Source organism: Bos taurus, chromosome 5 (assembly GCF_002263795.3).
Source record: "Bos taurus isolate L1 Dominette 01449 registration number 42190680 breed Hereford chromosome 5, ARS-UCD2.0, whole genome shotgun sequence".
Taxonomy (NCBI): domain Eukaryota; kingdom Metazoa; phylum Chordata; class Mammalia; order Artiodactyla; family Bovidae; genus Bos; species Bos taurus.
Window position 1 is genome coordinate 50,134,256 of NC_037332.1, and position 975,175 is coordinate 51,109,430.

General features: G+C 40.3%; 3 protein-coding genes, 3 long non-coding RNA genes, 2 other non-coding genes and 2 pseudogenes across 16 annotated transcripts; 5 read left to right on the top strand and 5 right to left on the bottom strand.

Annotated features, from left to right (window-relative positions):
• The first annotated feature begins 229,223 nt into the window (after nt 1–229,223).
• AVPR1A (arginine vasopressin receptor 1A) lies at nt 229,224–232,704 on the top strand. The gene is made up of 2 exons (NM_001104990.1): nt 229,224–230,606; nt 232,202–232,704. The coding sequence occupies exons 1-2, from the start codon at nt 229,628–229,630 to the stop codon at nt 232,486–232,488; spliced, it is 1,266 nt and encodes a 421-aa protein (NP_001098460.1). The 5' UTR covers nt 229,224–229,627; the 3' UTR covers nt 232,489–232,704.
• Nucleotides 232,705–319,495: 86,791 nt separating this feature from the next.
• Nucleotides 319,496–327,458, top strand: LOC132345291 (uncharacterized). Its single transcript, XR_009494524.1, has 2 exons — nt 319,496–320,060; nt 325,255–327,458. It is a non-coding gene; the product is annotated as an uncharacterized lncRNA (long non-coding RNA).
• A 22,861-nt stretch (nt 327,459–350,319) lies between these two features.
• On the bottom strand, nt 350,320–351,239 carry LOC100140195 (gamma-secretase subunit APH-1B-like; annotated as a pseudogene).
• A 144,266-nt stretch (nt 351,240–495,505) lies between these two features.
• Nucleotides 495,506–495,577, top strand: TRNAW-CCA (transfer RNA tryptophan (anticodon CCA)). Its single transcript has one exon. It is a non-coding gene; the product is annotated as a tRNA-Trp (tRNA).
• A 4,604-nt stretch (nt 495,578–500,181) lies between these two features.
• PPM1H (protein phosphatase, Mg2+/Mn2+ dependent 1H) lies at nt 500,182–807,840 on the top strand. 4 transcript variants are annotated; one of them, XR_009494420.1, is made up of 12 exons: nt 500,182–500,850; nt 603,085–603,250; nt 640,155–640,499; nt 650,826–650,938; nt 707,346–707,430; nt 723,670–723,780; nt 726,924–727,042; nt 753,336–753,399; nt 758,754–758,861; nt 783,620–783,771; nt 803,221–803,836; nt 803,968–807,840. XR_009494420.1 is itself a non-coding variant. In XM_059886719.1 (11 exons), the coding sequence occupies exons 1-11, from the start codon at nt 500,606–500,608 to the stop codon at nt 803,366–803,368; spliced, it is 1,656 nt and encodes a 551-aa protein (XP_059742702.1). In that variant the 5' UTR covers nt 500,182–500,605; the 3' UTR covers nt 803,369–807,840. The 4 variants fall into 4 exon arrangements, 3 of the variants coding, with proteins under 3 accessions (XP_059742702.1, XP_059742703.1, NP_001179978.1); XM_059886719.1 differs by having other exon boundaries at nt 803,221–807,840; XM_059886720.1 differs by lacking the exons at nt 783,620–783,771; nt 803,221–803,836; nt 803,968–807,840 and adding an exon at nt 760,767–760,935.
• LOC104972443 (uncharacterized) lies at nt 730,847–734,050 on the bottom strand. The gene is made up of 3 exons (XR_806734.4): nt 733,956–734,050; nt 733,410–733,528; nt 730,847–732,367 (listed from the first exon to the last, which is right to left on the bottom strand). It is a non-coding gene; the product is annotated as an uncharacterized lncRNA (long non-coding RNA).
• Nucleotides 807,526–849,729, bottom strand: LOC132345292 (cyclin-dependent kinase 2-like; annotated as a pseudogene). Its single transcript, XR_009494525.1, has one exon. The product of XR_009494525.1 is annotated as a cyclin-dependent kinase 2-like (transcript).
• MIRLET7I (microRNA let-7i) lies at nt 848,799–848,882 on the bottom strand. The gene has a single exon (NR_030944.1). It is a non-coding gene; the product is annotated as a microRNA let-7i (primary transcript).
• A 10,548-nt stretch (nt 849,730–860,277) lies between the features above and the next one.
• Nucleotides 860,278–971,417, bottom strand: MON2 (MON2 homolog, regulator of endosome-to-Golgi trafficking). 5 transcript variants are annotated; one of them, XM_002687551.7, is made up of 35 exons: nt 970,904–971,417; nt 954,977–955,040; nt 946,139–946,266; nt 944,844–944,975; nt 943,835–943,964; nt 941,888–941,985; nt 940,358–940,483; nt 933,496–933,690; nt 922,744–922,868; nt 922,230–922,366; nt 921,303–921,456; nt 916,234–916,469; nt 914,363–914,444; nt 913,634–913,818; nt 912,744–912,856; nt 912,286–912,390; nt 911,857–911,937; nt 911,705–911,778; nt 911,525–911,615; nt 907,174–907,275; nt 905,970–906,080; nt 903,691–903,866; nt 902,943–903,105; nt 902,103–902,396; nt 899,435–899,633; nt 894,271–894,899; nt 889,735–889,878; nt 889,106–889,123; nt 888,685–888,813; nt 884,318–884,508; nt 879,793–879,853; nt 878,348–878,471; nt 874,725–874,932; nt 872,259–872,341; nt 860,278–860,964 (listed from the first exon to the last, which is right to left on the bottom strand). In XM_002687551.7, the coding sequence occupies exons 1-35, from the start codon at nt 971,012–971,014 to the stop codon at nt 860,801–860,803; spliced, it is 5,163 nt and encodes a 1,720-aa protein (XP_002687597.1). In that variant the 5' UTR covers nt 971,015–971,417; the 3' UTR covers nt 860,278–860,800. The 5 variants fall into 5 exon arrangements, with proteins under 5 accessions (XP_002687597.1, XP_024848258.1, XP_059742933.1 ...); XM_024992490.2 differs by lacking the exon at nt 970,904–971,417 and adding an exon at nt 958,026–958,044; XM_059886950.1 differs by lacking the exon at nt 970,904–971,417 and adding an exon at nt 949,505–949,585.
• LOC132345293 (uncharacterized) lies at nt 874,931–882,031 on the top strand. Its single transcript, XR_009494526.1, has 3 exons — nt 874,931–875,365; nt 875,454–875,665; nt 876,763–882,031. It is a non-coding gene; the product is annotated as an uncharacterized lncRNA (long non-coding RNA).
• Nucleotides 971,418–975,175: the final 3,758 nt, after the last annotated feature.

The window sequence follows — 975,175 nt, forward strand, 5'->3', positions numbered from 1 at the left end:
ACAAAGAATGAAGAACCACCACGTAACTGGAACACAGGTGTGGTTAGGGATTGATATGTTAATACTTTTCTGAGCAGTCTTATGTTAGTTAGGAATACCAATCTTCCAAGTGTTCAAAACCCAACACAACTGACCTAAACCAAAATGAAAATTAGTGAGTTGAATGGTCCTGGGGGAGACCCCCTGAAACAGGTTCAGCTTGATTTAGGACTCAGATACTATCACCATTCTAAGTTTTCAGTTCTGCTTTTTCTGTGTGTGCCGTATCTGCAGGTGGGCTCCCTTGACTGAAATAAAATTGCTACAGAAGTCCTAAGCCTCATATTATCATAGCCCCAAGCAAAAGAGAGTCCAGCTTATGCAGTAGAAGTCCCAAGATTCCCTTTGATCTGATAAGATTGAGTTTTCTGCTTTCTTTCATTTTTCCCAACTCTAATAAGAGTGTCAGAGAAATGAGGTATATTTAAGAGTGGAGTAAATCTCAGCAAAACAGGTGATTAAAAATAGGGGATGTGTTTTGTTTCAAAAGAAAATCAGGCCTGATTTTGAGGTGGGATGGATGGAAGATAACTTTCTAGGTCTTCAAGACAAATTGATAATGCATTGGACAATAGAATCATTGAAGATTTAAATTTTATTAAAAAATTTTTTTTCAATGGAAGAGACATAGTTGGAAGCTTTATGAACAGCAACCTTGTAACAGTGTGATGGTGTGTTTAATGGAAGAAATTTAGAGGGCTGAAACCAGGAAGCTATTTAAATATGGGTGAGTGGTAATAAGAATGTGACCTAGTATAGTGTGGGAAAATAAAAGAGGAAGTGTGAAATAGATACCTAGAAGCTGAGTCCACAAAGACTTATAGGTAACCAGAAGCAGTGTACCTGCAAATGTGCATGAAATGATTAATGATCATCTGTTGGGAGTTAGATGATGAAGATGAGATAGTTCAAGACAGACCTTGGAGAACTAACTAAAGTTGCAACTCAAAAAAGAGCCAAGAAAGAGGAGTCAGAGTGAGATGAAGGGAATTAAAAGCCAATCATGTCAAAACCAGGTGCACGAGATTTAGAATCAAACTATCTTGGACTCAAATACTGGCTTCAGTTCAGTTCAGTTCAGTTCAGTTGTTCAGTCATGTCTGACTCTCTGCCACTCCATGAATCGCAGCACGCCAGGCCTCCCTGTCCATCACCAGCTCCCGGAGTTCACTCAGACTCACGTCCATCGAGTCAGTGATGCCATCCAGCTATCTCATCCTCTGTCATCCCCTTCTCCTCCTGCCCCCAATCCCTGCCAGCATCAGGATCTTTTCCAAAGAGTCAACTCTTCGCATCAGGTGGCCAAAGTACTGGAGTTTCAGCTTTAGCATCATTCCTTCCAAAGAAATCCCAGGGATGATCTCCTTCAGAATGGACTGGTTGGATCTCCTTGCAGTCCAAGGGACTCTCAAGAGTCTTCTCCAACACCACAGTTCAAAAGCATCAGTTCTTTGGCGCTCAGCTTTCTTCACAGTCCAACTCTCACATTCATACATGACCCCTGGAAAAACCATAGCCTTGACTAGACGGACCTTTGCTGGCAACGTAATGTCTCTGCTTTCAAATATGCTATCTAGTTTGGTCATAACTTTCCTTCCAAGGAGTAAGTGTCTTTTAATTTCATGGTTGCAATCACCATCTGCAGTGATTTTGGAGCCCCCCAAAATAAAGTCTGACACTGTTTCCCCTGTTTCCCCATCTATTTCCCATGAAGTGATGGGACCGGATGCCATGATCTTCGTTTTCTGAATGTTGAGCTTTAAGCCAACTTTTTCCCTCTCATCTTTCACTTTCATCAAGAGGCTTTTTAGTTCCTCTTCCCTTTCTGCCATAAGAGTGGTGTCATCTGCATATCTGAGGTGATTGATATTTCTCCCGGCAATCTTGATTCCAGCTTGTGCTTCTTCCACCCCAGCATTTCTCATGATGTACTCTGCATATAAGTTAAATAAGCAGGGTGACAATATACAGCCTTGACGTACTCCTTTTCCTATTTGGAACCAGTCTGTTGTTCCATGTCCAGTTCTAACTGTTGCTTCCTGACCTGCATATAGGTTTCTCAAGAGGCAGGTCAGCTTAAATACTCATTTATGACCTTAGGAAAATTCATCTCTTTTTGGTTCAATTTTCTTAACCACAAGTCAGGGGCCATTTCGGGCTAGTGCCTCAGGAGGTATCTTGAGAAGTAACTGCTCAAACATTAGCTATGAAGAGAAATAGAGGCATATCTTGGAGATATTGTAAGTTTAGTTCCAGACCATCACAATAAAGTGAATAGGGTAATAAAGAGGATTGCTTGAACTTTTTGCTTTTTCAGTGCATATAAAAAGTTATGTTTTCACTATACTTAGACTATTAAGTGTGTAATACATTATGTCTAAAAATCAATGTACATACCTTAATTTAAAAATACTTTATTGCTAAGAGTTCCAAAGAGTAGCAAGAAGAGATAAGAAAGCCTTCTTCGGCGATCAATACAAAGAAATAGAGGAAAACAACAGAATGGGAAAGACTAGAAATCTCTTCAAGAAAACTAGAGATACCAAGGGAACATTTCATGCAAAGATGGGCTCGATAAAGGACAGAAATGGTATGGACCTAACAGAAGCAGAAGATATTAAGAAGAGGTGGCAAGAATACACAGAAGAACTGTACAAAAAAGATCTTCACAACCCACATAATCACGGTGGTGTGATCACTGACCTAGAGCCAGACATCCTGGAATGTGAAGTCAAGTGGGCCTTAGAAAGCATTACTACGAACAAAGCTAGTGGAGGTGATGGAATTCCAGTTGAGCTCTTTCAAATCCTGAAAGATGATGCTGTGAAAGTGCTGCACTCAATATGCCAGCAAATTTGGAAAACTCAGCAGTGGCCACAGGACTGGAAAAGGTCAGTTTTCATTCCAATCTCAAAGAAAGGCAATGCCAAAGAATGCTCAAACTACTGCACGATTGCACTCATCTCACACGCTAGTAAAGGAATGCTCAAAATTCTCCAAGCCAGGCTTCAGCAATAAGTGAACCGTGAACTTTCTGATGTTAAAGCTGGTTTTAGAAAAGGCAGAGGAACCAGAGATCAAATTGCCAACATCCGCTGGATCATGGAAAAAGCAAGAGAGTTCCAGAAAAACATCTATTTCTGCTTTATTGACTATGCCAAAGCCTTTGACTGTATGGATCACAAGAAACTGTGGAAAATTCTGAAAGAGATGGGAATACCAGTCCACCTGATCTGCCTCTTGAGAAATTTGTATGCAGGTCAGGAAGCAACAGTTAGAACTGGACATCGAACAACAGACTGGTTCCAAATAGGAAAAGGAGTACGTCAAGGCTGTATATTGTCACCCTGTTTATTTAACTTATATGCAGAGTACATCATGAGATATGCTGGGGTGGAAGAAGCACAAGCTGGAATCAAGATTGCCGGGAGAAATATCAATCACCTCAGATATGCAGATGACACCACCCTTATGGCAGAAAGGGAATAGGAACTAAAAAGCCTCTTGATGAAAGTGAAAGTGGAGAGTGAAAAAGTTGGCTTAAAGCTCAACATTCAGAAAACGAAGATCATGGCATCCGGTCCCATTACTTCATGGGAAATAGATGGGGAAACAGGGGAAACAGTGTCAGACTTTATTTTGGGGGGCTCCAAAATGGTGATGGACAGGGAGGCCTGGCGTGCTGTGGTTCATGGGGTTGCAAAGAGTCAGACATGACTGAGCGACTGAACTGAACTGAGTAACATCAAAGATCACACAGTACTATATCAAATACAATAATAATAATGAAAGTTTAAAATATTATGGAAATTACAAAACTGTGGCACAGAAACATGAAATGAGCAAATGCTACTGTAAGAATTGTACCAATCGACTAGCTCGATACACAGTTGCCACAAACCTTCAATTTGTAAAAAATGCAGTATCTATGAAACTTAATAAAGTGAAGCACAATAAAATGGTGTATGCCTTTAAACAGAGATTTTCAGAAGGGGATGATCCACACTATTAGCTGGAGCAAAAGTTTAAAAAAGCCATTTAATGATTTATAGACCTTATGATTTTCAATAGGACATTTTCTAGTAGGGTTAAAGTCATACTGCAGATGATTTAGGGTATTCTTAAGAACAGAAACTTCTTGTTGATGATTATGAATTGTGAATTTGTGTTATTTATAACAATAGATAGAAATTAAGTATGGTGAGCTGACATTAATTCATAATACAGCTTAAGTGCGTGTACTCAGTTGCTCAGTAGTGTCCAATTCTTTGTGACCTTACGGACTGTAACCCACCAGGCTCTTTTGTCCATGGAGTTTTCCAGTTAAGAATACTGGAGTGGGTTGCCATATCCTACTCCAGGGGATTTTCCTGACATCTCTCGTATTTCCTACACTTGCAGGGGGCTTCTTTACCACTGCGCCACCTGGGAAGCTCAACAGCTGAAGTATCACAAGTTAATTGGAATTTCAATGATAAATTCTGAAGCAATGAATAACATAATTGCAATGTAATAGCTACTGATGTGTGATATAAAACTATAATTTTGATTAATATAATTTAATAATAAAACAGAATGAAATAACAATTGACAGCGTTTGCAGCATGAAACTTGGAAAAATTTCAGATTCTAAGGCCCCTAACCTGGAATTGTTGACTTAGAATATCTGGAGTAGGCCTTGAAATCTTTTTTTTAAGTTTTTATTTTGTATTGGGGATAGCCAGTTAACAATGCTGTGATAGTTCAAGGTGAATGGTGAAGGGACTGAACCATGCATATACATGTATCCATTCTCCCACAGATGCCCCTCCCATCCAGGCTGCCATGTAACACTGAGCAGAGTTCCATGCGCTATACAGTTGGTTATCCATTTAAAATATAGCAGTGTGTACGTGTCCATCCTAAACTCCCTAACTATCCCTTCCACCTGGGAACCACAAGTTCATTCTCTGAGTCTGTGAGTCTCTTTCTGTTTTGTAAGTAAATTCATTAGTATCATTTCTTTTTAGAGTCCACATATAAGGGATGTCATAATCTGGCTTTCCTGATAGCTCAGTTGGTAAAGAATCTGCCTGCAATGCAGGAGACCCCGGTTCAATTCCTGGGTTGGGACAATCCTCTGGAGAAGGGATAGGCTACCCACTCCAATATTCTTGTGCTTCCCTTGTGGCTCAGCTGGTAAAGAATCCACCTGCAATGCGGGAGACCTGGGTTCGATCCCTGGGTTGGAAAGATCCCCTGGAGAAGGCAAAGGCTACCAATTCTAGCATTCTGGCCTAGAGAATTCCATGGAGTGTATAGTCCATGGGATCACAAAGAGTTAGACAAGACTGAGCGACTTTCACAATGAAATCTGCCTTTTAAAGGCACTCTCCAGATTATATGTACAATAGATTTCAAGACCTGTGAAGTGAAGTGAAGTGAAAGTCGCTCAGTCATGTCTGACTCTTTGTTACCCCATGAACTGTACAGTCCATGGAATTCTCCAGGCCAGAATACTGGAGTGGGTAGCCTTTCCCTTCTCCAGGGGATCTTCCCAACTCAGGGATTGGACCCAGGTCTCCCGCATTGCAGACGGTTTCTTTACCAGCTGAGCCACAAGGAAAGCTGAAGAATACTGGAGTGGGTAGCCTATCCCTTCTCCAGCAGATCTCTCCTGCATTGCAGGCAGATTCTTTACCAACTGAGCTATGAGGGAAGCCCTGTCAAGACTTACTACTACTCTAATAGAGTAGGACAGTAGTTCAGTTACAGTAACTAAAAAATAAATCCAGTGAGTAAATGATTTCAAAGAACTGCTATCTAGAGGCCATTCCCTCATTCAGAAGCTGTTGTTAAATGCAGAGGATCACCAGCCCCAGAAACTCCAAGAAGAGCAAAATATTGACTTTAGGTCATAGTTTGGAACAGTATAGGATTCTTATTTTTTGAACTTCTATGAAATATTCTACTCCTATCATGATTATTACTGGCTACCATATTTTGAGCTATTACAAGACTATTAAACACTTCATTACATATTCTATCACTGAATCATCTATACAGTCCTAAAGAACTATCAATTTTTGGTAGCAGAAACAAAGCCTTAGAGAGTTAAAACTTAATAATTTTCCTACCTTGCTCAAGATCTCACAGCTAGTAAGTGGACAAATGCAAACAGATCTTACTCTAGAGCTCCAGCTATGAATCCCTGTGCCATACTATCTTACATTCTGTCAGAAACAACAGAGCTGAGGTCCAGAAGAGCAACAAGTAAACAAGTCACTAAACACAGAATTTCCACATGGGAAGGGACTTTGCAACACACTTGACAAAATGAACCTTCTGGGGACTTTGGGTTCCTTTCAGTGGAACGCTCTAGGCTTCCTGGATCTTCCCTAGGGAAGGTCAGTTTTCAACCATTATTTCTTTCTTTTTTTTTTTTTTTTTAATTTTATTTTGTTTTTAAACTTTACAAAATTGTATTAGTTTTGCCAAATATCAAAATGAATCCGCCACTGGTATACATGTGTTCCCCATCCTGAACCCTCCACCCTCCTCCCTCCCCATACCATCCCTCTGGGTCATCCCAGTGCACCAGCCCCAAGCATCCAGTATCATGCATCGAACCTGGACTGGCAACTCATTTCATACACGATATTATACATGTTTCAATGCCATTCTCCCAAATCTTCCCACCCTCACCCTCTCCCACAGAGTCCATAAGACTGTTCTATACATCAGTGTCTCTTTTGCTGTCTCGTACGCAGGGTTATTGTTACCATCTTTCTAAACTCCATATATATGCGTTAGTATACTGTATTGGTGTTTTTCTTCCAGCTTACTTCACTCTGTATAATAGGCTCCAGTTTCATCCACCTCATTAGAACTGATTCAAATGTATTCTTTTTAATGGCTGAGTAATACTCCATTGTGTATATGTACCATAGCTTTCTTATCCATTCATCTGCTGATGGACATCTAGGTTGCTTCCATGTCCTGGCTATTATAAACAGTGAGTTTTCAGTCATGATTTCTTCCCTAGGACCTCTACAATGTCAATGTAAGTAAGCTTGATATTCTTTTGTAAGTCCCGTTAAGCTATCTTCACTTTTTAAAATTCTTTTTTCTTTTCATTGCTCTGATTGACTTCTACAACCCCATCTTCAAGTTTACTGATATGGCTATGATTACCTCTTCTTGAGTGCTACATAATCCTTTTATGGCTAATAAATCATCCAGTTTGGGTTTATTGACCCACATCCAGTGGGTCAATTTTCTTGGAATATGATGTAATGACTAAGAGTTGTATCTCAACTCTGACCATAGAGAGGTTCCTTCAGTACTGAACTTTGAGTTCCCAATAACAATTAGAAAAATAAGAATATCTACCTCTATAAGGTACTGTATGATGAAATGAAATAATTCATGGAAGGCACTTAGCACACCTCCTGGCATATAAACAGTGCCTGAAATATTACTATTATCATTCTTAGTGGAAGAGTACCAAGACTTCTCACCCTGGCCTTCTTGCTTCTGATCCTTCTTTACGCTTTTCCTTTTCTGTGGAACATCCTAATTCTTACAGTTAGCTCACTTAATATTCCAGACATCCAAAGATCTACTCAAGTTACAGTGTGAATTTTTTTCACTGCTTTTTTCTGTGTATGATCTCTGCTTATATTTTCAATGTCAAGTGTGGTAGTTAAATCTGAAGCCTCTGGAGCTAGACTCTTATTGTTGTTTAATCTCCCAGTCATGGACTCTTTGTGACCCCATGGACTGCAGCATGCCAGGCCTCTCTGTCTCTCACCATCTCCAAAAGTTTGCCCAAGTTCATGTCCATTGCATCAGTGATGCCATCCAGCCTTCTCATCCTTTAACACCCTCTTCTCCTTCTTCCCTCAATCTTTCCCAGCATTGGAGACTTTACCAGTGAGTCAGCTGTTTGCATCAGATGACCAAAATACTGGAGTTTCAGCTTTAGCATCAATCCTTCCAATGAATATTCAGGGTTGATTTCCCCTAAGATTGACTGGTTTGATCTCCTCGCTATCCAAGGGGTTCTTAGGAGTCTTCTCCAGCACCACAGTTCGAAGGCATCAATTCTTCAGTCCTCTGCCTTCTTTATGGTCCAGCTCTCACAGCCATACATGACCACTCTGAGGACCATAGCCTTGATTATATAAACCTTTGTCAGCAGAATATCATCTCCGCTTTTCAACACACTGTCTGGAGCTAGACTACCTGGGTTTGAATCTCGGCTTTCTACTTACTGGCTGGATGACGTTGGGTAATTTAATTAACCTTCCTGTGTCTTCTCTGTATAATGGGGACAAAAATAGGAACTAATATTATCTATCTAATAGGGATTTTGTGGAGATAAAACAAATGGATTAGAACAATATCTCATAAATATTAATAACTATTAAATATATACTAACTATAACCATTACCTCACATTTTTGTGTGAATCTGTTCTTTAATTGGTTCATATACTAAGTCCACATCATCAATTATGTTATAGCTTCTTGAGATCAAGAACCATTGCTCATGTAACATTTATAGTACCCATCACAGCAATGAGTACACAATAGATGTTCAATCTCTATTGACTGAGTGAGGTCAAGGAAAATTACATACGCATTACTTAGGATGAGAGAAGAGAAACACCCACATACTGAGCCACATAATTGCATCCCATAAATTTATCAATTTATGTTCCTAGCACCTTTGTGTGAGGGAAGCTTTTCTTCTACATAAATAGTGTTTCCTTGAATATGAAATAATATTGCATGTAAAGTGCTCATTATAATGCTCAGTATGTGGATGGCTCAATGTATATAACACTTTTAAAGTATTAGGAGAAAGGAAGGAAGAGGCCAAAATTTTCACCTCATTTTACAGATAAAGCAACTAGGCTCACAGAAGTTAAATCAATGGCCTGGGGTCAAACAGCTAATAAGTAATGGAACCAAGGATAGAAAGCATGTCTTTGGGCTTTTCTAACTCTTCTGTGCCTAAAACTGCTAAAACATTACTTTGAAAAAAAGGCTTTGAGTTTATGGTGATGAGGTGGAGCTCTTAAGACATTTGTTCCAGATAAACTGGTTTAATATTCTATTGTTGTAAGAGGATCTACAGATAAGGAGCTGGTTATTGGATGAGTGATAGGGTCAGAGAAAAAAAGCAATGAATTAGGAGCCAGAATATAGTTCTTCCTTTAAATTTGCCTTTATATGACTACTCGTGACTGAACCTTTCTGTGCCTCAATGTTCATCAGTAAAAGAGAATGGTAAACTAGAAGAGATAGGACCTCTAAGTTCCTTTTAACATTTGGCATTCAAAATTATAAACTTAGCATAGAGAATCTTAAGATGTGGCACTCAATAGTTTAAGAAAAATATTTCCTTGTTTCAGGCAGTCAAGGTAGAGCTTCCTATTTTCGGGAAGAAGCTGAAAAAATGCTTTGAATTACATGTTTCTTTTCAGTTGAATTGCTGTTTCTGCCATGCTATCCTTAGCTACATGGATACAGGAACACTGAAATCATTCCTCATTAACTGAGAGGAGAACTTCCATGGATAGTAAGTCTATTTCATTTGCTTCTAAAAAAGCAGAGTAAACACCATCTTCCAAACCCATTTCTGGGGTTTTTCTCAGGTAACCATGTTTGGACTTCAGTAATATTATATAAGATAAAAAAAAAAAATACACATGTTATTCCAGGAAAAGTGAGGTGGGGGGGTCTGTGTAATGCCATATGTCTGAAGAATTGAAATGACTGTTTATTAGATTTCCTTGGTGGTCCAGTGGTTAAGAATCCTCTTTCCAATATGGGGGACACAGGTTCAACCCTTGGTTTGGGAAGATTCCACATGCTGTGGAGTTAGTAAGCCAGTGCGCTGCAACTATTAGAGCCCCCATTCTCTAGAGCCTGTGCTCCTCAGCAACTGAAGCCACCACAATGAGAAGTCCGTGCTCTGCAATGAAGAGTAGTCCCGACGGCTGCAACTAGGGGAAGACTGCACACAGCAATGGAGACCAATGCAACCGGAAATAAACACATAAGTATTTAAAAAAGAAAATACTATTTATCAAAGGAATATTTTAATATATTACATAGATATCTGATACTAGCTACATTTTTTAGATGTTCTGGGTCAGGGAATAATGCTGAGTAGAATGAAATATCCCCAATGGTAACTAATGATCTTGTATCAAAGGCAAAGAGTTGCAATAAAGAAAAACATCTTGTTTTTAACTCAAAATTAGATTGAATATGTGATTTGCATTTCTATGGAGTTCTTAAAATACAATTTACTAATTGTATTTGTGGGAGTTGATGGTAATAATGAGTCGTTAAGCTCATTATTGTGTTCAGAGCTCTGAACACAACGGAGAATGAAACTGTCCTGAACAAAATGCGAGATGTGGAAAATCCCTTATTGGGAAAAATGTCTATGTGTTCCTTGTGTGCGCTTCTGTGAAGAGTGGCAAATAAACCCTGATTAAACTATTTGGCAATGAAAATTATAAGGACAGAAGTAAGAAAATACAGGAATAGAATACAACCATTTTATGGCAACTTAATTAGTCTGATCTAAAGAAACAAGCCAGTGGTTTGGTGACTCCAGAGAGCAGAGTTATTAAATGTTATTCAAAGTTGTTCCAATAGGTCTTTTAAACCAATAACTCCTAGGAAACTTGGATCAAATAAATGGGAATAAATAATGATAAAAAAGGAAAATCAGGTTAAACAGAAATACCAAAAGAAGTGAAGAAAGCTGCAGCTAGGCTCAGTTGGACACAATTTACTCCATGGACTTCAAGGTTAGAGAAAGTTCAACTTGTAAAGCTCTGACATGAGAGCAACCAGTGACCACCGAACATGCAAAGAAGAGTGTTTATTTTGCACTTACCTATGGGGACAATCGGAGAAGGTGATGGCACCCCACTCCAGTACTCTTGCCTAGAAAATCTCAAGGATGGAGGAGCCTGGTAGGCTGCAGTCCATGGGGTCGCGAAGAGTTGGACATGGCTGAGCGACTTCACTTTCACTTTTCACTTTCATGCATTGGAGAAGGAAATGGCAACCCACTCCAGTGTTCTTGCCTGGAGAATCCCAGGGACGGGGGAGCCTGGTGGGCTGCCATCTATGGGGTCGCACAGAGTCAGACATGACTGAAGCGACTTAGCAGCAGCAGCAGCAGCAGCATGGGGACAATTCTGGGGCTTACAGTTTAGCTGGACCCACTTCACAGATACATTCTTTCACTTTAAACAGATTAACAGAGGGGTAAGGGCAAAAAGGCCAAAACTTTCCATTTTGAATCCACCCATCTTCTCCCCACCCATATGTACAAATGTGCTCTTTTCTTGATGCTCTTACAGTCCAGGCTTTTACTAAGAAAATGTTTTCAACAAACAAACTGACTCCACGGCTTCCTGGTCCCTGGGGAATGTGGTGAGGGGAGAAGAAGAGAAAAGAATCATTTTCCTAAATGGAAAAGTACAAAGGCAATGTCATTCTGATGATTTACCATAGGATTAAGTAAACTACTTCAAGAAGAGATGTGTTTGCTCAAAGAGTAACATGCTATTACTACTTTTGGAAGTAAGTTTTGGATTTTATTTATTTATTTGTGGCAACACCATGTGGCCTTAGGAAGCATCCCTACAAACAAAGCTCATAGAGGTGATGGAATTCCAGTTGAGCGATTTCAAATCCTAAAAGATGATGCTGCGAAAGTGCTCCACTCAATATGCCAGCAAACTTGGGAAACTCAGCAGTGGCCACAGCACTGGAAAAGGTCAGTTTTCACTCCAATCCCAAAGAAAGGCAATGCCAAAGAATGCTCAAACTACACAACTGCACTCATCTCAATGCTAGTAAAGGACTGCTCAAAATTCTCCAAGCCAGGCTTCAGCAATATATGAACCATGAACTTCCAGATGTTCAAGCTGGTTTTAGAAAAGGCAGAGGAACCAGAGATCAAATTGCCAACATTTGTTGGATTATTGAAAAAGCAGAGATTTCCAGAAAAACATCTATTTCTGCTTTATTGACTATGCCAAAGCCTTTGATTGTGTGGACCACAACAGACTCTAGAAAATTCTTAAAGCAATGGGAATACCAGACCACCTGACCTGCCTCCTGAGAAATCTGTATGCAGGTCAGGAAACAGTTAGAACTGGACATGGAACAACACACTGATTGCAAATAGGGAAAAGAGTTCGTCAAGGCTGTGTATTGTCACCCTAACTTCTATGCAGAGTGCATCATGAGAAATGCTGGGCTGGAAGAAGCACAAGCTGGAATCAAGATTGCTGGGAGAAATATCAACCACCTCAGATATGCAGTTGACACCACCCTTATGGCAGAAAGGGAAGAGGAACTAAAAAGCCTCTTGATGAAAGTGAAAGAGGAGAGTGAAAAAGTTGGCTTAAAACTCAACATTAAGAAAACTAAAATCATGGCATCTGGTCCCATTACTTCATGGGAAATAGATGAGGAAACAGTGGAAACAGTGTCAGACTTTATTTTGGGGGGCTCCAAAATCACTGCAGATGGTGACTGCAGCCATGAAATTAAAAGACATTTGCTCCTTGGTAGAAAAGTTATAACCAACCTAGACAGCATATTGAAAAGCAGAGACATTACTTTGCCAACCCAGGTCTGTCTAGTCAAAGCTATGGCTTTTCCAGTAGTCATGTATATATGTGAGAGGTGGACCATAAAGAAAGCTGAGTGCCAGAGAACTGATGCTTTTGAACTGTGGCGTTGGAGAAGACTCTTGAGAGTCTCTTGGATAGTCCTAAGGAGATCCAACCAGTCCATCCTAAAGGAGATCAGTCCTGGGTGTTCATTGGTAGGACTGATGTTGAAGCTGAAACTCCAAAACTTTGGCCACCTGATGGGATGAACTGACTCTTGAAAAGACCCTGATGCTAGGAAAGGTTGAAGGCAGGAGGAGAAGGGGGCGACAGAGGATGAGATGGTTGGATGGCATCACTGAGTCAATGGACATGAGTTTGAGTAAACTCCGGGAGTTGGCAATGGACAGGGAGGCCTGGCGTGCTGCAGTCCATGGTGTCACAAAGAGTCGGGCACGACTAAGCGACTGAAGTGAACTGAACGGAACACCACATGGCTGTGGCATCTTCATTCCCTGAACAGTTATTGAACTCACACTCCCTACAGTGGAAACACGGAGTGTGAACCTGGACTGCCAGGGAAGTCCCTAGGTTTATCAATATATCAAAATTTTGTCTTATTTTTTGCTTGCTATATGTCCTAAAATGCACTAGACTTCTGGGAGCAGAAGAAAAGATATATGATTCCTGCACTCAGGAACTGTGTAGTTGAGCACCCTAAGCTGCTGGGAGTCAAAGCAGGGATGCTACTTAATGAGGCATAGACTAAAACATCTCCCCTGATTACAGTTTTCAATCTGGGATGAGCTGAAAGGAAAGCTTCCAGGGAAAAGCAATAATTTGCGTTAGATGTTAAGTGTCACTTCAAGACTTTGCTAAGAAATATACGTAATAGTAAAATCAATATTATTTTCTCATGTTTACTATTTCACGATTCCGGGTTTTTGCTCGTGAAATTCTTTCCCATCTGTAGTATTGCTTCTGCCAATGTAGTCAATCACTTCTTTCAAAATCTGGCTCAGAATACACCTCTGTAGGAAATCTACCACACTAATTCTTTTGTACTCTATCATTTTCAGTGATTTTGTCTAACTGTGCTAGTTTTCATTTTAATTGTTCTTGTGTCATTTGCTTGGGTATACTGATTTTGCCAAAATTAAACCACTAAAGAGCAAAAAATAATGTAACATCCTGTTTATTTGATATTATTTTCCTTTTACTATTTGACAACTCATTATAAGTTTTTGTACCAAGAATATTGCTTATTTCATGTGAATTTATTTTTCTGAACTTTTAGAATGAAGTGGCATTCAGAAAATGTCTTCTAACTCCTTATAGTTTTCTACCTCCATTCTTCCTGCCCTTCCTCTCCACTTCATCATTTTCTTTATTATTATTATTTTTAATGAGAGGCAATGCTGCTGCTGCTGCTGCTGCTAAGTCGCTTCAGTCATGTCCAACTCTGTGCGACCCCATAGACGGCAGCCCACCAGGCTCCCCCGTCCCTGGGATTCTCCAGGCAAGAACACTGGAGTGGGTTGCTATTTCCTTCTCCAATGCATGCATGCATGCTAAGTCACTTCAGTCCTGTCCAACTCTGTGTGACCCTATGGACAGTAGCCCATCAGGCTCCTCTGTCTATGGGATTCTCCAGTCAAGAATACTGGAGTGGGTTGCCATTTCCTTCTCCAAATGAGAGGCATTAGGCACAGGTAAAGAGCATGAACTTTAACATCAGACTTACTAAATGTTATAAAATTCCATTTATATACAGTTTTAGAAAAGACAAAATTGTGGTGACAGAAACAAATCAAAGACTATGCTCATGGCCAAGCCCACTCTAACTCCAGCTGCCCCTCAAGGCACCTTAGCCCAGTATTCTCTACATGTTGCCTCTGGCTTGTACCCACTCCAGCTCTAGCCACCCTACTAAAGCTGCTATATGTAAGCGGTCTACACAATGGACAGTCTCGCATAACGGTACTCTTTTAAGACCAGGGAAGATAGCTATTTTACCTAGTTCATAGAAACAAAAACAAAAGTCAAAAAAAAAAAAGAGCAGACAGAAAAATATTTTCCAAGCAAAAGAACAAAATAAAATCCCAGAAAAAAAGCCCTATAGAAATGTAGGTAAGTGATTTACAAAATAAAGAGTTGAAAGCAATGGTCATATAAAAGCTCACCCAACTTGGGAGAAGAATTGAGGAACTCAGTGAGAACTTTGAGACACAGAAAATTTAAGAAAGAATCAATCAGAACTGAAGAATGCAATAAATGAAATAAAAAATACACCAAAGGAAATCAATAGCAGATTAGATGATGCAAAAGAATGGGAAAAAGATGTGGAAGATAGATAATTTGAAATCATCCAATCAGAACATCAAAAAGAAGAAAGAAGTTTTACAAATGAATAACAGTATGGAGGGTCCTTAAAAAACCTAAAAAGAGAGCTACCATATGACCCTGTAATCCAACTCCTGGTCATATGCCCAGAGAAACACATGGTCCAAAAGTATACATACACCCCAATGGTCATTGCATCACTGTTTACAATAGCCAAGACATGGAAGCAATCTAAATGTCCATTGACAGAAGAATGGATAAAGAAGATGTGGTACATATATAGAATGGAATATTACTCAGCCATTAAAAAGAATGAGATAATGCTACTTGCAGCAACATGAATGGACCTAGAGATTGTCATGCTGAGGGAAGTAAGTCAGAAGGAGAAGTATCATATGACATCCCTTATATGCAGAATCTAAAAATAATGATACAAATGAACTTATTTACAAAACAGAAACAGACTTAGAGAATGAATTTATGGTTGCCGGGGTGTGGGGTAGGAGGTGGGAAATGCGGGGAAGAGGTAGTTAGGGATCGACACGTACACTCTGCTATATTCAAAATGGATTACCAACAATGATCTACTGTATAACACAGGAAACTCTGCTCAATGTTATGTGGCAGCCTGGATGGGAGAGGAGTTTAGGGGAGAATGGAAACATGTATATGTATGGTTGAGTCTCTTTGCTGTCTACCTGAAACAATCACAACATTGTTAATCAGCTATACTACAATATACTATAAAATAATAAGTTTTTTAAACATGAGGAAAGTTTAAGGGGCCTGCAAGACAACATCAAGCATACTAACAGTACATTGTAAGGGTCCCAGAAGGAGAAGAGAGAAAAGGATCAGGAAACTTATTTGAAGAATAAGTGGCTGAAAACTTTCTCAACCTCGTTAAAGAAACAGACACTGTGTCATAAGAAGCACAGAGTCCCAGTCAAATGAATCCAAAGACATTCATACTTAGACATATTATACAAAAGGCAAAGATAAAGAGAGAAATCTAAATAAGAGAAAAACAGCTAATCACTTTCAGAAACCTCATAAGATTTTCAATTACTTTTTCAAAAGAAAATTATTTTGCAGAAGGGAGTAGCAAGATCTATTTAAAGTGCTAAACAAGGAGGAGGGAACCTCACAATTTAGAGTACTTTATATATGGAAGGTTGTTTTTAAAAATTGAAGAAGAGATAAGGAGTTTCCCAGACAAGCAAAATCTAAGGAATTTAACACCACTAAACAAGACTCAGTTTCCCCCACAGTCAGTCTCTCCCATCAGGGAGCTTCCATAAGCCTCTTATCCTTGTCCCTCAGAGTGCTGACAGAATGAAAGCCATGATTACAGAAAACTGATCAAACTGATCACATGACCACAACCTTGTCTAACTCAATGAAACTATGGGCAAGCCATATAGGGCCACTCAAGATGGATGGGTTACAGTGGAGAGTTCTGACAAAACATGGTCCACTGGAGAGGGGAATGGCAAACCACTTCAGTATTCTTGCCTTGAGAACCCCATGAACAGTATGAAAAGGCAAAAAGATAGGACACTGAAAGATAAACTCCCCAGGTTGGTAGACGTCCAATATGCTACTGGACAAGAGTGGAGAAATGACTCCAGAAAGAATGAAGAGACAGTGCCAAAGCAGAAACAACACCCAGTTGTGGATGTGACTGGTGATGGAAGTAAAGGCCAATGCTGTAAAGAACAATATTGCATAGGAACCTGGAATGGCAGGTGAATGAATCAAGGTAAGTTGGAAGTGGTCAAAAGAGGTGGCAAGAGTGAACATCAACATTTTAGGAATCAGTGAACTAAAATGGACTGGAATAGGCAAATTTAACTCAGATCACCATTATATCTACTATTGTGGGTAAGAATCCCTTAGAAGAAATGGAATAACCCTCATAGTTAACAAAAGAGTCTGAAATGCAGTACTTGGGTGCAATCTCAAAAATGACAGAATGATTTCTGTTTGTTTCCAAGACAAACCATTCAATAGCACAGTAATCCAGGTATATGCCCTGACCAGTAACACTGAAGAAGCTGAAGTTGAACGGTTCTATGAAGATCTACAAGACCTTCTAAAACTAACACCCAAAAAGATGTCCTTTTTATCATAGGGGACTGGAATGCAAAAATAGGAAGTCAAGAGCTACCTGGAGTAACATGCAAATTTGGCCTTGGAGTACAAAATGAAGCAGGGCAAAGGCTAACAGAGTTTTGTCAAGAGAACTCACTGGGAATAGCAAACACCCTCTTCCAACAACACAAGAGATGACTCTACACATGGACATACCAGATGGTCAATACCGAAATCAGACTGATTATATTCTTTGCAGCCAAAGATGGAAAAGCTCTATACAGTCAGCAAAAACAAGACTGGGAGCTGACTGTGGCTCAGATCATGAACTCTTTATTGCCAAATTCAGACTTAAATTGAAGAAAGTAGGGAAAACCACTAGACCATTCAGGTATGACCTAAATCAAATCCCTTGTGATTATACGGTGGAAGTGACAAATAGATTCAAGGGATTAGATCAGAAAGAGTGCCTGACGAACTATAGATGGAGGTTCGTGACAGTGTACAGTAGGCAATGATCAAGACCACCCCCCCAAAAAGAAAGGCAAAATAGTTGTCTGAGGAGGCCCTACTGAGAAATAGCTGAGAAAAAAAGAGAAGCTAAAGGCAAAGGAGAAAAGGAAAGATATAAGTATCTGAATGTAGTCTTTCTTAATGATCAATGCAAAGGAATAGAGGAAAACAATAGAATGGGAAAGACTAGAGATCTCTTTAAGAAATTGAGAGATACCAAGGGAATATTTCATGCAAAGATAGGCACAATAAAGGACAGAAATTGGATGGACCGAACAGAAGCAGAAAATATTAAGAAGAGGTGGCAAGAATACACAGAACTATACAAGAAAGATCTTCATGACCTAGATAACCAGGATGGTGTGATCACTGGACTAGAGCCAGACAACCCAGAATATGAAGTCAAGTGGGCCTTAGGAGGCATCACTACAAACAAAGCTAGTGGAGGTGACAGAATTCCAGTTGAGCGATTTCAAATCCTAAAAGATGATGCTGTGGAAGTGCTGCACTCAGTATGCCAGCAAAGTTGGAAAATTCAGCAGTGACCACAGCACTGGAAAAGGTCAGTTTTCATTCCAATCCCAAAGAAAGGCAAGCCAAAGAATGTTAAAACTACTGCACAATTGCACTCATCTCACATGCTAGTAAAGTAATGCTCAAAATTCCCCAACCCACGTTTTAGCACTAAGTGAACCATGAACTTCCAATGTTCAAGCTGGATTTAGAAGAGGCAGAGGAACCAGAGATCACATTGCCAACATCTGTTGAATCATCAAGAAAGTAAGAGAGTTCCAGAAAAACATCTACTTCTGCTTTATTGACTACGCCAAAGCCTTTGACTTTTTGTGGATCACAACAAACTGTGGAAAGTTCTTAATGAGATGGGAATACCAGACCACCTGACCTGCCTCCTGAGAAATCTATATGCAGGTCAATAAGCAACAATTAAAACTGGACATGGAACAACAGATTGGCTCCAAATTGGGAAAGGAGTACGTCAAGGCTGTATACTGTCACCCTGCTTATTTAACTTATATGCAGAGTACATCATGCGAAATGCCAGGCGGATGAAGCACAAGCTGGTATCAATATTGCTGGGAGAAACATCAATATTCTCTGATAACTAGATGAGACCAGTGTTACGGCAGAAAGTGAAGAGGAACTGAAGAGCCTCTTGATGAAAGTTAAAGAGGAGAGTGAAAAAGCTGGCTTAAAACTCAATATTCAAAAAACAAAGATCATGGCATCTTGTCCTATCACTTCAGGGTAAACAGATAGGAAAACAGTGGAAATAGTGACAGACTTTATTTTTTGGGGCTCCAACATCACTGCAGATGGTGACTGCAGCCATGAAATTAAAAGACGCTTGCTCCTTGGAAGAAAAGCTATGACCAACCTGGACAGCATATTAAAAAGCAGCGACATTACTTTGCTGACAGAAGTCCATCTATGCAAAGCTATGGTTTTTCCAGTAGTCATGTATGGATGTGAGATTTGGACTATAAAGAAAGCTGAGTGCCAAAGAATTGATGCTTTTGAACTGTCATCCTGGAGAAGACTCTTGAGAGTCCTTTGGACTACAAGGAGATCCAAGTAGTCTATCCTAAAGGAAATTAGTCTTGAATATTCATTGGAGGGGCTGATACTGAAGCTGAAACTCCGATACTTTGGCTACCTGATGCGAAGAACTGACTCATTTGAAAAGACCCTGATGCTGGGAAAGATTGAAGGCAGGAGGAGAAGGGGATGACAGAGGATGAGATGGTTGGATGACATCACTGATTCAATGAACATGAGTTTGAGCAAGAGCCAAGAGTTGGTGATGGACAGGGAAGCCTGGTGTGCTGCAGTCCTTGGAGCTGCAAAGAGTTGGACATGACTGAATGGCTGAACTGAACTGAAAACTGACCTTACAGGAAACATTAACATTCTCTTTAAGAAGAAAAAAAAAAGCCACAGTTAGAAATAAGAAAACATACAAAAGGAAGATTCTCACTGGTACAGGCAAATGTATAGTAAAGGCATTAGTTTAGCCACTTAAAAAGTTAGAATGAAGACTAAAAGATAAGTTAGTGTAACAGAGACATTCCAGTAAGTCATTACAAAATACACAAAATAAAAGTACGTAAAACATGACATCAAAAACAAAATGTGATAATGAGAGGAGCAAAAAATGCATTTTTAAAAATGCTTTTGAACTCAAGGGACTATTAGCTTAAAAAAGATGACTAATATACAGGCTGAAACATACAAACTTCATAGTAACCACAACCCTACAACGGAAACTCAAAAAATAAAGAGAAAGTAATCCAAACATAATGTCAAAGAAATCCATCAAACCACAATGAAATAAATCAAAAGAAAACAGGAACAGAGAAGAACTACAAAAACAGCCAGAAAACAATTAAAAAATGACAGTAAGTATGAAGTGAGTTCAAGTCACTCAGTCATGTCTGACTCTTTGCAACCCCGTGGACTGTAGCCCACCAGGCTCCTCTGTCAGCGGAATTCTCTAGGGAGGTATACTGGAGAGAGCAGCCATTCCTTTCTCTAGGGATTCACTTTCACAAATCCTTTGAGTGATATAGAGGATACAAAGATGTCTGAAACTAGATGCCAACCTAGCTGGGAAGCAACCACTGAATTCAGTAGTAATGCCATTATATAAAATACCTTTTGCAATTATCTTTTGCATTTTCAGAATCTTGTTTTAACTATTCCCAATAGTGGAAAAATATTTCTCCCTTGGCAAATGGTTAGATTTCCGTAAACATCTCAGTCATTCATAACCAAATCTTGTAAGTCGAATAATACAGTGGGGTACTACAACTTTTAAAAATAAGTAAAATGTGATTTTAAGATTCTGTATTATTTCCTAAAATGATTCATAAAGTAGTTCGACAGCAATTTCAAAAGATGAGTTCCAAAATTATTTTTGAGTTAAGGCAGCATTTCCTGAATAATTAAACAGTTACATAAAATGACAGATTTGAAAGTGTATACTCCTTCTGACTTCATAAATCAAAGCAATTGTGTTTTAAAATCATTTGTTTATTCAACAGCTATGCCTTATTCATTTGTGAGCATATTAATAATAACAACTTATAATTATGGATCACTTACACTGTGCTAAATACTGTATGTGTATTAGTTATCAAAAAAATCCTATACACATGGAGGCAACTTGGGCACAAATAGGCTTAGTAACTTGTCCAACACCACAGTGTTACTTTGCAGTAGTTTCAGAATTTGAACAAAGGCATACTTTGTACATATACTATTTCATCAAGCCAAACTAGAGACAAAGTTGGAAATACATATAATTATGTGCCAATTTCTGAGTTTTCATAAACCTTTTAACTAAAGATGTATACTTATTTTTCTGAAAGTTCTTTTATTGATTTTTACGCTCTACATCATATATATTGGTTCCATTTAGTGTCAATAGCTCATTTTCATATTCACTGTTTCCCCTGAGTACAAAAAGGATGTGAAAATCTCATAAGAGATGTAAATCTGGTTTGTCTTTAAATGAGTTTGAAATCTATTTATAGATTCAAAATAATATACAACATGAGATATACAAAAGTCTTTGAATTCTATTGAACTATATGTTTTTAAAAAAACCTGCATTCATAAAATTTTAAAAATTAAAAAAAAAAAAAGACAACTGCATACTCCTAAGAAGGAGACAGTCAGCTTCAAAAATCAAGGACTAAGTTTGGGGCAGGGCACTCACTCAGGGCCAATGGAGTCTGATCAGACTTGATCCTCAGGGCTTCTACTCTAGCAACTGTGTAGGAGACCCTGCTCTGACAGGGCAGTGACAGCCATGGAGCAAAGAGGAGGCTCTGCCCCATATCCAGCATAAGCTTTGCATAACACAACACTACTCACACTTCTTACCAAGGGGATAAGGGCTGGCACAGTCTGAGGAGAAACGTGGCTGGCATCCACACCAAAACAGAACTCGAACCAAAAATACTGGACTTGCACATTCTACACAGGGAAGCTCTCACATAAAAACACCCCTTCAGGATCATAATAGATAACTGTTTCTCTTAAATTTATAGAGACAGAGAAAGCTAAGTACAGTGAAAAAGCAGAGGAATTATTCCCAATTAAAAGAACAAGAGTAATTCACTGAAAGAATAAATAATGAAATATATTTCACCATTCTACTGGATGCTGAGTTTAAAAAGGAGATACTTGGGTACAAGATAAATATACAGAAGTCAATTACAGTTTTGACACAACAATGAATTATCAGAAAGACAAAGAAAAACCAATCCTGTTTACAATCACATAAAAAATTTCTGTGAGTAAATAAAAAAAATTCCTAGGAATAAATTTAACCAATGAAGTTAAAGACTTATTTGCTGAAAACTATAAAATATTCACAAAGGAAACTGAAATTGATGCAAAGAAATGAAAAGATCTCCTATGCTCTTGGATTGGAAGAATATTAATGGCTATACTACCCAAAACAATCTACAGATTTAGCATGCTGCTGCTAAATCGCTACAGTTGTGTCCGACTCTGTGTGACCCCATAGACAGCAGCCCACCAGGCTCCCCTGTCCCTGGTATTCTCCAGGCAATAATACTGGAGTGGGTTGCCATTTCCTTCTCCAACAGATTTAGCATAATACCTATCAAAATACCAACAATAGTATCCTCTGTACTAGAATGAATAACTCTAAAATTTATACAGAACTACAAAATACCCAGAATTACCAAAGCAATCCTGAGAAAAAAAGAAGGCTGGAGGCATAATCCTCTCAGAGTTCAGACTATACTACAAAGCTACAGTATTTGAACAGTGTGGTACTGGCATAAAAACAGACATATAGATCAATGGAACAGAATGTAAAGTCCAGAAATAAACCCATGCACCTATGATAAATTAATCGATGACAAAGGAGTTAAGAATATACAATGGAGAAAAGACTTTCTTGTTGGGAAACAATACTTAGCTAGACAGCTAAATCAACAAAATTAGATCACTCCCTAACACCATATACAAAAATAAGCTCAAAATAGTTTAAAGACATAAATATAAAACATGAAATCATAAAGCTAGATGAGAACATAGGCAAAACATTCTCAGACATAAATCATAGCAATATCTTCTTAGAACAGTCTCCAAAAGAAATAAAAACAAAAATAAACAAATGGGACCTAATCAAACTTAAAAGTATTTGTATAACAAAGGAAACTATCAACAAAATGAAAACACAACCTATGGAATATGAGAAAATATTTTAAAATGATGCAACCAACAAAGAGTTAATATACAAACAGTTCATGAAGTCAGTATGAAAAAAAAAAAATGGTTAAAAACTGGCCAAAGATCTAAATAGATAATTCTCCAAAGAAGACATGCAGATGGCCAACAGGTACATGAAAACATCAAAATCATGGTGAGATATCATCTCATACTGATTAGAATGGCTATCACCAAAAAGTTTACAAATAATAAATAGAGGAGAGGATATGGAGAAAAGGGAACCCTCCCACACTATTAGTGGGAATGTAATTTGTAGAGCCACTATGGAAAATAGTACAGAAGGACCTTAAAAAACTTAAAAAAAAGCTACCATACGATCTAGCATTTCTACTCCTGGATATACAGAAAAGATGAAAACTTTAAAGAGAAACATGTTCATAACAGAACTATTTTTGATAGTTAAGCCTTGAACACAACCCATGTGCCCATCAATAGATGATTGTCTTATGAAGATGTGATAAATATATCTATATATATAAAGTATATAGATATATTTATATACACAAATAAGTTAAGTTCAGTCACTCAGTTGTGTCCGACTCTTTGCAATCCCATGTATTGCAGCACGCCAGGCCTCCCTGTCCATCACCAACTCCCGGAGTTCACTCAAACTCACATCCATCGAGTCAGTGAAGCCATCCAGCCATCTCATCCTCTGTCGTCCCCTTCTCCTCCTGCCTCCAATCCCTCCCAGAATCAGAGTCTTTTCCAAGGAGTCAACTCTTTGCATGAGGTAGCCAAAGGATTGGAGTTTCAGCTTTAGCATCATTCCTTCCAAAGAACACCCAGGGATGATCTCCTTTAGAATGGACTGGTTGGATCTCCTTGCAGTCCAAGGGACTCTCAAGATTCTTCTCCAGCACCACAGTTCAAAAGCATCAATTCTTCAGTGCTCAGCTTTCTTCACAGTCCAACTCTCACATCCATACATGACCACTGGAAAAACCATAGCCTTGACTATATGGACCTTTGCTGGCAAAGTAATGTCTCTGCTTTTCAATATGCCATCTAGGTTGATCATAACTTTCCTTCCAAGGAGTAAGCATCTTTTAATTTCATGGCTGCAGTCACCATCTGAAGTGATTTTGGAGCCCCAAAAAATAAAGTCTGACACTGTTTCCATTCTTTCCCCATCTATTTGCCATGAAGTGATGGGACCAGATGCCATGATCTTCGTTTTCTGAATGTTGAGCTTTAAGCCAACTTTTTCACTCTCCACTTTCACTTTCATCAAGAGGCTTTTTAGTTCCTCTTCACTTTCTACCATAAGGGTGGTGTCAACTGCATATCTGAGGTGGTTGATATTTCTCCTGGCAATCTTGATTCCAGCTTGTGCTTCTTCCAGCCCAGCATTTCTCATGATGTACTCTGCATATAAGTTAAATAAGCAGGGTGACAATATACAGCCTTGACGTACTCCTTTTTCTATTTGGAACCAGTCTTTTGTTCCATGTCCAGTTCTAACTGTTGCCTCCTGACCTGCATATAGGTTTCTCAAGAGGCAGGTCAGGTGGTCTGGTATTCCCATCTCTTTCAGAATTTTCCACAGTTGATTGTGATCCACACAGTCAAAGGCTTTGGCATAGTCAATAAAGCAGAAATAGATGCTTTTCTGGAACTCTCTTGCTTTTTCGACAATCCAGTGGATGTTGGCAATTTGCTCTCTGGTTCCTCTGCCTTTTCTAAAACCAGCTTGAACATCTGGAAGTTTACGGTTCACATATTGCTGAAGCCTGGCTTGGAGAATTTTGAGCATTACTTTACTAGCGTGTGAGATGAGCGCAATTGTGCAGTAGTTTGAGCATTCTTTGGCATTGCCTTTCTTTGGGATTGGAATGAAAACTGACCTTTTCGAGTCCCGTGGCCACTACTGAGTTTTCCAAATTTGCTGGCATATTGAGTGCAGTACTTTCACAGCATCATATATATAAATAAAGATAGATGTGTGCTGTCATTCAGTCATGTCCAACTCTTTGTGATCCCATGGACTATAGCCTGCCAGGCTCCTTCATCCATGGAATTTTCCAGGTAAGAATACTGGACTGGGGTTCTAAACGTAAGACCAGAAACTATAAAACTCCTAGAGGAGAACATAGGCAAAACACTCTCCGACATACATCACAGCAGGATCCTCTATGACCCACCTCCCAGAATATTGGAAATAAAAGCAAAAATAAACAAATGGGACCTAATTAAACTTAAAAGCTTCTGCACAACAAAGGAAACTATAAGCAAGGTGAAAAGACAGCCTTCAGAATGGGAGAAAATATAGCAAATGAAGCAACTGACAAACAACTAATCTCAAAAATATACAAGCAACTCCTCCAGCTCAACTCCAGAAAAATAAATGACCAAATCAAAAAATGGGCCAAAGAACTAAATAGACATTTCTCCAAAGAAGACATACAGATGGCTAACAAACATATGAAAAGATGCTCAACATCACTCATCAGCGAAATGCAAATCAAAACCACTATGAGGTACCATTTCACACCAGTCAGAATGGCTGCTATCCAAAAGTCTACAAATAATAAATTCTGGAGAGGGTGTGGAGAAAAGGGAACCCTCTTACACTGTTGGTGGGAATGCAAACTAGTACAGCCACTATGGAGAACAGTGTGGAGATTCCTTAAAAAACTGGAAATAGAACTGCCTTATGATCCAGCAATCCCACTGCTGGCATACACACTGAGGAAACCAGAATTGAAAGAGACACATGTACCCCAATGTTCATCGCAGCACTGTTTGTAATAGCCAGGACAGGGAAGCAAGCTAGATGTCCATCAGCAGATGAATGGATAAGAAAGCAGTGGTACATATACACAATGGAGTATTACTCAGCCATTAAAAAGAATACATTTGAATCAGTTCTAATGAGGTGGATGAAACTGGAGCCCATTATACAGAGTGAAGTAAGCCAGAAAGAAAAACACCAATACAGTATACTAACGCATATATATGGAATTTAGAAAAATGGTAACAATAACAAGACAGCAAAAGAGACACAGATGTATAGAACAGTATGTATAGTATGTATAGACACAGTATGTATAGAACAGTCTTATGGACCCTGTGGGAGAGGGAGAGGGTGGGATGATTTGGGAGAATGGCATTGAATGTATAATATCCTGTATGAAACGAGTTGCCAATCTAGGCTCGATGCACGATACTGGATGCTTGGGGCTGGTGCACTGGGACTACCCAGAGGGATGGTATGGGGAGGGAAGTGGGAGGAGGGTTCAGGTTGGGGAACACATGCATACCTGTGGCAGATTCATTTTGATATATGGAAAAACCAATACAATATTGTAAAGTTAAATAAAATAAAGTTTTAAAAAAAGAAGGAAGAAAAAAAAAAAAAGAATACTCGACTGGGTTGCCATTTCCTACTCCAGGGGATCTTCCAGACCCAGGGATCAGACCCATATATTGTGTAAGTCTCCTGCATTGCAGGTGGATTCTTTACCAGTGAGCTACTGGGAAACCCCATATAGATAAATGTACATGTGTGTTAAGTTGCTTCAGTCATATCTCACCCTATGGACTTGCAGCCTGTCAGGCTCTTCTGTCCATGGGATTCTCCAGGCAAGAATACCAGAGTAGGTTGCTGTGCTGTCCTCCAGGGGATCTCCCCAACCCAGCAATCGAACCCACATCTCTTATGTCTAACCTGCATTGGCAGGTGGATCCTTTACCATAGTGCCACCTGAAAGCCCCATATAAATAAATATATATAAATAAACATATATAAATGTATATCTATAAATACATATAGAAATATACACACAACAGACTATTACTAAGCCATAAGAAAGAATGAAGTTCTAGTCTGCAACATTGTGGATGAACCTAGAGAATACTGTACTGAGTAAAGTCAGACAGAAAAAGACAGATAGTATATGATTTCATTTACATGTGGAATCTAAAAATAATAAAAATTAATCTATATAGAAAACAGAAACTGACTCACAAACATAGAAAATAAGTTTATGGTTACCAAAGGGGAGAAGGGGAGGGTAAATTAAAGGAATATGAGATTAATATATACAAACTATTGCTATCTACAGAAAATAGATAAGCAACAATGATATATAGCACAGAGAGCTATTGTCAATATCTTGTAATAACCTATATGGGAAATAATCTGAAAGAAACATAACTGAATCACTTTGCTGTATACCTGAAACTCACAATATTATAAATTAACTACAATTCAATTTGAAAAGTGCAAAAAAAAATCAAGGTTTAAGAACCAATCTTCTTACATTATCTCATAGGCTGCTTTGTGTAGAAGTTTCTAGGTATGGGAAAATTCTAACTGAAGTCATTGTTTCAAGTTTTAGAAATGGAATATATGTCTTTGTTTCTGATTTTGAAGAGCACTATAAAAATATGTCCCTGGAAATAGCCTAATAATAATGTTTATTTATTCAGCTATTCATTCATTCATTCACTCACATTTTAAATTCAACAAATAGCTATTAGGGGCATTATACATATATAATAATACTAGGGAAGGCAGAGGATACAAAAATATATAAAACAAGATGTCATTCCCTCACAGAGTTTACAGTCTAGTTAGGAAAATAAAACGCACACACAATTAACTAGATGGCAATATAGTATACAACCCAAGGAAATTTTTTCAACTCCATTCAACCAACCTCACTGAGCACTTGCATACCTATGTTTTTCTAGGTTCTGAGGATACAAATATAGAATCTTATAATACAGAATAGAACACTTAACATACAGAAAATGTTTTGGATTAAAGTTTGTCTTTGTAAGGGATGACTGTGTAGCACTTAGAGCTTGAGAAATAACTAAGTTTCTTATCATCAGAGGTGTGATTCATAGGCTGGTGGTGACATTTGAGGGATATAGATAAAAGGACATTTGGGGGATATAGATAAAAGGACTTAAAACACAAGCTGATTGGTCACAGTATTTGACCATTACATTCTTTCCAGTCTTGAGACTTTAAAACTGTATGCTTCTTTTAGAGGTAGACAGATGTTTCAGAAATTCTCAAGTCATCACATATCTGCAGCTGTCTGTTCAAGGTTTACATGGCGTCTTCTTCCTATGGAGGAGTTGAAATGTTCCTTTAGAAGTATTAATTGGTGTTCTTAAATAGTAAGTCTCATCTGCCCAGAACAGTTGTTATTTTTTTTTTCTTTTTTTAAAAACCTCATTCAAAGAGCACATTTCTTCACTTAAAAAGCTATGAAGTAATCATCAAGATTGATCCAAATTTAGTATGCAGTATTTAGTCCTTTTAATAAGGGGGCTAGTGCACTGGGACAACCCAGAGGGATGGTATTGGGAGGGAGGAGGGAGGAGGGTTCAGGATGGGGAACACATGTATACCTGTGGCGGATTCATTTTGATATTTGGCAAAACTAATACAATTATGTAAAGTTTAAAAATAAAATAAAAATTAAAAAAAAAATAATGGCTTCCTGTGTGTGTGTGTGTGTTAGTTGCTCAGTTGTGTCCAATGCTTTATGACACCATGGACTGCAGTCCATCAGTCTCCTCTGTCCATTGGATTTTCCAGGCAAGAATACTGGAATGGGTTGCCATTTGCTTCTTCAATGGCTTCCCATAGTTTGTCCAAAATAAAAAAATTTTTTTCAAAGGATTTGACTCACTTCAAATAGCATGCAGAGTGCTGTATTTGGGGCTAACTAATTGGATTTCTCAAAAGTGAAAGGAAAATGGAGATCTATTTCAGCAATAGCATGCTTCTGCTGCTGCTGCTGCTGCTAAGCCACTTCAGTCGTGTCCGACTCTGCGACCCCATAGACGGAAGCCCACCAGGCTCTCCCGTCCCTGGGATTCTCCAGGCAAGAACACTGGAGTGGGTTGCCATTTCCTTCTCCAATGCATGAAAGTGAAAAGTGAAAGTGAAGTCGCTCAGTCGTGTCCGATTCTTAGCGACCCATGGACTGCAGCCTACCAGGCTCCTCCGTCCATGGGATTTTCCAGGCAAGAGTAGTGGAGTGGGGTGCCATTGCCTTCTCCCACTGTCCCATGACTAGGCCACAATTCTCATTTTTAAAATATGTTTTGAAATATTATCCTCTAAGTTGGTCTGCTTTCTTATTTTGGTTTAGAGGCTCAAGAATAATGGAAATGAAGTATTTCCACATCCATAATAGCAATGCAAATTTTCATTTTGCTTTTTTCTTATGAAATGAGCTGTAAACAATTGGATTAAAAAATCTTTGCAATATGGAAATTTAATTGTCTAATTTTATTCACCTAAAGTGTCTCTTGCAAAATTTTATCTCTGAAGGCAGAAGAATTTTCCAGTAGTTCTAAAACTGTCACTCCAGTTTCTAATCATGAGGTTTGTTCTGTCATGAACCCACACTGAGCGTCTACTATCGTAGATGGTGTAAATCTGGTGGCAAACAAAGGGATTTTGATGAACTGGAGTTATAGAAATCAAAGTGATGTTTGAATCAATCAATATGTAATCACAGTCTGTGAGGACAGGACACTAGGGACATCTAAATGGCAGACTAGAGGTGCTGCAGCTCTTTATGGGCAGAAGGTCAGTGTGAGAAAACTATTACAGAACATGTTTGCATTTAGAATGTGGGTTTGCAAGTTTGTTGCTGTTTTAAACAAATTTTCAAAAAAGGCAGCACATAGCCATGACTAAGACAATAGATTTATAACCAGATTGGTTGGATTCATTTCAAACTCTGCTGCTTACAAGCTTTTTATTTTGTCTTTAGACAAGTTCCTTAACCATTCTGTGCCTCAGAGTCCTCCTCTTTAAATTGGAGATAATTTTAGGATCTCAGTAATCGTGAGGATTAAATGAGTACATATGTTAAGATCTTAGACCAGTGCTGGAGATAGTAAGCACTCTTTGAATTCTCAAGTCCATGAAACAGGTGTGATAATTTTATGTGTCGGTTTGAATGGGCCAAGGGATGCCCAGATAGCTGTTGGTAGAACATTCTTTCTGGGTGTGTCTGTGAGGGTGTTTCTGGAAGAGATTCACATTTGAATTGGTAGCCTGCTCTCACCAATGCTGGTAGACATCATACAATCATTGAGGTTCTAAACAGAACAACCAGGCAGAGGAAGGGAGAATCTGCCCTTTCCTACTCCCATCTTCTCCTCCTCTCATAAATCAGCACCGTTGTCTCTTGGGCCTTCAGACTTGGACGGAGACTAACATCATTGGCCCCCTGGACTTCATGTTTGGACTGGAGCAGCACCACTGGTTTCTTTGGCCTGCAGCTTGCAGATAAAAGACCATGGGGCTTCTCAGCTTCCATAATCTCATGAGTCAATTAAATCTCTTTCTATATATCTGGGGCTTCTGTGGTGGCTCAGGCGGTAAAGAATCTACCTGCAATGCAGGAGACCTGGGTTTGTATAGCTAGGTATATCCTATTGGTTCTGTTTCTCTAGAGAACTCTGATTAGTATTAATATCAAAACTCCTACTTTATAGATGAAGAAGCTAAGGCATGAAACAATTAAGTAACTTGCCCAAGAGCACCATGTAGTAAGTGGTAAAGCTGGGATTTGAACCCACGCACAGTGACTTGAGATTGCAGGTGATAATCCCAGTATATACAAAAAATTTTAGTTAAATTTTAGTGGCCCTGTGAAGATTGGGTCTTGGTTCATTAAAATATTGAATGCTATATAAGAAAAATGTTTTAAAAGTATGAGTATTGCTAATAAAAACAGTCAAGTCTATTAAGCCTCAGGGGCAAAAGAACAAGTTTCCTACAACCATGTAACTGAACCCTACTTTAATATATAAAAGGAAAGTGTTGTAAAGGCTGTATTTGAATGAAATTTGAACCAGTGGGTAAGGATGGGAGGTTTATTGTACAGCTCACTCACTGAGGAATATTAATCTAATAAAATTGAATAAATTCTTTCCATTGTTTTTCTTGGCCTACAAAGGAAGTCAATAAAAGCTCCAGTATGACAGTCACATTAGAGCAGATTCAGTCGGTATAATTAAAGCTATGGTTTCTCTAGTAGTCATATACAGATGTGAGAGTTGGACTATAAAGAAGGCTGAGCACTGAAGAATTGATGCTTTTGAATTTTGGTGCTGGAGAAGACTCTTGGACAGCAAGAAGGCCAAGTCAGTCAATACCAAAGGACATCAACCTTGAACATTCATTAGGACTGATGCTGAAGCTCTGATACTTTGGCCACCTGATGCAAAGAGCCAACTGATTGAAAAAGACCCTGAGGCTGGGAAAGACTGAGGGAAGGAGGAGAAGTGGGCCACAGAGGATGAGATGATTGGATGGCATCACCGACTCGATGGACATGAGTTTGAGCATACTCCAGTAGATAGTGAAGGACAGGAAAGCCTGGCGTGCTGCAATCCATGGGGTCACAAAGATTCGGACATAACTTAGTGAATGAACAACAACAGGAGCCTTGAGGAAGTTGTCTGGGTTTTTACAAATGCCTATGTGGCTCCTCTGGTCTGGCTGGAGCCATGTTTATACTGAATTATCTACAAGCTACTGTTTGAAGTGTTTGCTTCCTGAAACCACCGGCTTTCTGAAGCACTGAGCATCACATGGGACAGTGGACAATTGCCATGATGACACTGCCGTAAAACCCAGTGATTTAAGAGTACAGATGGTGGAGTCAGACTAAGGGATTGTGTGATCCACCTCTGCCACTTGCTTGCTACGTGACATTCAACAAGTTATTTTATGGCTCTGCACTTCATTTTCTTCATGTACAAAAAGGAGACAGTAACAAAAACCCATCTCAGAGTGTTATTGTGAGGATTAAGTGAGTTAATATGAGTAAATCTTAGATGGATGACCAACACATAGAAAGAATAATGGAAAGGTCAGCTCTTCTTAACGTTATTTGTGATGGCCCGCAGAGTTGCCTTGTCAACTTGGCTGATGTGTCCGCTAGAGATGGACATGCATACATCTATGCTTTAGTCACAGCGTATGTAGTAGAGTGAAACCTCAGGTAAGCAGCTGGAAGCTAATCAGAGCTTTTAATTAACATAGGTTTAAAAACACTTTAATTTTGTAAGAAAATAGCAAATTTAAAAAGCACCATCATGTTTGAAAAACTGTGCAAATAGAAAATAACAGTGTATAAACAAAATACCACAAAATTCCCAAACTTCCAGGAGATCTCTAGAGATCTGCTCAAATTCAGTTCTATTTCTCATAAGTTTTAAAAATATCACATAATGCACTCATCAATAATAAATTCTGAAAATACTCTTCATGTGTCTTAGGTTAGTCCCTTAACATTTTGGAGGCTCAGTTTTCTTACTCATAAAACCAAAGTGTTCTTAGCCCTGCTTGATTCACTGGACAGTTGGGAGGGAGATGAGATGCTATATCTAAAAGAAGCTTGTGCTGCATGCTAAGTCACTTCAGTCATGTTCGACTCTTTGGAGCCCTTTGGAATGTAGCCCATCAGGCTTCTCTGTCCATGGGACTCTCCAGGCAAGAATACTGGACTGAGTTGCCATTCCCTCTTTCAGGGGATCTCCCTGACCCAGGGATCGAACCTGTGTCTCTTATGTCTTCTGCATTTGCAGGCGTGTTCTTTACCTCTAGTGCCACCTGGGAAGCCCCAAAGAAGCCCACTATATATAAAATATCAAGCTGTTATATATTAGGGAAAATATAGTGTTGAGAATGATTCTTAGGTGTCACAACGTCCTCAGGTTTAGAAAAGCAAATATATCTAGTCTCCTAATATCACAAGGTCAGAAACTAGACTAAAATTTTATAAAGAGTCGCATCAAATGTTGAAATGAAAAGATGTGTTGATTATATGAGATATGTAAATTTCTGCAATATTTCAGCAAGAGAGGAGGATATTGCCACTCCCAAATCAGTAAGGCCATCACTCCAGTAAAGAGAGGATGCAGAAGCCTACTGAGGATATTGTTTTATCCTGGGAATTCCAGGCTTGTGTGCAGCTAGGTCAAAGAGATGAGTTCTGGGCAGGAAGGCTTATAGGGACTCCCATACCATATCAGTGAGGTAACCCCCTTCTCTGGATGTGTATCATAAATTCCTCTTCTCAGGTGCTGGAGCTTGGAAAGGCAGGAGAAATCAGGCTGTAGTTGCTGCTTCTAATATCTTTGCATTCACCGTATAAGAGAACACATTGACCCAGCAATTCTTCCTGTAAGAATTGGTCCTATAGAAATACTTGCACTAGTATGTATTGATATCTAAATTTACCATGCAACACTACTTGTGATTCTGATAGCTAAACATTGGAAACTAAATTTTGGTACATTCAATCTATGGAGTATTTACTCCATGTATTCAAAGCATTATAAAATGAAGTAGATTTCCATGTAAGGACATGGAATGTGTTCCTAATATGCCAGGCAAAAGTAGAAAGCTACATTACAGTATGTGCAATATGATTCCACTTTTGGATTACATTTTTTTAAATTATTTTTTAATTGAAGGATAATTGCTTTACAGAATCTTGGTATTTTCTAACAAACATCAACATGAATCAGCCACAAATAATTGTTTTAAAGAGAGTTACACAAGAGCACAGATACGCAATTTCATGACAACCTATGAAATGGGAAAATACTTGCAAGCCAAATATCTGGTAAGGGGTTAATATCCAAAATATATAAAGAACTCATGCAACTCAATAGCAAAAAATCACATTACCAATTAAAAATGGAAAAAGGACATAAATAGACATTTGTCCAAAGAAGACTTATGAATGGCCATATTACATGAAAAGGTGCTCAACGTCACTTATTGGAGGGGAAATGCAAATCAAAACCACAATGAGATATTACTTCATGGCTATCGTCAAAAAGATGAGATGACAATGTTGGCAAGGATCTGCCATGTGATTCTATAAGGAACAACCCATATGATCAATTACACTTTGGGGAATACATCCAAAGAAAACAATACCACTTTATAGAAGAGATATCTACACCCTCATGTTTACTGCAGCATTATTCATAATAGCCAAAACATGAAAATAACCTTTGCCCATCGTGAAGGAATAAAAAAATGTCCTTTATTTTACAGAAGGAAAATTCTGCCATTTGTGACAACATGGAGGAACCTGGAGGGCATCATGCTAATAAAATAAGTCAGACAGAGAAAGACAAATACTATATGATGTCATGTATATATGGAATCTAAAAGCACCAACTCATAGAAACAGAGTAGGATGCTGGTTGTCAGGAGCTGAGAGAGGGGGTAAACAGGGAGATGTTGGTCAAAGGGTACAGACTTTCATTTGTAAGATGAGTAAGTTCTGGGGGTCTAGCATAGAGCATGGAGACTGTAGTTAACAATACTGCACTATATATTGGGTTGGCCAAGAAGTTTGCTTGGCTTTCTCCATTATATGTTACAGAAAAACCCAAATGAACTTTTTGGTCACCCAATACTTGAAAGTTACCTTTTGAGTGGAGCTTTATTATTCTCTCCATAACAACAAAGACAAAATGGTAGCTACCTGAGGTGAAGCATATGTTAACTAACCTTATTTTGGTAAGCATTTCACAAAATACTTATGTATCAAATCATCATATTGTACATCTTAAATGTATACAATGTTATATGTCAATTATATCTTAATTGACTGGAAAAAAAGCTGGAAAAAATCCCTAAGAGTCATATCTAAACCCATCTGTTAATCTTATTAGTTAACATCCGAAATACGTATGATGAATTTTCATTACCTTCACTTCTCACCGCCTGCAGTGTTATCACTGTTTTATTCGCTCCCACTTTATTTCATTGGTGAGGGAGGGATTTCCAGCCTTTGATTATGGGGATGGCCAAACACACCCAACTGGACAGAGGAAACTGACAGCAGTTTGTTAATCACATATATTGATACATACAGCCCAGGGCCATACATACACTATGCAAGGGCCAAAGAGTACTTGGGAAGAGCATGAACAAGCAGAAGCTGAGAGAGACAAGCTTTGCAGTAGTGAGATAATGAGGTATCCTCTGGTTGCTGCAAGAGGATGTGGTTGTCCTGTTTGAACAATCCTGAGTGCTGCTGAAGAACCAAAACTTCTACTCAGGGATCAGCAGGAACTACACCCAGTCTGCTTGATAAGGAGGGTTGTTTGGCTAGGGGGCTTTATCCATGGGACAGAGGGAGGGGGACCTTGTGGTTAGGCAATTTGCTGCCCTTATGATTTTAGCAGATGTCAAAGCAGCACATAACATTAGTATTAATTCTTACACTGCAGTCACCCTTGTCCAAGACCCTCTTACTGGAATTACTGTAACATTCTACTTCCTTACAATTGTTTTCTGACAATCTTTCTACAACCTATTCTCCAAACAATGGTTAGAAAGATCTTTTACAAAAGATAATCGGATTTTAAATCTCCTTATTTAATATCCCTCTATGACTTCTTCTGACATTTAGAATAAAAGAAACTTTTTAATGAAGAACCACAAGTTTCAGATAATCTAGTTCCCAGTTTCCTTTTTAGTCTCAAATACTAAACTCTTAGGCTCCCTGCCATTACCCACACTTGAGCACAACTTCGGTCCTTTGAAAATGCCAAGCTCATTGTAATCTTAGGGCATTTGCACCTGTGGGTATTTCTACTTGGAAAGTTTTGCCCAAGCTCTATATTTGAATTTCTCCTCTTCATCATGCAGGTCTTTGTTAAATGTCACTTTCGGAGAGAAAGTCACTCAGCAAACAGTGATCCAAGCCTGTTGCATTCACTCTCTGGCCTAGCACCTTTCGTTATTTTTTCCTATTGCCACTGAAATTATCTTTTGTATTTATGAATTGATTTATCTGTAAGTTTTCTAAGGATGAGGGTTTTGTTTTGCTCATCATCATCCCCAAAGGCTACAGAAGTGCCTGGCACATAGTAGGTGCTTAATATTTATTGAACAAAAGAATACAACACACGAGCCTTTAAATTTCTTCTTAAACACTTCAGTCGGATAGCCTCCTACAGCCTAGCATATTAGGAACTGAAGGCTACTGGGGAGTTTCAGCTTAAGAGAATAACCTATTGTTTTCCAAACATCCCTACACCCTGCTTTCTGAAGGCTAAAATAGGATTTACTTAGAGGAATCTCACTGTTGGTTCTTTGAATATGAAAACAGTCCAGTCCTGGCATCACACCTGTTTTTATGTTGCTGGAACCCTGATTACCTGCTGGCTTGGTAATACTCCTCTTGGATTGTGGTGTGAAAAGCACCAACTGGAAAGCAAAGCTGCTTCTCAATATCTCCTCCCCCTTTTTGTATCCAAATAAAACCAACCACATTATTCTCCAGAATATTCTCCACATATTCTCCAGAAATATAACTTTGCTGGCTTTCTTAATTATCTGTAGTATCCTACCCTCACAGAGCTTGAATCAGCCTAAATTTATGAAGAGACCAGGCAGGATTCTGAATTTTGCTTCACCAAAGTTATGACCAAAGACTTGAGAGAGAGAGAGAAAAAAATACAAGATAATTTGTCAGAGAACTGAATTTGCCTGCAGAAGAAAAAATGTATTTCTCCTAATAAGTTGAGAGCTCTTCAATAAACATTAGGCCCACCTTTGACAAACTAACTTTTCAAAATTGTTTTTCACATGAAAACATGTTCTACGTGGTATACCCCCTCCCAACATGATGGTTTAGCAAATAAGGAAAGAATTATTTTCAACTTTGAAATTCTCCTTTGTTAGGCAACGAAGAATGAGAGGTGAAAATAATGGTGAAATCCAATTTTATTTCCTAAGATTATATGCCTTTATTTTCACATTCTTACATTTTCTTGCCTGAAGCAATTGTATTTTATGACCATTTAATTTCAAAATTAAGAAGGAAAAAGCCCACAGACATTCCTGCCAGTACTAGGAGACAATGTCTATATTTGTTTTATGATAATAACCACTCAGCATTTACTTAACACTTCCCTTTTAATCATCTCCAATTATTATAGAAATTGAGCCAGTGCCAAGTCAAGCATAAATATAAATTTATGGGTGAAAAATTAAAGCAGAGATTATAAAAACTGCCAGTTACAAATATAGGCAAAAACTGGTCTAAGGGAACAAAATAATTGGATCACTTTTATGTCTACAGTATTGTTGCTGAAGAAAGACCATTTTGGTTCAATATTTGACATATTCAACCTGTAGCTAAATCAGTTGCATAATGATTAAAACAGATGAATAGCCGACTCAGTTAACTCTGAACAAATGAAACAAACAACAACTTGATGTCTGCCTATATTGGTTTTCCATTGCTGCCACAAGAAATAGCCACAAACTTAGCTGTTTAATACAATGCACACATTTAATACCTCTCACTTCTGCAAGTCAGAAGTCCTGTGGGTCTGACTGATTCCTTGGCTCCAGGTTGCACAAGGTGAAATCAAGATGGTGGTTAGCCTGGGCCCTTATCTGGAGTCTTGGGGGGAGAAGTCACTTCCCGGCTCACTCAGGTTGGGGATAGAATCTCATTCCTCGAGGCTGAAGGGTGAAGTCCCGTTTCTTTCCTGGTTGTCAGCTGGGAGCCTCTTTTATGTTGAGGCTGCCAGTGCTCTTTACCATGCTGCTCACGTCAGCAGGCTTTCAGTCTCTCTGATTTCCCTTCTGCTTCACGCTTCACTTAACACCAGCTGGGACTAAAAAGTTCTACTTTTAGAGGCTTATGTGATTATACTGGACCCACCTGGATCATGAATATACTCTCTCATTAGGCCCGTAAACTTGCTTACAGCTGCAAAGTCTGTTTTGCCATATTCAAGGGTTTCAGATTATAGGGTGTGGACATCGTTGTGGGACCATTTTGCATACCACACTGGCTTATAAATCTCTACCTGATATGGACTATAAATGTGAATTATAAAGCTCTTGTTTTGGTATGTTGCAGTCATACTACCTTCTTCCTGATTCTTTTCTTACAGTGTCTTTTTTAAAAAAATTATCTTTTATTTGACTGCCCCAGGTCTTGGTTGTGGCATGTGGGATCTTCGATCTTCAGTACAGCATGCAAGCTTTTAGTAGCAGCCTGTGGGATCCAGCTCCCTGATCAAGGATTGAACTTGGGCCCCCTGAACTGGGAACATGAAGTCTTAGCCACTGCCCCACTAAGAAAGTCCCCCTTTCTGATTCTTGAATAGGCTATGTCTGTTCTCTCCTCTTGGAGAAGAAAATGGCAACCCACTCCAGTGTTCTTGCCTGGAGAATCCCAGGAACGGGGGAGCCTGGTGGGCTGCTGTCTATGGGGTTGCACAGAGTCGGACACGACTGAAGCGACTTAGCAGCAGCAGCAGCAGCAGTTCTCTCCTCAGGACCTTTGCACATGCTATGCCTTTGCTAGGAATGTGGTGCTCCAGATCCTCTTAAAGCTGATTTCTTTCTCTTCATTCAGGTCCAAGTGTAAATGCCACCTCCTCCAGGATACAATCCCTGACATTCTTTTTAAAGTTTCCTCTCTGTGCTCCAGTTACTCTTTCCCATATATTTTATATGTAAATTAGCTTTATTATTTGTTTTTCTGTTTACTTTTTGCCTCCACCCCTATACTTTAAGCTTTCTGAGGCTCATAGCTGCCTAGCTTATTACTGCATCTACCTGGTGACTCAGATGGTAAAGAATCTGCCTGCAATGCAGGAGACCCAGGTTTGATCCCTGGGTCAGGAAGATTCCCTGGAGAAGAGAATGGCAACCCACTCCAGTATTCTTGCCTGGAGAATTCCATGGATAGAGGAGCCTGGTGGGCTACAGTCTACTGGGTTGCAAAGAGTTGGACATGCCTGAGCAACTAACACTTACTCACTTATGTCAAGATCAACGCCTAGAACATGGAAAAACTCATTATTTGTCACCTGTCCTGTGTTTTCCAATCCCAAAGAAAGACAATGCCAAAGAATGCTCAAACTACAGCACAATTGCACTCATCTCACACGCTAGTAAAGTAATGCTCAAAATTCTCTAAGCCAAGCTTCAGCAATACATTAACCATGAACTTCCAGATGTTCAACCTGGTTTTAGAGAAGGCAGAGGAACCAGAGATCAAATTGCCAACATCTGCTGGATCATTGAAACATCAAGACAGTTCCAGAAAAACATCTATTTCTGCTTTATTGACTATGCCAAAGCCTTTGACTGTATGGATCGCAATAAACTGTGGAAAATTGTGAAAGAGATGGGAATACCAGACCACCTGACCTGCCTCTTGAGAAACCTATATGCAGGTCAGGAAGCAACAGTTAGAACTGGACATGGAACAACAGACTGGTTCCAAATAGGAAAAGGAGTTCGTCAAGGCTGTATATTGTCACCTTGCTTATTTAACACATATGCAGAGTACATCATGAGAAATGCTGGGCTGGAGGAAGCACAAGCTGGAATCAAGATTGCTGGGAGAAATATCAATAACCTCAGATATGCAGATGAGACCACCCTTATGGCAGAAAGTGAAGAATTAAAGAGCCTCTTGATGAAGGTGAAAGAGGAGAGTGAAAAAGTTGGCTTAAAGCTCAGCATTCAGAAAACGAAGATCATGGCATCTGGTCCCATCACTTCATGGCAAATAGATGGGGAAACAGTGGAAACAGTGGCTGACTTTATTTTGGGGGGCTCCAAAATCACTGCAGATGGTGACTACAGCCATGAAATTAAAAGACGCTTATCCTTGGAAGGAAGGTTATGACCAACCTAGACAGCATATTGAAAAGCAGAGACATTACTTTGTCAACAAAGGTCCATCAGTCAAGGCTATGGTTTTTCCAGTGGTCATGTATGGATGTGAGAGTTGGACTATAAAGAAAGCTGAGCATGGAAGAATTGATGCTTTTGAAGTGTGGTGTTGGAGAAGAATCTTGAGAGTCCCTTGGACTGCAAGGAGATCCAACCAGGCCATCCTAAAGGAAATCAGTCCTGAATATTCATTGGAAGGACTGATTTGAAGCTGAAACTCCAATACTTTGGCCACCTGATATGAAGAGTTGACTCATTTGAAAAGACCATGAGGCTGAGAAAGATTGAGGGCAGGAGGAGAAGTGGACGACAGAGGGTGAGATGGTTGGACCGCATCACCGACTCAATGGACATGGGTTTGGGTGGACTCCGGGAGCTGGTGATGGACAGGGAGGCCTGGTGTGCTGTAGTTCATGGGGTCACAAAGAGTCAGACATGACTGAGTGACTGAACTGAGCTGAGCTGAACTGAATCCTGTGTTTCATTTCTTCCTTTAAATAAATGAAATAATTTTGTACCACTTTATCTTTTAAAGCCAATACATTATTTTACTTAACAGTATTAATAAATATATTTCACCTGCTGTGAAAATAGGTACATGTCTAAACCTAAAACAAAGCCAGCTTGCAACGAAGTCCAGCAGCTGACTTGTGCTGAAAGGCTTAAAGTTGGGCTTTTCCACCCTGACTGCAGGTTAAAATCACCTGGGAAACATTAAAAAGAAATGGACTCTCAGGTCTCATACCAGATCAATTAAGGCAGAATTTCTTTGAAACGGGGCTCTGGTCTATTTAAAAATCTTCTCAGGGTCCTCCCATGATGACCCTGTTGCAGGAGCAACCCTGCAACAGGAGCTGTTGCAGGAGCTCCAGAGCCTGAAACCAGAGCTGAAGCTGGGGGAGTGGGTGCAGGACCCCACCCAGAGTGCCCTGGAGGAAGCGGCCCACAAGCAGTCCAGAAATTTCACCGACGGCCGACTTACTGATGCCAGACTTAGTCTCCTACAACAGTGTATTTGTTGCCAGGTCTGCCATCATAAAGTACCACAGTCTGGGTGGCTTAAACAATAGAAACTGTTGTCTCACAGTCTGGAGGCTAGACGTCCAAGGTCCAAGGTGTTGTCAGAGCTGGTTCCTTCTGAGGGCTGTAAGAGAAAGGCCTGTTCCAGGCCTCCCTTGTAGCTTCTCATAGTTTCCTGGCAGCCTCTGGCATTTCTTGGCTTGCAGATCTCTGCCTTTATCTTCATATGTCTTTCTCCCTGTGTGCCTGTCTGTCTCCAAGTTTCCTTTTTAAAAGGACATTAGACACCCTACTTCAGTGTGACATCTTTAATTACATCAGCTACAACCTTATTTCCAAATGAAGTTACATTCTGTGGTGCTGGGGTTTAGGTCTTCAGCATATGAATTTAGGGGTGGGGGAATTGTTGGGCTGCATCCCATGGGCCTGCAAGTTCTGTACATGTTTAGCGTCAAAAGGCTGAAGAACCCAGAGTTAGCGAATGGTTTAATAGACAAGAGATCTGGGCTTCCTTGGTGGCTCAGATGGTAAAGAATCCGCTTGCAATACGGGAGATCTAGGTTTGATTCCTGGGTGGGGAAGGTCCCCTGGAGGAGGGCATGGCAACCCAGTCCAATATTCTTGCCTGGAGAATCTCCTTGGTCAGAGGAATCTGGTGGGCTATAGTCCATGGGGTTGCAAAGAGACGGACACAACTGAGGGACTAAGCACAGCACAGCACATCTGAAGCAAATGGGTCCTAGAACATGAGACGCTCACTCTATTATGGACATTAGATGGCAGACAAGACAAGGCAGCAGCAGTCTTTGTGCTGGACCAGGGTCGGGGGTGAGAGAGTAGACAGGGAGATGATAGGTTGTAGGGAGAATTGACTTATTGACAATAGATTGGTTCATTGGTTACCATGGAGACCATCACAGCCTTCTTAGATCAACCAGTAAGTACCTTCAAGAGGCAGAGGTTTTCCTGTCATTACATGGTCAAAGGTGAGCTATTCTGATCTAAAGGTTAGAAAAATTACTAACTGGGGGCAGACTGTATTAGTTATTCAGTCGTGTCTGATTCTTTGCGACCCCACAGACTGTAGCCCGCCAGGCTTCTCTGTCCATGGAATTCTCCAGGCAAGAATACTGGAGTGGATTGCCATTCCCTTCTCCAGAGGAACTTCCCAACCCAGGGATTGAATCCTGGTCTCCTGCCTCGCAGGAAGATTCTTTACCATTTGAGCCACAGGGAAGTCAAAGGGAAGGGCAAATATGCAGGTGTTTACTTATTAGGCTCAATGAAGAAGGGAGAAGGTTAGTCATGTAAGTATGGTGTAGGTGAAGTAGGGACCAGTCCAGCAGGGGATGTAGAGAGAGCAAGCCAACAGTCATCCTGGGTGGCCTGATCATACAAGAACACTTAATTCCACCTATAATTCACAAATACAAAATTAGACAAAACATATGCCATGACTGTTTCCAGTTCTAGTCCAGTTCTAGTCCTGGACTAAGGTCCTTGAGCGTGGAAGCACACCAAGTGTGGCCTAGCTGTCAGGTGGGGGCACTCTCCAGAGACAGGAGCATGGGAGTGGAGCCCAGGCTGAGCACTGCGGTCGCCTTGGGCTAAGGAGGCAGAAATGGGCTGCAGAGGCTCCTGGAGTTTATGGGACAAAGTACAGTAGAGGGAAAGTGTGCGATAGGCTGGGAAGTCGGGGCTGAAGTCCACCTTGAAGTTTCCTGCAGGTACTGGTCCAAGGGTGGGGCCACATACATTTAGGGCAAAACCCCACGAGGCACTGGAGGTAGCATTGCAGAGCTCAGAGCCATAAGCTGAATTTCACCAATGGTGCACTTGTAAATTATATTTTAATTCATAAAAATTAGGTTTTTGCATAAAATAGTAAAGATATGGAAGTAATATCTTAATCTGTGAGGAATGTTACATTATATTTAAGTGTCTAAATTAAGGATTAGTATGTGTCTTTTTTTAATGAAAGGAGATAAATCACCCCAGGATCCCATATTAAGAAGAAGCTAAGGGTATTTCAAGTGATTTACCAGTGGAATTAGATAAGAATATTTGGGTCTTTAATTTCATCAACACTTGGGTTCCACTGAATTTTGTGGATTCCTGTGTTTGCATTTTCTGTTTCCAGAAATTATTATGGCCTAGCTCTGTGTTAACTCAGTCATGAGAGAGACATAAGAGATAAACCAGTGCTGGGGCATGTGGGTGCTGGCTTGGTCCATGTGTTGATAAGAGATGGAACACTTCTGATATTCTACTGAGACTCCAGGAAGTTCACATTTGAAGAGTAAGGGCCATTCCCCAGGACCAAAGACAAAAATAAAATATGTACACGTATACTAACAAGAAAATAAATAAAATACAAGCCTGGTCAAAAGCTCTGACTTAACATGATAATTCATGACACTGATTAAAGGACAACAATCAGTCCAGATTCTCTACAATGTATCACCACAACATCCAGTGTATTACAAAAAATTACTGGACATGCAAATAAGTAGGAAAATGTGACTCATAATCAAGAGAGAAAAGAGTCAATAAGCCTTGACTCCTATATTACACAATACAAAAATCAATTCAAAATGAAATGCAAAAATTAAAATTATAAAACATCTAGAAGAAAAGGTAGGGGAATAATTTCATGACCTTGAAGGTAGATAAAGATTTCTAAGAGAGAACACAGAGGCACTAACCATTAAAGGGAAAAAGTGTTCAACTAGATTTCACTGAAGTTAAAAACTCCCATATATCAAAAGATCATTTAGAAAATGAAGCTGCAAGCCATGGGTTGGAAGTGTACATTTTCATTTCATATATCTGACATAGTCCGTTAGGACTGGGATGTATAAAGAACTTCTATAAATCAATGAGAATAAGAAAAATACATTAAATATTTTTTTAAAGCAATGCAAAGATGTCTTTCTTACAGGAATTTATACGATGGCCAGTAGGCACATAAGGGCAAATTAAAAATACTAGGACAATTTCACACATATTAGAAATGGAAAACATCTTAAAAGAGACCTGCAAAAAGTGGTTGGTGAGGATACAGAGCAAATGTAAGCCTCATGTACTATAGATAATAGTGTACAATGGTACAACCAATTTGAAAAACTAGCAGTTTCTTATGCAAACATCTATCTCCATTCCTAGGTATAAGACAAATGGAAACTTAAAGTGAAAAGTGCAAGTTGCTCAGTCATGTCCAACTCTTGCGACCCCATGGACTATACAGTCCATGGAATCATTAATAGGAAAAAAAAATTGAATATTTATACAATCACATACTAGGAAACTGAAATGAACTATGTTCCACTCAATGACAGAGATGAAATTCAAAAGCATTGTATTGAGTGAAAGAAGTCAGACACAAAAGATTGCATTCTACATGATATCATTATGGAAAGTTTAAGAATGTTCAACATTATATGGTGATAGAAGTCACAATTGCTTCTGGGGAGGGAGAATGAATCATAGGGAAGGGAAGGAGGCACCAGAAATTTCTAGAGTGATGAACATATTCTCATTTAGATTTGGAGTGTTGGTTTTACAAGTGCAACCTGTCAAAGGTCATCAAATTGTACATTTTAGATGTAAATTTCACAATAGAAAATTGACTTTAATAAAAATTTTCATGATTGAAAAAATTAAATAGAGAAAGAGAGGCCACTATGGCAAAAAATTGTATTCATCTTTCACTTTGACCAGTTCTACTGGTAGAAAGTTTAATCTGCCAGATGTGACCGGGTTCCAGGTGGAACACTGCAGGGTTCTTGGCAGTTATTATAGACTGGGAACCACGACAACCCTGTGGAACTCTGTGGCGGACTCCAGTGCACAGAGGGAGTGTGAACCATTATGGAACTTGGCTTTCAGCTGATTCTGGGGAAATCACGAGAAGTTGTAGCAGAGCTGCTGCCAGATGACATGAGACCAGGCCTTGTCCACAGTAGCCTCCAGTGGGAGTCAGTGGTGTGTGTTTCTGTCATTGGCTTTTTGGTGGGTCTCTTGTATTTGTTCAGACTTATGCATTAGGTTAGAAACTGATTCTACGGGAAAGGAAATTTTGAGCTGCACAAACACTGGCTGCACTGATTCAAGTGAAGCATCAAGTTTTTGGCATGTTTAGTTCTGTTAAAAAAAAATATTTAAGTGCTAAGTCATATTTAGAAGATTTCAGCCTAGAAAAAGAGTCTTCAAAAATCCAGAGGCTGGCTGACGCATATGGAAAGTTGAAGAGAACCAACTCCATCTCAAAGGAGAAAATGACTTCTCTAGTAACAGAAGTAAAGAAAGAAAAGTCCAGACCCTCAAGACAGAAAAAGATGATGGCTGAAATTATAAGAATGATCCAGTTACCAGAAAATGACTTCGGAGAAGAAGCCTTCAGATTACAAGAAGGTTTTTTGAACACCACAATGGCTGGAAGCTTACATCCTTACTGTCTCTCACTAAGGGTCTAAAAGCAGAACCCTTCACGTCCCCCTACTCAGACGCCCTGTGCGAACAGGTTCAGTTCTGTACCTCCCCCTCCAAAATGAGGTCCATCATTATCTGTGCTTCTGGGAAGCATTTAAGAACCTTCCTCCACAGCTGGAGTTTATTTTTGTCCACCTTCATATACTGAAATCAGATATGAGTTCTTTTAAGGTTGATTCAAATTTCAAATGAATCAACTCTTGGAATGCCAGAAACATACAAAGAATCTGGGGACTCTAAAACTCTCTCTTTTCAGAAGGAGTCTTTTTCATTATTTTAAGAACAGATGATACCTGTGAGAGTCAAACTTGTGCTCAAAATAAAGCTTGATGGAATTTAGTTCTCAGAATACTGTTTTGTAATAATTATTTTCACATAAATTTTATAAGTGAATTATTTCTACATGTCATAATCATGGGATGTAGCTAAAGTGTTGTAGAGGGAAATTTATAGCATTTAGTGTTTAGGTATTTAGTGAATAGGTATTTATTTATAAAAGAATAAAGCCTAAAAAGAAAAAAATGAAAAAAAATCTGTTTATAGTTCTTTACATCAGTTTTTAGCAATCTCAGTTCCTAGACTACTCCCCAGGCAATTTAAATCAGAATCGTAAAGGGTGAGACCAGGTACCAGTATTTTATAAAGCTATCTGGGGGATCCTCATGTGTAGTGAAAATTTAGGACCACTGATTTAAATAGTATGTAGAGCATTGTATATAATTTCACTGTAAATCCATATAAAACCTATCTTTAGCTACTTTTTCTTAATTATATAACAGAATACTCTTAACTACAAAAGAATAGTCCCAAATAAATAGAAGACAAAAAAACTGTCAACAAAAGAATACTTTCAATATCAATATAAATTGATAATAGATGGTGTGATATAGTAGAAAGATTATATTTTTAATCAGATTTATTTATGGATTTATAATTAATTAGTCAAGATTGAAATTTTTTTCTCATTTGATATGGTATGATTTCTTATTTTGTCTTCAGTTTCCTTATTTCTAAGATGATTGACTGAATTAAAATGTTTCCAATGATTCCCAAGATCCTTTATGGCTATAAAATTCTTTGAGTTTAGAATAAGTTGAAAATTTTGGAGATGAAGAGATTAAGATTGAATTTTGACTTATTAAGCACTGGACTTTGTAATCAACCATACTTCAAGGTATGCTGACTCATCTCCTACAGATATATCTTTATATATTTTTCATCTGTTTTTCTAATTCTTTATCACCCTCTTTTCTGGCTGGAATTTCATTTCTTCCTGATGTTATACTCATAGACCTGAAAACTTTGCTCTGAATAAAGTACTTGCTATCTGAGTACAAGCAATTGCCTTTTTACAATATTTGTCAATTACTATAGGGGCTTCCCTGGTGGCTTTATGGTGTCAGCCAAACTGAAGATTTCACAACTTCAGTTCTTAAGATCATAAAAATAAATTATTTTCTTATTTCATTAGTTAAACAAAATACAAATTTATACATAACATATACAGAGAATAAGCTATGCTAATAATATGTAATACATAATCAGTAAGCTATTTCTACAATAATGTTGTTAAACTACTCCACAATTTGGAGGCAAAACCAATATAATTATTTCATGTCCTCCTGTGTATGGTGGGCTAGGGCTTACCTGGGGCTTCCCAAGTGGCGCTAGTGGTAAAGAACCTGCCTGCCAATGCAGGAGACCAGGAGACAGGAGTTTGATCACTGGGTCAGAAAGATCCCCTGGAAGAGGGCATGGCAACACACTCCAGTATTCTTGCCAGGAGAATCCCATGGACAGAGGAGCCTAATGGGCTACAGTCCATAGGGTTGCAGAATTGGACATAAATGAAGCAACTTAGCATGCATGCACGCATAGACTTACCTGAATTCAGCTCATTGAGGCTGGGATTGGCTTGGTTTAATCTATGTCTTGGGTCTAAGTCTGCTCCGTAAGTTTCTCATCCCTTATGGTACAGCAGGTGTCTGAGGCTAAAAGCAGAAATGGAAGAGAGAAGAATGAAAGCACACAATGCCTCTTAGGTCAGAACTTAGACCTTATTACCTCTGCCCACATTCCATTGGCGAAAGTCCATAGCTGAGCTCCAGGTCAGCGGGAACTGGAAGATACTTTGCCACACTGGAAGAGGACTAAATATTTATTGTACAGTGCTGCTAAGTCGCTTCAGTCATGTCCGACTCTGTGCGACCCTATAGACGGCAACCCACCAGGCTCCCCCGTCCCTGGGATTCTCCAGGCAAGAACACTGGAGTGGGTTGCCATTTCCTTCTCCAATGCATGAAAGTAAAAAGTGAAAGTGAAGTCGCTCAGTCGTGTCTGACTCTTCGCGACCCCATGGACTGCAGCCTATCAGGCTCCTCTGTCCATGGGATTTTCCAGGCCAGAGTACTGGAGTGGGGTGCCATTGCCTTCTCTGTTATTGTACAGTAAGTCCATACTATTATTTCTATCTTCAGTTCAATTGCTCAGTAGTGTCCAACTCTTTGAGATCCCATGGACTGCAGCACTCTAGGCCTTCCTGTCCATCACCAACTTCCGGAGTTTACTGAAACTCAAGTTCATTGAGTGAGTCGGTGATGCCATCCAACCATCTCATTCTCTGTTGTCCCCTTCTCCTCCCGCCTTCAATCTTTCCCAGCATCAGGGTCTTTTCCAGTGAGTCAGTTCTTCGCATCAGGTGGCCAAAGTATTAGAGTTTCAGCTTCAGCATCAGTCCTTCCAATGAATATTCAGGTCTGTCTAGCTACATGTAAAATGAAGGATAACTCTACTATACATGATTTCTTTCTGCAATTTTTGTCTTCTTAGATGGCTCATCCATAGAAAATCTTCTCTATGTATCTACATATCTGCTTCAACAAATATCAACATCCTCTTAGCTTTAAGATGAGCAAAGCATTAGCGATTTGATTGGCCAGGAGGTGAAAACAAAGCTAATAAAAATGTTCTCTAATAAGCTAATAAATTAGTTCTCTAAGCTAATAAATGTTATTAAAAATTTTACACATTTTAAGAAAACTATGATTTTTGCCTCTAAAAATCATAATCCTGGTGGAAAGAGCTGATGATTCCTAGCAAAGCACTTAATATCAAAGCAAATGTGACCATTAAAAATGAATAATTTGGAGCTTCTTTCAGATGGCCTCTGAATCAGAACTTCTCCCCAGAAGGCAAAAAATGATTCTCTCATTAGAATGATTTTTATACACAGAATGTGTGTGCTCAGTCATGTCCAACTCTTTGCAACCCATGGACTGTAGCCTGCTAGGCTCCTCTGTTCATGAGATTTTCCAGACAAGAATACTGGAGTGGGCTGCTATTTTCTATTCTAGGGGATCCCAACCCAGGGATTGAACCTGTGTCTCTTGCGTTTCTTGCATTGGCACGTGAATTCTTTACCATTAGCACCACCTGGGAAGCCCTTTATTTATAGAGACATAAGCAAGAGAAGACATTCAGGGATTGGTTGGATACTGGTTTCCTACAGTCAGTAATTTTTATACTTGTGAAATACAACACAAATTTTACAAAAAAAAGGACTGTCTTGAAGTCTGGTAAACAAATTCTCTCAGTTGGTTGAAAGCAAAATAAGACTGACACTTAACTACATAACTGTCAGGCACAGAAATTGTTTAAAAACAAGAACATCCTGACTTTATGCTATTAAACTCCCTTGACTCTGCCTTAAAGTTCTTGCCTGTAAGTTCAGGTTTGCCTGAGCTAGAGTTCTGTTTTACCATAATGGGGTCTTGCTCAGCAGAATCAAATCTACCACATGGTAGGCTTCAGAAATCGTCTTGCTGCCGCAAACCCATTTCTTATGTGTCCAGAACGATCTCCATGTTCTCGAGGTTTGCAGAGCCCAGAATCCTCTGTTCTTTTTCCACTTCTCTGGAGCAACCAAGTTAGCCCAGCCCGCCCAGCTGGATTTCTTTGTTGCTGACTTCCGCCAGTAACCCACCCCTCTTCTTGATAGCCTCTTGCGCTTAATCGCTTGTCACTTCTTCATTTGGAGCTTGGGGCTTTATCTCCATGGGACTTTGCATGAAAGAACTAGTCTCCTGTCCAGCTTTCAGCTGCTAGGCTGTACCAGCCAAAGTGAATACCTATCTGCCTCTCCACTTACCCTACCAAATATCTGATATGTGCCACCCCATGGGCTACAGGTGTTAGCCTCTGTACCAAGGTTAACCCTCCTACAGCTATCACACTGATTCTGGCTTTTTCCTTCTCCCCCATCAATCTATATGCGCAGTGAGGGCTGAAACTCCTGCAAGCAATGTATCCAAGGTGTTGGCTCCTCAGTTAAGTTTGTGTTAAAACGATGACTGGACAAATGAAGTCACCTAGGCACTGTTCAGCTTCCAAGGCAGGAACCAGATAGCAACTGTATTTCTCTCTAAGTTATTTTAGCTTTCTTTTGTGAAAATAGGAATTGTCTTAGGATTTTCATATGAAAGGTAGTTATTTATATAAACAACTCAATAGTAGAATCTTACACTTTTGTCTTTGAATCAACAACTATTTTTAATATAAGATTAAAGTACATGATTAGTCTTATACTGATCTTTGAAATGCTCACTTCTCACAAATGTGCCATTGCTTATTGATTATAATGATTGGTATTTTTGTCTTTTTATTAATTGAAATAATAAGATATCTTGGATATAAGCATGGACTGAGGAATGTTAATAAAGTCTTAGCCAACCATGTAAATTGGTGCTCTGCAAAGTTCAAATTTCTCTTTCTAGATGAATATAACAACGGTCTGAAGCTCTTGTGCCAGGTGAACATATAACAAAGGGATGTCTTTGAAAATGTAAAAAAAAAAAAAAGAGAGAGAGAGAGAGATAAAGCGTTTACAAATGTACATAGCTGTAGGTGTCACCTATCACCACACATCTGTCAGGAGTTAAAACTGGCCAGACTGAAGCCATGCATAAAGTTCCCTCCTGCAGCCTTTGCAACCAGAGTTTTCTACTTATCTCAGGATTCTAGTAGAATTCAGATCTTGCTTTTTGGTGCCTTCCAGAATCCACCTGCCAATGCAGGAGAAACAGGTTTGATCCCTGGGTCGGAAAGATCCCCTAGAGAAAGAAAAGGCAAGCCACTCCAGTCTTCTTGCTTGGGAAATCCCATGGGCTATAGTCCATAGGGTTACAAAGAGTCATATATGACTTAGCGACCAAACAACAATAACAAATGAACCTGTAATTTTGGGGTCTGGCACAACCAGGTGGCTAAAATCTCTGATAACTGCTCACTCCAATGCATTATTGTCCCTATACCCCTATATCAAGAATAGCAACTGCAGCTATAGAGAGGTTCCTGCCTCTAGGATAAGGGCCTGGAAAGGCAAATGAGGGAGGACTGTGCTATAATCTCATTTCTGTCTGCTTTATGCCTTTAAACAGACTTCTGTTTTCAAAAGGATTAACTCTCACAAATGCTTCTTTAATTGGCCTCAAAGAGGTTAAGAAGGACTTTGGGAGTCCCTGGGAGCTCTGAGTACTAAATCTTTACCAAGAAATCCAATCTAGCTTTGAGCCTCTCTTGAGCAAATTTCCCTAGGATCCCAAGGTAATTTAGTCATGACCTAGACTTATTTATTATTCTACACCCTTCTTCCAAATAGGAATAAGTTTTATGGATTTGTTCTCTCTTGGGGGCAGAATATACTAAAATGTATACCTCTTTTTAATTTTGTAACATGGAAAACCCACCGATTGCTCAAATCCCATAAAACTATAAGAACATTAAATTTTTATAATAATTATTATAACGTTTCCAGATCCTGTGTTATAGCCTCATAAATATTATCTTCAGTCTCAAAACAAAACAAAACAAAAAAACCTCCAAACAAAAACATACAAATAACAACAAAATAAATACTTGAGAGGTAGGTATCATTCCTACCTAGATGAAGAAACAGAGAACTGAGAAAGTTTAAGTAGCCTAATGTCACAAATCTAAGGACAGAGTTTGAATATAGCTTCACCTATACTCAAAGAACTTGGTCTCCTCGAAACTGTAGAAATGCATGAAACAAGTAGCTATTAATCATCTCAGTGGAGTTTCCTTGGTAATACTAATAAGGTAACATTAAAACTCATTTCATTATTCATTTCAGAGTAACAATTACAGATCAATTATGACTCCAAGGGTGTTTAATAAATTGGATTTTCTTTGAAAAGTTGGCACTGTCTAAGTTTCATGACATATATTTTAGAAGGGAGTTTTATCTAAATTGAATGAAAACAAATTAACTCTTTTATCTAAAAATTGATTACAGTGGCCCCACCTATAAACTCCTGAAGCAATTCTCACAGAACAAATACTATTATTCCTTCTTTGGCCTACCAGATGATACAATTTTGAAAACCACAATATCTAATATATTTTTACTATAGGCCAAGAAGATACACTTTGGGGCTTTTTTGTGAGACTATATTAATAAAAAATGTTGTATCTAGTCTGGCTTCTCTAGGGAGCAGAGTGAAATATTAAATAAAAAGTATATTTGCAAGAGAAATTATACATCATCAACAACAAATGTTTGGGATTCCAAGTTTAATTTGATAAAGTGCCAGTTATCAAGTGTCTCCACATAAACTATAATTTTCTTAATATTGTTAAAAAACAAAACAAACAAATAAACAAAAAACAAACAACCAAAAAGTATATACATCAATACACATGAAGTAACTAGCAACAAAAAGAAAGAAAAATGTAAATAAAAATGCTGATGTGTGACTGCTATGTTTTTAGGATTAATGTTTGGAGAACCGATCCCAACAAATGGTGAAACAACAGTTCACATAATTGTTAAATAAAAGAGTGAAAGAAGGGGAAGTTATTTTGTAAGTAGTTCTTGGTACAGCAAATGTCAGAATCCCAATTGTCTGATCTAAGGGATGTTAACTACAAGGATTAAAAAATAAAATAGAGGCAAAAGTAGTATCTGAATGAGAACTTTGTTAATATTCCAAAGAAAAGACATTTTTAAAAGGTCACTTGGTTTTTGGTTAATGTTATGTTAATGAATGACATTAGGAAAGAAGCCAGCAAGTCAATTGTTAACATATCATTTCCCATGAGATACTATGGGAAGCTTCATCAAGATTTCTCTCCAGTTATCGCATAACATAATTACATAAAGTAGGGCTCCCTTCCCTGCTGTGTCTTTTATTGGAATCAAAGACAGATACCCAGAGCTCCCTCAATCTTAATGCTGGCTATTTGCACAAAATCCCATTTTATCACTCCTGCAGAACTAGCATTTCCTGAAATTTCACCTCAGAGCTACAACAGCAAAGTCTCTTTGGTTGTACTGTGGTATCATCCATGAGTACGTGATTCGAAGTACAGAGTATTTAACTCTGTTGGGAAAACTGGGTAGCAGAGAAACCTGAGTGTAAATAATCTTACTGGAAAAAGACAGATATTCATAGTAAGGGATTTTAAAGGCAGTCAAGTGCTGCAGACAAAACCATATGCTGTTAAAGATATTTTTCAAAAAAAAAAAAAGCTAAAACTGGATTCTCAAGTAAATGCAAAATAAAGACATGTAAAAATAATTTATATCATTAATTAAATAAGGGATCAAGAAAATACATTCATTCAAAGGCAAATCCAAAGAACAAACACAATTTATGATCAGGAATATTGAAATCAACTTGCAAATGGACCCCCAACTTTCCATACATGGGAGGGTTGTCTCTCTTCTGGACAGAGGCCATTTGCATGTCCATAGATAAGAATCATTTCATTGTCATCAGTTCTGGACAAGTTAATTTTAATTTACATTCATAAAATATCCATATTAAAGACAAGGATAGACATGCTTACGGATTTAGATAATTGCCCAAAGCTCCAGCATTCCACTGAAAGGACATCTGGTCATCCTGAGAGGAAGGTGTGCAGTGGTGTGCTGGTAAATATCAACAATCAGTTCTCCAAAAAACCCACATAAATCCAAACTTCGATTCGTAGCAGCTGTCAATTTCTATAGTGTAAGTGCTCCTCCCATGGCTGGCTCCAAGCTGCCAGAGTGTCATCAATGAAGATGAGTGGGAAATGGGGGTGCAACAGTGCTATCATGTGATACTTTCTCTGAGCAGGTACAATGGATTTAAATAAGTTCAAGAAAATGATGCGAGCAAATGCAGTAAAAGAATTAGAAAGTGTTAGAGTGTGACTATTTATTACCTCCGCTTGTTATTTAGTTTGCTTACTGATGTGCTTTGACTGTGTGGATCACAACAAACTGGAAAATTGTTAAAGAGGTGGAAATACCAGACCACCTGACCTGCCTCCTGAGAAATCTGTATGCAGGTCAAGAAGCAACAGGTGGAGCTGGACATGGAACAACAGACTGGTTCCAAATCAGGAAAGGAGAACGTCAAGGCTGTATATTGTCACCCTGCTTATTTAACTTATGTGCAGAGTACATCATGCAAAATGCTGAGGTGGATGAAGCACAAGATGGAATCAAGTTTGCCAGGAGAAATATCAATAACCTCAGATATGCAGATAATACCACCCTTATGGCAGAATTCAAAGAACAAAAGAGCTTTTTGATGAAAGCGAAAGAGAAGAGTGAAAAAGCTGGCTTAAAACTCAACATTCAGAAAACTAAGATCATGGTATCTGGTTCCATCACTTCATGGCAAATAGATGGGGAAACAGTGGAAACGGTGGCAGACCTTATTTTGGAGGGCTACAAAATCACTGCAGATGGTGACTACAGCCATGAAATTAAAAGACGCTTATTCCTTGGAAGCAAAGTTATGACCAACCTAGACAGTATATTAAAAAGCAGAGACATTACTTTGCCAACAAAGGGGCATCTAGTCAAAGCTATGGTTTTTCCAGTAGCCATGTATGGATGTGAGAGTTGGACTATAAATAAAGCTGAGCACAGAAGAATTGATGTTTTTGAACTGTGGTGTTGGAGAAGACTCTTGAGAGTCCCCTGGACTGCAAGGAGACCAACCAGTCTATCCTAAAGGAGATCAGTCCTGAATATTCATTGAAAGGACTAATGTTGAAGCTGAAACTCCAATACTTCGGCCACCTGATACGAAGAACTGACTTACTGGAAAAGACTCTGATGCTGGGAAAGATTGAAGACAGGAGGAGAAGGGGACGACAGAGTATAGGATGGTTGGATACATCACTGACTCAATGGACATGAGTTTGAGTAAACTCTGGGAGTTGGTGATGGACAGAGAGGCCTGGAGTGCTGCAGTCCATGGGGTCACAAAGAGTCGGACAAGACTGAAGGACTGAACTGAACTGAAGTGTGCATTTCATTGTTTGGATGTACCAGTTTATTTATCCATTACCTCTTGAAGGATATTTGGATCATTTTTTCACTTAGATGATGAACAGTGCTTCTATAAATGTTCATGTAAACATCTGTATGTGAATATGAGTGTTTATTTCTCTTAGCTCACACATAGGAACTGGATTGCTGGGATGGGGTAAGTATATATATAATATATATTACTACTAAGCAGTTTTTGACTATTACAAAGAAAGCCTCTATGAACATCCATGTACAAGTTTTTTATATGGACACAACCCTTCTTTTCTGTTGGGGAAATCTAAGAAAAGAGGTTTATAACATGCTCATTGTAAGTAGTTTGACCCAGACCTCAGGCACCATTCTTTATAAATAACTAAATTGCTGCACAAATGCTCTAGCACCTTCTCAAAGAATAATGAGTCCTTCAGAAGTAAGGCCAATATCTGCCCCTTGAAACATACACCCCTCCTACTCAACCCTGTACAACCAAAAATTATGGCTTGCACCCTGATGAAGTAAGAATACAATCATGCTATCAGGCTACCACCTTGTAGCTTAACTGTTGCAGCTGCCAGGGATGCTAATCTGGTGTGCTAGTCTCCAAAGACATAATTACAAGTGTATTGTTTAATATGTTGTTAGAAATAGTGGCTCCATCTCCAGACCAGAGCAGAAAAGTCCACTTAGTTCATCCATTGGTTATGGATTTTTGAGATACCCTGGTGCCCGAGAAAAGAAGTCCTTAATTGGATCTGTGAAATCACTGAACATGTATGAAAAATTAGAGTACACATGCATATGAGACTTTTTCTAGGAAGTGTGTCCACAGTTTTCAGTGGTGGTGGTTTAGTTGCTAAGTCATGTCCAACTCTTTGAGACCCCATGGACTGTAGCCCACTAGGCTCCTCTGTCCATGGGATTCCCCAGGCAAGAATACTGGAGTGAGTTGCCATTTCCTTCTCCAGAGGATCTTCCTGACCCAGGGATTGAACCCGCATCTCCTACATTGCAGGCAGATTCTTTATCACTGAGTTACCTGGGAGGCCGGTCCACAGCTTTTAGGATATTCTCAAAAGGGTCCATAACACAAAACCCAATAACTGCTAATTTAGAACATTGTTTATAAGAGAAATGACTTTTCAGATGCAGAAAAACAGCTTACAAACAAACTTTTGGAAGCCAGCCTTTTGGGAAGCTGAGGACTACAAATATGTTTGTAATAATGAATCATACTAAAATATGATTTTATGAAATTTTAGTAAATGCTTACTTTGATTTTGCTTTCTATCCAAATTGATCTTAAAGTGTTCTTATGTTTCTCATCCACTTTCTTGTTCCTTGAAATTACTCAAAATATGTAGAGATTGCCATATCAGATATTTCCATGAAAAGGTTCATCTAGTCTTTTGTATTTCTTCTTTTGCATTTAAAATATATCTAAGTCCTTAAAAAAACCTTTGCTCTGGAGAATCAGTGGGTCAGAGGCAGGAGAGAAGGAGAGTACCAGGCTGGGTTGAATGTGAAAATTAGAAGTTTGGGGTTAAGGACACCCTGTTGGAGAGTGACACTGCTGATCTTAAGGGATGTGTAAATAATTCTGAAAAAACAGCCCTGACCCAAGCCTTTTTAAGGTTCAAAACCTAAGGGCTAATTTTGTGTGTCCTTGCTGAATGTTCACATGGTCTGCAGTGTTTGCTTCCAGCTGGAACTGGACGTGGAAATACTTATACTGAAATAACATTAGGAAGGGAGCCCCTGTGAGGTTTCTGACCTAACAGGAACCAAGAAAAACTGAAAATACCAGGAGACTGTCTCATTTATTATTTTCATCTTTTCTTCTTCATGATCTTAAGAAAGTTTCTGAACTGACAAGGATCTGTATGTGAGACATATTAGCCTCAGATCTCTCCAGAAGTCCCAGCTTTAAAGAAGCTTCCAATAAAGTGAGCTTAATCTGCCTGTGAATTATTCAAGAAATCATCCTTTCCAACAATACTGGCATTTCTGGAGGCTGCCATTTTTACGTTAAATATTTTTTCTTGATTTCTGACAAACAATTTGCGTGAACTTTTTTTTTTTTTAAGAAGGAGCATTCACCTAGTTCCAGTCAGATTGTTTCTAGTTTCTTTCAAAAAGTCAGTTTATATATTTATTTTTGCATAGAGAACTATGATTACTAAGAAGCAGAGGAGAGACAGGTTTGATCCCTGAGTAGGGAAAATACCCTAGAGGAGGAAATGGCAACCCACTCTAGTACTCTTGCCTGGAGAATCGATTCCATGGGCAAAAGAGCCTTGTAGGCTATAGTCCATAGAGTTGCAAAGAGTTGGACACAACTGAGCGTGCACACACGCACACACACACACACGCCACATATAAGTCAAAAGTTAAATATTGATTTTTACATGATCCAGATTAGACATCTATATTCTACTTATCTGTGTATTATCCACTGTGGCCAATAATCTGGTAGAAGTATATCCGTATTGGCAAGATGGGTGACTGTCTGCATGTGTAAGAACAACAAGTTTTAACAGGAGCGACAGGAGCAAAGAAGACACATTGAGCATCAAAACCCTGAGTTCTTTTCTTCTGCATTTACCAGGCAGGAGTGGTGGGTCTTCAACAACTTGTCCGCAGACCTAAGTCATGTTTGAAATGATGAGTGCCCACTTCACAGCTCTGAGGTCTACTGAAAATTGGAATCAGTTTTGCTTTCAGCTAAAGGGGGCAGGTTTATCTTGTGCATTTCGATTGTGTGTCATGTGCTGTTTATATATACAAAACCAACTGACAGTATTTTCACGTTTTGGAGCAAAACTACTCTGAAAGTACAATACTTCTAGAGGAAGAAATAGGAAGAGAAGTGTGTTCCCAGGATTCTCAACAAAAAGAGACGTCTCAAATCTTAGCTAACTGAATGCTTAGCTAAAGTGAATACCTTCACTTTTTCTAGCAGGTGTTGTTTGTACTGATTTGCTCAGTCATGTCTGACTCTTGGTGAATTTTTAGACTTTAGCCTGCCAGGATCCTCTGTTCATGGAATTTTTCAGGCAAGAATATTACTAGAGCAGGTTGCCATTTTCTCCTTCAGGGGAACTTCTTGACCCAGGGATCGAACCTGCGTCTTTTACACTGCAGGCGGACTCTTTACCACTGAGCCATTCAGTTCAGTTCAGTCGCTCAGTTGTGTCCGACTCTTTGTGACCCCATGACTTGCAACACGCCAATGAATTGCAGCACGCCAGGCTTCCCTGTTCATCAATTCCCAGAGTTCACCCAAACTCATGTACATCAAGTCAGTGATGCCATCCAACCATCTCATCCTCTGTCGTCCCCTTCTGAGCCATTAGGGAAGCCAAAAAAAAAAAAAAAGAGAGAGAGAGAAAAAAAAAAACTTTGCGTGATCTTAGGTAAACAAACAAAATATTCTTTCTTGAATGTTTCCAGAGGTGAACTATTATAACATGAATTCCTCATGAACAAACACTATATCTTGTTTATCTCTGTATTATTGCATTTTTGTTTTCTGTTTTTAATTCCTCAGAGCTTGGCATGGTGACTGGAGCATAAGAGAGACTCCATAAATGTGTCTTTAATTTGCTCAGTTTGGTCAAGAGGAGTACAGAATTCTAAAGTATAGGTTCAAATTTCAAGCATGGACATCTTTGGGCAAAATCATTAAATGGAAAAAATGTATCTCCAGAATCTATCTACTTCCCCTTTCACTGTGTACATATCAGGAGCCTGTATAATTTTATTTTTCATTGGTTGGGATTACGGATTTCCACTATGACACTGTCACTCAGACTCTTTCTCATGATTACATGGGTTCTTGATAAAATAACAGTAAGTCATGGTGATTCAGTTGGGGAGATCCCCATATAACTTATACACTTTGGGCTCCTCAGAATATTCACAGCAACAGGAGAGATATTTTAGAGTGTGGTGCCCTTGCAAAACCTCTTGGATTACAAATCACATCAAGCAGGAAACAATTCTAATTTCAGACTTGGTTTTAAGGATTGGAGAGGAAGCAGTATAATATCCCCTTGAGACAGTCTTTCCCCTCACTTTGCAGATGGGAAAATTGAAGAATAGAGTTCAATTTGACATTCTGAGTTAGATTTGTTCTTGGGAATAAAAACAAGGAACTAGACTAGACTTTCTATCATGTTAAGCATTTGTTTTCCCAAAAATGTATACATTAACTTGTTTGACAACTTTGACTCTTTCTTTAGAAAATGGTAATTATAGTTCCCCCAACTGTAATTACTACATGTAATAAACATACATCCTCTTCATGGTATCCTGACACATCCAGTTTTCTGGCAGTTTGTATTGTTCTCATAAATTAAAAAAACTTTTAAAGCTTACTTTGAAATGATTTAAATAGAATGACAATTTTTTTCTTTTTAAGGGAAATAATATTTGCTGTGTGCTAAATTTAGATGAAGAGTTTTTCCACCATGTGTCTCTCATTTAGTTACATGTTGAAAACTGAATAATAAACTTTTTATTTGACAGTGGCATTAACATAATATCTTCATGAGAAGTCTTGATTTTAAAAAACCATTTCAAGGATATATTTTTGCAACTAGCTGTAATTTTTGTTAAATTCTTTTCTCATGATTTTAATGTTCTAGCTCTTCCTTAAAAGCAATTAGTGAAGAAGAAGAAGAACTATTTAAGTTATTTTTAGGTTTTTAATTTTGTAAGGCAAGCAGACTTCTTCAAAAGCAAACTCTCATATTAATTAGGTTTCATCAAATTTATGTAATAAAATGTATTTAACAATGCAATTTAAGGCACAGCAATAAATATCTAATCATATTTTGAGTGTGTGAATAAAATATAGAATAGTTTTAACCTAGTCCATCCCACATAGTTATGGCAACTGTTTTATGGAGGTATGTTGAATATTTTGGCAAGAAAAATATGATATTGAGATTTGCATTAATAATGAACTATCCAGGTCAGCTTCAGAACCCTTTATTCATGATCTATCTGCATGGCCTGATCACACTCACTAAGTCAGTAGTTTTGCCACTAAATAACTGGAAATAAAGAACAGAAAACATAGCTTTCTCCAGATGTCTCATCATCTGTCAATTATAGGTGAGGTCTCTGACAGTTTATTTAACACATAATATCCTAGTAATTATGCCACATTTTAGAATAGACAATTTCTATGACAAATTTGCAGATGCTTAGAAGGCAAATCCATACTTGAGTCCATACTTTTGCAGTGCATGGAAGCTTTGGGAAGTTAGGCCATTTTTCTGCCATGAATGTTAGCCTTTACTTAGAAAACCACTTGTATTCTTTGTCTCATTGGATTTTGTATTAATGATCCCCAAATGTGCCAGACTGTATATAACTTCAAAAGTAGTAATTAAAAGAACAATTTTTGCCAGTGAATGTGTTCTTAGCTAACTGAAGATATGATGATGTTTAGGGTGCAGGAGGGCCTAGAGGAGCTTTTCCACGTTCAAGGTTAGGAGGGGCGGTGGTGAGCAGATACCCCTTGTCCAAGGTAAGGAACAGCAGCTGCGCTTTGTTAGAGCAGCCCTGAAGAGATACACCACGTCCAGGGTAAGAGAAACCCAAATAAGACAGTAGGGGTTGCAAGAGGGCATCAGAGGGCAAACACACTGAAACTGTAATCAAAGAAAACTAGTCAATCTAATCACAGTAGGACCACAGCCTTGTCTAACTCAGTGAAACTAAGCCATGCCCGTGGGGCCACCCAAGATGGGCGGGTCTTAGTGGAGAGGTCTGACAGAATGTGGTCCACTGGAGAAGGGAATGGCAAACCACTTCAGTATTCTTGCCTTGAGAACCCCATGAACAGTATGAAAAGGCAAAATGATAGGATACTGAAAGAGGAACTCCCCAGGTCAGTAGGTGCCCAATATGCTACTGGAGATCAGTGGAGAAATAACTCCAGAAAGAATGAAGGGATGGAGCCAAAGCAAAAACAATACCCAGTTGTGGATGTGACTGGTGATAGAAGCAAGGTCCGATGCTGTAAAGAGCAATATTGCATAGGAACCTGGAATGTCAGGTCCATGAATCACGGCAAATTGGAAGTGGTCAAACAGGAGATGGCAAGTGTGAAGGTTGACATCCTAGGAATCAGCGAACTGAAATGGACTGGAATGGGTGAATTTAACTCAGATGACCATTATATCTACTACTGCGGGCAGGAATTCCTTAGAAGAAATGGAGTAGCCATCATGGTCAACAAAAGAGTCCAAAATGCAGTACTTGGATGCAATCTCAAAAACGACAGAATGATCTCTGTTCATTTCCAAGGCAAACCATTCAATATCACAATAATCCAAGTCTATGCCCCAACCAATAACACTGAAGAAGCTGAAGTTGAATGTTTCTATGAAGACCTACAAGACCTTTTAGAACTAACACCCAAAAAAGATGTCCTTTTCATTATAGGGGACTGGAATGCAAAAGTAGGAAATCAAGAAACACCTGGGGTAACTTGCAAATTTGGCCTTAAATACGGAATGAAGCAGGGCAAAGACTAATAGAGTTTTGCCAAGAAAATGCACTGGTCATAGCAAACATCCTCTTCCAACAACACAAGAGAAGACTCTATACATGGACATCACCAGATGGTCAACACCGAAATCAGATTGATTATATTCTTTGCAGCCAAAGATGGAGAAGCTCTATACAGTCAGCAAAAACAAGACCAGGAGCTGACTGTGGCTCAGATCATGAACTCCTTATTGCCAAATTCAGACTTAAATTGAAGAAAGTAGGGAAAACCACTAGACCATTCAGGTATGACCTAAATCAAATCCCTTATGATTATACAGTGGAAGTGAGAAATAGATTTAAGGGACTAGATCTGATAGATAGAGTGCCTGATGAACTATGGAATGAGGTTCGTGACATTGTACAGGAGACAGGCAAAAAACCATCTCCATGGAAAAGAAATGCAAAAAAGCAAAATGGCTGTCTGGGGAGGCCTTACAAATAGCTGTGAAAAGAAGAGAAGCAAAAAGCAAAGGAGAAAAGGAAAGATATAAGCATCTGAATGCAGAGTTCCAAAGAATAGCAAGAAGGGATAAGAAAGCCTGCTTCAGCGATCAATGCAAAGAAATAGAGGAAAACAACAGAATGGGAAAGACTAGGGATCTCTTCAAGAAAATCAGAGATACCAAGGGAACATTTCATACAAAGATGAGCACGATAAAGGACAGAAATTGTATGGACCTAATAGAAGCAGAAGATATTAAGAAGAGGTGGCAAGAATACACAGAAGAACTGTACAAAAAAGATCTTCACAACCCAGATAATCACGATGGTGTGATCACTGACCTAGAGCCAGACATCCTGGAATGTGAAGTCAAGTGTGCCTTAGGAAGCATCACTACGAACAAAGCTAGTGGAGGTGATGGAATTCCAGTTGAGCTCTTTCAAATCCTGAAAGATGATGCTGTGAAAGTGCTGCACTCAATATGCCAGCAAATTTGGAAAACTCAGCAGTGGCCACAGGACTGGAAAAGGTCAGTTTTCATTCTAATCTCAAAGAAAGGCAATGCCAAGAATACTCAAAGTACCGTACAATTGCGCTCATCTCACATGTTAGTAAAGTAATGTTCAAAATTCTCCAAGCCAGGCTTCAGCAATACATGAACCATAAACTTCCAGATGTTCAAGTTGGTTTTAGAAAAGGCAGAGGAACCAGAGATCAAATTGCCAACATCTGCTGGATCATGGAAAAAGCAAGAGAGTTCCAGAAAAACATCTATTTCTGCTTTATTGACTATGCCAAAGCCTTTGACTGTGTGGATCACAATAAAATGTGGAAAATTCTTCACAGACCACCTGACCTGCCTCTTGAGAAACCTATATGCAGGTCAGGAAGCAACAGTTAGAACTGGACATGGAACAACAGACTGGTTCCAAATAGGAAAAGGAGTACGTCAAGGCTGTATATTGTCACCCTGCTTATTTAACTACTATGCAGAGTACATCATGAGATATGCTGGGATGGAAGAAGCACAAGCTGGAATCAAGATTGCCGGGAGAAATATCAATCACCTCAGATATGCAGATGACACCACCCTTATGGCAGAAAGTGAAGAGGAACTAAAAAGCCTCTTGATGAAAGTGAAAGTGGAGAGTGAAAAAGTTGGCTTAAAGCTCAACGTTCAGAAAAGTAAGATCATGGCATCTGGTCCCATCACTTCATGGAAAATAGGTGAGGAAACAGTGGAAACAGTGTCAGACTTTATTTTTTTGGGCTCCAAAATCACTTCAGATGGTGACTGCAGCCATGAAATGAAAAGACGCTTACTCCTTGGAAGAAAAGTTATGACCAACCTAGACAGCATATTCAAAAGCAGAGACATTACTTTGCCAACAAAGGTTTGTCTAGTCAAGGCTATGGTTTTTCCTGTGGTCATGTATGGATGTGAGAGTTGGACTGTGAAGAAGGCTGAGTGCCGAAGAATTGATGTTTTTGAATTGTGGTGTTGGAGAAGACTCTTGAGAGTCCCTTGGACTCCAAGGAGATCCAACCAGTCCATTCTGAAGGAGATCAGCCCTGGGATTTCTTTGGAAGGAATGATGCTGAAGCTGAAGCTCCAATACTTTGGCCACCTGATGCGAAGAGTTGACTCATTGGAAAAGACCCTGATCCTGTGAGGGATTAGGGGCAGGAGAAGAAGGGGGCAACAGAGGATGAGATGGCTGGATGGCATCACTGACTCAATGGACGTGAGTTTGAGTAAACTCTGGGAGTTGGTGATGGACAGGGAGGCCTGACGTGCTGTGATTCATGGGGTCGCAAAGAGTCAGACATGACTGAGCAACTGAACTGAACTGGACTGAGCTGATAGCACCTATTTGCACAGACTTAAAGCAAGCTTGTCATTCTCAATATTCATTCATAGTTTCTAGGCTAGGACACTTGGGAAACCCAAAAAGTTAGGAAGAATATGTATCTGGAAAAATCTCTGTCATAATAAATCTTCCATTTTACATATGCCATAATTCTTATTTTACTCTTTATAATATTTTTAAAAATTAAGTATGAAGTAACATCCATTTTCAGCAAACCAACTTAAGGTACTAAGTCTATCAGCTCTAAATTTGGAAAATTATGAAACCTATGTTGGATATTAAAACATGTGTTTTAAACATTTTTGAATTCATCTTAACAAATTTAAGAGGACAGAAATTATATCAAGTGTTTTTCCAAAAACAAAGGTGTGAAATTAGAAACCAATTACAGGAAGAAAAATGGAAAAAGAGCATGAACATATGGAGTCTAAACAACATGCTACTGAAAAACCCGGGGTCAATTGAGAAATCAATGAAGAAACTAGAAAATATCTCAAGACGAATCAAAATGGAAACAACACTTTCCAAAATCTATGGGATGCAGCCAACGCCATTCTAAGAAGAAAGTTTATAACAATATAGGCCCACTTCAAAAACAAAGAAAAATCTCAAAAACAACCTTGCATGCTATCTATAAGAATTAGAAAAAGAAGGACAAAGCCCAAAGTCACCAGAAGGAAGAAGGTAATAAAGAAGAAATAGAGATCAAAATAAATAAATAAACAAATAAGAAACAAAAACCACAATAGAAAATGTCAATGAAACCAACAGCTAATTCTTTTTGAAAAGATAAACCGAACTGATAAACATTTCATCAAGAGGAATCAAATAGACAAAATAAGAAATGACAGAGGAAAAATAACTGATACCACAGAAATACAAAAATTATAAGGTAATTATGCAGTTATATGCCAACAAACTGAACAACTTAGAAGGAATAAACAAATATCTAAAAACCTACAAACTTCCAAGACTGAACTGGAAAGAAATAGATAATCTGAACAGACTGGTCATGAGTAGTGAAACCGAATTTGCAACAACAAAAGCAAAAAAAAAAAACAAAAACCTCCCAGCCAAACAAAAGTCCAAGACCAGACAGCTTCACAGGGGAATTCCACCAAGAAGAGTTCATATCTATCTTTCTCAAATTAGTCCAAAAAGCTGAAGATGAAATTCAAATTCATTCTACAAGTCCACCATTACGCTGATAACTAAAATCAGACATACACTCAAAAAAAAAAAAAAAAAAAGCGGAAAAAAAAAGACAATTACAGACCAATAACTGATAAATACAGATGAAAAAAAATCATCAACAAAGTATTACTAACTGTATTTAACAATAAATAAAAGGTCCATACACCATACTCAAGTGGGATTTATTCCAGGGACGGTTTAATGGTTGCAAATGTAAATCAACATGATACACCACGTTTACAAAAGGAAGGATAAAAATCACATGAACATCTTAACAGACACAGAGAAACCCTCTGAAAAAATTCAACATCCATTCATATAAAAATCTCAATAAAATTGACATAGAGGAAACATATCTCAACATAATAAAAGCCATGTATGACAAACCCACACCATACTTAATGGTGAAAAGCTGAATGTCTTTCCTCTAAAATCAGAAACAAGACAAGAATGCCCATGCTCGCCACGTCTATGTAACACAGTATTGGGAGTTTTAGCCACAACTGACAAGAAAAAGAAATAAAGCCATCCCCAAACTGTCACTGTTTGCAGATGACAGGATATTATAAATAGAAAACCCTAAAGTCTCCACACCAAAACTATTAGGACTAATAAATTCAGTAAAGCTGCAAGATACAAGATCACTATGCAGAAATTAGTTACTTTCTCTACACTAATAATGAACTCTCAGGAAGAGAAAGCAAGAAAACAATCTCAATTAAAATCACATCAAAAAAATAAATACTTAGAAATAAACTTAACCAAGGAGGTGAAAGATCTATACTCTGAAAATTATAAAACACTGATAAAAGAAATTGAAGATGATACAAAGAAATGGAAAAATATTCCATGCTCTTGGATTGGAATAATTAATATTGCTAAAAGGGCCATACTATACAAAGCAATCTACAGATTTAATGCAATCTCTATCAAAATACTTATGACCTTTTTCACAGAACTGGAACAAATAATCCAGGAATTCATACGGAACTACAAAAGACCCCAAGTTACCCAAGGAATATTGAGGAAAAAATACAAATGGAGATACAATGCTCCATCACTTCAGACTGTATTATAAAGCGGCAGCACAGTAATCAAAATAGCATGTCACTGGTACAAAAACAGACACATAGATCAGTGGATCAGAGTAGAGAGCCCAGAAGTCAACCCACAGGTATGGTCGATTAGTCCATGACTAAGGAGGCAGGAATATATAAGGGAGGAAAGACAGTCTTTCAATAAGTGGTGCTGGGGAAAATGGACAGCTACATGTAAAATAATGATTTTTAAAACATTTCTTTACATCATATACAAAAATAAACTCAAAATGGATTAAAGTTCTAAATACAAGACCTGAAACCGTAAAACTGTTACAGAGAACATTGGGAGACCACTTCGACATAAATCTTAGAAGTTTTTTTTTTGATCTGTCTCCTAAGGCAAAGGAAATAAAAGCAAAAATAAACAAATGGCACCTAGTCAAATTTAAATGCTTTTGCACAACAAAGGAAACCATCAACAAATGAAAAGACAGCCTACCAAATGGGAGAAAATATTTGCAAATAATATGACCAATAAGGGGTTAACATCCAACATATATAAACAGCTTATACAACTCAGTTGGAAAAAATCTGATTAAAAAATAGGTAGAAACTCTGAATAGACATGTTTTTCAAGAAAGATATACTGATGGCCAATAGTAAGTAGCATGAAAAAAAGCTCAACATAGCTAATCATCAGAGAAATGTAAAACCAATCCATAATGAGCTATCACCTCACACCTGTCAGAATGGCCATCATCAAAAAGTCTACAAATAACAAAAGTTGGAGAGGGTATGGAGAAAAGGGAAATTTTTATACTGTTTGTGGGAATATATTGGTATCACCACTATGGAAACCAGTATGGAGGTTTCTCAAAAAATTAAATCTAGAACTACCTTATGATCCAGCAATCCCACTCCTGGTTATATATCCAGAAAAAACAAAAACACTAATTCAAAAAGATACACCCGAATGTTCATAGCAAGATATGGAAACAATTCAAGTGCCCATCAACAGATGAATGAATAAAGAAGATGTACATACACATGTACATATATATATATATATACATACATGTATACTACTCAGCCACAAATAAGAATGAAATTTTGCCATTTTTGTCTTACGTAGATGGGCCTAGAGAATATTATGGTAAATGAAATAAGAGAGTGAAAGACAAATATGGTTTGATATCACTTATATGTGGAATCTGAAAACAAAGTAGTGAATATTAAAAAAAAGAAAGAGACTCACAGATATAGAGAACAAACCAGTGGTTTTCAGTGGTAAGAGGCTAGGAGAGGGGCATCGTAGGGGTGCAGGGTGAAGAGACAGGGCTACTATGTATAACCCTACTATATATTATAACCTAGTATTAAACTAGGGCTTCCCAGGTGGTACTAGTGGTAAAGAACCTGCCTGCCAATGCAGGATACACAAGAGACGCGGGTTTGATCCTTGTGTATCGGGTCGGGAAGATCCCCTGGAGAAGGAAATGGCAACCCACTCTAGTATTCTTGCCTGGAGAATCCCAAGGACATAGAAGCCCAAGGGGCTACAATCCACAGGGTCTCACAGAGTCAGACACAACTGAATCAACTTAGCACGCACGCACTATGTATAAAATAAATAAGCAACAAGGATACACTGAACTACACATTTAAATATAATTGTTATTTTATAATAACTTTTTAAAATACTTTTTATTCTTTAAAAAACTTTTATTGAGGTATAGTGATCTGTAATATTGTGTAAATTTCAGGTGTACAGCATAGTCATTCAGTTATAATAAATGAACATATGTGAATTTTTTTCAAGATTCTTTTCCCTTATAGGTTATTACATAATACTGAGTATAGTTCTCTGTGCTATACAGTAGGTCTTTTTTGGTTATCTATTTTATACATAGTGTGTGTATGTTAATCCTAATCTCTTAATTTCCGCTTCCCACTCCACTTTCCCTTTTGATAACCATAAGTTTGTTTCCTGTGTTTGTGAGTCTCTGTTTCGGAAATAAGTCCATTCGTGTCTTTTTTTCTTTTAGATTCCACATATAAGCAATATCATATGATAATTTGTCTTTCTTCGTCTGGTTTACTTCATTTAATATGATAATCCTTAGGTCCATCCTTATTGTAGTTAATGGCATTATTTCATTCTTTTTTATGGTTGAGTAATACTCAGTTCAGTTCAGTTCAGTTACTCAGTCATGTCCGACTTTTTGCAGCCCCATGAATTGCAGCAAGCCAGGCCTCCCTGTCTATCACAAACTCCCGCAGTTCACTCAGACTCACGTCCATTGAGTCAGTGATGCCATCCAGCCATCTCATCCTCTGTTGTCCCCTTCTCCTCCTGCCCCCAATCCCTCCCAGCATCAGAGTCTTTTCTAATGAGTCAACTCTTCGCATGAGGTGGCCAAAGTATTGGAGTTTCAGCTTCAGCATCATTCCCTCCAAAGAAATCCCAGGGCTGATCTCCTTCAGAATGGACTGGTTGGATCTCCTTGCAGTCCAAGGGACTCTCAAGAGTCTTCTCCAACACCACAGTTCAAAAGCATCAATTCTTTGGTGCTCAGCCTTCTTCACAGTCCAACTCTCACATCCATACATGACCACAGGAAAAACCATAGCCTTGACTAGACAAACCTTTGTTGGCAAAGTAATGTCTCTGCTTTTGAATATGCTATCTATTATTAAGTTATTGGTCATAACTTTCTTTCCAAGGAGTAAGCGTCTTTTACTTTCATGGCTGCAATCACCATCTGCAGTGATTTTGGAGCCCCAAAAAATAAAGTCTGACACCGTTTCCACTGTTTCTCCATCAATTTCCCATGAAGTGATGGGACTGGATGCCATGATCTTCGTTTTCTGAATGCTGAGCTTTAAGCCAACTTTTTCACTCTCCACTTTCACTTTCATCAAGAGGCTTTAGTTCCTCTTCACTTTCTGCCATAAGGATGGTGTCATCTGCACATCTGAGGTGGTTGATATTTCTCCTGGCAATCCTGATTCCAGCTTGTGTTTCTTCCAGTCCAGCGTTTCTCATGATGTACTCTGCATATAAGTTAAATAAGCAGGGTGACAATATACAGCCTTGACGTACTCCTTTTCCTATTTGGAATCAGTCTGTTGTTCCATGTCTGGTTCTAACTGTTGCTTCCTGACCTGCATACAGATTTCTCAAGAGGCAGGTCAGGTGGTCTGGTAGTCCCATCTCTTTCAGAAGTTTCCACAGTTTATTGTGATCTACACAGTCAAAGGCTTTGGCATAGTCAATAAAGCAGAAATAGATGTTTTTCTGGAACTCTCTTGCCTTTTCGATGATCCAGCGGATGTTGGCAATTTGCTCTCTGGTTCCTCTGCCTTTTCTAAAACCAGCTTGAACATCAGGAAGTTCATGGTTCACGTATTACATCATACATATTTACCACATCTTTATCCATTCATCTATTGATAGGCATTTAGTTTTCTTCCACATTTTGATCTCTTTCAGTATCTTGATAGAAATGAATAGCTGCATTATCTTTATTTTGTGGGACTAAACAAAACTTGCCTTTCTCTAAGGTATGCAGAGTTAGAGTAGGGAGTGGGCAAGTGAACCTATTTGTATTTAGGAGGCTGGGGGATTTGTGTGAGAGAAGTATTTAGGAGCTCAAAACTTTCTCCCTAAGATTCAAAGTTTGTAGACACTTATCAGAATAAAGTATGTTGGTTCTTATGAAGGGCCAGGGTCATAGAAGGTTGACAGATCTTGATGTTCATGGGAGTGGAGCTTTAGTTTTAAAGATTCAGTTCAGCCCAAGTCATTTTGTCCCAGTGATTGTGCCTGGTGAACCACACTTGAGCATGGGAATGTAAATTAAAAATAACTTTATCACTTGGAGGGCAGAAGTTCTTATTGTATGCTACTGTTTACCTGAGTAAAGGCCATAAAAGGATAAATAATAAAACTTCAACCTAAAAAAAGTTACTATGGGGAAGGAAGGTGGCATAGGATAGGGAAGATAAAGATAGAAACTAGATTAAATAAAAATACTTTCAAGTTTGACTTTAGGATCAGGTAGATCTTTTAAATAATTACAAAAAATTAATTTAGAAAAGCAATCCCTAAAAGTTAAAGCAAATGAAAAAGTGAAATTTACTTTTTATTAAGTTAGTGACATAACCTTTTGGAGAGTAACTACTCCAAATGGCTTAATACATAGTAATTTCAATGTACATGGTCTATAGACTATAACTTAAAGACAAAAAGAACTAAAAAGAAAAAAAAATTAAGCTATTCTGTATTGGTAATGCTATTCTGGGACCATTTTCTGTGTATTAGGGAATAAACCAAATGAGTAATTCTGCTGCTGTCAATGAGAACTGGGAATGTCAATATTGGAGAAAGAAACAGAGATGGAATTTCAATATATTTTAAGTTAAAAAAAAACCTTATAGTTTTGAATTTGAATTAAAAATATCTTAAAACTGAAAAAAAAAAATTCTACTTCTGTCCATTGAAGAGACCAAGAAATAATAAACTGCCAAGTGGCAATGAGAATCCCTAGTGCCTAGCTTGTGGCTTTTAAATACCAGTTTCCAACACAGATAGTCAGAGTTCCTTGAAGAAATGGCTGATTATTGATCTGGGGGAGGAAATTTACAAGATGAACTTGAAATATTGTCAAAGCAGGAATCCAGAAAGCTATTTGAAAAATAGCAGAATTATCTTAAGAAATCAGGAACCAAAGATATGATAATGTGGTCATTAATACAGATAATAATAACTTCAACAGACTGAAATACAGTAGATGTGTTTAAATGCATAAGTTCACAGTCAAAATTTGAAAATAAAACTGGTCACACTGAAGGGTGTTAAAGCATCAATGTATTTATCTTGAAAATTACTAAAGGGAAAGAATTAAATATTATCCTCCTTTTTTTACAATGTACCTCAGAATACAAACATCCAAATATTTTGAGGAAGGGATATTTTTCTTTATAGATATATTCCAGTAAATGACCGAGGAAAAAATTAAAGAATATCACCATTTTGGAAAGCATAATTAATATATTAATTAATACAGGCAATGATCATTCATGATTGTCAGTACTTCAAAAAAAAGAAAATCAGATATTAAATGTTCCTGATGCACTAAAGGAGATGCAACCAGTCCATCCTAAAGGAAATCAGTCCTGAATATTCACTGGAAGGACTGATGCTGAAGCTGAAACTCCAATACTTTGGCCACCTGATGGGAAGAACTGACTCATTGGCAAAGACCCTGAAGCTGGGAAGATTGAAGGCAAGAGGAGAAAGAGACTACAGAGGATGAGATGGTTGGATGACATCACTGACTCAATGGACATGAGCTTCAGTAAACTCCAGGAGTTGGTGATGGACTGTGAGGCCTAGCCTGCTGCAGTCCATGGGGTCACAAAGAGTCGGACATGACTGAGCGACTGAACTGAACTGATGGAAGTAGGCAATACCACCCATAAAGTCACTGTACCTTGCCCCTCCCAAAATCCATCCTGAATCTAATCAAGCCTCTATCAACTTCCCAACAATACAAGAGGAACAAAGAAGCTGTTAAGTGTTAAGTGATGTTGCTGCTGCTGCTGCTAAGTCGCTTCAGTCGTGTCCGACTCTGTGCGACCCCATAGACGGCAGCCCACCAGGCTCCACCATCCCTGGGATTTTCCAGGCAAGAACACTGGAGTGGGTTGCCATTTCCTTCTCCAATGCATAAAAGTGAAAAGAGAAACTGAAGTCATTCAGTCATGTCCGACTCTTAGCGACCCTATGGACTGCAGCCTACCAGGCTCCTCCATCCATGGGATTTTCCAGGCAAGAGTACTGGAGTGGGGTGCCATTGCCTTCTCTGAAATTGGGATGCAATTAGCCAAATCAAGGCAATAAAAAACACAAAAGGACAAACCATTCAAATTCTTAAACACACACACACACACACACACATATTGCAAAGGATAAAGAAGAAAGATAAAGGAGGGATATTTAGAGTAAAATAGACTTAAGGGACCTGTTGCAATCTATGAACTTTGATTGGATTCTGATTTGAAAAGTAAATCATAATAAATAAAGAATTTTTTGAGACATCCAGGGAAATGTGAACACTAAATGTATATTTGATTATATGATGAACTTATTAATATTTTAAGTGTGCTAATATTGAGATTAGATTTTCTTTGTAACAGTCCTGATCTTTTTGTTTGAAAGACATTATTACAAATGGAGTCATATGATATGTAGGATTTCCTTCAAGATGTTGAAAATGGGGATGGTACTGTGTGGATCACAATAAACTATGGAAAATTCTGAAAGAGATGGGAATACCAGACCACTTGACTTGCCTCTTGAGAAACCTGTATGTAGTTCAGGAAGCAATGGTTAGAACTGGACATGGAACAACAGACTGGTTCCAAATAGGAAAAGGAGTATGTCAAGGCTGTGTATTGTCACCCTGCTTATTTAACTTATATGCAGAGTACATCATGAGAAACGCTGAGCTGGAAGAAGCACTGGAATCAAGATTGCTGGGAGAAATACCAATAACCTCAGATATGCAGATGACACCACCCTTATGGCAGAAAGTGAAGAGGAACTAAAGAGCCTCTTGATGAAATTGAAAGTGGAGAGTGAAAAAGTTGGCTTAAAGCTCAACATTCAGAAAACGAAGATCCTGGCATCTGGTCCCATCACTTCATGGGAAATAGATGGGGAAACAGTGGAAACAGTGTCAGACTTTATTTTTTTGGGCTCCAAAATCACTGCAGATGGTGACTGCAGCCATGAAATTAAAAGATGCTTACTCCTTGGAAGGAAAGTTATGATCAACCTAGACAGCATATTAAAAAGCAGAGACATTACTTTGCCAACAAAGGTCCATCTAGTCAAGGCTATGGTTTTTCCTGTGGTCATGTATGGATGTGAGAGTTGGACTGTGAAGAAGGCTGAGCACCAAAGAATTGATGTTTTTGAAGTGTGGTGTTGGAGAAGACTCTTGAGAGTCCCTTGGACTGCAAGGAGATCCAACCAGTCCATTCTAAAGGAGATCAATCCTGGGTGTTCACTGGAAGGACGAATGCTAAAGCTGAAACTCCAATACTTTGGCCACCTCATGCGAAGAGTTGACTCATTGGAAAAGACTCTGATGCTGGGAGGGATTGGGGGCAGGAGGAGAAGGGGAAGACAGAGGATGAGATGGCTGGATGGCATCACTGACTCAATGGACATGAGTTTGGGTGAATTCCGGGAGTTGGTGATGGACAGGGAGGCCTGGCGTGCTGCAATTCATGGGGTCGCAGAGTCGGACACAACTGAGTGACTGAACTGAACTGAAGTAGGGAAAAATATAGGTGAAAAAAATTGTTGAGTTGAAAACTTGAAATTGGATGATGGATAATCTATACTTCAGTATACGTCTGAAATGTTCCATGGTAAAGATATAATACAAAGAACAGTAAGGCTAATAACTGCACTGGCAGGCAGCATGGGTGCCCTTAAGCCTGGGTTAGGACCTGAATAATCAAGAGCATGCTTCAGGGCTGAGTGGACAGCATGGTCTGCTCATCTCTGCAGGATCCTTCTTCAACAGTATTACCATATGTTGTAAATGAGCAGACCAGTTTCCAGCTCCTATCCATTTGGTATTTTGGAAGCCGGACTGGTACATTTTGGGCTGAGTTAAGCTCCTGGTATTCTTGGATAAATTGAGGGGTATAAAAAACTTCCAGCAAGACATCCTGGATTTTTGCCCAGCAAGAAACAGTGAAGGCTCCAAAATAGACAAATGTAAAATTGGATTTGCCAAAAAGTTCGTTTGCGTTCTTCTGTTACAGCTTATGGAAAAATTCAAGCAAATGTATTGGCCAACCCAATAAAAGCAATGAGTCTGTATTTTGGACATAGGAACTTAGCAGAAGATATACCATGTATTTTAGACTCATATCATAATCCTGTATTGATTTTTCCCTATTTATTAGAAATCATAATTTCTAAAACTTCTGGAATTCTTGGTTCCAGTGCTGATCAAGACATAAAATAACTGTAATGTAGTTACTATTTGAACAAAAATTGAGTTGCCTTCATTTGCTAACCAGAGAGCTTTCCAATGCCCTTAAGCTCACATCTGAAGTTATTAACACAATCTAATAAGCCGTTATCCTCCCTTTACCACTACAACTTCATTTTCCTTCTTTTGTTTTCTTAACCTTCTTAATGCCCCAGATGTCTTACACTTAGTATTCCCTCTTTCTAAATTTCCTTCTTTATCATTTCCATCACTGCTTTCAATTCCTACTCATTGTTAGGACTCAGATTAAATGTCTCTCAGGAGTGTCTTTATTGATAGCTCTGTGTCTCTGTGTAGGATAGGTTCCCCCTGATGAATATTAGAATAGCATCCTGTCCTTCCCATTTATGGGCTTCCCTGATAGCTTAGTTGGTAAAGAATCTTCCTGCAATGCAGGAAACCCTGGTTTGATTCCTGGGTTGGGAAGATCCCCTGGGGAAGGGATAGGCTACTCACTCCAGTATTCTTGGGCTTCCCTTGTGGCTCAGCTGGTAAAGAATCCGCTTGCAATGTGGGAGACCTGAGTTCGATCCCTGGGTTGGGAAGATTCCCGGAAAAGTGAAAGGCTACCCACTCCAGTATTCTGGCCTGAAAAACTCCCCATGCGGTCACATAGAGTCAGACACAACTGAGCAACTTTCACTTTTACTTTTTTTCACTTCCCATTTATGGGGCTCCTCTGGTAGCTCAGATGGTAAAGAATCCACCTGCAATGTGGGAAACCTGGATCCCTGGGTTGGGAAGATACTGTGGAAAAGGAAATGGCTACCCACTCCAGTATTCTTGCTTGGAGACTTCCATGGGCAGAGGAGCCTGGCAGGCTACAATCCATGGGGTTGCAAAGAGTTGGACACAACTGAGTGACTAACACTTCCCATTTATAGAACCTCCACCTATAATTACATATTTGCATTCTTTCTGCTCCTTGTTCATCTCTAGAACTGGAATGAATGCTTCATGGGACTGGAACTATGTCTGTCTTGTTCCCTGTTTTATCTCCAGCACCAAGAGTGGGTTACATTGCTGCTTAATAAATATTTGCTTAATGAATGAATGAAATCATGATATTTTCCTTATTAAAAATTCTGAAAGCCATTTCTTCATATTCGGCAGATGACACTTGGGCTATTCATCAAGATTTGTTTTATTTAAATTCATAGCTCCACGTCACTGACAAAAACCACATTTCTAATAATCTACTGTTTTGCTTCATCTAGTGACAATGTTTTCATCAAAATGTCTATTGTGTGAGTACTATTTTCAGTATTAAGTAAAATAAGAAGGGAAACAGAAGTTCTGTCTTTTTGCAGACTGGCATGACAAATAATGAGACTGTTAGATATTTAAACACAGATGTGTTGGCTCCAAATTTAATCTCACTGTCTTCAGCCTTCTAGACCAGCAGTTATACTGGCATTTTATCATAGTCCAAGGTCCTCAGTTCCTCACTTCTAGGTTTGTAGAACAACTTAGTTGTTTTTCTTTTCTAAAAAAATGTCCTTAAGAACAGTCTTATGGACCCTGTGGGAGAGGGAGAGGGTGGGAAGATTTGGGAGAATGGCATTGAAACATGTAAAATATCATGTATGAAACGAGTTGCCAGTCCAGGTTCGATGCACGATACTGGATGCTTGGGGCTAGTGTACTGGGACGACCCAGAGGGATGGTATGGGGAGGGAGGAGAGAGGAGGGTTCAGGATGGGGAACACATGTATACCTGTGGTGGATTCATTTTGATATTTGGCAAAACTAATACAATTATGTAAAGTTTAAAAATAAAATAAAATTAAAAAAATTTAAAAAAAGTCCTTAAAATTACACAAGAACATGTTTATTATTGAATACTCAAGAGACATGAAGAAACAAGAAAAAAAGATCACCAACACGTTCATCACCCAGACACACTCTAAGTTGATATTTTGTTGTATCATCTATACAGTTTCTGTATTCACAAATGGATCCTACTGTATGTTCTGTTGTAATATGATTGTTTTCACTCCAGATATTTACAAATATGTGTGTCATGTGGTGTCTGTTAAGCAAGGAAAACCTACCTTTTATTTCTAGGAGCAGAGGTTTTGTTGTGTGTTCCTCAGATTAACACCATGCTCCCTGTGGACACACAGTGGATGTCTGTTGGCTGAGTCATGCTCAGCTGCTGATTTGTTTTCCTACAACGACATGAAATGCTGAAAACATACCGGACATGCGATCTACAGTACTTTGCTCTTTGTGGACACATAAACCTTACTGCTTTTATCCTTGGACGTACTGACTCCTCAGTGACTTTCCATGGAACTGATTTCAAGCTTTACCAGCTGAAATCATTAGTTCTCAGTATGAGTCAATGAGAGTTACTCAGCTGTGTCTGACTCTTTATGACCCCATGGACTGTATGTAGCCCATGAGGGTCCTCTATCCATGGAATCTTCAGGCAAGAATACTGGAGTGGGTAGCCATTTCCTTCTCCAGGGGATCCTCCCAACCTAGGGATCAAACCTGGGACTACTGCATTGTAGGCAGATTCTTTACCATCTGAGCCACCAGGGAAGCCCTCTTAGTATAACAGTGTCCAAAAATAAAAGGTTTTGCACTCTAAATTTTTTCTTAGAATGCTTCAACACTCAAGCTTCCTAATAAGTTTGATGTATTCTAATGTTAATAGTCCTAAACTTACTTAATATACTGCATTTTGCCAGACCATGTATCTTCTGGATGCAGTTATTCCACTAAACTTGTCAGGAATATTACATCACCTGCCACTTTGCTTGCAGTTAGTATTATTTTTACATCAATAACACTAAGAGATACCATTGCTTATCACATTAATATATATGAAGGATTATCTTCTTCAAGCCAAGTCAAAACAAAATGAAACAATAACAATTTTTCCTTTTCTTAGTGTGCTTGATTATCCCTGATTATTGAAGAACTACTACTAAATCATTTATGTATTTTCTCATTTTTTGGCTCAATATTCTAACATCCTTTCCATGTGATAGGCTTATCTTTTTACTCTTTTTTCAAAATAAACCACATAACTCAGAATTAATACAAAATCTTATAAAGACACAATGACTTACATTATATACTCACTATGTAATTATCAGAGTGTAGAAAATACTAGAATTAATAGAAAAGTTAGTTCATTAGTTCTGGAATTCTTTGTTTACTTGTAATCCTTGGACTCTGACCACCAAATTTAAAAAAAAAAGTACCTTTATCCACATCTTTTTAATCTATGTCTTCTGAATATTTTTTGCTGTATTTCACTAAACCAAAATTTCTAAAGCAAATAAATGCTCGGTGGAAACTATGGACATTGTCCAGGCACCAAGTAATGGAAACTTCCTTGCAATCATGTATTGGCACACCATGCATTTTAATTACTTCCACAGTTCACAGAAACAGTGCAGATGTAAACATGTACTCAAATCCTGAAAGCTTTAGAAGAATGCCTCTTTTGTCATCTGAAGGTACTCTTGGTTGCCAGAGAAAGGAGAAAGAAGGCCCAGCACTACTAGAACTGAAAGGCCCTTTTCATGATACTCTCTGCTTCATTCTTCTGCTTGAAGTGCCAGATTGCTGCCAACGTGTGTCAGCTGCCAATCACGTAGACAGAAAGAATTGCTTGACTGATATAACGGGGAACCTGATTAGCCTGCTGTGCCTTCCCTTCCCTCAAAGCCTTAGCCACACTGCAGATGGGAACTGAGCTGCACTGAAAAGCATGTTGATAGAAGGATAGGATGACAACTGACATCTAATAAAGAAGTATGCAAGTTTTATGGAAACTATTTGGAATCAATAAGAATTGTCAAGTGTATAGTTTCCATAGCAACCTCTCCTGCTGTGTTGAATCCCATGAGACAGAAATTATAAAAACAAATGTAGCCAAGTACGTGTGCAGAGCCATTCCAAAGATCTCCAAGTACCTCGCTAGAGAACATAGAGTATGTCTTCTGGGCTTTTCAGTTCCACATTTATTGCTCCTCCTATCCTTGGGAGTCTCTTAATTATTAATCAATCTTGGCTGTTTGCGGCATTCATGGTGCCACTTATACTATAAGTAAAAACCAATAGTACAGTGTTATTACTTGTTATGTATTGGACTAAACCCTTCATCTTCTTCATAAACTCTCACAATAAGCCTGTGAGAATAGATGATTTTATTATCGCCACTTTACAGATAACGAAACTGAGGCAGAGAGATGTTAAATAACTTATCCAGGATTAGTCAGCTAAGAAAGAGAAGGGACAGGGAAAAACCTTGATGTCAATTCAAGCTGGCTCAAAATTTCATGCTTTACACTGAGAAGTTCAGCAGTTGAGAAGTTGCTTGCTTCCTCTTAGATATCTTGACTAACTAGGAGTGCTGTTCATCAGAGACGTTGTCTCCATTGAGATGATACTGTCCAACCACACAGCAGGCTTGTACCTACTCATATTTGATTATAATGAGGTACCTTCTATAACAATTTGAGCTGTAAGTATTATAGGTATTTTTTTTACTCTTTTTTTGGTTATAACTATTGATTGGAAAAGATGCTAAAGGGGAAGACACTGGGAGAGAAGCATTGATCGTTTTACCCATCTGCTGCCTATGCCTGTCCTGTGCCAGCAGCCAAGGGAGCTCTGAAAGATATCTGAGAAGAAAATGACTCAATACTGGATGCAAAACATGGTGTGATACGTAACAAAAGCAAGGCTCCAACATCCTTGGTTGGAGCACTCTCCAAGAGATGTTAGAGAGACCGTGTTGGGGGTGGGGGAGGGATGGACTAGAGGTTTGAGGTTACAAAACTATTACAAACTATTACATACAAAATGGATAAAAACAAGGCCCAATTGTATAGCACAGGGAACTAGATTTAATATCCTGAGATAAACCATAATAGAAAAGAATCTAAAAAGAATGTATGTGTGTGTGTATATATATATGTATATATATATATATGCGGCTACTGCTAAGTTGCTTCAGTCATGTCCGACTCTGTGCGACTCCATAGATGGCAGCCCAGCAGGCTCCCCCGTCCCTGGGATTCTCCAGGCAAGAACAGTGGAGCGGGTTGCCATTTCCTTCTCCAATGCAGGAAAGTGAAAAGTGAAAGTGAAGATGCTCAATTGTGTCTGACTCTTAGTGACCCCATGGACCGCAGCCTACCAGGCTCCTCCATCCACCAGATTCCCCAGGCAAGAGTACTGGAGTGGGGTGCCATTGCCTTCTCTGAGATATATATATATATGTATGTGTATATATATATATATATATATATATATATATATATATATATATATATATATAAGTTAAGTGTTAAGTGAAATTTGCTCTGTCAACTCTGACTTTTTGTGACCATATGGACTATAGCCTGCCAGGCTCCTTTGTCCATGGAATTCTTCAGGCCAGAATGCTGAAGTGGGTAGCCATTCCCTTCTCCAGGGATCTTCCCAACCCAGGGATTGAACCCAGGTCTCCCACATTGTAGGCAGATTCTATACCATCTGAGCCACCACAGAAGCCCATACATACACACACACACACACACACACGTATAACTAAGTCTTTTTACTGTATGGCAGAAACAAAGACATTGTAAATCAACTATACTTCAATTCAGTCCTTCATAGATTACAGCCTTGTTGTGGCAAAGGGGCTTGCATAACTCAATGAGCCATGTTATGCAGGGCCACCCAAGATGGATGGGTCATGGTGAGGAATTCTGACAAAAGGTGTCCACTGGAGTAAGAAATAGAAAACAACCCCAGTATTCTTGCCTGGAGAACCCCATTAACAGTATTAAAAGGCAAAAAGATATGACACCAAAAGATGAGCCCCACAGGTCAGAAGGTGTCCAATATGGTACTGGGGCAGAGCAGAAGGCAATTATGAATAGCTCCAGAAAGAATGAAGTGGCTGGACCAAAGTGAAAATGACACTCAGTTGTGGATGTGACCAGTGGTGAAAGTAAGGTCTGATGTTATAAAGAACAATATTGTGCAGGAACCTGGAATGTCAGGTCCATGCATCAAGGTAAATTGAACATGGTCAAGCAGGAGATGGCAAGACTGAACGTTGACATCTTAGGAATCAATGAACTAAAATGGACAGAAATGGACAAATTTAATTCAGATGACCATTATATCTACTACTGTGGGCAAAAATCCCTTAGAAGAAATGGAGTAGCCCTCATAGTCAACAAAAGAGTCTGAAATGCAGTACTTGGGAGCAGTCTCAAAAATGACAGAATGATATAGGTTCATTTTCAAGGCAAATCATTCAGCATCACAGTAATCCAAGTCTATGTACCTACCACTGGTGCCAAAGACGTTGAAGTTGACTGGTTCTATGTACAGCACTTTCTAGAACTAACTCAAAAAGATTGGAATGCAAATGTATGAAGTCAAGAGATACCTAGATAATAGGCAAATTTGACTTTAGAGTACAAAATGAAGTAGGTGAAAGGCTAATAGAGTTTTGTCAAGAGAACATGCTGGTTATAGCAAACACTCTTTTCTAACAACCCAAGACATGACTCTACACGTGGAGATCACTAGATGGTCAATACTGAAATCAGATTGATTATGTTCTCTGAAGCCAAAGATGGAGAAGCTCTATGCAGTCAGCAAAAACAAGACCTGGAGCTGATTATATATAGTTCCTTACTGCAAAATTCAGGCTGAAAATGAAGAAAATAGGGAAAACCACTTGGCCATTCAGTCAGTCAGTTCAGTTCAGTCGCTCAGTCATGTCCGACTTTTTGTGACCCCATTAATTGCAGCATGCCAGACCTCCCTGTCCATCACCATCTCCTGGAGTTCACTCAAGCTCATGTCCATCGAGTCAGTGATGCCATCCAGCCATCTCATCCTCTGTCGTCCCCTTTTCCTCCTGCCCTCAATCCCTCCCAGCAGCAGGGTCTTTTCCAATGAGTCAACTCTTCGCATCAGGTGGCCAAAGTACTGGAGTTTCAGCTTTAGCATCATTCCTTCCAAAGAACACCCAGGACTGATCTCCTTGGCTATTCAGGTAAGATCTAAATAAAATTCCTTATGCTTATAAAGTAAAGGTGACTAATAGATTCAAGGAATTGGATCTGGTAGACAGAATACCTGAAGAACTATGGATGAAGTTTCATAACATTGTACAGGAGGTGGTGACCAAAACCATCCCAAAGAAAAAGAAATGCAAGAAGGCAAAGTGGTTGTTTGAGGAAGATTTATAAATAGCTAAGGAAAGAAGAGTGAAAGGCAAGGGAGAAAGGAAAGTTATACTCAACTGAATGCAGGTTTCCAAAGAATAGCAAGGAGAGATAAGAAGGCCTTCTTCAATGAAAACTACAAAGAAATAGAGGAAAACAACAGAATGGGAAAGAGTAGAAATCTCTTAAATAAAATTAGAGATATCAAGGGAACATTTCATGCAAGGATGGGCACAATAAATGATAGAAATGGTAAGGAACAAACAAGCAGAAAAGATTAAGAAGTGGTGGCAAGAATACATGGAGAAGAACTATACAAGAAGGGTCTTAATGACCTGGATAACCAGATCATTACATCATTATGACCTGGATAAACTGGATATCCAAGTTATCCTGGATAACCAGGTCATTAAGGTCATAATGATGTAATCAGTCACCTAGAGCTGGATATCCTGGATTGTGAAGTCAAGTGGCCCTCAGGATGCATCACTGTGAACAAAGCTAGTGGAAATGACTGAATTCCATCTGAGCTACTTAAAATCCTAAAAGATAACGCATTCAATATGTCAGCAAATTTGGAAAACTCAGCAGTGGCCACAGGACTGGAAAAGGTCACTTTTCATTCTAATCCCAAGAAAAGTCAATACTAGAGAATGTTCAAACTACTGTATCAGATCAGATCAGATCAGATCAGTTGCTCAATCATGTCCGACTCTTTGCGACACCATGAATCGCAGCACGCCAGGCCTCCCTGTCCATCACCAACTCCTGGAGTTCACTCAGACTCACCGCCATTGAGTCAGTGATGCCATCCAGCCATTGCATCCTCTGTCGTCCCCTTCTCCTCTTGCCCCCAATCCCTCCCAGCATCAGAGTCTTTTCCAATGAGTCAACTCTTCGCATGAGGTGGCCAAAGTACTGGAGATTCAGCTTTAGCATCATTCCTTCCAAAGAAATCCCAGGGCTGATCTCCTTCAGAATGGACTGGTTGGATCTCCTTGGAGTCCAAGGGACTCTCAAGAGTCTCCCCAAACACCACAGTTCAAAAGCATCAATTCTTTGATGCTCAGCCTTCTTCACAGTCCAACTCTCACATCCATACAGGAACACAGGAAAAACCATAGCCTTGACTAGATGGACCTTTGTTGGCAAAGTAATGTCTCTGCTTTTGAATATGCTATCTAGGTTGGTCATAACTTTCCTTCCAAGGAGTAAGCGTCTTTTCATTTCATGGCTGCAGTCACCATCTGCAGTGATTTTGGAGCCCAGAAAAATAAAGTCTGACACTGTTTCCACCGTTTCCCCATCTATTTCCCATGAAGTGGTGGGACCGGATGCCATGACCTTCGTTTTCTGAATGTTGAGCTTTAAGCCAACTTTTTCACTCTCCTCTTTCACTTTCATCAAGAGGCTTTTGAGTTCCTCTTTACTTTCTGCCATAAGGGTGGTGTCATCTGCATATCTGAGGTTATTGATATTTCTCCTGGCAATCTTGATTCCAGCTTGTGCTTCTTCCAGTCCAGCGTTTCTCATGATGTACTCTGCATAGAAGTTAAATAAACAGGGTGATAATATACAGCCTTGACGAACTCCTTTTCCTATTTGGAACCAGTCTCTTGTTCCATGTCCAGTTCTAACTGTTGCTTCCTGACCTGCATACAAATTTCTCAAGAGGCAGATCTGGTATTCCCATCTCTTTCAGAATTTTCCACAGTTTATTGTGATCCACACAGTCAAAGGCTTTGGCATAGTCAATAAAGCAGAAATAGATGTTTTTCTGGAACTCTCTTGCTTTTTCCATGATCCAGCGGATGTTGGCAATTTGATCTCTAGTTCCTCTGCCTTTTCTAAAACCAGCTTGAACATCAGGAATTTCACAGTTCATGTATTGCTGAAGCCTGGCTTGGAGAATTTTGAGCATTCCGTTACTAGCGTGTGAGATGAGTGCAATTGTGCGGTAGTTTGAGCATTCTTTGGCATTGCCTTTCTTTGGGATTGGAATGAAAACTGACCTTTTCCAGTCCTGTGGCCACTGCTGAGTTTTCCAAATTTGCTGGCATATTGAGTGCAGCACTTTCACAGCATCATCTTTCAGGATTTGGAATAGCTCTACTGGAATTTCATCACCTCCACTATCTTTGTTCGTAGTGATGCTTTCTAAGGCCTACTTGATTTCACATTCCAGGATGTCTGGCTCTAGGTCAGTGATCACACCATCATGATTATCTGGGTCGTGAAGATCTTTTTTGTACAGTTCTTCTGTGTATTCTTGCCATCTCTTCTTAATATCTTCTGCTTCTGTTAGGTCCATACCATTTCTGTCCTTTATCGAGCTCGTCTTTGCATGAAATTTTCCTTTGGTATCTCTGATTTTCTTGACGAGATCCCTAGTCTTTCCCATTCTGTTGTTTTCCTCTATTTCTTTGCATTGGTCGCTGAAGAAGGCTTTCTTATCTCTTCTTGCTATTCTTTGGAACTCTGCATTTAGATGTTTATATCTTTCCTTTTCCCCTTTGCTTTTTGCTTCTCTTCTTTTCACGGCTATTTGTAAGGCCTCCCCAGACAGCCATTTTGCTTTTTTGCATTTCTTTTCTATGGGAATGGTCTTGATCCCTGTCTCCTGTACAATGTCACGAACCTCATTCCATAGTTCATCAGGCACTCTATCTATCAGATCTAGGCCCTTAAATCTATTTCTCACTTCCACTGTATAATCATAAGGGATTTGATTTAGGTCATACCTGAATGGTCTAGTGGTTTTCCCTACTTTCTTCAATTTAAGTCTGAATTTGGCAATAAGGAGTTCATGGTCTGAGCCACAGTCAGCTCCTGGTCTTGTTTTTGCTGACTGTATAGAGCTTCTCCATCTTTGGCTGCAAAGAATATAATCAATCTGATTTCGGTGTTGACCATCTGGTGATGTCCATGTATAGAGTCTTCTCTTGTGTTGTTGGAAGAGGGTGTTTGCTATGACCAGTGCATTTTCTTGGCAAAACTCTCTTAGTCTTTTCCCTGCTTCATTCTGTATTCCAAGGCCAAATTTGCCTGTTACTCCAGGTGTTTCTTGACTTCCTACTTTTGCATTCCAGTCCCCTATAATGAAAAGGACATCTTTTTTGGGTGTTAGTTCTAAAAGGTCTTGCAGGTCTTCATAGAACCGTTCAACTTCAGCTTCTTCAGTGTTATTGGTTGGGGCATAGACTTGGATTACTGTGATATTGAATGGTTTGCCTTGGAAAGGAACAGAGATCATTCTGTCGTTTTTGAGAGTGCATCCAAGTACTGCATTTCAGACTCTTTTGTTGACCATGATGGCCACTCCATTTCTTCTGAGGGATTCCTGCCTGCAGTAGTAGATATAATGGTCATCTGAGTTAAATTCACCCATTCTAGTCCATTTGAGTTAGCTGATTCCTAGAATATTGACATTCACTCTTGCCATCTCTTGTTTGACCACTTCCAATTTGCCTTGATTCACGGACCTGACATTCCAGGTTCCTATGCAATATTGCTCTTTACAGCATTGGACCTTGCTTCTACCAGTCACATCCACAGCTGGGTATTGTTTTTGCTTTGGCTCCATCCCTTCATTCTTTCTGGAGTTATTTCTCCACTGATCTCCAGTAGCATATTGGGCACCTACTGACCTGGGGAGTTTCTCTTTCAGTATCCTATCATTTTGCCTTTTCATACTGTTCATGGGGTTCTCAAGGCAAGAATACTGAAGTGGTTTGCCATTCCCTTCTCCAGTGAACCACATTCTGTCAAATCTCTCCACCATGACCTGCCCGTCTTGGGTTGCCCCATGAGCATGGCTTAGTTTCATTGAGTTAGACAAGGCTGTGGTCCTAGTGTGATTAGATTGACTAGTTTTCTGTGAGTATGGTTTCAGTGTGTTTGCCCTCTGATGCCCTCTTGCAACACCTACCGTCTTACTTGGGTTTCTCTTACCTTGGGCGTGGGGTATCTCTTCACGGCTGCTCCAGCAAAGTGCAGCCATTGCTCCTTACCTTGGATGAGGAGTATCTCCTCACCGCCACCCTTCCTGACCTTTAACGTGTGATAGCTCCTCTAGGCCCTTCTGCGCCCACACAGCCACAGCTCCTTGGATGCGGGGTTTGTCCTCCAGGCCACCACCCCTGGCCTCGGTCGTGTGGTGCTCCTCCCCGCCGCCGCCTTTGGCCTCGGGCTTAGGAGCGTGGGGTAGCTCCTCCCGCCCATCGCCCCTGGCCTTGGGCTTAGGGGCGTGGGGTATCTCCTCCCTGCCACGGCCCCTGACCTTGGACTTGGGGTAACTCTGTATAATTACACTCATTTAACATACTAGCAAGGTTATGTTCAAAATCCTTCAAGCTAGGCTTCAATAGTTCATGAACTGAGAACTTCAAATGTTCAAGTTGGGTTTCGAAGAGGCAGAGGAACCAGAGATCAAATTGCCAACATTTTCTGGATCATGGAGAAAGCAAAGGGACTCCAGAAAAGTATCTACTTTTGCTTCTTTGACTGCGCTAAAGTCTATCAATCTGTGGATCACCAAAAACTGTGGAAAATTCTTAAAGAGATGGGAATACCAAACCACCTTACCTGTCTCCTGAGCAACCTGTATGCAGGTCAAGAAGTAACAGAACTGGACATGGAACAAATTGGGAAAGGAGCAGCAACAGAGGATGAGATGGGTGAATAGCATCGCTGATAATGGACATGAATTTGCACAAACTCCGGGTGATAGTGAAGGACAGGGAAGCCTAGCATGCTTCAGTCCTCGGGATTGCAAAGAGTCTGACAGGACTTAGTGACTGCACAACAGCAAAATAACTGAGTCTATTTAGTATACAGCAGAAATGAGCATAACATTGTAGATTAACTATACTTCCATGACTGATTCATATTGATGTTTGGCAGAAACCAACACAATATTGTAGAGGAACTATCCTTTAATTAAAATTATAAAAAATAAAAAGTGCAAATAAAAGAGATGTTAGAGAGAGAAAAAAACCAAAAGGGACTCAGTTGCTTCTAATCTCTTGGGTTGGGATACACAGGTTTGATTATCAGGTAATCGATATAAATTTGAGCTCATCTACACTAACTGGCCAGAAAAACCTAGACATTCCTGTTAACTCTTGCAAGTCTTCCCTTTTAAAAGAGGACAGAACAGACTCTTCCCCAAGCAGAGTAACTTAATATGGAATGCTAGTTTCAAGGATATTTATATAAAGTGGATTGTAAAGCAAAGACAAATTTATAATGCAGTATCTTTCTCATCAATCTACAGCTACTGTCAGCTACTTTTTGTAACCCCAGGTCCAAGTATTTTTAGCAGTTATAAAATCAGATATCTCAATGGGGTCAGGATTGTGACTGAAGCCAGAACAATGGTGGGCAGAACAATTTAACTTGAACATAGGCCAGAGAACACACCAGCTTTTAAAAGGAAGGTGAGAAGTTATCAAGAGTCTTGAAGGCAAGCCTACATCACAGTACAGCATGCCGTCTCCACCTGGAAGATGCAAGAAGGGTCATGGTATAAAAGCTAGAGTCAGTGTCCCAAGTTCCAAGTAGCGCACTGACATAGGAAGAAATTCAAGTTAAGCATAAAGCCTAAGTTAGACATGAACTTGAGGAAAAGAGAAGAGAGTTCAACTAGGGAAAAAATATACCAGATTTACAATATTATTATCTTCAGCAAAGAGATATTATTATACTTAACCTATAATCAAGACTGTTGATGCTTTAAAAGGAAATGTTTGCCTTCTGAATGGATTTTCAGCAGCTTTTCCCTTATGGGCAGGTATAGGCAAGATTTACAGTTTGTGTGTGTTCACTCTCAAAGATTTTTGGAAAAAGGGCAGTTGCTCATATTTTTAAATTGATAATTGAGTTTTGTTTCCTATGGTTAAATAATTGCAATGGATATAATTCCCCATGAATTGCAAAGATGGACATTTTAAAATAAAATTGTTATATCACAAATTTATCTAGTGAAATCTAATCAACCAACAAAGTGGTTGTTGACCATAACCCACTCTAAGAATACATGAATAAATTCTGTAAGAGTCAGAAATTTTATATTGTTCATTTTTCTCACTGAGCATAAATTTCAATGTTATTTCCTCCAAAGAATTTCACTTAATATGTGTTTATATCTGAAAATCTTTTTATTAATTGCTGTTTCATACTTCTCTACAAATATGTATATATGATATAAATTGTGATTAAATGTTTTAAATTTTTATTACTTTATAAAATTTATTCTGAGTTGGATCATAATTATTTTTAGCACAAAATTGATCATGAAATAAATTACACACTTCAATAATTACTAACTACAATAAAAATTTACCAGAAAACCCCCTTAACTACATTATTATAAAAAAGTGGGAGAGGGAGAGGGGGATGATTTGGGAGAATGGCATTAAAACATGTATAATATCATATAAGAAATGAATCGCCACTCCAGGTTTGATGCAGGATACAGGAAGCTTGGGGCTGGTGCACTGGGATGACCCAGAGGGATGGTATGGGGAGGGAGGTGGGAGGGGGGTTCAGGATGGGGAACACGTGTACATCTGTGGCAGATGCATATTGATGTATGGCAAAACCAATATAATATTGTAAAGTAAAAAAATAAATAAATAAAAACATCTCTTGAAACATGAAAAAAAGTAAATGCTTTCTTAATAGTTTCATTTTTTTTGGATGTTATTTATTGCTCAAATAAGATAGGATTCAGCATTAAGTTTTCTGTAGTATTTCACTTTTGTAACCATTGAGAAAGTTTTTTCAAGAAAAGAACTGAATTGAAATGAGGAATTTTGTATGTGATTAGCACTTGAATTTTTAAAAATATTTTTGACTTATATGACAAAAATCACATTTTAATCTACTAGCAAAAATTAGTTTTAAACAATCTCTCTGCTCACCACTTGGCTAGGTCCTTCTTAAATTTTATTGAGAAAAAGATACTGTGTCCTCACAAAAATATTTGTCACCTAATTTTTACAGTCATTCCTTTTCTCAAAAAAAAAAAAAAAATGTTGCTATTTGCAGGTGATCTTTTTTTTTTTTTTTTGGACGCTGTAGAGTAATATAGCTCATTACCATTAGGGGTGGATGAGAAGTGTGTCTTTTATAAATGAGGATGAGGGCAATCATGGAAAAAGAATTGAGAAAGGAAAATCTAGTCACTCCTCCAACAAAAGGAGGATTCTCAAGCAGGTCATCTCTAGAAAAACGTACCTATGAAAGTTGAAATTACTTATGAAAGTATAAAAGTTGAATATCTGGAACTGGTTTACCATAAACTATCCATGACCACAAATCTTTTGGAAAGCCTTCTCCTACCCCCAGGGATTTCAGTAGCCTAGCTTGCAGGCACTTGTTTGGACTATATCCATGGGCAAGGTTCTCTGTGGGAGCCCCAACTTTTCAGTACTCTGATCTTGTTGTTTGTTGCTAAGTTGTGCCCAACTCTTTGCAATCCCATGCACTATAGCTTGCCAGGCTCCTCTGTCCATGGGATTTCCCAGGCAAGAATACTGGAGTGAGTTGCCATTTCCTTCTCCAGGGAGGATCTTTCTGACCCAGGGATCAAATCTGTGTCTTCCGCTTGGCAGGCAGATACTTTACTACTGAGCCACTGAGAAAAACCCTTGTCTCCAGGTACATTCTCTCATAACATGACTTCCATCTTCTGTTAGAATACAATCTTTCTCATTAATACAAAACTTTGAAAATTCTCTCAAGTTTTTAGCTGAATTTCTTCTAGAAATAATAAATTCCCATAGTCTATTATAGAGTGTTTTTTCAGCCTTTATCCAGATAGCAAATCAGTGATTAATTTCACAGGGATCAAAAACAACCAAAGAATAAAAACTGACCCACAGAAGCAAAATTTCATCAAGAGCACAAAAATCCCCAAGAGTGGTTCTGTTTAACCCAGAAAGTTTCCTCATTTTTTTTCATTTTTAGAAAACTTACTCTAGTACTCTCCTAGATTGCTTACGCTCCCTTAGTTGGCAACACCTAGCCAGGTGCAACTTCTTTACTATCTACTGATATTAGTATAATTGTTGAGGTCAGAAACTCTTAGGTAGAACTTTTGGAGACAAAAATTAAATGTATATAACTGGCTAAAAGGAAAGTTACTCACTGAAAATGAAAAACAGGAAAGTGGAGATGTAAAGTGCTTATGTTCCAGTATTTATGGATTCCATTTTGTATCACACATTTACTCTCTACTGGATGAGGTGGTCTACTGAGATTCTCCAAAGTGCTTCGCATGAGACCTAAGAAAGGGCTGGTTGTGTTTCTTATTGCTATGTTGGACATATGTGTCTCTGCATTATGTCACATTCCTAAGTATCGACTATGATATGCAGCAAGATAGATTGTAGAAGCATCAAATCCTAGCACTCCAGTATGCCTTAGTGGATAGCTAGTCTAATCCCTGCACATCCTTCTTTTATTATACAGATGAAAAACTGAGAAGGTTAAGAAACTGCCTCTAGATTACTAAGAAAGCTAGATGGAGATTCAAGATTTGACTGCCTGCACCTTATTTGGCCTTTCAATCAGGAAGTTTGGGCCAGGAAAAGAGACCCATTCTAGGATTTCAATTATGATGAGACTTAATATTCAGTTCAGTCACTCAGTCGTGTCAGACTCTTTGTGACCCCATGAATCGCAGCACACCAGGCCTCCCTGTCCATCACCAACTCCCGGAGTTCACTCAAACTCATGTCCATCGAGTCAGTCATGCCATCCAGCCATCTCATCCTTTGTCATCCCCTTCTCCTCCTGCCCCCAATCCCTCCCAGCATCAGGGTCTTTTCTAATCAGTCAGCTCTTCGCATGAGGTGGGCAAAGTATTGGAGTTTCAGCTTTAGTATCAATCCTTCCAATGAACACCCAGGACTGATCTCCTTTAGGATGGACTGGTTGGATCTCCTTGCAGTCCAAGGGACTCTCAAGAGTCTTCTCCAACACCACAGTTCAAAAGCATCAATTCTTCAGTGCTCAGCTTTCTTCACAGTCCAACTCTCACATCCATACATGACCACTGGAAAAACCATAGCCTTGACTAGATGGACCTTTGTTGGCAAAGTAATGTCTCTGCTTTTGAATATGCTGTCTAGGTTGGTCATAACTTTCCTTCCAAGGAGTAAGCGTCTTTTAATTTCATGGCTGCCGTCACCATCTGCAATGATTTTGTAGCCCCCAAAAATAAAGTCTGACACTGTTTCCACTTACTATTAGGTGCTTACAAAATCATCACAAGTTCTGAAAGAACAAGTGTCAGGGGCAACTTCCACCAGCTTCCAGAGAATCAGAAAGTTGCAGAAATTACAGAAAACTACCAACAGTGATTGGACACAGCAGTAAAACAGGTGAGTTCTAAGAGAATGGCGAAGCCACTTCAAAATCATATAACTGCCTGCCAAAGCAGTGTTCATGTCTGCCTGCCAGTGCCAGAAAGAAATAATTATTGTTTCTAACTTCCTTTTGCCTTCTAAGTTAGGATGAGTGCCTCTCATCAGCAGCACTGAATGAGGAAGACTGTTGTCAAGCAATTGTGAGAAAAGTGGTTTTTGGGTTTCTAATACTTGCATTAATAAGACAGAACAAATAAGGACTGCCAACAGAAAATCTAGCACAATCAAGTCACTGTGAAACTGCAGTCTACCATGAGTCATTGTCATGTTTTGGAATGACTGTATAATCCACTGAACAGTTTCTCTCTCAAATCCATAACTCTGGGTTGTTGTCTGTGGATAATGCCAGGATGGCGGAAGAAGGGGAATTGTGAGGGTTAGGGAAACTGTGAAATTGCCCAAGGTTCTCATCTTTAAGGATCGAAAATATTTTCCTAGAAATCTGAAGAGAGAGAGATAATTGTATTCACTAGAACTCTTCTCACAAAGAGTACATGAGCTAGGACAAAATCTTTGTAGAGAAGAGGAGCCTTAGGAAATCAGACCCTAAAGGGACTGTTGAATTTCTGTTTAGGTGGGCACAGTCAAACCCACCAGTCAAAGACCAATAGGAATACACCAGTATTCATAAATATATGTCTCAGATTTATTAACTTGATGCAGCAGAGGAGACCTTAGCCAGAGAAATTTTAGGCATCTGAGTAAGGAACATTTGAGTGGGGCTTCTTAGAAGGTTTGGGCCTGTGGTGGATGGCTGTGAAAGATTGGGAAATCAAGGGTCAGTTCTGATGTGGATGCTGTCAAGAAATATGGACAATCTAGTGATTGGTTATATCAAAACTTTTGATCCACAGGAAACAAGATTAGAGTGGGGCTCAGGTCATCATTGATAAGGGAGCAAAAACTGCTCAAAGGGGATGTTAGTAATTTTTATGGTTGCTTCTCAGCCTTGCCTATGTTCCGTTAGGAACCTTTTTTTTTTTCTTGTTAGTGACATCAATTATGTTGGCCTTGTTTCCATCCGGTTGGAAACATTAAATTTTGTCAGCCACATTGCAGTCTGATTGCTGGCAAGACAGATTCTCATTTCTTCCATCATTAACTGCCCACCTTTTGCTTTGCTGAGTAGGCATCCCGATTTGGAACCAGAACTGAGCTGCTCAGGAAAGCAGATGCTAATTGCTCTCCCACTAGCAGCACCACTTCTCTGTCTTCCCATGTAAATGGCACTCATTCCGACATCTACAGTAACGCTGAACAAATAGTTAAGGGAGTTTAGCTGAAGCTCACTAAAATATTTGACCTGCCTGGGATACCCCATACATCAACCCATGTATAGTAAAGGGATATAGTTGTACTAGAAATAATATAAATTTGCTTTCAGCTTCATTAGAAACTGATGAAATAGATCCTCTCAAAATACTATGATAGGGAAACCAGTAAGTAGGATACACATATTGATGAGAGCAAATGTAACTATGAGTATATCCCAGGATAGAAACGTGTAGTATGGATTCTTCCAGAAACATAAATAATGTATATGGTCACCTTTTAAGTAAAACTTTTGCTGTTCTTTATGACCATATCCCTCCTTCTGTGAGATAAATGCCCTGGTTAACAGGATCTGACTTATGGTATTGGGATGGGGGCAAGGTAGATAAGAGGAGGGGAAGGGTTTATAGATAGAATGGCAAAAAAGCTCATTCTGTCCTTTCCTGGGATCACTGGCACAGAGCTGGAAGTAAGCCCACCCTCATATGCCCACTCCATCTTTATTGGAGGCAAAAATCAGAAGAGCTGGGAGTTGATAGGATGGGAGTAGCACTGTGTACAGATTAGGCACACTGCTGGGGAGTTTGCTTTACCCTGAGTGGAGGAAGAAACTGTGCTGCATGAGGGTTGTGTTTTTATTTGCTGAGATTCAGCTTTGTGAAAACAAGGGCACCCACAACAGGGTGCTTTGTGTTAACTTCTGACTCAAAAAATTAAGCTGTATTTGACAAAGTTCTGTTCTTTCCTGAACACAAGAGAATAATTATATCTTAACAGGACTGACCCTCATTTTCAAGGAGATGTTCTTGTTCACTAAGTAGTCATCAAATATAACAATTGTAGGGAATGTGTTGTTCTTGTATGACATTTCAGCAACACTAGACATGCTGCTGTGATTATGTTCATGATGTATCTTGTGCAGGTGCCCTCCAGAAATCAGACAAGACTCACACCACAGAATGTTGGCTGTAAAAACAGAGGCACTACTTTACCATTTCTGCACTAAAAGTCAGGCTTTACTGAGGTGGAAAGAGAAGGAGCTTTTGAGCAAATGAGTGTCTGATAAATCCTCTATTTTGCCATCTTCTTGTTCTCTGATCTGTTCTACAGAGAAGGCATATAACTTCTCTGAGTCTTAATTTCCTCATCTATGAAATGGCAACAATAATGCTTACTTCATGGGTTTTAAATGTATAGACACAAATCACCTGGCTATATTTCTCTGGGATTAAATTCTTGTTCGTGCCCACATTTGTGTTTTGTAACAAAAATCATGTTGCCAAGGAAGCTTGATCTTTGGTTTTAAAACAGTCTCTTTCAAATGACGTTGCTGTCAATTGAGAATTTAAACTGGTTCATTTGCAACATCAAATTTCCCCTTAAGGAGCCTTCTTCTCCTCCCTCCTACCCTCCTCCTTCCCAGGGTACCGGAGGCAAGAAACAGTTCACATAGCACCATGGTGGTGGAGACAGTGTATCCTCAGTATTTACTGGCCTCCCCTGAGGTGTCTTCTCACTCTCAGTCTTTCACCTCTGTGTCCATTCATCTCTGTCCATGTGCCATGATGACATCTGGTCACACATGCTCTGGTGACATGCACTGGCCACAGTTATGCTTCCCACTGTGATACAGTTACTACTGCTGACTGGCCCTACTGTGGCTCTCTCTGTCCTCCGAGATGCAGCTTCATCCTCCAGCAAAACCTTGTCTAAGGGCAGCCCTCTGCTACAGGAAGGCCTCCCTTAACTCAGCTGCTAACCAGTGGGTGCTCTGTTCTTAGCTAACTTCTTCTTAGCTAACTTCTTAGCTAACTTCTTCTTAGCTAACTCCTTTTCAGGGACTATGGGAACTGTCTGAGGCTTAGGCCACTAAGATTCCCCATATCCTCTTCTGAAGCTGAACACCAACCCAATGGCTTGATAAGGTCCTCAAATTGAGGCCCTTGTGTTTGATGGCATGTTATAGAGCAAAGAGCATGTGGACTGAACCAGTTACCTACACTCCCAGATTTACCACTTGTTAGATATGATCCTGGAGAATTAAGGAGAGAAATATTGATCTCTCTACACCTCTGCTTCTTGAGTAAACCAGATAAAAGCATTGTCTACTTTTCAGGGTTCTCAGGGTTAAATGAGGCATTGAAAACAAAGCATCTGGTACACAGTACATGATTAATAAATGTTAATTTTCCCTTTCTCTCTTTCCCTAATCAGGCATTGCAAATTGAAGAATATTTCTACTAAAAGTTTGTGTTCTGCCAGATTGGGATTACTGCTGGACTCCCTTGAGTATCTGTTTTTCTTTGTTGATCTTATTTCAGGCTTTAAGGAAACAAATTCAAAATATGTTAATGAAATTGAAGACATATGCCATTCTCACCCAGAGTAATGAAATCAAAACTCCCGATGAAGCTGAAAACATCTTTGAACATGGATACATAAAAATATCCTATTAAGTGGAATGAAAATTATTGAATTAGTAACTTGTTGGAAGAATGTGAGATAATACTAAAAAAAAAGCTTGGGAAGATGAAAATACAATTCTGATTGCAAGCTGAATCAGTAATTTATATAAACATTTGGGACAAGTTGCTACACCTTAAACCTACATATTTTAATTTTCTTATCAGTAAACCAAACTAAAAACAGCTTATAAAATATCAGATTTTAAGTAATTAAAATAATGTCTCGGGGGGAGGAGCCAAGATGGCGGAGGAGTAGGATGGGGAGAACACTTTCTGCCCCACAAATTCATCAAGAGAGCATTTAAAAGTCGAGTAAATTCCACAAAACAACTTCTGAATGCCGGCAGAGGACATCAGGCACCCAGAAAAGCAACCCAAGTGTTCGAAAGAAGGTAGGAAAAAATATAAAAGACAAAAAAAGAGACAAAAGAGGGAGGGACGGAGTTCTGTCCCAGGAAGGGAGTCTTAAAAAGAGAGAAGTTTCCAACATCAGGAAACCTTCTCACTGCCAAATCTGTGCCGAGCTTTGGAAGCACAGAGGGCAACATAACAGGGAGAAAAAATAAATAAACAATTAAAACTCGTAGATTGCGAGCCCTACGGTAACTCCCCCAGCGGAGAAGCAGAGCAGACACCTGCACACGCCATTAGCAAGCGGGGGCTAGGCAGGGAGGCGCGGCGGGGGCTGCATCGCTTAGAGTAAGGACCTGGCCTGAATACCCTGAGCGCTATCTGAGCGAAATAATCTGGGCTAGCAAACCAGACTGTGGGATATCTATCACACGAAAAGCCAGCCCTAACCCAAGACACCCCCAGGCCTGCGCACGGAACAAAGGACTGGACAGAGATAGCCGGCTGCAGACCTTCCCCCTCCGGTGACACGCAGCCAGAGCCGGAAGGGGGCAATCGCAGCCCCAGAGAGACATTATCTATAAAACTGTAAGCAGGCTTCTTTGCTAACTAAAACTTCTTGGGGGTCTGGACGGTCAACATCTGCCTGAGAAGGTGTGCCGGTTGTACACCTAGATAACCGAGCGGCGGGGAGGCGATAAGTCGCAGCAATCGTGCTCGCTAAACACCTCATCACCTGAGCTGCTCGGACCTGGGAAGGGCACAAAACGTAGGCCCAACCAAATCTGCGCCTCTGAGGACTACCCGAGTGCCTGAACCTGAATGGCTTGGACCTGAGAAGTGCAGGCAGCCCAGGGCGGGCCACAGATGGTTCCTGGCGGAGCAACCTAGAGCCTGAGCAGTGTGGGTGGGAAGCTACACGAGCGGAGAGCGGGGGCAGACCCAGTGTGGCTGAGGCACTGCGAGCACACGCCAGTGTTACTTGTTTGCAGCATCCCTCTCTCCCTCCCCACAGCGTGACTGAACAAATGAGCCTTAAAAAAAAAAAAAAAGTGTCCTCCACCGTCCCCTTTGTGTCAGGGCAGAAACCAGACACTGAAGAGACCAGCAAACAGAAGAAGCTATAACAGAGGGAACCGCCTTGGAAGCTACAGGCAATAGATTAAAACCCTGTGGTTACTACTGACTACATAGGAAGGGGCCTATAGATCTTGAGAAATAAAAGTCGGACCAAGGAACTAGCCAAAAATGAGCTGAACCCACAATACTCACAACAAAACCAGAGAAAGTCCTAGATATATTTTTACTATTTTTACGATCATTCTTTTTTTTTTTAATTTTTGAAAAAAATTTTAAGTCCTCTATTATTCCTTTAATTTTCACTTTTATAACCTATTACTTTGCAAAAAAAAAAAAAAAAGACCCTATTTTTTTTCTTCAGCAAACTTCATATATACATTTTTTATAATTTTTTGACCTTGTTTGTTTTTTTTTCTTCTTCTTTGCTTTAACATTGTATTTTTGAAATTCCAAACTCTACTCTAAATTTTTTAATTTTAGCTTTTTGGTATTTGTTATCAATTTTGTACCTATAGTTTTTTTTTTTATAATTTTTGTGACTTTTTTTTCTCTGTTTCTTTCTCTTCTTCTTTTATATAACATTGTATATCTGAAATTCCAAACTCTACTCTAGATTTTTAATTTATGCTTTTTGGTATTTGATATCAATTTTGTACCTGTATTTTCTTTATAATTTTTGCGACATTGTTTTTTTTTTCTCTCTCTCTTTCTTTTTCTTCTTCTTTTTTTTAACATTGTATTTTTGAAATTCCAAATTCTACTCTAAATTTTTAACTTTTGCTTTTTGGTATTAGTTATCAATTTTGTACCTATATTTTCTTTATAATTTTCGCGACCTTGTTTGTTTGTTCATTTTTTCTCTCTTTCTTTTCCTTCTTCTTTTCTTTAACATCATATTTTTAAAATTCCAAACTCTACTCTAGATTTTTAATTTTTGCTTTTATGTATTTGTTACCAATTTTGTACCTTTAAGAACCTAATCTTCAGGACCCATTTTTCACTAGGGAACGAGATTACTGGCTTGATTGCTCTCTCTCCCTTTGGACTCTCCTTTTTTTCCACCAGGTCGCCTGTGTCTCCTCCCTAACCCCTCTCTACTCTACCCAACTCTGTGAATTTCTGTGTGTTCCAGATGGTGGAGAACACTTAGGGAACTGATTACTGGCTGGATCTGTCTCCCTCCTTTTCATCCCCGCCCCTTTTATCCTTCTGGCCACCTCTGTCTCCTTCCTCCGTCTTCTCTTCTCTGTATAACTCCGTGAACATCTCTGAACGGTCCAGTTGTGGAGTGCACATAAGGAAGTGATTATTGGCTAGCCCACTCTCTCCACTACTGATTCCACCTCATCTCATTCGGGTCACCTCTAACTCCCTCCTCCCTCTTCTTTTCTCCATGTAACGCTGTGAACCTCTCTGGGTGACCCTCACGGTAGAGAAACTTTTCATCTTTAACATAGATGTTTTATCAATGGTGCTGTATAGAAGGAGAAGTTTTGAAACTACTGTAAAAATAAGACCAATAACTGGAAGCAGGAGGCTTAAATCCAAACCCTGACTCCAGGGAACTCCTGACTCCAAGGAACATTAATTGACAGGAGCTCATCAAACGCCTCCATACCGACACTGAAACCAAGCACCACACAAGGGCCAACAAGTTCCAGGGCAAGACTTACCAAGCAAATTCTCCAGCAACAAAGGAACACAGCCCTGAGCTTCAAGATACAGGCTGCCCAAAGTCACCCCAAAACCATAGACATCTCATAACTCATTACTGGACACTACATTGCACTCCAGAGAGAAGAAATACAGCTCCACCCACCAGAACACCAACACAAGCTTCCCTAACCAGGAAACCTTGACAAGCCACCTGTACAAACCCACACACAGTGAGGAAATGCCACAATAAAGAGAACTTCACAAACTGCCAGAATACAGAAAGGACACCCCAAAATCAGCAATTTAAACAAGATGAAGAGACAGAGGAATACCCAGCAGATAAAGGAACAGGATAAATGCCCACCAAACCAAACAAAAGAGGAAGAGATAGGGAATCTACCTGATAAAGAATTCCGAATAGTGATAGTGAAATTGATCCAAAATCTTGAAATCAAAATGGAATCACAGATAAATAGCCTGGAGACAAGGATTGGGAAGATGCAAGAAAGGTTTAACAAGGACCTAGAAGAAATAAAAAAGAGTCAATATATAATGAATAGTGCAATAAATTAAATTAAAAAACACTCTGGAGGCAACAAATAGTAGAATAACAGAGGCAGAAGATAGGATTAGTGAATTAGAAGATAGAATGGCAGAAATAAATGAATCAGAGAGGATAAAAGAAAAACGAATTAAAAGAAATGAGGACAATCTCAGAGACCTCCAGGACAATATTAAACGCTACAACATTCGAATCATAGGGGTCCCAGAAGAAGAAAACAGAAAGAAAGACCATGAGAAAATACTTGAGGAGATAATAGTTGAAAACTTCCCTAAAATGGGGAAGGAAATAATCACCAAAGTCCAAGAAACCCAGAGAGTCCCAAACAGGATAAACCCAAGGTGAAACACCCCAAGACACATATTAATCAAATTAACAAAGATCAAACACAAAGAACAAATATTAAAAGCAGCAAGGGGAAAACAACAAATAACACACAAGGGAATTCCCATAAGGATAACAGCTGATCTTTCAATAGAAACTCTTCAAGCCAGGAGGGAATGGCAAGACATACTTAAAATGATGAAAGAAAATAACCTACAGCCCAGATTATTGTACCCAGCAAGGATCTCATTCAAGTATGAAGGAGAAATCAAAAGCTTTTCAGACAAGCAAAAGCTGAGAGAATTCTGCACCACCAAACCAGCTCTCCAACAAATACTAAAGGATATTCTCTAGACAGGAAACACAAAAACGGTGTATAAATTCGAACCCAAACCATAAAGTAAATGGTAACGGGATCATACTTATCAGTAATTACCTTAAACATAAATGGGTTGAATGTCCCAACCAAAAGACAAAGACTGGCTGAATGGATACAAAAACAAGACGCCTACATATGTTGTCTACAAGAGACCCACCTCAAAACAGGGGACACATACAGACTGAAAGTGAAGGGCTGGAAAAAGATTTTCCATGCAAATAGGGACCAAAAGAAAGCAGGAGTAGCAATACTCATATCAGATAAAATAGACTTCAAAACAAAGGCTGTGAAAAGAGACAAAGATGGTCACTACATAATGATCAAAGGATCAATCCAAGAAGATATAACAATTATAAATATATATGCACCCAACACGGGAGCACCACAGTATGTAAGACAAATGCTAACAAGTATGAAAGGAGAAATTAACAATAACGCAATAATAGTGGGAGACTTTAATACCCCACTCACACCTATGGATAGATCAACTAAACAGAAAATTAACAAGGAAACAAACTTTAAACGATACAATAGACCAGTTAGACCTAATTGATATCTATAGGACATTTCATCCCAAAACAATGAGTTTCACCTTTTTCTCAAGTGTACATGGAACCTTTTCCAGGATAGATCACATCCTGGGCCATAAATCTAGCCTTGGTAAATTCAAAAAAATTGAAATCATTCCAAGCATCTTTTCTGACCAAAATGCAGTAAGATTAGATCTCAATTACAGGAGAAAAACTATTAAAAATTCCAACATATGGAGGCTGAACAACACGCTGCTGAATAACCAACAAATCACAGAAGAAATCAAAAAAGAAATCAAAATTTGCATAGAAACGAATGAAAATGAAAACACAACAACCCAAAACCTGTGAGACACTGTAAAAGCAGTCCTAAGGGGAAAGTTCATAGCAATACAGGCATACCTCAAGAAACAAGAAAAAAGTCAAATAAATAACCTAACTCTACACCTAAAGCAACTAGAAAAGGAAGAAATGAAGAACCCCAGAGTTAGTAGAAGGAAAGAAATCTTAAAAATTAGGGCAGAAATAAATGCAAAAGAAACAAAAGAGACCATAGCAAAATCAACAAAGCCAAAAGCTGGTTCTTTGAAAGGATAAATAAAATTGACAAACCATTACCCAGACTCATCAAGAAACAAAGGGAGAAAAATCAAATCAATAAAATTAGAAATGAAAAGGGAGAGATCACAACAGATATCACAGAAATACAAAGGACCATAAGAGACTACTATCAACAATTATATGCCAATAAATTGGACAACGTGGAAGACATGGACAAATTCTTAGAAAAGTACAACTTTCCAAAACTCAACCAGGAAGAAATAGAAAATCTTAACAGACCCATCACAAGCATGGAGATTGAAACTGTAATCAGAAATCTTCCAGCAAACAAAAGCCCAGGTCCAGATGGCTTCACAGCTGAATTCTACCAAAAATTTAGAGAAGAGCTAACACCTATCCTACTCAAACTCTTCCAGAAAATTGCAGAGGAAGGTAAACTTCCAAACTCATTCTATGAGGCCACCATCACCCTAATACCAAAACCTGACAAAGATGCCACAAAGAAAGAAAACTACAGGCCAATATCACTGATGAATATAGATGCAAAACTCCTTAACAAAATTCTAGCAATCAGAATCCAACAACACATTAAAAAGATCATACACCATGACCAAGTGGGCTTTATCCCAGGGATGCAAGGATTCTTCAATATCTGCAAATCAATCAATGTAATACACCACATTAACAAATTGAAAAATAAAAACCATATGATTATCTCAATAGATGCAGAGAAAGCCTTTGACAAAATTCAACATCCATTTATGATAAGAACTCTCCAGAAAGCAGGAATAGAAGGAACACACCTCAACATAATAAAAGCTATATATGACAAACCCACAGCAAACATTATCCTCAATGGTGAAAAATTGAAAGCATTCCCTCTAAAGTCAGGAACAAGACAAGGGTGCCCACTTTCACCATTACTATTCAACATAGTTTTGGAAGTTTTGGCCACAGCAATCAGAGCAGAAAAAGAAATAAAAGGAATCCAAATAGGAAAAGAAGAAGTAAAACTCTCACTATTTGCAGATGACATGATCCTCTACATAGAAAACCCTAAAGACTCCACCAGAAAATTACTAGAACTAATCAATGATTATAGTAAAGTTGCAGTATATAAAATCAACACACAGAAATCCCTTGCATTCCTATACACTAATAATGAGAAAACTGAAAGAGAAATTAAGGAAACAATTCCATTCACCATTGCAAAGGAAAGAATAAAATACTTAGGAATATATCTACCTAGAGAAACTAAAGACCTATACACAGAAAACTATAAAACACTGGTGAAAGAAATCAAAGAGGACACTAATAGATGGAGAAATATACCATGTTCATGGATTGGAAGAATCAATATAGTGAAAATGAGTATACTACCCAAAGCAATTTATAGATTCAGTGCAATCCCTATCAAGCTACCAACGGTATTCTTCACAGAGCTAGAACAAATAATTTCACAATTTGTATGGAAATACAAAAAACCTCGAATAGCCAAAGCGATCTTGAGAAAGAAGAATGGAACTGGAGGAATCAACCTGCCTGACTTCAGGCTCTACTACAAAGCCACAGTCATCAAGACAGTATGGTACTGGCACAAAGACAGAAATATAGATCAATGGAACAAAATAGAAAGCCCAGAGATAAATCCACACACATATGGACACCTTATCTTTGACAAAGGAGGCAAGAATATACAATGGATTAAAGACAATCTCTTTAACAAGTGGTGCTGGGAAATCTGGTCAACCGCTTGTAAAAGAATGAAACTAGAACACTTTCTAACACCATACACAAAAATAAACTCAAAATGGATTAAAGATCTCAACGTAAGACCAGAAACTATAAAACTCCTAGAGGAGAACTTAGGCAAAACACTCTCTGACATATATCACAGCAGGATCCTCTATGACCCACCTCCCAGAATATTGGAAATAAAAGCAAAAATAAACAAATGGGACCTAATTAAACTTAAAAGCTTCTGCGCATCAAAGGAAACTATTAGCAAGGTGAAAAGGCAGCCTTCAGAATGGGAGAAAATAATAGTAAATGAAGCAACTGACAAACAACTAATCTCAAAAATATACAAGCAACTCCTACAGCTCAATTCCAGAAAAATAAATGATCCAATCAAAAAATGGGCCAAAGAACTAAATAGACATTTCTCCAAAGAAGATATACAGATGGCTAACAAACACATGAAAAGATGCTCAACATCACTCATTATCAGAGAAAGGCAAATCAAAACCACTATGAGGTACCATTTCACACCAGTCAGAATGGCTGCAATTCAAAAGTCTACAAGCAATAAATGCTGGAGAGGGTGTGGAGAAAAGGGAACCCTCTTACACTGTTGGTGGGAATGCAAACTAGTACAGCCACTATGGAGAACAGTGTGGAGATTCCTTAAAAAACTGGAAATAGAACTGCCTTATGATCCAGCAATCCCACTTCTGGGCATACACACTGAGGAAGCCAGAAGGGAAAGAGACACGTGTACCCCAATTTTCATCGCAGCACTGTTTATAATAGCCAGGACATGGAAGCAACCTAGATGTCCATCAGCAGATGAATGGATAAGAAAGCAGTGGTACATATACACAATGGAGTATTACTCAGCCATTAAAAAGAATACATTTGAATCAGTTCTAATGAGGTGGATGAAACTGGAGCCCATTATACAGAGTGAAGTAAGCCAGAAAGAAAAACACCAATACAGTATACTAACGCATATATATGGAATTTAGAAAGATGCTAACAATAACCCTCTGTACGAGACAGCAAAAGAGACACTGATGCATAGAACAGTCTTATGGACTCTATGGGAGAGGGAGAGAGTGGGAAGATTTGGGAGAATGGCATTGAAACATGTATAATATCATGTATGAAACGAGTCGCCAGTCCAGGTTTGATGCTCGATACTGGATGCTTGGGGCTAGTGCACTGGGACGACCCAGAGGGATGGTATGGGGAGGGAGGAGTGAGGAGGGTTCAGGATGGGGAACACATGTATACCTGTGGCAGATTCATTTTGATATTTGGCAAAACTAATACAATATTGTAAAGTTTAAAAATAAAATTAAATTAAAAAAATAAAATAAAATAATGTCTAATGTATGTATATATATGGTAATGGTAATGATTTAGCTGTTAAGTCGTGTCCGATTCTTGCAACCCCATGGGTATATATATATATATATATATACACACACACACACACATATACATAAAGTAGGAAGGAAAGAAGGAAAAAAAAAAGTGTTAGTCATTCAGTCATGTCTGACTGTTAGCCCTGTTGGACTGTAACTCACCAGGCACCTCTGTCCATGGAATTCTCCAGGCAAGAATACTGGAGTGGGTAGCTGTTCCCTTCTCCAGAGGATCTTCCCAAACCAGGGATAGAACTTGGGTCTCTCACATTGTAGGCAGATTCTTACTGTCTGAGCCATCAGGGAAGACCCTTCTATATGTGTGTGTGTGTGTTTGTAGTATATAGTATATTCATATCATGTAGATGGTAGAATTGTTTTGACATTTTTATTGTGAAATTAAAGGGTTTATTCACCAAGGCTTCCCTGGTGGCTCAGTGGTAAAGAAACCATCTGCAATGTAGGACATATAGGTTTGATCCATGGGCTGGGAAGATCCCCTGGAGAGAAGAATGACTACACACTCCAGTCTTCTTGCCTGGAGAATTCCATGGATAGAGGAGCCTGGCGGGCTACAGTCCATTGGGTCACAAAGAATCGACACAACTAAGTGGTTTTCATCTTTACTAGCCCAAATATCCCCTTCCCGTGCTTCACATGTTTCTGTTTCTGATGGTTTCACATATGCTACTTCTTCCTACAAGAGAACTTTTCCTCCTGGCCCATCCATGTCCTTTACCCTTCAAAGACCAGCTCTGAAGCATGTCCTCCATGAAGTCTCCCATCACTGTCAAAGTGACCTCTGTATTCCCTTTTCTCAGCTACTCTCGCAATTTTAAACACCACTCTTTTGGGCCCTGGACACATAGCTATCTTTGTACTAATGCTTGTGCTTGATTAGCAACACCCTCCCTCACTACCTCCTTCATGAACACAGACACTCTCTGTCCTTTTCTATCCCTCTAGTTTATAAGTTCTTTGAGGGGAAGAAAGACGTCATCTTTGTCTTTTCTAAAGCTCTCAGTGCAGACCATTCTTTTTACCTAGTGCCTGTTTAGGGCAGAGTGGCCCAAGTAATGGAGAAGGCAATGGCACCCCACTCCAGTACTCTTGCATGGAGAATCCCATGGACGGAGGAGCCAAGTAAACACCTCTCCAGACCAGAGGGGTCACAGTGTATGTGGTAGCCAAAGCCCTCAAGGGGGCAGTAAAGGACTATTTGTTTAATACCCACCAGCAGAAGTAATGCCTGGAAAATCCCATGGACGGAGGAACCTGGTAGGCTGCAGTCCATGGGGTTGCTAAGGGTCAGACACGACTGAGGGACTTCACTTTCACTTTTCACTTTCATGCATTGGAGAAGGAAATGGCAACCCACTCCAGTGTTCTTGCCTGGAGAATCCCAGGGACAGGGGAGCCTGGTGGGCTGCCGTCTAAGGGGTCGCACATGACTGAAGTGACTCAGCAGCAGAAGTAATTGGGCTTCCCAGGTGGCGCAGATGGTAAAGAATCTGCCTGCACTGTGGGAAACCCGGGTTCTATACCTGGGTTGGGAAGATGCCCTGGAGAAGAGAATGGCAACCAACTCCAGTATTCTTGCCTGGATAATTCCTTGGACAGAGGAGCATGGTGGGCTACAGTCCATGGGATTGCAAAGAATTGGCCACGACTCAAAGACTTATACACACACAGCAAAAATAATTAATATTTAAGCTTTCAAGTTTTCCCAGATGGTCCCTGGTAGAGTGGAGGATTGTGGGGTGGAGAAAGTAAGTTAAATCCAGAAGGTGGAAGAAGACAAACAGGAATTATTTGGAATTTAATCCAAATAGGATCAGGAAACTGGAACAGAAATCAACCACATGATGACCATCAAATGGGTGAGAAAAAAGGATGTCTATACAAAGAAAGACATGAAGGTCCTAAAACACATATGTAAGTGCCAAAATTTAGGTTAGTCAAGAGACTAGGTCTAGGCCAAGTTGATATTTTGATAACAGAGAGGTAACTCAAAGTATGGGAAACTAAGAGAAATATGAGTGCGGGTGGCGGGTAGAGGAAAGGAACTATGGTCTGAGTCTAATTACCCAAAAACTTTGCTAGATTTTTAAAAATTACATTATAACTTATTTATGAGTATAAGGCTGAATCCTAAGTAAAATGTTAGCAAACAGAATTCAGCATCACCTTAAAAAACTAATGACAATATATGGTGACCAAATGGGGGTTGTTCCAGAAATACATACGTATAGAAATACATTTATCATACAAATTGATATTACATATAAGAAGTATTACATGATCTTCTCCAGAGATTTTTAAATTACTTTTAACAATATCCAAAACCCATTCTAATAACAACACAATAAAATGAACAATTTCTTAACACGATTACATCTTAATATAGAAATAATTATCCAATGCAGTTTAAAGAAGTGGATAAATGAAACTTGGAGAAGTAATATTATTACCTTTCTAGATATTTTGATCGTAAATCTGACAATTCTGGAAGATTCAACTGAAAAACTACTATAAGTAATAAGAGGTTTAAGCAAGAAATGGTGGGATAAAATTAATATGCAGTCATTAATGTACATTAGAAATACAAGTAACAAAGAAATGAAAGAGGTAATAAAAGAAAATCTCATCTAAAATGGAAACAAGATGATAAGATAGTTGGAAACAAATTTTCTAAGAACCGTATAAAGCCTTTATAAGAAAAACATGAAAATATTCCTAAAGAACACAAAACACGTATGCACACAATAAGATTTTTAGTACACCATGCTTTTGAAGAAAAAGACTCAAAATCATAAAGATTTGAATACTAAGGTAAATTAATTCAGCTCTCATTAAAATATTAGTGGTTTTTTTTTCCTTTGAGTTGCTTTTCTCCTGACTGACAAGTAGAATAATGGTGTTTCGAATTTTTTATTTCTCCCTTTACTGAGTCAGAACTTGGACTAATGTGAGCATGAGACCAAGAATATTAACATATTCCATATGAAGGATTTAAAAAGAAATTAGGGAAGGAGAAAGAGAGAGAGGGAGAGAAGAAATGATTAAGGAAAAAAACAAATGGATTCTTGAGTTCATACAGAAATTGAAACAAGAAAAATCAGCCAAGAAATCTCTTGGAAGAACAGTGAAGATATCACTGGCATGCATTATAAAACCTCCAGTTACCACAGTGTAGGATGTAAATAGAATGGTACATAGGAGAGAACAGAATATCCATGAACAGACCCGAATACATATTAAGAATTTAGTATTAATAAAGATGGCATGTCAAATCAGGGAGGTAAGGAATTTTTAAATAAATGAGACATGGGTTTAATTCTGGTATAACTGGAAGTCTCTGGGAAGAGTTATCATTCAAGAGGAAAACACTTAAAATGTGTTTCATAGGCCATCTCATCAGAAAAATTAGTTACATGTTGAAATGCAAATTCTGAGGCTCCATTTGAATCATCCATGGAATTAAATACTTGAAGGTTGCTCCTAAGAACTTGCATATTACCAGGTTTCCCAGCTGAGTCTGATGAACATAAGTTTGGGAACTACTGCTTGAAAGGGTCAGACTTGGCAGAAGATAGCACAGCAATGACAGAGTCTCTTCACCTTGTGGGTGGCTGTATCTATCCTGCCACCTCAACTCCCCCTCCTTTTACCCAAGTAGGTCTACAATGTTCACCATCCTGCCCTTACCTTGTGGTTACAGTACATGGGGTCGCAAAGAGTCGGACATGACTAAGCATATCACAGCATAGCATAAGCATAGTCTAGTAGAGCTTGATTTCATCTTATCTAGCATTTGAGCCCTGTCTCATTGAGCATCTGTGTAGCCTTGATGGCAAGATACCCTCTTCCCTGGAGCCTACCTGTTTCTAATAATGTCCTTTTGAAGGCTAGAAGCAGATTCCCTATTTCTTCCTAATTTGAAAACTCACCTATCTTTTAAGAATGTCAGCAATGTTTCTGCTCTCTAAGGAAAGCTTCTGAATCCCAGACTGTGTAGAAAACAGAGTTAACTAATAAATACTATGGCTAATAAATTTGCCTTGGATTACGCACCTCTACAAGATTCTCTTTGATGGTTTGCCACCTAAGGAAGTGGTTTCAAAGACTGTCATCATTATTCACAATTCTATCACCCCTTGGAGAGCAATAATTAATTAATTCCCATTCCAGAAAATGTGTTGTTATTCAGTGTACTTGTCAATTTTCATCATTGGGCTGATAAGCTGAGTTTATCATGCTATGTTGATATTTCTTTCAACATAGTGTTTAATCATAGCAAATATCTTAAGCAAAGTAAATAATTTCAGTTAAGAAGAAGTGATTTATAAGAACATTTGTATTACTTTTGGTGGAATGAAATTGACCAGTCATTGACTTCAGATTATCAATCATTCCATTAAAGACTATTTTATAGGTGTAACCTTCCAAAATCTCATATGAGTTTATTGAGCAAGTACTTTGAGTGAGGCAGTATGATAAATGATTTGCATATTTTGGGAAGAAGTCGTTAAAGCAGCTTATGTTTGATGCACGCACTTTTTCTATGGCATCTGGGGTAGGCTTGAGAGATTACTCTAGGGAAAAGAAGGCAGTTGACTGATTTTGTCCCCTACTCAATGGACTTCAGATCAAGAGACTGATGATGTTTGCCAGGAGGAAGAGTCCTTAATGATAATATGTTCTTAGTAGGATGTTCTTAGCTAAAAGATCACTTGAAGTAAATAAATCCAGAATCTATGGATTTATGAGACAAGACTCCTTGGACAATATCGCATAGGCCAAATTATACTCTGGCATATAGAATAAAGGTATTTTCCAACTAAAATGCTCATTGCATCAAATTGTCAACTTACCAAAACCAACTTGGAGACCTCATCTGTTTTTCTGGGCCAGAGAGTTCAGGTTCAGTACAGGAAGAAAGAATTCAGAACCACATGGTTTGCCCCAGACTGCTCTTTGCTTTCTGCCTCTTTATTGCTTGCATTCTTAGAATGGTTAGCAAAATGATATTAGATGATATTTCTGATTCATGTGAGTTGATTGGAAAACTTGATTCCATATGATAACACATGTACCTTTTTAATTCTCACAGCTCACAGATTTTAAATCTCACAGCTGGATATTATTTATTTCATTTTGCAAATGAAGAGTGAAACTCAGAGAAGTTAAGAAACCTACTGGAAGTTACACAGCTAGTTAAGAAACCTACCCAAAGTAGGTTTCTTATGGCCATACTTATGGCCATTTATTTCTAAGGCTCTCATTTTTTCTAACGTAACTTTTTCTAGTTTAAATACACTATTAATTTGGGCGTTAAATGGTATTGCCTCTGGAAAGAAGCCAGAAGTTTCAAAAGTAGACATAAAGGGCCCTTAAGTCATTTTCATTGCCAAGTTATTTCTTTCTTCAGTGGTAAAATTGCAGTGGTGGTGGTTGGAAATCAGGTTTTACAGACTGTAGGTGAAAGTATACAATGAAACAAAACACAGGAAATCCTCAAGTGACTATCTCAGAGGGTATGTTTATTAGTGTGGGATAGAATCAAAGAATTCATGGCCTTTGTGCAGAGAGATCACTTTCTTAACACTAAACCTATGTTGGCTTACCAACCTTAATGGCTGTGAATTTGAAAGTACCTGAAACAGAGATACAGTCTTAGATAGGAGACCCATTCCAGGACAAAATGGGCAGCAGGGATTTTCAAGGTAGTTTAAGTAATTCACCCAATCCTGCACTATTATATGAAAAAAAAAGTTATGTAAATATAGACAAGAGCAAAAATCTGATATGAGAACTCTGAACAGTTATACTTAGAAAGACAAGAGAGACTCTACAATTGAACTAAAATCAATAGTTTAGTGCAAGGACATGGAAGATTAACTGCAAATTATACATAATGAGGAACTAGCAATAAAAAGGAAATACTTTTTATTATAAAGGAAAAATCAGGTTCTAGTGCTGAAAAAAACAAGAACGGACAATTCTCAGAAACAGAAATGAAAATGGATAATAAAATACAGAAAATCCATAAAACAAAAATTTTATCAAATTATCAATAATTTTTAAAAAATAAATAGTTTAATTTTGCTTTTTAGGAGGTAAAACTCATAGTGGAGATTTAGCTCCTAGTGGGATTTTATTTTTTTTTTTTTTTATTTTTTTTTTTTATTCTTCCAATTTTATTTTATTTTTAAACTTTACATAATTGTATTAGTTTTGCCAAATATCAAAATGAATCCACCACAGGTATACATGTGTTCCCCATCCCGAACCCTCCTCCCTCCTCCCTCCCCATACCATCCCTCTGGGCCGTCCCAGTGCACCAGCCCCAAGCATCCAGCATCGTGCATCGAACCTGGACTGGCAACTCGTTTCCTACATGATATTTTACATGTTTCATTGCCATTCTCCCAAATCTTCCCACCCTCTCCCTCTCCCACCGAGTCCATAAGACTGTTCTATACATCAGTGTCTCTTTTGCTGTCTCGTACACCGGGTTATTGTTACCATCTTTCTAAATTCCATATATATGCGTTAGTATACTGTATTTATGTTTTTCCTTCTGGCTTACTTCACTCTGTATAATAGGCTCCAGTTTCATCCACCTCATTAGAACTGATTCAAATGTATTCTTTTTAATGGCTGAGTAATACTCCATTGTGTATATGTACCACAGCTTTCTTATCCATTCATCTGCTGATGGACATCTAGGTTGCTTCCATGTCTTGGCTATTATAAACAGTGCTGCGATGAACATTGGGGTACACGTGTCTCTTTCCCTTCTGGTTTCCTCAGTGTGTATGCCCAGCAGTGGGGTTGCTGGATCATAAGGCAGTTCTATTTCCAGTTTTTTAAGGAATCTCCACACTGTTCTCCATAGTGGCTGTACTAGTTTGCATTCCTATAAGCATCATCTTTCTGGAAAGCAACTGAGGAACATGTATAAAAAGCCTTAAACAAGCTTATATTTTTTGAGTAAATCTGGCATGAGTTTATCTGAAAGAAAATAAATACCAGGACATATACTGTGATTTATTTATAACAGTAAAAACTGAAAATAGCTGAAAGGAGCAATAAAAATTATTAAACCTAATCATATATCAAAACATATTATACAGGAAAAAAACACATGTTCTCTTTAATAAGGTGTGAAGATGTTCCCAGTGTTTTGTTTTTACAATCAAAATAATACTCTATAAAAATATTTTGATGGCCCAAATAAGCAGACTGGGAATATAATTTTGTCTCCACCCCCCGCCCCCCCACCTCTTTTAGAGTTCCTTTGGGCAATAGATCTTCCAAGATTGCCTTCCCAGAGAATATTCTAATTGCCAAAGGAGACCAGGGGGATAATGCTGCTGGAATTCAGATTTAGAAAAAATAACAGACAATATTAAAAAGATTCTTCATTAAAGGAGCCTTTCCAATAAGGCACAATCTGGAATTGCTTCTTTATGTAAGTTAAGAATAGATTATTCAAACTTTCACTTGTAAAAGTTACTTTATTAATAACTGCAACAGCAAAATAATGAAATCCCATGACAGTAATTGGAGTTCTAATACCCATTACTTAAAAAATGCATGATGAAAATGCTTCTGTGAATTCAGTTATACTTTAAATGACTGCCATTTTGTCAACTGCAGTAACATTTATTCAATACATACATTTAAAAATAGAGGCTTGCATATGCTGAGACACTCTGCTTATTCCACCTATAATCAACGCCTGTACTAGTAAACGAATTCACAGTTTCCTTACAATAATTCCATGACCTCCCAGAGGGAACAGGAAACATGTACATACATTGGTGACAAGATAAACTGAAAAATTCTCTTTGCCTTCTTCTATTAGAAGCACACTAGATTGGAGAAGGCAATGTCACCCTACTCCAGTGTTCTTGCCTGGAGAATCCCATGGATGGAGGAGCCTGGTAGGCTGCAGTCCATGGGGTCGCTAAGAGTTGGACACGACTGAATGACTTCACCTTCACTTTTCACTATCATGCATTGGAGAAGGAAATGGCAACCCACTCCAGTGTTCTTGCCTGGAGAATCCCAGGGACGGGGGAGCCTGCTGGGCTGCCGTCTCTGGGGTCACACAGAGTCGGACACGACTGAAGTGATGTAGCATAGCATAGCATAGCATAGAGTCAAGATAGTTTGATTAGAATTGGTGTATCAGAAATGGCATAATTTCTGATATCATAGAAGAACGAGATATCAGGAGAACGAACTTTGGCAGCTTATGTGGTAACTAATCTATAATTATAGTTGCTCTGTGGCTGTTTTTCCATCTAGTGAATCAATGACATTGCTTGCTTCTCAGGACAGGGAAAGGAGAAGCTCAGATACAGCCTTGGACTAACAGCTAATCTGAAGCAATTAATAGTCATATATATTTTTTAACTTACAGAAAGCACACTCATCTTAAACAAAGAAGCTTTAATTTATAAGAACAAGTTTAGGGACTTCCCTGGTGGCCCAGGGGCTTCCCAGGTGGTTCAGCGGTAAAAACAAACAAACAAACAAACTCACCCACCAATGCAGGAGACTGGGTTCAATCCCTGGGTTGGCAAGATCCCCCGGAGAAGAAAATAGCAACCCTCTCCAGTACTCTTGCCTGGGAAATCCCATGGACAGAGGAGCCTGGGGGGCTACAGTCCATGGGGTTGCAAGAGTCAGATATGAGAGCGACTGAGCGTGCAGCACATGCACTGGTGGTCCAGGGGCTGACTCCAAACTCCCAAAGCAGGGGGCCTGGGTTCAATCTCTAGTTGGGGAACTAGATCCTACATGCCACAACTAAGAGTTCACGAGCTGCAGCTAAGACCCGGCATAGCCAAATAAATAAATACAAATAATTTTTTTTTTTAAGAACTAGTTTAAAGGCAAAGAGTTTGTTTTGAAATACAGAGGGACCTGGCTTAGAAAATCAGGCCAAAGCTTGGAGGGCTAAAGCGCAGAGTTCATAAAAAAATTAAACATAACATAGGAAGTGATGAAGGCCACATATGAAGAGTTTATAGTACAGAAAGGTACTGTAAAGAAAACACTCCCATTTTTCTGGGCCATAGGGAGGATTCTAAAAAGAAGGAGAAAAGGAGCATATTTGTCTGTGTGGACTGCCATAACAAAATACCACAAATTGGACAACTTAAACTAATAGATATTTATTTTCTCCCAGTTCTGGAGACTTAACGTGTAAAAGCAAGAGGCCAACAAGGTTGGTTTCTGGTGAGGACATTCTTCCTGTCTTGCAGAGAACTACCTTCTCAATGTGTCCTCATATGGCCTCATTTCTGTACATATATGCACATACAGAGATCGCTGGTATCTCTTCATCTCCTTATAAGGGCACTGGTCTTCTCCGATGAGCACCCCACCCTTATGATCTCTCCAGTACTCTTGCCTGGAAAATCCCATGGATGGAAGAGCCTGGTGGGCTGCAGTCCATGGGGTCTCAAAGAGTCAGACACGACTAAGTGACTTCACTTTCACTTTTCACTTTCATGCACTGGAGAAGGAAATGGCAACGCACTCCAGTGTTCTTGCCTGGAGAATCCCAGGGACGGGGGAGCCTGTTGGGCTGCCGTCTGTGGGGTCACACAGAGTCAGACACGACTGAAGCGACTTAGCAGCAGCAGTGTGTAAAGACCCTATACTAAAATACACTCATATTAGGGTAGGACTTCAGACTGTAACAGGTGGAGAAGAGAGAAAAGAATTAGGTTTATGTAGAGTACCTCCATCTACCTCCTCCGAGAGAAAACCTGAAGTGAGGTGTTGATACTATCAGATTATGATATAAGGTGATCAATCAATCATGTCTATGTGATGGAGTTTTCATGAAAGTTCTGGACACAGAGACTCAGGTGAACTTCCCTGGTTGGCAGTGCTCTGTGCATACCGTCACACTTCACTGCCGGGAAAGTAACACACCTTAACTGCATGGGGAGAGAACATGGAAACTCCAAATTGCTACTCACTCATTCTTTCCTTGACTGGTTTTAATTTGTATCCTTTCCTTGTAATAAACCATAACTGCTTACAATGCGGTATGAGAGCTCTCCTAATGAATTATCAGTTTTGAGGGTGGCGTTGGGGACTGTCTGAACTTGGCAGTTTGTGTTAGAAAGAGGGTGATCCGTGGGGGTTATGCTGTTCTTAATGCTTCATTTGTCTAACTGATGTAGAGGACACAAGAAGAAAGGTACAGTTTAGCAGCAAAGGGAGAGCTTACTGGATGGTACACTCCTTCAGCATCTTAAGTCCTACAGAGTTTTCTCTTGTGCTTATGAGAGTGTGTTAACGAGAATCAATATGTGTCCCTTTGCCATTGTAAAACTTCTGAATCTGTTCCTTCAATAAAACACACACACACACACACACACACAAAACTTTGTCTGTTTACATAGCTAATGCTTGATCAGACCAGGCCAACTGGATGTGTTGGTGGAGGGAGAACCAGGCCAGATTGTTTCTGTTAATTTTCAAGTTCTCTTGGCAAAGAGAGTGAAAATGACATTGGCTCCTTGAGGTAGGACATAATACAGAGAGTCGCTAACGGCAAGAGGTGGAAATAATGATTCAGAAATGGGAGAGGAGAGTCCTTGACCCATTTTGAACTTAACTTTTATGGCAAGGTCCAAATAAATTTTTAAACGTTCTAGTTTGCAATTGAGTACAAATTCCAAAATAATTTAAAAACTAACAGGACATTTCCCAACTCTCCCTAGAGAAGAGTTTAAATATATTCTTTTGCTCTCCTTAGAACGGTAATATTTATATATTTTACTCTGTCTACATGAATGGCACAATTTTTATGTCCCTCACATTCTAGCAAGTAAAGTGTATTTCTCTTAGTCTTGCTAAGAGTAAATAATATTATCATCAGGCTAAATTATGAATTGTGATGTTGTAGTTCTGGATGAAGAAGTCTATTTACTCATTTTCCCATGTCTTAATACAAAACAGTGGGAGAGAGAAAATAATAAACAGATATATTTTGCACATAAAAATAAACACGAGTAAAAATGTATAAACATGATAGTGGTGAACAGAAGATTAAAATTTAAACAGACTTACGAGATAACCTTTGGTATCAGGGAACTGTAGTCAGTCAAAAGACATGTACACAAGCTGTGGAACATGACTATTGGCTTTCTACATTCACTGACCTTCATTGTTTTATTAACCTGTGTTAGAGCATTCAAAGAGTGATTAAGAACTGAGAGCATTCAATGATCAATATCTGTAAAACACAAATGTTAGTTATTTTATTACAATGGCAACAAAATACATAATAGCCAATATCAGAAACTGTGCTATATACTTTTCCAGGCTTATCTCATTAAATATTTATCAATCAAATCATTCAAATTAGTCTAATGATAGAGCCTACTCTTTTAGTAAATACTATGTATACATTCTTTGAAACATGAACAATATCTGATAATGGTATCATGATTTAATATATAAGAGCTCTTTTGACATAAAGAACAGACTTCTGGACACAGTGGGAGAAGGAGAGGGTGGGATGATTTAAGAGAATAGCACTGAAACATATATATTACCATACGTAAGACAGATAGCCAGTGGGAGTTTGATGTATGATGCAGGACAGCTAAAGCCAGTGCCAACAATCTGGAGGGATGAGGTGGGAAAGGGGATGGGAGGGGTATTCAGGAGGAAGGGGACACATATATTCATGTTGATGTCTGGCAAAAACTATCACAATATTATAAAGTTATAATCCTCCAATTAAAATAAAAAAAATTTTTAAGAGCTCTTCTGTTTTTATCATCTTACTCAATTTTTGCAGCTAGTTGTAAAAAAAAAAATTCTCTCTACTGTCATTTTAATCTCTGGGCTCAGAGATTTTGATTTCTGAGTACCTAGTCTAAAGTTGTAGCTGACAGAGTATAACTTGAATCCCAATCTTCAAACTCTTTCAAGTGCCAGCTTCCCTGCACCACTGCTATTTTTCTGCGGGGCTATGAGTCAGGACAATATTAATGGGTTTAAAATTAGCATAGGTACCAGACTTTCCTGGTGGCCCAGTGGTTAAGCCTTTGCCTTCTAGTGCAGGGGGTGTGGGTTCAATACCCAGTCAAGAAGCTAAGATTCTACATGCCTTGTGGCCCCAAAAAACATAAAACAGAAGCAATATTGTAACAAATTCCATAAAGACTTTAAAAAATGGTCCATATAAAAACAAATCTTAAAAACAATAAAATTAATAAGTAAAGCTCAGCATGTTTTAGGTCTATAAATCAATGTGTTAATAAGCCCCAAATAACTAAGATTCCACTAGTTATTGCTCCCTATACTTTTTTCTTTTTAAATTAATTTTTATTGGGGTATAGTTCCTTTACAATGTTTTGTTAGTTTCTGCTGTACAGCAAAGTGAATCAGCGATACCTATACATATAACCCCTCCCTTTTGGATTTCCTTCCCGTTCAGGTCATCACAGTGCATTAAGTAGAGTTGTCTGTGCTATATACAGTATGTTCTCATTGATTATCTATTTTATACATAGTATCAATAGAGTGTCAATCCCAGTCTCCTACTTCCTCGCACCACCTCCCCTTCCATCTTTGTATGCATATATTTGTTCTCTTCCCCTGTGTCTCTATTTCTGCTTTGCAAATAAGATCATCTATATACCATTTTTCTATACTCCACATGTATGCCTTCAGTTGGGTCTCCAGTGAAAAAAGTCAATAGGAACATGGAGAAAACCACATTGATCAGGAATTGGTAAGCTTTTTCTGAGTGGCTAGCTTGCTAGACCAGTTTCCACTGCACCTAATCTGTTTTGCTGTTGTATGGAGAAAATGCAGATAATATGTAAATGAATGAGCCTGGAAATAGTCTAATAAAACTTTGGTTACAAAATCAGGCAGCTGGCTGGATTTAACTAGTAGTGTACAGTTTGCTAACCCCTTAGAGCTAAGAGGCTGAAAATAATCTTCAATGCCTACAATTGTGGTACTTAATAATCCATGACATATTCCTGAGAACTGTAAATTTTTCTAATGTTGTCTTCTAAACATTGCAGTCATATAAGTCTTAAGTGGCCCAACCCTTGTGAAATATATCTACCAATTTTGGGGAAAAGAATACCTTATGAATAGAAAGCTAAATTGCTGCTGCTGCTGCTAAGTTGCTTCAGTCGTGTCCGACTCTGTGCTACCCCATGGACTGCAGCCTACTGGGCTTCTCCATCCATGGGATTCTCCAGGCAAGAACACCGGAGTGGGTTGCCATTTCCTTCTCCAATGCATAAAAGTGGAAAGTGAAAGTGAAGTCGCTCAGTTGTGTCTGACTCTTAGCGACCCCATGGACTGCAGCCTACCAGGCTCCTCCATCCATGGGATTTTCCAGGCAACAGTACTGGAGTAGGGTGCCATTGCCTTCTCCCGAAAGCTAAATTACCTAGCTTAAAAATCAGATTTCTGCTAGAGTTTGCCTTTAAAAATCAACTAGAACATATCACCTTCATTCTACTTCTCTCTCTCTTTTTTTTTTCTTTACCCTGTGACCTAAAGTTTCCTATTGCTTATTATAAGCTTTGGTTTAGCATATTCTAAAACTGACTTAGTAACCAAGCACATTCTGTCCATTTCAATTCTAATTGGGCTGCTCATCAAGACGCTGATGAACCACTCAAATTATTTTTCAATAACTGCCTCAGTCTCTCTCTGTTTTAAAATTCTCTGTTCATATTCTGTTACTGGCCATTTACAGGGAGGATGCCCAGTCTGTAGCCAGGGATAAGGACCTTTACATCTCTCAAGATACCATGTGCTGAATTGTATTAGATGATATTATATTTTTCTCTAATATGTGCATATCCTATTTCCTCTATTGGGCTATAAGCCACTTTAGGGCAGGATTCATTTCTAGCTTTATATGACAGAGTCTAGGGTAGTCTTACTTAATAAATACATTTTGAATGAATGGTTGGGTTTAATTTAGAGAGACAGTTAAGTGAAACAAGTCAGACAGGGAAAGACAAATACTGTATGATATCACTTATACGTGGGATCTAAAAGATAATATAAGCTAGTGAATATAACAAAACAGACACAGACTCACAGATGTAGAGAACAAACCAGTAGTTGCCAGTGGGAAGAGGAAGTATGGGAGGGGCAAGAGACAGGTAGAGAATAAAAGAATAGGGTTATTATGGGCTACCCACTCCAGTATTCTGGCCTTGAGAATTCCATGGACTGTATAGTCCATGGGTCACAAGGAGTTGGACACAACTGAGTGATTTTCACTTTCACTTCACTCATTATGGGATTATATGAAAGCATGTGTGTGAAACTTTTGAAAATTGTATGACACTATAGAATTTAAAGAATCATTCATTCAATAAAAAAGGAAAGCAAAAAACATGACACTGAAGAAAATTTTACTATTTAAATATCAAAAGAAAAAACAACAACAACAACAAGAGATTGCAGAGAATGCTTTTAAAGAACAGACAAGAATTTTAGTATATTCTATGTCCACAGTGCAGGAAAATGAATTGGGTCGATCAGTGTAGGCATAATCTCTATTAATGGAGATGTAAGGAACACAAACTTGACAGCATTCTCAAAAAATTCTTCAATGGAATTGGAGAGGCTAAGCCTACAAAAATGCTGAAAATATAAATAAACGTAGTATGCTTCCAGTAGTTTCTTTCAAAATAATGTCTCTAGGGTAAACTAACATGAATCACTGAGCTACATTTTCAATGGTTGCTAAATAATAAATGTTTCTTAAGTCTTCCAACAAATATTTATTGAGAATTACTATGCACCAACAACTGTTTTAGGCACTGGATTTATGGCAGTGAACAAAAGACAAAAAGACTTGCCTTCATGGATCTTACATTCTTGTAGGAAAGACAGACATTAAAATAGATTTAAAAGACAGACATTAAAAAAGGACAGTAGATTGTGAAGGGTATCAAAATATGCTACCCCAAACTATGTCAAGTAGGCATATGGATTATTTTGAGCCAAAGGCTATTGAGAAGTAGCAGATGTATGAAAAGCTCTAAATACAGGGCACAAGTTTTCCTTTTGTAAAGGAAACTTACGTTTATAATGAAATTTCTATTTGTAAAAACGCCTCCCTCTCCTCTACCTGAAAGACAAAGACTCTTAACTTTTATAAATGGAGAAAGCACTGATTTAAGTCTGCATAACAAACATTAGTAAAAAAAAAATCCTTGTTTATCATACCTTTCCTGGTAATCTTCCCATAATTTGTCGTCACCACTCAAAAGCCCCAAATCTCTTCTCCATTGTTTTAGTGTAAGATGGTGTATAAGCCCAAGTTCTAACCATGCACTTGGTTTTGGGTCACTCATTGCTGGGTGCTCTCACTTGTACCTGCACAGTGCATGTATTAATACACTTCAGTTTGCTTTTCTCTTGTGAATTTGTCTTCAGGCAGTCTAATTTACAAAGCCCTTGCTGGAAAAGCTAATTTTTTTTGTATGTGCTACAGAGAAACATAAATACAAAAAAGGTAAAAGGTGGTTTTAGGGGAGTAGTAGAATTTACAATAAGCTAGCCAGAGAAAGCCTCACTAAAAAAGTGTCATTTCACTTAAAGACTTGAAAGAAGTGAAGAAGTGAGCCATATGGTTATCTGCAGAATAGTGTTCTAAGTGAAGGAAAGAGCAAGTGCAAAAAACCTGAGGCAGCAGCTTGACAAGCATTTCCAAGGAATGAAAAGATATCCATGGTGGCTGAAGCCTAGTAAGCAGGGAAGTAAAATCATAGAAGTTGGAATCAGAGAGGCAATGGGTTTTCTAGGCCTTTGTAAAGGTTATGACCTTTTCTTTCTGAAAGATAAGGAAAGCCACAGGAGAGTTTTAGGAAGAGGAGTAACATGACCTAATAACATGCAAGGTCCTCAGAAGAGAGGTATGATGTAGAAGGGGACATTGGAGGTATAAGGAGAAAGATGGAGATATGAAATCATCATCTAACAGAGTGGAAGAGTGAATGAAGCGGGATTCCTCAATAGGATCAATCTGTCTACTGTTTTAAGGCAAATCCACCAAGAAGATAATGCAATGACCTACATGCGAAATATGGTGGTTTGCACCAGATTGGTGACGCTGGAAGCTAAGAGGAGTAGTTGGATTCTGTATTTATTTTGAAGGTAGAACCAGTGGAACTCGCTTAAGATAAGATATCGATTGTAAAATAAAACCAAAGATAATACCAAGGCTTTTTTGTTTTTACCTAAACAACTGGAAGAATGAAGTCATTTACTGAAATAGGAGAGATGTGAAATTGCTGGTTGTAGAGAGGAGTATATCAGGAGATCCTTCCATACATGTTAAAATTGAGATATCAACTAGGCATACAGATAGAGATGTTGGATGTATAAATTGATAGAGATGAAAAATGAGATGGATATTTACATTTGGAATCATCAGCATATAGATATTTAAATTTTGCTGGCTTGGATGTAATCAACAAGGGGAAGAGAGAGTTGGCTACAAAATTTAAGATTATGGAGAAGAAAAATATGACAAACCTCAAGCAGAAATGCAAAGGGAAGTCCAGTGTGGCTATAGATAAAGCTGTGAGAGTTTCAAGGACAGGAAAAAGCTGATCAGAGCAGCCAGGAAGCAGAGTTATCTTATATGAAATATTTTCATTCTTTCCCTCCTCTTCCTAAAAGACCCTTGCTGATTCTGGGTTGGTGGATCTTAACAACTTTTCTCAGTACAAGAGTACAAGACAATAATCATAAGTCTCACTCCAATCACAGTGTTGGAAAATTATTTGGTTTACTTTATTTAGATTATGCTTATCGATTCGACTGGGTTTCCCAGGTGGCTCAGTGGTAAAGAATCTGCCTGCCAATGCAGGAGACGCAGGAGACAAGGGTTCTATCCCTGGGTTGGGAAGATCCTCTGGAGTAGGAAATGGCAACCCATTCCAGTATTCTTGCTTGGAAAATTCCATGGACAGAGGAACTTGGTGGGCTATAGTCCATGGCATCGCAGAGTTAGACACAACTGAGCACATTATCAATTTGACTAAGAGAAATGGTCACAAAAGAAACAGTACCAATATGGCTTTGGCTTCTAAAACCCAGTCCTGAATTGTATGAAAGCTATCACCCAGCCTACATCAAAATATTTTCCCACCTCAATTCATGATTTCAGGGTTCCAACCACCCTAGACTAGTTTGTAAATTTGTTGATTTCTATTTGTTGGTTATTTTCACAAAATTATATGCTCTATTAAATCATATTTTGTATATTTTGATATTCTGTGAATATTCTAGAAAACTATACTTTTAACATCCTCCCATGATGTGCTGAGAACTTTTGTAGACAGTACATGAGGGCAGAGTGAGGTGCCCCTGAGAACATCGAGATAAAGGAGACGAGTTTGTTTTCTGAGAAACAAATGACTTAAATCAACACAAGATTTGAGGAGACAGACTGTCTCGCAGTCATGGAACAGCTCCACGACCAGGGACAGCTAACATGGCTCAATCTGGCATTTTTATATCTAAATAAAAAAGCATCAACAGAACTTGGGGACATGCAGAGAAAACGAAGCAGTCCCTGAATTTAGGAAACCTGAGAATTGTAGAGCCGTATTTTGCTGTGAGAATAGCATATTTCAGAGGGTCAAATCCTCCTTAGGACTATCCACCTCCTTTTACCTTATTCCTTGTTAAAATAGCCACATTCTGATTACCATTCCAAGGGAAGGAGGTGCTTCGAATAGTGTAATTGATCCTTTTGGTCCCTGATAAAGGATTATAAGCCTTTCGGAATGAAGCAGGGCAAAGACTAATAGAGTTTTGCCAAGAAAATGCACTGGTCATAGCAAACACCCTCTTCCAACAACACAAGAGAAGACTCTATACATGGACATCACCAGATGGTCAACACCAAAATCAGACTGATTATATTCTCTGCAGCCAAAGATGGAGAAGCTCTATACAGTCAGCAAAAACAAGACCAGGAGCTGACTGTGGCTCAGACCATGAACTCCTTATTGCCAAATTCAGACTGAAATTGAAGAAAGTAGGGAAAACCACTAGACCATTCAGGTATGACCTAAATCAAATCCCTTATGATTATACAGTGGAAGTGAGAAATAGATTTAAGGGCCTAGATCTGATAGATAGAGTGCCTGATGAACTATGGAATGAGGTTCGTGACATTGTACAGGAGACAGGGATCAAGACTATTCCCATAGAAAAGAAATGCAAAAAAGCAAAATGGCTGTCTGGGGAGGCCTTACAAATAGCTGTGAAAAGAAGAGAACCAAAAAGCAAAGGAGAAAAGGAAAGATATAAACATCTGAATGCAGAGTTCCAAAGAATAGCAAGAAGAGATAAGAAAGCCTTCTTCAGCGATCAATGCAAAGAAGTAGAGGAAAACAACAGAATGGGAAAGACTAGGGATCTCGTCAAGAAAATCAGAGATACCAAAGGAACATTTCATGCAAAGATGAGCTTGATAAAGGACAGATATGGTATGGACCTAACAGAAGCAGAAGATATTAAGAAGAGATGACAAGAATACACAGAAGAACTGTACAAAAAAAATCTTAATGACCCAGATAATCACGATGGTGTGATCACTGACCTAGAGCCAGACATCCTGGAATGTGAAGTCAAATGGGCCTTAGAAAGCATCACTACCAACAAAGCTAGTGGAGGTGATGGAATTCCAGTGAAGCTATTTCAAATCCTGAAAGATGATGCTGTGAAAGTGCTGCACTCAATATGCCAAGAAATTTGGAAAACTCAGCAGTGGCCACAGGACTGGAAAAGGTCAGTTTTCATTCCAATCCCACAGAAAGGCAATGCCAAAGAATGCTCAAACTACCACACAATTGCACTCACCTCACACGCTAGTAAAGTAATGCTCAAAATTCTCCAAGCCAGGCTTCAGCAATACGTGAACCGTGAACTTCCTGATGTTCAAGCTGGTTTTAGAAAAGGCAGAGGAACCAGAGATCCAATTGCCAACATCTGCTGGATCATGGAAAAAGCAAGAGAGTTCCAGAAAAACATCTATTTCTGCTTTATTGACTATTCCAAAGCCTTTGACTGTGTGGATCACAGGAAACTGTGGACAATTCTGAAAGAGATGGCAATATCAGACCACCTGATCTGCCTCTTGAGAAATTTGTATGCAGGCCAGGAAGCAACAGTTAGAACTGGATATGGAACAATAGACTGGTTCCAAATAGGAAAAGGAATTCGTCAAGGCTATATATTATCACCCTGTTTATTTAACTTCTATGCAGAGTACACCATGAGAAACGCTGGACTGGAAGAAACACAAACTGGAATCAAGATTGCTGGGAGAAACATCAGTAACCTCAGATATGCAGATGACACCACCTTTATGGCAGAAAGTGAAGAGGAACTCAAAAGCCTCTTGATGAAAGTGAAAGTGGAGAGTGAAAAAGTTGGCTTAAAGCTCAACATTCAGAAAACGAAGATGATGGCATCCGGTCCCATCACTTCATGAGAAATAGATGGGGAAACAGTGGAAATAGTGTCAGACTTTATTTTTCTGGGCTCCAAAATCACTACAGATGGTGACTGCAGCCATGAAATTAAAAGACGCTTACTCCTTGGACGGAAAGTTATGACCAACCTAGATAGCATATTCAAATCAGAGACATTACTTTGCCAACAAAGGTTTGTCTAGTCAAGGCTATAGTTTTTCCTGTGGTCATGTATGGATGTGAGAGTTGGACTGTGAAGAAGGTTGAGCACCGAAGAATTGATGCTTTTGAACTGTGGTGTTGGAGAAGACTCTTGAGAGTCCCTTGGACTGCAAGGAGATCCAACCAGTCCGTTCTGAAGGAGATCAGCCCTGGGATTTCTTTGGAAGGAATGATGCTAAAGCTGAAAGTCCAGTACTTTGGCCACCTCATGTGAAGAGTTGACTCATTGGAAAAGACTCTGATGCTGGGAGGGATTGGGGGCAGGAGGAGAAGGGGACGACAGAGGATGAGATGGCTGGAAGGCATCACCGACTCAATGGAAGTGAGTCTGAGTGAACTCCGGGAGTTGGTGATGGGCAGGGAGGCCTGGCGTGCTGTGATTCATGGGGTCGCAAAGAGTCGGACACGACTGAGCGACTGATCTGATCTGATCTGATGAAAGACATACTTGCACTGTGGTTTCCATGGCAGTCTGGAGTGAGGTGCCTTAGTCCATTAACCAGAGACTTATAACCAGCTTGGTGCTGAGAAGTCAAGTTTTAGAGCATGTAGTGCTGAGGACCACAGCAGACTCTGACACCGGCATCAAGTCAGCCCACCCAGTGAAGTCTTACAGGCAGTCACAAATCATCTCCAGGTGACTCACCTTCAGTTCTCCCCTGCGGCCTTTCTTCCACATGTAACATCTTTATAACCACTAGGTTAGTTATTAAACTTTAGAGCATTCTGTGAGAGAAGCAGACCACAATTATTAGTAAACACTTAATACAGGTGTGTGGATCAGTGAATTAATAATTAATTTCCCTTGGGAAACAGAGATTAAGATATTAGGTCACATGGACAACCAATCACAAAGGCACAATTTAATGATTTCATATTCATGGCCTTTTTAATGGGTTCTTCCCACCTTCTCAGCAGAATGCATATCAAAGGCACTTTCCTGTAAAGCCTGTGAGAATAATCTCATGTTCATTTAATGCATTCAAAGAAATCCCCCAAAACACATTTGAACTTAGTTATTGATTCTGGATCATCCCTCCTTTCACTCCAATGCTACTTAATGAAGATTAATAGAACACTTAAGAAAGCGCAAAGCAATTTCTTCCAAGAAATGGAGTTAGGTTATCCAATAAGTATTCTTAGCAATTTTTTCATTTTAATGTTTTTTAGCTGAGTCTTAAGAAAGGAAAATAAGTAACTTCTTTGTTTTGTTTATTTCCAAAATTCACTGACTGATTCTAAAATACAGATAGGGCAAAAAAACAAGATGTAAACCAACCACTAAGTCCATAATCACTATCTATATCATCGATCTTTAAATTTTGTAAAAGCATAAAAATGTAAAATGATCCTTTCTCTAATTGTTTTAAATTGCAAAGTGATATATTTAGGGAAAATGTCAGAATACATTTACTATCATGCCTTGTAATTTAAATGTTTTTCATATTTATTTTAGCAACATTCTCTGGTATTTGGACAGTGATGGAATAATTGCATTTCTAAAGTGAAAATAAATTAATACAGAAGTGAATAGGACAATACAGCATTTAAGATGACAGTTGACTCAAATAGAAGGATATTTCAAGGTGAATGGTGCCTTTTTAGGCATATAGTTGAACTAAGCTTTCCTTGGTTTGGCATAGAAATCTAAACACTCATTCATGATATGGTCTAAAATTTTTCAGGTTGTTTGAGAACTTGTCTATGACTCAAATATGCTGTAATCTAAAATAGACATTCTCTAAACCATATGCTTGTGCAAGGAATTATCAGAGTATTATCGCATTCTAATTTTATTATTTGTTTTTAAATGACAATTTTCTTTGTTACTTTCCAGATAGAAAAAATATATATATATATATTTTAAATTATCTTTCTTCTCTTTCCCAACCTCCTCCTAGATTTTAGATGAGTCCAGATGACATTTTAGTAAATCAAATCATGGTGTTTGGGTTTCAAATATAATCATATTTACTAATCACAAGATTAAAAAATGTGTTTTAATTAGAATGATATTTCTAGTTGTTGGGAAATTTTTAAATTATTTAACAAAGCTTTAACACTGAAAAGGACCTCTGGATCTATTTCAATCCCCTTATGTAAGAGAGAAAGCAACAAAATATAATAGAAGTTTAGCAACTTATTCTATGTCACACTACAGTTAGTAACAGTTTTACAAGTGAATTTAGGTTGTTTGACTTAAAGTATTATAATAATGTCATCACAGTATATTTATAAAAATATAATGTTTTTAATTTCCAAATATAAGATATTATGAGATATTTGATTTTCCTTATAAATTCTTAACTGAATGTTACTTCTAGGAATTTCCTTACTTTTTCACCATCAGAAGCCATTTAGTAAGCTCTATCTGATGAGTGTCTATCATGCCTTGTAGTACAAGGCCTTGGGGAGAAACAGCTTCCATGATCAATACCCACAATACCTCTCCTGGGTGAGAACTGTTCTGTAGCAGTGCACTTAACTTACTCAGTCTCAACACAGAATCAAATATATGAGCATGAGAGTATTTAACTGATTACTGTCTATGTTTCATCTCTAGAAGTGTTCCAAACCATGGCTGGAGCTTAGCCATGGAGCTAAACTGCGTGTATTCTTATGATTCTATGATTCCAACTCAGGAATCTTAGGCTAGTTACACAGTGTTTTGGTATCTCAGTTTCCTCATCTTTAAAATGGAGTTAATAAGAGTAGTGACCTCATAGTTCTCCATAAATGAATAAAATTATATATGTATAAATATAAGTAAATATGTATAAGTTATATGTTGCTGCTGCTGCTGCTGCTAAGTCACTTCAGTCGTGTCTGACTCTGTGCGACCCCATAGATGGCAGCCCACCAGGCTCCTCCATCCCTGGGAATCTCCAGGCAAGAATACTGGAGTGGGTTGCCATTTTCTTCTCCAATGCATGAAAGTGAAAAGTGAAAGTGAAGTCGCTCAGTCCTGTCCGACTCTTAGTGACCACATGGACTGCAGCCTACCAGGTTCCTCTGTCCATGGGATTTTGCAGGCAAGAGTACTGGAGTGGGTTGCCATTTCCTTCTCCAAGTTATATGTTGAGTATAGTATAATTGCTCAACAAATGTTAGCTTGAATTATCATCACTAATATCATTAATCTGACTTTTACTTTAAAATTTCACAGGTAAATTACTTATTCTCTGTAGAAAATCTGTTCCACCCTCAATCATAGAAAAATCATAGACTCTTAGGCAAATAGCTTTACAGAATTAGAGTCAAAAAAATGCTAAGGAAAAAATGCAGAAGTATCCTAGTACAGCTGTATAAAGTTATTAATATCAAATCTTTTTTTTAAACCATGAAACAGACTATATAAAATGAAACCTGTATTTTATTTTCTTACTCAAAGTAATTGTTCTAGAAGCAATTTGCTACCACTAGCCTATAACTTGGGTCCCAGGCAAGTAGTTCACTACAAAGCTAGGCTTTGGAATATGCATTAATAAGAGAATCTTTATTTAAAATATATGTATTGGCTTAACCCAGAGTGATGAGCTTTTTAAAAAAACATATCACACCCAATATCCCAAGTTATCTATTCAAAAGTGACTCAGCAATATATACTTGGATGAAGTACTAAGCAATTTCCCCTGTAAGCTAACACACACTGTCAACATACAGATTAAATATAACTTTAAAATGTTGAATTGTCACTAAACAGTTGGGTATTTGATAATAATGTTAGCTTTCCTATTGAAATGAAGGTAATAACGGATCTTAACCTTAGGAAAAGAGGTAGAGATTGATGAATTAGACATTTTTGCATAAGATAATGAATAATTACAAAATCCACAGTGATTTGTAGGATCTTATGATTCTACAAAGTGAGAGCACCCTTGTATTGTATTAGAGATACATTAATAGACCAAGTTGTCAAAAGCTAATAGAAATGAGAGAAGAAATACATTAGTGTGTCTAAATGAGAGTAGGTTTTAAATTGCAATAGACTGACAGTATCATTAATCTATGACTTCATGTCTTAGAGATCCAACTGACTTGAGAAATTGCTGGAATTGATACTCACAATAGAAGCAAAAATAAGTAAAATACTTTTTCATCTTTTATAATTTTAATTTTTCTGACTTCAAAAGTTACTTTTTCTTCTCTTTAAAGTTTAACCATTAGGGAATATTTATCTTAAAATTCTGTTATATAAGTCTCCTGAATAAATTTTCAATTACCACAAAAGGAAAAGGATGGTGATTAAGTATGCATTCAAATTATTAACAGTTAACCAAAGTAAATTTATGAGTTCCACTTAATAGTCTGAGGAAAAATACATGAGCATCCTCCTTCTCTGATTCAGGTCAAAGATCCTACTGAAAACTGTCAAAAGGAAATGAACTTTATCCACATACTGGCCTTACTTGAGAATAATCTCTAAACTTTCACAAGCCTCATTAAATTTGCATCATCAGATGCCCTCTATTCTAAGTATTGTCAGCTCTAAGTGAAAAGCTCTGAATGTAAGAAGAAACTAATTGAATCTTTGGATTCTATTCTAGTTATGAGTAGTAGGTAATAAAATAATTTCCATTTAGCAATTTTTTTAAAGTCAGATTTGTTGAGGTAAAATTCACACGAAATAAAATTCACTTTTATAGTGTACAATTCTATCAGTTTTGTCAGATGCATATAGCTGCATAACCATCACCACCATTAAGATATAAAACAGTCCTTCCACTTCCAAGATTTCCTCATTTCTCTTTTTAGTCAACCTCTTGCCCTTTCCTCTATTACATGATAAGCACTGATTTGTTTTTCTACCCTTATGATTTTTCATTTCCCAAAATGTTACATAATAGAATCATAGAATATGTAACCTTCTGAATCTGACATCCTTCACTTAGGATAATACAATTGGGATTCATCTTGTAGTTGCATGTATTCATAGTTCATTCTATTTTCTTGCCAAATAGTATTTTATTGTATGGATGTACTACAGTCTATTATTTGTTTGGGTTTGAATCCATTCCCATTTGATTATATCTTTATCTAAAATTTTTGAATTAAAATAATGGAGAGTTTAATTAGGTCCCATTTGTTTATTTTTGCTTTTATGTCCAATATTCTGGGAGGTGGGTCATAGAGGATCCTGCTGTGATGTATGTCGGAGAGTGTTTTGCCTATGTTCTCCTCTAGGAGTTTTATAGTTTCTGGTCTTACATTTAGATCTTTAATCCATTTTGAGTTTATTTTTGTGTATGGTGTTAGAAAGTGCTCTAGTTTCATTCTTTTACAAGTGGTTGACCAGTTTTCCCAGCACCACTTGTTAAAGAGATTGTCTTTAATCTATTGTATATTCTTGCCTCTGTCAAAGATAAGGTGTCTATATGTGCGTGGATTTATCTCTGGAGGCGGATGAAACTGGAGCCTATTATACAGAGTGAAGTAAGCCAGAAAGAAAAACACCAATACAGTATACTAATGCATATATATGGAATTTAGAAAGATGGTAACAATAACCCTGTATACGAGACAGCAAAAGAGACACTGATGTATAGAACAGTCTTTTGGACTCTGTGGGAGAGGGAGAGGGTGGGATGATTTGGGAGAATGGCATTGAAATATGTATAATATCATATATGAAACGAGTTGCCAGTCCAGGTTCGATGAACAATACTGGATGCTTGGGGCTGGTGCACTGGGACGACCCAGAAGGATGGTATGGGGAGGGAGGAGGGAGGTGGTTTCAGGATGGGGAACACATGTATACCTGTGGCAGATTCATTTTGATATATGGCAAAACCAATACAATATTGTAAAGTTAAATAAAATAAAATTTAAAAAAATCTTATAAAAAAATAAATAATTAAAAAAAATGAAATAATGGAGAGATACAGAAATATGACTTATGAAGAAAAAACCCTTGCTTAGTCAGCTCTATCATTTTCTCTTGTATCTTTCTTCATCCTAAGGATAAGAAGTGTCTCTGCCTCCTCCACTCGTGGAGGGTGCACACAAGATCTCATGTGCACTGAGAGCCAGCACAAAGCAGTATCTTCATACGAACAAAGGCTAGATTAACCAGGGGTCTTACAGGGCTCCTGGGGAGGAGGGAGTTAGCTGCAGCTCACTGCGGGTACAAGGACACTGATAGTGGGAGTCCCAGAGAATTCTAATCAATGTGAGCTCTCCTAGAGGTCTTTGTTTTGGCAAGAAGACTCTCCCACACTGAACAGCCTGAAGGCTCCAGTGCTGAAATGCTTCAGGCTAAACAACCAGAAAGATAGGAGCTCCACCCATCAGCAGACAGGCTGCCTAAAGTCACACTAAGCTCACAGACATCCCACAACGCACCCACTGACATGGCCCTGCCGACTAAGGGACAAGACCCAACTCCACCCACCAGAGGGCAAGCACCAGTTCCTCCCACCAGGAAGCCTGCTCAAGCACCTGGACCAAATTCACCCAACAGGGGACAGACACCAGAAGCAAGAGGAATTATGCTCCTTCAAAATGAGACAACATAGAAATATGAAACCACCAGTCAGACTTCTCTGGTGGCCCAGTGACTAAGTTTCTGTGCTCCCAATGCAAGCAACCTGGGTTTGACGCCTGCTCAGGGAACTAGATCCTACATGCCAAAACTAAGAGTTTGTGTGGTGCAACTAAAGATTCTGCATGCAGCAACAAAGAATTGAAGATCCTGTGCACTGCAACTAAGACCTGAAACAGCCAAATAAATATTAAAATAAAAAGAAAGAAATATGCTTCAGATGGAGGAAAAGATAAGAAGCTACAGGAACAACTAAATGGAGATAGCCAATCTACCTGAAAAAGAATTCAAAGCAATGATAATAACTGCTACTGCTAAGTCGCTTCAGTCGTGTCCGACTCTGTGCGACCCCATAGACGGCAGCCCACCAGGCTCCCCTGTCCCTGGGCTTCTCCAGGCAAGAACACTGAAGTGGGTTGCCATTTCCTTCTCCAATGCATGAGAGTGAAAAGTGAAAGTGAAGTCACTCAGTCACGTCCGACTCTTCGACACCCCATGGACTGCAGCCTACCAGGCTCCTCCGTCCATGGGCTTTTCTAGGCAAGAGTACTGGAGTGGGGTGCCAAGATGATCCAAAATCTGAAAAAGAAAAGAATGGAAGTACAGACCAAGAAGATGCAAAATACGTTTAACAAAGAGAAGATTTAAAGCACAAACAAAGATGCACAACGCAAAAGCTGAAGTGAAAAGTACACTGGTGGTTTAGTTGCTAAGTCGTGTCCAACTCTTGTGACCCCATGGACAGAGGAGCCTGACAGGCTACAGAACATGGGATTCTCCAGGCAAGAATACTGGAGTGGGTTGCCATTTCCTTCTCCAGGGGGAAAGTACACTAGAAGGAATCAATAGCAGAATAAGTGAGACAGAAGAACCGATCTGGAAGATGGTGGTGGAAATCACTGCCACAGAACAGAATAAACAAAAAAGAATGAAAAGAAATGAGAGTAGTCTCAGAGACTTCCTGGACAGCATTAAATGCATCAATATTCACGTTATAGGAATCCCAGAAGAAGAGAAAGAGAAAGGGCCTGAGGAAATATTTGAAGAGATGATAGTCAAAAACTTTTCACTCACGGGAACAAACAGTCAGCTAAGTCCAGAAAGCTCAGAAAGCCCCATACAGGATAAACCCAAAGAGGAATCCACTGAAACATATATTAATCAAAGTAACAAAAAATTTAAAACAAGGAAAAAGCAACAAAAAACATACAAGGGAATCCCCATAAGATTATCAGCTGCTTTTTCAGCAGAAACTCTGTAGGCCAGAAGGGAGTGTGTGATATACTTAGAAACTGAAGGTTTGTGGTAACCCTGTGTCAAGCATGTCCACCAGAAAGATTTGTCCAACACCATTTGCTCACTTCAGGTCTCTGTGTCACATTTTGGTAATTCTCACAAAATTTCAAACTTTTTCATTGTTATATATTTATTATGATAGTCTTGATCTGTGGTCAGTGATCTCTGATGTTACTGTTGTGATTGTTTTGGGGCACCATGAACTATGCCCACGTAAGACAAGAAACCTACTTAATAAATGTGTATTTTCTGACCACTGTACTAACTGGCCATTCCCCTCCCTCTGTCTCCTCAAGGACTTCCTATTCTTGAGACATAAGAATATTTAAATTAAATCAGTTAATAACCCTCCAATGGCCTCTAAGCGTTCAAGTGAGAGGAAGAGTCTTTTGTCTCTCACTTTAAATCAAAAGCTAGAAATAATTAAGCTTAATAAGGAAGGCATGTTAAAGGCTGAGATGGACAGAAACCTTGCACTGAACAGTTGACCAAGTTCCAAATACAGAAAAAAAAGTTCAAGGAAATTGAAAGTACTACTCCAGTGAACATCTGAATGATGAAGAAAATGAAACAGCCTTATTGCCATTACAATAGGAAGCTACCAGATGATTTCATTATGAATAATCCAATCTGCAATAACAACAAATTTATATTTATAAAGCTAATAGGAGGATGCACTCAATACTCTAAATTATTAGCATGAGTTTCATATAACACTCAGCCTTTTAAGTCCAGAGACTTAGTCTTATCAGTGCCCAGGGTTTATCTGACTTGGAAGAGCTGCCATCCTGATCTAATACACATAAAACTGATAGGTAAGCAAGAATGTTACACATGTGCTCTGGATGCATAATTACTTTGGTTCAAATCACATCTCCAAGACTTGTTAATATTACATTTGAAAAGGTTTTCTAATCTCTTTGAGTTTCCATTTCCCTGTCTTTAATATATAGATAATAATGACTAGTTTATAGAATTTTTACGAGGATGATTTGAAATGACAAAATAACAAGAAGCAAGGAAGCATCATACTAAAGAACAGGGACTCTATAGCCAGACTTTTTGAGTTCAAAACCTGTTTCTACTACTTACTAGCTGTGTGATTTTAGGTAAATCATTGAAATTTCCTATGGCTCAGTTGTTCAACTAGAAATGGTGAATAATAATAGTTCCTCTAAGTTGTTTTGATGGTTAAACTAATCAAGAGGCATAAAGTGCTTAGAATAGTGTGCCTGGCACATACTAAATTCTGAATAATCATGACTATGATAATATAAAGTGCTAAATCCAGTGTCTAACACATAGGAGGTATTTTTATGAATAGAATTCTATCCATTGACTATGTAACTCAAGAACCTAAACTTACAATGAGCTAACACAATGATAGAAAAAATCATGCAGGATGGAATAGGAGAGGATGCAGATATTTCGGAAAATAAGTTTTCTAGTAATTCTTCCAAAAACTTTCAACACCTCGTTTCCCTAAAAACCACTGATAGATAAGGTCATTATCATCCACTGGTTCACTGAACAGTATATAGTTAATGGATTTTGAGATCAGTTAGATTGGGGTTGGTATCAGCACACTCTTAGTAGCTCAAAAAATGAGAAATTATTACATGAGAAAATGAGAAATAAAGCTGTCAAGAATACTTAGACAGTCTAGCTGGTTCTTATTTTCTCATGATAAACTATTGTAGATTTGTTGTTATTTAGTCACTAAGTCTTATTGGACCCTTTGCAACCCCATGAACAGTAGCCTGCCAGGTTCCTCTGTCGATGGGATTTCCCAGGCAAGAATACTGGAGTGGGTTGACATTTCCTTCTCTAGGGGATCTTCCCAACCCAGAGATGGAACCCATGTCTCCTGCAGTGGCGAATTCTTTGCCACTGAACCACCAGGAAATCAGATTTAAATCTAGAAGTTTGCATGGTACACCTGCATTCAGAACATGGAGAACTGTTTGGAAGAATCCAGGTTTTCGTGTCCCTCACTAGAATGTAAGCTCTATGAAGACACTTCAATGTCTGTTATTTGCGTTTACAGAACCTAAACAATGCACATAATAGGTGCTCAATAAATTATTTTGATTGAATGAATAAAAGAATATGGACAGATTTTATTCGAGTCAAGAAAATTTTGTCCCTGGAAATTGCTTAGGTAAAGCACTGCCAGTGTGTGTCTTTTTGACTACAATTTTTCTTGTTTCCGTTGCTGTCCTAACTCTCTTTTGACTGAGACATTTGTTTTTTAAATATTTTAGTATACTCAAACTGATTACTGTGTTACTTGGCCTAGAATTTATGCAATATTTTTTAAAAGTTTTTCCAGATATATGTCATGATCAGTACTCAGTTAACTGTATAATTTTGTCTTCAGAGTATAAACTTAGTTGTTAGTTTATCAGAGGTAGAACATGTAGGAAAATTACTCTTATGCTCATTTATAAAATATTCTACCCTCAACGGTCTAAACTGATTTTTTTTCTGCTTATATAACATTTGCATATCTTGGTGATGCCTTGAAAATTATTCCTAAATTTCTAAGTGCATGCTTTTTCAGATTTTTTCTGAAACTGCCACATACAAAATGGGCTACTTTTTATCTTGTTACTTTCAAATATCTAACAAAAGAACAAACTTCTATTTTAAATAAAGTAAAATTTGTAAAAAAAAAAAACTGTGTTATCAAAAAACTGATATAAAGAAACATCCTGGGAGGGAGATTCAAGAGGAGGGGGACGTGTGTACCCCTCTGGCTGATTCATGTTGACTTATGGCAGAAACCAACATAATGCTATAAAACAATTACCCTCCGATTAAAAAATAAATTAAAAAAGAAACATCCCAACTTAGATTTTCCAAGATAAAATAAGTAAAAGTAAATAGGTAGCTAGATCATTTGTTATTAATCTTTAATTTCAAGGTACTGTGGTACAAATTTGTAGTAAATTAACATCAGTAAAATGTGGCAAATGGTACCTGTTGTAATTCCATCAGAGATGGCTAATATGAGGTTAATAATATGTGTTTCAGCAAGGCAATCAAAGAGCAATGTTGTTATTAAAGAGGAAGCCCTCAAGCTTATATAACTGATTCATATCTATAAGTTTATATTTAATACTTTATGGAGGCAATGAATCAAAGGAAAAAACAATGGTATTTAAATTTGAAACTGCATACCAATGGCTTCTAAGCATTGAGGTTGAAAAGCTTCCAAACAAGGAAATTTTAGATAGCTAATTTAACAAAAGTAAATCACTTTGCTCTAAACCATAAACAGATACCATACTGTAAATCAACTATACTTCAATAAAAATTTTAAAAAACCTTCCTTGTCTCTGCTCCCCAGGCCTCTCTACACACAGACATGTTAAACTGCCACTGAATGCTCCATAAAACAATGGAAAGAGGGTCGTTGGTGAATGTTAAACATCTGAAATGTTAAATATTTGCCAACTACTCAACCCACTTACTCTACCCAGACTGGAATTTAAGGGGTTTCTCCCAGGAGCCTGTCGGGGAGCCAGGCAATGGGTGAAGTTCTGTGGCAATAGAAAAGTGACTCCAATTCAGAGACTGCCTTCAAGTAGCTTACACTCTGGAAAAGGACAATGGCAGGGACTTCCCTGGTGGGCCAGTAGTTCAGACTTCACCTTTCAATGCAGAGTATAGGTTTAATCCCTGGTTGAGGAGTTTAGATCCCACATGCTTGCCCCCAAAGAAACCAAAATGTAAAACAGGAGCAATATTGTAACAAATTCAATAAAGACTTTAAAAATGGTCCACACCAAAAAAAAAAACCTTAAAAAAATAAAGGTAAATGACATACTTGCTCATTAAAAAAACAACAAACTTGTAACACTGAGACATGAGTACAAGGTTCCTGGTCACAAACTACGAATTCTGTGTACAGAGATTTCTTGGAGTGAGGTATGGCAGGATCAGAAAAGAGTTCACAGAGATGGCAGGGAATGAAAGTTGATATGGATTTATGAAAATACCAGGAAGGGATAACAATCTTCTATGGTTAGCTGCTGCTGCTGCTGCTGCTAAGTCACTTCAGTCGTGTCTGATTCTGTGCGACCCCATAGACGGCAGCCTACCAGGCTCCCCCATCCCTGGGATTCTCCAGGCAAGAACACTGGAGTGGGTTGCCATTTCCTTCTCCACTAACACCCCACTATTTTCTCTCCAACCCTTTTTTCCTCTCTGCTTCCCATGCTGGTCTGTATACAATAATTAGCAGCATCAATTGATCTTTTTGTCTCCTTTCCCATTTCTTTGCAGTTGCATTGGTTTTTTAAGCTCCCAACATAACAGTATTGTTTTCTTGTATGCATATTTTGTTCCACATAATTTTTGTGAGACTCATTCGTATAGGTACATGTATCAATATTTCATTTTAAAAATTGTTGAATAGTCTTCTCTTATAGGATACATCACAATTTGTGTATGTATTGATGAACATTTGGGCTGCTTCCAATTTTGAGCTATTATATGAAGCTATCTGGGAAACAAACAGATCATTCTGCTGTTTCTGAGATTGTACCCAAGTATGGCATTTCAGACTCCTTTGTTGACTATGAGGGCTACTCCACACTCCACAAGGCTAATCCCTTGTGGACAAGGGATTCTTGTCCATGGTAGTAGATAGTCATCTGAATTAAATTTGCCCAATCCCATCCAAATAGAAGTGGGGAAAGTGAGAGATTTTATTTTCTTGGGCTCCAAAATCACTGCAGACAGTAACTGTAGCCATGAAATTAAAAAGTGCTTGCTCCATGGAAAGAAAACTATGACAAACCTAGATAGCATATTAAAAAGCAGAGACATCACTTTGCTAACAAAGATCTGTATAGTCAAAACCATGGTTTTTCCAGTAGTCATGTATGGATGTGAGAGGTGGACCATAAAGAAGACTGAGCACTGAAGAACTGATGCTTTTAAACTGTAGTGCTGGAGAAGACTCTTGAGAATCCCATGGACTGCAAGGAGATCAAATCACTCAATCCTAAAGGAAATCAACCCTGAATACTCAAGAATCTTCCTGTAATGCAAGAGACATGGCTTGGATCCCTGGGTCATGAAGAGCCCCTGGAGAAGAAAATGGCAACCCACTCCAATATTCTTGCCTGGGAAATCCCATGGACAAAGGAACCTCGCAGGCTGCAGTCCATGGGGTTTTAAAGGAGTTGGACACGACTTAGCAACTAAACAACAACAATTGTATAGAGTACAGTAGTACAGTATCTTTATTTCAAGCCCAGGATATACAGAAGCAAGCCTAAAAGCATCGGTATATAGCCAACCGTGTTAGGCATGTACCTAGGTTAACTTTGTTGGACTTTTGAACAGATCGGATTTACAAATGTGCTCTCAGAACGAAACTCATTTGTACACAGGGAACTTACTGTATGGAATTTTAGAGCCACTTAAGAAAATTGACTTCCAAAAAGGGGAAGTGACCTGGGAATTGCTACACAGCTAGATATCAACCGAGCTCCTATCTCCTGGCTCTGTATTCTTTACACGTACAACATCGGCCTATATTTTGAACTCGTGTGAAGACTATTTTTGCCTCTATTACATTTCTTTTCATGGGAAGTTTATCTTTAACAGAGTCATTTCGTCGTATTTTTAATAACCATAGTTTAAAAGTACTCAATCTGAAAATACACACGGGCCTTAACTCATTTGAATCACGCTTTGTGGTTGTGGTGCACTTGCACTCTCTTATTTTCACTTTTCTGCATGTTCCACACTTTCTGAAATGAGTTTATACTGCTCTTATTTTCTTTATCCATTCCTCTGTTGATGGGCACTAGGTTATTCCTATGTCTTGATAACTATGGATAATTGTGCAATGAAAATGAGAGTGCAAGTATCTCTTTGGGATTCTAATTCCAATTGTTTTGGATATATACATAGAAGTGGGATTGTTGGAATTTCTAGTTTTAGGGTTTTGAGGAAACTCCACACTGTTTTCCATAATAGTGGCACCATTTTACAATTCCACCAACAATATATAAGAGTTCAGTCTCTCCACATTCTCACCAATACTTTTTATCTTTGCATTTAAAAGTTCTGCCATAGGGGAATCGATAGATTAAAAGAAACTTAAGAGACACACTGACCAACCATAAATATATATCTTATTTGGATCCTGAGTCAAATTATAAAAAGTTAATTGAAATTTTAAACATTGTCTGGATTTTTCATGATATAGAGATATTATTGCTAGTTTTGGTACAATACACTTTATGTTTTGTTAATGAGCATCATAAGAGATACATATACTTAAATACTGACAAATATCTAGTAACTGCTTGGAAATAATATGGAAAGAAAGTGAGTGGAGAGACAGATGAAATAAGACTGTCCATGAGTTGATAAGTAATGAAGCTGGGTGATAGGTATACAGGGATTTATTGCACTCTTCTATTTTGTATGTTTGAACTTTTTCATTTAAAAAGTTACATAAAATCCTGCCACAAATTTTTATGCCAATTGAATTCTCTTCAATTTTATTTTTTATTTTTTTCTCCCAATAATGATCATTACTTTTTAAAAAGCTCAACTTGTTTTCTCAGACTCATTCCCTTAGTAATCTGAATTGTGGCTTAACATCCTAGTGACTTAAATGTTTTCTCAACTTACAACACAGATATTTAGCTTTGGAAAATTCTTAACCAAACTTTTTCTTAATGCACTGCAAAATACAAGAAACATGTCCTGATTTTTCTGACTTCAGAGACTTAGCACAAGGTTCTTGCTGTAGAGTTCATTATTCAGATCTTTGCACTAACACTTGTATCTAAAATTTTAACTTATTTTGGCAGGTGTACAGAGCTGAAAGAAGTGTGCACCCCTAGAAAACATGGAGAAACATCACTTTATCCTGAAATTTCTCTCCCACGACGTCCTTCTTTGCCTTACCTCTAATCTGCTTGCTGCTCTTGGTCATTTTGAGCACTATTTAAAGGAAAACGGCATAGTTTTGCAGTGAATCAAGACAAAATTGCTTGTAGCCTACTGAGAGTTAGATGCCATAAAAGGTAAGAACCTGCTGGTAGCCACTGCTTCAAATTTCCAAATTAATTTCTACTTCTCTACCAGCAGGATCTATTTTTTTCAGATCAAGTCAAATACTTGTATCTTTTAAATAATGTATAGGTGACTGACATCTTACAGAATATCTACTCAAGTGATGTCTAAATCTCTTCAAACATATGTTGGAAGAGGATAAGAGATAATTAGACTGTGAGGAGAGAGGAGGAGAGAACATTACTGTAACATGACGTATGTTATTTTATTTTAAGCTAATATGTTTGTTTTCAAGGTCATTTTCCACTGTCACACAAAATGTATTTGTGGACTTTGTTGCTTATTGACAAGTGTTTCTGAATTTGTAAATGTCCCTTAACTCCAAAGATGTCCATTCAGTCATTTTTGACCAAGATTCATTTGGAGATACAAGTTAATTCAGATAGCAAAAAACTTTTCAATTACCTCTCAGTATAACTTTGTAAATATTCATCTTCTCTCCAGATATCAAATTGTACACTTTCTTTTCCTTAAAAAACTTAAACCAAAACAATGAAGTAAAACTAATCAAGAATTTCAGGTATATAAGTACTGTTTTTTAAAAAATAAAAATATGACTAAGAATTTTGAGCCAATCAGTAAATACTAAAATAGTCTGGAGAGAGACAGGTACAGAAATACATTTCTGCCTCTCTGAAACCAAAGGCTCAAATTTGCATAATCATTCACTTTACCTATTTCTGGTCTTAACTAGTTCTGTAAAATACCCATTTTGTTTGACGGGGGCTCCAAAATATGTTTGGGCAACAAGAATGATAAATGTTTACCCTAAAAGACTCTCACTCCCTGGAAGGAAAGTTATGACCAACCTAGATAGCATATTGAAAGGCAGAGACATTACTTTGCCAACAAAGGTCCGTCTAGTCAAGGCTATGGTTTTTCCAGTGGTCATGTATGGATATGAGAGTTGGACTGTGAAGAAAGCTGAGCACCGAAGAATTGATGCTTTTGAACTGTGGTGTTGGAGAAGACTCTTGAGAGTCCCTTGGACTGCAAGTAGATCCAACCAGTCCATCCTAAAGGAGATCAGTCCTGGGTGTTCATTGGAAGGACTGATGTTGAAGCTGAAACTCCAATACTTTGGCCGCCTCATGTGAAGAGTTGACTCATTGGAAAAGACCCTGATACTGGGAGGGATTGGGGGCAGGAGGAGAAGGGGACGACAAGGATGAGATGGCTGGATGGCAACACCAACTCGATGCACGTGGGTTTGGGTAAACTCTGGGAGTTGGTGATGGACAGGGAGGCCTGGCGTGCTGCGATTCATGGGGTCACAAAGAGCCAGACATGACTGAGTGACTGAACCGAACTGAACACCACACCAGCCTTATCTGGTGTGAGCTTTAGTAACCTTCAGTGACGTAATACATTCAAAAGTATGTTTCTTGTTGAGAGTGCTTTAATTACTTAATCAGCATTTGCACTTTGCATAGATTTAAGTACTAATTGAACATCATTTAAGCTTTACATTAAGTGTTCAACATGATTTCAAAATAGGACACCAATATTTTTTCCGATCTTAATTTGTATCATGTTTCAGTTTGTGTGAACATCTTTGAAATTATCCTGTTTTCTGTGTACTCTATGCCCATACTGAAGTTTGTACTTACAAACTGTTTATTGTGCCCTGAATGGCTCTGATTTTGAAATTCCAATTTGGAAAACTTTACTTGCTCTGATTCCATAAGGCTGATCTAGTGGTCAAAAAGATTTTGCTCCTTCTCATGTGGAGCTTGTGAAACAGAAGGCATAAAATGTATTCTTTTCTCAAGAGGCCCTTCATATTCCTATTGGCTTTGGAGTACTCAGGGAAAAAAAGAAAAAGAGGAACAAACCTGTATCCTAGCTTGTCACTCGTCTGTGATGTTCTCCTTTACACCCTATGTTGACACATCAGGAATTTTAGGCAGTCAATAATACAAGTCATTCAGCTTGAAGTCATTCTACCATTCAGCTTGAAGTCATCCTACCATCAGAATTTCTAGTTGATCTGGCAGTTTAATGTCTGCTGTGATGGTGGCCAAGGCTCATCCAGGCTTCTGGACACAAACATGGTCATAAGCACAAAGTAATCTGTGTCCTTATCCTGATAGTAAGGAAAGGTGGGGAGCCATTGAGAGGCTCCTGGGAAGAAAAGAGCTCACTGACCTCCATGATCACAGCAAGCAACTCTTTGCCAACGTATGTCAGTAATTCTTTAAGTATCAAGTATTTAGCAATTCATGCCCCTATGACATTTAGTGTTTTGTAGCCAAGAAGATTTGTTTGAGCCCATTATAACATATTGCAGACAATACAATGTTATTTCTTCTCATTATGTATCAGCTCAGGACAATGCATAAAGAAAAATAAGTTTAGCTATTCTGAAATTTTCTATGTAATGTGCTAGAAGAATAGATAAAGATATATCTGTGAGCATAGATAATGTGGTATGTGTGCTTAGTTGCTCAGTCATGTCTGATTCTTTACAACCCCATGGACTGTAGCCCATCAGGCTCCTCTGTCCATGCCCACCTCCAGGGGATCTTCTTAACCCAGGGATTGAACTGGAGTCTCCTGTATTGCAGGCAGATTCTTTACCAGCTGGGCTACCAGGGTATTATCTACCCAAACATAGATAATAAACCTTGTTAATATTAAGGGGCATTTTAGTGGACTTCCCTGGTGGCCCAGGGGTTAAGACTCTGCCCTTCCAATGCAGGGGACATGGGTTTGAATCCTAGTTGGGGAACTAAGATCCCACATGCTGTAGCAGGGTGGCCACAAAATAATAATACTAACAATAATAACCTATAAAAGGACATTCTCAAACCATTAAAAAAAAGAATAAAGTGGCTTTCTAGATGCTAACATGTAAGTTGCATCTAAGAAATATTGTCACTGTTGTTTAGTCTCTAAGTCATGTCCGACTCTTCACAACCCCATGGACTGTAGCCTGCCAGGCTCCTTTGTCCATGGGATTTACCCGGCAAGAATACTGGAGTGGGTTGCCATTTCCTTCTCCAGGCAATCTTCCCGATCCAGGAATCAAACATGTGTCTCCTGCTTGGCAGGCAGACTTTACCACTGAGCCCTAATTATTTTTTTTACAAATTCTTATTTCAACTCTAATTTTTTCAACCAGTTTTATTTCCATGAATATTTTAGAGTTAACATCCTTATGCAATCTCTTTGTATGCCCATAGAGTATTGGTTTCTGGAAGCTAAATGACTCAGTTTAAGAGCAGAGATCCCGACAGATGGGCCAAATTGCTCTCCAAAGAGATCCTATGAACAGTGTATGAATAAGTTTGATTTTCTATACTCTTGGTATCAATTGGTATTATCAAATGTTTTTTGTTTTTGCTAACTGACAGTGGAAACAGTGAATGCCCGGGTCCAGCCCCAGCAGGATCCAGGGGTACCCTCAGGATGATGGCCTAGGTGAAAGGATAGCAAAGAGAGAACAGGGCTTGATCTTCCTTGATTAACACAGAAAGCCAATAAAGCTCTTAGCACGGAACTTGCTCTGTTCATGGAGGCTGCAGGCGCCCTCTCAGTGGGGTGAGGACGCAGGACGCCCCCTCCCAGGTGAAGACGCAGGGCACCTTCCCGATTGGGTCTTAGAAGCCCAGGCAAAAAAGTGAACTCAGAGAGCCCCTGTGCCCCAAGGAGTCATCCTGAAAGAAGAACAGAGAGAGAAAATGAGGGAAAAGGAAAGAAAAGAACGACACGGGGAGACCAAGCTTCGGTGAGCGAGGCCCATAACTTTATTTTCAAAAGGAACTTTTATACCTTGACACCTTGACTTGTACATAGAGGGAAATGAAAGATGCAAAGTCATACAGAGTCAGCCCAAATATTACATTTGTTTTGCCTTTATCGAAACCAGGATTTTTTCTGCATACCTTTCCCATAAACAATGTTGTGTACATTATCTTCTGGCCTTGGAGGCCTGTGGACATTTTATGACCCTTTTTTGATAAAGGATGATCAGCCAGAAAACTTGTTTTCTCTTGAAGTGTTTTTTCTTTATATTTTTCCCAGCCTCAGAATGTACTAAACAGAGTTACATTCTCACGGAGCACAGGTGCAGTGAGTTACAACAAAGAAAGAACCAATTAGCTCAAAGGTCTGATGTGGTTAATTCCAAGGCTGCTGCTTGTTTTTCTTACATTCCAGCTATGTTAACCAATGCACTCCCAGGTGCACAATGGATAAGGGATATGGGCACTTGGCAGCAAGCATTGGCCCAGTAATGAAGCCCTTTACCAGTATTATCTATTGTAATAATTTTTCATCCCTTAAAGGACTCTATGCTCATCAGGACTTTCAGAATGTTTTGGCTTCCTGTACCTTTTAGCTTGGGGAGTTGTGAACAATCATGTGTGTTAATTGCAAGAGTATGGATAAACCTGTCAGGCAAGCTAGAATGCTAACAGAGGGGTTAAAATAGAAATATTCCTTTCATGCCCAGGAGACTTATTAACTAAAGCCCTAAGTTGACTTTTTCCAGAGAAAGGTGGTCGGGGATAGCCCCCTGTTAATGATAGAAGAGTTGGTGAAAGGCACAAAATAGTAAGACAGACAGATTCTGGTTTTGGGGTAGATGCTCGAGCAAATCCAGGGAATCTCTCGAGCCATGATCCGCCTTGCTCGTCATGGCTCTTCCACATGACCTTGTCATGGGTGGGATCTCCCGTGGTGGCTCCCAGCAAGTAAAAGACTTTATTTGGGGGGGGGGCGCTTCAAAATCACTGCAGATGGTGACTGCAGCAATGAAATTAAAAGACGCTTATTCCTTGGAAGGAAAGTTATGACCAACCTAGATAGCATATTAAAAGGCAGAGATATTACTTTGTCAACAAAGGTCCATCTAGTCAAGGCTATGGTTTTTCCAGTAGTCATGTATGGATATGAGAGTTGGACTATAAAGAAAGCTGAGCACCAAAGAATTGATGCTTTTGAACTGTGGTGCTGGAGAAGAATCTTGAGAGTCCCTTGGACTGTAAGGAGATCCAACCAGTCCATCCTAAAGGATATCAGTCCTGAGTGTTCACTGGAAAGACTGATGTTGAATCTGAAACTCTAATACTTTGGCCACCTAATGAGAAGAACTGACTCATTTGAAAAGCCCCTGATGCTGGAAAAGATTGAAGGCAGGAGGAGAAGGGGATGACAGAGGATGAGATGGATGGATGGCATCACTGACTCAATGGACATGAATTTGAGTAAACTCCGGGAGTTGGTGATGGACAGGGAGGCCTGGTGTGCTGCGGTTCATGGGGTCCCAAAGAGTCGGACATGACTGAGCAACTGAACTGAACTGAAGGGTAACAATTGCACTATTTACCAGTCTTTCTTAACTATGAATTAGTTTGAAAAAAACATTTCATGTATTTACATACCTTTCGAATTTTCTTGGGGTGACATATCTTTTGAATTTTCTTGGAGTGAACTCACTTATCTTTTGTCCATTTATCTACCTGGTTATGTTCATTTAATTGATTTATAAAGCTCTTTACTTTTCATATGTAAAGGAAATTTGCTGCAGTTAAGGGAATTAATATTAAATGCTTTCTCCTTTTGCTGTTAAACTTAGCTTATGGCTTTTTTCCACTTAATGGTGGAGCAGAAAATTTTAATTATCATGTAGTCAAATTTGTCCATCTGTTCAATGCAGTTTCTAAGTTCTTTTTTGCTCAGAAAGGCCTCCTCCAATCCAGCATTATGAAAATATTTGCCTTTTCAGATAATATTACAACTTCATATTCCTAATTGAATATATGAATCATCTGGAAAATGTTGGGTATAAGGAGTGAGGATCAGTTTTATTTTTTTCCAAATGGCTATACTTTTGCTCTCACAAACTTTAGATTTTGTCTGTTTTGCCTTAATATAAGATTCCACTCTTTTCATATACTGAATTCCAAGATGAATTTGTCTTCATTTTCAAACTTTCTATTCTATTCCATTGTTCAAATCAGTTTTCACAGACAAAGTATCTTCTTTTTTTTTTTTTTTTTTAATAAAATTATCATAGCACGTTGGTGTAGGCCGTGTTGATGAGCTCAGACTCCACCTCGCTGTGCACCACAGCCTGCAACCCATTCAGCACCTCAGAGACTTCGTCGACGGTGAAGGTCTCCTCCACAAGCCTGCTCTCCTTGAGGTCTTGGAAGCAGGAATCCACAGTTTTGAGCCGCAAGCCTCTTTTTGAGCGAGCAAAACGCATATAATTAATAACTTAATTTTGATGGTGCTCATTTAGACCCAACTCTGCCATTGCCGGGGGCGGGGGGGGGGCGGCGGGGAGTCAACGGTCTGGAAAAGCGGGAGAGGCCAGGCTCAGCCTCACCAAGCCCGGGGTCGTCGAGAAACACTGCACCGCGCCAGACGCAAGGTAGGGCAGGTTGTTTAGAAGCCAAAGTATCTTCTAATAACACTTGAAAGTCCTTTATTTCTCTGGCTGTTCCACTCGTCTACTGCTATTCAAAAAATCATTTCAAAACTTCATGGCTTAAAACAATAGTTGGCTGTTCAGTACAATTCTGAGGGTTGCCAGTCTGGAAGGTCCTTCTTCTGGTCTTGCCTGGGACCACTCACATGGCTGCAGTTGTCTGACAGTTCAGCGGGGGTAGACGGTCCAGATGGATTCACTCATATACCTGGAAGTTGGTGCTGGCTGTCCCCTGGGATACCATGGTTCGCCTCTCATGGATTTTCATCCCCTGTGAGGTTATCCTGGGTTTCCTCACATCCTGGTATCTGAGTTCCAAGAAGGCAAGCCCCCAAACACAAGCACTTATCAAGTCTCTGACTCCCCCTCTCCCACAAAACACACACTTACTAATCATACGGCCAAGCTCAAAGACTGTGATTAAAAGAATTTAGACTGCTCCATTAATGACAGAAGTGGCTAAGAATTTGCGATGCTTTTAACCCACTATACTGGTTATTAATTTAATTTCTAACTTTGTATGTTTCTACTTTCTTTTCCTTATTCTTGATTGGAGTTAGCTGTGGTCTATACATTTTATTGATTCAGGGGGTTTCTTTCCAGAAAACTGTCTTGGCTACATTTGTTGTCTAAAATTTTTTCCCTGTGTGTGTATATAGTATGTATTTGTTTCACATATTATATATGATTATTATGTTTTCTTATTATAAAATTATATATTATACACAATATATATTCTGGTAAGAGTACTGCTTTAGCTTGACTATATTTTCATTCTCATTATTTTCTAAATATTTTGCAATTGAAATTCTGATTTTACATTTTGAATAGTGCTAGGTAAAAAGAGAACCAATTTTTGTATATTTATTACAAATTTTTTTAAAAGACTGAACTTTGTAATACATTTAAATTTGAGCAATTATTGAGCTACTAATTTTGACCTAATTTACATTTGTGTAAACTTGAATCATAATGAATAAAAAAGGATTATTTCATATTTTCAGGTTATAGCCTTTGATGTACGTGTTTGTGTATGTGCAAGTGATAAAGGAAATATTATAAATACGTATGTATATGTAGACAATATTTGCCTATATCATGTTTTCAGAACATAGACTTTGATATTTTATAGAAACAAGTGCAGATAAGTCACAAGAAAATTTGTATACACATAATGTTGGTCATAAGTTAGTCCGCAAACATTACCTCAATAATTTCTAACTTTAAATGCAATACAAAGTATAACTTCTGGTTTCAATTAACAAGTAGTAATAAAAGTAAAATGCAAAACAAAACAAAACAAAACTCTCTCTTAAATAATCCTATTCAAAATGCAAGACAAAACTGAAATGGAAAAATACTTAGAAATAATGAGAATGAAAATAAATAGAATGGGATAAGGCTAAAGCAGTTCCTAGAACAGCGATACACATATGCCCATGTCCGTATATACGCCATTTCCTTAATTTTGTTTTTTGAATTCATTATCTCTTTACTTATATTTTGTCTTCTGCATTTGTGTAATATTCATTCTATTACTTACTGCTGTTTGGCCCTAGTAATTTAAACTCAGCAGTGGCCACAGGACTAAGGTCAGTTTTCATTCCAATCCCAAAGAAAGGCAATGCCAAAGAATGCTCAAACTACTGCACAATTGCACTCATCTCACATGCTAGTAAAGTAATGCTTAAAATTCTCCAAGCCAGGCTTCAGCAATATGTGAACCATGAACTTCCTGATGTTCAAGCTGGTTTTAGAAAAGGCAGAGGAACCAGAGATCAAATTGCCAACATCCGCTGGACCATAGAAAAAGCAAGAGAGTTCCAGAAAACATCTATTTCTGCTTTATTGACTATGCCAAAGCCTTTGACTGTGTGGATCACAATAAACTGTGGGAAATTCTTCAAGAGATGGGGATACCAGACCACCTGATCTGCCTCTTGAGAAATTTGTATGCAGGTCAGGAAGCAACAGTTAGAACTGGACATGGAACAATAGACTGGTTCCAAATAGGAAAAGGAGTACGTCAAGGCTGTATATTGTCATCCTGCTTATTTAACTTATGTGCAGAGTACATTATGAGAAATGTTGGACTGGAAGAAACACAAGCTGGAATCAAGATTGCCAGGAGAAATATCAATCACCTCAGATATGCAGATGACACCACCCTTATGGCAGAAAGTGAAGATGAACTAAAAAGCCTCTTGATGAAAGTGAAAGTGGAGAGTGAAAAAGTTGACTTAAAGCTCAACATTCAGAAAACGAAGATCAAGGCATCCAGTCCCATCACTTCATGGGAAATAGATGGGGAAACAGTGGAAACAGTGTCAGACTTTATTTTTGGGGGCTCCAAAATCACTGCACATGGTGATGGCAGCCATGAAATTAAAAGACGCTTACTCCTTGGAAGGAAAGTTATGACCAACCTGGATAGCATATTCAAAAGCAGAGACATTACTTTGCCAACAAAGGTTCGTCTAGTCAAGGCTATGGTTTTTCCTGTGGTCATGTATGGATGTGAGAGTTGGACTGTAAAGAAGGCTGAGCGCCGAAGAATTGATGCTTTTGAACTGTGGTGTTGGAGAAGACTCTTGAGAGTCCCTTGGACTGCAAGGAGATCCAACCAGTCCATTCTGAAGGAGATCAGCCCTGGGATTTCTTTGGAGGGAATGATGCTGAAGCTGAAACTCCAGTACTTTGGCCACCTTATGCGAAGAGTTGACCCATTGGAAAAGACTCTGATGCTGGGAGGGATTAGGGGCAGGAGGAAAAGGGGACGACAGAGGATGAGATGGCTGGATGGCATCACTGACTCGATGGACGTGAGTCTGAGTGAACTCCGGGAGTTGGTGATGGACAGGAAGGCCTGGCGTGCTGCGATTCATGGGGTTGCAAAGAGTCAGACACGACTGAGCGACTGAACTGAACTGAATTTTAATAACGTCATTTCATCTTCATCAAGATTTCATCTTCATTGTAGATTGTAACTTTATCATTATAAAATTCCCTTCATCATCTTTACTGCTTCTTGCCTTGAACTCAAATTTTTCTGATATTGATATTATATCCTTTGGTGGAGGGGAGTGAGGGACCCCTCCAACAACTCATGCCATTGTTTGGCTTCTCTTTCTGTGATCTGAACATTTATTATTTTTCCTTCTGTTTCTTTAATCTTAATGGCCATTTGCATTTTCACATGCTGAAGATTTCCACATCAATCATTTTATTTTTGTTATATATTTGCCTTATTGTTTCTAATTTGTGTTGGTTATATAATAATGTTGATTTGACCCTTAATTTCTTTCGGTAAGTCTGCACTTTTCTTTTTGTCTCAGTCTGTTAATCCCTATTGGAGGGGAGGAAAAAGTTTTCCTCAATCCTCTTATGGTTCTTGGCTGGGTTTGAAAATCAAACTCAAAACAGATTGAAAAGAAAAAAGCATGCAAATTTATTTAACATAAACTTCATGTGACAGAGGAGACTTCATAAGAAAATGAAGACCCAAAGGCAGTTGGACCTGACTCTTTTTATGCTAGGTTCGATCAATAGTGCACAGTCATGGAGGAATACAATAGGTCAAGGAGTAAGAAGTAATTATAGTCAACAAGGTCTGCTTGTTTCGATTCTTCAGGTGTCCCTCTGTCTTCAGAAACAAGGATGTTCATCTCACCTGAGGGTTTTAATGCCTGTTTCAAGGGAGAAGGGCAGAGGAAGGTCAAAGAGACCTTCTTGCTTCTGTCATTTTCTTAAATTTCTTCTTAAAATATACAGTACTCCAAGATGCCATATTTGGGCATTGTGTCCTGAACTCCAACAGTGTCTACTATTTTCATGCTCATTTTATTGACTTTGGATCTCATTCATTTATTCCAAAGCATAAAGCACTTCCAGGAAACGTCTTGCTTTGTTTCTTGGGGTCCATTTTTCTTCTAACTGTATTTTTCATGCATCCTTTCCTTGATATGTTTTTTCTTTTCTTTTGTATATTCACATTTTTGATGATGTAACTCAGCAGTGGTTGTGATAGAAAACCTTGATGAACCTGAAACACCACAAAAGACTTGAAACTCTTCATTTTCTTCTTCTCTTACTCTAAATACATATTAGGAGATACTCTTAAGTCCCCCATACTACCCTGTGTTTACGGCAATGTATTTTATTGTAAGTGCTTATTTGTCTATATTCCCCACTAAGTCACTGCTGTTCATGGAACAGTCAATCTGCATCACAGCCACCCTAGGGGCTTATTGCAAATAAAGATGCTTGGGTCCGTCTCCACATCTACTGAATCTAAATGAGTGAGAGTGGATCTTAGGAATCTGCATTGTAAACTCAAGTTTGGGAGGCACTTTTGCATAAACTCTGAGCTCCTTGGAGATATCTTGCTCATAGTATTTCTAAGTTTACTATACCACCAAATAATAGAACACGGGCTCAAGGTATCAGTATTGGATAATGAAGTAAATGAATAAAGTTGGATACCTCATGTACTCTGCAGTAATATGTGTTAACAAAAGAAGACAACAACAAAAAATTTCAGTTTCCTTTTTTCACCTTTGCTTAGTCTACTGAAACAGTGTAATGTTTTATGAAGTCTTCCCATGAGTTTTTCCTCTAGTTTTTCTATCAGAATCCTAAAAAAAAATTATTTCAATGAAACATAAGAAAATGTCTCATACTATGAAAATTCTGTATCAAAAGCACTTAACTTGGAATGTCTCTTAGTGACTGAAAATTATTTAGTTCCAGAAGTGCATCACCAGCAATCTGTTGTTAAGTTCTAAGAGATTGAGATTTAGCAAAGACCTTTTCCCTTAGCTGGAACAGAAGGAGTTTACTGCAATAACATAATGTGAAATACACTGGCATGTCTGGAATCTTTCAGACATATGTTTGACTCATTTCTGTTTCTTGTTATCTGAAAGTCGTACATTTTCAAGAGCTGTTGTGATGATACTACAATATGATAACACATGTAAATAATTAAGCATGGAGCTTGTATCAATAAGTTATAATGATTATTTCTGAAGTTATAAATAATATGAGAATAAAGTATAAGTAAACGATTATGTCTGAGAGTCACTGTAGTTTAATATTTGCAGCTATAGGCAAAGATAATTTCAGTATAAAATATTGACTGTGTGTGTGTGTGTGTTAGTCACTCGGTCATGTCAAACTCTTTGGGACCCCCATGGACTGTAACTTGCCAGGCTCCTCTGTCCATGGAATTCTCTAGGCAAGAATACTGGAATGGGTTGCCATTCCCTTCTCCAGGGTATCTTCTGGGCCCAGGGACCAAACCTGGGTCTCCCACATTGCAGGCAGATTCTTTACCATTTGAACCACCAAAGATCCTTATATATAAAAATATTTAAAGTTTGTAAGCATGATCACTATAGTCATGAAACAAATGAAAAAGTGGGTAAGAGTATAATACTCTTTGCAACCCCATAGACAGTAGCCTGCACCAGGCTCCTCCGTCCATGGTATTTTCTAGGCAAGAGTATTGGAGTGGGTTGCCATTTCCTTCTCCAAAAGTATAAAAGAGTAGTATAAATCCAAATTTACCAGTCAAAGTGTTTTAAATTAAAAGGATTCTGGGAAATAGCATGAGGTTCATTTCAAGTGCCTGGACAGTGATCATGAAAGAAAGGAGGATATTGCTTAATTTGGCTGAAGATCCTATTCTGCTCAACAAGAACAATCAGAACATCAATCAAAACAATTACTGGGATGTGTTGAAAGTTCAGAGTCACAGGGCTATAGAAGTCTTAGTAGCTTTAGCACACATAGGACAATGAAGATCTCATAAAAGAACCAAGACAAACTTTAGATACAAGCTCCACATCACTATGAAGACAAAATTCTGCCATCCATCTTTATTTCAGTTTGACTGGGAATTTGGTTCCTGGCTAATGGTGCCATTTACAATAATATAAGAATCAAATATAAAACTTGGTAATAACTTTGATGGATTGTGTGATGGAATTAGAACATCTAATAAAAAACTTTGTGGTCAAATCTGTCTAAGCTTTTCCTTGAAATTTAGTCTTGTAAATGTCACATTTTCAAATGACTATTTCAAACTTTCAAAATGTCTATTAGCTATGCTTTGACCAGAGGACTTCTCTGGTGACTCAGTGGTAAAGAATCCACATGCCAATGTGGGAGATGAGAGTTTGATCCCTCAATTGCGAAGATCCCCTGGAAAAGGAAATGGCAACCAACTCCAGCATTCTTGCCTGGGAAATCCCAGGGACGAAGGAGCCTGGTGGGCTACCATCCATGGGGTCGCAAAAGAGTTGGATACAATTTAGTGACTAAACAACAAAAATGCTTTGACCAATTCTACTGTACCATGAAATTTTAATGCCAAAGCAATTATTTATTGATAGTTAACTGTTTGATTAATCATTTTCTTTTAATCTCTTAGGGAAAGTAAATATTTTAAGCTTTCAGTTGAATTCATATAGAGGCTAGATATACTTTTCTTCTTCTGCATGTAAATTTCCATTTCCTCAGAGGATACCAGATGTAATATATTGGTCATCCTTTCACATGTCTGCTATGTTCTATCAACTTTTCTCTTTTCATTAAGCTTCATTTTAGAAAGTACATGAATGCTGTGTGGAACAGCCCCCACAGAGGACTTCTTTCCTTTCCTCTTCCTCGCTCTACCCCATCCCATCATTTACCTGCAAAAGTGACATGCAAATTTAGCACTGCAACAAATAAATATGTCCTTTCAATAAAACATCATATTGCTTTCTCAAACACACAAGTTTCTCCAGGCCTGAAAATCATCAACTTGATTGAAATTTACATTGTGCTTTAATATTTGAGTGAAAGAGTACCCATAGAGATGCAAAGTTTCTTAGAACTACTGAATTCACACCTCCTCTAGGTCCAAGTTTACTCTAAAATCTTTTCACTTAGAAGCACAATTTTAAATTCAATGTCTGTTATCATAACAATTTCTAACACATTTCAGTTCAGTTCAGTTCAGTTCGATTCAGTTGCTCAGTCGTGTCCAACTCCTTGCGACACCATGAATCGCAGCACACCAGGCCTCCCTGTCCATCACCAACTCCCAGAATTCACCCAAACCCGTGTACATCAGTCAGTGATGTCATCCAGCCACCTCATCCTCTGTCGTCCCCTTCTTCTCCTGCCCCCAATCCCTCCCAGCATCAGGGTCTTTACCAGTGAGTCAACTCTTCGTATCAGGTGGCCAAAGAGTCAACTCTTCATATCAGGTGGAGTTTCAGCCTCAGCATCAGTCCTTCCAATGAACACCCAGGACTGATCTCCTTTAGGATGGACTGGTTGGATCTCCTTGCAGTTCAAAGGACTCTAAAGAGTCTTCTTCAACACCACAGTTTAAAAGCATCAATTCTTTGGCACTCAGCTTTCATCACAGTCCAACTCTCACATCCATACATGACCACAGGAAAAACCATAGCCTTGACTAGATGGACCTTTGTTGGCAAAGTAATATCTCTGCTTTTGAATATGCTATCTAGGTTGGTCATAACTTTCCTTCCAAGGAGTAAGTGTCTTTTAATTTCATGGCTGCAATAACCATCTGCAGTGATTTTGGAGCCCCCCAAAATAAAGTCTGACACTGTTTCCACTGTTTCCCCATCTATTTCCCATGAAGTGATGGGACCGGATGCCATGATCTTACTTTTCTGAATGTTGAGCTTTAAGCCAACTTTTTCACTCTCCTCTTTCACTTTCATCAAGAGGCTTTTTAGTTCCTCTTCACTTTCTGCCATAAGGGTGGTGTCATCTGCATATCTGAGGTTATTGATATTTCTCCCGGCAATCTTGATTCCAGCTTGTGCTTCATCCAGCCCAGCATTTCTCATGATGTACTCTGCATATAAGTTAAATAAGCAGGGTGACAATATACAGCCTTGACGTACTCCTTTTCCTATTTGGAAGCAGTCTGTTGTTCCATGTCCAGTTCTAACTGTTGCTTCCTGGCCTGCATACAGGTTTTTCAAGAGGCAGGTCAGGTGGTCTGGTATTCCCATCTCGAATTTTCACAGTTTATTGTGATCCACACAGTCAAAGGCTTTGGCATAGTCAATAAAGCAGAAATAGATGTTTTTCTGGAACTCTCTTGCTTTTTCCATGATCCAGAGGATGTTGGCAATTTGATCTCTGGTTCCTCTGCCTTTTCTAAAACCAGCTTGAACATCAGGAAGTTCACGGTTCACATATTGCTGAAGCCTGGCTTGGAGAATTTTGAGCATTACTTTACTAGCGTGTGAGATGAGTGCAATTGTACAGTAGTTTGAGCATTCTTTGGCATTGCCTTTCTTTGAGATTGGAATGAAAACTGACCTTTTCCAGTCCTGTGGCCACTGCCAAGTTTTCCAAATTTGTTGGCATATTGAGTGCAGCACTTTCACAGCATCATCTTTCAGGATTTGGAATAGCTCAACTGGAATTCCATCACCTCCACTAGCTTTGTTCATAGTGATGCTTTCTAAGGCCCACTTGACTTCACATTCCAGGATGTCAGGCTCTAGGTGAGTGATCACACCATCGTGATTATCTAGGTTGTGAAGATATTTTTTGTATAGTTCTTCTGTGTATTTTTGCCATCTCTTCTTAATATCTTCTGCTTCTGTTAGGTCCATACCATTTCTGTCCTTTATCGAGCTCATCTTTGCATGAAATGTTCCTTTGGTATCTCTGAGTTTCTTGAAGAGATCCCTAGTCTTTCCCATTCTGTTGTTTTCCTCTACTTCTTTGCATTGATCGCTGAGGAAGGCTTTCTTATCTCTTCTTCCTATTCTTTGGAACTCTGCATTCAGATGCTTTTATCTTTCCTTTTCTCCTTTGCTTTTCACTTCTCTTCTTTTCACAGCTATTAGTAAGTCCTCCCCAGACAGCCATTTTGCTTTTCTGCATTTCTTTTCCATGGAAAGGGTCTTGATTCCTGTCTCCTGTACAATGTCACAAACCTCATTCCATAGTTCATCAGGCACTCTATCTATCAGATCTAGTCCCTTAAATCTATTTCTCACTTCCACTGTATAATCATAAGGGATTTGGTTTAGATCATACCTGAATGGTCTAGTGGTTTTCCCTACTTTCTTCAATTTAAGTCTGAATTTGGCAATAAGGAGTTCATGGTCTGAGCCACAGTCAGCTCCTGGTCTTGTTTTTGCTGACTGTATAGAGCTTCTCCATCTTTGGCTGCAAAGAATATAATCAATCTGATTTTGGTGTTGACCATCTGGTGATGTCCATGTATAGAGTCTTCTCTTGTGTTGTTGGAAGAGGGTGTTTGTTATGACCAGTGCATTTTCTTGGCAAAACTCTATCAGTCTTTGCCCTGCTTCATTTCATATTCCAAGGCCAAATTTGCCTGTTACTCCAGGTGTTTCTTGACTTCCTACTTTTGCATTCCAGTCCCCTATAATGAAAAGGACATCTTTTTTGGGTGTTAGTTCTAAAAGGTCTTGTAGGTCTTCATAGAACTGTTTAACTTCAGCTTCTTCAGCATTACGGGTTGGGGCATAGACTAGGATTACTGTGATATTGAATGGTTTGCCTTGGAAACGAACAGAGATCATTCTGTCGTTTTTGAGATTGCATTCAAGTACTGCATTTCAGACTCTTTTGTTGACCATGATGGCCACTCCATTATTTTCTGAGGGATTCCTGCCTGCAGTAGTAGATATAATGGTCATCTGAGTTAAATTCACCCATTTCAGTCCATTTCAGTTCTCTGATTCCTAGAATGTCGACATTCACTCTTGCCATCTCTTGTTTGACCACTTTCAATTTGCCTTGATTCATGGACCTGACATTCCAGGTTCCTATGCAATATTGCTCTTTACAGCATCGGACCTTGCTTCTATCACCAGTCACATCCATAGCTGGGTATTGTTTTTGCTTTGGCTCCATCCCTTCATTCTTTCTGGAGTTATTTCTCCACTGATCTCCAGTAGCATATTGGGCACCTACTGACCTGGGGAGTTTCTTTTTCAGTATCCTATCATTTTGCCTTTTCATACTGTTCATGGGGTTCTCAAGGCAAGAATACTGAAGTGGTTTGCCATTCCCTTCTCCAGTGGACCACATTCTGTCAAATCTCTCCACCATGACCCGCCCGTCTTGGGTTGCCCCACAGGCATGGCTTAGTTTCATTGAGTTAGACAAGGCTGTAGTCCTAGTGTGATTAGATTGACTAGTTTTCTGTGAGTATGGTTTCAGTGTGTTTGGCCTCTGATGCCCTCTTGCAACACTTACCGTCTTACTTGGGTTACTACTTACTTGGTTACTTACTTACTACCCCTCGTCCAAGGTAAGGAGCAATGGCTGCGCTTTGCTGGAGCAGCTGTGAAGAGATACCCCACGCCCAAGGTAAGAGAAACCCAAGTTAGACGGTAAGTGTTGCAAGAGGGCATCAGAGGGCAAGCACACTGAAACCATGGGATAAAGCAGTGACCAAATCTCGTCTCTGCCATCATGAAAATTTAAGAACAGTGGAGGAGAAACACAGTAAAGAAATAATTATGCAAATAAATGTGAAACTACAAGCTGTGACACTAGTCTCATTATTTAGGGACATTCAAGTCCACTTAATTCCCTTTCAACATGATTACTCTCAAAATATTTGAAATCTCAAAGTTCTTATTACTTCCTAAGAGGAAATAGTTATTTCCAACATTCCTCTTATATGGTTTGGAGTTTCTCTGTAATTGAGTCACTCCAATAGACTCATCCTTTTTGATATACAATGACTCAAATGGAATTTACTAATTAGGATGTGATCCAACTGAAATAGACTTTGAGCCTGTATTAGTTTTCTATGAAAGCTATAACAAATTGCCACAAATTTAATGGCTGAAAATAACACAAGCCTATTCTCTTACACCCAAACCTCTGGGTGGGTGTTAAATGTTCCTCTAAACATTTCTGTGCAAGGATGTTTTGGGGGTGTTTATATAATTGCTTTTCTACTGTATATAAAATTTTATGTCCCTTTTGTACTTGCCATATAAACATTTTTTTCTGTGTTATGTCTTCTTAAAAAGTCCAAAACAAGAGTCTTATAAGAGTGAAATCAAGGTGTTGTCAGGCTTGGTTCCTTTGGAGGCTCTAAGGAACAACCTTCTCTCTTGTCTGTTCTATTTTCTGGAAATAGAATTTCTACCTACATCCCTTGGCTACTGACCGCTTCCTGTATCTCATTGCCTTTTCTCCCTCTGCTTCTGTTGCCACATCACATTTTCTCTTTTCTGTAGTCAAATCTCTTTCTGTGTCCTTCTTATAAGGATCTTTCTTATTAATTATATTTAAGGCCCATCTCAGTAATCTAGGATCATCTTCCCATCTCAAGATCCTTACTATAATTGCATCTGTAAAGTCCCTCTTCCATGTAAAGTAACATTCATGGGTTCCAGGGATTAAGATTTGAATATCTCTGGGAACCATCATGCAGTGATCATACAGTTACACTTCAAGCTAGAATTAAATTTACTGGCAGATAAAATTTCAGAATTCTTTACACATGTTGTTAACAGGCATTTCTCTTACCCTGTACTTATGGACTTGGATTTTTGTACTCAAATGAAAGACTAAATTCTCAACGCTGTGCTGTTCTTTGCAAAGTCGCTTCACTCTTTGCGACTCTATGGAACTTAGCCTTGCAGGCTCCTCTGTCCATGGACTTCTCTAGGCAAGAATACTGGAGTGGGTTGCTGTGGCCTCCTCCAGGGGATCTTCCCAACCCAGGGATCGAACACGTGTCTCTTACCTCTCCTTCACTGGCAGGTGGGTTCTTTACCACTAGAGCCACCTGGGAAGCCCCATTTCTCAGTATATTTGCTTAGTTGCCCAGTTGTGTCTGACTCTATGTGACCCCATGGACTATAGCATGCCAGACCCCTCTGTCCATGGAATTCTCCAGGCAGGAATACTGGAGTGGGTAGCCATTCCCTTCTCCAGGCAATCTTCCCAACCCAGGGATCAAACCCAGTTCTCCCACATTGCAGGTGGATTTTTTACCATCTGAGCCATCAGGGAAGCCCAAGAATACTGGAGTAGGAGCCTATCCATTCTCCAGGGGATTTTCCTGACCCAGGAATCAAACTGGGGTCTCCTGCATTGCAGGCAAATTCTTCACCAACTGAGCTACCAGGGAAGCTCAATTCTCAATACCCTTATTAAATTCTACTTGTTGGATTTAATCCATCTAGGTGGTCATGAAATTTTTGAATCCATATTCTTACATGTGATATATTTAAGTTATCCATTTAATTTCTAAATGCCAAAGGATTTCAACACAACACAGTTTTGTCTGTTTTGAAAAGTCTGATATGATGAAGTTTAGATGTATGTGTGTGGGGATTATCATAGTTCAACAGTCCTAAGACCAAGACTGAGGAAATTAACCAAGCTAGCAGAAATGGTGATAAAGACTGGGCAAAGAATCCATTCACAGTCTCCCCGGGGGACTGTCCTGCTCCAATCTAGTGTGGGTCCTGTGGAATGGAGATTTCTCCTCAGAGATAGCTAAGGCCAGTGATTTCAGGACTTCATCTGTTTACAGCAGAACCCAATATGAGGTTGAAGGCATTGGTAAATAGAGTCCAGCCTTCTCAGGGCAAAGAGCTAGGAAAATCTAAATGAAGACGCAACCTCGTTGAGGTTCAGACTAGAGCTCTAATTCCAGTAAAGAAGAGTGCTCACCAGAAAACCAAGCCAGAAGTCATCATGTTTACTCAGCCAACCTGGAAGGAGACTGAAGATTAGACAGCAGGCACCTGTCTTTCCCTGTCACATACCAGGCAGAGGTCCAGAAGACCACCTCAAGAACTTACTAACTGATGTATTGGTCAGGTTTGAATCAGAAACCAGAGGACTGAGACTGTGGGCTGGAAGGCCTCTATCCTGAAGAGTACCTGGGTACTCATGAATTAAAAACTTAAAAAATTCCAGCCCTATAAGAAATGTAGTAAAGGTTTTAGTTTATTGTTTTACCCTTCAAAATTAATCTACCCTTGATACAAACCCTGTTATCAGAGTTGGAAAGGTGCACTCTGCCCCTCAAGGGGAAAATTTTGGAAAATATATTTTAAATGAATAGTGATGACTAATGCATAGTCGTAATTATGTATTAGTGATTAGGACTCTCTTCTAAGTGCTTTGAGGTACATTAACCTGTTCAACCAGCACAATAAGCCATGAAGATGAAGAAACTGAAATGTAAATGAATTAAGTAACTTGTCCAAGATTACACAGCTAGTGAGGATTTGAATGCAGGGGTCTCCTCCTGAGGCCATGCTGGTGACCAACAGAACATGCTGCCTCTTCTGTGCCACCCCCGGTTAGTAGCCCTCACTTTGCATTCTGTCTTGCACATAAAAAGAGCCAAATAAATACAATGAGTCCCTTACATACAAACGAGTTCTGTTCCAAGATTGTGTTCCTAAATCCAATTGTTCTTAAGTCCAATAAAGTTAATCTAGGTACAATTGGCTATATAGCACTGTACTGGAATAGGTTTATAATACTTTTCACACAAATAATACATGACAAACACAAAAAATAAAGAAAACATTTTTAATTTTACAGTATGGTACCTTGAAAGGTATGGTAGTACAGTACAATAGCTGGCATACAGAGGCTGGCATTGAGTGAAGGCAGGAAGAGTTACTGACTGGAGGAGGGAGACGAGGTCAGAGATGGCAGAGTTGAAGGATCATTAGCAATAGAGGTGAAGGGCAAGCTGCAATTTCATTCATGCCTGACACTGATGACTCAGAGTCTATTTCCTTATTGGATTCAAGTCTATTTACCCTCAAAAAATGACCCAGTGGTGTCTGAGTAGTAGTTCTTTTTCTTCTTGTCACAGATGACAGAGTAGCGCAAGACTGCATTCTGAACATCCGTGGCAACCTTCGTTTATCATTCTACATTCAAATTTCGTGCCTCAAAAACTAACAATGCCTCCTCAAATAAAGCCCCATTGCCATTTCCTGCATTGTGAATCTCTTCAGTTCTTCAGTTACTTCTTCCTCTTGTCTCTCTTCATCCTTTTTCTCTGGGCCTCCAAATCCATCAGGTCTTCATTAGTAAGCTCCTGATGTTGCACAGCACGGAGAAGGCAATGGCAAGCCACTCCAGTACTCTTGCCTAGAAAATCCCATGGACGGAGGAGCCTGGTAGGCTGCAGTCCATGGGGTCGCTAAGAGTCGGTTGCAACTGAGAGACTTCACTTTCACTTTTCACTTTCACACAATGGAGAAGGAAATGGCAACCCACTCCAGTGTTCTTGCCTGGAGAATCCCAGGGACGGAGGAGCCTGGTGGGCTGCTGTCTATGGGGTTGCACAGAGTTGGACACGACTGAAGCGGCTTAGCAGTAGCAGCAGCAGCAGCATTTTGCACAGCAAGGAGGTCAATGAGATCATCCTCTTGCAGATCTAGTTCCAGTTTTTTCCTAAGGGTCACTAAGAGACTGACTCCTAGTGAGTCTTGGACTCTTCATCCACCTTCTCAAATCCATGAAAATCATGAACAAACTGTGGGTAAAGATTCTTCCAAATCCCATTCAATGTGACAACTATAACGTCACACTAAGCAAAGTCAATGTTTTTTATGGACTGGTATATGTTACAGCCCTTCCAAAACTGTTGCAAGTTTGTTCCTGATTTGTCACTCACCTTTATTGCCTGACAAAAAGTGTAATGTGAATAATATTTCTTGAAAATTGCTATAACTCCCTGGTTCATAAGCTGGATGATCGACATAATATTTGGTGGCAGATACCATACTTTGGCATTGGGATGAAAGTCATCCATGAATGGAGGGTGGTCCAGACTATTGTTGAGCAGCAGCAGAATGTTGAATGGGATGTCCCTCTTTAAGCAATATTTCTCTACCTCTGGAGTAAAGTGGTGGAAAAACCAGTACTGAAAGATGGCCTGTGTAACCAGGCTTTGGGTCTAATATTCCACACAACAGAAAGAGAGCCCCTGGTTGTATTTTTAAGGGCTCTTGGTTTTTCTGGATGATAAACTAAGAGAGGATTGGCTCTTTATCACCAGAAGAATTGCCACCAGAGTTTACTTATCCTTTGCCGCTTTAGCCTGGCATCAGCTTTTCCTCCTTATTGATGTAACTTCGGTCTGGCATCCTCTTCCAGTTCAGTCCTGTCTCATCCACATTAAAAAACTGCTATGGTAAATACGTGCCTTCATCAATAATTTCTTGAAGCATTTCAGGAAATTCCCGGGCAGCTACCATTTCTGTACTTGCTGCCTCACCACTTACTTTTCCATTGTAAAGGTTGGCTCTAGCCTTGAACCAATGAAACCAACCACAACTGACATTAAAAGGTGCACCCTCTGATTCTTCACTGTGTCTCTTCTTCAAGTCTTTGTAAAGGCTTTTAGCTTTCTCTTGAAACATTAAGTAAATCGGGACTAGATGCTGATCCTGCATCCATACACTGAGAAGTCTCTCCATCTTCTCCATCACTTTTCCATGCTGTTTCAATATTATTGTCAACATTATTGACATAGCAGACTTCACATGTTCCATGATATTGTCCTTGCTCTTTAGAACAGTGCCAATGATTGAATAATTCATGTTATAAGAATGAGTGATGTCTACTATCTTTTTGCCTCGCTGCTACTGCTGCTGCTAAGTTGCATCAGTCATGTCTGACTCTGTTCGACACCATAGACAGCAGCCCACCAGGCTCCCATCCCTGGGATTCTTCAGGCAAGAACACTGGAGTAGGTTGCCATTTCCTTCTCCAATGCATGAAAGTGAAAATTGAAAGTGAAGTCGCTCAGTCGTGTCTGACTCTAGCGACCCCATGGACTGCAGCCTACCAGGCTCCTCCGTCCATGGGATTTTCCAGGCAAGAGTACTGGAGTGGGGTGCCATTGCCTTCTCCGTTTGCCTTGCTATACTCTCTCAATTATTTTCACTTTTCTTTCCATTGCCTGGCACTTCTTAGAAGTACCAGCTACTTCACCACTGCTTTTACACTTGCTTCTGGACATCCTGGACTTGAAGTAAAAATACTCGTCTACTACTGTACTGTATACAGTACTGTAAGTAAAGTACACAAAAGTACAATGACTTGCAGAGGATGCATGCAGTGGCAATGCATGCCAGACGCATGAACTAATGTGACCCGACATGTGAAAGCACATTTGCATCTTTGAAAGTTCACAATTTGAAGACCCATATGTAGGGGGCTTACTGTATTTGCTGGATTCACAGGTAAATAAGGATGGATGTATTTGAGAATGGAAAGATGAAGAAAACCCCATCTGGGAGAATACAGCTTTGTTTCATTACAGGAAAAAAAAAAAAAAAAAAAACAGACCTGAGAATCCTCCTATTATAGAGTCTCTCACAAAGCAGAAAGATGTCACTTTGCTATTAACCAACTTGCCTTTTATTACTAAATGCTTTCTGTGAAGCCTTCACAATTCAAATAGGACCCAAACTGGCTAAGTACCATAAATGATATATGTAGCTTTTTAAAAAATAGAAATAAAAGGGCAGTTTAGAATAAATGGAACAAGAATGTCCTAAGCCAAACATAGGAAACTGCCTTCACTCTTCCATTACTCTGTTTTGTGTTAAAGTAGTTCTTTGCATGCTCAGTCACTCACTCATGTCCAACTATTTGTGACCTCATGGACTGTAGCCCACCAGTCTCCTCTGTCCATGGGATTTTTCGGGCAAGAATACTGGAGTGGGTTGCCATTTCCTTCTCCAGGGGATCTTCCTGACCCAGGTATTGAACCTGTGTCTCCTGCATTCACAGGTGGATTCTTTACCACTGAGCCACCCGGGAAGCCCAATTTCTAGTAAAAGACATAGTATTTGTTTAAATCTGACTTGAATGAAGGTCAATGGCAGGAAAGGGAGCTTTGTTATCAATATCATCTCTCCTAGTATAATTTTCATTATATTGTAAAATTTAGTCTAAGATTATAAGTGATTTTTTCTGGCATTCTATAATGCTCAGTATGAACAACTTTACTAGTATTTAGCTTGTCTTATTTTACTATTTGGCTAGCTTTGTTCATTGAGTATGAAACTATTCTTAATAAATGAAGAGTTTTCCCAGGTATCTTTTATACTGAGGTGCTCTAAGAACATATCTCTGTTTAAAGTAGCAATTCTAATCCCAACAAATATTTATGCAACTGAACTGGAGGGAAAATTTTCTTTTTACTTCTTTTGAATCAAAATTATTTTAAAATACTGTGAGAAGAAAATTTGCAGAAAAAAGTCATCCATTTCCTTAAGCATTTAAACATTTAAGTTTTCATCCAAGTGTTGCTGACATAGTCACTTTATGCATGCCAGATTCTTTGAACTTATTTAAATGTGGGGGATTGGCAGACATTCAAATAACTAAAGGTTGTATGGTGTCCTTGATGAAAATTACTTTCTACAGAGAGTCTGTGTGGATTGACTGTAAAGAAATCATTTGTATGTTTTGTGCTTTAGCTCCCAGCCCACTCATTTAGGCCTTGACTGGTCATCTAGATATATTTTCACAACAACTCAAGTGATAGAATCTTTTCCAGTATCATTTGAAATGCCTTGCAGCTGTCCTTGTTGGCTTTTCTATTTACTCAGTCAGAGAGCAAAGGGCAAATTATTTTCTCAGTTGAGCTCAAACAAAAACAGTAAAAATTTCTTTACTTTTGGTTTCAGGTCTCACCTAGGTATATATGGACTTCTTTTTATTTTCTGTTCAAGGACTTATGACTTGATGCTTTAATATTTTTAAAAATTAATTTTATGGAGTATAGTTGCTTTACAATCTTGTGTTCATTTCTACTGTACAGCAAAATGAATCAGCAATACATAGACATAAACCCAAGAAAAGCAATTCCAAAGAATGTTCAAACCACCATACAATTGCTCTCATTTCACATCCTAGCAAGGTAATTTTCAAAATCCTTCAAGCTAGGTTTCAACAGTACATGAACTTAGAACTTTCAGATGTACAAGCTGGACTTAGAAAAGGCAGAGGATCCTGCTGTGTTGTATATTGGAGAGTGTTTTGCCTATGTTCTCCTCTAGAAGTTTTATAGTTCTGATCTTATGTTTAGATCTTTAATCCATTTTGAGTTTATTTTTGTGTATGGTGTTAGAAAGTGCTCTAGTTTCATTCTTTTACAAGTGGTTGACCAGTTTTCCCAGTACCACTTGTTAAAGAGATTGTCTTTAATCCATTGTATATTCTTGCCTCCTTTGTCAAAGATAAGGTGTCCATATGTGCGTGGATTTATCTCTGGGCTTTCTATTTTGTTCCATTGATCTATATTTCTGTCTTTGTGCCAGTACCATACTGTCTTGATGACTGTGGCTTTGTAGTAGAGCCTGAAGTCAGGTAGGTTGATTCCTCCAGTTCCATTCTTCTTTCTCAAGATCGCTTTGGCTATTTGAGGTTTTTTGTATTTCCATACAAATTGTGAAATTATTTGTTCTAGCTCTGTGAAGAATACTGTTGGTAGCTTGATAGGGATTGCATTGAATCTATAAATTGCTTTGGGTAGTATACTCATTTTCACTATATCGATTCTTCCAATCCATGAACATGGTATATTTCTCCATCTATTAGTGTCCTCTTTGATTTCTTTCACCAGTGTTTTATAGTTTTCTATATATAGGTCTTTAGTTTCTTTAGGTAGATATATTCCTAAGTATTTTATTCTTTCCATTGCAATGGTGAATGGAATTGTTTCCTTAATTTCTCTTTCTGTTTTCTCATTATTAGTGTATAGGAATGCAAGGGATTTCTGTGTGTTGATTTTATATCCTGCAACTTTACTATATTCATTGATCAGTTAGTAATTTTCTTGTGGAGTCTTTAGGGTTTTCTATGTAGAGGATCATGTCATCTGCAAACAGTGAGAGTTTTACTTCTTCTTTTTCAATTTGGATTCCTTTTATTTCTTTTTCTGCTCTGATTGCTGTGGCCAAAACTTCCAAAATTATGTTGAATGGTAATGGTGAAAGTGGACACCCTTGTCTTGTTCCTGACTTTAGAGGAAATGCTTTCAATTTTTCACCATTGAGGATAATGTTTGTTGTGCGTTTGTCATATATGGCTTTTATTATGTTGAGGTATATTCCTTCTATTCCTGCTTTCTGGAAAGTTTTTATCATAAATGGATGTTGAATTTTGTCAAAGGCTTTCTCTGCATCTATTGAGATAATCATATGGTTTTTATTTTTCAATTTGTTAATGTGGTGTATTACATTGATTGATTTGTGGGTATTGAAGAATCCTTGCATCCCTGGGATAAAGCCCACTTGGTCATGGTGTATGATCTTTTTAATATGTTGTTGGATTCTGATTGCTAGAATTTTGTTAAGGATTTTTGCATCACTTATTGTTCATCAGTGATATTGGCCTGTAGTTTTCTTTCTTTGTGGCATCTTTGTCAGGTTTTGGTATTAGGGTGATGGTGGCCTCATAGAAAGAGTTTGGAAGTTTACCTTCCTCTGCAATTTTCTGGAAGAGTTTGAGTAGGATAGGTGTTAGCTCTTCTCGAAATTTTTGGTAGAATTCAGCTGTGAAGCCATCTGGACCTGGGCTTTTGTTTGCTGGAAGATTTCTGATTACAGTTTCAATTTCCATGCTTGTGATGGGTCTGTTAAGATTTTCTACTTCTTCCTGGTCCAGTTTTGAAAAGTTGTACTTTTCTAAGAATTTGTCCATTTCTTCCACGTTGTCCATTTTATTGGCATACAATTGCTGATAGTGGTCTCTTATCAAACTACTGCACAATTGCATTCATCTCACATGATAGTAAAGTAATGCTCAAAATTCTCCAAGCCAGGCTTCAGCAATATGTGAACCGTGAACTTTCTGATGTTCAAGCTGGTTTTAGAAAAGGCAGAGGAACCAGAGATCAAATTGCCAACATTCGCTGGATCATAGAAAAAGCAAGAGAGTTCCAGAAAAACATCTATTTCTGCTTTATTGACTATGCCAAAGCCTTTGACTGTGTGGATCACAATAAACGGTGGAAAATTCTGAAAGAGATGGGAATACCAGACCACCTGATCTGCCTCTTGAGAAATTTGTATGCAGGTCAGGAAGCAACAGTTAGAACTGGACATGGAACAACAGACTGGTTCCAAATAGGAAAAGGATTATATCAAGGCTGTATATTGTCAGCCTGTTTATTTAACTTATATGCAGAGTATACCATGAGAAACGCTGGACTGGAAGAAACACAAGCTGGAATCAAGATTGCCAGGAGAAATATCAGTAACCTCAGATATGCAGATGACACCACCCTATGGCAGAAAGTGAAGAGGAACTCAAAAGCCTCTTGATGAAAGTGAAAGAGGAGAGTGAAAAAGTTGGCTTAAAGCTTAACATTCAGAAAACGAAGATCACGGCATCCGGTCCCACCACTTCATGGGAAATAGATGGGGAAACAGTGGAAACAGTGTCAGACTTTATTTTTCTGGGCTCCAAAATCACTACAGATGGTGACTGCGGCCATGAAATTAAAAGATGCTTAGTCCTTGGAAGGAAAGTTATGACCAACCTAGATAGCATATTCAAAAGCGGAGACATTACTTTGCCAACAAAAGTTCGTCTAGTCAAGGCTATGGTTTTTCCTGTGGTCATGTATGGATATGAGAGTTGGACTGTGAAGAAGGATGAGTGCTGAAGAATTGATGCTTTTGAACTGTGGTGTTGGAGAAGACTCTTGAGAGTCCCTTGGACTGCAAGGAGATCCAACCAGTCCATTCTGAAGGACATCAGCCCTGGGATTTCTTTGGAAGAAATGATGCTAAAGCTGAAACTCCAGTACTTTGGCCACCTCATGTGAAGAGTTAACTCATTGGAAAAAACTCTGATGCTGGGATGGATTGGGGGCAGGAGGAGAAGGGGATGACAGAGGATGAGATGGCTGGATGGCATCACTGACTCAATGGACGTGAGTCTGAGTGAACTCCGGGAGTTGGTGATAGACAGGGAGGCCTGGCGTGCTGCGATTCATGGGGTCGCAAAGAGTTGGACACGACTGAGTGACTGATCTGATCTGATGATCCTTTGTATTTCTGTGTTGTCTGTTGCGATCTCTCCATACATCACATCAGGATCCTCTATGACCCACCTCCCAGAGTAATGGGAATAAAAGCAAAAATAAACAAATGGGACCTAATTAAACTTAAAAGCTTCTGCACAACAAAGGAAACTATAAGCAAGGTGAAAAGACAGACTTCAGAATGGGAGAAAATAATAGCAAATGAAGCAACTGACAAACAACTAATCTCAAAAATATACAAGCAACTCCTACAGCTCAATTTCAGAAAAATAAATGACCCAATCAAAAAATGGGCCAAAGAACTAAATAGACATTTCTCCAAAGATGACATACAGATGGCTAACAAACACATGAAAAGATGCTCAACATCACTCATTATCATAGAAATGCAAATCAAAACCACTATGAGGTACCATTTCACACCAGTCAGAATGGCTGCGATCCAAAAGTCTACAAGCAATAAATGCTGGAAAGGGTGTGGAGAAAAGGGCACCCTCTTACAGTGTTGGTGGGAATGCAAACTAGTACAGCCACTATGGAGAACAGTGTGGAGATTCCTTTAAAAACTGGAAATAGAACTGCCATACGACCCAGCAATCCCACTTCTGTGTATCCCAGCATACATACTGAGGAAACCAGAATTGAAAGAGACACGTGTACCCCAATGTTCATCGCAGCACTGTTTATAATAGCCAGGACATGCAAGCAACCTAGATGTCCATCAGCAGATGAATGGATAAGAAAGCTGTGGTACATATACACAATGGAGTATTACTCAGCCATTAAAGAGAATACATTTGAATCAGTTCTAATGAGGTGGATGAAACTGGAGCCTATTATACAGAGTGAAGTAAGCCAGAAGGAAAAACACCAATACAATATACTAACGCATATATATGGAATTTAGAAAGATGGTAACAATAACCCTGTATACAAGACAGCAAAAGAGACACTGTTGTATAGAACAGTCTTTTGGACTCTGTGGGAGAGGGGGAGTGTGGGATGGTTTGGGAGAATGGCATTGAAATATGTATAATATCATATATGAAACGAGTCACCAGTCCAGGTTCAATGCATGATACTGGATACTTGGGGCTGGTGCACTGGGATGACCCAGAGGGATGGTATGGGGAGGGAGGAGGGTTCAGGATGGGGAACACATGTATACCTGTGGTGGATTCATTTTGATATATGGCAAAACCAATACAATATTGTAAAATTAAAAAATAAAATAAAATTAAAAAAAAAAAAGGCAGAGGAACCAGAGATCAAATTGCCAACATCCACTGGATCATAGAAAAGCAAGGGAATTCCAGTAAAGCCTCTACTTCTGCTTCATTGACTATGCTAAAGCCTTTGACTATGTGGATCATAATAAACTGTGGAAAATTCTTAAAGAGATGAGAATACCAAACCACCTCATATCTCCTGAGAAACCTGTATACAGGTCAAGAAGCAACAGTTAGAACTGGACATGGAACAACTGACTGGTTCAAAATCGGGAAAGGAGTGTGTCAAGGCTGTATATTATGACCCTGCTTATTTAACTTCTATGCAGAGGACATCATGTGAAATGCCACGCTGGATGAATTACAAGCAGGAATCAAGGTTGCTGGGAGAAAAAATCAACAACCTCAGATATACAAATGATATCATCATAATGGTAGAAAGCGAAGAGGAACTAAAGAGCCTCTTAATGAAGGTGAAAGAGGAGAGTTAAATAGTGGTTTGAAACTCAACATTCAAAAAACTAAGATCATGGCATCTGGTCCTGTCACTTCATGGCAAATAGATGGGGAAACGATGGAAACAGTGAAAGGCTTTATTTTCTTGGGCTCCAAAATTACTGTGGATGGTGACTTCAGCCATAAAATTAAAAGATGCCTGCTCATTCAAAGAAAAGGTATGATGAACCTAGACAGTGTATTAAAGATAAAGACTTCACTTTGCTGATAAAGGTCAGTATAGTCAAAGCTATGGTTTTTCCAGTAGTCATGTACAGATGTGAGAGTTGGACCATAAAGACAGCTGAGCACCAAAAAATTGATGCTTTTGAACTGTGGTGCTGGAGAAGACTCTTGAGAATCCCTTGGACAGAAAGGATATCAAAGCAGTTAATCCAAAGGAAATCAACTCTGAATATTCATTGGAAGGACTGATGCTGAAGCTCCAATAGTTTGGCCACCTAATGAGAAGAGCAGACTCATTGGAAAAGACCTTGATGCTGGGAAACACTGAAGGCAAGAGGAGAAGGGGATGACAGAAGATGAGGTAGTTGAAGGCATCACTGACTCAATGGACATAAATTTGAGCAAACTCCAGGAGATGGTGGGACAGGGAAGCCTGACATGCTGCAGTCTGTGGGCTTGCAAAGAGTTGGACAAGACTTAGCAACTAAACAATAACTTATATATATCCCCTTTCTTTTGGACTTCTTCCCATTCAAGTCACCACAGTGTATTAAGTAGAGTTCCCTGTGCTATATGCATATTTGCATTAGTTATCTATTTTATACATGGTATAAATAGGGTATGTGTATCAATCCCAACTCAGATACATGCATCCCAATGTTCATAGCACCACTATTTACAATAGGGCCTGGAAACAACCTAAATGTCCATCAATAGAGGAATGGATTAGGAAGATGTAGTTCAACTTCCATCCTTGTTTCAATGTAGTGCTTCAAACTTTAAGTCCAGGTGGTTTTAGATAATGTCTTCCTTTCCTTCATTCATTAAGTTGTTCATTCAGTAAAATTTCATGGAGTGTCTACCATGTATTCAGTTCAGTGATACACAAGTACATAATAGTTGACCATTGCCCTTGAAGACATGGCAATCTAAGGAGAAGGAGGGATGTGTAAATAAGCATTAGGACGTTATGTGCAAAATGCAAACTGATACTCTAGAGGTAAGTACAAGTATTGTGGCATCTCAGATGGGAGAATGGTGGGGACTCAGGAAGCATTAGGAGGGAGGACTAGAAACTATTTCATCTAATAGTGACTTTTAACATGTTTATTTTGAGAGATTTTTTGATGTTTTTGATTCATTTCTACCATCACACTGTGTATGAGGTGATAAAATATACTAGAATATACTGTATTCAAGAAAGAGAACAGACATGAAATTCAGTTCTGTCACCTCTACCCTATATCTTTGAAAAATGACTTAACCCTTCTATGCCTGGTGTATTAGAGGTTGTTTGTTTGTTTGTTTTTAATTGCAACCAGTAAATTCAAAACTAATATCTCTGAGTAGATTTAGGAAATAGTTGCACAGATGATACAGAGGGTTCCCTATACCATGCATCCAATTTCCCCTATTGTTGACATCTTATAATTTATTACAATTAATGAAACAACATTCATAAATCATTATTAACTAAAGCTCATGCTTTGTTAATATTTCCTTAGTGTTTACCTGCTATACTTTTTCTGTGCTAAGATACCATCCAGGGTACCACATTATATTCAACCATGGATTATTAGGTTTCTCCTAGCTGTGATAGTTTCTCAGTGTTTCCTTGTTTCTGATGACTGACAGTTTTGAGTACTAATCAGTATTTCACAGAACCTCCTTCAATTGGAAGTTGATGTTTTTCTCCTGATTACCCTGGGGTTATGGGTTTTCAGGAGGAAGACCAAAGAGGTAAAATAACAGTTTTCTTGCATCCTTGCTACTAGTGTGACTCAGCACTGTTGATGTTTATCTTTAATAATTGGCTGAAGTAGTGTTTGTCAAATTTCTTCACTGTAAAATAACTCTTGCCCATCTATTTCCACACTCTGTGCTCTTTGGAAGGAAGTCACTGTGCCCACAGTCCACCTTTACACCTCTCAGACTTCAGACAATACTACAAAGCTATAGTAATCAAAACAGTGTGGTAATGGCACAAAAACAGATATGTGGACAAGTGGAATAGAATAGAGAGCACCAAAATACACCCACACACCTATCGTCAATTAATCTTCGACAAAAGAGACAAGAATATACAACGGGAAAAAGACAATCTCTTCAGCAATTGGTGCAGGGGAAAGTCGGACAGCTGCTTGTAAATCAATGAAGTTAAAACACACCCTCTCACCATACACAAAAATAAACTCAAAATAGCTTAAATACTTGTAAGACATGATACCATTAAACTCCATGAAGAAAAAATAGGCAAAACATTCTCTGATATAAATCATACCTATGTTTTCTTAGGTCAGTCTCCCAAGGTAATAGTAAAAACAAAAATAAACAAATGGGACCTAAACGTACAGATCTGCACAGCAAAGGAAACCATCAACAAAACAAAAAGACAACCTATGGAATGGGAGAAAATACTTGCAAATGATGCAACAGACAGGGGCTTAACTTCCAAAATATACTAAACAGCTCATACAAAACAACAAAAACATAACAACAACAACAACAACTCAATTGAAAAGTGGGCAGAAAACCTAAATAGAAGGTCTTCAGAAGCTCCAAAGAAGACACGGGGCTTTCCAGGTGGCACAATGGTAAAGAACCTGCCTAACAATGCAGGAGACTCAAGAGACGTGGGTTTGATTCCTGGTTTAGGAAGATCCCCTGGAGTAGGAAATAGCAACCCACTCCAATATTCTTGCCTGGAAAATTCCATGGACAGAGGAGCCTGGAGGGCCTCAGTCCATGGGATTGCAAAGAGTCAGACACAACTGAGCAGCTGAGCACACACACACACACACACCAAAGAAGATATACAGATGGCCAAATAGACACATTAAAAGATGTTCAACATCACTAAATATTAGAAAAATGCTAGTCAAAACTACAGTGAGATACCATCTCACACTGGTCAGAATGGCCATCCTTATAAAGTCTATAAATAACAAATGCTGGAGAGGGTGTGGAGAAAAGGGAACCCTTTTACACTGTTAGTGGGAATGTAAATTGACACAGCCACTGTGGAAAACAGTATGGAGGTTCCTCAAAAAACTAAAATAGAATTACCATATGCTCCATCAATCCCACTTCTGGGCATATACCCAGAAAAACTGTAATTCAAAAAGATACATGCAGCCCTGTGTTAATAGCAGTACTATTCACAATAGCCAAGACATGCTGCTGCTGCTAAGTCGCTTCAGTCGTGTCCGACTCTGTGCGACCCCATAGACGGCAGCCCACCAGGCTCCCCCGTCCCTGGGATTCTCTAGGCAAGAACACTGGAGTGGGTTGCCATTTCCTTCTCCAATGCATGAAAGTGAAAAGTGAAAGTGAAGTCGCTCAGTCATATTCGACTCTTAGCGACCCCATGGACTGCAGCCTTGGAGAAGGCGATGGCACCCCACTCCAGTACTCTTGCCTGGAAAATCCCATGGACGGAGGAGCCTGCTAGGCTATATATATATATATATATATTAAAAAAATACTCAGCCATAAGAAAGTATGAAATAATGCCATTTGCAGCAACATGGATGGAACTAAAGATTGTCATACTGAGTGAAGTAAGTCAGAAAGATAAAGACAAATACTGTATGATATCACATATATGTGGGAGCTAAAATATGACATGAATCTATCTGTGAAACAGAAGCAGACTCACAGACATGGAGAACAGACTTGAAGGGAGATAGTGGGGGTAAGAGGGATGGGCTGGGAGTTTGGGGTTAGCAGATGAAACCTATTACATATAGAATGAATAAACAAGGTTCTACTGTGTAGCACAGGGAACTATATTCAGTATCCTGACATAAACCACAATGGAAGAGAATGCAAAAAAGAATATATATATATATATATATATATATATATTCATTCTGCTGTACAGTGAAGCTAACACAACATTGTAAGTCAACTATACTTCAATTAAAAATATTTTGTCTTTATACCTTATATAATTGCTTATCGATTTCTAAGAGGTATTTGTTGAAATCCTAGCTATAATTAGTGATTTATCTCTTTCTCCTAATACTTGGCTGTTGTTATTCCATAACGTCTTATGGAAAAAAACTCAAATGAAATTTTTGGCCAATAACCTTATGACTTATGTGTTTTACGGTATGTTAATGATTTTATGTATCCTTATCCTTATAATCATTATTTAATGACTCTTTTCAGTAACTTTTTAATCCCTGAATTTACTCTAACACAAAAATTATTGTTCATATTTTTGTGATATGGCATTTTTAATCTATTTATTTCAATGTTCTGTAAACTTCTGGGGGTGTTTTGAGGGTTTGTTTTTTTTTTTTAATATAATTGCTTTACAATGTTGTGTTAGTTTTTACTATACAACACTGTGAATCAGTCATATGTATACATATAAAGCTTCCCTGGTGGCTCAGAGGTTAAAGCGTCTGCCTCCAATGAGGGAGACCCGGGTTCGATCCCTGGGTCAGGAAGATCCCCTGGAGAAGGACATGGCAACCCACTCCAGTATTCTTGCCTGGAGAATCCCATGGACAGAGGAGCCTGGTGTGCTACAGTCCACCGGGTCGCAAAGAGTCGGATACAACTGAGCGACTTCACTTTCACTTTTCATGCATATAACTCCTCCCTCACGAGCCTCCTTCCCACCGGCCCATCACACCCCACTAGGTCATCACAGAGCACCAACCTGAACTGCCTGAGCTACATAGTAGCTTCCCACTAGCTAGCTATTCTATACATGGTAGTGGTTTAAGCACACATTATAACTGCTTGTCCTATACATTTTTCTGATCTGAAACACTCTGTTTCAAACCATTATTTGTATTTGGCATTATGACCATTATACCAGAAGTTACTTCTACCATATTATTTTTAATTTTCTATATATCTATAATGTTTTCTCCTTTTCCACCTTCCTTTGAAGGGGTCAAATGTTCTTTTACTTGTTTGAAGATTAATTTCTTAAATTTCATACCTCTATCTTTCCTTCAAAGAAGACTCTCCCCACCCCAATTCCCTCTGTCTTATTGATAGTTCTGCAAGGTCATTAATATATTCTGTGGTTCCTGTTAATCTTTACTAAATTATTTATCCATCTTCCCTTTCCCATTTATTGCCCAGATTCTTCCTCGATTAATTTTCCTCTCAGCTGTTAAACTTCCTGTAAAAATACTTTCATATTTGCACAGAAGATCTTCTGAGGCTTATGTAACTGAGAATAAATATTTTTATAGCAATTCAAAGTTAAATTATTATTATTGAATATAAAATTCTAAGTTCAAAGTTTTTCTTTATCAGCACCTAGGAAATATTACTTCATTATCTTCCTCTTCTCCGTGTCTCTCTTCCAAAGTTTTATATCAATCTTAACCTGTTTTCTTTATAAATGTTTTGCTGTTTCTCTCTAGAAACTTTAAGAATGTTCTCTTTGATGTTTTCAAATTTCATGGTAATCTGTTCTTATGAGGTATTTCTTTTTTCTATCCTGTTTGACCCTGGAAATGTTTGGCTCTTCATTTTTTCACATATTTGCTGTATAATAATATATAGATCTTCATACTTTCTCTTTCATCACCATGTTTGTTAACTTTTCTTTGAGGAAATATCCTCTTTTTTCCTTGTGATGCCTTTTGAAAGAAGTCTTTGACCAGCTCATTAACATACTTGAATTATATTCTTTTTAATATTTAGCCCATCTTTTCAATTTTTATCTCTATTACAATATACTTCATGCCAATTATTTCCTGTAAAACTTCACATTTCTATTTCTCATTTATCTTGGAGGAAATTTATCATGTTTATTTTAAATTTTTGTTCAGTTTGTTTCATTAATCCTGCTCATCTAGCACAAATCACTAATTTACTCTCCTTTATAAAGTGGTTGTGTTCCTCATATGTCTGGTTATTATTTATGAGAACCCATTTTCCTTGGGGGTATCAGCCACACAAGCTGGCAGAAGGCTGGGGAGCAAAGCATAGGTCCTACTTATTCACCTCTGGGGACTTCAAGTGGCCAAGGAGGACAGATGATTTTCCCCTCAAAGAACCTTCCTATTCTTTAACCTTTTCAATGATATTTTCCAAACCTTTAACACCCTTACATAGTATGGCAGGAAGCAGAGGAAGGGTGAGATCAGGAGATTCAGGGGTCGGATACCTTGCGCTCCCTAGTCAGGCCGCCGGAACTCCCTTGATGTTCATCCTACAATCCAAAGTGGCTGTGGCTTTTCTACTTCAAGTTGCAGTGCTCCAAGGGATGATCTGCCCAGGGCCATGTTCAGTTGTTGAAATAGGACCACTCAAAGGCTTCCTCAGCACATCCCAGGACCATGGTGACCTCTCCACTACAGGTCACCTTTCTGACACAGGTACTGGTCACAACTACCTTCTGTCTCCCTACTTTATCATTCAGTTCTTCAGATTTACATCCTTCCCTCTCACTTTGAAATCATCCTCTCACAGTGGGTAGAAAGACAGAGACTTCAGTCTAGTCTGCCATCATAATATTGCCCTGCTGCTGCTGCTAAGTCGCTTCAGTCGTGTCCGACTCTGTGCGACCCCATAGACGGCAGCCCACCAGGCTCCCCCGTCCCTGGGATTCTCCAGGCAAGAACACTGGAGTGGGTTGCCATTTCCTTCTCCAATGCATAAAAGTGAAAAGTGAAAGTGAAGTTGCTCAGTCGTGTCCGACTCTTAGTGACCCCATGGACTGCAGCCTACCAGGCTCCTCCATCCATGGGATTTTCCAGGCAAGAGTGCTGGAGTGGGTTGCCATTGCCTTCTCCGAATATTGCCCTACTCATCCCCAACACTTTCCACCCTCATTCTTCACCATCCCTCTCTCCTCTGCCCGCAGAGGTGGCACAGCCACACAGAGGCATGCTTCAGGACAGTGTTCTCCATCCACAAAACACTGTGGCAGAGGGAGGAGGGAGAGCAAGGAAGATGCACACAGAGGAAGGAAGAGAGAAGGGTTTATCTCCCCCTACAGTTCAGTGATTCCTGTCTTGCAAATTTCTACTTGGAGTAGATTTATAACTATGGTTCTTAACCCCAGCTACACTTTATAATCAGCTGCAGTTTCAAAGCTTCCCAGGTGATTCTAATGTGCAGTTGAGGTTGAGAGTCACTTGCCTTGTGGCAATCGAGATGATCCTATTTTAACCCTTGAAATTCTGGACAGAGAGGAGTTTTAGAAATTCTGCATTGTCTTCAGCTGTTACAGACAGCACACCACTGTTGGCAATGTTACAGAGTTGGGAATTTGAGAGAAACCAGAAAAGGCTGAGACATCCAGGGAAAAAGTATACAAATACAAACTTCAAGAGATAGCTGTTTACCAAAGTCACTTTGGTAATAACACCACATGGTAGGAAAGTTTATTGGAAGGTGGAATATCCCACTGATGTCAGAGGACATCCTTAATAAGCAGTTGAATAACAGTTAAAAACCTGCCATCGGGATGTGGAAGAATACTGCAGAACTGAATTAGCAGGTAATGAATTTACTCTCTATGGCAAGCAAAAATACACAGTTATACCATAATCAAAAAGAAAAATACTAATCTTTTTGGTTCCTTAATGTTCATATTTATAAAATTATTAGTTTTATAAAATTTTTAAAAGTATTATTACATAGGGATGTCTGGCTTTTGTTTTTCATCTACAAGTAATCCATGTGGCCATTTGGTCTACCGTCTGAGGACATGTCCTTTACCTACTGTCAGAATGGACAGCCTAACACTGCTTCCAAGAATGTGACATGAGAAAGAAACCCTGAAGTTTCTCAAAATACTTGGCTCGGTAGCTAGGAAAAAAATCAGCCTGATTAAAAGTAGCTGGTTGCCTTCTATATCTAGAAATTCATTTTGATCTCTTTTATCAGAGTCAGCAAATATATATTTTAGGCTTATAGAATATGAGGCTCTATTTTAGGAATTACATGCTGGGCATTAAGCAGCTTAAAGTCCAACTGTTTCTTCCAATATCAATATACGTGTGCTGGTAGACTTTTTGATTTTACTGGATTAACACAAGCTTTTAGGTAAATATTCGGTTAAATCAAAGTTCAAATTCGCTATCAAAAATATTTCTACCCTCTCAAAGAATCCTCTCCCCCTCTCCTTCCCACGATAATGTCTGGATTCATAAGGTTAGGCTTCAGGAAAAAGGACTCTTTTCTGCCAGTTCCCACTGGCCTCTGGTTGAAGTGTAATTAATCTCTCCCAACCTCTCTATGGAGGCCTTGATGGCTCTCCAGCTAATGTTCTAGAGCTTGTAGAATTTGGGGTGTGTCCTCTCTGTACAGTGAAGGAATTTCAGTCTCCTTGCTGATATACTTTGTCACCATTGTGACTATCGCTAGCACCTAGAAGCTCTGAGACTCAGAATTATCCTCTACCTGACCCTTGGCTTCAGCTGCCCATGCTTCCAGCCCCTGCCAGCAGATCACCTCAGGACTCAGCCCCTGGAGCATGCTACAACTGCTGGGTCCCTCCCATGTCATGCTGGAGCATTCATGGTCGTATTTCTGATTGTTGTTCAGTCACTAATTCTTGTCCTACTCTTTGTGACCACATGTACTGTATCTCACCAGGCTCCTCTGTCCATGGGATTTCCTAGGTAGAAATACTGGAGGGGGTTGCCATTCCCTTCTCCAAAGGATCATCTTGACCCAAGGATCGAACTGTGCCTCCTACATTGGCAGGTGGATTCTTTACTGCTGGGCCACCAGGGAAGCCCTATTTCTGATAGCAGGGAAGCCCTATTTCTGACAGCATGCCAATTTATTAAAAATTAAATCAGTTTGTAGAAAGATCAGTCTGTATATTTCCTTAGATTTTTGTCAACTGTTTTTTATTTGCATACCATGGCAGCACTTTAATAAAAGTTTATTTTGTCTCTGCCCAAGCTCCTTGTTTCTCCAGGTAAAGACTGAAATGGAGAGGGAAGTCAGAGGGTGGAATGTTGGGGAAATTGAGAGACACGAGAACACCACATTCCAAAATTATGAATATCTTTTTTTATATCAATACAAAAATATAAGAACTAAACTTCATGAATACATTGATTCTTATACATTTATAAGACTATATTACAGGAGATCTCAGAGCATTTAAAATGCCATCAGAGTTTCTGAATATCTCTAACTTATTTGATCATGGGTACTTCATGTTGCAGAATTTTTTGAACTATTGTTCTCTGAAATACACTTTAGGAAAACTATTTTAGAGAATGAAAATGAAGGAATGCTCTTTCCTTTACATTGAGATCTTCTAATAAAAATTATAAAGCAAGTTTGTTGTCTGTATGCTTAAGAATTTATTTTGTCTACATCCAAAATACCCCATGGATTTAATATTGATTAAAATCAACAAAAAACTCTTCATGATAAACATATATATAGAATCCACCTGCCAAGACAGGAGACGTAAGAGATGCAGGTTTGATCCCTAGGTCAGGAAGATCCCCTGGAGGAGTGCGTGACACTCCAGTATTCTTGCCTAGAGAATTCTATGGACAGAGGAGCCTGTATGTATGTGTGTGTGTGTGTGTGTGTGTATATATATATATATATATATATATATATATATATATATATGTATACTCTAGATTCCCAGCCCATCATTCTAACCTAACATTCTGGCACCCATGAACATGTCAATGGATGGAATTTTACAAAGGAAATTCAAAATCTACTTTGCCTTTTCTCTTATCACTAAATACCTTTCTTAGAGCACTTTTCATTTTCAATATTATTTTCTATTGAATTGAAATACACAACTGATTTGGCATTTATCACACTGATTTGGACAGGAAAGAAACTCCTGATTTTTAAAAGAGGGAACTGAGATGCAGCCTGATCAAGGTAATTGGCCAAAGTCATTCAGTCCCCAAGTCAGACCTAGGACAAGAGCTTAGAACTCAGCTTCTCATGTGAGCCACGCTCCTTCCCCAAATTTTCCTCCCAGCACACATGGAGATAGATGCTGCTATATAGCATTATTGTGACTGCCATGTGCAACAAACAGAAACAAACCTTTAAATAAACTTGCCAGGATATTGGAACAGTTTTTAAATTTAACTAGTGAGATATATAATTTTTATCTCTTTATTAGGAATTTAATTCTAATGGAAAATTGCCTATATTGGTCAACAGAATCAAATTAGTTATTGTATGTTTCTTTGTAGAAACTCTGGGGGGAAAAAAACAAACTGATGTCTGGAATGATTATCTGGCAACGAGAAAGTACAGAACTGTTATAGATAAGTACTGACTATAAAAATTAAGCTTTAAAAGGAGTAAATAATATTGTGGTAATCATTTCATGATGTATGTATGTCAAATCATTATACTGTACATTTTAAGTTTATACAGTGCTTTATGTCAATTTTATCTCCATAAAACTGAATGAAAGAAAGATCTCAAAAAAAGGAGTAAATTAATTCTTCCATAATGGCTTCTACACTGAAATAAAAATTTACATATTCATTTCAAAGCTATGCTCTGTAATTTAATCTCCTCCTTTCAGAAAGAAATTCTACCAGAATTAACTCTCCCTTTTCATTTTACATTATCTCTCCATGATTTTTGTTTCATTATGTTTTATTTTGCATCTTAGTTAGAAAAAAAAGAAGGGACCATTATTACAATCTCCTTTCTGAAAAATCCATAGATATTTTTTATTTTCTTATCACTGTCAACTCACAGCTATGTGTCACCTAATAAAGCAATAAAAAGCATCTTAGTGCAGCAGGAAAAATACCTCCTTTTCACATGGAAAAACAATTTTCCTTGTCTTCACGTAGCAACTTTATGCTCACAAACATGGCTTGATAGAGTTACTTGCTGGAGTAATTCTCCTAAATTAACTATAGAAATAAAAAGTTACCAAGAGCTTTTATCACTGTAACAAGTGATACGGAAGGAGAGTAAGTTGGGTTGGCCATGTGTATCTAGAATCTAGGGCAGGTGCCATCATGTCAGGTCTATGGAAGAGAAGGATCTGGTATGGTGGGAAGGGGTAAGAGAGCAACGGCACACCTGGTGGGCACAATGCCATATTGGTTTTCCGTTTTTGCCCTGACTTGGTCTCTTATGATTTGTGAGGCTCAGAGAAGACACATAGCTGGCTAGTCCTGAGCTCCCTCATTTGTAAACAAAGTGCCTCATCCAGACGCTTCTCTTACCCTGTCTCTAGGTTCTACTGCCCTCTATCCTGTAAACCTGGGGCTAGGTTCTGGCTTGGGTGGCTGGAAGAATCCTCATCACAGGCAGCAGAGATGTAGATTTCATCATGCCGGTGCTCCCAAACTCATCCTCAAGACCATGACTCTACATCTCTTTTTCCCCATTTACTCCAGCCACCACCTTTCCTTGCCAGTCTCTTAACTATGATTTCTGCACTTATTCTCTTTCTCTCCCAACCATTTGCACATAAAAGCTAGAGTAATCTTTTGATAAGCACGTTATTATGTCTCTCCCTTGTTAAAATTCCTTCAACTTCCCCACTTTCTTGTAGATAAAACTAAGTATCTTTCAATGTGACTATTAGACTGCATGATTTGCCTATGCTACCTCTCCAGCCTCATCCTGATATTGTGCTACAGTCATACTGGTTTTCTTTTTGCTCTAACAAATAATCCTTCCACTTTCCTTTCTCAAGAATTTCCACTGCCTGTTCTCTCTTCCCTTCTTGACATCTATCTCCCTGGCTGGAATATAAGCTTCCTGATGGCAGGAACTACTATATCCTCCAGCTCCTTACACAGCATTCAAAATGCTGTGTAAGTATCAGTAAACTCTTCTGGATAAACCATTATTGAAGTTACCTTGGCTGCTATCTGGTTTTACTCTTTTGACCAAATTTGAACATATGCATCCTAGATGTGAACAGAAGGACATTACCATTGATGACCAATGGTGAGAGTCTCACTTTCCAATTTTAAATAAAAGATTCAGTGAAAGAACATTCAACATTCAGTACAGGTGCTAGATACTTCTTTACAAAGACAGCTATGAGCTATTACTAAGACAAAATCTTCATAATATAGGAATTTCTTTCATTCAACTTAGTTAGCTAGCATGATACCTCAAGCCATGTGATACAGACAAAAAAATTTTTACTGTAGATGATTTTGAAACAAAAAGGTGGAACCAGTATCCCTTTCCCCTCCTCATTTATGTAAAGAAAGGCCTGGATAGAATTCAGCCCTCCATTGTAAATCTGAGATCAACAGGTATGTTAATATGTTGTGCTTGCCAGCTTGGTATCATCTCACACTTTTCTGAAAATAGCAACATAATTTTTTAGTAGGCATCCATTTCATGCGGTTCACATAAGGCTGTTTCATCCACTTATAGATGTAACCAGGCCAAGGCAATCACACAATCCAATTCCTGTTAGCCTAAGGACGGGTATATGGTCCATCCTGAACAGAATTCTCCCTAGGAAACTTCTATTAGGTCTACTGAGAAATATTCTCTCTTTTCACTGGGGTTATATAAATGAATCTTAGAAAAATCTTGACCTAAAAACCTAAAAAAATCAAGAGAGAGGAATGTCTGATGACAGTGTATACTCCTTGGATCCAGCCTTACATGCAGCTTTGTTCCTCTGCAGTACTTATTTTTTGCTAAAGCAAGTTAGTGCTGAGTTTCAGCTCTTGGTAAACAAATACTTAATAATTAGAACTCCCTCCCAAACTTCATAACTGAATTAATATTTGTCTAATGAGATTTAAACTTGGTTTACACCCTGTTTACACTTGCCTAAAATGCAGAAACTTCTTGATGATTTCTTTTATAATAAGACTCCAAGAAAAAATGTAATGTCATAATATAAAATATAATAGGTGAAAGGGAACTTGGAGGTCATACTAATTGTTGGTAATTGCTTTGAGAATAAAGAGAGAAAGACTTTTGCTCTCTGGCTATGAGCTAAACTGGTTATATCCTTCCCATCTTGTTTCCCTTCCTTATCACAAAAGAGAACCCCATTTTCCAGCCTCCCTTACAGTCTACCTTCTAACGTCCTATAGGCATGTTAGAACTCCCTTAAAATGACATTAGATTATTTCTAGAATGTGCTCAGAAGTCATGTATGCCACTTCCAGGTCAGTCCCCTAAAATTTCTCTCAAAACCTTTATTTTATAATATTTTTTTAAATTTTATTTTATTTTTAAACTTTACATAATTGTATTAGTTTTGCCAAATATCATGTATGAAACGAGATGCCAGTCCAGGTTCAATGTATAATATTTTTATATTATAAATTTTTATAATATAAATTTTATAATATTTATATTAAATTATATAATATTTTTATAGTATAATTTTTATATTATAAATAATATAAATATAAATTTTATAATATATATTAAATTATATAATATTTTTATATTATAATTTTTATATTATAAATAATATAAATATAAATTTATATTATAAATTTTATAATAATAAGCTATTATCCTGCCTTCCCAACCTCTGACCTACTTGAGACTTAGTGTAGAAATAGACTATATCAAGGAACCCCTTGATAAAAGAACCCTCCGTATCACTGCTTGGAGTAAAGCCACCCAATTTGCATTGGACTTTTCATGAGCAAGAAATAAGTTCTTGTATGAAGCCACTGAAATATTGGGGGTTTTGTGTTAACACAGGATATAGCCCATACTTTGGTTAGTTACAGTTTTCTGTGTTGTGGAAAATTTGAATAAGGGGAAAAACAGAAAGGAAATGTAAAAGAATAAGGTTCCATAAAGGTTAAGATGATGTACATAATGATAATAGGGTATAGAGAAAAGAGAGAGAAGAAAGTTTTCATGTGCAAAATTTGAGGGTTTGTTGAATGAAAGTTTCTAGTGTATCTGAGTATGTGATAATTTGGGAGAATGGGGATGTTCTTATAAAGGTTGATTAGACCCTTTCATTATTCTTTAAGTTACAGAGGAAAAATGAGAATTTCTATTTAATTTTGACTGATAGACTGAGCTTCGAAAAGAATTCCACACAAAGAATGAGCCATTTATGGTGCCAGTTTACATAGATTGAGGTATTTGCCTTTGTCTCTTCAATGTATTATTCTTGTGATTAAGAAAAAATATATTTTAAATGACATTATTTTTATTTTCTTACTCTTCAGCCCCTCTTTCCCTTTGAAAGAAGCACTTGTTATGAGTATCCAACCCAAATACCTAGGAGACTATCTGTACAGACAAGTGCCAACCATCCACCTTGCATCCTCTCAAGTAATTTCAAGAAAGAATATTAAAAAAAGAATCATGCACCCTGGCTTCACTGTATGTCATTTACAAACCAAAACATCCATTCGTAGCATCGAGAGTATAAGAATGTCAGTAAGGGGAGATCTTATTTTTGAGCTCAGAAAGAAGAAAAAGGAGATACTTGATAATAGACAGGCTTCCCTGGTGGCTCAGCTGGTAAAGAATCCACCTGCAGTGCGGGAGACCTGGGTTCAACCTGGGTTGGGAAGATCCCCTGGAGAAGGGAACAGCTACCCACTCCAGTATTCTGGGCTGGAGAATTTCATGGACTGTATAGTCCATGGGGTCGCAAAGAGTCAGACACAACTGAGTGACTTTCACTTTTACTTTCACTGATAATAGACATTAATGTTGCTTCACAATGTATGTGGCTCTCTTCCCTTCCCTTGTGGCTCAGCTGGTAAGGAATCTGCCTGCAAGGTGGGAGACCCAGGATTGATCTCTGGGTGGGGAAGTTCCCTTGGAGAAGGCCATGGCAACCCACTCCAGTATTCTTGCCAGGATAATCCCCATCGACAGAGGAGCCTGCCTGGAGTGACTAACACACACTTCCTTTCTCTGGGCACACAGAAATCTCTCAGTTCCCGGCCCTCTTAGGTTAGGCATGGCCAACCATGTGGCTACAATTGATAAAGCATCAGTGAAGGTGATGTGTATCACTTCTGAGCAAAATTATTTAAGACCTTGAGTGTAATTCTGCATCTTTCCTTCTCTCTGCTGCAGCCACAGTGACATTGCAGAGAACAGAGCCCCATCACCTGGATCCCTGAACAAGGAGCACATGGAGTAGAGCCCCAGCTCTCCACGATGGACAGTAGCATGAATAAGCAATAAATGTTGATTGTTTTAAGACTCTAGGATTTGGAGGTTGTTTGTTCCTTTGACATAATCTAACTCATCTTGACTGATGCATGCACCGAATGTGGTGTTGGAAAGAGCGGTGACCCCAATTTAATGGAGGAAATTGGAAGGATGTTCTTTTACTAAAAACATTTTCCTGTGCCTGATATAATGCTCCGTCTTTCTAAAATTATTATGTGTCTGGTATTAGCATCCCTATTTTACAAAGAGGTTAAGGTCTTATTGAGGAACCATTTAGCCAGAAAAAGGATTCATATAAGATCTCTCTGAATAAAAGGTACAATTAGCTAACTGATTGGTGATGCCAAGAGAGAGGTTATGAAAAAGCCCAAAACTTTTAGATATCTCATAGTTCTAAAACAGGAAGGCTACCCAGATGGAGCTAAAACTCCATTTCTTAAAAAAGAAAATTTTCTACTAACATCTGTCGATGCCGAGGAAGCATCTAGAGTTGAAGTCAACCAATCAGTCAAGAAGCAACACAGTAAATGAAATGATTCTTCCACGTGGGAAAATTCCAAGAGGAAAAGCTTTAAAAAGAAAGCTTCAATAGGTAATTCAAAATAAAATCTTCCTCTGCTTTTATAACAACCATTTCAAATTCTTTCCCAAGTTGGGTCAGCACTCTAACAAAACCCATAAGATTGAAGACAAGGGAACAGGAATAAGCAGCACTTGAAGGGGACACGACTCATGCTAACCCTTTGTTAAAATCTTGTAGCAGCCGGTCAGTTCACTTACCAAAAAATCATTAGAGATTAGCTGAGCATTCACCAACTGTTTGGAGAAGGCAATGGCAACCTACTCTGGTACTCTCACCTGGAGAATCCCATGGATGGAGGAGCCTGGTGGGCTGCAGTCCATGGAGTTGCTAAGAGTCGGACACGACTGAACGACTTCACTTTACTTTTCACTTTCATGCATTGGAGAAGGAAATGGCAACCCACTCCAGTATTCTTGCCTGGAGAGTCTCAGGGACGGGGAAGCCTGGTGGCTGCCGTCTATGGGGTCGCACAGAGTCGGACACGACTGAAGTGACTTAGCAGCAGCACCAACGGTTACTATGAAGAAAGGACTGACATTAAAAGACAATGCTGACTAGAGATTTAAAATAGTAAGAGGAGAGAGAAAGCAATATTTAATAATGATAGCATAATAAGAAATGAGACTTTCCAAGTTTCATTAATACCAGACAGAATATAGAGAGACATGATCTAGGATATTTTACGTTATACAAATTAGTTCTCTATTTGCAAGGACCTAGACTGAAACAACTTAGCAGCAGCAGCAGCAGACAGAAGGAATCAAGCCAAAATATTCACAAGGGACTGTTACAACCAATAAGCGTACAGTTGAATCTTAAAAAATAGCCCTGGAAGCACTAGGAGAGAGGGATATGAAAGAAGTAAGATCTGTTCTGGCCATGGTAAAATTCAGAAGATTTAGGATCTTCTATTTTGAGTGCATATTATAGTGGGGTGAAATTGATGCAGTTATACACTTGTTTCATATTATAACAGCATGGTTTTTAAATTTAAATCTGAATGATGTTAAGGAAGACACATACTTATCTAAATACAATTTCCCTCACTTCCTACTGTTCTGTACCTTGAATAAAGGTTACATGTCTGGCCTCTGAAGGCATTCCCCTGCTTTACCGCCCCCCACGCCCCCCCAAAAAAAACCAAAAAAAAAAAAAAAAAAACATTTTGTTAAGACAGAGTCTTTCATCAGAATGTCCACTTCAGAATGGTAGCTATGGGGTGTAGGGAGGTGTGGGGGTGGTTGGGGTGAAGTAGAAGAAAGAGGAGAAAAGGGAAACAAAATGATTAGCAAAAGATGAGTAAGTATACCTTTACTCTGGTTTATTCTGTGCTTCAGATTTACTTTATGGGCTTTTATTTATGGGCTTCCCTGATAGCTCAGTTGGTAAAGAATCAGACTACAACATAGGAGACCCTGGTTCAATTCCTGGGTTGCAAAGATCCACTGGAGAAGGAATAGGCTACCCACTCCAGTATTCTTGGGCTTTCCTTGTGGCTCAACTGGTAAAGAATCTCTCTGCAATGTGGAAGACCTGGGTTCAATCCCTGGGCTGGGAAGATCCCCTGGAGAAGGGAAAGGCTTCCCACTCCAGTATTCTGGCCTGGAGAACTCCATGGACTGTAGTCCATGGGGTCACAAAGAGTCAGACATGACTGAGCAACTTTCAGTTCATTTCACTTCAGATTTATTAAAACACCCCAAAATAAAGAACTCTCTTAATATTGGATGTTTACTTAAATGCTTCAATGAACTTCAAGTGTCAGGGGAAAAGTGGAATAAATAAGAGTTGTTGTGTTTTTTTTTTTAATGTTGGGTTGCTTTTAATTAAATCTTCTAAAAAACTTTTAATTTCTAGTTAAGTAAATCTTCTAAAACCCTTTAATGTTTTGCTTAGTATTATATGCAGAAGATGAAGGGCTGAAAATACTCTTGTGAAATTGCACAACACATTTTAAATTTGAAACCACAGGGAGGAGGAAATACAAACTCATAAGTATATCTGGAAATACAAAGTAGATGGGAGTTGTATCTCATTTCCAGCTTGTAATTCTGGAGGAAAAAGTATTTATAGAGTAGACACTAGACGTTAGACATTATACACTAGAGACTAGACATACCCGGGTGGAAGCAATAGTATATATGTGAAATGAAGTATGTTTAAGCAAAGAGAACCTGAGATGACTTGCCATACTTGACTCCCTACAAGGTCGATAGAGGAGATTTTTTAAAGTTCTGTGTACCCAAGAGAGAAAGAAGTAACCAAGGACTTATAGAAGGAGGTGAGGTAGCCAGTTTTCATGGTAAAGGGTGGGAAACTCCAAAGTAGAGACTTAAGCTTGAACTGTCAAGCTGAGAAAAAAATGGTCAATCTGAGTAAGTCTAGGAGGATAAGCAGGGTCAGCAAGAGAGGAGAGGGACAAAAGCAGGAGAAAACACTGAGTGCTCCTCCCTTACCTCAACCCTAGAGCCAAGACCATGCCTTGTCTGTGACAGAAGAACAGAGGACCAGCTTGAAAATCTCAGAATCTCAGTATGGGATGCAGCAAAGATTGAGTCATATCCCCAAGACCACACAGGCTGCTGAAATATAAATCCTTAAAAGATAATATCATGAGTCTCATGCAAATCCAAAATTAACATGTGCCAAAGTTTTGTTTGACTTATTAATTACAAAGGAAAGTGATAAGAGTTTAAGATCTGTTGAGGACAGAATTTGAAGAAGAATAAGTAAGTAATCAGGTATGCCGAACTGAATTTGCTAGTAGATACAACCTTGATTATTATTATAATTATGCCAAGGAATGCTCAAACTACCACAAAATTGCACTCATCTTACACGCTAGCAAGTAATGCTCAAAATTTTCCAAGCCAGGCTTCAACAATATGTGAACCGTGAAATTCCAGATGTTCAAGCTGGTTTTAGAAAAGACAGAGGAACCAGAGATCAAATTGCCAACATCCGCTGGATCATCGAAAAAGCAAGATAGTTCCAGAAAAACATCTACTTCTGCTTTATTGACTATGCCAAAGCCTTTGACTGTGTGGATTACAATAAACTGTGGAAAATTCTGAAAGAGATGGGAATACCAGACCACCTGACCTGCCTCTTGAGAAATCTGTATGCAGGTCAGGAAGCAACAGTTAGAACTGGACATGGAACAACAGACTGCTTCCAAATAGGAAAAGGAATACGTCAAGGCTGTATATTGTCACCCTGCTTATTTAACTTATATGCAGAGTACATCATGAGAAACACTGGGCTAGAAGAAGCACAAGCTGGAATCAAGATTGCTGGGAGAAATATCAATCACCTCAGATATGCAGATGACACCACCCTTATGGCAGAAAGTGAAGAGGAACTAAAGAGCCTCTTGATGAAAGTGAAAGAGGAGAATGAAAAAGTTGGCTTAAAGCTCAACATTCAGAAAACAAAGATCATGGCATCTGGTCCTATCACTTCATGGCAAATAGATGGAGACAGTGGAAACAGTGGCAGACTTTATATTTTTTGGCTCGAAAATCACTGCAGATGGTGACTGCAGCCATGAAATTAAGACACTTACTCCTTGGAAGGAAAGTTATGATCAACCTAGACAGCATATTAAAAAGCAGAGACGTTACTTTGCCAAAAAAGGTCCATCTAGTCAAAGCTATGGTTTTTCCAGTAGTCATGTATGGATGTGAGAGTTGGACTATAAAGAGAGCTGAGCACCGAAGAACTAATGCTTTTGAACTATGGTGTTGGAAAAGACTCTTGAGAGTCCCTTGGATTGCAAGGAGATCCAACCAGTCCATCCTAAAGGAAATCAGTCCTGAATGTTCATTGGAAGACTGATGTTGAGGCTGAAACTCCAATACTTTGGCCACCTGATGCACAGAGCTAATTCATTTAAAAAGACCCTGATGTTGGGAAAGTTTGAAGGCAAGAGGAGAAGGGGACGACAGAGGATGAGATGGTTGGATGGCATTACCGACTCAATGGACATGAGTCTGAGCAAGCTCTGGGAGTTGGTGATGGACAGGGAGGCCTGGTGTGCTCAGTCCATGGGTCGAAAAGAGTTGGATATGACTGAGTGACTGGACTGAACTGATTATTATTACCCTATAGGACCATAAAATGAAATGATCGGCATTTTCTATTGGGCAGAAATCAACTGTATTTCTATCAGCCCAAGCTCATTTGTATTGCTATGTGGAAGAATTACTTGCATTACTATCAGTTACCTTCTTAGACTTGTAAAATAGGCTAGTTAACAGGAAGTTAATTTTTTTCTATTGCTTAGTTTTATTATTGTAGTATAAAAAGACCTTTTCCAGGAAAAAAAAATTAAATGCACATATTATAAAACTTGATTTAAAAAAAACAAGGGAGCATTGAGACAGAGAAAACTTAGTGTAACATAGAGAGCAAATGACAAGCTACACCACACATTATTCTGAGATTCACATATAATGGTGTATTTTTAATCCTTTAAAATACAAAGTAAAAATTGGCAAGAAGTCACATATGTTGTTGTTCAGTCGCTAAGTCATATCTGACTCTTTGTGACCCCATAAACTGCAGCACCCCAGGATTCCCTGTCCTTATCTACCTCCTGGTTTGCTCAAACTCAAATCCATTGAGTCAGTGGTGCCATCCAACCATCTCATCCTCTGTCCTCCCTTTCTACTCCTACCTTCAATCTTTCCCAGCATCAGGGTCTTTTTTATGAGTCGGCTCTTCTCATCAGATGGCCAAAGTGTTGGAGCTTTAGTTTCAGCACCAGTCCTTCCAACAAATAGTCAGGGTTGATTTCCTTTAGGACTGACTGGTTTAATCTCTTTGCTGTCCAAGGGACTCTCAAGAGTCTTCTTCCACACCACAATTCGAAAGTATCAATTCTCCAGCGCTCAGCCTTCTTTAGGGTCCAACTCTCACATCTGTACATGACTACTGGAAAACCCACAGCTTTTGCTATTCGGATCTTTGTCAGCAAAGGCATGTCTCTGCTTTTAACATGCTGTCTAGGTTTGTCACAGCTTTCCTTCCAAGGAGCAAACATCTTTTAATTTAATGACTGCAGTCACTGACTCCAGTGATTTTGGAGCCCAAGAAAATAAAATCTGTCACTGTTCCTACTTTTCCCCACCTATTTGCCATTAGAATTATCATCTGCCTATCTGAAGTTATTGATACGTCTCCTAGCAATCTTAATTCCAGCTTGTGAGTCATCCAACCCAGCATTTCTCATGATGAAGTCTTCATAGAAATTAAATAAGCAGGTTGACAATATACAGCCTTGATATACTCCAGTTTTGAACCAGTCCGTTGTTCTATGCTCAGTTCTAACTGTTGCTTTTTGTCCTCATACAGGCTTCTCAGGAGACAGGTAAGATGGTCTGGTATTCTCATCTCTTTAAGAATTTTCCACAGTTTGTTGTGATCCACACACTCAAAGGCCTTAGCATAGTCAATGAAGCAGATTTTTAAAATGACATTACAGGTAACTTTATTAATTTTATGCTACTGCCAATAAGTATAGCTAGCTCACAAAATTACAATTAATAGAAATATAGTTTTTATATTTGCATAGAGAAAACATAGTTCAGTTCAGTTGCTCAGTCATGTTCGACTCTTTGCGACCCCATGAATCGCAGCACACCAGGCCTCCCTATCCATCACCAACTCCCAGAGTTTACTCAGACTCACATCCATCAAGTCAGGGATGCCATCCAGCCATCTCATCCTCTGTCATCCCCTTCTCCTCCTGCCCCCAATCCCTCCCAGCATCAGAGTCTTTTCCAATGAGTCAACTCTTTGCATGAGGTGGCCAAAGTACTGGACTTTCAGCTTTAGCATCATTCCTTCCAAAGAAATCCCAGGGCTGATCTCCTTCAGAATGGACTGGTTGGATTTCCTTGCAGTCCAAGGGACTCTCAAGAGTCTTCTCCAACACCACAGTTCAAAAGCATCAATTCTTCAGTGCTCAGCTTTCTTCACAGTCCAACTCTCAGATCCATACATGACCACTGGAAAAACCATAGCCTTGACTAGACGGACTTTTGTTGGCAAAGTAATGTCTCTGCTTTTTAAGATGCTATCTAGGTTGGTCATAACTTTCCTTCCAAGGAGTAAATGTCTTTTAATTTCATGGCTGCAGTCACCATCTGCAGTGATTTTGGAGCCCCCAAAAATAAAGTCTGACACTGTTTCCGCTGTTTCCCCTTTTATTTCCCATGAAGTGATGGGACCGGATGCCATGATCTTCATTTTCTGAATGTTGAGCTTTAAGCCAGCTTTTTCACTCTCCACTTTCACTTTCATCAAGAGGCTTTTGAGCTCCTCTTCACTTTCTGCCATAAGGGTGGTGTCATCTGCATATCTGAGGTGATTGATATTTTCCCGGCAATCTTGATTCCGGCTTGTGCTTCTTCCAGCCCAGTGTTTCTCATGATGTACTCTGCATATAAGTTAAATAAGCAGGGTGACAAAATACAGCCTTGATGTACTCCTTTTCCTATTTGGAAGCAGTCTGTTGTTCCATGTCCAGTTCTAACTGTTGCTTCCTGACCTGCATACAGATTTCTCAAGAGGCAGGTCAGGTGGTCTGGTATTCCCATCTCTTTCAGAATTTTCCACAGTTTATTGTGATCCACACAGTCAAAGGCTTTGGAATAGTCAATAAAGCAGAAGTAAATGTTTTTCTGGAACTCTCTTGCTATTTCCATGATCCAGCGGATGTTGGCAATTTGATCTCTGGTTCCTCTGCCTTTTCTAAAACCAGCTTGAACATCTGGAAGTTCACGGTTCACGTATTGCTAAAGCCTGGCTTGGAGAATTTTGAGCATTACTTTACTAGCATGTGAGATGAGTGCAATTGTGCAGTAGTTTGAGCATTCTTTGGCATTGCCTTTCTTTGGGATTAGAATGAAGACTGACCTTTTCCAGTCCCGTGGCCACTGCTGAGTTTTCCAAATTTGCTGGCATATTGAGTGCAGCACTTTCACAGCATCATCTTCAGGATTTGAAATAGCTCCACTGGAATTCCATCACCTCCACTAGCTTTGTTCATAGTGATGCTTTCTAAGGCCCACTTGACTTCACATTCCACGATGTCTGGCTCTAGGTCAGTGATCACACCATCATGATTATCTTGGTCGTGAAGACATTTATTGTACAGTTCTTCTGTATATTCTTGCCACCTCTTCTTAATATCTTCTGCTTCTGTTAGGTCCACACCATTTCTGTCCTTTATTGAGCCCATCTTTGCATGAAATGTTTCCTTGGTATCTAATTTCATATTGGTCCAACTGTTAAATTTAGTATATTAGGTCATATTGGAAATAAAGATATACTTTGCCCTCTTGTTCATAACAATTAAATGCCAAAATGCTTGTTATATCTGTTACTTTGGACTACTCAGTTGTAGTGTTAATCAGATTTTTTTTCCAGTGATGAAGATGCTTCTGTTACCCAGTGTTTTTTCCTCTAAGCTGCATCATTGAGTATATACACTATCTTTCAACTGTTGGAACCTTAATTTGTTTGATTAAAACAAAGTAATAAAACAAAAAAAATTTAAGCATTTGCTTTATTTTCTAATATGATTATTGTGTATCAAATTATATCCTCAGTACTAAAACTAATTGCCAAAACCAGGGTATCTTCCACTGAGACTGTATTTTGGAGTGTTGTGATGACAATATGAGATTTATAATAAGGTTTAAATTTCATAAGATCTTGTGTGGCCCATTTCTAGAGTTGACTGACTTACTTAGCCAATTTTTTTTCCACTGCAAATCTCAGTCAAATCAGAAGGAACTTGAAAGTGAAGTCTGAATTTACCCACACAGAGCAGAAAAAAAAAGTTTTTAATTTGTCAGTGATTATTAAGAGATGAAAAGAAAATGTCTTTTTTAAAGCCAGGAAACAGACTTTCAAGGAGTCTTCAGATAGTCAAGTTACATCTGAAATTCAAAAGCTTCTTGCTCCCTAAGTGCTGTCCAATCACAGACAAAATGGATTCTGTGACAATCATGACAAGAATATGGCAACAGGAAAAATATTTTCTACCTAAACCAGACCCTCCACTGTCAGGTAGATAGCAAATATGGTGAGAGTTCCTACTTCAGAAATGAGTTAGTAGAGTGACTAAGAGCACAGTCTCAGGAGAAAAAAGACCCACCAGTGAAATGTGAGCAAGGCTAGTGTTGATTCTGTGTTTGGGGGTAGTTCATTTAACCTTGAAACCCACAGCTTCATTTGTAAAATGACAGTTAATCCATCTCATTGCCTTTGTGAGGATTAAATAGATAATGCATGCAAAACCCTTGTTATAGCTCCTGCTGCTGCTGCTAAGTCACATCAGTCATGTCTGACTCGGGCTTCTCCGTCCCTGGGACTCTCCAGGCAAGAATACTGGAGTGGGTTGCCATTTCCTTCTCCAATTATAGCTCCTGCTACTCATGGTCAAAAATAACACATATATTTTTACTGTGTCATTTATAACAGCTCAAAGAACAGAAATAAAAGTAAAGTATTTACTGCATGGTGTAAATAAAAGCATGGTATTTTTCACTCAAGCATCATAATTTAACACTCCTAGATTCTATTTGTAAGTTATTTGGAAAAGAATTGTCCCAAAGACATGTCTGTCCCTATAGGAGTGGCCCATCAGAGAATAATACTCTCCTTCTTCAACAGTTCCAGGTAAAGCTGGTCACTCCAACTGCCAACCCCAGCTTTCAAGCTTTCCAAATACAATATCATCATCACAGACATAAGTTTCATTATCAAAAAATAAAGATTAAAAGATAATCCAAAGTATATCAGAAACCTAAGCACTAACCATATACATAATTAGGATGGCTCTAAGTACAAGGTATATAAATATATATCATTTGCCAGGGAATTTACATAGAACCAAAGCGAAAAAGTACTAATGGATGAGCCGGATAGTTGTACCACTATTCTCCAGTGTTGCTCAAAATAAAAATATTCAGTCATTGACCTTGGGATAAAGCACTGGATTTGAAAGCTCAGCCCAAGTGAGACAGGTCAAGTTTATGCTGTTTAAATTATGGCATCATCTAGGCTTGGCGCGGCAAACAGGAAGTATTTTGTGTGCCATCTCCATGCAATTTAGAGCAACTTCCTGAACACCTATTTGGCATCTGGGATGTAGCTATATTTGGAAAGAGGAGATAATGAAAATTTGCTGGATCAAGTGATCTGCAGTAGTAACTGAAAGGTAGGAAACACCTCATCCGGGAGGTGACTCAGGTGAAGTGCTATTTCATAGAACTGAGTGAGAAAGGAAAGCAGTTTGTGCAACGGTGAACCAGGTCTCACCAAGGTGTATGAACACTGGTTCCACCGAGTCTCTCACAGACTGTATAACAAGAAAAATTAGAAGAATTATCTTCATGGCTTAAGCTCAGAAGGTTGGCTAACTCATTTTTCAGAAATCCAAAAATTACCCCAAATAATATTCTGTAGTTCCTCAATTAGAAGACAAACATAGGCTTGACGAAATTAAACTTCAGTTTCTCCTGATGTTTAAGAAAACTTTCTCAGAAGGACCAAAACTTACAAAAGAATAGAACAGCCACCTTTTCTAGCAGTCCTAAGTGAATGTACAATCTTAGTCCTAAGCCTAAATTAAGCTGATGTACAGCAGTATGTTAGTTTCAGGTGTACAACATGGTGATTTGACATTAAATATATAACAAAACAAGCACCATAATAAGTCTAATAACCAATAGTCATCGTGTAAAATTATTAAAGTATTATTGACTATATTCCTTATGCTGTATATCAGAATACCTATTATTAATAAAATACTGTACTTGTTTCCCTTTAGTTTAATTTCTAATTGAATCTCACATAGGAGCAATGCCTACCAAAGCAGGAAGATATGCAAAATTTTTCTAAAACTGTCAATTATACTGAAAACAAAACAGAACTCCAATGCTCAGGGATGTTATTGGGATTCATGACAGGTCTTCAAGCCAAATAAAAATATTCTATCTTTGGAAAATACACAAATAATAAAAGATTTTTTTTGTATTAAACATTTCTCTTTTGAACTTCTCAAAACAATCCTCAGAGCGGGAAAAAAGTCACAAACCCATGGATAAATTTGTTAATAAACAATGTTATCTCCTCAGTGTACATCATTTCGATAATAATTGATAGAAATTTTAAAATCTGTATTATATTACAGCACACAATTTTGCTTGCTAGAGGACCAGTTATTTTAAGTGTTTCTTAACTAAAAAGAATCAATTAAATAAGTAAAAACTTTTATTTAATGTCAATAGGCTGAATGATTTGCTATCCAAACTTCTTCTGTTATCTATTCTCTAGTAATGCAATACTTCCATTTAGAGTGGTGGCAAGTTGGGAGAGAGGGTGTTCATTTTTCTGCTCAAGGTTTGTGTGAGAGAGATTGTAGCTGGAACCTGATTCCATTCAACAGGATGTTTGCCTCTTTCTCAGGAATAGAATGTGGAACCCTCCCAGAGATGAAGCTCACCTGGAACACCTGCTGGGAGATTCAGATTTTGATGTGACCCATTGTTTCCTAAGAGAAACGATGCCCCTGCTTCCCTGCCATTTCCTGCAGATGAGAAGCAGGAAAGGTTTGGTGGACAGATAAAGCTGGATTAGAGATATAGTCCAGTTATTTAACTGGTTGTTTGATCTTGGGCAAGTCCTTTAACAACTGAGCCTCAGTTTTCTCTTCTGTATAAAATGGGGCTAATGATAATTACCTAAATATTCATGCATGAGGAAAGCATGAAAAATGAGAAATGTTTTTAAAGCACAGCAGACCACAGCATATTAGGTCTAGGAAGTCAAAATGTACATTTCCCTTGTGTAAATATTTAACAAAGGGGCTTGTTTCTGCTGAGAAAATCAACATAGCAAACTTTGCTCAACGGGATCCTATGCCTCATCTCAAATTTATTCTCACTTTCATTTTACTTAACCTTGGATCTTTCTCCCAACACAGTTGATGCTCTTATAGTAAAGTGAATCAGAATTTAAATAGAACATGAATTACCTCTAATTCTGTATTTCAATCTCTTTAAATCCAAGAATTTTATCACATAGCCTGGTGATTTTGCACCTTAAGGGGAACTTAACCAATGGCTGGAGGTAACTTTGGTTGCCACAACAGAGCAAATTCCTCTGACATCTAGTGCAGTGCAGTGCAGTAAATGGGCCCTCAATCATGTCTGACTTTTTGTGACCCCGATGGTCTATAGCCCACCAGGCTTCTCTGTCCATGGAATTTTCCAGGCAAGAATGCTGGATTGGGTTGTCATTTCCTACTCCAGTCTGACATCTAGGCATCATGCCAAACATTCCACAATACAAAAGACTGCTCCCCAAACAAAGAATTGTTAGGCCCAAAATATTAATAGCACCAAATCTGAGAAAACATGCATTTTCATTTATTCATTCAACAAATAATTGTTAAACAACTATGGTATGCCAGGCATTGTGCTGGATGCCAAGATAAACTAATAAGGGAGAAACAGCTCCATAGTTTAGAGTTTTAGAAAAGATGGTCAGTTGAATAAGCAATTAAACATAGGATATGGCAATATGCTTTGATAGGTGACAATAAAATGTCTCCACACTTCTAGAAAAACTATCATCTTACATCCATGGTAACAGATAACCACAGAAGTGGTTATTTTAAACCTTTCTAATTAATAAATGACAATCATATAATCATGGAAACAAGTAAAACCAGAACAAATTTTTAAACCTAACTGATTAGTCACAACTTACTTCAGTGAACATGCCCCTAAAAGCCAACCAGTCAGTGACAGCTCATGTTTTGAACGTCAGCAACCAGGAGAACAAACACCAGGGAACTCACTTCTGCAGTTGACATCAACACACTGCTTCCTCTGTAGCCAACCAAAACATAAAACATGCTTCTAAATCTTAGGTCAACTTAGTCCTGCTTCTGTCACCAACTCAAAATATGCTTCTGAATCCAGTTCAAACCAACACCTAAAGCTGGAAAAATATTGCAATGCATGCCAAATCTTCAAGAAAAAATCATACTATTGAAAATGTACAAATAACCGCAAGTCTTTTTCATATTAATTATTTCTCTTCTGAGCCTCCAGAAACACTTCACACTGGGGGAAGAAACCATGAAATCAAGAATAGGATGGCTAACAATGTTTTCTTCTAGGTTCAATCTCTTTTTCACTTTTGATAAACATGAAATATTCCCCACTACCCCAGCCTTTTCCTGGCAACCCCACTCTGATATAAAATACTGCCCTGTGCAAGGCACCACACCTCAGGCTGGTTGAAAACTCAAGTTCTTGAAAGATTAGTCATCAACACATTGTATAAAAAATGAATGGGGAAAAGGGAATTTGGGTTGGTGGAGTCTGAGTCGAGAGAGAGTTAAATGCTGTCTTCATAGATGGCACAAATGAAAAAACAGGGAAAGCCTCAGCTCTGACAGAAAAACATAGATACAGAATCAATATCACTTGGCAATATATCTCATTAAAGAATAAGGGGTTGGGGGAAGTAAAGGAATGGCCATCACGTGCATATGGGCCATTGGTTGTTACCACTCACTACGAGGCCAAATACAGAAGGGAGAGAATATTTGGGACAGACAGATGAGATTAGTCCCAGATGATGTGGAATTTGAGGTTCTGTAGAACAAAATGGAGATGTAAAGTAAAAAGGTAAATATTTAAGTATGATCTCAAGAAAATATCCTGGGTTAAAAATACAGATTTGGGAGTTCCCACATATAGATAGTCATTGAAGCCCTGAGAGTAAGTAACGTGGCCAGGAGACCATAAAGATAGTCCTCTACATTCATGGTTAAAAAGCTGTGATGAACACCATGACAGAGCAGACCAGAATGTAAAAGGTGCTGGATTTTAAATGATGACAGAAAACATGATTGGGCAGGACCAGAGCACTTTTCTTTTAATTATACCTGACTAGGGACTCTGCCAATCCCCAACCAAAGGATTGTAGTATAAAAACAGATACTAAGTACTATTTTTAGGCAGCATGTATATCTAATTTAAACCAAATCCATACATACTTAGTTTGTGTATAAACTGTGGCCTACCTCATTTCAATTGGGCATTTCTTGTTGAGCAATAATTCTCTTGAGCATATTTACAAAATTTCATTCTATATTTCTTCTCAGAAAAAAAACCCAAAACAGAAACTAAAAGCTACTGAACCACTAAATAATTTCATAGGCTATCCAAGGATATTCTTTCAGCCTATTTAGAGTCTTATTTAAGGTACAGCCATTTGAGTGATGTTTCTGTGCCTTCTGTAAAAACTTTAGACATAACCTGTTCTGTAATCCATATTTCTTATGCAATGCCAATTGTGACTAATTCATACTTGTGCTTTTATCCAGGAAAGAATGTATCTCTGCACCTTAAGAAATGTTAAGTCTATGGATAGTCACAAGACATGATGAAAATTATAATAGCTACATTTTATTAACCATTTACTAAAGGATAACAGGCATATCATGAAGAGAGACACAGGTAAAGAATCTAGGGTTAAAGAGTTAAACACTTTGTTAAAGTCATAGAGCTTGGAAATGGTGATGCCATCTATAAATAACTACTTATGTTTCTGGAGTTTAAGAGTTAATGCATGTAGAACTAAAATGTAGAATAAATCCTACAATAGAACTGTTTAGTAAAAGTCAGCTATGGATATGATGCTTAAGCTGAAGCTCCAATACTTTGGCAACCTGATATGAAGAGCCAACTCACTGTAAAAGACCCTGATGCTGGGAAAGATTGAAGGCAATAGAAGAGGGCAGCAAAGGATGAGATGGTTGGATAGCACCACCAACTCAACAGACACGAACTTGGGAAAGCTCCAGGAAATAGTGAGGAACAGTGAGGCTTGGCAGGCTGCAGTCCATGGGGTTGTGAAGAGCTGGACGTGACTTAGTGACTGAACAACAACAACAACGTGAGTATATATTATTATTGTTGTTATTAGACTTCTTGTCTTTTTCCAATTAATCCCAATATGATGGCTGAAAGCTCCTAATTAAAATAATGACAATAAGTAGAAACTAACTAAACTAGCAAACACTGTAATGCAATTATACTCCAATAAAAGTAAAAAATAAAACAACAATGATAGTAACAATGATAGCAATAATAATAATGGTAGCCATTTCTATTAAGGGTTGAATATACTCTAGTCGGAGAAGGCAATGGCACCCCACTCCAGTACTCTTGCCTGGAAAATCCCATGGACGGAGGAGCCTGGTGGGCTGCAGTCCATGGGGTCGCTGAGGGTTGGACACGACTGAGCGACTTCACTTTCACTTTTCACTTTCATGCATTGGAGAAGGAAATGGCAACCCACTCCAGTGTTCTTGCCTGGAGAATCCCAGGGATGGGGGAGCCTGGCGGGCTGCCGTCTCTGGGGTCGCACAGAGTCGGACACGACTGAAGTGACTTAGCAGCATACTCTAGTCATTCTAGTAGGTACTTTGCATAAGATATCTGACTCTTCCCAGGAACCATGTATACTTGCTGTCATCATTTCTCGCCTTCATTCACTCCTCAGGAGAATTCACAGTGGTTCCCCCCTCAATACTTCATCAAGTTAGCTTTCACATAGGTCAACAGTGATCTGCCCAACACTAAGCCAAAAGGGTAGTTATAGTCCTATTCATGAGCTTTCTGTAGCATAAAACACTGGACAACTCCTTCCTTGAAATATGCCTTGTTCTTGAATTTTGTGACATCACATTCTTCCACATAAGGTCACTCTTTAATCTCCTTTACTGGATCAGTATATTGTTATGCATTTGTTTTGTGCTCACAAAAAATGAAAAGAGATCATTCCCTATCTGCATCACAAACTATCCTTTTTACACAGTCTGCTCTTTTAAAAGATCAGGAAAAATTACTAACACTGAAGCTAGAAAACATATTTCAAATGAAAATGTTACTATCCTTGGGTAAACATAGTAGAGGTTCAAAATACATGAAGCAAAAACTAATAGAACTGCAAGGATAAATAGATACACAGTTATAGCAGGAGATTACAGTACCTCTTTCTTAATAAGAACAAATAGACCAAAAATCAGTGAGGATGTAGAAGATTTAAACAAAATTATCAGTCACCTTAACCTGATTAGCATTTATATAACAGCACACCCAACAACAGATGTACATTCTTTCTAACTACACACAGAATATTTACCAATATTAATCCTATTCTGGTCTATAAAAATGATTCAAGTCATTTAAAAGATTTTAAATCATACAAAGTATACTCCAGAATCAAAATAGAATTAAATTAGAAACTAACAACGGACTTCTGGAAAATCCTCAAGTATTTGGAAATTAAAGCAACATAGTTGTAAACAACACATGGGTTATTTTGAAGGACTCAAAGAGAGAATTATAAAGTAAATTTTGAACTATAGAAAATGAAAGTACAACACAGTAATATTTGTGGGATACCATTAAAGAAATACATGGGGGTAAACTAAGAGCATAAATGCCTACATGAGAAAAGAAGAAAGGTCTCAAACTGATAACCTACTTTCCCAATTTGTGAAGAGCAAAGTAAAAATTTACTTAGTTCAGTTCAGTTTCGTTCAGTCGCTCAGTCGTGTCCAACTGTTTGCAACCCCATGGACTGCAGCATGCCAGGACTCCTTGTCCATCACTAACTCCCAGAGTTTACTCAAACTCATGTCCATTGAGTCAGTGATGCCATCCAACTATCTCATCCTCTGTCGTCCCCTTCTCCTCCCACCTTCAATCTTTCCCAGCATCATGGTCTTTTCAAATGAGTCAGTTCTTTGCATCAGGTGGCCAAAGTAAGCAAATGAAAGAAGCAATAAATATCAGAGGAAAATTAGAGAAAGAAGAAATAAAAAAGAAGAAAAACAATAGAAAAATCAATGAAAACAAAGTTTTATTGTGGTAGGAGGAATTCTAAAATGGCCCTCCAAGACACACTCCCCAAGTCTATCCCATCTGCATAATCCTCTCTCCTCGAGTGCAGGAAGTTGTGCTGTGCTTAGTTGCTCAGTCGTGTTTGACTCTTTGTGACCCCATGGATGGTAGCCTGCCAGGCTCCTCTGTCCATGGGCTTCTCCAGACAAGAATACTGGAGTGGGTTGCCTTGCTCTCCTCCGAGGGATCTTCCCAGCCCAGGGGTCAAACCCAGGTCTCCTGCATTGCAGGTGGAGTCTTTACTGTTTGATCCACCAGGGAAGCCCATGAATACTGGAATGGGTAACCTATCCCTTCTCCAGGGTATCTTCCCAATCCAGGAATCGAACAGGGATCTCTGGCATTGAAGATGGATTCTTTACCAGCTGAGCTACCAGGAAGTCTGAGTGCAAGAAAGACACGTGATTATGATAGAATCTCTCTCCTATAATTATGCTACACTATATAGCAAGAGATTTTGCAGGTTTAAATAAAGGTCCTTAATCAGTTGACTATGAATTAGTCAAAAAGAAAGATAAAAATCAGGTAATCCTTAAGGGATAAGAAGCCATAGCAGGTGTTCTCATATTGGTTCAATAAGTAAGATATCATGTTGGGAAAGGAAGAGGCCATAGGGCAAGGTTGTGAGAAAGCCCTGTAGGAGCTCAAAGCAGTCTCTAAGTAACTGTTAGCAAGGAGATGGGTACCTCAGCCTCAGAGTCACAAGGAAATGAATTCTGCCAACAAGGAGTGAGCTTGGAAGAGGATCTCAAGCCTCAGAAGATATCTAAGTCCCTGATTTCAGCCTCCTGAAACCTTGAGCAGATGAATCAGTTGTACCATGTTGATTCCTGACCCAAAGAAACTACAGGATACTAAATTTCTCTTGCATTAGACCACTAAATTTATGCTTATGTATAATGCAGCAACTAATACTATGATTCTTTGAGATCAATAAATTGATAAACCTCTAACCAGAGTGATCAGGGAAAGAAAGAAAAATGCAAATTAAGAATATCCAGAACAAAAGAAAGGTGCAATCACTAAAATTTCCACAAATATTAACATGATAGTAAGGGAATAGCTTATAAAACTAAGATCATGGGATCTGGTCCTATCACCTCATGGCAAATAGATGCAGCAAGAGTGGAAACAGTGACAGATTTTATTTTCTTGAGCTCCAAAATCATTGTGGATGGTGACTGCAGTCATGAAATTAAAAGACACTTGCTCCTTAGAAGACAAGCTATGACAAACCTAGGCAGTGTACAGCATACTAAAAAGCAGAAGGATCACTTTGCTGACAAAGGTCCACATAGTCAAAGCTATAGTTTTTCCAGTAGTCTTGTAAAGATGTGAGAGTTGGTCCATAAAGAAGTCTGAACACCAAAGAATTGATACTTTCAAATTGTGGTGCTGGAGAAGACTCTTGAGAGTCCTTGGATAGCAAGGAGATCAAGCCAGTCAATCCTAAAGGAAATCAACCCTGAATATTCATTGGAAGGACTGATGCTAAAGCTGAAGCTCCAACATTTTGGTCACCTGATACAAAGAGCCAACTCACTGGAAAAGACCCTGATGCTGGGAAAGACTGACGGCAGAATGAGAAGGGTGTGGCAGAGGATGAGATGGTTAGATAGCATCACAGACTCAGTGGACATGTTGAACAAGCTCCAGGAGATAGCAGAGGACAGAGGAGCCTGGCATGCTACAGTCCATGGGGTTGAAAAAAGTTGGACACAATTTAGTGACTGAACAACACAACAACAAGGGAATACTATGAACAATCTATGTCAATAAATCAACAACTTAAGACTAGATGGAAAAATTCCTTTAAAGATACAAACTATCAAAGCTTACCCAAGAAGAAATAGATAACAAATAGACAAAATCCTTAATAAAGATATTAAATCTGCAGTTAAAATATTTCCTCAAATAAAAGTCCACAACAGACTTAGAGACTATTACGCTAAATGAAATGTCAAGGACAAATATTGGGAGAACAAGATGGCAGAGGAGAAGGTGGACGTGGAGTACATCTCTCTCCATGGATACATCAGGAACACACCTTCAGACACAGAAGTGAAAGCAGAACATCAGCTAAGAGAGGACAGGAGTATCTGCCCATCAGAAAAGAATATATAAATCCATGCAAAACTTGGTAGGATGAAGAAACTAAGGGGAAAACAGGACTGACAGTAGAAATGGACCTGTCCTCGGCAGTTGGGGGAACTAAAGCAGGGGTCTGATCCCGACACTGGGGCAACTGTCTGAGTCAGAGGAGAAACATTTAAGGCTGAGAGTGAAACAGCTGACCTGTGGCAGCCTAAATGGAATGAGAATCAGACTGCTTTGCTGCAGCCATACATACCCCAGACAGGCACACAGATCCCCTGGAAGGCACAGCCCTGGGAACTGGAATTTAGGGATTGTGGAGCAACCCCCAGGGAAGGGCTGCTGTTGACTATGGAGAGACGTATGGAGGGGATGTGAGGGAGGAGATGGTGGTGGGAAATGCCTATGGAGGAAAGCCGGGCAGCCACGGAAGCAAGATGATACTGCTGAGTCATGTGTAGGGGGTGAAGCCATCACCATAGCCTCTCTCCCACAACACGCAAACGGTGCCAGCTGAACAATAGAGAGGCTGGGCCATCAAAGCCCTGACACACTGAACTACAGAGTATGATCCCACCCAGAGTGCCCCTTTAAGTGACTGACACGCCAATCTACAGAGTAGGACCCCAGCCAGGGGGGAACCTCTATGTGCCTGACATGCTGAACAACAGAGAAGGACCCCAGGCAAGGAAGCCCTTTTCAGTGCCTGAATGCACAGAGCTATGGAGAAAGACTGGACAAAGAGGCCTTCTGATCACCAGCTACAAGAGGCTTGAAAAAAGACTCTGATAAGGTTATAACTCCTGCAGCAGAGGCAGTCCCTGTCCCTGCACACTTGGTGCCACCAGGGTACCCACAAGCCAAGCAGCTGTGCCACCTTCATGCTCAACTCTCACTGAGTCAGAGCTGCCACAGGCAAAAAAAGTCTTGCATCTATGCACACAGGGTCGCTTCAGTAATGTCCGAATCCTTGTGACCCTGTAGACTGTGGCCTGCCAGGCTTCTCTGTCAGGGAGGTGGGGTTCTCCAGGCAAGAATATTGGAGTGTATTGGCCAATACTGGTTTCCATACCCTTCTAGAACACTATATTTCCTGCTGCCCTAGCCGCCAACTCCCCTGAGTACCTCGTGCTGCCAGAACCCCTGTGACCTAAGACTCTGCACCACCTTCATACCTGGCCCTCACAGAGGCAAACCCAAATCCTTCAGGGCAGCTTCAGAAGCAAACCCCAGTGAACGACCCACATGAAGAGGTGGAAATAAAACCACAATTGAAATCCAGGGGCAGTGTGGCTAAAGAAGAAGACCCAAATCCCTCCCATCAGCTGTACAAGCTGCAGATTAAATCCACACAATCAACTAGGCAGACTCTGTGTCTATAAAGAGTCATTGAGAGCTTCCACAAAACAAAATGCACCAGTTCCGATAGCTGTGGACACTGGAGGCAAGAACACAGAGCACTAGGACCAGATTTGAATCTGAGCTGCCCCCACAGTAGGTCTAGAGATCAGCACAGTGTTAGAGGCATCCTAGGGAGGTGAGGTGGACTGTGACTCCCAGCGAGGGAAAGCCCTCTGACAGCAGTGACTCAAGAAAAACATTTATTATTCTTACGTTTTGACTTGTTCTGTAATTCTTTCGGAATTTTTTCTCTCTCTCTCTCTCTCTTTTTTTTTTTTTTCCTTTTCCCCTCCTCTGTTGTGGTTGTTGATTTTATCGGCACTATGAAAGCTAACTGAACTTTTTCTTTTTCTGTTTTTTTCTCAGTCACTTTTTTTGTTGTTATAAACCTCTGCCTCTACGTTGGGCTTTTGCAGTTCTGTGGAGTTTTCCTTTTTTTCCTTTTTCCTTTCTTCCATTTTTTCCCCTCTTTTTTATAATTTTAATTTTTAGTTTTTTAAAACCTATTATATTTTTCTACATTTATTCCTTCATTTGCCTTTCCTACTGTTCTTTTCCCCTTGCAGTTAATCTTTAATGTGTATAAATCTTCATCTACCTCTATTTAACTTTGCATATCTATTCTTTCTTTTCTTTCTTTCCTTTCCTCCCAACATATTTGTTAGTTTTATTTTCATTGCTTTATTCCCCAGTTGGCACCTTGCTTTAGTTTTGTTTTCCAGTTTGTGCTTAAGTTAGATATGTTCAGGTAGATATAATTTTTGGTTTCCTTTGTTTTCCAGGTCAATCTATTGTACTTTATTTTTGTTGGACTGTTTTGGCTTAGATCATGGGTGTATATGTATATGTTTATATTCCATTATTTTAATTATTATTTGCCTGATTTTGTAACTGCCATTTGTCTGGGGTTCATCTTTGGTTTCTTGTTTTTGGATACTTGTTTCAATCTCACTTAATGTCATAACAAACCACTTGTGGAATCTTTGTTCCTGACCAGAGATAAAGCCCTGAACATTTTGAGTGGGAGCAATGACTCCAAGACCCTAGACTACCAGAGAACTAACCCTAGGGGGTATCAAAAAGTGAGAACTCACATAAAGGAAACCACTGGAATACAAGACCTGGCATCACCCAACCACCAGTAGCACCCTGCTCAGGACGCCTCATCTAAACAACAAACAAAACAAAAATACAAACCCAGTCATCAGCAGACAGGATTACCACCTCACTCAGCCTTGCCCATCAGAGGAAAAACAAACAAGCAAACAAGCAAAAACCCAGCACAAATCTCACCCTATATGAAGCTTATACAAACTACTGGACCCAACTTAGGAGGGCAGAAACCAAAAGGAAGAAAGAATTCAACCTTAAAGCCTGGGAAAAGGAGACCTCAAACACAGTAAGTTTAAATATATATATATGAAAAGGCAGAGAAATACTACATACAAATGAAGGAACAAACTAGAACACAGATGTCCAAATAAATGAGGAGGAAATAGGTAAGCTACCTGAAAAAGAATTCAGAATAATGATAGTAAAGATGATCAAAAACCTTGAAAACAAAATGGAGAAAATGCAAGAATCAATTAACAAAGATGTAGAAGAATTAAAGGAGAAGGCAATGGCACCCCACTCCAGTACTCTTGCCTGGAAAATCCCATGGACGGAGGAGCCTGGTGGGCTGCAGTCCATGGGGTTCCAAAGAGTCGGACACAACTGAGTGACTTCACTTTCACTTTTCACTTTCATGCATTGGAGAAGGGAATGGCAACCCACTCCAGTGTTCTTGCCTGGGGAATCCCAGGGATGGGGGAGCCTGGTGGGCTGCCATCTATGGGGTCACACAGAGTCAGACACGACTGAAGTGACTCAGCAGAAGAATTAAAGAATACATATGCAAAGACAAACAGCACAATTACTGAAGTTAAAAATACTCTAGAAGGAATCAATAGCAGAATAGCTGAAGCAGAAGAACGAATCAGTGAGCTGGAAGATAAAATGGTGGAAATAAGTTTTGAGGAGCAGAATAAAGTAAAAAGAATGAAAAGAACTGAGGATAGTCTCAGAAACCTCTGAGACAATATCTAATGCAACAATATTTGAATTATAGGGGTCCCAGAAGAAGAGAAAAAGAAAGGGTATGAGAAATTTTTTGAACAGATTATAGTTGAAAATTTCCCCAATATGGAAAAGGAAATAGTCAACCAAGTCTAAGAGGTATAAGAAGTCCCACACAGGATAAATCCAAGGAGAAACATGCCAAGACACATACTCATCAAACTAACAAAGACTAATCACAAAGAAAGAATATTAAAAGCAGCAAGGAAGAAGCAACAAGTAACATATAAGGGAAACCCCATATGCTTACCTGCTGATCTTTTAGCAGAAACTATGCAGGCCAGAAGGGAATAGCAGGATATATTTAAGTAATGAAAGGGAAAAATCTACAACTAAGATCACAGTACCCAGTAAGGATCTCATTCAAAATTGATGGAGAAATAAAAAGCTTTTCAGACAAGCAAAAGTTAAGAGAATTTAGTACCACCAAACCAGCTTGTATTACAACAAATGTTAAAGGGAATTATATAGTCAAGAAATACAAGAGAAGAAAAAAGATCTACAAAATCAACCCCAAACAAATAAGAAAACGGCAATAAGAACATATATATCAATAATTACTTTAAATGTAAATGGATTAAATGCTCCAACCAAAAGACACAGACTGGCTGAATGTACACAAAAACAAGACCCATATATACTGTCTACAAGAAACCCACTTCATACCTGCTGCTGCTACTGCTAAATCACTTCAGTCGTGTCCAACACTGTGCGACCCCATAGATGGCAGCCCACCAGGCTTCCCCGTCCCTGGGATTCTCCAGGCAAGAACACTGGAGTGTGTTGCCATTTCCCTCTCCAATGTGTGAAAGTGAAAAGTGAAAGTGAAGTCTCTCAGTCGTGTCCGACTCCTAGCGACCCCATGGACTGCAGCCTTCCAGGCTCCTCCTTCCATGAGATTTTCCAGGCAAAAGTATTGGAGTGGGTTGCCATTGCCTTCTCCGACTTCATACCTAAAGACACATATAGACTGAAAGTGAGAGGATAGAAAAATATATTCCATGCAAATAGTAAGCAAAAGAAAGCTGGAGTAGCAATCCTCATATCAGATAAAATAGATCTTAAAATAAAGAAGATTACAAGAGATAAGGAAGGATACTACATAATAATGAAGGGATCAATCCAAGAGGAATACACAACAATTGTAAATATTTATGCACCCAACTTTATTTTGGGGGCCTCCAAAATCACTGCAGATGGTGATTGCAGCCATGAAACTAAAAGACGCTTGCTCCTTGGAAGAAAAGTTATGATCAACCTAGACAGCATGTTAAAAAGCAGAGACATTACTTTACCAATAAAGCTCTGTCTAGTCAAAGCTATGGTTTTTCCAGTAGTCATGTATGGATGTGAGTGTTGGACTATAAAGAAAGCTGAGCACTGAAGAATTGATGCTTTTGAACTGTGGTGTTGGAGAAGACTCTTGAGAGTCCCTTAGACAGCAAGGAGATCCAACCAGTCCATCCTAAAGGAGATCAATCCTGAGTATTCATTGGAAGGACTGATGCTGAAGCTGAAACTTCAGACTTTGGGGAATATTGAAGGTGAGAGGAGAAGGGGACAGTAGAGGACGAGATGGTTGGATGGCATCACTGACTCAATAGACATGAGTTTGAGTAAACTCTGGGAGTTGGTGATGGACAGAGAGGCCTGGCATACTGCAGTCCATGGGGTCACAAAGAGTCAGATAGGTTTGAGCAACTGAACTGAACTGATGAACCCAACATAGGAGCACCTCAATACATAAGACAAACACTAACAGACATAAAGCAGGAATTGACAGTAACACAATAATAGTAGGAGATTTTAACACCCCACTCACAACAGTGGACAGATCATCAAAATAGAAAATTAATAAAGAAACACAAGTCTTAAATGATACATTAGGTGAGATGGATCTCATTGATGTCTTCAGGACATTCCATCCAAATGTAGAAAAATATGCCTTCTTCTCAAGTGCACATGGAACATTCTCCAGATAGACCATATCTTGGATCACATATCCAACCTCAGTAAATTTAAGAAAATTGAATTCATATCAAGCATCTTCTCCAACCACACGCTATGAGACTAGATATAAATTACAAGAAAAAAACTGTAAGAACACAAACACACAGAGATTAAGCAACGTATTACTAAATAACAAACGGGTTACTGAAGAAATCAAAAGGGAAATAAAAAAATGTCTAGAAAAAAATGACAATGAAAACACGACAACTCAAAACCTATGGGATGCAGCAAAAGCAGTCCTAAGAGTGAAGTTTATAGCAATACAATCCTACCTCAAGAAACAAGAAAACCATTGAATAGACAACCTAACTTTACACCTAAAACAACTGGAGAAAGAAGTACAATAAGCTCCAAAAATTAGAAGGAAGAAATCATAAATATCATAGTAGAAATAATTGAAAAAGAAATGAAAGAAACAATAGGAAAGATGAATAAAACTAAAAGCTTGTTCTTTGAGAAGATAAACAAAATTGACAAGCCTTTAGCCAGACTCATCAAGAAAAAAAGAGAGAAGAATCAAATCAACAAAATTAGAAATGAAAAAGGAGAGGTTACAACAGACAATGCAGAAATACAAAGGATTATAAAAGACTACTATGAACAACTACATGGCAATAAAATGGATAACCTGGAAGAAATGGACAGATTCCTAGAAAAGTGCAATCTTCCAAGACTGAACCAGGAAGAAATAGAAATTATGAACAACAAAATTACAAGCACTGTAAATTGAAGCTGTGATCAAAAATCTCCCAAAAAACAAAAACCCAGGATCAGATGGCTTCACAGAAGAATTCTATCAAACATTTAGAGAAGAGCTAATGCCTATCTTTCTAAACCTCTTTCAAAAAATTGCAGAGGAACACTTCCAAACTCTTTCTACAAAGCCACCATTACTCTGATACCAAAAACAGATAAAGACAACACAACAAAAGAAAACTACAGGCCAATATCACTGATGAACATAGAAGCAAAAATCCTCAAAAAAATTTTAGCAAACAGAATTCAGTAGCACATCAAAAAGCTCATATACCACGATCAAGATGGGATTATTCCAGGAATGCAAGATTCTTCAATATATGCACATCAATCAATGTGATATGCCATATTAACAAATTGAAGGATAAAAACCATATGATAATCTCAATAGATGCAGAAGAGCCTTTGACAAAATTCAGCACCCATTTATGATTAACTCTTCAAAAAATGGGCATAGAAGAACCTACCTCAACATAGTAAAGGCCATATATGATAAACCAACAGTAAACATTATTCTCAATGGTGAAAAACTGAAAGCATTCCCCCTAAGATCAGGAACAAGAAAAGGGTGTCCATTTTCACCACTATTATTCAACATAGTTTTCAAGCTGGTTTTAGAAAAAGCAGAGGAACCAGAGACCGAGTTGCCAACATCTGCTGGATCATCGAAAAGCAAGAGAGTTCCAGAAAAACATCTATTTCTGCTTTATTGACTATGCCAAAGCCTTTGACTGTGTGCTGCTGCTGCTGCTGCTAAGTCGCTTCAGTCGTGTCCGACTCTGTGTGACCCCATAGATGGTAGCCCACCAGGCTCCCCCGTCCCTGGGATTCTCCAGGCAAGAACACTGGAGTGGGTTGCCATTTCCTTCTCCAATGCATGAAAGTGAAAAATGAAAGTGAAGTCGCTCAATGGTGTCTGACTCCTAGCGACCCCATGGACTGAAGCCTACCAGGTTCCTCTATCCATGGGATTTTCCAGGCAAGAGTACTGGAGTGGGTTGCCATTGCCTTCTCTGCTTTGACTGTGTGGATCACAATAAACTGTGGAAAATTCTTCAAGAGATGGGAATACCAGACCACCTGACCTGCCTCCTGAGAAATCTGTATGCAGTATATATGGAATTTAGAAAGATGATAACAATAACCCTGTGTACGAGACAGCAAAGAGACACTGATGTATGGAACAGTCTTATGGACTCTGTGGGAGAGGGAGAGGGTGGGAAGATGTGGGAGAATGGCATTGAAACATGTAAAATATCATGTATGAAACAAGATGCCAGTCCAGGTTCAATGCACGACACTGGATTCTTGGGGCTAGTGCACTGGAATGACCCAGAGGGATGGTATGGGGAGGGAGGAGGGTTCAGGATGGGGAGCACATGTATACTTGTGATGGATTCATTTTGATATTTGGCAAAACTAATACAATTATGTAAAGTTTAAAAATAAAATAAAATTAAAAAAAAAAAAAGAAAAGAAATCTGTATGCAGGTCAGGAAGCAACAGTTAGAACTGGACATGGAACAACAGACTGGTTCCAAATAGGAAAAGGAATACGTCAAGGCTGTATATTGTCACCTTGCTTATTTAACTTATATGCAGAGTACATCATGAGAAACGCTGGACTGGAAGAAGCACAAGCTGGAATCAAGATTTCCAGGAGAAATATCAATAACCTCAGATATGCAGATGACACCACCCTTATGGCAGAAAGTGAAGAGGAACTCAAAAGCCTCTTGACAAAAGAGGAGAGTGAAAAAGTTGGCTTAAAGCTCAACATTCAGAAAAGTAAGATCATGGCATCTGGTCCCATCACTTCATGGGAAATAGATGGGGAAACAGTGGAAACAGTGTCAGACTTTATTTTTGGGGGCTCCAAAATCACTGCAGATGGTGACTGCAGCCATGAAATTAAAAGACGCTTACTCCTTGGAAGGAAAGTTATGACCAACCTAGATAGCATATTCAAAAGCAGAGACATTACTTTGCCAACAAAGGTTCGTCTAGTCAAGGCTATGGTTTTTCCTGTGGTCATGTATGGATGTGAGAGTTGGACTGTGAAGAAGGCTGAGCACCAAAGAATTGATGCTTTTGAACTGTGGTGTTGGAGAAGACTCTTGAGAGTCCCTTGGACTGCAAGGAGATCCAACCAGTCTATTCTGAAGGGGATCAGCCCTGGGATTTCTTTGGAAGGACTGATGCTGAGGCTGAAACCCAGTACTTTGGCCACCTCATGCAAAGAGTTGACTCATTGGAAAAGACTCTGATGCTGGGAGGGATTGGGGGCAGGAAGAGAAGGGGACGACAGAGGATGAGATGGCTGGATGGCATCACTGACTTGATGGACATGAGTCTGAGTGAACTCTGGGAGTTGGTGATGGACAGGGAGGCCCGGCGTGCTGTGATTCATGGGGTCACAAAGAGTCAGACACGACTGAGCGACTGAACTGAACTAAACTGAAAGTCCTAACTATAGCAATTAGAGAATAAAAAAAAAAAAAGTAAAAAGAATCCAGATTGCAAAAGAAGAAGTAAAGCTCTCACTGTTTTCAGGTGACATGATACTATACATAGAAAAACCTAAAGATAGTATCAAAAATTACTAGAGCTAATCAGTGAATTTAGCAAAGTTGCAGGATACAAAATCAATACACAGAAATCACTTGCATTTCTATATACTAACAATGAAAACTCAGAAAGAGAAATATCGGAATCAATCCCATTCACCACTGCAACAAAAAGAATTAAATATCTAGGAATAAACTTACCTAAGGAGACAAAACGGAGAAGGCAATGGCACCCCACTCCAGTACTCTTGCTTGGAAAATCCCATGGACGGAGGAGCCTGGTAGGCTGAAATCCATGGGGTCGCTAAGAGTCGGACACGACTGAGAGACTTCACTTTCACTTTTCACTTTCATGCATTGAAGAAGGAAATGGCAGCCCACTCCAGTGTTCTTGCCTGGAGAATCCCAGGGACGGGGGAGCCTGGTGGGCTGCCGTCTATGGAGTCGCACAGAGTCGGACACGACTGAAGTGACTTAGCATTAGCATAGCAAGGAGACAAAAATCTGTACACAGAAAATTATAAGACACTGATGAAAAAATCAAAGATAACAAACACATGGAGAAATATTCCATGTTCCTGGTTAGGAAGAATCAATATTGTGAAAATGACTATACTACCAAATGCAATTTATAGATTCAATGTGATTCCTATCAAATTACCAATGGTATTTTTCACAGAACTAGATAAAAAATTTTCACAATTCATATGGAAACAAAAAAGACTCCAAAACACAAAAGCCAAAGCAGTTTTGAGAAAGAAGAATGGAGCCAGAGGAGTCAATCTTCCTGACTTCAGATTATACTACAAAGCTACAGTCATCAAGACAGTATTTAACTGGCACAAAAACAGAAATGTAGACCAATGGAACAAGATAGAAAGCCCAGAAATAAACTGATGCACCTATGTACCTTATTTTTGACAAAGGAGGCAAGAATATACCATGGGGCAAAGATAGCCTCTTCAATAAATGGTGCTGGGAAAACTGGACAGCTACATGTAAAAGAATGAGATTAGAACACTTCCTAACATCATACATAAAGATAAACTCAAAATGGATTAAAGACCTAAATGTAAGCCCAGAAACTATAAAACTCTTAGAGGAAAACATAGGCAGAACACTCAATGACAAACCAAAGCAAGATCCTCTATGATCCACCTCCGAGAGTAATGGAAATAAAAACAAAAGTAATCAAGTGGGACCTGATTAAATTTAAAAGCTTTTGCACAGCAAAGGAAACTATAAGCAAGGTGAAAAGACAACCCTCAGAATGGGAGAAAATAATAGTAAATGAAGCAGACAAAGGATTAATTTCCAAAATATACAAGCAGCTGATACAACTCAATATCAGAAAAACAAACAACCCAATCAAAAATTGGGGAAAAGACCTAAACAGACATTTCTCCAAAGAAGACATATAGATGGCTAACAAACACATGAAAAGATGCTCAACATCGCTCATTATTAGAGAAAAGCAAATCAAAACCACAATGAGATATCACCTCACACCAGTCAGAAAGGCTATCATCAAAAAGTCTACAAACAATAAATGCTGGGAGGGTATGGAGAAAAGGGAATGTCTTGCACTGTTGGTAGGAATGTAAATTGATACAGCCACTATGGAAGATGGTATGGAGATTCCTTAAAGGACTAGGAATAAAACCACCATATGACCCAGTAATTCCACTCACTCCTAGGCATATACCCTGAAGAAACCAAAATTGAAAAAGACACATGCATCCCATTTTTCACTGCAGCACTAATTACAATAGCTACAATATGGAAGCAATCTAGATGTCCATCGACAGATGAATGGATAAAGAAGTTGTGGTACATATACACAATGGAATATTACTCAACCATAGAAAGGAATGCATTTGAGTCAGTTCTGATGAGGTGGCTGAACCTAGAACCTATTATACAAAGTGGAGTCAGAAAGAGAAAGATAAATATCGTATTCTAATGCACATATATGAAATCTAGAAAAATGGTACTGAAGAATTTATTTACAGGGCAGCAATGGAGAAACAGATACAGAGAATAGACTTATGGACATGGGGAGAGGGGAGGAGAGGGTGAGATGTATGGAAAGAGTAACATGGAAACTTACATTAATTACCATATGTTAAATAGATAGCCAATGGGAATTTGCTGTATGGCTCAGGAAACTCAACCAGGGCTCTGTATCAACCTAGAGGGGTAGGATGGGGAGGGAGATGGGAGAGAGGTTCAAAAGGGAGGGGATGTATGTATACCTATGGCTGATTCATGTTGAGATTTGACAGAAAACAAAAAGTTCTGTAAAGCAATTATCCTTCAATAAAAAAATTTGAAAAAAATACAAATATTGTATAATTTTACTTACACATGGGATCTAAAAAAGCACACACACACACCAAAGAACAATATACCAAACGGAAGTAGACTCAGAGATAAAGAGAATAATAGTTGTCAGAGGGGAGTTAAGTTGGAGGATGGACAAAATAGGGCAAGGGAATTAAGAGGTATAAACTCCCAGTAATGAAATACATAAGTCATAGTGATGTATATCATGGGAAATAAAGTCAATAACTCTGTAATAACTTTGTATAGTAACAGACAATAACTAGACTCATAGTGGTGATTATTTGGGAATGTATAAAAATATTGAATCACTGTGTTATACATCTGAAACTAATGTAATATTGTTAGTACTAATATACTTCAACAAAAAAGTTCACCATAGACATAGAGGCACAATTTCTAAAAATATCAGCAAATCTAATACAACAATACATAAAAACTCCAGGCCCAGATGGCTTCTCTTATTCTACCAAATATTTAGGGGAGAAATAATGTCAGCTTGATACTATTTCAGAAAATTGACAAGAAAGGAGCATTTCCTAATTCAATCTATGAACACAGTAATACTTTAATACCAAATCCAGAATATTGTTAGCCCAAATATACTTCAATAAAAAAAGAAAGCTTGCTGTAGACCAATGTCTCTTAAGAACATAGATGCACAATTTCTTTAAATATAGCAAATCGAATCCAATAATATTTTAAAAAGAAAATATATCACAACCTCAAGATTTTATCCATGGGATAGCAATGCCATTTAAAATTTAAAAGATAATCAACATAACTCCCCATATTAACAGAAAAGAAAAAAAATGTTTATTTTACTAGATGCAAAAAAACCATTTGACAAAATCGAATACTTATTTGTGATTTGGAAAAAAAAAAAATCCAGCTCAGTATGTGTACATGTATGTGCATATAAACTTGCACACAAGATATCTTGTGGATTTTGGTATCCAAATATTTCTTAATTTGTAAAAGAATGTAGAACTTTTCCTGCTTTTTTCTATTTTAAAACTTTTTTCTACTCTAAACAGCATTGGATGGTGGTAGGTGGTGGTTTAGTTGCTGAGTCATGTCTGACTCTTGAGACCCAATGGGTAGCCCTCCAGACCTCTCTGTCCATGGGATTTTCCAAATAAGAATACTAGAGGGGGATTGTCGTTTCCCCCTCCAGGGGATCTTCCTGACCCAGGGATGGAATCTGAGTCTCCTGCACTGCAGGCAGTCTCCTGCATTACAGGCGGTTTCTTAACCGCTGAGCCTCCAGGGAAGCCCAAACACCATTGGATAAATGTCTTTAAATATTTATATACAATCCCTTTGTGAAATCTCTGAGCCTCCTGCTATAAGCGGAGTGGCTCTTTAATAACTGTATTTATTCTATTGTAATTGGTGTTCTTTTATTTGCTCTCTCTTCTGGAATCAATTTTGGTAAATTATATATCTCTTAATAGCATCAAATTTATTCTGGTTTTCAAATATTTACACAAGGCTGAAGAACTTTAAATATTTATATGCAAGACAGTAAAAGAGACACAGATGTATAGAACAGTCTTTTGGACTCTGTGGGAGAGGGGGGGGGGATGATTTGGGAGAATGGCATTGAAACATGTATAATATCATATAAGAAATGAATCGCCAGTCCAGGTTCGATGCAGGATACAGGATGCTTGGGGCTGGTGCACTGGGATGACCCAGAGGGATGGTATGGGGAGGGAGGTTGGAGGGAGGGTTCAGGATGGGGAACACATGTACACCCGTGGTGGATTCATGTTGATGTATGGCAAAACCAATACAATATTGTAAAGTAATTAGCGTCTAATTAAAATAAATAAATTTAAATTAGAAAATAAATAAAGTTAAATATAAAAAAAGAAATCAAAAGAAGTAGTTTTCTATGATTTTTTTGTTTCCTAAAGAATAGCATTACATTTTCTTATGCTTATTTGCATTCTCCCTTCTTTATCTCACTAAGTTAGTCAAAGTGTGACTTTTTTTAATCTCCCCCTCAAAAGCTACTCTTTGATTTAATTATTTTACCATTATTTTCTGTTTTCTAATTTATTGCTTTCCATTTTTTATCAAGTTCTTATTTCTACTCTCTTTACATTTACATTTTCTTATAACTTCTGGTAGTTAAGGTTTACTTCAATGATTTTTATTTTCCTTGTTTATTAAAGTAAATATTTAATGCCATGACTTATTCTTTGAATATTTCTTTACATATGTACATTATATATATAATATATGAAATATACATAAAATATCTTATATATGAAACTTTAAAATGTATGATTTATAGAAATATATATACAGAAATATACAAAGCTAAATAAATATTCCAAAGAAAATATGTAGCATTAAATATTTATTTTAATATTTATATTCAAATATGAATATCTTAGCAATAATATATATTATAATAATAATATTTCCTGGGTATTCAGTAATTTTATTTGTAGCTCCTTTGAGTGATAATCCAGCATATTCACAGCTTCCAGAGATTAAGGAGGGGTATTTGGTGGACTATTTTAGAAATTCTGCAAATGGTGAACATCTAAATTTATCCTGTATTTCTGTCCCCTGATAATTACGATTAAACCCCAGTCCATCAAACCCATTTAAGACCCTCCCCTTATGTTTATTTTTGTTTTTCAAAATATTATTTTCCCTTTTTTATTAAACACATAAACCTGTCTGACATTATTTTACAAACAATAACTATTTATTTACTGACTTGTTTAATAAGTTTACTGTGTTCTCTTGAGAGAAAACTTCTCTTCCTTCTGAAATATATCCTGTAACACAGCAGTCCCCAACCCTTTTTGGCACCAGGGACTGGTTTAGTGGAAGAAAATTTTTCCATGAACTGAGGGTGGTGGGGGTGGTTTCGAGATGATTCAAGCACATCACATTTATTGTATTTTTCTATTATTACTATATCAGCCCCACCTCAGACCATCAGGCATTACATCTCAGAGGTTGGGGACCCCTCCTGTAACAGTTTTCTGGGGAGGGAATGTGGGTAGAAACTCTCTAAAAGTTTATATATTTGAGAATGTCTTTAATGTACTCCTAAGATCATTGTTTCATGTCAGTTTCAGATTGACAAATACTTTCTCTCAGCATGGTGAATGCATTTACTTGACTGTTTTCTCAATTTTCTCTCAGTCTGGTAAATGAAAGTTTTCAACTGTGTTATCTTACCAGCTTGACTATCTTGTTAATCTGTATTTATGATAGTTCATTCCAATATATTCTTTTCCTATTAATAACAAGGAAAATTCAATGAGCTACTAAATTTGTTGTATCTGCATTTTTCATAGGAGGATGATATATAGGACTCATTTCACCCATCTGGCCCCAATTATATTACTAGCTATAAAACAGAAAGCAAGTCGAAGAAAAGTTCACTCACAGGCAGGACAATCTTCCTGCTGTCATTATTATTCTCAAACTTCATCATTTATTTTCTTTCAGGAAAACAACAAAAAGCATTTTTTTGTTGTTTTTGCCAAAATGTCCAGAAATGCTAGCACATTTCATTGAAAACCAGAAACAATGTCTTTAGGCAATATTCTTTTCATTCCATGTATATATATTTTCTGTTTCTCAGGGGAAAGTAGAGGAAACATTTGACAATATTCTCCTTAAAGGAGAAATTTACTTTTCACCAAATATTAATAATATCTTACTTTAAAAAGATAGAACATTAAAAGTAAAATAAGTTGCTCTGAAGACAGTTATCAGGAAAGACAAGAATTAATTTAATGCTGCCTTTCTACAGTACTTTGCTTTGACAAAACAACTTTTTGAATGGTTTAAATTGACAAATGCACATACAGAGTCTTATTGGGGGAGGCAGTGTGACAATTTCTTAAAGACAGAAAGCATAGTAAGACAGAAACTCTAAGCTCCAAAATACTTAATGGAATTATTCTAAATGGTATATCTCCCCAAGATTAGTTTCTTATGAGACATGAAGTTCTGAGTTTTAACACCGTCACCAAAAGGCATCAGCTATCTATTTGCTTAAATAATACTATGTTAGGACCCACAAAAAAAGCTGAGAATTTGGAAAAGCACTGAAATTGTAGGAAACAAGGATGCTGTTGAAAATGGGTAGTTATTTTCAGCATCAAAACATATAAGGAAATAATCAGTATTAAACTAGGAAAAAATATTTGTCATAACATGGTGGTAATCTTCTCATGTGAATGTATATTAAAAGAAAATACTCTTCCAATGGAGGCATTTAATACAGTGTTAAAAGTGTTTCAAGAAACTTCCTATTTTAGAAAAGATTTAGCTAATAGCACCCAATATGCTTACTTGTAAATTCCCATTAAAATACACACATAGATACAAAAAAAAAAAAAAAAAAAAAACACATGACAATTCTGGAAATCAAGGGAAAGAGATTAAGTATTTGCAAGAATCTTGGAAACATTTCCACAATCTCTAAGACAGATAAAGTTAATTTGAAAGAGCAAGGCTGTGGTCATCTCATCAAACCAAACAGCACAACCCATTGGTAAATATGCACAGAAAGGTTCAGCCATGGCCCCTCTGTTAATTTCTACCTAACTAGAAATTTGTTAATTTATTAGCTAATGATTAATTTCAAAGCTTTTGCTTCACACAGAAAACATATAAACACCCCATTAGCATTTTCAGAGACTGTTAAGAATCCTGACCACCCGTCAGTTCAGGGAAGTTTGGTATGATACCAGGTGAGGTCCTAAAGTCAGTAAAAAAGCAAAAAACTGGTACAGTCCAAATGAGCCTTGAAAATTCTCCAAGTAAGGCTTCATGGACATGAACATGTTACCTCTCTCTGAGTCAAACACAATTAGTGTCTTCCATAGCATTAGAAGCTAGAAAACATGGCTGGCTTTTGACAGAGGATATGGCAACCCACTCCAGTGTTCTTGCCTGGAGAATCCCAGGGACGGGGGAGCCTGGTGGGCTGCCGTCTATGGGGTCACACAGAGTCGGACACGACTGAAGCAACTTAGCAGCAGCAGCATTGTTGTTTGAATTAACGATATACTGGATCACACACAGCATTTCAAGATGAGAGATAATGGGAACTGAACCAAACTGAGAAAAGAATAGACTCATTTTATCCTCCTTTCAGGGCATATGCTTAATAGGTGGAATTACAACCAGAGTGCACTGCACTACCTTCCCAGGTTCTCTTTTCTCTCTCGCTGTGATATACCTATAGTTGAATTAATATAAGTTGAGTGGGCAACAGATAGAACTCCACTGATTGTCCCTTCCTGAGTCAATTCAAACACTTCTACCCAGAACCCTGTGCGGCCGGAGGTAGAGGGGAAGACACTCTGGGATATGCAGTCATGGAATGTGATATATTTTAATGGTAACTATTGTGGTAAAGAATCCGCCTGCAATGCGGGAGACCTGAGTTTCCATCCCTGGGTTGGGAAGATCCTCTGGAGAATGGAAAGGCTACCCACTCCAGTATTCTCGCCTGGAGAATTCCATGGACTGCATAGTCCATGGGGTCACAAAGGGTCGGACACGATTGAGCAACTTGCACTCGCACTTTCACTTTCAAAGCAGGATGAGTTCTCATGGCAGTGGATATTGTGGGATATTTCAGTGTTTTTCAAAGCACAACCCACAGACCCCCTACATGCTTGTTATAAATAGAGATTTCTGTGTTTTACTCTAAATCCACTGAACCTGGAGCAAGTGATTCAATGATTCTCCAGAACTCACAGAACTCAAAATAGCTCTTATACTCACATTTAGTGCATTACAGCAAATGATACAGATAAAAATTAGCAAAGAAGAAAGACACAGAGGGCAGGGTTCAGGAGAGAACAAGCCTGAGATTCCATTTATCCTCACCCCCAGTGGAGTCTTAAAGATAGTACCCTATCCTCCCAGTAACAACGTGTGACAATAAAGTACTGCCAACTAGGGAGGCTCACCTGAGCCGCAGTATAGGAGAGGCAGACATGCAGACGTGAACTGCCCACATGATGGACCTTAGTTTCTCAGTCTCCAGTCTCCAGCACCTCCAGAGGCAAAACTGATGCACTGTGGCCCAAGGTTCCCACCATAAGCAACACGGTAAGCATAAACTATCTGACTCGGAGAAGGGGAGGGAAAGAGGGAGGAGGAAAAGGAAAAAGAGGGCTAATTGTCCAAATGGACTTCAAGACTTGAAGTAAAAATGTAACAATAAGACAGTGTGGGTTTGGAATAGGAATAGACAATCTCAAAAATTTACATATACAGGAAAATGTGATTTATAACAGAGTTTGGTCATTGCAGATAAACAGGGAAAGGAGAAGGTTTTTTCCCTTACAAATCCTTCTAAATCAGTCATCTATATGAACTAAACAATGGCAATAGATCCTTCCCTCCAACCATCAACAAGAATCATTTCCAAGTGGGTTAAAGACTTAAATGTGTAAACAGAATTTAAAATCTTTTATAAGAAGAAAATATTAAAATATCTATAAAGTTTTGATATTCGAAAGAATTTCTCAGGCAAAACATGAAAGATATTGCTTAGGCTAATCATAAATGAAAAAACTAGGAAACTCAGGTACAGTAAAATTAAAAACTGCTATTTATGAAAAGATAGCACCAGTGGAAGGGAAAGACTAACCTCAAACCAAACAAAAAGATATACTGTGGATTAGTATCCAAATATATGAAGAATTGTATAAATCATTAAGAAAAAAGACAAAGAACAAGTAGAAAACTGGGAAACCTATAGAAAGAAGCATTACACACAAATGAAAGAAAAATAATGGCAAATAAACATATGAAAATGTGTTCAACATTCTTAGTAACCAATAATATGCTAATTAAGACCACAGGGACAGACCACTTACTCTAGATTGATGAAAATTGAATCTGATAACAACATGGGTTGGCAAGAATATGAAATAATGGGAACTAAACTACTGCTGATGAAAGATCTGCCTTGGAAGACAATTTGGATATTCACATATGCTATGACTCGGCAGTTCTACTCATAGATATGTTCCTTAAATATCACTTGTACATGTGCGCCAAGAGAAATAAACAAGAATGTCCATAGCAGCATTATTTATAAGAACAAAAAATTTAAAGTACTCCAACTGTTCATTGACAGGAAAATGAATCATAGTATATTTATAGAATGAACAGTATACTATAGTTGGAATAAATGAACTGTAGTCTATGTAACAACATGGATGAATTTTAGTATTTTTAACTTGGAGTGACAAAAAGCAAGTGATATAGGTTTATATATAATATATCATCACTATATAGCTAAAAATTGAGCAAAATTAGACAATATACTGTTAGGGAACACTCTCTCTAAGCCCATACATATATGTATATACATACACACACAAACACACATAACTATAATACAACCATTTGTTTTTACCAAATGAAAGAACAAAAAAAATAATGTATATTGTCACCCTGCTTATTTAACTTATATGCAGAGTACATCCTGATAAATGCCAGATTGGATGAAGCACAAGCTGGAATCAAGATTGCTGGGAGAAATATCAATAACCTCAGATATGCAGATGATACCACCCTTATGGCAGAAAGCAAAGAAGGACTAAAGAGCCTCTTGTTGAAAGTGAAAGAGGAGAGTGAGAAAGTTGGCTTAAAGTTCAACATTTAGAAAACTAAGATCATGGTATCTGGTCCCATCACTTCATGGCAAATAGATGGGGAAACAATGGAAACAGATTTTATTCTGGGGGGCTCCAAAATCACTGCAGATGAAATTAAAAGATGCTTGCTCCTTGGAAGAAAAGTTATGACCAACCTAGACAGCATGTTAAAAAGCAGAGACATTACTTTGCCAACAAAGGTCTGTCTAGTCAAAGCTGTGGTTTTTCCAGCAGTCATGTATGGATGTGAGAGTTGAACTATAAAGAAAGCTGACACTGAAGAATTGATGTTTTTGAACTCTGGTGTTGGAGAAGTCTTGAGAGTCTCTTGGACTGCAAGAAGATCCAACCAGTCCATCCTAAAGATCAGTCCTGAATATTCATTGGAAGGACTGATGCTGAAGCTGAAACTCCAATACTTTGCCCACCTGATGCAAAGAACTGACTCATTTGAAAAGACCCTGATGCTGGGAAAGATTGAAGGCAGGAGGAGAAGGGGACAACAAAGGATAAGATGGTTGGATGGCATCACTGACTCAATGGACATGAGTTTGAGTAAGCTCCAGGAGTTGGTGATGGACAGGGAAGCCTCACGTGCTGCAGTCCATGGGGTCGCAAAGAGACACGACTGAGTGACTGAACTGAACCGAACTGATGGTTGGTGAGAAGGCAAGAGGGTAAGAGAAGGAACATATAGGTAAAAGCTAAGTGTTGTTTTAGTTCTTGAGCAAGGTGATACGTTCAAGGGTAACGATTCTGCTTTTATGATTCATAGCCTTAATTGCATATATATTATCAAGTTTCTATGATATAATATTTCATTTGCAACTGCAAGAAAAAGAAGGCTTGGAAGAGAATTGGAAACAGCATATATAGATGGGCTTTTCTGCTATAGAGGGGAGCAGAGAAATGGAGCAAAAACTATGGTGTTTATGAGGTCAAGGGAAAGTTTTAAGATGGGAGATATTAGAGCATACTTATAAGCTGATGGGAACAAATCAGTTGAGAGGGGAAAACTGATGATTCCAGAAGCAAAACCCTTAAGCAGTTGAGAGAGGAAGAGATCCAGTGAACTGGTGAGAAGGTTGGGAAATTGACACTATAAAAGAAGTAGAGGCAGAAGATGTGGATATGGCTGCAGGCAAATCGACAGAGGGAGTGGTGCCAAGTTCTCTTCTGATTTATGTCCATTTCTTGTGAAATAAGGAGGAAGCTCAGGGGCTTCCCTGATGGTCCAGTGGCTAAAACAACTAAGACCCAGCAGAGCCAAATATATAATTTTTTTTTAAATGAAGGTGTTAAAGTTTTATCTTGCCAAGTGGGATACTATATAACTTGGTAACTATATTAGGATTGCTGGACATTACAAACCCCTTGAGGTTTGTGACTAGCAGTATAAAATGAGACCAGTCATTGTGTTTTTCTCAATTTCAGCTGCTCTACCACAAGAACAAAACTGCATTTAATCGAAAGTAGTTATTTTCCATGGGAAGTACACCTTTTAAAAATAGAGGGGGCAAGGAGAAATGAGAATTCAAAGGAATTAGTGAAACCAATGGACTATGCAATATAAAATAGGTAAGAAGGTAAGAGAGGACCTAGAGCATGATGGTGGACAGTAATAGTTGGCAGGTTAATGGATTGGAGGGTGCCTGAGAATTGTTTCTTGGATAAACGATATTGGAATAATTAGCCATTGGAAATGGTTAGTAGAATCCCTGATTCACTCCTTACACAAAATAAGTTCCAAGTGACATAAAAATCTACAAGTTAGCAATATACATCAATAAAAATGTGTATATACATAGCAACTATAATTTCAATTTGTAAAAAGACTTTCTCATCATGTCATCAAAGGAAATGTTTGATAAATATGACTAGAGAGAAACTAAAAACTTCTTTATTGCAAGAATATATAAATAAGTGTACATAATTCCTACCATGTGTGCATGATAAGTTGCTTCAATCGTGACTGTAGCCCGCCAGGCTCCTCTGTCCATGGGGCTTATCCTGGCAAGAATACTGGAGCGGTTAGTCATTTCCTCCTCCAGGGGAATCTTCCCGACCCAGGGGTTGAACCCATGTCTCCTGCTTCGGCAGGCAGGTTCTTTACCATTAGTGCCACCTGGGAAGGCCCATAAGTCTTATCAATCAATATAAAAAAGCGGTATAGCCAAATAGAAAATAAGTCAAAAGATATATGTAAGCAATATACAAAAGAAGAAATATCAAAAGTTAGAAATATTTTTAAATATATTCAATTTCACCAGAAAACAAAAAAACAATTTAAAAGCAAATTGAATAAGGCCAATGAAAGATAAATTGGAGAAAATATCATATATATATAAATTAGAATGCTTTCAAATCAAAAAGAAAAAATAGAAAACTAAGAATGCTACCAGAAATGTACCCAAAAATGTAACTAATTTGCAAAATAAGAAATATAATTAGATAAGACATTTATAAAATATTTAGCCTCATTATTTATCAATCATACACATTCAATTAATTAGTTATTCATTAATCAAATTTAGAAAGAAATTTTTAATGAAGAGATTCCACCACCATAAAGCTGTGGAAAATGGGCACTTCCAAGCATTGCTGATTAATTATTACATATTGCATCATTAGGCTGGCATACTGTGATGTGATAATAAGGTCAAAATTTTATATAACCTTTGGCCTCATCATTCTTCTTCCAGAAATTTAACCTTAGGCAATGAACATTGATGTGAGTTAAGAGCTATCTGTAATCAGCATTGTGTGTGATGGGCAGGTAGGTAGGGTGAAGGCTGGGGTGAAGACAGAATGTAAGAGATCTAGGGGGTCAAAATTCTCCCCCCTCAAAAAGAGGGAAACATGTAAAATAAATAAGCTAAGTGCATCAGTGTGATGGAGAAGTCTGAAGCCATAAAATTAATGACATAGAAGAATATTCAATGACATGGAGAAAAGTTTACAATATGTTGTGAATTTGAAAAATCATATTAATATGGACTAATTTTAGTCTTTAAAAGATACACACAGGAAGAAAACTAGAAAGGCATAAGCAAATGATAATTGTGATTATGAATACTGGGAGTAATATAAAACATTTTTAGTTTTTATATTTTTCTCTGTTATCACATTTTTATAAAATATTGTTCTAGGCAGAAAAACACAGCTATTATCATTACAAATGAATTCATATAGCTTTTTTCCTCTTCCCTTATTCATCATCACAGTAAAAGTAATATTAAAAATATGTTTCAGATTTTTTTCATATGCCCAGACTTCTACAGTTGGGTACACCAAGTTACCATTTCATTATGATAAAACAAATCCTTATAGGATTTAATTGTGTGAAGCAGCTTTTTAAAATGCTATGTGGTAGTGATAGGTCATCATTGAAAGAATAGCTAAATTCTTGAAAAGCTGGACTGGCTTTTCAAATACAAAGTTAAGCAGAGATTCTGCAAAGTGTAAAAATCATCCCTGAAGATTAGTTACATATTAATTCTTTCTTTTTAATAGTGTATTCCATGTGGGAATGAGTAAAGAGCATCAGACATCCATTTGATTGCAGGTACTTAGGAAATATAATAGTAATGTCTTTATATTTATTTCATGACTTACCAGGTATTCACTTAAATGTAACCACTGACTTACACATAATCAGAAAATATTTTCAGATAAAAACCTGTTTGGGATCACAGAGGCAAAGCTCCACATATTTCAGCCTCTCCTATTTTATAACTATATCTTAAATATATCTAAAGAAATTAAACCTTAGAAATTCTCACATGTACATAGAGATTATAGCTCAAATAGATTAAACCTTTTCTCAGGCAACATGTCTGCTATATCCAGGGATAAGTTATTTGTAAATATGTTATTATTACCATGAAAACCCTAACAGAAAAAATAATTTTCCTCCATGGCAATAGGAAAAAGAAAAGAGGCTTTCAGAAACCTTAAAGCATCTGGCAAGTGTGTGTGAGGTGGCAGACAAAAGAGGTGGGAGGAGTGGATGAAGAATAGAAATGGAATGTATTTCTTCAAAACTACCTGTCAAACCTCAAAAAAGAAAAGGAGAAGCAAGCAGAATTTTTTTCTATTTTACAAAGTTAGCGTTCATAGTAGATAAACAAAATAATGCTAGTATCATGATTCCTGATGTCAGCACCCTTCAAACAACATAAATCTTTTCTCTTGTGAGAAAAGGAGTTAATGAATACACAGATGCAGGCTCAATGATGCCAACTTGCTAAAAGAATGTGTCTTGATGACTATCAAATTTTAAACATAATATCAAAGTTGCTGAACCATGAACATGCAGAGAATCCAAATAAGTATTAGCTCATCAGGAGTAAAATTCTTAAACTCAGTGTTTTAAATGAGCTTTTATTTTTAAAGTTTTAAGTTAAATTCACCATATAATTTTTAAATGCAAACATTTTCTGAACATATGATATAAATACTAATGAATTTAGAAATCTTTTCTTTTGGAGTGAAGTGATTTTTCTACTAAATCTGCTGCCTTGACTGACTTATAAAGAAATTTTAAAATTCTAAACAAGTTGTAAGATTTCAATTTTTTTGTCAATAAATACTAGGATTCTTAAGATTCTTTTGAGCATAGCAGACTTTCTCTAATGCCATAGCTCTGTACACTAACCTGTAAGCTAATTTTAATCATATATAAATAGATCCAAATAGTGTTCTCATTTTTCATTTGACTCCATAGAGTAACTATAATGAAGACCTGATATTTGTTCACATTTAACATGCATCATTTTGTAGAATCCCTTGTGTATGTTTGCATGACAGATAGAAAGAGAGTAATTCACTGGGTGATTTTAAAATCAAACATGCACTTACCTGGCAGTAAGGCAGAAAGATGACTAGAACATTTAAGACATAGAGAGATTCAGGTGCTCAAAAATAACTCCTGAAGAACTCTTCCCTAATTTATTCAATTATCAAGCACTTTCTGAGTTTTATGTTCCTTCAGCACTCAAACACCAGTTTCTATTACATTTGCTAATTCTGCAAATATGTGTTAAGTTCTTGTGATGTATACAGGAAATAGTACAGTGTAGAGGTTAGAACCCAGGCCTGGACTTCAAATGGACTGATGTGACTCAGCCCAGCCCCTTGGAGTCTTGTGACTTTGGTTAAGTTGCTTAACCTCCCTAACCTTTGTGTAATTAATCTGTAAAGTGGGGTAATAATAAGTGTATCCCTATATTCAGTTTATTTTAAATATTATTTGAAATATTAAATGAAATAATAACTATAAAACTTTTAGCTCATGAGTTAAGAGCTTAGTCAGGACTGGTAAATGTCACTGCTGTCTTATTATTAGCAGTACCCTACTGCTACCTTAGTTTTGTTGTTGTTGTTTAGTCGCTAAGCTGTGTCCTACTCTTTTGCGACTCCACGGTTCCCAGGCAAGAATACTGGAGTGGATGGCCCTTTCCTTCTTCAGGTGATCTTCCTGACCCAGGTATCGAACCTATGTCTCCTGCATTGACAGGTGGATTCTTTACCACTGAACCACGTGAGAAGCCCTGTACTTAATTTACTAAAGAGAAAACCAAAGATATAGAGAAACTGGAGCAGATCCCACCTGATCTCTTGGCTTAAAGGAGAGCCTACCAAAAAGATAAAATGTTAAATAACCAAATAAGTACCCCATATGAGTCTGTAAGATGTGAGAACATGAGGCTGCCTAGTGGTAGCACAGTATAACAGTTAAGACTATAAATTCTGCCGGAGTCATCTGCTTCTGTTCAAATCCCTGTTCCACTACTGGCCAACTGTGTCACCAAAGGCTAGTTGTTTAAAATCTCTGTGCATCTGTTTCTTCAAATGTAAGGTAAAATAATAAGAGTACACCCTTTATAGGGTCACTAGGAGAATTAAATGGGATAAAGCACTTGTAAGAGTGCCTGGCCTAAAGTGTTTACTAAATGTTAGTGACCATTACATACATTTTTGTATCCAGCCCAAGACCTAGCAGAGTGATGTGCAACAAATATTTGTTGATTTGCTAGAAGTAACTGTACGAATATCAGACTACAGCCCTTTAACTTTTAATAGAGTGTCATTAATCTGTAATTGAAGGGAAAGCATCACAGTTCATTTCTGTGGGTGACAGAAATAAAAATGGATGCTCCTGTGGCTATCCAATTTCTTCCCCTTTCTCAGTAAGAAAAGGGAAGTAAACTGCAAGTTTAAGGAGAAGAAGAAGAGCGTACTGATTGCAGCTATAAAGCAGCGCATAAGGTGACATGATAAATGAAATGTAGCCCATTGATGTTGGGTATCTCTGCCCCTGGACTTCTTGATTTGACTAAGTCTGGTGGTAGTCCCCAAGAGTTCTGGAAATCCAAGTTTATTTACTCAGTATTCTTCAAACTCTATCCATTGTCCCGTGGCATGTTCATCACTATTTCATGGGGAAAGTGAAAGGATGAGTCTTTTCTGTGGTCAAAAACTTAGTGAAATATTGACAAACACAGTCAAATAGGTTTCTCAGAGGTTTTTTTATGTGTGAATCTCTAGGAGAGGATGAGATGCAAATATTGCACTTCCCCCAATGTACTCAACTGTGGAATTCTTTTCTTCTAGAAAACATATCATTATATTCTATTGCAAAGAAGGGGGTTGGGGAAATTCTGCTTTAATTGGAAGGAAAAATCTTATTGGCTATATAACAAACAATATGGAGGATATTTATATATTTGGGAAGAAAAGGAGAATTAATATTTTGAATACCCATGAAATGCCAGAAACTTAAACAGTTGTATAGTCTTTGTAGACAGTGCACAATGTTTTAGCACCAAGATTTTATAGATGAAGAATTTGAAGCTCAAAGATTAAAACAAAATCATACAGCTAGTAAGGGAAAGAGATGCCTGTTTCCATTACTTGAAATATATCTTAAACATCTGGAATTGCACTCTGGGAGAAAGGAAGACTGGCAGAGAAAGGTTACTCCAGGACAACTGCAAATTGAGAGAAATGAAGACTGGTAGAGAGAAGGTTACTCCAGGACAACTTCCATTTTTTTTCTTTTCATCATTTTACCCCCACAATATGTTAACTGAAATCCACTGAGAGTAAGATGGTGAAAGTAATAAGTCCTAATACAAGTACAGAGGAAATACAAATTGCTTGAAGACAAAGCATAAGAGATAGCACAGGAAATGCTGACTATGTTCTTTTCATATTTTAGGACTGCAATTTCTTTACCTTCCACTGAATAATTTTCATAGCAGGTACTTGAGTATTTCAGTGGTCCTGGTTTCCTTTGAATAAAGAACCAGTAAAACCAAGACAGACATATTTTAAAAACTGTGTGGGTTAAAAGAGGGACTGGGTTCTGGAATTTGCCTCAAACACACACACACACACACACACACACACACATTCCTATGTAACATATAAATGTGTGTATATATATTCAGTCCATGACAGTTAGTACTATTTCCCACTGAGGATGAGTATCTTCCAACTGTGTGGCCAGTGTAACCTAACAAATTATTTTCATAATTTGTATTTGTATATAGTTTGATTATTTAATCAGAGGGCTTGACACTGATGATTTCCTGAGAATCTACCACACCCTCTCTCTGGAATAAGAACACTAAAAGGAACTTTGGTGACCCTGTATTGCAGATTCCATCCTTCGGGAAACCTGTAAACTCAAAGGTGTAGGGCCAAGAGCAACAAAATTGCCAGGTTCTGGCTAACAGACCACTTTTGCAATACCCTGGGACGCTAGGGTCAGACAAGATTATTTCTCATATGTGGCACTAATAATATAATTTGTGACTTAAAAGAAGGTCATCTCCCAGAGTCAGTGACTATTGCCTAATTGCTTAAAGTATATTTCCAGACAGGTGATCTGGAAACCTTTTACTTATTGCTATTTCTGAACTTTTCAAATCTTTTGACTCCTTAATGCAGCACAACTTGTAGGTTTGAGAGAATTTCCTTATACAGAACATTGTCTTATTTGATCCTCAAAATAACCTCATAAGTAGATGGTGAAAGTGAAAGTCACTCAGTCGTGTCTGACTCTTTGTGACCCCATGGACGGTAGTCCATGGAATGCTCCAGGCCAGAATACCCGAGTGGGTATCCTTTCCCTTCTTCAGGGAATCTTCCCAACCCAGGGATCAAACCCAGGTCTCCTGCATTGCAGGCGGATTCTTTACCAGCTGAGCCATAAGGGAAGGCCCATAAGGTAAGGCAGGTACTTTCATTACCATTTTAGAGATATATACATTGAGGCTTAGGCAGCCATAATGAAGGACTCCCAAGGTCGAATTCAGCCCTCTTAAGCCTGACAGCCTTGAGATTGGGCATGCATGAACTGGGACGCAAAGTTGAATTATCGTTGAGAACTGCAACTCAGAAAATTTTCTGGTTTATTTGCTTACATTTCATAGATATTCTTCTCAGACAATCAAATTTCTACCATGGCCACAATACGTTCTGACCAAAAAGTCATGTTCGTGTATCTACAGAGTGGAATTCTTTTTTTCTTCTTCTTCTACTTTTGTGAAAGGCAAAGTATTAGTTGCTCAGTCGTGTCCGATTCTCATGGACTATACAGCCCACCAGGCTCTTCTGTCCATGGAACTCCCCAGGCAAGAATATTGTAGTCGGTTGCCATTTCCTACTCCAGGGGATCTTCCCGACCTAGGGATTGAACCCGGGTCTCCCGCATTACAGGCAAATTCTTTACCATCTGAGCCACCAGGGAAGCCTCTTCTTGTGTGAAATAGCCTGTAAACAGCTCCCCCTTGCTGTTCTTTCGAGTGTACCTTCACCAAAGTTGAAAGAGCGCGCAATTAGTATTTCTGTGCATCCCGGGCCCGGCTGCTGGGTTCCCGCTGTTCAGAGTAACCAGTCGATAGGTAGACGGTCTTTTCACTCTTGCTCAGAGCATTTCTTTCCTGCCCAGAGGTTGCCTCTTTCTCATCTACCGGCGCAAGAAGCCTGGCGGCTTTTCGTTCCAGCCTGGACAGCGCTGCCTGGGCTGCCGCTCTCCGGCCGCTCTCTTCGTTCACCCGAAGAGATGTCCCCATTGTTCGGCAGTAAAGCAGATCAAGTCCCCACGGACTCCTGTGGCCCAATTCCCGCCCATCCAGCTGTGGGAATCAGGCTTTTCCCGGAGAAAACCCCAGGAATTTAGTTTAGAGAAAACTCCTAAGTCCCACCCACCCCCAAACCCGCTCCCAGCCCCAGGGGAAACTGGAAAACCAGGAGAAATTCCTTTCTCCCGCTGTGATACGTGCACGCAGGCAGCCACGGGGACTGCCTTGGGACCAGCGACTGCGTCCTTCCAGTCAGCGAACGCAGGCAGGAGACAAGACAACAGGCATCAAAAAAGTTATTGTTACACTGCTGAGGAGGGTGGAGAGGAGCGGGGCGATAAGAGAAATTCCCGTAGTCGAGTTGTCCTGAGAATGAAGTTAGCCAGACTGGCTCTCCAGGGATGGGCGGACTCTCGGCTCAGGGAGAAATCCCGGTTGGCGCAGGTGGCCGTCACGCGCCAAATTCAGGTTCAAGAGCACCCGAGCGGGCAGTGGACTCTGGATTTCTAGGTACCGCGTCTATTGAAGTCACAGTCAGGGTTAAGGTGATTCTTGACGGAGGCTTGAGAAAATGATGGGAAGCCTTGAAAAGCACGTCCAGTTCTCCGAGCTTTTTTTTTTTTTTTTTTTTAATAGAAGAGCGGGGAAGCATCACCATCACCGATACGCCGAGGAATCCGCGCTTTCCAGCCCCACCCCTGCAGCAGTGATGAAAAAAGGACAAATCACCGACGTAGGAAGTTGGGAGAAAGGAAAATCCTGGGGGAGAGGAGAGGGAGGTAGCGAGAGTAGGCACCGAGCAGCCTCCAACCACTGGGGCGAGAGGGAGCGCGATCTGGAGAAACAAACTCCGTATTAATAATTTGAGTTTGGAGTCCAGGCCTTTCGGAGATTGGGAGCGCACCTTCCAGGCTTCGCTGGAGTTGAGAAAGGGCGGAGCAGAGAAAGAGAACGGGAGACTCGACCGAGAGCCGCTGAGTTGGCTGGTGGGACTCTGAGCCCGGAGACGCCTGCAAGAGAGGGAGCAGAGCCCGGCAGGCGGCGAGCGCTGGCAGGAGGGAGCGCACCGCGCGAGGAGGCGGGAAGGGAACGGGCCTCCACCGAGGCCGAGGGGGCGCTGCATGGACAGCATGCGATTCTCCGGGAGCCCCAGCGCGGAGCCCGCGAGCAACTCCAGCCGGTGGTGGCCTCTGACTGCCGGAGGTGCCAACACCAGCGGGGACTCGGAGGCGCTCGGGGAAGACGGCGGCCCACAGGCGGACACGCGCAACGAGGAGCTGGCCAAGCTAGAGATTGCCGTGCTGGCCGTGATTTTCGTGGTGGCCGTGCTAGGTAACAGCAGTGTGCTGCTGGCGCTGCACCGCACGCCTCGCAAGACGTCCCGCATGCACCTCTTCATCCGCCACCTCAGCCTGGCCGACCTGGCCGTCGCCTTCTTCCAGGTGCTGCCCCAGCTGGGCTGGGACATCACCTACCGTTTCCGCGGACCCGACGGGCTGTGCCGCGTGGTGAAGCACATGCAGGTGTTCGCCATGTTCGCCTCGGCCTACATGCTGGTGGTCATGACCGCCGATCGCTACATCGCCGTGTGCCACCCGCTGAAGACGCTGCAGCAGCCCGCGCGCCGCTCGCGCCTCATGATCGCCGCCGCCTGGGTGCTGAGTTTCGTGCTGAGCACCCCGCAGTACTTCGTCTTCTCCGTGGTCGAGGTGAGCAACGTCACCAAGACCTACGACTGCTGGGCCAACTTCATCCAGCCCTGGGGTCTCCCGGCCTACGTGACCTGGATGACCGGCAGCGTGTTCTTGGCGCCCATGGTCATCCTGGGCACCTGCTACGGTTTCATCTGCCACCACATCTGGGGCAACGTCCGTGGAAAGACAGCAGGGCGCCAGGGCACGGGCGCCCCCGCCGAGGGCGCGGGCGAAGGCGCCTTGCACCGAGGAGTCCTGCACGCACGGTGTGTTAGCAGCGTGAAGACCATTTCCCGCGCCAAGATCCGCACCGTGAAAATGACCTTCGTGATCGTGACGGCCTACATCGTTTGCTGGGCACCCTTCTTCATCATCCAAATGTGGTCTGCCTGGGATAAGAATTTCTCCTGGGTCGGTAGGTGTCGGGAGGAAGGTGAAGAAATGGGGGCTCTGTGTTGGGAATAGGGGGAGTTGGCAAGGGAGAGAGAAGTGGGGAGAGAGAGTCTTTTCATACATCCTCTAGGGCCATAGTTCTTAACTTAGTGAATGAGAATCACACCTTGAGTAGAATGGTTAAAAGATACTGTAACCAGCTCCTAAAACCACAAATCCAGAACCTATGCCCTCCCGTCAGCCACGCAGTTACAAAACAGAAAAATTTACTCTCTGTCAAAGCACTAACAACAGCGTTAATACCCTGCTTTCAAGTCTGCTGGATTCAGGGAAATATTTATACTGTCATGACTGCTTTTTGCTAGCTTGTGAAAAGTAACACACTGTAAAATTTTTGTAGAAATGCCCTAAAATAAGGGTAAAACAGACATATTTTTCTGAAGAAAGATTTTAAGTTTTTTTAAGTTTTATTTATTCCTCATCCAGCCAACAAATATTATTGTGCATATTTTATGCTTGGTCCTGGGGGTATGAAGATTAAACGCCTTGCAGGAAGATTCTTAAGTCATTTCAATTTGGCATTTAGCTAGTGTTCTGTTTCTTAACATAATGTTTTATTTTTTTTTCACTGTGCATACGTATGTTGATGATTTCCAATCTTTTTGAATAGAATTTTGGTCACAGATCATGATCACCTTTAAGATTTGCATCTTAGCACAAAGTTTGATGAAATAATCTGTAATTTATTCTGGCATAACAAGAGTGAGAAGACCCAAATTTATATTTAATAAGGAAATGTCAGTGCTTGCCAATTATTCTTATCTTTAGAAAAGGTATATTCTCAGTGCCTAGTTCTACTGTGAATGGTTATATTTATGTGGTTTGACAATGCAATTACACACACACACACACACACACACACACAAAATGGTTCAAAGACTGTTGGAATTTCTTAATTCATCCGTTCTCCATAATATAATTTAGTTGTTCAAACCACAATCAAAGAGGGTTTTCTTCTAAAATTAAAAGAAGTTTCTAATTAGCCAAAGAAAACAACTAAACACTGCATCCTTCAGGGACCTAGTTAAACTATCCCCTTTGTAAAGAGTTCTTACTACAAGAATGTGTTTAATATCAAAAAAAAATTTAAATGACTAAACATGGTCCATAGTGCCATACTTTTGCCTAAGTTATCAGGATGCATACAGTTTGGTGTATGTGGCTATGGACTCTTGAGATTTCACTTAAATGACAGCCATTCTGTAAGTGCTGTCTCTATTAGCATATGCTAGTGCTAATACAAATGATTCAAAGTTTTATTAGTAAGTGATTCAGTATTCTTAGCCTCTTGAAAGTCTCCCTTATTCTACTTAAATATTTTAATAGTGGTTTAAAATATCTGAATTAATTTCAAGGCATCTTGCTCATGAAAATATTTTACAACCAAACAATTTCCATTCACCAACTATTTCCCTGATTGATAAACAAAATACTTCATTTTCTATATTGACCCAAAACATTGTCCCACTTTTGTGAACCAATAAAAGAATGAGTTTATCCAGTGCTTTTACTTGCGTTTGATTAGTTAAATGCTCTCCCCTTATGTTTTCCATACAGAGTCAGAAAACCCAGCCACCGCCATCCCTGCATTATTGGCTTCCTTGAATAGTTGCTGCAACCCCTGGATATACATGTTTTTTAGTGGCCATCTCTTGCAAGACTGTGCCCAAAGCTTCCCATGCTGCCAAAACGTGAAACGAACATTCACCAGAGAAAATTCTGACAGTATGAACCGAAGACCGACTTCCTTCACTAACACCAGAAGCCCCACCAACAGTATGGGAACATGGAAGGGCTCGCCTAAATCTTCCAAGTCCATCAAATTCATTCCTGTTTCAACCTGAGCCCCCTGTGTTCACGCAGTCTGACTCTTGTAATGGACTTTTCAGCCCATTGACTGGATCCAGCTAGAATTATTAGACAAATGGACTTATATAAGATATGATTAATCAATCTGTTGAGTACAAGACTGTGTTTCTCCTTGCATTTTTCACATTGCTACAAGCAAAAGCAATGAATTGTTTTATACAGAATGTTAATAAAAACATGCAACACTAAAATCTGCAGAACTAATTCCTAGAAATAACAGAAGCCATATTTCTAAAAGAATAATCATAACCACACTTTATATTCTTCTGTAGGTTTCCTTTCTTTTTATTTCTGACATAACTAAGGCTTGATTGGTTTAGAAGTCATATAATGTAGGGGCATTATTTCTGAACAAAGTAATTTCGTCATCAGCCTTAGGGTTTGAAAGGAATTGGAAAGGACTTTACAGAAATTATGTTTCTGTCCAGTAAAATCAATTTGTGTATCAGAAAATGCAGCCTCTAACTGTGGCATGGAGATGGGATGGTGCCTTGGAGAGATGTGAGAGCTTGAGCCTTATTGATCATGGGGTGCCTGTTGCAGAGTGAAAAGGGGAAAGTTCTGTTAGAAGCTATAAATCACCTCAATTTCAGAAACGTGACTTTAAAACTGGCAACTTCCTCCTTTGGTTCCTCACATTTTATTGGATGTGAAAGGCATGATTACCAGGATATTGAAGGTTAGAGAAAATGTTGTCAGCTGGCCAATGATATCTTTTTGCTCTCACTGCAAAGTTGCTTTAAAGTCAGATTTGTATGACAGATACCTGATTTTCTTAGAAGGGCAGAAAAGACAGATTGCCCAAGGGACTATGGAGCCTAATCTCTAGAACATAGTAAACATGTTTAGACCAGTGTTCTAAGGTATCCTGTGCTATCCTGGATATTAACACCATCATTACATCCTGTTTGGGAAATCCAGATTCATAGCTGTGAGTCTTCTAAAAAGTGACTCAGGATACTGAATGTCCTCTGGTGATTATTTAAAAATAACTTGGACCTTCCTTCTGATCTCCCACCCATCTAACAGTTTCATAGTAGAGGAGAGACAGGGTTGGGCAGGATGAGGGCAAGGAAATTGAAAGAAAACTGCTCTGCATCTAGTCTACCTTCCTTCATTATTAAGTGTGTGACTTGAGGCAAACAACTTCAAATGACATAAAGCCTCCATTCACAGGGTTGTTGTAAGGACTAAATGAAATCAAGTGTTTGAAAGGATCTTCCTAAACTGTCAAATGCTATATGAATGCTACCTCTTGCTTTTATCATAGTATTCTGAGGAGGGGGCGGGTCTTCAAAACTTCACAGCTTTTTCCTGTTTACTTTTCACTAACCAGAATGTATTGGTTTCATATCTGGCATACAAAGTCCTAAAATTTAAATATAGCTCTGCTGATTCATTGGAGAGCGTCAGCAGCGGCCACTACATTTTAACTTCTGTCTAACCAAAGCTTTCCAATTTAAAGAGAGCATTTCTTTCCTCTGGATGCAGGTCTTTCATTTCTAGACAAAGATACATTACAATACTACTTGGCTGTTGTCACTGCATTCTTCATTAATGGAACTCAGTGGGGTTTTTTGAGCTATTTTGTATGGCTCCTTTTCCTTCTTAGAGACCCTGCAATGATTTGAGGATACATCATAAATACTTCGCACCCCTTAGAGGAAGTAATAGTTATTTTGATAGCATTTTTTTTTAACTTTGCAGATAAGAAACTGAGCATTGAATGGTACTGTCAGAGCTTGGAACCATTAACCTCACTCCTCTTCATTCTCTTAGCTTTGCAAATTCCCTGGTGTTTTACTTCCTGGATTTATATGCATAAAAAAAAATAGTTTGCAAATGTTTTATAGAGATTAGCACCTAGGTTTTAGAATTCTGCTTTTTAAAAAATAACAAATATCTCCCCTAAAAAGCAATGACCACTATGAGTTATCAAATAAATTCTTCATTCTTCATTATTTGAGTCACAGAAGCATCTCAGTGCCCCTGCCCTCTGTAACGTTGTTAGCCCTTTTGACAACTTTTCTTTTGCAGCTCAAAACTAAAGCCTTTTGGGTTGGCACAAAGAACCCATTTTTTTTCCTAAACCCAATTCCAAAATAATAACCTCATAGTTCTTGTATAGATTATTTCAAAATGTTGACATATATCTCCAAGTGAAAAAATTCTGTTTGAATTTCATTTCTAGGAACATCTCTCAACTAAGGTACAAATTAACCCCCCAGCTGTGTTCTCTCCTTTCAAATGCATCAAGAGATGAGATGGTAGAACAAGGGCTGAGGAGGCACCAGAAGATCTGGGTGCTAGCTCTCCACTAGGCAAGTTCATGGTCTTATTCTCTGTGGTTTAGGCTGAGAAGTTTAACTTATCAGGCTGCCAAGCATTCCTAAAGATATACAGCCAGAAATGGTATTTATATCTCCCCAAACAATATCCCAAATTGGAAGAGTCCTGATTGTCTATTTCAGAAGAAAGAAAATGATAGGTAGTAAGGAAGAAGCATATGTTGGGAAGGGAAGATTTCCCTTTCTTGACTAAAGAAGACCTGAGATATAACAAATGAAGGGCTGCAGTCAAGGATAAATGTGTTCCATCAGCTTATTTTATTGGGCAGTTATCTGGGGGAATATCCTTCAAGTATACAATATTAACGTATCTATGTGGGTATAAAAAGTGAAAGTGTTAGTTGTTCAGTCACATCCAACTCTTTGTCACCCCATAGACTGCAGCCTGTCAAGCCCCTCTATCCATGGAATTCTCCAGACACGAATATTGGACTGGAGTGGGTAGCCATTCCCTTCTCTAGGGGATCTTCCCTAGCCAGGGATCCAACCCAGGTCTCCTGCAGGCAGATTCTTTACCATCTGAGCTACCAGGAAGCCCCATGTGTGTATGGAAAATGCAACTGATAAACATCTACCGGTAAGGAGGAACTAGCGGTACTTCTTTCGGACATTTGATAAACACTGACAATGAGAAAGTCATCTTTAAGTACATATTAAGTGCTTAATGGGTTAATTTTTGGACATGTGTCTTTAAAGTGTAAAAATAACTGTGAAGAAAATTAGTGAAATTCTTTAATTAAATACTTGTCCTACACACAGAACTTTCATCATCTGCAAATAAGTCTCACACCATAATTGAGGGAAGGGTGGTTTTTGTTTTCTTTTGTTTTTATAAGAAGAAGGTATTTTTATTTTATTTTTTGACAACATTGCATGGCATGCAGGATCTTAGTTCTTTGACCAAGAATGGAACCCATGACCCTTGCAGTGGAAGCACAGAGTCTTAACCACTGTACCACCAGAGAATTCCTGGGAGTGGTTTTAAAGAGAAAAAAAAAAGTACTCTTACTAACACGCAGTACCATTCCAAACTTATTATAGTTCCTAGAATGCACAACCATTGACGATTGAGAAACACAATTTTCATTCTGTTACTCACAATAAAGTAACCAATTAGGTTAAATTTTATGTTTTTCAGACTCTAAAAGCTGTATTTTTATAGTATAATTGGATACTCAGAGCTTTAAATAATAGCTTCAGAGTTTGACTCTACCATAATTAGAAGCCACCTGGAGAGAAACTTCGAGAAGACAATGGCACCCCACTCCAGTACTGTTGCCCAGAAAATCCCATTGATGGAGGAGCCTGGTAGGCTGCAGTCCATGGGGTCGCCAAGAGTCAGACACAACTAAGCGACTTCACTTTCACTTTCCACTTTCATGCATTGGAGAAGGAAATGGCAACCCACTCCAGTGTTCTTGCCTGGAGAATCCCATGGACGGAGAAGCCTGGTGGGCTTCTGTCTATGGGGTCGCACAGAGTCGGACACGACTGAAGTGACTTAGCAGTAGCAGTAGCAGAGAGAAACTGAGCCTCATCCTTAATTCCAAATATCAGAGATTTGATTCCTTTAAAGCCATGTATGGAGAAGGCAATGGCACCCCACTCCAGTACTCTTGCCTGGAAAATCCCATGGATGGAGGAGCCTGGAAGGCTGCAGTCCATGGGGTCGCTGAGGGTTGGACATGACTGAGCGATTCACTTTCACTCTTCACTTTCATGCATTGGAGAAGGAAATGGCAACCCACTCCAGTGTTCTTGCCTGGAGAATCCCAGGGATGGCGGAGCCTGGTGGGCTGCCGTCTATGGGGTCACACAGAGTCGGACACAACTGAAGTGACGTCATCGTAGTAGTAGTAGCAGTAGCAATAGCAGTAGTAGTAGCAGTAGTAGTAGTAGCAGTAGTAGTAAAGCCATGTAAATTGGGCCCTTATGGATTTTCATACTGGAGGCTACTTTAAGCTCAGGGTAGGGGCCACCTGGTGTTAATCTTGGCAATGCAGAAGCAATGGCTGTATGCCTGCCCTCTCTCTCCCAGTGGTTCTCTCAGTCCCACTCATTAGCAACACTTGACATCATGAGTAGCACATGGAGAGTAAATACTAGAGAATGTTTCTAGATTACAATTTGACCTCTAACAATTTGAGCAAAAAATTAAGAACTCTTCATAAAAAGAGTTATTTCCTCAAAGTCCCCAAGAGGGCCTTAAATGAGTTGAATCACATAAATCATGAGATCCTATTGTACAAATAGGCATTTTCAGAATATTGTCCTAACTCAATTTTTAGGTACATTAAATTATTATGAATGAAAATGTATATGTGGTCTACAGTATGTAAGTATCAAAAATATATATTATAGGTGAAAATTAATGCCATTTTTTCTTTTTTGTTATAAATAATATATGTGTCTCATCATTTGACATTAATTTATATTTTAAATAAAAACAAAGTATTATAGGGTATATTAAATTTTCTTGTATTCCAAGGTCAACTTAGCAAATTCAGAAAGGGAAATCTGAGACTAAATCAGATAGTAATATCAGAATAATTAATAATTCAGTTCAGTTCAGTTCAGTTCAGTCGCTCAGTCGTGTCTGACTCTTTGCGACCCCATGAATTGCAGCACACCAGGCCTCCCTGTCCATAACCAACTCCCAGAGTTCACCCAGACTCACATCCATTGAGCCAGTGATGCCATCCAGCCATCTCATCCTCTGTTGTCCCCTTCTCCTCCTGCCCCCAATCCCTCCCAGCATCAAAGTCTTTTCCAATGAGTCAACTCTTCGCATGAGGTGGCCAAAGTACTGGAGTTTCAGCTTTAGCATCATTCCTTCCAAAGAAATCCCAGGGCTGATCTCCTTCAGAATAGACTGGTTGGATCTCCTTGAAGTCCAAGGGACTCTCAAGTCTTCTCCAACACCACAGTTCAAAAGCATCAATTCTTCGGCACTCAGCTTTCTTCACAATCTAATTCTCACATCCATACATGACCACTGGAAAAACCATAGTCTTGACCAGACTGACCTTTGTTGGCAAGGCAATGTCTCTGCTTTTCAATATGCTATCTAGGTTGGTTATAACTTTCCTTCCAAGGAGTAAGCGTCTTTTAATTTCATGGCTGCAGTCACCATCTGCAGTGATTTTGGACCCCCAAAAAGTAAAGTCTGACACTATTTCCACTGTTTCCCCATCTATTTGCCATGAAGTGATGGGACCAGATGCCATGATCTTTGTTTTCTGAATGTTGAGTATTAAGCCAACTTTTTCACTCTCCTCTTTCACCTTCATCAAGAGGCTTTTGAGTTCCTCTTCACTTTCTGCCATAAGGGGGGTGTCACCTGCATATCTGAGGTGATTGATATTTCTCCCGGAAATCTTGACTCCAGCTTGTGCTTCCTCCAACCCAGCGTTTCTCATGATGTACTCTGCATATAAGTTAAATAAGCAGAGTGACAATATACAGCCTTAACGTACTCCTTTTCCTGTTTGGAAACAGTCTGTTGTTCCATGTCCAGTTCTAACTGTTGCTTCCTGACCTGCATACGGATTTCTCAAGAGGCAGGTCAGGTGGTCTGGTATGCTCATCTCTTTCAGGATTTTTTACAGTTTATTGTGATCCACACAGTCAAAGGTTTTGGCATAGTCAATAAAGCAGAAATAGATGTTTTTCTGGAACTCTCTTGCTTTTTCCATGATCCAGTGGATGTTGGCAATTTGGTCTCTGGTTCCTCTGCCTTTTCTAAAACCAGCTTGAACATCTGGAAGTTCACGGTTCACGTATTGCTGAAGCCTGGCTTGGAGAATTTTGAGTACTACTTTACTAGTGTGTGAGATGAGTGCAATTGTGTGGTACTTTGAGCATTCTCTGGCATTGCCTTTCTTTGGGATTGGAATGAAAACTGACCTTTTCCAGTCCTGTGGCCACTGCTGAGTTTTCCAAATTTGCTGGCATATTGAGTGCAGCACTTTCACAGCATCATCTTCCAGGATTTGAAAGAGCTCCACTGGAATTCCATCACCTCCACTAGCTTTGTTCGTAGTGATGCTTTCTAAGGCCCACGTGACTTCATATTCCAGGATGTCTGGCTGTAGGTAAGTGATCACACTATCATGATTATCTTGGTCGTGAAGATCTTTTTTGTACAGTTCTTCTGTGTATTCTTGCCACCTCTTCTTAGTATCTTCTGCTTCTGTTAGGTCCATACCATTTCTGTCCTTTATCGAGCTCATATTTGCATGAAATGTTCCTTTGGTATCTCTAATTTTTTTGAAGAGATCTCTAGTCTTTCCCATTCTGTTGTTTTCCTCTATTTCTTTGCATTGATCGCTGAGGAAGGCTTTCTTATCTCTTCTTGCTAAAATAATTAGCATTTCCACACTTGAAAGTAGTTGTCTTTATATAATAGAGTTTCTGACTTAATATATTCTATGATGCTTTACTTCATTATTGTAGCGAATTTACTAAGAATTCATGTTGTATATTTAGTATTCCATTTTGGAACAGTTTTTTTTTTAAATGTTCTGTATCTCCCAGCTTATTAAGCTGTATATAAGAATTTCAATGTGTTTTCTTCGGAGAATTGTATGATTAGAGTTTTGAACAATATTGAGATGTTTTGTGATTATATCTAATATTTGGCCCTTTACAGGGGAAAAACAAAGTAAAACACCTTATGGGTTTACATTGAAATAACTGGTATATATTTTACCCAGGTTTATTGTGTAGTGACTTGATTCTACAAATAAAAATAAATACCAGCTTTGACAAATGGATAAAGAAAATGTGGTGTATCTATACAATGATATTCCATCATTAAAAGAATGAAATTCTGACATTTGCGGCAACATGAATGGACCTAGGGAAATATTAAGCTTAGTGAAACAAGTCAGAGAAAGATAAATACTATATGATATCACTTATATTTGGAATCTAAGAAATAACACAAATGAACATATGTACCAAAACAGATATAGATTCACAGATATCAAAAACAAACTTGAAGTTATCAAAAGGTAGAGAGAAGGGAGGAAGGACAAATTAGGGGTACAGGATTAACATATAAGAACTAGTATGTGTAAAATAGACAAGCAACAGGACATATTGTACAGCACTGGGAATCTTAGCCATTATCTTACAATAACTCTTGATGGAATATGATCTTTATTTTTTATTTCATTTAACTTTACAATATTGTATTGGTTTTGCCATATATCAAAATGAATCTGCCACAGGTATACATGTGTTCCTCATCCTGAACTCTCCTCCCTCCTCCCTCCCCATACCATCCCTCTGGGTCGTCCCAGTGCACAAGCCCCAAGCATCCAGTATCGTGCATCGAACCTGGACTGGCGACTCCTTTCATATATGATATTATACCATTCTCCCAAATCATCCCACCCTCTCCCTCTCCCACAGAGTCCAAAAGACTGTTCTATACATCTGTGTCTCTTTTGCTGTCTCGTATACAGGGTTATTGTTACCATCTTTCTAAATTCTATATATATGTGTTAGTATACTGTATTGGTGTTTTTCTTTCTGGCTTACTTCACTCTGTATAATAGGCTCCAGTTTCATCCACCTCATTAGAACTGATTCAAATGTATTCTTTTTAATGGCTGAGTAATACTCCATTGTGTATATATACCACAGCTTTCTTATCCATTCATCTGCTGATGGACATCTAGGTTGCTTCCATGTCCTGGCTATTATAAACAGTGCTGTGATGAACATTGGGGTACACATGTCTCTTTCAATTCTGGTTTCCTCAGTGTGTATGCCCAGCACTGGGATTGCTGGATCATAAGGTAGTTCTATTTCCAGTTTTTAAAGGAATCTCCACACTGTTCTCCATAGTGGCTGTACTAGTTTGCATTCCCACCAACAGTGTTAAGAGGGTTCCCTTTTCTCCACACCCTCTCCAGCACTTATTGCTTGTAGACTTTTGGATCGCAGCCATTCTGACTGGCATGAAATGGTATCTCATAATGGTTTTGATTTGCATTTCTCTGATAATGAGTGATGCTGAGCATCTTTTCATGTGTTTGTTAGCCATCTGTATGTCTTCTTTGGAGAAATGTCTATTTAGTTCTTTGGCCCATTTTTTGATTGGGTCATTTATTTTTCTGGAATTGAGCTGTAGGAGTTGCTTGTATATTTTTGAGATTAGTTGTTTGTCAGTTGCTTCATTTGCTATTATTTTCTCCCATTCTGAAGGCTGTCTTTTCACCTTGCTAATAGTTTCCTTTGTTGTGCAGAAGCTTTTAAGTTTAATTAGGTCCCATTTGTTTATTTTTGCTTTTATTTCCAATATTCTGGGAGGTGGGTCATAGAGGATCCTGCTGTGATGTATTCAGAGAGTGTTTTGTCTATGTTCTCCTCTAGGAGTTTTATAGTTCCTGGTCTTACGTTTAGATCTTTAATCCATTTTGAGTTTATTTTTGTGTATGGTGTTAGAAAGTGGTCTAGTTTCATTCTTTTACAAGTGGTTGACCAGTTTTCCCAGCACCACTTGTTAAAGAGATTGTCTTTAATCCATTGTATATTCTTGCCTCCTTTGTCAAAGATAAGGTGTCCATAGGTGCCTGGATTTATCTCTGGGCTTTCTATTTTGTTCCATTGATCTATATTTCTGTCTTTGTGCCAGTACCATACTGTCTTGATGACTGTGGCTTTGTAGTAGAGCCTGAAGTCAGGTAGGTTGATTCCTCCAGTTCCATTCTTCTTTCTCAAGATCGCTTTGGCTATTTGAGGTTTTTTGTATTTCCATACAAATTGTGAAATTATTTGTTCTAGCTCTGTGAAGAATACCGTTGGTAGCTTGATAGGGATTGCATTGAATCTATAAATTGCTTTGGGTAGTATACTCATTTTCACTATATTGATTCTTCCAATCCATGAACATGGTATATTTCTCCATCTATTAGTGTCCCCTTTGATTTCTTTCACCAGTGTTTTATAGTTTTCTATATATAGGTCTTTAGTTTCTTTAGGTAGATATATTCCTAAGTATTTTATTCTTTTCGTTGCAATGGTGAATGGAATTGTTTCCTTAATTTCTCTTTCTATTTTCTCATTATTAGTGTATAGGAATGCAAGGGATTTCTGTGTGTTGATTTTATATCCTGCAACTTTACTATATTCATTGATTAGTTCTAGTAATTTTCTGGTGGAGTCTTTAGAGTTTACTATGTAGAGAATCATGTCATCTGCAAACAGTGAGAGTTTTACTTCTTTTCCAATTTGGATTCCTTTTATTTCTTTTTCTGCTCTGATTGCTGTGGCCAAAACTTCCAAAACTATGTTGAATAGTAATGGTGAAAGTGGGCACCCTTGTCTTGTTCCTGACTTTAGAGGATATGCTTTCAATTTTTCACCATTGAGGATAATGTTTGCTGTGGGTTTGTCATATATAGCTTTTATTATGTTGAGGTATGTTCCTTCTATTCCTGCTTTCTGGAGAGTTCTTATCATAAATGGATGTTGAATTTTGTCAAAGGCTTTCTCTGCATCTATTGAGATAATCATATGGTTTTTATTTTTCAATTTGTTAATGTGGTGTATTACATTGATTGATTTGTGGATATTGAAGAATCCTTGCATCCCTAGGATAAAGCCCACTTAGTCATGGTGTATGATTTTTTAATGTGTTGTTGGATTTTGATTGCTAGAATTTTGTTAAGGAGTTTTGCATCTATGTTCATCAGTGATATTGGCCTGTAGTTTTCTTTCTTTGTGGCATCTTTGTCAGGTTTTGGTATTAGGGTGATGGTGGCCTCATAGAATGAGTTTGGAAGTTTACCTTCCTCTGCAATTTTCTGGAAGAGGTTGAGTAGGATAGGTGTTAGCTCTTCTCGAATTTTTTGGTAGAATTCAGCTGTGAAGCTGTCTGGACCTGGGCTTTTGTTTGCTGGAAGATTTCTGATTACAGTTTCAATCTCTGTGCTTGTGATGGGTCTGTTGATTTTCTATTTCTTCCTGGTCCAGTTTTGGAAAGTTGTACTTTTCTAAGAATTTGTCCATGTCTTCCACGTTGTCCATTTTATTGCCATATAATTGCTGATAGTAGTCTCTTATGATCTTTGTATTTGTGTGTTGTCTGTTGTGATCTCTCCATTTTTGTTTCTAATTTTATTGATTTGATTTTTCTCCCTTTGTTTCTTGATGAGTCTGGGTAATGGTTTGTCAATTTTATTTATCCTTTCAAAGAACCAGCTTTTGGCTTTGTTGATTTTTGCTATGGTCTCTTTTGTTTCTTTTGCATTTATTTCTGCTCTAATTTTTAAGATTTCTTTCCTTCTACTAACCCTGGGGTTCTTCATTTCTTCCTTTTCTAGTTGCTTTAGGTGTAGAGTTAGATTATTTATTTGACTTTTTTTCTTGTTTCTTGAGGTATGCCTGTATTGCTATGAACTTTCCCCTTAGGATTGCTTTTACAGTGTCCCACAGGTTTTGGGTTGTTGTGTTTTCATTTTCATTCATTTCTATGCAAATTTTGATTTTTTTAAAATTTCTTCTGTGATTTGTTGGTTATTCAGCAGCGTGTTGTTCAGCCTCCATATGTTGGCATTTTTAAGTTTTTCTCCTGTAATTGAGTTCTAATCTTACTGCACTGTTGTCAGAAAAGATGCTTAGAATGATTTCAATTTTTCTGAATTTACCAAGGCTAGATTTATGGCCCAGGATGTGATCTATCCTGGAAAAGGTTCTGTGTGCACTTGAGAAAAAGGTGAAATTCATTGTTTTGGGATGAAATGTCCTATAGATATCAATTAGGTCTAACTGGTCTATTGTATCATTTAAAGTTTATGTTTCCTTGTTAATTTTCTGTTTAGTTGATTTATCCATAGGTGTGAGTGGGGTATTAAAGTCTCCCACTATTATTGTGTTATTGTTAATTTCTCCTTTCATACTTGTTAGTATTTGTCTTACATATTGCGGTGCTCCTATGTTGGGTGCATATATATTTATAATTGTTATATCTTATTCTTGGATTGATCCTTTGATCATTATGTAGTGACCTTCTTTGTCTCTTTTCACAGCCTTTGTTTTAAAGTCTATTTTATCTGATATGAGTATTGCTACTCCTGCTTTCTTTTGGTTCCTATTTGCATGGAAAATCTTTTTCTAGCCCTTCACTTTCAGTCTGTATGTGTCCCCTGTTTTGAGGTGGGTCTCTTGTAGACAACATATGTAATATGATCTTTAAAAATATTGAATTATTATACTGTAAATCTGAAACTAGCATAATATTGTAAATCAACTATATTTCAATTTTTAAAATGTCTGATTAAAAAAAGGGGGAAAATTAAATTTGTCTGAAATAATTCTCTTAAAATCTCATTTAATAATGAAATCTATTTCAAGCTAATTATGTTGATTTTGAAAAAAGACATAGACCTGTTCTACTGCTGGTAGCTACTGAGAGATTTATATGTGAGCATGAATATGTTCAAGTATATACTCTTTGATTATAGCAAGAATAGGTGAATCTTTGTAACTGCCTTTTCAATAAATTATAATTACAAAGCAAATTATTTTTGTTATAGTATATACTGAGACAACAAAATTACTAGGTTAGTTGAAGTCATGTGTGCCATCCTCTAAAAATGTCATCTATTTACATGTTTCTAGAACGTGGTGAGACTGACTTCTGGGTCCATTTAACAGTCTTTAAAATTGTATTTCTTTAAAAAATTGTGATTTTTTACTCTGTGGGCTGGTAGACTGAAGATCATATTAACTTATGCTGTAACATTGTTTTTCTTTTACAAAGTAAGCCCTAATAGCATAAACTAAAAGGCTTATTTTGGGTTTGGCTTAAATTCTAGAAGCAATGAATGCCCAGAATGGAAGAAAGGGAATTTGAAGTCTCTATTTTAAAATACTATTATATTTTAAAATATAGTATTTTAAATTATTTTAAAATACTATTATATTTTAAAATACATTATTTTAAATTATTTTAAAATACTATTATATTTTCAAATAGAGACTTCAAATTCCCTTTCTTCCATTCTGGGCATTCATTTGCTTCTAGAATTTAAGCCAAACCCAAAATAAGCCTTTTAGTTTGTGCTATTAAGGCCTACTTTGTAAAAGAAAAACAATGATACAGCATAAGTTAATATGATCTTCAGTCTACCAGCCCACAGAGTGAAAAATCACAATTTTTTAAAGAAATACAATTTTAAAGACTGTTAATTTTCTGGCATTTGATCTATAATTATAAAGTGGGATGATAAAAAGAACTTTGCCACTATTGTACATTGCCTTTCTAGAAAATAAAGGTGAATGTGTGTTTAAAAAATAAATAAATAAATAAATTAAATAAAACACTATTATTTTAAAACTCATTGTTATTTTAAAACACTTATAACTGTTTAAGAATAAATAGGATTTCTACTAAAGTATATTTTCACAAGATCCTACAAAACAGGTAGAACTGAAACAATAGTTTCATTGTATACCAAAAGAAATTCATAAAGAAATGCACTAGTGTAGAGTTTGTTCATTCATTCACTCTTTCTGTATGTATCCCTTCTAACTCTCTAGAGTTAAATGTTTCTTCCCTTCTACCTTCTAAATGCTCTCTAAATATCTTCACTGTGACATGTATCAAAATGATTTGCAATGTTGGTTTATTCCATCTGTCTTTTTAATGACAATCACATCATGTTTATCTTTTAAATAAAAGGTATATCTTCTTTGCCTTTGCATCTTCATAGAGTAGAAACTCTCTATAGTAGCTATGTAACTAATGTAATTAATATAGATATTCTAAATATAAAATATATGTATGGTAATCATATGTGACATGTGTTAAACATTGTGTTTATCAAAAGTTTGAAGCTTTAATTATAAAAGCACTGTATGTTAAAAATAAATAAATAAATAAAAAGTACTATATCAGGGAATCAAACAGAGAAGGCAATGGCAACCAACTCCAGTACTCTTGCCTGGAAAATCCCATGGACAGAGGAGCCTGGTAGGCTGCAGTCCATGGGGTCGCTAAGAGTCGGACACAACTGAGCGACTTCACTTTCACGCTTTGGAGAAGGAAATGGCAACCCACTCCAGTGTTCTTGCCTGGAGAATCCCAGGGACGGGGGAGCCTGGTGGCCTGCCGTCTATGGGGTCGCACAGAGTAGGACACAGCTGAAGTGACTTACCAGCAGCAGCAGCAGCAGGGAATCAAAACCCCCAGTTTTTCAACCATCAATGGCTGAATGACCTTGTGGAAATCACTTTAATAAATCAGGAAAGCCTAATTAATACCATCTTGATTGGGAATAAAATGAATTTACACATTCAAATCCAAACTTAATCTTATGAGAAAGGCTTTGTAACCACCACAGTAGTGGACATTTGTCCCTAGGCACAAGCCTGTGGGAATTCAGTGGAACTTTAGTAGAATGTGTATTTATCCTTCTCAAATCCCAGCTTCCATGGTTCACCAAGTTATCCATGTTGTGACCACACCAACCATCTAATTAAGTGTGTTACCTAAGTATCTGCAGCCTAGATGGATGCCTTTAACCTTGAGCTTTTGTGCTCTCTCTTTCCTTTAATATCCAAATGCAATTGTTTTAGCCTTATCTCATGGCTCTGTAAAGTCTGTGCCTTTTCCTAGATCTAAGAGGAGTCCTGAGTATTATGAATACCTTGTCCTTTTGAACTCTCAATCCACAGTTCACTGGCATACTCTTAGGACTATTTTTTCTTCACTCACCCCCTTGACACCTTCCAACAACTATCTGAGCACTTCGTGCCCCAGTGGGATTGGGGCTCCCCTGAAGAATGGAGTGTCATGTAGGGGTTTAGATTATGCCTCAGCTGGCACAACTGTTTTAAAGGTTCACGGCCATCCCTTCTCAGTGGGATTAGTTGCTAATCATTCTTGCCTTTAAGACCTTGCTGGTTGTCATCTTCCTCAAGTTTCCTCTTTCTACCAAGACCCCAAATTCTTTTCTTGTTTTTACAAATGCCATAAATTAACCTTCCTTTCACTTTATTTTGTAGAATTATTTAGCTTTTATTTGTCTAAAGCACTGTCATTTAGACCCTGTTTTTCAAAACAGTGCATTGTCTTTGAGACAGTTCCGCAAGGAAAAGAGCTGTTTTCATCTCCAAAGGAATGTCTTTTCCCAAGACCAAAGAGTTCAAACTGCATGGAGCTTTTAAAATAACATCTTTTTGAAATGCAAATAAAAACTACGATGAGGTATCTCCTCACACTGGTCAGAATGCCCAACATCAAAATTCTATAAACAATAAATTCTGGTGCGGGTTTGAAGAAAAGGGAACCCTCCTGCACTGTTGGTTGGAATGTAAATTGATACAACCATTATGGAGAATAGTATGGAGGTTCCTTAAAACATTGAATACAAAACTACTATATGATCCAACAATCCCATTCCTGGATGTATATCTAGAGGAAACCATAATTCAAAAAGATACATGTACCCCAATGTTCATGCAGCATTATTTACAATAGTCAAGACAACCTAGATGTCCATTGACAGATGAATGGTTAAACAAGATGTGGTACATATACACAATAGAATATGACTCAGACATGGAAAGAACAAAGTAATGTCCTTTGCAACAATGTGAATGGACCTAGAGATTGTCATACTGAGTGAAGTTAGTCAGACAGAGAAGGACAAATATCATATGCTATCACTTTTATGTGGAAACTTAAAAAAGGTACAAATGAACTTATTTATAAAATAGAAACAGAGTCATAGATGTAGCAAACAAATCTATGGTTACCAAGGGGGATGGGGGGAGGAATAAATTTGGAGATTGGTATTGACCTATACACACTATATATATAAAATAGATAACAAATAAGGACTTCTTATATAGCACAGGGAACTCTACTCAGTACTCAGTAATGATCTATATGGGAAAATGATCTATAAAAAAGAGTGGATATATGTATAACTAATTCACTTTGCTATACACCAAAACTCAACATTCAAAAAACTAACAGCATGGCATCTGGTCCCATCATTTCATGGCAAATAGATGGGGAAACAGTGGAAACAGTGACAGACTTTATTTTCTTGGGCTCCAAAATCACTGCAGATGGTGACTGCAGCTATGAAATTAAAAGACACTTGCTCCTTGGAAGAAAAGTTATGACCAACCTAGACAGCATATTAAAAAGCAGACAGCATATTAAAAAGCATTACTTTGCCAACAAAAGTCTAGCTAGCCAAAGCTATGGTTTTTCCAGTAGTCATGCATGGATGTGAGAGTTGGACCATAAAGAAGCCTGAGCACCAAAGACTTGATGCTTTTGAACTGTGTGCTTGAAGACTCTTGAGAGTCCCTTGAACTTCAAGGAGATCAAACCAGTCAATCCTAATAGAAATCAATCCTGAATATTCATTGGAAGGACCGATGCTGAAGCTGAAACTCCAATACTTTGACCACCTGATGCAAAGAGCCAACTCATTGGAAAAGACCCTGATGTTGGGAAAGACTGACGGCAGGAGAAGGGGATGACAGAGGATGAGATGGTTGGATGACATCACCACTCAATGGACATGAGTTTGAACAAGTTCCAGGAGATGGTGATGGACAGGAAAGCCTGGCATGCTGCAGTCCATGGGGTCACAAAGAGTCAGAGATGACTGAGCAACTAACTGAACAACAACAACAATGTATATACCATTTTGTGTGTTATCAATATATTTTTATAGCCATTGTGTCCTTAATGTCCTGGCCCAGATCTTTGCCCCAGCTTACCTGAGTATTACCATGTCATATAAAATAGATTAATAAAAACAGATTCAGCAACAACCCTAAGATATTTTAATACAAATGAAAACATAAGCAAAAAAAATCCTGCCACAATTAGTCTTTTGTCTGGCCCAGACATTTGTCAGAATCTTCTGCTAGAAGCATCTATATCCCTCTCTCCTCTTTCTCTTTCTCCCTCCTCCTCATGCCACTCTAAAGCATTCTCCATTTCCCAACCTCTATTTTTCAGCCATGGCTCAACTTATAGGCAATAGCACCAAAATGTGTCCAAAGGAAGAGGGCTCTTCCACAATCTGAATGTAACTGATATGTCAAGTTCCTCAGGTCCTGAGTTTGTCAGTGAGAAATCCAGGACCAAGACATGCAAAAATGCTTACTCTTGAGGAGCTCTTAAGGTGAAAAAACAGTCTATAAACAGTGAGAGCCTTTAGAAAAACCTAAAGAATCTGAAGACTGGAGAAAACAGAGTTCAGATAAGATTCTTAACTAATTACAATTTTACCCCAAAAGACAACACAGAATAATGAAGATTTGGGGGGTATTTCAACTGCTAATTATCCTTCAACTACTTCATTTTATAGCCATCCCACTTACTACTGTATCCAAGTAACTTACCAAACCCCTGACCTAAAATAATGCAGGTAAATAGTGAAGCTGCTTGGAATGGAAATAATGACAAATATAGAAGAGAAAAAATTGGAAGTTTTTATAAATATGTATAAATGTCTTTTTCCTTCATTTCTATTTTAAGTTACAATTTATCTAGAGAAGATTTCTGAAGGTTCCCCAATAAGATAATTACAGTTTAGATAACTATACAAATCAGCCTCCGGGGATTTTTTTAAATGGCCTACTTACCTAAGCAAAACTGTACTTTCCTTTAGCAAATATATACACTACTCAATAAAGAAAGGGATCTTTAATCTTTACTATGCTGCTGCTGCTGCTAAGTCACTTCAGTCGTGTCCGACTCTGTGTGACCCCATAGACAGCAGCCCACCAGGCTCCCCCATCCCTGGGATTCTCCAGGCAAGAACAATGGAGTGGGTTGCCATTTCCTTCTCCAATGCAGGAAAGTGAAAAGTGAAAGTGAAGTCACTCAGTCGTGTCCGACTCTTAGTGACCCCAAGGACTGCAGCCTACCAGGCTCCTCCGTCCATGGGATTTTCCAGGCAAGAGTACTGGAGTGGGGTGCCATTGCCTTCTCTGAATCTTTACTATATAGAAGTATTAATATATAGTCAATGGGTGAATACATGTCTTGAGTAGGTGAATAAGATATTTTTTGGTCTCTAACATGAGCTAATGAGAGCAAACCAATCAATCCTAGAGGAAATCAACCTTGTTTTATTTATCGGAAGGACTGATGCTGAAGCTGAAGCTCCAAAATTTGGCCACCTGATGCAAAGAGCTGACTCACGGGAAAATACCCTGATGCTAGGAAAGGCTGAGGGCAGGAGGAAAAGCGGGGGCAAAAGAAGATGAGATGGTTGGATGGCATCACTGATTCAATGGACATGAGTTTGATCAAACTCCAGGAGATAGTGAAGAACAGGGAAGCCTGGCCTGCTGCAGTCCACAGGGTTTCAAAGAGTCAGACACAACTGAGCGACTGAGCAACAGCAACTGGAGCTAAGAGCTTACCAGGTAGCGCTAGTGATAAAGAATCTGCCTGTCAATACAGGAGACACAGCTTCGATCCTTGGGTCGGGAAGATCCCCTATAGGAGGAAAATGCCGAAAAGTTGCTCATCCCCAACCTTTTGGCACCAGGGACCGGTTTCATGGAAAACATTTTTTCCATAGATCAGGGGTGGGGATGGTTTCAGGATGATTCAAGTGCATTATATTTATTGTCCACTTTATTCCTATTATTATTACATTGTGATATATAATGAAATAATTATACAATTCATCAGCGTCACTCACTGATATGCTTTTGATATGAGTCTGCAAGCAATTGATTTATTATGGTCTCTGTGTAGTCAAACCTCTCTGCTAATGATAATCTGTATTTCAGCTGCTCCCAGCCCTAGCCCTAGCCCTAGCCCTCAGCTCCTCCTCAGATCATCAGGCATTGGATTCTCATGAGGAGCGGGAGGCTTAGATACTGCGCATGCACAATGCACAGTAGGGTTCGCATTCCTCTGAAAATCTAATGCTGCTCCTGATCTTGTAGGAGACAGGTCATAGGCTGTAACAAAGACGGGGAGTGGTTGTAAATACAGATGGAGCTTCCCAGGCCACCTGCTGTTCACCTCCTGCTGTGCGGCTGGGTTCCTAACTGGGTACCAGCCTGTGGCCCAGGAGCTGGGGACCCCTGGCCTAGGGAAAGAGAGTATCTGGGGAAAAAGAGAATACTTGTGAAACCAGAGACTGATACATTCTAGCTGTCATGTCTTCCTGGGTCCCTGTGCTATACACATCCAATCATAAATATATTAACCAGGCAGAGCCAGTTAAAAGGCAGAAATTGACCATGGGGGCCACCTTAAGCTTAACAATTCCTTTAAAAACATAAAGAGCAGTTTTAGTTTTGAATGGATGGTTAAAAGGCAGTGGGATTAGCACAGGCAGCGGGGCTTTACAACAGCTGGAACTATTATTAATAAAAAGCCCCACTTCGTTTGCAGCAGCCTAAATCTAATGGTCCTAATTTACAGTCTCCAAGTAATAAACAGTATTCTTTGGAAAATGTTGGAATAGAAAATCTTGAGCTAATTTAACATACTTCAGGCTGAAAACAGAGAGGGGCAAAAAAGAAAACACCGAAGTTCTACACTTCAGCTGTGGAATGTTTTCAAACTAGCACATTGCTCTTGCTCTGAATTATTAGTACGTATTGAATGTCTAAAAGTTGCTGAGGAAGTAAAGCACAATGCTTTATTCATGGAATTGGTGCTTAATATAGTGTCAACATTCTTCTAAATGCTTATAAAATATTTTATTTAATCCTCAGGAAAATTGTATAAAGTGGAAACTGTTATTACCCCTGTCTTAGAGACGAACATAGTGAGGCACTGAGAGGAGAAGGAACTTGCCTAAGTTTACACCTGTAGGAAGATCACAGCAGGATGTGAAGCCAGCAAGGAGGCTGCAGAGACTCCACTTGCGGCAGGATGCCATTCTGCCTCTCTACAAAGATGTTCAATTTGATACTAAACATTGCAATCAGAGATGATCTGCTCATCATCAGGACCAATAAGAATTTCTGTTATTACCAACTACTGTTTTCTGTCTTCCTGTAAGTTTTCAAAAAGCAATAAAACCGGAACTAGAAATAGAATACAAACATAGAGGATGTGGAATTATCCTAATTTGCCAATGATCTGATTATATAGCATAAAAACCCCAAACAATCCATTGCAAAGCCATTAAAATTAATAAGATTACTAGAAAAAACAGAGAGCATTTGCTTTTACCATTGGTTATTAGAAAGACAATAGATTAGAAAAATAATCCCTTCACAATATTTACTATCTGGAAATAAATAATATAAAATGTTGCAATCTATATAAATAAAACTATGGTGCTTTAATGAGATATATAAAATAAGATTTAACTAAGTGAACATATTTTTTAATAGGAAGACAGTATAGGATGATAATTTTTCTTAATGTATAACTTTAACACAACTTCAACAACAAAAAAACCACTGATAATATTTTTGAGTCTTACCAACTATTTGAGAGTCGAGCTGAGCACACCAAAATGTTGACAGTGGTTACACGTAGGGAAGGGAGGAAAGTGGAAAAGTGAGACCAGGGAAGAACGTGGAATTTCAGTTCTTCCTATTTCTAGTCCAAGAATGGTTCCATTTCTTTTTTATAATTTAAGAGTTAACAAAGATTAAATAAAAGTTCCTCTAAAGGGTTTTTTTGGCAAGCATAGATAAGATCTTTAAAGAGAAGGAATGTCAGCCCTCCCATATACTGACACATATTTCAAGGCCATTGGCACAGACATAAACAAAAAAACTGATGAAATAGACTGTCCATAAATAGACTCTATTTCCGATTTCATATGAGTTTTATATGATAAGGAAGTTCTGACAAATCAATAAAGAAGAGAATCATCATTCTAGTAAATGGTGCTGATACAATTCCTTAATAATTCAGAAAAAAAAAAACCGTTCAGTTTCTCATTTCACTTCATACTCCCATATTAAATTTGGAAAGACTGAAGAGTAAAATAGTGGAAGATAATACATTTGAGCCCTCATCAAAATTCTTGAGTAAGGAGACCCTTTTAACTCTAAAATTAAAATGGGAAAACCCACAAAATAAAGACAAACAGATTTGACCACAAGCAGCTTTAAATTTCCTCTTAGCATCATTTTAAAAATAGCAAAAGTAAAGCATAAGACATATTTAAACATATTATGATCTCCAATTAACTTTCATGCTTGGAATTTACCTAAAATACCCCTGAAATATACTATCTCTGAAAACAGAGGTAAAACCAAACATTATTTATAAGAAACACCAAGGCAACATCATATATATGTCTCATTAATCTGCTTAGAACAAACATCAGGTCAAAAAATATACAGGTTTACAGAAATTTAAAATGTTTCATTGGGCTATGTTTAAGGTGCAATGGAGATGAAGAACAGGTAGCCCACGTAAAGGTAAAAACACCTTTCCATGCTACATCTTTAGTCAGCTAGATCTGACAAGGGGCTTCCCAGGTGGCTCAATAGGAAAGAATCCGCCTGCCAATGCAGAAGACACAGGAGATGCAGGTTCAATCCCTGGGTTGGGAAGTTCTCCTGGAGGAGGAAATAGAAATCCACTCCAGTATTCTTGCCCGGAGAATCTCATGGACAGAGGAGTCTGAGGGCTATAGCCCATAGTGTTGCAGAGTCCAACGTGACTAAGCTACTGAGCACAATGACAACACCTGAAGATTCTGTTGACCCTTAGACATGATTGGAAAGCCAATACTTTCTCTCCTGTGAGTTGGTCTGGAAATATGGTTAAAAGGTACAGATCATGTGAGTACCTGGAAAATGACTATTTTTCAAATCCAGAAGAGAAATTTTTCTTTAAGGTGCCTCTTAGTCTACTTGGGCTGCTATAACAAACTACCATGGACTGCTTGGCTTATAAACAAGAGAAACTTCTTTCTCATAATTATGGATCAAGGCACCTTCAGATTCACGTCTGGGTGTCTAGTGAGAGCCTGCTTTCTGGTTCACAAATTGCTGTCCTCTTCCTCACATGGTGGAAAGGGCAAGGAATTTCTCTGGGGTCTTTTTTAAAAGAAAACTAATCTCACTCATGAGGGTCCCATTCTCATGAACTGATGACCTCCTAAAGGTCCCATGTCCAAATACCATCATACTGGGGATTAAGTCTCAATATATGAATTCTCGTGGGAGACAACATTCAGTCTATGACAGTTCAGTTCAGTTCAATCACTCAGTCATGTCTGACTCTGCGACCCCAAGAACTGCAGCATGCCAGGCTTCCCTGTCCATCACCAACTCCTGGAGTTCACCCAAACTCATGTCCACAGAGTCGGTGATGCTATCCAGCCATCTCACCCTCTGTCAAACCCTTCTCCTCCTGCCCCCAATCCTTCCCAGCATCAGGGTCTTTTCCAATGAGTCAACACTTCGCATGAGGTATACAAAGTATTGGAGTTTCAGCTTCAGCATCAGTCCTTCCAATGAATACCCAGGACTGATCTCCTTTAGGATGGACTGGTTGGATCTCCTTGAAGTCCAAGGGACTCTCAAGAGTCCTATAAAAGATGAAGGACTCATTTTTGTGACTGTAAATTCTATGACTTAAAAGACAAACATTCTGTAAAATCATATCTAAAATTATACTTATTTATCTATTGTCATCCTCTCAAATCCGTTGGGTTGTGAGGCTGAACTTTAATCTGAATGACAGCTTTTCATTTTGAGTCTATCCATGGAATTAAAGGCACATGAGTCACAACTCATCTAAAACTAAGACCTAATTTACTTGATTAAAAACAGTTGTACTGGTAAAAGACCCTTCTTCTTCCTACTTGTTTTCAACATGACTTCATACTGATAATTTTTTAAAATGATTTTAGCATTTTCTAAATCAGGTCCATATGAAAGCAATGTATGAAATAAGAAATCAAAAGTTTCAGTAGAAAATTTAAACTTTGTGAATATTGAATATAAAATTGCAGATATTTTTATACAATGTTTCAAATCAAATTTTCCTTTGAATAACAGGGCGTTTTCCCCTGAAATGTCATATCTAAAAACAATTTTGTAAAGCTCATTTGACTTATCGTGACTTCCCACCCCCAAAGAAATGCTAAGGATCCCTGAACCTCAGCTTCCAGATGTGACTCCCTGACTCTTGACCAGTTCTGGAACACCTCCTCTCCTTTAATCTTCCCACAGCCTAGGTGGACAGATGATCCCTGAAGGCCCTAATATCTGGGTTACTTTCTTAGCCTCCCTTTTTGCTCTCTCATCCTTCCAACTTGTGCAGAACAAATTTCCTGCACTAAATCTCCTCTCCTTGAAAGATCTAGTGTCGTACAGTTTTCTTGAAACAGTCATGTGGTCTTATACAAGTCACCTATCTTATATAAAAGGTCTGTTCTAGACTTTAATCTCTCTCCCTTGGCCAATCTTACAATTGATATCATCACAATAGTTCCTGAATAGGAACCTCCTTAAGGAGGCACCTGTGTGGCCTCTGCCAGGGATGAAAGCCCTATATAGAGAAGTCGTGTTTGAGAAGAATTTCTTTTAGAAGGATGTTACTGAATCCCCTCAAGACAAAACAAAGTAGAAAGAGGGAAAGTGAGGCAAAGAGAGGGAGAGAGACAGAGAGAACAGACAATTTCAATAGTGTAGGCAATTCTTCTCACCATTCTACTTCATCAGTCAATATCTACATTGATTATGAGATGGAAGATGCAGCTCCCTGTCTCTCTGCATTTCCATGAGCCACTCATAACATGACTGTATCAACCTGCTAAATATAAGCCTAGTGCCTAGAGATGTAAAAAAGTGTTTCATATAACATGACCTCTCAATGAAAAGAATGCTTTATCTTGTACTCAACTAATGAGAAATTAACCTGATCCACCTTGACATAATTAATCCTCAATCCTAATCCTTCCAAAGGAATTGCTGAGGTTAGTGTTACCCAAACTAAATTTTTGTCCTATGTTGTGACTTTAGAACATAAGCTTCCAATAAGACATAGCTTCTCTATATGGGCCAGTGGGAATTTTAAATTCCATGCAACTAAATGACCTTTGTAGGACCTAATTAAGTACCTTCTTGAAGTTTCTAAATCAAAAGATAAGCTAACATTTTCTCAGAGAGGAGATTCTATCATCTGTTGGTCATACACATCAGCCTAGAATATGGTCCAACATTTTCCTGAACCAAGGGTACAAGGTATTCTCCAACTACATTCCCTTTAAAGCTTCATTTTTGGACCCAGGGGAGACTTCCCACTTATGGACTCCTTTTGTCTGTAGTAATCAGGGTCCCATGGTCATCATCTATTTTTGATCTGTCTCTTCTTCTATTGTTCTCTGCATACCCTGGCCACTCCTCAATCATATCTGCCTTGGTTATGATGAAGAAAAATGTAGGGAATGTGTGGTGCATTAGGACCATGGCAACAAGAACAGACCAGGAGAAATGCTAATTAGAGGGCTCTGAGCAACATGACAACAATAGTATTAGGCACAAATTAAGAGAAAAAGCAGAAGGACAGATGCTGACGCTCCAGTATTTTGGTAACCTGATGTGAACAGCTGACTCGCTGGAACAGTCCCTGATGCTGGGAAAGATTGAGGGCAGAAGGAGAAAAGGCCTTCAGAAGATGAGATGGCTGGATGGCATCACTGATGCAATGGACCTGAACTTGGGCAAACTCTGGGAGCTGGTGAGGGACAGGGAGGCCTGGCGTGCTGCAGTCCATGGGGTCACAAAGAGTCAGACAGGATGGGGCAACTGAACAACAACAAGAGACAAAGCAAGAGGTAGAAGAGAGGACGCTGAGATGGGAACAGAGGGGCGGAGTCACATCTCAAGATCTATGTAAAGTATATGTAAATCAGTGTTTTCCCAGGCATTCAAAGCTTTCAATTCAGTGAACCATTATTAACGCAAATGAGTAAAATATTGGTCGTGGCCTTAAAAATAGTATAATACACTGGCATACAATCAGGCATTTTCAGATCCATGTAACATGATAAATTATAAGAGAGATGAGTATAGAGAAAATCTAGGAAGCCCAGACAGTGGGCATGAAATAAATCATGTGGCAGATAATTTTCTAGACCAACTATTTGATTCAGTTCAGTTCAGTCGCTCAGTCATGTCCAACTCTTTGCAACCCCATGAACTGCAGCACGCCAGGCCTCCCTGTCCGTCACCAACTCCCGGAGTTTACTCAAACTCATGTCCATCAAGTTGGTGATGCTATCCAGCCATCTCATCCTCTGTCGTCCCCTTCTCCTCCTGCCCCCAATCCCTCCCAGCATCAGAGTCTTTTCCGATAAGTCAACTCTTCGCATGAGGTGGCCAAAGTATTGGAGTTTCAGCTTTAGCATCAGTCCTTCCAATAAACACCCAGGACTAATCTTTAGAATGAACTTGTTGGATCTCCTTGCAGTCCAAGGGACTCTCAAGAGTCTTCTCCAACACCACAGTTCAAAAGCATCAATTCTTCCATGCTCAGCTTTCTTCATAGTCCAACTCTCACATCCATACATGGCCACTTGAAAAACCATAGTCTTGACTAGATGGACCTTTGTTGGCAAAGTAAATGTCTCTGCTTTTGAATATGCTATCTAGGTTGGTCGTAACTTTCCTTCCAAGGAGTAAGCGTCTTTTAATTTCATGGCTGCAGTCACCATCTGCAGTGATTTTGGAGCCCAGAAAAATAAAGTCTGACACTGTTTCCCCATCTATTTCCCATGAACTGATGGGACCAGATGCCATGATCTTAGTTTTCTGAATGTTGAGCTTTAAGCCAACTTTTTCACTCTTCTCTTTCACTTTCATCAAGAGCCTTTTAGTGCTAGGCATATAGATTACACCTATCTAATTCTGTTCATTTCATTGACACCAAGCTAACTCCAATCTCCATTTCCATCACAAAAAAAAAAAAAAAAGTGGAGTTTACATATAAGAGTGATGGGGTAGAATCTATGATGTGACAGAATTCTTTACCTCTGGCTGAATTCCCCTTATAATCTTTCCATCTAGGCCAGAATGAAAATAAAGACTGGTGAGACAATTATAAATTGATCAGAGGAAAACATCTGGTCAAACATTCCATTCTCTCTACTGAACCCTGACCCAACGTGTCTACTGAGGATGATTTCTCATATTCAAAGGCATTTTGTAGAGATTATCACCAGCTGTTACAGCAGGTACTGGAACAGGAGATAAACTCTGGAGAACAGCAAAGAAGAGAAGATGCTGTGCCAGAGAAAACCCAAGGAAAGAAATATATAATTAATCAAATTCCATGCTGACTGTATTTGACTTGTTCTGTTTCACTACACCCCCCTAAAAACAAAACAAACAAAAAAAACTATTCCAGATGAGAGCCTCGTAAAGAGAGTGTGAGAATGAGCTCTCTCAAGGCATCCACAATTTATCATCCCTAGAATATCCCAAGGTCTGTGCCAGGGAAACAGATCTCTTTCCTGGGTTGGATCTAAGCTCTCAGACTTTGGATTTCTGTTGCCCTAGCCGAAGAGAACTAAAATTCTCCTTTTTTCTCTTCCCTGACACCAGATAGTGAGTTCCTCCGTTTATATAAGGTCTCTTCTCTTCCTCCTTTTACCATCCTCCTGTTCTCTTGCTCAAAAACTGATCTTCAAAAGTACAATTTAATGTACATTTATGGCTGATTCGTGGTGTTGAAGGGCAGAAACCAACACAACATTGTAAAGCAATTATCTACCCATTAAAAATCATTTTTTAAAAGTACACTTTGAGTCACATAGTTACAAGTCCCTTTTGTAAATATGGCTCTTGAATTAAGCTGAAAGTATCTCCCTGGTACTCAGTGCCCTTGGATTCAAACAATCAAAATTAACATAGAAGAGTTAGATACTTACTATGACCTTAAAGATAGTCCAGAGAAATCCTAGAAGAACAGTTTTTTTATCTTTACTTTTTAGGGAAGAATATCCTGGGCTTCCCAGGTGATTCAATGGTAAAGAATATGCCTGCCAATGCAGGAGTCACAGAGACTTAGGTTCTATCCCTGGGTTGGGAAGATTCCCTGGAGGAGGAAATGGCATCCCACTCCAGTATTCTTGCCTGGACAAATCCCACGGACAGAGGAGCCTGGTGGGCTACAGTCCACAGCATTGCAAACAGTCAGACATGACTGAGCAACTGAGAATGCATGCACACACACATATGCAATCCTGTCCTGGATACAAAAGTTAGGGTCCTGAGCAATTTAAAAAGTCTACTGTAGATAAGAAAACTACTCAAAAAAATAGCTTATTTGAAATGCGCTATGGGTATCTTGTCACCCTGTTTGTTTAACTTATATGCAGAGTACATCATGAGAAACGCTGGACTGGAAGAAACACCAGCTGGAATCAAGATTGCCGGGAGAAATATCAGTCACCTCAAATATGCAGATGACACCACCCTTATGGCAGAAAGGGAAGAGGAACTAAAAAGCCTCTTGATGAAAGTGAAAGTGGAGAGTGAAAAAGTTGGCTTAAAGCTCAACATTCAGAAAACGAAGATCATGGCATCCAGTCCCATCACTTCATGGGAAATAGACGGGTAAACAGTGGAAACAGTGTTAGACTTTATTTTTCTGGGCTCCAAAATCACTACAGATGGTGACTGCAGCCATGAAATTAAAAGACGATTACTCCTTGGAAGGAAAGTTATGACCAATCTAGATAGCATATTCAAAAGCAGAGATATTACTTTGCCAACAAAGGTTCATCTAGTCAAGGCTATGGTTTATCCTGTGGTCATGTATAGATGTGAGAGTTGGACTGTGAAGAAGGTTGAGCACTGAAGAATTGATGCCTTTTTTTTTTTTAACTTTACATAATTGTATTAATTTTGCCAAATATCAAAATGAATCCGCCACCAGTATACATGCGTGAACTGTGGTGTTGGAGAAGACTCTTGAGAGTCCCTTGGCCTGCAACGAGATCCAACCAGTCCATTCTGAAGGAGATCAGCCCTGGGATTTCTTTGGAAGGAATGATGCTGAAGCTGAAACTCCAGTACTTTGGCCACCTCATGCGAAGAGTTGACTCACTGGAAAAGACTCTGATGCTGGGAGGGATTGGGGCAAGAGGAGAAGGGGACGACAGAGGATGAGATGGCTGGATGGCATCACTGACTCGATGGACGTGAGTCTGAGTGAACTCCAGGAGTTGGTGATGGGCAGGGAGGCCTGGCGTGCTGCGATTCATGGGGTCACAAAGAGTCAGACATGACTGAGCGACCGATCTGATCTGATCTGATCTGATGGGTATCTTTATGTTTAACTTGTCTGTACAGTCAAAGCTATGGTTTTTTCCCAGTAGTCATGTACAGATGTAACAGATGGACCATAAAGAAGGCTGAGTGCTGAAGAACTGATACTTTTAAACTGTGGTGCTGGAGAAGACTCTTGAGCGTCTCTTGGACTGCAAGGAGATCAAAGCAGTCAATCCTAAAGGAAATCAACCCTCAATATTCATTGGAAGGACTGATGCTGAAGTTCAAGTTCCAATATTTTGGCCACTTGATGGGAAGAGCCGACTCATCTGAAAAGACCCTGATGCTGGGAAAGATTGAGGGCAGGAGCAAAAGGGAGTGACAGAGGATAAGATGGTTGGATGGCATCACCAACTCAATAGAATCTGAGCAAACTCAGGGTGCTGGTGAAGGTCAGGGAAGCCTGGTGTGTTGCAGTCTATGGGGTCACAAAGAGGCAGACACAGCTTACCAACTGAACAACAAAAACAACTGCCCTTGTAGAATCCTGGTAAATTATGAACACAAATAAATGTTCAGTATCACAAACTACCATCCAAACCTAGAAAAGTTTTCCCTACATACAGTCTCACAAGCTCAAGTTATCTTTTATGTAATGAGTTTAACCAGTGATACTCTTGCTTCCCCAGGTTTGCTAAGAGGAACATCACTCTCTAGAATCCCCAGGGTCACATGCTGGGTTGTGTCGTTAACATTATCCATTTTTTTCACATTCCATCTGCAACCAGTCATCTAGTTCTGCAGGTCTGTCAGTCTCATGATTAACAGTTTTCCTTTGTCTCTACATCTCTGAAAACACCTAGACAAAGCCTTCTGTCACCACCTTCTTGTAAAAGTAATCCTGAACTCAGACTGAGGAGGCTTCAATTCTTGCCTCTTATCTCTATATGATACTGGATGAATCACTATCCCCTCCAAGTTCCCTTATTCTTAAAATAAAACTAATAATACCTGTTCAAATGTTTAGTATACTTAGAATTAAAGGCTTAAATTTCCACAAAGTCATATATAAAGCATCTTTCACAAAATAACATCATGTACATATACAACATCATTATTCATGTGTTATTGTTGCTGTGTCAGACTCCTCTTTTGCCTGTTTCCACTATCCCTTCCTCATCTAGGCTGCCCACTGCTCAAGTCTATTATTCCAAAAATACTCTTGTACTCATACTGCTTTTCAGCAAGAATTTAAAAGGACTCGCTTTGATCCCTTATTTAAGTCCAAATTATCTCTATGGCATTGAAAACCTTTCAATTCAGTTCAGTTCAGTTCAGTTGCTCAGTCATGTCCAGCTCTTTGTGACCCCATGGACTGGAGCATGTCAGACTTCCCTGTCCATCACCAACTCCAGGAGCTTACTCAGACTCATGTCTATCGAGTCAGTGATGCCATCCAACCATCTCATCCTCTGTTGTCCCCTTCTCCTCCTGCCTTCAATCTTTCCCAGCTTCAGGGTCTTTTCCAATGAATTAGTTCTTTGCATCAGGTGGCCAAAGTATTGGAGTTTCAGCTTGCACATCAGTCTTTCCAATGAATATTCAGAACTGATTTCCTTTAGGATTGACTAGTTTGATCTCCTTGCAGTTCAAGGGACTCTCAAGAGTCTTCTCCACATTTCAAAAGCATCAATTCTTCAGCGCTCAGCTTTCTTTATAGTCCAACTCTCACATCCATACATGACTACTGGAAAAACCATAGACTTGACTAGATAAAACTTTTTGGCAAAGTAATGTCTCTGCTTTTTAATATGCTGTCCAGGTTGGTCATAACTTTTCTTTCAAGGAGCAAGTACCTTTTAATTTCATGGCTACAGTCACCATCTGCAGTGATTTTGGAGCTCCCCAAAAATAAAGTCTGTCAGTGTTTCCCCAGCTATTTGCCATGAAGTGATGGGACAGGATGCCATGATTTTAGTTTTCTGAGTATTGAGTTTTAAGCCACCTTTTCCACTCTCCTCTTTCACTTTCAACAAGAGGCTCTTTAGTTCTTATTCATTTTCTGCCATAAGTGTCGTGTCATCTGCATATCTGAGGTTATTGATATTTCTCCCGGCAATCTTGATTCCAGCTTGTGCTTCATGCAGCCCACCATTTTGCATGATGTACTCTGCATATAAGTTAAATAAGCACATGACAATATACAACCTTGAGGTACTCCTTTCCTGATTTGGAATCAGTCTGTGGTTCCAAATTCAGTGACCTAGAATTAACATAGATAAATAAAACACTAACTGAGGCTTTACAAATAGTGGAATGCATGGACATGAAAGCAGGCACTGTGATATTCATATATTATAGTAAATTATAAGAGAGAAGGCCATATTAAGTTTATTTTTGTGTATGGCATGAGGGAGTGTTCTAACTTCATTGATTTACATGTGGCTCTCCAACTTTCCCAACACCACTTGCTGAAGAGATGGTCTTCCCTCCATTGTACATGCTTGCCTCTTTTGTCAAAGATTAATTGATAAATTCCAGATGGCTTAAAGACCTAATGATAAGACATAACACCATAATATTTTTAGAACATAGGCAAAACATCCTCTGACATAAATAGCAGCATTTTTTCCCTTAAGTTAGTCTCCTAAGGCAGTAGAAATAAAAGCAAAAATAAACAAATGGGACCGAATCAAAGGTATAAGTCTTTGCACAGCAAAGGAAACCATCAACAAAACAAAAAGATAACTATGCAATGGGATAAAATATTTGCAAATTATGCAACCAATTAGTTTCCAAAACATATGAACAGCTCATACAACTAATAACAAAAAACACACAAAAAACCCAATCAAAAAATGGACAGAAAACTTAAACAGATATTACTCCAAAGAAGATATACAGATGGCCAATGGGCACATGAAAAGATGCTCAATATCACTAAGAACGGGAGAAATGCAAATCGAAACCACAATGACATATCATCTCACACTAGCGACTATTGGTGCAACCGCTACAGAGAACAGTGTGGTGGTTCCTTAAAATACTAAAAATAGAGTTACTATATGATCCAGCAATCACATTCCTGGGCATATATCCAGAGAAAACAATAATTTGAAAAGATCCACGCACCCCAAAGTTCATAGAGCACTATTTATAGTAGCCAATACATGGAAGCAACCTAAGTGAATGCATAAATAAGTTGTATATATTGGGTTGGCCAAAAAGCTCCTTTGTTTTTAAAGTCAAAATAAAAGGAACATTTTTCATTTTCACCAAGAACTATATCAAGCAATGTATTCACCATTTTATTCTACTTACTACCTTCTGTCATTTTTCAGGCAACTTCATAATTTCATCTTCTCAAAATTTCTTATCTTTTAAGCAAAGAACTGTGCCAGGTACCTTTAAAAGTCTTCCAGGGAATTGAAATTGTTTCCATTAAGAGACTTTTATAAAGATGGAAATAAATAGAAACCTGAAGGTACAGTGTCTGGTGAATACCAGAGATAAATCAGAGCTTCCCAGACAAGCTGTAACAGGTTTTGCCTGGTCATCAAGGAAACATGTGGTCTTGCATTATCCTGATGGAAGATTATACATTTTCTGTTGAGTAATTCTGGATATTTTTCATCAAGTGCTCTTTTCGGTTGGTCTAACTGGGAGCAGTACTTGTTCAAATGAATCATTTTGTTTTTTGGAAGAAGCTCATAATAGAGGACTCCCTTCCAATCCCTCGTAGCTCAGCTGGTAAAAAATCCACCTGCAATGCAGGGAATCCTGGCTCAATTCCTGGGTTGGGAAGATCTGCTGGAGGAGGGATACGCTACCCACTCCAGTATTCTTGGCCTTCCCTGGTGGCTCAGCTGGTAAAGAATCCACCTGCAATGTGGGAGACCTGGGTTCAATCCCTGGGTTGTAAAGATCCCCTGGAGAAGGGAACCCACTCCAACATTCTGGCCTGGAGAATTCCATGAACTGTATAGTCCATGGGGTCACAAAAGTCAGACATAACTGAGTAACTTTCACTTTCCTTCCAGTCTCACCTATACATAATATGACCTTCTTTGGATGAAGATCAGGCTTTGATGTGGTTGGTGGTGGTTCATTTCACTTGCCCCACAATCTCTTCCACTCCACATTATTCTACAGTAATCACTTTTCATCACCCATCACAATGTTGTTGTTGTTTTTTTTTAAACCAACTTTTCATTATATTTAGAGATTCACATGTGAAAATATGGTCAAAAGGTTTCTTTTGGTTAACTTCTGTGGAACCCAAACATCAAAATGATCAACATAACCAAGCTGATGCAAAAGATTTTCAATTGCTTGATTTGGATATTTTGAGTATATCTGCTGTCTCCCGCATGGTATAACATTAATTGTTCTCAATTAATGTCATGATTTGATCACTATCAATTTCAACTGGTCAACTCTTGAGAGTTCCTTGGACTGAAAGGAGATCCAACTAGTCCATCTGAAAGGAAATCAGTCCTGAATGTTCATTGGAAGGACTGATGTTGAAGCTGAAACTCCAATACTTTGGCCACATGATGCAAAGATTTGACTCATTGGAAAAGACCCTGATGCTGGGAAAGACTGAAGGCAGGAGGAGAAGGGGACGACAGAGAATGAGATGGTTGGATGGCATCACCGACTCAATGGACATCAGTTCAGTTCAGTTCAGTCTCTCAGTCATGTCTAACTCTTTGCGACCCCATGAATTGCAGCATGCCAGGCAGTAAACTCCAGGAGTTGGTGATGGACAGGGAGGCCTGGCATGCTACAGTCCAGGGGGTCGCAAAGAGTCGGACACAACTGAGTGACTGAACTGAACTGAACTGACCCAACCGTGGAGCATCATCCAGAGAGAAATCTCCAGCATGAAACTTCACAAACCACTTTGGATACCTTTAATCAGTCACAGCACCTTCTCCATACAAATCCTTTTTTGTATTTCAGTTGCATTTTTACCTTTCTTGAAATAAAGCATTATACACCAAAAATGTTGCTTTTTAAAAAAAAAATGGCTACACAAAAATTCACCAATTTTGATAAGTTCTTTTTTAATGCAGGCTGACATGACAGCTATCACAATACAATCTAATGAAATCGTTTTGAATGAAGTTAAAGACAACTAAGCATTACTCATTGGAAAAGACTCTGATGCGGGGAGGGATTGGGGGCAGGAAGAGAAGGGGACGACAGAGGATGAGATGGCTGGATGGCATCACTGACTCGATAGACGTGAGTCTGAGTGAACTCCGGGAGTTGGTGATGGACAGGGATGCCTGGCATGCTGCGATTCATGGGGTCGCAAAGAGTTGGACACGACTGAGCGACTGAACTGAACTGAACTGAAGCATTACTAGAGCCATCTTATGGGAAAAAAAAGAATGAACTTCTTGGCCAATCCAACATATACAATGAAATATTACTTAGCCATAAAAAAGAAAGAAATATACATATATATGTATAACCAAATCACTTTGCTGTACACCTGAAACTGACACAATGTTGTAAATCAACTATAATTCAATTTAACAAAGAAAGAAGACTATAGAGGATACCTGGGAGACCCAAAGAGTGGGCATGAAACAAATATTGGGGAACAAAAAAAGCATTCTGGAGGCCATAAGTACTAAACTGGATTTTGAAGGATAAGTTAGTATTAACAAAATTATGAAAGGTGAGAAGGACATTCAAATAGTTTTTATTAAAATTTAGTTCAGTTGCCATTATGAAAAAATATTCACTGATTTTATCCTAAATTCCTAGAATTCTCTATGTAATGTTCTTTCCCACTTAAATTTCATAGGAAATTGAAGCCCAGGAATCACCCCACTCTAGCTTTCCTCTGTAGCCCAGCCTTCCTTTGTTCTGACTGCCATCAGTGCTTAGGGATAGGGTAGGTTACTGTACTCTCAGGCTTGCCTATATACGCTCATAAACTTGCTTTCCAGTTGCTTCAAATTATTAAACTCAAAGCCTCTTTTCTGCCATTGTTTTAGCTTGTCATTGATTTATTAAATGCTCCTTTGATCACCTGGAAAACAGCAAATATGAAGTTATAGAGGTTCTTACACAAATGAGAAGAAGAAAGAGGAGAAGATTTTATACAACTTTGAAAATTATAAACACCAGTCTGAATAGTGTTTTCCATAACAACCAGTTAACATGTAATATTTCAGAATTAAAAGTTATGTTTCTTAGGGCATAGCATTAAATTTTAGAAGTCCATGTATTCCAAATTAATTTTTTAATGAATAGCTTTGTAAGGACACTTTTGTAGTTGGTTAATAAAGCAGAGGACTTTATTCTTAGAATAATGTTGTTCAGAACAACCCTCATTTGCTTCAGTGGTCTCTTCTTCTAATCTTACCTGTCTGGGGTTTCCTTTACTAGATAATTCAGTTCAGTTCAGTTCATCGCTCAGTCGTGTCTGACTCTTTGTGACCCCATGAATCGCAGCACGCCAGGCCTCCCTGTCCCTCACCAACTCCCGGCGTTTACCCAAACTTATGTCCATCAAGTGGGTGATGCCATCCAGCCATCTCATCCGCTATTGGCCCCTTCTCCTCCTGCCCCCAATCCCTCCCAGCATCAGGGTCTTTTCCCATGAGTTAACTCTGCATGAGGTGGCCAAAGTATTGGCGTTTCAGCTTCAGCATCAGTCCTTCCAATGAACACCCAGGACTGATCTCCTTTAGGATGGACTGGTTGGATCTCCTTGCAGTCCAAGGGACTCTCAAGAGTCTTCTCCAGCACCACAGTTCAAAAGCATCAATTCTTTGATGCTCAGCTTTCTTCACAGTCCAACTCTCACATCCATACATGACCACTGGAAAAACCATAGCCTTGACTAGACAGACCTTTGTTGGCAAAGTAATGTCTCTGCTTTTGAATATGCTATCTAGGTTGGTCATAACTTTCCTTCCAAGGAGTAAGCATCTTTTAATTTCATAGCTGCAATAGACAGTCTTATAGTTTTGAACCAAGAAATTCTCGATCTAAAGAAAGTTATGCTTAATAAAGATATAGAAAATAACATAAGTCAATTTAATTATAAAGCAAGGACTATGTTGGGGTTCATTTTTAATCCCTGTATCCAGGGCAGTACTATGTACACAATAGCTATGAACTGACTGAAGAAACTGATTTAAGACAAATATCCTACTCAATGAGTCCAATTTCCATTCCTTAGGTAAGTTTATGTCAGGGCTGAACTCAGGAGAACAGCTCACAACCGTCATCTTCACAGCAAACAGGATAAAACTGTAGGTAGGATTTGAGCAGAGTCCCTTGATCTCAGGGAAGTTGGTCTCTTCCCCTAGTCAGGGGATAAAGCCAGGTAGCCTGTCTTGACCACTGAGATATAAGAGATGTATTTGCAGCTTTTTAGAAATGATAAGGGAGATGACAGAGCAGAAACTCTCTGCCCTGTGCTGTCTCCTGCTTCCCACCTTCAAATTCAGTTGTTTGGTAGCATCACGCTTGGAGCTGCCCTCAGTTCAGTTGCTCAGTCATGTCTGACTCTTTGCAACCCCATGGACTGCAGCACACCAGGCTTCCCTATTCATCAACAACTCCCAGAGCTTGCTCAAACTCATGCCCATTAAGTCGGTGATGCCATCCAACCATTTCATCCTCTGTCATCCCCATCTCCTCCTGCCTTCAATCTTTCCCGGCATCAGGGTCTTTTCAAATGAGTCAGCTCTTCACATCAGGTGGCCAAAGTATTGGAGTTTCAGCTTCAGCATCAGTCTTTCCAATGAATATTCAGGACTGATTTCCTTTAGGATTGACAGGTTTGATCTCCTTGCAGTCCAAGGGACTCTCAAGAGTCTTCTCCAACACCACCAGAAGGAGCTGCCCTAGCCACCTTTGAACCAGTGGTCCCCTGAGAACCTAGCACCTGGACATGGCTGAGCTCTCAAACCATCCTTGGAGCTGCCCACTGGGCATTACAGGAAGTGAGAAATATAGACCCCCCTCTCTTAGTTAAGCAACTACACAACAGGGGTCTTTCATTTACTGTGCACCTGTCATGTGTACCTGTGTCTAAAGCTGTTCTGACTGGTAAACACTATATCATTTGAGGTCAAATCTGGTTTTTCTGAGAAAATATTTTAGCATTGTTTTTAGAATTATCCTCAAATGTGAATGTGAATATAGTATCAAATATGGGATCTGGCCTAGATGAAATTGTGAAATAAATGGAGTTATGTTTTAGATCATCCTTTGCCCACTGGGCCACTACTCCATGCCCATACTGCCCCTCAGAAATCTTACTTATGGTTACCCCAACTACAATACAGTACTGGGGCCTCCATCCCAAAGAGCATATGGAGTACTAGTCAACAAATTGCCCCATAAACTTCCTGGTATTTGCCAGACTGGCACACCATAATAATGACAGCAATATTACTAACCTGTATGAAAATCTACCACATATCAAGCATCTTACATGCACTATCTCATTTGATTCTCTTGCCAACCATTTAAAGCAAGTAGAATTATTAGTCCATTTTTCTGACAAAGAAGTAAATAAAAAATAAACAATAAAAAAGCTTTCCCCAAGTCTCATGGTTAGTCAGTGGTATAGCAGGGAAGGAAATGCAGGTCAGCTTTATACTAAGTTCATACTCTTATCCAGACTTCCCTGGTGGCTCAGACAGTGAAGAATCTGCCTGCAATGCAGGAGACCTGGGTTCAATCCCTGGGTTGGGAAAATCCCCTGGAGTAGGAAAGGGCAACCCACTCCAGTATTCTTGCCTGGAGAATTCCATGGACAGAGGAGACTGGCAGGCTATAGTCCATGGAGTTGCAAACAGTCAGACACAACTGAGCAACTTCACTTCATTTCATACATATTACTCTGTTGACTGAATCAGTGCAAAAAGATTTAGAGGTTTGCCATCCAGGAATTAAACACTTGCTTATGTGACTGTATTCTATGTAGCATTTGCCTTTTACACTAAGTTTTTGGGTTTTTTTTCCAAGTCTTAGAAATAAATTTACAAAGTCTAGTTCAGGAAAAAAACATCTTAAAACCCACACTCCATTTTATTCTTTGAGGGATGAAAGGGTGTTCAGATAAATTTCTTTTGAACACAAAACAATTTTTTAAATGATGGGGAGATTACATCATAAAAAAGTAAGATGAAGGGTATGATTACCCATGGAAATATGTGCCACACTATCGTGTATGGCTGATGGAGGTGGGTCTCACATTTGCAGTTTCTGGCCAAGAGAGGATGGGATCGATTATGAAATTCACAGTGTTTATAAGCTAAAATCAAACCAGCCATACCAGAGAGGAACAGCTTGTCTTGATTCCAAACTTGTTCTTGTCCAAGAATCAAAATAATAATCTTCCACTGTCTTCCAAAATAGAAATAGTGCATCTAAAAACTGGGGAAGAAAGATAATGCTTTTGAATATTCTAATATTTACTTCCTGGGTACTCTGTTTTAAGAAAATCACACCCAACCTCAAATATCTACTAGAAATTTAACTCTGTAAATAATTTCACTAGTTTTAAAATAATTCTTATATGGAATTTTTGGAGTTTTTGTTTTTGTTTTTTGCTTATAGGGTAAAATTTGAGTTACTGATGCATTCATATTTGGGAGGTATTACTTTAGGCTAAGTCTAGATATTCTATGGGGCTTCCCTGGTGGCTCAGATGGTTAAGAATCTGCCTGCAATGCAGAAGACCAGGGTTCAATCCCTGGGTCAGGAAGACGTCCTGGAGAAGGGAATGGCTACCCACTCCAGTATTCTTGGCTGGGAAATCCCATGGACAGAGGAGCCTGGTGGGCTACAGTCCATGGGGTCACAAAGAGTCAGACAAGACTGAGTGACTAACACATTCATTTTCATTATGGGGTACTGGCTTACAGAGGGAAAAAAAATCACTGGACTACATGTTAGAAGATATTTCTCTAGTTATAATAATAACTGTGATATTTCAGAGCTCAGTTTTGGATTCAAACACAGCTAAATTTGAATCACAGATCTGTCATTTACAAATAGCATAATATTTGGATGAGTTATCTCATCGTTCTGCATTCCCTTCTTCATTTGTGAAATAGGAATGATATTAACTGCCTCTGAGTGTTGTTTTGAGAACTAATTAAGAATTTAGTTAACAGCTGATATCAGTGTCATTACCATGTAAGAAGTTGTATGATGTTCAGCAAGTTACATTTCTGGGCTTTGGTTTCCTGATCTATAAAATGGAGAGATTGGATTAAATGACATCTAATTCTTTGCTCAAATTTTATATCCTATGAACCCAATGATATATTATTACTTGTTTCCTTTTCTGTGTCTTCATAGCACACCAACAGACATATTATTGTACTTGACAACATGTATTGTAATATGTTTGGTTTTCCCCATGTCTTTTTCAGTGCCAAGTTTGACATTTAAAGAGTGGTCAAGAAATGTTTATTTGAAAAAAAAAAAGTTTATTTGTGAATGAATGAACAAATGAATGACTAGATAGATGAATGGATAACTTAATATCACATAATCCATGATAATAAAGTACATATAATTAAAAGAGACAAGGGCTTTCCTGGTGGCCCAGTGGTTGAGAATCCTCCTACCAATGCAGGGGATGCTGGTTTGATTCCTGCTCTGGGAAGATCCCATATGCCATGGAGCGACTAAGCCCATGTGCCACCACTAAGGAAGCCCACATGCCCTAGAGCCCCACGCTCCACAGCAAGAGAAGCCCCTGCAATGAGAAGCCTGGACACTACAACGAAGACCCAACATGGCCAACAATAAATAATAAATAAATAAATCCTTTTTTAAAAAGAGATTAAGAGATAGCCATTCATTTTACTATTACTCAGCTATAAAAGGAAGACAATTGGGTCATTTGTAGAGACCTGGATGAACCTAGAGACTGACACACAGAGTGAAGTGAGACAGGTAGAGAAAAACTAGTATTTTATACTAATGCATAGACGTGGAATTTTAGAAAATGATTGGTACAGATGACCTTATTTGCAAAGCAGAAATAGAGACACAGACATAGAGAATAAATGTATGGATACCAAGGGGGAAATTGGGGTTGGGATGAATTGGGAAATTGGAATTGACATACATACACTATTGATACTACGTATAAAATAGATAACTGATGAGAACCTACTATATAGCACAGGGAACTCTGCTCAACTCTCTGTGCAGATCTAAATGGGAAAGTAATCCAAAAAGGGGATATATGTATATGTATAGCTGATTCATTCTGCTGTACAGTAGAAACTAACACAGCATTGTAAAGCAACTATACTCTAATAAAAGTTCTTTTAAAATAAAGTTAATAACTGGAAAAAATAAATCAACTATACTCCAGAGTTCAGAGAAGGCAATGGCACCTCACTCCAGTACTCTTGCCTGGAAAATCCCATGGATGGAGGAGCCTGGTAGGCTGCAGTCCATGGGGTTGCTAAGAGTCAGACATGACTGAGCGACTTCACTTTCACTTTTCACTTTCATGCATTGGAGAAGGAAATGGCAATCCACTCCAGTGTTCTTGCCTGGAGAATCCCAGGGACGGGGGAACCAGGTGGGTTGCCGTCTCTGGGGTCGCACAGAGTTGGACACGACTGAAGCGACTTAGCAGCAGGAGCAGCAGCATACTCCGGAGTATACTTTTAAGAAATCTTACCAAAGTAGAAAACAATAATAATCTTTATTATTATCTAAATTCAGGTAAAGAAAAAAAATTAGTTGTGGTGGGAGTTTTGTAATAATGCAAGAAAGAAGATGTGACTAAGGCTATGAACACAAATCAATGCTTTTTAAAGAAATCTACACATCACTGTCTTCACCTGTGAGATTCTCAGTTCATCACAGCCCAAAGTTACTGAGGAAAACTGTGGAATTTTCTCTACCAGGACAATTTCAAAACTGTACTTGGCCTTCAAGTAAATTCAAGAATAGGTATATGTATATGTGTAATTAATTCACTTTGCTGTACACCTGAAACTAACACAGCATTGTAAATCAACTATACTCCAACTTAAAGAAAAAGTAAACTCAAGAAGTAGGTTTGGGTTTTGTTTTCTTGGTTTTACATGTTTCTTTTTTTCCTATTCCCTTCCAACCCTATGATTTTGAAATCATTTTTAAAAAGTAAACCAGAGTGGTGGAATAGTGGAGGAGGCTCAAGAGGGAGGAGATATATATGCATAATTATGACTGATTCATGTTGCTGTATGGCAGAGACCACCACAACATTATAAAGCAGTTATCCTCCAATTAAAAAAAGTAAACCTATGACTACAACGTATATAGTTATAAAGTGATGGTTTAAAAAATAAAAAAGCGAGTAAGACATTTTTTTGCTGCCTGTGGGACTAATATGCAACCACTTGATTAAATTTGTTTTCACCTGGGCATTGTTAAAACGGTTTGACACCTCTGGATTTAACAAAATTTCAACTTTCCTCCAGGTCCTAATTCTCAAAAGAGACTAATACCATTATTTTAATGAGGCCTCAGATGGTGATGATGCCTTATCACTTGAGATAAATTTAAAGTATTTAGCCACAATTCTGGAAAATTTGTAGTAACTGTGGTACTCTTCAAGGAGAGTACCGGCAAGGATCTGCAAGGAGATCCAACCAGTCCATCCTAAAGGAAATTAGTCCTGAATATTCATTGCAAGGACTGATGTTGAAGCTGAAATTCTAATACTTTGGCCACCTGATGCGAAGAGATGACTCATTTGAAAAGACCCTGATGCTGGGAATGATTGAGGGCAGGGGGAGAAGGGGATGACGGAGGATGAGATGGTTGGATGACATCACCAATTCGATAGACATCAGTTTGAGTAAACTCCGGGAGTTGGTGATGGACAGGGAGGCGTAGTGTGCTGCAGTCCATGGGTTCGCAAAGAGTCAGACATGACTGAGTGACTGAACTGAATTGACTGATGGAACTCTTAATTTGAATACCTAATTTAAATATTTTTTCTGTCTTTCTACCTTGGCTAAGCCAATAGACTGTATTTTGGAATACAGCCTACTCTATTGGAATAGAGAGTTATCAGAGTTATCCGGTTCCAGCAAGAAACTAGAGGAAATTTCAAACATACAGAAGTCAGTTTCCTTTTTAAGATACTGACTACTGTGTGCTGCTCTACTTTTAGAACATTACTGGAGAATTTGAGTTTAAAAGGTATTCGTAATGAGCTATAATCATGGCAATGAACTACAGATGTTTTCTTAAACTCTGCAGTTGATACAATTGTAGAAAAGTTGATACTGTTGGCAACTTTTTAAAAGCAAACCTCGAAGGATACAATTCTTTTCATAAAGCCAAGAAAATGTACCTGTGTGTGTGTGTGTAAGGGAGAGAGAAAGACAGACAGACAAGACTACAGACTGACTCTCAAAAAACAGGAAGAAATGGAAGATGTGACAGAAATAACTAGTTTAGAGCTGTTTTTAAGAAAGTCTTTAAAATCTACCAGTAAATCCTACTACCCACTAGAAACCTCTCTCCTAGGGCTTCTCCAGTAATGAGCACCTTTTTCTGTTTAGCTGAGAACTTGTTGACCTATTCAGTTATTCTTCTAATGCCCTATTGGGGTAGCTGAGGAGTTATTTCCAAGTCTATGCTGTGATGCATGAAAAGGGATTAAAAGAGTGCATTCATCACACCTTTAATTCTTTAGTTTGCTTCCAAATTATTCCCAGAAATATTTTAAAATAAGAAAATACTCCCTTAAAAATCAAAGGAATGAAGTCTTAATAATAAACAAGAATGTACAGTCCCTATTTTTTATAGTTCTTATTTCTATACACACCACACACACACAAACACACACACACACACAACCAAAAACTGGAAAAATAGACAAAACTGTTTCCCAAATTTTTTCCACGAAAAACCAATTCCTTATGATGCTCAACAGTGGTATATTTATGTATGCGTATGTGTGTGTTTAAATCATTTCAAGGTTGTAAAATGCTCACACTATACAAAAAAGTTAAACAGATTTCTTTACTATAGACTATCTCAATATGTAATATGGTGATTGAGTTAATAAAATATGCAGTTGTAATAGGATAAATCAACAAGTCAAGAATTTTCTAGAACAGATCTATTCTATCAATATGAAAGGGAGAGCATGCTCTCATTTATTCTGGGATTTCTCCTTCCTCCCTGGAGCTGGATATAGTTTTGGAATCTCAGGCAGTGTTAATGCATGTATTGGGATAGAGGCAAGGATGAGGATGGTAAATGACATAAATCTAGCCCCACTTGTCACAGGCCATCAATTTCCACCAGCTGATTCCCAATTATAAATCAGTCTCTTCTTTTACTCCTTGGAGAATGCTTCCAAGGCCAAGCTGAGATCCAGGAACATTTCATAAGATTGCTGAAGGTCCCTTTGGCTTAGATTTGCCAAGAATGATTTCTCAGGTCTTACTACTCCCTTTCTTCTTCTGCTGGATTTAGATAAATCTCTTTCTTAACTGGGCTGGAGGGGAAGAGGTGGGGATAAGAAGAGTTAACACCTACTCTCAGTGGCATCCTGAAATCAAACAAGCTCATGAGCGCCAACTGTTAAATATTCAGGAATTGTGCAAGCACTTAGATTTGATCTCCGTACTTGACATCAGCTGTAGTGTAAGTATTTATATCATGGGAATCAATAAATGCCACAAGTTAAGGCTTCCTCTCCTCTTCCTCCATAGAAGGCCAGCTGTTAAACATCTGTCTGCACTCCACTGCCTTCTCTCCTTTCTCAAGCACCCTTTCAGCTTCTGGTTAAGATTTAAAAGGTTTGTAGACTATTTCTATCCTATGTCATGCCCCACCTCCAAGCCAAATGAAGTACAGCTGGCTATTGTTTAAGTTGGTGAAAGAAATAGGCAACAGGAGAAAGATACGTAGAATAATAAACATAAGTTAATACTTCCATCTACATAGTAATTTCCAAATTTATGTGATCAAGGAACCTAATTTTCTAAGAGAACACCGATATACTTTAGTAACTTGGGGTGGGAGGAAGCCTAAATTCTGTTAAAAAAAAATGTTTAAAACTGTGCATGCTCACAGATAGCTCAAAATTATAAAGATAATTTAACAAATCTTTCCAACTGTTTTAAAAACATTCTGCAAATCCATACTCAACTCTTTAAACTCAATTTTTGGTTGGAATGAAAATAACAGAAACCAACAAAGACAACATTACTCTTGTTTCTTTTTCTAACTCCTCAACTCAACGATGTATTAACATTCATTCAACAAACAAACACTAAGGGTTACTATATTCTAGGCATTGTTCCAAACAATGAGAATACAACAGTAAACAAAACTGATAAAATTCCGAAAGAGATGTTCTTTCTATGAGACTAAAAACAGTTTTAAATTACTATTCTCTTCTCTTACCTGTTATCTCCTTAAATAGTATATACGAGCTTTCTAGTCAGCCTTACCCTAACCCTAACCCTAACCCTTACACAGTGCTCATTTCATCAGTGAAAAACTATATATCCAACACTAATAAACCTGTGAGTGTCAAAAGGTACAAATGAATCTTAAATGCACAATGACATGTGAAAGAAGCCAGTTGGGAAAGAGAATGCTGCATGGTTCCAATTATGGCATTCTAATATGATAGCAACGGTGAAAAGATCTGTGCTTGACAAAAATTTAGGTGTAGGGAGAAGAACTGAACAGGTGAAGCACAGGGGATGTTTTAGGGTAGCGAAACTATTCTGCATGGATTGCAGTAATGGATGGGTGGCCCTATATGTTTGTCAAAAAATCCATAGAATTTTATAGCACAAAAATCAAGCCTTAGTATGTAATTAAAAAAAAAATCATTTAGAAGGTTGGAGGATCCCAGGATGAAATGCGGAATTTGATACAGAAATCTAATCCCATTACAAATGTATAAAACAACTTTACTAAAGGGTATGGGAGAAAAAGATGCTGATATAAGTAGTTTTGTAGATGAATGCAGTCCATAATACTAAAGGCAAAAGGAACTACACAGAAGAATATGTATTCATTGTTAAAGTTGTTTTCCATGGGAGTATTTATCTTAGTATTTCACACTTCATATTTAGTGCAGCTGCTTCAGAAACAATGAAATTATTTACAAATATATAACATGCAATACTGTTGAAAACATTTAAAATGCAGAGCTCCTATAATTTTATTATCTTTTATTAACAAAGATTGCTTTTAAAATACTTTGTTACTCTAATACCATATATTTAAAATTTTTATAGAGCAATATAAAAATATTATGTTGTAAAAATTCTCTATTGAAGTTATTTAGTAAGTCTGGGGACTGGCTGGTGCTCTTTGACCTTATTCTAAAGGACTATTGCACAAATTTTCAACAGTCTCTTTTATTACCATATTTTTTTTCCAGGCCAATCTCTATGCACTGTCACCTTTTGAAGAATTTGATATCTTCAGATTGTTACAAACACGAGAGACACAAATGTCAAAATCTTGACATTGCCCTTGATTTCAAGGCCCCAACACCTTCTAAACCAACCCTGGTAATTTATGTCCACTCCTGGCACCCCAATCCACCTCATAAATCCTCCGTGACTCTGTCTGGGTGTAAGAAAGTCTGAAAAAGGAGAATGGTGAAGAGAGAGAAAAAAGCTGGAGAGTCCTGTGAAGTATTAAGGACTATCGGTGATGGACAGGGAGGCCTGGCATGCTGCGATTCATGGGGTCGCAAAGATTCAGACACGACTGAGTGACTGAACTGAACTGAACTGAGAGGTTAACTTCCCTGGTGGCTCAGCAGTAAAAGAATCTGCCTGGAACATAGGAGACCTGGGTTCGATCTCTGGGTCGGGAAGATCCCCTGGAGGAGGGCATGACAATCCACTCCAGTACTCCTGCCTAGAGAATCCTGTGGACAGAGGAGCCTGGCAGATTGCAGTCCATGGGGTCACAAAGAGTTGGACACGACTGAAGCAACTAGAGGTCAGCACAATAAAATGAACTTAACACTAGTTCTTATGATTATTTTTTTGCCTCCTACCATTAGCAGCTGGGTCCAGGCAGAGTTGCGGGGGAAGGTTAAATTTTTAACCAGGGTTTGGATTTTGCCAAAGTTTCTAACCTTGCAATACTGGGTCAAGGGAACTGAGTGCACACAACTGTTTAGCGTGAGTGTGATAACTGTAATCACTGTTTACAAGTTATGACATCATTGTCCTTGTATTTGTCATTGCCCCAAAGCAACATCCATTTCAGATGATTTGTGTCTATGCCCCCAAACTGAAGTCATCCTGCCACTTGCAAATTAAATGTCTCTTTTTGTGGGAAGTGAGGAGGCTAGTGGTGTTTGTGCTAGCAGTGAACACTGAATTTGTTCGTAACTTTATGTATGTAACCTACACAAATAAACTTTCACCAATAAATCTCACATTTTCACATAAAAAATAAGGGTGCTACTGTGAAGGACTTTTAGGTAAGGGTTGGGCCCTTTAGTCAAGGTGTCATAACTGTTCTCTAGCAAACTTCTTGGTAGAGAGCGGCAAGCAGTCAGCACTCAAAGTCAGTGGAAATATCAATCTCATCCTTTATTTCACAAAACACAGATTTGTTTTAACTGCAAAGAAAATAAACAACTCAAATAAACAGGCTTAGACAATGCCACCTTTTGTGTTTGAAGACATTGCTACTCTAGATAATTTAGATAGAGGTCACCCCAATGGTTAAATCATCGTCAATTTTCTCTTTAAAGTTCCAATTGCTCCTCATTAGGAACTTCCACTAATAAGCTCTCTTAGCCAGACATCTATTGACTCTAGCTCCTCAAAAGTGGCCCTCACTAGCCCACTGGCAAAATAAACACCAAATGCAAAACACTTTTAATCTATGAAATGGGGAGGGCCATTTCTCAAACATTTTATTACTCAAAAGTAATTTCAGTTTTCAGAGTTAAATCTACTAATGCATGAAAGAGCAGGAAAAGATTTTAAAAACTGAAAGAACATATGATCTGATTTTTATCAATTGAAAGATGAATTGAGAGAAGGAGGCAAATGGGGACAGGATAAAAGAATCCTATGTCAGAAAATTTTGACAGAGAGGTGACACATTTGCCAAAATCATGAATTTATCCTAGGGGGAAAAGAGAAATAATTTTGGAATAAAGTATTCAGGTGGTACCTAAAAGTGGTTATTAGATCAATCATTTAAAATTGAACTTACTAGTCAAGTCAGTCAAACACATAGTCCAAGACTTTTACTTTTTTTTCCATTTGACCATGAGTAGTTTGTTTTGATATGTGACATGAAGGGAAAATTCCTAGGTGAGGGGAAAAGAAGAAAAATTATAGCCGGCATCTAAATATAGTCCGCCAGATGAATGGCTCTTTTGTTTGGGAGATTCATGGACCTTTTTAATTATGCAAAGGATGCCCCAAAATCTATACAGGGAGCAGTGAGGCAAGAAAAAAAAAGGACAAATGTCTCTGCATGTTAAAGTGTAATGACAACTGTAATTTACTTTAAAATACTTCAGCACAGATAGAGCGACATTACGTGTCAGTAAGGCTAAAGTACAACCCGGCACTTTCAGATGTTCTAAATGGGATTTCACTCTGAATGATGGAAGGAAGCAGGGGACGCCCCACCCTCCAGAGAGAACTACTGTGAGCACTCTGGTGACCCTCTTCTCTGATCAGCAACTGACACGTTGTTAATGAAATTTGTAATTATCAGCATAAATGAAGCTAGAAACAGACTCTCACCAGTGAAAATAGTGCTACTCAAGATTTGTAAACTGGCCAAACTGCTTTAGCACAGGGATTGGCACACTATGACCCACAGGCCAAATTCGGGCTCCCTTAGTTTCAGCATGACCGGTTCACTAAGAGTAATCTTTATAGCTTTTAATGAATGGGAAAAAAATTTTAAAGACTATTTTGTGACATGTGAAAATTAGATAAAGTTGAGTTTTGGCATCCATAAACAAAATCTTATTATAACACAGCTACAATCATTTGTTTCTTTATTTTCTGGGGCAGGAATCAGCAAACATTTTCTGTAGAGGGTAAGAGAATATAAATACTTTGGGCTTTGTGGGGAAAAGCATCTCTGTCACAGCCACTCAACTCTGCCAGGTAGGATAATGCCAGGTATAGAAAATATACAAATGAATTTTGAACTGTGGTGTTGGAGAAGACTCTTGAGAGTCCCTTGGACTGCAAGGAGATCCAACCAGTCCATTCTGAAGGAGATCAGCCCTGGGATTTCTTTGGAAGGAATGATGCTAAAGCTGAAACTCCAGTACTTTGGCCACCTCATGCGAAGAGTTGACTCATTGGAAAAGACTCTGATGCTGGGAGGGATTGGGGGCAGGAGGAGAAGGGGACGACAGAGGATGAGATGGCTGGATGGCATCACTGACTCGATGGACGTGAGTCTCAGTGAACTCCGGGAGTTGGTGGTGGACAGGGAGGCCTGGCGTGCTGCGATTCATGGGGTCACAGAGTTGGACATGACTGAGCGACTGATCTGATCTGATATAACTTACTGGGGCTTACCAGGTGGCTCACTGGTAAAGCATCTGCCTGCCAGTGCAGGAGCCACAGGAGATGTGGGTTCGATCCCTGGGTCAGCAAGATCCCCTGGAGTAGGAAGTGGCAACCCAATCCAGTATTCTTGCCTGGAGAATCCCATGGACAGAGGAGCCTGGCGGGCTACAGTCCATGAGGTTACAAAGAATCGGACACGACTGAGTATGCATGTATGAATAAAACTTATTCTGTAAAGGTGGGCAGGATTTGTCCTGTGGGCCACAGGTGGCCAATTCATGATCTTCAACTCCTTTTGCAGTACTATGTGACAGAGTTCAGTAGTTGCAACAGAAACCAAATGGCCTACAAAGCCTAAAACATTTTCTATTTGGACCTTTACAGAATAAAGTTTGTCAACCCCTAACTCTAGAATATAATAAGCTCCATGAAATCTGAGATCTTGGCCTTCCTGTCTACAACTATATTCCCAGAATTTAGAACAGTGCCTGGCACTTGGTAGGCATTTGAGATATTACTGTTAAGTGAATGAATAAATAAATGAATGAACAAATACAAATATAAATATGCTGTGTCTGAAAACTTGCTCACCCACCATGCAATTTATTCCATTTTGGAGCATACTGGTGTTTTGTATTGTTGAAATCTCTCTCCCTGTAACTTCTACCCAAGGTTCCAATTATGTACTCCTTTTCTATTCATAAAATCCTAATCTGGGAGGATGATGTACCAAGACCAGGACCTAGATTATTTCTGACTTCACCTCCCATCATGAGAAGAACAGCTAATTACTATTCAAGAACAAGACACCACTGAGAGAATCCTAGAACACAGGGGTGAGGCTGAAGCACCCACTGCACCACAGAGACCAATACAGACCTCATTAGAAGGTAAGAGAAGTGGCTACATGTTGACCACATTGCCCCTCCCCCTGGTCAGCACAGCACCATGAAAAGAGCTCGCCCCTGAACCTTTGGTTCCTCCAGTGGGAAAAGAGAACCTAGAGGGAACAACCAGTCCTCCTCAGAATGGTGGGTCACTTTGTGGGGGCCCTTTCTCTGATCTCACATCATGGGGATGGCAGGGGAATCTGTGGGGCTCAACCACTGGTAATCTGACCATGACAGAGAAGCAGGGAGGGGCTTTCAACAACCAGCACACAGATCTTGGCAGACCAAGTTTATACCTATGGTGCCCAACCAGTGATGCCAACTAACAGCTTTGCTCATCTGCAGAACAATCAGATCTACACTGACCATGGAATTTGGCAGGGTGTAGAAACCTGGTTTAGATCTTCAAAGGAGGAGTTTTGCTGGCCCCAGAGCCCAGTATTCCCATGCCCAGGTAAGGAGCTGAATCACATCCCCACCCACTGTGGAGAGTGTCTCCTGGCCCTATCTGACTGAGATGGCTGGGAACAACTTCTGGAAGCTGTGAAACCCAGCAGCACTCAAGCCAAGAGATGTACAGGCAGAGCTGATAGATTGCAGAACATAACCACTGGCCCTACTTGGCCAGGAAACTTGGAGTGTGGGTTGGCTTGAGTTAAGACAACAAGCAAAGAACCTTACCAGTTTTAGAGCTGCTTCTTCCACTGCACCTACAGAGGGAATCTAATTTGCAGCCCAGCTTATCATTGAATATAGCTGAAAGCCTGTCCAACCAGGAAGCCTAACCAGAGTGCTCACAAAGCTGCAGAGTCCATCCAACAGTTCCATGTTCAATAGTGCTTGAACAGAAAGCACAGCCAGAAGCTCCCTACATCTGCAAAGCAACACTGGTGGCCTCACCTGGCCAGGGAATTCAGTGCACTCTATGGGATTTCCTCTTAAAGAAGTTTAGTAAACTATACGAAACTATGAGAAAACTGTGTGTGTGTGTGTGTGTGTGTGTATGTGTTGGGGGGGGGGTAGGGAGCGGTGCATGCTAAGTCACGTCAGTCACGTCCAACTCTTTGTGATCCTATGGACTGTAGCCTGCTAGGCTCCTCTTTCCATGGGATTCTCCACCCAAGAATACTGAAGTGGGTTGCCATGCCCTCCTCCAGGGGAATCTTTCTGACCCAGGGGTTGAACCCGCATCTCCTGTGGCTCCTACCTTGCAGAGGGATTCCTTACCATTGAGTCATCGGGGAAGCCCAATAAAACATAGGCAGACAGCTAAAAGAAATTAGGAAAACAATGCATGGACAAAACAGGACATTTGACAAGGAAATAACAGTCATAAAAAAACCCACATAATCAAAATCCTGGAGTTGAAAAATAAAATAGAATAACTGAACTAAGGAATTAAACAAAGAGTCTCAAAAGTAGACTCAATAATGCAGTAGAAAGAATCAGTAACCTGGAAGACAGGACATTGGAAGTTACCCTATCAGAGGAGCAAAAAGAAAAAATAATGAAAAAAAAAAATGAAGATGAAGTAAGTCAGAGAAAGATAAATATTATATGATATCACTTAGAGCCAGACATCCTGGAATGTGAAGTCAAGTGGGCCTTAGAAAGCATCACTACGAACAAAGCTAGTAGAGGTGATGGAATTCCAGTGGAGCTATTCCAAATCCTGAAAGATGATGCTGTGAAAGTGCTACACTCAATATGCCAGCAAATTTGAAAACTCAGCAGTGGCCACAGGACTGGAAAAGGTCAGTTTTCATTCCAATCCCAAAGAAAGGCAATGCCAAAGAATGCTCAAACTACCGCACAATTGCAATCATCTCACACGCTAGTAAAGTAATGCTCAAAATTCTCCAAGCCAGGCTTCAGCAATATGTGAACTGTGAACTTCCTGATGTGCAAGCTGGTTTTAGAAAAGGCAGATGAACAAGAGATCAAATTGCCAACATCTGCTGGATCATGGAAAAAGTAAGAGAGTTCCAGAAAAACATCTATTTCTGCTTTATTGACTATGCCAAAGCCCTTGACTGTGTGGATCACAATAAACTGTGGAAAATTCTGAAAGAGATGGGAATACCAGACCACCTGCCTCTTGAGAAATTTGTATACAGGTCAGAAAGCAACAGTTAGAACTGGACATGGAACAACAGACTGGTTCCAAATAGGAAAAGGATTATGTCAAGGCTGTATATTGTCACCCTGTTTATTTAACTTATATTCAGAGTACATCATGAGAAACGCTGGACTGGAAGAAACACAAGCTGGAATCAAGATTGCCGGGAGAAATATCAATAACCTCAGATATGCAGATGACACCACCCTTATGGCAGAAAGGGAAGAGGAACTAAAAAGCCTCTTGATGAAAGTGAAAGTGGAGAGTGAAAAAGTTGGCTTAAAGCTCAACATTCAGAAAATGAAGATCATGGCATCCGGTCCCACCACTTCATGGGAAATAGATGGGGAAACAGTGGAAACAGTGTCAGACTTTATTTTTTTAGGCTCCAAAATCACTGCAGATGGTGATTGCAGCCATGAAATTAAAAGACGCTTACTCCTTGGAAGGAAAGTTATGACCAACCTAGATAGCATCTTAAAAAGCAGAGATATTACTTTGCCAACAAAGGTTCATCTAGTCAAGGCTATGGTTTTTCCTGTGGTCATGTATGGATTTGAGAGTTGGACTGTGAAGAAGGCTGAGCGCCGAAGAATTGATGCTTTTGAACTGTGGTGTTGGAGAAGACTCTTGAGAGTCCCTTGGACTACAAGGAGATCCAACCAGTCATTCTGAAGGAGATCAGCCCTGGGATTTCTTTGGAAGGAATGATGCTAAAGCTGAAACTCCAATACTTTGGCCACCTCATGCGAAGAGTTGGCTCATTGGAAAAGACTCTGATGCTAGGAGGGATTGGGGGCAGGAGGAGAAGGGGATGACAGAGGATGAGATGGCTGGATGGCATCACTGACTCGATGGACATGAGTCTGAGTGAACTCCGGGAGTTGGTGATAGGCAGGGAGGCCTGGCGTGCTGCGATTCATGGGGTCGCAAAGAGTCGGACATGACTGAGCGACTGATCTGATCTGATCTGATACATATGGATGTGAGAGGTGGATTATAAAGAAAGCTGAGCACTGAAGAATTGATGCTTATGAACTGTGGTATTGGGAGAAGACTCTTGAGAGTCCCTTGGACTGCAAGGAGATTCAACCAGTCCATCCTAAAAGAAATCAGTCCTGGGTGTTCATTGGAAGGACTGATGTTGAAGCTGAAACTCCAATACTTTGGCCACCTGATGTGAAGAGTTGACTCATTTGAAAAGACCCTGATGCTGGGAAAGATTGAGGGCAGGAGAAGAAGGGGACAACAGGGGATGAGATGGTTGGATGGTATCACCGACTCAATGGACATGGGTTTGGGTAGACTCTGGCAGTTGGTGTTAGACAGGGAGGCTTGGCATGCTGTGGTTCATGGAGTTGCAAAGAGTCAGACACGACTGAGTGACTGAACTGAACTGAACTGATACATGGAATCTAAAAAATGGTGTATGTGTGTGCTGTCACTTCATTCATGTCTGACTCTTTGAAAACCTATGGACTGTAGCTCACCAGGCTCCTCTGTCCATGGAATTTTTCAGGCAAGAATACTGGAGTGGGTGGGCATGACCTCCTCTAAGGGATCGTCCTCACCCAGGGATCGAACCCACATCTCTGTTACTCCTGCATTGCAGGTGGAATCTTACCACTGAGCCACTGAGGAATCACCTCCCTGCCAAAAAAAAGGCAGTACAAATGAACTTATTTACAAAACATAAATAGAATCACAGACAGAAACAAACTTGTGGTTACCAAGGGAGAAGGATAGGAAGGATAAATTGGGAGATTGAGATTGACACATATATATTACTATATATAAAATAGTTAACTAATAAGAACCTTCCATATAGTACAGGGAACTCTATTCAATACTCCGTAATGACCTATATGGGATTATTCTGAATTGTTCTGTTCATAGATCTCCATTTACTTAGAGTCAGTTATTGGAACATTATTAGTTGCCTTTTGTGGTATCTTATTTACCTAATTTTTTGTGAGTCTTGATTCCTTATGCTGGTATCTGTGCATTTGATTCCTATCTAAAAGAATCATGGGACATAGTGAAAAGAAATAATATACACATTATGGGAGTTCCAAAAGTAGGAGAGGAAGAGGGAACAGAAGTACATTTAAAGCAACAATGACTAAAAACTTCCCAAACCTAGGAAGAGACATAGACATCTAGATCTATGAGGACTAAAAGACCTCAAATAGTTTGAAGCCGATAGGGCTACACTGAGACACATTACAGTTAAATTGTCAAAAATTAAAAACAAAGAATTTTAAGAGCAACAGGAGGCAAAAGAAAGGAGAAGAAGACAACATATACAAGGAAACCCCATAATTCTAACTGGTGAATTTCTCAACAGAGAATTTTTAGTCCAGGAGAAAATGGGATGACATATTCTAAATACTGAAAGACAATAAACGTCAACAAAGAATTCTATACCCAGCAAAGCTGTCCTTTAGAAACAAAGCTATCAGGAGACAGGAAATACTAAAGAGCATACATAAATGAAATGGAGAACAGAAAAGCAATAGAAAAGATTAACCAAACTAAAAGTTAGTTCTTTGAAAAGATAAATAAAATGGACAAATTCTTAGCTAGACTAACCAAGGAAAAAATAAGAAGGACCCAAATCAACAAAATAATGAGACATTGTAACTAATATCACAGAAATTCAAAAGATCATAACAGGCTACTATAAGCAACTGTGTGCCAACAAACTGAATAACCTAAAAGAAATGGAAAAATTCTTAGAAACATACAACCTATTAAGTTTTAATCAGGAAGAAATAGAAAATGTGAACAGACTAGTTGCTTGTAAGGGGATTAAAACAGTAATCAAAAATCTCCCAACAAAGAAAAGCCCAGGACCAAATGGCTTCATTGGTGAATTTTATCAAAAATTTAAATAAAAATTAAAATCTACCCTTCTCAAACCCTTCCAAAAATATCAAAGAGGACTGAACACTCCCAAATTTATTTTACAAGGCCAACGTTACCTGATACCAAAACCAGGAAAGAACACTGATCGAAAACTACAGACCAATATCCCTGATGCTCAAATATTCTCAGTAAAATACTATTATTTTAACCATATTCAGCAGTACATTAAAAGGGTCATATAACATGAGCAAGTGGGATTTATTCCTAAGAGGTAAGGATGGTTCAGCATTAACAAATTAATCAATGTGATATGTCACATTAATAGAAAGAATGAAAAGGGTTAAATGATAATCTCAATAGACATAGAAAAAACATTTTACACAATTCGACATCTATTCATGATTTTTTAAAAAAACCTCTTAACAAACAATCATAGAAGGAATATATCTCAATATAATAAAGCCCATATATGGCAAACCCACAGCTAACACTGTATTTAATAGTGAAGGGTTGAAAGCTTTTCCTTTAGGGTCGGGAATAAGGCAAGGGTGGTCACTCTCACCTCTCCTACTCAAACATAGTACTAGAAGTTGTAGTCAGAGAAATCAGGTAAGCAAAAAGTTAAAAGCTGCTGAATTGAAAATGAAGATATAAAATTGTCTCTATTTGCAGATAACATAATTTTATATATAGAAAATCCTAAAAACTCAATCAAAATACTGTTAGATCTAATCAATTCATTGAGTAAAGTTGTAGGATACAAATTGACATACAAAAGTTAGTAGTGTTTCTATATATTAACAACAAATTTTCTGGAGATAAATTTAAAAATTAATCCCATATAATAGCATCAAAAACAATAAAATATTTAGGAAAAATTTAACTAAGGATGTGAAAGATCTTTACCCTGAAAATTACAAAATATTCATGAAAGAAACTGAAGACAAAAATAAATGGAAAGGTAGCCCTCATTTATGGATTGAAAGAATTAATATTGTTCAAATGGCAATACTACAAAAGCCATTTATAGATTCAAAGCAATCCCCATCCAGTTTTCAATGGCATTTTTTATAGGATTAGAAAAAACACTCCTTCAACTTTATATGAAACCAGAAATGATCCCAAATAGCCAAAGAATTTCTGAGAAATAAGAACACTGCAAGAGACATCACATTTCTGATTTCAGTCTATACTATAAAGCTGTAGTCATCAAAATACTATGGCACTGGCATAAAAACAGAAAGATAGACTAATGGAACAGAATCAAAAGCCCAGAAATAAACCCAAGCATATACAGCCAGCTAATATTTGACAGAGTCAAGAATAGTCAGTGGGGAAATGATAGTCTTTTCAATAATGACTGCTGGGATAATTGTATATTTACATATAAAAGAACAAAATTGGACCCATATCTTACATCATTCATAAAGATTAACTTGAAATGGATCAATGACTTAAATATAAGACCTGAAACCATGAAAATCCTAGTAGAAAATATAGGAATAAAGCTCCTTTACATGGGTCTTAGTAATGCTTTTCTGGACATGACATCTAAAGCCCAAAAAACAAAATAAAAAATAATTATGGAACTACATCAAACTAAGAGGATAACAACAAAGTGAAAAGACAACATATTCAATGAGAAAAAATATTTGCAAACCATATATCTGATAAGGGGCTAATATCCAAAATATAAAAAGAATTCAAACAATTCAATAGCAAAAATAAATAAGCAACCCCACTTAAAAATGGGAAAAAGACCTGAATAGATATTTCTTCAATAAAAGATATATGAAAAATCAACAGAGAGATGAAAAGATTCTCAATATCACTAGTCCTTAGGGAAATGCAAATTAAAACCACAGCAAACTATTACCTCATCTGTTCCGTTCAGTTCTGTTCAGTCGCTCAGTCATGTCTGACTCTTTGCAACCCCATGAATCACAGTATGTCAGGCCTCCCTGTCCATCACCAACTCCCGGGAGTTCACTCAAACTCACGTCCATCGAGTCAGTGATGCCATCCAGCCATCTCATCCTCTGTCATCCCCTTCTCCTCCTGCCCCCAATCCCTCCCAGCATCAGGGTCTTTTCCAATGAGTCAACTCTTCACATGAGGTGGACAAAGTATTGGAGTTTAAACCTCAGCATCAGTCCTTCCAATGAACACCCAGGACTGGTCTCCTTTAGAATGGACTGGTTGGATCTCCTTGCAGTCCAAGGGACTCAAGTCTTCTCCAGCATCACAGTTCAAAAGCATCAATTCTTTGGCGCTCAGCTTTCTTCACAGTCGAACTCTCACATCCACACATGACCACTGGAAAAACCATAGCCTTGACTAGACGGACCTTTGTTGGCAAAGTAATGTCTCTGCTTTTTAATTTGCTATCTAGTTTGGTCATAACTATCCTTCCAAGGAGTAAGTGTCTTTTAATTTCATGGCTGGAATCACCATCTATAGTGATTTTGGAGCCTAAAAAAATAAAGTCTGACACTGTTTCCACTGTTTCCCCATCTATTTCCCATGAAGTGAGGGGACCAGATGCCATGATCTTTGTTTTCTGAAAGTTGAGCTTTAAGCCAAATTTTTCACTCTCCACTTTCACTTTCATCAAGAGGCTTTTTAGTTCCTCTTCCCTTTCTGCCATAAGGGTGGTGTCATCTGCATATCTGAGGTGATTGATATTTCTCCTGGCAATCTTGATTCCAGCTTGTGCTTCTTCCAACCCAGTGTTTCTCATGATGTACTCTGCATAGAAGTTAAATAAGCAGGGTGACAATATACAGCCCTGATGTACTCCTTTTCCTATTTGGAACCAGTCTGTTGTTCCATGTCCAGTTCTAACTGTTGCTTCCTGACCTGCATACTGGTTTCTCAAGAGGCAGGTCAGGTGGTCTGGTATTCCAATCTCTTTCAGAATTTTCCACCGTTTATTGTGATCCACACAGTCAAAGGCTATGGCATAGTCAATAAAGCAGAAATAGATGTTTTTCTGGAACTCTTTTGCTTTTTCCATGATCCGGCAGATGTTGGCAATTTGATCTCTGGTTCCTCTGCCTTTTCTAAAACCAGCTTGAAAATCTGGAAGTTCATGATTCATGTATTGCTGAAGCCTGGCTTGGAGAATTTTGAGCATTACTTTACTAGCATGTGAGATGAGTGCAATTGTGCAGTAGTTTGAGCATTCTTTCTTTGGGATTGGAATGAAACCTGACCTTTTCCAGTCCTGTGGCCACTGCTGAGTTTTCCAAATTTGCTGGCATATTGAGTGCAGCACTTTCACAGCATCATCTTTCAGGATTTGAAATGGCTCAACTGGAATTCCATCACCTCATTAATATTACCTCATCTGTTAGCCATCATCAAAAAGACAAGAGATAACAAATGCAGCTGTGGATGCAGAGAATAAACAAACTCTTGGGTACTGTTAGTGGAGATATAAGTCAGTACAGCCACTACAGAAAATAGTATGGAGAACTCACACAAATTAAAAACTACAACTACCATATGATTCAGCAATTCCACTTCTGGGAATATATCCAAAGGAAATTAAAATAATAACTTGAAATGATACCTATACCACCATGTTTATAGGAGCATTATTTATAATAGCCAAGACATAGAAACACTCTAATATCCACTGATGGATAAACAGATAAAGAAGTTGTGGTATATGTAATACAATGAAATATCATTTAGCCATTAAAAAAGAAACAAGGAAATCTTACCATTTCTGACAATACGGATGGACCATAAAGGCACTGTGCTAAGTGAAAAAACACAGACTGAGAAAGCTGCTGTGTGATCTCACTTACATACAGAATGATAATTTTTCAAAACCCCACAAACTCATAGAAAAAAAGAGATCAGACTTGCAGTTTCCAGAGACAGAGGGCTGGGGAAGGAGAAATTGGAGAAAAGTGGTCAAAAGATACAAACATCCAGTTATAAGTACTAGAGATATAATGTGCAACATGATGACTATGGCTAACATTGCTGTATGATATGTAAGACTATTGTTGAAAGAGTAAATCCTATGAGTTCTCTTCACAAGGACAATTTCTTTTTTTTCTTTTCTCATTCTCTTCTTTTTATTCTATCTATATGAGAAGATGTTTCCAGGGCAGGAATAGAAATGTAGATATAGAAAATGGACATGTGGACAGAGGGAGGGAAGGGAAGGTGGGACGAATTGAGAGATTAGGATTGACATATATACACTACATATATGTATATACATATACATATATATACATGTGTAACACATTTATTACACATATATGTATATATGTATACCACCATATATACACCTCCTGCTGCATAGCACAAAGAGGTCAGCTTGGTGCTCTGTGATGACCTAGAGGGGTGGGATGGCAGTGGGGGTAGGAGGGAGGTCCAAGAGGAAGGAGATATGTATACGTATAGCTGATTCACTCCAATTTACAGCAGAGACTAACAAAACATTATAATGCAATTATACTCCAATAAAATAAAAACAAATAATTTTAAAAAGAAGATGGATGTTAGCTGAACCTACTGAGGTAATCACTTCATAATACATATAAACCAAACCATCATGCTGTATGCCTTATATTTATAAAGTGATAAATGTCAATTGTTTCTCAATATAGCTGGAAAAATCCTAATCTGTCTTCCACCTGCAACTTCTTCAAATATTTGAAGGTGATTATGTTCCCTGAACTGTCTCTTTAGACTGAATAAAGTGTATATTTAACGCTCCACCCTACATATGACTTTTGAATTTCTTAAAAGACTAGAGGCTCCCAGGGAAGACTAATAATCCTAACATTCCTTGTTTATTTTCAAAAAGCTAAAAAAAAAAAAGCTAACCATGCAGTTAGGAACAAAAGGTTAGTGGAGCCATAATTTGCTAATGTGTTCCTTTGTTATTGGAACCCATGGCAATACAGAATGTTATTCTTCTTTAAATGTCCAATAAGTTAAATGATTTGTCAAGTGCTGGAAAGTATTCTTTTTACATGAAGAGTTGACCACAGACACAGCAAGAGTTCTACTCATCTTAGTTTTCTTCTTTTTTATCCTGTCTAAAAAGTTATCTACAGATCTCTCCAAACTTCCAAGGGATCTTTCCGACCCAGGGATCGAACCCAGGTTTCCCGCATTGCAGGCGGATTCTTCACCAGCTGAGCCACCAGCTGATCTCTCCAAACTTTGGAGAGATATAAAGCTATTCTTAAATAACTAATTTTATTGAGCAAATTTGTTTCTTTGGCAAGTCATGCTCACTTACTAAGTGACAACTAGCAATTTTGGATTACCTATAATTTTCTCATTGGCATTTGTAAGACTGCTACTTCCAGAAAAGCATTACACAACCAGTGATTTTATTGCAGTTCCAAATCTTTAGAAATGCTTAGCCTATTTTGAGCTGCATTCCAGACCCTACAGTTACATTCAGTCATGCACTCTCCCATTTATGTCACTCTCCTAATCTCCTTTCCCTTGAGGTTCTCGCATGGCTGAAGGACAATTTTAAGCTACTGTGCTCTGTCCTGTGACAGTGAACTGAGACAGATAATAGCATTTCTAACATAATAAGACATCTCTAATATAATTTTGCTGCTAATCAATGTATCTTTTACAGTAGATGGGCCATTGTGAAATACAATTAACCAAGACAACGAAAAAACAAATATCACTTTCTCACCTGGAGAGATAGATGGGTTTGCAGAAGATTGATGAAATCTAATGAAATGTAATGGACTCCAACTATATATATTCTCTGGGCCTCTGGTGAACATAGATTCTCATGGTAGCCTTGAATTTGGTCCTATTTATAGGATAGGATGCTCCAGTGTTTTGTAGGTTCTCTTCTTGTACCAGAGACAAGCAAGAAGGTAGAGAGTGTTTCTCCAAATTATTCTAATTTCAGAAACTCACTAACCAGAAGTCAACTGTAACAGACCATTGGGCTAGAAATTATGTGTCCACTTCCTTTATTTAGAAACACTTATTAAAGATGCTATAAAATCAAGTTGCCACTTAGGGGTTCAGAAATATCAAGACAACTGGTGAGAGCAGTGGGTGAAATGGTATAAAAGGAATGCAGACATTAGATCAAGAATCATCTGAAAATGAACCCTCCTTCTGTCACTTGCTAGCTCTGCCATATCAGGGGACTTTCTAACTTCCTCTGGGTTTCAGGTTCTTTCTCTATGATAGGGAACTACCTGCCTTCAACTTGTGAAGATGAAGCCGTATAAACATGTAACACATCTAATTATTACAAAACCAGCACCCAACAAATGTCAGTTGCCTTTATCGTCAACAAATGTGGATCTATCCCCTTCTCTTGGTTCTACAGAAAACAAAATAAATTGTAGAAAGGGGTATCCCAGGAGTTAGGATTTTCGACTGTTAACATCCTGGGGCTCAAATGTTCCAAGGGCTTCATTTGATAAACTATTCCAAGTTTTAAGTTTTAATTCTGGCTATTAGTTCCTTCTTGATGTTGAATAATGTTTTCTCTTGTCTTGTGAGGTAGACCTGATAAACAGGTACCCACTATGTTGCTAATCTGTTTTTAATACTTTAAGGCTGTCACTTAAGTGATTATTTTTTAAGTGAAAGTTGCTCAGTTGTGTCTAACTATTTGTGACCCCATGGATATACAGCCCGTGGAATTCTCCAGGCCAGAATACTGGATCCCTTTTCCAAGGGATCTTCCTGACCCAAGGATCGAACCCAGGTTTCCCTCATTGCAGGTGGATTCTTCACCAGCTGAGCCACCAGGGAAGGCCAAGAATACTGGAATGGGTAGCCTATCCCTTTTCCAGAGGATCTTCCTGACCCAGGAATCAAACAGGGGTCTCCTGCATTGCAGGTGGATTCTTTACCAACTGAGTTACAAGGAAAGCCCACTATATTTACATTAAGTGATTCGACGCTTACTCCTTGGAAGGAAAGTTATGACCAACCTAGATAGCATATTCAAAAGCAGAGACATTACTTTGCCAACAAAGGTCCGTCTAGTCAAGGCTATGGTTTTTCCTGTGGTCATGTACGAATGTGAGAGTTGGACTGTGAAGAAGGCTGAGCACCAAAGAATTGATGCTTTTGGACTGTGGTGGAGAAGACTCTTGAGAGTCCCTTGGACTGCAAGGAGATCCAACCAGTCCATTCTGAAGGAGATCAGCCCTGGGATTTCTTTGGAAGGAATGATGCTGAAGCTGAAACTCCAGTACTTTGGCCACCTCATGCGAAGAGTTGACTCATTGGAAAAGACTCTGCTGCTCGGAGGGGTTGGGGGCAGGAGGAGAAGGGGACGACAGAGGATGAGATGGCTGGATGGCATCACCGACTCGATGGACGTGAGTCTGAGTGAACTCCGGGAGTTGGTGATGGGCAGGGAGATCTGGCATGCTGCGATTCATGGGGTTGCAAAGAGTTGGACACGACTGAGCAACTGAACTGACTGAACTGAATGGGACATTTGGTAATTCTGGAGACATTTTTAGTTATCATACCTGGGAGTTGTGGGAGAGTGCTACTGGCATTTAGTGGGCAGAACCAGGGATACTGCTAAAGGTCTTCCATGTGCAGGAGAGCACCCCTCTTTTCTGTTCATACCTTGCTTCCCCTCCCCCACAACAAAGAACTATCCAGCCTAAAACAACAGTGTGCTGAGGCTGAGAAACCCTGCTCACAGGCTAAATAATCTCTAGTCTCTTTACATTTCTTCGTAAATATACATAAAGATGGCTTGTAAAAAATACTAATGTCATTATCTGCCATCTCTCCCACCATCAGCGCTTAACTTTTATATAGCTGAATGATGATGACTGTATATTTGTATAGTGTTTTAGAATTTACAAGGTGTTTTTATGTGATACCTCACTTAACTCTTACAAAAACTTTGTGAAAAATCTGTTTTTAATAATTCTCATTTTATAAATTATGCCTAAGACCAAACTTTAAGGTCAGAGCTAAGACTCAAAATTAAGATTTTAGGCCCTAAATCTTTCCACTGCCTCCTGTTCCACTTGGCTTTATTCCGAACAACACTATTATCAACAAAAATGACCCACTAAGACAATGGATCTCAACTGAGGATGCACATGAAAATTACCCAGAGAGATTTTTTAAAATAGAGATTTATGGCCTCTAATGTCTTCTATATCTGAATCTCTAAGAATAGGGTAAAGACATATATATTTTCCAAAAGCACCCCAACATGTCCCCACTTCTGGTGTGTCTCATCTGGTTCAGAATCAAGTGGTAATAATAATCTTTCTGGGAGCATTTACATGTTAAAATTCCTTAATTCAAAGAAATGAACCTCTGATGGTTCTTCAGGCACCAGGGAACCCTGAGTGTGGTGGAAATAGTTTCGTGTTGTTGAAGTCTCTCAATTACTCAAAAGTGGCTGCTATTTTCATCTCATTTTAAGACTTTTTTGATTCTGGGTCAGAGAAGTTTTTTAATGGGGCTCTATTTGTTTTCTCCTATATGTTTTCTATGGCCCTCAGATACTTACATACAATAGATTTCATAAAAAGAAAAATAATACATTAAAAAGCAAGATACTGGCAAAAAAAGTCCATTAAAGGCCCAGGTCCATTCTGAAGGAGATCAGCCCTGGGATTTCTTTGGAAGGAATGATGCTAAAGCTGAAACTCCAGTACTTTGGCCACCTCATGCGAAGAGTTGACTCATTGGAAAAGACTCTGATGCTGGGAGGGATTGGGGGCAGGAGGAGAAGGGGAAGACAAAGGATGAGATGGCTGGATGGTATCAATGACTCGATGGACGTGAGTCTCAGTGAACTCTGGGAGTTGGTGATGGACAGGGAAGCCTGGCGTGCTGTGATTCATGGGGTCGCAAAGAGTCGGACATGACTGAGCGACTGATCTGATCTGATCTGAAAGGCCCAGGTTGTGTGGGGGATGGCAGGACCACTACCATACAGCGCCTGTGTCTCTACTTCAGGTCCTTCCAGTGCTACCTGTCATTTTTCATACTTGTTTACATGACAGATTTTACATGTGGATATGGCTCTGTGCCTGGTCTTTTTTTTACCATAATACGGAATTGAGGCTTGTAGTGCTCGTTACAGATTATTTATTTATTGTGTATTGCTATACAGTATTCTCTGTCTGAGCCAGCAGCATGGGTATCACATGGGCACCTGTTAGAAATGCAGACTCTCATTGTAGCAAGAGCCCTAGGTGATGCACATTCAAGCTGGAGGAGCACCATGCCAGTGACTTTTCCCACCAGCACCCTTGAGGGGTTTCCCCAACCCCATCATACTGATAATAAAGACTCAACACTGCAGTAGTAAGACAGTGGCACTCAGACCAGCAACAGTGGCCCTCCCAAAGTGTGGCTCTTGGACCAGTAATGTCAGCATCACGTGGCAAGTTGTCAGAACTAGACATTCCAGGCCTATCTCAGGTATACTGAGTCAGAAACTCTGAGAGTAGGGCTCAGAAATCTGTGCTTTTTAAAACTGAGATATAGTTGACATATAATATTATGTTTCAGATGTACTAAATGATGATTTGACATTTGGATACGCTCTGAAATGATCACCACAATAAGTCTAATAGCCCACATGAAGTCATTACAATATTATTGACCATATTCTTTAAGCTGTATGTTACACCCCTGAATAATCTGTATTTTGGAAAAAAAAAAAAAGTCCTTCAAGCAATTCTTGTTGGACACAGTATGGTAAAGTTGGTGTGACCACAAGAGGAGATGCTAACAAGGCTTGGAAGCAGTCTATTATGCTCACAGATCCCAGAAAGAGTGTCACTACATGCCAGGCAGGGTCACAGGACACAGCACCAAGTGGTAAGGAAAGAAAAGACAGAAGTGAGCAGGTGTAAACAGAGAGTTTATCGGGGTTTCCAAGGAAATGCAAAACAAGGCAGAGTAAACAGCTTCAGTTCAGTTCAGTTCAGTTCAGACGCTCAGTCGTGTCCGACTCTTTGCGACCCCATGAACCGCAGCACGCCAGGCCTCCCTGCCCATCACCAACTCCCGGAGTTCACTCAGACTCATGTCCATCGAGTCAGTGATGACATCCAGCCATCTCATCCTCTGTCGTCCCCTTCTCCTGCCCTCAATCTTCCCCAGCATCAGAGTCTCTTCAGATGAGTCAGCTCTTTGCATCAGGTGGCCAAAGTATTGGAGTTTCAGCTTCAGCATCAGTCCTTCCAATGAACACCCAGGACTGATCTCCTTTAGGATGGACTGGTTGGATCTCCTTGCAGTCCAAGGGACTCTCAAGAGTCTTCTCCAACACCACAGTTCAAAAGCATCAATTCTTTGGTACTCAGCTTTCTTCACAGTCCAACTCTTACATCCATACATGACCACTGGAAAAACCATAGCCTTGACTAGACAAACCTTTGTTGGCAAAGTAATGTCTCTGCTTTTTAATATGTTGTCTAGGTTGGTCATAACTTTCCTTCCAAGGAGTAAGCATCTTTTAATTTCATGGCTGCCGTCACCATCTGCCATCATTTTGGAGCCCCAAAAAATAAAGTCTGACACTGTTTCCCCATCTATTTCCCATGAAGTGATAGGACCGGATGCCATGATCTTTGTTTTCTGAATGTTGAGCTTTAAGCCAACTTTTTCACTCTCCACTTTCACTTTCATCAAGAGGCTTTTTAGTTCCTCTTTCCTTTCTGCCATAAGGGTGGTGTCATCTGCATATCTGAGATGATTGATATTTCTCCTGGCAATCTTGATTCCAGTTTGTGCTTCATCCAGTCCAGCGTTTCTCATGATGTACTCTGCATATAAGTTAAATAAGCAGGGTGACAATATACAGCCTTGACATACTCCTTTACCTATTTGGAACCAGTCTGTTTTTCCATTTAGGACTGGCTAATTTGAATAATTCTGGTGGGCTTTGGGCCATAAGGGTGGTCTCCAATCAACTGGTACCTGGCTCTGGGATGATTCAGGACAGAGGAAATACTGCCTTGGTGTGTGAGATTTAGATGAGGAGCTGGTTGGGGTAGTATAAACTTGGGATTTATTGGTTTTCATATTAAAAGCCTACTCTAGACAAGTTATTATCATCTTTAGGCATTAGTTGGCCCTGGGAGGGTAGTCTCTTCTCAACCAGAAAGGTTTTTTAAGATGTTAAGACATCTTGCACGGAAAACTGAAAATACATATGTTAGCAAGACCTTCTAATGCACGCTAAAGGTTACAAACCATTCCTCAGAGGCAGAAGCTATAAACCCTAGCTTCATCCTGAAATAATCTGGGGAGTTTTTAGTAAATATCAATACCTGCACCCAATCCCGGATGAATTAAATCAGAATTTGAACAGACACAATGCAAGGTTATTATATCAAGCCATCAAGGCTCATAACTCAAGCTCTGAAGAAAACAAACTGTGGTTGATGAAGTATTACAGATCTAATCTAGTATGTCTTCACCCTAACTGATTTGGGTGGGGATGAAGGGAGATACCCTAGCTTCAATCACTCCACTCCTAATTTGTCTCAGGCGGCTGTGAAGGATGATTTGGTTTGGTTTTTTAAGTGATTCTCACATGATTCTAGTGTGTAACCAGGATAGAGAAACCTTGGATAACTCTGTTGTTTTGTCTAACCTTCATTTTAAATATGAGAATTATGAAGTTTAGAAAAAAAGTGGTTTATTTAAATTTACAAGTTCTCAAGGGTGTCAGGATTAGAACTCCCAGATTCCAACCCAGTGTTCATATGTATAGCTTCATTGTCCTGAGTGTGCACGTAGTTTGGTGTCTGCCTTAACTGAATGTCATTTCCCCAGTTTTTTTAAGGTCTCTAAGAAATTTGGCTTTTCTCTTCCAAGGATCCAGGCACTCTGATCAAGAAATCTTCAGGGCAAAAGATATGACCTATGCATTTTTAAAGGATAAATATGAACTTGGCAGAATATGCTTTCCAAAATATTCTCCATCCCACATGTTCTTCTACAAGATAAAAGGTCCCCATCAAAAGAGGACATCTAATTACTCTCCTCTGGAATCTTGGCTGGACTTGGTGATTTGTTTGACCATGAGAACATGGTAAAAGTACAATCCTTGAATTTTCAAGGCTGGTTCATAAAAAGCATTAGAGCTTCTGCCTGGACCTCATGAAATGTTCAGTCTTGAGACACTTCCCTCTTGAATTCCAGCCACCATGAAGAGAGAAGCCCAAGATATACGGAGAGGCTATGTGTAGCCACTCTGGTCCACAGTGATCAACTGAGCTCCCAGCAAACAACCAGCCTCAGTGTTCTCAACTACATGATGGAGTCTTCGGATAACTGCAGGCCCCAGCTGACATCTGGCTGCAACTGCGAGAAAGACCCCAAATAAGAACTGCACAGCTCAGCCAAGTCCATCTACAAAATTAAGAGAGATTATAACCTCTGAGTTTTGAAGTGGTTTGTTGAGCAGTAACAAATACCTACAACAATAAAATACAAGAAAATAACTCCAAGTGGGAAAAGCGTGGTATCAATGAGTTAACAGTTTATAAGGAGAAATATCAATAACCTCAGATATGCAGATGACACCACCCTTATGGCAGAAAGTGAAGAAGAACTAAAAAGCCTCTTGATGAAAGTGGAAGAGGAGAGTGAAAAAGTTGGCTTAAAGCTCAACATTCAGAAAACGAAGATCATGGCATCTGGTCCCATCACTTCATGGGAAATAAATGGGGAGACAGTGGAAACAGTGTCAGACTTTATTTTGGGGGGCTCCAAAATGACTGCAGATGGTGACTGCAGCCATGAAATTTAAAAAACGCTTACTCCTTGGAAGGAAAGTTATGACCAACCTAGATAGCATATTGAAAAACAGAGACCTTACTTTGCCAACAAAAGTCCATCTAGTCAAGGCTATGGTTTTTCCAGTGGTCATGTATGGATGTGAGAGTTGGACTGTGAAGAAAGCTGAGTGCTGAAGAATTGATGCTTTTGAACTGTGGTGTTGGAGAAGACTCTTGCAAGTCCCTTGGACTGTGAGGAGATCCAACTAGTCCATTCTAAAGGAGATCAGCCCTGGGTGTTCTTTGGAAGGAATTATGCTGAAGCTGAAACTCCAGTACTTTGGCCACCTCATGTGAAGAGTTGACTCATTGGAAAAGACTCTGATGCTGGGAGGGATTGTGGGCAGGAGGAGAAGGGGACGACAGAGGATGAGATGGCTGGATGGCATCACCGACTCGATGGATGTGAGTTTGAGTGAACTCCGGGAGATGGTGATGGACAGGGAGGCTTGGTGTGCTGTGATTCATGGGGTCGCAAAGAGTTGGACACGACTGAGCGAGTGAACTGAACTGAACTGAAGGGTTAACTGAGAGACTAGAGGGTAGGGAAAGGGAAGGGATGATCAGGAGCACACAAAAAAAGAAAATTTAAAAATGTAATAAATGTCACAACAGTAGTATATTGCCTCTTTAAAGAGTCAATAAGACATAATCATTACACATTTCTAGCAAAGTTTGGAATTTAGTCTGTAAATTGTTCCTGTTGATGGTAGACTGCCTGAAATTACTATAAAACCAGAAGTTTGTGGACTGAAGAAATGTTAAGAATGAGGTTGAAACATTATTTTCTAAGTAAAATTATAAATAGACAAATTAGTATTTTTATTCCTACCAAGCTCTCCTTTCTTTAGAATCTTGGGTATGAATCTTTATTGTGACCACAAATAACTGCATCAAAAAATTAGTGAGGACCATACAGCCCCTTTGGTGGTGATTTCCAGAGGATGATTTCTAGTGGGGCAGGCAAACAAGAACATTTCCACATGTCAGCTCTGCTGGAAAAACCAAGCACTAGATCAGAAACTCAAACTGTGACCTCTACTTTTCATATTTAGTATTTTTCCAACAAAAATAATGGTTCTGAAATTGAATTTAGATGACAATAGCTTTTGAATCAGAACACACAAAAAAAGAACACTGCACAGCTTATTCTTGTCCCAATTTTTATAACAACACACTGATTCTGCAGTGGTTTTCATCATCAAAATATATTTTTACTGACTTTAGAGCTGACTTGGACATGTGGAGAATAGGTAAATGTTGTTTCAGGGCACCATTTCAGGTCTTGATTTAATTGCCATTGCTAGTTGATAGCTATTGAGTTCAGGTGGTTAAAATTTAGCCACAATGAAACTGAGTTCAGGAGTTGTTTCTCTGTGTGCACCTGTTACCTTTGAGCTCTTCAATAACTTGTTGCTGTTCAGTCGCTAAGTCATGTCTGACTCTTCTGCAACCCCATGGACTGTAGCCCACCAGGATCCTCTGTCCATGGGATTTCTCAGGCAAGAATACTAGACTGGTTTGCCATTTCCTTCTCCAGGGAATCGAACCTGGGATTGAACCCATGTCTCCTGCATTGGCAGACAAATTCTTTACCACTGAGACACCTGGGAAGCCCTCTCTTTAATAACTACACTTGAGTAATCTTGTAGGCTTCTCCCACTTATCAAGAGAGGAAAAGCAGTAAAAACCATGAATCAGGAGAAAGTTATTTCTGCTCTTAAGAAATAACTCAAAACTTTGGTTCAGGTGTCACAATTACTTAGCACACACACTGCCACTCTCCCTCCCATATTTATGTTAGGAATCACTGATCAATTATGGCTTTCCTTTTCTCCTGAGCTAGGGCACAGCCTCAGAACATTTCCCAACACAAAGGCCCAGACTACTACCACTCAGACAAGGGGAAACATTTTGTTTTCCATCTTGACAGTGCATCAATAAATCATCTCTCTATATAAATTGATATATCTTTATCACTGGCTTTCTAAATTTGGTGACCAGAAATAACATGAATACCTCTATAGACTACACATTGTGAGGCTACATATCTTAGAGAAAGTATCTTTTATTTTCCACACTAATTTTTCCTTAAAAGTTGCAAATACAATGGCATCATATACCATGTGATCTGGATACTATGGTTGTTCAGTTCAGTTGCTCAGTTGTATCCAACTCTTTGGGATGGCATGGACTGCAGCATGCCAGGCTTCCTTGACCATCACCAACTCCCAGAGCTTGCCCAAACTCATGTCCATCGAGTTGATGCCATACAACCATCTTATCCTCTGTCATCCCCTTCTCCTCCTACTTTCAATCCTTCCCAGCATCAGGGTCTTTTCCAATGAGTCAGCTCTTCGCATCAGGTGGCCAAAGCATAGGAGTTTCAGCTTCAGAATCAGTCCTTCCAATGAATATTCAGGACTGATCTCCTTTAGGATGGACTGGTTGGATTTTCTTGCAGTCCAAGGGACTCTCAAGAGTCTTCTCCAACACCACAGTTCAAAAGCATCAATTCTTTGGCACTCAGCTTTCTTCACAGTCCAACTCTCATATCCATACATGACTACTGGAAAAATCATAGACTTGACTAGACAGACCTTTGTTGACAAAGTAATGTCTCTGCTTTTTAATATGCTGTCTAGGTTGGTCATAGCTTTTCTTCCAAGGAGCAAGCACCTTTTAATTTTGTGGCTGCAGTCACCATCTGCAGTGATTTCGGAGATCCCCAAAATAAAGTCTCTCACTGTTTCCATTGTTTTCCCATCTATTTGCCACGAAGTGATGGGACTGGATGCCATGATCATAGTTTTCTGAATGTTGAGTTTTAAGCCAGCTATTTCACTTTCCTCTTTCACTTTCGTCAAGAGGCTCTTTAGTTCTTCTTCCTTTTCTGCCATAAGGGTGGTGTCATTTGCATATCTGAGGTTACTGATATTTCTCCCAGCAATCTTGATTCTAGCTTGTGTTTCATCCAGCCCAGCATTTCGCATGATGTACTCTGCAAGTAAGTTAAGTAAACAAGGTGACAATATACAGCCTTGATGTACTTCTTTCCTGATTTGGAACCAGTCTGTTGTTCCATGTCCAGTTTTAACTGTTGCTTCTTGACATGCATACAGATTTCTCAGGAGGAAGGTCAGGTGGTCTGGTATTCCCATCTCTTGAAGGTAGTTAAAATTAAAAAGTCACTTCTCATAATAAGCATCACAAAGTTGCACAATTCTTAAAGCTTTTTTCAAGTCATGAAAAAAAGGATTACTAGAAAATTTCTTAATCCATTAAAAAATGGATTATATATAAGGTATTTTGCTAATCACTGTGATGAATACAAAGCATTACAGTGAATCTTTCCCTACAGAAATTTGTAGCAAATTGAAGGAATTATGCCTTGAAAAGTTAAACAATAGTCTAAGGCAACACAGTGATAAATAAATAATTGGTAAAAGCCAAGAGGCTCCAACTATTTTTCACAAAGGAATGAATTTTCATGTTTCCAAAATCTCAAAAGGAGTGAAGAATGATGAAAAGAACCCTGATACTGGTAACCTACAAGGCCACCATGCTTTCAGATCTAGAATCTGTTGTTTACTATCTATGTAGACCCAGGTAAGTGTAAGGTCACTGAATATTTCTAGACATTAGTTCCCTCATTTGTGAAACAGGGACAATAATCCTAAGAGCCCCTTTGTAGGACTGCTGTAAAGATTAAATGAGATAATGTATTGAAAGAGGTTAGCATGCTATGGATCATTAAGTAGGTACTCAATAATCATTACACTATCATCATATCATCATTGTGCTGTAGAACCTGAGATGGGAAGGAATGGAGGATGGTATCCTTACAATTTTGACTACTTTGGAGATTTCTCCAACAATGGGCCACTCTGTTGTTTTGTAATCATATATGGACACTCAATTCCATAAATATACACCAAAACTAAGTGAAGTCGCTCAGTCATGCCTGACTCTTAGTGACCCCATGGAGTGTAGCCTACCAAGCTCCTCCGTCCATGGGATTTTCCAGGCAAGAGTACTAGAGTGGGTTGCTGTTGCATTCTCCTTTGTATAGTTAACACACCATTATTTTCTCTACAGGAGTACCATGCACTGTGAGATGAACTGATGTCTTTTAAAGAATGAGAAGACAATGTCCATATCTTTAAAGTTGGATACAACTTGAAACACTTTTCTCTTCACATGCACTGTGAAGAAAAACCAAACTTCACTTTGTTATATTTTTGTTAGTTCATCAATATTCTTCTTGGAGAAGGCAATGGCACCCCACTCCAGTACTCTTGCCTGGAAAATCCCATGGACAGAGGAGCCTGGTGGGCTGCAGTCCATGGGGTTGCAAAGAGTCGGACATGACTGAACTTCACTTTCACTTTTCACTTTCCTGCATTGGAGAAGGCAATGGCAACCCACTCCAGTGTTCTTGCCTGGAGAATCCCAGGGACGGGGGAGCCAGATGGGCTGCTGTCTTTGGGGTCACACAGAGTCGGAGACGACTGAAGTGACTTAGCAGCAGCAGCAGCAGCAGCAATATTCTTCAAGTGGAATCTACTTACCAGATTTTCTCCACAAAAACCCATGCAGAGCTTCACCAACCTGATACTAGTTATAGCCTCATAAGGCCCAGCATTAGTAAATAGGTAATTTTAAAGTGAATTAGGGCAAAAGAGGCCAAAATACTTTTTCTTAGTGAACTGAAGGTGAGAATATCATTTATCATCTTTGTGCCATGTAATGTGCTAGTGATTTGCAAGTATTACATTATTTCATTCTTACAACAATCCTATCTGTAAGGATTACAACAACCCCATTTTACAGAGGCAAACCATGAGGCTGAGAGTATGTAAGTCACTGTCCAAGGTCACAAGATATTAAATGAAGGAGCCAGTTCGTGAACAGCCACCGCACCGCACTGCTTCCCAAAGGGCAGACGCAGCGCCTAGTGGCCAAGCTCAGAGAAACAAATCAGAATTCTTCAGAAGAAAGGCCTCAAGCAGAGAGCTGTCAATTGTTTATCCTGATGGATACACACAATAATTGATGATCTCAGTCTGTTCAGGGTAATTTAAAATGGTCATTTGTACTCTTTGTTTGAGAAAACAAATGTTGTAAATAATTAATGCCTGCAGACATGAGAAGAAACTTTAGAAATACACCAAAAGCTATTTTTAATGTAGCCCTTGGTAAACAGACCTAGTTTACCAGATACTGCATTTGATCCTTAAATTTCTTTTTTTGTAAACTAATTTATTTATTTTAATTGGAGGCTAAGTACTTTAAAATATTGTAGTGGTTTTTGCCATGGGTGTACATGTGTCCCCATGCTGAAACCCACTCCCACCTCCCTCTGCATCCCATCCCCCAGGGTCATCCCAGTGCACCAGCCCTGAGTGCCCTGTCTCAGCATCAAACCTGGACTGGCGATTTATTTCACATATGGTAATATACATGTTTCAAAGCTATTCTCTCGCATCATTCCACCCTCGCCTTCTCCCACAGAGTCCAAAAGTCTGTTCTTTACATCTGTGTCTCTTTTGCTATCTCGCATATAGGGTCATCGTTACCATCTTTCTAAATTCCATATATATGCGTTAGTATACTGTATTGGTGTTTTTCTTTCTCACTTACTTCACTCTGTATAATAAAATTTAAGATCTATTGCCCACTCACCCCTGGGTATATCCCCAACGAAATGTCTACTCTAAAAGATGAAGCACTCTTGATATAGGAAAATTCTAGATATATTTCCTATAGAAATTACCACTATCCTAATACTTTTTATGTCTAGGTTTGCTTCAGGCAATTTCTAAAGTTCTTTCTTTTAAAGAGAAAAAGCCAATGCTTTCTCTGAAACTTAGTTTCTATGGACACAATCCCATGGTTAAGAAAAAAAAAAAAAAAGGTCTGTAGGGCTGGCATTCATTTAGTCTAAATGTGGTTTGGTGACTTAGAAGAAATACTGTGTGAAGGGTATTTTCAGCCCTGCCCTTAGAAAAGTAAGACCTTAATCTATTGTCCTTGGATGTGGATGACACAACTAGAAACGTGCTCACATCAGAGATGGAAATGGACCAGGTCTATGTTGCTAGATGTAAGTATTTATGCTCTGTGGTTGGCAGCACTGAGAACGATCAATTGTCAAGCTTCAGAGTTGGAATGTCTGGCTGTGATTCTTGGCTATTATCACTCACCAGGTGTATGTCTTTGAGCAAAGGGCTTAATTCCTTTGAACTTCATTTTCATGTGTATATTTATGTGTGTGTGTGTGTGTGTGTGTGTGTGTGTGTGTACCTAATCAGTGGAGAAGGCAATGGCAACCCACTCCAGTACTCTTGCCTGGAAAATCCCATGGGCGGAGGAGCCTGGTAGGCTGCAGTCCATGGGGCTGCGAAGAGTCAGACATGACTGAGCAACTTCACTTTCACTTTTCTCTTTTATGCATTGGAGAAGGAAATGGCAACCCACTCCAGTGTTCTTGCCTGGAGAATCCCAGGGATGGTGGAGCCTGGTGGGCTGCCGTCTATGGGGTCTCACAGAGTCGGACACGACTGAAGCGACTTAGTGGCAGCAGCAGCAGCAGTACCTAATCAGTTCATTCAGTCACTCAGTCATGTCTGACTCTTTGTGACCCCATGGACTGCAGCATGCCAGGCTTCCCTGTCCCTCACCAACTCCTGGAGCTTACTCAAACTCGTGTCTGTTGAGTCGGTGATGCCATCCAGTTATCTCATTCTCTGCCATTCCCTTCTCCTCCTGCCTTCAATCTTTCCCAACATCAGGGTCTTTTCCGAGGAGTCAGTTCTTCACATCAGGTAGCTAAAGTACTGGAGCTTCAGCTTCAGCATTAGTCCTTCCAATAAATATTCAGGACTTATTTCCTTTAGGATTGACAGGTTTGATCCCCTTGCAGTCCAAGGGACTCTCAAGAGTCTTCTCCAACAGCACAGTTTATAAGCATCAATTTTTCGACCCTCAGCTTTCTTTATGGTCCAAACCTAATAGGTGTATTTAAGTAGAGTGCATCATATAGCTGGCATGTGGTAAGCATGGAATAAATGTAAACTCATTTTGTTACCATTAGTTTATATGGGATTTTCCCTTCAAAGAGTCCTGAAGTTTTGTTTTCTGAAGAGTTTGGTAACATCCAGTACCTATCTTGCATTCTTTGTGAACAGGGTGCCAAAAGGAATTTTTCCTTTTCTCCCAAATTGCAGCCAAGTCCCAAGATAGTACCCCCTAATCTAGGTTCAAAGAGATGCTGGTTGGCTGCCAGATCTTGGAGACAACAAACCATCTTCCTTCAAAAATCAGTGAGAGGTGTTCTGCCATTCCTCCCCACCCCATCCACGCAAGGAGAGACTGCAAGATGAGAGGTATAGTGCTTGTAAATCTAAGCAGGAAGGAAAAAGAAAGGAGAAATGCTGGAGTTGACACATGGAATAGAGGAGCAACCTGTACTTCCATCAGTTGATGAAACAAGCTTACTCATGTTTTCCCAGGGTTCAGTGGGCACCCCAGAGAAAATAGGTGGGCTTGATCTGGCTTGACTCCTCCCAAGGTCCTCCCAAGCAGTAGTGGATGTGTCTCCTTTAGTAGAAGCTGAGGTAAGTCTATAGCGGGCAGGAGAGACAGAGCCAGGTATCCTGCAGGACTAAGTACCTAATTTGTAGCTTGGTGCAAAATGAAAATGTAGGGCTAGGGGTATCAATCTCCCCTTCTTGCATACTTCCTTGGCTCCAACCCACAGTGGATGAGCAGCCTGCAGGACTGCCACTTCTGTGCAGGGACGCACTGGATGCTGAATGCCTGGAAGGAGAGGTAAGGGCAAGGGAAAAGGCCAGGAGGCCCTAAAGGAGTCCCCTTCCAAAGGCACTAAGGCACTCTCTTTCCTCATCAACTCTGACTTTCCCCATGCCTGCATCCAGGAGATGGTGGAACTCGAGTCTTCCCCCACCCCACCACCATGGCAATTTCTTCACTGTTCTGGGCAGAAGGTGGGAGCTGTAGGCAGGCAGGTACCAGGAGAGGGAGGCAGAGCAGAGCCCTGTTAGTACGGAACAGAGAGTATGTGATAGAGACCTTGCCGAGAGGAGAGGAGGAGCTCCCAAGACAGGACCACATAGAGCCGAGGCCACTCACCCATTGCTCCATTTTCCTGTCGGAGAAAACACACTTCACCTACAAAACGTAAATCAAAGGTAGAATTATTAAGAATTCCAAGATGGCAACTGCAGAGCATTAAACTCCCAGAAATGGGTGGGTGTTTCTGAGCACAAAGTCCTGTGTCATTGGTCTCAACTCCCACAGTTTCCACATTCACAAAGCCCTGCTCCCATACCAGGGAACTGGGCAGCAAGAAGCCCGCTGGAAACTTCAATGCACCCATAGATGCCCACCATGAGAGAGTCAGCATGTGGACACATGCTTCCTAGATGTGATCAACAGCGAGTCAGTGGTAGCCAGGAAAACAGTACTTGCCAGCCAGAAGGAAGTCTGCCACCCTGCTCAGATAAGTGAGAGGGGGCTGCCCTTTTTGCCCCTCCTTACCCCTGCCCCTAACACTGAAAGGCTGAGGAGGGACAAGAGCATAATGAGACCAGCCCTTTCCACAGCTAGAAGCAGAGACAGAGTTGATCTGTGCTGGTGGGAGAGGAGGAGGGCTCTGAGTTACATTGACAGTGACATTTAAACTGCAAAGTGTTAAAATCACTTTTTAAAAAAATCACCAAAGGATTTCCCTGGTGGTCCAGTGGTTAAGATTTTGCTTTTCAAGGCAGGGGGTGTGGGTTTGATCCCAGGTCAGGGTGCTAAGATCCCGCATGCCTGTTGGCCAAAAAACCAAAATGTAAACCAGAAGAAATATTGTAACAAATTCAATAAAGACTTTAAAAGTGGTTCACATCAAAAAAAAATTTTTTTTAATCTTTGAAAATCAATAAATATATGCAGCCAACTTGTAATTAAAGGAACTGTTTCCCAGTGGAAAAAGATTCAACATAACCCACTTAGAAGGCACTTACTGGGGAACAAGGAATTTCATCTTGATCCCCTAAGTAATGAGATTTCTCAATAAATTGGCAGCATATGCTTGCCAAAGTGGCCAAGCTGGCCTCACTTGGGTGGCACATCCTTACACAGACTATGCATTTGCAGACTCCAGGGCCTTCTAGAACCATGAGAGTGACACAGACATGGATGAGTTCCCCTGGCTGCTGCCAATACCTATCTGGCCCACAACAAAAATAATAAATGTGCTTAGTCACTCAGTTGTGTCTGACTCTTTGCAACACCATGGACTGTAGCCTTCCAGGCTCCTCTGTCTATGGAATTTTCCAGACAAGAATACTGGAGTGGGTTGCCATTTCCTCCTCCAGGGGATCTTCCCAACCCAGGGATCAAACCTGTGTTTCCTGCATTGCAGGTGGATTTTTTTTTTTTTTTTTTTTTTACTATCTGAACCACCAGGAGGCCCACAGCAGAAGTAGCAGTCAGACAGCATATGAGGAAAAAGAACCTGGAACCTTAAACACACAGACAACAGACATTCAACCTAAGTTAAAGTTACTCATTCCTGAGGGTGTGTGAGCTCAAAATTGAGCTCTGAGTAAATTATAAGACAACATTTACTAAGCATCTAATGAGGAGACAAAAAAATTATTCTATCCTTCAAGTTTACTACAGTCTACTTAGAGGCCCAATCGGGAAAGGAGTACATCAAGGCTGTATATTGTCACCCTGCTTATTTAACTTATATGCAGAGTACATCATGAAAAATGCCGGGCTGGATGAAGCACAAGCTGGAATCAAGATTGTGGGGAGAAATATCAATAGCCTCAGATACGCAGATGACACCTCCCTTATGGCAGAAAGTGAAGAGGAACTGAAAAGCCTCATGATGAAAGTGAAAGGGGAGAGTGAAAAAGTTGGCTTAAAACTCAACATTCAGAAAACTAAGATCATGGCATCCGGTCCTATCACTTCATGGCAAATAGACGGGAAAATAAGGGAAACAGTTAGAGACTTTATTTTGGGGGGCTCCAAAACCACTGCAGATGGTGACTGAAGCCATGAAATTAAAAGCTGCTTGCTCCTTGGAAGAAAAGCTATGACCAACCTAGACAGCACATTAAAAAGCAGAGACATTACTTTGCCAACAAAGACCCATCTATTCAAAGCTATGGTTTTTTCCAGTGGTCATGTATGGATGTGAGAGTTGGACTGTAAAGAAAGCTAAGCGCCAAAGAATTGATGCTTTTGAACTGTGGTGTTGGAGAAGACTCTTGAGAGTCCCTTGGACTGCAAGGAGATCCAACCAGTCCATCCTAAAGGAGATCAGTCCTGAGTGTTCATTGGAAGGACTGGTGCTGAAGCTGAAACTCCAATACTTTGGCCACCTGATTTGAAGAACTGACTCATTTGAAAAGACACTGATGCTGGGAAAGATTGAAGGCGGGAGAAGGGGAAACAGAGGATGAGCTGTGATTGGATGGCATCACCGACGCAATGGACATGAGTTTGAGTAGGCTCCGGAGTTGGTGATGGACAGGGAAGCCCGGCGTGCTGCAGTCCATGGGGTCACAAGGAGTTGGACATGACTGAGAGACTGAACTGGCTGACTTAGAGGCCCAATATGTAAGTGCATAAGGTGGCACTCAGCGTTTGTTACCAGCTAAAAGTGCATAAAATTCAGGAATGAAAGACATTCACTCAGATTGGGGTAGTCAGTGGAGGAGCCACAAAGAATGGAGAACTTCAACTGTACGAGGAAGGGATACATGGGCTTTGTTCGGACTAAAGGGAAAAGCAGGTGGGCCAGGCAGTTGGGACAGCATGGGCAGTTGGGACAGCATACACACAGGTATCAAGTGTGTGTCCAGTCAGTGAGAAAAGCCTCAGTGTCACAGAAGGTAAAGGCAAGGGAGCTTTCAGGTATATGACTAAACAGATGGGAGGGATTTAAGAAGACTGAGAAAAAAACACTCAACTCATTGTCTAGATGCTATATATGATCTATTTCATTTCATTCTTACAAAAGTTCTAAGACTCAAACTCAATCACACAAAAACCATACTGTCAACATAAGCTACCTAGTGTGATCCAGGTAAATAAAAGCACTTTTTTAAAAATTTATTTTTAATTGGAGGATAATTGCTTTACAATATTGCATTGGTTTCTGCCATACAACAAGCTGAATCAGCATAAGTATACATATATCCCCTCCCTCTAGAATGTCCCCCCATCCCTACCCCATCCCACCCCTCTAGGTTATCACAGAGTACCATATTGAGCTCCCTGTGTTTTATATAGCAACTTCCCGTTAGTTATCTATTTTAACACAGGCAGGTATTCCAAGAGCTTAGAGGTTATTTCTAAGAAGTCAGGCAAGGGGTAAACTTTCTTTGGACCGTGTTGCGTTTGGACAGGGTAGACCTGCTGAGTCAATTCTTTACTGCACACATAGACATTGTTTATAGTTGAATAAACTGATACTCTCAAAGCTTAGGTTAGCTTTTCAGTATCTACTAGATATAAACCCTCTGTCCAAGGTTTGGATCTACTTTGGTTTGAATCCAAAATCTGCTTTTCCCACCATCAACGCACTGCGTCTCTCTAAGTACTGAAAGTCAATCAAGTGATTAGATATAATTTGGAAAAAAATTAGAGGGTCAATATGTTCTAACAGAAGGATATGGCACATGGATATCTGTGTTCTAAAAAGATTTCAGAATTACTTTTCAATAGTAAGGGGAAAAATTATTTGTAAAAGGGAAGAGAAGAGATAGGTATCAGCTAAGAGATTTTTGCAATAATCCAAGCAGAATTTAATAAGCTCATAGCTGTAAGAATATAAAGAAAGTATATGAAATATTTCCAAGAAAATAAATTACATAACTTTGTAAAGATTAGATAATGGAAAGAAAGGGAAAGGGAAAACACGAGATAATACTGGGAGTTCTTATGATACTCATTACTCTCTATGCTTGTCTTAAATTTGCTAGTTCCTTTCATCCTTTCATTCTCACAGTGCTGTATTATTGGAATTATTATTCCATTTTTAGAGATATGGAAACAGAGCCTCCAGGAATTTAACCACCTTGCAAAAGTCTTAAAGTTAGAACACAAGCCTAATTATGTCTGAATCAGAAAGACCATGCACTTTCCTAATCATTGTACCATCTTCCTTGGGAGGTTAGGAAAATGCTGATAGCTCTGTCAAAGTGGAGGGAAGTTGAGTTTAACAGAGTAGCAGCTCTGTGGAGATAATGTGGCAGTATCTAATGGATCTTCCACTTTTATTAAGTCTTCCACAGTCTGCCCTTATTATCAAAGCATATCTTTGTGAAGAACTCTGCTTTATTATTTAACATTTCTTCAGATCAGCTTATTGGAGAAGGAAATGGCAACCCACTCCAGTGTTCTTGCCTGGAGAATCCCAGGGACGGGGGAGCCTGGTGGGCTGCCATCTATGGGGTCGCACAGAGTCGGACACGACTGAAGCGACTTAGCAGCAGCAGCAGCAGATCAGCTTAAGAATCAAAGACTAATGTGTAGGCAAAAATGAATGTATTTTAAAACTGAATAAAAATAATTATATTCCTTTAAAAAGCACCTGGCCTACATTTTGGGCCTCAGAAGTTTGACGGCTTATAATAATCACATGTGTGTAAGGCAGTAGGATTCAAGAAAGACTAGTTCTAGGCCAAAAAAAAAATCCAGACATAAAAGAAACTACAATCTATTCAAAGAACCTAAAGTTATAAAATGTTCTCCTATGCAAAAGCAAGGAGTTAGACTTCTTCCTCAGACCCAACAGTAAAACTAACGTTTAACATCCACCAACAACCAGGAAACCAGTATTATTTCCATCTGAAAGAACAGGTTCTAATTAATAGCATTCTTGAAGCCCAGCACAGAAAATCCCACTCAGGCAGTTGCACATCTATTATATTCTAAAACTATATTCTCTCCTCATCTTCTCTGTCAGGGTCACAGCCCAGCCTAAAGGTGGAGGTCTGTAAACAGTAGAGACACCCTCACCACTTTGCTAGGTAAGTAACTATTTTGTTTCAAGGTACATCATACAGTATTTTAATGAACTCAAGTTACCCTGGAATAAAAAATTCAACTTTGACTGAATCTGTGCATCCAGGAGAAGATAATATTGTAGACAGGAAAGGCCACCATCAAGGTCCCCTTTCTTCCTCTGCCAGCCTAGGCATTACCTCGCCTGAGGCACATGGCATGGTGAACTGGGGGGTGCAAGTTGAAGAAACTCTCTGACTTTTAAGTCTGTAAATATGGGACTTACCCATATCCAGGAAACATCAGGAGGGTCATTATTACAGGAACTATTGGGCCTCTGGAAAACTGCAGGATTTCTTGGATTCTGTTTTTAGAGTATGACTCAGAGACAGATCAGAACCAAGAAATATGGACTGGTGACCAAAGACTCACTAACCTTTCTTTAGGATATATTTCTACCAAAAAGCCCTTATGATTTTGATGATTTATCTTACTGTTTACCTTTCAGTTTCTTAAATATTACCTTGTTCTACCTAATTCATTAATGAAAGCAGGTCAGAATTCCTCTCTCTTCTGTGACATACCAGTCAAGATAAAATTTATTTCAACACGGCCTACCCACTTGCCCCTCCTACCTTATTCCTGGTCTTACCACCCGTTGAACCATAAATCCAAGCCATTGAAAACTTAGCTGTCCTATTTGAGTCTTTGCACAAGCTGTTCTCACTGACTGGAGTGATCTGGCAAGGTTCCAGTTTATTTGAGAAGCTAAACCTTACTCATTCTTCAAAATTGAGCTCAAAGCCATAACTCCAAGTGGCCCCCCCCTGGGCTCCACTGACTCCCAAGTAAGAGGTCATTCCCCTTCTGTTCTCCATAAGCAATTTGTGCTCACCCCTCCCACAGCACTGATGCTGAGTCATCAGTCCATTCTTTCATCCAGTACTACCACTAGACCATGAGTTCTCTGAGGCCAAGGACAGTGTCCATACATCAGGATCCCCAAGATATCATATGCATAGTATTTAGCACCCAATAATCATAGTGTTATAGGATGAATACATGATTAAATATAATTCAATACACACTTCAAAGGAACGGTCTGCTATTGGCAAGTTAGTACAACCTAAGTAGACACATCATAATGAGATGTGATTTAAATAATACATTTGCTTCTGTGAGAGACTTTTCTGCGCTCGACTTGCTTGCTCTCATCATCCTTTTTTCAATCTGCCAAAGAATGTTCTTTCTGAGCAAAACTCATTATGTGCATGGCCTTCATGATCTGGCCTGGATTACCTCTCTGGTTTGGTTCCTCCCACTACCCTCCTCCTAAACCCCACTGTGGTCACAATTAATCCACTTGCAACAGAGGCACATTGCGATCACTCCTTCACAGTGCCCATGTACAGGAAGCACCCTGTCAACATTCATTTAATAAGTGGAAAAGGCCAAGCATCCTGTGATGTAGTAAAGCTTGTAGATTGCAGCCAAGTGGGAAGATCTAAGCCACGTTTAGGCCCGATGACCTCCTATATGCCAGGCACTGAGTTAGTCCCTATACTCATGGTCTATACACATGTCCCTATACTCATTCCTTGGAAGAAAAGTTATGACCAACCTAGATAGCATATTGAAAAGCAGAGACATTACTTTGCCAACAAAGGTCCATCTAGTCAAGGCTATGGTTTTTCCAGTGGTCATGTATGGATGTGAGAGTTGGACTGTGAAGAAAGCTGAGTGCCGAAGAATTGATGCTTTTGAACTGTGGTGTTGGAGAAGACTCTTGAGAGTCCCTTGGACTGCAAGGAGATCCAACCAGTCCATTCTGAAGGAGATCAGCCCTGGGATTTCTTTGGAAGGAATGATGCTAAGCTCAAACTCCAGTACTTTGGCCACCTCATGCGAAGAGTTGACTCATTGGAAAAGACTCTGATGCTGGGAGGGATTGGGGGCAGGAGGAGAAGGGGACAACAGAGGATGAGATGGCTGGATGGCATCACTGACTCGATGGACATGAGTCTGGGTGAACTCCGGGAGTTGGTAATGGACAGGGAGGCTTGGCGTGCTGCGATTCATAGGGTCGCAAAGAGTCGGACACAACTGAGTGACTGAACTGAACTGAACTGATACTCACTCTCCGAATTTACTGTATAATGGGGTAAAGAAGACCCATCAGTAGATAGTTTATTTTTTAAAGTGAGTGCAATAAAATTAATTGAATACAATAAAATAAAATTTTGCACAGTTCAGAAAAGAATTCTTAGAGAAAATGACTCTTGAGAAAGTCTTGAAGGATGAATGTCTATCTGTTTATGAAAGGGCACTTTAGGCAAAGGGCATGCAGTTATGAGAGAGTATGGTAGTAGTGTTCAGTAGCTCATTTGTGTCCAACTCTTTGAGACCCTTTGAACTGGAGCCCACCAGGATTCTCTAGGCAAGAATATTGGAGTGGGTTGCTATTTCCTCCTGCAGGGGATCTTCCCAATCCAGGCATCAAAACCATGTCTCCAGCACTGCAAATAGATTCTTTACCTGCTAAGCCATTGGGGAAGCCAGTACGGCACCGGCTAAAAGCTATAAGTAATATAAGCAAGGGATGGTGATGACATGAACTAAAGCAATTGTAATAAAGATGAAGGATAGGGGATCAATTTAGGAAACATAGACCTAGGATTAGTATCTTTGATGATGACAGAACTGGGGAGAAGGGGAGAGAAGAAGGTAATGACATACAGAGATGGAACAGGTTTGGAGTGGGATAGAGAAGAAAATGAGCTCCAGTTGCAACATGTAGAGGTTAGATATCTGGGGGGACATCAAGTCACTATAAGCAGTAGACAGTTTGATATGTAAACAGATGTGTGCAGTGGGCAGTTTGAAATATAACCCAGGCTCTTATAATCAGACAAGGAAATCTAAGACCATAAAAGAAAATGAGATTGTTTGAGGCGAGCATGTACAGAGGCAGAAGCAAAGAACCAAAAACAGAGCTCAGGGTCGTAGGGAAGAGGCAAAGGAGGAGTTTCCAGGAAGATGGTCAAAGGAAGAAGGAAGAAGTTGCATGACCAGGGGTGAGTAATTGCTAAAAATCAAGGACACAGAGTTTGAAAGAAAGAAATTAGGAGTGAAAATTGCAGTAGAGTAGTCCAAACAGATAAGGGCAGGAAAATAATTATTGGGTTTGGCTGGATGAAGGTCATCTGCCAATGCTTACATAGGCAGGGAGGATTCCATGGGACGATGGGCCTGAGGCCAAATTGCAGAGAATTGAAATATGAAAAGCAGGTGAGGATGGGAAGACAATGAGTGTGGGATGACCCTTAAAGAAGCTGAATGAGAGGGGAAGAAAAATAAAGAGGGTAAGTAATATTAGAGGTGAGCTGGGAAAAGTGGTGGTTCCTTGGTCAAAGGAAAATTATATTAAGATAGAAGAGTTATGAGCCTATTGGGAACTGGGGAGAAGAAGCCACTAGAGCAAACAAAAAGGAAAACAAAAGAAAACTCACTAAAAATGAGCTCTGTGGTGCCTTGGATTGTCTTTTTCTTTTCTTCTTCCTCAGTTTCAGCATAGTGCCTGACACACAAGTGCACAAGGTCTGCTAACTGAATACGCGAATGAGTAAATGGTGATTCTGCATCCCAGAGGACACCAGCAGAAAGTCAGCAAGGGCCTCAAGTGAAAGACTAACCTTGGACATGAAAAAAGACGTATCTTCTGAAACAGAAGATATGAAGGAAAAATAGATATCTACACTAGAGCTATCTTATGCTGAAAAACTTATAGACTGGTAAATGCTAGTATTTTTAATCTGCTAATTAATTGTTATAAGTTATTGTTTTATTTTTCAGTTCAGTCAGTCGTGTCCGACTCTTTGTGACCCCATGAACCACAGCACGCCAGGCCTCCCTGTCCATCACCAACTCCGGAGCCTACTCAAACTCATGTCCATTGAGTTGGTGATGCCACCCAAACACCTCATCCTCTGTCATCCCATTCTCCTGTTTTCAATCTTTCCCAGTATCAGGGTCTTTTCAAGTGAATCAGCTCTTCACAGCAGGTGGTCAAAGTATTGGAGTTTCAGCTTCAACATCAGTCCTTCCAATAAACACCCAGGACTGATTTCCTTTAGGATGGACTGGTTGGATCTCCTTGCAGTCCAAGGGACTCTCAAGAGTCTTCTCCAACACCACAGTTCAAAAGCATCAATTCTTCAGTGCTCAGCTTTCTTCATAGTCTAACTCTCATATCCATACATGACTACTGGAAAAACCATAGTCTTGACTAGATGGACCTTTGTTGGCAAAGTAAATGTCTCTGCTTTTCAATATGCTATCTAGGTTTGTCATAACTTTTCTTCCAAGGAGTAAGCGTCTTTTAATTTCATGGCTGCAGTCACCATCTGCTGTGATTTTGGAGCCCAAAAAGATAAAGCCTGACACTGTTTCCACTGTTTCCCCATCTATTTCCCATGAAGTGATGGGACCAGATGCCATGATCTTCTGAATGTTGAGCTTTAAACCAACTTTTTCACTCTCCTCTTTCACTTTCATCAAGAGGCTCTTTAGTTCTTCATTGTTTTCTTTACTGTTTCAAAACTTCTTGAATGGACACTTTCAGGAAGGCAAAATTCTTTCTAGCCTTCTTATCTATATTTCTTTATTTTATTGAAGTATGATTGATTTACAATGTTAATTTCTGCTATACAGCAAAGTGATTCAGTTATACAGATATGTATTCTTTTTCATATTCTTTTCCATTATGGTTTATTACAGGGTATTGAATATAATTCCCTGTGTTATACAGTAGGTTGATCTATATTTCTACCACATGTGTGCATGCATGCTAATTTGCTTCAGTCAGACCTATATGCAACCCTGTGGACTGTAGTCTGCCAGGCTCCTCTGTCCATGGGCTTCTCCAGGCAAGAATACTGGAGTGGGTTGCCATGCCCTCCACCAGGGGATCTTCCCCATCCAGGGATCAAACCTGGATCCCTTACATCTCCTGCACTGGCAGGCAGTTTCTTTACCACTTAGTGCTAGCTGGGAAGTCGGTATTTCTATCATATTACTCCTTAAAAGAAAATAAGACCCTTATGAATATAAACCTTGACCTTTTTATACTTTATTTTTTAAAGTAAGCGGTTTTAGGTTTACAACAAAATTGAAAGATTTTCCATATACTCCCTGCCCCCACTAATGTATAGTGTCCCCCATTATCAACATCACTCACCAGAATACTACAGCTGCACAGAGTCAGACACGACTGAAACGACTTAGCAGTAGCAGCAGCAGCAGCAGCAACTTACATTAATACACCATAATCGCCTAAAATTCATAGTTTATTTTAGGGTTCATCCTTGGTGGTGTAAATTCTGAGTTTGGGCACGTGTATAAGGACATATATCCACCATTATAATATCATACAAACTACTGTCGCTGCCCTAAAATTCCTCTATGCTCTGCCCATTTATCCCTCCACATCTCTGCCCCTGGAAACTACTGATCTTTTCTGTTGTCTCCATAGTTTTGTCTTTTCCAGACATACTGTCTTTCCAGTTTTTGTCTTTTCATATTAACTGGAATCACATGGTATGTATCCTTTTCAGATTGGCTTCTTTCACTTAGTAATATGCATTTAAGTTTCTTCTATTAACATTGAGTATGATAAGTCCTGGCTTGACATACTGTTTTTTATTCCTCGCAACACTAAATGCAGTGGCTAGTATACTGAACATATGCAATAAGTTTTTGTTTACTATATTAACCTAAAATTATTAAGATCACAGGCAATGTATTTGTATTTGTTTTAAAACTCTGGGTAAAATGGACTGTATTATGTATGGTTAGGGTTTAAAGAACTTCAAATGTTAGAACTATTTTTAGGTTTGACAGTCAGGAAGACATCCATCAAAACATCAGAGATGTGACTGTGTGACTGTATAGCACATGTTTGACCCACATTTGCCTTCTAAATGGTCACTGAATGAACTGAAAATGCTTCTTGAAAACATCTACATCCTGATTCTCTCTCAAGTGCTCCACTATTAGCATTCAGGGCTTGGTACCAACAAGGAAAATGTCCTCAACCTCCTCAAATCCCTTACAATTCCCAAGTCATTCCATACCTCCATACCCTACCTTCTCTATCTGAAACTCTCTTCTGCCTGTATTCACCTGGCTAACATTTATTCATCCTTCAAGGTCCAGTTCAAATGCCAATTCATTTACAAAGCCTTTCCCAACCCCATGTCTCACCCTATAGTTATTATTCCCTAATGACACTAATGGAATTTTCCAGGCAAGAATACTGGAGTGGGTTGCCATTTCCTTCTCGAGGAAATCTTCCCAACCCTGGGATCGAACCTGGGTCTCCCTCACTGCAGGCAGATGCTTTACCTTCTGAGCCACCAGGGAAGCCCTAATGACACTAATCTTCTATATTGTATTAATGATTTCAACCAAGCATGCCTTTTCATATTTATATCCCCAACACCTATCACACACAGTGGCTTGATTCCCAGATGCAAAGATGGTTTAAAAAAAAAAAGTGGTTGAGTTCAGGTTATATTTTGAAGAGGGGGCCAGTGGAATTTGGTAATATCAACTGGATGTAGTGTGTAAAAGAAAGAAAGGAGCCAAGATTGGCACTAAGGTTTTCGCCCTGAAGTTTCCATCACTTGAGATGGGGAAGATGATGGAAGGGACAAGGAAGACATTTGATTGTAACTTGAGACACCTGTGAAGCACCCAACTGAAGAGGCTGGAGGCAACTGGCTGTATAAATTGGAATTTCAGGGATAAGGTCTGTGCTCTATAAATTTGGGAGTCATTGGTATATAGATGCTATTTAAAGCCATGAGGCTAGATGAAATCTCTAAGGGATATGTATAAATAAACAAGAGAAAAGGTCCAAGGACTGGGATCTTGGGAACTCCAACAGGGGCACTCCAATATTCACCAGAAAGGACATATGAGGTAGGAGGTAAAAGTGGGGAGACCAGGAATGCAGTGTTTGGCATCCTGAATGTCAGTGGGGAAAGCTTTTCCAGGAGAAGGGTGTGGTCACACCCAAGGAGGTTCATCAGATTTAAGAAAATGGAAGTCACCGATCATTTTGATTAAAAGGTTTTGGCAGGATAGTGACCACAAAAGGCCACTGGAGTAAGGACAAACAAAAACGGGGAAAGTAGAGCTACAGACACAGCTCCTGTGGACAACATATTAAAGGAGCTTTGCTGTTAAGGGGAGCAGAGAAATGATACAGCAGCTAAAGAGAAATCACCAAAGGATTTATTCAGTTTTGATATTTGTTCTTAAGGTGGGAGCTATGGAACAGAATGTTTCATATTAATAAAAAATTAATTAATAATAAAAATTATCTAGCAGAGAAGGTGAAATTGATGATGCAACAGAAAGAAGCTGACAGGGGTTCTGACTAATTACTACATAATTCTATAGTAAGTAATATCTTTGAGAACTTGAGGATTGATGAGATTTAGGAAGCCATGGAGGGACTGGGCTGAAACACAGTATCCGTCCATCCATCCATCGTATCCTCACCTGTTCATTACTCATCTTTATTGGCCATCAGACAGACTGCTCTAACACAAAGCATTTGTGTTCAAGTCACCTTTATTTCTCAATAGCGGCCCCAAAGCACAAGAGCAGGGATGGTGCCAATTCAAATCTGCCAAAAAGAAGCTGCAAAGTGCTTCCTTAAATTAAAAAGGTGAAAGTTCTCAACTTAATATGGAAAAATAAAATTGAGTGCTGACGTTCCTAAGATCTTCAATAAGAATAAATCTGTGAAACTGTGAAGGAAAGAATTTTTGCTGTTGCACCTCAAACTGCATGATAAGTGCTTTATGGAAAAGGCATTCAATCTGTACAATAAGGTATTTTGAGAGAGAGAGGTGGAGAGATCATATTTGCATATTATAGTACACTGTTATAATTGTTTTATCATTAGTTATTTAGTTGATTTCTTACTGTGTCAAATTTATAGATTAAATTTTATCATAGCTGTGTATCCATCGAAAACAACATAGTAAATATAGGGTTCAGGACTATCCACGGTTACAGGTATGCACCCAGGGTCTTTGAACATATACGCCAGAGATAAGGGGGGAAACGGTATATGAATAACTGAAATAAGCATTTCATGACATAATATTTACTCATATTATGTGCTGTGAACTCCACTCAGTTCTATTCTGTTCTCACCTATTTAACTTTGTAAATACCCAATTTGAAGAACAAGGGTCCAAAAAAGCGGAAGAAGCCATAAACTAAAAAGATGAAGTAGGACTGCTAGGCAACGGGGAGGGACCACTTGAGATTAATGGGGATGAATTTCAGTGAGTCCAATAGTCATGGGTGTAGGGTTTTATCCATCGTGTTTGGCTGCAAGGAGGCAGGCGTGGAGTAGACAGAGAACTAGATTTAACTAGGACTGGGGTTTTCCAGGCATCTGTGCCAAAGAATGAGGCAAGGGCATCTGGGATTTCTGTGGCGTAACTATGATGTCACAGCATGGAATCCAGGCGAGGTAAGGCTGTAGTATGAGGTTAAGAAGGAGAGTGAGAGAAGACAAAAAGGTGGTCAGTCAACGGACTGAAGGTCCAGCGGGGCTGGAAAAGTGAGGACCGTGCATCAAAGAGAGTGAGCTAGCAACACAGCACGTGGTGATGGGGAGGTAGGTGCTTGAAACTGAGAGTAAGGTAGGAACTAATTTTTTGATAAACACAAGGGCAAAGGTATGACTGTGGGAGTGAATGCCTGAGATAAGGGAAAGGACAAGATCCCTGGAGAAAAGAAGGTTAAGCAACCAAGAGCTGAGGGCTGGGGTGTTGAAAAGATCATTCATTTGGATACTGAAATAACCAACAAGCGTCACAGGACTTTTAAGCAGAAAAGGGCAATGAGCCAGGAGCTAAAAATATTAAAGAAGTGAGGAGGAGGAACAGGAAGTAGAGGACTCCAGCAGGCAGGGGCTGTAGAATAATCTGATGGCAAGGACTTCAAAGCAGGGTTTTCAGGAGGTGGACGGGAGAACGATCAGGAACAGCACTGAGGGGCCCGCTGGCTCCTCCTGTCCTTGTCCAGGCCCAGTGGCAAGAAGCGTGCAGAAGGGAAAGCAGCTTAAGAGGAGGTGGGAAAGCAAGGTCTTCACACAAGAGCCAGACTTCCACTGAACGAGAAGTAAAAGGAAGGACGCACACATATTACAAATGGCAGATCTGGAGATCATGTGGAAGTGCATCCGAAGAGCAAAGAGGGGAGAGGAAGAGGCCCAGTTAGCAGAGGTACGGGAGCCCTATGAGGATAAACATCTAGTAACTGACTCAAGAAAGAAAACTAAAAAGAATGAAATTCTCCCATTTTCAGCAAAGTAGATGGGCCTAGAGAATGTTATGCTTAGTGAAATAAGTCAGATAAAGACAAATACTGAATGATAGGCTTCCCAGATGACTCAGTGGTAAAGAACCCACCTTTCAATGCAGGAGGCACAGAAGACGTGGGTTCGATCTCTGTGTCAGGAAGACCACCTGGAGGAGGAAATGGCAACCCACTCCAGTATTCTTGCCTGAAAAATCCCACGGACAGAGGAGCCTGGCAGGCTACAGTCCATGGGGTCGCAGAGAGTCAGACATGACTGAGCCCCTAGCACCCAAGATCACTTACATGCAGAATCTAAAAACTAATACAAGTCGATGTATATAACAAAACAGAAGCAGCCTCACAGATATAGAAAATTAAGGGTTACCAGTGGGGAGAGGGAAAAGGGGGACAAGATTGGGGTAGGGCGTTAAGAGATACAAACTACCACATATAAAATAAATAAGCAGCAAGAATACATTGTACAGCACAGGGAATAATGGCAATTATCATGTAACAATTTTTAATTTAAAAAATACTGAGTCACTATGCCATAGGCCTGAAACTAATACTGTAACTCAAACTATACTTCAATAAAAAATGAAAACTAAACGAATCTAATGATGTAATTGAAGTACACAGCATTCATATGAATGCCAGGACTTTTAACTAAATGACAGCGAAAACTGCTTTGACTCTCCTTTCCTTTCAACAGTGTCAGCGTAGTCACCATTCATATTACATTCTTTATCACTGTTTGACCTCTCATTCTCTTTCAAAGTGATTTTTCTCATTCTTTAACACCCTTAGTTTTTTAACCCATAATTAAATCTTTAAATAAAGTTAGCAACAGAGTTGAACTTCCTAAAGAGGACACACTTTTCACTTATTAACTCAAAAACCAAAATATTTAAGTTTTCTATGAGAAAGTTGTGGCTTGCCAGGTGGTCCAGGGATAAAGAATCTGCCTGCCAATGCAAGAGACACAAGCGGAACCAGTGTGATCCCTGGGTCGCCAGGATCCCCTGGAACAGGAAGTGGCAACCCATTCCAGTATTCTTGCCTGCAAAGTTTCATGGACAGAGGAGCTGGTGGGGTCGCAAAGAGTTGGTGCAACTAGGCATGCGCGCGCGCAAACGCACACACTACACACACACACACACACACACACACACACACACACACGAAAGTTGTTAATCAAACACAATTAAATACCAAACTAAAAAGGTTTAAGTTTGGTACCAATCAGTATACTTCAGAGAAAATCTAAACTCATTACAGAGTTCCCACAGAACCACCTAAAATTCACCCAAGGACATGGAAATTAAAAAAAATATGTTCAATTCTTGCTTTGTTGTACTGTCATCAAAATGCGGTATGAGCCCCACCCACTGGACACTTTATGTTACTGCAATATAACCCTTTAAAAACATTGGCAAATAGAGATTTTCATTCATTCACTTACTATTCATGGGTAATTATTTATTGACTATCTTCTATAGACGCTTGGGACACAATAGTAAACCCAAAAGACAAAAATTTATGTCTTTATGGAGCTTGTATTTTAGTATAGAAGTATAAAATTTCTTATTTTGTTAACCACAAAATATACAGGAATAATCTGTGTACTGGGTTTCCTAGATAAGGAATCCAGGTTTACTGGATAAGGCTAAACAGTAAGACTTTGGACACTTGGTGAATAAAAGTTTTTTTTAAAGGTCTTTTAATTAACACTTACCAAATTTTTATTTTATTTTCTGGAGAAACATGAATTCACCTTTAAAGCAGTGTGTTTCTCTATGGCAATAAAAGTACACATCCTGTGTATTCACTATCCCCTTGCATTTTTCTAGTTTTATGAATCTAGTATATGTTCATCATTTTAAATATTTTAGTTATTTTAACTTCACAAAAATGATATCATGCTGTGTGTGACTGGGGATGCCTTCGTTTTCCATTTCATATTGTTGTTTTTGTTCAGTCACTCAGTTATGTCCAACTCTTTGCGACCCCATGGACTGCAGGACGCCAGACTTCTCTGTCCTTCACGAACTCCCAGAGCTTGGTCAAACTCAACTCCATCAAGTCAGTGGTGCCATCCAACAATCTTTTCCTCTGTCGTCCCCTTCTCCTTCTGCTCTCGATCTTTCCCAGCTTCAGGGTCTTTTCCAATGAGTCGGCTCTTTGCATCAGTTGGCCAAAGTATTGGAGTTTCAGCTTGAGTATTAGTTCTTCCAATGAATATTCAGGGTTGAATTCCTTTAGAATTGACTGGTTTGATGATCCTGCAATCCAAGGGACTCTCAAGAGTCTTCTCCAACACCACAGTTCAAAAGCATCAATTCTTCGGTGCTCAGCTTTCTTTATGGTCCAACTCTCACATCCATACATGACTACTGGAAAAACCCGAGCTTTGACTAGACAGATCTTTGTGGGCAAAGTAATGTCTCTGCTTTTTAATACTCTGTCTAGGTTTGTCATAACTTTTTTCCAAGGAGCAAGTATCTTAATTTTATGGCTGCCATCACTATCTGCAGTGATTTTAGAGCCCAAGAAAATAAAATCTGTCACTGTTTCCATTGTTTTCCCTTCTATTTACCATGAAGTGATGGGACTGGATGCCATGATCTTAGCTTTCTGAATGTTTCATATTACATTGCTAAAATTCTTGATGGTGCAAATGTACCACAGTTCTTTTACCTAGTCTTCCATTTATAGGCATGTGAATTCTTTCCAGGTTTTCCTATTGCAAATAGTACTTCTCTGATTATGCTGCCCAGGTCCCCAAGTGCATAAGTATTAGAGGCTTTTTGTTTTTTTAGCTGTATTCCCAGTATGGAATTGCTGAGTCATGGGCTATGCAAATGTTCAATTCAACAACTTTGAGAAAATGACAAGTTGTTATTTAGACAGACAGGAACAAATTACACTCCCTCTAGGAATTTATAATAGATTATTTGAAACTAAATCCTCTCAACACTTGATATGTTTAGACTTTTAAATTTGGGGCAGTAAATGGATACAAAAAGATGCCTCATTACGGTCTTGACCAGAGCCGTAAATGATGTCAAATAATGTCATCCCAGCTTTATTGGCCACGGGTACGTCCTGTTGTGTGAAACGTTTGCCTACATCCCGCCACCGCCCCCCGCCACCCCCAACTCAGGGTGTGTCATTTATGCTTTTCTTTCTATTTGTAGGAGCTCCTGATGTACGCTTTTATCTCTTTATTTTAAAATAATTTAAACTTACAGAAAGTTGAGAGAAGAATGCAAAGCATTTCTATGTATACTGTTTACCCATTCCACAGCTATTCATGTTTTGTTACATTTGTCTTACTTTTCTCTTTCTCTTCTCTCTCTCTTCCTGAATGTATGTGCACATGTGTGTGATTTTTTTTTCTCTGAATCATTTCAGACATGACAACTCATCATTCATCAATACTTTTGTGTGTATTTCCTAAAAACAAAGATAGTCTCCTACATAGCTAAATACAATGATCAAAATCAAGAGAATCACATTGATATGTTACTAGATACTCCATTCAAATTATGCTAATTGTCCAGTTTCTTGCCTGGTCCTGGATGTAATCCCAGGTCACATGTTGCTGTCATGGTCATCTCTCTTTAGTCTCCAGCCTAGAAAAGTTCCTTGCTCTTTTGCCTTTCATGACCTTGACACTTTTGAAAAAAGAAACAGGCCATTTACTTGGTAGACAGTCTCTTGTTTGGGGCCTTCCTCATAACTGCCTTTAGGTTACGCGTACTGGGCCCGAGTAGCACAGCAGCGATTCTGTGCCCTTCTCATTGTGTCCTTTATGGAGGCGCACGTTGTTGATTTGCCTCATAACTGGTGAACTTAACTTTCATTAGCAGGATAATTTCGTGTCTGGACAATTTCTCTACGATAAAGTTATGTGATAAGTGTTTTCAGCCTATTAATTGGAACCTAATTAAAAAGCATTTGGGAATACTTTTATACTACGTGAATATCCATCCCAGATCTCTCCCCATCCTCTAATAATTTCACTGTCTTAATCACAGTTTCACATTACTGATACCCCACACTTCAGAAATATCTTAGCTACTTTTTACCCTTTTGTCTTCTGTCTAAATTGTGAAAACAACCTAGCATGTTCCATGGTTTTGAGCGCACTTTATTTGAATATATAATTCAAGTTGGGAAGAATTGGCATATTTATGCCATTGTCTTAGACGGGATATGTCTCTCCATTTGTTCAGTTCCTCTTTTATAGATCTTAATAAAGTTCTACAGTTTTCTTTATGGAGGTCTTGCAGAAATTCCTCAAGGCAACTGAACAACTGGTATCAAGAGATGTAGAGCTGAGCTTTGGGATAGAAAGAAAGATATGAAGGATCACCTTTACCTTGCACTGCAAATGAACCCAGGCTGGACTTGGCTCGGTTAAGCTCAGTTTGAAGTGGATATTGAAGTTGCAGCTAAACATGATGGACATTCAAGATTAAATGGTGAAATGTGTTTGATTTTAGGTACTTCAAATGGAATTGGATCACTCATCACTTCCTCCCCTTCTTCTGATCTGTGACCAGTGTTTAGCTGTCCCTCTTGAGAAGTCAGTAGAAGCTAAAGTGAATAGAGAAAATGTTAAGATCTGGGAGAAACTTAAGACAGAAGAAGAACATGAAGCCAGAATTCTATCATCCTCAATGAAAGATTGTTCTTCTGTGGGAGAGGACAGCAGCTTTGAGCAATGAGGAACCACAAGAAGGTCTGTAGGAGGAGATATTTAGGAAACTAGACAACATCCAGGAGGAAACATGTTTGAATAGATATTCAGAAAGTGAGGGACCACTGTTCCAAAATATTCCATTGTCACCAATCCACCCCACTGTAAGTTACAGTCAAAGGGGTGTCAGGTCACCACCCAGATGAAGAGATCACTAGACGGAATCCCCCGGTTTCTACTACTGACACCAAAGCCAGGTTGACAAAGGAAGATATATGCGAGATGGCAAGGAAAAGAACCTTGCTAGCAACTTAAAGATTCAACAGTAACCATCCCATTCCCAACAAGCTGAAAGAGCACAGCACCCAAGAGAGAACAGTTCTATGAGGGCCAGCACCATGTGGTCCCTCATGATTTGTCTTGATTCAGGCATAGAATTCAGAATACCAGGGAAGTCAGTGACACCACAGCATTCCTTTGAGAGTTGGTCATAGGAGTTTGCAGTCATTATTCCTGGCATTTAATAAAAGCAGTTTAGTAATATTTAACAAGCAGCTGAGAAAAAGAGAACAAGGATGTTATCTTGTGAAAATCAACATGCTTCACCAGTAACATGACACACAAGTCAGAATGGCCATCATTGAAAAGTCTACAAATAACAAAGGCTGGAGAGGATGTAGAGAAAATGGAAAATGAAAGTCATTCAGTCATGTCCGACTCTTTTTGGACCTCATGGACTGTATGTAGCCCTCCAGGCTCCTCTGTCCATGAAATTCTCCAGGCCAGAATACTGGAGTGGGTTGCCATGCCTTCCTCCAGTGATCCTCCCAACCCAAGGATCAAACCCAGGTCTCCTGCATTACTGGAAGATTCTTTACCATCTGAGCCACCAGGGGAGTGTGGAGAAAAGGGAACCCTACTACAGTGTTAGTGGGAATGTAAGCTGATACAGCCACTGTGAAAAACAGTATGGAGGTTCCTCAAAAAGCTAAAAACAGAATTACCATATGATTCAATAATCCTACCCCTAGGAATATGTATCGCCAAAACTATAATACAAAAAAATACACGCACCCCTATGATCATAGCAGTGCTTTTGACAAGAGCCAAGACATGGAAACCACCTAAATGTCCATTGACTGATGAATGGATATAGAAGATGTTGTACATGGATACAACAAAATACTACTTTGCTGTTAAAAAAAAAAAAAGAATGAAATAATGCCATTTGAAGAAAGATGGATGGAACTAGAGATTATTATACTAAGTGAAGAAAGTCAGAAAGTGAAAGACAAATAGCATATGATATCACTTTTTGTGAAATCTAAAATATGACGCAAATGAACCTATATGTATGAAACAGAAATAGAATCATGGCCATAGAGAACAGACTTGTGGTTGCTAGGGTGGAGGGATGTGCGGGAAGGGTGGACTGGGAGTTTGGGGTTAGTAGATGCAAACTATTATACACAGAATGGAAAATGACAGGATCCTATACTGCAGAACACAGAGAATATATTCAATATCCTGATTAACCATAACAGAAAGGATATAAAAAGAACGCATATGTGTGTGTTTATAACAGAGTCACTTTTCTCTACAGCAGAAATTAACATTGTAAATCAACTATACTTTAATATTAAAAAAAAAAGTCCTCGCCAGGATGAATGCCCTTTACGGAGATTTACCACACCTTTGGCACAGAAATGGGCCAAGAGAGCCCCTACAGGCAGGCCATGGTTTTCTCCAGAAAACAGTTCTGTGCTGCTCCTTCCCACAAACAATTCAAAGCTCAAAAAATGATTCTTTTAGCCTGACATTTTGAAAATATTTGTTAGTTTTCCACTATAGCTCTTAAAACTTAGTAATACATGCTCAAAATTTCAAATTTTAAGCAATGTAATGTCCTGACGAGTTTTCAACATAATTTAGCTGAAAAATGTAGTCCAAGTAACTAAATATATTGACCAATTATGTAAGTCAATTAAAGACTGCTGCCTAAAATGATGATTTTTGCTTTAGAGTGGTGTTTAAGTCATTTTCTTTGACAGAAATCAGATGCAGAACTAGTTTTCCATGAAGACAAATTCATGACAGCTCTCCTACACATACCCTACCACAGTTAAAATCCCATTTTGCCAGTAACTCATTCTGTGACCTGTGAAAGACTGCAACTTAATAATGTGTTTAGATTTAGAAGCTGTCAGATATGTGTTTATTCAAGCTGGTCAAAAACAGCTGCAGTGGAAGATATCAATTATTACAACTATCCTAGCCATCAGAAGTTAAATCAACTTATTATATAGTCAGTGGGGAAAAATGTAATTCAAGGCAGAAAAGGAAAAAATGAGAAAGAAATTCCAGTGAATTCAATTTGAGTAGAGGTCTGAAATGATTGACAATAGTTACCAACAGATGAAATATTTTTACCACTAGCCTAGTCCTATTTGATGACATGTTATAATTAAGTTATTTTTACATAATATGATGTACACAAATGCAGAAAAATTTAAGATTTGTATTTATAAACACATAAGAACACATGTGGTATACACTTAACAGTTCTGATCTCCTTGGACCATGGGTGAGAAAGCTCAGAATATTTAACAGTAATCTGACTTGAGATCTTTGTCTTTAGCTTGATAAATCCAGCCAATGATCTTTGAAAACCGTCCCAAAAAAGATTTTAAACATTTCAGGGCATAGAAATACACTATACTGAACTTGGATAACTTTGGATAAACAAAGGTTGCATCCTTTACTTCTTAGTAGGAGACATATAATTCTGACTTCTTTTATTTCAATTTCAAAGGCTTCCATTGGCTTCTCTCTGAAACAGACCCAAAAGATGTCCTGTGTACCTCTGCCTTCACTTTTACTCACCAAACTCTTTCTTCCTCTTGTGCAGATTGTTAGTGAGTAAAGGCTGGGACAACGTGAGATCAAAACCCAGCCTCTCTGCTTCCTAGCCCAGTGACCTGGAACACGTGATTAAACCAGACTGCACCTCATTTTCCTCTCTGTATATCCAACTTTCAGAGGCTTGTGGATTTAAAATAACATGCGTACTGTGCCTGGCTCATAATAACACCCAGAAAATTGTAGCTATTCTCTTCATCACACGGGTGCTGTCCTCTATTAACAGAGGTTGCCTCTCCCTGATACAGGGTTTTTCTTTGCTAACTAAACAATTTGGCCATTCTTTTTACACATTACTTTCACAACCCATTTACACCTACTTTCAACTAAATGAGCCATGTGGATCTTATTTTAAAATTAGTTATTCTGTTTCATTTTCTTCTGACGTGACCTGAAATTTAATGCTACATCATTATGTGAAGTGAGCACATGAAGAATAAGCTACCCCAGAATGTAGTAATAAATTGATACAGAGTTGCCACATGACCCAGCAATTCCATTCCTGGGCATATATCTGGACAAAACTATAAATGAAAAAGATACACTCCCCCCCCATGCTCATAGCTGCACTGTTTATACAATAGACAAGACATGAAACAACCTAAATGTCCAATTGTCAGATGAATGGATAAAGAAGATGTGGTACTTCTATACAATGAAATACTTCTCAGCCATTAAAAAAGAATGAAACGATGCCATGTGCAGGAACACGGATGAACCTAGAGATTATCATACTAGGTGTGAAGTACGTCAGAAGGAGAAAGGCAAATGCCATACGATATCTCTTATATGTGAAATCTAAAATACTACACAAGTGAGCCTATCTACAAAGCAGAAACAGACTCATAGACATATATAATAGACTTGTGGTTGCCACGGACCAGAGGAAGGGATGAATTGGGAGTTTGGGATTAGCAGATGCAAACTATAATAAATAGGATGGATAAAAAACAAGGTCCTATTGTATAATTCAGAGAACTATATTCAATATCCTGTGATAAACCATAATGTAAAAGAATATGAAAAAGTATATATATATGTATGTTTAACTGAATCACTTTGATGTACAACAGAAATTAACATAACATTGTAAACCAGCTAGACTTCAATAAAATGTTTTCAAACAGAACAAGCCACCATGGAGGTCCCTGTAGGAGTGAAGCCCTCACAGATGACCAGCAGGGAGTGGGAGAAGGGCTCTAAGAAGTGGAATGCTGGCGTCCCTAAGAGGCTCTGAGAGTAGGAAAGCCTAGTCTAATGACCAGAAGGAGGATTTGGTGGTCAGACAGTCTCGGGCTCCCTTCCTCCTCTGCTCCCCCCATACCACTGGACCCCGATACGTCATATTCCTGCTCCAAACCTCAGTTATCTCACCTGTAGGCCTGATATAATACTTACTTCATGGGTTCATTGTGAGACTGGATATGGAGATGTATGTAAACATTTAGCTGGGACAGAAAAACACTCAGTAAAGGATGACAGCAGCAGTAGGAGGAGTGGTCTTCGTTTCTGAGATGCTGAAGGACACAGTATATTCTTAGCTTGTTTTGCTTAGTTCTTTCATTGAAATGTAGGTGATGGTAAAAACGGTGATGTGCTCTTTGTGGGAGGCAGTTGCCATGTATTATCTGTACTGCGTATTTGATATTGACAGAGTACTCAGTGCTACTGGACAGACAAGAAACAAGTAGGATGCCTAAAACTCATAAGATGTGCTAAATAAAGATAGTAAGCAAGTGGCTTGTGAGACGTGAGCAGAATTCACAAGATGGGAATCTGGTTACGTACAGATAGTTGGCAATCAGCAAGACATGTTAAAGACAGAAGGACTGAAATACATGCTTTAAAAAGATGGACCATTAAGAACATTTACTTATATAGGGAAAATGCTGGAAAGCCCAAATCAGGAGGTACAAATCAAGCCGCCTTCAAACAGACGCATTTCACCTCTCAGTTGGCCTGCCACTGGGGCCCCATTTTGGCTTTGCATGTACTCTGCCAAAGAAATACAGCTCAAGGCTGCCCAGCAAGCTAATTGGTGAGCTCCAGCTGTGGCAGGCATCCTTGCCTCTGTGGCAACAGAGCTGTGTTGACTCCACAAACCCAGAGAAAAACTGATGCAATAGACAGTGGGTGAGAGGAAGTAGGGAGAAGGAGAGGGAGAGAGGGAATAGAGAAGGAAAGAGAGAGGACCTGGGAATAGTTGAAGAACACAGGATTCAGTAGTGTGGTCATTTCACTCCCCCCTAAGTATGTCAACTTACCTCGAACCTCTTTTCTCTGTCTACTCAATGGATGTTTCCTGCTGATCCAATAAATCACGTGATTGGAGCGTGCTGACTTACTCTGTGAGGTTTCTGCTCTAGGACCCTCTGGGATCTTGCCTGGACTGTACTCAGACGCTACCGTTGCATCAAGATAATTTCCCACATGACATATTTTTCTTTGGCACCAGAATTTCTTTTGAGAGAAGAACCACTTGATAGTCTTATACAAATCCACCAAATTAGTGTTATTTTGCACCAAGAGCAATATAGCTTTCCCCTCACATTCTTCTAGGGAAAGCAAGTTGGATACCTTGTTAATGTCTGAAGAAATGGTAATTTCATATGACACTGTAGCCTTTCCTTCCAGACCATTGTTTCTAACTATATTCCCTGTTGTTATCTGATCCCCTTTTATTTTATCATCATGGAGTTTTAGACTGTTTGCTTGGAGTTTTAGATTGTTTGCTTTTTTAATAACTAATTGTCAGCTGTTACCAGTTGTCACCATTACCCTGACTAGGCTAGAGATACAGCCATGCCAGGAAGAGCAATAGACACCCAAGCTTGTGGGAGAGTGACCACAGCCTGCCGGAAATCATTGACACCCAGCCGCATGCTTTTTTCTTTCTTTTATTTTCTTTTCTCCCTCCTTCTCCTCCTTCCTCCCTCCCTCCTTTTCTCTCCTGCTTCCTTCCTTCCTCCTTACCTTTCTCTCTTCTCTCTCTCATGTCTCTTTCTTTCTTCTTTTTTCAGCTTCTTTCATTTTTAACCCACAGTGCTCTTTTTCCCATCTCAAGAACCACACATGAGTCCACTTGGGGACTCCCCTGGAAATTATTTCTCTGCTCTGAAAATTAAGGTTTTGTTCATTATATCAAGCCAGCCTCCTGGACTTCTCAGAAAACGAGATCTTGCCTGGGAGATTCCTCAGTTCTTTGGGCACATAAGCCCCTGGAAGACCCACCTCACTAATTGGTCAGTGATGTTTACACTAATTTGAATCCCACTGATACACAAGTCTTAACCTCAAGCATCCGCCTCTTGCTACATGTACATAAAACCATGTCTTAACACCCAGGGGAAGGCCTGTAACAGGGTCAGTCTGTCTGGGAAAGTGATCAGGGGAAGCTGGAGTCATTTTCCCTCTGTGTCCTCTGTGGCTTTCTTCCAGTTCTCTCAGGCAATGCCCATCATCTTGTGTTCCCTTCAATAGAGCCTGAGAAAAATGTCAGATTCTTCAGAGTGCAATATCTACAAAATTTAAAAAGTAACGATAAAAAGAAAGAAACTTTCCTCTTGCTAATATTGTCTGCCAGAAAAGGTTGAGGAAACCCATTTACTCCACAATTAAGCTTAAATATAAAGAATCAAGGGCTTCCCCAGTGACTCCAGTGGTAAAGAACCCGCCTACAAAGCAGAAGCCACAGAAGACGTGGGTTCAATCCCTGGGTTGGGAGGATCCCCTGAAGGAGGGCATGGCAACCCACTCCAGTCTTCTTGCCTGGAGAATCCCATGGACAGAGGAGCCTGGTGGGCTACAGTCCATGGGGTCACAAAGAGTTGGACACAACTGAAGCAACTTAGCACGACATGGCATAAAGAACCAAGGTTTATATTTCCTGTATAAATGCTAAGACATAGAACCAAGCTTTATACTTCCTTTCAACTCCCTGCATCAGCAAGCAAACCAACAACCAACCAACCAAGCAACAAGCAAACCAACTGGCAAACAACAGAGGGCACTGGATGGCTCATGATACTGGAAAGTCTAGCTTCACCAGGGCTCTGGCTCCATTCTCCCCAGTTCCCTTGGCATCACTCCCTTCCTTATACTGGCTCAGTCTTCAGACTAGTTACTCTCATAGTAACTAGATGGCTGCCCACCACGACCAGAACAGCTTCCTTATTCACATCACGAAAAGTGAGTCCGGAACTCAGGACAGAAATGCTGAGCTTCGAACAGACTGCACCACCCTCTGGCCAGGATAAAATCATGCACTGATTGGTTTACACCTGGGGTCTCTCAGCCAGTCCCTGGGGCATGTAAGCTCATCTCACAAGCTGCTAGTAGACAGCTGGTGTGTGTGTGTGTGGAGGGGTGTGTGGACATGTGCTCAGTCTTGTCCGCGACCCTTTACGACACCATGGACTGTAGCCTGCCAGGTTCCTCTGTCCATGGGATTTTCCAGTTAAGAATACTGAGTGGGTAGCCATTTCTTAGTCTAAGGGAAGCTCCTGACCCAAGGGTTGAACCCGTGTCTCTTGCATCCCCTGCACTGGTAGGGGGACTCTTTGCCACCGCACCACTTGGGAAGCTGGAGGTGGGTTCAACTGCACCAAAACTGCAGGGCTGCTCCACAGCAGAGAGAACAGTGGTCTCCTGGATCAAAACTGGGTGCTATTAGAAGGACGGAAGAAAGGGAACTGATGATGCCTGGGCAACCAGCCATGTGCACTGTGCCCACAACATGGAATCCGCCAGAGTATAGATGCTCCATACAACCCCGAGAAATGTATTGTTTTATGAGACTTTATCAACTACTTTCCTCTAAGTCCACTATTGGCTCACTGAAAAGTTAATGGAACTCAAAGTCATTTTATTTCCTATTGCCTCACATCAACACGAAGCATTTTCCATAAGATGGAGTCATTTCAGAAAAACTAACACAGTTCTGCCTCCAGCTTCATAAAATTCAAACTGCTAAGAATAATTATTTAAGTTCCAATTTGACTACTGGCTGTTGAATTCAGACACACCAGTCACTTAAGAACCAGATGTTTCAGCAGTCTGTCTTTAATACCTTTCTCGCTTAATCTTATTTCCACACTGTTTTCCCATCAAAGTTAATTTCTTGCTGTCTTATCATGTGATTCAGCCTTCCAAAATTCAAATCTATCTCTGATTGAGCATTTTCACATTTCAAGCATACTTTTCTGACAGAGTCCAGAAGAATCAAATCTCAGGGGATAGGGCCATGTATTGTTTTACTATCATTCAGCAAATCTTTTCCCAGAAATTCTCTGGGGTTTCTGATATGTCTTTTGCTAGCTCCCAATCAGAGGGCCTCAGTATTTTAACTCGTAATATTTCTGCTGAGCATAATGCATGGTTGGGTCAAAATACCTGCAGCTTGAATTCTGGTTCCTAGACTAATTTCCCCATGTTTACACAGAGGAAAACTTTTTCCAGAGGGCATTCAACTAACCTTCATGATGTGGTTTGTGCTTCAGCAATAAAAGCAGTGTGATTGAGTAAGTGGTTCCAATCAGACACTTGGTTAGACCCAACTTTCTCTAAGGAAGCCAAAGATTTATGGTTACCCTTGCAACCAAGACCTGTCTGAGCTCTGTCTCCTGACTGGAACTGACTGATGATTTCAGTTTCTTGTAGGAGCTGGAGCAGGGGATGTAGAATAAGATGTGAGTATGTTAAAACACATCCAGGATCTGTTCAATCAGGGAATGTAAGGTAACAGACACAGAGGCTATTGCCTTTACAGAGGAGGCAGGTGTACATTACTAACACTTCCCAAGAGCAGTGGATATGCCATGCCACACACGGCACATGGGTTAATGCCAGGGTCAGTCAGGGGGCAGAAGGAGTGAAGTGAAAGCATGGCCCACTATTGTATTCTACAAGAAGGAAGGAAGGAATGGGCAAGGTAGTGTAAGCCAGTTGAGCAAGCTCAGCTTTGGATGTTTTAATAATTTCAGTGGGCTCTTGGTTATAGGGTGGTCTCCAGTGGCTGGCCAGTAGCTGGCCTTGAGATGATTTAGGGGAAACAGGCTCAGTATGTGAGTCAGATAAAGAAGGTGGTTGGTGATAAGGCCTTTGAATTGGTTGGTTTGCATATGAAAGTCTCATGGGCAAGGGACATTCCTGGTGGTCCAGTGGTTGAGAATCTGCCTTGCAATGCAGGGATGCAGGTTTGATCCCCTGGTTGGGGAACTAAGATCCCACATGCCCCTGAGCAACTCAGCCTGCAAGCTGCAACTACTGAGCCCATGCACTCCGGAGCTCAGGTGCTGCAAGGAAAGATCCTGTGTGTAGTAACTAAGACCGAAAGCAGACAAATAAATGAATATTGGGGGGAAAAAAAGTCTCACAGGCAAGTTGTTCAGCTGTAGGAATTAGCTAGCCTTGGGAGGGGCAGTCTCTCCAGGCTGAGCATCATAAAATATAGAAAACAGAAACCGTGATTAATAGAATGAGGTAAAGGGAGAAGACATTAACACTTGCACAGGTTGTGCAAAGAACCAGGGCAAACATCACGTGTATGAATGACAGCACAAATGTGTCTTGGATCATCGCTGGACTCTCAGACCTCCTTCCTATTTGCCTGACCCTTCAACACGCATGCTGCTTCTGCTAAGTCGTTTCAGTCGTGTCCGACTCTGTGCGACCCCATAGACGGCAGCCCACCAGGCTCCCTCGTCCCTGGGATTCTCCAGGCAAGAACACTGGAGTGGGTTGCCATTTCCTTATCCAATGCATGAAAGTGAAAAGTGAAAGGGAAGTCACTCAGTCCTATCCGACTTGTAGCGACCCCATGGACTGCAGCCTACCAGGCTCCTCCATCCATGGGATTTTCCAGGCAAGAGTACTGGAGCGGGGTGCCATTGCCTTCTCCAAACACCTATGCTACACCCCCTCATTCTGCACCAGGCCTGTCACAGAGAATGTCTACTCACACCCAATGCAAAAAGCTCCTCCTGCGTGTAGAGGTTTTTTCCAAAGTGGTGTGACTTGAAAAGCAGCTGGTCTTACACGAAGGTAACTTTGCTGTCTTCCTCCATTTCTCTACCAGTTATCCTGGACCAAGATAAAAGGGAGCAAAAACTGCATTTGCCTGAGCAGCCAGTGAGGAAACTCATTCTACCACCCAGATGTAGTACAGATGAGAATGGTGATATTCAGTCTCTCCCTCCTCGCTGCATCCAGTCACCAAGTCCTGCTGATTTTATCTTATAAAAACATTTTTAAATGATTCCTACTCCCAACCTCCCCTGCTGCCCCAGATTTAGGTCTTTATTATCTTTCACCCCAATTAGAACATTAACCTCCTAAATGGTCCTCCCACCTCTGGTCTTGTCCTCCACAAATTCACTCTCCACACAAATGAAGAAATCATTTAAAATGTCAATCCAGCTATGGTATCCTACTGTTAAACCCTTTCAATGGCCCCCTCATCTACGGAAGTAGTCCTCCTCAGACTCTTCAATTTACAGAACAATGTTTTTAATATTAGAAACTTACACAAGATGTCAAATTTACATTTTGCTAAAGAAAGACAATTTAAACTAATCTTCTATGAAAATACTTACATAAAGGAAAAGGTAATTTAAAACTACACACACACACAAACGGAATGTAATCTCAGAAAAATTATCAGTCACTTCTATTGAATAAATTCATGTTTGTAAAAAAACTCTCTACACATCCCATAGAAGTGAAATTGCTGCCTGCTGTTGGCTGCAATCTATAGTCGCGCGTGGCATCCGAAGCCTCCTGTGAACTGATCCCCGGCCACCATCCTTGGCTTCTCCTTCCAAGCTTAACCTCGAGCAACTCCTCACTGTGCAGAGCTCACAGCCCACTGAGCACCACTGAGCTCTCGCCCATCTTGCCCTTGTTCAGCCTGTCTCTGCCGGCTCCCGCACGGATGGACTACTGCCTCCCACAGCCGCACCACTCCTTTGCACAGCTAACTTTGTGTACCCTGCAGCACTCAGAAAAGGAGTTCCATCCACGAGAACCCCTTTCTCACTCCTTACACACTTGTGTCCCCATGCCTAGAGATGAGTTTAAATAATTTAATAATGTGCTGTGCAAATTAGTATCCTTATCCTTAACATATTACATACACTGCACTTTGCATAATTACCTGCCTTTTCACATCTGTCTCCCACTAGATGGCAGTTCTACAGGCCCGTAGTCAAGGATGACGGATTTTCACTTTTATGTCAACAGCATCTAGCAGAGCAACTCTTTTTTTTTTTTTCTAATTTAATTTTTACAATGTTGTGTTGGTTTCTGTCATAGAACAACAGGGAATCAGCCATAATTATACCTAACTCTGCTTCCTCCCTAGCCTCCCTCCCCTCCCACCATCCTGTCCTTCCAGGCAACCTATCTGAAAAAGAATTTAGAGTAATGATAGTAAAGAAGTTCAAAAATACTGGAAATCGAATACAGAAAATGTAAGGAATATTTTACACATTTAACAAAGGCCTAGAAGAAATAAAAAATAAACCAACAGTGACAAACAACATAATCATTTATTTTATATTTTTAAAATTTATTTATTTTAATTGGAGGCTAATTACTTTACAATATTGTATTGGTTTTGCCATATGCTGACATGAATCTGCCATGGGTGTACACATGTTCCCCATCCTGAACACCCCCCCCCCACTTTCCTCCCCATCCCATCCCTTTGGGTCATCCCAGTGCACTGGCCCCGAGCATCCTGTATCATGTGCCTGGACTGGCGATTCGTTTCACATATGATAACATAATCATTTAAATTAAAAAATACTCTAGAAGGAATTCATAGCAGCATAGTGACTCAACATAACATGGGTATTCAAAAATGTTTACTGGCTGAAAAGATAAAGGAATAGATAGCTATATTTCAAAGAAATATGTGGTGATAAGAGATTAATTATGAAGCCATTTAAAATTCTTCAGAAGAAAGCTAATGTGTATATTAAGTTGTATTGGGTATACTTAATTTGCCCTTCTTTAGGTAGGTGGCATCACCTTTAGGTGGGACAGGCACCTTCATCCCCCTTCCCCCATCTCATTTTATTAGTTCAAGAGGGCGGTCAATTCTCTGCCTATTCCCAAATCCACAGATATCTCATTATCTGGAAAAATTTGAGGATGGGAAAATTGTGCTTAATGTTCTAAAATTTTCACAGTCAAAACAAAAAAGATGCTAAACATGATTTTTGTTGTTGTGATAATGCACCCCTCAGTGTAATGCTTATTCCCTGAAGAAAGTGTCTTTTAAAACAATTAACTGGCCACAGGATAACCATAATATTGTACCCTTGATGGTAGTTACTGTGAAAACATTTTAAACGTTAAAACATCCCATGTTAAAACACTGCCAAAAATAGTCTTGATTCTGGCTCAGAACTCTAATGTGAAACTGGGATTTCCAACCCTGCAAATGGTGTCAGAGCAAGCCAACGGCACCTAATGAGTATTTAGTTTTTCCAGCTTTCACAAATAGGAGGGCACACATGAGGAGATAACTGAAATAGAACCACCATTTCACTGCGATGCCCAACAGTGAAATGGTTCTATTTTTAATTTTTGAGGAACCTCCCTCCTGTTTTCCACAATGGTTGCATCAATTTACATTCCCACTGCTAGTGCACAAGGCTCCCTTTTCTCTACATCCCATCCAACACTTGCTAGTTCTTGTCTTTTTAATAGTAGCCACTCTCACACGCATGTTATGATATCTCATTGTGGTTTTGATTGGCATTTCCATAATTATTAGTGATGTTAAGCATATTTTCATGTGCCTGTTGGCCACTTATATACCTTCCTTGGAAAAATGTCTATTTGGATCCTCTGCTTAATTTTTAATCAGTTGTTTGTTCTTACATTGTTCGGTTGTATGACTTGTTTATTTTGGACATTAACCCTTTCTTGGATAAGATAGGTTGTCTTTCAAATTGTTGATGGTTCCCTTTGGTGTGCAGAAACTTTTTATTTCCTTGTAGTCCCTTGTTTATTTTTGCTGCTGTTTCCCTTGCCTGAGGAGACATATCCAAAAAGATGCTGCTAAAACTGATGACAAAGAGTACACTGCCTATGTTTTCTTCTAGGAGTTTTATGGTCTCAGGATTTATATTTAAGTCTTTAGTTCATCTTGAGTTAATTTTTGTGTATGATGTAAGACACTGGCATAATTTCATTCTTTTGCTTGTGACTTTTATGTTTTTGTTGTTTCAAATTATCTTTTTATGTGTGAGTGTATTGCCAAGTGGAAGTATCTATTGTACATACAGACAGTACTTATCCATCTAAACACTAAAATTTGACTTCTTTGGTGGCACTGAATAAGAATCCACCTGCCAACACAGTGGACACTGATTTGATCCCTGGTCTGAAAGGATTCCACATACCACAGGGCAACTAAGCCCATGCACCACAACTACTGAGCCCCAGATCTAGACACTGCATACCGCAGCTGCTGAAGCCCATGCACCAGGAGCCTGTGCTCCACGAGGAGACACATGCACACTACAATAAAGAGTAGCCCCTGCTCACTGCAACTAGAGAAAGCCCACACAGCAACCAAGACCCGGCACAATTCCATTCACTTCAGTTGCTCAGTCGTGTCCGACTCTTTGAGACCCCATGGATCGCAGCACGCCAGGCATCCCTGTCCATCACCAACTCCCAGAGTTTACCCAAACTCATGTCCATTGAGTCGGTGGTGCCATCCAACCATTTCATCCTCTGTCGTTCCCTTCTCCTCCTGCCCTCAATCTTTCCCAGCATCAGGGTCTTTTCAAATGAGTCAGCTCTTTGCATCAGGTGGCCAAAGTATTGGAGTTTCAGCTTCAACATCAGTCCCTCCAATGAACACTCAGGACTGATCTCCTTTAGGATGGACTGGTTGGATCTCCTTGCAGTCCAAGGGACTCTCAAGAGTCTTCTCCAAACCACAGTTCAAAAGCATCAATTCTTCGGTACTCAGTTTTCTTTATAGACCAACTCTCACATCCATACATGACTACTGAAAAGAAGCCAAAATGGCGGAGGAGTAGGACGGGGAGAACACTTTCTCCCCCACAAATTCATCAAAAGAGCATTTAAACGTCGAGTAAATTCCACAAAACAACTTCTGAATGCCGGCAGAGGACATCAGGCACCCAGAAAAGCAATCCAACTCTTCGAAAGGAGGTAGGAAAAAATATAAAAGACAAAAAAAGAGACAAAAGAGGGAGGGACGGAGTTCCGTCCCGGGAAGGGAGTCTTAAAAAGAGAGAAGTTTCCAAACACCAGGAAACCTTCTCACTGCCGAATCTGTGCCGAGCTTTGGAAGCACAGAGGGCAACATAACAGGAAGAAAAAATAAATAAACAATTAAAACTCGAAGATTGCGAGTCCTACGGTAACTCCCTCAGCGGAGAAGCAGCGCAGATGCCTGCACGCGCCATTAGCAAGCTGGGGCTGGGCAGGGAGGCACAGCGCGGGCTGCATCGCTTAGAGTAAGAATCTGGCCTGAATACCCTGAGCACTATCTGAGCGAAATAATTTGGGCTAGCAAACCAGACTGTGGGATATCTACCACGCGAAAAGCCAGCCCTAACCTAAGACCGCCAGGCCCACGCACGGAACAAAGGACTGAACAGAGATAGCTGGCTGCAGACCTTCCCCCTCCAGTGACAGGCAGCCAGAACCGGAAGGGGGCAATCGCAGCCCCAGAGAGACATTATCTATAAAACTGTAAGCAGGCCTCTTTGCTAACTAAAACTTCTTGGGGGTCTGGACGGTTAACATCTGCCTGAGAAGGTGCGCCGGTTTTACACCCAGATAACCGAGTGGCGGGGAGGCGATAAGTCGCAGCATTGGCGCTCACCAAACACCTCATCACTTGAGCTGCTCAGACCTGGGAAGAGCACAAAACTCAGGCCCAACTGAGTCTGCACCTCTGAGGACTACCCGAGTGCCTGAACCTGAGCGGCTTGGACCTGGGAGGTACATGCAACCCAGGGCCGGCCTTGGATTGTTCCCGGTGGAACAACCTAGAGCCCGAGCAGTGTGGGCAGGGAGGCTACACGCGCCGTGAGCGGGGGCAGACCCAGTGTGGCTGAGACACTGCGAGCGCACGCCAGTGTTATTTGTTTGCAGCATCCTTCCCTCCCTCCCCACAGCGCGACTGAACAAAGAGAAGAAATACAGCTCCACCCATCAGAACACCGACACAAGCTTCCCTAACCAGGAAACCTTGACAAGCCACCTGTACAAACCCACACACAGTGAGGAAAAGCCACAATAAAGAGAACTCCACAAACTGCCAGAATACAGAAAGGACACCCCAAACTCAGCAATTTAAACAAGATGAAGAGACAGAGGAATAGCCAGCAGATAAAGGAACAGGATAAATGCCCACCAAACCAAACAAAAGAGGAAGAGATAGGGAATCTACCTGATAAAGAATTCCGAATAATGATAGTGAAATTGATCCAAAATCTTGAAATTAAAATGGAATCACAGATAAATAGCTTGGAGACAAGGATTGAGAAGATGTAAGAAAGGTTTAACAAGGACCTAGAAGAAATAAAAAAGAGTCAATATATAATGAATAATGCAATAAATGAAATTAAAAACACTCTGGAGGCAACAAATAGTAGAATAACAGAGGCAGAAGATAGGATTAGTGAATTAGAAGATAGAATGGTAGAAATAAATGAATCAGAGAAAATAAAAGAAAAACGAATTAAAAGAAATGAGGACAATCTCAGAGACCTCCAGGACAATATTAAACACTACAACATTTGAATCATAGGGGTTCCAGAAGAAGAAGACAAAAAGAAAGACCATGAGAAAATACTTGAGGAGATAATAGTTGAAAACTTCCCTAAACTGGGGAAGGAAATAATCACCCAAGTCCAAGAAACCCAGAGAATCCCAAACAGGATAAACCCAAGGCGAAACACCCCAAGACACATAATAATCAAATTAACAAAGATCAAACACAAAGAACAAATATTAAAAGCAGCAAGGGAAAAACAACAAATAACACACAAGGGAATTCCCATAAGGATAAGAGCTGATCTTTCAATAGAAACTCTTCAAGCCAGGAGGGACTGGCAAGACATACTTAAAATGATGAAAGAAAATAACCTACAGCCCAGATTATTGTACCCAGCAAGGATTTCATTCAAGTATGAAGGAGAAATCAAAAGCTTCTCAGACAAGCAAAAGCTGAGAGAATTCTGCACCACCAAACCAGCTCTCCAACAAATACTAAAGGATATTCTCTAGACAGGAAACGCAAAAATGGTGTATAAATTCGAACCCCAAACAATAAAGTAAATGGCAACGGGATCATACTTATCAGTAATTACCTTAAACGTAAATGGGTTGAATGCCCCAACCAAAAGACAAAGACTGGCTGAATGGATACAAAAACAAGACCCCTACATATGTTGTCTACAGGAGACCCACCTCAAAACAGGGGATACATACAGACTGAAAGTGAAGGGCTGGAAAAAGATTTTCCATGCAAATAGGGACCAAAAGAAAGCAGGAGTAGCAATACTCATATCAGATAAAATAGACTTTAAAACAAAGGCTGTGAAAAGAGACAAAGAAGGTCACTACATAATGATCAAAGGATCAATCCAAGAAGAAGATATAACAATTACAAATATATATGCACCCAACATGGGAGCACCGCAGTATGTAAGACAAATGCTAACAAGTATGAAAGGAGAAATTAACAATAACACAATAATAGTGGGAGACTTTAATACCCCACTCACACCTATGGATAGATCAACTAAACAGAAAACTAACAAGGAAACACAAACTTTAAACGATACAATAGACCAGTTAGACCTAATTGATATCTATAGGACATTTCATCCCAAAACAATGAATTTCACCTTTTTCTCAAGCGCACATGGAACCTTCTCCAGGATAGATCACATCCTGGGCCATAAAGCTAGCCTTGGTAAATTCAAAAAAATAGAAATCATTCCAAGAATCTTTTCTGACCACAATGCAGTAAGATTAGATCTCAATTACAGGAGAAAAACTATTAAAAATTCCAACATATGGAGGCTGAACAACACGCTGCTGAATAACCAACAAATCACAGAAGAAATCAAAAAAGAAATCAAAATTTGCATAGAAACGAACGAAAATGAAAACACAACAACCCAAAACCTGTGGGACACGGTAAAAGCAGTCCTAAGGGGAAAGTTCATAGCAATACAGGCACACCTCAAGAAACAAGAAAAAAGTCAAATAAACAACCTAACTCTACACCTAAAGCAACTAGAAAAGGAAGAAATGAAGAACCCCAGGGTTAGTAGAAGGAAAGAAATCTTAAAAATTAGAGCAGAAATAAATGCAAAAGAAACAAAAGAGACCATAGCAAAAATCAACAAAGCCAAAAGCTGGTTCTTTGAAAGGATAAATAAAATTGACAAACCATTAGCCAGACTCATCAAGAAACAAAGGGAGAAAAATCAAATCAATAAAATTAGAAACGAAAATGGAGAGATCACAACAGACAACACAGAAATACAAAGGATCATAAGAGACTATTATCAACAATTATACGCCAATAAAATGGACAACGAGGAAGAAATGGACAAATTCTTAGAAAAGTACAACTTTCCAAAACTTGACCAGGAAGAAATAGAAAACCTTAACAGACCCATCACAAGCACGGAAATTGAAACTGTAATCAAAAATCTTCCAGCAAACAAAAGCCCAGGTCCAGACGGCTTCACAGCTGAATTCTACCAAAAATTTAAAGAAGAGCTAACACCTATCCTACTCAAACTCTTCCAGAAAATTGCAGAGGAAGGTAAACTTCCAAACTCATTCTATGAGGCCACCAGCACCCTAATACCAAAACCTGACAAAGATCCCACAAAAAAAGAAAACTACAGGCCAATATCACTGATGAATATAGATGCAAAAATCCTAAACAAAATTCTAGCAATCAGAATCCAACAACACATTAAAAAGATCATACACCATGACCAAGTGGGCTTTATCCCAGGGATGCAAGGATTCTTCAATATCCACAAATCAATCAATGTAATACACCACATTAACAAATTGAAAAACAAAAACCATATGATTATCTCAATAGATGCAGAGAAAGCCTTTGACAAAATTCAACACCCATTTATGCTAAAAACTCTCCAGAAAGCAGGAATAGAAGGAACATACCTCAACATAATAAAAGCTATATATGACAAACCCACAGCAAACATTATCCTCAATGGTGAAAAATTGAAACCATTTCCTCTAAAGTCAGGAACAAGACAAGGGTGCCCACTTTCACCATTACTATTCAACATAGTTTTGAAAGTTTTGGCCACAGCAATCAGAGCAGAAAAAGAAATAAAAGGAATCCAAATTGGAAAAGAAGAAGTAAAACTCTCACTATTTGCAGATGACATGATCCTCTACATAGAAAACCCTAAAGACTCCACCAGAAAATTACTAGAACTAATCAATGATTATAGTAAAGTTGCAGTATATAAAATCAACACACAGAAATCCCTTGCATTCCTATACACTAATAATGAGAAAACAGAAAGAGAAATTAAGGAAACAATTCCATTCACCATTGCAACGAAAAGAATAAAATACTTAGGAATATATCTACCTAAAGAAACTAAAGACCTATATATAGAAAACTATAAAACACTGGTGAAAGAAATCAAAGAGGACACTAATAGATGGAGAAATATACCATGTTCATGGATTGGAAGAATCAATATAGTGAAAATGAGTATACTACCCAAAGCAATTTATAGATTCAATGCAATCCCTATCAAGCTACCAACAGTATTCTTCACAGAGCTAGAACAAATAATTTCACAATTTGTTTGGAAATACAAAAAACCTCGAATAGCCAAAGCGATCTTGAGAAAGAAAAATGGAACTGGAGGAATCAACCTACCTGACTTCAGGCTCTACTACAAAGCCACAGTTATCAAGACAGTATGGTACTGGCACAAAGACAGAAATATAGATCAATGGAACAAAATAGAAAGCCCAGAGATAAATCCACGCACCTATGGACACCTTATCTTTGACAAAGGAGGCAAGAATATACAATGGATTAAAGACAATCTCTTTAACAAGTGGTGCTGGGAAAACTGGTCAACCACTTGTAAAAGAATGAAACTAGAACACTTTCTAACACCATATACAAAAATAAACTCAAAATGGATTAAAGATCTCAACGTAAGACCAGAAACTATAAAACTCCTAGAGGAGAACATAGGCAAAACACTCTCTGACATACATCACAGCAGGATCCTCTATGATCCACCTCCCAGAATATTGGAAATAAAAGTAAAAATAAACAAATGGGACCTAATTAAACTTAAAAGCTTCTGCACATCAAAGGAAACTATTAGCAAGGTGAAAAGACAGCCTTCAGAATGGGAGAAAATAATAGCAAATGAAGCAACCGACAAACAACTAATCTCAAAAATATACAAGCAACTCCTACAGCTCAACTCCAGAAAAATAAATGACCCAATCAAAAAATGGGCCAAAGATCTAAATAGACATTTCTCCAAAGAAGACATACAGATGGCTAACAAACACATGAAAAGATGCTCAACATCACTCATTATCAGAGAAATGCAAATCAAAACCACTATGAGGTACCATTTCACACCAGTCAGAATGGCTGCGATCCAAAAGTCTACAAATAATAAATGCTGGAGAGGGTGTGGAGAAAAGGGAACCCTCTTACACTGTTGGTGGGAATGCAAACTAGTACAGCCACTATGGAGAACAGTGTGGAGATTCCTTAAAAAACTGGAAATAGAACTGCCTTATTATCCAGCAATCCCACTGCTGGGCATACACACTGAGGAAACCAGAAGGGAAAGAGACACGTGTACCCCAATGTTCATCACAGCACTGTTTATAATAGCCAGGACATGGAAGCAACCTAGATGTCCATCAGCAGATGAATGGATAAGAAAGCAGTGGTACATATACACAATGGAGTATTACTCAGCCATTAAAAAGAATACATTTGAATCAGTTCTAATGAGGTGGATGAAACTGGAGCCTATTATACAGAGTGAAGTAAGCCAGAAGGAAAAACACCAATACAGTATACTAACGCATATATATGGAATTTAGAAAGATGGTAACGATAACCCTGTATACGAGACAGCAAAAGAGACACTGATGTATAGAACACTCTTATGGACTCTGTGGGAGAGGGAGAGGGTGGGAAGATTTGGGAGAATGGCATTGAAACATGTGAAACGTCATGTATGAAAGGAGATGCCAGTCTAGGTTCAATGTACGATGCTGGATGCTTGGGGCTGGTGCACTGGGATGACCCAGAGGGATGGTGTGGGGAGGGAGAAGGGAGGAGGGTTCAGGATGGGGAACACATGTATACTAATTAAATAATTTTCTATTAAAGAAAAAAAAATTTAAAAAAAAATAACTAGATGGACTCTTGTTGGCCAAGTAATGTCTCTGCTTTTTAATATGCTATCTAGGTAGGTCATAACTTTCCTTCCAAGGAGTAAGTGTCTTTTAATTTCATGGCTGCAGTCACCATCTGCAGTGATTTTGGAGCCCTAAAAAATAAAGTCAGCCACTGTTTCCCCATCTATTTCCCATGAAGTGATAGGACCGGATGCCATGATCTTCATTTTCTGAATGTTGAGCTTTAAGCCAACTTTTTCACTCTCCTCTTTCACCTTCATCAAGAGGCTCTTTAGTTCTTCTTCACTTTCTGCCATAAGGGTGGTGTCTTCTGCATATCTGAGGTTATTGATATTTCTCCCAGCAATCTTGATTCCAGCTTGTGCTTCCTCCAGCCCAGCGTTTCTCATGATGTACTCTGCATAGAAGTTAAATAAGCAGGGTGACAATGTACAGCCTTGATGTACTCCTTTTCCTATTTGGAACCAGTCTGTTGTTCCATGTCCAGTTCTAACTGTTGCTTCCTGATCTTCATACAGATTTCTCAAGAGGCAGGTCAGGTGGTGCGGTATTCCCATCTCAGAATTTCCCAGTTTACTGTGATCCACACAGTCAAAGACTTTGTCATAGTCAATAAAGCAGAAATAGATGTTTTTCAGGAACTCTCTTGCTTTTTTGATGATCCAGCAGATGTTGGAACTCTTTTAACTTTCTGCCTTTTCATACTGTTCATGGGGTTCTCAAGGCAAGAATACTGAAGTTGTTTGCCATTCCCTTCTCCACTGGACCACATTTTGTCAGAACTCTCCATCATGACCCATATATCTTGGGTGGCCCTACATAGCATGGCTTAGTTTCACTGAGTTAGACAAGGTTGTGGTCCATGTGATTAGATTGGTTAGTTTTCCATGATTGTGGTTCCAGTCTGCCTGCCCTCTGATGCCCTCTCTCAGTGCCTACTGTCTTACTGGAGTTTCTCTTACCTTGGAAGTGGGGTATCTCCTCTCTGCCACTCCAGCACCACGCAGCCACCGCTAGCCACTCAAGACCCAGCACAGTCAAGAATAAATAATTTTTTTAAATAAAATAAACACTAAAATGTAATGCAATAAAGTAATGCTTTTTATTAGATGAGAAACATAAACATTGCAATCATAAACAAAGCGCTCTAACCAAAGAATGTTAAAAGTATTTTCTTTTGACATCTACTTTATTTACCTGCAGTTAGGAATGGTAGGGCCCAGGAAAAGCTTAGCCAACAGAAAGCCAGCACTCACAAGAAGCTCTACTCAGGAAGCAGGCTGCAGATGCCCAAGACAAGCTGCCACCTTGGCTTCCCTGGAGCCCACAGGCCCACTCTGACTGCCGGTCCCATCATGGGGCTAGTTTGAGGTGAGAGGTAAGAGGGAAGAGTAGCAGGTAGGCGGAAACTTCTGTCACGACTGTCCATCCACACCAACTGTACGGATAAGAACACCCAGCATTTTTGATGTGCACCTGCCACTCTCAGCAAACATTGAAATGTGCTTAAGCAAAAAAATTATTAATGCTGGGAACAAAAGCCATTTTCTCTACAGTCAGTGGATACTATTTATCCCTTTCAGCCATGTTTTCACCAAGATGCTCTAAAAGAGGCTGCTCCTAGTGTACTGCCAGTCAGGCAAGCCAGGATCAAGGGTAACAAAGCTTCTTCAGTTACAACTACTCATCCAAATGAATACAAAATGAATACAAATTTATTAGAGAGCCAAAATCAATCTCTGTTATTCACATGGCAACATGGTGAAGTGTGGCAACAACATTTGCATTCCAAGGTCAACTTTTAACTCTAGCCACACTTCCCTCTGAATTGAGAAAGAGAGCCTTGTGTGGAAGAGAACAAGATTAACACCCCCACCTCCTCTCCAAATACAATCAGGGTTCATAAAGCTCATAATAGATAACAAATGCAAAAAAGGGGGAAAAAAGCATATCTCAATATATACACAACAACAGAGGAAGACCACTCCCTCTCTGGGCTTCCTTGGCATCAGGCAAAGCATGACTATTCGCAACAATAATTCCTAAGCTGGCTAGGACAATGCTCTCAAATTCACAGGTAATCAGGGAGTACTGAATAATTTCCTGAACTAGGATAACAGTCACCATCAAAAAAAATTTTCTTTCTCCTTACTTGAGATGTTTTCACACATGAGATTTCACAATATCCCAGATTCTTTACTTAATATTAAACTATTAATACACAGAGGACATCCTCAGAGCTCAAATATGAGCACTATTAATATTCTCAGCTATTTCTACACTTACAGATCAGCAAATATTTTATCAGACTACCCAACTTACTGTTGTAAGTGAACAGTAATAGCCAGTTCTGTATATTTCTTATCCTGTTCATCAAAGAACATCACACTAGATGTATGACTAGTCCAATAGGAAGGAAGTTCAATTAGTTCAATGGGTATTTTGTTCCCCTCCAACGTGCACAGTAAATTTCACTATTCGGTCTCTAAGTCCTTGACTCTTCTATGACTCACCTAGTCTAAGGAAAATCTTGCATAAGGGTGGACAGTTGCAAACCCCAGTGGAAACACTGATATTTTTTATTATTTATTTTTATTTTTGGCTGCGCTAGGTCTTCAGCGCTGCATGTGGGCTTTCTCTGGTTGTGGTGCTCGGGCTTCGCATTGCAGGGCTTCACTTGTTGTGGAGCACAGGCTCTAGGGCACTCAGGTTTCAGTAGCTGTGGATAGAGGGCTCTAGAGCACAGGCTCAGTAGTTGTGGCACTTGAACTTAGCTGCCCCATGGCATGTGGGATCTTCCTGGACAAGGGATCGAACCCCTGTCTCCTGCATTAGCAGGCAGTTCCTTTACCACTGAGCGACCACAGAAGCCTGGAGGCATTGGTATTAGTGCTGAAGTAAACTTTAGAGGAATAACTATACTTGCTTATGGGACTGTTCACAGCCTTGCTAAAAAGCCTACTCTTCCTGAATACCTAGATTGAAAAATTCTAATAATTTAAATGTGAGATTTCATTGATAAACCTTTAGTTCCTATGTAAGCTTCTGGTCCCTGGAAATATGTATGACTAGCCCAAAATACTGGCTGTGTTTCCATTTTAAACCTGTCCATTATTCTTCCTCACCACAGTACTGTCAAATTCTTCCACCCTGCATGTCACTGGTAAGCTCTCTTAACTGCTTCTATGTCCTTTGGATGTTCTACTGTGCACAGAGGATTCACAGAGGTTCTCACTTTAATGTGTAGGGAATTTCCATTTCACACCATCAGTTCCCTAGAAACCATCAAGTGGGAACAACTTCTAGTTAGTAAAGGCACAATTACTCTTTATATAAAGGAAACCAAAGGAGTTGTTTGGAAGTTGAACAAACATCTTAGACATTCCTATGAAGGGAATGCTATATCTGCTACCAAAACCCAGAGACGTATACTAGATCTAAGATTAGATGGAATATGTAAAAGCATGAACTTGGCAGTTTAAGACATATTACCGATTTTCCACTATACCATTAGGGGAGAGTGCTAGTTAGTATTATAGCAGCAATACTAACACCACCCTATTGGCTTGTTTTCTTCCTGCTTTCAGTAAACTTGCACCAGCTCCAGTGAAGTCTGCCCCAGGATACATCACTCAGAAACCTGTAGAACTGCTTAGAGGTAGAACTATGCGCTCCACTGCAACTAGTCAAACAACTAGCACTCAGGCGGTAAACACTGCCCTGGGGTAAAGCCCATGAAAAGACTTAAGCCCAGGAAAGACTCGCAGAAGTTGCACAAAAATTCTTGTTTTTATAATATCTTCCCAGGAAGTCAGAAAATAATTGGATTTTAGTTAAAGAGATGGAATCTACCCTCAAAATGGAAAAACAACAGAAAAATACTCTTATTAATTAATCAATAGCTTACTTTGGCTAAATGATCATAGTAAGTCAGTACAATTTATCACTGTAGTTAGAAGCATACCCTACCGTATCCTCATAAAACAGGATATTAGTGAAATATGTGAAGACATGACAGCCCTTTAGCCTTTTGTCACTTCAGAACTTAAAAAAGACAAAGGCTGACCAGGATTTGACATTCAGATACATACTTGCTTAGTACAAGCTGAGTTAAGAGATAGCTAAACATTGATTCTTACTAAGTTATGATGTTCTTAGGAAGTTCCTATTTGGACATCGATGGTTATCAACCTGGTTGCACCTCAGAGTCATCTAGGAAGCTTTACAAAGTTATCAAATGCCAGATCAATTAAATCTGGAGGGTGGAGCCCCAAAATCAGTATATTCTTTGTTTCCCCAGATGATTCTGCACATCCCCAGATGTGCAGCCAGGCTCTACACCACTGATACATCCCTTTCAGAAAGCCATTGGCATGAAAGCCATTTGTATCTAGATAGTTTTGTTTTTTCCAAATTCCACAAGGAAAGGGGACTTTTAGAAAAAGGCAGTTTACTGTTTGGTAAATGCTGGTTCTCACAGGTTATCTGAGTGCTGATTGAAGAGGAGCAAGTCCTTGTCTTGGCAGAGGAGGCAGAGTGTCAGGCTTTAGCAGCTGCCTCCAAAAACAAAGAATGCCCAGATGCCCATAAGAATCATGATTATGTATACTGACCTCAGATTTAATCATCATGGGGATTCATGAAGGTCCAGGCTGACACCAGCAGAGGAAAGAGCTAAAGAAAGTCGTACCACGTTTTCTCCTCAAAGCCATCAAAAGACACAGTGCCCCAGAACACATGCAGCAAGGTGATAACCAGTATCCTAAAGGCTGAATTTAGGAAGAACTGGGGAGGGCTCCATGAATGCCCACTGTGCCTGGCCCCAAGGAGTCAGGGTATTTACAAAGGAAATATTCCACTCATGATTCCAAGGCCCAAGCCAGAAACATAAGCCAGCAATCCACCGAGGGTGCTGTTTCATCTGGGTTTATACTCTTCAAACCTTCACCGGCTCTTTTAAGTTCATAATATGCAAACCAGAACATTTCTTGGATGAGGACTGAGACTAACACTCCTAAGATCAGCAGATATTTCTGTATTGGTCCATCTTAGTTGTCAGTAATGGTTGCTGCCTTGAACCAAACAAGGGAGGAAAGCCACAGAGACATAAGCAGAAGAAAGCTCTGATGGTGAGGAAGATGATGCTCAAAGACTCAGTGACGATGGTGCAATGCAGAGGGCAAGCCCAGGACCAATGGCAATGAAAGTGCAGTCAAAAAGGACGGACACCCTCAAACCAAACCGGAAGCCACATAGGGGCCTGATGGGATAGGGGGCACTGAGCCCTGACAGAACTGAGCGTGGGGGTGAAGGGATCACCAGGAAGAGCAGAAAAGTGGAGGCAGGTTCTGTTTCTAGATTATTTTCTTCAAGCTGGCTACTTCTATCTTCCATATCATTTGCTCTATTTCCAATGCATTCGTCATCTCATTTACAGTAAGCCCCCTACATACAAATGAGTTCTGTTTTTAAGTCAAATCTGTTGCTAAGTCCAACAGAGTTAGCCTAGATACCCAATTAACACAATTGGCTATATACCACTGGTTTTACACTTGCTTGTGGACATCCTGGGCTTGAAATACTGTACTATTGTACTTTACATAGTACTGTACAGTGAAGTACACAAAAGCACAACCACTTGTAGAAGATGCACACGTGTGACAATGTAACCCAAACACATGCACTAACTCATGTACTTGAACATACGAACATGTTTGTGTTTTTGATGGGGAACACATGTATACCTGTGACGGATTCATTTTGATATTTGGCAAAACTAATACAATTATGTAAAGTTTAAAAATAAAATAAAATTTAAAAAAAATAATAAAAAGGGAAAAAGGAAAAAAAGATTGCAACTTGAAGGTTCATATGTAGGGGACTTACTGTATTGAGTTCTTCAGCTCCAGAACTTTCAGGGTTTTTTTTTGTTTGTTTGTTTGTTTAGCATTTCTACCTCTTTGGTGACATATTCATTCTGTTCATTCATTTTACTCCTGAACTCAATGAACTACCTTTCTGAGTTTTCTTGTTTTCTTGTAGCCCATTGAGTTTCTTCACAACAGCTGTTTTGAATTCTCTATCTGTTAGATCACAATACTTCATGACTAAGTTTGGTTTCAGGAGAATTGTTGTTTTCTTTTTGCAACACTGTGTAACTGTGATTTTTCATGGTGCTTGGTGAGTTGTTTCTCTGACAGCACATTTAAAGTAGGGAACACATTTCTTATTTAGGTGAATCACTGTTTAATTTAATTCTGAAAATTAACAGGTTGATAATTATAGGACTTTCTCTTTTTTTAAGTTGGTGGTTCTATAGCACAAGCTCTGGTTTCTCTTCCCTGAGTTGCCTCTGGCTGTATTTGAGAATCAACACGTTCCATTCTCCATCACCTCCGCCAGAAGTTGCGAGGACTTGTGCTTCCAGGATTGCTAGTGCCTTGCTGCTGCCGCTGCTGCCAGTGCTGCTGCTGACCCTGATGCTGCCTCTGAAGGCACCAGGTTGGCAGGCACCTCCACCATGCCCAAGGTCACCTGGGTTGTGGGCACTGCCACTGCAGAAGGGGGAGGTTGGTGGGGAGGGAACAAGGGTCAGGGGGGTCTGCTGTGTATCTAGGGTGGTTGGGGTCACAAGCCTGCCGCCCTGGGTAGGGATGCTAGAGTCTCGGGCGCCATAGCAGCTGGAAGAACCAGGGTCACAGACCCTGCCACCACTGCTGCCCAGTTCCCTGTGGCCATGGGTGCTGTTGTGGCCAGGAGGCTAAAGATCTGTGCCTACTCTTCTGCTGCTACTAGTTTTCTGGGGCTATGGGCTCAGTTTCCGTGACTGGGGGCCAGGATCACTGACACTGCCTCCTATTCCCCCAGTTCTGCCTCTTCCATGTGCTCCAGTCGCCTAACTTCAGATGTACACAAGTATGGATCTCTCTGGCATCCTGCTGTGTTGGGACACCTTGGCTGAGCTATGAATGTCTTCACTGAGCTATGCATGTCTTATTAGTTGTAGATTGAATCGGGGGTACAGGGAGTCTCTCCTGTGTCTATATCCACCATGTTTTGACCACTAATCTGACTTAAGAATTTTTCTCACCACTTAGTCCTTATTATGATTATATTAATTATCAATCTGTGAGGGAAAAAATGGGCCTAAAGAAGTTAAATGACTTTTCAAGACCATGTGACTTGTAAGCAATGAAATTGGGATTAAAACCACATCTAATTCACTCCAAAGCTTCTATTTTTTTTTAATATATAAAAAAGGAGGATTCATTGGATAATCTCTGACATTCCTAGAGATCCAAATTTCAGTGAGTCTATAGATGGCTAACACCAAAATCAGATTGATTATGTGCTTTGCAGCCAAAGATGGAGAAGCTCTATACAGTCAGCAAAAATAAGACCAGGAGCGGACTGTGGCTCAGATCATGAACTCCTTATTGCCAAATTCAGACCTAAATTGAAGAAAGTGGGGAAAACCACTAGACCATTCAGGTACGACCTAAATCAAATCCCTTATGATTATACAGTGGAAGTGAGAAATAGATTTAAGGGCCTAGATCTGATAGATAAAGTGCCTGATGAACTATGGAATGAGGTTCATGACATTGTACAGGAGACAGGAATCAAAACCATCCCCAAGGAAAAGAAATGCAAAAAAGCAAAATGGTTGTCTAAGGAGGCCTTACAGATAGCTGAGAAAAGAAGAGAAGCGAAAAGCAAAGGAGAAAAGGAAAGATATACCCATTTGAATGCAGAATTTCCAAGAATACCAAGGAGAGATAAGAAAGCCTTCTTCAGTGATCAATGCAAAGAAATAGAGGAAAACAATAGAATGAGAAAGACTAGAGATCTCTTCAAGAAAATCAGAGATAACAAGGGAACATTTCATGCAAAAATGAGCTCAATAAAGGACAGAAATGGTATGGACCTAACAGAAGCAGAAGATACTAAGAAGAAGTGACAAGAATACACAGAAGAACTGTACAAAAAGATCTTCATGACCCAGATTATCACGATGGTGTGATCACTCACCTAGAGCCAGACATCCTGAAATGTGAAGTCAAATGGGCCTTAGGGAGCATCACTACAAACAAAGCTAGTGGAGGTGATGGAATTCCAGTTGAGCTATTTCAAATCCTGAAAGATGATGCTGTGAAAGTGCTGCACTCAATATGCCAGCAAATTTGGAAAACTCAGCAGTGGCCACAGGACTGGAAAAGGTCAGTTTTCATTCCAGTCCCAAAGAAAGGCAATGCCAAAGAATGCTCAAACTACCACACGATTGCACTCATCTCACACGCTAGTAAAGTAATGCTCAAAATTCTCCAAGCCAGGCTTTATCAATATGTGAACCGTGAACTTCCTGATGTTCAAGCTGTTTTTAGAAAAGGCAGAGGAACCAGAGATCAAACTGCCAACATTTGCTGGATCATCGAAAAAGCAGGAGAGTTCCAGAAAAACATCTATTTCTGCTTTATTGACTATGCCAAAGCCTTTGACTGTCCTGGAGTGGGTTGCCATTTCCCTCTCCAATGCATGCATGCATGCTAAGTCGCTTTAATTGTGTGCAACTCCATAGATAGCAGCTCACTGGGCTCCCCTGTCCATAGGATTCTCTAGGCAAAAACAGTAGAGTGGGTTGCCATTTCCTTCTCCATGGATCACAATAAACTGTGGAAAATTCTGAAAGAGACAGGAATACCAGAACACCTGACCTACCTCTTGAGAAACCTGTATGCAGGTCAGGAAGCAACAGTTAGAACTGGACATGGAACAACAGACTGGTTCCAAATAGGAAAAGGATTACATCAAGGCCGTACATTGTCACCCTGCTTATTTGACTTATATGCAGAGTACATCATGAGAAATGCTGGGCTGGATGAAGCACAAGCTGGAATCAAGATTTCCAGGAGAAATATCAATAACCTCAGATATGCAGATGACACCACCCTTATGGCAGAAAGTGAAGAGGAACGAAAGAGCCTCTTGATGAAAGTGAAAGAGGAGAATGAAAAAGTTGGCTTAAAGCTCAACATTCAGAAAATGAAGATCATGGCATCTGGTCCCATCACTTCATGGGAAATAGATGGGGAAATAGTGGAAACAGTGGCTGACTTTATTTTGGGAGGCTCCAAAATCACTACAGATGGTGATTGCAGCCATGAAATTAAAAGACACTTACTCCTTGGAAGGAAAGTTATGACCAACCTAGACAGCATATTCAAAAACAGAGACATTACTTTGCCAACAAAGGTCCATCTAGTCAAGGCTATGGTTTTTCCAGTGGTCATGTATGAATGTGAGAGTTGGACTATAAAGAAAGCTGAGCACCAAAGAATTGATGCTTTTGAATTATGGTGTTGGAGAAGACTCTTGAGAGTCCCTTGGACTGTAAGGAGATCCAACCAGTCCATCCTAAAGGAGATCAGTCCTGGGTGCTCATTGGAGGGACTGATGTTGAAGCTGAAACTCCAATACTTTGGCCACCTGATGCGAAGAGCTGACTTATTTTAAAAGACCCTGATGCTGGGAAAGATAGAGGGCAGGAGAAGGGGATGACAGAGTATGAGATGGTTAGACAGCATCACTGACTCAATGGACGTGAGTTTGGGTAAACTCTGGGAGTTGGTGACGGACAGGGAAGCCTGGTGTGCTGCAGTTCATGGGGTCGCAAAGAGTCGGACATGACTGAGCGACTGAACTGGACTGAACTGATTACTGGAATAAAGGATTATCTCAGCAGGCCTAGGTTGTCCAAATCTTGCACATTCCAATGAAAAGTTTGGTCCCTGTCTGGTTCCTGAGAGATAATCTCTAACACTTTGCACCAATCTGCCTAATAAGAGTATCTCCATTTTTCTAGGAATTTGGGCCACTCCAGATAATTTATGCTGACAGTTTGTATTTATTTAATGGTGGTGTCGTGTGCCATGTATTAATAGTAACCAGTTGACCCTTAAAGGGGCTGAAGATTGAGTAAATAAGGTCAGCCACATTGGCAATCAACCATGCCAATGTGACTAACCCCCAATAAAAATCATAGAGACCAAGATTTAGTTGAGTCTCCATGATAGAAAAATATTTCATGCATGTTGTGACATGCCACTGTTGGGGAAATTAAATACTGTGTTACTCTACTGGGAGAAGACACTTAGAAACTCATGTGTGGTCTACCCTGAACTCTGCCTTCTGATCCTTTTACTTCTGCTGCTTTTCATCCATATCCCTTTGCCGTAATAAACCATAAGAGTGACTATAACAGCTTTTCTGAGCTCTGTGAGTCCTTCTAGCTAATTTATTTAACATAAAAGTGGTCTTGGGGATTACCAACCATACTATGACTATTCTCAGGTGCTTGTTGTCAACTCAGCACTCCTGCTTCTCTGCAATCCAGAAGAGAACGCAAGAGTGACATTTCTCAAAATTACTTTCCCCATATGATGATGAGGACGTGCCAATGAGAGACATTTTCATTAAACTTGGAAAGTAGAAGAGAAAGAGAAGCCATTATTTGGCAGAAGTACTTGCAATCAGCTCCATAGACCAAGAATCAACAAATCTTTTCTGTAAAGGGCTAGATAGTAAATAGTTTAGTCTTTGGAGGCCAGTCTCTGTCACAACTACTATACCTTGTCACTGTAAAGCAAAAGCAGCCACAAATAATACACAAACAAGTGAGTATAGCTGTGTTTCAATAAACCTTTATTTATGGACACTGAAATTGGATTCCATGTAATTACATCTCACAAAATATTGATTTTTTTAAATCATTTAAAAGAATAAATCTATTCTTCACCCACACACTGCACAAAAACAGGCGGGTCAGTTTTTCCCATGGCCATAGTTTGCCAACCTCTTGTACAGACAAATCAGCAGATATAGGATTCTCAGTGGTGTCTCAGTGAGCTCTTATTTTTTTAAATTTTATTTTATTTTTAAACTTTACAATATTGTATTGGTTTTTCCAAACATCGAAATGAATCCGCCACAGGTATACATGTGTTCCCCATCCTGAACCCTCCTCCCTCCTCCCTCCCTATACCAACCCTCTGGGTCGTCCCAGTGCACCAGCCCCAAGCATCCAGTATCGTGCATCGAACCTGGACTGGCGACTCATTCCATATATGATATTACACGTATTTCAATGCCATTCTCCCAAATCATCCCACCCTCTCCCTCTCCCACAGAGTCCAAAAGACTGTTCTATACATCTGTGTCTCTTTTGCTGTCTCATATACAGGGTTATTGTTACCATCTTTCTAAATTCCATATATATGCGTTAGTATACTGTATTGGTGTTTTTCTTTCTGGCTTACTTCACTCTGTATAATAGGCTCCAGTTTCATCCACCTCATTAGAACTGATTCAAATGTATTCTTTTTAATGGCTGAGTAATACTCCATTGTGTATATGTACCACTGCTTTCTTATCCATTCATCTGCTGATGGACATCTAGGTTGCTTCCATGTCCTGGCTATTATAAACAGTGCTGCGATGAACATTGGGGTACACGTGTCTCTTTCAATTCTGGTTCTTCGGTGTGTATGCCCAGCAGTGGGATTGCTGGATCATAAGGCAGTTCTATTTCCAGTTTTTTAAGGAATCTCCACACTGTTCTCCATAGTGGCTGTACTAGTTTGCATTCCCACCAACAGTGTAAGAGGGTTCCCTTTTCTCCACACCCTCTCCACATTTATTATTTGTAGACTTTTGGATCGCAGCCATTCTGACTGGCGTGAAATGGTACGTCATAGTGGTTTTGATTTGCATTTCTCTGATAATGAGTGATGTTGAGCATCTTTTCATGTGTTTGTTAGCCATCTGTATGTCTTATTTGGATAAATGTCTATTTAGTTCTTTGGTTCTTAAGATTCACCCACTTCAGCATTTCAGAATGGCACTCCTGGAAATGGCTTCTCTGATTCTTATCCCCTGGGCTTTCAAGATGGTTTGTAGGTCCTTACTTTCCTCTTTTGAAACCCTTCATGTTTGAAATATAGAGAGTGATTCCTGCTTTAATCATAAAACACTTGCTGTTAGAATATTTAGTATTGGCAGCAGCTTCAGTAAAATAGAACCTCAAAGAAGAGAATCTGGTATATGTTCTGTGATCTAAATGAAGTTAAAATAAGTAATAACCTCATTGCTAGTAAAAATTAAGACTTTTGGTGCACAGCATGCCATGGCAAAATCATTCCTTAAATTTCCACTTCTAGTTGCCTAGAATTAAGCATCTAGAGAGAATTAAGCACTGGAAGACTAAATGACTATTACAACAGAAAGTTTCATAGAAAGTCTGACAACAAGGACCAGGGAGCTGACTGAATATACAACACTGCAGCTTATAGAAGGAAAGATTTGAAATTCTCAAGAATTCAGAGAAACAAAGACCCTTTAGGAGTGTCCTGAAACAACCTTTTATTTCTTGTAGCTATATGGTTGAGATACCTGAAAATCAAAACCAAAATGTGATTCTATAGTTGGCTGGATAACTGTGAAAGTTGAACTGATAGTGAACTTGGTCAAGTCTCTTAAGTTAGGGTGTTGACTGGGAAAGAATGGGGTCATAGGAATTGGAATGGGGCACTTAGAGACATTCTAAAGGAGAGAAGAGGCTGTTACTCTACTGGCAGTTATAGGCAGGTGCTGAGCAGATAACGCATGAGAAGCACACAGCGTTATTGTTCGTGCTCTCAATGACCACCCACTACAGTGTTGCTGGATGGGCAAACAAAATAAATAATCTATTGGCAGTGGGCTTCTTGACCTGCCCTTCCCTATCCTATCTGACAGGTGGGATATGTTCAATTCCCTATATTCAGATACAAAGGGCAATTTCTGTTTGCTTAAAAAGAACACTGACTAATGACTAAGATCAGTTATCCAAAATATTAGAAAATTTGTTAATATGACACTTCACTTCTTAGCAATGCTAAACAAAAGGATTATTCAAACCTGAAAAAGTAAGTCACATTCCTAAAACAGGTAGGAATGGATGGGTATTGATGAGTGTTCACACCCATGTAACTGTACAAAACATTAAGATCCATATGTTTCCTAGACAGATACTGAGGAAAGAAATTTTCTCTGCCTCAAGAACTTTTGAGTCTTTTGAACTTTGTGGCTCAAGACCCTGTCTCAATGCCCAGAATACCTGAGCACTCAATAAATGTGAATTTAGGATTTTGATTTGCCTGAGCAGAATGAATCCCTCCCTCCCCAACTGTTATTGACAACTTAATAGTCAACAACTAATATTACAGCAATAAATCAGCAATATAGCATTATTAAAAGTCCCAAAGTCAGCCTTTCTCAAAAAGACCTTTAGATGGGGTCATGAATTATTTATTTCTTTGGTTTAAAGCAACCCAACTTTCACTGCATATTTGCAAATTTGCACGTTTCTAAACAAGGAAATTTTAGAACTTGGTCATATCAATGAAATTATGATTTGTTTTCCAAAATATATGTGAATGTATTTTGGAACAAGAAGAGCACCCTATTTCTACTGCCAAGATTATTTCCTTGCTTTGAACATAATACATCATGATTTCAACTGAAATAGATTTTCAAGGAAAGCATATTTTCCCATAGAATTTAGCTTTCTATACTGAAATCTTTGGATGGAGAAGGAAATGGCTACCCACTTCAGTTCTCTTGCCTGGAAAATCCCATGAACAGAGGAGCCTGGTAGGCTACAGTCCTTGGGGTTGCAAAGAGTTGGACATGACTGAATGACTTCACTTTCACTTTCACTGAAATCTTTGGAAAGGATTCCATTGACTATTTTAAAATTACATTTGTAAAACTGCTATATAAAGTATATTTTGGGTTATAAAGTTATTTTACACACAATTTTATTTTATAACAAAATCTCTCCTTGTAACATGCCTCTTCATCTAGTGGACAGTATTTAGGGAAATTCTGAGGCTAGTAAAGTTCAAGAAAGAATATAAAAGAATACTCTATCAAACAGCATTTCTAGATATTTAAATATAAACATTTTATGGAAATCACTTAGCACTACTGGCGAGTAGAGGACTTCTGTAAAGTTCAACAAAATAATGGAAAAAGCAGTATCATGTGACATGTCTAAAAAAGTAAATAAATACAAGCAAATTGTACCTGTTTTTTTCTGAAGGTAGCATTGACCTTTTACCTCAACACTCTGAACTAATTTCCACTGAGAGCAGGAACTTTGAGAGTAGGGACTTCAGTTCACTGCTTCCCTTAGCACTTAGCATATCAAGGTGAGCAAAGCCTTCAACTAGTATTCTTTTTATATTTTTTTAATTTATTTTTTCTGTTGAAGGATAATTGCTTTACAGAATTTTGTTATCTGTCAAACCTCAACATGAATCAGCCATACGTATACATACATCCCCTCCCTTTTGAACCTCCTTTCCATCTGCCGCCCCACCCCACCCCTCTAGATTGGTACAGAGCCCCTGTTTGAGTTTCCTGAGCCATACTGCAAATTCCTGTTGGCTATCTATTTTACATTTGGTAATGTAAGTTTCCATGTTACTCTTTCCATACATCTCACCCTCTCCTCCTCTCTCCCCACGTCCATAAGTCTATTCTCTATGTCTGTTTCTCCATTGCTGCCAGGTAAATAAATTCTTCAGTACCATTTTTCTAGATTCTGTATATATGTGTTAGAATATGATATTTATCTTTCTCTTTCTGACTTACTTCATTCTGTATAATAGGTTCTAGTTTCATCCACCTCATCAGAACTGACTCAAATGCATTCCTTTTTATGGCTGAGTAATATTCCATTATGTATATGTACCACAAATTCTTTATCCATTCATCTGTCAGTGGACATCTAGGTTGCTTCCATGTTCTAGCTATTGTAAATAATGCTGCAATAAACAATGGGATACATGTGTCTTTTACAATTTTGGTTTCCTCAGAGTATATGCTTAGGAGTGGGATTACTGGGTCATATGGTGTTTTTATTCCTAGTCCTTTAAGGAATCTCCATACTGTCTTCCATAAACTGTATCAATTTACATTCCCACCAACAGTTCAAGAGCATTTCTTTTTCTCCACACCCTCTCCAGCATTTACTGTTTGTAGACTTTTTGATGATGGCCATTCTGACTGGTGTGAGGTGATATCTCATTGTAGTTTTGATTTGCATTTCTCTAATAATGAGCGAAATAGCTCAACTAGAATTCCATCACCTCTACTAGCTTTGTTCGTAGTGATGCTTTTTAAGGCCCACTTGACTTCACATTTCAGGATGTCTGGCTCTAGGTGAGTGATCACACCATCGTGATTATCTGGGTCATGAAGATCTTTTTTGTATGGTTCTTCTGTGTATTCTTGCCATCTCTTCTTAATATCTTCTGCTTCTGTTAGGTCCATACCATTTCTGTCCTTTATTGAGCCCATCTTTGCATGAAATATTCCCTTGGTATCTCTAATTTTCTTGAAGAGATCCCTAGTCTTTACCATTCTGTTGTTTTCCTCTATTTCTTTGCACTGATCTCTGAAGAAGGCTTTCTTATCTCTCCTTGGTATTCTTTGGAACTCTGCATTCAGATGCTTATATCTTTCCTTTCTCCTTTGCTTTTCGCTTCTCTTCTTTTCACAGCTATTTTGCTTTTTTGCATTTCTTTTCCTTGGGGATGGTCTTGATCCCTGTCTCCTATACAATGTCATGAACCTCATTCCATAGTTCATCAGGCACTCTATCTATCAGATCTAGGCCCTTAAATCTATTTCTCACTTCCACTGTATAATCATAAGGGATTTGATTTAGGTCATACCTGAATGGTCTAGTGGTTTTCCCTACTTTCTTCAATTTAGGTCTGAATTTGGCAATAAGGAGTTCATGATCTGAGCCACAGTCAACTCCTGGTCTTGTTTTTGCTGACTATATAGAGCTTGTCCATCTTTGGCTGCAAAGAATATAATCAATCTGATTTTGGTATTGAGCAATCGGTGATGTCCATGTATAGAGCCTTCTCTTGTGTTGTTGGAAGAGGGTGTTTGGAATTCCATTTGAGCTATTTCAAATCCTGAAAGATGATGCTGTGAAAGTGCTGCACTCATTATGCCAGCAAATTTGAAAACTCAGCAGTGGCCACAGAACTGGAAAAGGTCAGTTTTCATTCCAATCCTAAAGAAAGGCAATGCCAAAGAATGCTCAAACTACCGCACAATTGCAATCATCTCACACGCTAGTAAAGTAATGCTCAAAATTCTCCAAGCCAGGCTTCAGCACTGTGTGAACCGTGAACTTCCTGATGTTCAAGCTGGTTTTAGAAAAGGCAGAGGAACCAGAGATCAAATTGCCAACATCCACTGGATCATGGAAAAAGCAAGAGAGTTCCAGAAAAATATTTATTTCTGCTTTATTGACTATGCCATAGCCTTTGACTGTGTGGATCACAATAAACTGTGGGAAATTCTGAAAGAGATGGGAATACCAGACCATCTGACCTGCCTCTTTAGAAATCTGTATGCAGGTCAGAAAGCAACAATTAGAACTGGACATGGAACAACAGACTGGTTCCAAATAGGAAAAGGAGTACGTCAAGGCTGTATATTATCACCCTGCTTATTTAACTTCTATGCAGAGTACATCATGAGAAATGCTGGACTGGAAGAAGCACAAGCTAGAGTCAAGATTGCCGGGAGAAATATCAATAACCTCAGATATGCAGATGACACCACCCTTATGGCAGAAAGTGAAGAGGAACTCAAAAGCCTCTTGATGAAAGTGAAAGTGAAGAGTGAAAAAGTTGGCTTAAAGCTCAACATTCAGAAAATGAAGATCATGGCATCCGGTCCCATCACTTCACGGGAAATAGATGGGGAAACAGTGGAAACAGTGTCAGACTTTATTTTTGAGGGCTCCAAAATCACTGCAGATGGTGACTGCAGCCATGAAATTAAAAGATTCTTACTTCTTGGAAGGAAAGTTATGACCAACCTAGATAGCATATTCAAAAGCAGAGACATTACTTTGCCAACAAAGGTTCGTCTAGTCAAGGCTATGGTTTTTCCTGTGGTCATGTATGAGTGTGAGAGTTGGACTGTGAAGAAGGCTGAGCGCCAAAGAATTGATGCTTTTGAACTGTGGTGTTGGAGAAGACTCTTGAGAGTCCCTTGGACTACAAAGAGATCCAACCAGTCCATTCTGAAGGAGATCAGCCCTGGGATTTCTTTGGAAGGAATGATGCTAAAGCTGAAACTCCAGTACTTTGGCCACCTCATGCAAAGAGTTGACTCATTGGAAAAGACTCTGATGCTGGGAGGGACTGGGGGCAGGAGGAGAAGGGGACGACAGAGGATGAGATGGCTGGATGGCATCACCGACTCAATGGACATGAGTCTGAGTGAACTCCGGGAGTTGGTGATGGACAGGGAGGCCTGGCGTGCTGCGATTCATGGGGTTGCAAAGAGTCGGACACGACTGAGCGGCTGAACTGAACTGAATAATGAACAATGTTGAGCATCTTTTCATGTTAGCCGTCTGTACATCTTCTTTGGAGAAATGTCTGTTTAGGTCTTTTTCCCACTTTTTGATTGGGTTGTTTGTTTTTCTGATATTGAGTTGTATGAGCTGCTTGTATTTTGGAAATTAATCCTTTGTCAGTTTTTTCATTTGCTATTATTTTCTCCCATTCTGAGGGTTGTCTTTTCACCTTACTTATAGTTTCCTTTGCTGTACAAAAGCTTTTAAGTTTAATAGGTCCCACTTGTTTCCTTATGTTTTATTTCCATTACTCTTGGAGGTGGGTCATAGAGGATCTTTTTTTTGATTTATATCACTGAGTGTCCTGCCTATGCTTTCCTCTAAAAATTTTATAGTTTCTGGGCTTACATTTAGGTCTTTAATTCATTTTGAGTTTACCTTTGTGTATGGTGTTAGGAAGTGCTCCAGTTTCATTCTTCTACATGTAGCTCTCCAGTTTTCCCAGCACATTTATTGAAGAAGCTGTCTTTGCCAAATGGTATATTCTTGCCTCCTTTGTCAAAAATAAGTTACCTGTAGGTGCATGGGCTTATTTCTGGGCTTTTTATCTTATTCCATTGGTCTGTATTTCTGTTTTTGTGCCAGTACCATGCTGTCTTGATGACCGTAGCTTTACTGTATAATCTGAAGTTGGGAAGGTTGATTCCTCCAGCTCCATTCTTCTTCCTCAAGACTGCTTTGGCTATTCAGGGTCTTTTGTGTTTCCATATGAATTGTGAAATTTTTTGTTTTAGTTCTGTGAAAAATGTCATTGCTAATTTGATAGGGATTGCATTGAATCTGTAGATTGCATTTGGTAGTATAGTTATTTTCACAATATTGACTCTTCCTACCCAGAAACATGGAATCTCTCTCCATCTGTTTATGTTGTCTTTGATTGCTTTCATTAGTGTCATAATTTTCTGTGTACAGTTTTTTTGTCTCTTTAGGTAAGTTTATTCCTAGATATTTAATTCTTTTTGTTGCAATGGTGAATGGGATTGATTTCTTAATTTCTCTTTCTGATTTTTCATTGTTAGTATATAGAAATGCAAGTGATTTCTGTGTATTGATTTTGTATCCTGCAACTTTGCTAAATTCACTGATTAGCTCTAGTAATTTTCTGATACTATCTTTATGATTTTCTATGTACAGGATCATGTCATCTGCAAACAGTGACAGCTTTACTTCTTTTCTGATCTGGATTCCTTTTATTTCTTTTTTGTCTCTGATTGCTGTAGCTAGGACTTCCAGAACTATGTTGAATAATAGTGGTGAAAGTGAACACCCTGTCTTGTTCCTGATCTTAAGGGGAATGCTTTCAGTTTTTCACCATTGAGAATAACATTTGCTGTAGGCTTATCATATATGGCCTTTACTATGTTTAGGTAGGTTCCTTCTATGCCCATTTTTTTTGAAGAGTTTTAATCATGAATGGGTGCTGAATTTTGTCAAAGGCTCTTTCTGCATCTATTGAGATGATCATATGGTTTTTATCTTTCAATTTATTAATATGGTATATCACATTGATTTTCATATATTGAAGAATCCTTGCATTACTGGAATAAACCCAACTTGATCATGATGTATGAGCTTTTTGATGTGTTGCTGAATTCTGTTTACTAAAATTTTGTTGAGGATTTTTGCATATATGTTCATCAGTGATATTGGCCTGTAGTTTTCTTTTTGTGTATTGTCTTTGTCTGGTTTTGGTATCAGAGTGATGGTGGCCTCATAGAATGAGTTTAGAAGTGTTCCTTCCTCTGAAATTTTTTGAAAGAGGTTTAGAAGGATAGGTATTAGCTCTTCTCTAAATGCTTGATAGAATTCTTCTGTGAAGCTATTGGGTCCTGGGCTTTTGTTTTTTGGGAGATTTTTGATCACAGCTTCAATTTCAGTGCTTGTAATTGGATTGTTCATATTTTCTATTTGTTCCTGGTTCAGTCTTTGAAGATTGCACTTTTCTAAGAATCTGTCCATTTCTTCCAGGTTATCCATTTTATTGCCATATAGTTGTTCATAATAGTCTCTTATAATCCTTTGTGTTTCTGAATTGTCTTTTATAACCTCTCCTTTCTCACTTCTAATTTTGTTGATTTGATTCTTCTTTTTTTTCTTGCTGAATCTGGCTAAAAGCTTGTCAATTTTGTTTATCTTTTCAAAGAACCAGCTTTTAGATTTAATAATCTTTACTATTGTTTCTTTCATTTCTTTTTCACTTATTTCTGCTCAGATCTTTATGATTCTTTCCTTCTACTAGTTTTTGGGGGGGTTTTTTGTTCTTCTTTTCCCAGTTGTCTTAGGTGTAAAGTTACATTGTCTATTTGATGTTTTTCTTATTTCTTGAGGCAGGATTCTATTGTTATAAACTTCCCTCTTAGAACCGCTTTCATTGCATCCCATAGATTTAGAGTTCTTGCGTTTTCATTGTCATTTATATCTAGAAATTTTTTGATTTCCCTTTTGATTTCTTCAGTAACCTGTTGGTTATTTAGAAATGTGTTGCTTAATATCCATGTGTTTGTGTTTCTTACAATTTTTTTTCTTGAAATTGATATCCAATTTCATAGTGTTGTGGTCAGAGAAGATGCTTGATACAATTTCAATTTTCTTAAATTTACTGAGGTTTGATTTGTGACCCAGGATGTGGTCTATCCTGGAGAATGTTCCATGTGCACTTAAGAAGAAGGTGTATTCTTCTGCATTCGGATGGAATGTCCTGAAGATATCAAAGAGATCCATCTCATCTAATGTATCACTTAAGACTTTTGTTTCCTTATTAATTTTCTGTTTTGATGATCTGTCCAATGCTGTGAGTGGGGTGTTAAAGTCTCCTACTATTATTGTGTTACTATCAATTTCTCCTTTTATGTCTGTCTGTTAATGTTTGTCTTATGTATTGAGGTGCTCCTGTGTTGGGTGCATAAATATTTACAGTTGTTATGTCTTCCTCTTGGATTGATCCCTTGATCATTATGTAGTGTCCCTCCTTATCTCTTGTAATCGTCTTTATTTTAAAGTCTATTTTGTCTGATATGAGGATTGCTACTTCAGCTTTCCCATTTGTATGGAATATATTTTTCCATCCTCTCACTTTCAGTCTCTATGTGTCTTTAGATCTGAAGCAGATTTCTTGTAGACAGCATATATATGGGTCTTGTTTTTGTATCCATTCAGCCAGGTTATGTCTTTTGGTTGGAGCATTTAATCCATTTATACTTAAAGTAATTATTGATATATATGTTCTTATTGTCATTTTCTTAATTGTTTGGGACTGATTTTGTAGATCTTTTTTCTTCTCTTGTATTTCTTGACTATATAAGTCCCTTTAACATTTGTTGTAAAGCGGGTTTGGATTCTCTTAACTTTTTGCTTGTCTGAAAAGCTTTTTATTTCTCCATCAATTTTGAATGAGATCCTTGATCCAGGTACTGTAATCTTGGTTGTAGACTTTTCCCTTTCAATACTTTAAATATATCCTGCCATTCCCTTCTGGCCTGCAGAGTTTCTGCTGAAAGATCAGCTGTTAAACATATGCAGTTTCCCTTGTATGTTACTTGTTGCTTTTCCCTTGCTGCTTTTAATATCCTTTCTTTGTGTTTAGGCTTTGTTAGTTTAATTAGTATGTGTCTTGGCATGTTTCTCCTTGGGTTTATTCAGTATGGGACTCTTCTTGCCTCCTGGACTTATTAACTATTTCCTTTTCCATCTTGGGGAAATTTTCAACAATAATCTCTTCAAAAATTTTCTCATATCCTTTCTTTTTCTCTTCTTCTTCTGGGACCCCTATAATTTGAATGTTGGTGCATTAGATATTGTCCCAGAGGTTTCTGAGACTATCCTCAGTTCTTTTCATTCTTTTTACTTTATTCTGCTCCTCAGAACTAATTTCCACCATTTTATCTTCCAGCTCACTGATTCATTCTTCAGCTTCAGCTATTCTGCTATTGATTCCTTCTAGAGTATTTTTAACTTCAATAATTGTGTTGTTTGTCTCTGTGTGTTTATTCTTTAATTCTTCCAGATCTTTATTAATTGATTCTTGCATTTTCTCCATTTTGTTTTCAAGATTTTTGATCATCTTTGCTATCATTATTCTGAATTCTTTTCCAGGTAGCTTACCTATTTCCTCCTCATTTATTTGGACTTCTGTGTTTCTAGTTTGTTCCTTCATTTGTGTAGTATTTCTCTGCCTTTTCATTTTTTTTTTTTTTAACTTACTGTGTTTGAGGTCTCCTTTTCCCAGGCTTCAAGGGTTGAATTCTTTCTTCCTTTTGGTTTCTGCCCTCCTAAGGTGGCTCAGACAGTAAAGCGTCTGTCTACAATGCAGGAGACCTGGGTTTGAGCCCTAAACCCAGGTTGGGAAGATCCCCTGGAGAAGGAAATGGCAATCCACTCCAGTACTATTGCCTGAAAAATCCCATGGACAAAGGAGCCTGGTAGGCTACAGTCCATGGGGTCACAAAGAGTCGGACACGACTGAGAAACTTCACTTTCACTAAAGTGGGTCCAGTGGTTTGTGTAAGCTTCATATAGGATGAGATTTGTGCTGGGTTTTTTTAATTTGTTTTTCCTCTGATGGGCAAGGCTGAGTGAGGTGGTAATCCTGTCTCCTGATGATTGGATTTGTATTTTTGTTTTGTTTGTTGTTTAGATGAGGCATCCTGCACAGGGTGCTACTGGTGTTGGGTGATGCCAGGTCTCGTATTCAAGTGGTTTGCTTTGTGTGAGTCCTCACTATTTGATATTCCCTAGGGTTAGTTCTCTGGTAGTCTAGGGTCTTGGAGTCAGTGCTCCCACTCCAAAGGTTCAGGGCTTGATCTCTGGTCAGTAAAAAGGATTCCACAAGTGGTTTGTTATGGCATTAGGTAAGATTAAAACAAATATTCAAAAATGAGAAGTCAAAGATGAACCCCGGACAAATGGCAGTTACACCCTTGTTGGGGAGCTACTCTGTAGATCAGTGTGTCAGTCACTTAAAGGAGCACCCTGGGTGGGGTCCTGCTCTGTAGTTCAGTGCCTCAAGTGTTTGATGGGCCAGCCTCTCTATTGTTCAGCTGCTCATGCTGGCCTGTGAGGAGAGAGAAGCTATGGTGATGGCTCCACCCACTATGCATGACTCAGCAGTATCTCCTTGCTTCAATGGCTGCCCGGCCTTCTCCACAGGCATTTCCCACCACAGTCTCCTCCCTCACCTCCTCTTGATCCATCTCTCCACAGTCAACAGCAGCCCTCGCCCTGGTATGCCTCCCCAGACTCCGCATCCCTGTCTGGGGTGTGTATGGCTGTGGCAAGGACTGTCTGATTTTCATTCCATTTAGGCTGCCACAGATCAGCTGTTTCACTCAGCCTTAAACATTTCTCCTCTGACTCAGACAATTGCCCAGATATGGGGATCAAACCTCTGCTTCAATTCCCCCACCCTGGTGCAGTCATACTAACACTCCTTCTTTTCCCTCTAGTTCCTTCATCCTACTGAGTTTTGTGTAGTTCCATATATTCTTTTCCTTTGGTTAGGTACTCCTGTCTGCTTCTCAGCTGGTGTTCTGCATGCACTTCTGTGTCTGAAGGTGTATTCCTGATGTATTCATGGACAAAGATGTACTCCATGTCCACCTACTCCTCCGCCATCTTCAACTAATATTCTTTTAATGAATGTAGCATAAATGAATAATAGACAAATTTTTATTACATTTTATGCCATCTTTAATTTTCCCCCACCTCACCCCCAGTCATTAAATACCACATTTTTAAAAAGTTTAAGGACTTCATGTCTGCTTCAATTAGCACTAATAACCTCTCAAACCATATATCTTATGTTTGCTCAACATTATCATTTGAATATCTTTCTTGCAGACACTTCAAATTGAACCTAGGGTCTTTCCCTGCTCTCCCTCACCTGCCTCCCCATTCCTACCACCAAGGTGCTCCCATCTCAGCAAACATAACTACAATCCACCAGCTATCACCACGGATCTTCCTTTATCTCTCTCTTTGTCTTAACCCCTAGACCCAGTCACTAGCAAGTTCCATAAATTTTATTTCCAAAATCCTTTTCCAATCCATCTACTCATTTCTATTTCCATCATCACTAATCCAAACCACCCAAGTCTGTGTAAATCTGTTCAAAAGGCTTTTAACTCTTCTCCCTGCATTCACCCTTTTACTCTCTAACTCATTCTTTACAACTCAGCTAGAGATCTTTTTTAAATTCACGCTTCTTCAAGACTGGTTCCTGTCTGAAAGCTTTGAGTAAGGATGAGGAGAAAAGGTAACTCTTGCTCACAAACAATAGGAATGTAAATTGGTGCAGCCACTATGGAAAACAGTATAGAGGCTCCTCAAAATATTGAAAAAATAGAGCTACTATATGATTCAATAATCCCACACCTAGGCATATATCCAAAAGAAATGACAACAGGATATTGAAGAAACAATTGCACGTCCATGTTCACTGCAGCATTATTCACAATAGCCAACACATGGAAACAACCTAGGTGCCCATGAATGGATGAATGGATAGAGATGATGTGGTGTGTGTATGTGTATATATAATTCCGTTGCATAATGGAATTCAACCGTAAGAAAGAAGGAAATCCTACCACTTGGAACAACATAGTTGGGCCTTGAGGGCATTATGCTAAGTGAAATAATCCAAACATAGAAAGACAAATATTGTATGGTATCATGTATATGTGAAAAATTTTTTAAAGTCAAACTCTTAAACAGCAGAAAAATAGTGCCAGAGGCTACGGGATGGGAGAAATAGGGAGAAGCTGATTAAAGGGTACAAACTTTCAACTGTAAGATGAAGTCTGAGGATCTAATATAAAATATGCTGACTATAGTTGATACCATTGTCCTATAATATAAACTTGCCAAAAGAGTAGAACAAAATTTTCTTCCCCTAACATAATAGGAATTAAATAAATACGTGAAGTGGCTGGTGAATTAATTAACTCAATGGGGATAATTCTTTCACCATGTATACATATACCAAATCACCACAATGTACAGTTTAAATATCTCACATTCTATTTGTTGATCATATCTCAATAAAGTTGAAAAAAGTATAGATTTGCTGGTGGAAAAAAAGACAACTTTCAAAGGCTTGTTTCCTTATGATTGACCTCTGTCTACATCTTCAGCCTCATTTTGTGTCACCATCCCCTTATTCATAACCATGTGTTGCTAAGAAAGTTAACAGAGAGAAAGATCCAGGATTCAGTCTGGGAATAGATAGATTTAAGGCTATGGCCTGGCCAGACAGGAAGAACTGAAAAGAGGCAGGCAGTAAATAGATTAGTTTAACTCAATCAAGTGGTGAAGTAACCTGGGATGGGATTTTCAGACTCTAATCAGACAGAATTAGATACTGTTCAAAGTGAATCTGGGACACATACCTTGTGAGAACACATTATCTGGAGGGCATAGATTTAAAAAAAAAATCATATTGGTTAGCAGAAAGGAGAGAATAAAACCTAAGACTAAGTCAAAATTCTCCAGCTAATCAGCAGCCTCAGTGTGCCCCAATTTGCTTGAGAAGATAGCCTCCATATTCTTGGAACTGTAAAAGCTTTTTACTGATAGATGCCAGGCCACCACATGCAAAAGTGTGCTGGGTGTGCACTGTGCAACTCTATGAAAATGAAGTCGCTCAATTGTGTCTGACTCTTTGCGACCCCATGGACTGTAGCCTACATCGCTCCTCCAGAGTCTACCTCTTAGAGAGTATTTGGTATGAATGTTGCCCCCACAGTCGTTCAGGGAATCATGCATGCAGCCATACATAGCAGTCTTCAAGATTAAGTATATTTCACCTCCAGGTAGAATATTAATACTTCTGAGTTAAGTTCAGGATTAAAAATTTGTAATCAATAGTTTGGGCTTCCCTGATGTCTCAAAGGGTAAAGAATCTGCCTGCAATGTGGGAGACCCGGGTAAGATCCCCAGGTCAGGAAGACATCTGGAGAAGGCCATGACAACCCACTTCAGTATTCTTGCCTGGAGAATCCCATGGATAGAGGAGCCTGGTGGGCTACAGTCATGGGATAGCAGAGAGTCAGACACAACTTTGGTCTTAGTGTAGTTACTATTTAAACCATTCATATTGAAGAGAATAAATATATCAAAGACTAGATTTGTGAATTAGTAGGAAATAGCAGATTCAAACTGGGAAAATCTGAGAAAATATTTAATAAAGAGACTATTAAAAACGGGTAAATAGTAGTATGAAGCTAGTGACGGTGGCAACCTTTCAAGTCCTGACAAACATGAAGAGTGGGTCAGAACCAGAACCCAGAGGCAGATAGGGTGGATGTTGTACTCTTAAACTCAATCATTCCATCAGTCAGTCCCTCCTGACTTCTCTTCTCTCGGCCCTGCCAAGGATTTTATTCCATGTTATGTCTCTTTCTGCTTAAAATACCTAGATTGGTTACTACTTCCTGCACTAAATCTGGACTGACCCAGATACCCAAAGCAGTAGCAGAGATTAGACCTTCAAGGAGAAAAATGTGAGACTGATTATTTAATCTGATTGGATAATACAGGGATTATCTAGAGACTATGAAAAATGAGATATTTGTATTCATGCATTAGCAAGATGATTGCTTAAATTACCACCTGTGATTTCATAAGATGGAGTAACTATTATACCAAACTATTATACTTTACCAGAGTGCTTGGCAATTAAAACAGAAGTAGGTAATACAATAACTGTCTTGAAGAATCTGGAAAGAGATTTTTAATTTTTATTTTAAAACATGATCCTAAAACGAGTAGTCTCCTTTGCCTAGTCTAAACAAATCTCCTGCATAAGATCATGGCATCTGGTCCCATAACTTCATGGCAAATAGAAGGAGCAAAGTGGAAACAGTGACAGACTTCCTTTTCTTGGGCTCCAAAATCACTGTAGATGGTGACTGTAGCCATCAGATTAAAAGATGCTTGCTCCTTGGAAGAACAGCTATGACAAATCTAGACAGCATATTAAAAAGCAAAGATATCACTTTGCAGGCTAAAGTTCATCTAGTGAAAGCTATAGTTTTTCCTCTAGTCATGTAGAGTTAGACCAGAAAGAAGGCTGAGCAACAAAGAATTGATGCCGTGGTGCTGGAGAAGACTCTTGAGAGTCCCTTGGACAGCAGGATCTAACCAGTCAATCTTAAAGGAAATCAACACTCAATATTCATTGGAAGGACTGATGCTGAAGCTGAAGCTCCAGTACTTTGGCCACCTGAGGGAAAGAGCTGACTCACTGGAAAAGACCCTGATGCTAGGAAAGATTGAGAGCAAGAGGAGAAGGGGGAACAGAGGATGGGATGGTTGGATGGTATCACTGATTCAATGGACATGAGTTTGAGCAAACTCAGGGAGATGGTGAAGGACAGGGAAGCCTGGAGTGTTGTAGTTGACAGGCCACAAAAAGTCAAACACGACTTAGTGACTGGACAAGAACAACAACAAAAACAGCCTGAGATCTTCAAAGAATAAGTTATGAGAAAAACAAAGCAATGGAAGATGAATGTATGGATTAGAAGAAAATTTAAAGACAAGCAAAACAAAAATAAGACAAGGTTGAATGAAGACACTCAGGATGCACACTTAAGTGCTAAAACTCTAAAGAAACACAAGAAGTGATTACTATGAAAATCGGACTAATGATGCTTTCGTGAGGAGGCAGGGGTTGTGATCAGAATGAGGCACATGGAAGAGCTGAATGGAGGCTGGGAAAGTTATGTTTTAACCGGAAGTGGTGATTTACAAAGATGCTTACTTTATAAGAATTAATTAAGCTATACACGTGTTCTGTGTTATTTTTGGCATTTGTATTTTATTTTTACAATTTTTAAAAGTGGCGGATTCATGTTGATATATGGCAAAACCAATACAATATTGTAAAGTTTAAAAATAAAATTAAATTAAAAAAAAGTTAATAGCAAGATAGACATATGATTGTCATGGAAGGAGTCATTTATTCACTCTTTCTGAATGAAGCACAAATTCTCTGCCTTTGTAGATCTTACTGTGAGATGCTATTAATATGAAGGGTAAGTGCTGTGAAGAAAAATGAAGCGGACAAGGAGGTTGGAGAGTGGTGGAGGCTAATATTTTAGATAAAGTTTTGAGGGAACTCCTACCTGAGTGACATTTGAGCAGAGAGATTTGATGGAGAAGGGAGGGAGCCATCAGAGAGATGGAAGAATATTCTAGGCAATGCAAACAGCAAGGTATAGAGTGGGAGTGCAATGGGAGTGATGCAGGAACAGCAGGAAGGTCAGTGAGATCAGACAAGAGTAAATGAGGGGAGAGGAGCAGATGTGAGGTCCAGAGATTCCCTGAGGACAGGTCTTATGCCTTAAGGCTAACTTTTGAGTACTGGATGCAGATTTCAAAGCACTACTAATCCACTTTTTAGAGATATGATACAGTTTATTTTTTAAATGTATACTTATTTATATGAAACAATGATTTTTAAAAATATCATCATCTCAACTTTATTATCTATTTCCCTTCTAGTAAACTGACAAAACAGTGACATTAACGAAACACAAGCTTCTTGAGCACAAAAAAATGATTACTAGACTCTAGGCTACCAACAGTGTCTGCTAAGATGTGCAAACAACCTCCCAGCTATTTTTTAGCCATGCAGAAGAGCACAATGCTACTTTCTAAGGACTTCCTAAATCAAGTGTCTTTAAACCTGGTTTTTGCTTTTTTTAAGCTATCTCTGCCAGAAAAACATTTTGGCTGGGGCTATTTCATTTCCCTCATCTATGTATTCAGTGGAAGCACATGTAAATTATAATAGATAAAATTTGGGATAAAGGCTAGAAGGCATATCTTAATGAAATATGGTATAAAATAGAGGGAAATAAATTACTAAAGCAGATTTTGTAATAATTTTTTCTGTCAAGTTTTAAGAATAAAATTGACCTAAGCCAACTGACCTATTTTACAATCATCAGCTTCTCTTTGATGACTCTTGATGCCTCCAAGGGCTACCCAGGTGGTGCTAGTGGTAAAGAACCCGCCTGCCAATGCAGGAGACATAAGAGACACAGGTTCAATCCCTGGGTAGGGAGGATTCCCTAGGGAAGGAAATGGCAACCCCACACCAGTATTCTTGCCTGAAGAATCTCATGGACAGAGGAGCCTGGCGGCCTGCAGCCCATAGAGTCGCAAAGAGTTGGACAGGACTGAAGCTACTTAGCATGCAAGCATAATGCTTCCAAAGATAATAGGTAAGTGAGAGCTATACATCTCCTCCCTCATAACCTTGCTACCAGGAAGACCAGGATGAAAGCAAAATTTGCACTGAATTGTGCTCCACATACATTTTTTTTTTTTGTGCAAGATTCTTATATCCTGTTCACACAAGGCTAAGATACCTGTATAATATTTCTAGCCAACCACATCTTATATACCACCAATTCTCCAAAGAAACAGTATTTCAAATATTTCTTACACTAATTAACCAGGAGAAGGGGCCAACAGAAGATGAGATGGTTGGATGGCATCACCAACTCAATGGACATGAGTTTGAGTAAACTCCGGAAGTTGGCGATGGACAGGGAAGCCTGGTGTGCTTCAGTTCATGGGGTCACAACGAGTCGGACATGACTGAGGGACTGAACTGAACTGAACTGATTTGCCATGAAGTATATGCACCATGATAAAAGTAGCAGTTTTTATGTCTGGCCATCAGAGGTCAGTAAATCCCTGCTTATTCACTATTTTCCATTTGTCACTTTTTTTTTTTTTAGAACAAGAAGTGTATAAATTAATTTACATGCAGCCTGGGAGAGTTCTCTCAATCTTTAAAGCAGTGAAAGAAATAACAATTCTCCAAGGAACTCTAAAAAAGTCCTGACCCATGGGCAGAAGACTCTTTCCCCACTTCAATGCCATCTTATATATAGTTTAAAATGAAAGGTTCTGCATAAATTCTAACAGAGTAATCCCGGATTTAAAGCAAGGATTCAACTATCACCATTTTCATTTGCAGAGGGGAAAAAAGAAAAAGAAAAATTCAAACTAAAACTTTTAAAAAGAATGTAGATCTCTAAGCTAAAATATAATTCCTATTATTTGTATACTTACATCAAGTTCTCAACTTTTAATTATTTTAACTTCACAGTGATCTTTGAGGTACCTAGGGAGGTATTATTATCTTGGGCTTCCCTGGTTTACTCAGTGGTAAAGAACCCACCTGTCAATACAGGAGACGCAGGTTTGATCCCTGGGTCAGGAAGATCCCCTGGAGAAGGAAATGGCTACCCACTCCAGTAATCTCGCCTGGGATGACAGAGAAGCCAGTGGGCTACAGTCCATGGGGTTGCAAGAGTCGGACATGACTTAGCAACTAAACCACTAACACCACTATTATCTATTTCCCAGACTAAGAAAGCAAAACAGAGCAGTATGTAATCAGCCTGAGGTCCAAAGTCTGGTTCATAACCAAGAGTCCCCAATATGTTTACCTTCTTTAAACTTCATCACAGGCTACCTTATATCTTATGACAGTACACATGTGCTTATTTATGTCTTTCTCTACAATAACAATGACACAGTAAGTTCCTTTGGGGCAGGAATCCAGTCCCTTCTCAATCACTCCCACAATGACTTGAAAGTTAATCAAGAAATTGAATTTGCTAACTAAATAAATAAATTGAATTTGCCTGGTCTCTGTGACTTCCCATAAACTCTGTAGGACACATACACACACACACACACACACACTGGTAGGTACCCTCACCGACCTGGAGACACCCTGGTTACATGATAAGGTTGAGCAATATCAGGAAAACCCATCTATTCAATTCTAGACATTTTTTTACTCACTGGAGCAGATCTTCAAACAAATTGATTTTGTACCCCAGCAATAAAAATATATAGGCATGCATCCCTAATACACAGGTATGTATTTATAAATTACAGATAGGCCTATCTATTAATATTTATATTTCAAAACATATTTAAATAGAAAAATAAAGTATTAAAAATTAAGGTGAACTTGGATGGCATCACCAACTCAATGGGCATGAGTTTGAGTATACTCCTGGAGTTAGTGATGGACAGGGAGGCCTGAAATGCTGCAGTCCATGGGGTTGCAAAGAGTCAGACATGACTGAGCAACTGAACTGAACTGAAAAATACGTTTAGGTAATTATATATTTATTTCCTTTTTAAGGGCACAAAAATATTTTTCAATCTAAATACTATATTATAATATTTTATAATACCAATATGATTAAACTCACTTCCATGTTTATAAGTTATTATAATTACAAATATTTAGGAACATTTCAAAACATACACAAGAATAGAATTTTTAAATGACTGAAAGATGTAATAAAATATTTAATAATTCTTCATCATTCTAGTGCCACAACACACCTTTTTGTTCTCACATCATTTTTCTCTAGGATTATTGCAAGTCAAAGGTTTGAATTTATTTGAATACTTGTTTTAAACAGTCACAGAAGCTAAAAAAATAATCCCATAAAAACATGCTGAAATATTTGCATCCATTCATATATCAAATAGTGTGTTTAATAATTTGCATTTTGATATGTAAAATACTATCATTGTTTTTAATTTCATAGTGTGAAATAATGATCATACTAAAAAAATGTCAGTACTGCCATTTTCTTGTAAATGATTAGTGCTTGCTCTATTAGTATTACATTACAGTTTCTTACACTCTTTGTAAGAATCTCTTTAAGCCACCAGGCAACTGGGAAGATTATTTTACTTATGTAGAAAAAACAATACCAAATGCGCCTGCACTGTCATGTGTCACAGTGCACTGAATGAAGGAAGGGATGAGACAGCCACTTGTGTGTGAGCCTCTTCCTATGGGTGGACTCCTGTTTGCTCTAAAAATATCCCATCTATCTCCACAATTTGTGACCCTATGACATGTGGTCTGAACCCAGTGAATGTCAGTCTACATACTGAATATTCCGAAAGCTTAAATTCCTTCTTATAATTGTAGAGAAAAGTAAAGAAATAAAACTTAAAGCTCAACATTCAGAAAACTAAGATCATGGCATCCGGTCCCATCACTTCATGGCAAATAGATGGGGAAACAGTGGAAACAGTGGCTGACTTTATTTTGGGGGGCTCCAAAATCACTGCAGATGGTGATTGCAGCCATGAAATTAAAAGACGCTTACTCCTTGGAAGGAAAGTTATAACCAACCTAGACAGCATATTAAAAAGCAGAGACATTACTTTGCCAACAAAGGTCCGTCTCCAGTGGTTATGTATAGATGTGAGAGTTGGACTATAAAGAGGGCTGAGTGCAGAAGAAATGATGCCTTTGAACTATGGTGTTGGAGAAGACTCTTGAGAGTCCCTTGGACTGCAAGGAGATCCAACCAGTCCATCCTAAGGGAAATTGGTCCTGGGTGTTCATTGGAAGGACTGATGTTGAAGCTGAAACTCCAGTGTTTTGGCCACCTGATGCAAAGAGCTGACTCATCTGAAAAGACCCTGATGTTGGGAAAGATTGAAAGCAGGAGGAGAAGGGGACAACAGAGGATGAGGTGTTTGGATGGCATCACCGACTCAATGGACATGAGTTTGGGTAGACTCTGGGAGTTGATGATGGACAGGGAGGCCTGGCGTGCTGCAGTTCATGGGGTCGCAAAGAGTCGGATGCAACTGAGCAACTGAACTGAACTGAACTGAAAGAAATAAAAATTCAAATATTTCCTTTTCATATGCCAATGGATCATTTTGCCCACACCTAGGACTGATGTGCCTCTCTATCCCCCTACTTTGGTGACTACTGTGGGAAGAGGGGTCCAGTGAAACACAGGACCTCCAGAGAACAGCTTCACAGGTCCACAACAGGGTCAGGCCCAGCCAGAGGCAGAAAAAGTCACTGGACTTGTTTTGTATTGCTGTATAACAATAGTACCACAAACTGAGAAGTGTAAAGCAACGTGTATTGATTATTTCACACCTCCTGGCATTAGAGTCTGGGCATGGCTTAGCTTAGGGTCCCCTACTTAGGGTTCTCCAAGGCTGCAACTGACTCATTGTCTAGGGTTGGGTTCTCATTTGGAGGCTTGGCTGTAGAAGGATCTACCTACACCCCCACTTACATGTTTGCTGACAGCATTCAGGTCCTTGTGATTGCAGGAGTGAGAGCTTCCAGGTTTGGTTGGCTGTTGGCCAGAGTCTGCTCCCAGTTCCCAGAGCCTGCTCACAGTTCCCTGCCACATGGGTTCCTCAACATGGCTACTCCCTTCCTCACAGCCAGCCAGGAAGACAGAGAACCAGCAAGAGCAGAACTCCACATTTCAGCGACGTAATGACATGATCATTAACTCATAGCGCGTCCCTCCATCACCTGTGCTCTAACATTTAGAAGCAAATCGCAGGTGCCACCCAAACTCAGGAGGAGGGGAAAGACACAAGAGAGTGAAAACGAGGAAGTGGGGATCATGGGACCATCTTCAGGGACTGTCTTGCCATCTCACTATCTGCTGTCAAAGGGGGGAAGATGCAAAAACAAATACTGGAAATAACTCGGTTTTTTAATGAGCTGGAGCTTAAAATCTACATCTCTGTAAGAGAACTACTAGGTGAAGCAACTTTCAATTATATACACTTTAGACAGCTAGTGTTTCACAATTTTTTTAGAGCAGGGTCTTCCGTTGGCTTCTAATCACGGCTTCCTACTTTCTCTAGGCTATGTTTCCTAGACCCCCTTGCCAAGAGGATTCTCAATTATGTTTCATAAGTGGGAGGTACTCAGTCAAGGCTTGGAAGGCAGAAGGGAGACAGACCCATCCTTATGCCCACACAGTTTGGGCAGATACTCTGTGGCCATGAGGATTCACAGCAGCTCCCACACAATTCTTCAGTGCTGCCAGCCAAGAGGACCACCCAAGTGCTTTCCTGCAATTCCTGCAACTTCCTCACTCTCTGAAAGTTAGTGGCACACATGAGCGTTAATGTCAGTTTCCCTTCCCTTCCCTTCTCCTGCCGTCTATGTATCATGCAATGCTAAGTCGCTTCAGTTGTGTCTGACTCTGTGCAACCTCATGGAATGTAGCCCATCTGGCTCCTCTGCCCATGGGGTTCTCCAAGCAAGCATACTGGAGTGGGTTGCCATGCCCTCCTCCAGGGGATCTTCCTGATTCAAGGATCTTCCTGACCCAGGTGTCAAAGCTGCGTCTCCCAGCGCTTTATGCAACATCTAATTACCTGAATTCAAGCCCCTCCCACTTGAAGCTTCACAGTAACTTCTGTTTTCCTGATTGAAACCTGATTCTACAAAAGATTAAAGTCCCTTTTAAGGATCACCATGTTGAATCCTCCTTAACTTCCTCTCTGACCCAGACATAAATATTGTCATCAGATTAGTATTTATCCTTCTAGATCACACATAAACATGCACACAGAAAATATCTAGTACTGTTTTATATGTTTTTCTAACACACAATGTGTTGTGAGTGTTCTGGTCATCTACTGGTGTGTAACAAGCCACACAAAAATCTACTGGTGTAAAAAGGTACTAACATTTACTATGTCCACAATTCTGAGAATCAGAAATTAGGGCAGGGCATAGGAGAGATGGCTTATCTTGCTTCACATGTGGGGACTCAGCCTGGGGTGGCTCAAAAGACTATGGGTGGATGGGCGGCTTGACTGGGCCCTGGGCCATACGTGTAGGTCCTTGGTTTTTCTTTACATGGCATCTGCTGGGACTATGATGTCCAAGATGGCAGCTTCACTCATGTCCATTGCCTCAGCTGAGGTGGCTGGAAGGGCCAAATTAGGCAGGGCTGACTGGCATCTTCCCCCTTTCACACACACCATCCTCAGGACAAGTGCACTTCTTACATAGCAAAGGCCTTCTCCCCAGAGAGAAAGCTACAGTTACTGGACCAAAGAGACCCAGGAGGAAGCTACAAGGTTTTCACAACCTAACCCCAGAAATCCCAGAATCACTTCTGCCATATTCTACTGATTAAGGAAGTTACTAAGACTATCCCAGATTCAAAGTGAGGTCAGGAAGAGACTCAACCTCTTGCTGGAGGAATGACACATACATACAGAGGAGGGAATTGATGGCATCACCATAAATACATATTACCACAGTGACTAGCACTCTGTAACAAGGTTTTCACGCAGCAATAAGTCTTGAAGAGTTACCCAAGTTGGTCCATATTTCCGTTCTTCTAATTGCCGCATAATACTAAGACTATACCAAAATTTATTTAGATACTTGCTCCTTTAGGAACATTTAGGTGCTTTCCATTTTTTTAATTTAAAAAAATCATCCCTGAATATACTTTTGTTTATATTCCAGTATTTCTAACATTAATACTGAGAAGTGAAATTATATCTTTAGCATCATAAGGTATAAACATATTTAATAGATACAATCAACACAGCCTGTAAACTGGTTCACACACTTTATATTCCCCCATGAATGCTCGGCAGTAACACTTTCCCTTGCAGTCACTTGATACTATCAATTTGTTAAATGTGTGCCAATTTGATTTTTATTGTTCTGATACTATGAATGCTTACTCATCATTGGGTTTGTTCTGTGAGTTGCCTATTCATATTTTTGGCCTGTTTTTCCAATATTTCTTATGTTTCTATTTATCTATAGGAAATTATTTGTCTATTATGGGTCCTAATCCTTTCTCTGTTACCTATTTACAGAAGATTTTGATGGAAGTCAGGATCCTGGCTACCTGGCTCAAATGAAGAGGAAGGCTCAGAGCTCTGAAGCTCAAAATCACTGCACCTACTTCATTGTTTAGCTGAAAGTTGTATTCCAGAACACCAGAGTCCCTGGGCAAAGCCCTATCTTTCCAGTTACAAATTATACTCTTGACGGTGTATTGTAAAGCCTGGTTCTCAGTCAGTAGTCTCAGAATCACCTAGTTGCTTGTGAAAAATACAGATTCCTGGGTAACACCCCAGGTCAGCATCACCAGAATTTTGTGGAGTGGGTCATAAGAATCTACATTTTTAACTAGCTTTTTGTTCCCAGTCACCACTAAAATTTGAAAATCACTTTTAAGTACAAGTCAGAAAGTTATTCTAAGAATGGGGGAGAAAAAGGGGTGGATACTATAACACCTCCTGATTTACTGTGGGAAGGAAAAATACAGCCACATTACCCTGGAATCTCAGCGCTAGAAGTATCTCAAAGTACACCTGACCTGTACAGTGGATCTTAAAGCTGCTTGGTGTCGGCATCACCTGCATAGATTCATCCGGAACAATCAAGTCTAGAGGTCCGGTCAGACATTAACATTTGTAAAAAGCTATGTTCTGTCAGGCATACTGAGTCAAGAAGCACTAGCCTATTTCAAATCCTCTACTTCACAGAAAAGGAAACTCAGGCCAAGTATGTTTACATCATTCGTCTGGAGTGTTTCAGACACTAGTGACCAAGAACTTAGCTATCCTGACCAGATGTCCAGTGTTCTCACTTTTTAACAGTTACTCCAGCAAGGTTGATTTTAGTTGAAAAGAGTTAATGTTGGAAGTACTTTGAGTAAAGTGTTTTCACAATATTGGTAAATGTTCTGTTCTAAAAATCAATTCTGTACTTAGGTCTGTATTTATGTAAAAACTAAAAGGAAAAGCTGCCAGACCTCTGACTGTAGCAGAATTACTGCAGGAAGCCCAGCTCTAATTACACATAAAACCCTTCCCGTTATCTACTGCTTCCTCAAGTGGACTTAAAAACCAAGCATTACACATCTGTACATGAGTTAGGACTTGAATACGGGCATTTTTTTGAGACAGGAAGTCATATAACATGTGATCAAGTATTATTTTTATTCACCCTAACTCAGTTTTTTTCATTTTTCACTTTCTCTTTTCCTTATGTTCTTGTTTATTTTATAATATATCTTTAAAAAACAAAAAACAAAAACCCTGCACTGTTGAGATGGATAAGCCTAGATTTGGGAGGGAGGAGTCTAAGTTCTAATCCTTACTGTGCTCTAGTTGTAGCATAGGGACAATTCATTCAATGTCCCCATCTTTGTTTTCTGTTCTGCAAGATGGATGAGATAATCCATGCTCTGTTTAGTTCATAGGATCATACGAGATAAGATAAAGTGGTTTACAAACATGAGCATTGGAGACATGATCCATTCCTATCAAGATGTTCTTATATTAAGGCAGACATAAATGTATGACCTGTCCATCAAAAAAACACATCCAAAGGAGTTTCCAAATTATATCCCTCAGGTGTACTATGTCTCACCCATAAGTTGCCCCAAAGGCATAATTGTATAGAGGCTACACAAAACTGGAAAAGTGAAATCCTCAAAGGATATGCAAATAGAGTCAAAATGTCCTTTATGTTGCCTGCAAATTCTATGTCTAAATAATTAGCACTCCTTCCTTAAATTCTATGCCTTTGTTCCAGATTTTAACAACCTAAATTTTATTTTCTCTCTTTCTTAAAGTTCTCTTTCAGTTTGTTTGTCAATTCTGTCCTTCTTCATACACACACACAAACATTGTCCAAAAGGAAATATAGTACAAAAAAAAAATTATACCTAAGACAATTACTTTAAACTTTTTAAATGGATAACAAAATAACATTTCTCAAATAGAGTAATATCCTATAATGGCAAGAACCCTTGTGGGTATTATTTTCTTTTGGGGGGAAGTAGGAAGGAAGAGTACATATCTTTACTGAGTAGGAAAATAATCCAAGCTTACAGTAAACGGGAAGTAACCATGTAAAAAAGACAATATCACTTATCGAGAGAGAATCATGCTCAGCATTTTCCTCCAGTCTTTTCTTTATAAAAATAGAGAAATATCCTGGTGTGTGTTTCAAGATGAGATTAAATCATGCATAAAACTTTGGGTACTCATTCTTTTTATAATATTTTACCATGAATACTGTTTCTACCCTCATTGTTGGTTTCTATCCTTATTTTTCATAATCACAATTTTAATAGTTTTACTTTACTCCATGATATTAAATAGTAGAACCATAATATAATTTTTATTCTCTTGTTAGATGCATTAACATCATAATAACTACTATTTATTGAATACTTAGATGGTGTCTATAATTGTTGCAATAACTTTCTATACATTTTTTTCCTCATAATAGATTTGTTTCAGCAGTTTTCAGTTTATATCAAACCTGAGAGGAAGGCACAAAGATTTCCCAAATACAAATGCCGCCCATGCACATGCCAGAGACTCCCATTATCAGTAATCCCCTCCGGAGGGTACACTTGTTACAGCTGATGAACATGCAGTGTCACATCACAAACATCGATAGTCCATAGTTTGTGAAGGCGTTAGCTGCTCAGCCATGTCTGACTCATTGCGACCCCATGGACTGTAGCCTGCCAGGCTCCTCTCTCCATGGAATTTTCCAAGGAAGAATACTGGAGTGGGTAGACATTTCCTTCTTCAGGGGATCTTCTCAACCCAGGGATCAAACCTGGGTCTCCTGTATTACCATCTGAGCCACCAGGGAAGCCCAAAATATTTTTAATATGTGTGTGCGCGTGCTAAGTTGCTTTAGTCGTATCCAACTTTTTGGGACCTTATGGACTGTAGGCTGCAAGGCCCCTCTGTCCATGGAATTTCCCAGGCAAAAATGCTGAAGTGCATTGCCATGCTCTTCTCCAGGCAACCTTCCTGACCCAGGGATTGAATCCAGGTCTCCTGCATTACAGGAAGATTCTTTACCACTGAGCCACCAGGGAAGCCCATCCATAGTTTATATTAGGGTTCAAATCATCATACTGTACACTTTAAATATATTACAATTCATCAATTATATCTCAGTGAAGGTGAGAAAATATATATATTTAACAAAAAGTATCTGGAGTTGTCATTTAATTAAACTACTTACTTCTTTGGTAGCTATGGAAAAGTAAAACTTAAATGGCATGCCTTTATAAAGTAGCTCAAAACTGGCCTGTGTTATTATGCTTTTTGTGTCAAAGCATAGTGCAGTATGGAGAATCCATTTATGCATTTGCAAGATTCCTCTTTCTCTCTAAAATAACAAAATGCCATGGATATTCAGGAGGACTATCTTCCCATCATTAAAAAAGGAGAGGAGGGGAATAAGAGTTTCCTGTTGTACGTAAACTTTCTCTTAGAAGAGCCTCTGCTAACTCTGCTATCAGCAGCTACTTAAACATCAATAGAAATAAGTCACCCTAGGCTGAAAAATAATGGAAAAAAGGGTTGAAGAAGATGGAAAATACAATTCACTTTCATCTTAGGATAGTAGAATATTGCTTCTTAAATAAAAGAATATATGTTACAAAAGGGATGTAGCTATTGAGTATTTGATCTCTTAACCCTTTGACATTTCATACTGGAAAAACAAAATTGAAGCCACAAGTGTGAATGAAGTTCAGCTAGCTCAGAGTAGTAATGATGCAAAGCAAATGAAAACTGTGGAGTAATTATTGGGCAGAAAGCAAAAGAATAAAGAAAGATATGACAATATGTTAAAGGAACAGTTCCTAAAAGAAGATTTAATGGGCTCCATGTTATGGTGGGATTGGTTAAAACCCCCTACATTGTCATGACATCAAGCTGCAATCAATTCCAAAAGCTGACTTTCCTTCTTTTTGGATGGGGGTATTCATGTTCAGTCTGTGTTTAATCAACATAAGCAAAGAATATACGGGTATTTTCATGAATAAGAAAAATTTATAGAGAAGTATCCTTGCAAAACCATAACAGAAGAACATGTTAGCCTATTTCCAAAGAGCACCTGGGGGCTTGAAAGGAAGCAGACATGGCTTATGGACTAAATAGCTGCCCATCTACAATGAGAGGCATCCAAGAAATTACTTTTCTTTTGTTTGCTAGGTCCCATCACTTCATGGGAAATAGATTGGGAAAGAGTGAAAACAGTGTCAGACTTTATTTTGGGGGGCTCCAAAATCACTGCAGATGGTAACTACAGCCATGAAATTAAAAGACGCTTACTCCTTGGAAGGAAAGTTATGACCAACCTAGATAGCAAATTGAAAAGCAGAGACATTACTTTGCCAGCAAAGGTCGGTCTAGTCAAGGCTATGGTTTTTCCTGTGGTCATGTATGGACGTGAGAGTTGGACTGTGAAGAAAACTGAGTGCCAAAGAATTGATGCTTTTGAACTGTGGTGTTGGAGACGACTCTTGAGAGTCCCTTGGACTGCAAGGAGATCCAACCAGTCTATTCTGAAGGAGATCAGCCCTGGGATTTCTTCAGAAGGAATGATACTAAAGCTGAAACTCCAGCACTTTGGCCAACTCATGTGAAGAGTTGACTCATTGGAAAAGACCCTGATGCTGGGAGAGATTGGGGGCAGGAGGAGAAGGGGACGACAGAGGATGAGATGGCTAGATGGCATCACTGACTCGATGGACGTGAGTCTGAGTGAACTCTGGGAGTTGATGATGGACAGGGAGGCTTGGCGTGCTGCGATTCATGGGGTCACAAAGAGTCGGATATGACTGAGTGACTGAACTGAACTGAATGCTCTTTCTATGATAAGGATCCCCATTTGCGAACTTTGGGATAGCTCATAAAAGGTAAGTAAGAATGAAAAAGCATGCTAGTTTGAGACATCTGTCTTTGAACCATCTTAAGACTGGCTGACAGACTTGTATCTACAGGACAGGTTATACAATTAACAGGGCACCTAAAGGAGCATCCAAGGGTCAGAACTACAGAGAAACAAAAAGGAATTCCTTTCCTTCTGAAAGGAATCAAAGAAGGCTTTTCAGGAACTCTTTACCTGAATTGCTTGCTTACTGCTTGAAGAGCGATATGGGCTTCCCTAGTGGCTCAGATAGTAAGGAATCTACCTACAATGCAGGAGACTTGGGTTTGATCCCTGGATTGGGAAGATCCCCTGGAGAAGGGAATGGCAACCCACTCCAGTATTCTTGCCTGGAGAACTCCATGGACAGAGCAGCCTGAAGGGTTATAGTCCTTGGGTTGCAAAGAGTTGGACATGACTGAGTGACCAACACTTGAAGAGCAGTATGGTCCAGTGGAAAGAGCATTGTCACTGGAGTCATGCATACCTGCGTTCATGATCTGGTTCTGCCACCTAGTTATTGCTTAACTTCTCTGAACTTTCATTTCCTCTTCTGTAAAATGGGGGTGATATTCCTATTCTATAAGATGGTCATATTGACTGAGGCGGTAACTGTAAAAAAATTAATAAATAGAAACCTCAATTAAATAGAGTAGGGAGATCAGAAGAGGACACTCTCATGTTCTACAATAATACAGCACCCAAATGGAAGAAGAAAGACTCTATTTCTTTCTCACCAAAGATGCAGCTAATAAAAAGCCATGGACTCTGTGTTTACTGTGGCCTGCCCAACTTCCTTTTCCCCTTTAGAAAAGTCTTCTTCTTCCCTTGCTGGAGGAAGAGAGTGAATCTTGCACAGGACTTACTGTGGTTGCAGACCCCAAATGGCAATTCTCTGCTGATCTCAAATAAACACCTTTGCTGCAGAAACATCTCACAGTCTATTTATTTTAGGTCATCACAACCATGGATAAAGTACTTAATATACAGTCCACGCCCAATAAATGTCACTAATATTAGAGACAAGAAATCAGACTCCTGAAATGTGAGCTGACGCCTCCTTTGGTGATCACTTAGTGGCCCACCTAGAGAAAGCTGAGATGCAAGGAGATTTAGAGCCTTGGCCCAACCACTCTTGATCTTCAGTGGCTCCTCAAAACCCCAGAAGTTCCATAAAGTCTGCTCAGGAACTGCCCAGAGGATAGGGAGGGGGGACAAAGAAGAAACACTATGGACCACCATTCCACTTCAACATAGCCACTCTACTTTTCTCCCTTCTGTGTGTTGAATGCTCAAGTAAATGTTCATTTAAAGACAGAGTAACATGGAAGAGATGTTAAAGAAACCATTGCACTGGGCTTCCAGTCCATTTGAGAAACGTACATGAGCACTTGCTGTAAGCGGGAAGTACATAGCCCATTTCAGAGCCATGGAGGCCTGGGAGATCTTGTGTCTCTGTGTGGCTGTTGAAGGATATGTTCCAGCAAAGGTTTGAGGGTCCGTTTTTGAGGGTCCTTTCCAACATGGCGCAAACACACACACACACACACACACACACACACACACACACATCCCTCTATGGCTTCCTCAGCACCATGATCACTCAGGAATACATCTGCCTTCACTGACGTTAATCAGAGACACCAGAACCAAGAACTTATCTGTCAGGATCAGGGAGAACACTAATGCTCTGTGGAAGCTGTATGATAAATAGAAGAAGTAAAAGGCAGAGACTAAAAATTCTCTCTTCCCTGACCCCAGACACTAGATCCTCTCTGTGAAACAGGACTGGGAGGGAGACTTCAGGAAAACCTTGATTCTTAAATTGTACCAGCTAGTGTGACCCAAGGCAAGTTTTAAACATGTAGTCCATGGGGTCACAAAGAGTCAGACGTGACTGAGCAACTAAACTGAACTGAATGGTCTGAAAGTTAAATAATAACTTCATCTTTACTGTATTAGTCAGGGTTCTCCAGAGAAACAGAACCAACAGGATGCATGGTGAGAGAGATTTATTTTTTAAAATTGGCTCATAAGAATGTGGAGTCTGGCAAGTCCAAAATCGCAGGGCATACCAACAAGCTGGAAGTTCCGGAGAGAGATAATGTTGCATGAGTCCAGAGGCAGTCTGGAGGCAGAATTCCTGGCTCCTCAGAGGACCTCACTCTCTCCTCTTAAGACCTTCAAGTAATTGAATGAGCCCCACCCACATTAAGGAAAATAACCTGCTTTACTTAATATCTACTGATTTCATGTTAATTGCATATTAAAAAAAAAAAAACCACAACAGCATCTGGACTGGTGTTTGACCAAACCACAGGACACCCAGGCAAGTTGACAGGTAAAATTTTAACCATCACATTTACCATGTGAAGACAGGAGAGGTTCAGGGTTTGGTAGACTTTCGTACTTTTTTAGTATTATTTACTCGTGCATGCTGGGTTTTTTGTTTGTTTAGGGTTCTTATCCACACATGTTAAAGCAGCATTTGAATTACTCTACCATTTAGCTGTTGCCACATAAACAGAACACCCTGAAACTTAGTGGTTAAAAGCCCCAAGTATTAGTTCAGTTCACGATTCTGTGATTCAACACTTGCTGGGCTCAGCTGGGCAGTTCCAGTCTTGGGTGGATTTACTCATGTGTCTGAGGTCAGGTGCTGGGTCAGTCAAGTGCTCCAGGGGCTGAGATGGCCCATTTCTGCTCCACACAGTCTCCCATCCTCCATCAGGTTAACTCAGACTTGTTCTCCCAGAGGAGGCAGGGGTCTCTAAAGGCAGCAAAAGCATGTCAAGGCCCCTTGAGGCCTCAGCTTACAAGGGCTGGAGAAATAGGGTTGCCTCTTGGCTGGAGATGCTGTAAAGTGGCAGAGGGCACAGCTGTAAGAATAACTGCAGCTGTTTTTGCAAAAAAAAAAAAAAAAAAAAAATCTTCCAGAGCTCCTCTCAAGAACAGTATCAACTAGCCTTCAATGCCTGACACATAATGCAAGGTCAATGACTATGCTCTCCCTTCACAATCCTTTTAGCCATCATTTTGAAAGCAATTCAAATTTTCACAAATACAGGCAGGCTATTGTTGAGCAGAAAGACACAGACTGCCAGATATTTCTCCAGCAAAGGTGGCTTTATTCGAGATCAGCAGAGAATTGCAATTTGAGATTTGCAACCATGGTGAGCCATATCACATTACCCCCCAGTAAGGAAAGGAGAAAGCTCTTGGAGAGTGGAAAAAGAAATTGGACGGGCTAGAGTAAACACAGAGCTCATGGCTTTTCACTGACTGCGTCCTTGCCAGGAAAGAAGAGAAGTCTTTCTCCTAACTTTCGAGCTCTGCTGTCATCACAGGGCATGATGCTCCCAGCTATTCCCCCATCTGGTCTCCCCACTCTATTTAACTGAGTTGTCTGTTTATTAACTTTTTACTCTATCCTTTCTGAGTTAGACATTATCCTGTGCTGTTCTCTCCCTTGGGAAACCTAGAAAGGTGGGAGTAGAAATGAAATAGAGAGAACCCCTGTCTATACCCTGCACCCCAAAGCACTGTAATGGAAATATTCTATAAAGGTCAATATTTCCCCTTTAAAGAACATAGGTGCTTCAATTTAGTCATTCCTAGGCAGTTGAGCACTGTGAACAACTATTGCTAGTCCTGTAATATTTCTCAACCTTCCTTCTTTATTGTCTCCACCCCCAAGCTTTTCTATCATCACTCTCAGGAAATCCTACTATCACAGATATTCTATATCTCTTGCTTTACATATAAAAATAGTAGGGTATGTAGTGGCTCCAAGTTTCACCGCCCTTGTTGGGAATATATGCTCAGGGTTGTCATACCAGTTCCTTCTCCGGGCCCTGAGTACCCATCCTCTCAATGCCATGCCTCCCAGTCAAGCCAGGGTTTGCCTATATTCAGCTTTAATCATAAGTCAGGGGCTGCTGACACAGGGAATCTGTCTTCACATGACAAATAGCAAAAAGAGGAAGACAGGAGAAAAAGTCAAGTGGAATTTCATAATAAGGCCTTAACTGACAGGGACAAACCAAAGAGGGGAAAAATCACATTATGACTGAAGACTGAATCACTATCCAGAACTATCAAACCCCGAAACAAAATCCATGACCACCCTTGTGGAAACTCAAGATATGGATTGCAAAGGAAATGGCTTTCAAACCAATACAATTCCATGTTTTCCTGCTCTTTCTTCCTATGTGTGTGTGTGTGTGTGTGTGTGTGTGTGTGTGTGTTACTGCGTGTGTGCTCGTGTGTGCTAGTGTTTGCATTATAGAGCAATTAAGCATAATATAGGTATTATTAGTAGTTGGTATTTCCTCCTGATTTAGAATCCTTCCAATATCTTTAACTTTGTTAAGCTCACTCAATAATATGTTCCTGTAAATTTGATTTCCAGAGCAATATTTTTGTTGATCTCCAACCTTATTAATTTTTTATTACTTTGCTAAAAATCTCTTTTAAAAGATTCCTTAGGAAACAACACACTGAACACAGCCTCCAAGAAGGCGCTAAATTAGTACTTGACATATAATCAAGAAAATCACAGGTTATCAGTGTGCCCAAACTCTGGTTTTCTTAATGAAGTGATTAAAGCACCTCCCCAGAATGAATTTCAGGGAAATTATTTGTAGACTGGTTCTTTTTTATAGGCATGATTATCTCTTTTGAGTTGGACATTATTTTCTCTTACTGTGGCACTTTGAATTATTTACCTCATTTTCCCCAAAACAGATATAGTTAGGAATTAAATTTAAAGAACAACGACAAAAGTAAATCCAGCCAATGCCAGCTGTATCCGTAAGTCAGTAAACAGCATGATTCTCTGTACCTTAAAAGACTGAGAGAATCCCAAACCAGGAGTCTGAGGTTTCGTGACTAAACAGGATTAGGTTAACTGCGCTGCACAAAGTTCTCAGTTTGACCCCTACGCTCTCTGTTAGAGTGAGTGAGGTGCTTGGTACATTCATTGTGAAGTTGACTTCACTGGGCTTTAAGCAGTGGCTGATAAGGGATCAAAAATGATTCCAATTAAAATTGTTAAAGAAAACAAATAAAAAGAATAGTGAAAAGGATAAGGACACCAGCACCCACATCACTGATGGGAGTAGAATTTGCTCTATGTCTAGAGGATGGGTGGCAGTATGCATCAAAAGCCTAATGTGTGCATGCCCTATGACCCAGCAAATGGACTTCTAGAAATGCATTCTAAAGAACTAACAATGAATGTACCTAAAGATGCACTATAAGAAGAATCAGTGTAGTGTCATTTATGATTTATCATAAGCCCCTGACTATCTACCAGAGGGAAATCGGTAAATAAAGAGGGGTGGATCCAAATATTTCCTTACAAAAACAGGTAACAAAAATACATTAGAATATCAATTTTAAGTGAAATAACCTAGTCACAAAAAGATATGTACTATATGGTTCAACTTATATGAGATGCCCGCTGCTGCTGCTGTTGCTAAGTTGCTTCAGTTGTGTCCGACTCTGTGCGACCCCATAGACGGCAGCCCACTAGGCTCCTCTGTCCCTAGGATTCTCCAGGCAAGAGTACTGGAGTGGGGTGCCATCGCCTTCTCCGATATGAGGTGCCTAGAGTAGTCAAATTCACAGACACAGAGAGTAGCATGGTGGTTGTCAGGGGCTGGGAGGGGGAAAACAAGGAGTTATTGCTTATTGGGTACAGAATTTCAGTTAGAAAGGTGAAAAGGAGACTCATTTCACAACAATATGAATGTACTTAAGTGCACACTGAAAGATGGTCAAGATGGTAAATTTTATACTATGCATGTTTTACCACAACTAAAATTTTATATCTTAGAGATGGTATTGTAAGTAGTTTAATTTTTCCTCATTTCATCTGTCTGTGTTTTCTAAATATTGTCTATAAATGTATTTTGCTTATAATAAGGGGGATTCTAATTATATGAAAAAAGGAAACACATTTTGTCTTTGGTTAACATTATTTTTGGTGACTAATAACTTTGTATGACAATAAAGAAGGGTTTGGTCACTGGTCCTGCTCAACATACTTTCTTTACCTGGCATACTCTCCCTGCCACACACCCCTCTATCTGCTTACAAAGGACGAACACTCTTCAAGACTCAAATTGAGTCTATCTTCCTACTTTCCTATATGACCTCAGTGACAATTCATTCCCATTCTCATAACATCTGTAATAACGATAATAATACTTAATGTTATTGGGTGTTTAACATGTAACTAGCACTAAGATTAAGATATTATTTCACCTCCTAATAATAACATTTAAGTAGGTGTCATCATCCTCATTACACAGATGAAGAAACTGAGAAGAGACGCCAAATATCTTCGTGAATTGTAAAAGAAATGACAGTCTATGTCTACCTGTTTCAGAACCCACATTCCTATACTGCCTCTCACATCTTGCAAGGCTGTGAGGAATGCTGTGCTGGCTTCCCTCATTTTCTGAAACAGAATTTTCAGTCAATATCTAACAGGATGATATTTTTGAAATATTGATTTTTTCTTTCCTTTCTCCCATCTCATCCACAGAGATGCTAGGCTCTAAGCTCCTTGCCACTGGTGAGAGATAAGGTAGCTCCAAAAGAAGACATGGCTGAAGAGACTCTTCCTGATTGTGACTTCTGAGGACTCCAGGAATGACAAGATGTTTGCAGTAGGCTCCGTGGCTTCCCGGGTGGCTCAGAGAGAAAATCCAGCCTGCAATGCAGGCAACCCAGGTTGGATCCCTGGGTTGGGAAGATCCCCTGGAGACAGGATTAGTTACCCACTCTAGTATTCTTGCCTGGAGAATTCCACGAACAGAGGAGACTGGCAGGCTGCAGCTCTGCAAAAAGTCCGACAAGACTGAATGACTAACACTTTCACTTTCACTTTTCGTGGAAAGGAGCAAGTCGTCTGTCCATCAGCACCCATCAGTTCAGTTCAGTTCAGTTCAGTTCAGTCGCTCAGTCGTGTCCGACTCTTTGCGACCCCATGAATCGCAGCACGCCAGGCCTCCCTGTCCATCACCAACTCACGTCCATCGAGTCAGTGATGCCATCCAGCCATCTCATCCTCTGTCGTCCCCTTCTCCTCCTGCCCCCAATCCCTCCCAGCATCAGAGTCTTTTCCAATGAGTCAACTCTTCACGTGAGGTGGCCAAAGTACTGGAGTTTCAGCTTCAGCATCATTCCCTCCAAAGAAATCCCAGGGCTGATCTCCTTCAGAATGGACTGGTTGGATCTCCTTGCAGTCCAAGGGACTCTCAAGAGTCTTCTCCAACACCACAGCAGCCCCATATTCCCACTCACCCATTCTTTTAAAAATGAAGGAAGGCAGAAGGAGTGTTAGGAGAGAAGGCAGAGCAGAGACCAAGATGGGTATCTGAGAGGAGCCCAACATCCCACTTCTCAGGTTGGAGCTGTGGTGGTGCCTATCTGAATAGACATGGATCACAGAGAATTTCAGAAAAATTATTGTGTCTCAGAGGGTTATGAATACCTCAGTTATAGTACCAAAGGAGAGAGAAGCTTTGGTTCTGAAGGGTCCATGAAAAGAGGGGCTTTTAGATGGTGACCAACATGCAACCAGGCCCCTCTCTTAGGCTGGGCAACCTAGGCAATGGTTCATGGCCTCACATTAGGAGGAAGTCATAGTCTCATCAATTCATCAAAACTCAGTGCCATTGTATATTGCCTGGGGTCTGCTTCAGAATCATTTAGTGTAGTAGGAATATGGGTGAAACAAACACTGATGATTGTTGCAACTGGGTGATGCATACCTGGGGTTCATTGTTCTCTTCTGTTCAGTTGCTCAGTTGTGTCTGACGATTTGCGGCCCCATAGACTGCAGCATGCCAGGCTTCCTCGTCCTTCACCATCTCCTGGAGCTTGCTCAAACTCATGTCCATCAAATTGGTGATGCCATCCAACCATCTCATCCTCTGTCATCCCCTTTTCCTCCTGCCCTCAATCTTTCCCAGCATCAATCAGGGTCTTTTCCAATGAGTTGGCTCTTCACATCAGGTGGCCAAAGTACTTCAGCTTCAGCATCAGTCCTTCCAATGAATATTCAGGACTGATTTCCTTTAAGATTGACTGGTTTGATCTCTTTGCAGTCCAAGGGACTCTGAAGAGTCTTCTCCAACATCACAGTTTGAAAGCACTGATTCTTCAGCGCTCAGCTTTCTTTATGGTCCAACTCACATCCATACATGACTACTGGAAAAACCATAGCTTTGACTAGACAGACCTTTGTTGGCAAAATGATGTCTCTGCTTTTAAATATGTTGTCTAGGTTGGTCATAGATTTTCTTCTAAAGAGCAAGCATCTTTTAATTTTATGGCTGCAGTCACCATCTGCAGTGATTCTGGAGCCCAAGAAAATAAAGTCTGTCACTGTTTCCATGTTTTCCCTAATCTATTTGCCAGGAAAGTGATGGGACTGGATGCCATGATTTTGAATTTTCTGAATGTTGAGTTTTAAGCCAGTTTTTTCACTCTCCTCTTCCACTTTCATCAAGAAGCTCTTTAGTTCCATTAGGGTGGTGTCATCTCCATATCTGAAGTTACTGGTATTTCTTCCAGCAATCTTGATTCCAGCTTGAGCTTCATCTAGTCGAACATTTCACATGATGTACTCTGCACGTAAGTTAAATAAGCAAGGTGACAATATACAGCCTTGACATACTCCTTTCCAATTTTGAACCTATCTGTTGTTCCATGTCCAGTTCTAGCTGTTGCTTCATTGTTCTCTAGTTTTTGATACGCTTAAAATTTTTAAAGATTTTAACTTTGAAATTTGTCTTTAATCACATCTCAAAGTCTTGGAGATATCAGCAATGAAGCTTCTTTCCAACTACAATTATCTTTTTAAAAATATATTTATTTTTATTTATTGGGGTGCACCAGGTCTCAGTTGTGGCACTGGGGAATGTCATTGTGGCCTGCAGAATCTTTAGTTGCAGCATGTGGGATCTATTTCCCTGACCAGGAGTCCAACCCCGGGCCCCCTGCACTGGGAGCACACAGTCTTACTCATTGGACCGCCAGGGAAGTCTCTGCAGCTATTAATACAGATATCTTGAGCTTGTCTGACCCCACACTGGTTGAGTTGCCACAGGCCCTACTCACATCAATGGAAGGCATGGCCAGTACAGATCAGTGTAAGGACTGATGGAACAATGGATGTTTCACTGATATCTACATGATACTGAGAACTCAATTCTTCTTTCTCTCCTTCCAAGACCTTGGGCTTTACTACATAAGCCCCCTGAAACTTGATAGGTACACTCCTAGGAGGAAGGTGTGTGTGTGTGCATGTGTGTGTGTTCAGTCATTCAGTTGTGTCTGACTCTTTGCAACTCCCTGGACTGTTATCTCACCAAGCTCCTCTGTCCATGTAATTTTCCAGGCAAGAATAGTGAAGCAGGTTGCCATTTCCTACTCCAGAGGATCTTCCTGACCCAGGGATTGAACTCATGTCTCCTGCAGCTCCTACATTGGCAGGCAGATTCTTTAACACTGCACCACCTGGGGAGCCCAGGAGGAAGGTAGGAATACAAATTGACTGAGATTGCATTTCTACATATAGAAGCAGACTTAAAGGAAAATAAAGTTATATTTCTTATACTTGAGCCTATGCTTTGAAATTCGTACTTGCTAAAACATTTTCAAGGTGCTTACTATATACTTCCATTGCCTAGTACGTTAGCCAGTATCTGGCTCCATTGGTTCCAATCAAATATACATAAAAGTATATACAAGCTATACTTCATATATAAAGATGAAGTGGTTGATGTATTATTTAAAGGGGGTTAGTGTTAGTAGGGAATCCTGGTTCCTGGGAAAATTCTTTTGCATTTAAGCTCCACTGAACAAAAGCCATTTTGTAATAATGCTTGTCACGTTTGTCATCAGACTGTTCTCTAAATTAGCTTAAATTTTTAAGCCCTACTTGCAAAGCTGTCTGGTAATAACACAACAGTTTGAGTTTAAGTACCAATTAGATTTTGAAATGAAAGATTGAGATTGGCTTTCAGCCCTATTCTTTAAAAGATGGATGCATTATTTTTGTCTGGGCATCCCAGATTCTATAGGCCTGACTGCTCTTGATGTTAAATCAGGATCACACTAGCTATCCCATAAGAGTCTTTTCAGTGGCCTGAGGGTGCATATTCAGGGCCTGCAGTTGCTAAGATCTACTGGAAGAAGAGCTGCTTTTCCTAACAGAATGAGGACTAAGGTTTTTCCAGTCTCCTTGGATGCTCTTCAGAAACCAAGACAACATCAGGTTGCTGCTACTGGTATCTGAGTGTAAGAAACTATAACCCTTTACTCCCACTGCTTAATTTCCCTTTTCCTCCCTGTTAAGTCTAGGGAGGACAGGGGTCAGCACTAAGACTTGCTTTTGTTTTGCCCCTAATGTGTTAATCTGGTCACTCAGTCTGAGGTCCAGTTTTTTCATAAGAGGGAACTGCTTCTAATCTCACTCTTGGACTCTGACCAAACACAAATAGTCTTTGAATGTGTCTCCAGTAGTGGTCATGGGCTACACTTACCCACATGTATATTTTTTGACTTTACTCCATGTGAATCATAGATTTTATTTACAAGATGGTCAACTTAGGTTGGCACTTTCATCTTTCACAAATGAAAAAACAGAGCTGACTGGTAAAACAGTTTGTGGCTTTCTAGCTCTGTGATGCTTCATAAGTTTTTAATCAGTCTGGGCTTTGGTTTCCCCATAAGTAAAGTGGACAAACACTATCCACATTATTATAAGTGTATTTAGAGTACTTAACACTATATGCTAGTAAGTGCTCAATAAATGCTATCTCTAATAAACAAATGTGTCCAGAAAACAAAAAGTACCAAACCAAGTTAAAAAAAAAACCCACATCTAGGCATATGGTCAAAAACCAAAACTCTCAGGTGGAGAAATACCATGTGCTTTGTGGTATTTTTAACTCACACAGAATGAGGCAGCCCTGGAGAAACCAGAATAGGGAGCTGCAGATGGCCTGAAAGTTGGAGACTGAGACAAATTAAGCACTTTACACAGTTAAAAAGATGTACTCCTTTTATGAAAATCTAAAGAACACCTGGGATTTCTTTGGAAGGAATGATGCTAAAGCTGAAACTCCAGTACTTTGGCCACCTCATGCGAAGAGTTGACTCATTGGAAAAGACTCTGATGCTGGGAGGGATTGGGGGCAGGGGGAGAAGGGAACGACAGAGGATGAGATGGCTGGATGGTATCACTGACTCAATGGACATGAGTCTCAGTGAACTCTGGGAGTTGGTGATGGACAGGGAGGCCTGGCGTGCTGCGATTCATGGGGTCGCAAAGAGTCGGACACGACTGAGCGACTGAACTGAACTGAACTGAAAGAACACCAAAAACATTGAATTGGACTCATCTGCAATGTCTGTCTGTGTGTGTATGTGTATGTGTATGTTAAGCTGAATTGTGTACTATTTTAATTGCTTTATATATACAGTCACCACTCCATATTCATAGGTTCTGTACCCAAGGATTCAACCAACTGCAGATGGGAAATATTTGGGAATAAAAAATTCTAGAAAGTTCCAAAAATCAAAACTTGAATTTTCCCCACCAGTAACTATAGTATTACATTGTATTACAACTATTTACATTGCATTTACATTGAGTTAGGCCTTGTAAGTAATCTAGACATGATTTGAAGTACATGGGAGGATATGTACAGGGTATATGCAAATACGAATGTCATTTTATGTAAGAGACTTGAGCATCCATGGATTTTGATATCCAAGGGGGTTCTGGAACCAACCCCCCAGAGATACCAAGAAAAAACGATAGAATACATCCAACCTTCATTTTAAAACCCCTGCCAGGGAACTCCCTGGGGTTCCAGTGGTTAGGAATTGGCGCTTTCAGTGCTGAGGGCCTGGGTTCAATCCCTGGCCAAGGAACTAAGATGCCACAAGCCGTCAGGCATGGCCAAAAATAAATTAAAAAAACAAAAGTTAAAATAAAAAATAACAATAATAATTTAAAATAATAATAAATAAATAATTTAAAAAAATAATAAATAAAACCACTTTTAACATAACATCCTAGAAGAGTGAGAGCTGGGATACAAACCCATGAAGTTAAACACTTAAACACACCCTAAGCCCTGTGTTACGTGGTTCCTTGCCCCAGTTTTTGCCTTATGGTTCTTAATGGCTTAGAAGCCATAATGGCTCCCAAACCTGGCCTTATGCATCCAGAAAAATGAATAACAAGGTGAGGTCTTGGCCTACACCTCAGTAATGCAAATTTAGAAGACACAAATCACCCAGCCACCCCCATGCAACTCTACCAGTGCCCTTAGTTGCTTTTGCTCTGGAGGTCAACGACATCATCTTCTAGATATATTGCATGACACGGGAGGAACCCGAGCACGAAACAGCAGTCACAGAAGTTATTCTCAGCTGAAAGTGGTGCACGGGCCTCTCTTGCCGGGAGCAAATTTTTATCAGCAAGCAAAAAGCTACACTCTTTTTCTCCAAAGAATAAAAAGATACTGAATTCCTACCCTGTGTCTTTTATATGGAAATGATAGAGGTTTTCTGCTTTCTTTCAAAGTTTCTGAATGCAGCATCTGGAGTCTCTTCTCCTTCAGTAACTGAATAGCATATGTCAGACCTATCTTTTTACTCAGATCATGTTTGCCAGCTTCCATTTATGCTCACGATATACCAGTCCTCCAATTTCAGTTGGGGGAAAAAAAGTGGATAGAGAAGTGTTCTTTAAACCTCAACATTTTTCTTTCATCTTAAGCACATGTGCTGAAGCTATAGTGTTGGTAACAATTCTCACTGTGGAAAAAAATAATCTAATTTGAAGAGTAAATAATATACTAGTTGACTCTGTTGTCAGTAAATTCCTATAGTAAATTTTTGATTGATACAGCAGATTCTGGTGTCAATCCTTAGTCCCACACTATGTACCACGTATGTCATCAAATGAGATTCTACTGTAAGTTCCAGTTTTCCCATCTGTAAAATGGGCTCCTGATGAATAGTGGTCTTAATGCACAAGGTTCAACTGAAGACTAAACAAGGCCCTCCATATACCTGACCTAACACAATGTCTGCCACATATAGGTGCTTGATACATATTAGCTACTATGATTAATCATTTCAGAAAACTTACCTCCACAAATTTCTGGTTGTATTTCTTTTTCACTTAAGTCTACTCCAGGTGCTTTGAGATGCTAGTGTATGCTTCCCCCATTAAGACTTCTCTTTTGTTGAGAACGTGTCCTGACTCCAAAATCATAGCCTTACTCGTCACTGAGGTGTGGTTTGTTTATGGGTTTTGTATAATAATCAGCAAAATAGGACCTTTGGTGACTATAATAAAACGGTGAAATAAATTTTCTCATTAGTGGGAAAAAAACCATTTCCATTTCTCTCCATGTAGCTTAAAACTTGCCTGAGATATCAATTTGTTTTTACTTCTCAATAGTGACTAGATCTACTACTGTGGCCAAGAATCCCTTAGAAGAAATGGAGTGGCCATAATAGTCAACAAAAGAGTCTGAAATGCAGTACTTGGATTCAATCTCAAAAATGACAAAATGATATCTGTTCATTTCCAAGGCAAACCATTCAATATCACAGTAATCCAAGTCTATACCCCAACCAGAAATGCTGAAGAAGCTTAAGTTGAATGGTTCTATGAAGACCTACAAAAACTTCTAAAATTAACACCCAAAAAAGATGTCCTTTTCATATAGGGGACTGGAATGCAAAAGTAGGGAGTAAAGAAATACCTGGAGTAACAGGCAAATTTGGCATTGGAGTACACAATGAAGCAGAGCAAAGGCTAATAGTGTTTTGCCATTTTACAGAGCCCATTTTACAGAGAACGCACTGGTCATAGCAAACACCCTCTTCCACCAACACAAGAGAAGACTCTACACATGGACAAAACCAGATGGTCAATACCGAAATCAGATTAAATATATTCTTTGCAGCCAAAGATGGAGAACTCTATACACTCAGCAAAAACAAGACCAGGAGCAGGCTGTGGCTCAGATCATGAACTCCTTATTACCAAATTCAGACTTAAATTGAAGAAAGTAGGGAAAACCACTAGACCATTCAGGTATGACCTAAATCAAATCCCTTATGATTATATAGTAGAAGTGACAAATAGATTCAAGGGATTACATCTGATAAACAAAGTGCCAGAAGAACTACAGATGGAGGTTTGTGACATTGTACAGGAGGCAGGGATCAAGACCATCCCCAAGAAAAAGAAATGCAAAACAGTTGTCTGAGGAGGCTTTACAAATAGCTGTGAATAGAAGAGAAGCAAAAGGCAAAGGAGAAAAAGATAAACCCATTTGAATGCAGAGTTCCAAAGAATAGCAAGGAGAGATAAGAAAGCCTTCCTCAGTGATCAGTGCAAAGAAATAAAGGAAAACAATAGAATGGGAAAGACTAGAGACCTTTCAAGAAAATTAAAGATACCAAGGGAACATTTCATGCAAAGATGGGCTCAATAAAGGACAGAAATGGTATGGACCTAACAGAAGCAGCAGATATTAAGAAGAAGTGGCAAGAATACACAGAAGAACTATACAAAAAAGATCTTCATGACTCAGATAATCACAATGGTGTGATCACCAACCTAGAACCAGACATTCTGGAATGCGAAGTCAAGTGGGCCTTAGGAAGCATCACTATGAACAAAGCTAGTGAAGGTGATGAAATTCCATTTGAGCTATTTCAAATCCTGAGAAATGATGCTGTGAAAGTGCTGCACTTAATATGCCAGGAAATTTAGAAAACTCAGCAGTGGCCACAGGACTGGAAAAGGTCAGTTTTCATTCCAATCCCAAAGAAAGGCAATGCCAAAGAATGCTCAAACTACCACACAATTGCACTCATCTCACACGCTAGTAAAGTAATGCTCAAAATTCTCCAAGTCAAGCTTCAACAGTACATGAACTGTGAACTTCCAGATGTTCAAGCTGGATTTAGAAAATGCAGAGGAACCAAAGATCAAATCGCCAGGATCCACTGGATCATCAAAAAAGCAAGAAAGTTCCAGAAAATATCTACTTCTGCTTTATTGACGATGCCAAATCCTTTGATTGTGTGGACCACAACAAACTCTGGGAAATTCTGAAAGAGATGGAAATACCAGACCACCTGACCTGCCTCTTGAGAAATCTGTATGCAGGTCAGGAAGCAACAGTTAGAACTGGACATGGAACAACAGACTGGTTCCAAATAGGAAAAGGAGTACATCAAGGCCGTACATTGTCACCCTGCTTATTTAACTTATATGCAGAGTACATCATGAGAAATGCTGGGCTGGATGAAGCACAAGCTGGAATCAAGATTTCCAGGAGAAATATCAATCACCTCAGATATGCAGATGAAACCACCATTATGGCAGAATGTGAAGAAGAACTAAAGAGCCTCTTGATGAAAGTGAAAGAGGTGAAAAAGTTGGCTTAATACTCAACATTCAGAAAACTAAGATCATGGCATCTGGTCCCATTACTTCCTAGCAAATAGACAAACAGTGGAAATAGTGACAGACTTTATTTTCTTGGGGTCCAAAATCACTGGTGATTGCAGCCATGAAATTAAAAGATGCTTGCTCCTTGGAAAAAAAGTTATGACCAACCCAGACAGCATATTCAAAAGCAGAGACATTACTTGGCCAACAAAGGTCCATCTAGTCAAAGCTATGGTTTTTCCAGTAGTCATGTATGGATGTGAGCGCTGGACTATAAAGACAGCTGAGCTCCAAAGAATTGATGCTTTCAAACTGTCATTCTGGAGAAGACTCTTGAGAATCCCTTGGACCTCAAGGAGATCCAACCAGTCAATCCTAAAGGAAATCAGTTCTGAATATTCATTGGAAGGACTAATGCCAAAGCTGAAACTCCAATACTTTGGCCACCTGATGCAAAGAACTGACTCATTTGAAAAGACCCTGATGCTGGCAAAGATTGATGGTGAGAGGAGAAGGGGACGACAGAGGATGAGATGATTGGATGGCATCACAACTCAATGGATATGAGTTGGAGTAAACTCCGGGAGTTGGCAATGGATAGAGAGGCCTGGCATGCTGTGGTCCATGGAGTCACAAAGGGCCAGACATGACTGAGGGATTGAACTGACTGACTGATTATATGTTGAGATGGTTGGAAAGAGCACAGATTTGAGTCACACAGATCTGGATTTTAATTCTGTACCCATAATTTACCTCACCTATAAATAAATCTAGAATTTAAGATGTGGCTGTTATCTTTCTTCCAGTGAGGGTGATAAGGCCAAAATGAATATCTCAGTTTTAGAGGGTTATGAGTTTTTTAACTTCCAAAATGAAATTGAGATCTATCTAGAAGTAGAGATAGGGTAGAATATGATTCCAAAAACATCAGAAAGCAAAAGGGTAGCATACCCCAAAGTATAAAGAGAAACTATATTGACTAGTTCAGATTTTAGACACAAATATTTCAAATAAGAATGAATAATTTCGTGGTAAGAAAATATGAGTGAATGAATAAATAAGCTCTTTGGTCACAGTGATGCTTCCTAAGGCCCACTTGACTTTGCACTCCAGGATGTCTGGCTCTAGATGAGTGATCACACCACTGTGGTTATCTGGGTTATTAAGGTCTTTTTTGTATAGTTCTTTTGTGTATTCTTGCCACCTCTTCTTTATATCTTCTGTGGTATTGGAGAAGACTTGTGAGAATCCCTTGGACAGCAAGGAGATCAAACCAGTCAATTCTAAAGGAAATCAGTCCTGAATATTCATTGGAAGGACTGATGCTGAAGCTGAAACTCCAATACTTTGGCCACCTGATGAGAAGAGCTGACTCATTGGAAAAAAACCTGATGCTGGGAAAGATTGAGGGCAGGAGGAGAAGGGGATGACAGTGGATGAAACAGTTGGATGGCATCACCGACTCGATGGACATGAGTTTGAGCAAGCTCCAGGGGCTGGTAATGGACAGGGATGCCTGGCATGCTGCAGTCCATGCGGTAACACAGAGTTGGACATGACTGAGTGACTAAACTGAACTGAACTGAATTCCTTACATCGGTTAAGGGATATTTCCCAAACTTCCTTTCCAAGTGCCCTGAAAAACGTAGCCAGCCTCAGTGTACACGGGAACACTGACTTCAGTGATGGTGAAGAAGCCAAACAAAACAAACAGACAAGCAAACAAGTAAGTTAAATGACTGCTTGAGTTATCAGGAGGCTTCACCGTTATGAATGAGATTAGTGCCCTTGTAAAAGAGGTGCCAGAGAACTCCATGACCCCTTCTACCAGGTGAGGAGACGGGAAGTCAGCAGTCAGCAACTCAGAGCCTGACCCTTCTGGAACTCTGATCTTGAACTGCTCAGCTTCCAGAAGAGAGAGAAAGAAATTTATGTGGATTATAAACCACCCAGTCTCTGGTATTTTGTTATAGTATCCTAAGCTAGCTAAGATATATCATAAGTAGTCTTTTGTATCTGGTGCCTTTGTTTTAGAATGCTGTTTTTTGAGATTATGCATGCGGTCACATGTATCAATAGTTTATTTCATTTATGACTGAACAGTATTTCATTAAATACATACACCTACAATTTTTTGATCCATTTACCAGTTGATGGACATTCAGTTGTTATCAGTTCAGGGCTATTATGAATAGTATTGCTAGGAATATCCACACACCAGTATATTTGTAGACATAGGTTTTCATTTCCTTAAGGTAGACGCCTGGGAGTAGACTCATTGGATTATATGATAGTGTATGTTTAACATTTTAAGAAACTGCTAACTTTTCCAAGTGGTTATACCATTTTGTATTATTGGACTGACTTTTCCAGGTGATGTCAGTGGTAAAAGAGCCTGTGTGTCAATGCAGGAGACATAAGAGATGCAGATTTGATCCCTGGGTCAGTAAGATCCCCTGGAGGAGGGCACGGCAACTCACTCCAGTATCCTTGCCTAGAGAATCCCCATGGACAGAGGAGCCTGGTGGGCTACAGTTCATAGGGTTGCAAAGAGTCAAACAGGACAGAAGCGACTTAGCATGCGTGCATGCATAATTCAGCATATTTTAACTATATAGATCCACCCCTTATTTTCTTTGTTTACTAACAAAATTATAAATTTGAAGTTTTGTTCTTCATTCTGAAATTTTTCTGACAATCTGCTTCTCAGTTACACAAACACACACACACAAATACACTGGAGCCAAGCAAAATCCTTGAAGCATCTTTGCCCTCAATCTGGGGTCTTAAAGTCCAGCTAAGCAGTGGGAAAACCAACAATATATTGGATTTAGCCAATGACTATTTTTACTTATGTGATTAGCTTTCTTTTCATAGTCAGCCCTAGAGCCCTAGGACAAAGAAAAAAAAAAAAATCTCTTTCTGGGCAAACGTAATAGCCAAAAAATCTACATGAAAAGGGAAGATGTCCTGAAGCAGCTTGGTTTTAGGTGATCCTTAAAATGAGATCAGAGAAGGTGCCATCTTTTCAAGGAGAGAGAAAACAAAATAACAAAAGAATTTTCCTTCAGCAGAAAATATGTTACTAAATACATATATCACTATTTTAGAAAATGCCTGCATAATTGATTGTCAGTCCCCTGAAAAACCTTCTTGTAATCTCTTCAAGGGAGACATGAAAAAGAATGCTGAACCAATCAGCATTTCCCTCAAAGCAATAACCAGAAAATAGATTTCTTACACTTCAAGAAATGTTTGTGTCTTTATACAATAATCATAAACATGATGATTTCAATCATAGTACCTTATGAGAAGAAGCCTCTTCCCTGGGGGGAAAAAAGGTAAAGAGGGGGACGTAAGTCAACCTCTATAAATTTAATAACAGCTAATAAAGTTCTCTTCTTTCACATCAATCGTCAAGGTTGATTTGTTATACCATAAAATAAACTAGGTGGGAATAGCAATCAGAAGAAAAAATAGTTTTAGAAAGAATTAGCTAAACTGACATGCTGTCTCATTTTCCTATTTCACTCATAGTCTGTTCTCTACTCCTAGTTTTGTTCAAAAGAATCACTTCTTTGTGCTACTATTAAAAAAAAAATCACAGTCTTCCTTACACAAACAGTCACAAGTGCTAGTAAAAATTGTTTTGCTACTAATGGGATTTATTAATACCCAAAATTTTCAATTCTCATCCAGGAATAAAAAGATGCCTGTCTTTTCTTCCTTGTTGTCTTTTAAAGAGCCATTCAAATTATTATAGAAATAATATTAACATTGTAATCACATTAGATTTATCCATAATAAGAAAACTACCTTGAAAAATGTCCTTGGCATGAATTTTAGGGATAGTGACTAAATGTCCATCTCACTTGCTTTAGGCATTTGCTCTTTGTCAGCAGGATAAACGTAACTCCCATCAGTTGAACATGTGCCTTGGGATGTCTATGAACAGAATGGGTTTGCCCTGACTCAGCTCTACTCACCAAGCTCTTAGGACCAATATTTACAGAATTCAATTATAATTTGCTTGAAATTTTATAGACATTACCAACAAATAAGCCAGACTTTTTATTTAAAATTTTACGTATTACACCTGGAAATTCTTCTGAATTCAGATCACGTTCAAATCAGGACCCAGAATGTATTTGGAGGCACATGACCCTCCCTGAACTACGTTTTCTCAGAACATGCCCATGTTTGTAGGTGCTGTGGCCTTATTCCTACCTGTAGCCCCACCAGATGCCAATCCTAGCCCCACCTCCAGATTATTGGACCACTTGGCTAAAGGAAGTTAATCCACTGGCTGAACAATAACCATATGATTTCTTCTCCGGAGAATTCGAACCAAAAGATAAAGTAACTATGGGCAAACGGTACTGGGATTCAGGAATAAAACTTGTGCAGATGCAAAGCCAGAGTTGGGAGAATGGCAGGTGGTGTTGCTCACACACTGAGATTACAGGAGATCTGAGAAAGCACAGAAGGTGATCCACAGGAAGTAAAATAAACAGACAAACAGAGAAACCAGAGATGAGAGACCAAACAGAGAAAGAAAACAGAGTCAAAGAGAGAGTCAGAATTTGTCTCATTCTGCTACCATCATCCTGCTTTCCACTTTGCAGAAGGGTTGCCTTTACTTTACATCCACATTAGTAGGCCACGCGTGATTTGGGGTTGTTCATCAAGTTCTTATGAAATGGGCATATTAATCAAAACTATTTGAATTTTTTTCCTCCAACCTCCCCCTGACATTTTATTTGGGATAGGAGGGTTTTTTCCCCTACACCTTGTTCGAAACTTCTTTTCTGCTCATACAATGTAACACGCTATGATCAATCTAAACAGCGAAGCATAGGCTTCACTTTTGTTATTTATAAGGTTCAGTTTCATGCTAGGGACAAAGCCTTGAATTTCCCTTAAGGTGCAGCTACTTCCTACGGGGGACACCTCTCTGTGGGCCTCCCATGTTACTGCATATCTGCTAGAGGCCCTGACTTGCCTTTGTTCTGCTCCATTTTTCCAGGCTCTTTGTACAGTGAACAGCCTTAGACAGAGATAGGGTCTTCCTTGGAAGGAAAGAGTAGACTGCTTGCCGTTCAACATTAATAAAGATAATGTTTCCTTCTGGAGAAAAGAACAGGCATGTTTACTACTCGTTAAAAAATATTTTTCAGACATAGAAAACAAATTTATGGCTACCAAAGGAGAAGCAAGGGAAGGGATAAATTGGGAATATGGGATTAACAGATGCATACCACCATATATAAAATAAACTATAAGGATTTATTGCATAGCACAGAGAACTACATTCAATACTTGCAATAAACCATAATGGAATAGAATCTTTAAAAGAATATAGGCCTTGGTGGCACTAGTGGTAAAGAGCCTGCCTGCAGGAGACGTAAGCAACGTGGGTTTGATCCCTGGGTCAGAAAGATCCCCTGGAGGAGGAAATGGCAACCCACTTCAGTATTCTTGCCTGGAGAATCCCTTGGACAGAGAAACCTGGCAAGCTATAGTCCATAGGGTCCCCAAGAGCTGGACATGACTGAAGTGAGTTAGCATATATATATATATATATATATATATATATATATATATATACACATATAGCATATATATATATATATGCTAACTCACTTCCGTTAGCATATATATATGCTCAGATCAGATCAGTCGCTCAGTCGTGTCTGACTCTTTGCGACCCCATGAATCGCAGCACTCCAGGCCTCCCGGTCCATTACCAACTCCTGGAGTTCACCGAGACTCACATCCATTGAGTCTGGGATGCCATCCAGCCATCTCATCCTCTGTCGTCCCCTTCTCCTCCTGCCCCCAATCCCTCCCAGCATCAGAGTCTTTTCCAATGAGTCAACTCGTCGCATCAGGTGGCCAAAGTACTGGAGTTTCAGCTTTAGCATCATTCCTTCCAAAGAAATCCCAGGGCTGATCTCCTTCAGAATGGACTGGTTGGATCTCTTTGCAGTCCAAGGGACTCTCAGGAGTCTTCTCCAACACCACAGTTCAAAAGCATCAATTCTTCGGCGTTCAGCCTTCTTCACAGTCCAACTCTCACATCCATACATGATCACAGGAAAAACCATAGCCTTGACTAGACGAACTTCTGTTGGCAAAGTAATGTCTCTGCTTTTGAATATGCTATCTAGGTTGGTCATAACTTTCCTTCCAAGGAGTAAGCATCTTTTAATTTCATGGCTGCAGTCACCATCTGCAGTGATTTTGGAGACCAGAATACATATACATGTGTGTGTATAACCAAATCACTGCTGTACACCTGAAACTAACACAATATTGTAAATCAACTACACTTCAAAACAAAACAGAAAACCATTCAGGTTCCCTAAGTTTAGAGTTCCTCTCCTATAGCAGAATCCCCTGTGTATGCAGGTGCAATCTGGCCCTCTTTGCATCACCCTGTGGGAATTGAGGCTCAGGGAACCAACTTAAAAATATTATTGTTGTGAGTAAGAAACTGTTCTTTGTCTCTGGCCCAGGAGTCTTTTGTCTTCTACCAGCAACCTTGAAATTACAGAAGGCTAACTTGCAAGCTGGAGAAGGCGATGGTACCCCACTCCAGTACTCTTGCCTGGAAAATCCCATGGATGGAGGAGCCTGGAAGGCTGCAGTCCATGGGGTCGCGAAGAGTCGGACACGACTGAGAGACTTCACTTTGACTTTTCACTTTCCTGCATTGGAGAAGGAAATGGCAACCCACTCCAGTGTTCTTGCCTGGAGAATCCCAGGGATGGGGGAGCCTGGTGGGCTGCTGTCTGTGGGGTCACACAGAGTCAGACATGACTAAAGTGACTTAGCAGCAGCAGCAACTTGCAAGCAAGGTAAACTCTCAGACCCTTCACAGATCTTGACATTTCCTTCCCTCCAGGTAGGAACTTCTACCCAGGGAAAGGTATAATAGTAGCCTTTTCATCAGTTCTCACCATTTCTTCTGTCCACTGGCTACTGTCAAAAGCAGGTTTTGCCCTCTCTGGAAGCCCAATATATGTCTGCATTGCTTGTATGGGTTCTTTAAGGAATCCATTGCTAGGCATCTCTTCTGGAAGTTCCTCTAACTCAGATGAATATATCTTTCAACAAAATGACATCATTATTTCTTTTACAGCCCCAAAGTATCCTTCAGTCCACCTTTAGCCTCTGCCTGCTGCAATCCCATCCCCCATTCTGATTGCGCTACTTAAAGAACCTAGTCCAATGTCCCATTACCTTTCTGATGTATACGGTTCACCTATGATCCTCAGGAGGCACCTGTGCATCTTTGCCTGGGAAAATTTGAGGAGTGCAGGCTAACCCCAAAGCAACCTCCTCTCAATCTGCTCTGGCACATCAGGTCAGACACCAATGCTGAGTCCTCTATCTGCTCTCAATCCTATTACAACCACCTTTCCAAGGTTTGAAGGGAGAAACAGATACCACAAGCCTTTACCCTCGGAAGGACAGAAGGGAGAAAGCATGCAACACAACTCTAAGAAATACTTCTTACAAATTCTTGCTTCTTAATGTTCAACATCTTAAACCTTTATATCCTCTAGCATTTGAAATTTCCATTTTAATGTTTTGTCATTCTTACAGTAACTAGTCTTTTCACTTCTTCAAGTTTTATGTGGGTTTCTGATAACCAAAGGATCCTTAAAGAAAAAATCAACTATGATAACTTTAGATCTTTATTTCTATCCCTCCAAACAGGAGGATTTATTTTGAGAAGATACCCCAGGTACTTTAACATGGACTTTTGTGTGGTTTTTACTTCATTTTATGAAATGGTGTGTTGATGAAAATTTGTATCTACTGTATATAACAAAATGTATAAATTTTATGCAACGAATTAGAGAACCAAGATGAAAAGCATAAATTCCTATAAAGACACAGAATACCAAAATTGACCAAGCTTTAAGAAAATAAGCAGATTAAATTAATAATCGAAAACCCACCAGAAATAAAAGCCCAGGACCAGCTAGCTTCACGACGAATTCTACCAAACTTTTAAAGACCAATTAACACCAGTACTTAATAAATCCTCCCAAAAAAACAGAAGAGGAAACACTTCCTAACTCATTTTATGAGGCCAGAATTACCCTGATACAGAAATCAAAGACTTCACAAGAGATGAAAACCACAGACCAATATCCCCTATGAATATTGATGTAAAAATCCTTAACAAATCCAGAAAATCGAATCCAGCAACATAGCAAAAAAATTATAGACTGTGGCTATTCTAACCATATCTTTTTATTGGGATGCCTGGAAATCTGAGGTCTTGCTGACTCTGAAGAGACTTCTTCCCAGAGCTGGCCAAATCCTTGAGACTAAACAACTCATCTGCTTCTGCTGTTTTCACATGCAGACCAAGAAATTCAGAACCCGTATCTCAACCATCTCATTCATCAGGCTTTCACAGGGTTCTCCCAGTCTGTGCCACTATTCCTCTACCCCAGCCATCTACAGCCAGGTACCAGACAACTAGAACCCAGTGAAATTACTCAAACTGGCCAGCCCTAAACTTGCTTACTCTGCTTTTCCCTTTTCTTTCCATGGAAACCACAATAAAGATACTTGCCCACATTTTCCTCTACATCCCCCCATCTCCTGATTGACGATGGTGCTTCCTCCATGTACTCCTTCTACCCTACATGGCATAACATGTCCCTCTTCTTGGAAACTGAGTAATAAACTATCTTTTCAATGGCAACTGTCTCCTGATTTTTTGGCCTTACCACTTTTGAATAATAATAAAACCTACATCTTAAAACAATAAGATAAATTTATCCCAGGAATACAAGATTGGTTCAACATACAAAAAATCATTTTAAACATTATTATTAATACAACAAAAATCACATGATAATATCAGTAGTCTAGAAAAAGCATTTGATAAAACCCAACACCCTTCCATTATAAAATCACTCAACAAACTAAGAATAGAGAGAATTCTCTCAATCTGATAAGGGCATCAACAAAAACTCACAGCTAATACTGTACTTAATGGTGAAAGAAGGAAAGTTTATTTCCTAAGATCAGGAACAAGACAAAGATAGCTAGTCTTGCCACTTCTATTCAGCATTGCTCTGGAGGTTATAAGTAGGGCAATTGGGCAAGATTAATAATAAGAAAATCCAAATTGGAAAGGAAGAAGTAAAATTATCTCTATTTGCAAGTGATATTCCATATACAGAAAATCCTAAGAAATCCACAAAAAACTACTGGAGCTAATCAATGAGTTTATCAAAGTTGCAGGCTACAATACCAGCATATAAAAATCAATTGTGTTTTTATATGCTAGCAATAAACAACCCAAAATAAAATTAATAAAATGATTTCCTTTACAATAGCATCTAAAAAAGAAAAATATAGTCAGGAATAAATTTAACAAAATAAGTGCAATATTTAAACATGTTGAAAGAAATTAAGACCTAAGAAAGCAGAAAGACATTCATGTTCACAGACAAAGAATTTTGTTCAGATAACAATACTACCCAAGTTGTTCTACAAACTCAGTGCAATTCCTCTCAAAACCTCATCTGTTCTTCTTCACAGGTAGGATTCATATGGAAATTCAGAACCTAGAATAGCTAAAACAATCTTGTTTGGCAAATTCAAGTTGGAGGACTTGCATATCATGATTTCAAAGCTAAAATAAACAAAATCATTTGGCTCTGGAAAAAGTATAGGCATATAGATCAGTAGAATAAAATTGAGAGTCAGAAGGAAACCCACATATTTGAAGGCAACTTATTTGTGATAAGGATGCCAAGGAATTTCAATGGAGAGAAGAACAGTCTTTTCAACAAATGGTGCATGAACAACTTAATATAAAAGATGATATACAAATGGCCAATAAGTACTGAAAACATCATCAATATCATTAGTAATAATGGGAAATACAAATCAAAACCACAGTAAGATGCCATTTCATACAGACTAGAATGGCTATAATAAAAGGACAACAGTAAGTGTTGCTGAGGATGTGGAAAAATTGATGGGAATTTAAAGTGGTGTGTAGACACCTTTGGAAAACAGTTTGGCAGTTCCTCAAATACTTAACATACTTAATACTTAAACATACAGTTAAAATACAACCCAGCATTTCCACTCCTGGGTATACAGTCCAGATAATTTAATGGCTTAGTAATAAAGTTACATTAGATTTAAAATATGAATTAGAGAGATTTTAATCTTTTTCTAAGGCTAAAGTTTAAATGACATAAAAATCGTCTGTTCTTTAAGGTTAGATAAAAATCAATGGTAAATACATCTGGTCCTGATGATTTTTTTTCCCTGGGGGCAGTCAGATTCCTTACCACTTCCCAAGTGATGCAGTGGTAAAGAATTCACCTGCCAATGTAGGAGACACAAGATATGCAGGCTTGATCTCTGGCTTGGGAAGATACCCTGGAGTAGGAAATAGCAACCCACTCCAGTATTCTTGCCTGGAAGAATTCCATGGTTAGAGGAGCCTGGTGGGTTACAATCCATGGAGTCTCAAAGAGTTGGACACAACTGAGCTGAGCACACACACACACAACTACAAGAAAAGCACTTGATCAAATTCAACACCCATTCATGATAAAAACTCACAGTAAAAGGATATCTATGAAAAACTTACAGGTAACATTATATATACTTGTTTGTGAAATATTGAAGGTATTGAAGTATTGAAGGTATCTAAAGATTGAGATGGAGAAGGCAATGGCACCCCACTCCAGTACTCTTGCCTGGAAAATCCCATGGACGGAGGAGCCTGGTAGGCTGCGGTCCATGGGGTCGCTAAGAGTTGGACACGACAGCGACTTCACTTTCACTTTTCACTTTCATGCATTGGAGAAGGAAATGGCAACCCACTCCAGTGTTCTTGCCTGGAGAATCCCAGTTTCGGGGGAGCCTGGTGGGCTGCCGTCTCTGGGGTCGCACAGAGTTGGACGCGACTGAAGCGACTTAGCAGCAGCAAAGACTGAGAATAAAGTTAAGTTGTCCCTCTCACTACCTTCTACTTAACGTTTCATTGGAAGTCTTAGCCAGTGTAATAAGGCAATAAAATAAAATGCACGAAGTTGAAAAGAAAGAATAAAATCATCTCAGTCTTAGATGGTATTATCATTTACAAAGGAAACCCTATGTAATCTACAATAAAAATATTAAAACTAGTGAGGGCCTTTGCTACCGCTAAGTCACTTGAGTCGTGTCCGACTCTGTGCGACCCCATAGACAGCAGCCTGTCAGGCTCCCCACCCCCTGGGATTCTCCAGGCATGACCTACATTATACGGTCAACTGGTTTCCAACAAAGGCAATTCAATGGGGAAATAAAGGTATTTTCAATAAGTGGTATTGAAACAAATCAAAACTTATATGGAAAAAATGAATCTCAACACACTCATTTAATACATAAAAATAATTAGAGATAGAAAATAGACCCCATCTGTTACAAGCTAAAACTTAAAAACTTCTATTAGAAAACATAACATAAGATTATTGCAAACCTAACAAAGGCATATTTCTTACAAAGGACACAAAAAGTGTGAACCATAAAAAAATAATTTAAAAAAATAGACTTCTCCAAATTTAAAAACTCCTGCTCCTCTAAAGACACTTAAAGAAAATGAAGTCAGTCCACAGACTAGAAGTAAATATTTGTAATGTATCTACAAAGGTCTTATATTCAGAATGAATGTTCTTACAACTCAATAATAACAAGAGTAGCAATCCAATTTTTTTTAATGGGCGAAAGATTTGACAGACACCTCAGAAATGAACACATTCAAACGTCAATCAAAAGGTGGTTAACATACTTAGTCATCAAAGAAATAAATATTAGAGATAAAATACTAAAGAAAGATACTAGCCAATTACAATGATCAAAATTAAAAAGACTAATAACCCCAAGTGTTGACAAACATATGAAGCAATTGTAACTCTAATCCATTAATAATGAAACATTGAATAATGTAACCATTTTGGAAAGTAGTTTGGCAATTCCTTAGAAAGTTAAACATATACTTACTATGTGAAAGAACAATTCCACTTCTAGGTATTTATCCAAGAAAAATAGAAGTATATGTTCATACAAAGACATATATATACATATAAATATTCATTGCAGCTTTATTCAAAATAGCCAGAAACTAGAAACAACCCATTATTCATCAACAGGTAAATCACGGTAAATTTATAAAATAGAATACTATTCACAACTAACATATATAAATCTCACAAACATTATGCTAAGTGAAAGAAGCAAGACACAAAAGACCATATACTTTATGTCCTTTCATTTGAAACTGTTAGAATGACAAATCTACAGTGATTAAAAGCAGTTCAGCAGTTGCCTGAAGTGGGATGAGGGGTGAGGATTGAATCGAAAAGGACACAAGTGGTAATAGGAATGTTTTATATTTGGGGTAATGGGTACTCTTTATATTTTCATTGTGGTAGTAGTTTTATGGGTGTATATACTTGTCAGTCTTTACTGAACTGTAGACTTGAAAATGTGTGTATTTTACTGTACATAAATTATACTGCAACGAAGTTGGTATGTGAAATACTATACTCCCATCCAAGTGGCTACAGTTAAAGACTGATAACAGCAAATGTTAGTAAGGATACAACATGCCACAGCTGTTAATGGGGAGAAGACAGTGCTGATGGGAGTGTAAAATGACACAAACACTCTGGGAAATTGTTTGTCAGTTTCTTGTAAAGTTAAATATATACCTATCTTATGACCCAGGAATTCCCCTCCTAAATATTTTCTCAAGAGAAATTAAACACATGTGACCACACAGAAACTTGCACATGAATGTCCACAGCAACTTTAAGCAAGAGAGCAACAAATTGAAACAACCCATTCAACATGTAGCTGCTGCTGCTGCTAAGTCGCTTCAGTCGTGTCCGACTCTGTGCAACCCGAGACGGCAGCCCACCAGGCTCCCCCGTCCCTGGGATTCTCCAGGCAAGAACACTGGAGTGGGTTGCCATTTCCTTCTCCAATGCATGAAAGTGAAAAGTCAAAGTGAAGTCTCTCAGCAACCCCATGGACTGCAGCCTTCCAGGCTCCTCCATCCATGGGATTTTCCAGGCAAGAGTACTAGAGTGGGGTGCCATTGCCAATAGAAAAATGTATATTCATGGGATGAGACACTACTCAGTAATAGAAGGGACCAAACTGATAATTATAGCAACATAGATGACTCCCTACATGGAGCAAATGAAACCTTACACCAAAAAAACTACATATATCATTCCACTTATATAAAATTCAAGAATAAGCATCACTAACTCTATGATGCTAAAAATCAGAATAATTCTTACCTGTGTGGTAAAAATTTCATTGGCAGAGGCGCAAGGGAACCTTCTGAGGTGCTGGTCATGTTCTGTATCTTGATAGGAGTTTAAGATCTGTCCATTTCACAATAAGTAAATAATATCTCATTAAAAAAAAGAACTCAGTCATGAAACTTTCTGATACTTTTCAATCTCTTTCACAATCCAGTCTCAAGGAAGCACATAAAATAAAACCTTAAAAAAAAAGAAAAGATACATGATCTTGATTGGGAAGACTTAAATGCATAGGAATATCACAAGTTGGACAAATAATATTGAGTTGAATACCTTTTTGATTAAAATCTCAACAGTTTTGTTATGGTTATTTCATTTTGTTTTTGTAAGTGAATAAAACTGATTTAACTGTGTATGGAAGGATAACCAGGAAAAGTGAAGGAAAAAACAAAAAGAGAGCCAGTGAATGAGATTTTCTTTTAAAAATATCAGAATACTCTACAAAGTCATTATAATATAAACAACATGGCATCAGCATAGAAACTGACAAGCAGGTCAGTGGCACCAGTGAGAATACATTTCCCATCCTCCTTGGAGCCAGAAGTGGCCATGTATCTGAGCTCTGGCTTATAAAATGACCATGGAAATGTTGTTTACCACCTCCAAACTTACACACCTGATTTTCTACTTACTTTCCCTCTTCTGGCTAACTGGAATAGTGATGACTACCCAGGTAGGCTTAGAAGCCTCATGCTGAAGATGGAGAGTCCATAAAGTGGAGCTTCCACCCAGAAATACCCATGTTGGACAGGTTAGCAAAAAGGAAATAATTTGTACAATGCTAAACCGCTGAGACTGGGGAAATTTACATATTAAAGTAGTTAGTAGTAAAGATACAAATTCGACTCAGAATAAAGAGTAGATTGGAATTTCCTGCTGGTCCAGCGGTTAGGATTCCATTATAAGGAGCATGGGTTCAATTACTGGCCTGGGAACTAAGAAATCCCACATGCTGAGCGGCCAAAAATATAAAACCCACCCCTCTCAAAAAAAGAAAACCACAACCAAAAAAAGGTAGAATATAAATTAATTAAGTAGATTAAAAATTAATATTTAACAGTCTAGCATTGAAGAGAAATAAAATTATAACTTTATACATAGTAATGAATTGCAGGTGGATTAAAGAGTTGGGGTTTTTCCTAAATAAAAAAAATATTTTAAGAACTCTTTCTGAATACATATACAAACAAATGTTTTTTAACCAAGACTAGAAACTCTGAAGCTATTTTAAACACAGTCATTTTTAAAATCAGCGGAAACCTATTTAAACTGTAATGTCATAAATATAGGGCTTCCGTGGTAGCTCAGTTGGTAAAGAATCTGCCTGCAGTGCAGGAGACCCAGGTTTGATCCCTGGAATGGGAAGATCCACTGGAGAAGGAAATGGCAAACCACCCCAGTATTCTTACCTGGAGAATTCCAAATACTGGAGACTGGGTCATAAAAGGCACTGCAGCTTCCTCCTGTCCCTAGGATTTCTCAGCCTGCAGGAGGTTAACTGTCTCAGGGTCAGCAGCCCTACAGAGAGGCAGATAAGGCGAGGAACTGAACCCTCTACCCACAGCCGGTCCACTTAACGTAGTCCCTAACACCACCTCACTACTCTCACCCTTAGCTGAGATATCAATTTCCTCAGTTTCAGTTACCCAGGCTCATCTGTGGTCCAAAAATATTAAGTGGAAAATTCTAGACATAATTCATTTGCGAGGTGACCTGTTTAGCTCAATTGTGTCCATCTCTTTGTGACCCCATTGACTCTAGCCCACCAGGCTCCTCTGTCCAAGGAATTCTCCAGCGAAGAATACTGGAGTGGGTAACCATTCCCTTCTCCAGGCGATCTTTCCAACCCAGCAATTGAACCCAGGTCTCTTGCGCTGCAGGCAGATTCTTTACCATCTGAGCAACCAGAGATGCCCCACAAGCCAACCTGAGTAATGTGATCAAATCTCACAATGTCTTGCTTGGTCCCACCCTGGATGTGAATCATCTCATTGTCCAGCATATCTCACTCATTAGCAGCCGTCTCCACAATCAGATTGACTGCCATGGGATCCCAGTGCTGGTGTTCAGTAATTCTTATTTTACTTAATAATGGCCCCAAAACACAAGAATAGTGATTCTGGCAAGTCAGATCTGCCAAAGAGAAGCTGTAAAGTGCTTCCTTTAAGTGAAAAGGTGAACACTTCTGACTTAAGGGGAAAAAAAATCATGTGTTGTTCTTCTGTCTGTGAAATTGCGAAGAAAGAATAAGAAATTCATGTAGGTCTTCCTGTCACATCTCAAATTGCAAAAATTGAAGCCACAGTGCCTAAGTCTTAGTTAAGATGAAGAAGGCATTAAATTTGTACAATGAAATATTTGAGAGACCACATTCACATAACTTCTATTACAGTGCATTGCTATAATTGTTCTATTTTATTATTAGCTATTGTTATTAATCTCTTGCTGTACCTGATAAACTAAACTTTATTATAGGTAGGTATGTATAGGAAAAAACATAGTATACATAAGGTTCAGTACTGTGGTTCTAGGCCTCCACTGGAGTCCTGGAGTGTATCCCTATGGATAAGGGGGACCACTGTGGATATATATGAGCAGGTGAAAGACACTCCTCTAAGAGCTCCATATGTATTAGTTCATTTAATTCTCATACTTCTGTGATATAGGTTTTACAATCTTGATTTTACAGATAAGGAAATTTATGAAACTTCCCCAAGGTCACACAGCTTATAAATGGTGGTGCTGGGATGCAAACACATTCCTGGTCTTAATTACACAAATTACTAGATTATTAATATGATCTGGAGGTGGGGATAAAAGACCAGAGGACTGGAGGTGGAGAAAGGAAGAAGCTAAGTGAATGTAGGGGGAAAAATGACTGAATGAAGAAAACAATATTACAATGTCACCACATTTATACATCTGTAAAATTAGTATATGTATATAAAGCCATTTTTTAAATTTTAAAATTGGAGGATAAACGCTTTACACTATTGTGTTGGTTTCTGCTGTACAACAGTACATATCAGTCATAATTATATACATATCCCCTCCCTATGGAGCCTCCCTCCCCTCTATCCCTCTAGGTTGTCACAGAGTGCTCAGCCATTTTTAATAAAAAGCATATTAAATATTGTAAGAGAACATATTAGAATTTTTAATTGGTTTATTCCACACAAAAACTGTCTTAATTATAACTGAATCATTATAGTTCCTATTCTTATCAATGTTTCAGTCATTCAACAAATATTTAATGAGCATCTACTATATGCCAGGCAATGTGCCAGATTCTGGGGAAAACACTGTGAAAGACACAGCCTCAGTTTCCTCAAGGTATTGACAGCAGTGGAAGATGGAGATCAGGAAACCTGCCACGTAATGAAATCACGTGACTCTCCTTACACCTGTAATCCCAACAGGACAGATATAATTTGTTTCAAATCACACTGAAAAAAATAAAGACTACATTGATATCTGCAAATCAACTACGTCAACCAATCAATACTGCTAACTCTCCTCAATTCCCCCTGCTAAACTTTTCCAAGTTGCTGGCTCAAATACTATAGGTGTACCTAGCATTAACCCCATAGGCTCCAGTGACCATAAAATCTAAACCAAGAAGAATGAAAACAAGAAGCAAATATTATTTGTAAGTCTTTTTGAGGTTTTTGAGGCTCAGAACATGATCAGAACTTCAGCCATAGCAGAAAAAGGAGTCGCATATATCCTTTGATCCAGGATTTAAGTGGTTTGGATTTATACACAGAAGCTAAACCCATAAATGCACAAATCCACACTGATTCCATTTGAATGGAGACCTTCTGCAGTGTCATGCGTCCGGGTTCACACAGGGATTGGTCAGAGACTCTCTTCAGAACCACTCTTCAAATTACTTTATACATTGAAGCCGATTATACTAACAAAGTATTTGCTGAATGAGTGTCTCAGAATACCAAATGCTGATTTTGCAAAAATCCTCTCAATTAAAATCCCTTTGTGGAAGCCAAAAATCTGCCAAGTGAGGAGGTATTTGATTATTAGAGACTCACTGGAACAAACTGTGCTCGTATTCATTTCTATTTCATGAACTACCTTAAAAATAGGCATGAAATAATGTCCTAGGGTTTTTTCTATGAGAGTACATTAAGGGAAAATAGGGTCATTAAGCACCTCACTGCAGAACAGGCAAGAGAGAAACAAGAGACGGAGGCCCACTGGGCAGAGCATTTTCTCTCTTCACTTTTATCATTTTGGGGAATCTTGCAAAAGAGCCAACAAAAGAAGGCTTGGAACCTTCCTCTGAGCAGCCCCGAGTACACTGACAGGCAAAGAGTACTCAGTCTTTGGAAAGTGCATGGTTCTCCAGCTCCTTTTTCTACCACTCGCCCTCCTTATGATCTAGCCACACTGGTTTCCCTTTGCCTTTCCTAGCCCTGTCTCAGGGCCTTTGCACTTGCAGGCTTCACCAAAAATCTGTCCCTGATTTTCCCACAGGTTTCCACGCCCATAAAGAATCCTTCCGGGCTACTTTCTCCAAAGAAACCCCACCCTTCAGACTCACATTCTTATCTTTTTCCTTGTTCTGCTTCCCACAGCAGGCACCACTCTGTGGTTCTCTCCTTCATGTACTTTTCACATGTTTGTTGCCTGTTTCCCTCCTGTAGAAGAAAAGCTCCATGAGAGCAGAAACCTGTCTGGTTGAGTCACTGCTCTATTTCTAGTGCTAAGCGCTGTACCAGGCACATAACAGACAGGCGATATTTGCTGAATCAATGAATGAGGACACAGAAATCTTGCAAATACCTGTTTTAGCTCAAGTTAAACACCTCTTGGATTTTCCGTGAAAATCCACTGAAATACCTTATGTAGACTCAGAAGTCACTTTTAGAAGATTATCAGGTGATTATACCATGCTAGGTACTGCCATTTGAGTATCACAAAGCCAAAAGCTGCTTTTTGCCGCAGAGTCTGCTCTTTTATTTCCTGCCCCATCTGAGCCAAAGCTTATAAACCAGAAGAAAAGGTGAGAGAGGACCTCTCACTACATCATCAATGCCAGTTTTGTTTCCCTGATGTCTCTAGTTCGTTCATGCTGTGGGCAAGTTACTTAGACAGCTCATTCCTCCAATTTCCCCTTCTCAACTGTGAGACTAATAGAGCTATTATGAGGATTAATAAGATCATGTTTCTGTAATGCCGACAGGTGCCATATGCATTTTTTCAAAACATAATTAGCATTCTGTTTCTTTCTCTTCTCCTTGTTTTTCTTTTTGTCTCTAACACAGAGCCCAGGGTTCCATCTTCTTCCCACCACAAATTACAGAAAGTCATTACCAGTGTGTAATTGCCGTTTAAGTGGGCCTTTGAGGTGAGCGTCTGTTTTGTAAACCACAGCCCTCCTTGCCTCCTGGCACTGAATCCATGGCCGGGATGATATGCTGGTAAACACGATGATGATAATGGCTTTGACAGCCTATTTCTCTAGGTGTCATTACTGCAGGAATCACCAGGCACCCAGGCCGCAACTTGGTCATAGAGGTTGACTGGGTTCTAACCATTAACACTGCAATTATACGAATGCTCCTGATGACTCTATCCTTCTTTATCTCATTATTTCTATCATTTGGGGAATCATCCAGGTCTTTCTTCTTTTTTTTTACTTCCATATTTAATGTATTTATTTAATACTTATGCTTATACTTCTATTTTTTTTCTTTCTTTTTTTACTTTACTATATTGTATTGGTTTTGCCATACATCAACATGCATCCGCCACAGGTGTACACATGTTCCCCATCCTGAACCCCCCTCCCACCTCCCTCCCCATACCACCCTTCTGGGTCATCCCAGTGCACCAGCCCCAAGCTTCCTGTATCCTGCATCAAACCTGGACTGGCAATTCATTTCTTATATGATATTATACATGTTTTAATGCCATTCTCCCAAATCATCCCACCCTCTCCCTCTCCCACAGAGTCCAAAAGACTGTTCTATACATCTGTGTCTCTTTTGCTGTCTCGCATACAGGGTTGTCGTTACCATCTTTCTAAATTCCATATATATGTGTTAGTAAACTGTATTGGTGTTTTTCCTTCTGGCTTACTTCACTCTGTATAATAGGCTCCAGTTTCATCCACCTCATTAGAACTGATTCAAATGTATTCTTTTTAATGGCTGAGTAATACTCCATTGTGTATATGTACCACTGCTTTCTTATCCATTCATCTGCTGATGGACATCTAGGTTGCTTCCATGTCCTGGCTATTATAAACAGTGCTGCGATGAACATTGGGGTACACGTGTCTCTTTCAATTCTGGTTTCCTCGGTGTGTATGCCCAGAAGTGGGATTGCTGGGTCATATAGCAGTTCTATTTCCAGTTTTTTAAGGAATCTCCACACTGTTCTCCATAGTGGCTGTACTAGTTTGCATTCCCACCAACAGTGTAAGAGGGTTCCCTTTTCTTCACACCCTCTCCAGCATTTATTGCTTGTAGACTTTTGGATCACAGCCATTCTGACTGGTGTGAAATGGTACCTCATTGTGGTTTTGATTTGCATTTCTCTGATAATGAGTGATGTTGAGCATCTTTTCATGTGTTTGTTAGCCATCTGTATGTCTTCTTTGGAGAAATGTCTATTTAGTCCTTTGGCCCATTTTTTTGATTGGGTCGTTTATTTTTCTGGAATTGAGCTGCAGGAGTTGCTTGTATATTTTTGAGGTTAGTTGTTTATCAGTTGCTTCATTTTATTATTTTCTCCCATTCTGAAGGCTGTATTTTCACCTTGCTTATAGTTTCTTTTGTTGTGCAGAAGCTTTTAATTTTAATTAGATCCCATTTGTTTATTTTTGCTTTTATTTCCAATATTCTGGGAGGTGGGTCATAGAGGATCCTGCTGTGATGTATGTTGGAGAGTGTTTTGCCTATGTTCTCCTCTAAGAGTTTTATAGTTTCTAGTTCTTATGTTTAGATCTTTAATCCATTTTGAGTTTATTTTTGTGTATGGTGTTAGAAAGTGTTCCAGTTCTTTCATAAAAACATTTTTAAGTATATCTGATAGTGCACATCTCCACAGATTTTCACTCTGTGTTCTCTGGCACTTCCACATCATTTTGCTTATTTATAAAAACAAGGAGGATGATGCGCTAAAAGGTTTACACTTTATGAAAAGTTCTGATAACCACCGTGTCACTGCTCACAGTATTGACATGCACACAAGGCATCCACTTCCCACAAGTGGGACCATCCATGAAAATGAAAATTTGTGTTCTCAGTCAGCTGTGGGACACCTGATGTGCTAGGTGTCGGAGCCTGGGCTTTTCTGGACAGGGTACAGAGTAGCAGCAACCAACTTGTCACCATCTCCCAGAAGGAAAACGGTCAAGTCATCTATCCGGGGATGTATCTGAGAGCCTCATCTCCAGGATGCTGCACACCTACTCTGGTCTTCAGCACATATTCTTCGGGAGCTTAGCTTTCAAATATGCCAAGTACCTTCCTAATTTAGGGCATTCAAATTATGCATATTCTCTCAGCCTTGGATCTCTATTGTCTCAAATCATCGACAACTTAATTCCTAATCAACATTTTGGTATATATGAAATGTCACTTTCTCAGCAGAAACCTCCCTGGTTACCCAGAATAGATCAAAACATCAGTTAGGAAGTACTGGCTGCAAACCACAGAAAACCCAGCTAACAGTGTCTTTAACAATGAGAATGCAGTTTTTTTCTCACCTGACAAGCACTCTGTAGGCATATAGTTCTGAATAGGCCCAGAGGTTCAAAGTTACATTTTAGTTCTAGATGAGCTTTCTGCCATTATCTTTACTCTCCCCTCATGGTTACAATATAGTGTCCACAGCTCTGAGCATCAGGTTCTCACACAACAGTATCTAAAGTAGGAAAAAAAGGGAGGATGTTCTCCTCACATGTTTCTCTCTATATCAGGGAGCAAAATCTTTCCCTAAAGTGTCTCTGTCTAGGAGGCTTTCACTCAGATATCACTGGACAGGATTTACTCACATTCTCAAATTCTATGTGCCAGGAACGTGGAGGATCAGAAAGTTTTAGTTTCTAAAGGAAGGAAATTCTACTGGAAAAGGAGAAAGGTTGTTGGACAGGCAATTAACAATGTCCATTCAGCACTTTCTCCCATTTACCTGTTCTTGTAACACCCTGCACCTTTCCTCTGTTTCTCTTATAAAAATTGTTATTATGTAATTATCCCCTCTGAACTGTATACTGCATGAAAGCAGAGTCCATGTCTTACTTGTCCATCAGTATATTCCTGTTTCCTAACACAGTGTTTGGCCCCCAGTCCAACTATGTAATTTGTGGGACCCATGCAACATGGCAAGTGGGGCTCCTTATTCAAAAAGCAGGATAGAAGTACTATTAAAAGCATTAAAACATAAAGTATTTTCCTTCCAAGTTCTGTCTCTTGACTAGTTATGGTATTTTCATTTGCTGCTTAATATTGTTCTAAGAAAACTTTAAATTATAATTTGTACAGGATGATTTTGTGCCATTCATCTTTATATTGTGTGTTTCCAGCTTTAAAAGCAAGTGCATTTAACACATGTAGGAATATCAGAACTAGTCTGTACTTTGTAGCTTACACCTGCACATGTATATTCTTACATACAAGAAGAGCAAATTTGCTGCAAACAACTAACTCAGTTATTTTAATTCACTTCTTTATATGTGCAGATTCTGCCACACTGTCTACTGGCAGCTTACTTAGGATGTAAAACAGCTGAAAGGAAAAGGAACTATCTTTCCCTTTCTATATCATCACTTTCAATGAAGCTAACTAAGAAAAGATAAGTTTCCTTGATCATTCATGTTACTTAGACCACCAATGCTTCTTTCTGTGTTTGAAGCAGCTTCTGGTTTAAATGGAAATCATGGCCTCTTGGGGCTCTCTATATACCTGCCTACTTCATCGTAGATGGAACATGCTTATCTTATACTAGCTGTGAGTGTCACTGAACTCCTGTTCATCATGGTGGTGGTGGTTTAGTCGCTAAGTCATGTCCAACCCTTGTGACTCCATGAACTGTAGCCTGCCAGGCTCCTCTTTCCACGGGATTCTCCAGGCAATGAGGCCACTGGAATTGTGTACTTGTGAGTATCACATATGCTGTATAGGAATAAGCAGCAAAGAATAAGGTAGATAAACTGCTGTATGTATCTCCTCTGCTCACATTCTACTGTCCTGCTGAACTTCACTTAAAATATCACATTTTTAAACACAAAGTGAAGAATTTAAAGATGGTGACAGTAAAGCATTAAAACAACCTGAGTAAGGGACCCTCCATGATTGCACAGGTCATATACTCACGAAGCTGCAGCTGTCTGGTTCGTCTAGGTGCTCAACAAATGAATGTTTAATGAATGAATGAATAGATGAATGCATCACTTTTACCTGCTTTTTGATAGCTTCCACATGTTTCTGACATTTCTTCTGAATGAGATTCTCAGGCTCTTAAAGCCTTCGCCTTCCTTTAATTATACTAAGTTTAGATGGAAGGTATGCTGTGCTGTGCTCTGCTCACTCAGTGGTATCCAACTCTTTGTGACCCCATGGACTGTAGCCTGCCAGGCTCCTCTGTTCATGGGGATTCTCCAGACAAGAATACTAGAGTGGGTTGCCATTCCTCCCTCCAGGGAAGCTTCCCAACCCAGGGATCAAAGTCAGGTCTCCTGCATGGCAGGTGGATTCTTTTCTGTGTGAGCCACCAGGGAAACCCAAGAAAACTGGAGTGGGTAGCCTATCCTTTCTCCAGAGGATCTTCCCAAGCAAGGAACTGAACCAGGGTCTCCTGTATTACAGGCAGATTCTTTACCAACTGAGCTACCAGGGAAGCCCAATGGAAGGCATCAGGCTGTTAATAATTTAAGCTTGTACAGACAACCTGGAAGAAGGGGAAAATGCTGAAAAACTGAATCAAAGGAGTTTAAAGAAGTCAACAGTCCAAAATACAAAGCCCTATAAAATAAACAGCAAGGACTTACTATATTGCAGAGGGAACTATATTCAGTATCTTATAACAACCTATAATGGAAAAGAATATGAAAAAGAATATATAGGGACTTTCCTGGTGGTCAATGCCTAGGACTCCACACTCCCAATGCAGGGGGGCCAGGTTTGACCCCTAGTCATGGAACTAGACTCCATATGGCACAACTATGAGTTCACATGCAAAGCTGAGTTCCATGTCACAACTAAAGCTCACATGGGCCACAGCTGAGACCCATTTCAAGCAGAGATGTTTTATCTCTCCAACAAGAGTATAACATTGTCAAAGGCAAGAGGTGCTCTTCTCTGGCTTTTCAGGCAGAGTCAGCTAAATTTTCACACTGGTTTCTTCATCCGGTCTCAGGCAAATTATTAAACCTTCTTGAGGCTTTCTTCTTAGATCTAACCTGAGGACTGGAACCCCTACTTCACGGGGTGATGTGATGCAGATGTTGACCCCCTAGCACAGTGCATGCCACATGATTCTCAAATAATAGTGGCTACTATTATTACTATTATTTTAGTTTTCATGTTCTTCAAGACATTTGTTGGCTTGACCACTTCAAAAGTTTATATTATGAAAACTCTTAGAGAAAATGTAACCCAGAATGTGTACTTTAATATCAAAAAGAAATATACTTTTTAAAAAAGAAACATACTTTTAAAAAAAGAAATATACTTTAATATCAAAAAGACAATTCTTCTGTTCCAAAACTTCCAGTCATACAAAATCCTTGCAAAATTAAATTCTTGCTTTGGCATTCAACCCAACTACAATATTGCCCTAACTTATCCTCATATACTTACTTCCTAACAGTTCCTATGCTGCAGTCAGTCCTGGCTATCCATTGCTCCCTTAAATATTACTCATGGCTTCCTGTCTTTGGTCAGGACACCCTGATACTTGAATTTCATCCATTCACTACTCCCCAAATTCTCCATGAAATAGCTATTGGCTGTCTATGTGTCTGTGATCTCTACTTCTGCACTTACCTTCCCCTAGGAGACTTAATGAACTTTCCTGGTGGCTCAGATGGTAAAGAATCTGCCTACAATGCAGGAAACACGGGTTCAATCACTGGTCTGGGAAGATCTCCTGGAGAAGGGAATGGCAACCTACTCCAGTATCGTTGCCTGGAGAATTCCATGGACAGAGGAGCCTGGTAGGCTGCAGTCCATGGACTCACAAAGAGTCGGACACAACTGAACACATAGTATCTTTGTTCAAAATTTTACTGTTGCCTGCTTCCTTATAACAAAGCTGTTGACATTTGCTGGGGAGTTCATAACAGAACGCACTTGGAGGTAGAGGTGCCAAACTGGGACTGTGTACCAGCCGATGCTCATTCAACACAGAGGGATGGGTATGCCCTGCCATTTGCCGGGAAGGGCTTTCTTCTGCGTCTATTTATTTTCGCTGCGCTGGGTCTTCGTTGCTGTGCTCAGGCTTCCTCTAGGTGCAGCACGCAGGGGCTGCTCTCGGTTGTGGCCCACAGGCTTCTCGTTGCAGTGGCCTCCCTCATTGCGGAGCACAGGCTCTAGGAGCACAGGCTTCGGTAGTTGCAGCTTGCAGACCCTAGAGCACTTGGACTTCAGTAGTTGTGGCACAGGAACTTAGTTTCCCCATGGCATGTGGAATTTTCCCAGACCAGGGATCGAACCCGTGTCCCCTGCATTGGCAGGCAGATTCTTATCCAACTGTAACCACCAGAGAAGTTTGAAAAGGGTTTTCTTGTATGAGGTTGGTGTGTCCCAGCCATTGTTTTAGGACATCTGAGACTGCTTTCTATTACTTCCTGGGATTACATAGCCTTGCAAAATAACCTCAAAATAAGATTTAAATTAACTTTATTTTTGTAGGTATGCCCTGTGTTTTATAGTACCTCCCCTGTTCTGTCTCTTTTGAGATGGAGAGGAATGAAAGAAGACTGTCATGATGTGAACTCAATTATTTTTCCTTCTAGGAAGACCTGCCATGTGCCAGACACTGTATGTACATGAGAGATACAGTAACCCCATAAAACAGAGTTTATAAATGAAGGAACTGAAACTATGAAAAATCAGGATGACTGGTGCAGGTCATACAGGTATAAGGAGCAGTTCTGGAATGTTAATCTAGTTTCTATAACAAAAATGTTTACTCTTTCCAGTTCATATAGCCATTCTCTAACCACTTAAATTCAAATCTTTGTATATTCCATAGACTATAAGTGGAAACCTGGAGTCAAAGATTCTGAAAATATTAACTAATTGCTCGGGTAAATCACAAGATCTCTCTGGGTCTCATGTGCTTAACTTATGGGCAGATCACAGTAGTTAAGACTTATGGACTACTTACCATACAGTGGGCGTTGTTAAATATACTGTATATATTAGCTTAATAATTCCTCTTGACACCCTGTACTATGTTATAAATATAAATCTTTTATATGGAAGAGAAATAAGAGACTGAGAGAAATTAGTAGTTTGGGCAAGTTCACAGAGCTGAAATGTGTTCAGTTCAGTTGAGTCGCTCAGTCGTGTCCGACTCTTTGCGACCCCATGAATCGCAGCACGCCAGGCCTCCCTGTCCATCACCAACTCCCGGAGTTCACTCAAACTCACATCCATCGAGTCTGGGATGCCATCCAGCCATCTCATCCTCTGTCGTCCGCTTCTCCTCCTGCCCCCAATCCCTCCCAGCATCAGAGTCTTTTCCAATGAGTCAACTCTTCACAAGACGTGGCCAAAGTACTGGAGTTTCAGCTTTAGCATCATTCCTTCCAAAGAACACCCAGGGCTGATCTCCTTTAGAATGGACTGGTTGGATCTCCTTGCAGTCCAAGGGACTCTCAAGAGTCTTCTCCAACACCACAGTTCAAAAACATCAATTCTTCAGCACTCAGCTTTCTTTACAGTCCAACTCTCACATCCATACATGACCACTGGAAAAACCATAGCCTTGACTAGACGGACCTTTGTTGGCAAAGTAATGTCTCTGCTTTTGAACATGCTGTCTAGGTTGGTCATAACTTTCCTTCCAAGGAGTAAGCATCTTTTTAATTTCATGGCTGCAATCACCATCTGCAGTGATTTTGGAGCCCCCAAAAATAAAGTCTGACACTGTTTCCATTGTTTCCCCATCTATTTGCCATGAAGTGATGGGACCAGATGCCACGATCTTCGTTTTCTGAATATTGAGCTTTAAGCCAACTTTATTACTCTCCTCTTTCACTTTCATCAAGAGGCTTTTTAGTTCCTCTTCACTTTCTGCCATAAGGGTGGTGTCATCTGCATATCTGAGGTTATTGATATTTCTCCTGGCAATCTTGATTCCAGCTTGTGCTTCTTCCAGCCCAGCATTTCTCATGATGTACTCTGCATATAAGTTAAATAAGCAGGGTGACAATAAACAGCCTTGACGTACTCCTTTTCCTATTTGGAACCAGTCTGTTGTTCCATGTCCAGTTCTAACTGTTGCCTCCTGACCTGCATATAGGTTTCTCAAGAGGCAGGTCTGGTGGTCTGGTATTCCCATCTCTTTCATAATTTTCCACAGTTTATTCTTTGGCATAGTCAATAAAGCAGAAATAGATGTTTTTCTAGAACTCTCTTGCTTTTTTGATGATCCAAAGGATGTTGGCAATTTGATCTCTGGTTCCTCTGCTTTTTCTAAAACCAGCTTGAACATCTGAAAGTTCACGGTTCATGTATTGCTGAAGCCTGGCTTGGAGAATTTTGAGCATCACTTTACTAATGTGTGAGATGAGTGCAATTGTGCGGTAGTTTGAGCATTCTTTGGTATTGCCTTTCTTTGGGATTGGAATGAAAACTGACTTTTTCCAGTCCTGTGGCCACTGCTGAGTTTTCCAAATTTGCTGGCCTACTGAGTACAGCACTTTCACAGCATCATCTCTCAGGATTTGAAATAACTCAACTGGAATTCTATCACCTCCACTAGCTTTGTTCGTAGTGATGCTTTCTAAGGCCCACTTGACTTCACATTCCAGGATGTCTGGCTCCAGGTGAGTGATCACATTACTCAGTCATTAAAAAGAATGAGATAATATCATTTATAGCAACATGAATAAACTAGAGCATGTCATAAGTGAAGTAAACCAAAGACAAATAGCATATGATAATCATATCACTTATATATGGAATCTAAAATACAGATACATATGAACTTATATACAAAATAGAACTAGACCCACAGACGTAAAAAAGTAACCTATGAGTACCAAAGAGGGAAGGGGCTGGGAGAGAAATTGGGAGTTTAGGATTGACATATATATACTACTGAATATAAAATAGAAACTAACAAGGACCTACTGTATAGCACAGGGAACTATACTCAATATTTTGTGGAAAAAGAATCTTAAGAAAATATGTGTATATGAATCATTTTGCTATACTAATACAACACTGTAAATCAACTATTGGTTCAATTGAAAAAATAAAAATAAAGTAATACCTCCTGTCTTGACTGTCATGACATTCCAACTGAAATTTAACTACTGGTTCTCCTTTTATCTCAGTGAATTGCTACTTTTTCAGACATCTTTGCTGAGTATTCCTATTCTCCCCAACCTCTAAATGTTGGAATGGGCTAGACTGCATGTCACACCCAGATAGGTCTCAACCAACCCAACATTTTAAATTACATCTACAAAATGATGAAAGCCAAAGCAAATCTCCAGGTTTGTCTTAGTCATGAAATTTAAGTCCTTGGATTTACACATCCAATGACCTACTTGATATCTTCCCTTACATGGCTCAGAAATAACACAGTTAAAACAACTCAATTCCACAACGCCTTCCCAATCTCACTTTCTTCAGCTTTAAAAATCTCAGCAAAAGGTACCACCTCCCACCTACTTTATCCAGCCAAAAGTCTGTAACTTGACTCTTTCACTCCTTCACCTTCCCCATCTAATCCATCTGCTAGTCCTATCCTCTCTATAATCAATAATATCCAGAATGGTCCATTTTTCTGCTTCTCCTCCAAACAAATCTCTTGCAAAAGCCAACCTTACCTCTCACCTGGACTTGCAGCAACAGCATCCTGACTGGCCTTCCTGCCTCCATGCAAATACTTTGCTCTCCAGCAAAATATTCTTTTTAATATTTTCTTTTAAAAATGTTTGATCTGATAAAGTGTATTTCAGTATGTGATCTTTTTTAAAATGTGATTTTTTTAAAGATGTATAACAGATCAAGTCACCCCCTATCCCCATCCTAACTGAAATTCCCTGGATGGCTTCCAGTCATGTTTAGAATAAAAGCAAGGCCCACCATAATTTGGCACCATGTGTCTCTTACCACTCTCCTCTCACCCACTCCACCCATAGAAATATTCCTCAAAACACACAGATTATTACAACAGAAGGCCTTTGCACTAGCTTTTTTTTCTCTGCTTGGAATATCCTTCCAGTCATTCTTTGCATAGTTGCATGTTTTTGTCACTTAGTTCTCAGCTTGCTTTATCTCCCTCAGGGGACCTTTCCTGACCACCTAATCTCTGGTGTCTCTTCCCACTAATATTTTTCTATTCCATCACCTTGACATTTACTGTATCTGATTCTTTTTCTTTCCTTCCTTCTCTCCTTTCTTTCCTTCCCTATTTCTCTTCATTTTCATGTTTTGCCCCAGTTTTATCTGAGAATTTAAGATCCATGTGAGCAGATTTCCTGTCTTGTGTACTGGCTCCTAAACTGTCCCTGATACATAGCAAAAGCTCAGAATTAGTGTGTTAATGCTTCTGCTGTGTAACAGGGCACACATGATTCATGATTCATCTTTCACAAAGCAGACAAGATTTCAGAATTCAGGACTATGGTTACCAGCCTGATGGGCAACTACTCTGAACCATGCGAAGTCTAAGAAGAACTCAACAAGGGGAAGGAACTCATGAATGCAGTCTGTAGGAATGTAGCTGGATGTTTCTTTTCCAAACAGTGTGAGAGGCTACCTTCCAAAGAAAGCAGGAAATCATCATACTGGGGATATTCCACTCACTGAGTGGTGAGGAGGAATCCAAATCTCTCCTCCACCCCACCCATCCTATCTTGATGTGAGCCCTCGGCCATTTCATGTACAAAGTTAACAGCTCTGACTGCTACAAATCAGCTTCACATTTTCACCCTCTTCTTGACTTTTTATTTCAACAAAACTCCAATAGGGTAGCACAAAAGAAAAGGGATTTGTTCCCAGTCAAGCAATAGAGTAGAAAAAAATCAGAAATGCCAAGAGTCAAGCAGGCAGGCAATGTCAGAAAACACAAAAGCAGTAAAAATTATATAGGAAAATATACTCACTTCAATATAGATTTAATTTTTTGGAAACATTTCAAACCTACTAAATCATAGATTTTTTAAAACATTCTCTTAGATTTGAACAGTATTCGAGGAGCATGGATCAATTCTCTTCTTCAACTCCTGAAGCAGAAAAACTTATCACTCCTATTGAAAAAAATCATTCTGGGTAAGGATTGAATTCTTTCAGAAAACATGAATGTATGTCTCAGATACGTTCTTCTTTTGTCCCAGTAACTCAGGGGGAGTTTTCTGAAATGTTTGACATATATTACCTTATCATATGCTGGAGGAGAAAAAAAGTTTTAAAGAGTATTAAATATTTGAAAACTACTAAATAAGGTTGCCAGTTTCTCAGTATTTTAAGCTGACAAGTAGTAAATAAGGGCAACTAGCTCAGCTGGTAAAGAATCAACCCTGGTTCAATTCCTGGGTCGGGAAGATCCCCTGGATAAGGGATAGGCTACCGATTCCAGTATTCGTGGGCTTTTCTTGTGGCTCAGCTGGAAAAGAATCCTCCTGCAATGCAGGAGACCTGGGATTGATCCCTGGGTTGAGAAGACCTCCTGGGGAAGGGAAAGGCTAACTACTCCAGTGTTCTGGGCTGGAGAATTTCATGGATTATACAGTTCATGGGGTCGCAAAGAGTTGGACACGGCTGAGCAATTTTCAGTTTCATTGAATATGAAAAAACTATTTCCTAGTTTTGTCTGTTTTTACAAAATGCAAATGCTCTAACATTTTACTTGTAATTTTCCTCATAAATTCATTTACTTAAAATATGCTTCGAGAAAAAGGCAGCCTTTTGGCAAAATGAGCAATAATAGAACATAGTTTACTTATGGACATACTTGTAAATTTCCATCTTTTTGAACCTGAGTCATTAAAATAAACACTCTAAATTTAAGAAATCATATTTGATTTTTTAATAAGTCTCCATAAAACCCCTGGATAAATGACATTGAATATTTAGCTTGACAAAAATAAGATTTTTCAGCAACTCTTTACTGTTACGCTGTTTTGTTCTTCCACTATTTATCTTCATTTCCATAATCTCTAATTAGGTCATTCCACCTATTCTGAAAATTAAGCCCAAATGGTTAAGTGGTAATATAATTCTTATTTTTTTCCAGAACACTTAATATTTAAAATGTTAATTAGCATATTTATAGACACATATTTGTATTCAGAAGAAGGAATAAATATTTGGCCTGCATAGTCTTTTATTTTTTATTAATATTTTTTATTTGCTTTTCCTCTTTGTTAAGGGATCACCTGTTCCTGAGGTTCACTCCTCACTTGTGAAGCATAATCCTGTGTTGCATCATCACAGCTTGTTACTGTGAAAACAGGAGTTCTGATGTGGTTTCCTGATATGATATGTACTTTGTGCTGCACTAGGTCAAATTTTTTTTTAAATGGAAGACATTATGCTTTTTTTAAAGGGGCATTCCAGATGGAGAAATATGATACCTATAAGATCTGGCTTGTGTAAATCACTTGAAGAAGACAGTAAATCGTGCTACATTGGAACTATGGAATAATAAACACTTCAGAGCAGCATTAGGGGTTAACCAATGAAGAATTTCTCCAATTTTAGAGGACTACAAACTTTATTTTTAAAGTCATTGTAGGTAAAAGTTTCTAAAAAAATGAGTTAGGGAATCAAAAAGAGTCTTCAAGATACGCATGTCTGCAGGTATACAGAGTCACAGACCAGGGAGCTGGAAGAGGCTGAGACAACTATAGAAAGATGCATAGGACATTGGCTAAGGATCCATGTGCTAGACTAGGGTCCGAGGGCCTACATTTGAGTCAAGATCCCACAATATCAGCTCTGTGAACTTGCCCAAACAGCTAATTTCTCTCAGTCTTATTTCTCTTCCATATAAAATCTTTATATGTATGACATAGTATAGGGTGTCAAAAGGATTTATTAAGCTAATATATAAATATACTTAACAACGCCCACTCTACAGTACGTAGTCCATAAGTGTTAACTACTGTGATCTGGCCATAAGTGAAGTACATGAGACCCAGAGAGATCTTGTGATTTACCCAAGCAATTAGTTAATATTTTCAGAATCTTTGACTCCAGGTTTCCACTTATAGTCTATGAAATATACAAAGATTTGTTAAGACAAAGTCCCTGAATTTAAGTGGTTAGAGAATGGCTATATGAACTGGAAAGAGTAAACATTTTTGTTATAGAAACTAGGTTAACATTCCAGAACTGCTCCTTAAACCTATATGACCTGGGCCAGTCATCCTGATTTTTCATAGTTTCAGTTCCTTCATTTATAAACTCTGTTTTATGGGGTTACTGTATCTCTCATGTATATACAGTGTCTGGCACATGGCAGGTCTTCCTAGAAGGAAAAATAATTGAGTTCACATCATGACAGTCTTCTTTCATTCCTCCCCATCTCAAAAGAGGCAGAACAAGGGAGGTACTATAAAACACAGGGCATACCTACAAAAATAAAGTTAATTTAAATCTTACTTTGAGGTTACTTTGCAAGGCTATGTAATCCCATGAAGTAATAGAAAGCAGTCTCAGATGTCCCAAAACAATGGCTGGGACACACCAACCTCATACAAGAAAACTCTTCCCTTGTGGTTACAGTTGGATAAGAATCTGCCTGCCAATGCAGGGGACACGGGTTCGATTCCTGGTCTGGGAAGATTCCACATGCCATGGGGAAACAAGTTCCTGTGCCACAACTACTGAAGTCCAAGTGCTCTAGGGCCTGCAAGCTGCAACTACTGAAGCCTGTGCTCCTAGAGCCTGTGCTCCGCAATGAGGGAGGCCACGGCAACGAGAAGCCTGTGGGCCACAACCGAGAGCAGCCCCTGCGTGCTGCACCTAGAGGAAGCCTGAGCACAGCAACGAAGACCCAGTGCAGCAAAAATAAATAGATGCAGAAGAAAGCCCTTCCCGGCAAATGGCAGGGGATACCCATCCCTCTGTGTTGAACAAGCATTGCCTGGTATGCAGTCCCAGTTTGGCACCTCTGCCTCCAAATGCGTTGTGTTATGAACTCCCCAGCAAATGTCAACAGCTTTGTTATAAGGAAGCAAGTAGCAGTAAAATTTTGAATAAAGACATCCAAATATTAAACCTAAAAGTATTACTTAATAGTCATCCATTAGTTTGCAATTATTTATGGTAATTGGGAAATACATCGGCATTATAATTTTCTATTATATCAGATATAATAGAAAACTTTATTGTAGTTGTCAGTTATCACCTCTTCCTCTTCAAACATTTAGAAGTGTTGCTATGAAGGGGAAATAATGTACTGATTTTGACTTTCTCCTCCACTGTCCCAGGAAAAAAGAAAATACGAAGCGAGAAACAGAGAGTATGAATCACCAGGCTAGATACCTAGACTCAGAACAATGTAACCCTGGCAATAGTAGCACAGTGTCCTAATTGGCCAGCTGCTTTTATTCTGTCCTTAACTTTTTGATTCAGGGAGCATTTATGACTTCTTCATATTCTCATATTCTCTTTCTGTCTCTCAGCTTCTGAAGAGTTTCTTGGAAACCACACTTCACATTAATGGTTCTTATTTTTCAAAACAGTAACTCAGATGAGTTAGAAAAAAATCCAACTGCTTGTCTAGCAATTTTAATGGGCTCAACTTTTACCTGTTTTCTATGGCTTCCCAGGTGATGCAGTGGTAAAAAAAATCTGCCTGCAATGCAAGGGACTCAAGAAACAAGGGTACAATCCCTGAGTTGGGAAGATCCCCTGGCAGAGGATATGGCAACCCACTCCAATATTCATGCCTGGGAAATTCCATGGGTAGAGGAGAACAGAGGAGTCTAACGGGCTACAGTTCATGGGATCCCATAGAGTCAGATATGACTAAGCAACCGAGCATACACATGGCTCCCACTAAGCAGTGAATTAAACCAAGATTTGTGGTACTTGACTCATTTCCCATTATCCTTTGAGAGAATTTTTCAACCATTCCTCACTTCACTAACACAACCTTTATCTCTTATGTAGCTAATTTTCCCGGCTCAAGAGTGTCTGTCCTCTTTTAGGCTGGATTTTGATCTGAACTACACTCTATAGTTATTTCCACAAGGATTGTCCATTTGCTAAGTGAAAGATTTCCAAATGTCCACACCAAAAAGAGGAAGACAATCTGTTAAAAGGAACTGACAAACCGCAGGACAAGTCACAAGTGGCATCCTGGGCCTTCTCAGGCCCCAGGTCACTTCAGTCTCTAGGGCTGCTGAAGGAAAGGCAGAGAAGAGCATATGGGTGGGCTCGTGATCATCTGATAAAAGAAACTAACCAGCAAATCAAGTAGACCATGTGATGTGGCATACATTTTACAAAGGAATGGACACCAAGACTCTTTAGGCTGAAAATATGGAAAAATCCCTTGGAGCAGGAAATGGTAACCTATTCCAGTATTCTTGCCTGGAAAATTCTGTGGACGGAGGAGCCTGGTGGGCAACAGTTCATGTGGTCACAAAGAGCTGGACATGATTAAGCACACACACATACACACACACACACACACACACACATGTGATAGGAGACTACTTCTAGGGTTTTGGTGGATTTTAGAATTCTGAAAATGTATGTGTGCGTTAGAGACCTTTGACTTTATGTGTCTCGTGTGATGGATTATTCTAAAAATACAGGGTCTCTATGTTTGAATAATAAGCACAGTCAGAGGCTCAAAAAGCAAAGGACTTTATAGAAATTTTTTGAAGAAGTACTTGGGAAGTGGAACAGTCTGAGCAATCTTAGTGACTAAGTTGTGGCAATGAAAAAACTATATAAGTTTTCAAAGTTAGCATTTGCTATTTTTAGACATCCTTTTGCATTTTACCTTTGACCATTACTTGTACTGTGTATCTGCCTATTAAGTAGACCACCAGTTTAAGTAGTTAAACAATATTTATAGCACTTGAAGCTAACTCTAAGTGACCACATTGCTCTGTTTTTCAAACACAATAATGTATTTGTGTGCATGTGTATATACTAATATGCTAATCACTCTTTCTACACGAAACACAAATTTGTGTCTATATCACACCTGGATACTGGATTCTGAAAGGCATGAAATACTCTTGGTTTTCCCTTTTAGACCCCCCTACATGACATCATTTGACTGCCAGCTAAATATCTGAATGTTGTTGTTTAGCCGCTAAGTTGTGCTTGACTCGTTTGTGACCCAATGGACTGTAGCCTGCCAGGCTCCTCTGTCCATGGGATTTCCCAAGGCAGGAATATTGGAGTGGGTTGTCATTTCCTTCTCCAGGGGATCTTCCTTACAGGGATCAAACCTATGTCTCCTGCATTGCAGGCAGATTCATTACCGCTGAGCCACTGGGGAAACCCAGATCTTGACTGAATACTGCAGCTAAAATCAGTATGAGAAAGCCTGTGGATGTCTGTGACCCTTGAAGATCTGCTTTTGCACATAGCTTTCACTTATAGACAACACCATTGCTGCCAGCTCTTAAGTGACACTGTTCACCACAACTATTTTTCAGTTATAGGCTGGTAGGTTATCTTTCTTTAAGCTGTGTTTCAATATGATTTTAAGTTATTTCTCCTTCCCTGGCTTTCAATGCCTTAAACTTGTGGTAGGACAAATGAGAAATAAACTTGGGAACAAATTACACCAATGCATGATTGCATGCCTGGAGTTTAGGGGCTGAAATAAACACACAGTTTCAAAGAGAATATGGACAAAGAGGGAAAGATTAGAAGAGGAAAGGGGAAGGAAACATGGGAGGGAAAAGCAGAGAGAAATATGGGTGGCATGTGGCTCCCAGCAAATCAAATCTAAGAAAAAATATACAAGTGGGACTACGTCAAAGTGAAAGGCTTTCACAATGAAGGGAACTAGCAACAAAATGAAAAGGCCACCTACTAAATGGGAGAAGACATTTGCAAGTGATGTATCTAATAAGGGGTAAATATCTGTAACAAAGAACTCATACAACTCAACATCAAAAAAACAAACAATGCAATTTAAAAATGAGCAGAGAACTAAGTAGACATTTTCCTGAAGAAGACATATAGATGGCAACAAGCATGAGAAAGGATGCTCTGTATCACTAATGATCAGGGAAATGAAAATCAAAACTATGATGAGATACCACCTCTTACTGTAAGAATGGCTTTTATCAACAAGACGACAAATCGCAAGGGAAGGTGAGGATGTGGAGAAAAGATAAGGTCTTCCCTGGCAGTCCAGTCGTTGGGACTCCAGCCGGGGGCCCACGTTCAATCCCTCATCATGAAGCCAAGATCCCACAAGCCTCATGACATAGACAAAAAGAAAGAAAGAAAAAGAAAAGATAGATGCACCCTTACATTCACTGCATCACTACTGACAACAGCCAAGATATGGAAGCAACTTAAGTGCCCACTAATAGATAAAGACAATGTGATATATGTATATATCCCATTATACATACATAATATAATGGAATATTAGTTAACCACAAAGAATGAAATCTTGCCATTTTTTACAATACAGATGGACCTAGATGGTATTATGCTAAGTGAAATGAGTCAACAAAGACAAATGCCGTATATGATTTCACTTGTAAGGGGAATCTAAAAAAACAAAATAAATGAACATACATAACAAAACAGAAACAGAGTCAAAGATTTGGAGAAAAAATAGGGGCTTCCAGAGAGGAGGGGAGTTGGGAGAGAAGGAAAATAGCTGAAGGATATTTAGAGGTACAAACTTCCAGCTGCAAGATAAATGAGTCACTGTTGTGAAAAGTATAGTATGGGAAATACAGTCAGTAATTATGTACTATCTTAGTATGGTGACAGATCATACCTAGATTTAATTAGGGTGATTATTTTGAAATGGACAGACATGTCAAATCACTATATTTTGTAATAGGAACTAATATAGTGCAGTAGGTCAATTATACTTTAAAACCTAACTCACAAAAAGATACCAGATATCTGGTTACCAGAGGCGAGAAGCGAAGGATGAAGTGGGAGGGGGAGAATTGAATGAAGGTAGTTCAAAGGTACAAACTTCTAGTTAAAAGATAAATAAGTATTGGGGATAAAATACAATTAACACTGCCATATGTCATATATGAAAGTTGTTAAGAATAAATCCTAACAGTTCTTATCATCAGGAAAAAATTCTTTTTTCTCTTTCTTTAATTTTGTGCGTATATGAGACTGATGGACGTTCATTAAACTTATTGTGATAATAATTTCACAATGCATGTAAATCAAATCCTTATGCTGTACACCTTAAACTTACATAATGCTGATGTCAATTATAGCACAATAAAACTGGAAGAAAAAAATTAAACATTCACAAAGCACTTTTACAGACAATATTTCTCAGCAACTGAATGAAGTAGAGAATATCTTGATCTCAGAGAGGCTCAGAGAGGTTGAGTGATATGCCCAAGGTCACACTAGTACACAAGTATTGATAGCAGACCTGGCATATAGCTTCTGACGTCATCATTGTCATCATCTTTGTTATCATCACCATGCCAGGACACCATTTTTTTCCCTGGGTACATGACTAACCTCTATTCCATTCATTGCTTTGCCCAAGTGTTTGTAGACATTATAGTGAAATACATGTATTCAAGTTGTTGTTATTGTTCAGTCACTAAGTCAGGGCCAACTCTTGGTGACCCCATGGATTGCAGCACTCCAGGCTTATTTGTCCTCCACTGTCTCCCAGAGTTTGCTCAAACTCACGTCCATTGAGTAGGTGATGCCATCCAACCATTCAATCCTCTGTCGCCCCCTTCTCCTCCTGCTCTCAATCTTTCCAAGTATCAGTATATTCAAGTTCAGTTCAGTTCAGTCATGTCCAACTCTGCGACCCCATGGACTGCAGCACGCCAGGCCTCCCTGTCCATCACTAACTCCCAGAGTTTACTCAGACTCATGTCCATCGAGTTGGTGATGCCATGTAACCATCTCATCCTCTGTCAATCCCTTCTCCTCCCACCTTCAATCTTTCCTAGCATCAGGGTCTATGAGTCAGTTCTTCGCATCAGGTGGCCAAAGTATTGGAGTTTCAGCTTCAGCATCAGTCCTTCCAATGAACATTCAGGACTGATCTCCTTTAGGATTGACTGTTGGATCTCCTTGCAGTCCAACGGACTCTCAAGAGTCTTCTCCAACACCACAGTTCAAAAGCACCAATTCTCCCTCCTCACGTGTATACCTGCGACAGATTCATGTTGATATATGGCAAAACAAATACAATATTGTAAAGTTAAAAAATTAAATTAAAAAAAAAAAAGCACCAATTCTTCGGTGCTCAGCTTTCTTTATAGTCCAACTCTCACATCCATACATGACCACTGGAAAAACCATAGCTTTGACTAGACAGAACTTTGTTGGCAAAGTAATGTCTCTGCATTTTAATATGCTGTTTAGGTTGGTCATAAGTCTTCTTCGAAGGAGTAAACATCTTTTAGTTTCATGGCTGCAGTCATCATCTGCAGTGATTTTGGAGCCCCCCAAAATAAAGTCTATCACTCTTTCCATTGTTTCCGCATGTATTTGCCATGAAGTGATGGGACCAGAACAAAGGGCGAATATACTCATGGGAAGACAAATTTTCTAGATATTACACAAATTACCACTACTTTTTTTTGAACTATAAATTGTATATATGAACAATAAGCTCTGATAAATAAATAGGGAATTACATTTTGAAATCTCTCCCTAGGTATATTTAGGTTACTTGAATTGTAAAATAACAACAGCAACAACAATGATGGAGCATTAACACATGATCAGCTTTGAGGTGTGCTTTACACTCTATACCATAAAAGCTATGATTATCCTTGTTTTACAGATGACGAAGCTGAGGCATGTGTTCAGTAACTTGCTAGAGTCATAGCTGGGAAGCAGGTGTACCCTGCAGCACCCTGACTCTGTGTCCTCTGTGGACCAGGTTACAGTATAATTTTATGTACTGATCTCAGAATAAAGTAATTCTAGGAGAACTTTATTATAACTCAATAACTTTATCTGGATATATTTTATAAATTCATTTCAATTTTACATTATGCCTTTGAAGTTTTTTCTTGAAAGTGGCTTCACAGCATCATCTCCCTTATGACACTTAAAAATTCATGGTATGTGTTTTTTAATTACTAAAGCAAACACAACCCTAATATAAGAAAAAAGCTAAAACATTACAGAAATGCATGAAAAGACAGTTACAGTGTGTGTAAATTGAGTTCTTCCTCCTACCACTGATAATTGCTATTAACACGTCTCAGTTATAATTAACTTAAAACTCAAGTCCTAAACCTTCAGCAATACTCATCTTCATTGTTCAGCTAACTGCATCCACTGAAGGCTTTCACGGCAATGGCAGTAGGTAGGCAGCAGCCAAAGCATTTAGTCAGTGCAATGAGTGTCCCATCAAAGGCTTTATTTTATCTCCATCACTCAGCCTGTCCTGAGTGTCTTTAGCAGATTCCAAGCTAGCATCAGTACAGCTGCACCAGCTAACTTCCAGTGGTTGCTTCAATAGCACTGAGAGGAAGGGGAAAAGACATCACTGGAGAGGAACTAATTGGACCAAAGAAAGAGACAGAAAGGAAATAGCAGGCAGAACAAGATGCTCTGATGTTCTTCAAAGAAAATCAAGAAAGCCATTCTGGTATTGCTGGGAAGCCATCTCTGAAGATAATTCCAAAGGAGAAACTTCAAAGTATTTGGGTGAGATTAAATTCATACAGCACAAATTAATTATCACCTACTATATGCCAGGCATTGTGCTAGGTACTGTGAATATAAAGGTAAACCATCTAGACATGCTTCCTGATGGAAGATGCTTACAATAAAAGCAAAGATATACATGAATTATTATTTGTTGTTCAGTTGCTCAGTCGTGTCCGACTTTTTGCAACCGGTTGGACACAACTGAGCGACTGAACTGAACAGAACTGAGTCAATAATGCCATCCAACCAGTTCATCCTCTGTCATCCCCTTCTCCCTTTGCCATCTATCTTTCCCAGCATCAGGGTCTTTTCCAATGAGTCGGCTCTTCTCATCAGGTGGTCAAAATATTGGAGCTTTGGCTTCAGCATCAGTTCTCCCAATGAATATTCAAGGTTGATTTCTTTTAGGACTGACTGGTTTGATCTCCTTGCTGTGCAAGCGACTCTCCTGCATCACAGTCTTCTCTAGCACTACAGTTCGAAAGCATCTCTTTTTTATCATCAGTTCAGTTGCTCAGATGTGTCCAACTCTTTGCGACCCCATGAACCGCAGCACACCAGGCCTCCCTGTCCATCACCAACTCCCAGAGTCCACCCAAACCCATGTCCATCGAGTCGGTGATGCCATCCAACTTCTTATCCTCTGTCATCCCCTTCTCCTCCTGCCCTCAATCTTTCCCAGCATCAGGGTCTTTTCAAATGAGCCAGCTCTTCACATCAGGTGGCCAAAGTATTGGCATTTCAGCTTCACCATCACTCCTTCCAATGAACACTCAAGACTGATCTCCTTTAGGATGGACTGGTTGGATCTCCTTGCAGTCCAAGGGACTCTCAAGAGTCTTCTCTAACACTACACTTCAAAAGCATCAATATTTCAGCGCTCAGCTTTCTTTATAGTCCAACTCTCACATCCATACATGACCACAGAAAAAACCATAGCCTTGACTAGACGGACCTTTGGCAAAGTAATGTCTCTGTTTTTTACTATGCTGTCTAGGTTGCTCATAACTTTCCAAGGAGTAAGCGTCATTTAATTTCATGGCTGCAGTCACCATCTGCAGTGATTTTGGAGCCCAGAAAAATAAAATCAGCCATCACACAAATATAAAACTGTGATAACTATTAAGAAGGAAGTTTGGACAGCAAAGAGATTTCATATAGATGACTAAATTTCTGTGTGCTGAGTAGGGGGGAAATTGCTCATTATTTTAAAGATAAAAGTTCACATTCAATACTTTACATTACTCAGTAATCAAAGGAAAAGTGGTGCTTTGGTGATGCGTGTAGCCTGATTAGAGAAAACATGCTAGATGTGCGAGTGACTTGATTTTATGGATCCGGGGTCAGAAGCAATGCTGGGCACCTTTGAATTTGCTCACCCCTCAGCCACCGCTTTTTGAAACTGATGAACAGCAATGCAGAGAGGGGTCAAAGGGTAGAAAATGCTTGTAGCACTGAGGTCTGGAATCAGGCAAGCTAATAGGCAGATATGTTTTGCCAGAAACAGGTTGAAGCTTCTGTTACTTAAAGGAGACTTCAAGAAAGCTATCAAAAACAAGAATAACAATTTGATTTCCAGGGTTTAGATCTGATACAAGGAAACTTAAGGAAAAGATGTCGGCAAAACAGCCAGCAATAAATCAACTTGGCAAGATCCCATCAAGTGGTGTTACCTCTCACCAGGAAAGAAAAGCCTTTCTGACAGTAACTGTAATAGTCTATTAATAACTGCTTGTCTGATTTGCTACAGGAAAAAGATAAGATTTACATGTACTGATTTATAAAAGTTTATAACGTGATATTTAAATAGACCTATGAAAGATTAATTCCTTGGGCTGTTCACATTTATTTGAGTTAGCTACAAAGAATTTTAAACTTGAAGGATTTAGATGTTCCATTTGACTCTTAATAGGGATTTGTCAACATTTTAATTTTAAAATGTTGGCACGAAGCTGTTAAACAGGACAGTACCTTGCAACTTCAAATTTTTCTATAGGAAACTCTGCTCTTGTCTCTGCCTGAGGTTCCTAACCCAGGGTATATAAACGGACTTCAGGGAATCCACCAACCTTCTAAAATTTCACATCATTAGGATCTTTCTTAGGAGAGGTTCCATAGCTCTCACCAGATTTGTAAGGAAGGCATGATCCAAAATATACGGAATCTAATATATAACATCATTTACAATCTCAGACCTTCTCTCAGCAATGTAATCTCTCCTAAGTATGAAACTTCTTTTGTGTAGTAGATAGAAGTGTGTTTGTAGGTACACACAAATATTTTTCTCCATGCTAACACATGTTTAGCCGAGGGTGTGATGAATGCAGGAGTAGATGCCTATGTGTGTATGTGCATATTATGCTTCCCAGGTAGTACGAGTGGTTAAGAACCTGCCTGCCAATGTAGGAGATGTAAGAGACACAGGTTAGATCCCTGGGTCAGGAAGACCCCCTGGAGGAGGGCAAGGTAACCCACTCCAGTATCACCGCCTGGAGAATCCCATTGACAGAGGAGCTTGATGGGCTACAGTCCATAGCACACAGCACATGAAGCATGAAGAAATTTTAAATAAAAATAGACATGAATATCATGTAAAATGTTATAACATAGCATACTTGTTTCTATAACTAAGAATGTATGTGCATGATAAATCATTTCAGTTGTGTCTGCCTCTTTTGCGACCCTATGGACTGTAACTCACCACGCTCCCCTGTCCATGGAATTCTCCAGGCAAGGATACTGGAGTCTGTTGCCATGCCCTCCTCCAGGGGATCTTCCTGACCCAAGGATCAAACCCACATCTCTTATATCTTCTGCATTGGCAGACAAGTTCTTTACTGCTAGTGCCACTCGGGAAGCCCCATAACTAAGAATATGTACCCCTCCAGTGATTATAAACACTTTGAGAGTAAAACTATGTTTCATTCACCAGTTACATAAACTTTTTGTTTAGCAGACAGTAGGTGCTCAGTAAAATAATGCTGAATAAAGTGAATCACCCAGTAGATCTGGTCTAAAATTTAAAAAATGGCGTTTGTTCATGATCCTTTGATAATAGTATCAGAAACACATGAGAAACTAGAAGAGATAATTATTTGTTTTGGAAGGTTTTAACATTGAGTATTATTGATATTTATAAAAATACACTCAGTTAAAAAAAAACAACTCACTTTACTCCACCATATGAAAAATATATTGAGAGATTTAGGAAGTCAGACATACATTTCCTATACCATAAGCCAGCCACTGATTTTCAATATATGAATTTTATACCACAGGTTAACAACAAATTCAGCTTGTTCACAAAATTTGACATGGGGAGTAGGAAGTAAGAAGCCCTGAAAAGGGGATTGTGCCATGTGTTGTATGTTAGCTGCTCAGTCATGTCCAACTCTTTGTCATCTCATGGTCTGTAACCCACCAGCCTTCTCTGTCCTTAGAATCTCCAGACAAGAATACTGGAGTGGGTAGCCATTCCCTTCTCCAGGGGATCTTCCTGACCCAGGGTCTTCCCAAACCAGGGATTAAACTCGGGTCTCCTGCATAGGAGGATTCCTTACTGTCTGAGCCACCAGGAAAGCCCTGGGGATATATTCTGCCAAAAAAGGCCTTTGATCTTATTGCCCCGTTTCTCCTAGTCTTCCTCATCCTCTTCCTTCTCTACCTGGCCTCCATCCCCTTCCTCTAGATGCTTCCTCCCACAAGCAGTACAAATTCTGAACAAAAATTCAATCTAATTTTATTAAACCCATAGCAAAATTTTAGATTTAAAAATATATCTATAGGGAATTCCCTGGTGGTCCAGTGATTAGGACTTGGTGCTCTCACTGCCAGGGACCTGGGTTCAATCCTGGGTCAGGGAATTAAGATGCTTGCTAGCCAAGCATTGACGCCAAAAATAAAATAAAAGCAAGTAAATAAAAAATATTTTTAATTGCATACTTGGGAAATAACAAATTTCTAGTTCATTCTACTCATTTAACAGATTAGAAGATTACCAACTATCATCCAACTAAAGATAAAAGAGTAGAATTTTAAACTAATCCAAAATTTTTATCTCCACATGACATTTGCATGTTCTATTACTATGGATAAATTAATCAACCAGTAAGTATTGATTGATCCTTTGTGACAGATAATAAGTTCACTGAAGCTCAAGAAGAAAGAGATCACCAAGGACTCAGTGCTCAGGGAAAGTGGGGTTAGAGGGAGCAGGAGAGGCTGGGAAAGGTGACACCGGTAGCTTCACACAGGTAAGGCTGCGCCTCTCTCATTCAAGTCTCAACCATGTATAGCACAGGGTTCTGGCATGTGGTATACTTGCAATCCTTGCTGGTTAAATGAATAAACAGAAGCTGAAGAGCTCAAGCACCAAAAAATACATCATCAAAGTCAGAGAAGTAGGAATGTGCATAGTATTTAAGAGAATTGCAAACAGATCACTCTACAGGAAGCTTGAATAAAGTAGTGGGAGATAGTTGGAGAAACTGGTACCTTTCCTCTGAACTTCCCACAGTATCCAAGGTGGACTTCTATTACATCTTTACCATACTGCACTGTGGATGATGTTTTACTTATTCGTCTTCCCTTCTAAAAAATAAACACTTTGCTTTGAGGGCAGGGACCATGATCTCCATCTAAATACACCTAAAGTTCAGCAAAGGGAATGGGCCAGCAGATGTCAATAAGCCTATACTGAATGAGTGAATTAATGAATTCATTTATATTACCCTGTATAATGCTCACAGTAACAGTGTACCTTGATGTCAGACTAGGCAGTCTGGATTTCATCTGGAGGGCAATGGGTATTCACTATGTTTGTGTGGGAGTGTCCAGTTCAGTTCAGTCGCTCAGTCGTGTCCAATTCTTTGCGACCCCATGAACTGCAGCTCTGTCTGTGGGAGTGTGGGAGTGTAATATAACCTAAATGGTGAAGATCAAAAGGCTAATGTCATTACCTGGTATGAGCTGGTGGGCTGGGATGAAGGGGGTGGACATGAATACAAATGGTCTATGAGTGTGAAGACCATTGCATGTAACTCCAAAATACACATTGATATGAACACCATGCTCCAAAAGCCATAACATTCTTGCTCTATTGATCTGTTTCTAGCTACTACCTACATTATAAAATATCTCTAATCAATTTGAATTCCAAATACTCTTGGCTCTTACTTTATTGTCTAGACCTTTTATTTTCCATAACACAATTATCCAGGGCATATTTATGCTATGTTCCATCACGTATTTGAAGTCTGACAAGTACATTACAAATTTATTTAGAAGAAAAAAGGAAAGAGTTCTACTACTTAACCCGATAATTTTCATTGATTCTGTCAACAAAAGCATCATCAGACAATAGAAAAGCAGATTAAATCAGGTCAACAGACAAAGTTTTAGAATGACAAAACAGAATGTTCTAGCATTAAATCACATTAAAATTTTGATATGGAAATAAAAGAATGTTATTTTCAGTGCAGAGACACAGATCACAAACATCTAAGTATTTTTTTTTTTAAAGAACCTTAACTGGAACATGTTTTTAAGAGCCTACACAATCAATTTTTTGTCCTGGATAACAAGTCTTTCATGGCACAATGATCATCCAGTTCTAAAAGTAACCAAATTACAATCAAATTACTGTGTCAAGGGTTAAGTAACAGAAATTATATAAAACCATCAGTTTTGTTTTATATATTGTACTTCACAGAGTTAACATATTCTTAGTAAATCTAGGTTTGTCAAGTACTGAGAATAAACAGCTTTGAGGGCGGAGGGGGGGAATATATTAGTAAGAATATTTATTGAGCATTTATTATATAACCAGGGAGTAAGTTAAACATTTTATGTAATCAATTTTATTTAATCCTCAGAACACCTATGTAAAATAAGTATTATTACCCCCATTTTGGCTTCCCTAGTGGCTCAGTCAGTAAAAAATCCAGCTTCAATGCAGGAGACCCAGTTTTGATCACTGGGTCAGGAAGATCCCCTGGAGAAGGAAATGGCTGCCCACTCCAACCTTCTTGCCTTGGAAATTCCATGGACAGAGGAGCTTGGTGGGCTATAGTTCATGGTGTCACAAAGCGTCGGACATGACTGACCAACTAACACTTTCACTTTTTTCAGAGACAGACCCAGTATCAACCCAAGCATTTTGTTGGTTTTTTATTTCCTTGAGTTCACCACCACAATAAAAATGCTGTCTTTGGCTCCAAATTCATATGCTTTCCTCAGTTCCATGTATTCCTCAAATCAATCTTACTTAGTTCATTCTCCAGTGTGGAAAAACTCCTGAGGTGAGGGGAAGCCTGATAACTACAAAAGAAAGTGAAAGTTGCTTAGTCTTGTCCAACTCTTTGCAATCCCATGGACTGTAGTCCATGAAATTCTCCAAGCAAGAATATTAGAGTGGGTAGACTTTCCCTTCTCCAGGGGTCGTCCCAACCCAGGGATTGAACCCAGATCTCCTGCATTGCAGGCGGATTCTTTACCAGCTGAGCCACAAGGGAAGCCCAAGAATACTGGAGTGGGTAGACTATCCTTTCTCTAGGGGATCTTCCCGACCCAGGAATCGAACCAGGGTCTCCTGCACTGCAGGCAAATTCTTTACCAACTGAGCTATCAGGGATACAAAAGAAATTCATTAAAACTGCCAGCTTTTCAGTGTCAGAACAGTTGTTGCACTCATTTGGGAAGCATAAAGGAAGAGGGGGCTCCCCAGAAATTGAGGGGATGGAACCAGGCATGGCAAATAATCTCATTCTTTCACTGCTCAAGTATCGCTCAGAACCCCCTCTGATGGGTGAGTTCTGCCAGCTCTACCTTGTACCTTGTTGCCAGGTGTGTTGCCTTTTAATGAATACGTGGTATCTTTTTTTTCTTTTTTTTTGTGGTCTGCTGTGGGGCATGTGTGGCATTTGGGGTGATTCCCTAACCAGGGATTGATCCCAGGCCTCTGCAGCAAAAGCTGCTGCTGCTGCCAAGTCACTTCAGTCGTGTCCGACTCTGTGCGACCCCATAGATGGCAGCCCACCAGGCTCCCCCATCCCTGGGATTCTCCAGGCAAGAACACTGGAGTGGGTTGCCATTTCCTTCTCCAATGCATGAAAGTGAAAAGTCAAAGTGAAGTCGCTCAGTCATGTCCGACTCTCAGCGACCCCACGGACTGCAGCCCACCAGGCTCCTCCGTCCATGGGATTTCCTAGGCAAGAGTACTGCAGTGGGGTGCCATCGCTTTTTCCCTGCAGCAAAAGCACTGAATCCTAAACTGTAGGCCACTGGGGGACTCCCTACCTTGGTACCAAAGTAAAGCAAGTTCCTTGGCTGTAGTAGTTCTCAGGGTCCTTAACATGCTCATCTCCAAGTCTGCAGTATTTGCCAAGCTCGTTTAAGATCAATGGGGGTTGTCACAGAACTATTGCCTCAAGAAACAGACTATAGGAAAGTTTATATAGAAAAGTCTGCCCCAGAGACAGACAGACATGGGCCAGGACTGCAGAGTGTAGGGCAGGACCACCTTTCCAGAGGCAAGGCAGCAGTAGAGGAACTGGAGCCACTTGCAGCGATGAGGGTGAGACCAGGTGAACCACTGTCTGTAGTGACGGGGCCAAAGGCAGAGTTCTGAGCAATACTTGAGCAGTGGAAGAGTGGGCTTATTCACTCAAAAATTCCCTCTTAGGTTCAACTCCACTAGCAGAAGATAAACTCTGGCCTCAGGGCTTATGAATAGCACCCTCTAAAGCTGTGCTGTCCTACACAATGACCACTAGCCACCCAAGGCTACTGAACACTTGTAATGGAGCTAGTGCACACGGAGAAACTGGATTTTTGCTTTTACTTAATTTTAATTCATTTAAATTTAAATGAAAACAGTGAAGCAGCATAAAATATTTTCCCATTAAACACAAATCTATTGTTTTGGTAGGACTATATTTCTCTTTAATCATTGAAAAATTAGCATCTGAGTTGAAATTTATGCTATAAGTATATGTAAAACACAGAATTTCAAAGTCTTAGTACAAAAAGTGTAATGTATCTCATTAATTTTCATTTGACTGCATGATGAAGTAAAAATATTTTGGATATACTAGCTTAGATAAATTACTAAAATTAAGCATTAATTTCCTTTTACTTTTTTCAGTGTGACTAAGAGAAAATTTATGGGCTTCCCAGGTGGCTCCATGGTAAAGAATCCGCCTGTCAATGCAGGAGTTGTGGGTTCCATCCCTGATTCAGAAAGATCCCCTGGAGGAGGAAATGGCAACCTGCTCCAGTATTCTTGCCTAGAAAATCCCATGGACAGAGGAATCTGCTGGGCTACAGTACTTGGAGTCCCAAAGTCAGACACGACTTAGCAACTGAGCGCAGCACACACAAAAATTTAGTTTCATGTGTGGCTCACATTACATTTCTGTTGGGTAGTACTGCTTTAACTAAAGATCAGTCCCCTAAACCGAGTCTTATTTCCCCAGGTCAGTGATTATATCAGACGTCCTCCAAAGTCTTTCAGCAAAGCAATCCGAACTAATCAGCAGACTTTGGGCAAAAGTTAAAAAAAAACAAAAAGTAAACTAATTAGAAAAATCCATTAGTTAGCATACTTCTGGACTTAAGTCGTTTGATGGAATGAATTTTTCCTTTGCCTTCCTAGCACTAATTAGTACCTGTCAACAAAAGATAATGTGTTTGAACTTTACAAGAATGCATAAAATCTACATGGTATGACTTTTCTAATGGTAAGACAGGATCAAACAAATTTTCACCCAAAGAAAGATAGTTTAAATCCAGATCTAAAATACTCATTAAATTAAAAAGTAATTGCCCTTCAGGCTAAATCTCTGCACAGCACTTCAGTTATTTTGTTTGTTTCTATATTTAGACATCAGCCACTTCTTATCTTTAGCTTTAGTGATTACAATAACAACTCAAGAAAGAAATCAAGGGGGAGGTTGGGAAGGCCTATTTTCTATAAATTTTATTCTCAGCCTGGCATACTAAATATGACAAATATATATGACTAATATAACAAATATCACAGTCTTTGCCAACATTTTTGGAACTGTCTGGGATAAATGCACCCCTGTGTGCATGCCTATATGTATAGCCATGTTTGTAGGACATGGTTTAGTCTCTCCTTCACTGCTGCTGATTGGACAAGGAATTTGTATCAGACCAAACTGAGCCAATCAGAATCTCTTCTTGGAATTTAGACTGGGAATACAGGAACTAGACTTTATTTGGTTTCTGAGGAATGCTAGAGCTAAACAGTCAGGATAAACAGAGGCTGAGACCAAGAGGTGCAGGCCAAGCATAGTAAAATAATCTAGAAGAAAACTGAGGAAAAATAAATGTGCCGAAAGAAGCAGACCCAAGAGATCAAACATTCTAGGAGAGTAAATAACTTTGGATTTGAATCTTCTAGTTCCCGGTTCCAGTGCCTTACAACATATCTCTGTAATTATTACTCTACAGTTACTAGGGCTACCTTCAGATACAGAATAATTCCTCTTTTTTGTTTGTTTCTAACCTAAGCTAATTTATATGAGTTTCAGTTTTGACAGGATAATTGATCCTTGCATTCACAAGCCAGGCACTGGAACATGTTGTGAAATTAACAGGAAATTAATGTATAAAATTAATATAGGAAATTATATAAATAAGATAAATAAAATGGTAAAGAATATAGTATCCTGAAAGAAAAAAGAGTGATTATCTAGAAAAGATATTTTTCATTGAATTAAACAAATATTGGTAGTTATAATATACAACTCCTATTACTATATTAGGGCTTCTCAGGTGGCTCAATGGAAAAGAATCTGCCCGCCAATACAAGAGATGTGGGTTGGATCCCTGGGTCAGAATGATCCCCCAGAAGAGGAAATAGCAACCCACTCCAATATTCTTGCCTAAAAAATCTCATGGATAAGAGGAGCCTGGCAGGCTACAGTCCATAGGGTCACAAGGAGTCAGACACAACTGAGCAACTGAGCATGCTATATTACTGAGCATGCTATATTTAACTATATTAAAAGTAGGAAAAGGAGAAAATAAAAACAGGAAGAAGAAAATAAAAGAGGAAGAAACAAGTCACTTCTTGACTTTTCCTTCCTTCAGCAATCTCTATTCTTCCTTTGTTTTGTTTTTGCTTAAGATCCTCCAATAAAATGTAAGCCAGGTGAGGATCTGAGAAGTAGGGATGAATTAGCAAACAGAAAACATCTAGTAAGAGCTCAACATTATATAAAGTCATCAAGGGAATCAGCAGGAAAAAAGCAATTGATCCTGATATGCAGGGAATTACAATATAGTTTTCAAGATAATTGGAGAAGGCAATGGCACCCCACTCCAGTACTCTTGCCTGGAAAATCCCATGGATGGAGGAGCCTGGTAGGCTGCAGTCCATGGGGTCGGTAAGAGTCGGACATGACTGAGCAACTTCACTTTCACTTTTTCACTTTCATGCATTGGAGAAGGAAATGGCAACCCACTCCAGTGTTCTTGCCTGGAGAATCCCAGGGGCAGGAGAGCCTGGTGGGCTGCCCTCTATGGAGTCGCACAGAGTCGGACACGACTGAAGTGACTTAGCAGTATCAAGATAATACCAACATCAGAGTCATTACCTCGACCTAGAAGACTGGAGTGATTTTTCTTAGATCTGAGTCTTAGAAAAGGGTAGATCTCATAGTGGTCAGGTTCACTAGAGCAATAATAAAAGTGCACTCTGGATAAAATCAGATCCACAGCCAGATGGACTATCCAATTTATCGTCAAAGTAGAGACAGATCTGCAGCCAGGAATATAATACTGAGTTTTAAGTCTAAAGAGAGAGTTAGAGATAGAAATTGGAGAAGGAAATGGCAACCCACTCCAGTGTTCTTGCCTGGAGAATCCCAGGGACAGGGGAGCCTGATGGGCTTCCGTCTATAGGTTCACACAAGAGTCGGATACAACTGAAGCAACTTAGCAGCAGCAGCAGAGTTAGAAAGACAAGAAAGAAACGTAGGTATAAAGCTGAGAGGATGCAGATCATAATAAATATGAAGGAGGAGCAGACCCAGGTCAGTAGATTAGAACAAGATCACGACTAGCAAGAGCTAATAAGCACCCTGTTGTTTGGCACTGAATAAGAAGTCCATTTCATGTTTTGTTTTTGCTTAAGATCCTCCAATAAAAGGTAAGCCTGCTTCTTATTCAGTGCCATTTTGATAGTCACTCAAAATGAAGGTGAATGTTTCTAACAATGAATGGTGTCTGAGCTACAGGAAGTCCTGAGTCAACCCATAATCCCATACTCCTCACCAAGGCAAAGTCTGTCCAACCAACACTCTCCCTATATTGAAAACATAGCTGAATATTTGCAATTTAGTCTAGTATTGGCATCCCAGGTGGCACTAGTAATAAAGAACCCACCTGCCAATGCAGGAGACATAAGAGACATGGGTTCGATCCCTGGGTCGGGAAAATCCTCTGGAGGAGGGCACGGCAACCCACCCGGTATTCCCACTCCAGTATTCTTGCCTAGAGAATCCTCACATACAGAGGAGCCTGGCAGACTACAGTCCATAGGGTCACAGAGCCAGACACAACTGAAGCGACTTAGTATGCACACATGCACTAATGTTTGATCATCTAGTACAACACATTAATTTTTTGTTTTTTTTTTAAATGCTTTTATGTATTTATTTGGAAAAGGCAATAGCACCCCACTCCAGCACTCTTGCCTGGAAAATCCCATGGATGGAGGAGCCTGGTGGGCTGCAGTCCATGGGGTGGCTAAGAGTCGGACACGACTGAGCAACTTCACTTTCACTTTTTCACTTTCATGCATTGGAGGAGGAAATGGCAACCCACTCCAGTGTTCTTGCCTGGAGAATCCCAGGGGCAGGAGAGCCTGGTGGGCTGCCGTCTATGGGGTCACACAGAGTCGGACACGACTGAAGTGACTTAGCAGCAGCAGCAGGTATTTATTTGGCTGCTCCGAGTCTTAGTTGTTGAAACACAGGCTCTTTCATCTTCATTGTGGTATGTGACATCTTTTAGTTGTGGCACTTGGGATCTAGTTCCCCAACCAGGGATTGAACCCCGGGCTCCTGCATTGGGACTGCAGAGCCCTGGCCACAGACCACCAGGGAAGTCCCCCAACCCGTTAATTTTAAAGACAAAGCTTTTAAGGACCAGCGAAGTTATATAACTTGATCAAAGCCATACAGCTAGTGGCAGAGTCAGGATTAAAATCCAAATTTCCAGATTCTTAGTCCAACTCTGCCATGTTGAAAACTTTCTTTTTCTTTCTAAATTGCTCTATCAAAAGTTCATTTTTAACTTTTAGTCTCTGAGCCGGGAGTTTTCTATATCAATTCTCCTCAGTTCTGCATACCTTAATATTTGCTCATTATCCCCAACGGGGCTTCCCTGGTGGCTCAGAGGTAAAGAATCCACCTGCCAATGCAGGAGACTCGAGTTTGATCCCTGATCTGGGAAGGAAATGGCAACCCACTCCAGTATTCTTGCCTGGGAAATCCCATGGACAGAGGACCCTGGCATGCTGCATTCCATGGGGTCACAAAAAGTCAGCCACCACTTAGTGACTGAACAACAACAATGGTACCCAACATTAGACCTCATCTTCTCTCTCTCCAGGTATAGAGAGAACTAAAAAAAAAAAAAAGGAGAAAAAAATAAGTATGATTTAAATAAGAGCAGGAACAAGGGAGGAGATCCTGGGGAAATAAAGATCATCCCTGAGAATGTGATGTATGCAAGCCCAAGTCTTGCAACAGTAATGAGGGGGAGAGAGAGAGAGAAAGAGTTGGGGAGAGGCAGAGAGAGAGAAAGAAAGTTGCTTCAGTCCTAGACTTCAAATTACAAAAGAATGCAAAGAGCTCCTCTTCACAAGTATAATCCTCCCAACACCTCCATCCATAGAGCTAAATAAATATTTATTTGAGAGACAGAAATGTCAGTGGTTAATACTACTTGACTGCTGAAATATATTTGCAATTTTAAGAAATGGAATCCTGCCCAATAGGAGTCCTATTGAAATGCAGTAATGTTTTTTTTTTTTTTTGACTTTTCATATTTCTTCCTGTTTTAGAAGTCTCCAGAAATCTTTCTTACACCAACGGCTCATTCTGATGTTGATATCTCGTAGAATCATGACTTTGCCCTGGTCTCTTCTTCCCTCTGTGGTTGCTCTGTCCCTCCTCTCAAGAGTTCCCTCAAGCATTTCCCCACAGAAGTAAACCAGACATTCCCCTCTCTTTCTTTTTAAAAATTTGTGTTATCAAATTAATATATGTATAATGTTTTAATCCATTAGAAGTAATGTGGGTGTGTGTGTGCATGCACACGTGCTCAATCGTGTCCAACTCTTTGTGACCCCATGGACTGTAGCCCACCAGGCTCCTCTGTCTATGGAATTTTTCAGGCAAGAATAATGGAGTGGGTTGCCATTTCCTACTCCAGGGGATCATCCCAACCCAGGAATCAAACCCACAACTCTTGTGTCTCCTGTGTTGGCAGGCAGGTTCTTTACCACTAGCACCACCTGCAAAACCCATAGGGACCATAACAAGAAACAGCAGTCCTCTGCCTCGCACCTTCCCACCAAAGTCCTGCTTCACTCTAACTGCCCATTTTTAAATAAAAACAACCTTCAGAAGAAGTGGTATACACACACACACACACACAGTAGTACCCAGCCATGAGTAAGAAGGAAATCCTACCACTGTGACAACACGAATGGACCTTGGAGGTGCTATGCCAAGTGAAATAAGACAGGTAAAGACAAATACTAAATGGTATCACTAATACATGTAATCTAAAAAAAAGTCAAACTCACAGAAACAGAGAGTTAAAAAGAGGTTTCCAGGGGCTGGGGGCATGGAAGAAATAGGGAGAAGTTGGTAAAAGAGTTCAAACTTTCAGTAATATGATGAGTAAGGTCTGAGGATCTAATGCAAAACATGATGACTATAGTTGATAACACTATTGTATAAATGCAATTTGCTAAGAGAGTGGTTTTAAATGCTCTCACCAGAAAACAAAACAGAAACAAAACCCCAGAACTTCCACAGGCCCCCATCCCATCTCCCCTCTACCATGGTTTCTCCTGTTTCTCTGGATGAGCTGAGATGAGGCCAGGCCCCAGTCTGTGCACGAGACCCACCGCCTTTCATTTGCTCCATGACAACAATACTCCTCTTTCTCTCTCTCTCGTAACATTCATTTCTTCCCTTTCTACTGAAATGTTCCCATTAGCACATAAACATACCATTAATCCTTCACATAAAAAAAAAAAATAAAGCTTATCTTGACTCCCTCTGCTCCCTCCAAGTTCCTCTGCTTTTCTCTTTACTCGTCACACACGTCCACAAAAACCACCTGAAACAGTCGTCAGCGCTCACTGTCTCGCGTTCTCTCCTCTCGAACCCAGCTGCAGCCAGGCTTTCATTCCCACCCCAACCCCATTGAATATGCTCTGATCAGGTTAATGAGGACCTTCTGTTGCCAAATTCCTCTCCTAACTTGATCTGACAGCAGCGTTTAGCACAGGCAATCGCTCTCCTCCTGTAAACAGCCCCTTCACTTGGCTTCCAGGACACCATTCTCTCCTGCTTTTTCTCCTCCTCCTATGTCTGTTCCTTCCAAATCTCTTTTGCTGCTTCTCCTGACTTTTCAGTGCTGCAGTTCCTTTAGGTTCAGTCCTAAGACCTCTCGTTTTACCTGCATGCATTCCCTGCACCATCCCATCCCAAGCCTTTAAATCTGTCTGTGCACAGATGACTGCCAAATTTTTATTCCCAACCCAAATCTGTTCCCTTAAACTCCAGACTCATCTCTATCCAAATGTCTATTTGATATCTTCCTGAGGATGCCTAAGAGACATCTCAAACTGGATTCATCCAAACCCGAGCTCCTGATTTCCCCCTGCACCTACTCTTCCAGCATCTGCTCCTCTCCCCATCTCACTTGATCGTCCTTCATTCTTCCAGCTGCTAGGACAACAAACCAGAGAGTCTCATTAAATTCTTTTTCTTACATCCCATACCAAATCCATCAATAATTCTTGTTAGATTTACCTTCAAATTATATCCAGAATTCAGCCATGTCTTACCACTCTTGCTGTTACCACCTAGATTCGTTCAGTAGCCTCCTACCTAAAGTCTCCCTATCAACAGGCTCCCGAACTTCTGTTCTTACTCCCTCTCAGTAAAGTCTTCACACAGAGAGGCCCTTTGAAAGTGCCAGCCAGGCCACATTCCTCTTGTGTGTGCAATCCTCCAAGGGCTTCCTCTCTCACATACGGTGCAAGTCAAAGCCCTCACTGAATCCTTTCACACTCTTTCATCTGGCGCTCCGGTGCCTCTCTGCACTCACCTACTTCTCCTCTGATCTCCGTCTTGCTAAGTCCTCTTCAACCACAGTGGCCTTCTTGAACTTCTGAACATTCCAGGCATAATCCCACTTCAGCATCTCTGTGTTGACTACTCCCTCTGCTTTGTGCAGATATTTTCTGTGAAGAGTTCCCTGGCCGTGTTGTCTAAAATTCAGGCTCCTTTCCTGACATGTCCTATTACCTCTTGCTGCTTTATTAATTTTTTTCCTTGCCACATCGCACTAACATACTAAATACTTTGTTATCATGTTTACTGTCGGTCTTTCTCATTAAAATATAAGCTGCATAACAGCAGGGACTCTCTGTTTTGGATTTCTGTTTCTCAGGCACTCTGAACAGTCCCTGCACACAGGAACTCAATCCTGGTTGAAGTCATATAATATTACAGTTCTCTAGTTCATAGACAGAAACTGCTACACACACACAGAAAAACTGACACTGCCCATGTTAACTGGTGAGGCTTGAACTGGAACTTCGGAGTCCTGACTCCCAGGGCTGAGTTCTTTCCATTCTTCCAAGATATTGTCCACCATTGGACTTAGAATTTTCCACATAAATGTCTTTCAACAACAAGAGAAATCTGTTGCAGCTAGAAAATGAGCAATATTTTCCTTTAATACACTTAGATTATTGCTCCATATTTACATGAAACCAGACATACAAGGATGATCATTGCAACATTCCATGTAAGAGCAGAAACGAGAGAACCCCAAAACGCCACCAATAGAGAACAAGTTAAATAAATTATGCTGCATTCAAGCAGTGCAATACCTCTACAGACATGGAAAAGGTGGAGTTAAGTCCATAAGTACTAAGCAGAAGCCATATCTCTAAAATATATTACCTGTGTTACAGTTTCTTATCCACAATTCCAAAATCCAAAATACTCTAGAAACTATAAGGTTTTTTTTTGAAACTTAACTGGTGTCGAAAACTGGTCAGTCCTAAACTCACCTGACAGCAAGTATTCACCTGTCTTGACATGAAAAGGTGGGAAGTCGTAACTGATCTCACATGGCGTGAGTAGAATATTCGTACTTCCCAGTGCCAGTACCGGGTGCTGCCTCAGACCACACCAGCTGTTACGTGACGTTTGGTGTATGCACTGTATCGCTACTCTACTGTCTCTAATCACTGTCTCTACTCCAAAAGATTCTGCACTCAACTCCACTGGCCCCAAAGGCTCCCAGCAAGGAATTACAGCCTACACTAAGTGAACAAATATAGAAGATTAACCAATTTGCATGAAAGATACAGATAGGTTTAGCCCTGGAAATTCTGAAAAGAGTATGTCTTTTTTATAAAGAGTATGTCTTTCTTATTTCTAAGGAGTGGAACAGAAGGCAGTGTTGAACATCTATCATCACAGGAACAGGCTCATCTCCTGGGGCAGCAGGAGGCAACTCTGGCTCGCTCTCTGTAGGGCTGCCATGACACAATTCAGTGTCAAGCAGCTTGCATCCCTGTTTGTCTCAACTAAACGGACATGACCGGGCGACTAAGTGCAGCACAGCACACAAAGGTCACAAGCTCTAGCAAGAGAAGCTGATTGACCCATCTTAAGTCATAACCCCTGTGGATGGGGGCAGGGTAGAGTGGTGTGAGGAATTCTCCTTTGACTGGTGCTGCAGAGGGCATCTCCTGGAAGGAGGCAGTGTTAAGACTCCTACAGAAACAGAGGGGAATGACCTGCCGGGCAGACAACTAAAACAGATGTCAGTAACGCATAGACTATAAACCTACCACTAGCTACTTGTCTATTATTATTAACTGGGTAGACTCCTTGATTCCTCAGGGCCTCTACCCTCTTACAGCTCTTACCAGTTTACTGATGGACTAGACACAATATTGCTCAGACTTGAAGGTGTGTACAAACCACCGAGGGATCTTGTTAAAAACACAGACTCTGATTCAGCAGGTCTGGGGTGGCTTGTACAACTTCTCCAGTGATGCTCAAGTTGCTGGTCAACCAGCCTACACTTTTCAGTAGCAAAGCCCCAGTGGACTGTGCTGTGGCTTGTAGGTGATAAGACGCTAATAAGGCAAAGTGAGCAAAATGTGAGCTTTTGAATAAGCTACTTTTTAATAGTGAGACATGGTTCAAAACTTCCTTTGTGGCCCAGTATGTTGCAAACATCGAAAGTAGAGACAGAGTCACTAATGGGGCTTGTCCTATGGGAAAGCAAGCAACTTTCATTTCACCATTAATCAATAAACCAAAAACCTGTCCATATATTACTCTGAAGTATAACCTAAGAGCCTTACCATCAACCATTTAGGTACTTAAGAAACAAATGATTCTAAGTCTGACTTAGAGCTAATATAAAAGAATCACTTCTCAAGGTCTTCATAATTAATGTAAACTTCAGGGAATTTTCTTGAGCTATATACCAATCCATCGTCTAATAATACCAGGATATTAACAGAATTTAGCTTGGGAGACCCCTGGGGAAGCTCTAGGTTTTCATTTATGGCTCTTCAGAGTCAAGTACACAGATGGGTTTCAATAAATAATTAAATATAATGGAACTGGGGGACTCTAAAGTGAGTCGAGTACAGTACTAAAGGTATCACAATGAGTTTGTTTATCTAAGGTTGTGCCTACATTAGGAAGTCCAATACTCCTCTCGTAGGTTTGATAGTGTTTCCTCTACATTAGATATAATTTTAGAAGTACTCGCACATCAGACATTTTCCAAATTATACTTTCAGACTAGAAACCACATCAGAAATGTGAACTGACTGCAACATTAATTACCTTCGACCAGACAATCCCCCCCTTGGCCAGCTTTCTTCCATTCTGTGTCCTTTCCCTGGCATTACATTGACATGCCTTGGCTGGGAGAACCAAATAAGATAATCACCTTCTAATGACTGAATAGGACATAATCCTGGATGTTTCAAGTTCTAATTCACCTGAAAGACACAAAGCAGTTGACATGTTTTTTTTTTTTTTTTTTCAGTCCTCAAAAGGCAGCATCTTGTCCCAAATGGGCAACTTAAAACCTCAGGTAGGGGACTCCCCTGGTCCAGTGGTTAAGAACCCACCTTCCGATGCAGTGGATGCGGATCTGATCCCTGGTCAGGGAACTAAGATCCCACATGCTGAGAGGCAACTGAGCCCAGGCAGCACAACTGGAGAGAAGCCCACGTGACACAAGAAAGGATCCTGCATTTCACAACCAAGACAGGGGACACAGCCAAAAATAAATAAATATTTTAAAAGGGAAAAAAAAGTTAGGTACCATGAGACACTAGACAGTGAGAGCTAAAAATAACTGTAAAAAACAGGGCTTCCAAGTAATAATAAACAAAATTTTTTATATAAATAAACATTTACCATGACAAGTGATAACAAGGAGCATCTGGAAGCACTCAGTCCAGAAGGCAAGCTTTTCCCACTTAAAACTGACAAACCCTCTGTCACTGGTTACTGCAGAAATTTCCAGAAGGCTACCAAAATAACCAGAGCAACATAATGGGGTCTGCTGGAGAAGTGGTGCCCCTCCAGCTGGTGAAGAGCAGAGGGCATTTCCCTTCCCTCACTTAATTTTCCACCTCATGGACTGTAGCCCTCTGGGCTCCTCTGTCCATGGGATTCTCTAGACAAGAATACTGGAATGGGTTGTCGTTCCCTTTTCCAGGGGATCTTCCCCACCCAGGGATCAAACCCAAGTCTCCCGCTACTCCTGCATTGCAGGTGGTTTCTTTACCACTGAGCCACCCAGGAAGCCCTAACTTTCTAGTACATAATTGTTATTAATTCTAACTCAATGCTATGCAATTAAATTAGCTCTCAGGAACTTATTAATCTTCCACTTGGAAGTCTTTTCCCTTTGACTGTCGTCTCCCCGTTTCCCTTACCCCCAGCCCCCGGTAACCACCATTCCGCCCTCTGTTTCTACAAGTTTGGCTTCCATAGATCCCACATAAAAGTAATATAGTACTGAAACCATGCCCCATAACAGTAAGGAGCCGATCACCAACAAAGTCCTGAGCTCATCTTACAGGACAGCAGATAAGGAAGCAAGTTAGTAGACTCACCTCCACTTATAATAGGACAAAGTTGGCCGAAGCCGTTTGGAACCAACATGGCTGATTGAAATCTGCACAGAGTAGGCTTAATTGTCTGACAGGTGACTTTCTGACATCACATCCAGAATTCCCTTGCTTGTTTCATATCAGTTCCCTTGAACTTACATCTGAGACCCGTGAAGACCTATAAAGCCCTGTTTGCATCTGCACATATGAACCTATCTTTCCCTCAAACTTCCTAACTAGCCGCTTTTCCTGCCTTTTTCTTCATCACCCCAAAGCCCTAACCCTATAACTATATAACCCTATAACTATCCACCTCACCTTGCTGTATCTGAGCCCTGCCTTCTGTCTCCTTTCAGGTTAACCTCTGCAATAAAGCTGGTCTTTCTTTTCTCAAAAGCTGGTCCCATAGTATTAGATTATGAACTCAATAACTGGCAAGCATTTTGCTAAGTATTGAAACGGTCTGTCTTTCTTCCTTCAGCTAACAGCTCACTTAGCATAATGCCCTCAGGATCCATCCATATTGTCACAGTGGCAGGATCCTTCCTTCTCATGACTGAATAATGTTGTTTAGTTGTTAAGTTGTGTTAGACTCTTTTGCGGCCCTGTAAACTGTAGCCCCGGAGAAGGCAATGACACCGCACTCCAGTACTCTTGCCTGGAAAATCCCATGGATGGAGGAGCCTGGTGGGCTGCAGTCCATGGGGTCGCTAAGAGTTGTATACGACTGAGCGAATTCACTTTCACTTTTCACTTTCATGCATTGGAGAAGGAAATGGCAACCCACTCCAGTGTTCTTGCCTGGAGAATCCCAGGGACGGGGGAGCCTGGTGGGCTGCCGTCTATGGGGTCGCACAGAGTCGGACACGACTGAAGTGACTTAGCAGCAAACTGTAGCCCACCAGGCTCCTCTGTCCATGGGATTTCCCAGGCAAAAAGACTAGAGTGGGTTGCCATTTCCTTCTCCAGGGGATCTTCCTGACTCAGGGATGGAACCTGCATCTCATGCATTGACAGGCAAATTCTTTACCACTGAGTCCCCAGGGAAGCCCTGGCTGAATAATATTCCACCATATATGTACATCACTTCTTTCTCCACTCATCAAACATTGTTAAGAAAGTAGATCTTAAATGTTCTCACCAAACACACATACACACAAGTGCAGTTACATGATGTAATGGAGGTGTTAGTTAACAGCATGGTATGCTGTGTTATTTCAAAACCTGAAGAGTTTCCTAGGTCAAATCTGAAACTGACCCCCCACTGGAGGGCAAGCTGAGACAGGAGGAAGATTGATACCTGGCAGGTTTAACAAGTAAGGGAACTTGCATAGGAGGCTTGTCTTGGGTGGCTGCCATACACCTTGCACCGGTCCAGCATCTTAAAATTTATGTTGAGGCCTTCCTGGGGTTCAGTCACAATTCAGTCCAGATGGTCTCAACAACAACTTACTTTCTCAAGGCCATGTCCTTGAAAATGTGGGCACGGTGGGCAGAATGTATATTCCAAGGACAGGGAAGAGGGGTGGCAACCTTCAGTGCCTGGGCCCAGCTCATGGGTCAAACGGCAATCACACCCTCTTGCTGACCGCGTACAACACAGTGGTAACCATCTTGTATTAATAATGTAGATGTGTATGCCTTATACTCAAACGATGTTCTATGTCAATTATAACTCAGTAAGCTAGAAAAGTTTTAATTAAATATATAGACAAATACATACATTCTATAATCCATAATTTTCACCTCTAGATAGATTCTTTTCTATAAACTGGAGACAACCTAACGTATCTGCATAAGGGACTGTGTACAGGTAAGCTGACTGAAGCTTTCTTTTTAATAGCAAAGTTTTGAAATTCACCTTACTAGCTATGAACAAAAGATGGATTGAAAACCTAAGGCATATTCATGTAACGGGAAGCAATTTAGTAGGTAGGTAGTGCAACCCAGCCACATGAATATGTGTAGAGAAATCTTTAAAACAATATCAAGTGGGAAAGAAAGGCTCCTGCTTTAATAAACACTGCAAACATCCAAATCAATTTCACGTATTAATGACAACATGGGTGGAAAGAGAAATCATTAGCCTAAGACAGCTGTTACCTCTGGAAACAGAAGTGAGAGGTTGTATCCCTAAGGGTAACCAGTGTAGTTGCTGCTGCTACTAAGTTGCTTCAGTCGTGTCCGACTCTGTGTGACCCCATAGACGGCAGCCCACCAGGCTCCCCCATCCCTGGGATTCTCCAGGCAAGAACACTGGAGTGGGTTGCCATTTCCTTCTCCAATGCATGAAAGTGAAAAGTGAAAGTGAATTCGCTCAGTCGTATACAACTCTTAGCGACCCCATGGACTGCAGCCCACCAGGCTCCTCCATCCATGGGATTTTCCAGGCAAGAGTACTGGAGCGGGGTAACCAGTGTAGTTACCACTGTATAATTAATGAGTTTTTAATTTAAAAGACCTGAAACAAGTATGCCAAAACATTTACAATTTAGGGCTAGGACTGCTAGGCTCCCACCTCACTTTCGTTCTGTTTCTTTCGGTCTTTAAGATCTGCTGAAATGACAAGGGAAACTGTAAGCAGGAGTTCTGGGCAGCCACTGGTACTGCTTGTGCCTGAAGTAAATAAGTTTTTTGTTTGTTTTTGTTTCTCATATGATTGTGAAAACTGAAAGTCATAGTAGAGAACACAAAGTAGAAGAAAAAGAGTGTGCACAAGTCAAGGAATGCAAATATTCGAGAAACCGGGCATAAGTGGAACTTTCCATATAAATAGGCCAGATGCTATATATTTGCCTCCAGAGAAATTTCCAGGTCACATTGAGAGTGACCAAAATTACTGGAGCCTCAAATAAGGACCAGGAAAAGCATCATCAATATGACATACTTTATTTAGTAACCTGGACATAAAGTGTATATTAAAGAGAAATAAGAAGAATTATAATACTTTAAAAAACAGAAGTGTTATTTAAATGCTAAATAGTGCTAATCGTGTGTGTGTGTGTGTGTGTGTTTAGTTTTAATAGCTTCTAGCTTAATTATGAATAAACAGAGTACTATTTTAAATCCTCTTTGTTCTATGTTCATTCCAAAATGCAGAGAATTTGCAATTTGGTTTAACAATAGCTAGCAGTATTTTAAGTCTATGGCACTCCTGCAAGGACAATCCTAGAGGCTGTGAGGTACAGAGATAGAAAACCATGTTTTGAAGTTAAAACTATTTAAATCTTGCTTCCATGACTTACTGGTTGTTATGACCCTGGTCGAATCATTAATGTCTATGAGTCACAGTTTCTCATCTATGTAAGAGAAATGCCTAATTAACTAATTATTTCCCACATTGTTGCTATAGGATTAAATTAGGTAATTCTTTAAAGTCCCTGGTATACGAGGTACTATCTGTGCTTACTGCTACTGCTAAGTCACTTCAGTCGTGTCCGACTCTGTGCGACCCCAGAGACGGCAGCCCACCAGGCTCCCCCGTCCCTGGAACTCTCCAGGCAAGAACACTGGAGTGGGTTGCCATTTCCTTCTCCAATGCAGGAAAGTGAAAAGTGAAAGGGAAGTCGCTTAGTCGTGTCCGACTCTTAGCGACCCCATGGACTGCAGCCTACCAGGCTCCTCCGTCCATGGGATTTTCCAGGCAAGAGTACTGGAGTGGGGTGCCATCGCCTTCTCCGCTATCTGTGCTTAAAAAGTGGTAAACACCTGGCTTATCATTAACAAGAAACAGGTAAAAGTTCTTCCTGAATATTACAGAATATTACTATTAATGGGAAAACAAAAGTTAGTGAAATGCTTAAACTGAGTGATGGAAAACTAGTCTAACTACATTTTTTATTAAATTGCTTAATTTTTACAGAATTTACTAAATTTTGTTTTATTGTTAAAAAGGAAGAACCCATGTTCCTGGATATGTTGAAATCAGCCTAATTACACACTCATCAAAAGCACCTCTCATATTTTTGTTGAATCAATAAGAAAAGTTTAATAAATGTTAATCCATTGAATTGTTCTCAATGTCAGCAAAGTATCTAAATGTCATGGTCCTAGGGAAACTCTTGAACTATTATTTAGTCAAAAAAATTGACAGTAAATGTTTACTTAGTCCTCAGAGGGCATGTGGCATTTTACCAGGCATTTCAGAAAGCTATTAAAGAAAAGTCACAACTGCAGCCTCAAGGGACTTAAAATTCTCTTAATCCACTTTCTGATGTATAATTGTTATAGAGTAAAGTTCATGCATTTAAAATGTACAATTTGATAAATTTTGACACGGAGGTGCACCTCTGAAACCATCTCCAACATCAAGACAATGAACACATGCTTCACCACCAAGAGTTTTTCCTCCTGCCCCTTCATAATTCCTCTCACTCTCCCTGCTCCTTGGCAACCATTGCTCTGTTTTCTGTCAGTATAGGTTAGTTAGCATTTCTTGAGATTTTATACAAGGGCAAGTATACAGAATGTATTCTTTTATGCCTGGGTTATTTCGTCAGCATAATTATTTAAGATCCATTCTTGTGGCTGCATGTATCAGTAATTCAGTTTTTATTGCTGAGTATTAAGCAGTCCATTACCTGGATATACCATAATTTGTTTATTTATTCACCTCTTGATGACCTTTGGATTGAATTCACTTATGGACTCTCATGAACAAGTTTGCTATGAAGACCTGTATACAAGTCTTTACACGGACATGTACCCTCATTTATCTTGAGAAAGTACCCAAGAGTGGAATGGCTGTATCAGAAGATGTATGTTTAACCTTTAAAGAAGCTCCCCATCTGTTTTTTCAAAGTGGTTGTCTCATTTTGCCCTCCAAAGAACAGTATATTAATAGAAAAATTCCAGTTCCTCCATATCTTCGTCAATACTCTATATGGTAGGTTATTTGAATTCTGAAATCAAAAATATAGAATTAAGAAATACAGTGGTATCTCATTTTGATTTTACTTTTTACTTCAAGGGCTTAAATTGGAATGATTAGATACAAACTTGTCATAAACACAAATATATGGAAATACACAAACTATTTATAAGTAACCATTAAGGAGAGTAAGTCAAACTTACTTTGGAGTTAAGCCAAAGGAAGAAGACAACTTCCTAAATAAGACTTGTATAAGTTTGTTGTTTTAAAAATTCAAGAAATCTCTCTTTTCTGGAAGCATAAGATCTAGGTTTTAAAAATAGGGCATACAGACAATAGATGAGAGAAAATTCACTTCATGCTAGAGTAATCAAGATTTCCAGAAGAATGGGATTTGTCTTGAGCAAGATTTTGATATGCAGAAATGTTGGAACCTGGAGTCTTATCAGGCAGAAAAATGAAATTAATATAAGAATATAAATGGAAGAAGATTAAATTCATTACTGGTATAGAAATAGTGGAAATTTCTCTGCCTCTAAGACCTACGTGAAATTGCCTTGAACCCCTTTATTTAGAAACCGGTGGTAGTCAAATCTCTCTCCAGCCTTCTGTGCCTCTTGACCCTTAAACTAAAACTGAGCCTCTCTTTTATTTTATTTTTTTTATTAAAAAAATTTTTTTATTATTATTTTTTTTTTACTTTACAATATTGTATTGGTTTTGCCATACATCAACATGCATCTGCCACGAGTGTACACATGTTCCCCATCCTGAACCTCCCTCTCCATACCATCCCTCTGGGTCATCCCAGTGCACCAGCCCCAAGCTTCCTGTATCCTGCATCGAACCTGAACTGGCGATTCGTTTCTTATATGATATTATACATGTTTTAATGCCATTCTCCCAAATCATCCCCCCCAGAAAGAAAAACACCAATACAATACAACGCATATGTATGGAATTTAGAAAGATGGTAATGAGCCTCTCTTTTAGATGCATAAAAAGTCTCATTCACAGCAGGCCTTCTGGGAACAAGCAGATTTTGGAGGTGATCACAGAATATGGTGGTGAAGTGTGCCGAGAGATGGTGTCCTGAATAGCCTTCTTCTAATTTGATGGCTTCGGAGAAGGCAATGGCACTCCACTCCAGTACTTTTGCCTAGAAAATCCCATGGACAGAGGAGCCTCGTAGGCTGCAGTCCGTGGGGTCACTAGAGTCAGACACGACCGAGAGACTTCACTTTCACTTTTCACTTTCATGCATTGGAGAAGGAAATGGCAACCCACTCCATCAACATGCATCTGCCATGGAGAATCCCAGGGACAAGAAGCCTGGTGGGCTGCCGTCTATGGGGTCGCACAGAGTCGGACATGACTAAAGCGACGCAGCAGCAGCAGCAGCAATTTGATGGCTTTATCTTTCCTCTGCTTTGTCCATCTCTGCTCACTTCCCCTTCTCCTCCCCTGTGAACCAGAAGCTTCACTTTCTCTTCTCTGAGTTTGGCAGCTTCACCTTCCTATGAGACCTGGGTGCCAGCTGACACCCCAGCCAATAGGGAACTCATCTTCTGCCCTAAGCCTATAGCAAACATTTTCTCCAGTACTGACCATTTACTCTGCAGGAGGAATTTCAGTGCTGGTTTTTAAGGTAATATCATTAGTTCATTACAAGTTTGCTTGAAGCTACAAAGGGAGACATAAGAAGGCACTAAGTTGCTCTGGTTGAAGAAGGTAAAACATTGGGAAGATTTCCCGGAAGCCAGGTATCTCTAGCCAACAGATCAGAATCTGTCCTTCCTGGAGGCCTCCAGCTTGGCTGCTCTTGCTACACTATTTTCTCTCCCACCATGAACTGGGAAGATGCAGTTATCTCAGAGATGTCACTACTGGGACTTCCCAGGTGGTCCAGTGGTTGAGAATCCACCTTCCAATGCAGGGGACAAGGTTTTTATCCCTGGTCAGGGAACTAAGATCCCACATGTTGCAGGGTAACTAAGCCCATGAACTTGAACTACTGAGCCCTAGCTCTAGAACCCACGCTCTAAAACAAGAGAAGCCGGAGCACTAGAGAAAGCCCGCCCACCAGAGAAAGCTCGCATACCACAGCAAAGACCCAGCACAGCCAAAAAAAAAAAAAAAAGTTACTCTCAGCACGGCTGTCCCTAGCACATGCTCCCCTCTTCCTCATGGAGAATCACATGGTTTTTTTAAGTGGTCAGGAATTGATTAATATAAAGTGGGTCTAAGAGGACAAATAGATTAGAGAATAGATCTAAATGTGAAGGTTTGCCAATGGGGAAACCTTTTGGCAGAAGTCCAAACTGAGTCCAAAATGATGAGCCAATCAAGACAATTATGGATGCTCTGGTGCTCAGGGAGATGAAGAAAGTCAAGCAACAGGTTTCGGAAATGGGAGACTAAGGAAAGAAGATGTGGGGGGACAGGAATACAGCCATTAATGAACCCAGGTTTAAAGCGGGGAAACAAGTGAATGGAACCTCGTGTTCAAGGTAGATATTGAGTAACCAGAAAACACATCTGAAATCAGTTTCTTGGACATTTAAGGTCAGAGTTCACAGTAATAGCTCTATGCCTCTAGCATAGTGTTATGGTTAAGAAGCCCAGCCTTTGGACTCAGCACTAGGTTCAAATCCCAAATCTGCTACTTACTAGCTAAATAATCTAAAGTTAATATCTCTCTCAGCTTTAATTTCTACATCTGTAAGATAGAGATGATAATATAAGCTACTTGGCTAAAGATTAATTGAGGCTAAGAAGTCTTAGAGTCATAGTTAATGCCCCTATTTCCAACACAGCATTTCCAGATAACCCTGATCTGTGTTCAGAAGAAATATCCAGCATCTGATCAATTCTCACTGACTTCATTATTACTCTTTGATGTGAGCCCCAGTTTATGCTCACTTGCATTATTATATAGGAGTAACCACCTCCTAACTCATTACTCTGATTCCACTTTTGTTCCCCCTTCCAGGGTGACCCTTTTAAACATAAGTTGTATATGACAACCTTCTGCTCAAATCTTCCAATAATTCCTCAGTTCAATTCCGTCGCTCAGTCATGTCTGACTCTTTGCAACCCCATGAATCGCAGCATGCCAGGCCTCCCTGTCCATCACCAAGTCCCGGAGTTCACTAAAATTCATGTCCATCGAGTCGGTGATGCCATCCAGCCATCTCGTCCTCTGTCGTCCCCTTCTCCTCCTGCCCCCAATCCCTCCAGCATCAGAGTCTTTTCCAATGAGTCAACTCTTCGCATGAGGTGGCCAAAGTACTGGAGTTTCAGCTTTAGCATCATTCCTTCCAAAGAACACCCAGGGCTGATCTCCGTCAGAATAGACTGGTTGGATCTCCTTGCAGTCCAAGGGACTCGCAAGAGTCTTCTCCAACACCACAGTTCAAAAGCATCAATTCTTTGGCGCTCAGCTTTCTTCACCATCCAACTCTCACATCCATACATGACCACAGGAAAAACCATAGCCTTGACTAGACAGACCTTTGTTGGCAAAGTAATGTCTCTGCTTTTGAATATGCTATCTAGATTGGTCATAACTTTCCTTCCAAGGAGTAAACATCTTTTAATTTCATGGCTGCAATCACCATCTACAGTGATTTTGGATCCCAAAAAAATAAAGTCTGACATTGTTTCCACTGTTTCCCCATCTATGTGCCATGAAGTGATGGGACCGGATGCCATGATCTTAGTTTTCTGAATGTTGAGCTTTAAGCCAACTTTATCACTCTCCTCTTTCACTTTCATCAAGAGGCTTTTTAGTTCCTCTTCACTTTCTGCCATAAGGGTGGTGTCATCTGCATATCTGAGGTGATTGATATTTCTCCCGGCAATCTTGATTTCAGCTTGTGCTTCATCCAGCCCGGCATTTCTCATGATGTATTCTGCATGTAAGTTAAATAAGCAGGGTGACAATATACAGTCTTGATGTACTCCTTTTCCTGTTTGGAACCAGTTTCTTGTTCCATGTCCAGTTCTAACTGTTGCCTCCTGACCTGCATACAGGTTTCTCAAGAGGCAGGTCAAGTGGTCTGGTATTCCCATCTCTTGAAGAATTTTCCACAGTTTATTGTGATCCACACAAAGGCTTTGGCATAGTCAATAAAGCAGAAATAGAGGTTTTTCCGGAACTCTCTTGCTTTTTCAATGATCCAGAGGATGTTGGCAATTTGATCTCTGGTTCCTCTGCCTTTTCTAAAACCAACTTGAATATCTGGAAGTTCATGGTTCACATAGTGCTGAAGCCTGGCTTGGAGAATTTTGAGCATTTCTTTACTAGTGTGTGAAATGAGTGCAATTGTGCGGTACTTTGAGCATTCTTTGGCATTGCCTTTCTTTGGGATTGGAATGAAAACTGACCTTTTCCAGTCCTGTGGCCACTGCTGAGTTTTCCAAGTTTGCTGGCATATTGAATGCAGCACTTTCACAGCATCATTTCTCAGGATTTGAAATAACTCAACTGGAATTCCATCACCTCCGCTAGCTTTGTTCATAGTGATGCTTTCTAAGGCTCACTTGATTTCACTTTCCAGGATGTCTTGCTCTAGGTGAGTGATCACACCATCATGATTATCTTGGTCATGAAGATCTTTTTTGTACAGTTCTTCTGTGTATTCTTGCCACTTCTTCTTAATTTCTTCTGCTTCTGTTAGGTCCATACCATTTTTGTCCTTTATTGAGCCTATCTTTGCATGAAATTTTCCCTTGGTATCTCTAATTTTCTTGAAGAGATCTCTAGTCTTTCCCATTCTGTTGTTTTCCTCTATTTCTTTGCATTGATCTCTGAGGAAGGCTTTCTTAATCTCTCCTTGCTATTCTTTTGAACTCTGCATTCAGATGCTTATATCTTTCCTTTTCTTCTTTGCTTTTCGCTTCTCTTCTTTTCACAGCTATTTGTAAGGCCTCCCCAGACAGCCATTTTGCTTTTTTGCATTTCTTTTCCATGGGGATGGTGTTGATCCCTGTCTCCTGTACAATGTCATGAACTTCCATCCACAGTTCATCAGGCACTCTATCTATCAGATCTAGTCTCTTAAATCTATTTCTCACTTCCACTGTATAATCATAAGGGATTTTATTTAGGTCATACCTGAATGGTCTAGTGGTTTTCCCTACTTTCTTCAATTTAGGTCTGAATTTGGCAATAAGGAGTTCATGATCTGAGCCACAGTCAGCTCCCAGTCTTGTTCTTGCTGACTGTATAGAGCTTCTCCATCTTTGGCTGCAAAGAATATAATCAATCTGATTTCGGTGTTGACCATCTGGTGATGTCCATGTGTAGAGTCTTCTCTTGTGTTGTTGAAAGAGGGTGTTTGCTATGACCAGTGCGTTCTCTTGGCAAAACTCTATTAGCCTTTGCCCTGCTTCATTCCATATTCCAAGGCCAAATTTGCCTGTTACCCCAGGTGTTTCTTGACTTCCTACTTTTGCATTCGAGTCCCCTATAATGAAAAGGACATCTTTTTTGGGTGTTAGTTCTAAAACGTCTTCTAGGTCTTCATAGAACCGTTCAACTTCAGCTTCTTCAGCATTACTGGTTGGTGTATAGACTTGGATTACTGCAATATTGAATGGTTTGCCTTGGAAATGAACAGAGATCATTCTGTTGTTTTTGAGATTGCATCCAAGTACTGCATTTCAGACTCTTTTGTTGACCATGATGGCTACTCCATTTCTTCTAAGGGATTTTTGCACACAGTAGTAGATATAATGGTTATCTGAGCTAAATTCACCCATTCCAGTCCGTTTTAGTTCGCTGATTCCTAGAATGTTGACGTTCACTCTTACCATCTCCTGTTTGACCACTTCCAATTTGCCTTGATTCATGGACCTAACATTCCTGGTTCCTATGCAATATTGCTCTTTACAGCATCAGATCTTGCTTCTATCACCAGTCACATCCACAACTGGGTATTGTTTTTGCTTTGGCTCCATGCCTTCATTCTGTCTGGAGTTATTTCTCCACTGATCTCCAATAGCATATTGGGCACCTACTGACCTGAGGAGTTCCTCTTTCAGTATCCTATCATTTTGCTTTTTCATACTGTTCATGGGGTTCTCCAGGCAGGAATACTGAAGTGGTTTGCCATTCCCTTCTCCAGTAGACCACATTCTGTCAGACCTCTCCACCATGACCCGCCTGTCTTGGGTGGCCCCACACAGCATGGCTTAGTTTCATTGAGTTAGTTAGACAAGGCTGTGGCCCATGTGACTAGATTGACTAGTTTTCTGTGATTCTGGTTTCAGTGTGTTTGCCCTCTGATGCCCTCTCGCAACACCTACCGTCTTACTTGGGTTTCTCTTACCTTGGACGTGGGGTATCTCTTCATGGCTGCTCCAGCAAAGTGCAGCCACTGCTCCTTACCTTGGACAAGGGGTATCTCCTCACGACGCCCCTCCTGACCTTGAACGTGGAGTAGCTCCTCTCGGCATTTCCTATTTCATTCCAAATCGAAGACCTTATCATGGTCCAATGGAGGATCAGTCCTCAAGTCCCGGTGTCTAGCCACTCTGACCTCTTTACTATTTATCAAACCCAACATACACATTCTTGACTTGGAGCCTTCAACTCCAAGCCTTGACTAGTAGTTGATTGTTCCTCTGGTCAACATGTTCTTTGTCCAAGTATCTACATGGTTAACTCACTCATGGGCCTCAAATATTTGCTCACATATCACCTTCTCAGCTGGCAGCAGCCCACTCCAGTGTTCTTACCTGGGAAATCCCATGAACAGAAGTAGCCTGGTGAGCTGTAGTCCATGGAGTCACACAAGTCAGACACGACCACAGACGTCACCACCATCACCACCACCTTCTCAGCAAGGTCTATTCTGACCAATCCATTAAGACTGAGACTACAGCCCACCTCCCCTTATACACAGACACTCTTTCCCCTCTCCTTGCTCTATATTTTTCATAACATTTACTACTTTCCTACATGCTATATAACTTAGTTATTTATTATGCTTATTATCTGTCTCTGCTCCCTAGTGTTGAAGTTCTACAAGGCAACATTTTCTGTCTGTGTTGTTTACTGATGTATTCTACATACCAAAGTCAGCCATACCTGCCATAAAGGAGATACTTGAAAAATATTTACTGACTGAATGAGTAATGAAATGCACTCGGCACATTGCCTGATACACAGTAAGCATTTCTTTAATGATAGCCTTCAAAGGGGTGAGTTTAGCTTTGATATTGATATAGAGGCAGGGGATGACCCACGGCATAAGTTCTGGAATCAGAGATAGTGCTGGCCTTGAAGGGAAGCATCAGACAGGACCAGCCTCTGGGCTGTTAGGCACACGGTGATGAAAAACCACACAGCCTACACACAGACCTACTTCATGTAGCATGCTACATTGCTTTTCATTAGGTCTGCCCTTTCTTAGTATTTTTGTATTTTCTTTCTTTAAATAAAAAAATTACTTCAACTCATTTAACGTTTTTTTGCAAAGACCTAGCTTCCAATCTTTCACCCTTATTATTATTCTGTGAGGCCAATGAAGTTAGTTCTCCTGTGGTTCTTTTGAATAAACGCTAAGCTTATAATTGAATGTTGGAGACAGACAGAACAATCCCCCATCAGGCAGACTACTTTGAAGGCTTCGAAGGTCACACTGAGGAGTAAGAGCACAGAGTAGCCCCCTTTTCTTAGATGACAAGGCTACCTCAGAAAGTTATCATCCTGGTGTCCCTCTTTTCAAATTCCCAGGCCCTTCGGCTGGAAAAGGGTCAAGAAGAGAGATCACTTCTTGAAATCTACAGTGGTAAGAATAACAAGGTCTGACAAGGGCTGCATCTGGCACCCCCCAAAATGGTTTTCTTAAGAGTATCAGCTCAATAGTGATGTCACAGAATATCAACTGATGTTCTCAGGGGAAGATGGGGCAGGGGTGGCTCTTCACAGTCTATATAAGTTAAGAAACTACATAATCCCCTTAAAGCAGGTTTCCTTACTGCAAGATTTTTAGAGATTTCATGTACTGATACACAACAGTGACTACCCAAAAGGATGACATAATATGCTACTTTTCCTCAATCATTAGTTAAAGGGAGCCCTTTCTAGAAGAATTTCTTGAGTGGCCTGTTTTATTGATTCCACAAATATTAACAAAACACCTACTATGTGCACATGCTGTGATTACCCAGGATTCAGAGGCAGATGGGACACACAAAGTCCCTGTCTTCAGGGAATTTATAGTCTAGTAGAGAAGACACATGGAGAAGGCAATAGCACCTCACTCCAGTACTCTTGCCTGGAAAATCCCATGGATGGAGGAGCCTGGTAGGCTGCAGTCCATGGGGTCGCGAAGAGTCAGACATGACTGAATGACGTCCCTTTCACTTTTCACTTTCCTGCATTGGAGAAGGAAATGGCAACCCACTCCAGTGTTCTTGCCTGGAGAATCCCAGGGACGGTGGAGCCTGTTGGGCTGCCATCTATGGGGTAGCACAAAGTCAGACACGACTGAAGCAACTTAGCAGCAGCAGCAGCAGCAAGGGGCACCAGTGGTAAAGAATCCACCTGCCAATGCAGAAGACAGGGGTTCAATCCCTGGGTCAGGAAGAGCCCCTGGAGGAGGGCATGGCAACCCACTCCAGTATTCTTGCCTGGGAAATCCCATGGACAACGCAGCCTGGTAGGCTACAGTCCATAGGGTCTCAAAGAGTTGGACACGACTGAAGCGACTTAGCACACACACGTGAAGAACATTTAAGAGAGAATGATATTTAGTAAATGTACTTTGAGAAAAATCTGACTTCATTGTTTTCATGAATAAATTTTATCTTTATGTGATAATCACAAATTGCTGGTCATTTACTGGATATGCAACACTGGACTAGGTGATACTGGGAAATGGAGATGCATAAGACACAAACCTTGTTTTATTTTACTTTTTAAAATTAATTTCTCTTGGAATACAGTTGCTTTACAATGATGTGCAAGTTTCTACCGTGGAGCAAAGTGAACATGAACCATGTTTTAAAAGAACTTCTCTGATTGAAGTACAGATCAACAAAATTAAAATAAATAATGAATATTTGGCAAAACTAATACAATATTGTAAAGTTTAAAAAAAAATAAAATTAAAAAATAAAATAAAATAATAAAAGAATAAAATTATGCATAAATTTGAATGATTCAAATACCCATTAAAATGCTACCTATTTTTAAAAGACTATAGTATTGCATCTTCTGGGAAGCCCTCTCCCAAATTTGAAACCTTGGGCTGGTTTTTTTCAGTACTCTGCACACACTGCTTTATAGGATATTGATTTGTGATCTGCCAAACTAAACAGTCTACTTTGTTACAGAGACACTGGTCCTTTTACACCCTTGCATTCCTCACAGTGCTCTGTTATTTTGGGAACCAGCAAGATACACTAGCTAAGATCAAAAGCTTTAGAGCCTTATCAGCTTGTTGGATCCTGGCATTGGTTAGAACCCTTGGGAGCTTCCTGGTTGAAATCTGAAACCAGCTTTGTACTTGGATGGTAAGGAGAGACTTAAGTAAGAAGGACTCCAGATTGGTAGGTGGCAGGTTTAACGAACAAGGGAACTTAATTACCAGGCTCGTCTTGCGAGGAGCAAGACTAGATCTCCACACTCACACACCAGAATCCTTTCTTTTTTTTTTAGTTTATTTTATTGAAGTATGGGCTTCCCTGGCGGCTCAGCAGTAAAGAATCTGCCTGTCAATACTGGAGATGCAGGAGATGAGGGTTCAATTCCTGGGTCAGGAAAACCTCCTGGAAGAGAGCATGGCAACCCACTCCAGTATCTTTGCCTGGAGAATCCCATGGACAGAGGAGCCTGGGGGACCATGGTCCATAGGGTCCCAAAGAGTCAGACACAACTGAAGTGACAGAGCATAGCACATTGAAGTATAGTTAATTTGCAGTGTTGTGTTAATTTCTACTGTACAGCAAAGTGATTCAATTACACATATACATACTTTCTTTTTTCATATTCTTTTCCATTATGTTTTATCACAAGATATTGGACACAATTCCCTGCACTCTACAGTAGGGCCTTGTTATTTATCCATCATATATATAACAGTTTGCCTCTGCTAATCCCAAATTCCTAATTTATCCCTCCCCTACCCACGTTCCCTTTAGTAACAAGTTTGTTCTCTCTGTCTGGCACCCACCAGAATCTTAAAGTTCCTTCAGAGGCCGTAACTGGGTTCTGGCACATACCCTGGGCTCAAAAACACATTACCATCTCAGGACTGTGTCTTTGATTCAGCTTCCAATGTGGGTAGTGGAACCTACATTCCAAGGACAGGAGACAGGTTGGGGGGCCTCCAATTGCTCCTGCCCAGCTTGTGGGTCAGCCAGTGGTCACATCTTCCCAATGGCCTCCTCCAATACCTGCCTCTGGCATTTACTCGCTTTAAGATTGTGTAAGTCTCTTAATTCTTTGAGCCTCAATTTCCTTGTTAAAATGGAAAAAACAATACCCGTATTTACCTAATTGTGTCATAGCTTGAGCAGAGATCTGTTTAGCAGAGCTGATGCATGTCAAAGAATTTAGTGCCTGATATAATAAGTACTCCGTAATGGGAGATATTGTTATTGTGTCTGTTGTTACTACACAATGCCCTGTGTTAAGTGCTTAGACAATATAGGCATTGGGAAAAAGGGAGAAGGGGGTGAGGCACTAGAGGACACGGCCCATCACCTCACTGTCTCCCACAAAGTTCCAGCATAAATAAAGATGGAAAAGGTTTGAACAGATGCCCTTGGCCAGACTAGCTAGCTACCACAGATTGGGGTCAAAGGGAGGCAAGATGGGATAGATGGTGTTGAACAGACATGGAGAAGTCTAATAACAGGCATAGAGAGGACTTTGAAATGTTCAGATTTTGTTAAAGATAATGGATAAAACTAAACACTAACGGAGAAGAAATTGTTTTCATGAAATATTAACAGGCCAACCACGATCAACCGGAATAGATGGAGGAACTTCCCTAGTGGTCCCGAGGTTAAGAATCCACCTTTAATGCAGAGCACAGGAGTTCGACCCCTGGTGCAGAAAGATCCCACATGCCTTAGAGTAACTGAGCCCGCACACCACGATGCCTAGAGCCTGTGTTTCACAACCAGAGAAACCATTGCAATGAGAAGCCCGCATACCTCAACAAAGAGTAGCCCGTGCTCGTTGCAACTAGAGAAAAGTCCATGCAAAGCAACAAAGACCCAACCCAGCCAAAAATAAATACACAATAAAATTTTGAAAAGGACTAGATGGAAACAGCAGTATCCAAGACCAGTAAATGACAGCCATGGAAAATAATAAAGTTGTCAGATCTAACACAGAGCCTTGCACTCTTGTTCACAATCAGTGATAATTCATTAAGTGAAGACCAGCCTAAATATAAAAGGGAATTTAGGGGAGAAATCACATGTATACCCAAGGTTGGTTCATTGCCATGAATTAAACCACCTAGATCATGATTCTAAGAGAAGAATTCTAGGAAGGCATGGGGCCTGTCATAAACCACCAAATAATTCCACATGAAGCTATACACTACTCCTAAAGAAAACGTTTCCTCACATGGTTAATTTAGTCACCAAACAGACATCATTCACCTAGGGAATTTCCATGGCTTTTTTTTTTGAAACATTGACACTTACATTAAATACACTGTGGAAAAAGCAAGTAAAGAAAGAATTAAATCATTTCAGGGAGTATCTTGGAAGATTAATTTTTTTAAAGAAATTTTAACAAGCTATTTTCTATCTTGCATTTGTTTTATAGAAGAAAAAGTAAATACTGAAAATAGCTATTTGAGAATGTAATGATATAATTGGCTATTGTAAAAAAAATCTGTATTACCATCTTGAAATAATAAAATACTCAATTTGATCTTGTTATATGCTAATGATCAAGATAGAAGGTTGAAGGACCAATGTTTGATTTTTTTTTCAAGTACTGTAGTTAAAATCATAGAAACAGAATATCACTTTTTATTCTCCTTCTTCTCAACGCACTAACTTGAGGAACTTTGTTCTTGCTAGAATTATGAATGCATTTTCCCATAGAAATAATGCTATCAGTGAATATGTATATTGGAATATTATTAGTTCTATATACAAGTTGTTTAATTTCCAGGCAATGACCTCAAAAGCTAGCTCAACCATGATATTCTTAGTATATTGCAAGTTAATTTTTGACATACAACCTGTTCACAATTTCAGGACTTTCTGAACACTTAAACATTGGGCCATCAGCTACAATTAGGCAATTCCTATGAGAATGACAAGTGGATTCTTAGTAGCAAAATTATACCCGATCTTCTATACAACTCTTCCACTGAAGATTTCAAAATTCATAGATTCTTAAGATGCTATCTTTAGAATCACTCAAGCCACCACCTCATTTTACATATAAAGGAACTGAGGCCAAAGAGGTGAAATGATTTATACAAGGTCACTCAGCTAGTTTAGTGGGCAAGTTAGGGCTTAAAAACCGCTACCAAATTTTATAAGCACTGTTCGCAACTGAGAAAATTGCATTCATTCATTCTTCATTCATCTAATGAAGAGCCACTTGCCGCATGGCTCCAATGCACAGAACTTTATGCTAGCTGCTAAGAAAATTCAAAGAATGCAAATTGGCTTTCACTCTTAACTAACAAAATCTAATTGGGCATGAAGACAGAACATTAGAAAATTACTGCACAAGAGTTATATAAACATAAAAGTTATGTCAGCATACATGATTAAATGCAAACTGAGTTATTTAGATGATGTGTTATAACTTCAGAGAACGTAGAAATCAAGATAGGGGACTTTCCTGGTGGCCCAGTGGCTAAGAATCTGCCTCCGAATGCAGGGGTTGTGGGTTTGATCCCTGGTATGATGGAGGAGCCTGGAAGGCTGCAGTCCATGGGGTCACTGAGGGTCGGACACGACTGAGCAACTTCACTTTCACTTTTCACTTTCATGCATTGGAGAAGGAAATGGCAACCCACTCCAGTGTTCTTGCCTGGAGAATCCCAGGGACGGGGGAGCCTGGTAGGCTGCCGTCTATGGTGTTGCACAGAGTCGGACACGACTGAAGCGATTTAGCAGCAGCAGGTGAACTAAGATCCCACATGCCACCGGGAACCTAAACCCAAACGACTCAACTAGAGAGAAGCCTGTGTGCCACAACAAAGACTCAGCATCACCAAAAATAAATGAATAAATAAATCTTACAAAAAAAAAAACAGGAGCTACTAGATGTGTTTTTTTTTTTTTTTTTTTGCTATTCTCCCAAATCTCCCCACCCTCTCCCTCTCCCACAGAGTCCATAAGACTGATCTATACATCGGTGTCTCTTTTGCAGTCTCGTACACAGGGTTATTGTTACCATCTTTCTAAATTCCATATATATGCGTTAGTATACTGTATTGGTGTTTTTCTTTCTGGCTTACTTCACTCTGTATAATAGGTTCCAGTTTTTGTTTTTTTTTTTAAGAAAAGAAATCAAGGTGGATTTGAGCTATCAGGAAAATACTCATAAGAGATGGAATTTAGATCCACCCAATCATTTGTCCATTAGATACACTATTGAGTATCCTTTTATTCTCACATACTAAAGCAAACTCTGGGAACTAAAGGATGAAAGATACATAGTCTAATGAGGAAGACAAAGGAAAGAGGGCAAGAAACAAGAGATAGCAGGTACACATGACATGGAGTATAGAGGCAGGATTAGGATTAGGAAGGGAAAAAAGACAACTATAAAGCACAAAATTTACAGAAGCATTTCCTCTCAAGGCACTGCAAGTGCAGAGTCAGCACTCGTACAGACCCAAAAGGTACCGCGTCCTTCAATTTTGCACCCTAGACACCTCACTTGTCTTGCCCTAGCCCTGGCCCAGAAGCATTACTTAGCAATCATGCAAAGTGGCAGAATGGTATAAATCACAACAAAACAAAACCCAGAAAACCCTGAATAGGGTTTGAATAAAATCTGTCACTAATCACTACTTGATCTTGAGTAAGATTTTTCTTATCTCTGTGCCTCAGTTTCCTCTTCTGCAAAATGAAGAGGTTGACCTAGATTAGTGTTATTCGGCATGTGATATCTTCAGAAATAACTCGGAGAAGGACTTCCCTGGTGATCCAGTGGCTAAGATGCCACACTTTCAATGCAGGGTGCCTGGGTTTGATCCCTGGTCAGAGAACTAGATTCTACATGCCTCAAGTAAGAGTTTATGTGCTGTGATGAAGATATCATGTCCCACGATTAAGACCCAGCACAGCCAAAATAAATAAAACTTTAAAGAAATAGATAAGGAAGGGCTGATCCCTCACCTTTGCTTTAATCAGACTAGCCATCTATTATTGGTTTTATTTGAGGTGATTCTTATTCATTTTTTTTTAAGTTTCAATGATTTTTTTAAAAAGTCAACTGGAAATATCAGACCTCAAGTTGACATTAGATAATCTCTCGTGCCTTTGGCAGTTGTCTGTTTACCTTCCTCTGAGGGATCTGGTTTCTGCCAAGGGTCAGTGAGAAGAGTTATATTGTTTCAATGACTGGTGGTACTGAGCAGTATCTAGGGGCATTGATCTCTTGTCAGTCCTGAGGTGAATACATGAATCTGGTTCTTCCCACATGATGTGCTCAATGAATCTTGGTGAGTTGGGTGGAAAATAACAAATGAGAGGTTGAAAAACTAGATCAATTTGATGTTAATCTAGGGGTGTGGTGAAAGTTAACAATTTGTGAGTATGATTGTGGTTTGGAGTTGAAGCATGCAAAGTACTGATGCAATCAAGTTTCATGCCCTTAAAATGAGGTCCCATGATTCACTATATTATAGCTCCTATCTCCCCTTCAGAAACAGCACTTAGTCAATGATTGGCCACAAATGATCACACGTGAGGTGCTTGTTGAACAAACGCTGGACTAACTTTGTGACTAACAGCTAAACATATTATTTGCTCTATTTTAAGAAGCAAGTTAACGATCTCTAAAGATCTGTGAGTCACATGCATGCTAAATAAATAATCAGGAAAAGGGGTACAGTAGAATAGATAAGAATAAGCAAGCACAGTAGCCTGGTTTTGTCTGTGAGGTGACACAGTTACTTAAGTAGTTACTTAGAATGTGAGTAAAAAAAAGCTTAGCCATTATCCTACTGTGTAAAACACGAGTGGATAACCTCATGCTCTAAATGGTAAGTACAAAGAATGACTTTTAGTTTTAAGAATGTAGGAGACAAAATTATAAACCTCAGTCCTATACCCAAGTTGGGAGAGGTGCCTCAAAAGCAGGATGAAGAGAAAGGAAGATCCTAGGGGAATTCACTTAGGGAACATCTAGTTCATGTGAGCACTTCGAAGACATTATCTCAGTTAATACAAACACTTAGACTGGACAGTATTAGTTCTGCATGTGGATAAAGAAGTCAAGCTTCAGAGATTTCCCTGGCGATCCAGCGGTTAAGATTCCACGCTTCCATGGCAGGGGATTGCTGATTGGTCATAAAGCTAACAATAAGTGGTAGAGTTGGTCTTCAAATCCAGGTCTAATTCCAAAGTGAGTGTTTTTCCAGTACAATCCCAAGGATGTGAAAGAAAGAATATAAAAATATAATCATTTTCAGGGTTAGTCCAGTGTGTGAGTCATAGTTCCAAAGAAAACACAATACGGGGAGAGGCAAGGGTGTGTTTAGGGGAAAAATCAGAACCTTGTGAAAACCCATTCAGTCCCTTAAGAGTTCTGTAAGTGAAAGGTGAGTGAGGGGAGAAGATGAGAATGTGATAAAATCTGACATACACGCAGCTTCCTATAGCTTCTAGAAAGTTGGGGCATAATTGTTTAATTCACCACCGTATAACGCCTCACTTAGCACAATGCCTGACTTGAATCATTAAATAAATAACAAATGAAAGTTTGGAGATGGAGGCATAGTTGCAAGTACCATCCCATCCCAACCCCATGGCAAATATGTTTTTTTTTTTTTTGGTTGTGCTTGGTCTTAGCTGCAGTGTGTGGGATCTTTGATCTTTGTTGCGGCCTGTGGGATTTTTAGTCACAGCATGTAAGATCTAATTCCCTGACCAGGGATGGAACCCAGGCCCCTGACTTTGGGAGACTGGAGTCCTAGGCACCGGACCACCAGGGAAGTCTCCAAATATGGGTTTTTAATGTACACATTTTCTCACCATATGTGTACGAAGAGCAAATATATGATTTTTGTTGAATGATGGCCATATTCTTAAAGCTTCTGCCTTTATTTTAAACTCATTTTCACTCCTAGATTGAATAGGTAATTGCTTACTGAGTGTGCTTCAATCCCAACACGTCTCCTGACAGGTGTTTCCCACCTGTGTTTGATTATTTCTAGCAAATTTAAATGTAAATGAGACAGGAAATTAAAATGAGATTCCTTCTAACTCAATTTGAGTGAGACAATAACCAGAATACTGAGACACAGGAAGACTGAGGCACCCCCCCTACACACACACACACACACACACACACACACACAGCAAATGTGGATTTACAAAAGAAATAAACCTGAGAGGTACTCCTCAGCCTTGATCCCCTCCATCAGTTGGGCACCATAACAAGAATTTAGAGAGTGGGCAGGAGTTGAATTGATGAAGAGATTACTTTAGAGAGCCCTAATCCACCCTTTCACCTTGAGTGGGAGGTGTAAACTTTTCATCACAAGCTTAGAGACAACCACTCGGAAAACTGTGTTCTCTAAGTTGGGAGACATAGAGTACCCGTGCCTGATACACATATGAGGAAGCTTAATGTGGCTCTGGACACGGGCCTGAGTTCCACCTGGGACATCCAGACAGTAAGAGAAGGCATTGACTACTTGGGAAGGGAGGCAGGGAAAGACTGCTCCTACAGGATCATCCAGATTCCCAGAGTTTTGTGGGGCAAAGATGTGCATTCTCAGGGACTGATGGCTTGGACTGTACCAGATCTTGCCCAATAGAGCCCTCTGGAGCAGACTGAGATCTTTTGCAGAAACAAACTGATGTGGATCTGTTAGTGAACCATACTTGGATTGGCTCAGCTGCACACAGTAAAGCCAGTCTACTGGTTGTGGTGAAGGAAAGTGCAGCATTTACCTCAAGGAGTCCAGATTAGCTAGTGCTCAAAGCACCTGAACTCCCAGGTGGGTTTCAGCAAAGCATTTCTAAACACAAGGTGTCGAGAAGCCCCCATCCACCACCGGCAGAGAAAGCCCAAGTACCACAATAGACCCAGTGCAGCCAAAATTAAAAAAATAAACAGAAGGTGAAGGAGGGAAGTGGCAGGGTATATGATCAGCTTGTGCCCAGTTCTCTGGCTGACTGATGATGTGGTAACAGGGTCCTGTGACAGGGGTTAACTTTATCCGTCCTCAGTCTTCAGTAGGTCTGTGGGCTGTGTACTCATAGTCATCAAAGAGTTAATTTCTTCCATCTGGTGGAGTTTTTTTCACATCTGTAAAACAGCTCAGGAAATGTGCATCAGATACTATTATCTAGATACTTCAGAGAAGAGCTAAAGCAGAGGATATTAGGGAGAGGTCTGTCCCAGGAAGGCCCCACAGGGTCCTGCTCCATTACAGATCCCCTGGTTGCCCAGGCGATGATGAAGGAATCCAGCAAATTTTATCTGCCCTTTCAAGAGTCCTGCTTGAGAGAAGGGCTTAGTAGAGATGTTATGATTATCAACTGTCAGGCTTGGGTTAAGAGCACGGAGGCACTGAGCCAAGCAGGCCCTGGTGGATTGCCTTTCCTCTCTCCATGCCCTCGACTCACCTTTGGCCCTTATGGGATCCCAGACTGCAACTCACCTGGTGAGTGGAAAGACAATAACAATCACGTTCATCTTTTCTCTTGCAGATTTTTGTCCTGAGAGTAACCTGGGCCAGAGAACACAGAGTCCAGAGTTTTAACAATTAAACAAGATGAGACATTCTAGTTACTGAATTGAAAGTGTTTGTTTTTGTTTTTTTTTTAACCAAAAGTGACTATAGGATTTTATTTTCTGAGGGTGACCAGGAAAGATGTGTCTATCTAAGACTTCATTTAGGATGGTCAGGTATCATTTTCGAAAGATAAAATCGTAACTCTCATATAAGCACAGAAGAAGCACATTAACATGTATATAACTTGTTGATGAGAGCCAGAAGGAAGCTAATGTTGGTTCAATGAGCATTTGAGAAACTGAATATTTGTGGGAACTGAATAAGAAGAGAATATTTGGAGACTGTGAGATTAGAAACTGAAATGGCTAAACTCCTACAGGGCAAGACAACCATAACTTTGGTTAATTTTTTTCCATCAGAAATCATTCAGATCTCTACTAGACAAAAATAAGAGTTAAAATATAGGTCCTAATCAACAGTAACAGAACATGACCTATTCCCCTAGAAAATTAAGTAATCCTTGGGTAAATCTGTGAGATGAAACTGCAGTATGACACAGATAAAATGTAAAAATCCTCTTGTCTTTGTTCCAACTTTTTAATAATTTTTCTTAATAAAGATCAGGGGAAATTAGCTCTCCTCTATCCTTAATCAATTTTCAAGAATTGCAGAAGACAGATATAAGGTTGCCTTTTGATCATAATCTATGAGATATGGTTGATCAACTGTATACTCTTGTTCAAATATACACTGGATATATATTTTCAGGCTGGAGAAGGTGGCTCATGACTTTCTCTCCTGATCAGAAGAGAAGAGATTTGACAATCCAGTTCACCAGCAGGGCATAAGACTCAGAGGGCTGGACTTGAGAAAAGAGGAAGGAAGACTAGAGACAGATGTCTGAGTAATCATGGAACCATGAGAGGACAAACGTCTGGCAAAGACTGATCTTCAGAGTATTTCAGATGATCTCTGGGGATAGAGGTGATACCATGAGGGAGCAGGCACAGAAGGTAAACCTGGCTTCTTGCCCAAGTTTTGTTTCTGGCCTTCTCCAAAGCAAAGGAGGGATCTGGGATCTGTTTGCTTTCAACTTTAGACTCCATTAAAGTTCTACATTTTTCCAAGTAACCTAATATTTTTTCCTTAAAAGAAAAATAGGGGGACTTTTCTGGTGGTCCAGTGGTTAAGAATTTGCCTGCCAGTGCAGGGGACACAGGTTCCATCCCTGGTCCAGGAAGATCCCACAAGCAGCAGGGCAACTAATTCTGAGAGCCACAACTACTGAAGCCCGTACACGTGGAGCCTGTGCTCCAAAACAAGGTAAGTCATCTCAGTGAGAAGCCTCTGCCCCACATCAAAGAGTGGCCTGGGCTCACGGAAACTAGAGAAAGCCAGTGAACAGCAACTAAGACCCAGCACAGCCAAAAATAAAGAAAGAAAAGAAAAAGAAAAATAGGCACCACTGTCTACTTGACCAAAACATTGATGCATATTTAATCTAGTTATTGACAGGAAACATCAATAAGACAACCCAGTGTTCTCTAGGCATTGCTCTTTGTAATTTAAGATAGCCAAATGTTCTACAATTCAAAATTAGGTTTTGTTCCTTGTTACCAACAGACTACACATACCAATAATTCCTCTACAGAGTGTTCTGACATTGCTAATGTTTGTGGTAGCCAATTCAAAGGAACACAGTGATTGTTTAAGCAAGTGATATTATCTCCTTTGCTCAAACTTTTTTTTTTTTTTTTTGCTTCTGTCAAGCAAAATGGCATATGAGAGCCACAAACGCCTTTGTTTTGTTTCTGTATAAAAACGAATCTGCCACACAGAGTTTTTGCCAGGCTACTGCGGTTCATACTCTTTCTTTGAGCATAGCCGTGAAGAGTTAATGGCTGCATATCTGCCATCCTCCTGGAATTTAACCCTGGAATTGGGCAGCTGACTAAGCAGTGAAGTCTTTTTTACAGACCCCTAAGCTAAAACAAACAAAGAAGCAGATATATGTTTCCGAAGAAAAATGCTTCTACTCTGAAAGTGGTGGGACAGCAGTTGGAATAATAAAACATTGAAATAAAGAAAAAACCCTACACTATCCCACAGGAAAAAGAAAAGAATGGACAAAACATCTCTAGGATAGAGTGGAGTGAGAAAAACAATATTCAAACGTGCAGAGGATAATCAGTAATTTTTGAAGAATAGAGTCTCATCCTTTTTTCTCTAAAATCATTGGGAAAAAAGTTCAGTCTTGCTTGAAAAATGGAAAATATAAAAGAATTTATAGAAGGAGGAGCAATGGGCGTGGTCCTATATGTAGACTTTCAAAAGAATTCCTTAAAATTACAGAAAAAAGGGCTCTTAAATGATGCAATATTTAGCGTTTGTTTATTTGAAAAATCTGTAAATGTTGGCAAAATTTTTTTTCAAAAATCCCTTAATTTTTCCACACTGTATATAATGAGGAATAGTGATTTTGCCAAGTACTGATCTTGCACTAATGAAAACATTTTTTTGAAATGCTAAAGTGAATGTTTTGAGTCCCAATAATATATACTAAGAGATAAAAATCAGAAATCTAAGTTACATATAACCCCAAATTGCTTACATATGCCTTTGGAATGAATAAATTTATACTTCTACTCGAATCTGGTTCAAGGAGGGAATTATAATCTTTCAAAAAAGAAAAAAAAAAAAGTGAAGTTAACACTGAAGCCTAAAAAGGGAATTGCAGTCCATTTCTCCCATTGCTTCATAGACATGAGTCACACCTGAAAGTCTGCAATGTCTCTCTAAGTTTCTTTCTACAAAACACCTTTCATGGACTGAGATGAAGAAAGACAGGGGTAATTAACTACTATGTTCAAAAGGCTTCTCAAGATAACTGAGATGGGGGTAAAAAGAAAAGGTAATGTAAGTTTCTGAATTGAAATGTGGAACTGGGACATTGTAATATGAACTGTTTTCAAATTTTTAATTTCCAACTCTTAACTACGATGCAGAATGCATTCAGAATGAAAAGCAAAACAGACAAGCAAAAAGCAAAAAAGGTAGTGAGAACAACAGCAGAGGACTTGAAAGCTGTCTTTTCCTTTATAGAAAAAGAAAAGTGATATTTTGTATTCTTGTGGAAATCTAAGCATAACCTCTGTATGACAGAAAGAAGGAGAAATGAGCATCCATCTTTGATTGCATAATTGAGGTTTAAGCCTTATTCTCCTTTTTAAGTGGAAGGGGGCGGTTTTTCAGTGAGTTTGGAGGCTAAAAACAAGCTCCTAATTGCTTTTCACACAGGAAGCTGTTAGTGGAAATAATTTTTTTTTTTTCCCAAGTTGCTTCAGTCGTGTCCGACTCTGTGCGACCCCATGGACTGCAGCCTACCAGGCTTCTCTGTCCGTGGGATTCTCCAGGCAAGAACACTGGAGTGGGTTGCCATTTCCTTCTCCAAGTGGAAATAATAGCTACCATTTTTTAAATGCCTACTAGTTGCCTGGCACACTGTAGGCACTTTAAGTATGTTATTCTAGAATATCTCAATAATAAACATTTCTGAATTATTCTACAAATTTCCAGTAGCTAATACTGATGAGTCTTGCTGCTGAAAAAAAGCACAATATTACACGTGCTCTGACACATACAAGCTCTAATTGATAGTAAGTTTCTTGGGACTTGTCGCCCTGCTACATTTTAGGATAACCCAAGTTAGTTGTGTTTTGTTTTTTCTTTAAACTAAGTTGATTTTCAACTGTCATGTTTTACAAACTTTGTTAACTTCTGAAAATATCTTTCTATTGTTTTTATGAATAATAGCAAAACAATGAAAAAGAATTATGTACTAGGAAGAAGACATTGCTGAATATGACAGGAACCATTGATGGGTAGTATTCATGAAAACCAAGATTAATTAAAATTGATTCTTAATTTCAAATTGAACATTCACTAACAGGCATTTCTTATGTTTACCTAAAATAAATAGACTGCCAGTTAGTCCTTCTGCCAAAAAATGGTTTTATTCAAGATCAGCAAAGAATTGCAAATCCAGGTTTACAGCTATGACACTGCTCAGAGTGCTCAGTCGTGTCGGGCTCTTTGCAGTCCCATTGACTGTGGTCTGCCAGGCTCCTCTGCCCATGGAATTTTCCAGGCAAGAATTTTGGAGTGCGGTGCCACTTCCTACTCCAAGGGATCTTCTTGACCCTGGGATTAAACCCACATCTCTTGCATCTCCTGCATTGGCAGGCAGACTCTTTGTCACTGTTCCACCTGTCACAGCCCTCTCCCTCAATGAAAAAACTCTTTTAAAGAGGGGGAAAGGAAGTTTGAAAGGCAATAGTAAACAAAGAACCCACTGGAGGAACTGAGAGTTCTGAAGTATAGTGCCTTTCCATTAGCTGAGTTGTGACAGCCTTTCATTGGCTGAACTCTTGCCAGGCAAGAAGAAGAAGTCTTTCCTTGGGCTCAGCTATCATCATAGAATGTGAAAGCTTCACCTTCTGGCCTCTCAACTCTATTTTAATTGAGATTTTTTATTTATTAATTTTTACATACTTTTTTCATAATTTAATAGAACTATCAAAGGCATCAAGTATAAGAGCATTCAAAATACATTTATATTCAAATTTAGGGCATAGTTTTGTTTTCCAGATGTATCAAATAAAGTGCTTTTCAACATATGGTTTCATCAGACTTGTATACTGAGGATATTTACACTAAATCTGGTAATCCCTAGGCACCAAAATTAGGATGCTAGGAAGTACTGGCCTGGGTTTGTGAACCTTTTATCTCTATCTTTTTTTACACTAGAAAGTGCTAATAAAGCCCTCTAATTTGATCTTTAAGTGAGACACTTATTGTTGCCATTCCCTCTTTGCCATAGTTGTTTATTTTTTCAACCTGTATTTAATACATATAATGTGTGGTAAATACTATAGATTCAGAGAGAAAAAGAAACAGCCCCCTTTTTTCAACTGTCTTACATATAGGATCAGATAATTTTAACACAATGTGACGCGCTATAATTATGGATAGAGTTATATAAAGGTGCTTTGGGAATATACAGAAAGAAGCTGTTAGCTGCTGAAAAGATGTGAGGGATAAAAAAAAAATTTAGGAGTTAGCCATCGGGTGTGGGGGGAGGGAGAGAAGACAGGCTTGCTGCATTTCAGGCAAAAGCAAACAGCCTGTTCAAACAAGAAGGTGGGGTAAAAGGACATCACATTCTGAAAGTGACAGGTAGTAAGTCTACAGCACAGAAAAGGTTACCTTGTGTCTGGAAAGGTGATCAGAACCAGATCATGAAGGCTTATGGTTTTTAACTAAATAGCCAACTGAAGAGTTTAAAATGGAAGGCAATACCATCACCAGGTGCCCTGTTTAGAAAGCTCCTTGTCACTGCTGTGTGGAAGATAGCTCCACGTGCAGAGTAGAGCTCTCACTTTCTCAGCAAGAAAACTGCTGAGAAGTCTGAGTATGACATAGTGAATCTGAGCAAAATTGGTAGCTCTGCAATAGTCAGGGGAAGATAAGCTTGGCAGGTATTTGGAAGGCAGATACAAAACAGGTTGACAGACTGATATGGGAAGATACCTCTCAGATCTCTAGATTAGGTAGGTGGATACTAATGTCATTAATTGAGACCATAGTTTCAGGAGGAGGAAAAGCAGAGTCATGGTCATGAAATTCTATTTGTGTATGTTTATTTTAAGACACCTGGAAGATATACAAGTAGAGAATTTTGAGTCAGATTAAAACCCTATAAAGCCTCAGGCTTTGAAAAATTATATCTAGTGCCCTGGTTCCCTCAATTAAACTAAAAAACAATACAAAGTCTTACAAAAAAATAAAAGGAGGGCCAAAAATGTTTTGCTTTTTCTAAAAATGATAACTTTGTTACTTTAGTAAAACATTACCCAAAATGAAGATTTTTAAAATATATATAATACATATTTATTTATTTATTTATATAAATACCTTTATTTATATAATGTACTTATTTATGCAAATATATTCATATAAATGTACTTATTTATACACATATATTTATTTATTGGGCTTCCCAGGTGGCTCAATGGTAAAGAATCCACCTGCCAATTCAGGAGATGCAGGTTCAATCTCTGGGTTGAGAAGATCCCCCCAGAGAGAGAAATGGCAACCCACTCCAGCATTCTTGCTTGCAAAATCCCATGGACAGAAGAGCCTGGCAAGCTATAGTCCATGGAGTCGCAAAGAGTCAGACACAACTTAGTGACTAAACAGCAGCATTTATATATTACATTTTTTGTCCCTGTTTGGCACATGACAGAAGCATGTGCACAGACAGACTGCATATTGTGTAATCCAGGCTGGGAAGTGATTAGCAGGCAGTGGTCAAGCCTACTTCTTTCTCAACAGTTTCCCATATGCTGAAAAATATACAAATCTGCCTATGGCAGATGTCCTTGGGGTTTGACACTAACGTAAGCCCATGGAAACCAAGCAGAAGAAAGGGACAGTTCATACATATCTGAACAGAACCAGTTTATTACAGACCTGCCTATGGAAAACGTACTTGGGAATTTGCACTAACGTAAGCCCATAGAAACCAAACAGAAGAAAGGGCCAGTTCATCTGTATCTGCCTAGAACCAGTTTATGAGTCTCATCCATGGCTGTGCTTGTTCTGTATCAATTTAGAGTCAAAGCGCTTGGGCCACTCCTTATTTTCTTATTTGATATATTCCCTCACTTCCGTGTCTGCCTGTCCATTAAGCATAATAAACAGCACACATTTCTCATATGCCAGTATTTCTCAAATGGGTTCTATCAGAATCTCCTGAATGGCTTGGTAAATGAGATTGTTGGGTACCACCCCCATAGGTTCTGATTCAATAGAGCTGGGATGGAGCCAGAGAATTTACTTTCCTAACAAGTTTATGGGGGATCCTTGTGGTTGCTGGTCTAGAATTTAATATGCCAGTTTTCCACAGTCAAAGCAATTAGAAGAAAATTGAGACCATAAATTAATTTTTAAATTCACTGAAGTAGACATAAGGGAAAAGTTCATAAAAGTAGGATATGTTCATTATGAAGGGATAACCAGGGTAATTGGGGTGGGTCACCTTGCTTTTCAATAAAATCTGACATTATTTGTTATGCCTGTCCACTTGGGTTATGGAAAGCTGATCCTAAAAATATTTACAGACAAACATAGAAAGCCTCTCTACTTTAACTGAAAATACAGCTGATGACAAAGGGACAATGCAACTAATGCTGCATTTCCAAGACAGCCTAAATAGCTATTGCACATAGTGGCATAGAATAAGACTGATCCTTTGAGGGGATAAGAAGTAATTTGAGTTTGCAGTTCTTACTTAAAAAGCTGTCTTTAGTTGCTTGACTTCTGAATTTTTGTGACCCACGTGCCCTTCTCAGCGTACAAGTTAACTTTTTCATTGAGTAAACAATCTTCATTGGCTACTTGACTCAGACTATCATTGCCTTGAAAAAATAATCCTAATAGCAGGAATTTTTAAATGACTAATAGATCACGTTTAAAAAGAGACATTGTGCTTCCCTGATGGTTCAGTGGTAAAGAATCTGCCTGCCAATGCAGGAGACATGGATTCAATCCCCGATCCCAGAAGATTCCCGCATTCCACGAAGCAACTAAGCCTGTGTGCCACAACTATTGAGCCTGTGCTTCAGAGCCCAAGAACGCAACTACTGAAGCCTGCTCACCCTACAGCCCATTCTCTGCAACAAGGGAAGCCACTGCAACTATAGAGTAGCCTCTGATCACTGCAACTAGAGAAAAGCCCAAGCAGCAACGAATACCCAACACAGCCAAAAATAAGTAGCTAACTAAAAAAAAAAAAAGACCCTAAAGGCCTACATTCTCATGGTTAGGGTGAACCAGAAATAAACTTGTCCCTTCCTCCCTTGGGTATAGGGTTAATGGAGATAGATTATAGGCTCAGATGATAATAAATAGATTTTTAAAAGAGAGAGATGTTAACATAGAAAGGCTTGGAAACAGACTGGTAATTTTATAATTTTTTAGAAAATATTTCAGTATAATAGAATTTAGAATTTTCAAACAACTTTAGCATAACCTAGGCAGCTACAATGGCACCCCACTCCAGTACTCTTGCCTGGAAAATCCCATGGACAGAGGAGCCTGGAAGGCTGCAGTCCATGGGGTTGCTGAGGGTCGGACATGACTGAGCGACTTCACTTTCACTTTTCACTTTCACACATTGGAGAAGGAAATGGCAACCCACTCCAGTGTTCTTGCCAGGAGAATCCCAGGGACGGGGGAGCCTTGTGGGCTGACGTCTCTGGGTCTTACAGAGTCGGACACGATTGATGCGACTTAGCAGCAGCAGCAGCAGGCAGCTACCAATTTAAAACAAGTTCTATCTAAAAAAATAGAAAGTAATTTGTTTGGAATTTGGAACCATTTACCAATGTCATTATTGTACTTATAACAGTCTGAAGTTTCTAAGAAATTTAGAAATTTCGGAATCCATAGAAAATTAACAAAATCCTTAAGATTAACTGAAATATCAGGTCTTTATTTGGTAAAGGTAGGGAAAATATTTTGTAATGTAAACTTTATAGTTGATGGAATATGAAAGTACACAGTGGGACTGGGTCCTATTTTGTTACTAGCTATGTGGTTTTAGACAAGTCATTACCTTCCCCAACTTCAGTTTCCTCATTAGTAAACTGGCAGTGTTAATAAGCAGCATTGGAAACAATGTTTAACTTGTAAGATAGAAGAGCATTGTCAACAACATGTAAACTTTCCTTCTCTCACAGGGCAGGGTGCTGTCAGTACTGTAATGTAGATTATTCATTTATTAACCATCCACTCTGTATCAGGAAAAATAATAGGAATTTCCATGCTTTCCACTTAATTATCAAAATAATCCTATGCAGTATTTCTACTTTTCTTGTTGTAAGTGAAAATAATTAAAAAGAGGAAATGGTTTAAAATTTTAATATTAAAAACTAGTCCCTATATAAAAAAGATTTAAATAGAACAGATAACCCTGGGCCAACATTAGTTATATCGTATTTATAACTACTTTTTCACTGATTCAAAGCTACCCTATGAGATTGGAATGATTATTTTTTCCATGTAATGTATAAATTATATATATGTTAAAAATAAATAATTTAATACAGACCTATTTTAAATACATATTAATTAAATATTAAATTAATTTTATTTATTATTTATATATCATATGATATATATTTATAATATACTTTGTTTTATATTTGTAATAAATTTTGTATTTCCAGCACTTAGCCTAATGCTTAGCAAGTTAAACGGCTCAGTTGGTAAATTAATTCTTTTTTTTTGGCTGTGCCATGGTGCATCGGGATCTTAGTTCCCCAACCAGAGATTGAACCTATGCCCCTGCAGTGGAAGCATGGTGTCCTAAACACTGGACTGTCAGAGAATTCCCGGTAAATTAATTCTTTTTTTTGTTGTTGTTAATCTTGTAATCTTTTAATCTTATTGTTAATATTGTAATAAACAATATGTTATATGTTTATGTATATACTATATTTATGTTATATTATATATAACTATACATTTAATATAATTATTATATATTAAGTAACTTTAGTCATCTGACCACTGGTTGATTAGTGTTCTGTTAGCACAGGATCAAAGTCAAATGGGAGAAAGAAATGAATAAAGAGATTTTGGATAGAGAGATTAATCATAAACTCAATAAGAGATCTTGGTTTTAAGGGTACTCCTTTTCAGCTTCACATATACAACATATACAACATACTGGATATTTTTTATCGATTATATGTATGTGTGTTTAAATTGTGGGTCATTAAAGGAACAGAGTGGACTTCCCAGATGACACTAGTGGTAAAGAACCCACCTGTCAATGCAGATGACATAGGAGACCAGGTTTGATCCTTGGGTGGGGAAGATCCCCTGGAGGAGGGCATGGCAACCCACTCCAGTATTCTTGCCTAGAGAATCCCATGAACAGAGGAACCTGGTAGACTACAGTCTATGGGGTCTCAAAGAGTCGGACACTGACTTAGCCCTAGCAGTACATTATATGTTAAATATATATTATATACTTATGTATAATATATTTATATTATATGATATATTTCTATTATTTATTTATTAATTAAATAAAAATATATTTATTGTATACATATTTAAAATATATACTATATGTTTATATTATATATATTTATTTCCATTTTATTTGTAAGTATTCTTATAATTGACATATTTCAGTGTCTAATCTACAGTAGGTCTTATGGGACCCAGAACTAAGTGAGAATGATTCAGATTTATACAAGTCCCATATCAGTTTTAGAGCAGTGGTTGCAGTAGGACAAGGTGGGCATGGGATAGAATAGTCTATAGAAAGTGGCCAATGGGAAAGTAAGAGGAAAAGTCAGATGTAATCCATTGATTGAATGTACCAGTGATTCTGAGATTAGGTGTTTGTAATCTAGAGAACATCTGTACTGATGGATGTAAAATTTGCTGAGATGCTGTAACTCTGTACTCAAAAATTAGCTATAAATCTCCTGGTTCATAAGGAAATAGTTATTTATAAATAAAAGTTTTTTTTTTTTTTTTTTTTACTGTGGAGAAATAAAATCCTTCTTACTAGTCAAAGATTTCTGGTCAGTACATTACTACATGTGAAACCAGAATCTAAAGTATTTCTGAAGCAAAAGCAAGTTAATGTTAACTATTTTAATATTATATCCTGATTGATATACATCAGGTTACCAGTTTGCTGTGAAGCAGAAACCCACATGCCTTAATATTATCATTATTATTACTATTATTATTAGCTTCACTAGGCAGCTTGCAGGATCTTAGTTCCGCAACCAGGGATCATATCCATGGTCCCTACAGTAGAATTGTGGAGTTCTAACCACTGGCCCTCCAGGGAATTTCTATCCATATTATTACCAATCTGGATATTGACTGAAGTTAGCTAAGCATTATCTATCAAATACCAGAGGTTAAAGAAGTTCTGCTTATAGATAAGACTGATCTTAAGGGATAACTTGAGAAAGAACTTTAAGAAAACAGAGGGTATAAATATAACAGTTTTGGCCATTCAAACAAGTTACATTCTTCTCCAGAATAGATTAACAACAACAAAAAAAGAATTAATTTACCGGGAATTCTCTGACAGTCCAGTGTTTAGGACACCATGCTTCTACTGCAGGGGCATAGGTTCAATCTCTGGTTGGGGAACTAAGATCCCGATGCACCATGGCACAGCCAAAAAAAAAAGAATTAATTTACCAACTGAGCCGTTTGACTTGCTAGGCATTAGGCTAAGTGCTGGAAATACAAAGATGAGTAAGAATGTTCTTACCCTATAGGATTTCACTGTCTAATGAGAAGACATGGATAAACTGCCAGACACAATTCGAGGCGGTATGTACCTGCTGCTGTTGAGACGGCTGAGTCCTGGAATGGCATTATTCATCCTTCTTGGAGAAGGGATAGGCTATCCACTCCAGCATTCTTGGGCTTCCCTTGTGGCTCACCTGGTAAAGAAGCCACCCACAATGTGGGACACCCGGGTTTGATCCCTGAGTTGGAAGGATCCTCTGGAGAAGGAAAAGGCTACCCACTCCAGTATTCCTGGGCTAGAGAATTCCATGGACCGTATAGTCCATGGGGTTGCAAAGAATTGGACGTGACTGAGCAACTTTCACTTTCATCCTTCTTGTGCCCTGTCTTGCAAATGAGCTTTCTACTTGAAACCCAAATCTCTGTATTTTAAAAATTTTTGTTCCTATGAACCCTCCACCCAGTTTTCCCCTAGTGTTGATGAACTAAGAAATTAACGTTCATACACCGTTGTAGCAGGTTGTGCTCCTTATATCCCCAGACTAACAGTTCCTCAGGTTTGCCTTGACTAACAGTAATTGGACACTTAAAAAACAATTTTATACTATTTTTTAAAGATTACACTCCATTTACATATAGTATTACTCGTGTGGCTCAGATGGTAAAAAGTCCACCTGCAGTGCAGGAGACCCGGGTTCAATCCCTGGGTCAGAGAGATCCCCTGCAGAAGGGAATAGCAACCCACTCCAGTATTCTTGCCTGGGAAATCCCATAGATGGAGGAACCAGGCGGGCTGCAATCCATGCAGTTGCAAAGAGTCAGACATGACTGAGCAACTATCACACACACACACACATTACAAAATATTGACTTTATTCCACATGTTTTCAAATACATCCTTGTAGCCTATTTTATACCCAATAGTATGTACCTTCCACCTTGACACTTTGAAGATACCTGGTCAGGTATTTTTGTAGAAGACCTTTGGCTTGGGTTTGACTCGTTTTCTCTTGACTATACAAAGGTTAAAGGATTTGGGAAGAATACCATGAAGTGATATGTTAATTTCATCATGAAATGTCAGCAGGTACAGGATGGGCTTCCCTGGTGGCTCAGAGGTTAAAGCATCTGCCTCCAATGTGGGAGACCCAGGTTCGATCCCTGGGTTGGGAAGATCTCCTGGAGAAGGAAATGGTAACCCACTCCAGTGTTCTTGCCTGGAGAATCCCATGGACAGAGGAGTCTGGCAGGCTACAGTCCACGGGGTCGCAAAGAGTCGGACACAACCGAACGACTTCACTTCACATCTCCACAGGCTGTTAACCGTGATCACTTGTTTCAGGTGATGACTGCCAGGTTTGTTTTTTTTTCACTGCAAGTCATTGCTTTTCCTTTTGTAATTAATTAATATCTAGGGTTGGGAGGTTTCCTTGATGTTTTAACTGAAGACATCATCCAGACCTTTTTTGTTTTCTCTTGAAAATAGTCTTGTTGCTAGCAAAGAGTCATTGAATAGTCAAAAGTATATCATAGGCCTAGAAATGAGATTATGTTTACACAAAGAACATGCAAATATAAGGTCTATGTATCTATCCTGTAAATGGATATTCTACTAAAGGCTTCAAACTCATAACTTTCAGGGAAAAAGAGAATAACAAGAGAGACAAATGAAGGATACTTTTTGATGAGTGGAGCATACACACTGGGTGTAACAAACCCATTGATTACCATGCCATTTGATTTAGGGAATAAATAACTACTTCTAAAGCTGGAAGCACAAATACTACCAAATTTGCATCTGTAATAGGTATGAAAAGTAATTTTTCAGGGGCTTCCCTAAAAGCGATGACTATTCCCATTTTAATGACAATTTACTGCTTAGCTAAAGCACTGATCTTCATGGGTGACATAACTGGGGAGTAAATTATATGGGAAATATTTCTCTGAAAAACCCTAGGATGGGACACTGACCTTAGAGGTGGGTATAAAGATAAGATAGTTGATTGATTAGTTGGCTGTGAACACATACCAAAGAAATTCAAAGGAGAACAGGCATATGATTCCTGTTTTGCCTGTGGTTAGCAGTAATGCTCAAAATTCTCCAAGCCAGGCTTCAGCAATATGTGAACCGTGAACTTCCTGATGTTCAAGCTGCTTTTAGAAAAGGCAGAGGAACCACAGATCAAATTGCCAACATCTGCTGGATGATGGAGAAAGCAAGAGAGTTCCAGAAAAACATCTATTTCTGCTTTATTGACTATGCCGAAGCCTTTGACTGTGTGGATCACAATAAACTGTGGGAAATTCTGAAAGAGATGGGAATACCAGACCACCTGATCTGCCTCTTGAGAAACCTGTATGCAGGTCAGGAAGCAGCAGTTAGAACTGGACATGGAACAACAGACTGGTTCCAAATAGGAAAAGGATTATGTCAAGGCTGTATATTGTCACCCTGCTTATTTAACTTGTATGCAGAGTACATCATGAGAAATGCTGAACTGGAAGAAACACAAGCTGGAATCAAGATTGCCGGGAGAAATATCAATCACCTCAGATGTGCAGATGACACCACCCTTATGGCAGAAAGTGAAGAGGAACTAAAAAGCCTCTTGATGAAAATGAAAGTGGAGAGTGAAAAAGTTGGCTTAAAGCTCAACATTCAGAAAACGAAGATCATGGCATCTGGTCCCATCACTTCATGGGAAATAGATGGGGAAACAGTGGAAACAGTGTCAGACTTTATTTTTCTGGGCTCCAAAATCACTGCAGATGGTGATTGCAGCCATGAAATTAAAAGACGCTTACTCCTTGGAAGGAAAGTTATGTCCAACCTAGATAGCATATTCAAAAGCAGAGACATTACTTTGCCAACAAAGGTTCATCTAGTCAAGGCTATGGTTTTTCCAGTGGTCATGTATGGATGTGAGAGTTGGACTGTGAAGAAGGCTGAGCGCCAAAGAATTGATGCTTTTGAACTGTGGTGTTGGAGAAGACTCTTGAGAGTCCCTTGGACTGCAAGGAGATCCAACCAGTCCATTCTGAAGGAGATCAGCCCTGGGATTTCTTTGGAAGGAATGATGCTAAAGCTGAAACTCCAGTACTTTGGCCACCTCATGCGAAGAGTTGATTCATTTGAAAAGACTCTGATGTTGGGAGGGATTGGGGGCAGGAGAAGAAGCGGACGACAGAGGATGAGATGGCTGGATGGCATCACTGACTCAATGGACATGAGTCTGAGTGAACTCTGGGAGTTGGTGATGGACAGGGAGGCTTGATGTGCTGCGATTCATGGGGTCGCAAAGAGTCGGACACGACTGAGTGACTGAACTGAACTGAACTAAGCAGAACAAAGTCTGCTGTGCATAAAGATATGCCAGAACTTTCCCATAACAGATAATAACAGAGAAACATAAAATAATCTTACAAAATGCTGATTCACAAATATGGCTAATATTACCAAATTTAATTATGATAAATATCCTACTTGACAAAAAAGCCTACAGAAAATCTTAACAGTGGTCATCCCCTAAGGAAATGATTTGGTCTTTTACTTTTTTTGTTTACAGTCTGTACTATTGGACTTTATTTATTGACCGCGATTGGGTACTACATTTAAATTGAAAAATAAATCTTTTATCTAGTAAATACCTAAGGAAAGCCTTAGGTAAAGTAAAACCTCTAGTAAAGCTTTGCCCTAAGGTGAAATGAAGGGAAGAAAATAGTAAATTCATCTCAATAGAGATTTGTTACTCAAGTATCTATGTTGTAGCTGCTGTTTAGTTGCTCAGTCATGTCTGACTCTTTGAGAACAGTGATGTGCAGCCTGCCAGGCTCCTCTGTCCATGGAATTTTCCAGGTAAGAATACTGAAGTGTGTTGCCATTTCCTTCTCCAAGGGATCTTTCCAGCCAAGGGATCAAAACTGCATCTCCTGCTTGGCAGATGGATTCTTTACCACTGAGCCACCTGGAAAGCAGGAAGTATCCATAGAAAATTGTTAAAAGGTCATTGTTCTACAAGAGCTTGACAAGGAGATTCTAAGTTTCTATAACTCAGTGGATGCTGGAGCAGGTATTAATAGTTGGTTGGATGTTTAATCACTACATTGATATTTCTCATTTAGAAGCAGTTTACAATGAACAAAGCAAAGATTGAGAAGACTTTAGGGGGGAGGGGATGGTTCTTCAGCTTTTGCATCTTTTTCAGTTCCGCTGCCAATTTTAAAATTAGGGAAAGGGGGCCAAGATAAAAAACTGCATTTCTGTTCTGAAAGTCACTCAATCATGTCTGACTCTCTGGGACCCCATGGACTATACAGTTCATGGAATTCTCCAGGCCAGAATACTGGAGTGGGTAGCCTATCCCTTCTCCAGCAGATCTTCCTGGCCCAGGAATCAAACTGGGGTCTCCTTATTGCAGGCGAATTCTTTACCAGTTGAGCTACCTCTGAGAAAAGAATTAAAGAATTCATTGACAGGCGTGATATTCACTGAAAGGTTGAATGTTGTTTTTTACATAATCATTTGGTATATAGTAAACCGAAGTACCTATTCATGAAAAAGCCAAAGGAGAAATTGCCTTAAAAAGTATAGATACTGAATAAAGGGAATCAGTGAAGTTTACTCAGTTCTCCCCTAAAAGCCAGGATGCTAATTTCTGTTCAAAGAATTTTCTTACCTTGCAAAACCTGGGCTGCTCTTTCCCCCGCCCCCACTTACTGAGCAAAGGGCCTGTATTCCTTCCCGATTTCCAAGTGAGCCTTTCAGTGTGTACCTCCACAAGTACCACAGAATCTTGGCAAATTACATGGTAGGTAAACATAGGAACAGGAAACAGAATAAGTAAACACGAACAGGACACAGCTCTCTTGCAAAAAAAAAAAAAAAGGGCAACATTTAACAAACGTTACCCCCTGATGAAGCACATTTATCGATTCTTCACAAACATTTTGTTTTAATACATGATTACCACAAAGTGTTATGGTTCCAGACATTTATTCACTTTTACTTTGGCATTTGAGTTGCTTTGTTTTTTAAGAATTCCTTCCATTTTAACGTACCCTTAGATAATTTTATAACAATGTTTTGAATAAAGAAAAGGCTGCATTAAGTGTATCAATAGTAAACAGGGTCAGCTTTGAAAAGATACTCCGGTTTTGTTGGTATGGTGAAGGAAAATGCTTGTATAAACCTATTACACAATTAATTAACAGGTAAAATAGTGCTTGCTTCTGATTTCTTAGAGCTCTTTTGTTTTCTTGGCCATCAACCTTACTGAAACAGGGTCTGCTCGGCAGATAATGATGCGTGTGGTGGTACTGAAAGAAAAAGAAAAGTAATTCTATAAATGCCTCGGAAAAAACTTTTAATGATTTTTGTGCAACCACTGAGGGTTGTTGCTTTTTGCTCCGAAGTCTCTCATACCAGGTGCTCCTCTTTTCCACTCCAGTACCTGGAGCAGCCCCATCGGGATTTCACCTGTCTACCCTTCCCCCTCCAGCGTCCGAAGTTTCCCTTTTTGAAAGCGTAGGCAGCATTCCTCCGCGAGTGGATTCCTCAACTGGCTTTTCCCGGCGGCCCAGCTCCACGTGACCTCCCCTGACACCTGTGCAGCCACCGGCTCACAGCGCCCCCCATCCCCTCCGCCAGGTACCGACGGGGCCTGGCGCTCCCTCCCAGAGGAGGTCCCGGTCCGGGTGCGAGCCTCGCTCGGGCCGGCAGGGGAGGGGCTGAGCCACGGCCCGGGCAGCCGCTGGAGCCCTTGCAACGGGATTATCACATGACTCGACGGCGGCGGTAGCCGTGGCAGCAGCCGCGCCGGCTCCGCGGGCTCGCTGGGTGGGCTCAGTTCCGCTCACGCAGGAGTCGAGCGCTGCGGGCAGAGAAGGGACCTGCTGCAAGCTGCAGCCGCGCAGCCGCTCCCGGTGCGCTCGGCGTCTCCCCCGGCTGGGCCGGGGGCCCGCTCCATGCCGCTCGGTTGCGGAAGTGCAGCGGGGGGAGGCGGCGGCGGCAGGGAACGCGGGAGGCCGGGGCTCGGCCCCCTGCAGCATTAGGCTCTGGGAGCCGCGCGGCGAGCCCCGCGGCCCCGCTGCCCGTGCGCCCGGCGCCCGCCGCAGCCTGCATGCCCCGCGCTGCGCCTAGCCCGGCCCCCGCCGCCGCCGCCGACCCCTGCTCGCACCACTGCTGCCGGGCGCCGGAGTAATATGCTCACTCGAGTGAAATCTGCCGTGGCCAATTTCATGGGCGGCATCATGGCTGGCAGCTCAGGCTCCGAGCACGGCAGCGGCGGCTGCGGAGGCTCGGACCTGCCCCTGCGCTTCCCCTACGGGCGACCCGAGTTCCTGGGGCTGTCTCAGGACGAGGTGGAGTGCAGCGCCGACCACATCGCCCGCCCAATCCTCATCCTCAAGGAGACCCGGCGGCTGCCCTGGGCCACTGGCTATGCAGAGTGAGTGCAGCGACACCGGCGGCGCCCCTTCTCTCCGCGGCCCTTCCCCGCACGGTTCCAGCTCTCCTCTCTCCTTGTTCCTCCGCCCCAGGGCCCTCCGCTGGCTGCCGGCGTCCAGGCCGCGGAGGGCACCTCTTAACTTATGCTGGCCATTCCTCTCTTCTCCTCCTCCCCTTTCCCCCAGCCCCAAGGACGCGGCGTCTCCAGCCCGGGTTTGGGTGGTAGATGGGTCATGGGTGGCAGCGCTGGACCGTGGGAAAGCTAAGGCTGGACGCCGCTGTGAATCTGAGGGCTGTGTCACTTGGAAGAAAGTGCGTGGAACAGCCCTGCCGAAGTTTGAAACACAGCAGGGAAATCTGGTGTCTGTGCGCCCATCCCCCCAAATCTTTGTGCCTCCGCGTGAAGTTTGTGGGGTAGAGCTTGGAGAAGCTGTCTCTGCGCCGGGGGTTGGGGCTTTGGGGGCGGTTGTCCCGGCGGCCGCGGTCCGGTGCTGGGTTGCACAGGCTCAAAAGGTCTCAGTTTCTCAGACTTCAGCCTAAGAGCTCCTTGGCTTCTCTTTTTGCTGGTGAGAAAACCCTGTGCCTTTAGTGAATGCCAATACTGTTTCCCCCAGTCCTTGGGGAGGGGGCAACTTCTTCCAGGTGCCTAATGATAGCATTTTGGTAATCAGCTTTGGCGATTAAGTGAGAGGTTGAGTGATTTACTATTTCAAGAACCGACTGTGTTACGTTGACGACCTGGAGTGGAACTGGGAAAGGAGAGAGGAAGGATTTTAACGGCCTCCCCACCCCCAACTCTACAGCTGTTCCATTGAGCTTCTTATGAATGGTAGGATAAGGACTGTTTATTTCCCCTATAAAGCGTCATAAAACTGGGAAATTCGGAAGGCAGAATTTAGGAGACCAGAGTTTCGGGATTAATAATGACTTGGTGGGTGCAAAAGTGCACGCGAAACCTTGCCTGGCACACCTGCCCCTTTTGCTTTAACTCCATCCGCTCTATAATCTTGGCCCTCCCCCGCCGGTGCACAGCCTAGCCCGCTGATTGGTTCATCGGGGCACCAATCGGCTCTCCCGAAGCCCGGCGCTTTGATGCTGACCCTGTTCTGGTGGCCCGGATAGCCCCGAGCAGGCATGATCTCCGACGCTCCGGGTTCCGGGGTGACAGTTTGCAAGACGCTCTTCCGAGAACTCCGAATTCTGTTTTCCTTCCCCTTTAATCGTACAGTTCTTTCCCCACCTGCTAAAATAGAAAATATGTATAAATGGCGCTATGTGACTAGAGGGTGAAAAATAGGAAACAGGTGAGAGTGATGAGTGCTAAAACAATAAAAATTAACACATAATAAAGGGCAGGCGTGGAAGAAAGCGTTGGGGTGAGGAAGGTACAAAATATTATTATACCTTTGAGGATAAAACTAAAGCAAAAACATTTGTGTGGTTGAAAAGTGCCTTCCAAAGCATCAAGTACTATTTCCTGACTAAAATAACACCTCGGACTCCGCCAAACCCTCCATCTTGCGTGGAAGATCATTTGGACTTTTGCAAGGCAAAAAATCAACTCGGAGCAAAGTTTGTCCTACAGTTCTGTAAAAGGGGCGCTGTGCTGTCAAAATGTGTAGGGACCCATTGTCACTCCAGTGGGTTCACCAGGGCCATGGCACTTAGGTCTGAAGGGCCTAAGAGATAAGCAGGCAAGTGGTGAGAAAGTTATGAGAGCTAGGAAGAAAGATGTTAAAACACAACGTGGAAGCTACTTGAACACAGTTAAAGGAGGGCCTCAGATAGGAAGGGGAAGGGGGAAAAAAACGATCAGTTTGAAAACTGTGGCAAGCAGATGATGTGCAAAGGGCTATACAGACTGTAAGGGAATCTGAAATGAGACCCGTGGGAGGAGTTGTACCTCCTCCTACCTGGGCCTCAGCTTCCTTATCTCAAGCTAATCTTTTCCTTGACTAGAACATAAGGGAGGTTCAGTTGGAAGGTTAGAAAGGCCACTGTAAAACGTTTAGTTTTTAAAGCTAGTTATGAAATTAATATATACTTGTGAATTCAAGCAAAGACCTGTATGCAGATGTAAGCCACCCCCCACCCCCATCTACCCAGACAATTCTGTGTTTGAGTAGTGGTACTGCCTTTGTAGACCTAATTGGAGACACCTATAAATAAATATCCTGCTCTTCTTTTTCCTTTCTCAAATAGACTCAAACTAAGCATGTTATTCTGTAGTTTCACAAAACACTATGTCATGGACTTTATTCCAAGAAAATAATATAGAATTACCTCATTCTGTTGAAATGTATACATTTACAAATGTGTACATACTATACATTTCATGAATGTATACATACTATACATTTCAAAAGTAACTAGCATAATGCTTACTGTTTAGTGATTATACTGTTTTCAGGTTTGTATCATATCCTTTGATTCTCACAACAATCCTGTGAGGTAGGTACTAACATTTCCATCTTATAGATAAGGATACAGACACACTGAATGGTTAAGCAACTTGTCCAGAGTCTTACCACCTTAACAGAGCCTATATTTGCACTTAAGCAGTTTGACTGCAGAGCCCATAACACCAAACTACCTCCCTGCTCCATGGACTGTAGCCCACCAGATTTCTCTGTCCATAGAATTTTCCAGACAAAAATACTGGAGTGGATTGCCATTCCCTTCTCCAGGGGATCTTCCCAATTCAGAAATCTCACCCAGGTCTCCTGCATTGCAGGCAGATTCTTAACCACTGGAGACACCAAGGAAGCCCAAACTACCTCCCTCCAGTGTGTTACACTATGGCACATCCATCTGTATCCCGGATTAACCACTGACATTGTCTTGCCACTTCCCTTGTGATGAACTACTTCCTCAAACCTTGAACTATACTTTATCTTCCTGCGACAATACATCCCGAATGATCAAAATGGTTGAAATAGAGAAGGGGAGAGAAAAGACAAGTAGCAACTGTGGTTATGGCCAGAGGCGCTGCCAGTAATACTGCTCAGGATCTACTGGAAGGAGGAATTATCTTGGTTTTAGAAGGCACCAGAGAGAGAGAATTGGTAAGAAGATTGCTCAGAGTGGGGATCGGAGGGGTGTGAGTCACAGCCTGAATCGCAGGTGGTTTGCTTACCTTTCTAGAAAGTGAGCTACTTTGTAAGCCTTCCTAAGGAGGAGGAATTGACATCACTTGGTAACTGAGGAATTAGAGGAAAGTTAACTCTAATGTTGAACTTTTGTTTGGTAGAAAAGAGAATAAAAGGAGAAATGGTCTAGTTTTTGCAGCTTACTGTTAATCCTTTTCAAAAGGAGCTGCTCTATAGGTTATGTTGTTGTTTAGTCACTAAGTTGTGTACAACTTCTTGTAGCCCCATGGACTGTAGCCCACCAGATTCCTCTGTTCATGGGATTTCCCAGGCAAGAATAGTGGAGTGAGTTGCCATTTCCTTCTCCAGGGGATCTTCCCTGGAGAAGGAAATGGGATTGAACCTGCATTTCCTGCATCGGCAGGCAGATTCTTTACTGCTGAGCCACCACGGAAGCCCCTCTATAGGTTATAGAACTAGAGAATTAGCCTAAGTGATCCCTGTAAGGTTTGGGGATCTAGAAAACCCTCTTTTATTCAGTATTTATTGGCATTGTGCTACATGGAATTTCCTGGCTCCTCAGAAAGCCTCCTATTGTGGTTGAAAAGTTTAGCCATTTGTTTCAGGGCTGTCGGCTAGGCTATAAAACATTACAGTTACAGACAATAATCACCGAGTTAAAATCTTTACGAAAACATGGATTAGCAAGTTGTATTTTTTAGTTTGGTATTAAATTACTGACTTAGCCTGTTAGACCAGCTCACAGAGAACCATGAGAAGCAGTGGTCTGACCCAGAGACCTCATAGGGCAGCTGCTTCCTTTCTTTCTCCATAAGTTTAAATACTACCCAAGTGCTACAAGCACTTGGAAATGGGTTCAGTTTTTTAATGGGTTAGGACTGCTTTTTGACTTTGGTTCCCTTTGATCTGTTTGCCCAGCCTCTTTCCCACTGATGGTCAGTTGGACATAGAGATCCAAGTGAATGTGGAGTTTGTGCCTAAAACTACAGCAGTAGATAATGCCAGAGAATGTGCAGTGCTCTATGAAATCATCATATTCAAGTTTTATCAGTGATTTCTTTGCTTGTACAGGAAGAATAAATCATAGTTATAGCATCATTTTACTTAGATTATAGCTGTAACTATGCAATTTTTTCTCAATTATTTTTCTTACAAAACTGCCCCAGGCATGGGTATTTAAAGAAAGCTACTTTGAGAGCTTCTGTTAAATATACATTATATAAGTTCTTTTTGTCTCATGAAGGTAGTGAAAATGTTAATGAAATAACCTTATTTAAATCCAGCCAACAGCCCACAAGTATTTGGTTTGGAATCTGTAGGCTGTTCCATCTCCCACGTCACTGGCCCTAATTAGCAATTACAAGTAAATCACATTAGTTGGCTGTTTAATGGTGATGACAGAGAAACCACTATTTCTCCCTGGCCCCGAAGCTCAGAAATCCCCTGGCCTTTGTTTTTCCCTTCTGACCTCCGCTACACCCACCCCTCTTATACCTGGTAGCAGAGCTCCTCCCTGGGAACTTCCTCTTTGACTTGTAACTGAAGAAACTTGAGGTTCTCTACTTCTTGTTGGATAAGGGGGGGAAAAGTGGGCGGGGGGGTGGGGTGGGAGATTCACTTAACAGAGCTCTCCTTAGCAGTTTTATGAAGATCAGTGCAAAGTAGTCTAAAATATTTCACCTGCCTTTCCACTAACCTGCAGAAAGTATTAATTTCCTACTTTAAAGCAGGTGGCTAAGCGGTCTTCCATTTTTCAGATGATAATGAAGTCATTCCCTCTGGGGTGGAGCTCCTGGGCTGTTCCTTTTCTTAGAAAAATGGCTCCACTCCATCAAAGACTAGTAATGCTCCAGACAAAAGATGTAACTCTTGTGAGATATTGGTTTATCCTGTGTTTCAGCCCCAGTTAGACAGACATCATCTCTGATTTTGCTCCACCACACAGTGCTTCCTTGTTATAGTTAGATCAATGTGCTATGCTTAGTCGCTCAGTCATGTCCTATTCTTTGTGAGCCCATAGCCCTCAAGTCTCCTCTATCCATGGGGATTCTCCAGGCAAGAATACTGAAGTTGACTGCCATGCCCTCCTCCAGGGGATCTTCCTCAACCCAGGGATCAAACCAGGTCTCCCGCACTGCAGGCAGGCTCTTTACTGTCTGAGCCTCCAGGGAAGCCCAGTTACATCCATATTGGCTGATAATTTAAAGCTGACTGCATAATAGAATTGACTTCTAAAAATGTGTTATTCTAGACAATTTTAAAAATTAACATATCATTGGCATATACTGACTTCAAATGTACAACCTAATGGTTCAGTATCTGCATGTACTGTGAAATGGTCACCCGTCGTTTCAGCCATTGTGAGATAGTCAACACCCATCACCAACTCATAGATACAATTTTTTTTCTTGTGGTGAAAACTTTTTAGTAGCTTTAAAATATACAGTACAGTGTTATTGACTATAGTCACCATGCTGTACATTGCATTCCCAGGACTTATTTTATAACTGGAAGTTTGTACAATTTGACCACCTTCATTTCAGGCCCCGTCCGTGGCAGCCATCAATCTGCTCTCTATGAGTTTGGTTGTTTCTTTTCTAAGATTCTAAATATTAGTGAGATCATATGGTGTTTGTCTTTCTCTGAATTATTCCATTTAATATAAGGCACTAAGGTCCATTCATGTTGTCGCAAATGGTAGGATATCCTTTTTATGGGCGAGTAATATTCCATTTTAAATATATGTATCTTTTATATATATGTCATGTTTTCTTCATTCATTCATCTATCAGTTGACACTTAGGTTGTTTCTTGGCTGCTATAAATAATCGTGCAATGAACTTGGAAATGCAGATACCTTTTTGAGTTAGCATTTTGTTTCCTTCAGATAAATACCTACAAGTGAAGTTGCTAGATCATATAATAGTTCTATTTTTTATTTTTTGAGAGACCTCTCTACTGTTTTCCATATTGGTCTCGATAATTTACCTTCTCATGAATACTGTACAAATGTTCCTTTTTTTCCACATCATTATCAGCACTTGTTATTTCTCATTTTTTTGATAATAGCCATTCTCAGAGGTGTGAGATGGTATTTTATTGTGGTTTTCATTTGCATTTCACTCATGATGAGTGAAACTGAACATTTTCTCATGTACCTGTTTGGCCACGTGTATATCTTTGGCAAAATGTATCTTCTGCTCATTTTAAAAATTAAGGACTTTGGGGGTTTTGTTTGTTTTGCTATTGAGTTGTATGAGTTCTTTATATATTTTGGATATAAAGTCTTTATCAGATATATGATTTGCAAATATTTTCTCCCATTCAGTAGATTTTTTATTTTAGTAATGGCTTCCTTTGTTGTGCAGAAGCTTTGAGTTTGATGTAGCCTGTTTTGTTTATTTTTACTTTTGTTACCTTCGCTTTTGGTGTCAAATCCAAAAAAATCATTACGAGGATCAAAGTCAAGGAGATTAGTGCCTATGTTTTCTTCTAGGAATTTTCAAATTTCACATTCAAGTTTTTAATCCATCTTATATTAATTTCCTATAGGATGTAAGATAGTATCGAGTTTTTTTTTACCTGTGTTGTCCTTTTCCCCCAACACCAGTTATTGAAGAGGCTGACCTCTCCCCATGGTGTATTCTTGGTTGTTTTGTCCTAAACTAATGAACCACATAGTTGTGAGTCTGTTTCTAGACTCTCCACTCTGTTCCATTGGTCTGTGTGTCTGTTTTCATGCCAATACCCTACTGTTTGTATTACTATCACTTTAGTTTTAAATTTGGAAGTGTAATGCCTCCAGTTTTGTTCTTGTTCAAGATTTCTTGGTTATTTGAGGTCTTTTGTGGTTCTGTACACATTTTCGGATGGTTTGTTCTATATCTGTGAAAGATGCCATTGTAATTTTTATAGGAATTGCATTGAATCTGTGGATTGCTTTGGGTAGTGTGGACATTTTAACAAAATTCTTTCAACTTGTAATCATAGAATATCTTTCATCAACTTGTATTTTCTTCAACTTAGTTTATTAGTGTCTTATAGTTTTTAGTGTATAGGTGTTCCACATCTGTAGTTAAATTTATTCTTATTTTTTTTTGATGCAATTGTAAATGGAATTGTTTTCTTAATTAAAACATTTAAAAAATAAGTTACTTTAAGAATTAAGTGTCTTTATTATTTTCTCCCATTTGCCTAATTTTAACAGATGACTGATAATTTTTCCCTTGAATTTATGAGATATTCCCTCAGGAAATAAATAACATTCAGCTGCTTCCTTTATTTTTTTCATCCAATCAATAAAATCATTGTATTCCTATGCTGGGTCCATAATTAGGACATAGTCATCATCCTGAAGAGAAGTTTATGGCATAGTCTTTCCCCCTTTAGAGTTATTCTTTGAAATTAAGTTGAAATGAAATCATGTATTAAGATTATAAGAGACCAAAACTGGGGGGTGAGGGAAGTTGTTTGTTTTGTTTTGAACGTCTTAATGCTTCTGGTATATTTCAAACCTCAGTATTTGGAGCCTTAAGGTCACACTAGGGAAGCAAATTGTTCTTTTCAGCAAGTATTATGATTAGGTGCCAAGTTCTCTGTACTTGAAGGTCCCAAGGCCTTTATACATACCTGTACAAAGGTATGATTAAGAAAGAAATTATCCTGGCACTTAAAATGGTAAGAAAGACTTTATTCAAGACTATTAGCAGTAGGGACATTGTAATGGGGAGAGAGATAAAATTAAACTCCCAGTACAGTAAAGACAGCTGGAAATTTATAACCAGAGAGCGGAGCAATGAGGCAGTGGATGGAAAATTACTAAGAGGAAACATCAAGGGTAGGGGGATTCTTGCTGAAGGTCAAGACAGGAGACGAGGACCTTGATCAGAAGTCAAGGGTGACCAGATCTGACTGCTAAGTGAGGACATAAAAAGCCAAATTTCTTATCTACTATACTAACGTTTTGTGAAATAAAGGATATTTTGAACCAGAAGTTTAGAGACATACACTCTCAGAAAGAAAAAAAAAAGTTTTTAGTTTCTTCGAAAATGCTATGCTCCTATTTTTCTCATTTTTCACAGACTCAAAAACCGTGTATTTTACTTGTTCTGGAGGATTCCCAAGGCCATTTCCAGTTTTAAACTTTGTGAGTTCCTGGGGTTAGGCTGAGAACCAGTCTTCGCTTCCAGACTGAGGTTTTTCCCATGGGGCCTGCTGTCTCCTTCACTGTGAATTTAATTTTGAATAATTTTCTTCCAGCATTGTTATGAAAATTTTCAAACATCCAGAAAACTCGAAACCATTGTATACTTAGCACACATATGCCCACCATCTAGATTCCAAAATACCCATTTTGCTACATTTGCTTAATCATTTGTCTATCCATCAATCCATTCTTGTTATATATATATATATATTTTTAATTCTTTATTTGTTTTGGTTGGTGCACACGGCTTTCTCTAGCTGTGGTGAACAGGGGCTTCTCATTGCAGGAGCATCCCTTGTTGTGGCGCACAGGCTCTATGGTGCATGGGCTTCAGGAGTTAGCAGCACCCAGGCTCAGCAGTTGCTCAGAGGCTCTAGGGCAGGCGGCTTCGTAATTGGGGCACACAGGCTCCGTAGTTGTTGCCTACAGGCCCTAGAGTGTGGGCTCGGTAATTGTGGTTCGTGGGCTTTGGTTGCTCCGAAGCATGTGGAATCTTCCCAGACCAGGGATTGAACCCGAGTCATCTGTGTTGGCAGGCAGGTTCTTATCCACTGTACCACCAGGGAAGTCCCATTCTTGTTATTTTTAAGTGTGTATTTCCTTAGTCCAGTGGCTTTGATTCATGCTATTAAGTTATTTTCCACAGTAAATTAAAAGATAGGTTTGAGTAGCTTTGACTTTCTCAGTAGAGAAAACCACCAAACCATCAGGTCCTCATCCATGTGAGGCGGGGGGACCCAAGACTGAACTTCTACATTGGCATCCTGCAAAAATGCTCACTTAATCCATACACTTTCCATAATTTAATACTCACCCAAAATAGAGTTTTACATGGGGTCAAATTGAAAAGCAGAAATAGATGACACATCTCTTTGATGTGCTCTTATTCAATTAAATCAATAGGAAAAATTGGTTTAAAACTTGAGTCACTCCTCTCTTCAGCTGGTAGCCAGGCAGGTGAATATTAACTGAGGAGCACACTGTTCAGAAAAGATTTCAGAATCTGTTGCCTGAAAAGTGCTTCTGAATAAGAAAGACTCCATTGAGCTATGTTTACCTTACTTCTGAAGTAGATGTAATCCACTAGCAGGCTTAGGGAAATTAAAGTACCTGCTTAATTGCTCTTTTTCTGGTGTGGAATGTGAATCCATGGTGCTTTCTTTGTTACACTATTTCTGACTTAGTTTTTTTCTGAATGACTGTAAAATTTAAATGTTTCCCTATATTTTCTTTCTATGTTATTTATGAGAAAAAATATTACTACTAAGTTGCATTTGTAGAGGTCTCTATGACCCCATGGACTGTAGCCTGCCAGGCTCATCTATCCATGAAATTTTCTAGGCAAGAATACTGGAGTGGGTTTCCATTGCCTCCTTCAGGGGATCTTCCCAACCCAGGGATCGAACCCGAGTCTCCTGCACTGCAAGCAGATTCCCTACTTGCTGAGCCATCAGGGAAGCCATATATAGTCCCTGCCATGTATATTTAAATATAAGCACTTGTTATCCATTTTAATAAAAGGAGAATGAGCCCCAGAGAGAACTTATGTTACTTTAGAATCTCATGCAGTCCCATGATCCTAGTGACCATGGCTGAATCATTGAACCTGACCATTTGTTGTGTGAAATTATTCATTAATGGACATCATATTCTCATAAATAAAATGCCACAGAAGAGAGTATAATATATTTTATTACTCAGAGGAAACAAATAACCTCTAATCTCTAGGCGACTTAAAATTCCACAAGGACATTAATTAGCACATCAAATTTTATATGAAAGGATGAGTTTCAAAGCTTTTAAAAATAGTTCTGTTGAGTATAATACACTTTAAAAAATTAACTTTCATAATATATGTGCATTTCCTATGTTTAAAACTCCAGACATTTTCAAAATTACCATCGTTTCCTAACTTCAATTAGCCGCCACCACCACACCACCCCCGCTGCCCACCATTTTAATGTTTTTGGAAACCCTGTAAGTCTTAAAACCACTTAATAGTTCTTTCTCATAGTTCATGAAAGTCTGTTCATTTTACCTAGTGGTGTTTTTCTAAAGTGAATAAATAGATTATGTGTTTTACTATTAACAGCTACTTAAACATGAGGAAGTAAACTGAAAAATTTTGAATACTGGGGCTCAAATTCTGAGTCAGGTTTAATGAGACAGTTCCTTTTAACATTTATTTTGGGAGTACTGTTGTGCTCAATTTTGTCCCACACTTTGCTGCCCCATGAACTGTACCCTGCCAGGCTCCTCTGTCCATGGTATTCTCCAGGCAAGAATACTGGAGTGGGTAACCATTCCCTTCTCCAGAGGGTCTTCCCGACTCCGGGATCAAACCCAGGTCTCCTGCATTGGCAGACAGATTCTTTACCACAGAGCCACCTGTGCAGGAGATGCAGGTTCAGTTCCCCTGGAGAAGGGAATGGCTACCCAGTGCAGTATTCTTGCCTGGAGAATTCCATGGACAGAGGACCTTGCAGGCTGAAGTCCATGGGATGGCAAACAGTCAGACATGACTGAGCATGCACACACATTGGTTTTGTTACCTAAAGTTCTTAGTTTTTACTTAAGCACAATCAAGTTTGAATGGAAAGTTTCAAGTTAGTGAACTTTGGGGGTCAGTGAGGCCAGCTGCATGGGCTCCTGCAGGGCCATCTTGGGGAATTTGTGCCTTGGCATCTTGAACTAGTCAGGTCTCGTGGAGCCTTGCTGGCTGGCTGGGCTGTGTAATGAATGTTGCAGGGCTCTAAGGCCAGCAGAAAGTTCAATTATTTGCCAAGCCGAGAGGACCAAAGTGATTCGTGCACTCTGTAGTCCTTTCAGGGAATTGACAAATAGACATTTAAGCTATTGAAAACTGGTGCATCTCTACCAGGTAATTTTTTTTCATATAAGCATAGGAGGGGGAAAATATCTCAAATGAAACATTGATTTTTTTAAAATAAAAGTGCGGTACATTATTGAAAGACTATATTTAAGTAGTCTGCCACAATGTACTAATCATTCTTTGCCTGTTTGAAAAGGCAAACGTTGACAAGTTATATTTAGAACACACAACTGGCAAAAATAAAAGAAAATAAATGCTTAGCAGGAAACATTTTTAGGTACGAGAAATATGAATAGCTCATAGGAAGATGTGAGGGGATGGAGGGAACCAAATCGGTATTACTACAGAAAGAACTATTAAGCGGGGAGTTTTGTTTTGTTATTGTTGGTTTGGGGCCTCAGCACACCACTTTCAGGATCTTAGTTCCCTGACTAGGGATCAAACCTAGTCTCCCTGTAGTGCAAGCACTGAGTCTTAACCCCTGAACCACCAGGGGAGCCCATTGTTTTCTTCTTTTTTATTTTTATAAGAGAAAATAGCCACAGTATTTTGTTGCAAATAAATAGCCTATGAGAATGAACTCTAAAATATATGTTTGGAAAAACTGAGCAATTTTTTTCAGCCCTTTAGGACAGCTTTTACCCTGTAAAGTAGGGTTTAGAACAGAGCCAAAGAGCCAGATTAGATGGGCTCTTGGCACCCTGCCCTGTAATTATTAATAATGGGGCCATGCTGCCTGGTTGTTAGAACCAGGTGTCCAGAGTTGGGCTGGTGATTCAGTGCAGCAGTAAATGGGAAGAAAAAAAGAATTGGCAACTCCAACTATAGCAGCTGGTGTTTATTTTTTAAACCATCTAGGTGCTCAGATGGGGATTGCAGGGGCCTGTTGTTGAACCCCTGCCCCGCCTCCTCTCTCAGTGCCCCCGGTCATCAGGTCGGTGCTGACAGTGCCGCTTGGCCACGCTGTCCCGTTCCCACCTCGCATACCATCTGAAGCCCTGCCCACTGCCTTGCCATCCTCTGGGGCACCAAGGGGTGTCATGGGTCTCTGGGGGCCGCTGAAGGGTCCTTCCAGTCTTGGTTCCCAACCTTCTCGCTATTAGAGACCCTTTTATTTATTTTCTTGGATGGATCCCTCATGGAAGATTTTACCCAGCAAGCTGTATAAAATAAGTATTGCTGCCCCTTAAAAATTGTTTAACCAGGCACAATATTTTCTAATCAGTAGGAAGGGTGGGTGTGGTGATGATTGCAATGAACTGCTAGCATTTAAGTCAAACTCAAAGGATTAACCATTGTTTTATTACTGTATGAGTCTTTACTACCCACAACCTATTTTTCATTAGCTTTTTCCTCTTCAATATAAAATAGCTTAGGTCTCTTACTGCTTCCTTCCCCGATGATTTTTATTTTTTAATGTGGACAATTTTTTGTCTTTATTGAATTTGTTTCAGTATTGCGTGTTTTATGTTTGGTGTTTTGTGGAATCTTGGTTCCCTGACCAGGGACTGAACCCACCCCCCCTGCATTAGAAGGTGAAGTCTGAAGCCCTGGACCACCAGCAAAGTATCCCCTTCCCTGATTCTTAAGAAGCCTGGACCACACTGGAACTCTGCTGACAGGCTTGGCTTTTGTACCTCTGGGTTTCCAGCTCATATTCATGTTGAGATTATTTTGTTTGGGATTCACATGTGTAGCACATTACTTCAAAGTCCCCGACGTCCTTTTCCTTGTTGAAAAACGATGTCTTAATAGTTTTATTTTCTTGGCTCACAAAGTTCTGCAAGTTACCTGAAAAGTCTGATGCTTGTCAGCTGTAAATTTAATTAAACTCCTGCTGAGAATATTTTTATTTTCTAACAGAGTTTTGACCCTTGGGCAAAAGTTGATCTTGAAACAGTTTCTATCATCCCCTGACTGTGGGTGAGAAGAACTTAAAAACATCTTTAGATGGCTTCTGACCTGACAAGGTGGTGAAAGGCATTCATCAGTGAGGAACATAGAATTAATATTTTTATAATGATATTCTTTTTTCTCTTATTGAAGAATTGATAGGTGTTCATTGTAGGCACTTTCAAAGTCTAAGTACTATGAAAAACATAAACATTACTTATAAATTCTATCACTTATAATTATCTTTAACTTGTATCTCTAAAGGACATTTGTATTTGTTTACAAAATGGGATAATTCTACATACTGAGTGGTAGTTTTTTCACTTGAAATGGAGTTACTGGAGTGACTATCTCCTCATGTCAATACATATTGTACTCTGTTGTTTTTAACAGTTACATTGTATTCCATTTATGATTTTAACATACATTTTTCTTGGGTGGTAGCCAGTTTTTTTTTTTTTTTTTAACTACTAAAACAGTCCTGGAATGAAGAGCCTTATAGCTAAAACTTTGTTAAACCATACTTTTAAAAGTGGCATTTTCTTCTGGGGAAAGTGTTCAGATTGGACTTCTCCAGTATTTCTAGTGACTTCAGTAGTGTGAAAATATCATCGTTCAGTGTGAATATTGCCTCATTGCTCATTGTCATTTCAGTGATGCTGAAATGTCATTTATGTCCTTTATTTTAAAGTACTTTACCAAAGTAATGTTTTTGTTGATCCAGACTTCTTTTTCAGATTTAGGATTAAATTATGAGGTTTAGAAAAGTGACCCTTAAGGACTGGTTTAAAACCCTACTCTGAAGAACTGCTCAATGCTTTTGTCTGTCTCCAGAGCTAAGGCACTCGTTGGCTGTCATTCATATGAAGGATAAATGATGACATCTCTTGTTTTTAACTGTTTAACTTTTCATGAATAATCTTGAGGGCATGGGCATCTAATTTCTTTAATACTTAATACAGAGTTGTACACATTAATGCTCAAATATATAGACCAGAAATAGTGGGGACGTAAGCAGTGGAGTTCTTTTAATGTCAAATGAAGCAAAGATCACCTTTGTTCTATAGGCTGATTTCAAATTATGAGTGCAACACCTGGGAATATAACAGTTATCACAGTATTTACAAATTTCAGATATAAATCTCTGAACATTAGTAAGTGTTTATTGGAGGCATTGCATTGTATTCCCTGCATCTGGACTGCCCTGTGAGGAAACAGGGAAAAAGTACATCTAGCTTTTTGACTTTTAGCTGGAAGTAAGCAGTAAGAACAGATTCTTCTAGAAAAAGTAGATTCCTTGGCTTATGAGTGGCTGAAAATGAAAGTCTGTTTGCATGGACACTGAATTCGGAAGCCCACTGAAGTTTCTGAACATTATCCATCCTTTCTCTGCTCTCTCATCTGCTCAGCTTTTTTTTTTTTTTTTCCTTTCCTTCATTTTCTTCCCTTCATAGTTTATTTTGGGAGATGGAGATAGGGATTTGGTGTTTTCATAAGATTCCTATTCATTAACCCTTTCTCATGCACAAGCTAAAGCATTATTGAATTAAGCACAATCTATTAATATGATTTAGTTCACCTAAATCATTTGTGCTGAATCTTACACTTTTTGTTTGATATGAAAACTCAAACTCATATAAAGTAATTGGTCCATTTTCCTCTGTCCAACCCCCACACAATATCTTCTTATTTAAAGTTATGTACGTATACACCAGTTAGAATAAAGAAATTTCTGTACTAAAATTTAATTTCATTCAATTTGACTTCTCAACTGGTACTGGTTCCCAAGTTGATCCTAGAGTTTTTGTTTTTGTCAGCTATACAGGCATATCTCAGAGATAGTGTGGTTTCAGTTCCAAACCACTGCAATAACATGAATATCACCAATAAAATGAGTTACATAAATTTTTTGGCTTTCCCAATGCATATAAAGTTTATGTTTGCACTATATTGTAGTCCACTGAGAATATAATATAGAATTATGCCTAAGAATAATGGACACACCTTAGGTTAAAAAAATTTTTTTATTGTTAAAAAATGCTAACCGTTTGTGAGTTGTGATCTTTTTTGCAGTAGTAACATCAAAGATCACAATAGCTAATATAACAATAATGAAAAACATTGAAATATTGCAAGAATTACCAAAATGTGACGCAGAGATATGAAGTGAGCAAATGCTGTTAGGCAAAATGGCACCGATAGATTTGCTTGATTCAGGGTTTACATTTCAATTTGTTTTTTTTTTTTTTAAGTCAGTATCTCTGAAACAATAAAACGAATACAATAAAATGGAGCATGCCTGTATATATATGTTATATTTACTGTATTGGGAAATAAAACTGAGAAGTTTTTTTTACAAATATTTATATATTCAGTTAAAAATAAACATGGAAATATTTTAAATAAAAAATACCATTTTTTCAGAACAAAACCCAATTTAGTAAGAAGAGTGGCATCATTATACACTTGCAAGTCCATTTGACGGACTGCTCTGTGACTCAGTCGTCTCCAACTCTTTGTGACCCTATTGACTATAGCCCACCAGGCTTTTCTATCTATGGGATTCTCCAGGCAAGAATACTGGAGTGGGTTGTCATTTCCTTTTCCAGGAAATCTTCCCTACCCAGGGATCGAACCTTCGTCTCCTGTGTTGCAGGTGGATTTTTTACCCCTGAGCCATGGGGGAAGCATCTGCCTTAAGAGAAGACAGCTGGATTCTGATCTGCTTCTGCATTTAATCGGTTGTACTATCACGCTCATGAGTAAACTCCACTCATATTCATGAGAGAATGAGAGTGAAAAAGGAAAGTAACATCATAGCATTATGATGAAAATAATTTTGACCTCATGTATCCCTTGCAATGGAGAAGGCGATGGCACCCCACTCCAGTACTCTTGCCTGGAAAATCCCATGGATGGAGGAGCCTGGGGGCTGCAGTCAGTGGGGTCACTGAGGGTCGGACACGACTGAGCGACTTCACTTTCACTTTTCACTTTCATGCATTGGAGAAGGAAATGGCAACCCACTCCAGTGTTCTTGCCTGGAGAATCTCAGGGATGGGGGAGCCTGGTGGGCTGCCGTCTGTGGGGTCACACAGAGTCGGACACGACTGAAGTAACTTAGCATAGCATCCCTTGCAAGGGTCCTGGAGATCCCAGGGGTTCCAACCATACTTTGAAAACTGCCCATGTGGAGAGTAAACAACATAACTTCCTATCTTTTTGAACGGTATTTTACAAATAGAAAACTATAGAGCACTTTTAAAAGTTCCGGTGGAATGTAGATCTTCCACTTCCAGCGTGAATGTTTGTACTGATTCAGGAGGACACGTCTTCACACTGTCCGTGGCCTTTGTTTCAGACAGTAGAGGACTTTGCTCCATGAGTCATTTGTTGGGGCTGTTTAAGACTATTAGACAATCGACGGTGGTCAGGATTGTCCACCTTTAATAGACAATGAAAACAACAGGGGCCAGAATTTGCTAGGGTTAGGGCTAAAAGTACAAATCTTTGAGTAGTTTAGGTTTATGGCAATTCTGGGGTTATTTAGTAGTGGATTACTGGTTTTCCTTGTACCATTTATCATAGATTTACTGTATGCTTCACATGGGCTAAGGCACAAAAGATAAAGAGATTTTAAGAGGCTCACATTTTTTTTTCCTGGTGGCTCAGATGGTAAAGAGTCTGCCTGCAGTGTGGGAGACTCGGGTTTGATACCTGGGTCGGGAAGATCCCCTGGAGATGGGAATGGCTACCCACTCCAGTATTCTTGCCTGGAGAATCCCATGGACAAAGGAGCCTGGCGGGGTACAGTTCATGGGGTCGCAAAGAGTCGGACATGACTGAGTGACTGACACACATTCTTGTTGGGAAGAAAAGATTAAAACCTAAGCTTAGTTTGACAGAGGAATAGCATGATGCTGGGGGTGTTGCGTACCTTGAAGAAACAGCTTGAGGTCACCCTGGCTCTTCTGCCCAGCTCGTGGCTTCACAAGCTGGTTCACTTTTTTAGTTCTTAGTTAAGACATTGACTGAGTCCTTTCCAACTCTGAAGTGCTGAGGGAATAAGAAGCATAACAGAGGTTGTGCACTGATAAGTTAATTTCTACTGACTTGTACTTATATACAGTTCATTAAAGTTAATGCTTTTTCATTTATCTTGTTTGTATTATCGTAAAATCTCTGGAGGTTCTGTTGGCTGATTTGCATGTTAGCAGAGGCAGTAGTAAGTTGAAAATCTAATTACATGTGATTTAATTGATGAAGGTGAAAGGAGAGAGTGGAAAAAGCTGGCTTAAAACTCAGCATTCAAAAAACTGAGATAATGGCATCTGGTCCAGTCACTTTTTATGGCAAATAGATGGGGAAAAAGAGTAAACAGTGTCAGACTTTATTTTCTTGGGCTCCAAAATCACTGCAGATGGTGACTGCAACCATGAAATTAAAAGATGGGTGCTTCTTGGAAGAAAAGCTATGACAAACCTAGATAGCATATTAAAAAGCAGAGACATCACTTTGCTAATGAAGGTCCATAGTATAGTCAAAGCTGTAGTCATGTATGGATGTGAGAGTTGCACCCTAAAGAAGACTGAGCGCCAAAGTATGGTGCTTTTGAGTTGTGGTGCTAGAGAAGACTCTTGATAATCCCTTGGACAGCGAGATCAAACCAATCAATCCTAAAGAAAATCAACCCTGAATATACATTGGAAGGACTGATGCTGAAGCGTCAATACTTTGGCTCCCAGGTGCAAAGAGCCAACTCTTTCAAAAAGACCAGATGCTGGGAAAGAATGAAGGCAGGAGAAGAAGGGAGCGACAAAGAATGAGATGGTTGGATGGCATCATCGACTTAATGGACATGAGTTTGGGTAAACTCTGGGAGATGGTGAAGGACAGAGAAGCCTGGTGTGCTGCAGCCCACAGGGTCGCAAAGAGTCAGACATAACTGAGTGACTGAACTGAAAGATTCAAACTTCTGAATCTAACAGCCTGGTAAACCCAGGATGGTGGAATGGAGGTTAAACTTCTTGCCCGGACATCACCTTTCATCCCTACATCCTGTGCAGCAGAGGGGTGAGCACCAAGCACAGACTGTATCATTGTTTCTAGAACAAACAAAAGCACTCTAAATAAATAGTTTATCCTGGATTAGAGACTCAGTTTTTAGGCTCCCCCCATCCGGTTCTTTGAGAGTGATAATGCAGTTACTGTATTTGTTCAGAAAAGTTTCTATTTGAATTTTTTGTCTAGAAGGGTACGTTTTTATCAGTGAGATAAAACTAATTGTGGTGATGATTTCAGCATAATTGGTTCCTATTCCACTCTGGGATGTCCTTTTTAAAGGCACAATTCACCTTTCAAACTATTATTTGTAAAGTATGTAGATGTCTGAATAGAGTATATGAAAAGTTGGCAAGTGAAATTAGATGAAACCTACTGATCCTTTCCAGAAAAAAAAAAAGGAATGCAGGTCACAACCAGTGTTGAGGTTAGTCCCTCTGGTTAGCCCCAAGTTTCCTGAGGCGGGGGGTGACCTGAGAACATCACTGGTGCTCTCAGAATTGTGCTGTCACTTGGTGCAGAGTTAATGTCCTCCACTTTGGCAGTTAAATTGCTGTGGAAAGCAGCTGTACTTGATGCAATTTAAATCAATATCTTGTACTCGTGTGTGGCCCTGCAGCCACTGTAATCACTCGACTCTTGTCAGCAGCTCTGACCTAAGAGTAAAGGACATGGTTATCTTGCCTAAGATTTGGTTTTGAAAACTCGTGGAAATCAAATTATATTTTAAAAGTGCTGGGAAGCTGACTACTTAAAATTTGTCCCTGTAGGACGTAATTTCCCAGGCTTGAGAATAGTTCTGTTAGTCAATACTGGTTCTTTGTGAGTTGAATATGCTACATTTTTCTATAGTGGAGGCTAAGTACAATGGTAGGTTCATTTCAGATGTCAAGTGCCCAACTGCTAGCATCAACAGCTCTTTGAAGGTCATCAGGGGTAAGTGGCTAGGGATGAGTGGCTGGATCATTACCTACTTCAGCTTCCTCTCTCTTGTGCTTTTTGATACTCTAAGAGGATTGATTTACTTTCTGTATCTTTGTTCCTGACAGAATTGCTTCAGTATCCATTTCTGTAGTAGGGCTATTCCAGTTTAAATAGAAACCGTTCAAAACAATATGTACCACTAATTTTTCTCACAAGAAACACATACTCTTTGTTTTTTAACTTAAACTATGTGTCTTTTCCTGGGATATATTTGTTTTTTACCATATCTCAAAGCAGGATTTTACTTCATCTGTAAAGCTAATTTTGCAGTATTATTAGGAAACTATGTAATTTAGTTGTTCTGTTCCTTAAATGTAATGGGTTAGTTATTTATAAATTGAAGGGTGAGTTAGCTGCATTTCATACCATACGGCATTTAAGCTTTTTAGAATCTGTTATGGGATACACACCAGAAACAAAACAAAAAATGTTTAGATTGTGTTACGTTAGTAAAATAGTTTCTTTTCTTTAATAAACATAATTTTAACAACCTATGATCAGTAATGCCTACTATAATAAGCCATAACAGATTCGAGTAAAACTTAGATTATCTCAGCTAGGTTGTCAGGAAACATTAATTCAGTTTTCAGTCAGTTAACATTTATTAAACTCCACTGAATGTGAAGCTCTAAAAAAGCTTCCGCTATCTTCAAAGAGTTCACAGATTAGCAGGGGAAATAGTAGGTGTCTAACCATAATACAGTGACCTCTTGGGATAAAGAAATTGAACAAAGGCTTTGGGAACTCAGCAGGGAGTTGGCAAAGCTGACACTGGTTTAATTCTTGAAGAATGGGTTTTGGATGGAGGAGACATATGAAGGAGACAACAGGGTGAATAAAAGCATGATGGTATGCAAGGGGATATTTCTGGAACTAGAATTATCTTTTGTGACAGTTTGTTAGGTGTACACTTGTTGAGGCTTCTCAGAGAAAATCTTCACCTGGAGCCTGAACCCCCTGGCACTAGACATAGAATGATCCTGTCTTCTTTGTTTTTTAATTTTAATATTTGTTTATCTACCTATTTGGCTGTGCCGGGTCTTCGTCGGCACAAGGGGTCTTCCATATTCACTGTGGCATGTGGGATCTAGTTCCCTGACCAGGGATTGAACCTGGGCTCATTGCATTGGGAGCATGGAGTCTTAGCCACTGGACCATCAGGAAAGTCCCATGATCTTCTCTTCTTATGGAAAGAGTGGGTGCTAATAAAATTTTGACTATTTTTTATATTTGCCAGGCATACCTCTGGAACCTCCTGTAAGACTTGTGCTTCCCTTCATTATGGTGAAAATATTTGAATGATGCTTCTGTATTTGGAAGTCCTGCTGGGCTTCTCATAAATGTGCCTCTCCACATTATATATTGAGGAGTGGAGGAACAGTAGGAGGTTAGACCTGGTGGAATTTATCATGGATGGAGGTCTAATGTGAATTCACTGTGGACCACAACTCTTGCTACAGGAGAGATGATAATGATGAGGGTATCCTCCTTCATTTGCTGGTAGTATCACTTGGATATGTCCTGCAGAAGCTCTGCTACAGTCTGTGCCAGATGCTCCTTGGTCTACTTAATTGAATCACCAAGGATGTAGAGCACGTTGTAGAAAACAGGACCGTGAGACTTGAAGGCCCTGCCTAAGGCACAGGGCTGCAGACACTGCTGGTGCTGCTTACATTTAACAATACATTAGAGGACCATTGAAACCTTAAGCCAGTTTCTTTTGCCTTGAGATTTCTGACCGATTGCAATTAAAATCAAAGTAAAACCTAGTCTAGAAAGTGTCAGACCAGACATTAAAAAGAAAAAAAAGCAAAGACCACCCGTTTTGTAGAAGGTGGAGCTGCTGGCAACAGGGAAGACCAGATCAACAGGCTTATTAGAAGGATGAACTAAGGTATCTACCAGGATTATTTTTGTAATCTGGTCAGTAAATAAACAGTTGAAACAAAAAAAGTAGTGCACAGAGGCCAAGGGCAGGGCTGAAAAGGTAAATTGAGATGAAGAGAATGAAGGCCCTTGTATATCATGATAAGGAATTTTATACCATAAATAGTAAGTAGACACAAACTTTTTTTTCAAGTAAGCAGGCATTGGGAATAACGTGATGAGATATTTTGGAAAAGTATTTGGTAAGCTTAGGAGAGAAACAGGTGAAGGTGAGGTATGGTGGTGAGATGAAAGAAAGGGGGGCTCTTGGAGGGCTTCTAGATGTAAAACTGGCGGGCTTTGGGGGCTGATTGGGAATGAGCAGATAGTATGCGATAGAGACACTGAGCACTTACTCTTCTCTGACTCTCGTTTTTTCAAGACACGTGGGAGTCTTAGACTTTCCCGCTTCCTGTTCAGCTAGGTGAGCCATATAACCAGTGCTGGCCAGTGTGTTTTGATTGAAAGTCAAATGTCACTTCCAGGCTGAAGCATTTGAACTGTATTCTGAAGACCTTCCAACATCGTCTTCCTCTTACATAATACTGAGGAGACTGTGTTTTCAGATGGTTCAGCTCCACGCTGGGGGAGCCTCAGTCTGCTAAGTCTTACAGCCGGAACATTGCCCTGTAGAATTGTTCATGTTTACAGTGATCAGTATCTGTTGTGTGAAGCTACTAAGATTTGGGGGACATTTGTTACATGTCCTAGCCTATCTTGACTAATGCATGGTGGTAGTTTATAGCCTACATTTGTAGATGGAATCTGCAGTAGAAAATCATGCTTTCCTTATTGTATTCCATTATATATTTAATAGGTGCCATCTCAGAAAGAACCTGCACCCATACTGGGTTAGAGTTAGGTAGCTTTCTTGGTAGGATTTCTTAGAGCTTTTAATTCACTGTGGAAAATTTTGAAACCCCAAGCTGACGGAGAATATGTGTTGCTTCCTAAACATATCTGACTATGAAATCCACTTACTCACATTTTTTGGTAACTGCACTTATTAACATTTTCAGCAACACAGTTAAGGAAATACTGAATTGCACAATCATAATGGTCTAGGTCTGACACTAATTGTGTAGATCAAGAAGAGTCTTCAACTGGAAATGAAGGATAGATTTGAGGGGAAAGTTGAAAGGGGTGATGGGAGTGGGATGACTGGGTATTTAAAGGAAAGGGGGTTATATTGCTTCTGTTACCATCTCATTTATGACAGATTCCTTACCAGTCTGCTTAGTACCTTTCCAGACCTTTTCTTTCCCCCTCCAACTAACAATCCCATTCCTGCCTCTTTTTGTGTTGGCAGAGGGTCTTACCTTCCATCTTATTGGATCTTAGTTCAATACCAGCTCCTCTTCCACCCTGGGACCTCTTTAACACCATCGTCCTTATTCTCTGCCATTTTAGATAGAAAGATATTTTGCTGAAAGTGTTAACACCCCACCTCCCTGCCACATACACCCACATGTGCCCTGCCTTCCATTTCCTCCATTTGTGATCCCAGCATCTTGCATCTTCTCTCTTTGCGTAAAGGTGTGCAGAATCATTGCTACTGGGTCAAACGGCACATCCCATCTTCTAGTCCATATAACCCCTTCAAGTTACTGGACACGCAGTTGCTCTCTTTTCGTAAGGTCTTTATTGCCTTCCTTATAGAAACACACATGGAATGCCTACTGGATGCCAAGAACTCTTCTGGGTACTAGGAGCACAAAGATAGGTTAGAGGGCGCTTCTTGAAAGGTGTCTAGTGGGAGACCTAACTGAATGACACAGGACGTTGTAGGGAGCACAGTGCCCAGGACTGTCAGCAAAGGCTTCGCACCAGAAATGAGGCAGGAGCTGACCCTTAAAGGAATCAGCCAGGCAGTAGAGGGGCTGGAGAAGAGAGAAAGATACAGGGGCACAGAGCGGTGTCAGCGGGATGCAGCTCGGCCACTGTGGGTCATCTCCACGTGTGGCGTCCACACCAGTGCTCCTCGGGAAGATGCTTGCCCGAGGCCGCCGGTGACTTTGCAGGTTCAAGCGGTTACTTAAATTTGTTTATCTTCCACAGTCTCAGCAAAGCAGTCATTGCTGCTGCTCACTGTCTAGTCCATGAACTCTCGTAACTCTTAATTTCCGGAGACTCCTTTCTTGTGTCCTTTTTCTGATTTTCTGACTCTGCTCCCTTTTCTGCACACAACTCTTCTTTCAGTAGTGCTATTCCCAGGCTCTCCAGACCTCTCCCCACTTCTCTTGGTGCCATCTCCATTGGCCATTTTATCCATATGACTTTCTTTGGGATTTGAATTCGTCTTTAGCCTTGCCTCTCTTCCCAGCACTTCTCCTGGTCCCTGCTGCCATGATCGTCCCTTCACTGTGCCTGCCTGTATTGTGTGCTGTGCATGGGTCTGAATATAGATTTGTTTTAAATGTAGTGCAAATTACAGGAGTTGTAAAGGACATAGTAGGTAGTCCTTGCTCATGTATCACTTGCGAGCTAATGGTTTTTGACAGTACCAGGTGGAAACAGTTGGGTAATGCTGAGACCTCACTGTGCCAATACCTATGAACAGCTGGGGAACAAATCTGCCTTTAGTTTTCAGAGCTACACTGGTGTATTAATAAAATTCTGTTGTGTAGGTTTTCTGGGAACATAGCTTGTTCTCTTCTTGTTCAATTATATTATGGTGGGTTTTTTTTTTTTTTTTTTTTTTTGGTGAATTGCCATATCATTTGGAATAACCTACATTTGTCTTGTTAGTTTTTATTTTTAATTTTGGCCATGCTGTGCAGCATGTGGGACTTTAGTTCCCTGACCAGGGATCAAACCTGTACCCCCTGTATTGGGAGTGTGGAGTCTTAACCATTGGACTGCCAGGGAAGTCTCCTGCCTTGTTAGTTTTATTAAAGAAAAAAAATTAATTAAGTGTGTATACTGATTCAGAGTTACCTTTTGGGATGCCAATGGGAGAAAGTTAATTAGCTACTCTCGTAGAATGTTTACATGTCTGCCAAATCTCCCGTGGTGCTTGCTAATGGTGTTCACCAGTTATTTCCACTTCTCCTCCTGGGACATGGCTGCTCACTTCCCTTCCTCACCAAACTGGGGACCCTCAAGACCGTGGAGGCTCTGTCCTCCCTGAAGGGGAGACTTGGAGCCAACCTGAAATGGGCATGCAATGTGTGACAAAGAAACCTTTGTGACCGCAACATAATGTAGCCCATCCTTCCTAATGTACCTCTTTGCAAATTGTGTCAGTATTTGGAAAATTAGTCAGTGGTTTCCTGTGGTATGAAAGTGGTTGTGGATTTTGTTTCACTGTTTTTCTTAATTGTATTTATTTAATTGAAATGTAGTTGATATACACATTCTAAATTTTCTTAGTATCTCAGGCAGTAAGTTGGGATGGTGAAGAAATAATTCTCTGGGAAATGAATGAGTTGTCTAGATTATAAATTGGATTTCACTACATTATCTGAAGTTTTAATTAGAGTCCTTTAATATAATCACCATTTTGTGGCATTAAAGCTTACAGGAATATTATGAGATAGATGCCATCTTTTCCTTTTTTATTGAAAACAAGTGAGTTACTCAAAGGTTTAATAAGGTTAGTCAACAGATGTTGCCAAATGCTGTGGAAGACTTTGGGATTAAATAGTAACCAAGATAAAACCTAGGCCTCTAAGAATTTAATCAAGCAGGGGAGATAAATAGCAATTTGTGTTATCAAGTGATTAGTACTGGTCTAAGGGGAGGCTTGGGGTGTTAGAAGCAGGAAGTTGGTTCAGTTGAGGTTTGTTAGACACTTACTCTGCGCCAGGTAATGTGATAGGTATTGGGGATGCAGCAGAGAAGAGAAGCCTGGTCCCAGCCCTCACGGAGCTTGCAGTCAAAGCTGAGACTGAAGGATGAGTGGTGAGTAGTGGGAATCAGCCAGTGGATCCCCTGAAAGTGGAAAGTTATGTACAAAGGCCTAGTAAGCAAATGCAGGAGCCTGGGAGAAGCTGAAAATGAGGGGCTGAATGGCCTCGCACACAGGGAGGACTCCAACACTTGTGAAATAGTTCTAAAGAGCAAATTTAGGTAAGTAAGGTCAGTAAATGACTTATACAAGGTCATATACACATTTCCTGGAAATATCTTATGCAAAACAACAGCAACAAAAAACCCCCCAAAACCCCAACAGCTTTTGAATTTAATCTTTGATTAAGAAACTTATTAAACTGCAAGTTCCCTTTTGAAAGAATAAGAATTTTTTAATAACAGGATTTAAAAGTTAGGCAAACTAGTGTAGTTTAAAGCTTGTAATATTATTGGGGAGCAAAAGAGAAGTTAAGGGTGACTCCAGAGTTTGGGGCCTAAGAAACAGGATAAATAAGCAAGTGGTGGCTCCGTTATAGTAAGTCAGGGAGGCCCGGAGGAGCTGGGTAGTACTGTCCTGTGAGCAATGGGCTCCGGAGTCACTTGGCCTGAGTTCCAAATCAGCTCTTTCTAGCTGACACTTAATGACAGTTTCTGCATCTGTGAGCCAGGGATTAGTCCTAGGGTGCTTGTGAGGATTAAACAAACGTGGAAACAAGAAACATGGTAAATAGTTATTTGTCATTATTTATTTAATGTGTACTCCACTCTTACTGTAAGCTCCTTCGGGGCAAGGTCTGCGTCTGTTTTGTTCACTGCTCTATTCCCAGCCTGAGCCCATAAGTGAGGCAAAACTCCCAGTAATGATTTAAGGGGTCCTGTTGGGGAGAAAAAATAATTTTCTGTCTACCCTTCTAGGTTCTTGGCTGAGACATTGCCCCCTCACCCATTCCCATAATAAGACATATTAGCAGGAGTTAAAGAGAAATTTAATCACATGTATACTTCCTATATAATGTTCCCAGGTTGGCTCAGTGGTAAAGAATCCACCTGCCAAAGCGTGAGACGTGGGTTTGATCCTGGGGCTGGGAAGATCCGCTATAGAAGGAAATGGCAACCCACTCCAGTATTCTTGCCTTTAAAATCCCATGGACAGAGGAGTCTGGCAGTTGCAAAGACTCGAACATGACTGAGTGACTAAGTGTGTGCACAGACATACACATGTTTCCTGTATATGTTACAAGAAGAAGGCTTCCTTCCAGGGCCCAAGAGTGGGCTCTTGTCTAACGCTCTGAAATGAATTGTTGGAGGAGACACGTGTGCTGACAAAGCAAGAGATTTTACTGGGAAGGGGGAGAGCAGTGGGGTAAGGGAACCCAGGAGAACTACTCTGCCACGTGGCTCTCTCTCAGGTTTTATGGTAACAGGGTTAGTTTCCAGGTTGTCTCTGGCCAATTACTCTTGACGCATAGTCCTTCCCAGTGGTATGTGCATCGCTCTTCAAAGATGGATTCCAGTAAGAAAGATTCTGGCAGGTTGGGAGGACATATGGACTGGAGTCTCCTCTCTCCTTTTGACCTTTCCTGAATTCTTCCAGTTGGTGGTAGCTTGTTAGTTCCGCATTCCTTACCAGGACTTCCTGTTGTGAGATAACTCATGCAAGTGGTTACTATTGGTGGTTTCAGTCAATGATTCCCTTAACATATACATAGGAGATACCTAAGAAAACTAACCAAATGGCCCAAGCTATCACCTTAAAGATAAAAGAAGATGTGGAGAGGGTAACTCGGAAAAGCACAGTAAATAAGGGTAGGGTTGTTGAATAGGTTTGAATTGCTGCCTTCTCCACTGATGAAGTTTCTAGAAATTTAGATTTACCTCTTCCTGGTTCCAGGAGGGAGACATCCTTACAGAGGTTTCCCTTATACACATAAATGTCTCTTATGAAGGTTAACTTCTGCTAGGTTTTCAGAGCTTCTCTGGTGTTTGTTGTTCCTTTAAAAAAAAAAAAATCCAGCTCAAGATAGTCCTTATGCCAAAGAGGCATTTCCTGAGGGTGGCATAGTATACTCCCCTTTAGTTCCAAAGAAATTTCGTTGCCTAAAATCAAGGAGTAATTATTGTAAAGGTCAAAAAATAGCTGAGACAGCTCCATGAAGCCAGCTGGCTGGAAGTTCCTGCATCCGGCTACAGATCCCAGCCCCTCCTGGTCAGGACTCTAGCTTGGCGGTTGTCCACTCCAGTGTAAATATCAGATGTGTTAGCCCTGTGTCCTCTACCAGGTTGAGACTTTTGGGCCAGAGGAGTAATGTCTTGGAACTTTATTGTACATGGAAAGTCTTTGTTAGATAATACCTAAAGTATTGGTTTCCTAGGGCTACAGTAAATTGAGGGGAAAAAAAAAAAAAAGGCAACAAATGGTTAACTTAAAGCAATAGAAATTTCCCCCCCCACAGTTCTGGAACCAGAAGCCTGAAATCTGGATATTGGCAGGGCCACCCTCCCTCTGAAGGTGAAAGAGAATCTATTCTTGGCCAGTTCTGGCTTCTTCAGGTGGCTGCTGGCATTCCTTGGCTTGTGGTTGCATCACTCTAGTCACTGCTTCCAGGGTCACATTGCCTCCTCGTGTGTCTGTGTCAAATTTCTCTTATCTCACCCTTATAAGGACACTTGCATGGTTGGCTATATTTGTATTATTTAGGAAGTCTACAAAGTATGGCTTTAATTTTGCCTTGATTTCCATCAACACTCACAATTTTCAATCTTCAGTTCAGTTGCTCAGTTGTGTCCAACTCTTTGCGACCCCATGGACTGCAGCACACTAGGCTTCCCTGTCCATCACCAACTCCTGGAGCTTACTCAAACTCCATCAAGTCAGTGATGCCATCCAACCATCTCATCCTCTGTTGTCCCCTTCTCCTCCTGCCTTCAGTCTTTCCCAGCATCAGGGTCTTTTCTAGTGAATCAGTTCTTCACATCAGGTGGCCAAATTATTGGAGTTCCAGCTTCAGCATCAGTCCTTCAATGAATATTCAGTACTGATTTCCTTTAGGACTTTAGGACTGATTTCCTTTAGGATGGACTGGTTGGATCTCCTTGTAGTCCAAGGAACTCTCAAGAGTCTTTTCCAACACCACAGTTCAAAAGCACAGTTTCAATCTTTGGGCTTTTAAATTCTGAGACATTTTCTTAGATTGTACTTTTTATTACTGATTTTGCTCTATTGGGTCTACTGTCTTACGTAGATTAAAATACATTTATGAATCCTTGCAGAATGTGATGTTATAATAACAACTGTCTGAATAACTCATCAAAATGGGTGAAACCTCACATTGAAACCGTCTTCAGCTAAAGACAAAAGAGGATGTTGGGAGTAGGGGCTTAAGACTTCCAAGTGGAGGAAGGCAATTGCTGTGAAGATGGAAAAGCAAATGTTTGGTCAATGTTTGCTGGGCCTTGCAGAGACAATGGGACACAGAGCGGACTCTGATCTCTAAGAATCTTCCCACCCCCAGCACCTGGTCCACCAATATCTAGTTATAGCTCTGTTCTGGAAACAAGCTCTCTATCTAGTTAGGGGAAGTTACGAAGAAGATCAGTTTCTTCCTGAATCTTTTGGGTCATGATTGTTTTCAGCTCAAAAATAATCTAATGCCAGAGTTTTGGGGTGCCCAATCTTGCTTCTCTGGAGTACTAATTTAGCTTTTTGGGGTATTTGCTTTTCGCTACTGAAAATGAAAGTTTTTATTTCAGTGATTACCTTAAATTTTTTGTTCTTTTCTTGTGACATCCAAGCAATGTTTTTTGAGTAAGAATAAGAAACAAATTTTTTTTCCCCCCCAAATTGGCCTGTTTCATGAGGTTACCTTCTTTGGGGAGTATGAGAGTAAAAGAAGGTGTTTCTCTTTTTAAACTTCTAAAACTTTAAAGTTTTGCTTTAAATTATCCTTGCTTAGTAAAAGTAAAACAAGTCCATCTAGTGATTCTTTTTCTACATTGTGTATTGTGATCAGGGTATCACTAGCCTAGATGCAGGTCCTGCTTCATAAGTGAGCAGTTCACACATGGAGAAGAGTCCTGTGCTTGGCTAAATGTTTGCCTTCTTGAAATCTGTATAATTTTTGAACAGAGACCCCCATGTTTTCATCTTGCCAATGGACCTCATGAGTGATTCAGCTGTTCCTGGCTATGTGGAACCTATGTATGAGTTTTAAAGAGGAGTCTATTCCTCCAGGTGAATGCAGTCCTTCCTATCAAACACAGCTTGGCTCCTCAGCATATTTGTGCAGTTGACATCCTACCCAACCTTATATGGCATTCTTAGGGGTTTTCCCCTCTGTGTATGTATTCAGAATGTAGATAATGAATAACTCTTGGTTAGTAGAAATATGTTTTTCTTACCTTTTCAAATAGGCTTTTAAAAATGAAATAAAAAATAAGCACAACTCAACTCCAAGTGGCCTGTGAGCTATGCATGATTGTGACTATAAGCAAATCAGTGAGCAGGTTGTCCTCTGCTTGTCCTCAACAATTTTCTCCTATATTTTAAAATAAGTGAAATGTTAATTTTAAAATAAGTGGAATGTTAATTTCTCTTCTGCCTCAGGCTTTAAAAAATGATCTTAATTAATGTTGCCCTAATAGCTTCAGAGGTTGGTTTTAAAGTCATTGCACTCTGCCCTGATTGAATGCAGAGAGAGCGTGGCAAGAATGGTCATGAAGAGAGGGGAGGAGGTCTCTGTCATCTGAGGGCAGGTGGGGGTTGCTAGGCACCCTTTTCCAGACCTGAAGCTGAAGGGTAGGCTGGTTTGAAGAGCTCATTGCCCTGTGTCTGGCTATAGACAGCTTAGAATGAATATTCCTGCCATTTCTTGGTACAGGTTTGACATAGCTTTTTAAGTTGCACAGGTAGCTGTTGAGATCCAGGCTCGGGTCGTTACAGTCCTTTATGTGAGAAATATTCATTGAATGAACAAAGGAGAATTAGACCAGGGGCTTATTTATAGTGCTTTTACTTTAGTTTCAGAATCAAGGCTTTTGACTTTGCAATTCATCTGAGAAAGCTGTTGATAGGCAGCCCCAGTATAAAGAAAGGGGCAGAGGACCCAAAGGACAGGACAATGAGAGAGCACGCAGGCTTTGGCAGCAGGCCTGGACACGCAATTCCTCTGAAGAATTGCAGTTTGCTCATTTCCTCGGAACTCTGGTTTCTCCATCTGTAAAACCAGGGAGATGATATCTAGCTCCCGCGATTCATGGTGATGAAATGAGATGACAGTAGAAATTCCCATGCATGGTGCCTGGCACTCCGTGCTCTTAGAGTGCCTGTCTTAGGTGGCGGGGGGTGGGTGGGGGGAAGCAGGAGAGAGAGCTGTAGAAAGAATACTCTCCAGCCTCTCCAAAGAAAAAGACACAAGTTGCCAGGGATGAGCAGACTTGAGGATTAGGAGGTGATCTGTTTTGGTTTAACCCCTTCTTTGGGGGAAATGGGTCAGTGGAATCTTCCGAGACTTTCTCAGCTCCAACTTGCCCTTTTTCGCATCTAAAACTTCATGTGGCATTTAATTGCTCTAGGCACATTAGCATTCCTAATCAGTTCAGACTCATTTTATTGCAAAGCTGAAAGAGAAGGAATTTGTTGTTATGCTATACATGTCTGATTACACTTATACAACGAACTGACCCTTGAGTCTGTTGTGGTTAATTTCCAATTATTCCCTTGTCCTACTTTTAAGAGACCAACTATGGAAGAACTCGTACCCTCTGTGTAGCATTTCTTTCTCCTGTTTTCTTCTGTGGCCTTATCTTTTGTTTCCCTCAGGCTGTTGTGGTGCAAGAGGTAGACTGCTGTATTTCTGAATCGCCTTTCATGTGGAGGAATACCGTTTACACCCTCTGGACCTTCTGTTGGTGACCTACTTTTATTGTCTTTACTGCCCAAAGGCTTTTGTTCACCGATAGAAGCACCTTCTACTATGGGGACTTTAGTGCTAAAACTATTAAACTTATATCCAAAATCAAATCCTAAAATCAATTTCTTAAACAGTTCTTTAATCTACTTAAATGTTTGAACAATGTAAACTACAATGACTTTTGAATACTCCAAACACTATAAACAGCACACAAAGATCCAGTGTTTATGAAACAGGGCTTCCCTTGTGGTTCAGCTGGTAAAGAATCCATCCACCTGCAATGCAGGAGACCTGGGTTCCATCCTGTGTTGGGAAGATCCCCTGGAGAAGGGAAAGGCTAACCACTCCCATATTGTGGCCTGGAGAAGTCCATGGACTGTACAGTCCATAGGGTCACACAGAGTCAGACACGACTGAGTGACTTTCACTTTCACTTTTCAACACACTTATACCTATTCTAAAATATTAATGCCATGGGTATTCATTTATTGTTCTTGTTCGTTTACTTTCTGGGGTTTGAGCAACATATATTTTGATAACTTTTAGTGTTAGAGCAAGGCCCATTTTGACACTTTCCAAGGGATATAATAATGCCATTGTACAATTTCACAATTACAGAAACCTTATCAGAGCTGGCTAAATAGTCTGATCAGCTGAAATGACAGGATCTAGTTATCAGCTGGTTTTGGTCATCCATATTTATCCACTGCAAGCCACTGGTCTTCTGGCTAAGCCTCTAGTTGTTGCATCAATAAGGCTTTGGATGCATGCTTTCCATATAAGTCCTAGGTTTATTGCAGCGTGGTGCTCCCCACCAGAAAGCTTTATTCTCCAAACTTTGCTTCATTGCCCTGTCACCCTCGTGTTTGCCAGGTCTCTGTGCATCGTTGGAAGCTTACATGTGCTTTATTACTACCCAGCTCCAATTAACAAAGCCGTCTAGGGTATCATCTCCTAGGACGTGAGGTGTGAAGTCTGCAGTTAGTGCCCCTTGTAAAACACTTAGCTAATTCATCACCTCTCAGTTTTCTTCCCCCAGTTATAAAGTGCACTAATGCCTTTTTTTTTTTTATTATTGGTCTACTCTACCTTTGCTAGGACCAGTATTAGGAAGTTCCCCACATCCACCCTTCTCTACTTAAAGAAATACAGGCATATCTTGTATATACTACAGCCTCAGTTCCAGATCATCACAAAAATACTGCAATAAAATGAGTCACATGAACTTTCTGGTTTCCCAGTGCAAATGAAAGTTATATTTACATTCTCCGTAGTCTACTAAGTGAGCCACGGATGATGTCCTATACACATACACGCATCTTAATTTAGAAATAATAAATTATTATGATGATGATTATTTATAATAATAATGCTGTTGGGAAGATGGTACCAATAGACTTGCTTGACGTGAGGTTGTCACAAACCTTCAGTTTGTAAAAGTGCAGCATCTCTGAAGCACAAAGAGGCAAGTGTGCTAAGACAAGGTTTGCCTGTATTTAATAGAAGAAACAAAACATCTAGCACTCTTGGATTGTTACGGCCTTTTTTAAAAAAAATTACTATTTTTGGCTCTTCTGGGTCTTCTTTGCTGAGCATGGGCTTTCTCTAGTTGCAGAGACAGGGTTTCTCTTCATTGCAGTGCGTGGCCTTCCCGTGGTGGTGGCTCGTCTTGTTGCTGAGCACGAGCTCTAGGCGTACGGGCTTCAGAAGTTGCAGCATGTGGCCTCAGTAGGTGTGCACGGGCCTTGGTTGCTCCGTGGCATGTGGAGTCTTCCCGGACCAGGGATCTAACCCCTGTCCTCTTCATTGACAGGTGGGTTCTTATCTACTGTGCCACCAGGGAAGTCCCTGTGTTACTGCCTTTGATGTCCATGTTTATCCCGTCTTGGCCAGGGATTTGTCCTTTCAGCACTACTTGTAATCTCTTGGAATGCCTTCTGCCTTTCTGACAATCACTGGTTGGGCCTTTCTTGTTAATTTTCCCTGCTCAAGATACATAATTATTTACACATTTATGAATACATATTTACAAATAATTATTTATGAATCCTTGGTTCCTTCCTTTGGAGAATAGTTTGAAACCAAATTCTGGGTGCCCATTTTATGTAACAAGTACTTATACAGTGTCCAGTGTGTCCCAGTTATTATCCCAAACTACTGTGCCATTCATTTCTTATAACAATCCTATGAAATGAGTACTATTATCCCCATTTAATAGATGGAGATACTGAAGCCCAGAAAAGATGAGTAACTTGTCCAGGGTCACACAACGAGTAAGCCACACCACCATTTGAATGCAGAAGTCGGTCTCTGAAGTCGTCTCTGCTACTTGGGGTGACATGACGGTTGCAGGCAGGCATGGCAGAAAGTCATTGCTGCTGTTAGACTCTATCTGTGTTAGAGCTGGAAAGTTTTTCTTGTAAAATTTAGAGGTCTGATTAATTTTTCCAAGAAATTAATGTTTCATATATTAAAACAACATGATTTTAGACACACTATTCTTTTATAAACTACTGAGAAAACACCAAACACTGCAGACTTAACTGGAACACAGTGCTCATGCTGACGATCCTGGGCGACTCCTGCATAGGTCATAGCAGCCTCTGTGACTTTGAAATGTCTTTCCTCTGTTACCAAGGGAGGCAGTTTCTCCTGCCGTCACTTTTGTTGCTTGGCATCTGTCAGCAATGCTTTGTACGTTTATCATGACAAAGTATGCAAAGCTTCGTCTACTGGTGAGTTTTCTTCCTTTCCTATGTCCCTTGAAGCAGTTGGTTGTAGCATGCAAGAAAATAGGGCACACGGAATGTTTGCTTTACTCAAAATCAATTTTATACCCCACAGCTGTCTTTGTGTGCCTTCGTGTGCACAGGACCACTTTTTGTTTTAATGCTGAATGGAATATAGCCTTGAAGACTTTTTCAGTACCATCTTAGATCCACAGAAGTAACAACAGTGCACATAATTCAGTTGAAATGGTGGTAGAAAGAACAGTTCTAACCAGTTCAAGTTTGTATTATGTTTCTTTTTTTTTTTCTGTTTAGTTTTATTTATTTTTTTACTTTACAATTTTGTGTTGGTTTTGCCGTACATTGACATGAATCAGCCATGGGTGTACACGTGTTCCCCATCCTGAACCCCCCTCCCACCTCCCTCCCCATCCCATCCCTCTGGGTCATCCCAGTGCACCAGCCTGAGTACCCTGTACCATGCATCGAACCTGGACTGGCGATTCATTTCACATATGATAATTTACATGTTTCAATGCCATTCTCCCATATCATCCCACCCTTGCCCTCTCCCACAGAGTCCAAAAGACTGTTCTATGTATTATGTTTCAATGTCCTATTCTTCTTATGGTATCAGGTTTCATCAATCATGAAGACTTTTCTGTTTCAGAGTGACTCAAAAAGAAATGTATTACCCAGTAATTAGATTGAATGTTTACAACTCAAGTATACCCCATATTTTAGAGTTGCCCTTATATTTCTCACTTCTCTTCTAGAAACTGATGGCCCTCTTACAAATTTTTTGAACTAACATTCTTGTGTTACCTAATCCCTAGGTAATACTTTTGGAAGTGTTCAATTCTTTTAGCTTTTGCACCCCTCTGCACTCTCTCCCTGCTCCCTGCAGCAACAACTAGTCATGATACTGGATATTTGGTACTTATCATATTTGCAAATTTAAAGTTGATAGTGTTTCATTTTTTCATTTTTTTCTGTCACTGGAGAAGTTGGGGTGGCTGGAAATTATCAATCATTTTCTATCCTGCTGGATCTAAAAGTGTGTACACATTTCTTATCCTCAGTGGTTAAGTAATACCTGACTCTTAGGCCTAGTTGCTACTTAACTAGAATCCATTTTATCCACCATTGTTATTTTCCTACTCCTTCCTTCAGATGTCACAAAAGCACTAAAATATGGAGGATGTGATTGCATCAAGGATGGACGTCTTAAAGTAATAATTCAGGGTATTTTTGGACCAAGCATGTAATTGACTCCCTGTTGCTTTGTCTTGAGCCAAGCTCTGTGATCTCCTTTTAGCATATTTGCACTGACATGCTTCCACCCCTTCACCAGCTGTTTTTATCTTGATTTTAAAGCATTAAAGAGGCTTTCAGATTTGAGGTTGGTTGATGGAGGCATCTCCAAAGGAATGAATCATGCTGGTTACTTTAAGTGGAAAGAACTAGGATTCTGATGGTTTCTGAAATGCAGTTGACTCTCACCAGTATATATTATCTAGGCTGTCCATGTGTCATTCAGGAAGGGGTTAGCAGTAGCCTTTAGAGTTGACTCACAAAGTGAAATATCCATAATGCACAGTATGGTCAAGTTGCCCCCAAACCCACCAATTTGGCTGCTACCTAAGGACCATTAAAAAGTGATGATCGAATATGTAGTCTAAATAGATGATTTCAGCCCCCTTAATAGGGAGATACTCATTTCCCCATGGGAGATAGACCTGTACCCATAGAGTTATTACCAAACTGTGGCTGCTGTTTCAAATCATGAGTAGATCCTCCATCTCAAGTAGATCCTCACCAGTTCAGTTTCCACTATCATTCTGAGGAGTGACAATATATACTGCAGTCATGAGAACCTCAAATTTTGAGCCCTTCCTATGTTCCAGGCACTGGGTTAAGGATTGTACTTGTATTATCTTTCTTAATCATCAAAGTAAACTATGAGGGCTACTCCATTTCTTCTAAGGGATTCTTGCCCACAGTAGTAGATACGGTGGTCATCTGAATTAAACTCTCCCATTCCTGTTCATTTTAGTTCACTGATTCCTAGAATGTTGATGTTCACTCTTGCCATTTCCTGCTTGACCACCTCCAGTTTACCTTGATTCATTCCAGATTCCTATGCAATATTGTTCTTTACAGCATTGGACTTTACTTTCACCACCGGATACATCCACAGCTGTGGATTGTTTCTGCTTTGACCCATCTTCTTCATTCTTTATGGATCTGTTTCTCCACTGTCCCCCAGTAGAGTATGGGACACCTACCAACTTGGGGTGCTCATCTTCTGGTGTCATATCTTTTTGCCTTTTCATGCTATTCATAGGGTTTTTGAGGCAAGAATACTGAAGTGGTTTATCATTCCCTACTCCAGTGGACCATGTTTTGTCAGAAATAAAGAGCCTCTTAATGAGGGTGAAAGAGGAGAGTGAAAAAGCTGGCTTAAAACTCAACATTCAAAAAACAAAGATCATGGCATCAGATCCCATCTGCTGCTGCTGCTAAGTCGCTTCAGTCGTGTCCGACTCTGTACGGCCCCATAGACAGCAGCCCATTAGGCTCCTCTGTCCCTGGGATTCTCCAGGCAAAAATACTGGAGTGGGTTGCCATTTCCTTCTCCAATGCATGCGTGCATGCATGCTAAGTCACTTCAGTCATGTCCAAGTCTTTGAAACGCTATGGACAGCAGCCCACCAGGCTCCTCTGTCCACGGGATTCTCTAGGCAAGAATACTGGCGTGGGTTGCCATTTCCTTCTCCACAGGTCCCATCACTTCATGGCAAATAGATGGGGAAAAAGTGGAAATAGTGATTGATTTTATTTTCTTGGGCTCCAAAATCACTGTGGATGGTGACTACAGCCATGAAATTAAGATGCTTGTTCCTTGGAAGAAAAGCTATGACCAACCGAGACAGTGTATTAAAAAGCAGAGACATCATTTTGCTGACAAAGGTCTGTATAGTCAAAGCTATGGTTTTTCCAGTAGTCATGTATGGATGTGAAAGTTTGACCATGAAGAAGGCTGAGCGCTGAAGAATTGATGGCTTTGAACTGTGATGTTGGAGAAAACTCTTGGAAATCTCTTGGACTGTAAGGAGATCAAACCAACCAATCCCAAAGGAAATCAACCCTGAATATACATTGGAAGGACTGATGCTAAAGCTCCAATACTTTGGCTACGTGATGCAAAGAGCTGACTCATTGGGAAAGACCCTGATGCTGGGAAAGGTTGAGGGCAGGAGGAGAGGAGAGCAACTGAGGATGAGATGGTTGGATGGTATCACTGACTCAATGGACATGAGTTTGAGCAAACTCTGGGAGATAGTGAAGGACAGGGGAGCCTGGCATGCTGCAGTCCCTGGGGTCACAAAGAGTCAAACATGACTTAGTGACTAAACAAAACAGTCCTCAGAGTAGCTGTTGGGAGGGTTACCATATAGATGACGAACTGATTCTTTGTGACTTGTCCAGGGCCTCAGCCAACAAGGGAAAGTCAGAACTCAGGTGGGAGTGGGGCACCCGGTTAGCTTTGGTTCTCAATAAGCTGTGCTCAAGAGGGCGAGGAAGGAACCCTGAGATCATGTGCTTAGTCTGGAAAACATTCGAGTGTTGGGCAGTCACAAACAGTGCCACAGTATCTCTGTAAATATTTTAGAAATCCTGCACATTTAAAAACACATTTATTTGGTTATTCAGTGCTCTAAATTGGTTTATGAGGAACCCTCTGAGGTAAATAAACCACTGTATGCTATATTATTTCTCATTTGTTTGTCATTTAATTATCTCCTTTTATCTTAATCTTGGGAGCTTGTGTCAGAATTTGTCGCTTATAGAATTCCCCTCTTGGCCTTAATTTGGAATCAAAACCTCCCTGCTTACACTTGCCCATCCACCTTCACCTCCAGAGTGAATGACATTCAGGAGCCTCTGGGATGCCTGGAGCAGAGGCTCCCTCTTCTCAAAGCCCCTTGCCACCGTGTGTGTGTGTGTGTATGTGTGTGTGTGTGTGTGTGTGTGATGCCTGGAGCAGAGGCTCCCTCTTCTCAAAGCCCCTTGCCACCGTGTGTGTGTGTGTGTGTGTGTGTGTGTGTGTGTGTGATGCCCGGAGCAGAGGCTCCCTCTTCTCAAAGCCCCTTGCCACCTTGTGTGTGTGTGTGTGTGTGTGATGCCTGGAGCAGAGGCTCCCTCTTCTCAAAGCCCCTTGCCACCGTGTGTGTGTGTGTGTGTGTGTGTGTATATGTGTGTGTGTGTGATGCCTGGAGCAGAGGCTCCCTCTTCTCAAAGCCCCTTGCCACCGTGTGTGTGTGTGTGTGTGTGTGTGTGTGTGTGTTAGTTGCTCAGTTATGTGTGACTCTGTGCAACCCCATGGGCTGTAGCCTGCCAGGCTCCTCTGTCCCTGGGATTCTCCAGGTAAGAATACTGGAGTGGGTTGCCATTCCCTTCTCCACTGGATCTCCCCTCACCAGACATCGAACCTAGGTCTCCTGCATTGCAGGCAGATTCTTATTGTTTGAGCCACTGGGGAAGCCCCACCAGGGCAGCTACAGTATGTAATAGGCACTAATTGAACAGTGTGAATAATAACAACACTAAAGGGACTTCCTTGGTGGTCCAGTGGTTAAGACTTCATGTGTTTCCATTACAAGGGGCTCGAGAGTGGATTGGGGAGGCTGAGGGTGAGGGTTGGGAGAATGGCAGGTGGGCTCCAGTGCATAGGAAGGGTTTCCTTTCCCTGTTAGGGATGTTCAGGATGCATCTCACTTGGAGAACAGCTCTGCTCTTTTAATTCAGCTTGATAGCCTTAACAGTAAGTGTCTGTATGATACTGTGGTTGCACTTTTGTCAGGCAGCCTCTATAAAGACATGTATCATTTTGGAGCAAGTACCGCTGGTAGTTCCCATCAGCACAAAAACATAATTTTCCCCCAATGCTCCTGTTGCCAGAGGACATAAACTGTCGTGGCTTCCCTTTGGCTCACTTCAGATTTTTGGCTGTGAGGTGGCAGGCTTTTTATGACACCTGACAGCAAGTTCCATTATGGATGGTCCTAAGTCATTTCCTCCAGTTTGAGTAAATTTAAAAATAGAAGTAGGAGAATTAGTTGGATTCAGCTGCTGATAATTGTTCCTTCACTGTAAATATAAAGTCACCTCCTAAGGGTTTTGAAAAGTGACTTTGGAGACTTGGGGACACTTGGTATCAGTGAAGACAAATACTGTGAAATAGGCATGTCTCCATGATGTTTCACAGGCGCCAAACATGCAGGGCTGGAGTCTGTGTTGTTCTGATCCGAGCGAACTACCTGTCACAGAAACCTGACAGGTGACGTGGAGAGAGTGGTGAGTGAGCCCACTGTTTTTAGCCTGCACATCCTCTGCATTCTGTGGATGTGGGATTTTTAGTAACCCTGAGAAAACAAAGGGGCAACTCTTGGTTTAGGGGTGGTGGTGAAGGGGAAAGGTTAAGACTTTGCAGGAGAGGATGAGAGTGGAGACATGACTTGGAAACGCTGTCACAACACAGGAGATAGAAATGTGTGGGAGCACTGAGAAGGGGGTGCCTGAGTTTGGTCCTTACTGTGGAAACAGAATTTGTGAGATACACTTGGCAGTTGGGCAGGAATGCTTTGAAGCCAGAGTTGAGCGTTTGGATCCCATCTCTACTACCTCCCCTGGCCTCTCTGTGAAGTTGAAAACTGGTGTGAGGCTTAGATGAGGTCATGTAAGGAGGATGCTGCTTATAGAGGAGATGCTCAGAGGACATGAGCGCCCTCCCTCTCCCACCATGCCCTCCACACATGTCTTTCCTCTCTGATCCAGATGAGGAATCATTACTCAGAGAAGTTAAATGGCTTGCCTGACAGACAGAGTTGGGGTTACGCTCAATCTGTTTAGTCCTGTTACACCTCTTCCTCTTCAAGACAGTTGTACACACTTTATAAATGTAAGGTGTTGGGCTGGCTGGGGGGTGCAAGGCTGTTTGAACTTTGTCTTCTTCCTAGTTGCGTCTGGTTGTGCTGCTTTACATATTGGGTTGGCCAACAAGTTTGTTTTTCCATAACATCTTATGGAAAAACTTTCTGGGCAGCATGGCACAAATAAACGCAGTTCATTTGTCTCAGCAAAGCTGGCCTTCCCCTGTGGTTCCCTATGATTGGTGCCCCTCCAAGAGCTCTTCTAATACCGAAATACTTGAATATTCAAAAACACTGTCAAAATATGTCCTTTTAAAAGAGAAGGGGGTGTGCCTCCAAGCCATATCTGTCAACTTCTTGTAAAAATTTAACCATTTCTCCATTGATTTACATTCTAATTTCTGTTGGTTTGGGGTTTTCAGTTGTCAGGGGCCCCTGTTACCCTTTTGTTTCTTTTCCTAGGTCATCTGTCAGGCAGTTAATAAACCATAAACAAACACATAAGTACACTCAGAAGTTTTAAGGGAAAGAATAAAGCTTTTATTATACTACAACTCTATAATTTATGTGTTTTAACAATGTGATATACTGTATGACCCATTACTAAATTAAGGAGCAAGAAATTACTGTTATAACATGCATTACTGTTAGTAAGTATTATCTTCCCCAGTTTTATATATTTATGCTTTGGTTACAGTTTTCCCCAGTTGTGGTCAACATACCTTGAACGCGCAAAGCCTTCCAGTGGCCGCTTAATTGTCTTAAAACCAATTAAAGGACCATTTCTCTTTCAGTTGAAGGTTGACTTTCCTATCATTTTCCCTCCAGTAAGAAGTAAAGTGCTATTACAGATTTTAATGTGCATAAACCAAGGAAGCCAGGTGACTGGAAATGACAAATATTGACATTTGCATGAGTTTTCCAAGCATTTGAGAATGTATTTCAGGAAGTTGTTTGGGTTGATCATTACCAAATGAATTTTTACCTCTTAAATGGCTGGTTTTTTGAAGCTTCTTTGCAAGTCCGCCTGTTTTCTAAATTTGGAAAAATCTGTATATTTGAGTCCTGAAAAAGACAGTCTCTTAGCAACACAGAAGGAAGGGCCAAGAGGAACAAATTAAGTAAGAAGTGTGCTGTTATTTGTGTATGTTCTCATTGTTTTGAAAACCACTCTAAACATAGGTGTTTTTTAAGCTTTTGTAACATTTGATCAATTTAAAAAGCAACAAAGTCAGGAGTGGTATGCTTTTCCTCCTGTGTGCCTTTTATTCTTTGTCTCCCCACACTTATATTTTTGCCCACTTGGAGGATGTTCGTGGGCATTCTTAATTAAGAATTAATTTAAAATGTCTGCATGGAGGACTTTCTGCTCCATATTCAATTAACTTAGAAAACATTGCCTTGATATGCAGATGGATTGGTTTTAAAGAGAAAACAGAATTCACCCTCATTTTAGACATCTACAGTAATTCATTTAATTAACCTTGGAAGCATTTTGCATCTATTATGTATCCATAAATAAGGGAATGCTGAAGTGACTACTGCTCCCATTTAAGGCTAATTATGTGCTTCTATAGCTTGGTTCCTTTGCTTGTGTGGAATTTTGAGTGCTAACAGGAGGAGAGGTTTTATAGTGAAGTTGTTCCCTTGGCTGAGCTGGGAAATCTAGCAGGGACCCTGGCTGCTCTGCCATGTTCTGTTGGTGAAAGCAAGCCACTGGGCCAACCCAGTAGAAATGGATTGGGAGACGTGAATTTCTCTCTTGATGGAGGGAGTGGCCTGTGTACGTAAAGCATGGGAGGAATTTCTGGTTCCATTTTGGAAATGATTTTTTACATAAATGAAAGGAGTATTCACTTATGCCTCAGTTACCATGTTCCATCAATGTGGAGATGTACATTCCTTTCACCCCTATGCACACTTTTTAATATCTCTAAAACCAGTGTCTTACAGTGATAGCATCTTGTCACCACTGGCTAGACAAAACTGATACATTGTGGTCATTACTGCTGATTGTATAGATGTGGACATAGCAATTTTGTTTATATGTATTGTTGGTAATATATATGATGAGATTAATTGCATATGAAAGGTCTTCCAAATAGTCCATCATGATTCAACACTGAAATAAAAAATTTTTGTGTGCATAGAAAGTTACAGAACTATATGAACAGGATGTGACTTTAGTATCGGTGAAGAAAATTTTTGCTAAAGAAATGATCACAGCTACTATTTTTCTGCAAAAAAAAAACACAAGAGTTTTGGGGCATCTGAGACAGAAAATAAGTAGCTGAAATTGTGTTACAGAGTTGTGGCAAAAGTATAACCTTCCAGATAATAAATTATGCAACTTGAAAACAGGAGAGGTTGGTCGATCCTTTCAAAGAGATGAAGGGAACTTCAAAGCAGTAAGTAGCTGGTGTGTCCAATTCATAAACTATGCAGGACTGTGCAGCAAATAGGACTGTTGCTGAGGTGTGGAACATTAATTTATCAAACTTTCTGTCAACTTAGAGCTGCAGCTGCTTATTTTCCAGTGGTTTGTGATTTGGAGAATAATTGATTTTAGACAGGAAATGCTGATAAAATCCCAGTTTCCTTAAAGGTCGCTGAAGTTTTTCCTGTCCTGTTAAAGATGCTAAAGAGATCAAAGTCATGCACATGGAGCTGTGAGAAGTGATTATTGCTATGATTCTTGCACAATTGCCGGTGGCTGAAAGTTGTTTAATTTAACCATAAGCTAAAGACATTTCCCAAGAACTGAGTTCTTCTCCAAAGACAGTATTGTGTGAGTGAAGGCTTTCAGATAACTAGGATTCATCTCCTTGCTGACCAAATCTGCCGCGCACACACATGCACACCACAATACTTTGGAGAAGTACTCAGTTCTTGGGAAAGATGTTGTTTAGTTGCTAAGTTGTGTCTGACTCTTTTTCGACCCCATGGACTGTAGCCCACCAGGCTCCTCTGTCCGTGGGATTTTCCAGGCAAGAATACTGGAGTGGGTTGCCATTTCCTTCTCCAGGGGATCTTGCCAACCAAGGGATCGAACCCTCGTCTGCTCTGGCAGGCAGATTCTTTAAACTGAGCCACCAGGGAAGCCCAAGAATAAGAAAGTACCAGCCTCCAAATTGGCATATTGGGTGTCTGACAGCTGGAAGAATATTTCAGAGAAACAGTGGGGCATCAGATGGAAAAAGATGGACATCAACAACTGAGTTAAAAATATTCAAAAGAGCAAGAAGATTTGTTAGGAATATCTTTAACCGGTTTATTTTTTTCTTTTTACTACAGGAGTACGTGAGTGTTGTATGATAAACCTAACTATCTGAAAGCTTTTTCAGTCATTATAAAATAGCTCTAAGTAACGAGACAGCATTATGTTATGGTTTACTTGGCAGCATTTTTCTCAGTGGTGTGCAAAGTGAGGGTTCATCTTAAAATTGATTGCATCTTAGACTCAGTATGTGCTAGGCACTGAGCCTAAAGCTACTGTCATGGAGTTTCCAGTTTAAGGGGTGTGGAGGGTATTTCTGCTTGAGCCCCAAAATGCATTTTCAAAATGTGTTTTCATAGAGTATATAAGAACAAAATTATTAAGCACTCATGTCACTTTTATGGAAAAATAAGCTCCAAACAGCCAAATCTTAAAGGATTTAAGTGTTAGATTTATTTTCTTTGTGTTTTATAGATGTATATCCCCAGCTAATCAGTAAGTTCTGAGTGTATTATACAGATTCCCTGCGTAAAAGTTGAAAGACATCAATAATCAAAGTAAGGCGTGAGGCCTTTAGTTGTTAATGGCTGTTTATCTTCCAGGGGCTTCTAAGATTCATCCTCATTGTTTCACAACAATAACTACACATGGTAAATGTTACGCAGTCTTTTGGTTTTTTTAAAAAAGTAAACCTTACCTTTTAGAGCACGTTTAGGTTCACAGCAAAATTGAGAGGAGATTTCCCATCTACTCTCTGTCCCCAAAGATGCATAGCTTCTCCCACTGTCAGCATCCCCCACCAGAGTGGTACATTCGCTACAATCCATGAAGCTACCTCGACACACCAATATCATCTGGAATCCATAGTTTACATTGAGGATTCACTCTGGGTGTTACACATTCTTTGAGTTTTAACAAATGTATCATGACATGTATCCACCATTATACATAATGACAAATGTATAATGGTGTGTAACGTCATTCGGAATAGTTTCACTGCCCTAGAAACCCTCTGTGCTCTGCTGATTCATGGCTCTCTCCCCTCTAGCCCCTGGCAACCGGTGATCTTTTTACTGTCTCCATAGTTTTGCCTCTTTCAGAATGCCCTTTACTTGGAATCCTTCAATATGCAACCTTTTCAGGTTGGCTTCTTTCACTAAATAACGTGCATTTAAGATTCTTCCACATCCTTTGATAGCTTGTAGTTCTTTTTAGCCCTAAATGATAATATATTTTCTGGATATACCATAGTTTATCCACTCACCTTCTGAAGAACATCCTGGTTGCTTCCAAGTTTTGGCAATTATGAATAAAGCTGCTATTAGCATCCATATGTAGGTTTCTGTGTGGGCATAAATTTTCAACCACACTGGATTCCAAGGATTGTGATTGCTGCGTCATATGGTAAGAGTATGTTCAGTTTTCTAACAAATCACTCAGTGGTGTTCTGAAGTTAAGGTACTATTTTGGATTTCCACCAGCAATGAATGAGAGTTCTGTTGTTCCCCATCCTCTCCAGCATTTGGTGTTGGTAGTGATATGGATTTTGGCCATTCTAATAAGTGTGTAGTGATACCTTGTTTTAACTTGCATTTCTCTGATGACTTGCGATGTGGAGCATCTTGTGTATGCTTATTTGCCATCTGTGTATCTTCTTTTAGTGAGGTGTCTGGTAAGGTCTTCAGCCTGTTGTTTTTTTTTTTTTAATTTATTTTTAATTGGAGGATAATTGCTTTACAATGTTGTGTTGGTTTCTGCCATACAACAAGATGAGTTAGCCATAAATGTATATATATGTCCCCTCTCTATTGAACCTCACTCCCACCCCCCAACCCTCTAGGTTTTCACAGAGTACTGGGTTGAGCTCCCTGTGTTATATAGCTCCTTCCCGTGAGACATCTTTTTTATATATAGTAACGTATGTGTTTCATACATTACTGGATGAAGCACAAGCTGGAATCAAGATTGCCAGGAGAAATATCAATAATGTCAGATATGCAGATGACACTACCCTTGTAGCAGAAAGCGAAGAAGAACTAAAGAGCCTCTTGATGAAAGTGAAAGAGGAGAGTGAAAAAGTTGACTTAAAAGTCAGTATACAGAAAACTAAGATCATGGCATTTGGTCCCATCACTTCATGGCAGATAGATGGAGAAACAGTGGAAACAGTGGCAGACTTTATTTTTGGGGGCTCCAAAATCACTGCAGATGGTGACTGCAGCCATGAAATTAAAAGATGCTTGCTCCTTGGGAGAAAAGTTATGATCAACCTAGACAGCTTATTAAAAAGCAGAGACATTACTTTGCCAACAAAAGTCCGTCTAGTCAAAGCTATGGTTTTCCCAGTAGTCATGTGTGGATGTGAGAGTTGGACCATAAAGAAAGCTGAGTGCCAAAGAATTGATGCTTTTGAACTGTGGTGTTGGAGAAGACTCTTGCGAGTCCCTTGGACTGCAAGGAGATCCAACCAGTCCATCCTAAAGGAGATCAGTCCTGGGTGTTCATTGGAAGGACTGATGCTGAAGCTGAAACTCCAATACTTTGGCCACCTGATGTGAAGAGCTGACTCATTTGAAAAGACACTGATGCTGGGAAAGATTGAAGGCGGGAGGAGAAGGGGACAACAGAGGATGAGATGGTTGGATGGCATCACTGATCATGAGTTTCTCGATTCCATATATATGCATTAATATATGATATTTGTTTTTCCTCTTTATGACTTACTTCACTCTGTGTAACAGGCTCTAGGCTCATCCACCTCTTTAGAACTGACTCAAATTCATTCCTTTTTATGGCTGAGTAATATTCCATTGTCTATACGTACCACAACTTCTTTATCCGTTCATCTGTCAGTGGACATCTGGGTTGCTTCCATATCCTGGCTATTGTAAATACTGTTCAGCCTGGTTTTTAATCAGATGGTCTGTTTTCTTATTATTGACCTCTCAGGGTTCTTTGTATATATTGGATTACAGTTATCACTTTTGCAGATATTTCTGAACTTTTAAAACACAAGTGATATCTAAAAATCAAGCTTTTTTTTTTAATATTGTAAAAATATCAGCATAGAAAACTCTGAGGAAGAAATACTTGCCCCGTATTTGGGGCAAGTTGTCTCCCATAGTACCCTGCAGTGCCCTAGGGCAGAGCTCTGGTCTCCGCCCCCCAGCTCTGGCCCCTGTTACACCCCTCACACCACGCAGGATTGACAGTGCCCCATCATTTAATCAAGGTGTAAAGTCCTGCTAAAGTGGAAGGAACTAGGACTGTCTGGTTCACCCCAAAATCTAGCAGTACTCCTAGTACATAGTAGGCAGTAAATGAAATGTAGAGTCTCAGTACACGGATCTTTGCTATAAATAGCTTCCTTCAATTTTGCATACGTATATTTTAATTGTATTATTAGATTTAAACATTTCCCATTATTTGATTCATTTTATTTCAGAAATTTCTATTTATCATGTTTGCAGTTTTTTAGAACAGTAGCCTTAGATATTGTATTTTTAAACATAATAGCCAGTAACCACATGTGGCTCTCTAAATCTAAATGTAAATTAATGAAAATTAAAATGTCGGTTCCTCAGTCTCACTAGCTATGTTTCAAGAACTCAGTAGCCAACCATGGCTACTATATTGGACAGTGCAGGTCTAGGACTTTTTTATGATTTGAGAAATTTCTATTAGCCAGAGCTGACCTAGAGGGTGGGTTGGTGGGGAGAGAAACCAGAGGCAGGGAGACCAGTTAGGTGGTGTTTGCCTAATGTCAAACAAGAGATGACAGCTTGAACTAGGCTGGGACAGGGTTTGAGGAAAAGCAGGCATTGAATTAAAACTGTTTAGAGCGAGGATCTGGGCTGAGGTGTGAGGCAGAAGAAGTGTAAGGTTTTGGGGGTTTAAAAAAAACTATTTGGTTGTGTTGGGTCTGCATGTGTTGGGTCAAGTTGTGGTGCAGGGCCTCATAATTGCAACACTGGAGCTTAGTAGCCCCAGGGCATGTAAGATCTTATTTCCCTGACCAGGGATCTAACCCATATCCCCTGCATTGGAAGGCAGATTCTTAACCACTGGATCACCAGGGAAGTCCAGAGGAAGAGGTAAGGTAACTGTGTGGATACTGAGTTAGATGAACTGAGAGTTACCAGAGGAAGACATTTGAGGTGGAGGGGAGCAGCTGATGCATTCAGGTGTGGTTTGCTGAGGTTTGAATACTGTGGATCATCACCCATGCTGCTCATAAATCTGGGCCCAGGAACTAAGAGGGGTCTGGGGTGAGGACACCGATGGTGGGTCCCGAGTGCAGGCATGGCTGTGAGAGCTAAGTGCTGCACTAGCACTGCGAGAGCCTGGAACAGAGGATGTCTGCACCTAAGGGGCTGAGGGTGGGAGTAGAATCAAAACAGAACCTGAGCTAGAATTGTTCCAAGGTGGGACTGAGCGTGGACAAGACGATCATGGTGGTGTGCAGAGTGGTGTGGTGCAGAGGAGCAGCCCGCTGTCTGAGAACAACGTGGAGGGAGTGGAATTGAGCGTGTTGGTCTATGACCAGGAAGAGCCCCCAGGAAAGTCAGTGGGTTGCTCAAATGCACCAAGCATGCCTTTTCTGTACTGCCTCCTGGCCAAGGGTTGCCAACCCAAATGCCTGCTAGGCTCTGGCAGGGAGCCGAAACCCTGAATCCAAACCTGGGGCCCAGGCTTCACAGAACGAATAATGAAAGTTCAGATATCTGGGACAGGTGGGAATTAGCCAAGTAAATAGCAAACCTAATACTCTGTCTCCCTCCCTAGTAATTCTGGTCAAACCTGATCTTTGCAAAAAAAAATTTTTAACTTCTTTAGAATATGTTTCATAACCTAGTCTGCTCACTACTAGGATGATGTCTGTTTCCTACTAAATAACGCCTTCTAAATTCTATCACAGAAGGATATTATATATATAATTTTGTGTATGTGTTAAACTTGTTCCATTTTTTACCATTTTTTCTTTCTCATCAAGAAGCATGCTTATTCTCCAGTAATCTATTTTTGAATTTTTTATTGGAGTATAGTTTACTTACAATGTTGTGTTAGTTTCTACTGTACAGCAAAGTGAATCAGATATATATATATATATATATATATACACACACACATACATATATATATACACACACACATATATCCCCTCTTCTTTGGATTTCTTCCCCATTAGGTTACCACAGAGCATTGAGTAGAGTCCCTGAGCTATACAGTAGGTTCTCATTAGTTATCTATTTTATGCATAGTATGAATAGTGTATATATATGTCAGTTCCAATCTGCCAATTCATCCCACCCACTGCCTTCCTCCTTGATGTCCATACATTTCTTCTCTATGTCTCTATTTCTGCCTTGCAAATAAGATAAACTATATCAGGTTTTCTAGATTCCACATATATGTGTTAATATTTGATATTTGTTTTTCTCTTTCTGACTTATTTCACTCTATATGGCAGTCTCTAGGTTCATCCATGTCTCAACAAATGACCCAGTTTCATTCTTTTTTATGGCTAAGTAATATTCCATTGTATATAATACCACATCCTTCTTTATCCAGACCTCTGTTGATGGACATCTAGGTTTCTTCTATGTCCTGGCTGTTACAAACAGTGCTGCAATGAACACTGCGTTGCGTGTGTCTTTGGGAATTATGGTTTTCTCTGGGTGTATGCCCAGTAGTGAGATTGCTGAGTGATATGGTAGTTCTATTTTTGGTGTTTTAAGGAGCTTCCATACTGTTTTCCATAGTAGCTGTACCAACCTACATTCCCACCAACAGTGTAAGAGGGTTCCCTTTTCTCTACATCCCTCTCCAGCGTTTATTGTTTGTACATTTTTAAATAATGGCCATTCTGACAGGTGTGAGGTGATACTAGAGGTCCAGTTTTAAAGTTGGTAGGTTTCAACAAGTAAAGTGTTTCAGTAATAGAAGTTGTACAGACCTGCGGACATTTGCCTCTAGCAGAGATAGTTAAGAATAGATACCTAATCCAGACTCTCCTCCCTGGCTGCCCGTCAGGGCCACTTGAAGCGTCCTACAACAGTGCCCTAAAGGGAACACCCTCCCCAGAGTTTCCAATTTAATTGGTCTGCAGAGGAGCCTGGCTTGCAATACTAATTTTAAGGGCCGTGGAATATTCTAGCATGCAGCCAGGGCTGAACCCCTGGTTTAATCATACCATTTATATCTACAATATTTTAGGTAAAGGATGAGATGAGCCACCACAGCCTTCTGAGTAGGACAGGGAAAGAAAACAGTAAACACTTCCTCTAAATGGTAGCTCATTGGAACAGTCCATTTTGCCCTCTGCGCCCCACTCCAGGAGGACAAGACGCTGCTTCCAATGGACAAGATCAAGCCTGGGTAACAAAACAAACCTGTGCATGAAAGATTCACTGCCAACAGAACAGAGCCCACTTGCCACCCATCACAGGTGACATGTGTGAGAGAATATATTCTTGTCAGATACCTTTCAAGTAATGGTTCTAAGTTTTTTTTTTTGTTTGTTTTGTTTCAAACAGCAGAACCATTACTTCCAAATAAATCTTTTCTTCAGGTTCTGTCCTCCACCCACCAGCCACCACCCCCCTGAGACCTTTCTTAGGACTACTTGGGTTCCTCAAAACAGTTTAAAACCCAAAGCATCAAGTGTTAAAGCTACTTCAGTCTTCAGCAGATGCTAAAATAAGCAAAATAAGCATCAAATTGAAACCAGCTGTGCCATAAGACGCAATCAAACCATGGTCTATTGTTTCCTCTTGAGGTTTCCCCTCCGAAAGGGCTCTGAGAACACCATCTTCCACCTCAACTCTATGTGACAGCCTGACGGGGCTCAAGAACATTTTTTGCCTTTCAGTAGAGATAATAGTTTTGAAAAGGAAATGGGTACTGGAAAGTAGATGAAATATAGTTTTAGACATTAAAATGGAAAATATCAGACCTGCTCTTTCACTTCCTTGTTCTTTATCTGAGATACCTGAGCTAGCTTCCCTGCAAAGACAAAACAACAGTCATCAATGAATGGTCTCGACTAGAACTTCATGTCTGATAGAGCAGACCTCTGTTAACCATTCTTATGCATTTTGTGCACTTTCGATTTGTGAGCGTGGCTGCGACTCTTTCCCTGCCCCTCAGGGTGGCTGCACAAGATGCAGGAGTGGACAGTGCTGTAAGATGCTCACGTAGTCTGGGGTCTGAAACTGAACCTCTGCTGGGCCGCCTACAGAAGCATGACCTTGGCCAAATGACTTAACTTCCCCCAAGACTCCACTGCTTTATCTCAAAATAGGAATAATCGTAATATAACTCATAAATAGCTGGGAGAAATCAAAGGAGATAGTCCCTCTAAAGTGTCCAGCAGAGTGTCGTGCATATGGAAAGCTCAATTGATGTTAGTTACTATTATTAATACATATGGTACCTTGGAACAAAATGCTTTCTGTCCTCAGGGAGTTTGTCACCTAGGGGAGATAAGCAGTTGGAAAGTATTTTGTGTGTGTGTGTGTGCAATAAATATTTTTTGTTAGCTTGCTCTGGTCCAAGTTGTGGTTGAACGGCTGGCAGGGCAGCTATGGCACGAGACAGAAAGGAGCTCTGCGAGAGGAGCCTCGGTTCTCCTGGACCACATGCACAGGGAGGATGGAAGCAGGTGGGCTGCATGACTAGGGAGCAATAGCTTGTGAACCAGCCCCTCAGCAGGGTGGGGAGAAAGGGGCAAGGAAGGCATTTCAGACTGTCAGGCATGACCAGAGTTGGCGGGGAGAGATGTCAGAGTTCATGAAAAGAAAATCTAAGAACAGATCGGCAGTGAGGAATGAGGTTGAGAAGTAGCTCAGGCAGCGATCGAAGCGAAGGCTGAGAGCGTTGGCCACAGTCCTCAGTAAGGAGCAGCCATTCTCCGCAAAAAGTGCTTTGTGCCCGATTGCCTGAGAGTGTGCTGATAGTATCTCCTGGTCTCTGTTCAGTAACCAGGGAGCCCCGTGCATCTGTGGACACAACAGCCGCAAGAATAGCCTGTAATCGCAGGCTGCTCACACAGTATGTTAAATCCCTGGAGGGAGACACTGCCAAGATTTAAAAAGACTTGGCTGAGAATACCCCACCAGAATGGTTATCTCAGACTGAGCATAGACTGTATTTCCAATCAGAGCAAAATATACATAGTCTAGGTCAGGGAACGTCATATGCCCGTCTCTGACATAGGAGACTGCAAGAAATGAACTGGGCAACAGCATGTATGCAGGAGGAGAAAGAACACAAACTCTTACTCAGGCTGGCATAAGGGTTGACTTAAGCTTGACCTGTTACGGTGCTAAAGGAAAGCCATAGCATGTGAGTGTATGCTAAAAAGAAAATGGGAAGTGGCAGTTACAGCATCAGATTTGGTGGCTGCAGGGAGCTGAGCACAATTTAGGAACTAGTCACTGAACTTCTGTAACAGAAGGTTGGTTTTGCAAGAGACTGCTAGGGGTGTCCCCATCTCAACAGGCTTTCTACATTATTAATGTTCAGTGGCACCCTGCCTCCACTGAACCCTCAGACAGTGGTGAACTCAGACATTGGGGCAACGCCTCTGTAGGGACAGGTGATTCTGCTCTTGGAGCCAGTTCTAGCTCTTGGAGACATTCAGGTGAGGTACTATACACAGCCCTGCACATCACTCCAAGACCGCCCTCCTGCCTACTTGTATTTTGATTTTCCTGAGTTGGACATCCTCATGAAACATGGTTTTCAGTCTTTTTACCATCTAGATTACTTGTCTCTATACATGAGTTTTGTTCTGTTTTTTTCTTTCACTCCTTTCATGAGTGCTCTTTTATGGGCGGGCCACTATCACAAAAACCCCATAAACTGGGTGGCTTGAGGATCAGACATTTATTTCTTAACAGTTCATGAGGCTGGGAAGCCTAAGATTAAAAACTCCAGCATATTCAGCGTCTGATAAGGTCCCACTGCCTGGGTCACAGATGACCTTTCACTCTGTCTTCACATGGAGGAAGGGACAAGAGAGCTCTTGAGATCCCTGTTACAAGTACACTAATTCCACGCAAGGGAATTAATTCCCTCATGAGTTCATCACCTCCCACAGGCCCTATCTCCGTATACCATCACCTTGGGGGTTAGGATTTCCACATACGAATTGGGTGGGTGCGGGAACACAAATCTTTAGCCTATAGCAATGGCATAAGGCACTTCCTGCATTGTTCAGCAGATGACCTGATTGGGCTTGAGTAGAGCAAGATCATGGATAGCCACTGGCATCATCCTAAGCCATATTTCTGTTAGTGGAGGCTAAGGCCACACCAGAGGTTTTGGTGCTGGCATATTGAGTTTACTTGTCTGCTAAAGCCGGTAGAGGCAGTTTTGTTTCTTGGTTTCTTGACCAGTATCTCCTAAGCTTCTGCCCTCTTTCCTATATTTGTACTGTTTTTGACAACCCAAGTTCAGACCTTTTTATTGATCCCTATTTTATTTTTCCAGCTTCAAAGATGATTGGATTCTGATTCAGTGGGACAGGAAATTGACTCTCACCCTGTGTTCTCCCAATGACACATGTGGTCACCTTGCCCGCTGTGTTACTCTTCAAGGCAAAGATCATTGCAACCCCATGGACTGCAGCACGCCAGACTTCCCTGCCCTTTGCTATCTCCTGGAGTTTGCCTGGGTTAGGAAGATCCCTTGGAGAAAAAAGGCTGCTGCTGCTGCTGCTAAGTCGCTTCAGTCGGTCCGACTCTGTTGGGGACACATCAGCAGGCTTTGGAAATGCTTATTATTAATTCTCCACATTGTTCTACCCCAATTTACCATCTTGTCAGTAAGAATATCATGAGAGCTTCTCAGAGGTCTAGTGAAGCCCAGTTCTCCTTGATTTCTTCCTCTAACTGATAGAACAGTGGAAACAACACAGTTTCCAAGTTGTTGGAATAAAGGATAAAACCATGCCAGGTGACTTGAACTCATTTTAAGTCAGCTAATTGCTCTTTGTTGTTGTTCAGCTGCTAAGTTGTGTCTGACTCTTTGCAACCCTCATGGACTGCAGCACGCCAGACTTCCCTGCCCGTTGCTATCTCCTGGAGTTTGCCTGGGTTAGGAAGATCCCTTGGAGAAAAAAGGCTGCTGCTGCTGCTGCTAAGTCGCTTCAGTCGTGTCTGACTCTGTGCGACCCCATAGATAGCAGCCCACTAGGCTCCTCTGTCCCTGGGATTCTCCAGGCAAGAATACTGGAGTGGGTTGCCATTTCCTTCTCCAATGCATGAAAGTGAAAAGTGAGAGTGAAGTCGCTCAGTCCTGCCCGACCCTTAGCGACCACATGGACTGCAGCCTACCAGACTCCTCCGTCCATGGGATTTTCCAGGCAAGAGTACTGGAGTGGGGTGCCATTGCCTTCTCCGAGGCAATGGCTACCAACTCCAGTATTCTTGCCTGGAGAATTCCATGGACAGAGGAGCCTGGCAGACCTACAGTCCATGGGGTCACAAAGAGTCAAACATGACTAAGCTACCAACACTTAACTGCTCTTGATAATCATTTTATTCATCTTGGACTTTTATTCTGCCTTTCTAATGTTCTTTTACTTTTTTCTAAGAACATTTTCTTTAAAGAAGCAGAATATAATTCCATAACTCCAGGCACCAGAAATGCCCCTTCCTTGATTTGCTATGTAAAAATATTCATGATCTTTGAACAAAAGAGCCCACTCTTTGAAGACTGATTTTGTTTTCTATAAAATTTCTGCAGTCCCCAGTTCATTCTGGCCTTTGAAATTCCCCATCCCATCCTCCTATATTCAGCCTAAGTGCTTTTCCTTCAAGAATTTGCTTTTGGTTCTGTGCCTTCCTAACTTTTAGCATGAGCTCTTACAATCTGAGCAGCCTTATTGGTTTCTATAGCAACATTCACTTTTTTCTCATTGGGATTGTTTGCAGATTGCCTAATCAGAGCTTCTAGACTTCGGGGTCTTCCCAGGTGACTCAGTGGTAAAGAATCTGCCTGCCAAGCAGGAGATGTGGGTTTGATCCCTGGATGGTGAAGATCCCCCTGGAGTAGGAAATGGCAACCCACTCCAGTATTCTTGCCTGGAGAATTCCATGGACAGATGAGCCTGGCGGGCTACAGTCCATGGTGTCACAAAGACTTGGACATGACTCAGCACAAACACAGACTTCATGAACACACTTCTCTCTTAGCATCTCATGCTCTAGAATCATGTCTGTATAGTGAGAACTTCTAACCAAGCTTTCCCTCTCACCCAAAATTGTGCCTCAGGAAACAATAAGATACCTTCCAGGCTTGAATCTGTGTATATATTAAAGAGGGTCTCACCAATGCTTGGGTGCGAATGGCTATTAAAGTCCTGAGAGCAGTGTCTGTGGGAACTCGGCTGTGGCAAAAAGATCCTTGCCTTTTTGCAGAAGACAGATGTGAGAATAGCTGTGACATGGCTGTGAGTTTTTGTGGTTCTCCCCATGCTCCTTCCTACATATTCTTGCCATTCCTCAGTTCTTGGCGTATAGAAATCCAAGGGTGAGTGTTCAAGTGTTACACAATTCAGTATTGGAACTGAAAATGGCAAGATGGTTTTTCATTCTTAAATTAACATAAAGCACGGAAGCTATATAAATGTGTTCATGCTGTTCTTGAGATAATGTCATCTGAATTTTCTTTGAAAGAAAAAGACATTTGAAAGCTTGCCTTTGTGGAATGAGAATGTTTTTCAATTTGGTCTTAGACTTTGCTAAATAGGGAATAATCTCTGACCTTGGGAAATGGTTCTCAGCAATCTAGTGTCAGCTGTGTCCCAGTTTCTCAGGTCCCAAGTCTTGGTAAGAGGTTAGAAAGTCTGATGTAGCAGCATTTGGGGAGTGCCTTCTATATTTGGCTCAGAGTGATATGGAGACAGCTAACATATATGAAAGGTAGCCAGCTGCCGCAACCAGCTAGGGAACTTGACTGTCTCTTCACTTCAGATTCATGCCTTGCCTTTAGTATTTATTGGAGGTTAAGATGTTGAAGGTGAGTGCTTAGACTTCAGACATCCACTTGCCTGGTCCTTTGGATTTGCCTAATCAAACGTCTTTTATCTTTTCACCGTCACTCCTCACTGTCAATGTGGTCACTACCCTATACCAGCTAGCATCTGGCATGATCTAAATGGTGTCCTCACTGTGATTCTTTTAGTTGCAGCACGTGGGATCCTTCACTGCGGTCCAGGCTCCAGAGCACGGGTTCAGTGGTCGTGGGGTGCAGGCTCTCCAGTCGCAGCACCAGCTCAGTGGCCACATGCATGTGGGATCTTGGTTCCCCAACCAGGGATCTACCCTGCGTCCCCTGTTGTGGACGGGGAATTCTTAACCACTGGACCATCAGAGAAGTCTCACCTCGCTATCATTCTTGTCTTCCTCCAATTCATTGCCTAGACTGGACAGCAGACAAAGTGATCTTCTAAAAATGCAAGTCAGATCACAGCATTAAAATGCTTTAGTGAGTGCCTCCTAGATTTGGATAAAACCCAATTTTTTTTTCAGTCTACACTGGGGCTATGTACTCCTCTGTCTCTGAAGTATCTCTTCAGCTCTGTCTCCTAGCACAAGGCCCTCTTTTCCGAGGTACTTGCTGCCTCAGGGCCTTTACACCTCTTTCCCTCTGCCTGCTTCCCTTTGCAAGAAGCACTCTACTCCCTCCCCCCTCACCTGACTGACTTCCTGTCTCAGCTTAAACGTAACTTCCTCAAAGAAGTTTCTCTGCCATTCTCATCTAAGTATGGGCTCCTTGTTCCATTTGCTCATAGCTCTTGATTATTTTCCTTCTGAGCCATTATCACAGTTTGTGATTATGTCCTTTAATCTGTGTCCTCACAAACTGTCAAGTTAATGGGGCTAGAGACTGTGTTTGTTTTGTCCTCTACTCCAGCTCCCTGCACTACACATCCTGATACGTATGTGCCCTTATTTGTTACATAAATCTATAGATACATGAATTAGTGCTGTGTCATCCCACCAAATGTGGTAGAATGGAAAATGCTGTGCATTGCAATAAAGAGATGTGGATTGTAAACCCCGGCCTGCCATTTGGCAGTTCCGTCTAATCTCTTGACCTCCTTGTGCTCCAGCTGTCTTTTGTGTAAGTTAGGGATAATGATCTTGACCTATCTACTTTGGGGAGATGTTGTAAAGATCAGATGACTCATTTTGTAGGTGAACCTTTTGGGGAACTGCATGGTTAAGTACCTTTCTGTCCATTGTCATTGCTTGCCAGTGACTTAACAGAGGATACAGGGAATGGAAAGACTTGGAACTGGGTCTGTGTGAAAACTTGGGGACAAAGCAGACACCAGGCACAGGAGGTATGCATGCCTATGTTTAATTGAAGAAGAGGCACAGAACTGCCTGGGCCCATCCAGCCAGGAGCCTGTGCTGAAGATGCCTTTGTAGAGCACAAGCTGGATATAAGAAGGGTAGTAATGCTTAGTCTTACCAATTTACCTTTCCACTTAGAGGCCTCAGGCCATGATGAAAAGACACTCAACTCAGAGAGGGATGTCTTGAGATAGAGTCCTAACCCTGCCACTGACCAGGTCTGGAACCTTAGAAACAGACTTAATCTCTATTTCTTTCCTTACTGTAAAATAGATTGGCAAGAAAAATATGACTTTTTATTTCCAAGAAGGTTGTTATCAGGAAAGATTGAATGGAATAATGTGTGTAAACATGCTTTGGAGATGTGTTAGGTATTATATGCAGAAAGTAGTGTTTAAGTTCAAAATTGTAGAATTCATTCATTCAATAACTGCCTTAAAGCACCCCCTTTGGGACTACTTTATACATAGATTTCTTGGTAATACATTTTCCTTGAATAGTTTCATTTGCCCTCAGGGTACTCAGGAATGTAGTAACTACATACATATTTGTAGACCCCTTTGGAAGGAGAGTTTCCATACATTTTGATCTGTCTGCGGGCAATATATTCTGATCAACATTTGCTTGTAAAAGGGCAACTCTCACTGTTTTTGCACGGTGACTGCTAAGATGGATGCAAATGTAATTAATATTTTTTCAGCCAGAGAAGTCATGCATAAAATATCTGATAGACTGAACTGGGAAATGTGCCTCCAGCTGACACCGTTTGAGTAGACTACCCTAACTTATTGACATCAATTGATTTCGAATTGTACCAAAAATTTAATGATAGTGTTTCAACATCAAAGATAACTATCACATTCAATCTGTGTTTGTTGTTGTTCAGTCAGCCAGTCGTGTCTCGACTCCTTGTGACCCCATGGTCTGCAGCACATCAGACCTCCCTGTCCCTCACCATCTCCCAGAGTTTGCCCAAATTCATGTTCATTGTGTCATTGATGCTGTCCAGCCATCTCATCCTCTGATGCCCTCTTCTCCTTCTGCCTTCAATCTTTCCTAGAACCAGGGACTTTCCCAATCAGATGACCAAAATATGGGAGCTTCAACGTCAGTCCTTCCAGTGACTATTCAGGGTTGATTTCCCTTAAGATTGACTGGTTTGATCTCCTTGCTATCCAAGGGACTTTTAGGAGTCTTCTCCAGCACCATGGTTCGAAGGCATCAATTCTTTGGCATTCTGCCTTCTCTACGGTCCAACTCTCACAACTGTATGTGTCCACTGGGAAGACCACAGCCTTGACTATACGGACCTTTTAATTGATTTTGAACTGTACCAAAAATTTAATGATAGTGTTTTAACATCAAAGATAACCAAAACATTCAATCTATGTCATATGTAAAATTTATCTTGATTTCAGCAGAATTAAAATATTCATATCAGATCTTAGAATCCAGAATGTGCCCCATCCTATTGGCCTTCTGGCTGGTGTTGTATCTTAGAGAGACCTGGGGTTAAGAGAAGTCTGTAATGCCTGTTCTAGAATCATGGACACATCTTTTTCTTTTTTTAAGTAATTTTATTGGAGTATAGTTGATTTACAATGTTATGTTAGTTTCAGGTGTACAGCCAAGTGAACAGTTCTATGTATACCTGTACCCACTCTCTTTTAGATTCTTTCCCCACATAGGTCGTTACAGAGAACTGAGGAGAGTTCCCTGTGCTACACAGTACGTTCTTATTACTTATCTGTTTTATGTTTAGTAGTGTGTATATGTCAAGTCCAACTTTCCAATTTATCCCTCCCTCGCCTTACCCCATGTTGGGCATAAGTTTGTTTTTTACATCTGAACTCTATGTCTGTTTTGCAGATAAGTTCATTGGTACCCTTTTTTTAGATGCCACATATAAGTAATATCGTATATTTGTCTTTCTCTCTGACTTCATTGAGTTTGGCAATCTCTAGGTCCATGTGTATTGCTGTAAATGGCATTATCTGTTCTTTTTTGTGGCTGAGTAATATTCCTGTATGTGTGTGTGTGTATACATACATACATACTACATCTTTATCCACTCCTCTATTGATGAACATTTAGGTTGGTTCCATGTCCTAACTATTGTAAATAGTGCTACCGTGAACACTGGGGTGCATGTATCCTTTTGAATTATAGAACCATGGGTGTTTCTTACTTCTCTCAGAACCCCTATATTGATGGTATCGTGCCCTAATTTTGTTTTTGACATTGTAATACTTTTGTCCCTTATTATGAATTTAAATGGCTTCTTTAGGTGTGTGAGTTTTTAGGCTAGAGCAGGAAATTTTGAAGTTGTGTTCTTCCAATTAACATGTTTATACTTCATCTCAGAAATTCTAATGAGATTGCAAAAGCTGCATGTAAGTCTATGGAGAAGCATTTGGCAAGAAACTAAATGCTGCATTTATTTCCATAGATCTAAGTTTTAAAGCTTAGAGCTTATAGCATGATTTTGCAAATTCTGGAAATTATTATTCAGTTCTCTGCCTCACAGTAAAAGTTATAGATACCTCATAGATGCCACAGACCTCCCCTGATTATATCATCCTTAAGTTCTTTTGCTGTTGCTGTTGTTGTTAAATTGACATAAATTCACATACCATTCAATTTATCCCTTTAAAATGTACAATTCCTTGGTTTTCAGTATATCCATAAGGTTGTGCAACCATTACAATTGTTTAATTCCAGTAGCTTTTCATCACCCCAAAAGAAACCCCATTCTATTAGCATGATTCCTCATTCTCCATTCCCCCAGCCCCCTGGCAACCACTAATCTATGTGGTTGCCTGTTTCTATGGATATGCCTATTCTGGACATTTCTGGCATCATACAATATATGTATGGTCTTTTGTGTCAGACTTCGTTCAACATAATGCTTTAAGGTTTATTCATGATGTAGTATATATCACTTCTTCCTTTTTATGGCTGAGTAATATTCTGTGGTTCCCTGGTGGCTCAGTGGTAAAGAGCCTGCCTGCCAATGCAGGAGATGCAAGTTCAATCCCTGGGTCAGAAAGATCCCTTGGAGAAGGAAATGGCAACCCACTCCAGTATTCTTGCCTGGGAAATCCCATGCACAGAGAAGTCTGGTGGGCTACAGCCCATGGGGCCCACAAAGAATTGGACACAACTTAGCAACTGAGCACAATATTCTGTGGTATGGATATACCACATATTGTGTATCCATTCATCAGCTGATAGACATTTGGGTTGTTTCTATTTTGGAGCTATTATGAATAATTCTGTTGCAAACAGTTGTATACAATTTTTTGCTAAACATATATCTCACCTCTCTGATACATACTTAGGAATAGAATTGCTAGGTCTAATGGTAACTGTTAACTTTTTCAGGAACCACAAAACTATTTTCCAAACTGACTGAACCATTTCACATTCCCACCATTAATGTATAATGGTTCTAGTTTCTCCCCATTCTCGCCAGTACTTGTGACTTTCTTTTTGTTTATAGCCGTACTAGTTGATATGAAGTGGTATCTCATTGTGAGTTTGATTTGCATTTCCCACATGATTAAATGTTGAGCACTTTTCCACGTACTTATTGGCTATTTGTATACTTAAAGTGCTGCACTCAATATGCCAGCAAATTTGGAAAACTCAGCAGTGGCCACAGGACTGGAAAAGGTCAGTTTTCATTCCAATCCCAAAGAAAGGCAATGCCAAAGAATGCTCAAACTGTCACACAATTGCACTCATCTCACACACATCTAATCTGTTCATATGTCTTATAGATTCTTCCTCTGTAGTATCAAATCCATCCTTTTTCCATTCCTACTGTCACCACCTTGCTTTAGGCTTATTACTGAGCAAAGGCTTACTTCTCAATGCTCAGAGAACTTAATATTATGGCACTGGCTTTTGAGAGAAGAAAAAGCTTTATCATGATGTCAGCTGGCAAGGAGACAGAAGGCAAGGCTCTCAAATTGTTACTGAATTTTGGTCTGCTCACCCACCATGCTGCAAAGACAATTTACTGACAGTGGTTTGTGGTGAAGGAGAATATAGCATTTATTGCAGGTGCCAAGTAAGGAGAATCCTGTAGCTCATGCTCAAAAGGCTCAGACTCCCTGGGAAGGGAAGGGCTTTTAAAAACAACATTTGGGGTGAGGGTTGCAGGATGCATGACTTCTGATTGGTCTCTGGTGAGGTAACAGGGTAGTGTTTTGGGAGTCTTAATCATCACCCTTCTGGTTCCAACCAGTCTGGAGCTTACCCACTTGTGGACTCAATAATATGTGTTAGATAGAGAAGAAACCAGGACTCTCTGTTATAGTTGAACAATTGTGTCTTGACTGCCTTTCCTTTGTTTCTGCGTTCCCTCACTTTCCTAATTAGTAACTGCTTGAGTCTGCTCTTTGGAAGTCAGGGAAGGCCTGGAAGACTAAAGCCTTTTTCTGCAAACAAGAAACTGGGGACATAGAGGGCCTTTTATACACAGAAGTCCCTGAAGGGTCCTGCTTGGTTTCAATCCCCATAAGACAAGAAAGAGAATAAAGTTTTGAAAAGAGAAGTTAATCATAAGCTCAGCAAGAGGACTTGGTTCTTAGGGGCTTGATTTCAAAATCTACCTCTCTTATCTGGGGTTTGATCAAGCTTTTAGGAGTAGGGGGAGGAGGGTTGGTCGACAGAAATGCAGGAAGGGTGGGTTCCCATGGAGGGGCTCTGGAACTTGGCCCTTTATGGTAAGGTGTGGTCAAGGATCTTCAGCACCAGATCTTCCTGGACAGCAAACTCCTTGCTTCTGAAGTGGTTTCCGGGGCCAGGCTCTGGTCAAATACCAGTCCTTTTGCTCATGGGTGGAGAAACTGATTCCAGGTGTTGTCTGAGGTCAAAATCTTCTCTGTGCATGTTCTGGCTGCACAGCTTGCGGTTTTGTTCTGTTGTCTCTGGAAAACAAGTATCTCGTTAGTAACAGGATAGGGCCAGTTTGGGACTAGTTCTATGGTTACAGGCTCTCCTCCCAGCTCTCCTGAAAAACTGAAATGACCTTTTCATTGGACTGCCCATCTGCAACCTGCTTCATCTCTCATCTACATTACCTGCCTCAAATCTGCTGAAAATCCTTCCAGGGCACCTCCAAATCCTAAGCCAACAACAGCCAGACCCCTGAAGGTGGCCTGCGTGGCCTTGGCTCCTTCCCTTTCATGAGTCTACGATTTTACAGAACAGAGTTCAAGATCGGCTGCATCTCTGGAAGTGCTCCTGACTGAAGGCATCTCTCATCTTGGTTTTGTTTCCTTTCTGTCTCCCCTTCTCAATACCTGCCCATGTTTTTTTGTGATAGCATTTATTTCAGAGCAGTATGTAGTCATCATGGGTTCTTGTTTTGTTTTTCCCCCTAGCTTTCTCAATGCTTTTATAGTTTTTAGAATAAAGTAACCCCTCAAATACTTAATGAACGCATGTTCCCTGAGCCCCGACAATGTGCTGGGTGTTCAGGGCATCCGTCATTGTCCTGCCTCTCTGTGAAGGGTTGGGACGGTCTCTCACTCTGAGGCAGTGTAAGGCGACTTGTGAAGATGGGGCAGAAGTCAGCCCCGAGAAGAGTCAGGGCAAGAGTGGTCCAGGAGTTTGCACAAATGGTCTGGACTGTTTAAAGGCTTGAAGTTAAAAAAATAAATCTTGGTATGTTTGAAGAACTGAAAAAAAGACCAGAGACTATAGTCAGAGGGGACACTCTTGAAGCTAGTGAGGGAGACAGGGGTCAGCTCATTCAGGAGTTTAGGCCAGGTGAAAGGACTTTGGATTTTATCACAAGTACACTGAGAGGTGGGCTTCCCTAATAGCTCAGTTGGTAAAGGCTCCACCTGCAATACAGGAGACCCCGGTTCCATTCCTGGGTTGGGAAGATCCCCTGGAGAAGGGAAAGGCTACCCACTCCACTATTCTGGCCTGGAAAATTCCATGGACTGTATATTCCATGAGGTCGCAAAGAGTCGGACACGACTGAGCGGCTTTCACACTGAGAGGTCGATGAAAGGATTTAAAGCAGGAGACTGTCAGATTCCTATTTATCTATTTATGGCTGCTCTGCTCTGGGTCTTCGTTGCTATGCATAGGCTTTTCTCCAGTTGCAGCGAGCAGGGGCTACTGTCTCGTTATGCTGCACAGGCTTCTCATTTCAATGGTTTCTGTTCTTGTGGAGCACGGCTGTAGGCACGCAGGTTTCAGTAGTCATGGCGCTCAGCCTTAGTTGCTCTGTGGCAAAATTCCCAGCCCAGGGATTGAACCACTCTCCCCTGCATTGGCAGGTGAATTCTAACCACTAGACCACCAGGGAAGTTGTCATATTTCTGTTTTAAGTTAGAATATTCTCAGGCAAGTTTTTCATGTGTTGGTTGTTTTGGAGGGTGGCGAGGGTGGACGTTGAGAGTCTTTCTAAACGTGCAGCAGAGAGGAGTGTGGTGTAGTGGTTAAGACAGACTTTGGAGTCACAGCCCCTGCAGCACATCCTGCCTCTGTTACTCTGTGATCTTGCACAAGTGACTCCGCTTCTCTGTGCCTCAGTCTGCACGTGCATGAAATGCGACCATGGACATTACATGTACTTTTGAGTTAGGAGGATTAAATGAGTAAATATGTGTCAAGCATTTAGAACAAATTTTGATATGAATCTCCAAATAAAGGTCTTATTGCCACTGTTGAAAGTAAAATATTTTAAAAGCATGACTTTAGTAACACTGACAAAGCATTATTTATAACGTACTAAAAATAGGAAGTAAGAGGTAAACACTGTGGAAACAAAGGCATAGGGGAAACGCTAGGAAGACGGTTGTCTTCATCTGACTATGCTTTATGCCCTTGTTCTTGATATCTACAGCCAGATATGATGTGGTGGCGAAGGTGTGGAGAAAATTGGTGTGCTTCAAGGTGCAGCCTGGAACGCGGGTCACATTGTTCTGTGTAATGTGTGAATGCTTTATACCCTTGTTCTTGATATCTACAGCCAAATATGATGTGGTGGCGAAGGTGTGGAGAAAATTGGTGTGCTTCAAGGTGCAGCCTGGAACGCGGGTCACATTGTTCTGTGTAATGTGCGAACCTTGCAATGGAGTAGGTGGGTAAGATACAGAGTAGTTCAGACTGGGGCAGCGTGGTTTTCACATCTGGCTTTGATCCAGGCCTTGCTATTTTTCCCTGTAGGCTCCTAGGCAACTTTTACAGGCTTGGGGAGCCTTGGCTTTGTAAATGAGAAATGGAGTATCCTCAGGAACTTATTGGTCGTTGAGGGCTGTCCATCGATAAGAAAATGTGCAAAAAGCACTCTGTACAGCATTTGCCCAGTGCAGGTACTCGTGCAAAAGGAAGTGGCTGCTGTGGTTATTTTGTATCTTCTCCGGAGCCATTCTTTTCTCCCTTTACTCTTCCTGTGGCTCCAGTATCTCATCTTTACCTGGTGATATGTGCACTGTGTATGATATATTTTTTGTCTTTTTCTAAAAAAGTTATTTTATTTTTGGTTGTGCTGGGTCTTCCTTGCTGCCCCAGGGCTTTCTCTAGTTGCAGTGCACGGGCTTCTCATTGTGGTGGCTTCTCTTGCTGTGGAGCAGAAGTTCTAGGGCACATGGGCTTCAGTAGTTGCGGCTTGTGGACTCGAGCGCAGGACCAGTAGTTTTGACTCACGGGCTTAGCTGCCCTGCGGCACGTGAGAATCTTCCTGGACCAGGGATCAAACCTGTGTCTCCTGCATTGGCAGGCAGATTCCTATCTACTGTATCACCAGGGAAGTCCTATGAGAATGTTTTTTAATGGAAGTGCAAATCATGTTGAAAAGTTAAATTTCAAGCTCATTTCTGCTGTGATTAGTCACTCCAGAAACAGTCAACATTTGACAACAGTCAATAAGTTGGTGTTGAGTGGACATCATATTAGTTTTTTAAATTTAGCTGTGCATTTTTATTTGGGGCAGATGTGAGCCTGGGTTTCCCTTCACTACCAGGGCAATGAGAAGGCAGGTAGCCAACAAGGCAGGAAGAGCCTCGCTGGAGGTTGTGGCAGGAAATGGGCACCAGCTCAGGACCCACATGTTCTGCAAGGTCAGGTGTTACATGGTCCTCAAAGGGAATAAATCACAAATGTGTTGATTTCTAGTTCTGTTAAGGGAACATGAATTGAGCAGAGAGACCCATGGTCTCATATACCTGGTTTTCAAGACATTTGATTGACCTTGAGCTAGCTCTTCTTGGTTTTAAAACAAACAAAAAAAAGGCACTCAACTTCCAGGCCCTTGGCACAATACTGCAGAACTGCAGGTTTAGGTCGAGTTTAAGGGGTGATCATGTACTTGGCACTCTTGGTAGCCCAAGCTGCTCTTGACCTTATTGGAGTCCCACTGTCCTATAGAAGTGCTGAGAAACTGAAACCATTATGGCAGGGGACTTCCCTGGTGATCCAGTGGTTAAGAATCCACCTTCCATTTCAGCAGATGAGGGTTCAGTCCTTGGTTGGGGAACTAAGATCCCACATGCTGCAGTGCTATGAAGCCCTTGCTCTGCAACTCCTGAGCACACATACAACTAGCACACACAACTGAGCACACACCTACACACACAACTAGCACACACAACTGAGCACACACACACAACTGAGCACACACACGCAACTGAGCACACACATACACAACTAGCACACACAGCTAACACACACACACACAACTGAGCACACACATACACACATACTAGCACACACACACAGCTAGCACACACAACTGAGCACACATACAACTAGAGAGAAGCCCAAGCACTGCAACGAAAGGTCCTGTGTACCTCAACTAAAACCCCATGCAGTCAAAAATAAATAAATATTCTAAAAAATAAAATTGAACTTAAAAATAAAAAACATTATGGCCAAATGAAAACAGACCCAATCCCCGGGAATGAGCCTGAAGTATCATCTGGTCACATTACACCAGGTTGTTGGAGCCCAGGGAGAAGCAGGGCGCTTGCTTTCCCTTGGATGCCCTTTGGACATCCCAGGCAAAGTCCGAGAGAATGTTTGCTTTCCCTGCTGGATAAATGCACTCTGAAGACTTCCCCAGAAGGGGAAGCTGGTTTAAAGTAATTGTATCAGCTATGAGCATGTCACAGAATGTTTTGTTTCCGGGAGTTATATTTAGCACTAATGTGGGTCTGCGGGAAGAGGCAGGAAGGTACACTCAGGAGCAATCAGAGGGGAAAGTTTAAGGATAAAAAGTTTGAAGGGCCCTTGATCTGGTGTAAAGTAGATTTTTCAGCACTCATAATGTATAATAAATGACTATCTGCTGTGAGCCCTGTGGAGGATAAAGGCCTGAGAGCTGGGACTTAGCATTAAATTAGCACGGACAGATTAAAAGTCTGAGCCAAATTTAATGCTTCAAATCCAGAGCCTATATTAATAATAAACCCTTCATAATCAGGAGGTGGATTACAAATTACCATGTTCTTCCTTAAGTTCTGTGAGCATTTGAGGATCAACTCAGCTTTTTGGTGCATTTTTCTGGATTGTGAATGAGCCGCAGGCAAGGTTGGAACTCGAGGTATTTCTTGAATAAACATTTATGGAATGCCCACTGTCTGTGCAAGCCTAAAGTGGGAGGGGGGAAGCTGGGGAAGCAGAACAGGGAAATACTGGTTAAGACTGGCCCTTAGGGGTGAGAGTCTCAGATTCAGTTAAGGACAGAACAGAGAAGAGTGCCGTGTTATTTATCAGTGGGCAACAAGTTACACCAATCTTAGTGGCTTAAAACAAGTATTATTTCACACAGTTCCTGTGGGTCACCAAATCTGGGAGCAAGTTACATACGTGGTCCTGCTGAGATTGTCATGTAGATGTTAGGTGATCTCCATGGTGGCACAGTGGTAAAGAATATGCCTGCCAATGCAGGAGACGCAAGAAACATGGATTTGATCCCTAGATGGGGAAGATCCCTGGTGTAGGAGACGGCAACCCACTCCAGGATTCTTGCCTGGAAATCCCATGGACAGAGGAGCCTGGCAGGCTAGTCTATGGGGCCTCAAAGAGCCGGACACGGCTAAGCGACTAAGCACACAAAGTTATTTGAGAGCTTTGTAGGCTGGAGGATCCATTTCTAAGATAGCCACGTGGTTGGCATATTAGTGCATATTTTTAGTAGGACTCTTCAGCTCTTTGCTACATGTCCTCAATACATGGCAGGTGACTTCCCCAAAATGATCCAAAAGAAAGAATAAGGAGTTAGCCTTGATGCCTTTTATTATCAATTCATATGCAATTATTTCTACCATCTATAGTTTAGAAGAAAGACATCAAGCCTTGCTCACACTCAGGAGGGAAGGAATTAGGCTCCCGCTTTGCAGAGAGAAGGGTTATCAAGGAATCTATGGACACATTTTAAGAAATCAGAGGTGTTAACTGCACATGTCAGGAAATACCAAAGTCACTGCTGCAAACCAGAGTGCTGGAGAGCAGAGGCAGACCGTTTACATCCCAGTGGAATAGGAGGACATCAGAAGGAAAGGACCAGGGAGCCCTGCCGAGGTCAAGGGACACAAGAAGAAATCAGAGAAGAGGCTTTACTCTGGTCTCTTGTGACTTTTCCTCTAAGTGGGTCCATATTTCACCCCCTCCTCCCATCTGATATGATAACGAGGCAGCTTGGATGGGAATTCACCACAGACTTCAGCCTATTTAAATACTTAATGAAAAAAAGTTCTTGGGCTGAGTAGGAAATTTAGAGGCCCAGTAGTTATTGCAACTACCCTAGTCAGGCACTCTTCCATTCCTTATATATGAGACAGTTACTCCTAGTCAAGAACCAGGGTTCTTGGGTCATTTATAGGGAGTCCAAAAATATGCTTTTTATCTGGGTTGGGAAGATCCCCTGGAGGAGGGAAAGGCTACCCACTCCAGTATTCTGGCCTGGAGAATTCCATGGACTGTATAGTCCATGGGGTCGCAAAGACTCAGACACAACTGAGCAACTTTCACTTCATCATCAGAGAGATACACCTATTAGAAGTGAGGTCTTTAATAACCAGAGAGGAAAGAAATAATGAAGTTCCGGATTAAGTGATCTAGAGGGCTGCCTAGGATGTACATAGGAATTCAAAGGAGGGTGAGATTCACGTGGGAAGGTTGGGAGGAGGGAGGTTAAACTGAACCCTACAGAACCCTAAAGGGTGTGTGGGATTTGACTAGAGCCACAGAGGAGGGCTCTGTAAGTGGGAAGGATGAGGGGGAGGAGCCACATGAATAAAAGGGTTTCAGGCTGGTAGTTTGTGGGGTGGTTGGAAACGAGCTGGCTTGGCAGAAGAGTTATTCTGGGGAGTAAATTAGGTTCGGTGAAGTCCTTGTGAGAGGTTGGGAACCAGACCCTTATCAGGCTCCTAAATAAATTGAGACACTGTCATCTTGTCAGAGAGGCTTCTTCAGAGGCTCTCTCTGGTGACCAGCAATCTTAATTGCAGGAAATGAACAAAAGGAAGAATGATCATCCATAAGACTTGGCCCATTGGCTGGGTGTTCTTCTCCTCTGCTGAAAGAACACTCATTTAACCTGAATGAGAAGTGGACATTTTTCTGTAATTTCCTATGAAGAGTGTTCAGATTATCATCTTTAAAGTAAATCATCTTAAAATATTCTACTGAGGCTTTTTAGACTTAGAAAGTATTTTCAGAGGTTATATAGGGGAGACAGTTTACTCCAACACGAACCTTTTCTTGTTGGCTTAACTTGAGCTGTACTTTCAAAGCATATTTCTCAGTACAACACAAAATTATTCTACTGTATTGCACTGGGGTACATACATCTGTTCCACTATTATGCGATAATTCTGATGTTAAGAAAGGTAACTTTGTTCTGAGAAATTATTTCTCAAAAGGAAAAGAAGAGGGTCAAGGGCTAAAGAGAGGTTTCAATCTTCAAAATGAGTTTTCCTACATGGATTTCAGTAAGAAAAAAGTTTTTATGGAATTCTAAGTATATTTTGTTATTATAAAACAAAAATAAATTGGTTGTTATAAACTGCCAAGAAGAATGCTGCTAAATGTCACTGAACAAGTTCTGAGTACCAGCATGGACCTCCAGACAAGGCCAGAAGTTTATAGCAAATCCTACTAGTGTACATGAGACTGTTAGCTGAGTGGCCAGCGTTTACATTATTGCTCCAAGTGCAATGCCTGCTTCTGATTCTAAGTATATACATACACTTACATGGTATGATCCACCATGCTTTGTATGTACATGTACATACATGTGCATGTACCGTGTACACACCCCAGGGACTGTAGCCCCCCAGGCTCCTCTGTCCATGGGATTCTCCAGGCAAGAATACTGGAGTGGGCTACTATTACCTACTCCAGGTGATCTTCCTGACCAGGTATGGAACCCAGGTCTCCTGCAATCAATTCTTTGCCCTCTGAGCCGCCAGGGAAGCTCACATATATGTTGCCCTTGTCCTACACATCACGCACCATGCTTCCATAGGAATGCCATATCCAGCTGTCTTGATGCAAACTTGCTCTGTAGAAGAAATGTGCACCTCTCATTGCCTCTAGACCAGGATTTTTGAACCTTGGCACTATTGACATTTTGGGTAAGGTAGTTATTTGTTTAGGGAGCTGTCCTGTGCACTGTGGGATATTTAATAGATTCTCAAGACTCTCCCCCTTAGATGCCAGCAGCATTCCCTTCCCTGGTTGTTACAACCAAAGTGTCTCCAGACTCGTCAACTGTCCCCTGGCAGATGAGTGTGGAAAATGAGATTATAACATTGATCTATATGAGTGGAATGAGAAAAGACCCTTGTGTCCCACAGCTAGGTGTATTGTTTTGTCAGTTTTTATTAGGGACCTCAATAGGGAGAAAATCTGGGGAATGTATTTTAGGATCCATGAATTCTACTGGCTACTTAGGCAATGACCTCTTTCATTATCTATTGACTCACTTTCTTTTCTCTGTCCAAGGGAAAAATATCCTTGAACCTTTTTCTAACTTTAAAATTACATTTTTTTTCCTCTGAATCTTGGTTCTCAGTTTTTTTTTTCCACCTTGCTGTGTGGGATCTTAGTCCCCTGACGAGGGACTGAACCCACACCCTCTGCCTTGGAACCACAGACTCTCAACCCTTGCACCACCAGGGAAGTCTACTTGTTTCATTCATTTTGACTGAAGCTATGACTCAGAACAACAGTACCAACAGTAGCAGTAATCCTCTCGTGCCAGATTAATTTTTACTTAACAAGCCAATACAAGTTTCTATAATTAGGTTTATGGAGAATAACAGCATCGTTTATACATACATACTGCTTTTCTTTCAGAGTATGTTCATGTAATAGATACATTTTCTTAAGAATGAAAGTGAATCCGTTGAGAATTTGTCTCTGAGAAATGAAATGCATTTAATCAGCAAGTTAGCCATAGAATTAGAAACCCCTTCTCATTTTAAATGAGTATCTCTGAATAGGAATATTTGGGTTATAGCATACACATATGTGAATAGCAAAGTGGGTGGAGTTATAATTATCTTTACTTAAATAGCTCTGTAGGTGGAACCCATTTTGTATGGTGTGATTTCAATGAATTTAAAGCTTTGAGGGATTCTTAGGGTTGTATGATACTCTTGTACCTTGGAGAACAAAATATCCTCATTAAGAGAACTACTGAATTTTTACTAAAGCTCTTTCATAAGATTGAGATGACGGGTGTTAAATTAACAATAAAGGGCAAATTGGTACTTTACTATGTCTCTGCCTTTTATATACGAGAGAATGATGGAAATCTCCATCAGATGGATTTTCTCAGCACACTTCTATTTCACAAGTCCAATGTTTTGAAATACTGATGGGGCTGACTTTCTTTACCACTAGATTTCTTTCATAAGGGAAGGTAGCCGTCTGTACGTATTCACAAAAGCTGTACATCAAGCTTGCTAGATGTTTTATTTTTTCTTGTCATCACAAGTTCCTTTCAGTTTTGCCCTCCCAGAAATGATATTTTAAAAGGTATGAGTTGTTTCTTCAAAAAGTCCTTGATAGAGGCCTAAAGATTGTCATCATTCAAGTATCTGAAAGCCTTGAAGTCTTGGGTGTAGGGTTCAGAAGTATTCAGCCACTCTCAAACATTCACATTTATTTATGTAGTATGTGGTCAGAAGCCCTTATATCTGCGCTTTTCTGCAAAAACCTTTCTTGAAGGTCATGTCTTCCAACAGAAAACTCTCTGTTTTCTCACCACTGTCATCTTCTGACCACAAGAGTCCTGGCCTCTCCTGGGGGCAGCATGCAGGCACCACAGCCTTCTTGCATCCTAACCCTTCATTTCTTGATCTGCCTAGATCTGCCAGTGGATTTTCTTTAAGATTTCGTCCTTTTTATCTCTGCAGCCTACTCTCTAGGTCTTTCATGATCTTTACTTTCTGACCACCTTTCCAGGTAGAAAACTCTAGAGCAGAGTTTCTCTGTAGTTTGGTATATATCTCAGCAGGCTTCGAGGCAGCAATTAGAAATATTGGTGACCCATGGACCCCACTTGTTCCTAAGTGTATTTTATTTGGCCCACATGGTGTTTTCAAAATCTAGAAATTTCCCATAATACAGATTCTTGGCTTCTCTTAAAATGCCAGGAGACTTGGCAATACTGAGCCATATTCCCATAATCAGCTGGAGCTGGGCTCAGTCCCCAACCCCCTTTAGTGGGACACGCACTCCACCATGTGCTGCAAGCACCACCGTGCCCTGGATGCACCATTCTGGCCCAGAAGCGTTTGGGTCCGTGCCTTCCTCCAAGGAAAATGAGAACTTCCTTCCAGGAAGTCTTAGCAGTGAGGATTCACTTCCTCATCTTGCTACAACCTTGTGGTTTCTCTTTTGGAATTAAAATAGTTACTGTTTAGAATGAAATGGAGAGTAATAAGACCTGTATTTGAATACACAAAGTGTGTAATGTCCCAGGAAGAAGGAAAAAACAACTCCCCCCAAAATAGTCACAAAGTCAGTACAACAAAAAGCACAGAGAAGAAGAAACACATGTCAGCTATAGTCAACTAAGTCTGAAGAGTTGTAGTTTAAATGAGTTATATTATCTAGTTACAGTTTTTACTCCTCGAAACTTGTAATTTGTTAGACTGTTTGATTTCAGTACTTCCTCATGACAGCTGGCATCCTGTGAGAGATGCTGCTGTCTCAGGTGCTTTGCAAAAAGTTCTGTCTAATCCTTAAAAGAAGCCTGGGAGGAATGTGGTTCTAGGAACCCCAATTCACAGAGGAGAGAGAGATGAGGCTCATAGTTTATTTTGCACGTAGGGGGCAAGGTGGGATTTTAACCTAGTCTAGATTGATTTATAAATTGGTGCTATTCTCCGCAAACCTCACCACCTGTCTTAGTGAGTTTCCGATGTCATCTCACTCATGCTGCATTTTGTTGTGTTGAGGTAGACCTGAGACTCAGTTTTCTGATCTGGAAAACATATAGGTGTCATGCCTAATCTTCCGGTTTCACAGGATGTTGGAGTGTTAATTGAGATGATGTACGTGGAAGGGCTGAATAAATGATGAAACACTATTGAACCGGAAGAGTGAGTGTGATTCTGTCTTCCCACGTCAAGGTTCTACCTGCTGGTGTTCTGGCCAGGAAACTTCGCAGCGATTCAGACTGCTATGAGTTGGAGATAGGACTTTGGCACATAACCCTTTAGAAGCAGAGATTATGGTTTTGTTGTAAATGTAAGCTGTATGTTTTGAACGAGGGTGAGGCGTGACAAGCCCTTTGACAGTGAGCTGGAGGAACAGTGTTAGGTATTCTGCACTTCATAAGCAAGGTTATGATCACATGACCTTGAATGACTTGGACAATTTTCTGTAATTTGGTTTCCCCACCAGAAAGTTGTAACAGTTCATCCAAATCATTTCAAAAGTCCCAGCTCCAATTTCTCACTTTCATCAGTTTAAATGACATTGAATTCTGTGCCTGTTTTGTTACTTTCTTATTCTTTATGCTGAATATTTGCAGGGTTTTTGGCCTCTTTGTAAGGGGTACTTTAAGATTTTATTTGCTGGTTCCTTTCCACACCTTACCCCAAAGGACCAACTCATCCTTACATTCTTCCTGCCTCTTGGGTTTATAGAGATGTGTGTTAGCACATGTTTTATTCCTTTTTAAATCTGTGACTTTTGAATGTCATTTAAGAAAAGAGAAGTCTATTGAGAAATCCTGGCCAGAAAGAAGGCCCCCAGAGCCTCCATGGAGGTGGGGAGCCTGGTGCCAAGCTTGGGTGTCAGATGATAGCTTTGTTTCTCTTTATTCAGGTGATACACTTCCTGACTTCAGATTTTTAAAATGTAAAGTGTTGAAGGCTTTGCATCTGTGATTGTTGCATAAGACAATGATCAGGGTGAATTTGGAAGAAGAATGAGACCCTTATTTGGCTAACTGTTGTGAGTGAGTAGCTATTCAGGGCTGAGATGACTAGCTGCAGTTGTGAAAGGATCATTTTCTGTCATTTGCTGAGACAGTGAACTTCCTCCAAAATGTGGCCAGAGCTGTTATTAAAGATAATGCATCATGCTGTTTAAAATGCAAGTCACCACAGGGTTCATTATGAAAATAGAAGTTTGAGTGTCTTGGTTTATCTCTGGAGCCGGAAGAGGTATAGAAATTGGAACAAGTGACTGAATCCTTAATTGGCTGTGAAATTGTGACCTCCTAGGTTTGGAGATCTACCTGGCTTTTTATACACTCTTTCCCCCACATATTCTGGATGAATGTTGATAAGGAGCTGGAATTAAAGATCACATGCTTCCTGGAGGCTTGTTTCCTCATTAAGTCATTTCCTTAATGTTTCTTGAAACACCTCCAGTATCTCTTCCAGGCGTGTATTTCCCGCCATGGTAAATATCAGCTTGTTGCTACTAACTTAGCTTTTGATTTTATAAGATTTTGGCTAATTTGTATGTGTACATAATTTGAGGCAAATAATGAAAAATTAATGGTACGATTTTATGTGTGAAGATTTGAATTAAGGAACACATGAAAGCCTTAAACTGGCCTTTAAACTTGAAATTCTATTAATGGGAAAAGGAAACATTTTTGGTACCCCTTTACTGCTCATCTTCCCTGTCAGGGAAAGGGAGAGGGGTATTGAAAGCTCTTCTATTTTACCAAAGCACTTAAATTACAAAGAAGTTATTGCTGGGCAATAAAACTCTCAGCAAGCATTGAAGTATGTAAATAGTAATAATGGGCCTGATCCCTTTGTTTAAGACCTTAAGAAGATTTAGATTAACAGCATTTCACTTTTCCTTTCAATTGAGGAATAGACACAGAGGGAAATAAAACAGAAACATTAAGGGCCAGCTTTTAAAGCGTGGGTAGACCTGGCTAGAAACTGTAGGAATGGCCATCAGGGAGTAGGGCAGTGGGGTGGGGGCAGGCTGCATAGCACATCTGAGGTGGGTGCCGAAATGCCAGCTTCTATAAAGGATGTTGTATAGTCAGGTATGAAAAAGCAATGAACGACATCAACAGCAAAGCTTATCCACGTCACAGTTACCCATGCCAGGCCTGATAAATCAGCACAAGGTAGCTAGTTGTGCAAGAAACTCCAGGAAAAGGGGTTACCAGTCTCCACTGGTAATAACCATAATATCTATTTGTTTGTACCTATGACCGATCTCTGAGCCACACCCAGTAGGCAGCACAAAGATGAATAGTACTGATTTCTTCCTTATTGTGCTCTGGTCAATTTAAGAGAGTAGAAAGATCTCAGAGTATGTGACTATAGTACAAGGTGGTTTCTGGTGGCCCCTGAAAGAGTCAGAAAAACTAATGGAACATACCAATGAGAGAGACTCTCTGGGACTAACTGAAAGATGAGCTGGGAGAATGTTCTTAAGTCTTGAAGAGAGTGGCAGAGTATCAAAAACGTTCAGGGATTCCATCAGTGTACCACTTCTGTTTATTAAATGCAACATTTTAAATTTACTTGACGATTAAGTGTGTTCCTCCTGTGAAAACTTTTGAGTATGTTAGCATTAAAACTCACTGGGTAATCTTTTATAGCATGCATTCTCGATGGGGATGATAAAACCCTTAAGTGTGCAAATGTGGGTCCTTGGAAGGTAAAAACATTTTCGATATTGCAATAGTTTGTGTCTCTCCAAAGCACATATCTTTCTTAAAAAATCTTTTCCCTTAGAACTCAGTTTTTTTTGTTAGGGAAAAATTTAATTGTTCTCCTTAGGGAAGCAGTAGTGAAAAGATTGAGAAAGACTGCTTTATATAATCATTACCTCTCATGCTGGTGCAATTAATGGTACTTTGTTTAAAATATCACTATTTTTATGATAGTGTGGCTTCACCTATGAAACATGGTTTGTCTTTTCTCACTTTTTTTTTTTTCCCTGAACACATAAGTCAGTTTATTTTTTTTTTTTTTTATTTTATTTTTTAACTTTACAATATCCATACTCTGGAATAAAAATAGTGTCCTGGCCAGTACTATATAAAAGATTCTGCAAAGACTGTTGATAAATATAGTTAAATCTGTCCATTAAAATGTATGGCACTCAAAACTTAGGGAAGAAAATCATAGAACTGTTGCTATAATATCTGAATATAAATATAATGTAACTTAAAATTTTTTAAATTTTTATTGGAATGTAATTCATTTACAATGTTGTGTTAGTTTCAGGTGTACAGCAAAGTGAACCAGTTAAAAATATATCTGCTCTTTTTCAGATTTGTTTCCCTTATAGGCCAATACTGAGTACTGAGTAGAGTTCCCTGTGCTGGTACAGTAGGTTTTTATTAGTTGTCATTTTTATATATAGCAGTGTGTATGTTGAATGTATAATGTAACTTTGAAAGAGTAAAAACTTCTAAAATGTGGGAACTATTGAATTTGCTATTCATACTTTTTATCATTAAAACTAATTTAAAAGATTAATAATTATCTTCCATGAGGGTAATGTCCACTTGGGGATCTATAGCAAATATGCGCTGGGACTTTTTTAAAAGATAGTTTAAATGAGAGTCAAAAAAAAAGAGATTGAAGACTCATGACAAATGGAAAAGGGTATATATATTCAATACTTATTGTGCAAACACTGTTTATGCAAAGTGCCTTGCTGGATGCCTGCCTGCCCTGTGAAACCCTCACAAAGGGAGCTAGGAATGCATTCAAATAAGAACAATAAGATATAATCTGCACAGTATAATAAATATTGTGTATGGAGTTCAGAGAGGTGAGAGGGGAAAAAGTACAGGAGCAAACAAAGGTGATCTAATTTGGAAAAGAGAAGGTTGAAGAGGATTTTCCATGGCAGCAACATAATAAAATGCATTTGAACTTCAGCATGAAGGGCCTAAATAAAGCTCAGCATGCTATGGCCATTGATCCAAAGACCAGAAATGACTGAATCTGTGTTGAGCCATCATCATAAAATTTATTTATTTCTTTATTGTTGGCTGTGCTAGGTCTTCATTGCTTTGTGCGGATTTTCTCTAGTTGAGGTGCGCAAGCTTTTCATTGCAGTGGTTTCTCTTGCTGCAGCGCATGGGCTCCAGACTCGCAGGCTTCAGTAGTTGCGGCACATAGGCTCCTTGGTTGTGCTGTTTGCTGGCCTTAGTGCGTGGGTTCGGTAATTGTGGTGCATAGCCTTAGCTGTCCTGAGAGCCACCAAAAAGAGTACAGGGGCATTTAAAAGAGGCCAAAGCTGAAAATAGAATCTGACTGCTTCCCAGGTGGCTCAGTGGTAAAGGACCCTCCTGCCAATGCAGGAGACATAAGAGATGCCGGTTTGATCCATGGGTCGGGAAGATTCCCTGGAGGAGGGCATGGGAACACACTCCAGTATTCTCGCCTTGAGAATCCCATGGACAGAGGAGCCTGGATGGCTACAGTCCATAGGGTCGCACAGAGTTGGACATGACTGAAGCAACTTATAGCATGCATGCTCAGGGAGAAGCTTGTATACACCAACAGCAATGGGGGCCGTTTCCTACCCTGGGAGTCTCATTAACAACATATGACAGCAGAAGACATTCTTCCCATTTTTGTGTCAGATGAGGGCAAGGGTAAATGTTGATAGAGAATGTCTCTGACTTGGGTGCATTCCTTGTGAGTAGGTTAGGGCTTGGTCACCCAGGACAGGGTTGGGGAGGGGTGGGGTAAGACTGCAGGCCTAAGATGGAACTGATAAGTAGAGTCGGTGTGGTTCAGCCATACAACACTTCTACCCTTTCTTTCTCTACTCTTCTACCACCCCATGCCTAAGGGTGTGTGTACACACGCACATACCCACCCATATCACTGACCAGAGGATTCTTTCACATCTTTAAGCTTGATTTGTAAATTGCACTAATTATCACATAGATGCATTAGATTTATGTGTAACTCAATTTAAGAAAAGACAACATAATTCTTAGGTAATTTAATATTTAGCTTACCTGTGGAGGTGAAATAAATTATTGTGATGAAATAACCTTGTGCATGTCAACATGTGCTCAGTCTTGTCTGACTCTTTGTGGTCCCATGGACTGTAGCCCACCAGGCTCCTCTGTCCATGGAATTTTCCAGGCAAGAATACTAGAGTGGGTTGCCATCTTCTACTCCAGGGGATCTTCCTGACCCAGGGATCAAACCCGTGTCTCTTGCTTCTCCTGCATTGGCAGGCAGATTCTTCATTACTGTGCCACCTGGGAAGGCCCAACCATGTACATAGTAACCTGTAAAGCTACAGGATCTCTCCAGTTTGGGGGACCACCCAGGCTATTTATTGCTTCACTTTCTTAGTTACAATTTTCAGTGTGATTCCAGATACAATGTTAGATTCTATTTGGCATCAGTTCATTTTAAAATTGTTGACAAAGTCTCTCTTTTGTAAATGATCCTGGGACATTTCTGTGTCCAACCAAGCTAGAGCAACAAGGATTCAGTTCAGTTGCTCAGTCATATTCAACTCTTTGTGACCCCATGGGCTGCAGTACGCCAGGCCTCTCTGTCCATCACTACCTCCTGGAGTTTACTCAAATTCATGTCCATTGAGTCAGTGATACCATCCAACCATCTCATCCTCTGTTGGCCCTTTCTCCTCCTGCCTTCAATCTTTCCCAGCATCAGGGTCTTTTCAAATGAGTCAGCTCTTCCCATCAGGTGGCCAAAGTATTGGAGTTTCAGCTTCAACATCAGTCCTTCCAGTGAACACTCAGGACTGATCACCTCTCGGATGGACTGGTTGGATCTCCTTGCAGTCCAGGGGACTCTCAAAAGTCTTCTCCAACACCATAGATCAAAAGCATCAATTCTTCAACGCTTAGCTTTCTTTGTAGTCCAACTCTCACATCCACACATGACTACTGGAAAAACCATAGCTTTGACTAGATGGACCTTTGTTGGTAAAGTAATGTCTCTACTTTTTAATATGCTGTCTAGGTTGGTCATAACTTTCCTGCCAAGGAGTAAGCGTCTTTTAATTACATGGCTGCAGTCACCATCTGCAGTGATTTTGGAGCCCCACAAAATAAAGTCAGCCACTGTTTCCCCATCTATTTGCCATGAAGTGATGGGGCCGGATGCCATGATCTTATTTTTCTGAATGTTGAGCTTTAAGCCAACTTTTTCACTCTCCTCTTTCACTTTCCTCAAGAGGCTCTTTAGTTCTTCTTCACTTTCTGCCATAAGGATGGTGTCCTCTGCATATCTGAGGTTATTGATGTTTTTCCTGGCAGTCTTGATTCCAGCTTGTGCTTCATCCAGCCCAGCATTTCTGATGATGTACTCTGCATATAAGTTAAATAAGCAGGGTGGCATACTCCTTGGTTTGTCCTAAAACCTGAAATGAGCCAAAAAAGAACAAACCAAATACATATGGTTTTAGGGACACTGGGCATCAGGCAGCAAAGGTTCCCCATTCCCTGAGAGATGAGAAAGAAATGAGGTGAGCCCCCCAATGGTTCCAGCTTTGAGAGCGGGGAAGCCCTGGTGTAATCAAGCAAACTCCTTGAGTTGAAGAAGAGCTGAGAGTCTGAGGAGACCAAGGAGGCTACATTTCCCAGAACAGCATACTAAGAGGAAAAAGCTCTACAGAGAAAATTTTCCAGAGATCTGCAGGGAATACCCTCTAGTATTCAACAGAGTTGTATGAGCTCATTCATGTGAGGAATGAGCTGAGACTGGAGAAGAAGCTGTTTGAAAGCATTATAGCAACAGTATTAGTGCTCACACAGAGCCAAGAACAGTGCCTGTTGCCATCAGCCAGACTGGAAATGTAATCACTCATGGGGCATTGAGTAGAGTGCTCAGAAGGGCCTTGCCTTAAATACTGGGGAATGACTCGTCCCTGATTAAGCTTCCTAGTCCTGCCTAACAAATCTTAAAAGGAACATCTGAAACTGTGACCCAAAACAAAGCTCAAAAACATTCATAGGTGGACCTCCCTGGTAGTACAGTGATTAAGAATCCGCCTGCCAGTGCAGGGGATATGAGTTTGATCTCTGGTCCAGGAAGATTCCACATACCTTGGAGCAGCTGACCCCATGTACCACAACTGCTGGTCCACACTCTAGAGCCCACATACTGTTAACTACTGAAGCCCGTGCACCTAGAGCCTGTGCTTCAAAACAGGAGAAGCCACCACAGTGAGAAGCCCTTGCACCGCAACAAACAGTAGTCCCCTGCTTGCTGCAACTAGAGAAAGCCCTCATGCAGCAACGAAGACCTAGTGCAACAAAAAAATGTTTTTTTTTTTAAATTAATCATTAAAAATAGGTACACAAAAATATCCAGTACCCAACAAGGTAAAATTCAGTGTCTGGAACACAATAGAAAATTACCAGGCAGTCAGTGAAAGTGAAAGTGAAGTCACTCAGTCGTGTCTGACTATTTGCGACCCTGTGGACTGCAGCCCACCAGGCTCCTCTGTCCATGGGATTCTCCAGGCAAGAATACTGGAGTGGGTTGCCATTTCCTTCTCCAGGGGATCTCCTCGACCCAGGAATTGAACCCAGATCTCCCACATTGCAGGCAGACGCTTTAACCTCTGAGCCACCAGGAAGCCACCAGGAAGCACCAGGCAGTCAAGGAAGCAGTAAAATAAGACTCAGTTGTCAGCTTTGCTTGTCAGTCCCTCACAGGCCCATGCCAAACCAGTTTCGTACAGAATGGTCCATGTTTTGGTTGTTTCCTGGTGAGGTTTAATCAGGTTCTCTATTCCCTATGTTTTTCATACACTAGAATTTATGCCTAGTTGGTTAGATTGGGAAGAATGCTTTATTGGGAAGAATGCTTTATAGGCAATGCTTTATATTGCATCACCCCAGAAGGCATATAATGTCAGATCATTCCTCATGGGATACATGTTAGATCTTTTGATTAAGGTGGTAACCATCACAGCTTTCCCTTATAAAGGTGTGTTTATCTGTAAAATTGGCATGTTGTCTGTGAGGTGATACTTTGGCACTATGTGAATATCTTTGCCAATAATCTTTCACCTGAGGTTTTAGCATACATTGATAATCTTGGCCCACACTAATTATATTGTTGGGGATTGCAAAATGATTTTTTTTAATTGTCACTTCTTTATACTTAATGGCATTTTTCTGTAAAGAGAATTGTTCTTTATTAATGGAAGATCACCTGCGGCTCTTCTGAAAATGACAGGATCATTACTTAATTTCTTTCCTTTAATTATTTATCAATTTTCAGAATAAGCTAGAGTAAATAATCACTCCCATTAGTAGTAATTTAGTATTTTTAATGTCTTTTTTTTTTTTTTACTATTATGGTGAATATGGGAATCTTTTTACTATGTAAAAATATGTCTATTTTTGATGCTCTAATGATCTCAGATTTAACTAGTTACAGTCCCTTCAAACATGTTCCTGTGTCTTTCTGAAAAACCCTATTATCTTTAAGTATTTCTGTGCTTATTCGTCCAAAACGCTGCTTCTGATTCATTTGTACCTTCACTGTCTCGTATTATTAACCAGCCAGGTTTCTCTCAGTGGGAAAGGGGTTCAGAAATCAATGTCTAGGTGTGCAGAATGCTCACTCTCCTGTGGTATCATTGCTTCCAGACCCTTTCAAATAGAGTTTTGAAAAATATGTGTTTCAACAACTGAAATACTATTGTTATTTCCAACTCAAATTTAACTTAACATTATAAGGTTTTTCTAAACTTGGATTTAATTTATTTATTGCCTTATATTAAAAATCTTGGGTCTTAATAAATAACATTGATGTTTCCTATATCCTAATAATATATGGTTTCAAATTTTCAATACCAGTATTTATGATCACAGTAAAACCACTGATACAGAAAAGGCAGAAGAACCAGAGATCAGTTGCCAACATCTGTTGGATCATAGAAAAAGCAAGAGAATTCCAGAAAAACTTCTGCTTCATTGACCACACTAAAGACTTTGACTGTGTGGATCACAACAACATGTAGAAAATTCTTAAAGAGATGAGAATACCAGACTATCTTACCTGACTCTTGACAAACCTGTATTCAGGTCAAAAAGCAACAGTTAGACCTGGACATGGAACAACAGACTGGTTCCAACTGGAAAGGACTACGTCAAGGCTGTATATTGTCACCCCACTTATTTAACTTATACGCAGAGTACACCATGTGAAAATTCGAAATGCTGGGCTGGATGAAGCACAAGTTGGAATCAAGATTGCCAGGAGAAATATCAATAACCTCAGGTATGTAGATGACACCACCCTTATGGCAGAAAGTGAAGAAGAACTAAAGAGCCTTTTGATGACAGTGAAAGAGAAGAGTAAAAAAGCTAGTTTAAAACTCAACATTCAAAAACTAAAATCATGGCATCTAGTTCCATCACTTCATGGCAAATATATGGGGAAACAACAGAAACAGTGACAGACTTTATTTTCTTGGGCTTCAAAATCACTGCAGACGGTGACTGCAACCATGAAATTAAAAGACGCTTGCTCCTTGCAGAGAAAGCTATGACCAACCTAGACAGCAAATTAAAAAGCAGAGACATTACTGACAAAGGTCCATCTAGTCAAAGCTGTGGTTTTTCCGGTAGTCATGTATGGATGTGAGAGTTGGACTATAAAGAAAGCTGAGTGCCGAAGAAGTGATGCTTTTGAATTGTGTTGGAGAAGACTCTTGAGAGTCCCTTGGACTTCTTGCGAGGAGATCAAACCAGTCAATCCTAAAGGAAACCAGTCCTGAATATTCCTTGGAAGGACTGATGCTGAGGCTTAAGCTCCAATACTTGGTCACCTGATGTGAAGAACTGACTCATTGGAAAAGACCCTGATGCTGAGAAAGATTGAAGGCAGAAGGAGAAGGGGACAACAGAGGATGAAGTGGTTGGATGGCATCACCTACTCAATGGACATGAGTTTGAGCAAGCTCCAGGAGATGGTGAAGGACAGGGAAGCCTGGTGTGCTGCAGGTCCGTGGGGTCACAAAGAGTCAGACACAACTGAGCAACTGAACTGAACTGAAATCCACTGATCAGATTTTAAGTTTTTTTTGTCCTTTTTCCTCTTTAGATTATGAATATTTCCCACAGTTGTTCAAAAGTGACTTGTAGTAGCCCATATGATTAGATTGCTGACTTAATAATAGTTTGAATTTGTTTACAACTATAGGATATACATTTTTTCATTTTTGATTTACTTTTCAAAAGTCAAAATTATTTTCTTAAAAAAATAGTATGTACTTAAAAAAATCTAGTTCCATTTTCTTCTTCACCTCATCCCTCCCACACCTAACCCCATAGGTATCTGTTTTTTATTCAGTTCAGTTCAGTCACTCAGTCGTGTCCGACTCTTTGCGACTCCATGAATTGCAGCACGCCAGGCCTCCCTGTCCATCACCAACTCCTGGAGTTCACTCAAACTCATGTGCATCGAGTCGGTGATGCCATCCAGCCATCTCATCCTCTGTCATCCCCTTCTCCTGCCCCCAATCCCTCCCAGCATCAGAGTCTTTTCCAATGAGTCAACTCTTTGCATGAGGTGGCAAAAGTACTAGAGTTTCAGCATCATTCCCTCCAAAGAAATCCTAGGGCTGATCTCCTTCAGAATGGACTGGCTGGATCTCCTTGCAGTCCAAGGGGCTCTCAAGAGTCTTCTCCAACACCACAGTTCAAAAGCATCAATTCTTCGGCGCTCAACTTTCTTCACAGTCCAACTCTCACATCCATACATGACCACTGGAAAAACCATAGCCTTCGCTAGATGGACCTTTGTTAGTAAAGTAATATCTCTGCTTTTCAATATGCTGTCTAGGTTGGTCATAACTTTCCTTCCAAGGAGTAAGCGTCTTTTAATTTCATGGCTGCAATCACCATCTTCAGTGATTTTGGAGCCCAGAAAAATAAAGTCAGCCACTGTTTCCACTGTTTCCCCATCTATTTGCCATGAATTGATGGGACCAGATGCCATGATTGTAGTTTTCTGAATTCTGATGAGCTTTAAGCCAACTTTTTCACTCTCCTCTTTGACTTTCAACAAGAGGCTTTTTAAGTTCCTCTTCACTTTCTGCCATAAGGGTGGTGTCATCTGCATATCTGAGGTGATTTATATTTCTCCAGGGAATCTTGATTCCAGCTTGTGCTTCTTCCAGCCCAGCGTTTCTCATGATGTACTGTGCATAGAAGTTAAATAAGCAGGGTGACAATATTACAGCCTTGACGTACTCCTTTTCCTATTTGGAACCAGTCTGTTCCATGTCCTGTTCTAACTGTTGCTTCCTGACCTGCATATAGGTTTCTCAAGAGTCAGGTCAGGTGGTCTGGTATTCCCATCTCTTTCAGAATTTTCCACAGTTTATTGTGATCCACATAGTCAAAAGCTTTAGCATAGTCAATAAAGCAGAAATAGATGTTTTTCTGAAACTCTTGCTTTTTCGATGATCCAGTGGATGTTGGCCATTTGATCTCTGGTTCTTCTGCCTTTTCTAAAACCAGCTTGAACATCTGGAGGTTCACGGTTCATGTATTGCTGAAGCCTGGCTTGGAGAATTTTGAGCATTACTTTACTAGCATGTGAGATGAGTGCAATTGTACGGTAGTTTGAGCATTCTTTGGCATTGCGTTTCTTTGGGATTGGAATGAAAACTGACCTTTTCCAGTCCTGTGGCTACTGCTGAGTTTTCCAAGTTTGCTGGCATATTGAGTGCAGCACTTTGACAGCGTCATCTTTCAGGATTTGAAATAGCTCAATTGGAATTCCATCACCTCCACTAGCTCTGTTTGTAGTGATGCTTCCTAAGGCCCACTTGACTTCACATTCCAGGATGTCTGGCTCTAGGTGAGTGATCACAGTATTGTGATTATCTGGGTTGTGAAGATCTTTTTTGTACAGTTCTTCTGTGTATTCTTGCCACCTCTTCTTAATATCTTCTGCTTCTGTTAGGTCCGTACCATTTCTGTCCTTTATTGAGCCCATCTTCGCATGAAATGTTCCTTTGGTATCTCTGATTTTGTTGAAGAGTTCTCTAGTCTTTCCCATTCTGTTGTTTTCCCGTATTTCTTTGCATTGATTGCCGAGGAAGGCTTTCTTCTCTCTCCTTGCTATTCTTTGGAACTCTGCATTCAAATGGGTATATCTTTCCTTTTCTCCTTTGCTTTTCGCTTCTCTTCTTTTCACAGCTATTTGTAAGGCCTCCTCAGACAGCCATTTTACTTTTTTGCATTTCTTTTTCTTGGGGATGGTCTTGATCCCTGTCTCCTATACAATGTCATGAACCTCCATCCGTAGTTCATCAGGCACTCTATCTATCAGATCTAGTCCCTTAAATCTATTTCTCACTACCACTGTATAATCATAAGGGATTTGATTTAGGTCATACCTGAATGGTCTAGTGGTTTTCCCTACCTTCTTCAATTTAAGTCTGAACTTGGCAATAAGGAGTTCATGATCTGAGCCACAGTCAGCTCCCGGTCTTGTTTTTGCTGACTGTATAGAGCTTCTTCATCTTTGGCTGCAAAGAATATAATCAATTTGATTTTTATATTGACCATTTGGTGATGTCCATGGAGAGAGTCTTCTCTGTTTTTTATTACTTTCTAGTTTATTCTCCAGGCCTGTGTGTGACCTCAGTTGTGTCCAACTCTTTGTGACCCCATGGACTGCCAGACTCCTCTGTCCATGGAGTTTTCCAGGTCTGAATACTGGAGTAGATTGCCATTTCCTACTCCAGGGGATCTTCCCAACCCAGAAATCAAACCTGAGTCTCTTGCATCTCTTGCATTGGCACTGCACTACATTGCTTTTTATTCATGTGTATTCTTATTTTCTCTTTTTCGTATTTATATTGCTTTTTTTCCCATTTATTATATCATGGAGATCACAGTAGTGATATAGATTAAAAAAAAAAAAAGCAAAAATAACCCTTCTGCTTGTGAATTGATCATTAAAATCTCTGTTTATGAGAGGTTATCAGAGTCGTTAAAGGATAATATGAAAGTTTGGAACTGTAATTTATCGATACATCTTTGACTACAAAAACACATTCATTAAATTTTTGCAATGTCTATACAGTATTGGAGTTTAGAGCCAATTGAAAAGGTGTCAGTTGGTGTTCAGTTACACTATAAATTGTTATTTATGTGCTTTGGAATTTGTGACAGTCCTAGGAGCAGTTGTTTAAATAGGTCAGCTTTGGATTAAAGCTAAAGTCTGTTTGTGGATAGGTATGGATGCTATTTTAAGTTCTTTTCCTAGCTTATTCAGAAAAACAAGCAGACAAGTGAAAGATTTCCCTGGAACTGTCCATTCACTCTCTGTGCATTGTATCACCTTAAAACTTCACATTCTCTGAAAAAGGGAGAGATTTTAGTACTTTGAGTTGTATAGTCTGTACCAGTGGCCACGGATAACCTCATAATTACCAAATCTAGTATATACTTGAATTTTCCTGGCACCTGACACTTTACCTTCTTAAATGCTCACCTCCTTGGCTTCTGTGGTATCAGGTGACCCTGAAAATTCCTTCTGAGACTGCAAACTTTCTCATCTTCCTTTCTTTGCAGTGCAGTGAGTGGGAAGGTTTAGATTTCAGAATCAGGTGGGGTTCTGAATCTGGCTTTATCTCTTGAGAGCTGTCTAAACCTAGGTTAGTCAGTTTTCTGGATTCAATTTTTATAAAATGGGACATATAACACCTCTCCTATCTATCTTATTATTGGGAGGCTCAAAAAAGATAATAATACAATTAAATTATAAAGTTTTGACAAATGTTACAGTACTCGTTTTTCTTAGTAGCAGAAAGTGTGTTGTAGTTATTAATTTGGAATATAGACAGTGTATAATTATCTTTGCTAGGAGAATAGTTGTCCCAGATGGTAATTGACCTCCCAGGCTGGATATGCTGAACAGTCAGTGTGGCCTCCACCCCTTTGTTTTGCAGCCACTTCCACCATTGGAAACAAAATTCCTGTGTCTTGCCTGTCCATCCTGCTATCCCTTTTTCCCGTTTCTTTTTTGTTGCCAACATGAATGAATCTCAAGTGTGGTAGACTGGCAACCACTGCTATTCAAACTCTCTTCTTCTGCAGCTAGTGACCCCATAGAGCCCTCCCAGGACTCATTCTCATCTCCTTCATGGAGAGTCCCACTGCCCTAGCCAAGCTCCTGCCACTCATAGTGACTGACACCCCCCTCCCACTCCTAAATTCATGTTCCTGCCATCGTAATTTCACGCCTTACTGGGTTCCTCCTTTCTGTCTCTAGAAGCTTCTGATGCTTCTGACTCTAGCAGTACTAACCAGCACTGCTGCTGCTGCTACTGCTGCTAAGTCCCTTCAGTCGTGGCCGACTCTGTACAACCCCATAGACAGCAGCCCACCAGGCTCCTCCATCCATGGGATTTTCCAGGCAAGAGTACTGGAGTGGGTCGCCATTGCCTTCTCCGACTAGCACTACTACTACTACTACTACTACTACTACTACTACTACTACTACTTCTTCTTCTTCTTCTTCTTCTTCTTCTTCTTCTTCTTCTTCTAAGTCGCTTCAGTCGTGTCTGGCTCTGTTATAAAAGCAGGGTTGTATCACATGCTATTCTTTAGCTTAGTGGCATAAGGCTGAGGGTGCCTCATTCGCTCATTGGAGGGAACTCTAGTCCCTGGCCAACTCAAACGGACTGTGTTTTATCTAGTCCAGTTACTCAATGTCATTAATAAACCAGAACTGTCACCCCCCACTTGGGAACTTTTCGTGATCCTACCTTACATCTGTTGAGTGATAATCTCTTGGTGTGGAACTCACATTTTTGGAAGTTCTCCAGGTGACTTGTAGGCATACAACAGTTTGAAAATCATTGTAAACAACTGATATTGGATTTCTAAATGGAAAGAATGATACTTTTCCATGAGAAGTGTCATAAATTGTATTTGTTGTCATTTAGTATTGTGCTTTATGGTTTAGTAAAATTTCCAGGTAAGCCTGTAAATGGAACTGATGTTGTTTTGGTCAAAATGTGTATTGAGTCAGTCATCTTATTCACAAACTTTTTTTTTTAATTTGGCTGCTTTGAGTCTTAGTTGCGGCTTCTGGATCGTTGCTCTGCGGCATGTGGGATCTTAGTTCCCCAACCAGGGATCAAATCCACCTTCCCTGCATTGCAAGGCAGAGTTCTTAACCACTGGACCACGAGGGAGGGCCCACAAACTTTTAATTATAGCCCTTTAGGAATGCATTAATAAGTTAGAAAGTATTTTGAAAATGTAGGATGTGAGAATTGTGTATTGCTTTTATTATTTACTAATTAATTCATATTTCATGTCAATGCAGAAAGGATACGTTGCAACGAGCTTATAAAAATATGCAATTTAGAAGGTAATGAAATGAAAATTACCCTCATGGCTCTTTTTATGAAGAAAAATTCTTCCTCCTGATTTCCTCTCATGCCCCTGGTTCCGCTATTAAAATTCATTCTCAGCCATTTGGAGCCTGTTTCTTACTATAGCCAGGATTCTGCAACAATGAGATCTATTTTAATCTCTAGATTGAAATGCAGTAAGGAAGGTAAACAGTTACCTCATTTCAAATCTGTGGAATTTCCAACAATTTCTGAGACTTATGTAAGTCCTTCCGTTTCTCAGGGTCATAGCTGGGAGTGGCAGTTAGTTCTCATTTGTTAAATTTCTAATAATTGAAGATCCTACTCTGTCCTGATGGTAAATGTCACGAATAGCTCTCTACATTAGTTTAGCATTTATTCATGAAATGAAGCTTTAAAAAAGAGTCTTCCCAATAAACTTTGGTTAGCTCAATTGATAACAAGTTAAAAATCTTCAGGGATTGAATATGCCTGACTAGAGAGGCCCCCAGAATTGTATCTCAGGGTCTCTTTTTGGTCATAACTGTAAAGTTTTTGCTGTTACTTATTTTAATTTTTTTTTAGTTTTTCTTTTACTGTTTAGGATAGGTATCTAGAGATTCTTGAGCTTGTGATAAGAATTTTAACACTGAGTTACTTTTTCTTCCCTGATGTCAACCAACATTTCATTCTAGCTGTTTGACTACCTGCTGTATATCAGGCACTACACTAGTCTCTGAGATTGTAACATCACCATCAAGGAAGACTCCACCTCCTCCCTCATAGTACTAAATTACTACTGTAATAACTGTACAAGTGAGTATTACAAGGGTTGGTTGTTCTTTGACTCCTTAAGTAGCAATTGACAGCCACCCAAGGGGAATTTGTTATAGGATGTTGGGATTACCCCAATATTCAGGGATAAATAAGTCTTGGAAATAGCTAGGTCTAAGGAGTATTAGTCTAGGGACCCAAACTTCTTCTCTTTATTTCTCATTTGTACTCTTACCTAATGCTTCATTTCTTCTTTGTCTCTCTTAGTCTTCCGTCTCTCACCCCTACCTTTTTTCCTTTCATTTTCCATGGAAGGATTATAATTGGCTCACCCAAAGTCAGGTAGCCATCCCTAGACCAGTCAAGTGTGGCCAGGGAACAATTCTCTGAGAGGGAGCAGGAGGATAGGAAGGAGAGACAATGTCCAGAAGAAAGTAGGTCTGGACATGTAAAACATATCTCTGCCAGGGCTTTGCTAAGTACTTTACATTTATTCATTCTCTCAGTCCTCACAGTAGCCCAGTTTTATAGCTAGAGAAACTGAGCTTTAGGAAGCTCGATTAACTTACCCAAGTCACCCAACCAGCAGAGCTAGGAAACCAGCCCAAGTGTCTGGTAATTTCCTACATTGTAATGACTGTACTACTTAATGGCTATGTTGCAGTGTTTAAGAACTTCAATAAAGAAGTACATGTGAAGCAGCCTTAGGATGATGTGGTTCTGATGATGTGGTTCTTAAACTGAGTGTTGTAGGTAGGCAGGGAGGATGGGCATTTGTCAGACAAAAGGAGGATAGATCATTCCAGGTAGAGGAAAAGGCATGTGTGAAGAAATTGTGGCGTGCAGCAACGCTGCTTTCTGTAAATGACATCATGGCTTTTATGGCTGAGAATAAGATGTGAGGAGAGCAGATGGGAAAGCTGAGGGTATGGATGAGGCCAGATCATGAAGATCCTTGTGTGGCAGACTAAGGTGTTTACATTTTGCTGTGAATCTTCAGAGTTCATTTGAAGGACTTGGAACATGGGAGAGACATGGCCATGATCATGGCTGAGAACAATCAGTCTTGCCATGCTCTATAGTATTTACTGGGGTTAGGAGGTTTCTGCTGTGGCACCCAGAGGGTGAGGGACTAGATGTGGGTGAGAATAAGAAGCTAGGAGGACAGGAACATTCTTTGGAATTCTTAGTCCACTAAGACAGGGATACCAGAAGGATGGTATTTGACACAAAGGTAGACAGCAGAAAGAAAGAGCAAATGCGTGCAGGTTTAGGCAGCTTGGATGTATGCAAGATGCAAATGCAGGTATCCTGAAGGTATTGAGAAATGCAGGTCAGACACCCCAGAGATCTGTATGTAGATATGGATATGGCAGTGCTTACTGTTTAGATCTGCAAGAAAGACTTTGGAATAGAGATCTCCCAGAGTAAGCAAGCTTGCTGCTGCTGCTGCTAAGTCGCTTCAGTCGTTTCCGACCCTGTGCGACCCCATAGACGGCAGCCCACCAGGCTCCCGCGTCCCTGAGATTCTCCAGGCAAGAGTACTGGAGTGGGTTGCCATTTCCTTCTCCAACGCATGAAAGTGAAAAGTGTAAGTGAAGTCGCTCAGTCGTGTCTGACTCTTAGCGACCCCATGGACTGCAGCCTACCAGGCTCCTCTGTCCATGGGATTTTCCAGGCAAGAGTACTGGAGTGGGATGCCATTGCCTTCTCCAAAGCAAGCTTGGTAGGAAGGAAAACCAAATGGGAGGGCACAGCAGCCTTTGAGGCTCACTTGCATATCCCTACATTAAAGGGCTAGTGGGGATAGGAAATTTGAGTTAAATTCCTTTTGCATAGAGACTTGCCATATGTCAAATATACTTTACTAGGTATCAGAGGGTTATCTTAGTACAGCTGTAAAACCATATTCCATCATAAATTAATTTTGGCTCAAAAAGTTGTTGAAGATTTCTCATTAATTTGAGGTCAGAACAGGGACAGATACAGATTCAACAGTTGGAAAAGGAAGTCTTAGAACTCCCCATTCCAGCAGAGATCGTCAGAGTACCCCTGAAAGGTGCTCAGCCAGCTTTTGAACGTTTCCAGTGAAGGGAATTCCTTCTTTCTGATGTAAATAATTATTGCTAGGCAGCTTTAAAAAGATAGTGTCAAAATTGCTTTTCTGCTACTTCTGGCTCCTCCTTGGGCCTCTGGAATTTCCCTCCTGCACAGCCATCTGGGCCACGGCCGCCTAGGTGTAGGCTGTGAACAGAGGGAGTGAGCAGAGAAGCCGAGTTGGTGTGTTGGTGTGCCGAATTAAGAATATGCAGATCATGATGAGCTGAAGGAGGACACAAGCCACTCACACAGGAGTGGCCGTGGCTCCCACAACATCCAATTCCCATTTTGGGGAAGTGAAACCATGGGTCATTTTGATGGAAGACACAGCTTCAATACACCCCTACAAAGGAAGTACAGTTACAAGACTTATAACTTACAGAGTCTAAAATTGAGGGGGCGAGATGAGCCTGTGGAGGGAGTCCTCTATGCCAGCTCAGCAGCAAACATCTAGGACAGTCATCCGTGGGTATCCCCGGGGCTTGCTCCCAGGACCCACCAGGGATTCCAAGCCCTGGGGATGCTTATGTCCCTGACATAAAATGATGCCGTGCGACGAATACAGCCAGCTCCTGGTATTTGCGGGTTTCACATCCATGGATAAGGAGGGCTGACTATACTCATAAAGTGGTTGGGGCGGAAGTACTAACTTTTCTTGGGCTTAACTCTAAGTGGTTATTTTCAAACGTGCCCTGGGACAAGTAAAGTAAGAGCTTATGATGGACATCCTAAGCTCAAGTTCTCATCTGAATTTCCACATTCTGAATGTGGGCAGGGTTACCATACTAAAAAATGCCTAGGCAGTGACTCAGAAGAACGAAAACTGTTTTTCTCATCACAGCAATCACTTGGTTATGAGGGGAGACCAGCAATAGGGCTCAGATTAAGATTCTACCTGGAGGTACACCAGGCTCTCATTTATCAACCACTTTTCTGCCGGAGATGTTTGGGGCTCACTTTATATGTTTTGCCCTCACGAGCACTTACTAAATAATTTTTTTCCTTGGGAACAGCTCACCTTCCTTGAGGTGAATTGATGGGAAACCCCAATAAAAAATATTTTAGGCTTGAAGAAACAAATAGCCTTAGTAGTCATTGATTGCTTATGTCCCCCATGGATGTTATGGAGAATATAAGTTGGTTCATTCAGCTAACATTTATTGAGTGCCTACTCCCTGCCGTATGACTTGAGAGGGCGGAAAACATAACCAAAATCAACACCAGCAAGCATTCCTCAATGAATTAAAATAATGTTGGGAGCCCAACATTGTCATTTTTGTTTAAGGATGATATTGGGCATCCAGCTTTAAACAGTTGACATATTCGTCAGTGTGTTTGTCCCCTTCAAGGCCATCGCACAGTCTCACTGTACTTTCTAGCTTTTTGAGGGTGGAAAGATCAGTTTTCCTAAAATAGAACCCAGACTGGCCCTTGGAGGGCCTCAAGGGTTAAACTAAGCATGTTATTTTCCTTATAAATTAGGGAGCCTTGGTCTGTTAATGAACTTTGTCATGGATCTGGGCACAAAGGTAGAAATGTTGGACCACCAGACTCCTCTGTCCATGAAATTGTCCAGGCAAGAATATCAGACTGGGTAACCATTCCCTTCCTGACCCAGGGATTGAACCTGAGTCTCCTACATTGCAGGCAGATTCTTTATTGTCTGAGCTACACAGGGAAGCCCAACACACTGGCACAAAGGTAGAAATGTTGGATCAGATAAAGATCAGCTTTCAAAGGACTCTTGTTGTGCAAATCTGGAAACAAATCAGACTTTCTCTGTAAGGTTCACAAGGGTGAAGATTTTCCAAAGCAGGTTATATTTAGTTAAAATAAATGTGTTTTTTAAAAAACAATGGCTGAAGTAATGAGGGGGAAATTATTGTTCTTAATGTACATTTTCAGTAATACTGTGCTTGCTCGGGGGGGTCGGGGGGGGCGGGGAATTGTTGGCATACCGAAACCGCGTGACATGTCACAATTCCCATCTTGCAATACTTGTGTTGTATTTATAGGCTGTTGTGCAACTAATTACAAGAGCATTGGCTTGTGTGAACACAATACATCGTTTAAAAGCTCAGTGGCTCTGAGAAAATGCCAGTGTGGCTTATCTAGGATGTTTAACTGAACCATTTTCTGGATGATATTGGTGGAGCCAATAGAATGAGGATAATGGCACAACTCTCTAGTGTTTAGGGTTCCAGGCATTCACTCAGTTGCTGGATGGAAATGCTTTAAACAGTTCTGTTTTCCAACAGTGAGACCAGTACCCTGTGAGGAAAGTACTGCTCATTGTCCCTGGGAGATGGAGTATCAATAATTTACTGAAAGCCCTGCAGGTGCTTTCTGTGTGACCCAGCCTTTAGACCTTGGGAATCTGGGTCCATAGTCTCTTGTGCTCCTCTAAAATTTCTAGCAGAAACCTGCTTGCCTCTCTGCCCTCCCCCATCTAGTGTTTCCTGCTCTGTTGTGTGTTTAGGGGCACAGCCAGCGTATTTGAGGAATGAGGATGAGTGGCCTTCACCTCTCCAGTGAAGGACAGAGCACATTTTACAAGATTTTTTTCTAAAGCAGGAACTCAGAACTCCCAACACTGAGAGTTTCATCCTCCTTACCACCAAACAATCCTCTTCTGTACACAATTGTTCTTCTTGTGTTGCTTTGAGGTTAAAAAGGAAAATATCAGAGCCCTCAATGGCCCAGAACTTTCTTTATCCCTTGGCAAAGGAAAAGCCAAGATTGTATCTGGAGTTTTTGAGGAAACTGCTGATTAAAAATGTATGTGTTTTATTTGATGTCTGTTGAGATTAACATACTTTTATCTTTTGGTTTCATTTCATTAGTTCCGGGCTTTTTTACAATTCGCTTTTTTTGGGGTTGCACGTTTGAAATTGACTTTCACTTTGTCCTGAAAAATACATTTCTCTAACATTGCTGATAGTACAGATATATCTGGTCAAATAAAGAAAGAAAACCTTATCTTGAGCAATGCAGTGGCTTCAAGCACGTGTTTTTTTTTTTTTCTTCTTCTTTAATTGCCAACAGGAGCTAATAGCTATGTGCAGGTAGCATTGTTCTAAAACCCACACAAAAAAATGTATTCTTCTGCTTTATTTTATACAAAGCTTCCAAACTGGAAATCATTTTTAGACAAGCCTTTATTTTGGTTTCATGTGGCCCCCCACCCAGTCGCACTGTGGCCTTGTGTGGGAATTGCTCCAGCATCCGACAGAGCGCACACTCACTTCCTGATTTAAATGCAGAAGTTGGTCTTTGGTGACATCAGTGGTTTTGCCAAGAGGACCTGGAGAAGAATTGAAAGGAAGTACCCAATGACAGCTTTCTGATTTTTACCTTTACTGTGTTAAAAGTTCATTTCTTTTTTTTTATTTTTTTTTTTAAAGTTCATTTCTAAACAGCCAGTGTGAAGGAAAAAACATAGCTATTTATGTAGGGAGATCTTTGGGACATATCATACCTTCTTTTGATCTAAGTTTTATAAATCTTCAGTTATCTAATTACATTGGTGAGGAAGCTAGAAGCTCATTGTTGTTCAGTTGCTAAATCGTGTCTAACTCTTGGTGACCCCCATGGACTGCAGCACACCAGGCTTCCCTGTCCTTCACTAAAGCTGCCTGCAAGGTATATTCAAGATAAGTTACAAAGAACACCAAGATGCACATTCAGTTCCATGCAAACCTACATCTCTCTCTGCTTCACTTACGTATTATGTGTAGTAATATGAAATTGTCAGTACTGTACTATTTTTGACCTACAAAAACTTTTTCAGAGCATTCAATCTAATAGTTCAGGGGTCAGCACACATTTTCTGTAAAGGTGTACACAATAAATACTGTAGGCTTGGTGGGCAGACAGTCTGTGAAAACTGTCTCTGCGGAAACTACTAACTGCATTGTACCTGAAGGGGCACAATAGACAATGTGTAAATGTATGTGTTTCAACAAGTGTAAATGGCAGTGTTTCAATAAAATTTGATAGACATGGAAATTTGAATTTCATATAATTTTTAGATGTCATAATATTCTTTGATTTTTTTTCCTGACTCCTTAAAAATATTGGAAGCCACACAAAAATAAGCAGTGAATTTTGCCTGAATTTTGCCCAAAAGCCATGGTTTTCCAACCCCTGGTTAAGCTGAAGTTGGCTACCACTGCCTTTGCAATTTTTGCTACCAAGAACTTCCTGTTCACTGACCTAAAGCCAATTTCATTATCTTATCCTCCAGAATGCCCCACCCCAAGCCTTGTTTCACCTTCTCATCTCCCTTCGTAATCAAGAATACCTCATTTGCTCATCCTGCCAGTGAACACTTAAGTGGCACCCTCTTTGCCCCTCTATCCTCCACTACTCATATCCAGCAGGTCTCAGCTAGGAATTTGCAGTTTTTTCACTTCCTCTGAAGCCTCCTTTTCCCTTGCACCAAGAGCTTGATTCATGGCCTTTTCGTCGCTTGGACTGTTATGTCACTAGCTGGGCTCTCTGCTTTTGTCATTCATCCTCTGTAATCCATCTTCCATCAGGCCGCTACTGTTATTTTCCTAAATAATTTTTATCATATCAAGCCCTTTAATATTGTAAAGTATTTATTCTCCAATTAAAATAAGTTAAATGCTTTTTTTCCCCCTTTTTTAAACAAATTTAGATTATTCCCATGGGTCATAGGCTCTATGGGATGAAGCTCCAATAGAATTTCACGATCTAGTTCTAATGTAGCTCCTTACCAAGCCCATACTTAAGTCACACCCACTCCTCTTTATAAAGTTCTTTCATATCACTGTTTTCAGAGGTTATTCCTATGTCTGCAGAGTCCTGCCTTGGTTTTCTTCTGACTCTTTATTTCTATTATTATCATTTTTGGTCACACCACAAGGCATGTGGGATCTTAGTTCTCCAACCAAGGATTGAACCCACACCCCCTGCATTGGAAGCATGAAGTCTTAACCACTGAATCACTAGGGAAGTCCCTTTTCTCTGACTCTTGATTCCCTCCTTTATTCAGTAAGGCTGAGCTTAGGTGCCACCTCGGCTGTCTCACTTTCCATGACTCTTCTTTTGCATAATCATCTCCTCCTCTGCATTTTCAAATCTTTTGTGACGTACCCTTTTGGTATGGTACTAGTCAGAACAAATCAATTATTTATAGGAAGATGGCCCTACTCTACAGATGGCTGTGGGCTCCCTGAGCGTGAAAACCATGCCCTAGTCTTCTTGCTTTACCCCTCTTGGCATCACAATATTTTAAAGTAATTATTTCAGTCTATATGTACTACATGTCTAATACTTTTCTTATTTTACTCATGAAGTCACACAGATCTGGTTGCAGGGTTGCAGAAACAAATGCCTTTGGGGTCAGGCAGCTGACAATGGCAGAAGCAGACAGAGTGAGATCTGGGGTGAGCTAGCAAGGGTGTTGTTGTTGATTGTTGTCTTTATTGTTGTCATCCAAGAGTGTGACAGGTGTAGCCTGATGTATTATTTTTCAAGAAAAATGGGAAAATTAAAAGATTTTTAATATAATCATCCCCATTTTAAAATATGGCAACTACAATTCACCTTAAAAAGAAACTTGTGGGCAAAAATTAAAATCCCAACCTGTGCGCTGAATGTGGCCCTTGAGACCCCAATTAGCAACCCTGATTGATCACTTCCCTTCATTAGCTGCCAACAGAACATGGGAACCAGGAGGTGTAAGATGTGTGATGGGAGAAGGTGTGTATGTGCTCTTTTCTCACCTGGGTTCATCCTGCCTTCTTCCTACTCTGCCTCCCCCACCTGTTGGTACTTAGCCACCTTCCAAAACATGAAAGCCAAACACCACAGAGAATTCCATTGCCTTCTATCCTTTCTCCTCATTGGTAACACACTGGCTGTTAACTGCATGGACTGGTGTGACCTCCTGTTGTCCCTCCTTCCAGGACGTGACTGAAACCATCTGGGAGAAGCTATTATTCTTGATAGATGTTCCGGCTGTTTTTGCTGATGGCTATTATCAAAGGCTTAAATTCCTACTCAGAGCCATGGTTTTCTAGTAAACCAAGAATGAGAGGTTATTAATGCCCTTGGAGCTAGGAATTAAGTTGTCCTTATGTTCCAGCCAATCTGGGTGGTCAGTAACCATTTCAGACAATCACATGGAACATTGCCTATGAGGTTACCTCGAAAAGAGAATTTTAGTAATTGATTGCTATATTTCGTCTCCCATCAATGATTGATTTCCCACCCCTCCCCCTACAGCCTTTTGCTCATCTCAGTTGTATATGAATCAGCAATAGCTCGATTCACCTGATGGCCTTTTTAAAACACTTGTCCCTTCTTAACCAGTGTGATTACTGCATGTTAGCCATATTAACACTTCATGTAAACTTTTTAGCCTAAATGGTTCAGGCTCTAATTTCCTTTAAAAACAAAGCAAAAGCATAATACCAAGCGAAAAAAAGAGAAATCAAACCCAACCAAATTCTCTATTCAGTGGGTCTTGGTACCTGGCTGTCTCAGTCTGGGAGCCTGGGGAGAGATGGCGTGTGTGGGCAGATCTGGATGGGAATTTAGAATCATCACCCTACTAACTGCGTGGGTGCTTTCCTGTGTACAGAACATTGCATGGATTGAGTATTACCAGGACTTTGAGGAAAGCGCTCAGAGGAGCAGGCAGCCTTGCTCAAGAAAGGTCCCATGTTCTAGGAAGTGTCGTACATATGCCACATGTAGTTACTGAGACCTGGAGGTGATTCTGTGCCCTTGAGGCTGGCAGAGGGACACTGACAGAAAGAAGAGGGAAGAAGAGTTTCCCCTCAAACTCACACAACTGCATAAAGTCCTCTGGGCCCAACACAGGAGCACTTAGCTTGTGTTGGATATGTTATTATTAAATAGTAATATTGAGTACTCATTGTGCGCCAGGTACTGTTAAATACTTTTCATGCTAGGGCATTTTGTTTTAGTATCTCTTCTATAATTGGAGGTAAGTGTTATTATCCCCATTTTAGAGACAGAAAGTAAGCTTACTGTGTCCGAGAGCACACAGCAAATTTGAACTTGGCCTTTCTGACCATTGTCTCTGTTGATGCCTCTGCGATGCCTCTGCTGAATACCTCATGGTCCCAAGGGGAACAGGTTGGTAATGAATGAATTGACACCCATGATGCGTGGGAATCCTCTGAAAACATACCAACTGTGACTCCCCATTGTGGTTTGATTGTCCTTGTAAATCCTGTTGAAAACAGTTCCATTGTGACTTCTGTGGACCAGTGGCTTCTGTGACGGGGGCTCACTTCTTGAGAAGAGTTGAGAATATTTACTCATCTGAATTTAGTGACAGGAACCTGTTGTGTCTGTTATATTATTAAGTGCATGTCCTTAAGGTCAAGGTTTTGAGCAGATGGGAAGGCAGATAACTTGATCATTGAATGGTTGCCATTAAAACCAGGACTTACCTGCTGAAATTTAGGTGGAGTTGATTTTTTTTTTTTTTTAATTTGTGACTAGAGTATTTCACAAACAGAAAGAAGGAAAACAGGTTTTCCAAGTGTGTGATAGCAGCACAGAATGAATCACTTGTTCTTTTTACATAGTCTTCCACTGCTACGATCTCATAGTCACATCTATGCCTGGTGTTCAGGTCATAGCTTCAAGTTGTGTCTGATACACACAGAGGATTTTGGACTTCCAGTCCTTAAAATTCCATATGTACCTGTTTTTACAAGGGGAAAAAAAATCTAGGTGTTTTGGTCCCATTGAAGGTAGACTGATGGGTTAATGCAATCCATGAATGACTCTAACTTTGTCATGGGTCTCCCAGGGCATGCATATCCTCATCTTCTAAGGGAAGAATAAACAGAGTGTAAACTTTCCACATTGAAGACATAGCAGCTAAAGTTGCTTTCATCCTCTCACAGTTCTCCGCCTTGAATGTTAGTCCTGACTTCAGAATTTCCCAGTTCTTCAATTAAGATGACTAATATCTCCTCTCCCCAGAATGTATATTTTAGTAACTCCCAGAATTTAGCCCAAGAAGTACTGCCAAGAAACCGAGGTTTGCAGAAGTTAAGCGACTTGCCCAAGCATTCCACTGTCCAGTAGCTGTGACTTTAGAGCAGTGGTGGCCAACTCAGTCCACAAGAGGATTCCATGAGTTAATCACTACATGTGCTAATCAAATGCTAACAGCAGTCCTTGGCATATAATTAATTCTCAACAAATGTAAGATACTATTATTGTTCCACATCTAGGGAGTAGGCAGAGTTGAGTTCTGCATTCATTCTTTCAACAGATGCTTGTTGAGCACCTGCTGTGTGCTGTGTTCTGGGGGGATAGCCCATGGTCTTAACCATTGTGCTTTATTACCTCCAGTTTAATTTCAGGGAAGATGTTTTCCCCCTTTGTAGGCAATTGGAAAACAATGACACCAAAGAGATGATTCATGGCCCAGCAACATTTTTTTTGAGATCCTCAAAATAGGTATCATGGGTGAGTACTGCTTAGATAAAGAAAGCCTATCTCAAAGTCATTCTGGGTGATCTCAAGATAGTGCTGACTTTTTCCTGGAGCCTAGGACAAGAAGAGAATGTAGCTACTAATATAGCTACTCACATAAAAAATACTGTTGAATCTATTGACAGCATGATACGTCTCAACTCAGGAAAGTTTTTCTCAATTTACTTTTAGAGGAATTGGAGGTTTTATTTAAATTTAGTAAACAAAGCATTGGCCTTTGAAGAACAAAATGAAATATGTAAGTTGATAGAGATCAAGCTTTTTAAAGCCAAAGTTAATTGATAAGAATCAGGTCTTTCTACTAAAGCTGTAGAGTCAGGAATTTAAAATAATATGAAATATGAGATAACAGTTGTATGTGTGTGTGTGTTTTAATTTTATTTCTTTTGACTGCTCTGGGTCTTTGTTGCAGAGCACAGGCTCTAGGCAAACAGGCTTCAGTAGTTACGGCCCATGGGCCCTATAGCTGTGGCTCCCAGGCTCTAGAGCAGAGCCCCAATAGTTGTGATGGATGGGCTTAGTTGCCCTGTGGCTTGTAAAATCTTCATGGATCAGGGATCGCACCCGTGTCCCCTGCATGGGCAGGCAGACTCTTAACCACTGGACCACCAGGGGATCCAGCTGTATGTTTTAAAAAGGCAGTGGCTTTAAATTAATATGACTTTATCATCTGAGTAATAATCAGATATCTGACTGAATAGGCTTCCAGGGTTGGGGCTGCTGTCTTCTCTCTAGGTTGACCTTTCTAATATTTCATCAGTGTCATTCACAAGCTGTATTCACGTGAAATGGCAGAGGAAGTCCACCCGCGATTGTTCTTCACGGTTCCCCAGCTGTGATGAGTCATTGCAGGACAGCCCTTGCAACCAAGTGCTGATAAGAATAGGCACACAATAGAAAAATAAAACAGCCGAGAGCTGAAGGAGAAAGAGCTGGAACTCCGAAGTGTGTCCACAGCTCTGCTGTATTTAGCTCTTGTGACCTTGTGTAAGTTACAATCTTCCCAGTCCCTGGGTTTCTCATGCATAAAGTTTCTAGAGTCTCTTGCTGAAGTTAGGTCAACTTTGGAGTTTAATATCCACTAAGAAAGATGGGAGACACTGCACCTCCAGGGGACAGTGATTCGTGATTTGTGTAATTATAGTAGCTTTGTTGATTGTTGGAAAAGAGCAGTGGCAGATGAGTCAGCCTGGCATGAGCTATTGGAGATCAGCGATGCTTTTTTTTGTTGGGGGAAAAAACCCAACTAAAGCATAAGTTTAGGTGCCAATGGTCAGGGTGATGCCAAGTTCCAGAAATAGAAGCTCGGATTCTGGTCAGAGGACAGTATGGAGGGGACGATGGTCATGGACTTGTTTTCCCAGCTGCACCTCCACCTTCAGCTTTCCCTGGGAAAGATGCTTGTGGGTGACCGTGGGGGTGTAATGTCACCATCCACGCCACACATGTTGCTTGGGAGTCACTATCACTGACTGAGAGGAGGCAGGTGGTATTTTGAATGTCCTTCCTCTGCCTGGTTTGTTTCTCAAAAAATCTATGTGAAAGGAATACTCCAGTTAAATGCATGTATTAGGAGCTCCGGTGGCAAACCTCTGGACGAAACATGAGCTGCGCTAGAGACAAACAGATCAGAGCCATCCATTCTTTATCCTTCCTCTGGGCGCTTTCTCCAGTAGCCTTAGAAGCAGGAAAAGAATCCCCTTTCTCTCAAGCCTGGACCCAAGCTCACCTGATCTGCTATTCTCTGCTTCCCCACACAGTCTAGCAGGGCCTGCCACAGATTGATGCAAAGCTCTGTGTATTGGGTTGGCCAAAAAAGTTGTTCAGATTTTCCATAAGAAATCGGACTATGACTGAGTGACTAAGCACACACACACACCCCCAAGTTGGGCTGGGGGTCAAGGGAGGCCTGACTGAATTCCAGCTGCCGTACTTCCTGGCTATGGCACCTGGAGTAACTTACTTAGCTTGGGCAGTAAGCATAGTGGTACTAATAGTCTTATGCAGGTAGCCTGTGTCTTTAAGAATTGCATTGTATTCTGAAACGGTATGAAGATTTCCCCCTGCTCACAGGAGAGAGTGAAGGTGGGACCAAACACTAGACCTTGAACTCTTTCTCCCTTCTTCCTTGAGAGGGTGTGATAAACATCGGAGGCAAATTTGACCTCATAGAGATCAGCAGGGATCCCACCTCCTTGCACAGGACTGTTCCCACCCCACTAAGGACAAGGATTTTCAAACTCAATAAGCAACAATCTACTTTAAAAAAAAATCCTACACAAAACTGTCATGTGTAAAATGAGGATAAAAGGCTTTTGTTTATAAAAATATACTTCAGTTGAAATTTATACTAAACTCAGTAAGAATGATGAAGCAGTTTCAATGAATAGAAATTTGAAATAGAGATAATAGATGACTTTTATGATTGTTTCCCTTTAACATACAGATAAGTAATTGCAAATGGTCGTTTAAAAAAAAAAAGATCTCCTTCCAATCTAGTGGTATCAGTCAGTTGAAGAGAAAAGATAGAAGGCTTATTTATTATGCCAAAGCTGCCCAAAATATGTAGACTAGCGTATATTTGTTTACATGTAAGAGATGGGAATGAACTTTTAAATTATTGCATTTTTTCCCCAAAATGCTTATACCTTTAAAAAATAAATTTAAAGTAAATGTGAAAACACCTGAAACACCTCCATAGAATTCCAGGGTTTGGTAGAAAACTGCTCAAAACACACTCCCTGAGGTCGTACAGTTCTCACATCTCAATTTGCTCTCTGTTTGCTGTTTGACTGTAGCATGTATGTGTTGGCTTACAGTTTTCAATACTGAAAGCCATTTGATATAAAAAAAATGGTGACATTTGAATAAGCTCTGCAGTCTGGCTGACAGTGCTGGATCAGAATCAGTTGCTCCTTTTGATGTTGTTCTTGAGTGATGGAAAATGTTGCTTTGGGGTAAGTTGGGTGAAGAGTGCTTGAGACTGTATACCGTTTTTGCAGTTTACTCTGAGTTAATAATTCTTTCAGAATGTAAAACTGTTTAATAAAAGGTGTTTGAAAACAACCATCCTCTAATTAATCGTTAGGAGGGAGTACAAGACTAATAGAGTGATGTATACACCACACTTTCAGAGTGGATTTCCATCTATCTTACCTTATTAAAACAAAAGCATCTTTCTTTTTTTGCCACTGAGTCCTTATCCTCCACCCTCACTCTGCCATGTACTGTGACACTGTTGAAGTTTTGTAAAGAAAACACAGCAATGGCAAATCAAGGAGATCTCTCTTTCGGGAAAACTATTTTAGCTGCTGCTTCATTACTTAATAAGAAAATGGTGCTGAAACCCAAGAGTTCAGTCTGCAGGCACCTGATACACAAAAAAGCTTTATAAATGATGTAGCATGTTTTTCTGAAGCATTCCTATGCTCAAAACATTAGTAATTAGATCAAAGTAGTATCAACATGCCATGAGATCACAAGGCCACATGTACAAATCAGCGTGCCCTGCAGTCCATTGTGATGATGCCATGTAAGGAGTGTTATTCTACTGGAGAAAAGATAAAGGAGAGAAGATAATTTTAAAAGAATAAACCTTTGATCCATTCACTTCTCTGTGTGTAAAGTGAAAGTGGTCATGAAATATACTTCTTTGTTCCCTAGGATTTTATAGTGTGCTGTAAATTACTGCTTTATTCTTTGATAAGATTGGTGGAGGTTTTTGCTCTTTATCACTTGGAAAAATGCAGCGGAATTCCCTGAGCCAGCCATCTATCTTCAGTGTAATTGGCAGAAGACTGATTATCTCGTGTGTTTTGACTAGAAATGGATTAGTGGGGTTGATCACAGCTATCAGACACCTGGAAAGGTGAACTGAGCTCTGAACAATGCTTCATCAAATGTTTTAACATGTGCTTATATAAGTCCACTGAAAAGTCTGTTCACCCACCAAGCTATGACATAGGGCATTAGTCTGATCGGCTTTTCTGGCTTCTCCTCCAGGGTCATCAACGCTGGGAAGAGCACACACAACGAAGACCAAGCCAGCTGTGAGGTGCTCACTGTGAAGAAGAAAGCAGGGGCCATTACCTCAACCCCAAACAGGAACTCAGCTAAGAGACGGTCCTCGCTTCCCAACGGGGAGGGGCTGCAGCTGAAGGAGAACTCGGTAAGACTTTCCTTCACCCCCACTCTCGGGTGAGAAGAACCCACACACTCTGGCCCCACTGTGGAATGTTCAGAATGGAAAAGAGAAAAGCCACGGCCCCAGTGTTCGTGGAGTGGTGGGTCTGGGCTCGGGGCATCACACTCACAGCAAAGGTGATACATGGGGTTCAGAAAAGCTGGTGTTTAAGTTCTCAGCACTTAGAGAAAATGCCCACATCATAGGAGTTTTGTTGCAAGAATTAGTATGTGTAGCGGTAGATGGTTTTAAAGAAGCACTTCCAGGTTTTTGTGAAGTTGGTCATCCTCAGAAGCCTCCCAGGAGGTGTGGAGTAACTCTAGCCGTCAGCTTGCAGCCCAGCTACGACTCTGCCCCTGTCCTCCCCTCGCGTGTCCCTTAGAGTTGCACAGTTGGAGCCTGTGCTTGACGCTCTTCCAAATTCATATTTGTTTCAGTTGGCCCAAAGCCCTTGCATCCTATGGGGTGGCCCTCCAGACTGAATGCCCTGCTGACAGACCACAAAGCATTTCTCCTCTCTCCAGTTTCCGGAGAACAAAGCAGACATCCTTGGAAAGTTCTGAAGAAGCTCTTAGCAGAGTATAGGGAACAATCAGCACTGTGTCCACCATCAGATTCTTTAGTCCTGCAGAAAAGAGACACGAAACGGATGACCCAGATGGGACTGTTTGTTCTAATGATCTTGAGGATATTTTTGTTTGTAAATTTTTATAGGATTGTAAAGGATCTAGGAACCTGTCCTTAGTTGAAGTGATATTGTCTTGTTGCATTTATGCTTAGTGACTAAGAAGGGTACTCATTTATTTTTATTTTGTTAGCATTAGTTCAGCTTAGGGTTAAAAAACACAGTGACCTATGGAGACTCATCAGTTGTACTTGTTTCAAGGCAGAAGGAAGCACTGATTAGGCCTCTCCCAAAAAGGAAGAGTCAGGGACCCAGATGAGCAGGACAAAATAATAGTGGTTAAGTGCATGCGCTCTAGAGTAAGACAGTTCAGAGCAGTCTGTTGCATAAAGCTATTCAGTTTAACAATGTGTGTGTGCTCAGTCCTGTCCAGTTCTTTCTGATCCCATGGACCGTAGCCACCAGGCCCCTCTGTCCATGTGTGACCCCATAGATGGCAGCCCACCAGGGTCCCCATCCCCTGGGATTCTCCAGGCAAGAACACTGGAGTGGGTTGCCATTTCCTTCTCCAATGCATGAAAGTGAAAAGTGAAAGTGAAGTCGCTCAGTCGTGTCCGACTCTTAGCGACCCCATGGACCGCAGCCTACCAGGCTTCTCCATCCATGGGATTTTCCAGGCAAGAGTACTGGAGTGAGGTGCCATTGCCTTCTCCCAGGAGAGGCTAGTTAGAAGTATGAAATCCAACAGTCCATGCGAAGTCCTGAGCTGGTGTCATCATTAATAAATCCTCGATTGATGTTAGTGATTATTATCCTAAAGTCAGTTCCATTTCTGTAATCCTCTATGAATAATGCCCACTGAATTTTCATTCATTTTTAAATTGGAAATCACACAATTTTTTCCATACCTTCTTGATGGAATTATTTTTGAGGATTGAATTATTATGGAAAAGGGCTCAGAAAATGTGAGACATTAATGATAATTGGATATGGGTGCCAGTGACTTAATGTTGCTCTTTCCCCCGGCAATTCCTCTCTGCCACTGGGATATAAAGTGACTTCTGTAAAAATAAGACAGTGTTGACATCTGGCTGCAAGCCAGTTGATGATCGCATATTTCCTTGTTGCTAAGTTCCTCCTAGAAGTGGAGCCAGGAGTAACTATTTAACTTCCTTTCTTTAAGAACAGTGAAACCAGCACATAAGCACTTTAGAATGGAGCCAGGACACTCCTTCGTGATGGTTCATGTGGTCCATGCTCCTCTGGGAGGCAGCAAGGATATGCAGTGAAAAGCAGGCACATCTCAGCCTGTATTCCTGCCTTAGCCACAGCGGCTTCACGTCTATCTGCGCTGTATATTAGGCTTCTTATTAGAGTTTAAGGCAAGAGCTGTGTTGCCTTTTTTTTTTTTAATTGTGGAAAAATGCACGTAAAGCTTACCATTTTAACCATTTTTAAGTGTACGGTTCAGTGGCATCAAATACATTCATACTGCTGTACAACCATCGGTATCATCATCTCCTAAACCTTTCCATCATCCCAAACTGAAACTGTCCCCACTAAATACTAACTCCCCATTCCTTTCTCCCTTTCCCCTCCACCCTCTCCGGTCCCTGGCAACTACCATTCTATTTCCTGTCCCTGTGAATTTGGCTACTCCAAATACCTCCTATAAGTGGAATCATACAATTTTTGTCTTTTTGTAGTTGTCATATTCACTTATCATAATGTCCTCAAAGATTGTCCGTGTTGTAGAATGTGTCATAATCTTATTCCTTTTTGAGGTTGAATAATATTCTCTTGTATGTATACATGCCATTTTGTTTATGCCTTCATCATCAATGAACCGTTGCTGTCATCTTTTGTCTATTATAAATATTGCTGCTGTGAACGTGGGTGTCTAGTACCTGTTTGAGTCCCTGCTTTTGATTCTCTTGGATATATACCCAGAGTGGAATTGCTGAGTGATATGGTGGCTCTGGTCAGTATTTTCAGGAGCCACCATACTGTTTGCCACAGCATCTACACCATTTGACCTTCCCACCAGCAGTGCACAAGGGTTCCAGTTTCTCTACATTTTTGCCAACACTTGTTAAATTCTGTTTTTCTGAAATAATAGCTACCCTAATGAGTGCAAAGTGCTATCTCATTTGTAGGTATATATTTCCCATGGTTAGTGATGTTGAGCATCTTTTCATGTACTTCTTACTGGCCACATATATCTTCTGAAAGGTCTGTTCACGTCCTTTGCCCATGTTAGAATTCGGTTGTCTGTTTTCGTTGTTGATGTTTGTGCTCTTTCTAAAACCTTGAAGAGCGTAGTCTCGTGTGCCAGATGACTCGTGAGCATGGGCTGTGTTGTAGGAACTGGATGCTGAGGATTCAGCAGGAAATAAACAGAGGACAGTCCCTCCCTACAGGGAGCTTGTGTTCTTTAAGGGAGGCAAACAAAACACATAGCATGGGCAGATAAGCACTCTGGAGAAAACAAAGTAGGGAAGCGGGAATAATAGGAAGTGTGAGGTGAATGGGTGGTCGAAGAAGGTGTCAGGGGTGACGCTGGGGCAAAGACCTGAGAGCACAGCTTTTGGGAGGAAGAGCATCCTGACAACCCTCGGCAGCTGCAAGATCTGAGGCAGGACCAGGCCTGCCATTCTCAGGGATCAGCTAGGAGCCCATGCAGCTGGAACAGACATAGCAGAGCCTGGATTACAGGCAATGGACTTCCCTGGCAGTCCAGTGGTTCAGACTGTGCACTTCCACTGCAGGGGGCTCGGGTTTAATCCCTGGTCAGGGAAGATGTCACATAGCATGACCAAAAAAAAAATTGGGTTGTAAGCAACACTGTCAGAAAGCTAATAGGGGAGAGATGCAGTCTGGTAGGACCTCAGGGCTGTTACCAGGACTTTGGCTGCTATGCTGAATGAACACTTTGCTAGCAGAGGTCACTAAATACACTGCTTAGAAGAGGCTAGTGGTTTTTTCTATCTGAAGACATCCCATGACTCATATATGGTGGCACCGAGGAAAGGGCAGTGACAGTACAGGGCTCAATGCGAGAAAGCATCTGCAGAACACAAGTGAGCTAGGTCTCCGCTTTCCCCCTGTGATTCTCATCCTTCACTCAGTAAATGTGTGCTGAGCTCTGAGTCCACACTCTGGGACCTTGGGACTGAGGAGATGGATTCAGGACAGTCCCTGCCCTCCTTGAGTAGAGTTGGGGAGACAGGAGAGGAAGGCTTCCTGAAGAAGTGATATTTGCCCTGTTGTGCTGAAAATTGAATAGGAATTAACCAAGCACATAAGAGAAAGGAGAGCTCCTGATGGAGGGAGTGAGCATGTGCAGAGCTAGGCTGGCGTGGGAGCAGTGGGGCATGGCTTCCTGTGTCGGGGGCAAGTGTAGTTGCTTGGAGGGGTATAAGACCGGAGCAGTGAGCAGCGTTCACAGGTGAGAGTCACTCAGTACCCTGAAAAACTGGACTTCTAAACAATGACTTTAGACCAGGGTGTAACAGACTCATGATAGTGGGGAGGCTGACTTGAGAGAACTAGGGGAGCACACCTAGAAGTTGGGACACTTAGAAGTCTGGCTCATGCAGAAATCTGAGTGAGAAATGATGAAGCTCCAAATAAAGCAGTGTAAGAACAAAGGCGTCAAGAAGCAACAATTAGAACCAGACATGGACAAATGGACGTGAAACAACAATTTTGAGCAGTTCAAAATTGGGAAAGGAATATGAAAAAGGCTGCATATTGTCACCCTGTTTATTTAACTCATATGCAGAGTACATCATGTGAAATGCCGGGCTGGATGAATCACAAGCTGGAATCAAGATTGCTGGGAGAAATATCAACAACCTTAGATATGCAGATGATACCACTCTAACCTTGACAGCATATTAAAAAGCAGAGACATTACTTTGCCAACAAAGGTCCATCTAGTCAAAGTCATGGTTTTTTCCAGTAGTCAAGTATAGATGTGAGAGTGGGACTATAAAGAAAGCTGAGCTCCAAAAAATTGACGCTTTTGAACTGTGGTGTTGGGGAAGACTCTTGAGGGTCCCTTGGACTGCAAGGAGATCCAACCAGTCCATCCTAAAGGAAATCAGTCCTAAATATTCATTGGAAGGACTAATGCTGAAACTGAAACTCCAATAATTTGGCCACCTAATGTGAAGAACTGACTCACTGGAAAAGACCCTGATGCTGGGAAAGATTGAAGGCGGGAGAAGGGGATGACAGAGGATGAGATGGTTGGATGGCATCACCGACTCAATGGACATGAGTTTGAGTAAGCTCCTGGAGTTGTTGATGGACAGGGAAGCCTGGCGTGCTGCAGTCCATGGGGTCGCAAAGAGGCAGACACGGCTGAGCAACTGAACTGTGCTGGCCACTTTAATGGCAGAAAGTGAAGAGAAACTAAAGAGCCTCTTAATGGCAGTGAAATAGGAGAGTGAAAAAACTGTCTTAAAACTCAACATTCAGAAAACTAAGATCATGGCATCCGGTCCCATCACTTCATGGCAAATACGAGAAAAAGTGGAAACAGTGACAGATTTTATTTTCCTGGGCTCCAAAACCACTGCAGGTAGTGACTGCATCCATGAAATTAAAAGGCACTTGCTCCTTGGAAGTTCAGTTCAGTTGCTCAGTCGTGTCCGACTCTTTGCGACCCCATGAATCGCAGCACGCCAGGCCTCCCTGTCCATCACCAACTCCCGGAGTTCACCTAGACTCACGTCCATCGAGTCAGTGATGCCATCGAGCCATCTCATCCTCTCTCATCCCCTTCTCCTCCTGCCCTCAATCTTTCCCAGCATCAGGGTCTTTTCAAATGAGTCAGCTCTTCGCATCAGGTGGCCAAAGTATTGGAGTTTCAACTTCAACATCAGCCTACCAATGAACACCCAGGACTGATCTACTTTAGGATGGACTGGTTGGATCTCCTTGCAGTCCAAGGGACTCTCAAGAGTCTTCTCCAACACCACAGTTCAAAAGCAACAAATCTTCGGTCCTCAGCTTTCTTCACAGTCCAACTCTCACATCCACACATGACCACTGAAAAAACCATAGCCTTGACTAGATGGACCTTTGTTGACAAAGTAATGTCTCTGCTTTGAATATGCTATCCAGGTTGGTCATAACTTTCCTTCCAAGGAGTAAGCGTCTTTTAATTTCATGGCTGCAGTCACCATCTGCAATGATTTTGGAGCCCAGAAAAATAAAGTCTGACACTGTTTCCACTGTTTCCCCATCTATTTCCCATGAAGTGATGGGACCAGATGCCATGATCTTAGTTTTCTGAATGTTGAGCTTTAAACCAACTTTTTCACTCTCCCCTTTCACTTTCATCAAGAGGCTCTTTAGTTCCTCTTCACTTTCTGCCATAAGGGTGGTGTCATCTGCTTATCTGAGGTTATTGATATTTCTCCAGGGAATCTTGATTCCAACCTGTGCTTCTTCCAGCCTAGTGTTTCTCATGATGTACTCTGCATATAAGTTAAATATGCAGGGTGACAACATACAGCCTTGACGTACTCCTTTTCCTATTTGGAACCAGTCTGTTATTCCATGTCCAGTTTTAACTGTTGCTTCCTGACCTGCATACAGGTTTCTCAAGAGGCAGGTCAGGTGGTCTGGTATTCCCATCTCTTTCAGAATTTTCCACAGTTTATTGTGATCCACACAGTCAAAGGCTTTGGAATAGTCAATAAAGCAGAAATAGATGTTTCTTCTGGAACTTTCTTGCTTTTTCAATGATCCAGTGAATGTTGGCAATTTGATCTCTGGTTCCTCTGCCTTTTCTAAAAGCAGCTTGAACATCTGGAAGTTCACAGTTCATGTATTGCTGAAGTCTGGCTTGGAGAATTTTAAGTATTACTTTACTAGCATGTGAGATTAGTGCAATTGTGCATTAGTTTGACCAACTCAGTGGACATTAATTTGAGCAAACTCCAAGAAGGAAGTTAGTGAAGGACAGGGAAACCTGGTGTGCTGCAGTCCATGGGGTTGCAAACAGTCAGACATGACTTAGTGGTTGAACACATGAGAGCAAAGGACAGGCTCAGAAGAGATGATATGAGAGGTACTGTTGTGGTGACATGGTGACAAATTGTGTGGTACAGGGAGAGTGGGAGACCCCAGGTCTCAGCCACTGGGTGCTGGTCCTTAAAAGTGGACCCCTGGAGCAGGAACAGATTCAAGGTGAAGGGATAGGCATAAATGGCAACTTGACTTTTGAGGGTGCTAAATTTGCAGTGGGGAATGTTTTGTAGGAAGAGAGAAGGAGAGAAGGAATTGGAGAGAAGGAATTGGAGTTTGGGAGTAAGTCTTGGGAAGCTTAGAATTCAGGAGTTGCAAGTTCAAAGATATTCCAAGAAGAGAGAGGAGTTGTCAGGAGCAGAAGTAACTATGACGTGGACCACAGAGGTCAAGAAAGATAAGGATGAAAATAGGGGCAAATATTATTATAAGCAAGAAGTGGGGCAACAGGATAAAGTGACATCATTATTTTATTGCAGACAGTTTACAGACATGAGGATGGTGATAGGAAGATGCCTGGGCTCTCTCCAGAATACATGTGATGAATTTCTCCCTCCTTTGCTGACCTCTTCATCCCCAGTAAATTTCATGAAGTCAGAATAAGTCAAAATAAATATTTCCACAAGACTTCATGTGTAACATCACCCTCATCTTACTCGGAGATTGAAGAAAGCCTAAAATTTTCTGTAAAATTACATTAGAGTCCCCATGAAAAAAGAAATTATCATAGGAATTTTTTATGTTAAAAACATCAAAAAAGTGGAGGGAGGGGAGGACTTCCTTGGCGGTCTAATAGTTAAGACTCCACCCTTCCACTGTCTCTGGTGCCATGCAGTACAACAAAAAATTGGGGGGGTTGGGATGGAGGGGACGGGATACATCAGTGATGTGCAGAGGAATTCAGCAGAAGCGTGACTTTATATTTGATGACGTAGGGTATTTGGGTAGCAGTGAGATGGTTAATTCTCACTACAGATAGTTATTGATTGGGATAAAGATTTTAAGACAATTTTAGTTTTTTAAAAACTTTTTATTTTATATTGGAGTATAGGAGATTAGCAATATTGTGATAGTTTCAGGTGTACAGTAAAGTGATTCAGTGATATATGTACACATATATCTATTCATTTTCAAATTCTTTTTGCATTTAGTTTGTTACAGAATGTTAAGCAGAGTTCTCTGTGCTATATACTAGGCTTTTGTTATCCATTTTGCATATTTAAATTTACATGTTTGAACATAAACATTTACAGTATTTAATTTTACATATTTAAAATGGATAACCAACAAAAAGCGACTGTATACAGGGAACTCTGCTTAATACCTTGTAACAACCTAAATGCAAAAAGAATTTGAAAAAGAAGAGATACCTGTGTATGTTTAACTGAATTGCTTTGTTGTACACCTGAAACTAACATTGTTAATCCACTATCAGTTCAGTTCAGACGCTCAGTCGTGTCCGACTCTTTGTGACCCCATGAACCACAATACTCCAGGCCTCCCTGTCCATCACCAACTCCTGGAGTCTACCCAAACTCATGTACATTGAGTCGGTAATGCCATCTAACCATCTCATTCTCTGTTGTCCCCTTCTCCTCCTGCCTTCAATCCTTCCCAACATGAGTGTCTTTTCAAATGAGTCAGCTCTTCACATCAAAATATTGGCCAAAATATTAGAGTTTCAGCTTCAGCATCAGTCCTTCCAATGAACACCCAGGACTGATTTCCTTTAGGATGGACTGGTTGTATCTCCTGGTAGTCCAAGGGACTCTCAAGAGCCTTTTCCAACACCACAGTTCAAAAGCATCAATTCTTTGGCACTCAGCTTTCTTTATAGTCCAAGTCTCACATCCACACATGACCACTGGAAAAACCATAGCCTTGACTAGACGAACCTTTGTTGACAAAGTAATGTCTCTGCTTTTTAAGATGCTGTCTAGATTGGTTGTAACTTTCCTTCCAAGGAGTAAGCGTCTTTTAATTTCATGGCTGCAGTCACCATCTGCAGTGATTTTGGAGCTCAGAAAAGTAAAGTCAGCCACTGTTTCCACTGTTTCCCCATCTATTTTTCATGAAGTGATGGGATCAGATGCCATGATCTTAGTTTTCTGAATGTTGAGCTGTAAGCCAACTTTTTCACTCTCCTCTTTCACTTTCCTCAAGAGGCTCTTTAATTCTTCTTCACTTTCTGCCATAAGGGTGGTGTCATCTGCATATCTGAGGTGATTGATATTTCTCCAGGGAATCTTGATTCCAGCTTGTGCTTCATCCAGCCCAGTGTTTCTCATGATGTACTCTGCATATAAGTTAAATAAGCAGGGTGACAGTATACAGCCTTGACGTACTCCTTTTCCTATTTGGAACCAGTCTGTTGTTTTATGTCCAGTTCTAACTGTTGCTCCCTGACCTGCATACGGGTTTCTCAAGAGGCAGGTCAGGTGGTCTGGTATTCCCATCTCTTTCAGAATTTTCCACAGTTTATTGTGATCCACACAGTCAAAGGCTTTGGCATAGTCAATAAAGCAGAAATAGATACTTTTCTGGAACTCTCTTGCTTTTTCAATGATCCAGTGAATGTTGGCAATTTGATCTCTGGTTCCTCTGCCTTTTCTAAAACTAATTTCAACATCTGGAAGTTCACGGTTCACACATTGCTGAAGCCTGGCTTGGAGAATTTTGAGCATTACTTTATTAGCGTGTGAAATGAGTGCAATTGTGCGGTAGTTCGAGCATTCTTTCGCATTGCCTTTCTTTGGGATTGGATTCAGGTTCCATCTAAATATAAAGGAAAATGTCAAAAGCAGAAGAAGCCTTGTTTGGAAAAGTCATAAAATTTGGAAGGGATAAAGGAAAAGATTTTCAAGGTGTTGAAAGCACAGATTTTCAATCTGTGCTATAGATTTGTAGCTTGAAGAAATGCAAGGGAATATGGTGAATTATTTATTCTTCCTTAAAAAAATACTCAATAATGAATCCAGTTTTTTAAAATTTATAGTTTAGTGATATAATTAGTGAAATAAAGAAATAAACATTTTCTCTTTTGAGAAATAGAGAAGTTTTGAGATCTCAGGATATGAAGTGGATGTGAAACAGAGAAGGATGTTTTCTGTGACAGGTTAGGGATGAGCTTTACCTCTTTCTGCATCACATTGGGTTCTAGGTGTATGAAGAAACTTTAGCCCAGCGTCAGGCAAGTAGGAAAGCGATACTCTGTGACAATATGCAGTCCTGTCAACATTCCTCACTTGTGACTGTTTGTTTAGGGACATAGGGCGTGTGGCTTGGGAAGAAGAGAATCTAGAATGCCAGCATTTCTGAAAGACATGGTCATCCCTTACAGAAGATGTTGTAAGCTCTTTGAGGGTAACAACCTCTTCCCCCATATCCCCCTGCCTGTTTCCCACTTTATTTGTTTAATTGAAGGATAATTGCATTACAGAAATTTGTGGTTTTCTGTCATACATCAACAAGAATCAGATATAGGTACACTGAAGCCTTTTAAATTTACCCGATCATGATTTGTGGGATCTAATCACCATTACTAAGTTTTCTTTCCTGCCGGGGTCCAGCCCCAGTGGATCCAGGGAAATTCAAAGGAGAGACGGCGTCGGCAAATACACTGGCTTTAATTAAATGTTAATTAGAGATATGAAGAGTAATAGAATAAGGATAGCTCAGTAGGAAAATTCAGTGGAGAAAAGAGGCTGAATAACTTGGTTTATGTGGAAAGCTAATAAAATTCCAAAATAAGGAATTTACATCACCTACGTAGGCCACAGGCGTCCTCCCGTTCTCCCAAAGGAGAGGAGACACTAAGGCCTCCCCGGTCAGACCTTAGAAGCCCAGGCATAATTAGTAGGCTTGACGAGCCTCCACGTTCCAGATGGGGATTCAGCCAGAAGGTGAGAAAAAGAACGACATGGGGAGACCAGTCTTTTGAGGAACTGATCCCATTTCTTTATTTTCTAGGGTCTGTTTTTATACACTGAGATGTTATACAAAAGTCACATGGGGTCAGCAGTCCTGACTTTAATAAAAGTCAGGTGCTTTATACAAATGTATACGAAGGTCTTAGGGGTGTTACATCATATTCTGGCCAGGGGGCCTGCTAACAATTTATGACCCTCTTCTTGTGACAGTGGTCAGTCAACCAGAACACTTATTTCTCCAGGGGTGATTATTTTTTAAAACAGACGCCACCTTCCGAAGGTACCAGATAAAGTTACATTCCTATAGGGTGAGGGTGTAGTGGGTTTTAATTAAGGAAAGAATTTACTTAGCCTAAGGTCCAATGTGATTAATATCAAAGGTTAATACTTATTTCTTCTATATATTCATTAATGTGTATAAGGGCAGGGGATGTGGAGACTTAGCAGCAAACATTGGCTCAACAAATGAAAAACCCTTCACCAATACAATTTCTGATAGCCCACTCTACTATACTAATAGTTTTCTAACTTCTCTAAAGAACCTGTTTTTAGAAGGTTTAAAGCATCTCGTGCCTCTCATGGTTGGGAGGCTGTGAGCAATCACATGTGGCCAGACAAGCCTGTCAGGCAGGCTAGAGAACCTTCAGAGGAGTTTGTAGGTTGAAACACTCCTATCACGCCCAGGAATTATTATTAACTGGAGCTCTAAGTTAACTCCTTCTCTGAAAGAGGTGGTGGGGGGCAGCCCCCCGTAAAGTCAGAGGTGTAGGTGAGAGCACAAAGTAGTAAAGTAGGCAGGCTCTGGTTTTGGGGGTAGATGCTCAAGAATTTCCAGAGGGACTCCTGAGGCTCGATCCCGCCTTTGCATATGTCAAGCCTCCTTCCTCATGACCTTTGCCATGGGTGGAGGTCCTCACACTGGCTCCCGGCACTTTCTTTTAATTTGAAAGGTGTTATTGTTGTTTGTTGTTCAGTTGCTCAGTCAGTCCGACTCTTTGCGACCCCATGGACTGCAGCACACCAGGTTTCCCTGTCCGCCATCTCCCGGAGCTTGCTCAAACTCATGTCCATTGAGTCAATGATGCCATCCAACCATCTCATCCTCTGTCTTCTCCTTCTCCTCCTGCCTTCAATCTTTCCCAGCATAAGGGTCTTTTCCATTGAGTTGGCTCTTAGCGTCATGTGGCCAAAGTATTGGAGCTTCAGTTTCAGCATCAGTCCTTCCAATGAATATTCAGGACTGATTTCCTTTAGGATTGCCTGGTTTGATCTCCTTGCAGTCCAAGGGACTCTCAAGAGTCTTCTCCAGCACCACAGTTCAAAAACATCAATTCTTCGGCACTCAGCCTTCTTTATGGTTCAACTCTCATATCCATACATGACTACTAGAAAAACCATAGCTTTGACTATATGGATCTTTGTTGGCAAATTAATGTCTCTGCATTTTAATATGCTGCCTAGGTTTGTCATAGCTTTCTTTCAAGGAGCAGGCATCTTTGAAGGTCATGGCTGCAGTCACCATCTACAGTGATTTTGGAGTCCAAGAAAATAAAATCTGTCTCTGTTTCCATTGTTTCCCCATCTATTTGCCATAAAGTGATGGGACCAGATGCCATTATCTTTGTTTTTTGAATGTTGAGTTTTAAGCCAGCTTTTTTACTTTCCTTTTTCATCTGCATCAAAAGACTCTTTAGTTCCTCTTAGCTTTGTGCTATAAGGGTGGTGTCATCTGCATATCTGAAGTTATTGATATTTCTCCCTGAATTTTTATTTCAGCTTGTGCTTCATCCAGCCTGGCATTTCTCATAATATACTCTGCATATAAGTTAAATAATGGTAACAGTATACAGCCTTGATGTAGTCCTTTCCCAATTTGGAACAAGTTCATTGTTCCATATCCAGTTCTAGCTGTTGTTTCTTGACCTGCATACAAGTGTCTCAGGAGGCAGGTGACATGGTCTGGTATTTTCTATGGTTTACTGTGATCCACAGAGTCAAAGGCTTTAGCATAGTCAGTGAAGCAGAAGTAGATGTTTTTCTGGAATTCTCTTGCTTTTTCTATGATCTAATGGATGTTTGCAATTTGATGTCTGGTTTCTCTGCCTTTTCTAAATCCAGCTTGAACATCTGGAAGTTCTCCATTCACATACTCTTGAGGCCTAGCTTGGAGAATTTTGAGCATTACTTTGCTTGTGTATGACATGAGTGCAATTGTGCATTAGTTTGAACATTCTTTGGCATTGCCCTTCTTTGGACTTGGAATGAAAAACTGACCTTTTCCAGTCCTGTGGCCACTGCTGTTTTCCAAGTTTGCTGGCATAATTGAGTGCAGCACTTTGACAGCATTATGCAGCTGACTTGAAATAGCTCAACTGGAATTTCATCATCTCCACTAGCTTTGTTCGTAGTGATGCTTCCTAAGACCCACTTGACTTCACACTCCAGGGTGTCTGGCTCTAGGTAAGTGATCACACCATCATGGTTGTCTGAGTCATTAAGATCTCTTTTGTATAGTTCTTCTGTGTATTGTTGCCACCTCTTCTTAATATCTTCTGCTTCTGTTAGGTCCATACCTTTTCTGTCCTTTACTCTGCCCATCTTTGCATGAAATGTTCCCTTGGTATCTCTTAATTTTCTTGAAGAGATCTCTAGTCCTTCTCATTCTATTGTTTTCATCTATTTCTTTGCATTGATTACTGAGGAAGCCTTTTTTTTTTTTAATTTATTTACTTGGAGGCTAATTACTTTACAATATTGTTGTGGTTTTTACCATACATTGACATGAATCAGCCATGGGTGTACATGTGTTCCCCATCCTGAACCTTCCTCCCACCTCCCTCCCCATCCCCTCTCTCAGGGTTGTCCCAGTACATCAGCCTTGAGCTCCCTGTCTCATGCATCAAACCTGAACTGGCGATCTGTTTCACATATGGTAATATACATGTTTCAGTGCTATTCTCTCAGATCATCCCACCCTCGACTTCCCCCACAGAGTCCAAAAGTCTGTTCTTTATAGCTGTGTCTGTTTTGCTGTCTCGCATATAGGTTCATCGTTACCATCTTTCTAAATTCCATATATATGCATTAATATACTGTATTGGTCTTTTTCTTTCTGATTTACTTCACTCTGTATAATAGGCTCCAGTTTCATCCACCTCATTAGAACTGATCCACATGTGTTCTTTTTAATAGCTGAGTAATATTCCATCATGTATATGTACCACAGTTTTCTTATCCATTTGTCTGACGATGGACATCTAGGTTGCTTCCATGTCCTAGCTGTTGTAAACAGTGCTGTGATGAACACTGGGGTACACGTGTCTCTTTTCATTTCTGGTTTCTTCAGTGTGTATGCCCAGCAGTGGGATTGCTGGGTCATAAGACAGTTCTGTTTCCAGTTTTTTAAGGAATCTCCACACTGTTCTCCAGAGTGGCTGTACTAGTTTGCCTTCCCACCAACAGTGTAAGAGGGTTCCCTTTTCTTCACACCCTCTCCAGCATTTATTGTTTGTAGACTTTTGGATAGCAGCCATTCTATTGTGCTTGATTTGTGGTTGAGTTGTGGTTTTGATTTGCATTTCTCTGATAAGAGTGATGTTGAGCATCTTTTCATGTGTTTGTTAGCCATCTGTATGTCTTTGGAGAAATGTCTGTTTAGTTCTTTGGTCAAAATGGATTAAAGATCTAAATGTAAGACCAGAAACTATAAAACTCCTAGAGGAAAACATAGGCAAAACACTCTCTGACATAAATCACAGCAGGATCCTCTATGACCTACCTCCCAGAGTAATGGAAATAAAAGCAAAAATAAGCAAATGGGACCTAATTAAACTTAAAAGCTTTTGTACAGTGAAGGAAACTATAAGCAAGGTGAAAAGACAACCTTCAGAATGGGGGAAGATAATAGCAAGTGAAGCAACTGACAAAGAATTAATCTCAAAAATATACAAGCAACTCATGGAGCTCAATACCAGAAAAATAAATGACCCAATCAAAAAATGAGGAAGACTTTCTTATCTCTCCTTGCTATTCTTTGGAACTCTGCATTCAAATGGGTACATCTTTCCTTTTCTCCTTTGCCTTTAGCTTCTCTTTTTTTCTCAGCTATTTTTAAGCCCTCCTCAGACAACCATTTTGCCTTTTTCCATTTCTTTTTCTTGGGGACAGTTTTGATCACTACCTCCTGAATAGTGTTACAAACCTCCATCCATAGTTCTTCAGGCTATCAGATCTAATTCCTTTAATCTATTTGTCACTTCCACTGTGTAAATCCTAAGGAATTTGATTTAGGTCATATCTGAATGGCCTACTGGTTTTCCCTATTTTGTTCAATTTAAGCCTGAATTTTGGAATAAGGAGTTCATGATCTGAGCCACAGTCAGCTCCTGGTCTTATTTTTGCTGACTGTATAGAGCTTCTCTATCTTTGGCTGCAAAGAATATCATCAGTCTGATTTCGGTGTTGACCATCTGGTGATGTCCATGTGTAAAGTTATCTCTTGTGTTGTTGGAAAAGGGTGTTTGCTATGACCAGTACATTCTCTTGGCAAAACTCTGTTATCCTTTGCCCTGCTTCATTCTGTACTCCAAGGCCAAACTTGCCTGTTACTCCAGGTATCTTTTGACTTCCTACTTTTGCATTCCAGTCCCCTATGATGAAAAGGACATTTCTTTTGGTGTTAGTTCTAGATGGTCTTATAGGTCTTCATAGAACTGTTCAACTTCAGATTCTTAAGCATCAGTAATTGGGACATAGACTTGGATTACTGAGATACTGAATGGTTTGCCTTTGAAACAAGCAAAGATGATTCTGTCATTTTTGAGATTGCATCCAAGTACTGCATTTCAGACTCTTTTGTTGACTATGAGGGCTACTCCATTTCTTCTAATGGATTCTTGCTGACAGTAGTAGATATAATAGTCAACTGAATTAAATTTGCCTTGATTCATGGACCTAACATTCCAGGTTCCTATGCAATATTGTTCTTTACAGCATCAGACTTTACTTTCATCACCAGACACATCCACAACTGGGCATTGTTTCCACTTTGGCTTAACCTCTTTGTTCCTTCTGGAGCTATTTCTCTGCTTTTGTCCAGTAGCATATTGGGCACCTACCAACCTGGGGAGTTCCTCTTTCAGTGTCCTATCTTTTTGCCTTTTCATGCTGTTCATGGGGTTCTCAAAGCAAGAATGCTGAAGTGGTTTGCCCTTCTTTCTCCAGTGGTCCACGTTTTTTCAGAACTCTCCACCGTAACCCATCCATCTTGGGTGACCCTACAGGGCATGACTCATAGTTTCGTTCAGTTAGACAAGGCTGTGGTCCATGTGATCAGTTTGGTTAGTTTTCTGTGATTGTGGTTTTCATTCTATCTGCCGTCTGATGGATAAGGATAAGAGGCTTATGGAAGCTTCCTGATGGGAGAGAGTGACTGTGGGAGAGACTGGGTCTTGTTCTGTTGGGGGGGGGGGCATGCTCAGTAAATCTTTAATCAAATTTTCTGCTGATGGGTGGGGCTGTGTTCCCTCTTTGTAGTTCACCTGAGGCCAAACTATGGTAGAGATTATGGTGGTAATGGCCACTGCTTTCAGAAGGACTTATGTGAGCATGCCGCAGCTGCCAGGACTATTGTAGTCAGTGCCCCTGACTGTTGACCCACACCTCTGCCAGAGACTCCCAGATACTCACAGGCAAGTCTGTCAGTCTCCTGTGGGGCCACTGCTCCTTTCTCCTGGGTCCTGGTGAGCACAAGGCTTTGTTTGTGTCCTCCCAAGAGTCTGTTCCCCCAGTCCTGTGGAACTTCTGTAATCAAATCCCACTGGCCTTCAAAGTCAAATTCCCTGGGGATTCTCAGCCCTTTTGCTGGATCCCCAGGTTGGGGAATCTGCTGTGGGCCCTAGAAATTCTGCAGCAGTTGGGAGGACTTCTTTGGTATCATTGTTCTCCAGATTGTGGGTTGTCTACTCAATGGCTCTATAGTGGCACTAATGGTGACCTCCTCTAAGAGGTTATGCTACATGCCATGCCTCCTAGGTCTGCTGAAGCCAGAGCCCCTGTCTCCGTGCAGGCCACTGCTGAGCCCTGCCTCCACAGGAGACACTCAAAGGCAGGTCTGACTCATTCTCTTCTGGGGGTCATTGCTCCTTTCCCTGGGTCCTGGTATGCACAAGCTTGTTTGTGCCCTCTAAGCGTCTCTGATGGGTCTGAGGTTTGATTCTAAACTTGATTTCGCCCCTCCTGCCATCTCGTTGGGGCTTCTCCTTTGCCCTTGGATGTGGGGTATGTTTTTTTGGTGGGATCCAACATTCTCCTGTTGATGGTTGTTCAGCAGCTAGTTGCAATTTTGATGTTCTCACAGGAGAAGATGAGCGGACGTCCTTCTACTGCACCATCTTGCCAGTATTTTCTGAAAGGTGTTAAGAAGTCTTTATTTATTGTACTGATTGCCACCTGCCCGTGAAGACAGCTTTTCCAAGAGCTTTTGTTTTTCAGTTCCTTAGTCATTCTAGGAATGAAGTAAAGAGAGGAAGATAGCAGATGACTTCTCTGAGGAGGGAAAGAGAGTCTACTCTTGAGGGCATCATATAACCTTGTATTAAGTTAAGAAACCCCTGCCCTTATGTAAGATGTGTGGCCATAACCAGGACAGTTTCCCCTCACATCTGACTGCCTGTTTTGGAATCAATCATTTTGGGCTTCAGATGAGACCTGTGGACACATGCATTCTAAGTCTTATTTCCTCCAGAGCCTCCTTATGTTGTTTAATTTAATGAAAACACATCAGCGTATGTGCTTTCAGTGTCTGTTAGTTCAGTGTCTAATTACAATAACAGGAGATGGCTATGTCCACATCATGGCCAAGCTCATCAGCAGGGGAGAGGAAAGCTGATTATCTTTCTCAGCAGAGGATGGGGCAGCACTGTGGGAATTCCAGGCAAATAGGATCAAACTGGGGACGGGGAGAGAGAGGAAGGAAATGAGAAGGGCCATTTCAACTTTCTGGAGTGAAGATTTGTTGTTCTTTTCATCTGTTTTCTGTGAGAAGCCCTCGGTCACCCCCAAGAGCATTAAGTGAAGGTGTCCCGTGGTTCCACAGAGGCAGCGTTTCTGGGGTGTTTGGCCACATTTGGCAGTCTGCTTCCTGCAACAATGTCAGCTATAAAAAACCACAGGAGCAGCCTTCGGTTTCTGTCATTGGGTTTATTACTCTAAAATTTCCCTCTCAATTAAGGTCTTTGTTCTGAGTGTGTCAAGAAAAACATAACCTTTGCATTTATCTACTTAGATATTTTTTTCAAAGTAAGAGTGCCATGGTTTCTCTCAAAAGTCTTATCTCTTGGTTCCAGGGATTAGAATTCTTGCCCAGTGATTAAGAAGAATGACTTTCCAACCAGGATGTTCAGACGGTTGTCAGTTAGAATAACTTGACAGTTCCCTTCTCAGTGGGTGTGGGTTTACTCTGAAGACCAGGTTTGACCAAAATGTATGTAGGAGCCAAGAACGCGACTCACACTTGGTTACACAATAGATTTTCCCACTGTGGCGAATCTTAAGGCTGAAGGAAAATAAATGGTGCTGAAATGGAAATTTCTCCTTGTTTCACTTGTAATCTGATTTCCCCAGAGCTTTAGATGGGAAGAACATTATTGGCAAGAGCAATAAGCTCTTGAGATTTTCTTTTCTTATTATTTTTGTTAAAGCCCAGTATTCAGCATTCATATGCCAGACACAACACTGATCTTAGTGCTTTGACAATTTTGGCTTTGCCAATATTAATTCCTTTAACCTCATAATACACACATAAGTCTGTAGTATTATTATCTTTACTTTACTGATGGGGAAACCAAGGCACAGAGCTGGAAAGTGTAGAGCTTGGATTCAGCCCAGGCAGTCTGGCTTCCAAGTCTATACTCACTGGTCACATGACACCTCTTTATCCATTGTTGTTGCTTAGTCTCTCAGTTGTGTCCAGCTTTTTGTGACCCTTTGGTCTGTAACCCACCAGGGTCCATGGGATTTCCCAGGCAAGAATACTGGAGTGCGTTGCCATTTCCTTCTCCAGGGGAACTTCCCATCCCAGGGATCAAACCTGTGTCTCCTGCATTGTCAGGAGGATTCTTTTCCACTGAGTCACCGGAGAAGCCATTTATCCCTTAGCAGCTGGGAAATGTGGCAGAAAAGTCTTTCAGTCTTTCAAAAAGTCTGAAATGAAAGAAGAACAACTCCTACTGTTAATATGTATAATTTCAATGTAATTTGATGCCAAACTTTTTCTCATTTCCATGTGATTTCTCTTTTGAATTAAGAGTTATCAGTCTCCCACATCAACTCTGAAACTGGGTAACAGCTCTCACCGGCTCAGGTGAAGAACAGAATGGAAATGAAATTGTTCATCATCTTTTTGTCCTTATAGTCCATTTTTTTCTTGCTAAATTATAGAAGACCATTATTCGATTGAAACCACAAGGAACAGAAAAAGCCTCTGGTTGCACACTCATGAGTATCTGAGTGTGAACCCCAGCTCTGCCACGCAATAGTTGTTGTCTTGTGATGCCTCAGTTTCCTCATCTGCAAATTGGGGATGATAATTTCTACCTCCTAAGGTTATTAGAATTAAATGAGTTAAAAATATGAAAAGTGCTTAGAATAGTGCCTGGTATGTAGTAAATGCTCAATTAATATTATCTGTTGTTATTCTAACAGTGGCATTTGCAGCTGCAATTCAATATTATTTCACATTACTTATGTTCCTACTGTAAACTAATTTAAAGAGAAGTTTTTGATGTATAAAATAATAGTTTGAGAACATTCTTTGGGTAATTTTTATATCTAGAATAAACCATAACATGATTTAGTCAAAACTGTCATTAACTGTCTACTTCTTCTGTCTCTCAGAAATTAATATTTATTTAATAGTGTTTTGACATGCTATGTTAGTTGCCCAATCATGTCTGAATCTTTGCAATCCCATGAGTGTAGCCCACCAGGCTTCTCTGTTCATGGCATTCTCCAGGCAAGATACTGGAGTGGGTTGCCATTCCCTTCTCCAGGAGATCTTCTGGACCCAGGGATTGAACCTGGGTCTCCTGCATTGCAGGCAGATTCTTTACTGTCTGAGCCATTTAAGAACATTCCTGAGCTAATTTTTGAGTCTAGAATAAACCATAAGACATCTTAGCCAAAGCAATCACTTTCTACTTCTTGTCTCTACTCTTGTGTCAGAAATTAATATTTATTTAATAGCATTTTGACGTATGGAACTAAATTGCCATTTAAAAACAAAAACCAAACATACTTAACTTATCCTACATTCTCTCTCTCATAAAGTGGAAGATTTGAACCAAAGAAGATCTGTGTTTTGTATCGTCAGATCCTGAGAAGGAAGCCATACTCTTTTACATATATGAGAATAAGGGATCTTTCCCAGCAGGGAACAAAATATCTGCGTAATTTAGTCAGAGAGAGAACTAGGTTAAGAACAAACAGACTATGCTGTGTGGGCATGATTCCAAGTGGACAGCAGTAGAACGTGGGCCCTTGGAAGGACTTGTCATGAAGTTCTTGAAATTTTCCCACCTCTCAGCTTCATCATCGGCTGATTTATTCTTCTTCCTCTTATTGCGTTGCTGTGCAATCAGATGAAGAACTGGTGATTGAAAGCCCTGTAGATGAAATGCCTAAAACAGATACTCCAGTTCTGCATCATCCTCCTCTAATTCTGCATTATCATCCTGGAAACTTGGCCAGAAACTTGGGTGGAAATCAAGCCATACAATAGTAGGGATCAGAAGAGTATGTCAGCTCTCTGTTTCCCTGATGGAAAATAAGTAGTCCCTCTTCTTTGGCAAGAAAGGAGGGAGGCAAGTGCATCCCACACTCATACTGAGCCTTTTGTGTTTTTTTTTTTTCTTTTTAATTTTTATTTATTTGTTTCTGCCTGTGCTTTGCACAGGTTTTCTCTTGTTGCCGTGAGCAGGGGCTACTCTTGGTTTTGGCGCGCAGGCTTCTAACTGCAGTGGCTCCTCTTGTTGCAGAGCACAGGCTCTAGGCGCATGGGCTCAGTAGTTGTGGTGCATGGGCTTAGTTGCTCTGTGTCACGTGCGGTCTTCTGGGACCAGGGATCGAACTGGTATCCCTTGCATTGCAAGGCAGATTCTTAACCACTGGACCACCAGGGAAACCCCATGGATACATTTCTGTTTGGAACAATCTTATGCATATTGGAAGGTCCAGGGGACCCTTCCCAGGTAAAACTTAACTAAGTTCTGACTTTACATATGATCATGGAAAATAGGAAAAAGAAAATAAGCATTGTGATTAAAAAGCAGTTTCTAGAACTTTAGAGGAAGGAAGATGTCACATTGGGCCTACTTTAGTGAAATTCTAAAAGAGAAACAGTGAGCTTTAAACTCCCAATTTTTTACCTTCTGGAATATGCCTTTGTCTTATTGCTGGTGTATTCCCAAAAAGGAGGTGAGCGTGTGTGTGTGTGTGTGTGTGTGTGTGTGTGTGTGTGTGTGTGTGTGTGTTGTAGATTACATAGAAGACTATCTTTAGTTTTTTGTAAATGAAATAAGTTAGAATGCAACTGGAAAACCACATCTAAGTTACTCTTTTGAGACATGAGTGATGGCTGCCAAATTTAATTGTGTGGCAAGTTAAGAAAGGGCTCGATGTTTTTCTTCAAGTGGAGTGAATTTTAATTCATGTTAGTCTGAAGCAAAAACAGGGTAAATGCTTGTTAAAATAGAATATTAGTAATTTTGAAGTTCATGATGTCAAGAGCATGTTACTCTAATCTTGAAGGCTTTGGTGTTCCGGGTGTAGAACTTTGTATCATGAGCTGATTGCCCAGTGACATTTTTTGATGCCACCAGAGAGTAACACCAAGCCACTGCCAAGAAGTTAGAGCAGTCAACCAATGGCCTGGCACATGTATACAATTACTAATAAGCAACAAAGTAAATAGTGCTGCACTGTTAAAGGCTACAGAATCACAGAAGCTAGGGAGATTAATTACACAAAGTTGTGTGTTTCAGAAAAATAAGATTCTGTAATTTGGAATGGGTTCAGTCCTGGTGTTACCATTGACCAGTAGAGCCACTTGACTGACTGTACCCTGCTGAAATCATTGGTAAAATGGGACACTAATGCCCGCTTTATGGTGGTGGTGTGGAGATCCATCACAGTAGGTACTCAGTAGATATCCTTTGAACCTAGACTTTCCATGGGGGACGTGACTTAAGAAGCATGGAAATGACAGAGATTGCACGGAGGATGACAACAGGCATCCCTTCAGCAGCGGGTGCTGGAGTGTGCAGCTTGGTCTCCTGGATGAGGGGGTCCTGATTGCTCCCTGCCTGCTCACTGTCCCCCTAGGTTATGTAACAGTGAGTATAAGTAATTTCACTGAGTTTCCTACATATGAACTTTAAAGTTGCAAACCTTCAAAGATGAGAATGTGTGTTCCATCAACATCAGACGTCAGTGAAATTGCAGCTTGCCCTCCGTCTCCTATTGCTGAAGATCCTTCAGCTCTATCAGCTCCCACCTCTTCACCCTCCTCCAGTCAGTAACCCTTCCTGCCTATTGACCTGATGCCAGCCCCTGAATGCCAGCTGTTGTACTGTACTACTGTAATTTTCAGGGTAATGTACTGTAAGATTTAAAATGTTTTCTTTATTTTTTGTGTTTGTTTTTTATGTATTATATGTGTGAAAGTATTATAAACCTATTAGAGTACTGTACCATACAGCCCATTGTGTTAGTTGGGTACCTAGGCTAACGTTGGACTTAGGAGCAAATTGGACTTAAGGAAAGCACTTGTGAAACAGAACTCATTTGTATGTAGGGGACTTACTGTACTATTACATCTGTTTCTCCTACCTGCTGGACAAGATTCTATACATTTTATTTATTACTTAAAAAAATTATACACTGTAGTTAACTTTTCTTCCTTTGGGTATACAGCCATGAATTTGAATACCTGCGTGGATTCATGGCCTCACCAGCACAATCAGGATGCAACAGTTGCATTGGTACAGATTATTACTCTCTCATTTGTATCTCTATATACTTGCACCCTTTCCCCTTCTCCCATAACCCACTGTCTGCACATTTAATGCATAGTATCCACCCATATGACACTGGGCATGTCTCTTTTCTAACACACTTGTAGTCATCTGTTCATATTCTGCTTTGCTATTTTAAGAGCCTGGGAACCATGACATTCTTTTCTTTTTTAATAACAACAGTTGTCTCTTATTTATTAATTTATTTTGGTCCCACCTTGGGGTGTGCAAGATCTCTGACCAGTGATCGAACCCATGTCCCCTGCAGTGGAAGTGTGGAGTCTTAACCACTGGACCACCAGGGAATTCCCCCATTATAATCTTATTCCCTGCCACATGCCAGTGTCCAGCTCAAGCCTGACACGTAGGAGAGGAGGGACCGAGACAAGTATAAAATGAGTGAATCCTTACTCTCTGAGTCCTCGTTTCTTCTTTTCTTTAAATAAGGAAACAGTTGAGAGAAGTTGAGATATGTACCCAAGACCACACAGTAGTGAATTCCAGAACCCAGGTTTGATCTTAAAGCCTGTGTTCTTTCTGTGCTAAGACATATCACGACAAGTAGGATTGGTATGTTTGTGTTAACTCATTTGGAAGTGAGGATATTTAAATATCCAACTTTTAAAATACCAATGGTGTGTTGGTGTGTCGACATCAGTGACAAAGTTACACTTGGACTGTTAGATAATGTGAAATCTGAAACCCAGTTTATTTGCCACATAAACCCAAAATCTTATTCTCTGTGCTAATGCCCAGCTTCCTTCTAACCACATGATGGGTGGATGGTGCCTTTGGCTGTGGGCAGCTGGAGCGTGGGGCAGGCTGGGCTGAGGATGTTGGATGCAGCTGTGCCCTTTACTTCCCTGCTTTAGTACCTTTGCTGGGACCAAGCAGGTGAAGAACACAGCGTTTCAACTCCCCATGCACATTCCTTACCCTTTAGTCCCTGGCACAAAGGAAAAGGCAGTAGCGGATTATACCTCTCAGCAGGGCACAAGAGCTGTAGAAAGTCTGTGGGTTTTAATGGCTCAACTTTCCAGTAAGAGGAATCTGGTAGGTTAGTTAGGTTTTTTTTTTTTTTTTTTTTAAGATTAAAAACCTGAGCTTAGAAGAGAATTTTGTGTTTGTTTCAAACTGGTCCCATAGGGCTATGCTGCTGCTGCTGCTGCTGCTAAGTCCCTTCAATTGTGTCCGACTCTGTGCGACCCCATAGACGGCAGCCCACCAGGCTCTGCTGTCCCTGGGACTTTCTAGGCAAGAACACTGGAATGGGTTGCCATTTCCTTCTCCAATGCATGAAAGTGAAGTCGCTCAGTCGTGTTGGACTCTTTGAGACCCCATGGACTGCATGCAGCCTACCAGGCTCCTCCATCCATGGGATTTTCCAGGCAAGAGTACTGGAGTGGGGTGCCATTGCCTTCTCTGCATAAGGGCTATCAGGCCTGGCAAATCAAGTACAGCCGGAGAAGGCAGTGTCCCATCCCTTTGGTTTTTCCATGGAGCACGTTTGAGATGCTAAGGGCCCTGGATCTAGGGTGCTTATTTGCAGGACACACCTAGCCCCAGAGAGCTGAGAGATCATAAAGTTAGATAAGTCAACTCTGATCCTGAAGTAGACTGGATTTATTCTGTTGGTTTTACCAGTATGAAGTATCTTACATAAAATTCTTATTTTTTAAACTGCTATATTGCTTTAAAAAAAAGGCAAATGAAAAACTCCACTTTCTCCCTTCCTTTCTTTGTATATTTAGTCATTAATAAGCATCTGTTCTATACCAGGCACCCCCTGGAATGCCATAGTGAATGAGATACATGTGAGTCTCTGAGGACGCTGATACAGACACGTCAGGCAATTCCACATCAGTGGGATAAACACTTCCGTAGGGGGTGTGCAGAGACTGAGGTAGTCCAGGCGGGCTTGGTGGGAAGGAGATGCTTCCACTGAAAGCTGAAGGATAAATAGTTCTCCAAGCAGATGGCAAAAGATGAGTGTTTTAGGGCAGAATAAAAACATGACATTTATAGTCCTAGTGGTGACAAGGGAGTTAGAAGAGAAGGGACAAGAGTATTCAAAATCACTGACAAGGAGCAAGAGAGGAGTGGCAGCCAGATTATGCAGGGCCAATGAGCTGTGTGAGCATCCAGAAGACCAAAGGTATTTTAAGAGTAGTAGGGAGTCGTTGCGGAAAAGGCAATGACACCCCACTCCAGTACTCTTGCCTGGAAAATCCCATGGACAGAGGAGCCTGGTAGGCTGCAGTCCATGGGGTCGCTAAGAGTCGGACATGACTGAGCAACTTCACTTTCACTTTTCACTTTCATGCATTGGAGAAGGAAATGGCAACCCACTCCAGTGTTCTTGCCTGGAGAATCCCAGGGATGGGGGAGCCTGGTGGGCTGCCATCTATGGGGTTGCACAGAGTTGGACACGACTAAAGTGATTTAGTGGCAGCAGCAGCAGGGAGTCATTGAAGATTCTATGCAGTGAGGGAATACAGGTGTATTTGCAATGAAATCACAGATTTGAGATGCTTTGAAAGTACTGTGTTCATATAACTTGGGACTTTTCAGGTCTCTCCTGTAGATTCACAGCTCCACCCCACCCCCCAGCTGTCTTATTCCCAACTCAGACCCCTGATGTCACTGTGGTGCCTCAGTGCTGATGTGACACTGAGGTGTTCATTCCTCAAGGTTCTCAGATCTGATTGTGCCTCACACCATGCACTCTGACTGACAGAAACCAATGGCATCGTTTTGAGTAAAAAGGGTGAGGGAGAAGGTGGGTCCTCGTATCTGTTTCAGAATAAATGTGTGACATATCCTGCTTGATCATGCTTCTTTCAAAAGTGGATTTTAGATTCCCCATATATGTGTTAATATGTGATATTTGTTTTCTCTTTTTGACTTTACTCTGTAGGGCAGACTCTAGGTCCATCCACATCTCAAATGACCTAGTTTTGTTCCTTTTTAAGGCTGAGTAATATTCCATTGTATATATGTATCACATCTTCTTTACCCATTCCTCTGTCAATGGAGTCTAGGTTGCTTCTGTGTCCTGGCTGTTGTAAACAGTGCTGCAGTGAGCATTGGGGTGCATGTATCTTTTTGAAATAGGGTTTTCTCAGAGTTTATGCCCATCGGCGGGATTGCCGGGTCCTGTGATCGTTCTGTGTTTAGTTTTCTAAGGAACCTTCATACTGTTCTCCATAGTGGCTGTATCAATTCACATTTCTACCAACAGTGCAAGAGGGTTTCCTGTTCTCCACGCCCCCTCCAACATTTATGTGGAATCTGGAAAAATGGTACAGATGAACCTATTTGCAAGGTAGGAATAGAGACGCAGACATAGAGAATGAACATGTGGACATGGTAGGGAAGGGGAGGGTGGGACAACTGGGAGATCAAGGTTGACCTGTATCCCCTGGAGAAGGCAATGCCACCCCACTCCAGTGTTCTTGCCTGGAAAATCCCATGGATGGAGGAGCCTGGAAGGCTACAGTCCATGGGGTCGCAAAGAGTCAGACTGAGCAACTTCACTTCTTCACTTCTTCTTCTATATACACTGCCATGTGTAAAACAGCTAGCTAGTGGGAAGCTGCTGGATAGCACAGGGAGCTCAGCTCAGTGCTCTGTGAGGACCTAGATGAGTGGGATGGCAAGGGGCAGTGGGGAAGTCCAAGAGAGAGGGGGTATGTACACGTATAGCTGATTTGCTTCATTGTACAGCAGAAACTAACACTAACATTGTAAAGCAATTATACTCCGATTTTTTTAAAAAGTAGATTTTAATTCTCTGATTAGACCTTATCTCTGATAAGGTCTCGTCCCCATCTCAAACACCCTATAGCCCACTCCAGCGTCATGTTGGTCCTTGAAGTGTCCCATGAAGTCTCCTGTCCTGGCCCCGTGATACCTCCCAGACCTAGGCCCTATTTGCCTTAGGACAGACCTCTAGGAGCCCCTTGAATTCTGAAGCTTCCTTCTTGCAGTGCACCTGCGGAATGTCCTGGGCTCAGTGCTGCCTCAGCCCAGCTCTCAGTATTCTCAGGAACAGAGGCATCTCATCACTCCTTATGTCCCAAGGCAGCAGACTGGGTCTCCTGGTCTGCCTTCCTAGGCTCCAGAATCTCACCGCAACCTGAACCTAGCCCACAAGGTTGGCATGAATCAGGCCATTGTCCACACGGGCCTCCATATAACCATATATATATATTATATATACACTTCTTTTCACCTGCATTGCTTATTAGCTGCTCCCTTTTTCCAGAATATTCTTTCCTTCAATCCAGTATTGCTCAAGCAGGTGGACAGTCACGGGCAATATAGTGAATGGTGCAGGGGTGGGTGCAGGGAGCAGTGGGAACTTGTCGGAAGAGGTGACAGTTAAATTGAGTACCAGAAAGGTTGGGGGAACCAGAGGGGGAAGGGCAATAGTGGTTTGTGATGAGCTGCAAGCACTGTAGTTCTGCATGGTGGGATTTGAAGGAAGAGATGGAAGGTAGAGAGAGAATCAGAGACTGGATCAGGGACTGCAAACCAGGGTGTCATAGCCTGGAGTCAGCCTGCAGGGCAGGTTGTTGGGCCGGTATAAGACATTAATCAGATTGTGTGTTTTAGAAAAACTCAGGTTGCAGAGTGGAGAAGCGAATTCAAGAGCCAAGTATCCATCAGGGCAAGCTTTCCATCCAGGGCCAGGCGGAGCATGGGCTGGGGGTGTTCAGCCTCATGTGGGGGCTGATGGTTTACAGGTGGACTCTGGTGCCAGCCTCATCACTTAATATGTGGTGACCTGGAGGGGTCACTCTCCTCTCTGTCCTTCATTTTTCTCCTGTAAAATGGGGGTGGTAACCATACCCCATCCTAGGATTGTAGTAGGCCTAAATGAGCTAATATTTGTAAAGCATTTGCAGTATTGCCTGTAAAAATGATGGGGAGGGTGCTCTAACTAGCTATGTCTGTGCCTTTGTGGTCTTTTAGTCTCTGAACAGCTGAGCTGGTACCTGAGCGCACAGCGAGAGCTTGCTTTGTGGTTCTCTCCCCACGTAGTATTAATATATCACTCACTGTTGAAGTTCTTGCCATGGAAGGACACTGAAGATTTTGAAATCTCTTGATGGGTTTGTTTTTATCTAGTTCAGAGGCTTTCAAATTTTTATTTTAAATAGTCAAATTCTTTTGTCCAAAATCTTTTGCAAGACCCTGGTGTTTATAACTGATAAAACCATTCCACTCTAGTTGGTGTAATAGACGAAGAGACTCATCGCTTCAACACTCACTTGATTTCCTCTTTCCTAAGGCACCTCTTCAGAACCAAGGAACACAGTTTGGACACCAGAGGTCTAATCTGTTCAGGGAGATGTAAGTGACTCATCTGAAGTTGTACAGTGAACCAGTGGCAGATTTGGACTACAATGTGGGTCTCCTGATGGCTTACCAATTCTCTTTTCACTAAAGCAGGGGTTCTCAACTGTGGCTGCTCATTAACATCCCCTGGGAAGCTTTTAAAAAGATGAAAGGTGGGGCTCCACCTTGAGAGACACTGCTTAATGGGTGTAGGCTTGGCTCCTGCATGGGCCAGTGCTGGATTTAGTCAACCTGTACTTTGTCTGGAGAAGGAAATGGCAACCCGCTCCAGTGTTCTTGCCTGAAGAATCCCTGGGACAGGGAGCCTGGTGGGCTGCTGTCTGTGGGGTCGCACAGAGTCGGACACGACTGAAGCGACTTAGCAGCAATACTTTGGGTCTTCCCCAGTGGCTCAGTGATAAAGAATTCGCCTGCAATGCAGGAGACACAGGAGACTTGGGTTCAATCCATGGGTTGGGAAGATACCCTGGAGCAGGGCATGGCAACCCACTCCAGTATTCTTGCCTGGAGAATCCCATGGACAGAGGAGCCTGGCGGGCTATAGTCCATGGGGCTGCAGATAGTCAGACATGATTAAAGTAACTTACCATGCACAAGCATGCACGCTTTTTTTTGTGGAAAGAAACTTTCTTTGTGGCAAAATTATGTGTTACAAGTTTTAGCTGTGAAAATTATTAATTGCCTTTAAAAAATTTTCTGTACTAGTCTTTAGAGTGCCGCTGTGCAGAGGTGTTCTCAAAAAGAAAATGTTGAGCCCCACATCAGAGGGCCCCGAATCCAAGCCTCTTCATGACTGTTAAAAATTCCCCAGATATTTTGTCAGCTGGTGGTGGTTTTGGTAGCTGCAGAATGCTCTACCTTGTTGAAGGAAATGGTTGGATTACTTGTCAGAAAAATTTCAGAGTTGCTGTTTTAAAATGTCATGGCATCCCATGGCAGTGTGACTTATTATCTCACGGGGTTTGATCTTTTTTGGTTCAAATTATGACTTTGGAAACATGAGAAAGTTTGGTGTTGCAGGATCTGTGCCCAGACACTGACATGATGGCTCCTCTCCTATCCCTACACTGCCCCTGCTGCAGCTTCCTCAGAGACCTTGGCTGGGGTTTCATTGAATCGGGTGTAGGACTGTGTGAGTGGGTTTCACCCAGGTGGCCTTGGGCCCTTTGGGGAATTAGATGCATTGAGCAAGAAATCCTTTCCTTTTGCCACTTTTCCCTAGTCATGGGGATGTGTTAATAATATGGCAACATGTACTTTACTAATGCAGCAAGTAACAAGAGCATGCAATGGGTTGATAATCATTGCAAAGTAGTGATGAGCATAAACAATAATTCAAGCTGTGTGGAAGGACAGTGCTATTTCTTTAGGTGACCAAGTCACAGCATACTTCTAATACTGCTGTGCTTTGTTGTCTTACATTCATCATAGAGGGAGGTGTCCATTTTCAGAGGTGTGTGAAAATAAAGATGGATTCATGGACTCCCTGAAGTCTTTCCACAGATGCCCTGAATTAAAAACCATTTCCTGGGGGTCCGGGTTTATTCTAAATGGATATCCACTTCTACCTACTTCAGATTCTTCTCTGTGCTTGTGCCTTACTTACATGTGCTCCTCCATTCTACCATGCATGCCACAAGTCCCAGGCTACTACATATACACCCATCCTTCTCCATGTGCCCAGCTCTTGTTGCAGAATCTCACAACAATGGCTCATTGAAATGTCTTGAAACCCACATGACAGCTTGTCCAGGGCCTGTGCAGCATTTCCTAGCCAGACATCCAGGGCCCAGGCTCCTTCTGACTTCCTGCCCTCCCACCCTGGGCTGGTTTCCAGGTGGCGCTAGTGGTAAAATGCCTGCTAATGCAGGATTCATAAGAGACACAGGTTCAATCCCTGGGTCAGGAAGATCCCCTAGAGCAGGAAATGGCAACCCACTCCAGTATTCTTGCCTGGAAAATTCCATGGACAGAGGAGCCTGGCTGACTACAGTTGCAAAGAGTTGGAAAAGACTGAGCAAAATATATCTGTCCCAACCCTGGGCTGCAGCTTTTAGCCTTTTTGGCAAGAGGTAGTAATGACCTCCAGGTGTCATTTCTTTGACTCAGGCAGGAAGAATGGGGGCAGGATAAAGGGTAAAAGACCAGGCCCATTGAGTTCTCTTTTTTGTCAAGAAAACCCTAGCTTTCCTAGAAGTTCTAACCAGGATACTTCCTCTTGTAGCTCATAGGCCAAAGTGAGGCCACGTGACAATACATAGCTGCAAGGGAGTCTGAGGTGTGAGTATTTTTAGTGGATGTGTTGCTGTCCCAGACAGACTTAGTAGTGAGGAGGAAAAGAGAAGAGACCCTAGATGAGCATCTATCAGAATCAGCCCGACCACCTGAGCCTCCTGTTTGCCATATTACCTCTCGATCCATTCAAGTTCTACTTGGCCTGTCTTCAAGACCCACCTCTCCTCCACTTCTGTAGCCCACACTGGTCTATCCTGCTTAAACGTTGAATTTGGAGAGATAGCAGGGGCATCAGAGTCTTCTAGGGAAGTCCCCTACTCCTCATTTTGGTGAAGAACTGAAGCCCAGAAAATGACTTATTGAGGATCATATTGTAATGGTAATGATAATACACATGCCCACACACATGCACACACGCTCACTCGCTCCAGACATGTTAGTTAGCTACTTACTTGATGTAAATTACCATTTAATCTCCCCAGTACTTCTCTGCAGTAAGGTAGCTATCACCTGCCTTTTAGTTACCAGGAAACCATGGCACAGAGATGTTAAGTAACAAGGATGTCCAGCTCCAGAGTGACCCTGCCAGGGTCCAGTGCCTGGACTGCCTTCCTTTCCTTGCTCTGCCTCCTTCTCAGCTGATTGATGTTGAAGATGCCACTGAATCCAGATCTTCTGGTCCTTGGGTCCTTGTTTTTGCACTTAATTTTTCTCTAAGTTAGTGTGCTTATTCCTTCACTTTAAGGTGCTTTTAGGTCATTCATAAGTGTTTCCTCTTATCTGGATTTAACTGAGTGTATGAAAAGGCAAAAAGATAAGACACTGAAAGATGAACTCCCCAGGTCGTTAGGTGCCCAATATGCTACTGGAGATCAGTGGAGAAATAACTCCCGAAAGAATGAAGGGATGGAGCCAAAGCAAAAACAACACCCAGTTGTGAATGGGACTGGTGATGCAAGCAGGGTTCGATTGCTGTAAAGAGCAGTATTGCATAGGAACCTGGAATGTTAGGTCCATGAATCGAGGAAAATTGGAAGTGGTCAAACAGGAGATGACAAGAGTGAACATCGACATTCTAGGGATCAGTGAACTAAGATGGACTGGAATGGGTGAATTTAATTCAGATGACCATTATTGTCTACTACTGTGGAGAAGGCAGTGGCACCCCACTCCAGTACTCTTGCCTGGCAAATCCCATGGATGGAGGAGCCTGGTAGACTGCAATCCATGGGGTCGCTAAGAGTTGGACACGACTGAGCAACTTCACTTTCACTTTTCACTTTCATGCATTGGAGAAGGAAATGGCAACCCACTCCAGTGTCCTTGCCTGGAGAATCCCAGGGACGGCGGAGCCTGGTTGGCTGCCGTCTCTGGGGTCGCACAGAGTCGGACACGACTGAAGCGACTTAGCAGCAGCAGCAGCAACTGTGGGCAGGAATCCCTTAGAAGAAATGGAGTAGCCATCATAGTCAACAAAAGAGTCCGAAATGCAGTACTTGGATGCAGTCTCAAAAACGACAGAATGATCTCTGTTCTTTTCCAAGGCAAACCATTCAGTGTCACAGTAATCCAAGTCTATTCTCTGACCAGCGATGCTGAAGAAGCTGAAGTTGAACAGTTCTATGAAGACATACAAATCTTCTAGAACTAACATCCCCCCCCCCAAAAAAAATGTCCTTTTCGTTATAGGGGACTGGAATGCAAAAGTAGGATGTTAAGAAACACCTGGAGTAACAGGCAAATTTGGCCTTGGAGTACAGAATGAAGCAGGGCAAAGGCTAACAGAGTTCTGCCAAGAGAACACACTGGTCATAGCAAACACCCTCTTCCAACAACACAAGAGAAGACGCTACACATGGACATCAACAGATGGTCGACATTGAAATCAGATTGATTATATTGTTTGCAGCCAAAGATGGAGAAGCTCTATACAGTCAGCAAAAACAAGACTGAGAGCTAACTGTGGCTCAGATCATGAACTTCTTATTGCCAAATTCAGACTGAAATTGAACTACACCATTTAGGTATGACCTAAATCAAATCCCTTATGACTATACAGTGGAAATGAGAAATAGATTTAAGGGACTAGATCTGATAGACAGGGTGCCTGATGAACTATGGATGGAGGTTCATGACATTGTACAGGAGACAGGAATGAAGACCATCCCCAAGAAAAAGAAATGCAAAAAAGAAAAATGGCTGTCTGAGGAGGCCTTACAAATAGCTGTGAAAAGAGAAGCAAAAAGCAAAGGAGAAAAGGAAAGATATACCCATTTGAATGCAGAGTTCCAAAGAATAGCAAGGAGAGATAAGAAAGCCTTCCTCAGCGATCAATGCAAAGAAATAGAGGAAAACAACAGAATGGGAAAGACTAGAGATCTCTTCAAGAAAATTAGAGATGCCAAGGGAACATTTCATGCAAAGATGGGCTCAATAAAGGACAGAAATGGTACAGACCTAACAGAACCAGAAGATATTAAGAAGAGGTGGCAAGAATACACAGAAGAACTGTACAAAGAAGATCTTCATGACCCAGATAATCACAATGGTGTAATCACTCACCTAGAGCCAGACATCCTGGAATGTGAAGTCAAGTGGGTTGTAGGAAGCATCACTACAAACAAAGCTAGTGGAGGTGATGGAATTCCAAGTGAGCTATTTCAAATCCTGAAAGACAAAGTGCTGCACTCAATATGCCAGCAAACTTGGAAAACTCAGCAGTGGCCACAGGACTGGAAAAGGTCAGTTTTCATTCCAATCCCAAAGAAAGGCAATGCCAAAGAATGCTCAGACTGCCACACAATTGCACTCATCTCACACGCTAGTAAAGTAATGCTCAAAATTCTCCAAGCCAGGCTTCAGCAATACGTGAACCGTGAACTTCCAGATGTTCAAGCTGGTTTTAGAAAAGGCAGAGGAACCAGAGATCAAATTGCCAACATCTGCTGGATCATTGAAAAAGCAAGAGACTTCCAGAAAAACATCTATTTCTGCTTTATTGACTATGCCAAAGCCTTTGACTGTGTGGATCACAATAAACTGTGAAAAATTCTGAAAGAGATGGGAATACCAGACCACCTGACCTGTCTCTTGAGAAACCTGTATGCAAGTCAGGAAGCAACAGTTAGAACTGGATATGGAACAACAGACTGGTTCCAAATAGGAAAAGGAGTACGTCAAGGCTGTGTATTGTCACCCTGCTTATTTAACTTATATGCAGAGTACATCATGAGAAACTCTGGGCTGGAAGAAGCACAAGCTGGAATCAAAATTGCCAGGAGAAATATCAATCACCTCAGATATGCAGATGACACCACCCTTATGGCAGAAAGTGAAGAAGAACTAAAGAGCCTCTTGATGAAAGTGAAAGAGGAGACTGAAAAAGTTGGCTTAAAACTCAACATTCAGAAAACTAAGATCATGGCATCCAGTCCCACCACTTCATGGCAAATAGATGGGGAAACAGTGGAAACAGTGGCTGACTTTATTTTTCTGGGCTCCAAAATCACTGCAGATGGTGACTGCAGCCATGAAATTAAAAGACACTTACTCCTTGGAAGGAAAGTTATGACCAACCTAGACAGCATGTTAAAAAAGCAGAGACATTACTTTGCCGACAAAGATCCGTCTAGTCAAGGCTTGAGAGTTGGACTCTAAAGAAAGCTGAGTGCCGAAGAATTGATGCTGTTGAACCATGGTGTTGGAGAAGAGTCTTGCGAGTCCCTCGGACTGCAAGGAGATCCAACCAGTCCATCCTAAAGGAGATCAGTCCTGGGTGTTCATTGGAAGGACTGATGTTGAAGCTGAAACTCCAATACTTTGGCCACCTGATGTGAAGAGCTGACTCATTTGAAAAAACCTTGATGTTGGGAAAGATTGAGGGCAGGAGGAGAAGGGGACAACAGAGGATGAGATGGTTGGATGGCCATGGGTTTGGGTGGACCCCGGGAGTTGGTGATGGACAGGGAGGCCTCGCATGCTGCGGTTCATGGGGTTGCAAAGAGTCGGACACAACTGAGCGACTGAACTGGTGTCATAACTGGCATTCTCACTTTCACCCTTTCTTCTCCCCTAATCCTCACATCATAGCTTGAATTATGTTTTAAAAATATAAATCAATTTTCTAACTCCCACCTTAATCAGTGGTTTTCTGTTACTGTCAAGCTGAAGCCATTACATGTTCTGGATCCTTTGTGTATCCCAGAGGGACTGAGTGGTCCAACTATCTTCCTCTCCAATCTCATGTCATCTCCTTCCTTTCCTGCCTTTCTCCCCTATTCAGTCACATGGCCACCGTTCAGTCTCCTCTTCCTCGTCACACACCTTCGACCACAGAGCTTTTGTATCTGCTGTTGCTGCCACCTGGCTTTCTCTCCTCTCCCCTCCTTACTTGTGGATTTCCAGTGACTGTCAGCCTGGTGCTTATGTCCTCAGGAAGCGTCCTCCAATGTGCCCCTCTGCAGGCTGGTCTCACAGCGCCAAGAACCTCTCCTTGTCACCCTCACCAGAATTATGACTTCACATTTATCTGTGTGATTATTTCATCAGTGTCTATCTCTCCCCTGGATTCTTGAGATCAGACTATGATTGATGTCTCTTTAATCTAGTTTTTCATCCCCACTGCCCCACTTTCTGTGCCTGTCACAGAAAGATAGCTCAGCAAATATTTGTTGACCTCTCCCCAAAAATTATCTCTAAACATCTAGCACAGAACTGAGTAAAAACAAAGATTTAAAGGGCACAAGTAGAGTAATGGTGTATGTCATTCTACTACATAGTATCTCCCAGCATCATTCTAAGATGGACCCAAAATGGTGGTTACGAGGGACTAGAGGGTAGGGGGATAGGAGAGATGAGTAGTAAATAAGTCCTAGAGATCTAATGCACAGTATAGTGAACACAGACAACCTTATTGTATTATAAAAATGAAACATGCCAGGAGATTAGAACTTATTCTAACCAGAAAGAAAAAATATGTGTAGTGATAGAGATGCTAAGTATTGGCTATGATGACAACTATATCACAATATATAAATGTATCAAGCTGTACACCTTAAATTCATACCGTGTTATAGGGCAAATATATTTCAATTTCAAAAAATAAGATAGACCAAAAGAACTTTATATAATGGTTTCAGCGAAAAAAAGGAATTCAGTATTTATTGCTGCAGAGTAGACAAACCTAGTTGTCAGAAGTGGATGTAACATGTACCGCACCTGTTTAATCTCAGCGTTTAATATCTTACTCCTCTAGATACATCGTAATTGAACACCTTTTTTTTTCCCCCCGTAGCTATGATTCAAACATGGTTTTTAAAAGTGCTCATCTTGAAACAGTCTCGAAATCAACCAGCAGGTACCAGATCCATGGCAGATGAGGGAACATGGGCTGCATGTAGCTTCAGGGTAGGAAGAGGAAGCCAAGATGCTGAGTGACAGCTGGAAAACTGAGGGAAGTAGGACACGTGAAGAGGAGATTTTAATTGTCTGCATCTTGTGAAGGTTTGACTAGATGGGGTGTTCAAGGAAAAAACATGTTCTAAAAATTCAGGATGTAGACCTAAGCAGATGGGGCAATTATCTGAGCATGTAAAAGCCCTACTGGGGGGGAGGGAGCGAGTCTACTACCCTGAAGCATCTGCAAAAAGGGCCTAATTTCCTCTAAAGAGACAGACACAGAAAACAGACTTATGAAAGCAGCGGTGGGGGGAGGGGGAGGGGGAGGATGGAAGGGAGGGAGAGAAGGAGAGGGTAGGAGGTATGGAGAGAGTAACATCGAAATATACACATTACCATATGTAAAGTAGATAGCCAATGGGAATTTGCTGTGTGACGGAGGAAACTCAAACCAGGGCTCTGTGACAACCTAGAGGACTGGGATGGGGAGGGAGGGGGCGGGAAGGGTCAAGAGAGAGGCGACATAGGTATACCTATGGCTGATTCATGTTGATGTTTGGCAGAAACCAACACAGTATTGTAAAGCACTTATCCTTCAATTAAATATAAATAATTATAAAAAATTTTTTAAAAGACTGTGTGTCTAACCTGCTCTGGGGTTGCAGTAGAAGGGAGATGAGAAACTAGCTGTTAAAACAGTAAAGACTTATTGTTTGTATGTAGTTTTACTTCTCACTTCTACACATCAAAAAAATTTTTTTAATATTTATTTTTGCTTATTTGACTGTACCAAGTCTTAGTTGCCACATGAAGGATCTAGTTCCCTGACCAGGGATCAAACTCAGGCCTTCCACTTTAGGAGCCGAGTCTTAGCCCAGGGACCATCAGGGAAGTCCTTACACATCAATTTAAAGTAGATCTCACGCCAGCTGAGAGGGTGATGCCTTGAGATCTTGCCCTTAGTGGACAGGCAGGGACCGCTTTATCTCCGGGGGAGGGAGGGAGGGGGGGGGGCGGGGGGCGGGGCAGCGGGGATAAGGGAGCAGCAGTGATGTGCCCGGGTACACATCCCTGAGTGTCTTGCCCTCTTTTGCCCTCCCCCCAACCCCCGCCCTCGTTTGCAGACAGACCACGGGTGGATGCGCTGAGCCCCAGAGGGGTGGCCCTCAGCCCCGGGCAGTGGCCGCCTCCGGTGCTCACGGTTCCTTGTCGCCCTCTCCCCGCAGGAATCGGAAGGCGTTTCCTGCCACTACTGGTCGCTGTTTGACGGTCACGCGGGGTCCGGGGCGGCCGTGGTGGCCTCCCGCCTGCTGCAGCACCACATCACGGAGCAGCTGCAGGACATCGTGGAGATCCTGAAGAACTCGGCGGTGCTGCCGCCGGCCTGCCTGGGCGAAGAGCCGGACCACACGCCCTCCAGCAGCCGGACTCTGACCCGCGCAGCCTCGCTCCGCGGAGGGGTGGGCGCCCCAGGCTCCCCCAGCACCCCGCCCACGCGCTTCTTCACCGAGAAGAAGATCCCGCACGAGTGCCTGGTTATTGGGGCTCTTGAAAGTGCATTCAAGGAAATGGTGGGTATGCCTCAGGACGCCGGGGCAGTCACTTAACCCACATCTTTGTTCTTTCAAGTCCCCTGGAAGGGCATGTCTCTGACCTGCCCATTCCTCTGCATGGTCCTCCCTCCGACTTCTCCCTGGCACAGCAGGGCTTCCATTCTCAAAAGAGTTCTAGCATCCTGTGCTGTTGAAATGTAAAAGAGGATGAAAGAGGGATAGTGCCGAGGTGATAGGCTTATAAAATAAATACCTTATTGCTTCTCTCTCTGCCAATTCTTATGATTACCAGCTGGTACCATGGCACCTAATCGAAACTGAGCAAGGGTGCCATCTGTGTGACACCTGTGTATGAGTTCCAGGTGTTTGGGGAAACAGAGCTTTGAGAAAAGTGCTCAGAAGTTTACCTTTCCTGTTCAGATCCGGTCTGAGAACATGATTGGCAGTGTGGTTCCCATTGCTTAAAGCAAGGAGGGGCCAGTACCTAAAAATTATTTGTTTTAGGTGGGAACATGGATTTATTTGTTGGTACATTTAAACTGGAACATGTGTGACCGAGAGATTCAGCCTCCTTCCTGAGAACACACAGAGCTGCCCTTACAGCGTCCCCTGCTGTTCTGCCCTGTGAGAGGCACACAGATGGGCTCTTCGGTACCACCCCTTTCCCTCTTGAGCTCACTTTTATACGGTGGCACTTATTTGAGTTCCAGAGATTTTTCTTTCCTGAGCGACATCCTGTGTGCAGATTCAGGAAGAGATACGTAAAGATGTTCTAAGTACTGGAGTAGGGTGAGTGAGCAATGATAGTGCCCTTAAAACGTGGAGATTAAAAAGTAACGACAGTGGATGTCCCTGGTGGCCTAGTGGTTAAGATTTCACCTTCCAATGCAAGGAATGTGGGTTCGATCACTGGTCAGGGAGCTGATATCCCACATGCTGTGCCGCCAAAAAGATGGAACATAAAAACAACCCAAAAAAAATCAAACATAAAAACAAAAGGCAATATTGTAACACATTTAATAAATACTTTAAAAATGACCCACATCAAAAAATCTTAAAAAAAAAACAACCCATGACAATGGACTTCCCTGGTGGTCCAGCGGTTAAGACTCTGCAGTTTCACTGCAGAAGACATGAGTTCCATCCCTGGTCAGGGAAAAACCACAGGCCGTGTAGTGCGCCCAAAAGAAAGAAAAGTAATGACAAGCTCTTAAAGCAAGACCTGCAGAACTGAACGTACATGCTGTACGCATCCCAGGATCTCAGGATGTTAGGTTGAGTGCTAATGAGAAAAGTAAGTAAGATTAAACAGCATCATCTCATCTGAGTTGTTTACAAAGCAAAACTTGTTCCTATATTCACGCCTCTAATTTGCACACTCTCTTCTCTTTAATTCATTTCTTCTTAGGTCCCAGCATTTCTCTCCATGTCATATACCCTTTGAGTAGCAGGTAGCTTAAAATGCACCTCCATCTCGGGAGTATTTGGTAGCCTTCAAGTCCAAGAGAAACACCAGGAGCCTGGAAAAGATTATTTGGGGGAAAAAAAGAATTAAGGTAGTAAAATTGACTCCTACTCAGGCTTGGTATAAAGTCTCTATCAGGGAAGCTCCGATGTGATAGCTATTTCTAAATGCAAATGCTCAAAAAGCTGAATATTTAGTTGAGGTAAAAATCTGACAATGGACTGTGCCCATATGGAAGGAAAAGTCCTCTTGTATATGAAAAACAGAAACAATTTTGGGTTTTTTGTTTTCCTTCGCTGTAGCTAGTGCTATGGGGTATCTTTTACTTGGAATTGCTGTATTCTCAACTTTATCCACCAGAGGCCGATGTCACATTGAGTCAGGCCTCCACACTGATCTCAGGCTGTTTCTGCCAGTTAATGGCTCAGGGTTCCTAGCAACTACTGTTGAGAGTCTCATTCAAAAAAATACTAAGAACCTCATTCTGGGTCTTTGTTTGTTTTAAATTTTTTTTAACTTTTCACTAGCTAATTCATGACCAGAAATTTTTCTTGCACATTTAACTGCCATCAAAAAGATCATTTCACTTTCCTGTGTAATTTATTCAATCCATAAGTATTTGTTGAAAGCTACCTGTAAGCCAGGTCTCACTGGGAAAAGAGGATTGAAGAAATTAGGCAAAGGTGGGTGTTAAACAGATAAAATATAAATGGGAAGGGCCTCGAGAGGAAAAATGCAGGTGAGTAGGAATCTGATAAAGAGATGAAGGAAGGGTTCCCTGGAGAAGTCCTCCTGTGGCCCAGAGAACCGGGGGCTGGGAGGAGTGTTCTGGGCAGAGGAGAGCATTTGTGTGAAGAGCCACGTCAGAGAAACAACCCAGATGGGCTGGAAGCAGCAAGCTGACATCCACCGTAGTTGTTGTTCTGTCACTAAATCGTGTCTGACTTTTTGCAAACCTATGAACTGACTGCAGCACACCAGGCTTCCCTGTCCTTCACTATCTCCCAGAGTTTGCCCAAACTCATGTCCATTGAGTCAGTGATGTCATCCAACCATCTCATCCTCTGTCACCCCCTTCTCCTCCTGCCTTCAGTCTTTCCCAGCATCAGGATGTTTTCCAATGAGTTGGCTCTTTGCATCAGGTGGCCAAAATATTGGAGCTTCAACTTCAGCATCAGTCTTTCCAATGAATATTCAGCGTTGATTTCCTTTAGGATTAACTGGTTTGACCTCCTTCTTGTCCAAGGGACTCTCAATAGCACCACAGTTGAGAAGCATCAATTCTTTGGCACTTAGCCTTCTTTATGGCCCATGACTATTGGTCACTTTATGGTCCACACATGACTCATATCCATACATGACTATTGGAAAAACCATAACCTTTACCAGATGGAGCTTTGTTGGCAATGTGATGTCTCTGCTTTTTAATACACTGTCTAGGTTTTTCATAGCTTTTCTTCCAAGGAGCAAGCGTGTTTTCATTTCATGGCTGCAGTCACCATCTGCAGTGATTTTGGAGCCCAAGAAAATAAAGTCTGTCTCTATAGCTAGATGACAGCAAGAGTAGGGATGCTGTTGGGCAACTTGGAGAGGCCGTCTGTAACCAGCCTGTGGATGGCTCACTGTACCATAGAATGAATCTGGGGCTTTATGCCGTATCTGTTCTTTTCTAATCCACCCTACCTTGTAGCCTCCTCTTCACACTTCGGTTTTCCCTGGATTGCCTCTCTAGCCCCCAGCGTGCCAGAGGCCTACCTGGGCTTTGCTCCATGTGCTTGGCCTTAAAGTGAGAACAGTCATTATTCCTTGCTTCTCCGGGTTCTTGGCAGGGTGGCCGACGTCCTCCTCGGCTGGGGACTGAGCCAGCAGATGCCTCTTGGCCCAGAATAGTTATTAATACTGTCCCCTTTTACTCTCCAAAGTGTCCCTGTCTGGATGATGTTTTATGTTTACCCTAATTATAGAGAGATGCTCTAGTTTCCCCTTTGCTTCATCAGGGACTTGAGGAAAAATCTACTCCGGTGTCACAGAAATGTGCCTGGCTTAACCATTAAGCAGCCTGGGCTGAGCTGTAGAGCTCACAACACAGAAATGTAGTCTCACTTTAAGGTCCTGGAAGGCCACTGCCAACTCATAAAAAGTATTTTTCCTTTCCTTCTTTCCTCAATATTAGGTTTTTGAGAGAGTGGGTGTTTGAAGGTAAAATTTGTTTTTTAATAATATGTAGGGCGCTCCTTTGTTGACCTGCTCTTGGTGGTTTCTCCTCAGGCCTTTTCAGGGAGGAGCAGGTTTGCAGTTGCCTAGCCATTCTTAATTTTTTTTTTTTTCCCCTTCCCACAGCCAGCTAGCTTTCTAGCTCTCCTGTTGCTAGGTGTTCTTTGGGTTTTGCAGGTTTTCTGCCATTCTGATCCTCTGTAACAGGAAAACTCACTGTTGAATAAGATTCAGTCACTTCAGCTCTGTGACTCTCTTGTTTCCTCTTGCACTTTTAACCCCCCCAAATTCCCCATGCCCAGCGCCTAAGCCTCAAACATGCTGTTCTGATGACATCTTTACAGCCACCCCTCTTGAGATTCAGAGTGTAACTTATCTTCAAAGGCCAAGCTTGCCTTTCATTTGAGGTTTTGCTTTATTTATGACAGGGAAGTAGAATCTGAAGTCTGTCTTGTCTCCTTTCTTCCCACCTCCCACCGGTTCCCTCTCAATTACTGATATTTATTTAGCTTATATTTTATAACCAGCATTCTTCTAGACACCGTGGGAATCTAGAAGTGAAAGATTTGATTTTATATCTGGAGGCATTTGTAGTCACATTAGATGAACATAGAGATATACAGCGTTTCATTTGTTTTAATACTCTGTGACATCAAGTGAAAAGTTGATATCTGTCTGAAGGAGAGAATCAGTTAAAAAGATTCAGAAACGCTAGGCCAGAATATATAGTATTTATCTCTAGGAAAACAGGAGTGCTCGTCAGAAAATGTAAACTAACAGACGTTGGCGGGGGATGCTGTGGACACGGGGAGATGTTCAGCAGAGTTGTTGTTGTTCAGTCGCTCGGTCATGTCCAGCTCTTTGTGATCCCATGGACTGCAGCCCACCAGCCTCCCAGTCCATCACTATCTCCTGGAGTTTGCTCAGACTCATGCCCGTTGAGTCAATGATGCCATCCAACCATCTCAAGGGGAGATGATAAGTTTCATCAAATACTATAAGCTTCTTTGAAGGTTTCCTTTCCTCTTTGATCCTGGGGTTGCCTAGCACAGTTCATGGCTTGTGAGAAGGTGACCTCTGACTACAGGCCTCTGATCCTTGCTGGCAGAGGCGGGTTTGCCCTGCGCCCCCCTCCCCATTGTATCTCATCTTGGATCTCTCTTCAGAGTGAGAAGGCTGGTCCTCCTGTGTCCACCATGGAAAATGAACCCTCACTTCCCGAAGGACCAGAATCTTAGGGACTTCTTGAGTGACTTCATTTCTGCTTTCCGTCACCATTTTATAATAATGCCTACTGCCCCAACTAAGTTTTGTCACTTATTAGGTAGGTGGTGGCCTGATCCAGGATGACAGGTATGAAGAAGATAAGTGTCTTCCAAGTCTTGATGTCAGTGTCCTTCTTTCTTCCACATCCTCCAGAAACAGGGGAGTCGGCATTTCAGACTCACGCAAGAAGTCACTTCCATTGTTGGTATGGTTGTAGGAGACGACCTAGGAACCAGAAGCAAGGCAGTAGCGATGACCTTTTTACCTACAGGAATTGAATTCTGAACACAAGGAGGAGGATCTCAAAATTCTGTCCTGTTTCATTTTCAGTGTGGCTATAGATTCCTTGCCACAGTGCAGAATTTTTTGGAGGTTTGGTTGTTACTCAGGGAGAAAAAAATAGCAATATTTTAACTTGTAAAACTGCCATACATCTTTCTAAAATATGGAGTAAATGGTTGGAAATACCACTCAGCTTGGCTTTGTTCATAAAAAGAACATATGGTGAAAAAGGAGGACAAATGCAGAGTTTATTTATAGTTTATAAATCCTAGTGGTTTTGAGAATTAGAAAATTCATGGTAAGTGGACTTCTAGTGGGTTTTGTGTGTGTGTGGTGGTGTTAGTGGTAAAGAACCTGCCTGCCGTTGCAGGAGACTTAAGAGAAGCAGGTTCGATCCGTGGGTCAGGAAGATCCCCTGGAGGAGGGCATGGAAACCCACTCCATTATTCTTGCCTTGGGAATCCCATGGACAGAGAAGCATGGAGGGCTAAGGTCCATAAAGTCGCAGAGAGTCAGACATGACTGAAGCAACAGCTCTGTGTTTTTAGAACAGGAGTCCCTCCAAGGAATGAGCATGTGATTCCACAAACAGCCAGCAGGTGGCAATATGAGGCAGTGCTGTTTTTCTCCTTCTACAGTGCCTAACAGATTGGCTCGTCCTCAGAATAAACCGAAATCAGACCCAGATACTGAAACCATGCAGAATCTTATTATTTGTGACTGACACTATTAACACTGTGCTCAGAACCATGTTTTAGCCCAGTTAGGGGGAGCTGCCAGTCCTATTGAAACTCCCCAACACTCTCCCTTCTGGTGTTTGACATTGCTTTCCTTTTGCGATCTAAAATTGGTAGGAAACAAAGAATCATCCTGGAGTTGCATTATCTCTGGGACTTTCAAACCAAATTACACCGATCCTGAGCAGTATATTTTCTTTCTTTCAGTTCTTTCCTGCTGAGTTAGTCTCGTTTCACACACCTCTCTTTTTTTTTCCCTTCATTGGTCTCATTCTTCCTTGCAACAAAAAGGAGCAAAACACAATCCTAAGTCTTAAAAATTGAATCCATTCTTTGATTTAGAGATAAGCCTTACTTAAATGTAATATTCAGAGAGCCACAAAACAGGGTAAATCAGTTCTGCTAAGTAGAAAGTAGTCTTGAGAGGGACTCCTGATTGAGCAGATAAATCAGTTATCTTGTTAATTGAATCTTCTGAGTCACTTAAGTTGATTCTTTTAGATCATACTTGAAAAAGAATGATAGTAAGTGCTTGTGTTCTGCTGGTAATTTATTCTAGATTTACGCCTGGAGGTTCATGACAGCTAAAATGGGGAAGCTGTTCCATATCGGTCTTTGTTTAGCAAAAAGCAGTGGGCAGTTCTTCCGTGATTTCCTTGATCTTTTGAGAAAAATACCCAAAGTTCTTGAGGGATACATTTTTATGTGTTTTTTCTCCCACCTAGAGTGTGAGAAGCTTAAGCTGACTGGAAAAGTTGAGAGTTTGAAGAAATTAGGTAGTTAATTTAACAGTAAATACGTCTTTATTGACTTCATTTATCATGTTTGATCTGGTAGTAAAAGAACCACCCAGCTGGTCCTTAACTGTTCCTTTCAGTACTAAGATTTTGTGATACATCTTTTTAAAGAGTAGTAGGTGGTGTAGGAAAAAATAAATGTGCTATTTTGGCTTCTAGGGAGGGGAGGGGGAAGCAATTATTTTTAGACTGTGTTCTAGTTACACCCAGTTTTAGAGGAAATAAAAAAGCATATTTTCACGTCAGTGCATCCTTCAGGGGGGATTAAGTCTGTGGAAATATATGTTTCAAATCCTTGTCACTGTGATCCCAGAGAGTACACACGTAATTAAAGTGTGTGCCTGTGAGTCTGAGCACACGCGTATATGTATATTACCACACAAAGCCGGGAAGTGATGAAAGCATGAGCATCTTAGCAAAGTTTCTTGCATAAAAAATAGCTAGACTGTGGTCCACTGCTTATGTGGAAGTGTTGCCAGATTTAGCATTCCTCATGCCAGGAGAACTACAGAGGGAAGATAGTGGAAACTTAGGGAAAGTTGAAAGAAATGATGAAATCAATTAGAAAAAAATATTGACTTATGTTATTAATGTAATAGCAAAGGTTTCACTGGACAAGCTGACTGGAATGTTTCCCTAAAAATTAAAGGCAAATGTAGCAGATAATCTTAGTGTCAAACACTATCTTGATTTTTTTTCAAAGGATGAAATAATTCTATAATCAGAGTCTCTTGTGATGTAAACCATGATACGAAATGCACCTATGATGCAGAATAATCTTGTTTATCTGAATCCTGGAGGAATTGTTTGCTGTGGGCGGCTCTTTCACATGGACTCTGTGTATCTTTTGGATGGGAGCAGTGATTTAGTTTCTCAAGCATCGTTCACACTCCAGTCCACATACAAAAATTGTCTTTCATTTAGACTTTAGGTATTCAAACAGTTATTGATCCTGGATGTGAAAGGATGGTTTCTGTAACTAGAGCAGTTCTTCCCAGTGTATTAAAAATAGTCGTGTTGGGTGTGAACTTTATATATCAGTTTCTATATTAATTTGATGAAATGTGTATCTATCATAGTATCAACTTTTTATCATTTATTTAAGTGCAAATAAATTGAATAAGCCTACTCACAAACTCATTTTGAGTAGGGTTGTTGGTTCTGTTTTGATGCACTCTTTAGAGGTTCAAACTTCTGACACTGGAATGTTTTCTTTCTCCTCTTTCACTTTCTTATGACTGGCTTTCCCTGCTAACCTCCATGCCCCTCCTCCTCACCACTCTCCAGCTTCCCACCATTCCTGCCTGGGTTCAGATAGCCATTTGTTTGTTCTTGTCAATTGACTGCATTTCACTGGACACGTGGGTTCCTGCTTAATTATTATCTCAGTGAGCAGTGATTCACATTGTAAGATTTTCATTTATGAATCATAGACTACATGTCTCATGTTCAGGCAGAGGTAAAAATTTGGAAACTCAGGCATTTTATAATGGATTTCTTTTTTTGCCCATTTAATAGGTATTTATTAAATTACCTTCTACTTGGCCCGATATGGGTGTTGAGGGTCTCGCAATGAGGGAGAAAGGTTTCTGCTCTCCGTCATGGGATCTAGGCTGTGGGGAATATCCAGATGGTCTGCTAAGCCCCTCACCCACTCCATCTAACTTAATCCTGATGTCAGCCCTTTAAGCTAATTTATACAGAGTTTGTAAATAAGTTCTAAAAATCCAGTATGGTCTTTGAAGGTGGTCTGCATGCTTGACCCATCTGTGGCTCTTGATGCTGTCATTCACTCAGCCCCTAAGTTTTCTTCACTTGCTTGTAAACCATCACATCCCACATGCACTCATCCTTACCCCTCTCATGGTTCCTCAGCCTTCCGCCCATCCTCCCCTCAACCCTTTCCTTAGTTCATTCCCAGGATATTAGGTTCTCCCAGGGCCTCTCTTTGTACTTTCTCTCTCCTTAGATTTTGACCAGTGCTCTGTCCTTAATCTGTTTGCAGAGCTCAGGCTCTGCCCCTGTTTCTGGTTTCTTGCTGGTGATTTATCTGCTGTTATTGCCACCTCTGGCCTCTGGAGCAGAGCAGTTGCTGATAAATGCTGGGTTGCTGAATTATCTCCCCCTTTCCATCAGGAGGCTGGCGGCAGCAGCTGAGTTCTAATCCTGGGGGTTCCTGGGAATCACGAAAGGACTCTGATGTTGGGTCAGCCCACAGCACCCTCAGAGCCAGGCGGGCCACTGTTCCCTGCTCTTCTGTGCCCATCCTCCTTCCCCCTCCCTTGCCCTGACAGCAGGCGGGCCACTGTTCCCCGCTCTTCTGTGCCCATCCTCCTTCCCCCTCCCTTGCCCTGACAGCAGGCGGGCCACTGTTCCCCGCTCTTCTGTGCCCATCCTCCTTCCCCCTCCCTTGCCCTGACAGTAGGTGACGTGACGGTGGGAACTTTGGGCATTGTTTTAGCTAGTGTCCAGTTTATTTTCCTAATTCAACTCACATTTTTTCTGAAGTCACGGAACCCTGGCTTCTGTCACTGACACGGAATTTCACAAAGCCATCTGTCTTGAGGATGATGCCTGTCTATCGATAGAAGTGTGGTTCTATTTTTATTTTTCTTGGGGAGGCCTCTTTAAGTGGCAGGTAATAAATACTAGGCTGTAGAGGAGAAGAACCTGATAAGAATCCAAACTCCAGCCGCGTAAATGCTGGCAGGTTCTCTGCATCTGAACAGTGAGGTTAATAATATGGCTGTGAGGATGAGATGAGATTCTGTTTGTAAAGCAGAGGAGGTGCTCACTGAATGTTTCCTGTAACTGTTCGTGTGTGTCCCTCTTCTGAATCAGTGGCCTTAGGAAGAAAAAGTCAGATGAGAGTTCAGAAGCTTCTCCCTTTGATCAGTAAGATGGAGGTGGACTCCTACTGGAGTTGAGTTGAGGACACAGTCCTTCAAGTCACCTCTTTTATCTGGCTGTAAAGGAAATTATTTCTTGGAGACTTTGGGCTTGAAAGTATTCATCAGATCCAAGCACTCGGTGTTATTAGCCTCTCTAATCTATTTTCCACATGGCAGCTCAAGCCGTCCATACAAAAACTAAATTTTCCATAAGCCATGATATTTATTGAATACAGTTGGTTTGATTCTTCTCATTTTTGTCTGATTATATCTGTTTGCCTTCCCTTGTTTCCTGTCTGTGGTCTGCAGATGGCCTGGGAGGCGACAGTCTGGTGCCAGTGTCCTCTCCAGAAACGCTCATCAAGTGGTAGAAAAGCCAGTACCAAAGATTTTCCTCTCCCTTCTTTGAAGCACCTTCAGATTCTTAGGGCTGCCGTCAGGGAGTGAGGCTAAGAAAGCCTTTGATCCTGTACAGTCCCACCTGTACAATTCCTGTACAAACCCACCAGGCTCTTCTATCCATGCAATTCTCCAGGCAAGAATACTAGAGTGGGTAGCCATTCCCTTCTCCAGGGGATCTTCCTGACCGAGGGATGGAACCCACATCTCCTGCATTGCAGGCAGATTCTTTCCCATCTGAGCCACAAGGGAGGCCCTGTACAATCCAGCGCTGACTCTCTTTTCTTCTCTAGGACCTACAAATTGAACGCGAGAGGAGTTTGTACAACATATCTGGTGGCTGCACAGCACTCACTGTGGTCTGCCTTCTGGGGAAGCTGTACGTGGCCAACGCTGGGGACAGCAGGTGAGCAGATGAGCCTTCTGGGTCTTTCTAAAGTCGAATGCTTTCCTTTAGTTTTTTAAATCTTTTTAAAAAATGAAATGATTAGAAATAAAGCAATTCTGTCTGGGATTCAATATTGAGAAAGATAAGCCTTCTACATCTGGATAAAAATATATTTAAGAAGATTTGTCAGGCTGGTATGAAAAGGTGCAGGTTGCCTTCTCCTTACTTGCCTCTAGTGGTATATATATAAATAGATATATAGATATGCTTTTGTTTAACCTAAACTGGTAGTATCCAAATGTTTTTTGACTTTAGAACCTGATTTTCAATGAAAGCTTAGCAAAGGCATTAATGTGTGAGAGTGATGAGGAAGAAGGAGAGGGATTTGAATGAAGTGGGTGTTTGGAGTTCCTCTTTGGCTCAGTGACTTTGCCCTGTCCCTTCCCAGAAGCCCGGGAGTTCCTCCTTTTATGCATGTGCCCCTACAGGCTGCCTTTTCTTCTCCTCTGGGTTCAGCTGAGAGGAATTTGAGCCAACAGAAGATGATTTAACCCTTACTCTATCCAGTATTACCGGCAATAAGATAGACTTATCTTTTTGTTTAATATTATTAATTTTTTATTTTTGACTGTGCCAGGTGTTCGCTGGGACGTGGGCTTTTCTCTAGTTGCACCAGGTTAGGGCTACTCTCTCGCTAGAGTGTGCAGGCTTCTCCTCGCAGTGGCTTCTCTTGTTGCAGAGCTCGGGCTCTACAGCACTTGGGCTTCAGTCGTCGCAGCTCATGGGCTCAGAAGTTGCTGCTCCGCGGCTCTAGAGCACAGGCTCAATAGTTGTGGCACACAAATTTAGTTGCTCCGAGGCATGTGGAATCTTTTCAGTTCAAGGATCAAACTCGTGTCTCCTGCACTGGCAGGCGGATTCTTTATCACTGAGCCACCAGGGAAGCCCTAGACCTGTGTTTTAATCATCTTTTAAAAAAGCATTTGTGTTTATTAATTTGGCTATACGGGGTCTTAGTTGCGGCACTCAAACTCTTAGTTGCAGCATGTGGGATCTTAGTCCCCTGAACAGGGATTGTTATCTGGACCCCCTGCATTGGAAATGCAAAGTCTTAGCCACTGGACCACCAGGGGAGTCCCCTAATCTTCTTTTAAGTAACTGATGTGTGCTCACTTTAGGTTCGGCCACATCGGTTATTTACCCTATACTAAATTATAGACCTTGTGAAAAGCCTTCTAATATGTATTACACACGTCCGCCCCTTAAGTAACAAAATATGTTGGCTTTCTAGTAGGACTTTTTGCTAAAGGCTGACTCTTGATTCTGAAAGCAGCCAAAGGCCTGGACTCTAATCATGATTCCTGAGAAGATGGGTGATTTCCCTACTCGGGCTGTGGTCTAAGGACGCTCTCTTTCCTCCAGCCCCTTCCTCTGGGCCACTTGCCTCTTCTCAGCATTGCTGCTTGGTCTGGCTGTCCTTGAGATCAGTCTCCACCCCTCACCTTCCCTGTCTCCATCACGTTTGTGGGGAAGACAGTCTCCTTCAGGCAATCAAGGAATTCCAGATTACAGGAATTACAAAGCAGGAGAGCCTGAGGGGGTCTCCAGTCACCCTAGTTAAGCATCTGCACCCAGTCTTCCCACTGAAGATTCTGGAGACCAAAGGAGAGTGACCTGCTAAGACAGCAGTTTTGGGGATTTGGACATTGATGTTTTTTGAAGATCTGTTTATGTTTAAGGCTTATGTGAATTTCTTTTCTGCTCTGTAAGATATCTCAGTTTCAATGTAAAATTTTTCCAGGTAAATGGAAGTGAATATAAGATGCCATGTTTATGTCATGGCTGCTATTCCCTAGTGGTCCTAGGAGGAGATAGACTTCAACTCACGTGGATCAACTGGCTGAAGGAGCGAGAGGGGACCAGCTAGGAGCATTGCAGCTCAGGAAGGCGTTGACCCTGCCAGACCTGCAGAGTCCAGGGAAGAAATGCTACAGCGGAGCTAGGAGAGGGGCCGCTGATGAAGGCCCTTGGCCAGGGGCCGCAGGAAAGAGTGGGAGGAGGCCCCTGACTCTCTCCTTCTTCCCATCCCCCTTTCTCCTGCCAGGGCCTCCCATTGAATGAGCCCAACTGGAAGCCACGTGACAAGGGGCCCAGGGAACTCGGGTCAGAGAGCTTGGTCAGCCAGGGCACAGACGCAGGCGGGGACTGCAGCTCCAGGGTGGGGGCGAGTGGAAAATCACCAGTGCATCTCCTGCTCTTCTTTGCCTTCCCCAGGGCTGGAGTATCTTAAAAATAGGAATCCTCATCTCTGGGGCCTTTTAAGATGCACACAGAGGAGCTGGCGCTGAGCCCTTATTCTGTTCTGGATCTTGAGCTTGTTGGAGAGAGACGAAGAGATCAGGGAACGATTTCTTTCTGTTCTGAGTAAAACTGCATCGATGATTCAGCTTTTGCACTCGCATTCACCTTTTTTTAGTCTGGATTTAGTTCCATGTTGTTAGAAATGAATTTGCCTTCCTGGCCCTTCCAGTGACGCGGGTGGTGGTGACTGAGTGCTGTGTTCCTACCCACTCTTCCCAGGGAAGCATCTTTCATCAGCAGACCCCAGACTCGGAAGGTAACCCAGCTTCCATGCCCAGAATATCTTTATGTTGGATTGTGCTTTTCAGAGAAGCAGGGCCTCCCCAACTCCCTGTTCTCACTTTTGAATGTAGTTTCCTTTGAAGCTCTGAACTCCTTGGTGCAGCCCCGTCCCTGTGCTCCCCACCCCACCACCTCCTGACCAGCCAGAGCTTCAGCCCTGCTTCCCACATGCTCAGTCCTCTGTCCAGGACCAGCCAATCCCACTTCTTCACCTGGACTTTTGCCCCCCACTTTTAAGCAGTTTCTAGACCCAGGGCTTGAGTTCCTCATCTCTAAAAATGGTGCTGTTGTACTAAGTGTTAATTTCTAACACTTCTGGCATTCTCAAGATGGCACGTGAGGGGTGGCACTTTTGGAAAGCAAAGCCCTAAAGGTTGTTTCGGTTGGTTCATCTTTCTTGGAGTCCATTTTTGAAATTTTCAAATGACTGTTTCTAAGTGTCCATAAAAGTATGGTGTTTTACAGGTTATTCCCAATAATTTGAAAAGTTTCACAGGTACTTTTATCCTTATTAAAGCTGTAAAGCACTGACCCCCAAACATACAAATTATCTCAAGAGAAAATAGCATCTCTAAAACCTAGTCAGTTTAATTACGTTTGTAGTATTCTGGCCCCAGTATCCAGATATGAATTTGGAGTTCTATGGCTCATGGCTGGTTGGGTTTGCTGTTCACTTATGGGCCACAGGTCGTATAGAAGCCTAAGAGCAATATGAGTTGGTATTGTAGCCACTGTCCAAATATAACTAATATGACACTTATTCGTGTATTTTCAGCTCTAGTATAAACAATAGATATTTGATATCATCTTATGTAGGATCATTGCCTAGTTTATTCATTTATTATACCTGTGTTTGAGTTCACAGGTATATTCAGTTATTCCCCAGAAATAGCAACTAAGTGAATTTTTATCAGACCTCCATGAATGTAGGGTACGGGCAAAGAGTCATGAATCCAAGAGCTCAATTTAAACAAATGATCAGGCCAACAGAGACTTCTGACAACAGAGCCCTGGTTAGTTGCTGAGTTTTCTTCTTTACTGCCGGGTATTGGCTATCCATCTGTTTGCTTTACATCTTGACAGTTTTGAGAGTGAAACAAATCTTTGTCTTAGGTTCACTACCCGACAATTATTTACTTTCAGGAAAAGAGAAGCTCTGCACTGGCTTGATTTGGAAACTACTGGTGGTCCTGTATGCAGGCTCAGTTGCCCAGTCGTGTCCAACTCTTTGTGACCCCATGGATGGTGGCCCACCAGGCTCCTCTGTCTGTGGAATTTTCTAGGCAAGAATATTGGAGTGGGTTGCCATTTCTTCCTCCAAGGGATCTTCCTGAGGAAGATCTCCTGTCTCCTGTCTTGACTATCTTGTCTTGACTATCCTGTCTTAATATCCGGGTCTCCTGTCTCCTGAGTTGGCAGGTGGATTCTTTACCATTAAGCCACCAGTACTGGTGGTCAGTGACTGGTTTTCAAGCTGCTTTGTGAGCTGTGCATCAGCTGACTTACTTTCAGGCACAATGTGTGCTTGAGGGTTGTATTCAGGAGCAGCTGATGTTAAATGTGGTTTCTGAGTCAGTGCCCACCCTCCGTGTGGGATGGTCCACAGTGATGCCAGGTGGTAACTTCCTGGAACAACCTTGCCCTTCCCTCCACATCCAAGGTAACCCGACACCAGAGGCTCGTGGGATGACTACTGGATGCACGCCAGTTGATTTATTTTTCCCAGTTGAAAGCAGCCAACTCCACACCTAGGGGATCATAAGGGACTAGGAAAGAAGCAGCTGCTGGGCGGATTTTTCACTTCCAGCAAAATTGAACTTGGGGGCATGCAAATGCCATGCAAAGCAATATGCAAACTATTGCCTATTGTGTTGGAGTCACCAGCTCCTTAGGGCTGCAAGTGATTCTTCAGTTTCCATGTTTGACTCGATTTTGGAAGATAATTTCTTTTTATTTCTAGAGCACTAAGGCACTGAGGAGACAAAATCATTACCATTTACTTCAAACAGTGTCTAAAGGTTTGGCAACTGAGACTAGGAGAACTCACTCAGAGTAAAGACCGTTTAACATTTGTGAAATTCATGATTCCACTCTGGCCAGATTTAAGTAACAGCAGCAATAAGATAGTTAATAAATGCTAGGCACATGCTTTTTGTGGGGTTTCTTTTTTCTTGGCTTTGCTGGATCTTTGTTGCTCAGCACCGGCTTTCTCTAGCTGTAGGGAGCGGGGGCTGCTCTTCCGCGCAGTGTGTGGGTCCCGTCGCTGTGGCTTCTCTTGTTGCAGCGCATGCGCCCAGAGCACTCAAGTGTCAGTAGTGGTGGCTCACTGGCTTCGTTCCTCAGCAGCATGTGGGATCATCCATGACCAGGGATTGAACCTGTGTCCCCTGCATTGTCAGGTGAATTCTTAGCCACTGTACCACCAGGGAAGTCCCTAGGCATATGTTAAATAAGAGAGAATCATATTTAGTTCTGTCAGCAATTTAGTAAAAAGTACACATTGTTAATATCAGATAAATATACGGAAGCACACTGAGGTGAAGGGAATTGCCCAAGGTCCCACAGCTACTAAAGAGCCGGACAACCATCACACCCATCGCTTGAAATCAGAGCACCGAGTTCTCAGTGTGCTATACCCAGGAATGTCCAATCCATGCTAAGACTCACATGGTGTTCTTGTTTTTCATATTTTAACATCTCTAAAATCAATAGTTTCTAACACATTTTTTCTTTTCTATTGCATGTAAAATCATGACATACCTTATGATCAGTGGCAGCTTTAATTTCACCTAAAATGGTTTATACCATATAGTTGAGTGGATGTTTGCATTTAGAAGCTATTTTAAATGCTTGGATGTAAAGAAGCATGTAAGCTTTTGGTGGTCCAGTTTATTCATTTGTGATCTGGGGAATGCCCCTTCCTCAGACTGAGGACTGTCATTCCCTTCCAGAGGTCCCAGGGTTCTTCAAGAGTATGTTCAATTGTGTATTTTCATTTTGATGGTAATCCGAGTAACATCAGCATTTTCCAGATCTTCTGGATGCTTGCCTTATAAATGGTAACTGCTGTGAATTCAGACCTCCATTTTATCATGCTTATAATTCCTCTGTCAGTCAAGGGGCTGGCAGAGTTTTTCAAGATGAGTGACAGGCTCCGAGGAATACCAGGTCATCTTTTTGAAGATTCTCCTAGGAAAGGGTTCAATGTGTCCATGGAGCAGCTCTGTATAACAAGCAGTCCACGGATTGTCCTTGAAACAAAGCCTGTTGTCCCACCAGGATGTTTTTCTTTCATTTATCTTTCCCTCATTTTTAATTTCCCAGGATTACCCTTCTGTAAGTTAAAGCTTCCCATATGCATTCCGAGGTGAATTCCTCTGGCAAATATGAATTTTCTTGAGGATGGGAACTAGATATTAAACAAGACTTACATTTCTAGATTCAAAACCAATTACGCTTCTCAGACTTCTCCCCTTTACTAGTGATAAGATAATGAAACTATGTAACTGTTTCCAACCCAGGGATATGCAAAGAACTGTTCATTCCTTTTTATGTTGGTGGATATCAATGGCCAGTACAGAACCTTCCCAAATTGCTTATTGCTAACAAGTGGTTCATCTATCCACACCTGCCAGAGAGCTGATTCTTTGATAGTAGCCTTCCTCTGCATTAAAAATAAATTTGATCTTCTTCCATCGACCTGCATGAAGCTCACCACAGCTCTCACTTTCTTTGACAAATGTCTGAAAAGTAGAATAGAGAGAAAACATAATTTATCCCATTCTCTGCTATGAAAGTTGAGTTGTTTAGATCTTTTTCTGCATGCCTTCCCCTATCTTTTTAGTATATACTTGCATAATCCCTTAGCTATACCTACAACCTAGAAAGAAAATATTGCTATTCAGTTCAGTTCAGTTGCTCAGTTGTGTCCGACTCTTTGTGACCCCATGAATCACAGCACACCAGGCCTCCCTGTCCATCACCAACTCCCGGAGTTGACTCAAACTCATGTCCATCGAGTCGGTGATGCCATCTAGCCATCTCATCCTCTGTCATCCCCTTCTCCTCCTGCCCCTAATCCCTCCCAGCATCAGGGTCTTTTCCAATGACTCAGCTCTTCACATGAGGTGGCCAAAGTGTTGGATATTCAGCTTTAGCATCATTCCTTCCAATGAACACCCAGGACTGGTCTCCTTTAGGATGGACTGGTTGGATCTCCTTGCAGTCCAAGGGATTCTCAAGAGTCTTCTCCAACACCACAGTTCAAAAGCATCAATTCTTCAGCACTCAGCCTTCTTCACAGTCCAACTCTCACATCCATACATGACCACAGGAAAAACCATAGCCTTGACTAGACGGACCTTTGTTGGCAAAGTAATGTCTCTGCTTTTGAATATGCTATCTAGGTTGGTCATAACTTTCCTTCCAAGGAGTAAGCGTCTTTTAATTTCATGGCTGCAGTCACCATCTGCAGTGATTTGGGAGCCCAAAAAAATAAAGTCTGACACTGTTTCCACTGTTTCCCCATCTATTTCCCATGAAGTGACTATTAGATGGTCACAAATATACACAAAGACATGGAGACCACCCGATGGCTCAAAACAGTCTTTACTTTTCCTATCAAGCCACTTGCTGTCCACACAGAGGGCACCAAAGGGGTCCCCCTCTCTCTGGATTCCCCCCCTTGTTTCCTCCCCTTGGATTTTCTTCTGACCCTCTCCTTGGTACCTTTGGCCCTAAATCAGTGGTTATCAAAGCGTGGTCCCCAAACCAGGAGCAGTAGCAACTGTCAGCTTATGAGAAAAGCAAATTCTAGGGCTCTACCCCTGATCTACTAAGTCAGAAGCTCAGGGGGTGGGGCTGTGCTCTCTGTTGGAGCATCCTTCCAGGCAGTTCTGCTGTATGGAAGGACCACAGCTTTTAAGTCAACTGCTGGGCATTCAGATGCCCAGGAAGGAGCCAGCATATTCTCAGGGATAAAAACAATAGCTTTCCCGGCCTGAGGCTAGAGCATTAAACTTTGAGTGCCGTTTAGCATCTAGCAGCCTCGCTGTGGCCACAGAGCACAGGAGAGGAGCTTCTCTGGCGATGTTTCCCCTAATGCTGTCTGACATGGCTCCCTGAAGTGCAGGGGCCCTGCATCTCTGTCAGCTGTCTGTGGATTCCTTCTTGCCAGCCTGCCATTCTGAAACATAGGTCCGTTTCTTTAAAAAGTGGGAGTTGGGTGAGGATTTCTTGCATGATCTAGCTCCTCATCTCAGTCCCACCCTATATACATCAAAGTAGGGCTCCCTTATCTGAACTGGATCAGACGTGGCTCCTGTGTGGCCCTTTGGCCTCTTGTTGTTGGGCCTCTGGGAGGGTGTAGTTCTGGCTGTGGTTCCCCATCCCAACCAAGGACGCCCTCATCAGCTTCCCTGTGACCCTAGCCCAGCAAGGGGTGGGCTTAGGAGTTTCATGGAGGATTTGCCCTTAGAGATGTTGGCATGAGATGACTGTGATCAAGATAGTGACCTTATATATCCCTGGTTGCTGAGATAGGAAGCAGTGGGACAGTGACGGGAAGGAACTTTCCAGTGGAGAACCCTGAGCCTTGATCTTTGGCCACTCTCAGTTCAGTTCAGTTGCTCAGTCATGTCCGACTCTTTGCGACCCCACGAACCACACAGCACGCCAGGCCTCCCTGTCCATCACCAACTCCCAGAGTTCACTCAAACTCATGTCCATCGAGTCAGTGATGCCATCCAGCCATCTCATCCTCTGTCATCCTCTTCTCCTCCTGCCCTCAATCCCTCCCAGCATCAGGGTCTTTTCCAATGACTCAGCTCTTCACATGAGGTGGCCAAAGTGTTGGATATTCAGCTTTAGCATCATTCCTTCCAATGAACACCCAGGACTGGTCTCCTTTAGGATGGACTGGTTGGATCTCCTTGCAGTCCAAGGGACTCTCAAGAGTCTTCTCCAACACCACAGTTCAAAAGCATCAATTCTTTGGCACTCAGCTTTCTTCACAATCCAACTCTCACATCCATACATGACCACAGGAAAAACCATAGCCTTGACTAGATGGACCTTTGTTGGCAAAGTAATGTCTCTGCTTTTGAATATGCTATCTAGGTTGGTCATAACTTTCCTTCCAAGGAGTAAGCGTCTTTTAATTTCATGGCTGCAGTCACCATCTGCAGTGATTTGGGAGCCTAAAAAAATAAAGTCTGACACTGTTTCAACTGTTTCCCCATCTATTTGCCATGAAGTGAGGGGACCAGATGCCATGATCTTTGTTTTTTGAATGTTGAGCTTTAAGCCAACTTTTTCACTCTCCTCTTTCATCAAGAGGCCCTTTAGTTCTTCACTTTCTGCCGTAAGGGTGGTGTCATCTACATATCTGAGGTGATTGATATTTCTCCTGGAAATTTTGATTCCAGCTTGTGCTTCTTCCAGCCCAGTGTTTCTCATGATGTACTCTGCATATAAGTTAAATAAGCAAGGTGACAATATACAGCCTTGTCGTACTCCTTTTCCTATTTGGAACCAGTCTGTTGTTCCACGCCCAGTTCTAACTGTTGCTTCCTGACCTGCATACAGGTTTCTCAAGAGGCAGATCAGGTGGTCTGGTATTCCCATCTCTTTCAGAATTTTCAACACCTAATCATCTGCTTTGCTGATGCTGTACAACCAAGTAAGATAAACTTGTTGTTCAGTCATTTTCCAACTCTTTGCAACCCCTTGGACTGCAGCACACCAGGCTCCAGTCTGTCTCCCAGAGTTTAAGCAAATTCATGTCCACTGAGTCAGTGATGCTATTAACCATCTCATCCTCTGCTGCCCCCTTCTCCTTTTTTCTTCTGTCTTTCCCAGCATCAAGGTCTTTTCCAGTGAGTCAGCTTTTTGCGTCAGGTGGCCAAAGTATTGTAGCTTCAGCTTTAGCATCAATCCTTTCAATGAATATTCAGGGTAGATTTCCTTCACCACTGACTGGGTTTGATCTCCTTGCTGTCCAAGGGACTCTCAAGAGTTTTCTCCAGCACCACAGTTTGAAAGTATTAATTCTTTGGCGCTCATCCTACTTTATGGTCCAGTTCTCACATATGTACGTGACTACGGAAAACCATCGCTTTGACTATACAGACCTTTGTCAGCAAAATGATGTCTCTGCTTTTTAATACACTGTCTAGGTTGAACTGGCAAGATTCAAAAAGACCTTTAGCGCCTGGGAAGGTGGGCTAAACCTAACCAGGTGAAGCTTAAGCTTAGCACAGTCCAGGTAAAGTGTGACATGTATTGGGGGGAGGGAACTAGCAGAATCAGGAAGGAAGCTTATCAATGGTTTTAGTTTATCATGGTTAAAAAAAAAAAAAAAAAGATACACTTATACCTGTGGCTGATTCATGTCGATGTATGGCAGAGACCAATACAATATTGTAAAGTAATTATCTGCCAAGAAAAAAAAGAAAAAATGGTGGTCCAGTGGTTAATACTGTGTGCTTCCAATGCAGAGTGTGTGGGTTTGTTCCCTGGTCAGAGAACTGAGATCCATATGCTACTGGCACTGCAAAAAAAAAAAAAAGTGTTTAAGTGGACAGTAAATTCAGACTGGTCAGTAGTGTGATATAGACACCAGAATCTAATGTAATCCTAGGCCACAGCATTCAAAATGTAAGGCAAACAATAGCTAACGTTTGGGGTTGTCTTACTTTGCCCTATGCACTCTTTCTAGTTTTAGGGCTCTATGTGAATAACTCAGCTCATCCTCACATCAGCTCTTTTGGGAAACTACTATTATTTGTCTCCTTTTGCATGTGAAGTTCCTCTCTGTGTGACACAGTTCAACCGGGGTATGAATGAACAGGAGCCCTCCAAAGAGAAACCCAAGTGGTGAAGGTGTTTGGAACCATGTTTGAAGGATGAGAAAAACAAACAAATTAACACAGTGTTGTAAATCAACTGTAGTTCAGTAAAATTAAAACAAAAGGAAAAACTCAAATGCACTAGAGTTTTTTTAGCTACATGAAAATATGACTTGTGTTGCTATGAAAGAGATCTTTAGATATTTGTCAAATATGGGAGAGTAGTGAGGCTCGCTCTTCATGAGTCTGGGACAGAGGTGACCACCCCAGGAGGACAGGCTGGTGGTTAAGAGTGGAGACTCAGGCTGCCTAGGTTGAACCTTGGCTCTGCTGCTGCTAAGTTGCTTCAGTCGTGTCCGACTCTGTGCGACCCCATTGACGGCAGCTCACCAGGCTCTCCTGTCCCTGGGATTCTCCAGGCAAGAACACTGGAGTGGGTTGCCATTTCCTTCTCTAATGCATGAAAGTGAAAAGTGAAAGTGAAGTCTCTCAGTCATGTCTAACTCTTAGTGACCCCATGGACTGCAGCCCACCAGGCTCCTCTGTCCATGGGATTTTCCAGGCAAGAGTACTGGAGTGGGGTGCCATTGCCTTGGCTCTGCTACTTCTAGTTATATCTGACCTTGGTCCAAGCTCATATTTTCCGTGCCTCAGCTTGAAAAGTGAAAGTGATGTTGCTCAGTCGTGTCCGACTCTTTGCAGTCCCATGGGCTGTAGCCTACCACGCTCTGCCGTCCATGGGATTTTCCAGGCAAGAGTACTAGAGTGGGTTGCCACTTCCTTCTCCAGAGGATCTTCCTGACCCAGGAATCAAAGCCAGGTTTCCCGCATTGTAGGCAGATGCTTTACCGTCTGAGCCACCAAGGAAGTCTTGGAAAGTGTTAAAAAAAAAAAAAAGTAAAAGCATTAGTCAGTTATGTCTGACTCTTTGCGACCCCATGGACTATAATATAGCCCACCAGGCTCCTCTGTCTATGGGATTCTCCAGGCAAGAATACTGGAATGGGTAGCCTTTCCTTCTCCAGGGGATCTTCCTGACCCAGAGTTCGAACCTGGGTCTCCTTCATTGCAGTCTGAGCCAGAAGATGATGAGAGTATCCACTTCCCAGGTGAGGAAATGAGCAAATGAGTAGGAAGCTTTTAGCACAGGATGAGGGCCATGGGAACTGCTCATTAATGGTGAACTGCTATTTTTTTAAAAAAAATATTTCTTGTTGTTTATTTATTTGGCTGTGTTGGGTCTTAGTTTTGCATGTGTGGGCTTCTCTCTACTTGTGGCATATGGGCTTAATTGCCCCATTGCGTGTGGGATTTTAGTTCCCTGACCAGAGATCAAACCCACATCCCCTGCACTGCAAGGCAGATTCTTAATCACTGGACCGCCAGTGAAGTCCTGTGAACTGCTATTGTCATCATGCTCAGTATAAGCTCAGTGAGTGAGAACTGTCCAGAGATACAATGAGCTGCCACAGAAAACAGGAGGTTCTCTCTTAAGGAACTTATTTGAGCATTGTGGTATACCTACCTAGCGAGAATGTTGGACCAAGTGATTTGATTTTTCACTGTCTCCATTAAGCACCAGGTTTAAAACACTGTAACTATTTTCATTTTTCCTTCCTTTCATAAGAGTTTAATCTCACACTTTGTGTAAGGAAAGGTACAAGTATTTCCTGCTGTGCCATGGTCTATCAGGTAGGCTGACTGCAGAAACAGTCAGGCCCCTGGAGAAGCAGTGGCTTGGTCTCTTTCAGAAATTCAGGGACCTGGGATTAAGGAGACTGTCATTTCCACACTTGGTTTCCAAGATCCCCTAGGTCATCTCTCCAGCAAGGGACCACTCACGGAACCTTATTATGACCCAGCCCTCCAAGGAGGACACGTCTCATCTGCGTGCTCTCCATTGGCTAGAATTCAAGTCCATGGCCATTCTGAGAAGCAAGACTGCTGGAGGATACAGTCATCTATAAATTATGTCTTCAGGCCCAAGAGAATTTATTTTGATCAACATTTGGCAGTTTCAGCCATCATTGGATGTTGAGAAGGGAATTGATGTTAGGTTCAATAAGTGATGTTGTCTTTATGCATGGTTGTTACATTTTTTTCCCTGTAGATCCTTTGGAGCTGCAACTTGGATATTATTATCTTTAAAGTCCACAAATCAGTTATCTCTTTTGCTCCTTTAATTTTTGTCACTGACAATTTTAGAAGAGATTCAGTAAGTTCAGCCTAAATTGTCAGTGAAGAAAAAGCTGTCTTACTGTGATCCACTTTGATCTTAGAGAAGAACACATATGAATAACGAAAAAGCCTACAAGTAAACAGCATACCAAATATTTGTCTTTAGAAAGTTCATCACAGAAAGCAATACTCATTTTATGCTAGAGAAGAAAGATATATTAACCAGGTAGGATATCACTGTGCTGATGTCTCAACACCTTCTGTTCCTTTGCAATTATTTTTTAAATTGTCACAGTTACGTTGTCAAGGTTTTTAAGTGACATGCCAGTTCAGTTTGCTAGTTTAGCTTCTTTCCACTCTCAAACTGCAGTTCAGTGTGTGTTTTGTTTGAGCATATTTCCTCTCCTTCATGTCATCCTTAATGGAGTCGAAATAATAACTACAGATGGATCATTTATAAATATGTCTCAATCTATCTTAAGTTTATTTATGTTAAGCTTGTACAACTCCTTGTGTATGTATTATACAGTCAGAGCCCCAAAGTAATGATAAGGTATAAATTAAATAAAATGTCATGGAAGGAGCAGGATTCAACAAGTATTTGGATGCCTGCATGTGCCAGGCATGTGTTGAGGAAACATAGTGAATGAAAAAGTCCCCATCTTCAGAGCACTTAACAACAGTTGTGTGGTGTGGGAGGGCAGGGAGTCGTTTCCATTCACAGTGCGGGTGTTAGGATCAGCCCTCAGCTTTCATGAATGGAGGCTGCCCTGGGTTGAAAGGGCACACGTGGGATTATGTTCTTTGACTTGGAGAATGACAGTGACGTGAGGGTACGCTGCATCAACAAGGATGCTTCCCAGCTCAGAATCCACGACTACGGAGTTCTGTAGGTGGACCACTTGCTTTATTATTCCAAGAGGTTGGAATACTGTTGTGTTTGTGAACAGAGCTTGAAAAGTTGGTTGGCAGTGGAGTCATTTGTAGAATGGCTGTTTTTTTGGTGGGCCCATGCTCATTTTTGTGAATTGTGAGCCTCAATTGAAATGTCATTAATAGGAAATGGTACATGAACATCTTTCATGTGTCGAGACAGGGTATTGATATTCACTGAGCAGTCTCTCTTGGGGTGCAGTGTATGGTTATCTGGTGGTTAGTTGGCTCTGGGGAGTCCACTGAACAAGGTGGTCACTTAACCTTCAACTTTGTCCTCATTTACTGGCAAGTTGACAGACTCCTCAGGAGCAAAGGTGGTTTAGCTGTTAGTGACAAGAAGAAAAGAAGGGAGGTGTCAGCCCCTGGAAATGAGCCCGTCTCATGGTGGCCCTGAACAGTGAAATGAGATGAGCCTGGGATACTGGGGTTTATAAGAGCCGGACCTCACCCCTAGAGATGACATCTCAGCCTTCTTGTTGTATAAGGGACTGGTTCCCACTCATCAGGACCCCATGCAAATCAGAGGTACTATGTGTAAGGTACATGGGCTGAGTATGGCAGGTGGCCCTTCCTTCATTCTGCACATCTGTGTTGAGTCCCAGCCTCATGGTGATGTCTGCATTGTCGTGGGCATAAACAAAACCCGCTGCCCTCATGGAGCTTACAGAGTATTTGGCAACATAGATAATAAGCAAGGCAGATAAGTGAAATGTTGACTACACTAGAGTGTGAGGACTGCTAGAGAGAAAAATAGGATGAGGGAAGGACTCATCAAGGACAGCTTGGGTTTCAGTTTCAGATGGGGAACCAGTGAAAGCATTACTGAGGAGAGGGCTTTGGGGTAAAAGTCTGCAGGAGGCATGAACCACATGGATACCCGGGGAGTGCATGCTGGCAGACATGATGGCAAAGGCCTTGAGCCAGGAACGTGCCTTTAATAGTTGAGGACTAGAGAGAAATGGTCCAAAGAGGTGGGTAGGGATGAGGCAGGGAGGTGTGGGCAGGGCCCGGGCACACACGGTAGCAGCTGGTCACAACCATGAGGAGGTCTTTGCACAAGCTCCTCCCTCTTGTTTGACTCTGCAGATAATTGAGCCATCTCCCAGCTGTGGTTTTGTTTGAATATTTCATGTATATATGTATGTATTCAGCTGTGCTAGGTCTTGGTTGCAGCACTCAGGAATCTTTACTCTTCATTGCAGCATGCAGGATCTTAGGTTGCAGCTTGTGAACTCTTTATTGCCATCTGTGGCATCCACCTGACCAGGGATTGAACCTGGGTCCCCTGCGTTGGGAACATGGAGTCTTAGCCACTAGATCACCAGGGAAGTCCCCCGGCTCTAGTTTTAGAACCTTCATTCTGTTTTGTGCACAAAACCCTAAGTAATTCTGTACGTTCATAAACGTTGGATCTATGCCAGGCCTTACAGACCGACTTCTAGAGTGGTTTGGGGTTTTAGTCACTAAGTCATGTCCAACTCTTGCGAGGCCGTGGAGTGTAGTTCATCAGGCTCCTGTGTCCGTGGCATTTCCCAAGCAAGAATACTGGACTGGGTTGCCATTTTCTTCTCCAGGGGATCTTCCTGACCGAGGGATTGAACCCACGTCTCCTGCATTGTAGGAGGATTCTTCACCGTCTGAACCAAATGCCCTTCTAAAGTGGTTTACACTCCTTTTATACAAAAAGCAACGGAGCCATTGTGTGTTTGTTTCTAGTAGAATCTTCTGCATGTTTCCAATATATAAAAACAGCTAAAGGAGGGGGCCGTTCCAGCTGACCTTTGGAACCAGATTAAGGGCTCACACCAGCTCCCCTTTCCCAAGGTGGTGTCTGGGGCTGCTCTGTGGGACACGAAAGCCACTCAAACCTGGTCTGCAGGTTAATGACTGGACCAGAGAGGTTAAACTTGCTTGCACATCAGAATCACCTGGGGAAAATTTTCCCCCTTTTTATTTGCTTTTCTTTCAACATTTTACTATGACTATGAAAATTTAAAAACAGAAAAATTGAGAGACTCGCCATGCACTCCTATATACCTACTACTTAAATTCTGCAGTTGCCATAATAGCATTTTAATCACGTATCTGTACATCTACTTGTCTCTCTGTCAATCCAGTGTAGACATCCATGTACCCTCCTGGGAAATTTTCTTTTTTCTTTTTATTAATAAATAAAAATAGTCAGTTCTCTATTTTCAGGTTTACTGATTCAGAATCGTTGAAGGTGGGGCCAGGAGTCTTTATTTTAAAAGCACTCCAGTTGATTCTGATGTAACCACTCTGGGAACCACTGTTGTTCAGTTGCTCAGCTGTGTCCAACTCTTTGTGACTCCATGGACTGCAGCACGCCAGGCCTCCCTGTCCCTCACCATCTCCCGGAGTTTTCTCAAGTTCATGTCCGTTGAGTTGGTGATACCATTCAACCGTCTCGTCCTCGCCGCCCTCTTCTTCTTTTGCCTTCACTCTTTCCCAGTATCAGGGTCTTTTCTAATGAGTTGGCTCTTCACATCAGGTGGCCAAAGTATTGGAGCTTCAGCTTCAGCATCAGTCCTTCCAGGGAATATTCAGGATTGATACCCTATGGATTGACTGATTTGATCTCCTTGCAGTCCAAGGGACTCTCAAGAGTCTTCAGCACCACAGTTTGAAAGCATCAGTTCTTTGGTGCTCAGCCTTCTTTATGGTCCAGCTCTCATGCTGGGAATCACTGGTCTACCCTAAATCCCCCCTTTTTTTTTTTTTGCTGATAAGCAAAATGAGGTCCAGAGACACTGCCTTGTTCAAGTTCCCATGGGTAGCCAGTGGAGGGATAGAATTAGAACTCAGGTTTTGTGGGGTCTTATTTTTGGTGTCTACTCAGTAACATGCTGCTGCTGCTGCTAAGTCACTTCAGTCGTGTCCGACTCTGTGCGACCCCATAGACGGCAGCCCACCAGGCTCCCCCGTCCCTGGGATTCTCCAGGCAAGAACACTGGAGTGGGTTGCCATTTCCTTCTCCAGTGCATGAAAGTGAAAAGTGAAAGTGAAGTCACTCAGTCATGTCCGACTCTTAGCGACCCCATGGACTGCAGCCCACCAGGCTCCTCCGTCCGTGTGATTTTCTAGGCAAGAGTACTGGAGTGGGGTGCCATTGCCTTCTCCACTCAGTAACATGAGCCCTTTGTAAAATCAAATAGTATCCCTGCCTTACTATTCCTACCCATGAGTGGTTTGCTGAGCTGCTATTTATTTTAGGGAGTTGTGAAGAATACTTTGTTTTCTTGTTGGTTGAAATTTCAGGCATTATTGAGATAAAAGAACTTAAATGTCTCACGTTGCCCTGAGCTGCCTCAGTGAGGCTGGAGAATGGGCATTGGGCTGGAGCCAAAGGCAGGAATAAAAGCTGTGGCCTGTCCCAAACTGTGAAATTGTCCAAAATTCACACGACTGAGCCTCAGTTCCCTGCTTTGAAAACAAGCATTTAAAAAGATCTTGTTAACTAATCTCAGAGATGTCTTTCAGCTCTGATATTTGTGACCATTAAACTAGCATCCAGCCAGTCAGCCCCTGCACTCCTGAGGCCCTGATCCATCCTCCTCCACCTAGTTAGCTGAGATGGCAGAAGGCAGACAAGACACCTCAAAGCTTTCCAGTTGCCGCCTCTACCAGCCCTGATGGGACCCTGAGAATCATCCTGCAGGGGTTCCCCCAGATCCCAGGCTCCTGTCAGCTTCGAGACTATCCAGTGCTGACCTCCACGTCCTTCAGGGCTTCAGCAGTCCTGACTCCTGAGTGTAGCGCCATATCTGCCACCCAGAGAGTAACCCTGAGCAGTTTTCAAAGCTTAATTTGCTTCTTCTTCTGAACTAGCAGCTCCCAGGCGACAGCAGGCAGCCTGTGGGCCTGTGTGGCGGGCACCACCTTTAGTGCTGTGCTCTGCCCTCCAAACCAGGGCAGACTGTCCTGTAGAGCTTTGTTTCAAACTGCCCACCCCGAGGGCCACCCACTCCTGCTATCAGCACTGCTACTATCATTACCATTGTTGCTCGTGTGGTTGCCACCACCACCACTGTGAAGATGACCACCATCAGTCCTACCGCCAGGATTGCTGTGTGTGCACACTCAGTCCCGTGTCCAGCTCTGTGACCCCACGGATTGTAGCCCACCAGGCTCCTCTGTCCATGAGACTTTCCATGCAAGAATACTGAAGTGGGGGATCTTCCTAACCCAGGGATTGAACCCGTGTCTCCTGCATCTCCTGCATCGGCAGGCAGGTTCTTCGCCACTGAGCCACCTGGGAAGCCCTCCACTAGTACCGCACCACTGAGGCCGACAGTACTGCCACCGATACCACTAACACTGCGCCTTCTCTACTGTTAGTGCCGGAACACCTCTGCCGTCACTAGTACTGCTGCAGCTGCTAGTAGTCGTGCTGTCATCATCGACATTATCTCTGCTACTACCAGTACCGCGCCTGCCTTTTCTACTAGTACTAAACGCCACTACCTCTAGTTGTACTACCGCTACGGTAGTAGTACTGCCACCATGGATACTACTGTTACCACCAGCTAGTACTGCGGCCACCACCAGCACTGGGAGTTCTGCACCCCCCAGCCTCCCACCGCCCGCCTCTGCCAGTGGAGCTGGCCGGGCCGCCCACCTTTCCGCTGGTGGAGCTGGTGCTGGCGGAGCTGGCCGGGCCGCCCGCCTCTCTCTCTGCTGGTGGAGCTGGTCAGGCTGACTGAGACAGGTTTCATGTTTCTACCCTCCTTGCTCTCCATCCATCCAGGATCCCTTTGACTCATTCCTCTGGGCACCCCCCACCCCAACACACACACAAAAGAAGCACTTTCCCAGAATCCCTCCTGGAAGGCTCACTGCATCACAGGCCTCATGGAACAGCCAGCGCCCCTTCCTCTTGAGAGAGCAGGAGGTTTTCTTTTTGAGTCACAGCTCCGTGTGGTTTGGATTCGGGCTCTGGATCAGGCCGGCTTCAGGCCTCAGACAGTGCCACTGCTGTTTGGCTCTGTCATCGTTTGTGTGAATAAACGTGGATTTGTGTGGATTATGGAAACAGTGATAATGTGAAATGAAGCATTATGTATAAAGCGAAAATAAGGTTTTGAGAGAGGGACTAAGCAGACCCATACATCAAGGGCATGTGCAAGTCTGTGGGCAGAAGACAATTCAGGACACAGAATGGCCTGGTGATTGAGTGCACACACTTGCAACTCATGTGGGCCCAAGTCGGGTGTACAGCTCCACAACTTACAGCCTGACTTTGGGCAAAGCATAGGATCCCTCTAAGATGAAATTTGCTCATCTATGTGAGTAAAATAATAATGCCTTTTTCATGGAACCATTATATTAAGTGAGTGCATGCGTGCTAAATCGCTTCAGTAGTGTCTGACTCTTGCGACCCCATGGACTGTAGCCTGCCAGGCTCCTCTGTCCTTGGGATTCTCCAGGCACGCATACTGGAGTGAGTTGCCATGCCCTTCTCCAGGGGATCTTCCTGACCCAGGGATTGAACCCATGTCTCCCATGGCTCCTGCACTGCAGGCAGGTTCTTTACCGTGAGCCACCAGGGAAGTCCCATATTAAATGAGAGAGTCCACATAAGTCATTGATCTTTATGTGCCTGGTACACAGTAAGCACTCAATTCATGTTAGTTATTGCCTGTATTAAAATAGAAGAGTCAGAAATGCTAGATATTGGTTAAAAGGGCAGGGTGTGGAGCCAGGCAGCCTGGGTTTGAATTCAAGCTTCATCACTTACTGTGTGACCTTGAGCAAGTTACTGAACCCTACTGTATGTGAGCTACCTCATCTGCGAAATACCAATTATAACAATCTGTATCTCACAGAGTCCTATGAGGATTAAATGAATTAATGTGATTCAAAAACTGTCTGCATGTCCACTATTTTCCAGGCATTGTTGCAGGAACTAGATACTTAGTTAATGATAGAAACAAAAACTGTCCTTGTGGAGTTGGCATTTTGGTTGGGGATGGAGGGAGTCTGGTAATCAATAAAGTAAAACAGTGTATGACAGTAAAAGCATTAGACATCACATGCTGACTGAAGTGTTTAGACAAGCACCTGTCTTCCGTATGGAAAGCATTTAATAAATGTTGTTAATATTGGTTTTCAATACAGTCTTATTGCTGTTACTACCAGTACTGCAAATAGTTTGCCACTTTAGTATATCTTGAAGTGAAAGTGTTAGTCACCCAGTCGTGTCCAACTCTTTGTGATCCCATGGACTATAGCCCACCAGTCTCCTCTGTCCATGGGATTCTCCAGGCAAGAATACTGGAGTGGGTTGCCATTTCCTTCTCCAGGGGATCTTCCGAACCCAGGTCTTCCGCATTTCAGGCAGATACTTTACTGTCTGAGCCACCTGGGTTAGTTTGTCATTTAAAAATGATACAAGGTAAAATACATTTTGCATTGCAGTATAGATGATGAGTATGAAAGGGCTCCATTAACTTTTGACTTAAAAGTGTGCATTATAGACTTTTTGGATAGCATTCCTGAGCTGTTTTAGGATTCCAGTGTGGAGTAAAACTCGTCTTAGCCAATACTGCTGCCAGGTATTAGCTGTGGACCTTAGAACTCCATTCTTACCAGGTTGGATCTGGAACAATTCAAGCCAGCACATTCTGTAAGGCTGGGGGTGGGGAGGTGTCTTTCAAGTTTACAATTATACTTTAGGTAGTTTAGGGGCACACTCAGAAGCCTGTAATATTTTTTCCAGCTCTCAAGTTTTGTGATTTTTTTTTCACCCTAGTGTTCTTGGCAAGCAGTGGTTGTCTCTAAGTAACACAGAAAAGTCCTTTTTCAGCAAAGCCCTTTAAAAAAGCCTCCAGGCTCTTAGGCATTTGACAAACACTTTTTTTTTTCTTGCAAGACTCAGCTGTGAAGTCAAGGCCATGCTTCCCAGGGAGCTCAGTGGCACAGAAGGCCTCCTGTGCCCTCAGTTGAGCTGCCTGACCCTCTGCCTTGGGCCAAGCTTGGCGCCCAGTGCTCCGACCCTTAGCTTTTCTTTTCCAGGCAAGAAAGAGGCTTTTGAGGTTGCAGAGGGGAAGCTCATTCCCTACCGTGGGCCGTCCAGCCTGCCTGTAAAAATTAGATTCATGCAGTTAATTTTCACACTGATTCATCTCTCTACTGGCTCCCTATCCTTTACCCTTCCCCCTTTTTTGTTCTTTCTGTGTCAAAGTTTATGCATTGTTTTTTTTCCTCCCCTCTCTGCCTCATTCTTTGTGAATCTGAGCTGAGAGGGCATAGCCTTAATTACCACCTGTATTTCAAGGACATATGGTCCCTCTTCCAAATGGGCTGCTCTGGTTCTCAGTATTAATAGGTTATCTAAAAATGGCTAGACTGTTATGCACTTTGCAAACTCTCCATTTAGAAAAAATCTTACAACAAAATCCCAATGAATAAAACAGATAACATTTATGGTAGAGCAGGCTACATAGTTGGAGAAGGGAATGGCAATCCACTCCAATATTCTTGCCTGGAGAATTCTGTGGACGGAGAAGCCTAGCAGGCTACAGTCCATGGGGTCACAAAGAGTTGGACATGGCTGAGCGACTAACACACAAGGCTACATAGCGGGGAAAAGCAAGACTCTGGAGACAGCCCAACTGGGTTCTAGTCCTAGCTCTGCCACTTACGATAGTGCTGTGTGACCTTGAGCAAAGTTCCCAACCTCTCTGTGCCTTTGCTCCCTTCACAGTGAAATGGGGATAATGAAAGACCTTATGTCCATTAAGGTTGGTAGAACGATAATAAGTGTATAAAATGCTAAGCACAGTTTCTAGCATCTAGTACATGTTCAATAAATGTCTGCTTTTATTACTATAATGATCATTATTGTTAGCATTATTATTATCCTCCATTGACAGTCCCTTTGGTTTTCCATGGAGCTGTTGAAAGCACAGGTCTGTGTGATGGTTTTTAACACTACACTTTTCAAGTGGTGCTTCGCCTGTACAAGGCATTGAATAAATGTCACACAAAATGGACCCAACAAACCAACCTTCATGCTGTGTCTAGAAGAGATATTTAATTATTTAGCTTAAGAGGAGTCTCTCAAGCAGGCTGGGTTTGTTCAGGCCTCAAGACTGGCTGTGCTGGTGACTGGGCAGCAGTGCCCTCTCGCCCTCTGCTCGAGGGCTGAGTGCTGTCTCACGGGGTGCTGCATCCAGCCTCCCACATGTGTCACAGCCATCAGGATTTGCCCCTTGAAAGGCTGCAGTGATATTCCACATGGGAACATCCGCCTTCCCTGAGCTTGGGATCCACAGACAATCTCCTCCCCCCGAATAGTGCAGCGTCTGGAGGCCAGAGCCTTCGGGAGGCACCACGCCACGAAGAGCTCAACACTGCCCTTCTGCAGGTCGCTTGGCTTTCTGTAGCGATACATAGACATATTATGCTGAGGCTTCAATGACTGTCTTACTACAGTGCCAGCAGGCGGCCTTCTGGTTGACCTAACATTTCTAAAACAACTCTCAGGCTTACAGCACTGGGGATCTCCAGCAGGGCTTGGGAAAGAAATAGCCCTGATGCGTTTCCTAGCATAGCTGTGCACAGTGTGTGTAATGTGGCTACATGAACATGTACGAGGAGCTGTGCAAAATGAGTATGTCCCAGGTGAGGCTTCAAAGAAATCAGACAACAGGCTTACCAAGCCAGACAGCCCCCAGCTAGCTTTTCTTTCATCACTTGGTTTCTCATAGGAGTTTACACCTCACTGTATGTAGCTCCAGGGATATACTGGTTTCTTCCACCAGTGTTCTTGGTCCCATCTCTTCCTGAAGCAGACTCCGCACATCCTCTCTACCCTTCCTGTCTTCACTGGTCCCCTTCCTTCTGGCTGCTTCCCCCCTGCCTGCAAATATGCTCACGACTCCCTCATCTCACAGTGAGCTTCTGCTCACTGCTTTGTCCCCCTCTAGCCAGTTCCCTTCACAAGCAAGATCCTCCCATGAGATGAGCATCTCCTGGCTCCATCTCTTTGCTCACAACAGCCTTGACTGTCCTCACCGCCTTCCTGGAATACAATTTCCTTCCTTACTTTACTCACCTTGCTGTATGGAGAGCTGGCTAACTGTTCCCCAGACCCTTTCCCACCTGCTCCAGGCACAAGGAACTGACTGCCCTCCCCAGCCTTCTGTGCAACCAGGTGTGGCTAACGTGGCTCAGTTTCAGCCAAAGACGTGTGAGCAGAGGTGCTGTGTGCTGCTTCTCAGGCAAGAAGTGAAAACCACTTCCACTACAATGGCTTGATTTTGTCCCTCCAAAAGGTATGTCCAGACCCTTCCCCTCATATCTGTGAATGTGACCTCATTTGGAAGTGGGGTCTTTGCAGATGTAATGAAGATGGAAGTTAAGATGAAGTTGTAGTGGACTAGGTTGTTCCCTAAATCCAAGCACTGATGTTCTTGTAAGAAGACCATGTGGGGACTTCCCTGTTGGTGCGGTGGTTTAGACTCTGCACTTCCAGTGCAGGGGGCTCAGGTTTAATCCCTGGTCAGCGAACTAAGATCCTACATGTTGTGTGGTGTGGCCAAAAAATTAAAAAAATAAATAAAACAGTATCACATAGATTTAAAAAAAGAGAGAGAAGATGACCATGTGCAGACAGATAGGGGAGGGTGACAGTGAAGCTGGAGGCCAAGATTGGGGTTATACCGACAAGCTAAGGAACACCAAGGGTTGCTAGGAAGAGGCAAGCAAAGACTTGCCCCCAGAGCCTTCAGAGGAATCACGGCCCTGCTGACACCTTGATTTCAGACTTTTAGCCACCAGAGCTGTAAGCAGGTAGGTTTCGGTTATTTTAGGTCATCACGTTTGAGGCAATTTATGCCGCTCCTAGGAAACTATTAAGCACAACCATCGTCTTTTCCCTGTTCTTCCAACAACATGCTGACAAACGAGGGTGACCTTGGAAGTGAGCCGAAGCAGGCAGAACACCTGGCTGCCTGATTCCCTGTGACTTCCCCCTCCCCCCCGCCAAGCTGCTGAGTGGACCTGATGTTTCATAGGTGGACTAATAGATAGTGAAGGACAGGGAGGCCAGGCATGCTCAGTCCATGGGGTCCCAAAGAGTTGGACACGACTTAGCGACTGAACAACAGCGAGGTGAAATAAACATGCGTTGTGCTAAGCCACTGAGACTTGGACAAGGGCTTCCCTGTTGCAGCAGCTAGTATTTCCTTAGCTAAAACACCCGATTAGAGACTGATGGCACCTGCCATAAATACACACTCAGCCTTTCCCTCCTAGAAGGTCTGTTGGCTTCCAGGCCTTCACCTTCTCATTTCCTCTCTCCCTCCTTCACTGCTGGCTCTTCTTCACTCCTGCCACTAAAAAGCAGCCCACCCCCAGGGTTTCCTCTCCCGCTAGCTTCTCCACACCCCATCCCTGGGTCCTCTCGTATACTTCCATCTCCCACTAAAATTCGAATGTTGTCCAAACATATAAGCCCAAACCAGACTTCTCTCTGCAACCTCGGGCCCCATGGCCACCTGCCTCTAGTCATCTCACTGCGTCCCTTCTCTGCACAATGTCAGGGGCCTTCCAGGGAGGCAGTGGCAGGGGCGGCCTTCTAACTGTCCACAGACTTTTCAGTCTTCTTTCTCCCCACCTCCCTAAGCCAAACCCATTTTTTCCCAGCCTCTGGCTCAGCCCGGAGAGTGACCATGAACTTCCTGCTTCTCTGTGCTTTGAAGGATTCTGTGGAGAGAAACAGCGCCTAGAGAGGGTCTGCGGTTCCAACACCCGCTGCTGCTGCTGCTGCTTAGTCACTCAGCTGTGTCCAACTCTGTGTGACCCCATGGACTGCAGCCCATCAGGCTCCTCTGTCCATGGCATTCTCCAGGCAAGAATACTGCAGTGGGTTGCCATGCCCTCCTCCAGGGGATCTTCCCGACCCAGGGATCGAACCTGTGTGTCTCCTGCATTGCAGACAGATTCTTTACTGCTGAGCCACCAGAGAAGCACAACATCCCTCTACATATTTCCAAGTCTGTCCTTAGATTAAGGCAGACCCTCACATGTGTGGCCACCCTAAATGGTTTTCAGGGCGGTTTTCCGATGCCACAAGCTGCTCCACAAGGAGCGGCTCTGGGGTCCATGCTGCTGGACTAGACTGCAGGCGTCGTGCTGAGTGACTTGTCCATGGCATCACGCAGCGTGCCCTTTCCTAAGAACCACAGAGGCCTTTTCTGATGTGCTCTTTAGGGGAAGGCCTGAGTTAAAGGGGTGGGGAGGGTTTTTGGTGTTTGTTTTTTTTGGAACCCTGAGATGAGTAGACCAATTGTGGTGGTTTTGTTGGCTCCTCGTCAGGAAGCATTTGTGGCCGCTTTTCGGACAGTTAAGAGCCTCACAGCACATGTTTTTGGTATTAACTTAATTCCTAGCTTCCTCTGATCTTCCCCAGTTTTGTTTTCCACATATATTTATTTTCTAAAATTTTATCTTGTGTGTCTTTGTGTAATCTCTGTGTAAATCCTTCCTGGAACAAGGTAAAGTCTGAATAAATAAGATGTCCTATAAACCTTAAAAGTGTCCAAAACTAAAGAAATTTTCTTTTCCCACACGGTGCCTTTTTCCTGTGTTCCCAGTCTGATGGTGCCACTAAGCAGCCCTTTAGGTAAACTAGAACCCTAGGAGAGCCTAATGGTGCCAGCTGTTTCTGGTCTCTTTTCCCCTCCCACGTCTGTACCACTTCCTGTCTGTAGCTAACAAGTCCTCCATATGGCAGCCTTGGGAGGAGGGCTGCTTATGGGGATTGCTGCTTCACCGATGCCCAGTCAGTCCATCCCTGAGACCACGAAGACGCTGCTGGCCACCCCACGTCCCCGCTGAAATCCCATCTGTGACTTTTTTCATCCTCACAGTCAAGGTCAGATTCTTTGGGCTTCTTTGTCAGCCTCTCTGCACCTTCATCTCCTGTCACTCCTCAGCCTTGCACCCCAAGCCCTGGAAAAACCAGAGCGTACACTCCCACCTCCCTGAACCAAACCATTCTCTGCCCCTTGTCCTTACAGCTGCTACTGCTTCCTACCCCGTCATGGAGCAGTTCCCGGGGGATGTTTTCTAGAACAACAGTCCCCAACCGTTTTGGCACCAGGGACCAATTTTGTGGAAGACAGTTTTTCCACAGACTGGGGACGTGGAGGGTGGTTTGGGGATGATTCAAGTAGATTTATCGTGCACTTTGTTGTTGCTTTTGTTCAGTCGCTCAGTCATGTCCGAGTCTGTGAGCCCCTGGACTGCAGCACACCAGGCTTCCCTGTCCTTCACCATCTCCCAGAGTTTGCTCAAACTCAAGTCCATTGAGTCGGTGATGCCATCCAACCATCTCATTCTCTTTCTCCCCCTTCTCCTCCTGCCTGTAATTGTTTCATCAGCTCCACATCAGATCATCAGGCATTAGATCCCAGAGGTTGAGGACCCCTGTTCTAGAAGGCTCAGTTTACACATCACCTCTTCCTTGATGTCTTTCCCGTCTCCCCTGTGCATTCTCAGGCAGCAACCTGTTCATGGCACCTGTGTGTGTGCTGGGGACCCCAAGGTCTCCTCTGTGCTGTTACTACTTCTCTTTCCACACTGCAGTGTGATTGCACCTCTTTCCTTCTCTCCCCTAATTGGCCAGAGCTCATTTGTGGCAGGAATAAAATCTTATCTTTGTATCCCCTCAAAGCTCTGCCAGAACCAGGCTCAACTCTGCTTAGGCTGTTCCCCCAAATTGCTTATAAACAGTATTGCTGTTTGCAAAGCCCATGACACCACGGATACCATTGTGGGCTTTATCATATTCTTTAAAGGAGCCTCGGCAAGTAGGCGCACTTAGTCCAGGAGTGACACTGAATGGTGGGGGCCGCAGCGTAAAGGAGACAGCTAGTTGTGGGGCAGCACGCCCTCCCAGTCCCAGTGATCACAGCCCCCACATGCCATCCCCAAGGCTTCCCATCGCATCTGACCCGGTGGATCCTGTGGTTCTGGCTCCAGATGACGCTGGGAATACATCTCTTCTGTGTCGTCGGTCCGTTGCCCCATCTTCGTGCAGGACTGGCCCTTCTCTCACTAAACTTTGCAGGAGGACATTGTTTTCCCCTCTTTAGGCTCTGCCCTGCACTGTCCATTTTCCACACATCAGAAGGACCTTTGCAGAAGGTCAGTCCTCTGCTCTGAGCCCCACAGAGTTTATCATTGATCTTCTTTTAACTCTTTTGATGGCCCCCTGGATCCTCCGATGGCCCAGCCTCACTCTCCAGCCCTCCAGGCCTGTCTCGTCTTCCTCATTGAGCTTTGTCCGGCCCCCACACAGGCAAGGTGGCCCCACTGTGGTTTCTGCACGTGCACGCACTTCTGCCCTCACAGCTGTACCCATTCTGCACTTGGCTTCTCCTGCCAGCCATTCGGGCTTCATGGGCCCCTCCCAGCCTCCCTGTCTGAGGCCCTCACCTTCCCCTTCAGGTCATTGCTCCTCCCAGGGCTGTAAGCTCCAAGCAGCAGCCACCATTCCTTCAAGTTCCCTGTCTGATCCCCAGGCCCCTCATAGGATAGGCAGTTGGGGAACATTTGCCCAAAGAAAGAAAACAAGAGCAAGGAAGAAAGATCCTGGAAGTTTGTATGGTGTTACTGGAGTTCCCATTATACTCAAGGTCACATGGTTTTGATTGGGATCCGTTTTTATTTATTGGCCACACTGTGCAGCATGTGGGATCTTAGTTCCCCAGGCAGGGATCAAGCCTGCATCCCCTGCAGTGGAATTTCAGAGTCATGACCACTGGACTTCCCTGGACCCATGTTTCATGCTTAAAAATGTCCAGCTGCTTTGGTGACTGAGCCCCCTACCCATATGTATAGAGGGTCAGTGTTCAGTGCAACTCTGACCCAGTGGTTGAGATGGTTTTGCTACGTACTGGCAGTTTGGCTCTGTTTGGTGTCAGCAGCTCTGATCTCCTCTCTGAAATTGAGGGCACTACATTTCCAGCGCACGTTTCCCCTCTTGGCGATGTAGGACACCAGCCGGGGGACTCGGCTGTCCCCAGGAGGTGCCTCTCAACTTACCAGCTCCGGAGTCCGTGAGCTCTCCAGGTGCATACACTCTCTTTCCTTCTGGGTCACTCCCATTTGTTCTCATTTCACTATTTTTGTCCCTGGTAATTGTCTGGGGAGGAATTCGCCAGAGTTTGACTTTTTTTTTTTTTTTTTTTTTTGTAGTATTACTAGATTTTGGTAATACAAAATACAATGGTAATTTTGTATTACCATTTTGGAGTTGTTTTTTTTTTTTTTTGTATTTGTATCTTTCATAAGAGAGAAGTGAAAGGGTGTTCTCCCCTGATGTGGAGCAAGAAACCCGGGGCAGATGAGGAAGGTGGCAGCTGGAGCGAGTCAGGGCTCTCAGATGGAGAAGAACCCTCAGCTTTGTTAAATACACGTGTGCTCAGTCATGTCTGACTTTTTGCAGCCCTATGGACTGTAGCCCACCAGGTCTTCTGTCCGTGGGATTTTTCCAGACAAAAATACTGAAGTGGATTGCCATTTCAAAATCCTCCAGGGGATCTTACTGACCCAGGGATTGAAGCTGCATCTTCTGAGTCTCTTGCACTGCAGGCAGATTCTTTAGCACTTGAGCCATTGGGGAGCCAATTCCGCTTTGTTAGAGGGCAGCTGAATGCGTCAGTGGGGTCCCTAGATGTTCAGAAACAGCCAGACAACCAGGAGTTTAGGTGGAAAGTAATATCCCTCCGTGTGTGGGAGGAAGCACAGTGTATTCAAGCAAGAACCCTGAGGTGAATGATATTGAGACGTGGATTTCAGTCTTCCCAAACCACCAACTTCGCTAGATCTTGGGTTCTTCATCCCTAAAAATGAAATGACTGTCCTAGTAGGATTTCTAAACTCAAAACATGTCCATGAAGAAACACATATCGTATCTCTGCATTATGCACCTCTGGGGAGTGTTTAAGGATGTGCAGGAAGTATTGGAGTCACATCAGTGATTTCAACGTCCTGCGTTTGACACGTGTTCTCTCTGATTATCCCTGGAGACGGGAGGAGCCAAGGAAGACTGAGCTGGGGGCTCAAGAGAGGTTATAGAGGTTTCTGTTGTCCATTCACCTGCTTTGTCACCTAGTGAGCAATTAGACTCAGCGGAGCTGGTGATCTGAAGTCAGGTTCCCCTCAGGAGTGTTTCCTCTGCTTGGATTCAGCATTCAGCTGTTAATTCAATCTCACACGTGTATCAGTATCTTGGTCTGTCAGAGTTGGCCTGGCTTGTGTTTAGAGCCTAATCTGCAGCCTGAGAATCAGTGCTTACCCCACAGGATGACTCTGGATCATTCAGCCGTTTCACCACCTTTCACAGAAAACGTGATTTGTTGGTTTTTTTTTTTTTTTTTTTAAAGTCATTCTGGGACATGGCCTCTCCACTCACAACCATTCATGGAGAAGAGAAATTGACTCAGCAGCCAGGTAGTTCCTGACTGGGTCAACTCTATCTTGGGTCAAATGCCTCTTTCTTTTCTCCACAGTTTAAAAGTATAAGTAAAAAATGTGGGGAGAAAGATAAGAAGCTTGAAGCTTTGGAAATGCTTACGTCATACTGCCGAGACAGAAAAAAACATTGATTTGGTCAAGAAGCTGCATTTTTTGGGTTAATTGCCCCCAATGAATTCTCCCACTTTTATTCTCCGATGGCCATGCATTATAGATCATCTTTAAATTCCTTAGACCTCAACAACAGGCAGGAACGTTTGTAACTACAAATAAACACTTAGGCCATATAAATACAGAAACCCCCCACACGCAGAGACCTCCCTTTGGTGAGAACGCTGTAGGCACAGATGCATCACGCGTGGATAGTGTTCATCTGTGAGGTTCATGCAGACTCTGACTCCACCAGACCTCAAGGCAAAAATAGATGCCCTTCAAAGACTTTGTAGCTCCCAAGAATGATGCATGTGGAAACCAAATGGAGATCTCACAGCTACAGTGAGCCACTCCGAATGATCCCCAGCCAAACACAAGAAAGTGTTAACTTTTTCATCCGTGATTGAAAGAATGTGATCTTGATTAGGATACATGACTTTAGGATTCCGGGGCAATTTCAAGCACTTAGCTTCAAGCACTACGGTTTAGCCCTTTGAGCAGCAAACTCATGTTTCAAATTATAGCAGATGTCTCTATTAATCCTCTCGCTAATTGCTTCTGAACCTCACTCCTAAATTGCACCGGGCTGAGGCTGTAAAGGTTTGCGCGCGGAAAGCCTCCATCTGCCTTCTTCCTCGGAGGGGTGGTTGCGAACTGGCCCAAGCTAGTGGGAACAGGACGACTCTGTGCCCTGGAAGTCTGTCATTCTGGGGAGGGTGTGTCTTGCTGTCTGATGCTAAACATTCGAAATGTAAAGTTAAATAGGTCCATAGATTTGATGAGTCGTGTTGGTCCTGAGTGTTTTGTGGAGTGGTGTTACGGTAAGAAGTGCCTCTCCGACAGGGTTATTTATTAAAAGAACAAGCTTATAACTTGAACCTTGTCCCCAGCAGAGCTTTGGAAAGCAGTGTATCTTTGGTGACACATTGCTGGTGGAATTACTAAGGTGTGTTTTTCTTCCAGTGAATTGACCTCTTCATTAATTTTCTCCACTCCTGTGAGATATATGAAGGGTGAACTGGCTTATTTTTATTTTACAGTTTGAGAAAGAAGGTAAACTCTGAGTTACAAGCTTGACTAGAGCTTAAGATATTTTTTATTCACCTGAAGATTTTAATTTTTTCCAACACACTAGCCCAGAGTATAACTATTTCGCATCCATTTTTGTGTTGCAAATGGAAGCGGAATCACTAGACGTTCGTGGAAGCTGCGTTTCTACTTTCGGCCCTGCTCACCCCAGCGAAAACAGGAAGTGGTTTATCTATGGAAAGTCATGCTCCTGATTGTGTGGGTGATGTTCCTTTCCTGTCCCTTGAGTACGGTCTGTACTCAGAGAATTCAGATTCATAACCAGACCTCACCGGAGCCTGAGGGAGTGTGGGAATAACTGGCCACGCGGCTGAGGCCCCCACACGGGCAGTTGAAATGACTCAGATGCCGGCATACTTAAAAGAACTGGACAATGCCCATCACTCCCCTTGCTTGGACCACGGGTCTTCCTTCTGGTCCTCGCCCATGGGGCTGCTTTTGTGGGTCACCCACCTTCCTCTGACTTCATTTTCCAGCTAGACCAATTATGGCATTGAGTGCTTCCTGGGAACTCTGGAAGATTTTTCTTCCCCAAGCCCTTGGAGAGACTCTTTGGCTCATCCTGACTGACATCACAAGCACATTTTCAGGCAGCCTAACCAGGTCCAACTGGTTCATGGTAAGCAATCCTCTCTTCCCCAGCTAGCTGTGGTTCCTGGCATTGTCAGTCAGCTTCTCCAAGATCCTGTTACCCTCCCTCCTCTCATCCCCGTCCCCTCCTACTTTTTTTCTTAAATTTCTCAGTAAATATTTTTTGCCTTTTCCCAACCACATTCCCAGGGTTGCTGGCTCGGTGGCATCTTAGAACTTCCCATCCCGGACCTCCTTTTTGTTTATGACAATCCTCTTGCACAGGAATTTGCTTTGTATATTTACATGCACATGTTTACCTCATGAAACATTTGTTAAAACAGAAGCAGAAAACAAACAGCAAACTTTCTCCTGTTGCATAAGCAGTAGACATTACTGGTGTCCAGTTTTAAAAACTACAGATAAATAAGGTTAAGAAAAGAAAGGCACATTCCTGTCACACAGACATGGCCACTCACTCTCACACTTCAAGTTTCTTCAGATTCAGAGGCTCTTGTCATGGCCCTCCACACATCTTTTTTTTATTCAGAGTAAACATCCCTGGTTTCCTTCACATGGTCATCGGAGAATTGATCTGAGCCCCTCATCCGCAGGCCTCTGGCCCTGGCCCTCTTCTTGTGGGATTTCCCCATTCACACATGGAACTGACTCATGCCATGGGGGCTGATGATTGCGCCCCGTCAGGCCAGCCTCACTGAGCCCACTTACTCTCACTTTCCTATCAGTCCTGCCACCGAGTCGAATCATGATGACCATTTGATGGCCTCTTTAATTTTGCAGCTATTTCAACCACTTAAAAAAAAATTTTATTTGGCTGTGTCAGGTCTTAGTTGCAGCGTTCAGGCTCTCTCGTGGTGGCATGCAGGCTCAAATGCCCCACAGCATGTGGTATCCCAGCTCCCCAACCAGGGATTGAACCTGCATCCCCTGCATTGGCAGGTGGATTCTTAACCACTGGACCACCAAGAAGTCCCTCAACCACTTTCGGCTTACTCTCTTTTTACTTAAACTGTTCCTGTACTTCATTGTCAACAAAATATTATGAATGATTTTGTTGGTTTCTAAAACCCAAATAAAAAGAAAAGTGGCATTTAAAAAGAAATAGATACTCTGCCTGTTTAAAAAGACAAGTGGCATTTCTTTTACTTGGACAAAAAAAGGGATGCAGAGACCGGGCTTGGGAAAGGACATGCTCTCCTCTCAGGAGATGCAGGCAGACCACCAGTGACCACTGCTTTCCTTGATTAACCCTCAAGAGCTTTGTCTTTAATGACCATCTCTAGAATCTGCCTCCATATTGACATTAGGTCCCTCCTTATTAGTTTATAGAATCCAGTGTTTCCTTTGTTGAAAAGTGAACCCGACTTGTCTGTCTCTAACCTTTGGTCACATCTTTCCTTCACTGCCATTCTTCCCAGAGTGCTGACAGTAACATGATAGCCTCAGCTTCAAGTACTTTGAGGGCCCTTAGATATAAACTTTTGAAGCCAGAAGATTCAATCCCATTCATCTCAGCACAGTTCTCTTCTGTAATATTTTCATCTATCTTGGACCTTAGTTATTTATTTATTTTTTAAATCGTGGTTATTTCTCCTCCAACCTGACATGTATTGAGTTGGCCAAAAAATTCCTTTGGTTTTTAAGTAGAAATAAAAGGCGCTTTTTTCATTTTCACCAAGAATTTTATTGACCAATATATTCACCATTTTGTCCCTCTACCTTCTTCCATTTTCCAAGCAACTTCATAATTCCATCCTCCCAAAACTATTTTATTTTTTTGAGTGAAGAACTGTTCCAGGTGCCTTTTACAGCCTTCTAGGGAAATTTTTCCATTATGAAAATTTTTTAGAGACTGAAATAAATGGAAATCCAAAAGTGCAATGTCTAGTGAATATGGGAGATGAATCAGAACTTCCCAGTCAAGCTGTAACAGTTTTTGCCTGGCCATCAAAGAAACACATGGTCTTGAGGTATCCAGTGAAATACTAGGCATTTTCTATTGACTAATTCTGGGTGCTTTTTGTCAAGTGCTTCTTTTAGTTTGTCTGGGAGCTGTACTTGTTGGAATTAATCATTTGGTTTTCCTGGAGGAGCTCTTAATAGAAGACTCCCTTTCAATCCCACCATATACACAGCGTCACCTTCTTTGGGTAAAGACCCGCCTTTGGTGTGGTTGGTGGTGGTTAATTTTGGTTGCCCCACAATTGCTTCATTCAACATTATTGTTCAGTATCCACTTTTCATTGCCTGTCACAATTTGTTTCACAAATGGAATGTTTTTATTACATTTAAGTAGAGAATCATATGTAGAAATATGGTCGAGAAGGTTTTTTTCACTTAACTTACATGGAACTCAAATATCAAAGCTATTAACAAAACTAAACTGACGCAAATGATTTTCAATGCTTGATTTTGATATTCGGCTATCTCTTGCATGGTGTAACATTGATTGCTCTCAATTAATGTCTTGATCTAATTGCTATCAACTTCAACTGGTCTACCCAACCTTGGAGCATTGTCCAGTCAAAAATCTCCAGCATGAAACTGTAAACCACTTTTGACATGCACAGCACAAATCTTTTTTGCATTTCAGTTGCATTTTTATGTTTCTTGTAGCAATAAAGCATAATTTGCCAAAAATGTTGCTTTTTTCTTCCCTCTTAAATATTAAAATGACTACACAAAAAGTTACCAATTTTGATACGTTTTTTAAAATGCACACTCATATGACAGCTGTCATGATACAATCTAACAAAATTGTTTCTAATGAAGTTAAAGACAAGCACTACTCAAGGCATCTCATGGAAAAAAACAGAATGAACTCTTTGGCCAACCCAATAAATTGGAAATAAGTGCTTCTTTTTCTTCGTCATCCATCAATTTTACACCTGTGGTCTCTAGCAGCCAATTAGTCTCTTCCTCCATCACTTCAATTTTTCAAATATAACGAAGGAAGGTCACTTGCGTTGTCTTCACCAAGTCCAAAAGTAACCATCTATTCTGGGTTTTCAGTTTGTGAACACTTTGATCAGTGGTTGTTGCTTTCTGTCCTTGGCCAGCTGCCCATCAGAAGTAATGGGATCTTAACATTGTATTAATTCATGGTCTGATTGTTTGCAAAATGGAAAAGGCATAAGGTTCAAAATACATTTCTTCACCTGTACGTGTCAGGGAGATTTCTTTGTGTGAAATAAGACCTACTAAATAAGCTATAGAGAAGCAAGGACATTCAGCAGAGATGAATTAAAGCTCAGCTCAAGTTCTGGAAGGAGTCAGGGGAGGAATTAGAAGCTGCACAGCCAAGACCTGAAAGCTCTATTCACAAATCTTATTCTGGACCCTGCCTACCAATCCTAGAAAGCTGAACAAGAAAATATATGGACGGAGGATAAGGCAGAGGAATACATTTTATAAGTAACACATTTTGGCCTTAAATCCCCGTGCAGCCCTTTCAGAAGCTAGGCTGGAACATGAGACACCTTTTGTTGAAGCTGGAATCGGTACCAGATCTGTCTGCCTCTTTCCCCCAATCCTGGTTCTGAGGGAAGTCATTCCAGAGAAGTGGCAAATACAAAAATAAAACGTAAGCCAGATCAAGAAAGTCCCCAAGCTTCCAATCAGAACTCATTGAAGTCAGGATAGCAGGAGTGCACCTTGAGCTCTCATACCTGGCAGATTATTTAAGAGAAGAGCTAGAAAGAAGGGATTCCTTGTTGGTTCAGTTGGTAAAGAGTCTACTTGCAATGTGGGAGACCCGGGTTTGATCCCTGGGTTGGGAAGATCCCCTGGAGAAGGGAATGACAACCCACTCCAATATTTTTGCCTGGAGAATCCATGGACAAAGGTGTTGCAAAGAATCAGACATGACTGAGCAACTAACACTTTCACTTTACTTCCAGAAAGGAGAAAACCAAGGGGAAGGAAGAGAGCTTAGTTTTATTCTAGGCAGACCCTACCTTGCTCTAACCCTCTTTACCTCTGAAGGTTTGTGAATGAAGTGCCTCTTCAAAAAGAAACTGGGATCAGAGAGAGGGGGGGATGGTGTATAGCCTTTTCCTGAGAGAGAGAGAGCCGCCCTGATTTTCCACATCAAGGTTTTGGGGAGTAGGGGATGTGGCTCCCAAGAGTGAAGCCCACTGTGTCCCTAGGCTACAGCCCAGGCAAGAGCATTCACCCCTGAATTTGACCTGCACTTGGTAGAAAAGTGATGAGGTGTTAAGAGATGTTTGTCCCCTAGTCAGATTTGGGAATCATTGCACAGTTACCTCATCTTAGAGAACAGCAACACATTTTAGTGAATTAAAGGCTCTGAAAAGTCCTGTGGCAAGAGTGTTTCCCAAACTCTTCTGAGAATGCATTGTTTTTTTTGGGGGGGGAGGAGGGTGGTTTCCTATTATCGTGCAGAAGAGTATTCCATGGAAAACACTGTAGAGGGCAGCTTCAGTTCATGGACTTACTCTGTGAAATGAGTTCAACAGGTAAATGAGGAAATGGACCCATTTTCTGTGTTCTCACCTAATACTTATCACCATGTTTTATATACTTCCCCTGGAATACTTGTTTCAATGCCATAGCTTTAACTACCATATAAACATAACTGTTCCCTTCTCTCTCGTTCTAGCACTGACCCCGTTCCTGAGCACCATACCCGCTTTTCCAGCTGTGTGCTCACTAGCCCTTCTCACTGGGCATCAGGCACATGCACCGAGTGCAATGTGCCCACATCAAGATGCAGTGTCTCCTCCTCCAGACGGGCTTCTCTTCCCGTCTCTCCTGTTGTTTCAGCATCATCACCCTCCGTTATCTAGCTTGTGCATCTCAGCAGATTCCAAGACCTTTTCATCTCCTTTACTTGGGAGAAGATATTTTAAAATCATATACGTTTAATAAATACACATATAATTTTTAAGATTTAACATATTATACCTCTATGACTTTTCTGTTTTGCACTGACGTAGTGCAGACTGTCACTTTTCATTTGGACAGTTGCAATAGCCAGGTAAATTAAAGACTCAGTGGAATTTTTTCATGGAAAGGAGACTTGGCATGGGAACCTTTAATATATCTATTTTTCAAAATAAAAAATTACAGATATGCCTGTAAATATATGAAGGAGATTATGACGTTAATATTAATGAACAAGGTGGGGTTTTAAAGCTAGTGATCAAGAGAAGCAAGAATGCTCCATTACTACCCTGTCAATCTCTCTTCTCTTCTGTTAAGTTCTGGAGGTATCTGAACACATGACTGGAAGTGACAACAGGAAATCAGCATGCCATTTTATCACTGAAAGCTAAGTGAGGTCACTAGATATGGTTTTTTTCCCCCCTTCATATAGTTCCTTAGGATCACAATTGTGGACTGTTATTTTATCAATGCAAAGTTATAAAGTTCCAAGTAATGACCATTCTGCTTTGACTTGTAGATATGCACATTGCCTTTAATGAATCAATCCACTATTCTTAGACATACTTAAAGTTCTTTTACACATAAACTCACTTAATCTGAAGAAAGAGATATTTTCCACTTCTCAAATAGGGAAAATTGGATGTCAGAGTGGCTAGCTGATTTTCCCACCATAACTAGTTTATAGCTTGAACTAGACTCTGAACTCTAAGTCCTGATTGCTTTCCTCTACAACTCAATTGGCTCCCAAAACCCAAGTGATATTTACATTCAGTGGATGAGAGATGAGCTTCCCAAGCCTTGGTTATGTATTGTTTTTCAGTCACTAAGTTGTGTCTAATTCTTTTTGACTCCATGGACTGAAGCATGCCAGATTTCCCTGTCCTTCACTATCTCCTAGAGTTTGCTCAAGCTCATGTCCATGGAGTTGGTGATGCCATCCAACCGTTTCATCCTTTGTCGTCCCCTTCTCCTCTTGCCCTCAATCTTTCCCAGCCTCAGGGTCTTTTCCAATGAGTTGGCTTTTCGCACCAGGTAGCCAAAGTATTGGAGCTTCAGCATCAGTCCTTCCAATGAATGAATATTTAGCGTTGATTTCCTTTAGAATTGATTGGTTTGATCTCTTTGCTGTCCAAGGGACTCTCAAGAGGCTTTGTTATGTGAGAAACTGATATGAGGGGACCATTAGTAGGTAGAGCCAAGAAGCCCTACAAGTAAGGCATTCAACCAACCTGTCATCTAACCATGGGCTACAGATAAGCCACCTGCCCCACCAGGCAAAGTCATAGAGCTTATTTTGATCAGGGGCATGTGACAACAAGGATGCTCTATTTACTTCCATAGTATAGTTTGTAATGCTATAGTAAATACATTTTACAGTATACTGTCTAGAATGAATTGATATGGATCTGGCTTTGCCCCACACCAGTGATGTAGTTCCTGATTTATGGCATCATAAAGAAACAACAATAAAGGATGCCTTGGGATTCTTGGCAGGCAAATATAAACAAAGCTCCCTCATGTTCTTTTGAAGAATTCCAGAGATGGAGACCCACAGGCTTTAGTCAGTGTAGAATGTGAAGATCAGGAAATTCTTTTCTTATTTCCAACCGTAGAATTTACTGATTTGATTAAATAGAATTTCCTCTTGTTTGTGTTACTCTGAAGTATGAAGAAACTGGTCACCCACCTATTCCTTCAAAAAAACGATTTCAAATTGCTTGAAGGAGATTGTGATCGAATCACTCCTCATTTTTCCCTTCAGGCTAAAATACCATAATTGCTTTAAGCTCCTTCAAAGCATCTGTTTTCCACCCCTTGCATTGTTTTTATTTCTTTTCTTGGGACTCATTTCAGTTGCTCCCTGGCATTGTCCTTTTAAAATAGAGGGGATGGAATTGGACACAGCTGTGTCCAATTGTGACTAATGTGGAGTGCTAGTAAAGAGATTGCTTCTGGGCTCTGCGTGTCCTACCTGCCTCGGCACACAAACCAGGGAACTCTTGTTGCCGTCAGTTATTTAAAGAAAGAGAAGGAGAGAGGGAGGAAGGAAGAAAGAGAAGAAGAACAGGAAGGAAGCTCTCATCCTTTGCAATAAAGTCTATAATAGAGGAAAAACCTGCCTCTGATGGCCTCACTCAGCTTGGCTACTTGCTAGAGTGAGAAAAACGTGCTCATTTGGGAGCTTGAGAAGTGTTTGTATGCATTTATGCTGGGGAACTATGCAGTGCTGTGGATTATAGATAGGGATCCTGTGCTTGAGAAGAACAGAGTATGCACCCTCTGACCCAAATGGAAAAGGAACCACTAAGTGTTCAATATGTGCACTGAGATCAAAGCATGCAGGCAAAACTTTGCCAGCCAAGTGCTTTTGAAACTGTGCAAAATTAGAATCCACTGTGGGATTTTCAGAAATTAGTTTGAACTCTGTGGTCCTTTAACAGAAAGTTTCAAAACCCACCAACTAGGAATGCAAAGTGGTGCTGCCACTTTCGAAAACCCATTGGCAATTCCTCAAAATGTTAAACACAGAGTTCCTTCATGACCCAGCAATTCCACTCCTAGGCATATAACTGAGAGACCTGAGAACATACAACATTATTCACAATACTCAAAGACTAGGAACAATCCAAATTTCCATCCACTAATAAATGGATAAATAAAATAGGGTATATCCATACAGTGAAATATTCATTCATCCATAGAAAGAAATGAAGTACTGATGTCTGCTGTAATACAATGAACCTTGAAAACATTATTTTAAGGGAAAGAAATCAGGCACAAAAGGCCATGTATTATATGATCTCATTTATGTGATCTACCCAAAATAGGCAAATCTAGAGAGGCAGAAAACAGATTAATGGTTGCCAAGGGTTAGTGGGGAGGAGGGGGAAATGAGGTGACTGTTAATGAGTGTGGGGTGGGTTCTTTTGAGATGATGGAAATGTTTTGGAATTAGATAGTGCTGGTGGTTGGACAACATTGTGAATATACTAAAATCAACTGAATTGCCCACTTTACAAGCGTGAATTTTATGGAACATGGAATATTAAAAAAAAAATACCAACCCCACTATTAATATATATCTGGGCCCCTTATCACTTAAAAAAAAAAAGAAGCACCTCAAAAAGTTTTCTTTCATGACTGTAAGGCTTTTTACCTGGTGTGGAAAATATCATGCTGGTTCACTTGGTTTCGTGAATTTTGCTGGCATAGTAGGATGTTTGTAGAAAGTGGCTGAATTATGACATTGAGAAATTATTCTGGGTGGTATAAACACAGACTGGGCTGCTTGCGAGGAAAACAGGAACGTCTGACTCAGTCCCTGCTCTGCGAGTGGTCATTTATTTTTGCTGCTACTTAAAGATCAGATTTTTTTTTTTTCCTGACCATTTTTCAGTGAATATTTCTGTTGGGACGCTTTCGTATTTGAGGTCCTGTTAGATGAATCATCGTATTTGCAAACTTTTTTCTTTAGTATCCATTCTGGAAATGGAATGACTAAAAACACACCAACTCTAATTCCAGGCTCGTGAGATTATTTCTTTCCCTTCAGCTATTTTTTGACACCTCTAATTAGCATCACCAGCCTGGCTGTCCTCTGGTGGTGGCAAGCCCGGCTTCTTCCATCAGCTGCCCTGCTTTTTCCATTGACACGTTTCTGTTATGTTTGAAGGAGGCAGATGCTCCTGCTACATCCAAAGAGAATTCACAAGGTCTGATGCTTTTTGACAAAATGGATGCCTCTTCCCTGTACTTTGGAATTGATATACGCTGTCAAAACAGGTTTTTCAAATGGTTTCTCTTTGTCACCTTGTACCAGATTTTCTCCTCCATTCTGGAAATGTGCGGTTTAATGTTGCGTTTCAAATCACTTTCAGTTGAAAAAAGTGTGTAATAGAATCAGGGCATCCCATGAATACTCTTAACAGCGTCAGAGATGTCTCTTGTTTGCAGCTGTGCATTCCGAGGGGGCTCGTGACAACAGTAAATTACACTGGGGTCTTGCTCGGTAATGGGCTCCTTGTCCTTTATGATTTTAAAGAAGCACTCAGGGTGACTTCTCCCATTCTGGCACTTTCTGTATTGGTTCGTATTTATCAGAATTTAAATTCTGAGGATTACCACCTCCTGAGAAGGGAAGTAGTAGCTCTAGTAGTTTATCCGTATTTCTCCACTCCTCGGATGTCAGGCTTCCTTTCAGAATCACTTAAGTGTAGACCTGGGAGGTGCCTGAGAAATGATGTGGTCTTTACCCTTTTTTATTGCCAAGAACACCAAGGCTGAGAGTTGGCAATTAACCTAAGGTGAGGCTGGCGACCTTCAAAGTCCAGTTCCCAAACTAGTGCCCTCGCTACCACCACACCACCTCCAAACCTCCGATGGTGCCTACGGATGAGTATCCCTCAGAGTCTGAGCTGGGAGAGGACCTGACGTCAGCCGTTGCCCCAAGTAGTGCTCTGTGTTTCCCTTTACAACCTCCCTCTTCAGACTGGCAGAACTGGCAGTAAGCCAGAAGAGTTTTTCCTGCATGCGTGTGTGTACACTTAGGCACACTTTTCTGCACATGTGGCCAGGTTCTTTGCTGCAGGGTTGGTGGCCACTTCATTGCTCAAGATGGGAATGAAATTCTGTGCTCCCTTGTGGTGGTTGTTTGTTTGCTAAGTCCTGTCCGACTCTTTGGGACCCCATGGACTGCAGCACGCCAGGCTTCCCTGTCCTTCACCATCTCCTGGAGTTTGCTCAAACTTGTGTCTATTGAGTCGGAGATGCCATCCAACCATCTCGTCCTCTGTCGCCCCCTTCTCCTCCTGTCTTCAATCTTTCCCAGCATCAGTGTATTTTCCAGTGAGTCTTTTTTTTGCATCAGGTAGCCAAAGTATTGGAGCTTCAGCTTCAATCCTTCCAATGAATATTCAGGGTTGATTTCCTCTAGGATTGACTGGTTTGGTCTTGCAGTCCAAGGGACTCTTCAAGAATCTTCTCCAGCACCACAGTTCAAAAGCACCAATTCTTCATCACTCAGCCTTTCTTATGGTCGAACTCTCACACGGGTACATTTCCTGGACTCTTTCAAAGAGTCTGAGAGCACTTTGCAGGCAAGCAGTTCCTGTGCTGCAGAGAGAAGAAACCAGTGTGTTTCACCAAGTGAAGCAACTTGGTTTGGATCTTGTCTTCAGGAAGGAGCTTGAGCCCTGACTTTTGTCTTCCTTAACATTTTCCTCTGTGGAGACTGGACTTCCAGACACCATTAAGTGTTTCTCAAGTCTAGTAGCCTGGCGATTTGGGATTTCTTTGCTATTTCAGCTCCACCGAGAGATTCTACGATTATTAAGCTAGGAGATTTTCATATATATATCAGTTCAATTCAGTCGCTCAGTCGTGTCCCACTCTTCGTGACCCCATGAATCATAGCATGCCAGGCCTCCCTGTCCATCACCAACTCCCGGAGTTCACTCAGACTCATGTCCATCGAGTCAGTGATGCCATCCAGCCATCTCATCTTCTGTCATCCCCTTCTCCTCCTGCCCCCAATCCCTCCCAGCATCAGAGTCTTTTCCATTGAGTCAACTCTTCGCATGAGGTGGCCAAAGTACTGGAGTTTCAGCTTTAGCATCATTCCTTCCAAAGAACACCCAGGGCTGATCTTCTTCAGAATGGACTGGTTGGACCTCCTTGCAGTCCAAGGGACTCTCAAGAGTCTTCTCCAACACCACAGTTCAAAAGCATCAATTCTTCGGCACTCAGCCTTCTTCACAGTCCAACTCTCACATCCATACATGACCACAGGATAAACCATAGCCTTGACTAGATGGACCTGTGTTGCCAAAGTAATGTCTCTGCTTTTGAATATGCTATCTAGGTTGGTCATAACTTTCCTTCCAAGGAATAAGCGTCTTTTAATTTCATGGCTGCAGTCACCATCTGTAGTGATTTTGGAGCCCCCAAAAATAAAGTCTGACACTGTTTCCACTGTTTCCCAGGAAGTGATGGGACCAGATGCCATGATCTTCATTTCTGAATGTTGAGCTTTAAGCCAACTTTTTCACTCTCCTCTTTCACCTTCATCAAGAAGCTTTTTAGTTCCTCTTCACTTTCTGCCATAAAGGTGGTGTCATCTGCATATCTGAGGTGATTGATATTTCTCCCGGCAATCTTGATTCCAGCTTGTGCTTCTTCCAGCCCAGTGTTTCTCATGATGTACTCTGCATATAAGTTAAGTAAGCAGGGTGACAATATACAGCCTTGACGTACTCCTTTTCCTATTTGGAACCAGTCTGTTGTTCCATGTCCAGTTCTAACTGTTGCTTCCTGACCTACATACAAATTTCTCAAGAGGCAGGTCAGGTGGTCTGGTATTCCCATCTCTTGAAGAATTTTCCACAGTTTATTGTGATCCACACAGACAAAGGCTTTGGCATAGACAATAAAGCAGAAATAGATGTTTTTCTGGAACTCTCTTGGTTTTTCCATGATCCAGCGGATGTTGGCAATTTGGTCTCTAGTTCCTCTGCCTTTTCTAAAACCAGCTTGAACATCTGGAAGTTACGGTTCATGTATTGCTGAAGCCTGGCTTGGAGAATTTTGAGCACTACTTTACTAGCGTGTGAGATGAGTGCAATTGTGCAGTAGTTTGAGCATTCTTTGGCATTGCCTTTCTTTGGGATTGGAATGAAAACTGACCTTTTCCAGTCCTGTGGCCACTGCTGAGTTTTCCAAATTTGCTGGCATATTGAGTGCAGCACTTTCACAGCATCATCTTTCAGGATTTGAAAGAGCTCAACTGGAATTTCATCACCTCCACTAGCTTTGTTCGTAGTGATGCTTTCTAAGGCCCACTTGACTTCACATTCCAGGATATCTAGCTCTAGGTAAGGAATCACACCATTGTGATTATCTGGGTTGTGAAGATCTTTTTTGTACAGTTCTGTGTATTCTTGCCACCTCTTTTTAATATCGTCTAGTTCTGTTAGGTCCATACCATTTCTGTCCTTTATCGAGCCCATCTTTGCATGAAATGTTCCCTTGGTATCTCTAATTTTCTTGAAGAGATCTCTAGTCTTTCCCATTCTGTTGTTTTCCTCTATTTCTTTGCATTGATCACTGAAGAAGGCTTTCTTATCTCTCCTTGCTATTCTTTGGAACTCTGCATTCAAATGGGTATATCTTTCCTTTTCTCCTTTGCTTTTCGCTTCTCTTCTTTTCACAGCTATTTGTAAGGCCTCCCCAGACAGCCATTTTGCTTTTTTGCTTTTCTTTTCCATGGGGATGGTCTTGATCCCTGTCTCCTGTACAACATCACGAACCTCATTCCATAGTTCATCAGGCACTCTATCTATCAGATCTAGTCCCTTAAATCTATTTCTCACTTCCACTGTATAATCATAAGGGATTTGATTTAGGTCATACCTGAATGGTCTAGTGGTTTTCCCTACTTTCTTCAATTTAAGTCTGAATTTGGCAATAAGGAGTTCATGGTCTGAGCCACAGTCAGCTCCTGGTCTTGTTTTTGCTGACTGTATAGAGCTTCTCCATCTTTGGCTGCAAAGAATATAATCAATCTGATTTTGGTGTTGACCATCTGGTGATGTCCATGTATAGTGTCTTCTCTTGTGTTGTTGGAAGAGGGTGTTTGCTATGACCAGTGCATTTTCTTGGCAAAACTCTATTAGTCTTTGCCCTGCTTCATTCCATATTCCAAGGCCAAATTTGCCTGTTACTCCAGGTGTTTCTTGACTTCCTACTTTTGCATTCCAGTACCCTATAATGAAAAGGACATCTTTTTGGGGTGTTAATTCTAAAAGGTCTTGTAGGTCTTCATAGAACCGTTCAGCTTCTTCAGTGTTACTGGTTTGGGCATAGACTTGGATTACTGTGATATTGATATTACTGTGATACATATATATAAATGTGTATATATTTATAAATAGAGATTTTTACATATATATTACATATAATCTACATCTATAACTATAAACCTCTATATCAACATATAAGGGATACATCCATCCTAAGTCACTTCAGTTCGTGTCTGACTCTTTTTGCGACCCCATGTACTATAGCCCACCAGGTTCCTTTGTCCATGGGACTCTCCACGCAAGAATACTGGACTGGGTTGCCATTTCCTTCTCCAGGGGATCTTCCTGACCCAGGGATCAAACTCACATCTCTTATGTCTCCTGCATTGGCAGGCAAGTAGGCTGGCTTTTTCCCACCAGCGCCACCTGGGATACATAAATATGTTCATTTTCCCCCAGTCTTTGTGCCACTTGAACAAAACCTTCTATTGAAGCTGAAAAGCTATAGTATCATTATTATCCTTGTACCATATTTACACCTATTTGCAAAATCATTTGATTATGAATTTTAGGATGTTTTTGGTCTTAAGGCCAAAGGTTTTGCCTTGAGGAGGCCGGAGGGCTGAAAGGTGTTTCTCTGAAGTGCATAGAGCAGAGCAGGGGCTCTTAGGCTTCCTGAGGTTCATAGGAAGGAAGTGCCAGCTGGAGTTCTCCTGCGTTTACCCTCCACCATTCTCCAGACTTCCTCTTCCTCCTAAAACTTCAGTGTGTTGCTCCTTGGCTTGACTCTGAAGCTTTCTGGAGAGCTGTAACTAATGGTGTAAGAGCTGTTTGGGGTACCAAGGCAGCATCATCTCATTTCAGTGAACAAAAGGCTGGAAAGGCAGGTGTGTGCATAAGCCTCTGCTATTTAAACCCAATAGCATCCCAGAGCGAGGGGACACTTTCTGAAACTCTCCATGAGGGTGTTCTACATAGTGAGAAAGCTCCAGAGGGTGTGTGCTTAGTCACTCAGTCATGTCCGACTCTTTGTGACCTCATGGAGTGTGGCCCACCAGGCTCCTCTGTCCATGGGATTCTCCAGGCAAGAATACTGGAGTGGGTTGCCATTCCTTTCTCCGGGGGATCTTCCCAACCCAGAGATTGAACCTGGGTCTCCTGTATTGCAGGCAGATTCTTTACGGTCTGAGCCACACAGTGAGAAAGATCCAGAGTGTAGCTATGGACATAAACTACAGCACTTTGTCCACAACACTCACCAGTATATGTTGAGTGCTGCCTGTCCTGGAAGGAGGAAGATGTCTTCTGAGCAATAGAAAGTATAATTGGCTGTTTGCTCCCTCCTACTCCACTGACTCCCAGCAGTGATCTATAAGAAGTGCCTCTCCCATCCCTCAATCACATCTAGACCCCTGGGTGGCTGCCTCAGTCTTGAACTCTGGCAGTTGTGTGGTGGTGGGCAGCCTGTAGGCAACGGATACAGTCATTGGAAGCAGAGGGGGGTGTTTTGTTTTCACTTTATCCAAGTGTCACTGATTTAACACATTGAAAATGTGTCAGTTGCTGCTGAAAAATAACAGTATACATTTCTACAGGGATTATACTGTCAGTGCCCAAGAGGTACAGTTTCAAGTTCATAGGTCCTCAGAGAAATGAGTGTATTGGACTAGTCCAGAATGCCCAGGCTTTGGGGGAGAAGGAAGATTGCCACTGTCCAGACCCTTCTATATGACTAAAAGGAATGGACTCTAACCAGAGGAGGGCTAGCGAATCCCTCAGGTCACTCCGTTCATCTCTCACTCAGAACGTCTTTCCGTCGTTTTCATTTGTGAGCATGTTCTGCAGTTCTGAACCTACTTCTGTGGGTCTCTTCTTATAACAAGTGATGGGGAGAGGTACAGTCGTTTTTGGCCTTCACCACTTCTCATTTTTTATAACAAAATTCTGTCGCTGGATTCTCAGCAGCTCCTGATGCAGTTACAGGAGTCTTTTGTAGTCATGACTGAGCTCCGAGAGATGCTTGGGTCCCAGGAAGAATTCTTTGGACACTCAATGCTCGGGTCACACAGGGTTCGTGAAGACTGGTAGTGTAACAAAGATGAGTCAGCAGTCAAGAGGATTCTTGGTGAATATTCTTTTGTGAATATACAGCCAGATCTGAGCAAATAAATTCCTCTTCAAAATGTGCAGAAGGAATGTAACATGATTCCTGTGAGTCAGATGATACAAAGATGTCTAAAGAAAATTAACTTTCCCACTTCCATACCTTTCCCCCTACTCATTCAAAGATAATTTATGTCATCAGACAGCCAGGTGGCCAGTTAGAAAGAGCGAAGGCGTATTCAGTCATGGTGATAGTGCAGCCAGGAGGTGAAGAGGAAAGCAAAGTGTTCTTTCTCCCCACAAGGGCCCCGGTCAGGGTCAGGCAATGATGGACAGCATACGCAGCAGGGCAGAAGGAATCTGAAGAGCCGCGCCTCTGGAGCAGGGGATGGGGGTGGGGGTGACAGGTAGGTGATGGAGAAGGGGAAGGAGTGGAAAAGTACTGGGAGGAGAGAAGTGTCTGAGCCAAGACTCCTGGTAGACATGCCTAGGCTGGGAAGGCAGGAAAGTGTGTAAATGTGTAAAAGGGAGGGAGACGGGAGGGAGCCCTGGCCTGCAGCTCCCTGCAGAGCCTGGCCGGGCACCAGGGGTGAGGAGGGCAGCTTCTCCACAGGTCTGCTCAGCATAGCCTGAAGGAGCACACAGAAGATTTTGGCCTGGAACTAGATGCCTCATGTACTTCCCCCGGGGCTCAGTGGTAAAAGAATCCACCTGCAATGCAGGAGATGCAGTTTTGATCCCTGGATCAGGAAGATATCCCCTGGCTGAGGGCATGGCAGCCCACTCTAGTATTCTCGCCTGGAGAATCCCATGGACAGAGGAACCTGGGGGGCTACAGTCCATGAGGTCCCAGAGTTGGACAAGACTGAAGCAGCTGAGCACACAGGCACATATAGGGAGTATCTATATATAGTTTGTGTTTTTATAAAAATGGGATTATTCCACATACTACTCTGAAAAGTGCTTTTCTTCCTTAATAATACCTCTTGGATACCTCCAGGTCAGAGAACAGACTTTTATTTTAAGTGGCTGTTTAATATCATACTGATTACATACCAATCCATTCAACAGTTCCCCTCTTGGGAGACATTCAGAGCATTTCCAGTCTTTGCACAAGTGATGTCAAAGATGTATTGTTGACTCGAACTGACCCTTTTATTTCTTTAGGATATATTCCGCACAGTAGGACAGCTGAACCTTTTTTATGTAGTTATAGTTTTTTAAATTTTTATTTAGTTCTGGCTGTGCTGGGTCTTTGTTGCTGTGCTCGGGCTTTCTCTAGTTGTCACAAGTGGGGGCCACTCTTCGTTCGGTGTGCAGGCTGCTCGTAGAGACGGCTCCTCTTGTTGCGGAGCACGGGCTCTAGGGTACATGGGCTCACTAGTTGTAGCTCATGGGCTCAGTAGCTGTGGTGTGGAAGCTTAGTTGCCCCACAGCATGTAGGAACTTTCCAGACCAGGGATTGAACCTGGGTCCCCTGTATTGGCAGGCAGATTCTCAACCACTGGATCACCAGGGAAGTCCCAGTTACAGTTTTAAGATGTTTAAAAAGTATAATTCATGTTCTCTTTAATTATGAGAATGATTTTTCCCCTCACCCTATGAGAGCTATTATGTGTTGTTAGTTTTTTCAATAAATGTTTGCCAGTCTGATGTAAAAGATCATATTCCTTTTGCTCTAATTTGCCTTTTCCTGGACTCGTGAGGTAGAGCTTCTTTCTCTGTGCGTACTGAATATTTGCATTTTCCCTTCTGTCCGTTGTTTAATTGCTACTTCTGTCCTTTTTTTCCTTTGTGTGTTTGCCGGATGCCTTTAGAGAGTATCCCTCCTGCTCTGAGACGGGTTTAATGGGAGTTAGTGTGATCTCCTTAAGAGAAAGTGTAAAATTGAGAGAATATCTGAAATGAGCAGCATGTTTGGCCCTTTATTTTTCTCTTGACCAGTTTACACTTTGACCAGCTTGGGGGCAAAAAGTAAATCTTTTTTACTCTAAATTGTGACACCAGAGGATACAAGTAGCGGAATTTTCTAGGACTTATTCTCTGAACTCAAATTTCTCATCAGTTAGGAATAAATTGCCCATGTTCCCTTATGTGGCTAATATGGTAGGCGGGAGCACAGTTAACTGTCAGTGTCTTTGCTTTACCTTCTGTTCTCCCATCCTTGCAGTTAACTCACAAAAATACATTAAACCTTATCATTCACCATGTTACAAATACTGCCCCATCTATTTTACTGGATAATAAATTAAAGCATGTATATTTCAGTTAGTCTCTGTAAATGAAAGGCTGGCCTTAACTTTGCAGAATATGCTTAGGAACCGTGCCCTCTGTATGGTATGGGATACCAGCTGGCAAGTGGTTGCCAATTGACTAAATCACCCAACCCCCGGTGACTTCCTCACCTGGTCTGTCACCAAACACTGAGTGGGTGAAGGAAATGTCATCCTGGCTACAGTCATCCACAGGTCTAGACCTGAGGCCCCAGAAGAGAGGTCAGGGCATATGCCTAACTCTCCTTGGCACTCATTGCTGCTATAGATTTTTTTCTCCCCTTGAGTAAAAACATTTGGTAAAATAATGAAGTAGAAGGTATGAAGTCTGTAGGACCCTAGCATGAGAGAATGCAGCTTTAAAGGCATGTCTCTATTGTTTGTTTAGGACAGGCTTTGTCAGCCTTCACATGCACTCTGTTCCCTTTGAAACTTCTTCCCTCTCACTACCCTGCTCCAGATTGGAGACCTGCTCTCTGACAAATTGATCCCAAGATCAGAGGCATGAAAGAGAGATCAAAAGGAAGCCAGGAATCACATAAGAGCATTGTGGTGCAGGGACTGGAGAGTTTGGCTATCAGACACGCTGTCATTCTTTAATCCGTGGATGTCTCACAAAGGAAGAACTTGATAGTTCAAACAAAACTGAAGAATGCTCTGTACAGAGATGGATTTAGATACAGTGATCTACTTATGAGCATAATTAGGTAGGATTACCCCACCAGTGAACATTGGAGTTGAATGCTGACACCTCATCGTGTATGAATTTGAAATGAAAAAAAACAGAATAAGCCTAGTGGTGGCTGCATTCTGTCTCCTCTGCCCACCAAGAGCAGGGCCCCTGTTCATTTTCTCCTTAGCTTTTGTTGTTGTTGTTGTTGTTACTTTATTATTTTATTATTATTATTTTTTTTTACTTTACAATATTGTATTGGTTTTGCCATACATCAACATACATCTGCCACGGGTGTACACATGTTCCCCATCCTGAACCCCACTCCCACCTCCCTCCCCATACCATCCCTCTGGGTCATCCTAGTGCACCAGCCCCAAGCTTCCTGTATCCTGCATCGAGTTTTTGAGTCACTTTTCAGTGGTGCTTCAGCCAGAACAACATCCTTTTAGGTCCACTGTCTTTTCATAAAACCAGTGGGAAGGCTTATGGATTTTTGAGGACTCAGATTATAGAAAATTAGGCAATTATAAGTCACATTATTAAGAAAAGTCTTATTTGAGACCGTCACTTCTGGACACATCTGTTCATCCATCTAAGTCCAGCTCGCTCGTATCTATTTAGTCACTTATCCCTCCAGCAAATAGTTATTACGTGTCTGTCACAGACCAGGCTCTGAATGCTGGATCTTCAGAGACCAGGGCTTAGATTCTGCCCAGAAGCTGCCCTCAGGTAGTTAGGGACAGTCACAGAGGTCATCCATCACAGAGAGCCAGGTAAGGGCAATACCAGGTACATGACACCATAGGGTCACAGAGAAGAGGCAATGAAAGTAGACTGGGAGGACATGCTCCTAGGCTGGGTCTCAGAGAGGAGTCGGTTGGCCAGATGAATGGAGACGTAGTGGGAAAGGAATAGCAAGTGTGAGGCTAAAACCAGAAACAGAGGCAAACCCAGGTAATGAAAGAGTTTGGAAATGCTGGGAAAGCAGGATGTGATGCTTTAAAATGATCTTGGTGACCCTGGGGAGCAGGGTTCAGAGGAGGGCAGAACTGAGAGCTCCTGAGTCAGGTGGATAAGCTCTGATGGGGCCTGAACCCAGACAGTAACAGAGGAAACCAAGGCAGGGGGCAGCTCCGCCTGCTGTTGAGGGGTTGGACGCTACAGGATCGCTGCCTGTCTGGATATACAGGGTGAGAAGGGTTCCAAGGCTAAGACGGCTTCAGCAATGGGCCCCTGGGTGGAAAGGGTTGCTGTTCCCTGAATCTGGGAATGCCGGAAGGACGATTTTGGGGATGTGCTGAGGGGAGGATCATCAAGTCTGAAACATGCCGAGTCCGAGACACCAGTGAGTACCTGAGTGAATGTTTGCCAGCTGTTGGCTGTTCCAGGCTGGAGCACGGCAGAGATGTGTGGGCTGGAAAGGATATTTGGAGTCATCGGCATATGCCATTGTTCAAGCTAATGATTCATTCAGTAAAGGGCACCGAGTCAGGATCAGCTTCATGGGGGTGTGACCTATGCAGTCACAGGACCCCATACTCAGAAGGGCCCCCATATTTGGCTTCATGCTCTGTTGTCACAGTCTTTAAATTCTCATTAATTTTTTAACATGAAAAAATAATTTATTTTTTTAATAACTATGTGTTATTTTTTTGACTTGAGTTTGAGCAAGCTCCGGGAGTTGGTGATAGACAGGGAAGCCTGGCATGTTGCAGTCCATGGGGTCACAAAGAGTGGGACACGACTGAGCGCCTTCACTTTCACTTTTCACTTTCATGCATTGGAGAAGGAAATGGCAACCCACTGCAGTGTTCCTGCCTGGAGAATCCCAGGGACGGAGGAGCCTGGTGGCTGCCATCTGTGGGGTCGCGCAGAGTCGGACATGACTGAAGCGACTTAGCAGCAGCAGCAGCCGCATTTTTATTTGGCCCAGGACCTTGGGAATTCTGTAGCCAGCACTGCTCATGACTGCCTGGCTCCGTGCACAGTAGTGAGGCCATAGTGTGAGCAGCACAGACATGGTTCTTGCCTTAGGAGCTTATGGGCTGGCTCGGCAGGTAGACAGTTAAGGGAGGAATAACAAAACAAAATGTGTTATGTATTAGAAGGAGCACCAGGCTAATGGAACTCGGAGGAGAGGCCTCTAAACCAAAACTTGGGGGTTAAGAAGGTGGAAAGTGAGTGCCCAGGCAGAGAGGCAGAAAGACAGAGTGGCAGTTCACAACCACACAGGAGGTAGAGAGGAGTCTGAGAGGGGAGTATCCTGGGAGGCCAGAGGGCAACCAGGAAGGAGGAGTGTCCCGGAAGTCAGGGTCAGGAAGGACCCACAGATGCTGCCTGGTGAGTGGGGAATGAAGTCATGCCCAGTAAGTTCAGCAGCAAAGAGGCTACTTAGAGACTCATGAGGGTAGTCAGGTATAGAGAGGGGCAAGGCATGAGTTTACCTGTTTTTAAGGGATCAGTAGGAGATGTGGGCGGAGAGACCTTGAATGTAGATTCTGTGTGTCATTTTTTGTGTGTTTGGCTTAAATCTCCTGTAGAAGATTACAATTTTTAAACATCCTCATTATTTAATTTTAAGATTCTTTAACAGATCACAGCAAAGCTCATTATAAAACTGTTACAGTGTCTTCAAAGACTTGATAAAATACACAGAATTGCTCCTTTTGTTTTCTATATTTCCATTAGTTGCAGAAGGAGTGGGGTTAAGATGACGTTTATTTCCCTTCTCCTTTGTTGTTTTTTTTTAACTTTTATTTTATTTTTAAACTTTACAATATTGTATTAGTTTTGCCAAATATCAAAATGAATCCGCCACAGGTATAACCTTTGTACGGATCTGCATCTCCATGTGTAACTGACACACCAGGGGCTCAGTTGTGTGCTGTAGTGTCTTATTCAAGAAGATATTAAAGGAAAATAAAAAACAAACAACGTGTAAACCCTCATTTCCCAAGAAAGGAAAAAGATGCTGGAAGTGGGTTTCACATGAGCAGAGTAATATTTGTTTGGTTTTGGTTTCAATTTTGTTTGAATTTAATCACAAAGTGTTTTGAGCATGGTTTTGAACCATGAACAGAGCCAGTAGAGGGAGAGGTTGGGAACACAGAGGGAATTACTGATGTAAGGCAGGCCCTGGGGTTGGGAGTGATGGGTGGACTCACCTAATCAGCAGGAGGAGAAGGAAAGATGGCAGAGGGAGCAGATGTCCAAGTGAAGTCCCCTCTCAGTGCGGTGACATCCGCCCACTTTCCTTGTGTAAGCAAACACCTGCTGCCTCCTCGTTCTGTTCTCTTCCTCCCTCAGATTCAAGGCGAAGCTCCTCCTAAGTTCTCTCATCCATTGTTTTCTTTTTTTCTAATTGGAGTTTCGTTGCTTTACAGTGTTGTTTAGTATCTGCTGTACAACGAAGTGAATCAGCTATAAGTATACATTCATCTCTTCTCTCTTGGACCTCACTCCCACTCCCCCATCACACTCCCCTTTGTCATTGTTGTCCAGTCATTCAGTCGTGTCTGACTCTTTGCGACTTCATGGACTGCAGCACACCAGGCTTCCCTGTCCTTCACTATCTCCCTGAGTTTGCTCAAACTCATGTCCATTGAGTCTGTGATGCCATCCAACTATCTCATCCTCTGTTGTCCCCTTCTCCTCCTGCCTTCAATCATTCTCAGCATCAGGGTCTTTTCTAATGAGTCAGCTGTTCACATCAGGTGGCCAAAGTATTAGAATTTCAGCTTCAACATCAGTCCTTCCAATGAATATTCAGAACTGATTTCCATTAGGATGAACTGGTTTGATCTCCTTGCAGTCCAAGGGACTCTCAAGAGTCTTCTCCAACACCACAATTCAAAAGCATCAATTCTTCAGTGCTCAGTTTTCTTTATGGTCCAGCTCTCACATCCACACATGACTACTGGAAAGACCATAGCTTTCATTAGACGGACCTTTGTTGGCCAGGTAATGTCTCTGCTTTTTAATACACTATTTGTCATAGCTTTTCTTCCAAGGAGCAAGAGTCTTTTCATTTCATGGCTGCAGTCACCATCTGCAGTGATTTTGGAGTCCCCCAAAATAAAGTTCGTCTCTGTTTCCAGTGTTTTCCCATTTATTTGCCATGAAGTGATGGGACTGGATGCCATGATCTTCATTTTTTGAATGTTGAGCTTTAAGCCAGTTTTTTCACACTCTTCTTTCACTTTCATCAAGAGGCTCTTTAGTTCCTCTTGTCTTTTTGCCATAAGGGTGGTGTCATCTGCATATCTGAGGTTGTTGATGTTTCTCCTGGCAATCTTGATTCCCTGGGTCCCACTCCCTAGGTCGTCACAGAACACCGAGCTGAGCTGCCTGTGCTATATAGCACGTTCCTGCCAGCTGTCTATCTTATGCGTGGCAGTGTCTATGTGTCAAACCCAGTCTCCCAATTCATGCCCCCCCTCTCCCCAGGTCGATACATCTGTCCTCTGTGTCTCTGGCTCTGTTCCTGCCCTGCAAATGTGTTCATCTCTACCATTTTCTAGATTCCACATATATGCATTACCAAATGGTATTTTTTTCTCTTTCTGACATACATCACTCTGTACGAAAGACTCTGAATCCACACACATCTCTACAGGTGACCCAACTTCCTTCCTTTCTATGGCTGAGTAATATTCCACTGTATATATGCACCACATCTTCTTTATCCACTCATCTCTCATCTGTTCTTATATTCAATTAATATTCATGGGGCTCCTGCTAGGTGACAGGCACGATGTCAAGCATTTGGAATATAATAGAACCAAATGGAGCAGGCCCCCCTCCTGACACTTAAGTCCTGGAGGAGGCTCTTCCACGTCTGGTTAGACATTTGTTGGCTCCTCCCCACAGGCCACACTGAATGACACCCCAGACTCCACTTTCTCTGCCTTCCTCCTCTTCCTCATTGTCTTTTACTTCCCTCCCGGCTATCCACCTGTCTAGTCTGAGCCTGGAAGCTGGATTCAGGGGCTGTGTAGGAAAAGGGAAAGAAAAGAGTTAAGAATAGCTTCCAGGAAAAATTTGGGAACAGAAGATTGCCGTGGGAATTTGCTGCCGAATGCCTTTTGCTCTAGTCCCTCATGTTCTCAGAGCCCTTCTTGCTACTTCAAAATTAGGCCCTGTACTGCTTTTCTAGATTCCACATGTGTGCAATGTACAATATTTATTTCTCTCTTTCCAACGTACTTCGCCATGTACAGATGAAGCTATTTGCAAACCAGAAATAGAGAGACAGATGTAGAGAACAAAAGAATGGACACCAAGGCGGGTAGGGGGCGGGTGAGATGAATTGGGAGATTAGGAGACTGACATATATACGCTACTATGTATAAAATAGACAGCTAATGAGAACCTTCTGTGTAGGACAGGGAAAAGAAAGTACAATCTGTTTAGAGGACATATATTAACCTTAAAAATGCATTCCAATATACATTAGGTACAGACAAATACTGTTTGATTTCACTTATATGAGATGAAATTCAAAGTCAGAAAGTTCATTGGTAGATGCCACGGGAATGGTGGGGTGGAGGTGGGTGGGAAGGGGAAATGGGGAATCAGTGTTTAATGGGGCAGAGTTTCAGTTTAGAAAGGTGAAAAATTCAGGAGATGGATAAGGCTGAGAGTTGCACAATAATGTGAATATACTTAGTGCCGCCGAACTGTACAGTCAAATAGTTAAAATAGTGTGTTTTATATTATGTGACTTTTACCACAATAAGAAAAAAAAAAATATTGGGCCCTATCCTTGACATTCCTGACCCCTTATTTCAAGTTCTCCAAGTTTCTCCATCCTCTATCAAAACTCCTCCTCTCTCATTACAGTTATTCTCAGCTGTTAAGTAGGACAAAGACAATTTCAATTAACTCACACTGATTTGTGAATGGTTGGTATCACCTTTCTTGAGGTAGGGGGAGGTGGTTGCATTTTACAAGTGACTCTGGGTTTATAGCAAGGAATCTTTACTCTGTCCTATTTTTTGGCAGCATAATAAAATAAGTGAAGTGTGTATTTCAGCATGAGGCATCCTCTCCCCAGGGTCAGTCTCCCCAAACTTCTCCATTTCCTTACCACTTCCACCATTTTCCTCCTGGATCCATAAATTCTCTAACACCCCCAAGATTTTTGTCGTCACCTCCTCCTTTGCCTGCCCCCCTATGACAGAGCAACTGGGCACAGGTGGTGAGGGGGAGGGGGAGGGGGAGGGGGAGGGCAGCTGCAGCCCTTAATAGGGATTGTTTCCAAGTCAGGGACTGCCTGCCTCTGCAGCGGGAGTAAGGGGTGCCAGGGGCTTGTTGGCACAAAGAATGCAGCCTCCCCGTGTCAACGAGACATCCACCTGGAGCTGAGCTCATTGATGGCATTCCCCATGCCTGTGGGCTTTCACAGAGAAGTGTGTTGGGTCAGCAGGTCTCTGGCTCCCTGATACTGGGGAGCTTTGGAGTTCAAATAGAATGCAGTTCCCCCAGCCACTTGCTTTTGTTGTAGAAATGGCAGCCTTCCACCACAGCAGATCGATATTTGGGAAGTAAGTGCTGCAGGGACTACTGCAGAACAAGGCCTGAGCACAGGAGGCTCCACGGGAAGAGCTTAGGGAAAGTTGCTATCGATCGATCCTGTATCCTCTCCTTTAGATGTCAGCTTTGGGGAGATCTGTTTTCCCAAAAGTCCTGGAGTCAGCAGTAGCTCTTGGGCACATTTTTGGGAGTTTGTGAATTTCCTGAACTTTGAGATGACAGTGGTTTTCCCTGGACCCAAGATGTTACCCTAGAAACTCAGGAGTCTAGGTCAGCTGCTCTCAGATTTTAATGTGCCTCCAAATCCCCTGGGAATCTTATGACACTGCAGATTCCAGTATAGGAAGTCTGTGGGGAACCTGAGAGTCTGCACTTCTAACTAGCTCTCAGGTGAGGCCTGTGCTGCTGGTCCGCAGATACTTTGAGTAACGAACACTTGGAACTGCCCTGTCGACTACTTCAAGCACTAGCCCACTTGTGACTGCTTAACTTAAAGCTAAATTAATTACAGTGAAATAAAATGAAATATTCAGTTTCTCAGTTTGCACTGCATGCATGCATGCTAAGTCGTTTCAGTCATGTCCAACTCTTTGCAATTCTATGGACTATATAGCCCGCCAGGCTCCTCTGTCCGTGGGGATTCTCCAGGCAAGAATACTGGAGTGTGTTGCCATGTTCTCCTCCAGGCGATCTTCCTGACCCAGGGGCTAAACCCACGTTTCTTATGTTTCCTGCATTGGGAGATGGGTTCTTTACCACTAGCGCCACCTGGGAAGCCGCTCAGCTTGCAATGACCATGATTCAAATGCTCAGTACCCACATGGGGCTGCACAGATTAAGGCACACATTTTAAGGATCATAGGAAGTTCGCTTGGAGGGCATTAGCCTAGAGTGAGCCTCTGTGCATCATTCATTGATCCATCCATTTATTCATTGAGCATCTGCCATGTGCCAAATGGTATGCTTGGTGCTGGGCATTAAACTAGCAGAAAAGAGAATGTCGTGCTCTTAGAGATATCTACAGTATGGTGAGGGCTCCAGAGTTGGTTACACTGAGCTTTGCTGTGCAGGTTGGAGGAACAAAGGTCCCCTGAGAGTTTCATGTGTGTTCTCAACCAAGCTGTGGAGTCATCTCAAAATCACAGTGCTTATGAGATTGGCTGCTGACATGCCTTTTCACCCTTTCAGGGCCATAATCATCAGAAACGGAGAAATCATCCCCATGTCTTCGGAGTTCACCCCTGAGACCGAGCGCCAGCGACTGCAGTACCTGGTAAGTGCCGCCTGGGTCTGGCAGAGCGCCGTGGCATCGGGGATGGCGTCAGAGCTGTTTTGGAGGAACACATTGCTATTGACATGGGAGCAGACCCACAGCAGTAAAATGGCATATGGCATTAACTCCCCCCACCCCACACGCACCTCCTGGATCACACATCCTGGCTCCGTGTGTGACGATACATTCCACCTCTGTGAATTTATTATGGTGGCTGGTTTTCTTCCATCTGTGACCAATCAAAGACACAGCATGCTCTGTTTCTTTTAATGATTTGGTATGTACAATATGAAGCATGGTATTAAAGAATGTGGATACCTTGTCCCCCGGCCTGCCACCCACTTTAACTCAAAGGGTACAGATGAGTGTTAATCTCATATGAGGAGGAGGCAGCCCCAGAAACCCGATGACACCCCATGACTTCATGCTCCGATACAAAGTCTCAGGGGCCCTTCAGGAGAAATGCAGGTGTCCGAAAATCTGTGTCTAACCTGAAAATAGATTCTCCACGTAGATCCCACTCTTTGGAGTAAAATTATGAGCAGGTTCTAGGAGGGCCGTTTGGTTTTTCAGATCTTGAGAATTTTTGCTTCATTGAAGATTTGAGTTTTCTGGAAAACGGAGTAAATGTCCTACCCTCATATCCCAGCCGTAGGGCATTAGGCTTATGATCTCAGTCCCATGATGATGGTCATGATCCAGGACTGCTTTGCAGTGGGCATCTTGGGGACCAACTGCAAATATAGTCTGTGGATGATATATTTTCTTGCCAGTTGGCTTTCTTTTTAGATAAAAGGCTAAGGTAGTGACCTTCTGCTCTTAGAAAAGAATTGATGCAGCCTACTCTGAAAGGAACTCATTTATGTCTCTTAATTCTGGCACATGGGAATAAGGTCAGGACTTGATGACTTTGGTTGACTTAGCAAGAAGCTGTGTGAAAGTGAGAATCGCTCAGTCGTGTCTGACTCTTTGCAACCCCATGGACTGTAGCCTGCCAGGCTCCTCTGTTCACGGAATTCTCCAGGCAGGAATACTGGAGTGGGTTGCCATTCCCGTCTCCAGGGGATCCTCCTGATTCAAGGATTGAACCTGGGTCTCCTGCATTGCAGGCAGATTCTTTACCATCTGAGCCACCAGGGAAGCCCAAGACGCTGTGTAGAAGCCCAAGAAGCCCAAGCTTCCCTCAGTTCCCATGACTGTGTTGTGTTGGTTTTACTCAATAGCTGAGCTCTGTTGATTTGGGTGGTTAACCTGGTCCACAAGACAGTAGGAATCTAAAGCCGAAGTAAAAGCTTTTCTTCATTCTTTTACTATTATTTTTGAACCCATCTGTTGCTGTTTACAAGCTAATAAACTTGAATCTTTCTGGGCAACCCAGATGTTAGAGCGCTTCACTTTGTCTGTCTGTCTTGGCAGGGGGAAGGGACCAGCAGCAGGATCTCACCCTGGCCCCATCCTCACTCACCTGCTGGCTGGCTGTGTTGCTGTGAGGGTCCTTCCAAGTAGAGTTCACAACAGCCAGCCTCCCTGCCACCTGCCTGCCTCTCTCCAGCCCATCTTCCACAAAGCCTCCAACATGATCTTCACACTTCACACTTCTTTCCCTGAAACCCTTTGGCTCCTCACAGGGTACAGACGGCAGACTCAAAATCAGGTGTCCCACCCACCTCTCCAGCATCATCTCACCATTGCCCCCACCTCTGACAGGGTATGCTGTGGGCTGTGGCCATGGAGAACCATCTTCCATTTCCAAGACACACCGTGATCTCTCCGACCTCTGTGCCTTTGGAAATAAGCTCTGCCTGGATAGCCCTTCCCCGCTTCTCTGCCAGGAAAACTCCTCCTTATTTTTTGAGACCCCAGAATAAATGTCACTTCCTCCAGGGCGTGTCACCTCCCCCTCTCGGGGGGCCAGTCCCCAGTGTGTGCCTCGCGCTGCGTGGAAGCCCGTAGTGTGGCTGTCACCGTGCAGTATTTTATTGTTTATTCCATATTCTGTCTCCCCTCTTCCAGACTGAGCCTTTGGGAGGCAGGCCCCTTACCTTAGACATCTTACCTTGTTGTTACCTAACACAGAGCTGATATTGATCAGGATTTGTTGACTAAAGCGTTCATATTGATGTCTGGATCATTATCCAAGCACCAAGCACTCCCCACCCTCCCCCAACACCCCTCACAGCAGGCAGTGTGCCTTCGTGCCCCCCTGCCCCACCAAGCCCCACCCTGTCCTCACCACCTCCGTGCTTCTTAGTAAAAACCATTTCCTGTTTTCCTGCTGAAGGCGATGAGTAAGAGCGGATTCACTTACGTATTTTGAAATACTTTCACCTTTTTTTGCGTGGCAAAAAATGGTACCAAGAGCTTAAAACATTAACTTTTCTGGAGGGAGGGGAGTGCTGACCTTGTTCAGAGTGGGATTCCAGTGTCAGTGGTCTGCCTTGGGACGGTTGGAATAAGATGTGTGTGACTTCAGAGCTCAGCCCTGTCACATGACTGTCTGTGATTTCTAGAATGTCCTTCACTGGTCCCCAGTTTCATTGTCAGGAATGGGCACAGAGAACACCAGGAGGCGGGTGTGAGGATGAAATGAAATAATAAATGCAGAAGTTTTCGTGGCACATGGTTCTCATCTGCTTACTGTTGGGTGAATCAAAGTCTTGCCACTTCAGATTCTTCTGGCCTGTAAACCACAGTGATACTGCCCCTTTATTTTTATTTAAGAATCACTCCTAATGTTCCCAGAAGTAATGTGTAATTGACTCTTGCATAAACAGTGGACACTCTTAGCCCACAGAACTGAGTCTAATATCTGAATTTCTAAGGGTGAGAATACGGTCTCCATTCTTTTTCATCCTAGCTGCTAAACCATACAGGCTTCTCTACATGGAAATTACACCTAAAACTTGTCTTCCCAGACAATGGGCGTGTACATGACCAAAACATAAAATATCCTGGTTGCCCAACTTCCTGTTCTGTCAGGAGTCTAGGAATGTGTGCTTTGAAATGAACAAATCCATGAATAATATTCACATGGTCTGTGATGCAAATCTTTGTGGTGAAGCATTTGAGAGAACTAGGGGCCTAGTAGTGTAAAATAAACTTGTGGTCAAATCTTTACCATACTTTAGAGAATTGGGAGGTTTATAGCATAAAATCTTGAAAATACTATCAATTGTGAGAGGAAAACACAAGTGTGATGTGGACTTCTCTCAGCCCAGCCCAGGCAAGTGCTGTGTGACCTTGGGTTTCTCACACAATGTCTCTGAGTCTCCCTTTCTCCTGAGTGAAATGGGTAGGAATACTTCCCTTGAAATATCCATCCCATGTCCTGAGATCACAATAAAAAGTCATCTCAAGGGCCTTCCCTGTTGGCTGAGTGGTGAAGAACCCGCCTGCCAATGCAGGAGACCCAGGTTTGACCCCTGATCCGGGAAGATCCCACATGCTGTGGAGCAACTAAGTCCCTGCACACGACTGTTTGTGCTCTAGAGCCCAGGAGCCTCAACTACTGAGCCCACTCGCCACGACTACAGAAGTGCCCACGCCCTACAGCCCATGCTCCACAGTGAGAGAAGCCGCCACAGTGAGAAGCCCGAAACTAGAGAGTAGCACGGCGCCTAGAGCGTGGTCCCGGCTCTCCGCAACTAGAGAAGCACCCACACAGCAGCAAGGTCCTACCATGGCCAAAAATAAAGCAAATATAGAAAATTATTTTAAAAAGCCATCTCATGATAATACAAAATACAATATATACATTATAATTTCAGGTTACAATCTAATCCTACCCGTTTATTTTGGGGAACATCAGTTGGCTTGAACTAATTGTAAAACATTTTAATGCAGTGAGGGCTGTTGTATCCTTTACATGATCTAAACGAGTTAGTATGTTGCTGGAAAGTTTACAATGTATTCCTTATTCTTAGGTCAAATCAAATTTTATTGTCATTATGTCTAAAGAAACATTTATGAGAGAATCTCGAAAACTTCTAGGTCCCTTGAGACTTGGTTTGAGCAGATGACTGCAGTCCCAGGGCTGTTTGACTTGCAGAACTGGTTAATGATTTTCTTGGGGGTGGGGAGAGTTCAGAGCCCTTTGTGCATGAACTGTTTTGATCCACGTCGAACAGAAATGTTCTTGGTATGCACAGTCCAGACGTCAGGGGTTATGGAACTGGAAGCAGATTACAAGATGATGGATGTGGCAGGCACGTTAATTTTGTTTGGTCTTGCATCACGACCTCAGAGGGCCCTTCATATAGCTCTCCGGGTAACATGAACTTTATTCCGTAGATTCTTAGGCTGGGTGATTAATCAAGCAGGCTTGAGGGTTTGACGTGTTCACATGGAATGTGGCAGGTGTGCGAGGGAGGGGGTCAGGGGCCATGCACTTCTGCCCCCCAGCAGCCGGGGAGAGCTGATGATCATAGTCACAAATAAGCCTTGCTCTTTTCTCACTGGGCTTTTTTTTTTTTTTTTTTTTTTTTTTTTAATGTTTCCAGGGTGATTGAAATAAAATATTTTACGGGGTCCACCAAGCTGGACAGAATGTTCTGGTGGAGTCAGGACCCACATCGGAGGGAAAGCAGTCTGGTTTAGGGGCATTTCTCAGCAGAGTTTACTGCTCTGATACTATAGTCTCCAGGAAATCACCCCACTCTTGCTTCAGGTGACAGCCAGAAACAGATCTCCCTCTACGGGGGACCTCTACAGCCCTGAGGTGTGAGACTAACAGCTTCCCCTCCATTCTGCCGAGACGGAACTCTGATGTGATTACATTAAGATGTGCTGGTATCATCAGACCTCCCAATAATGTACGTCTGTCCTTGTAGATAATCCAAGTCGGCAGCTGTTTATCATCAAGGGCAGTGTGCAGAGGAGATGAAAGTGGGTTTCAGATGCACATTGGGTGCACACAAGTGCAGCATTATCTTCGGTGACTGCTGACGGTGTCCTTGGACCTGCCCCCAGCTGTCTATACCGAGTCTGATTCAATTTGCCTGCCATTTTCCCTAGTACTGAACTGGGAAAGGTCTCAAGGGGACAACACTGTGCCTCTTAGTTCTCTGGGATTTTTCACACTCAAGAAGTAGATTGCTTAAGCTTGTGCCTGCTTTTAAGACAAGAGGCTATAATTGGAAAGGTCAAGTGCACTAGTGAGTAAAAATGGCTGTCCCACCACCTCCACATGGCCCTTAACCTTGAGTTCGTGTATGCTCAGTCCGACTCTTTGCGACCCCATGGACTGTAGCCCACCAGGCTCCTCTGTCTGTGGAATTTCCTAGGCAAGAACACTGGAGTGGGTTTCCATTGCCTTCTCCGGGGGATCTTCCTGATCCAGGGATCAAATCCACGTCTCCTGCATTGGTAGGCAGAGTCTTTATCATTGAGCCATCTGGGAAGCCCCATTAACCATGAGAGCAAGGTATAAAGCTGGGAGCCTGGCTGCAGTCACAGCGAGAGAACTTACCTCCATTTCGCTTTGCCTGATGTCTGAGTCAGGGACGGACGCACTCCAACCCCTTCTCTCGCCCCATCTAACCCCCCTTTTGCAAAACTACATATGTTTCAAAATCTTGAATTAAAAAAAAAAACAATGGCAGGCTAAAGTGGTTGACATTTTTCATATTTACTATAGGTTCCATTGATCACATAGGCATCATGAAGAAGCCAGAATTTTAGAGCATGAAACTGACACCGCCCAGGGCTGCAAAGGCAGAATTTATATTCAGCTGCCCTTGGAGCACAGCTTGGCTTCAGGGAAGACTCTGAAGACATTAACCATGATAATTGAAGCTCACCACTTCTAGAGCCAGATTTTTTTAATTAATATAAATGGATGTCTGTTTTTTTCTAGGTTAGGACAAGTCAGAGACTCGGTGTGGAGGCATTCTGAATCTACTATGCATATCTAAGAAATGAATCCCACACGCTGAGCAAAATCATCATGAGAATGAGTTCCTACATTTTCTTCTTTAAAAAAAAATCCATCTTGCTACATATACATAATCTTTAGCCTCTTTAGTCCTTGTCCCCTGAAATATTCTGAATAAAAACTTGGGCACATGATTCCAATATGTATTACGTTCAGACAACACTGTTTGATTCCACTTATACACGGTACCTAGGATAGTCAAGTTCATAGTGTCAGAAGGTACATTGGTAGATGCTGGGGAGGGGAGGGGGAATGGGGGATTAGGGTTTAATAGGGACAGAGTTTCAGTTTGGGAAGGTGAAAATTTGGGAAGATGGGCGATGGTGAGACTTGCCCCATAATGTGAATGAACTTAGTGCCACTGAACTGTATAGTTAAATGTGGTTAAAATAGTGTGTTTTATATGTTATGACTTTTACCACAATAAAAACATATGGATAAAAAAAAGTTGGTCACTGAAAGCCAGAGCCATCTGCCCATGAGGTCCTTAAGAATTGATCTTAGTGTAAGGAAGCAAGATAATGTCATACATCCTTCAAGTACATTAAAGTTTTTTTTTTTTTTTTTTTTTGAAGAAAATTTGTTTTTTATTCATGTCACAACTTAAGATTTCATATCTTTTATCATTGATGTTTTTAGCTTTTCTAATACTTTGTTTTTATTTATTTTTATCAATGCTTGGCATTATCTGCAGTTTTAAAAACTTTCCAGCCATTAACTCATTAAATATTTGTTCTCTATCATTTATCACATTCAATCTTCTCAAACTGCTCTTAAATTTACATTGAGTCAACTTAACCTATCTTTGTTTCTATGGCTTTTTTTTTTAATTTTATTTTATTTTTAAACTTTACATAATTGTATTAGTTTTGCCAAACATCAAAATGAATCCACCACAGGTATACATGTGTTCCCCATCCTGAACCCTCCTCCCTCCTCCCTCCCCATACCATCCCTCTGGGTCGTCCCAGTGCACTAGCCCCAAGCATCCAGTATCGTGCATCGAACCTGGACTGGCAACTCGTTTCTTACATGATATTTTACATGTTACAATGTCATTCTCCCAAATCTTCCCACCCTCTCCCTCTCCCACAGAGTCCATAAGACTGTTCTATACATCAGTGTCTCTTTTGCTGTCTCGTACACAGGGTTATTGTTACCATCTTTCTAAATTCCATATATATGCGTTAGAATACTGTATTTATGTTTTTCCTTCTGGCTTACTTCACTCTGTATAATAGGCTCCAGTTTCATCCACCTCATTAGAACTGATTCAAATGTATTCTTTTGAATGGCTGAGTAATACTCCATTGTGTATATGTACCACAGCTTTCTTATCCATTCATCTGCTGATGGACATCTAGGTTGCTTCCATGTCTTGGCTATTATAAACAGTGCTGCGATGAACATTGGGGTACACGTGTCTCTTTCCCTTCTGGTTTCCTCAGTGTGTATGCCCAGCAGTGGGGTTGCTGGATCATAAGGCAGTTCTATTTCCAGTTTTTTAAGGAATCTCCACACTGTTCTCCATAGTGGCTGTACTAGTTTGCATTCCCACCAACAGTGTAAGAGGGTTCCCTTTTCTCCACACCCTCTCCAGCATTTATTATTTGTAGACTTTTGGATCGCAGCCATTCTGACTGGTGTGAAATGGTACCTCATAAATATGCTTTGAGAAAGGTAGATAGGATTCAGTGAGGTTTATTAGGGCAAAACCTTAACTGTCTATAAAATGTGTTCTGTGCTTCAGTTGCTTTATCTGTGAAATAGGACAATTGCAGGACCCTCACAGGATAGGGGTGAGGATTAATGAGTTAATATTTGTAGTGCTTTCAGGAGGACCTAGATCAGAGACAAAATAAAATTTCTTAGTTTTTAAATGTAACTATATAAAGAACTTTTTCATGGCCCCCCTGCCATTGGGACTACTGTGGTCTTTTATAATTTCTCAATTCCATTTGCTTATGCAAAGGGAAGGGACTTGGCTTCCCTGGTGGCTCAGACGCATCTGCCTGCAATGTGGGAGACTCGTTTGATCCCTGCGTCGGGAAGATCCCCTGGAGAAGGAAGTGGCAACCCACTCCAGTACTCTTGCCTGGAAAATCCCATGGACGGAGGAGCCTGGTAGGCTACAGCCCGTGGAGTCACAAAGAGTTGAACACAACTGAGCGACTTCACTTTCCTTTTCTTTTTTGCTGACATGAGTTGTTCCCCCTACAAGTGAATGCCTTTCCACAGAATTTTACTTGGGAATAAAAAGCAGTAGGCATATGAATATGGAAACCTTGTGTGTTTTATTTAAATGAGCACTTTCACCCCTTATTCTATTCTTTAAACTGTTGTGGAATTGACAAATCTAGGCAATTTTGTTTAATATCTCTATTTGTATTCCAGTTTCCATGTGGCTCTTTTATCATAAGATCTCAGTTTTACAATTTTAAAGTTGATTTGGGGGAATGCTACTTCTCTCTGGCTGATAGTGTAGTCCCATGTCGAGATTTAAATGTGAACCTTCCTTGACATCCACATAAACCAGGCATAATTTTATTTAATATCCAGTTCTGTAACAGCTTATATATACAAGCTTGGTTTTTGCTACTTTGAGATTTTAAGGACAAATTAAGACAGAATTCTTTATGAAAGACTCCAATCCATACATATTTAGGTCTCAGTCATTTCACATTTTCCTTCATTTTTTTTTAACCTGAGGTAGAATATTCTCCTCTTGCATTGTACATCAGGTAGGCAGCCTTGGCTCTGGAATGGTCATCTCCTTTGACCATTTGTGTGACTGTTAGTGATCACTTGGGCTTGGCCAGCATCATTTTTTAATTTTTAAAAATCTATTTATTTGGCTGTGTCAAGTCTTAGTTGCTTCATGGCATGTGGGTTCTTAGTTCCCCAACTGGGTATTAAACCCATGTCCCCCACACTGCAAGGCAGATTCCTAACCACTGGACCACCAGGGAAGTCCTTTGGCTGACATTATTCATTTCATTTGTGACCCAGACTTCCTATATGGATAAATCATCCTGAAATTTAAAGGCTTCCAATACTCCTCTTGTATAATATGACAGGAGTTTTTCCCCTAGAAAAAGAGCTAGAAAGAGGAGATATTATTCAGTTTTTTAAGATTTATGTTAAACACTGAAAATCCTCATTTCAATAACTTGCTTTCGCATACTGAAGGGTCTAGAATATTTAAGAAGTTAATTCATATGGTGTTTTTCTAGTTAGAGGAGTTTACATTCCTGTCCTGGAATGCGCCTTCTCATTTCACACATGAGTGTTTATACGTTCCATATTCTGCTGATGGGAGTGGAAGTTGGAACAACTCCTTTGAAAAAGGATTTGGCCCAGCAATTCCACCCCTTGTTGTGTACCTAACAAAGTGTGTACCACTGTTTACACCAAAAGATGAGACTGTGCATAGCAGCACTGTTTGTAAGAGCCCAAGTTGGAAACTCTCCAAATGCCCACGGAGAGTAGAATGGATAAATAAACTTTGCACAGTCACAGGATGGAGTGAACAAGCTATAACTACATGCAGCAACATGGATAAATCTTTGCAGACTCAACTTCCAACCTATAGGATTCCATAGGACGGATAGAAACAGGCAAACACAGCTGGAAAGTCTGGGGCTAGTGCTTCCCTTGGGAGAAGCAGCAGGATTTGAACAGGGTCCTGACACTAGCATGCTGGTAAATGTTCAGTTGCTTAATCTGGATGCCAGCCACATGGTGTGTTTGATTTGTGAAAATTCACCCACCTGTACGCACATGTTCAGAGCACCCTACCATTTGTATATTTCTTTGAAAAGTTGGGTTTTTTAAAAGTGCTTTGGATTCATTTACTCTGATGTTGGGAAAGATTGAGGGCAAGGGGAGAAAGGGGCAACAGAGGATAAGGTGGTTGGATGGCATCACCGACTCAATGGTCATGAGTTTGAGCAAGCTCTGGGAGACCGTGAAGGACAAGGAAGCCTGGCGTGCTGCAGCCATGGGGTCACAAAGAGTCGGACAACAAGTGTGTATCACCCTTTGCAGGAGAGGACCTCCTGCAAGAGCTCACGGCCAAGCAGCAGGACAGGTTTTCCAGGAAGCCACACTTCTGCCTCCTGTCTGTCCCACACTGTTCTCTCCTAAGAGCCGCTCCAGGAGCCCCTGCTGCTTCCCACCTCCTTGCGTCCTGCTGCACTTGCCCCAAAGCCCTTACCTGACTAGCTCTTCAGATACTTTTCTGCCAGAGGAAAGCATAGGCAGAACACTGACATAAATTGCAGCGGTATTTTTTCAAATCTATCTGCTAGAGTAATGGAAACAAAAGCAAAAATGAACAAATGATACCTAATTAAACTTAAAAGCTTTTTCACAGCAAAGGAAACCATAAACAAAATGAAAAGACAACCTACAGGGTGAAAGAAAATATTGGCAAATGATATGACCGACAAGGACTTAATTTCTAAAATATGCAAACAGCTTACACAGCTCAGTATCAAGAAAACAAAACAACCCAATCAAGAAAAGGGCAGAAGACCTAAATAGACATTTTTTTCAGAGAAGGCGTGCAGATGGCCAACAGGCACATGAAAAACTGCTCAACATCACTCATCATCAGGGAAATGCAGATCAGAACTACAATGAGGTATCACCTTATTCCAGTGAGAATGGCGCTCATTAAAACAGCTACAAATAATAAATGCTGGAGAGGGTGTGGAGAAAGGGGGACCCTTCCACACTGTTGGTGGGAGTGTAAATTCATGCAGCCATTATGGAGAACAGTGTGGAAGTTCCTTAAAAAACTAAAAATAGAGTTATCATATGATCCAGCAACCCCACTCCTGGGAAAATATCTGGAAAAGACAAAAGCTCTAATTCAAAAAGATGCATGCACCCTAGTGTTCATAGCAGCATTATTTTAGTAGCAAGATGTAGAGGCAACCTCAGTGTCCACTGACATGAATGGATAAAGATGTGGTGCATATGTGTGTATATATATGTACATACACGGACACAACACACACACACGATGGAATATTAGTCATTAAAAAGAATGAAGTAATGCTATTTGCAGCAACATGGATGGACCTAAAGATTATCCTACTGGCTGAAGTAAACCAGACAGAAAGACAAATATCATATGATGCCACTCATATATGGAATCTCAAACATGATACAAACTTATTTACAAAACAGAAATAGATTCACGGATAGAAAACAAATGTATGGTTACCAAAGGGGAAGTGGAGGTGGGGGAGAGGGATAAATCACAAATTTGAGATTAACTTGTATATATACTGTGTGCATGCTAAGTAGCTTTTGTCATGTCTGACTCTGTGTGACCCTATGGACTGTAGCCTGCTAGGCTTCTCAGTCCATGTTCTCTAGGCAAGAATACCGGAGTCGGTTGCCATGCCCTCCTCCAAGGGGATCTTCCTGACCCAGGGATTGAACCTGAGTCTCTTATGTCTCCTGCATTGGCGGGCAGGTTCCTTACCACTAGCACCACCTGGGAAACCCCGTATATACACTACTATGTGTGAAATTAACAGTGAAGTCCTGCTATATGTATAGCACAGGAACTATATTCAGTATTTTGTAATAACCTATAATGGAAAAGAATCTGAAAAAATACATACACACATAACTGAATCACTTTGCTAAGACACTGTAAAGTGACTATACATCCATTAAAAAAATTTTTTTTAATTAAAAAAATTTTAAATAATGAACTTTTCAGATTTTCTCTGACCCTGCCCAGTGACCCCACTCTTTGTTCCTTACTCTTGAAGATAGTTCCATTCCCACCTATAAGCCTCCCTCATTCTCCCCCACTAGTGCATGAGCTCTGAGCAGAGGGGTCTCTTTTTTTAAATTCTTTGAATCCCCAACCCCTGGTACCCATACCTGCTGCTGCTGTTAAATTGCCTCAGTTGTGTCCGACTCTGTGCGAGCCCATAGATGGAAGCCCACCAGGCTCCCCTGTCCCTGGGATTCTCCAGGCAAGAACACTGGAGTGGGTTGCCATTTCCTTCTCCAATGCATGAGAGTGAAAAGTGAAAGTGAAGTCTCTCAGTCGTGTTCGACTCTTCCCGACCCCATGGACTGCATGCAGCCCACCAGGCTCCTCCATCCGTGGGATTTTCCAGGCAAGAGTACTGGAGTGGGGTGCCATTGCCTTCTCCGACCCATACCTGCAGGAGCTTATATATTAATTGCATGAATTCCATTGGCTGGATACCCCCCAAACCTGGCACAGTCCCCCTTATTGACTCTCACTATTCACAGGCAAGCTGATCACAAAGTGGCAGAAAGAAAATTTATTAAAAGAAGGAAACATTTTGTGTTCCTCAGCAGCAATTTTCAGTAACCTGGGGAACTACTATCTCAGTGTCTGCAGGAGGCCTGGTGCTCAGCCTCCTCCAGGACCCAGTATGTACATATCCCTCCCTGGGATCTGGATTCCTTTTTCCACTCCCTGTTTTCTCCCTGCCATGCCAGGATGCTCAGAGCTCTCCCCCATCCCAGGATGGTGGGGCTCAGGTCCATGTGCTCTGGAGCGAGACAGACCTGGGTTCAGGGATGCACTCTGCTCTAGTGAGACTTTCTGGAATGTTCCAGAAGGCCTCTCTTCTTCAGGTTGTCCTCTCCTGTTACGGCTCAGTCCCTCTGTGACTCGGAGACTGTCACTGAGATGGGACGGCTGTGTTTCTTCACAGGACTGTGCTCACCGGGCTCCTCTTCCCTTGATGCTGGTTTCTGCCCAGGACCAGAGAGGAGAGCAGCCAGAAGATGCTTGATCCTCCTGCCCCATCTCTGTAGCCTGCCATTTCTTGGCACAGTGATTACTCCAGCATCCTCTCCCTAGAGAAACTTCTTGTTTCTGGCCAGACACAACCATGTCTGGAAATGGATTCTCATTAAGTGGCAAGGATATGTTCTATTCTCTTTTTTTTTTTTTTTTTAAGCAAACCTGCACTCTCTAGAGTCCTTAAAAGGCTCTCGGCCACCTGCCTGTGGTTTTGCCAGGGCAGTGGTTACCAAGCCTTTTCCCCCAAGTGCCGTTTATGGTACACAGCCGAGCTCCAAATGTACCTCCACCCCCTCACTTTAGTTAGAAGCATTCAGTTATGCTTCCTTGAAGGAGAGCCTCAAAATTTAGGATAAATAGAGGTACAAAAAGAAGTCTATTGGGTTTTGTTTTTGTTTTTTTTAACATGGGGCAGGCTAGCACAATTGAAATTGGATTTTAGTGTAAAATATGTTTGTAGGTTTCTAGTCGGCATGCTTATTAGGAGGAGGAGAGGCAACATATTTAGATATCCTTAGGACTGTGGAATATCATGAAGTTTTCAATGGTAAACTGTATCCACATTCTTGAGAATTTACAGGAAGGTATCTAAAATTGTTAAATAAAAATGTTCTAAATCCAAAATATGTAATGTGCATCCAAGATTATAAATGCCATAGATCTTAGTTTTATCTTTTTCTAATGTTTGAAAGCTATGTTGTCTTACTTTATAAAGTAATAGTCACTGAAAGGTGACTGTGTAAAGCAGGTCAGAATGTTCTGTATTCATTCCTCTAGCAAATACTTAAGAGTCTTTACTGTGGTCAGTACTATGCTGGGCACTAGAGTGTAGCTGAGGTTTTAAAAATAATGAACATATTCAAGTGTATCTGGTATTACTTGCGTCACCATGCAGATGTTTCTAACATACATAAATCCAAATAGCGCCATCAAAGAGAAAAAGCTAAAATATATTCAGCCTAGCAGATAAATAAGGAATGTGTAGGAGAGTGTCGAGAATTTTCATTTTGCAGGTGGACCTGTGACCCTAATGTGTGCTTGCTTTCATCTTGGATGTTGATCCCATTACAGTCCACGTTTCTAATACACCAGCATCCTTAGCTGAGCCTGGGGAAGGGGCAGTCATCATGCATATGTTTATGAGTGGTCCGGGTATGAGCCATGGAGTTAAAAACATGCCAGAATTGTCCATGAATTCTACAAGTTTGGAGTCAGAAAAATCATTGGATTTTATTGCTGAAAGGAACCTGACACATCACAGCTCCCACGTTTTGCAGACTCTAAACTGTGTCTGTGTAGTGCTTACATGTATTATGAGTTAAGTCACTTTTGAGGCTCAAGATTCTAGAATGCTGACTTGGGCAATGGTTCCAGCAGGGCAGGCCAGCACTAGTGAAGTAACACTAACCAGTCTATGTTGCTTGGACGCTGGGCAGGTCCTAAAGAAGTTTCTGAGTTCCCAAGTTGCTGGGCCACTCGACTTCTGAGAACAAAATGTCTCTGTGCTGGGCTGTTGGGCTGCAGAGGGCTTCAGCATCGCCTGCATTGGCGCCGGGTGTGTCTACCTGGGGTGGCCCCTTCCAGTGACTCAAATTTTTGGAATATGAAAGGGCTGTAAAACTCCTCTCAACGGTTTTGTCAAACCTAGTTTAAAACCTGGCTTCTCAAAAAATAATAAATTTTAGAGTATGTTCAAAATGAAAATAATCCATATCTACTGGTAGACATATTCATGAATATAGGTAAGTTAGAAAGGAAACCATCAGATAATACTTTGTAATATTTTGATGACTTTGAGTGTATGTACATATATAAACATAAGTACATACAAGACCACATTATGGACTGAAGGTATGTATTCCTCCCCCCACATTCCTGTGTGGAAACCCTCACCCCCAATGTACTGAATTTCGAGATAGGACCTTTACAGAAGTAATTAATAAATGAGGTCGTAAGAGTGGGCCCTGATTTGATAAGGTTAGTTTCCTGATGAGAAGAGATGCCAGCATGCTCGATTTCTCTCTCCCCATGAGAGCGTGGAGGAAAGCTTGTGAGGTTCAGGAAGAGAGTCCTCACCAGGCAGCAAATCTGCTGGCATCTTGATCTTAGATTTCCCAGACTCCAGTCTGTGAGAAATAATTTTTTGCTGCTTTAGATCCCTGTCTGGTATTTTGATATGACAACCTGAAAGACTGTGCAGACTTTGATGAGTATTGCCTGACAAGGTATACCAATGAGCATTTTCCTCAGAAAACAACAGGTATATGTCCCATTATATTGTAGCATCTCATTTTTCATTTGTCAGCCACCTGTCTACTTGTACTTAATTCTTGAGTTGTTTCTTTCTTTAACAGCAGTAACTCCATCAGGTCTGACAAATAAAACTGGGGTGAGTATCAAAAGTGCTGCTAAGAGGGAAGCCTACGGTTAGGATGGGAACGGTCATTTTAAAGCATAGTGAAAAGGACTTCCCTGGTGGCTCAGATGGTAAAGAATCTGCCTGCAAGGGAGGAGACCTGGGTTTAATCCCTGGGTTGGGAAGATTCCCTGGAGAGGGGAATGGCTACCCACTCCAGTATTCTGGCCTGGAGAATCCATAAACAGAGGAGCCTGGTGGGCTACATGGGGTCACAAAAAGTTGGATGCAACTGAGCAACTAACACTTTCACTTTCAAAAATATGCCAGGGGGCGGGATATGTCCTCAGTACGTGTGGAATACACATGCATTCTATGATGGGCATGGCTATAACAGAAAATGTGCCACATAACATGTGGAATGTGCTGTGGCGGTTAGCCAGAGGAAGAAAAATGATCACAGAGAAACCCAAGGGTGTGGCATTGTATCGGTGGGGGTTGAATACCACAGTAATTCCTCAGAGACAAAATACCTTTTCTCTCTTACCTTCGGACATACCTGAAGTTTACAGTTGATTGTTGCTATCAGCCTAGTGTTCAGCATGACATGGACGTCATCTTCCGGGCATAAGCAGACATCAGTAGATCAGGATTGAAGTTCAGAACAGGAGCTCACTCAGCAACTTGGAGGAAAACCCCACAGACTAACGGGAAGCGCTGCTGTCCCTTCGGAGGTACCAGTCCAGCAGGGGGACTTAGGGAGGAGTGACCAGCCTTGCTCAGCCGCATCCCCCAAGTGGACGTCAGAAGAAAGCAAACTCTGGAGGATGACAAAGCCAGCTTCAGAACTCCGCACCCCTGCCTCTGAGGCTTGTAGTGCTTCTACAAGTTGTTAAACCCAAAGGGCCCCTGAAATATAGCTGGCTCTTGTGGGGAAATCATGAACACAGGGTAATTTAGAACTGGAAAATGATGAGTGCCATCAGATCCTAAATGCGAAAATGTTTTTGAACAACCTTAACAGATACTCTTCATTTACATATTCCTTCCTTAAATATGCAAAATGTGTGTTAGTTGCTCAGTCATGTCTGACTCTGCTATCCCCATGGACTGTAACCCACCAGGCTCCTCTGTCCACAGGATTTCTCAGGTGGGAATGTTGAAGTGGATTGCCATTTCCTTCTCCAGGGGATCTTCACGACCCAGGAATCGAACCCACGTCTCCTGCGTTGTAGGAGGATTCTTTGCTGTGTAAGCCACCAGGGAAGCCTGCAAAACAGTGATAGATAATAGTTTTGCCTACATTGAAAGGAGCTCTTTAAAAATAATAAATTAAAAAATTGAAGTGATTAGAAAGTATTATGCCTAGTGTAAAATTGGCAGCTTTTCCCCCCTGCCTTAGAGGTAACTAATGGCACATCTAATAAGAAGCATCTTAGAATTGATGAACTACAATAGCCACTTGTTATAACAGGAGAAGCAGGTGGCTTGTTGAGACCCTGAAAGTCTCTGCATGTGAAGGGACAACGGATGTCACAGATGACCAAGGGTTCAAGGTCCCTTTGAGCCTGCCCATCCCCAGAGGGAGAGGCATGGTGGCCCCTGTCAGTAGTAGCTACCCTGCAGACTTCTGATAAAGTGCCCAGGCAAACATTCCAACGGTAAAGGCACGAGGGTACAGAATGTACTTAGTCATGGCTTTTGGGTCATAGCCTGTTTGTTATGGTGTGTGTGTGTGTGATGTACCTGTATTTATACATATGTATACTCACTTATGCGTACATGTATGTTAAAGGTTTTTGTTGTTGTTTAGTTACTAAGTCGTGTCCACTCTTTGCAACCCTATGGTTGTAGGGGTTGTAGCCTTCCAGGCTCCTCTATCCTCCACGGTCTCTCAGAGTTTGATAGATCTGTATATCTATGACATGATATACATAAGTTTCTATACATGCACTCTCACAGACACATATTGTTTGACAGCCTGCTTTTTATAAACGTATGTTTGCTCTTTCTGTGTAATTACATGTTCTCTCTGACACCTTTGTATGTGATCCCACAGAATCCTTTTGTATGGATTTGTACTACTTTAATCACTCGTGTTATTAAACGATTTCTTCTCGCTATTTGAAGAACATTGTTGTGGCCCAGCTGTGTGCAGATCTGTAATTTTTTTATTAACCAGATCCTCACGTGTGCCTATTTGTGGTTCAGACTTGGCATGGCAACAGGCCTGTTGTTGCCTGTTCACTGTTTTTTGTTAATGTGTGTGCAGGTTAAAGGACCAACATACGGGTTAGGATGGAGGTTATGGGTTTGATGTTAAGCTCAAACCCTAGAATCACCCATTCCTGGCTGATAACCTTAGGCTAGGTGTCTTAACCTCTCTGGACCTTAGTTTCCTCACTTGTGAATTGAGTCTATGACATCTGCTTCATAGCATTACTAAGGTAATAACATAAGGTGTTAAGTGCCTGACGTGTAGCAACCCCTAGGTCAGTGTTACTCTGGCTTAGAAGGCAAGGGGATAGACAGAAACACCATGCTGATATAGTCCCAAAATTTTGAGAGATGACAGAGGATATATGACAGACGGTGCTGTTCACTGACTACTAATGCCTTTGGTCCTTAGTTTTCATGGGTCGACCCAAATAATGGAGAGGAATAAAATTGTGTCTACTCTGTAGATACAGCTGCCATCAAGGATGCGATTTCTGCAGTTGCCCAGAGTCTGCACTTGGCTTAATGCTCCACTGTCACCATCTTGAAATTTTTAACTTTGACTAGTGGCTCCGTATTTTCCTTTTGCAATGGGCCCCACAGATCAGGTCCTGCCCTAAGATTGTTAGGGGTGTGAACTGAGAGCTCACAAAATACTACAGAAGACTTGACAGCCATTAGATGGATAAATTATTTTCTTGTTATAAACAGAGACCATCATGATCAGTGCACTTTAGATGTCAATTCATTATTCAAATAGTATGAGATAAATCTGCAATTAGTCTCAATGTGCAAGTAAAGAAACTGAGGCCCAAGCAGTTAAGTCACCCAGGAAAACCACTGAGCTTATAAATGCAGAACTTGGATTCGAATCCAGAGCCCACCCCACTGACCTGTGCTGTGAATTTTAGTTCCCTTCTTCCTTTCCAAGGAAGCTTTCTGTAAAACCCAGTGTTTTAGTGTCCTTGATACTCAGAGGCAGCACAAGTCTCATTCCCAGCAGAGGTTTCAAAGCCCCTCCCCTCTTCTCACCCCCATCCTGCCCCTCCTTTCCCCATGCCTGCTCAGCATCCCTGGCTCAGAGTTCTGTTGGCTGGTCCAATCTGACCAGCCTGGGGACAGTTCAGCTTGGCTTCCTCTGACTCCTAGTACACTTGGCTTCTAATGGCTAGCATCCAACAGAGACCTCTGAACCACCATGAGACTCAGTGGAAGATAGGTTGGTGTCAGGTCCTGGGAAAGAGGCCGCGGGAGATGTCTGTTTCCAGCAGACCAAGGACATGGCCATCTGTCCTGTGGCAGGGAGCCCTGGCTCCCCTGCAGTGCCAGGCCGTGCTCTGCTCTGCTCACTCTTTTCTCTGCCAGAGAAAGAGAGAGCCATTCCAGTACACCACTAACAAGCAGGTATATGGCTTGGTACAGGGCAGATCCAGGCCAGGTCTGCTTACGATGTGTAGACTCCAAGCAGGGAAGTTCATACTTGAGCATTCCGTCTCTTGGATAACTGGATTTGAATTTGGAGTGTGACAATGAGACTGTTTGTTGTTTCACAGCAATTCCCTAAGTGGCTGTTTGCTCAAGACTTGTGTAGTGTGAACAGAGATTTGGGGGAGGGGAAGAAGCCATCTGCTCTGGAACAGTCTTCCAATTACATGATCAAATTACTGCAGAGCAAAATGGAGGGAGTCCAACAGAAAGTTCCTGTCTGGTGCATGCGGCCCCAGCCCTCTCTCTCAGGCCATTGTGTTCACATGGAGACCCACACGCAGCTTTCAGAGCCAAGGCCGTGATAACTAGGAACATGCGCAGGAGGCAAGCAGAGAAAGCCAAGGAGGAGAGAGTCAGGGTGAGCTTTCCTGACGTCCAACCAAGTGAAACCATCTTGAATTTGAATTATAAAGTGAACCTTTTTCTTGCTTTAGAGATACATTTCTCTGATTACAATTAATTTATCATCTCACATGAAAAAGTCATGTCTTTTTATAAATTACATTCGTGATTTTTATTTGTTGATATTGTATTCAGGTTCTTAAATCTGTTTATCTCCCTAAAAATTTGAGAACCATCTTCTAACTTCATAAATGTGGCCTGTGTCAATTTGCGAAACATCCTTGGGTCTTATTTTTTCCTCTAAATATGTGGTTTTTTTCTTCTTCTTCTTCTCTTTTTGCTATTAGGCATTCATGCAGCCTCACTTGCTGGGAAATGAGTTCACACATTTGGAGTTTCCAAGGAGAGTACAGAGGAAGGAACTTGGAAAGAAGATGCTCTACAGGGATTTTAATATGACAGGCTGGTAAGAACATGCCTCCCTCTGCCTGGGCACTGCTGCAGTGTCCGTGAAGGCAGCATCGCCGCCATGAAAAGTCAGTTCTGCAGTTTGGATCAGGAGGTGCAGGCGGAGCCCTGGGCTGGTGGGGAAGGAAAAGGGTCTACACCCGCTTCTGCTGCTCTCAGATCTGGGTGTTGGTTTGCTTCTCTGCTCTCTGAGGCCCTCCCTAAGGATACTAGACCCATCAAGCTGATGTTATCCCCCACTTCACACAGAGCAGGAGTTTGGGGGCTTTTAAAACACATTAAACTTGGTTTTTTTAGGTCACAGTTACTTAATGGGGCTCAAAGGAATGAGCCAAAGCTCTATTTGGCCAGACCAGCTTGGATTTGAATCATAACTCTGACCTTTCAGAATAGGCAGAGTTGGATAAACTACTTAACCCCTATGAGTTCAGTTTCTCATGAATAAAATGAAAAGAATACTCTCTGAAGGGTGGGTGTAAGGACCAGCGGTAATGAGCTGTTATTATTTCACCACATTTCACCACAAAAGAGCTCTTGGCAACGGGCGTCTTATTCTCCAAACACACATACCTATATAAGGCCCCCAAACCATTTCTGTGGGTCAGTAGTTAACATTGACTAAGACCTCATCTGTTTATTCCAACTGAAAATAGATATGATGATAAAGTACTGAAACTTCATAAGGTTGGTGTAAGGACGAAGCGAGGGGACAGTGCCTGGCACCAAGGAGCGTAGGGGAAGGTTTGCTCTAAGACCCTGTGATCCTGACCAGGGAGCCCCTTGCCAGTCTGGAGGACAGCAGAATGAGACAGAGGCCTCTTTCCTTGCCACGCCCCCAACACAGGCTACAAAGTAGATTTCATTATCTCTTCTTGTTTGACCAAAATAGCTGTAACAGATGGTCACAGCCCAAATTCCCATAGGGATGACTTTTAGGCTGAAAATCCACTCCAAGGGTATGTACTGTCTTAAAGGAATAGTCGAGCTACCCAGCCAGGATCAGAGGCTATCCTGAGGCATGTCCAGTTGTCCTTTGTCATCCAAAGAGATCCTCACCAGTATTCACCCTTCTTCTAGAGCAGGGTCAGCAAATTGCAGTCCGAGAACCAAATTCCAACGCCCCGTCCCCCCCACAACCACCTCTTCTAGTAAATAACTTTGAAAAGTATAGTCACATTCTTTTGTTTATGTTTGAGCTGTCACTTCATGCGACAACAGAGCATTTGAGTGGTTGCAGCAGGGCTTTAAAAATACTTACTCCTGCTCTAAAACATGATTGGGTTTATCAGAAAGGGTTTACCACATTTGCTGCTCTGAGCTCTGAAGTTTTGTTGCTCCAGAATGGGTTTCCTTGCAAATGCATTTTTATTCAATCAGCAGAATCAGCACTCCTTACAGAAAAGTTTCAGGTGAGGGTTCATGTAATTCAGAAAACCGTAGAGGCTTGGTTTGGTCTGGTCTTTGTAGAATTTGGAAAGGTGGACTGAAAACCATTCCAGTTTAGGAACCCACGTGGTTATAAACACATAAACAAAAAGAGCAAAGCTAACAGACAGCAAGGAAAATGGCCAAAATGGGGGAGGGTGTGGCTGTAGGAAGTCAGGCTGAGATGGTACCGGGAGAGCATAATTGAGAATGTGGGAAGCCAGACAGGGAAATTGAGGTTTACTGTGAGACCCTGCTGGTTACACTTTTGTGTTGCTGAGGAGAATGAAATGATAAAAAGCAATGCTTTAGGAAGGTTATTATACAGTAAGAGGGAGAATGACCAGGAGAGAAAGCAGATTCAGATATCTAGAGAAAAATTATCATAGAAATATGGATATGAGATCTCCAGAGCCAAATAGAGGGATGGAAGCAGAAAGCAGAGAAGGCAAGGAAATAAACAAGAAACTAGATGGTTTTGGTCAAGGGATAAATGTAAGGGGTAAGTCATCAGTTACTCTAATTATAGTGGTCTGTCAGCCCCCAGAGGGGCAGCCCAGTGCCTCATCCTGTGCCTGACATGTAGTTGACAGGCTGTGATTATTGGATGAAAGGTGTGATTGACAGAAGTTGATGGGGGTGGCGGACACACAGATGGTTGATGGGAAGGGTAGGAATGAGAAGCCAGCACACAAGCCATGTTGAGCTTGAGGCAAGGCTGTTTGTATTTTCTTTCTATGCCAAAAAGGCAAATTAGATCTCAGCAGTCACAACAAACTTGGTAAACAAATGGCTAAAGATTACCCCTTTTTACAGTTTTTTTTAAAATGTAGATAAGTTCAGGATTAGATTACATCCAGCTTTATGCACACACACAGTTACTCGCTTTTGCTCTCTATCTAACATACAGGCACACACATGCATTAGCAGGGTCTTAAGCAAGTGAACAGTCCATAAATGGGCTGTATTTAACTGTGCAGAACTCCACAGAAGGTACCGAATAACCGAGGAGCCAAGACTGAGAATGGCTTCAGTCAGATGTGATTTGCTCATTTGTTTCAGCAAAGCTCCCTACATGGCTGTTGGCTCACAACTTTGGCTACAAGCAGAGATTGATGTACATCTTTGTTTATTTCCTATCTGTTGTTACTTAGGATTTGAAAATGACACTTATGGGAAAGGAGAGATCTATCTTTGTTGGAAGAAGTTGGGAAGTTTAAAACCAATTTAGACCCCTGCCTATGTAAACTCCTTTTGCCCACCTCCCAGCTTTAATGAGTTCTTTTAAAAAATGTTTTTTTACCTCTAACGGAAAACCTCAAGCCTAGCAGTTATTTTTTCAGGACTTAAGAAACATAGACTCCCAATTTCCTATTTTTCTGAGTTGTCTATTAGAAAGAGAAAGGCTGGCAAATGAATTAAACAGAAAGAGACAAGGATCTGCAGCCTCTTTTTCCATGAAAGCCCCAAATTACTGCCAAGGTGTTGGGATTGGTTGAAGGTGGACTGGTGGGTGTTGGGAATGCATCGTGCTCAAGGAGACAGGTAAGTCCTCAGCCCTCCTTTATGTTTCTTGGCTTCAGAATTAGTCTTGGCCTGTGAACTTGTAAACCTTTCTAACAAGTAAGGGTTCATCCATTGCCAAGCTGTTGAAACTTTGTAGCAAAGACCTAGTTGTGGAAATGTTTATCTGCCTGCTTGTCCCTACCGGTCATGGGGCTGGCTGACAGTGAGGGAGACAGCTAAGGGCCAGGCACCGACTGTGATGAGACCTTTACACACTTCCTATGAACTCGGTGCATTTTACAGATGAGGAAACTGAGGCACATGGGCCAAGTTGCTCAAGGTCATACAACTCATAAGGGGAAAAGCCAGTCTGTGAACCAAGGTGACCTCACTTCAGGGGTACACTGTTCAGTCTGGTGCTAAACTGTCAAATGCCCAAAGAGGAGTCCTCCTCCTCATTCCCATTTTGCAGCTGAGCAAATTGAGGCTCAGAGGGATTAAGTGGCTTACACTTACTTAAGTGGCCACGAATGCAAAAATGTCAGAATAAACCCAGGCTTCTGATTCTTAGCCTGGGGCTCTTTCTGATACAATCAGAATCAACTTTTCTTCAGAGTGAGATTAGACATGATTATTCAGTTTTGAGCTGCGGTGGAAATTTAAGCAGGGGACCTCCATCTACTAGGATCAGTGTCTCCTTGCCAGCCCTTTAGAGGACAAGAGGATGAAATAAAACATTTCAGGAGCTGCCGAGGTAGTCATTTTTCCAGTTCTCAATCTGACCCAATGGACTGTTGGCCAAATTAAACTGTGATGCTTCACACTCGTCACTAAAAGTCTGTGTGTGGTTTGGGGGTGGTGATGATGGGGATGATCCCCAAAGCACCAGATTTCCTTTACTTAGGAAAATTGACTGCTCTCATTAGAGGAGCATCCTGCCAGCTTTCTGTGGTGTGTCTGCAGCCGGGAGGAAGTGTGGGAGAGGATGTCAGCTCCGGGAAGCCTGCTCTCATAATTAAGGATGAGTCTGTTGCCTCGTGATGGGGATTCTTTCTCTCCCACCCTCGTGCTTTCTCGGAGACTATGGAGCTTGGCAGGCCCAGATTGTATAGAGGACAAAAGGTTATTGTCACCCAGACCTTCCTAATGAAATCTGTCTCGTCCCTGGCTCCCCCACCTCCTTTCTGCTCAGATAGTTTGCACAGGGGTTTGATTTACGAAGGCTTTTTTTTTCTTCTCTCTCTTTTTTTTAAAAATTATTTTATAAATAGGTCAAGTTTGGTTTCTTTTGTTTTTTGTGTTTTTTTTACTATGGTGGGTGGGTCTTTGTTGGTGTGCAGGCTTCCCATGGCGGTGGCTTCTCTTGTGGAGCACTGGCTCTGGGACATGCAGGCTTCGGTAGTTGCAGCTCCCAGGCTCTAGAGCCCAGACTCACTGGTTGTGGCACACACACGTAGTTACTCTGTGGCATGGGGGATCTTCCTGGACCAGGGATCGAACCCGTGTCTCCTGCGTTGGCAGGCAGATTCTTTACCTCTGAGCCACCAGGGAAGCCCCACAAAGGTGTTTGCTAACAGCACTCTGGATGCTGAGTCAGTCCCTGACATGTCCCAGCTCTCACCTTCTGTGCTGGATGTCCTCGGTCCTGGTGCCAGAACCTTGGCCTTGGACTTGGTACGAGCCGTGTCCCTCCTCCCCAGCCCTTTGTGTGGAGCTGCTGTCTGTTGCACGATGCTCACTAGCTGGCATTGTGAGCCCAGCGTCCTGACCCACTCCCCTCTGAGCCATCTCAGGCTGTTATTTGCTGGCAAGCATCTGTGTTCCCGAGTTAAAACAACAGTTTCTCACAGCTGGCTTTGTGGCACCAAGTGCCCGCTGCTGTGACCGCGGGTGATTTCGCTTTCTCGTGTAGGATCTGTGTTCTTTGTGCTCTGTGTCTGGCCGCATGGGGTGACGAGCAAGGCTGGGCCCCCACACACACACCCCAGAGCACACGGGAGGGGGCCATAGCTTCACCCCTGGCTTTGGGCCAGACTCTCCAGCAGCTGTTCCTGGGCTGATGGGATTTGTTGAGAGCGAGGGCCAAAGAGGACAAGTCCATCGTGTGAATGCAAGATTGCTTCCAGATGGTTCTGGTTAACAGTAAAGTACACCAAAATTCTTTCTTTAAGCAAAGCCGTTTTAACGTTTATAATGGTCTTATTTCAGGACCGGTAACATGAGATGGCATGGCTTACTTAGGAAAGAGAGTGCTGCCTGGGCACTCACTCTGCCAAGGTTCTGGGGCCCTGGGCAAATCCCGAGCCTGGGGTCTCTTGTTTATAAAATGCTTCCTGTGCCCTTCTCTGCCAGCCTCCAGTGGGGGTGGGCTTTGCGCTGCTTTTCCGAGCTTCTGAAAAAGACAGACTCCATTAGGGAAATTCCAGTGATGGTAACCTTTCATTTCTGTCTCTTGCAGCCCTTAACTCTTTTGTGATTCTGACTTGATGACGCATCAGGGGAATTGTTCCCTCCTCTATTTCCCTTGAAACTGAGAGCTGATAAATCAGAGGCTTTCCCCTGGGAACAGAGTGCCGTCCACCGCCATTTTCTTCTCTCAGCACTCACTGCCTTTATGAAGGCAAAGGGAAACTTTTCTGTTCCGTGTCCTCCCGGCAGAGTGGCCACGAGCCCCCGGGGACCATTTCAATCTAAATTAGTTAAAATTAATTAAAAGTAAACATTGGTTTCCCACGTCACAGCAGCCGCATCGCAGTTGTTCAGTGGCCACGTGTGGCTCGTGGCTACTGAAGTGGACGTGACAGATATAGAACATTTCCATCATCACATAAAGTCTTAGCAGATGGCACTGCAGTCTCGGTAATGTAAGGGTTTAACTGCGGTGGAGGGCAATGCCGGCAGCTGTCTATGATTGAACAACCCAGTAGCAAGGAGTTAAAAAGACAGCTGAGCCACGATGGGGAGAGCAGAATGTTGTGGCCATGTTCTGTGGCTTCTGACCCTGCTGCTGCTGGACTCCAAGTCCAGAAGTGGGAGACGGGCTTCCCTCTACTTTTCAGACCTTCGGGGGCAAAGGTCATTGTGTTTAGACATGTCTGGTCTGCAGCCATCCCTCACTGGCAAGCCTGCTGACCATTCCATCTGCCCTGGTCAGTAACACACTTCCTTCCTCCGGCCCCTCTCCGCCACCTCCTAGACTCTGCCAGCCGTTGGCACTTTTATTCATCTTGTTTTTTTCTTTCACCTCTTGGAGAATATTTCAGACCCCAAGGATCAGGTTGAAAAGCAGCTTCACTTGCAACCCTTTTCCTTTCTGGTTGAGGTTGACATTTATTCTCAGTGTGCAGCCTGGAGCCCAGCTCTGGGTTAAGCGCTGCAGCCCCCCAGCATTGGGCTTCTTACCAACCATCCAAATGTTCTGGAGAGAAACTCACCAGAGGCAGCCCCCAGCGTGGTGTAGAGCTGCTGGGTCAAGTTTCACAAATAGTTTCGTTTCTTCCATCTTCTTCTTTATTGCTCTTTTCAGTGCCCTCTGACGGTACATTCAGGCAGGCTGACAGGGAAGGGGATAAGCAGATTGAGAAACGCCACAGAATGCTTTATGAAGGCAGCTCCAGAGCTGTACCCACGTTTTAATATAAATTGATTTATTGAACCAAGCACAGAAGCGCTGTTACAGAAACCCCAGGCTATGTCCTCCCGAGGACCACCTAAAAAACAGCCCCAACTGACACTCCTCATTAGCTTTTCCACTGATCCCCAGGCAGTTTTTAAAGGGACAGTGTCCCTCCTTTGGGCTGAATTTATATGTTGGCCATGCCTGTGGGTCTAATTAGCTCAGCATTATTAGTCCTGCTCAGAAAGCCTGCATTTTCTAGCGGCTTGACTTTTGAGTTTTCAAGAGTAATTGGAAAATTCAAACCCCGTCCTCCTCCTCTTCTTGATTTTAATCACCTTTAACCCAGTCTTTGGAAATTTACCTGCAGAAGTCCCTGACTCCCGTGGTTGAGGTGCGTGCAGTCCCTTCGTGGTGCAAATCCTGACGTTACTGTGGGGCCATCGACTTCACCAAGGAGGCTTTTTATACTCACCAGAGAAATAGCACATTTTAATTTTATAATCACTTCACGAGAAAGCAGGCCATTCCTGAGTTAAACCTGGGATTCATTTCCTCCCAGCCACTTGTATTTTCATAATTTAATGATTATGGGCCACCTTGGCTGCAGTCTGATGGTGAAAAGCAATCTGGAAATCGGAGTTAATGGAGAAAGGAGGGGTTTGGATGGCATCTCAGAGAATTTTAACCCCAAATCTTGGGAGATTGTAGTAGATTGGGGGTTGGCCAGGACAGGGATCAGGTCCCTAAGAAGTCCCCATGTTCCCAGTTCGGTGGGACCCGGGCTGAAGGCAGAACGGGTCAACCCACGTGAAGAGGGGCCACTCCCGTGGTCCCCGGGCTGCGATGATGAATAGATATTTTCAAGGTGCATGTTCTGCATTTTTTCAAGGTTTGCAGCTCTGGCTGCAGGAGCAGCAGGGAGTAAAGCCAACCCTGCTGTGTGCAGCACATCTCCCGACAGTGATAAATGACCTCTTGCTCCCTGCCCTCCTCCCGCCGCTCTGCCCGTGAGGCAGTGGAGGCTGAGAGATCTTTACAAATGGTTGGGAACTGAGACAGACCGGCATGGTCAGCCCACGGGGAGGAGAAAGAAAAAAGATGCCCAGCCAGCCTGCCCCGCAGTGATCGTCCACTGACTCTTTACACACTCACAGCCTCTCTGCTTTGCTGATAGGTATAAGTGTCTTGTTCCTGAAGTGGTCAAACCACTTCCAAGCGTTTTTCCCCCTCAGACCCTGTGAACAGTCACACACTTATCTGTACTCCTTCATTTATCCCCAAGCATCAGGTCTCTACCACTTCTCCCCCAGTGAGTGCTGTTTGCAGGCACACAGTACATGTGAGGGGGTGACTTAGCTCCAAGTCATCTGGGGGAAGTTTGAGGATGTCAAGTGCTTGCCTGCATCCCTGTGAAAATAGGTGTCCTGTTAGCCAAGGAACCCCGGGGCACACTTGTTTCTGTATTCGACAAACCTTTATTGTACATCTGCAGCATGTTAGACATTGAGTCGTAGTTAAGAACAAGAGATGTGGAGCCAGACTGCCTGGCTGGGATAGTGCCCAGGTGTGGCTGGGACAAAGCACGTCACCTCTGTCTTCCTCAGGTTCCACATATGTACGTGGGGCTAACGGCAGAACCTAATAATCGGATGGTATGACTTGGTCAGTGCATTGAACCAAGCTGGCATTTAGTAACTGTTCTCTGTGTCTGGTAATATAATCATTAGATGTGATGGAAGCTGGAAGGATCAGCAAGATCTGATCCTTGCCATGGATTATACAGCCTAATAATGTGTGTTGAGATGCTTGTTTCCCAATTGTAACGAGAGGCTAGAAACTGAAAGGAAAAAAGAAGGCAGTTTAGAGAAGCAGGAGACTGAAGGGGTGCTGGCCGCTTCCATGGGGCAGGTCTGTCCCACAGCCACTGTGCCAGCTTATCTGTGAGAAGAGTTAAGTATGCTAGGAAGCCCCTCTGTCCCTGGAAGCTGCCACGTAGTGATTATTTTATTTGTTGGTGGGGGTGGGGGGGTTGTGTTTTTTGTTTGTTTTAAATCTACCCATGGACTTTCCATCCACCCCTGTGCTGGACTTACTGAGGCACCACTGCAGTTCTTCTGAGCCACAGCCCAGAAGCTGGGTCTCCAAGCCCCTCACTGGCCGAAGCATGTCCTCACGTAGGAAGGATCTTATCAGCTAAGACAGTGCTCACGTCATAGAGGTGGTCAGCTAGCCCAGAGACCAGCTTCCTAGAAATTGATTGAACAATACCATTTTCCCTATAAATCTATTTTTAAAATCTAAAGAGTCAGAGAGGTAGATCAGTTGGAATTTGTGGATGAATGACTAAAGCAGGCCAAAATATAGGGCTTTTAAAAAGGGGGGGTTGAAGAAAAAAGGCCCTGTGGCTATAGAAGAAGGACCAGTGGTTTTGGGGAACTGAGATTGGGATTGGGGAAGACTCAGTGGGAAAGGTCGTGGTTGAACCAAAGATCTGAAACAGCAGAGGTTTCGGAGGGTTGAGAGAAGGATACGCTGAGCAGAGTGTGTAGCTCAAGTGGAAGCCCAGAGACATGAAAGTAAGTTGTGTGTTCTGGGAATGTGGAAGCTGGAGGTCATATTCAAAATATTTTGACAGCATGGAGGAGTAGACTCCATCTGGGTCCTAGAATTAATGCCTAGAATGTGCCAGGCATTAATTCTTTCCTTACCACATCATAGGGATTCCAGGGGAGAATCCAGCAGATGGGGGTAGTTGCAGACTTGTGACAGTCATTATTTGCAGGCCAGCACAGGGGTGTATCAGTGTTTTCACCCTGCGTACACACTTGCTGGTACACGTCAGCTAGATAGTATTCCTGATGGTGCGTGCATGCTGAGTGGCTCAGTCGTGTCCGACTCTTTGTGACCCTATGCACTGCAGCCCACTAGGCCTGTTGGTGCATGGGATTCTCCAGGCAAGAATACTAGAGTGGGTTGTCGTGCCCTCCTCCAGGGGACCCTCCCTACCCAAGGAATCGAACCAATGTCTCAGGTCTCCTGCATTAGCAAGTGAGTTCTTTACCAGTAGCACCACCTAAGAAGCCTAATGTAAGTTAGGGCAGCTCTGAATGCCATGCTAAGGATGGCAGTAACTATCATAATTTTATTTTCCCACCCTCCAGAGCTCTACACATTTATAAAGTATGACAATGACACACGGTAGCACAGAAATATAGAGCTGACAGTATATTTAGAAGGACACATGGTCCAATCCTCAGCCTATTTATAAGATCCTGTTTTTAATGAAATTCCAGAGAAGCGAGTACTGTAACACTCCAACACATTTCCAGGTACTTTACAACAGGGAACATTGTCCTATGTCCAACCTACAGACCTTAAGTTATAAAATTTCACTCTTCCCGGAGGAAAAGTTTTTCTTATCCTTGCCACCCTCTCTCTGCCCACTAAGTTTCAGACTAGGAAATCAGTGTTGCTGGTTTCAAGCTGATAATCCCATAAAGGTGTTAATCCACCACGGCTTCAGAGTCAACTGGGGAGCTGGTTTAAACCCCTGCATTCTGGGCTTACCCCAGGAATCCACATAAAAGAGTGAGAAGACCACCATTCCATGCCCCGAAAGACCTCACTCCACCTTCATGTTCCTCTGACCTTCAGACAAATCAATCCAAGCCTTATTTAGAGCAAGGACAAAGTCCTACATCTGTCCCTCACTGAAGAGCTAAACACATCTCTCTATAAGAACTAGACTTGCTGGTAGCATGTCCACTTTTTATCCTTCACCTTGTTACTCTGGCAGAGGCAATGAGACGCTGCCAATTCTAGGTTCAGATTCCTCTAGGGTTAAATCAGCCTTGTCTGTCCCCCTGGGTAAATCAAATGCTATGCAATGTGCTCAGTAGCTTAAAGGACAGGGCACCATAGCTTCATCTATGTGGAGTGATGAGTTTTAACCATTACTTACTCATTCAGTGAACTGGGTGTTGTGCTGGGCTTTGGGGAAATAAAGAAGACTGAAGCAGTCCCTGACCCCAGGGTGCTTACAGTCAAGTGTAGAACAAACCATACCCAAACTGGCAGAGGAGAGTTTACCCACAGTGAAGCTTTCCACCTAGGGTGGTCAAATATTCCAGAATCCCTGAGGTCCTAGAATCTGGGATTTTTTTTTCAAACCTCTGAAGTGATTCTTGTATATCCTTAAACATTGACCTTGGGCAGCCCTAGACATTTGTACTGTGGATATATGAAAGTGTTAGTCACTCAGTCATATCTGATTCTTTGTAACTGCATAGGCTATAGCTCGCCAGGCCCCTCTGTCCCTCCCTGGGATTCTCCAGACAGGAATACTGGAATGGGTTACCATTCCCTGCTGGGGTATCTTCCTGAACCAGCGATCGAACCTGGGTCTCCTGCATTGCAGGCAGATGCTTTACCATGTGAGCCATCAGGGAAGGCCCCACGGATGTGAGCAGCAGCTCACAGAGATGACTGATGAACAGGCACTGAGCTCACTGGGCTCTCTCTAGCAGCTTATCCTGTGTATCCTCCTGCTGGTGCTTGGGAACTTCTTTGACCACCTGCATGAACCAAAGACTGTGTTCAGGAGGGGGCTGTGGTTGGGACCTGCTGGGAAAGATAAGGACTGATGAAGCCCTTAGGTGCCAACCGTGGGTCAGAGTTGAGTCGATCCTTTCTTTTTCCTTATTAATACTTGTGCCCGTAACCTGGAGATGGTCCAGGCCCTGGTATGGTATGCATACGTGGGTAAGATCAGGGTGTGGAAATTGCTGGGTTTTCACTCCCGTTCTTCCTGAGTAAGTGGTCCTCCCTCCACAAACCTGCCTACTCCTTCTAGGTGGCCTTGCCTCACTCTCGGAAAAACTGGGCATTTAAGTGTAAAGATTTAAGGTCTTTCAATTCCAATCAACAGAACAACTTGAGAGCCAGACCTCAGGTTGAAGCTACTTCTGCAATGACCTTGACTCTCTTCCATTTTGTAAAGGGAAGAAGCAGCCTGAGAAGGCGGTATGTTTAAACTTCCACGCACCTTCCATGAAAACCTGGAAAGGGAGTAGACTTCAAAAACTTTTAAGATCTACTCGGAGCATGAAGATTAGTCGTATTAAACATTCCTGTTGCACATCATGCCATTTAATGGTGTTTACCCACACCCACAGCCCTTCAAGGGCAGGCAGAGAACCATGATTGAGAGCACAGTGCACTTTGCGGCCAGTCTGGCTTAACCTGGGTGGTTTCCTAGCGGTGTGACCTCTGTTTTCTTACTTGTGTAATGGGGTTAATGTTAATATCTGTCTTACAAGGTTGTTCTAAGCATCATATAGGTTTTAGAAATACGAGTGCTGGGACTTCCTTGATGGTCCAGTGGTTAGGACTCCACGCTTCCACTGCAGAGGGCATAGATTCGATCCCTGGCCAAGGAATTATGATCCTCCATGCTGCATGGTGGCCAAAAGTAAATAAGTGCTTTACAAAGTGCTTAGAATGACGTGGTGGTAGTTTAGTCCCTAAGTCGTGTCCAGTTCTTGTGATACCATGGACTGTAGCCTGCCAGGCTCCTCTGCAGTGGGATTCTCCAGGCAAGAATCTGGAGCGGGTTGCCATTTCCTTCTCCAGGGGATCTTCCTGACCCAGGGATAGAACCCAGGTCTCCTGCATTGCAGGCAGATTCTTTACCAACTGAGCTATGAGCGAAGCCCAAAGTAGAGTGAAGTGAGTGCATAATAAACATTGGGTATATTTGAATTCTGTAGGTGTTTGGGGTAAGATGATGGCTAAAGCTTTAACAGTTGCTGCCTTTGAAGTCCATCATCTGAAGCAATAGTGAAAGTATTAGCTGTTCAGTCGTGTCTGACTCTGCGACTCTATAATAGCTCTCCAGGCTCATCTGTCCATGGGCTTTTCCAGGCAAGACTACTGGAGTGGGTAACCATTCCTTTCTTCAGGAGATCTTCCTGACCCAGGGATCGAACTCAGATCTCCTGCGTTGCAGGCAGATTCTTTACTGTCTGAGCCACTATTGGATAATAAAAAGCAGCAGGGCCACTCTGACTTCAAGAGCCAAGAGTGCTATGTGCCCCGACACACATCACTTCCCCCTAGTAATACCTACCCCCAACCCCCAAGTAATGCTAGCAGCCACAGCCTCAGGCCTGTGCTTCTTACCCTGGGACTTGAGTAATGTGGGAGTTAGCAGAGGATCCCAGAGAGTGTAGTAACCCACAGGATAAGCATCTAATTCCCCGGAAGATTTGGGGGTGGGGAAGATATTTTTGTGTGTTGAAGTAGCTGTTGATTAGGTGTATGCTCTGCTCAGTGTGGTGTTGCCAGTTCAAGGGCACTTGAATGAAAGTATTTCAAGGACGTAGCATAGGCTAGAGGCCGAGTAAGTGCTTCTCCCAGGGACGAGTGTAGGACCTGGTGCTCTGGCTTATAAATATCTGCGTGAAGCTTTGTGAGGCATGGCTGCAGACCAGCACGGAGGAACCGGCCTCTGCAGTAAAACCCTCTTTGTAGCAAACAATTTGCTATTTTCTCCCCACCATTCATGGATATGGGGTCAATTTTGGTTATTTCCTGATTTGTACGTGCTGACTTGGTCTCACACAACTTAAAGGCTAATGTCAATGAAATTCATGTTTGTTTTAGAATGAGTGGTCCCTGAGGAAGCAGAATTCGTTCCATATTTGTGTGCTCATAAAACGAAAATCTCTGATTCATACCTAGGGGAGATCTAAATGTTATTGATTAGAACATGAAGCTCTCCTAGCCAAGTGCTAATGCACACCAAGTGGATACCGAGTCAGAAATAATTTCCAAATCTGATATTTCCTTAAAAGTCATCTGGAATGTTTTATCCTGAAATAAGATTGGTTCAGTTTTGCATGTGTACGTGATTGACTATATTTTCAAAAGGCTGATTCAAAGCATGTTTTTGCACATGAATCCTTTTCCACCACTAACTTTGGGCCCAGGAGTCAAGAGATGATCCTTATTTGATTTAACTCCATATGCCAGCACCTGTGCAAGTGCCTGGTACCGAGCAGGTGCTCAGTAAATATTCACAAATGAATCAGGTAGACCCATTGCTCTCATATGGTCAAAGCCTGGTGTCCTGGTGTGGAGCTACTAGGAGCCACCATCCAAATTCTATCCACATTTCTAGCTGTGAGTGGGGACCCATTTGGGGGGTTGTGAAATCAATTTGGTATACGGAGATGAGCATTTTAAATTAAGTAGCATATGGAGAAAAGAAAATATCAAAATGGATATCAGATGGCAAAGGTAAATATTGTTTTTCTGAGGTGTGTTTGGGTATGAGTGCCTACATGCTCAGTAGTGTCTGACTCTCTGCAACCCTGTGGACTGTCGCCCTCCAGGCTCCTCTGTCCATGAAATTTTCCAGGCAAGAATATTGGAGTGGGATGCCATGCCCTTCTCCAGAGGATCTTCCCAATCCAGAGATCAAACCTGTGTCTCTGGCATCTCCTGCATAGGCAGGCAGATTCTTTACCACTGGTGCCACCTGGGAAGCTCATTGGGTGTACACTAGGTTAATAAGATTGATAGGTGTCTTGTAAGTCATAAAGTATGAAACGTCTGCTCTAACCCAGTGCATGCTCCTAGGGAACATGGACCAGTGATATGAAAGCAAGCTCTGTTGCCTCTTGCCATCACCCATAGGACTGACGGTAGGAAGAGGAATGTTTAGGCCAAGAGAGGCATGGTTACCACCCGCAGAACTCTAGGTGGGGCCTGGTTCAGGCGTGCTGCTGGAAGGAAGAAGAGAGGCAGACATTTCCCGAGGGCTGTGGGTTGCTGAGTGGGGGTTCCTACTCATGGATGCGAGGGTGGGGGTTACTCAGAGGCAACTACAGTGTCAGGAATAGAGCTTGCACCCCATTACAGGAAAAGTTCTCCTGCAGAGAGGGCTGGAAGCTTCCCCCTTTCATTCATTTCTCTCATCACTGCCAGCCATACCCAAGCTGGGCTGCACTGCACCTGCCAGCTCTCTTCAATTATGTCACCAAATACCAATCACACTCTTACAGTTTAAGCATGCTGTTTGTGCCCGAATCCAGACTGCTGCACTGCATTAGCACCAGCACATCAACTTGCATACAGCTTAGGGCCGGCAGGCTTCAACTAATTTAAACGACAGTCCAAAGACCAAAAGGAGAGAATACGGGAGCATTTGTTGGTGGAGCCTTGACCTCACAGGGGGACTTTCCCAGGAAATCATGTAATCAAGATACCCATTGACAACAACTCTTAGCACAGAAATCTGTAGATTCAAGGCATCAAAATATGACCCCATCCCTCAAAACTCAGATTTTACAAATAAGGAAAGACTGCCTATATTGTGGTGAGCCTGCGGCAGAGAGGTTGGTTCTGCCTAGAAACATTAAAAAGGATACTCCTAACCCCCAGCCTACCTGCTTGGAGAGGATGATTCTCAGCCTCTTGCTACTCGCCCTGGGGCCCCAAGTGCTACCTCTCAGCCTTCTCCGTGGCTCTGACTTGATCATGACCTCATTAAGTTTGGTTCACATTCATCCTCCCTGACAGGGCAGAGACATTTTTCCAGCATATTAAGATGTCATCCAAAGACACATGTAAGAAATTGAGGGGGAATTTGTTTTTTTATTTTTAACTGGAGGATAATTGCTTTACGGTGTTGTGTGAGTTTCTGCTGCACAACGACGTGAATCAGCTAAAAGTATACACATATCCCCTCCCTCTGGAGCCTCCCACCCCGCCCCCCATCCTGCCCCTGCAGGTCGTCACAAAGCGCCGAGCTGAGCTCCCTGTGCTGCACAGCAGCTGCGCACTAGCCGTCTGTTTACACGTGGTAGTGCATGTATAGCGCTGCTCTCTCAATTCATCCACCCTCTCCTTCCCACCCTGTGGCCGCAAGTCTGTCGTCTACACCTGTGCCTGTTCCTGCCCTGTAAATGGGTTCATCTGTACCATTTTTCTGGATTCCATATATTTGTGTCAATATGCAATATTTCTTCCTCTCTTTCTGGCCGTGGGAAATTTCTTTACTGTGAATCTTTGAAACCAGGGAAAGGGGCCTCTTAAAAGTAGACATTAAAAAAAAAAAAAAACAGATGAAAGACTTGGACATGACAAAGTAGCAACATCTTGTATTGCCTTAAAGGAAATTCATGGAGCGAGGAGGGAGAGTGGGTCCCCTGCCTCAGGGCCACCTCCAGGAGCAAGATGCGGTTCACTGAGCCCTGTGGTTCGGCCTGGGGCTCGACTCCTTTGGAAATACAGATGGCTGGTAGGAAAAATGAAGCAGGAGGTGATTGCCAATCCCGCTGTGCTTTTTCCAGGAAGGTCTGGGGAGGATGGGTGGGGAGAGAGGCGAGTGGGGAGAGCCTCTGCAGATTCTGTGAATTGCTTCATTGGGGTTCTGCCAAGCTCTTAAAAGCCACGAGGAGCAGTTGGGCTCCAGGCATGTATCTGTTCCTGACCAACCAGGCCTGGGTGATGCTTCATCCTGGGCCTCCTGGGATTCAAGCTTCTATGGAGGTTTGGGTGTGGGAAGACAGAAATGGGAACCAGAGCCTGAGACACTTTGTCTGCTACCATCCTCCACCCAGACCTGCTCAGCCCCTCTGAGATGTGGGTCTGCCTGCCTGGGACTTAGTTTCTGCTCTGGGCAAAATGAGAGTTCCTGGGGCTCTTAACTCTTTCCTTGAAGAGTGCTAAGCTTCTAGCTGAGGAGGGGATGTTCTCCACTTATGATTATTTCAGACCAACCTGAAGCACTCTCTTTAGATTAGCTCTGAGATACCCTTCTGAGTCTCTGCGTTTTCACTGTATGGGGAAACCATAGACCTTTCTGGATAAAGTCACACAGGTGCTGTCCTTCCTGCTTTGGTATCTTTATGCATGGTAAGTCGCTTTAGTCATGTCTGACTCCTTGTGACCCCATGGACTGTAGCCCTCCAGGCTCCTCTGTCCATGGGATTCTCCAGGCAAGAATACTGGAGGGGGTTGCCACGCCCTTCTCCAGGGGATCTTCCTGACCCAGGGATCGAACCTATGTCTGCTGTGTTGGCTGGCGAGTTCTTCAGCACTAGCGCCCCCTGCCCCCCTTGGTATCATTAGCAGCAGTAGAAAAAGTATGAATTGGGGCGTGTTGGGGGCTCAGCTGGAAGCAGTATCCTGTGGGGAAGTGCTCTATTACTGCCTGTGGGAACAGTCCTCTGTGCTCTGTGTGCACGGTGATGACGGAGGCTCCTACAACCATAAAAGCTACAACTTAAATACCTTATCCTTCTTCACAAAGGACTTTGCCAGACATATTTGCATTATTTATTTGTTTTTTATTGGAATATAATTGCTTTACAGTGTTGTATTGGTTTCTGCTGTACAACACAGTGAATCGGGTATATGTATACATATAACCCCTCCCTTGTGAGCCTCCCTTCTACCCCAGCCCACATCCCATCCATCTATAGCATTGCAGAGCAGCGAGTGAGCTCCCTGTGCGATACGGCAGCTTTCCACTAGCTGTCTGTTTTAGTGTATATATGTCAGTGCTCCTGCTCATGTTCAGTCGCTCAGTCGTGTCCAACTCTTTGCCATCCCATGAGATTTTCCTGGCAAGACTACGGAAGTGGGCTGCCATTTCCTCCTCCAACAGATCTTCCTGACACAGGGATGGAACCCATGTCTCCTGCATTGGCAGGTGGATTCTTTACCACCGAGCCACCAGGGAAGCCCATATATGTCAATGCTATTCTTTCAATTCGTCCTGCCCTCCCCTTCAGGCATATTTGCATTTAATCCTTGCAAACTTACATGAAGAAAGGCAGCTGAGGAAGCACACGCAGTGAGATTGCGGGGCTTTCCCTCGTTCACACTGCAAGTCCACGTGAGGACTCAGCGGTGACTTCAGAACCTCTGACTCTACGCCCACAGCGGGCTCTGCCAAGCGAGGAGAATCCAGGAAGAGAGAGTCCCAGGGGAGGAGAGGCGTCCAAGGCCGTGTCCAGAGGTTAGGGAGTGGAAGAATGTGACTCACTGATGTGTGTCACTGGAGCCACAGAGTGCATGGTGGAGATGAGGCCATCCCCGAAGGAAGAGGATCTGTCACAACCCAAAGAAAGGGTCACATTCTTCTTCAATAACTTTGAAGTCCCATGAAGGAAATGAAGACTTAGGGCAACAAGTGGTTTTTCTATCCTTCTTTCTAGTTAAAAGTCATGACTTAGGAGAGAAGAGATTTCGTGGGAAGTGATGTGTGTGGATGGTGCCAAAGCATAAACTTCAGGTTCCTGGCCTGTGGGTTACGAAGTCAGAGGCGGGGGCTCTGGCTGGGAATAGAGGAATCCAGCAAAGATAAGGAAGAACTTTCTACAGTGAGGGACTTGCATTCACCAGTAGATTTAGCCTGAGCGAATAAGGAAGAAGAAAATTGTCTAGGTAACACCATACACCCTGGAGAAGCACTGTAACAAACGCTACTGCTCTGGAGGTTAGGAATTATCAGGAGAAAGTGACAAGCAAGGGGATCATAAATGCCATTTTTTAAAATAATTTTCTGACTATCTATTGATATATATCTGTGATAAAAGGGGACATGGGTTCGATCCCTGCTCCAGAAAGATCCCACATGCCACAGGGCAACTAAGCCCATGTACCACAACTACTGAGCCCATGCGCTGCAGCTACTGAAGCCCACATGCTCTAGAGCCCGTGTCCTGCAACGAGAGAAGCCACCGCAGTGAGAAACCCGCACACCGCAACTAGAGAGTAGCCCCCACTTGCCACAACTAGAGAAAGCCCGCACACGGAAGCAACAAAAAGCCAGCACAGCAAAAAAAAAAAAAAGGGAACCTAAAATTTTAATGTAATGGGGTGAACGAAAATCCAAGGCATCACTGATAGAACTCAGCCCTGAAGTTCAGCCCCAGAAGAGCTTACTGTTCAGGAAAGTTAAATGGGGAAGCCAAGTCTATAGCTTATCTTTGGAGGGAAGCTCGTGTGCTAAGGAGAGGGTGGCAGCCTTCATTCATGTATTCAGCTGTGTCACTAGTATCTACTTTACATCCACAATTGTGCCTTCACTGTTGTTGAGATGAGGATATTACAGTGAATAAAACAAAGTCCCTGGTGTCATAAAGCTCATGTTCTAGAGGGGGAGGCAGAAGATAGACAAGCAAATTAATAAATAAGGTAGTTTCAGATTGTGCTGTGTAAGCGCCAGGAAGCGGTACATCAGGGACGGGGAGGGGGTAGGGGGGCTGAGGTGGGGGATGGGTGTGAGGGGTGTGGACATCACACTTACAGATGAGTGACCGGACAAGGCACCCTGAGGGCTGCACGGGGGCTGGCTCTGGGAGGATCTGGAGGAAGAATGGCCCAGGAAGGGGAAAGAACGAGGCTTCTTGCTATTAAAGAAACAGCAAGTAAGCTAGTGTTCCGAGCTCCTGGCAGAGCGTAGAAGATGTCAGAGCAGTGTCAGAGATCAGACCACCGAGGGCCTGCCTCATCGCCACGTTATGTTTCAAAATAATAGAAAGCCACGGGAGAATTTTAAGCTGAGGCATGATGACTGTGGATAAAAAGAGAAATGGTTGTGGAAGACTGGCTTACAGGCCTCTTAGCCAGTCTGAAAATACAAGCAGAGGTCTTTCTGCTAAAAATTACAGAACAGGTATAGAGACATGAGATGTTCATGCAGGATGAGTCCTAGAATTGCTGCTCATCGGAAGGGTGAAAAGGCATGAATGTGGCTGCCTGGGGGAATCTTTCGAGTTCAAATGTTCAGAGAATGTGATCTCTGGAGTTCCCACGTTCAGAGCATGTGTCTAAAATACTGACTCCAAGGGCCAACACACAGCCAGGCAAGGCCAGAGCAAGAAAGGATGTGCATGTGAGTGAGCATGGGCTGGAGCCGGCACCAGTGAGACCCAGAAAGCCACGGAAAACAAGACTGGCTGCCCTTGCTTTGTGAATACATAAAGAATAAGAAAATACATGAGGACAGAGGAAAGCCACTGCCAGGAATAAGTAGTATTCATCGATTTGCTCACTTCATCAAACATCTGTTGGGCATTTATTATACACTGAGCAGTCTTTTAGGTACCAGAAACAGAAATCTCCGTCCTCATAGAACTTAAGTGGGGGAGGGAAGTGCACAGGGAGCAGTAGGAAAAATAAGATAAAGAAGCAAAATACTTAAAATGTTAGGAGGCAGGAAATCCCTGGAGAAAAAGAAAGAGAAAGGAAATGGTAAGTTTGGGGGTGGGGAGTGATTTTTAAAGAAGGTCGTTTCATTACTTGGCTTTTATTTCAAGTTTGATAGGAAAGCCATCAGAGGGTTTGAGTAGGGTAATGACGTTATCTGACATTTCAAAATAATTACTCTGGTTGCTCTGAGAATAGAGGTAAAGGACAAAACTGAACAGTTTTCAACACCTTCACCGCCATCCCTGCAGCCATGGCACCGTCGTCTCTTGCCTAGATTATTGCAGGGAAATCCAACAAGGCAACTGCAGTGTTGCAGGCAGAAGATGGTGTGACATGAATAAACAAAGTGCTCAACTCCTGCTGTGTTTCCTTATTACTCGAGGATCAGAGGGGCTTCCAGATGGCGCTAGTGGTAAAGAACCCGCTTGTCAGTGTTAGGAGATGTAAGAGATGTGGGTTGGATCCCTGAATGGGACGATCCCTTGGAGGAGGGCATGGCAATGCACTCCAGTATTCTTGCCTAAAGAATCCCATGGACAGAAGAGCCTGGCGGGCTGCAGGAGATCAAGGTGAGGAAGTCTAGACTGTTAGCAAGAAAGATATTTTAAACATTTGCCGAAAGTAGAAGCTGGATTCAGAAACAAGTGTAGTCAGAAGGGAGTTCTTAGAAGGGTGGGACCAAGGGGATTGAGGGGCACCTGGCTTGAGAGTGGCAGCAAGGGAGTGTCAGCAGAGGTGACTTAGGGTGCAAAAGGGTATGAACATCAGGGGAGAGGGATCCTCTTGACGTGGTCCAGGTGCTCATGAGGAGCAGTGAACGTCAACAGAAAGTAGGTACAAGTTGTAAAGTCAGGACTCCAGAAGTACTAACAAAACAGAGACAGTTGCTGAGCATAACAGCAGGGGAAGGGGCAAGTAAGCTTTGTGTGAACCTGAACTGCAGTCCTTGGGAAAGCGGAAAGAGGAAAGTGTATGTTAGCAGGAGGAGAGGTGGAGAGAGAACCTGGAAGGGTTGGGCTGGAGAGAGAGCAGTCAGTGCCTCTCTCTGGCTTAACAGTAAGACCAGGTTGAAGGGTTGGTATCTAGGGGAGGTGGTATGATCTGGGGAACAACCTGGACTTACTAGAAAGTCAACTCAGTTAGCAGTTTTCAACCATTTGATGGCATTTCCTGGATGGCTGGTCATGGCAATAGTGTACATGGATGTATTTTGACTTTGTAAGAAATTTGATGGTTTCTTCTCTTAGTCTTTGAACAAGATGGAGAAATGCTGTGTGGACAGTAGTTCAGCTGTTTCATAGATGTCCTGAGAGCTATACCCAGAGTCCAAACTCATGAGGACATTGTCTCAGTAGATCAGTGTTTCCGCCTCCCCCTGCCATACCACCCACTAATTTTTTAAAACCACTTTTTAAAATACTTATTTATTTATTTGGCTGCACCGGGTCTTAGTTGTGGCACATGGGATCTTCCATCTTTGTTGCAACATGGGGATTTTTTTGTTGTTGTGAGATCTAGTTTCCTGACCAGGGATTGAACCCAAGCCCCCTGCACTGGGAACATGGAGTCTGAGCCACTGGATCACAAGGGAAGTCCCACCACCCACTCATTTAAACATGAATATTCTCATCTGCCCTCTACTATTGAGTCTGTCTTTGTGTGTTTCCACCAGACAAGAACATGATTTTTCAGATTGTACTTACTTTCATCCATTTGCCTTCAAGAAATGTCGATATCCTTTGTCTGGTTAGCTTGACCTGGAGGAAGGTCTCTAAATGGCTTGATTCTGCTTAGCTTTTTTTTTTTTTTTCAGTGACCCAGATAAATATGGCAGAGCTGGTTATCAGCTTTAATGTGATATAGCATAGAAGGGGGCTTTCCAGGTGGTGCTAGTGGTAAAAGAACCCACCTGCCAATACAAGCTAGACATAAGACATGCAGGTTCTACCCTTGTGTTGGGAAGATCCCCTGGAGAAGGGAATGGCAACCCACCCCAGTATTCTTGCCTGGAGAATCCCATGGACAGCGGAGTCTGGGGCTACAGTTTATCAGATCGCACAGAGTCAGACGCAACTGAAGCTACTTCACACAGCATGGAAGCATAGAAAGAGAGCTGATTTTTTGGGATAAAAGGATATGTGTTCAAACATCTCTCAGTGGATTGGAACAGTGGACCAAAATAGCATGATAAAATTAATAAGGGCAATGGGGTTTTCCATTCAGAATAAAATATTCATTGTATAAGTATAAACTAAAGGAAGACAATGAGTCAAAAACCCTTCTTGGGTCTTTTTTCTTGTGGACTGACTGGGGTTGGGTTTTGTTTGTTTGTTTTTACTCACAGTTTCAATACACGACCCTAAGCCACACAGACGTGTATACACAGACACATAGTACAAATAAAAGCCACACTAATTTTAAAAAGGGCAAGGTCTAGGGACTTCTCTGGTGGTCCATTGGTTAAGACTCAGTGCTTCCACTGGGCCGCTCTGGGGGCACAGGTTCAATCCCTGGTCGGGGAACTAAGATCCTGCATACTGAGTGACGTGGCCAAAAAATAAAACGAGTGCATGGTCTAAATCAAAGAAGTAACCATTTCATTCCTTTGTGGACTAGATTTCAAGTGTTTTCAGTTCTGAGTGCCATTTTTTTAGGACGATGACAGGGAGATGACAAATCCTACAGTATTCAGTGCTTAGTCCTGTTGACTCTTTGCAACCCCATGAACTGTAGCCCACCAGGCTCCTTTGTCCATCAGATTTTTTCACTCAAGAATACTGGACTGGGTTGTCATTTCCTCCTCCAAGGGATCTTCCAGACCCAGGGATTGAACCCATGTCTCTTGCGTCTCCTGCATTGGTAGGTGGATTCTTTACCATTGCAGCATCTGGGAAGCCCTGGATTCAGTGCTCAGTTAATAAATGTTGGTTGAATGGATGGTAACTTGAGTGGTCAGAGATGGTGTCTCAGGTCCTGGGGATGGACAGTTGGTGATACGAGGAGAAAGGAAACTTTGAGATAGCTCTCTTCAAATATTTGCAGATCTCTTAAGTAGAATAGAGATTAGACTCCTTTCATGTTTTTCCAGAAGACAGACCAACACACCAATGGGTGACTAGGCCAATTTAGGAAAGAATTTCCCAGGGCTGTTATCCAGTGGCACTGCAGAGTTGGTCCTGTAAATCTCCTTAGACAAAGACTGTCCACAGCAGCCCACTTGATGGCAGAGGCCAGGACCAGCATGAGGGTACAGCAGGAGAGGTTCCCGCATTTGAGGTTTAGCCAACCCAGTGGCCTTCTAGTCTGTACCGTGGGCTTCCCTGGTGGCTCAGATGGTAAAGAATCTGCCTGAAATGCAGGAGACATGGGTTCAGTCCCTGGATTGGGAAGACCCCCTGGAGAAGGGAATGGCAATCCACTCTAGTATTCTTGCCTGGAGAATTCCATGGACAGAGGAGCCTGAGGGCTGCAGGCCATGGGGTCGCAAACAGTTGGACACACACATAAGATAGATTCCTAATGAGAACCTAGTGTATAGCACAGGAAACTACTCAAAGCCTGCTGATGACCTAAATGGGAAGGAGATTCAAGCAAGAGGGGATATATGTATACATATAACTGATTCACTTTGCTGTACAGCAGAAACTAACACAACATTGTAAAGCAACTTTACTCAATTTTTATTTTTTTTATTTATTTTTTAATTAATTTTATTTTATTTTTAAACTTTACATAATTGTATTAGTTTTGCCAAATATCAAAATGAATCCGCCACAGGTATACATGTGTTTTTAAATTTAAAATTGTTTTTTAAAAAATTAAAAGGAACAGAAAACAAAGACAAAGAAGCAGAGGCTAAACCATAAGATTAGAACTTGGGTGGACTTGCTCCTGTGGGTAAGAACCCCAGGACAAGTTTTTGCCTTTGAGAGTGGTGCTGAAACAGGTTTCACTGTCCTGGAATTCTCTGCCCTGGGAGAATTCCATTACCTGGGCTTGCAATGCAGTCAAAGGACAGTTTTCTTGCTGCCTTTTCAAGCTTGTTAAGAGCATTCTCAGCCTGTCTCCACTGAGCTCTAAGTAACCTCCAGTCATTGATTCTAGAGCTGCCGCCCTCTGCCTCGTCTGTAGTTCCAGACTCCTGTGCTTGGATCTCCAGGCCCCAGCCCCTCCCTGAGACTGCCCCCACTGCATCATCTCTGTCTGAACGTGTTTTTTTACTTTTCATGTGGTCCCCAAGTCCCACTTATGCCCACTTCACAGCCTTTCTCAAGTCATTACCTCCCTTTTCCTTGAGCCATATAGTCATTTGCTCAACTGATTTTGAATGTTAGCTAATAACCTGGGTTTCCAATAGTGGTTCTCCACCATGACTGCACATTGGCATCACCAGGGCAGCTTATTAAAAAATTCCTGGTACCTAGGTCTGATCCGCAGAGGTTCAGACTTCATTCCTCTGACCTGAGCACCAGGCTTTTCAAAACCTTCTCAGGAGATTCCTGCTGCAGCCAAGATGGAGAACCATGGGTCTACAAACTCATTGGATCCCCAAGCTGACTGTAGTCTAATAACAGCTGTATTTGTTCCCCAAGGGACTCATACACCACAGTGTCTTAAATCATATGTGTGAGTATAGAAATATCAAAGTAGCTATTTCCACTTTGTGTTAATTTGGTAGATTTGGGGGAAGGAAATAGTATGGTTCCTTTTTTGAAAACTCAATTCATGGCAGACCTCTGGGCTCACTTGACTGCAGAAGCAGCAACCAGCTTTTATTGAGCTCTCAGCATGTGCCGGGCACTGTGCCGAATACTTCCAAGCTCGTCACATTCATCGGCCCATTTTAATCCTTACCGCACGTTCACAAGTAAGCCCCACTTTTTGGCTTCCCTGATTAATGAAGAAACTAAGGTTCAGAGAGAGACTTACCCACTCGCCCAGGGCTGGGCAGAAAGCAGTGCTAGACTGAAGCCCAGGCACATCCGGTGCCGGAACTTCACTGTTTCTCTACCCCCATGGGAAAGAACTTAACCAAATAACTTGCAGATAAGCAAGATGTGCTGGCTTTAGCTTTGGGGTTGAGCCTTTTTTCAGTTGAGTTGCATTCTTTTGTATATCAAGCACCTCCATAAATTTGATGTCAGATTCACTCTCAAGCTGCCTAGATATATCAAGAGGTATGTCACAAATTATTCAGCTTTCCAAGTGACTCAGCAGTAAAGAATCTTCCTGCAGTGCAGGAGCCACAGGAGATACAGATTCGATTCCTAGGTCAGGAAGATCCCCTGAAGCAGGGCATGGCACCCCACTCCAGTATTCTTGCCTGGAGAATCCCATGGACAGAGAGGCCTGGCAGACTACAGTCTATAGGGTCACAAAGAGTTGGACACGACTGAGGCAACTTAGCACACTCACGCACGTCACAAATTAATTTTTTTCATGCACTCAGGAGACATTAGTTTAGAAAAGCATCTTGCTTCTAGCTTCTAACCTAGCAGAAAATACCCCATCTTTTACTCAGTCTTCCTAATACTTCTCTGAGGAAGTGAATAGGCAATGCTTTCCCCATTTTGCAGAAAGGGGAACTGTATGCCAAATATTAATTATCTACTAAATATTAGTGACAGCTCCTACTTATTGAGTACTTACTGAGTATCAGGCTCTGTGCTAGGCTGTTTACATCCTGTGTGGTTATCGTCATTTTGCAGTTGAGATACCAGAGATCCAAAAAGGTGGAGCTACTTGCCCAGCGGTATACAACTTCGTGACTGGATACCTGTTTGGTTGTTTGTTTTTTAAGTTCCTTGTGAGCAAAACTGTTAAAACATGGCCTTTGTTCACTCCTCGCCACGGCCTGGCCAGCCTCTGCTGCGTGAGTGGTGGCATCTGAACAGCCCTGTCTGGCATAAACCACTGAAGCATAAACAGGATTTTCTTTCTGTGTGTCCAATGGCCATCTAATAGCCATCGTGAAACAAAGGATTTTTTTTTTGCCAACCTTGAATATCACACTGAAGTCAAACGGGCTCTAAATATTCCTTCTCCAGCCATCCCAATACCAGGCTCTTCGGCATAAACAACCCCTGAAGGTGAGAGCTGGCTGTTGGAGCAGTTCCACCACCCGTCCCCCACACCTCCATCTCTGAGCACCACTCCCTCTCACGGTTTCAGCTTAATGAGAACCCCGCCACCACGGCTGGGGCCGTTCAGTACTGCAGGGACACTAAATGCTGAGGACAGAAGCCTGTTGCCCCTTCTCACTGCTTGTGAGTAGGCCAGTTCATTTTCTCTCTCTTCAGGCACATAAAGACTTGGTATTTTCTGGTTCGTTGAAATACATACACACATGCACACAATTCTGTAGGGAGACTGACTCTTTGTACAGAAAGAGATAGGCAGTGTGGTGAGCGGACGGAGGCTCAGGGAAAATAAACTGCCTGGCATCCTGTGTCAGGGCAGTGGGTCACTAATTGAGTGCAAACCTGTTTTTTTAATGTTGTTTATCCTCCTACAGGGCATACAAAACCATTGAGGATGATGACTTGAAGTTTCCCCTTATATATGGAGAAGGCAAGAAGGTAGGCACGTGCCCTCCCTGGATTGAGAGAACCAGGCTCTCTCTCAACGGAGCCCATGGCAATCTGCGTGTTCCACTTGGCAGCTTGTGATTTTGTAGTCTTGACAGCTTGAGAGAATATCACCTCCACCTTCCTTCAGGTCTCCTGCCTTAAGGGTCCAGGGAGTGGCAGGGCTGGGGAAGGGAAGTGGTGAGCACAGGGGACTCAAGTCAGTTTTGTGAAAATGACATCCCCCTTCTCGATCCATTTGCATAACTTTTTGCAGTGTTTAAACACAACCACTTTCACATACATCATCTCACTGTGTACTGACAACAAGCCACGAGGCAGGCAGAGCTGGCTGTCTTACATCCATCTGGGAGATGAGGCAGCAGGGACTGCAAGGTTAAAACCGCTCAGGCAGTCCCGTGACTGACTGGTACGAGCCGTGGAGCTGTGGCCCTCCACTTCCTTCTGGTGCTCTTGCATTCCACCATGGATGCTCAGACTGTACATGCCAGCTTCTCCACTTGCCCCATGAGAAGGGGATCCAGAGTTTCACCTCAATAAACTATAGGATCACACGGATCAGATCCCAGGCTGAGATAGCAAAGACCATTCATCACCAGGTCCAAGGGCCCCTGTCAGACTCTAACATTGTTGGGCCGAAGGAAGGCTGTCGATCTTCAAGTGGTCTCTGAGCAGAGACTGGAGAGGGGTGCAGGAGTGGAGATGAGAAAGCTTTGAAGTCATTTCCTAGGAAGAACAAACAGCTTCTGAATCATTGCATTCTTCCTCGGAACATGAATACATTTCAACTAAGCGCTGAGAGTTCCAGTTAGAAGTGAAAAATGTGGTCACATTAAGAAGAACATTCAACTGAAATTTTTTTCAACATGTGATAGCTTTTATCAGAACAAGTGACTCAGAAGAAAACTGAAGGATGCCTTTGTGGACAGAGTTTGAGCGAGTGTGTGTGTGTGTGTGTGTGTGTGTGTGTGTGGTATGAAAGTGCACACAGGAGTAGGTTTTGGCTTCAGTGTAGCCCAGCAGTAATTTTGCTCGAAGGAGAGAGGAATTTCACAGAGGGCAATGACACATGAATATTTGATCAATAAATTCATCATTTTTCAAACCAACTTCCCCCTTTCCTGGAGATGGACACCGTCTGCCTTGCCATCCTGGTTGAGAGTCAGGACAGGGAAGGGCTCGGTTTCTCGTAGGGTTTCATGTTCTGTGTATAGTGGACACCATCAATGAGAATCACTCAGCCCAGTGATCTGCACCTACAGTTCCTGGGCTTCATGGTGCTGAGATTCTCAGTATTACCCTGCTGCTCCCCAGTGAGTTCCAGTAAGCTCAGCACCACATCCTGTTGCCTTCATATCCTTAGGACCCGTCTAGCCTGGTACTTGACTCATGGCAGGCCATCAGTAAATACATATTTAATAAGCTGTTCAGTATACTCTTCTTGAAAGAAAGTGAAAGTGTTAGTCACTCAGTCATGTTCGACTCTTTACGATCCCATGGACTGTAGCCTTCCAGGCTCCTCTGTCCATGGAATTTTCTGGGCAAGAATACTGGAGTGGGTTGCCACTCCCTTCTTCAAGGGGTCTTCCTGACCCAGGAAACAAACCCAGGTCTCCTGCATTGCAGCAGATTCTTTACTATCTGAGCCACCAGGGAAGCCCCTATACTCTCCTTTATTGTTCAGTCACTCAGTCGTGTCCAACTCTTTGTGAAGCCGTGGACGCCAGGCTTCTCTATCCTTCACCATCTCCCGGAACCTGCTCAAACTCATGTCCATTGAGTCAATGATGCCATCCATCCATCCCATCCTCTGTCATCCCCTTCTCCTCCTGCCTTCAGTCTTTCCCAGGATCAGGGCTTTTTCTAGTGAGTCAGCTCTTTGATTCAGGTGGCCAAAGTATTGGAGCTTCAGCTTCATCATCAGTCTTTCCAATGAATATTCAGGATTGATTGCCTTTAGGATTGACTGGTTTGATCCCCTTGCAGTCCAAGGGACTCTCAGGAGTCTTCTCCAACACTGCAGTTCAAAAGCATCAATTCTTCGGCACTCAGTCTTCTTTATGGTCCAACTCTCACATCCATATGTGACTATTGGAAAAACTGTAGCTTTGACTATGTGGAACTTTGTTGACTATACTCTCCTTGCTACAGCAGAAAAATGGACAAATGTGTTCTTCTACTGATGATTAGCAGTAGGATTTAAAGGAGCAAGGTTTTTCCCAGTTCAGCAAAAAGTGCAATTCACCAGGATATCATGTTCCTCCAGCATTCCAGTAAATTAGGGCTTGACAGTTCTGTGATATGTAGCTGGTGAATTCAGCCACTGTACCTCTTGACCTGTTTAAAAGCCACTATGGCTCCAATTGGCTCCAGGCATCCCTGTACCAAAGTAGCATGACCCCTCTGTCCCAGGAGTCCACGGTCTCTTGAGAAGCTTTAGAATGCAACACATCAGTTCTGTCTAGATCCTTCACAGGGTTTTCTCTTTCTTTTCTGTACACGTGTCCCCAGAAGTTTCAGAATACTTTCACTGCTGTTAAATTTCATTTGATTTCTGCCACTGCTTTGAAGGACCTGTGTGGGACTTGTAAACTAGCAGAAATGTCAAATTTCTTTGGACTAAAATGCCCATCTGTGCTTTGTCCAACCTGAGAATGTACTCCAGCAGGGAGGAAAGTGGAGGGGGCATAGGGACTCAGAATTTCCATACTTAGAGGTGAATGTGTGTCAGCTTAAAGGGAGCTCCCAACAGAGCAGCGCTGGCCAGAGGCCCCCAGGCTCACATCCTCTGTCTGCATTTTACCCGCTTTGAGTCTAGCCTTGTAAAAGTGCGTTATGGTTTCATTTCCACTTAAATGTAATCCTGCCCACCTTCGGATGTAAATCCAGTTTCAAATTCACAGCCTTTTGAGGGAAAGTAGGATGAAGACCATGGTAATGTGTTAGAGTGTCATCTCTTAGTTTTTCTCAGTTCAGTTCAGTTGCTCAGTTGTGTCCAACTCTTTTCGACCCCATGGACTGCAGCACGCCAGGCCTCCCTGTCTGTCACCAACTCCCGGAATTTACTCAAACTCATGTCCATTGAGTTGGTGACGCCATCCAACCATCTCATCCTCTGTCGTGCCCTTCTCCTCCCGCCTTCAATGTTTCCCAGCATCAGGGTCTTTTCAGGTGAGTCAGTTCTTCGTATCAGGTGGCCAGAGTATTGGAGCTTCAGCTTCAGCATCACTCCTTCCAATGAATATTCAGGACTGGTCTCCTTCAGGATGGACTGGTTGGATCTCCTTGCAGTCCAAGGGACTCTCAAGAGTCTTCTCCAACACCACAATTTCAAAAGCATCAATTCTTCGGCACTCAGCTTTCTTTATAGACCAACTCTCATATCCATACATGACTACTGGAAAAACCATATCCTTTATTAGACGGACCTTTGTTGGCGAAGTAATGTCTCTGCTTTTTAATATTACTGTCTAGGTTGGTCATAACTTTTCTTCCAAGGAGCAAGCATCATTTAATTTCATGGCTGCAGTCACCATCTGCATTGATTTTGAAGCCTCTAAAAATAAAGTCTCTGTTTCCATTGTTTCCCCATTTGCCATGAAGTGATGGGACCAGATGCCAAGATCTTAGTTTTCTGAATGTTGAGCTTGAAGCCAACTTTTTCACTCTCGTCTTCCACTTTCATTGAGGCTTTTTAGTTCTTCTTTACTTTCTGCTATAAGGGTGGTCATCTGCATATCTGAGGTTATTGATATTTCTTCTGGCAATCTTGATTCCAGCTTGTGCTTCCTCCAGCCCAGCATTTCTCATGATGTACTCTGCATAGAAGTTAAATAAGCAGGGTGACAATATACAGCCTTCATAGTCCTTTTCCTATTTGGAACCAGTCTGTTGTTCCATGTCCATTTCTAACTGTTGCTTCCTGACCTGCATACAGACTTCTCAAGAGGCAGGTCAGGTGGTCTGGTATTCCCATCTCTTTAAGAATTTTCCACAGTTTGTTGTGATCCACATAGTCCTAGGCTTTGGCATAGTCAATAAACCAGAAATAGATGTTTTTCTTGAACATCTTGCTTTCTTGAACATCAAGAACTCACTTGCTTTTTCGATGATCCAACGGATGTTGGCAATTTGATCCCTGGTTCCTACGCCTTTTCTAAATCCAGCTTGAACATCTGGAAGTCCATGGTTCACATACTGTTGAGGCATAGCATTTCTATGTTACTCTTATTACCAGAGCATCAGAGCAAGGATTCAAATATAGGTCTGTAGTGACACCAGGTATAGTGTTGATGAGCCATATGTTAGAGCTCCGTTCCTCTGTGTTCACCTGAGCTGGACATCCTTCTGCAGAAAAATGTAGTGCCCCACCTCCTCCAGGGAACCTTCTCAGAAGAATTACCTCCCCTGAACTCACATAATCCATTGTTTATTTGTCTTTCAGCACTCGGCCGTATTCTATATATTGTTAGTCAGACATGTACCTCTTAGTCTTTCCCTTACCAGGTTCCTTTATAGTAGGTACAAGACCATAGACATGTGTCCCCCACAGGATGGTATCTGCACATAGTAGGTGCTCAATAAATGTTTGGGTGACTCATATCTGTGGTCTCCCAGGAGATCATTAGGCTGACAGTATAGGCATTAGTACAATAGTATTACTTCCATGCAGAGAATGCTACAGATGGCTGGTCTCAGCCATGAGGTCTCTGTGGAGTTACAGCCAAGTGGCATCTTGTTCCTTTCTACCTAGAGGGAGTTGTGTGAGGATATTAGCAGGACAAGTTATAATCTAATGGTACATTTCTAATGGTACATTTTCTCCAGCCATAAAGTAAAATATATGAGCTGTGGAATGGCAGGATCTGCCTCTGACATTTTTATATCTTTTATCACAGAACTAGAGACATAGCTGGTATTCAGTAAATACTTGAAGAATGGGTGTATAGCAGATGGATGGATGGATGGGTGGATGGGTGGACAGATGAACGGATGGGGGATGTATGGATGACGGATCCTGTTGGATTTGGTTTGAATTGATTTCAGTAGCTGTAGACATCACAGAGGTATTGTATTGAGTTTATTGGACATCATTCCCTCCAGTCTCTGTGAAGACAGCAGCTGCCCATTCAAATGCAGGTAATTGGTAGAAAAGCCACTCCTCAAGTATATAGGTAACCTTGGTGGGCTCTTCCTCGAAAACAACTACGCACAGAACTTAACAGCCAGGGGCAGTGGGGATTGGAAAATGACTGCTGCTCTCACAGCCCATGGCACCTGCACTGGTGGGGATGCTTTCTCTGATTGTGGGAGTGTTTCTGATGACCCTCTGCTTATACTCCTAGGCCCGTGTAATGGCAACTATTGGAGTGACCAGGGGACTTGGGGACCATGACCTGAAGGTGCATGACTCCAACATCTACATAAAACCATTCCTGTCTTCAGCTCCAGAGGTACCACATGAGGTTTTTATTTCTCTTTTGTACAAGAACATGTTTTCTACATTATCCCTCCATGACTCTCACCCCGTATCCAGGCAGTAGCCAACTCATGTCGCATGTACTTCTGCATTATCTCTCATGTCTGTTTCTTTTCTCCACTCCATTTTCACTTCAGCTGTCCTCTTTCCTTCTTCATCGCCTCCTGCCCAGATGGCTGCACAGCCTGGTGGCATTCCTTGCCTCCTCAGTCCAGCCCACGTACTGCCATCAGAGCAGTTTTCCTAAACAACTACTCTGACACCTGTTTGCTCAGAAACCTTCAACAACACTCCAAGGCTCAGAGAATAAAGTGCACACTCCTTCACTTGGCATTGTTATAATTTATTATAACAAATTATAAGGACTTGTTATAATTTAGTCCAACTTCAAAAATCTGATTTGGCCCCCTACACTAGCCAGAATGAACTTATTTTTGGTATATGATCTTTAGTTTTCCATATTTGCTCAAACTATTTTTTTCCACCTAGAATGCCCTTCCCCCTCATCTCCAAACATCCAAGCTCTTTTTTATCTCTAGGATTTAATGTAAATACTTCTTCTGCTTTCCCCTCCCCCAACAGGAAGTCATGTCTCCCCCTACTCCAGGTACCTGGAGAGTGTTTTCACTTTCTGCTTATAGCATGTTGATTTACATACATATTTTATCCCCTCTTAGATTCTAATTGCCTGGAAAGCTAGTATCATTCAGTGGATGTTTAAAAGTTAACTGAAAAACAAGTTGTCATATCTTTGGTTTAAAATATCATTTTTCTTATAATACAGGAAACAACATCAAGTTCTACTTCAAGGTATATCATTTAGAAAAGATACTGTTTCTAAGTGATAGAAAACTCTTAGTAGTTTATGGGTATATTTTCTCACATAACAAGAAGGCTGGAATTTGGTGGCTGTTCATGTTGGTGTGGCACCTCCATGTGCCAGGGGGGCATCTCTGCTGCTTTTTTCCCTTCGTGGTTGCAAGATGGTAATGCAGGTTCAAGCGTAACATTTTCATAAAAGGTAGGAAGAAGGGGAGCAGCCCATCTGTCCCAGTAGACGTGCACTTGCTTCTCGTTGTCCCAAACTGTGGTACCCGACCTCCCCTAGCTACAGAGGAGGCTGGGGGAGAGAGGAAGGTTTGCGGTTTCTATAGTAGAGGAGAGCCAGGGAGGGCTGAGTGGGGACCCAGCAGTGTTTGCGTATGTGTAATTAACTGTTGAAACAGTGCCTCTGGAAATGCTCAGAATGTTTAGACATAGCTCCATCTGCATGTTCTTCCCAAGGGTGAGTGCTGTGTTTTCAGTGAAGGCTGTTTTTGTTGAGGGAAACAGAAACCCACTCATGCTGACTCAAAAGGAGGTGCTTATTTTCTTACTATTGGAAGAGATATTTATGGGGTCCACAAGAACCTTTGAAGAGCCAGGCTTTATGGAAGAGAAGGTGATTCTGGAAGCAAGGCAGCTCTAAGACCAGCCATGCTCCATAGGTCTCTGCTATCAGGCCACCCGGTTTCTTACTCCCTCAGGTGCACATTACCAGACAGGAATCTCAATGGCCCAGCTCACCTTTTCTACCAGGTCACAATTGACTTCACAGCCTATAGACTGTGTCCACTCCAGAGCCATCAGTGGGCACAGTCAGCCACCCAGGTCCAGCCTTGTGGCAGCGCTGTGAGCAGGACTAATTCCTTCAGAGTCCTGAACTGAGGTTGAGGTTGACATCTCAAATATACCCAGCTACAGGAAATCTCACCAGAAGAAAATCTCTAGTGAGTAGCAGGAATAGGAGACACATGCGTGTCCTAATATCACCCAGGATCTCAAGTGAAATCAGCTTGGTGGAAATACTATTTACCATTTGTAGCTGTCTCTCTTTTAGCCTTCATAGCAATTCTGCATGATGAGGATCTTGACAACAGAGCGTCTCAGTTCCCCTGGATGTTGATGGATACCTACTCCCTCTATTCTGGTCAACACTAGGATCCCTGAAGTACTGCTAAAAGTCCTCCTGGCCAGAGGGAACCATTAAAGACTATATTTGTGCATGCTGTGTTGCTTCTGTCATGTCTGACTCTTTGCAACCCCATGGACTGCAGCCTGCTAGGCTCCTCTGTCCATGGGATTCTCCAGGCAAGAATACTGGAGTGGGTTGCCATTTCCTTCTCCAGGGGATCTTCCCAACCCAGGGATCAAACCCACATCGCTTATGTCTCCTGCATTGGCAGGCAGGTTCTTTAGCACTAGTACCGCCTGGGAAGCCCAATACTATACTCATGGGCATCCATATTTTCCCCCTGAGAGAGAGGCATTTATCAGGCATATTAAATGGTACTGTCACCTTTCTATTCCTCCCACCACCACCAAAAAAAAAAAAAAACATCGATGAAGTGTGGGGGAGTGTTCTAAGGAAGCACTAATTAACCATTTTGTTCCTTAAAGGAGAATGAAGACCTCCTCACCCTCCCCACCCCAATACATACATAAACACACATATACTTTCTATATAAAATCAGAAGTTTGGTTTTCAGAAAAATGATCTCTCCATGCAGTTAGGTTATGGATCTTCCAGTCGCTGTGCTACTCTGGATCCCAAGGAGGGCCAACCTGGGAGATTCCCCAAGGACTAATGAAAAATCCGTTGGTTGATCAGAAACTTCATGTTACCTGTCTGAAGTGATGCTGATTCTCAGGGAAGTGGTGTGGTTGTTTCAGCATTAATGAGGGATGGGGGAGGATTTAAAAGGGAACCAGCAACCTCTGGAAAAATGTAAGTGCTCTTAGGAAAGTTGTAGAATTGAATAAAGTGTAGCACCTTTATGATAACAATAACAAGTGACATTTATTGATTATTGAGTCTGGGCCAAACAACATACTTTTTTTTAAAAATCCTCACAACAATTCTGTGAGGTATGTATGGTTAGTATACCCATTTTACAGATCAGGAAATTGAGATTCAGGGAAGAAAGTTAACTCCCCTTGGCTGTACAGTTATTAACTAACAAGATGATCCTCATACTCAAGTTTGTCTGATCCACTCAGGCTCTGTAGGGGAGAGAAGCTGAATTCAAGGAGATTTTTTTGGTGTGTCCAAGGGCCCCCCGAGGACTATTTGAAGGGACTCTGAAGAGAGTACCTCTGTCCTGGGGCCTTAGTGGCCAGAGATTCTCAGAGAAATATGGCTGGCCCCAGACTGATATTGTAGAAAATGATGGTGTGGTAGAAAAAGTAATTGGGAAACACAGGAATGGCCTTTCGCGTGTGCCAACTGAGGCCAGACAGAATTGTGCAAAATGAGATTGTTCACCTATAATTTAGCTTAATGGGTATGTAGTGCAGATCTCAAGACTCCTTTGCACGAGATTAAAGTTGTTGTACATTTTAAATGTTTCCAGATGGAGAGGCCTTAGCCAGAGCCAGGAAACAGGGAGGAAGATTGGAGAGGAGGTGGGGAGAGCAGCTTGAATCCACTCCTATGAGAAGTGTAGAAGAAAGAGAGGAGTACTGGGGACCCCCTGTCCCCAATCTTGGAGCAGAAGCCCCTTTTCCCTGGGTAGAAGCGATAAAGTCAGACCCTAGAGAAACAGCTCAGGGGCTGCTGTTAGGAGCCCCCAAAGCTAGGTAGATCTTCTTAAACTATCTAATGAAGAAAAACCGACTCCCTTCTGTCTTCATTCCCCACCCCCACCCCAAGTCTATGCTGGCTTTCTAACCGTGACTTCCTAAGAACATTCTTCTGCTATGCTTCATCTTTGCCAAGCATGGATCTTTATTTCACATTTGGGTTCTAAATTTCAAACTCAGCTCAGTCTGGTAGTTTTAACGGTTGCGGGGAGGGGAATGGTGGTGGGGCGGGGGTGGGGGTGTTTGGAATGTGATTTTGTTCTAAGAAAAAAGGCTCAAAAATCTTCTTGGAAATCAGCATTGTTCCCATTCATCACTGTAGCTCCTAATTCGATTTGACGAGTTAAATAAAAATAAATCGAAACCATGTGGATCAAATTTATGTTAAAAAAATGCACAGGGGTTTAAAAATTAGAGAAGGGTTTCTAGCCAAACACATTCTCAGTTTTGCTGAACACAAGGCGCTGGAAAAATCTAGAGTTTGCCAAACCCAATGAGCAGCCGCCAGGTTTGCAGAGCCTCCCTCATGTCTTCCAAGGTCTAAGGTAAGGATTTCTGGCCAAGAAGAACTGAATTCCATGAGAGGCCCCCACCAACCGAGCGGAGGCCTGTTTGGCGAAAAAAGAGAAGCGTTTTGACCCGCCCTTGGTCCACAGCATCTTTTCTCCATGTAACTGGAGCCTCTCTTCTCATAAAAGAAACACCCCCCACCAGGTCTCCATCCTTTTGCTTGATGAAGCTCATCACTGTTTGGCTTTTGTATATCACCCTAAAGAATTCAAGTGGAGAAGGAAAGGGTTGGTGAATTCAGAGGCATTCGGCACCTTCTTTCCAGCAATTCTCCACCCTGTCCAGCACACACCTCGTGACCTAGTCCTCAGGCAGCGTGGCCTGGGCCTGCAGCCTAAACCTCCAGATGTCCTCCATGCCACGCCCCCTTTCTGGCCTGTGGCAGGCCCTCCCGACAGCTAGGATTCCTCTTAATGTCTTTCTCGCCTTCTGGCCTCCATTCCAAGACTGTGCTGTTGACTTTAGGCCCCTTTTCGGCTCTTGGAAGAACGGGATCTTTTTCTGGCTGGGGACCGGTTTACAAAGCCAACTCTATCAACTCAGCAGGGGCCCCCCCATTCCATCCCTGCCAGACTGGACAAGGAGACTGCTTTTCTCTCAGCTTCATTTTTCCTCTCCTTCGTGTTCAGGATTCCTGTCAGCTGTTTTCTGTGACTCAGAATCACTCACTTAGCTCATTCTTGGTTGTCTTCCTCTAGATTTTTTTTTTCTTTTTCTTTTTTTTAATATTTATCTGTATTTATTTGGCTGCACCGGGTCTTAGTTGCAGCACATAGGATCTTTATTTGCAGCAGAAATTCTTAGTTGTAGTGGCATGTGGGATCTAGTTCCTTGACCAGAGATGGAACCCAGGCCTCCTAATGTAGAAGCTTGGAGTCCTAGCCACTGGACCGCCAGAAGTCCCAGATTTTATTTTTTTCTTTCATCTGAAACAGACTTCTCTAAAAGAAGGAAGACCTTTGGCTCCAGTATCTAAATTCCAACCCTCGAGCTGGCGTTACCTGTGACCTCTGCAGGTCCTTTCAGCCTGCGGGTGGGCTGAGGATGCCTAGACTCACAAGGTGCTTGGAAAAGCAAAGGAGAACATCTGCAGAATTGCCTGGCATACAGTCTGGTACATGGTTTAGTCTTCATTACCCACCTGCTTCTGGAAGGCTTTGCATTTATGGGGGTTCCCAGTGTTGACTTTCATATGAAGAAAAGAATTGACTATTCTGTTGGAGACTGCCCCTGTTGTCGCCCATGAAAACCTGAACAATATTTAAAGTCTCACATCGACATCTGAACATTTACGGTCTTCTGATTCTCAGTAGCTTTTCATGCCCCAGGCCAAAATCCCATTTTGGGAACGAGCATGTTTTATTGTACTGTGTACTTTCTGCAGTCTGGCCAATTCATAAAAAACAATATTGGTGGAAGATGGTTAGACTATATTAGCAAAATATATAAACAAATATATAATATATATAACAAATATATAAACAAAATATGATTGTATATATGAAAGTATGATCATAAGTCAGTAAAAAGTTATGTGCATGTGTATACATATATACATAAAAATATAACTCTTGAAGGAAATTTTCTCAAATGTTAAAGTAATTATCTTTGGGTTGTAGAGGAAGAATTAAAATATCCCCTTTGTTGTTGAGTTGGTAAGTCATGTCTGCTCTTTGCAGCCCCACGGACTGGAGTACACCAGGCTGTCCTTCACCATCTTCTTCACTATGTCCTTCACATGACTTTGCTCAAACTCATGTCCATTGAGTCAGTGATGCCATACAACCATCTCAGCCTCTGTCGCCCCCTTCTCCTCCTGCCCTCAATCTTTCGCAGCATCAGGGTCTTTTCCAGTGAGTTTGTTCTTCGCATCAGATGGCCAAAGCATTAGAGCTTCAACTTCATCATCAGTCCTTCTAATGAATATTCAGGGTTGATTTCCTTTAGGATTGACTGGTTGGATCTTCTTGCAGTCCAAGGGACTCTCAAGAGTCTTCTCCAGTTACACAGTTCAAAAGCATCAGTTCTTCAGCATTCAGATTTCTTTATGGTCTAACGCTTATATCTATACATCACTCCTGGAAAAACCACAGCTTTGGCTATACGGACCTTTCTCAGTAAAGTGACATCTCTGCTTTTAAGTGTGCTGCTTAGGTTTGTCATAGCTTTTCTTCAAAGGAGCATCTTTTGACTTCATGGCTGCAGTCTCTGTCCACAGTGATCCCCTAGAGCCCTCAAAAATCCCTTAGGAGGCAGTGTGATATTGAGGTTAGAAACTCAGACTGGTATCAAGTCTTGGCCACAAGCTCTGCCTCTTTACTTGCTAGCTGGGTGACCTTGAGAAAGTTACTTCACTTAAATCTCAGTTTCCTCCTCAGTAAAAAGAGGACGATAGGATCGTTATGCCCAGGAACCCAAGGGACAAACTAAATGACATATAAAAAGTACTTAAAACAGAATCTGACATAATAAATATTAGCTTGTAGTTCCTATTCCATCAAGACCACAAAATCTCACTGGTTGTTTATATAGAGCTTGTGAGTCCAGTAGTGTATATCAGGTAGCGTACTGGGGAATGTGTCCTCACGGAATCAGAATTTTGGGCCACTTGTAAGGTATGACTAGCCAAAGAATCATCAACTGTAAACCCTGTGAGTCTTGACTCCTAAGAGACTAGGGGAATTCAGAGAAGGGAGAGAGAACCATCTAATCTGAAGAAGGACAAGATAAGTAGTAGTTGTTGAGCTGCTCAGTCGTGTCTGACTCTTTGCAACCCCATGGACTGCAGCACGCCAGGCCTCCCTGTCCATCACCAACTCCCAGAGTTGGCTCAAACCCATGTCCACCGAGTTGGTGATGCCATCCAGCCATCTCATCCTGGATGCCCCCTTCTCCTCCTACCCCCAATCCCTCCCAGCAGCAGAGTCTTTTCCAGTGAGTCGGCTCTTCGCACCAGGTGGCCAAAGTACTGGAGCTTCAGCATCTCTCCTTCCAGTGAATATTCAGCGTTGATAAGTAGAACAAGAAAAATAAGGTGTGAAATAAATTTGCCTTACAGAATCAGTGAGTTTGGAAGATTAGCTTGAAGGGCTAGTAGGTATAATGAGGCTAATTATCCTGGAGGGCCTTGAACTGGTCCCAGGGTGGCAGAGCAGGTTTTGAGCAAGGGGAACAGCATGATCGGTGAATGAGGCAGTGGAAGCCTTAGCTTGTAGCAGCACATGGATGAGGGTGCAGGGGTGGGGAGATACAGATGGGGAGACCACCGCGCAGGTGAACCCACACGGCAGTGAGGATCTGAGTCCGGCAGGGACCAGGAAAGCCACATGGAGGCATATCAGAAAGGCATTTCACAGAACAGTGTGTTAATAACAAGGACTGAGGGGAGGGGCTTCTCTGGTCGTCAAGTGATTAAGAATCCCCCTTGTAGTGCAGGGGACGCAGGTTTGATCCCTGGTCAGGGAATTGAGACTCCCCACACCCCTCAGAGCAACTCCTGAGCCCACAGCTAGAGAATCCATGTGCAGCAACTCAGACCCGACACAGCCAAATAAACATAGAAAGAGACAGAGAAAGAAAGAATGGAAGAGTATTTAGAGTATGAGGCAGAGTGAAATTTTTAAAAACTTAAAAAAAAACTTTGCTTTCTAGTCTGTGAGAAAGGAAGAAGGTTGCTTGTTGAGGTCTAAGGAAGAAAAATAATTTTGTCTTTTTTTCCCTCTGAGTTTTCTGATCCAATTTAAAAAACAGACACAGGAGTCTGGGATGAAAATAACTTTATAGTGAGGATAAAGTTAGGCTAGAAACCATGCTTTGGATCTAAGACCAAAATGGACTTTCTATTCCTCACCTCCAGCCCTCAAATTAATCTTACCTCCTAGACCGCTGTAGGCTCTCATCTTTCCACCCCACAGAGGGACGGCGGACAGGAGAGGGAGCAGGTGCTGCTTACGGATGAGTTGGGTCCAAGGAGCAAACTCCAGAGGGCTCATTGCCCCAAGTTCTCTCTCACCAATCCTATAGGGAGGAGGGGCCGAGAAGTGCGACATCACAACCCTTTGTGCCTCTGTTGACTATAAAACAAGCCACGCTGAACTTAGAAGCTTGATGGAGGAATTTATTATCTTCCACACTTCTGTGGGTTGCATGGGCTCAGCTAGGTGCTTCTCCCTTGGGGTCTGTCACATACACACAGCTGGATGTCAGTGGGTTTACCGTCATCTGAAGACTAGAGGGGCTGAAAGTCCGAATGGCTCTCACAGAGTTAGCCATCAGCTGAGAGCTCGGCCCAGGCAGCTACACACAGTTTCTCCATGTGGTTCCGGCTTCTCATGGCCTTACTGCAGCTGGATTCTGAGAAGCCTCCCAAGAGTGAGTTCAAGAGACGCATGCAGAAGCTACAAGTGTTTTAAGACCCAGCCTCCGAAGTCCCAGAACATCAGCTCCGCCCCATCCTGCTGATAAAGAAAACCATGTGGTAGGTCCATATTTGAGGCAAGGAGAACCAGAATCCACTCATTTTTCTTTCCTTCTTTTTTTTTATTTTGTAAGTTCGAAAGTGTGATGAGACTTGGGAAATACAAAGTTACATACAGTTGTACTGTATATTACAAAAAATTACTACATATTACTGTATATTATAAAAATTATTTTTAAGTAGATAAGGTTTTAAGTTGGAGTTTCAAAATCAAACTCTCAAAAATTAATAGAATGAATAAACAGAAGGGTAGAAGAATATAGCAGAGCTGAAAAGCACTATGAACCAATTCAACATAATTAAGGTTTATACAATTTTCACAGAGTTGAACATGACTGAAGCAACTTAGCATGCACAAGTTTCACACAACAATAGGATACAAATTCTATTCAAGTTCACATAGACTATAAACCAGGAGGCATTGGAACATATCCAGGGATATAAAATAAGGTACAAACCAGAATCTGCTCTTGATGGAAAGAGCGGCGTGCTTGTCCAGGGAGGAAGGCCTTGATGGCATTTTGGAGAACTTCTACCATCTCCTTCCTACAGAAATGTCCTCCCCACTGTGAAATCTTTTTTTTTTTCAAACTTTAAACTTTTTATTTTGTATTGGGGTATAGCCAATTAACAATACTGGGGTCATTTCAGGGGAACAGCAAAGTGACTCAGCCACACATATACCTGTATCCAGTCTCCCTCAAAACCCCCTCCCATCCAGGCTGGCACGTAACACTGAGGAGAGTTCCGTGTGCTGTACAACAGGACCTCGTTGGTTATCCATTTTGAATATACCTGCTGTGAAATCTTGGAGATTAATCATCATCTGTCTTTCCAGTGCAAACTAATAAATGTTGATGCATTAGCTAATTAATTAAGAAAGGCAATCTAGTTTGTAGTGTAGAGGCAGATTTACAAAGATGCTAATTAATTAAATGTAAGTATCAGTGCTCTTCACCCAGACCAGTCCTCTTTGAGTTCTTGTTGTTACCGAGAGAGGTAGACAGTTCTTTGTGGAGAGGACAGGCAAGGTTACAATCAGAAATCATTTCCTTATAATCAGTCCTCAAAAGAAAAGGACCTCATTTTTCATGATGTCAGTAATTTGTTGCAATTTCTTTTCTCATTCCTAATAAGCAGTCACATTAGCATCTAAGTTTGTATTCATAATTATTCCTGTATTCTTTTTAAAATTCAGGTATTTACTGAATTTATTTTGGATGTGCTGGATCTTTGTTGCAGGGCGTAGGCTTTCTCTAGTTGCGGCAGGTGGAGGCTACTCTGTAGTTGCAGCGTGCAGGCTTCTCATTGCTGCGGTTTCTCTTGTTGCAGAGCATGGGCTCTAGGCACGTGGGCTTAGTGGTTGTGGTGTGCAGGCTTAGTTGCTCTGTGGTACGTGGGATCTTCCCAGACCAGGGATCAAACCCATGTCCCATGCATTGCCAGGTGGATTCTTAATCACTGGACTACCAGGGAGGTTCTGTATTCATTTTCTTAAAGAGAGCTTCCCATAAAGAAAAACATTAACTCATAGATGAGATGGTTGGATGGCATCACTGATTCAATGGACATGAGTCTGAGCAAACTCCAGGAAATGGTGAAGGACAGGGAAGCCTGGTGTATTGCAGTCCATGTGTTTACCAAGGGTCAGACATGACTTAGTGACTGAACAACAACAAAACTCATAGAAAAAGAGATCAGACTGGTAGTTACCAGCAATGGAGATGAGGGAGAATTAGAAGAAGGTGATCAAAAGGTACAAGCTTCCAGTTATAAGGCAAATAAATACTAGGCATGTAATGTACAACATGATGACTATAGTTAACACTGCTGTACAATATATAGGAAAGTAGTTAAGAATAAATCCTAAGAGTTCTTATCACAAGGAGAAAAAATTTTTCCTCTTTATTCTTTTTTTCTTTTCTTTTTATTGCATCTATATGAGAAGATGGTTATTAGTTGAACCTATTATGGTAATCATTTTACAATATATAAATCAAACCATCATGCCATCTGCCTTAAATTTATACAGTGATATATGTCAATTATTTCTCAATAAAGCTGGAAAAACTCCCCAAATTGTATAACCTGCAGACCTTCATAACAGTGGATCCCCCTGTACAAAAGGAAAATGCTGAGTTCTGTCTAAGGATACTTCGATAGTTTAGAGCAGTTGTATTTGGCACCTTTTCCCCTCCAGTCTTACTGAGATAGAACTGACATATGACATTGTATAATTTTAATGTGTACAGTGTATTGATGTGTTATATACAGATGACCCTTGAACAACATGAGATTGAAACGCACAGGTCCACTTATACAGATTTTTCCCTGTAGTAAATACTACAGTTCTTACACAGTACGAGTTTGATTGAACCACAGATATGGAGGAACCACAGAGAGAGCGGACTATTTAAGCTCTATGCAGATTTTCAGCTGTGCAGAAAACCCCCTAGTTGTTTGAGGATCAACTGTCATAAAATGATTATCACAGTAATTCCCAGTCCTTTTCTGTGCTGAGAACATTTAAGGTTTACTCTTTTAGCAACTTTTAAGTATATAATGTCAGGTCCATGAATCAAGGCAAATTGGAAGTGGTCAAACAAGAGATGGCAAGAGTGAATATCGACATTCTAGGAATCAGTGAACTAAAATGGACTGGAATGGGTGAATTTAACTCAGATGACCATTATATCTACTACTGCGGGCAGGAAACCCTCAGAAGAAATGGAGTAGCCATCATGGTCAACAAAGGAGTCCGAAATGCAGTACTTGGATGCAATCTCAAAAACGACAGAATGATCTCTGTCCGTTTCCAAGGCAAACCATTCGATATCACAGTAATCCAAGTCTATGCCCCAACCAGTAATGCTGAAGAAGCTGAAGTTGAAAGGTTCTATGAAAACCTACAAGATCTTTTAGAACTAACACCCAAAAAAGATGTCCTTTTCATTATAGGGGACTGGAATGCAAAAGTAGGAAGTCAAGAAACACCTGGAGTAACAGGCAAATTTGGCCTTGGAATACGGAATGAAGCAGGGCAAAGACTAATAGAGTTTTGCCAAGAAAATGCACTGATCATAACAAACACCCTCTTCCAACAACAAAAGAGAAGACTCTACACATGGACATTACAAAATGGTCAAAACCGAAATCAGATTGATTATATTCTTTGCAGCCAAAGATGGAGAAGCTCTATACAGTCAGCAAAAACAAGACTAGGAGCTGACTGTGGCTCAGATCATGAACTCCTTATTACCAAATTCAGACTTAAATTGAAGAAAGTAGGGAAAACCACTAGATCATACAGGTATGACCTAAATCAAATCCCTTATGATTATACAGTGGAAGTGAGAAATAGATTTAAGGGACTAGATCTGATAGAGTGCCTGATGAACTATGGAATGAGGTTCGTGACATTGTACAGGAGACAGGGATCAAGACCATCCCCATGGAGAAGAAATGCAAAAAAAAGCAAAATGGCTGTCTGGGGAGGCCTTAAAAATAGCTGTGAAAAGAAGAGAAGCAAAAAGCAAAGGAGAAAAGGAAAGATATAAGCATCTGAATGCAGAGTTCCAAAGAACAGCAAGAAGAGATAAGAAAGCCTTCTTCAGCGACCAATGCAAAGAAATAGAGGAAAACAATAGGATGGGAAAGACTAGAGATCTCTTCAAGAAAATTAGAGATACCAAAGGAACATTTCATGCAAAGATGGGCTCGATAAAGGACAGAAATGCTATGGACCTAACAGAAGCAGAAGATATTAAGAAGAGATGGCAAGAATACACAGAAGAACTGTACAAAAAAGATCTTCACGACCCAGATAATCACAATGGTGTGATCACTTACCTAGAGCCAGACATCCTGGAACATGAAGTCAAGTGGGCCTTAGAAAGCATCTCTACGAAAAAAGCTAGTGAAGGTGATGGAATTCCAGTTGAGCTCTTTCAAATCCTGAAAGATGATGCTGTGAAAGTGCTGCACTTAATATGCCAGCAAATTTGGAAAACTCAGCAGTGGCCACAGGACTGGAAAAGGTCAGTTTTCATGCCAATCCCAAAAAGAAAGGCAATGCCAAAGAATGCTCAAACTACCGCACAGTTGCACTCATCTCACACGCTAGTAAAGTAATGCTCAAAATTCTCCAAGCCAAGCTTCAGCAATATGTGAACCGTGAACTTCCTGATGTTCAAGCTGTTTTTAGAAAAGGCAGAGGAACCAGAGATCAAATTGCCAACATCCACTGGATCATGGAAAAAGCAAGAGAGTTCCAGAAAAACATCTATTTCTGCTTTATTGACTATGCCAAAGTCATTGACTGTGTGGATCACAATAAACTGTGGAAAATGTTGAAAGATATAGGGATACCAGACCACCTGATCTGCCTTTTGAGAAATTTGTATGCAGGTCAGGAAGCAACAGTTAGAACTGGACATGGAACAACAGACTGGTTCCAAATAGGAAAAGTAGTATGTCAAGGCTGTATATTGTCACCCTGCTTATTTAACTTCTATGCAGAGTACATCATGAGAAACGCTGGGCTGGATGAAGCACAAGCTGGAATCAAGATTGCCGGGAGAAATATCAATCACCTCAGATATGCAGATGACACCACCCTTATGGCAGAAAGTGAAGAGGAACTAAAAAGCCTCTTGATGAAAGTGAAAGAGGAGAGTGAAAAAGTTGGCTTAAAGCTCAACATTCAGAAAACGAAGATCATGGCATCCGGTCCCATCACTTCATGGGAAATAGATGGGGAAACAGTGGAAACAGTGTCAGACTATTTTTTTGGACTCCAAAATCACTGCAGATGGTGACTGCAGCCATGAAATTAAAAGACGCTTACTCCTTGGAAGGAAAGTTATGTCCAACCTAGATAGCATATTCAAAAGCAGAGACATTACTTTGCCAACAAAGGTTCGTCTAGTCAAGGCTATGGTTTTTCCAGTGGTCATGTATGGATGTGAGAGTTGGACTGTGAAGAAAGCTGAGTGCCGAAGAATTAATGCTTTTGAACTGTGGTGTTGGAGAAGACTCTTGAGAGTCCCTTGGACTGCAAGGAGATCCAACCAGTCCGTTCTGAAGGAGATCAGCCCTGGGATTTCTTTGGAAGGAATGATGCTAAAGCTGAAACTCCAGTACTTTGGCCACCTCATGCGAAGAGTTGATTCATTGGAAAAGACCCTGATGCTGGGAGGGATTGGGGGCAGGAGGAGAAGGCGACAACAGAGGATGAGATCACTGGATGGCATCAGTGACTCGATGGACGTGAGTCTGGGTGAACTCCGGGAATTGGTGATGGACAGGGAGGCCTGGCATGCTATGATTCATGGGGTCACAAGGAGTCGGACACGACTGAGTGACTGAACTGAACTGAAGTATATAATATAGTATTATTATTATATATATATATTATATATATATACACACACACACATATTATATATAATATATATATTTATATGTATGTATGTGGGGCTTCCCAGGTGGCACAGTGGTAAAGAATCTGCCTGCCAATGCAAGAGACAAAGAGCTGTGGGTTCGATCCCTGGAGAAGGAAATGGCAACCCACTCCAGTATTCTTGCCTGGGAAATCCCACAGACAGGGGAGCCTGGCGGGCGACAGTCCATGGGATCGCAAAAGAGTCCAACATGGCTTAGTGACTAAACAGTAACAATATGTATTATATATATTGGGCTGGTCAAAAAGTTTGTTCATGTTTTTCCATAACATCTTACAGAAAAACCCAAAGGAACTTTTTGGCCAACCAGTAGTATATAAAACACACTATATACAGATATTTAACTATAATCACCCTGCTTACTTTGGATTGGCAGAACTTATTCATCTTATAACTGCAAGCGTGTGCCCTTTGACCATTCTCTCTCCACTTCTCTCCCCACCCCCTCCCCCCAGCAAGCGCCACTCTACTCTCTGTTCTAAGAGTTCAGCTTGTGGGCAGTTTCTGGAACCTCCTCTCTAGTCCTGCGTCTGTAGCATTTCATACATCTGCATTCTCAGTTGGGTTGATGTCCCCTTGGGGAGTCTTATACCCTCTTCCCATCACTATCAGCATTCTGGAAATGTCTGGGGGGAAAATAGTCACATGTTAAGAGTGTATAGAACTGCTTTCTTCAATTCCAGTACCATCTGACTTTACATACGGGAGAGACTTTATGCCCTAGCCTGTCCATTTGCATCTGTAACATTTGCATTTCCAGTCTAGTTGTTAAAAAAAATCACTTGTGATGCACCCGTGTGTCATCCACATGGATGGTTCCCATTGGGAAGTGTCTCGAGATTTGCCAGCAAGCCATTTGAATAAAACCAGAATTTGAAATTTACTTGGACACACACCAAATAATCTAGCTTGGCAACTCATGAAATTTGTGGTCACACAGAGGAGCCAACCTATACATTCTGTCAAATATTTCTTCTCACTGGAGATCCTCTGATCCTCTCCTGAACAATAATAATTTCAGTTGAATATTTCAGTTAAACACAGAGTATCTTTTTCACATTAATTTATTGTATTAATGCAGGCTTCCCTTGTGGCTCAGCTGGTAAAGAATCTGCCTGTAATGCTGGAGACCTAGGTTCGATCCTTGGGTTGGGAAGATCCCCTGGAAAAGGGAAAGGCTGCCCACTCCAGTATTCCGGCCTAGAGAATTCCATGGACTGTACAGTCCATGGGGTTGCAGATCAGACATGACTAAGCAACTTTCACTTTCACTTTCATTGTATTAATGCATATAAGAATAGTTTGAGGAGTTTGTTAAACAATGTAAATCCTGGAATCCACTTCCTGAAAACCTGAATCACAAGGTCTAGAGTGGAGGTCCTAGGGATTTTCACATTTTTAGACAGTTCTGAAGCAAGTGATCCAGAGACCACTCTTGGAAAAATACTGTCATAACTGTTCTTCAGTGTTTCAGGAACTCTAGTTTTGTAATCCTAAAGTCATCCATGCTCTAGTCCTGGATTGCATGATTCATTCTCTCTATGCCTGTGGTTCTAGGCTGCTAGGCTAGGGCTATTTCATACCTCACTCTCCGACTACGCACAGGTCTGCCTAGACCTGGGCTGCTTGCGGTGGACTTTGTCACATGGCAGTACCCCGTAGCTTACGGGGGTGATTCAGTTTCTTCTCCTAAGGCAAGAGACACAGTAGCCTGTTCTCCTGCTCACTTGAGATCCCTGAAATCTTGTCCTGTGAAGTAGTAACACACTGTGGTTAGGTTCAGTCCCAATGGTTACAAAGCGCAGCTACAAGAATAAAGAACAGTGGTGGTTTAATTATTTACGCGCCAGGAGACTAGGTAACTTAGCTGTCAACCAGGACAGTTTTGAGAGTCAGTGGGGATGCTGTTAATAATTATGCTGGGAAAACAGCAGAAACCAAAATTATCTCAGGCAAACAGGGCATTTTAATGAACAGAAATGTATTCCTCAGATGACTAACAAACTAGATTCAAGTCCATTTGTTCACTGATCCATTCAGTGAACCTTTGATTCAGTGGTGAACAAGCCATTGGAATTCCAGATAAAGGAGCAGAAGATAGGAGAGCCCCTCTCCCCACTCCACCCCCACCTCCATATGTAAAGGAAATTCCTTCATCTAGCTTACTTCCCTGAGTTATAAAGTTCTGGCCTCATGTGGAGAAAATGAAAGCCTTAGCTATCACAGCCAGGCACTGGGTACAACTTCAGACTGTCTATTCTACCTACTATTTCAGCTGGTTTAGAAGGTTTTTTAACTCTTAGATGGTGTGTGTGCACATGCTCAGCTGTGTCCAACTCTATTGCAACCCTGTAGACGGTAACCCTCCAGGCGCCTCTGTCCATAGGATTTCCCAAGAATACTGGAGTGGGTTTCCATTTCCTTCTCCACGGCTCTTCCTGACCCAGGGAATGAACCTGCATCTCCTGCATTGGCAGGCGGATTCTTTACCACCGAGCCACCTGGGAATCCCCTATTAGATGATAGCCACCCTCGTCAATAGACTCCAAAAAGTAATAATAATAATAAAACCTCAAGAATATCTGGTGCATTTTACATAGAAAATTATACCCACAGCCAAAGCAACCAGCTTCTTCTGGGGTTCAGTTCAGTTCAGTTGATCAGTAGTGTCTGACTCTTTGCGACCCCATGGACTGCAGCAGGCCAGGCCTCCCTGTCCATCACCAACTCCCAGAGTCCACCCAAACCCATGCCCATTGAGTCAGTGATGCCATCCGACCATCTCATCCTCTGTCGTCCCCTTCTCCTCCTGCCCTCAATCTTTCCCAGCATCAAGGTCTTTTCAAATGAGTCAGCTCTTCTGGGATAGTAGGCGACATATTGGTTATACTTAAATGTCCCTTCATTCATTTGCAGCCAGATACTCTGAGGTCATGTGGTCATTCCCATCCACATGACTCATCCTATGATGGAAGAGTTGGGGAATATTTGAGCCATTAGCATCCCCAGTGGCTGCCTTGTCCTAACCTTCCATTTCACAAAGGGAGACACTGAAGATTTGAGAAGCCTCATCCCTCACCACTCCCCAGTGGAAATACATTACTTCCAGCCAAACTAAAATACCTAGACCTGCTCCAGCCCACCAGCCCCCTCTCTCATCCCCAGGCGTTGGCCCCCTGCGTTTCCCTCTCCATGTACGGCACGTGATGCCCAAATTCCTCCTCCCTGACACTCCCCATCTGATTGATTAATCAGCATTTCTTCATTTTGTGTTCCTGGCAGATTGTCAAGAAACTTTAAAATGTGAATGAACAAAGTGGTGTTGCCTAAGGGCAGAGCGTGGTCTCAAGCCCAAGTTCAGTGTGTATTTCTTCATGACATCATCTAGTAGAGATGGAATCACAACAGAGAATTTGGGTGCAGTCTTGGTAGCCTGCCAGAATGCCAGTATTGAAAGGGTCTACTCAGTTTGTTGAACTGTGATGAAATGTGCTAGAGTTTTATTTTCTTCTGGTACAAATGCCATGTTCAGACTTCTGCAGGTTGAGCTTCTGGGTTCATTGGCCACAGAGGGTGGAGAGGAAGAGAATTTGTACTTTTCTTAGTTCCCACCACCTACTGGCAGCCTTTACCTTGGGAGCCACCTGGCTTATCTGCCAAAACAGGATTAATAGTCCCAATCACTGCCATTTTAAGTGAGACCCAGGTTCCTTGAGCTCACTTTTAACTCACCTCCTTCCACCAGCTAGCTTATTTTCAGAGCCTCAAAATAATAAATAAATCACAAAAACATGCTGGGACTTCCCTGGTGGTCCAGTGGTCAAGTCTCCAAGCTGCCAATTCAAGGGGCACAAGTTTGATTCCTGGTCAGGGAACTAAGATCTCACATGCCATGCAGCACAGCCAAAAGATTTTTAAAAAAATAAAACATGTCATGCATTAGAAAGAATTTGTAGTTCCCTTCCACATCATCTCCTTTGATCTTGCCAATAGCTTTGTTGGAAAGGTAGAACAGGTGTTATAATATTTATTTTTCTTGTCTTTTAGTTTTCTCAATTTTTAAACAGTGATATCAGGGATGAGAAAACTGAGGGCTAAGGAAATAAATGACCTGTCTCAAGCCCAAGACTGGTTAGAAGTAGAGACCAGACGGGAGGGCTTCTCATCACCCAGGCAGGGAGGGCTCCTGCTTCTGCAGGCAGCAGGGCCTGAGCTGCGGGAACATCCCGTCCTCCTTCGAGTACTTAAAAGGGAAAAGGGGTTTGGAGAATTTGCTGAGTTAATAAAGATGTGAAAGTGGTGAGGACGTCCGAGCGGAGTAGCCAAGATCTAGCAAATGGAAGAATTGATGGATTCTTTTTCAGAGTGGCTTCAAGAAGCAGCATCAGCTTACAGTAGTATGAGCTCTCTGAACAGGCCACTGAAAGGTCATCAATAATAGAGTAGAGACCGAACAAATATTAGACACGCGCCGACACAGTGTCCGACTGAGCATCGCGGGAAGGTACCGTATTGAAGTTGTTTGTCCCCAGCTCCGCTGCAAAGCAGGGGCTGGTAACAAGGGTGTCTCTAGCTGCTCTTGAAGCAGGAGGGGCTGCAAGAGCCATCAGCACTTGGCTCATTCAGGGGCACATTAGCCACGACCCTTGGTGCCCTCGAACTTCTTCCTGCTCCCCCGAAGGCTGTTTTGTTTTTTTTTTTTTTTTTTTTTGGTCTGTTAGCAGCTTCCCTGAGGATGAGGGGAGAAAAGGAGAGTCTGCTACTTCTTGTAAACATCAGCACATTACAGTTTGATGACTGCCTGGGAGCATAAGAGTTTTACAAGCTAAAATTGTTGGGTCACCTGAGATGAGGGGGTCTTCTGAATGGATCTTATATGTTGAATTCTTTCTCCTCATCCTTTCTTCCCATTTATTCTGTCTCACCAACACTTCCCTGGTGGTCCAGTGGCTTAGACTCTGAGCTCCCAATGTAGGGGGCTGGGTTCAATCCCTAGTCAGGGAACTAGATCCCACATGCTGCAACTAAGACCTGGCAGAGCCGAGACAGGAATGTTTACAATCCCTGCTGGCTCAGGTGGTAAAGAATCTGCCTGCAATGCAGGAGACCCAGGGTCAATCCCTGTATCAGGAAGATGCCCTGGAGAAGGGAATGGCAACCCACTCCAGTATTGTTGCCTGGAGAATTCCATGGACAGAAGAGCCTGGCGGGCTACAGCCCATGGGATCACAAAGAGTCAGATGTGACTGGGGGATTAACGTTGTTCTGTCTGAGCAAGTCTGTCCTGAAAATCTAGTGGGATTTAACTCTATGAAAGACATGGCGAGGCCCACAAAAGAAGTGCAGAATGGAATCTCTGGCCTCTCGAAGTTGACTTTTGCAGGGGAGAGAAGTTGACCAGCTCTCGGGTTGTTAACTGTAAGAAGGACAAGTGTAAATGCCCAGCAAGGGCAACACTTCCCTTGGTGGCTTACTGCGTGGTTCCACGGGCTGGGATCCGGGCACTGTTCTGGGGGCAGAAACAAACAGGATGACTCAGACCTTGCCCTGGGGTAGCTTATTGCCCTAAAACTGTGTTTTCAAGGAGAGGGTCCCCACCCTTTGATTTGGAATCGCCCTTCTTTACATAGTCTGATGGGCTTCCCAGGTGGCACTGGTGGTGCTAGTGCAGGGGGCACAAGAGATGCAGGTTCCATCCCTGGGTCGGGAAGATCCCCTGAAGGAGGCAATAGCAACCCACTCCGGTATTCTTGCCTGAAAAATCCCATGGACAGAGGAGCCTGGCAGGCTACAATCCAAAGGGTCACAAAGAGTCAGACACAACTGAAGTGACTTGCCAGGCACACAGCCTGATATCTGGGCTCAAATCTATACAATCAGAATCTTTAAAGATGGGCCCTTGAACCTTAATTTTATGAGTGCTGCAAGTGATTCATAAAACATTAAAGTTTGAGAATAACTATTCATGTAGAAGAGACAGACAGGTGAACCTAGACTGGTTGCTGCTGCTGCTGAGTCGCTTCAGTCATGTCCGACTCTGTGAGACCCCAGAGACGGCAGCCCACCAGGCTCCACCATCCCTGGGATTCTCCAGGCAAGAACACTGGAGTGGGTTGCCATTTCCTTCTCCAATGCGTGAAAGTGAAAAGTGAAAGTGAAGTCTCTCAGTTGTGTCCGACTCTTCGCGACCCCATGGACTGCAGCCCACCAGGCTCCTCCGCCCGTGGGATTTTCCAGGCAAGAGTACTGGAGTGGAGTGCCATTGCCTTCTCCGACCTAGACTGGTACACATAGGTAAATATTGTGTGAGTGAACCTGAAAGGAATTGCGTCTGCAGAGGATTGTGGGGAAAAAAAGAGAGATGGCTGCTCTCAGATCTTCCTTAGGGTTGCTCTGGCAGTGGAGGTGACTGTCCCCCTCAGCCTCTCTCCTTCGCCACCAGTCTGATAGTGTCCGCACACACTTCAACCAGAGGAGGAGTGACAGTCCCCAAACTGGAAAGGAGCCATGGGAAGGGTCTTGTGGAAAGTCACCTTTCAGACCTCTGTTCACATGGTGCCTTCCCAGAGATGCCTGCCTTAACCACGTCTTCTGAAAGGGCTCTCCTGCCACTCTCCTTACCCTGCCTGATTTGTCTTCAAGCACCTGTCATCTTCTGACACTGTAATTTATTTGTGTGTCTGTCACACCTTGTTGAGAAGTTGTGAGGACTTTGGTCACTTTTGTTCACAACGGTTGGCACATAGTAAGTGCTCAGTAAACATGGCACGAAGCACCCAGGAAGGCAGAGGGATCTGCCCAGGACTCACCTCTCTGCGGCTCTGAGAAACGGCGAGAGTTGTGAGATGCCCATGGACTTTCTCTCCCTTTCTTGGCAGATGGGCACAAGGGCAGGAGCCATGAGGAGTTCTGCTCGTGTTCCCAGACCTTCCCACAGAGGCCTTTGCCGATCGCACCTCTCCTCTCCCACAGACTGTCCTCCTTGTGTCTGAGTCCTAGGGAGCCTCCGAGCCCATACTTTTGATGTGGGGCTTCCTGGAACATTAAGCAGCTATTTGAGGAGTTGAACAGGGCTCTCTGGCATGGCGAGTGTGGTCTGATGGAGGAGGGCCCATAGCGCCTCCAAGGAGGGAAGGTCGGGTCTCCAGAGCCCACTGGAATCCTTTGAAACCCCTTCTTTTGGGGAGGATGAGCATGCAGTGGGATGCCTTGCACGGCAGTCCAGATTTGCTGAGGGGGTTTTCACAGAATGTTCTACATCGCAGGTTAATGCATAAGACACGAGCTGTGAGTGGAAAGTTGGCAGAGTCCTTTGGAAATTGGCTAAAGGGCAGGAAACAAAGGGTAGCAGTAAAAAAAAAAACCAACCCTAAAAGGATGTTAATTGGGGAGTGCCTCAGGGAATAGGGTTGAGGCTAGCTTTTTATTATTTACATAAAAATTGCTTGGAGAATGGTATTGAGAGGGATTTTCATGTTGGGTAAGGAAACTGCATTAGAGAGTTGTGTGGAAATGTGAATAGGGGAATTAGGGAAGGATTCAATTTTCTGACGGAACTGAAAAGGAACATTTTCTAACATGTTTCTGTTTATCAACCCACACCCATTCTGTTGGCCAGATTTCTACTTGAGTAGTGGGCAGGACAACTTCCGCTTAAAACAACTCGAATCTCCACACTTTGGGGGCCAGCAGAAAGCACCTGAAGAAACTTTGGCACCCTACACATAGGGCAGGTCCTGAAATGAAACGGTTGTTATCTTCAGCCCTAAGAAACCTCTCTTTTCTTTTCTTAAATGTTGTTCAGTTGCTAAGTCATGTCTGAGTATTTGTGACCCCCTGGACTGCAGCATGCTAGGCTTCCATAGTCCTTCACCAACTCCCAGAGCTTGCTCAAACCCATGTCCATTGAGTTGCTGATTCCATCCATCCATCTCATCCTCTGTTGCCCCTTCTCCTGCCCTCAATCTTTCCCAACATCAGGATCTTTTCCAGTGAGTTGGCTCTTCACATCAGGTAGTCACAGTATTGGAGCTTCAGCTTCAGCATCAGTCCTTCCAATGAATATTCAGGATTGATTTCCTTGAGGATTGACTGCTTGGATCTCCTTGCAGTCCAAGGGACTCTCAAGAGTCTTCTCCAACACCACAGTTTGAAAGCATCAATTTTTAGGTGCTCAGCCTCCTTTAGGGTCCAACTGTCACATCCATACATGACTACATGACTTCTTAAATGTATTTAAGCTTAATTTTCCATCATTATTCTCAGAAAGGATATGCTGAAAGTATCTCATAAGTTTCAGGCAGAAATAATGATTGGCAAGTTCTTTTAATTGGAGGATAATTACTTTACAATACTGTGTTAGTTTCTGGCGTATAACAACATGACTTGGCTATATATATACACATACACCCTCCCTCCTCCACTCCCCCCACCATGAAACCTCTTTTAAAAGAAGCTGGAAGGCAGGTGGCATCTTGTATTTAGCTACAAATATAAGATGCTACAAGCACGTGACACCCACATCTCCCTTCCTCCCTTTACAAGGAACATTTTCGATCCTAAAGAGCTCAAATTATCACATAAATTTCTTGTAGATACACCCCAATAAGAAGCTAGCAGTCTCTCATACGCCAAGTGATTACGTAGCGGAGGTAATAACACATGATACAGGACTTGAAAGTGGGAGCTCAGAAGTGCCATTTGCTGTCCTTGCTGTAACCTCCCCTAAGGGATAGACTACCAGATATCATGGAGCCCTTGGTTTCCCTGTTACCAACCGGCAGGACTTCTTGGTGGCCTTAGTATTCAAAGAGTGGTCCAGGGACCAGCAGCACCAGCATCACACGGGAACAAATTAGAAGTGCACGCTCTCAGGCCCTACCCCAGCGCTGAGTTAGAATCTGCATTTCGTTAGGATCCTGGCTGATTGCTGTGCGCATTAACTTTTCAGAAGCGCTGTTCCAAGACACCCAGGAACCACAGAAGATAAAGCAGAGGGAGTTTGCTTGCTGCTGCAAAGGAAAAATCGAACCACATGGGTTCAGTGACCTGAGGCTGAAATTCTGGAATTTGGGACTTTCCAGTTTGCTGTAAATTTAAGATCCCCACTCCTGTTGTCTTTAATTTGGCCCCAGATGGCACAGTGTGTTCTCTAGAATATAAACTTAACCCGAAGTGAATGTGCCTTTTGAAAGGAAGATGTTAAAAGCCAGCCCAGTCTCCCCGACCCCAGGCTCGCGGGCACGGTTCATGCTGCATGTACCGTTAGCTAAATTGTTGGTGTCTTGTTCACCAGCCACAGAGGCTATTTTCCATTTGAGCTCATTTCTCCAAAAACTTTGGGGCAGGTGTGGGCATTTTGTTGTTTTCTGCTGTTGGGTGTAGGCTGTTCATCCTGTAGCAGGGTGTCACTGGCCTGGGCAAACCTTCCTGAAATATAGGAGGCTTGGCTTTTACAGAGGTGGATGTGAACATTCTGTAGGCCTCTTAGAATTGTATTGTCTCGAGATCTGAGATGACAGGACAGTGACTCTACGATGGGACATGGGGACTGCTGCCTACCTGCCATCCTCCGCCCTCCCCTGGCCTGCAGCTGTCATTTAGACTTGTTTTTAGAAAACAGGATAATGAAATGAGGTGGAAGGACTTGGATGAAATTGAACTGTCTTTGTCCTCAGTTCATGAGGGGGTGTAGACAGGGCTGATTCTGTCAAATTAGTAGGGCATAGCAATGAAATCCCTAACTCATCTCCTTCTGTGCCACCCAAGTAGGGTGAACATTAGCTCCAGTAAGGATGGCCTAACAGAAGTGAGGCTTGATTTTCATCAGTGTTAGTTTTGCTAAGGTCACTGTGTTCTTTTCCAAGAATCAAGGGGGATGTTGAAATAGCCAAGTCATTTCAGGTACTAGAGATGAGGAAAGACTTCAAGTTTGTTAAGGCATACACTTGGCACGTGTCCTTTGTAATTTAGGCTGCATTGAGGGTCCTCAGACCTATGTCCAGCATCAGAACTCCATGCTCACATGGGACAAGTCCAGCTCCAGGGGTCTCAGAGAAGGCAAGCCAAAAGGTATCAAGTAAGGACATGAAATAAAATGTGTCTCCGCAGTCCTAAACCAATACGTGCAGAGCAGCTTCTACGGAGCCTAGACTGGCCTTCTCTCTCTCTCAGACTGAGAGCTCAGAAGCAGGGAATTCTGCTGTTTATACTTAGAGTATCTGGCACAGAGCAGACCCTTAATCAATGTCTGTGGGATGGATGTGCGAAGAAAGGATCCTGCTGCTCTGCTAGCTACCGCCGTATCTGTGTCATTGTTCCAGCCACATCTCAGGCATTACGTTTTCAGTTAACTTCTTCCTTGGCAACTATTCATTTCTTGGGCTCATTTACAGTTGTGTTTGGGCCCCAGATGTCTACACGGCCAGTCTCCAGAGGAGGCTACCCCTGGCCACAAAGTGTGCTGCACAGCCACGTGCCGCACGGTGCACACTTACAAACCACTGGGCTGGGCAAGAAAAGGGAAGGGAAATCAGAAGCCAGTCTGTTCAGCGGAATAATATGCTCCTAACTTCTTAAGCAGGGTATTCCTGTTCTTTTCAGGTAAGAGTCTACGATCTCTCCAAATACGAGCATGGAGCAGATGATGTGCTGATCTTGGCCACTGATGGACTCTGGGATGTTTTATCAAATGAAGAAGTGGCAGAAGCAATCACTCAGTTTCTCCCTAACTGTGATCCAGATGACCCTCACAGGTTTGTGCATTTCCATGATTGGAGGGTTGTTAATCAAGTGGCGTTTCATCATGTGAAAAAAATAGATAATAATCGTGCAATTTTCATCATTTATGATTCACCATTTATGAGCTGATATAGATGGTTTAGTAACTAAATTGCAAACGGGACTACATTTCTCTTTTTTCGTTGTTTGGGAGTAATCATTTTTAAATTTTTATTGGCGTATAATTGATTTATAGTGTTTTGTTAGTTTCAGGTGTACAGCAAAGTGAATATACATATAATACATATACCGTCTATTTTTGTTTCGATTCTGTTCCCATATAGGTCGTTACAGAGTATTGAGTAGAGTTCCCTATGCTATACAGCAGGTTCTTATTAGTTGTTTCTTTCATATATAATACTGTGTATATGTCAGTCCCAATCTCCCAATTTATGCCTCTCCCACCCCTACCCCTGGTAAACACAAGTTTGTTTCTACATCCATCATTCTATTTTTGTTTCATAAATAAGTTCATTTGTACCTACCGCCCTACCTCAGACTCTGCATATAAGCAATATCATGTTTCTCTGTCTGACTTAAGTTAACTCAGTGTGATAATCTCTGGGTCCATCCATATTGCTGCAGATGGCATTATTTTGTTATTTTTGTATGGCTAATAGTCATATGTATAGTATGTTTGTAGCACATCTTCTTTATCCATTCCTCTGGGTTGTTCCCATGTCCTAGCTATTGTAAATAGTGCTGCAGTGAACACTGGGTTGCATATGCCTTCTGGAATTATGGTATTCTCTGGGTAAGTGTCCAGTAATGGGATTGCTGGACCATATGGTAGTTCTGTTTTTAGTTTTTTAAGGAACCTCCATACTGTTCTCCATAGTGGCTGAATCAATTTATATTCCCACCCACAGTGCAAGAGAGCCCCCTTTTCTCCACCCCTTCTCTGGCATTTATTGTCTGTAGGTTTTTTCATGATGGCCATTCTGATGGGTATAAGGTGATACCTCATTGTGGTTTTGATTTGCATTTCTCTAATAATCAGTGATGTTGAGCATCTTTTCCTGTGATTTTTGGCTACATTTCTTTCTTTCCTTTTTTTGCCTAAGCTGCTTGGCTCATGGGATCTCAGTTCCCTGACTGGGCCATAGCAGTGAAAGCCCGGAATCATAACCACTAGGCGATTAGGGAACTCCCTACTTTCACAGCCAAATAAAAACTCTCCTTAAGTTAAACCTAGATACATACTTGTATGTATGTAAAGAATACTCTTTCTGAGATATTTCAGCAGTGTATCTTCCTCACAGTCTTCCTTCATATTCTGAAAATGGGAATAACCCAATTTGTGGTCCTCCTGGTGAGGATAGCAGACGTTCCCAGTATTGATTTCCATCTATGGGAGAACAGTTTCTTTCAAGAAACATTGGGAAAGGAGAGAAACCTTAAAGTAAGGATTCCGAATAACATTATGGCAGTGTTAATGTTCTAAACAACCCTAGGTGACTCAGAAATAAAAAGAAATCCCCTCTAGAGAAAGACATCTTTCACTCAGAACACAAGGAAATAAGTCACCATGAGTAAAAACCAGCAGAAACAACAGACATCATAGTTGGACCTGTAAATACTTCATTATTGGGTTTATCAGCCAAAATATAGAAATAAATACTTTATGTTTCATAAATGTTCTTAAAAGCATTGAAAACATGAATAAGGACAAGAGACTATAAAATGACTGCAAAGATTTTTTAAATAAGAAAATGGAACTTCTAGAGATGAAAAATATAAAAATAGGAACTAAAAACTCAATGGATTAAACAGACTGGAGACAGTTGAAGAGCACACTGATGAACTGAAAAACCGATGTGAAGAATCCAGAATATGGCTCGGAGAGACAGAGCGAGGGAAAGCATGAAATTAGACTGAGACTAGGAGGGTGACCTAAAGATGCTGTAAACACAAGTACAAAAGGAAACACTACAGAAAATGGGAAGGAAAACCAAGTTCCAACCCAGAAATGCTGAATGGTATTAAACCTAAGATGCAGAAAGCCCAACAGATCTCAAGCAGAAGAAATAAAGAGAAAATTTTAAGTAGATATTTCATAATGAAACCGAAGAACTGAAAAAATAGACTAAAAGCAGTCAGAAAGAAAGATGAAATAGATACATAAGAACAGCGTTCACACTGATAGCTTACCTTCCAAAAACAACACAGAAATCAAGACAGTGGAGTTATATCTTCAGCTAGCTAAGAAAAGAAGACCCAGTTTTTTGGATTTTTTATATATACTAAGAAATATCAAAAAAGACGATGAAGTAAAAGCCTTTTGAGGCAGAAAAACACTGAGAAATTTTACTGCCCCCCAGCCTCCTCTGAAGAAATTCTAAAGAATGTCATCAGATGAGAAAAGGAAACGACCCCAGGTGGAAGATGGAGACGTAAAATAGATTATTAAGCTATTGAGTAAATAGGTGGGTATAGTTATATACATTAACTATATAAAACTCCAGTACTCTTGCCTGGAAAATCCCATGGGTGGAGGAGCCTGGTGGGCTGCAGTCCGTGGGGTCGCGAAGAGTCGGACACGACTGAGCGACCTCCCATTCACTTTTCACTTTCATGCATTGGAGAAGGAAATGGCAACCCACTCCAGTGTTCTTGCCTGGAGAATCCCAGGGACGGGGGAACCTGGTGGGCTGCCGTCTATGGGGTCGCACAGAGTCGGACACGACTGAAGTGACTTAGCAGCAGCAGCAGCAGCAGCAGCAACTATATAAAACAGCAATATGAATGTCTAATGTGAGGTTAAAAATTATATTGAATAAAATAGCATGATGAATTGGCCGGTGGTTATAGTAATCAGCTAAAGTATGTTATAGTTCTACTTGAAAAGAGATTATAAGTGTTAAACTTTAGACTTTAAATGTGTTTAATAGTAAGAAAATGAATAGAAGAACAGAAAGTATAATTTTCCAACTAGTCAAGGGAAAGAAAGCCCACATTGAATTAAAAAACAAACCTCTAAACAACTTACAAATCACTGTTACACCGTTTGTCTTTTCGGATTTCCTGGAAGTGTGAATTTTGTAGTTACTTGTTCATATGTGAATATTTTACTTTCAGAAATAAAGTTTTAAATTGCTACTGTTTTATATAGGATTGAAAGAAAATTAACTTCTTTATTAAAAAGTTTATCTGTTAAACAACTTACAAATCAAAAAATTATAATAAAAATTAGAAATTACTGGGATTTGAATAATAAGAATACTACATATTAAGACTTCAAAGGCTGAATTTCGAGCCTTTGTCCCCCTAATTTAAGGAGCTACGCATAGGTGAAAAACTACACATCCTTGACCCACCAGAAGTGACTATATTTCTTCCGTATCATAAAGTCACTTTCCCAACCTTCCCAACCTCCCAGTTCCCCTGATCATAAGAACCCTGCCCATAAGTTCCAGACTCCTGATCACAGAAAAAGGTCCCTAAAACCATAGAAAAGGGTAGTATTTCTCAGAGGAAGACCTAGAGGGTTGATTTGTACTATTGGGCTAGTTCTGCCCGTATTACTTACACAAACATGTACCAAAGAGTTCTTATAACTTAGGGTTCTAAGGAACCGCAGAATGGTGCTGTCTACTTGTGGGCTGTGTGGCCTCTTCGTGGGTACAGGCTGTTAGTAAACAACTGTCCTGATTAAAAAATGTAGTTTTGTGATCCTTATTTCAACAACAGCATCTAGATTAAGAATGAAAAAGCAGAATAAACCCATGAAAAGTAATGGAAGGAAAAATTAAAGATAACAGAAGAAATATACAATCAAAAAAATAAATGATAAAGGCAAAATTTGTTTCTTTAAAACAACTAACACATTATGGAAATGCAAATCAAACCACAGTGACATTGCTACTTCACATCCATTAGGCTGGCTATTTAAAAACAAAAAAAGAGAAAATAACAAGTATTGGTGAGAATGTGGAGAAATGGAAACTTCCTGTACATTACTGGTGAGATTGTAAAATGGTACAGCTTCTGTGGACAACGGTATGGAGAGGCCTCAAAAAACTAAACATACAGTTATATCCACCAATTCCACCTCTGGGTATACACCCTGAAAAAACAAAAGCAGGGAGTCAAGCAGATACTTGTACCCCATGTTCATAGCAGTGTTATTCACAGTAACAAAAGGTGGAAACCACTAAAGTGTCCATTGACGAATGAATGAGATAAACAAATCGTGGTTATATAATACAATGGACTATTCATCAGTCTTAAAAAGGAATGAAATTTTCACACATGTTACAGAATGGGTGGACATTATGCTCAGTGAAATAAGCCAGTCACAGACGGACAAATGTTGTATGACTCCACTTACATAAGGTACCTAGAGACAAATACATGTCAAATGTCTCAAATACATAGAGACAGAAAGTACAATGGCTGTTGCTGCTTGCCAGGGGTTAAGGGGGTGGGGATGGGGAGTTGGTGTTTAACAGTTATAGTGTTTCGTTTGAGAACAGGAAAAAGTTCTGGAGATAAATGGTGGTGGTGTAAAATGTGAATGTACTTAATGCCACAGAACTACACACTTTAAAGTGGTAAAAATGTTAATTTTTACGTTATGTATATTTTACCACAAAACATAATTTCTCAAAAAAAAAAAAAAAACCTAAAACTTTAACAGGGATTTCCCTTGTGGTTCAGCAGTTAAGACTGCACTTCCAGTGCAGGGGGTGTGGGTTTGATCCCATCAGAAAACTGAGATCCCACATGCTGCATGGTGTGGCAAAAGAAAAAAGAAAAAAACTAACAAAGTAGATAAATTTCCCATAAAACTAATATGAAATGAGGGGGGCTGGCAAATAAATAATCTTAATAATAGAAAACAGTAATAATTCAGATGTGTGCGTGTGTGCTCGGTCGCTTAGTCGTGTCCGACGCTTTTGCAACTCCATGGACTGTAGCCCAAGAGGAGCCCATACTGCGAATAGTTTGCCACTTTAATATATCTTGAAGTGAAAGTGTTAGTCACCCAGTCGTGTCCACCTCTTTGTGATCCCTTGGACGATAGCCCACCAGACTCCTCTGTCTACAGGATTTCCCAGGCAAGAATACTAGAGTGGGTTGTCATTTCCTTCTGTAGGGGATCTTTCCAACCCGGGGATGGAACCTGAGTCTCCTGCGTTGGCAAGCAGATTCTTTACCGCTGAGCCCCCTGGGAAGCCCTAACTCAGACGAAGTAGCAATATAAGAGGAAAATGGCTACCCACTCCAGTATTCTTGTCTGGAAAATCCCATTGATGGAGGAGCCTGGTGGGCTACACCCCTTGGGGTCGCAAATAGTCAGACACAACTGAGCGACTAACACACAGTCAATGAACCTAACATATTCTTTAACAGGATCACTGCAAATATATTATTTTTCCCTCAGTTGATCTTTAGAGTAAACAAAATTGTAACCAAAATTATAACCAAAATTCATAGAACTTCACAACCTGATTCTGAGGTATATATGGAAGAACAAAATGCCAAGAATGTTTGTGACATTTCTGTATGGGTCTTACCTTTCTAGATATCAATATGAAATCAGAATAATTAAGATGGTGCAAAAACACTAAAATTGGATCCTTCCTTCACACCATACATTAAAAAATCAAGTCCAGGCAAATTAAGACTTAACTGAAAGGAAAAATAAGTACAACTTTTAGCAAATAGCATAGGAGACTATCTATCTTTATGATTTTTATGGTGTGCAATGTGAATGTACTTAATGCCACAGAACTATACACTTTAAAGTGGTAAAAATGTTAATTTTTATAGTATGTATATTTTACCACAAAACATAATTTCTCAAAAAAAAAAAAACCCCAAAACTTTAACAGGGACTTCCCTTGTGGTTCAGCAGTTAAGGCTGCTCTTCCAGTGCCAGTACAGGGGGTGTGGGTTTGATCCCATCAGGGAACTGAGATCCCACATGCTGCATGGTGTGGCAAAAGAAAAAAGAGAAAAACTAACAAAGTAGATAAATTTCCCACAAAACTAATAAGAAATGAGGGGGGCTGGCAAATAAAAAATCTTCATAATAGAAAGCAGTAATAATTCAGATGTGGGCGTGTGTGCTCAGTCATAGTTGTAGTAGAGAAGGATTTCTTAAACAAGACGCAGAAAGCACAAACAAGGTAAGATTGATATCCTTGACTACATTAAAATCACCAACTTTTGTTCTTCAAAAGGCAACATAAAAGGAATAAAATGACAAGGCAGGAACTGGGAGGAGATCCTTGCAACTTATATAACCACAACGAGATTCATACCCATAAAATATAATGAACTCTCACAGATCAAGAAGGACAACACAAATAACCCAATAAAAATGAGCAAGAACTAGTCATCACACAGAAGAAAATTAATGGCCAATAAATATATGAAAAACACTTCAACAGAGGAGTAGAAATAATTAAAAACATGGAGAACAAATGCAGATGGGTTTGTGAATTTGTACATAGACTCTGAAGACAGCTGGGTATATGCATACCCTGTAAACCGAAGCTCCATGGACTCCTAAGTCTGTGCCCTGGAGCACTGGTTCTTAAAGTGTAGTCTTTGGGCTACATGGCATCAACATCATCTGAGAACCTGTTAGAAATACAAATTTCAGGCTCAAACCCAGATCTATCAAATAAAACTCCAGTGGTAGGACCCAGGTATCTGTGTTTTAACAAACAACCCAGGTGTTTTGGTTTTTTTTTTTTTTTCTGGTGCTGGTATAATTCAATTCATACAAAAAGCTATCCATACAGTTGTTTTTTTGATAAAAATTGGAAGCAGCCTGCATGGCCAACCAGAGGATAGATAAACAAAGGACAGAATAATTCACAGCCCCCAGATGTGAATGAACCAAAGCTGTGATCTTTAACAGGGAAGAATCTCAAAGACACAATGTTGAATTTAATAACCCAGTCATATAAGAATTCACATATTACGATTCTATTTACATAAAGTGGAAAATGAATCACTTAGGGATGCAGATATTAAAATTACAAAGAGCATTAACACAAAATTCAGTTAATGGTTACCTTGGGAAGAGAAGTGGCAGAGGGAGATACGTGCTTGAGGAGGAGTCCACAGAGAGCTTCTGAGACATTTACTGATAATGTTTTGTTTCTCTAGCTACATGGCAGGTACATGACTGCTCATGTTACTTGTAGACTCTTCATTTGCTATATACATTTGTTTGTATGCCAGCTGTGAGAGGTAGCATAGTCCAATGGTTAATAGTATGAATCTAGTCATTTAACCTGAGGTTAAATTCTGCCCCTTCTAGACTTTGTGACATTGGGGAAAATTTCTTAACCTCTCCATGTCTCAGATTCTTCATCTGTAAAATGGAAGTTCCAGTAGTCCTAACCTAAAGCTTGCACATCTGCTAAGTCACTTCAGTTGTGTCCAACTCTTTGTGACCCTATGGACTGTAGCCTGCTAGGCACCTCTGTCCATGGGATTCTCCAGGCAAGAATACTGGAGTGGGTTGCCATTTCCTCCTCCAGGGGACCTTCCTAACCCAGGGATCAAACCCAAGTCTCTTAAATCTCCTGCACTGGCAAGCGGGTTCTTTACCACTAGCGCCAGCTGGGAGGCGCTGACCTAATGCTTGTATTAATATATAAAGTGAATTGCCTGATATATAATAAGCACTACTGGGTATTTGTTGTCATTATTCTATATTTTTTGCTATTTTTATGTGTTTCATATATTTCACAACAACAACAACAAAAAACTCCTTCAGGAAAAAAAGCTAGACATTCTCTCTTTCTAAGAGTTGTTTGGTATAATTTTTCCCAGGTGGAAAGCCATTGATGGTACAGGAAGCAAGATTATTTTACTTGAATTTGAATACATTTTTTTCCTGTTGAGCTTTTCGTTTTAATCTGTATCCTACTTGTTAGCAACATTCTCCTGTTGATTTTTCCCTACTGTAATTATTTTTGTGAAGCTTTGCAAAGCCATCTGATAGGTATGAGTCAAAAGGCACCCAGTATTTTTTAAAATCTCTCTAAGCTGGCTTGGTTTTGCTTACCAGCTCCTATCTCCATGGCAACAAATCTGCCCTCCAGGGAGTCGTACCTGTGGGCAGTGCTGTCACTGGGCAGGTGCATGCCAGGTCAGAGCCAGTTCCTAGCTTCATGAGCTCTGTTACCTACAGAGCAGGCTTACACAGATCTCTGTGGAACAAAAGGGCAGGAAAGAAAAGCCTGTGAATTTGCCTTTCAGGGAAAATGGCAAACCAACACCTAAGAAAGAATTCTGTATCAGATAGAGGAATGGGTGAAAGAAAAAGTTATTAAATGGGCACAGTTTTATTGATAAGAGATGGAATACCTGGCTGGACATCAGAAAAATTCTGGTTGGTTTTTGAAATCTTAAAACTGTGAGACCTTATGGGGGAGGGTATCTTCTTTGCCAAATAATTCCCATTCAGATTCATTCGATTGGAAAATATTGAAGACCTATTTTGTAAGCCATGGCCTGCTAGACACTGGGGAAGAATTTGTGAAGAAAACAGATCTCTTGGAGTTTAAAGTCTAGAGGTTACAAAAGCATAAGGAAGTTACAATATGAATGACTAGAGGGATGGCACAAGGGCCAGGCAAGAAAGCTTCCCACTCGGAGGGACGTCTGAACTTAAACGTGAGTCGTAACAGAGAATGTGCCAGGTAGTGCAGGCTGGGGAGACACTGGGGAGGGGGACAGGGTGATTTTCAATGAACCCAACAGTCGGTATGACTACCTGGGCTTAGCGTGGGGTAATCTCTGTGTGAGAGGTGGATGGTGCAGGTCATGTCAGACCTCAAGCACTCACGAGATAAATGAATGTGAAGATTACAGGGAGGAAGACAGTCTGTGATAACGAAATGGAATCTGTGTAACTTGTTCATTCTAATCCATAATCAGAAAACATTCTGGTCAATCTGATGGTGAAAATATGACGTGTGGATTGCTGCCCTACCCCCCTCTGTGCTCCTTAGTAATTTAAGCCATATTGGGAAATCATACAGTCTTATTTTATTTCAAACTCATGACTTGGGCGTTATGTAAAATGATGTTGGTCTTTCCTGTGTGTGATGTCCTTGCATGTAACTGTGAGCTTTGGAAGGAGGGAACCATGTTCACGTGGAGGCTTAGGGTGTCTCATTGGGAGGCCCGTGGAGAGCTTAGTCCCAAAAGCCACAGTGGTGGGCTTCCTGATGGTGCCCTCCTGACTGGGACCTGTTCCATCTTTTCATGCCAAAGAGAAATAGGATTGGAAGTTGTCCTGGTCAGTTTTAGCCTAAGTCATAATTTCTGTGATGAAGACAGACCTGCTATCATTGCCTCCCCGTGGCTCTAGGTGCTCCTCCGCCAGGAGGAGTCATTTCTCCCCAGATGTAGCCCAGGACCACAGATCTGCCCGTGTAATCACGTGAGTAGCTGGAATGGAGGGTGCCTGGGTCCACACCCGAGGAAGCTCACCAGGCCGGCCAGTCGTTTGATAGAGAATGAGAATGGGAGATGCAGCCCCAGGGTGGGCGCCTGAGAGAGGAAGGCAGCAAAGCAACAGCCCAGCACATGCTGCTGCTTTTGACATTTTGAATGGCCTGTTTCATTTTGAGTTTTGCTGTGTTTGTCCAGTTTGTCTAGAAATTCAGCAGGTCAGGAGGAGGCAGGGCATTAGCCCTGTGACAGGAGGGCTTTTAGGTTTTGCCATTTGATGATATAGCTTTGGTCTGTCTTATGTGTACATTTTTTCTTTCTCTTCTCTTTGTGACAGCCATTCCTGACAAACTGCCAGCATTGTTTTCCTCTGATGACATCCTTTACAATAAAAAATTTAAAATAGCATCTCTCCTTCTAGGGTGCCTTGTGAGGGAAAAGGTAATTAAGAGAAAGATACGTTTGCAAAGTTCTAACCCTGGCACTATCTTCTCTGGCAGAGGTGGGGTAAAAATGAGCTGTATGCCCTTCCTGACCCCAGTGTATCTTATTAAGTCCTTTGGCTGTTTTGAACTATCTTGACAAAGGAATCAGAAAATTAAAAGGAGGCTTTGTGAACAAGCCAGAATATGAGTGCAGTGGCTTTTTTCTTTTTACTGGGTCATGCCCTGAAGTGAAGCAGTTCTGGCGTCTCTGTGCATCATTTGTGGAGTCATGGAATGAGCTGTTGATAAGAAGTATACTCAGTCCACATTCTCAGATGGGCTGGTTGGAATTCATGGAGGCTGGGCTACACAACCTGTCACTGTCTATACTCATCCTGGTAAGATTCTCATATGAGGCCTAAACATCCTGCAAACTTTGGAAAGGGTGCTCTGAGAAAGGCCCAGAAGGGATTTTCTGAAGCAAAATATCCCTCTGTAAGGCTGGGGGTATAGTGGTGGGTCTCCTGGAAAGAATATTCAAAATGGAGGCAAGTATGTCATCACGCAAAGAAGATGCTTAGTAATCTGCTAGAAAGGAATAAAAATTGTCAAAATTGCTAAAGGAGAAAGGTGTGGGCAAAGCTGAGTGGACTTAAGGCCAAAGAACAGTCAACCATACATGAAAACGTGGCGTGGATTCACATTCCAAGTGCCCAGGTAGGACCTGGCAAGGATTTTTTTTTTTTTTTTTTTTTGCCCAGGGTCGCAAAGAGTCGGACACGACAGAGTGACTTCACTTTTCATTTCCCAAAATCTCTTTGTGGAAACCTCATCATGGCGACTTGGATCTAATGACCCTCAGCCCTCTGCCGTGACATTTGAGGGGCTTATTAAGGGGTACTGAATCTATAAATACCAACATACTGTAAATTCCATACAACATCTCCCTAATGAGAGAAGACGCCTTCTTGACGGTCACACCTTAAGTGTTCTTCACCTCCATGCTCTCCTCAGCTCAGTAAACTGTGTGCCTTGATAAGGAAGAGATTAATCAGTGGAAAGTTAAAACACCCACCAACACTGACGCCAGGATACTAGTGCAGGTCCTACATACCTTGATAATGTGAAACCTACTTTGGCAGAAGACAAAGGTCCTTCTGATGAAATCTTTCTGTGAGCTGCCTGAGCTTTTCCCAGTGCCATTTCATTTTGAAGAACTATGACTCAGGACTTGCCTAGTGGTAGAGTGGATAATAGTCTGCCTGCCAATGCAGGGGACATGGGTTCGATCCCTCGTCCGGGAAGATTCCACATGCCACGGAGCAACTGAGCCTGTGGTGCCACAACTCCCCAACAAGGGAAGCCACTGCAATGAGAAGCCCGCACACCACAAGTAGAGAGTAGCCCCGCTCGCTGCAACTGGAGAAAGCCGATGTGCAGCAGTGAAGACCCAGCGCAGCCAAAAATTAAAAATTTTTTCAAATAAAGAAAAACTATGCCTCAAATGTGAAAAGGAAGGGTTCCCCTTCATTTGCTCCATCCCTGGCCCCACCCTCATAGCAGTTACAGGTTTTAAGAACAAACTGGTGAGTGAGTGATCTCGTGTTGAAGACTTGAGAAAATCTGCATTTTTGCTTTGTTCTCGATGTTGAGCATATTCAGATCTGGGAACGTGGATGTCAGCCCACCATTCTGCCCTTGACAGCCTCTGAACCGCCCACTGCTGGGCCCATCTCCCCTTCCTCGGTGCTACTGATGTGGCCATTGATGCAGAACTGCGTGGACCCTTAGTTGGAACATCAGGTCATTTTGAAGGGCTTGCCAGAGACAATGGAGAAGAAAATGGTCTGCTATGCCCCCTCCTACTGATATGTTGCTATGTGGAATTTGAACTAAAATAAACACACACCACCTTGAGAAAACCAGGAAGCCAGTGCCAGGGGCAGAGAAGTGGACGAGGCCTGGTGGGTGTTCTCACCCTCTCTGGCAGGGGTGGTGAGCTCTCTCCAGTCCATGGCCTTGGACCTGCTGACACACAAACCCACAGGGGACAGAGTGACAGTGTTGTGGGCCCGGCTATCACTGTTTCCGCATCCTAGAGTACTCTGCCTGAATGCAGTCCCCGTGCACCGGGCAGGCAACAGAAGCAGAACCTTCAGGGGGTTCAGAGCCAGAGCCCGTGGCTTGGCTCTCAGCAGTAAGCCTGAGCTGAGCCTCCTCCCAGGGCCAGTTGCCTGATTCTAAGCACAACAAAGAGCCCCTCCAGGTCACCCCCCACCTACCCGGTCACCATCGATCCCTGCCGACGAATGTTCCCAAGCTTGGGAGGGCTTTTCCACCTCTTCAGTCTCAGGGGCCTGCTCAGCAGGCAGAGAGGCCTTCTCCTATTCCCATCCCCACCCCCTCCCGGTTACTGCTGGGCCACAGTAGATGGGAGGCTGCCTTTGATTTGCAAATATTTGGAACCCATTAATTCCCCAGTTCCCGCCTCCCTCTTGTAAGACCCTGTCTGTACCATTCAAATGGCAAAGAGAAGTTCCTCCCAAGAATTGTTGGCTTTAAGGCAGGGTTACAGCTTGAGGCCTGACATAGACTTACTTTTGACACTCTGCTGCTGATTCAGATGTGGTCTTGTGGGAACAGACTCTGCAAAAGGTACAAAACTTTTGGTGGGGAGAGAGGCATTTTGTGTCTCATGGGAAAATGGTTTAGGAAGGATCTTGTTTCTCTCCGCAGGACCTTTGAGGCCTGTGCTAGCATTATTCCAGATGCACAAGTCAAAAAGAGGGGCTCTGAGAAGCTAAGGAGTTTCTTCAGAGCCCCCCTCCGCCCACCATGTGGGTGGTGCTGCACCCAGGATAGGACCCCAGGCATCCCAGCCTCCCACAAGGATGCCTTCATGTGCCCCACCCAAGAGGTGAGAGAACTAAGTGCCTGGAGATGGCAAGGTGGATGGAGGATTTACCGACCGGCTTCACTGCACCGCCCCCCGCCCCCCCCCCCCCCCGCCCACTTTAGCATCAGTGGTTCTGAAAAGAGCTTCTGGCCTTCAGCGGTCCTTCAGCTCCTCTTCCTTCTTGGCTTTTCTTCCCTCCCCTGCTGATCCTGCTCTGACCTGAGGAAACCTCTGTGCCAGGCCCTGTGCGGTGGCCAAGTCAGGGCCCCCTCCCCTTCCCAACACCTCCTCCCCAATGCCCCAGCAGCCATCTCTTTCAGCAGAACCCAGCCGATCAATATGGAAAGTGTCGGCCAGAGAAGAGAAACGCTCTCCAAGTACACACCTTGTCTTCTTGGGAGACTCTTTGTTCAGAGGGCTGAGTGCTCCAGCTCCTCCCGCACTGCTTCCCCAATGCGATCTGACCTTCTGAGTGAGACCCTAGGTCCTGGCCCTGCTGCCGCCCCACATCCAGCTCCAGGAATCACAGGCTTCTCAGTGGTCCCACCCGGTCCTGGCTGAGGTGTACCGGAATCCTCATCCCTTCTACTGCCTTCAGCTGCACCGTGTTCTCTGCAGCTCTCTTGTATATTGTGCTGATATTTCGTGTTTTGACTTCAGATTTTCTCCTGTGGCTCCCTTCACCCCTCACTCTGTGGTGTGTTTGTGCTCAGCCTCAGCAGCAGACTCAGGAGAGCCCTCCTGTCTTACTGCCGTGTGACACATTCTCTCCCTTTGTTACCAAACCAGGCAGCCCATGTCAGATAGAAACTGGAGGAGAATGAAATGGGAGAGAGGAGAAGCAGCCCTTTCCCTCCAGAGAAAATGTTTCTTCTTCTCCCTGAGCACCAGTCTTGAGATAAAGCAACCCTACAAGTGATTTCATGCCTGGGGCAAGATGGTGCTTGAAGGATGCTGGTGAGCTCTGAAGTGTCCCCCAACCTGGCTGAGATTGGAGCTGGGGCACGAAACCTTTTCCTAACAACTCGGTGCCTGGGGTTGTGTTGAGTTTGTCAGCTTATAAGGAAAGCTCTCCACAGGTGGCTTCATTTTTACCTGAACACCGTTTGTGACTTTATTTCAGTATTGCGTCTCCTGTACATGAAGGTACCCCATTCTAGAGGTTAGCTGCAGTCTCCAGCTATTGCCAGCGGCATCTGATCAGTGTGCCCTTCAACAGTCCTCGCAGAAGGCTCTTTTATGGGGAGATGTTGCATTCACTAGGGAAGCCTAGCAAAGAGAAGTCGGTGGAGGACGCTGGGCTCTTGGCCACAGTGTTAGAAGAAATGGTCCAAGGCGTTCTCCCTAAGCTTCCCGCTCAAGTGGAAACAGCCTTCCCGCAGCACATGGATGATGGCAAGGACCTGATGAAACTGAGGTTCTATGAGGAGGTGCTGGGTAGGCCTACCACATGGAGAAAGAGTGAGGTTAAGTCTCACACCTCTCCTGGGGCCTGGGGATCCTAAGCCAAGAAATTCACCTAAAACGTGTTCTAGAACTGGAGGAACCCCAGTAAAGGCACATTTTTGAATCACTGTAGATAACCTCGGGCACACAGTAAACAACCCTACTGAAGAGAAGCCTCTATCTTACCTTTAAACCTAGCATGAGAAAGGATAACTAGAAAGAATAACAGAGCCTTCCCTCTATCCCTCCCCCCCACCAAAGAAAACCTAATAGAGCAGGTTGAGAGAAACTTTAAACATTTACAAATAGAACCATAAGGTAAAGAAGAGGTGGATTTGGAAAAGAACCAAATGGAAATTTGCAGTGGTGAAAAATAGGTAATTGAAATAAAGGAACTCACTGAGTAGACTGAATAGTAAACTGCTAAAGTATGAATTAGTGAATTTAAAGATATTACCAAGCTTACTAGTGGTTCAGCTGGTGATGCAATTTCTGTATGTATGAATGAATGATGGCAAAAATAAATTTAAAATAGCAGTTTTTATAATAAGTAGGCTTAATTTGGGGAGAAGGCAATGCCAACCCACTCCAGTACTCTTGCCTGGAAAATCCCATGGACAGAGGAGCCTGGTGGGCTGCAGTCCATGGGGTCACTAAGAGTCGGACACAACTGAGTGACTTCACTTTCACTTTTCACTTTCATGCATTGGAGAAGGAAATGGCAACCCACTCCAGTGTTCTTACCTGGAGAATCCCAGGGACGGGGGAGCCTGGTGGGCTGCCGTCTATGGGGTCGCACAGAGTCAGACACGACTGAAGTGACTTAATAGCAGCAGCAGCAGGCTTAATTTTATCTTAGTAAAGGTGAGGTTTTAATTAGCTATCTACCAATAATAAAATACAACTAAAATAATACAAACTTTAGAAGTCCTACAGTGCCTTGTGGATTTTCTCAACAAGTATCAGCGTAAGAAGGTAGCATAGAAAATGACTATGATTTCTTGCCTAAGAGACTGGGGACAGTGTTATAACTGAGGATGACAGATGGGGAAGTGCTGCCTTGGCAGTGAAACTAAGTTAACATTTATTGACTCCTCCTGAAGAGTCTCTTCTGGGATCTACCAAGGAATGTAAGGGCTGTGCCATGTGTCACGGAAGCCCAGACACAACAGGAGAACTTGGGAGTATGCAGTGGTGTAGGAGCCCCCCGCCAATCTACCCTCACCCCTACCCCAGAAAAAGAGGAGAATTCAAGAATAAAAGGCATGAGGTATGAAGGATAAAGAAAATGGTCACAAGTGTAGTACTTGTGCTGAAGAAAGGTCAAGTGGAATGAGTTTGGAGAATTTTAGGAGGTCAGATTGGGAGGGTATTGGACATACTGGTAAGAGATTGGGGAAGAAAAGGGGAAGAAATTGACGAAGCAAAAATGGATTTCTCTACCAAGATTTCACCTAAGGGAAGACAGAATGAATGATAACGAGAAATGCAGGCTCAAAGGAAGTTTTCTTAGCATGGGCAGTAAGCAGCTTTGAGAATAAAACTTTAACTTTCTAGAGTCTTTAATAAATCAAGTCTCTAATAAAACTTTAATTTTCTAGAACCCTTTACCCAGGGTTCATGGGTAACCATCTTTTCTAGGTGACCCAATGCTGCTTTTTAAAATACCAAAAACTAATTTTGACCCTTTTTTCAATACCCAAAATCTCCAGCAATAGCAATATCAGGATAGTCTCTTGCCTTTAACTATGGATGGTACTCTTATGTGTACTTAAATGAAACAAAGTAGGCACTTTTTTGATTTTAGCTTTTTATTGAAGTTTAGATGATTTACAATATTGCATGAGTTTTAGTTTTAAGTGTACAGCAAAGTGATTCAGTTATACATATATCCACTTTCTTAGATTCTTTTATATATACATATGTAAGTTTTAAATACATATATATTTTTTCAGACTCTATTCCATTATAGGTTATTCTAAGATACTGAATATATATAGTTCCTTGTTTATCTATTTTATACAAAATAGTGTGTATCTGTTAATCTGATACTCCTAATTTATCCCCTCACCCCTTCTCCCTTTAGTAAGTTTGTTTTCTATGTCTGAGTCTGTTTCTGTTTTATAAATAGATTCACTTATATTTTTAGATTCTACATATAAGTCATTTAATATTTTTCTTTCTCTGACTTCACTTAGAATGATATCCCCTAGGTCCATCCATGTTGCCACAATGGCAATGTTTTATTCTTTGCTATGGTAGTCTAGTGTGTATATCAGTGTATATACATCTTCTTTATCCATTCATCTGTTGATGGGCACTTGGGTTATTTCCATGTCTGGGCTATTGTAAGTAGTGCTGCTGTGATCACTGGGATGCATGTATCTTTTCAAACTGGAGTTTTCATCTCTGCGTATGTGCCCAGGAGTGGGACTGCTGGGTCATATGGTAGCACTATATTTTTTTTTTTTTTTTTGAGGAACTGTTCTCCATAGTGGCTACACCAGTTTGCTTTCCCACAAGCACAATGTAGGAGGACTCCCCCTTTTCCACACCCTCCCCAGCATTTATTATTTGTAGACTTTTTGATGGTGGCCAGCTTTCTAAGAAAGCAATGGCACCCCACTCCAGGACTCTTGCCTGGAAAATCCCATGGACGGAGGAGTCTGGTAGGCTGCAGTCCATGGGGTCTCGAAGAATCGGACACGACTGAGCGACTTCACTTTCACTTTTCACTTTCATGCATTGGAGAAGAACATGGCAACCCACTCCAGTGTTATTGCCTGGAGAATCCCAGGAACGGGGGAGCCTGGTGGGCTGCCATCTATGGGGTCGCAGAGTCAGACATGACTGAAGCTACTTAGCAGCAGCAGCAGCTTTCTAAACGTAAAAGGCTAAGATCTAGACCCTGGGCAATCACCATGATAATAAACATCACCTGATGTTGCTGGTAGCCTTTCCCTGTGAGGTTATATTCAGACCCACAATTTAATATAAAACCAAGAATAACCTGGGGTTATAAACGCGGTATTTAGGTGGCAGTATGTGGATAGGGGGACATTTATTAGGCTCTTTAGCCAAAGGCCTCGTTGGAGTCCTTTCTGTTTACTTTCTGATCTCAGTAGGAAGAGGACCCTCAGAGAGGTCCTACTGGTGGCCTCTGCCCTCAGGCATACCTTAAGAGCCTTCTACCTCAAAACTAATCATTCTAACAATATGAGTACCAGAGGGCATATCTCCCACTCACCTATCAGCCATTCTCTAGGAGGAAAGTCATTTATTTTGTGTTAATATTAAAAAAACAGCCCCTCTCTGCCACCTGTAGTATGTGCCTCACTTCTCTCCACTACCTGGGTTGAGTAAACTTGAGTCTCAAAGATTCTACAGCCTGGAATCTTAACTGTCCTGAGATCATCTGCTACAAACTTTGTTCTTAAGTAATGTAATGACAGGACTAGATTCTGGTCTCTTCTAACATGAGTCAGGTTAATCCATAAGGACTTTTAACAGAAGAAATACAGGAGGCTTCTGATGTTCTGAATTCTACAACTCACAGTTCTGAAGGCCAGGCTGAGTGACATTCCAGCAGGGAAAGGCCATAGTAACATTAGGGTGGCCTGCTATTCAAGGTCCACAGGCTGGCTTCCAAGAGGCCTTCCTTACAGAGTGACAGTTACTATCTTGGTGATGTACCAGAGTCTGGCTTTTAGTTTCTCCAGTTCAGAAACTGGTTTAATCGACATACAAAGAACAGATTCATTATCAGGGCTGGGCTCACCTTAACCAAGCTTTCATGACTGATCTGCAGACTTCAGAAATGCCAGTTGATATTTAAATGGAGAAACAGGACTGATGTTCTTCAAGTACAAATGTCAAGCTCATTCTTTTTCTGTCAGCATGCCTACATAGGGAGGCAGATCGTAGTTAGAAGGTTATACAGTGAACATGAAATCAGAATAAAGGTAAACTCTGTGCTGTATGGCAGAGGCTCCTCACTAAACGTGGCCCGACCAGTGGAACTAAATTTCTTTGCAGTCTCTCGGCTAAGACTCCCTACCTCAATCGGTATTTGGACAGACACCTGCCAATGTGTTTTTCTCTTTGGTTTAGGCCTCAAGGCTAATCCAGGCTACATACACCCAAATCACCTCCCACATCAGTCTTTCTCTAGATTTTAGTACTTTTCATCCATTTATCATAGGCATTATTCTTCTTTTCATTTATGGTTAAATCTCAGTGAGCAATCTTATTTTCAAATCCTTGGGGGCCCCTCACTGTACTTGCAGTGCTGAACAGAAGAGCATGGCATACTGACAGAGGTGGATGAGACAGATGGCCCACACCAAGGCTTCTCTGCCCGGCGCCAGTAAAACCAACCGTCCCACTTTTGCTGGGTTCCTTCTTACTCGTGCTAGGGTATTTTTCTTTAAATCAACTCGCTTTTTAAAAACAAATAAAAAGGAGATTTGCCCTACCAGAAATGGAAAATGACCACCCTTTGGCCTAAAAGCAATGTGGCTCTAAAAATAAACACATTGGAAACAAAACCTGTTTTTCCCATGTACTTCTTTAGCTGGAGACTGCCATAGAAAGCGCTGAGCCTGAGCAGATGTGTGTTAAAGATACACCAGCACTAAACCGGGACTCTCTCACTGACATCAAAATTCTCAAAAGAGAACTGAGCAGGAGAACAGTTTAGGTTATTTATTGTATGTCCAGCTACCACCTAAATAGTAATCTCACATTAGGTACCCCGCATTTGGGGAAAAGATGGCCTTGGCTTTTTGCTGCTTTGTTGTTCTTTACTCACTAAGTCATGTCCAACTCTTTTGTGACCCCATGGACTGTAGCTCGTCAGCCCATGGGATCTCCCAGGCAAGAATACTGGAGTGGGTTGCCATTTCCTTATCCAGAGGATCTTCCTGGCCTGGGGATCAAACCCACGTCTCCGGCATTGCAGGCGGATTCTTTACCTGTGCCTGTGTGCTAAGTCACTTCAGTCATGTCTGACTCTGCGATCCCATGGACTGTAGTCCAATAGGCTCCTCTGTCCATGGGATTCTGTAGGCAGGAATACTGGGATGGGCTGCCACGCCTTCCTCCGGGGGATCTTCCCGACCCAGGGAAACTGTCTACACAGTCTGTAGTAATGCCTCCTTCCCAGCCTCTCCCGAACGCCAGTCCTGCCCGACATCACACTGACCATGTCATCCGTGCTTCTCTCTGCACAGGTACACGCTGGCAGCTCAGGACCTGGTGATGCGTGCCCGCGGTGTCCTGAAGGACAGAGGATGGCGGATATCCAATGACCGACTGGGCTCAGGAGACGACATTTCTGTATACGTCATTCCTTTAATACATGGAAACAAACTGTCATGAAAACAGCCCAGGGTTTTGGAAGGACAGGAGGGATGAAAGCTGGGATGCCTCTGGGCAGGGCTGGGTTGGGGAGTGCCCCAGCACAGTTCCAAGTGATGCCACCCCTTCCCAGCCCAGGTGGGGAGCTTGCTGCTGAAAGGCCTCTAGCTGAGCTTCAGGACGACCCTTGGGTTTCAGTTTCCTCTTTAAAAACAGGTCTGGATACACGAAAGAGCAAAACATAAAGGCTGCTACTGAGTGTTGTGTTTCTTTTTGGTTCCTTTCGTAGGCCTCCTAGGTGGCCATGGCCCATCTCGGGGGCACCTACGTCATATTTATTTTATCTGCAGTAGCTGGGGCAGCCACTTTCGGGTGGTCACTGGCAGAAGACTCCTCAGCCCACCCAGCTGCCAACCTTTCTACGGGTTAACAGTGCTGCATTGGAGTGCTGGGGATCACGCCTCAGAAGATGGACGCGCCCATCTTCTCGTAAGCCTGAGATGTCTTTCAGGGAACACTATCTGTGTGTCTATGTGTCTTTATTCGTTTTTGGTAATGGTGGGGTGCGGCAGGGATGTTTTTCTGATAGTCCTTGAATCTTAATTGTTTCCCTTCCATAGAACAGACCTGGGACTTTCCAGGCCCCTGCTGAGGAATCTGTGTGTCCAAGTCTGGCTCGGACCGTCCCCACATCCTGTAGCCTACACCGCCCAGACAGCCATCTGGAGCTGTGCCCTGGCTGACAGAGTTCAATCTTTGTTATGTAACAGTTTGTTCCTGAGTTGGTCTTTCTCACCAAATCAATGTGCTTTCATGAAAATATGAGTATTTCTTTGGACCAGTGGTTCCTCTGTCATCTTCATGGGTCCCCCTGGTATGGTTTTTGGTTTCTCTCTGAGAGCCTGGGTGTTCATTTCTGGATTGGTTGGCCCTCCCCCCACCCGCTGGGCCATAAGGATACACACGAAGCAGTGTTGAATCGAGTGGTGTAGACATTCCTTATGTCAATCAGCTCACCACACCTCACTGGAGGATCATTCCTCCACCTAGATCCCAGGTTCTGAGGGTGGGGGCTGTCTCCAAGCCCACGTCAAATAATGTGTTAAGGATCAATAGCAGCAGTCTTATTAGCTTCACCATCATATTTGGGCAAGACCCACTCAGAATGGCCATGTAATAAAAGTGCATTTGAATCGGGTTGACTGGTCCTCATCAGGCCGTGTGCCCTGTTCCTTCTCCATGGAAGCATGTCCCAGCCCCCCAGGTACCGAGACCTCTTCCCTCTCCCTCCACCTCTAGGTGTTCCTCACAAGAGCAGCATTGGACAGATCAGATCTACCTGCTGCTTCTCTGCCGGGAGGACTCACAAAAGAGTTCTAGGAATCATTTCTATCTCTAAGGCAGATGGCTTCTCGGTATGGGTCCAGTCACCAAGTCTTCTTCCTGTAGACCATAGACCTCCTGAGGTAGCATCACCATCTTGGCTACTTTTTGTAATAAAAACATGCTCCCTCCAACACCATTAAAGAAAAAAAGTCATTGCTGTTATTCCCCCAGAAGGCTGGAGAGTCCGTTCCACTTCCTGTGTGTTCGAATCCCTTCCCCAGAGCACGAAGATAGTTTCCCCAAAGGGAAAGATAACTTTCCTCTGGGATAATCACCTGCATTTACATTCCTAGAATGTAAATATCCTCTGAGGAATGGCCTGGAGCCTTCCTACTTAGAAACGTGTTCATCCCACAGTGTGGAAACAATGCCTGGTCTTGTGGGTGAAGTGTTGTGGGAATTTACCCACCAAGTGTTTGCCAAAACGTTGCCTGGGAAGAACTGGACCGACTTTTCCTTTGTCAGGAGACATCTTCATCTCATGGCTTCCGTCCTCCTTTAGTAAACCTTAGCCACCCCCAGGGACAGCTCTATGGGGAGAAGTCTGTGATAGACAGCCTGCTGCTCTCGGGAAATGTGCAGGCATCCTGCAGCAGAGTGGTCCACTTTCTGTTGCTGCGCTGACTCTCAAAACCATGTACAAATTCGGAAACTTGAGGAAGTTTTCCATGGAGGACTCTGAGCCACCTTCTTTGGGAAGATTCCTCACAAGCTGTCGCCTCTTCCCTGTGTTCCCATTGCCCTTCATTTATTTCCTGTGCTGCTATTTTATTCAAGGCACTAGAGTCAGAGTTTGGATGTGCATTATCATATAGATGTCATAATAATGTTCCACTTCACTCTCCATTTCATTTCCTGCCAAGGCATGTCTGGGCAAAAATCTCTGGAACCTCCTTGTTCAATTTATCCTGAAGTCTTGAGCATTTAGTCCCACCAGATTTAGTTAGAAAGGTATCTAGGAATTCTCTTTATAAGACCCCCTTGGATGGAAGGATCTTGGTAACAAGCTGATGCCATGTGTCTGTTTGGGGATGGGAGGGAAACCACAAGAGATGAATCAGATGTGGGGAAACATGATTTGTTAATGCCTGTGGCAGGTCTGCCCAGCATGGATGCTCTGTGAGTTGAGCCTCCTCCATTTCAGCCTTATTTTTCACCCAGGCTCTGGATCATCCCATCCCCGAGTACTACCTGTGTCTACAAATCAGTTGGCCCTTGGAGCATTCCTGGGAAGGTCAAATGGCAACACCAAATTCTGCAGAACATATTTATACGTGGTTCTCTTATCTTGCCTGTCTTGTGTATCAATCCTGTTTGCTTGCCCTGGTGGCCTCAGAGGAAGTTTTGCTTAATGAAAAGCTTTTGATTTCCCATTTGTCTTTATGGCTGTCTGGGGGTTTGGTGGGGTGGCCACTTTCTTTCATGAAAGGCTGTCTCAGTTCTGAATCTGCTTGTTGGGCTGCCTCTGCTCTTCTGAACATTTGGTGACAGTCTTCCTTAAAGACCACCAACTCACGCTCCATCCACACTGGTGTTTTGTCAGGCAACAACGAAACTTGTATTCTCCCTACACCGAAATCAGAGCAGTGCGAGCAGCCTTAAGACTGGGGGGCATGTTCTCCTGTGGTTGTGCCTGCCTAAACACTCTTAGGGAGGGAGTAGAGAAGTGAAAACTGGGCAAGGCCAAGTAATCCTCTAATGGGACAAAGCCCCCAAAGTGGGGATTGTTATTTTCCACTGTTTACAGCTTTGGGGAATTGGGGTTTTTAATTTTTTTTAATCCCTAGCAGTTTACCCCGTAACATGGGGCTGCATGAAATCAGCTGTGCTATTTTTTTTTTAATTCTTCTCAGTGTTCATTTACTCCTTGGAAAGAATCACAGCTGTCAGTAGATACTGGTGGACAGAGATGAGAGTCCCAGATCTAGAGTTGGCCTCAGATGTTGGCCATTCCGGCAGGTTTGTAGAAACACTTGGGGGAAAAAAACCTCCCACATCTTTACGACTCTGGTCTAACATCCTTGCTCATCTGCCAATCAACTTTATTTCAAAGGTCAGTGGTTTTCTTTACACCACCGTCTGAGGATCTTACCTTCCCTTAAGTGACCCGGCAGCTCCAGTTTTCAGACTGAACATGTTAAGCTTTAATGAGATTCTATTTTGGTAAGTTCATGCTACTGGGACATATGGAAAAAAGCAGTGAGAGTCACTGTCTATGCAAAAAATCCACCAGGTTGACTCTAGAAGGTAGCAGATCTAGGATGACAGTGAAACAGTATCTGGCCACCTGACGGAATTTTACATTAGGAATCTGCATTTTTGAGGACTTTGAATTGCAGAGACAGGTTGCAGCCTGCACTCCCTAGACCCCCCACCCCCTTCCCACCCCAGCACACTTCGGTCCCGTGTGGGTGATGTGGCTTACGTGTGTACACTGGGATTTTTCAAAGGACACTACATGAGCAGCCCCACTTGCCTCTTCTGTAAGCACCATGGTGCCCTTTGTGATCTGAGTGCCAGACAAGGGAAGTGCTGCTCTTTCTAACCCACGATGTGATTTGTGTAAATAGCTTTAATTTTGCCTTGGTGTCTTAGATGAAGTTTTGTTTCTGTAGCGACCAGGTAGACAGAGACCAAATGAGGCTGTAAATGTGATGTTTTCTACTGTGATGTACTTGAAGGAGAATCTCGTGTCCTCCAATTTTCCATAGTATTTTGTGTTTGGGGAGTCCTGAGGTTACTCTTTGTTTCCTTTTTTGCCTCCATTTTCTTTATTTCTTCTGGAAACCCAGGGAGGCCCCCAGTGGAGATCATTTGTAAGGAATGTATCATGGTCTGGGTTTCCAAGAAAATACCCTACGTACAGAGAAATAAGAAGAATATGCCTGAAAATGGTTTCAGCACCATGTAACCTTTATGCTTTGTGATTGTGAAACCTTGACTTTTGTAACCCAAAAATGAAACCTGTTTAGTAAAGGGGATCTATTTTGTGTGTTTTGAAACTTAGGTGCAATGTTCCCTGGAAAAAGCTAAAGAAATGTATATGCTCAATGCCGTTTTAAAATAAAATATTATATATATATGTATATAGGATACCTTTAGCAAAACTGTTGTGTGTCACTTCTTTCAATTCACTATGAAGTTTCTTCATATCAGGTAATGGAATGAGATGAGAGGGTCATGGCCTCATGGGGAATCGTCAACTGTGAATAGACTCAAAATCAGATGGGAATGGATGCCACCACTGTAGGTCTTCACAGGAAATCAGCAGTCAAGACTATGTATTTCACCAGTGCCTCTAGAACTACCATGGATATTGCTCCCAAGAGCTACTCCAAACAGGTAATTCTTTTTTTTTTTTAATTGAGGTATAACTGACAAGCAATATTGTATTAGTTTCAGGTGTACAACTTAGTGGTTTGATGGGTACATATTGTGAAATGATCACATTAAGTATAGTGAATATCTATTACCATGCTGTGCTGTGCTTAGTCACTCAGTCGTGTCCGACTCTGCAACCCATGGACTGTAGCCCACCAGGCTCCTCTGTCCATGGGGATTCTCCAGGCAAGAATACTAGAGTGGCTTGTCACGCCCTCCTCCACGAGACCTTCCCAACCCAGGGATCGAACCCAGGTCTCCCACATTGTAGGCAGATTCTTTACCAACTGAGCTACCAGGGAAGCCCATCTATTACTATATAGTATTACAAACTTTTTTTCCTTGTGATGAGAACTGTTAAGATTTACTCTTTTAGCAGCTTTCAAATATGCAATATAGTATTATTAGCAAATAATATGCAGTTACAGTATAGGCACCGTGTTGTATATTATATACCCAGGGCTTATTTATTTTATAACTAGACCTATTTCACCAACTCCCCATTCTGCCTTCTGCAACCATCTGTTCTCTGTATCCAGAAATTTGTTTTTTCTTAATTATTTTTTCAGAATGCACATATAAGTGAGATCATACAGTATTTGTCTTTCTCTTATTTCATAAGATATAGCATAATGAATTTAATGCCCTGAAGGCCCACCCATGTTGTAACAAATGGCAAGATTTAGTTACTTTATGGCTGATTAATATTCCATTATATCTATCTATAAAAATGCATACATACCACAGTTTTTTTATCCATTCATTTTTTGATGGACATTCAGGTTGTTTCCTGCAGTAAGAAATGCTACAGTGAACGTGAGGGTACATTTAAGTTTTTTAATTTAGTGTTTTCATTTACCCTGGAGAAATACCCAGAAGTAGAATTGATGGATCATATGGTCATTGTTCAGTCACTCAGTCATGTCCAATCCTTTGCAACCCCACGGACTCCAGCATGCCAGGCTTCCCTATCTTTCAGAGTTTGCTCAAACTCATGTCCATTGAGTCAACGATGCCAACCAACCATCTAATCCTCTTTTGCCTCCTCCTCCTCCTGCTCTCAATCTTTCCCAGCATCAGGGTCTTTTCCAAAGATTTGACGCTTCACATCAGGTGGCCAAAGTATTGGAGCCTCAGCTTCAGCATCAGCCATTTCAATGAATATTCAGGATTGACTGCCTTTAGTTTTGTTCTCCTTACAGTTCAAGGGACTCTCAAAAGTCTTCTCCAGCACCACAATTCAAAAGCACCAAATTCTTCAGTGTTCCACCTTCTTTATGGTCCAACTCTCATACCCATCCATACATGACTACTGGAAAAACCATAGCTTTGACTAGACAGACTTTTGTTGGCAAGTAATGTCTCTGATTTTTAATACTCTGTCTAGGTTTGTCATAGCTTTTCTTCCAAGGAACAAGCATCTTTTAATATCATGGCTGCAGTCACCATCCACAGTGATTTGGAACTCAAGAAAGTAGTCTTTCACTGTTTCCATTTTTTGCCCCCATCTGTTTGCCATAAAGTGATGAGACTGAATGCCATGATCTTAGTTTTTTGAATGTTGAGTTTTAAGTCAGCTTTTTCACTCTCCTCTTTGACCTTCATCAAAAGGCTCTTTAGTTCCTCTTCGCTTTTTGCCATTAGGGTGGTGTCATCTGCATATCTGAGGTTACTGATATTTCTCCCAGCAATCTTGATTCCAGTTTGTGATTCATCCAGCCTGGCATTTTGCATGATGTACTCTGCATAGAAGTTAAATAAGCAGGGTGACAATATACAGCCTTGATATACTGCTTTCCCAATTTTGAACCAGTCCATTGTTCCATGTTCAGTTCTAACTGTTGCTTCTTGACCTGCATACAGGTTTCTCAGGAGACAGGTAAGATGGTCTGGTACTCCCATCTCTTTAAGAATTTTCCACAGTTTGTTGTGATCCACACAGTCAGAGGCTTTAGCGTAGTCAGTGAATCAGATGTTTTTCTGGAATTCTCTTGCCTTTTTTGTGATCCAGCAGATGTTGGCAATTTGATCTTCTGGTTCCTCTGCCTTTTCTAAATCCAGCTTGAAGTTCTCAGTTCATGTACTGCTGAAGTCTAGCTTGAAAGATTTTGAGCATTACCTTGCTAGCATATGAAATGAGCACAATTATGCAGCAGTTTGAACATTCTCTGGCATTTCCTTTCTTTGGGATTGGAATGAAAACTGACCTTTTCTAGTCCTGTGGCCACTGCTGAGTTTTCCAAATCTGCTGGCCTGTTGCGTGCAGCACTTTAATAGCATCATCTTTCAGTATTTTTTTAACTAGGAACTTTTTTTTAATCAGTTACAAACTGAATTACAAATAATGTTAACAGCAAGAACACTCAAGGACAAAAGGTGGGAGAAGAGAGAGAAAATCATAAAAAGAAAAAAAAATTAAAAAAAAAAACATATTTGCATTACAAACCCCAAGGTGCATATGGCAACAAATCCCCACCCATTCCCACTTAAAAAACTACTATAACCTGAAATATAATCGTTCATCCTTCTTTTAAATAAAGATTTTTTCCCCAATGTCCCAACTCAGTTATTGCCCTGAGTGTCAGAATTCTCAAAATGATGTCTCAACCTTAACTTTTACTCTTATGGGGTGGCCTTCAGAGGAAGATGGGACCTAGCACCTTAAGAATCTTGAAGAGAAAAATTCAAACATCTTTCACTTGCCTCATAAGGTCAAGGTGAAGCACAGTCCCTGTCCTAGAGCCTCCTAGACACACCTTGCCCATAGGAGGGACAGGCAAGAAGCCTAGAAGCCATTTCTACTGCAGCCCCACCAGGACTGGGAGTCTTAAGTCTCCCAGATGTTAGGTGAGATGAAACACTAAAACTAGGGTATAAACCGGTTGGATCTATTTTTTTTTTTACCTAATTCTTCAAAACAGGCCCCTCCATCACGTTTTTGTTTTTCTTGGTTTTCAGAGGTTCCAACTTAGCCCCCACTGCTAAAAGTTGGCCTTACACAGTGGCTCCGGAGGATTGGGGTCTCTATCATCCCAGATACAGAAAATAATAATAGTGGGGCTTTCAGAGACTGGGATGGCAAACCCTATGTGGATGGAGGAGAAAGTCTTTTTTTTTTTTTTTTTTGTCTTTAAAAAGAAAAACACAAAGCCAGCCCTCTTAAGCAATGACTAAGAGGAGGGAGAGAGGGTAGTGGAGGCTGACTTAATTGCATCTAATACTGAAGCGTCCTTTCAATTCCACCTATTTCTTCCCTCCACCCCATCACTCCAGAGTGGACTGGCTAAGAGGGGCAGGTGAGTGCTAAGGCATCCAGACAAGATCAGTGAGCTAAGTGCCCGGGCTGAGCCAGATCACACTCGCACTGGAGGAGAGGGTGATACTGGGGGTAGGGGCTTGAGAAGGCCATCAGAGTCGAAGGTGAGGTACTGGCTTGGTCACATCCTGGAAGAAAGGGTGAGCCAGAGCTGCCTTGGCTGAAACCCACTTGTTAGGCTTGTAGTACAGCATTTGCAATAACAAGCTCCATCCATCTTCATCCGGGGTGGCACCACTTTGCTAAAATCTTGCCTGGCCCTCTTGGGGAAACTTGGCTTATAATCCGACATAGAAATAACTCCTGGCCAAACCACCTCATCTGGGGTCTCCAGGGAAGAAAGATCTGGAAGAGTTGGTTGATCTCAGAGTCTCCAGGAAATAGGGCCCAGTGGGTCACCATCTCAGCAAAGATGCAACCGAGGCTCCAGATGTCCACAGCTATGGAGTAGTATTTGCAGCCCAGAAGGATTTCCAGTGCTCAGTACCACAGAGTCACCACCTCGTCGGTATAAGTATGAACAGGGACCCCAAAAGCTCTGGCTAGTCCGAAGTCTGCTAGCTTGATGGACCCATCTGCGTTGATAAGCAGATTCTGAGGTTTGAGGTCTCGGTGCAGGACCCAATGAGAGTGGCAGAAAGCGAGGCCCTGGAGCAGCTGGAACAAGTAGCTCTTTATGAGGGGAAGAGGAATGCCAGTGAGCACAGAGGCATCCATGAATTTCTTGAGATCCTAGTGCAGAAACTCAAAAACCAGGTAGAGTTTGTTTTCTGTGTGAATGACATCCAGCAGTTTGACAATATTAGGGTGATTAAACTCCTTAAGCCGAGAGATCTCTCATACGGCAACTGGGTGCAGCCTCTGTCTCAGTGTCCAGGCGGATTCTTTTAAGCGCCACCACTTCTCCCGTCAACTTGTTTTTGGCTTTGTACACAACTCTGTACATGCCCTCTCTGATTTTTTTCCACTTTTTGGAAGTTCTCATGAAGCCTAGCAAGTCAGGTCAGCCTGGCCCTGGAGCAGGGGCCTGGAAACCCTGCAGAAAAGGGCACCCAGCTCTTGGGGGCTGAGGAGGGAAACAGGGCCCAGCACCGCAACTGGCGGTCGGGATGGAACGCAGTGTATCTCTCGCTCTTGTCAATTTATCCAACTTGAAACAATATTGCGACCTCCACCCCTCCTTCCTTACCCAGTTCCCTCCTTTCAGGATGTTAATGGTAGTTCTATTTAATTTTCTGAGGAACTTCCATATCGTTTCCATAGTGGCACCATCAATTTACGTTCCCAACAACTTTTTTCTCCATATCCTTCCCAACACTTATTAAGGTCTTTTTGATAATAGCCTTTCTGAGAGGTGTGAGTGGTTATCTCATGGTTTTGATTGGCATTTCCCTGATGATTAGTGACGTTGAACCTCTTGGCATGTGTCTGTTGGCCATCTGTATGTAGTCATCTTCAGAAAAATGTATATTCAGATTTTCTGTCCATTTTCTTAAATTGATTTTAAGCTGTATGAGTTCTTGATATATTTTGGATATTAACCATTTATCAGATAAATGTCTACAATGTGCAAATATTTTCTCCCATTCAGCACTTTTTCATTTTGTTGATGGTTTCCTTTGCTGTGTAGAAGCATTTTAGTCTGATGTATAGTCATTCTTGTTTATTTTCCCCAGGTGCCAAATCCAAAAAGTGTTTGTCATGGCCAATGTTTTCTTCTAGGAGCCTTGTGGTTTCAGGTCTTATGTTCAAGTCTTTGTTTATGGTATAAGTAGTCACTTGGTTTCATTCTTTGGCATATGGTTGTCCAGTTTTCAGTATATCATTTGTTGAAGAGAATGTCCTTTCCCCAATGTGTATTCTTGGCTTCTCTGTTATGTAACTGACCCTATATGCATGAGTTTATTTCTGAGCTCTCTATGCTGTTCCATTGGGCTGTGAACCTGATATCAAGCTATGTTATAGTTGTATCAAGGAACATGATGCTTATAGCTTTGTTCTTCTTTCTCAATATTGCTTTGCCTATGTAGGGTTTTTGTGGTTCCATATAAATTTTAGGACTGTTTGTCCTATTTCTGTGCAAAATGCCATTGGAATTTTAACAGAGATTGCATTCAATCTGTAGGTGCTTTAGGTAGTACAGACATTTTAACAATATTAATTCTTCCAGTCCATCAGCACAGTATATCTTTCCATTTATTTGTGTCTTAAATTTCTTTCGTCAATGTCTTATAGTTTTCAGTGTACAGGTCTTTCACCTGCCTGGTTAAATTTATTCCTAGAAATTTTATTCTCTTTGATGCAATTGTAAATGGGATTTTTCCTTTAATTTCTCTTTCTGATAATTTGTTATTAGTGTATAGAAATGGAACACATTTCAGTTTACTAATTTTGTATCTTGCAACTTTACTGAATTCATTTTTTAGGAAGTCTTCAGGTTGTTTTTTTTAACATATACTGTCATGTCATTTGCAAATAGTGACAGTTTTACTTCTTTCTAATTTGGATGCCTTTTCTTTCTTTTGCCTTCTAATACTGTGTTTAATAAAAGGGACAAGAGTGAGCATCCTCATCTTGTTTCTAATCTTAAAAGTTTTGAGCTTTTCATCTCTGAGTGTGGTGTTAGTTATGAACTTGTTATTTATGGTCTCTATTGTGTTCAGGTGAATTCCCTTTATACTCATGTTGTTGAGTTTTTATCATAAATGAATGTTAGAAATTTATCACATACTTTTTCTGTATCTATCGAGATGCTAATATAATTTTTATCTTTCATTTTGTTATTGTGGTGTATCACCTTGTTTTGAAGATGTTAAACCATCCTTGCAGCCTTGGAATAAATCCCACTTGATCATGATGTATGATCCTTTTAATATATGGTTGAATTTGGTTTACTAATATTTTGTTGAGAATTTCTGCATCTATGGTTACCAGGGATATTAGCCTTTAATTTTCTTTCCTTGTGATGTCCTAATTTGATTTTGGTATTGTATTAATTCATCTTTGAAAGTTGGTTAGAACTCACCAATGAAGCCACTTGATCCTTTGGTTTTTTGGAAGGTTTTACTGATTCAGTCTCCTTACTAACAGTTGGTCTGTTCACACTTCCTATTCCTCATGACTCTGTCTTAGAATGTTGTGTTTCCAGGAATGTAGCTAATTCTTCTAGGTTGTTCAGGTTGTCGGCATGCAGTTGTTCACAGTAGTTTCATGAACCTTTGTATTTCTGTGGCATCAGTTGTAATGTCTCCTCTAATTTCCTTCAGCCCTTTCTCTTTTTCTCTTGGTAAGTCTCACTAAAGATTTGTCAACCAAAGACCATCTCCTGGTTTCACTGGTATTTTCTATTGTCTTCTTAGTCTCTATTTCATTTGTTTCTGCTCTGATCTTTATTACTTCTTTCTTTTTACTAACCTTTGTTTGTTCTTTTTAATTCCTTGAGATATAGTTAGGTTGTTTGAGATCTTCTTGGTTCATGAAATATACACTTGTCACTACAACCTTCCTTCTTAGAACTGCTTTTGCTTCATCCCATTGGTTTTTGTACGTTTTATTTCCATTTTCACTTGTCTCAAGGTTTTTATGATTTCTCTGTTGACCTATTGCTTTGTTTGGTAGCTTAATTGCCACATATTTGTGAATTTTCTGATTTTATTCTTGTAACTGATTTCTACTTTCATAGCACCATGGTGAGAAAATATGGCTGATATGATTTCAGTCTTCTTAAATTTGTTAAGACTGTTTTGTGGCCTAAAACATGATCTATCCTGGAGAATGTTCCATGCACACTGGGAAAAAAATGCATTTTGTATTGCTGTTGGATGGAATGCTTTATTTCTGTTAAGTCCATCTTGTCTAATTTGTCATTTAAGGCATATGTTTCATTTTCTGCCTATGAGTGATTTCTATTGATGTAAGTGGGTTATTAAAACCCCCTACTATTATCATAATGCTGTCCATTTCTCTCCTTAGGTATGTTAATATTTGCTTTCTACATTTAGGTGCTCCTATATTATGTGCATAAACATTTACAAATGTTATATCTCCTCGTTGAATTGACCCTTTTATCCAAAGAAGTATTCTTGAGAGGGCTAGTGACTAATATCCTTGCTGAAGACAGTTAAGACTCAAGATTCCCCTCTGCCATTTAAGCATTTTAAGTAATTACAAACTGTTAGTAAAATGTAACATACTATAGAGAAAAGTTACCTTAACAGGTGGGATAAGACATGAAAAAATGCTAATGGCTTAGTTCTAGAGTCCAGTAAGTTAAGTACCTTAGAGAATACTGACATAAAGTTAAAAAAAATCAGAGTAATGATCCATAAAAGAAAGCTGAAAAGCAGACTATAGATCATCTAAAGCCTAGTTCAGAAGAGCTGACTAGATAAGAAATACTTATATTAAAAATGATTCGATTACAACATCTACCCAGCTCTTTTCACCTTTACTTTTACCCTAATGCTTATCACACCTCCTCCTCTCAACAGTAGAAACTCATGGAGAGTCCATCTTTGGATTTGATACCTTTAGATTTTTCTCTGTGGAAGATGGAGGAGTCTTAGCATTCTCTTGTGAGTAGTGCTTAGCATATCAGTTTACCTCTTGAAAGCTGCAGTAGATTGTCTCCAAAGCTGGCTGCCAACTATGCCTTCTATGTCAGTGTGCAAATGCTCGTTTTCTCATCAAGATGCAGTGTTTGTATACCCATCCGTTGAACTGTTCTGGCCTGTGACTTGCATTGATTAATAGAATGCAGAAATGACATTCTGAGAATTCCAAGCCTTTGTCTCTAGAGGTCTATAGCACCTGCTTTCACTCTTGGAAACCAGCCGCCCTGCAAATGTCAGACTAAATTACTGAGTGATGAGGCCACCAGGGGGAGAACCTAAGTGCTCTGAAATTGGGAGTGAGCCCATCTTTGATTCTCAAACCCCACTTGAATCACTCCAGGTGATACTGTAAGAGAGAGGCCCAGCCAGCTGTCAGCTTTCAGGCCATTCCAACAGAGGTCACAGACATCACAGAGCAGAGAGGAGCCATCCACACTGAGCCCTGCCCAAATTTCTGATGCACAGAAACATGAACAAATGGTTGTGGTTTCAAGTGGCTAGGATTTGGGTATTTTATTACACAGCAACTGACAACGGAAACAAAGTACAGATAACCTGGCTCTGGAGGATTTGGGATACAGTTATTAAAATTATAAACTAAAAAAGAAAATGGCATTAAGGAAGTATATTTGTAACTTGGGAAATAATCCTCCTTTTGGAACCTGGAAGAGTGAATGAAATGGGGAAGCAGACTTAGAGCAATAATGCAGAGACTCCGCCACCACACAGTAACCCACGTGGACAGTTATCAGACAAGAGTCCTTCAAATTCCGAGTTGCCTAGCAGTTTGTGTGTCTTTTAGACAGCAATAACCACAGCACATATTACTGTAATCCTTTATAGTTTGACATACATACATACTTTGTTTTTATTTTATTTTTTTTTTTCATACTTTGTTTTTAAATGCTCACGATCTTCACTGTGAAAAGGAAAAATAAATAAATAAACCAACAAACAAAACCTGTTTGTGGGAAAAAAGCAAAACGGCGGGGGGGAAAGTCACCTGAATGTGGAAGAGCTCACCTCCTGTTTAGCATTTTGTACCTAAGGAAATAAAGAAAAATAATGCAGAGACTCTAACTGATGGCTATGATGCCAGCATGGCAAGAGTTCGCCACACCTTGCTTTTGCTTCTTTGTGCAGCTTATAATGATCATTAGTAAACTAGGAAAATTATGACTTGGGGCTATGAGTGTAGAACAGGGAAACAAAGGTCTTTAAGTCCTCACTCATGATAAGCCTATCTCATGTTATACCATTCGTGACCCTTGGGAGAGTGAAATAGTTCTTTGGCTCCCAAGACTGTTGCTTATAAGTGTTAGCTTATATTTGAAGGAAAATAAAATTTTTAAATAATTACGAGTATGAAAATTTAAAAAAAATTCTCATCCTCATTTAAAAATCCCTATCTACAAACTACTTCAAATTTGCTGCCATCCTACTTTTTTTCCTTTAATTAAATGACAGGCCAAAGAATAAATTATATATCCGAGCAATCTGTCTGCCTTTTTAATTGCTTTTTCTGTCATTAGAGCCCTGAAAAGACTGCTCTCTCTTAGTACATTTCCCTACGTTTTTGGCCTCACATCTTTCACTTCTGATGAGATTTTCCAGTCACCTAACCTCCTCTGGTTTACTGATTCCACCTTCATGTGACTGAGCATGAGATGGAGCCAGGGTGCACCTTGGCTGCCTTGCAAGGACAAGGTCTGATCGGTTTGCTGGTCCAGCGGGACCGTGGACAGGTCTTTGGAAAGTGTGAGTGAAGATCTGGTGGACGGCACTTTTCATGTGTATGAAAGGCATACACATATGAGCTTTCTCTTTTACCCTTGTTTAAAATTTTAATTAACAAATCTAGTCACAAAAAAATCAAAGCAGATTAGCTTATTCAGAAAGCGCTGTTGGGAGGTGGGAGTGGGGTACTGTTGACATAAGGGCAGGAAAAACGTGAAGTTGCAGCAGCAAAATGTCCCCAGACAAGTCATTTCACACTCTTTAAGCACCCTGATTAAAGAACTGTGGAACTGAAAACAGCAGTCTCAGTAGTTCTGAATTAGACATTCCTACCTCCCTTTTGAGTTTGGTCAGTGAGAAAAAAAAGTTATAATATTCTGGAGAACAGTGAAATTTCTGATCTCTCTGTCCTAGGTGGGAAAAAAAATTCTGATTCCTGGACGTTCTAAACATTAAGTCCGGGGACATTTGGCCAACTTACCAAAGTATGATAGAACCTGAAGGAAACAGTGTGCTTGTTTTCATACTTAGGACCACCATAAGTGCTGTCATGATTAGTATTGTATGCCTTAAAATATAATGCAAACAGATGCAAATATTCATTACAGTGGGCTTCCCAGGTGGCTTAGTGGTAAAGAATCTGTCTGCTAATGGAGACACAGTTCCATCCCTGAGTCAGATGATCTGCTGGAGAAGGAAATGGCCACCCACTCCAGTACTCTTGCCTGGAAAATCTCATGGATAGAAGGGCCTGGTAGGCTTTAACGTTAGTTAGGTCTTTCCTGGGTTTGCACATTGCCCTGCACATGTGCAAAAACTCTTATGTCTTCAATAATATGCTATAACTTTTCAAAGCCTTCTATGGACATCTTCACTAGCTTTTCACCTTTTTCAGTATTTTGGTCAGCTTCTTGTTAACCTCAACGGGTATGACTGCCTTAGATAGCTGTGATGTTGCTGATTGTTTTCAACTACCATCTTGGAATAGAATTGTTTACAGAGCTGTTTACAGGTAAAGTTAAGTGCTGAGAATGCAGGCCTTTCCAGAGAGTGAGATTCAAATAGTGACTATTCTCTGGGGCTGGGGATTTTGGGGGAGCTACACACACAATCTGCTAGCCTGCTGGACCTCAGAGATACTGTAGTCACAAGGCTGTTGTTGCTCAGGGCTACCACAGATGCTGAGAGAGCACAAAGAAACTGGTTCAGCTGAATTGCCACCTTGTTCCTATTATGATTCAGCTATTGTTACCGAATAAACACTCCCTCAATTGTTGCAATCCTCTGATGAGTCTCCAGAGTTCTGAAAAAGGTGATCTGGAGCAACTTTTACCAGTATTCTCTTTGCTTATATGGAGTAATGGATTTTCAGGTCATTATTCTACCATTCTAGAAAGACTTCTCCAGATGAGGAAGCGAAGGTCCAGGTAGGCTAAGTAGTTGCCCAAGGACCCAGAGCCAAGCAGCTCCAAACACAGGATTTCAAATCCAAAATTCGACTTTACACTCAACTCCCTCCCACTCCAACAGTTTTCTGGAACTTCTCATCAGAGAAGCAGCAGTGGTTACAAAACCTCCATCGCCTACATACATGTTAGATAGCATTTTTAACAAAGCCCTTTCAATTGATCTCCAGTCTTAAGCTTTGAACTTTGTACTAATTAATCAGTATCATCACACCCACCAATATCATCATCTATAAAATGTATTTCTGCCACGGGATCTTATTTCCCTCTCTAGTTAGACTCTATTCAGCTGGAGCTCTATGCCGGCATCTCCTTAGCACTTATTATGAAGGTTTACATTGGCAAGATTTACTTTCAGGATGAAATTGAGTACCAGAGTCAAATATAAGGCCCTTACCCAAGCAGAGTAAATGGTGTGTGCTACCCCAGGGGTATTAGCCATGGTACCTGAACTTTCTATACATTTTTCAGTAACAAGTGAGGAGCAGGTAGGCTTCAGCTCTCCATGCTTGACAATTAACAGCTGAAGAAGAGGAGATACCCAGGGTCTGGAAGAACCGAACAAAATTCTGTTCAAATTCCTTTGAATAAGAAGTGTGCTTAAAACACTGTACATTCTTGAGCACAGACCTGTAATAAAAGTAACAGTGAAAGGTAAATCTTTCACCATGGTGCCCAGATGCACTGTTTATTACAAAATCTGAAGTGTCAGGATGGAGAGTCATCTGCAGTGGTATCAATATTACGGCTCTTGACATCTCTCTTTATGGGCTCAGTTGACCTGAAGTAAGAAAACCGTTTCCTGTACTAACAGGGCATTTTTCAATGATCTACTTGACCTCTGCCTCTGGGCTTAGCAGTCAAGAGTGGTAAGATGACATTTTTAGCAGAACAAAACCCAAAGAATTTAAGCTTAAGGGAACCCAAACATTTAATTAGTTAATACCCATCTCTTCCTGCAGGGATTTTAGTACCTGTCTGCACACTAAAATCACCAGGGAGCTTTAAAAAAAACTCTTAAACCAATTAAATCTGAATCCCTCCAGGGAGGGACCCAGCCATCAGTATTTCTGAAAGGTTCTCCAGTGATTCTAATGTGAGAACCACTGTGTAGACATTAAGGACACACACACACACACACACACCAGAACTAGCTTTGGCCAGTTTCACAAAGTATAAGACATCTACTTAAATCTGAATTTCAGATAAAGAATTTTAAAAAATATAAGCATGTCCCATGCAACATTTGGAACATAATCAAAACATTATTTGCTGTTCCTCTGAAATTGAAACGATTGTCCTGTAATTTTCCTGTAAAACCTACACAGGAATTGTAGGTTTGAAAGTTAAAATTGAAAAGTAAGCAGTAGGGGCATGAATAACACTCTACCAACAGAGAAATTTCACTAGTTAGTAATTTCTTATTAAAAAAAAAAAAAAAATCACCTGGAATATAACAAAACTGTGCCAGGCCAAAGCCATCCTGGGCAGTTTCCAAGTCATGGAGGAGGATGGAGGGCCACAGGAATGTTCCAGGCAGGTTTCCTTCATGCCCATGTCAGTCTGCTAAGGCTGCCATAACAAAACACCACAGACTGGGTGGCTTAAACAGCAGAACACTATTGTCTCACAGTTCTGGGGCTTAAAGTCCACAATCGAGGTGTTGGCAGGGCTGGCTTCCCCTGAGGCCTCTCTCCCACGGCCTGGCTGGGCCTTCTTGCTGCCCTCACAGTCTTTTGCCTGTGAGTATGCGTCCCTGTCCAAATTTCCTCATATAAGGACGCTAGTCCCATTGGATTGGGCCCCACCCGAATGACCTCATTTTATCTGAATTACCTCTTTGAAGGTAGAGTCTTGAAATACAGTCACATTCTGAGGTGGTGTGGGATTGGGTCTTTTAACAAATGAACTGGGAGGGACACAATCCAGTCCAAAAAAGTGCCCCTCACTGGACTGCAGGGCTGGGGAGCGGGGGAGGCTGTGGGGTAGCCCAGTCTGATGGACTCCTCTCTGTGCCCTACCACCCAGGAACAGGGAAAGGAGACTTTCTGAGGGAAATGACTGACAGAAATTAGGGTCAGGAGGGCAGAGGAAGCACCACTCTTTTTTGCGAAGAAAAGGGTAAAAGCGATGCTATCATTTGGGAGGAGGATTAGAGGAAGAGAAGGAGAAAGTGTTAAAAATCAGAGGAACTATGTGCAGGAGAAAGGAATATAAAGATATTACCATTCTTCCAGAGGTTGTGAACACTGGGGAAGGGAGTAGAAATCACCATTTCTATAGCTTAAACTGAACGCCCCAAAAAACAAACAAAAGCATCGCTCCCTTTCCCCTGCTATTTTAGGGAGGAAAACAAAAAAACGGCCTCAAGTGTTAGGCTTTGCACAGGACTCAGAGTCGGGCGGTCATTTTACTGAATTCTCGGGCTTGGTCAGCCTTTAAGAGCACAGTTCATTGTTTCCCAGCAGCTGACCTGGGTTTTACTGCTCTATGGCATGAATATGTATGGTTGGGAGCCCCAGATGTGCCAGGCTGCTGGCGGGTTTTCAGGATTTGCAGGCGCACACGCACACGCACCGGCCTGCTCAGGGTTTCAGGCGGCGCCAACGGAAAGAACAGCCAGGAAGTTTCCCTCTGGGGAGTAGTCACTGCCAGTCCATCCCCGCTGGATGCGTGGGCTACAGCCGGCAGGGGAGGCTTGGGCGGGTGGAAAGGGGCCTGGGGGAGGGCGGAATCTTGACCTAGGGGTTTAGATGGAGTTAATAAAGCACATCACTCTCCTGTTTCCTCACGTTCCACGTCTGCCAAGAGAATGGTAGGAAAGGGGGCGGGGAATCGGCTAATACTGCAAAAGGAAATCCAGCCACAAAGCCACCGAACTTTTCCAGGGTGCTTAGGCACCGAGGTTCTCGCAGCCCGGCTTCTGGCGCCTTTGTCCCCGCGCCCATCGCGCACTCTGGGCAGAAGGTCGCCGGCGAAGGCGGATCACCCGCCCCAGATCGGCTGCCTGGCCCGGGGCCAAAGCTCGCCGCAGCCACTCGCTGCCATTCCGACGTGAGTGAAGCCTCCTTAGTAAGAGTGTAAATAAAAATCCGGGCTGAGAAATGAGTTTTCCATGCCAGCGATCACCGGCCGAACCTTGGCTGTAAATAGTCTGGCGGAGCGGCGCAGATGGAGCCCCCGCACCTGGGGGATCGCACCATCTCCGAGAAGCGCCGTGGCCACAGCTGGGCGCAGTCCAGACACCAGTCCTCAGGGAGGCCCGGGGATGCTGTAACCACAGGTAACGCGCACCCTCCCCTCCCCTGCGCTGGAATCATCTTAGCCTGCCTTGTCCTCGGGAGGTTGGACCGCCAGGCCCCCTAATTTATGGTCATTGGTGTAATAGCTTTAACGTGATTTATCTGACCGCAGAGGAGATGGCAAACGCTTGGAGGGGAACGATTGGCCGGGCAGGCTTTGTGCATTTCTGATTGGCCTTATTAATTTCCATCGGAGCTGAGGAGCGGCCTCTTGACTGAGACAGGGAGGTCAACCTGGCAACAGCCTCTATGGAGAGTGGGTTGGGGCCTGGCAAAGGTTTAGCTTTGGCGGAAACTTAAATAATGTACTGCTTAAAAAGTCGAGGAGTCTGATAATGTACTGCTTAAAAAATCGGGGAGTCTGACAGAATTTGCTAGCATACTGATTAAAGTAGATTTAGTCCGAGAGGGTAAGGATCTTTTGATAGGACAGCTTCCTTATTCTTTTTTTTTTTCCCTTTTCGTTTGTATAGGACGTGGGAGGTGGACGGGAGGAAGAGCAGGGAGATTACTTTTTTTGTTTTTATTTTTAATATTTGAGTTGGGGGGGGGGTGGGAAGCAACACTACTTAGAAGAGAAGGAATTTGAAGGTATCATGGGGGGTGAAAAAAGTGTTTCTAAAAATGCTGTATTTCACAATCATTTGTGTGGGAAAAAAAATGATTTCTTGTCTTTTGAGTTCTCTTCAGACATCACAACTAGTATTTACTGAATATTAAGTTACTGGATAAGCACACCAATATACCACACTTCACAAGGTCATTACTCTGTGTTACTGCAGTAACTGTCATTTAAATATCACCCTTGAGTGATGCAACTTAGTCCCTTGAATAAGAGGGAATAAATAAGAATACTGGGGCAGTTATATTTAGTGCAAACTATTTCCATATGAATGAATAACCCGTTCAGTAGGGATGGATATTCAAAAAAAAAAAAATATATATATATATATATTCATTTACTGTATTTATTTGTGTGGGGGGGACTCAGATGTAGACACATAGCACTAGGCAACCCCCAAATACAATCCTTAACACTGTTCCTCGGGGGGACCAGAACAAAACCAGAGAGCAAGGGAGAGGACGTGATTGCTTGGGGAGAGGGGCAAGTTGGTGTCACACATGCAGTGGCACACTCTTTTATTTATAGCTCTAACCAGAAAAATAGACTGGGAGCAGCTGAGTACCAATTTATTGTACTGCCTGGACCAATGAGTGGTTGCCTTAAATGTCACTGAGTTGGAAGGCTGTGCATTTCATTCAGTGCCAGGTTACAAGAAGCTTTGAAGCAGGTCGAAAAGGCGCCCAGTAATTGTCCTGCCACCTATCAAGGTGAGCAAGTGCAGTCCTGCCAGGTAGGGTTGGCCCAGTGGGGGATGAGAGCTGCCTGTCATCACTGACTAATCTCATCAAATGCTGCCTGAGTAGAAACGAAGATGGCCCATTTAGTCCTATTACAAGAGCCAAGTGGAGCGGAAGGGTAAGGGTTGCCTTCCAGGGCCACAAAAATGGATTTGGAGCTTAGGAGCAGCAATTTGTTTGGGCCACAGGCCATAGCATGTGCACGTGACACACGGCTGCTGTGTCCAGCTCCCTAAATGTGTAACACTCAACATGAAAAAAGTCCAGTACCATGAGTGCTGCAGAGAATCAGAGGTTAAGAGTCTGCAAAGGTCAGGGAAGGTTTTCCAGGTTGACCATTGCAGTGGATCATGAGGGATGAAAGGGAGTTGGTCCAGGATAGAAGGTGAAGGTCATGCCGACCATGGGTGGATCATGGACCGTAAGGGAGGGGGCAAAGAACAACCCTGTTTAGTGCCTGCTGACGATCCTGACGAGTTCAAGCTGCGTGTCATCGCTGTATGAAACTAAATGTTTATAAAATGCCAGAAATTTCACCCCCTAGTAAAGATGAGCAGTCAGGTGTCTCCTAATTTTTTCAAGACCAAAATGGAAAACCAAGTATGTTTAAGAACATCAAAGGCGCAACGACTGCAGAGCAAGTCAAAACCACAGAAGAGAACTAAACTCTGAACTCTTGAGTATAACTGTTTTTAGCTTAAAATAATCCTCCACTAATTTGACATGTGACCCAGAAACAAGAAGTGCTGTCTCCCCAGCCTTCCAACTGAGCTCAGCCATGTTGGTCTCTAAAGAGAGACAGGCTGGCAGCCGGGCAGTAGCGTTGCCTCTGTCCACACAAAGGTCTGGCCCTGCCTCTCCACCTGCCCCAGTAGGCTGCTCTCAGGACGGGCAGGAAGCTCATCTGTCATCACAACAGAAATCAGCTCCATTGGTTTGCATTTTTGGCTTACCAGGAAGCTCCTTCCCAGGCCACTTGAGTTGATGGTTCAGTAGATGCTTCTCTCCCTCCCTTCCTCAGCCTCCCAACTTCCTCCTCCTCCTTCTGAATGGCTCACTGTCAAAGATGGAAATTATGACTGCGGAACTGACTACTGCTCTCAGATAAAACAAGGGAAGCACCTCTACTGTCTTACTTCAGTCTACCTCACAGGCTGTGTCTCACAGCAATTCTGGTCTTCTCTACAAAGATGCAGTGGTTCTAATCTTGTCTCAGAGAATACACATTCCCTCTGTCATGGGTCCTGGGCCACCACAGACAGCATTCCCAAGCCCTCTATTCTCCTATGCTGTCCATTTCCTATCTGACCTGAAAGTAGCTCCTTCTGGTTTTGGCTGTATCGTTTCAATACTCCCCTGAGCTTTGGATTTGAGCTTTTTCAGAGGCTTCCTTGAAGGAACCACAGTGCCTGTGTATCAAGGTCAGAAGCCTGTATAATATAGCCTAGGGGCTTGCCAGTGGGTCTTGCACTTGTGAACAGCAGTTCCAGGTGACCGACAGGCCTTGGGGTTTTATTTATTCATTTTGCAAATGAATTACAAGAAGTCCTTTCACTTGTCCTAGGGGATGCAGAGAGAAATAAGAATTCTCTAGTCTCAAGCCCAGACCCTAAATGTGTAACCCTCACATGAGAGCACAACAACAGAGGTATGAAGAGAGCTTTGCCAAGTCAGAGAACGTACAAGGAAGGGACACTCTTCCCTGTGTGTTGGTAACAGCCCTCATGTAGGAAGGATGAAGAGAAATCAAGGGACAAGGGGTGGAAAGGTCACGCCAGCCAGGGGTGGACAACAAAGCTAAAGTGGGAAGAAGAAAAGTAGGACAGGTGGAGAGGAGAGACAAGGAGGAGTCTATGGGGCTGATTAGAAAAGAATAAACAAAGGGAAAGCAGGACATGGACAGCACTGAAAGGGGGAACCAGTAACTGTCTCCACTACTACTCAGCTGCACCCAGGGCAAACAGCATCGTGACTATACTACGGCCATTTCACCAAAACATGCTGAAGCTTCAGGAAACAAGTGACCTAGAATGCATATAGTATGTTACTAAGAGCATAAGGCAGATATAGAAAAAGGAAAAAAGACCCAGGCATTAATAAGCTGGGAGGAAAATGCACTGAAGTGGTATTAGCCATTGGTGGTAGGATTATGAATTATTTTAATTTTCTTTCTACTTATCTAGATGTTCTGTTCAATGGTGAGTGTGAATACTATTTTAAACAGGCTACTTACTAATGGAGTAATCTTTAATAAAACATATCCTGATAAAAGGGTTCCTAAAGCTTATTTAAGTTCATGATAACGGCATCTGATCCTTAAATAGAAAAGTGAAGGTAAAAAAAAAATTGGAGTGTTTCATTCAGTGTGCGGGTTTTCTACAGATCATTTGGGGGTGTGTCTCATTCATACATACGTCAACAGAGCAGCCACCTCACTCTCCTTCAGCACACAAGGGCAGAGACCAACCGATAGCCATCTTAGTATCCCCTGCCCCTAACACTACACCCCGCACAAGCAAATGCACATCCAATAAATGCTGTTTAATGAAAAAAATCCTAGACCTTCTATCTTAAACCTTGAACTCTTTTCTCTTACAAGAATGACGCTCATGCTTCAGCATGCATCACAATTATCTGGAAAACTTGTTCAAACACTGAATGCTGGGCCCCACTCCCAGAACCTCAAATTTCACAGGTCTAGGGTAGACCTTACAATCTGCATGTCTAAGTGGTTCCCAGCTGACAGTGATGCTGCTGATCCAGGACCAGACTTGGAGAACCACTGCTCTGTCACATACTGTCTTTGGGTGGATCTTGAGGGCTGCCTGCACCCAGACATACTTTCACAACCATGACTCGAAAGAATGCTCCAAGATACCATGAAGAATCATAGCTAAAAGAGCCGGCAGAAAGTTCAAAGAATGCTTTAAAACTCAACTCAACAGCTTATTAATTATATTTTGTCCAGGACTGGTACTTGTTGAAGGGATCTCAAAAGACATATTTCCATCGCTTGGTATCTTCAAAGTCATGGAGTCCAGAACAGAGTATAGAAAATGGAAACAAGTATGTACGGCTGGATAACAAAATGTGTGGTACTGAGAGGTCCTGTGGGAATTAGAGAAGGGAAGGACTATCATCTAGACTTGCACAGAAAAGCTTTACCAAAAAGCTACATTTGGGACCTTGGAGGGTGGTATTTAGGGTATTTATTGCTATACATCAAATCACCCAAAACTCAGTGGCTTAAAACTACTACTGCTATATCATGGTTCTGTAGGCTGACCGTATTTGACTGGGTGGTCCTGCCTCAGATTTCTTGAGTAGTTACAGTCAGAAAACAACAGGAACTAGCTGGGATTGGAGTCGCCTCAAGGCTCACCTGGGCTGACTGGCTAATGGAGCTTCTTCACTCACTTGCTAGTGCCTCAGCATCCTCCACGTGGCTTATTTGCCTGCATTTATTAGTGGCAGTTCAGGGCTCTAAGGGATGGGAAACTGTCTTCTCTTAAAGAGTAGGCCCAGAATTGGCACAGTGTCACTTCCGCCTAGGCTGCTGGTCAAATTGGTCACAGGCCAGCCCAGGTTCAAGTGGGCAGAGGAATCTCTCTCCATGAGGGAGTGGCAAGTGTGCAGAGAAGAAATCAAGGAGCTGGCAGCCGCCTTTGGGGACAAACTACCCTGGGTGGACAGGCAGAGCAGACACCCTACAGCACGAAGATGCAAGTAATCAGATAGGGGCCCGGAGGAGATCTGAAAGCTCCTATACAAGAAAAATCCAAGGAGTTGAGAACTGAAATGAAGCATCTGTATCTGATACACAATTGAGAATCACTGTAAGTTCTTAGGCAGCAAAAGTGGCTTTCTCTCACGCAACACACCCACATGTTTCGTTCACCCGCTGGCATCAGGGCTGAGTGGTGTACAAACAAATGTACACAAGGCAGGCACGGGCCAGCCGCCACGGATTATTAGAGCTTAGTGGGAGACACACATGAGTGAAGAGGCACTACAGTTTGGTGTGATGACTGCTAACAAAGAGGAAGTGTGAGGCATTATGAGAGCATCTGACTCAGATAAGCGGGAGGGAAGAGAAGGGGTAGCTCAATTAAAAAAAAAAAGTCCTCTCTAGGGACTTCCCTAGTGGTCCAGTGGTTACGACTCTGCACTTCCACTCCACCGCAAGGGGTATAGTGTTGACCCCTGGGTGGAGAACTAAGATCCCATATGCCATGCAGTAGTGGCCAAAAAGAAAAGATCCCTCCAACAAAAGTTTCTGGGAAAGACAGAAGCCAACGAGACCCTTTAGTGACAGGTGATTCAAATTAAGACACTGTAAATCTTCATCTCTAATGAATGACAATGCAGCCCGGACATGGAGTATACTTTGAACATGATGGGTGTTAAAGGTGTCACGTCGTCCCTTTTCAAGATTTGGTTCTGCCCAATATATAAAGGCATCTGGCGAAACTTGTAAAATGACAACAGGTGGTTGGAAAGCTACCAAGGCATTATTTGGCACACCTGGGAGATCACATCAAAGGCCGCAGAGTAGAGCATTCTTTCTCATGCCCTGGAAGCACCTCCCAGATTCCAAAGAAAGAGCTTATTGTCCTCTTGGAAGTACAGAGAGTCACTGAACAACCTTTAGGGGAGGAATTTTAATTTTTTTGTTTTTGTCTAGATAAGCTCATGTCTTTAGGACAACACTTTCAGTAAATTGCTCATATGCTGTGACAAGGAAATAGACTGCTTATTATAATCCCCAAATCCCATTTCTCCACCAGAAAGCCAGGTTCACTAGCCCTTGCTGCCCACCTCCACTTCCTACACCTAGTGCACTGCCAAATGCACAGTAGAGGACCAATGAGTATTTGACTAGCCTAAAGCGTATATCAAATTTTGTACAGATCACAGATGGTGATGGGGCTAGGTACACCCCAAGTACTTAACTCTGCATCCCAAACTCTGCCAAGAGCTCTAAGTGTGCAGTTAACCATTTGGAGAAATGGAGAAAGGTCTGCTGTACCACTGGGAACACAGGAATAACAGTTGCACTCAGGCCTGGTGGACAGTACACTGGAACTTTGCTAAAGAAAATGGCAACAGCTAAGTCAATGAGATGAGGTGGCATCTCCTGTTTGTCTCCCTTCCCTTTAAGTATGTCCAGCCTGACTGTTTTCAGGCGTCTTTTTTTCCTGTCTACTCCTCCTTTCTTTGCTCACTTTCAGTCAAGACTCTTCCCCAGGGACTATGCAGGTGTGGACAGGAGGGAGGAAACTAGGAGGAATGTCCATTTTCCTCTTGCTAACCTGGGCCAGTGCCAGCTCCCATCAGAGAAGAGGGGAGCTGGAGAGAAGACCGCTGGTGAAAAGAGAAGCAGCGGCAACATGGGGGTGTGGGGAATAACCCCAGACAGAGGCCGGGCAGAGGAGAGACGACGAGGCAGGAACAAGAGACCACTCCAACCAGCGCTCCGGCAGTGGGCCAGCCTGGCCCATGGCTGACTTCCCTCTCCCTGCTTTTGGTTTGTCATTTCACTAGTAGCAGCACCTTTCTTGGAAAGAGAGAGGAAATTTGGGTCCATCAATTTTAGAGTTTTCATTGTGCAGTTAAATGCTGTATTAGTTTTCTATCCTACTGTGACATTACCACAAACGTAATGACTTAACACAGATTTATTATAATTCTGGAGGTCAGAAGTCTGCAATGGGTCTCACTGCGCTGAAATCAAGGTGTCGGCAGGACCTTCTGAAGGTTCCAGGTTCCAAAGATACGTTTCTTTGCCTTTCCCAGCTTCTAGAGGCTACCTGCATCCCTTGGCTCACAGCCCCTCTTCCTCCCTCTTCCCAGTCCACTGTGGTTGGTCATGTCCTCAGACCACATCACTCTAACCTTGAGTCCAGTCACCTCTTTCTCTTTCTGCTCCCTATTCCACTGTGATTCTATTGTGCTCACCAGGCAATACAGGATAATCTCCCTATTTTAAGGGTAGCTGAGTAGCAACCTTAACTCCATCTGCAATTATAAATTCTCCACTTTGCCATGTAACCTAACATATTCGCAGGTCCTGGGGATTATTAGCATGTGGACATCAGGGGGTGGGAATGGGTGGGGTTGTTCTGTGGATCACAAACACTGCAAAACCTTACTGAAACTATATGGCTTCAAATCTTCCCTAGTTTTCTTGAAAACAAGAAGAACTCAGTGTCAGTTATCTGTTTGTTTTTCCTCTTATGGGTTTGCTGGAGACAGAAGTAACAATCCTAACCATCTGTCATTTACAAAAGGGAAGATTTACTGCTTTTGACTAAAAAGACGCTTGTCACAAGAGCAATATTACAGCCGTCAGTCAAAGACAGGGCCCCTCCTGCAGGGGCTGCAGCAGGTCCCCTGGCCGCACTGTCTCACCAGTGCCACCCAGTTCTCTTCACCTTGAGAGGCAGTCAAGAGGATATGACACCTAACAAAGGGGCAGCGTAGAGACTTACAGACCTGGGGGACCCAGGCATTTATCTGGGTCAGTTTTAGGGTTTCTGCAGAATTGAAAGGCTGTCATGCAAAATGACTCCTGGCCATTTATTAGTCGATCCAAGTAAGGTAACACAACTGCAAGCATGCTAAGAGGGGTACCCTAGTCCCAGGCAGGCTAGACTTCAACAAGATTTGGATTGGCTGTTGTTTTTGACAGCATTGGGAGACATCACAATTATGCAGAGGAGATAAAGAGATAACATTACCACAGAGTAATTTTTTTTTTAATACAATTCTACTTTTTTTTTTTTCCTGAGCCATTTCCTGAATATTCCTTTCAGCTGGCAACAGAACCATTTCCCTGGTAACAAAAGGCCATTCTTAAAATGGTAAGGTGCATGGACAATTTGAGGAGCTTAGGATGGTAACTGTTGTATGTGTGTGTTTGTGAAAGAGAGATTGAGATTAAATGACTGTAAAAGCATGTGAAAGAGACCTTTTAGCCTACTTAAAACATCAATAGCTACTATTTATAAACAACTTCCTTGTGTCAGGACTTTGCTGGGTATTTTATGTTATATTATCTGTGATCCTCAGAACCACCTTTCATGGGAGGTATTACAAACAAGGAAATTGAGGATAAATGAGATTAAGAAACTCACCTGAGGTCATACAGCTGTTAAACAGCAGAGAAATAACCCTCTGGCCACCTGATTTAAAGCCCTTGCTCCCTCCTGCACAGAATAACTGACTGCTGGATCACGCATGCCTGTAAGTTAAGTGACAGCAATGGAAATATGTTGAAGGGCCACTGACAGGGCCCTGAAGTCCCCAGGTTCTGTCCACGCCACCTCAATCAACTAACACCCAGCCAGCACTGACTCCCCCATTTCACGATTAGTGACCTGCCTGGAGCCCCATGATGAGCCTGCAGAATGTAACTGCGAGGGCTCCCCTTGTTTCTGATGCCACGCTGCTGCTCCCCAAAGACGTGGCCATATATTACACAGGAAGAGATGAGGCAAACATCAAGAGGAAAGAAAGTGGAAACTGAGCAAAGAAGGGTGGGGGATAAGCGGGAAAGAAAAAGACAGAAATCAGCACATTCACTTGTGTAGGAATGAGTAGCCCAATTTTGCAGATGACTGAAAAAGTGAGACATGCTGTTTGCCATGGAAAGAGTACTGCCCTTAAAACTTGGAAACTTATTTTTTTCCGATTATTTACTTGGCCTCGTTAGACTGCATCCTCAGAGGAGATATATCTTTGAACTCAAATTCAATATTTGACCAGACCAAACAACTATAAATGTTAATAAGAAACAAACAAAGCCAAAACCAACAAAAGTCTAAATATTATGGAAAATTCCTTTTGTGAGTTAAATTCACTTAGTAATAAATTCATTTTTAAGGTTAGATGGTTTCCTTTTTATTAAGACTTTGCAAGCTTTTTATTTACAGAATCAAAAATTACTGTGGATGGAATTCAATTTCCCTGAAAATTCAGTTTTATGTTTAAAGCTGAGAATGCATATGAATTCTGATCCTATGCAGAAACCTTCCATATAAGGAATGGTAAATCCGAGCATCTCCTAGGCCCCACACAGCGCACACCACCCAACTGCTGTTGGAGCCAGTCTAACAGAATAAGTGACCTCCCTAATTTATCTTATCCACATAAACTAGTGGGCTTCCCTGGTGACTCAGTGGCAAAAATCTGCTTGCTAGGGGTCTGGCGGGGGTGGTGGGGCAGGGAGGAGAGATCCAGGTTCAATCCCTGGAGAAGGAAAGGGCAACCTATTCCAGTATGCTTGCGTGAAAAACCCCATGGACTGTGGCCTGCCAGGCTTCTCGGTGGCCACAGTCCATGGGGTCACAAAGAGTTGGACATGACTTAGTGACTGAATGACAACACAGAAGCTAGTATACTGCAGGAATCACACAGTGATGCTCGTTAATACTGGTTAAATAAAGAAATGCATATTTATGTACACATACTCACTAACTCACAGAATTACACCAGCAATTTTCCAAGGCAAAACAATTCAGATAAAACTGCCCTCCTCTTTCCCAGCACTCCTTCTTTCAAAATTCTCTTCCTTTTAGGTTTTCCTCTTCAATGTTGCTATTGACATTAATATTAATTAGATGAGAATTCTCTACAAAATGCTGGGGCAGAGACCAAAGATACATATGAACTTAAGACTCCAAGCTTTACAGATGGAGTGGGACCAGGACAGATTTTAGCATAGTGTTCTACCCTATACTATATCCCTAACAGATGGCCATTCTCTATTAGAAAAGAATATGAATGTCATTACTTGAGGATCAATTTGAGGGTCCTTACCTAAAATGGACTCAGCTGGCCTACAAAAAAATGCTTGAAATTTCAACTAATGCCACAGGGTAAACACTGAAGGTTGCTACTTCAATCATCCAAGTAAATTTTCTGTGTTAACACTGTAGTTGAGCTTCCCTGGTGGCTCAGATGGCAAAGAATCTGCCTGCAATGCAGGAGACCCAGGTTCGATCCCTGAGTTGGGAAGATCCCCTAGAGAAGGGAATTACTACCTGCTCCAGTATTCTTGCCTGGAGAATTCCATGGACAGAGGACCCTGGTTGGCTATAGTCCACAGAGTCGCAGAGAGTTGGGCATGACTAAACAATTAACACTTTATTTTACTTTCATTATTCATGACAATTGCCTAGTCACTCTGCAAATCTTTGAAAAATAAGGTAGGCAAGTTCAGAGTTTGGATGACAGTAAAATGCCTGAAAAAGTCAGGAGTGGAGCATATGGAGAGGCCTGGTGGGGTGGAGGAGGGGTTGTAGGGGTAGAGGGCTTTGGTGAACGAGAGATCAGCGTGAGGGAACTGGATGCCATGGGTAAAGACAATGTCATCAACAGGCAAGAGTGCTAAAGCAAACCAGCATTTACAAAAGAACAATTGCACACACGGGAGGCCCTGTGTTCGTTACTTAGCACATATTAAAATATAAGATTCGAAATGGTAAGGGAATTTTGGTGCATTCAAGATGATAGGCTTATTTACAGCCATTTAAGCTAAATTCAAATGTATTTTATGATTTAAAATTACAAAAAAAACAGAAAGAAAAGCAGTAAAAATAGAACCTTTTCCCAAATGAAGAGTACCATTCCTCTAGGTCTAAACACTCATGAGCTAGAGAGATAAACTGTGTCCCCCACACACCCAATATTCATGATGGGTAGATGGCAGAGGGTAATCACTATGAATACTTCCACTCAAAGAGGGAGAAAACGAAAGGCACAGCAGTCTCTTGTCCATAGCAAAGCTGACTGGACGCATGTTGCCCATTCCTTGATGAGGGTTCATTTCTAGTCCCTGCAATGATTCTCCTCAGCTCTTCACTCCATCCTCTAAGTTATTCCTCCTAGTCTATAAAATATAGCCCACATTTTAAGTTCAGTAGTTTGGTGAGCCTGCTTTCTGCCTATAGAATTTCTAGGATCTGAAAGTATATTTTTGTTTTGAAGCCATCTCTGTTTCTTATAGCTGAGGCTGCAAGTATTTCTGCAATATACTTTCCTTAAAAGCTTTGTAAGTTTCTTATGACTCATTGATTTCACTAGGGTTTATTTCATTAGACAAAAACCAAATCAACAATTCTTGTCTAGCTGCAGCTCCCTGTCAGGCACCACCTTAAATTTTTCTGGGGTCTTAATAAAGGATTTCACAGTCAAATCCTTAGCTTTATTTTTATCTTGAGAATTTTCGTGACAGAGCTCTGAATTTGATTTTTGTCCTGAGGCCAGTTTTTTTTGTTTTTGTTTTACTTTGAGAACATTCTGCTGCAAGAGAATGGTCATCAGAAAAGGATTTTCTTTTCTAACACAGGAAGTTCTGACTTTTATATTCCTCAAAATTTTGCTTGAAAACTGAGTAATTTCTTCTCCAGCTCATCATTATCTGTATTTCATGGTATCAGCTAAATGAAACCAGCTGAAACTTTAAAACTTTAGCTTGAAAATTGTTCAGGCTGATCCACTGGCTCATTAAGTATTTAATATTTCTACATTATCACAGGTAACGGTTTTATTAACTAGGGCTTTTCTTCCAGTATTAATCATTTTTTCTTCACTTTCCTTTAAGCCCTATTGACAACCTCAAGATCCATCAGACTTCTGCTACTAGTCTCTTCAAGGCCCTTCCAACGTATGTGGGCAGCTCAGTTGCAAAGCCACTGCCATACATTTTAGGTTTTGTTATAGTAATACTCCATTTCCAGGTTCCCCAACCACTTCTGATTACCTACTGTTATGTAACAAATTACGCCAAAACTTTGGCTTAAGACAACCACAATTTTATTATTATCTCTCATGGCTCTGAGGCTTTACTAAACTAGCCTAGATGGTTCTTGCTTTAGGGTATCTCAAGAGCTTGCAGCAGATGGTAGCTGGCACTGGAATCATCTGGTACTTGCTCATTCATATGCATGAGGCCTAGTTTGAGAAGACTTAAAAATAGCTGGGGGCAGGCACAGCTGGGTTTCCTCAGACAACTCTCCCTATGACTGTGTGACTTCCCCATGGCCTTTTCAGCAAGGAAACTTTAGGGTGGCTTTACATGGCAGCTTAGAGCTCCAGAAGTATGTGGGGAAAGAAGGGAAGGACAGAAGCAATATCACTTTTTACCACCCTGTTCTCAGAAGCCATGCAGTGACATTTCTATCATGTATTATTTGTTGGGGCAGTATATACATGCCATTAGGGTCAAGAGACTGAGAACCTAGGCTACCATCACAAATCTGAGCGATGGTGCTCAAAAGCAGATCAAGGGTCACATACATTCAAATACATTAAATTATCCCAACATTTTATTCTCCACAAAGACCTATTTGTTTCATCACTTACTGAGAGAAAGTGGGGTGGGAGTGAAACCAAATGTTCCATTAGGATAGCTAAGTTCTAAAGAAGGGGTCAGCAAACTATGGCCTACAGGCCAAATCCTGCCCATGGCTTGTTTTTAGTATGACCCATGAACTGAGAATGATTTTATAAAGAGGGAAAAGGAGGAAAAGGAAGAAGAGAAAAAGAAGAAAGCAAAGGAGGAGAAGCAGTAGCAAATACAACAGAGACTATATTTGACCCACATCGTCTAAAATATTTAATATCAGGCCTTTTCAGGAAATGTTTGTTGATCCCTATTCTAAAGCACTTTCAAATGTGTTTTCAGATGGTGTCATAGATAAAACAGCAAACACTGCTAGGATGCTTTCAACATATAGCGTCTCCTCACAAAAACAGAGTAGATGCTATAATAACACAGGCTCTTGCCCAATTATTCCTTTTCTATTATACATTCAATTCTGAACCTCCATATTCCCTCTCATTCTTCCTCTATCCACCTGCCAACATTTTCATCTTCTCATTAACAAGCAAGCCTTCTTCCCACCTTCCTCAGGCTTTTTGTGTGTGATGTTTCTTTACCCCTTGCGTAATCTCTCTCCTCAAAAAACATAAAATGTTTCTTATCCCTAAAGAACAATCAAAGAGGCAGCCTACCAAATGGGAGAAAACACTTGCAGATCATATATCTGAAAGGGTGTTAACAGATACAGCCACTATGGAAAATAGTATAGAAAAATGAAAAATAGAACTACAAATTCCAGCAACTGTACTTCTGGGTATTTATCTGAAGGAAATTAAAACACTTAAAAAAATAATATGCAATGATTTAATCTAGTTTCTTCATTATAGATATAAATAAATGAAGACATACATTTTTAAAAAACATAATATGAACCCCCACATATACTGCAGCATTATTTACAATAGTCAAAATATGAAAACAAACTAAGTCTTCATCAATGATTAAATGGATAAAGAAAATGTAGTATATAAATAAAAATACAATGGAATATTATTCAGCAATAAAAAAGGATGAAATCCCACCTAATAAAATGGATGGACCTTGAAGCCATTATGCTAAGTGAAATAAGTCAGAGAAAAGTAAATACCATATGGTCTCACTTATATGTGGAATCTACAAATACAATGAAGTAACAACTGAATTTATAGAAACAGAGAACAGATAGGTAGTTATCCTAGGCAAGGGGTGGGGGAAATGAGGTGAACGTGGTCAAGGTACAGACTTCCAGTTAGAAAACAATTATGTCATGGTCATGTAATGTACAGCATGGTGACTAAAGTCAACGGTACTGTATGTTACTTGACAGTTGCAAAGATCTTAAAAGTTCTCATAAGAAAAAAACTGTAACTGTGTGGTGATGGATGTTCACTAGACTTATTGTGATCATTCTGCAATATATATAAAATCATTATGCTGCACACTTCTAACTAAAGTTAAATGTCAATTATACCTCAATTTAAAAAAAGAACAGTCAAAACTCCTTACTCTTGTATGTCATTCTATTTCCAGCCTGTTTGTCTACACCATCATCCATGCCCCAGGTCCCACATCCTAACATCTAAATCAGACCATACATTCCTTGAAAGTCCATGCCTTTTTATGTGCCCATAACTTTTGCCATGTTGTTCTTATATCCAGAAATGCCCATTTCTTCTTTCTTGACATATTGAAAATATGCCTACACCTCATGTCTCTTGTACTTATCCCTTGATCACAATCCTGATGGAAACTGATTGCTTAGTACTCTTCATCCCTATGGCACGTTGCTGTATATGGATCCAGAGTACTTGTTTTTATTTTCTTACATTAAAAAAATATAGAAGACTGGAAATCTCATCACAATATACTACCTTTATACTATATCACAACTAACAATGGCTGTTGGAAAAGGAAAGTATTATTTTTTGCCAGTCACACAGAAATTATTCTACTAATTAAGGGGAAAAGGAAAGGAGGGAGGGAGGAGTATATGATAAGGAAAAAAGATGGATGTTGTACCAAAATGCCCAGAGGTCATTTTGGAACTTGCATAATATCTTTTGGGATAACATGTTTTTAGGGTGTGTGACTTCCTGGGAAGGGTGGGTAAAAGCAGGTGGAGGATCTTTCTGCTCCCTGAATCCCTGTTTATGGTAGGACTTGACTACTCAGTTCAGTTCAGTTCAGTCGCTCAGTCGTGTGCGACTCTTTGAGACTGCATGAACCACAGCACGCCAGGCCTCCCTGTCCATCACCAACTCCCGAGTTTACCCAAATTCATGTCCATTGAGTTGGTGATACCATCCAATCATCTCATCCTCTGTCGTCCCCTTCTCCTCCTGCCTTCGATCTTTCTCAGCATGAAGGTCTTTTCCAATGAGTCAGCTCTGCATATCAGGTGGCCAAAGTACTGGAGTTTCAGCTTCAACATCAGTCCTTCCAATGAACACTCAGGACTATATTTCCTTTAGGATGGACTGGTTTGATCTCCTTGCAGTTCAAGGGACTCTCAAGAGTTTTCCCCAACACCACAGTTCAAAAGCATCAATTCTTCCGTGCTCAGCTTTCTTTATAGTCCAACTCTCACATCCATACATGACTACTAGAAAAACTATAGCCTTGACTAGACGGACCTTTGTTGGCAAAGTAATACGCTGTCTAGGTTGGTCATAACTTTCCTTCCAAGAAGTAAGCGTCTTTTAATTTCATGGCTGCAGTCACCATCTGCAGTGATTTTGCAGCCCCCAAAAATAAAGTCAGCCACTGGTGAATGCCTAACTGGTGAAATGGTGGCTTTGATTCCTTATCAAAATGTAAGGCCAAACTCAACAATAATGGTAAAGTCAAACTCACAATGCAGAATTAGCAAGAACTTAAAAGAATATTCAGTCAACGCAAGCAAAATGAATGCAGCAGCGCTCATGGACACTCATCAGAGGATCAAGTATTAGAAGCTGAAATATCAACAGAAATAGTAATTATCATTAAAATAATTGCAGTCCCAGGATTAAAACTGAAAATGCCTATGTATTCAGTATATAAAGTGTTAGTTGCTCAGTCATGTCTGACTTCTTGTGACCCCAAGGACTATAGCCCGCCAGGCTCCTCTGTCCACGGGATTTCCCAGGCAAGAATACTGGAGTAGGTAAGCCATTCCATTCTCCAGGAGATCTTCCCCACCCAGGAATCAAACCAGGGTCTCCTGCATTGCAGGCAGATTCTTTACTGTAAATAAGGTCATAGCTAAGTTTCAAGTCTCAAACCAATGAATCCAGATACAGGTAAAATTAACCCCCCTTTGCTATTATGAAAGGCCTTGACTAGTACTTGTTTTTGCTAACCAAAAGAAATCTGAAGAGGATTTTCACTTTTACAAAGGAGAAAATTGCTTCTTTGCTTTACACCATTACCATTTTGGCTTGCAAAAGGTTCAGAGGAAAGCTCTGCTTTTGGATAGCAGGGGAAACCAGTGGTGGTTCACTAAGTATGCTCAGAGCAAGAGGTACTAAACTAAAAAGCCATTAGGTTTTGTTTTTTAAAGTATACATCCTATATAACAGTGATGATCTTTCTAAATTTAAAGAGTTTATTTGTACAATAATGCTTTAATAAACCTTTTCCCTTCACTATTATACTATTCATTCTACATGTGTATATCCTTGGCACATAGTAGATATTCAATAACATCATTTCTATGCTAGTAAAATGCAAAATCATTGTTTTTTCAAACCCAAAACAAACTGTTGGCTATAATTTATTTTTACCTTTTTCGGTGTGCTAATGTATCCAAATCAAGAATAACCCTGTTAAATCATTCAGATTACTAGATTAATAACAACACTATCTGCAGCAAAGGAAACCATAAACAAAATGAAAAGAAAACTTACAGAATGAGAGAAAATATTTTCAGGGCTTAATTATCCAAAATATAGAAACGACCCACAGAACTCAATAACAAAAAAACCAAACAAGCCAATCAAAAAATGGGCAGAAGACCTAAATAGACATTTCTCTGAAGAATATGTACAGATGGCCAATAGGCACATGAAAAGATGCTCAGAGAGCATCACTAATTATTAGATAAATGCAAATCAAAACTGTTCAATACAATGAGGTATCACCTCACATTGGTCAGAACTGCCATTATTAAAAAGTCTACAAATAACAAATGCTGGAAGGAATGTGGAGAAAGGGGAACCCTCCTACACTGTTGGTAAGAATGTAAAACTGCTGCAGCCACTATGGAAAACAGTTGGAAGTTCCTCAAAAAACTGAAAATAGTGTTGTCATATAATCCAGCAATCCCACTCCTCAGTATATATCAACTTGAAAAGATCTATTTGCCTCCCCTACATGTTCCTACAGAAGTAGTGACAATAGCCAAGACATGGTAACAACCTAATGTCCATAGAGATGAATGGATAAAGAGGATGTGGTGTGTAGACACACACACACACACACACACACACACACACACACAGACAGACATTGGAATACTATTCAGCCATAAGCAGAATGAATGAATGCCAGCTGCAGCAACATGAATAGACCTAGAGATTATCGTATGAAGTGAAGAGAGAAAGAAAAAGACAGTATTTATGGTATTTATCATATGCAATCACTTATATGTGGAATCTAAAACACAACAGAAATGAACATATCTACAAAATAGAAACAGACTTACGGATAGAGAAGAGACTTGTGGTTGCCCAAGAGTGGAGGGTAGCAGAGGGCAGGGCTGGGAGTTGAGATATACTGATGCAAACTCTTATTTATAGTAATGGATAAACAATAAAGCCCTATTGTATAGCATAGGGAACTACATTCAATATCCTGTGATAAATTATAATGAAAAGAATACCAAAAAGAATGTATGTGTGTATATACATACATATCCCTGATTCACTGCTGTACAACAGAAGTTAATACAACCTTGTAAATCAATTTACTTCAATACAATTTTAAAAAACATAGTGATATATGTAGAAGCACGATCACATAACTGCTAAGTGTTAACATGTATTAGTAGGAACACTGTATTCTACAGATAAAATACAGAGACAGTGACAGTTAAAAAGAACACTAAAATCATCATTTAAGTCAACAGAAACACAAAAATCTATTAAAATGCCAGAACAATTATTACAGCTATCATTTAAAAGTTCAGTCGGTAAAGAATCTGCCAGTCATGCAGGAGACCCCGGTTCGATTCCTGGGTCAGGAAGATAGGCTACCCACTCCAGTATTCATGGGCTTCCCTGGTGGCTCAGATGGTAAAGAATCTGTCTGCAGTGTGGGAGACCTGGGTTTGATCCCTGGGTTGGGAAGATTCCCTGGATGAGAGCATGGCAACCCACTCCAGTATTCTTGCCTGGAGAATCCCCATGGACAGAGGAGCCTGGCAGGCTACAGTCCAAGGGGTCACAAAGAGTCAGACACAACTGAGTGGCTAAGCACAGCACAATCATTTAAAATGATAAATAGGACTAAGCTTACAGAACATAGTTCAAGCCAAAACTAAATTTTTTTTAGTAAATTTCTTTAGCTTTAGAATAAGCTTTTCAGATTTTTTTAAGTATGCTATTAACAAGGCATACGTCTCAAAAAAGACATGGAACTAGCAAAATACCAGTATTTAAAATAGAACGTTATTAATAATTAGAATAACATTAAAGCAAGTATTTTACAAAGTACTTCACAGTGCAGGTTCTAAACACATGCCTTCTGAATTCTAACATAATTATTAGGTTTAATTATGATAGATATCAAATTGCCAATGGATCACAGAAAAAGCAAGGGAATTCCCAAAGAACATCTACTTGTACTTCATTGACTGTGCTGAAACCTTTGATTGTGTGGATCACAACAAACGGTGGAAAATCTTAAAGATATGGGAATACCAGACCACCTTGTCTGTCTCCTGAGAATCCTATATGCAGGACAAGCAACAGTTAGCACTGGACATGGAACAATGGATGGTTCAAAATTGGGAAAGGCTGTATATTGTCACCAGGCTTATTTAACTTACATGCAGAGTACATAATGCACAAGCCTGGGCTGGATGAATCACAAGCTGGAACCAAGACTGCTGGGAGAAATATCAGCCACCTTAGATATGCAGATGACACCACTCCACTGGCAGAAAGCAAACAGGAACTAAAGAGCCTCTTGATGAAGGTCAAAGAGGAGTGAAAAGGCTGGCTTAAACTCAACATTCAAAAAACTAAGATCGTGATATCCGGTCCCATCACTTCATGGCAAATAGACGGGGAAAAAGTGGAAACAGTGACAGACTTTATTTTCTTGGGCTCTAAAATCACTGTGGACAGTGATTGCAGCCATGAAATAAAAGACGCTTGCTCCTTGGAAGAAAAGCTATGACCAACCTAGACAGTGTATTAAAAAGCAGAAACATCACTTTGCCAACAAAGGTCTGCATAGTCAAATCTATGGCTTTTCCAGTAGTTATGTAGGGCTGTGAGTTAGACCATAGAGAAGGCTGAGCACGGAAGAATTGATGCCTTTGAATTGTGGTTCTAGAGAACACTCTTGAGAGTCCCTTGGAGAACAAGGAGACCAAACCAGTAAATCCTAAAGGAAATCAACCCTGAATATTCACTGGAAGGACTGATGCTGATGCTCCAGTAACTTTGGCCACCTGACGCAGAGAGTGAAGAGACTCACTGGAAAAGACCCTGATGCTGGGAAAGACTGAGGGCAGGACGGGGAGGTGACAGAGGAAGATGGTTGGATGGCATCACTGACTCAATGGACTCAAAGTTTGAATTTCAGCAAACTTTGGAAGACAGTGAAGGACAGGGAAGCCTGGCATGCTGGAGTCCATGGGATCACAAAGTCGGACACAACTGAACAACAACAACAGACTATAGTAGATATATTTAAACAATGGTATCATTGTAAGCATGTGTGAACTTCCACTGTATTAGTACAAGAGCAATCTTCACCCATACTCCCACCCATACGTACACCCCCTCCTACACCAGGATTATTTTGAAACATAAAGCAAATTCTATACATCATATCTTTTTTATTGGTAAATTCATTATGTATATGCTAAAAGAATTTTGAAAAAAGAAACACAACCATAATACCTTCATCAAGTGTCAACAGTTCTTTTAACTTCAAATAATCAGTCAATATTTAAATTACTCCAGTTGTCTCAGGAATATTTTTACAGCTGGCTTTGATCAAGTCAGGATTTAAAGAAGTCCTATACTTTGCAATTGATGGCTAAGTGTTTTTAAGCAGCTCGATGAAAAAGCAAACACTAACTGAAAAAGATATATGCATTGCCATGTTCACTGCAGCATTATTTGCAACAGCCAAGGCGCAAAAACAACCAGTGTCCACTGATGGATGGATGGACAAATAGGTGAGGCATGTATACACAATGGAATGCTATTCAGTCATAAATAAGAATGCAGTCGTGACATCTGCGACAACATGAATGATCTTGAGGGCATTATGTTGTGTGAAATAAGACAGAGAAAGACAAATATGATCTCACTTATCTGTGGAATCAAAAAAAACCAGAAAACAAAAACCAAGCTCAGAGATACAGAGAAGAGGTTGGTGATGGCCACAGGCAGGGGGTGGGGGGAGGACAAAATGGGTGAAGGGTGTCAAAAAGTACAGACTTCCAATTATAAAGCCAATAACTCATGAGGATGTAATATACAGTATGTTGACTACAGTTAATAATACTGTACTGCATATGTGACAGTTGCTACGAGTAAATACTAAAAAGTTCTCATCAGAAGAAAAAAAGTTCTGTAATGGTATGTGGTGACGAATGTTAACTAAACTTACTGTGGTGATCATTGCCCAGGACACACAAACATCAAATCACTTTGTTGAACACCTGAAACTAGAATGTCCGTCACATCTCAATTTTAAGAAAGCAAACAGTGGATTGAATACGCAAGATGCAGACTGAGCTAACAAGAGGACAGAGAAAAAATGGAAGAGTCATAATTGGTGAGCACTTAAGAAAAAGATACAGAAGTGAGGTTAGAAATGCCTCAAAGGGCCCACTAGGTACTGAGCTCAGCCCAGAACATCTTAGGTGCTATCCAGAATGCTGTCAGTTATGGGCATGAAGGAGTTAGACGTTGATACCACTCATCTCTTCATATTGGAACCTTTGAAGATATGCCCCTTAGTTCACAAAGGTTTTCCTTAAACTATAAAAAATACAGAGAGACCAGAAGAAAAGCATCAGAAAATAACACCAAGTACATAAAAGCTCATTATTCTCCACATCTCACCCATATAAACTCTTCTTGGTTTTAATGTATTTCCTATTTCATGTAATCTCCTATGTTGCATGTATAACTAGAAAGCTTAATGATTTACTTTAAGAGCTATAATTGTTTCTGAAGTCCATGATAATCTATAAATTCTTTTTTTCTTGCAGTTTACTTAAAAATACCAGGTCATTTGTCTTCTAGAATTTTCTAGTGTGGATTTTGCCAACTGCATCCAGTGGTGGTTTAACATGTTCCTCTGTATCTTAAGTCTCTTATAACTGGTAGTCAGATTTAAACGTTTGAGAGTCAAGTTCAATTATTTGACCTTCATGGATGGCACTCTGCACTTCTGTGGTATAACTTCAGCAAGCACAGAATGTTTATAGTTCTGTTACTGTAACGCTAAGGCTGATCAGTGGGTTCAGGTGCTATCAGCCTGATCCATGCATTAAACTGCTCCCCACCAGCATTCACTTAGTGAAGAGTCATTGAGGCCTCACTTGATTATTTCATTACTGCTGCAAAATGTTGAGGTCCTATTTCTATTATACTGTATTTTTAAGCTGGAATTATTTTATAATGAGAAAATTTCCCTCACAACTATGTAGTTACCCTGAGGTGTAATTTGGAAAAGGCAGGATAAATGCTTGACTCTTCTCTGTACTCCATCCCAGCAAGGCTCATAATTGGCTCTCCATTGCCTGTGGCATTAAAAGAACCCCACACGTCTGCTCTTGAGGTACAGGATCTATACGGCCAACTCAATATCCTGCTCACAGTGCGCTCTTGCTTCTTTGACCTCACAATGCTGAGGTACATCAAAAAATGTGATGTCTCATTAATCTGGTGGAGAAACGTAAAGACTGCACAGTCTGACAGTACAGTTGGCGATGCTCTACTGGGACTATTTTGTTTTTAAATGCAGATAAAATTATTTTAAAAATGGGAAAACACATACACACAACCACAGTAACACCAGTGGTCCTGGAGCAAGGCTCTAGAGTAGGTACACAAGTGGAACTCAAATTTGAAAAAACCCAAGAGGCCCACAGACAGTGCGTATTACATATTGTTACCATTATAGACAAGCGCATCCCTGTTTAAATACACATTCCATTAAGGGTGGAGGTTCATTCATTTAGTCTATTGGGTATCCCCAGTTGCCTGGTACATGGTAGGCACTCAATGTATTTGTTAATAAAATGAATGAGTTAAATTTATCCAGAATATATATATTCTGCATGAGTTTCAGTCACTAAAAAAATTAAAGGCATATAGGATTTTTATTCTCATTGACAATTAACCTGGTCTTATTAAACAAATGCAAAGTTATTTTTTAAAGAAATAGAAAAAGGTTTCCATTGACTTACATATTTTAGAGCTCACTCAGGTCTTTCTGCCATCATTTGGGGGTAATAGTGTCACTACAACTATGATTAGCACAGGCCTTGTATCTTATCTTTTAACACATTTCTGTTTAATAAGGCCTTTAAAGTATATTGTGTGCAGAATATTGAAATAGCAACCTCTGAATCTTAATACTTTTTTGTTCAAGTTCAAAGGGATTTTTTATTTATAAAAGAGAACACAGGGTTACAACTACATGGATGATCTAAGTTGCAACTGTCTGTGGACACTTTTTAGCTCCTTGTTTACTTTTCTGTGACATTTGACACTATTTGGCCTCTGAGAAACGTTGACCTTCATGATAAGACAGTCTCAATTATAACAGAACTAACAAAATTTGAAACCCAGCTAAAGGCAAACAGTGTATTTTCAGAAAGCGCTGAGGTGGAAAAAGAAGAAAGAATTAGGAACTTACCTGTAAAGTCAACATGAGACTCCTATCCTAGGTTGGTTTGTTCATAACCAAATCTTTACTGTTGGGCATCACATGTGCAGTTTAAAAGGATCCTATTCACAAATTTAGTGTCCAGAAGTTTGTGTAGGCACAATTCCATTGTTGTATCGAACAACAGTGCTTTTAAAGAAAGCTAACTGTAAAGTGAAAATCTAAATATAAGTAACTCTCAACTTCAGATTATAAAAAGCACTCTATTCCGTGTAAAACTAAGTGTTTCTCTTAAACAAATTTGGGTAACATCGGCACATATTACAGCAGATAATACATGGCTAAAATGTAAGCCAGCCGCAATTGTAATGCTCACCTTGAAGACTCCAACTGCACTCTTAGAATGACTATTAGAGGCAACAAACATCAAAACCTCTAAGTTACAGTTATCTAAGTGCTCCGTACTTCTCTCCCCTCAGCTCTTTTACCCACTTTTTTCCCGCCAGGTCTCAAAAGGTAACCTAGGTCACTAATGCTTCTCTCCTGCCCATATTTTGATTATTAAGTACTTGGGGTCCTATCTTTTCTAGCTGCACTGACCTTTGTGGCAGTGATCCAGCCAATTAGTGTGCTTTTCCCACAGTGCCTCAGAGTGATATTCTAACAAAAATACTTGGTGAACTGCGTTAGACAATCATTTGAGTGGTTTTAATATTTCTATCTGAATCAGCTAGCTATCAGTGGCTTCAATTACATTTTAGATTTTATGACAATGGTCATCATTCTCCTCTTGGGTATTACTGATCTGGCCTAATTCACTTTTGAAGACGACTGTCCTATTTTTCTTTTGTTACAGAAATTACAGAAAGGAGTCTTAATTTGGGGGAAGTAAAGTCGTATCTCTTATCCCTTTCTTCCACCCCACACTATGGAGGTAGTGGGTATAACACACAAGAGGGAGAAAGAGTGGGTAGTTAATGAAGAAATCGAAGTCTTCTTGGCACCTAGTTTCCACACACTGAAGAGCTAATCTCGGCTATCAGGTTCCTCTGGCAAAAATTCTTCTGAGCCCACTCCACAAGATGCAATGTCTTATGTGCACCCTGGCTCACCTACCAAAAGGCAATTTCATGTTTAAATAGCTTATAAACAAAATTTTTATATGTAAGATTAAGAATCAGGAATTCTGACTTTAAGGCATAAGACAGAACTCTTCCCCAAGAATCTTCTCCAGGTGTCTCATACGCAAAATTAACATCTATATTTCCAATAATTTGAAACAACATTTATTAAAATGTTATTACCATAACTCAGCTTTCCTTTGGTCTGGCACTCATTGAGGACACCCAAAATACTGCTTTATTCTTTCCCATCACTGGCTTTTTGCTATTACAAATTAATAAGTGTTTGACAACAGATCAACAAAAAAGTTAATTGCACCAAGTAAATGTCAAAAGTATCGATTGCAAAGTTGTACTTTTGATAAGACAAATTCATCTTCGTAGTAAACTGTCAATAGTAAAAATGTTCAGCAGCTAATTTTCATCAATGTACAGAAATAATAAAGTGAAATTCATGAAAGGCTAATTTTTAAAACTAGAGATTAGGGTAGAAATATAACTATGGTACTAAAAACAAGTTGGCTGGGGGCAGTATCTTCTTTGTAATTTAGCAAACAAGAAAAACATATGGAAGTACTTTATATCCAACAACTCAAAATGTTCCTACTATGTGGGATGAAATTTACTTTAAAAGCAAAAGATAAACTATGAATACTTTGTACATCCACTTCAGCTTCCTACCTGCTGATCTATTCAAGTTCAATAAATTACTGGCAGAATCGGTAACACTTTTGGGTACAAATTAACAACTGTTGATCACCCATAAAATGTTCTACAGTATAATGGGAAAGATGAGGACCTGTGGGATGAGGATTACCTTGGTTGCCTGGATGAACTGTTCTGGGAAATGAAAATTAGAATTTTATTAGCTTCCCCGTAAATCAAGATTTTACATAGCACCCAGAGATTTTCATCCTTTAAAAGAACTGGCACTTAATAAAATCTAAACTTACTTTGCCCTTTGATATCGAAAGTAAGCAAACTCAAAAAGCCAATGTTCAAATATTTTATGCGCTTTAAGATTCAATATAAGGTTCTCTCCTGTCCTTCCCACAATAAGGCAGCTCCATACAGACCAGATCAGATTGAGTAAGGTTATCTCTCAAAGCTAAACCAAACTAAATCAAGACACACTTATTAGATCACTTTTGAATTACGAAAGCACCAAACTCCTGCTGGAGGGGACTAAGAGGATTCAGTTGGCTTAAAAATTTTTCTCCTTAAATGTGCCTTTTTCTAGGCAAAGAACTGCCTTATTTTTCTCAATTATGCATCCAAAATTAAACCATAGAATGCTTGTGATTACACCATTCAAAGTTAATTATTCTACACAAATCAAAACCAGATCTGTTTTTAAGGAAAGTATTAAAATTTACCACTAATTTTCTCAGTGAAATTAAAATTTTAAAAGTACAATCATTTTTTACCCAGATCTCGCAGTAAATACCAAGTCATTTCATTAGTTTTCCAAACTACGCTTTCTTTATTAAAAACTGAGGGAATAGTGGTCCCTCACAAATTAAAATGGAAAATATTAGATTTTAAACTCAAAGTATCCACAAACCACACTTTTAGCGCCTACCTGGATCCTTTCCCCCAACACTGATGAGCAACGACTATATAGCATGAGAATCAAAGGCCAAAAACCACCACCACCATACAATGAGCCCCCAAAGGTAAACTAAAAAAGAAAACAAAAAAACAACACAGCATACTGTTAAAAGAATTTATTTGCCTCATACATTAAAAAAAAAAAAAAAAAAAAAAAACCTCAACAGAGCGTTTGACTATAAATTCAATCTTCTCATTCAAGGAGTTGCAAAACAAAGTTTAAACAGAAACTTTTAATTGCTTCGGGTTTACATTTTGAAAACTCTTAGATTTACAGAGGGAACATACCAAATAAACAAAATCGAAATGTTAAGGCATAAACTTTAATGGGTCGACTATTCTACCCCCATGCCGGTTCTGCACGAGGTACCTCACACAAATCCGATTCATAAAGAATGAAGCAAAATACGCACTAACTAAATCATGCATCAACTACTGAAAGAAGCGTTCAAATTATTTAGGATGGTAAAGTTATCTGTGTCAATTACTCAATTACATTCCTTCCTTCAACAGCAAATAGCGAATCCAGAGATTTAGGTCTTCCCCCAGCCTTACAAACGTCCCTGTCCGCCCCTGTCCCCGCAATTCCTTCCTCCCTCCGAGAAACCATGCAACTAACGGTTTCCGTGGCGGCCGCTGAGACCGGGGCTCCGCGGGCTGCCCCCGCGCCCCGGAAAACAAAGGGGATTCCCAGCCATTGTCCTCCGCGGCGCTGAGCATCACCAGCACTAGCAAGGCAGTAGCTTGCGCAGTTATCTCCACAGCGGGCAATGTCACAACCCGACCAACAGCACAAACTACTACCTCAGCCAGGGCCATGGTGTCGGGGAGGCACCGGACCACGCTGAGGCGAGCGAAGCGACTCCGGTGCTCCTCCGTCGTTCCTCGACCGCCGCCGCCGCCAACCCCGCGCCCCTGCTCTTCCCCGCCGCGCCGCGCCTGCAGACCCCGCCCAGCGCCGCGCCGCTCGGCCGCACCGGGCGCGCCCCGGGAGCTCCCGGCATCTTCGCGGCGCCGGCGACCGGGGGAGGCCGAGCCGGGTTCCTCTACGTAACCAGCGCTCTGGAGAGAGACAAGATGCGCAGGGGTCCTGGCGCAGGCAGCCGCTCCCTCCGCCGCCCCGAGGGGACGCCGTCCCCCAGGCCACTCGACAGCAGGAAATGGGCGGCAAAAGCGCAGCCGGCGCGTGCGGGACCCGGACCATTCCAGTGAGGCAGCGAGCAGCGCTCCCGCGCTTCGCCCGTCGCGAGCTCCGAGCCGTCTCTACCGCGCTCCCGCCACGTCTCCGGGATGTGCCGCCCGCGCCCGTCCCCGCCCAGCGGTGGGGGCTGGGCGGCGGCTGGGGCCCACGGGCGCCGCGCTCTCCGCACACGCGCGCGGGACCGGCTCTCCGCGCGGGAGAACGCCCGGGGCGCTTCCTGTAGAGGCGGACAGCGGCTCCGGCAACGCGACCAGAAAACCCAGGCACAGCCCGGAAGTCCTCAGGCCACCCGCTCCTCAGTACCCTTCGGGGAAATCCCGTGCCCCTCTGCAGGAGGCGAGAAGAAGACAAACAAAAGCCCCGTAAAACTGAAACCGGGCCGGGCTGTGGGATGGGTGGCAGTGACGGGAGCCCGGCGCCCGCGGACACACGCCCCGTCTCGCGCTCCGCTGCTCCAGTGAGTCGGACGAACCATAGAGATCACTTAAGGAGGCTCGCGCGCTACTCCCCACCACGTGACCGCCCCGCAGGCCGGCCCCCCCCCCCGCGCCGCCATCTTACATCCGGGGCAGAAGCGGCGTCCCTTTCCCCGCCTTGGCAAAATTAGACGTGTCACTAGAAATCAGCCCCCAAAGGGGGAACCCGGATTCCACGTCACCAAAGTGCTGAGGCCGCGGGCTGTGCTCCCCAAGCCGCTCAACGGGGCAAAGTGGGGCCGCTAACTTCTCCCGGTGTTTGTCCGCAAAGAAAATGGCGGCACTTACCGCCGTCTAAGTGGACACGTTGTACTCTGGCTGAGGTTTAAAGTTTCTGGCACCTCCTTTCGCATCCGGCAAGGACACCGCAACATGCGCTCCACCCCGCGGCGTGGCCGCTGCGCCACATTCCGCAGAAAACCGGCGGGAAAGCTGCTGCACTGCCCGCTTTAATGCGCAGGCTCCTGAGACTTGTGGGTGGGTTTTTTTTTTTTTAAAGGCCAAGTTTGGGAAAAGGCCGACTACCCTGAGCTCCATCTTCTTTGGGGCCAGGCGAATTTCTTTTGCCTCCCATTTTGAGACTTTTCTGTGAAGTTAAATCGGTGCGAAGAAAAAATAAGCAGGGGCTGCCAATTAAGATTCACAGAACGTCTAATTCGAGTTTCCGATAAACGAATAATTTTTTAGTATATGTATGTCCCCTATACTAAAATTGTTTGAACTTGGAATATAGCTAGTGTCCTGTACTTTTACATAAATCTAGCAGTACTGTTAGTCATCACCCTCCTGGAAATCCAGACCACATAAGAAAAATAAGGAATGGGGGAACTGAGTGTGTTCAGACTTGAGACTGCCTCTGCGCAGGCTTTGATCCCTTCATGAGAGGCACAAGGCTAAGGTCCAGACTCCAAACCACACACAAGGGACATCCATGTATATGACTGCTTTGGGGAACAATAAGTATTCTCTACCTTTAAAGCAGCACAATGTAACTCTGATAACATCCTCTCATCCAGAGAATCTCTTTGCAAGTTAAAGATTACATAATAGTGGCTTTTCATTTCTATTCTATGTAGTATTGGTGATGGGACACAACACAGTTTCTTTAAAAATATTTTTTTATTTGACTATGCTGCGTCTTTTATTGCTGCGCGCGCTTTTCGCTAGTTGCAGGGGGCGGGGGTTACTCTATAGTTGCCATGCCTGGCCTCATTGTGGCTCCTCTTGTAGTAGAGTACAGGCTCTGGGCATACTATGGGCTTCAGTAATCCCCGCAGGTGGGCTCAATGGTTACTGCTGCCCGCCTGTAGAGCGCAGGCTGAGTGGTCGTCACCTCGGGGCGTCCTTGTTACCCTAGCATGTGGGATCTTCCCAGATCAGGGATCCAACTCCTGTCTCCTGCATTGACAAGCAGGTTTTTTTTTTTTTTTTTTACTGCTGAGCCACCAGAGAAGCCTGGAACACAATTTATTGAACAAAGTTTCAAATTAAAAAGCAACCCGCCTAACATGTTTCAAAATAAAATTTGTAATATGCAAATTAAGAAATACACTTGGTTTGCTTGGCGTTTTTTTGGCCCCAGGTGGCACTTGTGATACCTTATTTCCCTGACTAGGAGTCAAACCCCGGGCCCCTGCAGTGAAAGCAGGGAGTCCTGTCTAAGGAATTCCCTAAAATACACGGGTATGCCCATTAACTGCCCAATCCCAGTGTCATGCTTACTGTATGCATTTTAAAGCAAATGCTGAAGTTTGCCTTTGATGTGCAATCAGAACTACTTCCAATTAACAATATTTTTGTATTTTTTGTATATATGGAACCTACTTGGAATTAAGTGCCTAACCTGACAAATTTGACTAGGCATCACAGTGATGCTTACAACAAAGTTTATATGCTTAGTCGCTTCAGTTGTGTTCAACTCTTTGCAACCCCATAGACTGTAGCCCTCCAGGCTCCTCTATCCATGGGCTTCTCCAGACAAGAATATTGGAGTGGGTTGCCATTTCCTTCTCCAGGGGATCTTCCTGACCCAGGGATCGAATCCAGGTCTCTTATGTCTCCTACATTGGCAAGTGCAGGAGACACTCTATCACTAGCACCATCTGGAAATCAGCTAATACTTTCATTATTAATTCACACCACCTTGTTCCCATAAGCTGGCACCCCCCACTGCTGATTCATTGCACAGTGGACCACATTATCCTCCACCACAGCTGATATCATTTGTTATAGTGGTACAGATATTCTAATGGTCCTCAAATAGTTATTTGCTCTACAGTATATACAGATACATTTTCAGTGGTAAAAGAATCTTCCTGCCAATGCAGGAAACCCTGGAGACATGGGTTGGATCCCTGGGTCAGGAAGATTCCCTGGAGAAGGAAATGGCAACCCACTCCAGTATTCTTGCCTGAAAAATCCCATGGACAGAGAAGCCTGGCAGGTTACAGTCAATGGGCTCGCACAGAGTCAGACATGATTGAGCATGAGCACTACACTACTATAGATACATTAGAGCCTAAGATTTCCAAATAAATTTAATCATTACACTAATTGTATCAGATTCCTTCCTTTTCACAATTAACCTTTTGACAGCGTTGACACACATGTATTCATCATCCAGACACAATGTGCTGTTCAGTTCTTTGCCTCCACCCATAGTATCCAGAATCTAATCATCCTTTCGAAATGTGAGCACGCCCAGCTTAACAAGCCTTCACCATGACCACACAGCAGAAAAATGGCAACAGCCTCCTGTCTTAGCTTCCCTACTCTATATTCCTTCCACTTTATCCTGCTTATAACTCGTTTATCTTTAGTTTCATAATTTACTACTAAAAATAATCACTCCAGACTTCTGCCACCTCAAATCTAAATTATTCTGCTTAGCTTTCAAGGAATTTCATGAGTTGGCCTCAATCCTTTACTGTCAACCTTGCTTTATAAAACATGTTGAAATCTACTCTATCAGTTTCCTGCTATCTCAAGAGATATGCCTTGCTCACATTACCTGAAATACCCTCCAATATCCTTTGGACCCATCCAAAACCTTTCCAGCCAACAAGGCCCATTTTAAGTTCTGTTTCTACCACTGAGCTTTTTCATTGCCTCTGAATACTAACTTCAATAATATCCTGAACCACAGAAGACTACGCTGATATTCCTGATTTTGAGATCCCAAATTAATCTGTACTAGTCTTTCAAAATATTCTGCACACTTGTCAAAGGTTTGTATTCTCTGCAGAACTATAAACTCCGTGAGGGCAGACACTAATCCAATGCCCAACACATAATGTTAACAACACAAGAGTACATATATAGTTTTCTATTGAGCATTATTTTATGTATGCAGTTTCTTCAACTAGCTATAAACACCTTTGAGAGCCCTTCCGAAGACTTCTGTCCATTCAGCAAGGACATAGTTATGAACATACACATAGTAGATTCTTAATATGCTGTGTTGTCCAGTGAAGCAAAAGGCTGACCCCTCTGTGAGAAGGTATGGGTTTCCGCCCATTTCTTGAATGACATGTGCCAAAAGTTTTCTGTTTTGTCTTCATGTTAACATCCACCAGTTACCATGTACTCAGAACAGTTCTTTACAACAATCCTTTTTAAAATCCTTTAATAAACAACTCTGAGTTAAACCCTTCTATGACTCTATGTTTCAGATGAGGAAACCCAAACAGGTTAATTAACCCAAGGTCACGCATCCAATAAGTTAAGAGTGCTGGAATTTGAATCTAGCAAGTCTAGTCTAAACCTTGGCTGTTAACCACTATGCTATTGGTTATAATACCTTAAACTATAAGTCAGTAAGATGTTTTGAGCTCTTCTCAGACCAAATAAAAACCCAGTGCCATTCTGGAGGTTACAGTCCTTAGACACATCTTCTTCCTCACAGTATTTCAGTGTTCTGTGGAGGTTACAGTCCTTAGACACATCTTTTTCCTCACAGTATTTCAGTGTTCTCTGTTATGTCCAAGTGTTTTTGTCGCAATGCCTACCCACAGAAATAGTAATTATGTAAAAAGCATTTTCAATGTATTTCAGTAAGGCTTGGATTTTAATGGACTGAAGAACTTTTCTGTAAAATGTTAATCTAGCATTGTGTGGGGGGAAAAAAAACTGCTTTTGAAATAAATGTACTTCAGCTGTGTGACTCTAAGTAAAAGTCACTTCACTCTCTAAATCTTGACTTCCTCCTTGGTAAAATGAGTATAATTTATACCTTCCTTGCAGGAACTGCTGTGAGAATTAAAAGGAATAATATAGGCAAAGCCCTGGCTAACCCAAACTAGGTCCTCCATAAATGATTAAAATTAAAAGAAAAATTTACAACTACACTTGACTTCTGTAAATACTATGGAGGAATCTTTCAGTATTATACATTTATTATACAAGCCAGGTTTTCAAAAAAATTAAAACTATTTGTCTTTGAGAGGTAGAGGGATAGTCTGGCATTGTTATAGGTAGGCGGTTTCAAAATTAGCTTAACTAAATTAAAAATAAATGAGTGCTCATAAAAGATAATTCAGGGAGTCTACCTGAGATGAGGATTATGTTTTCTACTTGACCTGCAATTTTAACACAAAGTTGTAACTCTTTTTTTCTAAACTACTAAGAGATGTTTCATAATATCTTTCTAGATGTATATCCTTTTTGTTTCAGATATTAATAGTTTCAAAAAAGGTCTCAAAAACACATCTCCATTATTGTATTTTATGAAAAGTTTTTCCAAGTTGATACGAATGTTTGGTTTTTAAACAGAGTCAATGACATGGGAGTGGGAGGTCACTGATGTGTTGAACCTCGTCAGGAGGAGGACGCAACCAAGTATATGAAGGAAAACATGAATAATTTATCATATCTGAAAGTAAACTCTCAAATTGGTTGTGACTTTTATACTAGAAAACTAGTACTGCTGGAACATAATTAAAAACCTAGAATCATGCTGAGTGGTAACTGTAAGGCAAATTAAGAAGCTATGTAATCACAGCTATAACTACGTGGTTTTTGTGAAAAATCTATCCTAGGCCACAAAGAAAATTTGGGTTTGAGGCCAAGAGACTTTCATGATAATAATACATAACTGATATATCTCAATAACATAAAAATTGCAAGGAGAAAGTGTAACAACAGCAGTATTACTTTCAAGAACTGTGTCAGGAGCTAAAAAAGAATCTCACAAAATTAGATAAATATATCCAGTCTGACATAAACACCATATGGTAACCGCCTTAAGAGACAGGAGTTGTATGTTATGTGTTAAAATTATGACACAGAGGTAGTAAAAGCTGGAAAGCAAATGCAATTTGCACAATTGGGTCTGAAGCCTAATATTTTATTTTTCTAGATAAAAAGAATAAGATTGCAATATTATAGCTTTGGAATTTTTCTCCCATCTAGTTAAACTTCACAGAAAGGAGCAGTTGATATTATATTGCAATAGTTCCCCAAATAGTGGCATGGTTTAGCTGATCTTCCCTGGTTGCACTATTTAATGAATGTTTAAAATTAAATTTAATATAAACACATTTGCAGCAACTGAAAATGGTCTCAAAATTCAAGGGTACAATAATTCTTTTTTTTTCCTGAGGGGCTAGAATCACTCCCACAGTGTAATTAAGAATGTTTCAACTGACCTCTGAATCACTATAAGCATCAAGCATATGGATATCAACTACAGCCAGGAAAGACCTGGAGATGAGTACTGTAACATTTCAGGTCTTCTATCAAAGAATATGGCTTTCAACAGAAAAACAGAAACAGCTGAAATCCAAGGGCAATATGCTGCCTCAAGTCCTCCTTAAAAGTAGGGACTGTGCAAATAATATAAATCAACAAATATTTAGATAACATAAATATAAAATAGTTCAAAGTATCTGCCTCCCAAACAAAAAGCCCTCCCCCGCATTAGACAAAAAAAAACAAAAACAGATTTTAAAGACTTCCTTTGGAGAAAAGTGGTATAATCTCTATTTACACAAAATACATGATTGTTGCCAAGTTTAGCTGCGGAATTCATCATATTTATAGCAATCTCATTTTGTAAGCATCCTGGCTGCTGAATCCTATAGATTCAGAAAGATAGCAGAAGTTATAGCCTCTTGTTCAGCTATTTTAAAATGGCAGGGGGGATTTCACCTTTGCAAAAGAGCAACAGTGGCCAAAGTAGAAGGTATTTCCAGAGTCCCTTCTAATAGAAAGGCAGTTGGCAGTGCCTGCCTGTGTGTGGACTCATGAGTCATGTCTGACTCTTTGCAACCCCATGGACTGTAGCCCGCCAGGTTCCTGTGTCCACGGGGATTCTCTAGGCAAGAATACTGGAGTGGGTTGCCACTCCCTTTTCCAGGGGATCTTCCTAACCCAGGGATCAAACCTGGGTCTCCTACATTGCAGGCAGATTCTTTACAGCTGAGCCACTGGGGAAGCCCAGAGATATTTCCAGAGTCCCATCTGATAGAAAGGCAGTTGGAAAGTCTTCTACCCTACTAGCTCTGTTTCTTCTTAACAGATATAGGTGAAATTAGAGGAAAAGCTGAAGAGAAGAGGCAGAGATTAAAAGAGAAATGAGAGGAGAAAAAGGAAAATAAGAGGAAACTATAAGAAAGGAGAAAAAGGGAGAAAGATATTTAGTCAAAGGTCTCAATAATACAGTAAGACAAATCAACTCAAAATTCAAACTATGTATGCTGGCTCTAAAGAATAAGTAATTCATTAATTATCATCCCTGTTCTAGAGATAAGGAAACAGAGGCTTTGAACAGTTAAGGCGTGAAGTTAATAAGAGGCAGAAGCTCAGCTCCTTGCTACCTCACAATGTAAGATTACTAAGAATGTTTATATTCACAAAAGTATCACAACATGCTCCTTTAAAGAGAGCCAATATTGCTAGTGCATTCTAAATTACTAGATTTATTAAAAAAATTGATATTCATCTAAATCCTCAAATAGTTTTTATATAAGATAGATATTATGACTTACTTTCCAAATCTATAAAAACCCTTCATTCAAATTGAAAGCACTACTCTACTTACCAGAGATTTAAAAAAAAAAAAAATTAATTCAAGTGATTTTTAAAGCATTAAAAACTGCTTTCCCATAGCACATGAATTTGTAACACACCATGCACTATGAACTCCTGGTTCTTATCATGAGTGGTTTAAAAAAAAGTTAAATTCACTCTAATAATATAAGCATAGTAAAATGTGGTACTTTACACAAGATGTCATATCTGCTGAAGGCCAGAAGTGGTTAAGTAGAAATCCAAAGGACATACTAGGCTGCTGGCAATGCTTTCATGAGGCCGTTTTTGTCTACATTTGTGGTGTGTGTATGTTAAGTCACTTCAGTTGTGTCCAACTCTTTGTGACCCTATTGACTGTAGCCCACCAGGCTCCTCTGTCCATGGGATTCTCCAGGCAAGAATACTGGAGTGGATTGCCTTACCCTCCTCCAGGGGATCTTCCTGACCCAGGGATCGAACCCATATTTCTTACGTCTCCTGCTTTGGCAGGTGGGTTCTTTACCACTAGCGCCACCTGGGAAGCCCACATCAGTGGTAGTTTTCCATTAAAAAAAAAAAAGTAATCCACAATATTCTCAGCCTGGATACAGATTAATTCCAGAGGCTTCTAAATCTCCACATTCAATTTCTATAGCCATCTTAAGTAGGTGGATTCCTGAAAAAACTGTGCCTTGAACTAACTAGCCAGATGTCACATCACCTGCAGCAGACTGTTGAGGATTTGACTATTCATATGAATTATTCTAAATTTGACAAGAATATACTAGTCACTATATAATAACTACACTGTTATTCATTAACACAAGTATAATAATGTTAACCTCATTAATACTTTTGAGTTATTTTCAATAATTCATGTTGTTTCATTCTCAGCTTCTTAACTGACCCTTTGGCCTAATGGTTACCTAGGACTTGAGGTACCAAATTGTGACGATGAACAAAATACTCCAAGGTTACACTGAGAAAGGACAACCTAATTACTGGTCTACTATAGAATTAAGTGAATGTTATCAAGCAGAATAAAAATATATATGCTAAATTGCCCATCTTTTCCTTCTGCACTACAAAAAATTTAAGAAATACAGCAAAAGTTGAATCAATAATCACACAGGGGAAAAACAGATAAGAAATGACACAGCTGTTAATATAATAAAATTTAAAATGAAAGCAAGTGAAAAGTGGTTCTAAGCCAGACTTGTATGCACCCAGTAGCCTAATAAATAAATGTTACTCACAAAAGTATACAGTAAAACTAACAAAACTTTAACACTAGTTTCTATAAAGAAATACCCAATAAGAAACAACAAAATGATCTGCTTCTTTTTGGCAGTAGTAGCATTACAGGAAACCAAGTTATTCAAGTTGAAAATTAGTTTCTTTTTTAATGGAAAACAGTCAGAAAAGGACTTTAATCCACTTGGCATATGCCAGTTGTCCAACAATCTATATAAGATAGGCACTGTCAGTGACAAAAAGTGATTATGTGAGGCTTAAAACTCACTGTATTTATAATATGTATCCCAAAGGACATTATTACTACTGTTTTAAGGCCTATAGTCTCAAATGTACTATAAAATTATCTCAGCTTTGGGAGTTTCCTTTTTGAATCTCCTAGCATCCAGTAAATTCACACCCACAGCTCAGTTTTTCTAGTAACTAAAGAAAGCAATTCAGACCAACAAGAGGAAAATGTGTTAACCTCTCCAGGGATCAGGATATTTTAGAAAATGCAGCCTTGACTCAAGGGAATGAACTGCTAGTAATGATTACTGGCGGTGGCAAGAGATACTCTGGGAGGAAAAATGTGTCAAATCATATCAGCAGGTGGGCAGCCCACTTTGCTTATCACTAAGACTGGGATGATTATTGTACTATATAGTATTAATACATTCATATTATGTGTGTATAAATACCATACATATATATATATTTTTCAATCTGTAGGGCATGGTCCTAGTATTGAAAACTAATGCAATGTTAGCTTAAACTACTCAGTTTATATAAATATATGCTGCATACCCTTGTCTCACATCTAACTTTCACTAGAATAATAATTATTTTGATTTCAATTGATCTGTTATTTCTCAAAAACAGACATATTTTTACTTCATGCAAATTCATGTCAATATTTTTAAGGTGTTACTGAACTGGAAAACTACCCCTCTTATTCTATTTCAACACTTTAGCAGTGATATACAGATTTTTCTGATTCCCAGTTTAACATCCAAATACAGAAAATAAACTAAATACACAGATTGAACTTTTTTTTTTTTTAACAACTTTAAGGAAATGCTGAAGATAGAATCTAGGAAATGCCATATTTTATGTTAACTTTAGGTGAAATTATAAAATAGAAATTCATCATTTAGTGTAAATAAAAATAGCATCCCTTTGAAAAAAAGACCTTATCACATGTGCAAATTAAATAAATACAGATAATAGTGCAAAGTAAATAAATACACAATTACAACACCCTCAAAACTGTATCTAATTCATGACTCAATTCTAATACCTTATTATAGTTTTATAATAATTCGAGAGGCTGAAATTTATAAATTCTATTAAACTCAAAGGCTTTTCAGAACACTAAAATAATACTAAGACCATTATAATTTATGAATAATCATTTTTAAAACATATTTGCATTTTCACATAAATAACTATGGAAATTTAACTCAGAAGAAAAATATAATACCATAATCCATTAAAGAAAGAAAATACAGTGAGTTAGGTCAGTTTTTTAAGAAATAAGTTAGTATATTCAAGAGCACTTTTCTTCTTCACTAACATAGGAAAGTGAAACAAAATTAGCATTTTACTCCATGACAGAAAATTTACTGTACTTCTAAATGCTACTCTATCTCCAAAAATGCACTTCTCATTGTTTTGGAATACACACATAGTTTGTATTTGTGGATTAGCAGTGCTATTTTCTTCTTGAGAAGATATTACAAAATGAAACACTCAAATGAACAAAACCTCACAGCAAAATTTTAGGACATCTAAAAATCATCTTGGCTGGGTCATATTTCAAAGACAATGATTAATGTTGTTAGTCAGTAGGGGGAAAAAAGTCAGTAGAAATATAAAATACGAAAAGTCTTTAAAATCCAGACAGTAAATATAAAAAGAGACAGACTTAAGTGAAATCTGGGAAAGATATTTAAAGAAATGAGGTATGATGGAGCTATAGTGCTACAATTCATCTCAACATATTAAGTTTTAATAATAACCTCTACTTCAGAATTGCAGAATCAGCAAAAATCATAAACTATCTGCTGCTGTGTTCTTGTGACCTTTCTGGTCAGATTTTTAATAGTCACTAGTAAATACATTCAAAATAAGCATTAAGCTAACTGCATAATCATATGGTAAGCATATCTGCCACTTAAGGCAAATTATAAGTAAAAATGTAAGCAAACAATTTTGTATTAATAATAAATACAGCCTCAAGCATTTAACATGATCAATATTTTAAAAATTTAAATAATAAATGCAACAATTTTATACAGAACTGTACCATTTATTATACACACAAGTTGATCAGTTCCCTTTGTTTACAAAGGCTGGTTATAGACAAAATGGAATGTTACAGTACCATCTTGCATAAAATTTTAGTACAATTTTGTACTAGAAAAAGGGTGCAAAAACACCAGCCTAATAAATCTGATTAAATGAAGTATCTTTTCTTTCTTTTTAAAAAGTACATCATTAACACATACACCACAAACTGTACATAAGCTCACTTTTAAATCACCAGTTGAAGATACGGGTAGCAGGTACGTTGTAGAATTAACCATTCCTCCCATCAGTTTATTAAAGGCTTGCTCTGCTACTCATTCAGGAGCCTTTGCTGACGTGTAAGCTTGTAATATGAATTACTTAACTCAGGTAAGTACAATTTAAAGGAGGCCAACAACAGCTGCCAGGAATTATTTGTAGTAAGATACGTCCTTCTCACAGAAAATTCACTGAGGAGCAAAGATTTTTCATGTATCATTCTTCTGTAAATTTAGAGTAGCTGCTCAAGATTCTCCATTTTGAACTTTGGATGTTGGTGGTTGCATGAAATCCTTAAAAGGAACTAGTGCCTCTTTCAGGGCAGAACAGACCTCGGAAGATGAGCAGGTGATGCATTCCACTAGAGTTGGGTATAAGGCAATTACTTGTGCCCAGGTATTTCCATCAACTGTAATGCAAGTATAAGGAAAGAGGGGGCTGAATTAGCAGATTATCTAGTTAATACAAACACATTCCTTTAAATCCAATGCAAAAATTTTTTTTCTAAAATATGGAGATTCCACAAGCTTGTACCTTTCTTTAAAGTCTAGAAGACATGATCAGTGTGCAGACTCATCAATACCACCAAATATGATCAAGTATTTAAATGATACTTCAGTTTGTGAAGGGCTTGGAAGCTAACAAAACAACTTAGAATAATTCAAACTTTTATCATTTTCAGTATAATAGCCAGAGAAGAAAGTGTACTTTTTAAGAACAATTAGAAAACAATTCAATTTTGGGGAATTCCCTGGCGGTCCAGTGGTTAGGATTCTATGCTCTCACTGCCAAAGGCCAGGGTTCAATCCCTGGTCGGGGAATCAAGATCCCACACACTAAGTGGCATTGCAAAAAAAAAAATATCCATTTTTTTATGCAGTTGTAGGCTAAAAAATATATACATCTTAAATTTTTTTCCTAGTAATGACCTTAATATTGATGGTAACTTCAAATGACTACACATACATCCATTCTTCTCTTATACTTTTTGCTAATCTTTAATGTATATGAGTAGACTTAAACTATAGTGGGGAGGGACACTTTTGCCTTCCTCATCACTATTATGAACAACTAGTACAGTGAAATGCTATCTGTGAATGGACAACAGTGTTACACCACAATTACTTGATTTCCTTATGCACTGAGATCATATATTACATTTCTGTTTTCCTCTAAGTATTGTGCACATTGTTGAGAGCACAATACACAATAAAAACGGATGACAGACTTTTCTTAGACAGTATATGTATATGGCACTTAGTGGAACAAGTCTCAAATCTGGGAGGTAGTGTAGTATAAAAAAAAAGCACAGTACACTATGCATAGGAGCTTTTGTTCCATTTTTCACTCCAATTTACTGAGTGTCTACTAAGTATCTAAAAACCTTTCTGAAATAAGGTAGTGCTGGGTGTCCCTGAACAAGTCATATAATTTCTCATGTCTCTACTATAGAATAAAGGAATGAGGTTCTCAAATTAGTGTTCTTCAAAAAAAAAAATTGATGATCAAGTAAGTCTGGCAAATGTTATACATATTATCTTCCCTTTTGGGGATTCACAGTTCACATGAATTTATTAAATGCTCATAATGAAAGAACAGGTTTAACTTTTATCAATTCAGGGTTTCCAAAATTAATTTGACTATGAAATTTTTCCATTCAGTATCCACTGACATCCCTCAACATTAATATTCATTCCTTAGTACATATCTTGGGAAATGCTAATCTATTTTTAATCTCTTCTCTACCCAAATAGGCTTCCTCAGAGCAGAGGTAAGAAAAAAAAAAGGCGAGTGGGACTGATGGATATAGGTAAGGGAGCAAATGTCAGGCCAGAGCTGTTCTGCTTTTTATCAGTTTTGTATGTTGGAAATCCATATCAGATTTCATTTGTAAGAAGAATTTTGCTGCTTAACAACAACAAAGAAACATTTTAAAAACCAATGGCGTAAGTAATTTTAAACAGTTTGCTCCAGTAGTTGTCTACAGAACTTTCTACTAATCACTTAACAAAAAGATTACACTAAAAGAATTCTGGGAAAAGGCAAAGTAGTAAGGGCCAGGAATCTGTCTACCCACTTAGAAAACAATTGAATTGGCAGAATCTGAGGCAACTGTTTTGAAACTCTGGAGCCTACTGAAGGTTGCAGATTCCAAGATTTGGACAGTATATTGTGGTTAATTTTTGTCAATCTAAGCCTTTAGCACAGTAGCAGCCTACCTATCCCCACTTCTAGCCATGTGGGAAGCAGCTGTGCTCATGTTCCTAGCACAGCCTTGGACGGCTTGTGGGAGGCCAGAGTAGGAAAAAGGGACCCTATCCTTCAAATATCAAGGATCTGTGCTCTAATTGCTACTTCTGATCACAGACAGAGGCTTCAGGAACAAAAATCAACAACAACAAATAGTTCAAAAATGGGAAAAGGATTTGAAAAGACATTTCTCCAAAGAAGATATACAAATGGCTGATAAAGTACATGAAAAGATGCTCAACATCATTAATTGTTAGGAAAACGCAAATGGAAACTACAATTAGGTACCCTCTCACACTTAACAGAATGGCTATTGTTAAAAAACAAACAGAAAACAAGCATAGGTGAGGATGTGGAGAAAACACAGCTCGGGTTCACTGTTGGTGGTAACGTAAGATATGGTACAGCCACCGTGGGAACAATATGGTAGTTCTCAAAAAACAAAAAATAGAATTTAAAGTAGGATCCAGAAATTTTGGAAAACTTCTGGATATAATTATACATTCAAAAGAATTAAAAACAGGATCTCAAAGAGATATCTGTATGCACTTGTTCACAGCAGCATTATTCACAACAGCGAACACATGGAAGCAACCCAAGTGTCCAACAGATGAATGAATACATACACACACAGAATGGAATATTATCTGGCCTCAAAAACAGAAGGAAATTCTGCAACATACTAAAATATGGATAAGATTTAACAACATTAGCTAAGTGAAATAATAAGGCAAACATGGTATGTTTCAACTTACATGAGGTAGTTAAGAGTAGTCAAGATCACAGAGATAAAAATTAGAATGGTGATTACCACAGGCTTGGAGAAGTGGGGAATGGGGAATTATTGTTTAATGAGTACAGAGTTTCAGTTACAAAATGGAAAGAGTTACATACATGGACAGAGGTGATAGTTACCAACACTGTGAATGCATTTAATACCACTGAAAAAACAGTTAGGATGATGAGTTTTTTAACATGTATTTTACTGTGATAAAGTAATTTTTTGGGAAAAAAGATTGCATAGATTGAAAGCTATCTAGATTGGCCCAGACTTATTCCTGGTTTATTGTAGGAAAACACAAAGATACATTATTTAAGATAACATCATAAAACTCAGGGGAAGCTACTCAAATTTCTTAAATTTTTTTAAAAAATATGTTTTAAAAACTAACAACCATAGATCTTCATGGGCACTCTGGACTTAACTATCAAAAACAATGAAAAAGCTACACATACTGATACAGAAGAATCTTTATTTTATGAAGTGGAAAAAATGAAGTGTGTTCACAATAGTAGGTAAGATATGGGGCTATTATGAATATTTATTTGTGTTAAAAACTGGGGGCATATTGGAGCACAGTTGACTTCTGAACAACACAGGTCTGAATGGTGTGGATCCACATATACGCAATAAATACTGCAGTGCTACATGATCCCCGGTCGGTTGAGTCCAAGCATGCAGAACCCCAAATATGGAAGAACCATCTAAGTTATAGAGGAATTTATGACTGCTCGGAAGGTCAGCACCCCTAATTCCTGCATTGTTCAAGAGCCAACTACACATATATTTGTATTTACATAATAAACTTATGGAAGAATCCACAAACTAATAAAAATGGTTGACTATGGAAAGATAGGAGCCTGGCAGGTACAGAACAACGGATACAGATACAGAACAGGGGAAAGACTGCTGTTCCCTGTATATCTTTCTACAGTTTTGAGTTTTTGAACCATGTGTATATTCACTATTTTTTCAAATTTTTAATTAAAGAGTAAGATGATAAATAAGTCAAAAAAAATACCTCCCCCACCAGAGAACCCTAAAACAAATAACAAATGTTCTAAACAAATACTGGGTGAACACTGGCTCTGCTGGCTTCCAGCAGTCCAACATATTTCTGCTGGGAAGGCCCAACGTTCTCCAAGTTGTTTTCTTTTTTCTTATTTCTGAATGGAGTTTAGCATATCGTGTTAATATGTTACTATGTCATCATTTATTTAACTTAAATCTTCACTTAATATACCCACAGGCATAATTCAAACTTTCTTGAACAATTTTAACATTAATTTAGTTAAATCATCTATCATTAATACACTGCCCTACCCATGGCCCATTGACTTTTCAAAAAAAGGCTATTGAGTTTTCCTTCCCTTTTCTTCCATTATACAAATTCTGGTTACATTCTTAACAGCTATCCAAAGATCATAAAAAATACATTTGCCATTCTTACTATATCTATAGCAATAACATGAAAAATAGATAATTTCCTGTTTACTTCTTAAGTATAATATATTTCTAAGAATCAAATTCTACCTTGTGATCTAATAAAGATTTTACTGGTCTCTAGGAAGTCAATGCATGATTTCCCTTTCTGAAAAATAAACCAGAACATCTTATTAAGATTATTCAAATTTGAACTTGATAGGATAAATTAAGGACATTTGTTCAAGAATTTTTCTTAGAAATTCTACACCTTCTTTTTGAGGTTGAATATACACAAGTCTACTGCTTCTTGAAATTTAGTATAATATGCCCTCTAGGCCAAAGTAACAGTCGGTGAATTTTGAAAGGAGCAAAATATGTATTTGATTATATAACAACTGACAGGAACAAATTATCCTGGGATTCATTTATTAGGAACCTATGTTCTTCTTGGGTCTTAAAAGTAATGCTGCTTAAAGCATCAATCTGCTTGTACCAGAATGCAAATAAACAGACTTCTTCTCTAACAAAGTCTTACTGTATAAAAAAGTAAGCTAAACCAGTGTGCTTAGTGACACAATTGACTTACACTCTGATGCCAGCTCTTTATCTTGTCCTGAACCAGTAACAAACTCTTAAAACCAGTGGCTGGTCCAAAAAAAAACTCAGTGGTGGTAGCGTGTTTCAGAATAGAATACAACATGATTAAAAAGCCTGTCAAGAACTTTACGCTTTAAGGGGAGTGAGTCATGTACACATGGGACTATAATACAGACAGAGAGCTTCAGGAGCACACAGAAGAGAGCTACAACTTCACCAAAAGGAGAAACCACTCACCTTCAAGGAATAAAATCAAGGCTTAAAAGTGGTGTGATATCTGTCCAGGGTGGACACAGGCAGGAGAATGAAATGAGGAAAGGATTGGGAGTGCCTGGGTTGACTGACAATGTGAGTTTGGTGGGAGAATAGTATATATGAAGTCCAGTGGGAGATAAAAGCATGAAGAGAATAGAGTTAAGACAGTAGGATGCTCTGTATTTGGTAGGTAGTGGTAATGAAAAAGATTATTTTGTTCTGTTTTATAAGGATGGGAAAATGAATCACCAATGCAGCACTTTTAGAAAAATCATTTTTGGCATTAATGTAAAGAATGGACTGGATAGAAATGAGTAACAGAAAAGGGGAAACAAATGAGAAAGCGCTATAAAAATGATCCAAAGCTATTTATATGATAAATGGGTACAAATGCAGAATAGAAGACTCTTATGACCCAAAAGACTCAGTCATGTTCTACATTAAAAATATATAAAATATAAATTATCCACACAGCTGCTGCTTAGAGTGCTCAGTCGTGTCTGACTCTTTGTGACCCCATGGACTATAGCCCACCAGGCTCCTCTGATGGGGATTCTCCAAGGAAGAATACTAGAGTGGGTTGCCATGCCCTCCTCCGGGGATCTTCCCAACCCAGGGATTGAACTCAGGTCCTTGCCAGCGGATTCTTTACCGCCTGAGCACCATTTAGGCCAATTTGGGCCTCCCAGGTGGCGCTAGTGGTAAAGTACCCCATCTGCCAACGCAAGAGTTGTAAGAGATGCAAGTTCAAGCTCTGGGTTGGGAAGATCCCCCGGAGGAGGGCACGGCAACCCACTCCAGCATTCTCGCCTAGAGAATCCCATGGACTTCATCTCTTCTCTTTAACCTACAACTATTAATAGTAAAATATCTTTAACTCAGTAAAAGTGTCTCTGCCCAATACATCAGGATTGCAGAGAATTCCACACATCTGTACAACTATACATACGACTGGATAGACTGAAAATTCTCTGGCAGTCCAGTAGTCAGGATGCCAGACTCTCACTGCCAAGGGCCTGGTTTGTTTTGATCCTTGTCGGGGAACTAAGATCCCACAAACAGCATGGCCAAAAAGAAAAAAAAAAAAGAGTGGATGGACTGAAATACACAGAGGAGGCAGGACTGGGGAAACAGTGGAGGTGGTACCTGCAGTCCTGGATCCCCAGTCACAGCAGCGAATCCCACAGAAAACCTAGGAGCAGTAGGGCAGGTGACACAATGACTCTGGCTTCTCAGCCACAGCAGTGACTACGGCTACAGGGAACCACGCAACAATAGCGACATCACCCCTCCAGTCACAGAAACCCATGTGAGTCTGGCCCCTCTGCCCACAGCAGCAGTGTCCATGAAACGGATAACCCTGAACGTGGTAACAGCATCAGACCCCAGCTCCTCACTGCACCCACCCTCTCTCCCCACTGCAGTGGACCCAGGAGATCCCAGACATGGTGGAGATACCCACCATACCAGTGACCTAGGCCGCAACACTGGCAGCAACAAGGTACCAGCAACCCCTAAAGCAAAGTAGTGACAAGGGCACCAGATGCTACCTCTGGCAGAAGCAGTGGACAGTGAAAAGTGCCAATTCTCACTCTAACCACAGGCATCGCAGATAAGAGAAATCAAAAACTTGTACTATAGTGCCACCTACTGAAAAACAAAAGAAAGGCCTCTCATCACTAACCTGTTACATTGTTAAAATCAAATAAAAAAGAAGCTTTACTAAAGAAAAAAGGTGTTTGTTCCTTCAAATATATCAGAGGAACAATTTTCATCAAGCAACATGAAAAATCAAAGTAACATGGTATCAGAAAAGAAAATGACAATTCTCCAGAAGCCAAACTTAAAATCACCCAACACTGCAATCTGATTGATAAAATTAAAACAGCTGACAGAGGAGCCTAGTGGGCTACAGTCCACGGGGTCACAAGAGTCAGACATGACTTAGCAACCACACCACCACCACCCACCACCACCACCCACCACCACCACCTAAAGAAATTTAGAAAGCTACAAGAAAGCTCAGATAGAATAGTATGATGAGTTTAGGAATAAAATTAGTGAACAGAAGGAATATGTTACCAAAGAGACTGAACTCTAAAAAATAACCAAACAAACTCTGGAGCTGAAGAACTCAATAAAAAGAGATGAAGAATGTATGTAACATATGGGAAATAGAACACACCATATGGAAGAGAATTAGCTAACTCAAAGATAGAAACTGTGGGTCTTCCCTGGTGGTCCAGTGTTTAAGAATCCACCTTTCAATACAGAGGATGTAGGTTTGATCCCTGGTTGGGGAACTAGGATCCCACCTGCCACGGAGCCCTCATGCCCCAACTAAAGAGAAGTCCACACACCACAACGAAAACCCAATGCAGTCAAAAATAATAAATAAATGTTTAAAAAGATAGAAATTTTATAATGATATAGGTAGGAGAGGAAAGAGACCTAAGATTTTTTTTAAAGGAAGAAATTATATAAGAACTATCCAGTCCTATTAGGAAAGGCAACAACAGAGTAATGGGCATTCCGGAAGAAGGAGGGCTTCTCTTCTCTGGTGGCTCAGTGGTAAAAGAATCCGCCTGCCAGTTCAGGGGCTGCAGGAGACACAGGTTCGATCCCTGGGTTGGAAAGATCTTGTGGAGGAGGAAATGGCAACCCACTTCAGTGCTGACAGAAGAGCCTGGCAGGCTACAGACCACAGGGTCAAAGAATTGGACACAACCAGGCAACTGAACACACACACAGGAGAAGAAAAGAAGAAGGGAGTAGACAGTTTATTTAAAGAAACAATAGCTGAGACCTTCCCAAACCTGCGGAAGCAACTGCATATACAAGTCCATTAAGCCAAGAGAACACCTAATTACCTCAATGCAAAAAGACCTTCTCCAGGACAAATTATATTAAAACTGCGAAAAGATCAATGACAAAGAAAGAATTTTAAAGTCATCCAGGGGAAAAAGAATGGTAACCTACCATTAGGTAACCCATTAGGCAATCAGATTCTCAGCAGAAAATCTATATAGGCCAGGAGAAGAATACTCAAAATGTTGAAAGATTAAAAACCTACCAGCCAAGCCTACTCTATCCAGCAAAGTTATCCTTCAGATATGAAAGAGAAATAAAGCCTTTTCCAGACAAATGAATTGAGGCAAAAGACCTCCCTTATAAAAAATGTGGAAAGAAGCTCTTCTACTTGAAACAAAAAGATAAAAGTACACAAAACACTGAATAAAGTGATAATACAGATAAAAATCTTTTAAATAATTATAACATAAAGGTTAAAGAGGGAAAAGCAGTAAAAAAAAAAAAATAATTTAGGAATGAAATCACAACATAAAAAAGGGTAATCTGAGACAACAAAAAAACACAAAAGGGAATAGGAAAAGGACAGAACATGTACAGGCAAATAAAATGTGCTATCAGCAGAAAAAGAAATATTTCATCAGTGAGACACTTCACAGAAACATCAAGGTAAACACAAAATATAAATCTAGAGCAGAGACAGAAAATATAAAAAAAGAGAAAACTGAGGAAAATATCACAAAACCCACAAATGAAAATGGTGTAAACACAAGGAAAAAGAAAGAATGTAGATATAGACCAACCAGAAAAAAAAGATAAAATGGCAGTCCTCAGTCCTCATCCATTAATAATCACTCTAAATGTAAATGGATTGAATTCACCAATCAAAAGACACAGAGTGGCTGGATGGATTAAAAAACAAGACCCAAGCACATGCTGCCTCCAGGAGACTCATGTCATCTCTAAAGACAAACACAGGCTCAAAGTGAAGGGATCGAAGATGATACTCCAAGCACATGATAGCCAAAAGGAAGCAGATGTAATATCTGTATGTACTCTTATCAGACAAAACACACTTTGAGCCAAAAAAAGGTAACAAGAGACAAAGATGAACACTGTATAATGATAAAGGGGAAAATTCATCAAGAAGACATAGCAGTTTCTAATATATATGTACCTATCCCAGGTGGTGTTAGTGGTAAAGAACCTGGCTGCCAAGAGACACAGGTTCAATCTCTGGGTCGGGAAGATCCCCTACAGGAAGGCATGGTAACCCATTCCAGTATTCTTGCCTGGAAAATCCCATGGATAGAGGAGCCTGGTGGTCTATATAGTCGATGAGGTCACAGAAGAGTCACAAACGACTTATCAACTGAACAACAAAAACACAGAAACAGCAAAATATATAAAGTAATTATTAATAGATCTAAAAGGAGAAACTGACAGCAACACAATACCAGTGGGTGACTTTAACACCCCACTTACAGCAATGGATAGATCATTCAGACAGAAAGTCAACAAAGAAGTAAGTGGCCTTCAATGAATCAGACCAGATGGGTTTGATAGACATATATAGAACATGCCATCCAAATGCACCAGAATACACATTCTTCTCTAGTACACATGGAACATTACTAAGGACAGACAACATGTTGGGGCACAAAACAAGTCTCAATAAATTTAAGAAGACTGAAGCCATATCAAACATCTTTTCCAATCACAATAGTATGACACTAGAAATCAACTACAAAAAGAAAATTGGAAAAATCACAAATATGTGGAAACTAAAAAACATGCTGCTGCTGCTGCTAAGTTGCATCAGTCGTGTCCGACTCTGTGCAACCCCATAGACGGCAGCCCACCAGGCTCCACTGTCCCTGGGATTCTCCAGGCAACAACACTGGAGTGGGTTGCCATTCCCTTCTCCAACGCGTGAAAGTGAAAAGTGAAAGGGAAGTCGCTCAGTCGTGTCCAACTCGTAGCGACCCCATGGACTGCAGCTCACCAGGCTCCCCCCCATCCCTGGGATTTTCTAGGCAAGAATACTAGAGTGGGATGCCATTGCCTTCTCTGAAAAAACATGCTACTGAACAACTATTGAGTCAATGAAGAAATCAAAGGGTAAATTTTAAAAACACCTGAAGACAAATGGAAACAAAAATATAACATTCCGAAATCTACATGATGCAGCAAAAGTGGTACTTATGTGGAAGTTTACAGCAATATAGGCTTACCTCAAGTAATAAGAAAATTCTCAAAAAAATCTAACCTTACATATAACGGAACTAGAAAAGAAGGATGAATGAAGCTCAAAGTCAGTGGAAGAAAGGAAATAATAAAGACCAGAGCAGAAACAACTGAGAGAGAGACTAACAGCAAAAGTCAATAAAACTAAGAGCATACTAGTACAGTGTATACACAAGTAAAAATAAAATACTGTACACATGAAACATATAATATTACAAACCAATGTTACCTCAATAAATAAAATAATAATAAACCATGAGGTATTACCTGAAACCTGTTAAAATAGTGTCGTCAAAAAAAGAAGAAACATTAAGTGTTAGCAAGGATATGGAGAAAAGGTAACACTGGTGCCTGTGAATGGGAATGTAATTTAGTACATCTACCATGAAAATCTGTAGAGAGTGTCCTCAAAAAAATAAAACTAGAACTATGATCCAGCAACTCCACTTCTAGGCATATGTCCAAAGAAACTGGAAGCATATCTCAAAGAAATATTTGTATCCCCATGTTCACTGTAGCGTTACTGACAGTAGCCAAGACATAGAAACAACCGAAGTATCCATCAGTGGAAGACGACTAATGATGCAGTATGTATGTATATGCATATTTACATATATTTGTAAACACACACACACACAACAAAATATTACTCCACCATGAGAAGGAAGAAAATCCTGCCATGTGAGTCAATGGAATGGACCTGAGGGCATTATGTTAAATGAAATGTCACACTGAGAAAGATAAATACTAGTATTATATTGCTTGTATGTGGAATCTAGAAAAACTGAACTCAAAGAAACAGAGGGTAAAACGGTGGTCACGAAGAACTGAGAGTGTTGGGGAAATGGGTAGATGTTGGTCAAAGGATACAAATTTCCAGGTATAAGATGAATAAGTTCTGGAGATTTAACACACAGCATGGTGATTACAGTTAATAATACCATATTATATGCCTGCAAGTTGCTAAGAGTAAATTTTAAACCTTCTCACTGCAAGAAAAGAAATGGTAATTATGTGACATATTGAAAATATATCAAATCAACAAGTTGTATACCTTCAACTTATATACTTATATATCAACTATATCTCAAAGCTGTTGGGGAAAAAGTTGGCAAAATTTGTTTAAAATAAGGAAAACATTACAAAGCAATTGTACTTAATTGACATCCTTATGTCGGCTATAATGGACTTGTTGCTTTGTTGTCCTAAGGCCCAAGGGAAAAAAGTCTTGTAGCTGTTACATTCCTAACATTCAGTTAACTAAACAGTAGTACAAAAATACAACACAAATAGAACATAAATGTTATAAGCTTAGAATTACTGGGTTTCTAAGTACTTACCATTCTCAGGCTTAGTCTTCTTAAGTGAATCAATGAGAGTACTGACTGCTTTTAAAACAAATATGATTTCTGTTACTTGTTGCCTAAAAAAAAGGGGGAAATTATTTCCAAAAAGATTTTAAGATACACCACGTGTGTTTTTTTCACTAAATTATACAAATAGATATACTTTGGAAAATACTGAACATTAAACAGTGCAAAGTTAATATTAGTTTTAAATTCTTATAAAATAAAATCATTTCAGTAACGTATTTTGGTATGCAACTAAGATTTATAGTTATTCTAAGTTATCAACACTAAAATGGGGGGAAAGACAATCTATTCATGAAAATTTAAATTTATTTGTAAGATATTTCTTAAAACTACTTAAAATTAAAACACTGTATAAGATATGCTGTTAAAACTTCTACAAAAGTTTTTTTCTTTTTAACTAATTAGTACTAAAAGAGATCTGCCAAAACTTAAATGTATATAAAGATTGTTATTACCCCCTGTACATAATTTATCATGCTGTTAAAAGTATGTTTAAAATTACAACAGTACTTATTTAACTTTCTAAAACAACATATAAGAAATATGCTCAAAGTCAATTTAGAGACATCAGCGATGAAGAATAAGCTTGGAGTAAAGGACCAACAAGAGTAGTTTGATTATTCTTTCTCTCTGTAGAAATATATCTCTTCTTCTCTACAGTCCTCCCCCACGCCCCACTCCTGGTATGAATCTGTGTTATCACTCAACTGATAAGATTTTCTTAATAGTATGAGAGGGTACTATTTCAAGCCTCCCTTTTTAAGTATGGTGGTGGTTTGGTGGTTTAGTCACTAAGCCTTGTCCGACTCTTACAAGCCCATGGACCATAGCCTGCCAGGCTCCTCTGTCCATGGGATTCTCCAGGCAAGAATATTGAAGTGGGTTGCTGTTTACTTCTCCACTTTTTAAGTATACAGGTATTTTATTGGGCTGCAATGTCGTTTTAAGAAAAGAATGTAATAATACTGCATTAAACATAAGACAATACAATAATATAACAATTATAATAAGACTATTTAAAGCAATAAACACTTAAAACACAAGAAAGGAAAGAAGGAAAACTGCTTTCTGAAATCAAGTATCTTTTGCTCTAATAAAAATACTCCAATCAAGGCAACCCTATTATTGCTTTCATAAGTATACTTCAGAGGTCAATTTTAAAAAAATTAATTTTCAATCATGACAATAACCGAATTACTAACACCTGTCTTTGGAATGTTTTTGTATATAATTTATTAGAAGGTATAATTTATGTTCTAGAAATTCAAAATATAGTGGTCCTAAAAGCAGAAATACAAATAGCAAATAAGCATTGGTAATTAAAGAATAAAAAAAATTTTAAGGCAAATTAATAACTTGCCTTTAATAATAATTAATAGTTATTAATAATCAAGATTATAATAAATCTGCCTAGTTAATAACAATCAGATTATTTTTCATTCATCAAATTTTTAAAAGATAAGTGATAAAATGGCAAATAATTTTAAACTGCTAAAAACTGAGGAGAAGGATAATAATATACTCCTGGGAGGATGTAAACTGGTAGAAGTCTCTGATAGGCAATTTGTAATATATATCGAAACCTTTTAAAAGGTCTGTATCTTTTGACAGGTCAATTCCAACTCTAGAGATTTATTCTAAGTAAATAAGAATGTACACAAATACTTAGGGTTAGTGATTTACCTCTCCAATACTGCCTTATAGAAGGGGATCCACAGTAATTTCCTAACTCTTTTCCTGACTTAGATTACTTTGTCTTCCAATATCATGTTCTGTTTGATTCACTTGCTTTGCCTTAAATTCTAACTTACACATTAAAAACTAGGTTGGCAACATAATCCAATTTTTTATTGTATTTTTTTATGAATTCTGATCTGTACCCCAACTTTGATTAGCCTTGGCTTAGCAGAAAGATCTAGAGCTTGACCAAATGAGAAGGAAATCAGTTTAGGTACAAGGACTTAATTAGGCCAAGTAGATGAAAAGAAGATACAAGATATGGCTAGATGACTTACAGAGAAACCTTGAAATGACTGTAAAACAAACAAGGAAGTTCATAAAGTATGATTTAACTATTATTTTCTCTCTAGAGAAATTAACAATCATGTGTTCATACAGATCCACAGGTCCTTAAGCAGAAATCCTTGGGAAGATATATTTTAGAATTCATTTTTTTTCCAAAATAATATAAGTAACTTGGTATGTATGTCATATATTACTTAACCCCCATGAGGAGTCAGAAAAGGCATCCTATAATAAACACACTAATATATATGCAGCAAAACTTATGAATATTTACATTGTATGGAATAAATAAAATTATAAACAGCCTCAAGTTCAGAAATATTTATGAAAACACCTTTCTCAGTTTTTTAAATTATTAACAACTATGATAGTGTATTTCTTTAATTAAAAAAATATATATACATATACCTTGGAAGAGGGCATTTGCCACTTAATCTTTCATCCTCTATATAACGATGTAGTACATCCTGAGACCTCTTAAGAAGCACTGAGAGTGCCATTCGTGAGATGTAGCCTTCTTGAGGTGTTGTGACTTTATTACTGAAGGAAAACTGAAGCAGGGTTTCAAAACACATTTTAGAAAATTCTTCTCTCAAACGAATATCAATCTCTGCTTCTGTAGAATTAATAATGTTTGATGGTTAATACAAGGTTAAATAAATATACTCTAGTGATACAAATTCTTAGCAATGTAGGAATAAAAGGAAATTTCTTAAGTGGTAAGGAGTATGCATGAAAAACTTATGTGTGTGAGAGAGAGAGAGAACAATTTTCCCCCTTGCAAGATCAAAAACAAGGCATGACTATCCACTCACATCACTTTAAAGTTTTCATGTCCTGGTCTTTGGTTACACTTCAACAGCACTATAGAACACCTCTCAATAGAGTCTTCCACATGGTCCAACTTGGAATAATCCATTTGATTGTCTCTTTCATTTTTTCTCTTGGCAGCATCTTCCCCAGACCCTGACCTCTGCTCCGGTCTGGACTAGTTGCCCTGTGGATATGCTGTCCAGTTATCTCCTGGAACCAGTCTCTGGCCTCACCCTGTGAGTTTTTTATTCTCTCTTGTGTTATATCTTACTTTCTAGATCTTAACGCTCTCCCCTTTCTTGATTTACTCCTTTGTTTTCACAGAGCATATTCTGCAGTTCCTGAGAACGTGAATGGGAGGAAGTAAAAATTTTGAGACTACATTTCTGAAAGTGTCATTTTACTGTCATACTCAAAGTGTAGTTCCTAGCACCATCAGCATCACCAGAGAATGTGTTAGCATATTCTCATGCCTCACTCCAGACCTACTGAACCAGAAACTCTGGGGTTAAAGCCCAACAGTGACTTCCCTCCAGGTGAGGATAATGCACGCTGACATTTGAGAATTACCATTCTACATTCCTCACTTGGCCAACAGCTGGGCCTAGGTATAAAACTCGGCGTTAATAACCTTTTCCATTTGACTCTGAAACCACAGCCTCAATGTATGTGAGCATTCAGTGTTGCTACTGAGAAGTCCAATGTCCTTTTGACCCAACTCTTTGGTATTTGAACTTCTTTTTGTCTTTTCTGAATCTTTTAGCGTCTTCTCTGTATCCCTGATACTCTGGTATTTCACGATGACAAGACTTATTGTGAGTCTTTTTTTCTTTCACTATTCTGGGTACTGAGTGACCACTTTTTTTTTTTTTTAATCTATGTATTTATTTTTGGCTGTGCTGGGTCTTCATTTCTGGGCAGGCTCTTCTCTAGTTACGGCAAGCAGGGACTACTCTCTAGTTGCTGTGTACAGGCTTCTCACTGCGGTGGCTTGTCTTTTTGTAGAGCACAGGCTCTAGACATGTGGCTTCAGCAGTTGCTGAGTTGTGACTCCCAGGCTTCAGAGCACAGGCTTCAAAGCTGTGGTGCGTGGGCTTAGCTGCTCTGAGGCATGTGGAATCTTCTTGGACCAGGGATAGAACCCGTGTCTCTTGCATTGGTAGGTAGCGTCTTTACCACTAACCCACCAGGGAAGTCTGTGAGTGACCACTTTTAATCTGCAGATTTATATCTTCAATTTGTTTCTTTAATAACTTCCTCTCGAAGTTTTTCTCTTTTTGGAAGACCTACTGTCAGATGTAACATCCCTGAGATCCATTTTCTTTCCTCTCAGATTGTCCACTTGTTTGTCTTTGTTCTACTTCTAGGTTTTTCCTTAATGTTTTCTTCCAACCTTTCATAGAATTTATGTCAGCTATCATATTTTTAGCTTCTTTGAACTCTTTTGTGTTCTAACTGTTCCACTTTAACAGCATTTTTCTTGTTTTATGAATGTAAAATCTTTTATCTCCTTGAACATCCTAATTATAATTTTTTAAAATAAATGTTTTCTATGGCTCTGCATTTTTATCTCTTTCTTCCCAATTTTTTCTAACCTCTCAATTGTTTTGGTCTTTCTCTTTCGTGTTGGCAGATTTCCTCAACCATCTGTGAGCTCTGGCTGTCAGATCATACTCAAGAACAGGGCACCAAATATCACTGGAACCTCTGTGTTTATAAGTTGACCTTATTTATTAACAAAAAGACTTTGTATGTATACATTTAAAGAAAACTCCAAGTTAAAGATGAAAAATTTGTGTCTGATTGTAAAGTCACTGGAAGAATATACATACATGTACCTTCTTTATCTTGGTACAATTAATACTATAAATAGCAACAGGTATCATCAAAAAATTGCTATAAAAAGTATATATGGTAATTCAATAGTCCTTATTTAACAGAATATTTACATGTAGTTATAAATATGGTTCTTAAAATGTATTTTATAAAAACTGATCTATAATTTTTAAATATTCTTAAGAAGTTAACTACATTAAATGGACTTCAGAAATTTTTCTCTGATGTTCTAATGTTTGTTAAAAACTTAACATTCAGAAAACTAAGATCATGGCATCCAGTCCCATCACTTCATGGCAAACAGGTGGGAAAACAATGTAAACAGTGACAGACTTCATTTTTAGGGGCTCCAAAATCACTGCAGATGGTGACTATAGCCATGAAATTAAAAGATGCTTGCTCTTTGGAAGAAAAGCCAACCAAGAGAGCATAATAAAAAGCAGAGATATCACTTTACCAGCAAAGGTCCGTCTAGTCAAAGCCATGGTTTTTCCAGTAGTCATGTATGGATGTGAGAGTTGGACATAAAGAAAGCTGAGCACTAAAGAACTGATGCTTTTGAACTATGGTGTTGGAGAAGACTCTTGATAGTCCCTTGGACTGTAAGGAGATCCAACCAGTCCATCCTAAAGGAAATCAGTCCTGAATATTCATTGGAAGGACTAATGTTGAAGCTGAAACTCCAATATTTTGGCCACCTGATGAAAGAACTGACTCATTGGAAAAGACCCTCATGCTGGGAAAGATTGAAGGCAGGAGGAGAAGCAGATGACAGAGGATAAGATGGTTGGCTGGCATCACCGACTCAATGGATGTGAGTTTGAGCAAGCTCCAGGAGTTGGTGCTTCAATCCATGGCATCAGAGAGTTGGAAACAACTGAGTGGCTGAAATGAATGTTAAACCTGCACTTTACCAGATTATTTTAAAAAACTGTCTGCACTAGGAAAAAGAACCAGTTTGTAAATGGACTAACTGCAATTTATAGTCCTGAGAGGTTGGTATTAAGATCTTTATTTTATAGATGACAAAACTGACACTTGTTACCCAACTATTAAGTTAACCAAGTTAACTAAGTGGTAAGAATATACACTCATTACTTCACAATAATCCATGACTTCACAAAACTGGCTAACTTATGTCAGCCTGCAATGATTTAGGTGATTTCCATAAGTACTCTGCAATTTAATTCATCACACACAATTCATAGAATATTTATCACATTTTTCCCTCATAAAGCTTAATGTTCTACATTACATTCTTTCTTAACCATTCACCCATTTACATTTACCACAATTGTAGAAGTAACATTTCTACAAGTCAGCTTCTTCAAAAATATTTCAGTGTTTATTAACATTTTTAAAAAATCATTGAAATAACATACCTGTAAATGAAGATGACTGAGAATGTATTGATCCTTTATTAAGCATAGTCATTATCTGACCAACAAATTCCTTAGGAATAAAATTGGCATAAGGCAATATCTCAGTGCTGATAAGCTGAACTACCTAAAACAAAAGAGGCAAATTCATTATTTTTTAAGAGATAATAACTTAAAGAATAAAATTTAAATTTTATTTTAAAAGAGTATCAGAATTTTTCCTAATAGATGTATAAAAGCATTTTAATGTTAATATAGAGGATAATTAGTTTGCTTCCCTCATGTGTCTTAGTGAATAAACTTTATTACAAATAATCAATACTACAAACTGTTTCCTATACAAATTCAATACATTTTGATATTCAACATGATAAATGCAAAGTATGCTCGGGAGAAAAAAAAATCAGCATATGAAATACATCCATGTTAGAATACCATATCTAAAAAGGGACTAAGAATAAGATTTAAATCACCTTTTAGTACCATAAAAATGAGCTATTAAGAAGTTATATTCATTTTTGTTAAATAGCTTATTTCTAACATATAATGTATTATTTTGCCTTTTAAAGAAAAACAAAAGTTTGAAGAAGAGTTTATAAGAGTTAGTACAGCAATGGGACAAAAGGCAATACTTTACATCTGTATATGATGCCAACGCTTTTTATGTAATTTATTTGATTTGTTTTATTTAAAAAGTTCCCCTATCCCACTTACAGGGAAATAATAAACCCCCTCAACCAAAAATCCATAACTGAAAATTACTTGTTTAAATTCCATTTATAATCAGAAGAATATATTCTTTAAAAAACATTCATTATTTGTTTCTGCTGCTAAGTTACTTCAGTCGTGTCCAATTCTGTGTGACTCCATAGACGGCAGCCCACCAGGCTCCCCCATCCCTGGGATTCTCCAGGCAAGAACACTGGAGTGGGTTGCCATTTCCTTCTCCAGTGCATGAAAGTGAAAAGTGAAAATGAAGTCGCTCAGTCGTGTCTGACTCTTAGTGACCCCATGGATTGCAGCCCACCAGGCTCCTCCATCCATGGGATTTTCCAGGCAAGAGTACTGGAGTGGAGTGCCATTGCTACAGCTGGTTAAAAATAGAGAAATCTGAGCAACTTATCAATTAAATACAAACATCTGATTTGTCAAACTATAAAGCTCTCAAATACATGCTCACTGATAGATTTATTTTACTAAATTAACTGCTCTTTATTAAGTGGACACAATTAAGTATCTAGACAACATGCACAAAGCTAACAAATATAAAAAAGTAGTTTTTTAAATATCAGTGCTTTAAAAATTAAACTTTAACCTTTTTGAGAGTTTTAATGTTTTTAGGTTCATATTCAATGTATCACTTTATGTTTTAAGCAATTTTACAGTTTCAACATTTTTATTATTTGGTTTGTATAGTCGTAGGAAAATGTTTTAAATAGATTCCTCACCTCAACATCAATACTTTCATTTCTTTGAAATTCTTGAATAGAGAGGTTATCTGGAGGTATGCTAAAAAATATAAACAAATAAAAGACTTGAGTTTTAAAGGTAAAATACTTCCTGAAAATACAAACAGAATCTCAACATCAAAAAAATTTCCTCATCCAAGTTAGAACATTATCATTTATTTAAAAGAACAGTTATTTCTTAAAGTAATTAGTATTCTAATTACAAACATGAAATTTTAGCTACAAAAATACTTGGCTCAATCTTGAACTAAATAAAATCTGTAGAACTAAACGTCTTTTAGTACTATGAGTGAAAAACAAGGAAAAGTAAAAATACTATCATCTGGAGTCACAGCAAAAATTACCATTGTGACAAAAACTGAATTCACTTATATTGCCAGTGATTTAAGACAGCCATGGTCAAGATGCTTAATTATTCACTCAGTGACAGCCCATTAATCACTAATTTGTAATAAATATGATATACTAAATATATTTATAATAAAAGCAAACATCTGAAAAGAGGACTGATTCAGACTTTCTAAAGCAGAAAACTGTTCCACCAAAATCAGAATAAATCAACAGTTCTGAGAGACCCAAAGTCAATTCTAGACCCTGTGGCTCTTAATAAGAATGGGCAGTAAAGTTCTATTAAGCTTATGAAACAATGAAATATTAAGCACTTTTACAAACAGCTGAGAATAGGATGATAATGATTATTACAATAATAATGACAGCAAAAATTAGAAAGCCAACCACTGTATTAAGAGCTTTATTCACAGTATCACCTATATTCACAGTAACCACAGGTATTCCATGTAATTGACAGAAGAGGAAACTGAAGCTTTGAATGGCTAGTCATATGACCAAGACACATTGCAAATAAATGACAAACCACAATTTGAACCTAGACTTATATCTGAACCTAAATTCTGCTCTTTTATAAAAGTTATAAATGTAAGAACAGTATTACTTTAGATTGTTTAGTATGTTTAGATTTAGAGGTAGAGTATAGAGTTTTATATCTAGAGCTATTCTTGCTCTATTTGGTATTATCTGGTTTATCTCATTACATGTATTAAAATAGACACACACAGAGAAAATACCAATTGGCTAACTACCAATTTAAAAAAGCTTATCAAGAACATACAGTATTAACATTATTGGGATCACACATCAGAAACACTAAACTACTTTTTAAAAATATATGAGGGAAGGGAATAGTGTACAAAGCTGAAAAGTTTACTTCTAATTCTAATGATCAATAAAATCAGACATTTATTCAACTGTGGACAGGCTGAATATTCTGATCTCAGAATTCACTATAGTGGTTATTTGTTTTAATTTATAGTTAGTATTCTTACTAGATCTGGGAAAGACAAAAGACAAATGGAGAAGGGGGAAGCAGAGGATGAGATGTTAGACACCATCACCAATTCAATGCACGTGAATTTGAGCAAATCTGTGGAAACTGTGGAGACAGGAACCAGGCATGCTGTGCAGTCCATGGGGTTGCAAAGAGTCAGACACAACTTAGCAAGTGAACAATAACAATCCTTACTAGATATTGTGAGCATATCAAAAAACATTGGTTGAGCTTTTAAAACCACAGATGATTAACAGAATTTACCTATAAATTATGAAGGGAGATAGTCAATATTGTAGGTACAAATGGGACATATAAGATTGTTATAGTCTAAGTTTGAGAAGTATAATGGAAATCTTAAAAAAAATTTTTTTTCATGAATCCTTATTTGACAGAAAAGAGACTTCAAACTGATAAAATATTATTTGTATTTTTCTTCAGTTCTGTCTGTATGGTACATTAAATTTATTTTTTGAAATGTAATTCATACCATAAAATGTATCCTTTTAAATGGTACCATATAATGCTTTTTAGTATATTCACAAAGTTGTACAATGGTCATTTCTAATTCTAGAATATTTTCATCACCTCCAAAAGAAACTCTGCATCCATGAGTAGTCATGCCTTATTCTACCCTCCTCCCAACTCTGAAACACAAGTCAAACCGTATGTGACCTCATTTGTGTTTGCATTCTTTCACTTAGCATAACGATTTCAAGATTCATCTATATTGTAATATGCATCAGTATTTCACGGCTAACTATTCCACTGTATGCATGTACAAATCAAATTTATCCATTCATCAGAACATTTGGATTGTTTTCATTTATTTGGCTATTATGATAATATTGCTATAAACATTCGTGTACAAGTTTTTGTGTGAATGTTTCAATTCTTCCGGGTAGTACTTAGTGTTTTTAACTGAAGGTCAACAGACCATAACTGTATGAATTCCCACTAGCCCATGTGTCTTCTAGAGCACGGGTCCCCAACCCCATTAGGAACCCAGCCACACAGGAGATAAGCAGCTGTTTTCCATGAAATTGGTCTCTGGTACCAAAAAGGCTAGAAACCACTGTTCTAAAGAACTACCACCGTGTTTTGGTATTAAAAGGGTGTTTGAATGAATTCCTAATAGACCTCAAGTGTCTAAGTAAGTAAGTGGAGTCGCTCAGTCGTGTCCGACTCTTTTCAACCCCATGGACTGTAGCCTACTAGGCTCCTCTATCCATGGGATTTTCCAGGCAATAGTACTGGAGTGGATTGCCATTTCCTTCTCCAGTGGATCTTCCTGACTCCCACATTGTAGACAGACGCTTTACCGTCTGAGCCACTAGCGAAGTCCAAGTGTCTACCAGGCTACAATCTTTTAGTTTCTCATTTTTAACTGGATTTTTCTTTCACTCATTTAAATAATTCATTCATTTATGAGAGCCCTCAGTGATGTTCAAAGCCTCTCCTTTCTTCTAGTTGATTTTGGTTTTGTTTTCTGTTACCGTACTGCCTTGTGAAAGCAGCTTGCAGACCATAAACAGTTGGGAAACAGCACAGAGAAAGGTATAGTATGCTTGCATTGGTATCAGTAAGATTTCTAGAGGTAAGAAATATGTAAGAAAGCGAAACAAAATCTGACTAGTTATGGAAACAGAAATTAGGATCACATATCATTGCTTCTAATTCTGAAACATCAGATAAGCTCTTATAGAGAAAAAATTTAAGTTAAGCTTCTGCACTCTACAATTTCTGCACTCTACAATTTTTCTTTACTAAATAACTAAACATTAGAAAGACAGACAAAATTTCTTCATTAAATCACTCTGCTGTAGACTCATCTGATCATTGTCAACGTGCCAATGTAAATTTTTCTTCACGTATATGAAATTTATAATTTAAATGATTTCAAACTAGCAATTTAAAATGGTTACACAGCAGTACATGGCATATTCATCATTCTATAGTTTAAAAAAAGTGATTAACGGATAAAAAAAACAAAACAGAAAAACTTTTGTTATCACAGAATTTCACCACTATAGCACAAAGGAAAATTAGACTGTAGGAGTACTGAAGACTGCCTACCTATCACAGCTATTAGTGATAAGCCCATCTCTAATAAAATGGTACATTTTAGATCAGTGCTGCCCAACAGAACTTCCTATGACGGAAATGTTCAATGATCTGCATACAGTGCCCTCTATAGCAACCACTAGCCACAAATGAGACATGGCTAATCAGACTAGCTAATGAGACTGAAGAACTCAATTTTTAATGTGACTTAGTTAATTAAAAGGAGAAGGCAATGGCACCCCACTCCAGTACTCTTGCCTGGAAAATCTCATGGACAGAGGAGCCTGGAAGGCTGCAGTCCATGGGGTTGCTGAGGGTCGGACACAACTGAGAGACTTCACTTTCACTTTCCACTTTCATGCATTGGAGAAGGAAATGGCAACCCACTCCAGTGTTCTTGCCTGGAGAATCCCAGGGACCGGGGAGCCTGGTGGGCTGCCGTCTATGGGGTCACACAGAGTCAGACACGACTGAAGCGACTTAGTAGCAGTAGCAGCAGCAGCAGTGACTGCTGTATTAGTATAGCTTTAGACAGACTGGAGCAGATTCCTCATTCAAAAAATTTAGCCCACATTTCTATTATCCTATTCTCATTCAGTGAGGGGCCAAAATACCATCCTTAAGATACACCCTCTGTTGCACATTACACAATGAAAATTTCATTCTTCTTTGCACAACTTAAACATCTTAAAGAGCTGTTCATTATTACCAACGATCTTATTTATTCTGAAAAAAACTGATTTTCTGATATGGTTCTTCTCTTGTGATGCTAAATGGACACTAGATTTTTTTAACAGATCTTCTTAGATTCATCAAGTTAAAACCATGGCTCCTTAATTATGATTTAATCATGTGGTCTTATAGAAAAGACTCCTATCTTACAACCAGCAACATGGTAAAGAGCAAAATTATCCTCTGCTTACAGATAATGTACCCAGTGCATAAATGCCTAACTCGTTCTTTGTATACAATCTAGCAATCTTAATAGTCAATTAGTTAACTAATGAATAACGAGAAATACTGTTCTTAGGCAATTATAGGTATAATGTGCACTTCTTGAAAGATTGTCTTAATTGTAAAAATGAATGAGCTGACCTTTTAGTAAAGAGAAAGTCTTCAAAGGTGTTGGCTAGTTCCGGCCACATACTGTCAAATTTTCCCGAAGAAGCATGTTGCCGGGCAACAGGTAGCCCAATAGAAAGAACTTTGAGGAGAGAAGATACTGCTAGTTTCCAAGTGCTTTCAGAAGGGCAGGAATACTTCAAGCTGAGGGGAACCCTAAGAGTCTGGGAAAATAAAGACAGTTTAAGATAAATACTAATTAAAACAAACACTCAGCTTTTAACTACTTTTTTAAAAAAAATTACAGCTTCTCTTTGTTCTTATAAAAAATAAGATAAGCATTTTCATTTTAAATAGATGTTACTTTCTAGAAAGGCCAATTCTCAGACATGGTTTTCAAACCATACTACCTAGAAAGATATACTTTTAAGTCCTATGTCCATTTTACAAACAATGACCCTGAAGAAGTAATAACCATTTTTGGACCGTAGTTTCTCATCATAAAATATAAGGATGTTTTCTGAAAAGTTAAGAGTAGTAAATTTACAATCTTGCAGCTTCTCTAATGCAGTTATAAACTTAGAGCATTCTGCCGCAGTTCTCCTGGCAACTAATTTGATGAATGGGGTCTCTTCTATCCAAGAGAGATCAATAATTTTTTACTAATGGTTAGGTAAACATGGCCTAGAGAATATTACTATGCTTTATATTTTATCTCTAAAATTTTTTGAATTTTATATTCTACACTAACATTTTAATGTACTTTCTTCCTTTTGCAAATATTTGAGAAAAACTGGTAATTTAAGAATTTGATTGACTTTATCTTCAAAGTCACAGCATAGCATCTGTATAATGACTGAAATAATGAGACTTACTTTCTAATTGGTCAACTTGCTGTTAATCATTAAAGAACTAATTTGGTGGCTTAGAATGAAGTTCCCTGGTCATAGTTCTATCCAACAACTAGAAGACTAGACTGACCCAACCATCATAGTGAGTTAGCCCAGAGCACTATCAATAAACAGTTCCAATATACCATCTGATTATGTTCATGAGAGTGCCCAGACTCTATTTTTATACAAAAATTCTAGTCTGAGAAAGATAAAAATTAAAAGAGATACATTTTCATAATTCAATGTTATGGAGTGAACCTAAAACCTGATTTCATCTTCCACACAAATTATTATTGAATACTTACATAGTGAACATGTGAACCATTACACAATAGTATGATAACAAAAGATAATTTAGCCTACCCAGAATCTTTTTCCCCTCCCCACATCCAGTTGGAAATTAGGGTAAGGAGATGATCAATTTATTAAGCCAATCAATCTATTCCATTTCTCTGGCCATAATCACTGGTTCAAGACTAGGCATGGAACTAAAGCTGGTTCGTTTAAGGTTAACTGTAGTAACTTAAGAATAATCTGATACACACACACACACACACACACACACACACACACACTTTCTGCTGACATATAATCCCTTTATTAGCCTACAACTATGAGGAAAAACATAGGATATGTAGTCAACCCTTGGAAATCAGAACAAGGAAGAAAAAAATTTGCTTTCTGGAAATAGTACTGAACCACTGGATACACCAATCCCAAAGCCCTCCCTCTATCTCTGACTTTTCCAACTAAGCATGCTCTTTTATTCTTAAAGCTAGTCAGAGACTGAATGTGTGTCATATGCCAACAAAAGAATACTAAATTATACATGGGCCACTCTGAATTAACAGGTTATAACTTAAGGTTAGATAGTTTACTACTAGATTAATAGTTTACCAGGATCAGGGGAATGTTAAGTACAACAGATACATTTGACTTATACATTTATTTTTAAAAAATATTTAATGAATATAGAGACTGGCATATTCTATATACTCAATAAATGTATGTGAAACTAGAAAATTCAGTTCTTGCTGTCACAAAGCTCAGTTTCCAAGGAAGGAAGAGCGTTGTCCAATTAACACAATACATGTAGTAAGCGGCATCAACCAACTGTTCAGAAACACAGAAAAGAGATTATTTAATTCCATTAAAAATACAAACTGATTCATATCACTCCTCCAAGTTCAACGCTTCAGTGGTTAAAGAATGTCTGATTCCTTATGATGGCTTGTAAAACCCAAAGCCACTTTTTCAGACCTATTCCAGGCCCTGTTAGCTCCCTAAGTGGGATTTCTCAACAATGCTTTAAAAATATACCATGATCTTTATGTTGTTTAATTGATCTAGATCTCCTTCTCCCTTGTTGCTGGGTATTCCTTCTCCAAATGTTACTTTATTTAACCCTTGCCAGAATCCCATAGGCAGTTTAGTTATTTCCTTGTCAACAGAGGGAAGGGAGAACTTAACTTTTATTCAATACTGACTACTTGGCAAGTATTGTTAAATGCCATATCTCACTTGAATCTCTTAATGGTTAAGACATGAAATTTGCATTGTATTATCCTTCTTTTACAGATGAGAAACACTCTCAGTTTCATTTGCTCCAAAATCACAGAGCAGCAAGTACACAGCAGTGCACTATGCTAATCCAGCTTTCTCTGAACACAAAGCTGCCTCTACTTGGAGGTCTTCACTTAGTACTTAATATATTGCATTATTATTTTTCTTTTTATAGATCCTTTATTGAATTATTAAATGTATGAACTATCTTATTCATTTTTAATCTCTACTATTTCTTAGTACCCGCGACAGAAGTGCTTAAAATTTATTCTCAACAAATCAGGAGATACAAGACAGTTTTGAGGGGATGAGTGGTGAGGGGCAGAAAGAACTATGACAGAAAATCAAGGGAAGAAACAATTTTAAGAAGGCCAGGGGCTTTGCTGGCGGCTCAGTGGTAAACAATCCGCCTGCCAAGGCAGGGTACATGGGTTCAATTCCTGGTCAGGGAAGATCCAACAGGCACTTGAGCAACTAAGCTCTTGTGCCACAACTACCGCGCCTGCGCTCCACAACAAGAGAAGCCACTGCAATGAGAAGCCTGCACGCTGCAACAAAGAGTAGCCCCAGCTCACCCCAATTAGAGAAAAGCCCATGCAGCAACAAAGACCCAGCACAGCCAAAAATAAATAGTTATTTTTTTTAAAAAAAGGCCAGAGCAGTACCATATTAACAAGGAAAATAAAGAATTAGAAAGGGCTTAGAATTTAAAGACTTTTGTCTTCTGTAACTTCAAGTAAGTAGTTTTTTTAGCAGAATATGGAAGTGAGCCTGGGTACAACAGGTTAGAGTGAGTGGTGGTTAGGTGAAGGCTACAAGTTGTTTAAAGGAGCTTAGAAGTAAAGGAAAGTTGAAAGAGAACAATTTTGAGTAAGAAGTCAAATGAGAGAAAGATTTTCCATAAAAGGCTTAATCTTCTTCCCAGGATAAATATAACAGGCTGAAAGAATTAACAGCAAAGAAAGGTGGGAACAGCAAAGGATGAACACAAAGAGAAGGATGAGCCTTGGAACAGAGAAAGGTCTTCTTCCTTGAGGGAAGTGTTCAGCATGCATGCGTGCTAAGTCACTTCAGTCATATCTGACTCTATGGGACCCAATGGACTATAGCCCGCCAGGCTCTTCTGTTCATGGGATGCTCCAGGCAAAAATACTGGAGTGGGTTACTGTGCCCTCCTCCAGGGGATCTTCCTGACCCAGGGACCAAACCCACATCTCTTATGTCTCCTGCATTGGCAGATGGGTTCTTAACCACTAGTGCCACCTGGGACATATTCCCAGGATAAAGTATAAGAGGCTGAAAGAATTGCCAGCAAAGAACGGTGGGAAAAGAAACGGACGAACACAAAGAGAAGGATGAACCATGGAACAGAGAAAGGGCTTCTTCCTTGAGGGAAGAGAGTTCAGATCAGACTGTAATTATCCAGTAAATAAAAGCATCTACATATTAGAGTAAGAGCAAGGTTTAGGTTTGTCCTTCAAAACAGGGGGGGGGGGAAGGAAATAAACTTTGGAGGAATAGGACACACACAACAGCAGATGAATTTTAATAATGGTTGTCCATGCACTGAGGAACTGGCTTTCAAAAAAAGTATGCATGATCAGTTAAATCGATAGGATGAATTGTGAATTTCTCCTTGAATGCTTATCAAAGTATGAGAAATACTGTCCTAAGAAACAAGATGCTTATTGTCTTGTGCCAAAGATGAAAAATCATAAAATTGAATGCATATTTTAAAATATGTTTTATTAAAAAAACCTTCTTATTTCAGAGAAACATCTTCCTAAATAATATTCATGAATGTTGGAGCAAAATCACTATAAATAATAACAGATTATATTTTTCCATTTATTTTAATATATGACAATATACAATTACCTAAAGATAAATTTCAATAATGTTATCATCATTAAATGAAAGTATAAAAATTTTTTTAAAAGATACCTTAATAATATTCTGGAGTACTTTCTCATTCACCACTGCTTTGTGACAGGCTGTTTTTTGATATAAATCCACAACTACGTCTAAAGACCTTTCAGCAAATGGTACATAATTCAAGGCAACCCATTCCGCCTAGAAAGTAATATTTTCACATGGAGTTAAAATAAAAATGAGATTAAATGAAATCATATTGTTTTCAAAGTGAAAGCTTCTTTGTCTTAAAGTTCAGGCCTTGGTTTTAGGTCAGATTGTTTTATTACATGCAAAGTTTTCAAAGAGATATAATTTCATGAAAGAATAATTTTCAGCCAGGCAAAAATTAAAACTATCAGAAAAAGTACATAGAGCATTCTATCAAAAACTGGGAAAGTTGTACTTTATTTGTTGCCAATAGGTTAGGACAATTTTAGGAAATTTAACTCACCGGTGCAAATAGTTGGATCTATTGTGATTCCATTGTGTTGCAAGACAAATAGAATGAGAAAAGTTAATACACATTAAACTACTTTTCGGACCATGTAAAATTATAATTTTTATGTTGAGTGAAGAAAATCAGCACGTGCATGCATTCAGAAATTTATTTTTCCCCTAAGCCAAAACAAAGTTAAAATTTGCCAACTATGGCTAAAAAATATTTTATGTAAAATCCAACTAAATTTCACACCAGTAGTAGACAACTTCTCATTTCTTCATTTTCTATTGCAGGTATCTATTTTAGATAAGAGTAGGACTAGGCATAGGAATTTAGAAGCCATTTTATAGTATGATGAGGACACCAAGAAAGGAACTCTGAAGAAAGATGTACTACAGAGTATCAGGAAAGGCCAAGCTTTCTGGAGAACCACTTGGGAAAAGAAAGCAATAAACAATTAAAAAAAAAGAAGGGGCACAGGTTTTCCAAATAATGTTTCTTTCCAGTTTAAACTGTTAATAGAAATATGAAAGTTCATTTGTGAAAGAAAAAGTTTGGAGATAAAGTCCATCTTAAGTGGAACTGACTACATTTATAAGACATGAAATTTTACAGAGTAAATATAATTTATAGCAAATTACCTGATTATATTTTGCATTTGCAATGTGTTTTGTTTCCAGCTGTCCATACTGTGGAGGTTTACATGAAAATTCTACAAATGCCAGTAACTGGTCAAATATAGCAGGATACATTATCTGCATGTTTTCTGGTCCTACACAGATGGCCTATAAAACAATATATGAACAATAGAATGTATAATCTGAACTCCATTAAGTTCTTTACCACTTATGCTTTTGTTTAATCAAAGAATCTTAAAGACTGTCTTATTTTATGTTAAGCATTATATACTTTTTGAAGCCCTGAAGGACATTTAAACTATTTTAAACTAATATTGAATAAAGTATAGGCTAAATACTTTAATCAGCTAAAAAATACTTTTTAATTAAAAGTGTGGCTTATTACTTAGCAGACTAAACAAAGGGCAAGCACTTAAAGAAAAGTCATGGGCCATTCTGAGGTTCCACAATCTGATCATTTGTTCAGTAACACACACTTTAGACAATTTAGAATGCTTCACTGACCAAGATGAGATTGACTTCTACTTAAGTGCTTAACTGATGACATTAGTTCATGAAAATGACAGCTTATGCCTGCACCATGCATGGACCAGAGACTTTAACAAGTAAGCACGTTCATTACAGTTGGGAAAATAAGTCATGAATGAAAATCTGTTTCTAAAAGAAATGTATGTATTAATTTTTAACAGGGCAGTGTATATTTAGCATCTAATGTATCAATACATAGACTTGATATAAAACAAGAAAAAATTTTAATAAAAATTAAACTTAATGCTACAATTTCATAAAACAAAATGTATATTCAGACACTACAAATTTTAATTACATCAAATATGTTGAAAGAACTTAAATCTCATGTTTTTATTTTGTCTAGCAACAAATGTGTTTTCTCCTCCCATCCTTTCATATTTTCCTGTCTGAGCATTTATCTTTCTCTGTAGGAAAAATATTTAATGATATAATTTATGGAGTATCTAAAATATATTTTTGCTTTCCAAAACAAAAAGCATAATCATTCTACACTTGAGGCACCTTCAAAATACAAAATCAAAATTCAAAGCATCTCAAAATTTTAAGGACTTTCTTTAAAACTATGTGTACAACATGTATATTTTCATACAATCATGGCTTTTTTAACCCGTCAGATAACAGAGTAGTTTTATTCTCCCTCAGAGAACGGGTAGCCATTTAGCTTTAACAAAGTGATCTTGAGATACAAAGTAGATAAGCAAAGTGCTGCCCATACATACCATTAGATCATCCTGTAATTACAATGTGGAAAGCAGAATGAGGATATGTAATACCATCTTCCTCTGTTTGGTCACTTTTCTCAGAAAAAGTGAATGGAGAACTTAAAAAGTATACAGCCTAAAAAAAATTCTCTCTACTAACTAATTTCACAATCTTCTTTATTAACTTCTTGCTGAGTCTTAACTCTTAGAATTAAATATGTAGCAATTACTGTGGAAAAGAGATAATTACCCTAAATGAATTCTTTTATTTTCAATGACAAATAAAGAAAGGAAGGCAGGCAGGAAGGAAGGGAAAGGAGGGGCGGGAGAGAGGAAGAGCAAAATTCTGTGTGAAGACCTTAGAAAACTAAGTATCAAAATTTTTCTGGAAATAGCACCAAATAATGATCTGGACTATATGTTTTGATTTTTTGTGGTGCTTTATAAACAAACAAAACAAAACTTACTAACAGTGTTACAGCTGAATCCTGAGATCTTAAAATACATAATATGGAGTCAATTTAACAACAAACTTCATCTAAGAAAAAGTTATTAGTATTGGCTTTCTTCAATATTCTGAATCAGAAAAGCCTATAGTGTAAATCTGGTGGCAGATTTCAGTCCAAAAGCTAAGAATCAATAAGCATGCTTGTGAAATCACTATAGTCATGGCCAACTCTTTGTGACCCTATGGACCATATGGACCCTATGGAGCCGAAAGGCTCCTCTGTCCGTGGGATTCTCCAGGCAAGAATACTGGAATGGATTGCCATGACCTCCTCCAGGGGATCTTCCAGACCCAGGAATAGAACTTTCATCTCTTAAGTTTCCTGCATTAGCAGACGGGTTCTTTACCACTTTACCTGGGAAGCCCCAATCTATCTGGACAATATTTCCTATTAATCCTTGAAAATTGTGTAAGTGAAAACAAAAAAAGAAACTGGACATCTAACATCTGACATGATTCAAAGTTTCTCTTATTAAGTCATTTAAAATAATTCATTCTGTACTTAGCATGTACTAAGGCCTTTGCAAGACAATATGATAATGAAAATAGTAACAGCTAATGTTTACTGAATGTTTAACTGTGCCAGGCACTAAATGCCTTACAAATACTATCCCACTTACTAAGAAAAAAAGTTACAGAGTTATTATTTCCCTTTTATGGATGAGGAAGCCAAAGTACAGAGAGATTCAGAAAACTGCCCCCATTAAGTAGAAGCCCCATTCACACACAATGTGACAGTGTCTCCTGAAGTACCACTCCAGTAGCCTTGACCATGGAGGTACACATGCTACCAGTTATCAGCCTTCACAAAGGTTAGCAATAAGTAAGATAGATGCAGTCTCCTGATCTCAAAACTTAGGAAAACAGATTATCAAATTCTCATGTCCCCTAGGTATGTAAAAATATCTTGGGGAAAAAAAAAATTAGCCTATAGGACTAAGTCATTTTGGTTGGGAACTAGTGATATGAAAACCAAGAGGAAAAGCACATGACCCTGAAACTCTAAACAATATAAGGGTAAATATGAAATTAGAAATGAGTTTTTCCTTTAAGAAGGAAAACAGTTTTTAATCAGTAAGGTGTTTTGCAGAATAGCTTATTAGTTTAAGAATAAACTTCCAAAGCAAGTATATTTTGCTTGTGAAAAAATTTTCTGACACCTGTGGGGGAAAATATAAAAACACTCTTACTAATAATGAAATATGTTAAGTCTTCTGTTAGGAAATATTAAAGACCCCATATGTTTGAATCACATTCAAGTATTATGAAATATAATTTAAATAATCCCGTAAGTAATAAACAATGGCTAGAGTGAAAATCAGTAATGCAAAATGACATCAACTGATATAAGTAAAAGTTCCAAAGTTTCCAACAATAAAACTTCCTAACTTTCCAACTGAAGGTAAGTGCTTTTTCGAAGCCATTAAAAAAGCTCAAAGCTCAAAACAAATGCCTGCTTGGGATGAACGATTCTATTTGCTCTCTTATTGCTAAAGCAGAGGTTTTGTTCTAAGTAAAATTATATGCTTTTTTCCCTAGAAAAAAAGTTTGGGGGTTTGCTGTTTCTTCTTTGTTTACTATCCTCTACATACGTATAAAACCTGAATTAAACACCTGAGTAAGAGTTCTAGATTATGGGCATCCCACAAGGTCTATGCTCTCCTTTTCTAACTTTTCCATTCCCTCCACAGTAGTCTATAAACAACCTATGCTCACAGTCAGGGAGAAAAAAATTATCACTGACAGGCTACTTTTCTTCTGCCACTGAAAACAAAAGCAGCTCTTTTAATTTCAATTATGAAAAACTGATCCTCCCTGTAATAAAATTATTAAAATGCCAGATTTTCTTACATTTTAAGTTTCTATACAATTTCTCTGCACAGAGTAACTAGGGGTAAGGTGGTCAAGGAATTACTGCTCAGCTAGACCTCCTCCAGAGATAATCAAGGTGTACTATGTTGTAGTAGAAACCACTATTATTACTGTGAAAGTTTTCATCAATCCAGTTGGATATAATGCAATTGTTTAATTAGAAAGCATGATCTGTAGTACCCAAATGGCTACTGATAACACATTTGTAATCAGAATCCACTTCCATTCTAATTTTGTCAGAATGTCATAACTACTTTGCTGGGATCGCAGACTCTTTAGTTCATACTTGTTTTGTTCAACATTTTGGTGGTTGTTAATTGTGCTAACAATTACCTTGACAATTTAAAGAATTCTTTGATTTTGATCTAGTCTTGTTTGCCAACTGGAATTTGCTTAACAATTTTTAGATCTGTTTTAATTTTTTTTTTTGGAGTAACAAAACACATATGGGTTAAAATATATCTTTTAAAATTTCTGTGAGGTAAACACTTTACAAATTTATTCTTATTTTTTAATGGGTTTCTAACAATTCAAGAGCTAAAATTAAAATACAGATAAAAAATATATAATCCCATTGCTAATTAATTTTCTAATTACAGAAATACTTTACTAAAGTTATCACTCCAAAAGTACATATTCTTGTGAAGAGTTGAATGAACAAATCAAAAATGCTGGTGAAGAGAAATAAGAGCATGCAGGCAGTTTCCTGAAGACTCTCAAAATAAACCTGAATTACCTTTTAAAATATATTAGAAAAATACAAATGTTAAAATTAACTGGATCTTTACAATCTTGAATGCATCCCAAAGTATACATACATAACAATCTTGATGATCCAGAATTTATCCCAAAAATTATTTAGCAAAGTAAAAAAATTCAAGAGAACCATATGCATTATTGCTTAGACAGCCACTAAAATTCGATTACCTTTTGGAGAACATCTAGAGCTGTAAGTACAGCTTCCTGTAAACTTGTCAAAACTGCTTCAGTGTAAGATGGAAGAATGAAAGGGGAGGCATCTGAACTTATTGGGACTGAAACAGCACGGTGCAATATGACTCCCAACTTCTGCAAGTCATCCATGTTGAAACCAGTTTTTATGTGTTGGTAGAGAGCTGGAAATATCTGAATTAAAGCTGTAAGAAAAGGCTGGCTGGGAATGAAAGTTAGTTTATCCAATGTAATAGGAGGCTTGGTGCTTTCAGATCCAATTCTGTACCAGGTGTTCCATGCAGCCCACCAGAGATTCAAATCTTCAAGCTCATCAGTAACTACAGGTGGCTCAGAGCTGCTATATCTTCCAAGTCTTTCTCCAATGGAATCTGTTCTTACAAATGGCCTGTTCAGGCTAGGGCCCGATATAGGCCCTAAAAGGACAGGCGCCGGGACATTAACTGCAGGTGGTGTCTCAGGCTTATCTGAGTCTCTGACAGGGGACACAATCTGTAAAATTTCCTGGAAGCTTTTCAGTGCAGCCAGAGATACTTCATTGTTTTTGCTGAGTGCTGCTGATTGTATATGGTCAAGAAGAACATCCCATGCTCTTGAAAAATCTCCTATATGAAGAAGAGGAAAAAAAAATTATTACCATAAAAGTGATCAAATTGTCTCTATTAGACACTTGAAAGTTTATCTGCTTTATGTTTCTGCTTAAATTCCTACAGAAGTAGAAAAAGATATGCTTAGGCACTAACAATGTGAGTTAAAACCATTACAACCCAAAAATCCAGTAAAAAAATTTTGTCAGATACAGGAATAAATGGCACTAAGAAAAGGATAATGAGTATATCAAACAAGGTTTTGAACTTTAAACTCCATAAATGTATGTATACACCCTTCTATCCTAATATCTCTGCCGAAGGAGAACAGAATAAAAACTTAAAAGAGTGAAAACAAAAAATTTTCAGTAACATCTTCAATCTAACCATCTACCTTTATTAAGATGGTCCCATTCTTAAGCATATAGGAAAAGTTATGACAGTATGATACACATTTTTTACCTAAATGTTTAAAATAAACTAAGTCATACTCCATAAAAATCTTAACTTTACACTTGGGTTTTCAGATTTAAATAATTTTATAGCTGCGGAATTCTGGTAAACATTTTCCCCCCATATCAGTAAGTTGCCAGAACATGCACCATAAATAAGACTGTCCTTTTACCATGAGGCTAAACTTATTTCTCTCATGTAAAATCAAGTCAACTGATCTACTGTCAGCACAGCATGGGCTGAATGGTGGTTGCTGTTTCCACTAATCATTTCAATCTCTTGATCTATTCCTGTGACCAACTGAGCACATTTATAATGAAACTCTCTACAATGAAACCAGGTGTGGTTTGTTTCTATTACTGTTGTTGTTCAGTCATTAAGCCATGGCCAACTCTTTTGCAACCCCATGGACTGTAGCCCACCAGGCTCCTCTGTTCAAGGGATTTCCTAGGCAAAAATACTGGAGTAGATTGCCATTTCCTTCTCCATGGGATCTTCCTGACTCAGGGATCAAAGCTGTGTCTCCTGCATTGGCAGGCAGGATCAGAGGAATTGACATTTTGCAAAGAATAACATAAGTAGGCTATGAAATATAGAGATAACTGTGTTTTAAAGACTCACTTCACAAAAGCTATCAAAGACTAGGTTTTTTCAAGAAGGGATAAACCCATATAACTGAGGAAGCATTCAATGAATTGGAAAGCTGGAACTAAGTCTGGTATAAAACAGTAAGCACTGCACTGCTTTACAGGATAGACTATTAACACTTGTTCAGTTATATGTTTCTTCCTCTCCATACTCTTTTAATTAAAACTGAAGTATAATTTATATACAACCAAAAAACAGGCTTTTTAGTAACTGTTCAAACAGTTTTAACAAATTTTGTTTAAAAACTATCAAAACAGCAAAACAAAATACTTCTGCTTGTTGCCATCCAAGTTCAAAAATCAGATTAAACATTACATTCACCTACCAGAATGGTGACCTAGTCTCAGGTCTAAAATATTCCATGCTATAAGAAGGAAAAATATCTGCAGTTCTTCTATTAATATACTCCATGTCTAGGAAGAAGTCCTCTTTCTAAAAGACTAAGTATAATTACATATTGTACTTCATTATGTTAAAACATTACTTTTTAAAAATTCTTAATTTTTTATACAATTTTCAAAGGTTATATTCTATTTACAATTATTATAAAATACAGCCTATATTCTCCATGTTGTAAAATACATCATTCTAGCCTATCTTACATCTAATAGTTCACACATCCCAGTCCCTTTATCCCTACGTTGCCCTGCTTCCTCCCTCTCCCCACTGGTAACAGTCAGTTTGTTTTCTGTCTCTGGGAGTCTTGATTCTTTTTTGTTATTCTCACTAGTTCACTGCATTTTTTAGATTCCACACAGAAGTGATATCACACAGTATTTGTCTTTCTCTGTTTGACTTATTTCACTTAGCATAATGCCCTGCAAGTCCACCCATGGGGCTACAAGTGGCAAAATTTTCAACTGCAAGAAAAAAAAAAACTACAAAACACAAACATGTGGAGGCTAAACAGTATGCTACTGAAGAGCCAATGGGTTACAACAGAAATCAAAGAGGAAATCAAAAAATACCTAGAGACAAATAAAAATGAAAACACAATGATCCCAAACCTATGAAAGTGAAAGTCGCTCAGTCATCTCTTTGTGACCCCAAGGACTATACAGTCCATGGAATTCTCCAGGCCAGAATACTGGAGTGTGTAGCCTTTCCCTTCTCCAGGGCATCTTCCCAATCCAGGGATTGAACCCAGGTCTCCTGCACTGCAGGCAGATTCTTTACCAGCTGAGCCACCAGGCCAGCCCCTCAAACCTATGGGGCACCAGCAAAAGCAGTTCTAATAATAAAGCTTATAGCAATACAAGCTTCCCTCAGGAAACAATAAAAACCTCAAATAAACAACCTAACCTTACACCTAAAGGAACCAGAGGAAAAAGAACAAAATCCAAAGTTAGGAGAAGGAAAGAAATATAAAGATCAGAGCAGAAATAAATGAAATAGAGACTTAAAAAAAAAACAGAAAAGGTCAATGAAACTAAAAGCCGGTTCTTTGAAAACACTGATAACCTTTAGCCAGCCTCATCAAAACAAAAAGGTTGAGGACCCAGATCAATAAAATCAGAAATGAAAAAGGAGATATTACAACTGATACCACAGAAATACATAGGATCATAAGAGACTACTATGAACAACTATACACCAATAAAACAGACAACCTAGAAGAAATGGAGAAAATCTGAACCATGAAGAAACAGACAATACGAACCATTATCAGTAGTGAAATTGATTCAGCAATTTTAAAACTCCCAACAAAGAAAAGTCCAGGACTAGATGGCTAAACAAGTGAATTCTACCAAACATTTAGAGAAGAGTTAATGCGTATCTTTCTCAAACTACTCAAAAAAATTGTAGAGGAAGGAACACTTCTGAACTCATTCTATGAGGCCAGCATCATCTTGATACCATAATCTTATTCTAAAATAATAATAAAAACCATTTCCTAGTGTTAAATCATAAAAAAAATCATTGAAACTACATGAACTGCATCATGTCTTCATTTTTAAAAATCTAAATCTGTATCTATTACATCTTAGCTTTTAAGATAAAGTACCACAGAGGTATTAAAAATGATTATTATTTGTCAAAACTTAGCAAACACACAGTTAAGATTAGCACATTTCATTGTATGTAAATTTTATATGAAAACAAAAAACTAGAATTTAAAACGTGTATATATAGACATCAAATATATAGATCATCAAATATATAGGTATGTGATATGTATGAGCCTTAAAATGCACATAATAAACACCACACAAAAATGCCAATGAAAATCATAAATATGCTTATGCTTTTAACATAATGAGAAGAAAAAAGCCAAACATAAAATAAGAAGTTGAAAAATTAATATGTACAGCTTGCTCACAGTTATGTGCAAAAGTATTTGTTCACTTTTCTCAACCACTCCCATGCCTACCACTAGAATTGAAGGTATTATAATCTACACTAGTTTCTCAGTCTCAATCCTACTGACATTTTGGGTTGGATAATTCTTTGTTGTACGGGCTGTCCTATGCATTGTAAGATATGTAGCAGCATCCCTGGCTTTTACTTCCCCAGAAGCCAATGTGCATGCCCCTGCCTAGTTATAACAACCAAAATGTCTCAGACGTTGTTAAATATCCTGTGGGGGGAAGGAGGAGGTTGGGCAAAATTGGCCCTGGTTGAGAAGCACTGATCTATTTATATTTATACACCACCAAGTTTCCTAACCAATCTAATAGTATCCTACCATTCTTCTTTATGACCATTCCATTCCATACATACCATCTGAAGGGATCTTTCTGAACTCCATATATGAACACATCACATCATGGATTAAAATCTTTCAGTGGTTTTCAGTGCTCTTAGACTGAAGTCTTCTGAACGTAACCTACAATGTGCTGCAACATCTGGCCTCTACCTCTACAACCTCACTGAGAATCACTCTTTTCCGTGTTCTCTTCATTCTAGACCTTCAAACGTGCCAGGGGCCACAGCATCTCCATCTCCTCAATCTTCTTTCATCTCTTTTATACATACTCTCTGCCTGTAAGGCTCTCCCCAGTTCATCCTACCCTTGCCTGATGAACTACTATTCAGATAAAACATTGCTTTCTCAGGGAAGCCTATATATACATCACTGGCCTGGTCAAGTATCTACTATAAGCTCACAATCTATTATAAGCTCCTTTGTAGCACTGATCATTGCAGCAATCTTCTATTTATTTATGTAATTATAGTTCCTCCTTCATACCCAGGATATATCAAGGACAGTAGGTATCTGGCTCATCACTGTATCCCCAAGACATGCCCACAGTAGGTACACATAATTTTTCAAGGAAATGAATGAAAACGTTTATGCTCATACACATACCACACATAACAACAAAGACTGGCAATTAAATGGATTATTCTTAGAAAATAACAATGTATATAATCTGTGAAGAATCTGTATTTTCCAAATTTCCTTTAACATTAATTACTTGTATACTCAGAAAAAAAAAATGTACATCTACCTAAAGGTTGAAGTAAATATCTTCTGGTGTTGAAGATTCTTGCAACTCCGGCCAATGTTAAAACCCATGTCTCAGCCCACTGCTTCTCTGCTGTGTCCCTTGAATGATGAATGAGAATATTGCCACCTCCAGACTCAATCTTTTCTTTGTCTGCAGTGGTAGAAGACTCTCTAACTCGGTCCAGCAGATGAAAGAGAACCTGAATATTTGTGATAATGCATATAAAAATACTGACAACATAGCATAAATAGCAGCATAGGAAATTAAGCATTGTTACAAAGAATTATACCTGACATTCTGATCAATCCCTGTATTTTAGAGGAAACTGACCAACAGAGGTATCCTTATATTCTTAAGTTTATCCTTAAGGCCATGGAATATAAAAATTTAAAGTAAACCGAACAGACTATCACTTAAGACCTGTTGAACTGAGTGCCAATGGAGCACATAAGGTATAATGTACAAGAAGGGAATGCAGCTAAAGAGAAGGGTCCAGCAAAAAATGTAAGTATAAAAAAAAAAAATTTAAGTATGAGTGACATCTAGATAGAGGTAACTACTGAAATTTCATGTCTGGATGAGGATGCTTGAAAAAAATCAAGTAGGAAGCAGCTGGAATTTGGGGGATGTTTATTTAAAATGTAGATTCAGGGGAAGGCATAGGGGCCAAGAAAATAAAACAAAATTGAATAAAGAAGCAGATGCACACTGTGAAACAGAAGCCAAAAGAAATTTCAAGGAGAAAATAATCAACACTATTAAATGTTATGAAAAAATGAGCAGTATGAAAAACTGAGCACAGGGCAAGAGATCTGGCAATTAGAAGACTACCTGTAGAGCCAACGAACAAGTTCTGTGGTTCTAAAAACATGGTCTCAGAACCAGCCCCATCAGCATCACCCAAAAGCTTCATAGATATGCAAATTCTCAGCCTCCATGCCACAGGAAAGAAATCAGAACCTCTAGGGGGCTGGGTACAGTGGCTCAGCAATTTGTGCTTTAACAAGTCCTCTAGGAGATGCTGTTACATGCTAATGTTTAAGATACTCTGAAGTAGAATAATCTGGATATCAAATTACAAGGGGTAAGGGAATGCAGTGGACGTGAAAAAGAAAAAATTATTAATACTGAGATTTAGGCAGCAAGATTAATAATGAAGTTAGGAAAAGGAAACAGGAGTCAGAGAAAATATCAGTTTTAAAATAGTAAAGGACTCTTAAGCTTGTTTGTGATCTGATAAAGCTAGGGAAAGGAGTTGAAACAAAAGACACAGGAGGGAATAGGGCTTTCAATTATTTTTATTAGGAACATACATTATTAATTTTTTAAGAAGACATTTTGAGGTCTTTTTATTAAACTTAAAACACGGTTAAATTCAGTTAAAGTTTACCATACTGTCTACTGTCAAACTTACTAATTTCAAAAATTCACAAAAGCAGTGAAAGGATTATAAATAAGAGTTTTATTAAAATGGAACAGATTAAGCAACAAAAAAGAGGAGAGCCTTTTAGCAAAGACGGGATACTCACTAATAAGCTTCTGACTTTGCAAGAATGTTTTAAAAAGACGATAAAAATGAAAAATTAAAAAATGAAACTGCATACTTGAACAAATGTAGAATTTACAAATGGGAGGTGGTTTTTGTTTGGTGAGTCTACAAACAAATTTCACTATTATTGATATTGTTTATAAAGTTCTCATTTAATTATATTTGAATTATATGTGGTAGTTTAGCAGCTACTGGTTTTTACCACCAGGAAAATGGGGAAACAGAAGTGCAAAGGCAGAAATCAAAGGGATAAAAAAATGAGGCTTATAGGGGTGGGATGGGAGAGAGACTCAAGAAGAGGGGAAATATATCTATATATGGCTGATTCCCTTTGTTGTATGGCAGAAACCAATACCACATTGTAAAGCAATTATCCTCCAATTAAAAAAAATGAGGCTTTAAGTATTTAATTTGCTAATATGCAAGGTGCAATTAAAAATATTATAAAGCTAACATTTCCTGTTTTGCCAAATGCACAAATGGATGGAAATTCTTCTTTAAAAATTAATAGGAACAAAAAAACATATTTATGTAAAACTGAATCACTTTTCTGTGTACCTGAAACAAACATAAGATTCTAAACCAACTATATTTCAATAAAAAAACTAAAAATACAATATACTAACGTGTATATATGGAATTTAGAAAGATGGTAACAATAACCCTGTTATTACGAGACAGAAATAGAGACACTGATGTATAGATCAGTCTTATGGACTCTGTGGGAGAGGGACAGGGTGGGGAGATTTGGGACAATGGCATTGAAACATGTATAATATCATGTATGAAACGAGTCGCCAGTCCAGGTTCGATGCACGATACTGGATGCTTGGGGCTGGTGCACTGGGACGACCCAGAGGGAGGGTATGGGGAAGGAGGAGGGAGGAGGGAGGAGGGTTCAGGATGGGGAGCACGGGTATACCTGTGGCGGATTCATTTCAATGTTTGGCAAAACTAATACAATATTGTAAAGTTTTAAAAATAAAATTAAATTTTAAAAAAATAAAAAACAAACAAAAAAAAACTAAAAAAAAATTTTTAATTTTAATTTGTTGTTGCTGAAAATGCATAAAAGCATGTCTCAATTAATAACTGATAACTCAAGGTATTTTACGGTACCTTCCAAATAACAGTGTGCCACGTTGAGTGCTGTAATAAAGTTCCATGTGCACCAATTGTTGAAAACAGAGTTTGCCCTGCACTCTTCCGGACAGCAGGACGGGGATCTACACATAGTTCACCCAATTTTGCATAAAGACACAACCACAAGCAGTCAAACGGTGGTGCAGGGTGGAATGGCCGATTCAAAACCACGCCTTTTTCTTCTGCCTGCTTTTGCTGTGCTGCCTCTTCTTTATTTAATTCCTTTTCAATAGTTTCTCCTCTTTGAAAAAAATAATCTGAAATATTCCACTAAAGAGCCAAGGAGAAAAATATCTATTCAGAGATTTTTATTTTAAACACATAGATATGCAACAGATAGATTTTCAGAATAAAACTTAAAAGCAATTACTTCAGAAACTCTTTTCCTAACAGAATGGATTTAATGAAAATATCTCTTCCTCTGTCAAGTTTATCTATCTCATTTCAGAATTTCAGAGTGCAACCTTTAATTTTTAATATTTTTTAAAAATTGGATTTAAAATTTAAATTTTATGTTACTATCAGTAGAGTCAACTGATTTCTCTTGTATGTACCATTATTTGTTTCCTAAATCCTCCCATAACAAATCTTATATAAACCAAATTTCAGCTCAACAGATCAAAATTATTCCACATATTCAGCTCTTAAAGAATTATTTCTTAAATAATATTACTTAACCCTTCATACAATATGTTTGGCATGTACTTAAAAGTCATTTAAATGATTCCTCCAGAGTCAAAAGCACACTTGCTTAGCACTCACTCTCAGTTGCAAACAGTGATTTCTAGATTATATAAGAAAGGCAATCATACTTACCAATAAACCTATTGAAGTTAAACTAATATTAAGTTCTTGGTTATGAAGTCCAAAGCTACCTGCAACATCTACAACTATTTGCAGGCAAGTGCAAGGCATTGTTGGTAGAAAATCTGTCACAACCAACTGAAGACACTGGAATGCTGTTCGTATCAAGGATTCTCTGAAAAACAAAAGAAAATCTATATTCATGTATTTAAGAGAAATGGAAGGAAAAATACATACATTAATTTGAATAAATCAAAATTTTATCTTAAAATTGGAACAAGAAAATCTTCTCTAACATAGTACTCACATAGTACTTCAACATTTACATAAATGTAAAAAAGATATGCTTAATTAAAATAATTAACAAACAAAAATAAAGCAGCTCAGGGGCATAAGAAAAGCAGTAAACTAAAAAAAGAAAATATGTATTAATACCATATTATTTTTATTCTGCATAAACTAGCCAAACAAAATTTAGACATTGAATGAGAAAGGGAAAGTTTGTTTGATGGATTTTTCTTATTGTAAGAACCTTGTATTCATATATAAATGATAAAGAAATAGCAATTTTTCCATCCTTCCAAAATAAAAGTGAGCCCTAATGATTCCCTACAGCCCCCTGGGAGTAGGGTAAGGAAAACTATTTTAGATCATAAACTTAAGCAAAAAAGGCATACATAAAAAATTTACGATCATTTCATAATTTTAGGCAGAATTCCCTTTTCCTATTACTTTTTGGATGTTAATTTTAAACACTTACCCTTGATCATTTCTGATCGCTCCCATAACTCCCAGCACTAATGGCCATCCAGGTCCAAGACTATCTCCTTGACTCTGAAGAATCTGCAGCACACACTCTAATTGCTTGAGTCGTATATCTGGATGATTAATATTCGACATCTCCTTTAATGGGTTCAATAAAAGCAATTGCAGCCTCTGAAAAGAAGGTAAGAAGCTAATCAGCGAAGTTCCAGAACATGGAAAGGTTCTACTATTGTCTTTCAAGTTTAAATTCACCTTCACTCAGACTGCAATGGTAAAAAGAAATTTTTTAGTAAAATAAATATCAAAAATGATTTCTTTAACAGTAATCATTAGGATTATCTTGTCATCTAAGTCTTTTTTAAAAAAAATAATTTAATTAATTAATTTATTTTTGCTGTCCTGGGCCTTTGTTGCCGTACGGGCTTTTCTTTAGTTGCAGCGTGAAGGGGCTACTCTCTGGTTGCAGTGCATGGGTTTCTCACTGTGGTGGCTTCTCTTGTTGCAGAGCATGGGCTCTAGAACACACAGGCTTCAGTAGCTGCAGCATGTGGGCTCAACAGTTCCAGCTCCCATGCTCTAGAGCACAGGCTCAGTAGCTGTGGCCCATGAGCTTAGTTTCTCTGCAGCATGTGGGATCTTCCCAGATTAGGGATTGAAACCGTGTCTCCTGCATTGGCAGATGAATTCTTTACCACTGAGCCACTGGGAAGCCCCATAAGTCTTTTTAAATTTTTTATGTTTTAGCCACAGAAGTAACATGTGGGAGCTTCGTTCCCCAACCAAGGATGGAACCCACCCCTCCTGCATTAGAAGCACGGATTCCCAATCACTGGACTTCAGGGAAGTCCCTAAGTCTTATATTTTAATAACAGAAAATAAAAATCTATCTTCAAGATACTATATTTCAGGATAAATAGGGAGTAACCTGATGTTAAAAGGTATTAAATCTACAGATCCATATACAAATGAATCTCACTATAGAAAATATACCCTATATATTTAGCTCTATTTGGAGAGAAGAAAATAATTTCCAATTTTCAAAATTTCATTTACTCTATTAATGTGTACCACATGTATTTAAATTTAAGTCTCAATACTCCTAAAAATGAACTAGCAGACAAAGAGGACACAAAACCACAAAATTTTTTTACTGTTAAAAAGTGAAAAAAGTACTTTGTTCTACTCCTTTAGCATTTGAAAGCACCTGCCTTAGCTTTAGTTTTCTCTCCAAGGATACATTTAGTTGGTTCACTGACTGAACAAACATATTAAGCTCTTACCATGTGCCAGGTATTAAGCTGGATGCTAAGACTATATACATGGACAGGGCTTTACAAAAAAATTAGACTGCAATAGGAAAAAAATATGCAATCACTAAAATGTAAGCTATAAAAATTAAGGAACTTTTCTGTCTTGTACATCATTCTGTTACAAGAGTTAAAATACTGCCTGGCATATAGTATGTACCCAATAATTATTTGTTGAGGAAATTTGCAGAATACATCCACATACACTACAGTAAGATAGTAAGGGCAATGTGAATGGCTATTAAATGCCTCATTCCTATTCAATCTTTAAACAAAACTTTGGTGGGCTTTTTAAAACTGTATAAGATATATGTGAATGATTATGGGAGTCAGGAAAAAGGATTCACAACAAAAGAAAACTCTGAAAGTATAAAATAACCTTTAAAATTATTTAAAAATAAAAATCTATTTTATTGTGCTTGCCTCTTCTGCCACTTGTTTCTCCCCATATAAGGGCTTCCCAGGTGGCACAATGGTAAAGAATCCACATGCCAAGGCAGGAGACACGGGTTCAATCTCTGGGTAGGGAATATCCCCTGGAGGAGAGTATGGCAACACTCCAGTATTCTGGCCTGGAAAACTTCATGGACAGAGGACCTTGGAGGGCTACAGTCCATGGGACCACAGAGAGCTGGACACGGCTGAGTGACTAAGCACGCAAGGGTAGTGAGTAGGGGGAAGAAAAAAAAAAAAAAAAGACAGGTAAGGACCAAAGGAAAAGAGGCTAACAAAGTATGAAGACTTAGCACTGCATGAAGAAGGAATCTTCTAGATGGGGAGACCAATTCTAGGTAATTTATTACTTAAGTTTAGTGCTATTATAAGAAAATTTAAAAAAATTTTTAATATAGATAATCCTGAAAATCCAGGATTATCAACCTTCTGTAAGAGATCCACGGCCTACAAATAAAGTTACATATGGGAAAGGATGACTTTAAGTAATTTTAAAAAAGGTTCTTTCTTTTACCTGGTTTTGTGAAAGTGGAGGATCATGGTTAAATGTTAATCCTGCTTTAATAAGTGAAGTTAAGGCTTCTGCTCCCCATTCTCTCATTCGAGAGTTTGGATGCTGGCACACCTAAGGGTACATACATATGGAACAAAAATTAATCTTTAATTTGTATACTTAAGCTATACATCACACATTAATTTAAGAAAAACTAAAACATTGCATTTCATACTCGTCCACATTTAAAAAATCATATAAAATGTTTGTCAATAAGGGTTGAAGAAATTATGAAAATATACAAAATGTAAGTAAGCTTACCTTCTGAATACGAGGCAAGAGGAAGCAATAAAGAGATAGAAGATAAAAGATGAAACTAAACAACTCACAGAAAAGAAAGGATTTCATAAAAGTAAATGATGTCACCACAGTAAACAGAAGAAGCAGACACTAAGGTTCCTAATCTGCTCTATCTTCATAATCAAATACTTAGCTAAAATTTTAAAAACGTATTTTTTGCCATTTGATGAGAATTCCATAATGAAGAAATGTGTATATATTCTGTAATAGCTCATTAAAATAATCCCCCAAAAATGGAGGGAAAAAGAAGAAAGGACTTTTTTTTACTAAAAACAGTACCCTTCTCAGATTACTAAAATAATATGAAACAATGAGGGCAACTGAAACCTAAACTGCTCATGAACATGTATTTGACAGAAGCAGTTGTCAATAAGAAGCAACCAAGTATTCAGATTCACTCAAGTTTGAATACAAATCCAGACAAAATGCCCTGGTACTATCTATAATTAGTGATACTGAGGTTTTTTCCCTTTTGTAGAAATGTTACCTCATAATCACAGGGAAGTCTGTAAAGGAGCAGTGTCTAATACTAAGTCTCAGTCCTAATTGCCTTGAAGTTTTAGAACCAGCTGAAGCTGAGGGGATCAAAAGAGTATATAATAAAAGAAAGGGGACCCAAACTAACAGGTGAAGGAGACATCAGAGATTTCATTGTTATAGCACTCATTTTTAGTCATAAAGTCTTCAACCTATTCCTTTACCAAAATGATTACTATAAAACTTTCGTCCCTGATAAAATATAGAGAGAGAAGTACAAGAAAAAATGTTAATGCTGATTTTTCTTATGGTTATACAGCATCACTAATTCACTGTGTAAGTCTTTATTATAAATAAAAAGTAAATATAATAAAGAAACAGAGGTTACCTCAAGTAGATGGCCAGTTAGAGGTCTCCATAGAATTTCTATACGGTGCATGTTAACTAGACCAGTTTCTAACAATTTGGCAACAGCAAAAAGAGATGGTTCCTAGAAGAAAAACATATTTTTTATATCATAAGGAGAATTAGAGTATTTCAACTGTAAACCAAACTGAGAAACTGTAAAGAACATGACTATAATTAATATACTTAATTAATTAGAAATAAATATGACATAACCTCAGTTATCATATTGACAAGCCTTTCAGTCCACCCTCAAGCATCTAAAAAGTGTTAGTTGCTCAGCTGTCTCCAACTCTTTGCAACCTCATGACTGTAGCCTGCCAGGCTCCTTTGTCCATGGGATTCTCCAGGCAAGAATACTGGAGTGAGTGGTGGTGGGGGTGGTTTAGTCACTATGTCGTGTCCAACTCTTGCGACCCCATGGACTGTAGCCTACCAGGCTCCTTTGTCCATGGGATTCTCCAGGTAAAAATACTGGAGTGGATTGCCATTTCCATCTCCATGGGATCTTCCTGACCTAGGGATCGAACCTGGGTCTCCTGGATTGCAGGTGTATTCTTTACCATCTGAGCCACCAGGAAGCCCTCAAGTATCTAATATGACTCCTAATTGAAAAATTTGGTTGGGAAGAGACTGCTTTAGTGGGGAAACTTTGAAAATTCAAAAACTATACCAGACACACAGAATGTGTGTCTTCTGACCAAAATTTTGCTATGGACTGAATTGTGATCCGCCCCTCCCACCCTCCAACACTGCTCCCAAACTTCATATGCTGAAACTAACCCTGAGGGTGATGACATTTGGAGATAGGGTCTATAAGAAGGTAATTCAGGTCAAATGAAGTCCTAAGGGTGGGGCCCCAATACATTAAGTTTAACGTCCTCATAAGAAGAGACACCACACAGCTTGTGAGCTTATGTGCACTCCATTTCCCTCTTCCTCCCCCTTTTCCCTTCCTTCCCCTCTTTCCCTGCCATGTAGGGACACAGTAAGAAGTCAGGCATCTTTCAATCCGGAAGAGAGTCTACACAAGAGCTGACCATGCTAGCATCCTGATTTTGGACTTCTACCTTCTAGAATTATGAGAAAATTAATTTCCATAGTTTAAGTTACCCAGTCTATAGTATTTTGTTATGGCAGGCTGAGCTAACTAATATACATTCTTATTAGTAAAGTCTTCAAATGCTTAGGTTTTATATGTGAATATCAGGAAAAATGAAGAAAAAACAAAAACAAAGGTAACAGACACCGGGGGAAAGAACAATGATGTCAAGAAGGAGGAGGTAAAGGTTGTCAGTTTAGACCCTAATAAAAGAGTTGCAGAGAAAGAAGACAAACCACTTTCCTCAGTCACTGGCATTTCAACAGAAAGCGAATCAGTATACTTCATAAATAGCTGAATTACTCAGTCCATGTGTTAGAAGAACAGTTTCAGTAAAAAGTTCAAAGGGCAACTATCTCTAATCCAATTTTAATAGAGATAGTAAAACATACTTAAATGTAGACTAAGCTGACTAGAATTATGAGAATTTTTTGATAAACAGCTGTAGTACTTCAAATGGAGACAATGCATTAAAAAAAATAGAAGCCAACTGAAATTTTAAAAGTAAATTATGAGCATAATTTTATAATTTTTAAGTAAAAAGATTTTGTAATGACTCTATACACAATGTTTTTACAGTACTGATAAAAATCTAAAATGGAAATGTGTGAAATCATCTTTTTTTTCTAGTAAAAACTGTTGAACAAGTACCCTGAGGTTTTAAGTGTGGTCAGATTGACTCTTCCTGCCTGTGCTAACACTATAAGTACCCTAAAAATTAGTGTACTAGAAAGAACCTCATCATTCTAGAGACAATATGATACAGTAGTTAAGACTGATGCCTATGAATTTTTAACATCTCAACATTACCACTTAATAGCTATGTAACCTTGAGTAACTTTTTTTTTTTTGAAGTATAGCTGATTTATGATACTAGTTTCAGTTGTACAACATAAAGTTTCAAACTTTTTACAGATATTATTCCACTTACAGTTATTATAAAATATTGGCTATGCCATACAATATATCCTTGTGCCATATGATATATCCTTGTCACTTACTTGTTTTATATATAATAGTTTGTACCTCTTAATTCCCTTATTTTGTCCTTTCCGCCTTTCCTCTCTCTCTGGATGTTTCATTATATTCATTAGCTTTTTTTTTTTAATTTTAGATTCCACATATAAGTGACAATAAATAATATTTATCTTTCTCTGACTTATTTTACTAAGCATAATATTCTCCAGGTCCATCCACGTTGCTGCAAATAGCAAAAATTCACTCTCTTTTGTGCTAACTTTTTTAAACTATAAAATGGAGATAATAATATACTGAAATGACCTCTCATGTTAGAAAGTGCCTGGCACATAGTAAGTCTCTATACATGTTGCCCTGTATTATTTCCTCCTTTCCCTCCTCTTTATTCTAATGAGGATACACAGGAATCACACAGCATTTAAAAGTATATGTCCAGACCTCATATCCAAAGATTCTTGTATCCATGAAGCTTGGTATGTGGTCCTAACTACTGCATTTTTAAAAAGTCCTATACCTGACTTTGATGCACACAAAGTTAAAGCCACAAGTGAAGTGGTTATAAGAATGGAGCTCTGGAATAAGACATATGTGGATTCAAATTCAAGCTCCACCAATTACTAAACAGGTGACCCCAGCAGGGTATTTAAGCTATTTTTCTATTTTATCTCTAAAAAGCAGTTACTACTGAACCTGACAGAGTTGTTTTAAGTGATTAAACAGAAATACATAAGTTAGTATCTGACATACAACAAAGATAACAGCTGTTTTCTTATTTCTGTTGTTGATATACTCAGTTTGGCAGTATGCCTGCACAAGTGTAATCAACATTGCCCCTTCTAAGGAAGAACTTGAAAGCTTTACCATCAGTTACCTCAACACATTAGCACAAATTCCTGAAATGAGGACCAAAAATGAGACGACTGGTGACTGTAAAACCACATCTTAAAGGACAGTGATATATATATTTTACTCCCTAAGCTATTTAACTCACTCAGAACAGCTGACAGTGATAAACTATTCTGACTCTCTCATCACCTTATCTGGCACATTATCCATGAGCCAAGTGGTTTACATGCCCTTTGAAAATAGAAATTTCCTTTATATTTTCTAGCAGAGTGTCATGTACATAGCAAACATACTATACTTTGTTGAGTGAATACATAAATTCTCAAGTCATTACCATATAAACTTGCTCAGATTCAGTTAAGGTATCTATTAAAAATATTACATTGTTAAGAATTAATCTTAAGGATGTAGGATTACTGAAAGTAGTATTAAGAATTTGATTACCTCACAGTATATTATCCTTGCCTTGATTTGGAGCAAACTATAACAGATATTTTCAAACACCTGCATGTTTATATAATTCTCTAAGTATGTACCATAATATATAAAACTCTGCTCTTTAAGATCTTTTTGGCTAATCTTTAAATGACTCACATGAGCCAAGACGACAAGCTACAATACACAGGATTATAATTAAGGATTAGGCAAATAATGTAATTTTAGTTCCTACAGTTGGATATTAAATAAACCACAAGCTGCATTCTCTGCTTTTCTAATCATTTTCTGGGTAACTTCACTTACTTGTAAATGGTCCAACTAATATATTTATTAATCTTAAAATGTAGAGAGAATTTTAAATAATTTCTAAGGTATCAATAAACCCAAATATTCTCGTGTTTTCCAAGTTTAACAGAAAATGGTAGAGTATAAGAAGAAATGTTCTCAAAAGTACTGCTTGATTCATTTAATCAATAAGCAAAGCAAAAATTTAATTTTCAAGGTAGGGAGAGTCATTACCCTCAGAAAGAAATGACTAGCTCCTTAATTTCCACCCCATGAAGGCAAAAGAAACTGAGACATATTTTCCTTGATTTAAAATGTGCATTGCCACAATCATAAATTGTAATCATTAGGATTACTAATTTGTGGAACACATTTATAAATGTGATGTTCAATTTTTCTTTATATAAATATTTTTTAGAATATTCAGTGCACACAAGTGGACACAATTTAAAATCATGATACATACTGGCACCAGGGAGGCCAACTACTGGCACACACCACAAGCCAAAAAGTATCCTCTTCACTCTCCCTTCAACAAACCACCATAAATGTAAAAACCCAAAAGAGCAGGGCTAGCCTACAAGGTATTGTTCCCACTTGTAAAACACTAAGATCCTAATAAATATACACCTTATTCAACAAAATAATATCTCATATTTAACATAGAAAAGAAAGAATATCACACCTTATTATTTCCATAGGCCATATCCATGGCTTCTAAGGATAAGGAACAAAGTGCATTTATTAAATGGTGCAATGATACGTCATCAAGATACCTAAAATAAAAATGAAGAAATAAGATATTCTCATCTAACATATACAGCTAACAATAATGTTTGTATCAATTTTAAAAACTGACTCTTACTGTGAACTTTCAAACAGTCTTGAAAGTATATTGGAAATCACTGGTAAATCTGTCATCACTGCTGTTGTCAGAACCTAAGAGAAGAAGAAAAGTGAATGTAACATATAAACATTCTGCAAAATACTAACTGAATAAGAATGACTAGAGCTTACTGTACTGGGCCCTTCAACAGCTCTCCCAGGTTTCAAGGCACCACCACTACTAGGCTTTAATCCCAGAATCCATACAAGATGCTGTAAAATTAAAAAAAAAAATCAGAACACAGAAATTTATAAACTTAAAAAAATTCTAATAACTAAAACTAAAATCAGACTAGGTATCTAATACCTAAACTGAAATTAGTAATTAACATTCATACAAAATACTCATTACATCAAGCATAGGCAGTAGAACAGGCCATTATGAGAGACATCCCATCACTTCATATAATGTGAGCCAAGTCTTTTTTCTTTTTCCAACTTGCCCTTTTTCATACTTACTGCCTATTCAGGCCTGCCCAAAGCACTGATAGACACTGGTGACTTTAACTGATAGTACTTAGATATACAACACTGGCCTCTGACCCAGAGGCTACAACATACCTGTAGAGTTGCCAAGACAAGTTGCCATGATGTCCCAAGAACAGCCCCATGGCAGTGTGCCAAGTTAAGTAAAGTCCTCATACACTGGATATTTTTGGAAGTCAGCTGTATTTAAAAAGGATATTTTTGTAAGAACTGCTATGCATTCTCAAAAATTTAAACTTATAAAAAGTACTATCATATACAAATATTTTCTCATAAAAAACAAAAATTTTAATAAAAGAGGCTTGGATGATTTTGTACAGAACAAATTTATTTGATTAAAAGCTGTGCTATCACAGTTGATTACAACAATGTCACTCTGTATTTATCTAGTTTCTTCTAAAAGTATCATTCAGATAAAAGAAAGAAAGAAAGTATAATGAAAAATTTTGAGAAACACACAAAAAAGGTACAAAAGGTGTCCTTGATAGTTAATTGGTATTAATTGGTTACCAAACAAAGAAAAAGTACTTTACCATTACTGTCCCTTGAGGCTGGACTGCTAGTGGTTGACCCACTGCTACAACTTGCTGGTGTGATTCACTTGACGGACTGATCATCATAACACTCTGGCCCTGGATGGAATATGCTAGAACACAAAGGAAAACCTAAATAATTAAAATATACTTTTCATCCTCTACTCAAAGCCATGTTACATTTTAGAACATTAATTTGATCAAACTAAGTTCAACTATGACATTTATTTAGTTTCCTATTATCCATATGCAAACATTTTAAAAACTCAAGAGGTGAAAAAACAAGTTAAGCAAATATTAAGTAATTTTCTAAAGCAGTTTAACAAATTATAAAACTTTGATAACTGCCTCGTAAGCAAAATAGAATTCAGGACACTTAGTATTTTAAACATACATTCCCAGTAAACTTTTCTACTTAGAGACCAATACTCACATTTTTAGTTTGAAAACTGGACAGCCCATTGAAATTTACCTATATTACATGTAACAAACTTGAATGTTTTTAAGTATTCAACAAGAAAAAAATATTTTCTGAATGTCAATCTAAGTGGTGGCAAACATTACCATTCTACTAGTTCTATTTAAAAAACAAAACAAAAAGACCCAACCATTCCCATTTCAGTAGTATGCTAGAGTTTACAAAGGACTTTCAGATATTATCTTCTTTTATCCTCACAATTATTATTTAAAATTAGTATTATTCTCCCTACTCCTACCTCCATTGTTTCAGTAAGACGGAAGAAACTGAGGCTCAGGGACATTAACTTCTCGCAGAAGTCAGAGTCAGGGAGTAGAAAAATAGAGGCTTGAACTCAGAATTTCTATAATCTATTCTCTACACTATGTCACAGCACCTGATGAACAGAACTCTAAAGAAGCTGAAGTCTTACATTTGTTCGAAAGTGTGGCTGCAGTGGTGGTATTCAACACAGTAAGAGCATAATGGGGAGGCAGGGAACCTTTGCATATTGCAGTTATAAAAGCATCTCTTGAAGTTACAAGACCCAGTCTTCCACAAAGAGCAGCCATGGTCAGTTCAGCTTTTAAAATATTCTCAGTAGCAGCTTCATCTGTGCTGAAAAGATAAAGTATTTTATTTAGTATGATTATTTTTAGGTATGCTGCCAAATGAAATTAGGTAGTCAGGAAAGTTTTAAGAAAATCTATTTTAAAAACTCAAAATCAATCTACTTTAAGGAATTTTAACTAATAAACATCTGAAAATATGAACTGGATAAAAGCAATTTATGACACACACTCTGATTCAAAGAAAATAGTGAAGAACTCAAAGATATAACTTAAAAATATCAAACATTTTAAAATCAGCAAATTCCATGATTCTGAAGAAAAACATAAAAGAAATTGATTAATATAATTATCTTAATTTTAAGTAGTAAAGCTTAAAATGAAAAAGGCATTCTGAAATTTTTGGATTGTATTTTCCATTATAACATGATGGAAGAGGGGCATGGCAGAAAAATAATATTCTAAAAACATAAAAAACTAGTATTAGGAAACAATTCTCAGGATAAATTTAAATATACACTTTAAAATGGTTTGTTGCTTTTTTTTTTTTTTCACCTGTCACATGCAATATAAAACTTATAAAGACTTAATACCTGGCATCAAGAAGGAGTGACAGTGCAGCAAGCAGACCACACCAGCAGGCATTCACCATTTCTTCCCAAACAGCTCTACTAACTTAAAGGAAACACATACAATATTTAATGATAATTACAAATGTCACAGCACTTGACAACATGTCAAATTCTAAAATCCCCCTCATCACTTGATAATATAGCAACTATTCAAAAAACACCTCTGCTGTTAAATACTAAAGCTATAACCTTTAGTATATATCTGAATAAATGAAAATTTTAAAACCACACTAGTTTCAGAATCCAAGAAATCTTTTTTTTTTTTTGCCACATCACATGGTTTGTGGGATCTTAGTTCCTAACCACTGGGCCACCAGAGAATTCCCAAGTCTTAAAACTAAGTTGTCTTAAAATATCAATAATAAGATCTTTCTGTATACTGACTGATACCTTTAAAATATACATATAAAATCAGTTCCTATTCCCTTCCATTTCATTGGGCCAAACTTTCAGCCTATGCAACCAGCTAGCAGTACGAAACTGTAATAAGCAAGCCCAGCCAAGAGACTGGTTATACACACTGTAAACCATACAAATGAGCAAATACATTGAGTAAAATAGGATCAAGTTTCTCACTGCTGGAGAAGTAAACACCAAAAATGGCAAGTTACAAGTACATCATATAGTATTAAACTAGAATTAGAAAATTGGGTGTGTCCTCATGGTATTTAAAATAGATATATATTTTTTAAATGTACAGAAATATGTGCTCATATATGTGTGTATTTCCTATTCAAGCAGCAGGAAGCATATCTAGTGTCCATATGTTAGTTTATAAATACTGCTCTCCACTAAAATGAACTAGGGCTCTGTGGAAAAATAACTTATCCCTGGATTATACAACAAAAATCCAAGATGAGCTTAGAGCAGTTTGCTGTATCAGACAGTAAAGCAGTGGTCAGAAAACAACAAAAGAACTAGTGATGATAAAAGGACATAGGAGCCAGCATGAAAGGGATCCCATATGGCCATGTCGCAGATAATTGAGTGTCAAATCAAATAATGACAATCACAGATTGTATTGATAACACTTTGAAAAAAATAGGAATACAAGGGTCTGTACTAATATAAATAAACACATGAAAGAAAATAAATCAGGAAGGGAAAGCTCTCCTAGATGTCTCAAAGTATTTCTACACAAAAATTAACTAACTTTACACTGAAGAAAGGATGCAGACATCACATTAACCAAATGATAAAAGTTAACAACACTGGTGTATAGCACAGCAACATTTCTGTGGCAGCTCTGCCAAAAATCAATCTATTATATCTAATTACGATGAAACGAAAATAAACCCAAGTTGACTGGCCTGTCTCTTCAAAAATGTCAAGGTCATATAACATGGAAAAATTAAGGAATTGTTCCAGACTTAAGAAGGGTATAGAGTCATGGAACTGAACTCAACATGTAATCCTAGACCATAACAGACATTACTGGGGCAAAAGACAAAATCTGAAGGACATCTGGGATTCGATGACATATTGAACTGATGAACATGTCAGAGTCGGACACAACTGAGCGACTGAACTGAACTGATGCTAAATTTCTGATGGTGACTATACTGTGGTTATGTAGGAAACTGTTCTTATTTTTAGAAAATACACTTTAAAGTATTAAGGGGTAATGGGGAATTATGTCTGAAACTTTTTCTCAAATAGTTCAGAAAAAAATATGCTGATATATATATATAGAAAAATAATGCAAATATGGTAGTGTTAACAGTTGGGATAGCATAGTGAAGAGTATATGGAAACTATTATTTTTCCAATTTCTCTAACTTTAAAATTATTCCAAGATAAAAATTTAAAATATAGAATCATAATAAATATACCTATTTCCTTATCCATCTGGTCTGATGTCGACTGTAATTCTTGCTGTTCTGATGACTGTGTAGGCGAAGAAACTGCTTCTGTGGTAGTAGTCTGACATTCTGTTTCAACTTCTCCTAACTCTCCTTCAATCATATTAGTGATTCCACGTACAAGGTCTAGCAAACAGTGGAATGCCACGGACATAGCATAACCCTCTGGTATAGTTGGGGGCTCAACTTTGTCCAACATCTCTAGGCTGAAATTATGAAAAAATCAGGTATTTAATGAGAAGCCACAATAATGAAAATACATAAAAATCTATTTCCATAATTTGTACATTACAGAAACTAAGATTAATAGCAAAAGTAAATGGCCACCACTAGATCTGCTTACTTTGAAGAATGGTTCCATAATGGTATTCTAAGAAACTGATTAGAAAAGTTAAGGCCTGACCAGTGCCATAACTGATAATAATAATAGTTTATTTTTTGCCTCTCCAAGTTGTGCCAAGATTTTCATTAATTGTTGACATCAGAAAAATAAACACATATACAGAACAGAAAAAGACAAACAGATTACAAAACCGTCTCAAATTCTGACTTAAGTGCTTTTAAAATAAGGTGTATATAAAAGGGTAAACAAGGACCTACTGTAGGTCTTATAGCACAGGGAGCTATATTCAATATCTTGTAATAATCTAAAATGGAAAAGAATCTGAAAAGGAATATATATATATTCCTTTTGTATATTCCTTGTGTATGTATATATACATATATATATTTATGTGCATCACTGAATCATTTTGCTGTATACCTGAAAATAACACAATATTGTAACTTAACTATAATTTTTAAAAGGAAGTAAATAAGGTGCTATAAAATCAAATCAATACTATAAAGAAGAAAAAATTTTTTCATACTAGGGAAAAGCATTACTGTGAAACAGCCAGCACATTTGTCTTCCTATCATCTTAGATACAACCTGTCAACAAGGTAAGATAATATTTAGAGCATCAGTATGTCACATTCAAATTTTAGAGCAAGTTATACTCCATAATTTGGAGAAGGAAATGGCAACCCACTCCAGTATTCTTGCCTGGAAAATCCCATGGACAGAAAAGCCTGGTGGGCTACAGTCCATGGGGTCGCAAAGAGTCAGACACAACTCTGTGTCTAGCGACTAACACACACACACACACACACACACACACACACACACACACACACACACACACACTCCAAAATTAGGACATAGCTTTCAGAAGGAAAGATGAAAATCTTCTGTTTTAAATCATAAACAACAGGGAATTGTTGCTTTAAATTCCTTAAAATTGTAGAAAGAATAATTCAATGAGGAAAGAACTACTGGATATTCACATTAAAAAACAGTGGTGTTGGAGCTCTACCTCATACCTCATTGACTCAAAATGAACCAGTGACCTAAATGTAAGAGCTAAAGCTAAAAACTCTTAGAAGAAAACACAGGCAAAAATCTTCATGACTTCAAATTATGAAATGGTTTGTTAGGTATGATACTGAAATAAGCAACAAAAGAAAAAAAACAGATAAACTGAATTCATCAAAATTGAAAATTAATATGTTTCAAAGGACACTATCAAGAAAATGAAAAGACAATCTATAGAATATGAGAAAAATTTTTCAAATCATATATCCGATAAGGCACTAGATCTTGACTATGTTAAGGATTTCTACAACTCAATAAAAAATAACAACTCAATTAAAAAGGAGCAAAGGATTTGATAAGACATTTCTCCCATGATGATATATAAATGGCCAATGAGCAAATCAAAGAGATGCTCAATGTCATCGGTCATTAGAAAATGTAAATTTGAAATACAGTAAGATAACACTTACCCACTAGGACAGCAATAATCAAAACACAATAACAAGTATTGCTGAGGATGTGGAGAGATTTAAACCCTCATACATTGTTGGTGAAAATGCAAAATGGTATGGTCATGTGGGAAAACAGTTTGGCAGATCATCAAAAAGTTAAACGTGGAGTCATTATATGGGACCCAGCAATTCTACTCCAGGTATATATATATTCAAGAGAAATGAAAACATATGTCTATGCAAAAACTTGCAGGCAAATACTCATAGCAGCATTATCCATAGGCAAAAATGGAAACAACCCAAATGCCCATCAACCGACAATCAACAAACATATGGCATAATCATATGGTGGACTATTATTCAGCCACAAACAGCAAGTACTGATACAACCTGTAACATGAATGGACCTTACTCAACATTATGCTGAGTTAAAGAAGCCTGACACGAAAGAGTATTATATTATTTCATCCATATGAAGTATCCAGAATAAATAAACCAATAGAGACAGAAAGTAGATTAGTAGTTACTAAAGGGTAGGAAAGGAGATTGGTGACTGACTGCTTAGAGATATGGGTTTTTCTTCTGGAGTGATGAAAAAGTTCTGAAATTAGATGGTGCTTACGGTTGCCTAACTTTTGAATATATTAAAATCATGAATTGTAAACTACAAAAGGCCAAATTTTATCTTATGTTACTTACATCTAAAACACAACCAAAATTATTAAAAATCATTATAAGAAAAGCAATTTCCAATCTCAAGTTCTAAAGGTTTCCTAATCATAATCAATATTAGATAAGGTAGGAAGTTTACAAAGATGAAAAACTCAGAATAAACAATAAAAACACCTATATATACCTATCATTTACTGAGAAATTCAGTCTGGGACACTAAGTTTTGCTTTTTTTAATGTATCTTATTTAACTCCTCACAAAAAGCCTGAGAGATACAGACAATGAAACTGCAGACAATGACACAGTTATCAGCAGTTTTTAACTCAACTCTTACTATGCTGCTGCTGCTGCTAAGTTGCTTCAGTCGTGTCCGACTCTGTGCGACCCCATAGATGGCAGCCCACCAGGCTCCGCCGTCCCTGGGATTCTCCAGGCAAGAACACTGGAGTGGGTTGCCATTTCCTTCTCCAATGCATGAAAGTGAAAAGTGAAAGTGAAGTTGCTCAGTCGTGTCCAACTCCTAGCGACCCCATGGACTGCAGCCTACCAGGATCCTCCGTCCATGGGATTTTCAAGAGTACTGGGGTGGGGTGCCATTGCCTTCTCTGTATTTAGTAGCAGAACTAGTTAAAATTCAAGACTCTTAATTGATGAGGATCAACAAACAATTTGTTTTAGAATTTTATTAATAAAAAAGAAATTCTACAATTTGGCCAAGTATTTACTCTCCTTTGTTTTTATTTTTCTTCCTGTATCATTATCTTTATGCTTTCCTTTTAACTGTGTCTTTGCTTAATCTTATTTCCCCAAATATATCCTTTCTGTTCCTACCTTCAATGTGTTTACTTTCTATGCCTTTATAACTTTTTTTTTTCCAAACAGTTAATCACTACCCAAAGTGATACTGTATGTTTATTTGTGTCTTTACTGACTACCTCATTTGCCAAAACATCAGGTCCATAAGAGCAGCAATTTTGTTCTATGTTGGGATTGTTTCAGTTTAAAAAAACGACCCAGAGAAATGAGTAAGGTAAATTATTAATATCTCCTTCACTGCTAGAAATCTGATTCTTTTACAACTTGATATTCTAGTACACTGGAGTATACACCAGGGGCTTCCCTGGTGGCTCAGTTGGTAAAGAATCCGCCTGCAATGTGGAAAAGCTGGGTTTGATCTCTGAGTTGGGAAGATCCCCTGGAGAAGGGAATGGCTACTCACTCCACTATTCTGGCCTGGAGAATTCCATGGACTGTACAGTCCATGGGGTTGCAGAGTTAAGACACTACTGAGCAACTTTTACTTTTTTACTTTCTTTACTTTTTTACTTTCTTTTTCTTTTTACTTTTACTTTTTTGCTTTCACTTTTACTCCAGTATACTCAAATTATTAGTCTTTACAGCAAGGCAAAGCGTACATGAGACATTAGTAATTTTAATGTCTTTTAAATGACTAAGAGTAACAATATTTCAGTCTTCCATGATTCTTTACTTTTACAATTTCAGGCAAAATAAAAAGCTGCACAGTAAAGTATCATTGTGATAAATTCACGATTTAAACTATTCAGAGATTCTGCTTCATACTTTGAGTCTTGATTTATTGTCACTGGAATAATGTTTTAATTACACATATCAACTGCAGCTGTTTAATCGCTAAGTCGTGTCTTACTCTTTTCGACCCCATGAACTGTACAACTTCCTCTGTCCGTGGGATTTTCCAGGCAAGAATACTGGAGTGGGTTGCCATTTACTCCTCTAGGCAATCTTCCCAACCCAGGGATCTGACCCACATCTCCTGCCTGGCAGGTGGATTCTTTACCTGAGCCACCTGGGAAGCCCTTATGTGTATCAGTTACTCAAAATATATTAATTAACTGCCTCACAGTTAACTGTGGCAATGTTAAACATATATAGTATTGCTTGCTTTATCTATGTAAGCACTAAGTTTGCTATCTCAGTTCATTAAGGTTTAAGAAAAAATCAACAATACACAGCTGAATATTTTAAAAACTGTTGTTAAACTAAAAAGGGCTAATGACAAAAATTTTGAAATAACACATGTGGAATCCATTAAACACTTTAATTAATTCACTAAAAGTTCTGTGTTAAACCCAAAAAGTGTAGTCAGTTAAACACTTAACTGTTTTCACATATAAAGTCCTGAAAGGTAGATATATCACTACTCCCATTTTATAGTTGAGGACACTGATATTTTTAAATAGGTAAACTAATTTGCTGAGAGTCACTCAGTATCAGAAGACCTAAGTCCACAAGGCCTGAAATCAAACCACATAGTTAAACTGAAAAGTCATATGGAACAAGTGAGTAGGTCTTAAGTAAAGAAACCACATTGTTTTATAATGCTGTTAACTGTCCTCAAGTAGAACAAAAGAAAACAAACAAAATCCAGTCATAGATAAAATTCTCAAAAGATAACAGAAGAAAATTACTTCTTAAATTTGTTAGAAATAGTATGTCTAAAATTTTAAGTATAATGCAGAGAAAAATACTTTAGTATAAAATATAAACTCCATTCCTTACAAAATAATGCTACTACTACTTACTATGTTGCTTTAGCACTGCCTTGTACTGTTACAGTCAGAATAGGTATCCAAGTTCCTCTATATTCAAATGCTGGTAGCAAAGTAACACCTCCACCAATCCCCAACATTCCTGAGTTAGCTGGTGCTGAGACAGGGCCACCTGAATTATTGTTACCTGTCAGACAAGGGAAAGCAATCAAAGATACCAATTTACTTAAGTACAAATCTGTAATATTCAAACACCTGTTCAGTTTTTTTTAATATTATGCTGTAAGAATGGACACTGCGCAAATAAATGAAATTTATCAATCCTATTTTGGTTACTAGAGCATCTCCTGGTCTACCCAAAACACCACTTCCTTCTTTATATCAAAGGTACTAATAAGTAAAAATACTGACAAACATTGTAACGTATTTTTTGTTAAATCATCTTTTAGTAGAGGTAGGAATAAAGAATAGAAAAGGCCACTAATCAGAAAGTTAAAAATGAAAGTGAAAGAAGTTAAAGGGAACAAGAAGTTATACACTGATTTCCAAACTTAAATTATGTTCACCTGTTACATTAAAAGAAAGACTGATAGATACTACCCTAGTAGTAACCACACTCTTTAAAGAGAGGCACCAAATGAAGATTCTTCTAAAATGAAAATTAGTACCTAAACTTGTGTTCATATGTGATGAGAGGAACTGAAAGTATATGAGAAGAAAATATATTCTAGAAAGAAATAAACACAGCTACCTCGGTGTGATCAAATTACTCTTTAAGTGTAAGTCTTTATACTTATATATAAAATATAAAGAAATATAAAATACTATAAAGTAAACATATATAATACTTAGGTAACCCAAATTTCTCTAGTCAGAGGATTTCGGTCAGTATCCGCTCAGAATAGTGAATACTGTAAATTATGGCAGGATATAAAAACCAAAATGTGACTTAGCCTTTACCAGCTTGATTTGTTGCAGCAGGATTTCCGGTAGGAGGGACAAGAAACAAGGACTGGATAAAAGATCCCAGTGCATTCACAATATCACGAAAAACCTTGGTAGAATGCTGTTTCATATCATAGGACTGACAAAATGACCTGTAAAATAATTTTAAATGTTTCTAGAGAAAATATATATTAAATTTTTTTACATTTTTTAACAGAAAATAATGGTGATCAATCAGTCTCAACGCTATACTTAAAACTTCTTCATTATACTTGAGTGACTTTACTAACTCTGGACAAAGGTTCAGAATAAGGTCAGTGTCCTAAAAATATTATCTTGGTCGTATTAACTCAGTAAATTCAACTGACAGAAATCACTAATCACACTTTTTGTCCATACCTACACCCCTCTATATACATACTATATACAATTGTCTTTGTTTAGAAATCATTATTTGGAAATAAATAAACTTTCCCTAGTAGCACAAATATTAACCTATCCATTTAACAAAATATTGCTGAGGTTTTACCTCAACAACTGAGGCTGCACACAAAGTCTATGTATTGATTCCACTGCAACAGCTCGTAGCCACTGTGGTTTATCTGCATCCAGAAATTTCACCAGAAGTGACAGAAATATTTCACATTCAGTTACCTAAAAAAATATAAGATTTTTAATAATATTTCTTTAAATCTAAGAATAAGTTACATTCTTATTCTTAACTTAGTCCTATGGACAAACCAAATACAACCTTTTAATTTTAAATAAATTATGATCCTTAATGGGCAGTGGAGAAAAATAAGTAGTTATATATGGAAAAGATAACAGTCAAAATAAGCAGTGTCTCTCTAAATAGATCCTCAAAAACTCACCCTACTGATCTTCTAACTTCGTTAATCTTTTATCCCTATTCTTTAGAAAGCACACTGCACCATCAGCCTGTCCTCATTCCTGGAACACAGCATGCATCAGGTATGCTCAAGCACCCTTCAGTATACCAAAACATTCTTCATATGATCTTATGCTGCTTAGGAAACAAAGAGGCAATAAGCCAAAGAATGTTTAGCATATATTTTCCAGTAGGAAAACAAGAAGGAACTTGTGGCAGTTGACAGGTGTAAGTTTATATAATAAAGTACTCAGAACAAGGCTAGGTACATGGTGTTGCTTTATTAACTACCCGTTTTTACCTTTGGTATTAAACCAACTCCTCTGCAAGCTGTTTGTAAATTAGTAATGCCATTTAAAGCATATTTCTGACATTATTCATTAAATGTCTGATAACTGAATGAACAAACAAAAAGTAACCAGTTTATTCAAAGGTTAATGAATTGTTTCTGTTATATATTTGTTGAGGACACACTGGGACCTCATGGAGGTAAGAATTAACTTGACACTGTGGTTGCTAGGCCAAACTGAATTGTACTCCTACACCAAGGACAGCAGGTTACTGAACGTTTCAGTTGGGGGTGCCCCAAAATGAGTGAGCATAATGTGGGGCAAGGAATTTTGAGACTAGAGTAGCCCTCAGGATTTTAGCCCAAAGTCTCAGCAGCTGGTATTTTCTGACTTTTAGGTAGATGCTTTAAAAATAGAACATTATCATGAGGATAATGTTGGAGGGATAACTAAAAACAGTATAATCCTTAGACTGCTATGACTGGGAAGTCACAGGCAGAGGTTTGTGACTGCCCTAAACTTGATATGGTTGAAAAGCAGTAGGATCTTAAGTCACATGGCTCAGCTTCTTTATCCACCAATTTTGATGATAACAAGCCAGGTAATCTTCTTACAAATAAAGGATAAAAGAACCTGCACCTTGCTGAGAACTCAAATGAGAAAAATGAAAGAGTAGAAATGCCCCTAAACATGGCAAAGTGACGTGCAAATATACACAGTGCTTATTATTTTTTTCTAAATAAAACTACTCCCTTTTATTAAAGAACTAAAACAGAAAGAATCATCCTAGTGGCTCCCTGGACAAGAGTTATATCTACTGAACAATTTTAACATGAGTAAGTCCTTCAAAATGTATCTTATCTGTTTTAGAGTAAAAGTGGAATTTAAAAGTGGTGGTAGAATTGAAGGCTCTTAGGTTATACAGCCAGAAAATAAAGTATCTCAGAAACATCAAGTATATAAAAGCAAAACAAATTTTTAAAAAATAGTTGGCTGCATGGGGTTTTTTACTTGCAGCATGCAGGATCTTTAGTTGTGGCACATGGGATCTAGTTCCCTGACCAGGGATCAAACCTGGGCCTCCCGCATTGGGAACCCAGAATCTTAAGCCACTACATCACCAGAGAAGTCCCATCAAGGGAATTATTAATGTTACAAAACTTGCCTTGAAGAGTTTTCTTTCATTTCCTCTCCTATGAAAAAAGTGACTACAGTATAAATCAAACACTCCATTTTATACTATAGCCACTAAAATCTTGTGATTTGGGCAAAAGGGAGAGACTTTCTTCTGAGGACTGGAGCTTTGTTCTCACTTCCTCCCTCCCTGCCAAGTGTGAAACTCTGACCAGAAAGGTAGTGGCTGGGGACAATGAATTGCTCTCAAGGGTATCAATGGAAGGTGCCTTATGAATCTAAGTTAAAGCTTTCCCCCAAGAGGTTGCACTTGTATGAAACAGGTATCTGTGGCCCACGTCCAATTCTTGTGGCACAAAGGTATTTCGTGAACACCATCGTACTAGCATGAAGGGTGATGAATGTTTCTGAATTCCTATAGTCCTTTGGTACCAGACAATAGTCAAGAAACAACTGATTTTAAGATGAATCAAAGTCATCCTGGTGGAAATTCTCATCGAAATATCACATACATGTCTGTTAGGGACTCAAGTATCTAAAATAACTGTATGCTTAGAAGACAATGAAGAAAGTCTTGGAGAATATTTAAATGCAAGAGTCTATTTACCAGGGGCTGTTTAGTATTAACAACCCTATAGCTAGTGGATTTGTTAGTGATAAGATCCTTTGTGAGAGAAATATATATATACACACACACACACACACACACACACACAGAGGTGGAAAATGAATTTACCCAAGTCAATTTAGCTAATACATTCCTTTTTAAAAGCACTAAGTCAAAGGCAAAAGAGAGAGATGCTAGACACTAATAATTAAGTTTAGTAAATTCCTTAAAGGTACCTTCCTAAAAAAAGACATCTGGGCATGGAGCCTAAGCATATTAAAAGAGCAGAAGAGCACCTAACTCAGATGATAGAATGTGGAAAGAACATGGTGCACTGGCTACATTATATCTGTACCTGAATGACTGGAGCATTCTTATTTCTTCTGATCACTCGACATATTAACAGAAGATGAGTTATCTTTACACTCCTGAGCTATTATACAGAGTAAGATATAAGCTAGTGAATACTGGGGGAGAACACTGATTCTTCAGTGTAGTGGTTCCCAAAGTGTGGTCCATGGACCCCTCAGACCAGGGGTCCCTCAGACCATTTCAGGTCATCTGTAAATCACACTATTCTCATAATAACACTAATATATTACTTGCCATTTTTAATGTATTGACACCTATACTGATGATTCAAAACAATGATGGGTGCTTTAGCAAGATTCAAGGCAGTAGCACCGAACTATACTAGAGTCATTGTATTCTTCACCATTACATACACTTAATAAAATTAAAAGGGTATATTTCACTTAAGGACCACAAGTACAATGAACAAAAATAAAGTAACAAAATACTTGTTATTGATAATTATTAAGCCATTGATTATTTAATAATTAAATCAATTATTGATTTTATTAACTCTGATCCACACATGCATGTATTTATAATTTTCTGTGTATTTGTCACAGCAAGTACACATGAAGTACTTTTGCTGTGTATCAAAGTAAAGTGATTGTCTGAAGGGAAAGTACAGCTGCAAACTGACCTAGTCGCTTTTTTTCTCCTATAGAGACCATTTTAACTAAAAGAATATATGGCAAATTATGACTATTTAGACTTATGTATACTGTAGACATTTTCTCAAAATTTAACAAAATAAGTTTGTCACTTTTGGGGAAACAACTGACAGTATTTATTGTAAATGATAAGATTCAAGCTTTCAAACAAAAATTAGAATTTTAGAAGACTTGTATCTGCTCCTATGACCTGGGCAGCTTTTTAATAATGGAAGACTTTTCTGATAAATGGTTGCTGATATTAACATTGATATTAACATGTGTGATTTTGGGTACTGTACAGAGTGTTAACATTTGGAACATCTGCTCAATCATAATAAATGACTCATCAGTAAAGGATACAACTGAATGAAGCACCAGATGAATCAATGAATTTTAAAATAACAGGGTATAAAAATGTAATACAGTTTCATATTTTTCACCTTTCAGAAAGTGTCACTGGTTCAGTTTGGTACAATATCAAAGAACAATGTATACTATTATCTGAAAATGTCATTTAAAAAATTCTGCCTTTTCCAACTATATACCATTCTGAGGACAGATTTTCTTTATATGCTTTGACCAAAACAACATACTACAAAATAATGAAAACAGAAAAATGTAGGAGAATTCAGCTATCTCTATTAAGACAGACATTAAAGAGATTTACAAAAAGAATATAAAACAATCCTTTTTGTTCTTTGGAAAATATATGTATGTTTTTCAAAAATAAATTTTTATGTTAACATGAAATGGGTTTTAGTATCACTCAGGCAATTTTTAATACGTTAACTAATATTAGAAATAAACCACATAAATGAAAGCACCTCAATATTTTTAGTATAAAGGTGTCCTACAACTGAAAAGTATAAAATTACTACTGGAGGGTAGGCCTTTTAGGAGATGTATCATTTCCAAGTTTAAATAAGGACAACACAAGAGAAATAAGAAAGAAGAATTCCACATAAGTCACATATCTTACCCCACAACTATCACACTTTTGACCTTGGAGAAACTATAACATCTGAACTGCTGCACACCACTGAGCAAACTCTCAACCTAACAAATTTTAACACTGAGGAATTAATGTCCTGTGTGAAGAATTCATCTTTGCAACACAGTCCAAGAGCTGCCTTGTTGTGAAGGGACGTTTTATCAGTTGGTGATCACTCCCAATTGATGAGTGAAAGACAAAGTATGCTTTTCTCTTCATTCAAGCAGCAATATTTGACCTTTACTGTAGCTGGCTGTGTGGTTCTCTCTCCTTATTCTGCTCCCTAAATCAAGGCAATTTTTAATACGTTAACTAATATTAGAAATAAACCACATAAATGAAAGCACCTCAATATTTTTAGTATAAAGGTGTCCTACAACTGAAAAGTATAAAATTACTACTGGAGGGTAGGCCTTTTAGGAGATGTATCATTTCCAAGTTTAAATAAGGACAACACAAGAGAAATAAGAAAGAAGAATTCCACATAAGTCACATATCTTACCCCACTTCTATCACACTTTTGACCTTGGAGAAACTATAACATCTGAACTGCTGCACACCACTGAGCAAACTCTCAACCTAACAAATTTTAACACTGAGGAATTAATGTCCTGTGTGAAGAATTCATCTTTGCAACACAGTCCAAGAGCTGCCTTGTTGTGAAGGGACGTTTTATCAGTTGGTGATCACTCCCAATTGATGAGTGAAAGACAAAGTATGCTTTTCTCTTCATTCAAGCAGCAATATTTGACCTTTACTGTAGCTGGCTGTGTGGTTCTCTCTCCTTATTCTGCTCCCTAAATCAAGGAGACTAAGGTCAAAATACAGAGAATGGTAGAGGAGTAGTACAGGAAACTTGGCCTTGGAAAGAGGAAGACATGAGAACTAAGAAAACAGAGAAGTATAAAATGCAGTGAGGCTAAGAGCTTGGGTTTCGGGGATATAAAAGGATTACTTAACATCCTAGCTCTGCAGCTTACGAACTGTATGATCTCAGGCTAACTACATAAATATCCTGAGCCTCGTTTTTTCATCTGTAAAATAGAAATACAAATGTCTGCTGTATAGAGTTGTAGTAAACTCCAAATGAATAAATGTAAAGTACTTTGTAATACCCAGAATATTATTCATTCAATAACATAAATTTCATCCAAAACGGAAATTACTAAAAATAAGATTTCTGTAGCTCTGAAAAAGTCACTGGATGAACTGCTAGATAACAGAACTGGTGGACAGAAACCAAGTATCTTAGTCTGCTCAAGCTGCCGTAACAAAATACCTGGGTGGTTTAGACAACAGAAATTTATTTCTCACGGTTCTAGAAGCTAGAAGTCTGAGATCAGGGTGTCAGCATGGTCAAGTTTTGATGAGAGTTCTCTTCCTCGCTTGCAGATGGCTGCCTTACTACTGTGTCTTCACATAGCAGAGAGAGAATGCTCTCCAGTAACACTTTGTATAAGCTCACTAATTCTATCATGGGAATCCTACCTTCATGACCTCATCTAAACCTAATTATCTCCCAAAGGTCACATCTCCAAATATGATCACAATGGGGCTTCAAAATATAAATTTTGAAGGGATAAAATTCAGCATCAAGTTTCATAAAAACAAAATATAATTAAGCTGGTAATTCCTGACTTGGAAACAGAAATAAAATGTGAATTCAGCATTTGTCATGGTGAAGATGTAAGAATGCTGCCTTATTGTGGAGAACAGGAAAGAGAGTGGGTTCTTCATTACTGACTAGTGGATATGAAAAGGAAAGGGGAAAATGTCTTCTCTTCCTAAAGCCTTATCTTAGTTAAAACCTGCATTTTAGAGAGGGAAGAGAGAGAAGGCCTCCTAAGACAACTCTGATAATATTTAGGGAATCAATAGTGAAGTGACATATATTTGGTACAGTCACAGATAATAAACTCTGTACATTTGTTCATCAGGGAAAGACTTCATTTCTCCTTCAATTTTGAAGGAAAGTTTTTCTGGATACAGTATTCTTGACTGACAGTTTTTCTTTCAGTACTGTGAATATATCATCCCATCCTCTTCTGGCTGGCAAGGTTTCTGCTGAGAAGTCTGCCAAAAATCTTATGAAAGCTTCCTTGCACATGAACAGTCACTTTTCGCTTTCTGCTTTAAATGTTTTGTCTGTGACTTCTGACAGCTTGATTATAATGTGTCTCAGTTTGTTTCTTGAATTAATCCTCCCAGTGGGAATTTTTTGAGCTTCATGAATTTGTATGTTCCTTTTTCAAATTTGCAGTTTCTGCCATTAGTTCAAATAGGCTCTTTGCCCCTTTCTCTCATCTAAAACTCCCATAATGCATTAAACATATATGTTGGTCTCCACCCCTGATTTTAGGAGGGCTCCTAAAACCCTTGTAAATATGGGTGGCTAGGACCATTTTTTGTTCTAACAACTGATCTCTGATCCAAGTTCCTGACACAGAACTTCTAAATCCCTCGGAATTTCCTGGGTGACAGGATTATCTTTTGTTCTAATGAGGCAACTCTCAGTGAACTCTGGGATAGAGTTTGGTTACCAGAGAGACTAAGCCATGATTAGAAAGCTTGGTACTTTCATCCCCACTCGCCATTCTCTGGAGTGGGGAGATGGATGGAAATTGAGTTAATAATCAACCATGCCTACATGATAAAGCCTCCATAAAAATCCCCCAAATATGGAGACATCACCGTATGTATGTTTTCACCTGCCTGTTCACTGGCATTTTAAAATGTCCTTTGTAATACATCAGCAGTAGTAAAATGTTTCCCTGGGTTCTGTGAGTCACTTTATCAACTTATCAAACCCCAAAAGGGGGTCATGGGAACCTCCAATTTGTAGCCAAGTTACACAGAACTAGTTGGTAACCTGGAGATCCACTACTTGGGAATGGCATCTAACACAGGGGACAGCCTCATGGGACTGATACCTTAATGCATGGTACATGCTAAGTTGCTTCAGTCGTGTCTGACTTTGTGACCCTACGGACTGTGGCCTCCCAGGCTCCTCTGTCCATGAGATTCTTCAGGTAAGAATACTGGAGCGGGTTGCCATTTCCTCCTCCAGGGGATCTTCCAGACCCAAGGATCGAACTCATGTCTCTTACATCTCCCTCACTGACAGGCAGGTTCTTTACCACAGTCACCACCCGTGAGGCCTTTGCTAACTCTCGTAGATGTCAGAATCCAACTGAAATGTAGGACACTTGGCTGTCATAGAATGGTCAGTGTGGGAAAATATTCACACATTTGGTTATAGAGGTATTTTGAGTGTGAAAGTAAAACACGGTGTATTTTTCTTACATGTGCATATATTGGTCTACTTGATGGTGTCCCATAGGGTCTGCTCATTTTTCTTTGGCTCCTCTGACTTGATAATTTCAAATAACCTGTCTTCAGCTTTGCTCATTCTTTCTCTACTTGATCCAGTCTGCTATCTTCTCTAGTGAGTTTTTTCCCATTGAGTTACTGTATTTTTCAAATTCAGAATCTGGTTCTTTTTTAGTTTCTCTCTTTGCTGACATTTTGTTCATATACCATTTTTCTGACTAGTTTTCCATGTTCTCTTTCAGCTATTAAAGCATCTTCATGATAGTTATTTTGAATTCTCTGTTGGGCAACTCACTGATCTCCATTTCTTATTTACTTTGGCTGTGCTGGTTTTTGCTGCAGTAAGCAGGCTTTCTCTTGTTGCAGTGAGCAGGGGCTACTCTCTAGTTGTGGTGCACAGGCTTCTCATTGAGGCAGTTTCTCTTGTTGTGGAAAACTGGCTCTAGGGCATGTAGGCTTTAAAAGTTGCAGTGCACAGATTTAGTTGACCCCAGCATGTGGAATCTTCCCAGATCAGGGATCAAACCATGGTCCCCTGCACTGGCAGTCAGATTCTTAACCACTGGACCACCAGGGAAGTTCTGATCGCCATTTCTTGAAGGACAATTTCTATACATTTATCTTCCTCCTTTGGGCCATGTTTTCCCATTTATTTGTATATATTCTTATTTTCTGTTCAAATTTGGGCATTTGAAAAAATAGCCAACTCTTTATGTATTGTTTCTGTACAGGAAAAGATCTTTATCAATCAGCCCAGCTAGAGATTTTGGGGTCCCCTCTAGCTTTTTGTCAAAGTGTATTCTCTGGGTTTGCGTGTAATCTCCAATACTTTGGCCACATGATGAGAAGAAGTGATTCACTGGAAAAAGACCCTGATATTGGGCAAGACTGAAGGCAGGAGAAGGGGACGACAGACGATGAGATGGTTGGATGGCATCACCAACTCGATGGACATGAGTTTGAGCAAGCTCCGGAAGTTGGTGGTGGACAGGAAAGCCTCATGTGCTGCAGTCCATGGGATTGCAAAGAGTCAGACACGACTCAGTGACTGAACTGAACTGAACTGGTGTCTGTGTTATACTATAATCTCCCTGGTACTGCAAGCCACAGGGTTTGACTTTGTTCTCAGCAGATCCCTGGCAGCCAAATATGTTGTGGCCTTTCTTGTCAGTGTCTAAGAGTCAGGTAAGACAAAAATCAGTTCCTTGAGCAGTACCCCAAAAGTCAGGATATTGGTTGCACATTTCACCCTTTTTTTCATGAAGGAAAATCCATAAGTTAGGAATTTTCTCTTGATCATACCATGCTATGCCAGGGTGGGATGGGGTGTGGCAGTTAAGTGCAGTGGGCTTTCTTACCCACTCTAATGAACTTATTTTGGCCCTAAACCTGACTGGGGCGCTATAATTTCTAAGCTAGTTTCTGAAGTTCACACAAAGGCAATCTGTTCTGTGTATTTTAAAGTTGGTGTCTCTGTAAGGGAGAGTGCCTAGAGCTTCCTATTCTATCACTTGTCACTCTGATTTACATTTTTTTTAAGTTTTATTTGTGGACTGAGACAAACTGTAAATAAATACAATATAGAAAATACAACAACTAACAGATATAAGCTTTCCATCTTTAGAGAAACTATCTTTCTTTAACTTTCAGCAAATGCTGACGGACCTTTCCAAACTTCTAAAAGTAAGGCTCCCTCCTAGCTCAGTAGGGAAAGAATCTGCCTGCAATGCAGGAGACCAGAGTTCGATTCCTGGGTTGGGAAGATCCCATGGAGAAGGAAATGGCAACCCACACCAGTATTCTTGCCTGGAGAATCCCATGGACAGAGGAGCCCAGCGGGCTATAGTCCGTGGGGTCGCAAGAGTCAGACACAACTTAGTGACTAAACCACCACCACCAATCAGTATAAAGACTCAGAGAATCTCCCTCCATTTTAACTGTATATAATTAGACAACAAAGTCTTGGTTTATCAATTAAGTATAATTATTGGAAATTATATCAATTTTCCCCACAATACTTACATTTGTGGGGAACAATGATTTTAATTTTTTAAAGTTAGAACAAAATAGTCCAAGCCAACAATGATGAGTACACCAAAAGACTCTTAAACCCTTGGCACCAAACCCCGATAGTTTATAGTTCCCTAAATAGCAACACATTCTGAGATGACTTAATTTCCTACAGCATTTCCAAGCAATATATTAAATACCTTACAGATAGATCTCATGTGGCCAAAAATTATTATAACTACAGTGCTTATAAAGATTATTTCAAAATGCATTTTACATAAATGGATTTGGACAATGAAAAGAAAATCCATGATAAGTGTACAATATAGAAAACAAATTTTCTTAAAGTTTCCATAGAATTTAGTATAAACTACTTATACTATCTAATAGTTTATGACTTTGGTTATCGCTAACATTTAGCATACTGACTTTTCACAGTAGATGATCAATAACCAATTACTTTTGTTAATTAAAATTAAGGATATAAATTTATAAGAATTATAAACTGCTGAATTTGACTTAATATAAAATTTTTAAGAAATATACAATATACCATTTTCTCTGAAAAATATTATTTCAATATTTAAGAGTCAATCATTACACGGAATTATGATCAAGAATATCACAATATATCTTGCATCCAAAAATGTATGTAAAATAGATATAATATTGGACTGAAGATAAAAATTAATTTCTAATGCTACAATTCACCAAACTTTATAACAGGTCATATGTCTGGTGGTATTAAAAAAAAATTGGCAGTGGCAGCCTTGGAGAGAAGAAAAAACAAGAACTAAGAAAATAATGAGGTATAAAATGCAATAGGGTTATGGAGTACAAAATACCACATAAACATAAGAGAGACTCAAGAAAGAATGAACTTTCAAATACCTTGGAGATTACCTATAAGTACTCAAAAAAAAAAAAAAGTTTGCTTAACTGAAGTAGCTAAATACACTATAATAAGATCATCTTTGCAGAAAAGGCTTCATGCAATTATATAAACACATGAAAATTAACACTTACCAAAAGACTGTAAAACTGCTTAATCAGAACAGATACTACTCTCAGCAAACGCATGCAGATAGGAAAATATGGTTTTTCAACTGGTGCTGGAGAAGATGAAGTGCTGGAACCTTGTCTGAATTTTATATTTGGAGAAAAGAGCTTTATCACAAGAGGACATACTCTTTCTTTGAGGAGGAAACTAAATTCCTGATGCTATTTGCAAAGATTAAAAAAAAAGAAAGAAAAAAAAGAATTGATTTACTTTGTACTTAATGCTTATAAAAGTCTCACAGTTAATAACAAGCTTCAATAATCAGTGTGAATAAAATTATAAGTTTATATAGCTCATTTTAAAGTTTACACACAATTATGAAATTAGGATTCCTCTTTGAGAATATAAGATCAAATGATAATATTTCAAGAAGTTTTAAAAAGAATTGAAATTTAAAAAAAGAACATTTAATAATTGTGGAATTAAAATGATGTTTATTACTAGGAATTTTAATTTTAGTAGGACATTAGAAATTCCAGCAATTAAAAACATGAAAAACAAAAGAAAATAGATTTTACAAATTCAAACAGATAAAGCATTTAAACAGGAAGCAGAGAGGAGAAAATTTGAATAATAAAGTAAATAAATTACATAATTCAGACTTTATTTTGTGAAGATAATTCTATTCACAAGCAGATTTATTAATTAATATTTTGTTCTAGTTAGATCACTTGAACAGAACACAATGAGTTGATAACAAACACAATGACAAACAAGCATAATTATTTTAAAGTCTGAGAATCTTACAGAGAATTCTTAAATATTATTTATAATTATGGCATATTACGCAGAAAACCTCCCTTAACTTGTTAATTTGCTCAATATATTAGCCAAAAATAGTCTTGTTATACTGACAAAAAAAGGTCCAGTCTACAGTCAATGTTTAACCTCAAATATAAAAATTATTCTGTTGTTTTAAGCAACCCAGTTTCACTGAGGCCGAGAACAAAGATACAAAAATAAAAATCAACCAATCCAATCCTTTAATCTTACAGAAAAGGAAAGATAAGGCACAGAGTAGTTTTTTTTAATTTGTAAAATGTATCTTTTAAAAAATCAGATTAATTCAAGAAAAAATACAGGTTCACTAAGCAGAAAAAAGGAAAGAAAACACAGAGAAGTAAAAAGATAAAAGTTTTGCTTAGTATCTCCCAGAGATAAGTTAGTGAGTCACTGTTGACTCCAAATATATATCTTTCTAGATTTTAAATTCATTTTAATGTACTTTTAATTCTTCCCCCCTAAAAATGGGATCTTATGGAGGGTGTTCCTGGTGGCTCAGTGGCAAGCAATCCGCCCACTATGCAGGAAATACGAGTTCAGTCCCTGGTCCAGGAAGATCCCACATGCCATGGAACAACAAAGCCTGTGTGCCACAACTACTGAGGCTGCATGCCCTAAAGCCTGTGCAGCACAACAAGAGAATGACTGCAGTGAGAAGCTTGTGCATTGCCACTAGAGTAGCCCACGCTCACTGCAGTTGGAGAAGACCCACACACAGCAACGAAGACCCAGTATAGCCCCCACAAAAATAAATTTTAAAAATAAATTTTTTCTTAAGTTATGTGATTTGAAATTCTACATTCACATCTATAGTAGTTTCATTGACTGACAAAATGAAAAGCTAGTTAAGTCCGTTTTCATACTTTGCTAAATAGTCTTCAGTTCAGTCGCTCAGTCATGTCCGACTCTTTGCGACCCCATGAATAGTAGCATACCAGGCCTCCCTGTCGATTACCAACTCCCAGAGTTCACTCAAACTCATGTCCATCGAGTCGGTGATGCCATCCAGCCATCTCATCCTCTGTCGTCCCCTTCTCTTCCTGCCCCCAATCCCTCCCAGCATCAGAGTCTTTTCCAATGAGTCAACTCTTCGCATGAGGTGGCCAAAGTATTGGAGTTTCAGCCTTAGCATCATTCCTTCCAAAGAACACCCAGGGCTGATCTCCTTTAGAATGGACTGGTTGGATCTCCTTGCAGTCCAAGGGACTCTCAAGAGTCTTCTCCAACACCACAGTTCAAAAGCATCAATTCTTCAGCACTCAGTTTTCTTTGTAGTCCAACTCTCACATCCATACATGACCAATGGAAAAACCATAGCCTTGACTAGATGGACCTTTGTTGGCAAAGTAATGTCTCTGCTTTTGAATATGCTATCTAGGTTGGTCATAACTTTCCTTCCAAGGAGTGTCTTTTAATTTCATGGCTGCGATCACCATCTGCAGTGATTTTGGAGCCCCAAAAAATAAAGTCTGAAACTGTTTCCACTGTTTCCCATCTATTTCCCATGAAGTGATGGGACCAGATGCCATGTTCTTAGTTTTCTGAATGTTGAGCTTTAAGCCAACTTTTTCACTCTCCTCTTTCACTTTCATCTCAAGAGGCTCTTTAGTTCTTCACTTTCTGCCATAAAGGTGGTGTCATCTGCATATCTGAGGTGATTGATATTTCTCCTGGCAATCTTGATTCCAGCTTGTGCTTCTTCCAGCCCAGCGTTTCTCATGATGTACTCTGCATAGAAGTTAAATAAGCAGGGTGACAATATACAGCCTTGATGTACTCCTTTTCCTCTTTGGAACCAGTCTGTTGTTCCATGTCCAGTTCTACGTACTAGTTAACTCATAAATATTTCAGACAATTCCTAAAAGTTTTATATTAACTTTTTCCCCTCACATTCAACTAACTACAGCTATGTTTCCTAAACAACCCCCACCAATCTATATTCCATCTCCCTTTAAACTATTCTTGTTATATACATCATGATGTATTTATCTGTGGCCAAAGCAAATACTGCCCTAGCAGTCTCACCAAATTTCACTGAAGCCCCTGACATAACTGATTCCTAAAAGCAATGCTCAAATGCATTCCCACATTTCTGGCCTCCGTGCTGAGTCTCTCCTGTGTGCTCATCCTCTCGTGCCCACCGTTTAACAACGAGGTCCCTCAGAGCTCCAGAATATCAGGTCCTTGCTACCACGTCATCACAACAGGTGACCTCACTCACTCACATATGTGCCAGTGAAGTTTAAATTTGTAACTTCAGCCCAAAACCTTACTTTCAAGCTCAAGATATATAAATCAAACTACTATTCTGTGTACACTTGGGTATTTCCAAAGGAGTAAGTTCAAAACTGAACATACTACCCTTTCTAGCAAATGTTCTCCTCATAGAATATTCCCTATGGCTCAAGCCATAAAGTTGGAAGTCATCTTTGATTAATAAAATATATCTATAATTCACTAAGTTCATTTTGAAGAAGGTAAAAGACTGCCTATTTCCTCACATTTCAGTGCTTTATTCAGCATTTACTTGCCAACTGTATTATGTATGTCAGGAATTGTGATATTCTTACTCAGCTGCTCAGTCATGTCCAACTTTTGTGACCCCATGGACACACACCAGGCTTCCCTGTCCATTACCATCTCCCGGACTTGCTCAAACTCATGTCCATTGAGTCGATGATGCCACAGTCATCTCATCTTCTGTCGTCCCCTTCTCCTACTGCCTTCTATCCTTCCCAGCATCAGAGTCTTTTCCAAAGAGTCGGCTCTTCACATCAGGTGGCCAAAGTATTGAAGCTTCAGCATCAGTCCTTTCAATGAATATTCGGAGTTGATTTCCTTTAGGATTGACTGGTTGGATCTCCTTGCAGTCCAAGGGACTCTCAAGAGTCTTCTCCAACACCACAGTTCAAAAACAACAATTCTTCAGTGCTCAACCTTCTTTATAGTCCAGCTTTCACATTCATATATGACTACTGGAAAAACCATGGGATTTTCCAGAGTTTGTTGTGACCCACTCAGTCAAAGGCTTCCACATTGACAATGAAGCAGAAGTAGATATTGTTCTGGAATTCTCTTGCTTTTTCTATGACCCAACAGATGTTGGCAACTGGATCTCTGATTCCTGTGCCTTTTCTAAATCCAGCTTGTACATCTGGAAGTTCTCAGTTCATGTACTGTTGAAGCCTAGCTTGGAGGATTTTGAGCATGACCTTGCTGGCATGTGAAATGAGGACAACTGTGTGGTACTTTGAACATTCTTTGGCACTGCCCTTGTTTGGTACTGGAATGAAAACTGACCTTTTCCAGTCCTGTGGTCACTGTGAAATTCAGAGTTAAGCTCAATTTTGTCCCTGCTCTTGCAGAACTTATTTTCTAAAAGAGAAGGCCGATCCTTTCTTAGAGTCACTGCTCTAGAACATTCTTTTCCAATACTACCTATTTCTCTCAACTAAATACTCTTCATATTTCAGGTAAAAGCTTCACAGCCTTCATTCATCACCAACTCTCCACTAGGTTTGGTACCTATGTTACTCACTTTTATAGCACTTTTTATACTTTTCCCTCATTGCACTCATCACAGTTTATCATTCAGTAATGTTTTGCTTCTAATTAGACTGATAAGCACGATAAGGCCAAGAATTTTATCTATCTTAAATACTGAACCCTTTGCACTGAACACATTCACCAGCAGATTGTAAGGTATTGGTAAATTCTGATTGGATGAGTGAATAATGAGTGAATGAAAACAAATATTTATCTCTTGAAGAAAATTTCGTAGGAGCAATTTTTAAATTTATTTTTAATTGGAAGATAATTACTTTACAATATTGTGTTGGTTTCTGCCATATATCAACATGAGTCAGCCATAGGTATACATATGCCCTCTCCCTCTTGAACCTCCCTCCCACCTTTCCCACCTCATCCCACTCCTCTAGGTTGTCAGAGAGCACTGGATTTGAGCTTCTTGCTTCATACAAATTCCCACTGGGTATCTATTTTACATATGGTATTGCATATGTTTCCACGCTACTCTTTCAATTCGTTCCACCCTCTCTTTCCCCCACTTTGTCCACCAAGTCTTTTCTCTATCTCTGCGTTTCCACTGCTGCCCTGCAAATAGGTTCATCAGTACCATCTTCCCAGATTCCATCTAGGTTTCTTTCATGTCTTAGCTATTGTAAATAGTGTTGCAGTGAACATGGGGGTACATGTGTTTTTTTCAATTATGGTTTTCTCAGGGCATATGCTCAGTAATGGGATTGTTAGGTCACATGGTCGTTTTATTCCTAGTTTTTTAAGGGATCTGTAGGAGTAAATTTTAGGATCTTACACAAGGTAATTCTTTTTTCTCCTCAGGATTATAGCAAGAAGAATAAAGTAGAATAGATTTATTTTGGGCACAATAAATCTGAAACTATTTTTTCAAACCTTTCCCTACAAAATTAGAAAATGTAATACAAACTACAGAAATTTCTAATTCAAATTCATTTACCAGTTCATTCACTCATTTATTCAAATATATATCAAATACCTGCCATATGCCAGGCACTATTATAGGTACTTGTACAACACTGAACTAAGTCCCTGCCTCATAGAACTTACTTTTTTATGAGGGGAAAAAATAGATCAACTCATGTACAAACACATATGTCAGGAAGTAATAAGAAAAATGACAAGGAGTCAGAAAGACAAGAGTGCTGCCAGGAAAAGAAGCTGCCATTTTACAGAGTGGTGGGGAAGGTTTGTCTGATATGTTGACCATTGAGTAAAGTCCTCAAAAGTATAAGAGAACAATCTATGGGAGAAAAGTATTCCAGGCCCCGGCAGCAGTAAGTACAAAGGCCTTGAAGCAGGAGTCCACTTGGGTCATTTAGGAACAAAAATGACAGTGAGGCTAAAGGATGAGGACACTCACAAATGATGAACCCTTAGACAAATTATTTAACTCTCAAAGTCTTAGCTTCCTCCTGGGTAAAATAGGAATAATTGGTACTTCAGGTATTTGTGAAGATTAAAGAGAGTATGATATGTAAGGAATTTGGCAAAGTTTAGCACGGAGTAGGCAGTCAAAAGTGGTAGCTGTTACAACTATCAGTTTATACAAGATTATGAATCAAGTTATACCTTAACTTCTCCTATGCTAATACAAGAAAGGGAATCCTCAGTTAATATTGTTCAATACCACTGAAAGCACTGAAGACTTATCTAATATGGACAAAAACTATAAGCCATGTAGTAAAGATTTCAATACCGACTCCTGGGCTAAAGGGTCTTCTACTTTTGTGGCACTTGATTCACTTGTGTTGTTAGGTAAGAGCAAAGATCAAATAGCTGACCTAGGGAGGGGCCACATATTAGGGAAAGGAGCTAGAGTACAGTTAAAAGTTCTCAATTTTAGTTCAAGATCTGCAAATAACTAAAAAACCCATGTAAATCACTGAATTACTTTTAGACTTTAGCTTCTTACAAGTAAAATGAGAAGTTTGAATTCTTTCTCACTTTTTTCCCTATCAACTGTTTTGAAATATTCTGCACAGCACATTAAATTTATTAAATAAGCATTGATGACTTTTTTTCCATTTAAATTACATAAAAGCACACAGCTGCATACAAAAATTAGCAACAATTTTTAAGGCTTTTAAATATTATAAAAAAAGTTCACATCACAAACATTATAATATGTATCAGATCAGATCAGTTGCTCAGTTGTGTCCAACTCCTTGCAACCCCATGAATAGCAGCACGCCAGGCCTCTATATATAATATATAATTATAAACATTATAAAAAGAGCTCCTTCATACACCCTTAGATTAGGAAATGCTTGACCAGACAAGACTCTAGGGTTTCCTTCTAACATTAAAATTTCAAAATGCTTGGGCACAACAAAAGTTAAAATAACAGTAGATTATTATGTCTAAGGTCTGAAGCTATAATTTTTTGCATCTTTTAATGTGGGGGAAAAATACATCTTGCTTTCTTTAAAACTATCTCTGAAAAAAAAGAAAGATTAATTTTGTTGCAAGATACCACAAATGGCTTACCTGTAAAAAGACTTGTGGAAAATCATTCAGGACTGATTCAAGTAATTCAAGGCCAAATGTTCGGGTCATTTCTGTCATACCTACTAGCCAGTAAGGGGCATCAGCATTAACCAACTGACAAAGGTCCTGGAAAATAAATCAAACGATAAATGAAAAATAAATAAAATATTTATTTTATATTATTTATTTTATATTTTATATAAAATATAATGCAAAAAATAATGCAATGTCCTTTTCAAAATTCATAGCTCATAAAAAATTATTTCAAATATCTCTTACCAGGTTTTATTCCTTAGAAATTAAGTATTGGTAATTCAAATTTTAATTAATTGTATAGTTGATTATGTAAGTAACCTTAATATACAGAGACAAAATGTTATTCTAACATTGCTTTAAAGACTCTCTAATCAAAATTAATAAAATTTTTAGCGCAGGTTAATCTCATTTTATTCATGACAAGTAATGTAAAAATAGAGCAGAATTTAAGTAAATATTTTAATTTTCCTATTAAAGGAAGTATTTTATATGACTAGTCATTCCTAATATAACTAGTTCAGGATTTCACTCATTTTATTTCCTTAAAGTGAAACATAACATTTTATCATGCTAATTAGGTATGCTGCTGCTGCTGCTAAATCGCATCAGTCGTGTCCGACTCTGTGCGTCCCCATAGACAGAAGCCCACCAGGCTCCTCTGTCCCTGGGATTCTCCAGGCAAGAACACTGGAGTGGGTTGCCATTTCCTTCTCCAATGCATGAAAGTGAAAAGTGAAAGTGAAGTCGCTCAGTCGTGTCCGACTCTTAGCGACCCCATGGATTGCAGCCTACCAGGCTCCTCTGTCCATGGGATTTTCCAGGCAAGAGTACTGGAGTGGGGTGCCATCGCCTTCTCCAGCTAATTAGGTATAGATGCTGTTTAATGTTTTAGACAGATAACACATGCTTTCCAAAAGTTCTTCACCACTTAGTTTTTACAAAAGACCTAGATTAACATCTATTTTCTTTAACCAGAAGAAATCAGACTTTCTTTAAGCAGAAGAAAATCTGAAGATTTTCAATTTTCTTTAAAAAAAGAAAAAAAAGACAAAAATGAAAACCATGTTCCGCATTTGTTTTGCAAGCAGCCCATAACAGAGGCTGCACACCCCACCCCCTCAGTAGCAAGAGTGGTACCTTCAAGTTCTTTCTCCAGAAACTATACTCAGCATCTCAGCATCAAGCTGCCAAAGCTCTGAGCTGTGTGTGTGTCTGTGCTTATCTTGATTTATTTTGTGCATTCGTTAGGTAATTGTGTCCTAAGGTAATTGCTTTTTCACTTAAGGCATTTTGAAGTTTCACAGAAATGTGCTACTATCAGATAGTGGAGGAAACTTGTACTACTTTTTTCTTTTTAAATCTATACTACTTTTTGACACTTTAAAATGACAATGAAAAAAAAAAACACTTAAAAATTAAATCAGATACAAAATTCCAAAATCAAAAATTCACACAAAACTATATTATAAAAATTATTCTTATCAATGGAAATACCTGGAAAAGCATATATGCATCTTTAGCACAAGGTTTGAGGGTACTGACAGATCTTCTGTTACTATTTCCTTGGACTAGTACTGGTTGGTCTGTAATATCTGCAATCAAAATAAGAAGGGTTTTAGGAGTTCTTGGTGCTTTTAACAAATCATATATACTGCCTAAAAGGTATATTGAAAATAAGTATGTATTTACAGAATTATAAACTTTAAGTTCACAATCATGCCTCCAAAATGGAAAGAAAAATTGGGAATTACATTTTTATACATCATATCATAAAAAAAAAACTCTTCACTATCTCATGTTCATTTTAATAAGCTTATTATCTTTGTCAATACATATGATTTTCCTAGTACCCCTTTCTCTAGTCATTTTATTTCATGGATTTGAAACCCATGTCATATTTGAATGTATCTTTAAATATCAAACATATAAATATTTACCACAGTTAATTTCTCTATAATCTCACCATCTTCAAGAGAATTAACTGCTTGACCCGCCATTAAGTACTATGTCAGTGACAGGTATTGACTAGCCAAGAGTCACCTAGAATGGGGCTTCTCAATTTCTTTGCATATTAACAAGATACTATTTCCTGTAAGTCATGGCAAACTGTTTCGAATAAATCTTGACTAATGACTACTTGAAAAGGAAGAGGTTCTAAATATTTTCTACCTTATTAGAAAGTATTAAGTGTGATATTAGACACACAGCCAAACTATCAATTCAGAAATTATATTGAGATTATGGTATATAAGACATTCAAACTGGAGAACTGCTCTGTTTTATCCTCTACATTTAATTCCTTTATATTTCAAACTGTTAGAATTCCACCTGCATTTCCCCTTGGAAAAGTGAGACAAAAGTTAGTGGGAATATCTTAATAAACAAATAGATGAAAAATGCCTGAAACAGAATGTGAAAAATTTGACCAATGGTTAAATTCAGATAAAGTGAAATAATTATTAGAGTAGGCAGAACTATTATTATTTACTAGTATTGCTATTTTTTTTATACCAATATTACCAAAATAACACCAAATGATATGAAAGACTGTATAATATCAAGAGTTTAGGGGTGAAAAAAACTTAAAAAAAAGTTTAATCTTCCGTTTCTTGACTCCATAAAACAGAGAGGCTGTTCTTCATGATAGCACCTCATGATTTTTTTCAACTTATCACGTGGAAAAGTTTTACTTTTCATCTAATAAGGATAACAAATAAAAAAACTTAAAATTTATCAAATTATAAAAATTATAACAGAAACAGTATCTATAAGCTCTGTGACACGATATGTTTCTAAGTTTTTAGGAAATGTTTCAAATTATGAAAATGTTAAAAATTACAAATAAAAGGATTTGATGAAAATATGAAGAGTAGGCTTTACACTAATAAATATACTTGATTAATACATATTAATAGGCAAAGACAAAAATTCACATGAGGGAAACTCACTTTTGAAAATTTACTTTAAAAAAATAATTCAAATGGAAATATATATGTAGGAAGACACTCAGAACAATACTGAACTACAGAACATAAGTAGTTCATTAAATTATAGAATAGCCACAAAATATAATGCAACCAATTAAAATTTCAATTACAAAAATTAAAATGTAACACAAAATAATCATATGTACTGTTTGGCTAAAAATACTTACGATGCAACACCTTGTATAAAATGTGCTATTACCATCTTCAACATAAAACTTTGAATATATTAGAAATAAATACAGAAAACAGGGTCCACTTCTTAGGGTGACAAAATTGTGAGAGATTTACCTTTTGGTTTGCCATTATCAGTAATAAAGACGTTAATACACTTTCTAAAGTATTCTAATTATTAGGTAGCCTAAGTTCATAGGGGAATGGCAGACAATCATTAAATGAATAATAATGGACATGAGAGTCACCCACAGGCAAAAGGAAACAACTTTCATCACTTTACCTCTGTGTCTTTCATCTTCAGCAACCATCCTCTCAAAAACAACAGTAACAACTTGTCGCACTGTAGCAGCAGCTGTATTATTTGTAATATTATCTTTTGTGAAGTGTAATCGAAAACAAAGAACAATTGCCTAAAAAAACAAGATTCATTTAGCATTAAATAAGTTGATGAATATGGTTATTATCTTTATCTGATGTAACCGCAAATAATTTATGTTTTGCTGTTTCAATCACCTTCGCTAAAAGTATAAAAGTCCCACTCTTTTATACAATAAAGCTACAAAAACTTCAGTATTTTTAAACAATTCAAACTCTCAGTGAATATAAAGACACATAAGATTAGCAAAGGTAATGTGAAATGCACCTTTTACCCTAAATAATAAACTATTAATTGAGGCTATTTTTACATTACTCTCTGTACTTTCTGTTCTTTGGAAATATTTCACAATTTAAAAAAAAATTTAAAGATGAAACATAATATAACAGTTGTTATATGTTTCAAAGAGAGTAGGAATGAGAAAGAGCTTTCATACATGCAGCCTTATCTAGTATTAATGCCAAAATGACACTTCTCCAGCTGCTTCAGGGGCAGACTTAAGTTATCTGGCTTACATACATTTTACATGTGAAATTATTTTGAAAGGGGGGACGAGAGAGCTGTCAGGAACACTCAAGATAATTGTGGACAACACTGATACCTGGAAACAAATACTGTTTTCTTTTCTTCTTTCTCTATTCCTTTTCTTCTGCTACTTTTCTTTTTCCGTATTGTATTCATAACCAAGGCTGTCAGCTATATCCAAGGGAGTCTGTTTAATCACCCTAACCTGATATCATCTCTAATCTGTGGAAAATAAGGCACTGAAGGCTTTTAACATGCAATGTGCATTATCACAATAGCTACAGGAAAGTTGCTTTTAGTTCAAACAGCACTAGGCTTTCCTCTTTCGGTCAGCTTATCCAAATACTGTCCCAAAGCCCTTAATGAACTTGGACAAACAGGTTCCTACCTTAGAGAGTGCCTCATCATGAACTACTGTATTGGTTGTTAAAAGAACAAGAACTGTTTGAAGCAGCTTAAGTTCTTCAAGACTATTTTCCATTAGCTGCCAAAGCATGTTAATTATATTTCCAGCTGCAGTCTGTAAAACAAGTATTTTAATTATTGTCAACAAATAAAATATAGGTATGTTGGGTCCCTAAGCAAGAAAAAGTATGCAAATATAATCTTACCTGGAGAGAATTTCTTGATCACATTAACAAAAACCTATGTTTCTAAATCTATAGATCCAAATACACATCTCTCAACTAATTCAAGAACTGCAACCAATTAATTTTCTTCTCAAAAAAAATGCTTTAAGATTTAAAATGTACCATTTGAATATAGGCAAACAGCAACATGCAGTTCTGAAATACCTTGCCAAAATCAAGGCTCATTTCTAAAATAATAGGGGTATATTTCATTTGGACACTTATGAATATAAACATATACAAATTATGAGTCTGTTACTGTATTATTTCATTGACAAGAGGGAAAACGAGTTATAGAAAAAATACAACTCAAATTAACAACACATTTACAAACTCAATTAAATCTGATACTGTTTAGAATGTTATACCAAAGGCAAAAGAATTTACCATTTCTATTAAAAAGTACCCTACGAAGTACAAAGTTAAGCAGACAAGCAGGATGCAGATTCATACTAATACAATGTTTTTCCTGTTTTTACCATCATGAGGTTAGATATGAATACCCTTAACGAGCAACACTTCAGACAATCTAGGAAATAAAGTCATGATTTTCTCTCCTACCTTTAAAAAAGTAATTCATGAATGATATTCTTCATCACTGATATTGAAAATTTGCTTGGTTCTCAAAATTATCTATATTAATGAACTATGGTGGCACTAGTGGTAAAGAATCCTCCTGCCAATGCAGGAGACACAACAGATGAGGGTTTGGGAATATCCCCTAGAGTAGAAAGCGGCAACCCACTCAAGTATTCTTGCCTGGAAAATTCCATGGGCAGAGAAGCCTGGTGGGCTACAGTCCATGGGGCCATGAAGAGTCAGATACAACTAAGCAACTGAGCACACATGACTTCTTAAGATTCCAAAAGATTTGACAAAATTTAGCCCATCTATACTGAGTGTTTAATAATGAGACAATTTGGCAACCTTTGAAAATGAAGCCATGTCCTTCAAGTACTGATTTATATTAAATACCAGGCATGTTTTATTCTCTCCTTGAGAAAACTCCTGATCTGATTGCAGGTGCACAATTCAGATAAAATCTTCACATTACCTCAGATACCACTTCATGGGACATGAGTCTCTGAATGGCAGCCAAACATAGTTGAGTGATCTTTGGTTCCTTGGTTCCACAACCCATTAGAAAAGGTTGAACAACCTCTGAGCTGTTTTCCTTCAATGCTTTATTTAGAACACATATAAAATAAAAATTTAAACATAATTCATAAATAAGGACATTTTCCACATAATTACAACCAGTAATGACAATCTTAATAAAAATCACTTAATATAAAATAAATATGAAAATAAAAATCAAGCAGTAAGAGTTAAAATACTTCAGACTCTATACCTAAACTACCCTCCTTAAGTACAGTTTTCCCATGCCTTTCTCCTGACACTCTGTCCTTTGGTTCTCCTCCGTCTTCTATAAACTCTTTAAGGGCAACTTCTCAGAAGTTCTCTCTTGCCTCTGAGTAAGACTATTTCTTCAATAGTGTAGAAGGGAAAATAGGAATAAGAACTCATATTCTAGAATAGAAAAGTAATTAAAAATAGTATAGACATCAACCCTACCACATTTCTGAATGAATATTCAGAACTCCCTAGAATTTTATTACATGCCTTTAATTCACTGGCTCTAATTTCTTCTTCAAGAAGTAAACCCATTAAAAACAATAACATTACTACTCTTAATACTGAAGTATAGCTTTAAATTAATTGGATGAACATGCTATAATTCCAAATCTTAAAATAACTCCTTCTACCAAGCCAGTTATTTCAGAAGTTTTCAAATAGCAACAAAAATGTAAAAGATTAGAAAATGCACAAACTGAATTATACATAATTTAAACTTACAAAATGAAGTTAAATCAGTACACACACACTTAGTGGGTAGCTACACAAAGATGAATACGACACATTTCACGTTTGTCATCCTCAGGGAATTTGAATAAATAACATAAAATTCCAAGTCACAAGAGCATTAAACTTATAGGTTAAGTATTTGTTTTCAAATGTATTGCATACATCAATTATTTTAATAGGTTAAAACCTGTAATAAAGTCACACAAATCTTGACTTTTAACATGTTTTTCAAAAGAAATTGTGGAAAAGTCACCCAGAGTCACCTTTAAAAGTGTAAAGCTAGTGTTAACATTAATTTTATCACTTAAAATCCCTTCTTTCTTCTCCCAAAGCTTCTTTATGGTATGGCAAATAAAGACTATTATTCCCTACAGCATGCTCTGTAAAATCCTTCAGTATGCCAGCATAAATCACAGCGAAGAGATGGCAAATATGACTGGCAATGAACAGTGTTTCCAAAAAACAGCTCCTTTGCGTTATTTCCTTGCTTTCTTTTGCATCAAGGTTCTGCTTCAAAATGAGAGACATAAAATTTCCATAACAATGTCACAAAACATTTTTATGAGTGATTAAAAGATGACAATAAAGCTCAAAAAATACTATTCTGAAGCAGTAAATATCCTGCTATATTCAATTCTGCCAAAATCACTGAAGTCTGATGCCACCCCAACTCTGCAGAACGTTTCAAATTATTAAATCTTGTTCAGACAAATATAAGTTTTCAATATTAATAAGCTGCATTTAAAATTTTTATGACAGTAACATGTGTTTCTCATTTGAGTATCATAATACTCATGCAGAGTTTATAGGGCATGATCTGAACCCCATGACACAATAAGTAGGTGGCAAAACCAGAATCCAAAAATATGTCTTCTAATCCCAGGTTCACTACTCTTTCCACAGCATTATGCTGCCACTCTTTAAGGCAAACAGCATATGATGCAAATGGAAATTAAGAGTTAAAAGTGTCTAAAAGAAACCAATGAAACATTTCAAAGCTGTCTGCCTAAAGTCATCAGAAGAATGAAGGAAAGGGAATTTGTCTCCACAGAAGGAAACACAGTGTACTTCTACAGAATCTCTGATGACAATTATTTTAAGACACAAATATATCACCAGAAAGAAAATCAGGGCCAATTACCTATGCTAATTAAACAATGATACAATACTTTCTAATAATTTACAATTTTTCCTCATAATTTCATCCTTTAGGTCAAGAAGGCCATTGTTATTTCTTATCTTTTTGGTAACAGTCCTTCCTTCTAACAGGTGTAAGGTGATACCCTTGTTTGCCTTTGATTTGCATAGCACTAATGATTAATGATGTTGAGCATCTTTTCATGTACCTGTTGGCCATCTGTATGTATTCTTTGGAAAAAATGTCTATTTAGAACTTCTGTCCATTTTTTAACTGGATTGTTTGCAATGCCTCACTGCTTGAGAGCACTTCACTACTGTCTCTGAGATACTCTTCTAAGCTAATGACACCCATTCTGCATGCTTTGATGCCAGTGTTTTTTGATCTTACCATAAGATGTTAACAGAAGTTTCTGCACAAGAAAGGTAACATTTCAAATAACAAAACTTACATGATATCAACAATGCATGCAACTCAACTGATGTGATAGTATGAACAACTATGAACAAGTTCACTGAAAAAGACAACTACAAAAGTATCTGGCCCACAGTGATTCTAAGAAACCATCAGCTGTAAAATGCATGCTAATTTGGGGAATATTAACATGTGAAAAAACTGTCTTATCTTAGAATGAATAAAATAAGGTGAATTATACATTCAGTAACAGCTATTCAGCTCTATCAAGCTGAGTTAAAATTAATGTAGTAATAAAAATAATTAACTGTATTTTAATGTAACTCAAAGGTATCCATCCTTCCTACTTTTTTTCCTCCCAGTTTATGTGAGAATATAATGATCAAAGGAAATTTCTATATTATCCAAAATAGATGATCAACAATCAAAAAAGAAAACCTATTGATCTATTCTGTTTTTTGAAGCATAATGTGAAAAACAAACGTATCTACCAGATCTAGATCACAATGAAGATAAAGATCATTTTTTAAAAGTTGCTAATTATTTTTCTCTTCTTCTAAATGTCATAATGATCCTAAAAATCAGAAATTAATCCTACTCTTCTAACTGGGCAATTGCTGCTTTTTCTTTATAAACAGTAATTTTAATTACATACATCTTAAGGGTGACTTCACATAAAAACCTTCTTATAGGTTTAGAGTTTAGAGATCACACTGAGGAAAAGGCTGTGCAAAAATATAAAGCAACATGTATGTTGCTTTAACCATTTTTAAAAAAATCTAGGGGAAAAAAGAGGAAAAGGTCAATGCTTTTTAATCAAAACCTGTGGTGGGGGCGGAGGGGGAGGCGGGGTGAGGAGGAGTGGGTGGAGAGAAGGAAAAAAAGAAAAAGTTTAGTTTCTACATAAGTCCCTTCAGAAGCACAACTCCTTTAATAGACTGAAACTCTGTGTTTATTTCCAAATTGTATAACTGTGAGATCAAATGATGCACTTTCACACACCTGAAAGAGATCCAGCAGGTCCCCATATCCTAGGGGTTTCCTTGCTCTGAGCAGTTTCACTGCAAAATTGCAGGTTTTATCCTGGAAAAAAAGAATTACACTAGGGTACCCCACTATGAATCACACTAACAGGGGTTAATAAAAGGTTTTTAAAATTTTACCAGTCATTAAATGACAAACTATAGCTCTTGTGAAAGAAATAAAATGTGATGGAGACATGACTGATATCCTCAAAACCTTTAAAATCTAGTTATGGGAAAAACTTAAAAAAGTTTAATGGTTCAAAATATCTGAAAATATTTTAAATGATTCAATATGAGGACAAATAAAATTATGAACAGTGTCATCGTAAAAGTACATTACAGGTAAAGGAAGAATTATTCAACAAATGATGTTGCTACAGTCAGTAATTCAGCAAAAGAAAAAACACCTAGGTCCTCGTCTAAACATCAAACCATAGAAAAACAAGAAGAAAGCAAAAGCGACTATCAACTACATGGAAGGAGAAAGACTACTTAAGTATAGAGCAACAAATCAAAAAAGTTAGATTACGTACAAATAAAAAGCATCTAGATAAAAAATTACGGAGAAGGCAATGGCACCTCACTCCAGTACTCTTTTGCCTGGAAAATCCCATGGACGGAGGAGCCTGGCAGGCTTCAGTCCACGAGGTCACTAAGAATCGGACACAACTGAGCGACTTCACTTTCACTTTTCACTTTCGTGCACTGGAGAAGGAAATGGCAACCCACTCCAGTGTTCTTGCCTGGAGAATCCCAGGGCCACGGGAGCCTGGTGGGCTGCCGTCTATGGGGTCACACAGAGTCGGACACGACTGAAGTGACTTAGCAGCACAGATAAAAAATTAAGAAGTAAATGATGCAGATAATATGATATAAACATGAGAAGTTAATATTTTGCTATATAAATAGCTCAAATATTTGATAAAGAAAACACAAAAACTCCAAAAAAACCTAAAATGAAAAAATAATTTAATATATTCAGAGAAAAATGTTCAACATTAAAAAGAAATGTCAATTAAAATGAGAAGTCATTTGCTTGTTCAAGGACTGAAAAGATTCTTTAAAATAGTAATCTTACAAGGATGCTATAAAAATACAGTCACGTATAATTGGTAAAAGCATAAACTTTTATCTTTTTAGAAAGCAGTGATAAAAAATTTCAAGAACAGGTTCATATCCTTTAATAATTTCATTCCTAGAAATGTATCTTAAAGAAATAATTCTAAATACTGAAACATACCTAAATTACAATCACTTGCTGAAATATTTTGGAACAATTTTAAAAATTAGAAAATATGGTATCAAAAAAGTATGATACAATAAAGGCAGGATAAAAGTTAAAATTTGTTTTTTAAAAAAGGGGGGAAAAGAATAAAGAAAAACACATTATGTGGCAGAGAAAGCACTCCGATCCATTAGGTCAATTTGTTAGCAAGCAATAAAGTACAGTCCCCCTTATCTTCTATCCTGGGTTACAGTAGCAGTCTACCAACAGACCCCTTCTGTACTGATGATGCACTGAAATATGCCTTTCACACTGCTGTCAGAGTAATGTACAGAGTATAAAAATACTTATATGAAAGTGTCACCTCCCTAATTCACACTCTTTCCATCAAGCTACCCAGGAAGTCACACAATGGCAGTAGTTGGACAGGTACCCAATAGACCAAACTGTTTTATACTCATGCATTTAAGTAACTTCCCTTACTTATTACTCCTACACCTTATTTGCCTGGCTAACTCCTTTTCGAGCATGAAGGCTCAGCTTCATAGTCTTGGGTTGGATTAGGAGTCTTCCTGATATTCTTATAACAGGCCCATCTATACTTCCACCTGACATTTACCATATAAGCCTCAGAATTTTCTGTTTAGAATCTGTCTCTTTCATTACTGTTAACAGGCTGACATGATCTAAATATGACAAAATTTATGTACTCAATCATAACACACAAAACTAAAGAGAGGTCGAAAATATACTAGTGGCAACACTCAAGGAGTCTTCCTTGCATTTTGGAGTGACTCATTTATTAGCCTACATTTAAGGAGGGCTTGGCAACCCACTCCAGTACTCATGCCTGGAAAATTCCATGGATGGAGAAGCCTGGTGGGCTACAATCCATGGGGTCGCAAAGAGTCGGACACAACTGAGGGACTTCACTTCACTACTATTCCCCATGTAATGCGCTATCTAGCAGCAATGTAAGGAAGAATAAGATATTGATCCTGACCTCAAGAAGTATGTCTTCAGGAAGGGAAAATTTCTGACAAAGAGCTCCAAAAAGTAAATGAAGGAGCAGGTAAGCTAAATACAATGAATGGTACAAACACACTTTTCAAATATAGTTCTTGCATTAACACACAGATTGTAGGTGAATTATATTACCCATCTTTGTATCTCCACCAATGATTCTTACATAATTATTTATTAAGAATGTTATATGGGATATTCTATGGATGTTTGTAAAAAATCACAGATATATAGACTGATAAAACAGAATATACTGAATAAAATCAGCAAATAACACTTTAATGTCAGAAAAAAATTCCAAAGTATATTTATTCATTGCTACTGAAATTAGAGAATTTTTAGCAATAAGACTATATAGATATGAAAAGAATGAGGGAAACTGTGAGGACAGAAGAACACAAATCATACATAATGATTATGTAAAAATGTTCTATATATACTGAGAGTAGTTGAAAGCGGTGTTAGGTGGTTGTAATTGTTACAGTTTTGAGTCAGGGCTTAAATATACAATTTTGAAAGATTTCACAACTTCATTGATTTCCTTATTTCCTATATTTATTCAAATAGCAGATTCTCTGTTTATATAATTTCTGTGTAACACAAATCTTTTCAGTCAAGTTCAAGTATATTTATTGTAAGCTAGGATAATAAAAACAACTTATAATATATGATAGTCAAATGTAAGATTAAGGCATTTGGCCTTGTAAATGAAAAACTTCACGTTGCTATCTCTCACTTGCAGTTTTAAAGAAAAAGGCAATGTTGAGATAATGATCTGTATATGTGCATTGATGCTGACATTACCTGGCATAGCATTCCACTTATGTCAGCATTCATGACAGCAGTGAAAACAAAGAAAAATAAATATTAAAGGAGGATGCTTAAAAGAAGTGGAGATGTAAAGCAAAGATTTATTCTACAATGTAAATAACCTTCCCTTGGAAAATAAATCTAAGAAAACTCAAGTTGGTTAAAATCTATGCTAAGTACTGTTTCCTCTGACAAGCGACCCTAATTAACTAAGGGCCTAACTAACTAAGCGACCCTAACTAACCCTAACCTAACTAAGGGTTCTAATTTTTATAGCAACCTTTCTTATTTTCCAAATAATTCCCATATGATTTGAGACTCTTCAGTTGTTTGCTATCTTTAACATCCATTACAGCACAAAAGTGGTAACCTATAGTCTTTAGAGAAGTAAACACTTCTCAGGAAATAAAAAGTTACCAAAAAAATTTTCTCAATATTAACTATACCCTGAATTGAGAAATGACACACTGACTAATTTAAACTCTCCCTTTTTCTTTGGAGCCCATGATTTTTCAAGATGACAGTGGTCTAAAATCATAAATTTTTACTGATCTATCAACTGCTGTAAATACTTGGCTAAAACACTAGGAAAAAGTTTAAATGCTAATATAACTCCTCGAGTACATGGTTCCGGATACTATGGATACTAAAGCAAGAATTATTAATTGTATGTGTGTAAGGATTTGTTCTAACCTGATTTTAATAAAGCTAATCGAATTAAAATGAAATTAACAGTCCACTTAAATATTAAACTCATAGTAACTGAGAAAAAAATTTTTTTATTTGTCCTTAGTATGAATTAGACATTTTACGTGGTACAGAACTCTGTGACAGACAGTGATCCTCTGAAGAAAACAGTCTTTTTAAAGAAATAGTCCATCAAAAACAGACCCAATGAAAATTTCTATTACTGAAGAATAATTAAGGACTTACCATAATATCAGCAATGACAGAAACAAAAGTAAATATTTGCAATGACATTCTAATATAATTGGCCTATGACATCTCCAACTTAAAAACACCCAGGTCCGTAATTTATCTTGAAACAATTTCCTCATGGTAGCTAATCCAGCCAATATGCGTTTCCCAAACCCACCTGCCCATCCTCCCAGTCCAACCGCACATACCTTTGCCTTTACCCACCATTTCACTCCACCCCTTCACTCAGTACCACACAGAGCACTATTCAATGCTGTGAATCATGTTATATAACTCTGGTGTTTCGTGAGAATGTTCAAAATCAGAGAAGCTGTGAGAAACAGATGCAACTTAGCAGGGCTAACCCTAAGGTGGCCAATGAAATCCACTCTTATCTGTCACCCTTAAACTAGCCCCAAACATCTTCATTTCATTTTGTAATATTCTTTAAAATTCCACCCTTTAGGAATTTACTGGTATGCTTCTTTAAAAAATGTAAAGAGACTTAGAGTTATATTGGGTCTTCACTATTTGGACTTTGTGTAAATCGATTTAATAGGACTGCTTTTCTCCTGTAACCAGCTGAGAACAGCAGCACCACTGGAATTGGAAATGCATGTGAAGGATCAGTGAAGTAAGCAGCAGTTAAGTACAAGCACTTGGAAGAGAGTAGCCAGTGTGGAAACCTCACAGTACTACGGAAGTACACTGCAGCAGGAAGAACATGGGTTCTGAACAGCCCAGGATTTAAATTTGATTTCACCACTTACCAAGTGACCGACCTTACGCCACTAAATCTCTCTGCATCTCAATTTGCTCTACTATTAAAAAAGAATATTTCCTCACAAGGTTGTCCTATATAAGATCAAGTGGCACAAATGCCTCACATGTAACAGATTCTCAAAAATGCCAGTTTCCTTCCTTTGCATGTTCATTATCGAGGCAAGAACAGAAAGGCATGAAGAAAAAGAGGAGGCAGACTGAGTATCAAAAGGGTGCCAGAGAGAACTTTTGAAAATTCCTCCCCCAAAACTAGGATCAATCAAAAAAAATGTTAAATCTATATAATTCCCTGTTTATTTCAAAGATAAAAGAGATCTGGGAAGGTGGTCTGAGAACCAATCTTTCTTTCAATACAACAAATATTAATTGAATGCCTTTTATGGGTAAGGTGTATCTTAGGTAATTGACAAGAGGAGGAGGAGAATACAAAGATGAGTATGAAAAATCTTTGCCTTTAAGGAGTTAGTAGTTTTAAGCTTTCTGATTTCAGAGAACGGTATAGCATTCATCTCTGGGAAACCCAATTAGTTCATAAATTAGGGACTTTTGCATGTTCTTTTTCATTATGGATAGCATGCTGGAGCATAAGGAAGAGATGCTATAAAAAAAAAAACTGATGGGTTTTAAGATTCTACTTTTACCATTAGTCAAACTTTCATTAATTGTTGAATTTTTAATGCAAAAAATTACCTGCCAAAATTTCGGTGTTTCGTGCAGCTATTGTTTTAACTTTTATTATTCCTGATTCAGCAGCCTGCAAGAATAAAAATAATTAGAACATAAAACTTACTAATGACATGAATTATCTAGGGAAAAGAAATCATGTATGATAAAATCTCAAGCACAGAGTCAGTCACTACTATCTTTTTTATTTTACAAACTTCAGATACTGAAGTCTAGTAGTGAAACATAGACTAAATGTAATAAAGTATGATTAACTTGATTATTCTCACACAAACTCTGCATTGCAAAAGCATGTTGCCTTTCTATGCCTTCAGTTGCATCTCGCATTTAAATCTTCAGAAAATAAAAAACAATAAAATCAAAGACTAGTGAAAAAAAATAGGTTTCTCTTTCCCATTTCACACTTCTCTCTCAACCATAAAAAAAAAAAATTATAAAACACTGCAAACTCAAGTAAAACTGCTTTGAATTAGAAGAGAATAAATAACCAAGAACCCTGTCATTACTTTTAGATTGTGCTTTTTTAAAACACTCAGTTTTCATAAGGTGTCTAAATCATTTCAGGATAATTAAGCTGAGCTGGCAGTATTTGAAAGTCATACGGCATTTTATACTATGCCACAGGACTGTGCTGTCCAATATGGTAGCCACTGGCTACAGGTGACTAGGCTTCCCCAGTGGTGCAGAGGTGAAGAATCCACCTGCCAGTGCAGGAGACGAGAGTTCAATCCCAGGGTTGGAAGGATCCCCTGGAGAAGGAAATGGCAACCCAGTCCAGTATTCTTGCCTGGAAAATACAGGGGACAGGGGAGCCCGGCAGGCTACAGTCCATGGGGTCTCGAAGTCAGACACGACTTAGCAATTAAACATGCACATATGACTACTAAGCACTTTATATGTGGCTACTCGAATTGAGTTGTGTTAAGTATTATATATCATTAAAACTAAATGTTTCTTTTTACTTTTTAAATGCAATTTAAAATTACACACATGGACTGCATACGTTGCCCACATTATACTTCTACTGGACACTGCTAACATACAATATTGATATGCTGCTAAGTCGCTTCAGTTGTGTCTGACTCTGTGCAACCCCACAGACGGCAGCCCACCAGGCTCCCCCGTCCCTGGGATTCTCCAGGCAAGAACACTGGAGTGGGTTGCCATTTCCTTCTCCAATGCATGAAAGTGAAAAGTGAAAGTGAAGTTGCTCAGTTGTGTCCGACTTAGCGACCCCATGGACTGCAGCCTACCAGGCTCCTCCGTCCATGGGATTTTCCAGGCAAGAGTACTGGAGTGGGGTGCCATTGCCTTCTCTGTCCATTATAGAAACTCAGGACATTTTTACTATTAAGAAGCATGCCTATTTTATACTTGAACTGGTGACTATACCTCCAAAAATAATACCAAGTATTCATATATTATATTAAAGTTTTCCTATTAATTTGCTTGCTACTTGTTCATTTATTGTTATCTCTTAATGTTTACTAAAGGACAAGTAGTAGAAGGCACTAAAGTTTTTTAAATAATTATGGAAGAACTCAGTGTCCTATAGGTTATTAGGTTGAGGAGCAGTGGGTTGATGCATAAAATAAACGACACATTGTAGGCTATACAATGTATACCTTTGTCGTTTTGTGGAATTCCAAGCACTTGAAGTCCTTGTCTGTGATTAGAGAATTTCCAACTTCACTGTTAGCAGAGACAGTAGTAATGGTCTCAGTGGCAATGAGTTTTGCAGTGGTTCTTAGCTGTTCAGCCTCCTCTCAGTCCTGTACTTTCTAAGGTTGGCTTCATCCAGTCTTCTACCAATTCTACAAGCCCCTCAATGTTCTATCAGTAAACTTCATTTCCACTTACATCAGCCCAAGTTAGTTTCCACTGCTTACAACTAAGAAGCCTAATGGATATCTAGGGCTTTAAGAAACTTTAAGAAATGGAAATGTTCCGAATTAAATGTACATGGCTACTAGCAGAAAAATGTAGTCAAAATAAATGACTTCATGGAAAGATTATTGATTTTCTGATTATCTAGGGGCAGTGTATATTCGAACACCAGACGCTTTAAAAAAATCACGATGCCCAGGTTGCAACCCATTCCAAAGATTACATCAGAATGACTGCCAGTGGGAGTCACGCACTGGCATTTTTTAAAATCTTCAGGTGATTCCAACATGGGGCAAAATTTAAGAGGCTACTGTAATAATATAAGCAAAAGATGATGGTGGATAGGCCTGAGGTGATAATGACTGAGATGATAAGGAGTGATCAGATTCTGGATCTAGTATGAAGATGCACAAACCAAACAAACCTACTACTATAAAAATTCAGTAACACTGAAATTATTATGTATACTTTGTTATATTCATACACCCCACTTTAAATGTCTTAAGTAATTTTCTTACTAAGTCAACTGAAATTAATCTATGGTCACTGAACTTTCTTCCACCAACATTTCAAATGTTCAAACTCTCTCCCTCCTTACTATGGCCCTCTGTACCATGCCTATGCTCAAATTCAGTATTTCATTCTTCTTCAATCAACAGATATCAAAATAAATCATCATAAATCCAATGTAATCTGTTCTAACTTTCTGAATTCCAGTCAGTTTCCAAAATCAGTCCTGTAGCATACTGGATGCTACATGTCAGTAACGGATTTCAGATTTGCCAGACACTATTTTGATCTCCTCAAATAAATAAGAACTAACCCATGTATGAATCATAAACAAGTATAACTAAATTATAAGTATAATATATGTTTAACAAATATTTTTATACATCCATATGATAAGGAAAACAATGAGTGTTTTTTCCTTAGTTCCAAAGTAACAAGTGTTTTAAAAGGTATATAAACTCAAGAAATCATCAAAAGGACTGTTTATTAACTCAGATGTAACAGGACCTATCTCACAGCTCCTAATTTTTTTCATCCAACTTTTTATTGTGAAACTTTGAAACTGTACCACCACCCTACTCTCATTGGCACCCTGTGCTGCTAAAAAGTTTCATTACCAATGTTTACTGACAACACTTGTATATCACGGCCCCCTCACCTCATGCACGGCTACTTCAAACCTCAGCCTAGTGGACATCTTCAAGAGTGCCCTGTATAAATGAAAGTATTCACACTCAGATTTCCTTCTATTTATCAAAGATTGTCTGTGTGAAGAAGAATCTTTAACTTCTTGCTTTAAAAGAAACTCCTACTCTGATTAGACACTTATAGATTAGATACTTACATATCCATAGGGGAACTACTCAACTGTAAATATAGTTATTTTCCTGAATTGGTCCTCATTAAAAAAAAAAAAAATACAAAGTCCCAGTTCTGTAGAGTTTAATAGGGATGATACAGGTTATGGTGGGTAGTTTAAAATGTCTATTCCCCAAGGGCAATCTATGAATTGGGTAACAAAGCCAAAAGTATTAAATACACTACAGCATTTAATATTTGTTAATCTTAAAATTAATGCCTCTCAAGAAATATTTTTTTCTCTTTCACAAAATTCTTTGCTGACCCAAAGAGACACACCCACCAAGGACTCTGAATATAGAAGCCAATACTACAGAAAAGATAAGACAGAATGCTGAAATGCTGACTCCTCCTTTAAGACAACACAGAATATCCTTGGCCTGACTTCTCAGTAAACTCTTCCTGGGCAATCTCAATCCTATGGTTTCAGTTACTTTCTAAATACTGAAGAATCCTAAATTATATTCCTGTTCCTTAACTATCTTCTTGGAGAAGGCAATGGCACCCCACTCCAGTACTCTTGCCTGGAAAATCCCATGGACGGAGGAGCCTGGTAGGCTGCAGTCCAGGAGGTCGCTGGGAGTCGGACACAACTGAGCAACTTCACTTTCATGTCTCACTTTCATGCGTTGGAGAAGGAAATGGCAACCCATTCCAGTGTTCTTGCCTGGAGAATCCCAGGGACGGGGGAGCTTGGTGGGCTGCCATCTATGGGGTCGCACAGAGTCGGACACGACTGAAGCGACTTAGCAGCAGCAGCAGCAACCATCTTCTAAACTATAGGATTTATTACCCTATATTTTTAAAAGGCACCTTAAATTCAAGATATTCAGAGATGTTATCACCACACACACATACCTCCAACTTCCACCCTAGCCTCAGAAAAGCCGGTTTCTTCTCCCTATAATCTGTTTTTGTGAACAGCAGCAGCAACCATGCAGTCACTGACTAGGTATGAGGTTTCTCCCTGATTCCACAAATACAATCAGGCACAAAGGCTGCGTAGTGAACACATCTTGTGCTTTTTTTCTTCTCAAATGTCATTTCTACACCTCAGTTCAAACTTCTTGTTATCAATCTAAAGTAAGAAATTTCTCCACTTAAAACCTTGTCCTCCATCCATCCTCAATTGTCTTGCTCTTCAATGGCCCCCCGAGTCCACGTCTAGTGGTGTCTCTGAAAACTGAATAGTGTAAGGACATCTTTCAAAAGGAAAAAGAAATAAGTCTCATGGACCTACCCAGTTGCTGACAAATTTAAGTAGGCATAAATATTAATAAATTATAAACTCCGTATTTTTATAACTCTTAAATTATAAAGCCAACAAATTCACAAATAAAGTGAACAGTAATTTAATGTGACAAATAATGCTTTGCTGAAATTAAACCACTGCTAACAACATGAAGATGGTGCAGGCGTCTCTGATTCTGGCACCAGGAGCAGTGACAGAAATAATTTCTTCCATAACTTGTTTTTCTATAGCAAGTATCAAAAAGTCCTTCCATCTCTGTGAGCCATCTATGGTTTGTACCTACGGTTTATTCTGTTTCTCCTATGACATGTCTGTTTCTCCAATCTAGCTGTAAGCCCTGTGAGGATAAAAAATCTATTTCATTCATCTCCCCATATTACTAATGCCTATCATTATGCAAACAGAGAATATATATATATATAAGCTAAGCTAAGTGAAGTTGCTCAGTCATGTCCGACTCTTTGCAACCCCATGGGCTGCAGCCTACCAGAATTCTCCATCCATGGGATTTTCCAGGCAAGAGTACTGGAGTGGGGTGCCATTTCCTTCTCCAGGGGATCTCCCAAACCCAGGGACTGAACCCGGGTCTCCGGCATTGTAGGCAGACGCTTTACCAACTGAACCACCAAGGAAGCCTGAGGATATATATATAAACATTTATAAATAAGCAAAGGAAAAGTTCTAAACAGAGGGAGGGACTTTACTGTCCTCTCATTGAAAAATGCAGAGGAAATTTGATCCAGACAGTCAAATCACCATCATAACTATAGCTTCACTTCTCTGCCATCCTCTTGGTTCTGTCTGTTCCATGAGGAGGTTCATCCTCAGGCCACTCCAAAACTTGGCAATAAAATTAGTTCCAGCCATTCTATACCTCACAACTTCATATGACACTACCCAGAAAGAGAGAAAAGATCTCTTCAAGCAGCACTTGAGGAACAGAAGGGAGCTTTCCCTTCCCAGGAGCACACACTGGCACTGGGTGTGGCTGTGTGGGCAGAAACCGAAGTGTGGGTATGGAGGTTAAATCAGGTCAAACTACTCAAGGTATCCTGGAGCACGGAACGAGATTAATTCATCTGAATGCAAAGAGTTGAAAATGAAGGATAAGTGCAGCCTATCACTGAAGAAAGCAAGAGGGAATGAATGCTAGGAAGGGAATCAGCAAATGTCCACTTCTGGAACTCCAGACAAGTTTACGATAATAATAGTAACAATAATACTGCTTTTCTTCACCAAACCCTCTATGTTGTATTTTAAAAAACAAAACAAAAACCATACTTATTTTTTTTTAATATTTATGAAAGAAGAGTCTTGAAATTAGAACAAATTCACCAAAGGCCCAAATTAATTATTCACAGGATATAGCATGAAATAAGAGTTAAAGAAGAAATGTAAAATTCAAGTTAATCGCAACTTAAGGAGAATAATGCACTCAAGAGACTAGGGAGGTATGAAGCTGCCTTGCCAACTTAGGAGTTCAGAACTCAGGTAAAATCAAAAGACCTAAAGTCAAGTCCTCACTTAGGAATACCTAATAGATCTAGAACAGTCCCTAGAGGACAATATGCTTATAAAACAATTACTACACTGAAATCAATAAGATTTTCTTCTGTAACATGTAATTAGTCTAAAATCTCAAAGCTCTGAAAAATATATACCTATATGGAATCCCATTCAAAAACCTCTGGGCTAAAAAATAAAGACAAAACAAAAAACTCTAGCTTCTAGCAAACAAATTTTCCTTAACATACCAAATGCAAGACCGAAATGCAAATTACATGTGGATAGCTAACAGTATGTGAACCGTGAACTTCCAGATGCTCAAGCTGGATTTAGAAAAGGCAGAGGAACCAGAGTTTGGATTACCAACATCTGCTGGATCGAAAAAGCAAGAGAGTTTCAGAATAACATCTACTTTTGCTTTACTGACTACATCAAAGCGTTTGACTGTGTGGATCACAACAAACTGTGGAAAATTCTTAAAAGACCTGGGAACACCAGACCACCTGTCCTGCCTCCTGAGTAATCTGTATGCAGGTCAAGAAGCAACAGTTAGAACCAGACACAGAACAACAGACTGGTTCCAAATAGGAAAAGGAGTACGTCAAGGCTGTATATTGTCACCCTGCTTATTTAACTTATATGCAGAGTACATCATGAGAAACGCTGGTGTGGATGAAGCACAAGCTGGAATCAAGATTGCTGGGAGAAATATCAATCACCTCAGATATGCAGATGACACCACCCTATGGCAGAAAGCAAAGAACTAAAGAGCCTCTTAATGAAAGTGAAAGAGGAGAGTGAAAAAGTTGGCTTAAAACTCAACATTCAGAAAACTAAGCTCATGGCATCTGGTTCCATCCTGGTCCCATCACATGGCAAATAGATGGGGAAACAGCGGAAACAGTGAGAGACTTTATTTTGGGAGACCAAAACCACTGCAGATGGTGACTGCAGCCATGAAATTAAAAGATGCTTACTCCTTGGAAGAAAAGCTATGACCAACCTTGACAGCATTATTAAAAAGCAGAGACATGACTTTGCCAACAAAGGTCTGTCTAGTCAAGCCTATGGTTTTCCCAGTGGTCATGTATGGATGTGAGAGTTGGACTATAAAGAAAGCTGAGCACCAAAGAATTGATGCTTCTGAACAGTGGTGTTGGAAAGACTCTTGAGAGTCTCTTGGACTGCAAGGAGATCCAACCAGTCCATTCTAAAGGAAATCAGTCCTGAATATCCACTGGAAGGACTGATGCTGAAGCTGAAACTCCAATACTTTGGCCACCTCATGTGAAGAACCAACTCATCTGAAAAGACCCTGATGCTGGGAAAAACTGAAGGTGGGAGGAGAAGGGGACGAGAGAGAATGAGATGGCTGGATGGCATCACTGACTCAATGGACATGAGTCTGCGTGAACTCCAGGAGTTGGTGATGGACAGGAAGGCCTGGCGTGCTGCAGTCCATGGGTCGCAAAGAGTCGGGCACGACTGAGCAACTGAACTGAACTGAAATATATGGTATGCCTATATATACAGTATTCCTCTTCTTCTTCTTTAAAAATTTAATCTCCAACAAGTATCTAATCAGTACCTCTCAGATGTACAAATGCTTTGAACTATGACAGACAGAGGAGAAGGCAATGGCACCCCATTCCAGTACTCTTGCCTGGAAAATCCCATGGACAGAGAAGCCTGGTAGGCTGCTGTCCACGGAGTCACGACGAGTTGGACACGACTGAAGCAACTTAGCAGCAGCAGCAGCATGACAGACAGAAGAATAAACAAGATGCAAAACTGACAGTCCTTAAGGAGCTATTTAGAAAAGAAAATACCATAGCAAAAGGTAAAAACATAAGAGTTATAAAGAAATAACATAAAATAAGTTTCGATGAAGGTTAAGAAAACATATCAGCTTGAAAAGCCTGGGCAGGAGCTGCAACTATTCCTGACCAGCAACCAGCTAGTACATGGCACACAGCAGGTTTTCAAAAATTACTTTATGAACAAATGAAAGAATAAAGGAATGAGTGAATGAGGGATGAAATGAGAATATTATCCCTAAAGCTGGTTCATTCATGTAACAAATGAACAAGCAACATGGGTTAAATTAAGGGTAGGATTTTAACTTTTAAAAGATGGAAGGAGATGATTTTAGGCCAGCAAAAGGGGAAAAAAGCTACCAAAAGCCACATCATGGAAGAGGGAAGGAGCAGGGCATATTTGGAAAATGAAGAGCAAGCAAAAGAGTTTGGCTTAAATATAAAGGGATTTGAGGAAAAGTTGAGGGTGATGAAGGAAGGATGAGAAAATCAAGAAGGTCTTAAATGTTATACTGAGGTGTTCTGTATGTACAAAGTAGCCGTCGAGGATTTCTGAGTTGTTTAAGTACATTAATCTGGTGGTAACATACAGGATGGTCTTTTGTGCATACCAAATGCATACCAAAGGCCAGGCATAAGACTGAACACCTGGAAGCTAGACTAATAGCTAAAACAACACAAAAGAGGAGAGATACATTAGAAATTACAAAAGTGGAAGAAACATCTGACAACGGATACAGCATAAAGAGAGCTGAGGGAGAGAAGACAGCCAAATATAACTAGAGTAAGCAAGAATAATAAATTCCACTAACAAAACAAGTGAAATGTGGGGATAGGACAAGTTTTAAGAAAAATAAGTTCAATTACCAGAAGTTCTATCTGAAGTATGTGAAAGATACTCCGGTAGACATGTTTAACAACTTCTTGGCCAGAGACATTATTAATACTCTTTTGCTACCTGAATGTTATTGACCAAGTGTTTCAATATTCACTTACATAACAAACCGCCAGTTACAGGTATTAGGTTCTGCAAAAATCCCCTGATCAATAATGCATTAACAGACAGTTGGAAGCACAGGTCTAAGTTCAGTAAAGACAGCAGAGGTAACGAAGCAGATGTAGGAGTCATCAGCACTGAAGTAAGGCCAGAAACAACGGGAGTAGATGCAAGTGCAAAAGAGATGAACACAGGTCCAGAAGATGTCTCCAGACAGAACTTGGGATACACTTATATGTAAAGAAAAAGAGAAGGAATACTGAGAGAGGAAGGAGAAATAGGAAAGTAGAATGTTACAAAAGTCAAAACAAGAAGGACAAACGGCAACAAATGATGAAGCAAGACAGATACATGGGAAAGATGATAAAAACAAGTATGCTTTAAAGACTGCAACATGATGAGAGGAAGATGTAAGAAATGGATGCACATGGATTCATGTCCCAGTTCTTTCACTTCCTAGCTTCACTACCCTTTGTAGGGCTTCTCTGGTGGCTCAGACATTTAAGAATCTGCCTGCAATGCAGGAGACCACGGATCAATCCCTGGGTCAGGAAGATCCCTTGGAAAAGGAAATGGCAATCCACTCCAATGTTCTTGCCTAGAGAATTCCATGGACAGAGGAGCCTGGCAGGCTACAGTCCATAGGGTCGCAGGAATTGGACACGACTGAGTGACTGATACGCACGCATACCTTTTGCACACTGACCTTTCCAAGCCATAGTTTCCCTATACCTGTAAAACTGAAATGCCATGTTGCAATAGAGTCCATGGATGCAACACTACTAGAAAGACAATATTTTATTCAACTCTGAGTTAACTTAAAGAAGATAAAGGCGGTTTTTCATTGATTTTTGTACTTCCTGCCATGCTTTACACTTTAGAAACCAACTTCTATTAAATTTTAAGAGTAATAACAAAACTTTCTATTTTGTACATGGTTGAAAATAAACTTCCCTGGTGGCTCATACGGTAATGAACATGCCTGCAATGCAGGAGATTCAGGTTCAATCCCTGGGTAGGAAAGATCCCCTGGAGAAGGGCAGGGCAACCCATTACAGTATTCTTGCCTGGAGAATTCCATGAACAGAGGAGCCTGGCAGACTCCAGTCCATGGGGTCACAAAGAGTCTTACTACTACTGCTGCTGCTAAGTTGCTTCAGTCATGTCCGACTCTGTGCGACCCCATGGACGGCAGCCCACCAGGCTCCCCTGTCCTTGGGATTCTCCAGGCAAGAACACTGGAGTGGGCTGCCATTTCCTTCTCCAATGCATGAAAGTGAAGAGTGAAAGTGAAGTCGCTCAGTCGTGTCTGACTCTTCTCGACCCCACGGACTGCAGCCTACCAGGCCCCTCCGTCCATGGGATTTTCCAGGCAAGAGTACTGGAGTGGGGTGCCAATGCCTTCTCCGACTTAGTAGTCTAACTACTACTAAGTAAGTAAGTGAAAGTCATTCAGTTCTGTCCAACTCTTTGCAACCCCATGGACCACGGAATTCTCCAGGCCAGAATACTGGACTGGGTAGCCTTTCTCTTCCCCAGGGGAACTTCCCAACCCAGGGATCAAACCCAGGTCTCCCACATTGTAGGTGTATTCTTTACCAAATGAGCCACAAGGGAAGCCCCCAAATACTACTACTATATAAAAGAAAAAAAAAGAAAATATTTCCATTTTTGGAGACTGTCTTCCTTTTTGGTTTATTAGCCTCAAACACTGTCTTTTATGTCTTCCACATCACCAAAGCCTAGTGCTAACAATATAATACATTGTTTTCTGACTAAACTATGTTTTCATTGACCTTGGCTCTCTATTCAATTTCATGAAAGCAAAAATAGAATTGTCAAAATCTTAGTTAAAAAAAAATAAGCTATACACTTTACACTTTAACAATAAATTTCATTGGTTATGGTACTAACTTTCATAAATAAATAAAACATGTCATGGACTAATCAAAAGCTTTTTAAAAACTTTCATTATAAAACACTCTTGGAATATTGTAATAAGCTTGTAAAATTTTCCTAGATGTCTTAGTGAAAATGTTACTGCTTATACTACTCTCAAAGTTAGCATCTAAAATATTTATCAGAAAAAAAAATAATTTAGTAGACCCTAGGAGTTTAATGTGCCTTTCCTGGAATAAAGTCAATAGGAGCATAAAAAGAAAACAGCAGAGTCAAAAATCAAAGATCACTAGCATGTCTGCACAACTATACAGAATTGTATTATAAAGGAAAGTCTTGAGTAAATGATTTATAACTCCCTACCACACTTGTCACACTGTTCTGAGTAGTGAAAATACTTTTGAAAATAAATTAAGAAAACTAAATAAAACATGGACTTATTCTTCATGCTAATGAGAAGAACACAACTGGTTGCACCATAAACAAATTTCTCTGACCTATGTCAACAGGAAAAAAACTATAGTATGATGTAAGATATTAAAGGAAAACAGTTAAGCATGTAAGCATCATCTAGCCCTCATTATTCACTGTCATAAGGTCCTGAAAATAAGATCTTCACCTTATCAGAAAAGCCAACTGACTTGGGCCTCAGTCCCCAAACAGCTGGTTAAAAAGAGAATCCTGTCATGGTAAGTAGAGGGCATCTCTTTCACCAAAGGGCCCCACTCAGCCAATTAATGCATACAAACACCAGACACTGAGGAACTTTGCCACAACAACCTTTGGTTTTTTAGGCAAAAATCCCCTACCAAACAAAACTTAAATGTACAAGAAGCACAAAGTACATAACCTGGGAAGACTACTTGTATTTTATTATATACTCCTTCACTGCTTCCACTTCATTTAAAAAGAGAGAGACAAAAATCCATCCAAAATCCTAATTGTGACCATCTTAAGTCAATGACCTTCATTCCCTTTCCTCTTCTGTCACCCACTTCCTGGATTTCATTACCCTTTAGTGCAGCACTACTTAGCAATCTGAAACCCAATAGCCCCTTTTGTCCCTTCTGTCTTTATCCTTCTAGCTCTCTCACTCCCCAATGCCATTGCTCTTGAATTAAATTGGACCAATTCAATTAAATAGCTGCTAGTTCCTTAACCTTTCCATCTTCCAATCCAAGTTGTTTTGGATTGCCTTCTTTCAGAATCCAACCTAGATCTCACGATCCATCATCATTTCAACTACTTTTCCTGCCAAGACTCCGAAGTGTTCCAAGTCAACTTCTCCTCCCCTTCTACAACATGATCCACTACTCCCCTCAAACTTCCTACCCACCACTTCTTTCCCCACTAACTACTCCTAGCAACAAGCTTGTTTCCTATCTTACCAAGAATACAGAGGCCATAGGCCAAACTATCCCTCCACTATGTCCCTCATTCAAATTTATCACGTTCAAATCCATTTTTTTCTTCTTACCTTCCTCTATTAGAACATACTGTGTCCCTTCTCAGATTGAAAGCCAGTTCATACACTTAAGCACTTGACACTCCAGCTTTCTCAGGGACCTTGCTCTCACCAAGTACTTCCTTTCTCTCCCATACCCTTAACCTTAGTCATCCCAGCTGGCTCTTTCCCTTTTAATTATCTTTCTTTCAGAGTTCCTTCCTTAGCCCTGATATGTTCATTCTGTACACTCTTCCTGGACCATTTTTTCTATTCTTATGGTTTCTACTAACATGTATAACTGATACTCCTAAATCTAAAATTGAGACCTCCTTGTTAAGAGCCAAACCACCAATTTCAAACACCTACTGATCAGTTCCACCTGGATGTTACACATCAGCTTAAAATAAATATTCATCACTACTCCTTTTTCCCAAAAACATTTCCTCCTCTTAATGATTTACAGTTTCCTAAGCCAGAAATCTGGGAGGCATCACAGATTGCTCTACCTCATAAAAAAGTCACTATGACCTGTTAATTTTACTTGCTAAATCTCTCTAATCCATACCCAGTCTTTCACCCACATCTACCACAATGCAAGCAACTTTCCGTCAACCCCTACTGTTACCTCAATGCAGACAATCATCCCTAAAATATCTGCTCTCTTTACTTCAGTCTCAATCCCCTCTAATTTTTCCCTCCAGTAATGTAAATATAAATTTGATCATATTACTATCTTAAAAAGCTTTAATGGCTCCCAATCACCTTCAGTATGAAATTTCTTTTACATGGGATACAAACATGCTATCTTCCTCTGCCTAGCATGACCTCCTTCTTCTGTTGACCGCTTTCTACTTATCCTATAAAGACTCAGCTTAAGAATTACAAACTCACTCTGACCACACTTCTAGGCTCAATTAGACTCCCCTCATTTGTTTCCACAGAGTAGTGCAAAGAGAAATGACCAAAAAGGTTTTATTCATTAAAAACATAAAACCTCAGAGTTTATAGCCTCTGAGGGCCACTGAATATCAATTACATAGAAGTGATTTTACAAAGCCTTAAAGTAGTTTTTAAGACAAAGTAGAAAAATGTATACAAATACAAAAATGTATACAAATAGTCCAGAACAAATTAGAGAATACACCTATGTTTAAAAAAAAGTTACACTGCTGAAACGTGAAAATCGTATTTAAGAAAAATGAGGGGAAAAGGACTATCGCTGTTATTATCTAATTACTCTCTACTATAAAATGACAATGAAATCATAGCCCTTATAAAAATAATTTAATATGCAAATTGTTTTATAAATGAAACCAAAATGGAAAAAACTATGTAGAATGTCCAAAGATAAGAAAAAAGTATCAGTAAGTAAGACATTATCCTTTATCAACACTCTTTTCTTCTGTTTTTCTAACAGATTTGAAATCTTAAAAAAATGCAGCTCATTATTAAAAAAGTAGAACCAATCACTATGGCTAAAAAGGTAAAAATTATTAAAGACTAAACAAAGAATGTCTCACGTCATTCTACCTTGTTTAAAAAGTAATGGCGAAAGGAGACAACCCTTCCAGAGTACATATGCAGTCATATCTGTATTAAGTTCCTAAGTAGGCTTCCACATAGGTCAAAATGACAATTTTTCAGGTAATGTTTGTGAAGACACCAGGAGAATGTTAACCAGCAAACCAGTATACAGATAGAAAAGCTTCTTATACCTAGAAAGGCTTTGCATTAGGGTCCACCAAACACACCTCCCCCACTGCTCCCCTCCAAAAATAAATAAATAACACTAAAAACTCACCAGTTCCCTTTAAGAACAAAAGCCAAATACGCATCCCTATCAAATTACCAGGGAAAAATGAATTCAACCAAAATATTTCTGGAAAGTCAAGCCTCGCTCCTAAAAAACCATCACCATTAGGCTAATTACTTCAGTCTTGTTTCACACTTGTGACACAAGTAAGGTTATTTTTCAATTCCTAAAGAACTGTCCTAAGGACAGGACTGAGTGATTGGACTGAACTGACTGAAGCTTATTAGAAGTGCCACAGGTTAAAGAGTCAAAGTTCTTGCATCCATGAAGCATGTACTGTATACAAAATTATGTATCAGAGATAATCACATCAAAAATTACTTTTGTGATAACCTCAGAGTAGGTGCAATTACTAAATACCTTTTTAGTCAAGGTTCAAGTAAAAAAGCTAATGAGATCTACTGAATCTAGGTTAGAAATGCACTGAGTTTCAGAACTTTGTAAATTACTGTGTGGAGCTCTGAATGCATTTTCCAATAGAAATAATGTAATAAATTGCAATTCAATCTCCAAAGCCCACAAAGGCCTATGATTACAGAGGAATCACTACTTCTGTATGTTATTATAAGAACTGGGAATGGCCAGTTCTATAAATTATTGTTAAAATTACAAAATAGGATTTGACATTTTTAAATGAGAGCATTTCCTTGTAATCAGAATAGCCTATTTCTGTAAAAATACTTAAAACAGCCATATTCTTTAAAACTCATATTTATAACTTTCAACAGATCACATAGAGAAAATAATGAAAATCGATATTAAAACAAACTATTAACTATCTGAAATAAAACTTGTCATAATATTCATCTTTCCAAAAGTGGCACATCTGGTTTTCATCATCGGGTAGGTAATATTTTCTTACTTTATTAAAAAATTACTAAATGGAGTTTGTTGGAGAATAATGAGACCAAAGTACATAAAAATTAAGGTTCCTAAGATTCCTAAAATTCAAACTTTATTGGGCAAGTTCTAACTATGAAATGGCCGGTATATACCAAACTATATTAAATAGGACTAAGTGTAAAATAACTGCTTTAACAGAACTATCTTATTTCAGAAATGGGAAAAGAAATTGAGTAGCATCTTTAAAAAGTTTAAGAGACATAAAATGACATCTTAAGAGAAAAAGTTAATAGTGACTAAAAGTTAATAATTTCAATTCAGGAAATACTCCGAGAATTTAACTTGTATATATTATTAACTTGAGCCTTTTTAATAATATGCTTTTCCCCCCTGAAAGCTTTCTCATCATAATCTAATAAACCCATTCTTTAACTCTATTTTACATCTGAAAGAAAACTGAAGCTGAAAATGGTTAAGATGTCTCGCGAGCACTTAAGTTCAGGTGTATTCTATTTGACTCTAAGCCCAAACTTCTCAGTACATTGTTGCTCATAACAAGGCTTAACATGGTCATTGTGGCTCTTCACTGTTTGTCCTAAGTCAAGTGTTTCTGGATAATTCATTAGTACTTCATGATATTAATAAAGAGTTAAACTGCATGACACTTACCAAGCAGGAAAAAAAGCTACTTTCAATTGAGTGACATATACCAGAAAGCTGAGGAGCACACGTTGTACCACAACTATGATGATTAGTTTTTAGAAGCAACGAACCTAAATTTCTGAATCTGACTTAACCAATTTCGTGTTTGAAAAAGGCCAGAAAAGAGAAGGGTACCATACACTTAGCTGAATTTGCTGAATCGGCTTACTGCACGAACTTCGGTGCTAAATCTGGACAGAACAGTAGCGAAAATCAAAGCGCCTCAGACTTGCCAAAAGAAAATTATAAAACCGCTCGTGAAACAACCCACCAGTTCGCAAATCTGGAAACGTGAGGGCCAAAGGAGAATTAGACAGGACTGGAGGATGGGTCTGAAGGACTGGGTCTAAACAGGATCGGCTATTCTCACCGTGCTTTCTCCCGAAGTCGCCCGGAGCTTACCTCCTTGACCGGTGGGAATTTCTTCTTGCATTCCAGCGACAGTGCCCTCAAGTCGCTCTGCATATTCTCCAACAGCTTCTTAACCGCCTCGGGGCTGTTGGTGCCAGACATGATCCACCAAGCCCCGTGCCAATTTCTGAGAGGCGCAAACCAACTCTGGCACTTGTCAGTTCCTTGGGGCGACAGACAGCTCCCTTCAGGTGCCTCTGGCCCTAGGGCTGTTGGCCCCTAGGGCTCCACGGGGGCTCGGCCCGGCCTGGGCAGCGAGCCCGAGAGCCCCCCGCGGCCTCCTCGCAACTGCCCCCGCTCTTATCCTAGGGGCCCCCGCAGTCGCCCCGCCCTGCTACGCTCCGCCGGCTCTGGCGGAGAAGCCCACCAGGCGGGCAGGTCCCTCCGGCTGACGCAGGCTCGGCTTACACCGGTTGTCACCAGCCAAGCTGGAGAGAAGCTTCAGCGCTGTTTGCCCAAGACCCCCAGACTCGCCGACGCCATTAGCCGACTCGCCCACAATTCCGAGCGCGGCCGGGACACGTCAGCTACACTTCCGGGCACCGCGGCCACCGCCTCCGCCGTGGCCAATCCGAGCGTGGAGCCGTAGGTAGGGCGTGGCAAAGGGCGTGGTCACGCTCGGGGCGGGCCCAGAACAGGGCTGGGGCGCTTACACGGGCCCAATTCCCAGCCTCGGAGTCGGCTTAGGGCACAGTTTGCCTCGAGGTTCGCTTGCTTTTTGGTGGCAGGTGTCTGAATAGTGCCCCTGATACTCCTTGTTGCGTCTGTGTTTGTGTTTCTATTAAATTGTATTTCGGTGTAAACAGTTTGCTTCCTTTTGGATTCATCCTCATTTGTCCTGTCCCTCATTTTTCCCCCTTCGAATCTCGGAACAAGTGACCCCAAATCAACGCCTACCTTCTGTTAATCCTCCCCTCAACCCCCGACCTAAATTGCAATTCATCCGTAGAATTGTACAAAGCATGCCTTTACATACAAAGTACACTTTCTGCGAACCAGTCACTTACCTTCCTAACCTGTAAAATGTAGCATTAAACCGCCCTCCATTCCAAACCCTTTGCTCGTTTTCCATTTTACCCAAAGTAAAAGCCCAAATTCCTCTGTTCACCTTCCTAGAGTGAGTGAAGTCGCTCAGTCGTGTCCGACTCTTTGCAAGCCCCAGGCTCCTCAGTCCATGGAATTTTCCAGGCAAGAGTACTGGCGTGGGTTGTCATTTCCTTCTCCACGGGAGCTTCCCAACCCAGGGATCAAACCCGGGTCTCCCGCACTGCAGGCAAACGCTTTACCGTCTGAGCCACCGGGGAAGCCCTTCACCTATTTAACGCTCTGCGATCTGTCTCGCCTCCTTTACTGCATGTCTGTCTCCTCGTTAAAATGAAAATTCAGAAGCGTTGAATTTTTTTTTTCCCGGTTTTGTTTCCCGCTGTATCTCCAGTGCTTGGTACACAGTAGATGATCAATATTTATTGAATGAACGGATACCCTACTAAAAACAGTGTTTTGATGCTCAAATAATGAACCCACATAAAAACCTTCAGTTGGGTTTGAAGTGCATGTGAGGGAAAGACAAACAGAAAAGGAAGCTGTGCTTCTCTGAAGATCCAGTTGTGTGTGTAAGAAAACTTGCTTTGCTTCTCTGAAGATCCAGTAGAGTGTGTGTGTGTGTGTAGGGAAGTTTGCTTTGCTTCTCTGACTGGCAAGTGCTTTTAAAGGGAAGTTTCTAAGTGGGTATAGGCAGAGGGAAGGGTCTTCTCTGAAGATCCAGTTTTGTAAAAAAGCTTCCTTTGCTTCTCTGAAGATCAAGTAGAGTTTGTGTGTGTGTAGGGAAGTGTGCTTTGCTTCTCTGACAACCAGTGGGCAAGTGCTTTTAAAGGGAAGTTTCTAGGTGGGTATAGGCAGAGGGAGGGGTCTTCTCTGAAGATCCAGTTGTGGGTGTAAGAAAGCTTGCTTTGCTTCTCTGAAGATCCAGTAGAGTGTGTATGTGTGTGTGTGTGTGTGTGTGTGTGTAGGGAAGTTTGCTTTGCTTCTCTGACAACCAGTGGGCAAGTGATTTTAAAGGGAAGTTTCTAGGTGGGTATAGGTAGGCAGAGGGAGGGGTTGCCATATAGAAACAGAACAGTCAGTTCTTCAGGTCAGTATATTTTTGCCCAAGACATTTCACACTTGCTGAGTAGGGCGCAAAGAAAGGTTAGAGGGAAGTTTGAAAGAGGATAAAGGTAGATGAAGAAATGAACACCTTCAGACAACTGAGCTGATGACACCTTTATAGCACAGAACACAGGGACTTATGAAATTGTCAGTGGGTAGCAATGTTGGTTAGGCAATGCTGGTTGTAAAATAAGATCTTGCGCCACAAGTAATTCATAAACCAAATATTTTTTTTCTGTTTTTTTCCTTTCTAAGATGAAGCAAAGCAAGTGTAGATGAAGGTGGTAGATGTGGTAAAAGTAATCATTTGTGCCTATTACATCACTTCTGGGAAACTTGACAGCTGTACTAAAAGATATGAGTTTAGCAAATAAAAACAAAAACTTTGGCAAAAAATGGGACTATGTAGCAGACATTATTTTTGAGGTTCTAGGGAGGTTTTAAAAATGAGCTTCTAAAAACTGTCTAGTAATCTAGGATCAAGATCCTGTCCAGTGCCTTTCCCTATGTAGTCAAATTTCTATTGAAATTTAAAATTTTCATTGTTAGTTACTTTGGCATGACTGACTCAAAATCAATCTTCTTAGAGTCTTTTACATCTATTAATGTTGGGGAATGCAATTGGAATTCATTCATTAAAGCAACCCATAATGATTTGATATGCCAAAATTTTCTTACTGTACAACAATTACCTATAGCCAGTCTTCTGTAAATTTCTTTTATAATAAAAAAAATGAAAAATGTTTTACACATACATAAGCCCAGAGAAGTTGTGCTGCCCTGGGAACAATGCATAGCTTTATGGCAAAACCAGACAAGTTAGCAGAGCTAAAAATAGTATTTGATTTCACAAGTTAAGAAATCAGATAAACTCAGGAGTTAGCATTGCAAAAACAGAATCATTTCTCTTTAGTACCAAAATATTTCAAATATGTATTATCGTTTTCAAGTATCTCAAGTTCAGTTCAGTCGCTCTGTCATGGCCTACTCTTTGCAACGCCATGAACAGCGGCACACCAGGCCTCCCTGTCCATCACCAATCCTTGAGTTCACCCAAACTCATGTCCATTGAGTTGGTGATGCCTTCCAACCATCTCATCCTCTGTCATCCCCTTCTCCTCCTGCCCTCAATCTTTCCCAGCATCAGGGTCTTTTCAAATGAGTCAACTCTTCACATGAGGTGGCCAAAGTATTGGAGTTTCAGCTTCAACATCAGTCCTTCCAATGAACACCCAGGACTGATCTCCTTTAGGATGGACTGGGACACAGCAGGTAAAGGATATGGAGACTTAGCAGCAAACATTGGCCCAACAAGTGAAAATCCCTTCACCAATACAATTTCTAATCAATCTTTTAACTGCTCAAAAGAATCTGTACTTAGACAGTTTAGAACATCTCATGCCTCTCACAGTTGGGAGGCTCTGATGTGGCCGGAAAAACCTATTCAGGCAGGCTAGAGGACTTCCAAAGGAGTTTGTAGGTTGAAACACTATCGGACCCAGGAACTTTATTAACTGGAGCTGTAAGTTAACTCTTTTTTTCAGAGAGAGGTAGTGGGCGACAGCCCCCTGTAAAGTCAGAGGTGTAGGTGAGAGCACAAAGCAATAAAGTAGGCAGACTCTGGTTTTGAGGGTAGATGCTCGAGAATTTCCAGGGGGACTCCTGAGGCTCGATCCCGCCTTTGCGTATGCCAAGCCTCCTTCCTCATGACCTTTGCCACAGGTGGAGTTCCTCACGCTGGCTCCCGGCAGTGATAGAATTCCAGCTGAGCTATTCCAGATCCTGAAAGATGATGCTGTGAAAGTGCTGCACTCAATATGCAATATGCCGGGAGATGGCTCCCGGCAGTCTAGGTTGGTCATAACTATCCTTCCAAGGAATAAGCATCTTTTAATTTCACGGCTGCAATCACTATCTCAAGTAGAACTTTTAAAATTGCAGCACACCTGTAATGTAGGAATGAGTGTAATGTGCCTACAAAATCTGTCTTCACTGAAAATTACACTAATAAATTACTGATAAATTAAACCTTTTATTACATAAATAATGCTTTCATAGCATTATCAACTAGTAGCTAAGCCTCAGGCTCTCAAGTCAAAAAGCCCTCTGTTTGAA

Excerpts from the sequence above, each read along its gene's own strand:
- AVPR1A (NM_001104990.1), top strand. The coding sequence starts at position 229,628 with ATGCGATTCTCCGGGAGCCCCAGCGCGGAGCCCGCGAGCAACTCCAGC. Across the intron at positions 230,607-232,201 it reads TAAGAATTTCTCCTGGGTCG|AGTCAGAAAACCCAGCCACC; the intron begins GTAGGTGTCGGG and ends TTTTCCATACAG.
- PPM1H (XM_059886719.1), top strand. The coding sequence starts at position 500,606 with ATGCTCACTCGAGTGAAATCTGCCGTGGCCAATTTCATGGGCGGCATC. Across the intron at positions 603,251-640,154 it reads TGCAGCTGAAGGAGAACTCG|GAATCGGAAGGCGTTTCCTG; the intron begins GTAAGACTTTCC and ends CTCTCCCCGCAG. Across the intron at positions 640,500-650,825 it reads AAAGTGCATTCAAGGAAATG|GACCTACAAATTGAACGCGA; the intron begins GTGGGTATGCCT and ends TTTCTTCTCTAG.
- MON2 (XM_002687551.7), bottom strand. The coding sequence starts at position 971,014 with ATGTCTGGCACCAACAGCCCCGAGGCGGTTAAGAAGCTGTTGGAGAAT. Across the intron at positions 902,397-902,942 it reads TAACTTCAATAGGTTTATTG|TGGAATATTTCAGATTATTT; the intron begins GTAAGTATGATT and ends TTGGCTCTTTAG. Across the intron at positions 899,634-902,102 it reads GGCACACTGTTATTTGGAAG|GTTCTCTTTCATCTGCTGGA; the intron begins GTACCGTAAAAT and ends ACAAATATTCAG.